Source organism: Lineus longissimus, chromosome 5 (genome assembly GCF_910592395.1).
Source record: "Lineus longissimus chromosome 5, tnLinLong1.2, whole genome shotgun sequence".
Taxonomy (NCBI): Eukaryota; Metazoa; Nemertea; class Pilidiophora; order Heteronemertea; family Lineidae; genus Lineus; species Lineus longissimus.
This window is the reverse complement of record NC_088312.1, coordinates 8432790-9506154: the sequence shown is the minus strand read 5'-3', so window position 1 is coordinate 9506154 and position 1073365 is coordinate 8432790. Positions and strand designations below refer to the sequence as shown.

The following is a 1073365-nucleotide window of genomic DNA, read 5'->3' as shown; positions in this document are numbered from 1 at the left end:
ATTTCTTTCATTCACGGGAAGAAGTGAGTGCCTTTCTTTGCTTCTGAGGAAGAATTGGCATGATTTCTTTCATTCACGGGAAGAAGCGAGTGCCTTTCTTTGCTTCTGAGGAAGAATTGGCATGATTTCTTTCATTCATGGGAAGAACCGAGTGCCTCTCTTTGCTTTCGAGGAAGAATTGGCATGATTTCTTTCCTTCATGGGAAGAACCGAGTGCCTCTCTTTGCTTTCGAGGAAGAATTGGCATGATTTCTTTCCTTCACGGGAAGAACCGAGTGCCTCTCTTTGCTTTCGAGGAAGAATTGGCATGATTTCTTTCCTTCACGGGAAGAACCGAGTGCCTCTCTTTGCTTTCGAGGAAGAATTGGCATGATTTCTTTCCTTCACGGGAAGAGCCGAGTGCCTCTCTTTGCTTTCGAGGAAGAATTGGCATGATTTCTTTCATTCACGGGAAGAAGCGAGTGCCTCTCTTTGCTTTCGAGGAAGAATTGGCATGATTTCTTTCCTTCATAGGAAGAACCGAGTGCCTCTCTTTGCTTTCGAGGAAGAATTGGCATGATTTCTTTCCTTCCCGGGAAGAAGCGAGTGCCTCTCTTTGCTTTCGAGGAAGAATTGGCATGATTTCTTTCCTTCACGGGAAGAACCGAGTGCCTCTCTTTGCTTTCGAGGAAGAATTGGCATGATTTCTTTCCTTCATGGGAAGAACCGAGTGCCTTTCTTTGCTTTTGAGGAAGAATTGGCATGATTACTTTCCTTCATGGGAAGAACCGAGTGCCTTTCTTTGCTTTTGAGGAAGAGTTGGCATGATTTCTTTCCTTCATGGGAAGAACCGAGTGCCTTTCTTTGCTTTTGAGGAAGAATTGGTATGATTTCTTTCCTTCATGGGAAGAACCGAGTGCCTTTCAATTGCCTATATTGAACTATTCTGGCTCACCAATTTCCATCTCCTTGTCTAGGCCTATCATGCTATGAGCGAGACAAAATCACACAGTACCCCAGGAGAGCCTTGATGATATTGAACCGAATTTCAGGCCAGGAACATTTGCGAAGATGCATTGCTAATTTGGACTGCCTTCATTCTTCAGACAATAGGTATTTTTCAGGAAATCTGGTTGGTTTAGCAATTCCATGATGGGCGTCAGCAGGGCAAGTTCCACTGAACGTCTGTGCTGCCAACTGTTGTATCAATTTTACACTGCAGGAGATCTGGGGAGGGAAGTTAATTGCTTGTTCTCCATTTTCCCTGGATGCAATCAATCTTTTAATGAAGGATGCTCTTTTCCACATTTTTATTTCTACTGTATCGACACGAGCATGCAACTAATATCCCGATCATTTATCAGCGATTTACAAAAACCGTTTGAATTCATATCGAGCCATTATGTGATATGGGAAGGCATATGTCTTGTATGTCTCCCTGTAGAGACCATGTCACAACCAATCTGATGGCATTAGCTGTCACAATGTCCCTGATCTGAATAGTAGTTATCAGCCGGCTTCAATCGATGAGAGTAGCTGCTAAAAATATTGTCCCAGATCTGAATAGTAGTTACCAGTCGGCTTCACTCGTCCTACACCCTGTCACAACTGAGCTGATGACAGTGTAGCGGTAAAAGGGCTTATAGTATTTGTCACCGTATAAACTTCGCAACTCTGAACTCGAACCCAAAGACTAAACCAACTAAGATATATATTTACATTATTTATTATCCACGTCCCTCTAACCTCATATCTACTGTTGTATAGTAATTGTAAAACCTTTCTTATGAGTAGCACTGTAATGTGTAATTCTTGGAATTAAGTGTGCGAGATTATTGGAATTGGGTATCAGATAAGATACCTGTGAAAATTCCCACGGTCTACTTTTAATCCTCCATTCTCCCCAGCGTGATCAATTACGTCAGCATTGATGCGGCTCCTCATTGGATGGAGACGCATCAACGTTGCCCCCTGATTGGTGCAGACAAAGCTGCGCGTGAATACAAAACAGCTGTCCGCACGCTCTCGAGAGAGAGAGAGAGAGAGAGAGAGAGAGAGAGAGAGAGAGAAGAGAGCGATAGAGAGTTATTCCAGTCTCCCGAGTATTTTATAATCACGTGCACGAATCGTCATCCCGACGAACTATTTTATCAATTATGACTTTGGTGTGTATAATTTTGTGAAGCAGTGTTAGAATAAAGGATCCGGACGTTAGAAGGCAAATTCAGGACTTATTACGTTTGTAACCTGTGCAAATACAACATGGCGACCTTCCCAGGATCTTCAATTCGTGACAGTGAGTCCGGATGCGTTTCAGTCTTGGAGCAGATTCTTTTAACCGAGGACTCCGTTTTTCACGCCACGTGCTAGTGCTACTGCAGTCCATTATGTACATTACGTGTACACCTACGTGATTTCTAACTCGCTCATTTCATCGGGAGGCAGAATAGTGACGTTCGTTTGTCAATATAATATTTATAAAATCGTGAATTTTTTTCTAAACTGTTCGTGACGTAAGTGCGAATTTCATTATATTTATATATCGTCACTTTTGTTATAAATCACTGTGATCGCCATGAATCACTGTGAGTGTGAGCGCAGCATTTTTTAATCGATTGACGGACACCGTCTTCGTCAGTACGCATAGTACACGTCTATCTCTGTGTGTACCGAACTATTCAACTTCTACATCATGACATGTGCTATAACGTTCACGGATGATGTGCCCAGCAGCCAGAATACTCTTCAATTCGCCCTGATGTCTACTCGAGATCCGATACCGTTCCAGGCTCCAGCTGATCCAGCGTTGCAGTTTTAAAAGAGACATTTTATCAACTTTTTGAAAGACATTTTATAAACTTTTGAGAGACATTTGTAAACTTTTTGATAGTCATTTATATTAACTGTTTTGAAAGACATTTTATAAACTAATTAGTAATAGGACAATATTTTTGTGCATCATTTCAATTTTGGCAGAGTATAGTACAATACTTTGCAATATCAGTCGATTCATAGCATTTAATGCATTTAATCTTAAATTTTCACTCGTTATTGCAAACTGACTGGAACCGGACCCCGAGGATTTTGACAACTGTATATCTATAATATGAACTTTGTTTAGCTTTGCCCTGTTACAGCAAGATAGACAACGGACCAACCCAACCTTTAATGTTGCATTTCCTTTTCAGAAGAAATTAACTTTTGCTTCCCAAATACCTGACTTTTTATTCCTTCATAACTAACTTTTACCCCTTTACAGTAATAATGGAAGGGCCAGCAGATCCAGCACCACCTGCTTTCAGGGGCACCGATTTTCTACCTCCTTTGTTTGATGGTGAAGTGATCGACCATGACATTTGTCATGCACATATCTTATCGTTTATGGACTACCTTCACTTCCACAATCTCCACGAGCCAGCAAATGCTGCAGAGATGATTCATATCATAACATTGTTCAAGGCTAGACTTCGTGGCAAAGCACGTCTGTGGGCAGAGGGAAAAGTTTTCCCCACTATCGCTAATCTCAGAGCACAGTTTATGCAGCGGTTCAGTCCAACCCATTCAAATTTTGCCAATGTCAAGCATTTTCATTCTCTTTCCCATACCCCAGGCGATTCAGCCGAAATGACTCTCAATAAGATACGCTTAGCAGCCCAGCGTATTCATTATAATGAGGTCCAGGTTCGGGACAAATTCTTACAGGTTTTGCCTACCAATTGTCAGGCAGCAGTCATCATGGCTGCCCCTGCAGATGCAGACGTGGCAGTTCTCGTTGAACGTGCTCAACAATATTTAGATTTTTCTGAGCCAGACAGGCCAACTACTGCTAATAAGCAGGTATCATTTATCACTGATCAGGTCCATGTGACCACTGCTAGTGCATCCACTAACAGTAGTGCTTGCGCAGTTGACAGGCTCACTGAGCAACTTGCTGCTCTTCGCACAGAAGTGCAAGATTTGTCTATAGAGGTCAGGACTCAACCTCAGGTTCATTTTAGTCAACCACAGTCCAACTCTGATACTGGTGCTCGTACATATAGCTCGAACTACCGTTCAAGTTCGCCATCTCCTGTGAGTCATCAGTCTAGACGTCCTAGTCGTAGTCCGGCTAGAGACCGTTATCGTTATAGTCATCGTGTATCCAGTAGATCCCCATGTAGGGACAGTCGTCGTTCTCAGGGTTCCTATGGTATTTCTCGTTCTGGTAACTCTCCCCGTCGTGCCACCTCCAACATTGTCTGTTATTTCTGCCACAAACCCAATCATGTGTGGAGAAACTGTTATACTTACCAGAACATGGTCAGTCGTGGGATGAACCCTACTTTCATGCCCGTAAGGCCTCCAGCGCCACCCTTTTCTCCGTCCCATTATCAGCCATCAGATAATGGTCAACAGTTTCGTCAGGACACTCGATGTCCTCAACCCTACCCGTTCCAATCCTATAAGCCAGATAACAGGTCTAGGTTTGATCAGTACTCTGGACCACAACAGCAAAATTTTTAGATAGGAGAAGCACTAACTGCCACTTAGATGCCTCTCCGACTCTATTTTCTGCTCAGCATTCTGGTGCTCAACATTCTAGTGATCATTTGTCTTCATCGTATAATCCACATTCTGAATATCTTGGTGAATCCTCTGCTGACATTCAGCTCACTTCTAGGAATTATGCCAAAGGTTATTTACCCACAGGCCAAGGTTTGGTCATTTTATTTGATTCAGGAGCCACTGAGACTCTGATTGGTTTGGAAACTGTAAGGGACTCCCCCTATTTGTCCAAATTGCCCAAGGTTGATATTAAACCAATCAAATTTCGTATTGGTAATGGAGAATTTTTGTTTGCAAAACAGGCCATTAAGCCTAAACTTACTATTCAAGGGAACCATTTCAATGTATACTGTGTCATAGCTGAAAATTTCATTGGTCCTGATATTCTTTTGGGTACATCTACCATGAAGGAACTCAAAGGTTCTTTGGATTTCATTACAAATTCGTTCAAGGTCAGGTCAAAGAAGGCTTGGTTACGTCCTACTGTCAATACTGTCATTAGACCAGGTCAGGTTAGGGTCATTCATGTTAAAGGCAAATTGCCCCATCACATGAAAAACTCGGCACTCATATTGAATTCATCGTCTCATTTGTCTAGGTTTTGTCCTTCAACCATGATGGTCAAATTAAAACACGGTTTAGCTCCTATTCGTATTTATAACCATTCTCGTAAACCCGTCAATATTCGGTCTGACAAGCCTATTGTCTTCACCAACTTGGATGATTTTATTCATGTCACTCAAAGTTTGTCTCCAAGCTGCCTCAAGCAAAATCAACCCTGTGCTCCGTCACAACCACCTGTTGATGATCAAGACTCGCATTTGTCAGCTAGGGACATTTTAAGGCGAGATGTTAAATTAGACCATAGTATTCTGTCTACGCCAGAACAGGCCAGTGTGTATGATATTTTGGAAAACCATGCTCCAGCATTTAGTCTTCGAGGTGAGGTTGGGACTTGTCCCAATTTTGAGGTGGACATCCATCTCAAGGATGAAACCCCTTTCTATATCCGACCATATCCGGTCGCTGAGGAAAACAAACCTCTCATTGATAAGGAACTTGATAAATTAGTCAAGTTGGGCATTTTGCATCAAGGACATACATCATATTCCAGTCCAATTTTGCTTGTCAAGAAGAAGGATTCTACTGAGAAGCGCGTTGTAACAGATTTTCGGTTTTTAAATAGTCGAGTTCATTGTGCAAATCAAGATTTCACTCCTTTGAAAACCATCTTAGCTAGAATCGGTCAGTCAAATTGTAAAGTCTTGAGTGTCATAGATTTGAAAAGTGCTTTTCATTGTCTACCTTTGTCTCGTAGGGCACAGGCCTACACCGGCATATCTGCCTACAACGGTGGTCGAACTTTTTACTATCGTAGACTTCCAATGGGTTTGTCCATTTCTCCGTCCATTTTCTCTCAGAAAATCAATGATATCCTTTCTAATATTCCCAACTCTAATCTCTTTTGCTGTGCAGTACATGATGACATTCTCATCTTCAGTAAAGATAAGAAAGAGCATACTGTACATCTGCAACAAATTTTCCAGGCTTTGATTGCCAATGGCTTGAAGATTTCTCCTAAGAAATGTCGCTTGTTTCAGACTAGAGTTGTTTACTTGGGTCATGTTCTGTCCATTTCTCCTGATGGTTTTGTTCAAATTTCGGCTATGAATGACAAGTGTTTGTCTATTAGGAATATGAAGACCCCTACATGTCAGAAAGCGGTCCGAAGGTTTGTCGGTGCTGTGTCATATTTGAGTCAATATTTACCTAGATTGCAGGAATTGCTTACACCTTTACATGAGCTCACACGCAAATCTAAGCATTTCCATTGGCAACCCCATCATGAGATAGCTTTTCATACTATCAAAGACTTGCTCATCAAGCCACCTGTTTTGAATGCACCCACTACTAGAGGTGAATTCAGATTGTATAGTGATACTTCACGTATTGCTACAGGTTCATATCTTGCTCAATACTCTGATGGGCAACAACGCATCATCGCATACTATTCCAAGCGCTTGCCAAAGGCGGCAAAGAACTATTCTGTTAGTGAGCTTGAATTACTTGGACTCCTCATCAATGTAACAGCTTTTCAGTATTTGTTACAAGACAGGACTTTCCAGGCTTTTGTTGATCATTCTTCTTTGGTTCAGATTGTAAAGTCAAAGAAGCAGCCACCGACCACTAGGTTGCAAAAGCTGCTTGAGCGACTGTCTCCCTATAGTTTTCAGTTGTCGTACATGCCAGGCAAAGAGCTTGTGTTAGCTGATTTCTTGTCACGTGCTCCTCTAGATGATGATACTGAGTTAGATAGGATTATGCCAATCGCATTCCAGGCACAATCACCTGTTATTTATGAATTAGAGTCTCTTTCAACCCCTGTTCAGGAGCATGCATTTTATACACTGCCACTTCCTGAAAAGATTGTTACCAGGTCATATGCAAAGAAAATGAACATTCCTGTGCCTCTTCTGCATAGGCCAAAACCAATTCCCAAACCACGAACACATGTTCCTTGTCAGCAGACAGTGTCTGTTGCACCTACACACACTCCTCTTGTTAATGGCATTCAAAACAATGTGCCACCAGTATCTATACTTCCAAAAGCTCCACGTGTGCCCATTGTTACATCAACAGTGGCACCACCAGTGTCAGTGATTCCATTTGTTCTCCAACAGAATGACAAATCTCAATCATCAACCAAGGTTGCTGATGAACCTAGGCTCATTGATTCCGCTCTTCCTCCATCTTCTGTCGTTGAAGAGTATTCAGATGATATTTTAGATCTCCTGGTTAGACCCACACCATTGGTTCCAAGGATTGATAGCATGCATACCAAGCATGTCCCTGATCAGGCATCTCTGAATAAGGTATTGAAGATCATCAGACGCAAGGTGATTCGGGATTACAATCTCCCTATTGAGGCACAACAGCTTAGTACCGCACAACAGACATCTCCGTATTTTAAACCCATCTATGATTACTTAGTCCATGATATCTTGCCAGCAGATAAGAAAGCTGCTAGGGTCGTTAGCATCAAATCTGAGCAGTATCTGACTTTCAATGGCATTCTGTTCAGGATTTTCTTTCCCACCAATTCTGAGAATTTCTGTTTTCAATTAGCAGTTCCGGAAAAGTATATAGATACCATCATAGGCCAACATCATGGCTCAGGTTTGCTTCTGGGACACGGAGGATGTACCAGAACTTATCTCACCATTAGGAAAAATTTCTATTTTCCATCTATGTTCCAACGCATTGTCTCGTATATTCAATCATGTGATAGGTGTCAACAACTTAAGGGAAAGTCTGATACTATGCGGACATTTCATGAACGCATTCCAGCCAGTTTTGAACCATTCCAGACCATTAGTATGGATTTCAAATCCATGCCCACATCTCCATCAGGTTACCGTCATATGCTAGTGGTGACATGTGCCATGACCAGGTTTGTTGTGGCCGTCCCGCTAAAGACAATTGACGCCCCCACTGTTTGTGAAGCCCTTCTCCAGAAGGTGATTACTCTGTTTGGCGTCCCATCTGTAATTGTGTCAGATGCAGCAGCATCTCTCACCGGTCATCTTGTTGAATTACTGTGTGCGACACTTGGCATTCAACAGAAGCTTGTCTCTGTAGAAAACCATGGTAGTCTTATGGCTGAACGGCAAATCAAATCCATTGCCGACCTCATCAAAGCAAATCTCCTTGAGTATGGTGTTTCTTGGACTCAATTCGTGTCCACAGCAGTGTACACATACAATTCATTTTCAAGTGCTCACTTGGGAGGTTACTCTCCTTTCTATTTGCTCTTCTTGCGTGAACCAGCTGATTTGTCCACTTTGAATTTCAAACCATGTCTAGGTCTCTCACGGTCACATGCTGAGTATGTCCAACATCTGCGACAGAAATTTCAGAATGTGTCCAAATGTATGCTGCAGCTCCAAGAGCACCAGCAACTGTCTCAAAATGCCAAGATTGCTAACAAACTTCAGAAATCTCCCATCTATGCTGAAGGTCAGTTGGTTTATCTACATAAACCCAACACTACAGGGATGACGGCCAACACAAGAAAGTTTAAGACTCTTTGGGTTGGCCCATTTGTTATACACCAGGTTTTGGATAGGACACACTATATTATAGCAGATTTGAAGGGAAGGAATGGCATCTCTCACCGGTCATCTTGTTGAATTACTGTGTGCGACACTTGGCATTCAACAGAAGCTTGTCTCTGTAGAAAACCATGGTAGTCTTATGGCTGAACGGCAAATCAAATCCATTGCCGACCTCATCAAAGCAAATCTCCTTGAGTATGGTGTTTCTTGGACTCAATTCGTGTCCACAGCAGTGTACACATACAATTCATTTTCAAGTGCTCACTTGGGAGGTTACTCTCCTTTCTATTTGCTCTTCTTGCGTGAACCAGCTGATTTGTCCACTTTGAATTTCAAACCATGTCTAGGTCTCTCACGGTCACATGCTGAGTATGTCCAACATCTGCGACAGAAATTTCAGAATGTGTCCAAATGTATGCTGCAGCTCCAAGAGCACCAGCAACTGTCTCAAAATGCCAAGATTGCTAACAAACTTCAGAAATCTCCCATCTATGCTGAAGGTCAGTTGGTTTATCTACATAAACCCAACACTACAGGGATGACGGCCAACACAAGAAAGTTTAAGACTCTTTGGGTTGGCCCATTTGTTATACACCAGGTTTTGGATAGGACACACTATATTATAGCAGATTTGAAGGGAAACATCATTCCTGATATCTTCAATTTTGCAAGGTTGAAACCAGCATTTTTGAGGGCCACAGGTCAGAAAAATGTAGCCCATCTCCAGCAGTTGCAAAACTTGCTTCATAAGGCAGACAAGGCACAGGATGAGAAAGCTGTGCATGCTGCTTATGCTTTGGATTTCACTGATGAGACAGGTTCCGCTCATGAATCCACCACCTATAGAGGCGACATCTATGCCTCACAGGCTGAACTTTGTGATTTCAATATTCATTTGTCTCATGCCGAGGGTAACCATGGCATGATTGCTCCCTCTGTGTTGTCCACTAAGCAACAGGATGATTTGTCTCGGCTCACTTGGCAATCTCCCTCAGAGTTTGATTACACCACTTTGAAACGGGCGCGTTTCAAAAATGGATGCCTAGAACTCTTGCTCTCTGTGCCTTTTGGGCAGAAACAGTTTAGCTATTGGTGGTCACCTCAATTTGAACCACATGTTGTCAGCATTGTCCAGTTTGTGTTAAGTGCCAAGGATATAAGATGTACAGGGTGTCCCAACCCGTTAAAAATGTTCAAAGATAAGACCATTCATGATAAGTCACATATTTTGGCGAAAAGCCAAGAGAAAAGTGATTAGACGACAATTTATTGAGAATATGGTTTGTTTTTAAAACATCTCAAGTGGTTTCTTGTTGTCGTTGTTATGGTAATACCGGTAATGTCATTTGGTGTTTACAACAAGACGTTGCTATATTGCTTATCAAAACAAATCTTTACGAGAATAATTATTTCACCCTCATTGCTATTTTTATAAAAGCTAGTGAGTTGTTAGTTGGATAATTGTAGAAACATCTATTAGCTATAGATGTGATATTTTTTTCTACTTGTCTTCAATGAAGCTTTGTGCAACAGTAATCTGTCTATTGAACAGTTTTCCAGTTTGAGTATTTTATTATCAATACTCTATTTTATTGGATGTTTGTACGGCTACATGTTAGCAAAGCCAACTCTCATCAGTCTTGGGACTGATTTATTTTCGTGATGGGTTTCTGTCTCCAAGCAGTGCTTGTGGCAATTGCTGTTTCGAGACAGCTCACACAATAGTGTATGATTTAAGCAATTTGGATACTTTTGTGACAACAACATTTTTTTTTTCGTTGAGGTTTTGTAAATACGCGTGTCATCCAGAAGTTCTTCGAGTTAAACTTTATTTTCCACAGTTTTCAGATGCCTCGTCGACCGGTCCAGTCAGTTTCGCAATATTCCCAGCAGAGGTTTTGAAACTTCATTGTATCATTGCATATTTTAACATGCTGTTTAGCATGAGATTAATGATTCAATGTATAATTATATTGTAACCTTATGCTCATACTTTGTCATGAATGAAGTGGTCATTCATTAGTAAGTGGAACAAAATACATATATTGTAACTAAGTTCGGCCGCTGGCTGAACACTGTTGGGAACCCCGAACCATATGATGTAATTTAAGTTCATTCGCTGCATGAACACCTCGTTTAAAGCCTTATTATCATTGATTGTACCCCATTCAACAATACTATGTGTTAAGCCAAAGTCATATTCCTCTAACTGTTTTTAAAAAAAAAAAATATTTTAACTTCGTAAAATATTTTACCAGTTCCGCGGGATGTTGTATAGTAATTGTAAAACCTTTCTTATGAGTAGCACTGTAATGTGTAATTCTTGGAATTAAGTGTGCGAGATTATTGGAATTGGGTATCAGATAAGATACCTGTGAAAATTCCCACGGTCTACTTTTAATCCTCCATTCTCCCCAGCGTGATCAATTACGTCAGCATTGATGCGGCTCCTCATTGGATGGAGACGCATCAACGTTGCCCCCTGATTGGTGCAGACAAAGCTGCGCGTGAATACAAAACAGCTGTCCGCACGCTCTCGAGAGAGAGAGAGAGAGAGAGAGAGAGAGAGAGAGAGAGAAGAGAGCGATAGAGAGTTATTCCAGTCTCCCGAGTATTTTATAATCACGTGCACGAATCGTCATCCCGACGAACTATTTTATCAATTATGACTTTGGTGTGTATAATTTTGTGAAGCAGTGTTAGAATAAAGGATCCGGACGTTAGAAGGCAAATTCAGGACTTATTACGTTTGTAACCTGTGCAAATACAACACTACAACCGACACTAAAATATTACAAAAATAAGGCGCACAATAAAATATCAACAAGAGATCATATAAAAGAATCTTACCATGCTGTAAGGTCAAGGGTGAAGTCAATTAAAAATGCTCTGGCGCTTTTCAAGAGAAATATCTTGTTCAGCTACAGAGGGTAAAGGGTTGGTTTTCTGGATCTGCCAGGACTTACTAAAAACATCTGAACATCATTATTTATACCTAATTACACACACCCCTAATGGGTAAATAGCCTAGCCCAAATATCAGTACACAGCAGCATCAATACAAGATTATCAGACAGGGCCAAGGGCAGGGGCCTAGTAACCAGCTGCTAATCATGAAGATCATATAAGGGGTCAAACAGCTTAAAAGATAAAGATTATGAAACAATGGAAAGGGGCAATTAAGAAGGAAGGTGTTGAAACTTATAACGGTTAACGATCCTGGGTGTCTGGGTTCACCAGGGCTAGAGAAAAACACAGAAATAATAATTACAGATATAGTAAGCAATTCCTAATATTGTCACAACAATAACTGTCACAATTCCAATTTCACCATGCTAATGTTGAATTCAGAATTCATTTTACCACGGTGAATCCAAGATCTCTTTCGTCAGGGAGCTAGGCCCTTGTGCCTGGGGTATAGAAGAGACAGCCAGGTTGTCTCTGTCTTCACAAGCATGGTGAGATGATAGTTCAGTCTAAGGCGTGCATGTCGTTCAGAGCACAGTGAGATGTTAGGTCAGTCCAAGGCACCAGGCCCAGATAACTTTTTAATTAAGCTTACAGTAACCAGCCTATTCTAAGTGGCTGTTACTTTGCAAAAGTCATTTCTTAAGAACACAGTCATCCCTAGCAGATATACAACATAGGGCCACAGTATATGAATCTGTAGGAAATTTGAGTTTGTGGTTATGGCCCATGTATCATGACCATTTTTTCTAGGTACACATTTTTGTCCCAGCTATGGTTTAAGCTGCGGTTGTGTCATTGATAATAAACTATGTCTTTAAGGATAGGTATAGTCGGTTGAGACGGTACACATACCGTTGCTGGGTGGTTGAAATATCGGGTGCCATCATGTCAATAGCTCTCGGACTGACCTGTCTAAAAGATGGATATTGTCCCCCCATTAGGCTGGTGCCCAGCAGAGCACTCAAACTTATCAGTCTCCAAGATGGATTGTTCCCCCAATACACCTTCGCCCAGAGCTGGCACTGATCTGTCTTCAAGTCAGGGTGTTCCCCCGATACACCACCGCCCAAAGCCAGCACTGAAGCTTGTCTTCAGATTGGATTGTTCCGCCAGTTCACCATCGCCTAGAGCAAGCACTGATCTGTCTCCAAGTAGGTTTTTCCCCAAATAAACCATCACCCGAGCTAGCAGTGATCTATCCTCTAGTTGGTTGCCCCATGGATAAGTTATGAACACAATGAGATTTCATGCTTGGTGAACGAATTTTTAGAAGTGCTGCTCATGATTTGCTTCTAGGGTTAACTCTTACAAAGGAAAGAACTTCAATATGAATGCTGACACTTGACTTTATTGATGTAAATATTCTCCAACTGTGTAAATTCCAGGATTAAAAAACTATGGGTGTGAATCATTCAGATACAACGGCCAATCATGCCTTGATCCTATCACAAGAAAACTCTAATGTTTATATCATAACTTATGTCTGCAGAATGTCCTCAGTTGACAGATGTGAGTCGCCACAGCTCAGGGTAATAAGTAGTTTGATATATTTTGAATAGTATAGAATAGCAGTCCAGTTGTTCTCACAGTCCAGAATGGAGTGGCCAAATGTTCAGATGTAAAGGTTGTTGTCAGCAGCAGCATCCACTTCAGTCAGTTTGGCAAGTTTCTCTGCAGCTCTAGGGTTTTTCTGAAAGGAAAAAAATCTACTTAGAGACACTGAAATTGTACTGTCCTTGTCAATGAGAATTCAAAGAACACAACATATTATCTTTTTCAAAAGTTTCATGAGATAACTTGCTTTGCCTCTTTCCTCTTCGAGATGAATCTAGGACAGGTGTTAGATTTCTGAATGGGCAGCACAATTGGACTATGATCTTACCAGAAGTATATCTCTGAAAGGTGATATCCTCAGTAATGGTTTGAAGCTGTTGATTGTGATGGAATCCAAATAGAGTACATCTGTGTATGTGTGGTACAACACTGCGGGCAGGCTGTGACTTTGACAATATGTTAAAACTGAAAGAGAAAACAGATTTGAGTTTGAATTGTGGACTTTTGAGGCAAGTAATTGGATGTAAGTACATGATGCAGTCAAGTGATGCAGTTAAGCACATGGAAACTGCTCCTTGGATAATCTGCCTAAAGTGTAAACTGATTTCAATTCATCTTTACCATAATCATATAATCTAGGTAATCGCTGCCACTTTTACAATACTGATGAGTGTGCCCAATTGTACTTGTTTTCAAATCAAGTCCAATAAACTGATTTTAGAGAGGAGACTGTCAGGTTACAACTCACTTTGTGCTGGTAGTCCAGTGACAGTATTGGGCTGCTGAAGATAGCGACACACAGCTTTCCCACTGAAGGTAGACGTCTTCAGTGCAGTCAACATAGGAAAGGGCAGATCTGATGAAGGAATGTCACTCTTATATTCTGATGCATGGCTCGAGGATATGACTGTCACATGGGTTGATTTGTCAAGACTTGAAAATAGCTAAAAAACGAAAAAACTGTTATAGTGTACAACATACAATGCATCAAAGACGGAGCCACTTCCGATTTGGCTCACTGGTTTGTTATCTAAAATGGCAAACCTACCTGTGTAGTCCAAGAAAATGCTTGCTCTGGAGTCACAATGGTGTTGCATAAGCAAAGAAGCACATCTGATTTGTTCTTTAATCTATGGATATTGCATGTCCGATCTCGCAGTGAACGTTGGCATAAAGTATTTGATTCCCTGTTGCTCATGCCACTACATATTGTACCAATCACATCAGTGTTATTTTCCACTAAGTAGGTATTGGCAAAAGCTGAAAAAAGAAAAGGTAGGACAAGTTCAAAGGGGTTGCTCTGCAAGAAAAGACATTGAAAGGAAACATTGATCAAGATTCTGTGACAAAGAACAATTAAAGTGTTGCTTAACAGAGGATCTGACCTGAGGGTCATTAGATATGCACATTGAGTTCCTCCTGTCAACAAAATATGATTTGATAGAGGAGTTCTTCCAAGTTTTGAATTAATCTCTGGATGGTATTAAACTGATCCCTTCTTAAGATTGCACAACAACCTTCTCACCTGTTGCAGCTTTTCCAACAGCTATTATAATCGACGAACATTGGAGGGTCTGTTTTTCTTCAAAGATTCTTCTGGTTTCAGGTGACCATCTTAGACAAACATATTGTTCTCTGAAGAAGTAAGCAATATCATGACAAAGAAATTATTTTGGCTATAAACAGGCTACCAGAAAAGATGAGATCATCGACAAGGATTTGTGGAGGAAGAGCCTATGTGATGATTATGATAATTATTTTATTAAGTTGACATAAAACTAACTTTACGATTGCATACTTTACTTGAATACCAACTGTTCTGGTGTTGAAACTGACCAACAGCTTTGAACAGGTGGGTCTGTCTGCAACCTGCGTGTTAGTGTTATGTAATGTAATGATTTGTGTACATTGTCCTACAGTTCATGTACATTATGTACACAAAATGTACAGGATGATGCAGCTAAAATAGCAGACGAGTGAAAGTTCATTACATTTTGACCACTGTTTTCTCATGATCAAAAAGGAGACAGGGTACAAGTTTTACTTAAACCAGTTTTTCATTATTTCGTTTTTATCTTTCGCACGCACTGATGAGGTAGCAGGGCTGCATCATCGTCATCTTCGTCTTCAACCGCTCGAGAAAACACTGGCAAAACTTCTCCAAAGAAAGTGGCCATTTTGGATTTTGGCAGGGACTTGAAATTCTAAAGAAAATAAAATTTGACAAGGAATTACTCAATACAGACAACTTAGATAAAAAAAATTATTATTGAAATGAAATATCAGTATTTCTTTACGATACCACTACTTAGATATTACTATAAAAGCATATAACAAATTCTTTTTATAGCTGTCGACTTTGCCTGTTCCTGTGGATTTATGCAAGGGCAAGGTCATTGCAAAATCAAAACACAAAATATTTTCATTGCGACATAAAAAGTTCGCTCAAATATAACCGATTTCAAGGCATCAATATGTTAAATACGATGTCAAGTTGGTTAGGAGGGGGTGGTACGAAAAATAAAGATAAAGAAGAACCCGAAATTGACAGTTCTGATCCAAAAACCAGTTCAGAAAGTGCAGGAAAAGCCAGCACAACTGAACCAAAAAAAGATGAAGCCACACCACCACCACCAGCAGCTGACCCTGGGAATCCGGATTTGGCAGAAGGCCAGGATGGTGCTGACCCATTCCTTGGTGCCTCAGCAGATCTCCAAGAAGTCTCCAAACAAGCTTTGAATACCGCTAAAACATGGGGAAGTGAGTGTTTATTTTTTTAATAATATTCATTTTGACAGATGCCACTAGCAGTGGCACTGGTGCGGCATTGCCACTGTGAGTGGTGTGACTGCTGCTGAGGTGCCACTGCCTTGAGCTTGTCTGGCAGTGTAATGTTCGTATCAATTCAGGTGTGCAACCTTGTATTTTGGGCCGTGGAAGACATTCTCATCACAATCTAAGTCATCTCATCTTGCCTCTCAATATCATTATTATGCTAAAACTAAAAGACAATAATAAGTATTTGCTATTTCATTACTTTCAGGTTATCTCTTCAGCGTTGGGAAGACCGCTACAATGTCTGTAGCTCAGACTGCAATGCACCTAAAAGACAAAGTTGAAGAGAGCACAGTGAGTGAATGAAAAACATCCAGTAATGAATGGAAATAATAACAATTGAATACAATCACAAACCAAATAAACCATAGCCTTTCTTTACCCTTACATGTATGTATAGAAAGTCTTTGTGGATTTAACGAATATCACATAATCCCTATGCCCCACATGGTGTAAGGTTTGTAAGCTGTGGCTACCTTTGTATTGATATATTGTGTATTATAGGCCCTGCTGGTTTAGGAGATTTATATTAGGCGTTGATATTATGGGTCATGTTTTGGACATTCCGATTGTTAAGTTCACCCACCAGGTATTGTTGGTCTGTCTTGATGTTTCAACACAGACTTCACAATTCTTATGCACGCTTGACACTATATTGATATCTTGCCCACATGCCTTGAGGCAATTTTAGGAAAATTTTCAATTCATTAATGCTGTAGAAAGCTGAAAATTAGGACTAGGAGTGCTTGGTAACAAAGTGGTCTAAAATTGTTGTATTGTTCTCCTTTAGCCTATTATCAATGAGTTCACAAAGGAACAGAAGAAGTTTGTAGATGAGAATCGTGAGAAGAAGCGTCAAGCTGAAGCGGCTGTCCCTCCATGGGTTGGTTATAATGAAGAAGAGCAGATGAGGGATCAGATAATGGCTCTGTCATTGGTAAGTTGACCCTTGACTGGCTGATGAAAGTCATTACAACATTACTGTATGCTCTTGTCAGCCTCTATAGTTGTAGGTGTGCATGTCTCAGAGTCTGAAAAAAAAAGTCTTTGTGATCAATTTCTAGGTCTCACTAGTTTCCTCTGGTGTTACATGGACAAGTTACACTGTATTTTTCATGGGTTACCACATTGTATAAGACTTGAACTGTTGTCATTTCAGGACAAGAGGAACTTTCTTCGTAATCCTCCCTCTGGTGTCCCATTCCACTTTGATTTTGATGCCTCTTTCCCAGTTGCTTTGGCCACATTACAGGAGGATCCAAATCTGCAGAAAATGCGATTTGAACTTGTGCCAAAGGCGTAAGTAATTCTGCTTCATACGCGTTTTATCCTTCTTAACTGAATTATGACCAGCTCCAAATTTCAGTTGGAAAGAATTACAAGCTAAGTTAATTAGACCTTGGTTTATGTTTCTGCAGGATATTGTTGTCAATTCAGAACTTCATGATTTTGCTTCTGCTTGTTGATCAATGACTTTTTCATGCTCTTTTCCAGTGTAAGTGAAGAGCACTTTTGGAGGAATTACTTCTACCGCGTATCGCTAATTAAGCAGTCAACCCAGTTGACATCGTTAGCCCAGTCAACAGGTCAGTATCACATGTGCATGCAGAATCCTTCACCTCTATCCTGGTTGGTTTATAGCAATACAGCAAGCAATCAGAGTTTGTCCTGCTCTGCTGGCTTGGCTGCATCAACCTCCTTGGAATTAGATACTGATGTTGATTATAGTTACAATATGGTAAGCCAAATATCCATCTTATTATGTTGATAAGAATTAAAAATTTCCTTACTTGTTGTCTCTGAACCCAGCTTTTGTTCATTTGATAAGATTCTTTCTTCACATGTTCATTTTCTCACCTTAAAGGAAACACTGGTGAAAATGCCTCCTCAAAATCGAGCTCACGACGATCATCTTTAGAAAATGGAAATAAAGGTTTGTTGATTTATCAGTAAGCCGATACAATAAGGGTAGTTATGATATGTTGTCAAAAGTGGGGAGATGATTTGCAACTTGATTTGCTTTGTAAATGACCACTAGATGGCCTCATTTCATGCATTTAGGGAACAGATTCTTCGAAAAGATATAAAAAGTAATGTGAAGTCAGCTTCTAAATAGGTATCAAAGTAAAATATATAAGCAAGCCTCGCCAGGTTGGTTGTTAGAATGTCATTTCAAAATGCTTTCTAAGAATTTGGCCCTGGGTGTCGGGGGGGGGGGGGGGGGGGGGGGTAAAGACTGTCAAAGACTGTCAACTGTAAAGACTGTCAAAATTTGGGAAAATATCACAATTTGTTATTTGGTGCATGTTTGAAAGTTGAATGATATTCAGAATGTCTTTTCCTCCTGTTTGATCTGCTGTACTATGTTCTTTTTCAATCCTTGTTCTGTCTGTTGTGTGATTGTTGTGATGTGAATTGTGACTGTTTTGTCATGTTCATGTTTGATCAAGGTATTTGCTGCATTTCAAATGGTCAGCCCATGCATTGGTCTGTTATGTAAAACTTTTAAAAGGGGAGTTTGTTAATGACTTGATACTCGGAATCAAAGGGCTGAGCATGAATCTCAAACAGTCTATTAAGTGTTTTAAGTTTGATGCTTGTTATTTAATGTGCTTGACCTCTGTAATCCCTTCTCTCAATCATTTGTCAGATGTTTGCTTATTAACGGACTATGTTCAGTGTTATTGACAGGCACTGCACTATTGCGATGTTGGGCAGTAAACTTCAACTGGTCACACCGACACAAATCAATACAACTACAAGAGGCTCTCATGATAATACATTGTAGATTGTCTAATTGAATAACACAACAGTCCTCACAACTGAAGCTGCATCTTACTTGTCTGTTGTTTTTGAGGAAGTCTTTTTCAGAATGTACATGTCAACATGTACTGTTTAGCCAACTACTGTCATCTGGAAAAAAAGGTTGCCAGTCATTCCTCCAGATAGCTTCTTTTCTTTATTGATCCTGTCACATCAACCCCTCCCCTTCCTACTTTGTTTCATTTTGATTTCATTCCAATTCACTTCGGCATTGAAAATGATATTATTCGAGCAGTTCATTTTTGACACTTGTTGGGTTAAACTTCCATTTAAATATCAGAATACGTTTTTAAAATATTCTGTCTTTCATGGTATTTCTCTCTATAACCCTTTCGAATCTTTTAACTTTCATAATATGCCATAACGCCCTCTATTTTCAGGTGATAATTCATCTAATTCCTCTTCCGATTATGACAAACTTTCCGATATTCAGGAGACTCTATCCGCAAAATGCAAAGGTGACCAGTTTTCTATCGCCAAGTAATCAAGTGCTTAGTTTAGGGTGTGATTGTACATTCTATCTCAGTTTTCTTTTGATTTTAAACTTTGCTAAGTCTTATCCACATACCAGGTATCAGGTGTAGTCTTTCTTGCTATGAATGTGAAGTCAATTCAAAAAATACTTAGAGCGAACAGATATCTGGTGCAATTTTCTTGTGTTGTTTTGTTTGAATGAAAAATTGTGTTGTTTGTTGGATTTGGCTTGGCAAAATTTATCTCCAAACTCTTTGATTCCATACAATACTATTTGCTTCAATACTATAACTCAATGCCATACCACCGGAGTCTTAATGACTGTTTCCATGAGCATTTTCTAACATGATGATAAGCAGCATCAAGGATTAGACTATGGTTTTATCCTGCATACACACTTACAGTTCACTCACAGCGTTGAATTGTATTTCTATCTCGTAAATTGAAAACATTTCTTCAGCAGCTTCATGCTGGGTTTATGGTTTAAGATGCTTCACTTCGTTTTGCGTAAATTTTATGTTGATTCTTGATCTATGGTGGTTATCTATTTTGTTTATGCTTCTTCAATCCTAGCATGCTCTTGGCAAAGTCTTAGTGTGCATGAGATTCTGGGTCCAGCACTTTGGGATCCTAAAAAAACAATATCGGTATACATGCGCTCTTAGTCTTACTACTTACCCGACACTTGATAGTTTTAAAGACCAATACATAAATACATACGATTCAATGTCATATCCAAATGTCCTCATGCTTAAAAAGACTGTATGCTAGGTAATGCATGTTGGTTCATTCATCTTAAGTAATAAATGTAGTTCAGGTACTGTCCTGTGTCACTTTTAGCCGTATTCATGAACTGACTGAGGAGGCATGTATTCATTTATACGGTCATGCTGCAAGCCTCACTTTAGCATCGCTCATATTCATAAACATATGTATATATATGATCTCTCTAGGAATTGTTTTCTTCTGAATATTAGTGTGCAAGTTTTCAGATTTTGCATGCGTCATTTCCTTGTTGTGTTTGTCTTGTATCTGTCCTGTTCCTTGATATTTGAGTGATAATGAAACACTAGGTGGTTCCCAGGAAATTTAGCCACCCTGGCCAAATCACTGTGGTAAAGAAACATGGCAGGCATCCTGGGTAACATGTATCAGGATGTTTTCCAGACCTATTTCGTCCGAAAAAAGTGTTCCTCCTTCCTGGATTTCTCGGTATCCAAGGTAAATCTTGGAAAGTAACCCCTGCCATCTTCTCCATTCACCCACTTGAACACAGAACACAAAACACATTGAAAGGGCTAGCTTCCCCCCATTTTACTTTTGATCTTGTCAGCATGCTTAAGGACATTCTTCATTCATGCATGACTCTAACTATCTAATCGCATGATTCTTTCGAAGTGGTTTGTACAGATATCATTTAGAGAGTCACTTCGGTTTGCAATTGCTCTTTCTGCCAGGCTAGGCTTACATCAGATCTGACCAGAAGTAGCAGCTTCCTTGAATTTCGATGAGCTGGCTCACTTCTGAACCAGTCACCTTTGTGTTGGGTAGTAACACTGTGGCAGATCACTGGCATCCTTTGACTTTGGCAGTGAAAGAAAAGGAAGTGTTGGGGTTGTTCAAGTTCATGGCTGTAGTCAATTCGAAGTTGACGATTCTAGATTTGGCCTTGACCTTTGCTATTCTTATTCAGGTCCAACTAATGGAAAAGATGACGTCGACCACCAGGAGGAAATATCGCCAGGAAGTCCACCCGACCATGAATTCGTTAGTGACGCATTCCAAGATTCAAATATCGATGAAGAAGATCTGAGGAAGGAGATGCAGCAGCTTGGTATGAACGACAAGGAAAATGATGATAATACAGGTACTGAAATTGAGTTAAAATCTTCAACCAAAAAAATGTGCCAGGGTCAGTTAGGTTATCAAGGAAACAGCTTTGGTCTTCGCTAATATCAACTCTTAGGATTATTTGGACAACCATTCAACCAGTCAACTTAGAACTGATTTAGTTTCTGGAGCAGTTCACGGATGGTAATTGTCAGTTTACTGTACTGGGCTCAATCATACATGTATGTTGCCTATGTACTGAAAGATTGATTTCTTTATTGGCTCACAATATTGAGAGGGATAACTGGGAAGAGCTCTGGCTCGGGTAAGCACAGTAGGCCAATTGCAGGTTGGTATGTTTCAAATAACCCCCCCCCCCTTAATTACAGACAAAAGCAAGGCTTCAGCGGCTAAAGATACACCTAAATGTATGTCAGTCTTTGTAGAATTCGATGACCAGTTGTACTAAAAAAACTAATAATATAGAAAGTTAGTGTTTGACTGTAGTACTGTAGTACATTAACACAGACAGGACTGAGGGGCATATTTCAAATTCAGTGCTAACTTTAGGTCTTGATATTCTCATTTGGAGCTGAATGTCAAAGTTACATCACCGGCTCTACTACAGTTTAATGTATCGACTGATTTGCATGCTACAACGGTGAGTATGAACCTTGAGATGAATTCTGAAATCTGAACCCTCAGTCCAAAACTTTCAACTTTCAACACTAACAATAATGAATACATATAGTCCCAGGCTTTTCTTCTTTACCTCTTTGGCACTAGCACTATCTAATCTACTTGAGTTGACATTTGAGACAAAGGACCTTGCTCTGTACACTGTAACAGTCACACCCCTCACTTATTTGAAATCCTATAGCTATGAACCTTCCTTTCTTAAACTCACTTGGAAATTATCTTGGAAATCACTATACCAATGTACAAGGACAAGAAAATGTCCTTATTGCTATGTTCAAGGATTAGAATCTGTAAATAGGCATCCTACTGATAGTGATATTGGTAGGTTATCTCAAGTATTAATATAGGCAAAAATATCTAAGTGAGCCTTGTATATTTTTGGTATAAGCTTGTAGTCGAATTTTTGTGATACTGTACGCTTGGTTAGAGTGCAATATTTTAGGCAACTGTCAGTTGTGGGGTGACACTCTCACTGAGTGTTAAATTATGCAGGGTCTGTATTTACCACCATCTCCCAGGAAATATCCCTAACTAGCAAGAGTACTTTAAAATCCCAGATTGGCAACTGCTACATTTGTTAGTTACCCATTCAGAGAAATTTGTAAAAAGGCATCTCTGTGAATATTATACAAAGAATTTGAGAAATGTTTGAACCAGTTATGAAACACTCAATTTAAATTGCAGTGTCCTTAGTTACAGGTCACAAACTTTTCTGATCCTAAGAACATTTTGTCTTGTTATATTTCAGATGATATACCAGAATGGGAAAAAGAATTGCAACAAGAATTACAAGAATACGAGGTGGTCGATGACGGATTGGGAGACGATGATATTGAAAACGAGATTCTGAAGCAGCTTGAGCAGGAGGCAGTCGAGCAATCCTAAGTCTGATAATGTCTGACATTACAATTGGAAACTGACACAAGGCATTGCTAATGGTGATATGTATTCAGATCTAATGCGACATAGGTTTTAAAACCAATTGTTAGCGATAGATACGGTTTTGCTGTATCTGTAAAAAGATATCGGACTAGAACTTGCTGATATTCCATGATTGTTGGGTCATCCATTCAGTATGGGGTAGTTAGGGGTGAGAGGTAAGTGTGGGAGAAGGCAAATGTACCAACGCATACATTTTAGCCAGTCTTGAGATGTCAAAGTGTTTCTGTACCAATTACTTGGTGGATGATCCTTCCTGATATCAGTTGATGTTCTTTGTTGACGAAGAGGTTGTTGCTAGTTCTGGTCACATACCAGCACCTTGCACTGCTAAAAAAGACTATAAACAAAATGTGATAGAATGTCACTTCTCCTGCATGGAGATCTGAGAATTATTACTGGGACGCCATTTTCTGGCGGTTGTGGTGGAGCATTCACAGTCTGAACATCTGAATCCTGATTTTCAGTCTAGTCTAGTTTATTGGTTTGGGATGAGGATTTCTTTCACTTAGCTGGCAACTAACTTGGTGTTGTTTGTGGAATAGCGATCTTAATTGGGGAAGATAGTAATGAATTTAAATCCCTTGGTGCCATGACTGTTCTATGACCAAAGTTCCTTATATGTGATACATGATGATAATTTCCACAGCTTATCTCTGGTGCAATGAATATAAATTGTATCTCTGGTGCAATGAATATAAATTGTATCAGAATATAAGTTGCATTGCAGATTAGAGTATGGTTTAGACTCATTGCATCTACTATACGGTTTATTAGCCTGTAGTAGAACAGTTTACCCGTGTGTTACAAAAAAGGTAGCCTGAAGTTGGACCTGGTGTATGTAAGTTAGGCAGTGATACTGGGGTATTTGAAGTGAAATTGTCTTGTTATCAGAAATATGTAAGGACATACTTTGGCATAATATGTTGTCTAAAGTACAAAAATATCCCAAAATGTATATGAGAATTGTTTTAAAACCTCTGACTTGTAATATGATATGGGTTATGGCAATAGTGATCTATCTGGATGTTCCGTACAATTTGTAAATAGTCATGTCTTCAAAGTATTTATCGTCTGATGGATTGCTGATATCCGGGGTCTCGTTTGATTATATCTGGTTACTTGTACTGTAAGCCAAATTATTTATTTCTATCCTTACCTCTCAAGGTCCTTCATAAAATCTATGATAGACAAGTTGTTTTATTTCTGACTGTGGGCAGAAATCTGTAACTGAACAACTGAAAGTCTAAATTTATCGTAGAAGGAGGTATAAAAACTAACATGTGTTTGTTGTAAAATTGAGAATCATGTAACCAGTGTACTTCTCAAATAAAGTGCCGACAGGTCCTTGAGTTGTGGTTTTCATATTAGTTTGAGTAGAAAAGATGTGTCTTGTAAAAATGTATATATTAATATGCGACAGTCATATCAATACCAATGGTACCTGGTATAAATTCTATAAGATAGGCTAACCAGAATAAAAGAAAAACTAGTTAAAAAATAGTTTCTATCATATATTTCTCTGTCAAAATATCTGATGGTGAAAAGGAATATTTTGTAGAATGTCACCTTGGTAACTCTTTTCATTTGGGATAGGACTTTCAGCACACTGTATGACGGCTATGTCAAAGGATAATCTTTCTCGACAGTAAGGGCAACTTCGATATAGTGTTCTTTCATAGAATGTAAATCAAGAATATCTAAAATCCTCTTGCTGCCAGGGAACCAATATGCACAGACTTTCCATTGTTTATTGTAGCAAGTCTTGTATATAATCTATACTTGACAGCATATTTGATGCATCAGCCTGGAGTTCAGGAACTTGGCACAATAAACGTGTTTGCCATGTGATAGACTTCACCTTCTGAACATACATGTAGGACCTCGGCAGTTAGAGGGGCGTTGGTGGTGCTAAATATTTTGTTAAATTCATGTTTCATAAATTTCTACATGGAGTAGCATGGAGTAGAGGCCATCATCTTATTTGCTCAAAATACCTGTCACCAAGGAGTTGAGGAAAAGCTGTTGCTAGACCTCTGGAACAATAAAATGGTGGCTCTTGAGGATGAGATGGCTTTATGTTCTGGCACTCTTTTGTTAGACTTGTTGGAAAGATTGATTATATAGGTGAGGGGCAATGGAAGAAGTGAATGGATGATTACTTATCAGTGATTTGAATATCCTTGAGCTCACCTTGTTGTCTGTTACTTATTCACTGTAAATATATACCCAAATATTGCATACCGATAATGTCCCATAATTTCTGAAGCCTCCCAACACAAAGAGTATAAATGATTGAGGCCTTTTGTATTAAAAAACTAACTTTCTCATTGTTCTATCAAGGGTCAACTCTCATGTTGAGATGACCAGAATGACACAGCTAATAATTGTGCTTGATACAGTAAGGTCACAGCACAGGTTCTGGGCTCTAATAATCCTTGTTGACTAAATGTACAGTGTGCCACTTTCTGTAACCAAAGTTGTACTAGTTGCTAATGTAAATAAAATATGTACAAATGATACTCTAAAAATATCTTATATTCTTATCTTCAAAGCCCTGTTGCATTGTCTCCTCCAAGATCAGATTGGGAAGCTAAGACAGGTCTGATTTAGCAGCTAGAGATATGTAAATCCTATATCCCGAAAGCATGACCAATGAAAGAAGAGCAACAGTGTTATATCGTGTCTAGTCGAAGCTATTCTGATCTACTTGGCTCTGGGTGTAACAGCGTTTGTTATCTCGCCAGGTCTGGTTGTGATAGTATCTGCAATCTCCTCGGGTCTGGTTGTGGCAATAATAAATAAAATACTATATTTTTTCCCGGAAATTATATTCTAGGACATGGGGGATTTCAAACTTCTATTCTACACTGGTGAAGAAGTAGAAAATGTCCTTTGGTAAAGTGTCCTGCCATATTGTATTCACAGACACAGTCTGATGGGTACGGTGTACCCCCATTTCGCCTACACCCATTTCGCCTACACCCATTTTGCCTATTACCCATTTCGCCTATTACCCATTTCGCCTACCCCCATTTCGCCTACCCCCATTTCGCCTATTCACCATTTCGCCTACACCCACTTCGCCTATTCACCATTACGCCTACTCACCAAATGGGGATGAACCGACGGATACATGGTTCTATAGGCCTAGAGGCCATTCTGTCAATAGTTCGGTGGGAACTATGGATGGTCCCAACATGGGGTGTTGGGGGGAGGGGGTTCCCCTCCATTGTACTCGGTAAAAGCGTTACGCTATCGTAGGGGGTTCGGGGGGTGCTCCCCAACCTAAAGGGGGGGTGCACTAAGTCCTTGACTTTTCATATTATTCATTTCCGCTCTTTCACATATGTCTTATCATGTTAGAAATATCAAGTTAAATATCAAGCACACACCCCTCTTTGGTGGACTTCGGAACTTTGAGGAATTGCGAATTTCCCGCAAAACACCGGATACGGAAACAGATGAAATCTCTCGCGCAAGCAGCATTTTCTATATTCAGCAGTATATTTGTTACTGCGCGAGACTGGCAAAATCCAACATGGCTGGCTTCAACACCTGAAAAAATAAAATTCCCAATTCTTCCTCATTGTATACCTAAAATTCAATAATGACGGACTACAAAGAGGAACAGGCAAACGAGCTAGAGGCTCTAGAATCCATATATCCAGATGAACTCCAGAGTAAGTCTTATCTTGTTCTGCAAACGCTCTTTTTCTACACCAAATTTTCAGTTTTGTAAGGAAATGTGGTTTGTTGAAATCTCGCTTGGTGGCGCTGATAAGTACAGTTTTCTGGTTTTCTGTTTCTTCACTTTTGAAGGGTAGTCTCGCCTAAATATGGACTTTAGGACTTCTTATAGGGTGTCTGGACGAAGACTGCTTTGGCTCTGACCATCCTGCATGCTGCTGGTCGCCAGTTGACATGTATAACTATATTTTGCTTAAGTTTAGTGCCGTTCTGCTTTGACAACGACATGAACTACTTCGAGGAGTGGCTGGTGTGGTGGGTCAGCTGAATTTAGGGGACAAGGTTTTGACATTCATTTATACATATGATCAGTTTCTAAAACCCTCCACAGGTTGCAAGTTTTAGCCATAGTTTATTGAGTATCACATAACATTACAATTAACATCATGTCAATTCAATGTTTCAGTCATTGAAATGGAGCCTTTTCCTAGCTTCCAAATGATTGTTACAACCCAGAGCATGGATAGTTCTGATGATACCTCTGCCACAATAATTATGCAATTCACGTACACTGAGAAGTATCCTGATGAAGTGCCAGTCATTGAAATCACTGGGTCGGATAACTTGGAGGAAGACCAGGTTGAAAGACTTACACAGATGATGAAAGAACTGGTAGGTGGAAATTCATGATTAAGGTTTCACGCTTGATATTGATCATAAGTGCGCCTGGCTCAATCTCCAAGCACCTATTTCTCAATAGTGAGTGTTGCAAGCAATTATAGCGATGCGATCACAAATCATAGTTATCACAATAGTTGGCCGGGTCTGCTGTGGTTTGTCGGTAATATAGGATAGCCAGCTTCTAAAACTTGATGTTTCCAACATGATGTATATCAACAGAAACTATTCATCGTATTTTGGGATTTGCCCATTTTCCTTTTGTACTTGTAGGCTGAGGAAAATTTAGGTATGGTGATGATATTCACTCTGGTCTCTGCAGCGATAGAAAAAATGGGTGAAATGCTTGATGAAGGTGTCAAGCGTGAGGCAGAAGAGGCTGAGAGAAGGCTTCAAGAAAAGGAAGAGGCAGAACGAGTAAGTTGTTCTCTCTGTAATATTAGCTCTGTTCGGGCTATTGAGTTGAATCTTGGTACACATATACCCTTGTGTGATGACACCTTGGCTACCAAGTTTTGGTCCAATCCGATTATCGGTTTGCCCACCAGGTGGCTCAAACCAAAAACACTAAAAGTGCTATATCTCCTGAACTAAGGGCTTGATCGTCGCCAAATTTTAATCATAGATGCATTTAACAATGATACATGACATAACACCCAGGTTTTTGACAGGGATTTAGAGTGCAACGGGGATCTGACTGCCATGATCTAGCTCTTTGATTATGCCTACCAGAAGTTATTAAAATGGTCTTTAGAGGTAGATTCTATCTCTAGATGTAACACTTGGTTTCTGGGAGAGTGACAGAGTGTAGCTGTCATGGTGATGTTTTGGATTAGTCCAACATAACTTATTGAGTTATTCAAATTTCCAGGTAAAATTTGAAGGCACTCGAGTCACGATAGAATCGTTTTTAGCCTGGAAAGCAAAATTTGATGCAGAAATGGCAGAGCTGAAGAAAAAGAAAGGGAAAACTGTTGATGTTTCCAATAAACTTACAGGTAAGATTGACAGTAACTTGGTAACTTAAGCTCGTGTTGTGCAAAAGCTGTCTTTTGAGTACCTGTCTGAAGGACAATGATGACATTCCATATTATCTTGACCAGAACTGTTCCATCGCATGTTAGGAAATAAAACCAATTGTTAATTGATGCTATGTGGAACCTAAATTAGTTGGCAAAATGTTAAGTTAGCTTATTACATCATATAATGTGTAGCAGTTGTCATATATCAAAGAAATCTGTTTTTAAAAACAATTTATTAACACTTGCCAGTGGTGCATGCTGGACTATCATTTCAGTGCTTGTTAAAAATGCTGTATAAATTCGTTATTTCAGGGAAGGAATTATTTATGAAAGATGCCACCCTTGATGACTCTGATGTCAAATTTTTACAAGAAGGTAAGATTTGTGACAATTCTTTAATGCATGCTGCCCAAGTCTCAATATCAACCTCGGATTCTAATCAGATGGCCAGATCTTTTGTTCCCCTCACAAGAAACTTATTTAAATGGACAGTGTCATCTCGATCCTACCTTTTGCCTCGATCACTTTCAAAAAACCTTTGACTAATCTTCAAGATTAGCTTGGCAATCAAAAGTGCGAGGGAAACAACTGTCTGTTAAGAATTAACTTCTGATTCATTTCATTTACTGTTTTCAGAGGGTGAATCAGTGGAAGTCGATGAGTCGTTGTTTCAGGATATGGAAGACCTTGATATTGACCTTGAGGATGAACTTAGCTGATTTAGGACTTTTTAGGATTTTTGAATCAATGGACTTTTGTTACCATTTCCTTTGTTTAAGGTAATTGGGGTCTTGGTCTTGTGCCTTTCACACATGTCGAGGCTGGATGGACTGGAATTTACTGCATACTAGTGTTCGGTTATTTTGGCATGTACACTCGCATTGTCTCGTTCATTGGGAAAGATTACTTTGATATCAGGTTTGCTCTGGAATGTGCTATAATGTTGTTTGCAAGCTGCTTCTCAGCTGCAGTGACCCATCTTGCATCAAATTACAATGTTTGATTCTCTACGTGGCAATTGCGTCACAGCCTGAGTTCAGAAATATTTTCTTGCTACACCCAAGGAATCATTTCGATATCGGAAGACATTGTTTGTACAAATATGATTAAATACATGTATATTGTAAAATTAAAATGATTTTGCTCAGTTTATCTCTTTAATTTTAAGGAAACATGGAAAGTTGGACTCGCATGGTTGTGACAAAATAAGTAGGAAAAAATTGCTTGCAGAAACTAGGATCAACTCAGAATTCATGTGACGAAAAAACTTTGGATGACGCAGCTGTGCTTGTCCCAATCAGTACGAAATCTCATTTGGAACTAGATAGATTGTATTCTGATGAGATTGTGTTTTGATAAGTTGTCACAACAATGACAGATGCAATGTTGTGTTGCTACTCTGGTTATCGTCACATAATCACAAATGTACTTGTCTCGTACTGGACAATATTCTTTCCTTACGACCCTGGAGGACAGATATTGACAGTAACGGTTGTCAGAGCCAAAACCAATTACTATCTGGGGACCACCAATATTGTGACATAAGGCCGTGTATCCAAAGACTGGTCACTTGTGGTGTGGGTCTTTTGCGCAACACACAGAATGAACCTTGGGCTTATTGGATGTTCACCTTGGTCGTACCAAGAAACTTGCTATGAAGATTGTGGTGACATCACCACAAGTTAACAAGCTTACAAGGGGCAGCCTAAGAGACTAGTGGTCATCTGAAATCCAGACTTGGTTGTCTTAGACAAGTTGGATTCATCCGGACATCAGGTATAGTCAGTCCATGGTCTCCTTCCACCTCGTACATGACTTGGAGGAATTGCCATCAGAGCCATGATGCCTCACTTTCAGGTAGCTCCTTGGGTAAATGAAATAACGGATGCAAAGTGCTTCTGGCTCATCATAAAAATTGGTCTGATCTTCGACAGAAAAAAATAACCCTTGACTGAAAACCACATCCTATATTTCACCAATTTAATATACATGTAATTTACATACAATACTGTACAAAACAGAGAAGCAGAAAGTCAGTAGTTCATGAAAGGACTGTAACTGAATGTACAGAAAAGTCTCCAACTACAAAATACCCCATTGCCATTACATCAAATAGGAGTCCAGTCTATACACCAGGTATCATGATTTACATATTAGTTTAATTAGGAACTGGGCCAACACTATCATATACTAATAAGCAACTAAACCACAATAGCTATTTTATATGTTTCTCCCTAATAATACTGAAATCAAACTACAATTCCCAAAATACATACCAGTCAGTTTTTAAGGCAATTCAATGAACACATTATTTCATATTTGGCATCTGTTCTCTAGTAGATCTTTATAATAACCATGGATATTTAGAGCACTTTTGAACTTCATGAACATTGTATTCACATCATAATTACTCAAATCAAAACATGTGTTTAAAGGCAAAATCAATTCAACATGCTGGAGGAATTCATGAATCTCCAATTAATTAAACTGGATTGGACCTCCTATTTTATGATTTGAAAATGTCATCCACCAAATTAAACTGGTACAAGATGAGCTAAGCACCAACTACCTCAGCACTGTAACCCAGAAAATTTTGGCAGGTGTTTTGCAGTCTTTGCATTTTACCTGATCAGCCATATTAACAAGGACAAAATGTTACTTCATCCATATAATTGCAGTACAGCTCCATTAGTTCTGTAAAATATACACATGCAAGATGTGAAGTTCTGGGGTAAAAGGTGGGGAGCTGCAAATCAAACGCAACTTTTTCTAGGTTACAGTATGACCAGAAAAGTAAAAATACTTAATTACTGGACAGACACAGATTCATGGAGAGTAAAGATAACGAACTGTTGTTAATTTCAATGAAAACTGATGACCAACTCAGGCTGAATTGTCCGGTCCACACACATGTATATGTCTTCACCTTGAAATGCTTCAAATGTCTTATCTTCATGAATCACAGATGGATACAGATATGTAGAAAGTTGTCTGGGTAACTCATATGCTCACTTAGCCAGTAAACAGGAGTATTTAGAGGCGGTTCAATCCCTTGAATCACAACATGGTATTTACAGTCTGTTGCATCTGAAAGTGGTAGAAGGAAAGAAGAGATAGATTAACATGCAAAATAATGGGTGGTAAATGTAACCAAAAATATATATTTTTGATGTAATCAAAGATGTAACCCAATAGGACATGTGTAGGAAATGAAATTTGAATCAATTTTGCACAGTAGTTTCTCTGACTGTTCTTGTAAATTACTTTCACAGAAGTGTAAGTTTCCTGCCCGGGTTTCATGGGACTGTGTGGTATTGTCAGGGCACTGAAAGTTAAATAACAACTGTGACTATCAATCACACAACCGCCCTGCAGTCACAGAATAGGTGAAAAACTGTTTACCTTTACTAAATAAATCTGGCATTGTTTCATTGAGTAGGTCCCCTAACGTGTGTCGCTGTCCATCATCTGTGATTGGTCGAAATAACTTTTGTATCACCGGTTTATCGGGCTGTGGGTGAAAGAGGAAAATCAGAAGATGTATGACACAGGAGGCCAACACTTTCGCACGCAACTTGTGCAGCTTGGGCAGGATATCCAAAGAGTTTCTCAGATGCAGTCATTTTTTAAAAAGATAACAACAAAGTTTCATGCCTTTAATCACCCTTAGTTTTAGGTTAATGCCATGTAATCGTTACTTACTCTAGAAATAGAGGAGGAAAATAAACAAATTTTCTTTTTCTTACAACTTGACAACACAGCCTATCTTACCAGATATATTCTAAATGGAATGTATCGGAAGCCTTCATCATTGGTCTTTTCCATGAGTTTACGATTTATGGCCCAGAACTGTTCAAATTTATCTGGAATAAGAACAAAAGTAAGCCTATTTGTATTGCAATTTTATCAACAACCAACAACCAAGAAGCAATCCTACACAATAATACAGGCCGTTGAAGCAAACATCTTCTGTTTTCTCTGAAGTAAAATTGCCTTGACTGATTGTAACTTACATTACCCATTACATTGGGATATTCTGCAAAGTCTTCTAGGAGCCGTTCTGTTTTGGACCAAGCCGGTACGGCTCCTAGAAGACTTTACAGTATGTCACAGTGACAGCTATACACTATTGCGCCAAAAGAAGCCTATATGCAAAATGATAGCTAAAATGATCACAAATTATCTTACCATTTTGTAATCCCATCCACAATTGCTTGTGATCCTTCTTCTGCATACCGTTGATGACCTGAGCTCTGTGCTTGAGGGAGTCAGCTTCTTTGACAGTTGACATGAAATGTGATTCTACAGCATCACGACAAGGGCAGTGGAGTAGCTCTTCTTCAGGGAAGTTCTAATTGATTAAGACAAGTAAATTTTATACTGAACAACTAAATAATTCATCACATCAAACAAGTTCGATTCTTACAGAGTTTGACAACAACCTCAAACAAATTCGAGGATATTGAGGTCAATTCCCAAATTTGCTACATTCTAATCACATTTCTCATATATAGTCCATCAAACTCAACTGAAGCTGAAAATTCCCATCAAAGAGCAAATCTGTGTATGTAGCTTAAAGAATAAATGAATGATGGGTTGGGTTGTGTTGGGTTGATTGTACTAACCTGAAAATGCACTGTAAGATTCCAGGGAAGGGATGTACCAAATCCATACAAGTCAATCAAGAGTCCAATAGGATAATGCCTATGTATAGCAGTAGAAGAAATAAGCCAGATATAAAAAGTCACTTAGATTGAAAGAATCATGTTGCAAGTGAAGTATATGTACTCCAACATGCTTAGGTTCCAAGTTAACATGTCTTAGTCTTTACAACAGACAAGATCTGGGGAAGAATCGCATTGATCCACAATCAGCACTTGGTACAATTTCTCCAATTTTGGTTTTTGTAGGTCAGGATAATCCAAATACCAACCAATACAAAAGTCTCATGTGATCAGCTGTGATTGCAACATCAAAGCTTGCTATTGGTGTAAAAAGACTGGAACATGAATGTGTCACAGGCATGGCTACCTACCATTTTAATGGTTGTCCTTCATACTCCAACCACATCTCTGACGGAAGATCTGGGTTGATGAAACGCTGAAAATGTCTTTGAACTTTATCAGAGACCAATGGAAAGTAGGTTTGTCTCGGGACCAGAAGCTGCAAGCAGAAAGGTATAAATGCATGCCATGTTGTATTCATCACTTAGAACTTGATATGTGGTCAATTCTGTTTAAACAAAGAGTATACGTACTGGTACTTTGCTTTGAAACATTCAAACAAGTGTCATGATTGAACATTTTCATATGAGCAATTGAATTACTATGATACAGGTCACTCCTCCATGTACATTCAGATACTGGTGCATACAGTACTGAATTATTCCATTGTATCGTACACATACTGAGACTTACACCATGGAGGTCATATACATTTTTTATTTCCATTGTAAATGTGCAACCAAAACTTCCATCATGAGGAATTTAATCAACATACAAAAAATGGGTCAGGTTGTTCCATGGTGTAGACCTCATCTGGTGATAAAGTGAAACAGATTGGTATCCTCCCATCCCATGTTTCACGCAGTATTTCTCGGTCGTCTGCCATGACTGTGACAGGGCTCACACTGTTGTGGCCTCTATTTTGTAGAATCTCTGTATACCAAATTTGCGCCAATTCAAGTCGCTAGCCCAGCCTGTGAAAATAAAAAAAGACTTAAAAGTGGCGAGACTGAGAGAAGGCCTTGGCCTGTGCTGGATAGGCCTGGGAAAGAGTCAGGAATGACATAAACAACAATAATGGCACAGCTTTTTGCACACTGTCACTGTAGAGAGAGAGAGGGTGGTTGTTGCGACTCATCAGTGGACTGTGCCTTTGTCTGTGCCTGTTTCTGTTGTATTGAATCAACATTGTATGTGTAATGTTATAGTAATACAGTAAGAGTAATGTAGGCTAGTTAGTATATGAAGATGCACTTCTCCTTAATGAGACCAATTCAAGCCTTAATTTTAACACTCCCAGGCACCTCATGCATTTTAAATGATCTCGATATCATTGATGACTATACAGAATTGAGTCTGATTTGAAAAAGCAGAATATAATCGATTTATTCTACAAAAAGAACACAAATTTTACATTTCTGGTAATGAAAATTTCCTGATTTAGTGTGCCGCTATCTACGAACGTACCAAATCGACTGCTTAGTTTTATTAACGAAATTTTCACCAAGGAATGGCAGATGCATTGTTGGTTCAGTGGTAGAATTCTCGCCTGCCACGCGGGAGGCCCGGGTTCGATTCCCGGACAATGCACATCCTTTTTTTTTTTTTAATTTCTTTTACTCATTTTACATCAGTGTGAGGCCCACTTTTTCTTCACCTAAACCTATTGTTTTCGTATCAAAGGCAAAAAGGGGCTTCTAAAATTTTGAAGTCATGACAAATTTTGGGACAAGGTAAAATGAGGACGAAGTTACACTCTCTCTTTAGTTTAGAGGAAGAAAGGGTTAAGAGGATGGAGGATTAGTCCTTCGTTGGGGCAGTCTTTCTTTAGTTAAGAGGAAGAAAGAGTTAAGAGGAAGGGGGAATAGCCTTTATTTGGTTTAGAAAAAAGGACGGTTGATTTTGTTTAGAGGAAGAAAAGACAGCTCCTCGTCCAGTCCATCTCAGCCTTCCAAGAGAACAACCTATGAAGAGGAAGGGGGAATAGCCTTTATTTGGTTCAGAAAAAAGGACGGTTGATTTTGATTAGAGGAAGAAAAGACAGCTCCTCGTCCAGTCCATCTCAGCCTTTGAAGAGAACAACCTATAATACTAATCTATTCGAGACAGCCTGAACAAAGAACGCCTCACCCATTACATCGCACCCTTTGAAGAGTGTGTGGCGTATATCGCTTAGCCAAATAAGTAGATACTGGGTTTAGTTAAGGAAAACCCAAGGAAACACTGGCGTCACAGAACAAGAAAATCTTGTCCCAGGTGTGCGAGGTCGCCGCGTTTGTGCCTAGGTGGCTACCTGTCCCGCTTGTCTAATACCGGACATTGTCAAGGCAACGTCATTTCAGCAATAACGTTCGCAATGTTTACGCCATGAGTACTTGACGACAATGTCACAATCTGCATCACCAAATTAAGGATATGGAGTGATATCTGTATAGTCTTCATACAGTACACTTTCACATTCCGGCACCCCCATCATAATGACACCCTGTAAACTCAGTCCTACGAGACAGACGATCGCGAGGTTGTGACATTACTACCATGTCGGATCTTCAGACAAATTCTCCACAATATCACTGTTGCAAAGTCTTTGATCTTATATTTGCCTATTTTTCATACGTGGTAGTCTACTGGTTGTGGTGTCTCTATGCATGGCTCTTGAACGGTCTGTTTTTGTATTGTCTGGCGGTGACATTGTCTTCGTGCGTGGTTGTGATAGACAGAATCTCCAAATCAGTCTCAAACGGTAGGGCCACATACAACTACTCTAATAGCATGCTTCACCATACGGCCGGGCTGGTTGGCTGCGGGAGATGAAAGGACTATGAGAATTTGCAATTGAATTATCCCGCCTTTTCATTGGGGCCTACATTTCAAATGGCCTTGTGGGATTGTCACATGTCCTACACGTCACATCCCAGGCGGCTCTGGCGGCCAGACGCAGGTCAAACTCGCAAAATGATTTCTGGTGCCCGATTTAATCTTTTTTTATCTCGGTAATCCTTTGCCAAAATCATCTCAATCTCGACGAATGGTAACTGTAGGATTCGGCAAACGTGTAGAGAGGAACAGTTTCCTGTAAGTAGCATTTTTTGGGTGTGATTTAGCACTTGTTGTGTTGAGATTTGGATGTGGTGGTGAGTGAGGCCGTGTGGAAGGAGCAATGCATTGCCGAAAACGCCAACTTCCCTCCCCACATATTTCAAATACTTCAGATTTTCAAAATTGGCATAAATTGTCATGCAGTTCCCTAATCCCATCCCCGCTCCAAGTCTAACAAAGATAATAGTATATTCGCAGAACTGCAAATTCGTGGTATCAAGTCATTTGCTAATTGAATTACTCGTAAATCATTTTTGTAATCAAATCATCACCAAAAGTATTATCATGAAGATTGGAAGACATGGACAGCTTCGAGTAAATTGCTTGGATAAGCATGTCGTAAACAAACGTTGCCTGTGAAAAGGTATTTTTTTGAATAAAATGGCCGAAATTTATTTTCGCAAACCATCTATTATCAGCATTTTCCTGATAAAGCCCTCTGTATGAACTATACATCGAAGACGAAAACGCATCCTTGCAAGGGCCAATAATTTTGAATCAACCTGGACGAAGTTTTGCTAGGCATCGTTACAACTGGCATTTTCTGCATTGCAAGACTCCAACCTTAGTAAACGTAAACGTATTGGTATATGTTCGCTAACCTCGTTACTGTTGAGGACCCGCCTCTCGATTGGCGAATGTCAATCAGTGCAGGTGGTCAATTTCTGTCTAGACATTGAATATTGATTTCATAAGAATTAAACCAGAATTACATAATCATAAATAATCGGCTGTAAACTCGGCTAGGAACTGTTGTAGGTTTCAGGCGGCCTGACATGTCTTATATATTTTTTGATTTGCCTGCCACACCCATACGGGCGGGCGGTTCCTGGTCAGTTTCATTGTAATGCTGAGTTGCTGCTTGCTGAGAGTTTCGAGTTGTTTTGAAGATACCATAACTTGCTAATTAGTATTGTGTAGTGCGCCTGCCTCTATTTTTTAACATCTGTGTTTTACGCTGCGTGAAATAACTAACAAGTTGACCAACAACACTGTCTACATGCATCCCCCATTGTAGCAGTGTCCTCTTGCTAGTTATGGCACATGTCTGGTCATTACAGCTTCACCATGAGTATTTGTCACACTGTTTCCATGTCTGGTTGTTGTCTGGCAGTGTCCTCATGATTCGTATTGGCAGTGTCTTCAAGACTGATTGTGACTTGTTTCAGTGTAACCATGATGGAAATGTATGACCAACTCGATTGATGGGCAATCCTGAACAGCAAAGAAATGAATAACTTGCTATTAGGTAAACTCATTATCTGATGTCCTTTTCTGTTTCTTTCATTTTAGATGCCCGTATTGTGTGTCCACAGAACAACCTAGGGAGTTGAAGCAAAACCTTCGACATCACGATTGCTCTTGGCCGAGGTCACAGTAATACCAAAGGTATTTGTTCATCGCAAAGAGTACGCCGCCAACATGATGATATGACGTCATCGCCACTATAGTGTCCAAAAATAAACTCCCGAGGTATCGGAGTGTTACGCCATGCAGAGAGCGACGATGTCGATTGGCTGTGCGAAGACGATCAAAAACGGTCCAAGATGGATTCAATTGGTTGTACATGGTGAGTAATTTTTGTGCCGACCTATAACCATCCCTTTTTCCATCTGAAATATTTTGGTACTTATCACTGCAAAATCAAAATCTAATGATATAAGATTAGACCAATTTATATAGACAAGTCAGGCCCTTCCAAATATACAAGTGTCAGCTCATTTCTTCAACCTCCCCGTGCAACTTTTATGGTATACATTCACGTCATTAATAAATTAAGGAAAGAAAGATAGACACTCGTCCCCGCTCTCTAAAAAAGCGTCCTATACTCATTTCATTGCATACCGCGCACGACGTCATAATTTTGACGAGTGACGCAATGGTGCTCGATCCAGTGGTGCCACCTATTATCGAATTAATCAACTAAAATTTTGAAATCCCCAGTTGACATGATATCAGAATAGGGGGAAGAAACTTTACCTTACACCCCCCTCTCCCCCTTTCGAGTTGTCAAGTAATATGGTTTACCGGAAAATGCATGTACTATTAAGTAATGCACCAAAATTCTGTGTGAAATTCTTAAATATTTCTTTTTGATATTTTCTTTTTGTTTTGAACCTTTTTTTCGAATAATAATTTTATGTTAATACTATGAGGGTCGCCCGCTGTTTCCACTCAAATCAATAAAACAAAATCGGATTGCATTTTATTTTTACATTTTTTGGTGATCAAATGTGGCACCATCGACTGTAACTTGAAATTCTAAAGCTATTAGTTACTTTTTTACTAATTGTTTTAGAAAGTTACAGCCAGTGATGCCTATATGGTCAACGGCCACATTTTGATCACCAAAAAATGAAAAAATAAAATGCACTCTGGTTTTGTTTTATTGATTTGAGTGGAATATGCTAGAAACCGCGTACGGGGTTCGAACTCGCGACTTATGGAGAAAAAAACCTCCAAAGTCGTCCGCCCTAACCACCAGGCCACTACGCGCTCTGTAAAAAGCCGGCGTGCGTTTGAATCTTGGACAATAGTATACGTCATCAACCCGATCGGACTTGCATAGGCCTATTGAAAGAAATGATCACGTGCGCTATTCATGTTGGCCGGAGACACAATAGTTCTCATTGTATATGAAAAGCCATTGAACTGCTTATTCCTTTGTCGAAAATAAAACTGAATCTTATAATATAATGTGGTCCGACAACAAAACGACAGGAAAATGTACCATGCCACGCCCGTAATATAGCTGCCGTTTTGGTCATGGAGGGGTTTATCCCTGTCGGTGTGAAAATCTGCCAGAAGGACACGTTTTGTTGTCTCCCCCCCCCCCCCCCACCCTCTCCCACACACACTTGAAGAGAGTCCTTAGTATTTAGTTTTGGAACTAATTCAGCTTTGTTCTTAAAATTTGAAGGCTATTTCATTTCATATTATTTTCATTTCAAATTATTTTAACTCACGTTGCGGGGTGCATGCCTATTCTAAAGTCTTAAAGCACTTGAAGACAAGCAAGGTCTGGTTGATTCCTGTCTTTAGATGTCATTAATCGACACTGTAATCATTGTTTGAAGTTGCGACGGTGATCAGTTCCCGGTTCATTTTAGGGGCGGGGGGTCTATTTATTCGCCACATTTTGCTAAATGCGGCATATCAAGCACGTTTATAATCTTACCCGTATAAAATGTGGCTGTGACAGTCACATCTAATAATAAATGTACGGCGGCAACCATTTGGGGGGGGGGGGGGGCTGTTCATTCGCCATATTGGTAACAGGCTTAGCCCAACGAAAACAAATGCAACTTTTATGGTATACTTGTCCGCGCTCTCTAAAAAAGCGTCCCATACTCATTCATAGGTCCTCCCGAGAAGCCATTTTCATGGCATACCGCGCACGACCAATCTTGACACTAGAGGCGCTGAAATTGAATTTTAATTTCGGCACTGTGCGAGTTTGCGCGCACGACGTCATAATTTTGGCGAATGACGCAATGGTGCCACCTATTATCGAAATAATCAACTAAAACTTTGAAATCACCCAGCTGACATGATATCAGAATAGGGGAAAGAAACTTTACCTTACACCCGCCTCTCCCCCTTTCAAGTTGTCAAGTAATATGGTTTACCGGAAAATGCATGTACTATTAAGTAATTTACAAAAATTCTGTATGAAATCTTTAAAATATTTCTTTTTGATATATTTTTCTTTTTGTTTTGAACGGTTTTTTTCGAATAATAATTTTATGTTAATACTATAAGGGTCGCCCGTTGTTTCGACTCAAATCAATAAAACAAAATCGGATTGCATTTTATTTTTTCATTTTTTGGTGATCAAAATGTGGCAGTTGACTATAGGCACCATCGACTGTAACTTGAAATTCTAAAGCAATTAGTTACTTTTTTACTAATTGTTTTAGAAAGTTACAGCCAGTGATGCCTATGGTCAACGGTCACATTTTGATCACCAAAAAATGAAAAAATAAAATGAGCTCCGGTTTTATTTTATTGATTTGGGTGGAATATGCTAGAAACCGCGTACGGGGTTCGAACTCGCGACTTATGGAGAAAAAAACCTCCAAAGTCGTCCGCCCTAACCACCAGGCCACTACGCGCTCTGTAAAAAGCAGGCGTGCGTTTGCGACTGAATCTTGGACAATAGTATACGTCATCATCACCCGATCAGACTTGCACAGGCCTATTGAAATAAATGATCACGTGCGCTATTCATGTTGGTTGGGAGACACAATAGTTCTCATTTTATATGAAAAGCTATTGAACTTGCTTGTTCCTTTGTCGAATATAAAACCAAATCTCATACTACAATGAAGTCCAAAACGACCGGAAAATGTACCATATATATAGCAGCCGTTTTGGTCATGGAAGGTGGGGAACTAATTCAGCTTTGTTCTGAAAATAATTTTAAATGAAATACAAATTCTAACGGTTTTGGCTTTACCCTTTTGATTGGGAACTAATTAGTGTCTTTAATGCTCATGTTGAGGGGTGCATGCCTATTCTAAAGTCTTAAAGCACTTGAAGATAGACAATGTCTGGTTGGTTCCTATCTTTAAACTGGGAACTAATGATGTCATCAATCGGTGCATACCTATTCTATATCGTACGCATTGCCTCCACCGGAAGCTGAGCAATGTCATTAAAATGAGGGTGAAGATGATTCGATATAAAGTCTTAAGTACTTGATGACAAGCAAGGTCAGAGTGGCCTTTGTCTTTAGATTAGGATCTCATCCTGCATTTCTCCAATAAATAAACACCTCAACAAGTCCCACTGTGAATAATTGCTATTGAACCACAACTGATCTACGTCACGTTTTTCATTCATGCGTAACAATATATAGGCCCTTGTCCTTTTCATCCACTATGCCCAATGATATTGTGCCATTTTCATTACATTATCGTGGTGTTTATTTTCAGTTCTCAGGCTATCATAAAATGCCTATTCTATTATTTCTTGCACGTGAAATAAGCAAGGCTGTCAGTTTTGCTATAGCTTGGGAATTTCAACATGTTCAGGGGTTCGATGTGACCTAAAGATTCTGTTGTACAGTCGAGACCAAGTTGTTTTATGAACCACGGTCCTTTTTCTCTCTAGCACGTCAATATACTCGCGAATATTTCTCTCTCCGATGGACTAACGATATTTCCCTCTTATTTCAGCGAGATGATTGATGAGTATTGGAAGACTGTGATCGAGTTCCGTTCGGAGATGTGAGATGGCAGAGACAAGGTTCCTCAAGCACCAGTTGTTTTCAATAAACGATGTACAGGAGTATAAGGATGCGCCTCGTTATAGACAAAGAACTGTTGGATTATGAACGCTGGTGTATTTGATTAGAAATGAACAATACCATGTAATCGTCGCTGATGTAAAGGATGCGCCTCGTTATAGACAAAGAACTGTTGAATTATGAACGCTGGTGTCTTTGATTAGAAATGAACAATACCACGTAATCGTCGCTGATGTTAAGGATGCGTCTCGTTATAGACAAAGAACTGTTGAATTATGAACGCTGGTGTCTTTGATTAGAAATGAACAATACCACGTAATCGTCGCTGATGTTAAGGATGCGTCTCGTTATAGACAAAGAACTGTTGGATTATGAACGCTGGTGTCTTTGATTAGAAATGAACAATACCACGTAATCGTCGGTGATGTTAAGGATGCGCCTCGTTATAGACAAAGAACTGTTGAATTATGAACGCTGGTGTCTTTGATTAGAAATGAACAATACCACGTAATCGTCGCTGATGTTAAGGATGCGTCTCGTTATAGACAAAGAACTGTTGAATTATGAACGCTGGTGTCTTTGATTAGAAATGAACAATACCACGTAATCGTCGCTGATGTTAAGGATGCGTCTCGTTATAGACAAAGAACTGTTGAATTATGAACGCTGGTGTCTTTGATTAGAAATGAACAATACCACGTAATCGTCGCTGGTGTTAATGATAAAGTACATTATTCTTATCGAATCTAGTGTATATTTCATGAGAAATGCACAGACTGTACCTTCATTGCTGCTGATGTTAATAATAATGATAAATTGGCTAGTGCCTAGTTTCGTATGCAATCAGGCCGATTGTTGCTGATGATGAATAGGCTAATAAATAAAGACATTGTTAGATGAAAGTCCATTGTTTGATTTGTTTCGTATGCAATCAGGTTGATCATTGCCTCCAAGTCCATTGTTTGATTTGTAATCAGGTCGTTGCTTGGAGTACAAGGAAATCATTTTATCAATACTTAGAATCACCAGACTTAGTGTGGTTACTTTAAGATCATTGTCTCGAATGTTAATTGGTTTCATCATTTATATTCAGTTGTAATTTGTTTTCTCAATTTTTCTGGAATGTAATGAAGGTCGATCAATAGATCTTTTATATCCAGTTGTGATGTTAATGATAATTAAACACATGACTTCATCAAAGTCAATTGTTCTTTTCATAAGCAATCATTGTATCTTTTATATCCAGTTGTGATGTTAATGATGATTAAACACATGACTTCATCAAAGTCAATTGTTCTTTTCATAAGCAATCATTGTCTCGAACCCTAATTGAATCTTTTATATCCAGTTGTGATGTTAATGATAATTAAACACATGACTTCATCAAAGTCAATTGTTCTCTTCATATGCTATCATTGTCTCGAATCCTAATTGGTTGTGATGTTAATGATAATTAAACACATGATTTCATCAAAGTCAATTGTTCTTTTCATATGCATTAGGTTGTCTAGAACTCGAGGTCATAAGATCAAGGACTTCGTCCAATTAGGTTATAAGATCGTTTATTATTATTGAGTGCATTGTTTCATATCAAGTGATTGTGCTAATAAATTCATCAATCGAAGTCCATTGTTGTTCTTTTTCATGTACGATTCGAGGATAGCGGCGAAAACGAATATTTTTTTGCGTGGATTGCGAGGTGTACGCCTTGCATGTTTACAATCGACGATGGCGTATGACAATCGAAATTTTTTTGTTGTGGGTTCCGTATAATATAAGTGTTTGGGATGTGCAAAAAAATTTTTTGCGTGGATTCGCTCCGTAACTTTTTGATGATAAAGAGAGTGTTAGGGGGGTAGTCATGCAATTTGTTTGATGGCATGACTTTAAACCCCCCCCCTAAGAGGGGTCAATGAAGACACAAAAGTGATGAGTAATTAGTTTATTCATGTTGCTCATTCAAATATATACAGAGGGAATAAGGTTTGTAAGAAAGCGGAGATGAAGAGTGAGAGACTTCAAGGCTGTGGTATCGAATGGATGGAGAGACGTGGACGTGGATGGAGAGACTGGACGATTTCGTGAGATGCTGAAAAGAAAGAAAAATGTTTTTAAGTGTTGACATGGAAGCAATCAGAGATTGACAAATCAGATGCATGGCTATAGAAAACAAGAATCTTTTCGACAGATCTTTTTTTATTTTCATCAAAGGGGTGATTTATTCAGTTAATAAACCACTACAGATATTGAAATATCAAGTGGAATGTCTTTCAAATAAATGACCAAATTGCAGATCAATATCGAAACCAATAACACGTTCACATACCGGCATAATGATTCCTATTTGGTCGTGGCGGCAAAGACTTCAGTCACAGCTGTGCTAGTTCACTCCATGTTTTCAACTGCTCCAACGATTTCATCTGGAAAATGAAGTTAGAAATCTAAAACTCATTGGAAAGGCGCAACTCATTTCATCCGTGCCGTGAATAATATGTATACTTCCATGCACACAGGAATAGGCTTCTCAGAAAAATTTCTAAAGTTCCCGACGTCAACTCGAGCAGTACTGAAATTTATCCATAAATGTCACCAATAGTGGTCAAAAGGTTTATTACAAGAAGCCAGATTGAGCACACGTGTACTTTTACTTCACACTCTATCGAAAAAGGGAATTTCATGTATTATCCTTCCAGAATAAAGGCATATTATCAACATTTCGGGAGAGAAGTCCACGTTTTCCAGCAAGGTATCCGACATTTTCTTTTCTGACAATTCAAACCGAGGCTAAGAACATAAGGGCCTCCATATTCAGCAAGCAAGGGCCTAGAAAAGTTGGAAGGAGGGAGATTCAAATATGTTAGGCCCTTTGACAAGTCTCAGAAGCGCGATCACCGCGGAAACACTAACGACCTTGCAAGTGAACATTTGATAACATTGACATATGCGGGCAACAATGGATTAATTCTCTTAATCCATTGTTTATAATCGTCATAGGCCTAGAATGGGCGTTACCGACAGTAGAGAGTTCTAAAGCGGCAGTGAACCACGTGTTTTAAGGCATAGTCAATTTCCTGTATGAATACAATACCCGCAATAATATTATCTTTTTTTATGATTTGAGGACACAAAAAGAGGGTAGTCTATAAAACTACAGTTTTTTCTCCCGTAGGAATACAGTGCACCATTCGTTTCGACGTGCATCAATTAGCAGATCAATGTGCATGGCTATAAAAAAAAATGAACCATTAACATGATTAAGGCACATGGCTATAGCAACTATGAACTCACTGACAGTTCAAGGATATATGACTATCGAAACCACAAACACTTTGACATACTATGCATAAAAACATAAAAATCCCTTTATAGTCGTGGTGGCACAAACTTCAGTCAGCTGGGCTGGTTCACTACATGTTTTCAATTGCTCCAACGATTTCACCTTTGGAAAATGAAGTTATAAATTTATATAACAGTGGATAGGGGCAACTCATTCCATCCGTGCGGGTTAATCGACATAAGGCAGGTTTCGAAAACATAGGAACACGAAGCACGAAAGACTGTGGTGCCACCAAGTCCTGTGCTAATTCAATTATGGGGTAATGGCCACAGCCGTAAATCGTTGTTTAGTCTTATGGAAGATATCGGGGAAATTAAAATATATATATATACACAAGTACGTCGATAAATTACATTTACAAACTTCGTACTTCGTCGTCTCGTAAGTCTTGCGAAACCTGCCTATTGTCCCCCCGAAAAAAGGTCGACACATCTTTTGGATGTGTAACCTTACAATGTCTACTTTTGCTATCTTAAACTTCACAGAACAAAACCCAATTACAGGAAAACCATTCGTAAATAACATGTATATATATATATATACAGTAGAACCTCTCTATTAAGGACACCCTCGGGACTGACTGTCCTTAATTTAGTGGTGTCCTGATAAGAGAGGTCAAATTGAATGAAAACAACCAATTTGGGACCAAACCTAGTGTCCTTAATAGAGAGGTGTCCGGTAAGGGAGGTTCTACTTTACATCCACATCGCCCTAAAAATACATACATATATGCCACAAAGAGTCGTCTAAAGGCCTATTACAAGCAGCCAGATTGAGCCCGCGTGTACTTTTACTTCACACTATATCGAATAAGTGAATTTCATGAATTATCTTACCAGAATAAAGGCATGTTATCAAAAATTCGGGACAGAAGTTCACGTTTTCCAATGGTATCCGACATTTTCTTTTTAGCTGACAACTCAAACTGAGGCTAAGAAATAAGGCCTCCATATTCAACAAGCAAGGGCCAAGAAAAGTTGGAAGGAGGGAGATTCAAATATATTCATCTTGACCCTAACTGTACATTGACATTGCTAAGATTTACAGACAACGCACGTCTAAAATGGGCGGAGATGTCCCTCATCCAGGACATCTCGCCGGACCCCCTCCCCTAAAGAGAACAACCTACTGTCTGTGAAACAGCCTGGATAGTGAGCTCCTCGTCCAGTACATGTCAGCCTTTGAAGAGAACAACCTACTGTTTTTGAGACACCCTGAAAAGGGAGCTCCTCGTCCGGTACATCTCACCCTTTGAAGAGAAAAACCAACTGTCTTTGAGACACCCTGAATAGAGAGCTCCTCATCCAGAACATTTCAGCATTTAGAGAAAACCTTCTGTCTTTGAGACAACCTGGATAATGAGCTTCTTGTCCAGTACATCACATCCTTTGAAGAGAACAACCTACTGTCTTTCAGACAACATGAATAGGGAGCTCCTCATCCAAAACATCTAACCCTTTGAAGAGAACAACCTACTGTCTTTGAGATATCCTGAATAGGGAGCTCCTCATCCAGTACATCTCACCCCTTGAAGAAAACAAATTACTGTCTTTGAGACAACCTGAATAGGGAGCTCCTCATCCAGGACATCTCAGCCTTTGAAAAGAACAACCTACTGTCTTTGAGACAACCTGAATAGGGAGCTCCTCATCCAGGACATCTCACCCTTTGAAGGGAACAACCTACTATCTTTGAGACAACCTGAATAGGGAGCTCCTCATCCAGTACATCTCACCCTTTGAAGAGAACAACCTACTGTCTTTGAGACAACCTGAATAGGGAGCTCCTCATCCAGGACATCTCAACCTTTGAAGAGAACAACCTACTGTCTTTGAGACAACCTGAATAGGGAGCTCCTCATCCAGGACATCTCACCCTTTGAAGAGAACAACCAATTATCTTTGAGACAACCTGAATAGGGAGCTCCTCATCCAGGACATCTCAGCCTTTGAAGAGAAGAACCTACTGTCTTTAAGACAACCTGAATAGGGAGCTCCTCACCCAGTACGTCTCACCTTTTGAAAAGAACAACCTACTGTCTTTGAGACAACCTGAATAGGGAGCTCCTCATCCAGTATGTCTCACCCTTTGAAGAGAAGAACCTACTGTCTTTGAGACAACCTGAACAGGGAGCTTCTCATCCAGTACATCTCATCCTTTGAAGAGAACATCCTACTGTCTTTGAGACAACCTGAACAGGGAGCTCCAAGTCCAGTACATCTCATTCTTTGAAGAGAACAACCTACTGTCTTTGAGACAACCTGAATAGGGAGCTTCTCATCCAGTACATCTCACCCTTTGAAGAGAACAACCTACTGTCTTTGAGACAACCTGAACAGGGAGCTCCAAGTCCAGTACATCTCATTCTTTGAAGAGAACAACCTACTGTCTTTGAGACAACCTGAATAGGGAGCTCCTCATCCAGTACGTCTCACCCTTTGAAGAGAACAACCTACTGTCTTTGAGACAACCTGAATAGGGAGCTCCTCATCCAGTACACCTCACCCTTTGAAGAGAACAACCTACTGTCCTGAGACACCCTGAATAGGGAGCTCCCCATCCAGGACATCTCACCCTTTGAAGAGAACAACCTACTGTCTTTTAGTCAACCTGAATAAGGTGCTCCACATCCAGAACATCTCAGCCTTTGAAGATAACAACCTACTGTCTTTTAGTCAACCTGAATAAGGTGGTCCACATCCAGAACATCTCACCCTTTGAAGATAACAACCTACTGTCTTTGAGACTACCTAAATAAGGTGCTCCACATCCAGAACATCTCACCCTTTGAAGATAACAACCTACTGTCTTTGAGACTACCTAAATAAGGTGCTCCACATCCAGAACATCTCACCCTTTGAAGATAACAACCTACTGTCTTTGAGACAACCTGAATAAGGTGATCCACATCCAGAACATCTCACCCTTTGAAGATAACAACCTACTGTCTTTGAGACTACCTAAATAAGGTGCTCCTCATCCAGGACACCTCAGCCTTTGAAGAGAACTACCTTCTGTTTTTGAGACATCCTGAATAGTGAGATCTTTACCCAGTACCTTTTGAAGTCAATGGTGAGGAGAAGAGCGTTTTGAGTAGGGCAACTTGGAGAGGCTATTTGTGTATTGTATAGTAAGTACATCGTGTTCTTGTTAGAGAACAATCCACATTCTCTTAGGACAGCGTGAAATAAAAGCTTCCATTTCAGTCAGAGCATCTTGCCCTGGTTGGAGAACAACCTGAAGTCACATAATGCGACTTTGAACACAACTATTCAAAGTCACCCTATGTGGCGGTACAGTCTATTGAGACACCTAGCTAGCTCTTCATCCATTGCATCTCAAGTGTTGGAAACACCTCTTCCTCCTGGTTAACAATTCCAGGCCGTTTGCCTCCTCCTGCTGGTTATCGACTCCTGAAGGCTGGTTTGGCTTGTTCAGCTGGTTATAACCACCAGACAAATGGTGTATAAATGTAGGTCAACATCTTTAAAGGCCTACGCCGTTTGTTAAAAATTTTGAATTTGTAATTGAATTTAGAAATGTCCAATTGCAGAAATACGTACAAAATATAAATTTCAACACTATCATAGTGTAGACAGATATACAAATACGAAAACAAATTTTTATTCACAATAACTGCACTACGGCATTGTGTATTGGTGGATTTCTGTTTAACAAGACCATAAGTACAAAGTAATTACGAACGGCGCACCCCTTTAAGTAAAAACATAACTAGAAATCAACATATAGAATAAAACCATGTTTTTTTGGTAAATTATTCAACAAATACAAGTTTTCCTTTGTGACATATAGAAATGTATCACAGTTAAAATTCTGCATACAATGAAGTGCCGATGCTAGTGATATCGCCTTTTAATCATGGAAAGATTTCATTGTTACATTTTTTACAATCAGTCACTCTCTCTATTCAGGCTCCAATATTTGTTTTGTATGATCTTGAAGGAAAAAACATCTTACCAATTAAATTACTGAGCCTGTCATGGAAGGTGAACACTTGCATTTTGAAAGTCTGTCAGATGTCTGCACAGTCTTCGTTCCAAACCTTTATTAATCTAACTCAAGGGTCAGCCTTTAGCATACAGTAGTTTTAGAGGCTCTTCTTCATAGCTTTGGTATGAGCAGTCCGAAAATTGAACTTCAGCATCGTTAACACCTTCAGCGCCAGTGTTTCACCCCCAAACACCCCCTTTTCAGACCCCAGAAGAAGAAAAGTAAAAGAGATGGCTGCATAAGGTCTTTTGCAGTAACTTCTCCAAGACAAGGTCTTCTTGAATCAATAGAGTTATGTTTGCTACACTCCTTTTCTATATCTTACATCTTACTTTATGGTTGAAATATGACCAAAAAGACACCCTTTTCCACCCCCCCCCCGCCCGACCCCCCTAAAAATTCACGGTGTCGGAACAGCTTTATTTTGTTATTCAGTGGTTTGGTCTTTTCAGTTCCTACCTTGACCTGAAGATGGCGATGGCGTAGTTCTTTCATGAAGTCCATGAGACTCCAATAACCAGCTCAAAGAGGGGGGATTTGGGCCACGGAGATCGACGTGGTTCGGTGCTGAAGGTGTTAAAGGTCTATTTATAAGGGGAATATTTCCACACTTTAACCCAACAGTAACCTCAATTCTAATATGACATGTGCCTTCTGTAGTTCAGTAGGTCATCAAAGACTGCCATTCCTGACTACTGAGGTTTTGACAGTCTTAAGTTTGACTGCTGAGAAAATTTCTCAGTTGATAGTTGATGCTCAAATCAGATTAAATCAGGATCACACCTGTTGCTTTCAAAGTTGTTTCGAATTTGGTGCCTTCTGTGTCCAGTGCATCTATTGCTAACCTTTGCACTTATCCCATGTCTGAAATCACCAACCAAGATCACACAATTAAAGACCATTTCATAAAACATTTTCATCTACATTTTATAGTACATCAACTACAAACTCTGATCAAGTAGACAGTATTGCTATGGCAGAGGTAGGTAAATGCCCAATGGATACTGCCCCTAATTAACTGATGAAGTTAGTGATTGTGAATGTCTCTACATGAATGTCCACCGAACATACTGAACAGAATATCCTAAATGTTCATTTCTTTATCGTCTATCCATGGCTATCGCAAGCAGTGAATGTCTGTCAATGAGTGTCCACAACACAAAATATCCTTTTTGATCACTTTACAATCATGTGTCCACTGCTGTAATCAATTCAAACCATTGTCTTAGAGCGTCACTGAGAATATGAGGCAGTGCATTGATGTCTCGGAGTACAATATAGAACGGAAATGGGAAGTGGTCCATGTAGGACTTGATCTCTGGAAGCTGGCCCGCACCCTTGAAGACCGGCACTCTTATGTCAAGGATGGAATCCTGAAATGGAAGAGGCAATCATAAGAATTTGGCAAACACATGACATTTTACCATTTTACTTGAACTGAATGATGTTAAAGAACAGTTTTCTTCTCTCAAGATATTACAAGAATCACTTGAAGACACTTTAGGATCAAACAACCAATACAATTTAGATGGGCCGCTTCCAAGAAATATTTTCTCCAACAGATAATAGTATTACACTCTCTTTTAACATACTGATGCAAACTCACCTTGTTTTCTGGATTATCAATAATGATGAAGACGGTGAAGATATTTGTGTGTCTCGCTTGTCTCACAGCATTCTTTACGACATCCATCCCCTCGAGAAACAGGCCGCGGCCATCTGATACAATCATTAGGAGCTGTGACACATCACCGGAGCGACCTCCACTCTGGCTTGACTGGGCATTCAGCATCACTTTGGTCACATCCTTCAAAAGCTGCAAAAGACGAGACATATTTGACAAGTTTGGACAGAACCGCCCAAAAGAATCTCCTTTAGCTGTTTAAGAAAATGGTCAAAACTGATTTCATGATGCATCACTATTATGCTCTGTGATATGCCTTACGATAAATCTAAAAACTTCTCTCTCATATTCAGATCATGGAGGTATTATTAATAATACCTCCATGTTCAGATTAATCAAGGAACACCCACCTGAGCAATCCTGGTCTTCTTTTGTTCGAAGGTGAACTTGGTGAGCAGCCTAGCACCTGACTGACTCGTGAACGGCTCATGGAATGGATGTAACAGCTCCATGGTCTCACCAAAACTACAGACGGAGAGTTCGCCAGCTTCTAGCAATGTCAGCGCATTGGCAACAACAGAGAGGGATTCAAAGGCAAGCTGAAAATGGAAAGATGAATCAGGAAAATGACCAAATATACATTGTTTATGAATGCTGTATAATTACCGATTTTCGTGTTTTTAGTATAATGATTGAGAATTTAAAGACAGATGAATTGAGATCAGGCCAGTGTACATTCGAAGACTGCATGAACACCTTAATACTTGGCAACCCGGTAATTGTCTAAAGAATATATAGATATCCCTTTGTGGTCATGTCAACAAGAACAGCCCAAGCTCACATTTTTCTATCTGTCAGTCCCTATTGGATCAGTGAAGGAATGTTCCTCACCTGTTTAGAGTGATTATCCAGCATACTTGATGAATCATCTACTGCTAACATGATCTGGTATTGCCGCTTGCTCGGCTTGGTCCGTCTCAACCAGATCTTGTCCTTCCTGAACTGGCTCGCTATGTAAGGGATCACTTTACGCATGTTTAGTCTCTTGCCGGTGCGATAATCACCTCTGAGATATGGAGAAAAGGGTGGTTCACTAGTCTGAAAAACATTGCCTAGATCCCGGACAATAATGAGCTAAAGGCTTTGAACAACTGGAACTGCAGAGCTTCAAGGTTCCGCATCATGTTCAACAATTGATGGAGCTAGAGTCACACCACATAATCATTGTGCACTAACAACATATCAAGAAAAAGAGATGTTGTTTGGAAAGACCTAGAATTGTCTTGTTCATACTGGTCTCGGAGCAACAGTATTCACTTTGATGACCTGAGATTAAACAGACTCACCTTAGTTTGGTTGCCTGGGTTGGTTCTAACACCAGCCGCAGTTGTTCACACAACTCTTGGGCAAGGCTACCAGTGAGACTCTCGTATCGATGCCAGGCTTCCTCAGCTAGCTTTTGCTGAAAGAAAGATGCATAAGTAACAGTATAGACGCTTCCAAATTTGACACTATTGATCTTTGCCAGTGGAACTCTCCCGTAAACACCTGGCCTCTTTGAGGAAAATGCCTTTCTTTCCAGAAGGTGTGTTGGTCACCAACTCTGTATCGGGATGCACTACTGAGGGGCAAGAATAGACTTTCTTGGGTGTATTTAACAGACAGCTGATCACACTGATAATGACTTAGGTCGCATTGATGCAGAAGAAAAGAAGGATTCAACAGACGCCGTCAGTCGCATAATCAAAACCGTACTGGTACATTCAAGAAGAGTAATCATGCCAAGAAGCTCTATTACTGACCTGCTCCAAGCTCTCAGATGCAGGGTGTGACCAAACAACCAGTTGCTGCTCCAGTTCTTCACGCAGCTTATCAACATCATCAACCTACAAGAAAAGAAGAAACTGTGAAACCAGGTAGAGTCACATTGGCATAAACTGTTGGGTTATCTAGCATGTAAAGAAAAGGTGTATGCCAGGAGCGAACCCTGATCCCTGCATCAGACTTGAAAATAATGATATGGTGATCTTGAGGCATAAGCAAACAAACCAGCATTTACTTAACTGTAAAACGATCAGTTACAGCATCTCAGACCAGTTTGCCCGTCTTAGGAGTGTCATCTTCCACTGTATAGAAACCTACCTGCTCATTGAACACGTCCATAGCCGTATGCATGCTGGACTCGTAACCCCTCTGCACGGCCATGGTTGGGACCTTCTCACCCTCGACAACGCATTCCATGTCTTTCTCCTCGTCTGCTTCAGCCTCTTCTCCTTGCATCAAGGAGGATTTGGATGGTTTCATGGTCGAAACTGGTTTCAGCTCTTGATCATTTTTCTGGGTCTCCTTATCCTTGAAAAGGAAAGATATTTTAAATCACGATGTAGGCTCATCTGAATAACATATTACAGCTGTCAAATTTAGTTGATTCGATGTCGCAGCATTCACTCAGAACTACATTTATGACCATACAGTGAATTAAGGTTAAATTTACCACCCAAGAATGAGATGGCTCCAAAGAATGAAACTGGCAAAGAAGTAGATTTTGGGGATTTTCATGTGGCACATAACATTACAAGTCTTTGCCCTGTAAATATCAAGCGATTGTGCCGAGGTCAATTCCTGGCTTTGAAACTGCACTTGCCTCGTCTTCATGCATGTGTACATCCTCCTCGTCATCTTTCATCTTGTCACCCTCCAAGTCAGCTCGTGGCTGCTCCTCCATCTGCTCGGCAGTGGCTGCATCCAAGGTCTGGGCATCGTGATGCTGGTCAGTCTGCTTGATGTGTTCATAGAGGTCACTAGTGTCATCGGCACTCTCCTGAAGAAAGTAGCAAAGGTAATGGTCAAAAAGTGATGGAATTTCGGCTGGAAAAGGTTTTTGAGGATCAAGGAGCAAAAGTGACCAATCTCCTCTGCTTTTTCTTAGTGTTCGGTGACAACATCAAATTGACAACAATGAAGTTAGGCACTTCAATCGTGTTATGACCTTCCCTAAAGTATCCAGGTTCATACCATCCGTGACCCAGCCTCTGAATCTCTACCCCTTCTTGCTCTCATGTCCTATAACCAGGTACAGTTTCTGTCACATTTCAACACTAAACAAATTGTAAATCGGACAGGCATGGATGGACATTTGAAAGTTGAGACAGCTTAATTTCAATGTTCAGGGGTATGTACCTTTTTCGTGTCCTGTGAATCCTGGGTGTCCACCGTTTGAAGTCTTTGTTTGATCTTCTCCTCTGCCGAGCCAAGACTACGGTCTGCCTCAGTCTTTCCTGGCTGTCTGCGAATGGGCTGAAATGATTTATAATTCATGTTTACAGCAGTGAAATGAAATGGCTTGTGTGTTCGTAAATGACATTCTCTGTTGAGAAGCCTAATTGTCATTTCAATAAAAAAAGACATCATGAAATTTGGTGACAATAGGATTATACAATCCTAGCCATCACGCGACACATTATCCCAGGCTGTCAAGGAGGTTATTATCCTCTGTCAATATATATATATATATCCATATACATCTATCGAGGTATTTGATCAGAAATCAGAAATCCTCATTGCTGGCTTGAGCCTACTGACCTTGTTTTGTCCTTGGGCAGGAGCATTAACTGCCATATGTGTTGTGGTCTGCCCTTCATGTCCACTCTGATCTTCTGTCTCTGCCGTCCCCACACCCTCCTGGTCCTCCGTCGAGTCACTCTTCCCAGCTTGGTCCTGGGCTGCTTCACTCTGTTGCGCGTTCTGGGTATCATGTTCTTTTTTCCCATAATTCTCTGCTGCCATGGGGACATCGTCTGCCTTTTCTTCTCCCTCGGGTGTTGTGGCCTCTTCCGTGGGTTGAGGTTCAAGGGCAGGGTCACCCCTTTGTTCACCACCTTCCTCCTTTTCTCTCTCAGGTATCTCCTGGGCATTATCCTCATCATCCTGAGTCCCTGGCTCTTCACGACCTTCAGCTTCATCATCTTGACCTTCCTCTTCTTGACCTTGAACCTCCTGACCTTTATCGTCATCATCTTCACCTTGACCTTCTTCTTCCTTGCCGTCAGTCTCCATGTCCTGCTCCCCAGGCTCCTTGTCCTCTGTCTCGCCATCATCACCAATATCCATTTTATCAATATCATGAGGATTTTCTAGAAAAAAAGCATTATAGATCGAAATATAGTTCAGACGCAGGGTTACAGCAAAATGTGATCAGGTGACAGAACTTGAGTGTTGAAATCCGAAACTCTTGTGACAATATTAGGAATTGCTTACTATATCTGTAATTATTATTTCTGTGTTTCTCTCTAGCCCTGGTGAACCCAGACACCCAGGATCGTTAACCATTATAAGTTTCAACACCTTCCTAACTCTCACTAACTTGAGTTACTGAGTCTGATATCCAAGTAATCTAGGAAAACTAGGATGTCAGGCATAATGTCTAACCTATAAAGAAGGTTTACTGGGGAATTCACAATACCTTTCTCCCCTTCTTCTTGCCCCTCCTGACCCTCCTCATCATCCAGCTCCATGTTGTCAGGCAGTTCCATATCAGGACCTTCTGGGGGCTTCTCTTCTTCTTTACCATAGTAGGGGTCAGCTTCATTCTCATCATATTCAGTCTGTTCAAAAGGTCACGATCATTAGATAGCAAAAGGGCAAAAGATGACAAATCAAACTAAGGGGTTCTAGTCTGTTGTTTAGGAGGTGCAACGATGGAACTTCACAACAAATGAGTAAGTAAAAATGTACATTCCTTGGAAGTCAGTGTTCTTACATTTCTGATAGAAAGACATCAGTCTAACACATTTCCAGCACCTCTGATTCAACCCTCATAGCTCATTTGTGCAGTGCTTTACCTCATCTATTTCATCCTTGTTATTGATCTTCTCTTCGTGTTTCTGTTCATCTTTCTGTCCTTCCTTCTGCTCCTCGTCCCCCTTGGTCTTATCCTTGTTATCCTCAGCAGCCACGAGCTCACTCTCACTCCTCTCACCGGCACCTGGACCATATTCCTCTTCTTTTTCCTAACAAGGTGAGAAAGATAAGATAATCATATTCTCCCCATCTCCTATAAAGCATCGAGAACTTCAACAAAACATCAGAAAGATAAGATTATCACATTCTCCTATGCGTCGAGAACTTCAACAAAACATCAGGGCCTCTGGCAACTAATCATCATACACAACTCAGTTAATCACTCAGAGCAAGCAAGAGGAACTAAGCAATGAGATTTTATCAGTAAAATTGCTTTCAAAGTTGCCAAACACATTCCTTGATATGAGGACTATTGAAGCATCATATGAAGATCAAAGAATAGGGAGGCCTGGATTACACCCTATAACCTATTTCATGAGAAAATGGCAGTCTGAAAGGGGTGCAAATTGGTTTATTTCTCTAGGGGTAGGAATGCCTACCTCTTTCTGTTCTGTCTGATCATCTTCATCATCGCTGCCCCAGATCCTCTCATCGAGCTTCTCCGCCTCTTTCTGATCCACATCGCCCATCTGTTTATCAATGTCATCCTCCTCATCTTCACTACCAGATTCACCAGAACCTTCTGGAAATATCAAATCACATTTCCAACCAAACTGTTTTACTTGAACATCAGTCAATGTAGCTGCATGTACATTGTTCCCTTTTACAGTCAGAGACAAGGCACTCTGTGATGGGTCTGTGTGACTGTCACTATGGTTGTTCTGATCCCTTCTAAGTTTGCCTTTTTCCATAGCTTGATTCGTCGTTTTGGTGGCTAAGGACGGTACCCAAAGCTTGATCTTAATATCCATTCTCTGCAGGTATCAACCGGCACAGTTCAAGCAAACAACCCACATTCAAATTCAGTATTAAAGCCAAATTCACCTTTACAGTAACTCTGAGACAGCCACACACTACATCAAACATAAAACAGATACAACACCCAGAAGTTATCAACCATGTCCCAAGTAACATAACTTGCCCCAAAACATGCACACACTCAATATCTACCCAAGACTGAAAATATTTCCCAGACTCACCCTGCTGGTCAACATCCTGCAGCTTGCCACCAAACTCCTCACTCATCTCAATGGCATTTTCCTCCGACTCTACGTCCGGCTGCTGGCTGGTGTCCTCCTCCTTCCTCTCCTCACCTTCCTTGTACGTATCCTCCAGTTGGTCCTCGTTCTCGATCTGGTCGCTGACATCTTTCTGTCCCTCACCCTCGCCAAGTCCACCGCCTTCTATATCCTCAAACTTGGTTGATCCCTCACCCCCGATTTCATCAGAGAATTCAGCAGGCAGGCAGAAACCCTGAAATGAAGGTGTCAGATATCGTTAGCTTTTTTTATTTTTTAGATAATAAATAAACTTTAAAGAAGTTATCCCTGCTTTCTATACATCTTGCTTCAAGTGTTCTGAGGTCGTGTAAGATGACTCGCAAAACAAAATGGTGGACGGACTCAGAATATGTGACAAAGCTATTTCACTTGCCACACCGTTTGGACTTTACGCTTCAACTAAAAGTCACAAGTGGCCCTGTCATATTTCCCGATGCTGCCTGCCCTTACGTCATGCAAGTTATACACAGAAATCTCTCTCGAGAATCAAGGGGTAGCTACTGAATGATCACTCTGCCTGGACCTGTACATAACAAGGTAAAGCACTTTTTAACTTTGACCCTCTAACCCTCTTTAAGAAGAGACCAAATCACTTCTAACATCAGCCACATCAAAACAGAGCACAAAGAGGAAGATGTAAATCCCTACCTTCTGGGCCAATTCTGAGAAGATTCCAAGCAGAACTGACAACATTTTACAGGTTGCTCTGTGGGTGGCCACTTGCTGTGTCAGGTAGAACTGGACAAGCTTGGTGTACTGGGACAGGAATGGTACAATGGTCATCAGTTTAGAGGAGTACGCAGAGGCTTGAAAGCTGTCTGTGTCCGATACTGCCATCACATGCTTCTTGAGTTTGGTGATGGAACGGGTGATCTGAAAGACAAAAGTAAGAGTAATTTTCATATAGTGCTGATTATAATCACAGATTGCGTCAACAAAATTACTCGTTAGCATAGAGCTTATAATCCCATGGTCATAGCCAATGCAGACAATCTGTTTAGCAGCATCGATAGGCGGAGTGGGTAATGCCTCCTATAACATGCTATTTAGCTGTTTAGAAAGAGCTATCATCTGAAAACTTATCACACCAACCTTCTTCATGTTTAGGACCTTCATGTCACTGGCTAAGACTGTTTGTGTTACTTCAACAAATTTTCCACCTCCAAGGTCAAATTCTGCATCCTCCTCCTTGTCTTTCTCCTCATCTTCCTTCTCCAAGACTTGTGCTTTGAAGAGGTTCTGAATGACTAGGAGGATGGCGGTCACAAGCTTCTCAACTTTGGCTTCAAATCGTGTTAGAGGTTCTTCAGTTGGTTCCGGGCTCTGAGAGGCTGTGTTGATGGATTCCAACCAGGAGGTGAAACTTTGGCACGCCTGAAAAATAATTATTGGATTTCAAGAGGTCTTTGCTGGTTAGGAGATGACACTGCCTGCAACGATTAAACCTTTGTTGTCACAGTTTCTTTTCCTTAGTTAGGAGTTAAATGGCTCACTTTCATTAAAACCCCAACTATTGACAAATTGAACATATTTCTACCTTAGCAATTGCGACATCAGTTTACCTGAACAAGAGAGAGCCCAATTGGCATTTTTTCTTCTGATAATCTGAAACTTTCCTGCTGTGTTTTTACTGCTATTGCAATATTTAACTTACTTGTGATATCTGTTCCCCGACGAACATGAGCGACTCTGTGAAGACACTGCTCTCCTCCCCACAAACGTTTACAATAGAGGAGATCTTGGCTGTCCAATTAGATATAGTCTGGTATGCTTTCTCTATGCTCTCAACCACTGACCATGAGACAAGGCCAGAGCTTGGCAGGCTGTCTAAGGTAGCCTTGGTCGCGTAGACCTCATTCAGTAGCCCCTGGAATTAAATAATGAAAAGAACTTCTCAATATTTCCACAAATGATGACTTCTACTGCTAAGATTGGGAGCAATTTTAACTGCATTTATGACCATTTGCTGTGCTTAGTCTCACTCTGTGACTCATAACTTTCTGATGGCATGAACAGCTGGCACACTAGCAAGAAGCAAATAAATCTTAACAGTAACATCAGCTAAAGTAATGGCCTTAGCCTCATCTAACGCTGAATAATTGTGTCAATGTCAGGTCTGACACAGCCACTACAGTGTGGCTCAAAAAAACTTGAAGGTTTCAATACTACATTAACTCACACTCATGGTCTGTTCCAGTTCAGTCCATGTTTCATCTCCCAGTGTCACCAGGGCCATCGGTGATAGTTTGACAAGAGGCGTTTCTGTGGGGAAGCTGGCATCAGGACTACAGCGTAGCAGGACATGGTACTGCTGGAAACACTCGATACACTGGACAAGAAGACCATGGAGTTCAGACTGTAAAAAGACAATTACCGGTATTGTATGACAGTCAATAAATCCACAACAGCCTTCAATATTGTCACCACAAGATGCCACTAGAGGTGTCTTTGTTCTTATTCGAAACTGGCACATGTTCCCATCTGTTGCGCAGATAAATATGATTGATGGGCCCGGGTGTGGCAAACTCTCACTTGGTGGGGCCGTTTGCCTGCTCTGGCAGAAAGCAGGCAAAATGAGCCGCGCTTACATGTATCATTCGCAGAATGAATCAATTTAGGATTGGATGTGTTGCTCAAGGACACAATGACAAAACAGCGGTGTACCTGCGGAGAGTTGATTCCACCACCTCCTGATTATGAGCTCGGCACTCTAACCGTAATGCAATTTCCCATCAAGTCAAGTTTATAGGTCCCCGACCATGAAGATAATGATACATTTACTAAGCCATAATAACAACAATATAATAACCCAATTTGCAATTCTGCCTTATTAAAACTAGGCCAATATTATCAATTAAAATAGTTCCGTGGTAAATGTAAGTCACATTTAGACCACACGCAACAGTTTTTTTGTTGTTAGTATTCTCACTGTGAACTCTTATAAAAGTTTCTTATCCCTTAGGGTGGACACTATTAGGTGGTGGCTCTTTCCCTTTAAGGACTTATCTTAATTAATTAGTCTGGTTGCAGTACACAGATCATCAATTCACCTGGACGTCCACAAATATCTCGACAAAAAAAAGACATCAGACTATTATATCTAGATAACTGGGACTCATAAACAACATGTCTATCCCATCAATGCTGACCATTCAAGATCTGTCAAGCATCTAAACACCGACCCATCCAGTGTTTTGATATGAAAGCATTAACAATATGAAAGTTTCTATCAAAATCCCACGGGTGGTTTAAAGCTACCATAGTGTTGCCGAGGCCTTTTGTTAATATATTTCATTCATATTTCAATGCTGTTGTGTGTTTATGTAGTGTGATGAGGTCATGTAGATATGTTGGAGATGTATGTCACATTGCACTCATTGATGTCACAGCAGTGAGTCGATAAATATCGTTGCATCGGGACTATCTTTCACAGAGGCTGAAACCGAGATAAGTCAGCAAGTTTGTTTATTGATTTTCCGTGCAGTTTAGTCACGGCTGGACCACGAGGAAGTATAACAGAATCCACAGTTTGCAACAACAAGTAGAGGATTACTCGAAAGATTTATAGGCTGAGCCGTTGGTGAATTACTTCTAATCGCATCAGTTATCAATTGTAGAGACCTCATACAGGAGCACTGTGATGAAATTCCAGTGATGTGCAGTACTTTTTGGCTTCATATCAAAGTGGAGGAGTGATTCTGGACTTAAAACAAGGATCTAGGAGTGATGCTGGCCTGAATCAATATTTAGAAGGTCAAAGGAGAGGGATTTTACTTCGTGCATTGTGAAGGAGTTGAGTTGACAGGACTTTGAAAGAGGGACATGCAGTTTTATGTTAATTCGTTAGGAGTAACAGGAAATCCTGATGAAATGGCATCGACTACAACCAGTAGCTACCATAGTTAATGTGTAGATAGCAATATGATACCTTTGCAAAAGCAATAAAGGAAAGTGAAACAGGAAACAGAATATCAACCCCGTCCCTGTTGACAAACAGCATCATTAGGGTATCATTTATCACCACAATCTAATCACAGGACCATATTGTGTCTGGGATCATGGAATGACCGTAACTGTCCCCTGGGTGGCTGCTGTTAATAGTTTTATGATATCTAATACAAAAGGGACTTCACTCAATTAAGGCTGACAAACAAATGCACCGCTGGGGTTATGAGTGTTGCTTTACACAGTATCGTTGGAGTCCTACATACTTCCAGGCAGTTTTTTCTCTAGCAGTTTCATAGCTAGTGCTGTAATTCAGGATTAGATCACTGACTCAGATTCATAGCTAGAGGCACTGGAGTCATATCTCACTAATCAGGATTAGAGATTTCATAGCTAAAGGCAGTGGAAAAGACTATAAGACTCATCAAGTCAAAACTCCAATTACTTTGATAACTTTATCAGGTGGAGATAGGTAAAGAAGGCTTCACCAAGGCAAACATCAAATTTCTGAGGAATATTCTGCTTGCATTTGAACCGTGTTTATGAAGTAACCTGTAGGCACTCTCATAAATCGTGGGATACCTAAACAACCTGATGATAACCCATTCTCCCAACCAGCCACATGGAACTACTTCACCTGAGCAAAGGTTAGTCGTGCCTAGCTTCATCGAGTAAGTTGTTCCACGCCGGTCACCAGTTTACAGTTCAAAACATTATTTCAAAGGCCAAAAGGAGGACAGCAAGGGAACATTTGAAACACAACTGGAGTCTATAGTCTCAATGTGGTTTGGGCTTCGAAAATTTAGGATTTAGGAACACCATTTGTGGATTAACACGTACAATTGCTTATATAATCCACTGGTGAGTAGCAAAGAGTAGAGTAAGTCAACCACTGGATTAATACTATTAAGTGGCTCAATTACGGGACAAGCGATTAGTCGATAAGTTGCCAACCGTTCAAGCACTTAGCTAATCAGTTTGAGTTCACCAAAAGACTTTGATCTCCTCTATAAGAGCTGAGGACTTTTGATAAACATAATTTTCACACCGCTACGAAAAATGGCATCTGCTGCTCTTGTGAGGTCCGACTCTGTCAAATTGTCACTGATATCCGCGTGCAAACTACCAAATCTCAGCGGAGAGGTGGATTACACTGACGGAGAGACATTACCTCGTGACGTTGCCGTGATGCATGATGATGCCATCGCAGTCATTGACCCCTGGTGCAGACGTATATCTGTCTTTGAGAAACTAAGCGAACCGATCAAACATTACAAACTGATGTATAACTTTGGTGGTCAGGGCCACGCCGAAAAATTTGAAGTTTCTTGTCCGATCGGAATTGAGGCTCAACAAAACGCCGTGTTAGTCGCTGATGCAGATATGGTCAGTCTGATTGTGTTTGGCCGAGCAGGATCGCCATTGGATCAGATCAGGTTCAACCAACCCCCACAATGCATTAGTAAACGAGGCGGAAAAATTTACGTTGGTTTCACCGATGTCATCAAGTGCTACAAAATGCACCAAGACGATGCCAAGATGTCAATGGAAGAGATAAATGGGACAAACTTCAACATCATCCCAACATACATTGATGCAAATGAAAATAGTGATGTTGCCATCACAGATGGAAATAGGATCTACCTTTTCTGTAATTTTGACTCTATGCCGTACATGACTCCGACGTTTTGCGAATGGAGCAATGTACAAGGGTTGTGTTTCGTCAGTAATGACAAGCTACTTGTAGCCAACCACGAAGAGAACACTGTCTCCCTTATTCATCTGACTGACACCGCACCGAGGGAGCTCGACATAAAACACAAGATTACGATACTCTCTGAAGATGACGGAATCATCAATCCACGTGCCGTTAATGTCGACAACAGCGGTGATGTCATCATCACCCAATGGGATGGAAGCATTAAACTTTTCGAGAAAGAAATCATTCCGTTGAACTAGTTGTCGATCGCAGAGTGCATGTTGCCATGGTTACTGGTTATTGATGACATCACTTCACATTAATGGCAATAATTTTCCGAGTATGTTGTGTTAGTGGCATTCTTGGAGAGGGACACTTGTGCTATTATGTAGTAGAGGAATGCTCGAGATCATATGGGTGATGTGTAAAGACATGTTAACCCCTCTAGGACGGACGGACACTTAGAGCAAAAGTAGAAAATTAGAAAATCTGCATTTGACTTCAAAACTCGTCTAACCCCCAATTCTGTTACACAGGTCTCTCTTTCTGATTATCCTCTTATTTCAGGCTAGAATCAATGTTATCAATCCAGTTACACTAATTTATCATGATTTGCCAGGTAGGCCTACACCAGTATATTAGCCTTACTAAAGCTGTGTTGTGTTAAAAGTTTTTTCTAGACATGCAACCAGCAATATATTAGCTGTCAAGGCAAATATGTTAATGCATAGAGTTTTTTCTCTCCAGGCAGCCAGCATGAAATTTGCTTTCAACGCAAGTGTAAATGCAAACAGATGATTTTACAAACACATATGAATTTAAAAATTGTTGTAGTATGGGCACTTAATGGCTGCTTTGAGCACATAATTGATACAGTCCAACAATACAACCACTGACCTAATTCATTCCGAGGCACTCTGATCTCTTTTCATTTCAACACAGACTGATTGTTGACGTCATAATAGCCCATCTTTCTTAATGATGGCAACAAGTGGCTGACTCTCTATGGCCAATGTGGCGAGAATCTCTTTTTATCATCATCGGACTACTCCAGTGTGGTGAAGAAATGAACACTCGCAGTACCAACAGCATTTTTGAAGAACTGATAGATCATGACCATAAAACACCTCTCAAACGAAACTGTTGTTGCAGCGATCTGCGATAATTATTGCACAGGCTACTCTTTAGAGCAGTTTAGCGACTCTAACCCATGTGGCACACCTTGTCATGGTGGTGATGTAGAATCTGGTGACGAATTGGATCCAAACACGGCACACCTGACTGCCAATATCAGCATGGTTGTCAAAAGCCAGGTCAGTGCAAAAGGTAAAAAGTCCAATAAAAGCAATTATCAGCTCAAACTTTACTCTAGATCAGACATACATGTATGGTGGACATATCTGTAATCAACTCTGAATATATACCACTCTCAAAGGGTTAACGTGTGATAATTGTGCCACTGTCACTAGTTAATAAACCCATTATTTTATATTAGCATTATATTTCCACCAACCAGCAGCTGAGCGGCATCAAGTGAGATTTGATATATCATCAATAACGATACATGTTTAGACCAAGATAATCTCTTTAACGCTAATCTGGACAAGAGATTATTACTCAATATGTTGTCAGCTGAAGTGCCATCACGTACAAGGTTTAGTGTTCAATTCCAGCACCAGATGGCAGACTGATTACTAACTGCTGTTCTCACTTTAATTAGATTTCATTAATCAAACTGTTGCTATGCAATTGATATCACACAGTAATTAATGACGTATGCATGTGGGCTATGACTTCATTTATATTGCAATTTTATGTAGATTATGTTTTGATTAAAACAACGTAATAAAAGGCCATATAAACTATCACCCTGATATTTTCAAATATCTTTTTCTAAAGAAATCACACTGGGTGCAACCTTCCTTGTTTGTCTTTAACTCAAGAATATAACAGGCAATGCAAGGCTGCACATCCATTAACTGTTGTTTTGGCCTTGTGCAGTTTTCCAGAGTTCCATGTTTACTTACAACCTTCTGAAGCACCACACACAAAATGAACCTTTGTTGGGTTATTTGTCGTTCCCATTGGTTGTTGTTGGGAACATGAAACAACGGGAAACAATGCCACCTGTCCACAAGAAACAGTCTATGTCTATCTATTGATACGCCACAATAAGATTAAACATTGTCCTGCTCACTTACCCTGATTTCAAGTGTTTGTGTCTGAGGGGGAAGTCCAGGCTTGGAGGTTTTCAATGACTGGAACTCGCTTGCGCATTGCCTAAAAGGAATGATGCATAGCCATGAGAATAACACGGATTTAAACGTATTGGTGGCGTTTAACACCTTCAGCGCCGAACCACGTAGATCTACGTGGCCCAAATCCCCCCCCTTTGAGCTGGTTATCAGATTCTCATGGACTTCATGAAAGAACTACGCCATCGCCATCTTCAGGGCAAAGCAGGAACTGAAAAGACCATGCCCTGAAGATGGCGATGAAAAAACTAAACCATCGCCATCTTCAGGGCAACGTAGGAACTGAAAAGACCGTGCCCTGAAGATGGCGATGAAAGAACTACGCCATCGCCATCTTCAGGGCACGGGAGGAACTGAAAAGCCCGTTTGGTCTATTCAGTTCCAATATTGTCCTGGAGATGGCGTTGGCGTAGTTCTGTCATGAAGTCTATTAGACTCCGATAACCAGCTCAAAGAGGGGGGATTTGGGCCACGTAGATCTACGTGGTTCGGCGCTGAAAGTGTTCACAAATGAATACATATTAAAGCTGCTCTAAGAACTGTATATATACCAATGGTGAAGAGATGTGACAAATGTTGTTTACCTCAGTTGCATAAACGGCTCCACTGCATCTGCTATATGTTTCCTCTGATTCCTGATGAGCAGCATCAGATGCTCCGTGAAGCCACGGCATCTCTCTATGGTTGGCAGGCCAAGCTCCTTTGATGGCGATTCCATAGCAGTCTTCATCAACGCCTTCCTGGCCACGGACTTGTACAGGTAGTGATCACACCCTGGCCACAGTTGCACCAAATCCTCATCACATCTGAAATGTCAAGATAAACATGTAACTACAATTTTTAAACAGTGCAGTTCAGCCTTGCTAGAACAATTTCCAAGGCATTCCTTGCTGAAGTTACTTAGGTCCTGGTAGTTGGTGACAATATCATCAAGGTCACCTCTTCCCGAAACTTCCATAGAATGGTCATGTCAATAAGTTTTGACAATTCCTCACTTCATGAGGGCAATTTCTGTTTCCCTCACTTGGCGACATGTCTTATATCGGTACCCAGACTTAAGACACAATAAAATCAGAAATCCTCACCCCTGGCTTTCCATGTTATTCAGTGTTGCCTGGAGATCAACAGGTGGCACAGTCATCTCCTGTACTTCATCAGCATCTTTGACAGCCATGAGGCCCTTCCTGTAGGACAGCCCCAGGTCGCTCAGTGCCTTGAACAAGTCTGCTAGGCCCTTCCTCTTCCTCTGGTGGATCAGCTTAGCCTCTGACTTCTGCTTGTCTTTGTCACTTATCTGGGAAATAGGAAAACAGCATCACAAAATTGAGAAACAAGTAATCCAGTTTTGCTTATATCAAAATTCACGAAAGTCTAAAAATGTTCAGTTTGGGTTACCTAGTCGACCTCTGTCGTCTGTTACCTAGAGTAGCCTCTCAGCTACTCAGCGTCAGGACCCCACGACACACAAAAATAAAGGGCTGGCAAGATCTGGTCAAGCTGCCTACCTGCGTCACATCAAGCGCCTGAAGCTCATGCACACTCTCTATCACATCTCCGACGAAGAAGTCGACCGACTCCACCAAATTTGTGTAGGGTACTTTCTTGATGATCTTCTTACTGAGGCGACACATCTTTTGGTAGAATGATGGAGTGGCCGAGCTACCTTCTGGCACGGAAACCTCATTCACGCCCATGGCATCCTGAAAGAAAGTGGTCTTATTCGATAAGTTGTAAATATAGTGAAATGGTTTCAGACTAGAGAGGCATAACTGTTTTCATACAGATTCAATGCAAGTTAAGGACACTTTATCATGCGTCACAGGCATCAGTTAAGGAACTTGTAGTTAAGTAGAACAGATATGGTTTTTCACCGACGCAGGTCCAAATAGAGAGAATTTCGGTTGCTAAAACGTCTGAAATATGCTATACCTTTGGTGTCAAATACAGCATGACCTTGACCCCTGTCTGCTGTGACTGTGAACTCTCATCATGTTTCTCCTCTTTATCAATGAAGAACCTATTTGCCGGTTGCATCAGGATCGCCTGATATTTCTTGATGTTCTTGTGAAGAGTTCGATGGGTCTTCTCTGTGGCTTGTTTCACTGCCCAGTAGTTCACGTCGTTCCATCTTGCTATCTTGACAAAGCCCTGAGAAAATGAGGAATTAAAGATACAGTGAGGAACAAGTAAAAGGGCATCTTTGCCAAGAGGCCACCTTCTCTATTCTAAAAGGTCGGTTTTTCCGTACTTTTCATTTACCAGGTAAAACAGAATACCTCCGGGTATTAAGCGTATCATTTATCAGTCTAAGGCTAAAAGGTAACAGACTTGTACCCTATAAAGGCTTGCTGTCTCAGCAAAGTTACGACTAAATGGTGTGCACAGGGCTCAATGAAGAGTTCAATGAAAGACAGGGAGTCTAGGCTCTTGCGTACCTTGAGGTCTTTCTCAATAGGTGTCCGCTGTCTGGCTGCATTCGCATCAAGATTGGCAGTGAACTGGCTGTAGAACTTGAAAATGTTCCAGAGAATCCGAATGGCCTTGTCTTGCACTGGAGTAGACGGCTCATGAAGTAATTGACAGTGGAATGCAAAGAGAAGATCCAGCCGCGTCTTGAACTCGCCCAGTGGTGCCATCTCTATGAACTTCTTCAAGGCCTCGATAAGTTTCTTCTCGCCGTTCTCGGACCACTCGTCTTTTTCTGCGACGTAGCCGGACAGGAGCTGATAAAGGTGGAACCACCACTTACTGGCTGCTTCCTTCATCCGCCATTCGACCATGTCAAGGCACCTGTTCCAGCACCTGAAGATACATTTTTGATTTACATTATCGTGAGATTCTCAGTGCAGAGCTCACCCTCTCATTCAATCATTGATACTTGTATTACTAGGGGCAACTACATTCTCTTCTTTCAAAATGTGTATTTGGAACTTACTTGAGCTCAAGTTTCCGCCAGTTGATGACAAGTTGTGTGACCTCTTCAAGGTTTGACATAAGGGAGACGTGGCGAGCAGCGATGGACTCCCAGTCCTGGGCTTTCTGCAGTAACACCTCCAGACCGGTGACAAACTTCATCAAGGGCTGTGTGACCGAGAATGACTTGATCCTCTGTATGATCAGGATGAGCTGAAGCAAGACAAACATATTTAGACTTCTTGAATAAAGAACCAGCCAGACTGGAAATGCCATCTTTATCACTGTACCATATCGGTTGAAGCAAGAACTCACCTGTTTCAGTGTTGGATGATCAGGCCATGATTCAAGTAACTCATTCAGTTTCGCCAACATCCTGTCGAGTACCATCAGACATGGCATGACCTCCGAGGTGTTAGCATCATGATAGATGTCATATGGTTTCTGTGAGGTTTTGGCAGAGAATCCTAGCTTCGTTCCTGCCTGTACTGCATCTTGCATCAGTTTATTGACCAACAGGTGGCTGCCGAGTAACTCTTTGTCAAGAGTCACATCTGAAAGGAATTGAAAAGTAAAATCAAGGCAGGTGTCTAGTCATTGAGGATCGGGGTACCTTTCACATGTTTGAGACATTTTCAACTATACAATTTATCCAAAACAGTGGTGCTGCGTCATTCATGACCTTTCCTAGTAAATGCCATGTCAGAAGTTCTGTACCATTCTGAACCATTTGAGACAATCTCTGCTTTCTGCACTTTGCAATAGATGATGCCATGATCACCTAGATTGCTTCCCAGCTTTATAAAGATGGTACAGAATGAATCAGCAATTAACTTACCAAGATATCTGACCATGCTCTGAACCAAAGTCTGTGCCACCTGATGTCCTAACGTCACCGGTTCTACCACATTCAACCCTTTCTGATCTATCTGCTGCACAGTTAACCAACTTCCCTTGACCAGGTGGGTGTAAATGAGATTGTGTACGTTGGCAACAGTTGCCATGTCCTGTGGAGTCATATGTGCCTCTGCAGATAACGTGGCATCTTCTTGAGTGTCGTCTGCTGCTGCCTGTGCTTGGTTCTCTAAGTTGTCTTCATTTACAATGTCAGCAAACTCCTGCAAATGAAACAAGGAACTTTGGCATAGACTCATCTCAAAACACCCAACTGATGATATTCGATCTAGAGCAGAAGATGACCACCAGACAACTGACAACAAATGTTTAATGACCAATTTCCCACAGACTACATTCCACTATCTAGGGTTGTGGAATAGACTTTATTCCTTTTGTGTCTTGATTTAAGTTTAGCTGATGATCGAAGCAGACGTGACCCTCACCTTGTCAAATGACGGGAAGTTGTCATGAATATCTTCAAGTTCCCTCTCCTCCTCATTTCTCTCATCCCCATGAGTGGTGGCCTTGTATTTGTACAGACTCGCTTTCTCTTCTTCCATCTGTTGCCGGGCAACCTCCTCTTCTTGCCAGGAGGTGAAGAAGAAGTCGAAGATCAAGTTCAAGGTCGATGAGATTGACGGGTCAAGGTCATTTGAGATGACGGCATGGTTCTTGGCATGCAGGAGAGCAGATTTCCAAACTCTGTAAAGGTAAGGCGAGAGAAAGAGTTACAGATCTGCTCGCAAAAACTTCCAATATCAACCAAGACTAACACCTTTTGTGAAAGAAAAATAGGTTGAAACAACTAACATGTACCCAGAGATGAGACTCAATATGTGAGGGAAGAGGGCCCGAACATGGTACGAAGAGACAGAAGAGGGCCTGAACATCAGCCAGTGCAAATAGTCTTCAGGTGTCAGAACACACACCCTGTTTTACATTCTTACTTTGCTATATCCTGTCCAGGCACCTTCGAGAAACGTTTGACAAGAGCTGATACTGGTTGCGATGTCAGTTGTTCTGTCGCCACAAGAAATGTTGCTGTATTCGAACTTAATGTAGGAAACTTGGTGAGGTTGGATATCATGTCTTCAAGAGGAACCTGAAAGAGAAGAAATCCAAAGAATCATTGAGCTGGCTGCTTTATGGCAGTTTTTATTGACTGTGTGTTGCTCCAGCTCAGTGTAAGAGATTAATCAGACATCATGTTACAGTTTCCACATTCAAAACTTCAGGAATAGTAACTAAGAGAAACCAGCTTAAGCAGGTAGGCCAAATCATAAAGGGAATCAGACACAAGCCTCACTGACACGCATAGATCCCTAAGAGGGAATGGAGTTACATACTTTTTGTAAAAAATGTTGTCTTTTGAAATACCTACATCGACAATCTGTGGCAGATCTGCGTACAACTGGCATTGCCTCCACTGCACCTCCACAGCATGACGGACCAACCTGACACCATAGCTGACTTGGGCTATCCCCGCGATGTATGGTACCAACAGGTCCCTATAGAGAGGGTAATCGATCTCCATCTTCTTGATGTACTGTTCAATGGATGCCTGCCATGAAGATTCTTGGATGAGAAGGTTCTGTACCCATGATGCATCTGTACTTGGATCCTTCAAGTCGGTCATTGCGGAGCTTAGCTTGTCAAGTGTGGCGATAACTGTCTCCATTGAGCAGACGGTTGTCAGGAACTGATGGGCATACTGCAGAATACCACCGAACTGAAAGGTAGATAAGAATGCCTTGAAAAGTCTTATTTTATCATATCCCTTGATATTACACCAGTTCAGAGTGCAAAGAACTAGTCAAATTATAAGACAAACCGATAAAATCATCATACAGATAAAATCTTGAGATGAACAAGTGGGATCATGAGACGAACAGGTCTCATGATCATGGATGAACATCGATGTTCATGGATGAACATCGATCATGAGTCATGAGAGAAAGTCACCGAAACTCAAAGATGAACTGGTTGAATCATAAGACGAACGTTGATAACCTGTCAAATCATTAGGGATATCCTTACCTGTGACGGTTCAGGCCTAAGAGCAAGCCTGTCAGCCAGCACTTCAGCCTTGTTCTTCAACAAGTCCCTTCTAGCGATGAGGTTGGCCAACCTGGGATGCTGGGCACTCAGTGCTTCATCTGTGAACTCTTTCCCTGTCCATAACATCCATGCCCAACGTCGCACTTCAAGCTCCTTCTCGATGTCACCGATCTGAGAGGACAGAAAACTAATTATGCATTGAATTGTTGGTGGAAGGGAGGTTCTTTGCAATTGACAGCAGCTAGAATATGTAAAACATTTTCATTACGCAGTTGACCTCATCTCGCTCTAGTTTGGCTGTCAGGTCAATGTCTTCTTGCAAAACGTTGTTCCATAGAGCAGTGGCAGCAGAAACAACTTTCCAGACATTTTAAATGACTCCTCAAGGACTAAAAGCAACCTTATTTCAGAAAACAAATTTCTAACCAAGGCAATTACCTCCTCCTTGATATATCTATATCTCACAGCAACCTTGTGCACAGGGTCCACTGGCCCTGTCGGCGATAACAAATGCGTCTGAACCAATCCAATCTTTGCCCACACTTCTCCAAGCTTCACCAAAACATTCTCATCACCAGCCTTCAAGGTTGTGACCATCTCGGAACATGATGTGAGGATCTGCATCACAACTTCTGGGAGGATGTTGGACTTCGAGAGTTCGACGAGTATTTCTGTCGCTGGAATGTTCTCCACTGGTAAAAGGGACCTTAGCGCTTGCAGGAGGTGGGAGAACACTTCTTGGATGAGCTTGATGTCCATACTTCTGCAACAAAGACAACTATCTCTCTTCAGCAATCTGACAAAGAGCAAAAGTTGTTCTACTAGACAGCTGTTCTTTATACCACTGCCTTGAAGACACATGGCATCTTTGAAAACGCAACATTTTTGATAACTTTTCCTAAATATGAATTGCTGGACCTACCTTGGACTTCGATCCTCTGAAGACAACATCTCTACATGAGTCCACAACATCTTAGCCATGTTTCCAAACTGTTTTACTTTCTCAGCAGCTAATCCCAGTGGCACGGACATTTGACAGATTGTTGACCCGTCATCTTTCCCAGTGAGCTTGGTGTCGGTGCTGGCATGAAGGCTCATGATGGCATAACTCAGCTGGCAGGTCTGAAGGGAACCAGGGCCCTGAAAAAAAGGCCAATGCTTTACCAGGGAGGCTTATTCATTGCAAAGAGTGGATACATAGGCCCTCAACTCCTCAACCAAACCACCATCACGATCAGCTGGTTGCTGGGTGCTGGTAATAAGAGAGTACTGTGTCTTCCATTTTTGGGACAAAAATCTGGTACGACTAATATGGAATGAAGAAGAAGGCATAGCCTGTAGATGAAGGATTTACCTGAACTATAGGCCTCTCCTCTCCCTGCATTTCTCCACCAGGGTCTTTCCACGTGACCCAGTCCAACAGCTGGCTGGTGTAAGTGCTGTGGAACATGTGTTGGATATGGTAGAGCAACAACCCTGAAAAGTGCTCCCAGTGTTGGCCATCCTGCAACAAAAGTCAAGAGATCGGTTGAATAAGGAAAACAGGAGAAATTTTTCAATTTTTAACAAGGCCTCACATCAAAGAGTGTGTATACGCTATTCCAAAGCAATGGTACTGATAAAATGTAATGTAGTTGCACTCTTAGGCACTTCGCAGCCACACTTGTTAAAAGTCTTGACAAGTAAAACTTCTCACCTCAGCATTCAGCAACGCTTGGTAGGGAACCAGACGCCTCACTGGGGTCACATCATGAACCAAGGAGTACATGAGGAACTTCTGGATGTAAGCCTCACTCTCTCCTTCCAACATCTTCACCATGACACACTTCTCCTGTAACAGGGACAGGTATGTGACCAGGGGGACCATTGATAGAACGCAACGGGGAACAGCCTTCACAGTATCGCCACCAGGTGTCGGCTTGTAGAACCCAGCTGCGGTGAGTTGGGAGGACATTCCCTGGAAATTCTCTTGTACAAATTCTGAAATGAAAGGAAGCAACGATAAACAGATATAAAATGTACTACAACTTTCAGTTCTTTCTGCCAACAATAGGAAACAGGCTTGCATCTTTGATCCTGAATGACACCTACAGAAGGATATCACAGAAGAGTTGATGGTTGGGTGCTCATTAGAGATAGGTTATCTTTGGGCTGAAACATTTGGTGGGAACATATATAGGAGAATTGGAGGAGAATATGGATTTTTCTTACCTTGGTCAGCTTTCTCCATCACACCAATAATGATATTGAGCATATCCTTCCTGATCTGTCGACCCTCTCCTCTCAGATACTCAACCAATGCAAACACATCCCTGGCCATCTCGACACTCAGGGCATCACTGAGCTCCTCCCCCTGGAGGACCAATTCCGCCATCTCTTGAGTTGTGAACCCACTTGGGTGGCCGAAGCTTGACCAGAGTTTGAGGTGCAGTTTGGATGCCCTGTCATCTGTGCCCAGGACCTCTTGAAGTCTTGTGATGATGCTCTGAAGGCCTGGTGAGGGACTGAAATGCAATTCATAGGGTCATACTGAGCATCATACTATTGAAGTAAAAGGACACATAGCCTTCGATTGATGTGGACTGGACATTATACTCAAATCACTTTTGACAGTTGATGAAAAAGACAACCAGTCATCAGTGACCTTTGATGAGGCAATCACTCTCTCGGTTTTACTTTCGGGATGGTAGGAGCCTAACCAACACCATATCCCAACTAGTCTCAGTTCAAGAAGTAAGGCAAGGTTGGACCATTCACTACCGATATATTAAAGGATTTCAAGATATTCTTCTCACCTGACATGCTGGAAGAAACTTGCAAATGTCTTATTTTGTAACCAGTTCCAGTGGAGAGCCAACTCTGCTAAGAGAGGCTGAGCTGCTCCTCTTCCCTTGACCTGAATGCTGCATACATCGATGAATTGTTGTTTCCATGATAGGGAGACCAGCAACTATGAAAAATAACACATACAAAGAGTTCATCAATTTCAGGAAACGCATTGGTTGGAAGGAAACCTTGTTGGCATAAAATGTTTTACCAAAGTTTTCTCAAAGAAAGCTTTTTCAATTCAGAAGAACTGTATGGTTCTAGTTATGACTTTTCAAACTAAGTTGACAATTTTGAAGCTTTCATGACCTTTTCAGACCACTTCATGACCATCATGGACCACTTCACGACAATTTCAGACTACTTCATGACCATTTGGGACCACTTCTTGATAATTACAGACCCAATATAGTTCCACACCCAACGAAAATATACTTTTTTGGGTCATATGCATGGCGGGAGAAGGCGTCTTCAAACTTTTATTGAATCCCTTAGGCTTTCCAATTGTTGGTAGGCCTACCTTTTGCAGTGCATCATTTGTGATGGTGACATTTTTGTTTGAGACTAGTTTGACTAATTCCTCTTCAAATGCTTGCAGGAAAGGATAGAGATGAACTAGGACTGGACTCGGAAGAGAACTAGCACTCAAAACTCCTGAAATCGAGAAAGAGATTCTAAATGAATGCCGACATGTTTTTAGTTACATTCATCTGTGACAGATGGCACGCTACCAAAACTAACAATAAAGCTGTTGGCAACAGAGAAAGATTTGTCTCCTGGGACTCGACGTGAGGAGGTTAAATGATTTGTTGAATGTTTCTTTCCTTAAGGATTGTTCAATCGAGTTACGATAGGGAACTCAGCAAGGTTTATTAGCCAACTTTTTGTCTCCACTTTGATCTAATAGCTTTTGTGTTTCCACTCCAACTATTGATTTTAAAGTTTCAGGTTTTTCATAAAGAAGGAAACATGGAAAGAAATAATTTTCATTAGCTGTGAGCTTTTAAGAGTAGATTTCAAATCAATATCTGTTCTAATATCCGAATTCACCAGCTATTAATTTCCTAAAGGGATTGAACTTTTCGATTGAGAAGTCTGGTGTTAGATCAAAGGAATATGACTTACCTTGTTGAACAGCAGCCGACAATTCAATGAAAGACATACTCTGGTGTTTCTTGACACTAACTGACTGCACACAGGCTTGCTGGATCTTTTTCAGTAGATGTGACCTGGAGGAAAGGACAAGAATTAAATTTATATGCCGCCAGGCCAGAGAAATGTGTAGCTCGAAATTAGGATGCCCTTCTAACTATCTCTTTAACAAGACACTGATCCTGTTTGGTGTTAAAGTTTGATAAGGAGAAGGCGCAATTTAAGAGACCAGTTGAAGAGCATGACTCTGTGAAACACAGCTTTAGTAACAAGGTATTCAAGAAAAATCAAACATACATATAACATGGCTTTTGAATGACGACATATACTTCACAGGTACTCACTGGTTCAGATAGGACTCCAGATCTTCGTAAATCTGAGGATGACTTTTCACCAGTTTCTCTCTCATCAAAGGATTCCATCGCACATCCAGCGGACTTTCAGCCGACGCAACATCCACATGAAGCTTCTCGATTAACGGGCCAGCAAAGACAACCTGCAGACCTGACTCGACTACATCGGTGATTTGCTTCACCAGACCCATGCTTTCCGGGGAGACGCGTCTCTTCAAGGTCGAGAGCAACCAATCAGAACGTAACTTCCAATCGCTAAAGGTGGCAAGTTCAGTGAATATCTCGGCAGCAAATTTGATGGACTTTTGGATTCCCTTGACTGACTCCATGTCCAGAGTACTGGTTACAGACTTTGAACCACTCATTGCAGAATATTTGAGTGGAAACTGTGTCCTGTAAAACAAAGAGCTGGACATTTTAGACTCGAAGGTAGTCAACAGGCAGGATATTTAAGGGGAAGTCTGATATTTTGGTACTCTTCCTGCATAAGTGAGCTTACATTTCAACTAACAGAAAATTACATTTTCTAAACCTAGGTATCATTATCCCCAGAGACAGCATGCAAAGAGCAGAAATCCCACCTTGCAAGCCAAGCATGAGGTAGCAAGTTCAAGCATAATAAGAGCCTTGTTGGTTAAGATTTCGAAGGCAAGGCTGAAACACTTACTTTGCTTGATTCATGAGTAGGTACTGGTTGATCTGGTGTAACAAGGGAACGCTCTGCTGGTGGATGGTTGCCAGGGCTGGGTCCACAGCAGAACTGCTCACTGATGGCATAACATCTGGCCAGACGCCTGGTACCATTAATGCCGACTTTTCAGTTTCTGAATCGGACATCAAGGCCTCCAGTTTGAGGATGTGACTTTCAATAATCTCGCGGACTTCCTATTGGTGGAAGAGAAGGATGAAGGAATCTGACAAAATATGTATTTGTGTTTGTCGCAGCAGTTCTAAGAATCGTGCTTTTTGCAGGGTTAGTGGTTCAATTGGGCACCAGTCAGGACCAAAGGTATCAATTCTGATCCTCAGAAACATCTCTCAAATTGCTTTGACCAAAGTAACAAGCAGCGAATGTAACTTCACAAGGCCACATCTCCACTTAGATGGTACACAAATAACTCTACTGTTGTGGCCTACCTGTCGTCTGCTGAACTCCTTCTGCCTTTTGATGTAAACATCATTGCAGGCATTCAACATCGCCGCCTGCAGATTATCTCCTCTCTCCAACTGCTGAACTGCAAGCCGAGCCGCGTGTAGCAGGTCAACTATGGTGTAGTGCTCAGTCATATAGCAGTAGGTCTGGAGTTCAGCTTGTATCTGCAGGAGAATATCGCATGGATGCTTGCCGACGAATCCTAGACTGTGTAGCATCCGCTGGACATCATGGGTGTCATATGCACATCCCTCACTCTGGAAGATACATAGTCATTAGCAAAAGGGGGCAGAACTTGTTTTGTGTCAAAGGATTTGGGCAGTCCCCTATCTACTTTGTGCATTCCTTACACATCATCAGCCTTGCTTAAATTCTCCCCATAAGGTCGAACCATACCATGAAAAGCCACGAGAATCAGTCTGATAAAAGACAATTGCCTCAAATTCGCTACAACCCCCAGAACAGTAGTTAAACATCAGAGGTATTTATCTATTCCAACATGATCTAAGATCAAATCAATTTCAGTCCTGACCTGAGCCCCGGGGTGAGTAATCTGCCTCTATACGGCTGCCCTATGACTTATTCATGTTCACCTCAGGCAAGTTTGGCGTAGTAATATCGTGGAATATATCAAATCGGTTTACAACTTTTGTATTTTGCATGCAATCTCATCAAGCTGATCAAGAATATGACTTTTGTATTTTGCATGCAATCTCATCAAGCTGATCAAGAATATGATTTCTGCATGCGGGTATTATTCTCGAACAAGGCTTCTCATGGCATTATTGTTTTATGACAGAGTACTGAGTCCAAATACAATATGCGATGCCACCTTATTAGGCAACAGATTCAGCAACAGGAGGAAAAATGTTCGAAACGGATCGACTTACTTCCCCCAATATGCAAATCTCAATTCCACGATTCCTCATCGCCCGTGATATTTCACCGTGTTTTGGATCCATAGCCAGGAACAATCTGAAAACAGATTATGGTATATGTTTCTATAGTGGCTATGACTGTCAATAGCTTAGAGATTAAAGCACATAATAGAATCTTTTGTTCCTAGGACATTTCAAACTTCTACACTTACTGCACTGAAAACATTGATTCTGATAATATTTGTTGGGGTAACGGACTTCAAAATAGACATTTTCTAATATTATGATCTGTTAAGATATTGAATAGGCCACAAAAGATACTATCCTATACTAAAATCAAGCTCAGACTCGTAAATAATGTGCACCAGTCTTGAAAATTTTTTCTGATAACTAGTTTACAGCCACGGCATGTTCAACAGTGTTCTTCAAAGAACAAAATTCGACAATAACGTTAGAGAATTATCAATACAGTAATGGCGAGATTCATTACTTTACTGCCAAGCACACTCATGTCGTTCAGCATGGCCGCACAAAAATAATCAAACTTTGCGACGGTGGCTGGGAACCAATCAATATCAAGGGAGGACCGAGCGGCACGCTGGGAGATGCCGCACAGTGTCCCAAGTCCTCAATCAATGTCAATCACGACATTCATCTAAATAGACCATTGGCTAGGCTACTGGTCGCCCATATGAATGCGACTGAAGCCGATATTCGAGAGACATTTGGGAAAACGGACTCAATCACCCTTTGTGGGTCGTTCTGTTGAGGAAACATGTTTTCTACTGATTAGAGATTGATGGAACTGGAGAAATCAAATAGTTGATGCCTGGTGTATCATGCTGTGGCACACGTGTCACTATTCTAAGTAAAACTGAGGATGTTTAGTGAATAGACCCATACTTTAAATTAATGTACTTAAAAGTGAACTGATCATATTTCAAATTTTTAAATTAGCACCAACTATGACCCAGTGACATTATTTCTCATGCTGTGGCGGGATTTAATACTATCACTGGCCACCACTTTCAAAGTCTTTATTAGCTTCAACTAGAAACCACATCAACTTGCAACCACCATTAAACTAATGCCAAGACTCCTAACAAAGAAAGACAGTAAACAACTGCGGCATTCATTAGATCGGCAAGGTCATGCACTTGCCCCAGAGGTCAGGTTTATGATGTGCGATGAGTGATATGAAAGAGGACTGGTACAACATGAAAACAATGTAAGTGATATACTGCTGGCAGAATTCAATAATGGATCATCAACAATGCCACCCCGAGAGAAAATGATCGATTAGTCGACGCATTTTGCTCCGAACATGAACACATAGCGGGTGGTTGGTGGCTTGCTCAGGAAGTCATATAGGTCGAGAAGTGGAATTGTGGCTTGGGATGACAAGATCTAGAAAAATCTTTGGCCAAATCGAGTTTAATGGCACAAAAACTACAAAGATTACAAGCAAAGAGGATATTGGGAGGGTGCTCCAGTACCTGAAGTCTGGGTGTGGCTTAACTGAAGGAATCTCCCCATCGATGACCCCTCTCTCATTGATAGTCAAGATGCCATTTGGTTCCAGGAGGGCATTCAATCGGTCGAGTACAGAGGGACTGGAAAAGACACATTTACAATTAGAAACTCTAAAGATGCTCCCTAAAAGCACATACATTTGTAATACCAAATGGTTGCATCTTATAACGCCTCATTATAATCTGCTTCTCTTCTCTTCTCTTCTTTATTCCTCTCTTCTCTTTACTTCTTTTCACAAGCAACATGAAGTAATCAAAACAATAATGTGCTAACCTGCAGAAGTTGACGTTATCGATGAGTAGCCAGTCACCATTCTTGAGGGCCTCGACAAGGACACTATCAACCCATTCAAACTGACCACCACCGCCACTTCTGTAACCTTTCCCATCGACTTTTTTCTTCAAAGCCAGAAGCTCTTTCTTCAGTGTGGAGGCTTCATCTACGCATAGAATAAGAGAGTTTAATGAGAATTATTTCAAAGCCTGAAATACCTCATTCATACCACTTTTGGTAAGAATAACAATTATCTTTAAAAGTCTCCTAAAAACTTTCACTGGACGCTCATCCAACATTAGTGTGAGCGGAAACTTCTGCTTTTATTTTTGGGACAAAATTCACATCAAGTTAATGAATGAATGAATGAAGACTACAGTAAATGCCTCTACTTAAAATTTCATGTACGGTACATTTACACTAGGGATTTCTGTAGAAAACTTAAGTAAAAGCATTTGCAAGTCTTATTCATATCACCCAATGAGTTAACATTGTCTTGTATTTTCCAATCTAATGGTAACATCTCCATACGTCCTGCTCATATGAACTACAGATTGGTTTGCTCTGCTCTTGAGCTAAAATCAATAGTAACGCATGTCTCAAGAACAATCAGTGCCATATGATTTTCCACACAAAACTAAGTGAAGTTACTAGTGCAGGTACAGTAATGACTCTGTGCGGGTTACAGATATCTTACAAATTCCTCAAGAGGTGATTTTGTATATCAATACCCAAATATGAGTACAAACCTTTCGTCTGAAGTGGTAAAATGAACTACTGTGTTGATGGGTTTAAGCTGGTTAAGGGGAGCCTGTACAATAGCCCTGTGTTTGGACATATGTGAGGAGGGCTGAACTGCCTGGCCATGTCAAACACTTACCGGAGACTAGGAGGCTGAACTTCTGACAAGCCTCTTCCACATGGTGCAGGAGTCTCTCACATCTGAACAGACGTTCTCTCATTCCCTCCAATTCTTCAACACTTGAACTACTTTTCACTGAAAGACGGAAAAGAGGCATTTCAATTTACCTGGCCAGATCACACTGAAGAGGACATTTCAGAACTCACAGCTTTGAAATGTATTCATTCATAATCAAACAAATTCTCTTTCCAAGGTTATTCTGATAAGAACAAGAGTCCAGCACTACCTTCTGTTGCGATTTTGATAAATTTTAGGTAAGGTTTTCCAGTAATAGATGTAATTACCTGTTTGTGATCCCTCCTTCATCTCTGACCAGGCTTTCATGATGGAGGCAGACGATGAGGGCTTCTGGTGCTGCAACAGCTGCCTGCAACAGGACATTGCCACCGCTTCAACTTTGGATGATACATCGGAAATGTGGCGACCAATATCAGCCTACAAGATGGGAAAGTGAAGAACACATCAATGCAAAATCAAACATTCCATGGCACATTACAACTTACAGGACAGAGGCATGGTGGTTTGGTTCAAGAGAGCTGGGCAAGTCTCATATTGTTACCACCTTGGAGACATTCTGTCAAAACAATTTGCCCAGTATGGCACTATGCTGGAAACTGCAGTGACATGTATAATCAGCTCAGAATGAAAGCAGAAGAAAAGAAAAATGCTTGTGCTGGAACTAAATGGAAGTAGCAAAGAAAGAGGAAACTCCTAGGTGATCATATTTTCTTCAATTTTGATTAATTGAATGGAACATAGCTCGACTTTATTGAAGTCAAGAGTGTATTGCCTGTGGCAATTAGTATATCACACCATGAATCACTCGCTGGCTAAGCTAATTGCCTGAAGGATATCGTTGCGAGCGGTGGGGCTCCGATACATTGATCTGGAGTTTTACTATGAACACCATTCATGCTCATACTTGCGAGACACAATCAGTTCCAGATTTTTTGTCGATTTGTCATTAAACTGGAATACATAAAGGGTTAAAGAGTAAAACAAATCACCTCAAATTCCATTTACAAACAAGTCTCTATACCCTATACATATCCTCACAAATCTGCATTTTCCACGGACTAAACAACAAGATTCTGACACTCGAAATCCCGCAACGATGAATAGTTTGATGGTGCTCCTCTGTCAACCAATAGAATGGTCTGACATGCTGGATTCAAATCAGTCCAGCGGGAATCTTATCGCCTTCATACACAGCGCCCATGTAGATAGGACCTCTGACATGAGTTACAAAGCTACAGCTTATTCCAATCTAACCGCGGTCAAAAGGCCTGTACATTCTATGTATGGTTCTGTGCATTATTGCACATTCTTTCCCAGTCAGCATAGGTTGAGAAGGATTCTATGATATGTGGCATGCTAGCATTGCCATACATCAGCTCAACTGATCTAACAGTGGGAAAAGCAAACAGTTTATTTTTATGGTCAGCGCAGAAGTGACAACCTCGATCCTTCCTACAGAACTTCTTAGAATTGCTCGAAAAAGTCACTCCGGAATATTGCACTTGTGTTCAGGCTGCACCTAACTGAAGGACGCGGTTTCAAGCTCCATGCAGTCAACTTGAATCATCAAGAATGCTTTTTCAAATGGCCGTTTTAAGATGTTTAGCCAGAAGTGACACTCAGTAAAGATCAATATGTATTCTTGATTTCATAATGTGCTAATTCCTCATTAGTTTGGCCCTCCAGGTTGCAGCTGTATTTATAAGTAGGAGTGTTTCCGTCACAACTTGTTAGTGACAATACTGTTTCCTGACCCTGATTGGGTGAACATGCCTGGAATCGGCGATCACGAGGTTCGTACGCCCGGGGATTGAGCTGAATGACTTATTCAATTCAGCTACTCAGACTGGTTCCAATACAATGGTAAGTAGTGAAAGACCAGTAGCCACTGGGAGGACTTCACTTGCTACTCGATCCTTCAAATGTAGAAACCCGAATTGCAGCATTCCAATTAGGTTTTATTTGATGGAGCTGACGTGGTACCTAGAGGTAGCAACTTGCCCTCCTGAGACTGCTGGCTTTAGCAAAAGCTGAGTTCCGCACTTTATGACTTTGGCAAATAGGCAACCTGAACAGATGTTCTACCAAACTTTTAAGAAATCGACCCTGTAGTTTTCCACAGTGGCCTGAAAGAGCGTGGACATTTACTTCTGAAAACCCCATAAGATGTTCATAACACAGGAACATGCCACCGTTTCGAGGTGCTTCCCCGCTACTGATGTCGAGGGAATCTAAAAAAGAACTTATGGGACAAAGATTACCACCACTTGATTAAAACATTTTCCCCATCATTAAAGGGTTAAATGCACTGGTGGGAAGACTATTAGCATGTAGATGTCTTACCAAACATCACTTTCAATATCACAAACATGCTAATCTGAAATTAATATCAAGATAATTAGCAGACATGTGCAAAATGTAACAGCCGTGACCATGTCATGCTGAATTAAATCCCTACATCTCCAAGGCAACTGTTACTACGGTGCCTAATTTCCATCAGGCAAGAAACGGCAAGCTTTGGGAGGACAAATCAATCAAATTTATGTGATCAGAATTTTTGATGTGATAGATGAACCGTGACTGGTACATGATCAATGACCAACTGGTAGCCCCGTTAGCCGTCTGATTTGCTAATGATTGCCCGGACCGATATCTGACATGTCTAAGAGCACCAGGCAATTCATCCCGGCTTAAGTGCAGAATGATACAAGACAGTGTATCAGTACAAAAATATCAAGGTTATCCCAGTAGAAAACGTTGACGAAAACTTTCTCAATAATATTAATTCATGAATACCGACTATTTTCTATTAACTTTCACTGCAGCCCTAAGCTGTCACTGGCAGAAGGAGTAAGTGCGATTGGCCGTGTGAATTGTTCGGACATGTAGGACATTATACTGTTGCAAGATTAGCAGCTGTTTCAAGTCTGACAATCGTGATTGGATGAATATAACGTTATCATTAAGATAGTCAACGTTTGACATGAGTATGAATGAATGATATCAGTGTATCTTTGAGGATAACAACAATAACCTACTTCAAAGATAATTTTTAATTGAAATTCAATCAAAGCAACAGGGGTGTGCATTGCCCTGCACTTATCTTTTCACTTGATTCATCAACCATACGCTACAATGAGTAGTCCTATCAATGAAAAACGTCATACCTCTCTCGAGGCAAACCTTCAGTCAATTGTCCCCCAGAATGCACATCAATCAGGTTGGCAACTTTGATCAATTCATAAAGGTTTTCAATAAAAAGACGTCGCTTTGATATCTCCACGATTACTCTAAATCAAAAATAAGTATTCCGATATCGATAAAAACAATCGGGGAAGGATCAATAGCCTTTGAGGAGCTGCTTAATTTCTTTGAGGAATGACGGTGGTGTTTTTACCGTTAAATGGCTCGGTTTATTCAATATACTGAACTGTTGTGGTTGGAAGGTGTGCTGGTTGATATACATGTGTCTTTTTAGTTCTAAAACATTCATAAAGCTTCAGTTAAGATGCTTGAAATGTTTACATTTTCAAGGAGTAACCAGCTTGCAAGGCACATATACTAATCAGTGATGATATATTGCAAAATTCATATTTAAAATAGACGCAGAGTGGCCACATATTTCAATTAGACACAAATAAGATGTTATTATTTGCAGTGCCTCGCGATATATTGAGAAGTTGCAATTTGTAACATGTATCCTGGTTCTATTTCTCCATTGAATGCATCAATACTTTCTTTATTGTCACACGGAAATTATTATTCCAAATAATCACACAGCACTGGTCGGAAACAAGACTCGGGTGGCAACATATTAATCAAAAGTGAGGTTGTTGATAGAGAACATAAGCAAAGTAATCAAGTTGGTAAAGGTTGTGAATATTTTATGCTCAGTTGACATGACCATGAGGCAGTTACTTCAAGAAGCGTGCCTTTAAGACGTATTGGGGTCAAATATGTCCCAGTCAACCGACCAAGAACAAATTGATATTCTGCATCGTACATTGGGTTATAAACCCCCCACATTTCAGAAGAAGGTTACATGCACCCCCACTTGTGATTGGAACATACAACTTCACATGCCTCTGTAAACTAGCACGTGTTTCATAAAGCAGAAATCCATACAAAGTGAGAATACAATGTAAACTAGTTGAGATGCAGTACAAGGTACCTAGTAATACATGATGAGGTCATTTTCCTGTCCCAATCTCATTCGCAGAAAGATCAACCTTCAGCAGAATGAGTTAACAATATAAATTTGCCGCCAACCTACAGCGTGTCATGACTGTCTCCTCCTCCTGACAAATGCCTCCTCTGGGAGCAATCGGCCCAAATCCCGCCAAATGTTACCACTAGCTCAGCAGTTGGTACAGACACAAGAATTACAGCCAAAAACAAAAAGACTATGGAGTTACTCAGACAAACAGTCGGAAAATTATCTTCTTTCGCAGAAAATCTTTTATTTATTCATGTCACTGTTTCCAACATTTCATTTCCTTTGTCAAATCACACAACCCTGAAGTAATGCACCTGTGTCATGAACACAGTGCTGAAATATTGAACTTTTGCGATGATTTACATGCTAAATCTCACCAGACACATCAACAATTATTAGTAGTATTTGTGATTTGGAAGTAAAATCATTCCAAAAGTATTCTGCCCAGTGGGGCACTCTGCGATTGAGCCATGCACAAGAACGTCTTGATTTCTCTCTCTATCAATAAGAGGTCACTTCGTGGTTGATTGCAACTTTCCTTTCCACAGAAAAGACTTTGATGTGATGTTCAAAAGCTACGGCAGACGTGCAGTAGGGAGTCTTGGTCTTTAATGCATCATCTTAACCTCACTCCCTTCATCATGCATGCAATATAGACTAACTGTTCAACGGTATTCCAGTCATGTCGGTTTATCAAGTCCAGAATTGGTTGCTAGCCCTGACACACGGTCTTCTCATTCAGTCCCTGGGCTCGGCCCCAGTATTTAACGGCAGTGGGTATTGGCAAACGTTCGCTGCGCTTGTCATCCCGAGATTACTTGCTGTCCTGATCAATGGCTCTCCCTCAGACTATCAGTATACTTGGCTTCTTTTCATCTTGACAGGATACCCACCAGTGCCTTCATCAGTTATCGACTGACAAGTTTTCTTCTTTCTCTAAGAGGAAATTGATCATTGTTTGCGGTCTCTGTGGATTAGAAAGTAAATGGCGCTTTTTCCTGTCTCGTAATGCGATTGCCTTTTCCTTGGTCAGACAGCAATAGGGTCTTTTGCATCTTTCTTGCTGCGTGGGAATGAACAAGTTGAAATGCATTAGTTCATCACTCTATGAATTAAAATTAAGAAAAACCCCAAAAATGTGTAGTACATATTCACTATGAAAGCGCACATTATTTTGACATGTGGAGCATGAATAAATTATTGATAGTTTGAAAGCTTTCACTGAAACTTGACCTAAAATATTGATTAAACACAAAGATTGTTTATCACCATGTAATGTATACACCTAATAGTGTGTTTGGAAATACAAACCACAAAATCGTTTTAGGGTAAAAAAGGTTTTTCCTGTTAAATAAAAGAGTAATTAGACGCAAGTTTATAATCAGGTTTCAAAGGTTTTTGTCACGATTACCGAATTAAGCATTCATGATTCAGAAAGAGACAGAGTGCCTCGGAGCGCACTATAAAAAATAAAGACCGCCATAATTGCCCAGCATTGCAAAGTCTGATGGGGAAGAGGACAGTCTGCACCAATCCACAGCAAAACTATTTGAAACACACACCGCTGACAACCCCTCAACCGATCAATGCATGAGAATGCAAACATTGGAGACCACCCCTTCCCAGCAGAAACATCAATACTTCTGACACGTTCCCCTGAGCATGGATAATTGAGGGCGAGAGTGTGTCGCTGGTTAACATCAGTCTCCTTCTCATTGAACACATATTGGATTATACATCAGAAATATCATGGAAATATAAGCCTACCAATATCTACGGTTAGTACATGTTGCAAAATATCTTTATATCGTTTCTTTTTAATGTGTTTTATGAAATGTTACAGTGACATTTCTCATTTAGTTTGCAATCGGCGAGCGACGCCAACATTGATTTCTGAGATACGACCAGGTATTGGAGCAGCGTGTGCAGCTGAGGCGAGACGCAATAGCACAGTCCTCTATAAGTTTGTTGCGATATCATTTTTGACCAGCTGAGAAACTGATAAGACTTCTTTTTATTCTCCTAAATCAAATATTCAACACTTTGGTTTAAATTTATAATGAGTTTTCAAAGATTGTCCAATGGTGAATACAAAATGTAGAACATTGGTTCTTTGGTGCCACATACCCGAGGACGAGGATGTGGGTTTATTTATTTTTACTTATTGTTGCATATTTCTTGTCTGTTTTCAATCTCGCTTATACTAACGAACTAAGCCTTTAGAAAAAACAAAAGGGTTTGGCGATCCCTTGGTCTTACATGCATGTTTGGCTTCTTTTCAAAGCAATCATCAGTAGGAACCTGTTTGTTTGCTGAATGGGAAACACTTAGTTCCCTGTTATAAATATTTGAGTAATCACAGCATAAATTCTATTTTCTTGAGCCACCAGTGGAAACGAACGGTGTACCCCTTGAAGTTCTTGTAAACAAACAGATAGTGGACTGAAAACCCCACACTGGATATATCTTCCAAGATCTGCGATTGTTTTGGAAAGATTGGCAACTGCTGGTAACATGCTTTCGTGATGTCCCAGTTGAAACAAGAAAAAGAACCTGCCTTTTCACATGCTTAGACGAAAAAGAAACCTCATATCTGAATAGCTGAACAGCTAAGGAGATTTGGTATCACAATTCAAGTAGTGAGCTGTTCATGCTCTTGAAGTTTACTATACTACACAGGGAAGCTTCACTTATACTTCATGTTGCAGACTCTAGTGATTGCATAGCATTTCAGCTTCTCTTAAGTTATTAATTTCATATTTCTATTCATGTTAAGCTTTTCAAGCCGGTGTACTTGCCGCCCTGAATCAACAAACAAAGCATCTGTACAAGCCGTCAATGAGGAATCCAGGTTTCATCCGCTTGTTACTGTTGGTTTTTATACTACATCTGACTCACAGGAAATATCATTTGATTGAAAGCTGTGGGTAAAATTGATTAATTTCATCAATCAATTATTGCAGTTGCCAACATTCTGAAGCTAATTTACAAGTTTATGTCAATATCCAACAGACGTTGTTGTCATTTGCCTTAATCAGTTCAGTATTGAAACAAAACAAAAACCTCATGTGCTTTTATTTTCATCAGATTTTTTCATACTCAGCTGTGTTTTGGCCACTTGCACTGTTTCACCTCTTTTTAATCTTCGACATTTCCAATAAATCCTTCAATCTGATAACCTCTAATCTTTTCTGTTCATAACATCTTTGTCTTTCTTCGGCCAAAAAGTGTAGGATGCCATCTTCAGTGCAGAGGGGCAGGAACTGATGAGAAATTTTCAAATCACAAAAATCCTCTATATGTAATTGGAGAAGAATCTTCAGGCAATACTTATTAAATCTGGTTCCAGGTGATGTTTTCTCCATATAAGTGTTAATTTCATTCATCTGAACATGAAAAATACACTTGATTCAGATACAGCCGTACAAGATTGACTTCAGAATCCCTTGAGAGAGTGCATTTAGTGCATAAATGCAAAAAGCTGAATTAATGATACCCAGTGCGGCAGTGCCGATCAAACAAATTGGCATGAGTGACTCCCAGGATCACTCTTGTGGCTTTATGTATATAGTGAAAGATGTACTTCATAGGAACCAATAAGGAGTGATTTGTGCAAATACAGTTACAACGACTAAGATGCTACACTTTGCTACTGCCATTGTTGCCCTCATGTCAACATGCGCAACATAAGTCAATGACGAAAATTTGACGTCTAAGACCGAGATGAGACGATGATACATTTCAAAGGATTTGTAACCACACGATCGTTGGCCCATCAACAAATGACAATAAATGGTCTGCAAATGCTTCACTCCCTCGACAGCTTGTTTCGGACCAATTTCTGTCATCCGCACCAATTACTGTCAATATCGCCAGACGTTCACCTTATGTGTGATCATTGCTTATCCATGCTTGGCCAGTCAAAGACACAACATGATCGTCTCATAGCACGCAACAGGCGTCTGGTACATTTTCTCATAGGTAGATGGTTGAAGGACTGTAAATATCTCATCATTTTATTCGACAAAGACATGTTTTTTCCCAATGCAACAGAATTAATTTGGGTGGAGACAATAAAACCAGTTTTTCAAGTATAAATTGGTACCTTATCTCGTTGGAAGATTGTCGATGGAGACACTTGCTGTAAATATCTCATCTAATCAATTCAATCCTAGTGACCAAGCGCAAAATATTTGCCCATCTGTCACAATATCACTATATTCTATTTGACAAAGACTTTTTTAACTTACGCCACAGAATCATTTTCGGTATAAAAAACAATTTTTTTTCCAATATAGAGCAGCAACTTCTGCATACAAGAAAACAAAACCATATCATTTTTCACTTACACAAGATCTGCATTATAAACATGAAGAATTTCACTGATTTCGAATAATATGAGAGAAAAACCTCTCCCCGAGAGAGCTTGCACTTCCCACTGTTAGAAAAGCAGATTACGCTGATGTGACAAGCAAAGATTTCCCACGAGATGCGCAAACTAGATCATAATACAAATCTGCACCCAGCAATAAAGACGGCAGTTTTTATTCTTCGATATTATAGTTATTCTGCTAGACCGGCGTATCATTTGTCTGGCTTCATCACTGCTGGAAGAGGGATAGACAGTATAAAAGCTGGGCTTATGAAGTCAATCCCAATTTGTTTACAGGGGCATTAAGTGTGTTGTTGTCATCATCGTAAGAGCAGTCCTAAAGGTTGCGGGAGACGAGCACAATCACAACGGCTGAGTTAAAATCCAGTTTATCTCCTGGAACCTCTTCTCTTGCTCTGGATGTTTATAGTCTGTGTGCTTCCAGTTCGTGACAGGACACTAGAAGTGCAAACTTTGAAGAAGACCTGATTCTAGGCCAACATTTACTAGATTTGGGGATAGGTGATTGGGTTGAGAGAATTTCAATATTTCTTTAGCAGAGAAGGATGATCTAATTCTTCAACCTATCCTTCACTCATGGTTCGAAAAGCGTACCATATCATGCTATGTTTCCACAACATGCTGTTTCCTGTTCAGAAATGCCCCTCTTGTTGATATCTTCGTAAAGGTACATTATCGGATGAGAGCGCTCCAATCGAGTGATCAACTCCTCCAATCTGTTTGTGGATAAAAGCTTTTAAAAGCTTGAAGATTCTGCTGAGGATCGCATAGCTTGTCATCAAACATTTCCTCTCGTATCTTCAAAGGAGATTCTGCCAGAAGATAAATCGTTAAGAAACAATTGCTAATTGAGAATAATGAGCGGAATGTTCAAGTGAGGGAAAAACTTCAGCTGAATTTACCACATGGCAACTTTTCCATCAATGATTTTCCATATTGTACAAGGTATTTTCTAAAGCATTGCAAACAGCTGAGAAAAATTTCATCATCGTTGTTCTTTTTTATATCAACTTCACTAGAGAATTCAAAGCACTCCCCCTCTCATGATCAAACAAGTTGACTCATCCCTCCCCCACAGATGCACTGATAAGCAGGGTTACAACACCAACCAATTGTCTTGGATGGCGGCCATGTTGTGTGCTTGAATACGTCTAAGGAGACGGTGTTGACTAAGATTCAATTGCAGGTTGGTACATGTCATCACCATCATCATCCATCATGATGTCATCTTGATCTCTCTAATGGATTTTACCAAATCCACTACACTGGCTACACCAATCGGATTTCTAAATGGACGCCACCAAACTGATCCCCTTTTCTAGCAAGGTTGAGCCCCTACATGGTTACTGATTCATCTAAAAGCTGAACGCTGAAAGTGTAAATTGTCATGGGACTTGATCACCAATAGACTGGAGGGCATGACCGGTCTCCGCGCATGCACATGATATTCAAAGATCTTGTCATCAGAAACCCCCCCCTTGCAAACCACCTCAATTCAATTATCACAAATTCAAAACCTTGTCACATCCACTTTTAAATCATCATCAAGCAGCGAAAGAGGATAATTTTATGAGATTCCCGAATAGCATTCGTTCATGCCAAGTAAACAGTCCTTGGCCGCTCTTGGACACTTCTGCATCCATTTAAAGCAGTGGTGTTATTCTAGCCACACTGGTTACCACAGCAATTTCATCTATTGGTGACCCGGAACAGCCATAGGTTTCATTCAGAAAGGTGTATATCAATATGTGGATTTTGGTGGCAATCCTAGTTGGAATCTGATTACGCCGCATTGATTTCTTTCTGCCAATACTGCACAGAGGGATGAGCTTTTTGAGGCAGACCTGCATTGATTTTCTGGAGATAATGTGTTAGTATAATGCACTGCATTGTTAGAAATTTGTAATTTTTACTGGCCAGGAGATGACTGCGGGATATTGGTGTTTGGGGCAATTCATCTACAATGGGTTGCCGTTAAGAAAGACCAGAAGTTGCCTGGGAGGAAATCAGTTCAGTTGCAATGCTTTTTCAAGCAAATTTCTTTGGATCAGATCCTATGCGTACAATGCGTTGTTCAAGATTCGATTTTCCATGCGCTGAGGGCAAGAGCTATGCCATGATGGCATTAGTGTTTGGTGCACACAGCTTGACATGATGCTTCACAGTTCAAGATGGGGACAAGCCAGAGTAATATCTGAAACGTGTTGAGTTTTATAATACTCAAAGAGCAATTTTCTTGAGATCAAATGTAAAAATCAAAATGGCATTGATCGTGAAATCATAGAAGGCGAACTGCCAAAATAGTGGCTATCGCCGAGTCAAGCAATGGAAACCACTCATTACGCCTCATCAGACAGTCATATCTCTCAATGCAATTCTTTCGCTGTCCACTAATTTGAGCAATGCCTTGGCCTTCAATCGACATTTCCTTTCCCTTGAGACCAACTTGATTACAGACAATGCTCTGATCAGTGGGGGCACGAACAACTTGCTCCTTGGTTTCCCTCTTGAAAATTTCTGTTATTAGTGATACACTGTCAGTGGTCGGTCCCCTGACTGCCTGCTCAGGGATAAATAACTACATCTGAACATCAATATCTTTAGTATCATGATGAAAAATGCTCGACATAATACGCATTCCATCTTGAGAGAATATAGGAATGTTTGGTGTGACTGCATGGTCACACAGAAGCTGATACTCTCCGAATTAAAACACCATTACAGAAAAGATGGTTATTACTCCTGGACAGTTAGTAGAAGTGACATAAGCTGACTCTGATTTCTCCAAATCTGTTGACCAAATCAGCCAAGAAATCAGAAGAAATCAACGAATGCATCAGAAACACCTCCCCAAAGCAGCCCTCTCGATCTCCATCAGATGATAAAAAGAGTCATTGCATCTAATGGCATTACCTAGTATGGTCCGTGTTATATTTGCCCAACATGGTTTACTCTCTTTGATTAAATTTCCATCTCAAAATCGATAAACTTCTGCCAATCAAATTACTGTGATGAAAATCTTTTTCTGTACTGTCGGGAAGGTTACTAGTTTGAAGAGATGTCCCAGATGATAAGTTGTAAATGGTCTCAATAAGGAATTGTCATTCAATTGATTGAAATGTCAGATATTTGTGAGTTAACCTTTAGCAACTAACTGCCTAATTACGTCCACTGTAACTTTCTGTTTATATGAACAGTACCATGCATTTTTAAAATAAATTTTTAACACAGCAACTATCAAGGTTTGAAAACTGATAAGTTTTTGGAGAGTTTAGTGATATCACTAAATAGCAGTACCAAAAACAAAAGATATCTCCCCCACACATCATAAAAGCACCAAAGTAGGATAGAATTTCCAAGGTGATGCAGTTTTATTTTACATACTTAATGATTTGAATGAAAAGGTGCCAGGATAAGTTTACATAAACAACTGCATGTATCAAATATTAAGTTGTTTTTTTTATCGAGAATGTTTTTAATCATGAATATTTCATAAAAATCTGTCAACAGTGAATGGTGTACCATTAGCCAAGGCATAAATAATGACCATTAGTGCAAAAGTGTGTTAGCTCTCAGACGTATTGTTTTCAAAAACTATCCACTCAAAGCATTTTGAATACAGACTTTTACAAGTGATGTCATGGCCAGAAGTAACTTCCCTCACCACCTCCTGTACCACAGCTTATAGTGAGTGAAAGTATTGTAATAACTCGCAACAAACACACAAGCACACATGCATTCAGCAACACCACTTTCTATATCACGCTGACTGCTAGATTAATAATCTCCTAGTAAATCTTACTGGATATGAAACTGAAAAGCCAGTCAAATCCGAAGCTGCCTTATTAAATTCTCGAATAAAATGTTCTACAACCTGTATTGACGATATATTAGCTACTTCAAAGAAGCGTTATAAATCTAATAACGTGTTTTATGATATCAAATAAGCTTTCATATCCAGCTGTTTTCACATCAACAACATGGGGTGTAGTAGTCTTGATATTGAACACAAAAAGTTCTCGAACACAGCCCTGTACATTTCCTTTATGTAGAAAACAATAATCAATCCTGTGATGAATGGGACACAGATTTTGTTTCTCTCCACTCCCGGGACTGATGTGCCAATAAAACTTTGTTTCTGTATGTGAATCGATACAAAGTTTTTCGTACAACAGCAAATAGATCCTGTTTTTGGACTTTCCAAAGTGTAAACTGACTTTGTAGACTAATCAGCAGGTTTCACACAGGCCAGCACGCCACCTGTGTTGGAACAATCATCAAGACCGCCCTGTGTCAAGGAAGGAGTACCACCTCCTTGGCTATGGTAGCCTATTGCCTAATGCATACCTATTGAGCTAAACCCAGGTCATATCCGAATAAAACTTGCCAATACTGGCTTCTGAGGTGGCCATTGAAAAACAATAACTGCTTGGGGCAGCATCGAAGATCAGAAGTATGTCTCCTTTTCAAGCAATCAATAGGGGCCCTTTGGTTCTAAAGAAACATGGTCCTCATAATTCACCACATCTTGCAAGGACGGCAATGTAACCGAAAAGATATTGGTTAAGCGCATGTACCCAATAGTATTATTGCAAGTAGAAGACATCTAGGAAGATGGAAGTAGTCATCATCCCATCATACCATCCCATGAAATTGCAAATTTGATTTGTGATTTTTTCAACAATCAAATTTGATGGAAAGATCATGTCTTCAATTCCAAGACTTCTGTCTGCAGCGAAAAGCGTAAAGTCCACACTGCATTATAAAAGGCCTGACTTCGAGTTGGTCCTTTCATCCCCTTCCTTTGAAAATGTCATAAGTTTCTATACCAAAATGATTTAAGCACCCACTGCTACTGTACATATACCCAATGTCACAGTAAAGATATTTTTTAAACATGCAACAATTTATATCTGAAGGACCTCTCCGAGTAACTCAGTTCAATGCAGCACACACACAAGTACGTTTTTACCAATATCGTTTATCATACCCGGTACATTCCTATCCCGTGTGTTAATTGCCATGGTACCTAGTAATCACGGAGCACACACCTCATCTCATAGAAACAGGAATCAATATTAAGTATGTGCCGAAATAGATGTCACATGCACAATACAAAACTTTCAATTCCATTTTTCCTTGAAGCCTTCACTCTAAACCAAACATCAACTGTCATATTTAAAGACTTCAATCCTAATTTTTTTCTAGTCTCCCACCAGCTGAAAAAGGAGCAAGTTTCATAACGTTTAGCTCCGTGAATATTTCACTGTATATTGAAATGGATCTTCCATCACAATGTCTTGAAATTGCTGAAGCGCTTTTAGTCACCATCACCACAATCTTGAAAATATTACCATCTGGCCAGAAAGGATGAGTGTCTTGTTGTCGATATTTAACGAAAACAATATTCTAGTACGCTTCTCCTCGATGTACTATACGGGAAATCCTATACTGCTCAGAGGCAACAGAAATCATTATCACGTAATCAATAGGGTAATTTTAGACGGTGGCCGCTGAATTGGGTACTAATCAGGCACCACACTGCATTGTCTTGTATCGACAGCCTTTATGGTTTTGATATTTCCCTTGTTGCTTCATCAGTTCTAATTGTGAGGTTCATATTGCTTTATGTTTCCAAGTCAGGATAAATGAAGCGTATAGGATTTATAATCAAAAACTGCTAAAATCAACAGTTGCAAAATGAGAATGATATTTTGTTGACACAGAAGAATCTGGCATTGAATCAGTTGCAAAATGAGAATGTGGATCAGATGAGTGCATGCACTGACCTTCTTTCTCTGAGCATTCTTCCACAATGCAACAGAGTAGACGTTCTATACCTACATCAACAACGTCCTACATCAGAGATTACGAGACCTAAGGGCCTCATTTTCCTGATGGCCAAATGAATTCTGTCACACTCTGCCAAGAGTAGCAAGACATAAACTGACAGAGAATTGTTTGCGCTATGTATTACTAGCCATCAATTCATAGAGTTACAATGTTGACAATGGACGATAATGAAATTATGGGCAGTTCATGGAAGGATGGGTGGATGAGAACCTTACAAAGCACAACTGCCTCTCAAGCAAGGATAGGAACATAGTGAGAATCACTTCCGCCCCGAATACAGCAAAATCCCCCTATGCGGCAGAAACTAGGACAATGTCCAGTCTGTTGAGACGATCCACCTCACCCGACAACAGACTTCTAAACTTTAAGTCGATGAAGACGGACCCTTGAGTCCTCTGGATGCTCTTGAACATGTTGCAGCCTTCACTGAAGATCACACCATGCTGGGACCTAGAATAGTACTACGGAAACTGGAGTAAATCTGCGAGGACCTTTGGCATTTTCTCGCCCGTGTATTTACCAGAGTGAATTTTATTGTCAGTTGATTGGTATTCCATGTGTATTGTCAGCTGGTTCAACGCCAGTCTCTCTCCCAGCGGATTGGCTTCAGGGAGGAGAGCATAGAACAAGCTGTATAAGATTCAGACATGATGTGTTGTCACATTAACCCGGGAAAGATTACTGCCATAGACTTGAGAAAGCATTTCATTGCCCATCCAATGCAGACTACATTTACCACATGAAAATTGAGAAATTCCCACACTAACATTAAGGCAGTCAATTTCTTTTACATATTTTATGAATCAGTGAATGCTCCACTCTAGTGCTGGTGACAATTCTCTGCAAACACTTCAAATATTATTCATAATTTCACAAACAAGCACAAGAATTGCATGGATCATATGTAGTTATATTCTTCAGTTCTTTTTCATGGTCACCAGTATTAGGATAACTTGAATTAGTGCACCCATACTAAATTTGTTTTATCAAAATCTGAAAACTGCTGGCAAATATGCTCATTTCGCATTTTGATGAAGCTATTTAATAACAAACATCATTAAGCAGATATTTGGAGATGCCTGGAGCTACCACACAGTCAATCAGAGAACTGAGAAATCACATTTTCAAATATTTCATTTTAGATTGAGTGATGTTTTTTCATTTACTTCACATCCATTAGTTGAAACTGTGGTTCATTTATGGCTGAAAATTGCAATTAACCATTTAGGTGGATCTGATCCAGTTTGAAGATTAGAAGACTATGAGACTATTTCCTCTGTGACATTTGGCAGTCAACTCAAATCTGAATGGGGTAGCCTAACTCTTTGAGTCCAGCAACCCAAACTGTTTTGAGAGCATCCATGGTTATTCAGATGGAACCAAACGTGGAACATATCAAGCAGAAGGCATTCGTAATCATTGAAATTGGCTTCACTTGGTATGACAGATCCATGTGCAGAACGAGAATCAATCCAGGATGACAACAAACCAAGCCTGTGTCAATGTTAACATTGAGTGTTCAAGGATTTGCTAATGGGAAAAGAAAGTGATTCGGCTCGCTACACTTAGCTACGAAAGTAAAGCTAGGACTTGTGCACCTTCTACATGTGTTCAAACGGAGACATGATCCAGAGACCAATAGTGCCAACAGGGGTGTCAAGAGCATTGATTTCGTGAGAGAAGATGGAGACCAATTAGAGCAAGGAGAAGACGTACAGAGTGCGTCTCAACAAAGAGCGGAAAAACTGAGAAAGGGGTCCGGGCAATAGCGATCCCTCTTCACTGTACGATCAATCTGATGATGTCTGCACTTCTCCATTGGCCTCTAGCAACAACATAGTCAACACAAGTCACTTTCTCTCTTCAGCGCGCGACAATCTCTTCCCTTCCCCTGAAATCTTCTGCAAATGCACCAAATACCTCTGCCTAAATTTCTGTTTGTTCTTCGGCCACTGTCTTTCATGTCAACCTCTTTAATATACATCTCTGCACCAATCTCTATTGCAGCAATGGTTGATCTCCTTCACCTTTGCCCCACTCTCTGTTGCTCCTTCGTCAATCTCTATTAAATTCACCAAGCACCTCTGCAACTCTCTCCGCATCTCACTTTCAATTATCTGGGAAGCAGCAGCTGGCAGAGTCAGTCTTGCAGATGATGCACTCAAATCGGGGACGATCGAGAGATGTGCAAACATTTCTCAATGTTGTTTGATTTTTTAGCAAAAACAGGATTCTGATATGGATTGATTTTCGTCGCAGATAGAAACCCGATCAGCGATGAAGTAGAGATGCGTACTTCTTCAGTTTAGATAATGATCCAGAAAATCTGTCGAGTGACGATTTCATTTTTTTCCAGTTCTCCATTTACTCGACAATATCAGACACTTTGGTTGTTGCACACTCATATTGCAAATATTTGCCAAGTGCTTCAAGTCAGTTGGAGATATGTGCTTTGTGGTGGCGCATTGGAGATTTAAACACCACCCAATTCGTCACAGACCAGATCATTACTTTGAGATGGAGACGGCCAATACATTGGCAATCAGTCGTGCCGACGACACACAGAAATTGGGCACCAATCAGCAATGCCATTACCTGACATTTTTCAGATACTGACAATACTTCCTTCAGCCTCACTTATGAAGTATTAATTGCCCTCATAAATGCCAGGCCTGGTGCCATCATGTACTGGAGGCACTTGGGCTATTGATTTAGGGAAAGTAACTTGACCCTAGATGTGAAGTCCTTCAGTACCACAAGAGGAAGCAACCTTCTAGAACCTTTTATATACATCATTTTGTGACGATCCTTGAAGCCAGAAAGGTTGCCCTCCAACCAATCTCACACCAGAACTGAACATCTCAAAGGAAGATTTATCCCCACAACCATCATAAAGGTACTGAATATCACAATACAGGAATAATGGCACCATAAATGCTGGGCACCATCTAACCGACCCCGCACAGAAACGGATCATCAACATAGGAATACCATCAATGCTAGGTACCCTCCAATCAACCCTACCCAGGAACTGAATGCCACAACTTGACAATGTGGCAACAACCAAGCAGTCGATCTTATGACCTTGGCCACCACGTCCATCTCAAACTCAATCCCAATCTCACAGATAGATCAACATCATTATATGTCATTGATTACTCCTCAGTGTGGAACACCGCACCATGGTTATCTTAAAAGTTCCCGTCCCCCTGGTGGTCTTAATAAATCTAGATCATGTCTACCCTCGGGGACTTGCTAACCACACCGGGCTCACCAAGTTAATTGGATCGGTAATAAGCAAGGAGAAGAGATGGTGCATGGGTAATGCGGCATGCTAAAGGCAAATTTTACGACCAGTTGCTTTTTCATTTCTGTTATCGCTTCTTGTCCGACCCGTTGCTATTCCATTTCTATTAGAGTTTCTCTTTGTGCTCATTTTCACTCGGCCAGAGGAAATTGAGCGGTTCGTGTTGCCTCCTGTGACACATATGATAACTTGAGATCTGTATCCATAGTCAGAGACGCAATATGGGTAACACAGCATACCTTTGGAAAGTGATTTGGATCAGACACATTTCTAAAAATTCCGCTTCTTTTGCAGCTGTCTTTGACATGAAAGACTACTGAAGACAAGATTGGACAGCAAGTTTATGTACTGTTTCATACATAACATTCATATTTCTACAAAAATTGATAATTTGAGATTTAAACCGCTTAAAATCATTCAGCCAAGCAGCTGGTATAATTTCACTACAGGAGATAATCTACTCAATCAAGATTCTGGAACTGTCATTAAAAAAACTTGGGCAATTAATAAATAAATTAGGATGCGGAACCTTCGTAAGTGCCTTCCGGTAAACCCGGAATTAAATTGAGCAAATTCTGACACATGCACCATTCCAAAGACAGTGCCTTGATGTCACGCAATGATAGAGAGCTGTGTCTTCGATTTCAATTAATCATGATCAATTCTCCATGCAATCCGAGTGATCTGAAATTTATGATCAAAATCCACTTTATTCTTGCTCGTTTCTTTGATGCCAGATGCGTAATGACTCTGGCTGATGCACTGGCTCTGCCTCTTCTCTAAAGTTGTGATCGAGTCTTGCCTCCACACCCTTAGGCAAGTGGTGCTACCGGCCCAGGTTAGTCTTTGGATGGAGGTCCAGGATGATTCCTGCTCTGAATATGACTCGGATATGAACATCATCAAAAACTGTAGACGGTTAATTAATTTAGTCTGTGGACTTCATCAAATATTAGCATTGCCAGCAAAACAAATATTGAATGAATAATGGATGGAGCAAACATGTCATATACATTATTCACATCAATATGTTGAATGTTCTTATCATTAGGAATGCCAACGGTGATCCCTGAAGTGTCCCGTGAAATTTATAAAATGCGTGCAGTGACACGTTCAAATCTATAATGCACACACAGTTGCACTGAAGTGCAATGGAACTGTACTATTTTTGCACTATACTGATCTTTCCAAAAATTTTTGTTTCTTTTTCGTGCATTGGTTTTTTCATAATATGAGTATACACACACCAATGCACTTTTGGTATAACATTTTCAGCGAATACATTAGGTCTGACTAATCCTTCACAAAACGAAAACGGATGCAGCCTGCTACATTGTACAAGTGGATAATTTCGAACAAGGGTACTATTGATGATGAGAGCTACATGAACACCACACATCGATTTCATTATCATAACCATATTGAAGCAAGTAAGGATCAGTTACGAGTTGAAAAGCATTTCCCCTCGCCAAGTCTACTTGAACATGGCCGCCACCCGAGGCTTCACTTGTAAACGACTACTCCAGTTCCTTGGCCATTAGCTGCTCAAACTCACATCAAAGACTCTTTGTTCTATTTCACCCAGAGTAAGGGAAATGAATGGTGGGTTACAGACTCGAGATTTAACACGCGTGTGCCGAATTCTGCTTTCAACTCAGCTTTCTAAGCCGCAGTACGGAGTTAATCAATTACAAAGAATATATTTGAAAATAAATTTTGTGGCTTTGATTTTTCCAACTAGAAGCTGGAAATCATGAGTTTTGTACCTCACTGTTAGTATTGATATTCTCACCACACACCGCTTGGGTGACGCTGTCATCTTGCCCAAAACCTCAGCTGCCACCTTGGTTTGGGGCGCATTTTAACTCTACCCTTGCGGTATTTGGTGAGGCGACCAATACCTCCAGTCTGGTATCGATTCCGTAAACACAAAAGCTTGGTTTCCTCTACAGCAGGAGCAACACTCCTAAGAATCTGTTATGACATCAGTAGTTCAAAACTTCACCAGAAACCGATCTCAACTCTACAAATTATTCAATATAAAACATTTCAGCATCAGTTAAGTATTGAATTCAGTTTAAATGGTGAGCAATATCTCGCATCAGAGTTCTCATCGTCACTTCTGAAGAAAAATCACTCCACAACTGACTAAATCAAGTCCAAACATTTGCTCTGGGTGCTTTAGATTGATCTTCTTTACAAACCCAATCCAATCCATCCTTTTCTGTTTCTCTAATATAGATTTATTTGTCTCAGTATTACAAGGTGAATGGACCTGTAACGAAAATCGTTTCTTTTTGGCCCAATCGCCTCAAATCTCCTCAGTTGAGTAGTTAGCATGGTCGATTCGTTTACTTTCTAAATTGGATTACAAGGGAGACCAGCTGCCTGTTTCGACAACATTCCCAGCTATTTTTTTGTAACTTTGTAAGGTCAGGGTTGAGGACTGAATTACTATAAACCCCATTAAAATGATGCTTATGGTCAGAATTAAGCAGAAAACTACACGGCACATGAAGATTCCAGGGTCACTTGGAAGTACTTTGTATATCAAGAAGGTTTCAACTTATGCATTAATCTACGAGATCTTGAGCATAATTCATACGTAAACCAAATTATTTCCAAGCTATTTTCGTTTCGCTATCTGATCTGATAATTTTTTCTTGGTTTTTAATCAACTCCATGCAAAACTATTGATTTGTGTGCAGATCATTTGGTAAAACATATCACATTTCTAAAGCAGGACGGGTAAGGTTACGTGAAAGAATCACGCAATTTTGCTTAAGAATATCTGCCGTGTCATGTCAGTTATCATGTAGCAGATCTTGTAGAGGAAAAAGTAAAAGTAAAAAGAAATGCTGTAATTCTGATTACACATCTCTTTCCCCAGAGCGAAAGCAGCCAGTTATTAGTTAGTTTTCTTGTTGTTCTAATAGAAAGTTTTCTAATGCAGAGGCGAGGCCAGCAGCCGTAGTATAAAAGAAGCGCTCTTGAGAAGGAGTGGGTGCCCAGATGGCTTTTAGGGTCAGTTTTTTTGGGGGGCATCCACTCCTCTGCACCTCCCTCTGGATATTTCACTGGTGCCTTTTGAGAGTAAAATGGCATTTGTATGGCAAATGTACACTCTCTTGCTCTTCAAGTTAAAACTGGCAACAAGCAAAACTGCACTCTAACTGGAGGCAATTTGTAGGCAAACTCTATATGCATCACATTGCAGCAATGGTGAACTGTGGCAGTAATGGGAGTCTAAAAGCTGCAAATTTTCCAAGCTGACAGAAAATGAAAATGCCGTGTGACATGCACAAGGCAAACTAAATGCAAGTGAGAATTGGCTTTCTCTAGAATGGTAATCACAAGGGCCATGTTAGCTCATCTAGGGGCAACTGGTTGACAATCTGGTTAGCATAGATCTAACCATCAAGTTAAATCCATTACACTAACATCTATAGTTGGTTTTGCTAATAACTTAATGCTGCCTGTGCATCCCATGATGACTGTCCCCGCCACAAATCTTGTTTGAGTAAATAGGATATTGGAGGGCCAATAATAGGACTGGGGAGATTGTCTCAGCGCGCAGGCAATTGTTGGAGGCTTGGGAATAAAGCCAACTACAGAACGCTTTGGGACGAGGGGAACAACATGACAAGACATTGCCCCAGAGTGCAGGAATTGTTGACAATTGCTGAAATCAGGCAAACAAAGTTGATGAGGAACACCAGAAACCAGTCTTAGCTTTGGTCGGCTCAAAGCACTGGTAAAGATATGAGGCTACATCCGACTAGACATAACAACAGCAACAGCCCTCACAGAGAGGAGAGACATTCAAAGCCTGAAATTGATGGTGGATGAAGTATCCTTCCATTTCCTATAGTCTCAAAGACATTATGGAATGAAGAAGAGAAAGAAGCATTCACAGTCGTGAAAAATTTCATCACAGCCATGGGCTAAACATGGATGTAACAAATGATAACCAGTTAGATGGGGTCTACAGTTTTCCCTACTGACCCCCCTGTGCTATATTGATCCAATCAATTTTCCTGGCCACTTCATCTCACAACCTGGATTAAGAGCTTGCAGCATTTTAAGCCAATAACTGGAGGTTATATGTCTTTGTGGGATTATGGGTCTAAGTTCTAAATCCCGAACGAACTTGTGTCAAAGATTGTAGGGCTTCGAATAGATTCAGTGCCTGGATTTACTGTAACCAGCAGTGTATGACCGGTCATACACTGCTGCTGTCACCAGTTAATTAGTTAATAATAATTAAAGAGGAGTTTTAAGAGATCTCAAATGTTTGCAGGTATCTGATATAAGGTTAGTACATTTCTTTTGCATTCAATCACCAAATAACGCCTAATTAACACTCGACCAAAAGCCAACAGCACCCCAAACATCTCTTTGATCTGATATTTTCTATCTATTTGAAGATAATCTGCATAAGGTATAATTTAACACTATTTGAAGATAATCTGCATAAGGTATAAGTTTAACACCTTGGAGAAAAGTTTCTGTGAAGCAACTTGAAGGCAATTCTGTTTGCTTTGGAAATTACTAACTAACAGGTGGGCATACACTTGGTATAGTAGTAGCCTAATCCAGTAGTTGCATTTATCTTTTATTGAGGTGGAACATCTTTCGGAATAACAAGAGCAGCACATGTGGCATTAAAAGCAGCCTGTTTACATTTGATATAACCTTTCTGACCTCATCTGAGACCATAAGGCAAATTGGAATTCCACGGCGTTCTGCAGGAATCGCTGCCAACTGAATCCTGATCAAGGCATCCCATTGTCAGTGCAAGAATCCATTTGCATGTCGTCAATTATCATCAATCAAAAAAACCCTGAGAATTAAGATACTCAATACCCCTGCATCATCAACCTGAGCACTGAGACATCCCATGGTGACACCATGTGATTCAATCAAGTTAAGTGTTTGCACACAAAGGTTTACTAGGTGTACCACATTCAGAAGTAGAGACAAACTAGGATACTTCTTTTTCCTATCACAAAACAACGTTCCCAAAAGACAGGCTTTTCACACTTCACCAGCTTTCGGCCTGCTCATTCTAAGAACAATAGTTTACAATATTCAAAAGGACAAGGTTCAAGGACACAAAATAGAAGAGGTCCTTGACCGCAAAGTTAGCCTACCAGGAATCCACCAGCAACTCACCAGCCGTGATAACCTTGCCAGCCCACATCCCAAACTCAAAGTGTCAACCACACTAAACGCATTACCCCTCATTTGAATTCAGGCTGCATCCACACTAATAGGAAAACATCCCATATTGTCAATCCTGGCGTTACAACTCATGACGATTTATTACCCAGCATTCAGTGGGTTGTACGCCAATCTGAGATTTGATAATTAGAAGTGGTAAGCGGTGTTGCCTCTAAAGTGAACACTAATCACGCTAATAGCAACATTTGAGTGATCTTCCTACGGAGCGATAAAATCATGATGAGAAATGTTGCTATGCGGTAGCAGACAATTATGCTCAGGTCTCTACGGGAACATGTCTTACCAAATTTAATTAAATTTTCCACATATTTTCTCAACTTGGCCTTGAATGCTTACAACATGTATACAAAAGGATATGCATTGAGTGGATTTTTGGATCTTAGTTCTTATGAACAGTTTTTTGTAAGCTCATAGATACCAAAAGATCGAACCAACATTGGCAAATCAACCAGCCAATTTGTCAATGGGCTATTATCAGACCACTCCAGCATCAATATTTTCCTTGATAAAATACCCAATGATTGGTGGATAAATTTAATCCTGACACCTTTTTTTTGGGACTCGAGCGGGTGTTTGAATAGGCAGTGCCAAAAATTGCAAGATGTAATGTCAATATGATACGCCTAGTCGATGGACACCCAGCCACACAATCAGAAATCAACCCAAATGCTACCATTAATTCCAAACCAGCCAATTTAAAATCTTCTTGCCTCTCAATCAGTCGAGGCTTTTTATGATAACATCGTCGACATACCACAATATTCTGAAAGGTTCTTTCTGCTTAAGCATCAGTTTAACTGGATCAATGCGAGTCATTGACAGGGTTTCCACATTCAAGATGCAACTCAAGATAATCGCGTAACATTTTCTTTAACTTGACGACTGATCTTTCTCGACAATTTGTCAAGCTGCTGCAAAATTGCTCCCCGATTTTGTAACAAATTGTCATTGGAGATCAGACTTATGCAGTGACATTGAAACTAGCTGTGTTATTTCATTTCCTCTCCAGAAGATTCATCAACAAAGTGTCTCAATATTTTCTTTAACTTGCAGCTTTCAAAATGCAACCAATTACCAATAAGTAAAATAAATATAACCAATGATCCACAAATTTGAGGGTTTACAGTATTGGGCCAGGTCGTTGATTATCTAAGAGCCTATCTCATCAATCTACTTGGTAGTCAATGTCTGATATGCGTCCATATAGAGCTAGGTATGGAGAGGAGATCAAAGCAATGATATCACGGGTAATGAACTATGAATCCTTAGAGATTATACAGAGAGGGTATTGACGCTGTCTTATTATGAGACACATACGTGACATTTTCGGATAACTTTGGCAAATCGTTTTCGCATCTTGTTTAAATTTACTGGCCAAGGACACTGCGAGGACGCTATACCCCAGCCCTAGGCTGTAATGGACTTGATTAATGTCCCCTGGAGGGGGAATGTGATCCATAGCCAATTACCACTATGAGGATGAAGAGAAGATTCTCCATAACCAGACCTGCAGTAGACAAGCACGCAGAACAGGACATTGTCATTTCAAAAGGAAAATAGAAATGCAATTTTATACAATGCCGTAGTGCAGTTATTATGATCTTTTGATTTAGGTCTTCAAACTCTTAATTCAAGAGTTATCAACAGGCATGTTTAAAGATTGAGCTAGGGCAACCCAGAACTGAGAACTTTTTTAAGCCTGGTAATTCAAGAAACCAGACATCCAACTAGAAACACATTGCTTGTGACCTTGGGCAAGTCTCCTCACTTTCAATCAACGAAACACAATTGCTTTGCCTTTATATAAGACAGTCACGATTTTGTCCTTGCCAATATCGCATTCTGTGAGATCCGCTAACAGAGAGGTGAAGTATACTCATACTGATCTAGGTGCTCTTGATTGGACATGGAGATATTGACATTCAGCGAGCTTGATGAGCTGGATCAGCAGAGGAGTTAGCTTCTGCATTGTTCGTGTATCAAACAATGACTAAATGATTCTGAATTTTGTCCATGATAGGGAGGTTCTACTGTATATGTAGATCACCGATTGATTTCACCATTTTACAATAACAAAAGACCAAAAAACATTGTAACAACTTTAATCAAAATCTCCAGTTACAAATAAATAAAACACAACAGTTCTAAAAGGCATTCCACCAATAATCATCGTGTTTCACATGTTATTGACAAATGTAAAAAATTGGCAAAGAAAACTCATTGGATATTCCAGCAATTTAAACCTGTTCAGGAATAAGCCGTCCATAACTTCCAAAATATTGCTTTATAGCCTCAAGCCAAACCATAATTTCAATAAAATGATCTATAAGATAAATAAGGAACAAGAATAGCGAATAAAACCGAACTTTCAACCAAAATCCACAGAAGTAAGAACATTAAACAATCAGACTTTTGCATTTCTTTCATATTTTATAAAATTCACTGATGGATGTGAGACCATTTCTATATAGTAAAGTGCAGCACACCCCTCCCTCTGAGGATAAAGAAATGGGCTTACTACATTTCTAATCTGATGAATCGCAACATCAATCAACACACTTTGACTGGTTGCAGAAGTACTTTGCCATCAATCACATCAATCCCATTCATCAGGTTTCTCGCTGATAAACACTGCCATCAACAACAAGAGCAACCTTAATGGTCCACAAAGCATGTCCAGTACTTTCTTCAAAGCTGACATAATTGCCTCCCATTCCAAACTAAGTTATCAAAGTCCCTTGCAAATGAGCAATTTAAATCGCATGCAACAATAATCACTCTTTTTTGGTGGTCATCGCAGGCACCTGCGACCTGTGAGTTAACATCAAACCCAGTGATTACCGGTTTGACCCGCAGATGAGAGATCCTCTTGTCACACATAGGATCAATTATAATCCCAGGTAGCTGCAATGAAAATTGCTTGTATGCGAGGCGCTTAAGGGAACTAGGGAAAAGTCGCCAAAATATACCGCCATGCTTCAATACAGCTCTCATCTTGACATGAGTCACAGCAGATAATTCCCTCATATATCAACCAATTTTATTCTTGTCCAGTCCAGCTTGACGTCCAGTGAAATTAATTCTCTGGCCAGTATGCGCGACTGAATGGTTGACCAAATCCAATCGGGCACATTCTCTTGGTTTTCTCTCTTTATTGACAATCGCAAATCCGATCGCATTCCCAGCTAAGAAGCTTGAAGTGAACCAATAATTGACCATCAACAAAAATCGTGATTTGACCTATAGGTCGAGATTCTTTTGACAGCTGATTATTACATGAGCAGTTGGTGCCTCCTACCATAAAAAACACCGATCACAATGCCCCACTAATAAACTGTCATCATTCTTGCGTTCAGAATATAGACGGAGTATCTCTGATGTTTCAGAATGCCACTTCATCTAAATCATAAGTAACATCGACATTCAACACTTCAACTCCATTGCATCATGACAGGCCAAGCACCAGTGCTAATAGGATCACTCTTTCATAAGTACATTTTCAACCAGTCAGCCAGCAATATCCCCATACCCCTCCTTTGATACTAAAGCTTCAACGGGTCAGCCCTGGAGACGCAACAAGCCATGATACGATTCCCTATCCTTGGTAACTCAGTCGATGAAATCTCATGATCTTGTTGTGGTAATTTAACAAGCCTTATGCATATTTCATGGAATGTATTGGGAGAGATACCTCAACTTCCCAGCGGTTGAGACAGGCTGACCACATATGACAGAATATGCAAGCCAGTTGTCAACGCTGTCAAAGATAATCAAGTTGAGCCAAGCTTCCATGGCTATATCACAGCCACTATGGATGTATGGGTTGATACAAAAGAGACAATGATATGCAGGCTGGCATTTTTCATTGTCTTTTCTTCACCCTGCATGGTTACAACGTTTTCATGCTTGTTCTTTGATGAGAAACCGCTGCAATATGACAGTTTCTGAGATCGAGGTTGATATGACTATACCACTGCCACGACGACAAATAGTTCAACAAAACCGAATAAAGATTTCCTGGAATAGAAATCTCTGATGCTGTTAGTGCCATGGCATGCAAACAGTATTGCCGGCCCCAACTACAGAGTAAATGGTAGTTAAATTTATGTTTCCATAAATCTCAGGCAAATCCTCTTCTTACCCAAGAGCATAACTTCATCAGGCCAACAAATGATATTGGCAATAAGAAGCTCCCACAAGCTACCATGTCATTAGTCTCAATATCTCTGGCCAGTAAGGAATCTCAGCGGTGTATATTTCATCCATTCAGCCAGACTCCTTGGCAATACTACACATGAGATACTGTCATACAATGAAACACCGGATCCAGACTACCTACTTGTTGCAAAATGGACTTGCAAAATGTCCCAGTGTCTCTCGGAACTATTCCTGTCCCTGTTCAAATATAGCAAAATTTCCACTTAAAAAAACGACTGCTTCAACACATTATGTACGGCCATCATATGCATGACCAGTATCTAATTGACTTGAAAGATGATAATCGTTACAAGACAGGTTTCTAAGCATTGACACCTATTCCTGTCCAACGACAAACAATAAGACCATTTATGAGACTTCAGCTTGTATTGGTGAGAGGACAATATGCTGGCTCGTCAAGCTGAGATCAGTCTTGTGCTGGGTTCAATTTATCACCAAGCTTGAAAGTATGTTGCCTACTATTGTCGAAAGGGACAATATGCAACATTCGTAAACTGATTCAGTCAAATACAGCATGATCACTGATCCAATGGTTCAGGTATTCTGCCTCAACCTTAATTTCACACACATGATCAAAGACGTTTTCTCTCTCTTCTTAGACTACTCTAAGATACTGGCTTGAAATTGTACCGATCTAATTACAGTCAGCTGCATCAAGGTACAATTCTAAACCGAAGAATGGCTACTACCACATAGCACTCTTAACTTTCATTGTGAGTGTCATTACTTCCTTCCATCCTAGTTGCAGCAGGTAGCAACAAAGAGCCATTGACACAGCCATTCATGCCCATCCTCCAGGATGGTTGTAGCCGGTAGCATCAAAGAGTCATCAACAGAGTAAGCCTGCATTAGTCTTCCTTTTAGAGAAGACAATCAGAAGAAGGCCAATCATTTCTTATCAAAGGGGAGCTAGCCATCTTTGAGCTCAATGCAATGATATAAAGATAATCGCCCGGCACTTGGCAATCCACAGAGAACTTGCTTGCTGAATGGAATTGTCGTGGTAGAGGGAGTTCTTCCAAGTGCATATGGGTGTTATCATTATTATTTATATTCTGCATTTGTAAGTTGAATGGCAATAATGCTATTATAAGATCCATCTGTATATCACGGACAGCCTGTTTCAGTCAAAACAATTGTGATTGAAGAAACCTATCCATTACAAGTATACTTTGAACTGAAAACGACCAGGTTTCAACCATTCATGTTGACCCTTTGGCTTAACACCTCCTCACCCTCTCGCCTCTTCATAAGGGGTCGCACGCAAAAATCATAAGAAGAAGATCTGAAATCACAAAATGAATGTGAAATTTTGCAAATTATTCATCATCAAAATCATGGTAAATGCTGCAGATGACATCAGCCATTATAGAATTGACAGTCTGGCTGAATGCATCTGTTTGGCAAATAGAACATGTCTAAACCTGATGTGTTTATTCTTCGATATCTAATAGCACCTGATAAACAGGTGTTGGCAGCTCAGATATACCAATTATCTTTTATTTGGTATTCCTTGCCGATGGTTGACGAATCTGATCTCCTGTATTGTATTCCTAACTTTATATTACTAAGTTCGTTTCTAACTGTTTCTCAGGAGATGCGTTGATGGCATGCAATTTATAAGATTTTTTGACGCCAATTATATGCGTTGCATTCATTGATTGAAGAAAGTAAAGCATCTTGAACTGCTTCCAGTAAGTTGTACGTAACAAATGTCATCAAACATCTACCAATGGCCCTGCACAATGCCGCTTCTTTGACATTGTAAGGACGTTCACATGCAAGTCTGACAACAAGTGAATATCGAATGCAAAAAGATGATACACATGTTGGTTCAACAATAGAGCAAAATTAAAGCTGGAAACTGTATTCTGCTAAAAGGTCTGTGTCAACTGCACCATCATTCCACAGCCACTAAAGCTCAGAAGACTCATCAATCTTCCGTTGCAGGCATTTAATTGCTTTTTGAATGTGCATCTGTAAATCACGCATGAAACCATGTTGATAGGATGTCAAGGTCAGTGAATATTAACTTGATTTCAGGGCGACGGCTTTCAACCAAGGTTAATTCAAGGTCGTCATGTTGATGTCAATTTGGGCATGGCATTCAAATATCAATCATTGTGTTAGACTGAGACTGTGGAGGGAATATAACAAGGCAATTATAACTTCCATGGAACTTCCAAGGAATGTGACACAGCTGAAGTGTCCCCATCGGTCGAGAAATATCGCTGTGACTCAAATCAAATTTCATCAAATTTAAAGGTCCCTGAGAAGGTCAATAGCAGCTAACTATGAGCCGTCCACTGCCCGGGCCCACTGTCAAGGAGAAGACGAGCTCAGTTGTGTCAGGGCTCGAGATTCATCAGTATTCCAGATTGAATATTGATTTCATTTGCCGAGTCATGAAATTCATACAGATAATGAACTTTGCGGCTGTATATGCCATTGATTTTTGGAGACCCCGACCAGAACATTGATCATATGGTGATATAGTGGAACCTCACTAAGGCGGTTAGCTACTCTCGAGAGGGAAATAGTAGTTGTAATTGGGGGTAGCTTGGCAAACTCAATTTCAGACAGGCCTTCACGCTGAGATATACATGAATTGGAGCCTTACCAAGCTAACTATATTGAATATCCTGTAATCACAGAAACAACCAACACAGAGCACTGCAGACTGTTGAATTTGCAACTTCAACAGATGGCAAATAACTTCACTTAGGAGCCAAGTGTTGTTCAGCTTGCAGTAAAGCCCCAGAGGAATAGAGAAATATGACCATATTGGGAAAAACATGTCAGCCTGGTCACATGGTGAACTTGCCTAAGGCCTTCTTCTCAAAGTATGTTCATCCCTGAAAACCAACAGGAATGACAATTTGGAAGAAACTCCAGGTTTATAGTAGTCCGACGTTTTATTACGCGTTGTATTACGCGGCGAATGGGTTGAACCGCCAACCTGACAGATGTTTAACTCTCAGGACGAAAGTGCATGATAGCCCTTGGCCTCAACGACACCCTCTAGATCCCACGATAGCCCTTGGTCTCAAGGGCAGCCACACAACCACACAAAGCGATAATATCTAAATGATAGAACCATTTATAACGACATTGAACCAGAGCAAACGATATGATCTTGAGACGTGAATGAAGCCACATCAACAACAGAAGTGATCATGACATATTTCATTTTTCTTATCTTTTATCTAGTATCAACATGTCATACATGCATTCTTGTAGAGTGCAAAAAAGAAGCACACCCTCGTGGCAGATGCAAATGTAATTAGAACTCTGAAGGGAAATGAGGCAAACTTATCCAAACCACAGCAAAAAACACTCCGCGTTGAGAAGAACCTCGAAACCAAAAATCAATTTCGGTAGCGAGGAAACTGTAAACGGTTTGTCTTTCAATACATAAGCGAAGAGAATACAAGATGCTGCCGTGATTTATTAGAACACGGCTCATTGTATCGGCGGTGCGGCATGGCCAGAATTCTGATACGTCTATTAACGGGAAAGCGATAGATGCCAGAAGAGTGGAGGCCAGATAAGGTATTGGCCACTTGTCCAGGATGTGCCACATGAACTTCCAGGGCAAATTCAGAGCTCAAAATTATATTTCTTAAGGGATAGTGTAATTCAGGAGTTGGAATTGCTGAGATGTGGGGAGATTCGGTTCAATTCTTGTGCTGACTGACACTGCTTGTAATTTTTAGGCAGGTCACCTTATTTTTTCGTAGCTCTATCTAGGATGCCTCAGAGAATGGCTAGAACCAAAACAGCCCATATCGCATAGCGTGTGAAAGGCTAATCTATACTATTCATCAGGACCACATTGGTCAATAATAATCCAAAGATCGATAGGAATCGTGCTAATGTCAGAAGGACATGCCGAAACATAAGTCAGCCAGCAGTGAGCCTGCTATTGCCTATTGTCACATCATTCCATTTTGAGCTTTATTTAACATGGGACAGGAATGTGGAGGTCTCAAGGATATTCAACATGATATAAGTTTTTAATATAAGAGAATATGGTGATGGATTCCAGCTCTTAGTCAGTTCACAAGCTCTGGGTTTATTAATGGTAACTCAAGGATCATTGCCATAACCAATAAGCTGGCCGAGCTATCGTCAAAATTGGGATATCTGTGTCAACCCTAACCAACAAAGGCTGTACTTTTGAGCCATCATGCAATCATGCCAGGCCAGTTTTGAAAAGCAGCAGGCTTAACTTCTTCCTCTTTTCATGCTTAGCAAATAAATAGGGGGGAGATATTTATGCAAAACAGAAAGCTTTATTTGTAGTCAGTCTATTGCTCAAGGGTGCCTCATTATTTTTTCCAATCTGTGACTTGCTTTGAGGGGAGGTCAGAAGTGACCAATCTCACTCATTACCTTAGCCCACAAGTGGCTGTTTATTCTCTACGGAAATCAATGATTTCTACAACGAAGTATCTTTGGTGATCAATCCATCACCACCGCAGCGCACTGCCAGTAGAATGTGCTCTCACGACTGGAAACATTGCACATTGTTGGAATCCCAATCAGCTTGGTGAGCGTATACCAGTTGAAGTGAAATCAATGGACGTTGCCAGCTTTGCGGAACAATGTCTAGATGTGAGAGGAAGGTTTTTGGGAACTCGACGATATTTTCAACGGATAAGTCAATCAAAACTTTGAGCCTCTTTAATGGACATGCCAATATGAAAGGTATGGCTTCTTCACTGGATGTACTATTCGAAGGTTGTGGACGCTATGTTGAATTCGTTCATTTATGACAGCTAATGTTACATATCCATAGAAAGTGAAAGTATTTTATAAACTAATATTATGAAAGCAAAAACTTAGCCCGCCAGGCCGTCACGCGTACAATTCGTAGTAGTGTGAAAACGAATTGGTGAACGTGACACCTCAGGCAGAAGGTAAGCTTGGCCAATCAAATGGAAGCTTGTAACGCCATTACTGAACATTGGTGAAGTCATGCAGAACCAATCCTTCAAGTCGTTACCACCATCGCGACGTTTCTCAGGCTTGTCAATCAAATGGTGATCTGCATAAGATATCTGAGCCGAGTCAATACACTGAGGGGTACATATGTGGCTAGTCAATGGTCGGGATGATGTCAAGGCAAAGAGAAAGCATTGGAAATGAATAAGGCAGAACATGAAAAAGAACACGAATATCTTTAGTGGCTGCAGCTACTGGTCAAACACATAATAAATCTTCAGCCCACATCGAGAAAAGGTTCGGTATTGTATTGGAAGGGTACTGCTGTTCTCTGTTGGTAAAATAAGTTTCTCATCACCAGGTACCAGAATACACCAACCAAGACAACTCATTACTTTCATCTGGTGGACACAGGTGACTGAATCTCACATGATTTGAGTGGAATTATTGACAGATGTAGGCCCGGGATGCTCAGGAAAGGATGGACGGGTCACAGGGCAGAAATCGATTCAAAACCAATTTAGCAGAACGAAATCCACACAGGGATATCCCAAGTGAAAGCAACAACCGATTAGATAGGAGCGTATGAATTCCTCTATTGATTTATGTTAAAACCTTCTTCACTGGAAAGTTAATCAAGCAAGGAAGATAGTGTCTCGCTCCTCTCAAGATCAATATCAATCAGTGGATACCTTAGTCACCCCTGCCAATGGACAAGATTCTTACTAGTGCCAAGCCTTCCACAGAACAACAGCAAACATTGCCACCTCAAAGTCAAAAACCTGCAAGGTGACGAGCAACGAAGTCAGTCATGATTTTTTTCTCCCCAACTCTGCCGATAAGAGAACTAATTTCCTCATGTTCACCGAACTGCATGAAGCAATTTGCCTGATCTGATGGTAGCATTATGCATTTTCTAGTCGAGGAGTTTCCAACATGCAGCAAGGTGTCATCAATGCCATTAGAGAGGCAGGCGGACTGGCACTTTTGTTTCCAGTGGCGTCAATGACGCTTGAAGGGTGGATGCCGATGGTGGCATCCTGTCACCAGGAATCAGGAGAGAGAAGTCTAACCTCTTACAACTGTTCCTTTTCAGCAGAAAAGAATCTGACTTGTGATACAAAACAGGCTTTCATTTGCATAAATTTGGTCACAGCAAAGCATGTTTGAGGGATTTTTAGGAGCAAAGCAAGCTTCAGAGGGGATCATTCACCTCAACAATCTGTTTATCTTTTAGGGGCCCGCCCCCGAATTTGGGCACAGGGGCATTCATTCAGGCCTGCACATGCAAAAGATCCTGAACCATTGCATAATGGGTCTGAGACAGCAGTGTGATCATTGATCCTATAATGAGATTGATCACAACGAGGGTTAGTTACTCTTCACATGTCTGCCAGCTCTGTTGATTATTGCACTTTTCACTCCACTTGAGTAAATGTCCAATACTTCGAACAACGTGAAATCCACCTCAAGACTCGATATACACAAGTCAAGATGTTGGTAAAGTTGTTGATTGTAACGACAAGTACTTCTAGTAGACAGTAAGTGGGCGATATCTTGGGAAGGTAAAGATACTTACAGACTGGTGGATAGAAAAATAAAGATAAAGTTTGATATATACATGACCGGTATCGTAAGAGGCAAGACGCCACTTTGACGTACTCCCTTATCATTATTTTCCTCATCAGATTACAATTCAATTTGATACGTTTCATCTCGTTTCAGAAAGACCACAATGAGATTGGAAGCAGACGAAACCACAAGGGATGACTGACCAGCAGTTCAAAAACATTATCAGATCACCACAACAGACGATTGTTAATCAAATATTCAAGGACCGGAGCAAAACGAGGATGTGAAGAGTCGTTTTTCTAGTTCAAACATCTGTGTCAGAATTAGCAACTAATTTGGATGTGCAGATTCTTTTTGGATTTCAACATCTGTGTCAAAGAGGAATATCCTAGCAAAGACATTGGATTATACATGATAAAGTAATGGAAATATAAATGATCTGAATATACGACAAAAGTGTGTTTTGATGACTGCTGCGTTTTTTCATGAGATTTAGAATTCTGAACCTATGGTTTCTTCAGATTGTTCAAGGGATAAACTCAAGTGATTACCAAACTGCAGTATTAGGGCCATGATGGTTTACTGGTAGGTCTTGATATCAATGGATACTTTTGATTTAGACATGTGATTATTAAAGTCTCCATATATTGCTTGGGTCTGCTTGAAATAAGAGTTTTGGTTGTGAGTATCTTTTTTAGCATGGACCATCAATACTTGGAATGGTGTAGCTCGCACTCCTGCGGTGATATTGGATTTGGTCTTTAACAAAGTAAAGTGTTCCAAATAGTACCACCACAGAGTAACTTTTTTATGTTGATAGTGAAATCCATTCGTTGCAAAGCCGCCTATCCAAGCAATATCACAAAGTGATCTAGCAACATATGTGATATCAATCAAATTTAAAATCAACATTAGATCATTGGTAGCAGACGCTCTCCATCATGCTCATCATAACAAATGAGACCATACCCAACATCAGTCATCCTCACTTCGTACCCAAGGATACAAAGGGGACAGAATCGGCCCTCCTGATCATCGTGGCGTCAGTGGGGATGATAGGGAACTTTGGCATCGTCATCACGATACTCGTTCTCCAGGATTTACGCAAGACGTCAAGCGCATTTCTCTTTCACCACAGCATCCTGGATTTTATCAAATCGGCGTATTGTTTACCATTTGCGTACAGCATCATGAACGAGCGGGAACCGGTTTTCTGCAACATTCTTGGTGGCTCATTCATTGTGTTTGTGACTACATCTGCTTTCAACCTTCTGGCAATGGTCATGAACGAGGCCTACCAGTTCGCAGACATGAATCTCGGCATAAAAGATTCGGCAAATTTCTGTTGTGTCCTATTTGGAATATGCATGATCTGGTTCACAAGCCTCATTCTGAATTTAGGCGTGGCATTTATTCCCGGAAATCCGGCTTATAAACGTGACGTCGGGCACTGCACGTTTCTCTATGGAATCACAGGGAATTATGTGCTACACGTTCTATGGATTAGTCTCGTTTCATTTGCCATGGTGCTAACTGTCATGTACCTCAGAAAGTTACACCGCGATATCAAAATGAACTCATACTACCGTCTCTCAACACTCATACGTGCAACCATTCATATCGATGCCAATAATTCACCAGAAATCACTCCAGACGACCAAGCCGAGAAAATCTTGATAAAAAAAATCGAAAGGTTTAGCTTACGAAAAGTGTACGTACTCATGACGATGACACTATGCTTTGTGTTATTCTGGTATCCGCTCTTCATGTTGACAGTAGTCGATCCGAACTTCACGGCAAATCCGTTTGGGTACCGTATATTAACGATGTTTGCATGTAGCAATGCTGCCATGTCACCGTTCATATTCATATGTCTGATCAAGAAAAACTGTTGCTGTAAACACGACTTTCCAGATTTAATTCCTGGGCCGGAGGCAGGCGCTGATAACTCTTCACAACTTTCCTTAGAGAGTATACGCCACACGCCCAATAGGCGCTTGATGGGCAATGAACGTTCTAGTTCAGGGATTTATAATGAATTTTTCTCAAGGGCAGATCGGCGGGCCGCATCCACCCAAGAAACAGAATGTATGACACAATCACACGCCAGCACTGAAATGATTGCCGAGTGCAGTACATCAAGTCTAGGCACGCGGCCAAAGCAAAAACGGACTAGAAAAACACCAAACAGTTTATGGATTCCTTCACCGACTTTATGAGGCAAGGAGTATAAATGGACTTAATTTAAAAGTTTACCAAAAGTTGGTGAAAATGACTTTCCACTTGAGGTAAGATAAGGTCAGAATTTTGGGAGTTTTCATGATCTGCGCCATGAGCCCTGTTGCTGTTTTTGACAGAGCAGTTCACCACCAAGCTGTTGTTGGCTGTCATCAGCATACGGTTTGGTTGACTGGTTGCTTAAGATTGCTAACAACTGCCAGAGTCAGATGATCCACAGAAAACAAGTCTAATCTTGTGTTAACTTCACCAACTTTTGGCAAGCTGAAAAATAGGAAATTTCACAAGGCCATTTTTTATCATAGATCAGGAGACATTGCACAATTTTGTAAAGACCCAACTGCATTTATCATTTAAAGTTTATTTCTATATCGATAGATTTTCACTTTCATAAGATGAACTAGGAACCTACTCCGCAATCAATACAAGGTTTGTGAACATAAGGTTGCACATTATGGGGTAAAATAATACTCTTGTCAAATATTATATTTTGCGGTAAATGTCATCATATGAAACTCCATAACAAAAGAGTTTGGTCTTCTTATCATCTTTTCATTTCTTCAAATATTTGTCTTATTTTGATATTTAGATGCTTAGAGAGTCACATGCTTGCGTTTTAAGATGTTTTTTAAGGGATTCAGAAGTGAATTTTTTTCGTTTTCGAAGAGGACCATGATGGAGAAAGAGAGGCGGGGACCCTTCTTTACCCTCTTTACCTTTCTTTACCTTTCAGCAATCAAAATTCTTGAAAACAAGATTAGTTCACCAATTCCATTATAAATTCTAGAATGGATGCCGTCATAGAATCTATGATAAGGGTTTTCTGTCATAGAATCATTGATGCCCATTGTAGATTCTATAATACTTAATCCAGTTCTCATAGATTCAATGGTAGAAACTTTTGCCTGTGCATCATATTGTCAATCTACGGATGGCCTTTTTTCTCATCCAGACCTTTTAACCCAATCAGTTTCGCGCTAAGTCCGAGCTAGGTCTATCACTGAAGTTTTTTGCTATGATAATGGCCAGTGACATTCTTCTGGTGGTGGAAACTGCAGTTATACCCTTCCAGTAACCTTCAAGCAGCAAGTGACCTCAAAAATACACCGGGGAGCAGTGATTTATTTTTGGCTCCTTAGTGTAATTTTGATGCAATTTTTATTCAGAAGTCGGTTACTGTAGAAACAAATGAAAGTAATACTAACTTTCCCCCTTTTTATTTTGCAACAGTAGCCTCCTACATGTACCTTGAAATCCGGAAACATCCACTCATAAATATACCACAGGTCTAGCCAGGTGATAAAATCGAAATATTAGCACCTGCAGATTGTAATCACAAGGGGAACACCTGCAAATTCAGCTGACTGCTGAATTTGCAAAGGTGAAATTATGTACTCCCAAACCGAGCTGTGTGTGTAAAGTATGATTCCTGCCAAACACTGTAGATATAACTCATATTTGTAGATATTTCGACTGTACATACATTATTTCATAGCTTTCGTTCCTTAATTGATGAGACCTAATGAGATGTAATGCAACAGTATAATGATAATGATATTGTTTAGTTTGATGCCCCCATCATGTTTGCGGATGGGGGAGGAGGATCAAGAGTTCAATATGGAAGCGGTACATTCTTTGAATGCCAATGGCAGTAACGGGACTGTATCTTGGTTTCTGAACGATCCCGTATTGAGCGGAGTGACTTCAAACTGGTCTACAAATTACAGAATATTGTTCTTTAGACCTCTCACTAGTTGCTCAAGGCAATTATTATTGGTGACATTAGATCGATAGCCCGAAGCACATGCCACGATAGGGGTACAATAACAAAGTTCTACCCGAAGGTAACCTTTGTGACCTCACAGCAAAAAACGTTCATGATATCATGTTGCGGAGGGACTTGGTAACGTCACAGTGAAATACGCAGAGCGGTTGACGCTGCCATGTGATATACCGGTAGAGAAAGACGTCATTCTGAATGAACGCCAGAGCCGATCACATATCTATTTGGCAATGTCACCAAAAGTACTGATGAACTAAAATCATATTGATTATTGGTATGAATGATTCTATTTGCGATGCAATCAGATGAAAAACTGAGATTAAGACATGTCTTTGTGATAAAAAAGTGAAAAGTTTGTGTGTAATAAAATAATGTACCGGTTCGTGTTTATATGGTAGCTCACAAATTGTAAAAATCAAAGAACCTTTATTTATCCTTTTGAATATTGTAATGCTGCAGTTGTTTATTGTGAGAGTGAAATAGCGGTGTGATTTGATCATATTGTTTTACTTTTCCAAGTAAATATAACAAGGGAGTTGAAATAGCCACAACTTATTTTAGTTGGTACAAAATACTTCCAGGTATTGTGTTTATTTTTTAATTCAGATGTTGCTGTGTGTTGTAACGCAAAGTTCTAGCAATAGGTTTGACAATATTTATTACAGAGCCCACAGAACCACTTGGATTTAAGGATGTTACTGTAACACTAGTCAGATCAGTGGATTTGAAGGATCTGTTGGATGTTTACAATTCAAGCCAATGTTTGATAAGACCAGAACATATTTGATACTGACACTATATACCAATCACTCTAGTTACAACTAGATTGAAATGGAATTCAAATAAGGTAAATTCCGGCAAAAGATTTCAATTCAAAAGACCATCTTGAACATCATAGTGCTGTCAATGGTTACTAGGGTTATTGTTACCTGTTACTATGGTGATTGAAGTTTATGTTACATAAATGTCTATAGTTATCAATTGAAGATGTTTATAATAAAACAATTTTGTTAATTTGAAGAAGTTGTATACCCATGTTTATTTACCTATTCGTGGAGGAAGCCATTTCACTAATGGAAGTTTATAGTACTTGAATCAAGTAGCCTAGTTATCAGACGTAAATATCCTCAACTTTCCCTTTGTGTCTGGTGGGCATGGCCGAGTAATATCGCCAGCCAGAACATAGCGTTATTTGACACATTTTTTTCCCCATTGCAATCAATAAAGATCTTAAACATTTATCGACTTGATGAAATCGTCCATAAATAATGCAAGGGGGTTGATGGAAAAAAACTTCAATGCCATCAGATGCACTTGATATTGAAAACTTAGCAAAACTTCATAAAAACGCCAGCCGTTGGCATGGCAACAGAGATGATGTTGAATGCTGAGATTACAGGTTAATAGGTAATAAAGATGGTATGGCAAATATCAAAGAAATTGCAAGTATTATTCTTTTCATGTTGAACAATTTGTACGATATAGGCATTGAATTTGATAGAGCTGTCATCCCCACAGGTCTTTCATTTGGCAAAATTGGCGGAATAGAGGACGAAAAAAACTCTTCTGAAGATAAATCACCAACATACAGACAACACTGCTCAGCAAGTTCACAAGAGGGAGCAGAATTACAAATAATCTAAATGACTAGCCAAATGGATTTCTGAGTAGCGATGGATGTCCAGCTGGGAAATTCCAGACCACTCCAAGCCAATACCCCAGACCACTCGCACTTGGAGGAGGCTTGGCCAACATTTCCAGCAATCTCGCACATACCATTGCAATATCTGGATTCTCTGAACATATGACCCCATGCATCATGAACATGCATATTTCATTCAGATCGCCCAAATAAATGAATAGACCATAATTATTGTGCGAAAAACCTCGAGCGTCTCTTCTAGCAACGTAAGAGGGGTATTAGGGAAAAAATAATTTGTTTGTGTCTGGTCGACAGACATTGGCTGAATAATTGCTGAGCTGGATGTGGTTTTTATTCAGACTTATTTGGGGCCACCAACAGAAAGACAGTGAGGTGGTCATTGGAATATCTACAGAAACATCTATCTCTTGTATCTGGGGGGGCTGCTCAGCGTGAAAGTTTTTCCAGAGCTGGTGAGCTCTCCAAGAGTAAAATCGTAAGTGGAACATCCTCTTGTCAGCAACTATCAAAAAGAAACCAGAGATTTCTGTTATCATCTTGTCTTTCATCAATCAAACTTTTTCAAATAATGGAAGGTTTCAATATCAAAATATAAAAGATGTTGTCCAAGGGATCCAATCAACGAGCGCACAGACCAGAAACGTACATCCATTCTGCTCAACCCTGGATGATCAAATCCTGAAATGAGTTATCTATGAATAACGTGCAAGGCTGACCATGGTGAGAGGGTACATGTTATATTTTTGCTTCCAAGCTGTATATCATACTGACAAAAAATAATCTGATTTGATCATCAGACTCATATATCAGACTGATAAGCTACATTGTGTGCCTCGTTCAACCCAAACAGGCCACTCTATCAAGGGTCACCTTGAGGTTGAAGTATTGTAAAATGTCCATGAAAGTTCAAGGTAGAAGAGGGAGAAGGAGTCAACAGAGGGACCGAAAGGTAAGAAACTTCAGTACTTATTCCTGCATATCTCTACAACTGCACCCCACAACACCTATAATCAACTACAAGGAATGTATGAGCTGATCGATGCAGCCCTGAGCAAAACCACAAGAACATTAGAGCCTAACAAATCACTGAGCAGTGCAGTCCATCGCTACTTTTTCATCCACAAATGAGCATTTTGACATGATCCAATAACGTATTTCCAAGCGTATACGAGATAATCTTATACATTCCTGACCAATGTCATCTAATCAAATCACGCTGAGAACCACCAAGAAAAATCCAATTTTCCAAGTTCATTTGGGAGATTCTTGGATAAACACGACCATAGCACAAATCAATAGGACCCTGCAACGATGGCCAGCAAAAATGACGACGAGTGCTACTGCGGCCACCCACAAAAATAATCACTGCTACGGCAATGGGGAAAAAAGTCACGGCAGGCTGCGGGCAGAAAGAGATGCTGGAAAAATCACTATGCGGTCACGTTGTGCAATAATCAATGAGGAAAGAAACTTGCAAATCGTTAAGGTGTAACCCTCCCAAGGCCACGGCCAGCTACAACAGCTCAATACTGACAGTCAGTGTAACTTACTCTTTCACAAATTACAGCTGCTGGAATTTAAGATTTTGGGCACCTTCTGGTCTAAAGGGTTAAATATGAGCCACAACCTTGTCAATCCGATAGCATTGTGTATCCCCCGCCTGAAATAATCCCCTCAATCCTGGCCTTCCTTGAGGAAACCCTGCCTCATTACCATCAATAATGAGCCGTCTTTGCCGCCAATGGTCATCTTCCAGATCATGATCTCGCTATCATGCCTGAAGCGATGAATGCCTTGCCCCACGGTCAACGACCTGTCTATTCAGGCTCTGTAAGGAACCGAGTTCTACACCAAGTATTTAGATCACCATAAATACTTCATTAGATCTGCATTACATACATGTTGGGAGAATGATGTTCCGCTGAGATATTCGCCCACCGGGATGCTTGGACAGAGGAGAGGTCAAGGGATCAGCTCAGTTTATCTTGCTTAGGAGACAGTTATTCAGACACGACAAGATAGGTTTTTGTCATATAACTCATCCTGAAGAAAGAAATTGCCAATGTTGCAAAACATGGGGACAACTACAAGGTGTCCCAAGAAATGTGAGTACAACTCATTCAACCCCTAGTGAACTGAAAGGGGAATTGACCTCGATTTGATCAAATTGAGGAAATCACTTTCAAAGGTTCCAGAGAGTTGAAGATGAGGCAAGATACTGAACCTCAATCGGCCTTTTCTAGTCCCTAGCTGATTCTTCAAACCCCCAAGCAACCTTGAGATTTCATCAATGTCCCTTGTTCAATAAACTCACACATTCTGGAGACAGGTTTCACCAATCGCTGAGCAAATGTTCACCAGACCAAACGACCTGCAGACAATGTAGTCAGTGGCTGTGTCACCTCAGCCATGTAAGTGACGTCTAGAACACTGTGGATCAGTTGTTCTGATCTGGTTAAATCTTGTTATGACGGTTTGAGGTGAAAGCTATTGACATGTTGGGGACATCGCGTGACAGTCAGTGTGTAACTAGCCAGGGGTAAGAACACCTTTGACACCATGGTCATTTGACAGGAGGGATCAGGTGAAAGTTGTCTAAGAGGCAGAATGCAAAAGGGGAGCATCATAACATAGTGTGTTCAGAAAACGATGTTGTAGCTACCAAGGAAAGAGCCCCTTTGACAACCATTCATTCGACAGACCGTTCCTTGCAATAAACAAGAATCGCAGTGAGATATCAACTTTGATAACATATTTGTAACAGTTTCAGAGCAAAGGCTATGATCAATGACCTCATCTCCTTCGTTGTATAGCCAGTTTTAGCAGCTTTTTCTATTGGTATCAGCTTTCAGCTGTCCTTTGCAATCCAGTTCTTTTTTCAATCAATATATTGCAACTTGACCCTCACTAACAAATCAATTGAATCTTATTTTCAATCGTACTTCAACTTGCTTGATCCCCACTAAACAAATCAATAACAATTTATCGATAAAATCACAAAACAGGGAATGGCACCGTGTAAGATGAGGCCATCCCCATTGATCGCAACATGTGAATGTAAACACAGCTACAGACAATCAGACTAGTTGGATCGTATCATTGAGGACACCCAAATCTCAAGCTGCAAACTTGAACACAAGCCTCTGACAATCTGAATGCAATCATTGGAAACGGCCTCATCCCAAGTGACGTAAATCTGATCACAAACCTTTCACAATTTGACAGTATCATGGATGGCACCCCGAATACAAGCAATGTGACAGTGAATTCAAACACAAACCCAAGATCATCCAAATACTATCATTGGGCAGCCGGCAATGTACTAATTAATCCTGATAAATTGGGGAGTAGATCACGGGTAAACGTGACATGATTAGGAAAAGGTTCGATACCACGCCTCAAGGAAGGGCTTTTAATGAAATTAGCTGAGGCAGTCTGGTCCCAGTTGTGTGAGCAGCTAACGAAGGTGACACACCAAAGGTGATACAAGATTCAGGGTGTTGGGCTATCGTGATGATTGATTCTAAATGTCAGCATCACTTTCCTAAGGCTTTGGGGGATAGCGAGTGGATAGTTTCCAAAAAGGACTTGGCAGTTTTCAATGAGTTTGGAAGATTTGGTATTGACCATTTTTATTCAAAGTGTATTACTGCATCTAAAGGACAGATAACAGTCACAACTGTGATCACACTGAGGCAGTCTCACGAAAAGGCGTAAGTAAAAACAAATAAACAATGGATCACTATGTGAGAAGTTCCCAATCTCCAAGAATTCTTTGATTAGCAATATGTATCGAGGATGACTGTTCGGCCAAAAAGGTTACCTAAACTCTAACAGTGATACACTGCTTGGCAAAAAATCATCTGCTTGAAGGCGCTGTGCTGCTAACCTTTTTTTTGCACAACATGTTTTAGGGATTACAGATGGTTGATATTACCCCAGGCAGTCGTGATTGTTCCTTATTAGGCACACCTGCCACTCGGAAAAAAGCAGGAGGAGGATCATCAGGCAGAAAAATTGATCATTTCCCTACTCAACAATTTTTTGTCCAGCCCTGTTTCGGTATGAGTTGCAGGCTACTCTGGCAGCAGTCATGATCCAACAGCATCTTAATGCCAACAGCAATGTAGCCAAAGAGACTTCTGATGGACAGAACTGGCGAAACAAATTTTAGTATAGAAACGCCACTCAATCTGCTTATGAGAAGGTATCTTGCTTTTCACATACATCGCTTCACTTCACAACTCAATATGAAGAACTCAATTGTGAATGCGATAAATGATAAATTTGCCAATAACCTAACCGTGATTGACGACACGTTGGTGGTAGATGTGTCCTGATATGAGGCTATTTATTTGTCTCGTCTGCCGAGCCAGCAATCTTTCATATTGACACCCATAAGGTAAAAAACACAAAAGCCAGACGAGCCTGTATTATACAAAAGAAACCTGTCATCATCGACACATTCACTGATTACCTTGTTGACATTCAAATCTGTGGGTGTTAGCGGAAGGAAAATGGCAGAAATGACTTGTCAATGAGACAAGAGTTAGTAACACTGGCACGCATCAGATGCAGACGAATTGGAGAAAACCGTAGGCCTTTTTTTTCTATTTGGGTGGATCTGCTTGGCAATTTAGGTTATCATGAAATGTAAAAGTAGAATGTGTTTACCTGTCATATTATAAATAACGAATTGCTTCAACATGTTCAAAAGTCAACGTGGATTAAGACATGTTCCACCAAGTCATTAGCCATGGAACTGACTGAACCCAGCCTTCGCAGACATCGCTGAGCCAGATTAACGGAACAGAAAACGTCAGTCACATCTGCCTGGAGGCTATTTGTAAATCAGTTCAAAAATGGCAAGACGGGAAGGAGAAAACATGGGTAGTTTGCAATATGAGAGCTTTGAATTCAAAGATGTTTCGTGTTTTCAAACAGAATTTTGCATTTAAAAACAGAACAATGAATTTTAACCCTTTACGTTATTATAGCAATGAATAAAACAAGACACGGTTAACATTTTGAGGCAATCTTTTCCATGGTATCAGTAGTTTTTTCATTATTCACATGACTATGGAATTAAGATCATCTGATACAACTTTTCTAGGCACATATTCAGGCAATGGTATAATTCCCATGTCGTATCGCATGCAGTTTATGAAGAACACACATTGAGAAGGAGAAATTGAGGAGCAAGAGGTACCAGGATTTCACACAGCGACGTGCCACGTCAACAATGCATTATGGATGAAACCGGGGCCCATAACATCCATCACTATGTCTGCGGGAGAGACCAGATCAATGCAATAATGACCAATGGAGGGCCTTGACCAGGAGTAGGTGCAAGAACAACAGCTAGCTGCCAAAGACACCACAGCACCTTCAAAGGTCTTCTGGTTGGGTACATCAGACCTGATTTGCCCAAAAATGTTGTGAGGAGTGACGCTCAGACCTATCAGACTTTTTGAGTATGTCATTTGAGTATCTTATGCGACTTGCAGCAAGGTTTAAAGAACGGTTAAAGGCATTATAGGTGTCAGCATGGTCTAGTCAAATCTGATAACATGTTTTGAATTGAGAGCTGAAGGCAAGTAGGACAGGAAAGCAACCTCAAACTGACAAACAATTATAACTGCCAGATCTCTCTGATAAGCAATTGATTACAGAGGTGATGAAATGCGCAAACCTAACATTTACAAACATTTTTAAACAAGAGCAAAACTGGTAGCACAATGAGTTCAGTAGTTTCTAATGAGCTCTTCTGTCCACCTAAGGTCACTCTGTTGGTAAACATTTCTCTTGGCTGTTACTTATTGCAAGTCCTGATTACTTTAACTTTGAGTCGTTCAGCCAATACCCTTACTAGATCTATGAGGTTTTGAATGACATGAACCCTACCTGTTCAAATCCACCCAGGAGTTCAGTCGTATCCATGGAGCTGTTCATGGCGATCGTGTGGAGTTTATGATTGGTCAACTGAGACAGGACCTGCACCAAAGAAGACTTTCCACTTGCTGAAGAGCCAACCTGAAGAAAAGAAACCGGACAGCAAACCATGGTTAGGGCCTATTGTAGGCCAAAAACAAACAAAAGTCCTCTTTTGAACAGGAGAATAAGATCTTTGGTAGTCTGAGATAAATTCTAAGGTATTAATCTCTTGACACCAAAAGTTCCCCCAACCATGAAGTCTGGGTCTGAACATGATTATGGTATCAGACTCAATCTCAATCCAAAAGTTGCAACCTTAAACCAGATCTAAGGTAACAACTCAAATGAGCGCTGTATAAACAGATCTCTGCTCCACTAAAGTGCCAGTCGAGAAGCCCACAATATTAAAAGCTAGCTGAACTGCTTTGGGCCTTGATTGACATGATAATGGCATTCTACTCACCAGTATTGCCATCCAGTTCATCTGAATACATTTCATAATGGCTTCAAGAGGCTCCAAGTCATGATGAAGCAACTGGAGAGAAGACTGATGATCAACGGTAGAAAATCCACTCTCATCCCTTTCGAGTATAGAGTGGCCAACTTGGATGAACGTGCTTGTAATTTCTGTGTAGCTTGTTGGCTTGTTGAGTGGGTGGCTCGGACCAAACACCTCTTGGTATAGCTTGGATACCTACAGAATAATGAACTCATGAGAATGGAGTGACTGACCGAGACAGAATCACTATTCATTTCCGAGTGAGAGGTTGTTTAGAATTGACAATGAAGCCATTAAGATGAACATTTTCAACCTCTAAAGATATTCATGGATACCACTCAGGCATAAACTGTGTAATAATGTCACTGTGAATGTTGGTGTAAATGTATTACATCAACTATTTCAAACCTTTTCCTTGTCAGCAGCTGTGCGCATCCTGTCAGTGTAGATGAGACCCACATATTCCCCTGGACTGAAGGAGTCGCTTGTTTGATTCTGCACAAGTAGATCACACCATCTGAAGATGTCGCGCAGGTTAAACTCCCATGGACTGCCACGTTGTCCCCACTGGCAGGTCACCATTGTCTCCTCATACATCTACAATGAAAATATGATGGTCAATGGTTTGAAGAGAACTACAATAAATCAAGGCAGTTAGATAGCTTTGCAGATTCAGAAAGCACCTGAAGAGATTAGGGCCAGCTCCATCCAACTACGAGTGAGGATTTGTGACGAAACCCCAAGTCACATTCTGCAAATCAGTTGCTGTATCAAAAGAAGAGGACTTTTGGCTGGAGCCAACTTAATACAGTCCCAGTTGATGCCCAGCTCAAAACTTTATAACTTTAAGTAAGTCTCACCTTCGTGTTGAAATCCACCATATTTGAAAGTATCGATGTTGGTATCAGGGAATATATGGAAGTGGTGATGAAGAGAAGGTCTTCAAGTGATAACGGCTCGACATAAACCTAGGGAATAATGAGAAGAATCTCAAGTAAGAAGTATCAATGATGAAAGTGATGAACAGTAAATCTCCATGTGACAACGGCTCGACACCAAAGATGATTAGGATGATGATCAATACTGTTGGATTTGAAATATTCATGTATATTTGGTAGGAAAAAGATCCATCAGAGACCAGGCTTGAGAAATGCTGGTGATTTCCCTCTTGTCACTATCTAATTACCTGAGTGAATCTGTTAAGGAAGGAGCGTGGCAGACCCTTCCTTCCCCCTCCCTGGTTGAGAGGATTCTGACAGGCAAATAACCTCGTCTTCTCATGGTCAACGTTGAACGTCCTGCCTAGCTCCGGTACATAGACCTCTCCTCGGTGATCGAGACAGGCATTCAATCCTTCCAGCACAGACTGGGAAGCAAGGTTCAACTGGAAGAAGAAAGCCACAAATGTACAAACGGTAATGAGATACTTTTTGAGAAAAAGACATTTCATAGTTTCATGCTTTCTGACGATAAGATCATTGAACAAAAGTGTTTTGAAAGACTTACCTCATCCAGTACAATCCAATGTCCTGCTTTCAGGGCCTTCAGTAACGGGCCATCTCTCCAAGCAAACTGTCCACCTTCACCCCCTTCGACAGGTAGATCAGCACCAAATAGATCTGAAACATCCTGAAATTTCACACAACATTAGTGAGCAATAAGTGAAACATTTCTGTTAAAACCCATTTAACACAGCAAAAATTCAGGACCGAAAACTTACAGTCTGATCTGAAAGGTTGATCCTGACCAGTTCATGTCCCGCAGCCTTGGCCAGAGCCGAGACAAGGCTAGTCTTCCCTACACCAGGAGAGCCTTCCAGAAGCAATGGCCGGTGCAGCTGTAGGCCTCGGAGCAGACGCTGCAAGTTCTTGGATGTTGTTGGTGCATTTGCAGCATAGTCCGAGGGGAGGGTGGTTCTATTTTGGCCTAAAATAAAGAGGTTTATTATCATTCAGGGTAGGGTAAGCAACTTCTTCTTATATTTAACTCTGGTTTCTATCAGTACCCTGTGATACTATCATTTGGGATAAAATCAATTGGTAAGCATTCTAGATGTAGGGACCCGATAACTTTCATAGGCCATGATTCACTTTACCTTTCTGGACATAGAAGGGCAGGATTCCAAAATGAGTTGAACTGTCAACAATTTCCCTATATGTTGAGTCGACATAGAGCGTGGCGACATCAAAGGTCGTGTGGGTCATCTGTTGGAGTTGGTTGATCAGGAACTGCATACAGGCCTTCCGTGTTTCCTCAGTCAAATGTGAGTTGCTGGCACTTGTCACACCTGAGGGAAAAGATAGGTGAAGCTAAATGGCTCAAGTTTTCAACAGCAAAAATTCAAGTTTTCTTTACCAATCTATGAAAGAGCAAAAAGTGGGTGTGGTATCTCTATTTCGATGTGCTTGGCATTCTATGGAGCCATTGGCATATTTCTAGAGGGCTCCAAGACAGATGCGACTTATGACATGTTGCTAAATATGGTTTAAAGTATACTTGCTGATGCTTATAATAATGAAGATATCATACCTGATCCCAGGCTATCGATGAAGACCAAGCATGCTCCATGAATGTAGGCGACGGCAGGCTCTAGTTTAGGACAGGAGGTATTTGTGTCCATCTCACTGTCATCTTTGATGGTCTTGGAGCATACGTTAATGAAATTGACCCAGGACAGCAAGTCCCGAATACTGACTGTGCATCTGAAAGAGAGCCAATTCAACAGTAATATGAGACACTGCAAATCGTAACAGTTCGGGATGGCCCTTTCCCAACAGCATCCCCCAAATGCTAGGGTAAAGAGAGGTGGTATGGAATCTGTAACAATGCTCTTCATAGGCTATTCATCACTTGGCTAATCTCACCTTTTCCCGATATCGTTATTTGAGAACCACTGAACGAAGTCCATAATGGCACGTCCAATTCCACTACTGCCATCTTCTTGGTTGACAAGGTGGATCCCCGATTTCAGGTTATGCTCAATGATCTCAACAAGGTCAGCGTAGTCCGTGCTCTGTGGGCACCAGATTTCAGTGAAGCGGTTCCTTAGGGCTGGTGACAGCTAAAATAAATCAAGATGGCTTTTCTTAGATCCTTCATTCCAAGAAGAAATATCTTAAATATCTCTATAAACATGTAGCTAATCTTGTAAGGCAAGACCCAAAGAACAGAATCTACCCATGTGATTTGTCAAGCGCAGGACCTTGAGGAGCATGGACCTTGTGGCCTTGTCCTCCAAAAGTCAAGTTCAAGGAATACTGTATGAGCAGCTCCGTAATACCCCAGTGTCTCTTCATAGACCAAATACTAATGAGTTATTGTTCACTGAGACCTTCCCAGGTTGGTACTCTTTGTGCCATATATTAAACCCGCCAAAACTCTTTGGCTTTTCTTACCTCTTTCTTGCCATAATCTCCGCCAGGATTCATCGTAGCCAGAATCTGGAACGTCTCGGCCGCAGTTATCTCCTCGACATTATTCTGCTTCCCATCGCCACCACCTTTCTCCGCTAGCAATAAACGTCGCTCGGGTTCAAGGACGCTGTTGAGACGCTCGAGGACGGAATCGTCAGCCAATGAGATCTCATCCATCAGGATCATGGCGCCCTCTTTCATGGCGGTTACCAGCGGTCCATCACACCACTCGAACAATCGCAGTTCATCATCCTTGGACTAAATAAAATGAAAAGACTTTTAACAACTCGCAGACAGACAGGCAGATTATTAAGTATATGACAGCCCCAGTTGCTGTTTATGCGAAACAAATAAAGTGGTGATCTTACCTCTCTATTCCTAACAGGTCGGAGTCCTCCCAGGAAATCTGCACTTTCTGTGTGAAGATGACAGTTGATGGAATAGAGGGTTAATCCAGCCCTGGTTGCCAGAAGTTGACACATCGTCGTTTTACCACATCTGAAAAACAAACAGAAACAGAAATTATGTACAATGTATTTGTACCCATGAACGCCATGAACTGACGAATTTCTGAAGAGAAAGAACTATTTTTGGCAATATCCTAATGGTCTTTGTTACAGCTAGTGCTATGTTTGATATAGGTTAATATATACACCACTTGATAACCTTAGGTACATAGAAATTTGCTGGTTTAGACAAATGACGTCTTGCCGTCACAGATAACTTACCCTGTCTCACCAATCAGGAGAACTGGTTCCCCATATTTGACTGCCTGGCCAACCAACACCGCTAATCTCTTCATATTCGACGTCCAGACAATGTGTCTGAAATCATCTTCTGCAACTCCCATGATACCTTGCATCATATCTCTCACATAGTCCCGAGACTTTTGCCCTGTGGAGAACAGATCGGCTGGGTTGACCTTCCTCTTCAGATGCTTTTGGAGGACTGTAACAATCACCTTTGCTTCCTCGGGCTTTCTTACTCTGCCGGCCAACAGCATGTAACCACTATCAGCGAGATACTGGTCCCAGTCATAGAACGAGGCAGTACTGGCAATGCTCGCCTTGGTGTACCTCTCAGCCCAGCGGAACAAATCACGTAAAGTGATGTATCCTTGTTTCCCAGCAAAGACACTGGACGTTCTTCGGATTGTCTGTAGTTCCAGCATGACTGCCACAAGTTTCTTACAATAAGACATAGGCATCTTACATCGCTGGTGCAGAATCAACTCCAACTCGCTACTGGGAAGTTCATCGTAATGCAGCTCAACGAAACGATTCCTGAACGCCCTTGACAGGACCTTACGACCCCCGTAAAGACCTGGTGGATTCTGGGTGGCAAACAGCATGAAGTGGTGATGTGCCTTGACAGTCTGCTGAGTCTCTGGTATGAAAAGCTCTCGGTTGTCATCCAACAGCTGAAGTATAAACCAGGGAAATTAAAAACTGGAGATTAGAGGGCATCGTTGGCTTTTGATCACCAACTAATCAACTCTGAGGAAATGAAAGTTTTCCTCAAAGTAATTATCTCATATCACCAAGAAACTGGTCAACTGATGCTACCTTGAAATGTATAGCTATCACAGCCTTGGTCTAATCACATGCTGGTGTCCTACAAGACCTCAAATTGAAACCTACCCTGTTGAGAGCCTCTAAAACATCGGTAGGAGCCAAGTTCAATTCATCCAGGATGATCCATTGCCCTTTCCTCATGGCATCTACTAGCACTCCTTCCTTGAACACCAGTTTACCATGTTCGTCAGCCGCGTAACATCCGATGTACTCCTGGAGGTCTGTGTGCTCATGGTTGTTAACCCGCACGCAGTGATTGCCCGAGGCGTCTGCTAACCACTTGATCAAGCTGGTCTTCCCGACTGATGTCTCGCCCTGGATCAGAACTGGATGTTTCCTGAAGGACAGAGAAATTCAAACGATAAATGATCATGACTAGAGCAACCAACAAGTGTCAACACAATATCGATTCCTTTATCACAGCACCTTGTCACAGAACTTCATTTTTAAGTTAGAACAACATTCATGAAGGGAGGGTCACTTCAGTATCAAAATCGATGGAGAGGAAATAAGTAAGTTGAAAGTACGAACGTCAAGCAGTTTTGTCTTCTGAAAAGTTTTGTCTTATTTTGGCAAATTTTTTCTGAACCTAACATACCCTGCTGTGACAACTCTTGCCAAATCCCTCAGATTAGCTCTAACAGATGGCGTCAAGACGTAACTCTCATTTACATGAGGTTCGACAGTTCCTTGGTGAATCCAATAGCCTTCAAACTTCAGGTAAGTGCCAATAGATGGCTCGGGCAGTGGATGCTTGAGGATGCTCTTGACGTTCTGCCTCCCGACGACATGCTGACAGACGAGCTGCTCAACGATGGGGTGTGACGACCGGTCGAGTTGGGTGAGGAAACTAAAGCAGAAGCCTTCGTACAGAGATCGTAGGACATTCCCATATGTGTTACTTGCAGCTTGGCGTAAGGCACGACACAAGGTACGTAAACTGTAGATAGAAATAAAAGAAAATGTAACAGAATTCAGCACGGCAAAAAGCATCATATCTGTCATTTAACAATCTGCGACATTACACATCCGTTCTTCTTCTTCATCTAATCTCTGACACCACATGAACCACTACTCTTGACACTTAGCCACTGGACTACCCCCCCCCCCAATCTATCCATCATTGAAGCTTACTAACTTCCACAATTTCAAGTCACATACCTATAGTGTGGTTTATGTCCCGTCCCATCTACTAGCTTCTTGACGGCTTCATTCCGGATAATCTGATAGAACTTGATAATCCCATCTATCTGTTTAGCAGTAAGGGATAATCCCTTCAAGTACTCAGCAACCAGAATCCTGAGGTCACTATCATCTTCGACTTCATCTACGTATAGCTCGGTGAATCGATTTCGGATGCCAGCGGGCAGGTCCTTCTTTCCGACATCTGTAGCTGGATTCATACAAGCGAACAGACGAAAGTCCTTGTGGCGAACCACAGGTTCAGTATCTCTGGAAAAATCACATCAAGATTTTAACATTCAGTACTGTTAGTTGCAGTGCCCGAAATAATCTTTCAAGCAATGAAGACAAATGGTTTATCAGCAACTGGTAGGCAAAGATTGAGGACTGGGGAGGAACTTCATATAAGCCAGAACTTTATCAAAGTGCACAGCTTTCAAACAGACCACTCACCCTCTTTCCATCAGAAGCAGTGACCCTGAAGAACTTTCTAATAGTCCACCAAGACACTCAAGAGTTTCGGCAGCAGACAGGTTGATCTCATCAAGGAGGACCCAGTCGCCCGACTTCATAGCCTTGACAAGTGTGCCCTGAATAAAAAAGGATAGGAGTAAGTATTATCTGAAAACACTTAATTGAGGATGTTGTATTCTAGAAAATCTGGCCAATATTTCCACTGATCTGAAAGTTTGACTGTTATACACATTGAACACTTGAAATAAACTCTATTGAAAGATCTAATCAAGGTAACATGTGTGTGCAAATTAACAGTGAGGAAAGCTGCTACCGGGAAGTTGCAAGAGAGCCATTAAAAGCCTACCTCAATGAAGGAGAATGCCAGGGCACTATCGGCATATTTCGCCTGCAACTTCAGCTGCTGCAAGCGTTTCTGTATTTTCACCCACAATTTCGACAAGCCTGGATCGTTTTCATACTTCTTGACAGCAAGTTGTGTCGGGTGTTCTAGGAGCTTGACCAGGTCACTCCATCTCCTCTTGGCAAAGCATTCCTGGAGATGCCCCAGGAACGTCATATTCTGCTTTCGGGAGAAGCACTGGCAGAAGAGAATCTCAAAGTCTTCCCTGACTGGCGAGATGACGTGTTTCAAGTCCATAGGTTTGAAGCTACAAGGTAATGAATTCAGGCAAATAGAGTCATATAAAACGGAAGCTCCACCCACATACAATGGGCAAGGCTGTCCCATGAAGTTATGATATTGTGGGAAAGAAAAGGGAGCATATGACAGTTGACCCTGATTTAAATTGTGATCTCAGCTGGGTGCAGCTAGCATATTAAGTTATCAACATATGTACTCCATCCAATATCAGTTTTTTTCAAGTACATTGGGGAAGGGATTGATATCTTCAATTTCCAGAAGCACAACCTAGCAATTTCTTGACAAACTCACCCTCCTAATAAATCCGTACTGTCACTCTGCTGGTTCATATTGATGACCTTAAGGGAATGGCCAAGCTGATGGGCAAGGTACTGCACTGTCGACGTCTTCCCAGTACCCGTCTCACCAACCAGCAACACTGGCTCGCTATGCCCAACACACACCGCTATCCTCTCCAACAGACACGATGCCTGACGGGTGAAGGCAAAGTTTACGGTAACAGACCGAGCGAGTGCAATGGCATCCAGGTCTTTCTGAGGTAGCATCTGCCTTCCTGTTGTAATCTTGGATGTCTCTAAGGAAACTGAGGGTTTGTGTTTTATACACTGGTATTCAGCCTTCGCCTTAGTTATATTGAGTCTGGCACCAATTGCCTCTGCGGCTCTCAGTCTCTTTTCCTGGTTCGGGAGACAAGCGCAGAAACAATCTAATGCTTCTTGGAACACAGCATTGCTGGTGGCCATCGAGCTGACATCAAACTCTACTGCTATTCTATAGCACCATTTGATGAGATCCCTGAAAATTTAGAATAAGGATTATACACCAAATATATTTCTCAGAAAGTCAAACATGAACTTACAATATGAAACTTGTTAACTTGTCCCATAGTTAACTTCTAATTGAGGTCTTGAAATAAAATCTTATTCGTTAAGAAAACATGGTTTTTATCGAGGTGATTTGAGACAAGTACACCACTATACACACTCCCTAAAAAGGAATGCTGGTAAGACGCGGCTGACACGATTTTTGTATCTTTGGCAACACATTGAGATGATTACAATCAGTTTTCAAACAGAACCTCACCTTGTTGAAATAAGTCTCCCATCATGTGACAAGAACTGACCAATCGTATCACCAACATCTGTTTCCATGGTGTCCCCAGAGAGCTCATGACGACCAGACGACACCATGAAATACACATCAAGCAAACGATCCACAACAGTGGAAAACTTCGGGAACTTTGAAACAATGACTTTCTCCAGTTCTTGCCTTGACAAGGGTTCAACCATGACTGTGGACCATAGCTTCTCCAGTAGGCCAGCATTGGAGCCGTGCTGCTTGTACCAACCACTGGAACTGCCCATTAACCTGCAACAGAATGATGAATTCCTTACACTACATCATCAGTATTGCATTCAGTGATATATCATGAGAAGCCCCTTGGAGCCAACAGTATATGTTCTTGTAAAATTAGTTCAGCCCAGTTCATTTCTGTGTGGCAGACTTGACTAATGATTCTGACATTTTTGGAGGAAACTAAAAATCTTACCTTTGGGTGACAAAAAGATGAAACCCTGGAGCAGCCTGAATTGTATCGCCATGTCCAGGAAGGGAAAGTGTCCTCGATTCTAATATGGGCAACAAGATTGAGACAACATCCATGGGGGCGTAGTCAATGTCCTCTAAGAGCAGCCACTGTCCATCAGTAATGGCACGGGTTAGAGTACCAGGCTGCCAGACGAACTCGCCAGGGACGTCAGTACATTTGTATGTACCAAGCAGAGTCTGAATAGAGACGAAGCACCAATTTGAAGAGCTTGCCATGAGTGGGCAAATGAATTGAAGCAGGAGTGGAAAACTCTAGGACACTTCCAGGCCAATATGGTCAATTTCTTCTTTAGCAATAACATATCACTTGTTGTACTGCTTTGACTGGGTATCCTAAACTTCCCAGTTGCAGTCCTGAGCTTGTTGGGCGTGATTTCTAAACCATTTCATCTAACATTCATGGTCTCCTGCAAATCTTACCCAAATCATTTTTTTTATTGTTATTATGGCAATCAAACCTACCTTACTATCTGTCTGATCACCAAGTTGCACCTTCATAATCTGTTGTGGTCGAGTGCGACCAGTCAACTTTGCCAGGTATTCAACCAAAGCGGTTTTTCCACTGCCAACAGGACCCTGGAGCAGGACTGGACTACCAGATGACACAGCTAAAGCTAAGCTTCTTAGGTTCCTCTGTGTTGAGGGAACCGGCACAATATCTGGAAACACCAGTGGCATCTGAAGCAGAGAAAAGGCCTTGAGGTTGAAACATCGAGTGATGAGATCAAGTTCTGAAATATGACCAATGCAAAGTGTAGAGCAAGTACCAGTCCTTCAGATAAACTTGAAAGTACTTAAGATAAACGAAGGACAATACTGATACAGCAAGTTTTGTGGATTAGAAAATTACTTATTTTTCACATTTTTCTTATAAAAGAAACAAGCAAGGATTTTACATAACTTACTGAGGTGTCATCATCTACACTGAGCTTAGGAAGCAGGATACCACAGACAGAGACCACATCATCACTGAGGTCCTCATCAACTACAGACTTCATGGTATGGGTGAGGCGCTGGCTGGGATCTTCCTCTGGTTGCTTTGGATTGCATAGTAGAAGAGCTTTCTTCTTGCTCTCACTGAGAGTATCATCATACCTAAAACAGACAGAATTGAATCCTTACTCTCGTCTCAGTTTACATGTACTCTCAACGTCATGTTTGCCTTTGTTGGAGTTTTCTGTCTGCCAAATTTAGCTGGCTTTATTGTCTTCCTTTGGCAGAGACCACCAAGACTGAGAGATTTCATTGATAGCAGCTGTGAATTAAGATGAGACTTTTAGGCGCTGAAGTTCTTGTTTACCTGATGAGCATCTGTCTGTATGTGTCTTCACCAAGATATCTGATGGCAACCAGTTGAATCTGCTTGGATGTCATACCAGTAAGGAGACCAATACACTGGACAGCGAACCTGAGAAGGAAGCCAATACAGATAAATCAATCACACCTTGATGAGCCAATACAAAAACATAAAATGAAGACAAGTTCCATGATATGGATTGACTGTAAGATCAGAGAAGTTTTCCCAAAACATATTGTCACATCTTACTTGATCATGACCTGTCAGTGGGGAGCACTCAATTAGCACTCCCCGATGGTATTATATTTCGTATTCGTCCTTTTTTGTCCATGGTTCTATGACTTCAGAAGGCCATTTAAAAAAAATGGTATCAATTGTGTATTGATGTTGATTAATTCATCATTTTGTTGATAAAACTTTTTGCCAATGGTATCTCAAAGTAGAGCCTAGAGGACACTCACCATCTGACATCTTTATCACTGTCATGTAGGAAATCGAGCAGGGGACTCCAATCCCACAAGTGTATGATGTCTTTTTGAAGATACTGAAGAATAATCCAAGCTGCTGTCACCAGATCCAAACGAGATGACTTGGTCGGTTTCGATTTCTTTTGCTTCTTAGGGAGAGGTTGCTCATCCTGCGGATGGAAGAAGGCTGGCTTGTCCGAGAAGAATCTACAGCAAAACCTGATAACATCTGGACAAGTTCCAATAGCCTTGCTTAGTGCAATGCTGAACTTCTGGTAGAGATTCCAGTTCAGTTGGCCATCCATCTGGGTCAACTTGCTTGCCCTTTCTATCACATCTAAAATTATTGGTCTAAATGTACGGCAGATGTCAATTGTACAGTTTGGCAGTGGAAAACATTTTGCTAGACTTTCTAAGAGCTGCTGACGGTCTCCCGCACTCCAGATCTGAAGAGAGAGGTTCACAATCAAGTCAAGCAAGTTGCCTTAAGGTTAAAGGTTTACAAAATAAATTAGTATAATCCAGAAAATGTGTTTGGTGTGACAATCATCACACAAGACCACCAAGGACAATGCATCAATCATCATAGAGTAATATCACACAGAGCAACTTGACAATCCCCCAAAAAGGCCATTAGCCTCAGTTTGAGTGACGAAATAAAGAGCACCAACATTTGTCATCAGAGCAAAAATGTGGCAGTGAATGCTTCAGTCAGGCCGATCACACATAACAAGTGAATCTAATGACATCCTAGAATGACAGGGCCTTTTAGGCTGTATCTATCATTTTGAGTCATGGGCATGAATCTATTGGCATTCATTGGACCGGGGGGGGGGGGGCTGGGCTGGGGCGACGTCTCCAGCTGTCATCTGAGACGGAGTGTCAAATGCCACGGCAAGTAAAAGGTCCCGCACAGGTGGACAGTAGCTTAGAAGCTATAGTGGACCCCAAACTTCCAGAAAAGTTCAAATAGGGGGTTAAGATTTAAAATCCCTGATCTGAAATGACGTAGTTTGATGGCATTCAGTAAATTGGCGCTTCTTTAGTCAACCGATGACCTTTTATTGGACAGTGAACGGGGATTGTCAAGTTGTTCCAAATAGGGTGATGACGCCGGATATGTATGATATGATGAATAGAACTAGACCTCCCCCCCCCCATATATCCACCTATCATGGCATGCGCCACTGCCGGTGCTTCACATAAAAGTCTCTAAAACAAAAACTACTGAACAGAATCGGTCGATCTTGGTATCATTCTTCTTCTAGAAAGATTCCCCATCCACTGAATCAATAGTTTTAACCCCCTGGTAGTGGAAGTATTGGGTTGTTTTTTCTGGACCACCCTGTATATGTGCATTTTCAATGCAAAATCATAACTACCTGTTTCGCAAGAATTCCTTGAAATTCGGCTACACATAGTCGATTTGTCTTGCACAACTCGTGAAGGGCATCAGCAACATTGAGTCTGAAGAATTCCATGCCCGATACTAATGTTGGTAGTTTGTAAGCAGTAAATTACAAACCATCAAAAATTGATAAATAAACCCACGTGCACTGTTGTTATCGTCGTTGCTCATTTCCGCTGTGGCCGAAAGGTGATTGAGACGGATTGAAGACCGATTTGTGGCATTGGAAAGTGTTAAAGAGAATGTAGTCACCGTGGGTTATCAGTCATACCCTAATATGTAAAGAGCAAGCTCTAGTGAACTCACACAACTGTTTGACATGGGGGAGCCCCCCCAAACCCCGTCCTTCTGAAATATTTAGTCAGTACATTGGGGGATGAGTCCCCCAAACCCCCTCCCCCGTTCTCTGCGACGTCGTAACTGTGGGTGCGGCGCGTCATGAATGCATGATCGGCCAACGCGCGGCCCATATGGAATGCGACAAACTGTAGCGCTTTCTCCGGATCGGTAATTAGTGCGGGCATCGATAGATAGCGCAAGCATCGACCGATGGGCTTGGATCCAGGGTTCACCTCAAGACAGTGAGCCCGGGAATCCGTTAGTCACTCACTGTGAGCACAAGATTGATGTGGTCGTCGTCTGCTATTTGTGCTAATACAGACGACTCACGAGCAGGAAGACGTTTTTTTATGCTTCGCGGTCGTGAGCTGAAAAGAGGAATAGACTATGAGAAAATTATGAAGTTTTGAATTTTTTGGGAATTTTTTCCCCCCAAAGTTGTGGGTGTGGCCACAGCATAGAGATTTGACCAGCCATAACTCTCAGCTAAACAGGCGGAGCAGCATAAGCTATCAATTCATCTGAGCGCACCCAACGTACGCGAAAACGGACCACGGGCTTTCAATCGCTCGAAAAAATTGCCATGTGTGAATACCACTGGCTATAAATTTCAACAATCATGTTACGTCACGTAGACTCCTTTAAAAATACCACAAAAGCCAAGTTTCCGCGAAGTTATGTCAATTGTTGTCCGACTCCTGTTCATCCGACCGTGACCTCAGTATATTGACCAATCAGCTTTATATCGTGAGCATTTTCGTGTATGGGTCAATGAATTTGATTGAAAATCACAATTTGAATAGATGAGTGGTTTGGTAACCTCTCTGACGTAACGTACTCAATACGGGGCGTTGAATTTGGCTGTGCTCCTGGTATGACAGACCGGTTTTGGGAACACAAGCGTTCAGTTGTGTCGACGCCAAGTCTAAGCATTGGTTCAACATTGGTGAGTTCATCCTGATTTCTCCATAACTTTTTCTCCCCAAATTTTGCGACTATTGTCTGATACAATGTACAATCTTATCTTATCTTTTCATTTTCATTTCTTGCAGACGCCAGACACGTTGTCCTGTCTAGTACACCCAATGCTGCCCAACCGATTTATCACAAGATACGACGTGAACACCACCATGGTGAGTTATTTTTCTCTATCGAAACTTCCTTGATCGCACATACATGTATTCTTTTGAAACTTCTCACCTCTGCAGCAGTGGCAGATCCAGAAATTTGGGAAAGGAGCGGGGGGGGGGGCGCGCTGCCCCACCAATGAGAACTCATGATAGAGCCGAAGGTGCAATCCTTAAAATGAGGGGAGGGTTCTTGAGGAGAGGTGCCCTAAAATATCAAAGAGGGATGACTCATGCGGGACCCCTAAATCCGCCACTGCTGTTCTAAATATTTCCACACTCGGCTCAGCTGACCTTTGAAAGGAGGACACTGTTAGACCATACGGCCTAACTACAGAATAGCCGGGACAGTAGTAGCTCTGTACATTATGTACACTCTGTCCCTCGTTTGGGTTTTTATGCATTTTTATGTGTGGTCACGAAGATGATAAATGTGAATAATGACACCAATGCATTGGCCCTGCGGTCACGTGTATGGCTGGCGGGAGTGGACAAATATCTGAATTAAGGGTCGGGATAAATCAGATTTATACCACGACTATATTCATAATAGTAGACAGCCAATCAGACCCCCGCATTTCATGAATTATGGTGACCATTAAATCTGAATTATACCACGACATAAATGAATCAACCCACGACTATAATCGTTTTAGACCCACGACTATATTCGTAATAGCAGACAGCCAATCAGAGAGCCGAATTTATGGACGGAAGTGCGATTTATGGACGCCGGAAGTGCGATATATGGACGCCATAAATAGCACTTCCGGCGTCCATATATCGCACTTCCGGCGTCCATAAATCGCACTTTCGTCCATAAATTCGGCTCTCTGATTGGCTGTCTGCTATTACGAATATAGTCGTGGGTCTAAAACGATTATAGTCGTGGGTTGATTCATTTATGTCGTGGTATAATTCAGATTTAATGGTCACCATAATTCATGAAATTCGGCTCTCTGATTGGCTGTCTGCTATTATGAATATAGTCGTGGTATAAATCTGATTTATCCCGACCCTTAATTCAGATATTTGTCCACTCCCGCCAGCCATACACGTGGTGGCTTTCAAAGATATCCTTGTGCCGCCGGTAGGAAGCTGCTGAAAGCCGCAGCAAACCAGCAGCAAACAAAACACTTAGGCTACTTAAAATCTCTTTCGGGAGGAGTAATAATCTCGTCACAAATGAGTTTTACCTATAGCTCCTATACAAGTATAAAGATGGTGTGCGAAGATAAATTTCGACCATTTTGTTTCCATTTTAATATCTAACTGTATGCGCCCGCCCGCGAATTTTTTCCTGAACCTTTCGGGCAGTACAGTGTACATTTGTACACAGGTTCTCAGCCAATCATATTCCGATACATCTGTGTCGTCATCGGGGCGTCATCATGAAACTTAGAAGTAAGCTTGTATTGTTTTGTGCTTGTTAATCAAATTTGAAGCATACAGTATCAAAATATACTGGAGGAAGACCATACACACGAGGCAGTATCGAAAGACAAGTCTCATTGCAGAGAAACACATTCCTACTGGAGGAAGACATTCACATGATACAAGTCTCATTCTATATTCATGCTCAATAAATGATACTAGCATTGTGCCCGTGGCGCAGGCAGGCTCAAATGGGCTTTACCTTGAATAGATTGAATTGCAATGAAAATCTAATGCAATAGAACTGCACACATGCGTTTGTTTACAATTTCTTTCCCCGCGAAATCTCGAAGATCAGGTGACCTGCAATCGTGGATTGAAAATAACATTAACCTTGGTTCAGCAGGTCAACAGGAACAGGCTGTTCCAATCATCCCCCTACAGCCAGCTGTTCAACAGGTAGTGTTTGTCACCCCATAGGGAGTGCAGGTAATTGATTAATCCCCTGCATAACTAAACAGCAATGGCATGGCTTCTGTGAGTGGTGAGGAGAATTGACAGTGTCCGATTAAAAATCCCTCATTACTGCTCCGCTGAAGTAAATTTCCGAAAATAAACATAACGTTGCATCAGGATAACATATCACCTGCAAACGTGCAAAATTTCGAGACGAAACACTACCCCCAAATGGCACTTTATCGAGCCGCCTTATAGTATTATGATATAGATCTGAAGGACTATCCCTTGGATCTTGGAGATGGGCTATTGTTATTGTCCTTTCTGTAGGTATGTTGCAGGCAGCAGAAATAACTAAAATATCTAAAATCCAAATAACAAGGGAAAAGAAACGAGTTATAAAAATAAAATATAAAGAGTAAAAAAGAAAAAGAAAAATGTTGTCCACAACCCGATTCGAACTCACGACCTTTGGATCGAACATCGTATTCTGCCATTTCTGACGAGCACTCTCACCAACTGCTCTAAAGTTTCTAAGACGTCTGACGTCATGTATTTGTCGAAATCTGATTGGCTGAAAGTCCCTGTACAAATGTACACTATAGTGCCCAAAAGGTTCAGGAAAAAAAATTCGCTACCCGCCCTTTTCAGATAGACAATTATCCCATCTATCACTTCGCTCTATCTACCGTAGCGGTCATGGCCAATTCTTTTTTCTTTCAGAAGCACCGATGTCCTTTGAACTTTCAAGAAATGGTTGGGTTTGGTCAAGGGACTGGTATTGGATCTGATATATTATCATTGTTGTCACACCTTTTCGCTAAATATGAGGTCTTGAAGATGCTTGGTATTGCTCCTTGTGAGGTGTTACCCAATGTTAATGACGCCTGTCTGTATAAGTGGTACATACTTGACACCTATGGCGAAGGATGAGCCAGTTATTTTCGAGTTTGTACTTTGGGTGCATCTCGTTCCTCGGGTTGCATTGCGCCCGCGACCCCATAGGAGTTCCTGGTCTTGTCTCTTCGCCCCCAACCCCGATAAACTCTGTGTACCGTGAACGAATGCTCATCAGGTCGACAGTTATTTGACGACGTAAATCCATCCATATTAACTGGCGCTGCGGCTGCGCTCAATAGACTCCGTTGGGGAGTCTGAGCCTGATAGGGTGTACCAGTCCAGCCGGTTATGTACGGTTGGTATGCTCTATGATATGGATCTCCAGCCACCTGTCAGCTAGGGGCAGACCCCAGTGTCTCAACCCTGGGTCTCAGAGGCGGTAACTTCTAGTCAGGCAGCGCGCTATGTCTGGTTAGGCGACATGGGTTACCAGGGCATCCACAGCCAAAATGGTTTGCACATGGAGGTCATCGCGACCGACTTGTGAGGGGGAAGAAGTGATGTCCATGGCGGTTTCAAATTGATCTGACGACCCCCGCGTCTTCTGGACAGGGAGGGGTTCATGTGGCCAAATCCTGTCAGCTAAATCCTATCGTTAGCATCGTTCGCGGTACATGGAAACCAAGGGCATGGAACCCTTTTTTGTCTTGGTTTAATTTCTCTGAGGATTTCAATGATGATATATATATTTAGATCCACAGGTATGGTACATGTGGCGACTCGCCACATGAACATTTTAAAAGTTTTTTTCGAGCATTGTTAAAAGTTATGAGAATAAATTTCTTCTTTGGACGTGTTTTTTTTACCAGAATGACAATCAAAAAGTTTGTCACTGGAGAATTTCCCCATCCCCCACCCCAGCCCCAGAATAATATACAGACTAAATAGTATCTTTGGACTGTACTGGTAATATAGGTCAGTCACGAAAAATAAAATATATATTGGACTGTACTGGTAATATAGGTCAGTCACGAAGAATAGAATATGTATTGGACTGTACTGGTAATATAGGTCAGTCACGAAAAATGAAATATATATTGGACTGTACTGGTAATATAGGTCGGTCACGAAGAATATAATTATATTGGACTGTACTGGTAATAGAGGTCAGTCAAAAAAAAGAAATATATATTGGACTGTACTGGTAATATAGGTCAGTCACGAAAATATCTGAAAGTCTGTGCCCCATTGTTGACGAATATAATATCGTGAGGACTTTATCAATAGTCACGGTCCCTGGCCCCTCCCACATAAAAATCATTAGCAAGGTCACTGCAGGCAATAGCTTCAGCATTGTTATTGTATAAACATGTCTTAAACATTATAAACGGCCCTATTTGTGGGGTTACATTAGGTTCTTGCTGGGGTAATGATGTCCATGTCCGATTCTGCGTTTGTGGACTTGTAAATCAGTCCAGCAGTGACATTGCGTTTTGTGGACATGTTAAAGTCTGTCCCGCAGTACCACAGTTTCACCCCAGCATTTACCAATAAGACCTGCACGTGACCTTAAAGTAAATAGCTATGCAAGTGTGGTCGAGACAAAACGCGATGTATGCATTGGAAGAAGGAAATCTGCGAAGAGCAGCTGGAACTGTCTGTCCAGCTCTCGTTTATGAAACAATGGGCGATTTGAAAGACGTCTCCTGAACAGATCGCCCATTGTTCACTGAAGCAGCATTCGAATTGTCTCCAATTTTTTCAGGTGGATTGCTCCATCTCGTGTGGTTTCGCTGTCCCGTCCCTAGAATCGAGCCAACGCGACCGAGGCCACTTCTGAGAGATAAATATTCAGGATGCCAGATTTGTGGAACACAATTGAGGTAAATGAGATAAAATTCGATAAGCTGGCAACAGTTGATGAAATGAGGCTTTAGGTCCGTCATCATGTAACTGATATTGGGACAAACCCGAGGCAGGTTGACCACCATTACCTGACAATTCAATTTAATTGATTCATCTTATTAGTGCCAATGAGGCTGTCACATACATAAACATGTGTACAGACATATTACTGATATGCTATAATAGAAGATTTTTAAAAAAACGTCATGAAAAATGATCAAATACCTTCATTTCTTAAATTGTATATTTCAATGTTTCTTATCTAAATCTTCCCTTTCTATTCCAGGCCAGTAGTCAAGAGCCATGATCAGGGAACAGCAGTTTCCAACGGAATTGACCCTTTTCTTGTTGTAATTCATGCTGTTGGCTCAGAATGGGTTGACACTCACCTGTTTTGGACCCTGAAAATTAAACATCGAACATTGTTACTCTTTGTTAAAAGTGAACGATGCAAAATATGTGCTTACTAGCATTGTACCCGTGGCGCAGGCAGGTTCAAATGGGCTATACCTTGAACAGATTGAATTGCAATGAAAATATAATGCAATATCAAAGGAGCAATATCGAAGAGACAAATTAAACCAACCATTTGTCCACAGACTCGGACCCTGTGGCGTGCTGTATGCGTGCATATAAAAGTAAATCAATTGGTCCGAATGAGATGATGAGGCAATGTGAATATACCTCGTTCCTTAGTCAGCAATATGCCCCTTTTTATACGGAGATGACGGAGAACCCAGATAGCCCTTCACATGTCGGCCTCCAAATGGCTCGGACCAATGGCACTATCACTACTAAAACTTTAAAATGCGTGCTCCTCCTACATGTAGCATGATCTCGGGCAAGGCACTTAGTCGACAGGCAAGCACCGTGAGCAGCTCCTTGATAAGGCCATGCCAAGTTCAGAGTGCCTCTTCAGATACATCAAGTTTTGAAAGCTGTGGTGAGCACATAAACATACCTTTGAAAATCCCTTCATAATCAAGGGCTAGCTCTGGCTAATACAGTACCAATATACGATAGACCATCAATTTGACCCCAGCTCCTTACTGCGGGAAAACCCAAGTCCAGCAACCAAAAGTATCAAAATACATTTTTGTTTACATTTGAACTGCACACATGCGTTTGTTTACAATTTCTTTCCCGCGAAATCTCGAAGATCAGGTGACCTACAATCGTGGATTGAAAATAACATTAACCTTGGTTCAGCAGGTCAACACGTGTACAGGCTGTTCCAATCATCCCCCTACAGCCAGCCGTTCAACAGGTAGTGTTAGTCACCCCACAGGGAGTGCAGGTGATTCATTAATCCCCTGCATAACTAAACAGCAATGGCTTGGCTTCCGTGAGTGATAAGGAGAATTGACCGTGTCCGATTAAAAATCTCTCATTACTGCTCCGCTGAAGTAAATTTCCGAAAATAAACATGACGTTGCATCAGGATAACATATCACCTGCAAACGCGCAAAATTTCGAGACGAAACACGACCCCCAAATGGCACTTTAGCGAGCCGCCTTATAGTATTATGATATAGATTCCTGAAATCAATAGCACTTCATGTATGTACTCGCTGATCCAGAATATTGCTATTTTATGTTCCGTTTTCAATGTGGCAATCCATTTACCGTATCTGAGCTATTTCACAGCACAAGAAGTGCAACATTACAACAATGGAGCTATTTCTTGATCACAGCAAAAATGTGTTCTACATTGTTTTACTCAAATGATGCATGGATGAGCCTTATTGACATATTGTTTTCAAGAGGAATTGGTTGTAGGTTTTCTTTCTTTTTTAACAGAAGGCCTATATTTTAGGTAGGATATTATTTACACTATAGGCCCATATCAGTTTTGAGATCAATTTCCTCTTGAAGACAATAAACGTCAATCGAGTCTCTGCACCATTTTGATTGGGCGGTTTTGGGCTAAAATACGGTACAAGAGAATGCTCCATTGGTGTTAACAGAATATGTCATTGTTTTGATCAGCATGGTAGTTCTTGCCACCTTGAAAGCGGTCACGGTAACTTACGACTTGTACATTGTTCAATTGTTATTATGCTATTGTCATTGTCATTTGCCTTTGCCCCCTCCCCCCCCCCCCAATCCTTATTGACACTCACAGTGCACCACCCTCCATCCCATGCCCCGCATGCGCACTGATCCAACTTCTGATACCTTGACACGCTTGCTCAAGCGGCGTCAGCAGTATCAACGTTGCGTTATTGTATTCAAAGTTTTGCATTATTCATATGTATGTACTTGCCAAATAAATGTTGTCATATCATAACCTTCGTCTCTTGTCCTTCGGTCATAAGTATGCGGATCACTCCCAACAAGTTCGATTGACACACTACACTATCTTCACGTGCAACAAAATTTTACGGTCAGCCTTTTCTGATTCCGCATGCCGGCCACTAATTCTAAGTTTTGTAGTATATATTATATTCTTGCCCAATAAAAGTTGCCATATCATCAGGCTTTGTCTCTTGTCCTTCGGTCTCTCAGCGTGGGGGACATTCTCGAAAAGTTCGATTTATGCACTTACCAAACGACACCAAATGCACCTTCCTCAACAAAATACCTCACGCCTGCGGACAGGGACGAAATAGCCCAGAGTCTGTACCGTAACTTAATTTGCATCCCGTTTCAATCCAGAATGACATATCATCAGCCTTTGTCTCTTGTCCTTCGGTCTTTCAGCGTGGGGGACACTCTCGAAAAGTGAGATTTATGCACTTACCAAATGCACCTTCTTCACCAAAAATACTTCACGCCTGTGGTCAGGGACGAAATACCCCAGAGTCTGTACCGTAACTTAATTTGCATCCTGTTTTAGCCCCGAATGAGATAGCCAACTTGTATGTAAGCAGTTGACGATCGAGAAGAAGAGACAGTTTTTCCAAGCCTTGCGGAGACCAACGTCTATGTATGACGATAGTTCTGAAGAGCTCTGTCTGGTTTCCTGTATCTGTATAGTCATCATGGTATCAATGCTTGAGCCGATTTACGAATATCGCGTAACTGAACTTAAGCAGGATTTCATGACACCACAGACCATCTTTCATACATCTTCGCTCGTGAGGGCTTGCGAAATCTGCCTAGATAAAAATATTTAACTGACAAAGTCCCATTTCTCCTCTACTCACGAAAAATAACTGGCGCTCAATGTGTGTATCTATGTGTCCCTGGAGTTCGAAGGATGTGACATTACAGAGCGTCCGATTTAGTCTCGTAAAGAGACGCGAATTATTCCAGGACATTCAAACTTGTGTTGTATCCTATCCTTACGATGTATGGTTATCCCTGCAGAGGTGCTAAAAGCCCTGTCTCTTTAGTATTGTATGAGGCATCCTGCAGACAGTCCGCTGTACGCTCCTGAGAGAGACACTGACACCCCATCTCTGCCCAGAGTAACCCGTGCTTAGAGTAACTCCTCAAACACTACTCGAGTACTTCTTGGGTGGTACCTGATACGAGACAACTAACTGAGCTATAACTAACCTGAAGTGCTATTTGATAAGGGCACATGAGCTGTGTCCCTTTAGTTCGAAGGATGTGACACCTCACAGTGTCCAATGCAGCTCCTTGAGAGAAAAAGACACTAATACATTCACAGGACTTTCAAACTGCTGGGAGCGTCCCTACAGCAGTATGGGCAGTGAAGCGGACAACCCTGTTCCTCCAGTGTTAGTCTTGGGGGTAACTGATTTGGCATTACCTCGTATGGGCATGGAGGTACCTCCATGGTATGGGCAACTCGTCTTGCGAGGGTGCAGATTGTGTGTCCCTTGTTTCCACACTTGACTGTCTCCAGAGTAACTAAAGAAGATGGTCAAAACCAACCAATGAGGGCACCCTAAAGGATTGTAAGAAAGCTTGTACCAGAAGCGAGGAATTGGAATATTTTGGATAGGGACAACCTCCACAGCCTTGTATATAGAAAACAATTCCAAGTCTCTGTCGGCCAACCAAAATTTAGGGAACTGCAGACAATGGCACAACCCTCACGAAAAAGATCTGATCGGGAGTTTACCATGCTCTCCATGCTGAATGCAGTGTGCCATCAGTTTACCACAGTGAATTGTGGATTTACCATGGTGAAATTGAGACACATTTTAACTGAAGTAAACAACTATTACCATGAGGTATCGAGGACAGTCGATCAGGCCACAAATCCAGATATACTGAGAGCATCACTGAAGTATATCCAGTTTAGACCAATCAAAGGACACAATGTCACAAGGGATTGCCAGCAAATCACAATCACAAAACAATCCAGGTGAAAATCATACAAGAAAAATATACTAATTCATACCAAATAAATACTTTATTTCATTTTACAACTACATGCAATTATTTGGAAATGAAGAGGTCCTTGGACATTCATATTGAGAAAATTCATACCACAACGTACGCTGACAGAACCTTCAGGCTTTAGGAAGATTTCAGGATTTTGGGTTTGTTAGTACTGCAGGCAATCAGCCCTATGAGAGCAACCCAAATGCAGTGTTGGTCTTAAACTTCTGACCGCTGATTCATTATGCTTTCACAATTATAGAACACTCCACCATTACTGATCCTCCAAGTCCAATAGTAAATGCTAATTGATTATCCATATCCTGAGAATTCAGCTCACTTTGGCTGCGTCAATATCCACCCCAAGTCAACCTGGCCACATGATCCGTCTTACGTTTTGTTGGTTTAATAAATCCTAGAAACTGAAGTTCAGATACAGCTCGGATAAATCGTGCTCTGAGATGAAGTTAAGGTTCAATAGAAATAAAGATAAAACTACAGCAGGACATTTTCAACATAATTGATTGAGTTGCAAGTGAAAACCTAACCTTCCCAACCAAGAAATACTGGTACACACGGTATTGGCTAATTTCTGAATCTACCACAAATACATAGGCAAATCTCTTTATTTTCATAACTATCATCTTATACTTAAAATTGAAAGGATACTGCAGTGTTTTATCTGGCTTCCGGGATGATGCTTTCTCCTCTGTTGCTGTGACAATCATTATAAATGCCTACAAGATAAAAACCATAATTTCTATAATTAGCATGTAAGGGATGTGGTGTTCCCCTACCTTTGGCCACTGTTGCCCAAGTTTGGCATGCAGAGTGCGTCCAGATTCCCGGACCAGCATTCATTTGTGCAGGACATCCAAGAGAGATGGGGTACTGTCTTTAGTGAATCAATAGTACAACATGCATTTTAAATGGAGATGATCATGTATGTGTCCAATCATTTTGATGTTCTCCCAATAATTCATCTATTTACCTGTAACCAATCATAGAGGTTGATAAGCCTGCCACACTCCAAGTGTAACTTGTAAACAATGCAGATGTCAGGGAGATCAGGTGTGACTGAGGACGTGTCTTGTTTGAGGACATCATTCTGGAAGAGCAACAATTTAGGCTTTAGAAAAAATTGATTTTGGCAACTCACGTGAGAGTTTTGCACACACAAAATCAAAGACAACGTTTCAGTTTAGCAGGATCCTTATGGAGTTTAGGTGAAATCTATTGAGCTGAAATATCATACGATTTATATAACAGAACACAGCCATGAACAAAATTAAAACATCATGATCTTCATTAACATAGTAGAGCAATTATATCAGAAACTGTAAAGTTCAGGCATGTTTGGTAAAACCAATTAACCAAGCTATCTCACAGAAACAGGAGTCTGAACCACCATAGATTTAGTTCTTCACCTGTAAGTAGAAGTATGGATTACTGAGAGCTGTATGGATGGCAGCCCTTGGGGATGCATTCATGTGTTTCTTCACTTCATTGGCCGCATCGTAATAAACAGCTTCATGGAGAGGGAACTGTTTGTAGCACCGGAGATACTGCCTGGAAGGAAAGAGAAAGACATGTCAAGAAATGATACCCGACAACATTTTGTCAGCAGAGTCAATGCATTAAAATATACCTCTGCACAATTTCCCTTTCCAATGATCAAATCCTTCTTCCATGGTTGTGACTGTCTCCAAACTAGATGTGCCACATGCAAAGATCTAATCTTCAATTAGACACCTGCAAGGTCCCAGTGCAAGAGACAGCCTTTCCATGTTGATCTTCTCAACTCAGATTATCTTGGTTTTTGAGAGCTATCCCTTCTTACCTAAATAATAACTCAAAGTAGTCAATCGCCTCATTCCTCACCGCCTCGTAGACAGTCAGTTTCTTCTTTTTCTGTTTGATCTCTTGGAGTTTCTGCAACAAAGGCAACTTTTACAGCCCACCTTCAATTGACATACTAAAGTATACCAGGCTTTTGGTCTCCTACTAGAAAAATTACCCTTGGCTAAGGTACTGTAAGGTATTTGTAGGGTATTAGAGGGTAAATGAGGGGGTAATTTGGCCCGGCCCAGGTAGCAGACTACAAACAGCCCTCCTAGTAGCTGTGCTCCTCCACACAGCATCTACTTATTTTGTATCTTGCTTAAAAAGTAGCCATTACGATCAGGCATATGAGTCTTAATGCAAACACTTGTCACATTGAACCAACCTGTTGGAGGTCTTTCATGCTCATCTTCTTCTTTGGCAATGCTGTAAGTGGCTCTGGCTCTGCATCATCCTCTTCCGGGTTAGCCATGTTGGCAAGCTCTAAGAGAAACAAGCTGAAGAATCACAACCACATAACAAGACTAACTTCATTTCAGTGCATGACGAGGTCATAACCTTGTCTAAAAGGGAATCAGGCTGAGGAGCAGTTCAAGCACCATGCGCTGGTTTGAAATATCAATCACTTTAGTTAGCCCTTTGGTTTTCACATCTGAAGTGTTAATAGCATCAACCCTGACCACAACTTGACATTTCTCTTGACAAAATCCAACTTCTAATTTTTGTTACCTTCAATGTTATCAAATTTTGAGGCCAATTCTAGCATCTTCTCCACAGCTTCCTGCAGTTCCTCCGGCAGGTCAACCACCTGTAGAAGCTTCTCAGTGCATTGCTGTACCAGGTCTAGCAGCTCATCCCTTGACATGGCTCTAAAACAAGACAGATACTGTCAATACATTCATGAGCTTTATGATGAGTGGTCTACCACTTCCCAATGACGGACCGATATTTCGGTCCAGAGCGCCAAGACACACGCTACAAAGGACTGAAATACCAGTTTAATGAAGTCATGATCAAAATATTATGACACAAGGCAAAAGATATGACAACAAGGATCATCTATCATGTAGTGAGGACATGAGAAAGATAACCAAAAGTCTGAAAATGTTCTACAGAGCAATCAAGGAGGTGGTGGTAGAACTTCCCCTATGTTGTTCCATGTCCAAAGGAGGTGATGTGACATTGTCTTGGATGTTCTGACAGTGTTTTAAATTGACTGTGTCACACCCCTTGGACTGAATCCACCCACTCAACAAGGAATCATTTCTTACCGGAGTAGACCCATTGCCTCTTTGTACTCCTCCCTGTCAACAATCTGGCTCTGGAGGCACATGTGATACAATTCACGGGTCTTAAAGAGAACAAGAATAAATTCAATATTAGTGTTGTTCAACACATGAATGACAGCATGGCAAATTATTTATGCAGATTGACTCCGGGGTACCCATGATACTAACTAATTGTCCTAGCTTCTTACCTTCCTCTAAGAGGGCTATCAGAACTAGGAAGAGTTGCTTTTTTCAGCAAAAAGATATTGACTGGTTTAAAAACCAGGGTGCATTATGACCTTGTCCTTTCTATTGAGAGTATTGGTACCAATAAACTAAAATTAGCACTAATCAATGCTTGCACTTGTGGTACACAATCAAATAGAGTAAAATAAACAGATGTGAGGTTGCAATGATGGATAGGTTGTGCTTTCCCATAAAGTGACTGACCTGCTTTCCTAGCGGATGCTTTGGAAGTCCAGCTGTGAGAATGTTGAGGCACTCCAACACTGGGAAGAAGTAGGAATGATAGGTTTCAAGGTTGTGCATGAATGTTGGTAAAAGCTTCTGCAAAAAAAGATGGACAGCATGGATGGTTTTGGTCACGACGAGGTCAATTTTTTAGAAAACAGAAATTTTGGAATTTTGGAAAGTGACAAGTGTTCTCCTTACCTTCAGATGGTTGTCATCTTCAAGCAGACGGATCTGCTCGGCAGGTGGCTGGCATTCAACATAACTGAAAAAATCCATAGCTGCAGATTAAGAGGTTGATAAATTACAAATTAGAGTACTTCTAGCCAAAACTTTGAAAAACTTGTTTGAAAAGCAAGTCGGCCGGCCATATAAACTTACCGCATGAACGATGGCGTCTGCCGTATTTTCTCCACTTTTTCTCCAGTAAGTTTCTTGGTGTGTTTGATGAGATCCTCAACAGAACAACACAGACTGCTCAGATGGCGTCCATGAAAGTGATCCATGATACAAAACTGAAAGTAAAATATGAAGATATGATGTGGAGTTTTAGTGTGAGCCTCAAAGGTGTAGCTCCACTGGTCCACCACTGTGACCCAAACTATGAATACTTAGAACTTACTTGGAGCGAGCCCACATAGTTCATGACAGAGAAATCATGGTAGAGGAAGATATCGAGGAGAAGTTGAAACACTTTGCTTCCTAACTTGAATGGGTATTTTGGGGTCATCACCACTTCCTTGACCACCTGAGTCAGATACTTTGTGGATGGTGGTCCGTGGAACTTTTCAAGACAGAGCAACGACGACACTTGATGTGGCAGAAGACGATGGACAGCAGTCACTGCTGTGGCGATACCAAATACCAACACTAGAGGAAGCTGGTCGAGGTAGTTGCTGGAAAACGATGATAATAATTCTAAAGGTAATTAAGATAACCTTTGTTTAGTACAACACTAAGAATTCAACATCAATATGAGAACCAGAGTTGGAGAACCTGCTGATCATTAACAAGGATATCTCCTAAACTATTGACAAAAGGAATTTCAGGTTTGGTTCAAAGAAGCTAACTTCTTACAGACAGACAGTGACAGGCATGCTTTTACTTTGGACTTTAAGTACATGTATTACCTGCATGTAGAAATGAAATCCTGCAGGACATGTGGGTTGAAGCTTTCCAGGTCTTCCAGAACTATAACAACAGGAGGATGATCTGGCATGCCTAAGACTTTGCCATCTGTTGATTTACGTTTCTTGGGAGAATGACTCCTCTTCCTCTGAAAAGAGAACTGCACTGAATCAACCAACCAAGTAAAAAACTTACAGTCATGGACTTTTTTGTAACTTACTTTTACCCATGACCTAAGAGCCGATCAACATCGGTGCTACCAATATGCCTCTGGCGACCACTCATCATGATAGAAGAACCAGTGTAACTAAGCTAAAGGAAATCAAATTATTAACTGCACTTAGCGTGGCTTCTTTCAAAAGTATACATGAAAAAAAGTTGAAATTATGAAAATAAAATTGCAATATAGGTGTGAGAGAATATTCACCTTATTCAAGTGGTTATACCAAGCACTCAGGACAGGCATTGTGCAGCTGATTTTTTTAACATTGACATTGCCACCATCTTCATTATCACTTCCAATATCAAGCTGAAATATAAACAGAGAAGTACAGTGGAGCCTCCTTTGTCGACACCTCTCTATTAGGGACAATCTCTTTATTAAGGACACTAGGTTTGGTCCCAAATTGGTTGTTTTCAATCAATTTGACCTCTCCAATCAGACACCTCCTTATCAAGGACAGCATTTGTCAGTCCCGAGGGTGTCCTTAATAGAGATGTTCTACTGTATAGAAAATCAGGCATCCTGAAGAAAAAAATGTGAACTCAATTTCCAGCCACATTTAGATGTACAATATTTTTCAAAGATTAAAGACCCAAGAGTACATCTTGATCCAAATTGATCCATTTATTCAACACCAAGTCTTGTTTTGTCTCTGCAGTCAATACCCCATCACGAAATCGAATTCAAAACTTACAAGGTCTGTCTTTCCCATGAGCTGTCCAGTAATCTTTGTCATGATCTGTTTGGTGTTGGCACAATCCTTTGACTTCAGAACAGCAAGATGTGGCGTGACTTGATCCATCAATAGGTCAAGCAGATTTGTGAACATGACACTGTGGTCTGGTGTGTTGACGCCAGTGATTAGGCCAGCTGTTGGTATCTCATTCATACGAGAACTGGAATGGTTGGCATCCCCTAAGCTGAAGTTTGCATGAGCTGTCTTGATGAACTGGAGGAGATCCTCAAAAATTTTTGAATTCATGCTTGATTGCAAAATCTAGAAGAACAAAACATGAAGTAACAGGATGACGGTGTAAGTGTTGTAGATCCTGGATGATGTAAATGGTTTGACAAGGCTGGATGTGAAGCCCTCACATTATTACTTAGCCTGCTTGGAACACAATATGTAAAAGTAGCCAACAGAGTCATAAATAGCAGGTTATCAATCATACCTGGATATCAGCATTGACCTGCTCCCAATGATCCTGATACAAGTCACAGCGCAAGGAGGCATGGCTGTCATCATCATCAGCAAAGTAATCAGCTGAAAGAGCAAAATTTAGAATTACATTTACATGGAAATAACTTGACATGTGAGTTAAGAAACTATGAAATATCACATCGCATATAATAGACAAAACGGTCTTCAATCAATAAAAAGATATCAAATTTTACCTGCATCAGCTTTCTTTTTCTTTCCCTTGAACACAAAACAACCCTGAAATGACATTTAGACATATGAATAGATTGATAACTGTTTGTCATAAATCCATATACCTGAACCTTTACGAAGTACATTGTTAGTCACTGGTATGATGTGGCGATAATCAAACATTACTACTGTTCGCGGTCTCCAATGAGACCAAAGGACTGCCATGTGACTCCTAGGCCAAGACAGCATAAAGTTTGCTTCCAATCAAGTGCATGATCCATATGTGACCCGTTCCAGCAAAACCAGTCGCATATTGCTCAGAGCTTGGCAGGTTGAGACGGACTGTTTGTTCATTTCACTATTGTCTGCCGTTTGTGAAATCTGACAACATCAATTTCATCTATTATCTTCTGGTGTCATCTAGGCTCATCTTATGTGCGACATGCGACTGGTTTTGCTGGAGCGGGTCACATATGATGTCATGACATTGATGAGTGTCTGTGCAAGTACAGGCCGTAAACAGACTCAGAAGTATAAAAATCCTCCCAAGACTGATAGGCCAATCATTTGGTCTTTGGCATTGCAAACACTGTTCAGTCCCATACTGAATTGTTCCCGCCTCCATTTACTTGTCCTTCCAAATCCAAAACTCAATGCAGTGTCTTTGATTACCTTGAAGCCTTGTCATATTATTGTCACTCCCATTCTGGCATTCACCACATAAGTGGCACATGTCATATACCACTACCAGTAACAACCTGAATGAATGGTCTTCTCTGGCGACCAAAGATAAAAGATGTCAAACAATGGCCCTCTCACAGGATTCTGAGGGGGGGGACTGCCTGGCCAGTGGATTAATTTACTACTAATGGGGGGGGGGGGGGGCGATCCATGACGTTAGATAGTCATAGTGGAGAACCCCACCATCACCAATGCCCACATTTCAACCTGTTCAAATATTGACATTTGTCATCATTTTTGCATATTTAATTACCCTGGACAATGATCCAGTCGTGGTCATTATTCTTCACTTGCTTTAGTAACAAAGTGTTGTGTTTTTTTACCAAAGAAATACGAAAATAGCAAAAATTAATTTCAGATTTCCCACACATGCCACACAGAAAGTCATGACAAGTAAAATACCGATGTACCCTTTGCGGGAAGGTGTAAACCGGTCATCCTAAATTGCGTCCAGTGGCGACCAGTGGCGTCCAACGCGAAATAATAGGGTGTTTATGGTTAAAAATGTTTTCAAGCTCCTAAAACACTTTCAATAAACAAGATTTGGAAGTTTGGTGGCGTTTGCAAACCTAGTATTTGAATAATCATCACCAGAAAACGATCTTAGTATGCCAACCTGATGCCAGATCCCGATTCCGCTTTTTCTATAAATATTCTAAAAATAGTTGGCCCTCTCTCAGACCAACTTTCGTTGATCCAAGATGGCGGTACCACTGAAGCCCTGTTGAAAGGTTACTGTAAATCAGGAGCTATACTAGTCAGTTTCACTGAGACAATTAGTCATACTGTAAAACAGATCAAAATAATTTTTTTCCTTTTTTTCTTTCGGTGACCCATTAAAAAGATTATAATGCATAATATACTGCAATTTCTTTTAAATATATTGAAAGACAAAGAAATGCCAGCCCACCAAACTTAGAAGTTAGAGCATATGCATTCGGAGAGCGCGATCGCTTCTGGGAACCTTTTGGTCGCTCGTGGGACCCACTTTGATGATCGCCGCCCAGACCCTCACGTGACCCGCGTGTTAATAGATGGCGACGGTGTTGTTCCAGGCGGCGGTCGACCTGCATATTTAATGCTTTCCCTGTGTATTTGAGTATAAACTTGTACGATAAATGATAAGCGTGCGTGATCCGTGGTTGATGGATACTAATATCATAATATGGGGGAAGGCGCCGTGGAGGTCTATAGCCAGGGTGGGGTGGGGGTTATAGTTAGGATGATGGTATCATGGCCGTTGACCGAAAAGCAGTGGGGGAGGACCAGGGAATATGGGGGCTATAGATATATTTGAGTATAGATTTATACGATAAATGATAAGCGTTTGTGATCCGTAATTGTGGATACTAATATCATATAATAAATATGTTTTTGTCCGCTCGGAACTGTTTAATCTACAGACATAGGCATCACACTGTAGGCCCTAATAAGATCAATACCCATGTCGTGATTTTACTATTTAGCAAATTTTATCCCGGCAAATTATATTTTAATGTGATTTATCCCGGCAAATTATATATTAATGTGATTTGACAGGTCATATTTAGGCCTAATACTAATAGTGATCAACCTTGTTACTATTGATGGCAAGTAAATACTTAGTTAGTTCATCACCTTTCGTACAGATGGCACTGCAGGTGAGGGGTTTGGTGTGTTTGGGAAAGGTCTCACCTTGAGCGGTTGAGGACAATGTCACAACCAGAGGATTTTTATCTATGGTATGGGTTTGCCAAGGCTTCTTTGAGGGTTTATAACGAATTATAGGCTTTACCCCCCGCATTGATGTATCTGTAGTCGTCACAATCAACTATCATGTCGGTACTTTACGCATATTACATGTCCGTGTATGTAAAGTTTCTTGTACTGTGCTATTAATTATGTAACTTTTCTTGTACAATAAATTTTTTTCACATTTGACAGTACCTAGAGTTTTTGCTTCGTCTTTGCTGTTCGGATGACGTATTTCACTGTACCGGTAATCACTGCTATCTTAGCGGATACACGCTGAGGGTTCCAATAAGAAAACCGTACGAGTGGCAGATCTTCTACGGCTCTGAAAGCAATCACTGTTATCCTTAAGGAGACACAATGAGGGTCCCCAGCAGCGATCAACTTGGTTATCGGAGTAGTCTTGATAGATAATTGGCAGTAATCACTGCTATCCTTAAGGAGACACACTGAGGGTCCCCAGCAGCGATCAACTTGGTTATCTGGATAGTCTTGATAGATAATTGGCAGTAATCACTGTTATCCTTCAGGAGACACAATGAGGGTCCCCAGCAGCGATCAACTTGGTTATCGGAGTAGTCTTGATAGATAATTGGCAGTAATCACTGCTATCCTTAAGGAGACACAATGAGGGTCCCCAGCAGCGATCAACTTGGTTATCTGGATAGTCTTGATAGATAATTGGCAGTAATCACTGTTATCCTTCAGGAGACACGAGGGTCCCCAGCAGCGATCAACTTGGTTATCTGGATAGTCTTGATAGATAATTGGCAGTAATCACTTTTATCCTTAGGGAGACACACTGAGAGGCCCCAGCAGCGATCAACTTGGTTTTCTGAGCAGTAGTGATTTATTCATGGCAATAAAACTGTTATGAGAGAGGAGACACACTGAGGGTCCCCAGCAGCGATCAAATTGGTTATCTGAATAGTCTTGATAGAGAATTGGTAATAATTGCTGTTGTCATAGAGGAGACGCACTGAGGGGCCCCAGCAGCGATCAACTTGGTTATCTGGATAGTCTTGATAGATAATTGGCAGTAATCACTGTTATCCTTAAGAAGACACACTGAGGGTCCCCAGCAGCGATCAACTTGGTTATCTGAATAGTCTTGATAGATAATTGGCAGTAATCACTGTTATCCTTAAGAAGACACACTGGCTGTGACTGTCTCATCTCTCTCACCATGTAGACAACTTGGCAGAGCAGCCAAGACTGATTTGGCCTGGCTGTGACTGTCTCATCTCTCTCACCATGTAGACAACTTGGCAGATCAGCCAGGACTGATTTGGCCTGGCTGTGACTTCCTCATCTCTCTCACCATTTGACAACTTAATAATAATATTGCCCTACTGCCTTTTTCATGAATTAATTTTGAGCATTATGTTTACAACGTAGTTGACAATAATTATAGTGAGAGAGATGAGACAGTCACAGCCAGGCCAAATCAGTCTTGGCTGCTCTGCCAAGTTGTCAACATGGTGAGAGAGATGAGGAAGTCACAGCCAGGCCGAATCAGTCCTGGCTGCTCCACCGTGTTGACAACATGATGAGAGTGATGAGACAGTCACAGCTAGGCCGCATCAGTCTTCGCCGCACTGCCTAGTTATTGATATGGCGAGAGAGATGAGACAGTCACAGCCAGGCCAAATCAGTCTTGGCTGCTCTGCCAAGTTGTCTACACGGTGAGAGAGATGAGAGAGTCACAGCCAGGCATTGCCCTCGCTGTCATAATTCGTCGTCCCCCCGACTTAATAAGTCGTCCCCCCCCGACTTAATAAGTCGTCCCCCCGAGATAATAAGTCGTCCCCCCGACTTACTAAGTCGTCCTCCCGACTTACTAAGTCGTCCCCCGAGATAATAAGTCGTCCCCCCCCCCGACATAATAAGTCGTCCCCCCGACTTAATAAGTCGGCCCGCCGAGAATTTTTTTTTTCGATGTCCTTTCCCAGCCACCGTAGATTTCAGAGAAAAATTCAATAATTTTAGTGCTTAAATGAAAAGTCCATAGGCCTACTACAAGAGGGCAAGCACGATAATACTAGTAACCTGATGTCAGCAGTACAGTGAAGATAGTAGTCTACATGTTAGTTCATAATAATAACAGCTCAAGATCACAAGAAACCACAGATCCCGGCGCCCCCCCGCCCACTGACGAAGACCCAGTTGCGCAACTCGATCCATCTCACCCGATCTCACCCTGGCCAAGTTGAGCGCGTAAATACCACGAAAGGGTTAAATTTATCTATTAATAGAATATTCAAATAAGATTGCCGTCATGTTGATGCACCGCCTGACCATGCTCCACACATAGATAACGCATGCGCAGTAGCAGCATCTTAAATGGAGAATTGGTCACGTGAGGGTCTGGGCGGCGATCATCAAAGCGGGTCCCACGAGCGACCAAAAGGTTCCCAGCAGCGAATGCGCTCTCCGAACCCTGATCAGTTAGAGGGCCGCTGTTCACACTTTCGTCCACAGTTTACACCTACCCGATTTACATACTCGATGTGCAGATCGCGTCGAGGGATGTCGTAGTTCCATCTAGTAAATAACAGGTGGCGCCACAATTAGTACATAACGCGGGAAATACGAATGTAGGTGTGGCGAATGGCAGTCCTCGAGGTTTTTAAAAAGGATGCCCTTCCATAGGTTCTGTCACTTTTAAAGAAGGGGGGGGGGGGGGGGTGTTGTTCCCAGCAGCCATGGGATTCTGTTCAGGATTCTTACTTGTGATAAGCCATTCAATAAGAACTCCAGTTAATGTGGTCATCTGAATGATTCATACTGGAGATAAACCATTAAATGTGATTCGGGGGGGGGGGGGGTCCTAGCAGCCGCTCTTGGGCTTCTGTTGGCAAGGATTCATACTTGTGTTCATCTGAGAGATATGGAATTATACAGGAACAGACGACGACGACGACGGATGACAGACACTGCATGCGCAGAATTCATACTGGAAATAAACCATTCAATGTGAACTCAAATGATTCCAACAATGAGCCAGCCACAATGAGCTAGCAAGTACCCTACATGCACTCATCATGCTACATGCTATTTGTTGCATTTGCATATCAGTCTACTCAATTACATTAAGGACATGTTCCTGTTCACAAAATTTTCATATCAAATTTCAAATTTTCAACAGACTGCGTAGGCCTTTGATTTGGTGTGATTAAGGCAACAATGTCAGCAGGCAATGCATTAGACAATACATGTACTGACCTGCTGTATAGAGCAATTATGACCAATATATAATTTCCCCATTCAGGTTGCCAGGTTGTTGGTGTAAGTGAACCACTACACCACCCAACCCGGAGGGTTAAGAAAAATAAATTCAAATCATTATCTTTTGAAAAAATCTTTTTTATTGTTGTACATCCCAAGAATTATCGTAATGGCAATTTGGAATGTCGTGCAGGAGGAAACCCGTCCCCGGGAGAAAACCTACGCGATCGGAGGGAGCTGCCGACTCCATCACACAGGTGACAGGCTTCAACGACTGCGTTTTTTAAATGACATCAGACGTGTACATTTAAGTACTGCGCCACTCCGAAAGCCCATAACAGGAGAAAACCAGAAGATAGTAATACTATCACACATGGTCTACTCCTTTACAAGATGTAATGTCCAAGAAAGACATTGCTAAATAGAGATCTTACACTAGTCGGACTCCACAACTTCAACTCTGCATGCTAATAATATGTTCATTTACTATTCATGCATGCATTAAACCTATTGTGTATGACTGCAGTTGAGCCATTTCAACTAACAATAGGTCAGGTCAAGGCTGTCATCACACCATGACCAAACAGCTTAAGGGCCCAATTTAAATAACAAAAGGACCACATTTCTCATGGCCACTCCACCTTGAGGCTGCCGCTTTGCATCACAAAAGGTTGAGAGGTGACATGTTATTTGCATGACAAAAGACGTAGCTTTCGACATGGCAAGACCAGACAGAAGTGGGTACATGTATGCCAGTTTTTTGGCAAGTTGGAGTCTAAGATCTCTTTATTTTACTAACAAGGTCTACATTTATTACATGCAGGACAAAATGAAACGTCTTACAAAGTTGACGTTTTAATTACACTTTTCTCAAACCATTCAGTACCATGTCTAATCCAATTCTTAGTGGGGCAAAAGACCATCTTCATAATCTGCAGTGCATGATAGATATGCCCTCGCAAGATCTCGAAGCAGTCGATTCTGTCGTCAGGAAATCTTTTGATATTCTCATAAATATCAATAAAATAATGAGAGTGTTTTCAACTATGTAAGTTGAATGTGTCTTTTCATCAATCAATCAATCAATCAATTAAAATATTTATATAGCGCCTGATTCGAGGAAACAATTTCCTCGACTCTCAGGCGCTGTTGAAAAAAGCATGCCTGAATAAGTGAGTTTTTAGAACGGCCTTGAAAGATACCACTGAATCCGCCTTGCGGATGGACGTAGGGAGTTGATTCCAGAGGTATGGAGCAGCCCTGGTTCCCAGGTATTTGGTAAAAGTGATTGAGGGAACGCAACTTCTTTAACTTCTTTGTGTAGTTGGTCAGTTGTCTCTGGTATTATATGATACCAAGCAACTGAGCCAGCCAACGTAAGGAGGTCTCGGCTTAACTGCTCAGACCAATGCCCGTGGATTCTGTGGTACTGGGGAGATCGAGAAACAGTAAAAAAGGCCTACGTTCCATCGCAGACACATATGTTCCTTTTTTGCCTGGGGTTTAAGCAAGAAAGAAATCATATGAACCCCATGTCTCAAGTGATGGAGATATAATAATGAAATATCTGATGAAGTTGGTGATTATTTCAGGAGAAAACCATTTCAAGCAGTAGGGTCCTGATGTGCCCTAGGCTATTAGCTTCTGCCTTCATAAGCTAAAAATCAATTTTGCTTGAGACTTATTTGTTTGGGTACTGACATGCCCTATTGGCTCTCCATAAACACCCACTCCACATTTCGCCTTCTTTCAAAAGATTTTGCCAGAAAATTGTTGATCTCTTGGATCATGGTGCCCCTGGTAACCAAAGAAACCCTCCTCTAAAATGTTCCTTCTTTATACGTGCATTATTTTAAACCATGACAACATATTGTCATTGCCCTAAGAAGGTCAATATATACCTTCTCCCATCAGAAAATTTTAGGATTTTTATCAATAAAATCACCTTTCAATCAGATATTTCAATAAAAGCAATAGGTCTACGGTGACAAAAATACATCGTTGGGATGTGCTGGTCAGCGACATCCATCTTCCTCCTGTCGGATGCTTCTCCATGCTGAAAAGAAACAAATTACATACAGTAAGGTTTATTGGTGCAAAATATCATCAGTGAAATATTCATTGTGCAGGAACTTGTTCGTCTTGACCCACAATGTTTTGAGATCGCTCTATCACTCACAAGCTCGATGGTGGTGATGCAAACACGTGAGAGTCAAGATGGAACATGTTAAGTTCCTGCAACAATGAGGTTAAGATTTGATCAGAAACAAGAAACAACAACTGAACAGCTCTATCAATGTCAATATCATAACTGTTAGAAATTACTTTTCTTGTGTTGACATTTAACCTTACAAGAATGCCAAAACAGAACTTATGCAGGGACTTGAGGATTGGGGCAGTTTATGCCATCTCAGCCGCCTGCGTGGTTTCATTAGTAAAGTTGTTGTTGCCATTAAATTAATTGATGTTGGTTGTAGTGTTGGGGAGGGGGGGGGTCCAATTGCGTCATTTTGCATCACCAGTGAGGTCACCAAGTGCCACAAGGACCCTACTTTAGAATACAGTGGAACCTCCCTTAGCATACACCTCTCTAAAAGGACCTTCTCTCTTTAAGGACACTAACTTTGATTGTCTCCTTTCAATTTGAACTCTCTAATCAGTACACCTCTCTTGTAAGCACAGCACTTATCGGTCTTGAGGATGTCCTTAATAGAGTAGTTTTTCTGTGATCACATCATCCCCCCCCCCCCCCCAAGTTGCTACCCAGTAACTTTTTCCTTTGCTGATCTCTTCTCTTCTTGGCCCAAGTCATTGAAATGGCCTGTCCTGGAAAGCTGATACTCCATGCAAATGCACCAGCATTGACCAACAGAGTTATTTTACAGCTGTTAACACTTTAGTGGAGCTCCCACATTAATCAACGTCAAACGCACTTAGGGCTTCGAGGAACAACGACGTGAATTAACGTCACATTTTTCAACTCGGGGTAATGGTTTTCCATTTGAATTTCATTCAATCGGGTGGGTGCTGTCAGAAAGACTTTTGAGGAATCTTCTGTAACCCAGGCAGCTGCAATCATATGTCAATAAAGTTGTTGTTGTTTTTTGTTACCATTCAAAGCTCAACCTCACTGATATCTCAAACCTAAAACAATCATGCTGTACAACTTTCAACTACAACTTTTTCACAGTACTGTCTGAAATTCCGAAGGGGGAAAAGTAGGTTATCTTTCTAGATATTGATTTGAAACCTGCACCCTACGGTGTTTTGAGCATTTCCAGACCTCTGGTATCAGGGAACCCATGAGGCTTGACACGTTAAAGGTTGTGTTAGGCCTCTGTATGTTTGGCCAGACTTCATGAAATCACATTACTGGCAATGGCCATGTTCAACTACTGCTCATTTAGCAGTTCGGGATTCTTTCTTAGTGTTACATAAAGCTCCAGTTGATAAAAATGCTTTGCTTTTGATATTCATGCAACCAGCATAACCAAGTTGTTTATGAGAGTGAGATATCAGTGGGTTAAGAAGTGATTTTCTGTGATGGCATATTCAGAATCAATTAGTTCAATAGAGCATTTAAAGAGGCAAACGTGAGAGGTCATCATCACCGTGGGTTTGATGAAAATGGCACTGTAATTGGTGTCGCTAAAACAACGTTGGAAAATTATTCCTCAACAGAGAGCTCACCATCTCTAGACAGCTCACCATCTCTTAATCAGGCCAATCAGGCTAACACCTTATCAAGGACATCTGAAAAACTGAAATTGATTTGTTTACATTACCGTGTGATGGCACCCTTCCGAAGGTATGAGATAGGCTGTCCTCATGGTGGCTGCAGGATATCATGTCAGGGCTCTATGTCCGTAGCTTTCCCTAAGTCCAGAAAGTCCCTTTGGAGTTGGATTGTCATTATAGTTTATTAGAATGACAGACATTTCGGTGTCCAATCCATCCCCACAGCAAACAAGTTCCCTTTCTGATCTTAGCGAAGGTTCTCCTTAAATTGTTCTGTCAAGGCATCGTTTGCTGAGCTCTGGTTCGTCACTCCTGCACATGGCTATCCCTCTGCACAACCATTCGATCTACTGAATCCACTCGACTCTCGGTCGTCTGCCCGTATCTGTGAGCGACTGGAAAACAAAATTTAAGGTTACTCTCAGTCTCAATTTGTCCTTACGGTCATCTCGATTCAGTATAACTAAAATGAGCGCGATCGGTCGTAACGAGCGCCATCGCCGACAGACTATCATCGCCAGCAGGCTACATTGCTCCACCATGATTAATGCACTTGTGCCATTAGGTCTTTCATTCAGTTTCATCAAATTCACCGAAGTAGTTTATGATAAAATCACAACCCTTAAATCCTACACCGTTAAAAAATTAGAAGTTTGTAATTGAATTTGAAATTTCCAATTGCACAAATATGTACTAAATATAGATTTCAGCACTGGCACTGCCGTTGCATAGAAATACAAATACCAGAATTAGCACCCAGTTTCAGCAAACACGTATGCATAATATCTGTTCTACAGCATTATGTATAACTGCAATTCTATTTTCCTGGACCACCAGTAATTATGAACAGCGTACCCCTTAAGTTCAAGCCCTCACTCGGCCCCTTATCTCATCGCGTCTTGATATCTTGTCTGTCCCAAAAGTATAACTTGCAAGTTTCGGGTTTCTAGTCTTGACATCAATAACGGTTGAAATTGTCACCCTACTTTTAACTCTTACCCCAGTCTATGCTGAGAGCTTTCAGTGGAACTGGAATTCAGATTAGCTGCTCAATCAGTACTACAACCTGAGCATTTCAACTGGTGAGGCTGGGAGCTCATGACCACTTGTCAGAGACCCAAACAACTGCACAACTGCGGCTCTTTTACTTTTATTTTTGACACAGTTTGTGTTTAGTAAGGAGCAATGCAGTGACAAAACCATGGATGGAAAATCTAATAGCCTGTCTATTTTCAGTCCAGCCACAGAACATATGGAACATTTATTGGCACACCCTTTAAATACACTTTAGGGATGAGTTCATTCGGTTTCACGAGTATGGCATATGCAGGTCCAAGGTTTCCCAATCAACGTGCGAAATCTCCCTGAAGTTGCTGAAGTCTTCAAGTAAAATATATGGGGGTATCGTCAACATAGCGCATCTCTGCCCGAATAATCGGGTCGATCAAAACAAGGCGGCTGAAGTGGGTTTTTCAAAAATCATCGCTAGTTTCTGGAAGGGGTTGGATGTTATTTAAGAAATGTGTTCTTGTCTTAATTTTCTAAAATCCTTAATACCGACAACCACAACACTTTACTACTTGACACTTGATCTGCAATTCAATATCAAACTGAGGTTGCTTGTACAGTTTGAGGATAAAATCCACCATTTTGCGACTCTACTTTACTCCGGAAATGAAACGAACTCAGCCCATGGCGTGTTCACCCATTTCATGATATACTGTCTTGTCATTGAGTGTTTATATTTACCATATATGTATTGGATTCCTTAGTCATCCAAAATCTTTTGAGAGTCACATCTACCATAGCACAATTTGTAGATCTTGGTTGAGTGGTTGGGTCTTCTCGACAGCCATCATCTCAATCTGCAGAGGGCTAGATAACAGGAAAAATACATTCAATGACCTATCTCAAAATGAATAGATTGAAACTAAAAGATTATTTGTTTTCATTTGAGTGAGATTGTTGTTTCTCGCTTTAGGAATTCGATTCCAAATGTGGCCACCAGGGGGCAAAGGTTAGAAAATGATCAATGAAGTCAAAAGCACCCATCATGTCCAAGTCCATTTTTTCCCATGTCGACAGGTGAGCACAATGGCCCTGGCCGTTTCATTTTATAAAGTGGGGCTGTTGGAAAGATGCTCACGGGCCATTTTCTGGATCAAGTGAAGTAAAGATGTCTTTGGTTGGCAGCATTTTCTTGTGGAAAAATGTTGATCGGCCACACTCTTTGCTCGATTCACTGCTTCAATCCTTGCCCAAGTTGCATTATTCCTCAGGCCAAATTGCCTTGGATTTTTATATCCATCCTTACGTCTGATATTACTAATAACCATATATAAAATGAAACTCATGATTTGTCCAACTAATCAAGATCATCGAGGTCATGTTGCCCATTTGGCTGTTAACTTGAGCAGTCTCGGTCAGGTGGTCTCACTCGGGGATAAAAGTTCATGACTTGGCCACCAGGGTGCGGGTTCGGAGACATGAAATATGATTTTTTTCCCTCCTGGTTGGACAGTTATGAAGTTTGTTTCATGAGTAGATATAATATCAACCAGGACTATGTGATGCTCACCCCGCAGATTGCAACATCGTCTTTTGTGTCCCTTGTCCTTGTGTCCCTTGTCCTTGAGGCCCTGGACCTTGGTAACCGGAAAAACGCCGACCGACCGACCGACCGACTGACCGACCGACCTTCCGACCTACCAACCCAAGGAGTTTCGTAGTTGAGTCACAGGTCTCATAAGTCAATGTGATATATCCAATCCACGATAGCAGGTCACGTGAAATGAAATTGTAAACAAGCGCACGTGCGCTGGTCAAATGACAACAAATGCATGTTGCGCGTTGCAGTTCATGCATTGATTGCATCGGTCGAGACACTCGAGCAGAAAAACTACAGCGCATAGATTAGGCCCAAATCATGTTTTTATATCCACCGACCATGTAGACAAAGCATATCTTTAGAGTATCGTTATCAGTTCCTTACCGCGTGAACTCGTTTTCCCGGTATAATTGACTGGAGATGCTGCTGTCAGGTCACGTCGGACTCCATCACGTCCATTGCGCTGGGCACTACACAGACACGTGCTATAGAGAAGCGAAAGGGATACTGCACTATGACGGTACGTTGGCAGGTCGGTCGGTTATGGCTGGCGGGAGTGGACAAATATCTGAATTAAGGGTCGGGATAAATCAGATTTATACCACGACTATATTCAGAATAGTAGACAGCCAATCAGACCCCCGCATTTCATGAATTATGGTGACCATTAAATCTGAATTATACCACGACATAAATGAATCAACCCACGACTATAATCGTTTTAGACCCACGACTATATTCGTAATAGCAGACAGCCAATCAGAACCCCGCATTTCATGAATTAGGGTGACCATTAAATCTAACATTCTAACATCCGGCGTCCATAAATAGCACTTCCGGCGTCCATATATCGCACTTCCGGCGTCCATATATCGCACTTCCGGCGTCCATAAATCGCACTTCCGTCAATAAATTCGGCTCTCTGATTGGCTGTCTGCTATTACGAATATAGTCGTGGGTCTAAAACGATTATAGTCGTGGGTTGATTCATTTATGTCGTGGTATAATTCAGATTTAATGGTCACCATAATTCATGAAATGCGGGGGTCTGATTGGCTGTCTACTATTCTGAATATAGTCGTGGTATAAATCTGATTTATCCCGACCCTTAATTCAGATATTTGTCCACTCCCGCCAGCCATAGTCGGTCGGCGTTTTTCCGGTTACCGGGCTATGAGGCGCGAATGGGATGCCGTAAGTGAGGTTGTCAGAGTCGGCGAGTAGGTCGGTCGGTTGGTCGGTCGGTCGGCGTTTTTCCGGTTACCCTGGACCTTGTGGCCCTTGTACAATGTTGGCTCGGGCTGCCTAAAAATAATCAAATTTTTGGTTAAGGGGTTTATCTTTTTGCTGAGCGTTTCTACAGCATGCTACTTTCACACTGGATCCAACTAAAAACTGTTTTCCAGAGAGCACTCTCCGGAATACGAATTGGCTACACCACACTTGGTCTAATCAGCATGCAATTTGATTTGAAAAGTGCAACTCTTGCTGCGTATTGTAGTAACGTGCCTTTCGCGTATGCATGTCTTGTCCCTGCCCTTTGTGGTAATTAGAAGATAATCAAGACAGGAAAAAGCTAGTGACCTGCAAGCCCCCTGCCAATGAATAGACTGTTTTAATACATATTAACGCCAACACTTCACGTTTCAATGAGAATCAGTTGATGCGAATTCAATAAAGCACATTCAATTGTATTCTGGAACCAAATTGGTTGAAGCGGTTTCAAATCTGTATGAACAGAATTGAGTGTGGCACCCCAATATGTATAAAAATTGAAATCGCACGTCAGATTGATACTTTTTAACATCATTTTAACATCTTTGTAATGTTTCTTTTAATCAAGACGTAACTGACGACTAAGTGATGCTTACCCTGTATGGCTCCAACATTGGCAGCAACATATTCTTCAGGTCCATCCAGTGTCTTCTCGGCTCTCGAGCTGGAGGCTGGCTCTCCTTCTTCATCGCCGTCTTGTCGATTTCAGCGGGTATATATATCAGCTTTGTGAGGCACAAGGAGGTTGAGAACACTGTTGTTATTCAAAGAACCCAATGTCTTCGTCATTAGCACTAAACTGGTTTAGCACAAGACCCACACGGACACGCCTGACATTTCGTCCGACGAAATTCCGCAGGTTAACAACAGGCCTCTAACCCCAGTCATTCCATCCCCCTCGAGATCAGGTAGGGGATCGCTGGCCAGCTATTGCTTACTATTGTTAACAGTCGTAAGACTTATCCCGCCAACACTCTAAAACAAGGGGACCAATTGAATGACTAGCGACACGCAACCGTTAATTGCCCCCATCAATCAACCACAATGACTCAAGGGGAACACGTACTTTGAACCTAAGTCCATGTCATCACCGTCGAAACTTAGATGAGGACCGCAGAACAAAGTGGCAAGCATGCCTGGGACCCAGCCACCGTGCTTTGGACGTGAGTTAGACTCAGTCGCCAGACACGATAACCGAATACACCAAGCGTATAGCTTGAATCGAACCCGATCTATCATCGTCATTGGTCACCTGGCCTGGCCTGGACAACTGAAAGCTGAATAGGTTAAATAGATGATAAGCAGGAACCAAAAGAATTACAACTATTATAGCTAGATAACTACGATAGCTAGATAACTACGATAACTACTCTAACAACTAGAATAACAACAAGATCTACAAAATGAGCAAGACAGTGATCAGACACACTTCCAACTCTCACAACGGTCACCATACTCCATAGTCCCCCCCCCACATGACCTCCCGCACCCTTTTCCTATCCCGTCTCAAACACACACACACACACACATCATATACTGTGGTTACGACTTTTGAACATCCACTGGCATGAATTGCTGATGGAGGCGTCACTGTCAATCTATATAACATGTTCAAAACTTCATGTAAATTGTAGCAGTGGCTTTATTTGTGCATTTTATAAAAATATAGTTTTGAATCCTTGTTCTCTCAGAAAAGTGCACATGAAAATGTCCTTGCCATTGGCATTGGGATAAAAGTTGTATTCGATTTGCGATATTTTTTAAATTTCAGTATACTATTAGTTCATATACTTCATTGACAAGGCTTGGTCTATGACAAGTGTTTGACTTGCTTATTGGTTTGTTATATCTTTCACTGGTCATACTTACAATATTCGGCTAAAATTTAGAATCCCCGATCGGAAATGACGTAGTTTGATCGCATTCAACTATAAATCCATTGAACAGTGGTGCTTGGTTAGTCAACCGATGACCTTTTTTTGGGGTGTGATCGGGGATTCTAAACTCGTTCCCAATATTCAACTGTCAGTGTATGGCTTCTATCAGTTTTCAACATGTGATATTGCTTTGAAACCAAAGCACTGAATGCAGGCAAATCTGCCATTAGCATTGCCAGTTAATGCTTTAGCTTGCTGGCAGATTGCTGTAACTTAGAGTGACACATTTGGGGATTGACTTTTCACTTGAGGCCTTCAATAGCTTTGTTTTACTATTTCACTGTTTGAATATTTTATTCTAATAACGGTTAAAGAAAATTGACAGTGGCAACCCAATCAACAATTTGGGCAAGTTGTTACTTGATGCATACCCTTCATCTGATCGTCTTGCGGTTCATCCAAAAATCTTCGGTTGCAATTGCGGACAAGGTTTGTGGCATCTGTAATGATAAATTGGAACAAATGCATAATGCACGATTACAGCAATTCTAGTGTTTTCAGTCATGAAATTACTGCCTAATTATGATTCCTTTTATTTCATACAAGTTTGCCATTCTTACGACTAGTTATAAGAAGGATTTATGCAATTTTGGGAATTAGGGAGTTGAGATTGGTGTTGGGGAAGGGTTAGGGTTTGGGTTAGTGCTAGGAGGAAGGGTTAGGGTCTAGGTTAGGTTTAGTGAATATGACTGTCGTAAGAATAGCCAGTAGATTGTATGTAAAATCCAATGGAACCATCATAACAACAGCTGTGGCCTTGTACTTATTTAAACAATGTGAGCTAGTTCATTTCTCAAAACTCGTGATCAACCCTTAACTAGCAACCAATGAGATGGCATCACCGCTTCAAATATGGCCTCCTGATTTAGTGACCCGATTGTACTCTCCAGTTCTTTTGCGCAAAAGCATGAATTGGAAAGTAAAAATCTAATACTATAATTATTATACATACCTACATACCCTTCACCTTGAAAACCATACCAGCGAGAATCTTTCGTTGCAATTGCGGACAAGGTATGCGTCATCTGTAATGATAAATTGGCACAAATTCATAGTTTCAAATTCCTTAAGTTGAGAGCATTTTTTCATTTTTGACTCAAGTGACCTATAGTAGAATAGCTGTCCTAAGGGGCACAAATTGACTAAAATTTTGTGAACTTCATTTATTTTTCATTTCAAGCATTTTTACATATTTCTTGGGTATAGTCTATTATGATCGGGGTTGTTGACTATGACCAACCTCTCAAGGTCACAGGCCGACAGGGTTAAAATTTTATTATTTCACCAATTGTTCGTATGTTTTGTCATTGTTGATTGAGATGGTTCTTAATCTAAGTCCCTCTATGTGTATGCCAAATTTCGGCAAGATCAAAATTCAAATATGGCAGTAATCACTTAAATTTCATATTTTGTATATACCAAAGGGTGTTTGTTCAATTCCACTTCCAGATACCGACAGCAAATTAATGCTGGGCTGCGTTCATGTTTTAGTGGTATGATGGGTCATAGGCCTAGTGCCATTGTGCTTTTGGCAACCCTTAAAATGGTTCTTGGAAGTAGATTCTTTCTCTGTATTGAAAAATACAAGGGGAAAATACAAAGACAAGTTGCCCTCTTCAAAAATCCATTGGGCCTACAAAAATAAAACATGAATAACGTCAAGATTCCTTTAGACAGAAGGTGATACCCACCTTGTAGAAGATTTGTGCTAAACACAAGTTATTTTGCTATTTCAGTCTTGAAATAAGTCAAAATTCGAGCAAATCCATGTGCACATTGCTGCAATGAATGTTCAGCCTGCACTACAGGCGAAGCATAGCAAGCATTGGAAGGCATAAAATGTGACAGGTAGTGGTTTTATGTAACACTCCCACACATTCTTTTGAGGGTGGCTATGTCTTTTGTCGCTCCTAACAATCAAACAAGGTTTGAGATGGCAAAGGCTAATCCAAGTTGGTAATGTGATTGGCCATAAGGAATAAATATTTGGCCGTGGGACTGATTTGGAAATAGTAAAGGGCTAGGTGTCGTGTTGTTGGTTGTATTGTTGAATATTTTTTCATATATAATTTTTTTTTGTTTAAACGGTTTCTTGCAATAAAAACCAAAAGGAAAAATGGTGCAAACCTGAATGATACTAGACATTCATTCACACTTTTCATTGAAAAATTTATTTTTTAAAAAGAACTCAGTGAAAAATTAGCAGTACTACTCAGTGCTCCATGAACACCCTTGTTGTGTTGTAAGTCATGATGTGGTTGGTTTGATTTGTTTGTTTAATACAAAAAGATACAGCTTTTATTCCATTAAAGATTCTCTTGGGGATTAATATCTTGGATCAAAAGATTTCATGAACAATTAAGAATAGCAAATCCAAACAAAAATAGAACACATGTTTACAGACTTTTCACTTGATTTTCTTGATTGGGGGTATGACCATGAGAAATTTATGAACATTCGGGGGGGGGGGGGGGGGCAATGCAAAATGATATCCGGTCAGGGATAAAATCAATGGTCTCTTAAAAACGAGACAGAAATGAGTGACAACATGTGATTTATTTCAGTCAAATCTCAAGTTAATGTGATCATCTCAGGGATGAATTAATATTGGAGATAAACCAGAGTTCACATTGAATAGTTTAACTCTAGCACGAATCCATCATTGCTCTGATCACTGAAATAATTTGCGATCACATTGAATGGTTTATTTCCAGCTTGAATCCATAGATCCATCCCTCAGATGACCACATAACTTGAGTTCCCATTGAATGACTTATCACCAGTATGAATCCACATCCCTCAGTTGACCACATTATCTTGAGTTCCCATTGAATGACTTATCACCAGTATGAATCCACATCCCTCAGACGACCACATTAACTTTAGTTCCTATTGAATGGTTCATCACCAGTATGAATCCACATCCCTCAGACAACCACATTAACTTGAGTTCCCATTGAATGACTTATCACCAGTATGAATCCACATCCCTCAGACGACCACATTAACTTTAGTTCCTATTGAATGGTTCATCACCAGTATGAATCCACATCCCTCAGATGACCACATTAATTTGAGTTCCCATTGAATGGTTCATAATCAGTATGAATCCACATCCCTCAGACGACCACATTAACTTTAGTTCCCATTGAATGGTTCATCACCAGTATGAATCCACATCCCTCAGATGACCACATTAATTTGAGTTCCTATTGAATGGTTCATCATCAGTATGAATCCACATCCCTCAGACGACCACATTAACTTTAGTTCCCATTGAATGGTTCATCACCAGTAAGAATCCACATCCCTCAGATGACCACATTAACTTGAGTTCTTCCCATTGCATTGAATTGTTTATCACCAGTATCAATCCTTATCTCACATGATGATCACATCAACTTGAGTTCACATTGAATGCGGGATTGAATGGTTTATCACAGAGATGGGCGGTCATCCTAAACAGTGTCCACCAGCGTCCCACTAGCGCCCACCAGCGTCCACCAGGTTTAAAGTCAGGTATAAAATCGTCAAAATAAAATTTAGTAGCCATAAACGAAATAAGCACAACGTAAAAAACACATTTTCTGAAAATTTCATGACGTTTGGGTGTAATTTGGTCTCCGAAGTTGATGTTAGGCTGGTTGTAGGGGGATTTCTGCTCAGGCATCATGCTGGAGCATTTTTTACATGCGAGATGGGTCATAGGAGATGTTGATCGATGCTAAAAGATGAATAGGAACTTAGCCAGGTGAACCATGGGGATGAAGAATATCCTGGGGACAAAGCTGACCCATGTTACAACAGGAGTAGCAGGTCACGACAGCTTTTAGACTTGTGACCCCAGCTTTTAGACTTGTGACCCGTGCTACGACAAGAACAAAAGTTTAAATCAATTAGGAGCTCATAAATCTCGTGGCCGAATCAGTCCTGGCTGCTCCATCGTGTTGACAACATAATGAGAGAGATGAGGCAGTCACAGCCAGGCCAAATCAGTCCTGGCTGCTCCACCGTGTTGACAATATGGTGAGAGAGATGAGACAGTCACAGCCATGCCACATCAGTCTTGTTGGCTGCTTTACCAAGTTGTCAACATGGTGAGAGAGATGAGACGTCGACGGTCACAGCCAATCCAAATCAGTCTTTGCAGCTCCACCGTGTTGGCAACTTGATGAGAGAGATGAGACAGTCACAGCCAGGCCGCATCAGTCTTGTTGGCTGCTCTGCCAAGTTGTCAACATGGTGAGAGAGATGAGACAGTACCGGCCAGGCTGAATCAGTCCTGGCAGCTTCATCACCTTGTTGACAGCATGATGAGAGATATGGGAGGGAAGACACACACACGCACTAAGAAGGTCTCAGTTGTCTCTTGAGACAACTGAGACATGTCTCATACAGACATAGGCCATGCCGACTTGGGAGCAGTGAATGTCAATCAAAAGTGTCCTCCTTTCACGTTTGATTGTGACATCGTCCCAGAGATCTATGGGGGGGGGGGGGGGGGGGTCAAAATTTAATGGCAATTCCCGTAATAGGGGGTACAAGCAATGGCCCCCTTAATTGCGGAGTGGCCGGGGGGGCTGGTGTACGGGTGACGTTTTCAAGAATGAGAATATCCCCCCCCTCTCCCCACCACCAACTACTCTCCATCATTGACATTTTGTGCTAGCCAACTGCTTCTTCGATCAACTGCCATGGCAGCATCCTAACTAGTATATACCCCCCACCACCACCACCACCACCACCACCACCACCCGAGTCTTCTCGCTCACATGCCCTACGATATAGTATACCGGTACTGCAAAATTGGCAGGAATCAGGAGCCGTCTCGACTTTTCGGCCACACCCACCCGGACAAGTATAGTGTGTCTTCACTTCGACAGATGGCGCTATTACGAATTTCAAAATGGTGGTTCGTCCCACACAGATTTGTTGCATATCCTCTGAAGCTGTATTAGCAAGCCGGATATCTTGTTTTATTCATCATAGTCTGGAATGTTGATGAGGATTATATTATAGTGGTACTTCCTGTAGTTTGTAAGTGTAATCAAAACCGTCCATTGCTTGATTCTAAGGGATATAAACAGTCACACAAAGTGTTCTGTAATTTTGTTTTTGGCTTGCTTCAGCCAGTTTCAGCTGTAATGTTAAATGTATAGTATACATACATGACATGTGTCATTTTTACTGTTCTCTATCATACATTATCATGTTCACTTCATCAACATCATTGTCACTTTCTCATCATGTTATCATGCTTGGTTGTCATTTATAGGCCCTTTGCGGCTTGCCAGATACACCGGTACCACTGCCACTGACCTATAGCATAGGGTCGGACCAACAAACCATCTTCACATACTGACATAGGCCTATAGCTATATCTTCACTTCATGGACACGGTAAAAAAGATGCCAGAGGCATTGATTGTCTGGCGTCATGTAGTGTAGGTCCTTGACTTGAAAAATGACCATCAAGATGAACTAGCTACAAACAGTTGAGTTGGCACCTACGGTTATGGTTTGTCCGTGTCTTACAACCACAATCTACATTGCGTGATACTTATGATTAAAGGCATTTGGTGATTTTGATTCAGGCCTGCTCAGTTGCAGTCCATTTCACTATTTCAGCTGTGGTGATTAAAATAGGGTGATGATCTCAAATTGGCGTCGTGGCTTTCCCCCTTCTTAACATGGCCTGCCAGTACAGTCACTTTTTTTGTTCCACTTTAGTTCAGACATGATGATTGAGAGATGGTACAAAAATGAAAAAAAACCCTGCCGAATATTGGTGAATGCTCTTCCATCCCTTAAATTGGCATCGAACCATCATGGAAGGAACCATTCAGAAAACAAAATGATTGAATACATGTAAATTTGCTATTCACTCTATATATGTAAACCAGCGAAAAACAAATGAATTATTTGGAAGTTTTGTTCGTTTCCTCGTCCACAGCAGGTAGCCATTCACTATAACTTACACACAACATACCAATACCTGGAAGTGAAATTGAATCAGGTATGTTTGGTCCAGATTTTCATTACATTTTACATGGAATGTCTGCTGAAGTAGTTCCATCTGTTGTATTGTACTGTAAACTAACATTATGCATGTGTGGATGCATAAAGTTCCAGCTGTTTAGTTTAATACCCAGACCCCACACAACTGAGGAGGCATGTTTTGGATAGATATGTGAACTTGACAAATTGTCTAAATTGAATAAAATTGCACCATTTGGTAGTACATTGGTTGCATTTCACAAAAGCTTTGACTAGATGATAAAAATGAGCTTGACAAATTGTCTAAATTGAATAAAATTGCACCATTTGGTAGTACATTGGTTGCATTTCACAAAAGCTTTGACTAGATGATAAAAATGAGCTTGACAAATTGTCTAAATTGAATAAAATTGCACCATTTGGTAGTACATTGGTTGCATTTCACAAATGCTTTGACTAGATGATAAAAATGAGCTTGACAAATTGTCTAAATTGAATAAAATTGCACCATTTGGTAGTACATTGGTTGCATTTCACAAAAGCTTTGACTAGATGATAAAAATGAGCTTGACAAATTGTCTAAATTGAATAAAATTGCACCATTTGGTAGTACATTGGTTGCATTTCACAAATGCTTTGACTAGATGATAAAAATGAGCTCTTGTGATAAGGAGTGCTGTCTCCAACAAACAATCTAATTACAATTCTTACTGCTTAATTGATTTTGGTTTGGATTCTTCCATCCAGATCACACACATTTTATTCTGAATTTCCCACACTGGTGTTCTCTAGTCTCCGCTACAGTACAGTGTATTGGTTTTAGTGTGTTATTATTGGGTATGAATCATCCCCTTGTGATGTGTGATTGTGATGGTATGCTGCCAGCAACATTCAGGCTTCTCCAACTGCCATCTCTAATCGGTTGGCCTCAACCAAGAATGATGATGTTCAGCGCTCTGATTAGAAACATTTTTTAAAATAACCAGAATCCAATGAAGTACTGTGCATTTTATACACAGATTGATTCAATTAAATTGATATGATAATGTGTTTGGTTGCTTGCAACAACACCTGTCCAATGCACTGAATGTACAAAATATGAGCACATTCACTGTTTGCAACATCACCATCACTCATGTCACTTTTCCTTCTGTATTTTTCAGGTCCTCTCAACTTAGTAGTTTAGAACAAGACCATGAAATTCTAAAAAGACAGCAACCATGGGAATAAAAGAAGGACAAAAAGACCCTGCTACGCATTGCTTCGACCAGTTCTGCCATGCGAGCACCTTGCGTGGCATCATCAATGCATTCCATCAACTCTGTGATGTTGTCGGGGTCGACCAGAAAGATTACACCAACTTTTATTGGAACATTCGCTCGAAGTTGACATCATGGAAAGCCAAGTCGTTGTGGAGCAAATTGGACAAACGAGCGATGCAGAAGGAGTATAAGAGGGGGACAGCATGCGCAGGGACAAGGGTAAGCCAAGGGTTGAGTCCTAGAGCTGAGGGGCAGCTGGGCTACTCCCAATGGAGTTATCTTGGCAGTGCTGAAAATGATGGGCGTGCAGTGCCCATGTAGTGGCTTTACAGCTCAATAGAATCTCCATGGGTGAGCTTTGATGGGTACGGAACAGCATCAACGTGGAGTGTGCACGATCAGGACGATAGTTCATTCATAGCTGTCTGTGCAAATTCTAGCTTTATATCAAGCACGACTACCAGTACTAAGCTACAAAGTTACAAAGCTTCAAACGATGAATCACAGGAGAGAAAAAACTTTGTTTTGACTGAAGTCGAAGTGGAGGTCGAACCTTCTGCCAAGACGCCATAATGGCCTTACACTTATTTGGCCTACTTGATGTGTGCTTCCTTTTGAAGTAGTGCTATGATTGTAGGCCCCTGGGCAGTGACCGAATGACATTCTAAAGCAGACAATGAGTAGTGCTCTGGAAAAAGCTGTACGGACTAAATGTGTCTTCTATGCTAAGAAGCTACAAAAATTACTGATTCAATGGCATAAAAGTAAAAGTGGTATTTTGCAGTAAGAATAGGATCCCAGAAAGGCCTTCTGGAAAGAACATGCCTCAGCTCTCATCAACTGTGTGGCCTGTCATTACAGACATGAGTGTCAACCAAGACAGTCATATTCTAAAACTAAACTAAACAGTCATATTCCTGTTATAAAAAAGGAACTCGAGAAGGGTGGGTGATATGCATCTTAGATATCAATGGGCTGGGTCCAAGTCTTTCAAGTGAGGCATGTAAAACTTTACTGATATTAAGTGTGTTTTACATGTAACGTGATACATTCCTGATGTGGTGGCTACTGTGACAAAGACAGTGAATTGGGTTGCATTTTATAACTGCAGTACATTTTGATACGATAAAGCTCTTGTCATATACTTCACTGAAGCCGGCTGTGCAATCTGTTGTACGAAATAATTCTCAGGTGCAGTTGAGTACTGTTCATATCAATCTATCATGAATTGTGCAGTGTGTACCTACCCAACCCTGAGAATGCTAGGAAAGGCATAAAAAATCCCAAAAAGACATTCTGAAATAAAGTCTGGTTTTGCCTTTTCAGGTACTGGTGATAGGCGGTGGACCATGTGGACTGCGGGCAGCAATAGAGGTCGCCCTGCTCGGAGGGAAATGTGTCTTGTTGGAGAAGCGTGACCGCCTGTCGCGTAACAATGTGCTCCATCTCTGGCCCTACCTCATTCATGATCTGAAGAGTTTGGGCGGCAAGAAGTTCTACGGAAAGTTCTGTGCTGGTGCCATTGATCATATTAGTAAGTAACTCTCTTTTTACCATCCAAAGGTAACCAGTGCGGGTGGGGGGGGGGGGGGGGGGAGATCCCACAGTAGACTATTTTCCTCCATCTTAATCATTCATAATCTGAGAAAGGCATTCACTAGAAATTCAGTATTATTGCACCTTGCATGCATTAGGATTGAAGTTCATTCTTAATAGCATACATATCTGATTAGTAGTTTGAGTATGTTTTGCCTACTCTGTAAAATCTGCCTTGGAACAAAAACTTCAGACTTGTTTTTGAACACATACATTTGACTGTAAAAACTTGCATGCATATCACTGCATGCAGTATTATTATTTCATTTGATACAATTTGTGATTACAATTTCTCTACCGTAATCCTTGTGTAAAAGTAATATGATATTACTAATACATGTAGAACTGGGTGCTAAACAATATTGGAATTTTTTAACAAAACGTCTGGTCCCCAACCCCTGATAGGATAGTCTACCCCTATGAAGTTATCATTTACAGTGTGATTATTCTAAAGTATTTTTAACACTGTAACCTGTGGTGTAGTGCCCCTACTCCAACGAGATTATAAACAGTTTGAATAGGTTCTTATGTTGAATTATGATAGACTATTGATGAAGTTTTCATATGTGACATATGGGTTATAGGGGATTTAATAAACATAAGGATGGGTAATCGCAATCTAACTCCTGGTGTGGTATGTGTACGTTATCAATTATCTCTCGTTTTCATCGATGTTGTGGTTGAGAGGCATGTGCCAGGAGTCGATAATGAAAGAATGTCTTTGCATGAAAGTACTAAAGCAGGACTATGTAGCTCTATAGAAATGTCCTTCTTAAAGTGAGTCGATTGGACTTGATTGATATTCAACGAGTCCACAAAGGTAATCATCACAGAGTGCTGATATCAGCCCTTGAACTGATAACCTGTGTGATCTGGGGATGCCGCTCAGGATAGGGCATTTCCAATATGTTTGGCAGTAGGCCCTGCCGTTATTCTTCAGACAGTGTTGTGATCGTAAGGTTGGGTAAGCCAATACAGATGTTATAGACTTAGGTTTATTGAAGAAAGACAAATTTACAAACTAACATTGACTTCTTTACTATGTTCAACAAAACAAATAGCAAGATAACAAACAAACGTTGCATGTTTTGGAATGGGGAAGTTTGGCAACCTCAAACAATCAATGACCGTTGAAACATTCCGTTGACAGATAGCAATTGACAGATAGTAACTGACAGATATCGTCAGATAATTGCAAACTTGTAGGCCTACTTCCTTGGCTCAATGGCACCCAGAAACCCCTGTTTTGCGATTGGTCCCTGACGGGCTTGAGTCTTCCATGCTAATCGAAATTTTCGATTTTTCAGGTATACGTCAATTACAGTGCATGCTGTTGAAGGTCGCCCTTCTGTACGGTGTGGAAATCCATATCAACACATCATTCGAGGGCCTAATTGAGCCAACTGAAGACACAAACAAAGAGAGTGAGTGACTCCACTTAAGAATGGTCATTCGCTGACATTGCTCGATAAGTCAGAATGTCTGGGACCTATTCTTGACTGTAACAGAGCCTTCTGGGATAATATTGATCTATGATACAGTCCACCATGACACCTCGTACTTTGAAACAGGCAAATAAAGTAAAAAGTTAGTGTTTGCACTTGGTTGGAAGGATGAAACAATTGGGGGTTGACTAATGTCTGTATCTTTCTGCATGCATCTTTTTATGCAGTGGTATATCTTTTGTTAGCTGTCAGATTTGCAATGTTATTATTTCATGTCCTAGATTTCTGATTAAAAATTTCTTATTATGGTTGTTTGTATCATTCAGTATGAATGTGCTTTAAAAAAACGGTGCTTCTATTTCATTTTGCCGCAACCATTAATTCACAATGTCACATTGTAACTATTAATGCCAAGGGTTGATTGCACTGGATGATTTTACAAGTGGCTTGGAGATCTTTGATTTTCCAAAGTTCAGGTCGTCAGTGTCAGCCAAATTGCAATAGCTGAGGTCGACAACTCCAGCCAATTTACAATACACATATAAATGTAGCGCTGCCAAATCGAAAATTAAAGTTCTGCATTTCGACTCACTGTTGGACAATTTGCAGGATGTCATGATCTGTGATGTAAATCATCCAAATTCTTTCCTACGTATACATGTCCAATAGCCAAATAACGCCTTCCAACAGAATACAATATGTAATGCGAATTGGCTTCCAAGTAATATACTGACACATCACTGGCTTGTTCAAGCCATTAGCATTTGCGATGTGTGTCTTCAACCTGACCTGGTAATTGGCCAATTGAGCAAAGCACAATGGTGAAAGTTAATGAAACACAAACTCGACAGATCATATTTTCCGACAATTTCGTAAACGAATCAAATTATTTCTGCCAATTTAGTACAGATGAATCTCTAGAAGTCAGAATTCTTTTGTCTCAAGTTGCGATGTACTTATAGTGTTAATTGTGTCAATGGTGTACTTGACCTCTTCATGATATAGCCTACTTACGTAATTATTTTGAAGTGTTCATGAGATTTAGCTCAAAAATCATCAGAGCTTTTGGAACTTTACATTTACTCTCTGTCATTTCCGTGTTCTTTGATTCTTAATTCTTTGACTTCAGTGGACAAAATAGCACAACATTGTAGGTATCACCACATAAAGTTATTTCCAATGAAATTGAGGCGATGCTCACACTCATGGCAAGAATAATATGTCCTGCGACATTTATACTGTCATTGATAAAATTGTCATCTTGTTTCAGAAGTTGGTTGGAGAGTTGCCACGAGTCCTAAAGATCACCCAGTATCCGAGTATGAATTTGATGTCCTCCTCGGCGCTGATGGGAAGAGGAACACATTGGATGGTACGTTGTAGTCTATCTTGGTCTCAGTGTATGAGGTTACAAAAAAAACATGTAATTCTTTTCGAAAGAAGGAGGAATACGTTGAGATTGACTGGTTGGAACTTTTTTGGTCTAATTTCCTCCACTTTTGACCTATTACCCAGTACAGTAATCAGTACAGGATGTGTGTGGATGAGAATTGATGACTGTAAAACAAACATCTGTAATTTCTGCAACAGCCCTGCAGCTGTCAACAATGTGTGGGCATATTCGTAAATATGTCAAAAAAGAAATAATCTGTGATATTTACCTAGCAACAGGAAAAAGAAGTGACCTTGGCTCTGGTTCTTGGACCCTTGGCCTCTTACGTTGATGAAATCAACTAAAAAATGTATCGTTGATAATCTCTGTATCAAAAGCCTAAGGGAGAACTGAGTTCAATATATCTTATGCTTGTTTAGGCGAAACTTCGTGTACCTAGAAGTTTTTAAACACAAACAAAAGAAGATATCATTCTCTTCTTGATTCATTCTGTGTATCAAATGTCATTTTAGGCTTCAAGCGGAAGGAATTCCGTGGAAAACTTGCCATTGGTATTACCGCGAACTTCATCAACTGGCACACACAGGAGGAGGCCAGGGTCGAGGAAATCAGCGGAGTGGCCTTCATCTTCAATCAGAAATTCTTCAAAGACCTGAAAGACGACACAGGCATTGATCTTGAGAATATTGTCTACTATAAAGATGAAACCCATTATTTTGTTATGACGGCCAAGAAACAGAGCTTGTTACATAAAGGAGTCTTGATAAAGGTAAAGCCACATATCTATTTTTCCATGTTGGGGGAGAGATTCAAGGCAGGCAAATGAAAAATGGACATTCTGGGGTGAGAAAAACCTAATGCATTTGGTGCAGATTCTCAGCGTTTGAGATCGAGTGCTTTAGTATAGCTGGAGATTCCCCCTCCCCACACACACACACATACACAGAAGATCTGATTTGTGTTATTTGAGAAAAAGTGAAAGCAAAACTCTTGGTGTTTGGGTCATAAAATCTGATCAAGTTTTTTATCTAGGCAAAGCATGATAACATTTATGGTGGGGTGTATAGTGACTACACGCCAAATGTAAATATTTTGGTGTCCTTGAATAAGTAGTTTATACAGTGACAGTTTATACAGTGACTGGTTGTGACATTACTGTCCTGAGTGTCAGCAATAAACTTAACCCCTTACTACTGAGGTTGTTTTGCAGAAAAATGTAAACTGAATTGGAAATAATAATATTTTCCGGGAAATCACCCCTATGCATTTACACAAATAGTTAAATAGGACTGTGATTGGCCTCACCAATTGTTGACTATTGAAAGAACCTCTTGAATAGTTTTGTCAGACATTTGTTAAACCTGGGCATCCTGTTATAATTCAGCATCCTGTTATAATTCAGTTAGTGTTTTGGGTGTCCCTGCCCAAGGTGTGTCCTGACTCTCTTTAGCCTTTTCACCCCTGTTGCCCTGTATAGACTCTTCTAGTCAATGCATTAGAAAGGCTCATTCCAAAAACTTAGGGTGTAAAGTATTGAACATGAATTTGTTTTGACATTATGGCTCTTCTGCAGGATTACCAAGATGTTGCCCGACTACTCTCACGTGAAAATGTCAATCAGGAGGCGCTACTTGGCTATGCCAAGGAGGCGGCCAACTTCTCCACCAATGGTCAGCTCCCTGTACTAGAATACGCCAAGAACCATTTTGGACAAGCAGACGTGGCTATGTTTGATTTCACATCGTTATTTCAAGCCGAGAACGCCTGTCGCATAATTCAACGGCGAGGGTATAAACTCCTTGTTGGTTTGGTCGGTGACAGCTTGCTTGAGGTAAGATTGAAAGTTGTTAAATGATGCAGGCACACGCTTTGATCGATCGATGCAAAAGCCCTGTTTCTGTTATAACTGCCTGTGCTACTTTGAACACGATAATCGAAAGTGTTCTGTTGGGTGAAATCTATGTACCCACTTAAAACACTCAAGTTGTCCTTCGAATAAGATTAGATACTAGATGCTCAAGGTGACTCTACCAGGCCCAAGATAACTTAACCAACTGTAAATATCATTCAGGTTATCAGGGTTGTGAGTGTCCATCGAAACGCTTAAGACTAATCAAAAGGCACTCTTTTATAGAATTTCTCTCCTTCTAATGCAAACGCTATTTTATTGCAGCCTTTCTGGCCTACTGGATCTGGCTGTGCCCGGGGCTTTCTAGGTTCTATGGATGCTGCGTGGATGATACGATCGTTCGCCTCAGGGGAAATGACACCGCTTGAAGTGATAGCAGAAAGAGAGAGTATATACCAGATGCTCTCTCAAACCACCCCAGAATCACTCAACAAAGATTTTAACCAGTACACTATTGATCCCCGCAAGAGGTACTCTTTCAGTTGTATTCAAATTTTTACCCACCTCAAAGTCGTTGGTTAGAAATTGGTTGTTCATCAGTGACTGACCTTGTTTTTGCTCTCTAAGCCATTTGAATGGAAGTTCAAACTGTGTTGCCTTGAAGATCCCGTAAGGTAGTTGCACTGGGCAGTGGCGTGACTAATTTACTCTCAACTTGAAATAAAGTTGTAACTTTAACGGACCTACCTGGCTTTTGATCCTGCCTTTAGTCTGAGCCTCTATGCTACTTGCCTCTTTAAAAACCCCTTTTTCTTTTCAGATATCCTAATCTTTCCTCTGGCTTCTTCAAGCCACACCAGTGTCAGTATTTATTTGACTGTGATGATGCTGCCTACATGCATGAGATTGTGTCGATTCCAACCAACCGGCGAAACAGTATTGGTAAGTTATCACATTTTCAGCTTTCCTGGCATTCTAGAGTTGTTTTCTTCAGCATTTGCTTGGATGGTGAGGTCCATCACTGCAATTTCTGTCTCGGAATAATCTCACCCCGGTGACTCCGTGAGATGTTTAACCCATGGCAAGGGGCACTCATATGCCAAGAACCTTAATTTGAAGTCTAATGCAAAGGATTTGTGTGACATTAAGCAACACTAGCTCCAATTTCTCAAATTTGTAACATTTGTCTTTACTATTTTCTCAACAGATTTCATGGGTGATTATGACCGGATGCTAAAGTGGTTCCAGAAACAGCTTGATGGTTACAAAGACTTGGTGAAGATCTGCGACCTGTCAGCATCTTGGAAGAGTGGATTTGCATTCTGTGCTCTCATACATCACTTCAGGCCAGAACTTCTGTAAGTTTGGGCTGGGACTGCGTCAGTTATGGGGCCAAATGTTGATGATGTAGCACATGAGCTGTTGGGGGTCGTCATATAGCAAGTTAGCCAATTAACATTGGAACTTTTGTCTCCAGTCACTGTGACCGTCAGCTTGTCCCATCACTTATTTGTCGTTTTTTTGCTTTTCCTAGGAATGTTGATGATCTTCCCAAGGACGATGACAAAGCTGTCTGTCAGAAGGCATTTGATATATTCGAGAGAGAGTTTGCCATCCCACCGATCATGACAGCCCACGACATGGCAGACAGCCTGAAAGCTGACAAGTTGGGTCTGTGGTCTTACCTCTCTCAAATATTTGATTGTTTCAAGACTGATAAGCTGAGTAAGTAAAGAGCCTTTTTTTCTTGATTTTTTGCTCTTCATAGTTAATGGCCTCAAAAACGGAATGGATTTGGACACCTTACTTACAACCAAAGGACTTACTTGTGGACCCAAACCTGGTCTGGTGGTAAACGAGATTTCTAACCAGACTGCATGAGGAGCTCTTTGATAGTGGTGGACTCTGTTGAGACCTATGCCAGAAACAGTCTTTGCAAACTGATTCCTCCGACTGGTTCAGTTTGATAGTGCGGTGTAAAAGCTTCCTATAACCCTTCCATCAATTGCAGGTGCCAAGAGTCCTGATACCCTGACGTCTGAAGAAGCTGCCTCAATACGCCGCGGCACACCGAGCCAGAGGTTACATTTACTGTCCAAACTCAATAAGATGCACAGAAAAAGCAAGGTAAACCTGCGTGTTTGAGATTTGGGGTATTACTCTGGTTGTAGTGATTCATGTATTATTTGTATGTGGCACTTTTAGCAAAATCTAATTTGAATAAACAAAGTGAAGGGATGGAGATTCTCATTTCAAGTTCATTCTGAGGCAAATTTCTAATCCAAATATGTCGTTTTCTGCACATTCCACAGTCAACCCTCTCTCCTTCCAAAGTCCTACTTCAGATGAAAATTCCAAGGTCGTGGTCAATCTGAAACCTTTATTCCAATCTTTAGGTCATCCTGCTTCCCTATTCTCCTTAGATACGCCAATCTGTACCTTTGCCTTTCAACCAATGGTTTGGTCATTGAGAGTGATGATGTTATTATCATTTTGTTAAGTGGAGGGCTGCTTGTCATGTAGTTCTTATGCTGGTACTGATCATCATTTCAAAAATCTATTGACTAGTTCGTGCTTTATTTGTGCTTAAAAATTCCACCTCACCCTGCGGTTAGTAACCGTTGTAGATACACCACTGCTAATGCACCTATTCCCGCTGTTTAGGAGAGGAAGGACAAGGAGAATGTCCATGCAGAGACATTCAGTCCCATCTTTGGTAGCAGAGCGTTGAGTAGGAAACGCTTCAGAGATCTCCCGAAGGTAAGTCGGTGGCTTGCTTGAAAACCTGGGTGACAGTATCCCATACCTGTAGTAATGAGCAGTCAATGCGTGGGAAGTACTGCCAGGGGTACCAGGTTACGCATTCCGGTAGACGTCTTCCCATCCTTACTATAACAGAAAAACCAGCACCTAGAATACAGAATTTCCATTACTTGATTTACAATTTGTTCAAGTATAACTCATAACAGCAGAAAGTTATCAAATCACGCATCACTATCACAGTAGTGGAATCTGTAATCTGAATAAATGTTCTGGGAAATTGAAACAGCTCATCCAATGTCAACCTTTCAGCAGCAGTAACATTCATGTTCTAGAGAAATCTGTATCAGTAAAAGGCCAAAGTCCACCGAAGAAGAAAGAAATCAAGAAGAAAAGATCAAGGTCATTATGTCAGCTGTGCAACAGTGCATTACTACTAGGTTTTCTCAAGTGTTAGCAACATGACCCTCGCCTTCATCAGAGCTTTGCCTTTAATAACTTTGCTTTGTTGTAGGAGGATGATGGACTGCATGACATTGATGAGACAATGGCAGATGCCAAGAGACAGCTGGAGGTCATCCCTGGTAATATGGCACCTGGAGTGAGAGGGCAGAATAAAGTGAGCGACCTGGCCGAACGGCTCTTCATCAACCCACCTGAATACAGAAAAGTAGAGCTTCCTGAATCAAAACAAGGTACAGCCAATGAGATGTAGCTTTCGTAACATTTACTGTAAACTGGGTAGTGTAGGCGAGTGTTTTATTTTCACAATTTGGGAGGCAGACGAGAACATTAAACCAGCTGACATGACAACTCTAATTCATTAACCATTCAATTTTGGTTGCAAACGCAGAATTAAGACTGCGTCAAATGACCAACCTTTGGCTAAGCTCGACTTTATCGTCTGTTAACTTTATTTTCAGGCAATTTCTTTGTAAACGACATGAGGGACAAGCTATTCTTGCCCCCAAAACAAGAAGATATTGAGCTGAATCCAGACGAAATCATCCAAATACAGTCGTACCGTAAAGGCTTGGCCCCGACTGCCAACATTAGTAACCTTGCCCAGCAACTGTTTGGTGCGGAAGACAAGGAGAAGGAGAGACCACCACTCAAACAACAACAAAAGAAGGCGATTCCAGTAAGTTACTGTGACTTGTGGGTATTTTTGGAGAAAATTTTAGACTGTGTCCACAATTTCAAGAATATACTTAATTGGGATGCAAACAGTAATGTCAAAATGTTGTGATCTAGAGCTTTCCAGCAAATGGTCATGTAAGATAGACATCGCTATTGGACTTGGGAGATCAAAACTGAAAAGTTCACTGGAAAGTCCTGAAATAGTTGTTTGAAGAAGACACTTGAACTTGACCACCACAATGATATTCAACAGAACATCCCTGATAAAAGTAATAATGCTACTTCTTCATTGTATTCTAGGGTGCGGGTGGCCTGGTCAGTACCCTGCTCAACTTCGACTCGAAAACTGTCAACAGTGATGTGTGTTACTTCTGCCAGAAGCGTGTTTACGTCATGGAGAAGATTAGTGCCGAGGGCTACTTCTTCCACCGCGGCTGTCTACGTTGTGATTACTGCAATACGGTTCTACGCCTCGGGAACTACGGGTTTAAAAGGAATGAAGATGATGAAGGTATGGATAGTCTTCTTCAATGAACATATTTGATGCTGAGAGAGTAAGAGGCCGTGTTTAAATGCACAGGGATGCAAGCATGATCTGTTGTCATAAGTGTTGGTTATGACCTGGTGCATAGACCACTGATACCTCTTGAGTTTGGAGTCAAATGCCATATCAAGTTGTGACTGATGTTTTTCAAATCAACTGCTTTTTTGTCTTCAGGGAAATTCTATTGTTTTCAACATCTTGGTCTCAAGAAGCCTTCACCGCGCAAGAGGATGACTGCTGAGGATAGACGAAAGAACCTGGAGGAGGTCAAGGCCAAGATCGCGACGATGGCACCAAAGCCTCCAGTCTGTCATGCGGCGTTCCCTCCATTCAGACCAGAAGGCAGGATCAGTGCACCAAAGGATACCATTGGTAAGAGCAGAAGTTTCATTTCGTTGGCTGTTTCCTTGCTGTGACTAATATCCTCAACTGGTTGAAATATTTGTGTATGCATTGTTGTCGTCGCTTGACACCACAGCCTCTGTTGTTTTGACCAAAATGACATCGCCCTTTAACTGGACAAGGCAGCAGTGACTTGATAAGGATTTACGCAACACCTTTCCAAATGCAGTTGAGGGTAGTTATCAAGTTAATTACATGTAACAAACCTGACCCTGACTGTGTTCCTATCTTTCAGATGGCTTTGTTTCACCATCGTTCATACCATGCACGCCTGAGAGAGTTGAGTTTGAGAACAGCCTTGATCAGGAGGACTTTGAAGAGATTGAAGTGGCAGACAGTCTGCGTGACACACTTTCGTCTCGAGGTCACAGCATCGGGGGCAGTGATGAGGAAAGCTCAGAGGGAGAGTAAGTAGCCTTTTCACTTCACAAGACAGAAACTAACAGAACATGTCAGTTGCCACTGTGTCTTATTCTGTTTATTTCCTGAATGTGAATTTGCAATGTATTTCTAACTTTCTAAAATATCTGCATTTCTATTCAACTGTGGAAGGAAATGCATAACTACAAACTGTACATCTGATGGTGACAAAACTACTACTTTTAAGGCTGTTGACCAAAGATATTTCCCCAAATTGTTCTTATTTTAAGGTTTTACTCCCAAAAATCATCCAATTTCACTTCTGACTTTCCGTACTAAACAAACTAACCTGTTGTCTTACAGGGCTAGCGATGTCTCTGACCTGTCAGAGAGTGAGATCATTGCTTTCATTGGGTAGGCTTAGCTGTTGTACTAGCTGTAATATCAGCCGTCATGCTTTGTAAATGCTATCCTGGTCTTATATTATTATGTTTTATGTTTAATTTTGTTGATTGATTTGTTTTATGGCTGTCAAGCTCACCAATAGGGTTCAGTTTGCTGCACATGTTGAAATCTGGCGTTTTCAAAAGCTGGCCTACAACATGGTCTGTCAATGCCTATGCTCTCCCTTTAAAGGATGGTTCTTATGCGTTCAGCTTGCACACCCTACGCGTACCTCCCGGATTTTCCCTTTTGCCTTGACAAATGGCTTGGGTCACCATTCTATTGATAGACATCAAGTACCTGTACCACTAGCAATAGTAAATGACACATTTGAGTGTATTATTAAGTTGTCTATGTAAATTTTAGATATTATATATCAACTCCTGTCTACCATTTTATTTGTTGTGTGTGGTGTTTTCTCTACTATCCCCAGTCTAAGGATACTACACAATTCTAAGGGATAGCTACATCTTCTGTTCATGGAATTTGCTGAAAATATGACTTGACGATGAAGCCAAGTCAGTTAGTGTCTCATGAATTCAGCACAGTAATCAGGTACCGAGCATTATTTAACTTGGTCAAATGGTCCTTAAAAAATCAACTGGTTCGGACCGGCCAGGTTGTAAGTAATGATAGAATGATTTGTGTGCTTGCTTCTTCTATTATCATAAGACATTGACAGTTCCAAACTGCTAATGTTATATTGAAAAGTAAAGGAGACTTGAAGATGTTTCATTGTTTTCATTTTGATCTTGCAGTAGCAGCGAGGAGGATGACGACATCAACATCTCTAGCCTCGATGAGGAGGAGTACCCTGAGACATGGGAGGAGGCATACAACAGTCTCAAGAAGAAAAAGCCAGTGGAGAGTGATGATGACGGAACTGAGAGTGAAGATATTGGTGAGTCGGTAGTCGTTATGTTAAGCAGAAGACATTGATATTTCTTCATTTAGTAAAAGTTTTAGAATTCAGTGAATGTCAAACCTGTGTCAGCCTGTAAATTAGTAATAGATGCTGTGTCTTTAAATCTAGTAATGCAGGGAAGTTTGTTTTCTTAGTTGTCAGCCCCCTCACCCTTGTCCCTAAGAGGCCTCGTTTCTGTAGAACTCTTTGGCTCTGTTGTACAAACGAGTGATTGTCAGGATGCTTATACATGTTGTAAGCCCTTAAAAAATCAACTTGTTCAAATCGGCAAGCTTACTTTATGAAGAGATTTTGCTGAATTTTTATCTGGATTTGCTCCGATTTTAGATTATGACTCTGAAGATTACGAGGACGAAGAAGAAGAAGAGGAAGAAGAAGAGGAAGAAGAAGAGGAAGAGGAAGATGATGAAGATGAAGACATTAAAGCAGACGACAAAACAAAGGCAGAAATATCTCAAAAGAGGCCAGAATCAAAAGAGACCTTAAAACCACCGGCACCACCACAGAAAGAGACCACCCCTACCTCCAAGGCTAAGTCGAACTTCTTTGGTCAGACGTCGGAACCCGTAAGGATTGATCCTTGGTCGTTCTTCCGCAGGACAGGGCTAGCGAAAGAGGAGCCCAAGCCAGAGGAACCAAAAGAGGAGCCAACGGAAAAGGTAACTTATAGTTCTGTTTGTCTGAGTACCTTATCCCTATCTTGGTGTTCATGGTGGTCTGTAACCTACTGAATTGTAGAAGTCTTCAGTAAAATAGTTATCAGCAGTCTAACTTGATGAGAAGGGACTGCTGTGGAGAATCACCCTCAATTACTCTAAGAAAATCTTCTTTTAATTAAGATTGGATGATTCAACTTTGCTGGAAATTATATTGAACTGCCATTTCGGTATTCCTTCCAGTTCTTTGAATTTTGTTCAAAGTTCATTGTCCACGGTTTAAAACTTATGTGGCCTTCTTTGTCTTTGCAGGTGGAGGAAACACCTGACAGTGCAGTTGAAATTGTTGATGTGGATCTCGGTGAAGCAGACAACAAAGATGAGACTGTGCTGCCACCTGGTGATGGGGAAAAGAAACAGACAGATGAGGAGGATGAAGAAAGTGAGGAGGAGGATGATTATAATGAGGATGATGAGAGTGAGGAAACCGATGAAGATGGTGTTGATTATGTTGACAGAGAGGGCATGGTCAGGGTTGCAAGTGGAGAGGAATCTTCTGGAAGAGAAGACCTTGACACTGACCTTGGAAGGTCAGATGTGCTGGAACAGGTAAAGCAGACGGTCTCCTCGGGGAAGGAGAGCTCTGAAGCTGATGAATCAACAGAAACTGAAAGGGAGATTTCTACGGAACGGGAGATTTCTACAGACAGGGAGATTTTGAAACGGCCGGTTTCTTTGGAGCGAGAGGATTCCATGGAGCAAGATGTGACTGAATGGATCAAATCAAAAACAAAGTCAAAAGAGAATTTGTTGGAATTGGAAGAGAAAGGTTCTGATACTCAAGCGGAACCAATGGAAACTGAAGCAGGCGATACAGGGTTTTGTGCTTGGAATGCAGAAGCAGACGATATTGGGTTTGTTGTTGTGGAAACACCAGCAGATGACACTGGTGTTTGTGGTTTGGAAACCGAAGCAGACAAAGTTGAACTGATGGGAAAGTTTGATGAACTGATTGAAGATTTCGATAAAAAGATTGTGGATGTTGCAGAGGTTCCGGCCGCAGAAACCTTAACAACCGACGATGAGGATGAGGAAACCGTAACTGTGCCCATGGAATGTGATGTAACGTCTGCCATTTTGAAGGAGACCCAGAAAATGAACTTGAACTCGGATAAAACGGACTTCAGTACAAGTGGTGCTATGAGTGATAATCAAAATAACTTGGGCAGCATTCCACCGCAGACTATCATCAATGTGGACGAAATGTTTGTCACGACTCGTGAAAGAAAGAAGCATAATAAGGCTAAGAGGAATTCTGATTCTAGTTTCACAGTTTCGACTCCAGGGTCGTCTGTTGTTGATCTGAAGGAAACGGGTGGAAGTCAAGAGTCGGGGATGGGGATGGGGGTCGATGATGATATTTCAATTTTGATTCAGAACCAGAGTAGCGTAGAATATGATGATTCTACGTTAGATTCGGGGGAGTTTGGCAATCGTCGAATTGATATCGCAGACATTGTAGAGGTTCTTGACAAAGAGGACCGTGAATATGAACTGAAAGCACAAGCTGTTGAATTAGAACCTAGTAAATTTGATTCAAATTTCGAGGCTTTAGATCACCAAGAGGTGAAGTCTCCCACAGCTGAAATTTCCAAACCTATTGTTGAACCTTCTCCGGGTGTTTACATTGTGGATATGAAACAGGATAGTGGAAAGAGCGAAAAGGAACTTGGTCCAGAAACACAAGGACACTCTGAACTTGATGACAAGTTACCTGAGAGAAATGGGAACTTGGGAGCTGACTTTGTTGACTCAGTGGCCAAGCCATCGCCGGCAGTTTATGTTGTCGATATGAAGAAATCCGCAAGTTGTAATGATATTAGAAAGACTCTAGTTTTTGATGAGGAATTGTCTAAGAGGGAATCTACGCAGAGCTACGCAACTCCCAAGAGTTCAAACACTACGAATGATAGTGTGTATGCCACTCCGCCAGAATCATCGGGCTCTCCGTCTTCAGAAAAGAAACGTCAAAGTGATATTGATAAGTATATGACGCCGTGTTTGGCAGCGTATCGTAAAGCCAGAAAAGATAGTGTAGAGACTTCGCCAAAACTTGGTCAGTCCAGAGACAACAAACCTGTTGTAATGAAAGATTACACACTCAGGGGGACTTTAGAGAGAAAGCGTGAATCCGAGGCAAGTAATGTGTCTGACGCTTTGAAAATACTCTTCGGGGGTGTAGGTGGTGGATCCAATGCTACTGCCAGACCAAAAACTAGAATTTCAGTGGATAAAAATCTCTTGGAAAAAGATGTTGAAACGGATAATAAGTACCCAGATAGTGGGCAGTTTGAAGTGGAAAAGGGCCGTTTGAAGATATCTGCTCATGCAGGAAATGTGAACCAGACGCCAAGAAATTTAGCCAAACCAGCAGATAACTTCTTCACTCCTATGACATCTGTCAAGCAGAAGCCAGAGGATAGTCAGACACCCGCCAAAAAGGTTCTGCCAAATCTTTCCAGTCCAACACGGGATGGTACCGTTCCTTCTGATGCAGGGGATGCACTCATGAAACCCCCGCTTCCACCTCTTTCTAAGAAGGATGGTGATTTCTCTGCTGATGAGCTGAGGAGGCAGAAGGAATTGGAACGGGAGAGAATACGAGAAAGGGCTAGGGAGAGAGCCCGAAAGAAATCTGACGCAGAGTTGGGCGTAAATAGTGAATTCACACCAAGGAAGTCTAATCGTAGTTCATCACAATCTCAGTCCGATTCTGAAAGTTCGCGGCCCTCATCTATCTCTCCAACGAAAGAAAAAATGTCTCTTGTTGAAAATGTTGAAGACAGATGGCCTGCACCCAGGGAAAGATCCACTTCAAAAGAAAGATCAACCTCGCTGGGGCTTGTAAGGTCACCCTCCGTAGAACGACCACAGTTGAGGTGGCCGGGAGCAGGGCCAGCCTCTCCCACCAAAGAAGACTCTGCTTTTGTGACAGATAAACCGTCCATTGGTGCAGAGGCAAAACAACCTGAGCCTTCTGAAGCGAAAGTCACAAAACGACCCATGTCTCTAGTTATGACACCAAACACTGCCAGAGATGAACAACATGAGCGAAGAACAAGGTCACCATTGGATATTGCATCACCGAGTGAAAAATTGCCGCCAACTGGGAATTTTGTTCGAGCTGACATGATGCGACGCTCGGTCAAATCTTCCGATGAGGAATTTTCATTGGATCTGCGGGCATCGAAATATAGTAGCACATCAGATGATAGTGCAAAGGACACTGGTAGTGATGGATTTTTGCGGAAAACACCACGGCGCTCGCCAGCCTTTAGGATCAAGACACAACAAAATAGGAATAGTTTTCTTGCCGAGTTTGATGATGATTCAGACTTAAACGCGATGTCGCCAGAAAAAGCAAAAACTGATGCTGTAAACTCCCCTGTGACATCAACACCGGATGTTCCTGCGAAAACTACCCCGCATAATACTTTGGAGCGTTTAAAATCTCAAGAAGGAGTATCCTCCCCCTCAGATGCAGACAGCAGGGTTGGTACTCCTTCTGCATCTACTTCGGACAGTAAAACCTTCAAAAAATTCAAAGACTTTGGGAAAAAAGATAAGAAAAAGACGCCGAAAGTGTCAGAAGATGAATTAGGTGCTGTTGGTGGTGTAGAACGAAAGAAAAGTAATGACTCTCTTGAAGAAAAGGCTGCCAAAAAAGAACGTAGAAAATCGTTACTTAATTTGTTCAAAACATCGCCAAAAAATCCCGACTCGAAGAGTCCTAAGAAAGAAAAGAAGAAGGAACATGGGAAAAGTCCCAATACGACTCCGAAAATACGTTTGAAGACACCACGGTCCAAGGAGAAGAAGGAGAAGCGTAAACAACTCATACGAGATGCGGAGAGTGATGGATGCCTCGTTGACCGGGCGAAGGAAATCATGCTTGGTGAAGAGTCGCTGAAGAATTTGACATCGATGACATCTGCTTCACGTAAGTAGTGATCTTTTGGATGAGTGGCGATTCTGCCTGTCGCAAGCACTGCTTTCCATTTAATGACACAACTGTGGCTCAGTCTTTATTTGAACACTTTGATGACATTGTAGCATGTAGATGTTTGGTGATATTTACACCTTGTGGTCTTGCTGCAAGGAGTGGAAAAGAATTTCAGAGAAAATGCATGCAATTGGTTCTGGTTAAAAACTTATGCTTTGTAACCGTCCATTTCCAGAGGAGACCTTGGGTTCAGAAGTTGAGATGGAAGGCAAGAAGATGAATACGGTAAGAATTGTCATGATCAACTATTTTTTGTCCGTCTTTTTATAAAAAAATGATGCTTTGATTTTGATTATTGTGGTGGGAGCTTTGGTGTGACAATTCCACTGCTATAAAGAGTTTCTTGAAGAATTATCATGCAAGGTTTTAAAATTAACTTCAATGCATTTTACGGGAACTAAAGGGTTTATAGGTCTGAAACCAGTTCACATTCCCTGTCCTGGTGTCTCAGTCAATGTTTGAAATATCCTTTTCCAGGCCAAGAAAGCCCAGTTGGCAGCGCGCCGCCAACAGAGGCAGAGGCAGTTGAAGAGATTACGCATGGCACAGGAGATTCAGCGACAATTGGAGGAGATTGAAGTCAAACAGAAGACGATGGAGGAACGAGGTGTCATCGTGGAACAAGCATTGCGTGGGGAGGGGCCAGGTGAGATGGGTTTACCTACAGTAATCCGGTCTACTAGGAGTGAACACAGAAGAGGAGTTGCATCTTTTTGCTACAGTAATCCGGTCTACTAGAAGTGAACACAGAAGATATAGAAGAGGTGTTGCATTTTTTTGCTTCAAAATACCTCCATGTGTAAACTGTGTGTGACATTTTGTTTTGAAAATGTTTCAGAATCTACAAAGCCAGAGAAGGATTTGATGCAGGAGTGGTTCAACTTGATCCATGAGAAGAATGCTCTTGTCAGATATGAATCAGAACTCATGATTACGTAAGTTTGATCACAAGGGTTCAACAACTGATATTTTAAGGGCATATCACCCCATTCAGATAATCCACAAAAGTGCATTTTCGTGGGCTGTGGAAAGTTCTTCGAACTATTTACTGTTCCTTCAACAGACAGCCTAGCGGTGAACATGATCATTGTTGTAATGGATATGATGGGGATTAGTGGTACTGAGGGGGAGCCTGCTTCGACACTCTGGAGTACCTGTTCGGTTCCCATTACTTTCCTGATAATGTCCGTTGATAACAGCAGGGTTTGGTCATAATAGCACTAAGTGATCTGCACAATATTCGTTTGAATCTTCCAGTGCCAGGGAATTAGAATTAGAGGATCGGCACGGGCGTTTGGAAGATAGTCTACGGGAGAGAATGAGCAACCCAGGTAAGGTATCCATCCCACTTTAAACGCTGTCCTCCTGCACAGGCCTTGCTGCCCGGCGTCATTGGTGTTGTTTATCACGCCACCTATATCTCACATTTGGTGTCGTAACCTTGAATCATTCACACGGTGATGAAAAATACTGCACGTTGCTGTTGTGCCACACTATCACCTTTCCGAAGAGTTCCTTGTCTGGATTCCCCATCTGGAACCTCAATTTCATACTACTTGGAGGACTTTCCCATGAATCTGTTCTTCCATGCTCTTTCCGTCTTGGCCGAAATGTATATTATGATGCACTCTCATGACATTGTGTACTGTAATATTCAAAACTAAAATTGCTATTTGAAAAATGTGTATATCATAATGTATTGCTGAAATTATCCCCTGCAATTCATCCTACATTTCCCGTGCGTTTTCTTGGTTGTGGATGCCAAATTGATCAAGTCTTCATGGTGTAGCTGCATTGTGAAAACCTTTCGTGGTAAGCTATCACTGGGCTGTGTTGAATACACCTTTAGATTCACATACTTGATTGGGGACAGCATAAGAAGGAACAGTGTTGGTCTTGACCTCACATCAGAACCAATGCATCATACCATTCCATCATGTTCAACACTGTGTAAATGTTGTTTCCAATCAAGTGCATGGACTTCCCAGTGATGCAGAAAGAACCATGTGCCAATGAGCAACACTGATGAAGACTGTGATATCCACCTGTAATTGTAACCCTGATATGACCTACTGTCTGCATGATGACGCTCCTTAACTTGCAGAGTTACATCGCGGCAGCGGTTATAACGACTGGACCCTTAGCGATGATAGCGATGATGATGATAGTGATTACGAGGTTCAGGTACTCCGACTGTTATGTGTATATTCAAGGAGCATGTCCATTTTATCTTCGGGCTTGACTGATCATGTATGGCTGGTGACCTCCGGTTGCTTGTTGGGGCAAAATTTGACAGAGTTTGGACAAAATCTATTAACATGATTAAGGCATGCTTCAAAACGGCACTTGACAAAAAAGAAGCTTAGTTCATGTACTTCACCTTCGGGCTGCATGTATTTGGTCATGTATCAGTCAAGAATGCCAGCACATTTTCATTCAAATTTTCTACGTAGGTGAACATTTTTCAAATATGTGGTGTACTGATCATTTGGAGGGATCTCGTCTGCCACATGTGGTCACAAAGGCTCCTTTTACACTAAACTATACATGTCAATCTACTGTTACCAGTTTTTTTCCTCAACGGAGCTCATAGGACTGTTATCTTTGACAAAATACCCTTAACTTTTAGACCTATTCACACGTGTTACTGACAGTTTATATTCTTTCACTCAAAAGCATGATCAGTTCTTATTCCAGGCATGATTACTACACACACATCTGATACCATTTTGAAAATTTCTCTAAAACCCTTCTATGCGTCCCTATGCGTCCCAACCAATGTGTAAAAGTTATATTTTAACTTTAGGCCACACCACCACTTTGTTTGTTTGTTTAACAGAGTTCTCTACCTTACAATCTGGATGCTGGCGGCGTAAAAAAAACATAGTAAATTCTTATGGTATGTTTTTTTGTCTGACTTCCCATCTCAAAGAACTTGAGTTTTCTGTCATTGTTCTTCAAAGCTTCAGGAAGGATCAGCATCTTGTTTTAAATTTGGGTTTATGTTGGTGAAAAAACTATCAACAAAGGAATGAAATGGTGTGGCCGCATCCAAACCTCAAGAGAACTGGTAACATTGAAATAAAAGCGTCAAGTTTAACATATTACCCAACGAGAATTGCAGTGTACTTGAAAGCATGGTTTTCATTTCTCCTCGATGCACCTATTCTTGTAGGGTTATTTGTTGAGAAAGTTCTGATTGGAGATAGCTAACCTGTGCTTCATATTTTTCTCCAACACTGCCCATCCTTAACTTGATTTATATGGTGTATCTCTACACAACTTAAACCAACATTGTTTGTGCATGCTTGCTTCAACATGTTGAACTAACAATAATTGTTCAGTGTCTCCCACTGGACTGAGGAAAATAATGATCATAGTATTTGACCCTGGGGGGGGGGGGGGGGGGGCTTTCAAAACAATGAACCTGAAACAATAATGTGGGTCCAACAGAGTAACACATTGCCATGACTAGCAACCCTTATCAGCAATTTCACATTCTCCCTAATGTAATTTCTAGGGGACATCATTTGGATCCGCAAAGTTCTATAATTAATTTGTCAATTCACCATCAGTCCTGCTGGAAACATGGTTGTGTGACAGAGTGTGTGTGCGGTTTCTTACACAAAATGATGGATGCTGTGCCACACTACACAGGGTGTGTTTGCATGTTTTGAGTTTTAAATTCTTAACCGAATTTATTTGCTGCAGTTTTTATCACCATACTAAGATCTGTTATCCGTCCCTTGCAAGTTTCAATTAAACGTCCTCTTCTTCCCCGATCTTTGAAACCCTTGCCTACATCTCCTTGCTTTAAGTCCCTTACTAATTTGCCATTTTCAGTCAGAAATATTTCCTGATATATTGTTGATAATGAGCATAGATTAAGAGATTATTCTACTCTTGTGGATATTATGTTCGTGGGACAATCATTAATAAAAAACAAGACCCTTGGTCCCATCTCCTATCAGAATAAAACCAATTGTTTCATCCATTGAGGACATGCGCCTTGTCGTTGTTCAATCTAATTGTCTCAACTCTGAAATTTGTCAGGCTGGTCACTGTTACACGTTACTGCCATCTTTGTCTGCTTTGTGTTGGGATAGGTTCAAGTCGGTGTTTGATATTTGCTTCCTTCCTTAATGCAACGGTGATGGCTTGAAATTCGTGATGTTTGTCAATCTTCTTTGGAACGAAGTGTAGTAAAGTTGACTGAAACCTTTTACCCTATGTCTTATCACTGCATTTTATGAATGTTTCAATGTCCTTTTTCGACAGGCCTTTGTTTCCCGCTTTACATGTTAACCTGCTGATACTTGCCCTAATAATCATGATTAAGATCTTTTGAATGATATAATGGATCTCAGAGTTAACTTCATGTTGATTCGATTCAGCAATCCTCTAATAATGTTGATGGTAATTTGATTCAATTTCAGGAACCCCAAGAAAAGGAGTCCCAAATGGTGATTTTCTCTTGTAAACTCATTAAAATGCATTAACAATTGCACTGTATTTTATGTGTGTCTCGCTCAAACTCAGGGTCTGTATAAGTGACTTTTTTGTGTGGATTCTACCTGTGATTTTTCATCAGAATGACTAAAATGAAGGGTCTGGTACAACTTTCAGAGTTCTGAAACTGTGCTGCCATCTATTTAAAGACGAGACAGCTCCTGACCAGTGTTACAGTATTGTACTGCCTTCCAACCATATGGAGCAGAAGCAGTTGCTAGTTCATAAACAAATAGCGTCCAATTAGATCCACACAGAATCAAGTTGTTTTACAGTCTTGTTTTAACCGATTTTGCTTGCTGAAGAGAAAGTGACAATCCCAGTCTCTTATCATCTAACTATTGATAAATTGGCAGATCGTCTCTTAGAAAGTTGTAAAAACCATCCAAGATGACTGGTTTGACCATGATTAGAGACTGAGATTTCCACTGTAGAGCCTTGGTAACAGTGGCATTGTTGTCCAAGTTTTCTATCTGAAACATGTACATTTATCCCCTGCAACAGTTGTCTCTCCTGGAAGCAAACAGAAAGTTACTTGCCTGACTTGCTCTTGTGTTTGTGACCTGCTACAAGTAACAAGCTGTGGTATAACCACCCCCACCTGACCCCGCCTACCCACCTCTCTGTGGTCCCTCATGAACTATAATACTTTGGTTTGTCCTGGAAGAAGACCTTGGGTTGAAAACCTGTCTCCAATGAAACCTACCTGATCTTGAAACAGGTGTATAGATTGCCAATTGTATTCTAATTATCGTTGATCAACATAGCATCCCTCAAAGTAACAAGTATTTAGTATGTGACTGATCACAGACTCCCATCCCATCCCAACCTCTGTCCATCTGACATTATCTGTAGTGTTTCAGCTAGAAATCTGAATAGGCAGGGCAGAGCCTTATTAAATTAGGCAGGGTGGAATGCCCTGCTTGAAATGGAAATGCATTGGCCACTTATGAAAAGGCAGGGCAAAAAGAGAAAATTGAAAAAAGGCAGGATGCTGTGCCCTGCTTGACTCTTAAGCTGAAACACTGTATCTTACTCCAGTGATACAGTTCATGTTTTATGTTGCATGAATTGCTGCCATTATACTGAAGGGTAATTGCCTTGAATCTAAGTCTTGCAAAAGATAACTAATACTAGTGCTCCATCCTGTCTCTTATACATTTGTGTCACCACTATCAGGCTTCGGATGAGCGACTTATCGATCACAAAAACTTGCGGGTCAAGATGCTAGTACTACCATTACAATGTAGGAATCATGAAACTTGTTGATCCCAATTTACTCGGATTATTTTACTTGTCGGTTCTGTCATTTGATTTTACCGATTGGTGAACACTAAAATGAAGCTTTTTTACCGCATTTACATGCACTATGGTGTGCTTTGGAAGCTAGCTTTAACAATCCGTCTTGCAAATGTTTTAGCAACGCACGCAAATCGCATGGTGATTATACACGTAGCATTAAAACAAGATTACGATTCAGTTTACAATATGTTGAAGACTTTTCACAAAAGAATGTCTTTTTACCATATACTGGTATTCAGCTTTGATTGTTATCATTCTGTTCTTTTCATTTGCAACCAGTTATGACAGCAGTCAGTTTGACTTGTCCTCAGCCCATCCAGATATGTCAATTTTGATGACAATTATCAAGTTTGGACTTGGTTTATCATGACATCTCTAACAGGGTATTGCCAAAACCAGGGTATGGAAACTAGGGTCATAGGGTGACTGTTCCTAGGGTATTGCATTGTTGTGACAAAGACGTGACATCAATATTGTCTGTTTTATCTCACTTTGGCTTTAACCTAGTGAAAATGAGCACTACCTATTGGGATGCTGATACACTATAGATGCAGCCGACTTGTGTTGTTTGATTGAGATGAATGAAATATTCATGCCAAAATATTTGTATGTATGAATATCTATATTTGAAACTAAGTCATCTGTGTTACTATTCCAGACGAGAAGAAAACGCCGGAGCAAGCTGATGAAGAAAAGAAGATCTTGGACGAGCTTCTTGAGGTAGTGAACCAGAGGAACTCACTGGTTGCGCTGCTAGAGGAAGACAGACTCAAGTAAGTTGTTTGAGACTCTGAACATGTCGGATGTTGCCTACAACTTGAAACTTGTCGAGTCATTTTCGTGTCTAAGTTAACCTAGGAGGGCAGGAGAACTCTTCATCAACCGATGATGACATTTTTCGCCAAAAACGAAACACCCTGGAGTGGGAGTGTGGGTCGGGTCGTGCGCAAACTCTGTAATGTAAACGATTCTATAGGGTTTGTCCTCAGCATTCTCCTAGATGCCACCCAGGTTTAAATCAGGAAAAGGAGTCTTATAGAGCAACAGTATGTCCAGTGTCTGTATATGAGAGCAAATGTGATCAGATGTAATGGAGGATTGGAATGTTGTTATTTTACAGGAGTTTCGATGTTTGGTCAACAATTTGAATTCTGATCAAGTGTTTCCCAACTCTTTAAGTAATGCTTATATTGCTCTTGTTTCAGACAACAAAAAGAAGACCAAGATTTACAATCTGTGATGACTGAGAAGGGCTTCCAGCTTTCTCCTACGAGTTATACAAGCAAAGGCATCCGTGCCCAGTTTGGATATTCGTGATGAACGAATACCTGGGATACAAAGTCCTGATATTTATCAGGTTGAACACCGAGACGTCACCAGTTAGCCAGTCCTTTCCATGTAGTGCTTTGACCACTCTTGTCTCTGTTATAGATGCATTGACAGATGTGACTATCACATGTACCGGTAGTAATAAAAGAAAAACGATTACACTCAACCCAGTACCTGTAGCTGACCATTGCCGCCTTATAGGCAATTCCAAATAGTTGTCTTTGGTTTACTTAGTTCTTCAGCCTAACTGTTTGTAAATGCCTTTCTAGCATTTGCTTTTATAGTCGAAATATCTGTGGCATGGCTTTGTAACATTGGCTTACTTTACTGTAAATTAAGTCTGCAATGTGTCAATAGACCGATGGTAAATTAAGAATACTTTGGTGAATTTTGGCAGTGTAGAAAATTTCAGCAGTCACTTTCTGTTTCAAGCTATCAATTGCTGAGGTAAATGATAAAAACTTGAGTCAAATTGAAAATTGTGTTCATTTCTGTGATGTGGTGAATTTTGGTAAGGATACGAGTGTTTAAAATGTAATATTTTTTGTTACCCATAAATGATATGTCAAGTTGTGAATGGGTGCATTGCTCCCTTCTGTGAACCGGTATATTCTGTGCAAAATCAACCATTGGTTTCTTGTTGAAGTCGCTTCATGGATACCAAAAGTATGTGACTAGAAATATCTTGTAGTCTTCAAAAACTTGTCGCCAATGTCATATGTTTTTCATTTCCTGATGTACATGTAACTATTATTCTCCACAAATGTTGATGTTGATGTTTGTTTTCACCTGTTAGAAAACATGAATGCTTACATTTCCTGTTTTGCGGTTGTTCAGGGCCATAATCAGTGTGGCCCTACCCCATTGAGGATGAGGAAGTTTAGTGTGGACATGTGCTGGCCAAACAGTTCATGACTTCTTCATTGATGGTAAGAGTTTCTCCAGAAATCTTTATACTTCACATTTATTGTTGGTGCTTTCACTATTATAGGTTAGTGAACATTCAAATTGTCATTGTTTTTAATGTTAACTAATTATATGTATATTGAGAGAAACGGACTGTAGAGTTTAATTTTGTAATGCCGTCTTGCTGTTTATACCTTTATAAGTTAGGCGTGCAGATTAATATTTATTCTGGGTGGTGTTCAAAATGATCCAAAATGAGTGCAACAACATCCAGTTATGCCATGTGCTGTGGGTGCTTTCCTAAAATATCAGCTCATCTAGTCATGAAATTATTGTTCATTGGATTATGTGCTCTTCTTAGCTTGTGAACAGAATGCAGAAATTTTAATCAAATTTAGAATTAAAATTGACATTACAATGTTACATGGACTAAACATGCACAAGTCTCAAAATCTTTCTAGCAAGTTACACCAAATGAAAAAATTGAATACAAATTGACAAGGTTTTTCTTATTTACTGTCATGGTACAGCTCACATGATGTAGTCCTTGGTCTTATACATGTATGAAAGTACCGTATCTAAATTGTTATGGCATATTGAGGTGTGATTGACTGACTTATCATACTAGGTTCTTATCTCAACACTCTACTCGGTCTTTTTGATGGCATTTATTTTTGTATGTTGCAGATCTTTTACTATCTTTGGGCTGATATTCACAAACTGGATCATACTGTTTTCCTCTCTACGTGGACTTGATGCTGAGTCTGTGTAAGGACAGAAGAAGTTTAGCTCGAATCCTGTCGGAACAAAGGGTGGACAGTCTAACAGGTTTTATGTTAAGAAATCCTTTTAAAGTGTCCTTGTCCTAACACATAACTGGTTGTACTGGAGCTTTATGAGAATCTCGATTAAAGATGCAATCAGTTCCAACAGTCTATCATTGAGATGGTTGCTAGGACATCATAAAGTCACTGTTCTTTAGAGGAAATAATATCTTACTGACATGTGAAATTGTTTTTGAGGACACCTAGTGTCTGTCTCTGCTCTTCCAAATGAGTTCATCATCAGAATAATTACCAGAAATAAATGTTCTTTAATTGGGATTCTTCTTTGCTTTGGTCACAGCCGCAACTCTAATTGATTCTTTTGATTGATGAGAATTATTTGTACTTGGAAACTTTGTCACTTACCCAGAGAGACATTTGTAACTTTGATTTGAATAGATGTAAATATAAAAGGTGTAATAAATGACTTGTTGAAAACCTATTTCTAGTCTTGTTCACTCCTTCAAAAGTTACCGGTTACATTATATTATATAGGACGGCTTCTGAGAAGAAGCAGCGTTATCCAGACCTTGTAGTGACAGTGAAGACACAGCTTTTACTGAGTGATCAATGGGGATGGGAGTTATGGCCCATTTCGCCTACTCCCATTTCGCCTACTGTTTCGCCTACAAAATGTGGTCATTTCGCCTACAACCCATTTCGGCTACTCCCCCTTCGCCTAATTCCCATTTCGCCTACAACCCATTTTACCTGCTGTAGTATGGTTTGCCCAGATAGTGGTACTATAAAACTTTGTGGATAATGGGTAAATATTTTAAGTGGGTGTCCGCTAAGAAAAGGTGGGGTCCGATAGAAGTAGTCTCAGATTATAGCAGTTAAGGTGAAGATAAATGAGATTTCTAAAGCATTATTCTTTGCATAATTGTGCTCTCTTTAGATAAACAATACAGCCATTTAACAAGTTACTTATTATTAATAAGTAACTTCTTATTACCTTTTACAATAGGGAGCACGCTTCTGAGCACCCCGTACACTCTGTGCTATCACCTTCATTGTCCCCATTCTTGATGCGGTAGAGACCTGGGCCCAGCATAAAGGTAGGGACACGTCGTCGTCGTCGTCGTCGTCGGCTCCAAATGGGTGTAGGCGAAATGGGTGTAGGCGAAATTAGAGTAGGCGAAATGGGATGACACCGGGATGGCTATCTACCTCCCGGGCTTTCCAATTCCCTAAATGCAATCGCTCTTCTAATGTCAATGAAGGATAATCTTTTCCACGTTTTTATTTCTGCTGTTTTCGACACGAGCTTGCAATTAATATCTCGATCATTTATCGGCGAGCGATTTACAAAAACTGTTTAAATTCACATCAAGCAATCTTTTGATTTGTGAAGGCATATGTCTCCATTAACCCACTTGCCCAGCCAGTCCCAAGGAGCGAAACGACTACGATTTGCAGCGAAACAACTGGGGGCGAATAGCACATGGAGCGAAACGACCGACTACCAATCGTATCTTGTTCGCGATTTTGTGCGGTTTTGTTGTTGAGTATTTCGCGTCTTTTCCATTATAAAACACAATTTAACACACCGGATTAGCGATGGAGACATTGCTGGAGCAACAGAGAAGATACCACGAGGAACGTGAGCGCCTCATGGATGCTCAATTCAAAGAAATGATGCACCCAACAAAAACGGTGAGAAGATGTTCTCAATGTTTCATTTGTCGGACGCGTACCATACAATACATTCGATATTGTTTACGATCTGTTTTCGGACAGATAGAGATATCCCTTCAATTCGCGCTCTCGCATTGCTACCAAGATATTATCAGAATCAGAGTGAGGTCAATTACCATTGTTTTAGCAGTACACAAATTACAAATTGAGGAATAAGCAACTTTTGCATTGCAGTACACTGAGTATTGTCCATACCATTGAGTCCGACCATGGACTACAGGCACAGGCCCCTCAAGCCTAGTTAGCGGGATTATTGCCCCCATCGGGCTAAACAATGGGATAAGCCAGGCCGATAATCCCACTAATGAGTCTTCAGGGGGCATGCGGTCTTTAAATTCCTTTCCTGTCCATCTAAGATTGAGTTCAAAAGAAGATGAAGATACCTTTCCTGTAGTGTGATGTCCATGGTTTAGCTTTATGTAATTTCAGATCAAACTGAAGCGAAGCATCATCATCTACTACTTTGAACAGTTACCGGTCAAAACATCCCTGAGTACAACCAAAACGCCCTGCGTCAGTTTAGTCCAGTGTAGAGGCAAAGGACATTGCACATGTTTTGATAGATCGAAACTAAAGAAAGCCTTACTAAACAATTGACACCTGATCATGTATTCTCATTCTGAATGCATTCCTTTCCAATATTTTTCAGCACAGGGAACAGATCAATTCTGAACACAGGCTCAGACAGTTGTTGGATGTAAGTATCCTTTCATTTGAAATATATATTATTATATTTCTTTTTAAAAAAATAAATAAAAAAATTATCTCTGATCTCTTAACATAACTCTTTTTGTCTCCTAAAGTTGTGAACATTTTGGATGTTGTTTTATGTGTCATCATTAGTTGACAATATAACAATCCTATTTCAGAGATACATGGAATGTTCAGCTGAACTCCGTGATTTGTACGAAGACAAAGATGGTCTTCGTAAGGAAGAAGTACAAGCTCTGTCCGGGCCAAATGAGTTTGCTGAGTTCTACTCCAGGCTTAAAACAATCAAAGACTTCCACAGGAAGCATCCCAATGAGGTATGGTTTCAGTATCTTAAGCTAATAACCACTTAATATTTAGACGATTCAAGTTCCCTGTTTTGTGACCTGCCTGACAAAAGAGGCAGTTTTCCAAACAGCAAATGCAAATACCGGTATTTAAATTCCTTTCCTGTCCATCTTAGATTGAGAACACAAAAGATGAAAATACCTTTCCTGTAGTGTGATGTCCATGGTTTAGCTTTATCTAATTTCAGATCAGTGTACCAATGTCAGCAGAGTTTGAAGAGTTGAACAGAATCCGAGAAAGTTCTGCAGATGAGACAACAAGTAAGCTGCTCTTTAGTTTTAGTTTTGGTCGTTGATCTTCTTTGATTCATTCCCCTTCTTGGTAAAGTGGTCTAGGAGAAATTTGGTCATGGTATTGAAGATGTGATCAACAGAAAATCTTTATTGAAGAGGAGAGTGATCCATTTATCTGAATCTTTGAAATTTTTTGTCTATGTAACAATCTTATGTGGTGTGTCTGTTTGCTTGCAGATATGGTTGACTTCACAGATGAAGAAGGCTATGGAAAGTACCTTGATTTACACGAGTGTTTCTCCAAGTATATCAATCTCAAGGGTATCGAGATGTGTGACTACATCACCTATCTCTCCGTGTTTGATCATTTATTTGACATTCCAAAAGATAAGAAGAATGCTGCCTACAGAGAGTAAGTAGAAAGTGTCCTTCACCCTTGTAGATGTGTCATTTAATCTCTGGGATTTTACCACAAACTGTCCATTTATTCAACGTTTCACCTTGAATATTTGATGGAGGAAAGGTTTATTGTGTAGACTCTTTAAAAGTTACATTTCTGGACATTTTGATCTGTCTCACCAGGCGTTTCCACTAGCAATATACATCTGATTGTATCAGGACTTGAAATAATTTGTGCATCTCCCATTTATACGCTATGCATGCAGTAACGTTAGAAGACTGTTTTGACCTTAAAGTTGTTAAAAATGCTGTTTATTGTTAATAATTCCATTGGTCTTTCAGCTATCTTCTGACACTCCTGGAATATCTGGACTCCTACTTGGGCAAAGTGAAGCCATTGCTTGATCTAAATGAGGTATGTTTTTTGAAAAATATTTTTCTCAACAACATTTTTAAAATCTTTTAAGAGTACCCAAAGTGCTTCTCAAAGTAGCATTTTGTAGCGTCAGTCATACAAACTAGTAATGATGCCAGCTTTGAAAGATACTAGATTTTGAGTTCATATGGATCAGGATGTCCTTCAACTATTTATCCTCCAAATCCGCTGAATTGTAACCAGTTCATTTGTATCTGTTGCAGGAAGTTGATGCAGTCAAGCTTGAGTTTGAAAAACAATGGACAGATGGAGCATTTCCTGGGTGGCCGGTAAGTTCATTGTGCTTGCTGTCATTCTTAATATGGGCTCAAGGTCTTCTTCCATTCCCACAGTTTCTTCCCAACATTTTGATCAGGTTGTTCTCCGCTGGGTTTCAAACTGAGTGCAGTCTTGGAGGATGCGCTATATGGCCTGCCATAATGAAACAAGAAGTGCTCTTACAAACATTAGTTTTCAGTGATACCTGTATGCTAAACCTTGGTCTATTACGTTTTCAGCGTGAGACGTCAGGTGCCCTGACTCACTCTGGAGCCCATCTTGATCTGTCTGCCTTCTCATCATGGGAAGAGTTGGCCTCCCTTGGTTTGGACAGATTGAAGTCTGCTCTCATGGCTTTGGGACTCAAATGTGGAGGGTAAGTAATAGTGCGACTTTAGAGGGACATTGTGTGATCTTGTATGGGTCGAAATATATGTGCCGAGCAGTTAGTAATTGAGATGCATGTATCAATCCATTGGGGGGGGGGGGGGGATAATGGAGGCAGAGTTTATGCTGTTCTGAAAAAAATGGGATGTTTGCTGTGCCAGGTGTGATATCTGCTCTCTGAAAAGAAAAGTTTGCAAGTCCCTGGATATATTCCTGGTATTGTGTAACATTTGTTTAAGTACTTCTTGTCAGTTTACCGGAACCAATTTCATGAGAAACTGTTTTGATTATAGAACCCTTGAAGAGCGTGCACAGCGTCTGTTCAGTACTAAGGGAAAGAGCTTAGAAGACTTGGATCCCACCTTGTTCGCCAAGTCCAAACCTGGTAAAGCTGGCAAGAGCCGCGATGTGGAGAGGCAGAGGGAACTGGCATTCCTTGAGGCGCAGGTCTACAGATTAACTGAGGTATGATCAGAATGATCGCATTATTGTTTGCCTGATTGTGTAACCTAATATGAATTGAAGCTTTCAAAACTCTCACTCTATCTCTCATGTACCATGATGTTTTGATGCATCATTGGGCCAAGGTATGGAATCTTATTCAAACTACAGTGGATTCTCCCTTAGTTGCCACCTCTGTAAATGCAGGTTACCCTTTCTATTAGGGACAGTGATTTTGGTTCCACCTATTGTAATTTTGTTTGTGCCAGCGACTTGTTGACATGTTTGCTTTGTGATGTGCCTCAGTGTTTTATTCTCTGTATGTTTCTCAGGTGCTGAGCGAACAGCGGGCAGCGACCCGAGATAATGTGCAGCGTAAACAGGCCAGGACAGGAGAAGAGAGAGAAGAATCTGACGAGGAGCATTATACTGACGACGATTCTGATGACGATGACAACGATATTCCTTACAATCCTAAGAATTTACCTCTTGGTTGGGATGGCAAGGTGAGATAAAAGAGAGATTGTGCATTTTCACACTGCCTCTATGAATTAAACTTGTAGGGGGAGTCGGGTGTCAAAGAGCAAGTAGCCCTCATCCTACAGGAACGGACTTAAAGTGACGTTATATTTTGTCGACATAATGTCATTTGAAAGCGTCTGTGTCACAACAACACATGAATGACGTAACTTGAATATATTATTTAGTTGTTCTTTTATTTGTATTTTCACTGCTTTACAATCTCTCATGTTGTCTTTCATTGCAGCCGATTCCTTACTGGCTTTACAAGTTACATGGTTTGAATATAAACTACAACTGTGAAATATGTGGAAACTATGTCTACAGAGGGCCTAAGGCATTCCAGCGGCATTTTGCAGTAAGTATCTCTTTAATATGATTGCTGGTCCTCTCCAAATTATCGTTCTGTGTGAGACCTTACATGTAATGATGAATTTTTATCGAAGTCTTTTGTCTTTTGCTATGTCTTTTCATCTATCTGCTCTGATTTCAATTGTGTTTGTCTTTTCAGGAATGGAGGCATGCTCACGGCATGCGATGTTTAGGCATTCCAAACACGGCCCATTTTGCTAACGTCACTCTCATTGAGGATGCTGTGGCATGTGAGTACTCTAGATCAGTTTGACATGATCTGTTTAAACTTTGAGGAAACCTTATAAGAAAGAAGTTGTATCAGATTGTTACAAATGATGGTTCTTTGTGGTTTATTGCAAAAGTCCATGTTGTTCGAGGTCAAGTCTCCTCAGAAAACTCCACCAGGCTATGTTCTTGGCTGCCGCCCTCAGGAGAGTTACTCTCAGTGGCAGGAGATACCACTCTAAATGTCCCCAGGACTACCACCAAAGCTTCTATTCTAATGAAGAACAATAGGCTTTCTCTAATGTTATCCCTATTGTTTGTTTCAGTGTGGCACAAGATTAAAAATTCAAAGGAATCGGAAAGATGGAGACCTGACACTGAGGTGAGAAATCATTACTTTTATCCAAAACACTAAAAGTCAAACTGGTTTTACCAAACTCAAGAATACATTTTGTAGACATTGTGCATTATTTTGAGAAGACTATATCTATCTCCGACTTCTCCCGTGGAATGGGATGGGGTGTGGTGTACGATGGTTGAGATGTTAAGCTGGTATTGTTAGCATCTTCTTCAGTAAGAATTGCACTCACAGTCTAATCGATATCTGTTTGATCAACTTATGTTCATTATTCTTTGAGAATTGTAGGTTTGGATCTGACCAATATTGCAGTTTTACTTAGTTCTATTTCAATTCCATTTGCATTTGTTTTACAGGAAGAGTTCGAAGACTCTCAAGGCAATGTTGTCAACAGAAAGACATTCGAGGATCTGAAGAGACAGGGACTTTTATAGACAATTGAAATTTTGCTGCATTCAGCTGGTGATTTCAGTCTCTTGTCTTGCATATCTTTGAATTCATGGCTATGTGAGAGATTAATTTGATATTCTGCCATTTGTCTTGATAAAGAACCATAGGGATGGATAGGTTTCTTGCACAGGCCCTGGGCTGATGACTGAAACTTGGGATTTTCGCGGCAGTTAACAGTGCTTGGTACCAATTTGTAACAAACATGTCATTATTTCTATGACCTCCAGGCCTTTAGTTTTGTTTCCAAATACTGATCATGCTGTGCATCAAGGTTACTTGTAAAACGTCACTTTGTAAATACATTGTATGATAATGTCTTACTGCCATAATAAAAAAGATAAAAGATCTTCATGTCTTGTTTAATCCTTTACCACCAGATGCCTGTACTTCATTGAAATAACAACGTGCAATATCCTTGGGCACCAAAGTGCTCTTCCCTCATGTAGAAATAATTCATGGAGGTAATGTCATGACATCCATAATGATGTCATGTCTGTCGCACAATGCTCTTGTTTGAGCTCTGGGTTCTAAACCTGTTCTGTAAGACATTATCATACAATGTATAGAAATTGAGTCCAGCCCCCTCCATCAGTAAAGGTTGACATTTGGACTAACGTTAGTGGGATGGGTGTATAATAGTCTTCATTATACATGTTGTGGTGCCATCCCAAGGCAACGAATGCTATCACCGGGACTAATATTGAGAACATTCATGATTGTGAACTGGTTGGAGTGTCATCATTCATTATTGCCTGTCTTGATATTACTTAGTGTTCTACCCAAGACTAATGTTGGAGAGATGCTGTGAAAACAGATATCACCTATCACCTCGGTCACCTTCACAGACACTGCAGGGACACAATACTCCCTGGATTCAAAACTCAATCAAGGTCGAATGCAAAATAAAGAAATCTAAGTAGTGTCCATGCAAATTAACTTTATTAGCCACTGGATGTTACAATGCATACAAATATGTATCACAGAAGCTTTTAACATTCAAGTCTACATCGATTTGCAGCATCAACATATCTTAACCAGAAGATTTACACATTAGTAGCAAAAACTAAACTTTTAATAAAACCTGATACAAAGTAAACAAATTCTAAACATAGCAGGGTACACAATTGATAAAACTAATATTCCCCACATTCAAACTTATGAAAGCAAACTGTGAAACCTTAGAATGAAGCTGGCTGGTTGTTATCTCTACAGTAAACTATTGTGATCCACTTTGCAAATCCACAAATAGCTTATTTCTTTTTGGATACTAGTCTACTGGTAACTGAATGCTCTTCGTGAAAACAGAATTAAGGAGCACAGCTTCTACATCATATTATATAGAGAACCACAGGGTGTCCCATAATACCAAAGAAGACAAAGTATACAATTACCCTAGGACCAGCAGGCCTATCACCCTTGGTTTTTGTCATGGCAAATACCTGGGTATTAAAATGAAATAGGCTACGGGAGTAATCATCTTCAAGCATTGACATCAGAAGGTATACGAGAGCAAAAATATCGTCTGACGTCAGTTCATAGAGCACTGGTGAAGGATAAGCACTTTTGTCATAGCAAGAAAATAACGGTGAGCAAAAGAAATTTTTCAACAATGATCTATTCTAATATACAAGTACAGCCAAAATTATCTGTTTTCAACCACAACAAAATATCAACTCTGTCTGACAAAGGTTAACGTTACTTGAGAAGCTACAATTTATTAATTTAAATCATGAATAGTTATTAGATGAAGTGTTAACTTGCATGATGATGTTATTAAACACTACAAAACATTAATTGTTTCTACCCAAAAGATTCCTCGAAGCAATCCACCCAATATAACCTACAATCCTAAAACGTGTCAAAGAAAATCTCAGCTGTCAATATCTCTTGTTAATGTACCTACAAGTTTTCCTGGCCTTCGAGAAAGGGATGCATAATAAGATCTCAAATGAAGAAAAATTCGATGTTTTAATATTCTAGAGCATAATAGTTCTACACCTTGATCATATTAAGATATTGACACCGACATGCGAGACCATAGTGGTGTAGATTTCTTGAAATTGCAGCTTTTGATCTATACTACTAGATTCTCAACATTAGTGCTGGGATGCACTCGCCAATAAATCGATAAAATGACAAGAGCGTCTATCAACATTTAGAGTGCAACTCATTGGGGAATAAAACGATGACTTCGTATAGTAATGACTCTGGGGACCTCTAATGGCTGTGAAAAGGATTAAGAGATTTGCATCTCCAGCCAATTGCCTAAGCTTGTACATCACTAGGTTACAACTATGTACAAGTAGAATGGTAGTGCACTGTTACAATACCTCATGTTGTGTTTTTCTAATGAAATGAATAAGCTTGTACATTGCAGCGTAAAAGGAGGGTGGATGTGCAGTACATGGCCATGAGACACAGACTTGAAAAATCTACTTTTTCTTCAGCCTTTGGAGGTTGTGTATCAAACCATGGCCTAAGGTTAAAAAACCCACATTTGTTAACAAAGCTATTGCAAATTTAGCTCACGATTCTGAATTTTTACCCAAGGCTTTATCATTTCAAGTCAAACTACAAACTCACTGCAAAATCTACTCAGCTGTACAGTATGCATACAAATATGAACACAAGTCTAAAAAACAACTATATACACTTATATACACATCTATAAATAGAAAATAAAGACGGTTTACCAGGAATAATGCTACAGTTGACTAAAGTTATAAAATCAGCACCAGTAAATAAGACTTTTATGCATCGTACAGAAAAAGAAGCCCATTAGTTCTAAATTTACTTTTCATAATTGCCTGGGAGGACAGAGGAAAGTCTGACCATAAAGACCGAAGACCATTAGCCAAACAGCAAAAAAACACACAAAAGGATTGACATGTACCAATCTTGTTTCACTTAAATGAAAACTTTGAAAAGTTAAAGATTCCTGGTATTGTTCACCCAGTTTTCCTCTGTCCTCCCGAATTGAGTATTTTTAAAATTGTGTATTATTCCGTATTATTATAATGACAGGTTTGTTTAAAGGTAAGAAAATAATAACATCTATGTGCATTTAAATATGCACTTCGAGCTGCTTTCTACATGGTAGGGGCTAATATTGTACCAAATACACTTTAGACAGCACAAATCACCAGAAGCTAAGGGTAAAGAAAATGACTGCATCATTATATTAATATAAACAGTGTATCATAATTCTATAGGGACAAAACAAAGCAACAAAACTGTTAGGCATTACTCGCACATAGGCTTAGCAGGCAACATGTTCATTGTACATATTCATGCATCTTATCTTTTCAAACTACAGAATAATCTGAAAAATGGACACACAGGCATTTTAAAGTACTGAATAATCAAAGCTTTCTAGTCTCTAGAGTAAACTACCAAACAACAAGCCTACTGAGCAAAATATGATACAATCAATATGCAAGCTTCAGGCTTCAGAAGAAAATATTTAGGAAGCTGGTTTTGTTTTTGAAGGAATATTGCATAACCAGGATTACTAAAGATGGAGTCTTGTTGTTGACCTTCCAAAAAGATACCTCATGCAGAATTGAGGCTTTCTATAAAAGCGCTATGCATAGTATAATGAGAAAACTGACCTGCCTAACCAAAGACTGTCAAGATATGTACCTACACTAATTTGTCAAGAATATTAGGAGAGAATAACTCCAACAGAAGAAGAGAATACATTTGGCAGTGTACTGTAACTTTGAATATCTTGTAGCCTACATGTGTGCACATTGGAGATTCATAGCAGGAAACAAGACATAACACAGAACTATTATTGACACTTTGGCTTGTTTTTTTCCCGACTCAGAAAAGGCCCCTTTGTTCAGTATTTAACCATAATCGGCACTTACATTCAAAGCTTGAGTATATAATCATTTTCTTAAAATTTAATCTTTATTTTGTTAAAACCAAATCAGTTAAATAATCCCCATTTCCAAATGATATGAAACCAAAACACATCTTTCTCCATTGAGGTGTGAGAATTTCGACTCTGAAACATACAGTCTGAATTTCTTTAAAACTAGAATGTCATAAAATCAGCAGCATCCTCCAGACTCAGGTTCTCCCTCCTCCAACTGAAACGACTCCCTAGGCCTCGAGTATCCATTCTTAATGCCATCCCATCCCTCTTGGATCTGGATTTCCCCTCGCTCCATCAGCCTGTAGACTTCCCGCGCAACTCCACTGAACGATTCCTCCACGTTTTGGCCAGTGATGGCCGACGTCTCTAAGTACTCGAGTCCATGCTTCCTAGCGAACTGTCGCCCCTCCTTTGGGGTAACAGCCCGCTGCTCCTCCATGTCACATTTGTGACCAACAATGAGATACACAGCCTTATGCGGCTCAATATAAAACTTGGCCTCGGCTATCCAATCTTCAAGATGCTCGAAGCTACTTCTTTTCGTGATGTCATAGACTATCAAGACTCCAACTGAATTCCTGTAATAACTCTTTGTTATAGATCTGGAAGTAGATAAAATAGGATGGAGTCAGTATTAACGAATAAGGAAGTGAAATACATTCAAGCAGATTACGTTATCTTCATTATACAACAGTGCCCCTAGCCCCCTATGGACGGCCCACGCGGCCTTGTAAGACATCGAACTTTTACATCCAGGAAGTAAGAGTCGAGCACGACAAGGTACAGACCTAAATCTTTCCTGTCCTGCCGTGTCCCAAAGTTGCAGCTTGACACGAACTCCATCCTGAATCTCAATCAGTCGAGCGAAGAAATCGACACCAACAGTGGGATCACAAACTTCAGCAAATTTGCCATCTGTGAAATATTTTAGCAGTGAAGATTTCCCAACAGTACTGTCTCCTATCAAAATCAGTCTAAACTGAAAATCAAATATAGGTTCCACCATGTTATCATGAACTAAGGGATTAACCCTAACAGATTATCACTTTTTCAGTGTTCTGTTCCTTGATCATGTGCACAAATCTTGATGTTTTGTTGTGCTCCTTATCTGTCAAATCTAATATCAATGAGGGAATTACCTATTAGGCGATGCTGCCACCTATGATCAAGATCAAAAACTAATTACGACTCAATTATTGCCGCTTGCGTATAAAATATGAATTTGTTATAGATTGAACTAAAAGGTTTTAGTTGTATTAAATATGCACATGAAACAATTAATAAATATGCGCATGAAATAATTAAATTGAGAATTTATTGCAAAGCCAAAGCAAAATGTGCACATGCGCAAACTGCCGGAAATTTGTAAATAAATTCGAATCCAAAATTTTTCATTTTTTTCCAAATTTGCTAATAATGAAGATATAAAACCTCGTAAGTTACTAAATAAGTAACTCGGACATGAATTATCATAAAAGGTTCTCGTGTATTCAGTTTCATAACAATCTTCCTTTAAATAAAGTCAGCTGACACAAAAGACTTTGTGTTTATTTTTTGTGCACAGTTGTGTATGGTTTCCCTGTACGTACATTTGGACGGACCTAATTTCGCCAGTGCCCTAAACCTCATTAATTGAAGACCCGCTTCTCCTTTATTGCCTGGTACTAGCGAGGTTGTCTACCATTCCACATGGTCAAGGTGATGTTACTTAGACATAAGTGTTGGACAATGCCTAGCTACATGCCCGCCCCCGGCCCGGTAACACTTAGCCTAGGCCTACACTACTAGGCCTACAGGTTTTCAATCAGAAAGAGAAACTAAACAGTGAGAAGGACCTCTGACTCCTTACCAGGCTTACTCAACATTCTACCAGCGAGGTTAACAGAGACTAACCATTGGCGTCAAGGAGGATACCGCGGTGACGTCACGGCTTTTCCAAGATGGCGCTGCATATTGTAAACAAACTCGATCCACGGCCAAGGGAAAATCAAGTCATCAAAAAAGTTAGATTTTTCGCATCAAATCAGAGTTATTAGTACTTTTCTGCTATGAAATAAGTCTTCAGACAACAAGCTATCATTTGAATAATGAAAAGTGCTGTTTTGATGGGGAAAAATAGGGTTTTTAAACCAAATAGCCGGGCACCGATCTTCCAAAATTAGCGATGGTTTCAAAACAGTCTCCCAGATATGGGGCAATCTCTTCATTATCATAATGGGATTTGGAGGCATGTTTACAGATTTTACAAGTTCGAGACCTGTAATACCTAAAACTCGCATAGATCCCCATAGATCCCCTCTATTTGTCGAGTTAGCGCCCCTGTAAGATCATGCATTTTCGGACACTAGAACGAAATCTTCCTGCGGATATCGCGGTTTCGGTGATGATTTAAGGAGAAATTGACTGTTCTTAGAGTTGTATGGGACAGAAATGAGTTCATACTTCATGAATACATGAATATATTATGATATGGGCGGGCTTCTAAGTCAAAACAATAACAAACTCAACTGCATCTCTACTGTATATTGCGTAGTGCATTGCCTAGTGTATTTCGTAGTGTATTTTAGCGGAGACATTATTTCCGCACTTTGGCCACGCCAAACGTCTTTTTTATTCGTGGAAGTTAATCTGCTCTGTAAATTTTATTTTACACAGGAAGAATCCATACTAGGTATTGCAATATTTCATGTCTATTGGTGTTTTTGTGTACAAAAGCGCACCAGACAGTGAGACGTGGAGATGTGTTCAGTACTGGTGCTGTCAGTAGACTGAATCTGATTGGCCACAGCGATCACTAATATGGGTCGGGATCACGTGATGTGACGTCACCGCGGTATCCTCCTTGCATTGGCGTGGTACTGCAGCTCGGGACAAAAAAAATATTACTGCTTGAAATTACTGACGGTTGCATTTGAATGACTTAAAATGAAATGTCATTTGTTTAAATTTCAGGTTACTTTCAACCTTGTTGCTCCCACTCTCTAAGCATGGACATTTTAACATACATTAGAAGTTCCTCACAAATGGTAGAGAGAGGGAAACTGAAAGATTTTCTGGATGTAAGTTGTTTGATAAAATTTGTTATCCAACCAGTCCATTTCATTTCCAGCCTTATGTCTCTTCCAGACTATAAAAACATATCTTGGGCTTTATTTCAACCCAAACCTATGAATCTAATAAAATGCTATGTTCTATCCTCGCATGTATTTATTAGGGGTTTGACTTTCCATGTCCACATCCTATTGCAGGGACTGGTCTCCTTGACATCAGATCCGCGGAATCTCCAGCCATTCTTAACCAAAGACATGGATGTGGCCCAGTGCCTCTCACTTCTTGTCGATATATTGAGTGAACCCAAACCAAACATAGATGTAGCTCATCGAGCCTTATGCCTGCTCGAAAACATAGGTAAGAATAAGATATCCTATACGCCCTTAATATCATAGCTGGGTTGAATGATGAGGTAGTGTGATGAACCTGACTGACCACAGTTGTTACTGACATGTTGCTGCTGCATCTTTCTTGTGGCCCACACATGTAGAAGGACTTAATGCAAGTCTTTTAGTAACAACTTTGTGAAAACTCAGCTTTTTGTCACATATTTTTGTTTTAAAACACTTGTTTCCAAATGCTGAACTTTTTATACTTGGTTTATTACCAATTTTATCTACATGTACTTGTAATTACTGATTTTCAGCTAAGGATGAAGCTATCTGCCAGATATTACATAATACATATGGTTTGTCCACAACGCTAACTGTGTTCCTTCTCAACTGTGGGGGAAATACAGATGAATTGACAGCCACCATAGCAAAGGTAAGTAAACTACTTTCTTAAGGACAAACGCCTCCTTGGTTGGAAGAAGGTTGTTCATAAAAGATTGTTTGGTCTGATAAATGATGTTGCAGCCTTCATCCTTTGACTTCTAAAGAAACCATATGATTGAAAGTAACTACTGTTATCTTTTTAGTGCCTTGAAGTCATGAGAAAAGTCACTTACAACACACGAGTTTCACAGCAGAACAGTCAGATACCTGATCTACTCAAGTTCCTTATGAAGAGAATGTAAGTTCTATAACCATAATGTTGTAATTGTTGTTATTGTGTATTTAATGGGGGAGCCAGAGTTCTCATGCTTGCTGTGCACTGGGCTTGTATTGATCAGTGCTGCACATTGTCTAACATTGTTACCTTCTCTTTTCCAGAATGGAGCCTGAGAATGATGTAACGCAACCAGCTTTAGGGTTGATGGCAAACCTTTGTCGACATAGTGTTTCTGTTCAAGCATATGTGAAAAGTGCTGTAAGTTGAAAATTAGTTATGAAGTTATCATGTTTGATGGCTAAATTTTCCTGGTAATTTAAAACCCTTCCACGCACATCCCGACCATGAATGATGCCAACAGGTCATTTGAGTCGGGTGCGGGAGGAATGTACATGTATTGCTCTTGGAGTCAGTACAGTTGTACAGTGAAAGTACTACACTTGCATTTCATTTTCATTTTGTTTTTTGTAGGAAAAAGCCAATGTTTTCCTAAAGTGTATAATAAAGAATCTTTCATGTGAGAAGAATTACATCAAAATGTGTTCGTTTCACATCTGGTGTAGTCTAAACGTTGATGAAGCAGGGGGAAAGGTGAGTGAATTCGGAGATTTATCCTTCTCATGCATGTGCTTTTCTTGTGAATGTTTGTTACATGCCACTACGGTCGTTTGGGCACCAAATATTTCCTTGCCAAGTTGCTCTGTGAGTGCTGTGTTTAACCGGGGAGAGGAGCCTATCGCAAACCCCAATGTTTCACACTTAAAATAGGGTATGTCGCTTTCCCTGAAATAGGCCCCTGGCAATCTCCGTTTTCATCGTTCAAAGGATGCAATCAATGCTAAGAGCCTCTCCTTAGGTTACAAGCAGAGGGTGGTGACCGATATTGAATATTTTTAGTTGAAACATTTAATGTCTTATGGTAATTTTTGTTTTTTTTCAGCTTTTCAATAATGACAAGAATACAAACCAGTCATTCCAGATGTTATTCCATGGCGTTATTGACTCCGGGAATGCCAGAGCATATGCTGTGGACCTCCTGACTGACTTGGTCAAGAAGACATTTATTCAAAAGGCATTAGCTAAGTGAGTACTTTTCTTCTCAAGCGCTTACATGTACCCTTGGCCTTGGTATGCAGAGTACCTACGTTTTGGTCGCACTTGTCCCAAAGTCACTCACAAAACATGTTTCTTGAAAATTAATGTAGCGTATCCACCTTGTTATTTCAGTTACAGCAATCTAGAGATGTCCCTTCGGAAATTATTTAAGTTACTTCCAAAAGTACAAAATGCTGATAAGGTAACCATGTTTCTTTTCTTCAGACACTTCAGGGTTTGGTACTTTAAGGCAGACTGTAAACAGAAGTTATTATTGCCGTAGTGCAGTTATTTATGCTCGCAAATTAGCTGAAACTTGACATTGTAGTATTTATATATTAGTCTATCTATGTATATCTATCTATATATCCAGCGTAGGAGCCACAGTTCATTACGTAGTGTCTCTCAAAATAGTCTATCTATGTACTGTTAATTCATATTCAATATGTATTTACATCATTGGTAGTTTTCAAATTCAAGTTACATTTTCAAAGTTTGAAGAAGTGAAATCTGTCCAGGCCAATAAGAAATTCTGAAACTCCCAAGTTTTGGACAGTGATGCATGTACATGTAACAGGTATTTGGAGAGATGTTTAAGTGTTCTTTAGGATTTTTGATATGGTAGGCCTACATGATGACTAAATGACATTCAAACAGACTCTTTCCTTGAAATTATCCAGTCCATTTCTAGGCCTAAAATACTTGGCCCACTGATCACATTTTATGTCCCTTCAAAATGCCCCCATGTTGTTGATGATCACACCTATGGCAACCTCTCACATCTAACTACCTAATATCATATTAATATGATTAATAGGCTTAATAAAGTAGTAATATAGTAATTATGTTGTGGTGTGCACTCACCCATGACATGTATTTTACACCTTCTTAGGAATGAGTTCCAACAGATTTGACATTAGCTTTGCAAATATTAAGGGGAATATTTTGACAGGAGTAATAACCAGGATATTTTCAATGCTGTGTTGAATTTTGTCTTCAGTTATGTCCGCTGTAACTAATATGAATCCTTCAGAGATAAGTTCTTCAAATAAACCTCAGGAGGTAGGCAAACCCAAAACGATAGGTATCAACAAAAACTGGATTAATGTCATTCATGTGTCTTGGCCTAATTAGGTTAATTAGAACTAATTGTGCTGCTTTTCAAACCCATTTTTTATCTGGTTTGCTATCTTCCCTTTGATAAAACTTGCAACCACAAATTAGTTAAGGCAGAAGCCTCATAGCCCAGTGGTTTGCAAACATTATTGTGATAGACAACAACTGAACCGTTTTATATTTCAGCTATTTGAGTTGCTCCTGTCTTTCTGTTCGACAAATAGCCTGAGATGCGTCGTGTGTCGTTCGTTATTCGATTCGCCGGCTCTTCAGGATTCCATCATGTATCAACAGATGATGGAAGAGAACAATCTGTCTGAACCATTCTTTGCCGTCGTACACTGGGCGAGACAATCAGTGGAGACGCACAACAAGGCTCCACTGCTGGCACTGGATCTGCTGAGAGAACTATATGAGGTACATGATTAGGGCCGGTTCTAGCAAAGATTTATGTTGAACGAAGATGAAATATTGGCATAGCCTAATGTGTGTGTGTGTGTGTGTGTGTGTGGAGGGGGAGACACTGATAGAATGTAGGTCCGTCTCGACATTAGAACTCTCTCTCTAAATGGTTAATGTGGAGACTGGCCATAAGGGGTTACCACACTGACTTTCTTCTTTGATAATTCCAGGTAGCGATTGATTCCGGTGAGACAACCAAACTGATGCCTCAGAGCGAACTGGTGCTACCCACAGTGACCGAGATCCTCATGTCACCCCTCAGTCTGACTGGGCCGGCCATGAAGCAGGAGTGTCAGAGAATAGTCAAGGCTGTTCAGCTTCTGAAAGATATCCTTTACAAGAAAAAACAGCGGAATGTACCTTTAGGCCATTAGGCTCTTTTAGAAGAACACTTCAAGTATGTTGCATGTCAAGGGAAATGGGCCTTTTCTTTTAGAGATATCATTTGTAACCATTACACAGAGTTTGTTTGTTTGTTTCAGAGTGATATATCATATTAGAAAATGAGCTGGTATTGTGCTGAAACTTGAGTGAGTAAGGTTAAACAGTTCATCAATAGTAAGTGATGATGTGCCGTGCACTTAAAATAACATTCTCTTTCCTTAACTCTCTTCACTGCTGTGTCTCGATGCCTCTTTACAAACCCAAGTGGCCGAATCTATAGACACAAAGACTTGTGTACAACTCATCAAATATCAAATCGACAATAACAGGATTGGAGACATTGTCACAAGGAAGACAACAGATGTGTATGATTGGTGGTAAGTGGAGTTTTTTCGGAGACGTGTGGAAGATCATGTTCACGCTTTTCAGGTGTAAATGTAAAATGAATGATCACACATGTACGTTTTTCTTGTGAAAATATAGTTAAACCTGTGTTGAACAGAGTTTAGATTATTGTTCTTTTCTCTCCAGTGATGCCGGTGTGGATGTTGTCCTCCATGTGGTAGACCTGGCGCTAAAACTCAAAGATCTTGTTCCAAATATGAAGACAAAGCTGCAAGATATACTGCTGGTATGTAGGCATTGCTGTCCTGTTCGACCCGAGATGTTAATTCATCAGTTGTTTCAAATATACCACATTTTGGCATGCCATTGTACGAAAGCATTTCAAATGTTCAGAAGGGATATAAAGGATATCAAGTCTTCCACCAATTCAACTTGATGTTCTTTTTTTCAGGGTGGCCAGATCTCACCGTTCCTGGCGTACGGGATGACATCCGAGAATAGAGAGCGAGTCCAGTTGGTGCTGCATTTGTTGGCTTCAAGCATTTACCATGCAGAGTTTCCAGCAACACTGTAAGAAATAATTATCCTCGACTTTTTACTCTGTCTTGAGCTAAACAAATTACATGTGGGTGGTTATTGATTATCACAATGTCTTGTCGTTCTTCTGCTACAGAGGTGCTGGAGTTGTTGTAGCTTCCATTGATCTTTGACTCTGTTGACGGACTGTCCACTGACGGGGGTTAGAATAATTAAAAATGATACCAAAAATTGCAGCGGTTAGTCAGCTTTCTCTCGAGCATCTACAGCAGTAAGGCATTCAATGTTCACAATAAATTTCTTCCTACTAACAGGTTAGGTGACAACATTTCAACATTCAATGGTAAATTACGGCAGAGAGAGGGCTTAGAAATGAATTTATCTATGTCACATCGAGGTTCATTACACCAAATGAATAGAGAGAATGTCCTCTGCCACACGACACCAAAGAAGAGCTGGAGTTTGCGGCAGGACCAGGATGTAGATGCTCTCATAGCAAAGATGAATTCAGGAATGGATGTAAGCTTGATTGAACCTTTTTCGGAATGATAATTGGTTTGGTTTTTCGTCAGATGTACAATTAAACGTCAAATACATTTGTTGGTTGATCAGAATTAAATCTTAATTGGAGCAACAGAATGGAATTGTATTGTATACAGCAGTTGAAAGGTGTCATATTACCTGTAGAAATGCTGCAAATGTACAACTACTGGTAATTCAACTCAAGTCATTACGGTACCTTGTTATTTGTTTTTCTTTGCAGATGAAAAGCAACACTTCATCAGATATGATTGACATTTACGCTCACAAAATAAGGGCCTTAGAAGTAAGTATATATAGTTTTCAAAACTTGAAGGGACCACGCCCTGGAACAAAAATGGAAAGAGCAAATTCTTTCTTCCAAACTTAATGATCCATCTCATTTGAGGATTCCAATCCAAACCTCTTCTTTCATATTTGCAGACCCAGGAACGACATCAGAAGGATCTTCTTGATGCGAAGACGATGGCTTTGGCGCAGGCCGATCGCCTCATTTCTAACTATCGATGTCAAAGTGCTAAACATGAGGCAGAGGTAAAGAGCAGTTACTTTGTGATGGCGTTTCGCATTCTTTGTTTGTGGGTTCTAAATTCATGACGCATAGAAAAACATCTTTATACTTTATCTTGAGTCCCATGTACATGTATGAGTCTATCAGTCATGTTTATTGCATTTCACGATTTTCAGGCACACCGGCTGAAATCTCTCATCTTACAATCGGACAAGAATAGTGAGGTTTGTCGTGAACAGATGAACGAAGTGCTGCTTCATCGCAACCAGTTGAGCGAGCGCCTCGAGAAAGAAATCATCGAGAATAAACGATTGCTGGCGATCGTTGAGGAACATGACCAGCTGCTGGGCCAGTTTTCAACTCAGCAGGCAGCCCATAATGAACTCTCCGCTGAGTATCAAACACTCTTATCTGCCCATGATGAGAAGTGTGCAAAGTAAGTAGTGATGAGTTTTGGCAGGTGCGTGTCTTGTGCCCGTCGTATGACATGTCCATATCGATTTAACATTGTGTACATGTATCTCAATATGTCTTAACGGATACATCATAAGAAACAATTTCGTAATTTGCTAAAACTCATTATTATATTATCATTTATGTCCAACACTGAGCTAGTCTTCCTCAGTACAGCCATCAATGTTTTCCGATTCCTATTTCAGATTAGAGAACACAGAAAAGCAACTGTCTAATTTAAAATCCCAGTACCAGTACATGCAGGAATTGAATGAACAACTGCAGAAAAGTGTCAAGGAGATTATGAAAAAAACCGATGAGTAAGTGCCTTCTGTGTTTTTTAGAAGACCCCTAGTTGCAGGGTTCGGTGACGAGTTGTGATGAAGTACCAAGTCCTTGTTTTGGTTTCATTTTTTGGAAACCAGTGTAGTTTACCTTGTCCTACCAGTATAATGGCCATGTTGACAGAAGCTGAAGTCTTAACCATCCACTTTAGACTTGAGGTAATTTTCCACGGCTGATCTTTTCTTTCAGGAAAAATGCTGAGTTACTGGATCTGGAGGAGAAACACCGCAAAGTCTTGAAAAGTCATGAACTTGAAGTGAATGAAAACACATCAACAATTGACAGTAAGTACACCAGAGTTGGTCACAAGTTTACCCAGATGTTTCTGTAATATTTCTGTTAGTATGAGTAAGATAAGGAGTTAAATCTTATTGTGTTTTGAATACCTTCATTTCCATGGTGCCTTGTTGATTCGGTTTCTTATTCCTCTCCAGAACTGACCAAAAGTAAGCAACTGCTTGAAGAGAAGCTCAAACAATCCAAACAGGAGGAAGCGGGTCTTCAAAGTGAGGTGAAGAAACTGGTCAAGAGTAAGGAGAAGTTAGAGAAGAGTAAGGAAAGCCTACAAGATAAGGTGGGTGCTGTGCATTACTGAAAACCCCTTTTAATGAAACTGATAGTTTTGCAATATATGTGGTGTGATCTCATTGGCGGTACACGTTTTTAAACATGTTGTGAAACTTATCAAAGCCTAGGAAAGCTGAACATAAAGAAGGCACTCTCAGCTTGTTCATGGACTTTACTATCGACCTCTTGTTTTCAGATTTACAAACTTGAAGAAAAATTGAAAATGTTGGAAGGAAGGTTCCAAGCAAAGGAAAAACAACTAAGAGATCAGCAAATCGAGATTGAAAAACACAGCAAGATTGCAGCAATGATACATAATCTTAGCAGTGGAAAAGTACCTCCCAATCTTGACATTACGTCTTGAGGAGCAATTTCACAATAATTTCTGATATACATGTAAAACAAAATGTAAAAGGAAACTGAGTCATGTCTGTCCAGTCTGTGACGGACAAAGGGATAGTGATAGAATCAGCTCTATCAATTGACAAACACCATGCACTACTTTATACATGTAGGATGCATGGCCTACAATCTGATATAGTATAGTGTGTAGAAAGCTGCATTTGTGGTCAAGGTAGTACAGTCTAATTAGTTTATTTGCCTCTGTAAAACAATTCTTATCTGATGCTGCACACTTTGAAATAAATGCAACATGAAATTTTGAATTAATTACGACAAACTACATTTTGAGATTGGTGTACTCCAATGCAGCATTTCACATTGGGTATCTCCATGTGTACTTTCAAGTTCAATAAAAGACTGGATCTTAAAATGTTGGCTATTTTGAATAAGAGAATAAGACTGTTGTCTTTGAAATGAAATAGGAAAGATCCTGAAATTATATGTAGGACCTTTGTACATTGCGAGTCATTTTGCTAACTGATGTAATTGTAAATTATTCTGCAGTTTATAATTGGCCTCTTTTACATAAACTTTTATAAAACATGTATTTTACTGTAAATAATACATTATTCAAGTAAAAAACATCACTGTTTTTGCCCCTTTTTAGCTCACCTCTTAGCAGAGGTGAGCTTATCCCATACCGTGGCGTCCGTCGTCCGTCGTCGTCGTCGTCGTCGTCGTCGTCGTCGTCGTCGTCGTCGTCGTCGTCGTCGTCGTCCGTCGTCCGTTAGCAGGGCACGTTTCGTAACTGTTAGAGCTATCGAGTTGAAACTTGGTACACATGTACCCTTATGTAATGACACCTGGGAGACCAAGTTTCGGTCCGATTCGTTTCATGGTTTGGCCACCAGGGGGCCAAACGTTAAAAGTGAAAATATGCAATATCTCCCTTAATAGTAGTCGGGAAATTTTGAAAAAAATATGGTAGGTACTTCTAGCAAAGGTGCATCATATTTCCTCCGGGTTTTTGATTTGACCTCCTTTTCAAGGTCACAGAGGTCAAATGGTGTAAATTAGCCGTTAGGATGTAACGATGGCACGTTTCTAAACTGCAATGACTATTGATACCAAATTTGGTACACATTTACCCCTTAGTCAGGTGATCTCAGGGACCAAAGTTTGGTCCAATATGATTCACCACTTGACCACCAGGGGGCAAAATCCAAAAACCTTAAAAATGTGATTATTCCTTAACTTCTTGCCCGATTGCCACCAATTTGATATCATGGGTACATCTAACCACCATACAGTATATGTCACACAGGTTTTTAATTTGACCTTCTTGTCAAGGTCACAGAGGTCAAATGGCGTAAATTCGCCGTCAGGCGTAACTATGGCATGTTTCTTAACTGCAATGACTATTGATCACAAATTAAGTACACATGTACCCCTTGGTCAGGTGATCTCAGGTACCGAAGTTTGGTGCGATCTGATTTGCCGTTTGGCCTCCAGGGAGGGGGCCAAATCCTAAATTCTTCAAAATGCCATTATTCCTAGTAATGACTTGCCCGATTGGCACCAATTTTATATCATAGGTACATCTAATTCTAACATCCATTCAATGTGTCACCCGGGTCTTCTTTGATTTGACCTACTTTTCAAGGTCACAGAGGTCGAATGTACTGTAAATTGGCCATTTTGGGGAAATTGTAATTGCTTGGACCTACATCAAACCTAACACTACATGACACAAGACCATGCTCTTTATCCATCTTTCCTCCACATGAGGTGAGCACAATGGCCCTGGCCATTTCATCTTTGGCTGATCTCATGAGTCTATGGTAAGTTCTGGTTCTATACATTTTGTACAGAGGTCGATAGTGGTATTCACTGTAACTACGATTGTCGCCCTGCAGGTTGACATTGTCATCCAGGTTTATGGAGATGACCATTTGTAGGCCAAGGGTCACCCGCACCCACCTATATCAATGACCAACTTCTTAACCAATGACCAAGCAAAAATAATTGGTTTATGCATATCTATAAACCAATAAGGATGCATTGTCTCCAACCTAAAACAAACAGTATCAATTCAAACCCTATGATTCTACTATGGGGGCGAAGTCGTGTTGGAATAACACCCAAGGTCCCCGATTGATTCCGGATGTTGGGTGAATTTCTTCAACATTGTTATTTCTCCAAACAAAACCAAATAAATTAGCTTCACTTTCTTGTCAATTCAGGTTCAAGTGCTCTCTGTGGTTGTGTTGACTCTCCCTGTTGGACATGCTATGGTAGAAATGAAGCTGTACAGATTTATAAAAAGGCATCTGGTTTTGTCCATTTGCTCCCAAAGAAATAAAGTACAACCAGTATTTTAGTATTGACATGTTTTATATATACTCGTTTTATGTAGGTTTTATATGTACACTTCATATCTTCATTACTCTATTCTCTCACTGAGTTGGGACGTTTTGCTGCTTGCCTCTCCCACAAAAACATACTGTTGACCAGCTCTGTAAAGAGAGCTTTGTTTTAGCAGTTAACAAACAAATGAGCGTTTATGTTTGGTTTCAGAACAGATTTGTAAAAGGGGATGACACGTTTAGAGACAAAACTGTGCAGAAACCAACGTGGTTGTGACAAAGCCAAGCTTGAAATACGACAAGTCTTGAAGACGGTGACGGGACTAAATTTTTAAAACCTCTCAGTGGTCGCGTTAGGTTTGTCCCGTCTTCGGAAAGCCGAACGGTCCCGTCCACGTTTCTATTAGTCCTTGAATTAAACTATGAGAAATCACTGAGCCCTTTGCGCTTGTTCACGGTGCCGGTGGAGAACCTTGTAATTTCCCATTGCTGGCATCATTGGTGGGACGAATGCTCTGTACAATTGTTGAAAGACGATCCAGCGTTGACAAACTCCCGCTCATGCTGCTGTCGTAGTAGGCTGCAAAAAACCAATTCATTGAGTAAAGAAATAGGAACATGATTGACTATACACCAGAAATGAGAATTTTTCGTCAGTTCGCTTTTATATAAATAATAAAATTATTTTGCTTTTAAAAACCAGTGCAATGATGATCAATTATTCCTCCGGCCTACAAAACGATACTGAAATTTAAACACACAAGCTGACTCCTACTAAGCGAACCACATCTAACTTCGGCATAAAAAAATTAGACCCAGGAGGAAATGTTATATTGTAACTCATTAGCGTTCGGCACGTGGCCCAGAACGTCTGCCGTTAATTCACTGAATGGGATGACGCCTTCCTTGCTTGTTTGCCGAACAACAGTTGTTCCAATGTGTCAATGAACTGAAAAGTGCCCATTAAACGCCGGAAGGTAGCCTGTGCGCTCATTTTGTCTGTAACTCATATCGGCTGTTCCAAACTCTTTGGCAACTTCTTCTTTCAATGAATATCATAGCATGAGTTAAATCGGTATAGATAAGGGCAGGCAATCACAAATATCGTGAATGAAGACAGTCTTTTTTACGGAAAACTCGCAATTCAAGCGCGAACCCTTGTTTGCGACACGCCTTTTGTCATCGATAGAATAATAGAAAGCTCACCATTTCTACCATATACCGTACCATCACTAGCGGGCGTGCTCTGTCGATCAAAAGCAATTTCTTGTGGTAACTGGAATAGGAATACAAAAATTTAAACGCACATGACAATTTCTTGTGGTAACTGGAATAGGAATACAAAAATTTAAACGCACATGACAAGAACGTGCGCGGATGATAGTGGCGACATTCGGTGAAAAGGGAGGGGACAAACGTAGCGGACAGATCAGATGGGACAGGGTGGGTTTTGGACTTGCTGACATTTTTGGATTTACTAAACTGAACATTTCATGACAGGCTTGGTGGTATGTCCAGATGAAGAGATCAGTTCTTGACAGAGAGGCCGGTCTTTTTTGTATAACTGCAAGACAATTTTATGGCAAGACAATATTCAGTAATTGTTTGCAATATGTATATCACTCACTATAAGATTGTCCGCTCTAACAAGCCAGTGGGATTATTACAGATCAGTTATTTGGGAACAGGTTGAATCTTCAAAGACAACACACTAAAAGACATGGGCGCCGATACCGCAGGATAAGGACACTTTCGTTGACTGACCATTAATTAAGTCGTGGAGGTGGTTTCACGCAGGACATGTACATTATGAAAAGTAAAACTCTAGAAAAAGCTTGACCCATCTTTACTTTATACTTACCGTATTAAATCGATTGCCGTATTCGGATTGTCCACTCCTCGCAGCATAATCACATTGTTCCGTAACGGGATGACTCGAGTTCAAGAGATCCTCCAAACTTTCAATATATCCAATAGCACATCGTAAAATCTCAATCTTCGAAAGCCGTTGATTTGGATTCGAACATGTCCTTCGCTTCAACGCTTCAAACGCCGCGTTCACCCTCTTCAGCCTGCGTCTCTCTCGCATTGTTGCAGCCTTTCTGCGGTCCTTTTTCGATGTCCTGCGTTTGCAGGCTTTGCACGCCCAGAGGAGACACCTGTGCGTGGACCCTGGGGCAAGGACATGGGGATGATCCTCAAATTCTCCCTCTGAGTCCCCGGTCAGCAAACTGCCGTCACCGTCACAACTACTTTCGGTCTCTTGGTCTTCCTGCATCTTAACCTTACGTACGCGATACAAGCATTGCTAACTCTGTTCACCTCAGTTCTTTATTGTACTTGTTTAGGAAATGGATAAGAACAGTTGGGACTGAGGAATTGTGATGGATGTATACCTTTTTCTGTTGCTTGTCTCACATCAAGTTAGACTTTAAATCCAGGTGCCTTTCGTGTACCAAAGTACAACAAAAACATCCAACAAGACCCGGACCAGAAATTGTCTTGTGTTTTATTCGTTTTACCTTTAAATTCACCATGATGCTAGCTGAATGATACATCGAATACACAGCTAAATCTGGCCAACTTATGCCGAAACTTCCCGAACGCATGCTTCGTTTCACCAAACTTTGGCGGACACGCGCATGTTATAATCAACATGCGCTGGCTGCTAAACTGGACAAACTTAGGTTGAAACAAGCAATAATAACATGAATTGTTGGTAAATGATTCGTTCTCATGCATCGCTCTGGACTTATCCTTGCTTATCCGAGAAAACACATTACTGCGCATTCCGCTAGAGAAAATAATCAATGTTCGAGTTCCGAAAATTGTCTCCTCATCAGGGGGCTGAATTGTTTGGATTCATCATTGATTTATAGCGTCGTTTAGGTGTTTAGGCCAATGAGGGGATGGCAAAACCCGAAGACATGGAGGAGCCAGGTGATATGAGTGGTCCCTCTCAGGTGTTCTGGTAATCAAAGTTAGCAATGTTCATCCCGCTAAATTGTAACATCTGTAAACATCATGTAAAACACTACAAATTATCACTTTTCACTTCGTCGCTCGTTAATTTCGAGTGCTTGTATTTGTGGACGCTTCAGAGAGAAAGCCAGTTGTCGAATTGAACCCAGGTGAGGAATAGATCAAGCTCATCCGCCTCTATACCGTCTGGAGAATTGACTGCGCCGCTTCCCAGCGAAATTTTGTAACTTAATTGGGAACTGTATCAGAATGTTAAATCAGCAACAAATGTTGAAGGATTGAGTTCTGGGCGTGTGCTTCTTCTTTTATCATAAAGTCGACTGCTTTTCTTCAAACGAGTATAAACTCTCAGTTCCATTTGAAGTCAACCAATCCCACCAATCTGGTTGTGACATTGTCCTCGATAAGAAATCCTAGCCAAAAATTTCGCGAAACTCAGTTGTTACGTGTTTGGTCATTCTGCTTATGGGGGTCATTTTCTTGAAGGAGCAGGAAGAAGGTGCAGTGCAGTACATTTTCACAGCTCAGAGAAATGTACCTTGTGCAATATATGCTTAGCGGGTTAAAGACCCTAGCTAAAATCGGTATGTTACTCTTACGACGTGACCGTGATCAAAAGGACGTCAATGTGTCGGTCCAGGTGCAGTTAATGAATGATTTCAGCAGCCGTGATGGGGAGGCTCTCCTTGGGGATATTCAACTCCTAGTTTTCCGTCACTTTTTCACCCAACTGATGACAGCTAACTTCATCTACCTGGGACGTCTATAATCACCAACATATTTTAGCCAAGAACACCAGGAGTAGGCCACACCGTTCGCGAGTCCTCCTCAGTCACCAGCATAAGAAATTACAGTCTGGCTTGAAAGAAACATTACTTGATAGTAAACTGATGTACTATATGTTGGCCAAAACCGAGGTGCCTCGCTGAGGTTTGGTGCGAAATGACAGAAAAAAACAAGACAGTGACCTGAAGGACAATGGGTGATATGAATAAAGACTAGCAAATGCTTTTATCTAAAACTTTATGTACATTTACACTAGGCCTTTCTGTACAGAATTGAAGTAAAAGCATTTGCTAGTCTTTATTCATATCGCCCAATAACGCTGGGGTGTTGGCAAGCATCCACAAACGAAACTATGGTTTACTTTCATTTCATCCTTGGTCGCTTTATTGATTGATTTGTTGTTTTTATTTACAGATATGATAGCATACTTGAATTATGTTTCTTAACAATAAATTAGGTCTAGTATTTGCAGTATACTCCATCAGTAACGACGTGTGTTCTTCAACGCCAAATAATCCTTGTTGTTCGTCCTCCCATGGCAGGCGCAAAGCAGTAGCCTGGTTCGCCGGCCTCGATTTTGGCAGCGCGAGAGTTAGATCCGGAGCCCAGACAAATATAAAGTGACACACTTTGATTGGTGAATTTTTGGAACGCGAAGGCCTGACGTGGGAGGATGTTAGTGTTGATGTGCTTTACTAATACGTGGCCATCGCTATCTTCGAAGTCCTTCGTTCTCAGTCTTTCGTTTTGAACACTACACTATATTCTCAGTTGTCAATTTCTCGTTCATCTGATTCTGGGGGGCTCAGCACTGAATAGATGACCTGTGTAGATTGTCCACCATCGATGTCAGGCAGTCGATACTTGATTTGTCCCCGTAACCGTTGGAGAGGTCTGAAATTATACGAAAGACACTGAGAAATGGAGAGAATGGAAAATGAGGAGGGACACTGCTTCACCATTGCTCGCGTTTGTATCTGTTGCCCGTCCCCCAGTTTTTATTATTTGGCCAGGCAACTCGGGCCCCATTGTAATTTGGTACCCAGAGCGAACCGCGCTATACGGCCACTGTATGCATTGGCCCCCGGCACCGGCCCAGTCGTGTCAAACCTGGTAGGAGGGAACCAATATTCCCCAATATAACACGTCGTGGAAGTGTAAAGTAAAAATTTATTAGTGGGTTAACTCTCTTAGTATATCCAACAATTTGGTGATGAGTTCGATGATACCTTTTTCCTCTTGGCGAAGATGTTCTGCTAATTACAGTGTCTTCAGCAGAGCAGGTAAACAAGAAGAGTACGTTTCATTGTTTGATTGCTTCGAGCAACTGGTCGTTTAGTGGGAGGTTGGTACTGGTGAATTTATTGCAAATTGCTGTATGGATGGGTTGTCCATGCAATACTCTATTTGTATATTTTACTTCGTTTAGAAAAAATACAACGCGAGTATTGAAAGGAAACGAGGCCAAAAAGGTGGCTTGCAAAGCATTTATTTCAGCTACTACTATCCTGTGACTTTGTCCTTAGTTCGATTTTGGATGAATTTCAAATTATAATCAACACCGGTATAAGGATCAGTTTATGGGTTACCACCAGCAGGGGTCATGTTGCGACCAGCAGGCCTCCCGGGTATCATGGAGTTAACAGAAAATGAATTTTCACAGCCATCGAGGAATATTTGCATGACAGGCGACGTTTATACCTAGCATTCGAAACTTGAAGTGATCTAATCTGCGAGGCAGGATACCATGATATGATGTTAGTTCAAATGAGGAATGATTTCCAAACATTCTTGATGAGGATTGCCTAAAAATTCGGTGGGTTTCAGCCGTTATTAGTCGGAGCGAATTCGCGGTGAATCATCCCGCCTTTGAGAGCCCCCACGTTTTGAAACATTACACCCCGTATACATGTATGTTTGATACATAGTTGGACTAAACGATAATTACCCGCTCCTGCTGCTTGAAACATATTGCTATTATTTTGAGGATATTTCCAAGAATCCATGGTCCAGTATGAAGGCGCATTAAAAACACCATTCTGAAACAAGAACGAAATGGCGGTATTTATATCAGAGCAACCGTGTCAAACGAATTACAGTATACACGAAAAAGAGACAGCTACAAAAGCATCCGTTATAAATAAAAGAAATTCTCAGAGAACACCGTCCTTCAAATTTGGTCATTTTTGCAGAGAACACTTTCTTATTTCACGTTTGTGCAGCTTCCTGCCCTGATAGCCTATACTATAGAAACGATCGCGATATTGCGTCAGAAATCTTGTAATGGTTGTGACAGTCATCCGCGCAGGGTGTGCAGTCCACCTGTGGACAAGAATCGGTTGCCTGGCCATTAGTCCGCCCGTGAGAAGCCAGTTCCGTTTTCGTCAAATGAGCCTGGATCCGCTCCCTTTGGCAGATGTACATGTAAGTTAATTTGTCATCACACGAGTTGTTATGTAGCTAAAATATGTGTCATTGTTTTAACGAGGGACAAAGGCACAAAATGACTTACCAAATATTTCCTCCTGCTGTCTTCAAGACATGGTCCCTGCGGTGTAGGATTACTTGACTCCAGTAAATCCTCCAGATTTTCGATATATTCTATAGCACTTCTGAGTATCTCCAGCTTGGGTAATCGCTGGTTCGGATTCGTACAAGTCCTTTTCTTCAGCGCTTCAAAAGCGTCATTAATTTTCTCCAAACGCCTGCGTTCGCGCATGGTCGCGGCCCGTCGTCTGTCAGTGGGCGATGCCTTCTTTTTGCAGGCCTTGCAGGCCCACATCAGGCAACTCCTGGTCGCCCCATTCGGCCCCGGAATAACCACATGTGTGTGCTCATCACTGTCCTTAGAAATACACTCATCACTTGTGACACTAGTGACACTACTTGGACGAGAAAGTTGGTTAACGCCACCGAGACAAGTTTCCGATTTTTTAAATTTTGGCGGCGAAGCGCCTCCTGATTGTGTACTGCAGTCTGGTGTTGAAAATCTGTAATTTGGCCGGTTTGGTGACAGATAGAACAGCGAATTTTGGTCCGTACCATTCTTAAGTCCTTGGTCCTCAACATTATTTCGGTGGCCATAGCTGTAAAGATTGTCTTGGCCAAGTCCAAACTGCGGCCGATAATGAGACACTTGGTGGTAGTTTGCGTTCGTTGCGTATGCGAACGCTGGGCTTGTGTGCCCGTTCATTTCTAAAGTTGGCAACATGGTGGGCATAAAAAATCCTAAGACAAAGCTTGCGAATCTGTCAAAATGATGATCTGTAATTTCGTTGCAGCACTAAGCCAGGTCCCTGCGACAGGTTCGGTGTTTGGATATTGCTGAATAATTTTCAACGTCAAATCGTTAAAAATTGATGAAACTGATGGTCCCTATCCTGAAGAATATTTGTTATAGGCCTATACGTCCAACAATGTGAAGAAATGTCACTTTGAAGCCCACACAAGCTACCAGTTTGATACTCCACAGTTTTTCGTATTCCCAACTTACCGCTGAAAACTCCCGGGCGAAATCAACATAACTTTCAGAGCGGCCAGCTGCCCACTGCTGTAAGATACTGAAGATAACATAAACATTCAGAAGTCGAAAGGTAAGTATCCAGTGAAATATCCTCTTGGTAATGAGCTATGATACTTGGCGGAATGGCCATAATTAGCTCCCTGTCAATCAGGCATGTCAGCGAGGCAATCATGTCTCATCACCCCGTTTCGTCACCTGATTACGAAGTGAGAGAGGCGACTCACTTTCCCAGGTTCATGCAAGAAGACGACTCAAAATAACGTAATACATACATGTACTGTCAGAAGATTGTTTTCGAAAGCACTCTCTTTGTTGTTGATCCTTTCCCCAACCTCTCATCTCTGGGTCTTTTTTGATTTTTCAACCGAGTGTGAATTTGGAACAGGTACTTTGCAGTGCGTCAAGTATTAAAGTGGTTCTCTTGGCCCAAGCAATCACATCAAGACGGGAAATTTTGTAACGACTTTCTACGGTAGGAGATGTCACTCCTGCGATCTAGATATCGCTGTAAGCCTAAAACATGATATGGTTCTATTGTATACCAAAATAATTTACCCCGTGGTTTTGTGCCGAACCCAATGACGAACGTGCGATATATATGACGAGGAATCAGTTAACAACACCAGTGTGTGAACTTTTTGCATAACGGTATCTCGTCACAAAGCTCGGCAGATTACAGCAGGGGATCCTTGCCAACCACACTGAGGGTTCAGGTCAACCCTGACGACTGATGCGAATGCTTTGGGACGTGCCAACAATTAGAAGTTGCAGTCGCAGGCCTAAAGCAACTTGAGGTGGGACGGATGGGTCCAAGTATACTTGCCTTGTTGTAACGGATGATGCAAACACCTGGTTACAACTTGTAAAGGTGCACATGGGCTACCAGAATTTATTGACCTCTGTACGCCCGACTGCAGCTCCCTCGACCGAACACTCGTTTCAATTAACTTTCATTGAAGCCATGATCCAGGCTACCTGGACATCCTAAGTTACATAAGTGCAGCATGTTACCTGCGGCGAAGGAAATGAGATCTTCTGACACTTTGAAAAACAACTTCTTGAAGCGGCTAATGAAAGAGCTTAATTTATCCGAAGGAAAACAATGGTTCATAAAGATGATAGGTCTTGTTTTTCTAGTAGCTGGGGTCACTGTTTTCCAGGTCTTGGGTCTTTGTTTTATAGACAACCCACTTCATTCATGTAAACTCAGTTCGTCTTGGTCTTTGATCCTGTCCTACACTAAATCGCGGAATCTGTCTTGTTCATTACTTTTGCCTTAATTGACAAAAGGCCAAAAATCTACGTTTTTGAAGTGAATCGTGAGAACCGCATATCGACCCCCCTCCCCCCACCATCACCACCACCCCCAAGTCTTCGTCATCGCAAGAAAACCCTAGTATTCACAGGTTTTTACATTATCAATTACCATATTTGTCGGTTTCCTGAGAAAAGGCGGTGGTTCCGACGCCAGCCCACAGACACAAAGGACTGTTAGTTTGAGGGGGCGTTGTCAGGGGCTGTAGGTGAAGATGATGACCCCCGGCGTTAAAGCCATGTCAGTGAAGAGCGGCTTCGGAAGTGACCGGAAGGAGCACCTCTGCCCTAAAATTGATTATTCTGACGTGTGTGACCTTGGAGGAAAAAGAATGAAAGGGAGACGACTGAAAATGCAATATATTCATATTATATTTCAAGAACGTGATATAATGTGTAAATTGTATAAAATACAGATTCATATCATGATAATATGTTTTACCTTATCGTGTAAATAAATATAAAGGTATTGTAGAAAAGCGGCCTATTTCGTCGTAACCGTCCTTCGCCCTCGTGTGCGAAGAACGGACAAATGTGGTCAAGTCCGATGCTAAATGCATGGACGTGTATACTCGAATACTGGTGCGACAGGAATGCTAGTCCCAATACAATTCAAAAGCTTACGCCTTGTTGCAATCACATGTTACCTTCAGAATCTACTAAGCCAATGTGCCGATAACTGTGACATTCATCCTAGGACTCACCATACCTTCACACCTGAGGACAACACACCTAGTCATTTCGCCCTTCCAACAATCTAGCGTCGTATCCAAAACGGACTTATCGAGAACGAAGTCCCTTGTCTGTAATGAGTGAACGGAAGAGGCTGGTGAAAGGTCTTCGGCGGACTGGATCGAAAATTGATAAACCGGGTGAATGCATGTACCTCACACATACGATGTAATGTCAATTTCTGGTTGTGTAATATACAACATCCTCAGTCAACGATGATTTCAGGTAAATTTTGCCTATCAGATCGTTGCATTTTTATGTAACACCAAGTGTGATGCTTATAGTCACAACCACAAGTGGGACTAAAAACCCACTGAGTTTGTCTTGAGACTGAATAGCCTGCTACATTCACATCATTTTCGAATGAGATTGTCCCTTGCGTTATTGGCGAGTGACGACATCGGGCTGGGCATGTTGGAAGGACGGATGTTATCCACGATGTAGGACAGTCGATCTATGCTGGAGGTGGCAGGGCCATTTTCTGAAGAGAGACAACAGACAAACGTAAGTGGCAAAATCATTTAAGATTGAGGTTACCAATCCCTCTCAGGAGCCAGGGCGATTTTCTGTAAATAACAAGACTTCTGCAGACGGCTTGAAAGCCAGTACGGAACCTAACTGATTTACAGTTGAGGGTCGTGGCGTTGCGTGTCCTTCGCGCTCCCGATTGTTTCTCCCAGAGTACTTTGCAAGATTGCCACAGCTCACAGGGTTACAAAGCCATGGCCGAATGTTAGGTTGAAATTAGCCTCTTGATTTACGTACTATTTTAGACCTGTATCTTTTAAAAACGACAAAACTTCGTGGACAACGTTATAGGTTGTGACACGGACGTCGCGTGCATATGATAGACGTTCGTGGTTGCGACAATGGTAAGAACAAATTCGATGTAAAAAGCGGGTGCCGTACGTACCTTGAAATCCAGTGTAATGGGCAACCCTTCCACCATTTTGTCCAAACTTATCAAAGTACCAGCTTGTTTCGTTCAGGTTCTGAAAAGATAAAGAGAGAAGGCTCAGGTTCCAGACCTACATACATGTCAGTACCAACAGGCCTTTACAAGTAGGCCCGAATAGATGGCACTAACGGTTAACATTAATTGCCTTATTCATGTACCTCCAAGTTTTGGATCAACTCAGCGTTGCAATGCATCGTCCCTGTCCGCGATCCAGTGCCATTCGACGCGACGCCTAAAACGACACAGTCACTTTTCATTCTACTGGTTTTGTCATGTTTGTTGACTCTAGTTTTCGACTATGATTGACGGATCAGACCCGAGTTAGCAGTAAAAGTGCAAAACATTTCGTCCGAGATGGTCCCTCGTGCGGCAAAAAAGCTGATGATAGATTGTCATTATTGAGATGCTTGTCAGCTTGTTCAGTTCACACGTGGGCCTCATAACACTCGAAGACAGAACCAGAATATGGTTTCGCTTAGGTCGACGCGTGTCAACTGTTATTTCGACAGTTTAAGTTCAAGGAAATTTGATTTCATGGTTCTCGTCCGTTGCTTTCAGGAAATGGGTCGGAATTTTCCTTTAACTTAATCATTCATCATCAGTAACCATGTTTTCCTGGTGAACAACATACTTGAAATTCAAATAAGTTTATAAACGTCTTACATATCATATCAGCGGAAGATACAATAAATAAAAAACAGGCGCAAGTGTAAAAAAGAAGCGTTGAAAAGGTAGTGAAGGGTGCGTGAGCATTGTCTGTACTGTTCTTTTGGTTAAGATGTTGATTTTCCGCACGAGTTTTTAGTTGCCCCTTGTGGTATAACATTTGGAAGTGTCGCTACCACAGCCAGGCCCAGCCGATATTGGTTAGGAAGACACGTCCGCCGTCTGGTTCACATTACATGTGTAAACTCTCGAAAGAGCATGACTTCATTACCTATAGGCTAATTTGACTCAAGTTCCCTTCAGATCGCGGTGTGACGCAGAGGCCGGGAGCTCCGGGGTCGCTCTGGCTTCAATTAAAGTAGTTACAGATATCATTACCGGTATTTTGAAGATAAATGTTTGGCTAAGCTATGGATATGGCTAGAAAAACATGAGGCATTTCGTGATGAAAGATTCGGGCGAGCCATCAGGGCTTGTGGTATTCGACTCGATGACTCGACGACGCGATGGCTCGATGACGCGATCGTTGCTATGGATTTTTGTTAAAATACGGAATCCCATGGTCCTGGTCTCCGGGCTACCGCTGCAACAGCAGAGGTTTTAGCTCGGCCTTCCCATACCCAGCTACGGTATGTAGAAGGATGTGCCCCCCCCCCCCCCAGCCATGGCCACTGAAGATTGGTCCCCGCGATTGATTTTGATATTTAAAGGACTCGCGGAAGTTTCATATATAGCCAAGCAGAATTAAAGTAAGGCTAGATTCTTTCCGGATATGGTATATTTATTCAACTAGCATATTCTGGAGCATGTTATATACACGTTTACACACACAACCAAAAGAACCGAACAAAAACAAAGAAGAAAGAAAAGGGCAATGACAGGTCACCTTACGATCCCATAGACGTGGGATACTCCTTTCCACAGTCTATTTCCTTTGACCAATCACGCGGTCCTCTATTCCTTTACAATGACATGTAAATTCTCCTGAACCAATCTTTCTCTCGCTCCTGGTCTACATAAGAGCATACTGGAATCTCCTGAATGATCTCACCAAATTCCATAAATTGGATCTAATCTAATGATGAGTTCTCTTTAAACAACGGTCTTGCCTCGCAAGAGATCAAGACGCAAGTGATGTTTGGCCCTTGTTCCCCAACTAAATATCTTAGGACCATGTGAGAATGACTCCACAATTTCCCAGAAACTGTAACTGGCAGAGACAGGAAAAGTTAACTTCCTGTGCCAGACTCTCCCTCTTGCTGATCATCTCATAGGCTTAAAACGCCCACGCACCACTCCAAACCTGTCACCAACTGGTACCAATCCGGAGTTTCTTAGAAGTTTTAGAATATATGATAGCTTCCTTATACCTTGTGTCCTGTTGGGATGGTTGTTAGTGAGAACAACATCCTGACACGTTATGGTAAAAAGTGAACTAACTAACCTAAGTATAATATATGACATTGAGTTAAATGAAGTCTCATTTAACTGGTATAAAACTAACTATATATAAGATGATATGATTTGAACATAAATGTCGGATGATAATGGACACTGTTAATTGTGCCCCGTCACACATAGCATGCAAAATGACCGGAGATTTAATTGACAAACAAGCTTCTAGTGGCCAATGTCAGATGTCATGTGGTAGTCTGTCAACAATCGGAATTTCGCATATGTGCAGTTTTTTAGACTCAGTCACTCAGTCCCTCTTCCGCCCCTTGACATCTGCCCCCCCCCCCCCCCCCCCCCCAATACATCAGCCCCTATACATGCTTTCCGAAATTGGTGGCTTGCATTGGAACTAACTTTTTCCCCCTTGTCCGTCATTAAAGGCATCCAAGTGTGTTGGTCAACCATGACTATCTCCTTTGTCCCTCCACCACAGGCCTAGTTTCCCCTTATGACATCACTATTTCGGACACTCAGCGCCCCATTTCTGGAAAGGTGTATAGGACATTTAATATTGCCGTGCTGAACGGATATCCAGAGCCAACCTTGTCTCCAGGAACTCGCGTGTCATTTTAACATTGGAATTTCTGCTCGTAAAGAACCTGGGTAGGAGGTTGATCTGAACCAGCTATATTTAGGTGTATTCAGCTGTATTGACGGTAAGCTTGCATAGCAACATGGCGCATGGTTTTATCAAAAATGCGAACTTGTAGGAAACGAAAAATGGTCGGATTAGATACGGTGAAAACAGCTGGAAAGGGGTTGGTAATGATCAGTTCTTTTTTATTTTCCTCCACTTATGATTCTATGTATAAATTACAGTCCAGGCAGTGATATTCTTTAAAAAGATTCCAACTTGATCGCGTCATCGAGTCATCGCGTCGTCGAGTCATCGAGTCGAATACCACAAGCCAGCCATCAGTGGTCCAGAGATTTTGTAATGTCAGTGGTCTGGATGGATGTCCATGATGTCTAGACTTTTTTCTCTAGGACTCTGTTTTTACGGCTGTGCTGTTGAATGTGGCATACTCCAAGTTGATAATTGTTTTAAAAGGAATATATTTACCCCCCGCCCACTTCCCTCCTACCGGACCACATGAACCCTGACCCGAGCGAAAAGGAGTTTCCTCCATAAAAAGTAAACAAGACCTGCGGCGTTGAAGTTCACATGCAGTTGCAAGCAAGTGCATGGGCTACTGCGGTCTCAATGTTCGTGTGGGAGATCTAGATTTGGCAGAGCAAGCATGTTGATAGCACAGCTCCGACTCTGACCAGAGGACCCTTGATCAAACAGAAAGGAAAACAACCAGATAACTCACCAGTCCCGCTTGATCGAAGTTGCAGAAGTTGTTCGCATCCGTAGCGATCTTGTTTCCCCGCAACATGTCTTCCAAACTCTCAATATAATCGATAGCGTTGCGTAATATCTCAACCTTGGGCAGACGCTGATTTGGGTTGGAACTTGTCCGCCGCTTCAACGCCTCGAACGCTGCGTTCACCTTGTGTAAGCGTCTCCTTTCCCGCATGGTCGCAGCCTTCCGTCTGTCAACGCTCACTGTCTTCTTCTTGCATGCTTTGCAGGCCCAGAGCAGACAACGGCGGTGCCCCGACCCTGGGGCATAGACGTGAGGTATACAGGACTCCTCCGCGTCAGAGTCTGACGCATCATCACTCTTGAAGCTCGGGCTCGGTCCAGTTGAACCACTATCTCCATCGTCCTGGTCCACGCAGGAATCGTACAACGGAACCTTTTTGCTTTTGTCGCAGCTTTGAGAACTGTCGTCCGAGTCACATTGGCTCCGCTGATGTAGCTGGCTTTTTCTGTTGTAAGAGCCACTCATGTCTGATAGAATCATGACGTCAGCTTTATCCCGAGGCGTTTTTGCACTGTTTCGGGACACGTTGCGACCAGAGGAATCCTTGTAATCGATGCCAACTTTGTCCGAATCTAAAATAGGCATTCTTCTGGGTATGAGGTAATTGATTCCTCGTGAAAAACTGTCACGTCCTGTGTCCATCCTAGAACCTCCTGCTGCGAATGGAGGGGCAGACATGGCAGAAACAGAAAGTGACGCAATGTTGTTGCGAAAATCAAAGTTCGGTTGAAGATCCACAAAGCGACAACTTTGCATTCCAGTGGCCATGGCGGTGCCAGCGTCTGTCTTACTCTGTTGCCTCACGACAATAAACACTCTCACAGCTAGCAAAGCTTTATGTCTTGTGTTACCACTGTGTACCAACACCGCATTGAGATTATCAAAACAAGATGTAACGACAAGAAAACGCTACTGATCGACACGCCTCCTGCCTGGCCATGTGGTTGTCGAAGGCGGTGCTTGTGGTTGCTGAAACTGACATCAGGTAAACCGTCAGTAACCATCAGCCGTCATGAGCCGGAGGGAGACCACAGTGTTGCCATCTCGGTGTATTTCATGCAACAATATTCTGCCCCACCTGTTTATTTCTTCAGATTTGGCTCCTTCAGAGCCAAAAAGTCTGCTTTAGAGAATGGTTCAATCCCATCCCGATTGCTGTCACGGCCGTCAACGGCATCCAATAGCAACGAGCGGATATAAAATTGTACTATCTGAATTTTCATTGGAATCGGCAGGTATCATTCCTATACATGCGATCCACAGGCCAGGACCTTGCGTCATGTAGAGACTCAAGAGAATTCCTTCCCAGTGGATTCTGGATATAAATCAGTCATTAGTGAGCCAGGTAGAAAAAGATCAATATGATCAGATATTAGCGCTATGAGCAGTATTTAAAGCTATTATATACTGTGTATGTTTGAGATTCCTGGCTAATTTTAGTGTCGCAGTATAAAGTCCACTTTAATTTTTCCCAGCCGCAGTGATGGGCCGGGCGCTGAGAATTTTGTGGAACAAATAATCGCTTCCATGTAAATCTACACTTATATATCGGTTTACCCCTAAACCTCGTCGATATAGATTGCAATGGCCATCAGTATAAAGACTTATTGGCGTCCTTCCCTCGAGTTCCAAAGATGCCGCGTAGCTTTAATTCGATCTCGCTATGGAATAGTATCGGACCTGTCACAATCACCACTAACGAGGAGCACTGAGACCGAGATCGCTGACAGCAGCACAACACGCGACAGACTTCCAGCGGACAGGTTCACGGCAGCTTTCGTTCATGCAGAGAGTAGTCAACAGTCGTCATTTTATCATTTTTTGCTTTGAAAGGTTGCTCATACTGAAGAGTCGTCTTGCATTCAATCAAATCTCGATTTTACCAGAATCTCGTGTTTGCCACAAAGTAGGAGAGGTTTACAAGCAACGATAGTACATAGCAATAATGGCAGGTATGTATTTTGTTTACATAATATGAATATTGAGTGAAGATTCTCCTTTCCGGGAGTTAGGGAGTTTTCGCAAATCACCGAAACGCCAACGCCAACACCTATCACATTGTTCGACATCGTGAACAGGAAGTTAAACAATTGGATAGGAGTACGCGTTGGCGTTTCGGGGATTTGCGGAAACACCCTATTTTCTTTCCACTTGCACGGCTTCCCTGTTTATAGTTACATGTCAGCATCTATACAATGTACATGTATTTCATTAGTCCTTTCGTCAGTCTGAGTTACCGTGCTTAGTTTATATCATACTTTATCATTTCCTTTGCTTCCATTTTTAGTCCTTCGCATTTAGTATCTTTGCTTGCTTTCCTTTCTTGTTATAAAAAAGTCGTTCGCCTTCATTTACTTACTAACGTTACAGGGTGTAGAAATAGTCTGATTTTGTATGAGATGGATGCAGATTTTGGTTGTATACAGGAAAACGCGGCTGCATCATAACTGCCGCTTATTCTGTTGTTACTGCAGAAATCCATTAAGCATTGACTTATCGGGTTAAGGTAATGTACATGTATAGCTGTTATCAACAGTCGCTGAAATGGTGACTGATATCATTCTTTGCTTCGTGCAGTGTCGATCCGGTAAGGATCGATGAAACTGCGAATGCTTTTTTTCTCTCTATTGATGAGATATTCGGATGCGATATCATGCGATATCATGACCTTTACCTTTCCACACCTTGATGATGTCCATGCGCTTCTCAAAGTCCTAGGGACTTTATGGCGTAATATTTGAATGCACCCATGCCGACTGAAAATGCAGCCGATCACTAATAAACTGCCTCAGATAAACTGTCAGTGTCAACCGTCAGGGAAAAAAACAGGAAAAGCTGAAGGGAAGATATTTATTCGAACATGCAATTATTCGAATTATTGTGACCATTAAATCAGCCAATCAAATTGTCGCATTTCCTGCATTAATGCTCACGACGGATAAATCAGATTTATACCATGCGATGAATAATCTTATGCATTCATATATTCAGCGAGAGGCAGACAAGCAAGCAGAGAGTCGTGAATTATGGACGGAAGTGTGGTATATTGGCGGAAGTAAGTGTGTAGAAGACAGTTCCAAGATTTGCTGTCAGATGGCGCTAAATTGCCGCGATAAGGAGCAGGGATGTTTGGAGCAAAAGCTTCATCTGACTCGGCTCTGAAATGCAATCATCACGGACCAAAGCAATGAAAGCATATGGTTTCATCGTCTGAGCTACAGGCTGATAACCAGCATTATTGGCCGTGATTAATCTTTTCAAGCCCAGTGCTGGTAATTACCAAGTCAGCAAAGTCATTAAGAAGCGGTCAAATGAAAGGAGGATCGGACAACTATCAACGCCCAAAACGAGGCTCAATTGATTTATGATGGTAACTTCGTGTGGATGACCATTCATCTTCAAATGTCCATCATGGCGACTTATATACATTTCTGACGACATAATTTAATGTATATACAGTATTCCCGAGGTACAGCAATACATGACGTATTCCTGTTATCAATAAAATTCTATTTTATCTCGGTGGTCAACCTTTACCCGCAGCATGCTTGGGACAATGCAATTACATTCATCATTTTGCTCGTTACAATTTGCAATACAAATGAAGTGTTGCCAAGCAACCTGTAATTTGCACTCAAAATCTGTCCTTGGTAGGAGGAATGAGATTGATGGATGAGAGTAGCAACGAACTTTTAGCGTGATTAGTATCATGCTCCTGCGAGTTAATCAATACCCCTCGACATCGATCGGACCAGAGTTGATATATAGACGATTATTCGATTTTTGCAAATAATGAAGTTGGCACACCCCGGCTAATTTCTAATTGGCTCTTATTAATGAGACGACACGGCCATTTGAATGTGATGACTCTAGACCAGTCAACACTGTTCCATGCTAAATTCACATTGCTCAAACATGAAATCCTGCTGTGCGGGTGAAGTCGCTCGGCACACTTTGATGAGGCGGGAGTCAAAGGAAAGGGAAAGACGGAAATTCAACCCATCTCATTTTAACACAAAGAAGATTTTTCAATTTTTGTATGTAAGGTACATGTAATTAAGAGTTAATTACGCTAAATAATAAGAGCGCAAAAATTCATTTTACATTCAGTAATCCCTTCATCGATATATCAAACTATGACTGATGTAATGCTCCATGTGAACGGCGCGTGCAAGAAGTAAAAGAAGTAATGGGCATGCGTACAGAAATCGAGGCAGCATCCTCATGATCACTTTGACTCGGATACTCCAGAATTAAAGATGTCTAAAGTTACTGCTTGCCCGAAAGACGAGCAGTTTGAGGGGAAGATGCTTTGTGGCAAGAGTACTTCTCCTCAGGAGGATAGGAAGCATTATGCCCGGGTCCATCAGACCCAAGTCGTAGTACCAAAAGCACGACCAGAAGATCAATCTATTTGGACGGGAGGAAGCCGTAAGTTACATGTACCTCTTCTTGACTACATGTACACGTATTCATCTTGACCCTCAATGTTTCGACATTGCTCAGCTGTCAGACGACAACAACGCGCGCGTAAATTCATGTACCATATTTGCATGTAGGATCTGCAAGAGTTGTTGTTGGAGATTTCTTCATGATATACATGTACATAATCTAATGTTCGGATTGCAAGTCTTAGTCCTTGCATCCATCCATATCGAACGCCACTAGCGTTTTGTAAATTGTATCCCTAGCCCGTCCGATCTTCGTCATGCAGGTTTGGAGCATCTTTAACATAAACGCCTTCTTTTTACGACATCCTGGATTCCTGTCTCGGCAAGCAATGATTTCGGACAAGACGGAGGATTATGAGTAGGATAGACATCCATGATTTCGGTAATTTATTTGAGGCCTATTTTCTTTGTCTTTCCAGAACTAGAGAATAAATCGAATGAACCAGGTGCAGACGATTTTTTGATCGCAGCCGACCTGACGCTCTACTCGAACCCCGTCAATCGATTTATGGCCTCAGCCAAGGCGCAGAAGGCAGAGCAGCAGGCCAAACAAAATGCAATCAGTGGAAACAGCGGCAAGAAAGAGGAAACCGAGGCGCCAAAACAACAGCATCATGGTGCAAAGCACACTCGGGCAGAGGCGGAATCTATTGCAGCGGACTTGACGTTGTATAGAGGACCGATGGCTGCGCTTGATGCCATGCACGAAAACCAGAGGGTCCGTAACATCCAGGACGGGAAAAGGGACGATCATCACCACTACAATAAAAAATAGTAAACAGAGTACATTCGACAATAGATTATACACATATAGCTAACTGCAAATCGTGCAGGGTGCATCACTAAAACTATAAACCACTTTATTCGGTCAAACCCTATTCTCTTGTGGTTGTGATTTTGTTCACTGTCTATAGGCTATACACCAAAGACATCATTTAGGCGTTTCAGATTTGAGAACGATAACTCGAGGATTCCGGTGTGGACCTGCTCAGGGCACAAGAACTTACCACTTTTCATATTCCCGTCGTTTTCATGATCGCATTTGTCGCTCAGGTGACGGCCGTAGAGCATTCGCGGGACTGTTATACTGAGTTTTTCTCAGCTCCGGCAGGCCAGGTCGGTGTGGGAATGCATTAAAAAAGTCAGATGTCACGAGTTAAGGAAATTTTTACCATCTTTCAGAGTGTTGAACAATTATTTTCTTGCCCAACGTTCAGAATATGACAAAGATACTCTTACATAGCAGTAGGCTCAGTGTCTGTTAGGGATATTGATACCCGTAATTTACTAAGAACTTCTCAATTCCAGTTTCTGCATCTTGGCAGACGATCGAGTATTGCATAAAACTTCATATTCATATTGATCCGTAACTCGGATGCGTTTCTTTGATTACTCGCTTGATATATCTGCAACATGAGTTATTCGTTACGTCACTAAAAGATGACAGATCGATACATGCAGAGATTCGCTTCAAACTCCTTGTCATTTTCTGTATAAATCCGTCCACTTACAAAGAAATTGTCAAGAACTGACGAATGGCTATGTCGTCTGTGCCGCGCCGATCCGGATAAATGCCAAAACGGCGGAAAACTCTCCCATTTAGATGGTTCGTGTTGTCCAACTGTAAAGACGTTTAAACAATTCAAACCACCCATGCATTTATTTCTTTATTCTACCCATATTCATATTCCGTTAATAGGCATTTTAATGTTTGTGTTTCGGCATGTCATACGTTCGGAACGGCGGACTCATTTGGCAAGACGTTTCGAAAGTCTTTGTATATAACCAGGTTTGTACCGAGATGGCACTGAGGTCTCATGGTCAAGCAAAAACCCCTTGATGGAACTAAGTTTACTAATTTTGTTTACCCCACACAGCTACTCTCCATAGCAATGTTTTCATATCTTGTTTATTCCATTGTAAACACCTTTTGTGCACTTTTTACCCCGTTTGAGCCTTTGAATGGCCACAACTAACATGATATTTGCCCTTCAATACGCGGGTTTTTAGAACTTGCGCACTTCACAAGACCCGTGAACAAACATGGCGCGTCAACAAAAATCAAGTTGAATTGGATTAAAGTCAAATAGTTACCAAAATTCATAACCAGTTACGCAAAGCTTTGTCCAGCCAAATTATCGTATCTGATAAAAAAGGGCCGCTTTTCGAGAAACACTGTTGTCCTCCATCATTCCTTTTTCCGGCGGCCTCCTCAGAAAGCAGCCTTTGCTGCGGACTCTACGCTTTATGTTGTTGATTAAAAATGTATATTATCAAAAACATTAACTGAATCACAACAGAGGTGATGGTTTGTCACCTGCACAATACTGCATCACAACAGAGGTGATGGTTTGTCACTTGCTGCGAGAGATTGATGTCCAATTCTATAGCAGGAATGCTTGTGTGCGGTGGCTTCGGGACGTGCAGACCTATACCAGCTACTCATTGCTAATTTATGGAAACCTTAGACCAGACCGGCTGGTCCTTGTCATTGTCAATGTCATTGTCATTGTCACTGCCATTATCATTATCATCATCATCTTGAAAACCCCGATTCCGTGTGATAATGACTTTTTCAAAATTGATTCGGTCTGACCAAATTAAAGCACCGGGGATTGGTTTCGTCAACAACAGGTCCACCTCCCAGAGACCATTTTTAGCAGATACAACCATAATTCCTGAGAAAACGAGAATGTTCGTCTCAACGAGCATTCTAGACCCGGAAGAGCGGTTATAGTTGGAGCAAGTGTGGGGGGGGGGGGGGGGGGGGAGTATCCGGTTGCTCTCTCTGTGACTCGCGTATACACGTAAGTCAAACACCTTGACACTCGTCTTTCTCTAACATTCCCCGCAACTTGTCATATCACACTAGGCATGCGCGTGGGTTCATTCATTGACCTGTCGTGCCGTACTATAAATTGACGGGGATTTCCAAGATTTTCTCATTGACTAATTTGACTCGCTGCTGCACAGGTGGACCTTTTATTGAATCATCGGCTAACTCGAGATGAAGAGTGAGATTTGTGAAAACGAAGCGGACAGTGCCACCGGTCTGAGTGAAGTAACGACTTCTGACATCCAGTCATGTGGAGATGCGAAGAATGAAAAGATTTTGATCAAGCTGGATGAGAGACATCTTTGGGAAAAGTTCAGGGATTTTACGAATGAGATGATTGTCACAAAAAGTGGAAGGTGAGATTTATGAAATAAGGAATTACCTATAGGCTTATTAGGAAGACTAAAACACACTGTCGTCCGATGTAGCAGTTTTAAATGTCCATCCAGGGAAAACTGTCCTTCCCTATTGTATGTTGACGATGGTTTTGCAGACGTACGATGTCCTTCACCTCTGAGATTGAAATGGCATTCGTTTCAACATTAAACTAGATATTTCTTTCCAAGAGATTCTTCGGATGCGTTTAGAGTAGCTCAGTATCATAATATACACAATGTAGTTGAAAAATGCACTGAGACTTGAATATTATTATACTGTTATCATAAACAAGGAGGCCTGCTTAAATAGTTGTTGCTATAATTTTACTATGATCATTCTATTGTGGACTATATACATGTTGCTAACTTTAAAAACACTGGGGCTAAATTTTAAAATGACTTGTGCTTATCATGAATATCAGATTTTCTATTCAGGAGAAACTCGCAGCAAATATTCACCTACACTCACACTATCAGGAAAAATCTCGTTTTAAAATCATTTTAAAAATAATTTGATATACTAGTGTAATCCCTATATGAAGCCTGTGGTGCACTCATGTCGCATAACTGCACTTGGCGAAGCGTGCGTGTTTAAATTCACACAAAAATCAAAATTGCCGTTAATGTCCGAATTATCACTATCATCTTTTCTTAAAATTGCTTTTTTTCAGTGGTTGGGCAAACTTAAAACGAGTATATACACATTATAACCAATGCTAAAAATGAAATTGCATAAAAAGTAGGAGGTCACTCAGTTATTTCTTACAAAGATTTAGCATGTCAATATTTGCCACATAGAAGTCTTAGGTTGATAAGTAGAATATTGCTGAGCAAAAACACATCTTAAAGAGAAAGTGAAATAATTGGGCCAGTAGCCCAAAATGACGATGAAGGGGAGAATCACTCATAGCAATCGGCAAAAATATTGAATTAGGACTTTGCGATGTTAAATTTAGAATGAATTGTCTCAATTTGTTCAGTTTGATTTCGATTTTCGATTTTGGAGTTTTAATGTTAAGTGCCAAGGTGTAAAACGCCGGAACACGGCATAAAACGCCGGAACTATATTGGAGGGGTCTTCCTTGTGAGGTCGTAGCTATAAAAAAAGAAATTCCTACAACTATAGAACATTTTCAAATGAATCCAGAAAATTCGGTAGCGACGAAAACAACGTGATAACAACGCGGGAGAGACACAAGTGCACAAATGCAAGTGTTACGAACGACCCCCAGGAAATTGATCTGAAAACTTCTACCTACGCTTTTTGTCAACGACCCCCTCCCCATTGGAAAAATCCAGGCTCTGTGTCAGTGACGAATGATTTGATGGCGACTGGGGTTACAGCGACTTCAGAAACTTCGTATGTGTACATTCTCCACGGCAGACATAATATTACGTGACCGCCACACCACACTACTATCACTGCACCGGAGTAGGCCTATGGGGTCGTATATACAGTTTTAATATGGATTTAAGTCTTCGAGTTTCTCTTCATCACTATATATCACTGTCGATTTAAACTGTTCCATAGTTTGTTTTCTACTGATCAAGTTCATAAATCTATTGCCTATACTGGAGACCAGCTCTGAAATGCCTAAAACAGCTCATCATCTTAGAAACATTGCCTCAAATTTTGATTCATAGTGTTCATCCCATTTCAGGCGAATGTTTCCAGTGCTAAAAGTTTCTGCCGCTAATCTCGACTCCAGTGCCATGTATTCAGTTCAACTCGACTTCCAACAGGTGTCTGGACATAGATGGAAGTACGTGAATGGAGACTGGATCCCTGGATCCAAGGCTGAGCAACCTGCCCCACAGACCACTTACCTTCACCCAGATTCTCCGAACTTTGGCTCACATTGGATGAAGGACGCCATTAACTTTTCAAAAGTCAAATTAACGAATAAACATAATGGAGATGGCCAGGTAGGATATTTTTAAATCGTTAAAGCCGCAGGAAAAATTCCCATTTTACGATTGTCTAAACATCTTCCATTTATTTAGATATATAACATGTACATGTACATGTATTAGTTAATCAATTCCGTGAAATGGATTTTTTGATTATCAATACCTGACTAGCGGGCCTTCGGACTAGCGGACCTTCGGACTAGCAGCCTGTAAATCCGCCACAAAATAGCCCACCCAAGTTTCTCAAAATTTTATAGATTCTTATCAATTCGTGTCTTACTTCGTCGAAACACAAGCCTCATTTCCCCTAATTGCTCGCCAACAATGAGATCAAACGCACCGCTTCAGCGAAAGTGGTCATCATCTCATGTTGTGACGTAACAAACCGTGTGACGCCCCCATACACGTTGTATTTCATGATCTGGTGGGTTTGTAGAATTTGACTATCAATGGTACTAATAAAGCTATCAGAGTGACATTGTTATAAAAAATGGTACCCATTGCGTTTTCACGACTTCGGTGTGAAGGTGACAACCGGCGTGTTTCACTGCTTATAATACCGGTAATATTTTCTTTATATGGTATCATGTATAATTCTTTTAAGTTCCAGAAGAAGAAATGCAAAGAAATATCAGAAAAATTATTCTGTCTTGATGACACTATCGAATCACGTTCTCCAGCACCCAAGAGGGGCGAAGTGAGGAATTTTAAGTTAAAACGGCTTACTGGCCCTTATTCTCATTTTAAGATGTTTGTTGCTCTTATACTCTCAGATAAGTGAGAATATTAGAGTGAGAATTTAGAGTTGTCAGCTCTATTGTTAGCCTCAAACTTTCATGAATTTCCCTAAAATTTCTTTTCAGGTGATGTTAAATTCCCTACACAAGTACGAGCCGCGAGTCAGAATATATAAAGTTGGACTCAATGGAGACCAGAAGTTGATATCCACCAAATGCTTTCCAGAGGCACAGTTCGTTGCAGTCACTGCCTATCAAAATGAGGAGGTGGGTTATAAAAGCAGGGGAGCAATATTTCTTAGTAGACCTAATAATTTTGACGGGCCGAAGTGTCAAATCCGGCGTCAGCAGCGCAGGCACTTCGCTGGTCGCAGCATGGCGTAGCACGTTCGTCGTTGCTCGGACACGACGCAAGACCCTTCCGATTAAAAAGACCATAACCTAGATGGAGAAGGGGTCATCGATGTATCAAATCCAGTAAAACCCTTATTGTCTGCTGCCAAGATATTTGAATGTAGCTTTCTGAAGCATGAATTATATTGTTCGCCACAAAAATGAAAGTTACTTTTTATTAAAAACACTACAACAAGCAAAGCATATACACCCACAGCTTTTTTCTATCACAATGCTAGTGCGAACTATAGAGTTGGTCAAGGCATTGCACTTTAAAACATGATGCATATCCTTTGGTGAACACGCAGCGGATTCTCAATTATCATTTTCACCAGACGTTGGGCAAGGGTGCGGAACAACATAGAAAATCCCTTTGATCTAACCGCCTGTTGTGCCAATATTACACATCAAATGTCTAATGAATACTCCGGCATTTATACAGCAATATTAGTCAGCCAAAGTGGCTAGGTTAAACCAACAAACCGGGAAAGGAAAACCCCAAACAATGGTGAATGTGGACAGGCAGAAAAAGAAGAATAAAATCACTGAAAAGGTTTATTGCCGGTACTCACGAATGTTGCGCATTCTGAGGTGTGTTTTCCTTTGTTTTAGATTACGGCCCTGAAGATCAAATACAATCCGTTTGCCAAGGCATTCCAAGATGCGAAGGAAAGGTAAGAAAAGTTTATTCACCAATGAGAGTCGTTTGTTTGGCTTTGGCGATCAAGCAGTATGATTTTGCATTGCTTGACTATGATATTAGTGGTGTTAACAATGACCTGTTTTCTTAGTTCATACTCCTTTGTGAAAGAGTTAGGAGGGACTGGGCAAGTTCTGTATATGATATTCGCCAGGCAGGGGATAGGAAAAGCATAGAACATCATTGCCCTTTCGTGAATAAGGGTCATGACAAAGTCTAACTAATGACTTGATAGGTTCTTATGTAACAGCTATACCAGGGACTTTGAAAAAAGTTTTCCAGTGACAATCTGAGACAGCATCATTCGGTCAAAGATGACCAGACGCGCACCACACTGAATGGGCGGCAGGGACGGCTCTCAAACGGTCATGTGTATTGACCTATAAAATGCACTTCCGTGCGCTTGAGCCTAGTCAGTTTGGCTGAATCGGAAGGGTATTTTTGTTTTTCTTTAAAATATGACGAAAGGCCTAAACCTATATATCGATAGGCCTTCAATAATGCAATATCCTTTGATCCCTCTCTAAATCAAATTGAGTTCATTTTACTTTCGGGCAGTCAAACATATATATATCGTGTTCCTCACTTGTTCGCTAAATTCTAAATCCTTTGATGTTATTGTTCAGCGAGAATAATGTGTGTTCTACCACCGATAGTTTGTATAAGCACATTGGTGGTTACAACAAGTTTATGTTGAACAAACGGGCCTAGGCCGAGCCGCCTGGCACCCAATGTGTTCAAGCAAAACAACATTTTGCCGCACTATCCTATTTAATTCGTTTTATTGCCTGACAATTGCTAATTGTTATAGCATTTGTCACACAAACTAAATTAAAATTCCGTGGAAACGTGGTTTCAAAGATGGATTATGCCAACGACTTGACCCACGCTTCGCAGTCGCATACGACACCCGCCCCCAAAATGGCCGAAATGAGATTGTTGTTATTGGCAGAATGTCACTATCAACACAGAAAACAAATGCATTCCAAAGACACCTTTGTACTTTTGTTTTCATTGTGCGAACGCAGCAAATTGATGCGTTGTTTCGGTGTCAAGCGGATTAGGTCGGCTACTTTAACTTGATTTTCTGCCTTTTGTTCGCATTTCAGACCTGATCAAAGAGACTATTTTGAGAGTGTTCAAGAGAATCAACAACAAAAGCACGTTTCACCTTGTAAGTAGACGTGATCGGCCATTCGATGGGCCACCCGGACTGTGCACTCAAAATTAAACAAACATTTATTTCCAACATGACCGCTTGTTAACGCCCATTCAAGTTCATGATAAATACTTTCAGCTGCAATCCTATTCAGACATTTCATGATACCTTTGGTCCAGTGGTTTACCCATTGCCCTGACGCATTAATGAAGCTTTGATAGGTTTGTCTGTCTCCATCAATGGCATTCCACCAGTCTGATACCAATTGGATACGCCATGAAGGAAAATCCCTTACAAAAGCGATCAGCAAATCGTGTTATGATCTTATAATCTTAGTTTCATTACCATTCCAGTACCTGGCCCCTGGTTCTTGCCATCACCCACCAGCGCCTCTCTAGTCCCACCACCAGCTCATCAGTTCAGAAATGGCTTTCCGTCCACTAACTGTGATAGACTCCCAGACCGGTTCGCTCTCCGAGGACACAGAGCTGCTCCCTATCCCCATGCTCTTCCAAGGCGGTCTCCTCCTCATGGTAAGATTGGTGACGTGAGTCGTGGCTTTCGCTATGTAGGTCTCTCAGAAAATTCTAAAAGAGGAGTCCGTCAAGGGGACGTATTGCGCCCAAATTTGTTCAGAATATAAATTACTTTGTTTTACGAGGCTGGGTCACGTTCTACTTTTTACCAAAGGAATGATATACATCACGACTTGTTGTTTGGTTTTACATCTGCACATATCGAAGACTGTTTTTAATTTAACTCTTCCAAGTCACCAGCGTCCAAGTATAGGCGCTTTTAGGTTTGCTTTAAGAAATTCACATCGTTCTATGACTTCCAAAATGGTTCTGTTCGATTGTTACGATGAATGATTTCTTCCAGGTAATCTTCCACGGGAAGTTGGCCCAAACATTCCCGTCCTTGACATCGCCGACAGCTGGCACGTATCGTCTCCAAGTCATCACGTCCTCACGACTGGCAGTAGCCCAGCCGTTATGCAGAATCAATATATGTGGTCCATGCCCAGTCTTTCCGACCAGAGTTGTGCAATGTCCCATCAGCTTTTCGTCCGTCCCGCCCTGACATCCGACTTGCCTTTCACAACGACGTCCGCCCCCATCGTGTCTGCTCATTCTATGGACCCTATTTATAATCAAGCCTTTGAAGGACATTCAGACATTTCCTACTCGTCAGTTATTGCTGCAGCCAGAGAGGGCACGAGTAAGTCGCCCTGGAACGTGATACCGACGACAGCTATCTGAAATGTTTAACGGTTTTACTTACCAGCTATGTGGCAATTCGGTTATGTACGAAAAGGCCGATCCGGTCTTGGATCTGGATACGAAGACGACCAAATCTGAGCTGGTCGTTTGTGACGGACTGGCGTCTCGTCTCAGCAAGGTTTCATGGTCTGTCCTCGCGGTACCTCCTTAACTCGGGTATGAATGTGCAACTCCGTGCATCGTTTGGGGAAGACTCGGATATACTGTTGGATGTGTCAACACTGAAATTAACAATCGGCAACATTGGCGCTTCAATGTCGTCTGGATCCAGGTGTCTCAGGCTATACGTCCCGCGTCCGCCTCTCGCCACCAGAGGCTGGGACGCATTTTGGTGGACGATTGAGGCAGACTTGCCGATTGTGACCATACATACGGGAAGCAAACTTGATTGTTTTGCTATTTGTGCAATAGGGAACATAATATATTTCAAACGGCCAGTTGGTGTTAGATACGTAGTTCTCTTGTCATCTTGTAATACATACATATGATTGTCGTGTACTGCAATGCCCGTGTAACTGCATCATGACTTAAATATCGCGTTGGCACAATGACTATTGAAAGGAACAGATTCTTGTTCATTGAAAGATTCTGGTTGGCTCTCGTGTGATCCGAAAAAACTGAGCAAGTGTTAGTTTGTTGCAGACCAATGTCTTCAGTTGAGATTGACCAAGTATAAATTCTTCCATGGCAGCATTTCCTAAAGGACGGAGTTTGTCTCACATTGAATAACTCCTCGTGAAACTATAGTCTGCTGCTGGATAGTACCCATTTCCCATCACCGATTTCAATTGTGTTGTCTTATTCTGTGTCAGACGGTATAGTTTGGTTGTACTCCCGTCCTTCGTTTCCTTACTGTTTGCACTACATCCGTGATTGACTTCATTTTTGATACAGATACTATGCAGGAGTCAAACAACGCGCACTAGCAATTACATAAACATGAACATTGTAAATGAAAACGGGATAAACGTCAATCTTTCTCAAAATTATTTTTTGTCAAAGTTTCGTCCACTTCTGCGTCACTAACATATCAGCGCAGACAGGAACATTATCCTAAACGATAGATGCATAAACACAATGGCGCCAAACGATCTTGACAATTTGTAACATTCCGTATATTTGCGTCTGTTTCCTGTGCTTTCATGGTGATTTCTCGATTATTTATTAATATGGTGTACTTTGTTATTGTTTGAGCGGCCTTTCTCCGGTGGCAACTTAGTCGCAATTGTGATGTTTTATGTCAATTAATTCTTGCATAATACGACGACAATCAACAAGGCACAAACAAGTTGCAATTAATGTAGGGAAGAAACAAATAATTTGTGTATACATTGGCACTAATGTATCAAATTTGTTTATAGTACCTTGTAAGTGCCCACCTGGTAGTTTGACATGAGAATAAATGAAACACATGGTTTAAGTACATAGTTCACTTTTTCATTCCCCGAGTCCATGCAGTTACAGCGGCGATTATTTGAACCCGGTGTTTTAACCAAATATCTTTTTCTCTTGGGTAAATTTGATTATTGTGCGCTGGTTTTAGAATTTGCTCGCTACGTGACTAATGAAAGGCGATAACACTCGTGGTGTGTGCGGTTTGGATGGATGAAAGTGCCGCGCTATTATGCGGTGACGGGACAACTTACGCCCGTCCAAAATCTGCAGGCAAGGTTCCTTTCGAACCACTGTCTTTACCACGCGATTGTTTGTTTTTATTTATGCGATAGCATTCGTAGAATTGTTTTCCAAGCACGGATTTGAGTGCATTATGATATTCATCATTCCTTGACAGGCATTGTGATGTCATGTCCAAATCTCGAGTATTTCCTCTCGGAGAGTCAATGGCACAATGTTATACCCCTTCCCACCGTCACGTTTCAGCTGCGTTCCTTACACATATGCCCGTCACTAGTTTTTAATGTTTTGATCTAAAGAAAATGTTTGGTTTTAAACATATGGTGATAATATCATGCTATGACAATGATATTCTCTGTTCAGTGTTTACTTTCGCATGTTTATCTTTCTTAATATTGTTCGAAGTAGATTATATTTTGCTTGTAAGATTCAGTATCTAGAATCCCCAACTTTTCTTCATCTCCTCCATAGTAACGTGGTGTTTGTCTTCGTCTCCTCCAGAGTATTGTAATCCAAACGTAATCTTGTCAATATTAGTGTCTCCGATGTAACGGACATCAATGGGAAGATGGGCTGGCTGCCATCTGAAAAGATGTGGCAACCTCGATTAGAATTTTGAAAGTATACAATGGTTCCTCGATAACATTTGGGTATTAGCATCAGAAAACTTAAGAAACTAAATTAATTACAGGTAAGTCTGACGTTTTTTTATGTTCACTGGTCTCTGTGAAAAGACGGCTAAAGCGACTATTTTCGATATAGGAATACGGATAAACATGCCGTTCTTGTTTTATGGTGTCCCCAATGAGGAAACAGAACGCTCGAAAACATTATATCCATATTGTCTCACCTAGTGTCACAACTTATCCTAAGTAAGTCTGTTGTGTTGGTGCTTGACATGTGGACCGTCCTCATTGTGAATATGAGCACATCACCGGCCATGAAGTCCGAGGTCTTCCACTGGCCACCAAACCTGGAACAGATCTCCTGAGGGTCTTCAGTGAACCAGCCTGTCCCTTTTAAAAACAAAAGAGACAAAGACACTTTCATCTTGAAGCACCGTCTTCTAATTACAACCTTACCTACTGTCTCGAAGACATTGAAAGTCTAGAATACGGAATAAGTGGACACACAAATTGGGACAACCCTTTGTGGTGGTCTTGTCTTTCGAAAACATAACAAATGCCTGGACCAGCAACCTTGTGACAGCACTACTCGGTCCTCAGTCTTGAGGCATCAGGAATGTGCCTTTGCTGTGTCCTCCTAGTACAGTGTATGCACTTTAAAGGCCCTTGGCTGGTTGCCGATATTTTCTATTATTTCAAGAAGTTCTATGTAAACTGTAAACTGGATAGCAGAACCGTTCACAGCCTACCAGATAAACCCTCCTTTTCTGCATCGAAGTTTCCGTATGTTTCTTGGAAATGCTTGAACCTGAAAACAAATTCACATTTTCAGCGGGACATCAATGAGATTATCAACGAGACATTTCTTTGTGCTGTACAATATAATATCTGGTACCCCTATATAAGGTGGTATCCAAGGTGTCTTCTGTATCCGTCATTCAATATAGGCACAACCAATAACGACGTTGCACTAAGGTGTCCCTATTTGATTCATCTAAACGTTGACATGAAAGCAGGTTGATGAGTGTGTACCTCCACCTTGATGCTAAGTGCTGTGCTATATGGATCTGAAATTGCGACTTCAGAAATGAGACGAAGTGCTCTCGAAAAACCACCTAACGAGTATCGACCTACTCTGGTAGTTTATGTGACCCTTCACATACGGCGAGTGTGCCCATATTTGTTGTCACATCGCCCATTGGTGTCCACATCGTGCAGAGTTGATCAGTCCCGCGGCACATGTATACGTTATCAACGTGTGCTCCAGTGAACGCTTCCCGGTAGATGGCTCTGGAATGTAACGGACTGGTTATATTTTTGTATGAGAGAATTGTCCCCATGCCAGGGACCCGTGGTCGCATCCTGTCCTGCATCCTGAGATAGTCCTACGTCGGAGTATATTGAAAACAACTGGTGCCAGGATGCCAGTCCAGAAGAAGCAAAATTTAAGCATGTCGTCAAGGACAATGTCACAACCTAAACTAAATCACCTTTTAGAAGAGTTCATGTAGCATAATTTTCACATCCTTGCCCAGGGACCCATTTGATCGAAAACACCTAACAAAAACTATTGGATTTGGGAGAACGTCATGTCAGCTCGAACACAAGGGTGGAGCTAATGCGCAATTGGAATGTTGTGCTGTGAGGGAGTAAACATGGCTGGTCAAGGCCGGAGGGGTAAGGTCTTGCCTAGCCTATCTTCTGTCAAGACTTTTCCCAACTCACCTCAGCCATTTGAAATCAAACGTCCTGACTGGTGTTCCGAACAGAGTCCCAAAAAACTGGAACGCTGTAAAATATGCATGAGAACAACTATAGAGATGTTACACCGGGACAGCTGTTCCAGTTTTAGGTTGACCTCTTGTACTACCGGTACCTTTTCTTAAGGGTGTACTTCATATCTTACTTTCATGAACTGCCTGTCTGAATACCCACATAACTTATTGATCATCTTCATGTCAAGACGAAGTAGTCCGACCGGTTCAGAGGGTGTTATCGATTGTGCTTGTCTGCACTCGGAGTTGTGACAACATTCTGATGCCCCGAATACGTGTATATCGCGCTGATGGCTAAAGCATTTTTCACCTGGTATATCATTGAACACTCACCTCTTTGGCCCTCAATGACTTTCAGGACGTTTTCATTGTGAGTTATTTCCTTTACCCCCTCGAAAGTAAAAAAAGAAAAATATTGCCCTGTCAGACACATGTTCTACAAAGTGATTGCTTCCTAGAGCATTCTAAAACGAAATTATACGCAGGATGACTCTTCCTATTTAAGTGGGTGGTGGTGTTGGTGTGTGTGTGTGTGTGGGAAGGGTGGTGTGGGGGAGGCGTCAATTAAAAAATTGAATGAATTTGATCAAATCAAAAGTAATTTTGGCAAACTTATCCAATAGGGTATGAGCAATTTAGTTTACCATTTGAAATGTAGAAGAAGCCACGACGACCTACCTCCAAGAAGGGTATGCACCCCTTGCCACACCTCTGGGCCAGAACCCCGTCCTCCCATGGTGTGCCATCCTCAAGACGGCCCGCACCCGTGTCTTTGATATGTTTGATCACAGCCAGTCGAGCGCGGAGGACCTCGTCTCGGTCATGGAGTCCCCGGATGAAGAGATACCTGGATGCAAAAAGTAGTCTTTGAGTATGACCAAACGACCATGACATTAAGATGCGTATTTTCCACGTCTCCGGTCCCTTCACCGCGTGATCATTAGAGCGATGGAGCGGACCAGAAAACGACAACGGGCCGGGGAAACAACCACTCTTACACAGAGTGCAAGGGGGGGGGGGCGATCAATGAAAGTTCTATATGTCCAAACGCCAAGAATATATTTACCCCCTTTCAGTGAGTTCTTTTAGCAATGCATCTCGGTTGCCAAGGAGATGAGAACTGTCCGGAAGCTGCTGGAGTTGTTCAGATGGGAACATCCACTCATGCTGACCAAGCTTTACGATCCTTGGGGTCGGAGTATCCGTCATGACTTCCGTGAAGTTGTAAGAGTGTGATATCCGAGTAGGGCTAAACTATTGTGAGACAGAGCCCAAAATAGGTGCTCTCGTTGTACATCACAGGTTAATTTATCTTGGACGATCTCCGAGCTGAACCCCCTAACCGAGTCGGAGTTCGGCGCGTCCTTATATGTCTAATTACTTGTCCGACAATAGCTCATTCAACCTTGCAGTGATATGAAATCATTATATATATCAATGTCCTAAATAGCTCTTCTGAAATATTGGATTGTATTACATGTCGAACTGTGTTTTGATTTTAAATGTCAATCGCGTGATAGGGTTAGATATATATCAGTATTTTGATCGATTAAACACCGAGTTTTGGGGCCGGTGTAATGTTTTTGAGTGTTTCTGTTTTTGAGTGTTTCCCGTCATTGTTTGGGAACGCTCAAAAATAGATTGACGAGTATTTCTGTGTATCCCCCCTATTGAAAAGTCATGGTCTCTCTAGCTGCCTATTGTTTGGAAACACTGAAACATGGGGAACAACCACAGATGTTACACGGGTGTAAATTTTTTTAGATGTGCCCTTATTGTCATAGGGACAAAGGATTCCATTATTATTCATTTTCAATAAGGTCCTAGTCTAGACAGATTTATACCTCCATCCGTCACCCTACAAAATGAAAGGACAGGAAATTCTGTCCGCAGGTTAAATTGTCCGGGGACAAGGAAGTCTGATTATGGACGCATTTAGTCGAATGTGGTCGAATATCTCGGGTCTCTAACAGACCTAAAGCCACAACGTTAAAGTAGGGTAGGACACTCTTTCCAGCGGACATTTAAAACAGTTACACCGGCGTAAATGGAATAACTGCAGCCTGAATATAGTGTTGGATTACAAAGTTTTAATTAAATGAAAAATCGCCGCCAAAACACATTTTTAGATCATTTGACCTTCAGGTTTTGGACTTCAGTATAGGCTACGTCGTCCTGAACTTCGTTACACCGTGAGTTGAGGCTACGAACGCCTCTGGAAGTTCAGAGTGCTTATAGATCAGAATGGGGCAAAATCAAGTGTGATTTATGGCGTCAAGACACCACTAATCAATACATACATGTATGTCATGTAAATGCGTGCATGCATAGGTTAAATAATTTAAAACATAGACTTCCAGTATACACTAGTACTTAAATTATTTGTCACACTTTATCGGATTTATCAGAACACCCCATTCCACTTAACGTTGACTGTATGGAAAGGCCTAAACGGGATATAATGTACAGTGTACTATTACAAAGCGCAAGATCGAATGAATATTAAACTTCTTTCCTTGGGTGACTGTGAAATGGAAGGGACAGAGGTCCACATCATCTGATACTGATGGAACAAAACAGGTAAGAGACAGAATTTCCGCTCCTTCGTAACAGTCAGGCAAAGCCCCGCGGGGACCGGTCGTATAGCCCGATCAAGTGATCGCCGATCAGCCTGTGCCAATCTCTTACTCCGTCATTTCAGGCGAATCTTGATCAACGAGTAGCTAAAAACGACATAAATTGAAATATTACTTTGATCAAGAAATCATATTCTTGATATTATGCACAATGAATACAGCAAGTCATATTTATCAAGTTCTATCAAAATTCATATTGTCTAAATTTACATAGTCCTAGCCACGCAAACAGGGTAGCTCCCGAATGTGCTTATGTCTTCCCAAACAACATACGGAAATACATACAATTACGTGCTTTTTAACGCAGGAGATGGGCTGTTCTACAAGCAAGACGACGACAGTCGCGCCATACCCTGGTGCCACAAAGACACACCTCTCCACCTCCCGCAATCGAAGACACCCAGGCGGTCGTCAGATAAGGGTGGTTCCAGCATCTCATAGTAGACCACTGGCCAAGAAGACATTGAATTCGGAACAAGGTCAGGAGGAACCAGTCCAGAAGCGGACACGGCGTGATTCTCGAGTTGTGACGGAAGATGACTTGGTCTGGTCTGGCAAGAAGGCGTTGATTCCTCGCCTATCCATCTTCAAGGCGATTGATCAGAGAGCCATTGCAGTAAGTCAAGATAATCGATGTTTGATTGTCTATTTATATCAAAAACACCTTCCCGACAGTAAAGAAATCAGTGCAGAATAGCCTACTTTAAAAAACATAAAAGCAATAATAACTTTCAAGGTCTCACTTGTGAGTTCCACTCTCCTTGTCACACGATAGCTATATATTGTTATCCGAAGCATAGCTTAATATTTTGTAATATGGAGTTGCCAAAAGCGTTTTGCGCTGGCGTCATTACCTTGAGATGTTCCTTGTTCTCCAGGCTCCAGACAAGCTACGCACCAAACCTGCGGAGTTGGTCGCCTATCTGACAGCCCCATGCAAGACAGAACTGGAGAAGTTTCGGGCTATCTTCCGATGGGTAGCCTCACACATGAGATACGACGTGGAGTCGCTCGAGACAGGTTTGTGTCCTCTAGCTAAATATTCCAGCATGACGTCAAGTTATCTTCAGAAAAAATATGTCATCAAGTTTCTAAGGCACCTCTGTCCTCCTATACGACAGGAGTTTGTTGGCGAGTGTCTTTATTATGCATATCATATTGCATCCTCGAATACAATAATTTCGTTTACTGTGGGGTAGGAGAGAGCCATATCGGCGAGTACGTGTAACTAGATCATCTGACCTACCTGGTTCCTGCCTATAGTCTTCCTTTAAACTATCTGAACAGGTATTCGAGCCAGCCAAAGAGCAGACGACTGCATGGCAAGCGGAAAGGCAGTGTGTGCTGGATTCTCTGGGGTGCTCGGAGAACTGTGCAGGCATATTAACGTCCAATTAGAAGATATCTCTGGCTGTTCCAAAGGTGGGGAATACCGCGCCGGCGAAACGAAAAGATACCAGATTTCGGGAGGCATGCCGACTAAGACGGATCACGTGTGGAACATCGTCCACATCAGCGGTGAAAGATTCTTATGTGACCCAACATGGGCGGCTGGGAGCTATCGTGAGTACCTGTGCAGAAGAAAATGTCCGCTTGGAAAAAGTGCCCGGCCCTATATTCTGACGTATTATGGTATACATGTATATGGTTCTGTACGTGCCATGCATGATCGTAAATATAGGTCAGACACTATTTCCTGGTCTAGTGGAGGGTGATGAAAATTATCAATTCGATCACGTCACCAATGAAGAAGATGAAGCGGCGCCACTGGATGGGCGGTTAAGCCCGTGGATTCAACCGGGCGCATTCACAGTCCCATTGATCCCAAAACCCTCACGCAATACTGTGCTGTGATTGGTTAAGTTCTCACGCTGCTGCGGTGAAACAGATTTAGTTTCTTCGGATTGGTCGAAAGGTTTTGAATTGCTGCTTGAGGAAAGTGGTGAATACTGATTGCATCGTTGATCTTTGCAATATTGCGCTGCAAATCGGGCACACTTTTCACTGCTGAACGATGGTATAACCTTAAATTTTCACTTCCTGAAACTCCACACAATTTTTTTCAGGTTGGGAAGGAGGCAAAAAAATGTGGAAGACCTTTTGGGAGGAGGGTTACTTCCTTGCTGACCCTGAGGGGGTATTTGAAGACCACTGGCCCATGGGAAACGGTGGTCACAACAAACAGGTGAGCGAGAATATAGGCGACAAAAGCGTACGCAGGGGAGGGCCAGAGAAGCTCCGATTTCCACAGAATGATATGCAATGACTGGGATGCTGAAACGCTTGTGATTTGTCAACATACACAGCATGTTTTGGTAGCAATGACCATAAGAAAAGGGTACCACACTCCATTTTCTTTCGTCAGTGGTGTCTCCTCTACAGGCTGTGATAAATGCTTGATGCCGTCTCACTGTTTTGACTGTGGTCTCCGGCCTCCGTGTGGAAGCAAGTGAAGACGTCTTCAGCAGATTGTGACTTTCCACAGATTGTGCCAAAAAGCAATTAATGTTACTAGTCTCAATATGGAGACAGAAAAACAGATCAGCATTAATTCTGCAACCCTCCGTTTTTCAGCTTTTGAAGTCCCCACGAAAGAACTTCAAAGATTGGTTGGGAAGACCACACATGAAAACATCATCTCATACTCTCGGAGTTGTCCTGCTCTCCCATAAAGAAGGGACGATTCTGACAGACAAAAACGAAATCGACATCGAGTTCACATCGAAATATCAGCTAAAGACTTCAACGAAATTAGAAACATTAAAGGGGAAAACTTGGACAGAATTCAGTGGATTTACATTGACCTATCGCGAAGGGGAGATGTATAAAATTCGCGTCAGGATACCAGAGAGAGGCAACACGTTTATTCTGAAAGTTCTTGGACGATTACTAGAAGCAGACGACAACCTCACTGAAAAAGGCTTTTTCATTGTTTCCTACAACATTGTCGGCTCATCACAAACCGTTGCCCGGCCGTTCCATTCTGATTTCTGTGAGCGTCTAGGGATCGAGGCGGATGCTCTAAAGCTAGGTTTCAAACTAGATGATAAGAGTCCGATGGTTCAGTCTAAAGCCGGCGAGGAGAAGATTTCTATCACTCTGCCAAGTTCTGACCCCATTTCACTGAAATGTCGTCTGCGTTGTTTGGACAATAATTTAGAGCTTGATGACCAATGTTATTCTGAAAAGAACGCGGACCGAATCGTCTGCCACATCAGAATGTATGACAAGGGCGAATATGCCCTTTTTGTTTTCGCTAATTTACAACAGACGGATAATACCAGGCTAGCGATGTTAGGAAACTTTTTCATCAACTGCATCTCGCCGTTGCCAAGTCGTCTCCCAGCTTTTCCGAAACATTACAGATATAATGGCCCCGAGCCTGCGTTCCATGAGCTTGGTATGGTTGATCTAAACGGGAATTCCTCGATCAAAAAAGCTAACAACGATGGAACATGTCACCTAACTTTTCAGATACCTTCTAACCTTCCTCTGTTTATGGTCCTCTATGATCACGCTGGGCACGACATCCGGGAGCGCCGCGTTTGTGGCGTCCTCGAAAAAGGCATCATGACGGCCATGTTAAAACTACCGCATCCAGGCAACTTCACCCTTGGAATATGCAAGAAACAAGAGGGGACCAGCGCAAATAACCTCGCATTTTATATGATAGAAAATCATGGGACATTTCATGGCGAATTGTTCCCAGTTGTACATGATTTGATCGGGCCCCTCCCAAGAGCTGCAGGACTCGGGCTGACAGCCGCGGACAAGGACATGAAATATTACATAAAAACATCGAAGTTACGGCACAGCTTAAAGTTCTTTGCCCCGGCGGAACTTAAATCATTTGCTATCTTGACATATCGAGATAGAGGGAGAGAGGATGTGCGGCCGGCAGTGGAAGGGGTGGCTGATGGTATCGTCGCCTTGACCTATGCTATTAACCTTCCCTTCAGGGGAATCTTTAGTTTCCAAATTTGGGAACGCAGCAGCCCGACAAAGAAATTGATAGGAATGCTGTTAGAATATCAATAATCTATGTATGACTGTCGCCAAGAATTCAATCACTCCCTGGAACAAAGGTTTATCGGCTCCTCTGCATTTGCTGTAACGGGACAGATGCTGTGGAATCAGCTGCCAGTTTAATACTGTGAGAACAAAATGACCATGGCAAGCTTTGGAATCTCACTGAAAAATAATTTTTATGAAATATATTTTGAGTCTTTTACCAAGGTACTTTTACATGTTATTCCGAAATCTTTAAATCATCTTGTGTATTAGACTTTATTGAATATACGCATGTTTACTTATTTGACAGCGCTTAGCAGTTTATTTCAACGTTAAGCACTACATTGTATAGAATAGTTTTAATAATGTTGATAATAACACTAATAATTTCATTATTAATTTGTCATCATATTGTTGCTGTCACGTGTAATACATACTAAATAGATATAAAATAATATTTCTCTACAAATCTAAGAATGTATAGGTTGTAGTGGTTATGGACAAAGTATTGACCTCAGAAGGATTCCAGAACATGCCTCGCACGCAGACCCGGGCCGACCCCATGGTTCAGCTGGAGACATTCTCCGCATTACTAGCTTGTAAATGTCACTTCAACCCCCATTCTGGACTGTAACCATGCAGGTGTAGCCGGCATATTCATGTCGATCGCCAAGTTTATGTTGATAAATCATATAGACATAAAAACATACATCAATGTTTGAATTGATTATCATGCAAGTTTTAGTTGAAATACATATCAAGTTTAATTAAATCTTGAGAAATCTGCCTGGTGAAACAAATGTTGATAATGTAGTCAAACCCTTCGAATCCATAAACTGGTCACTAATGTCAATATATAATCTGGTTTAAGAAATTGATACCGAACTGGAGGTATTGATTGTCAGTGTCAAAATGTCAGTGAAGAACAGATTATATATCTCAATATGAAGAGGATGAATGGATGTTAACCCTCCCAAGTAGAGCAATAGCCTGATCTACATCACAGAATTTGGTGAACCCGCCGCCTGGCTCTTATAAGCCAGTTGCTAGCCTGGTTGTCAAACACCTTTGAAATGGATGGGGCAAATTGCATGGAGTCTTCTGTGCTGTGTAAATTGTTTGGTGCACTTTTGATATCGTTCTATGACAGGAAATTGCAAATCATCTGGAGCATTGGCCTTTAACAAGTTCAATCCAACTGTCAATCAAAGTCATCATACAATGGATGAAGGGGTTAATGCAGCGGATACACAGCTGGACATCGCGTCAAAGAAGGAAAGTAAACTAAAGATGACACGCCCGTTATCTATCTTAGATATAAACCGCATTGTTTTCTCCCGCTCAGACACAAGGAGAACCGTCATCATGGAATTCCTCCAAAGCTTCCTCGGTCTTGTCCTTATCGCCGCAGTAGTTGGTAAGATAGTCCTCAGTGTCCATCTCCACGAGGACACCAGGTGCTTTTCAAAGGGAGTGTCTTTCAGTTAAGAGTCAAGAATATTCTCTGCCATTGCAACCAGACCATTGATTGCTTCAAGAAAGAGCTAACTCGGGTCAGATCGAAGTCAACATAGGAAAAGCGTGATAATTCAGTCAGATTTTGAATTGTTCCTTTTTTTGTGCAATTTGTTGATGGAAACTACTTATGTAGAATAGGAGGTGACTGGACAGCCGACAGCTGGGTAATATTGCCCTTGATTATGCCACTAAGAATTCGTTTACAGAAACTTCTACTGTGGTCTCTTAAGGGTCAGGAACTTTTATTTCTCTTTCGCCCTGCATGATGGGCCAGTGCAGAAGAAAACCAAGGCGACATGCCTAGGCAGGTGCGTGTCTGTTTTGGTGCCATTAGATGTGGGAATATCGAATACTGTCACGATGACATTTATTCACTTTTGCTCCACTCCAGCCGGATCAGACCCAGAAATCGTCACCAAGCGTGCCGTTGATGTTATTGACGAGACCAAAGAGACTACCAAACGTCATCCAGATGAGCTAAATCTTCTACTCAAGGATGAGACAGGCAGTGATGTCAGGCTTCGCTTGCGCAGAGGCATCTCTCCTACGCTGTCCGTTGAGAAGGAAGACGGGGTTGAACTGGTCCAACTTAGAGATGCTGTAAGTTATCGAGCAGCAGCGAGAATTAGTGTTTTCAAGTTTTCACATTTCGAAACACTGTCTAAAACCCTGCGGTGATAAAATATCGATTTGGTCTTCTTTTTTTCATTTGTTAGTCACCCGTGACTTGATGATACATCAGGAGTTCCGATATCTAGCTGGTCATAATGATTGAGAACGCAGAATGAGAAGATATAGCTGATCATTATGCACGCAAGTTCCTTCAGGTGAGCTTTAGAAGATTGGAGAGTATTAATTCAACTTCTTATTCTGCAGGACGAAGACGCTTTCTACGATGTCCTCAACGACCAGGGTGTTGTGATGGTCAGATCGGTGGAACAGGCACCAGGAGTCTTCAAGAGATCATTGGTAAGATGAGTCTAAGTTTCCACAGAGTTTGAAAGTACATCTCGTCCTTCTAAAGAAGAAGTTAAGCTATCGAAACCATTGGACTTAGAGATTGCGACATTTATACAGTTTTGGCCACCTACCCTTTTCGATCTCACTGTGGACTTAGATTAGCCTTTCATCCGTAGAATAGATCTGCATAGTTACAGTAGTGTTATTTCGCCTATTTTGCGTTTACCCTATCACTGAAGTCATCTTTTTAGAGTGGTTCCTTCCTCCACGACGACAAGGCTTACGTCGTTGAAGCTCCAGAGGCACATTACTCTGCAAAGCGGGACGTAGCGACTGACCAGTCCAAACATAACTTGATTAAACGATTTGACCTTTCTGCTGAGAAAGGTAAGAATTCCATTAGGAGCAGGAACACTCTTAGCTGATGATTGACAGACTTCCAGATGGCAATGGACTTTCTAACATTGTTGCATCCTGTCTCAGGTCTGAAGTCACTATCGTACTCCGTTGTATAGAATTATATTTAGGCTAAAACTCTCGCGACAATAAATTGTCATCTTCTGCATGCGTTTTCCTTCAATAACCTGACCTCAACTGTCCATTGTTTCTCAGCCTCACGGGCGAAGAGGGCTTTCGGGAGTCTTGGCGTTGAAGTACACATCATCATCGACTACACTGTATACAATGAGTAAGTTTACCACGGACTTGTATGGGCATATTCTAAACGTCCCTTTGGTACGGGTATATATCATAACACATTCTCTGTGTCGTATATGCGTTACCAATTAGATACGAAGTCCCGAGGGTGGCGATGCCAGAGTACAAAGAGGACCCACTGGCGACAGAAGTTGTTCGTCACTCTTTACATGGTCTATGGTCGCCATGATGGTGGTTCAAGGAACTAGATGTAGTGGATGTCGCTCTTAGCACTCCCCCACGGCCGGAACTAGGATTATTTGATGACCGTCGGTCCACCCCTGCTTCTATTGACGTCAATGGCATAAGATTGGCCATTTTGTTAATACATCGTATGACCTATTAAAAAACATCTAAAAATGTGAGAATGTTATGTGTTGAGCGCAGAACGCAAGAATGTTCTTGAAAACTTTGATAAGCCCCGGCGATGACTGAAGTAGATTTAAGACGGCATCTTTTGAATGACGCTGCTGAAATATATATCCTCGTTTCTAGATACTACACCAATGCAATGCGCAACAAAAACGAGGCGTTGAGGAACATCCAACGTTATTTCGCTCACGTAATGAGTGGCGTAAGTACCCACATTTAATATTTTTGATAGTTTACACCGTAATCACGGAGGTATGCATCCGAACGGTTTGGCTCGTTCATTTTTGGGTGTTAACTGTGCTATTGTCTAACACTTTCAGGTTGATATCCGTTACGCCAATCTACAGGAGTCCGACTTTTCGATCTACATCAGGGTAAAGGGTATCCACGTGATAGAGGTATGTACCTGTAAGCAGTACTTTGACAGCATCAATTACACATGCATCTCTGAAAAGACCAATGGACTGGCACCACTTACTACAAATAGCCAATCAGATCATTTGCCAGAGAGAACTGGATAATTACATGTATCTGGTTGGTTCCAACCGAACACGTTGCCGATTGTGATCCTGTGTGGACGTCGGTGATTGCGGTGGGTAGTAGCAATGGGTGGCCCAATTCAATCCCCAAGCTTCGCCATTGGTAAAGGTTGCGTAGTTATACTGGCATCGTATGCTATCCTCTCATTGGAAGATGGAACCCAATTTAGCGACGATTAACTTCCGATTGGGGATCCATGGTTTAATGTTAAACAAGCCGTTGGTGATATTAATTAACACGTTGTTGCAAAGTTTTGAGACTTCTGAAAACAATACTGTTTCAGTCTAGCGGTGAGTCGACGTTCTCTATGAGCAGCAGTCTGCGAAATCCAGGCGTCAACGACCAGAATCTGATCAATGCTGATTTATCCCTGAATGCATTGAGAGACTGGGACAAGGGAAACGGAAGGAACTTCATCGGCAAGAGTGACCATGTCATGGCATTCACAATGTAAGCATTTTTTTGTAAAATGCCGAGTTGGCCTATTTTATACATAGAGACCCAACACTTGGATTTGGTATTTTTCACCATCTCAAAATTTTAAGTAGTGCCTCAGTCCTTCATAATTACTGGTGGTCCAGGAAAGTAGAAATGCTGTACATGTACACAATGCCGTATAGGCCTTAAGGTTTTTTTTATTTCTCTGAAAAATCTGTAGACCGGGGATGCATTTGTGTTTGTTGAGCCCTCATTTTTATGAGTGCGACGGCCCCGGACACGCCCATGCTCAGAGGTAACTGATTTATGTTACACTGCTCAGGACTTCTTGCACACCAATGTTCACATGAATTTTATATATCAATATGTTTTCAGGAAGGATTTATACAGCGTGGAGGATAGACAAGTGAAAAGTGGTACTGTCGGTAAGCACGGTCCTGTTAAAACATAGTCAGTAAGACTTTTTCGACCTACACAAATGTGCAAAAACAACATGCAGGCGTTGAGCTTTTTGGGAACAACAGCTATTTTTCATTTTATGCAGGCCTACACGGATTATACTTCGTTTTTTTCGTCTTTCTATAAACTTCCAAAAGAAGCTTCTTTTAAGATGGAATAAGACGCAAATCCAATTAAAAGTATGATATTTTGCTATTGTAAAATATTCCGGTATTTACATGTTATATATACTGAAACTTTTTTTTTTACAGGAATTGCTTTCACAAAAGTCATGTGCTCTCGAGATTCTTACTCGGTGATCGAAGAGGCCGGAGTGTTCAGTTCAGAGGGAACAGCCGCTCATGAACTTGGACACAGGTATGCAGCGGTGGCTATCTATGACCACTCACCCGCAAATTCGATAGTCCGAAATAGCGCCACTCACCAATAAATGATCCTGTCCGGTTACCTTTTTGCCGCTTTTCTTCTCCTTTTTTTGGAAGGGGGTGTCGCCATCAAGAAATCAACAGTTTCTCCAAGATAATGCCTTTCATTTAATAAGTCAAAGTATCAGTAAGGGCCTCATCTTGAGGTTATAGACTGTTGCTAACTTCTCCTCTTCAGACATTCTCACTAACTAAATCGTCTGTATTTCTTTTACTTTAAATCATTTCAGTCTTGGTGCAGCCGACCACGACGGGAAAAAATCAGCATCTAGTTGCAGTCAAGATTCTAAGTACATCATGGCGCCCTCTAACGCCAACGTCGTCGACCAATACAACTACAGGAACCCCTACTTATTCTCCTCCTGTTCTATCAGACAGTTCAGGGACTACTTTAGTACCTTGGGAGCAAGGTAGGCCTTTATGCATGTTCGGGGTTTTTTATTTTTATTTTTATTTTTTGTACATGTATGTCATTCGCTGTGAATATAAGTATCGGTTTACCTTTAAAGATACGTGCTTTCCTTTGAGGCGATGCTATGAGTATCCAGTATAAAAGATAAAATGACTCGGAACTCTCTCAATATGGAAGGAAGATTTCAGAGTCATCGTTAGCAATATCATTAGCATATAATCATCATCATCATCACCATCACCATCATGAAGGAAAGAGCCTTACGAAGGATCTCAAACTTCCATTCTTTCGAGAGAGAAATTCGAAGATGGCGTTGGTGACGCTATCATCGCATTACTGTGTATAGTTGTTCGATCCCGTATCGTTCAGGAAGAGAAGCATTTGAAAAACCAAATAAATCTTACTTGAACAGATACGGACACACGTTCATCTTATGTTCAGACAGTATATCAGCCTGCATTTCATTTAACATACATGTGATTCCCTTTAATGTTTTATAAGTAATCATAAGATGATCCTTGTATTGCAGTAACTGTATGTCGAACAAGGCAAGCAATAGCATACCCGGCTGGGAGAGGCCTGTTGGGGAGATGCCAGGCCAGATCTTGGACGCAGTCGCGCAGTGTAAAGGAATGCAAGGGGATAACTCGTTCCCCTGTCCCTTCGTAAGTCAGATGTTGACATTACCAGTCGAAAATGTCCCCAAGAAAAAATGTCCTGCCCTATTGTATTCTGACAGATTATGTTGCATGTGAATAGTTCTATAGAGACTATGGCCGCTAAAATCCCGGAGGTCTTGACGTTCATGGTCCCTATAGCATGATCCGCCAGATTATGATACGGCTGGACAGTTTTTCCAGGGGGCCATTTTGGCCTGCTACACCGACATGGTCTAAAATACCGTTCTGCGTGATTTGCCAAATATTGGACCTGACATCACGCTGATCTCAAACATATCGTTTCCCCTTAAGGGCGTATGAACCTTTCCTTACAATACGGTTTTCGGTGTGATGCTCCATACTCATCGGTGATTCCTTGAAAGTCGGTTGGTTTGCTATCCGAATACAGCTGAATACTCTTAACACTTCGGTGTGACAAGAGGTCTATACTCAGGTAGAATTAAAAACTAAAACCGAAGTGCGTTGACACTCTTTTGTCTCAAATACATTTTTTACTTTTATTTTGATGAACTGATTACTGCGAAATACTTCATTACGCATTATTTTTGGGGCGTCGTTACAGAACCAAAAGGTGGCGGATGTATGCCGCGGCTTGAGCTGCACAACCAACAACGATGGTTCAAAATGCTCCACTACGTCTTTGGCGGCAAGAGGCACATCCTGTGGAGATAAAAAGGTAACTAGCGCTGCTTTCGCCCATTGAGGCTTCAAGTCCGCCCACCACGTGTCGGCTATGATTTGGACAGACCTGGCGCGAACTGACGGCCATTGCTCTTTTTTTTCAATAGTATAGTGTACACAAACGCGAATTACTTTTGCTGCCCAAGCCATTGCCCTCAACAGCGAGTCACAATCATACCCAACACTCCGATTTTCCGTTGCGTCAGACAGTCCGTTTGAGGCAACAAAAAATACTGTTAAAAATCGAAATGAATTTCTTAGGGTAACCTCTTTCCAATTTATTTCAGTGGTGCGATGAGGCAACCTGTGTTTCCAACCGATACGCACCGTCTTTAGATGGTAAGTTCGCCAACAACGCAGTACACTGTAGAAGACATTCATTTTGCGGCTATTATTCGTCACTGGGTTTTGAGGTATCTCTACAAGCTTTCGGACCGGTCTGGCATGCGTGGCTGTAAGGAAGGGGAAAGGAAGACGAAGTCCAAAAATGGCTGTTATTTACCACTCTCCTCAGCGCAGGCTAAATGTACCTGAAGTCATACGTTAATAGACCAAGTGAACGTTCTTGAGCTTTGTTCAACTTTGAAGACTGCGCTCACGGTGAAGCAGGTAGTATGGCGTCTAACACGTCTAGTATAATGTTCATACGACAGATGCCGCTTGAGAAGAGTGGCGAAAGCACATGAAGTAGATGGTGATTCCTTCTATTTGTCTCTGACTTCTTCATCCCGTTTCAGAGACCTGTCCTTATGGCGATTTCCCCGCCGGATTCGCCGGCCAACAGTGCGCTTCACTGATACAGGGGGAACCGTTCAGATGCTATGAGAGGGACATCAGAGAGAGATGCTGCGGCTCTTGCAAAAAGATCAAGCAGAACAAGCGAGGCTAGTAAAAAGATCTAAAGCAATACTAATTCGAAGATAATATGTTGTTACTTGGTGTTTATTTTTGAATATATACTTTCTACTTTTACAGCTTTATGATGAAGTTCCTTCTTTCGTCAAACACCAGCGTTCCCTGAATCGCCTGTTATACAAATAAAGCGAGGGAAAGAGTTACTAAGAAGTGTTTGCACATTTATTTGGTCTTAACTTAAAAAGAATGACGCAGATGCATTACCGTTGATTGATGTGCATGCATAACATGAACAGTATAGACCTATTATCAGAATCGATTATCTTCTTTCAGGTTGTGAATATGGTGACCACCAGAAGTTCTGTACTTCTCTCTCTGGTGGTCATTGTTCGGTTGCATGGAATAACTGGGTAAGACATTGCAATTTTACCTCAGCTTGAAGTTATCATTACGATCCCTCATCGTGATAATTCCTGTGTTTTTCCTTTCAACTTTTGTTTGATTAGGGTGCAAAGACAGAAACCTGATGACGATTTCGGAGGGAAATCTTGGAAATAGACCAGAGTTGAAACTGAGCTGATGTCGAACTAGTACATTATTTACAAATTTGGTGAATCGTAGTGTGATGCAGATCAGGTAGAAGAAAACCGGGAATCCCGAGGGAAAGCAGTCATAGAGAGTCGTCCTCCCACTCACATAGAGGGAGTGGACTGACTGGAGATCGAGATCATGCACGAAACCTGAGGTGACAGGCGCCGAAATTTTTTACAAATGCGCCACTTCGGCTTTTGTCTCTTTAATCTTGGCCGAAGCAGACACGGTGAAGCAGAACATTGTTGCTGAAACCCTCCATTCTTTCCACTCATCTTTTCCAGCACTGCGGCTGTAAAAAGTGTGCTGGTGCTGCAATATCCAACTGTAAAGACGACCCCTATATTACATTTGATGGCAAGAAATGTTCTGCTTTCGTTACCTCATCCAATTCTAAGTGCTACCAGGACCAGGTCTCTGACAAGTGCTGTGGCTCATGCAGCAAGGTCGTCAACAAAGCCGAACCAGGTAAGCCTACATTGAAATCTCACCATGAATGGCTGTACTCTTATGAGCCCTCTGGCGTCTTTGTTTTTGATTGGCCATCATGACGGTAGCTATTTAACTTCTGCCTGAGGAAGCATCTTGACCCTCAATGTATGACCTTGCTCAACTTTCAGACAACGCGTATGGGCGGAGGCTAAGGAGGCAATACTGCTGGAAGTTCAGTATGTCGAAAAGTGTTGAAAGGGACAAATATGTATATATCAGCTTCATGATGGAGCTTCACTACATTTAGATGACTCTCGCTTGTAATACAAATAACTGCTGATTTTGCCTTGCAGGATGCCTCTTCGGCGACAATGACGGCTATACTTTCACTCTCGGGAGTCGACAGTTCAGTTGTCCTGACATGAGGAGGGACCAGTCTTTGAAGAATGATGCATGTACGAACCACAACAGCGCGGCCCTACGGTGCTGTGAAACATGTCGAGGTTTCTAATCATGCTCAAGTTAGCATTCACGTTTTAAGATAACATTATGTTGAATAAAATGATGCATCGACGTCGGCGTATCAGAAAAAGATTCTGTTATATTCCTTTTGTTCAAGAATTTTGCTAATTCGCCCAAAATGATTTCGCCATGGTTTCGTCTCACATTACGATGACATCTACATACGATAACGACGTCATCTATGTGTACGATGACGTCGTAAACGCACCGTAATCTACGATATCGGTGCGAAAGGGTCTTGTGCCTTGGGTCTTGTGATGAGGGATTGATATCAGTGTGCATATATAGCGAGACTACTGGGCTGAGTAATCTCGATTTCAAGTGCATGCCCATGATATCCATCTTGACCCGCAATGTTTTGAGATCGCTAAATCACTCACCTGAGCGCACAATTAATTGAATGAATCGCGTTATCGGTATATCAACAAATGTCAGTTTTTCGCTTCGTGCAGCTATTAGATCAGTTATGATGACATCAGGTTCTGAATGAAAGTGTTGTTGCTATTCGATTTTAAAGGTGTCTCATGTTTATTTTAACACCTAGTTCTATATTACCCTTGTTACAGCACTTGTGATAGCACCATTTGATAGGTTTTGTCAAAAACAAAACAATGGTTTCCTGGTAAAACTAATTAGTGTGATGACACCCAACACAAGATGTTCCTTTTTCATGGATATGCTTCAAAATGCACTTGGAACCGCGCTACACGATATTTTCGACAAGGTATTGATAATGTCTCATTTAATGATTTCGCGATGCTTCTATAAATACGCCACCGGCTCTTCTCTTGGCATGCAGTCTTATCGATTTCTTTGCCAAACAAACCCGATGTATACCCTCCACATCAGTTTAACTATGAGTGTTTTCGATCAACCGTGATCAATGGTGTCAACCTCGAACTAGGATAACAATTTTGTATGATCGGTTAAGTAAATGCATTTTACTGAGCACCCTCAGACGAGGTCAAGATGTCTGGTCATGCGATGTCGTTGTCCTGACCCTGATAGTTTCCAAATTGATTATCCATCATTGAGATTCTGTCGTGGTCAAATCGTTTTGTGCAGAAATGTAAACAGAGGGAGGTCACCTTGCTTGGGGCAGGAGCGGAACCATAGGGGGGGGGGGGGGGGTGCGGGGGTGCAGGGGGTGCAGGGGGTGCGTAACCTCCCCTTCCCACGCGAATACCCCCTCCCACGACGTCCAAAACAACTCGAATTGTTAGTTCCAGCCTCAGCCGAAATCCACCCCATTTTTTTGATGCGGCCTCTGACAGTTTATGGAGTCATTGCGGACGTCTAGTGTTTTATAACAACAATGTTTACCTTCTTCCAAGGTTATTTCCTTAGCAGGGAGAAATTTACTGCGACTCGCGCGAGGCAAATAGCTGGCGTCCGTTTGGAAATTGTTTTATTTGCCAAATCAATAATAAAGCCACGAGATCAGTATAGAAGGGCGTGGTATAGACTTGACATACCACTTTAGGATGAAGTGCGACTGAATACTGTTTGCGGATTCCAGGTTCCAGGCAATCATATGGCAATAAAACTGCCTGACGGGCAGCGCAGCAACACGCTGTCTGTGAAGGAGCGGTACTACACCACAGCAGCAGCGCATAAGTATGACGTTTCCCCGTATTAATTTTACGTATGTCTTGTTGAAAAATATGTAAGCTGTGTGAGCATGCGATAATGAAAAATCATTATAGTTATAAGCCGAAAAAGGGAGTCCGTGTGATCAAACGGCATACACTGCATCGTATGTGACGCAAACGCATAAAAATACAACGACATCACGATTTGTGTGTGACGTCAGTTGCAGTTTTGAGCCCTGGTTTTTAGCTTATTGCTTCGTTCTTTATCGCCTTTACAAGTATAAAAATCAGTATGAAAATTCACCACATCCACTCAGTAATACTTTATCCTGTATCGTCAATATTTTATTATCAAAATTTATACCTCTCACGTAACTATCTACCGATTCGCGTCAATACGAATGAACCATAATCAAATAATGTCAATCCTATAATGAGTCTATTGTCTATGGGCCTATCTATGATAAAGAAAATACTGTGAATATCAATTGTGATTAGTGTCATCGCGTTCAATCCATATCGAATACATGTTTTTTCTACATGCACATGTACGATCTGACCACTCGTCAATAGTGGTGACATGGAAATCACAACACCTTATTAGTCCGTTACTATGGAAACCGAGACCGTCTATTTCTGCAGTCTCCATGTAAGGACGGGTGGGCTGCGCACGCTGTGAGAGAACGCCGCCGTGTTACTTTAGTGGTTGACGCTGCTGGAGGAAACTGTATCTGGCTTGATTTAGCCGTCCGTCACAGGTACGTTGTCTCTTTGTCTTTTGCATGATGTGATATTTCTTATATATTTCCATAATAAGAAGGGGGTCAAGACAAAACTGTCGCATTTTGGCTCACCGGAAAGGAAAGTAGTAGAAGGTGTATGACTTACATTTTACAGCCCACAAAATCAGACTTTGGTGAATGCTTAGTACATATGGCGGGAAAAGAACACTTTAAAGCTTCCGCAACAGAGTTTCTTCATCGCATAGTTCTAACTCGCGCTTGTGAAAGAGAATTATGTCTGCAGTAGTCGGTGTCCCGTGTTTTATGAAGGTTGGTCTCGGTTTCGAATAGAGAGAACATCTTTAACATCTGGAATGGTAAGCCGCGTTGATAAGTTTCTTGCATCGAGCATTTTGATGACGCGACTGCATCGGTGAATCTCAGTGTTGCATAAAAGACCCCAATCAGGGATTAATGTTCGTTTCTCCGGCCCTGCACTTTGTATAACTGTAGAACTTGAGACTTGGCCCGCCAACAGCGCTCGCAGTGCCGGAAAAATCTTGTTTTTGGACCAATAAACCTGATAAACAGGACGAAATCGACTGTGATGCGTGGCGTCATTCGTGACGTCAGACAGGTCACATACGGACAACATTTCCTTTCACACCGTCACAAGCCAGTTACAAGCCCTGCGTCAGGTCTCATTGTGGAGGGGTTTATTTATTCATTTGCGCCCCTCACCGTAGTTTCTAAAATCATTGATTTCTCGGTCCTTACAGTATGTCAGTGTTGATTCAGCAGTTGTTTTGGCAAAGACATGTTTTTTTGGAGTTTCTGAAACCTAGAGCGCTACTCAATAGGCGGCTAACAAGAAACTACGCATTTATACTGTTGTTGCCTACGTATGTGTACACTGAACTTGGAATGTGCGTCGGCCCCGTGTTGAAATGCCGTCCAGTGCCAGCTGGTGCGTTTTTCGCTGATTTGTGCAAAATTCAACATATCTCAAAAGTTCAATGGTTGACCCTCGATTTTTTTGATTTTCGTGTAGCGTAAGCAACTGTCTTTCATGGGAGAATGGTCTCTGTAAGAATTATTCAGGAAGAAATGTATAATATTTGGGGGTTTTCGTGATTGTCCGGCTCAATTGGCAATATTGCCATTTGGGATGGTGAACAGAGCTAGGAGCAAATGCGACGCTCATGATTTATTTAAGGAAATAAAATGCCCGATTTAACATCCTGCAGAATCAGGGGAATCGGGCGTTTCCAGTGATATACGACACAAATGGGTTGTCCTCATGCATTCACTTTGGAAACGCATTTTAAAATAGATGTTACGTCCTGTTAATGGGGCACGTCATCATCACGTACATTTGGGGAAAACTCCCTAACGAGACCTGACGTTGCAAGCAGCCGTCAGTAATGATCACGTGCGTATACTGTGTTCTCGTATATCCGGTTCATATCTAATGAGCTTTTAATAGAACTGCGCGACGTGTATTTGAACCGGATCGACTGGGACGTAGTATACGCGCTATTGTTCAGATTGGGGTCACAGCTCGTTTAGCCTCATCGTCTTAGACTCCTTGTGCAGTCAACTTCGTCATCATAGTCTTCTCATCAATAGAGCGACCGGACAAGGCCGGTCCTCTGCATTCGGAGTGTTTTTCGTCTTGGCTTAGCACACTTGTTATGTCAAATGTCAAAGGTGGCAATCAAGTGAATCAGTTTACGATGTGTTGTGCTGCGTCTGCATCTCATACCTGCAATTGTCATTGATCCAGAAAAAACAAATTGTTCACGTGGTTGCAGAAACTATTTGCGTTAGTGTTTACCTAAACCTGCGGAACATTATCTGACAAAATCTAGGACTATTTTAATACTTTTGATACAACCATTTCAAAATCGTCATATAATCTTACAGGGCGCCTTTTGTGGTATGTATCAATCTTCCCCGTCACCTCATCCACCACATAGATTGAACAATATTAATCAATATCGGAGAACATGTACCTGTGATGACAAGAAACGTGTTCCCTAATTGATCCAAACTAACTGGAACCTTTCTAATAATTTGTTCTGTAATGAGAGACCATAGAAACAGCTCATTATCATCTTCGTTTGCACGAGTATCTTTGTAACCCTTCCGAACTGCTAATCAATGGCATGTATCCAAGAACGCGGTGAGCGGACTTCCGCCGTCTTTATATATATGGAGCATGCGTCTGCATGGAATCCACCATGGCCGCAATTTCATGATGTCAGCCAATGCGTAATTTCTTTTTTTCTTTCCGTTGTTTGTCAGTCAATTATCCCCTAATGGCATTCACATACTCCTCCCCTAAAGATGTGAGGCTGTGGTTTCTAGTGAGAGAAGATTATGCCAAGTTGGTTTCAAAGGTCCAAGTGTTCTCTGGGATGCATTGCTACGCCATTAATGGATGCTTAAGGCTCGTGACTTTGTTAAGCCTGGACTGTCAGTTTCTATGTTTTCTCCATGATGCAAGGATCACAGTAACCCCAACCAACCATTATTGCAGATGGGTGTGACTTCCATGATCCACATTCTCCACCTAAATATCGTAAAATCGTTGATGAGTTTATTTGAAATTCTATGATCTATTTTCAGCATACCTGGTAATTCCGTCCACCTGATGATGACGACCGGTGATGACGTGCGATGTGCCCTCACTTGACCACAACATGAGTGATGCCAATCGAAGGCCAAGGCTATATCGAAAGGACAATTTCGCCAAGGGTTTAGACTTGCTCGATACCACGATGACAAAACCAACGAGACGACGACAAAGTGACGATGATGACGGTCAGGAGCGGCCATTATTCACAGATTTGCCGAAAACAAAACCTGAGTTAGAGATTGGTGCACTAAGCGAAGACGGCATGACGCCGCGCGACATCGTAACCCCGCCAATCTTGATTGAGGACACTTCTATCAAAGCAGGGCCAAGACGGGGATCGCTATCAGGATTTCTACACCGAAAAATGGCGGGATTACAACAGAAATTTTTCTCGGGCAATGAGCCATCACGATTGAATCCAAAATCTAAATATCTACTGGGGTCCTGTCCAAATCTTGTGATGGGGATCCAGACCCTTAAACCGAAAGCTCGAAACTGCAGGTCGTCTGATGGGCGTGTTATAAAGACTGCACCGTCACCGGAAGGATCTAATGAGAATATTGGATCTCAGGAGAAACTTGTAGGACTGACCTCTTTGACTGTACCCGATGTTTTTGTCACATCTAAAACACATTCAAGGAATATCACAAGTGAAGACATCCGTGTGCAGAGCTCTAGTTCACCAGATTTAGGAGGCAGAGACCCGAAACGACAAGCTGAACTCAAACAACAGCAGTTTCAAAAAAACAAATCGCAAAGTTTGTCTGTAGTCATTTTCGAATGTTTGGAATCGGACAGTAAAGGATATTTCAAAGACGCCAATATATCGGAAATTTTGGATTTTCTGTATATGGGGAATATAGAATCGGTTTACAATGAGCATTTACTGTGCAGGCTTGGTGTAGATCGTGTGGTTGACCTCAGCAACAAACGTCCGGATGAGGTTCCGTCCAAGAAGAAGTCCATCTGTCCGTGCACGTGTCCGTCCAAACATGTCCATTCAAGAGCAAAACTGTGTATAAGCGTGGAAGACATTGAAGAAGAGGGAATAGATATTTATTTTCGCGAAATAAACGTTTTTTTGGAGGGAGCCCGTAAAATGAACAAAAAAGTTCTCGTAGCTAGTTATTTGGGCAAATCGCGTTGTGCGGTTGTGACTATACAGTACCTGATGGCGTTCCATGGGATGCACCTTAGACGCGCATATAACTGGGTGAAAACCAGGAGGGATTGTATTCAGATAAATCCTGGATTTCAAACCATCCTTGAACAGTTGGAGGAGCAGTTTTACCCGGGAACGATGAAGTCCATGCAGTTTAAAGACCTTGTAGGCAATGAATTGGCAAGGAGAACCGCTTGGACGGAGACTTGATTTAATTGAGATTTCGCGTGATTCGCGTGCCTTTCCCGTAAAAATGTCAACTTTTGCCCGATGTTACATTTGATGACACCACTGCGGCCCACTGCATCAGCTAGGATTCTTGCTGAAGTCTCGTTAAAGGAACAACTTGGGGGTGGGATTTACCTATTAACCATGCGCCGCCACTTGTATTATCACACTATAGGCCTAATGATTTTTCGCCAGAGTTACGGGGCAGTTTTGGACATGGCTTGTGAATTTTGCAGTATGTTTGTTCTTTTTCTGGTTCATCATTAAACTAGTTTTTTCTGAACGTGTTTGATGCTTTTCGAATTTTGTTTCAGCTCTTGTTCTCTTTGGAGCAGTCACGGCCTAGTTGTAAAGCATTTTTTAATGAAAACGAACATATCATCTCATGCCCAGCTTGTCCCTTTAAAGGGAGTCTAAAACCATGAAAGTAGGGTGCATCCACCTGGACCTGCGACGACACTTAGCCGAAAAACCCACAGGAGAAGCATTATGCTCCAAATTATACCTTGGTTTCAACATTCCCACCTACAGTGATTCCCTATATTCTCCCTTTAAGGATGCCTGAGCCTCATTAGAGCGTACAAGTTGATTACACTAGCTGAGTGCCTCCCTTACCATTATTGTGCATTACAACACTTATCCGAGGAAGACATCTCCTATACACCAACCGTTTCCATGGTTATTGTAAATACTCTAATGGGCATCGGTTAATTGGACTTGCGCATGCAGAGATGGATTTTCTGATATTTGAATAGTGAGCCAGTGGTGGCCAGTGAGGTGGAAAGAGCGCCGCTCTCCTTTTTAGCTCATCTCTGGGGTGCTTATACGATACCGTGGCGTCTGTCGTCGTCCGTTAGCGGAGCACGTTTCGTCACCGCTAGGGCTAGATGGCTAAATCTTGGTGTGATATATCTATGTACTCTCTACAACATCCTTGATTTTCAGTCAAATCCATCGACCACTGATATCGATATTTCGCTTTAGCATCAATCAGATTATGTATTTATCATTTCGTTCCAAAATTTTCAGCATCTTAATGTCGCTCGTGTTTGCCCTGAAAATCTATCCAAAAATGACACAAAATGATATGTTGATATAATTGATATCTAGACATGTCAGAACCAATAAAACACTGCCAATGTAGTTGTTGATGTCGTACAGATGCTGCATGCAAAAATCAGCTCAAAATTCCAACCGCTTCATGGTTTTTCAAACATTTGGTAAATTTTTGCAAAAATCTGCCATGAAACTCAAAAAGAGGCCTTGGATCCAGGGCCTACATGACCCTCCATGATCATGAATGAATAGGAGTGAAAAGCCTGTAAGACCTGGGTACGAGGTATTTTCAAAGTGGTCTGCATCCGCAAACTGTGCGTGATATAACGCTGAAAATGCGGGATATTGATGATAGATATATAATCTGATAGATGTTAAAGCGAAATTTTTATATCAATGCTGGTCTGGCAGTAATTCTTCAAAATATCACGAAAACGATATTCCCTCTCAATCAACTCGACTCTGATGTTTTCACCCCAAATCTTGGTTCAGTACTCAGACTGACATTGTCTTCCATGTCATCAAGAAAATTTTCAAAAATTGTTCATATTTTGAGAACATGTCCAAGTTATCATTTCGTGATATTTCAGAATAAATGGTTAATTAGCCTTGATATCGATATTTCGCTTTAGCATCAATCAGTTTATGTATCAATCATTACGTTCCAAAATTTTCAGCATCTTAGCGTCGCTCGTGTTTGCCCTGAAAATCCATCCAAAAATGATATATTGTTATAATTGATATCTTGACATCACAGAACCAATAAAACACTGCCAATATATTTAATGGAATCAAAACTCGTGAAACTAGCCAGAAACTGTTCTGCCCATATCCACTGCAAATGACATGCATTACATTACCCGAGGTGAGTACATGGTCCCTGGACCATTTCATTTTTAAACCCAACCAAGTGAAATGATACCGCGTATATAAACAAATCCGGTGTAACAGTTTTATGACCCCTGCAAAAAGTGTCACGTTTAACATACGGTTCTACAGAGACCCAGGACCTTTAATAGAGATTGAAAACATTGCGACAGTACTCTGCCGTGTTAGTCTCTGCTTTTTAAGGTGGTGTTTTGTATGTGTCTCTGTCAATATAGGATACTTCTCATTCCCACACTCTGAGCTCTAGCTACATGTTTTGGGAAGGCATATGTCTTGTATGACTCCCTGTAGAGACCATGTCACAACCAATCTGACGACAGTAGCTGCTACAATGTCCAAGATCTGAAAAGTAGCTACCAGCCAACTTTACTCGTCCAGGACACTGTCACAACCAAGCTGATGACAGTAGCTGTTACAATTCTGAGTTTACGCCACAACCAGCTCAGAGACAGGTGATTCCTCCATCATTAGTTGCAAGTGCTGCCAACTAGAACTTGTCAATGGTATCTATCTATTGGTCTTCACACTCACTTGGTTGTCCTGCACATTTAACAAGGATATCAAAATATGAATAGAAGCAAACATCATGTAGGACTTCATTACAGATATATTTATTCAAAATTTCAGATACAGCTGATCTTTTTGTATGTGTCTCTGTCAATATAGGGTGCTATATGACTTGGGAAGGCATATGTCTTGTATGACTCCCTGTAGAGACCATGTCACAACCAAGCTGATGACAGTAGCTGTTACAATTCTGATTTTATGTCACAACCAGCTCAGAGACAGGTGATTGCTCCATCATTAGTTGCAAGTGCTGCCAACTAGAACTTGTCAATGGTACCAATCTTTTGGTCTTCACAATCACTTGGTTGTCCTGCACATTTATCAAGGATATCAAAATATGAATAGAAGCAAACATCATGTAGGACTTCATAGCCACACATCCTTTGGACATCACAAGCAAACTGCAATGATTGATAGATACCAGAATCACATGATAAACTGACAAGATCCATGATAAGACTCACCTCTCTCTTCAGAGAGATTCTACAGTACAAAATCAGTATATTTTAGATTTAGACATCACCATGTGCCAGAAAATGCCGTTTCAGATGGTGTTTATGCCCGAACGACTTTCCACAAACACTGCATTCAAACGGCCGCTCCTTTGTGTGTGTTCTCATATGAATCTTCAGAAGTGATGGAGCTGCGAAAATCTTTCCACAAATGTCGCATTTTATGATGTTATAGCCACACATCCTTTGAACAACAGTAGTGAACTGCAATGAGATACATCAGAATCATAAGATAAAACTGACAAGTAATTCCAGGGACAAACCGTGATCTATGAGGCTGAAACAAGAACGCAATTGTGTTCTTAAACTCAATCATGCAGTCACATATCAAAATGACTAACAGACACCACAAGTACATTGCACTTCACAGCCCCATAGGATGCACTCTAACACTTTTACAGACACCCACAATACAAGAACAAAAGGGCAAAATTGGTCTTCAGAACTCCTCAAGGTTGTTGTGTATGGCAACAGCAACCTTGTGTTACATGACTGTACCATATGTATTGACATGACTGTCCCAAATGTATTGACATGACTCTACCATATGCATTGACATGACTGTACCATATGCATTGACATGACTGTAACATATGCATTGACATGACTGTACCAAATGTATTGACATGACTGTACCAAATGTTTCTTTCTGCTTCAAAAGTTTTTCAAGTCTTTCTGTGAGTGGCCATATGGTTCTTGAGATGGTGTTTTAGTCGGAATACACATTGGCAGATACTGCACTGAAATGGTCGTTCGTCCGAGTGGATTCTCATGTGATACTTTTTTTTAGAAGGTGCACTGAATCTTTTTCCACAAATCTCGCAGAACAGAGCATCAATGTGTGTATTTCGCATCCTAATAAACTCAAGCAGCAACTGCAAAATAAGAAACACCCCATCAGTTTCTGTTAAGGCTTTGCATGAGTTGCCAGATGTGCTTTGAGATGGTGTTTGAGATGGAACGCGTTGTTGCAGATGACACATTTAAATGGCCGTTCACCGGTGTGGCTTCTCATATGGGCCTTCATCTTATATGGCGTATAATAATGTTTCCCACAGATCCGGCAGCGTAGCGCTTTATAACTAAAAGGTACTCCTTGCGTGTTTTCAAGCACCTTTGGTAATTTAGACAGGAACTGCAAAATAAGAAATGCCAGTATCAGTACTTTGTGAGTTAAAAATCATACTGCCGTGCTGGAGAATTACGACGTTCCAGAGAAACGTCAGGCAGGAGACTTTGGAAAAGTTGGTAGGAACTAACTTTTTTTCATTTCATAGGTTAATTATTGATGAAAGTTGTTGGTACATGTACATTCATGGCGCAGAGCATAGCAACAATGTGCACATTTAGCATGGTCATCATTTCAGTATAGTCATGCGCTCCCTAACTTTGCTCGAAAGAACTAACTTCATGAATGCACTTTTTGTCTCGCTGACAGATGAGTTGAGTATCTTGCACACTGTCACAATGTCACGAAATCCTGTTCTTTGAACATCACGACATCTTAACATAGATGTAGATCCAATATGGCATTCAGTAATGGGCAATGGGTGTCCACAGCAAGAACATTCTCACAAATGCCTGATTGTTCTTCCATTGATTCCAAGTCAGTTGGACAATTTCCATCACTGCTTCTGCCAGACATTCCTTGATGATCCATTCATGCTGTTAACTCCATTTCACTGCACAGCTTCCATACTGACGTCTTCTTTCCACTAAATTTACCTTACTTCTACCTCCATTTTGCAGGTTTGAACGATAGGGGCAATCGTTACAAACATTTTTGTGATACATTGGGTAAGAAATAGGATAAATATGATTCAGAACAGATACCCACCTTTCCATCTCCTCCCAATCCTCCAGGTGACACTGACATTCCTGCAGCCGGGATCGGCCCAGATATCGGCACAGGGGGGCCCTGATTACTGTCACTTGCCCCTGAACTAGGCGTGCCTGGCATCATACCTAGGTCACGCTGCGTGTCCATCATCATAGCACCAGCAGCAGGATCGATTCCACTTTTATTTTCCTCATCCTGTGAAACAGTCAAGGGAAAGAACGTATCACTTGCACTGCTCATAGGACTGTAATTAACATGAGTAAGAGAGTCGGACATTCCCATTGAATCTGGTGACACGTCGGAAGACTTTTGCATCGGTGAGGTCAAGGTCAACGACGGCGAGACTCGAGAAATCTTTCGTTTTTTTGGATGGTTCAAGGACGTTGCTGCAGGGGAAATGCGTTGACTAGGAAGATCTGAAAACCTATCAGATATGATGTAGTCTTGTTGTGAAAGTCTATGATGAGACAGATACTGGTCCTCAGCCATTGAAATGATATTCGAGAGTCTGGAGTCTTCTTGTTCTATGGAAAGATCTAAAGTCGGAGGGGAGTCAGGAATCTCTATTACTGCTTTGGAGGTGGCACCAGATGATTTCTGAAAGAATACAACACATATACCAGTAGTAGAATACAAATGTAGCAATTAGTTCGAATGATAGACTACATTCGTACCAAGACAAGAATATTAATTAGCAATGAAACCGATTCTTACAAGGAGTGCTTTACTCTTTCTCAGATCCATTTTTGTAAGTTCATGGTAGTTCCGTTCCAACTCGAGAGTTTGCCTTTCATTATCCAGCTGTTCTTTCAGCTCTGCATTCTCCTTCATCAACTGATTTTGTAACTTTTTCAATAAATTGTCTTTTATTGAAATCTGCTCTTGTTGTATTGTCAATTCTGATTTCAATCGTTCTAAATCAGCACGATAACGCACAACCTCCGTCTGCTTTCCTAAAAGTTCACTCCTCGACTTGTCTAACATTTCCATATTACAGTTCAAATCAGATCGCACACTTTGTAACATTTGTTCTTTTACAGTCAGCTCTGACTGTGTTCTATTCAGCAGTCTTTGACTGGTTTGAATCTCCTCCTGTAACTTGGTGATCTCCTCATTCCCAGCATCCACCACTGGTTTCATTTCGTCCAAATGCCATTTCCGCATATTGATTTCTTTTTCCGCCATTTCAACAGAATTTTCCTTCACCACAAGTTCTGCTTGGTACCTGGTGATAAAACTAAACAAGTCCGACCAAGCTTTGGTCAATACAGCTCCTTTGCTTTGTAGTTCTGTCTGCATATTTTGAAACGGATGTTCCGTTTGCATATTCATGATTGGTCGCTCTGCTTGCGCCTGTTGCATAATCAGTGATGGGCTGGGGCTTCCATCATCATCACTCAGTTGGGTCTCTGGCAACGACATTGCTCCGTCTTTAATTGTATTCCTAGCGGGCTCCTATTAACCACATGTGCTGTCACTGACTGCGAAGCGAGGGGTCCGAGGAGGTGATGAGGTGAAGCACTTCAAGTTCAAAACTCTGAAAAGACAAACATATATGATTTTGAGTCAAACTCAAGATTCTAGTGACCAGAAGAGCACTTGTGTTCTCTAGACTCTGCAAAAGTAATTGATCCCATTACTAAACCAGATTGCCGATTTCTAACAAAACATCCATTTTTTTGGGAAACCCTGTTTAACACATGGAGACCGCCTACTGTACCCATACAAATATCTCTACCAAAGATGTACGTTAAGAGCGTGAGAAAACTATTTTCGGACACGTTTCCTTTTAGTGCCTCTTAATGTTTGCTACGCCTTTCTTTTCCAAAATGGAAAGTTGTTTGTGTCGCCTAATACCAACTGAGTGTTTTGAAAAGAATCAATGTATTTGTATATCATACAAAGTGAAATAAAATGACAAAAATACAGAATGCCGAAATTATCTCCGCCCTGAGACAGTGGCGCCGCGGTTGGTGACACCATTAACTACGCAAATTTGAAAAATTACTGTTTCGCCCACTTTTCTCTGAATAAAACATATGATGCTGATCAAGTTACTCAATCCAACTGGCCGAAATTAATAGAATCGTATTCCTAACATACGTATCATTATTTTTGGTGGGTATTTGATGTCAGATTTTGCCTCTAGAATCGCGATCGAAGGGTTTGTAGTGGAGGATGAGTAACCACCACTGCATCCATGCATGTGTTTCCTTTGTCTGCATTTGTGCGTGTATCTGTTCATGTACATTGTAGTATACCCATCCAGTGCATTTGTTGTATGTGCAGATAGCTTCAGGGCTTTTATATGCTGCTTTGAAAAAACATTAATGGTGAATGTTCACGAGCGAACAGTAACTTCCACCGACTGGTGTGTAAGTGACTAAGTCAGTATGGACATTTATTAGAAATGCATGCCATCGTTGATGCCGTAAACATTTCCGCACACTCAGAAACACGTCAGAAGGCAAAAGCCAACTTCGGACAATAGCAAAGCAGTGAAAAAAAGAAATAGAAAGGGGTTTGTTAACAGTCACGAGCATTCATCATCATTTAAGTTACAAACTGTCTATTCTGTATTTACAGATACCTCCATATTCAATGAATTGATAGTATGAAGGACGGAGCCATGTCGCTGCAAGACAACCAACACACTGACGACGAGGGCAGCCCTAGCCCAGGGCAGGCCATGCAAGCTGAGCAACCATTCCAAGAGATGCAAACGGAACATCCATTTCAAAATATGCAGACAGAATTACAAAGCAAAGGAGCTGTGTTGACCAAAGCTTGGTCGGACTTGTTTAGTTTTATCACCAGGTACCAAGCAGAACTTGTGGTGAAGGAAAATTCTGTTGAAATCGCAGGAAAAGAAATCAATATGCGGAAACGTCAGTTGGACGAAATGAAACCAGTGGTGGATGCTGGGAATGAGGAGATCACCAAGTTACAGGAGGAGATTAAAGCCAATCAAAGACTGCTGAATAGAACACAATCAGAGCTGACTGTAAAAGAACAAATGTTACAAAGTGTGCGATCTGATTTGAACTGTAATATGGACATGTTAGACAAGTCGAGGAGTGAACTTTTAGGAAAGCAGACAGAGGTTGTGCGTTATCGTGCTGATTTAGAACGATTGAAATCAGAATTAACAATAAAACAAGAGCAGATTTCAATAAAAGACCATCTATTGAAAAAGTTACAAAATCAGTTGATGAAGGAGAATGCGGAATTGAAAGAACAGTTAGAGTTAAAAGAGAGGACACTGGAGATGGAAAGACGAGCTCATGAGTTCACTAAGAGAAGTCTTAGGCAAAGTAAATCAGTAAGTATTAGGAAGTTATATTCAGACCTGAGACCTACCTGTATCTTTGAATGTTTAGGACAGAGGATATTAGACTCCTATGTAGGTTTGACAAGGTGTGATTTGAAATTAGATATTCAAAATGTCTCCGTCTTTGAAGGAAACGAAATTTTGTATGTTGTTATGATTCAAGAAAAAGGAAAAAACCTTGTGTTCAATTTGTTCATTGCTAAGAAAATAGAATTTTTATAAATCCTTTTATCCATATTCTTCTTGCAGAAATCGTCCAATGTGGCTGCCCAACCTGTGATAGAGATTCCAGACTCCCCTCCAACTTTAGATCTCTCCGTGGAACAAGCAGACTTTGGTCTTTCCAACATCATTTCCATGGCCGAGTCTCAATCAAAATCAGCACAACCAATGGAACAGGATGTGGGTTCGTCACAATTCAGGCTGTCACATCCAAACCAGGACAATGCTATATCTCGCATCTCTGCCATGACCACCGATACTTTCTCCGATCTCTCTCACCGCATGTTGTCACAGGGTAATACTTCCATGTCAGCTACGCCAACAAAAGAACAATGGTCTTCGGTGTCGCCCTCTATAACGTCGCCCATGCAATCTCTCTCTCATGACAATTTTAATCCAGTGAGCAGCGCAAGTGATACATTCTTCCCATTAAGTGTCTCACAAGACGATGAGGACAATAAAAGCGGAATTGACACTTCTGCTGGTGCTATGATGATGGACTCGCAGCGTGACTCAGGTATGATGCCAGGCACGCCTAGTTCAGGGGCAAGTGACAGTAATCAGGGCCCCCCTGTGCCGATATCGGGGCCTATCCCGAGTACGGGAATGTCACCTGGAGGAGATGGAAAGGTAGGGATAAGTTGTGAATTATTCTCTAATTTAGTTAGGTATCTGCTACCTTGTATCGCACTGCAATTTGTCAGGATGCAAAACATTAAAAAAATACACCACAAAGTCATATTTAAATGCCTGTTTAAATCCTTTACCGAATACTAGTGATTCTTATAGCCTCATCCATTTTTTGGCAGCATTTCCCTCTGTGAAAAAATCTGGCTTGAATAATATTTACTTGGTACAGAACCAAACACAAAATACTTGTGTGCAGTATTCTTTTCATATGAAAATATCGAATGCTCGATAACGTTTTCTCTAGCAATTTCAGCCAACGGTCGACCAAGCTGAAGGCATCCCTAGCTAGTTGTGGTCTGATACAAGGTTGCTGATGCACAGGGTATGATATGGTTTGTCAACAGGTATTCAAGAAATCATCAGAGGTTGTGCAATTCGCTTCATCTTCAAAAGAAAATTCCAATGCTGGATTGTTTTTTGTTTGTTGGAAGCTGCGTCTGCCCTCAGCTTTTAAGTTATTGGGGCAGATTGAAATAAGCTGTTTTGCAAGAGGCACTGTTATGATAATTAGTGTATGCAAATACAAAGGTGTGGAAGGAAAAAAAGAGAGTTGACAAGATACATGTAATTGCAAGATTTCATGGATACCTGTTTTGTTGATTACATTTGTTCACACATTACCAATGTACTGATAACTGTATTTGAAATTAATCAATTGAATTCGTGTGAGGTATTGCCTTTGGGTGACTAGTTCAAGGAATAATATTTATTACTTATGATGTATGAGAGGGAACTTATCACTATCTACACATATAGTAATGAAAAAACTGAAGAAAGGGGCACGTTGATCATTTAGAAAGAGCTTCAATTTATGAAACTTTTCAAATGCTTCATAATGTCCATTTTGAAATGATTTCTATTTTGAATAATGTCTACTTTGAAATGAAGTATGTTTGTAATGTGTGACTTTTGAGTCTTCTCATTCTTTGCAGCTGGTTAGGCAAGTGTTGATAAAGGAGATGATCATTAGAATAGATTCTGATGAGTAAATGTTGGATTGTATCGCAGTCTACAGTCATCATTTTGCCACTTTTACAATAACAGGTGTAATGGTCAGTTTCCATTGCTGAGCCAGTAACTCAAATCAACATGAATCAAACACCTGTGAAAGCTGTGCTGGGCCGTTTCGCTGTAAATGTTAGTGAAAACTAAGCTTAACACAGTGCGTTTAAGAAAGTCTTCTGGGTCCAATTGCCCAAGTCCATGCAGGATCCTCTCCTCGGACGACATAGCTCATGACAATCTGTCTTTGAAAGGATACAATTCTGATTTTCCTCTCCTGTGTCAGCACTTTGCCTATAGTGTTGTGATGAATATCAGTACATACCAGCTCATACCCTTTTATCATTAGTTTTGTTGACTTCATTGATAGTTGACTTGAGTGACTGAAATGATGAATTTCTTCAAAATTGGTGAAAACAGCACAGCTCTACACTGGAAATGAGTGCATGGAAAAGCTGCAAATAGCTGAGTGACGAAATTGGTCTGAAAGTCAGGCAATTGTTGGGCTGTTCAACTTTGCCTGCTTCAGACGACCAAGTCGATTGATCTGTGTTTTTGTGTCAACACAAGTCAGCTTGATATGAAGTCTGTTTTCATTGCAAAGTGTATCTGATCTAGCAAGTAATGACCAGTTTGAGGCTGTTGACTACATGCAGTTCAAACCTGATGAGCCATTGGATTTGAATGAAAAGTTATTTCATTTTCAGTTTGAAATTCGATTGATCGATGATAAACCCTGTCACGTCCTTGGGGGTTTTTGCACATGCAATTGACTATGTGCAGAATGAAATGTTAGGTGTTTAAAACAGAAGTATTTCATTGGAAGTGTTGCTAGATCATTATACTTTACTTTAGTTTATAGTTCGTTTGAGCCTGGCAAGCAGATTTGAATATTGTGTGTACAACATACTACAATATGTAATTTTCATATTTGACATTATTTTATCGAGCTGAAGTTTTCATTCAGTTGGCTTGGGTGAGCAGATATTATGAACAAAACTTTTTAGAGTCTCACCTTACCTATTTCCTCTATGGCTGTCAATGACGTTGTACCTTTCATTACTAGTGCATCAAGGACCGTGGTGTGGACTAAGTGATGATCTCATGAACGAAGTCTGTTCATTCTGAAATGTCACACAAGTTGAGTCTGCTTGACAGTAACTTTGGTTGGAGTACTTCAGTTGTTAGGCCTAACAAAGTGTTGGATGTTAAAGAATGGTGCTGGTTTGAAAAGGACGTTGTTCCAGAGACGAACATTGACACTTTTTACTTACTTTTCGATGACCCATTCTGACTTGTCTGAGGAACAAAAAAATACACCCACTCCAATTCCTGTATTCAGGTGTTGCCTTCATTTCGGCAGTGATGAGGAGAATATCTGATTCAGGGTGTCCTTTAACGTAGGGCAAAAATGTTCTTTTCAAGCTTGCGGTTTCTTCATTCGTTCTGGACTTGTCGTTTTTCCCCTTTGTCTTGTTTGCTAGTTTACCCTGAAGCATAACCTGCTCCGTCCAAGAAAAACGTGACCTGTGTTGATTGGGGTACTGCCTCCAAGCCCAGCCTGTTCAGCACATGTGTGTTAATGGGTTACAATACAATACAGGCAAAGTATCGATAAGATGTACTCCTGTTGGCATTCCTCGATTAGGAACATTTTTTCTTCAGGTCTTACCAAATCCCATCATTCCAAATGCAATCTTTTTCAAGACAGTCTAAAATATGGAGCTAAAGACATGGCTGGGCAATACCATTGCCTTGAACATATTGAAAGTTTGGAGTGTACTGGCTGCAAGCTGCCTACATAAAAGGATTTAACTGGTTAAATCTTGCGAACACTAGCTTTGCACGCCCTGCCCTGTTGGTGCACAGGTGCAAAAATATCAACATTCAGTAAGTCTGTAACTTCTAAATAAATATCACAAACCAAATCAATCATTTAAAATGCCAACCCAACTGACAACACATGTCAAAGATTCTTCGATGAATGGAATTGGTATGGAGTTGTCAAAGATTCTTCGATGAATGGAATTGGTATGGAGTTTGGCTGGCGTTTTAATTGATTGATTGTGTGATCGATCTGTTGTGTTCAAAAACAATTGCACTTGGAATGAGAATTACCTTCAGTTTCAGGAGAAAATCATTTCTATATCTAGAATTTTCACAGGTAAGGAAACTGAAGTACTCACAACTTTTTTAAAAACTGACATTTGTTTTTGCGTTCTCGTTGAATTCTTTCATAACAACTCGTATCAGGAATAGAAATTCATTACATCCTGATGGTTTGCTGTGCTCGCAGTTGAACTGAAAATATATTGAAACAACCAGTCTCAGGAGTCATCTACTCAGGGCATATTTGCTGCATGTCAGCATGAAGTTACTCTAGCATTGTGGGAACAAAGGGAACTCTCTAACTGGTCCAAAACCTTTTCGAATTTCTATTCCTGAAATCATTTTAACATGTTTGAAGATCTCTGCCGGTTGACAGAGAAAAAAATCTGCCTAAAAGTTGTACCCATCTTACGTGACATTCTGTGTTGGGAGAAAAATGTTTCAAACTGATCGTAAACCAGCAACCATTCGACGACTTACAATAGATGTATTGATAGAAATGATGAATATCAGCAGAAAACCATGTCATTTTTCAAATGAAGAGCTTGACCTACATTGAAAGGCTCAGGACTCAGGCCATCTTTTTCCCGAATCTGAGAATATATTAGGTCAGGAACAAAGATCTACTTGGTGATAGACTTGGACTATCGGAGGATGTGGACCAGGCAAACTCATGATACTCAAGGGTTCATCATAATTGGACAGGAGAGTCTGGATGTGGAAGATATGTTTTACTATATATAGAGTGCTAGTACTTTCATCAGTATTTTTCTTTGTTTTTCAGGTCATGTTCATCTCATTATATCAGCAATAAAAATGATCTTTTCAAGGTCTTGACTTCTCCTTTTTCTCCATAATGAATTTTCAGATTTTCAGGTCTCTGTTTAGAATGTCAAGTTTGTCATCTTAGTCATTTGATAGTTCTACATTGTAAAATCAACTCTCAGTTGATAATGAACAATATGTGAGCATGTATTTCTTTAAAGCAGAGTAGCGGTGGACTAAAAATGTATCCTCTGTGCCAGTATCTTTTGCCATTGAATCCGGAAGGCCCTTCAAGATAAAGGAAAGAAGTTTCGTGTGGTATCTCGGGTTTTACAATTCATTCAGGCTTCGTCAGTTTTTCTGACTGTGGGTGAGGTATTGAGTTTTCCTCTGATCTGATTTCAGTTTGTGTTTCACCGATCAGGACTTGACGTTGTCGGAGGCGAAACTGGTCAAGGTGTCCTCTGCCCTTGGTGCAAGAAATGCTTCTTCGAACAGACATCTCTTGATATTCATACTCGTATCCATACTGAAGAGAAACTATTTAGCTGTAACAAGTGCACATTATCATTCACTCGGAAGAACAGCTTGACAAAACATGTCGCAAGGATCCATTCGGTTTCGAAAAGCCATGTTTGCAAATACTGCAAGAAAACATTCACTTATATGTCTGACATGAAGAATCACATGATCATGCACCCACAGTATCTGGCCGAGTTCAGTTTAAAGTAGCTGTGAGTTAGTGTTTGTTTGACGTCAATATGGATTCCGTCATCTGTCTCCAGACCAGGTTCACCGACTTGTGTAATAATCAGTTTTTATCATGAAATTCAGGTTCTCTGTGCGACTATGTTTCAGTGCTGTAGAAGAAGATGTTACATCTGATGTGTTTTTGTTTCGAAACTTTTCCAAATTGTGGTAAATGCCTGTTTGTTTGACCAAGGTTAACCTGGCTGATACAAGATCTGAATGCTGTCATAATGTTGACAATGTTACCACCACGTAATGTATACTCGGAAATAAATTGTTCTATTCTAACATTTCCTGTTCATGACAATGGCAAAGATGATGGACCCATCTTTCATGTCTGGACTTTTCATGTCTAGAACTTTCATGTCCAGAAGATGGTCCCATCTCTCATGTCTAGAAGAAAAGGGATCTATCTTGCAATGCATGTCTAGAAGACAAAGATCCTTCAATCTTCTGATCCCAAAGAATGGCAAGTTGGCACCTTGGTTCAGGAGGCCATCAATTATGCTCCTTCCTCTCCTGTTTTACAGGTCCTTCTCATCCCTGCCGCAGTACCCGAGCTGACACATCTGAAAAGCAGGGTGAAAATATGGTCGTGTTGGTGGTGTGGTAAACCGTTTCCGAGCAAGGCCAGTCTGACAGTGCACAACAGGAAACATACCGGAGAGAAACCATTCTTATGTCAGTTTTGCCAGAGAAGCTTCTCGCAGGAGGGAAATCTTAGGACTCATATCAAACTCAAACACAGTACATGCACCATGCAGACCTCGAGGCCTTTAAAATGACATTGGACATCAGTAAACTCTCATGATTATGCGAGACAGATTTTAGGCGCAAAAGATTGATGTCAGGTGTGAACGCAATGAAATCGCTGGAAAATATGCCTGGTGTTTCCAAATGATGTAATTGAGAGACCTGGATGAATATAAGTTCATCCCATGGCCATTGTACTTATATCAGAATCCACACCCAACCTGAACCCAGAGCATTGTTCCGCAGTCTGTGCAGCGAAGTGAAAAATCCCATAACCTAGCGATATTCTGATATGCTAGATATCGTGTAAACCTAGCTGTAGTGGTATATCAGACATCAGATCCAATATACTGAGAGCTACAGCTGCACTGGTGAGCTATAACCATGCGTTGCCATGGATACCATCTGGTGTGTACCCTATAATGGGCCATGATATTAATGATGTCAGATTTTTAGTATGCTGTCAAGGTAATATGATATTGAGTTGATATCCTTTGGTTGGGCTGACAGGATTATTCATGAGGAATTGCCAGTTTGGGTCAATACATTGTCAGGAGGAATGATTAACCCATTTTTCTATTCAGAGTATGTTTTAAATATAGCATTAGATGAGTATAGAAGTTCATGAATCTCAAATGGCAATCTGAAATTCCAACCTTCTTGTATTTGCAGCGCTATGTACCAGGCAAGACAATCGAATATGTTGGCTCCAGGCAGTTCAGCGACCAAGTCCTACTTAAAAATTTAAAACCCATCAGATCTAGGCCAAAGAGGACACAGCCATATCCGCTGGAAAATGTGGAAAGGACAAGAACTTCTAATAGAAATGCTCATCGTTGTGAAATTTGCCAGAAAACATTTTCTTTCAAAGGAGCCTTGTCAAGGCACATGCGCATCCATACTGGAGAACGGAAATTTAAATGTCCTGTTTGTAACAAAGCTTTTCATCAGAGCTACTCAGTAAAGATTCACTTAACGACACATCTAAAGAAAGTAAATTGAAAAGCAAAACACATGCTTTGTGTTGTATTTGGCAGACATTCGGTGTACCAAGCAAGGCGGTCCAATATTTTGTTTCGGCGTAGGATTTTATTCATTTCACATTCTCTCAGTCTTGATTTTTGTATTGATTTTTTTGTGTAGATGCACCAAGTGTAAACCAAACCCCTCCGAAATCATAAAAGAATATCCTTTGTCTGATGTAACAGACCTTTTTGTTAATACATGTATCTATAGTTTGTGTGTTGTCTTTTTTGGCTCAGAAATAGACTTGTTTGAAGTAAAATGGTTGTTGTTTCTTTACTTACAGCCCTATCGTGTTGGCAGCCTGTCACTGGGTAGGGAAGAACGTTCCAGCATTCAGTCTCCTGGAAGTCCCTATAGATGTCCCTACTGTGGCGTGTGCTACGCGACAAGTGGCAGTCTTGCGCGCCATGCCAAGCGACACACAGGAGAACGCCCCCACCACTGCCCTGTTTGTCAGAAGGGATTCATTGAGAAATGTGGCATGAAGAGACATATGATGAGTAAACATGAGGCATATTTCAGGAAGAATCTGCACTTCCTCTGATCAGCAGTTCGAAAAAAGAGTAGACAACGTTGCTTTTGTGTGCTACTGCAGACGGGACTTGACCAAAATTGTACCTGCAAAAGGTTAGGAAATCCGGATTTAGAGCCCTAAAATGTGTGTTTGTTGCACAAATCACTACTCAGTTTTGCCATGGACTTGTACATTAGGATGATCACTGGTCAGAGTCTTGAAACATCCGAACAGGAAAAGAATTTGCATTGATGAAACATTTTCATTTGCAGCCATCTGATATGAAGTGAGATGACAGATCTTAGTTAGACTTGGTGTCTTTGTCTTATCCAATATAAAGAAAAATTGAAGTTTAAACCAATAATTCTTTTGTTCTTCCAGCTCAGTTTCAAATACCCCAAGAAACCCAAAGCGCAAGTACAAGTAATTTCCCCGGGAGGTAACCCTAATAAATGTCGCATCTGCGGCATGCAAACGGCCGGAAATCTCTCCCGTCATATGAGACGTCATACAGGTGAACGTCCTTACAAATGTCCGTTCTGTCCACGGGCGTTCGTCCAGCAGTCCTGTCTGACTAGGCACATCAGGACACACACGGGAGAGAAGCCATATCGATGTCTTATTTGTGGGAAACAGTTTGCCCAGAGCGGCACGCTTGATTGTCATATGTTGACACACAACAAGCTCCTGACAAGATGATCACACTGACATTGGATACGTGTGATTCATTAAAACTAATATGGAAGTCTCATTTAAGGTTTGATTGTCATTTGTTGACGCATAACAAGCCCTGATGAGATGATCACACTGACATTGGATACTTGTGATTCTGTGAAACCGATCTTCATGGATATTGAGACACAATCTCAGCGATTATTGATATGTTTCTAGAGAATACCAGGAGTCACTTAAAACATTGCATTCTCCTCTCCAGTAGAGATAGACAAAGTCTACTTGTACTGAAGTGAATTATGTACGGAAGTGAATTATGTTCTGGTTCATATGTTCTATAAGATCTGTCAATAAATAGCATTTAAGTGTAGCTTTCGTTAATAGTTTCGTTAATTAGGGAAAGAGGATGGTATGAGTCTGCAGATTTACCTTCAGCTGTAGACCCTCCTCGAGCATGTCAAGACACAACAAATACTGGATCCTTTCTGGCAAACGTTTAAAATTTCTGAATTTCTTCCCATCATTCCCTCATAGAGGTTTCCCCGCTCTCAATGAGTTTAAAAACATCAAGTTTGTTTTTAAACAAATCCCTTGCTTCCTTGCTTACGCTTGATCGGTTGTCCTAAAACTCCCACCTTTCTTTATTTTACAGTCAATCAATCAGCGCGTAAAGGAAAGATGTAAAGGACTCCAGAAAACATCACCTGATTTCTACGAGCATACTTGTTATGTGTGTGGAAGCATTTCACCACATCGGTCAGCATTGGAGATTCACATGAGGATCCACACAGGAGAAAGACCATTTAAATGTCAATATTGTTCCAAAACCTTCTTGAACAAAAGTAACTTGAAAGTGCATGTGAGAGTCCACACAGGAGAGAAACCATATGTGTGTAGCATTTGCGGAAAGAGATTTGCCCATCAGAATTCCTGTAAGGCACACCAGATCACGCATATGGGCATATTGGTATAGACAGATGTGTGGAAAGAGATTTGCCCATCAGAATTCCTGTAAGGCACATCAGGATGGGCATGATAGAATGATGTGATGATGACATGAACAGAAATGACAGTTTTGACTTTAGTATCATTGACATCACTTTCTAAAAAACACAGCAATGGAACTTGACTGCTTTCATGTTTTGCGTTTCAATGGGCTGTTTGCTTGTGCAGCTACAAAATAAACCTTTTTTTGGCTTATTGGAGATTCCCATTGGTCATACCAGGGAATATGCTATGGAGACAATGGAACCAACGCTACAAATCCACAAGTTCAAAAGGGGTCAGCATCTGGATACGTAGGAGACATCCTGCAAGACAGCCACGCTTGTAGTGAATCCATCAGAAACAGGCCATTAAAAGAGGGTTTACATTATGCCGAATGTTCTGAGGTTTCTGTTCCAATCTTTGTTTCCTAATGTACGATCTTCCCATTTGGGATCCATTGTAAGGTTGATCTTTTCGAAGTCATGGCTATGTGCTCATTCCTCAATGTTCCATTTATTGTCTAGTTTATGTGAGGGATTGTCTCTGTAAAGTGCTCCCTGCATGGTTAAGTCTGGTACAGCTTTCTTGCGTCCAAAACGTTTGTCTACATGTTTCTATGTTGTATCACTGTTGTGAATGCTCTTACTAATTGCAAGGCATTCTAGTGTGGAGTGTACCACTTCTGTCCAATGGATTTCCTGAAACCTCCCCTAAGCCAGTATTTCTTACTTTTACAGTCAAGCTGCACGTATCATGACGTCAAAAAGGACGACAGTGCCAAGGTGAATCGGCAGAAATACACTTCGTCCAAGAGATGCGGCATTTGTGACGTAATCTGTACGCATCCGTCGGCGCTAGTAATCCACATGCGAACACACACGGGAGAAAGACCTTTCGCGTGCGACAAATGTGATAAAACCTTTCTGACCAAGAGCAACTTGAAGGTTCATTCGAGGGTCCATACGGGAGAGAAACCATATCATTGTGTTATATGTGGCAGATCCTTCACCCAGGCGAGCCACTTGAAGAGCCATAGAATCGTTCATGCCAATGGGAAGAGAAAGTGAAGGAATTCGAAATGATGGCGACTTTGTTACTTGGGACATACATAGTCTTAACAGTCCTTGTGATCACTCATAATTACCAAGCCAATAACGTCACTCAAAATTAAACCATGCCTGTGAAAGTTATACAGTTTCCTGCTTTTGCTGACTGACCTTCCATGTTTACGACTCTTTCAAATATTGTGTATCTTGAATAAATCAGGAGTGAAGGAGTGGGCATATGTTGCATGTTTTAGCTTTTGAACTCTTAATGATTTCATACCAAGGGAATGTGCTACTAAGCCCAGCTCATAGCTGGCTAGGACCCACAGAGATTTTTCAGTTTTATCTATAATTTGTTGTAGCCTTCGTTTACGAATTTGGCTTGAGACCTATCATTGACCTTGCTATCACTATTTGTGTTCCCCTACTATTGATATTGTCCATGCTGACTGTTGTGAGTAAAGGCTCTCTTGAGGTTTGGGCGTAAGATTATTCCAGGTGGATAACTCGATCCCTATTAGCAAAGGTCATACAAAACAGTGTCACAGAATTTAGCAAACTTTGTATTTGAAATTTCCAGTGCTGGTGCTCTCAAAATAGCTGTCATTACAGGTTGCAGGTCATCTTCGCCATTTTTCGTATCACGGTTTCTTGCAAATCTGATGTTGGTTGCTTTTGTCTTTGCAGTTCCCTCCGAGAATATTTGGCATTCAAAGCGGCATTGAAAAAGACCTGTCATTCAACGCTTGCAACTTCTGTGGGAAAGTCTTCAAGTGTCCTTCACTCGTGCGGGTCCACATGCGCTCACATACCGACGAACGCCCATTTCCTTGTTCGCTGTGCAAACTGGCCTTCCGCCGCAAGCATCATTTGAAGGAACACATGTTTAAACATTCAGGGGAGAAACCACATAAGTGTGGTATTTGTGGTCGCGGATTTGCAGTAAATCGAGATCTTCGAATTCATATAACTCGTCATTTCAACAGGGGGGACTGCCAGGATTATGGTAGCCTTTCCAAAGAGTAAAGCTGGTAGTGATCCTCTCTTCATAATCAGTTACCCTTGCTTCTCAGTCACTAGGACTTCACCAATCTGACCAGAAGCACAATAGTGAGAGGCCACACTTGTGTCGCCACTGAGGAAGAAGATTTGCTATGAAATGTGATTTGAAACGTCATATCACTTCTATGCACTTGACGTAGTCATGGAAAGATGGCCCGTGATATGAGACGCTTCTGTTGGTATACTTGCTCTCATGGTTGTGGCTCATTCAGACAAATCTGAATATATTTGCTGTGATTTGTGGCAGTGACAGTGCTCATCTCATTAAGACTCGAAACCGTAATTGAGTCTTACTTTGTTGGGGGATATTCCAATTCGGCTGACCACAGTATAGTTTTGTGTACATGTATGCTACACCTAAGAACTCGTTTTGTAATCCAAGAATATACAGTTGTAGCTTCTCAACTCATCCGGTGTGAAATTGATAGTCTGTGTTTCTATATTTTTGCAGTTGCAACCATTTGCGGGTAGAAAAATACTTCCCTCCAGAGTCAGGGTTGTGATCCTCAGTCGGATTTCTTCTCAATACCATTTCTCCTTGTTTTTGCAGACTCATCAGACTTGGAAGTGCAGCTTTTGTGGAAAATTATTTGCATTTCGCTCACGAATGCTGGAGCACAAGAAGTCACACTCAGAGAGACGCCCATTCAAATGTCAAATTTGCGATGCAGGTTTTCGTCTAAGCCATCACCTAAAAGATCATGAAGCGACTCATTTAGGAGAGAAATTGTTCGTCTGTAGGCTATGTGGGAAAGGATTCGCTGCCAAACGTTATTTACATCAGCATGAGTTACGCCGTGCTTGTAATGCCAAGTATTTGGCATGTGATGTTTGCAGTGAACTTTTCCAAAGCAAGAGTGAATTGGATGTACATTTTATTATGTCCCACTGTCAAAAGTGACGAGCGCCCTCCGATTACAAGGCAAGAGTGGGATAACGCTTTGATTCGACAAAAAATCCTACTGTTGTTTCCTTGTTTTTGCAGTCTGACAACACCGTAAAGGAGCAGCATCATTACTCAAGAATGAAGTTCTTTATCAAAAAGGCAATTCTTCAATGTGGAATATGCGGCAGGGTTTGCCGCAGGCCTGCAGTGCTAGAAGCCCACATGAGGTCACATACGGGTGAACGACCGTTTGAGTGCCTGCACCCTGGTTGTAAATGTGCATTTAGACTGAAACATCATCTTGTCGATCACACCAGGATTCACACCGGGGAAAAGCCATTTGAGTGCAAATTCTGTAGAAAAAAGTTTAGGAATAGCAGTAACCTGAAGGAGCATATTCTAAGGTGCCGCGCTAAATCTCTAAACTGATACAGTATAATGGTCGGGCAAAGGAACTAATGGAACTCAGATAGTTCCTTTTCAATTCTAATGACAACAGAATTTTACTGGGACGTTATTTCAGCACGAAATTTGCATTTTTCTCCTCTATTGCGCTCATAACTTGCTGCTGTTGAAAGGGGTTTTGCCCGACAACTTACGGAGTAGATGTAACAAAATTGAGTTTCATAAAAGTTCATATACCCCGTGATGACACCAACATAGTATGTGGAACCCAGGATGAAGCATAGCTGCAAGCAGGTGTGAATGGCCAAGTGACTTGACAAAAATGTGAGAGTGACATATGTTGACATAATCAAACTTTCAGAATTGATTTTTACTGCCACATTATCGAACTCTAAAAGTGCATATGTGCTGTGATGTCAGGCTGATTGTTGCTGACATGGTTGATAGATTGAACACATAACTTTCCTATGCTGGGCTGGGCTGCAACATTGATGACAAGCCTGTTTTTGTTTCTACCATCTCTTAATTGACTTCCAACATCAATTGACGTATTTCAACGTTTGGACAGGTTCATTTAAGTGATGGCATTTTCTGTCTTTATTTCAAAGAGAGCAACATTGTTGGTACTCTCTTCTTCAATACAAGCACTTGTTCTCCTTATGCTTACTGGGTTTTTTGGCCTCACATTGAACATGCTTCATATGGCAACTTATTGACTCGAGAACCTTTCTTGTTCTTGCAGGGTCGAGTGGGCAGGTCCATCTTCCCTCCAGCATGTCCAGGCAACCCTTCGCGATCACCACAACACATGTCTCACAGTCCAGACTCCGTGTCATTTCGCACAAGGGCGGACACCCGAGTTCGTCCATTTCTTTGTCCAACCTGCAGTCGGCAATTTGTTCGCAAGGAGCATTTGATTGTTCATCAGCGTATTCATACTGGAGAAAAACCATATGTTTGTCAGATTTGTGGGAAAGGTTTCAGTCAGAAAGGCAACTTTAGGAGTCACCAGCTGGTTGTCCACCGAGTGTATTCAAAGAAGTCTGCTCGAATCTATCTTCCTAATTCAACTATGTAATTCTGTTGACATTTGTGAAGGAATTTTTCTGTCGGGTTTTCAGTCTGTGTGTGTGTATGTCATACACACTGTATCATACTGTAACCAAAATAAATATCATTGGTCTGGAGGTGCGTTCACGTTACCAGGAACATGTCAAGTCAAGTATACTACAGTAAACCATCACTTTGCATGATTTAGGACTTTAAAATGGCAGCTTTTATCGGAATTAAATAGTGATGCGGCAAAAATGTGTAGCAAAATGCTCTGTAACTCCACTTCTTCAAAGCCTTTTACATTTTGTACATCAAATGTTTCTGTTCTGGTGACATCACATGGCATTTCAGACTTTTCAGGTAGAGCCAAGGAACTTTCACTTTCACAACATGCCAAATAAGATCAGAATACAATGCTTTATTTGAAACACATCTTATTTATCCTTGCAGGTTTCGCTTCCTCAACCTCTGCCAGATCACCTGCATGAGTCGACTTCCCCTTTGAAGTGTTCTGTATGTGGATTCCAATGCGCTTCCCGCCGTTCACTACGTGTCCATCTCCGTCTCCACACTGGCCAAAAACCATTCCCCTGTGAGATTTGTCAAAAGTCGTTCGGCAGGAAAGATCACCTGGCATTGCATATGCGTAGTCACACTGGGGAGAAACCATACCAATGTGAAATATGCGGACGGCGTTTCTCTCAGAAGAGTTCGGTGAAGTCGCACCAGATTGTTCATTATAAGGCGTCTTGTTGATTTGAGGAAACATTTTTATAAGAGAATGCAAATGTACTTTGTATTTATTGAAACCAGTGATTGTAAACTGCCTTATATGTCATTGGAAATAGTAGTGATACATTACATTTGTATATGTGGTCTTGTTGAACATTGGAGAGGAGAAGTGCATTGCAGTGTATTGGAAACAGGAGCATTTTGATGGCAGATATGGTTGTTTGAACCGGTCTTCTGGCCTCTCATCAGTTTGATGCCATCCCAGGAAAGAGGTATTCTGCTCCTGTTTTCTCCAGCAGGTCATATCCCTTTGAAGTACTCAGTGACACCAATAATCGAGTTAACAGGTTTAATATCTGACACACTATTCTTGTGTATTTTTAGGTTGCAGTGTCATCCGACACTTCTTCCTCACCATTGCCTTTAGAGTCTTGCACAAAGAGAGAAGGTTCAGTGGCTAAAAAGGATAAAAGAAACACATTGGTAGGGGCTGGCCTGAAGTGTTCAATCTGCAGCAAGACTTACGCCCATAGCAGAAGTCTTGACAATCATTTGATGACCCACAAGGGGCAGAACCCATTCTTGTGTTCTTATTGTAGGAAAGCCTTCCATCGACAGGATTTGTTAAAATTGCATCTCCGTGTTCACACTGGGGAAAGACCTTATACATGCGAGACCTGCGGTCGCGGATACACACAGAAATGTGGCTTGACAACTCACATGTGTGCATCGCCATCATGTGCTTCTTACTCACAAAGGCCTACAGGGTCGGCCACAAAGACACAACCTACGACAGCAGAAAAGGACAAAGAAAAAGCGTTGTTAGATTCTAGCCTGAAATGTTTGATCTGCAACAAGACGTACGCCCATAAGCGAAGCCTCCGCAATCACCTAATGACCCACAAAGGGGAGAATCCTTTCTTGTGTTCTTACTGCGGGAGAGCTTTCCATCGGCGGGATTTGTTAAGGTTGCATATTCGTCGCCACACTGGAGAAAAACCTTATACGTGTGAGGTCTGTGGCCACAAATTCTCGCAGAAGAGTGCTTTGACAACTCACATGGTGGTTCATTCACGCAAATAACAGTCTGGGCGAATCTTGGGTATTAACATTTACTCAGGGTTTCAAGAACTTTAGTAGGGTTGATTTGCTTTTGAGTTCATTTTGGTGGAAGAGGACTTCTGATTTTCTGTGGGGTCTCCATGTGCCTACTTGTGGTGGTTTCTTTGTTCTTTCTTTCATTCCAGATCTTTGACAGGGATGTTTGATTTTATTTGATAAACGTGTCATGATCTCATGCCTTGGCTTTGTCTTTGGGTTGCAGAGCTTGTCATGATAGGCAAAAGGCCTAAATAATCTCGAACATACACTTATTGTCGCATTTTAGCTAGTTGGCCAAAGATGAGGACCAAGATCTTGTGAGGTTTACCAGTGTCCATTAATTTTCAGCAGCCAGATCTCGCGTGAGATTTTAATGGCATCCAAGTTGTATTTTATGATTCCATCTATGGTCTTGTGTCTGTGTTACAGTAGTGATGTTGTGACTGTGGTCGTCTTGGGCCACTGAATACTCAACCTATCTGACTAGCTATTTCGTATTTTGCAGACACTCCACCGAACGCCTATTCATAGCCAGAAAAGACCGTCCCCATCCTGCACTACACCTCCCACACTTTCTCAAATGAGATCACCAGTGTATGGAAGCAAACCGCGTGCAATTAATGGACCAGTGATCTTTCAATGTGACCTGTGTCCTAAGACGTTTCATCGCAAGGATCACCTCACTCTCCACATGAGGAGTCACACGGGAGAGAAACCTTATAAATGTTCAATTTGTGGGAAAGGCTTCTCGGCTAGGAGTAACATGAACGCACATAAATTCATACACATGCGCCCTTATAGCCAGTGAAAATCAGGGGCAAACTACGGTTGTTTTCATTACGCTATAGGGTTCCAGCTTCCTGACCCACATCATTAGAGACCATGGGCAATAATGGTGCTCTGTCCAGACAAGGCCCCAAGAGGTCTTTCTGCATCAAAGTAAATTTGGGGCCCCTAATCATTTTGCTTGTCCGACTGATTTGCACACACTGTTAGTCCTACTGTTGACGTTTAATTATATGTTGCTTACTTAATGTTAGAGGCAATATTGGAATGGTCAACTGGGTTGCTCTTGGCTATCTTGTCATGTTAGTGTTGGTTATTGGCTTCACCTTTTAGACAAAGCCTGTCTATGGTAAAATGGCTTGGGGGATGGCATTTTCTGTCATATGTCTGAAGGGTCTGATATCGGCCTTCTTGTAGAAATGTTTGAATGTAATATTGTAATTGTATGTAAATGTCATTGCATCCAAAAGACATCTTCACTTGTGCTGTTGTGTTTTCTTGGGCCATGGCTGTGGGCTCTAGTCTCAGCAAATGATGTACATAAATGACAGTTGCTTCAGAATAATTTAGCCTTTGTAATTATGTACCAAATTGTTAAAATTTTAACCCATTTTGTTGAGGATATAATTGCAAACTCGGTCACTGATGGGAATGTACTTGATGTTCTAAGAATCAGATATTTCCCTTTACAATGTCCAATGAAGTTAGGTTTCTGCAGTTATGTATAGATAAAGACAAATAAAGAAGAAATTGTATCTAAATTCAGATTGTTCATGTTTCAGTTCTCCTCTGGATAAAACTATGAGATGATAAGTCCACTTGGAATAAATATCAACTTGCACTATAAAGATGAGAGGTACAATGGAACCTCCCATAGCAGACGCCTTTCTTAGCAAGACACCCGTTCTCTTAGGCACCTATTCCATAGAGCTATACCCTATACTATACTATACTATACGCGAACAATAGTTTCATGGTCATGCACCCTTTGTGAAGCCATTGTTCGCGTATAGTGTAGTATAGGGTATAGCTCTATGGAGAAGGTGCCTTAGGGACTTGGGTTTTGGTCCTGAATGGGTCATTTCTATACAACTGGACCTCTGTAATCAGGATAACCTCTATAATCAGGATACCTCCCTTTGAAAACAGCATTTGTCAATCCCAATGTTGTCCTTAATAGAGAGGTTCTACTTTGTTCTGAGTAAGCCTAGTCTCCAAGGACAACATTTGATCTGATTCAAGCATAGATGGGGAATACTTGGGGAACTTGATACCAGCCAGCCAGGTGCAAGTAAAGAGTACCAAAAACGATACGGCAGGAGGCGTGAATAATGACGTGAGACGTGTCGGCTTTGTTCAGTCACAAAGATTGTGACGTTAGACTCGTCAGTTCTGGCCATCAGCAAATATTGTCACATGACATACAACATTTGATAATCCCTACTTTTCCTCAGAAAAATTATTGCCAAGATCATGACATGAGCGACATAGGTGTCCCCAACTTGCCAGTGACTGTTGTGACATAAGATGCGTCCGATTCGACCCCTCCTGATGATTGTGACATCAATACCTTGGACCAATTGCCAAGAATTTAACCTTGGACATGTTGCCACTGACCAACTGCCAAGATGGTGACATGAAATACATTGGATCAAATGTTGTGACATGTCAACATTGAGCCATTTCAAATAAAGCGACATGGGCGCTATAAGAAATATAGCTCTGATTGAGCAGCTCAACTGAGGTCTACTGAACGGTTTTAAGATAGACCAGGTTTAAGAAGTTGGATGATAAACCTCAACCATTGTTGATGTCGGGCTGTAAACCCAAAACTTTTCAGATGAGAGCAAGGGACTTTGACCTGCACTACTACATGATGTAATGCATCAGTTCTGTCTCAATTTCAGATGATTTATAACCTACTATCTTCGACAATGATTCAATGGACATAATCACTAGTCCTCCCTTTTCTCTCCTTCCAGACTTGGTCAATTAGTCAAGCCAACCTTGGATCTTCCGGCAAGAGATTTGAATGTGACATCTGCGGAGCTTTATCTGCGACCAGGAGTAACTTTGCTATCCATATGCGAATCCATTCGGGAGAACGCCCCTTCAAATGTGATCAGTGTCCAAGACGTTTTGCTTCGAAAGGAAACCGGAAAATTCATGAAAGGGTCCATTCGGGAGAGAAGCCTTATTTGTGTAAAATCTGTGGCCGGAGTTTTGCACGGCCCTATACTCTGAAGGGGCACATGGTTGTGCATTTGAAACCAAAGTTTTGATTCATAACGGAACTCAGCTAAATTAGGGCGCTAGGTGTCATCTGTGAACTGCCAAAATACAGAAATGTCTAGTTTTACCGAATGGTCACCAATGGGATAACTTTTCAGCATATCTTTTTTGAAATGTCCTCATCGAATCTGGACGTGTAGACAATTGGGTTCCATTCAGAAACTCATGAGAAGTCCATAGTGATGAATCGATACATCAATATCTTTGATACGGACTGAGGGCGTTGGAAATATATTGGCATTGCATTGCTCGGGCAAATTTCACTTTAATCATTTCTCTTTATTCTTGCAAAGCATCACCAGAAACAGATATTTTAACGTGACCACCAGTTGCAGTGTTATCAAGATCTATATGAGGACTCGCAGAGAAAAAAGACCTTTTCATTTCTATGTGTAATTCTAATGTACCAAACAAATTCACAATCAGATCTGTACTTAATGGTTTCTCTTTATTCTTACAGTGCAGCAACAGGAACAGAAAAGTGACTCACGGGACCAACATTTTCAAGTGTGAAATCTGTGGTACCGTCTCACCCCACCGGGTGGCTTTTCAGATTCATGCAAGGACCCACACGGGAGAGAAACCACACCAATGTGGATTCTGCGATAAATCATTTAACTCAAAAGGAAATTTGAAATTGCACCTCCGTGTTCACACTGGAGAGAAACCATATGAGTGTGACAAATGTGGCAAGCGCTTTTCCCAAGGAGGCAATCTCAAGGCACATAAGTTTGTACATGTGCAGGAAAGGTATACTTATGAATAACATTGTTTCCAGAACGAGAACAAGATTCTTCTGTAGAATTGGGGACAAAGTCACAACGTGGTCCTGGATACAAGACATCCGAGTAACTAGGATGTCTGTAACACTGGACAGAACTGTAACATAAGTTTATAATATTTGATGGACTTTTGCCTTATAGTTTGCAAATTTTGCAGGATCAAATTTGGTGGCTGTGTGTTCAATAAAGATTGTTAGTGCTGTACTTTATGATATGGAAGAGAACAGTTGTGCCTTATTCTTCTTCTTCTTCTTCTGGGTTCGGAATGTTTGAGATAGTCAGCAGTCAGTGTGTTTTCGGTAACGGAGAGTTCTGGCATATCCCCTAGTTTTGTGGACAGGGTCTTTAGACCAGTTCCCGGTATTATGTTCTTTATTTAAAGGGAGCAGGTATGAAGCACATGAGCTGGTGTGTGGTCTCTAGCTCCTGATATACTTACGAGAATCTGCTCAATGTGAATGTGGAACTAGAGACCAGACGTAGCCTATTATGTGCATGTGTATCCTCTGGTGGCAGTGCCCTGTTCATAGCCAGTAGATTGTCACCTGTTGTTCAGAATGCCTGATTTCATCAAACGGAGCTGCACAAAAACTTCCTTAAAATGGTTTATTTTCATATTTACAGATTGTCTTTATACTTTTCAATACTTTCATCTTCAATGTGGCCATATACAATACTCAAACCAGCCAAAGTCTTATTCTTGCTTGTCCCTTTACAGGTTCATGTGTTCATGGTGAGGGAAAACATAGACAGGATTGAAGACAAGGCATTAGACACCGGCGTGTATGCATGCCCAATCTGCGGGAAGGCGTCGAAATACAGCGGCTTTCTTGCCGTGCACATGCGAACACACACAGGAGAAAGACCGTACAAGTGCAAAGTCTGTAACAAAGGCTTCTCGACGTCGACGCATTTGAAAACTCACATCAGGGTGCACACTGGCGAGAAACCATATGTGTGTAATGTTTGCGGCCGCTGCTTTGCTCAGTTGCCACACATGAAAGGTCACCGGTTGACCCACTTCAAGACGGATGGGACGGAAATGTTGGCCAGCCCGACCGCCACCTCAGCAAATCATGGCATCATGGCAAACCGTACTGCTGCCCCTGTTGATCGTAACAGCCACGGAATTCTTTCGGCGAGCCCAAATAACAACCAAGTTGATCGTGGTAGCCCTAGTGTATCGTGTGAGGAGAATAGTATCGATTTTGCAAACGTCTCCATCAAAGAAGAAAAGTAGCCTAAATGCAAGGTTCTGATGGCGATGGAGTCAGATTTCTGTCAAAGATAGTTTCAAATGCTATTTGTATATGTTGTCTCTATATTTGGTAATTGAATAACCTGATATGCTGCATCAGTACGGAATAGAAACTGAATGAAGATGACATTGATTGGCAATGCCAAGTCGAACACATTGACATAGTGAATGATACTGATATAATGGACAACGCATCTATGGATGGATACATTGTTAAATGTAATTGACATCAATGGCTGTACTCTACAATATCAAATCAATTTCAACACAATTTAAGATAGGTAATCAGTACTGCAACCTAGTTATGTAGACTGTACTTATGTCTGCCTTGTCTGATGGCTCGCTTTTTGGAATTTGCTGACATACTACAGCATCTGTATCAATCTTTTATATCTTTTGTATGATGCTCTAATCTTCTATGTCTTCTATATTAATCTTTTCTATCTCATGTGTCTTATGTAATCTCTATCTTGTGAAGTGTGGCTTGGTGAGTGGTTCCAAATCTGTCTTGACATTGCATCATGGTGGAAGCGGTGGTGGAAATATTAATCCTTTGGTGGAGGACACTTTGTCAATAATGCGCTCTCATTGAGTCTCATATTGCACCCAATCATATCAAATAGCGTAGATGACATTTTATACCACATAACATCACATTATATCGCTCGAGATTTCAAATATTTCTAATATATTTTCTTGTTTTTGCAGGCCAATGCAACTTGATTGAGAAAATAATTATGCTAAGGACTTGCATAATATTTACAGTGCGTTTTTGGGTAGCCTGCTTATCCAAAACTATAAAGGTCCATAAAGTAACTTTATTGATCTCTTTCATCTTTTTTCAGAATCTTCATTCAGTGACTCGATAAATGCATCAAGGATTTACTCAAATAAGAAATTCCAGTGTCGAATCTGCTGCAAAATCTCACAAAATAGGTCCAACTACGAATACCATAAGTACACCCATACAAGAGAAAGGCCATTTAAATGCCCGAAATGTGGCTACAGTTTCCCTTGCAAGAGCTCTTTGAAGCGACATTTCTTTGCGCATTATAAGAAGGGGGAGTTAAACCATGATGAAATAAAAGTTTTCATTGCCAGGACGGACTCTTGTTCTTCAGCATTCTTTCGTTGATGGAGTTTTAGGTTTGGTTGAAAGTCTCATTGCTTAGGTTGAGCCCTGTTATGGTCTTGTAGTGGGCAGTATTCACAAGGTCTTCTCTGTCTTCCCTGTTGGTTAGGATAACATCCATCTGGCTAATATAGGTAGCATCTCGCTCAGTGCGAATAAGTTGATACATGTACTTCGGCAGGGTATGGGATGGGGTTTGTTCTAAAATACAACATCTGCACGATAAACTGATTGCAACACCTTTCCTCTTATCTCTTAGGATGAAGGAGTAAAGATTTTTGACCGCATCAATGACAGTATTTTTTTTCTTTTTTTGCAGATTCCTCCTTCAATGACTACCAGTAGTCAGACTTCATCACAGAAACGCTGGACTTCGACCAGGATGAACTTCCAATGTCGGATCTGTGGCAAAGTCTCTTCATGCAAGGCAAATTACGAATATCACATGCGTATTCATACAGGAGAGAGACCATTTAAATGTCAGAAATGTGGCGATAGTTTCCCTTGCAAGAGTTCGATGAAGAGGCATTTGTTTACACATTACAGGAAGGGCGAATTGAACCAAGATGATACCAAACTTTTATAAGGATTACAAAAGATTTAATCAAGACCAAGGAGATAAATTGTTCACGGCATGAATGACGGTATCTTTGTCCTGTTTTGCAGATTCCTTGTTCAGTGAATGGGCGTACTTCCTCTCGAGGGAGTTTCACTGTTACAAGGAGGAATTTCACGTGTCACATCTGTGGAAAAATCTCTCAAGTCCAACTATGAATGCCCTTTGCGTATTCATACTAGGGAAAGACCTTTCAAGTGTCCAAAAAGTGGCAAGAGGTGTGCGAACAAGGGATATTTGAAATCTCATATGGCAATGCACTTAAGAGTAGGCCACTTTAATCGATAATGCTATCAAGGACTTGGTTTGAAATCTCATATGGTCATGCATTTAAGAGAAGAAGGACACTTTAACCAATACCTTTTTGAAGGACTCGGTTTGAAGATCATGAAAGTTAGAAAGTTTTTTTGAGATTCTGCTCATCATAAATGACAAACTCTATTTTTCTGAGCTACCTATCTGAATATTGATTTAGCAGGCAACAGCAAAGGACTGAAGGGAAGCATGATCTCCAGTGTCAGATTTGTAGCTAAGTGTCGAAGCACAGAGCAAATCATGAATTCCATATGCGTATTCACACAGGGGAAGTGCCTTTCAATTGTTGGATTTGTGGTCAGAGCAGTGCTAACAAGAGGAATTTTTTTAAATCTCGCATGATCAGGCATAGACGAGGAGACACTTCAACTAATGATATTTCAAATTACTTTTCAGCTATATTTTGCAGTAATTTCAAATGTCACAACTGTGGGAACATCTCACAGAACAAGTTCAACAATGAACACTTTGTTTTTGAAGGAGATCTTTAATTTGATGCTCACATAGTTGCTGGTAGTATAAATGACAATTCTTTTGTCTCTTTTGCAGATTTTTCGTTCGGATTATAGACAAGAACAGCAGCGGCAGGGGACTGTGATAAAGAACGATCTTCAGTGTCCGATCTGTGGCAAAGTATCGAAACACAAAGCCAACTTTGAATACCACATGCGTACTCATACAGGAGAAAGACCTATCAAGTGTAAAAAATGTGGCAAGGGTTTTAAAAACAAGGGAAATTTGAAGTCTCACATGGTGACACATTTTAGACAGGAAGGACATTTTAGCCGCTGAAGTTTTGATGAACTTGTTTAAAAAATGCAATGTGGTTTTTTGTAGCCGCATTTATACATTTTCATTGACCACATTATCTATGACAGACTTTAATTCTTTTGCAGAGCTTTCATTCAAATTATATACGAGAACAGCAGTGGCAGAGGACTGTGATAAAGGACGATCTCCAGTGTCCGATCTGTGGCAAAGTTTCGCAACACAAAGCTAACTATGAGTGCCATTTGCGTATTCATACAGGAGAAAGGCCATTCAAATGTCAAACTTGTAACAAGATTTTCTCTCACAAAGGCAATTTGAGAAATCATCAAATAACACATTATTACAGGCAGGGACAGTTGCTTGACTACCAATTATTTAAAATCCTTTAAAATAGCAATACTCTTGTTTTTTACAGGATTTGATGTATGGAATGACCTACCAATTACATCAGCCGAAAGCAGCTCCAGGAAGAAAAAATCTCCAATGCCACGTTTGTGAGAAAATTTCATCGTGCAAGGCAAATTATGAATGCCATATGCGCACTCACACAGGAGAAAAACCATTCCAATGTCCAACTTGTTTCAAGAGTTTTTCGAAGAAAGGGAATTTGCAAACACATCGGATTACACATTTTAGGGAGACAGTTTGACCAGTTAAAATGGAGGTGTTTTTGATAAGATGATAGATCTTAGGTCATTTAAGTGGTAGAATTTAAGGAGCTGTTCACGTTTGCTTAAATGGTTCTGTTCTTGTTTTTTGCAGGATTCATTACATGGAAGGACCTTCATGAGAACCACCCAAACAATTAATAATCTCCAGTGTCCGATTTGTTGGAAAATTTCATCATGCAAGGGAAATTATGATGCCCACATGTGCACTCATACAGGAGCAAAACCATTTAAATGTCTGACTTGTAACATGGGTTTTTCTACGAAAGGAAATTTGCGAAGGCATCAAATAACATATTGTAGTTTCACCAATCAAAGAATTGGGACGATTTTGAAAAAGGGATTGTTCTGAGGGTATTTTGGTCTTGGAATTAAGGATCTTCGTGTCTTTGCTTAAATGGTCCTACTCTTGTTTTTTGCAGGATTTCTTGTGTGGCATGTCCTTCCGAAGATCAACCCCAACGAAAAAAATTCTGCAGTGTCACATTTGTGGCAAAATCTCGAAGAACAGATCAAATCATGAATTTCATCTGCGCACACATAGTGGGGAAAAACCATTCAAATGTGTCGCATGCGGCAAGAATTTCTCCTGTAAAGCAACTTTGAAGTCTCATGTGATGATAACACATTGCAAAAGAATGCAAAACCAATGCTGGTCATTGGTGAAAAGATGATGGATATATTAAGACAGGGTTTCCCCGACTGGATACCAGTCGATGTTGTCGTACCATAAATGGCGGTACTCTTGTTTCTTGCAGAGTATTGACTCATATGGGAGGACCTGCCAAGTACCTGGGCGGAAATCAACATCTCTGCAGGGATCAACCCAATCAAGAAAAAATCTCCAATGTCATCACTGTGGAAAAATCTCAACCTGCAAATCAAACTACGAATTCCATTTGCGTAGTCATACTGGAGAAAAACCATTCCAATGTTCAGTTTGTGGCAGAAAGTTCTCTTCTAAACAAGCATTGAAGTTTCATATCAAGAAAATTCGTGAGTGTTGTCGGGTGGAACGTTTGACTGAATACCGATAGCTATCGCGATACTTCAAATGGCATATTCTTGTTTATTGCAGGGTCTTCATTCAATGCATGGAAAGAGTTACCAGTACGAAGTACTTCAGCAAAGATCCTCCCCACAGCACAGATCGAAGCAAATACTAAAAAATTTCCAGTGTCACGTTTGTGGTAAAATCTCGTCTTGCAAGGCAAACTATGAATTCCATTTACGTGTTCATACTGGAGAGAAACCATTCAAATGCTCAGTTTGTGGCAGAAAATTCTCTTCTAAACAGACTTTGAAGTTTCATATAATGCAAATTCATGGGACGGTTGAATGAATACTGGCAGACGTCATCAGACTATAAATTGCCATCCTCTTGTTTCTTGCAGGATCTTCATTCAGTCCGGAGAGCGTTCTACCAAGGTCCTCAGCAAAGAACGACCCCGAACCTGAAAAATCTCCAGTGTCCGATGTGTGGCAAAATCTCATCGTGCAAGGCAAATTTTGAGTATCATAAGCGAATTCATACAGGAGAAAAGCCATTCAAATGTCGTGTTTGTGGCAAGGCTTGTATCAACAAGGGAAATCTGAAAACTCATATGTTCATACATTTAACAAAAGAAGGACACTTTGACAAATGATGACTTGTAGAACTTAAGGTTCTGTTCGTATCAGCATGGAGAAAGTTTATTAAGATGGCTGCTTGGTTTCGAATGATGGAAATCATTATACAGTTGAACATGCCTCTATCAGGAGGGTGGACTCTTCCTCAAAACTAGTGATTTTGGCTGGACAGTTTCATCGTTTCTTTTCAAAGATAGTGTTTTTGGTTACTGAGTTCATTGTTTCTATTCGAAGATAGTGTTTTTGGTCACTCTGTTTCATTGTTTCTATTCGAAGATAGTGTTTTTTGGTCACTCTGTTTCATTGTTTCTATTCAAATTGATCTCCGTTATTCTAACACCTCTCCATTGATGTCAGAACGTGATCATCTCGGTGGCGTCCATTTTTAGGAGTTTTAGTTGTGTGATCTCATGTTGACCTTCAACCTTTCAGTCTGATTCACAGTTCAAGTTGAGCACAACACATTGTCTCATCATCGATCATGATATTGGGCCTAATATTACATGTGGATCTGCCTTTAGTATTGATTTCCACGAATCTAATCTTCAACCTTTATTTATTTTTGCAGTTTATCAACAAATGGAACAAGTTACGTCCAAAATATGAATCGATGAAGCAGCGATTCCAGTGCAAGATTTGTGGTTGCATTGCACAGAACAGATCCAACTTTGTGACGCATGCGAGATCTCACTCAGGAGAGCGACCCTTCAAGTGCACTGTCTGTAGCAAGACCTTTTCGACTAAAGGAAATATGAAGCAGCATTTTGTGACCCACATCGGGCGGGATAGCCAGTAGCTTTGATTTGTGTCATAACAAGATGGCTGTTAACATTATTTGGGGATTCTGTTCAGAATAGTTGAAAAGATGGAGCTTCATTCAAGTAGCAGGTCATGAGAAAAGTTCCATTAATCATTCCTTTATCAGTTTGGCATTCAGGTCAACTCGTTCTTTGAAGAGTCATAAAATAATTGGACGTTGTTTACGTGTAAGTGTCAAAGTGGATAAGTTGGTCAAAGCATTCTGAGGCCCAGACTCGGTGTTTCAACATTTCTCATCAGTACATGTGAGTGCTGCCTAGTTTGTTAATAGGTGGTTGTGACATTGTCTTGCGCCTTTGTTTTGGTTGTGGCTTCATCCACAGTCGACGTCAGATTGCATCTCATTTCTATGACAGGTTGTGACTGACTATGTACAGAAGTGGTTCTCTGCATCCATTGAAGCCTGCAATCTCCATAATTCAACACGGGTTTGAAACAAATGCACTGATCCATATTCTTACCATTTGTTTTTGCAGTTGTGTTATGAGAAGAGATTTGGCAGACACGAAAGGGATTTCTCCAGGTCAACCAGCGTACGCAAGTGTAGTATTTGTGGTGTTATATCCCAGAATCGTATCAATTACGAAACTCACATGAGAACTCACACAGGAGTTCGGCCATTCAAATGTTCCATTTGTCAGAAAGGCTTCACGTGTAAAGGAAACCTCAAACGACATGTTGTTGTACATTCAGGAGACAAGCGATTGGAATGTGCGGTGTGTGGGAAAAGGTTTAGCACAAAGGGTTACTTGACTGAGCATGAGTTCATCCATAGGGTTGATCAGCTTAAACACATGGATCCTAGTGAGATTATGAAGTAGCTTGGTGCACTTCTTGTTCAATTTTGCCATGCGTTTGGTGCATATTGTGGCTTGTTCTTGCCATTCTCTTGGTGTATACTAACAAGATTGCATGAAACTCGTATATGAGAGACACCTATACTGCATGGTTCCTTCCCTTGGATTTATATCCATAGCTTTGCTCATTTGAGATTACATTCTTATTGGTGTTATACTCTGCCAAAGTTGTGTCCCTTTTCTAGTTCCGTGTTTTGCAATGGACAGTCATTTTTCAGTGTTGATGATGTCTAAGCAGCCATAAGAAATTGAAAACCTTTCAGGCAATATTCTCCTCACAGCTTGCTTTTGATTTGCCATGCAGCAATTTCAGGAAATCACTTTTTTAATGGCACTGTCTTTCCTTGTTCTTGCAGTCTCCCCGCCTTTGTCCAGCACAACAAACAAGCTTCATTGGGCACGGAAAAGGACCAATCAAAAGCCCTTACCGGGGATTCCGTTGTGAGATTTGCGGTGTCGTTTCTCAACATCGTCTCAATCATGACGTCCACATGCGTATTCATACCGGTGAAAGACCATTTGAGTGCTCCATTTGTAAGAAGGCATTCACGAGCAAGGGCAACTTGAAGCGTCACCACATTACCCACATGCAGCCAATGGCCTTGCAGAATCAGAGGCCTCCTCATTAATATTCATGAGACAGAAACATTCAAATATTTTGAATCAACCAGTGAGGGATGTACATGTAGGATGTCTGGAGCCTCTCATCTAAATACCTTTTGTGACAGATGAAGCCTTCTACTTCAACTGGCTATAATTCAGGGAACCTCAATACCCACCCTAATACTTCAATTGGAGAAAAGAGGCCCTGTCACCAAAATTCTACACAATGATTGGATTAGCTTTATTCTTTTAGCTTGTATCGAAATCAATGGGCTAGCAATAGCCTTCTGATTCATAGAACCTTTCCCTCTCTTAGGTAAGAAGTCACATTCTTTTGAGTTCCACGGGACCTTTTGTCCAATTTGTTCATCTCAACATGGTTTTAAATCCTTTCTCCATCTTGTTGTTCTTACAGTTCAACGTGCTCCATCAACCAGGCTCTGCTTTATCGCCACCAGTGCAAGGCATCCGCCGTCTCTCTTCTGAAGGTCAAACGGAACGTCCGCTCCAGTGCCGCGTCTGTGGTGCCATCTCGCAGCATCGCATGAACTATGAGACGCACATGAGGACACACACGAAAGAAAAGCCGTTCAAATGTCCGCTCTGTGGCAAAGCTCTGGCGACCAAAGGCAGTTTAACATCACACCTGAGGATCCATTCAGGAGAGAAGCCTTATCAGTGTCAAATATGCGGTAAAAGGTTTGCTCAAAAGTGTCATGTGACAGGTCACCAGGTCACTCATATGCGCGAGGAGAAACTTTGAGTGAAATTTTCTATTCCTGCAGAGGTAATTTTCCTGTTGCAAGTAGGGCGATCAGGACTCTATCTGTGGCTGTGTGTTGTCCTTCTTCTTACATAAGATTTCCATGAAGATCTAGTATTAGTTTCCTGTTGATGTTCTTTCCGTATTGTATCCTTGTAACTGGATGTTGAGGATGATTGAGGTGGTATTTAGCCCATTCATTGGGAGTTTGACCTCCTTCCTGGGCTCCCACAGCTCTTTGTCAGATGGCTTGGCTTCCTCTTGTTTCTTGGTTAGCAATATTAGAAATCTTTCCTATTGGTTTGCTGTGACTGTACTTTCACTCAGAATCATAGCTGCTATTTTGGTCTTCATTTTCTTGATCAACGTCGTAAGAGTTTACCACAATCCCCGAGGCTCTCTGCTTGCTTGCCCAGAAAGGCTTTCCGCAAGGCCCTCTCAAAAGAGGATTTTCAAGGGTCATACAAAAGTTAGGAGGGTCTTTCATGTAGTTTTGAAAGATATGTCCAATTACCAAGGGCCCTTTCTTCCTTTTGAAGGGTAAGTTTGGGAAGTTATTGGAAGCCCTGCTCCTTTCGCCATATTTCAAGCAATTCTTCATCAGTCTCTTTACTATGGTTGGTTGTGCTTTCTGCATATTCTCTGGAGAAGCTACGCAAGCTGATGTTACTCCAGATGGAGGGGATAATCAATAGATCTTGTACCTTTTCTGTATGTATAGTTTTTTTTCAGAGAAGCTAAATGAGCTCGGCTGAAGTTATGAAACTTTGTGTGTTATTCAATCACTTCATTTTCAGGAGCATTGATATCATATTCATGCTAGAAAATTCATCGTGCTTCATTTTTCACAGGTTGTATTTGCATGTTCCGCCTCTTCCAGGTCAGATCCATGATTCTGAGCACAGTAGAAAGACACACAAACCTAAAATTGAAGCACGATTATTGTTCTTGCAGACTGCCTTTTTTGGCCCTGGCCATGTTTCAGTCCGGTGGGACATGACGGCTTCAAGGAGCTCTCTTAGATGTCAAATCTGTGGCAAGACATCGCAGAACAAGACAAACTATGAGGCGCACTTCAGGAGTCACATTGGTGAAAAACCATTTAGTTGTAAAAAATGTCATAAATCGTTTACGACGAAGGGTTCCTTGAAGTTGCATCTTTTCCTTCATACTGGGGAGAAACCATTTGTTTGTGGGACTTGTGGGAAGAAATTCCGCCGTAAGGACCACTTGAGTATTCATCAATTTGTGCATATGAAAGGTGCCGGTGGGAATTTTGTATAAATGTATAATTGTGGAAGTTGTTAACAATGTTGATGGGTAATACATGTACATACTTATGGAAGGAGAGGACCGTTTAATGAAAGAATACAGGCAGTAGCAAAGGGGTCAATTTTGGTCTCCATTCAGATGACTCACTCAATCTGGCTCCTGCCTGCAGTCTTCATTTATGTATTTATCAATTTGTATACATGAAAGATGGTGTTGGATGCTTCTAAGAATGCATGGAAAGGGCACATCCAAAATTATCAAGATTTTTAGAAGAGTATGTGGTACTTGCAGACCCCATCCATCCCCTAAAAATCTTTTTATTCAATAAACAATGAAAAGACTTCATAAGTTGCTGACGCTATGTTTTGTACTCTTTTGAAGATGTTGATAATGATGGATGACTCTAAATCACTGTTAAAGCATAGAGTAATAATCTCAATGGATGATATGACATGTGTCATTGTTTGTGATTGTACATAATGCAGCCTCCAGGCATTTTATTAGCTGTAGTCAATAACTGGCTGTACACTTTCTGGCCAAATCGCCACATTATAGTATTCTAAAGAAAATACTATCATCATGTCAGCCAAATCCAACCACCAGCTATTAAAATGAGTGGGTGCAACATACATAAAAACTGATAACATAAAACTTATCTGTAAAACTAATCATATATTCATGTACATGTAGGATAGCATACATATTCTCATCGCTGAGCAAGAAGATATCGAATGTTTTCATTTGTGATATAAGTTGGTCTATCTGCAGCACATTTCTGCATTTATTTTCGGATATAGTAACAGTAATTGTGTCTAAGATTTGGGTTGTGTAATTATGTTAATTATATGGCAATCGTATATCATAATGATACGCAGGATTATGAATTTCTTGCGTAGAATAAGCCCCCTGATTTGATCTGGCCACATTATAGAAGTTGGGCCATTTCAGTAATGTCTTTTTTGTAACGATAATTGTCAGTCTGTTCCCGTAGTAGTGAGTATAGAGTTGAATGAACAACTTTGGGTAATTCATCCCTCATGATTCATGTAAGGTAGACTGGTACAATTACATGTACAGTCTTGGCATGATTACAGCCCAATAAAGTGCACTTAACAGTTGACAGTACACATTAACACACACAGGGGCGGTAATTGTACTAAGACTATAATTGTACCGCTGAATACCTAATTAGGACATACAGTTCATGTTCAGTGTACCATCAAGTATGGATTAATCAAATCTATACTTGGTGTCATGTATCTGTGTATTCAATAGAATAGTTCTAAGAAATTAAAAAGTATTAAATCATAATAAAGAAATACCCTTTAACAGTTCTTATTCATGTTGATTTAATGAAGCACAACTGATGCTTTCACCGATAAGGCCTTGGGCCAAATCCTGAAAGCTATCAATCACAACAGCGTTTTTGGGGGCATAGTAACATAGTTCTTATCATGGCACAAAAATATTTTCACTTTCACTCTGCCCCCGAAATGTTGTCTTGAATTCAAATAATGACCGTGCCACTATGCAGTCAATAAGGCAGGAAATCTTGATTGTCTTTCCATACCGGGACAGAACAAGGCAGGTCCGTCTTCAGGTTGTCTCAAAGACAGAAGGATGTTCTCTTCAAAGGCTGAGATGTACTAGATGTGGAGCACCCTATTCAGATTGTTTCAAAGACAGTAGGTTATTCTCTTCAAAGGGTGAGATGTACTAGATGGAGAGCTCCCTATTCAGGTTGTCTCAAAGACAGTAGGTTGTTCTCTTCAAAGGCTGAGATGTACTAGATGGAGAGCGCCCTATTCAGGTTGCCTCAAAGACAGTAGGTTTTTCTCCTCAAATGCTGAAATGTCCCCAGATGAGGAGCTCCCTATTCAGGTTGTCTCAAAGACAGTAGGTTGTTCTTTTCAAAGGGCGAGATATCCTGGATGTGGAGCTCCCTATTCAGGTTGTCTCAAAGACAGTAGGTTTTTCTCCTCAAATGCTGAAATGTCCCCAGATGTGGAGCTCCCTATTCAGGTTGTTTCAAAGACAGTAGCTAGTTCTTTTCAAAGGGCGAGATATCCTGGATGTGGAGCTCCCTATTCAGGTTGTCTCAAAGACAGTAGGGTGTTCTCTTCAAAGGGTGAGATTTTCTGGATGAGGGACTCCCTATTCAGGTTGTCTTAAAGACAGTAGGTTAATCTCTTCAAAGGGTGAGATATCCTGGATGTGGAGCGCCCTATTCAGGTTGTCTCAAAGACAGTAGGTTGTTCTCTTCAAAGGCTAAGATGTACTAGATGGAGAGCGCCCTATTCAGGTTGTCTCAAAGACAGTAGGTTGTTCTCTTCAAAGGGTGAGATGTACTAGATGGAGAGCTCCCTATTCAGGTTGTCTCAAAGACAGTAAGTTGTTCTCTTCAAAGGCTGAAATGTCCTAGATGAGGAGCTCCCTATTAAGGTTGTTTCAAAGACAGTAGGTTGTTCTCTTCAAAGGGTGAGATGTTCTGGATGTGGAGCTCCCTATTCAGGTTGTCTCAAATACAGTATGTTGTTCTCTTCAAAGGCTGAAATGTCCTAGATGTGGAGCTCCCTATCAAGGTTGTCTCAAAGACAGTTGGTTGTTCTCTTCAAAGGGTGAGATGTACTAGATGTGGAGCTCCCTATCAAGGTTGTCTCAAAGACAGTAGGTTGTTCTCTTCAAAGGCTGAAATGTCCTAGATGAGGAGCTCCCTATTAAGGTTGTTTCAAAGACAGTAGGTTGTTCTCTTCAAAGGGTGAGATTTTCTGGATGTGGAGCTCCCTATTCAGGTTGTCTCAAATACAGTAGGTTGTTCTCTTCAAAGGCTGAAATGTCCTAGATGTGGAGCTCCCTACCAAGGTTGTCTCAAAGACAGTAGGTTGTTCTCTTCAAAGGGTGAAATGTACTGGATGAGGAGCTCCCTATTCAGGCTGTCTCAAAGACAGTAGGTTGTTCTCTTCAAAGGCTGAGATATCCTGGATGTGGAGCTCCCTATTCAGGTTGTCTCAAAGACAGTAGGTTGTTCTCTTCAAAGGGCGAGATGTCCTGGATGTGGAGCTCCCTATCCAGGTTGTTTCAAAGACAGTAGGTTGTTCTCTTCAAAGGCTGAAGTGTCCTAGATGTGGAGCTCCTTATCCAGGTTGTTTCAAAGACAGTAGGTTGTTCTCTTCAAAGGCTGAAATGTCCTGGATGTGGAGCTCCCTATTCAGGTTGTTTCAAAGACAGTAGGTTGATTTCTTCAAAGGGTGAGATGTACTGGACTTGGAGCTCCCTATTCAGGTTGTCTCCAAAACAGTAGGTGGTTCTCCTCAAAGGCTGAGATGTACTGGATGAGGAGCTCCCTATTCAGGTTGTCTCAAAGAAAGTAGGTTGTTCTCTTCAAAGGGTGAGATGTACTGGACTTGGAGCTCCCTATTCAGGTTGTCTCAAAGACAGTAGGTTGTTCTCTTCAAAGGATGAGATGTCCTGGATGTGGAGCTCCCTTCCTGCGGTATTGCCTCCTTTACCTCCGCCCATATTAGACACGCGTTGTCTGTAAAGCTTAGCAATGTCAATACATTTAGGGTCAAGAAGAACATATTTGAATCTCCCTCCTTCCGAAATTTTGATTACATGCCTTTATTCTGGTAGGATAATACATGAAATTCACTTTTTCGATAGTCTGTGAAGTAAAAGTACACGTGGGCTCAATCTGGCTGCTTGTAATAGGCATTAAGACGACTCTTGGTGATATTTATGTAGATGTATGTATATCAGGGCGGTGTGGATGTATGTATATAATGCAGGAAAACCATTAGTAAATAACATGTATATACGCCGTATATATACATATACATGTTATTTACTAATGGTTTTCCTAGTAAATTATGTTTGTTCTGTGAAGTTCAAGATAGCAGAAGTAGACATCGTAAGGTTACACATCCAAAAGATGTGTCGACCTTTTTTCGGGGGACAATAGGCAGGTTTCGCAAGACTTACGAGACGACGAAGTACGAAGTATGTAAATGTAATTTATTGACGTACATGTCGAAACTTCATTTTCCAGAGGAGAAATCGTTGGAGCAGTTGAAATCATGTAGTGAACCAGCCCAGCTGACTGAAGTTTGTGCCACCACGACTAAAAGGGATTTTTATGCATAGTATGTGTTATTGGTTTCGATAGTCATATGCACCTTGAACTGTCACTGGGTTCATGGTTACTATACCCATATGCCTTAATCATGTTAATGGTTTATTGTTTTCTATAGCCATGTACATTGATCTGCTAATTGATGTACGTCGAAACATATGGTGCACTGTATTCCAACGGGAGAAAAACACTGCAGTTTTATAGACTACCCTCTTTTTGTGTCCTCAAATCATAAAATAAGATGACATTATTGTGGGTATTGTATTCATACTGGAAATTGACCATACCTTGAAACACGTGGTTCATTGTCGTTTTAGAACTCTCTGCTGTCGGTAACGCCCATTCTAGGCCTATGGCCATTATAAACAATGGATTAAGAGAATTAATCCATTGTTGCCCGCATAATTATAATGTTTGTAAGGTCATTAGTTTTCCCGCGGTGATCGCGCATTTGAGACTTGTCAAAGGGCCTAACATATTTGAATCTCCCTCCTTCCAACTTTTCAGGCCCTTGCTTGCTGAATATGGGGGCCCTATGTTCTAGCCTCAGTTTGAGTTGTCAGAAAAAAAATGTCGGATACCATGCTGGAAAACGTGGACCTCTCTCCCGAAATGTTCATAACATGCCTTTATTCTGGTAGGATAATACATGAAATTCCCTTTTTCGATAGAGTGTGAAGTAAAGTACACGTGGGCTCAATCTGGCTTCTTGTGACCACTCTTGGTGACATATTTCAGTACTGCTCGAGTTGACTTCGGGAATTTAGAAATTTTTCTGAGAAGCCCATTCCGGTGTGCATGGAAGTATACATGTTATTCACGACAGGGATGAAATGAGTTGCGCCTTTCCAATGAGTTTTAAATTTCTAACTTCATTTTCCAGATGAAATCGTTGGAGCAGTTGAAATCGTTGGAGCAGTTGAAAACATGGAGTGAACTAGAACAGCTGTGACAGGAATCCTTGTGCCGGTATGTGAAAGTGTTATTGGTTTCGATAGCTGTCAGTGGTTCATGGCTTCTATAGCACATGTACATTGATCTGCAAATTGGTCATTTATTTGAAAGATATTCCGCTTGATATTTCAATGGTTCTTGGTCTGTCTCAATGTGGTATTGGTTTCTACAGCCATACACCTTGATCTGTAGTGGTTTAAATAGCCATTTTCTATGTATGTATCATTCTATTAACTGAATAAATCACCCCTTTGACGAAAATAAAGAACTTTATGAGTCTTTACAATAAGCATTCACCTCATTTTGAAGAAATTCTAATTGCTTAAGATTTCAACTTCCATGTCAACACTTTAAAACATTTTTATTTCTTTTCAGCATCTCACGAAATCGTCCAGTCTCTCCATCCATTCGATACCACAGCCTTGAAGTCTCTCACTCTCACTCTTCATCTCCGCTTTCTTACAAACCTTATTTCCTCTGTATATATTTGAATGATCAACATGAATAAACTAATTACTGATCACTTTGGTGTCTTCATTGAACCCTCTTAGGGGGGGTTTAAAGTCATGCCATCAAACAAATTGCATGACTACCCCCCTAACACTCTCTTTATCATCAAAAAGTTACGGAGCGAATCCACGCAAAAAATTTTTTTGCACATCCCAAACACTTTATTTATACGGAACCCACGCAAAATAAATTTGCCACTGCCTCGATTGTAAACATGCAAGCCGCCATCCTCGAATCAAAAGAACAGCAATGGACTTTGATTGATGAAATTATTAGATCAACCTAATTGGATGAAGTCCTTGATCTTATGCACTCAGAATTCTAGACAACCTAATGCATATGAAAAGAACAATTGACTTTGATCAAGTCATGTGTTTAATTAACATCACAACTGGATACAAAAGATTCTATGTTCAAGATCAATTAGGATTCGAGACAATGATTGCATATGAAAAGAACAATTGACTTTGATGAAGTCATGTGTTTAATTATCATGAACATCACAACTGGATATAGAAGATCCAATGATTGCATATGAAAAGAGCAATTGACTTTGATCAAGTCATGTATTTAATTATCATTAACATCACAACTGGATACAGAAGATCCAATGATTAATTAGGATTCGTGACAATGATTGCATATGAAAAGAACAATTCACTTTGATCAAGTCATGTGTTTTATCATCATGAACATCACAACTGGATACAAAAGATTCAATGATCAATTTAGATTCGAGACAATGATTGCATATGAACAGAACAATTGACTTTAAGCAAGTCATGTGTTTAATTAACATCACAACTGGATACAAAAGATTCTATGATGAAGATCAATTAGGATTCGAGACAATGATTACATATGAAAAGAACAATTGACTTTGATGAAGTCATGTGTTTAATTATCATTAACATCACAACTGGATATAGAAGATCCAATGATTGCATATGAAGAGAACAATTTGATTTGATTTATCATGTGTTTAATTATCATTAACATCACAACTGGATACAGAAGATCCAATGATTAATTAGGATTCGTGACAATGATTGCATATGAAAAGAACAATTCACTTTGATCAAGTCATGTGTTTTATCATCATGAACATCACAACTGGATACAAAAGATTCAATGATCAATTTAGATTCGAGACAATGATTGCATATGAACAGAACAATTGACTTTGATCAAGTCATGTGTTTAATTAACATCATTAACATCACAACTGGATACAAAAGATTCTATGATGAAGATCAATTAGGATTCGAGACAATGATTACATATCAAAAGAACAATTGACTTTGATGAAGTCATGTGTTTAATTATCATTAACATCACAACTGGATATAGAAGATCCAATGATTGCATATGAAGAGAACAATTTGATTTGATGAAGTCATGTGTTTAATTATCATTAACATCACAACTGGATATAGAAGATCCAATGATTGCATATGAAGAGAACAATTTGATTTGATTTATCATGTGTTTAATTATCATTAACATCACAACTGGATACAGAAGATCCAATGATTAATTAGGATTCGTGACAATGATTGCATATGAAAAGAACAATTGACTTTGATCAAGTCATGTGTTTAATTATCATCATTAACATCACAACTGGATACAAAAGATTCAATGATCAATAAGGATTCGAGACAATGATTGCATATGAAAAGAACAATTGACTTTGATCAAGTCATGTGTTCAAGTCATGTGTTTAATTATCATCATTAACATCACAACTGGATACAAAAGATTCAATGATCAATTTGGATTCGAGACAATGATTGCATATGAACAGAACAATTGACTTTAATCAAGTCATGTGTTTAATTAACATCATTAACATCACAACTGGATACAAAAGATTCTATGATGAAGATCAATTAGGATTCGAGACAATGATTACATATGAAAAGAACAATTGACTTTGATGAAGTCATGTGTTTAATTATCATTAACATCACAACTGGATATAGAAGATCCAATGATTGCATATGAAGAGAACAATTTGATTTGATGAAGTCATGTGTTTGATTATCATTAACATCACAACTGGATACAAAAGATTCAATGATCAATTTGGATTCGAGACAATGATTGCATATGAAAAGAACAATTGACTTTGATCAAGTCATGTGTTTAATTATCATCATTAACATCACAACTGGATAGAAAAGATTCAATGATTAATTAGGATTCGTGACAATGATTGCATATGAAAAGAACAATTCACTTTGATCAAGTCATGTGTTTCATTAACATCACAACTGGATACAAAAGATTCTATGATCAAGATCAATTAGGATTCGAGACAATGATTGCATATGAAAAGAACAATTCACTTTGATCAAGTCATGTGTTTACTTATCATTAACATCACAACTGGTTATAAAAGATCAAATGATCGACCTTCATTGCATTCGAGATCAAACGATTTCTTTGTTCTCTAAGCAATCACGATTCGAGACAATGAAAACATTCAACTGCATTCGAGAACAACTGATCATTCCCGATTGATGAAACCAATTAGCATTCGAGACAATGATCTTAGAGTTACCACACTAAGTCTGGTTACTCTATAGCAATGATCAACCTGATTGCATACGAAACAAATCAAACAATGGACTTTCATCTAACAATGTCTTTATTTATTAGCCTATTCATCATCAGCAACAATCGGTCTGATTGCATACGAAACTAAACAATGGACTAACCTATTTATCATTAACATCAGCTTTGAAGGTACAGTCTGTCCATTTCTCATCAAATATACACTAGATTCGATAAGAATAATGTACTTTATCATAAACATCAGCGAACAGTTCTTTGCTATTGTTCTTTTCAGTCTGTCCATTTCGATAAGAATAATGTACTTTATCATTAACATTTGCGAACAGTTCCTTGCTATTGTTCTTTTCTAATCAAATACACCAGCGTTCATAATTTAACAAGTTCTTTGTCTATAACGAGGCACATCCTTTTACTCCTGTACATCGTACATCCTTTTACTCCTGTACATCGTACATCCTTTTACTCCTGTACATCGTATATCCTTTTACTCCTGTACATCGTATATTGAATCGTATATTGAAAAGAACTCGTGCATGGGAATCCGTGTCTCTGCCATCTCACATCTCCGAACGGAAGTCAATCACAGTCTTCCAATACTCATCAATCATCTCGCTGAAATAAGAGGGAAATATCGTTAGTCCTCCGGAGAGAGAAATGTTCGCTATAGTATATTGACGTGCTAGAGAGAAAAAGGACCGTGGTTCAAACAACTTGGTCTCGACTGTACAACAGAATCTACAGGTCACATCGAACCCCTGAACATGTTGAAATTCCCAAGCTAAAGCAAAACTGACGGCCTTGCTTATTTCACGTGCAAGAAGTAATAGAATAGGCATGTTACAACAGCCTTAGAACTGAAAATAAACACCACGACAATGCAATGGAAATGGCACAATATCATTGGGCATAGTGGATGAAAAGGACAAGGGCCTATCAGTTGTTCATAACAACATTCGTCGCATGTTTCCGTATTTGAAATGGCTTTTTTTTCATTCAATTGAAGATCATTCATGCATAACATTAGGTATGCCCTGTCATTGTGCTTTATGATGGTATGATGATATCGTTGATACTTTTGAAATTATAACCAATTACTTAGATGGGGACTTGTTGAGGTGTTTATTTATTGGAGAAATGCAGGATGAGGTCCTAATCTAAAGACAAAGGCCACCCTGAACTTGCTTGTCATCAAGTGCTTAAGATTTGATATCGACCCACATTTTAATGACATTGCTCAGCTTCCGGCGGAGGCAATACCGCTGGAAGTTCATTAGTTCCCAGTTTAAAGACAGGAACAATCCAGTCCTTGTCTAAAGTGCTTTAAGACTTTAGAATATTCATGCACCCCTCATCATGAGTATTAAAGACATTCATTATTTTCCAATCTAAAGGCCAATGCCTAACCTTCAGAATTTGTATTTCATTTCAAATTATTTCAGAACAAAGCTGATCAGTCGATCCTAAACACCGAGTGTGTGTGTGGGGGGGGGGGGGGGGGGGGGCAACAAAACGCAGATTTTCACACTGACAGGGATAAACCCATTCCATGACCAAAACGGCAGCTGTATGGTACATTTTCCTGTCGTTTTGTTGTCAGACTACATTAGGCCTATATGAGATTTAGTTTCATTTTCGACAAAGGAACAACCAGTTCAATGGCTTTTCATTACAATGAGAACTATTGTGTCTCCCGGCCAACATGAATAGCGCACGTGATCATTTATTCAATAGGCCTGTGCAAGTCTGATCGGGGTGATGACGTATAACATTGTCCAAGAGTCAGTCGCAAACGCACGCCTACTTTTTCTAGAGCGCGTAGTGGCCTGGTGGTTAGGGCGGACGACTTTGGAGGTTTTTTTCTCCATAAGTCGCGAGTTCGAACCCCGTACGCGGTTTCTAGCATATTCCACTCAAATCAATAAAACAAAACCGGAGCGCATTTTATTTTTTCATTTTTTGGTGATCAAAATGTGGCCGTTGACCATAGGCACTACTGGCTGTAACTTGAAATTCTAAAACAATTAGTAAAAAAGTAACTAATTGCTTTAGAATTTCAAGTTACAGTCAGTGGTGCCTTAGTCAACTGCCACATTTTGATCACCAAAAATGAAAAAATAAAATGCAATCCGATTTTGTTTTATTGTTTGAGTGGAAACAGCGTGCGACCCTAAAAGTAATAGCATAAAATTATTTCATTATTTTAGATTATTGGACAAATAAGTATCAGGATCTACATGTATTTGAAAAAAACTAACTTCAAATTTTAGTTTATCAATTCGACAACAGGCGACACCACTGAATACCACGGCCCACGTGGCTCAATATTCAAAGTCTGAACTTTGACCCCACAACAGTGCGTAAGGATTATTTATGATTATGCAATTCTGGTGTAATTCTTATGAAATCAATATTCAATGTCTAGACAGAAATTGATCACCTGCACTGATTGACATTCGTCAACCTGAAACCTACAACAGTTCCTAGCCGAGTTTACAGTCAGTAAGGATTATTTATGATTATATAATTCTGGTGTTATTCTTATGAATAATCGATATTCGGCAATGTCTAGGCCTATATCAAGGGCCTATATAGAAATTGATCACCTGCACTGAGGATACTTATGGGTGGGGTCCTCAACAGTAGCGAGGTTGCGCGAACATACCAATACGTTTACCACTGAGGTTGAAGGTTGGCCTACCCTTTGGCAATGCAAAAAATGCTAGTTATAACGATATCTAGCAAAACTTCGTCCAAGTTGATCCTAAATTATTGGCTTTTTGTAAGGATGCGTTTTTCGACGAAAACACGGAATTAGCTAGACCTCTGTAATTTATAGGAAACTGCTCTACATGGTACTCGATTTGGACACTAAGTGGTACCTACATGCAGCAAACAAAAGACAGCCTATAATTAGGTTTGTTTGGGCCTGCAGTGGCTTTCTCCGCCTGGTGTAAAAGGGTCTCCGCACGGGTGTGTCACGCTGACGTAGATGGCAGCTAAACCTCAGTAATTTATACAGAGATTGTCGATAATAGAGTGGTTTGCGAAAATATATTTCAAAAAATAATTTAACAGGCAACGTATGTTTACGGCAAGCGATTTACTCGAAGCTGTCCATGTCTTCCAATCTTCATTATAAAGGCCTAATGATTTTGCTTATCTAAAAAATTACCTACGTACGTAGTTTTTAGAAGATTAGCAAATGACTTTCTACCGCAAATTTTTAGCTCTGCGAAACCTGCTATTATCTTTGTCAGACTTGGGGATGGGATTAGGGAACTGCCCACCGACAATATATGCCAATTTTGAAAATCTGAAGTATTTGAAATATGTGGGGAGAGGAGACGAAAAGTTGGCGTTTTCGGCAATACATTGCTCCTTCCACGCGGCCTCACTCAGCACCACGTAAAAATCTGAACACAACAGGGCTCTAAATCACACCAAAAAATGCTACTTACAGGAAACTGTTCCTCTCTACACGTTTGCTGACTCCTACAGTTACCATTCGTCGAGATTGAGATGATTTTGGCAAAGGATTATTGAGATAACATCGGATAAATTGGCATCAGAAATTTCTCTACCATTTTTGACCTGTTGGTCGCCGCATGACGGGGCCTAGGATGTGACGTGTAGGTCATGTGATAATCCCACAAAGCCAAGCATAATACACGTCTGAAGTTTTTGCATATAAATGGAACACGATTTTGATCCAATCGCGGCGACCTGGAACAAGATCGCCTCGGTCACCGCGTCCTCGAACAAGATTTTCTTTGGTTTTCCTCAACTTAGCGACCTGGAACAAGATCGCTAGGGTCGCCACGCCCTGGGACAAGTTCACTTTTCGTTGGGTTTTCGTCAGGAAACAAGGAACAAAGATCGCCACGCCCTGGGACAGACTTCCTCCCGTGCTTCCTTGGAACAACATCGAACTGGAACAAAAAAATCAGTCCTGTTCCGGTACGCGACCGCGGCGATTTTGTTCCAGGTCGCGAAGTTGAGGAAAACCAGAGAAAACATTGGCGTCACGGAACAAGAAAATCTTGTTCCGGGACGCGGCGACCGTATTGATCTTGTTCCAGGTCGCCGCGTTTGGAACCGAAAGGGTGCAAATAGGGCTTTTTTCGCAACCCCTATTAAGCAACCCCCTGGTCCTGTAAATTCACAATGACTCGGCTGATGGCAGAGACCCCCTCTATGATACTGTCACAGACGGGCTGCTCGTCTTTGGTGGGGGTGCACAACCCTGTCACCACCAGACTTGGCCGATTGCATATAAGAGACCGTCACAGCCAGATTGCACGTCTTGGGGGACTAATTCTGGGGACATCCTGTCACCACCAGACTTGGCCGATTGCATAGAAGAGACCGTCACAGCCAGATTGCACGTCTTGGGAGACTAATTCTGGAAACACCCAACAGGACCCTGTCACCACCAGTCTCCTTTGATCACAGAGACCACCTGTAAAAACTGTAAAAAGCAGACTGCTCGACTTAGGTGGCAAGGACACCCTACAAGACACTACTGTTCTAGCCAGGTCCATGGCACTCTAGCCACCAGAGTGTCTATCTCTGGGTGGGGAAGGGAGGATGGACACAGCTTAGAAGACATAGCCAGTTAGAATGGGCTGATAGCAAAGGCACCCTGCAAGCTAACAAAACAGTCCACCTCTGGTTGGCAGATAGCAAGACAATCTGTTCAATTGCTAGGACCACCAAAGACAGAGCGCTGATGCAATATGGAAGACAATAGTACATCCAGACAATCCCCCTTTGTGATGCAATCACAGACAGCATAAAATACCTATAACTGCCTCACAAGTCAAAGCAGGCAGAACATTGGAGAACAAAAAGAAATCTTCTTTTCTATTTTATGGATTTTATTGATTCTATTCAGGGATGCTATCAAAAATGAGAAAAATAAATGCAATGTAGGTACATGATTGTTCCTTAACGAAACTGATTTCAGTACACCAGTGCTTCTCACTGGTTCAGATGGCGCTATACAATACAATATCTTCCAAACATGCTGAATAAAGGCATTCCCCAGCACAAATTGAGCATCAATCACACATCAGTAGGTCTTTCTAAGCCGATTAAACCATAACGGATTCAGGGAAAGACATTTCTTGAGATAAAGCCACACACAGTCCGAATTGTGGTACAATCTTTTGACTGGAGGCCATCTACTGAGGATTCTATGCACCAGACAGGGCAAGGATAAATTGGAAAATATGTATACAACTGTCAGAGATACATGTAAAAGACCACATTTCCTCAATACAGTCCTCTAACGATAAAAATCAGCTACGCCATCCTTGTCAAAATGTCCTGAATATATGGATTGTCACTTGCAGCAACTTCTGCACGTAATTTTGTTATCTCAGTCATTATCTGATCCGGTGATAATTCATCCACAGGCAATGCCTTGATTTTCTTTAGAAAGTCGTTAATGACCTTTTCACCATCTTGCTTCGTCAGACGTCGCTTTTTGGCAGATGATGCACCATCTTCATCAGTGTCTTCAATCGTGTGCACAATCATTTGGTAGTCTTCAAGGTCATTAGCTTTCTCTTTGGCAAACTGAAAGAGCAATACGGCAAGTTAGCTTTGGGATGGAAGTATTTAGATCTTACAGACCAGTTTCCTCGCAGTACACATATTTCAAGGACAGTGAGGATGAGAATGCGGACATGACTGGCCTGTCAACCCTCAACAGAACTGCTTGCCTCAACAATTTTCAATGTGTCTGATCAACAGTAAGTGTACCATTTGAATATTTTGGAATATTAGCACATGATTATCAAGTATTTTGGAGACAATTTGATCTTAGTGTACAATCGCCAAAATTTTGTATGCAGTGACCCAAAACGCATACGTTATATACCGAAAAAGTACAAGTAACCAGCCCTGTCTTAGATTTAATGTCTAACAAGGAACAGACCTTCATTACAAAATGTAAAACTCACCTCAATTACAGGTTTAGGAAAATGTGCCAGTTCCGCTACGTGGATTCCAAAACTCTGATCACACACGCCCTCCTTCACCCGGTAGAGTAGCGTCAGTGTGTCACTGGTGGTGAGGGCGGTCACGTGAAGGTTGGTGACCTCGGGGACCACATCAGCCAAGGCCGTCAACTCGTGAAAGTGGGTGGCAAACATGCAGAATGCTTTGATCTTTGTAGCGATATACCTGGAGAAGAAAAGTCAAACATCAGACGAAGACTGCCACAATAAACAAGGCAAGTTATTGCTCTGAACTGATCAGAAAACTTCTTTAGCTTTCAAATCTACATCGAGTCATTTTCTTGTTTGGGTCTATCTTTTTAATGAAACACCACTTGGGTGATGACTTTTAGATAGTTTGTTTCGAGATATGACTTGAGTTCGAAAAGTAATTTTTTTTAATACTTGTAGCTTACTCAGATATTGCCCAAGCTAATCCAAAGCCATCATATGTTGACGTGCCACGTCCCAGTTCGTCAATAAGAATCAATGAGTCTTGAGAAGCACCCTGGAATTGGTAAACAGAAATATACATTAAAACAAATCTATTTGAAAGGTAAATGATTTTGACAGACAACGCCATCTTTTCTTACCAAAGAAGTCAAATTCAAAGGATATATTCTTTAACTGACAACGACTTCTGTTGACATTGTATGGGTGACATAAATTGCCTCAAACATAATGTCAAAAAACTAAGAATTGACCAAAACTACTGACATGACCATTCACTGGCAAGCTCTTGGTCAGCACTTCTGGTAGTGCCATCAGCGTTACACTTGTAATTTAGTTCTTAGCTCTAGTCCTTTAAGAGTTACTTACCCTAAGAATAGCATTAGTCTCCAACATCTCTGCCATAAACGTGGAGACGCCCTTCATCTGACTGTCTCCGGCACCAACACGGGCCAGGATGCTATCGACGAGTGACACCTCAGCCTCAGAGCATGGCACAAAACTACCCAGCTGTGCCATCAGGATGATGACACCTGCCTGGAATGGAAGGAAATGTTATGTTGACAAAAACATCACAATGAAAGGATCGTATGCAGGAAGGCATCAACCTCTCAAGGAGCACACCAGAAAATCTGGAAATGCTGTTGCCCTGGACCACAAGAATTTGCACAAGTCATTAAAAAAAATAGCTGCCCTTTGAAGAAAGAGTAGAGATTGCTGGGAAGTAAAAGTAACAGAGAACCAGTCATCTTGAAGCACTAACTCTCCAGGAAGCCTTGCAAAAAGTGTACGGATCTGACACCTACAGATCTATCTGATAATGTAACTTACAGATCTGTTTCCTACAGATCTGATAACTTCCTGATCCGATACTTACAGATCTTATATAAGTGGACTTTCCTCCCATATTTGGTCCAGTGATTATATGAAACATGGCTTTATCTTTTTCAAAACGGATGCCATTAGCAATGAACGCCACGTCATCCTGCATTTCTAAGCATGGGTGCCTCGCTTCCTTCAGATTCATCTTACCAGTGCCTGCAATCAAGTTTGACATTACCTCAGTAGTACATCAGAAATTTGCCTTAATCAGAATACAGCCACCTTCATTTGTATCAGAATCAAGAGAAGTGAGGTATAGTACACATTTCAGAATTCTGTTGAATCGTTATAGTTACTGTAAAATTCTGTCAACAATTCTCCAACATCAAACCTCACTAGGCTTTATATCTTAATCTGTATCATTAAGTATGAAATAAAGCTTTGAGATGCAGCTCTATCAACACAAATTACAACACAGAAATCTAAAACATCTTCCATTCCCGGATGATTTGTTCAATGAGATCTTACCTTTTGGGTATAACTTTGGCCTGACGTATGGAATAGGCGCTGAGGTAGCAACGTGAGCAAAACTGACCAGGACATCAAGCTTGGCAATGATGTCATTGATCACGGCCATGGGATCAATATATCCAGCTGCAATAAGAAGAAACAATTTAAGGTTCATGAAAAAGGATCAGCGATACCAGTAACCTGCAGCTTATCTCAGTACAACAAAAAGTTGTACATGTTCAGGATCAGAATTTTTATGACATCAGAAAATACAAGTAGAATTACTCTTTTGATATCGAATTCCATCTTTCAGGATCAGAATTCATGAGATTTTGGAAAAAACCAAGTAGACGTGCTTTCGTGATATCAAATTTCGTCTTTGTGGTTTACTGTTTCAAGAGTTTCAAAAATTAGAATATACTCACAGTCAAAACAAGAGCAAGATACATAGATCAGCAGTCAAATCTGCATTGTGATATTTCAGGCAAGTATTTCTGTCTCCCCATAACCGTAAGGTCAATTTAAGATGATCTCACCTGCAATGTTGACAATTTCATCAACCACAGACTTCTGCTGTTCCGTGTATTGTTCCTTGATATCTATATATTCCTCATTAAGATCACGTAGGCCATTACTACGGAAACGAACACCATTATTCCTCGTGTCAATAATCATGTACGATTTGTTGTTCCGTAAGGCCTTTTCGTCCTTTCGTGTCACTCGGAAGAAATAGCCCATCTGACTGTTGGACTCGAGTTTTAACACCTTTCCAGCTTCTACTCCAAGATCCTTAGCAGCCTGGAAATTGAGAACACATCATAAAGTAATAACTTACTGCGATTACATTATTTGCAAAATTCAGAAAGGTCACATGGGACGGCAGACACCAAACAAAACTTACCCGGTTCAGTTGTTTTTGCATATCGTTTTCTATCCGGTCTAATTTTCCCCTCAACTCTGCAAATAGAAAAGACTTGTTTTCTAAGGAATTCATTTTACAATATTTCGGGCAAGAGATTGGAAAAAACTTCAAAACCTTTTATGTCAACTGATTGGCAGGTACGCTTCTTGCCACTATATCAAGATGAGTTCAAGTAGATTCTTCATCTATTCCATCTTGCTGCTATCTTGCTTTTCCAAAGAGTCTGGTAGAAACCCGATGCCTGGTGTACACGAATGATGGACACATCCGGTTGGTTAGCCGCCACCTAGCTAAATTTAGGGTACAAAACTGCCTAATCACCAGGCACTGGGCATTAGAGATAGGAGTTTGGAAGTGAAGAGAGTCCTATGTCAAAGCTGGCTGGCCCTTTTGTTAACAAACTTTACTTTACATACCTTGAAGAACCTCATCAAAGTCGGACTTTATCATAAATTCATGGTTTTCAACCTGTGCCATGTCCAAGGTGGCCTCAATCATTTCTTGAAATTTACTAAAATCCATGAGAAGTTCCTTCAAGGGGTTGGTGAAGACGGACATGAGCAACGCTTGATGGGTTCCACCATTTCTCTCCAGGGCTTCTAGGAGCTGTGGCATCTTCTCTACGGCCTGGTAAATCCGATAACAATCCTGGAAGAGGATATAATAAGATTAGAACGATTTTACTCGAAACAAGGCAATTTATGGCTCTAATTGTTCAGGAAACTTATTTTAAGCTTTCACATCTATTAATTTCCTTGACTGGGTCGCAGAATCTGAACGAGGCACTTGCCTGCAGATTAGCCCTTTTCCTTTGGAATTTCTTGCTAAGGCGTTGGAAGTCTGGTATTCTTCTCAATAGGTCCTCTTGCAATGTCTGCCTGAGTTCACCATCTTCTATAAATGCTTCAACAATGTCCAATCTTTCCTCTGAAGTGAAAGACAAGATTTTTAAATACACAAAGAGGCCAAAAGGTCAAGGTTGAGACCGACTGGTTGTTCATTTCACTGTTATCTGTCTTTTGTGAAATCCGAGCGAATCAATTTCTTCTATTATTTCCTAGTGTCAGTTAGGCACATCCTATGAGCAACATGCACCAGGTTTTGCTGTGACGGGTCATATATGGTTGAGGTGAACTTTCAACTGAAAACGCTTAACACAGCACCAATCAAAATTACTTTTTTAACCATAGTAATTCTTGTTTTTGAGCCTTGTATCTTTTGTCCGTATCATAGTGAACGCCTGAAAGATATCTTACCAATCTGATTTTTATCGAGGAGAGGTTGCTTTACCCACTGTTCGATCAACCTTTGACCCTGGGCTGTCCGACACTTGTTCATCAATCCAAGAACACTCTGGTTCTTGTTGGGGCCCTCATTCGGGGCGGGCAGAAGATTCAGGGCACTGACTGCAGCAGCATCCAGCTTCACGTACAGGCTCAGATCAAATGTGCTCAAGGAGAACTGGCCAAAATTATCTTCATCACTGAGGAGCTGAAATGGGGAAAGTTACATTTTAAAGGCAATAGTTAACAAATGGTTCAGGAGGAGTTTATAACAGTATTGTTTTAATCAACGGGATTTATCATTCATTGAAGGCAGAAAAGATAACCCTCAACTATCCTTTACAGAAGAAACTTAAGAAAAAACATATTGGTCGAGGCCGAGAAGACTGGTCTATCCTAAGTATACCTACCTCAAGAAACTTGATGAGCGCAGCAACTGCTGCCAAAGCATGAACCTTGTCCATTTCAGCTGAAAGAGAAAGTGTATGATTCAACTTCTATCCACAGCTCCCCATGCTTTAACTAATCATATCCCCTCCGAGGTGGTACCCAACATTGAATGTGAGCTAAGCTGGTTGAATATGCCTAAATAGGGCAAACTAAAACGTGTTACCTGGACTGCAATTCGATTACAAAGAAATGTTTCACAGAAGACAAAAATTTTACATGTATACATGTACTTACGAAGTGCTGCACTGCTAGCTTGCTCCGGATTCTTGAACTTTAGCAAACGATCCAAATCCTGCACGTTGTCCTTTGTGGAGAATTCAGCTAAAATCGACAGGAATAAAAACTACAGTGGACCCTCTCTTTATAGCAGACACCCCTCTACTAAGGACCCTCTCCAATAAGGACACTACATATAAAGATTTGGGTTTATAGTCTGATATCAACTACGATATAGGTTATCATCTGACTTTACACACATGGACCCAAATTGGTCATTTCCCTTGAATTTGACCTCTGTAATCTGGACACCTCTCAATAAAGGACTGCATTTGTCAGTCCCAAGAGTTTCCTTAATAGAGAGGTTTTAATGCATACAAAAATTCGAAATCTGGAAGGACAAGGAATGCAGACAAGAAGGTGAAATCAATTCATAAAATCATGAAATAGGCAAAGGTTCAAATATCAATCATACATACATTTTTTCCTCTCTGAGAGCAGCATTCCGCTCCTCCCCAAAATCTCTTTTAGTTTGGCATACTCGGGACCAGTGTCGCCAGCAGGGATCAGGCATTCCTTTGGACCCATCTGAACTATCAGAGCCTGTAAGAACAAATGTCATCAAAACAATGAATTTCAGCTTTATACATGGAAGAAACAATAATGGAACAAGATTGTTATACAACTGGGTATGATACATTACAGAAAGAAGCAAGAAGGACAGCGGTATGATGAGTTGGAATAGAGCTATTTTACAACTTAATAATCATATATATATCTCCTTGCTTATATTTTGTCTACATAGCTTTCTATCTAGTTATAAGAGTGAAGATCTGCATTCTTTAGAAAAAGAATAAGTGAACAGATGGGTAAACATACCTCAAGATTAGAGAATTGGTCATTGTCAACAAATTCACAAACAGAAAATTTCCTCAGTGTGGCATCCACATAACCAGCACCAACCAGCTGAAGAAAATAAGGAATGAAAGAGTTGAGTATGATGAATTACATGTAAATAGGCTGTAATGGCAGAGAAAAATCTTGCAGTAAAACTAAAACAAGGTCCAGAAAAAACAGACATTTCTGTGATGTGATTTTCTCTCTAAACTCCTTACGTTTACCCAGGGTGAACTCCACATGTTTACCAAGGGTGATATTCCTATGTTTACCGAGGGTGAACTCCTTATTTTCACCCAGGTCAACTCCTTATGTTTACCTCAGGTCAACTCCCTATGTTTCCCCAGGTCAACTCCTTATGTTTACCAAGGTCAACTCCTTATGTTCAACCACGTCAACTCCTTATATTTACCTCAGGTCAACTCCTTATGTTCACCCAGGTCAACTCCTTATGTTTACATAGGTCAACTTCTTATGTTCACCCAGGTCAACTTCTTATATTTACCTCAGGTCAATTCCCTATGTTTACCCAGGTCAACTCCTTATGTTCACCCAGATCAACTCCTTATATTTACCTCAGGTCAACTCCTTATGTTCACCCAGGTCATCTCCTTATGTTCACCCAGGTCAACTCCTTATGTTCACCCAGGTCAACTCCTTATATTTACCTCAGGTCAACTCCCTATGTTTACCTAGGGAAATTCCCTATGTTTACCTAGGTTGAACTCCTTATGTTTACCCAGGGTAAACTCACTATGATCACTTACCCGTTGTCCATTTTCTGTTCCCAACTTGACAGCTAACACACCAACAGACACAGACAACTCAGAGTTGCTGAAGAGGACATCTTCAAACTGGGTCAGATTGCCAGGAGATCCCTGCAATGAAAGATATCAATATCTGAATACCTACTGTCAGCTTAAAAACCTAATTCTGAATTGAAGAAGCATGATACATGTGCATTTAAGGACAAGATAATTCTCCTTATTAAAAAAACCCCAACATAAATGTATATCATTAGCCTACATGTAAGCTCATTACAAAGCAGAATTGCAGCTATATGGAGATCACAACGCCAGAGGCATTGCCTAAAACATTACCTTGTATACTAACTCCCATTTACTTGTGTTTCTGCTGCATTTATAGACTTCAGCTCTGTACTGCTTCACCAGGAGAAGCTCTCGAAGCATCAACTCAAAGTTTGTCTTGTTCACACAAACATATTCACGCTTTTTCTTCCCTGAAAAGGAAATATAGAGTATTCTTAATAAAGAAAACTCAATTTGCGATACCATACTCCTTCATGACTAACTTTTTCACCATTATTTCATCACCATGAGCATAAATTTGGACCATGTGCAAAACAATAAGGTTCACACTACTGTGAACTACATGTGTAAGGAAGCAACTTCTGAAGGTTTGCAGGCAACACATTTTTTGCAGGATATTCTTAAGCGCTAAAAACTTACCAAAATATTTGACAACGCCCATGCTTTTGAAGATCTCTTTCCCTGCAAACACAGCATCTTGGCCATGCACCGTGTAATAGGCATCCTAAAGTTAAACAGCGGAGTCATACAAAGAGTCAATATCACTTGGGCAAAGAAGAATGAGGGGGATTGGATATTTTCCTTTCACGATGGTATGATTTTAGCTTAAAGACAGGGCTTGTGCAATAGTGAATTACCAAAATGTTACTCTGGAGAATTCAATTAAAATCTAAAGGTTGTAATTACTCTGTCAAAGAATCGTATAGATGTCGCAGGTTTCTGAAAAAGGGATAAAAATAGATTTACTACAATTACAAAAGTACATTGAATCTGCTGGCAGAAGGAGAAACAAATAGATGGAGAGTATTTACTTTTCTCCTATTTCAGTTGAGGATAAAAGGTTTGTCACTAAAAAAAAGATACAAAATAGGTTGTCTTAAAAACTTGTTAATCAATTTTGAAGTGTACATATTTCATAGATTAAAAGAAATGTTATGATATGATGATGCTTCAGTGGCAATGCATGCTGATGGATCCAGTTGGGAGTCAATATACTAAAACTGTAAGATTTTGCATCACATACCTCGGGTAAAGACTTGTAGAATAGGTCAAAACCAGACTCTTGCAAGTTATCTGAAATATTGAATAAAATAACGAAAACGTTGACTTAGGAGCGTAGCGGAGACCACAGAGGAAACCTACACTGTGCGAGGGTGGCCAAATCAATCACAACCTGACAACGCTAGGGCCAGTAGGGCTAGGCCTGCTCTTGTCATAGAAGTTCTAGGGCCTGTGGCATGATTGATTGATGCATGGAGGTATAAATAATTATTTATACCTCCATGATTGATGTCACCATAAATATTGATTTTAAAGTTTGTTATCGAGTCCCAGAGTCTGACGAATTGAAAGACTGACAGCATGGGTAATACAACCTAGTGAAGAAAGACTTTGAGACAACTTCACACATGCTCATTAAATACGCCCGAACAAAGGGCGATAGGCTGAACAAATTGAAAAACCCAGGCGACGTAGGAAGCCAAAACAAACTTGGTGTGTAGTATATGGGTCTATTCTCAATGACAGTCCAGCTAAAAGAGAGCCTGAGACATATCACAAGCATGATTTTAATAATGCACATCATTGCAACATCCCCCAACCTGTACAAGCAGCAAAATGCCTATGTGCATGCATTGCAAAGTGTACAGCATACATGTACTGATGATGTAGTCTATACAAAAGTACACGTCTTCATTTTGACAGGCGAAAATAAGCACTGCAAAAAGACATCTGCAGTAAGGACAGCCATTGCTATTTTGTTTGATATAGTCATATACACATATATTTTCATAACATCACCGGTTACACGTAATTAGAAAGCAGATTCTATGGGAAAGACAAGTTTTACCGAGATCAATCTCATTTTCTTTTGATGGGACTGCCATGTTGCTGAAATCGCGGGAAAATGACGTCATTGGGGAATCCCCAATGTCTGTTGTGGTCGTTATTGTTTTTCTGGCTCAGCCGTAATTCGAGAAGACCCTGGACTGCAATATTTTTATTATTATTAGATTAGATTAGACCTTGCACTGATACTGCACTCCTGTTTCATCACAATCAGTTGCAGAGTTGGACATCACAGGAGATGCAGTGGACCGGCTTCGCGCTGTCGCCCGGAGGACGATCAGGAAGACGAAATGAACAGCATAGGCTAGAGTCTTGGCCGGAGATGTCTTGTTTCCTCAGGACTGTGTCTCAATTGTTGACTTATGCAGAAGAACTGGGTGGGCTCGGAGAGAATTAATCAAGAAAGAGCGCCATTCGTAGCAAACACAGTCACATTTTTGAATGGACAAGGCTTAGGCCTGTCATGAAAGACATTGTCACAACCAACTATTCGTCCCGCTATTCATTGATGAATGACGGTGAAAGACGCTCTCAAAATTTTTTCGGAATATCCTGAATTCGGAAAGGTGAGAGAGAAAAATTAAAAGGGAAAGTGATGTGATTAAGGGTCTAAGTAATACACCGAATTTTTTAATTGCCGCCGAAAAAATGCTCCGTCTGTTCGCCCCAGCCGCCTGTTTGCCCCAGCCGCCTGATGATAATGACGTAATCACCAGATCGTCTGACCCACGTGCGGAATTTTCCACCCCGGCGGCATTTATGTTTCGAAACTTCTCCGTTTAATTCTCTCATTTCACCTCTATTTCATGCATGAAGACAACTTTGGGATGGTAAGTTCATAGATTAGGTATCTTAGCTCATCCATATTCCGATGTTTTTGCGTTTCTTGCGTTATCGGGGCAGTAATAAGGGAATTTTGTGCGGTTGGCAAAAATTTTCATGGCGGCGTTCCGGTCGCACTTAGGCAGCGATATTTTCATAAAAAACATACTTTTCTATGTTCTATGATACTCACCAATGTGCCGGAGCCAGGTATTGTTGTTCTGTTTGTAATTATGCATCTGGTAAACTGAATTACGTGGAGATTTTACCATTTTTGTTGGTGAAAATCATGTTGAAGCTATAACTGAATACAATGTTTCTGTGTCATTTTGCGCCCACTGCGAATCACGTGTTTGCTGTGTGCATGAACAACGTGCATTGACTGTTCGGCTGTGTGACATTTGATTTTCGCGGGAAGAGGCCTAGCAGGGGAGAATGGGGAAAAAGGAACAGATTCTAGCGGGTGGGGGACTGCAGATACAGAAAGCGTTTTTTTCTCTTCAGGTTTGAGATAAAAAGCTGTGTTCTAACCCAGTTTCCAGCATGTCTACGGGGTATAGCAAGGCCATGGAAATAGACAAACTGCAAAAATGAATTGGGGCCATTTTGAAAAGACCCTTTTCACAGGCAAGCTTGGTTTACCTTGGCATAAAGGTAAAAAATAACAAGCTTATTTTAGCATTTTACTTGGAAGTGGTCCATGTCTTCCAATTTTCATGATATTTTGAAAGCTTTTGGTGATGATTTGATTTAAAACATTTCATTTCATGTCATGGTAAACTTACGCTGCCTGTGAAAAGGGTTCTTTGGACCACAATTTTCTCAAAAAACTTTCCCACAATGGGGAGATTTTCCAAACATTTGCATACAACTTTTCTATGTCAGAGGGAAAGTGTCCTTGACATCTTCACTAGAACTCTGTGGCATCCATACAATTGTTGAGGGGCTCAAGGTTGGTTGTGATTTTGTGACATTCACAATTTTTGCCTGCATAACAGGGATATTGGTCAAAAAGTGGGTTGTCCAAGGGGGGGGGGTTACCTGTCAATGTGGCAACCACAAGGAGGTGTTCTGGTTTCTGATACCCACTGTGGACAGGTAAATGTCAAGACCACAAAGATACCTCAGTGTTCAAGATATGTCCCTTCAAGACAAGCGAATTTCACCACCACAAATATATCACGGTGTTCAGATGAGTCCCTTAAAGATAATTGATGCAATTAATTAGCTCCTAAATTGTTTTTGGCTAAGGAAACAGTACCTATGACGTCTTCATTTAATCAACCAATCATGGTAGACTTTAGTCTCGTGGACACGCCCCACCTCTTTTTCTAAATGTTTTTTTTCTTTACTTGAGAATAGCCTGTCAGGCTGAAAGGCGGTAGGAGTTTTCTCTTGTCATTGTAGGAGTTTTCTCTTGTCATTGTAAATACTTTTATTTGTTTGTATGCGATGCATCGTACATGCATGGAACCAGTGTAGGAAGAAAAGGATGTTCCAACCAGCATCTTTTCAACCTTTTCAAATATAACATTACAACCACCAAAAGATCTGGGTGTTCAGATTTCAGATGTCCCTTGAAGTCAGCAAATTCTTTAAAAAATTATTGCATGCTTCTTATATAGATGAGCTTTTGCTGTGAGCTACTTTGACGACTTATTCACCTCTTTGCCACTGGTGTCCCATACAAGTTTGCAAAACTTCAAATGCGGACAATTAGATTCCTTCAGCTATTGCATGCTGCAGAAATTTCTGGATGTTACCACTGCTTTGTGTCATTAACACTTCGATATTCATCTTTAAAAAACTAGAATTTATTGTTTTATTGCAGTCCAGCCAGAGATGTTTTTCACAAGAGTATAATGACAAGTACTGAGCTATGGATTCAATTTGCCTCACCACCATCCCCATTTTCAAGCAAGAACCAGCAAGATCTAGAGAATATCAAGGTAAGAATTTAGTTGATTCAAAATTGGATCCTTGCCTCCTTCCCATGGGTCCGCAAAGACAGACTTTGTACAGGGTAATGAAACATTTCCAAGTGGTACCTTGAGGACATCTACAGTTGTGTCTAAGACGACACTAGTTACATAACATGAAGATGTGTACCCATAGAGTTGAGGGATAGATATAGAGAAGCTTCTTGATGTTGTACTTTGAATTCAGCATTCGCTCTGGATGAGGTTTTATTCTCCTGAATATTCCATCTTCCTTAATTTTTTAGTGCCCCACCTATTGGGTTTATTGTCCTAGTGACTCCGTCTTTGGCCATCTGGCTTCTGGATGTGGTTGGTCAGATACATTTTAATATTTACCTTATAACTTTGAATTGTTTTATTGCAGACCGCATCATCAGAAATGTTTTTCCTTGTGTAGCAAAAAGTGCTGAGCTATGGATTCACTTCACCTCAATGCCATACCCAATTTCTAGGAAGGATCAATTCATATTGTGAACTTATAGAGGTAAAAATTTTAAAGTGTCCGTTACATTCCACAGTCACAAATTTCTGTGGTCTGTGAAAACGTACTCCCTTCTTTGAAGTTCATTCAATAATACGCCAAGGCTATGTGTTCCAGCCTCGTTCCCATCATCTGTCTGCTGATGCCTAACTAATCTCCCAAAGGACTATATAAATTTGAATTACATTTTTTTGAAAGGACAGATTCCAAGGTCATGCCTGACCAGACCATGAAATCTGTGTTTTGTCCAAAGAGACTGAACGAAGCAGGTGTCTTTCAGTTGCAAATGCAGAATGGGAAGAGACTGGGATATGGTACTTTACCAGAAAGAGAGGATCACATCTGTAGCCAAACTAAGATGGTCAGTTGGTGTGCGAGATTTTATTTGCACACTAATAGGACAGGTACACAGCCCTTTGCTGGGCTATTATCCTATGGGACCCACCCCTGTCGCAGAAAATTATATTATCCTATTCCTTGTTATCAACAAAATGGTTTGCTTCTGCAGGATCAATATTGGAGACAAACAGGCAACAGAGCTTAAGACAGCGACTGGCCAGGATGGTGCTGGCAAGCTGCGACAATGTGTACAACTGTTGGGGGAGAAACTGGAGCCAAGCATATCGGGTATGGTACTGCATAGGTTTTCATTGACAACTCAGTGAACTTTGTGAAATATATGTCATGAATGTCTTCACCCAAGTTTATGGAAAGACCATGCTCCTCATCCATTGTGGAATGTAAGGTCACAATGCATCCTCATTTCTTTTGGTCTTTTGTCGACTGCAAAAAATACCAATTTTTCTCCTTTCCCATGTGGTTCTTGGGACCCCTGTAGTAACTGCTTCAGGGGCAGTCCTGGGATGCTACTCCCTCGATTCAAAAGACTTTCTTCAATCCAGGTTCTCTAAGCATAACCATGTACCAGTAAGATGTTACGGGAGTCACAACCTTGAGGGGATTTAGGTCTTTACCTGTCCCAATCCTGGTAGGTAAGGTTCTAGTTGACCATAAACCATGCAAGAAGGTCACAAACTAGAGGGAATTCATGTCGTCACAGTCTGGGTCTGTTTGCTGTCGAAAATGACGAAAAATTGTTTCTGAACAAAAAACAATAGCTGACACTTAATCTCATTGTGTTCTCATAATGTCACGAAATTCAGCCAAGTTTTATATAAAGAAAACTGTACTCCTTTTCCAGGCCATGCTGTAGATCATGATCCGGTCCATGTATAGTTGACCAGAGGGACGCGTAATGACGTTACGGAGTGGGAGCCGCAAGATTGGGGCAAGAGATGGCGTGGTAACCAAGGACAGTGCCAAAGGGAGACGTGAGAATGACAGAGTGAGCACAGTAGGTACATCTACCACCATTCTGACAGCAGACTTATGCAAGGGTACGACTGTCTTGGGAGCATCGTTGGCAGACTTGATGCAAATGACCTGAGCCGAAGAACGAAGCTGGCAATGCTGGCTTGAGAGGTGTGCTGAAGAATCTCCCTGGGATCAAGCCTGGGCATTATTGCGTGGTAGCCAGCAGTGTTAATCAGATGATGACAATGTTACAATGTGTTTACAATTGGTCAACTTAAACTTTACCTCAGTATCTAAATAAGCCAATGAATGACAAGGATAAGGTGGAAGAAACTAGAGACTGAAGTTTTTACAAAATGCCTAGGTAGCTGGGCGTCTATCAACTATGCTACCTTGATTACCGTATTTTCCGGATTATCCCCCGCACTGCCCTATGACCCGCACCCCCTTTGACCATTACCTAAAGCCACGCAAGACCCGCACCTGATTATGACCCGCACTGCTCCAAGACCCGCATTCTCCAAAAATAGTAAGCCATTCATTGATGTTGACATCCTAGAACCGCCATGTTTTTTTTAATTGTTAACCAAAGTGGATCAATTCCAGCATGGCCGTAACTATTTTCCCTAGCGGAGACATCACAAACTATGCGATCATGGTGGAAATATTGGTTGAAAACAATGCGAAAACGTTGGACATAAATCCTTATCAAGTAACCAGTTTGGTCCCCTTTTTTTTCTTTGGGGTTGGGGCTTATCCCTCTCAGAATCCACGCAAGACCCGCACCTTTGTATTACCCGCACCCCCACTTTTTGGGCCTGTTTGAGGGCAAAAAGCCGCGGGTCATACGCCGGAAAATACGGTAGATATTGAGAAGATAAACGCTTCAGCATGATATCAAAGAATCTTGCGTTCAGTAATGGCCAACAAATTACTTGCATGACAATTCTAAAGGCTTCAAGATCTTTTTCAGCCTGTTTCAAGATCAGGGGTGTGGCTGTCACCGAGGTTGTCCAAGAGACACCCGGTGCTATATTACTGTTGAAAAAGGCAAAGCGGTTTGGTTTGGCATGGCTAAGTATTGTCTGACAAACTGTCAAAAAGGTGTCTTATTTCTTCCTTTTGTCTGAGAAACAGTAATGCCAGTCATTGTACATGTGACAGTGACAGCTTAATTGCCAACACAGGAAAAAAATTTGATGTCGGGCCGAGGACAACGCAAAATTGGCACCATATTGGATTTACAGACAGACTGTACAAACTTGGCAACAGCAAAATAAGCCAGTGACAGTGAGGACGAGTCTGTGACAGGATGCTTAGCCACATATCTTCAAGGTAGCTACCTCTGCTATAATGATAATGAAAGGATGAATGCCAGCAGGATGAACAGTGACAGAAACTTTCATGTGTAACAGCCTTGAAAATTTATGATCGTCCTAATGGTTTTCACCTCTGTTTCAGCATGGTTTTAAGATTGGAGGAGAGGGATATCACAGAGGTCTGGAAAAACTATTGCTAACTAGGATGCACCCGCATCTAGGACACCTGCTGTAAAGGAGGCCTGGGCAATTATCTAATAGTTATGTGGCTTTCCCTCAAACTGTATACTCTTTCATGTCGATTGTAAATTAGTGTTGCTTGGTAGTAGTGTTCAGGGTCTTTTTGTCGAACAGGCACATCTGCATACCAGTAGTTATGTGCAGACTTGGCTCTTTCTTTGGAGCAGTACAGTTGTAAGATAAATCCTGTTTGTAATTTTATAAATTAGTTGCTCATTAAGGGCTTACGAAGGTTTTGATGCCTTGCTGGCATATCTGCATACCAGTAAATATGTGCAGATTCATTTCTTGCTTTGAAGCAATATTGTTGCTACACTCCTAAAGCGGTGGCAATGTTCAGGTCTTTTCAGCCTTGCGGGCAAATCTGCATACCAGTAATTATGTGCAGACTTGGCTCTTCCTGAGATTGTAAGACTGGGACCATAGAATGTAACAAAAATAATCGATGCCTATTTACAAATGAAATGAAGAGTCTGCATTTTGGTGCAACTCCATATAACTGTCCGGTGATTTCGCTCTGAACTTGTGACACTCTGATCGGTCTGAAATAATCATTATCCCGCCCCTCTGGGAAAATTTTGCAGCCAGATTGCACCATTTCCTGTTACCGTCTGAGAGATGGCGATGTCAGGGGCGCATGACGGTGGTTAAACCTATTGCGAATGGGCAGCACAATTGGGTGTAGGATATTCGGAAACCATTGCACACTCCTGAATCTGCGGTGGGTTGGTACCCCACGCTACGTAAGGAGTAGGTTGACGGGTAAAACTTGGTCCACGTGAATGGGTCGTGCCTTAAAAATGATGAGAAGTTGCGAATTGACGCCCTGTGAAGTGTCCCTCGACCAGCTAGTGCTAATCCGGTCACTGTCTCCAGGTCACCACGCCTCGGTCAATGAGCGGGCGAAGCACCCAATGGCTCCGTCAGGAGTACATCGTCAACTTCAGCCCGTAGTCAAACCGGTACACGCACAAATATCTTAGTTGAGAGTGGGGGACATCAGTAAATGCTTCTCATCGGGGTAATACAGTACCACTGTATACAATGACCCCATTTTTTGTTGGATAATCATTTCCGCTGAGGAGTGGTCGATAATGAGAATTTCAGGCCAGTCTGATTATCACCAGTACAGAGGGCAATTATCTAATAGTTATGTGGCTTTCCCTCAAACTGTATACTCTTTCATGTCAATTGTAAATTAGTGTTGCTTGGTAGTAGTGTTCAGGGTCTTTTTGTCGAACAGGCACATCTGCATACCAGTAGTTATGTGCAGACTTTGCTCTTTCTTTGGAGCAGTACAGTTGTAAGATAAATCCTGTTTGTAATTTTATAAATTAGTTGCTCATTAAGGGCTTACGAAAGTTTTGATGCCTTGCTGGCATATCTGCATACCAGTAAATATGTGCAGATTCATTTCTTGCTTTGAAGCAATATTGTTGCTACACTCCTAAAGCGGTGGCAATGTTCAGGTCTTTTCAGCCTCGCGGGCAAATCTGCATAGCAGTAATTATGTGCAGACTTGGCTCTTCCTGACATTGTAGGACTGGGTCCATTGAATGTAACAAAAATAATCGATGCCTATTTACAAATGAAATGAAGAGTCTGCATTTTGGTGCAACTCCATATAACTGTCAGGTGATTTCGCTCTGAACTTGTGACACAACTCCATATAACTGTCAGGTGATTTCGCTCTGAACTTGTGACACTTTGATCGGTCTGAAATAATCATTATCTCGCCCCTCTGGGAAAAATTTGCAGCCAGATTGCACCATTTCTGGTTACCGTCTGAGAGATGGCGATGTCAAGGGCGCATGACGGTCAGGTGATTTCGCTCTGAACTTGTGACACTCTGATCGGTAGAAATCAATGATGGGCAGAAAGAACCACTCCCTGTGTTTGTCTTTGACTTAAGATCCTAATCACTCTAGGAATTTCTGTTATTCTTTTTACCACGAGCAGGCCCATTTAGGCCTACAACCTGTCATTGTTTTAAATTTCAATTAAGAATAAAATTGTAAATTACGCAAATGTCATTTTGTTTGCTTTGGTGTTGTATTGTTAGATTAGAGCTGCAGAAGAAACTAAGTAAATAAGCAGAAGAAACGTTTTGTAGGGACTGGTCTCTGCATCTGTGTCTGGGTGAACTAGTACTGCTCTAAAACATCATTTTTCAAATTCGATTAATGAGATGTCCTTGTATACCTGAAAATTATGCGTCTTTAAATTTCACCTAGGGTGGCATGATGGGGACATTGTCACAACCTATAATGGACACTAATGAATCTGATTCAGATTTGTCATGGGGTGTGACATGAAGATTTGCACCAAGTGTAAAACAGTGTGGTATATGCCATGGGGACAATGTCACAACCGGTGATTATGGCCTAGCTGTCTGACAATGTCCGAGGGTGAAATTTAATCTTGACCCCTCCCCCGGAATGCACATACTAAATAAGTAGCCCTCTGTTCACCATGCTGCAAACAGGTTGATAGGGACAATGTCACAACCAGTCCTGTGGGGGAGGGAAGTGAAGCCCTCAATCCCTAACACAGTAGAAGAGCTACTAAATCTATTTACTTGGAGTGCTTAATTCTGATTATAAGCTTCAGATGCCCCACTTACATTCCAGACGCAATTGGACAGGCCTTTTCTTATCGCCTGGTACATAGAGGAAGGACAATCAGGATGGCGAAAGGGACTGTATTGGAGTGCCTAGCCTTGTTTGGCTCTGGTGTGGTAATGGATTAACAAAAATAAAGGAGCACAGTAGAACTGCTCTATCAAGGACACTCTTGGGACTGACAAGTGCTGTCCTAGAGGTGTCCTGATAAGAGAGGTAAAATTTAATGGAAACTACAACTTTGGGACTAAAACTAGTGTTAAAACTAGTGTTAATAGATAGGTGTTTGCTGAGGTGCGTTCCACTGTCAAAAAGTCTTACTGCAATTGCTAGGTTTCAGTCTATCATCGCAACCGTCATCAAGTTTTAAAATCTTTGTCCAAGACGTGAAGAAAATGAATATAAATGGTAGATCTGTCGAGGTTATTTGCAAGACTAGTACATGCAAATACAGCTTAAGGGCCCCACCCTGTGCGTTATGTCATTGGCAATGCCAAAAAATCTATTCATGCAAAATGCCTAAAAACATGCTCAATTTAATAGGAAAGGGACTTAGGCGACAGTAATGCTATCTAGCGGTAGAAAGTGGAACTGAGAGTTTTTGACGAAGATTTCAGTTCTACTGTTTGCCGCGAGACAGCGCCACTGTCGCCCAAGCCAATTTCATACTGTGTTTCATTTGTCAGTTCGGGGCGGGAAATTCAAACCAGGGTCAAACGACATTTTTGCTCAGTACCGCCAACTGGTGATATAAATCGAAACTAATCTATTTTATATCACAACTTCTATATCATAGACCTCTTCAACTTTATTTCAAGCTTTCATCTGCTGGAATAAAGCGACAAAAAATTGTTTTGTAATTCCCCAGGAAGTGACCTATTTTATGTATTTCCAGAATAAGAAATTACACAGAGACTAAATCGTATCAGTACCGCCAACTGGCGATATAAATCGAAACTAATCTATTTTTATCACAACTTCTATATCATAGACCTCTTCAACTTTATTTCAAGCTTCCATCTGCTGGAATAAAGCAACAAAAAATTGTTTTGTAATTCCCCCAAAATTTTATGTACGTATTTTATTTATTTCCAGAATAAGAAATTACACAAAGACTAAATTGTATCAAATAAATTAAGGTATTATTCAAGAGCAAATAAAGCATCTATTGCAATACAACATACGTATGTACATTCATTCTGAAACAAAACAAATATCATCTTAATTACAACGGGAAAAATTTTCCTGAGCTTTAAATTACCTCAGCGAAAAACTGTTTTCTGCCTGGCGGAGACACACCACACCTGGTGGATGTCAACAGACCCGTTCGAGCCTTCATACTTGAGCAAGGTACACTTGCCCAGATACATGTATATTGACAATATATGACGAAACCATTTTCAACTAAAATGAAACACCAGTCGGTCCGAGGCCCACAGATAGAAAATCAATTTCGTAGAAGCATACAAGACAAATACATTTACGGTAAACATGTACATTTGTGATTTGTAAATGACAGATCATCACTTTATCGTCTCCACCTCATCCTGGAGTCATGAAAACATGCTAACCAATATTTTCAAGTTTTCAGCAGTAAAACTGGCCACCAGCCAATTGATTATTATGCAAGCCAGGTAACACATTGGATAAGGTCCAGCTCCCAACTAAATGCAGAGTGGAAACTGGACTACAAGACAGGGGAAGATACAGGATCCTGGATTGTGGGGAAACATGGAGTATGGACAAAACCAGCGGAGAACTCGACAAAATATATTTATTCAATTTGCACATAAACAGGAGTGGTTTTTTTATGTAACTTTGAAAGAGAGAAAGAGTAATTGGTGGTGGAGTTTCAGAGTTGCTGTGTGGACTGGAGTTCTGGGATGTATCAGAAAATGGATCCCAAACAGTAACAACTCTAACAATACTGCATTGGGAAGTACCTCAGAGTATTCATGTGAGAATAATGAACAACTCAGACTTACCCAGGGGTGATTATGTCGACATAGATACTTTTAACTTGTGAGTGGTGACTCCAACTACCCCACGTTACGGACCTTTTCACTGATGGCACATACACATATTTACACAGGTTTATTGCAAATTTATACTCTGATCACAACTTGAAGCTTCCAGATACTTGCTCTGCAGACGGGTCTCCAATATGGTAAGCACAATGCATATGATGTGTAGATACAGGGCAAACTCATTTGTTCAGGCGAGCCATGTCTACTGGTGTGTCTTTCCTTTTGAGTGTTTCCTTGGACTCAATCTCTTCACGCCAGGTTTCATCGACTGAAGGAAATATGTGACAAATGTTATCAGTTATTGGAAGTCTCCTTGTGCATAAGGGACTTCTCACAAAAGGTTTATAAAGTACATGTAATAGACGCAAATATTTTTTAAATTTTAAGTATCAAGTTCCAATATACATCCTCTCATCACTGCCAATTGAAGGCGATTCTTAACTTTTAAGGCAATTCTAGATTTTGAGTAGGTTTAACATCAGCAACATACTTTAGTTCTGCAAACTGAAACTCTTAATGAATTACTAAGAGTTATCAATAATCAGAAGGGAATCTTACCGTTTTCACTTTCACGACTTTAGCAGGGCTCTTGGGAACCTGAAATACAGTCAGTCGATTGGTTTGAATGAGGGCAGAAAGTCCGTCATGTTAACACAAAGGGCCAGAGGCCTGGAACGGTGCCGTTAGGGAGGTCACTTAAGAAAGGGCTTGACCAAACAAACCAGACACTCACCTTTTTCTCAAACAGATCGCGATCCTTCTTCTTCAAGTCGCTCAATGGGTCCTGGTTCATCACCAACAGCTTTCGTGGTGTTCCTTTCCTCGGAGTTTTTCTTGTAGTCTCTGGCATCTGTGGCTTCTCGGGTGTCTTGAATACCAGGCCAGACTGTTTATCATCAAAGGCAAATACGCCTCGACACGTTGTTGGCAGAGTTTGAGTGGAAGAAGGAAACACAGGCTGGGATGTCGCAGTCGACGAAAAGCCCAGATCAGGCAAGTAGTCCAGGGAGGAATCAAGATTGTCCTCTTTTTGAGGCGTTGTGTACACATTGACCAGAAGGCCAGGCGACCTAGAATTTGAAGCAGACAACGACTTCTGCGGAGTAATGCTCATGGCCATGGAAACTAGAGTTTCTGCTGCATTGATCTCCATGTCCTCGTCGGAATCTATCTCACTTTTGATTACCGTTTCTGGTGATCTATCCGGGCTGATATCAATTGGGAAATACTTCTCCGGTGTCATCTGCGGAGAATAAACCTTTGGCGTGCTTTCATCTGGTAGAACAGAAGTTGAGTCCTCAGGTGTTGCATGTACTTCATTCGTCACAATTTTAAGATGAGGTATCTTCACTTTCATAAGATCCTTTTTACTTTTTGACTTGGAAGATGTGACCAGTCGTGATATTTTATGAGCTTTCTTCTTTGGACTTTTCTTTGCTTGTCCCCTCTTTGGTGACGTCGAACTGGATGGCACAGTCACACTCGTCACTGTTCTCTTCCTTGGACTTTTTCTTGGCAGCGGCTTTCTTTGTGAATGAGAGGAAGAAGGAACATATTTTCCTCCTTTCTGTGAATTTTTAGCTGGCGATTCATCACCAAATATTTCCTCAAAGTCCATGCGTATTTGTGAACGTGGGCTAGGTTTAGTCATTCTGTCGCTAGAGTGCGTCACAGTCTCAAATGCATCAGATGATTTACTGGAATGTTCTACACATTTAGTATCACTTTTCGATGCGTGCGTCACACTACTTTTTGTTTTCGAGCTCTTGGGCAATTTATTGTCCAATATGGCATCAGATGTCTGGCCGTGAGATGTTTTCTGACTTGCGGAATTCCTTCCAGAATTTTCAGGTAGAGCAGACTTCTTTGATGAATTTGCACAAGAACGTACACTGTCAGGTTTGAAAGCAGAGTTCGATTGAGAGATCGACACATTCTTCACTGGCAATTTCGCAGTTGATTTTGAGCTTTTTGCCGACTTAGAACTACTAGTCTTGTGACGAAACTTTGAGACCAAATCAGCAGGAATACGATATACAGATCCTTGCACTTTCTCTCGCATTTGGTTTTCTGGACTAGTCACTATAACAGAGTTAAACACATCCTCCAAAGAACTAAGCTGCATCTTAGATTTTTTTGGACTATAAACAACTCGAAAGCATTCTGAATCGTTTGATCGGACAACTGAATCAAGTACCGCATCTAAATGAACTTTGGTGGCCTCGTTCCCTGCTACACGTCTACCTGTAGAATGATTGCAAGAAGCTTCAACACTTTCTGTATCAGTTGCATTAACATGTACTTTACGAACAGATTTCTTGGCTGAAGTCTGACATTTATCGCCCACTTTCTGCTCACTCTTTTTGACAAGAGTACGAGCACTGTCGGACTTAGAACTTCTCTTCCTCACACCTGGTGACTTTTTACCCACAATTTCCCCTTTTTCTCTCACCGACAGTTTCTTAAAAGAAACTTTTTCACTAGAATTACATGCAGACTGATTTTGTAGTTCTCCAATTGAAACTGCCTCAGTACAAGACGTCTGCTTTCGAGTTGATTCAAGGTCTACATTCGGAGGGGCACTTATCATGGAACTAAAAGAATTGTCACTCATGTTTCCGTTATCACAGGTATGACCATCCTCCTCTTCCTCACCAGGCAACCATCTCGCATCCTTTTCAACAGACATCCTGTTTTTCACATCTTTTTCGGCTGGGGTTTTCAAATCAAGGAGAAAATTACTTCTTCCATCACCACCTTGTTCGTTTTCACTTTCACTATCAATTTCAACATTAGCAGAGTCTTCTGCTTTACTTGTCTCCCCTTCATCATCCTGATCACTAGAACTGTCTGGCACAAACTTTCCCAAATCAAGACCTGCAGCCTTACAAAGAGCATCAAGTGTCTTTCGATCTAATTCAACAACACCTTTCTTCTTTGACTTTTTAGCCTTCATCCTTTTCAGTGATTTTGAGCCTAGTCCATGCTCTTTAGAGCTACTTCCACTGATCCTATCCTTTAATCTAGAACTACAAGAGGTAACCTTGTCCTTTGTTTTCAAACTACTAGCAGTAACCTCATCTTTGGATTTAAAAGTACCAGAGGCAATCTTATCCCATAATTTGGAAATACTAGCAGTGACCTTGTCCTTAGTTTTATAACTACTACTCCAGCCCGTATCCTCTGGTGTAGATTGACTACTAACAGCCTTATCATCACGAGAATGTTTGTCACTTTTCGTCACCGGACAAGATTGTATGAATGAGGAATCCTTCAAAACACTTCCCAATTTTTCAACTTCCAACGTCTGCGCAACCTCTGGGACATTCAAAGTCTTCTCTGCTTTGCTGGACCTGCGTCGAGGGATGGGTAAAGGGCCTAAATCATCAGAGTCCGAGTTATTTTCATCCGTAATACAACCATTCTTATCCTTGCCTAACCGCGGCACATGAATTTCAACTCGGGCATTTAATTTTGGGTCCCTGAACACTGTGGTGTTAGACACTCCATCACTTGTCCCTTTCTCCTGAATGACTTCATACAAATCTTGATCCACTGTTGTCCTTGGCTGAACAGTCTCCCTGCTGCTTTTAGATTTTGAAGCGGTTGTCGATTCCCTATCAAATTCATTAAAGTGTAATACTCGAACATGCGGTTTCGCTTTAGACTTCTCTTGCCTGGCTTGTTTTACTCCAGGCAAAGACTTTTTCTGGAGAGTAGCGGATACCTTTGGCAAATGTCTCTTTGGCTGACCAGGCCCCTCCTTAGCTTTTGAAGGCGGTAATTCAGTCAAATCACTAGATTTTAAGACATTGCCTTTCTCTAATGGAGAGGCAACTTTCCTGGGACTTTCTGGTGAAACCATCCTGGTTGCTGTCGTCTGAACACTCGACACAGTCTCTGGCCGACTCCTGTGTTTACTGCTGCTCCGTCGTTTCTGCGTACGTCTTCCTCGTTTTGCCGCCTTGCCTCTTTCTTTCTCATTATCAACCTCAGAATCATCATTCAACAAAGCGGAAAACATTTCAGTGTCTATAGTAGGTGTAGCATCGTTCGGTATACAGAGGACTACTTCATTCTGACTCCCTTGCATGTTAGAAATCACCGACTCTGGCGGCAATACAGGAGAAGTCAAGTCAGGTTTAGACTCCTTAGTCTTCCTCTTAGACTCCTTTTTAGACTTCCTTTCTTTAGAAACAATTTTCGACTTAGCACCAGTCAATTTCACACCCGAATCTGTTGAACTACTCAAAGGAGCCTTTGAAACCCTACTACTAGTTGAATGTTTTGAAGTATTCTCAAAGGCTTCCACAGACTTTTTAACAGGTGACTGTTCATCACCCTCCAAACCTAAGAAAATATCCTCAGAGGGCATATCCATAGAGACATCAGCGTCTGCTAGAGGTACATCCCTGGCTGGCGATTGTAGCTCCTTTTTCTTCCTCTGTTGATACTCCATGGCCGCAGCAACAAGGGGACTAAACGTGTTCCGCTGAGCGATCCCAGTTCGTTTACGTGGAGAGATCTCAGATATTTCTGGTGCTGTTTTTCTGGATTGACTATGAGAAGTACTTCGGCGGTCCCTTGCTGAGGCTTTGGTTGGCCTTGAGGTTTTGGGCTGTTTGCTTGTATCTATCTTTGGGGATGCTATTCTGACGAGGGCTTCGAGGCCTGAAAAGAAGCGAATAGTGGTAATCAAATATGGCAGTTACACGTACTGTCCGCAAGGGAATGGCTCGCGAGATGAAATAACTTGGCAATGAATAATAAAAGTAAAAGCCTACGTTCAAAATTTCCAAAGAGAGTTCTAAGTTAAGCACCTTTAGGAAACTAATAGGATCATTGATAGGCGCTGCAAACTTTTTACATATCTTTTTATCATGAATAATGATTCATTTGTTTTCCACTAAAAAGAATAACTTTTATCAACCGGAATGCACAAACTTTATAAAGCACCCACTAGGAGATATATTCCTAATCCACTCTTCTTGTTCATGCTCTGGTATGTACGGAGGTGTTTCTGCTATCACCAAGTCTGTTGGGCTCATCATTGACTGGTTTGGCTCATTGACAGCTGCCAGCCGGGCCACTCTGGGAACAGGCTGGCCAAGGGGTACTGGCTGGGTTGAACAGTGGGCAGGCAGAGTGGAGGAGACTTGCTGGACCACAACGGGAGCAGGCTGGGTCAGAGTTGGTTGTGCTGTCGGTTGTGGTAGATTAACAAGAAATTGAGGCATACTTGGATTAGGTTGTGAGAAGTTCGAAATCTGCGGTGCTGCAAAGAAATGACAAGTTAGATAACACAATGAATTGTACCTGGCTGGAAACAAAATTAAAGTGAACAACTAAAAACACCTCACATCTTATTACAGACAACTCTTCCCTGAATACTGACCTTGAACTACTTGATTCATAGCTGGCAAAGTCACATTTTGAACAGGGACAGCTGGTGGTGTGGTTTTCTTGGAGCTCTGCGATGGTGCTGAAATCAGACCAACGATTGAATCAATAGATATTACTGACAGACATCATTCGACCATTACAAGATTAACTTGGTTTGTCATGATACTCGGGGATTGACGACACAACAAGTCTCTCATTATGATACATGTAGATCAGAGACAAGGCAAAGTTGTTCACATACCCCGTAGTTTCATTTCATATTCAAGCTGAAAGTTATGAGCAGTGTATAAGGTCAAATGTAGCACAGCACAAGAGATGTATTTTTGATTTGTTGTAGGGCACTACTCCAGTTCATCTCCACCACTTTCTCAGCAGAGCTAGATTTCTTTTGTCTAAACTGAGCAACAGCATTCAGTCTGTCAAGACGACAACAAGAAGGCAGTCATAACTTACATTTCTTCTTCCTTTTTTTATACTTTCTCTTCCAGCGGACTGGTTCAGCAGTCGTAGCAGCAGGAGTCATGACAACAGGAGCAGCAGGCGTGAGGGACGATGTTGGGAGCACAGCATACTGTCCGTTCAGAAGCTGCACTAATATAACACTTGACTGGACTGGTTGAGCAGGCTGTATCGTGGGCAAGTTCATGGAACATATCGAGGAATTGATGGGCATGTTGACTGGAGCACTCTGCACAGAGAAGGATTTGCTGACGGCAGGTGCATTCACTGGCGCAATTTCCACAGAAGGAGTTCGGACACGAGAGCATGAAACTTGGTCATTTGGATAACTTTCCTGATTTCCTGTAGATTCATTTGGAAAAATACCACTCTCCGCAGCAGCAAGTTCGATTGGACTGGTACTGGTCTCCTTTGGAGGAATTTGACTTGGTTTTGTGGATTCAACTGCAACTACAGCAGCAGCAGATGAGGAAGGAAATTTAGGTTGTGATTGTGAGATGGATGAATGTCTTGGTTGTTTGTTTAGTTTGGTAGTTTTCGCAACGTTCCTTGTTCGCTCTGGCAGCCTCTGAAGAAATTCGTCAGCATCAATATCAGAATCAGGACCAAGAGACATTGTTGGAGAAGCGACCACATGATTGTCAATGATCGAACAAGACTCCAAGATAGGTCGGAGTTTGCCACGCATTGGACTGAGGTCCAGACTTGGATTAGACTCACAATTGAGTATAGAGGGAGTCCCTTCCTGTTGGCCTTTTGCAGCACCATGAGAGTGGCAGGCGTCAGGTTTGGTGGGAGTTTTCAGAAGAGCAGCCAACTGTCCAACCTGAGTCACAGAATGTTGACTTCGCGAAGGAGTTCCACGACTGGGATAGGTCACGGACTTAGTCGGCGTTTTTAAAAGTTCTGACAGCGGTCTAGTTATATCAGCCATTATCTTTGTTTGTTCTCCGAGGTCAATGTTGACGATATCATGCCACATGGACGAAACACCATCTTGGGTCTGATCTCCAACTGGTGCAGGTGAACAGAATTTATAGTTTTCGACTTTGGCTGGTGTTTTCACTGGTGATCCAGTCACAGATGGATGAGGAGACAGTGGAGAAATCGTCTTTTTACAAAGATCACCGACTGGATGGGCCTGCAAGAAGTCCAACAGCTCAACATTATCACAGTCATCCACTGGCACTGACTCCGTCCGGCGTTTCTTTGCCTCTCTCTCGCTTTTCCTAGATTTCTTTTTTCTCTTTCGTCTGTTCCCAATTTTGCTCAGCTCTACACAGCCTTCAGTTGACATTCCCTCTTGATGTGATCCACTGCCCTTCACCAGAGCCATATCTGGAGAAGTGTTTACAGAAGATCCACTCTCAGACACCAGTGCGACGCTTGGATCTATCAAAGCCTGACCTGCTGTCTCACTAGCTGCAACTTGTTCAGTGTTGGCCTTCACTGCCTCATTTGAAGTAGCATTGTCCTTCTGAGAAGAAAGGAGGTTTCCGATGAAAGACGCTCTCCCTGAGGTGTCTGCGTTGCCAAACATTGTATCAAAAGACTGTGAGTTGTCCTGAAGAAGCATTCGGGCCTCTGGGCTTGCGATATCTTTCACTTCAACAGGTATCACTTTCATTGGGAGAGAACTCCCTTGATCTGAAGACAGTTGCTGCTCTCCTGGGGTGCTCTGGTCAAAGGAGTCCAGTGGAGTGAGAAATATCGGTATGACATTTCCCTTCTGTGTTTTCACTTGGATGACACGAACTCCGGGGTCTTGCAAGTTGATGGAGCTCGGTATGGGCACTTGATACGAGGGAGCAGGCGGAGTCCCTATTTCACTCACTGAAGAGGTCCTAGAATGTGTCTTCTTCTTCTTTGAGCCACCCTGCTGGTACTGAGGTGACTGCACGAAAGCCGTGTTCGGCTCAGAAACTGGGGTGGAAAATATCTGTTCCTGAGCAGCAGAAAAACCCATCAATGCGCCAGCTGACAGTGGAATATCCTCGTTTTGAGAACTGGCAACCGGTGTCGTGGAACCAGTAGTTTGATCATTTGGAAGAGGAGGCATGGAAGCCAAGGTGCTGTGCACTTCAGCAAGGAGAGCTCTTTCATCATCGAGTTCTTGCTGTGTGAAAGCAGACGGTATCTCTTGGCAGGCAGATGTGGCAACATGGGCTGAAGCAATCTGACCCGACGACGTATTCAAAGACTGAGAAGTCGGACAAGACGCTGGCTGATTATGAGGCAACAATCCAAAGTTTGTGGTGATATTTATCTGTGTCGTTTCACCTGACACTGTTGTCCGTTCAACCCCTGGAATACTTTCTGCGTATGCTTGGAAGGCGCTTATCGTTTCACTGGAAAGTGACTCCATCATGACCGTGTGTTGTTGGTCAGACATTGGGGCATCACCATCAGAAGGCAAACCTGTCGAATTTGAGTGATTCAACTCAAATCCTGAGTTTTCAGACTCTCTTTTTCCACTGGATATCTGCATTCGCACCAGACCTCCCTTGCCTTTAGACTGAACTACTGAACTGTGTCTTGAAGGACTGGGAACATCTTGACCAGTTTCAATCACTTCACAAGTTTGTACTGACTCGGACAGAGTTTGAACATTCTCATAACCGATCACATTTTTCTGCGACTGATTATCATTTTCATTATTCTTTAATGGACTAGGGCAATCCTTCTCAACGTTTGGTATCTTGAAAACAACCGGGTGCTCCTTTGAAACGATCTGGGTAAAGTTCTGTGGAGATGAATTCGGACTTGGAGAATGAGACTTCACTGGTGTGCCACGGCTTCTGTAGAACAGTTTCTGCGGAGTGGCACACGTACTTTTTGCAGGAGAAGGCCAAAGGATGGCGTCCACTGCTTGTCTTTGTTCTTCCCTTACAACAGTGGCGACAGACATGCACGTTTCATCACTCTCATTACTAATGTCTTTTTCGTCATCTGAGGAATGTTTCGATACCTTCTGGGGAGTGGACAAGATTGAAGCAACAGCCAGGTTTTGATGCTGGCTATAGTCCTGATCAGTTGTCTGGACCGGAGTCATGCGCAATGCACTGTAAGGTGAATGAGTACTGCAACAGCTGCCAACACTTGGAGGACCCTTATTTGGAGTCAGGTGATTATCCAAGGTTTGCTCCTTCCTAGGGGTGATATGCACTTGCTTGTCTGGAGTTGTACTCTGCATTTTTAAGAGATGATTTGAGGCGGCAGCCAACTTATCAGGGGTCATTCGGCTAGTCATCACACGCTGCACAGCCTCGCTTAGATTCGGACTTGCTGTTGAAGCAACTAATTTTATCCCTGCAACTGCTTTATCAGGAGTCCTATTCACCATGAAAGGCACATTGGAAGTTACAGCTTTTTTATTTCTGATAGGAGTGGCTGGACTAGAAGTTGACAGTGGTTGAGACGGGGAAAATTCGGCAGTCATTGATAAAACTTCACCGGGATCCACAGAGGTTGGTTCCGTTGAACTGGAGGAATCTTTCAGTTGCTCTGGGTCAGATTCTGTTGTCACAGGACAGAGTGGAGAGCGACCTTCTTTCAGTGAAAGTCCTTCTTTTATCATTGGTGATGCGGGTGGGACCAGGCCTGGTGTTCGAGGTGAGACGGGGTGACACATGAACGGTGATGGTACAGAGGTGGAGAAGCATTTTGGTGGAAACTGTGATGCTGGCGATGGACTTGGACATGACTTAGCAGTACGTGGAGAGTCGATCTGTCTGGTATACAAAGATGGTGCAGGACTGAGTGCAGTCGGTTTGGAGGTAGACACTTCTACTTCTAGGGCCGGACTTGTTACAAAAGGACATCCATGAGCCATTGTGCGTGGTGATGTAGATTGGCTGCTGAACGATGAAAATGGTGCGGACGTTTCCCGAGGCGATTGTGATGGACTTGGCATGCCATGGGATGGTGTATGAGGCATCATCGGTGTCTGTGGGGAGAACGGCCCTGGTAAGAAAGGCGATGGTACACTACTGAGTGTAGTTAATGGCACGCGCCGAGGTTTTGTAGAATTGTGTCCAACTGTCTGTGGTTTCGTAAACGAAGTATCTTTGGTGGAGAGGCGGACTTCATCTGCATTTTTTGAATGTTCACTCTCGAAGGAAGCGGAGGCAAATTCAATGCATTCAACATTTGCTGGAGCTGGCCTCATTTCAAGTACCTCCATTTTCCACTGCATACCAGAATCCAGACTGAGGCCATCACCAGCCCCACGTTTCCTTGGGCTTATCTGGGGAACTTTGCTCAACGATCGAGTCTCCTGTGCAGTTTCTCCACAATGCACCTCATCCACATGATTATCCTCTTGATCTGAACAGGGTCTGAACTCCATAGATGTGTTTAACGGATTGGTTGCAGGACTAGAATTTGGCACAGTCGTATGAGGGGATGCCTCAGCACCATCGCTTTGCACCTTCTTAGGCACGGCTTGATTTTCACAGGGGGCTTCAACATCTATAGGCGCAGGACTGTTTGTGTGCGAAATATAAGGTGATTTGAGGTCCATAAGTTCTCTGCTAAAATGTCTGACACTTTCATCACTGCTATTAGCAACACCAGACTTATTCAGATCATGCGTTTCACTCGATTGAGTATTCCGATTTCGCTGAACAGGAGAGTTTTGAAATTTCCCCAGACTACCAGACACCATTTTCTCCTCAGATACTGATCCAATGTTGACCCTCTCTATAAAAGCATTATCAGGCTGATCCATTACAGCATAAGTAACAAATTGACTAACTTCTGATTGCACAACAATTTCAGACTGAGGGTTTGATAGGTTCAGAACATAAACAACTTCAGCATCGCATCCCTCTGTTGAAGTATCAAAATTTTTTAGATTCGTTCCCTGCTGATTGAGAGATGAACTTGCTGCAGTATCGTCTGCAAGAGACACCATGGCATCGAGTCGATCAAGTAACGTATTCTCACCACTCAAGTCTTTCCCTGAAGGAAAAATACAGCACCACTTTAAGTATGAACACTTACCAATGAGAATGGAACTTCTAGGCGTAAGGTACATTGGTACAATTATAGCTCAGGTAAATCATGCGACTACGGTGTAGAAAATAGCTGGGAGAACACATTGAAAAGCCAACTCAAAGTATCTCTATGGTAGCGACTATGTTACCACAGTTACCCAAAATAAAATAACTAGAAAAGTAACTTTGACCAACCTGCAAGCTCAGGTGAACGTGCCTTCAGATTTCCATTAACATCACAGTGGTTTTCAGGCGGTGCTTCAGTCATCTGCTGTTTACGTCGATTCTCAAGGAAAACATCTTTCTCTGAAAGTGTTCAGTAAAGGAGTTCAAACAATAGAAGGGACATTACTATGATTAATGCAACAACAGGTATGCCACAATTGTAATGTTTTCAAGAGAAGTGAATCACACTTTTTATAGCACAGTCTTTAAATAATGTCAAGTTAACCATTTTGTCATATGAGCATAGGGTCCCGATTTTAAGCTACGCCACAAGGGCCAATTTTTTTCGGACTTTTACGGGCATTCACTGCCAAGGTTTTATATCAGTTTTTCTTCTCCTAGCCTGGTTGCCTACCAGGGCAAAGCAGGCCAGTCTCCCCTCATCCCCCCGACAGGTGGCACTGGTTTACATCACCGATAAACTTACCAACATTGAACAAACTAAACAGAGCATCAAAAGCTGGGTCATCCTTGGTGAGTTCCACTATACCACCAATGGTCTGCTCATTTACGTGTTCATTTACAAAGCTCTCCTGAAAAAGAAAAAAAATCTATTGGAACTGCTCTCACAGTGAAATGGCCTGCATGGTATCTCTCTCCCTGAATTCACTCTTGTGAGCATTTTCATGTGCCACTACAGTTAAGTACCAATCGAGTTTACTGGACTCGTGACTCCAGATTTATTTGTGCAAAACTTGCCTTTGTTCCAAGGAAATTCTCCAAAGATTGCTGATGTTTAACTGTCTCTACTGCACACGGCTCTGGGGCCACTTGTGTTGTGCTCACTGGATGATGAGACGCAACCACCTGGTTGATATTGTCAGCAAGTTTCTCTTGGAGATGAGTATTTTCTAGCAAGTTTTTAACGATGCTCTGAAATAAGCAAGAAAATGAATGAACTGAAACTGGTGGAAATGGGAATAAATCTGCCGAGACAGGTTTTTAGTCAGTTTTAGCAGACAAACTCATGCTTAGGTAATACAATGTCTAACTCGGTTGTGAGTGACCAACCTCATATTCATAGTTCACTGCAACAAAAGTTGTCTAAGATGATATTGATTCCATCAACTTTTTACTACGGAAAGTTAAACTCTTTTGCTTTGAGTACATACCGACATATCTACAGACACTGGGTCATCAATGGGAAATGGAAACGAGTAGAGCGATTCATCATTCATAAATGAAGGTGCAGCAGCGGGCCGGGAAACGGGTGGCTTGTTGAATCGACGCTTTGGTGCATGGCTGGAAAGAAATATAAACTTTGAGATTCAGACTAAGTCGGGAGAGTTTCAGAAAATATGGTCAATCAACAGAGGCAACACAAAAGAACAGATGAAAGACTAATTCATTTTGAGGGGAGTTAGTCCATGCATTTCTTATTTCATCCATTACCGGGTCCTCCTTACTTCGTCGTTCAAATGCAACGCTTCAAAATGTTTAAAAAATATCCACCTTTTCCTCTTTGGTGATCTACCAACACTAATCACAGAAGCAGTATCGTTAAACTTGGAAGGAGTAGACATCATGGATTGCACATCAACATTTTTGAATGGAGTATGTAGACCTGGAGGCTCCTCGGAAACTTCTGGTATCTCTAGGGTGAGGGGTTCCATCATCTTGACCGGCGTCTGATGTCTCCTTGGAAGTTCAGCAGACGTGGAAGGCTTTGGTGAGGCAGTTTCTGTAAAAGATCAACAAGTCAAATTGTAAAGTACAAGGGGAAACCACAAGACATTTTGACAAGGACATGGTAATTTAAAAGGGTCCAGTAGCTCCACAAACTGCACACAGAGACAAACACATTCCCTGTCACTTTTGCCCTTTGATGCATATTCAAATTTGCAAACATTACAAATATTGGGTGATATGAATAAAGACTAGCAAATGCTTTTATCTAAAACTCCATGTACATTTACACTAGGCCTTTCTGTACAAAATTGAAGTAAAAGCATTTGCTAGTCTTTATTCATATCACCCATGGGCTCATTAACTTTTCTTACCTCGAGTATCACAGTTGTCATTTTCTTCTCCCATACTGCTACCAGTTTCCTGATTATTGCAACGACCCCCATCAACATCAACATCACCATCAAACTCTGGTGCATCATAACCAGTTTCCATCCCAAAGTTCTCATCCTCATCTGACGTAACTGCAGCTGCCTGGCAAGAATTGGCAATCTTTAACCGCACCCTAGGAATGGCCTGTTCATTTTTACTCGATGCCGAAGCCACAACAGTACTCTCCCACCTCTGCTTCAAACCATGCGCAAAATCACTTCTTGAACGTCTGCTCGACCTATCAGTTCTCCCCGACTGATTTTTTGTACACTGTTTACAACTATCATCCTCATTACTCTCAAACAGAATCTTTTTCACTAAATTCTTAGTTTTCGGACGAGTTCTACTTTCACAATTTGTATCATTAACAATTGTTTTCGAACTTCGTGATTCTCTAACAGATGATACTGTATTATTAGCAGAAGACAATCGTGAATCAGTCCCAGATTTTCCCGCCTGTGAAACAGCTTTCCAGGCATCTTCTAGTAGTGATGTTGTCTGCCTTGACGCCTTTTTTGACCTTGATCGTTTCGTTTTCTTTTCAAGATTGATTGTCTTTTTTGGAAAACATGGATTTGGAACTTCATTTTTTGCATATGGCCCTGGTGACGCATCGTTGACAATGAATGCTGATCCTGGAGCAACATTTTTTCCCCCTTCTGCCGGAGTGTCCAGGACCAATCGCCTGACCTGACCGTCCCCACTTACATAGTGCTGTGTCAGACTGGTCTTGGTTGAGACTGAAAAGTAAGAGAACACCAGTTCAAGGAACCATCCAAACCATCATTCTGAACATATGGTTAGATACAAACAAAAAGTTCAACATAAATAATGTGATACAAACCTGCTTTCTTGAGGTCAGCAAACTCATCCAGGTATTCTTCAAGTGTGCGTCCGTTCACCTTGGTAGTGTACTCTCTGCCACGTTCCAGTAACATGGCATACTCCTTCAGGTGAGGACACTCGCCAAGAAATGCTTTAAAAGCACTGTTGCAGCTCTCCGTCTTTAGGTAACCTACAAAGACGCACATCAGATGACAATTAATATAACTTGTGAAGGATGTAGTACAAATTCAAGACGTCACTGGCAACTAGGCGTCCTATTCCTAACCAGCCAAAGGTCAAAGGTTTACCGTAAGTCATCCTAATAGATTTATACTACTACTATAGTGGTCATCAACAAAATATAGACCGTCTTAACACATTTGGCTTGATTCAGGTCATTCTAACAGCAGGTACACAGTGAGAGTGGAGAATGAAGAATAGCCTAGGCCTTTTCGACAAACACGAATCAGAGCCCAAACAAAACAAATGTGGGGTGCAAATGTACACACTCTGATTCTGAACACCTAAACGTAACGTCGTAAGAAGGCCTACGCAGACTTCGGACAGTGCCATAAGCCACTGTGACCCTTCCAGGTGAAACGCTTGGTCAGGACCCTTGGCCTTGACCCTAGGCCTAACAAACTTCAACAATGTCAGAAAGCCAAAGTCAAGGTCAACTGCTGTGTCGATTGAAGATGACAACCAAGTAGGTGATAACATGACGTCGAGAATCTTTCATTCTTTTCCAACCATCCTACATGGCTCAGCAGCCTCTAAACCTATGTCCACTTGGCAAGTACAACTGCACTGCCCCCTGCGTACACATCATGGAAGTTTTGTGGACTATGCATTGCATACATGAACTTCTTTTCATGTTTGTTGTTTTTTTGCATTCTCAGTTTTGACAAAACAGAACAGCTTATTCGGCGTACCTAGCACAAGGCGGGCTACTTCTGAGGGTAGAAGTCTCTCCAGCATATCCATGTTCAATACTCATTTAACACAAAATGACATTATTCATTGATATAAGTACTTTATTTTCTTTTTCATTCAAGTTTTCGTGAAAGTTGAAAATCTGAAAATGGCGGAAATTTTTTGTTAACGTAAAGCGGGTTTTTACGACATTAAATTTATTTTTTCGCTGTTTTATAAACTTTTGTAGGCTTGAATTCAGTCTAGGCCTATATGAAACTGGTGTCAATATTGTCATGAAATTAGTAAATAATTCTATAATTGAAACCTTAAATTGATGTCGTAAAAAACAGTTCAAAAGTATTACTACGTGCAGAGCATGAGAGGCGGGGAATTCAAATTCCCTTTTTATGCAACTCGCGACTGATTCACCATGAAAGGTGGATGCTGGCTAGCCTTTGTGCCTAACATTTGAAAATAGAACCATTCGATCACTTTCTCACTTCTGCCTGGCGGGTCACTTTCAAAGAAGAAGGGGTATGCATTTCCCGAGGACCACCAATCAGACCCCCCCCCCCCCCACCCGCTTCTGCCTCGTATCCCTTATTTGGACAGTTCCTGGCGGATTTTACAGCATTTTGAAACAATACTTTAATTCTGTTTCACATCTGTCAGATGAAGTGGATGAATAACACAGTAATATCCAACCCATATGTCGGTCTCTCTCATGGACATTGCTGAAAGACATATGCACAACCAGATGTTTGCCACTTTTCGGAAAGACGTGAAAAACAACATGTGGGATTGTTCAGTCTTATGCTGTGTTCACTCTTCCCTGGAGGCATCATTTTTCTTAGAAATATCAGAAATTTTACGTTCAAGGTGTACTTAATTGTGCCAAAAAGATTAAACATTATTCATAGCACAACCAAGTAGTTCCAGCCAGTCTTCAAGGTCTTAGTCTTGTAGTGGAATCGTCACATCATGTTTTACTATTGGGGTCTCATTTAATATCAATAAAGAAAGCAGTATTCTTACCGAGCAATGAGTGGAGAGTTCCGTGATGTGATCGGCAGCGATGTCCAGCACCTCATCTTGATGGCAGTCAAAGTAAGGGGGGGGGGGGGGGCTTGGTAAATATAGAAAGATCTCTCTTGCAGACATTGTCCCAACAATGGGGTACTTCAGTGGGGGGGTAGCTCAACACTTACAATAGTTTTTTAGTGACCACACCCAGTTCAGTCTACAGTCTCTCTTTGCTCTGCATTTGCACTTCAAAGTAAAAGAAGACAATGAAATAGAAAGTTTGGCGTCTTTGAATTAAAAAGGTGTCTGCAGGAGTGGTCCTCATTAAATCATTGTATTCATTGGTTCGATGTCCAATTGTTGAGCAGTTTTTCTCCAAATGAATCGGCATCGGCCTTGTCTCAACAGAAGCAACGTGGAGAGCATTTTGTTTCCACAGCCTTATTTCATGCTGCATTACTGATGAACAAAACACTTTCTAAATTGCTAGTGAAGACTTGCCTCTAGCATCATTCCAATGAGACCAGTGTAGAACAACACACAGTCTTGTCTGGGAGGCGGGGAGTGAGGGGCAAGATGGTGATGTGAGTAATATTCCTTCCATGTGCTTGTAGAACATCATCAGTCCGTTTTGATGTGACCAACATTGTCCACCTCCTGGTTCTGTCTAGCCAGGATTGGGGGTTGGTAGGAAAGCCAGAACATAATTCAGTGACACGGATGGGACGGGGCAGTCAGCAAACCTCTCAAGAGAGAAAACAGACCAACATAAGATGAAATTTAAATTTGATTAAGTATATTTTAGCGCAAAATGATATATCTACAGCATTTTATTTTTTGCGAAATCAACACACTGTACTTTGAATACATTTAGAATTCTCGACAGCATACTTTCTCAAGTTGTTAGGAAGATTATTTCAAAAAACAACTTGGCATTATCAATAATCAATGACATACATATGTACATGTATTGTGGTATCTTGGTCAATCGGGTCAATTAGAATATAAAAAAATAACCCATAGACCGTAGGCCAAGATAACTACTCATTAACTTGATGAAGACTTTTCAAGCGATGCAATCAAACGACTACAGACAAAGACATTTTATAAGCTAGTACCAATTAAAAAATATCCAAGATTTGAGAGTCATATCAGTCCCATGCACAGTTATGCATCAACAATTTCAATATCTAATGAAGAAAAAAAGAACACCAGTGCCCGGTATGTTCTACAAACATTCTGTCATATTTTTAGCTTGTCTCTTGTGGAGAATGAAACCAGGGAAGTATTTGCCAGCAATGCTACCTACTTGCACCGTCCATTTTACCTCACACTGCCGAAAATAAATCCCTGGATTCGGCACCCACAAAGTTATCGCCATGTTTGAAAGTTAAACATGGTCAGGTAACAATTTGGAAAAGCATGATTATTGATGGCAATCCTGAAGATTGTTGAAATGAACGGGTACCGTACTGTGAATTGGTAATCTGTTGGTTTCTTTTTCAATTTGGTTTATTTTTGCAAATGGTGTAGGATTTGAAAAGTCATCAAGAGTTCATTTTGTTTCGTATGCTGCTGCATCATTCAAAATTGTGTCGATGCATATGAGGAATTCATAACTGAATTCCTTATGATCCACCGACATCAACACAGAAAGCCGTGTTTGTAAAGTGTGTGCCCAACAACCACATATAAACAACATAAGACGTGAAGAGGAAAATATGTCCGTATGGTTCACTTCTAAAGTTCATTCTGCAAGGAATTATTTACAAATTTTGATCAGAAATGCAACACGACAAGACCTTGTCTATTACACCGATTCTTTCCGATAACGTTATGAACCATACTGCATATTTTGTCATGATATACTTACGTCCTTCAATGGTATTTTTCATGATTAAAGTCAGGAACTTGATCCAAATATCGTTTGAATTATGTCAACTGATGTCACATTCCTCATTAAAGTATAACCATGATTTCATAATAAAGTTTTTCTTCAAACTAGAAGACCGTTCCACGTATCAACTCTTCGAAGTTTGTCTACCTGGCTTACAACCGTGATAATTCACACTGTATCTTGATATAACTCCAGCAATTTGTTTCCAGTGAAATCCTCCAAGAAATCTCTCCCAGGTGGCAAGGCCAGGTTAAATGCAAGCTGAACACCAAACACACAAACCAAAGCTGGAAAGCTGACTGGGCCACCAAACTACTTGACTGTTTCAAATCGTCTTGCCCTGAAGCAAGTCCTTCTTCCGTCTACCAAGCTTTAGATCGGGACTGGATGCCTTCGAACATCTGGCAAGGCTATCGTCAGGCTTGTCTTAAGCTGATTCCACCACCTGTCTCAACCTTTCAAAGGCGGCTATGAACTGTCAACTCAAGAAACTTGGCCTAGCATTTGGAGACCCTGCCCATCATTTTATTTACTTAGCTAATTTCTCGCCATTTTCAAAACAGTTCTCATGATACCATAGCTTTTATGGTTGGCTTCCCAGCAAATTATTTGGTTGGTAACATTGGCATAATTTGAACTCTATAATTTTTTCTCAATAGCCCCGATTTCTATACGCCAGTTAATGGCAATTCAGCTAAATTTTTCCTCTTTCCACTGTGTTCTGTCTCTCATCTAAAGGAATCTCCAATCTTCACTTTCACTTGACTATGGCATTAAGGTAATCATCAATGTTGATATTTCTAGCTCGGCATATCTTCAGGATCTCCCCGATCGTGACGTCGTTACCGTTTACTACTTCAAACAGGATATACTACAGAAAGGACAAGAACAGAAAGCGTAATGGTGGGCCGTTAATACACGACACGGTGATCGTAAAATATGGCGGTGAATCATTCAAACAATGGTGGACAGGTAAAATATTACTCTGGTGAATCGGATCGGCACTTTGATTTGCCCTCTTCCAAAACTGACCTGTTTGGTCTCTTCAGTCAATGTCTGTGGCCACACACTATCATTGATTTTGAGTCAGAGTTAAAGGGGGACTACAGACAGGTGCGAGGGGTCCATTTGGTTGTCTGGTGGTATCATAAAGGCACAACTAAATAACTGGGTTGGGATGGACTTTGTGTAAAAAGTATACATCGTACAAGTGTCACTATGAGATGGGCGAGACACCTATTAATGACTCTGTGTAACTTAATACAATCAGAATCTGCTGCTGCCTGTAGACTCCCTTTAAAGATGACACAACAACAATCACATCAACTGATATTGTGAGTAAGACACTGATATCAGGAACAGAGACAAGCAACACACAGGTCAGCTTTGATCCCAACGCATGCTTTCAGCAAGACTAGTAAAAACATTCTTAGAAAGGCAAGGAGAAATTATTTCAAGTCAAATCGGCCCCTCCACAGTATGCATCCTTTACAAATAGCCCACACCAACCCATTATGCACTGCAAAACAGTAAGAGTGTAGTGTATTAATGCATTACCCAAATAAGCTTTAAGCACTGCTCTTCTAAAGAAGACACCAATACATTCTTTCATCAAGTACCAACTATCAAGAAGGCTGTGGAATTAAAGATAGACCAAATGATTTCTGAACAGTACATGATAGTTAGCAAGAACTGGAAGAAGGCAGTGCGTGTAAGCAGTGAGGAAAAAATAGAGGATAAAGGATAAAGAACCATCTATCGAAAGGCGGAAAAGTGTCATTGACTGTCAATAACGGAAAAGCTGGAAAATGTCAACACCGCCCATAACATAAAATACTGCGTTATCATGATCAAACCAATAGAAGGGGGCTATACATTCGGCCTATTTTACCTGTAATAGGCCTACGTGTAACATACCTACCTCAACCGGCTTAAACATGTTGACACAGTACGATATGTAACACACACACCTGTTCCACGGGAAGCACATACACGAACAAGTCTTGTTGTCATGCACACAACTGGTTGACCATAAGGGTAGCCAAGGGGGTGGAGCGGGATAGGTGGGTGCAAACAACCATTCTTTTGAAAAACTCTTTAAAGTTAACTATGTTAACAGAGAAATGCCCAATAGCTGAAATTTGTTTTTAAAATAGACCATGACCTGTATTTCATGAAGAAAAAAAAAGTCTGGAAATTTTGGCCACGCCAATGTTGACAAAGAAAGAGAGGGTGGATAGGCAACTATGTATAGGGTGTGCCAACAAAAAGTAGCAGTGATAGAATATGTTGAATATGAAGCATGGGAAAAAAGTCATATTACGTCTTTCCACAGAGTGATGGCGTATGGCAGCAGACGGACGACCTTCCTGAAGAACTTCCTCAGCTGCAAGAAAAGGCAGACGATCTACATGTTTTGCACTATGATAAAAAAAACAAATCACAAATCATAAGAGTTTTACCTCCATCGTGATATGGCAAGTGCAGCAACATAGTGATCTTAACAAAATTTTCAAAGTTTGACCATTCTCCTCCATCAGTTTTAAAAGAAAATGTGAACTACTTCTGAAAGCAAAAATACTTCTTCCAAAACGTTCCTCACCTCTGCTTTCCTCTTAATGAGACTGACCGCACTGAAAGAAAGTTAGTGATACATAATGAAAATTCCTGACATCCATAATAAACCATCGACTAAAAGATTATGTGAAAACTAAATTATTAGTAAAATACCAAATGATGAATTCAATATTACATGTAAACACAGATCTTTTTCAACGAACTAAGAAAAGCTCTCGGACATGGACATTAAGACCACTAGTTCTCTATACTACCATTTGGCCAGTCCTAGATTGAGACACTTGTCGTATATCACAGCAGAGCAGGCTAGGAGTTTGGCTTGGGTGTGGTGCTCAGACCTCATCAGGTGCTGGAGAGAACTGGAAATGTAGTGATAAAGACTCAAACAGTGATTTACTCTAGATTTAATGATACATACAAGGAATTTGTCTGGCCTGTCCCCCCCCCCCCCCTCCCTTGTTCTGTCTCCACTCAAACACAACGAGTGCAGAGCCACAGCAAAAACTTACTGTTACTCACAAAAGATCATTACAGTCTCCCGAAAAAAGTTGATATCTCCCAATGACATAGGGTGAAAATGAAAAGAGCCTACTTTGGAGGGACTCCTGAGTACTGCACAAGTCACTGTCCACCCAAAATTTCAAATCAGATAAGCCGATTTTCTCACCGTGTGATTAATCCAACATTGGTGGGCATCATCTGTGTGAACTTCTCATACGCCTTGTATATTTGGTCCTCCGGCAATAACCTGATGTAGAGATCGACCACTTCGTTGTGGTAGGTGAAGTCAACCCACATCTGATCCGGTCGATGAGGTACAGGGAAACGGGACGGCATACTCGATAAACACCGGTAGACCAGGTCGGTGAAGTTCTTGAACTCCTTCTGCTTGGATAGAGCCGGCAAGGACTCCAGGCATGATAACCGGTATCTCAGATAGCTGGAAAGGATATAGTCAGAATTGGGAAAGCTCTGAGAGTTAACTTTTTTTTAGATAGTAGTACCAGTCATCATGGGACCTAAACTCTAAGCACTAACTTGGTATTGCTGCTCACCTCAAAAAGTTGCCACACGTGACTTCCTATCACACCATGATTCCAATTCGATTGCCCAACATACAAATTCTATCAACGCTGTCACTCATTTCGTAAAATAATTTGTCTGGCGTCCCGGTTACAAATTTCACACAGTGGGAACTTGGTGATAACTGGTAGTATGTTTACAACCACTGCTCCATATCCCCTGGAACTAACTCACCACAACCATACAGTCTGTATATCCTTGAGTTCAGTCAGTGTTGATATGGCAGTTTCGTACAAATCTATAGTCTGAGCTTCATCTCCTTGCAGAGCCACGAGGAAGCTGAAAGAGAGTGGTTTATAGCTCTCTTACCTGGAAAATCCAGCTACCCCGAGAGAATTAGCAGATACACTCAAAAAGGGTAAGAGCTCTTATAAGGACAAGAATTGAGCTTAACAATGGAATTGTCCCCCCTTGTAATTTGATAGTTTGTGTTTTTATGTATCACAGCAAACTCGATCACAAAGACAATTCTACTGGTCTTACCAAAACCAAAAACAACCCGATGATCTTTGTACTGGCAGTCTGTCTCTCCGTGCCATCCTTATTTGCTGTAAAGCGCTGATGTAGATGGTAGCCTGCACTGTACTTTTCCCTTGGTCTCTTTGGGTGGTTTGGTTAATCCTTCTGGCATTAATCTCCTGAAAATTCCATCAAATGGCCTGAGATTTTCCAAACTGTTCCTCTGGTTTCTTTTCGAGCCCATCATTGGACCTGTCTTCATCCATGTCTTTTCTTTCAATCTTTTACCTCTGAACATCGTGAAGGTCAAACCATAGGCTGGTGGTAGTGAAGACGTCTTGAGCAGAGAGTTAGAGACGCTTTGTTTTGGACTGGGGACACATCTTTGGCTGATTCATCATCCTAGTTGGATTAACTCTGTCAGGTTCTCAGGCTGCTGTAATTCTTAGGATGGTATCTGTTTTCTCTTCGTGCTGGTAATAGATTCATTTCCTGCGACTTCTTCTTTCTTCAAATAATGGCTCAGAGATTTTGGCTCGACTTTGGTGCTCATAACAGGGTGGTTGGATTTTGGAGTGACCAGCAGAAATGTATCTTCTATGAACCAGAGTACTGTGATACATAAACCAGCCATCAAACAGCATGAAATTTCAAATGGCAAACAATCTAACGAGGGCAGAACATTAACATCAGTCATATCAATTAAGTAAATCATTTGAAAGGAAAACACTGCTAAAATCAAATCAACACCTCATAAAAATCTCACTCAAAAGTAACAAGGACACTTTTGGTCATATCAAGATCTTTCCTGCAAAGAGAGAACAACATTCATACGCAATGTTATGAAAAAAACAACCATTGACTTAAACTTGCTTTGAACCTGAATATTTTCACTGATCTGGCCAAATGGTGTGATCAGGAAGTAACAAGATCCATGGTTACCTGAATAGGTTATGATGCAGAAAAGCTTTTTGATATTAACACTTTCATCTTTTGCAATCATATTATATTTTTATAACCAATCTGTTTTACTCGAAAGAATTGGCTATGCCTGGCATCTAGCAATGTCATCGATACCATTCCTTTCAAAGAAACGAATACACAGAACCATATTTCTGTCCTACCAGAAGTTGAGCCAGATATATACAGTTGATTCCTTGAGTGTGTAAGGATCCAGGTTGTCTACGAATTGAGGTAACACGTATGGTACAGGGAGGCCAAGACACTTGCTGGAATAGAAATGAAATAGCAGATTAGGTACAGGTATTAAAGACATGTGCAGTCAACAGTGGGGTATGCCTTCTTTGACTGAACGATTACACAGTGTTCCCTTAAGATGGAAATACATGTAGAAGAGTGCAGCACCCTGCCCATTTAAAAGTGCTCCCCATCTCTTTTCAGAACAGCAAATGCATTTTCTGTCATTAAAGGGTGCTAACAGTGCCTGTTTTCTGTGTTCAACCGGCCCCTTTCACTGCCAGTTTCCCAAACCCCTGCTGTATCAAATTTCTGGAGAAAACACTAAGAGCATATATTGCATGGTATCGGCAAAAACTAATTAATTAGTGGGCTTTTGGAATTGGGGAATACTAGTACATGTCTATGAAAACTCACTTGTACAGCATTATAGGGTCGTAAGTCACAGTGCCTGTCTTGTCAATCTGGAAGATACCGTTGATATATTCCACCAATAATACGACTACATGGTCACGGTAACCTTGCGAATAGCACAGCTGGGCAAAACTGAAGGTCAACTTGGCCGAGCATGGATTCTCCACCAGACCTTGGAAAACAACCTGAAAGAGCAGATGGTTCCGTGCATCAAAGCAGGCATTAGACAATGGCATTGAAATCAGTGACATGCAACCTAGCAAATAAGGGAACCAAGCAGAAAAAGAAGAACTGTGCCATTATGCCTTACCTCTTTAGCGCTATCAACACCATTTTCTGCATCTACAACAGTCGCAGCATAGGCAAACCACACCTCCTCATTCTTTGGGTCTAGCTGAATCAAATCCTCAAACCGCTGCTTGGCTTCAATCATCCTTCCCAGAGATGCCAAAAGATTAGCTAAGTTCCTTTCTAGAGGTAGAACACAATGGGTCAAGTTGCAGGCAGAATTGCTCGTACAAGTGGCCAGAGCTTCTGTGAACAGTCCAATCAAGTGTTCGGGTGAGGTGCGGAGCTTTGGAATTGAGAACCATGGGATGAGAAGTGGATCCTGAAAACAGAAGTTAGTATTGAAACTCTCCAGATGAAAAATCTGATAAGGTTCTTGTGGTGAGACAAAGTACAGGTATTGTGAGTGTATGTATGCCAATATGGTTATGCACCGATCGGGGTGAGGGCCTACTGACTGCGGCTTTACATCACAAGTCAGGAAACCTTTGCGTGTAGAATAAGATCAACCATCCTACCTTAGAAACAATTCTGCCAGGGTTACTGTTAACGGGATCAAACAGCTGCGGAGGCAGCTGATGGAATTCTACGAGGTGGATGTAAGCCAACCAGGCCAGGCTACGGTCCTTTGGTGCCAGGTACTCGATCAAACTACCCTTCAAAGCAGTCTGGAAAGGAAACAAGACCTCATATTCAAAGAGGTGTCCTCATTCATTGACATGTACAAAACTTCTTCTTCTGCGTTTGGAAATCTTGAGATGCACGCTAGACAGGCAATCCCATTTCCGGTGAGACAGACTAAACAAGATCTACAGCTTTGTGTAGAACAGGCGGTAACAAATCAATACGCAAACAGACAGAGTAGGAACCAAAAGTATGTAAAGCATGTAGGATCACATTAGGAAGAGTCTATCACAGTGAAGTCTATGCATTCAATTGATGCATCACTGATAAATACATTATTACTCCATCAAATGACGCTCACCAGAATCACTCCACAGCCATTCTTAGACAGTCACACCTGACACATGGGCATATGAGGGGCTTTACCTCATGCTGCCACCTTTACTCAAAGTAGAACAGACATAAGAAATGAAACAGTGAAGACATTTTTTCTATCAACAATACCTGTAATGTCTGTTGTCCTGTCTTCAACTTTCCTGACTGCGTCATGACGGCCACCTGGTACAGCAGTACCTCTAGTAGCTGGTGGGACCGCTCCTCATACCTGTCGTCTGGAAAGGCTAAGGAACTTGTCAAAAACTCAATCGTCTTCTGGCAAATATCACGTTTTTCTTCACAACTGTTGCTGGTGTTCAGAAACTGGAAGGTAAGAAGTTTATACAGAGATCAGAAGGAAGTTTCAAGTATGATTAAGTGCAGGTAAAGGACTGTTCAGGAATTGTAGAAAGCTTCCAGACTATCTGATGCTGACTGTTACAAATACACTGAATGTAAATGTCAACAAGAGTCAACAGTGCTGATTGAAAACTGATGGAAAACATTATTCCACACCAGTTTCATTGTACTAGTTTGTTGAAGTAAGGGGCCCAAGAAATATCCTCTCTCTTACCTCCCACCATATTTTGTACGAGGGAGCATAGCGTAGGGCATGTTCGCACAGGTCCTTGAGGTCAGTGAGGTCACCACGTCGACGATACATGGAGAGGTAATGCTGCCATAAGTCATGATTTGACTTGTTCTGTTCCAATGCTCGTGCGAGTACATTCAGCGCTTGATCAAGGCAGGTTGTGGGAGTGGAGGAACTGAAAAGTAAACGGAACAAATGCAAGATTTGCTAAAACCTTTAGGAAATATGGGGTTGAAAAATTAGATGAAAACTGCCGGCATATTTGTGCTGCTAAAAAAGACTTCTCTCATCTCTGCCTGTACTGTTTACCTGCCAAATAGCTTGTTAACCCAAATGCCACAGCCATATCATAAGGTCAAATGGATGAGTAAACGCCAAGAAAGATAGAATTAACAAGGGAACTTACTCATTTTCAGAGTATAACTTTTTATAAGCAAGCTTGAGCCAAAGGAATGAATTCTCCTTGTCTTTAAGTACTTCGGCCTCCAAGTCTTGTATTGCTTCTGTGCCGTACATGAAATACCGCACATCGTTCTCGCTGATTATGTTATCTAGGTCGGAGACGGAGAGCTGACTTTGGAGACCTTAGGGGAAGAGAAAGTGAGACTAATACATAACGAATTTGACAAGAGATTCTTGTGGAGTCTGTTAAGAGGCTGAGGACATCTTTCGTAACAATGACTTGAGTGCAGATTCAAACAAGCTGAGGAAGGTTGATAGCTACCTCACTCTTAATCAAAATACCTTACAACAATGATTAACAGTTTCAGTCCAGCAATTCATTCAACCTGGTGTTGGATTACGTCTTCAGCTAGGTTTTGTGACCCTATTTTCCTCAATCAACATTGCAATTTTCTGGCAACTGTGACGGCAAGTCCAGAGGATAAAGCCAACATTATGAAGATAATGACAATGGTAAATCTTTCTTAAAATGTCCTACCTCTTTTATCAATAGAGTCACTTGGCTTAGACCCTGCCTCCACTTTCTCATCATCTTCGGAGTCCACGTCTGCTTTCTCTGCTTGGGTCGGCCTCCAAACGCGTCCTGTGTAGGGAGTGCAGTGGGGATGCTTGTTCCCCAGTTGAGAATTCACACGGCTCGTAAGTAGCAGACACATGTCATCTTGGCTGATGGCTTTACCTTGGTTCTGTTTGATGAAGATGTCCACATAATCGCCTATGAAGAGAGGGATCAGCTACTGTATTTGCAGTGTTAACTTGAATTGCTGCGTAATTATCTTCACAGTTGAGCAAATCTTCTGACCCGGTTGGCAAACAGCTACTTGACTTTTGGCCAACCAGTAGGCAAAAGAGTAGAGTTAAAATACTTCCAGGGATGACTGAGACATGAAGGAGAGAGTACAGAATTGCCCCAAAAGGCCATTAGCAGAAATGTTCCCAAGCACTCCCTTTTCATTTTGCTGGTACGAGTGCCATCACAACTCAAGTTGTAATGCATCAGAAGATAAGCATGTACGTGTTTCACAAAGACATGTCATGGAGGAGAGTGAAACTTACGGATTTTCTTTGAGTATGCATCCCGGGGCGTACTCTCCGTCACACCAGCAAGTTTTGGGCAGTAGGAGACAATGTCCTGAAGTTTCTCCTCGAAGCTCATTTCGTAGTCCTTGGTGTGTTGCCTGCAGACAGAAAATATCAGCCAATAAATGTGCTCAAAAGACTCCACTCAATTATGCCCTGAAGCTGTACCAGCTGAAAACTCTCAAGAAGCATGCTTACTTTGCCAGAATTGGATAATACATAATCAGCAAAATACTGAAAAAATGTTCAAGCCATTTTAGGCCTTACAGTGCTATTATCTCAAGGACTAAAGACACACAACATGACAGGACTCAGAATTTGCTGCGACTGGCTTTCCTGTATCATTATGTGCTCCAGGTGACTTAAGATTGTACCACATAATGAGTAACACAACAGGCTACCTAGGAGGACTCACCATGGACATTTCGTATCATTACATATGCCATCCAGACTAAACCGACACATTTGTATTGTAGGGTTGAACTTATTTGCTATCACAGGCGAGGTCAAAGGAATGCACTCCTTGGTTCGGAAAAACTTATTCAGGCGATAACCACGGAAACACAACAAAGCGCTCTTGTAGGAAGAAATTTTGTTGGAAGGAAGCGACTTTGATGTATCTTTCGAGATGGTGTCAAACTTAATGTCCTCCATTCGACTGACTGGTGGCAGGAATTTAGGGATGGCTTCATATAGACCAGTGTGATGATAGGAAGGCTGGCTATTTTTGACCTGGAGAAGATGAGACAAAGAACTTAGATATAACCAACTGGTTCCACTGATTAGGCGCGACTGTTTTTATACCTTGGTTAGCGTGCTTTTCCATCAAAGGACAAGCTGAGAAGGGTGGAATAAAAATTAAAATATATTTTTGGCACTCACGGAAGATGTCTGTAGAGGCAGCTCAGAGGAAGCAATAAGACGACGACGAAGACTAGCTTTACACCAAATTGAGACTGCTGTATGTTGAACTACTTTCTACGCTGTCAAGGAAGACTAATACCATAAACGCCAGCAACTGGCAGCAGTAGTTTTAATGCCAAACCACGGTCCTCCCCAGTACACACCAGATCTGCTGGGTCATAATATCACAGACAATCACAATTTATCACTAACTTTTCCTTTTTCTTCTTCAAACTCACCATTAAACTTTCCAGCTGCAGCCTCTTTTGTTTATTTGGCAGTGTCACCTGGAACGTCTTAGCACCATTCGGGTCCGGAGTGGCTGTCCGACTCCGGCTTTGTTTCCCCTCACTCGATCCTGGCCTCCTTACAGCAGCAGGTCCTTCAACCCTTTGACCAACATCAGTCTTTTTTTCAGCTGAACTGGCAGATTGCACTTGTTTTGGATCAGGTTCTAAGTCAGGTTTAAAACTTTGATTCAAATTCAAAAGCGATTTCCGTCTCACTCTAAATTCGTCAATATTTACTGCGTCGACATTTTTCTTCTCCACAGTCTCGTCACTTTCCAAAAGAATTTTATCCTTATTTTTCAAAACATTGAACATGTCATCAACTTTTGGCGATGGCAATTCAGGCACCGGTGGCTTATTTTCTATCTCTTTAGCTTTGGCTTGTTTCTTATACTGGCTAATCATCTCTGCCAACTGGTCTTTCATTTCATTGAGTCGTTGCCTTTCCTTTGCCCGCGCAAGATCCACTTTCTTCTTCCTTTCAGTAGCAGCAGTACGAGCGACAGCACGAGTGTTTTCTGGCGCAGGACGAGCCTTTTTCACCACTGGCCCCCCAGGTTGGGACGTAAGAGGTTTCCTTTTTGAAGCTGAACTCGACTGGGAATCTTTTCCATACAAATCCACTCCCAATTCTGCAAATTCTACCTCTAGTTTGGTGATATTTTCTTTCCTCTCTTTTACGTTAGTGGCGAGAGTTGATGACTAAAAACAAAGGGTTTTAAAAAGCAGATTAGTTAAATCAATCAAATCTGACTTAACAACACAATCAGAACCAGTTATCAACAGTTTAAACCACTAAAAGCTTAGTACTCACCAACCCACATGCCCATTTTAGACTCACAGTATGAATGCCACAATTCAGTAATCATTGTGGCAGTAAGAAATAAACTGCAGAAAAGTTGCAAACTTCATTTGAGGCAAAGCACCAACAGGACTGCTATCATCAATAGGGTAGTAATGAATTTGGCCAACACGCCCTCAAAAAATAAGATATTTTCCCAAACATACCTCCATAGTTAGCTGAAATATTTCCTCCCGTCCCATGAAAACTAAACGCTCGGTTGCAATCAACTGCTCTCGTAATTTCTGAACCTTCTTTTCCGCCGCCATCAAGATGGTCTTCCGCTTTCCGATCTGACTGGCCAAGGCTCGGTGTCGAGTTTCTTTTAGCACCATCGTTGCCCTACAAAGTGTGACAGGTAAAGCAAACTATAATGAAATCCATGAAAAAAAAAGATCAAATTTTCAACCAACAATCATCAGCCCAACACTTCCTGCATGGTCTGGCCTTCTTTTTGCCAAGGCAGTTGTGCCCGAGTTGCCAAGAGAGGAAACTTCTACAGTGTATGTTCCATGGGGTCAAACCAGTGTGCAAGCACATACACATTTTTTCCATAAGTATGATAAGAAGTCTCATAGAGTCAGAACAATTTCTCGGTAAAAATGTGTCCAAAAATTATCAAAGCATGAACATTATCATACCTCTGGTTTTCTAGGTCTTTTTTATACTGTTTAAACTTTGCATCAAGTATTTCACGTGCATTGTACGCTGGAGCTGGAGCTTGGTTTATGATGTCTTCGCCCACATCCATTTCATCACATTCTGCACCAGATTTCGTTTGGTCCAACTCGGCGACTGACACAGAGTCATAGCTCACGATACAAGCAGCAGGTGACTGGTCACCATTCTGTTCATTGGGGTCGTTTTTCACCGTTATTCGTATCTGATCATTTCTATCGCCATTCGCATGAGTTGACAAATCCGCAGCAGACGATGGGGAATGTTTTCGTTCAACTGAACGATACACAATGGGAATTTTCCTTGATTCTGGAGTGGCCTTGGGTTTAACTTCACCTTTTGAAGTCTGAAATTAAAAATCAACCAAACTTCAGCAAAATCTGCAGAATATTTAGAAACTTCTCAGGTAACTAAAATAAAGTTTAAACTTATCAACTGATAAAAGTTTCTTCTCAAGTTGTCGAACAACAGTACCACCAGCAATTTTCTGACTTACAGAAAAACATTGCCGAAAGTCAAAATCCAAAGTGGACAGATATGGCAATCTCTATGTTCTCACATCAACATCAGAGTGCATGTAAAATGAGATCTGCTTGCTGGAAAATATTTTCAGCTTTGTTAACACTGCCGTACCTCTACAGACTGACGAACCTCCTTCAAGAACTGATCAAGGCCAAGGCTGAAGGTACTACTCGATGCCGGTTTAGGTTCGGGTTCCTCCTCACTCTCACTGCCGTCATCGCCAAGGTGGACCACCACACGATCATGCTGAAAACACAAAAGGTCAACATTTTGACACTACTCTCCTGGGGTTATCTAAAACCTGGGAGGTATCATTAAATTTTGCATACAAGTTCATTTTATGTGCAACAGAAGCAAAGATATTTTACTTGGCGACATCTAGGAGATTCCAGCCCCCTGCAGCATTAGGAACTGGTACATGTAAACCTTTTCAGTGCTTACTTTATGAAGAAAGTCATGTGCAATAGCGTGTATCACATGGCTGGACACGGAAGACATATAGGAGTGCTATTTCTTTTACAATGCATGCACATGTATGCAACGGTTGATTTCCCAGGTATACCGCAGTTTCAAGCAGTGTATTAATTTTTCATAAGATGACGGCAAAACTAAAGTAATCTTACCACAGGTAAATGTGTCCGATTTAATGGCTGGTTACGTCTGGTCTGCGACGTCAACACGACTTTCCTCGTTGAAAAGTTAGTCCTTGTAACAATAGGGGGTGACTGCGATGATTCACATCTTACTGTCTCCTCCTGCTCCTGAAGTTTCTTCCGTCGCCGACTTGCGACATTTTCTAATAATTTTGCTCGTAAGCAATCCAAGTCTTCTTCTTCTTCTTCAGTCATGTCATCATCATGGATCTCTCCTTCTTCTTCTTCATCCTCGTTGTTACTCTTCCCAAGGTGTCCTAAGGCACCCTTCCGCACCTCATCACCACTGTCCTCCTTCTGCGTGTCTTCTTCATTGTCAATCATATCCTCCACTCTGACAACCCCAGTGGACCCCTCAACTTCTGACTCTTCCTCAGTGTCCTCTTCAATTGTCATAACTTCCATTATATTGTTTGTGTTGGGATCCCCAATCTCTATCACAGATTTCAAGCTTGTGTCTGCTTCCTTACGATAATCAGTACAGGGTGATCCAGGGGAATATGGTTCATCATGTATTAGGGCTGGTTCAGGCTCCTCCTTCTCTCCCTTTTTGATAGGTGTAGGAATATAAATAGGTGGAGTGGGAGGAGTTGAAGAAATCTTCAGAGGTGGAGGTACATGTTTTGGAGGTGGCAAGGGTGGAGCTTCTAATGGTGGAGGCGGAGGTGGAGGGGATGGCATCTCTTCTTCTGGAGGCATTGGTGGCTGCTCTGGTACTGGCGATGGTGGGAGAGGAATAGTCTGAAATGAAAAACAACATGAGCAATAACTATCATCTTATGTGGGTGATATGAGTGACACAGAGCGCTCTGTATCCTCTTCTTTAGACCTCCCAAGATATCCTAGAACACCTTTCCTCACCAACAATATATAATTCCCTGTTATTCAGCATTTTGATACTAAAGAGTTCCATTCGAAATCTGATAATTGAGATTTTATCTTTTACCTGAGGAAGTGGTGATACAAAGGATAACCTCTCTGGTTCAGACAGTGGTGGCGGTGGAATAGGTGGTGGACACATCGTGTCCAGGTAGCCAGGTGGACAAAACGGCACGGGTTCCATGAAAGACAGACTAGCATCTGGCATCTCGGGGTAGTAGATGGAATCGGGCTGATTGTTGTTGATCTGGATGTCTGGAAAATGCAAGCTCCAAGTCATTAGTCTCTAGATAGGGGTTAATACTTTAAGGGTGAAAATAAGCTGCCTCAACTTTCCAAAAACAGCATTTGTTCTTAGCATGAGTGGGAGTGACTGGAGTTTCTAGTTGAAATTATACCTTCCTTGAAGATCTCTCAACTACCTAGTAAGATTAGCACAGTGATAGGCCCAGGGACTTCCGTCTAAAAATATCTAACATGAAATCTATTACACGGCAGTTCTACTGCAGCACCAAATCATCCCCGGTTGATGATGAAAATACACTCATAAGCATGTTCTTATCAAGTGTTTTGTTTGGGTGGGGTGGGGTTGACGGGGAACTGTACTAACCTGTAGAGCTCACATCACTATCAATCTCCATCTCCACCGGTTCATAATTATCCTGCAGCACGTCAGATTTCTTCTCCTTTCCTTTCCTCAACGCTGTTCCAGGAACGACATGTTTCCGAGCGAACAATAAAAATCTGCGATATTGCTCTGCAGGATCGTCCATAGTCAAAATCTTCTGACACTCACGACGCGTCCGTTCGATTTCAGACTCTTTTATTTTGCCTGCATTCTGACTCCAGGTGATGGTGTGACGAGATTTGCTCTTATTGCCCTTGGCCTTGGGGCTCCCCGATTTAGACTTCCCCCCCTCTGGTTTCTTGGGACACCGTTTCTTGGTGGCCGGTGTAGATTTCTCCGCGGTGTCATCTTCTAAACCTTTGACCGACGCCCTGGCAGCAGATGCCAGGGCGGCCCACCTCAGCTCTAAGATATTAAGGTCATCATCTTCATCATCCTCTCCATCTCCCTGCAAAACAGACCAAGAATGTCATGATTTTAAAACCTTTGACTTTCATATGTGAAGTTATTGGTTTTCATGATGTTAATCCTCAGCAATATCTATAGGCAAAAAACTAGTGACAAGGATGGTATTGCACAGCTTCTCAGATTTGCCTTTTGCTGAAGGTACTCTGATATGGAGATGATGCTGCGAAAATTGACGACGACCCTAAGTCATTTTTAGGGATAGATTGAAAGATCATCCATCGATTGTTTATAGCTCACCCTTGAAGCATTATCTGTCTTGTCTTTTCTATCATCATAAGGAGGGACAGCATCCAAAAGGACATCAGACACCTTGTCTTCTTCCTGTTGCAGGTTATCAAGTCGTCGTTTGATCAATCGATACTGTTTGAGAAGTGAGTCATAATCTGGTTTTTCTGGCGAGAGGGGTAGCACCGTCTCAGGCTTCGAGTCATGGTTAGAGATGGGTTTAGTAGTACCTGGAGGAGGTGGCTCATCTAAATCTGAATCTAGTTAAAGACCAATTGAGGAATATGGTGGGGGAAAAAATTTGAAAGCTGGACCCCATTATGCAGCAGGAGTGAGTTAATTAATTCACTAATTTTTTTATTTTTTCTATTTCAACTAATGAACTATTGAGTATTGGGTAGACTGATTCAGTTCAGTTTAGCATTGACAGTCAAATAATTATTATCAATTAGCTGATACTTGAATGAATTGTATGTATCATGTTAAATTCAATCGTTTCAAAACTTATCTGCAACAGAACCACAACTCAACAGTCCAAAGATGTTACCAACTTATAATCAATAATCAATGCCATGGTAGTAAGCCTACTACATGCTGGCATTTATGTAAGTTTAATTTGCTCAAAACATAAAGGATACAATCAGATTCATTTGTTCCATCAATATCTACATGTAACGACCGGCTTCCTCTGAATCTGGGAGGAACAAATCGTTCAGCATGTCCTCTTGGTGTCTTTGGATAATTCATTGGCGATTTTGATGCTGCGGCCAGTTTTTTTAAATGGGTTCCGATCGTAGTGTCGAGTTTGGGCTCATAGATACGAGTCAATGAAGATGCTGACAACGGATGGCTATGATGATGGCTTCGTGGACGATACAAACTGGCAGACGACCTGTCAGGATTTCTCGAGCGTTCACGATCCCTATCTAACGACGCCAATGACAATGAAACGTCAGAATGAGATTGTCTGTATTCAGATGGATATCGTGACTGGGCATGGTTGTGGCAACTGCTATATTTCTGACCAAAATCTCTTGTACTTTTATGGGGTTTTCTGGACGCTTTCACTCTTTTCATAGATCCTTGTTTCGGGGAATCCCCAGCCGAATTCTCTTGTTCCCGATCCCCATCAGAAAGTTCACCTTCTTCCTTCAAATCCGCACTTTTTTGGTCCACTTTCTTAACCATGGCTATTATCTAAGTGTTCTTGGGTACTTTATGGATAGAATCTCCACATAAATGCATGAATTGGCCAATGATAGGAATTACATGACGCCAAAACGTGCAAAATTCACAAAACAGACATGTCATAAATGTTCACGCAATTTTTGCTGTACACCCTTTATTACATGTATTACATGATGTATTATTGAAAATGGATCTAGACGCAAGGAAATTGGTAAATGAAAAGGGTAGGTGTAAACTTTGGACGTGGACGAAAGTGTGGACGAAAGTGTTCAGTGGTGCCGCCATCTTGGATCAACGAAAGTTGGTCTGAGAGAGGGCCAACTATTTTTGCCTACAACTGAATGATATTGTCATTGTCATTCAAATAAAAGTAGTTTTTGTGAAAGAATATTATTTGGACTAGTTAGAAATATCACAGTTTCAACAAATTCTTTGATAATTAGTCCACATTTGGACACTAGACCTCGCATTTCCCCGTCCACAAAGTCAAAGGCCACTTCGAAAACCTTCAAAAAAGGGGCAAAAAAGCCCGTCCACTCATTGATCAAAATCACCCATCAAAATATTTATTTTTCATTTTTTCTTTCGCTGACCCATTAAAAAGATTATAATGCATAATGTACTGCAATTTCTCTTAAATATATTGAAAGACAAAGAAATGCCAGCCCACCAAACTTAGAGGGCCACTGTCCACACTTTCGTCCACAGTTTACACCTACCCCCGAAGACTGCCGAGGGCAATTCCCGAAGAAATGACATCATCGATTCGGTCAGAGGATAAAATTAGAATATAAACAAAGCGCTGATTGGTCGAAGGAAAAAGCACGTGTGGAAAATAGCGTGCAAAAAAATTTCGCTTCCGGGGAACACCCGATCCTCCCTGGGCAGAACTCGTGCTAGACTTCTTGCGATCTTTTGAGCACCATTTCCAGTCAGGATGAGCCTTGAAGTGCGCCTCCTTGACCTGAAAGGCCAAGTCGTGATATTTCTGTTTCTCTCTCGGCCCTTGGAGTAATTATCTTACTCCAAGCTCGGCCCGAGTGTTGCAAAGTCCATTCACCGAGGATTTTGCTGACAGTGCGATTATCCTGATTGGAGTGGCGCTGATGGACTAACGCCCTGTGGCGCTTGCTGAATATCATGAAGGCGTTGATCGGACGTCGGATATGCTCTTTGTCCTTTATCTTCCTCGGGCTCTCACAAGCTAACGCGGTGCATACTACAGCGACCAGTGACTGGCGACTGGTGGACTTGCGCTCAGACAGTGGCGCCTCTATCGGGAAAACCATGAAAGTGGGTGTTCAAAAGTCATAACCCTAATTCGGGTTTTAAGTCGCAAAATGTTCAAAAGTGTGTGAATAAACATTGCCAATTCATTCCGGCTCATTGAATATGATGAAGATTCACTTATAATTACAAATATATAAGCAAAAATTTATTTGAACTTTTTTTATTGGAAATTAGTCGTAAAACCTGCCGAAGGTCAGTAATGGCGACGAGCCCTGAAGAGTGAAGTGAAAATGAAATTTTTTGAGTACGGCAAATTCAATGTCTTCCTATTTGATTCATTACATCTTTTGCGTCGTATCAGTCCTACTGGCAGAGAAGACACAAAAAGAATCATAATTTTTGGTTTTATTTCTACCAAGTGAGCGGGAAAAGACTCTGATAGTGTGTGTCTTTTCCATCAATGTCCATTCCATGCATTGCTGCATGCATCGCCATCATTGACATTGCATGTCATCGACATTATACACTAATACAGTAACAGTACAGTCATTCCAGCATGATGATCAATCATGATGTCGATGAATGGATGACCGTGGGATGACAGTGTACGTGTATGTGTGCACTGTCGACTGGTGACTTGCATGATATTTTAGAATAAAACTTGGATACGATGAAACAATGGCCAATACATTATTTTGTTGCGTTTCTCTTCAGGTTTAATGTTTGAAAACTTGTATGCGTTTTTGTTGTAATGAGGGTTTTAGAAACAACACCTCCAACATACAGCATGGTTAAGAAAAAGCACAGGCTGCGGAAGCAAGATGACTTCAATGCGGACAACTCCTCAGATGAGGTTACTATGGGAGGGACAGGTACTGCCGGTGAGTGTTCAGGACTCGGTATTCATCAAACTCTTTACATGACATTTGCTGAGTCAAGGCATAAATCATGGTGTGGGGATTCCCTCATTGATTGTAATCGCCACTTGACATTTTATGTGCATCTTCTGCAAGTTTTATCTGGCATGTCAGGTAGCTCTAATATATACCTCCTCCTTAAATGATGAACTACATGTAGGAGGATTACTGACCAAAGGATATGAAGAAGAAGATTAGAAGTTCTGTGTCTCTGGTAGTGCTATTCCTTTAGAAGGATTTTCTGGTCCTTGGGCTAATATCAATAATTTTTGGTGTGGCAAGCAAAATCTAAATTGTTACCTCATGTTGTTATCTGACTTTCAACACTAAAAAAGACTTGCCCTGGTGCTCCTTCCAAGCTTATGGAATCGTCAAAAGTGTGAAATATATCTACTGTCATCTATGATCTACACATGTTGTGCTTCTGTTCCAGTCAGGGGATGCAGCCACATTGTCAAGGCGGTTAATTTCCAGTCCATGAAGAAAACGATAAAGCAGAACTTGCATCCAGTAGGAGAATGTTCGTCATGTTCTCGAGTCACCAACAAGAGAAATGAGAAAGAGACAGAAAAGAATGCAGCAACGGGTGGCGATGAGGATATCTTGGAGAATATGGAGACAACAATATGGCTGTGTCTGCAGTGTGGAAATCAGGTACGTACAATTATTCTCATGAAAATCTGAATACTGTATTTTAAAATAATTTAGTCAGCTGAAACTGCTTAAATTCTATGTATGGAACAGGTAATTTCCTATAGGCGATATTTGCTAGGCCAACTCTCTGCTTTGGCTAGTGTGCATGATTGGCCCAGGTATTTATTGATGATTCTGCTTATGCCAATTTTTCACTCTTTGAGTGAGTACTTCAATAGTTTGTCTTAACTTGTTCTTCATACCTGCAGGGATGTGACAGAAACTCCAAGGAGAAGCATGCGCTGAAACATTTCCAGACTCCCCGATCATCCTCTCATTCAGTGGTCCTTAACCTGACATCTTGGGTCATATGGTGCTATGAATGCGATGATGAAGTTCAGTTGGAGAGTAATAAGAAGTTGAAAGAATGTGTCGACTTTGCGCGAAAACAGGTGGGGATGGGAAGGACAGACTCTCCAACTCCTCTAGGTAAGTTTTCTGGTTTGTATGCTTGGTTGAGTGTCGAGAAATATATTGTAGTGTTGGCTACTGGCGTGGGAGAGCTGATAATCTTGCAGACAGGGTACTATATGGCTAACAAGTAACATAATTAGATAAAGATCTTTCTGGAAAAAAATGGAGTATGCTCCCAAAAATCGTTTGTGCTTTGTCCATTTGGGGACACTGTTAGAACTTAAGAATTGTTAAGTTCAGTTCTGAGTTCTAGTGTCAACTCTATATTGTTCAATTGCTTATTTATTTGCTTTCTCTTTCTTGTAGGGAAATCTAACTGCTCACTTGCGAGGCAATCTTCGTTCACAGCAGCTGACCACAACACTACAGTGGCAGTCACCGACACCAAGCCTAAACTGCCCATACCAGTAACTGTGCAAAGCTTACCCAAAGTCCGAGGACTGAGTAACCTGGGCAATACATGTTTCTTCAACGCGGTGCTGCAGAATCTAAGTCAGACGCCGGAGCTTGATGTTCTGTTGGCTGAACATTGTAAAAAGGGCGTAGTGATTGAGTTACCGGGGCAGTCAGATGATAGTGACTCGGACACTGGGTCTTCATGTAGCAGTGGAGAGATAGAGGATGCAGCTAGTAATACTTTTGTCCAACGTTGGGTGAGTTCAACCTTCTTTTAAACCTTTGGTTTGTGGAACTGGCAGTCCTGATGATGGTTTTCTGACAAACCTGATTTTTTTACGGCAGATTGCCAGATAAACTCTGTGTGCAGTGTTACATGTCATTGATTCAGTATCTAAATAATTGAAATTGAACTTTGTTACATGCTTCAACCTTGCTGATGGAACTAATTCAAGGAAAGAAAAAAGTCCATTAGTGTGAATCTTCCAGAAAACCACAGTACCACTACCAGCCATGGTGACTGTTCATCACACAGAATACAGATTCTGTGTAGAGTGTTGTTTTAGAAGTGAATTCGTTATCAGAATATTAATATTCAAACTCTCAATTTCCATTTCAGGATCCTATAACAGTGACCTTGTATGAGGGTGGTAATCTCACCCAGTCCCTGCTAACCTTCCTCCGAGATATGCATTCCTCAGCCATGAATAACGTAATCAGTCCATCAGCACTTTTTGGACAAGTTTGTATGAAGTAAGAAAACTTAGTGAAAACTTTTGTCTATTTCATGCACCAAAGTCAAATGCAGAATGACTTGGTCTTCTAATGATCTCTCACTGACAAACAGCTATTTTCATTGGACTTATCCAAAGTTTGAACCTTGTCTAGCTTGCTGGGAGTCATACATGTACTTTTGAAAGAGGTCCAGACTCACTTGACCAACCAATGACTATGTCCTAATCATCAACAGGTTGTCGGCATCACCATATCCAGGCAGTGTGTGCCGAAATGGTTGATGTCGCAGCCTTCCTCCTCTCTCTATATATCTACTATCATAATTCTTTTTAGAACACCAAGATTCAAGAGTTTTCAGCAGCAAGACAGCCATGAACTACTGCGTCATCTGTTGGATGGAATGCGGACTGAAGAAATCAAGCGTGCACAGTCGGGTATCCTCAAGTCATTTGGCCTGCCGGAAAATGTAAATCCAAGGAAGGTGGATGATGAAACAAAGGCAAAAGTCAAAGGTAAAAATTTTAATTTGTGTTTTCATAAAGCGGAAAATTTCTAACGGAGCGCAGAAAGAAATGAATTGGTGAGTGTTCTCTTGAAATCGAACTAAGGCATTACTCAGCAAATGTGTTCGCTTGACAAGCTTGACACTGATTGAGGAGCTCATTGTCTGAGATCGATTGAAATGAAATGTTTCATGATCGACTAGGTTTAAAGATAAGCTTTACCGTAGTTGATATTGGACTATGAAGTCCTAAGCTTTTTAACTTATTTTGTTTTCATGCATTTTTTATGCAATGCATATTCTGTCTTGTCCATTTCAGCATATGGGTCTCTTGCCAAGCGACATACATTCATTGATAGTATATTTGGAGGATATTTGATCAGTACTGTTAGTTGCCAAGAATGTGACAAGGTAGGTGGAATGAAGCTTCTCGTTACTCTTCACTTGGCCAATTATCAACGAATCGCTTTCCATTTTGTGAGGACTATTTTACAGTCTAAGCTCGTTCTGCCTGTTTCAGCTGTCGCAGATCTTCGAACCATTTCTTGATCTCTCGCTTCCAATCAACGAGGAGAAACCCGGCCGCCCAAACCAGCATACGGTATCCAATACAAAGAAAGACAAACAGACTGAGAAGGAGCCACAACCTCCTGAGCCTCCCAAGAAAGGCAGCGATGGCTTTGCGTATGATTCTTCAAAGAAAAGCAAGCATCAGTCAAAGAAAGAAAAGAAGTTGTCTTCAAGACAGGTATGTAATCAACAGTCTTCTTTGACTCTGGAAAGACCAGCTTGATCTTTTGTGACTGGTGAAACATGTTTGAGAACAGATTCAGCAAGTCTATTTTGGCCCGTAATCTGGTATATCCATTTGATTGGGCTCAGAATTTGGTGACGGAAGAGTTTTTTCATTGCTCTTCATTCTTTCTCGTCATGTTTTAATTGTCATTTTCCAGAAGAAAGCAAAGAGAAGAAAACAGTTCAGTAAAGGTGGAAAACAAGAAAAAGGAGATGAAGAGTCCGACAGCCAAGGTCATGATGACGACAGTGCTCTGCCGTCAGGGGGAGCCACTGAAGCAGCAGATGGTGATGCCGTCTCTGAAAAAAGTGAAAACTGGGGAAGTAATGAGGATAATACGAGTAACTCTGATGCAGATGTGGAGGATAATTTGGAGAGTGATGCGTCCAGAAGGAAGAGTTTGGCTCAGGGGAATATGTATGCACCATTGATGACCAATGAGGAGGGACAGGTCGTCCAGGATGATGAGGAAGAGGGGGTATTGGAGAATGTTACTAAGGCACAGTATGACAATATTGGCAAGGGTGAAGGTTTGAAAGATGGGGAGAATGAGACGAGTAGTTCTGATTCGAGTAGCGAGGATGAGGTTGTAGAGTATATCAAGCTGGAAGATGAGCAAGATGGTGGGACTGATGATGCAGTCGAGCAGGTTGCTAAGGATTTAGAAAACTTGGCCCTGGCTGAACAAGCTAAGGCCGAGTCGAGTTGCCATGGGAGCAGTGGAACTGTTGACCAGGGTTGTGATGTTGACTTGCAAATTTCCAATGATGTTGACCTCAGTGACCAGAAACTGAATGTGACAGGTGCAAGCAAACAATGTTCTGTTGAGGCTGGGATGGACGATGGTTGCGGTAATGAGTGCAAATGTACTGACCGATCAGAATGTGATAAATCACTTGTTGATAGTGGCGACTGTTGTATTAACTCTCCTTTGAAAATAGAGCCAGATAACGATGCAATTGACACTAGCAAGGAATTTCTGAAAATGAATGGTGATAGTGCACATGGACCAATTCCTTCTGGAGATAGCGAGGATAAAAGTTCCAATGTTTCTGATAGTACTTTATGTAATCATGTGGATGATGTAGATAGTGAACTTTTAGGGGCGGTTGGGGGTAATTCTGATGACCCTTTATCCGTTAGTCAACTGACGACGCCTAAACATTTGTACGCATCACACAAAGTCAAGTCAAAGAAGGATCTGCAGAAGGAGAATGTCAGGAAAGCTATGAACTCGTTGTCAAATCGCTATCAGCCATTGGCTCATGAATGTTCTGTGTTGTCGTGTTTAAATCAGTTCACAGCGGCCGAGTTGCTGACGGGGAATAACAAGTTTGGCTGCGAGAGCTGTTCCAAGAAAAAGCATAAGGAGAAGGGCAATAAGGGCAAGATGGAGATGGTCTATACGAATGCCTGCAAGCAGCTATTGATCTTCCGACCTCCAGCGATCCTTACATTGCATTTAAAGAGGTTCCAACAGGTATTAATTCTTTTTTACTGAGCAGTCAGTGTTCTTGATGTCGTTAAAACTACATCATATCTGTAAATCAAATGTAATTCTCATTTAAAACAAAGCGACACATTTATTGATGTAGGAGTTTTATTTCTCAACTCTGATCTGGACAAGTACAGTTACCAAGAATATGCTTCTCTTGGTGTGGGTTTCAAAGCTGATAATTGATAGAATGATTCTCTTACATGTCCTTGTATCTTGTGCTTTCAGGTTGGGTATTCACTTCGCAAAGTTAACAGATTTGTTGATTTTCCACTCATCCTAGACTTAGCTCCATTCTGCTCTGTTTTAGCACAGGTAAGAGATAATTCCACTTGAATACTGTTGTCAATGACTGAGGCGCTGATCCTTTTCTTTTATGTTCTAGGGTTTTCATTGTTTTTCCTTGTTGTTTGGTTGACAATCAATAAGACCACTGACATTACCTGTGACATTAAACATAGGAAACATGAAAACTTGTTGTTTGTTTCAGCTTAACTGTATGCTTCATTCCTTGCAGGGCATCAAACCCAACGCGGGTGTCAAGTATTCCCTTTACGGAGTTGTTGAGCACTCCGGCCGCCTGACCGGTGGACACTACACAGCTTACGTTAAGGTTCGACCAGGCAATGGCAAGATGAGGCAGTTCATTCAGAAAAAATGCTTTAAGATGAAATGGGACGTTAATTTTGACGAACTGCCGGAAGACATGCAAGAAGAAGAGCCGACTGGAATTCTTCCACAGGGAAAATGGTACTATATCAGTGACACTCATGTGAAAGAATCCAGCGAGGCCCAGGTGTTGAAAAGTCAAGCCTATATACTGTTCTATGAACGTGTCGTTTAGTCGTGGATCTTCAGTTGGGTTTGTACTACATTCCTCTTCATGAAACTGTCAACCGGGATAGGCACCATCTAACGCGAATTGAAGCATTGAAAATACACGAAATGTTCATCTCTCTTGCTTTTGGCCATTTGATTTACCGCCAATTGAATTTCTGCCAATTCTCAAACTACATGTATTAGCAACGCAGACATTTCCCGGTCTACGGTACATCATGTGAAGTTGGCTTGCTCTGCTACAAAGTGGTACCAACAGGTGTTCTTACAGTGTCGGCTGATTTTTGATAATTCCTTGAGATGGCGCAGTAAGTCACATACCTTTTCAAGGCTCGTACTGAGTTTTTGACAACAATGGCAACGCCAACTTCAAAATATTACCGTTAAAACGCATGCTGCACAGCAGCAACAAGACGTATGATAACGTCGCATTATTTGTAGCTTACTTCGTCACACAGGACAGTTAGTGTCGTGTTAGCTTGATTGTTGCTTTTCATGGGTAAAAACCTACCACCGAAAAGGTGCATGGCTCCCTGTGCCGCCTAATGGATTTGATTTGCCACTTTGCCATCAGGCGTAGGACAACACATGTTCTTTTTTTGCCACTTTGTAAGAAAGTATTGATAATTCTTTGGCAAGTCTGATGCTGCCATCAACTACCCGTGTTGTATGTTGACACAACAGCATCATCAGCAGTATTATCCTCGGTTTATCTCAGAAGTACATGTAGTGTGTAACTAGAAATTATAGAGATCATGCAAGACTAAATGTAAATATTTATATTGTGGCCCTTATTTCACATTCCTCTGCAGCATTACCATGTCCATATAATTGGTAAGGTTATATCAGTATATTGGCAATGGGAATTTTCTTTGCGCTGAATTCAAATGCCTCAAATCATGTCTAAACTAGTTAAAGGTGTTCAAAAATTGAAAGACTCTTGATTATATGGATGCTCCCAAACTCGGGTCGTTTGGGCATTAAATTCAGTTCAAAGTACAATTATGATATATTATTAAATCAATTTGATTTCTCAACTTGTAATACCGCCCAGAATTTTCTTCAATATCTCTAAAGGGCAAATTTCATTAACCCTTTGGCTCCCGAGGCCTATGTAACGCGATGTACCGAGGTTTTTTACCAGTTTTATGCAAAATAACGTAAAAATACTTTTAAATATTGTACCTCCTTCATTATGCATCCCTGATTAATAAAACCATACATTTTTGTAAAGCTGATTACCTTGGCTATCAATTGGCATTAATTCTGGGTATCAGTTTGGTAAGAGGTTATCAATAATCAATAATAATCAATATTTTTTGATTGATTTTGCTCTAATTGATTGATTTTTCTGATTTGAACAAGTATATGGAACTGTAATTGATGCAGTTACAACTTGTAAATGATCTACGTAACTTGATTGATAACCTTTGGCTATTGTCTATTACTGATTGATCGAATAATACAACATAATATTAATTTATATGCTAATCAGTTCTTGTACTGTGACGCTGCACAAGCGCCGATCAAACTGCAGCGCCCTCTGCAAACTATGATGAAACTAAATCTAGTCTTCTGCAGATCACCAGGGACACGAATACACCATACAATAGCGTCTAACATGTACCGCGAGTTCTATACTAAAGCATTAGTATAGTGACGATATATCATTCCTACAAGGTATATGCGAGACAAAATATAGGGACGCTATATCGTCCCCTCTAGGGAGGCAAGGGGTTAATGTGTGATTTCATATGGTGAATTTTGTGTAAAGATAGAAATATGTATATTTATATGAGTGGTGTTCATGTAGATTCTGTTAATTCTCTCTCTTTTGGCTTTATCTTATTTAAGGTGACATCATTAATTCCGGAGGGGTCTTGGTCATATCTCTTTTCAATAATTCAAATAGAATTTTGTGTCAAAATGTTCCCCAAAAGAATGTATGGTCTGTCGATGTGTTTCATGTAAACGAAGTTTTCAGGGACTCTACCTTTACTGTGATGATACATAATGTACATGTACTCATGCAAATTCACAACTCAGGACTTAGTTTACCTAAGAAGTCTCATGGTCTTGTGTGACATTACTATGTATTTTCCCTTACTCCTTTCCTATTGCGTAGTTGCATAGTTGTAGTAATTCGAGAAATATTTGTTGTCTCTTTAGATTTAATTTGGCAACTCTGTGTCATTTTAGTCAACATGGCCAATAATGATGGGGCCCTTATGGTGTATCTTCTTCATCACAATTCATCAAATGGCAGGTGAAACAGTAATTTTTTATGATGCAAACATTCGGTTTGGCTGATTCAGTTTATTAGCGTACCTCATGTGATTTTCATTTCAAGTGATGTCAAAAAAGTTGAGATGGTCTGTTAACATGATTTCTGTTTCTATATAAACATTTTGTATGTTATTTTGGGGCATTGAGACGAGATGGCTGTCCAGAATTTATCGGATAGATTCGTGTTTCTATTGTCAATGAATAAGTTTATGATTTTGGCTACAATTGAAGTCATTTCGGAATAATGATGAATAAAATATTATCTATATGTAACAATAATTTTTCTGATTTGGTCTTTTGACACACCCGCATATCTTCTCAATGCTCTTGCAGGAAAAGAACAGAACTCTCGTCACTACATGGTACTGTCCCTGTCCCTGTCCCTGTTCAATATTGAAACCGAGTTCTTATGTGTACACTATCACAAGAGGATGAAGACCACACTACTTTAACAATAAAAATAATCTTTATTTGCATCGAAAAGATCGTGAACAGACATAACTGAATATTGTGCATGTGCAGTTAAAATTAGTAGCATTAAAGACATAGAATATTACAAAAAAATCTCCCTTCTTATCAGAAATGTACATCATAAAACTTTTTCGGACTACAACTCTTACATTTCTCTCTAAAAGAATGCTACCATTTATTAAAAAGTTCTTTATAAACTGATAGCGTTACTTTTATTAACGGATTCTGAAATGATCCTTCTGGGATATTTCTTGGAGGGTAAATATGATACTACCATACACTGTCTAGCACCATTTGAAAAATATTTGTCATGGCAGGCCAGGGATGCAAAATTATCAAAGTTAGACCTGGTAACCTTGTCCCTCCAGCTGGTTTTGTCCTAGGGACGAGATACTGGTGACAGGACAAGGAGGGGCGGGCTGATTTTTTAATGAAATATTCAAGGCCAGTTGATTTTGCAATCGCGACTTTCAGGTATTTTTAATTCAGTAATTTGACAACCCTGTAATTTCAATTAGATTTTCTTTTTCAATACTGTATATTTTCGGGATTATCTGTGATCACACGAAAATTTCCCACGAGCCTTGACATTAGAACTGTGCATCATCATGCGTCATACCTTAAGTCACATGTAGCCCACGAGTGTGTGTTAAGGATGGTCCCTTTTTGGCACAAATTTGTATCACTATGATTACTTTGCATCCCTGTTGCCACAACCTTTCTTCAAACAAGGAAAATACTGTAAAATTTGCCAGGAGCTGTCATGATTTTCTAAAGAAATTGTCACAGCTCTTGGCCAAGTTTGCAGTAGCACATTTCTTTGATTACGTACTACAAACAATCTGACATGAATTCTTGACACAAAACTGCGGTAATTAATAGCAGGACACAAAACAGGACAAAAGAACAGTTTCTCTCTAATAAAACTTTGAGGATATCATATCCACATATTTCTCTCATTCAAGACTGATGCAAAGGCACACAGCTCTGAAAGGATTTAAAAGCCCATTTACAGTTAATACAACGTTGCATGACACATGCTATGGTCAAATAAGGCACTACCTTTGATATATATAGCTGCTTTAAAGACACAAAATTGCAAAAGCAATCTATTGCAAAACACTGATACCATTACATGTATGTATTTCTTTTGACAGCAGTTCAAACCAGAAGCCAACCTGCACCATTAGAATTTGCAACAGTAAACTATTAACTACATGTAATATAAAATTTGCATGTTATGCTTATTTTGTGTTCAGCAGTCTACACCGACATAATCTGCATTCTGGTAAATCTCAAAGTGTGTATCACAGACATCTAAAGTTGTTCACTGAAAAATACTGTGTAGACGCTTTATCACTCATGTGCAGTGGACTTAAATACAGTGTATGAAATAGTGGTTAGTAGGCCTAGGTTAGTGCTACTTTGACTACAAATATACATGTCACATTTTGTTAATGACGAAGACTGATTTTTGAGACTACAACATCTGTGCAATGGCGTAGTGGCCATTTGAATCCAATAGAAGGCACAATCAGCCACATACCTTTTCAGGGGTTGATCGGAGGTATGTTGAGATAAAGAAATGACAGCAGTGTGAGCAATTGCGTTTCGCAAGATCTGCCCCATTATTGTGCTTGTTTTGTGACGTCATTTGCTTGCTCAGTTAGCTCACCCCGCATGACGTTGTGTGGCGTCATTCACATCATCATTTGTTTGGGTTGTCGCTGTGTACTTTACAAAAGCCCGGAAAGGTATGTGACTCACTGCGCCATCTACATCTAACAAAAGTCCACATCCTCGTAACCCTGTTCATATCTCTTATCGCATTAGGCGAAGTGACACACAACCGATTCTTAAGGAAAGGGGTTGGTCAAGACTAGGGAAAACCATTCTACTTCTTGCCTATGTCTTCATGCGGTGGAGGTAACAAAGGCGTAGCTGGCTGCCAATCTTCAAGTGATTGCACAACATCAACCTCGTCTCTGAATCGTCTCCGCCTTTCTTTATTTTGGAAACTCTCATGGTTCATTGGTGGCAGGTTCTGAAGTGGTATAAATGTATCCGGCTTTGTCGTTCCTGGTCCACTGTAAGGGTTAAAGAAAACTTAAGAATGAAAATGAAATATTGGAAGACCATACAATGCACTATTCATTATGGCATGGAGCGTGAAATGTAGTCACTCAACTTTCTCACATTTGGACATGTACTATAAAATCAGTCAGGAGCCATCTTGACTATCCAGACAGTAAGCTCTTCTATCACTTCATTATGACACTTGTGCTGCCACTGTATTTTATCATTAAAAAAATCATGAGGTCTGCCTTATTCTACACAACAAATTTCGTTCTGTTTGAGGATAAGCCACTTACCCAAAGTTAACCACAGGACGCGTCATGCCAACTTTGTGGAAGTCAATGGAGTATTCCACAGCTTGGTACGGCTTGTCCCCAGCAGACGCACAGGGGATAAAATTCCTCTTCTCAATCAAATGTTCCTTTTTGTTGTTGCCAAGAATCATATCATAAGTCACTTCATTTTCAGAATGTTCACTAGCTTTGTGCTTGCCGTCCCATCTCGTGAGTTTTCCATTGTGGTAACCATTTGTATAATAACTCCATTCTTTCTCCGACGGTCTTGTGATTCCTGGAAATACCAAATTGAAATCTCACTCAAAAAATGTCAATAATAAAGTGCTGGAAATTTTGCACAACTTTAGACTAGCAAATGGTAAGAGCCTGATTGTGACATTGTCTCGTGCCTGTCTTCACCAATAGAAAATTACCCGGTAGTCCTTCAGGGCCTGATTGAGACATTGTCTTTTGCCAGTCTAGACAATTCGAAAGGACCTCCTTACTTGATAAGCTTTTCCCCTATGTCTTGAACAACTTTTTAGTCCTCACCACCTGTCTGACTTTTATTTGACAATCAAAACAGTATCCCAGATCATAACTTACCTGGATAAGTCCTTAAAGCAAACCATGGCTTGGGGAATATCTCATTTTCAGGAAACCGTTTGTCTATTTTTGGTGCATCAATGTACCGAAGCTTCGACACCCAGTCTGGACCATTCCTGAAAAGAAGGAAACCGGACATCATCCAAACATTTCACAAACCAGTTGGTGTCTATTAGACATCTATGAGATGTCTGTCAGACAGTATCATCTAAACGATTTCTTCTTATCGCGTGAGAATGACAGGTGGCTGTTTTGGAAAAGTAGACCAGCCCCATCCATGTAAATCAACAGCCTCAAAATGGGCTAAAAACCTAAGGAAGTGTTTCTTAGCAAATTGTATTTGCAATTCAATGCCAATACCAGTGTGTTGTATTCCATTCAAGCAAAGGCAAGACTATTCACCAGGTCGGAAAACAATCTGTTGGAAAGATGTTTGTACTTACACAGTATATTTAGGATTGACACCCTGGGCATGGGGTTTCCACATTGTGTCATCATGACAGCAGTATCCATGGGGGATATACCTTCTCCCACGAGCTGAATAGGTCGGAGTAAACTCAGTGTTGTTAATTTTTGGGAAATGACGCTTCTCTCTCTCTGTAAGAAACGATTATATTGTTTGCTGTAGTCTTGATTGATGAAAATGCAGATTCCATCCTCTCATCATGGGTCCGGTAATTCAGCTCGTCGAAGATGGTACAAAAGGTCAAAATAGCAGGTCAGCTAGTCTAGATCTAGTGTACCCTGACATCTGACAATTTAACATCACATCATGTAGCCAAGACATTTGTCAGTACGTACATATGAAGTAGTACCAAGATATCATTTTAAATCGGGTAAAAGGCCCATAATTATCATAATAGGGCCAACCAGCTTAGCAGCTTACCTTCCCTTCCAACTTCTCCCACTTTTGTGGTTACATGCAACATTTTGTGCGGTCACTTATAGCACCTTTAATCAGAAAGTCATGACTGCTGCTACATTGTATGTCCTTTTTTGGTCAAAGTGTGATCACGTGTCATTTGTGTTGTTGTTGACAACAGGCACCAGTCGTTCTCGCGCGAGCTAATTTAAATTCAACTGGACGAATGCGTCGTCATAAGCATTCATCTGCTTGAGACTGTTCAGAGTTTTTCGTGGAGAATCACAGGCAATTGCATTTAATGAGTGGCTTCTGTTTATCTGCATATACTTCCTCTGGAATATGAGATTATATTCGACACCTTAATTTAAAGTTATTAATCATTGTATTCTGCTAGGGATATAATATCTGCAATTATATCAAGTTTTCTATGAAAAATATGTTATTTGAAATCTGCCAGTGTTAGCAGACGAAACCTGCCTATGATGGAACTCTTTAATTGGTGGAGATAAATCGCATCATGGCGGACGACAACGCGGAAGTTTTGGAAAACGAGGAACATGTTTTGAAAATAGAAGCCAAAGAGGCTGTAAAAGAGATCAGATATGCTGTCCAGTTTGTAGAATTGTCCAGCAAACTAACCCACACTCAACAAATGGTCTACTTTAACATGACCACCAAAGAAAACACGAAATATTGTGTTGAACTCTCTGCTTCAGGTTTCAGGGTCAGTTTCAAATTATTAAAATTCTCCATCTTCTTAGGCTTTTGATATCAGGCTAGTAGGCCCCTTAATATCCTCTCCATCTCGCCCTTTCACCAGCCAGGTGTCATTGCCAAGTCTGTATAGGCCTTGATTTCAAAAATTATGAGCGCACTCATTTTCTTCACACCTATGTCCATTGATTGGCTTTGGCTTTGCAGCCTTGGGACGGTTCTCGTTCTGGGAAAATAGAAGAAGATTTGAGAGTGTACTGATGTAACATCAAGTCGTTTTCATTTTTTTTCTTCAGATTGTCGGCAAATCATTTGATTCTATCGAAGATGATGACTCTAAATACTTCGAAACAATTTATGCTCTGTTGGACAACATCAGCCCAGGATATCGACATACCTTTGGTGATGCTCTCTTGGCAAAGCTGAATATGTTACAAGCTGAAGAAAATAGTGATGATAGCTAGCAGAACTTGTAACATGTAAGTTTTTTATTGTATGACATTGAAATTACACCCTTGAATTCATGAAAGGGTCATGAATATGTTCTACTCTGCTCTTTTTCAAGAAAAAAATGTATGAAAGTTGTCGGATAGGGTTTTGATGTGTATTCTAGGCCTATAGACCGTCACCATGAACAGAAACAGGGTGGTTGTGACTTTGTCTTCACAAATGAATGATACAAAATTTAGAGCAAGTAGTATGAAGCAGGACACATGACTAACAATTTATACCCTTCCCCAGATGTGCTCTTAGCTTTTTTCTTAAAATTCACTTTTCATTTCAGATTTTCTTTGGTGTTGGAAGTTGATACATCCTATGCAGCATTGATTACTACATTGTAGGAATACGGAGAAGAACCTCAGCTTCATTGGCATTTCACAGTGGGGAAGATTTATACTCAAATTGACCTATGGTTTTAGATCTGTGTAACCACTTCTCTTAACTCATGTTTCTGTACTCTGTGGTAAAGTTGACGTAAAACTTTTATGTTAAAAGGATCCGTACAGAACCCAGACCTACTTGTATAAAAGGTGCAGTGACTGTTACCATGGTTTCTATATATGGCAGCTAGAAATTGATTACTGCTAAATTATGTTGAATTTTGTACAAAACTGAAGTTTTTTTAGGTATGCTACAATTGTGCCTTTTGCCTAAAGAGCTTCAAACCGACAAAATCATATTATCATAAGGAAAGTTAGCTTATTATGGTGTATTGAGTTGAGAGTTGGTTTATATTTGATAATGTTAGAATATGAAACCCACCTAAATGATAGTATTATTAATCACAGATTTGTGTTGTGATCTTTCTGTTATATCATCATAACTCAAAAAGTAGTTACTCTCTCAGTGATTAGCCAATGTCACTCAATTTATGAATATTATTAAACTTGTACGTGTAGTAAGTTTTTCTATGAAAATGTACCTTGAAATTATGTGCACTGCCATATCAGTTACATGTATATCATGTGCCATCAAACATTTATTTTAACATACATAGGTGTATTTAGAATCCAAAAAGGATTATTAGCTTGGAAAAGATACAGAATGTGGATACACCCAAATTATATATCAAGCCTGGTTTTCCTAAAATAATATTTTCAGTAGTCTTCGTGAAAATCAAAGCTATTTTTTCTGTTTTATTTGTATCTGAAAGAACCATGCATATATCATGTATATCTGTTCATAACCAAAAAAGAAGTATTATTTATAGTGAAACCATAGATCCAAATTCAGAATCAAATAGTTGATTTGAAATATTTGAATTTCATTTGTATTAGAAATCATGTGGCATTTTTGTGTATATAAATGTACATGAAGGGAAACCAGTCTTTTGTTTTTGCTTGTGGGTTCCAACTAATGCTAGTTTTTCTGTTTGAGTTACTGTATTTCTATTTGGTTGTTTTACTTTTCAGCTGGTTTGGGTTAATAGGTCAATTATGTTGTTTTATTGGTATGTAGTGCTTCACTGCCCATTATACCTACTGCTTTTATGTATATTATGAAATAGGTTAGAATTACAGTCTATTGCTTCTATCAAAGATATATAAGCGAGCTGCTCGCCGTATAAATTTTTGCTTACATGTCACTATTTCCATGTTCTTATGTCATACTGTCTGATGCAGGGCTTCCACTTGACAATTGAATTTAAGGGTCCCACAAAATTGTTGATGGATCCCTCAGTGTAGATGTGAAATCAGTTAGCAATCACCTGCCTTGGTTGCTTCATGAATAGAAATGCTCATTTAAGTATCATTACTGTTTGCTGTTATACATACAAGAAGTTGAGATATCAAAAATTGTAATTTTATGTTACTTGGAAATAGTGCATATAACAATAATAAACGAAATCAAAGTCAATGGCTAGTTACATTTATTTGGCCTGATATCTGACAGTTTGATGCTAGTATTAGTCACTGGTATCTTACAATTTACACTGGATTCTCCCCCACCACTCCACCCAAATATTAAAGTAATTATATCTTTCCACACTTTCCATTACCATCATCACCACCACAACCCCACCCATTATTAGAGAAAGAAAAAAATACAGTAGAACCTCTCTATTAAATACACCCACGGGACTGACAAGTACTGTCCTTAGTAGAGAGGTGTCCTGATTAGAGAGGTCAAATTGAATGGAAACAACCAATTTCGAACCAAAACTAGTGTCCTTAATAGAGAGGTTGTCCTTAATAGAGAGGTGTCTGCTAACAGAGGTTCCACTGTATTTCCATTGTTAAGGAGTTTCTTCAAACTGTGATAATGAGTGACCTCAAACCGAATGTAAATGGTATGTTCCCCTGGCATACCCCTCCAACGAAAGGAATCCAACCCAAATGTTAAGATACAGGGAGGGTCATTTGAAGACTATACTTTTGGCCAGAATGCCTTTTTGAAATTTCTCTACCATCTCCCTCCTCGAAACGCCAAATAAGAGTACAATCAGATAGAATTGGATCATTAATCATGGCTGGCTGTCAAGATATGCACCTACCCTGTCCCAGGTCTGTAGGATATATATCTGTAAGTCAGTAGGCTACTTGCAAGATGCATTTGGTTTGGTGAGAGTCGTAATCTGGGAGGATAGACCAAATGAAAAATGGTCAGGAAGACGAAACTGTGATGGGCCGAATCTCCACTTTGTGTGAGGTCAAGGGAAGCGAACGAAGAAACGGACAGCTACATAAGTATGCTATATAGTATCAATTTTAATTCAGACATACATGTAAATGTAAAGCATACACATAATTACAGATTATTGGAAAAATAGAAAAATGCATGATAAAAATATTCTCAGCAGCGAATTGCACATGGTATCATATTCATTGGTTACGTTAAAATCTAGTGTTATTGCAAGCGAAAATCGCATCCAATCGTCCATGAAGCAGGTATGAAACGATAGGTATCGTTAGCGATGTGATATAATCACGGACCTGTCTTTAGGTCCGTACTTTCTTCACAAACCCCCTAGTCTTTCTGTCCGTTGTGCCATCAAATTAAGCGTACGACTTTATTGGAGCATGAAATATATCAACTTACATAAAACTACACGGTTATCAATTTGAATTTTCTAAAATCCAGTGACAGTATTGTCTCAATTGAGATAAAATCTGAACATATCATTATATGACCCCGACGGTAAAAGAAATATGTAATATCACACACAAAATGAGGAAGTCACACTATAAAGCCAGAACTAAAATCCTGAAACATCCAGTACAGAACAAGTCTGTGTTCGTTAAATCAGTGTCTTTCAAATAAATTTATTTGAAAGACTCTGGTCAAATATTGTCTCAGCTGTGATAAAATATGCACATATCATCCATTATCCTCAACGATAAGAAGGTACGGTATGATTTAGAAACTAGCAATCAAATTGGGGAAACAGAATGGACCTAAAACCTGATAAATCCCGCAGCCTAAAACACATCTATTCAGTGCAGGTATACATGAAAAGCCTATGGTTGCAAAATTTTGGTATTGGACGACATTATGTAAAAACAGCTTCATTACATTTTTGCTGTCTCAATATTGGAGTTATTGTTAACAGCAACGCTGTTGAATGTATCACCCAGGAACGCATGATTATCATATATTTGATTTTCACTTTCATTGCCACCGTAACGAGCAAGGGGAGAAAGCCCTACTTCTGTGCTGGGCACTGATAGCTGCGCCGAGAGAGGGGATCGCTTGGTTAGTGGACTGCGCTTGCTCAATGGACTTCCCTTCGGAGTCGATGACGTGTTGCCCAATTTGGCTCTCGCCACGTATGGACTCGACCTCGGCGTCGCAGCTTTGTAACGGTAATCAGGGTCCGTTTCCGTTGTGTGCGCACTGGCATTCTTCTTCTTTTTCCTCTTCCTATCATCCAAGAGGGCTGATACCGTGTAGAGTAGAGGATTCAACGAGGAGTTTAGGGGTAAGATGATGACAGCGAGGAGGGGTGCTACCCAGTCAGGAAAGAGGACACCAGCCAATGCCGCATATTTCACAGAGATGATTGGTATCCAACACAAAAAGTCACTCGCCAGGATAAAAATCATTTTTTTGGCGAGGGCGATTTCCCTGGACTTAACCGAGCTGGAAGACAGTTGGGAAAGAGCCGCTTTGCTTTTGAGGTAATGTCGGTAGATTGCGCAATAAGATACAAGTATGAAAATGAATGAGAGAAGATTCAAACTTAGAATAAAGGTAGAAAACTCCCAACCATTTTCCCTGCCGACAGTTGGGTTGTACGACAAGCAGACAGCATTTGAATCCAAGAACCCATCAAAATAGCTGCCGCCAAAAAGTGGTAAGACTGCAATAAAAGTAGAAACAAGCCAACCCATAGCAATGATCACTCCAGTTTTCTTCATATTCAACCTCTGTAGCTTGTACGTGAACAGAATGGTGATGACACGGTCTGTTGTAATGGCTACCAGCATGACGACAGACATCTCACTGGATAGAGTCGAAAGAACGGAAGCAGCCGTGCAGAATCCACTGCTTCTCCATTCGAAGTCAAAATACGCGTAACGATCGCGGTAAACAGTGTCGGCAATGGCGATGATTAAGAGGTAGATGCTCATCAAGAAGTCGGATAATCCGAGATTCAAGACTAGAATGTTCACTACGTTGCTTCGTTCCTTCACGAGACGCCAAACGATGACGAAAGCGTTCATTACGAAGGCGAGGATGCCAAGAACCCATACGGCGACAGTCAGCGGCGTCCATTTGAGGAGGTCTTTACAGGAGGAGAATTGATCTGGAGAGGGATAACATGTACTTTCGCCATTTGTATCTCTCCCCTCGAAATATGCACAACAGAATTGCAGCAAATCGGTATTCAGCAAACTCAGAGAAGATAAATTCGTAAATACACCTGGCGTCAGAAGAGAAATTTTGTTTTCTCTCAGATCTAGTGACTGCATTCTTCCAAGGTCATAGAAAGCATCCGATGCAACAACGACAATGGAGGAGTTTCTTAACGAAAGAGTGGTCAGATATTCTAGACCTGCAAACAATTTTCCTTTAAGTTCCTGAATGCTGCAGTTGTCGAGTTCTAAGGAGGGGAGGCTGACAAGTCCTTGGAATGCCCCTGGTCGTATGACCTGCAATGGGTTTCCATTCAGCAACAGCACAGATAATTTGGTAAGTGTGGAGAAAATACCAGCGTTGAGTGTCGTCAATAAGTTGCGGCTTAGGTCAAGTTTAAAGAGATTCCGAAGGTGTTTGAATGTTCCATTTTGGAGTTCCAAAATGGCGTTGTCGGACAGGTTAAGATGCGCCATTAGGAACAAACCATCCAAAGTTAAACTGGAAATGTTAGCACGGTTGAATGGGAAGATCAGAACTCGTGTAGACATAGAAATATCAGGGATAGACGTTAGGTTGGCGCCAGTACAATCTACCACAAATCCATCGCACTGGCATTTAGGATGACACTGTGGAATGTCACAGAATCGCTCGTCATCGCCGGATTGTTTACAGTCACGGACACCATCGCAGACACGCGACTGTTCAACACAAAATTGCTCACTCAAGCCACCACATTTCAGGGCACCAGGACACGTATGTGTCTGACAGTCTCTTTCATCTTGGCCGTCCGGGCAATCCGACATACCGTCGCACACCAGATGATGCGGGAGGCAGTACCCGGATGAGCATTTGAACATGCCAGGGCACTGGAACTCTTTGCAGTTACGGAGATGCGCCATGTCCCTACAGCCGGTCACATAACCGAAGTGATCACGATCGTACACACACGCGTCAGATCTAGGGAAGCAGTACGGATGGTCTGCTCGGCACCTCGAATGACCACTTGGACAAACGCTATGGGTGAAGCTGACCTCGTTAGAGTTTGTGCCAGTAATGGCTAACTCAACTTTGTAAACTTCGTCTTCCATTGCCAGGCCTTTACAGTCCACGAACATATCATCCAGGGTCCTGTTAGCAAGACATGTCCCAGCATAACATAAAACTCCTTTGCACTCAGCCTCGCAATCAACTTCGTCACTCCCATCAAAACAATCGTTTGTACGATCACAACGTTTCCCCAAAGGTATACACTGACCGCTGTTGCACATGAACTCAGTTGTGAAGTGACATTCCCGCCACAAGCACTCTTCGTCTACACGAGGACCACTGTGCCTTACGCCTTTCTTTAAAGAACAGTCATCGACATGGTCACATAATCGAGATATAGGAATATATTCTTCACCAGCCCCAGAGCCGACATATTCTACCGGGACATTGACATCAGGCATAGGACAAGCAAAGTACCATTTTGTGCCACTTCCCCAAACCAAACTTGACGTGTTAGCGACTGATGTCACATCGCACGCGGATTCGTCAGAACCGTCTGGGCAATCTCGAACACCATCACATCGTCTGTCTGTGACGAGACAAGCATCTCCGTCTGCGCATTGGTACTGATGTTTCCCACAACGACTTGAGAACGGCAATGGCGTCCTTGCACAAAGAACGTGGGTCATGTTATTCACAGGATTCGAATGAATGTCGTCTTGAATAGTCCATCTCTCCAGTTGTTCTGAATAGCCAAGGTAGTAAGCGGTAGCACCTTGGCGACGGAGCCAAACAGAACCGTATTGAGGTTGATGCATCCAAGCATCCATATAAATGTTATACCAGTAACTCATCGATCGATTTCCCATTGCAACTGATCCTGACAATTTGCTACACATGTCGTCTGCGTCGTCATAATCGAGGAGCATCTGATACTTCGACTCGGTGTTCAACATCATCAGACAAACACCGTCAGCGAAGTTCCAACCCTTTGGACAAACAAAGTTACCTGCCATGGCTAACGTCTCATTTTGAGGCAATCCAGCATCGAAGAAAGCTCCAGATGTCCCAGGACTATTCGCGGCCCTTTTCTTGCATATATGAGAAGCCGTATCCAGGGGCACCGCACAGGGTATCTTAAACCAGTTACTGTATTGGTACACATTGTGGAAATACATTGCTCCGCAGCCCGTCGCCCTATCCGATGGAGACGGCTGATCTCGTCCATTTATCAAGAATCTTGTTTCCATTCGAATTTGGTCACTGTTCTCCTGTCTGAACCATTCCGTATAGATGAAGGGTTCGTGATCAGCCCAAGTGTTCCCCAACTGAAATAGAAAGAGGATATTTGAAATACAGGTCACAACTCAATAACTAACATTTCCTTCCGAACCAAGTGAGAGACCCTCAATGTATTGACATTGCTCAGCTTCCAGACAACGCTCGTCAAGCGGAGGCTACGGAGGCAATGCAGGTGGAAGTTCAGTGTTGCTGAGACAGGCCACCAAAAACCTTTACCAGCTTCCAGCTTATGTGCTTCAGACCGGCCTGCATGCTCCTTACTGAGGAACACAAATAAATGGCCGAACGGCACCACCGAGACCACAAATATTAGGGGCTCTGTGGCAGAACTCTCTAGGACAGTCGACTTAGTTGCCGAACACGGACTGACTGTTCGAACGCTGGACGATGACGAAATCTTATACTTACAGCTTGGTGGTCAGTCAGTCCACTTAGATCCTGGGAATCCCCAACGATTCCAATAAAGATCCATTCCAACCCATCGTAGTTGATGATACCAGACCACCACTCTCCCCAGATCATTTCCCAGATAGCATTCATTTCTTCTGCGTTGACGATACTGGTAAGACGACCTCCATCTTCGGAACATTTTTTATTTGCCTCGTTCCATGTAGTAGATCCTTCGCCGAAGGAGAGATCGGGGTCGAAGGAGTAACAGTGGCACCTATATTGGATGTACTCTGTTGGGCAGGTGCACTTCGGGTCAGGCAGTGGTAGGAGATTGCGACGAGTCTTCACCAACTGGTAAGACACCGTTATCGCTGTTCTCTCGTTGCGCGTGATCAAAAACTGTGGTCCAATTGTCCGGATTACTCTCGGGGTGTCACCAGCCTCCATATCATCACCACTCTCACACCACTTTGCGTGAACTCGTTCATGTTGTCGCGCTGACATGTCACTGGTCGTACAGCCTGTAGCTGACACCAGCTCCGTTATCGTCGTACATCCCCCCGACGGCCCATTTTTGAGTCTCTCGACTGTGATTTCGTACTGCCAGATGTATTCTCCCGATGTGCATTCCCAACCGTTTTTATCTGCATCGTCTATCATTTGAATGGACACGGAACAAGTGGCGACGCTGTCTTTGTTTGACGTATCACCGCCCTTGGCAAATTTAGCTGCTGCAGGTGACGGCGCCGCATTGATCTTACCGCACGTTGCTTGCTTCCCATTTGCTTGATAATTACAGTTGTCTACATCCATACACTCATCCTTTCTCTCAATTTTGAGGAGGAAATGTACGAAATCAAAGTCGCAATCAGCCCACTTTCTTTCAATCGCGATTGTACCAGTGACGTCACGGTGATACCCTTTAGTCCTGTCAGAGAGAACGTGTTCCGCCGTTCCTTCAAGCAACAGAAGTGTGTAGTTGCAATTTATTGCTGCAGGATCTTGAGTTGTTACATCTAGCCTAACCTTTCCATTCCATATTGGTTTGATCTCAATTTTATCATTGATATTAACTGATGGATATCCAACAGATTGAAGACAGACGTGTCGTTCGCCGAAATGCGGATGGATCGATATTACGCCCGGTTTCCACAGGACGCCCTTGCAATCAGACGTCGACGCATTAAAACGGAACCTGTTGAAGTCTAGGTGTCCTGGTTGGACGTATTGAAAGAAAATAATTCTGAGCATGCTCCCAACTGATATGTATCCAGTGTTCCTCAGAAGCTGGAATCTGTCCTCATCAGACGACCCACAAAAAGGCCCGAGTGTTGTGCCATCATCAATAATGACAAAACCGGCTTTAGTGCAATCCCCACTGCCGGAGATTTGGAGAAGAAAATTATGGAAAAGGACCTTGATACTTAATGGCAGTTTCACACGGTAAGGTTGTGCTGCAACGAGCCGGATCTCCCTGTACACTGATTGAGGACTACAGTCAGGAATAAGTCGAGGTGTCACCGCCACTGATACTTCTGAGTCTACAGTAACATTCGAGTAACAACTCCTGTCCATATATTCGTTGAATTCTGCATTAGATACAACCATGTTGAGCACAATTTTTGAAATATCCACAAATGTTTCAAGTCTAATTAGGCAGTAAAATCCCTTCGCGACATAATTGCCTGTATGCAGCTTATCAGAACTCGATGATATTTTCGTCTGCGTGAATTCGTCCGTAGGACCGTCAAAAAAAGTCAATATCACGTCATCTAAAGTGCTATCGATTGCGGCGGCAAGTGACCAATCGATATCAAGACTTGAGGGAATAAGCCCACGGATTAGCCATTGGTAAATGCGCCTGGTTTCAGTTTCGAATACAAACTCATCGGGATAATCCTGCAACTGTAAGGTGATCACCTCAGAGTGTTGAAGGTCCTCTACCAGGAAAGGCATCAGCGTCTTTGGAGTAGCTGGCATAACTGTTGTGACCTTCAACTTGAATCCCCCAGCGGAGGGAATTCCGTCACTTCTAAACGTCAGTTCCGTTTCGTGGCCGGAATACACGACCAAACCCGTTTGCTTTCCACAGTAGACTCCAACTTGTCGCTTCCGAACGGAGGTGACGTCATAGAGACTTACAGCGTCTCTGGAACAGTCTGAAGAAGAGGAGTCAACCTCGAAGTATACGAACTCAATTTTCATGATTTGACCGCGAGTAACTTTCAGAGTGTAGTTGCAATGCTGTAACGTCGGGTAGACATTCTGCTCGAAGTTTGGTGAAATGATATTTGTGTAGTCAGTGAAAGTTTGAGTTTTTACGCACCCATCCGTACATGCATACGTTTTCTGATAGAACAATGAAAACATACGCCGTGGATACAACCCAGATACAAGATTTATCACCACTTGGATTGTTTTTGCTTCCACACAGTATCTCATGTTTTCCTCAACAGAAGATATGGATCCGCATAATGATGACATCAGAGCCACCGGCTGGTCGTCTGCTGTGACTGCGTTGATGGAAATTGATGTCTCAGTACAGTTGTCTGAAATATCGATGTCCATCCATGTTAATATGACTTCCACGTTTATTACGCTCGGGAAATGAATGTTCCATGTGATGTTTCCGGGGTTGCGGTTTTCCGGGGTGAGTCCACCCGGTCCACCCGGTCCACCCGGTCTCCCATTACGTTCTCCTAGTTTTCCTCTACCGAGCCCTCCCTGTTCTTCTTCACCGGTCCCCGCATCCGTCCCGTTGTCTACGTTCAAAGCGTCTACTAACGGACGTAAGAATCCTCGTTCCTTTCCTCTCACGTTAAAGTCTATATCCCATGAGCGAACGGATGTTATGATCATAATCATCACCAAGGATGCTAGTCCAAGAACTGCCTCACTCCTGCCTATCCACCTCATGGTTACGTACCTTCTTCCTCTTCTCAGTTACTGCAAAGAAACGAAGCCGTACGTTTAGATCAGAAAAAACGTATCAATGGCCTAAAGATGAAAGAAAGCACTGGACCTGCCCTTTTCGAATCAGTTCGCATCAACGACATCCTGAAGGATCAGGTGTTGATGTTCGCTTCTCCGGCCCTTCACACCCTGTTTGTGTCCCTTCGCATCATGGGACCTGCTCTGTCATCTTGACCCTCACGTCAAATTCAAAAACATATTAACTATTTAATAAAACCCCTTCTGGCATTTGACCAACGGCCTATCTGCCCTTATCGAAAACAACAATACAGGGGACATTATGAACGGATATCCAGGATTGACGATTAGGTCCACGCAACAAGCGCAACAGCTTTTAGTTAACAAAAACACAATTAACACATTAGCTGACATGAATAATAGACGGCCATGATAAAACCAAGCAATTGCGTATACGTCTGATTTACAAGCATATCTGGCGATACTTGTTTCCAAATGAATCAAACACTAGTAAAAGTTGAAGAATCTATATTTAAGTACAATAGCAAACGCTTTTTAGCACAAATATCTTCTTCTGCAATGAAACGAATTGTCAGGTTGTCTTGACTGAACATGCCGAATTCCCGGTGTAGAGTAGAAAATGTCCCCCTAGTAAAGTGTCTGGCCCTATTGGATATACCTAGTGACCATATCTAAACCAATATATCATTTACATGTACCTTTCACTTTTAACGGCTTTACTTCAAGTTTGTGGCATATGAACTATACGGTATGGACCACGTGACACGCACTATGGGTCAACCGGGGGTGTGTATTTCTGTTTCGCCTATTCCTGTTCCGCCTATTCCTGTTTCGCCTATTCCTGTTTCGCCTAATTCCTGTTTCGCCTAATTCCTGTTTCGCCTATTCCTTTTTCGCCTAATTCCTGTTTCGCCTATTCCTGTTTCGCCTAATTCCTGTTTAGCCTATTCCTGTTTCGCCTATTCAAATGTATTGCTAACCTCCCCACAGACGTAGGAATATGAACCGTCCCTTACTGACCGACCAAACCCGAGGAGAGCCACATATGTACGCATTGACGAACGCATGTTACGCCTCAAAGAACAATACGTCAATGGCGAGAGGGACATAATGAGTTACGTTGATGCCATCAGTTACCTTGTCTGACATAATATCATGATATGTATTTTCCACCTTGTTTGACTTTATATGTGCTGTACCTACATGTATATTATGACATGGGTTTTACAGCTGATTTTGATCAAATAATTATGAGAATGTACAATATTATGTATTTTTATCAAAAACTCATGAATTCAGTTTTCATAAAATAAACGACTGCTTCACTCTACTTAATCTATTAGTTTTTACTGTGTGTCAGTATGGTCCTATGGTCCTATGGTCAAATAAGTCCCGGACTGTCCCCGCTTTCAAGGTGACACTTTCAAAACGGTCATGGCATGGTTTGTTAACAAAGTTGATGGCATTTGATTGGTCAAATTGTCATCACATCGTTAACATCATCCAATTGTCCCCTCACATTTTCCCCATAAAATGGACATGCATCCCTAAGGTTCCCCGTGGGAGAGTCGATTTATTGTAGGGGTACTGGAAAGTAGGCGAAACAGGAATAGGCGAACCAGGAAATACGCCAAACAGGAAATAGGCCAAACAGGAAATAGGCGAAAAAGGAATAGGCGGAACAGGAATAGGCGGAACAGAAATAGGCGAATCAGGAATAGGCGAAACAGGAATTTTGTAGGCGAAACAGGAATAGGCGAAACAGGAATAGGCGAAACAGGCATAAACCCACCGGGGTCCACCACCAAGCAATATACATTCATTGCGCATTTGTTATAGCCCCCACTGGTCGACCTTCGAACGTGGTCTCAACAAGAGTTTAGAGATTGACTAAAGAAAAATGTGGCCTACCTTTAATATTTGTGCATTTGACTGAATGATTTCGCTTCTAAGCTCTTATTGTCGTAGCCAAATCAGCATTAATTCTTCGTTTTGCCACAGCACAACGCACGCTATCCGGCCTGGTGGGACGCCAATTTACGGTTGTTCATGTATATTGAACATGTGTAGGTAATGTGGTGGGCTTAGTAAATTTAGGTAATAAAAGAATCAAAATTCCCTGTACGCACCTTTGGACTAATGTATACATAAAGTACGTAATGAGACCATTCATCATGTCAATCCGAGGACGTTCTTTTTTAACTTAAATAAAACCTCCCTGGTCAACCAATGTCAATAGTCATTAATAGCCGAATCCCGGAGCGGTTTACTGAACTATAACACCGACACTAATTTTTCCGCAAAGCCGGCGAGAGACAATGATAATCATAATAACAATAATCTATTTTATATTGCGTACTTGAAAATTGATTGTCAAAGGCGCTGAACAAGAGATAGAAATAGACTTGCACAAGAATGAAAAATGCAGAAAGACCGTTATTTTTTTAAACCATAAATAATTGTTAAAAGACTCCGTAAAATCGTACCGAGATGGTCACCTTTCTACATGCCTATCGTCCCCTTCCCGGGCCGCCCCCACCCCCCTACATATACACTCCTGCCTCAATATACACTTTATTGATTGTGGCTGACGCAGGAGATTAGCCTCCTGATAAAATAAATACGTAACCTACTCCCGGGGACGCCTAGTAACACAGGCCCCGGACACGGGGACGTAACCAGGGTAACAGACCCGGTAACAGACCTAATCAGTTAAGATAATGCAAGCAAAAATACTATGTTTGAAATATTCGTGATGAATTCGACACACTGAAGTTAATAACGCGTGAGCGCTAAAATAACTGAAAAAGTAATTCCCGCCTAAGAAACCGGATACGGAAGTATTAAAATTCAGTCTCGAGCGCGAAAAAATAATCAATGGAAGATGCGCAAGACTGTAAAGACTATTGGCGCCACCAGACGACAAAAGAAAACACGAACCAAAATGGATTCCAAAGGCACAACATTTTTGTAGCTCAAGCAACATTTTTAGGATGGACAAACATCGCAGTATACTCTGGTGTAATGATCAGCTCTCAAGAGGTTTCATTAACACACAGTATCTGTACAAGCAGACGAAAAGTACGTGAGATCATGGCTCTCTTTGAGAAAACAAGCCTGGTTTCACCACACAGCACAGCTGTCAAAATTATAAATGCCAATCAATGACATGATATGATGAAATGGGTGCCTGCAGCCAGCCGCTGTATGTAAATGATGTACACCTGCTATAGACCTAGACGTAGGCCTGACCTGTATGTCGAGGCCTGTCATTGCCTGTGCAAATCCCATTGCTGTACACAAGATCGTATTCAATGCTATGCCCGTACTCCTGTCACGAGTGTCAGTTGAGTTGAGGCAAAGCAAAGCACAAAAATGGCAAGAAGAGCCAGGTGCAGGATCAGTATGATTGGACGATTGGAGAGAGGCTAGCCAGCTGTGTCGAGGGCTGGGAAGGGGAAAATCCTCTGTATAGGTGAAAGCAATGTCGGGGCAGTAGTTGCTTCAAAGTACTAAGTTTGAGATAATAATTATACTTTGATGTTTGCACCTGTGACCTGGTGACCTGCATGATCTTCTTTCCAGGAAATCTAGACTTTGTCCGACGCCTTGCAGTTGACAGGAAACTGGACGTCCACAATGGATGTGTAAGTAAATTGTTTGCCCTGCTCATCATCATAGCCAGGGTTCACATTCACATGGGACATACTTAGACATTCCAGAGCAGAGTTTCCACTCTTATTGTAATATCAATAAGGCAGATAAAGGGGACATGGTCCCATGGAAAATTGAATCAGATGAGGAAATTGGTATGGCAGTTATTTGTCCCAGTGCATTAGAAGAAAATATTTGTTAAGACCAAGGCAAAAAAACCACAATTTTCGTCAGAGAAAGCACATGAAAGGGGATATATCTATTATCACTTTAAAAGCTTCTAGAAAATGCCAGTGAGAACACTGACAGTTATGAAATAATGCGGGCCCCAACAATAGTGACCTCATCTCTTTTAACCATTGTGCATACATGTTTCAGGTCAACACCATATGCTGGAATGATGTTGGAAATTACATACTGTCGGGCTCAGATGATCAACATTTGATCATCACCAACCCATTCACGAAGAAGGTTGCTGCGTCCATCCATTCTGGTCACCGGGCAAACATTTTCAGTGCAAAGTTTCTCCCTAATACACGGGACAATCATGTAAGTGCAAGATGGGACATGGAACGACATCTCGAAGCTAATTGAGAGTTTGGGACACATGATAATGACATTTTTGAATTTGCCAAGATGATACTGATAGATGAAGGTTGATAAACCTTAAGGAAAAAGTATCTGTCCTTAAAAAGACATCCGCTGGAGACGTTCTCCTCTCCTGAAAATACTTGTGGCACAGACCATATTAGGCTCACCATATTAGATTTACATTAACTAAATAACTCTAAAGATATTTCTGACATTATTACAGATTATCTCTTGTTCGGGGGATGGAATCGTATGCTTCACCAATGTTGAAAGGGAAGACAGCTATGGGGATCATACGTTTGATTGTCACCTTGGAACTGCCTATGAAGTAAGTGTGTATGTCACTGAGTGTCCTTGTCCCAGGGGTCCATCTGATAGTGTTGCAGTGTCACATTCATCATAAACTGTGTTAACTGACTTGCTTGCATCATACTCTTTATAGATTATTCTTCAGTCAGGGACCATTGCCTCTGGCTTGCCCAAAGATGGCTACAGTTACACGGCAAAGTGCCATCTATCTGTTTCCAGTCTCTGGATGTATTAGTGGAGGTCAGATGGTAATTTGTTTCACCCTCTCACATGGTTAGGTCAAGGGGCAAAGAAGCATCTGTTCAAGGAATGATGATGACTTTGAAGAAGTTCAGGATATGCACTACATGTAGCTACAGGTCTCATATGGAAGGGGGGCGGGGGTGGAGGAGATAAACCAGGAAAGGTTTACCTTGATGTTATTGTTATCTGAATTATAGTTGACTTATATTGTTATGCAGGCTCCATACGTATCCTTTGTAGGTGATGACCGTTCCAAATGATTCGCATACTTTTCTGTCCTGTGGTGAGGATGGGACGGTACGCTGGTTTGATCTTCGCATCAAAGACAAGTGTGACAAGCCAGATTGCAGAGAGGTAGGTATAGTAAGGCAGGGACGAGTCCAGGTCATGTGATGTTATCATTTTTTTACGTGTATGTAAGGTGTAAAATGTAGGACCAAAGAAGACTGCTTTCTGGAGTGTAAAGTCTAGGCTTTTCTCTTTAGAATAGAAACCTGTGACCATAATCCAAGTCAAGGAAGCAATGAAATCATGATTGTGCTCAAAATGTCTGATGATTCCGTTCACATTAAACTTGCAGGATGTGATGATAAACTGCCGACGGGCCGTAACTGCGCTCGGTATCAATCCTCTGGCACCGTATCAGCTAGCCGTCGGCTGCAGTGACAGCTCAGTGAGGATGTTCGACAGGAGAATGCTCGGCACTAAGTCTACAGGTGAGTATGCAAGTACACCCAGGTGGTAGAGTGATCGTGATGGCCAAAGAGCTACCGCCCAGGTAATCGACGAAGTATTTGATGGTGTCTACAAATCCTTTTAAGAAGAAGAAATCAAGCGAATGTGAATGTGAAAGAAACCCAGATTGTTGAAGAGAGTCGCCCTCTCTATCTCGTCAGTATACCATGACCGACCGAGATGACTGTGTAGTCGTTGGTATCGGTTTCCGGAGTCGGATTCTCAGAACGATCACCAGAGGCAGAGGGAGACAAATCTGTATCAATTTTTCAGGGAATTACACTGGTCGTGGTATCACAGGCATGTACAGCAGATTCACAGCGCCTAACTTGGAAGGCAAATCGCACCGAATCACCTCCTTGGAATTCAGCCATGATGGTCATGAAGTCTTGGTTAGCTACTCATCCGAGTATATCTATCTTTTTAATATGAAGGTGAGAAAGTCTTCTGCATGTACTTACCGTCAGTGATATTCTTAGTGTATTTTAAGTGGAAACGGCGCCTTACCAATTTAATTTTACTTTTTTTACTTGCCAGTACTTACTTATCAGGTAAAAGTGTCTCACTTTGAGCTTCTTCACTGGCTATCATTGTGCCTCCTCTGTCATCATTCCAGGAAGATGCTAGGTTCCAGAAGTTCAGCACTAAGGAACCAGTGGCTCCTCCAAGTATGGAGCGCCTTGAGGTCAGGGAGAAGCCAACTCCAACCACCTCTATGGTAACATTTATAAACTTAATACAAAAAGATTTTTTGTAAATTCCAAATACATAAGTTCTACTTTCATTAATTTTAAGTGCCCGAATTGGGTTGGTTGCAATCTTGTGGTAATTTTATTCACATGGTTCCTGAAATCACGGAATGGATCACTTTCATCGTAGACTAAATATGTTGCCTAAAGTCTAAAGAGAACAATCACATTATTGTGCTTCTTTCTACTCCAAACAGAATTTCAGAGTGTTGATTTGAAAAAGTATACTGTTCATACAATTTTCCATCGAACATTCTCAGTCATATCAGTTTAAGTAATGACATAAGGAGAAAGGTCTCTCGTTGCAAAACTGGAGGAACTGATGAAAAGTAATCTAATTTATCTAAAATTGTGTTTTCAGTGTGAAGATGTGTTACAAGTTGAAGATGATGATCCTGATCTTGGTCCCACTGGAGCTGAGGGTGCTGGTGGGTCCGAGAGACAACCGCCGATCAAACGCCTGCGTCTTCGAGGTGATTGGTCGGACACTGGACCACAGGCAAGACCAGAAAGTGAGCGCCAGCAATGTATGTTCTGCTTCTCCCTGGAGGGCTAACATTGCGCAGCTGTTGGACTTTAATCATTTCTTTTATTGCTTTAGAATTCTTAATATCTAACGTGTTACTTGCTTCATTCACTATTGTATCCTGTTATATTGTTAAGTGCTTCATTTTGCCTGGCAGGTGGTAAAAGTGAAGAGGGTACTCTAGCAATTAAACATAAGGGTGAAGTTGTTCATAAGTCAAATCCAGCGTGCCTAATGGCTTTGAAAAGGTGGCTACCCATGTTCATACTCAACCCTCAGATTCTCTTTATTTGGTTGTAGAAAGCAAGTTTCAGGCCTTTTCTGATTTTATACATGGTAAGAACCTTTGGCAAGCTTGTGCAACAACTGTCCAGACTGGCTGCCGCAGGAAAAAAAGTTTGGTCTATAGAGCTTCTGCTCTTGACTTGTTTATGTTGAGAGTCAGGTCTTGACTTGTTACCCCTGGCTCACATAAAAGTTTATCTCTTCTTTTATACTTCTAGCCTCTGCCGATCGTCCTCATACAAGTTTAATGCAACGAATGTCTGACATGTTGACACGATGGTTCGATGACAACAACCGGCGTCAATCCGGACCACGAGACCCTGATGAATCTCCCGGTGCTGACAATCCGGCTGGTGGTGGCAATCAGCCTGCTGCAGGAGGGGCCGGATCAAATGAAGGTGAAGAAACAGATGTGGCACCACCAACTTCAAGTGATGGGACTGGTGATGATGCATGTGCCACCTCGTCACTTCCAAATTTAAGACTTCCCGTTTCGCAGGGTATCCCAGAATCTTCAAGTTCTTCTGACAGTCTTTCTTCTCCAAGCACAGTTGTTGCAATTACTCCTTGCATTGAAAAGCGATTGGTTACAGTTGATGAAGACATTGCCGAAGAACAGAGTCAACATGATAGCTCAACGTCAGATATCACGGAATCGACACCAATTAACACAGTGTCAGAAAACATTACAAGTGACTCAGGTTCCACTGAACTTAAGGAGGACTCGGTTACAGATAATGGAGCATCACCTTGTGATCAAACTGATACTTCACCCTCTCTTGGTCAGAAAAAACAACTAGCTTCGTCGTCGAGTTGTGAAGAATCAGCCAGTTCATCCACCTTGGAAGTTCTAGAAACAATTAACAATGAAGTCAGCTCAATTCGTGAGCGAATCCTCACTACTGATGTTGAACCTGTTATAAGTCTTGAGTATAGTAGTGAAGGTACCACTGCTAGTACAATCAAGGTTGGTTTCACCCCATCGGAAGGTGTCATTGACATCGACAATGAGCCTATGCAATCTACTAGTATTAACTCTCGAGTGCCTCCTACGGTTTCACATGGTGCTAAGACTGAGAAATCTCAATCTGTTGATGTTAAATCGGACATTATTTCAAGTCAATATGCTGCATGCTCTGTGGACATAGCATCAGCATCAAGCTCGTCCCAACTTGTTACTCAGTTGCCTGCCCACTCATTGGGCACTCAGGAAAGTCTTGCTGAGAGGTCAGAGTCTGTCAGACCTGAGCTCGGCCCTTGGGAAACCGTCTCTGCCTTTGAAATGAAATTGGGAACTGCTAGTCCACTGCCAGAGTCTGACGTTACCATGACCAGTGATGAAATTTGCAAGGAAAGTGACAAGATTATTTCAGATGACAAACCAATAATGAAAGAGATTAGAAAGAATTTGGACAGTTCTATAAAGGATGCAAATTCCTCTGGTCCAAATGAACATTGTGTGGTATCAATTGATGCCAAAACAACTGGTGAATGCTCAGCAAAGTCCCAAGGGTCAGAGTCAGAGACCAGAGATTTGTCTCCCATGGAGCAAGGAAGTGAATGTCTATCGGCCATGGAGACTGACAGCTCTTGTGAGCCTAGCGTTGGAGGTCATCCGCCTCTTTCACAAGAGGGGAAAGGGGACAAGGAAAAAAGGAAAGATCTTGTTGACAAAAACGATGGCTGTGATAAAGACAAGGAAGCTGATGCACTAGAGGGTGTGAAGTCTTCTGGCGTGGAAGGAGCACCCTCTGGTAGAATTGAGAGAGCAGAGGATGATGAACTTGATGAAACTGCAGGTGGGTGCTTATTGTTTAGTGCTTAGTGTTAGTGATTACCTTCAACGGGTAGCCTTGGATTCAAACCTCTCCATCATTTCAGTTATCTTGCAACAGCTCTCATAATGGAATCTTTCTTTCCCTGAATCGCATATCTTGTTTGGGATTCTGCCGGGATTCGTTTTGAGGATGCAACTTGCACACATACATGTATGTGTTTCTCAGCTAATTTGCATCACACATGTCAACTAGAATTCACATTTTAGGCCTAAATGTATTATTATCATCATTCTGGTAAACACATTTCTAGGTAAAAAATGCAAAAGAAAATCTTTTGCTCAATTCATTTATATATCCAAACCCTCGACACCTTTTAGGGTACGTAAAACATACCCATACCCTGAGTGAATGCCCTCTGAATGTTTGCAGGTCCGAGTGGATCCCAGGAACCTCGGCAGAGAAGGATAGGATACAGTGGCCCACCTACTGGAAACTTTCAACTCTACTCTTCAACAGCTCGTCGTGGTGATGACACGGATGATGAAAGTGAAGATGATGATGTTGGGAATCACAGAATTCGAAGGTAGTAACTTCTGAAGGGGGTGAATGTTTTACGCTCCTGGTTAAAACATTTACCACAAATGTAAAATAGTGAAACTTCTATTAGTTACCTCAAACGGGGTGGGAGGGTCAGAGGCAAGGCTAAGGTTTTCTTTTCTTCTGGACTTCAAGTACTTTAGGTAGACTCCCCTGGCCAGCCAAGAGTTGAGGAAAAGAGAGTACCTTGCTTTGAATGAAATTTAACGCGATCCAAATTTGAATGATAGACCAATTACACTTATGATTAATCTTGGCATGTCACCAAGACAGTTTTATCGAAACTGTTCTTGGTTTTGCAGGGTAACCAATTCACTTGCTTCGTTCTCGCACACTAGGGAAGGAGGTCGATGGGCTACCGCCAATGCCGTGGCTAAACGTCTGCAGCGAATGTATCGGAAGAGGCAGGAAGAGCGAGAGAAGGAGGAAGATGCAATGAGGAATGTGCATGAGCCTGCTGTCAAGATGGTCTACAAGGGACATCGCAATGCAAGGACTATGGTAAATATCAGGGATAAGACATTGCGGATTTTTGGAGAATTTATGTTTTTTCCCCTCTTTAAAAGGGCTGAATTTGACAGCAGAAATGGGAGAGGGACAGGATGCTTCTTTTCATCTTGAAGAAACACTAGAGAGGCTCAGATTTTGATCCAAGCAGGAGCTGATTCCTTTTCTTTGGTTGACATCTGCTAGTCACATTGTTTTCTGGTATTGTTTCCAGGCTTACCAGACATTGGAGACACACTGTTAGATTGCAATGTGAGAACCATTGTCAAAATACCACCTTGTCCTCTCATCAAAATCTTAACCTCGCAGCCGCCTACTGTATTGGTCTCTCTTCGTTGTTTCAGATTAAAGAAGCTAATTTCTGGGGTGACAAGTATGTGATGAGTGGGTCCGACTGCGGTCACATATTCATTTGGGATCGTTACACAGCTGAGTTAGTCATGTTGCTGGAGGCAGACAAACACGTCGTGAACTGTCTCCAACCACATCCGTATTACCCAAGTAGGTACAGCCTTCAGATATGATACCGAAATGAGTCTGTTTGATAGGAAAAGTCATTTAGTCATTTAAAAGCTGACCAGTCAGATATGCAGTGAAACCTCCCTTAGTGGACACCCTCTGTATTAAGGTCCCTGATCTCACTTAAGAATTCTTTGTTTACATTCAATTTGGCACCTGTAATTTTGAATCCTCACTTTTAACGACAGCAGTTGTCAGTCCCAAGGGTGTCCTTCATGTTCCCCTAGTTCTAAAAGTGGTGGTCCTATTCCATTGATAACTCTAGTCGACCAGTAGTCAGTGGTCATTCTCCACCAGATACCAGGGGATGCCCTTCTTGTGAAAGCTTTCAGAGAAGCAGTGGTAAGATACTTCTGACACCACTTGTCAGATTCTAAAGAAACGGTTTGCTCTTCCTGTTTCAGTTCTGGCATCGAGTGGCATAGATTATGACGTGAAGATCTGGAGCCCAAGTCAAAGAGACATTGGCTTTGATATGGAATCAGCTAAGGAGGTAAGCAAGAAAATTACTACATGTATTTCTTAGGAAATGAGTTTGGAATACAACTGCAATATAGTCCTTTTTTTTCTCATATTATTTCTAAGTGATCAATCTTTTTAATTTCAGGTGACGAAACGAAATGAAGTCATGCTAGAGGAGACGAGAGACACCATCACAGTCCCTGCCTCATTCATGCTCAGGATGTTGGCGTCCCTGAACAACATTAGAACAGGTGCGGGTCTCTCAGTTTACTATACGAAATGTTTCCCCAGTGCGTGTGTGAGGCCTTTAATCTCAACCACCACTTAGAAAATATTTTGATCAGCAGGAATATTGATGAGTTCGAATTATATCCAAAAAAAGTACAACTATTAGGTTACTGACCAAATTTCTCTTTTGCTTTAGGTCGACAAGAGGAGAGACAGAATGAAGAGAGTAGTTCAGGAGAGGACTGAGCTGTGATATGTTAGATCTGTAGACTTCGTTTAGAGATGCAATCATGTTTAAGCTGTGTACTTTAAGTTTGTTGACTGCTAAAGAGTAATAGGTTTATAACTTGTGATCTGTATAAACATCACAAGACTGGTGTTATTGTCCATATGACAATCCAGCAGGAGACCAGCTGTCTTACCTCCTTAGGAGGCCAGCCATCTAGCTACCGGTAGTTCAGATGACCCCCAAGGATGCCCACACTATCACCAGGATGTTTGACTCTCAAGTTTATACTGACGACACCTTTGGATGGGTACACTGTCCCCATCAATTGAAAGACTGCATCTTCATCATGGCTGCTCAGGGACGAGAGTTGTCTGGATTGATGACTTCCCCATTTGATAAACTGTCAATTTGAATTTTGAAACTAGTCATAACTGTGATGTGTTCTTGACAGTGTATCATTTTATCGATACATAACTGTTGTAAACTAATTTTATTTAATAAGAGGGATTTGCCCCTAGTTGGAATGTGTTGTGAACTATAAAAATATTTGATGCGCTAAGAGCTATGGTAAGAAAACCATGTTAATATGTACATAATTAATGAAAATCTCTGTGTATTTAAATTGTGTCTTCTGTCGCTGTGACGATAAATCTTACTGTTGTTGAGTTTGCAAGCTTTTCATGCATTGAGGTATCGTGCATATGAAGAGCACTATGCATACAGGTATGAAGAGGTATTGCTCTGACAGCCTTGTGCTGTAAACCTTAACATTTTCACTGGTTCGGTATTCAACACAGTGCACTTACCTTCTATCAAGTATGGATTGATCTACACTTGGTTATATCCATGCACATGTTTATCGTAATGAATATGCATGAGCTGGGGTAAGTAGTGTCAACAGGCAGGTGGGCCTACACACCCCAATGATTACTTGGAAATTTGTTGCCTACATCGAGTACTTTGTTCAGCTATCAACCCTAGAGATCTGATAATGCATAACCAAAAATAAACTGGGGGGTAGTATAGGTAATATATTAGGTCTGTTCCCTTTGGGATTACCATGAAATGACCGATTATAATTCGGAAGGTCTATGCCTCGATGTTCCTCCCCTCCGCTTGTTGCAAATTTGATATGTCATGGTGGAGATTCAAATTATCAATATGTGTTCCAGGCTACGATATATTTGCCGGAATCTTTTTTCGAGATATTTTAAAGGGGTTCAAAGCCTCTCCTTACACCAGCCCCTGAACGATTTTGTCAAATCTGCTGTGGCCCTTGAATCGCCACCAAGTATTTTACTGCAAGGACTATTTGTTTGCTACCTGTATTAAAATGCATGAACGGGGGATATGCATCTCAACATTTTACCTCTGAATGTCAAGTAATAAATAGGAATGTTCCAATATCTGACAAAACAAACTCGTTCTCATTTGTTCCTTCCTTCCGTTATAACATATCCTGAGGCCCTGACCTCTCTGGTTTTAGACGTTTTGGACATAGTGATGATCAAGTCATGCAGTAGACAGTGAAACTACCTGAAAATAGGGACAAGGTGAGAAAGATTTCTGCTTCCTTTCAATCCAATTGTGACTGTCTTGAGTTGGAAGAGATACGCACCTAAATCTCCTCCAAGATTGTGACAGTGTCCGAGTGAGATGCGTCCCATACTTCTGATCAATCAACAGACAGGGCCATGGGACAGAGTTGCTTGTGCTTCTGGAGACCTAAACACCTTTGCAGTTTCAATTCAAACCACTCAATTTTGCAATAACACGGGACACTTTATAGGTTGTGATGACTAAGTTATAGAGACATATGTCCTGAACGCTATTCGCATCCATTACAGTCTTGAGACACTTCAGTGACATTGTGACAATCAATAACTTACTGTTAGTCAGTCCCCATACTGAACTTCCAGCAGTATTGCCTCTATTGACGCACGTTGTCTGGAAACTGAGCAATGTCAATACATTGAGGGTCAAGATGGTCAATCCCAGGTTCAGTCCCAAGTTCGCTGACAAAATAACATGCTGTAAACTCTAAGCCAGGGGCCTTCAGAACAACCAAGGACAGGGCTATATGGACCTGATCACACTTAGAAATCATCCTGACCGTCTGGTTCTTTGGTAAAGACACTACTCTTTCGAAGAAGAAAAAAACAGGAATTTTTTTAACTGCTGTAAACTCAGCTAGGGCCGTCACGACCCCACGGACTGTTGTGCCCCGTCAGTTGCCAGTCAGCTGAACAGCACCTGGCCTTTTTACAGCAGGGGGAGTGAAAATATCTACATTATAGTTATGATGCTGTTCTAGAGACCAAACATGTCAATCTCATTTGCTAAACTATTCTGATCATTGGCTTCGATATCGGCTGAGCAGAAAGAGTGATACTTAGCAGTATTTCACTGCGCTTGATAAGTCCGGATTGATAAGTCTCATTGCCTGTGACAAAATATGTAAATGAGACCAAGGTGATGTACGGCCCACTGACGTGACTGACATTACACTACTGATGGTAGATGTGTGTAGGTAGTTAGTTCGCCTTACTTTCACTACCGTTTTCTCGGGACCTAAGGACTTACACTTCAATCGGATAGTGTAATTACATAGTGGAGTATATCTTATTGCTTATGGAGTTAAAGGTCTTACGTGTAACGCCGTGGTTTGCGCTACGTTTGGATATTAGTGAAGCCCAAAAAAAGTAGGTTAGGAGGTCGAACGATCCGCCGTGCCCTCGCCATGGCCGATCTCGGTCCGAACATGGATGTGGAGATAGACCCTAACTTTGAACCTATTGCTCGCGCCAGATCCAACACCTGGCCCCTCAGACCTAAGGAAATATCTGTGAAGACGGAACCTGTGTCTGTCACTGTTACTGACGAGAATGGTGAAGCTAATAAGGATTTGTTAGGGCTGAATAGCAAGAAGACATCTTCGCGTAGAAATGCTTGGGGAAATCTTTCCTATGCGGACTTAATCACGAAAGCGATCCAGAGTTCTCCAGAACAGCGCCTAACGCTCTCTCAGATATACGACTGGATGGTCCAGAATGTGCCCTACTTCAAGGACAAGGGGGACAGCAACAGTTCAGCAGGGTGGAAGGTATATTCTTTTTTATTTCTATTCATGGTATTGGTTTGGGCTAAAATTTAGGTTACGGGGTCGACGGAGCCCCAGAAACACAATAACGGGGTCATACAGCAACAGCCACAGGCGAGTGACCTAATTATTTCGTGATAAGTGAATACAATGTTTCTTCATGATAAATCTTGATGGTTATGGTACAGTAGTGTTCAAATGGTGAGGTGGTTGCGCTTGTGTATAATTTGATACATGGCCATAGCTGGCTTGATTCATTGGAAACTTTTACATGTAAACTTCATCTAAAATTAAATATTGACAACCTATAGTATAATTCCTCCAAGAGTATACTGATACTGTACCATGATAATATTGGCCTCTATAGACAATACCATCCCATCTTCCATTGCCTTCATAGCCTACTTAATAGCCAAATATTGTAAAATTGTATATGGTACGTACCCTGTTAGTGTTAATCAGGAAAAGTACGATATCACTTGCAGTCATCGTCCTACTCGATAATTTCCACGCACACTCAGAACACGTAATTCGGGCAATGTCATAAGCTACTAACCACCCTTTGTTTCCAGGTGAAACGCATGACTGGACAGCGGCCAAACTTTTAAAATAGTCCATCGCAACACAAAGTCTAGAACTTTAAATGCGCACCCCTAGTTACAACATAAATTCTAAAAAATGCTGCAGTAAACTCAAAAATACCACAGCGGGAAACATTTTTGTTTTATTTTTCAACACTTTTGCAAACTTACACTAGTTACAGCTTAGCATTTGCCTCAAGGAATAGGCTTTATGCCTCAAAATCCTTGTGTCTTGAAAAAAGAGTAAAGTGTGCTTATTTTGCATTTAGAATCACTGACAGGCTCTGAAATGCCCTACATGTATGTTCTTTTACATTCCAAAGCAACCCTTCCCAAATGTGACAGAAACCTTGGCTGATCAGTGTATCAGTCACCTCCAGGCCCCTCACCGCTTCTTGGAATCATCTGAATGAGTGTTCCAGGAAATCTCAGAATGAGTTGCTCTACTGACCCAGATGCCTGGGGGTTGTTAGTTCCCGTAAATCCTGGATCTAATTTGGATCCAATTTGCATACCAATTTGTGTAATGATGAAGTGATGAATAGCAGTTATTAGCGCTACATGCATGAGCAGTGCTTGTGGTCTTTTTGAGTTTTCATGGCACGTTTTAACTGTTTAGTCAATAAAATTTAGAAGCTTTTTCTGTTTTTTTTGTGGCGTGCACGGTAAACTGTTCATGCATGTTGCATGTTGATGCATGTGTAAAAGCGAATTCCTTTTCTCCTTGCAGAATTCAATCCGCCACAATTTGTCTCTCCACAATCGGTTCATGCGGATACAGAATGAGGGCACTGGTAAAAGTTCCTGGTGGGTCATCAACCCAGATGCCAAACCTGGCAAGTCACCTCGCCGGCGAGCAACGAGTATGGATACGAAAGCCTATGAAAAGAAACGAGGCCGCGTACGAAAGAAGATAGAAGCAATGCGAGCATCTGTTGAGGGAAACGCTAGCCCCACGTCAACAATCTCAGAGTCTGACATTCTTTCTGAAACTGGTGGACTCCATGCGTTCCAGCTCAGTCCAGACTTTAGGCCAAGGACAAGCTCTAATGCCAGTAGCTGTGGACGTTTGTCGCCCATACGATCAACGCTGGAACCTGATCTCCATGACAACCAAGTGCCATCTATGTCCCCAATTCCATGGGGCAGCAATGACTTAGGAAGTCAAGGTAACCTGAGTACATCATCGTATTCAAATGCACAAGACCAGTGCACTGATCAGTTGACATCAAGCCTTGCAGATATCATGAAATTAGCCGACAGTTCGATCACAGACTCTCCTCTGAACGATGGGATTGATTGTAATACAAACAGTCCCAGTCCTATACCTCAGAATCAAGGCCTGCTTTTCTCAAATTCGAACCTAGGAAATTACAATGGTTTCAGTACTGGTAGTTCTGGTAGTCTCGACATGCCGAGTTACAACTCCTCTTTTAATGTAAACTTGCCACCACCGCCACCATATCCTGAACAGTTCCGGTGCAGCTCTCAGCAAGACATGATGGGCATGAACAGCCCTGCGATGAGCCCTCAGCCGCTGTCTCCTGGCAATCAGTTCACAACACTTACATCTCTTGGCAGTCCGCAGGGGCAGATGTCTACCAGGCTGTCAACTAATCACATGAGTGGAGGCACTTTCACGAGCAATCTTAGTATGGAGGATTTGGACATGCTTAGTGAAGATAGCGACATGTATCAGGAGCCTTTGCTTGCCGATGTTGTCATCGGAGGTAACCAATATCGAAATCAGGGTGCCTTCAATTACTTGAACCAACAAATGTCTCCAAAGTCTCAGGCAAAGCTTTCGCCTCAACTGCGGCGGCCACAGCAGCAACAGCAGGGTATGGATCAGAATGGGCCGAATAACTTGTCACTGCTGTCTCAACCACCGAGCAATTCGATCCTGCGCGCAGCGTTGACGAAACAGCAAATGAACAGTGTGCCACAGCCAATGCAGGGGACGTTCCAACAGCAGCAGCAAGGCAACCCCTTCACTAATTCTAACGATTTCGACTTAAACACACTTTCGTTGGATTGTTTAGAGGGGCTTGATTGTGATGTGAGTGAGGTTATAAAACACGAGTTGAACGTTGATGGCAGTCTCGACTGCAACTTTGATTCTATATCCAACATGCCCGGTTCAAATAATGTGAATGCTGTTCATTAAAAAAGAACGATAATTACATGTAGATCAAGGTAAAATCTCTGTCATATCTTTGGAGCTATTCAGATCGAGTGTAAATATGGAGGTACCAAGTAGATTCGGATGTGTTTATCGGGGATCGTTGTCAACAAAAAAACGATGTTGTGTTGGAGGTTTGACGGTACTGTGATAAAGCGTTGTTCTACGTGTACACCCGTACAATAGTTGACAGTCACAGGAATAAGAATTAGATCCAACGAGGTTCATAATCATAAGAATTATACAATATGTATGTATGGCATCAGCTTGAGAAGCTTTCTTTGATGCTTCATATAGGCTATTTACTATAATGGGCATTGGATTACAATTTATTCCAATCTGGATTGGAATAATTCCAAGCTACACTCGCAGTGTACGGAATGATGTGGTGTAGTACATTTTCTTACTGGTTTATATTGCAGCTGATTCAGGATTGTACGTGTCGTCTCCAATGATATAATTTACACGTGCTTTTTGTGTGCTTTGTGGAAATTTATATCATTGATGTACATGTGTGTGTTTTCTTAAAGACCTCGCAGAAAACATTGAGTGACCATGCCTATAATTCAACTAAATCAGTAGGCCTATGACTTGGCATCTTGACCTTGAAGCCTTGGATCCACTCCGCGACCCGGACTCTGGGGAGGTAACAGACTGATTATCTCTGATGGTTCAGAATGATGACTTGGATGAAATGCAGATATGTTTGCATTGATCATATTGTGGGATTTATGCCAAGAGAACTTCAGTGAACTTGCAGCCTGTCACAGTCATGACAGTCCCATATGTTGTGTCAGCGTCTAATCCTCAAGAATGGAAATGCTTTTTGTTTACTGCAAATAATAGCAGCTGCAATGGGCTGCGATGGACAACAGGCCAATGCCACTGGAGTCTGTTATTTTGAGACAGTTTCAACATATTGTAAGCCATAATTTCACATTTTATAAATTCATTATATTGATATCCTTGTCACACAATGTTCATGAGGGGCATTCCAGTTTATGTTTCAACAAATATATGAAGAAAATGAAAAAAAACCTGAGACTGATAGTGGTGTTGCAGCACTACCCTGGGGAATTAATTGACCAAGAAAGATTGTCTCGCCTAATTTTTTTACGAAGTAATACTTACTCCGTATTTACGAGGCATTATCACTTTGATTTGGTTTTACAAAAAGATACTTGGACATGTTGGATATCATCATGGTACTATTAGGCAGCTAAAACATATTTAAGCCATACTTTCAGTGTGTACATTTTTCCTCTGATTATGGGTTATTATTTGGTAGCAAGTGTCATGCAGTTTGCATTGGCTGCAATATATCCCCAAGGGATTTCTTTACAGGTGGAATTTCCATCAAATGCTTCCAGGTTGAGTAAAAGCAGACCTGGGCCACCCTGAGTAGAGTTTGCATGTGTGATGATGTGCTGCTGTTAGGCATGGTATAATTGATATGTAACTCAGCAGTTCAGTCAGTTTCTGGCAGCAACCAGGCCTATACTGATGACAACTGATGTCAGGCTGAAAGTGAAGGGCAACCATAGGCCTATATGGTGAGACAGGATGCTAACAGCATGCACGAGAAGTCCCACCTTGGCGGAATAGGTGCCTCATGGGTGCCTACGGATTTTTTGTCCTTGGCCTCAGACACCATTAATTTGTCAGTCAGAAGATTGCAATTCTGGTATTGGCAAAAGCTGGCTGTTGATACTCTGGCTGGAAGAAAATATGTTGTATGTACATAGGTCTGAAATGGAGCCAACTCTCAGTCTCATCTTGACCACCAAGGTTTTTGCATCTCATCTCACCAAGATTTTTAAAGATATACCCTGGCTTCATTTTAAGTAAGGAAGTAAAGGCCATGAGGTTCAGGTGGTCAACTCTTGGTTGCTTCCACTTTGTACGACTGTGTCAGACTATGTTTTCATCATGCAGTGCATTTTGATCTTCTCCACCTCTCTTCAGTCTACCTGATCTGCTACACTGCATCTTCCAGGAGATGGGAATGGGATATAGCAGGGAGAGAGGTAAAAAAAGTGTAACAAGGCCAGGTGAAGAGAGCTGGAAGCAGGCACACTCTGTGGAGGTATTTCAGTTCCAATCCAGTCGCCAACTGTAGGCTACTCTACTTCAGGATAGGCTATACCAGCAGTCTACATAATTTATGTAATGAAGGATTCTGTACTGAGCCAATGCTGGAGGGCACTTGTGATGGGAATCATTTTAGGAAATACTTGAGAATTAATTTGCCACAGACTCTTGAGAATAGAATTCAAGATCAGTGTGGTTGTCCTAGACTGAACAAGCCGGGCTGAGGTTACTTCAGTGGATGTGGCTCAGACATTATTTTGTCTACAAGATCGATCATGTCAATTGACCTGCTATCACTTGTTCAGTATTGACTTAATTTGGTGATATAACGTCACTTTTATGATGGATTGCAGATTTTCTGTTAATCCAAGGGTGACCCGGAGTTCATGTTGACATATCAGCATGATAACAACCATTGGAAAAGAATGTTTGGGTATTGATTGTTGCTACAACATCGTTGAAATTCCTAGAAATGAATCTAACAGTGCTCTTATGGGGGCATTTCGCTTCAGCCAATAAGGGTATGTCTCGGGTGGGGTGGGGGGGGGGGGGGGGGGCATGGCATGGGTGGATAAATGCTGGGCCGGAAAAGCAAACATTAACTCTTAATTCTTCAGGATTGCCCGTGGCTCATGCTTGGATTGCCTAGACATGCCAACGTAACTAATGTGGCCATAAGTTTGGATGACTACATGCAGCTACCAAATTCAGAAGGGGATTTGGGCCTATCATCTTAGCCAAATTACTGAACCGCAGAGGCTTATTTCCTTGTGTGGTCTAGTATTAGTCCTCCATATAGCCTGCTAAAAATCTGGTGAGCTGTTGAACTACAGGTATAAACTACATGTACATTATGAATTATTATCAGCTCGCTAACTTTTGTGCTAAATCAATTGCTAACCACAACATTGAGGGTGCAGTTGACCTTCCTTGGGCAACTAAGTTCTTTGGGCAGTACTACCAGGCAAAAATTGATTTGATTACAGGGATATCAATTGGTAGAACGTTGAAGACATAGCTGGCTGGTCTTTCAAAACATGCTAAATTAAAACCAATAGTTGTCCCTACCATACTACAATGAAATGTATGATGTATATGTTGCTAGCTGTGAAAAACTGCCAAATTAGTAGTTTGCAGTTGTCCCTGAATAATACAGTTTGACAGTGTATAATCTATTCTAAAGTATACAGAGAAGTTGATGTATCTAGTTATTCTTGGAAATGCTGCCTTTATGTAACTTTGTGGGGTGTTCATGACAAGGGGAATAAGTTCATCTTTGAAAACTAGGATATCGAAATAATGAATTTACATGTTCATGTATCATGAATAGTCGGGAAGATGTATAGTTTATTGATATGATTGAGTTTTGTTATATGGTAAGAAATGCTTTAGATTTTTAATTGTCTTGGATAGAACGGATGCCTGTTTGATGGGTACTTTACATCATGACTGTATTCTGGTCAACCAATCAGCAGTATACTGTACTCTTCCGGTTTTGTCGAGGGTACGGAGAAGGTTCCAGCATTTGGGAGGTACATGTAATATCCAATCCACAGACTCTTGTGGCTGATTTCGGGGGCGGATCCGGGAGCTGGCAAAGGAGGGGGCATGCACTGCAGTTCTCATCAAAATTTCTGGTGCATTACAAAATTTCCTGATCAATTTCAAAGATATTTCATGAATTATATATTATATTATATATTAATTATTTCAAAGATATTTCATGAATTATATATTATATTATATATTAAATATATTTTATGAATTATTAGGGGCGTGTGTCTTGTGCCCCCCCCCCCTTGGATCCGCGCCTGAATGTGCGATTGTTGGAGCTATGGTAAATGTTCTGGTTGTTTCCAGAATAGCGAGTGTTAAAAGCGCTACACCAGTCTGTGCGGGGAACTTGTGCTAAGCATCTTTCTGTTGTGTTTTTCATATTAATGTTTGTATGTACATGGCTGGAAACTTGTAAATAGATGAAGCATTGTTTGTAAATGTACATAAAAGCCTAAAGATGTTACTGTTACATTGTAATTATCATGTGTATAAAATGGAATATTTAGTTTTGCAATTAGTAAATAATTGTTGTGAAAGATGTTTTTAGTGTTTAGAAGACTCGAGTATAGTGTTGGCAGAGATTTTATGGCAGCGTTTATTTGACCACGTGTTGAAACATTGATCAAAGTTGACTTCTCTGCTGTGAAAGTCTAGGTTAAAATAGTAATGTAGGGGTTGATTACATCAGTTGGTTTAATTCTTTTTTTTAAACCCTGTGAAAACATGCGATTTTGATTTTCTTTTCCAGAGTCCTTGCTCTTTTTTGGAAACAACTTTGATCAATGTAAGACTAATAGGTCATTGTCTTCAAAAGGCCAAATGAAATTCTTATTTTACATTTATTTTATGCTTTGGCCAATATTAACATTTTGTAAGAGGATGATTTTTGTTGAGATATGTTTTGATGTGCCTTGCACATGTTGCAGATATATTGCATAAGATTCATGGTAACTTGTTTGTACAACTAATTTTCTTCCCTAAAAATTCATACCACAAAACCTGTTCAAACCTGTTCATAAAAAGTCATACCACAAAAATAGTCTAATACAAAGGCTATGATGTCATGGCACTGTAACAGTGATACAGTAATAAAGTCTGATATATGTTAGGTAACTCCTGATAGTTATAATGATGTTCCACAGCTTTGGTTGCTTTGGTTACTAAAAGCTGTCATGCATTACCCAACTCAGACCTACTTCTCAGCAGGTGACAGACAATTGGATACAAAGTTTTTCTTAAAAGAAGACTTCCTCAATGACATATGAAATTTTCATTTATTAAAATGCCAGTTTACACTGTACCAGCTGATGTTCTTGAAAGTTTGTAGAATCATCTAACTTTGAATTCTTGCTACATGATGTAATGTGATAACTTTAGAATGTTCTTTACAGAGAGTCCTGTCATTCTTAATATATTAAGTTTTCATTGGATATATGATAAGATATTGTGCCTTTAAACTACTAATATGATTCTAAAGGACGCTGTATCAAGTGCTCGTGTCAGTCTGAAAATTTTGCATTTTTGCAGTATGCTGTAGTCAAGTTTTAAAAACAAGTGACTGAATTGCACTTTCCTAGGCACTCAGTATCACAAATTGTCAAATTGTTCAAGCAATGTATACCCAAGGCCCCTGCGTAAAAAAACTGGATGAAAATAGATTGTAATGACACATAAGAGTTAAATATCTGTCTACCATTCCGTCTAGAGTATTCCTACCATAATACATGTACCCCAATTTTCTGCTGGCAATGTTCCACAGATATCACCATCTCATCTCTGGCAAATGGCCACCTGTATATGTAGATCTATTGCAGAGTGTAGTCCAAATGGGCCTCTGATATAGTATTGTAGTAAATGGGCCTCCAGTGGATATATTGCATGGTCTCAATGGGACTTCTGACAGTAGATATAGGCTATAATATAATGTCCATTCTTCTCTAGAGATGTAAATTTAATAAACAGAATCAAGTTGGAAAACAGCCCAAGAATTGCTCAGGCAGCTTTCCCTGCATAAAAAAGTAGTCATGATCATCTTCTTCCACTCCTTTGAGCAAGTTAGTGTCCTCAGATTCACTTCAGTTTCTGTCATGTGGGCTCACTGTTTCTTCCATCACCGTGGTTTCCTTGGTAACAAAGTCTCCTCTCATCTAATAGCTACTAGGGTTGGATATAAGGAGTGGCATATATTGCCACAGGGTTGGTTGTAGATATCCCCGCAACATTTTCTTCAGTGCCTCATTTTCTTGACTTGGTTGCTCATTTTTCATTTACTAGTCAGTAAGGACTACTGTGTGACTGGTGTTATTCGTTGTCAGTTCTGGTCAAAGGCGTTGGCCTGAGCATAGGCCTATATAGAAGAAGTGCAAGTCTACCATCAGTGTCTGTCAACTGTGGAGGGTCGCGATTGCCCTGGCAAAGACACCAGATACGTCCGACCCTGACTTACTGTCCAATCTGACGGAATTAAAACTCTAGGGTTTTCAGGTTTAATGGCCAAGGATGTGGCTACTTGTTTGGAGTTAGTGATAAGCAGAAGGCCATCACGGCACGCTCGGTTAGATCATGAACCACCTGACACATCACATTTGACATAATTTAAACATCACGCAATTGCTTCTTCTTTTCATAATCCGGTGAAAAGATTTCATTCAGATTGGACAGCCAAAGCAGATGTTTCATCAAGAAGATGCTTGCTTTCTTCTGTCCCTTGATAGTGCCGAAGAACCTATCGGATAAAAGAGTCTGGGAAAAGAGCAGATGCTCTTTAGATGACTAGGGTCCAGCATGACACTGAGGATGTTGCCATGGTTCAGATAGCCTTAGTGGCTCACAAGCTTGGGAATTGCAGTTTGATTAACAGTATCTGAAACATTATGGACTGCCAATATAATTTTCATGTATGAAGTAATGCATGTCAGTCTGAAATTGGCCTTAATCTGCATTAAGGACTTCGACCTGACACCGGCTTGTTACAGCTACCCCATTCCCGTCAAGAATGTCGTGTTGGTTTCATCCACTGTCATTGAACAACCTTGATGGATCATAATAATGATGTGCAACAGGCAAGATATTTGCATATATATAGAATAGAACAAGCCCTAGCTATAAATTATATCATGTTCTCACTGTGATGTGGGTCTAACAGATGGTTCCATCAATCATTTGGCCTAAATGATATAAAATAGGGGAGCACGTCAAGCAGGCTTTTTTGAATAAGGTATATCATTTTGAGACTTGAAAAATAAAGCACCTGTCGAAAAGCAAGACCAAGGCTGGTTGTCCTTCATAACCTTAACAACTCAACGTAGCTCAAGTCTGTCCTTGAATATCTTTTTTTCTCAATGTAACCCGCCCACCTGGTCATGAAAAACTAACGCTACCCTCTTTTTTTATGAATATGTTTTACATAAAGCAAACAAGATATTTTGAGGACAGACTATATGCCAATGCTACCACTGTATTGCTTTTCACTTTAGCTTCCTGAAGTGTGCTATGGTACGGTACATATGATAATGAATGTGGTCTCTCGACACGTGGGGTCTATACATAGCATTAGCTGATAAGTATAGACTTTGTAAAGCATTTGTGTGTCACAAAATAGTTCATTGTAGCTATTCTTGCATATCAAAGCTGCTTGAGCTCGGGAGGTTAAGTCGCTTCACTGATCCATTGGAATAGTGCCAGATCATAAGTTTACCTCGGCCTTACACCCATGTGGTATAATGCTTATTTTATGATGAAAAGCTGTGTGTGTGGACATGCAGAGTATTGCATGAATAAAAGAACTACTAAATAGTATTGGTGGTAGTTCTATGTCAACCAACTTGAAAATGGCTTGAAACTTTTGCCCAACTTGACCCCAAGTGGACCAGTATAGATTGAGGGATGTATATTCTATGAAATTGGCCATTGGGCATTGATTTGGCTTTGGATCATCATTAATGAATTGCCTTTTATTGTTTGGATAGGACACAATCAATCCATCCGGGTCTGCTTTGGCAACAAAGTGCATGGTTACGGCTGCTGTGCTCCGGGGTAGTTGAACCTTAATCAGGTACCTCTAGGACCAATGTTTCATCGGTATAAGCTCATCAAAGTAGTCATTATTGGCAGCTTTAGGCACTTGCGATGACGAGTAGTTTTGGAGATCAGATTTTGTTTTACACTTGCCTGTAACCATATGGTTCAATTCCTAGTTCGGTTTTGGGGGACTAGAAACTGCTCTTTCAATTTATTGACTTCTCCCATGATCCCACCTTGCAGGTGACAGTGTCTTTGATTAACTCCTACATTTCCTGGATTTTCCCCGAATTTAGCCCCCTCTCAATAGTCATTGGTTCCGCTATCACATGCGTTACTAGCTCAGCTTGATCATGGGGGGACTACTTGTATTACTTTCATCGCCCTTGGTTGTTAAGTGACACAGAGAGTGCTGAAGTTTGTTGCATTCCAAAGATGAATTTATTAACATTTGTGTGCTCCTCCCCTCGACTGAAACTCAATAGGCCTCCGAAAGTGTGCGTCCCGGATGTGTTCTCTTGTAATGTTTTCTTTAAGTATGTTGGTTTACCTCTTCTTATATAAAAAGATGTATTTGAAGTTGGAAACTTTACCATGTGTAACAAGACGAGCAAAAAAACTGATTCCCATTTTGTTCAAAATCGGAGTGGGTAAAACGTTTATTTCTATCCCCAACAAAGAAGTTGTTGACGTTTAAATATTCCAGTTAATAAAAAAATTTAAAAATTGGGGGGATAGAGTTCTCACATTATAGTACGAGGAAGTTCGGTTAAGATCAAGGTCAGGAAGAGGTAAACATCACGTGGGCTACTGTTGACACCAGTGTGCGACAGAATATTCTGGGGAAGATTTCAGAAGAAAAAGTCGAACAAGTGATCTACAAGTTTGTGAGATGCGTCCCACCATCCAACCATACTTTGTCATCAAGTTGGAACAATAAATGAAATTATAAGTTTTGAATAGCACTGCAGTTCCAAAGGTTACTGCTCATATTTGATCGACTTAATTTGTTCAGTCATGTCTTTTGCTTTGTTTTGAAGAACGCCATACACAGTCCATTTCATTCCATAATTGGAGGCATGTATGGAGAAGATACTGCCATTACAATAGTAATGTGCATGGCATTCAGTGTGTAATCAGGTGCTCGGCTTGCATTCTTGTCTTCATTAAAGAACTGTTGATTCATGTTTTTGATTGTTGGGAGAGTATATTTTTGCTTAGGTTCTGATTTCATATTTACTTTTGGACCTCGTAATAAGATCTAAATCGATATTGAATGTGGGATTCCGCGGTGGGCTGGAGCCATAAATATGAACGTTTTGACATCTCGAATGTTCCAGCACGGTAATACCGGTTGTATTTCAGCTCGTCTTGTTTCTTGGAATTGTTTTTAGCAATGGGGATTGGCATCTAGTTGTACTGGAAGTATGCAGCACTTGTACATCTGTGAAGCAAGGCTGCACCTTGTTCAACATATGCAAGGGTTTACAGTATTGATTGGAACATGTGGTTCTTTCCAATTCATTCTCTTAACTGTCTGAGTAGCATTGATTGAGATTCAAAGGGCTCTCCACATTATCAATTTTATTTGGCAATTCAGCTGTGACTGTATTTTGATACAAATTCATACTTCTGGTCAGCTTTGTCCAGCCATTTTGCTGCGCAGATCTGTCCAGGTGCTCTAACAGAAAAGCCAATACCTACTCCATGAGTATGTCTGTGTGCTCACTTTATTGTCCTGGTTTTAGAACGGAAAAAAATGGTTATATCTTGCTGCTACGCCTGCAGAGAACCTTGATTCAAAGGCCCAGTACACATTCTTCCTTATGAGCTGTTGATGGATGGTGATATTTGATGGACTAGTCTGGGATAGCAGACTGTTTTTAAAACTTTTTTTAAATCTGTGAAGCTACAAATTGGCAATTGAATTATAGTGGCTGACTAAATTTGATTGATGGTGATATTTGATGGACTAGTCTGGTATAGCAGACTGTTGTAAAACTTTTTTTAAATCTGGGAAGCTACCAATTGGCAATTGAATTATAGTGGCTGACTAAATTCAGCGTTGGCTGCCAAAAGTGGTAGTTCTGGCACATTTTAGTTTGCACTTGACAGCGTATCAGCAAATGTTACAAAAATGAAATGCATCTGATCACTGGTACACAGAAATAACGTGTAGTTTATCTATTGTTTCTTTCGTGCTTGCCAACCTTCGGCATCTTGAATTATCAATGGCTCTGATCACATTCACCTTTTGATCTCGCTCCCTCACGGACCCAAAGACATAGTGAGTGGAGCCCTTGATTGGTCAAGATGCCTTCTGATGGTTTTCCAACACAGTGTCTCCTGTCTGACTTCGATCTCTTTTAAATTCATTGCCCCTTGTAAAAGCTGCACTCAATTTGTCATCAATAGTACATTTACTGCATATCTATAAAATTTTCGTCAGCTACAAGTTATCAACATGGTGTTATTTCCGGTAAAAATGTAAAATTGTCAATCCGAGCTTGTGCGTGCACCAAATGAAAGTGCCTTCCCAGAATGCCTTTGCCTGTACCTCATGATCTTTGAAAGTTCATGATGCAGGGCTTACAATAAGAGGAGATGATGATAATGAGCAATCTTGTTTCATGTTTTAGTCCTCAATTATTGCCTTCGTTGAGTGTTCTTACCTCTCTCTAAGACCTCCATTTATGGGCATTTCTTGCTGCATCCATGGGATGGATCCTGAAATCCGACATGGAGGGGCTGCCCTGACAAAGCGAGGGTGCCTTGAGGTTTTTTACGGTCAATGAAATCATATAATATATCATAAATGAGGACATTTGACTAAAATCCACTGCATGGAAAGGGTTCCAGTTGGTTTACATTTTACTCTGTCAGTACCTTTCATGGGACGGGACTTTCTCTATAAACATGGCTTCATACTCATATAACCTTTCATTAAAAAAATTGACGCTTTCACATGAAGAGTAGAGCCAAACAGCAGCACATTCGAAGTGCAGTGTTGGCGGATGGTATGTGGATCTGATAAGGACGAAAAAAGCTTTATGCAACTTGGGTGTCGATCGTCATTAGACATTCAGTCTAATTCGAGTTTCTATGGTAACTGCTGGTAATTACTTTGACAAAACAGTTTTCTTGTAATCCCTCCTTTCATCATCATCTAGGAGACTTTTCCCCATCTATCCTGTTTTGTTGATTACAGGAGATTTTTCCTGCCAATTTTATGGTCAGTTTCAAAATCTTGTCTCGCACGTCAGCACGCGCCCCGTGGATCTGTTCCACTTTGATGCCTGTGCCAACATGCTTTTTTGACTCGGCACAAGCTCTGTATTTACCCGCCTCATTCAGTCAAATAGGAACACCTCGATCATGCCATCATCAGAACTATTGCCCCGAACGGGACAAACTTTTCAGTTGCCGTCCATTTTTAAGTGCACACTCAAACTGAATAAACTCTGGTGATATTCAATACTTCTGAAGAACCCCTTGACATAGAATTCTTGAAATAAAATCCTGTTGTGTACTTGGATGGCCCCATGAACCATGATTGTCAGGGTAATGCTGTTGAATATCATCCTCCCGTTGCAGGGTTTTTGATCGGTCAAAAATAAACTCACTCTGATCTTTATTAGCACACTCTGTAAGTGTATTTTAGAAGCTATCCAAAGGCCTGCTCTGAAAGGATGTGGAAAGTTGGCAATTTTGTGTACTTTACTCTTCATTTGTGGTTCTTCTATCATATTGTTAAAAACCTGCTTGCTTGACACGGGCAAGTTACATGTACAGAGTTCTCAGGGCATATAAAGGAAATGGAAATTTCTCTGCTGTAGCACAAAATTTCTAATCATGGTCTTGTATAATCTTGTTGTGAAATCGAAACGTAATTTCATGTACCGGTAAATGTTGTGTCTTTGGCTTGGACATGATAAAAGTGATAAGAGTGTACAATGTATTGCTGTTGATATAAAATTTGTGATGGAGGGTGTCGATTTCGCTGTAATTCTGCTTCGTGTTTCATTCATTAAGTTTATACTGGCGTAATTGGGGATTTTCTAAACCTAGAAGATACAATTTTCTTAAAACCTCCTTAAGCAGGTATACCTGAAGTGTCCTTTGATTTTGCAATTATAGTGAATGCAGAAGTCATATGTGTGTATATTCTTTTGGCAATTTGCTGTATTTTGTTAATGATATCACACCCCTTTTGTCTGTATTTACTTAATGAGTGACCCCTTGCTGTAATATTGCTACTGTTTAAAAAAAATTTATTGAAGGACATGTAGAGAATTTTGAAGTAGTGTGCAGAAACCCGGGACGACGCTAACTCAGGTTGCATTTAGTATTTGATTGTAAATTCTTTGCCCAACAATATTCTTCTAGCTCGATCATGTTGATTGTAGTCAGCTTGGTCCAAATTACTGTCAGATGTTGAAATAAGTCATTTAGTATAGATCAGCTAAACTCATCCTTCTCTTGTACTTACTTGTAAATATACATCTTAAGCCAATGGGCATGATTAAAGATTTCAGCTGGTCAGCGATATTATTACAAAATGTAATTTTGCACCAACTCGAAACGCTCTGCCGACTAATCTCTCCGTTATAAACTTCTGCATGAAGAAGACAGTGTGACCTGTCAGAAAGTGGCTAGAATATTACGTAAGCTTTTCACTAACTAACAGATCACAAAAATGCATTTGTGATAGCAAGTTTTATCCATCAGCGATTCCCAGGACCTCCTCTTCAATGGTATCTTGGTTGTAAAATTCACTGAATTTTAAAATGTGTGTCACATTTTAATAGTTATCCCATATTTATTTTTTTTGCCAAGTGTTGTGGCAGTAAACATCCTGATCCCAATTTGCTGTGTTTCAGTCAGAGTAAAATATCACCATGGTCTCTTGACTTTTATATCTTTAACCATATCATGTCACAATTCAGAAGCAATTGTGATCTTACATGTAGGAGAATCTTTTACCTGGAGTTGCTGGAGAATTTTTGGCTCTTTAGGATCCTCCAGGTTGGTTTGCTGCCGGTAAGTTGGCTGTATCTGGGGGAGTAGTACTCCTAGTAGCTCATTCTTGCTTTGTAAATAAACCAAGGACTTGTTCGAATGTTTGGCGAGGTATGTTCTCTGACCTTCTTAGACACATTTTTATATCTGACTTTTGCTTCAATTGCTTTGGTGTAGGAGTTAGAAATATTGTTTTTCTATAAATTTTATTGAAATAAACTTTCCTGTATCCCAAAAAACATGTCATATGTTATCAGGCCATGTTTTGTTGCAGAAAAATTGCAGACATTTCTCGTACTGTACAGTGGTCAGTAGTCTGCAAATTTTCTGCAAGAAAAAGCACTTACTGAAGATAAATTTACCAAAATTGTAACTTTAAAGGGAGTCTGTTATTCGTTCCGTTTTAATTTTGTTGTGTGTATGTTTTAAAATCATAATGACTGGTGAATCTAACGCCTAATTTTCAGCCCTGATATTTGAAATAAAAATTGGCTGAGATATTGAAATAAAATTCTCGATCCGGGAAGAAACAGGTAAAATCATGTAAAAAAGGTTTTTAGTTTGCTTTTGTTCGTACAGGTAAAAACTGTGTACCACCAGCACTTGCCCTTTGTAATTTTCTAGGTCCTGGGATGTACTTATAGTATATTCTTTATGTAGTTTGGAGATTAGACTGGTATTAAAAGATTATATATATTATAAATATCAGACTTTATTGTTCCTTATTAATAATTACGGACATTGTCAGCAGATTACGTGGACGTGACCCTGTTGTCGACCTTGGACTGAAATGAGGTGAAAACTCCGTCCAGACCTTCGAAGCCTTCTAATCAAAGGAAGAGTTTTGGGAGTTATTGCCAGCACTAATGTACATATTGAAGATGGTCCTGGGATGCATCTGAAAATGTACAGAAATATTCTACATTTACAAACTTTGCACATTTGTAGATTCTCCTCCATGGGAGCTCAATGGGCAGGCTGCTAAATGAGATGGATACAATGTAGGCATCCAACCAGATGTAACACAGTCAATACTTCAGCAAGGAACTGAGAGTATTGAATCACTAAGCCACCAACCAGATGCAACACGGACTCTCCTTACTTCATCAATGGGCTGAGAGTTCTGAATTACCAGGCAACCAACCAGATGTGACACATCTCTCATCTATTATAGGCCTAATAATACTGGAAGGGGGATTAGTTAAGTTACACTTCGGGACATTGTAGGCCTATCGCCTTGAAATTTGGCATGGATGTTGTTGACATGTTATAGGCCTACTGATTTCTGACAAGGCCACTTTAATCTCAAAAAAATTCTGGGGGCCCTTACAAGGCAACCCCAACCAGCTTACTGGACTTTGCGCAATATTTCGCCAAAAAAGTATTCTACGCAACGGTCCCTAGGTGACTTTTCCTATTCATAATACACAGCCTGTCCATCCTAGATCGTGGTTACATGGGGAGTAATGGTTGTAAAATCAGGCCAAACGCAAAGACAGTTAACCCGGGTACCACTATGTTTACGATGCGAACAAGCCGTGTAAGTCATTATCAGCATTTTGTTCATTGAACATTTGCGGGTACAGCGTCACAGGGGGCAGCATTGAACGGTAAACAGGTTCACATCATATTCAGACAACGGCTTGTAACGGCCATACAGGAAATGATTCGTATCAAAAACCGACAATCAAAACTATTCGCTTGCTGAGAGTATACATTACGCGCATACATTACATTCACACATTTGAGCTTCCAAGCTTTGAGAAATAACATGTCATGTGCGAATTTGGCATGTAATTTTGGTGATTTACGTGAGTACATTTTCAACCCTGAAATGTGTGAAGTGAAGTTATGCTTTTATTTAGTAAAAATCGGTAGGTATGTCCAACAAGACATGTGTCTCAGCTGCCTTGGTGGATGTTGGTCATCACTCACTGGTGACTGACACCATGTATCGAACTTGACGTACCGGGGTAAAACATAATAGTCACTCCCCCATTTCGCTCGTTTCGTTTCGTTGCACAAAGTCCAGTAAGCCACCCCAGATCTGGCACAGTCTCTCATTAGTTAATCATAGATTAGTGATCAAAATGGATGGGGAAATGGAAACAGGTTTATCAACTCTGGCACATATACTGAGTCACAGGTTTCCAAGCGGGATACGCGCTGATGGTTTATCAAATGATACCTCCTGTCAATAAGCCCTTATATATCCCAGGTAAGCCCTTTTAAATTTCGCGCCATTCCACAGAGCGGGAACCAACATGGCCACGATGAAGCCGAAAGTGGTGACACATATCATTTATACAATGGCATTCTTGGTGATTTATGAACCGATTCTTGATATTTTGCAGTTTGTAAATGTAGCTTGAGATCTCAAGTGTCTGCAAGTTTTAATAAAAGGACCTCAGATCTTGCCCGTAATGGCCAAGTTCAGTGAAACTTCGCTCGTTGCTTCGCATATTATCAATATCATATCCGGTCCGATATCATATACACAATAGTGAAACGCCTACAAAGCTATAAAGTACTACTATAAGTTCTAATGTATAATGTATTGGCCAATCTTTTGAAACTGTGTATTTGTGTACAAGGCCTGTACCCCCCCCCCTCCATGTGCTTGTGGCTCATCAGCTTTAGATATTGAGGTGTGTCCTTGGGCAAGTCACATCTCACATGAGTCTTTGGCTGACTGATGGCCTTGTCCTGAGTTCTTGTGTGTGGTCTTGTATTTGTGTGTTACCTTGTGCAAGTTACTTGATTGTTGTGATGTCATTGATGCCACAATATATATGACACAAATATTTATTGAGGTTAGACCTTGTGCAGGACGCCTGTCCCTTTGATATGCGACCTTATAGCCAAGACACTTGTTTGGACTGTCGGAATTGCTTAATGTTTGTCGTTGGGAGTTTTTACAGGCATTTGTATCAGATGAAAGGGGCAGCCCAAGTAGGCACTAGGTTCGACAACAGACTGCTCAATAATAGACAATATTTACCCTTGAATACAATGTTGGTCCTTCTGACTTTATTGCAGGACATGTTTGCAGTGAGCATGTTCATACCATTATTGCCGCAGATGGCTCGACGGCAAGGGCTATCTCCAGCCCTCATAGGACTTTTTGGTGAGTATCAAAATGGATATGTTCTTAGACATACATTCGCAGGTCTACATATCCTTCGTTCAACAGCCTTACATGCCAATAAACTCTGATTTGAGATATGTGTATATATTCTCAGACATATCCTATCAGTTCAATAGTGTAACTTTGTCAAGTAAATGTAATGTGAGATGTCAGACATATCCTTACTGCAATAGTTTTACTTGCCAAGAAACTTGGATTTGATATATCCTAAGCTCAGACATATCCTTAGTTCAACAGTCTTTGTCTCCTTTTAGAGACTAGCAATTTGTGGCCAAGACTCCCTGATAGTGAGGGTGTCCAATAGAGAGGTATCAGCTGAGGGATGTTCCACTGTATATCAGAAAGAGTTGATGATGTTGACTCTCAGGTGGTTGTTTTGGTGGATGACATTGTCACACGTTGTTTATGATGAGATAAAAAAAGACTGTTGAGTATAACGACATATTGTGATGCTTTGTTTCCTTACTAGGCTCTGTGTATGGAGGTCTTCAATTGTTTTCTAGTCCAACAGTGGTAAGTAAGAGTTTCTTTAAGGCCTCTTAAATGTAAGTGTTGTCTCCCTCACCAGCATTCCCTCCCCTCCCGAAGCATTATCTATATATTATGTAGTGTAGGATGATATTAAACTATATCTGCCCCTACCTGCAAACTAAAGAAAAACATAAATTCAAATGTTTAAACGACATTGGCTGGCAGTGGAGCAATAGTCCATATAACAATGTATGAGTATGCTAATACAGTCGAATGCAGTCGAGACCTTTTCTGCCCCATTACGCCCATACCAACTGAGGGAAAAGAAAAGTCTCATTATTCTGAGAAAGCTGTATTAAATAGCAAGGTCGTAGATATAATCCGACACCATTGTTTTCCAACTGTTGCCTGTCTTATTGCCTCGATTCCCTTACAGATTAATTTGACGAAGCAGTCTGGTTAGCGCTTCAAATGAAAACATTGGATATTGTAGCAATTATGATATTGCCGTAGTATTTTAGGACTGGAAAGGTGACGTTTATTTTAAATTACACCGGAACTCCAAAACGTCGTTTGCAGTGTGACCAACTCGTTGAAAAAGTTGTGGAGGGTACGGACTGAGACATTGGGCGAATAGGCCAATATGGTGTGCATTTGAAATCAACATCATTGATCTCTCGTTCAATAAAAGTCCATGTGTCCGTGGAATGTGTCAAAATTCATCGATTTCTTGAGGGTGTATCCCTTGTTCTCATCATGTCATGAACATTTCTGAAGTAGAAAGTGTAATAGTCTTCACTACAGCTGGGCTTAGAGAGTGATGTTATAAGCTTGAATATACAAGACAACTTATTTATTGTGTAGGTTGATGAGCGATTTTGATTTTTTTGGACATAGAAAGTGTAATGGTCTTCAATACAGCTGGGCTTAAAGTGTGATGTTATAAGCTTGTATACGCAAGACAACTTATAATATTGTGTAGGTTGATGAGCAATTTGACAATTTTTTTACCGTGATATTGCAGATGTGCAGGTTTCCAAGAGATGGGTGATAAATGTGTGGCATGCTCAGATTTTCTCCCTTGTAGGTGTATGTCCAAAAAGAAAAGGAATTACTGTGTAGAATGGAATTTTTATCTCCTTTGTTTGAAGCACATGTAGAGCTCTTGATTTGTGAAGCGCACGCTGTCATAAAGTGACAGTTTCGTCAGTCCTGTTCATTGCAGGGTTGTCCTTGCACTATAAGCCCCACAGGGTGCAATAGGGTGAAATAAGTCAGTATCTCTCACTAGTTGTCTTGTCGCAAGTCGTCGTGTACATATAAGCCCCAGGGGTTGCACTCCAGTGAGATAATGATGCTTATTCTCCAGAACAACTTTGACAGAATGGAATTAAGTCAATCCGGTTAGTCTTTGCTTATAAATCGTGTTCTGATCTAGTCGCCTCCCTTTGTCAGGTTGGGCCCGACGGATCACATCGTAGGTCTAGGTCTGCAAATCAAACCCTGTCCATAGTGTAGCTCTCCTGGATAATTCAACCTCAGTGACAGGGGTGTTGCACTTTCATTTCTTCCTCGTGCTGATACCACCGTATTTTTGCATCAGTACCACCACACCGCATCGACTTTACATCGATTCCTGAAGGTAGTTGCAGGAGTTGTGTTAACAAGGTGTTTACGTCCATGACAAGGTGTTTACCGATTTTGGGTCTACCTTAATGCCAATATCACAGTGTAACGATGAAAGCTAATATCAAAGGCTTCTCTGACTTTCACTAAAAGTAGTCTACGGGTGCGTGTGGGCTCTGTACAGATCGTCAGGGCAAGACAATGGCCTGATTGTAGTGAAAAAGTAAAGTATGGTTGCATGTGGTCAATGCTTCCTTTCTGGCAAAGGTGGATTACCAGGTTGATGTTAACAAAATGGTAAGGTTGATTGCCAGGTTGATGTTAACGAAATGGTAAGGTTGATTGCCAGGGTGATGTTAACGAAATGGTAAGGTGGATTGCCAGGTTGATGTTAACGAAATGGTAAGGTTGATTGCCAGGTGGATGTTAACGAAATGGTAAGGTGGATTGCCAGGTTGATGTTAACGAAATGGTAAGGTGGATTCCCGGTTGATGTTAACGAAATGGTAAGGTTGATTGCCAGGTTGATGTTAATGAAATGGTAAGGTTGATTGCCAGGTTATTGTAAATGCAATGGTAAGGTGAATTGCTGATACAAATCGGATCTGACCTGAAACATTTGAAAATCTGTTTATCATCCAACTCTTTATTACCACAATCAAAAACTCTTTGATAATGTCAGATTCTCCTTGCTGACAAAGTTAATTTCCCCAGCGGGTATGACATCTCGCGCAAATCAGAACCGGACATTTCTCCCCCAGTCGGTGTAGTAATTTCCGCACGCGAAGTAATGAAAGGAAGTAGACTGTTACAGTAGCCCTTTAAGTGATTTGGTTTCATTAGGATTTCAAAGTTGCATATGTGATTATCCATTTTCCGGCAATTCATACCAAGTTGACATCATTGGACGTCAAGGAGATCAAGGCTACACTATTGACCTTAAAAAGAAATCTTACTTTTCCACACTTGACATAATCTTTCATTTGAAGATTTCTGCTTTGTGTGGCTTTTTACTGACTTGGGCTGTTAGAGTGGTGTGGTGGAGAAAGTCGATATGCTGAAGTGCCTGTCCTCTACATCTTGACCTAAAAGGTTTTAGTATAATAGCTGTTAGTGGTTTGGCCTTTATGACGTGGCAACTGCACATGGGGTGCTATGATGGTCATTGTGGGCTTGCTGCCCGGTCCAAGTGCTCCTCATGTAATAATGGCATACTGGGATATGAGGTGGTCATCTCTAGGGTCAAGCAACATCAAAGCCAGCAATTGCCAGTTTTACCTGCAGATGTGAGATTCTTTTGTTGCACACAGCAGCGATTATAATCACAGGTAGCTCAACGATTTAAACCGCTGTTTGTGTGTCACTTAAATGTATGTACTTCTGCATGAAGCGTTCTTACCCAGCGTAAGACGGAGATTGCCTTCCTATCTTCTTAGTCTTCAGTACCAGATCAGAGTAGCAGCTTTGTGGATGCTGCCTTTGGGGGCAGGTTAGTAGTATAAGAAAGTCAGTGATGGAGTGACTTACTAAGAAACATCACCATGGATACGTATATCATAGTGACATGTCACTAAGAGACTACAGCATAATTCTGAGATGAAGAAATAGTACATGCTACTCTAGTGAGGGGCTCTTAGTCCTATGCTGTACTGTTGACGCTCCTCACTCAGTCTCCAATGCTCCACCATTGACACTCGTGCTCACTCAGTCTCCAATGCTCTACCATTGACACTCGTGCTCACTCAGTCTCCAATGCTCTACCATTGACACTCGTGCTCACTCAGTCTCCAATGCTCTACCATTGACACTCGTGCTCACTCAGTCTCCAATGCTCTACCATTGACACTCGTGCTCACTCAGTCTCCAATGCTCTACTGTTGACACTCATGCTCACTCAGTCTCCAATGCTCTACCATTGACACTCGTGCTCACTCAGTCTCCAATGCTCTACTGTTGACACTCATGCTCACTCAGTCTCCAATGCTCTACCATTGACACTCGTGCTCACTCAGTCTCCAATGCTCTACCATTGACACTCGTGCTCACTCAGTCTCCAATGCTCTACCGTTGACACTCATGCTCACTCAGTCTCCAATGCTCTACCATTGACACTCGTGCTCACTCAGTCTCCAATGCTCTACCATTGACACTCATGCTCACTCAGTCTCCAATGCTCTACCATTGACACTCATGCTCACTCAGTCTCCAATGCTCTACCATTGACACTCGTGCTCACTCAGTCTCCAATGCTCTACCGTTGACACTCATGCTCACTCAGTCTCCAATGCTCTACCATTGACACTCGTGCTCACTCAGTCTCCAATGCTCTACCATTGACACTCATGCTCACTCAGTCTCCAATGCTCTACCATTGACACTCGTGCTCACTCAGTCTCCAATGCTCTACCATTGACACTCGTGCTCACTCAGTCTCCAATGCTCTACCATTGACACTCGTGCTCACTCAGTCTCCAATGCTCTACCATTGACACTCGTGCTCACTCAGTCTCCAATGCTCTACCATTGACACTCGTGCTCACTCAGTCTCCAATGCTCTACCATTGACACTCGTGCTCACTCAGTCTCCAATGCTCTACCATTGACACTCGTGCTCACTCAGTCTCCAATGCTCTACTGTTGACACTCGTGACTCGTCGTACGAATTACACTCGTTACTCAAGACATGTACACTGTTTGGTCAATCCACTGGAACTCACCTGACTTGAGGTCATTCCTAAATGCCTTCCAGTTGACAAGATGCCTTTATGTCTTTCACTCATTTTAGTCTTGCTATCTATGTTTTATATACTGCTCTAGGTGACTACATAGTCCAGTGACCATTTCCAGTACAAAGTCCTTTTACCATGTCATCCTGTATTTCCAATATGATGATGTGTGATGGGGGCATTTTGTTTGCATATGGTCCAACTGCATTTTGTTTGCACACTGACTGACTGCCTATTTGATCAAAGACAATTCACATCCATATGTCTCGGCAGGAAGGTTTCCCATTGCAACCAGAGATGCCAGTGTTGTCCACAAAGAACATTTGCCCTGGGTAAATACGTATGTCTCGGGGAATGTGATTATTGAACGATTCTGAATGAAACCCTCGCCACGGCCCAGATAAAGAGTTCCAGTGCCTGTCTGGTAGATAGTGATAAGCCATTGGTACATGTAGGTGGTCCATTCCACGGACATTTCACCCAGTAGTTTCCAATGGTATTCTAGTGGTAACCATAGTGGAGGGTTAGAGAGACCAATGGTAACCAACGGTGTTCCAGTGGTAACCAGTTGTGTTCCAGTGTTGAACTGTCGAGTTCCAATAGTTGTAATCAGCTAGGCTGTGGTGAGGTGATGCATTCTGTATAGAGCTGAATCAAATCACGGAACAAAGTTCTTTAGACTTTGACAATTCTGCATTTTCATTTTCTGTGAAAAAGATATGATTCTTAGGAGTGTGTATTTGATCCACTACCCGGTACTAACTATATTGTATTCATGAAAGGCCCTTTCACTTGCTTTTTATGCAATCTACATGTATCACGTTGATGCTTTTAACTACCCTCATCCGAAAATACCAACTTGAAACCTATCAGAAATATCATGAAACAGTGCAGCTTAGTGCAGATGAAAGGGAGTGGAGTCCTGCTCCATGCTTTGTTGTTAAGATAAAGGTGGTTATTATTAAATTGTGTCATGATGCTGGCTTTAACCCTGGAGCATGAATAACTGATTTCACTGGTTATACTTTGGTAAATTGTGCCTTCTGCCGCTAAGTAGCATTATATATCCATGATCAAATCTGCAGTTGTGCACGATGTGCACGATGTCTGATGTTTGTTCCCGGTCATACTTGAGACTGTTGTTTCAACTGAATCCTCACTTTTATGCAGTTGGGAGGATGTTTTGTTGAACATCAGTTAGAATACCCCTTTGAGAGCTCTGAATCAATGCCTGGTCAGGAGAATATTTGCATGAATGGCTTTATTGAGTATTGTACTATCCATGCGCGAGCCTAACCAGATATATAATCTTGAAATTTAGACTTTTGCCAACCTGACTCTACATCAAAGTCCTCAAAAAGACAAGTTGTCAATACCAGTACTGCCATATGTTGAATATCGCTGACATGACAGGAACACAGTGATGGTTTCTTTAATCATGTTACAATTTGTTGGCCTTCACTGCAAACTGTGTCAGCTTGTTTTTTTCGATAATGTTACTTCAATGATAATGATGATGGCTGCAATGTCATTGAAACATAACTACAATGGGAGGATGCTGATCAAAGCAGAAGAATAATTGTGAAAGCTTTTATATGGCTTGCTCTCCTCCTTTGAAATGGTTTTACTCTGTTTTAAATGTGATTGTCATCAGATGGAGTGGTTGTGATATTATAGGCACATTTAATCGGGCAGCAGACTTGTGATGAATCTCTACAGATGGCGCAGTACAGTGAGTGGAACCTCCCTTAGCGAACACCTCTCTATCAAAGACACTAGTTTTCATCCCATATTGGTTGTCTCTATTCAATTCACCTCTTTAATCCTAGCACCTCTCTATTAAGGACAGCACTTGTCAGTCCTAAGGGTGTCCTCAATATAAGAGAGGTCTTATTGTGAAACTGTCAATGGTGCTGTTTGCATTGTTATCCTGAAAGTTCAAATAAGCAACAAGCAATATCTATACCTTCCACATCTTGCCGCAATGGGTTCTTTTTGTCTCCAAGGAAATTCCAAAACTGCCAATGATGATTCTGTTACTCCCACTTTAGAGCACTAATAAGCTGATATATGAACATGCTCTGTGTATCTTTGCCCAAAGATAGACAAAAGGGGAAGTTGCTTTTATGCGTGTTTTCTCATATCCTTTTGTATAAATGCCACAGCCTTTTTGAAAAAGTCAAATAAGATATGCTTGGGTTGTTAGTTTTAGTTTTAGCAACTCAGTGAAGTGAGCTAGGTGATCATCTGATACTCCTCATGGATATGAAAGATGAAATTTTGATTAAAGTGACACTTTCGCTTGGAAACTACAATTAATTTGATGCATCATTGTAATTTTTATATATATATATCGCTCTGGATGAGCTAATCGTGATACATAATGCAATTTTTATTTCAAGCCTTGAACTTTACTACTGTTCAATATCATTCTTGAAACACTGGTTTATTTTGAGCTCAAAACTTCAATAATTCACATTAAAGAATCGGTTTTGTTGTTTTAGTTACCTTGGTTCTTCGTTTTTACTTAGGATGCTATCTTTTTCATGTCAGCTGATCTTGTTCAATAACTGTGTTATTCAAGTTGATATAAGTCAATATATTGACATTGAAATGATTTTTAGAGGTTATGTAATTTGAACTGAATTGATTGTTTTGTCAGGTTCCTGTGATGATCACCGCAAACCAGAGATTTTTGTCACATGCAGGCATTATCGCAGGTTGCAGCAACAAAAGTTGCTTGTGGCAGAAACGTTTAGCTAGGTTTTATATGATTAAGCCAATATTCTTTTGACCAGCCTCTAGTGATTAACCATTCAAATATTACAAGCCCATCTATCATGTTGAAAGTGCCATCCTATTCAAACCCTGTACATATTAGATTGGCACTGACATATCGTAACTTACTCAATCTTTCCTGAGCCCTACCAAGTAAATCGTCCCATTTAAAGGTGCCCACTGCGTGTTACCATGGCAATGAATGCATTCATCTCTTTAGGATCTGCCAGCTTCCTGATACAAAGAGTTTTTGTGATCATTTACAATCATTGCTTCCAAGTAATACCTTCTCGTCTTTCGAGTGTGGCCATAACGTTTCTTTTCGAGCAACACTCATATTCGGCTTTTTGTCCTGCTATAGGCGAAGTGGTCTTGTTCGGGATACCGATACGGACCGAAAGTGGGCAGGATTTTGGGATAGACAGCCTTATTTGAGTGAGTTTCAGAAAGATTCGTAAGGGCCGGGGCCAGAAAATTGTGTCGGGATTTGTTGATATTACCTCTGATAGGTCCCTCTTGATATTGGGACAACAAAGTACCCCTTTCCCCCACTCATTCATGATCACCGGCTCATCTTCGATATGAATTTCCTTTCAAAATAGACCTGTGCTGCCATCTGCTTTGTCTTTGCAATATTCAGGTGAATTGAGGCCATGGCTCTTTGGCCTCAGTGAACGAATTGCCTTGAGGCACGCAGTCAATGCGGCAGCCAATTCAATTATTGATATTTGAATTGAAAAATTTACATTACTTGGTGAAATATTGGCTTGCAATTTATATAATTTCATTTCATCAAATCATTGGCACCAGCGCTGGACTGCTGTTTTAAATGCATTGGGACACTTGGCCAGACATTGGACTCTTATTGTGCCTGCAGTGTCTTCAGCACGTCATAGAACCCACCTCTTTACTTTGGATATATCACCTTTGCTTTGTGATATGTCAGACCCAGAGCATTTATATTTGAAAGGAATTGAAAAAAATATTGATTGACATAATTCTGAGGTGATATATTTGAGTGTAGAGGGCATATTCAATGATACATGGCAAGGTGTTATACCCATTAGGAATGGTATACGGTAAAAAAGGTACAGGAAAAAAAAGTACAGGAAAAAAGGTACGGAAATAAAGGTACAGGAAATAAAAGTACAGGAAATAAAAGTACTGGAAATAAAGGTACCGGAAAAAAGGTACCGGAAAAAAAGGTACACAAAATGGCATAAATAGGTAAAAAAGGTACACAGGAACATGTATGACCGAAGTGAACTGGAACTTATAAAGTGCACCTACAATGGTCCTTTGAAAGTGAACTAGAACTTGGACAGTTTGCCTACAATATGTCCTTCGTTAGTGAAATAGAACTTGGACAATAGTCTAGAAGTGCACAATAGTCCTTTGGGAGGGGAATTCTACAAAAAGCTGCTTCTCATTGAGGAATATGGAACTATATCTTTTTTGCAGTGTTTCTATTTTACACTCATTCTTTAATTTTTCAACTTGTTCATTTCTGTTGGGGTGAAAGAAATTTGAACAGAAGTGTATCATTGTTCTTGGAATTGTCCCGGAAGTTGTAAAGTTCTGCTGTAAAAGAAGCAAATGTCACTACCGACGTCACAAAAGTTGACAGGATTCAACATATCGTCTCGTATTCCCTGGTGACGTGGTTGAGAACCAGCCGGTGATGGAAACTGATATTTCAATTTGGTAATCAAATCTGATTATGGGCATGCTGTATGGGTTCAGTGAAGTATGCATTTGGCAATAGGAGGCATTTTTAGTTTTGTTTAAATTTCCCTCTGATATGTTTTGTGGGTTCATTGGAATAAATAGATGCACGTGGATATCATGCTAATGCGGGTGTTTGTGTAGGCATAACATAAAACGACCACCAAATGAAACAGTTTGTTTGTTTTGGGAGACCGGGTTTACATGCCTGAATAGTGTTAATACTGGTAAATGATTCATTTCATGAAAGAATAAACATATTCTGTTAACTCATTTTGTACAAATAGTCATTTCAATTCATATTGTCTTTTAATACCTAATACACATGTACCTGTAATACCTAACTGTTTGATCATTTTTTGCCATGAGCAGTAGGATTATCATAAGGTTCGTGATTAAATTTGTCCTGTGATTCAATTTGTCTGCATAAAAGGCTTGAAATGAGTCCTTTTGTCCTGGTGACACCATCTGTAATGAGTATTACCATCAAAGTAAAGTTGGCTTTGTTATTTTCTTTTGTGGTTTTATATTAAGATTTATAATATTAGGTTGGTGATTCTAACACTGAAAACTGGAGCCATCGATTGAACTAAGGTACTGTAACCCCGGAAATAGTTGCATTCTTTCAATTTAGCATTTTGGCAACCCTGTACCAGTGTTAAGCATGTACACTGCTGGTAGCATAAACTGTCGCTCATATATTATGAGTGTTTAGCTGAAGCGGCAATAAAATCATGGGCAGACTATGGGCAAATAATGCTCTAAAGTGTTTTCGTGAATACAGATCGGATATTTTAAGTGAATTAGATGTTTTTCAGTTGTCCCCTGATTTCCCATAGCAACCAGAATCTAATAGAATCCTCACAAGACTAATTAGGCGTTATCAAAATCAGTGTTGTGATTTAGACCTGATATAATCAGATAAAATGTCAGGAAAGTTTATTACCAGGCACCAATTAAAGCCACGGGTAGACTAACAGATATTTGTCTGTGATAAGCCTTGTTTTACTTGCAAAAGCCATTGTATAGCCAGCCTATCCTGAAATTGGAACGAAAAATGGCATTACATGGAAAACAAGCCTAAAATGGCCAGGAAAAGTTGACAGTATTTCACTTGGCTCTTTCTTGGTCAGGCTTTGTCCAATGGTGGCAAAGTAAGTACAGTAGAACCTCTCTATTAAGGACACCCTCAGGACTGACAGGTGCTGTCCTTGATAGAGAGGTGCCCTGATCAGAGAGGTTAAATCGAATGGAAACAACCAATTTGGGACCAAAACTAGTGTTCTTGATAGGGAGGTGTCTGCTAAGGGAGGTTCCACTCTATCTCTGAATGCTTTGAAGTTTCAGATGAAATGTTACATTTGATTCAAATGTTGCTTTTCTGTGCAGAATCACCAAAAGTGAAATTTGTGGGGTAAAATGGAGTAGATACACCTCACATACCCCTCTAAGTTTGAGATTGTAGTGTGAGGTCTCACAGAGTCAAAACCACAGCAGTCAAGATTGTGAAGCTCATATTTTAATTTCCTCCAGTGATATGCGCATTAAATTTGGTTATTTTATCTCACTGAATTGATTCAGCACTGTTCTGTCCGCCCAGTGGGATTAAACCTTGTCATTTCGTATTCCATGCAAAGTAATTCAGCATTAGATTTGTCAGGATTAAGTCATTTGTGAAAGTGTTTCCTAATCATATCGTTTGTAATTTACTCGTTATTTCTGAACCTCCGTATCAAGGACAACTTGCCGGTGACTAATGTGAGCAGTGGGATGGGGGACCTTGGTGTCCATACAAATTATATTTTTATGGTAATTTCTACGTGAAATTGTACTTGTATTTTGTTTCACAAAGAGATGATTAAGAGATTGAGATGATGTAGTGAGTCTGCAGAAAGGTTTTAGAAGAGTGGAGTGAGGTGACCTTAGGATTGGGTTTGGAATGAGGATTCTGGGAATCACTCTGACCTTTCAGTTTCTTGTCTGATGGTGCAGAGACTCAGCTGTGATGTTGACACAGGGTCATATAACAGTCCCCATAGTTTTGCCTTGAGGGTGCATAACTGTGACAGTCTTCCAATGCAAGGTATGTCCGCTGGTTGTCAGTTGACGAGAGATAGCGTTCTTTAAAAACAATTGTCCTTGTATCCTATAAGTTTCAATTCATAACAGATCTAAATAACGGCTTAACTAAAACTCCTTTGCTTAATTCTTTCAAGGAAGGGCCACATTGTACAAATAGGACCCTGGTGACCTTTTTTCAAGGTTTTTCGATGATTTATGCGTTGCAATTATGAGACAGCGCTGGATTAGGGCGACACTTATTTTGTCAAAATGCTGATCATGGCTAAGGTTGATTGCTCTCAGAGGGGCTCTCTGATGTTGATTACATTGCACTGGATCACTGATGCTGCTTCGAGGGTATGCTCACTTGAATTACGATCTCAGATACAGTGATATGAACTGTGCGATGCCAGAATGATGATGATGTGAAAAGTTGCATCTTGAGGATTTGAGATTGGTTTAGAAATGTTTAAAGATGAATCATTTGTATTTGGACATTGGATGAGCTGAAATTTCAAAAAGGTTAGTTGCGGCGTCTTGACACGTTATTGTCAGGTTCCACTACATTGTAGAATGTGATGGCTTTTCTTAGACAGTCTGTGTAGCAAAGGCCGTTCTTGATCCCCCAAGACTTTAACGCTTCGACATTTTAATTAATACAATATGGAATATCATAGAGGCAAACCAGAGCCTGGATGCCATGGCCAATGATAATGATTTTTGGGCTGCAGATCTCTGCTTGGTTCCCTGATGACCTTTTGGCTACCCTATCACATTTCATTCTATTTGCTTTACCCACTGGGGTGCATTCAAGTGTGAGAGCAATGGCCTGATAAAACAAGCTGCAGACTGCATTTATTTACCATGTCCTTAACTGGGTACAACGTCCTGGACATTTGGTCTCTATGGTAACGAGGAACCATCCCATTAGCTCAGTTGAGGGCAGAAGTGGCGGTAGCGATTGGTCAGTAGCTGTTGGACACCAATCCAAACGAGGTAACTGTGACAATCTTGTTAACTTGGTGCACACCTGATGCCAGTATTCTCTTAAGCATCCTGCTGATTGTGGCTCAGTCCAAGGCCATGGGCAGCTTGAAAAGTGGCCAACATCTACTTGAACAGGATGACCTGTGGACCAAGTGACCAACTTCTTCTTGAGCAGATTATGTCTGGAATAGGTGGTCAGCTACTACTTGAGCAATTAGACCACTGGGACTTTTGGTGTCTGACTTCTATTAAGTTGACTGCCAGGAATAGGTGGATAGCTTCTACTTGAGCAGTTTGACCACTGGGACTATAAGTGGCTGACTTCTATTGAACAGCATGACTGCTGGGAATAGGTGGTCGACCTCTACTTGAGCAGTTTGACCTTTGGGACTAAAAGTGGCTGACTCCTGTTGAACAGGTTGACCTCTGGGAAAGTGGCCAGCTTCTATTTGAGTAGTTTGAACTCTGGAACAATATAAGTGGCTGACTTCTACTAGGCATGATGTTCTCTGAGACCTCGTGGCTGATTTCTTCTTGAGACAGTTGAGCACTTGGCGGTCTACTTTTTGGGGCATACCCTGGCTGAAATTTGTGGCTCATGATAGATTATTGGTTATACTGGGAAATTGCTGAAAATTTAAATCAATTATTGACATATTGAAACTACTCTTCTTGGCTGTTTTGGTAAAACTTAGAATAGTATATATTTAGAAATTCAATAAAATTTTACATGCAGAGTATGTTAATTGTGGTATAAAAGGGTTAAGGTCATTTACTTTAGTACATCCTACGCATGTTTAATTTAAGCAACACTTACTTCCATATGAATTGAACTTTTTAGGAAACTCGTCTTAACACCTCTAAGCTTCTATGCTTGCTATTAGTGAAAATTGTTAATGCAACAATTGGTTAACCTTTAGGCCATCCAACCAGCCTATTCAGAGTGTAACGGGTAGGCAGCCCCCTCAACAAAAGGATGCAGATATGACTCAGTTTGCTGAGAATACAACCCAACTTCTAAAGTACATAATCAAGTCGATTTTTTCCCCAAATCCTTTCAAAAGCTGACTATCATGCTGATACTCGGGAGAGTGGAGACTTCAGAATGTATGTCATAGCCCATATTCATATTCTTGGCATTTCTCATACGAATCAGAACTGGAGATCAAAGTTGGTTCGTTTTAAAGTTCTGATTGAGTGCGAGACATCAAGCTGGCTATTTCTAGAGCAGCCACAAAATGGACACTTGTAAAAAGTCGCCAGTAGGAACCATATTTGCAGCGTCAAAAGATATTCAAACAGATAACTGTCTTTAGAAATGGACATAACTGCAGGTGGACACCAAGAAAAGGTATCGGGCTATCTTTGTAAGTAATGGGAAAGGTTGTGGCCAACCGATTAGATTCTATCATAATAAAAACTTGAAGGAATGAGTTGAAGAGGGTGATATATCATCATACAGGTAATTCTGTATGCAATCAGCCCTACCATGCCAATAACTCCTCGAATCCATTTGCTAGAATGGACACATATTGGCTATGTGGTTGATATTGTACACATTATGATTGTTGCTATATCGTGGCAATATTCTTTCTGTCAATCTACAACCTCAAAAGGTCAGGTATCAGGTGCCATTTAGGAAGCAAAAATGTTAAAGTGATGTGATATTGCCAATAAAGGCAAGAACAATGGTTTGGTAATACTATACCCTTCGATTTGGAGCCTGTATAACTGTTTATCTTGAAGATCAACAGTTTGAAAGAACAGTAGAACCTCTCTATAAAGGACGCCCGAGCACTGTCCCTCATAGAGATGCGTTCTCATTATTGAGGTCAAGAGAATTGCAGAGACAACCAATGTGGAACCAAAACTGGTGTCTTTTAACAGAAGCCGCACTTACACCACCTGAAAATGTACCACCAATCTTGGTTCGGGAACCAATGCCGCACCATCGAAAATCCACCAAGCGCTTACACCAGCGCTGCAGCTAGTTATAAAATCCGGCTACAGATGGCGCGCAAACAATAAGCGGAACGCGGAAAGCCTTGGCAGAAAGCGCCATTTCGAAAGCGCCGCCTGGAGCCGAACCATCTAACTAGCTAATTGCCGATCCATTTGCGCTTACACCACGACAAAGCCGAACTTTTAACAAGCCGGGCGAATTTGGACCATCAAGCTTGGTGGGACAAATTCGCTCGGCAATTTGTATCGGCAATGGATTGCCGAACCAATTTGTCGCGGCAATGTGGTGGTGTAAGTGCAATTGGTCCACCAATATTTCGTGGTGTAAGCGCAGCTAGAGACTCAGAGGCTGTCCTCATTAAAGAGGTGTCCGCTAAGGGAGATTCCACTGTAATGTATGAGAGTGTTCATGAAATGTCATTGAATTCTTCTTCTTCTTCTGGGTTTTGGAAGTTTTGAGAAACACACTAGACAGTCAGTCAAAGTGAACTCCACCACAGAGATAAGATTAAGAGCTTTGTATGGTCAAGGTGTTGTCCTTTGGTCAGTGGTTACCTGACTGGACTACGAAGAACCGTGCAATGATTCACCAGTCTCAGTAGTTTGAGACCCCTTTGAAATTTGGCACACCCTAGATTTTTGTGACGACCGAAGGGTTTCATTCCTGGCAATGTGGGTATTGGAAGAAACAAACTGAGCAAAGACTCGCCATCTGGCTATTCTCAATACAGTGAACTGCATGGCTAACTGGTTTCCTTATCACTAATGTACTTCTTGTAGCCTGGAGTAATCTGGGTGAAGCTCGGGCTACACTAAAGATGAAAGCCACATACATGTAAGATCAGACAGCTAAATGGACACCATACAAGTCATAGAAATGGCGCAATACCTTGGGGATCCTCGAAGGCAGTCATAGAAATGCAGACAGTCAAGCCTCCCCTGACTCTCTTTTGAACAAGTGAAGCCGACATTCTCAGCCGCAGTTCTCATTCTTACAAATATATTTTTCCATACAGGACATGGTTCATGCAAAATTGATCATGCTTGTTGCAAATGGAAGGGGTTATAGGTGATTACATAAAATGCTGTCACCTCCTCTATCAATCTGAAGAATTGCAAAAGTGTTCAATGTGTGATGAGTGCATGAGCAAAATCGTGTAAGAAAAAAACTTCGGTTTGAATGGGGACCTTGGTTACTGACAAGTCTATTTGGATATGTAGTGATCGATTGAATCATGATAAAGTAAGGATACTCAATTTGAGGTAATTAGCTTCTTGATGACGATGAAAGCACACGATCGTGAGAGAATCGCAGTTACATAGCCTGGTTTGAATGATGTCCTTGCATGCCTTATTGGAAGGATGCCATTGGGAATTGTGGTATCTGTAATTAGCCAGATCTTCAGAATCCAATATCTGATCACAAGTAGGCATGAAGAGTTCATCGCCAGGTGAACAGGTTGTGGGCGGCTTCATTTCCAGACCACATATTATTTACCCAACGCTGATAAATCCAGTCCTTGGCTGTGCGTTATTGGTGCACCCAGGGGCCGTGCACCTGCCAGTGGCTATCAGGGATGGTGTTGGATCCTGGATGCTGCAAACAAATGATATTTATTGCTGCTACGAGCGATTAAAATTGCTGCTATGAGCAACATAAAGATGTCTTGTCTGCTGGAAAAACTGCCAATCGCTATGTTTGATATTGATTCTCAGGTTGCTATGACCTGCAATGATTACTGCAAATAAGCATTTATCATTGCATGCGATTTAAATTGCAGGTATCAGCAATTCAAATTACTCGTTTGCAGCGGGGCCCTTCACAGTGTTCAATGGAACATCATGGCTGCGACAATTACCTTTGCCATTGCTTCTCACGATCTTCTGCTGACAGCATGCGGCGTGTGCCGTTCCCTCCTCTTAGCTCTTATTGGAGCATGATTAAGTAAGATATTCATTGACAGGTCCTTGCGTGACCATTCGGTCGCTCAACTTGACCAAATGAGATATTCACGGCCACTCTTTTTGTGGCGTGACCAGGCAATCAGTCATCATCTTTAGTCGGTGACTCGGACAGATAGATCGTGAGATAAGAAAAAAAAACCAAAGAGAGAAACTCCAGATACATTTTCTTGCAATGAAATTAACACCCAGGCACAATTATTTATCCACCAGGCCAGTCTCCCTTACAGGGTTGCCATAAATGCAGTGATTTGCTCTAGGCTAAAATTTCGCAATTGGATGTTCTGCGGTGTTTGATTATTTGCCTTTTACATTTCTTTGGGCAAAGCGTGTTCTTTGAAAATTGGAGAGATTTCTGGTGTGACTGTCCCCCATTTGGTGTGATTCTCAACTCAGTCAACCTTAGAATGATGATATGTCACACAGTGGTGGAGCTTTTCTGTCGGCCATAGATAGAAGACCTGCTGGTTCCCTGTTTTTCGGTACTATGTGACACCATTATTAGAGCCAGTCCTATAAGATTCTGAAACAAATTGATGATGTCTATGGTCGATCCCTAATGTTCTTTTCATTGTATCTTCGATTTTTGCTGGAGGTGCAAGTGTGAAATCTAAGGAAAGATGGGGGTCTTATTATGTTTTCCTTGTTGCCTTGGAAATGGATCTGTTCACAAGTTTTCAGTTGGTGGAAGTACAATTTTTCCTTCAACTTGCTATGATATTCTGCCCTTTATTAATTCATCATAATAGTGGCTATCACCCACATTATGACTGACAATTGTTTAACAAGTAACTCGCAGGATTTTTGGTACCATATATGGTAATGGGAGATGCTCAAATTCATGGCTTCCCCTTCTCATATTATGATACATGTAGGAGAACAATTAGGCCAATATGCATTCCTTATTCTTTTTCTGACGAGGTTGCCATGACTACTAGAAGAAAATGTGAGTTGGTGATCTCTGGAATTATTTCACTCATGGCTCACCATGGCTTTGGCAAAGAGTCAATGTTACTACATCCCACAAGTAATCTATCTTATCAACCTAAAAACATAAGGAAATTTGAATCAGCAGTTGAATTGCCTATGCGGAAATGAAAGTTCTTGACATCTCAGTGAAATAGCACCCCTTGTGGATACCTAATGCCCACCAGTTGCTGCATCATACAAATACCACTTCGTTTTTCGCCCATCTTGGTTTATTTTTGGTAACACTCATCCCAGGAACAATTCCATGGATCGGATATGCAAGCTTTTTTCTGTCGCCAGGAACGATTTCCATTGATCATGGTTATACAAATTGGTGTGGTTTAGTTCAGCTTTGTTATTTTGCGGGTACATCTGACACAAGACAGATCCATGGCCATTATGGGAATTGATAATTCGTAAGATTAGCAGGCGATTTTTTAGCCCGAATAACGTCAATGGTTGAACCTACATGTACTTCATACTGGTAATGAAATGTCTTGAAGGACTTTCTGTCTTAAAGTTTCTTCTTAAACATAAGCTGATGAAAGAGGTATCTTGTCGGCTACATCTTGATTCGGTGCGTTTTAAGATTCATGGATAGCCACGGGCTTTATTTGGCAGTTTTGACCAACGTGGGTTTGTCTCACCAGTTCAGAAGCTGTCACTGCACTTCTTTGGCATCGGAGAGGCCAGCCCAGGGGAAGACGAGTCCATCACATTCTTACTTGATGAGGTTTTTCGCTTGTCTTGGCAGAGGTTCAAGAAACCAGTTATACATCTCATTTGATGGATGAAGGATGAAATGATGTGGATTTTGGTGCCTTGCAAGAAAGCACAAAAATGAACGGAAGTGACCTGTCCGATAGTTGAACCCACCAGCTGATTATGAGTCAGTTGCTCTACTAACCGCTATAGTGTATACCAGGTCTCCCTTAATCTCAACCAGGAAGTCACTTCAAATCCAAGGTAACCTGAATATCAGGTTGCATTGTATGGGCTAAATATGCCTCTATAGATTCATAGTTTGATCCATAGAAAAGTGATCTCGAGATCGATAAAGTCCGCAGGATACACACAGGCCTAATGGGAAATCGTTGAGTATGAATAGACTCTTGTAAAATATAGGCCATTGCTTATAAATTGTATAGACCTATTCATATTCAAAAGAATGACCAGAAAAAAATATATTGGCCGCGTGTCAATAAATATTCTATTTATATTTTTGATGTCTTTGGTATTTATAATGATGAGGTCAGTGCGAGAAGGTTATTTTCTTCCAAATCTGTCCTTATAGGCCAAAGAAATTGGATTTCATATTCTCATCAGCCACTATTCGGATGAGGGATTTCCTTGAACTTTCATTTCTCATCATCAGTAAAACCATGATTGCCTGGAGAAACTAGTGTCTGGTTGTGGTTGTAAGGCAATTTATTGTAATCTCTGCTTCTCTGGGTTGATCCTTGGCTCTTCGTCCTGACATTGTCCTCTTGGTCCATCCCCTATATACCCCAAACTAAGCCTGTTGAAGCTAAAGCTGTCACCTCAAGCTATAATCTCAAGGCCAGCTTTCTTGTCACACTCCAAGCAGCCTTGAACTTGTCTGTCTGTGAGGTGTCTTGTATGGTCATGGAGAGTGACCCTTGACTTGGTTACGTCTGATGTATATTAGCAAGAATTAACAAAGACTAGATTTGATGGTGATAAAATATTCCAGAAGAGGCGAATATTGCAATAAATCATTCAAAGATGATATAATGGGAAAAATGTTGATAAGAATGTTATTTTGAAAGATGATTGATTGAAAAACAAACCGCAAATCAAAGATATGTCGATCAAGTTTGATCAAGTTTATTTTAATCAAAGGGATTAAAAAATGCTATGTAGTGTTTAACCATACAAACATTGATTTACAATTCATAATTCTTTTGTCAGTAAAAACTAATGCAAACGTCTATTTGTATGTCGTACTTTCATCTCTCAAGAGCATTATATTTTGATTGCTCTCGTAATAAAAAAAGCATATTAAAATATGACTGTTGTCACAAGTGCTTATTTAGTATTACACAAAAGGTGTTTACGATTTTGGATGCAGACGGGCTACATTTGCCGTTGAGCAAAGCAGATCGGTAAACAACCATTCTCAGTAGCTCACTTCCATCCTCCATGTCATCCCTGGGGGTAACAACATTTTATTCATACTAGGGCTAATCTTATTTGACTGTAATGATATTCCCATAGGCTATAATCCTAAGTCAGTTTTGGAGGCACGCGTGTGACTTGGAGATCTTGGACTTGGCATTTTCCCTGATGTACCAAACCAGCACAATCACAACTACTGGCTTCATTCATTTACACATACAACAGCATCTGATCAAGTTTACCGTCTGTTAGACACGATTGTTTTGCAAACTGATCAGATATCAATTTTTCTTAACAACCAACATGTTTAAATAGTTGCTAGGCCAAAACAGATGGGGTTAACCACTATGTGTGGGCGTGCTAATGTCATCCCCTCCTCGCTCCGCAATCCAACTGATAAATTTCAACTGCTATGCGATGCAGTATTGATCTGAGCTGCAGTAGATTTCGATCATCATCCCCGATTATGTTGCCACCCCCCAAGCATTTTCTATTCAACACCTGTGGCATTGATGCATTCACGTCAGGTATTTATTAAACGATGGCTCCTTTTGATACCCATCACTTAGCATCCTTGAATACAGATGGCGCCACTCCGATACAAAATGAGAAAGTCGGTCAGTTGTTATGACCCAGTGACCGAGCTGAACCTCATTACTGTGGAAATCCTATAATAGTATGCGGGCATTTAACTTAGTTGCATTACTTCATTATTGTCGGCAGCACTGTCTGGTGGGCTGATTTTACACAGGCAACTGGAGTTATGCATAGACGGGAATAATTTTCCACCAATCACTCTGTTTGTCGTTTTGATCATCCTATTGTAAAATCGTTGTATTAATTACACCTAATTTGATCAATTTAGCTTCCTAATTGCATTTCAGGGCTGGGTTTACACATTTTATCATAGTAGCTCGAATAATAATTTCTATTCTGATACTTTCAGGGAAGCTGGAGTGACAGCTCTGGGAAATCCTACGTCCTGATGGTGACACTGGTGCTGACTGCAGCCGGGTATTACGTGCTAGCATGCTCAATGACAGTGGTCTTCATACTCATAGGACGTATACTGCCTGGTAAACATTGTTTTCTTTAGCTGTTATATTGGTTAAAAAAACAATCAAGACATCTCAGCTCAGTTTGTATCAGGCAGATGGCAGCACCTGATGGATGAAGAGATGGATGGTCACGATGTCAACTCAAATTTCGTGAATTTCACATTATATCATAATCTATTACAGGCCTGTTCAAGCACACGCAAAGTCTCCTCAAATCCTATGTGGCAGACGCCGTCCCAAAAGAAGACCATTTGAAAGTTTACGGACGTCTGCTGTCCTTGGGGAACGTGGGCTTTATCGTTGGCCCCCTTGTTGGTGGATTCATTGTGGACTCCTCACTTGGTTACCAGACGGCAGTCTTCCTTGGGGGTTGCATATTTATTCTTAATGCAGGTAAGAAAAAAGACTGCAATGGCCACGATTTCAGGCTACAGCTCAGGATGGGCAAGATCAAAGGTTAGAGACCGGTAGGTAGCACGTTCTGAGACGTAATCAAAGTTTCAAAGTTCAATGAGCCACATTGTAGGTCTTTAATATAATGTGGTCCAATTATGTGAATATAGTGATAAATTTGTACGCAAGCAATAGTTGCCTAAGCTGATGATGAACCTCATGAATATTTTCTTCACAAGACAACTTTTCTCTTCTTTTCCAGTCGTAGCCCGTATGTTCCTTCCCGAGCATATCGTTGTGGAACCAAATGACCCAAAGATACCAAATAAGAACAACGGGGCAAAAAAGACGTCTGCCTTCAAGAACCCATTGACCGTCCTTTCTTCGATCCGTCGCATGCCTTGGGGGAATCTCTGGGGGGTTTTCCTCATCAAACTACTTCTCAGCTCCTCTTGCCTGATGTTCCGAGAGAATGCCAGTTTGCTCTTTGACATAAAGTTCCACACCACTGCCAAAAGTGTTGGGTTCATCATTTCATTTGCCAACTTTATATCATCAGTGACTGGATTTTACGTGGACAAAGTTGCAGCCATTTATAAAGGGAATGATTCCAAGTTATTAATGCATTTAACTATTGTACACATCGTGTCTGTGATAGGCGCTACCCTTGTGCCAGAACTTTGGATGTACGTTGTATTTCTAGTTCCATATAAACTCTGCCAAGCCCTGGCACGGGTCTGTGTCATCAACTTAGTTGTGCATCATGGATCAGACCATGAGACCGGGGCGCTGATGGGCATGAGCCAGAGCCTCGTATCAATACCAAGAATCATCGTTCCGACGTTATGTGGCCTGCTCCAGGTAGTCGATATCACAATTCCTGGAATTGTCGCTGGTTTACTAGGTGTTTCTTGTATTTATATTTTATTTACAGACCCAATAGAAAGCCGTAAACTCACTTCGGATCTGTCTTCAGAGAAAAAGTCCAACTGACGGTTGGAAGTTTAATTCATTACATACTGCTGATTGTTTTATCTGAAGAATTAGTGTGGAGCTGGTGGTCCTTGGTCGCAACTGAGCTGGTGGTTCTTGGTTGTTTAATCAAGATCCCTACTGAGCTGGTGGTTCTTGGTTGTTTAATCAAGACCGCTACTGAGCTGGTGGTTCTTGGTTGTTTAATCAAGATCCCTACTGAGCTGGTGGTTCTTGGTTGTTTAATCAAGACCGCTACTGAGCTGGTGGTTCTTGGTTATTTAATCAAGATCCCTACTGAGCTGGTGGTTCTTGGTTGTTTAATCAAGATCCCTACTGAGCTGGTGGTTCTTGGTTGTTTAATCAAGATCCCTACTGAGCTGGTGGTTCTTGGTTGTTTAATCAAGATCCCTACTGAGCTGATGGTTCTTGGTTGTTTAATCAAGACTGCTACCGAGCTGGTGGTTCTTGGTTATTTAATCAAGATCCCTACTGAGCTGGTGGTTCTTGGTTGTTTAATCAAGACCGCTACTGAGCTGATGGTTCTTGGTTGTTTAATCAAGACCGCTACTGAGCTGATGGTTCTTGGTTGTTTAATCAAGACCGCTACTGAGCTGATGGTTCTTGGTTATTTAATCAAGATCCCTACTGAGCTGGTGGTTCTTGGTTGTTTAATCAAGATCCCTACTGAGCTGGTGGTTCTTGGTTATTTAATCAAGATCCCTACTGAGCTGGTGGTTCTTGGTTATTTAATCAAGACAGCTACCGAGCTGGTGGTTCTTGGTTATTTAATCAAGATCCCTACTGAGCTGGTGGTTCTTGGTTGTTTAATCAAGATCCCTACTGAGCTGATGGTTCTTGGTTGTTTAATCAAGACCGCTACTGAGCTGATGGTTCTTGGTTGTTTAATCAAGACCGCTACTGAGCTGGTGGTTCTTGGTTATTTAATCAAGATCCCTACTGAGCTGGTGGTTCTTGGTTATTTAATCAAGACAGCTACCGAGCTGGTGGTTCTTGATCGCTACCAATCTGGCAGTCTACATGTGCCGGTGTGCCAAGTGATCAAAACAGCTGCTCTTCGCTGTTGATTTTATTGCTTTTCCTCAGGGTTTTGCATATGTCATAATACCCTGAATCTCAGGATGACCAATGAGTGAAAGAAACCAAAACATTTCACTGTTAATAAGAAAAAGAAGTATCTTTTACTACCTTCATTATTTTTGATAAAAAGTTGTTTATAATCAGGCAATTATGATCAGGGTTTGAAGTGCATAGTGTGCATTGGGAAATGGGACCATTGCATAATATATTTTCACGAGGCATTCCATAACAATGCACTTTATAATACATGTAGTGGGTAGTTTAGAAAGACCCGGTAGTTTCTTGATCTGAAGTTTATAAGACAGGCAGTTAGTATGAAATGGGTTAAACTATTTCCATGTATGTGGCAGCCTTATTGTTTCGATTAAGTGTTATCAATCAGACGCAATAGGCTTTTAAAAAATTATTATATCAATATACAGCAACTTTCTATGTTTATTTTTTTTAATTTTTAATTTGTTTTAGGTTACTGCTGGTGTAAAACTGCCCCATTACTGGCCATATAGCGATGAAACTACACTTTGAATTAATTCCAATGTATTCGTCAACAGTGTTCTCATGGAGCAGTTCTTATTTGCATATATTTGGGCGATTTATGTAATTTATGCGTTCTCTGAGACTGAGGTGCAATATTCATATCTGGCGTTCTCTGAAACTGAGGTGCAATATTCGTATCTGGCATTCCATGTACAAATTAAAGGTTAGACATTGGAATTTAGTTCTGTCTTCCAATCACAGAGGGTGACTCCAACTAGCTGAGACCTCTGTTCTTGTCGACTGGAAAGTGTGATATATCATTTTCAAGGTAATTTTGTGCACGATCAGCCTATGCCAATGACTCAATATCTGTCTTTGACCCCAAGTGCCTACCTTTGCCAGAGAGGTCATATGTTCATTCCAGATTATGTTTGTCCCCTCTACCAGTATTATGATTGTTAAAGGTATGTGAATGGTCGATGTTGATGTAACTGGATTATCGCTGACAGAAAGTCTAGTCCAACTAGTCAAAATATTAATTCTTTTAACTGTCCATAACAGTGATGCATTTTTAGCTCACATGGGTGAGCTTATGTCGTCACGTCTTGTCCGTCGTCTGTCCGTACATCCTCCATCCGCCATCCGTACATCCGCCATTAGGGGCATGTTCGCTCACTATTGAGTCTAGAAAGTTGAAACTTTCATTTCATTTGAAATTTTATTGTAATTTGTGCATGAAGTAATAAATATTTATGAAGATGATATGAATTGATTTTTCTTATCTACATGTAATGTGTAAATGGTCAGAAAGAACATTACTCTGACTGTAGACAGGAGCTAGGGGGTCTAATTGGACATCTTCAGGTGACTAATATACATAGCAGGTGAACTGGGTTTCGTCTTTAATTCAGATTCAGATATATATATATGGATTGCCTTTTGCACATAGAATTGAAGTGCGATTTTGGTATTGACCAACAATAAACTGCTTGTCAGAGATGGCGTGTGGTCAAAGAGGAATTTTGCTTGCACTTTCTCCACAATCATTGCCAGAGACATACAGATTGTGACTTGGCACAATTATGACAGAGGCAGGGATTGTGCCTTCATTTGCTCAATCATGTCCAGAGACAGATTGTGTTGGCATTGACCCAATCATGACCAGACACAGATTTTGCCAATGGTACCATGACCAGACACAGATTGTAAGCTACATTACTGCAGTCATGAGCAGAGATGGATTTTACCTACATTGTCACAGTCATCTCCAGAGACATATTTTGCTTGCATTGACACAATCATGACCAGAGACAGATTGTGCTTGCATTGACCCAATTATGACCAGTGACAGATTGTGCCTTCATTGACACAATCATGACCAGAGACAGATTGTGCCTTCATTGACACAATCATGACCAGACACAGATTGTGCCTTCATTGACACAATCATGACCAGAGACAGATTGTGCCTTCATTGACACAATCATGACCAGAGACAGATTGTGCCTTCATTGACACAATTATGACCAGTGACAGATTGTGCCTTCATTGACACAATCATGACCAGAGACAGATTGTGCCTTCATTGACACAATCATGACCAGAGACAGATTGTGCTTGCATTGACCCAATTATGACCAGTGACAGATTGTGCCTTCATGGACACAATCATGACCAGAGACAGATTGTGCCTTCATTGACACAATCATGACCAGAGACAGATTGTGCCTTCATTGACACAATCATGACCAGAGACAGATTGTGCTTGCATTGACCCAATTATGACCAGTGACAGATTGTGCCTTCATTGACACAATCATGACCAGAGACAGATTGTGCCTTCATTGACACAATTATGACCAGAGAAAGATTGTGCCTTCATTGACACAATCATGTCCTGAAACAGATTGTGCCTTCATTGACACAATCATGTCCTGAAACAGATTGTGCCTTCATTGACACAATCATGACCAGAGACAGATTGTGCTTGCATTGACACAATCATGACCAGAGACAGATTGCGCCTTCATGGACACAATCATGACCAGAGACAGATTGTGCTTGCATTGACACAATCATGACCAGAGACAGATTGCGCCTTCATGGACACAATCATGACCAGAGACAGATTGTGCTTGCATTGACACAATCATGACCAGAGTCAGATTGCGCCTTCATTGACACAATCATGACCAGAGACAGATTGTGCTTGCATTGACCCAATTATGACCAGTGACAGATTGTGCCTTCATGGACACAATCATGACCAGAGACAGATTGTGCCTTCATTGACACAATCATGACCAGAGACAGATTGTGCCTTCATTTACCCAATCATGACCAGAGACAGATTGTGCCTTCATTGACACAATCATGACCAGAGACAGATTGTGCTTGCATTGACCCAATTATGACCAGTGACAGATTGTGCCTTCATGGACACAATCATGACCAGAGACAGATTGTGCCTTCATTGACACAATCATGACCAGAGACAGATTGTGCCTTCATTGACACAATCATGACCGGAGACAGATTGTGCTTGGATTGACCCAATTATGACCAGTGACAGATTGTGCCTTCATTGACACAATCTTGACCAGAGACAGATTGCGCCTTCATTGACACAATCATGACCAGAGACAGATTGTGCCTTCATTGACACAATCATGACCAGAGGCAGATTGTGCTTGCATTGACACAATCATGACCAGAGTCAGATTGCGCCATGACCAGAGACAGATTGTGCTTGCATTGACTCATTCATGACCCGAGACAGATTGTGCCTTCATTGACACAATCATGACCAGAGACAGATTGTGCCTTCATTGACACAATCATTACCAGACACAGATTGCGCCTTCACTGACACAATCATGACAAAAGACAGATTGCGCCTTCATTGACACAATCATGACCAGAGACAGATTGTGCCTTCATTGACACAATCATGACCAGAGACAGATTGTGCCTTCATTGACACAATCATGACCAGAGACAGATTGTGCCTTCATTGACACAATCATGTCCTGAAACAGATTGTGCCTTCATTGACACAATCATGACCAGAGACAGATTGCACCTTCACTGACACAATCATAACCAGACACAGATTGTGCCTTCATTGACACAATCATGACCAGAGACAGATTGTGCCTTCATTGACACAATCATGTCTTGAAACAGATTGTGCCTTCATTGACACAATCATTACCAGACACAGATTGCGCCTTCACTGACACAATCATGACAAAAGACAGATTGCGCCTTCATTGACACAATCATGACCAGAGACAGATTGTGCCTTCATTGACACAATCATGTCCTGAAACAGATTGTGCCTTCATTGACACAATCATGACCAGAGACAGATTGCACCTTCACTGACACAATCATAACCAGACACAGATTGTGCCTTCATTTATACAATCATGACCAGACACAGATTGTGCCTTCATGGACACAATCATGACCAGAGACAGATTGTGCCTTCATTTACCCAATCATGACCAGAGACAGATTGTGCCTTTATTTACCCAATCATGACCAGAGACAGATTGCGCCTTCATTGACACAATCATGACCAGAGACAGATTGTGCCTTCATTGACACAATCATGACAGAGAGAGAGAGAGAGATGTCTGCATTGCCACAATCATGACCAGAGACAGACTTCTGGCCTCAATCTTCAGACAGATTGTGCTTGCATTGCCAGAGACAGATATTAGTCTCCCTGAGCATTTCTGTCCGTCTTTCAAGACAGATTGTGCCACACCGGCCAGAACATGAGTATGTCCTAAAGATATGATATCATCCTAATGCTTAGGCGAACGACTAATCACGCTGGCATGACTGGCTGTGGAGATACCTCAGTTTAACGACTGGTTGCCGTGTGGCACTGCGATCGTTGCCTGAATTATCAGTAGATGTGACATCACACTATCTCACGATGACGTATGAATTGGCGCGCTGAGGTCCCCTTAGTACGAACACAATATGCTTGTAACAGTCATGACGAGCACGTGCTGAGCTTATTGGCTACTGGATAACAGCGCATAAACTTTCTATAGGATTTAGTTTTCTTTGGATAACCCCATCCATCATGGTCACCATGAGTTGGCAGGCTGCTCTCGTTTTGACTGTGGTAGTTTGTAGCAAGTTTCGCACGGTGCTTTTGAATCCTGATTGCGACAGGAAGCCCTGGCCTTCTGTGACCACTGCAAGAAGGCTCCCTGGAGATAATGGATTCGCTATCAAAATACTCGGCCGTCCAGCCCCGGAAAAATACATCCCAGGACAAGTTTATACAAGTAAGTTATCTTGTCAATCATAATTTCTCACCATCTGTTCCCATAGTTCTTACCATGTGACAAAGCAATCATTCATATGGTTATAGAGAGGACTTGGGACGTTCTGCCTTGGCCCTTCATGTATACAGTAGAACCTCTCTATTAAGGACACCCTCAGGATTGACAAGTGCTGTCCTTAATAGAGAGGTGTCCGGATTAGGGAGGTCAAATTGAATGGAAACAACCAATTTGGGACCAAAACTAGTGTCCTTAATAGAGAGGTTGTCCTCAATAGAGAGGTATCCGCTAAGGGAGGTTCCACTGTATGCATTTTCTTATTGCTTGCACATCCCCTTCTTTTTCGTAACCAAGGCCTTCAGGCTGGTATCTAACATGTTAGGCCTAGTTAGTATTAAAGGAGTATTTGTGTTTCTGCCACGGACATATGCTGCATATCTCAAACCCTCATGCTGTCATGCCCCTGTATAATATTCTCAAAGCAATAGCAAGTCTTAGATGCAGGCTTTGCTTAAAGGGGATAGGCCTTTCTTCAAGGAAGACCTACTGTTATCAGTTTCATAATGTATTGTGCTCTCTGCAGTATTAAAAGACAGGCCTTTTTCAATGCAACCAGCCACTAGTCGGGAATTGAATACCTTGATACCCTAAATGAACCAAAGACATCTGCACAAACTTGATATTGCAGGTGGATATTGGCCTATCCCCTTTTTAATAAGATGCTTCTTTGAAACTAACTTGACATACAAGATTGATCATTGTCTTCTGACAAATTAACCCCCCCCCCATCACACCTGAAGAGTTTTGTAAAGAAATATCTAGAAATACAGTAGCACCTCTCTAGTAAGGTCACCCTTGGGGCTGACAAGTGCTGTCCTTTGTAGAGAGGTGTCCAGATCACAGAGGTTTTGTTTGTAATGTGATTTATTCAAAAATAGAAGTATACAATGAAGAGTTACACTAGGGCTGAAGCAATGCATTAATAGCCCTAGGTCTAATGAATGTAATCAACCAATTTGGGTCCAAAACTAGTGTTCTTAAAAGAGATGGTGTCCTTAATAGAGAGTTGTCCAATAAGGGGGAGGTTCCACTGTGATGAACCTATATCATTGGGTTAAAACTATTTCACCAACATCTGATACTAAAGGTGCCTCATGACATGTCATATTTGTCAAGGCTTATGGTGTCAAGGAATTAGCCCATAATCTGTGGTTATCTTGGTATATCAGGACCAGCACTAGGATATGACATGGAATTTGCTTAATCCAGAGTTATGGGGCATGAGAAGAATATGGACACCTGGATTTGTGACAGTATAATCAGGATCAGGATACAAAGTGATTGTTCTGATTGACCCTTGATATCATAAGTGGTTGATTTTTGTTTCTCAAATATCCTGGCAAATATTATGAATAATTGTTCAGAACAAAATAACTGTTTGTGCCATAAACTCATAGAGGTGAAAAGTGCAAGTAAATAGCTTTCATGATATTTATATTTGTATTGTAGTGTCTTTTTAGTCTCAGTTGGGGCTTCCATTAAACATCAGAGAACCACTTTGGAACCCTGTGGTAATCTTGCCAATACTCCTTCTGAAACTTTCTGGTCTTATTTTGGGTTGAGACTGAAAATCAGAGAACCACTTTGGAACCCTGTGGCAAGCTTGCCAATACTTCTTCTGGAACTTTCTAGTCTCAATTGGGGCTTTGGGGCAATTGGGTCAATTGGGGCTGAGACATGATGTAATGCGACAAGGCATGGTATGGCATGGCAAGGCAAGGCACGGCATGGCATGACATGGCATGGCACGGCAAGGCATGGCATGACATGACATACCAGGTAGAGGAAAACCTGTTTGGGACTTGGACAGGAATGCAAAGGAAGCAAACTGGAGAGCCAGAAGATAACTCACAGATGTTTAAAATATTTGAATAATCCAATAACCTGTCAAAGAGACTGATGGCCCAAGAACATGTTGGTCTGTGAAGATCGAAATTGAAATAATATTGGAACCATGCCTCGAGCTGATCAATCAAGAAAACATCGGCCATTTTGATCGCTTACAATGAAATGCAATATCATCAATCTTTTTTATGTGCGGAACATGATTTGAGAATCACACCTGTAAGTGGTAAAAATCACTTGTGGAATACCCAAGTCATGTAACAGGTGGAGGCAAGATGAAAAGCTTCCTTAAATCATCAGATTTTGTGGGTACACATTTATTTCAACATGGACATTCAGATGAGCTTTTTTTCTTGGGAAAATACTTGTTTCTTAGCAGTTCCAGAAAATTGTATTTTCTTTCTCATGGGTTTTGTCTGATATTAGAGGAATTTCTCATGGTCTGACATAGGATGTTGTTAGAATTGATAAAAAGCTGTTCATAGCACCCGTATTCATGTTGCTTGAATAAATTATTCTGCTATTTGTAACATATTTCTTTACAAAAAATGCTAATTTTCTGGGCATCTTGGTTGGCCTAATGCAGGTGTTTATAGCATGTCTCTTGATGCCCTCCCAGGACATTGAAGGATTGACACCAATTGAAAATGAGCATATCCGCCAACTTTTAGCATCAGGAAAATGTCAGTTTGCAGTATTCTCATACAAGTGTGATAGTTTCGATTTAGTCTAAGATAGGAGAAACCCCTGTTGGCGACTTTGTGTAACTTAATCTGACCTACCTGGCTCCTGCCTTTAGAGCCCTTTAACTTATTTGCTCTAATGCAACATATTAAAATCCATTCTGAAGTCTTGCTCCACGACCTGACAATTGCTGGCCAGTTTCCCAATATTCTCTCTCTTGACATAGCAACATTTCATTACACTCTCCCTGTACTGGTCGTAAGCTAACCCATGTAGCTGCTGTAGGTCTTGGCTCCGTCAATTAAGCTATCAGAGCACTGAGGAAGACTCCTTGACTGGGTGAGAAGATCTTGAGCGAATGGTTTACTGCAGCAGAACCCACCATCAGACATGTTAGAGTAGAGATTAATAAGCGAAATACATGTGAGGCAGAATATGTTTGCATACTGTATTTTTGTGCAAAAAGTCCAAGGTGATGTTGCATCGTTTTCAAGGAGAATGCAGTAACAATATGTTACCAAAATCAAGAGAAATTTCTTTGGTAAATGTCTAGATGTTGCCTCAAGTTCAAGTTTGACACTCTTTGCTTGAATTGCTAAAAGAGATATTCTGGAGAATTCAGGGGCAGTATATACCTGGAGAAAATCAATCAATCAATCAATCAATATTAACGTATTTAAGGTGCCAGACTCCACAAAATGTGATCAACGACACCTTACATATTGTAGCGAGCAATGAGGTAGGATTTCAGATGCCCTACGAAGACAGGGGTGTTAATGATTTGTCTTAAATTGAGTGGTAATTTGTTACACAACCTGGGTGCAATACAAGAAAAAGCCTTGTCTCCATAAGTCACCAGCCTACCTCTTGGCTGCACCAAAAGCAAACCATCAGAAGATCGTAAAACAAAAAGGGGTAAGGTTGGTAAGGGTTTTTTCTGTTACACCCAGATTCGGCTGCCAACCTGGTTAAAACTGAGATGATGTCTAAATTTGTGAAAATGTGGTTACTGCACTTGGCCAAATGAATTGTGGTGTGGAGAACACTAGGTATAATGAAGATGATGATGATGATGATGATGCAACGAGATGGCAAAATTTAGTGGAAATCTCAAACTGTCCCCCTAAACGTTCCCTGAAGCAGAAACTTCTGCGCGCAGGTGAACTTTCCATTTCCGAGTTTCAATTTGCTTAACTCCAGCCAATCATCGAAACAAATGTTGCAGTGATCACCGTGAGCCCTTAAATCAGTGAATTTGATTCAAATTTGATTGAATCATTTAGAGGTATACCCAGTAGAGGAAATTAGTCTCTTCCTGAGACTGCAAAACCTGATATAACTGTGATACCGCAGACCGTACCCAATTTAATTTCTTATTGAACACTTTAAAAACTTTTTAGGGTAAATTCAGCTTTTCCTGGTTCTAATGCAACAGCGTTTGAGTATAGTTTAAGGTAATGGAACCTATGCTATGTGAACCTCCGAAACAGTATCTGAACAAGTCGTTTTATTTTTCTTTGAAACTCTGTCGGGGGAAATTAGCCTTTTCCTGGCTGTAATATGATGGACGGTTAAGTAAAAGGAACACTGTTGGGTTTGATACCTCAGAACTGTGAACAACTAATTAAAAGTTGTAGTTGGCGAACAGTTGGGGAAATTAGCCATTTAGCAAATTGGGCCATTGGAACATTCTTCCGGTCCGTATAGCAGGGTCTTCTTATGACGTGCTGGTATGCATGCTAGTTTAACAAGGAAGTGTATCCCCTTTTTCACCTCGCCGCCTACGGTATGTGGTGATTACCTTGTGGCCTACCTGACAACCAATTCCAAATCATAAACCGCAAAGAAGAAGTCGGACCAATCTAACACCAGAGCTGACAGTCGGCAGCTGGAAATTCCGCGTGTTGAGCCGTACGGTTTTGAATACTCCGCTTATTACGTGAGATGTCAATAGCTCTCATATTGCCGGAAAGCGTGATATTTACATTGCGTTCAGCATTGGCTTGTTGGCTTTTCATGTTGTCACATTCTGTGTGAGAATTTGGGTGCTTAGGCAATTACAAAATTTCTCGAATATCTAATAAATGTTCAATAGATTGAATTACTATTTCAACTTTTCTCACTATTTTGTGTTGACCGATTTTGCCGTAAGGACGAGTAATTCTCATGAAGTCTTTGTAACATCTGAAGTTATTGAGTATTGGGAAATAGTCGGAATTTGCACTTGCATAAAAATGTAAAGTTACAAAACTAGGAAATTTACTATGTACACTTTAGCCATAAAGTAACTGATTCAGTTCATATAGCCTTTCTCCCAGACTAAGCATTTTAAAACATAACCTTTTGTAGCAGCACATGTGAAGAATAAGTGAAATGATTTCACCATATAACTTTGAAACTCTCTCAGCGTCAAAATTGCTTGACTATTTCATATTTCCTGCAGACCAAGCATTCCATTCCTTTCTTGTCGATTTCCTGTGAAAGGCGCTTGGGGCCAAACTCTGTATAATGTCCATTTATTTGTCATTCATCTTAGCTGTGTCCCCTGCGGCACATAAAGGCTGTCGTCACGATTGACCAGAATCAATATGTCACGGAGAGACTGGAAATGGGAAAATGGGGAAGAAAGTCAGAAAATCATTGGGTAGGAGGGATGAATTTGGTCATTTGGACCGCCGAGTCCAGTGGTTGTGGTCTGGGTACTGGGGTGGTCGTGTTACTGGGGGCCTTGTAATGGTAATTAGAGAAGAAATCATTCAGGACCGGCGATTCTTGGTCATCATAGTGGGGTGGTCGCGTTACCGAGGTGGTCGCCGACCGGGGTTCCACTTTAGTGAATTTCTCCATCTGCTTCCACCTTGTTTTAGTAGGATGTTTTTAATGACAAAATCGAGTCTAAAGCACATTTTAAAAAATACTTGTGTTCTTTGAAGCAGAAACTGGTCGATCAATCCACAAAGCAAAGCGATTAACATGAGTGGCTCTGCTGATAGCTGCAGCAGTTACTCTGCCAGATTGCCTCGATAAAAATGTGTCCCTGGGGGAAGTGATTGTCGGCAGGATTGGCCCTAGCTGGGCCAGTCTGGCTATGGCTTCAGGGTGAATCATCGAAAGGTTATGGCTATTTTACAACCAGTTACTCATGCCACAATTTGGAGAGTTTTTAAGAAGCGCTGACTGGGCTCAAAGCTTTTTGAAGAGCAGAGATTTCCAGGGTCAGAGACGAGTCTTAGTTTCCAAACACTGCAAGCTGAGAATAGACAGGCCTTTCTTTCTTACCCTGGAAACATAGCCCTGCCACTTTCCTTCAATCTAAGGTATCTATTGATGACAAGCATTCGAAATTGACAGAGATTCCGAACACAGATGGTGAAGAAGAAGAAGAAATTGACATAGAATCTTTGAAATGGTAGAATGGTGGATCTAAATCTGACTCACAAGTTTGTGAGACAATTTTTCAAACTCTTAATTCAATTTCAAATGGAGACTGAAATCCTGCCTTACCACTTCTCGTCCCCGCATCTAAAACAAAGATTTTTTCACCTGATCCACCCTGGACCGCTTAAGACTGGTATTCGATCCAGCAACAAATTACCAATCTAGAGTTTCCCCTCATTTTCTGCGAGACTGAAAGACTCCAAGCGTATTGTGTTACGTTCGATCGTGTGATGCTGGATTCCCAGGAGGGCGAAATGATTCATGAAGATTTGAGGCGGTTTAACAGGGAAATCCTTAAGTAAACTGAAACATGGCGTAGGATTTCATTTTAATTTCAACACTAGTTTTTATAAGCGGAAGCTGATGAAAAATCTAAGGTGCAAGTTTCGATAATTGCAATGTTAAGACTGTTTGCAAGTCATGCATTTTTATGATTTGTTTGCAATTGAGTTAGAAATGCAGGATTTTCTGAGTGAATCCTATTGTATTACACAGGTTTTCCATTTGGGTATGGCCTTGGGTTGTAGGGATTCCAAATATAAGCTCATATAAAGCCGTTCAGTGACTAGTGTCTCGTGATTCTGGTTTCCTTCTACAAAGTATCACAAATCACCAAATATCATTTTTACGTGAAAGATTCCAAGTTGCATTCAACGCTCTCAATTCAATATTTAAAAATTCTCTCAGATGCAATGTTCATCCTGAAGTGGCACTAACGTGGCATTTCCTTTTGTTATCTACAAGCCGTTCTGGTAATTTCTCTTTCATAACGGAAGTTAGCTGAGTATGGGAAGTGCTTGATTCAAGGATGATACCGTTTGAAATTCGAATTGTGTCATTGATAGTTGATAAGCAGACATCCTGTCTCCTTTAGATGACTGATCACTGTGACTTATCTGGTTGAGCTTTAACTCTGGTCCTCAGTTTTAAATGTCAGCCGGCTCACCAGATGAAGTGTCACAGAGGCCCCTGGATACATCAGAGTCAAATCAAATTCCTGAAAACAATGGCCTATTGATAATGTTTTGAGGGATAATATTAGGTTGATTACTCAAAAGGAATATAAACACTGAGATATCATCTAGAGATCCACAGACTTTTGAAATTTTTTTTACTCTTTTCTCTCGAGATAACATATTTTTCTCTCCCTGAAACCAAAATAAGAGCCCTATCCTTGCCAAGTACCAAGACGCACTTGTTTATCATGCAACGTGCCGAAGCAACAGCCCAGTATGTCATTCTGTCCATATCATGCTCCTTCAGATTGGAAACAGTCATTAGGAAGAGCTGAACCAGCCATTGGAATATGATGGAGAATCCCTTTATCATCAAGACCCCTCCAGCTTGACAGAACATATCATTGAGTAGGCCGTAAACGACACAGACAGATACTCTCCTGGTGCTTGGTGATAGATGTTTGGAGCATTTTAATATCATCCTGACAGCACCGAGTTGGGTCTTCCACTCTCACTTCCTCTTACCTACTCTAAAAGAAATGTGCCCAGTGTTTCCTTAGAACTTATTTATTGTAGTCACAACAGTGCTAAAAGGACGTTTGTTGAAGAAAATTTTCCAGTTCTACAAAAAAGACACTGTTAAAGGTATTGGTTTCAGAACTTCAAAGAATGTTGTGTTGCATTCTTAGGTCATTGGAATCTGCTCTGATGGTCATTGACCCCTGCTCTTTGTGAGATTGTTGGACTTCTGTAACACGCCTTTTGTCATTCACAGCACTGTGAATTGCAGTCACTTGAGGCTATGACAAAACAGAATTATCCAGAAGGTCTCTTGAGAACCTGTCATGAAGAGTCTGAGGGGTTATGCTCTGCAATTTTTTGGCATTGTCACAAATTTTGCGATATATGAGTGTCATAGGTGCACAAATTCTGGTATCAGTATTTAACATAGGTATGAATCCTTGCATGAAAACGACACTACAAGATGGTACTTGTTTATTGACAAAGACTTCCAAGTAACATGAGAATAGTGCCTGGATGTTGGCGATAGTACAAAGTATTATTGTAGTTTACCTTCAGTGTTACATAGACAAGGACGGAAGGAAGCCCATATATATGATGACGTTCGTTAGAAACCTTTGTAATACGCCTGACCAGATTGCTAGAGTACCACCTCAGTTCGTTCTGTGAGATGTGATCCTAGCACCTTTGAGTCATGGCTTTGGCCACGTTACTTGCAGGAAATGCAAGCAGCTACTTATAGCTTGTATGCAAAGAAGATAAGCTAAGCTGTAGTTTCATTCCTGTTAACTGAATGGACAATTTAAAATGTCAATATCCACTGTTAGTATAAATGAAACCAGATATCTATATCATATTCTCCTTCTTGAGATTTAAAGTAGGTTTGTTGTCAATAATTTTTTCGAAGTGCTTCTTGTGTCCTTGAATCTTATATGGGTGTAGATTGCTTTTAATACTCGCATCTTGTCACAGGTCTGACAGTATTTCAAGCTTATTTTCCACTAAGCATTTCCGGTACATCTGTCATTTGTCAGTATAAGCTAGCCTCATTTGTCCGCAAACCTTTATACTTTCCGTTCGTCCTTGAGAAGAAAGGTATAATATAAGTATACACATGTATAATCAAGGTAAGATGGTACAATAACTATTATAGGCTGCTACAATTATAGCCCATACAGTTTAAAAACAGTTGGCAGTACCCCCTATGGCTATAAGTTTACCACCTAATCTCAAACATTCGAAATGATGTATGAATTTTGATGTAAGGGAACTTGGAGTGGATGTGAGTGCAGCTTCTGGTTCATGCCTATTATGGCCCCAGCAAAGTTGTAAATCATCAAGCTATAGAGGTGCTTCGGTACTTGAAGCAATTTTGAGAACAAACTCAACGTAACCTAAAATGAGTGTTTTTTTTCTAATTGCGGAAACTTCTCTTCCTGAGATATGGATAATTATCACTGCAAAAGGAAGGGGAGTTCAATTGTCAGTCAGATGCTTTAAAAACCTTTGGAACTTCAGACAAATGTGTGTCAACAACTGTCTTCCCTGTCTCCTTAGGAGAATTCCCAAACAGGATAAATCGATTGCCCAGCAGGCTGACCTAATCACCCCAAACCATCTGCCCCTCCCCTCCTCCTCAGTATATTCTCTACAGTCACAGTATTATCACCTTTGAACACCTGCCACCCTGGGATATTCTGATACAGTCAGGGCTGCAAGCTTGTTCAGTATAAGGGAAACGCTCTTTCAAATCAGGCACCAATTGCCAAACACACATTGTTGTTTCAACTTGAAAGCAAGTGTCTTTGGAGTCAGGTTTGAAGAATCATATAACAAAATCTATGAAACCAAAAGAAAACATTACCTGGTCACTCAAGGTTCTTTAGTTCATTTGATCCTTTGTTGGAGTCCTTTAAGATAAGTGGTAGTATCTCTCCATCTCTGAGGGACTCTTCTGACTCAAGTCTTAAGAACTGCCCAGTTTCAGAAAGCCGCCTCCAGGTGAATCATTGGGTCCCTTGTTGTCATCAGTGTGAATATTATCACCGCCTGCCACCTGTGGAGCCTGCCTGCGCTGACACATCACTGATGTGCCTTGTTTGAAGCAGGATTAACAGAAAAGCCAGAAACAGGACAATTTTTGCCAGTGTTTCTGTGATTGAGGCAGAATCTCACCCACGATAAGGCAGTTTTGTCCTGTTTTGGTTAGATAATGTTGAAGGAATGACAGGTAAAGGTACCTTGGGACATGACGTCACTGTGGCTGCCTTTGTGAGGTAAAGAACCTTGACAAAATCTCAACAGTTGTAATTTACTGATAAAGATTCTGTGTGAATAAACTATCGTGAGATAGGATGAGAATTCACTGTCTTTGTTGGTTGAAATTGGAAACCTGAGCATTTCTCCTTTTTCAGCCGATACCATTTAAATACAGTCATTCGAGAGCAGCTGAACAACTCTTTAAGGTGGTTACTGGGGTGAAGTGCCCAGACCACATTGACACTGATCATCAAATAGTTTCCAGGTCATGGATATCATTCCTGCACTGTCACCCATCTTGTTCGCATTGGGCAGTGTCTCTGATTGTTCTCCATAAATCCTTATTAATCATAGACGCACTTAAAAAGCCTGGAGATGCTTATTCTTGCCATCAACCAATTTAGCCGGACAGATATTGATACTTTCGTGCAAGCTTTTATTGTGTGTTGTATGATCTATACGAGCGATGATAGACACGGTACATTAATTTATCTATATACTGCCTTGGTAACAAACCAACTGTTAGTAGATAGTGGATGATATATCGTGTTGGCACTTTTATCACATATTTGGTTAACCCCCGCCCTCATGATGTTAAAACACACATAGGCATGATGTAAATAATCAAACACAATGTTGGAACAAACGTACCTTAGATCAAAGCAGCAATTGTATTGTTCAGTTTAAAAACTAACTATGCCAAGTCACCGATTATTTCTGTGGTTCATCATTAGTTTCCAAATTGCAGCAGTTTCAATACATTAGGCGTTTTTTCCTGTTTGATTGTACCTGTGAGATTCCGGCCATGACTTTCCATCAACTCAAACGGCAAACTGATGGTTTGGTGATGTCCATTACCACGGGAATACCATGGACAGATGGTGGTTTGGATCGGTGAGAGCGGGCGGCTAATGGTAAAAGCATCATAAACCATGAGAAAAGAAACCATTAGGAGGCAAACTTTAAATTCCTGATGTTGGGCTACGTGACTGCTTTAAAGATGGTGTCATTTTGACTGAAACTTACATTAAGTGTTGAATGACATGTATGTTGGCTTATCGGCTTGTGTTTTATTCAACTCCCATAGAGTCATTTGCCCTGCCGTGACCAGATTCCTAGATATAGCCCTGTTACATCTGTTAACAAAATGACAATTGGCTTTTTAGCTCACCTCTGGGGAGCTTATACAATACCGTGGCGTCTGTCGTCAGTCGGCGTCCGTCGTCGTCCGTTAGCGGAGCACGTTTTGTCACCGCTAGGGCTAGATGGCTAAAACTTGGTGTGATGTTAGCTTTGGGCAATATGCCCAGACGTATTTAGATATTTAGAAGACTAAATGGTTAATTAGCATTGATATCGATATTTCGGTTTAGTGTCAATCAGATCATGTATCTATCATTACGTTCAAAAATGTTCAGCATCTTAACGTCGCTCGTATTCGCAATGAAAATCCATCCAAAAATGACACAAAATGATATATTGTTATAATTGATATCTATTAATGTTAGAACCAAAAAAACACTGCCAATGTAGTTGTTGATGTCGTACATATGCTGCACGCAAAAATCAGCTCAAAATTCCAACCCCTTCATGGTTTTTCAAACTTTTGGTAAATTTTTGCAAAATTCTGTCATCAAAATCAAAAAGGGGCCTTGGATCCAGGGCCCATATGACCATCCATGAGTGTGAATGTATAGGACTGAAAAGCCTGTAAGACCTGGGTACAAGGTATTTTTAAAGTGGTCTGCATCGGCAAGCAGTGCGTAATATAATGCTGAAAATGCGGGATATTGATGATAGATACATAATCTGATAGATGTTAAAGAGAAATTTTTATATCAAGGCTGGTTTGGCAGTAATATTCTAAATATCACGAAAATGATATTCCCTCTCAATCAACTAGATGCTGATGTTTTCACCCCAAATCTTGGTTCAGTACTCAGACTGACATTATCTTCCATGTCATCAAGAAAATTTTCCCAAAATGATGATATTTTGAGAACATGACCAAGTTTTCATTTCTATGATATTTGGAAGAATAAATGGTTAATTAGCACTGATATCGATATTTTGCTTTAGCATCAATCAGATTATGCATCTAACATTACGTTCCAAAATTTTCAGCATTTTAACGTTGCTCGTGTTTGCCCTGAAAATCCATCCAAAAATGACACAAAATGATATATTGTTATAATTGATATCTAAACATGTCAGAACCAATAAAACACTGCCAATGTAGTTGTTTATGTCGTACAGGTGCTGCATGCAAAAATCAGCTCAAAATTCCAACCGCTTCATGGTTTTTCAAACTTTTGGTAAATTTTTGCAAAATTCTGTCCTCAAAATCAAAAAGAGGCCTTGGATCCAGGGCCCATATGACCATCAATGAACATGAATGTATAGGACTGAAAAGCCTGTAAGACCTGGGTACAAGGTATTTTTAAAGTGGTCTGCATCCGCAAACTGTGGGTGATATAAAGCTGAAAATGCGGGATATCGATGATAGATACATAATCTGATAGATGTTAAAGCGAAATTTTTATATCATTGCTAGTTTGGCAGTAATATTCTAAATATCACGAAAACGATTTTCCCTCTCAATCAACTAGACTTTGATGTTTTCACCCCAAATCTTGGTTCAGTACATAGACTCACATTGTCTTCCATGTCATCAAGAAAATTTTCACAAAATGATGATATTTTGAGAACATGACCAAGTTTTCATTTCGTGATATTTTGAAGAATAAATGGTTAATTAGCACTGATATCAATATTTTGCTTTAGCATCAATCAGATTATGCATCTATCATTACGTTCCAAAATTTTCAGCATTTTAACGTCGCTCGTTTTTGCCCTGAAAATCCATCCAAAAATTACACAAAATGATATATTGTTGTAATTGATATCTATACATGTCAGAACCAAAAAAACACTGGCAATGTAGTTGTTGATGTCGTACAGATGCTGCATGCAAAAATCAGCTCAAAATTCCAACCACTTCATGGTTTTTCAAACTTTTGGTAAATTTTTGCAAAATTCTGTCATCAAAATCAAAAAGAGGCCTTGGATCCAGGGCCCATATGACCATCCATGAGCATGAATGTATAGGACTGAAAAGCCTGTAAGACCTGGGTACAAGGCATTTTTAAAGTGGTCTGCATCCGCAAACTGTGCGTGATATAAAACTGAAAATGCGGGATATCGATAATAGATACATAATCTGATAGATGTTAAAGCGAAATTTTTATATTAATGCTAGTTTGGCAGTACTTCTTCAAAATATCACGAAAATGATATTCCCTCTAAATCAACTAGACTTTGATGTTTTCACCCCAAATCTTGGTTCAGTACTCAGACTGACATTGTCTTCCATGTCATCAAGAACATTTTCAAAAAATATGATGATATTTTGAGAACATCATCAAGTTGTCATTTCGTGATATTTAGAAGAATAAATGGTTAATTAGCATTGATATCGATATTTCGCTTAAGCATCAATCAGATTATTAGCTCACCTCTCGGGAGCTGATACGATACCATGGCATCCGTCGTCTGTTGGCGCCCCTCGTCGTCGTCGGTTAGCGGAGCATGTTTCATCACCGCCAGGGCTAGATGGCTAAAACTTGGTGTGATGGTAGCTTTGGGCAATATGCCCGGACTTATTTTTCTTTTTCTCGATATGACCTACTTTCTGGCCTCCAGGCGGCCATCTTGGAAATGGGTTTTTTGCGTTTTTGAAGCTAATGGTGGTACGTAGAGTGACGAAATTTTTATGGTGGGTGTGTCTTAAGGTTAAATGACATATCACCCGGGTTTTTTATTTGACCTACTTGAATCAAATTTTAATGGAATGAAAATTGGTGAAACTAGCCTGAAATTTTTGTGCCCATATCCACTGCAAATGACATGCATGCATTACATTACCCGAGGTGAGCACATTTCATTCAGCCAATAAATCACTGGATTGGTACTAAAACCAAAATCACTTGTGTGCTAGTATCAAAATATCCAGCTCATCAACCAGATCCGTTAGCTTGGCAACATGACCAAACTATGATATCAATAATTCAACGCCATAGTAGGTTAATGACGCTGTCGCATGGGCACACATCTACTTAGGTGATTAGAAAGGCAGGTTTCATCAGGGCGGCAGGGAACGCCAAAGTTCATGGCGATAGGAAATCGTGGATGTGTGTAAACAATGACGTGTAACAGGCCAAACATGTTCCACTGAGTTAGAGATCAAACGCACCGAGTCATTTCATATTACATTTACGTCTTTTTTGATAGTCATCTGCTTCAATTTTGTAGTCTCAGGGGATCGACTATCAAAGACTTGTTGCTGGTTGGAGCACGTTAACCCTAAATGCACCTACCTTTGTATTTCGGCATTATCTGACATGAAAGCTACACAAATGGTACCCGCCAGGCACTGAAGATGTCACTCTTTTTATTCTAGAGGAAGTTGAATAGCCTCCTGCCAGTTTTCCTTTCATCAAAGGGCGAGGTTAGGAAGTTTATGTCGTTAGATGCCAGTCGAGAAATAGAGCAAACTCAATTATTTCACTGAAGTATTATTATTTCATTGAAAAGTTGGATGGTGTATACAACAAGTATTCAGTGACACCATGCCACAAATTGCTTCATCCTCAAAGTATCAAATTGGCAACAAAAGATATATTTTACAGTGAATAAGCCAACCCACAGATATCTGTTTTTTCTGGCTATCTCGGTATCATTTCTACATCCTCGGACTAAAAAAACCTGACAGTGGTCCCTCGACAGTAACCTTATTACCAAAGTAAGGAAGAAAAAGAAACCCACTCGAAATAAATAAGTCATATCACTATCTATAATGAGGATTTTTTTGTACTTTTTCTTTGTGACCGACGAGCAAGAGTATCTTGCAAAGGTTGAGCAGAAGCTCTCTTAGGTTATTTGATGATATCTACGTCTCCTTACCACCCACTCCTGCATTACTTTGATTACCGGGTAGTGGATACTTTAAAGGCCTACAACATTTGTTAACAATTTGAAATTTGTATTAGAATTTGAATATTTCCAATTGTGTGAATACATATTGAATATAAATTTCAACATTGCCATTGTGTTGACAGATACTCTATGTACCAAGTTTCAGCCAAAGTGCATGCATGACACCTCTGCACTACAGCATTGAGTGTGATTCAATTTCTGTTTCCTGACCTGGTGTAAACCCTTTAAACTTATTCCCTTAGCAAGTTCACTTGGCCATGGAAGGTTGAGGTAAATCTCAGGTGGTGGGAGAACGCTGCGAACTGATTCATTTGCAAGAGTTAAGCAGAAGAGGTCAAATTGAATTGCAGATCTTGGTGACATTTGTTCTGAATGAGATTCTGGACGATGGTGTATTTCTTGTGTTGGTATGGGGTAAGAAATGATTTGATTGATGCAAAAAGATGGCTTGATATCAATAGAGCAAGATGGTGCAGCAGCTGTTTTTTTGTGAAGAGTTGATGGGATCTGCCAGTGAAAGAAGACAATGGCAAAGGTCTCTTGGACTTTTAATGGCTTAAACCATCATGTTGCTGTTAAGTATCAAGTAAGTTTATCAAGGAATGATAAAGGTTTGCTCAGGAAGTGATTTGATCATACTTTTATTGAGTTATAGGAACATGTGTTGAAGATTTTAGCGGTGAGTTCGAAAGTGTCAGTTTATATTGTTGCAAGATTGGAATGGATGAGGTGTTGGCATCTTCAAGTGATCCATTTTGAGTGGAATAGTTTAGGGGTGCAATGATGCTTGAGATAACTGGCTACGGCTTAACTCTGACACATTTTCATCCATCATCCTGGTGAACCGATATGTTACTGCATATAATTGACACATTGAATGGCCATCAGTCAAGTCACAAATGTGACAAGTCAAATACCAAACAAAAAAGGTTACAGCAGATTCTAGAGGATGTTGAATCATGTATGACAGCTATTTGCCTAGGGGCATTTGACATTTGGGTGAAGTTGCATCGAACCACTTGTCGATACTGCCTGTGGACTTGGCTGATAAATTGCTGTTTTGTAGATGAAATAGCTGGTCAATAAGGACTAGACTTGGGATCCAAATCACTTGGACCACCTATACATTTCACAGTAGATTAGACTGAATACTTTAGACTGACTTAACAGAGTGCCATTTCTATACTACTTGGCAGTTTCGAGTTCTCATTAGGGTGACATTATAATGAAAGACCACGAGGCATTTGCTCCGCGTCATTAGACAGAAACACACAGACTCATCAGTGAAAGTTCTCTTGGCACCAATCACCATAACTGCTTTCTGCCATTTGGCCATTTCAAGAAAAGTTGTATTGATAATGCCACAGTGACTTGGACCAAGCATATTGATAAAGTGAGACATTTGAATGTGATCAGTGCCCCGAGGTAAATTCAATATACTTGATGTCAGTTATAGAATGTTGTAGTGCTCTTCGCATGTTTGCTGGTCCATGTCACCATTTGGTTTCCAAATACGAAGCGATATATATCTTTCTTGCCCTTGGTCGATCTTTCACAGACATTTGATGTAATCAGCACCAAGAGTATATGTATTCATAGTCGGCACCATGCTAATATTGACCAGCTATGGCTGAAGTTGCTATCAGTCAATAATAACCACTTTAAAAATGTGAAAATTGATGCAAAAGAACTTCTATCTGTGAATTCTTTTCAGTTTTGGCACAATTTTGGATAGGCAAATAGGTTCTTCTCGTGTTACTCGAAAAAGTTTCAATGGGTCTTGTACAGGAATTTTGGCATCTTGACACAGAACAGGTAGTGAATATGTTGATCATCTTCAAGTTTAAGAGCCAGCAAATATTATTTTTGATGTCATATGGGTTCATTAGGTCTGGTGAATTTGGTGATGAAGCTCATTGACTCCATTCCCTACACTCAAGTTGGTTCTAAAATATTATGATATCATAAAAATATGGTGGCATTTTGATCTAAGTCCTGTTTAGTGGGATATTTTGGTACATTAATGGTGACTTGGTGCAATATGTATAGAGCACGGGCGGATCTAGGAATCCAAGAAAAAGGGGTGCAACTGTGAAGCAAGAGAGCTTTTTTTACATCATTTTCCAAAAGATAATTAAAGATGGAAAGAATTTTGCAAATAAAGTTAGGGCACACACCGCCTGTATCTATGTCTGTAGAAATGCAAGGGGAGGTAACCAACACCCCTTGTGCTTTCAGCATCTCAAACTCCTTTATTGTCATATGTCTGAAAGACTGAACCCACCCCTCATCTCCTGTCTCGTCCATTGATTTACCAAACAGAACATGTTGCTGGTGGTCGTGATTGCCCAAAGATCACCTAACGTAGAATGGTTATCGGTGATCAGTTTGAGATAACAAGCCCATAATGGGGCCCACCAACCTATCATTTTCTCTGCAGGCGACCTCTCCATTAGAATACCATATAAAGATGTCGATGGATGACAGAAGGACTCTCTTAAGAAAAGTCAACGATCTCATTATGATCATCCAGCTGGGGCATTATTGGGAAATGATCCTTGTTGCTTTGGGCATCAAAGAGTTCGTGATGTTTGACATGCTCGGGTCACACTCATTATAGGTTGTTGTGTATGTAAAGACGAAATATCAGTCAGGTTTATCATGTCTCGTGACGAAAGGAAATTAAAAAGGGAAACATGGTTTACAGATTTTACTTTGTTAATTTGGCTGAAAGTTGAGGGTCAAAATGTGGTTATCTTGGCCACTAGGGAAAGTTGTGGACCTGGTTCAGGGTCTGCGCCTGATGGGTTTGATCCTGATAGGTTCTAGAGCCAGCTTTGTTATGTGCGTGAGTGAGGGTCAATTGCACTAGTCAACTTGTTAAAGGGAAGCTACTGTCAGAAGCCAAGTGAGCCAGATTAAGTTTCACCAAGTGGCTTATAGGTGTCGCATCTATCTCACAGTAGACTGGCCGTATTTGCACTTATACTCAGTGCAACCAGGACCAGTTCCCTAACTGCCAATCCTGCCTGTAGTCCACCGAGTGGAAAGCCCTTTCACTCCTGAACACTGATGATTACATAGGTCCTGAGCCAGTTCTATGTACCATTCTCATAATTATTCCTATCATAGACTTGTCAGACATATGGACCCTTCAACCTCAGGGGAGCCCACAAACTCACATGAATATCAAATCAGTTCGCCTCCTCAACTTTTACCATCCCGGTCCAAGATTCTTCACCCTGGGTATCATCTGTCAATGAAATAACTTATTCCTCACAGATCGCTGGTTATCTTGCCAGAAGTGTGCCCTCGAGCAAAATAATGTCATTTATGATATGAAAAAGATCCGGTAAAAGGTATTTCACTTGAGTTGGTCAGAGGAAATAGACTGAGCCAGTTAGGTGGAATATATGTATTCTCTGGGGGTTACTGGAGCTGATACTGGTGAAGCGATATGGTGTGGTTATATTCTATCTATGATACATGTATAATTACAAAACCTACAGGCATTTGGCATTTTACAAAGATTCTTGTGGATTTATGTCTTGTGAACATCAGGTACAATGTATGTCAACTTGTTTTCCAACTCCTGATAAAATGTGTTTATCGATTCAAAGATTCATTTTATATTTGGCTTTAATTTAATGAAGCCCTGCCATACCAACTGTGAAATAAATTCCAGGTTCTTGTACTCAAATAGAAAGAACACTATATTTTTCTGTCTGATGATGCGAGAATCACGCAACATATCTTCAATTCATGAAATTCTGATCATCTCACGTGAACTTTTTCATAAGAACATGTTAGAAAAGAATAGTTATACAGTAATGAAGCAAAAAATGTGTGAAGGTTTTGTTATTTCGTGAAAAGAGTTCTATTGAACTGGCTTGCAATTTTGCCTAATATCATATCCATTCGAGTGAGAACTTGAATTCCTGCAAAAATGTTAGCCTTTGTTCAAAAAGGATTCCGTATTTTTCCATGCAGTGGAGCAGGGAAGTGCAAAATGGTAGAATTCCTCTTGCTCAGTGAGGCCATTTTAAAGTATTTGATTTCTGACATTTCAGGGAAGAAAGATGCTGGAACTAAGATGATTAGGGTGGGATCAATCAGGGAGATAATTGACAGGGATCAATCAAGGATATATGGACAGAAATCAATCAAGGAGATGATTGATTGGAAGCATGAAATCAATGGTCACATATGTGCATACCGAGCTTTGATGGTTGGTCGGGTACAGTGAAGAAGGTTGTTAGTTGAAGCGTCATTGGCGTCACAGTGGTAATCAGCTTACCACACAATTTTGATAAATTGGTAGTGTCGTTTTAAAACTCAACTACACATTACTGCAAGCTTCTTTTGGCGATAATGAAGCCTTTGGAATACATGTAGTTCAAAAGTTGTCTAAAGGATAGACTTATTCTTAGAACATCTTTTTGCAAGTTTTAGCAAATACTTTTTGCACTGCTTGAGGATATTTCACAAGTATACTTGCAGCTCCAATTATCTTCAAGCCACCTAGGGACACCATGGTCTCCCATAGCATTAACCTGCTGAATTCATAATTGCACGATAATGACTGTAATGAGAGGAGGGCAGGTGGTTTGAACCACCCACTGCACCAATTACTTCCCAGAGGTACATTTGCCTTGGTTGAGAAAAGGCAAAGAGTATATGCATATCTCGTTGTCAAAGATATATGTAAGGGCATTCTGTGTTGAGGCATTTTGAGATTGTAATATTGATAGTTTTGTTTTGGCACTAGCAGCACCCACTACCTCTTTATCTGCTTGGTGTAGATGTGACCAATCCAATTATGAAGTAGTCGATCACATGCCCATTGTACACCTATGATAACTATATTGTGTATCAGTTTGTAGTAATGATCATGATATGCTAGGGACATGATATTTTTAAACAGAATTACCAGCTCCTAAGACTGCTTTTCTGATAAAAAACTAAAACCTTTGCTCTGCAGTGTAAAGGCAGCTTATAACTGCGCTGATTTAAGTCAATGTTTACATGGACATTTCATTACTGATGATTTGGAGCTCAGATTGCTGTTTAAATTGAAGAAGAAGATGACTAAAGGATGCCAATGACAAGATAACACGCATCTCATACATGACGCCGTCATCTGAAAGGCCGATCATGAATTTTATCCCCTTTGTGGACATTAAATCACCCATAAATCGGAGGCTGTGTAAACGAAGATTGCTATTTGATATTCTGAAAGGACGAGGTCAGAGATAGTGGTCCTTTAAAGTGCTTCTTGATGGATTTGTGCAGCAGGTTGTTGCAACAAATCATTTGAGTATTGTAAAGGGTAGAACAAAAAAACTGTGTAGAAAGTTTTGATATAACAATTAGCCTGGGATGAATCATTGATTGCTGTGACCTTCGATCATTATCAAACCTAGCGATGGCTGTCAGTTTTTTCCTACAGACGAGTGATATTTTTATCACTCATCGTAGCAATAATAGTCACTGGTTGCAGCGATGAAATTTGCTCCTTTGCAGGGTGCTTTAGACAGTTTGACCCATCGGAGACCTTGTGAATTTCAGCAAACATGATACAGTTATAATGGTGCGTGAACAGAACGATTAGAGCAAGCGAGTATGCCAGTTAGAACACTCTGTTAGTCACCCGTCATTAAATCGAGAAATTATCCCGGCTTCTCATGACTAATCTCCCCTCCACAGTCCAAGAGCTGATGGATTATCGTCTGCCCCCAGGGTAGACCTTCATCACTCAGAACTGCTGACCAATCGTCCTGTCCTTTCAAACGACATCACCCTGCGACCATGAATCGCCCAGCATCGCCGAGAATCGCCTCAATCTGTAGGGAACTGACCCCGCCCCGAGCTAATTCCTATTAATCGTGACAGATTGAAAACAAATGGTTCTTGAAATTGGTTGGGAGGTATGTTGCAGATGTCAGTTATTGCGCCTCCATGATTTAATCTTGTTGCAGCCATATTACCCCTTCGCTCAAGGTTATAAGGCATACACCCATAAGACCAATCGCATTGATGACTATACCTTTATTACATCTAAATTTGATGGATTTGCAATGTCTCCGGGGTGGGGGGAAGAAGTCAGTTTGACCCTTGGATGCACTCTGATTTGGGTGGCCCTCTGCTCTTTGCCTCAAAGGATTTTGTTTGGGTATTTGTTGAAGGGGTCCCACAGAAGAATAACAGATTGAATTTGGTAATTCAGGCAATTTTCTTTCTAACAAATGTAAGGAGGTAGACAGACTCTTGCAGGAAATCAAACTTTCTTTAATAAAGGCTACATCCATAACATGACAGGACCTATAATGCTGTGAGTCACAGAAAGACACAATCGTTCATCTGGTTTGGACTTAAGATTCTGTGCTTGTCGTCTGCTATGAGCCATTAACGACAATACTATTGTTGTTCCTTGCTGTAAGTCTGCAGGGGGATCTCCACCCCTATCAATGCTTAATTAAATTAGTCAATTAACAGGGTAATAGTCAGAGATGCGCCTCAGCTCTTTGGCATCAGAAACACATGCACGCTGTCGGTGCATTGTGATAAATGAAAAATTGAACCCGAGAGAATCGCGCATCACAAATTGATTGCAATTGTCCTGCGCTGCATCAGTATCTAAGACGATTCCGTCATTTTTACGACGTATCTTGCTTTCACTACGTTTCTAATGACGGCACTGGTGTTCCCATAAGCCTTCGTTCTTTACGATCGTCACTTTATTGGAATTGGTTGTGTAGTCTAAGTATGCTGAATCATGGGATTTCCCTTTGGTGTTGCCAAGCAATTGACATTTCACTGTTTAACCCCTTGGGTACAATTTGAAATTGGGGATAAATCAATACGTCAATTGAGTTTGTTTTCCAATAAGCTTAAATCTTGCAATTCAAATGCATCTTTTCTCTTGAGGAAATAAAGTTATTCTGGACAGAATACTCGTTCAAATCATCCCAATGACATTAGGGATGTTAAGGAGCACCTACTTAAAAGTATATCACATGACCTTTAAATCTTATTTTAAGAAAGACATAAAGTTAATTCAAAGAGATTTAAAGACTCTCATTACTCTACTCTACTCTACTCTACTCTAATGAGGACTCTACCACATTCACCAGAGCATAACCACAACTTGTTTGAATGGCCATTAAACAGCAAACACCTGCTCCAAACCAACCAAATTTCGAATCGAAATCAAATGAAATGAAATCCAATTCTCTTTGGTTTCACTGTTAGTCTCATCATCGCTGTAACGTGACCTCAAAATCTCAAATCACCTTTTCACACTCTTGCTTGACACACGTTACACCTGCGCTGGGTAATAATCATCAACCTAATGGTTCTTTTATTGACCAAGCCCTGCCTTTAGATCTCATCTGAAAAGATGGCTTGCTGTGGAATAATGTGGTCCTGGGACCTCATTAAGGCTTCCGGTCCGCCGGTCACGTGACTGATAAATGCCAGGTTTCAGTGAATTTGTGTTCAAAAGAACCGCCTTACAGCAATTTTTGTTTTATTAAGTTGAGCCACAAGCTATACAATGAACACGAAAGTCGTCGTAGGCAGCTGATATCACGAAAGGCGAAGGCCAAATAAGGTTAAGACATGGTTCCCATCATGACTTGGGGACTGGATTCGGCTCTTCCATATCTGATGTCGAACATCACCAAATATGCCAGTGCCACATATCTGGAGACAAGCCTGTCCTATTTAGCAGACACCTGATATACCAGTAACATTCTACCACTTATTACCCCAGGACATTCGAGTTCACTACGCAATTTTCACCTGCGTTGGCAAGTAAATGCACTCTCGTTACTTCCTTTGTAGTTGCAGTAAATTGCCGTGTTCCTGCGTACGTCATTTAAGTATCACGCATTGCCATCAATTATGACAAGTCGACTTATCTGCAGAAAAAAATGGGCGAAGAATGCTCTGCCACAGGTGGGGGAGACATGAGAAATTGGGGGTAATTATGGGAACCCGGACAAGATCATGAATACTGCAACATGGGGAAAAAATTAAGGGTTTTTACAATTAATCCTGATGTACGCAGCAGTGCAAAAATATTTGCAATAAGTTGTTCACAAGTACTGTATTGGTATGAATATTGGCCTTGGTTGCAGTTTTTTAAAGATAATTGGTGTTTTTCGTGATGGACTACACGTTGTAGGTTGTTTCACCGCTGTAGCAGAGCCAAGGAGAAACACTTACAATGCATAGCCTGTCACACGAATCTACACTCAGGATAGGAGACGTACAGTTTTGCAAGATGTATAGTATTTGATGCTTGTATTTGCATTTGTACCGTCCGTGTCGAATTCAGATTTGTTCGGTATCTTCCAAAATGATGGTAATACCCCTCTTCTAACCCATAAATGCTTCCATCACATTAGAATATCAATTCTTTGAAAAATAACTGATCTGTGGAACAAGATCAGTCTGATCCGTGGAACAAGATCAGTCTGATCCGTGGAACAAGATCGAAAGAAGGTTCAGTGCCAGACTCAATTACATTATTTTCAATCTGTTTTTCCATTTTTCTCAGACAACTCAATTTCGTTTTATATTCCTCAGGTTTTTTAGTCCTCTAGTCCTCCAAGTGAAGTTCCATCTCAACAACCCCTGTCTGTTTCACCCTATCTTTGGTGTGAATGAGCTGATGTATCATCAGTGATGCTGAATGAATGGAGAGGTGTTGACACGAAGTAAACCCCTCGGCACTTTAATCTCACCAAACATTGAAATCTAAAAGCTCTTGGCCAGCATCACTGAAATTAAATTGCTTTCCTCAGAGGTTGGTAGTGGGATCGTCTCTCTTTATTTTCGTCAATCTCTTTCTCAATGGATTATTGATCATGTCGTTGGAGTAAAATGGGAACTGAGAGCCTCATTAAGGGTTGTTGTTTAAACATAAGTAGAAATAAGATAGCCCATGTTTGCAAGGATTCTCATATGTTATTTTTAGATACCAGTAGTAAGAAACAAGTTTTGTCAGTAAGAAATGATAAATTGATTGGGAAACAAGCATAAAGAGTCATGATGTCTACAAACTTGATTTCAGAGAGGATTTCTTTACTTTCTTGTTGACAGTTTTGAACTTGATGATGCAACAATTGCTTTGATGCCAACTTGGATGTGCAAGATTCGCTTTCAGTATAACAGAGTTCATTACATTGAACTTTACTTTCATTACACTAAGCACTCCCAGGAACACAACAACCGTGGTTATATTTGTCTGTATCGGAAAAGTTCTCAATTGATCAAACTAGCTTCAGGGTAACATGTACTTCTAGCGGAGCTGTTGTCTTGAAAAACATTGAATAGTGATCCAGAATGTCATGCGAAGCTACTTTTCTTCTCTTGGGTCCAATCCATCCAGGCATGATACATTGTAACTTTTTGCCAATGAGATGATGCAAAGGCTCTTTTCTCTCGTGACCATTCACTCAATTTTTTCGAGGAAAATCAGAGTAAAATCAGTTCCTAAGCTTCCTGACAGAGATTGATACATTTGGGCTGAGGTAATTATGCAACCAACAGGCTGGCTGGTCTCCATTTGGAGTTGGAAGTAATTTGCACACAGATAATTAACCTGCATTGGTGAATGAGTTAGATATCAACGGCATAATGGTTATAGCAGCGGGCAAATTACCAGGAGGATGTAGGTTCCACTTCTGGATGGATCACCGCTGTATCATCTCATGTCCTTGGGTAAGCCACCTAACCCTACATTGCTTCACTCAACCCAGGATTGTAAAATGGTATGAGGCTTCCCAGGGAGTTAACATGCAATAGACCAGCATCCTAGGGGGAGTGATGCTCCAAGTCACCGTAAGTGACAGAATTCTTGAGAAGCTCTGGTCTAATGAGTTGTGTGCAGCTCAGCCAATAGCCCAGCAGACTTTAAGTAACTTTAATTAACCCACTGATAGAGTTACCTACTGGTGATGGTCAAGTTGACGGCAAACCAGACTTGCTTGTGTGGACAAGTCTACCTGATTATAGACAATGTCAGAGCTGGTTGAAGAATAAGCTTCTTTTAAATTCCCTGAGAATGTCTGGGCTTTGTCTTTTATGGTTGTCTTTGGATGGTGCTGATTGGCTCCAAGCAATTCCAACACCTGTTAAACGATAGCAAATCAATTACCTGCTCCTAAGAGAAAGTAGGAGATGGTTTTGATCGATCCCGTCATAGATCTTTTACTGAGTTATTGAACACTGTCAGCTCCAGTCACTTTCCTTGCCTGCCATATGTTTGTGAATTCCTTCAGCTGCTGGAGGCACCAATTTCCCTGGTCCTATTAACTCTGGGAACATTTCTGTGGTACTGATATTGCTTTTAGCATTTTCTGTCATTGAAGAAGTCTTACTCTTTTGTACCAAAGCCATTTGTCAATTTGCTGCAAAAGGCTATGAGAGAGAAAAGCGTAAGTGTCTAGGAACTGAAAAAGCCTGCTTGAGAAACAACAGCTGTTTAAGTCATGTTGTTCTTTGGCCATTTTCATCAACTTGGGTATCTCTCATTGTTGGTCATTTCACTTGTAGCATCAGTTCTTGTGGAGGAGGAAGACCTCTTGTATCAAGGCCGTCCATTTGCTGTGAACACATGGTAGGAAAGTGACAAGAGCTTGAAATGGAAAAAAGCAATTTCTCGGCGGGCGTAATGCATGAAGCCTGAGAAGGATGCTATTGATCAAGGGAACCGGATCACTTGTACCACAGCTGTTTCAATGATGCTTGGTGATTGCTTTCTTCCCAATCTACAAGAAGGTCAAATTGGTTGGTTGGTATTGGTCTGTAGATCACTTCCTCGTCTCTTGCGTTGTGTGTTTCTTTTGTGTTAGGATGACAGCAATAAAAAGTCACTTCTAGAAAGGGCAAACAAACACTTGTCATTCCCCCTTCTACGCACTGAAAACAATATAACCCTCACCCAAATTCATGATGCAGAATGCTGCATATTATAGTTTGTATCACTAATATCTTGTAATATTGTTTAAAGATGACTTGAAGGAGCAGGGGTCAAGTTTAAGAAGTTGAAAAATATGTCTCAGCAGCCACAAAATCTGCTAAAAGTAGCCAGTCTTATGATAGCCATGAGTATTTTTGCACCTCGGCTTTACATCAATTCTCAGTACAGCCTTCCAAATCTCTGAGCCAGGAAAAGTAATGCTTGCTCTTCTCCTAATCCTCTCGTGTCGTTAATGACATCCGAGAAAATTCTTGCTGCTGCACATTGAAATTTGCTAGAAGCAAACATTTATCCCTATAAATCTTTGCTGAAAGTAACCTCTCTGAGCTAACTGCTGCCAAGAGTTTTTGCAACTCGAATTTGCAGTGATTCTGTTTACAGAAACCCACATCAAGGAATCTGTACCATGAAAAACAGCTTGCCACCTAATCCCTCATGTCCGCCTTGACGTCTCTTCCAGCCATCACTTGTGGCATGGACACATTCTCCACTTGCTGCAGACTCACTGTCGGCCTGTCAGCATGACTCATCAACATCTGAGAGTCCGGAAATGGAATTATCCAATTGATTGGCCCAAATTGATATTGATCATGCTTTTTCTTTTCTTAGTTGCTGCTCATGCGATGTTAAAGCTTTTCTTCATTCTTGTTCATGATGGCCAATGTGTTTGGGGTCCCTAACTGGCTTGGGATTCATTCCTTTACAATCCGTTTAATGATGTTCAGATTCTTTGTGGTTCGAGGTATTTTTTAGTGCCCTTGGGGCAATTGTTAAAAAAGGTTCTCAAAGTGGTACACTAGTTCAGATGCAGTGGCAGATTCATTGGAATGAATCGGCGAGCAACTGGGAATTTCCTCAGTTAAAAATAGAGAAAAGAAGTTTCTTTGATGTGACTTATCATGGTTTAGCAATTCCAGCTTTGTCTGATTATGATCCGAGAATGTCTTACCAGTGTTGAGTTGACGTCCGTCCTTTCTTTATGGACATAGTAAAGGTTTACAAAGGTGAAATTCAGGACCACAATTCAATCTTTCTACATTCACCATTTATCACAACAGTACATTTCTGGTAAAGACTTCATTTCAACATTGTGTGGCTTCAGTATACATTAGAACATCAGATATCGCTTACAGCCATGACTGTCTTGACATCATGTCTTCAACTACCTCATTCTCCGCAAAGGTGAGCTATGTCAGCATAATCATCTCCGTGTTTGCCTAATTACCTTCAATTAGGATATTTAGGGTAAGATGCTCCAACGAAAAACCATACAGCTGACGTGAAGATGACAAAGTTCAAGAAATAAAGGTGTGTTGTTGACGTGTTTGTTGACTGGGTCGTGGAGAGGTGAAGGATGAACACTGATTTTGCTGTCAGTTGGTGATAATGACATGGTTTTATGCACTGGAAAGCTTGAAGAGCTGAAGTTCCATCTCACACTCAATTGTTTACATGCTATCTATTACATATGCTTTTGAAATATCATATTTCTACATTGCATGGAGAGAAATTTCAATTACTAAAAGGATTAAAGATAGTTCACAAAAAGATGTATGTGAAGTTCCTTTGGCAGTTTCAACTTGAAGAGTTATCTTGCTATTGAGAGTCCTTTTCCATGCATAATCTGAATCTTTAATCTTGTACTCTATAAATGTTTTCAAAAATCATGTTTTTCTTTACCATGTGAGCAGGCTGTAGCTGCCTGACTAACTTTGAGAGATTACCTCAGCTCACCACCCCCTACCCAGTATCAGTGATAGTCTCATTTTCTGGCTCCATTCAAGATGTTCTTTTGAAACATATGTTGGAATCACTTCTTAACAGACATGGTTGATCAAGTTGTAGAAGATCACCTTGCTGATTCATTACAATAAATGCACTGAGATGTTTGGTGCACCTGATTCATGCACCCATCAAGTTGTTGAAGATTTTTTTACCCATTTAGTCTGAATCTCTTGGATGCTGTCGTACCCCTGCAGATCAAATCCTTTTGGTGATATCAGACTATGAAACCCAGGCTCCAAATTTAACAGCCACATCTTGAAGTCGGAAACAGCTAGCACTCTCAGTTTGAGTAAAGAATTCCGTACTCATTGAGTTGTGTTTCTGTGGTTGATGACTCTTAGTATCTCACTCTGGTTCAAGCTGCATGTCTACCAATGAGTTCAGAGAAATGGTCTTTTGTGTGCAAGTTCACGCTTATCTTCTCATGCTCAGTCAAACCTACTCAAATTTGATCCAAGAGTAATTTTAGCTGTCACAAAAAGTTGCAATTTCTGACAGCAAAGATTACAACAGTCAGACTTGTCAAATGTTGGAGTACAAAGCTAAATCTTGTTAAAAATGAGAATTACACTTGAGAATGTCATGATGAAAAGTGGCATGATTCATGATCCCTCCCCACTTGGTTCCATTTGCCCCGTACTCCTGCAGAGACCACAATAAGAACTTTTAACTTTTTTTCACTGGAGATATTTCAATTGTCTCAATGACTTTTTAGCTGTAAAAGCAAAAGCAAAAGGTTTGTTGAGATTTTTGTGGAGTCGTGATGCATCTTGATGGAGTGGTGGAGTCAGAAGATGTCATTCTTTCGCTGGTGTGTTCGTCGTAGATGACCCTTGATAAATTCTGCAATATAATGACAAAGTCATCACAGAGCTTTCTATAGAAATTCTCCTAGGTCCAGAGACTACGAGTCATTTTGATGACTGATAATTTTTCGTGCAACAATAGTTTTTTTTGTTCGTTTTCCAAACATTCCTCTAATTGAACTTCTCATTGATGAATCATCAATGGAGGCATCCCTTGCCACTTGCAGAGAAATGAGAATCGTGTTCCTTGGTGCTGTTGGGACTCACTCGGGCAGACATAATCAACTGACTTAAACTGTTTTTTCATAAGAGGAATCTTAGTATAAGGTTCTATCAATCAACAAAGTTCAAGGACAGGCAAGATATCTTCTTTCAGTTGGAAGGGATGCCATTGAAAACCAGATGCAGCTGGTGGAAAAGGTTTCATTCTTACTGCAAGCCACCACATTTTTTGTGGGTGTTTTATTTTTGCATGATTTGTGAATAACCTCGATTCAGGAAAATAAATATTGTGAGAAAATATCTTTTTGATAAAAGAAGAAATTTTGTAATCTGCCAAAATAAAGATCATGAGCATTTTGTGAATCAAAAAAATTGAATGAAAAATTGGGTGATTGACAGTGTATCCTTATGATGCAACAATATCTTCTTGTCTTCTCAACATTCCTGAAATCCAACATTTTATCGTGACTCACCAATTAAGATTCCTTTGCGAGTTTCAGGAGTTGCAGAACCATGAAATTCATGGTTCATTGGTTCGATTGAGTCGGTGACCAACGGACTGGAAACTTTGACTGACTTTGATTATTTTGTTCATCTGAGGGATCAATTCTAGAAGAAATCATTACTATTCAAGTACGGATCTTTAGCCGAGGAATTTCAAATGATTCTGTTGGCTCCATCAGAATGTTTATCCAGTCGGTTGGAAAGAATTGGCGAGCTTTGACTTAATGTTTCATTAGAGAAATCAATTTGGGAAGAATCGTCAGTGATTCGAGTTCGAGTTTCATGATAACTTGAACTGAAAAAGCAATGCTGCAGATAGAGTACTCTAAAGGATTTTTAGGTCGAGTTAGGACAAGATGCTTTTTCTAAAGAATCAACATGTAACTTAGGAAGAGTAGTGCATTGTCTCCAGCTAATACATATGACAATAACTGTTCTTGTTAGGATGGAATCACATTAGAGATCTTTGACGTAGGAATCCGGGTGATTCATATCGGATCGTGATTTGGACCAAATTCCAGCACTTTGTTAATTAGTTGTGTTGATTGATCACAATAATGAGATCATCCTCATTAAGGGACAACAAAGATCTGCTTTGCATTCTTTAATTAGGTAAAATGCCCTTATTTTTCTTGAAATTCAAACTTAGTCACACGCTGGTTTGCCTGAAGAATTTGAATTCAAATTGTGAAATATGATACTCTGATTGCAGTCTTCTTTAGGGGCAATGGTGAATCATGTTTCCTACAGGAGACTGCAAAAGATGCCAAAATTACAATTCTAACTTCAATCCAACATTTCGATGGCTTGGTAAGGAGTTAAATTGTCTCTATAAAAGGTTTTTGCATCTGAACAAAAAAGCTTCATTACTCCGCTACAGTAATCAAGAAATCTTTAAAATAGTGTCTATAGTTTCCGTCACTTAGTGCAGCTCTTTGCAGCGAATGATGAGTGAGCGGAACTTCAATTCGAGCTGGCAAGCAATTCTATCGGGTTCTTTGATAATGTTGAGGCAGGTTAGGTATCGTTTGCATACAAAAGCTAAGATGTGTGCGGCTAATGAAAAAACCCAAAATGCACAGGTAGCAGTTAGCGTGAATTATGATCGAAAAGCAATGCTATAAAGCTAGAGTCTGTTGGCAACAATCCGATACAATTTTGGCTTTGTCTTTTTCAACACACAGTATACTGTAACCAGGTATAATGTTTGTGATTGTTTTATTTTCACGGTTTTGGTTGCGAGCGCAACCATTAAACTTGCTAACATTTCAGCGGTAATGGGTTAACCATAAAATTCGCTTCTCGAAAATTCCCATTTTACAGTACCTGCTGTGGTTAACATGGTATAAACATGAGTACAAACTGAGTTGAGGAAGGTATATCGTTTACCACCAAACATCGGTCTCACAGGTTCATTTCACCTCATTGCTCAGAAGTCATCCCTATGTTACTTGAAGACTAATCCACCGATTGGTCTTATCAACTTGAGTTGCCCTTGACTCTACCCTAATTAACCCCATCAGAGATATCTGTCAGGAATTACCTGTGTGAACCCATAGTGTACACAGCTTCGGTATTGATTAGGTGAGCAAGTGGAGTTAATTACTTTACAACACCTATCATTTGCAGCTTTAACATCACTAGTTTGTAGCGTAGTTTTTTCTGGCTATCAATGCCATCTATATGTAAGAGAGTTTTTTCTGGCCCCAAATGCCATCTTTATGTAAGAGGGCTACAAAATATGGCTGGTGCTTGATGCTGATGAACCTGTTACTACAATTTTACGTTATTTCTACTATCATCAATTTAGGCCATTTTAATTCCAATATTGACTTAATGCATCACGAAACATTGCATACGTGTCATCTATATTTAAAGAAGGCCATTTAACTTCCTCCTTTCCCTCTGCTGATTAATTGATGATGTGATGTATTGTTTTGGAAAATGAGCACAATACTCTGATGTTCGATAGCACTTTACAAGGTTGAGAAAATGACTTGAGGTTTCAACTGAAATGGTTGGCAGCCTCTTTGTTGATAGCAATATTAGCACAGGTTTTTGTGAGCTTTACATCCGTTTTGTAGAAATAAGCTAGAACAAGTGACATTCAGGCAAGCTTCTCATCACTTCCTCTTTAGAAAGGTTGACAGTATCTTGTTGTCAAGAATCAAAGCCGGAGTTAACAAGGGTTCTTCGCTGCTGAAACCTGCGGACAAAATGTCTCTTGTCTGCGGATAAAACAAGTCATCGCAGCAAGATCACAGCAATTTAACAGCTTGTTTACAGGATGCTAAAAAGCCCTCTTACCCACAGAATGTTTCTAACTTGTTCATTAATCTTCTCATTTCAGTAACCTTAAATGGTACATATCCGAACCAAAGATTCGAAGCATTCTATCTCGTGGCAGTACCGAAGGATGCTGAAGATGAGACAAATACATTAGGGACATTTCAGGTAAGATACCGCTTTCTTTAAGAGTGCTCTCAGTATTTCAGAACCATTGCAGAAGCCTTTGTCCTGTCCAACCTCAAATTATATACTATAGTGGGTGGCCATACTTCCTACTCTAGGGGACTTAAAGAACCAGCACAAGTGGGTGGAGAATCTTTCTTGAAGAAAAGGGATAACACATAAATGGTCTTTTTAAAGGGACACGCTAGGAGTTAACAATTCTGTTAGCCTAATTCCATGTCTGTCAAACCTTCCAGCACGATACCAGCATCTTGATATAACATCACACCATCTCACTTAATCCCTGATTACTATACTCCAAGATCATCGAATTTCATAGTGACACTGAAAATAGTTGGAATGACACGTTCGACCTTGCCACTGGCGACTGACGGGAACAACAAATTAAGACCTGGATCACTTGATATCATCTTCGTGTTCAACCAGATGGTCACGATGACAAACAATAAGTGATCATGAAAACAAAGGAATGACAATAAAATCTGACATGTTTACTTGAATATTCAAATGGTTTTTGACAATGTTGTACTCAAGGTTGCCTTTTGTTTCCTAATCAAATGATATTTGACAATCTCATACAGTACAGCGAGTTTAAGTCTTAATGAATCGTGACATGTTGCGACTATAATCCCGGGATTTGGAATTTCAGAGTCTCAGGGGTCATTAAGGTAAAACAATAGGATTGACATTGAGCGTAATCTTGGTAAAAGGTTTGACAAGATAATTAACAAGCTTTCAGCATGAGGGTCATTTTGAGTTGCTACATGTAGTGTGGTATCAACTCAGGTTTCTAGAATTTCATTGCGGTAATGTAGTCTGTGATCGAGGTTCATTGTTGAGGTTGGTTGGTCAACAGGACTGTGATATTTTGGCCAAAAAACTCCTGTCCACCTGCGCGTACCATTGAACCTGTCAGTACAGCGTTGCGATATACAAAAAAAGGTCCTTCAAAGAGTTGGTTGCCCGTGACTGATTCACAGCAATTCAAATCTAGTCCCAAAACTACCTTGATATCCTCATGATAAGGTTAGCCCCCAGGGTAAGGTCATCATACTGAAAGAGATCCCGCCTCTCTCATTGACAAGCAAGTGACATTTAGGAACTGGTTGACAACCAGATATAATTGATTAAGCACTCTGGACCCAAAGGTAACTGATTTATTTGTCAAACAGTCTCAAGTCATTGTTATACCATGCATGTCCAACTGATGAGAGAAAGCACGGAAATCAAATCAATGTCACTTTCATCCTATTGTCTTAGGTTGCGGGATGGACTAATTTGTTTATCCCTTTTGCACAATTGGAAGTAATGGCAGATGTTATTATGATGATTGGCATCTGCAACCTTGAATGTCTTGTTTGTCGGTGGGAAGAGTGGACAAATGATGTCATGAGACTTTGTTGAAAACAGGCGATATGGACCTGCAGCTACAGCCTTGCCTCACCAACTTCACCTACCCAAGTACCAAGCAAACGACAGGTTGTAATCAAAATAAAATATAAAATTAACTTAAAATAGAAGACGAGGCATTAGATTCAACTGGTTGGCAAATATTTATTGTGATTTTGAAATGGACTTATTGTATGACAGGATCCACTGTGACGCTTGGGACAGTTTCTCATTTTCTTGCCGATGGGAATGCATTTGGCTCTTCCTGATTCGATAATTCAGTGAGTCAGTCCAGGTTTAGGGTCATCCATTCTTGTGGCGAGTTTATGACAAAATTTTTTGATGTACGAGTCCAATCATGCAATATGACTTGGTGACTAACCGAAGTTCTGAAAACAATGCTGGCCAATTATTTCTTGAGTAACAGGGTTTAGGTCAAGCTGTTCATTTCGTAGTCTTCACACTTTTGACAAATCTCTTCTGTTATTCAGAAACCTCGAGATATCATATGGTACTTTGTGGTCCACCCGTCCAAGATTATTTGAGATTCCCTCTAAGGACAATTGATCCACCTCATCCTCTTACAGGAGAACATGTTTGAAGCAAGTGATTGCTGTTATCGGGGATAAACTTGTCAATAGCATATGCTGCGATGGAGCTGTGATTAATCTGGCGAGAAGATTCCTCTCATTGGGTCAATAAAACGAGCAAGACACCTGCATTGATCACATGGCTGTTTCACCCAACGTGAATGCCCCGGCCTTTACATTTATGTACAAACATGTATGTGAATGTACAGAATGTACATGCGATACTGGCAATTAAAAAATGAAGCTTTTTTCACCCGACTTGAATGTTCTAACTCACACATTTTCTGTCCATATGTTCATTTTTCCTGAAATGTTTTCCTTGTTTTTCAACACTGCTGTCAATTTTGAGAACAGCAAAAAAAAAAGAAGTGTTACAGCACTGAACTCTATTTGTATCGGCATAAAACATTTATATTCAGAAAGATGATTGATTTTCACTGAACTACAAAAAGAAACATAAACCAATATTGTGTCTTCATTTTTAAAAGCACTTAAATCTAATCAATGCTGCCTTAAAAACCTTTAAAAGCAAATATTATTTGATTCCATTAAAAATCAGGTATTTCAGGCTATCAGGCAAATAGTTTTAATGGATTTTCGTGTAATAGCTGATAGTTTACTTTGCCAAATAGAATCTGTTGGCATGGCACTGATGTAAATGCCTGATAATGAGGAAAAAAACTCATACTAGTAGATTCTAAAGATTTCATGTGTTGCAAGTGGATCCTAATATTTAACACTTTACGATAAAAAGCTTGATTGTGGTGAAAAGGACAGTTATACATGACCGGAAATTACCAAGATTCTACCCGTCTTAATTCGTTCCATTTGATCTCTCTTTAGTACGAGAGGAGCCATTTCCTTGCCCATGGCAGGCCATGACTCAAACTGGGTTAGCAGACATAAAACTAAAAATCAACAAACTCATCAAATGATTGGATTTGTATTAGATTGTTTATGGTGACCTTAGGGCCTCAAAGTCATCATGGTTGCTTGTGTTCTTGTGTCTATTCTATCTTAAGTTGGTCTGGACTTGTGTGTATATGATGCACAGAGCAATACATCAATGCACAAGTTGACTCTTGCAATGTTCAGCTGAAAACATCCAAAATATCACTTCAGCTTGGGTTGACTGAGATTCTAATGCATCGCACTGTTGTTATTGCACATGTGGTTCGGGCATACTTGACTTGGACATTCAGTGATGAGTCCTTCATGTCTCACCCATCCACACATAACTTCAGGGGGTGATACTCACTGTCACCCTGTGTATACAACTGATTGATAAATCCGTATGTTCTGGGGCAAATTTGAAAATTATTTGATTTGTAAATCTAACAATGTCAAATGAGTCATAAGTTCATGGCATAAAGCAATTATTTTCGACTGGCCCCATTAGCCGCTAGCCACAATTAGGCTTCAATCATTTGATGATTAATTTCAAGTTTTCGCCCAAATGTTCATCCTTGTATTCGAAATTTGTCACTATATAGAGAGATCACGGACAGAGGAATTTGGATCAGTGGAAACATCAGGTTTGTCATGAACAAGAAGTCTGATAGCCCCCCCCCCCGATCTGATTAAAAATTGCCTTGGTACATTGAATGACTTAGATGGGGACTAGGCAGAATCTAGGGGGTTGAATTGGTGGTCTAGGTGACTAATATGCACAGTTTGGGAACTATAGGTCTGGTTTGACTCACAAATATTCCTCATTTGTACATATGTGAACAGTGCCGATAAACTGTTCAATTGTCGGGATTCCTATCAGCCACTTGGCTCAACCAAATCAGGCACACCTGGCTTCTGCCTATAGCCCCCTTTAATAGCCATTATTTGCTTTTGGTGTACATGGGTGATGCTCTTGCCTCATTTCTGCATTCTGTAGTCCAAAAATATTTAACTAATTCGAGTTCTGGTGTGCTTGTCAACCGGTCGTATGTCCCCTTTTCAGCTGCTCTGTTTTTTCGTCAGGCTGCCTCAGAAATCCCCATAAGCGAGTAACAATGGCGATATGATCAATGTTGCTTATTTCATAAAAGCAATCAAAATCTACCGCCCATATCAAAGCGAGAAGGAGAATGAACCAGTGCTTAATCAGCAGCAAGAATTAATGTAACGTGAACTCAATCTCCGACACAACTGATGGCACATAAAAGAGGAAATAGCAAATATAATCCTCAATCCAGTCTGGACTAAAAAAGCACAAACATTCCAAAATCCACCCGAGGGCAAAATTTGGATTTTTCATCACTTTTTGTTGGGTGTTACAACACTTATGTTCTTGTGTTATTTTAGTAAATGGACACCAGATTTGTCATCAGGCTGAAATCTGTTTTGGATGGCAATCTCTGATCTGTTTGAAGTTGGATAAATCATTTCTTTGAGGATAGCTTTAAAATATGCATTTCTAAGGGGATTTAGGTGTGATGGCAAATTTGTATGAAAGCAGCTTTAAAATACAATGAAACACATTTTAAGAGATGGATGACTATGACACTTTTGTCAGGAGATAAAAAATATGAATATAGAAATTTTTGGTGTGAGATATATTGTCACCATGTATTAGATGTCAGAATGAAGGTTAGTCAAAATGGACTTGCAGTTATAGACTTACAAAGGTATTTCCCCAAATTTCATTGTTCTGTTCGATCTCTAAACCCACGCCAGCCAAGCCGACCTTGAACTACAATCCTTGGTTTAATTGCCTAGAGGCATGGCCAAAAACTGACCTCATCTCATGTTCTGGTCAGATTTCAACAAAAAATTGAAACTTTGATATGATAATATGAATGGACATATGATTTTTTCTTGTAATCTCATATCTTTGATGTGGATATTGCATATGGATATTGTCAAGTCGGTACTGATATGTCCAGCTTGATGCCTCGGGCAGAAAACCTGAACCTTATTCCTTACCTTATTGAATGAATTATCACCAAGACCACTGTCCCTCAAGGCATTTTGTCCCTTATTTGCTAACCCGAGGCATCACTCGAACCCACATTTACACGTACCTCAAATAGATCTTATTTGAATACAATGTATAATTCTGTTTGATCTTAGCTGTCATACACCTACTTGGAGCGATTCCCAAATATCACATGACAGGCGTGCAGCAGGCGTGCCATGTCTTGGAAGTATGGTCTTTTCTGTTCCGTTGCATGATATCATGTTTGGTTTCAGGCCAGTGTGGGCGAGATGCTGTACCTTCGAGAAAATTTTGTCCGCTACACATCCTAGGGGGACCTAGCGCAAAATATTAGGGAGACATCCTGCATGCCTTATAAAAGAACAAAATATGATAAAATAGCTTGAAATTGTGTGTTCTTTTGCACCTGAGATGAGTAACTAGCAAGGAGAAGAATTAAAATCTTCTGCCTTTGCATAAAGTTCCAGGTCAACTCCAACATCAATGGTGGTAACCCAGACAGAATAAAGTCTAGGTATTTCAACTTCTGTCAGAAAGCAAAAGTGCAAAACCATTCATCAGAAAATGTGATGAGATCTTTCGGCAGATTATCTCCAAAAAATGTTTAAACTTTGCACCTTTATGTGCTCTAGCGTTCATATCTACAATATGCCAAAAAGATTATCACCATTTATGCCATTGGGGAATTGTTGCAAAGAAATGGGTTGTTTTTTAGCGATTGTTACATGAGAATGATAAGGTCAGATAATAGGCTATCTTGTCCATATCCAGAGGCTGCTGGACAGTGTAATATAACCTTACCCGGCATTGTTTAGCTAGCCAGCCCAAAGGAAATGGAACTTGAACTACTGGTATTACCAATTATTCTTTTTTAACACTATCGCCTCCAGGCATGAAAATGATACCATGGGGTATATCTTGAATAACAGGAGATATGACCAGATAATTCCTCTTTGGTTCGGCTTTCTAGAATAAAAGGGGAAAAAGGAGATTGCTTGCCCAAGACTGTTTGTGTCATTTGAACTCAACTGCCTCAATCGAAATGTCTAATACATTATTCAGTGGCTTAGGTCTCGGCCTGAATTGAGCCATGTAAAAACAGTCATCTGCCCTATCAGTATTCTGGTCATTTTGTATGATCAAATGGATGCTAGTTGCATTCCTGACAGGGTTACTGCTAGAGATATGTAATTCCTTTTAAGTTGCAAATGTGAGAATTTGAGAGGGTGAATTGGGAGTCAAACTCATGCACCAGCCAAAGACATTGGCAAGTTACGATTTCAACAATGCGTCTCTAATTTTAAGGATCGGTAACTATGAGAATTTAGAGGATCTGGGTGCCAAAACATCCTTGATGAGTCATAGGATTAGTGGGCGATCTTTTTCAAGCTCCTATTACCATTTTGAGGTGTCCATGTCTTGGCTAATATCTCATGCAGAAACTGATGAAAGCGCGATAATCACCCTGGTTCTCATCAATGGTTAATCTTCAATTGTCTTTGTCCAGAAAAATAGCCATCAGGCCAGGGCAAGTTTGTTAGTGATGTCGGTGTGTCAAGTGCTGATAGAAAACCCTTTGACTGGACACCAAAGATTGTGGATTACGTCCATTTGTCAGTCTGTTAGTTAGTATATCTGTTCTCCATCAATAAACCGTGAGACTGTCATGTTCATTTTGAAATATCTGTGTCAGTTTATCTCAACCAATCAAAGGTTCTTCAGACATGTAAGATAACCATTTTGGACCCTCCACAGCAAATCAGGCGCATGTTGCACAGAAGAAGAGCGTAAATGACACCAGAAGATATTGGAAGAAATAGGGTTACAGGAAAATTCGTCCCCGGATAATTCGTCCCCGGAAAATTCGTCCCCGCAAATTCGTCCCCGGATAATTCGTCCCCAAGGAAAATTCGTCCCCGGAAAATTCGTCCCCGAGGATAATTCGTCCCCGAGGATAATTCGTCCCCGGAAAATTTGTCCCCGAGGATAATTCGTCCCTGGAAAGTTCGTCCCCGAGGATAATTCGTCCCCAGAATATTTTACAAAGTTGAAAGTTTCTGACTTTACTTTCTAAGACTCTTAAGTCTTGTCGAATGGACTGTAGTAATAACTACTACTCTCGATTTTTCTCATTCAGTGTAACATCTCTCTTTACTAATTTCGATGACGAATTTCCCAGGGACGAATTATCCTGGGGGACATATTTTCCGGGGACGAAATTTTCCTCGGGGACGAATTTTCCAGGGACGAATTATCCTCGGGGACGAATTCTCCAGGGACGAATTATCCTCGGGGACGAATTATCCGGGGACGAATTTACCTCGGGGACGAATTTTCTGGGGACGAATTTTCCTAGGGGACGAATTTTCCGGGGACGAGTTTTCCGGGGACGAATTTTCCGGGGACGAATTTTCCTAGAGCCAAGAAATAGATGTATCCAGACTGCACAACAGTGCAATGAACAACCAGTTCATCTCAATCTGCCAAACTTAAGCAAGATGTGCCTGGTTTCCCTGCGATGGGTCGCATTTTTCACTCGACCAACATGATTCTCTAAGCAGAGCATGCAAAGGAAAGCTTTGACTGATCTCTCTGGAGTTTTCTTGATGCGTCGATCTGAACTTGAAGGTTGCATGCTTTTAAAACATAAATGCAACCATTGATTATATCAAGATGGGGTTATGGCTGTCCTTCTTAGTTTGAAAAGATGATGTTTTTGATGTCAATGGTTAAGTTGCCTTTTCCTTGAGGATATAACGCGCCCTGAAGAAATCGACAAACGCCTTCTCATCGTTGTTGGAGAAACAAACGGCTTGGATGTGATACCAGGCAGAAATAAGACCATTAGTGTAAAATGATCAATCGACATTCGGACATTGTACAGAAAAAGATCATCAAAGATCAGTCTCACTCTGTGCCAGATTAAGTGTGGACCATTGTTCTGCTGCAAGGAATTAGGAAGCATTAATCCAGTTCAAGTTTGATGTAGATTGATGTACATCTTCTTCACAACAGTTGATAATGTTCAGATCAAGTTTGGTGAAACCTTTTCGAAATACAAGTTCAAGTTCAGCTGAATGAGTCTTACTGTGCATTTTGTATGATGCAGTGTCCACTTTATGATTCTTTTTGGGTGAGAAAGATGATACTTTGATGTAATCCTTGGCCATGTTACAGTCGCAGTTAATCCCAGGTATGCTCTAATTGGTCTAATAATGGATTAATTAGACATCTAACGATGTCCGGCACAGCGGTGGGATTTCGTTGCCGCGTTCTGTCCTCGTGCGCTGATGACACGTAGGCCACGGGACGCCGATTAATGAACCGCAATCATTCTACTGGACATCGCTGAAGGTGGGTATTGTTTGGTCTTTGATGTTGACGTCCGGTAATGAACTGTAAGGTAGCGTATTGGCAATTGTATAATCATCCTGTCAGGAGGCACTTGGCACACTTTCATCCCGCCTATGAAGAAGAGTCAGTGTTTTTTTTCTACCTCATATCCTTGGGGTGTTATATTGATGTGTTCGATTAATGCTGAAGGAGTTATGATAATGAGGAATTCCGGTAGCACACAAAACAGTTTTACTGGGGCATGGACCTGACTTCTAATCTCTTGGACCCACTCAGTGACTCACATATTCATTCTGGAGGTTGAGGGGGCAGTGCTGCCTATTATGATCTGGTGAGCAACCGGGCCATAATATAACATTGTGTCTTACCACCAGATGGTTAAAACTCACCACCAGACCATTGCCTTCGGAATTGTAAAGGTGTTTCTATCAAGATATATTAGACCTTCTTTCCAGCAGACCATTCAGTTAAGGAAAACTTCAACCTCAACCAAATCTGATCTCGCCTCCTGGCTTAAAGAAAACTCGGTGAGTTGACCACTTCAGCCAACATCTCTCTAAGTCCAGGAAGAACATGCTTATTAGGTGATAATGATTTTGGAAAATGAGACTCAGTAGACTTGTAGAATACATGGCTATTTTACAATCATCTATTTGATCCTCTCACAAGAAACCACAAAGCGGTGAGCATCCTTAAGACCTGACAGCGTCAATGAAGTCTGCCATTCACTCAGCGTGAGAGGTCTGGCACTAAAACAGCCTGATAAGGTGACTGCCCTTTTACATCCATTCTCTCTGTGACTGGAACTATATCTCATTTATGGAGTGTGGCGTCAGGTGGTCTACGATTAATGCATCCATAAAATGTCCCTGGAGTCCCGTTTTGAATATGATGCTCTTTCCGATGTCTGACAGATAAAGCATGGGCAAGGTAGCCCTTAGTAGAAATTTTCTCCAAATGCCTTAACATGACAGTTATTTTCCTAATATTTCATAATTTTAGTGTTGCCTTATTGTCTCAGGGGTACTGTCTAAGAAGAGTACATTAGGCTAATAACGAGACTTTGTGGTGTGGAATTCCACTCAAGAATTTTCAGAGGAATATGCTTTTTGGTTTCATTGTTTGCCAAAACCAAAAGCTCACAAGGATGATTGGTTTTAACTCATTGATGCTGAGTGTGCCAAGGTGAGAGTGATTCTGGATCAGTGACATGCAAGGGGAGGAGCATGTGGTTGACAAGGATATCTCAAGACAGACGGACATGGCTGTCGTGATTGGTCTTTGGCTGCGGAAAATCTCGCGAGCTGCGGTCTCGTGAGTGTCCTGGCCAAAGATCAATCACTTGTGTGATCTGCTAACATGGAATTCTACTCGAGTGGTTTTGCTAATTTCAATGGTTTTGGCCCTCTTTGTCGGAGTTAGCCAGAGTCCTGAGTCCTAAATCCTCATCCATTTTAATTCCGCATTGACTGTAAGGAAGACCATTCATTGTATCCAAAATGTCAAATGGTTTTTTGGCCACTGCATGGTCTGGTCGTGGTTAACAAGAGTCTGGAGTCCCGAATCCCATCCATCTTTGTTCCTCTCAAAACAGCCACGATTGACAGTATAAAAGTCCATCAGAGATCCCTTCTTTACTCAGCCAGTTCCAATGAACGAATATCATTGTGGACACCACAACTCACGAAGTATGATCGATGAAGTTTTCATCAACCACAGAAACCAGACTAATAATTTATCACATTTTGATGAAAGACAATTCAATTCAATTTCATTAGTCAAATTGTCCAATCCTTTGACAGCAATTTATCGCATGGAAAGATTAAATTGAACAATTCATAAAGAAAGGAAGGATTAATCTTAAATGATTTAAAATTGCTTCTGACAGGACCTCTTTATAGCTATTAAAAATATGTCCAAAAATGTTGACAGCCTTATATTTATTTGGACAGCTAAAGCAGCTATTGACTATTTGTCCAACTAATAATTCAAAGCCAAATAAATTTCAGACAGAGTATTAAGTTGCTTTAATTTTCTGAGTGTCTAATTGGTACTACCGAAAAACCTCTCTAATCAAGACCACCCTCGGGACTGACAAATGCTGTCCTTAATAGAGAGGTGCCCTGAATGGGAAGGTGAGATTGAATGGTAACAACTGTTTAGGACCAAAAATAGTGTCCTTAATAGAGAGGGTCTCCTTGTTACAGAGGTGTCCTCCAAGGGAGGTTTCACTGTAATTAATAATGTGAGAAAGGCCTATTTGTCACACAGACTCCGATAATTGCAAATTGCAAAAATCAGGCAAATTCTCAATTTATCAAAAACTTCTCTTCATCAGTGTGTCTGATTTCTCCTCGAGCTAATTTCAAATGTTGATAAAGAGTGTCACATTTTCTTGACATGAAGTGATAACGTTTGATCAGACATTTGTTTTTCAGGTGCCTAGTACGAATCATCATCAATCTCTCTTGACACTCGTTGATGAAGTCAATCCCCGAAAGAAGATCAGATCAGATCAAACTATCTGATCTGTTTTCATTCATATCAAATCATTTTATCGATTTTCCATTAACTCCGTGTCGATTTGTTAGTGATTTGCTCAATTATGGGATAGAGTTGTATTACATTCGATCAACCACTGCTAGGACAATAGTGATTTGGTGATAAAGTCAGACGTGTCATCCAATCAAGGCATCATGTGGCATCAACTAAAATAAAACTTTTACGATTTATTAAAAAGATAGATGGACAATTAAGCTATTCGGTTAACTGATTTTGATGCCAAATCACATTTAAGTTTCAGTAGATTCTAAATTCTGTAATTTGAAATATCATTTACCCTTATAGGATGATAAGTAAAAACTTTATAGGCGTAACAGCAACAAACTTAAGATGAAAGGAATGTGTCATTAGTCATCGGATCTCTCGGCCTTTGATGTCAACATTTCTCTGAGAAAGACTATAATTTACTGATATTTGTTGTATCAGAATGATAAGCTGACTTTGCTAATGACTCAATGACAATTTGTCATTAGAACTGTTCTTGTCAGAAGTAACATTCATTTGTGCAAGCATTTGCATGTGCTATGAGCAGTGTTTGAAGTCTAATAGTGTGCGAATCTAAGAAATTGGCATTGAAAAAGGGTAACTTCTGACCGAGACTGTAGTTAAGACTTCCTCTTATTGACAAGAGATAAAGATTACTTTTATAACATTAGTTGATAGGAGTGAAATACCAATGGAAAAGGACTGAAGTTGATTGAATGGTCTTTTATCATGATAACATGCACAACTTCCAGCGGAATTCTCCCCCAAATCGATTTTCATCATACCACATGACAATGCCATCAATTTGTAAAATGATCTCAAATCTCCAACATTGGTATTTGGTTCCAAATTGGCTTCAACATTCTCGTCTCTATTGTGGACACGAGACCTAAGTAAAAACCACTGTTATCTGAATTTTCCACTTGGTTGAATCAAAAGCCGATTTATTTCCCTTCCCTTTGTAAACAAGGCTGATATTCTGCTTTGTGGATAAATGGCTTTTCTGTATCAAAAACAACAAGATTTTATAGAATTACATGCAACTTTGAACAGTTGTATGGGATGTTCAAAATTGGTGAAGATTTCAATACTGCCAGCTTGACACCCTGCCTATCAAGGATTTGTCATTTTCATTCAGTTTGACCTCTGTAATCAGGACACCTTTCTGTTAAGGACAGCATTTGTCAGTCCCAGGGGTTATTGGAGAGTTTCTGCTGTGCTGTAGCTTGCACTGTAACAATATGGTCTTAGCTATTGGTATCATCTTCCACCATTGACTCACAAGACTATCAGTTCCTTTTAAGACATTTTATCGTTTTGAAATATTCAAAGGTTGCCCAATCTTCAGTCATAAAAAAATAACAAAAAATCTCTCCTTTGTTGACTCACAGGCCTATCACTTCCCTTTCAAGGTCTTCCAATAGATTGACTGATAGTAGAGATAGAGTTCAGGAACTGTTCTTGAGGTAAATGATACTAGTTTATACATGTATCATCAGCTGAAACACATTGCCCTGTGATAGCTTTTCCTGCTTCTAAATAGATGAACAGTTTTGGTTGAGATTGATGAAAACAAGTCTGACAGATATAATACCAACACTGAGCTTGTAAGAGATTGGACCCATATCTTAGACAGAATCCAACAACATCGCTTGATTATGCCTTTGGGAAGGAGAACCCAACCAACGACTCCTCAATTGTGTTGAGGGTGAACGTGTTGACTTCTCAAGAGTTCTCGAGAGATACGTTATTTAAGGGTTTGAATGAAATGAAACGAGAGCCTTTGCTATCATTCAACACTGGGCCAATCAGTCATGCTAAGACTGCCGGGTGTACTGTGTCACAAGTCTCAGCGGACAGGAGTGATATTGTTACATTCAAAAGCTGTCTGGGAACTTATGTTAACACTTTTAGCCAATTGTAACAACTCAAGAACTGTGGCAGAAGTAATTGAGAACGAGATCAATTGTCACCGACTGGAAATGTCAAAATCTGATCCTGACATGTTTGTAGCTGATTTCTGCCTGATTGTTTCATGTGTTTGCTCACCTTGCCTGAGTCAGGTGTCACTGGCCTCAGGAGACGCTAACGGCCTGGTGTCATTAGGCATTGTCTTTGACAAGAGATTATCAAGGTCTTCTATCCTCATGCTAATCTTTCGCCAGGACTTATCGTGCCACGCTATGGTATTATATAATCTGTTGTGAGTTCCTGACAGTGGGTTTGTAGTCATATACGCGGCCCCCTGGGGTCGAGCCGATATTTGCACCTGCCATTGATGTCATGGTTCCTTTTGTCAGCGATTATCTGTATTAACTCTCTGGGGACTAGAGATTATCTTTCAGAAACGAATTTAGATTAAGGAGACGAAAGTTTGATAACCACGGGGAATTGTGCTGTCCTACTTGGTTATTGCAATCATTGAACCAGTGCTAAACCTTCTTCAGGTTTCTGTCATCTTTGGTGACTAAAGAGATTGTCCATGGCAAAGTACATCAGCCGTAATGAAATTTATCAAGGGTTTTTATCAAGAAACTGGTGTGACATCACAACTTCATTTTGTTTCTCAATTATTGTAGCCAATAAACCTAGACAATTTTCACATCATTTCAGCGAAATATATCTGGTCTTCCTGTTCCATCATCTCTGTTGAGGAACTGAGCAACATTGCCATCAAATTTGTGTTAGAACTTCCAATCAATCTATATGGTTACAAAAGTATCTCTCAGATCTCAAAGTGTTAATCCAAAGACGCCATGGCCAGCTACCTGGGGCGACTGCTATTGATACTTCAGCCGACATTGTCAATATTTTCTGTCCTCACTGACCAGCTCATCAGCTGTTGTCAGCGCCATCATTTGTAATCTGCCGCCGAACAAAGCGACCGTGAATCTCGATTGTTCTACTAATGGTCACAAGATCTAATGATTCATATCCACCGAAGTGAACGGGACCGCATTTAAAACCTACCAGAGATGCTTACAGAGCCAGCGGAGCTTGTGATGTCCACGCGATCATTTTATATTCCCCATTAGACAGTGAATTTTTAAGGTGATTTGCGTGCAGTGAAAAATGGACATGGGAATATAGTTGTGTTATCATTGTGTCATACCTTGGCGTGTTGCAAGAGATTTACTCATCTTTAGCACTTTTTTTGGCTTGGGCTGCTAAGTACCATTCCACGATAATCTCTCTTTTTGTAGCGGGTTTGGATTGGATCCAGGGACTACACGAACCTTGGCTTTTTCCATCTCGAGGTGTACTTCCAGAGAACCACAATGGTTTGATGTAAAAAAAAAAAAAAATGGTTTGATGCATTGTATCACAAAACCATTCGTATATAGGGCACATGTTGTGCTTAATAAATGACTTTGGACTCATTTAATAGGGTTTTGTTTCCCTCCATGCATTCAAGAAGTGAAGACGTATCACCGATTGAATAAAACATGCCAACACATCACCAGAATCGACCAGTAATCCGTATCTTCTGTTATCGGAAAATCCTACAATTGCATGACAATCCATCAGTGACATGGTTCATCAGTCAACAATGACCATTCACTATCACACAATGAGAAAAATGGCGAGAAAATTGCGTCATTGTCGTGAAATGAGATGACCTCATAGCGATTTGGCCGCGATAGAAACGGTTAGATGACTGACAAGATTAGAATGACACTTATAGCCAAAAGAGATGTTGCAAATGGTTCCTTTTAATGAGACCTCAGGGAGGATGATGTAATTGGAAGTTAAGCTTGCACCAATTACCCTCAGAATCATTCAAATGATCCTTGCCCTATTTTGTCTGAACGAAATTATCGTGGTGGTTAACATGGTTTTTGATGGTTTTTGATGGCAGTTAGCCGTCATGGTACAATTTATGAGGTGATCTCATCTATCAATTTGCTGATAATAACCGATACATTGTCTCTCACTCTTGATGGCTTATACTATCTGGTTACTCTTAAGTAAGTAAGTAGAACTACAAAATTGACCCCATGAATAAATTGGTAGTCCTTTATACGACAGTTATTTGATTTCTTCACAATGAGCTTGGAGATAAGAAGGTTATGAACCCATTGACTCTGCTCAATGTAACTAAGAAATGAGTTGATAAACATCCCAAAATGGTCAAAATTACACCGTGTACAACACAAAGGGTTAAATCACTGGACAGATTGATTGTTTCCATCAATAACAATAGAGGAAAAGTTTGCATTTTGCAGGCAGGTTCTTTCCTGATTGCTTGTTCTTTCGATATACAGGTCCCCTGTCAGTATTACTCATGCCATCTCATGGAATGCACAGATCAGAATTGTTGATCAATATGTTTCGGAATGATTATAATTAATAATTCATGTAAGGATTCGTTCGTTAACAATTCGCTCGTTAAGTGAATCATCGAGTGATTCAGCGTGTATCAGCTTTATTCTATTATTTACTGAAGTATGGCCTCTTCTGAAGGTGCGAGACCTTACAAGTGAATGGGAAGGGCTCTAAGTCTTGCATCAATGCAGTGACTTCAGTGGGGTTCCTGTGAATGCTCACTGCTTTGCCTTAGTTTCAAACTGAGACATTGGAGTGGCGTCTGATGGTCAACAGGCCTACCACTGTAGCTGCTTATATTGTTATGCTGTCAGACAATGATGTTTTATTGTGTACATGGGAGCATCCATATCAACTGTCTGATAACAGGTCTTTTGTACTAGGTTTGGTGAAATGTAAACTGGGTTTGGTTCAAATGGTGATATCTGCCATTTTCAAAAACACAAATTGTCACGCCTACTTATGACTTGGTTTATCAGTGTCTATACTTTAGTGTCACTGTATCTGTAACCTCAGCAGTGTTCCAATCCTTCCCTTTCTCTAGCTGCACCCTCATGAGTAAGGTGTGGCCAAGAGGTTTCAGCCAAGGATATCAAGGGAAAGGGACCAATGTGAATCATTCTCAGAAGGACACTTGATAGTCTTAAGGATGCAAGATTTGTCATCAGACAAAACGCATTTTGGGATGTTATATGGGTTTGCAGATGTGTTCAATCAGAAAGAGGCACCTATTCTGTCGACTCATTCTGCCCTCTCAAAGAGGTTTTGATGAATGTACTCCACTCTTGTTTGGAAAGACCTTATAGTGGTTGAAAGCTTGAGTCTGATGAAATGTACTGAAGCACATGTCACATAATACATTCCCAATAGGATGATTGCCAGTTCTTCCATGTCTTCCTTATTGATTGACACTTTAGGGGTTAATTGATCCTGTGATTTATATTAAGGCGAGTAACCCGAATCAGGCGACCAGTCACCTAATCGCCTAATCACATTGTCAGGGTATTAGATATCATAGAGCACAGGGTGAATACATTTAGCCCCGGGCAGTTATGAGGGATGGTGACCTTGTCGGCTTAGGGTGTGTAGCGTAGGGGTCTTTGTCAATGACGTGCCACTGACACGCCAATGACGTGATTTATGGGTGCTCAATTGCGACTTGGACTGTGACCACTACGTGTAAAAGATTAAACTTTTTCAGATGGAGGGGATAAACTTGTGTGTACTGGGTCATTCCCGACAATCCAGAAAGTCCTTCGTGTGACCTGCCACCTCTCATAACCATAGGAATCTCCGAGATTAATCTCAGAGGATTCCATTATGCTTCACAATGGAGATGGAAGTGTCATCTTGTGCAAGGGTTCAGTTTCCTTTTGTGCCACTGAATAGCGGCGTGAATCAACCAAATGACTCACATTCCTGCTCATGCGGTCCATGAAAGACGAGAGCATCAATTTAACTGTTACAATTAACTGTGTTTTGTTTCAAGGTTTAAGAGGATTTGCGATAACTGCACCCGTGTGACATGTGTCATGACATGCGTCAGGGTTCTATGATTGTAAATTTTAACTAGATTTTCAATAAGTGTTGGTGTCCCAAGATGCTATTTAAATAAGAAAAAGTCTGTTTCTTTTAAAAAATTCTTTATTGTTGAACATCCAAGGATGAAACATGGCAACCTTGAATGTCCTGTAGGAGGAAACCCGAGTACCGGGAGAAAACCTACGCAATCGGAGGGAGTCATCAACTCCATCACACAATCTAAGTGACAAGTGTGACAGGCGCTATTGTGTCTGAAGACTTCATACAATGTGTACATTACATCAGTGGTTCGTCAATGCAGTTGCTGCGCCTCTCCGAAAGCCCAAAAAGGAGGAGAACTACGAGACAGAAGCGCAATCCCTTTTAACATGTTCAACTCCTGTACATGATGTAACTAAGACACACTAACAAGTGTCCCAGATATATACAATGCTTAATTGAGATCTGACACTGAGAGCCCCACAACAAAAGTGAGCCAGCACTTAACCTTATAAATGTTCATTTCAAGTTTTATCCATGCATTATAGTCATTGTATTCAATCCTATTGTTTGAGCCTTCAGTTCAGCCATGTAAGCTTACAATAGGTTCAGTCAGTGCTATCAATTGGTTCAGGACCCAATTTAAATAACAAAAGAACCACATTTAACATGGCCACTGGACTGCATGAGCCACGCTGGTGATTTGCATGACAAAAGGAGCACCTCTGACATGCTATTTGCATGACAAAAGAGGTGACCTTGACATAGCAAAGACTAAAAGTTGGTTTGCCAAGTTTTCTGACAAGTTGGGAGTCTCGATCTCATTTAGACATTTTACAAAACATTAATTTTACATACATCATTTACAAATCAATGCATACAGGACAAAAGTTAAAGATGTCAGAAAGTTGACGTCTTTAAATATCAATTTGCTCGACTCAATCAGTACCATGTCCAATTCAGAAATTTTCTTTACAAGGATTTTTTCGTAACCTGCAGAACATGATAATGCTCTTGCAATGAAATCCCTTTCTGAATCCAAATAAGGAAAAGACTGAGCTTTATTCCTGTAAAACCACAAGTGCATGATCAGGAACTAGTCTTGTCTGTCAAATTCAGGCTCTGGTGACTTTCAATAAAACAGTGAGATGTTCAAGTTTACTGTTTTAATTGTGTGAAGATGTTTGGTATTTGATAACAATTTTTTGGTACCTTCGTAATCAGATACTGAGCAACTGACTACAGAAACTAGTGTGATAAAGGGTCCAGGGCATCAGAGCCCTGGGGAATTCAAATGTCAGTGGATTCTGTGGTACTGAAGAGATCGAGCGACATCATAAGGCCTACTGGTCCATCAGACACATGTGTTATTGTTGCTTCCTGGGGTCTGAGAAACAACAACACATCAACCCCATGTCAAAAATGATGGACATAACCAATGAAATATCTGATGAATTTGGTGATTTTTTAAGCAGAAAAATCAGTTTTGCTTTAAAACTTTCTTTCAATCGATTATGCTTGAAAACACCTTTCAATCAGATATTTCGATAAAACACCAATCAAGGAAGCCTATGATGACAAAAATCAAACTGTTATCAAACTGCCACTTGATGGCAACTTGGGATGTGCTGGTTAACGACATCCTTCTCCCTCCTGTGGGATGCTTCACCATGCTGAAAAGAACCAGATAACATTCATTTATGGTTGTTGGTGCACATGCATGCTCCAGTTAAGGCGATTTTTGCACGAGCAATACAATTTTTCCTTATTTTGGACAATTTAGTTATTGGAACTACTACAGCAGAGTGATAGGTGACTGGGCAGCCAACAGCTTGTTTATGATACTCTTAATAATGCCGTTGTTCCTTTAAGCTCATTTTACAATGTTTTTCATTATTCACAATATCTTAATCAGGTCGGACTACTCCTAAGCAAGGACATTTGAAAAATTGAAATTAATCTGTTCATATTACCATGTGGCGGTATCCTTCCGAAGGTAAGAGATGGGCTGTCTTCGTGATGGCTGGTGGATATCATGCTGGGCTCTATGTTCATAGCTTTCCTCAAGTTCAGAAAGTCTCTCTGCAGGATTGTCACTATAAAGTCTATTAGAATGACACACAGTTTATTGAGTGTCCACTCCATACACAGAGCAAAAACGTTCCTTCCGAATCTTAGCGAAGGTTCTGCTTGAATCGTCAAGGTATCATTTCCTGAAGTGCGGTTAGTTACTCCAGCATCATTGATATCCCTTAGTGCCACCATTTGATCCACTGAATCTACCCGACTCTTCATCATCTGCCTTCATCTGAGCATGACTAAAAAGAAAATATCAAGGCCAATCCATTGTTTTACCATGATTATAAGGACTACAGCCAGGGCCTTTCATGATGTTGAATCAACACCGCAACCGGAGCATTTTCGACTGGTAACCCATTATGCACCTATGTGGAGAAAGGCATGGAGGGCAAAGAGACCTGAGAGTCACTGGTCAATAGTGGGGTATGAAACGGGGGTTTTGTGATGGCTTGTCAGAGACCTGAGCCACACCACCTATGGCTCCTTAATTTTTGACATCACAGTTTGTGTCTAGGTGTCTGTAGCGTTGCAAAGACGATACCTAATGGAAAAGCTAGAAGCACTTCTATCTTCAGTGTCATCAGGCACAGTACATATGGAAAACCTATTCAACAGTACACCTTGTAAATACTTTTTGGTGTAAATACATCAGGGGGTGTTCACTCATGCACTGAAATGGTATCAAAACTGGTTTCACCCGTTACCGTGTATACGTTGAAATCCTTCGTCATCCAACGTCTGCCAGAAAGGTCTCCATGAAGGTTGATTAAATCGTCTATACGAATTGTAGATCGTGGTTCAACATATTTTGCAATGCATCTTTCTATCAAGACATACCAACCACGATGCTCACCCTGTAGTCTGCAGCATCATCTTTAGTCTCTTTGGGGTCACTTGTATCCCTTGTCCATTGTATCCCTTGTCCCTTACATCCCTGGTGTATCCCTTGTCCCTTGCATCCTTTGTCCATCCATCTTGCCTGGTGACCTGAAATTTAAACGAGTTGAAAAAGAATATTATTTTTTGTTGAGGGGCTTACCTAATCTTTCAATATGCCTTACTGCATCTTTTGACCAAATTACTAAAGGAGGGAATATGAAGATTAGATTGATAGTTTCTTTTGAAATTAATTTGACATATTTTGCAATGCATCTTTCTATCAAGACATACAGCCCACGATGATCACCCTGTAGTCTGCAGCATCATCTTTAGTCTCTTTGGGGTCCCTTGTGTCCCTTGTCCCTTGTATCCCTTGTCCCTTGCATCCCTGGTGTATCCCTTGTCCCTTGCATCCTTCGTCCATCCATCTTGCCTGGTGACCTGAAATTTAAAAGAGCTGAAAAAGAATATTTTTTTTTGTTGAGGTGCATATCTAATCTTTTAATATGTCTTACTGCATCTTTTGACCAAATTACTAAAGGAGGGAATGAAGATTAGATTGATAGCTTCTTTTGAAGTTAATTTGACATCTTTTACAATGCATCTTTCAAACAAGATATACAACCCATGATGATCACCCTGTAGTCTGCAGCATCATCTTTTTACTCTTTGGGGTCCCTTGTATCCCTTGTCCCTTGCATCCCTGGTGTATCCCTTGTCCCTTGAATCTTGCCTGGTGATCTGGAATTGAAACGAAGTGAAAAAAAAAAAAAAAATTTGTTGAGGGGCTTATCTAATCCTTCAATATGTCTTACTGCATCTTTTGACCAAATTACTAAAGGAGGGAATATGAAGATTAGATTAATAGCTTCTTTTGAAGTTAATTCGACTTTTTTTGCAATGCATCTTTCTATCAAGACATACCACCCACGATCATCACCCTGTAGTCTGCAGCATCATCTTTAGTCTCTTTGGGGTCCCTTGTGTCCCTTGTCCATTGCATCCCTTGTCCCTTGCATCCCTGGTGTATCCCTTGTCCCTTGCATCCTTTGTCCATCCATCTTGCCTGGTGACCTGAAATTTAAAAGAGCTGAAAAAGAATATTTTTTTTGTTGAGGTGCATATCTAATCTTTTAATATGTCTTACTGCATCTTTTGACCAAATTACTAAAGGAGGGAATGAAGATTAGATAGATAGCTTATTTTGAAGTTGTTTCAACATATCTTAAAGACTTTAATCAAGACATAGGTAAGAGGACTAAGTTATGCTTACCCCGTTTGGCTCCAACATTGGCTGCAACACTGTGTTCCTGGGGTCCAATGGCTCCTGAGGTCCTGGGGTCCAATGGCTCCTGAAGTCCTGGGTTACAATGGCTCCTGAAGTCCTGGGTTACAATGGCTCCTGAGGTCCTGGGGTACAATGGCTACTGAGGTCCTGGGGTCCAATGGCTCCTAAGATCCTGGGGTCCTTGGCTGACGAGCTGAAGGCCGGCTCTCCTTCTCCGTCTTGTCGATTTTAGGGGCAATGTCAGCTTTGTGAAGCACAAGGAGGTCAAGAACACTGTTGTTATCCAAAGAACCCAATGTCTTTGTCATTAGTACTAAACTGGTTTAGCACAAGTACCACACGGACACGCCTGACATTTCATCCGACGAAATTCCGCAGGCTAACAACAGGCCTTCGACCCCAGTCATTCCATCACCCTCGAGATCAGGTAGGGGGACGCCGGCCGGCTATTGCATACTATGTTAACATCGTACGACTTATCCCATCAACACTCTAAAACGGGTGATATTGTGAATGACCAGCGACACACTGAACCTTGTTCCCATCAATCAACCACGATGACTCAAGGGGAATCTATCATCGTCATTGGTCACCTGGCCTGGCCTGGACAACTGAAAGCTGAATAGGTTAAAATAGATGATAAGCAGGAAAATAGCAACTATAATAGCTAGCTAACTACGATAACTATACTCTAACAACTAGAATAACAAGAATATCTACCATACTAGCAAAACACTGACTAGTCACACTTCTCAATCAGCAGAGCCCCCTTTCACCCCCCCCCCCCCCCTGTGACCTCCCGCACCCATCTTGCACACAACCTCACACACACTCACACAAACTATAATACGGTACAGTGGTTCCGCTTTTTGAACATCCACTCACACGATTTGCCTTTAGGGGCATCACTGTCAATCTATGGTATTATATGACATGAAATATGACACGATATAGCCACAGCTTTATTGTCCATTTTATTGTTCTAGATGTTAGATTTTTTAGATTTTTATAATTCGATTTGCAAAATAATCGAGTTAAAAGTTAAAAGACCTTGCTATCTTCAAATTGAGGTATACAAACTGGGGATAAAAGTAAATCGTGTTTTTTTATTTGTATTACTTGTACCAAAATAAAACTTTTTTATGTGATTACTTTATTCTGATTACTCACTGATACGGCTTGGTACATAGCACAACAAGTGTTTGATATTAATTCTCATTGTCATAATTTTATTTGCCTTGGGACCCAGCTGAAGTCATTTTCTAAAGTTATTTTACCAAAAATAACAATGATTTGACAGTGGCACCGAAGCAATTCGTGTGAGTCGCACCCTGATGATATACCTACCCTTCATCTTGCAGATCAAATGAGAGGAGCCTCAGTTGCAATTGGGGACACCCCTGTGGCACCTATAATGATAAATTGGCACTTATACATAATTACAGAAATTCTGCTACTGGTGATGAAATTCATGTCGAAAAAGAGCATGAAGAGGGATATTTTCTCCCTATTCTGCTGTGTGAACAAGATATATTAGAAAATCATTCCGTTTCCTCAGGTTCACTGAACACGTACAATTCAGTGATGATGAATATGAATGCCGCAGCTTTACAGGTGACCTTAGGGTTTGTTAAACCTTTTAAAAGAGGTTTTTTCTAGAGCCTACAGGTGACCTTAGGTTGTTAAACGTTTTAAAAGAGGTTTTCTCTAGAGTACAGGTGACCTTAGGTTTGTTAAACCTTTTAAAAGAGGTTTTCTCTAGAGGTATGGACCATGGTTCAGATCAGAGAGCCAGAGGTGCAGGAGTTATTTTGCACATGTGCTCCCAGTTCTGCAGTATCTCTGCCATTTGACATTGGCCCTTGTACTAATCTGGTGAGTTGTTACCTTACTACATAGCCTTCATCTCGAAAAGCGAACAAGAACGTTCGGTTATTTTCCACTCGAGGTTTGTTGTATCTGTAATGATAAATTTGGCACAAATGTATAACAACCATTAGGTCAAGAAATTCGTGCCTAAAAATGATGGATAAAACAAATTTCTTAAGGATAGCATTTTGTCAGTCCCGAGGGTTTTCTTATTCTATTGTATATTCTATTGATTTTACTGATACTTAGTTTTCTTGTCACCAAAACAACACCAAAACAACACCAAAACAACACCAAACTATTTATAACTCAAGAGATAATGGACTCATCGATCCCATTGCACCAGCGCTAACATCGATACCATTAATCACAATCAGATAGAGCTAAATTAGCTTCCGATCATTCTACCCTGATATCTTGTTTCTTCCCAGGTGATTTTATCGTATTTTGATACCAATCGTGAGACAACCCTAGAATGTCTTTTGTTCACCTTCAACGAAAATTAATAACTGTTTTGTCGAGGAGTTTAACAAGTTTCAAGTAGGACTATAATAGCAAGTTATTTATCTTTATGAATTACTTACTTGCTTCTTTAGATTTGAACATTACCCAAGTCACAGAAGACCTTAAACTTTATAACCAGAATGCCATTACCGAAGTGTTTTTATTTTACTCTATTTTTTGTTGTCTTCTGATTAAACTTTTAACACTGTTAGAGACAGCTTAGGTGATAATTGAGACAAGCATAGCTTTGAAGTGTTGTCACTACACAAGATCAAACAGATTAATTGGAAATTAAATATGGTTTGCTGGCAATATCGGCTGTCATATATATGAACTTCGTTCAGTTAAACTTCTGGTTTCCATGACAACGGTTTTAATGAAGGGCCTTATCTGTGTATCTTTGTAATTTGGAAGTGTGCTCCCATGTAATTTGATTTTCTGAAAAGTCACATTGTGGAGTCTGGAGATTTTAACCCAATATACACGTAGGCTCATTTTCCTTTTTGTTTTCTTTTAATCTTGTCTTTATAGGTAGGCACTAGTTGTTCCGACATTTCCCCCAAGGTTTGGTGATTTATACACGAAGTCAATTAATCGTGGTTTGACCTCAGTCAAAGTCATGGCTGTGGAGAGGTCAGGAGGGTCGGGGTTTGACAAAGCCAACAAACCTGGGAGTCAAACTCAGCATTTCTTTGACACACCCTGTACAATCTGTTGCTATTTGCATACCTATGTTTGCATTTTCTTAAATGATATTGTTCATATTGCAAAGAATCGGGAAAAGAAACCTCCTCATGATCAGTTGATGATGAATCATGCAACTTGAACGATGCTCACGATAGTCCCATTTAACAAAAACAGACTAATTAAAGTGAAAGTAATTAATGATGCAGGAAATTAAGATGTGATGGAGAGGGCCACTAAAGCAATGATTGAAGACTTGATGGCTCTTCAAGGCGTTGTCATCAGATATGTTAGAAATGTTGTGAGTCTTTCAAATTGTATTGGCCAAGAATGTTTTCGCAATATTTGACATAATTTGTTGTACAAACTCTGTTATATTTTTTAACTCATCAACCTCAAGTTATTTTCATCTTGGGGAGCCAAATTATCTCTTTTTGCCTTTATTGGCCGTCAAAGTGCAAAATATGTTATGTTTTTCATCTCATGATATCTGACATCAGGACAGTAATGAAATTGCTTCGTGACATTGTCCTGTGTACATAAAGATATCATGATATACTTGCCCTGACATAGTCCATCAGCCATGTTGTCAGACATTTATCATACTAATATACCTTGGCTTCATTATGATACCATTACAACAGCAGACGCTCATTAATCTCATGGTTAACCAAGCGTTATATTAGAAAGTAGACAGCAACACTATTGCGTGTTTGTTTGGGAGGTTGCAAATTGATGTAGTATTTTGTGTGGAATAATCTGGGCCAAGCAAAATCATGGGATGTCCTCGTCGCTTCCCCAAATGATATCCTACAATCGACAAGGGACCAGACATTATACAACAGAATTACCCGCCATATCCATCACTACATGCTATCGAGTTGTACTGAAGCAAAGGAGTCATGCGAACTACACAGTATTGAGTGCTAAGACATCCGTGACGAGTATCTTTGGTCAGAAATGTTTCATCATCACTCTGTTTGTGCCATCTCACCAAGACAAGTAAAGTGAAATGTTCAAGGCCACACCCTTATTAATAATTTCACCACAATTACCGGTTCAGCGTCATCAATTAGTTTGGTGGCCAGCCAAGCGTTATATTAGAAAATCATGATGCAGAACATATCATAAAACATCTTCATTGATTGATGGAACATCCCGTTGTGGTTGTATAAAATGGACTCTTTTGATGGTTAATTACCTGCGGTTTATTAAAGACATGCTGTCGTGGGATGATCTGGAATGTCTTAAAGGGTAACTCGTGTCAAATTTCACCATATTAAGTTTTAGCTGTTTTTGACAAATGACTACGTCACTTTCTCATAAATCGGTAAGGTTTTCGAATCGAAATGCACATTTTCTAGAAATTGATGGTTTAATCCCACCCGGACGGCTCGCTTCGATGCCGTTTTCGTTGATGACGTCACAACATGAACATTTTCGCGGTCGTGGTGGTTTACATTCAGCGATTTTATAATAAATCTGATCAAAAATGGAAAATTTGAGCTTCACATTTGTGATCAACAATTAAAAACGGACGTATTTCCGCAAAGTTGTAAATCACATCATAGTATCACTTTAAAGATGCAGTCATGGCACAAGTCTTTATTATTTTCCAAGAACCTTTACCTTTCGTAAGTCAGTTTTGAGGCATAATGGAATATATAAGGGTCTTACCGTGTGTCAACTGTATACCGATCTCACTGAGAGACTGAATTTGTCTCTGGACTGTGGGGAATCTTCCCAAAAGACTCAATTTGTCTCTGGACCGTGCGTTAGCTGTATACCTGTATGACCAACATCAAATTTGTCTCTAGACACTGCTTCAACCATAGAGCGATTTCACCAAGACTTAATTTGATTCTGCATGGTATATCAGTACAAATGACTTTATTCAAAAATATGAAATACCAAATCAAAATATCAAAATATCACTTACATCGCAGCACATACAACTGCTCCTCATCGAACACCCAGCTCCTCCACCTCCAAAATCTTATCTGCTCTGCCCTGCTCTGCACTGCACTTGACACAAACACTCCGCCCTATTACCTAACACCCAGTTTTTTACAAATTCTTGTCCCCAGGTAAACACCCAATGTAATGTACAGTGCTTGTTATGGACTCAATGTCTCATATGGCCTGGATACTAGTATAGGCCTTGGTCAATTTCAAATAGGCCTTGTGTCCAGGTGGGAAGTGAAATTAAACCATGCTATGCAATCGACATGTTGTTACACTTCCACCTGAATACGAGGCTTTGTTCGTAAACAAGGGTATGATCTAAACTGGGGGATTCAAACAAAAAAAGGATTACTAGGCCTACTATACAAAGGATTAAAGCATTGTATTCATTTGAGAGATTATTTAAAGGGATGCACATGTTCGGTTTATTCAAAAGGACAGTCAGAGCCCATTTAAAGGGATCACACTTGAATGATTTATTTATAGTCATTGCCTTTTAAAGGGACCGCACAGAACAGGGCCGTTTTTAGCATGTGGGGGGCAGACATTTCAGAAAAACATGTTGTTATGCAGATTTGAGCCCTTTTGTTGTGAAAAGCGGTGACCTGCCCCCCCCCCCTGCTCATCGAGAGGCTACTGCCTTCCCCATGACTTGAAAGTTAAATACGACCCTGCATTGATGGAGAATGGGGGTAAATTGTTACACAGCCCCCTTGGGAGTTACCTTCTTGTGCGGCTGTTGCTTTTTGACAAGAACTACTGGTAATTACTAATACAATGAATACTGACACTCCTGGTCTGTCACATCAGCTTGCTCCAGATTTGTGATTTGAGCCAAAGCCCAACACTGTGGCTGAGCAGTCCAAGGATATTGATTGTAAACTGAAACTTCTTTGTACTTGTATATCCATTTGAAAACTGACTCTAACCTTGAACTTAGTTCATTTTACTCTGCTAGTGCATTTATTGATAGCTGTGAACAAGTTTTCATGGCAAATAATTCAACTGTTTGCAAAGTTGTAATCTTTCAAAAGAGTTACTTCGACAGCAATAATTTGTCGTTTCTGAGTCATTCAACAGGAAATGATACTTGACAGCAGCAGTATGTTTGCTACAGAAGGACATGAGGTGAGAATTGAAATTGTGTTGCTTTTACTATAAATTTGCGTATTGGACTTACCCTATTTGAACAAGAAGAAAAACCTTACTCATATTGTATTTGCACAAGAAGAGATGCCCAACAAGAAGCAATTAAGCTTTTGACCGATACGCACTCCGGCCAAACTGTCAGCCCTCCAGTCGGTCATGAACGTCTGACAAGCATACAGTCAAGGGTAATAGACGGCTGATATGATGCCAATACTTTCATGTCGTCCTGTCAGTCAGAGCCCCGATGGGCTCATCCACCAGTCTACAGATTCTAATGGGAGATGAGATTTACTCCTGATGTACACTGATCAAGGACACTGACTGCTTTGTTGCTCTCCATCTGGGCTGTAAGATTGAGACTAAACAGTTGAAAAACAATGGCCTTTTATGACTTAAAGGGTGTTGAAAATCTTGTTTTTTTTGGCAACTGTACAATCTTTTGTCATGAGGCAACGATTCAGGAGGCAATGGGAAGTGATGTTGATTTCTAAATCCTATCTCTTTGTTGCTGAGCAAAGCTTAGGCGCACACCTTTCCATTAACCCATATCATCATTAACATCCTCCTCCTCCTCCTCCTCCTCATCATCATCATCATCATCATCATAGATGGCGTCATGGTCCATACTTGGCCCTTACAGGAAAGGAGTTACTTGTGAATTGGTTTTGAGAACTTCTTTTAAACTGTCCGCCTGCATTAGGTTGTGTTCATTCGAATTTACCAATTCACATCAGTTAGATATCCCTGATCTAATCACTGCAACCAACAATGCAACCAATCTCACTTAACTTGATACCCTTAACTTAATTCATTGTGACTTTTAACGTGCTAAGCTTTAGCCATCCTTAATTGCCCAGAACAGAAATCGATTTGGCGGTTGGCAATTACCCACTCAGGCTGCAGTACAAATTGTCCAAAACAAACGAGTTTGGTGTCCATCGGAATGTGACTCTTTTCCAATCAGGGTTGGCTAACAAACCAGAAAATCCCATTACTTTATCACATCTATTGTCTTATGAATCATAAAATAATGTGCCAGACCGAAACAATAGTCTGAACCCCTGACCACTGATGGCAAGATTGACCAACCAGTTCTCATATCATATTCGATCTTTGACCACTATCGCTTTGCAAGCAGTGAATCATAAAAAGTGTCGGGGAAAGGATGTTGACCAAGCTAGAAAGTAGATGCTTTACTCTTGTGTGCTGCTGTTGACAACCCTATCACTTTACTTGGTCACTGGCCATAAAGAATATTGTCGTCCATCTTCTCATAGACGAGAAAAAAGCAACCAGGAAAACTGCAGCGATTGTTGACCATTCTCTCTGATCTCCACCTCGTTCCAACTGCACAGTCAGAGAGAATGATAGAGTGATCTTTGCAGTAGAAATGACCACAAGTAAATTTCGAGATAGTCTTTGTTCAGCAAGCGATTGCTCATCTCAGAGTGTTTGGGGTGAATGATATTGTGCAGAATGGAAGTAACATCATTAAGATGATTTGTGTACAAAGTGAGCAACTGCTGTCTCTTGCTGTAGAACTATTTGAAAGACCACATAATGGGTGATATGAATAAAGACTAGCAAATGCTTTTATCTAAAACTCCATGTACATTTACACTGGGCCTTTCTGTACAAAACTGAAGTAAAAGCAATTGCTAGACTTTATTCATATCACCCATTGTCGTCTGCTTATGTCTTAGCTTTACACTTATGGTCCAAAAATAAAACACAGAGCATGTACCTCATATTATTGAAAAAACAAATATGTACCATGAGCATCATCTATTTGATCAGATATTTGGTCATACGATAGTATGTCATAACCATCTGCCAATGAGAGTTTTTGCATGGTTGTGACCCAACTGTAGGTGAAGTTGGCTCAACTTCCAGGATTAAAGGCGTGGGTTCTTCAATGATTGTTGATCTGTATGATAAAGTGTATGCCTGCATTAGCCCACATTTGGTCCTGACAGTAGATAATTGCCCACCACGACCTGTTGCCTGACTACGAGAAAGACCATTTTTAAATGCGCTCACCCAGGAATGATCTAGCATCTTTGATTAGCTGATACGTGACTGCTCAGCTACTTGGATATAAGATCAACCCACTCAATCCTTGGATGGTAGCTAGGGTTATGTTGGAATGGGACTCTTCTTATAGGAAAGTCACAGAATAGTGTCGTTTTTAAGAAATTTTCAGTACATTTTCTCGGGCTGTGAATATGTAAAAGTTGGCTAAAATGCCAGTCGTGTAAAATCCCATTTAAAGTGTTGTTGAAAGATGGTATCTTTTGGTGGTACGATTTACAGCTGATTCTGTGTTTGCAGTTCATGCTAAATTGAATGAATATTCATTGCTCATTACCAAAATGTAGTTTAACATCAATTTAATCAAGCGAGAATAAGTGCATTTGAAAAATCGATGTTGTTCAATCTGGATTCTGTATCTGCCGTTCTTTGGTCCCATCTGTTAATTGGCGAAAGAAACGTCTATCTTTTTAAAGCCCTTGAATTTCAAATGTATTTTACTCATGTTGGACCGAATGTGTAACGAGTAAAATGCAAATGTGCTTCATCAAGTAAACCATTGCCTCTCGAACTACCATGCAATCTCGTTTAAACTTTGCTGTTATATTCCCTTAATTGAAATGAATTTGATGCCTTGTTGCTGAGTGGGCTACTTGCCGGGGGCGCGGCACGCTAACGACTCCATTGACTTCTTATGAAGCTGCTTATGTCTTCTTCTTCATCAAGCCTGCTTGTAACAGCCTCCTTCAGACTGCTGCCTCTGGGAAAGAGCGAAATTTCGATGTGCCGGATCGATCTAAAGAGTTCAAGTTCTGTCAGCGGAGGCTCTTATGGTGTTCAGTTTCGTTTATTTAGGGGAAGTGTTATATTACTATTTGATTGAACTGGTACATTTTCAGTGATAAAAATCAAATGGAAATGCACTTGGTACATATTTTATCGAATAACTGCTATTAGTGAAGAATGATAACGATGATAGAACCACTTGTTGGCAATATAAATATAGGCAATGTTGTAAACAGAACCGAGGTCCCCCCAAGGACCAGTGGCAAGGACATTATTACCAAGCTGTCGACTGTCCAGTCAAACTCCACTCTGCGAGTGTAGATCCCATCCTCCAACTCACATGAAATTCAAAAATTTAAAATCTGATTGAATTATCACGCTGTTCCATTTAAATCCCAATCTTTGTGTAGGTTATAGTGCATTGACAACTGATCTTTGCGTCATCGCATTTCTCCCCAACCGAACTTCAATTTACTAACTGTCCCATCCAGTAGCAGTGACATTGCTATGTCGCTACCGGTATATAAAGTCATAGCAACAATGCCTTACCACAGATTCATAAACCGGATACATACGACCATGAAACCATGTGAACTGTCATATAAATGTGTTTCCTGTGTAATGTTGTACATGGTCATCAATAATAACCAGTGGTGGTGTATCGCAGGATGATTATCGTTCCAGGTTGGTGTTCTGTTGCGACGAGGCAGTCAGCTGACCATAATAATCCAGTCAGTAGTTACTTATTTTCATGCATCTTGCGGTGTCATTTATGAGATGTGAGACATATATTTGTGTCTGATTCGGAGACAGGTTTCTTAAATGAGGGTAGATATGCCTCTTTGCACATTTTGAAATTGTGAGACCTGCAAATCTTACCCTTAATCATATCTCAAACCTTCTTTGACATTACTGGGGATAGAAAGACTCATATTGACTTACAAAGCTTTGGTACACTAGCTCATGTATAGGAAATGGTTTTTGTCTATCATGTCTATTTGAAGTGTCCATTTCACATGGGGTCCTCAGATGGGAACAACCTTATTTCTACTCACTGTCAATTCTGTTTCACAAAGCCTAGCTGATATTGTTTCTCGTAATCATCTTGGACCTCACCTCACCTCGCAACAATATCATATCGTACAAAAATCCGTGTGATTCCTTTATGGTAATCAGCAATTTCTTATCATCGAGTTTGTAACCTTCCATCTGACACAGAGCAAACATCAGACACCCTATGAATAAGAAATGAAAGCTAAATAGCCATTCCCGTCTTTCTCATTGTGGCTGGTGTTGTGTCTGGGTCTGGACCAGCCTTGCTGTCACACTTGGTATCAGACCCGAACAGTGTGTAATTGACAATAAATGGAACCTGTTGGGAATGGTTATAACAGCTTCATTACTGGCTTAATAGCTTTCTCCTTGTCTGCGATATATCAGGGGAGTGTTATGTCGAAAATCTGGCAAGCTAATCTCACCTTAACACTTTCAGGACAAAGTTACCAAAATCCAACTCAGAGAAACCTCTTAAATCATTTAAGCTCTGGCTTTCAGTGCATTGTTGTTGAGCCTATGAGATATGATTGAAGTGCTAGCCATTGCTGAGAGAAAACTAATGAAATCTCTACAAAAACATCCGGACGATATGATCTACTGATGAAATCCAAAATGTAAGACCTGTTTTATGAAGCCCACAATTCTTATGAATTGACCCTGCCCGTAAATCCTGAATCAACGTGGTGAATGAAAGTCATAAGTTCTCTTGGATTGACCATAACATCATCTACTGAATGAACTTTACCTCTCCTTGAAGAATGGCCCGAGGTCCTCCAGCATCCTACATCACGGTCCAACAGATAAACCAAGAGATAATCAGTAAATCGCCACTAAGAAACAGAGTCAATCACTCCAGTTACGCCAACCACTCAACTCACGGAATGTGATTACGCCGCCCTGGATATAGGGTCGAGTTAGGTGGAGGATAAATCGCATTCTAAGTCAATGGTCCCCTTAATTGGATTTCCAGCATCCGCCATCTATTATACATGCCAACTGGCCGGGTGGGATTTTACCATACTGGGGGTGGATGATTAGATTAAGGTGATGCCTGTTGTTGAAGCCACGGTGCGTGAGGATGATCTATTCCCCAACACTTTTTCTGTTGAGTTTGCTCTATTTCGTTAGTTTCAATCGTTTATTTCATTATTGTGAATTGTGAAGCGCTCAGCGTATTGAAAGCAACAGGCGGATGAGAAGAGGGGTGATTCAATTGTCGGGCGATGCTTCTCAGAACTGGCGGAGCCCAGAGATAGATTTGAACATTTTTTGTTGTTCTGAGAAGCGGTTATATTTCATTATGGAAAGTCTTGAAGCATTCTAAGATGCTAGGCAGAGAACAGTTACTGTTTGGTCTCCTAATCTTACCAATTGAGAGGGAACACAGATGTTGGGTTTCTTCAGATTTGCCGCAGCAGGGATGTGACAAAAAATGTGTTCCCAATTTCTGTGTGGAATATTTTACTTTTGAGTTAAGGCTGAACCTTGTTTATTTCAGTTTTATATGTGGAAATTGACACGTTAAATGTGAAAATCCGGCCTGTCAACAGTGTACTGCATATGTCCCTGCTCTGTATTCGTCCTGCAGCCTCACGTAATTCCTCATTCATCATATGACAACATTATCCGGTCTCTCGCCTACCCATCTCGAAACGATGAATCTCCTGGCCCAGTCAACAACACTCATCAAGAATTAATTGGGTGTCGCCATCGCAAACAGGTAGATACAGATTGGGAATTCGTTAGTGCACACCATCGACTTGGAGAGTTCTTTCTTCAAGAAAAATGCTTATATCTTTCTTAGGACAGCTCTATATACAAAGAAGCAATTGGGAAATCCATGAATATTTTGCAATTTCATATCACTGACCTGCCTTTCAGATATCATGGTAAAAATGGGCCTCGAAGGATAGGTTGCCACCTTCACTGTCTCAGACTCTGGAAAATGCTTTCAATGACCATGAAGCCTCATTTTCTTCAGGCAGTTCATGTTTAACCTCTAGAAACATTTAGGACTGAATAAATTTGTTCCATCTCTGAAGCCTTTTATCTAGAAGACATGGTAAATCTTTTTGGATACCCACAGAGTTAGTGGAATAAGCTTGTTTCTTGCCTTGTCCTCCTATCCTCTCCCTAAATCTAGTGATTGTCAGATCAACCAAAGGCTCAGACCCATTGATCCCTGAACAATGCAAGCTAAATCCCTACGTACTATATACTCCATACAATACCACAAGTTGTCCCCCCCCCTCCCCATCTCTGTCTTTCCCCTCATCAATTGATTATAAGGAAACCACCAAAAGTAAACACAAGGGATCAAAGCCATTCAGTTTCAGACAGTAACACAAATCCTTTAGAGAACATCATCAGTGTTGGTCTCTCTGACCAGCTTACTCCAGATGAAGCAGACTACTGTTGATCGACAAGCGGCTTTAGACGCAGAATCACTCACTTGCCTCTGGCAGTTCCCTCAATCAGATTAATTTGCGCGGAAATCAACGACAGTTTATATATAGTCTGATCAAAAGTGTCTTACAGACGGATCTCAGAGACAACCATGACTGCCTCAGGAGAATGTTGTTGATTGTTCATTTGCTTAGCTGCTGACAGAGTGAGAGAAATTGCCTTGCTTGTCGTAAGAGTCAGGCCACAGTGGCTTAAGTCGATTGAGAGAGGGACGTTGTCCTTCAAAGAGTGCAACTTTTTTATTGTGTCTGTAGCTTTTGTATCACTGATGTTCTGTTTTTTCTGTATTCAATACCAACCCCAAGCTACTGTGCAAAAGGATGCTCTTGTTTCTCCGATCAAAGTCCGCTACTTTAATTTCTCCGAAATAGACACAATGGCCAGGTGATATGTGGCGTCATCGTCCATCTGACAAATTTTTAGAAAATATCCAAATTGAATTATTGCAGCAAACGACTATGTACTCAGAATATTCAGAAACGGTCTACTTAAGTAAAACTAGAGAAGTTCAAGCATATTAAGGTTATTTTAGGTCTCGTTCTGGATTTTTTAATTGGTAATTTCCCGTTTTTCTTCTTTCTATGAATAGCAACAATGGATTTAAATGTTATCCACTTCTTATATGGAATGATAGATGAAAATAGCCCATAATCCAATGCTGATGTCACGAACTAGACCAGAATAGCTCAGATTACAGGATGTGCCCTTTGAAGTTTGTGCTAGGAATAGCAATTATGTACTAAATGATGCAGGCTTTAGTGGAAAGAGTATATTTTGGTACTTTTATTAGTGTCTAGCTAAAAATAATGCATTCTTGGCTATCAAAAAAGACTCAATTGGAGTTGATGCGGAATGGGATGTTTTCCTGTGTAGTTCAAATGATGAATTGGCCATGGTTTCTCTATTCAGTGCAATGTCAGAAAATGTTACTGGTGTCACAGATGCAATAGTTGGCACTCCGAGGTGAACCTAAAACTTTGAGGGTGGATCCGCCTCAACCCTGGATTAGATTTCACGTAATTGTTCCAAGCTCGCTTTTTCATGTGATCTCGATAAAAAATACGTGACAGCCTTGAAAACGAGATCATATTCTTTCATAAACTGACAATTAATTTGAGTAAAATTAGATTAAAATCGATAATTATGCCAATGAAGTGTCGTTAACCGTGATGGTAATATGAACGCGTCGTGTTTGTGACTCAGCGACTTGATGATACTTGATCAATATGACTGTAACTTCGGAAGTAAGCTGTTGCTATTAGAATGGAAGGAGTGTCTGATGAGATTAATTTTGCTGCTATTTTGTATCTTACAATGAATATCATGTTTCAATGACAAAGGGGTCTATATTTGTTGGATTAATCTTTATGATGACTGTTGCCTTGACATCAAAGTGCGACCGCCAAAGGTTGCAAAAATACTGGCTGTAATAGACAATAATCGTCATAGTTACAAATACTGCACAACAAATTTCCCGATATTGTTTACGAGTTCTGCTCCACTGCAATATTTTCAGACAGATTAATAATGAAATAGAAAACTTATCTCCAGCTCATCCTGACGACTCCATTAAGTTAGTGTGAAGATCTGAGTGACTCACAGTTATTTTAAAACAGAACTGTTGCATCCATCATCATTGCCAGTCTTCTCATGACTTCAGGGACTTTCATGTGTCAGTTCAAATGATATAACATCCCACCAACAAAAGGATTCACATTTGCTGCACTGATTATTTTGATAGCTGAATCGATGCTCGGAGCATAAATTGTTTTGATAGTCATAGAAATTGAGATAGGGTATTCTCTGTTCAGTTCATTCAATTTGGAAAGAAAATGGCTTCATTGAATTATCAGGATTTTGCGACATTGTTGTTATGACTTGCGGGAGTGGTTTAACAACTAAGAGGAGATATTGTGACAAATCATATCATTTGTTGCTGATGTTTCTGAGCAAAAATTAGGAAAAGTGTTTCAACTTGGAGATTTGTTTTGCATGCTGACTTAAAACCTATCATGCGCCATGCAGCCTAATTTGCATGCTGATTGTATGCTGACTTCACCTGCTGACTGAAAACCTATCATGCTCCATGCAGCCTAATTTGCATGCTGACTGAAAAGTTATCATTGCCGTGAATGACGTCATAGAAAGCTGTATGGAATGAAATAATGCCTTCGAATGTCCTGTCGTGTAATGGTTAACCTGCTTTCGCGAGTGGGTTTAGATGACATCCTATATACATTGAAAGTGTACTTGCTACTTATATGAAAATCCTTCCATCCACTCCCCACCTGCTCACAGTGAAAAAACACATCACCACCGGTACCTCATAAATAAATCGGGTGTCGGAGGATATTAGGGAGCAATCCTGCATCAGACACTGTATATCTTGCTAAAGGTCAACCATGTTGAGATGTCTCTTTCATATATGAGATATTTGCAATCTATCTTGGAATACTTCATGCTGGTAATCACTCGTATTTATTGGCCTCAGGTTCATGTTTCCCAGTGTGGGTTCTCTTAAATGCTTTAGTGTTGAAGAAGACCTCGGCCTCTTTTTATGTTGCCTCCAAAATTGCCCGAAGTCTTGGGGGTAAACCCATATATCCTGCTTACATCAAAAAATGGGAAATTCATAATTGATTATAGCAAGTAATAAAACCCCACGGTTTACTTGTTTGAACTTCAATTTTTCCTTCCGCTTCGTTAGGGTATCACAACTTCTGGGCGAAAGAACCTTTCTTCATTCATCAAAGCTTTGAGATATATTGTCAAGCCCGCACTGGGACCAGACTATCTTGAGAAAAAAATGTAATATAATCGAAAGGAGATGTTCTGCTCATGAATACGCAATGTGTTTTTCTGAGATTCATCCTGACATCTTCTTAGTTTCCTATGATATAGGATAATCCCTAAGGGCTTGCCTAGTTTCTCAAATGCCAACCTTGGTTCGTTCTTTCATCTCTCAGAGAAGGTTGTTTAGGGTTTGTGGCAAGGGAGAGAGATCAATGGTATAATTTACATGTCGCCTTCCCTTTCTTGGCATTTCTTCAAAAATTGGTTCTTCAGTTTACACATGATTTGGTGTGACATGTGGTGACCACTTTAATGTAACCTTGGTCCAAGAGGATATTGAAGGAATAGCAAATAATAGCCAATAATCAATCAATCAATTTTAGATGCAGTGACTTGAGACTTGTCTATATAGCAACATGAAGATTGTTGTTGGAAGGTGCTGGCCGAATGGTTAAATTGCAGTCAATCTCATAGCTCTGTTGCAGTTTAGTGACTCAAAATGCTCGTTTTCACAGTGCCTAAGAATTCTATACCTATTTGGTTGAGAGCCTTTCCTCCTGAGACCACGACCACCTTGACAAGTAAGACTGCCTCCTGGCTCTGCCCCAGATAGGCCAATCACGTACGCCTGTCAGATAAGAGGATATTGGACAAATCGTCCTCCTTAAGTCTCACCGAATGTGACCTGCCTTTACCGATCAACAGTCACCGGCTTCCTTACCATCCTTTCTTCGGTTGCCAATTATTCGTGTCCAACCAAGGTGTAGCACTGGCAGAATACTGATGGACTTGGTGCTTCTGTTATCGTTTTGCCAAACAGCATCTCAAGTAAGAGTGCTTTCTTCAAATGAGTCTTTTGCTTTGTTCTTGTTGAATGCGTTGCTTTGTAGTCAAGACGCATACAGAATCATGAAGACTTTTTGTCTGAATGGCAGTCTGCTCTAATCAATTTATAGTTTTTCCCCCTCGCTCTTGTTGCTTGGACAGAGTGCCCCAGATCCAATTGGCGGTCCATCAGCGTAGTCAAATAGACTAGAGGATTCCTAGTCGCCATAGCCAATTTCATTTCAGCATTGCCTCAGTCGCCAAAATCTGTCAAGTCGTTCTATTTGTTATGTTCACAAAAATCGAGATGAGCCTGTTGTATGTTTGCTCAATTTGGGTTTACTGGAATGATCTCAACATAAATTTCCCTTGCCCTTACCAAGCACCACAGCTCATCTCTTCATCTTGGGGTGAAATTCATTTGTCTACATATGGCTATTGTAACCGAGCCAGACGACAGGAGATTGAAAACTGGAACTGGTTTGTCGTTGCTCCGGCGTGACCATGCTATTTCCTGATCGACGATTAGAATGCTCTTGTGTGGTTCATGTCTTTAGGAAGAACGCAACCCGTGAAGGATCAATTGGCTAATTTCTTTAATTGGTCAGGCAAAAGCTGCGCCATTGTATTTGTCGCATTTCTTTCTGATTTCAAGTTGGTATTAGCTTGGATGACTGATGAACATCTGGTCTAATTTCGAGCGCACCGGTTCTTCCCTATAACTGTCATTGCGACATGCGATCATGTTTGCATGGACATAAATATCTCATTTGTGTCTCATTTTGATGTCATTGGAGATGCGAAAAGACATTGATGCTGTTTTGACCTGCGATTAATACGAAACACAACAATTTTTACCTGTAGATGAGCATTCTTTGTATCGCTTATCAATGTGATAATTGTTGCGGGTGGCATTGTGGGGTGCTTTACTCTCCAGTTGCTGTTGGCCATGTTTTCCCTCATAGAAATGATACTGGTATCCCTAGACCAAAAGGTCTGGGTGTCTGTCAGGATGCAGCTGAGTAGGCGCCCTCAATTTGACCCTCTCCATATCTCAACCAGTTGGGATGTGATGATGTCATCACTCTCTAAGCGTTACCAAGTTAATCCTGCCTGCCAAGTCCTCCGGGCTAGTCATGGTAACAGGTTGGACAAGGGTTGCGCTAGAAAGTGTTGAAATGATTTGCAATTACATAGAAGGCATCCATCACAATTCGACCCTGTGCATTTGTCCTTGCCTCCAGGGAATCAATGATGTCATCACTGTTAGAGAAGTGTTATCGAGTTAATCTGGTGATTCAATACTAAGTTGCGAGCTTTTCCAATACCGAGTTCAGTGCAAGCTTATGCAACTGGTGAAGGAAAGGGAGTATTTTCATTGATTGCTAATAATGGTGATGTCATAGTGTGGTTAAAGTGTCATCGTGTTGATTTGACCGACTCAAAAGATGATGTCATGTTACTGTAAAGCTGGAAATGGTGGCGCACAAGAAGAGAGAGTGCTGGCTGTAAAAGCACTTACATCCTCCTCGGATGATGTCATCACAAGTATGATATCAAGTGAATTGAACTAAGTATATGTTTACACTGTGTGATCAGTCCGTGAGTGTGGCTGGTTCTCACATAAGACCTCTAGTCGTTAGGTTTTGGAGAACCCTTTAGCCATGTAATTGTTACTGTCCATCGTCAGAACTGCTGATGTTTTAGCAAGCATGATATCCAATAACCCCAGCCTTCTTCCGGTTCCTTTTCCCATTTCCTCTACAACCACATTGGCAGAAGTGGCCATTAATGTACAATGCTGCCTGGCTTAACCCATTGAAGACTGCTGATAGTCTGAGGAGTAAAAAAAGGAATGAAGGTAAATGGAAGGAATTATAAACTTGCTCTCTAAACAGACATCAGCGTGACATCTGAAATTGGTCTCATCATTTGAAAATCCAAATGATTTTTTCAAATGTTTGCTGTTGTTTTTAGAACATATTTCTGGCCCTAAGAAATACCCTAGGTGAAGTCAAACTACAGAGCTCACAACCCAACGTGTAAGGTTTATGTGGAGGACATGCTGAGAGCAAGCATTGAAACGATTTTCGATAGAATCTGATCTCTTTGGTGAAATTGCTATTGATTCTTGGTTTCTTCGTCCAGAATGATTCTTCGACAAGAGTGTTATCACTAAGAATGATCTGGTATCTGAATCTCCTCGGGCAACCGCATTAAGGTCAGTTAAGTCATCTCGAACTGTTGGCTTAGTTTTACTTGTAAAAACGCGTGCTCTCCCGTTATCTGTGGTTTCACTTTTGTGGCCATTCACCTTTTTCTTGCCACTCGAAATGGGCATAAATCCTCTTCTAAGCTTAAGTGGTCACATTAATCAGTATTTCCCTCGCTAATAGCCACTATATCGCCACGTAGCATGGTTAAACCTTGGAGATTGCCTAAGTTTATATCAGGCATTTGGCAGATGGATCACCATTAGTGTCTGGAGCCTTCTCTTTTGGTGATAGCAGTTCTCATTGGACTGAGAATGGTCACCCTTTAAAGGTTGCAGTAATTGCTGTAGCTGTTTCTTCCTCCTTCGGTTTTAAACTGCAAGCTTGTTGATCTCTTGAGGAAATGGGCATCTTTAGTTTGGTATCAGGGGGGAGTTGAGTATTAAAAAATACCCCAAAAGGGCCTATTTGGCTTCCTGAGAGTATCAGTCCTGAGGTTAAATCAGGGGATGTTTGCTTCTCTGGCTCTGCACACAAACCTCTGTAACATTTCTCCTCATGGGATGGCTGACAGCACCTTTAAATCAACAGTCCGAGTTTGACTTACAACCTTGGTTCCATTACTTCTAATGATTTTATGAATGGAAATGGTACTCAGAAATCCTAGAACCAAGCAAAATACATTACATGGAAAAAAAAATTTTCTCGTGAAAAAAATGAGAAAAAAACCTTTCGTCAGAGTTTTCCAATATTGTTGAATTGAAAGAACTATGTCTGTGAGAATACCAGATGAAGAAGCCAGCTCCTGCATACGAATTCACCAGAACAGGCTTAACGGTTGTTGAAATTTGTTTTAAATGGGTCATAAAGTAGAGATTTAGTGATTACTCTCCTCGTCTTCGATATTGAAATGTTACCAGCGCTGTGTTGAGTGGACTGTAAATCAACCATGTCAGAATATTAGAGCTATAGTGACTAGTGAGATAGAAGTGAAATAGGGGGTAGATGGAATTGAAAAATTCATGATGACATATGCAATTCCACTGCAAAGAAAACGTTTTGAGTTACATTGCTATTTTACACAATGTCTCACTGTAATGCGTTATACTAGAAACCAAGGTGGAGAAATGTCTTAGTGTTTGTCTAACTTGTTTTTTTATATCAATGAAAATTGACAAATTAGCAAGACAACCAACAATCACTTTAGCTCTAACTTGTACGATGAGAAGATGATTGTCTTACAAACCAATGCGTCCAACAATATTTCCTTAAAATTCCTTTAGACATGTGTCCACTTAAATAATTGATGACAGAACATGTAAAAAAAAACAAATTGACACATGCCCAGTCGTTCTGATATGAAAATCCATATAGCCCAAACTCATAAACCCAATACCATCCCGATGGTACCAAACGCAGCCCGGCGTCTCCTTCCAAATAGCTACTGATAAATAAAACACATCAGTGAATATGACATGACGAATAACTTGATCCTCGCAGATGACACCAATTGAGTCGAGCAGCTTACTACAATTCAATAAGTATCTCCGCTATTTTGGCTTGTTAGATTTGCTGTTCAGAAAAATTCCTCAGATTGGAGATTTCTGTGGTATGACTTGTTAGAGTCGTACATTTGATCTGATGGTTTTATCTGGTTAAAATTGATTTCTGTGAAACATTAACTTTGTCTCAACTCAGCTGTAACAAAAGACTGCATAGATTATTTACGAAGAATTTGGTTCTGGTGAGCTCAGGATGTACTGCTTTAAGTTACTGTACAACAGGAGTGATGAGTCAGGAGTCTTGAATGAAATGGTTATACTGTCTTCATTTTGATCTGTTGGCAATGATTACTCTCTTGGAAAAAGGCAGATCTACACACGATTGTTGTTAAGTTATTGATCAAGGTGAGATGGAGCAGGGAGTATGGTTGCACATGTTGTCAGTGGTCATCTTTATGGCCTTGTCGCTTTGATCAATGAGTTTTTGATGGCCTGTGGTGGTACTTTTGATAATAGTGGAGATCAGCACTTGTCAGTATCGTGTCTCAGTGTTGATAAAGTCTCTTTCTTTTCTAAGCATGTATCTTTTTTTCTCCTTGCAGCACTTACGCAATCCATCATGTTAACAATGTATCTTCTTTTCTAATCATGTATCTGTCTTTGTCCTTGCGCACTTCAGCAATCCACCGTGTTAAACAAATATCTTTCTTTTCTAATCATGTATCTGTCTTTGTCCTTGTGCACTTCAGCAATCCACCGTGTTAAACAAGTATCTTTCTTTTCTAATCATGTATCTGTCTTTGTCCTTACAGCACTTCAGCAATCCACCCTTGACCAAATTCTCAGAAGAATGTCCACATATCATCACACACACATACAACCTCCTCAAGCCGGGGATATCTGTTATGTGGACGGCGCCACCTGCTGGCAGTGGATGTGTTGAGTTCAGGTAGGTTGTATACATGTAGTGCTAAAATTTTGCCCAAAACCTGAGGGTTTTGGTCTCCAGAGAGGTCTTGATCAGACAACCAAGGACCGCCAGCTTATCTGTAACTCCTTAAGCCTGCCACAGCCAATATAATGTCAATGCCAGTCCCAGCCAAGATGATCTATCAGCCTGTGTAAAGGATGATGTCAAACATCCTACCCAAATCCTGCAAACTGCCCAAATTTTGGTTAAAACTTGGCAAAGTGTATGGCACCAAGTCAGTTTGATGGTTGATCGGTCAAACTTCCTACGTCAGCCATGTCAAAGACCATTGCATTGGTCTATCTGTGTCAAACATCTCAAAGGCTGTGGGTCTTCCTACGTCAGCCATGTCAAAGACCATTGGTCTATCTGTGTCAAACATCTCAAAGGCTGTGGGTCTTCCTACGTCAGCCATGTCAAAGACCATTGGTCTATCGGTGTCAAACAAAAGAAATTTGGCTTTTTACCAGACGTAGATGCCCTCATCTAATGCCCTCCTTGAAAATGCTAATTCAATTCAACGCGACAATTATAATATAAGACAATTACAAAGGAAAGAAGAAAACAAGTGTTGCAGTGTTATATTTTCTTCAATGGGTACTGTATACAGTTAACAATGCAGCTGTGCTTAGTACTGGTGTTGTGTCCGGATGGAGAACCCCTCTGGAACCCTGTGAACAACGGGAAGACTCGCTAGCATGCTCTAGCTTGGAAAATCTCTCCATAACATGGATTGTTGGGACAAATGTGATTACGTTTCTGGATGTTATAGATGCATTCCTCCCAGTCACCCCACTCTCCGAAGGCTGGAAAGAAAAATACGAAGCTGATGACTGAATGAGTTCAAGCCAGAATATCTAGTTGTATGGTCGGTAAAAAGTTTATTTGATCCAGTTAATGATATTTCAACTTATGACAAATGGGTTTCTGGCTGGGTTTGTTGTTAGGATATGTTTTGGGAGGGCAAAATAGGTTTTTTTAATTCTTAATTATTTTAATTGTAGACTTTTTAATTTGTTTTCCTGTTGTCAAGTTGAATTATTTCTAGGTCTAAATGTACATAAATATAATGTATAATAAACAGCTTTATAGGTTTAAAATGACTTGCATCATTAATATATAAAAAATGCAGATACTGGTGTGGAACACGTTTTTGAGAAAAATTGAAGTTCTGCATTACTCCCGAATAACAATTTTCGAATTCCTATTCCTTGTACATTCGTGCATTAATTCGTTTGATAACAAATCTTTTTTTGTAAGTTGTTGTTGTAATTCGAGAGCATCGGAATTACTTACGATTTCCTGCCTCATCTGAATTGCATATCCCCATTCGTCTTCTGGAGATACAGTTCTGACCCTGGCTATCGCAGTCGATGCGATCACTATATTTCATGTTGTTATCACACGACCATGGACTCCATACACCATGAGCTGCAGAAAAACATGATCAAAATAAGGTCAATTTATGATACTCAACATATCTGTAATCTTGGAATGGAATACAGTATTAGACATACATGTTCTCCAGCTTGCAAATTGGTGATTTTGAGTTCAGGTGGACATGTCCCCGCAAGCCTTCAAATGGAATTAGAAGAATAACCCTTTGTCTGGTTGCGGGGTGTTGTCTTTAAAGCTAATGAAGTCCATGAAATACAAATAGTAAACTTAAACTTAAATGTAAGTGATGGATATTGGCATACAAATGGTGGACAACAAAGGCATTTTGAGTTTAAAGTACTCAGGTGCAGAAAATCCAGCCATTTAATTGCAGCAAGTATGAATATATCATTATCGAGTCTAACTCCATATCACTTACTTCATAATTGATTGATACATGTAACTTCCTCAAAAACTAAGTATAACTGAAACCAGGAACTAGCCGAAAGCTGCAGTATGTTCCAAATAAAAAAGTCAAATAAGGAAAAGTGGATAAAAAATAATGATGACGATGATGAATTTTCATTGAAACTTACGCAAGTCCTTCATCCAGTCTGGTTCTGGGAGGGTGTTTACGGCCACAATCATCAAGGCAGCAAGGATTAGGAGCTTCATCTTGGAGTGAACAGCAGTATCTTAGCAGGTAGCTGGCAAATAAAGTATGTGATGAGACAGCAGCGAGATGAGATATTTATACTGAAGCTATTTGCAAGAGCGATCAACCATGCAAATACTTTGGACATGTTACTTCATAACAGCTGATAAGTAGACATATATTGTCGCCAGTTTGAATTTCCGGTCACCCACCTTTGAATAATGTTTTAAATGAGCTGTCAACAAAAGAAATATGACAGTGATAACCTGAAGTTAAAATAAAAATAAAATAAATAGTGGCATGTTGGGTAGACGTGTTATCAATATTAATTTTTTCTTGTTTGAATAGGTTTTATATTGAAAATTCAATTATTGGCCAATCCTTGTCAGTGATGTTGTTACAGCCTGGCTACTTTCCCAGAACTCTTAAAAATAAAGTTTTTTAGTGGCTTTGGCAGCGTCAACACCGATATTCACTGCCCTGGAGGTTTTCAGAGATATATAAAACCCCTTGTAAAAAACCTCAAAGGGTTTTTCATTTTCCTGAAAAACCTTTAAGGAGTGTATATTTGTGTTGGCTGAAAAATCCGAAAAGGTTTTTCAAATGTTCAAAGACCATATTGTCACGAGTTTGATTTGGTCACAGCATACTTCTCATCCCATCCAACGGTGTTCAAAACTGAGAATGTTGCTGTTACCCTGAGTAAACATCTATGTTTGAATCTGTCTCATAAGTGACGCAGCCATGAAATTGAGGTTATTTGGACCGAAGTCAGTGTCATCCCCAAACAGATGGCTCTTTTCCTATTCTGATACTCGTTGCTCGTTCTACAATAATAAGTCAGTCCCACCACGAATACCAAAGGTGACCTTATTGTCATTTCCCACAAACCTGGTTGGCATAAGGTCAGAGTTGCAGTTGAGACTGTTGATGTTTTCATCGAGGCTGAAAGGACAGAACATCTGAAGACCATGAAATCTGTAACATCACTGGAGGTTCTTTGATATTCCTGTGTTGGAAAAACTTTCATTGTAAAAACTTTTGAACGAATGCTGTAAAAGGAGAAACCCTTTATTGTGGAATAATTTAAAGAATGCTGTAATCTTTGGCACTTCATGGTCCAATAAGAGCAGTAATGCGTTCACTTCCCCATCTTGACTCAGCTAGAGGTCGGCAGGGTTAAATTGATGCTAGGTTATCTATCATAAATCCCACGGATGGAGCTGTTTCATTGATGTCATTCATGCATTCATGAGTCTAGTTCGATAAGGTCGTCCTTAACAATGCTGTTCCATCCCGTAGAACCCCTATTGAGATATTAAAATGACCGGTCAATCCAAGATCGCCCGTAATGTGATCAACAACGCTGATATCACATGAGCAAAAAGTGAAAGCCATTTCCTGTTTTTCCTGAATGTAAATGACTGCACCATTCAAATTTGGTATGCCACGGAGTAGAGTAACGGGATCCAGGAAATGTTTATGGCACATTTATTTCTTGATGTCAAAAGCGCTGGCCTCACTTGATGATTCTGCCTAGATCGGTGCCGATTGATCGACAAGGAGTGTTTTTGATAAATTTCTGATAATGTCAAAAGCTTTTGGTCTTTCTACGTCAGTCATGTCAAAGACCTTTGCATTGGTCTATCTGTATCAAACATCTCAAAAGCTGTTGGTCTCCCTACTTCAGCCATGTCAAAGACCATTGGTCTATCTGTGTCAAACATCTCAAAGGCTGTTAGTCTTCCTACTTCAGCCATGTCAATTCGACCATTGGTCTATCTGTGTCAAACATCTCAAAGACTGTTGGTCTCCCTACGTCTGCCATGTCAAAGACCATTGGTCTATCTGTGTCAAACATTTCAAAGGCTGTTGGTCTTCCTACTTCAGCTATGTCAATTCGACCATTGGTCTATCTGTGTCAAACATCTCAAAGACTGTTGGTCTTCCTAGTCAGCCATGTCAAAGACCATTGCATTGGTCTATCTGTGTCAAGCATTTCAAAAGCTGTTGGTCTCCCAACTTCAGCCATGTCAAAGACCATTGGTCTATCTGTGTCAAACATTTCAAAGGCTGTTGGTCTTCCTACTTCAGCCATGTCAAAGACCATTGGTCTATCTGTGTCAAACATTTCAAAGGCTGTTGGTCTTCCTAGGCAGCCATGTCAATTCGACCATTGGTCTATCTTTGTCAAACATCTCAAAGGCTGTTGGTCTCCCTAGCATCCCTAGCTTCACGAGGACAATAACATCTGTTGAGAGGATGATAAGATGACAATTAAAGCCTAAAGCCGGGAAGAAGCGGCCATTTTGTCTTGTTTAGAAGAAGGTAAAGATACATCAGTTGATATTATAATAAGTCACAATTTGATATACCTTTGTATTTTGCAGCTCGGTGGGGGGGGGGCAATGGCAATGAAATTGTAAATAACATCATTTTCCAGAAATTTGATTTTATACTTAGCTATCGCACTGTGCCACTGCGCAGATAGCTCCTCTTTGAAGTCATATCACAACGTAAATAGATTAAGTTTCAAAGCCGTGTCATATGTTACTTATAAAGTCATATCAAAGAAAGCGTTTGCTTCTTTTGGCTAATGAGCAAATCAAAGTTGTGCAAATTAGATTATCTACAATCAGATCCTTTGTAAGCAGTAAAAAATCATCTTTTCAAAGGCTGCCTAAGGGGAATATCGATATTCTTTGTTACCCTTGCTTAGTTATGATTTCTTCAGAAAGGCACAAGAGCTCTGGAAAGGTCATTGTCTTTGATGGTGATATTGCTTAAAAATGCAATATTACAATCAAAAATATATCAGGCAAGTTCTGTTACCATTGATTATTATTCTTGTACTGGAGTTTTTGGGAGAAAAAGTTTACCCTTAAAAGAGATAATCCTCTGGAGTAAAATTTTCAATTCACGGATTACGTGTTTGTGGCTGGGATAGATTGGCACGGTTTTAATCATGCTCCAACTATATACGAGACCAATATCGGAATGGAATCCAATTTCTCATTCCACCTGCTGCTGCCTGATATAGATATAGGTGAACAAAGCAAGCACCCTGCTACCGCAAATTAGGCGTGTCACACCTGAGGCCTGCCTGACATGAGTCTTGAGGCTGCCGCTATAGTGCGTGTCTGCATGGGGTTTCATTTAAATTACACTTAAATACCAACATGTGCCCTCTCCTACGGAAGCCAAATTGGTTAATGTTGGCGTGTAATGAGGTAGTTAGTTGGGGAAATAATGTGATAAACCAATGTCTGTAATTTTCTATCTTATTTGCCAAAATGTCAACGTGTGTATTAACCCAGAGGTTTAATGGAAAGAAATTTGAGTAATGTGAAGAACATCTTTCGTGGTGCCTACCATTTTAAAAAGATTAATAAGGATAATGGCCTATCTGTTGCATCTTTTTCTTTCCGTTTGGTTGAGCAGTCACTTTTTTCCAGCCGTCAGTTTAATGCCTTCGTGACTTATTTGGCTTTCAGAGATTTATTTGCTAGAGACTGATATATTGCTTATATCTTGGGTCATCATCCTTGGTCAGAAACCATAGAGAGTGTGAAAATATTCTAATTAAATTTCAAGTTCTGAGCATGCAGGGACTGTATACACGTATCTCCGCTTAATGTTGCACGCTCTTCCAAGCACGATTTCAAAAAATCGGTCTCGGTGATAATTGCTCCATGTCAATATCCAAAGTGGTTATGACAGCTAAATCTCAGTCTAAAAAGTAGAGATTCGATATGTCAACTTCATATTAGCTCATGATGAATCCTAATGGAGGAGTTAGTCACACATGGAATGACCTCTTATCATGAGCAACGTCAATCTTGAGAGTAGACGTCCACCTCTCAGCACAGAAGGTTACTTGTGAACAGAGATATAGCTCTGCTTTGAGATTCTCTATATTGAGTTACATCAAAATTGAATCCTCTTTCATTAGGCATCACAAGAACTCTTGCCTCTTAGTTCGAAATGTTTGATTACATCTGAATCTAACTAAAGATAGAGGATTTGAAGATGACAGTTTCATAAGCTCATGATGAACACCGACGTCAAGTAGTTAGTAACGTGTTGAATAAGCTCTTAACATAGTGCAATAAGAGCTCTGAATTGAGCCACGTAGAATCCCAGCTGTCTGAAAAGATATGCTGCTTCTAAGAAAGCTGGGTGGATGGTCTTTGCTTTAAATTTGATATATGAGTTAACAGGGCTTTATGAAGGCTTGGATTGGGTTTGAACTAGCGCTTGATCATGCCCTCCATGGTCAGCAGGACCTTGCCAGAAAAGACTGTAGATTGGTGGTAGGATGTCTTGCTCCTTTTCTCAATCACCATAGTAATAGATGATCAGATTCAGTCACCTTGCAAAAGAAATGGGACTTGCCAAAAAACTCCCCCTGAGCGGTGCTGAGCCCCCTTAAGAGAACACTATGGACTGCATTTGAGTGCTAGAACTGATTACTCTAACTGCATTCTAGTGTTTGCATTTTGTAATGAAGCTCTTGAGAGAACTAGATGTGAGCCACTGCTCTTCTTGCTGCACCTTCTTTTAACTTACTGAAGCAGAAAAGCAATGCAACAGGAGAAAAAGAATGAGTGTTGGTGATTGAAGTTCAAGTTAAAGGAATTACAGCACTTTTTAGATCGTCAACAAGAAACATGATTAAAGATGTGACAAGTCGATAAAAAAGATGTGAAAAAGATGACTAGATGCTAAGAAGGGTTTCAAGAGGGATCTAAGGATCTGTGACAAGATTAGAAATTAGTTTCATTTTAATCTCCGATGTAACATGCTGTGATGATTCATGTCCTCTCAACACACACTTGGAGTTTGCATCTGTAAATAAAGTGAGGCAAAACAAGGTGTGTTTTTTGCTTTCACATGTCATCCAGGCATTCAATCTCATCACATCTTGGTTGATATCTTGGTGACTAACTTGATAAATGTTTGAAATTGACAACATTGACAATTAGACGCCACGAGCAATCTTTCTGATTGGTAACATGGAAAGTGATGTTGTGTCTTCAAACCAGCCTGGGGGTGTTCAGCCTTAGGAGGTGTTGGGACACTAATCATACATCTAATAGCATTGAGCCTAAAGGACCCAAAGTTGACTTGGATGATGGAGTAGTACATGTTGATGTTTAACCGGTTGATACGGGTTGTTACTCATCCGTTCCTTACCCGTTGAGTCGGTATGGAGGAGCCGGTGGTGATTGACTTACATGTTGATTCAGGTCCTCGATGTGTTTCATCAGGCTATGAAGTATGCAGTCATTTCGATGAATAGATTGATGAAGAAGAAGTATTGTGTGGGCGTTTATCTTGGCATCATGACAAACCAGACAACTCCGACATGACTTGTATGCACTATGAGGTGAATGATGGCCGAGTATGGTGTTTTTACCTATCTCAAGCTCGAAAGGTTTTAGCCATCCACATAGCTTCATCCAACAGGCATTGGGTTGAGAACATATGACATATTTTTACCTCCTGATGTCAGTTTGACCTTCAGATCCTGACACTGCAGGTTCAGTAGCCAAATCGCTCGCCGACACTGCCCCCAAAACTAATCATTGACTTGACAGACTGTTCTATATGAATCTTTCCAAGCTGCTAAGGACATGCATAAATCATTGGTTGCATGTACTCTGACATCTTTGGGCTGTGGCCTTTGGGTAATTCCAATGGTCATAGGTACACTTATCTAATTGCTTTAATGAGCTGCTTTGTGCATGGTCACAGTCAAAGCGGGTTGATGAAAAATGAGACAATTTCCACCCCTGAAGACCTCCTCCCTACCTGATGAGCTCTCTTCTGTGTGTAAGTAAGTTAATCGCCTATGGTCATCAGCAGAAGAATTAGGCTGTCTTTAGCTATTGGGGACATGATTGACAATTACATGAAGGTAAAGAGTAAAGAGTTTTGTGTGGTCAGTATTGGTATGAAACTGCCCAGTGGATTGTGAGTCTTTTCACATATTTCACATTCTGAGACTGTATGTGTCATCCTATATTCGGCATCTCAGAGGGGATCTCCTCATTAGACGGGTGTCTGCTACAGGAGATTCTACATTGTTTTCAAATCAAACTCTGTCTTGGTATTGGTGCTAAAGGTCGGCAGATATTCTGTGAGGAATGATCTGGATTACTGTTTTCCAAAACCAGAGTATTGATCTAATTCCGCCAATAATCTAATACTTCATCTTTAGGACAGCTCGTGCTCCGGGCCGCTAGTTACTTACGAGCCCACTGGGGGTTTAAATCAAGTTATGACTTCTACTTCTATGGTATTTCATATTTACGATGACAACTGTTAGATCTCCTCCAAAGAAAAAGGCGGTAGTGTAACAATGGCGCTTAGGTAATGGGTTTGTAGCGGTAAATGGTTCCAGCGGGAGAGGCAATTCATCAAGGTCAGATAACTGCTTCAGTTGTAAAATATTTAGTGCAGATGCATCAATTTCTTTTCATTCATCTGATAGAAGGTACCGGCAATGTTTTGGGACTGTTACCGGCATTGTTTTAGGAACTGTTACCGGCATTGTTTTAGGAACTGTTGCCGGCAATGTTTTAGGGACTGTTACCGGCAATGTTTTAGGAACTGTTACCGGCATTGTTTTAGTAACTGTTACCGGCAATGTTTTAGGGACTGTTACCGGCATTGTTTTAGGGACTGTTACCGGCAATGTTTTAGGGACTGTTACCGGCATTGTTTTAGGAACTGTTATCGGCATTGTTTTAGGAACTGTTACCGGCAATTTTGTAGGGACTGTTACCGGCAATGTTTTAGGAACTGTTACCGGCAATGTTTTAGGGACTGTTACCGGCAATGTTTTAGGAACTGTTATCGGCAATGTTTTAGGAACTGTTACCGGCAATATTTTAGGAACTCTGTTTCAATGCAAACAGATAGTTTATGTTCTCTATAGCCGTTCTTACAGCTAGAGGCTACAATCTTTATGTGGATATTTTAAGAATCTGCAGTTTCGTGCATTTGGTACCTTTCAAAACGTTCCATTTGTATAGACACTGGGTTTGCGACATCAAAGTGTTCCAGCCGGGCCTTGTTTCAATTTCGTAGGAAATATTCAACCGGTCTTATCTCAGTTGATATCAGTGATAACAGAGCATTCTTTTTTAAAGATGACAATCCATGTGTCAGAACTTGCTATGTTTGTCTTCCATGATAAGGATATGGATTATTTACTCTCTGATTATAAATTCATACTAACCTTATGAATAAACATGAGCATCTCCTTGGCGTATTGATGCTCCCAGTTGAAATCATGAATGAAAAGATCAGCGGCAGCAGCAGTCGAGTTTGTCTGTACATATCGTGTACATGAACGTGCATGATTTCAAGTTCAGCCCTGCTTGTGGCTTCAAAAAAATCTCACAATTATGCAAGTATCAATTCGTTTCTTGTACCCCCCTCCTCAAGGGTAGTTTAGCTATCACCACTAATCTTTGCCGATGCTTGAGTAGTATTTATTTTTCCTTTAGTGAAAATTTGGCGAAGCTGGAAAGAATAAGGATGCTAATGTGTCAATGTCTTGTCGAACATACAGCCTTACCCAGTAAAATTAGTCCGGTTACTTTATATGATGGTGATAACTGATATATTGTTGATGGTGATGTCTTGACGAAAGAAAAAGTAGCATTGGTGAAAAAAGGGTGACGCTTGAGCCTTAAGATGTCGTTATAGGGTGATAAGGTGTCGTACCCTGGAGGAGGGGGGGGGGGTACAAGACACGAATTGATACTTGCATTAATGAAGCTAAACCCTGCAGCAACGCACCAAGCATAAAAGCCCACTCACATAATATCGCAGTACCGGGGAGTCACTTTTTGCCCGGAGGTTGCCGTTAATGAGACGGCACCCCTCTGCCTGCTTCACACAATTACCACCCCTCTTCCAATTACTGCACAATTTGGCAAAGGTAAATAGCGTATCCTGGGAAATTTAACTCTTCTCTCTCTCTGCTTACAATGAATCATTGATCAGATGGTGACATCTCGTATGTCATTTGTGGTGTTGAACTTGATATTTGACTTAAGTTTTGCCTCCACTATTGTTAAATTGACAGTAATAGAAGTGTGCACGACAAAAAAGGGCAAGTCAAAGGCAAATCATGTTGTCAATGATGTGTGCAATAAAAAGTGTGCAGTTTCAAAGATTCACCATTTCGATGTCACATCGACGAATTTAAGACATTCCTTCTTAACAAAAAATATAACAAGCTTTTAGAGATCTACGCATATAACAAGGCTAGGATCTTTGTTGTAGGAAGTATGGGTTGACCTTTTCCTCTGTAATATATCAGTTTGCCTGCAAGCGTGGACCGGCAAGAGCTGATTAAAATGTGCACAGATGGCCTTTAAATGTCACCATGAAGGGTCCTGAGGGTTTGATGTCCTGTTGTGGAAGATGAAAGTATCGAGGAGGCGGCCAGGAAAAGTGAAAGAATAACGAAGAAAGAAGGATTCTCAAGTTTGCTGTACAGAGAGGAAACTTGTGTACTATGTCAGAAAGAAAAAGTATTCTAAGTTCACTGCGCAGAAGAAATTAGTGTCCTAAAGTCGGAAAGAACGATCAAGCATCCAATGCTCGCTGCGCAGAAGGAGCTATAGTGTACTCAGGACGTCAGAAAGAAGGAAGTGTCTCAAGTTTGGTGCACAGACCAACTAGTGTTCCAAGTCAGAAAGAAGGAAATTTTTTTGAAGACAGTGATACTCTAATGGGTCTTTACTTTGATGTTCATGCACTTTGATGAGACCAACTGGCATAGAATCATGGCGGCTGTGAGTTGTGTGGGGACCTGATTCGGGGTTTACACTCAATTTACCCCCGAGTACCATGGCCATGGTGAATTCAGCCTTACGCCCTCTGGTATTTCAAGTCTGAGCTAGTTGAAGCCAATTAATATCGTAATAGCTGTTATTAGCAGATGGCACGGATGTGGCTTTGTCCTGGCTTCTTGGGGTCCCCGATGCCCCCTGACCATCGTTGTGAAAATGGTGACGGATATCAAATCATGATCTTGGTGATTTGTACCTTGGTTCAGTTGAACTCTAACATTGGTGCATTGGTTGAGATTGCGATCAGGTATGGGACTCAGTTGTGATATTTCAGGTCATCAGAAAAATGCAAGACTATTTCACAGGCTACGGTTTCTCGAGTTCTGTCCTCTCGAACAAACACACAAAACTTACAATGCTGATTTTCGTTTGCTATTAACACAGTTTCCCTGTCTTTATTTCTTCACTATGCAAGGTGAGCTAGAAGTCACCTTTTAATGACAAGAGACAGAAATGTAATTACATTTGCTGTAGAATTGATTGGGGAAAAACTCAACGGCAAGATGTGTTCCTAATGAGGCGTGGTTTAACTAATGGATGCTATCCTAATGCTTCTGAAATGGGACATAGATCTTCATCCTAACAACTTTACACTGTCACCAATTTCTCTCATCAGCAACAGACAGCATTTATTACAACTGATGACCAGAACTAATGTTTGCAAAAAAAGTGTTGGACGTCTAATTCTTCTTAGCGTCGCTCGTGTTTGCCAAAATTGACCCAAAATGATATATTGTTATAATTGATATCTAGACATATCAATAAACCAATAAAACACTGCCAATGTAGTTGTTGATGTCGTACAGATGCTGCATGCAAAATTCAGCTCAAAATTCCAACCGCTTCATGGTTTTTCAAATATTTGGTAAATTTTTGCAAAAATCTGCCATCAAACTCAAAAAGAGGCCTTGGATCCAGGGCCTACATGACCCTCCATGATCATGAATGTATAGGACTGAAAAGTCTGTAAGACCTGGGTACAAGGTATTTTTAAAGTGGTCTGCATCCGCAAACTGTGCGTGATATAACGCTGAAAATGCGGGATATTGATGATAGATACATAATCTGATAGATGTTAAAGAGAAATTTTTATATCAATACTGGTTTGGCAGTAATTCTTCAAAATATCACGAAAACGATATTCCCTCTCAATCAACTAGACTTTGATATTTTCACCAGAAATCTTGGTTCAGGACTCAGACTGACATTGTCCTCCATGTCATCAAGAACATTTTCAAAAAAATATTGATACTTTGAGAACATGGTTAAGCTGTCATTTCGTGATATTTGGAGGGAAAAAAATGGTTAATTAGCACTTATATCAATATTTCGTTTTAGCATCAATCAGATTATGTATCTATCATTACGTTCAAAAATTTTCATCATCTTAGCGTCGCTCGTGTTTGCCCTGAAAATCCATCCTGAAAAGACCCAAAATGATATTTTGTTACAATTGATATCTGGACATATCAGAACCAATAAAACACTGCCAATGTAGTTGTTGATGTTGTACAGATGCTGCATGCAAAAATCAGCTCAAAATTCCAACCGCTTCATGGTTTTTCAAATATTTGGTAAATTTTTGCAAAAATCTGCCATCAAACTCAAAAAGAGGCCTTGGATCCAGGGCCTACATGACCCTCCATGATCATGAATGTATAGGACTGAAAAGTCTGTAAGACCTGGGTACAAGGTATTCTTAAAGTGGTCTGCATCCGCAAACTGTGCGTGATATAACGCTGAAAATGCGGGATATTGATGATAGATACATAATCTGATAGATGTTAAAGAGAAATTTTTATATCAATGCTGGTTTGGCAGTAATTCTTCAAAATATCACAAAAACGATATTCCCTCTCAATCAACTAGACTTTGATGTTTTCACCACAAACCTTGGTTCAGGACTCAGACTGACATTGTCCTCCATGTCATCCAGACAATTTTCAAAAAATGTTGATATTTTGAGAACATGATCAAGTTGTCATTTCGTGATATTTGGAGGAATAAATGGTTAATTAGCACTAATATCGATATTTCGCTTTAGCATCAATCAGATTATGTATCTATCATTACGTTCCAAAATTTTTATCATCTTAGCGTCGCTCATGTTTGCCCTGAAAATCCATCCTAAAATGACCCAAAATGATATAGTGTTATAATTGATATCTAGACATATCAGAACCAATAAAACACTGCCAATGTAGTTGTTGATGTCGTAAAGATGCTGCATGCAAAAATCAGCTCAAAATTCCAACCGCTTCATGGTTTTTCAAATATTTGGTAAATTTTTGCAAAAATCTGCCATCAAACTCAAAAAGAGGCCTTGGATCCAGGGCCTACATGACCCTCCATGATCATGAATGTATAGGACTGAAAAGTCTGTAAGACCTGGGTACAAGGTATTTTTAAAGTGGTCTGCACATGCAAACTGTGCGTGATATAACGCTGAAAATGCGGGATATTGATGATAGATACATAATCTGATAGATGTTAAAGAGAAACTTTTATATCAATGCTGGTTTGGCAGTAATTCTTCAAAATATCACGAAAACGATATTCCCTCCTAATCAACTAGACTTTGATGTTTTCACCACAAATCTTGGTTCAGGACTTAGACTGACATTGTCCTCCATGTCATCAAGAAAATTTTCAAAAAAATGTTGATATTTTGAGAACATGATCAAGTTGTCATATTGTGATATTTGGAGGAATAAATGGTTAATTAGCGTTGATATCAATATTTCGCTCTAGCATCAATCAGATTATGTATATGTAATTACATTCCAAAATTTTCAGCATCTTAATGTCGCTCGTGTTTGCCCTGAAAACCTGTCCAAAATGACCCCTGTTTGAATACCTCAGTTTTATGTTAAACTGAACAGGACGGATATTCATGTCATATGTGAACTGATATGTCCGTCCTCATCTTGAAATGAAGGAATGCTGTGAGGAAAACCTTTGGATGACTCGGGGCTGCTGATTGATCAAAAATACTAAGATTTTTCATTTCACACTGATATCTTTGGTCAGAGTCCATCAACAGCTGTAGAACAAGTCATCAGCGTTAACAGCTCTTTCAGCCTGACAATTCCCAGAAACGATTTCAATATCCGTATCAGTCAGCCTCCTATTTGGTAGCCCGCGGAATCCGTATTCTGCCCAATTCGGAAAAAATCATATAGCTATTAGATACAGCGGGTTATCTTAGAATTCCGCTGCGTGGAGTTCTCCATGCCTGGAGATATGTAATTTCCTGCTTTTCCTAACAAATAGCTCTGCGCCATTCAACTTGTGGAAGATTGGTCGGATACCCACTGGGGATTTTTTAGATTCTCCAGCTGAAAAAGGCAGTTGTAAATGGGCGATTTCTGTCTCTTTTGTCGTCATGGTTTGTCATGTCTTTGAGTTATTGTTTTTTGGGTTTTTTTCATTATTATGTACATGCACTGATTTATCTTGGTCTAGTTTTAAAACGCCCACTCAGGGGAAGGTCATACAAATTGTGTGAATGATAACCTTTGTCTTTGAGCAAATATAAGAGAGAAAAAGCTAAGATAATGAAAGAGCCCAATTTCGTTACCACATAATTGTAAATTACATTAACTTGGATTAAGGTTGAGTCAAGGAATGCAGGTTATCTTTTAGGAAGATGGTTGGTTTGGTTTGTGGTTCAACGGTTAATCCAATAATCGCCTTATTTGAGCAACTATCCAGAAAGAAGTCCCAAGATATTTGCTGTATCGGAGATAAAAAACCAAGATATCGGCCAAAAGTATTGGGGACAATATCTGTACTCCGTATTTGCCTTTAACCAACACATGTCATGGAGATATTCAATGAAAGTATATTGCCACTGTTCAAACATGTTTTGAGCCACTGGAGTCTGCCAAATAGGATTTCCGTATCTGGTTTGGTTTATCAAAATGACTGAGGTGCATCTTGTGGGGATTTCCTACTTGAAGTGCAAGTTCCGAGACTTATACCACTTGGCACCGATTTTCGTGCTCAAGAAGTGCTTGTTAGGAGATTTCACGTGAGGGTATATAACAAGGTCAAGGCAATAGTTCCGAAAAACGAGCAGAGAAGTTAGATATAACGCTTATTGGTAAGAAAGCTTGGTGGTTGGTTCTTGCCCTCAATGAAGGTTGCATTTGGATGCGGCATTTGAATGCAAAGGGGCTTGTCCAAGGTCACAGGCAAACAGTTAGTGTAGGAATTATACCTACCACTGGATGCCACTAAGTCCCATCTTACCCTAATATGTCAAATCCTCACCATTGGAGAAGGGACAGGTCAATCTCAGAGCCTTGTGTGTGAAGATGCTAAGTCAAAGCTATTGCCTAAAGCCCATTCTCTGATTATACACAAACTTTAATCCCCCTCTCTTCAAGCGGACAAAGAGCACTACACCTTTAACTCTCAAAGTCATTTTTCAACATTTCAACTTGCGCGCTGTTTATTCTGTTAATGAACTGAGATAGCATTAGCTCTTGCCATGTTTTATAACCATGGCGATTCATTTCACTTTAAGTCACTTTTATGTTGGTTTCATCCCGTGAGTGTTTGTAGCGGAGTCAAATTGCTTGTGAAACAAATGTCTAACTTGGTCTCGAGTCAACATTAGTGATAACGTAACAAAGGATTGAATTTTGAATCTCTGAGGTTTTAGAACATGGTAAAGAAAGCGATTGTGGGGATGTTTGTTGAGTAATCGGAGATGAACGGTGTTGCGGTTAATGGCTTCTGGAAATGGCATGAGTCAAGATAGAAATCAGTTGTGTGCTAACTTGGAGACAGTGGGTTTTCAACGGAATTTAAATGAAAATATTGCCAAAAATATCTTTTCGATATCCTGCATTGACTAATATCTAAGATAGACCTTACTTGCATCGGTTGATTGATAAAAAGGTGATGCAACCAATTGACGTACCATTTGTTGTGACAGAGATGTCAGAGTATTGACATTATTTTGATGCAGACCCTAGAGAAAATCGGCGCTGCCTATAGGGATGTTGATACCCTATTGACTGTCACCATCAGATCATTGTGACTGAGACGCGAAGTTAATTTTGTTTGAGTTTTTGACCCAATCCCTCGTGAAAATTAGCACGGCGTATTGGGATACCAATTCCCTGTATCCTAATTCGCGTAACACAATCAACACTGCTTTAGTTAAATGAACTGATTTCACCCAGTTTGGGATTTTGATATGTGAGCATAATAAATCAAGGGAATGCACTCTTACAGCACTCCAGGCAATGCATCGTAATATTTCATTCACTACGGGAACCATCTCTCATTGCAATCAGCATCAAGGGACATTTCCGTGAAACTTGTTAATTTTGAAATATCGCCACATCAAACACAACGATATTGAGTTGAATTATTCATGTTTTCCAGCTCTGTAGTTTTAAAAATTAGTGAGGTGTGGTTTACTACACTGGATTTGGAGTTACTCGGTCCCGTAGGTTAAATCCTTTTGATTTTCCGATAGAAATCTAGGTCGCTCTCCAGAACCTATACTTAAACGTGTTAAAGGGGGTAAAGTGAAGTTGTGTTTTAAAACAACACGTTGACTCCGACTAAAAGAACATGAAGTTCACCAAACTCTTTCCCACCTCACCTCTAATGGCTTTCACAATTTTGTCTTTGCAGGGCCTCAGTGTTTGAGTTTAATGACATATGGTACAAAGATGATGGAGCTCTCACCAAACTGTTCTGTGAGGACAGTAAGTATAGTTTAATTCACACAAAAAGTGCACTGAATCAAAGTCAAGTCAAGCACTTTCTGTCACAATTGCAAAAACGTTTGCTGCCAACAACCACGAAGGCACTAAAAAAAAAGAAGGAGCTGCTGGTTCCTGTGGTGATCCCTAAAAAAGTTACTGGGAAGGAAAAGATGTTTTGACTCAGCTTCTTGGCAGTGTCCATTTGGCTACCACTGGTTTGCAGGAAATGTTATTCAAGTCAACTCCTCAAGAACCGTTGTAGCATAATTTGATGTTGTCTCTTCTTCTCCGCCTCCTCACTGCACCCTGCACCTTTAAATGTTAGTCTAGACAGTTTAACCCCCACTTCACTTTGCTGCATCAAATCGCTGGTGTATCACACTTTTCAGGGCCAGCTAGACCTACCCGGTCTCTTCATCCTGATCAATCTACCTTTGCAGCGGGCACCGGTGAGACAAACCCGGCTGCCATGATCCCCGATTGCTGTGCCTGCGGCGTCGCTAAGTATCATATGGTGTTCCAGGGAAACTGGTCGAGGCACACACATCCAAAGGACTATCCAACCAGTAAGTGATCTTGGGCAAGGAACTTTACTTCAGATTCCTAGCTAATACAAAATTTTACTCAAAACTAAAAGGGGACAACTATTTTCTTCCAAAAGGACCAATTCATAGAAACAATTTTCTCCCCTGAAGCCAATACATTCTTCAGTTTAGTAGGAAGAGTTGGTTAAATTGGAATATTTCTGCCAAAGAATTAACGAGTCGAACTATGTGGTGCAGAAATAATTTGAGTGCCTTGCTCGAGAGTGTTATATGTCACTATTGAGCAGCACGCGAGCCTGATGTTGCCCCTTCGAGTGGGAACAGATGCTGAGAATGTACTGTAGTCAAGTCATCGAGGCAAAGTGTTATTTTGGTATTAACTGCTAGTTAAAGGACAAATAAGGTTGTTATCATGTTGGTTTGTCTCTCTTTAAATTTCACAGTGTTTTCTTAACATTTGATGTACCCAAATTACTCCTCAATCAAGTCTCTCTTAAACACATAGAACATTGAGAAGAAGTATCCTTGTAGTTTGTCGATGGAATTTTAACCCATTAAACATCCTTCGTGGGTTTAGATTAACAAGAAGCTTAAATCTCTTGCTAACGGTGAAGGTACTTGGTCCTTGAAAGTGACCGTGAAATTGAGAAATTGACATAGAAGCATCTCAGACTCCTGATATGCCAAATGAAAATCAATCATCTTTTCACCCTTTTGTTTCAGAAAAACAACTCCTCCATTGGTCGAACATCGTTGGTGCCTCCCATTCCAAGGACTATATGTTATGGCAGTATGGGAATGAGGCCTCTCAAGGGGTGAAAGACGTCTGCGAGTTTGGCTACCCAAGGAGTATGGAGAATGAAATTAAAGAACACGTGGGTTGATATTTTGAGACTACTTCAAAAATGAAATGGTTTCAAAACATAAGTGCCAGATCCAGTGTCGGCAATATTAGCCAACTGAAAGTGCTTTTCAATAGTCTTTAATTAGCCCGCGTCTACAAAAATTGGTACCAATTATCCACAAAATAATCCATGATGATACGTAAGAACAATGGCATGAAATCTGATAACATTGCCAGAAAAAATCCGAGAATCCATTTCGTGTCACGCATTTACGCCAGGGGTGGTTTCAGTAATTTGTTTTATAGATTGATGTCATGATTCCTGGATACTGCCCATGGCTAAGCCATTGATTATCCATTTAAGGGATATTTTCAGCGGGAGATATTGACATGATCTGACAATATCTCGTTTCAAGTTTCAATACCAATTAGGGCCATCGATAAAAAGATTTCAGTCTAACTACAGCGAGAAATCTAAGTCACTGTCAGTGTGTGATGTACAGCAGTGTCTGTTCTAGATGAAGCAGGATGATAGTTTTCATCACGAGAGCGACTTAGCCACATGTTACGGTGTCACAAAGAACAGTTGGGTGGAGTTTGATTTGCGTGTGGTTGCGAATGAAGTTTCAAAGTCGTTTGTTTTTCAATGTTTTTTAGGCTTATTTCGAAGTAAAACTTTCACCAGTTAGAAGGTTAACCAAATTTGCACCTTTGTTGGGATGCTATTGGTCTTGGGTCCTTGTCATCATCGTAAACTCTCTCTGCCACAAAGCTTTTAAATTGAAATCCCTGAATGACTTGTCCTGCTATCTGGAAATTTAATTTTGAACTACTGAATCAAAATCTCTAATGGTAATACCCTCTTTGATAAGTGATTTAAATCACTACAACCATTGAGCTACTGGACCCAAGTTGATTTCATACTGAAACAACAAGGATTGTATGGACTGCCAGCACAGGTTTACCTCCAGAAGTCCCTCATTGCTTTTGATCTCTTCCAGGGTGAACATGTGAGGACAGTCATAAAGACACCAGGCATCTGGAACAACCTAGCTGACTCTAGATGGGCGCGGTTCACCGTCAACCGGACGCACCATCTTATGTCCATGTTGACAATGTTGGGCCCAAGCCCTGACTGGTGTGTCGGTAAGGATTGAATTTTTGTTTCCTTTCTCTCGGAAAAAGTTTTTACATCTGATTGAGAAGCATATCTCTTGGAAGAATAACAGATTATGAGTGCTATGGTTTGCTCCAAGTTGTTGAGAAAGGTTGTGTATCATTTGGTTGGAGTGAAGTTCTGTATGGGTTAAAACAGTGGGACGGTAGAGGTTCATTTGAGGTAGGTTTGGTAAACTTTTATTAGAAACTGTAGGAATGACAGCAATATGCAACATTTCTTAAATTCGTGGAGCAAGCTATAGCAATGTGTCAGACTGTACCTGCTGAGACCTTTATCTTTGAATGCAAAGTTTTGATTTTAAAACCATAAAGGGGTACTTCTTGTTCTAAAAATCTCTCAAACTACAGTAGAACCTCTCTATTAAGGACACCCTCGGGACTGACAAGTGCTGTCCTTAATAGAGAGGTGTCCTGATTAGAGAGGTCAAATTGAATGGAAACAGCCAATTTGGGACCAAACCTAGTGTCCTTAATAGAGAGGTTGTCTGTAATAGAGAGGGGTCCGCTAAGGGAGGTTCCACTGTATTGCCATTTTGTTCTAGGTGTGAGTGCCCTGGACCTGTGCAAGGCTGACTGTAATTGGAAGGGAGACATTAGGATTGAGTTGTACCCCTGGGATGCTGGCACTGATAGTGGACTATCATACATGGTAAGATCATTTACTAGTAGTAGTGTGTTTAATAGCGGCCATAATGTCAACCATAATGCCAAGGCGTCTTTATTTTTCTCAATTATGGTCATGTTGTTATCTACAGTTCCAAGCATGGGAACATACTTGCCCAGTGACTGCAGATACCATTGTTGCATGCATGCTGCTACGTTGAGGCTCCATTCTTAGATATCTATTTTTATTTCAGTCTCAAAATGCCAAGACCGTCCCACAAGAAAAAATAAAGCGCATCCTAAAACAGAATATTGATAATGCAGGATCGCCATTCTATGGCCCAGATCCTATCAAACCCATGGCAACTCTCATCATCAAACGTCTGCATCCGAAAAATGACAATGAATGCATCCAGGATACAGCATTGGTGGATGACACTCGCCTTAATCCCGCTGGCAGTGACGAAACAGACATGACAAAGAAATCACAGTTGATGTCAGGTGAGAGGTCATGACCTTTAAGGTCAAATTACAACCTTTCTTAAGGTCATTTACTTAACTCCTCTGTTGCAGTCTCTGACCTTGCACGTTTGTGTTTTAGTTGGATAAAAGTTTGTGTATCCAAATTTGTTTTGAAATGTAAGCTAGCATATGTTGGTGATTTGTTTCTATCTATAAAAAGTGTTGTTTGACTTATACATTGTAGTAAATATTTGAAAAATGATTGTGGCATTCCAGTTTCCTGAATATATGTGATATCCAGTACCAGCCTCTACCTTTTCTTGTCAAAGTCATATGTTGTACAGTTTCATTTTATAAATATGTCAAAGAACTCATTAAGACATGCAATTTAAATGTCTAAGAAGGAATGAAGTATGCCAGAAAGGATTATGACTGAAGATTTTGAAAAGCAAATTTAGCTCTGAACTGGCTTTCAGGCAAAATATCTTCCTTTCTGCTTTCCATCTGCAACAGACAACTCCATAAAATACCCAGCGCCTATTAAAATCACTTATGAACCACATTTGCACCTACTCACAAGATCTTTTATCATCATCATACAGTTGTGTTCAAAAGTAACATTCACTTGAATGCACACAATGCATCATTGAAGATACTCATTATATTATGTTCAATATTAAACCCAATCACAATTTTTACCAAAATGTTAACAACTGTTGGAGTTTCATTGCTGTAATGCATCTAAATTGTGATCTTAGGTAGATTACAGAATGTAGCATCTCACTTGCAAAGCCATTACTTTTGGACAGAACTGTAATCCATCACATATTCACCAATTGCCTCTTACCAATACCTCTTTTGATTTCTCAACCATTTAAGTATTTCAGAGCTTGTTTTCGTGGATGCTGCGTACTTCATCTTCATCGCAATAGGTGTCGCTAGTGTGTAATGTCTCTTGCATGCCTCGAGCAGATTTGGAAGGTCTCAGTCTCCCTTATTGTTATTTCATCTATTGTCTCATGTTTTGTGCTATCAGTTGATCATTATGTCATCTTTTAGAAAGGCAGACAGTTAGTTTAAGGCCACTCCTCTATGGAACTCTTCAGATGATATTCAGTTTGCTACCGCGTCACATGTGGCAATGATGTAACATCATGCATCACAATTCATTACATCACAACGTCATGAAATTGGTATTTTGGTTCATCTTAGCTTATGTGAACACAAATTGGTTCAAAAACTCATTGGCCATCTTAGTGAAATGGTTAAGGTTGCATGATCTAAAAGCTAGACGACTTTGTTGATGGGGAGAGATGTGATATCTGTCGATCGTAACAACGATTTTATAATTATTTAGCAACATCATTGTGAGCTCAAATTGAGTTATTTATGACAAGAGCAGATTTTTGGAGGAGTAAAATAAGAAAGATTTGGAGTAGGGGCTTAGAATGCACAAGGGGAAGAATAAGGAAATTGGTAGCTTCTCTTGTTTTGTTGACAGTGATCTAAAACCATTCTGTTTGCTTTCAGGTAAGTGCGATACAACTGATTGGACAGATTGGGGCCCGTGCAGCGTCACGTGTGGCGTCGGCATGAAAGTGCGCTCTCGCTCCCTTGTCATGGAAGGCGTGCCACGGAGCATGTGCAGCACCATCGAACTCATGGAGAAAGAGAACTGCCTCGGCTTAGAGAACGAGTGCGATTATAGCGCTCTGTGCGCAGTCTCCGGTTGGTCCGAATGGTCGCCGTGCTCCGTGACATGCGGCAAAGGCATGAGGCAGCGGGAGCGGTATTTGATTCGTAAGGCAGAGATGGCGCAGTGTACCGACACACCTGTCTTTGAGAGGGAAATTTGCATGAATGCAATTTTAGATTGTTCCCAGGTGGATGCTGATAAGAACTTCACTGGTAAGGGAAACGGATCTCTGAGTTGCTGATGGTAAATTCCATGTGGTTCTTTCCAGTTTGAGTGAGACCAAACACCTATACTTCAAATGTTGTTACTCTGAAGTACACTTTTTGTACATGTATGCCTCTTTGAAGTTATACTGTTCCTCAATGGGTTTTGGTTGAGTCAAAAGTGCATTAGTTTCTTGTCACTTGACTCGCGGCTTAATTGCTGTCTTCATACTCATAACAACTGGTTATGGCTTTAGTTTTACAATGAATGATGATCCAAAATATGATCCTCCTGGACCTCCTTGTTTCACACTCCCTTTAAATGTTGCTGGGGAGATGCAAAAACCTTGGTGGTCAAGGAGAAATACGATATGATAATAGCGACTAATCCATTTAGAGTGTATGGATATCATCTTAGAGTATAGTTGATTTTTCCGTTGTGGGAACAAAATGTAACTTATATCATGTGGCTGTAACATTGAATAGTTAGATTATATACAGGTAAGTATGAATGCTTAACAACATTATTGCAATATTATCAAAAAATATTACAATCTGCTAAAAAGTGACCAGTCAGGTTGTTTCAGAAAAGTTTGTTAACTGAAACAGTCCTCGAATCTGAATCATTTTTGCATGGCTTGTGAAGGTAAATTTCTTCTCCACTTGTGAGAATACAACCAACAGTGTATTATTGCTTGACCTTGAAAATGACCGGAAGATTTTGTTCAAATATCATCAACTTGCATTTTGTTTCAGTTATCTGTTCGTCACCAAAAGTGGTTGGCACGTGCCGTGGAAGCTTCCTCAGGTGGTACTGGGACACAAACAGGGAAACATGTCTGCCATTCCATTATGGCGGTTGCCGAGGAAATGACAACAGATTTGTCACTCAGGAGAAATGTGACGTCATGTGCAGAAATGGTATGATTGAAAAGGATTCAGTGACTGAATTCTTCTTCTTAGTGATAGAAAAGTTTAGTTGTGTGTGGCTGTGGGAAGTAATTTGACTGTAGCCTGGCTCAATGTTACCTCGTACCCCACAGCCTGGTCTGGTGAACTAGATAGTGAACTCGTCTTTGGTTAAGATATGCATGTTCAGTTCGTGATAATATTCCAAACGCTCGGCCTGCATACAAATAATGCAAGGATAGATGAGTGACACACAGTTAAAGTGACCAGTTTTATAGCAGCTATTATGTCTCAGGCGGACTGTTCAATTTGGTTATCTCTGCTCTCTTACATTGTATCCTCTCCCCAAAAATATGCAGGAAATCCGCTATGACACTTAAGCCTACAGTAAAATCAGTGAGGTGCTGTCACGACTCTCTGATTGTGTTCTTTCAATCTCTCATCACAGCATTCAGAAACACCAACTATATCGATCCTGACGGCACCGTCAACAATGGAGGAGACCCGGTCGACTGCATGGTCACCCCCTGGACAGAGTGGACCGGGTGCTCGAAGACCTGTGGCAGGGGTTTCATCTCCCGCAGCAGGATGGTCAAGAGACCACCAGAGAATGGCGGGGAGGTGTGTCCCAAGAAGCTGGAGGCCAAGAAGAGATGCAGGGTGCAGAAATGTCGTAAGTTTTCAGTTTCTTTGTTTCTAAATAGCCTGGCCTTTGAAGGAGGGTGCCATGAAAGCCTGACTTATGAAGGAGGGTGCCATAAAAGACTGGCCTTACATGGAATGTGAACTAGAATAGCCGTAAGTTTCCTAATAGGTTAATGTTATCCTGTCCTTCTTTCTTCAGCTGTGGACTGTGAGCTTGGCTCCTGGGCTCCTTGGTCCGCCTGTACTCAAACATGTGGAGATGACAACATCCAGTCCAGACTTCGCCCAGTCAACAAGAAGCCCAAGCGAGGTGGTCGCCCATGCCCTCCAAGGTTAGAGAGACGATACTGTAACACGCCATTATGTCCAGGACAAACAGCAGTAAGTGACCCAAGACCTCAGGTTTAAACTCCTGCCGTTATATCATATCCTGGTTTACGACACCAGCCTCATGTCTCATTCTAGGACACTAGCATTTGTCAAATCCTAGTTGAGGACACCACTATTTGTCACATCCTTATTGAGGACTCTTATCATTAAGTCACATCCTTGTTTGAGATACCTCGATCATGTAACATCCTAGTTGAGGTCCCCTACTTGGGGACACTGCTAGTAGACAACGCCAACATTTGTCACAACCTAGTTTAGGAACATTGTGGTCGAGAACACTACATATAACCAGATATCCATTACTCCCCTTTTAAGTGTAATTTGCACTAAAGCCGTTTGCATGATGCTTGGAGTTCGAGCTGGCCAGCACCTCATGAGTTAGAAAGCTCTTTCACTGACCTACTTATTTTGCTTTTGATAATTTCACCCAAACTTCTCATTTCAGACAATGAGTCCAGAAGAACGAAACAGATATTTAGCCCAGGCACCACTGGCCGACAACATCAGATACCGATACTAACATGGGGGATTTGGTTGGGCTAGGATCCTAAGTGATTCTTTTTCCATTGGAAATTTGCCCTGCCCATATATTCAAGTTGGTCCTTTCCGGTGTGAAAGTTTTGAAAATTAGACCTGAAGGAACCAACTCATTACAGATGTAATGACCAATGAAGTGGTGCTATTAACTCTTTGTCTGCCAACATGGTTCTTGTTGCAAATAGGTTTGATTGTTTTTCAACTTTTTCATGGAAAAACTATCAGCAATGTTTTAGTCTGTTGGAAATTGTTTCTATACAGGCTAAAAAATGAGATATAACTTGTATCTGTGTTGAATACTGTGCAGTATTGTTCGTTAGAATTTCCCCCAAATCTGCATACAATTCTTGTACTACCATGACATCTGGTGTTTTATTGAAATATCATTTCGTTCTGGTTCGAATATGGCAATTTGCAGAGATTTCATAATGTTTTTGGTAGGCAAAGAGTTAAACATCTTATTATTACTCGAGATAACATAAACTATTGTAATTCCAAGTCAATACCAGATTAAAGAGAAATCTGGTTTTTCTCCCCAAAACGTATGCTTCAATCCTAGACTGCATGGGTTCTTTATGAGTGAAATCCATATCAATCCGTGTTGGAGTAACCCAGCCAAAATGAGCTCATCAATAGAGATTTCCATTGGAAATTTGAATCTTGGCCAGGCTCAAACCTGTAGAGTATGGAGTATTTTGAATTGAGACTTTTCATGATGGGACATGAAAGGGAGACTACATAATTAAACCGCTATTTTTCGATGAACAATTCTGATGATGAACAAGTGAGACATTTTGCATAATAATGATGATAAATCGTATGATTTTGATAGATATGTATATATTATATATTGTATGAATGCATTCCAGTCATCTTAACACTGGTATTGGCAGAAAGAAGAGAATTTGATCATAGGGCATACTTCTTAATATCTGTTCATTCGAAACCAAAAAAATATGAATATCATCATAAGAGGCACATATAGTACTTCTTTTGTGAAGTCAGTGGTGGATAGGGTGTGGTGAAAGAGGTATACACCCCTCCCCTTTCTGTCGACATCTACGATTTTTTAAGGGCGCCTGCCCTCAAGATGCAAAGAACTACTCCTAATTTCAGTCTTTGATGCCCGTAAGCACATCAATTGGCACTTAAATTACCAATTTTTCTTGGTGTGGTCCCCCAGGTTGTGATTGGGGAGACTTTATTTCTAAATTAGTAATGTTTAAACGATGTACATCTTCTAGTACATCATTTGGCACACCTAAAATCGTCTTGGGTCCATTGAGTGGCCCTTTCTCTGATTCTGTCCATGCCGGTAACATGTACAAAACAATGTAAAAAATTATTTTAAATGTTTGATTTTATATATGAATGCTCGTGAGACAATGTATGTAAATGAATATTTGCCAAAAAACGCATTGTCAAAAAGCCACAAAAAAATCTAGTCCTAATTGTAGATGTTGCCCAATGTTCACTGTGGTCACACACTTTAAAGGGAAGCTATGGGAATGATTCCCCATTCGACCAACAGTTATAACTTTAACATCTACGTAAACTGCGTATTCTTAAAAACAACTGTGGCTCTTGGTTTTATAAATAAACAAACATTAATGAGTGAAATGCATGATTTTAATTGGTACGTCATGGATGCAGCCATTGTGACAATCAGCTGTTCGAACAATGGCGAATGCTTGGAATGACAGATGACAGTTCTTCGATTTCTTCGTGTTCTTCGTCAAAGTCTGGCGATGAATCCTTCGATTACAACCGTGCATCAGCAGAAGAACGAGCAGGTCTAGTTCCCTATGCGTTTGAGCCAAGGTACCAGGGCAGAAAAAGGTCTGGAAACTTAGTGGAAACGAGTAGTACTCGCCTTGATGAAAAAACCCCACTGCATCCATGACGTCATTCGCCCGGGAGATTTGAACAAACATGGCTACCCCCGCAAACTGCTTATTAAATGCAATTTTCTGCACTATCTAGGAATATTCATCATATCCTTGGTGTAGAGTATTTGTTTGTCTTGTAACTTGGTATGTATTTGTTTAAAAAAATATTTGATTTTGCTGCATCAATTTATTCCCATAGCTTCCCTTTAAAAAAGTAGGTATTTGTAGTACAAATTTTCCAAGGGAGATCACATAAAAAGAAAATTGAAAGCTGAAATAATTTGAAAATGTCTAAAATACCATAATTGTTTTGTATTTCATTGAACATCTCACGTCTTGCTAGTGCACAAATCATATCTCTGCTTGTAAAACTCACTGAGCTGTTCATCATCATGCAATAGACTTTTAAAAATTTGATTCTGTTCTGATTTTTTACCTCAATTAATACATAAAATAGGTTTCTTTATAGACAAAGTTGACAAATATTATTGCTCTATCATTTGATCATATCCTGGAGCAATTTGCATAGTGCTGTTTGGCCAGATACCAAATGATTCCCAGACTCATAAGCTTTCTACCACAGCCTTATTATAACCCCAATACAGTGGAACATCTCTATAAGGACACCCTTGGAACTGATAAATGCTGTCCTTGATAGAGAGGTGTCTGCTTAGGGAGGTACACCAATACTGTAGAACCTCTCTATTAAGGACACCCTTGGGACTGGCCAATGCTGTCCTTAGTAAACTGCACTGTCACAACACTTTATATAAATATATATTTTGTAATAATAAGAGTGTAATAATTTTAATAATAGAATGTCCTTTTTGAAAAGTTGATCCAAAATTGAGGAGTGTTTTGTTGAATCTGTATTATTTTCGTGAATTTTGTACAAGATAGGGCAAAGCGCATTTCAAGCAGACGCACTGATTGGTTAAGTAGTGACTTTCCATCAAAGACCTTTAGAAGTATTGGACGAGTGATTTGAAAGATTTGGATTCGACGAGACTTCAGTGAAGGTGGTTGTGGCTAAGACATCAGAAAGACGTGGATGCGACCGGCCTGTCTTCAGTTAAGGTGATTGTGACAAGAATAGATGAGATATATTGCAAGAAATACATCAAGCAGCTAATGAGTTGTGACCTTTATGCGGAGAAAGGCTGCAGAGGTTTCAGTAGATATCTACATTTGTATTTATGCTGTCTGCAACCCTGTTTAGTTGTCATTGTGCAGACAATTATCTCTCTATCAACCTGTTGCTGGTTGTACCACAATGAAGAAATTTAGATGCCATTACAATAAATTTTATACTTTTCAAATTGCGTCTTGTTGGTAATTATGACCATGCCACCAGGTAATTGGTGTGGTCAGTATTGTTTTTAGCTCAGCAGAAGAAGTCAGCGGAACTAGTCAAAAAGCTATTCGAATGGTGTCCGTCCTTCCGTCCATCCACCCATCCTTCCATCCGCCGAGGGTAAAATTTGGCATTTTGTAACCGTAAGACCGAGGCACTTGTTTCCATGTTTTGCACATTGTACCCATGTATTTCAGCTGAGCGCCAGGACCTTTGGCCTCTTGTTACTATCCAGAGGTGGAGTAAATTGAAAACAACTGGTTCAAGGGTGAGTCTTATTGAGTATGCACGACTCTTCTACATAGTTGGGGAATCCCACTGTCATGTCTCTGTGCCGCTGAAATGGTGTCACGAAACAACGGCAAAAAGTACAAGATCATCGTTCTTTCAGGGCGCAATAAAGCTCTTCCTCCCTATCCATGTACAGCCGAAATAGACTCAATAATTAAAACAACAATTCATGAGAGGTCTCTCAGGTGACTAGAGTGTCTCTCGTACCTGGCTGGGGTCCTTGTCAATTTTTTGTTTTTGTTTCGTCTTCCATTTTGGTTTCGTTTTCCAAAATGTCTTGCCAACTTACTCTGATGAGAAGGTGTCGGTATTGATTATTATTTTGTCTTTGAACAGGACTTGTCAGTTGTCTTTTAATGAACATGCACCCAGGAGTGGCGGCCTGGTGGTGTTGTCATAAATTCACTTTAGTGAATTTGCCAATTCAAGTATATATTAATCTTCCTCTTCGTAGAGACCAATGGAGTCAATTTGGGGGAAATCCTGATTGTCTTTCCGTACGGGCGACAGGACCTCTTTTTGCATCTTCAGAAGATTGTGCCAGTGCCTAGGTTTGTACAACTTAGTTCTTAACCCTACGGCCAAAATAGTGACTTTGCCAATTCAAGTATATATTAATCTTCCTCTTCGGAGAGACCAATGGAGTCAATTTGGGGGGAAATCCTGATTGTCTTTCCGTACGGGCGACAGGACGTCCGGAGTGTACCTCTTTTTGCATCTTCAGAAGATTGTGCCAGTGCCTAGGTTTGTACAACTTAGTTCTTAATCCTACGGCCAAAATAGTGACTTTGCCAATTCAAGTGTATATTAATCTTCCTCTTCGGAGAGACCAATGGAGTCAATTTGGCGGGAAATCCTGATTGTCTTTCCCTACGGGCGACAGGACGTCCGGAGTGTACCTCTTTTTGCATCTTCAGAAGATTGTGCCAGTGCCCAGGTTTGTACAACTTAGTTCTTAACCCTACGGCCAAAATAACAAATGATCAGAGTGTTCTCATAGCAAATGCAAATCCCTGGTTGGAGTCCTGCTATTCCAAAATAACCCATTAGCCCTGAACCGTGATTGGCGAGGCCAACTGTAATCACTCGCAAGAAGGCTGACATCACAGGGGCCGTCGTCCTTGCCTGCATATCAACAGCAAAAAGCATTGTCCTCACGAACTCTCATACCATTTGACGATATCACAAAATCTAAACCTCGTACGCATCTGTTGATATTCGTACGGGAGAAAAACCATTTATCCTGTTGACAGCGCCACTAGTGTCGCGGCCGGGTGTTTTGTTTCGGAAACAGAAAGTGGCTAACCGCATGGGAAATGACATTTTGCTTTGATCAAATGGTTTGGTTATCGTGCGACACATACATAAATTTATCCGTACGGGAGAAAGACCATTATTGTGCCGCAACCAGTCGCTCTTGAGATCGCCATGCAGCGTCATGTTGCTGGGAACCAAAGGTACCATGGGAGAGAAAAAACATTTCAGATTACCCCGATGCTTTTTGTGCCATCGGGTATGATTGGAGAAAGACCATTTACCCGTGACCTCATGCATATCTTGTCTGATTCGAAAGTATCTGCTGCCAGTAACGCCCGATTCCATCTGGTCACTCGCTAATTTACCACGGCAGTCATTATTTCTGGCCCGAAAATTTTACTGCGGTCGGTGGGTTTTTGTGTACTGGTCGTTTCTCCAAATAAATTCTATTTGAATCTCCCGCATTCCTATAGGCCCTTGCTTGGCGAATTTTTAGGCCCTTGTTATTGGCCTCGGTTTGAGTCGAGAAAATGTCAGCCATTGACTAGCGACGAGCTGCTCTTCCGATATTTCAATATTATGCCTTTATTCCGGTAAGATATTATCTGAAAACCGTTTTTGTCGATAGAATGTGAAGTAATGTTCTCGCCGGCTTGATATGGCTATTTGTAATAGGCCTTTAGACATGTCAGACCGCTTTTGGTGATATCTATAATATATTTCATTGCGGCTGCGCCTGAGCGTGTAGTTGAAGTCTGGAATATCAATCAAGTTGCCCCTTTCCGCTTACTTATAAATTGTTTCTGTAAATTTCTAACTTTCTGATTTATTTTCATGGTAAAATGGAAAAGCAGTTGACAAGATATCCTGAACGATAGGCCACCACTCGGCACTAACGACCGGTGGGAGGGGAGGAGGATGCGACTGCCTTGTTATTGGAGGATGTTGACAACCATCTGTGCCGCTGTCTTACCTCAGTCTAGCATAGTCGTTTGACTTTGTCCCCAACGCTTGAGCCATTGATACTATAGAGGCAACGATTTGGTAAGTTGACAGGTTCACAGATCTTCCTAATTATGAGAAACAAAAGGATTGTTTTTGGTGCAAGGAATAAGCAAACCTGCTGATTTTTCTCTTCCAAAAACCTCATCAATGCTAGAATAAGGGTCATTGCTATTGCAAGCTAGCATTTTGAAGGAAAAAAATCACCTATAGTTTATGAGTAAACGATGATTTTATTTGCCGCTTTTTCAAGCTTTTCCAATGGCCAGGGCTAAATCATGAGGTTTTGAAAGGAATCAGATTTGATGTGGTGACTTAACAGCCAGCATGGCCAGAAACAGCGATGTAAGAGCTTGGTGAAATAACATGTTACATGACTTTTCCATTCATTGATGGTTTGCAAAGCTTTATGCCACTTGTATAGCTATAGAGGCCTACCAGCATTTTTGGTAGTGTACGGTGGGGACAAAACGGGCAGTTTTTCGATGGAAGAAATTGAAAAAAATTGTAAATAAAATCAACATTTACTCATAAAGAGTGGTTGCACGTGACGTCATCACCGGCCATAACAGCTGATGGTTCAGCCCGACAACATGGCCGACAACATGGCCGACAACATGGCCGACAACATGGCCGACAACGAAAACACTGTTATGTTTTTTTTTATCTCAAAATGCTAGCTTGCCCTGGCAATGACCCTTATTCACGCATTGATAAGGTTTTTGGCAGGGAAAAATCAACATGTTGGCTTATTCCTTACACCAAAAATTCCTTTGTTTCTCATAGTGGACTCTCTCGTACCTTCGACATTGTTTACTAACTTAGTCCTCTTCGTCCCTGGTGCTGGGGCAACATTGTTTACTGACCCCCAAATTGATATTTGATATAAGTTAGCAAACAACAGTTTTCATATTTCATGAATTGGGTATCTCTTCCCCTTACTCAGACTTGTTTAAACTTTTACAGATCTCTGAAATTTCTTTCCTTTTCTTTCATTTAAGCCTCTCAACAAATCGTCCAGTTTCCCCGTCCGACGCCAACGCTCAAGACCCGGTCCATCTTCAACTTCGTCGATTCCGTATTGAATGTTGCAAATGAATCCTATTTGTATCTGTACTGTAGGTTTTCCAATCACGAATAAACAATTATAATCGAGTTTGAAGTTTCGAGGGGTAATCACGATATGAAAACCCCCATTTCCTGTAGTCTCGAAACTCTGTTTCATGAAAAAGTTACGCATCTAAGCCACTTTTCTGTATATCATGAAAAAGTTACGCATCTAAGCCACTTTTCTGTATTTGAATGATCAACATGAATAAACTAATTACTGATCACTTTGGTGTCTTCATTGAACCCTCTTAGGGGGGGTTTAAAGTCATGACATCAAACAAATTGCATGACTACCCCCCTAACACTCTCTTTATCATCAAAAAGTTACGGAGCGAATCCACGCAAAAATTTTTTTTGCACATCCCAAACACTTATTTTTTGCGTATGATATACGGAACCCACGCAAAAAAAATTTCCGATTTGCCACTACCTCTCGATTGTAATACCACGACAAAAAATAATTCGCTTTGCCACTATATTATACACTTGTCGGAACCCACGCAAAAAAATTTATTTTTTGGTGGGTTCCGTATAATATAAATTCAGATTTGCCACTACATACACTGCCTCGATTATCATGCAAGCCAACAACACATGTACTTTGATTGATTAATGATTTTATTAGATCGACCTTCAATACAATGATTGCATATGCACTCAATTGAGACAATAGACAACCTAATGCATATGAAAAGAACAAATGTGTTTAATTATCATTAACATCACAACTGGATACGGGACAATGATATAAAAAGAACAATAGACTTGATGAAATCATGTGTTTAATTATCATAAACAACTGGATACAAAAGATTCTATGATCAATTAGGGTTCGAGACAATGATTGCATATGAACAATTGACTTTGATGAAGTCATGTGTTTAATTATCATTAACATCACAACTGGATACAAAAGATTCTATGATCAATATCGACTAGGATTCGAGACAATGATTGCATATGAAAAGAACAATTGATGAAGTCATGTGTTTAATTATCATTAACATCACAACTGGATACAAAAGATCCAATGATCAATTAGGATTCGAGACAATGATTGCATATGAAAAGAACAATTGAGGTCATGTGTTTGCATATGAAGAGAACAACTGACTTTGATGAAGTCATGTGTTTAATTATCATTAACATCACAACTGGATATAAAAGATCCATTGATCGACCTTCATTGCATTTCAGAACAATTAGGATTCGAGACAATGACTGCATATGCAAAGCACAATTGACTTTGATCAAGTCATATGTTTAATTATCATGAACATCACAACTGGATATAAAAGATTCTATGATGAAGATCAATTAGGATTCGAGACAATGATTACACATGAAAAGAACAATTGACTTTGATGAAGTCATGTGTTTAATTATCATTAACAAAAGATTCAATGATTGCATATGAAAAGAACAAATGACTTTGATGAAGTCATATCATTAACTGGATCCAATGATCGACCTTCCTTGCATTCGAGAACAATTCATCAAACGATTTCTTTGTTCTCATCCATCGACCTGATTGCATTCGAAAAAATCAAACAATGGACTTACAATATGTTCATTTATTAGCCTATTCATCATTAATTAACATCACCAACGATCAACTCGATTGCATACCAAAGAACAATGGACTAGCCTATCAACATCAGCAAGGTGCAGTCTGTACCAAGGGGTACATCACAAGCATTGTTCATTTCTAATCAAATACACCAGCGTTCATAATTCAACAAGTTCTTTGTCTCGAACGACACTCATATCAGGCTTCGTTTTCCTCCTATCATCGTATATTGAAAACAACTGCTACACGAGGACACCATGCATTGTTCACTTCTAATACACCAGCGTTCATAATCCACCAAGTTCTTTGTCTATAACCACACTCCTCAGGCTTCGTTTTCCTCCTATAATCGTATATTGAAAACAACTGCTACATGAGGAACCGTGTCTCTGCCATCTCACATCTCCGAACGGAACTCGATCACAGTCTTCCAATACACGTCAAGCATCTCGCTGAAATAAGAGGGAAATATCGTTAGTCCTCCGGAGAGAGAAATGTTCACGAGTATGTTGACTTGCTAGAGAGAAAAAGGACTGTGGTTCATAAAACAACTTGATCTCGACAGTAGAACAGAATAAGTTGAATGTACAGGCCACATCCAACCCCTGAACATGTTGAAATTCCCAAGCTAAAACTGACGGCCTCGCTTATTTCATGTGTAATAGAATAGGCATGTTACAATAGCCTTAGAACTGAACATAAACACCTCAACAAAAGTCAGTCCCTCCCAATAATTGGTCATAATTTCTTAAGTATCCACGACAATGCGATGAAAATGGCAGGACATCATCATTAGGCATAGTGGGTGAAAAGGACAAGGGCCTACCTATTGTTACGCATGAATGATCTCCAACAGAACTGATCCACCAAAGCTGAAATTGACTAGTAGTGTGCAACATGCCACGAATGTTGTTATATTTGAAATGGCACTTTTTCCATTCAATTGAAGATCATTCATGGAAAACAATAGGTATGCCCCTGTCCTTTTCACTCATTGCGCCTAATGATGCTATGGTGATGTCCTACAATTTTAATCGCATTCTCGTGGATACTTTGAAATTATCACCAGGATGAGCTACTAATCTAAAGACAAAGGCCACCCTGACCTTGCTTAAGACTTTCTCTTGACTCTCATTTTATTGACATTGCTCAGCTTCCAGACAACGCGAATGGGCGGAGGCAATACCGCCGGAAGTTCAGTATGATATGGAATAGGTAGGCCTATGCACCCATTGAACATGTTGATTAATGACATCATTAGTTCCCAGTGACCAGACCTTGCTTGTCTTCAAGTGCTTTAAGACTTTATGATAGGCATGCACCCCTCAACGTGAGGATTAAATACATTAATTAGTTCCCAAACCGTTAGAATTTGTAGCTGAATTCGTTCCAACACTAAATACCAGGCCTTGTCTTCGTGTGTGGGGGGGGGGGGGGGGACATCAACACGTGTCTTTCTGACAGATTTTCACACTGACAAGGATGGACCAAAACGGCGTTTATACGGGCCTCGCATGGTAGCCTACATTTCCTCTCGTTTTGTTGTCAGACCAAATTATATGAGATTTAGTTTTATTTTCGACAAAGGTGGCTTCAGCGAATACCACGGCCCACGTGGCTCAATTTAATATTCAGAGATCTGAACTTGGACCCCAAGGAGGATACCGCGGTGACGTCACGGCTTTTCCAAGATGGCGCTGCATATTGTAAACAAACTCGATCCACGGCCAAGGGAAAATCAAGTCATCAAAAAAGTTAGATTTTTCGCATCAAATCAGAGTTATTAGTACTTTTCTGCTATGAAATAAGTCTTCAGACAATAAGCTATCATTTGAATAATGAAAAGTGCTGTTTTGATGGGGAAAAATAGGTTTTTTTTAACCAAATAGCCGGGCACCGATCTTCCAAATTAGTGATGGTTTCAAAACAGTCTCCCAGATATGGGGCAATCTCTTCATTATCATAATGGGATTTGGAGGCATGTTTACAGATTTTACAAGTTCGAGACCTGTTATACCTAAAACTCGCATAGATCCCCATAGATCCCCTCTATTTGTCGAGTTAGCGCCCCTGTAAGATCATGCATTTTCGGACACTAGAACGAAATCTTCCTGCGGATATCGCGGTTTCGGTGATGATTTAAGGAGAAATTGACTGTTCTTAGAGTTGTATGGGACAGAAATGAGTTCATACTTCATGAATACATGAATATATTATGATATGGGCGGGCTTCTAAGTCAAAACAATAACAAACTCAACTGCATCTCTACTGTATATATTGCGTAGTGCATTGCCTAGTGTATTTCGTAGTGTATTTTAGCGGAGACATTATTTCCGCACTTTGGCCACGCCAAACGTCTTTTTTATTCGTGGAAGTTAATCTGCTCTGTAAATTTTATTTTACACAGGAAGAATCCATACTAGGTATTACAATATTTCATGTCTATTGGTGTTTTTGTGTACAGGAGCGCACCAGACAGTGAGAAGTGGAGATGTGTTCAGTGCTGGTGCTGTCAGTAGACTGAATCTGATTGGCCATAGCGATCACTAATATGGGTCGGGATCACGTGATGTGACGTCACCGCGGTATCCTCCTTGCTTGGACCCCATTATATGAGTTTTATTTTCGAAATAAGGAACAACCTACAACAAGTTCAATGGCTTTTCATATACAATGAGAACTATTGTGTTCCCCAGCCAACATGAATAGCGCACGTGATCATGTATTTCAGTAGGCCTATGCAAATCTGATCGGAGTGGTGACGTATACTATTGTCCAAGAGTCAGTCGCAAACGCACGCCTGCCTTTTCCAGAGCGCGTAGTGGCCTGGTGGTTAGGGCGGACGACTTTGGAGGTTTTTTTCTCCATAAGTCGCGAGTTCGAACCCCGTACGCGGTTTCTAGCATATTCCACTCAAATCAATAAAACAAAATCAGAGCGCATTTTATTTTTTCATTTTTTGGTGATCAAAATGTGGCCGTTGACCATAGGCACCACCGGCTGGAACTTGAAATCCTAAAGCAATTAGTTACTTTTTTAAAACAAAGTGAATGCCAATTTGGGGTAGAAGTCCTTTCTTTGTTTTAACAGAGAATTGACTACCACCCTTGAAATTGGCACTCACATTATTTTAAAGAAGTTCTTATTGCTTTAGGATTTCAATTTCTAGTCAAAATGGCAGTGCCCAAGGTCAACTTTTATTTTCAAACCACAATATGAACACCAAAAAATGAAAAAATAAAATGCAATCCGATTTTGTTTAATTGATTTGAGTGGAAACAGTGTGCGACCCTAAAAGTATTCACATAGGCTAACATTATTTCAGATTCTTCGTCAAATTTGGACAAATAAGTACTTGGAGCTATTCGAAAAAAAATATGTTCAAAACAATTTAACCTTATTTTCGTTTCTGTTATTTCGAACCAGTCTGGTGTATTATTAAATAGTGCATGCATGTTCCGGTAAAGCTTATTACTTGACAACTTGAAAGGGGGAGAGGCGGATGTAAGGTAAAGTTTCTTCCACCTATATCACAAGGAGGATACCGCGGTGACGTCACGGCTTTTCCACGATGGCGCTGCATATTGTAAACAAACTCGATCCACGGCCAAGGGAAAATCAAGTCATCAAAAAAGTTAGATTTTTCGCATCAAGTCAGAGTTATTAGTACTTTTCTGCTATGAAATAAGTCTTCAGACAATAAGCTATCATTTGAATAATGAAAAGTGCTGTTTTGATGGGGAAAAATAGGGTTTTTTAAACCAAATAGCCGGCACCGATCTTCCAAAATTAGCGATGGTTTCAAAACAGTCTCCCAGATATGGGGCAATCTCTTCATTATCATAATGGGATTTGGAGGCATGTTTACAGATTTTACAAGTTCGAGACCTGTAATACCTAAAACTGGCATAGATCCCCATAGATCCCCTCTATTTGACGAGTTAGCGCCCCTATAAGATCATGCATTTTCGGACACTAGAACGAAATCTTCCTGCGGATATCGCGGTTTCGGTGATGATTTAAGGAGAAATTGACTGTTCTTAGAGTTGTATGGGACAGAAATGAGTTCATACTTCATGAATACATGAATATATTATGATATGGGCGGGCTTCTAAGTCAAAACAATAACAAACTCAACTGCATCTCTACTGTATATTGCGTAGTGTATTGCCTAGTGTATTTCGTAGTGTATTTTAGCGGAGACATTATTTCCGCACTTTGGCCACGCCAAACGTCTTTTTTATTCGTGGAAGTTAATCTGCTCTGTAAATTTTATTTTACACAGGAAGAATCCATACTAGGTATTGCAATATTTCATGTCTATTGGTGTTTTTGTGTACAGGAGCGCACCAGACAGTGAGACGTGGAGATGTGTTCAGTGCTGGTGCTGTCAGTAGACTGAATCTGATTGGCCATAGCGATCACTAATATGGGTCGGGATCACGTGATGTGACGTCACCGCGGTATCCTCCTTGCCTATATCATATCAGCTGGGTGAATTCAAATTTTAGTTTATTAATTGGATAATAGGTGGCTTCACTGAATACCACGGCCCACGTGGCTCAATTTAATATTCAAAGATCTGAACTTGGACCCATTATACGAGATTTAGTTTTATTTTCGACAAAGGAACAAGCAGTTCAATAGCTTTTCATATACAATGAGAACGATTGTATCTCCCTGCCAACATGAATAGCGCACGTGATTATGTATTTCCATAGGCCTATGCAATTCTAATCGGTTGATGACGTATACTATTGTCCAAGATTCAGTCGCAAACGCACGCCCGATTTTTCCAGAGCGCGTAGTGGCCTGGTGGTTAGGGCGGACGACTTTGGAGGTTTTTTTCTCCATAAGTCGCGAGTTCGAACCCCGTACGCGGTTTCTAGCATATTCCACTCAAATCAATAAAACAAAATCAGAGCGCATTTTATTTTTTCATTTTTTGGTGATCAAAATGTTGCAGTTGACCATACTTTTCAAACCACATTTTTGATCACCAAAAATGAAAAAATAAAGTGCAATCCGATTTTGTTTAATTGACTTGAGTGGAAACAGCGTGCGACCCTAAAAGTATTAACATAGGCGAACATTATTTCAGATTTTACCTTCTTTTCGTTTCTGTTATTTCGAACCAGTCGGGACAAATATATACATGATTTTTTTAGACAAAAAATAAACATTCAAAAAAAGAAAGATTTTAAAGATTTCATACATAATTTGGATGCATAACGCTGGTGTATTATTAAATAGTGCATGCATGTTACGGTAAAGTTTTAGTTTATTAATTCGATAATAGGTGGCACCAGGTAGCTTATTTCAATATTCAAAGATCTGAACTTTGACCCCAACACGTGATAACCTTATGCCTGCTGAGCGCAAGTACTGCAAACGAGAAATAGAGGGCGCGATGTCTAAATTGATAATGATGATGAACAAAGAACCCAGAAGTGAACTAAAATAACGGGTCCGACGTTTTTTAATGGGATATTCTCGTGAATAAAGTCATTACATCCCCTGAACGTGCAAATATTTTGATGAAGACATTTCATTATTTTATTACCTGATTCATCATGATAAGACATGTCTTAAACAATATAACGTACGAATAAATCAAGCAATCGCATCAGTTTAAAAGTGAGCCAGTGGTTTGGCCAAATTCATTTGTACCAAAACATTTTAAATGATAAAAGGGACAACTCGTTTGATTACTTAAAAGTAAGTCGGTACAAAGATTTTACTCACAGAATGTATGTTATATCACATGGTATCCTGGATCGTCATCGCGACATCATAATCGCTCCCGGACAGCTACTGTGAACACGACAGTGGCGATGATGACACTTCTGCAATCTCGCCCAAGGGCCGTCGTGACGTTGAAGGTGTTGCATGCTTCAACAGCTATATAGCGTGCAGTGGTGAATCTTTGGTATAACTGTGATCTCGGCCAAGAGCCCGCCTTCGTGACATTGAAAGTGTGGTATGCATCGGGTTTGTTCTGTTGACAACGAGAAGACACGCCAGGCAGACATCTAAAATGAAAAACAGGACAGGACATTAATAGACAGCGAATTCACCAAAGACGCTATTCATTTTTCATCATTGAGGACTGTCCGTCAATCGAGTTGTTTTATGATGCTGAACAGTAAGCAAGTCATGGTATTTACAAAACAACACAAAACTTTCAACAACCAGACACCCAACATTGCAGTGAAATGCACCAGCAGCCGTCGCGACCATTGTTCCACGTGGTTGGATGGAGACGGTAAGCCGATGTGGTTGGGAAATCAAGTCTTAGGAGAGAGTGTCGCGGAGACAAAGGACTATATTGTGCACTTTGGAGGTCTCCATGAACCCCCCCCCCCCCCCGAAACAATCTGCCACAAGACAATAGAATTGAGAACAAAATATTGGGGGTATATTCAAAGATACCACACTGGACCCTAGTTTCTCTCACTCTCTCCGGCCAACGACACAAAAATTGCTACTTACAGCAAACTGTTTCTCTCCACAATGTTGATAACTCCTAAAGTTACCATTCGAAGAGATTGAACAGATTCTGGCAAAGGATTATCGAGATATCGTCGGATAAATTTGCACCAGAAATTACTCGGCCAGATTGACTCGTCGCAAGAGAGGGCCCAAGATGTGACGTGTAGGTCATGTGACAATACTCTAAAACCCCGAATACAAGGAATGAGGCTCCGCCCCCCATTCAATACTCTGAAACCTCAATATCAATTCTAAAGAAACGACACAATAGGGTATCTTTTTTTAGCAGAAATGGGTCTACTGTAACCAGTGATGTTGATTTCGTTTCACTTTCAATGTCAGCCAAGATCAGAGCAAGATTATCACACATGCGACTCTATTAACCCATCCCCATTCAAACCATTGTAATGATTGGGGCGGAGCCTCATTTCTTGTATTCTTGATTATGTAATTCGGCTGTAATTCATTATGAAATCAATCAATACAGCAATTTATAGGCCTAACCATCACGGCCGATGGACTTTCGACATTCAGTATAGGCCTAGACAGCGAGGTAACGCAAACATACGAATATGTTCACGTTTGGTCAAAGATTCAATGTATTATATATTTTGAAATTCACTCGACTGCCAAAGGGTAGGCCAAAAACTTTCAACATTAGCGGTCTTGGGTCTCCATGAGAACCATTGCTTAGCCCCCCCCCCCCCCCAAACAATCTGCCACAAGACAATAGACCACATGCGAAAATGAATTTCGGCCATTTTGGAAAGACCCTTTTTACTGGCAGCGTGACATAAAAATCATGTTTTAAATCAAATCATCACTAAAAGCATTCAAAATGTCATGAACATTGAAGCATGGACAACTTGCTTGTTTATTTTTACTTTTATGCCATGGTAAACAAACGTTGATATAAAAAACAACACTACAACTGTTACAGACAAAATCAATATATATATATATTACATATTTCTTATCCTTCATGCTGGCTAACTGTTTCTCTTTCTATTGATTTATGTAGGCCTATCTGAACTTTAGCCTTATCTTAGCAGTTCCCAGAGTGTCAAGCCGTAAAAGTTAATTAATACTGTCACAAAGTTCATGTTGAAGTCATTGAAGATTTTTGGGTCATCTGGAGTGAGTGAGATGTACACCGTCAAGGAAGCAAGATGATCATTTAAAGGCTACTTATATGTATTACTTTCAAGTTAAATTCCAGAGAAACTTAAGAGTCCCCAGCTTTGTAAGTTTGATTCCGGTTCCCGATTTATATCAATATATTTCTCATGTTAATATCTTTTAGGTAGTATCACTAGCATTAGGCTTATTTGAATGATTAATTTTACAGATTGAACCGCCGCCGCCACCGCCGCCATCACTATATAGATGAAGACATCATCATCATCGTTAGAATCTCCAAAGTCATGTTATGTAAAGTGAAAGATCAAAAGGGGCAAATAAAAGGCGTGTTTCTTTTTTACGGGACACAACTTCGTTCAAGTTATTCTTAAGGATATTTGGTACATCTCATTCGAAACTACATTTTCTGTTCAATAAAGGAATTCTGGATGGAATTACCTTTTTTGGTCTTTCGACTTTCGAAGGAACTCACTCCTTATCCAAGGATAGAGGCCGACCATATGGGTCACGTACCTCACGACGTAAGGTTCGATATGTTAGTGATTTGAAGCTGATCAAGCCCAAGGCTGTCCGACACAGATTGTGAAAATGGCGTTTTCCATGGTGCCCCAAAGGGATCTAAAGGTGTTAAAGAAGAAACGGTCGACCGCAAAGGGACTATTGACTAGAAAAGGCAACGAAATTCAGACATTATTGGACTGTGTTGATTCTTATGGACAGTTATCAAGGATAAATGATTTAGGCGAAGAACTAGGTAGGCTGTTCACAAACTTTCTTGCATGCCATAATGCATATCATAGTCTTCTTTACAGTCCAGAAGATATTGCTGAGTCGAGGTTGTATGTCGATAGGGTTGCGCGTTTCATGGGTCAACGCTTAGAAGATATATCTTCTTGGTCTGAGGCTTTAAAAGACAGGATCTCAGAAGGGGGGGTCAGTAGTGTCGGTTCAGGTGTAAGCTCATTTGATACTAGTGTCAGCCCAGATGATTCAATTTCAACCATGGTTTCTGAGCACAGGTCTGTCAAAAGTCGTAGCAGCACCCGTAGCGGCAGCCACAGGTCCAATGTTTCCATGGCCCAGATGCGGGCAGCAGCCAATTGTGCCGTTTATGAAGTAGAGGCGTCACTACTGGCTGAGAGACAAGCTCTTGCCAAGAAGGAGCTCGAGATGGTACAACAGCGGGAAGAGCTTGAGCTGAAGGCAAAATTGGCGCATGCTCGGGCCAAGGAAAGGGCATGTTCCATGGTTCACTCAAGTAGAACGTCACCTACTAATGAGAAGGTGGGCGTTTCCGGGAATGAGTCACAGGACAAGCCAAAGCGTGACCCCGGACAAGTAGGCCTAATTCCCGACCCTAGATTGAATCCCAGGCAACCTGCGTTTCATCCCGGCCAAGTTCATGGCAACATCTCCAATTACCAGTCGACCCCGACCCCGATGGCTCCAGAAAGTGTCACCACCAATTTCCTTAGACCTACTCCATTTCAAGGAAACAATGAAGTAAGTACATGTATCCAGGCAACGGAGGTACCAGTAAGTCACGTGAGTGCACTTCCGGATGCACTTATGGAGGTTTTGCATCAAGGGCAGCAGCAGCAAAGGTTGTTATTGAATACACTGCAGTTGCCTAAGGTTGACCTGATGACCTTCGATGGGGATCCTCTCAGGTATTGGTTGTTTATAAGAGCGTTTGAGAACTCTGTTGACCGTGACCTCATTGATGATAGTGTCAAGCTAAGTAGGCTTCTCCGTTACTGTACTGGAAAGGCAAGGCAGGTAATTGAGTGTTGTGCAGTTAAGGACCCTACAGAGGGTTACAAGCTTGCCAGGAAACTTTTAAAGGACCGGTTTGGCAGTGATTTTGTGGTGAGTCAGGCCTGGGTTAACCGGATTGTCAACAGAAAGCAAGCCAAGGGTCCAGAAGCGATAAGAGATCTAGCTGATGACCTGAAAAACTGTGTTGAAACTTTGACTGCAATGAAACAGCTGGATCGCTTAAACGATTCGTACTTGGTGCAGATCGTTGAGAGGTTGCCACAGTATCTTCAGAATAGATGGAAAAGAGTGGTCCAGAAGATACGGAAAACCAAGGATGATAGGCCTAGTCAAGGAAACCCAGGCATTAAGGACCTTCTGCAGCTTATTTCTGAAGCCGCAGAGGAAGAAAATGATCCTGTGTTTGGTAAGTGTGGTGCTAAGGAATCCAAGACAGAATCCAACCACAAGTCGAACAACAAGCAAAGACCTGGTCATGGGTCAGCGTTCAGTATCCAGACGGATACAGGTTACCAAGGTTCAAGTGGTGATAAGCCCAGGGTACCCAAATGCCTGGTATGCAAAGAGGCGCATCATGTGACGGCCTGTGAAATATTCAAGAAGATGACGCAAAATGAGAGATGGGTAACTGTGAGAGACAACAAGGTCTGCAAGAATTGTTTGAAAGGACCGCATTTTGCATCAAATTGTCGTAATCCTCCTGCATGTAAAGTTTCTGGCTGTGGGAAGAAACACAACACGCTCCTTCATTTGGATGGCGCTCCTGCACCCAAGTCTCGTGCAGACGGGCACGATGTTCAAGAGAAGAAGGCCGATGTCAAGCCGCAACCTGCAAGGTCCAATACCACAGTTTTGTCCACTGGGGCCGGTATCAACCGTATTGCCTCGCCAATCATTCCGGTAAAGGTCAAGGGTATCGGAGGAAATGAAGAAGTCATAACCTATGCGATGTTGGACAACTGTTCTACGGCAACACTATGCACGGAAAGTCTGGCGACCAAACTTGGACTAAAGGGAAAAACGGCAATTACAGAATTGACAACAATAGAGAGGAAAGACAGTCGATTTGAGACCACGATTTATGGATTGGAAGTGGCTGACCTCGATGGTAAGGAGGTTATTACTCTTCCTCATGTTTTCTCCAAGTCTAATCTCAACGTTAGGCCTAATGACATAAAACCGTCCGACTTAAATGACTGGCCTCATTTACAAGGACTTGATATTCTGACGGTAGACACTGACAAGGTAGACCTACTTATAGGACAGGACGTGCCGGAGGCTTTGGTCCCACTGGAGGTCAAGAGTCACGATGACGATCCCCGAAGAGTACCGTACGCTGTAAGGACAGCCCTGGGATGGACCCTAAATGGACCATTTGGAGAGAATGGAAGGACTGATGAGCGGCACAGCTGTCACTTTATCAACAATGACACAAGTCTACAGCAGCAGGTCGAGCGATTTTGGAAGCTCGACAATCTAGGTGATGGAACTGGTCTATCCATGGATGATAGAAAGGTGGTTGACCTTTGGGATAGGACAGCCGTGTTACAGGATGGACATTATACTTTGCCCATACCATTCAAACAAAGGCCTCCAAATTTACCGGACAATTACAGTATGGCGAAGAAAAGGTTGGAAAGCCTAGGAAGAAGGTTTCAGAAAGATGCTACCCTACATGAGAGGTACAACACTGAGTTCAAGACCCTGCTGGAAGAAGGTTATGCAGAATTGGTGCCTGATGAAGAAATAAGCAGAAAGGACGGAATGGTCTGGTACCTCCCTCACCATCCCGTACTGAACCCAAAGAAGCCAGAGAAAACCAGAATTGTGTTTGACTGTGCTGCGAAACACAGAGGAACCTCACTGAATGAAAATGTGCTCCAAGGTCCTGACTTGACCAATAAGTTGATTGGAGTACTGTTGCGGTTCCGCCAGGAGAAGGTAGGGTTCACGTCAGATGTGCGGGCAATGTTTAATCAGGTCAGGGTTGAAAAGGATCATAGGGATGTGCTCCGCTTCCTGTATTTCGACGAGGGTGATATAACGAAGGCTCCAAGGATTTATAGAATGCGAACACATATCTTTGGTGGGGTTTGGAGCCCCAGTGCTGCAAACTATGCATTGAAGAAGACTGCAGCTGACAATGCTTCAGACTTCCCTCCTGAGACAGCTGAAACCGTAAATAGGTCAATGTATGTAGATGATGTCCTTGGAAGTAAGGTAAATGACCCTGAGGCTATTGTACTGGCAACCAGTCTTCGAGAAATGCTCAAGAGAGGAGGAATGGATGTCATCAAATGGGCCAGTAACAGCCGGGTTCTCTTGAAAGCCATTCCAAATTCTGACTTGGCCATGGGGATGAAGGACCTAGATTTAGACAGCGATGGTCTACCCACTGAACGAGCTTTGGGAATGGTTTGGGATGTAGAACAGGATACCTTCAGACCGTGTATTACCACACAAGATCGCCCCATGACAAGACGAGGAGTGCTTAGCATCCTGAGTTCTGTTTATGACCCTCTAGGATTGGTTAGTCCATTCGTGTTGAAAGCGAGGACTATATTCCAGGATCTGTGCAGAGAAAAGTTAGGGTGGGATGATGGAATGTCCCAACATCAACAGCAGCAGTGGAACAGGTGGCTTGAAGATTTACCAAAGCTTGAAAATTTCTCTGTGCCACGATGTCTGCGTTCAGAAGATCTGGACACTGTAGTACATAACCAGCTGCACCATTTTTCAGATGCATCTGAAGGAGGGTTTGGCGCGACAAGCTACCTCAGACAAGAGGACATATATGGACGTGTCCATTGCGCACTAGTAATGACCAAGGCAAAGTTAACCCCATTAAAGACCACCACCATCCCAAGGCTGGAACTTACGGCTGCTGTCGAAGCAGTGAAACTAGACAAACTTCTGCGTAGCGAGCTCGAGATCCCTCTCTGCGAGTCTGTCTTTTGGACAGACAGCATGATTGTACTTTATTACATAAGGAATGAGACAAAGAGATACCAGACCTTCGTGGCAAACAGGGTGGCTAAAATCCACGAGAGCACAGTGCCTACTCAGTGGAGGCATGTACCCACAGATCAGAATCCGGCAGATGATGTATCACGGGGTATGACAGCCGATGAATTGATTGGAAGCGGAAATGATCGGTGGAGAAACGGACCAGAATTCTTGAAACAGCAGGAGACGCAATGGCCTAAAGAGCCCATTGTTATTGAGACTGAAGGAATGATTGAGGTCAAACCGGAGGTGAAGGTTTATGCAACGAACCCGACTCAGGATGGAGGACAACAGGCAATCAGCACGATGATAAATCACTATTCCTGTTGGTATAGGCTCAAGAAAGGGATTGCATGGATGCTGCGACTGAAGAAGGTGCTACACCAGAAGGTCAAGAATAAGGACATTCCCGGACAAGTTGCCATGACCCCTCCAAGACGTGGCCTCACTGTAGATGAACTTTTGGAAGCTGAGCAGGAGGTGCTGAAATTCGTGCAGAAGAAGGCATTTGGTGACATTCAGGCAAACTTCAAGACCTGCAAGCTAAAGAAGCTGAACCCAGTGCTGGACAGCGATGGGATCCTGCGTGTGGGTGGTCGATTGGAAAACTCCAACCTTCCTGATGAAACCAAGCACCAGATCATATTGCCGAAGAAACACCATGTGGTGGACTTGATAGTTCGTTACTATCATAATTTGACGGGCCACTCGGGATCGGAAAGGGTACTGACGGAAGTCCGTCAGAAATTTTGGATAATCAAGGGAAGGCTGGCCGTAAGAAGGAACAACACAAAATGTCTGCACTGTCGCAAAAGAAATGTGAAACCAATGATTCAACAAATGGCAGACTTGCCAAGTGACCGTGTTGCTTCCCCTAGAGCCGCCTTTTGTCATGTTGGATTGGACTACTTCGGCCCATTTGAAGTTAAACGAGGCCGCAGCATGGTGAAGCGGTATGGCTGCATATTTACCTGCCTCACGACCCGGGCCATACACATTGAGGTGGCAGAGAATCTTACAACTGATTCGTTCATCAATGCCCTGCAGAGATTCGTTAGTAGGCGAGGGATGCCGATCAGGATCCGATCCGATAATGGCACAAACTTTGTGGGTGCTCAGAAAGAGTTAAAGAAAGCAATACGGGAATGGAATCTCAGCCGTATTGAGGAGTACATGCGCCAACGAGAAATCACATGGGTTTTCAATCCCCCTGCAGCATCCCATATGGGGGGTGTATGGGAGAGGCAAATCAGGTCTGTAAGGAAAGTGCTAGATGGCATAATAAAGCAGCAGAACCTGACAGACGATACTCTTCACACAATGATGTGTCTGGTCGAAGCCATAATAAATGGAAGACCCCTGACGAAGCTGTCAGATGACCCAGATGACTTACAACCCATCACACCAAACCATTTGCTGCTCCTGCGCCCCGGAACCTGTCAACCTCCTGGACTGTTTGATGAGGCCGATCTGTACAGAAGGAAATGGAAGCAAGTACAGTATCTTGCTGATTTGTTTTGGCGTAGGTGGACCAAGGAGTATCTGACTGCACTGCAAGAGCGCCAGAAGTGGTGTCACGCAAGTCAAAACCTGAAGCCAGATGACCTGGTTCTGATTGTAGATGACAATGCTCACAGGAATTCCTGGTTGTTGGGACGAGTAATTGAGACGTATCCTGGTAAGGACAACCTGGTAAGGTCAGCCAAGATCAAAACACATCACAATGAGCTGACACGACCTGTCACGAAGCTATGTTTACTTGAGTCGTCTGTTGATATCTAATGAGTTTCATCTGACCAGCATGTTTCTTTTGGGGGGCAATGTTTATGACACACGATGCGCGTGACCTTGTCACATACAACCTTTGACTGCTCATCCATGATATGTATTACGGTATGCATGTAGGCCCATGTGCGGCTGGTTGTTTGTAGATTTAGGGATTTTGTCTCTTGTAGATTTGAATATTAGGTAAATGCTAGGCTAGGACGCATTTATGGGGCCGGAATGTTACAGACAAAATCAATATATATATATATTACATATTTCTTATCCTTCATGCTGGCTAACTGTTTCTCTTTCTATTGATTTATGTAGGCCTATCTGAACTTTAGCCTTATCTTAGCAGTTCCCAGAGTGTCAAGCCGTAAAAGTTAATTAATACTGTCACAAAGTTCATGTTGAAGTCATTGAAGATTTTTGGGTCATCTGGAGTGAGTGAGATGTACACCGTCAAGGAAGCAAGATGATCATTTAAAGGCTACTTATATGTATTACTTTCAAGTTAAATTCCAGAGAAACTTAAGAGTCCCCAGCTTTGTAAGTTTGATTCCGGTTCCCGATTTATATCAATATATTTCTCATGTTAATATCTTTTAGGTAGTATCACTAGCATTAGGCTTATTTGAATGATTAATTTTACAGATTGAACCGCCGCCGCCACCGCCGCCATCACTATATAGATGAAGACATCATCATCATCGTTAGAATCTCCAAAGTCATGTTATGTAAAGTGAAAGATCAAAAGGGGCAAATAAAAGGCGTGTTTCTTTTTTACGGGACACAACTTCGTTCAAGTTATTCTTAAGGATATTTGGTACATCTCATTCGAAACTACAACAACGTTGTATAAAATAGACGACGTTTCGGATATTTTGATTCCTTTTTCAAAGTCTGGTAAACAAACGTTGCCTGTGACAAGGGTCGTTTCAAAATAACCGAAATTTATTTTCGCAGGTTGTGTATAGAATTGGGTACTAACTAAATCTAGGGGGTATATTCAAAGATACTACACCACCCCATAGTTTCTCTCGCTCTCTGCGGCCAACGACAAACCGCCAGGAGAGTAAAAACGGGGTCCGGTAAAAACACCATGTTCTTCACGCACGAGGTATAAATCTGAGCACAAAATGATTCCAAATCACACAAAAATTGCTACTTACAGCAAACTGTTTCTCTCCACAATGTTGATGAATCCTTAAGTTACTATCCGCAGAGATTGAAAAGATTTTGGCAAAGGATTATCGAGATATCATCGGATAAATTTGCATCAGAAATTACTCGGCCAGATTGACCTGCTCGTCGCAGGAGAGGGCCTAGGATGTGACGTGTAGGTCATGTGACAATCCAACAAGGCTTAGCATAATAATACGTCTGAAGTTTTTTGCGGGATAATTTAAAAGGTCCTTTCATCTCCGCGCTTACTTCGCCAGCAACCCAGCGCGGCCGGAGATGGTGAAAGAAGTCGCAGCGAACTATACACATGCGTTTGACAAATAACGCATCATTCAATTGGATCGTGCGGCCTATGATTAGTTAAAATGTATACATCTGTCCTCTATTTTGAAAAAGTTGCATCATAGAACATTGAGACATTGTCAAAACCTATCTCTCCAGCACCACTCAGACATACCGTTGTTATCATGCTTTACACAGGACGTCCTAGAAAAGTATATAGTCACAACCTTTCTCTCTCACACTGTTGTAATCTTCTTTGGTACAGGATGTCTCAGAAAAGGATCTATAAGTCTTGTAAACCAAGGGCAAGACATGGGGTGATATGAATAAAGACTAGCAAATGCTTTTACTTCAATTTTGTACAGAAAGGCCTGGTGTAAATGTACATGGAGTTTAGATAAAAGCATTTGCTAGTCTTTGTTCATATCACCCATGGAGTCATCGTCGCAACCTATCTCTCCTGCACCAAAAGAACATGCTGTTGTTATCTTGAGGATATGAAGAGGACCACACCCCAGATTCGAAGACCGTGTCATGGTCTCTGCTGGAAGTTTGAAAAGGATCTATAAGTCTTGTAAACCAAGGGCAAGACATGGAGTCATCGTTGCAACCTATCTCTCCTGCACCAAAAGAACATGCTGTTGTTATCTTGAGGATATGAAGAGGACCACACCCCAGATTCGAAGACCGTGTCATGGTTTCTGCTGGAAGTTGTTTTCAAGTGCTCCCGAAGAAGACTTACATACAAAAGATAAAATAAAGACTGATATAAATTCTTTGACAAAATTTATTAGTCCAACACAGCTACAAGACGAGTACATGAGCACGCCTCTACGATTGTGTCTTAGACATCACAAGTCACATTCAGTACTGCTTGGATGAACAAAATAACCTAAAGTGATCTCATCATTAATACATTCAAAGTCTGGACGGCATCTTTTTGATTGCATGCATTTGTATGGTGGGTGCAATGAAATCTTCAAGGTGGTTGATGAATTTTGTGACCAAGACATCGGCTGCCCCTGTTTTGTTACAATTTCGAAACTGATCAACATTCCCGGTATGGGCAGTTGTAGAATCTGAGAGAAAATTTGAGATACAGCCTACTCGGTAGGAATTGAAGAAGATGTACTGGTCTGTACCCCTGTAACATCCATGTATCCGTACCGAATTTGTTAATGGCCAAAACGTCCCACACTCATCAATTGGGCATTGACCACAATACAGTGAAAAGGTTGATGGGGGGGGGGTTCAGGTGCGCCTTGCCCACCCTCTTCCCATTTTGTTTGGGGGAGGGCCCCCAGACCCGCCTCGTTTTTAAGATTTTCATCTCTTGGTTGGCTTACACTCCCCTTCTCCAAAGTTCGTGATCGACCACTGCGGTATATCTAGCTACAGAAAAGCTCAGAGCAAGATACATGTACGTTACAATTCAAGGACAATACCAGCACTGTTGCCTGTCCCAGTTAATGTGAATATCAAGGCTATAATAATTCAGCACTGAAATCAAAAATTACAATAATTTTGCTCACAGGCTACAGAATGTCCCAAAAGCAATGCTAGTTCCCAGTTATATCTCAACAGAACACTTTTGTAGAGGGAAAATGTTAGTAGTCAAAAGCCAAAGATCAAGCTGAAGATATGAAATAATCTTTTTGAATTATTGCTTCCGATTATTGGTGCGCTTTTAAGATAAAGTTGAAGATTTGTTTGTAAAAGGATTCCATACCGATTATACACGCATGATCACATGGGACACAAAAATATGTTTTCGCCATTTCTCAACATAAGTTAAGCCAAGTTTTAAGTTTATGTCAATATATATTTTCTTTGACATAGTATTCAGCCTCATGACACAACCAAATAGCATGATAACTGAAACAAAATTTCTGATTGAGGCAAAGGCCCAAGAATACTCTAGAGTCAAATACAAGAAGCCTGACCCCTCCGATTTTAGAACTACTTCTTGCTGCCCGACCAATACCAAGAATTGATAAAGACTTATCATTGTTTTATGAACGAAGACAGCCGAGACATTGCAGGGATTTAAAGGGAAACTATAGGCTGGAGTCATGTGAGTCGTATTAAGTTAGGAGAATCGCTGATTACTATCTCAAAGTACATCGGAGCTTTTGAGGCGTCTACGAGGCATACATTCATCACTAAATCAAACCAGACCCAGTTCCCCTTGTAAACCATCCATATTAGTCATCCAAAGACGACCAGTTCTTGCCTATAGTCCTCCTTTATTTAGCAGGTGTCTCAGTACAGGCAATATAACTCAAGACAAACATGACAAAGCAGAAACGCATCAGTCTAGAAAATATAATACTACGTGTTGGAAGAAACCAGAGTAAAAAAAATCAGGCAGGCGTGCAATTCACAATCCATATTCAAATTTCATATCTGGCAAACATGAAGGCCTGCACACAAGCAAACCACAAAGCCGAATTGTCTTCTCCATGTGCCTTACTGGCTAATTACGCAAAAATGTGACAAAAATCATTCCAAAGTCTGAACAATGATGATTACTTGTCAAACCAACAACTTAAATCTATCAGCTTTTGATTTCTATCCACAGTGTGTGCAGGTCTTCATGACCTGAAATCCAGAATAACAGACGCTCATTAAAACATAGTTATGCATCTGCAAGAACTGTTTATCCTTCAAGTGTGCTCGTGCTACATCCACAAACTCGTCTTAAGCACTGCGGCAGTTTTAGGAACCGAGCCATCATATTTACAAGCTGGCCTACAAAGCAAAGTTCATGACAACTCAAGTTTACCAGGTTCACATATACATTTGAGCAGTTTTCTTTACTAAATATACTGTTGAACCTGTCAAACTTATGACGAATATACTCTTATTTGTTGACAATGCAATCAGAGTCCCTCAGTTTGATTATACAGGTTCTGGCCAGCTATATGTCTTGTTGAAGTCTACTGTGTTTTATGATATAGCTTCTTCCCAGGACATTTGCCATCCTTTTGAAGACAAAAACAAAGACTTCAATGTATAGCAATGCCAAGTGATTGTACAAGTGGCCCAGAATGATGTACCTGTATAATCAGATGTCCAGCGGTGTCTCAAAGCATACTTTACAGTTTATAAAACAAATGCAGATATTGACAACACAGAGAGCATGATTCTATTCTAATCTTTACACATCAATGAACAATGAAAATAAACAACTCCCTGAAGTCTTCTGAAGAGTTTAGGAAGGCGGTCAGGTGACACGAGGTCTCAATTAAATATTCAGATAATTTCTACCAAATTTCAAAGAATTTGATACACTAAATCCCCACACGGATACATCACATGGGTGCAAAATCTGGCAGAACTCATTCAGTCGAATGAATTCTGTGATCTAGCCTATCTAATGTTTTCTGCAGTACTATGGCCTAATCTTTTGTGGATGGAACTACACCTTGTGACCCCCTGGTCGTTACTATTTACAAGTTAAACACATAAATACACAACTGCAGCTTATTCAGGGACACAGCCAGAACAACAAGCATGAAACAAACAGACAACAAACTGACTAGCTTTGCATTGTTGGTCTCCAGAAACAATATTAAACTGTAGCCATGTAAGTACACTGTCGAAGTTCATAAATCCTATATGAAGTTGGATCACAAGTCATGCTGGATATGTCCCAGAAATATAAGTACCAGTACTGATAAAATAGCGCCAAATAAATTATAACACTCTAACAGTTCTCATGATAAACTCTAACAACCTGGGTAAATCACGATGAAATCGTAAGAACAGGAACAGGCCTATTCAAGATATATAGTTTGCCTTACGTATTCCCAGGTTGATCATGCACACCACATCTGGCGTGGATATAGATACACCTGGGGAACTTGTATGGACGCAAATGTAACAATTCTGAATAGATATTTTAGAAGTACGCAAGTAAGTACAGGCCAAATGAAGGATATAGCAAGTTTGATATGTTATCATAAGTTTGTAGCCAGGAGTCGATAGTGTCAACTTCAGTCTTTATAGACCACTGAAAAAGACCATGTCTTCTTGAAATCAGAATCTTGACGTTGCAAGGACACTTAAAAATTGCAAGAGGAGAAGAAATATCGGTCTAGCTAGCTAACCAGGAGAACAGCCGCTTTGTTACCGAAAGTGGACAGACTGTCTGAGCTTGCATCTCAAATATTCTGAGAACGGAGAAGCAAAGCCAGAAGAACCACACAGAATTTACTGGTGGGAAGTTCGGTCCTTTTGATTACTTTCTCTAGAAAACAGCACTCCATGAAAAGAGTAAAAAACATAAATCAAGCGTAGAAGTCAAACTTTCTTTGATTTGTGTTGCCGGGTCATTAGCAAGTTAACAAGATTTTAGTAAGAACAACACGCGCATTTAAATATTAAGATGTGTTACAATTTCATTGCTGGCAGAGTATTTTTTCAAAACTAATCAAAATGTCAAGACTCTTGTTAAACATGTTAAAGTACATTGCCACATTTTTTGATTTAGCAGTCTTAAGTCCTGCTCTATATTCTAGTGCTGAAACCTGTTTTTAGATAGCAGCACTGTTTTTATCGTTACAGAAGAGCGTTCATTTCAACTTGAGATTTCTAGTCACTCCAATGAAGTAGAGGAATCATTCTCATAATGCTATAAGTCAAAATCAATCGGGAGCACATAACGCCAAAATAGTTGAAAATGTTTATGGCTTGTCAAGAGCAACTGACAACATTTCAATTGCTGATGGTACAATTTGTGTCATTCGTGATATAATCTTTGTGTAAATCGTACAATTCCTGCACAAAATGAACAGGAATTACTGGAAAACTTGAGTAAAAACAAACCAATTGTCATCTTGTGTTATTTTTACACTATACTAGCAAGCAGAGAATTCATTAAAATCATTTTGTACATTTTTTTATGGACAAATCTCGAGGTACTAAACATAGATAAAGACCTTTCATCGTTTAAAAAACCCTCTGTTCGATTTCTGACAAATCATCCAAAACCAAACAACTTATATTGCACATATCTATCATAATTACATTAAAAAGAACTTGACCTTGAACCTCAAGGTCATGAATGACATTGGTTCATCAGTGAAGGTCAACATGCACAAATGAGTGATCTCACAGTATTTTCAACAGATTAAACACCTCAGCAATGACTGCCTGCCATTTTCAATCCTTTAGTTTTGCAGCCATTTTCAGACAGAAATACTTTCATATACAGCTATTTTCAGACAGAAATACTTTCATATACTGTCAAATACATTGCCAGGCTCTAAAAATTATAAAAATACTGTGACATCTCCAAAATGTAAGATACATATACAGAATGTGCAGTTCTGGTGGCATAACAAACGCAAACAAGGTGCACAGAATATTACCTTGATATTTTCTGCAGCAGTTTCTCATATCATCTCACTTTCTTTGGAGAATTTGCTAAGGAAACCGCTGCTCAAACACCAAGCAGATTCCAAGCACACGCATAATAATTAAGTATATACAGCCAATCCTATTTACATCGAATAATTCTGTTATCCACAATATTTTGGAAGGTCTGAGTGCCAACACTCCAATCAACAACTTTACAATATCTCCTAAATTAACTCTGAAACACCCCCCACAGCATCAGGAGGGTTCTAAGAAAATCTTATCTGTTTTTGCATGCAAATGCAACCAACACAGACCCAGAGAAAACTTTATACGTAATTTTTTGCCAGAACATTTGCTGACTCTTGTTTTCTCTGGATTGGTCTGCGTCTCCAAGGTTTATTTTCAGAAAAGAAAACCGGCATGATATATTTGACTCACACCACCTGGGTCTGGCTAAAGTAAGCAATAGTCGGTACAATACTCGGTGGAATACATCTGAACTCAGGCACTTGACCAAGTACACAATCAAAGCCTTTTTTTCCAACATAAAACCACCTCATTAGTTGGAATAAAACTAACATCGCAGATGTGGATATGAGTAATCTTAATAAACTCTCAAAACAACTAAATGAATTGCATGGCAACTTTTAATGATACAATGCAATGTGAGGTAACCTTGTTCCTCCAGGCAAAATGTGTCTGAATCCTCATTGGTTCAATGGAATTGAAAACCCATGACATCAGTAACAAAATATGTCTCCCTTTAATGTGGAATTCACTGTCTCTACCACAACTACAAGTTCATAGATAGCCGACTAGATTATTCGCATGCCAGTTTGCTATCAAAACTGCTCAGCGCTATAGAAAAGGCTTGGAGGGCGCACAGAGGGTAGTTGTAATCCATTGTAAAGACGTCTTCTGCTACTCGCCCGAACTGCATCACGATGTAGTCCACTGAAAACAGACAAAAAGGAAAAATAAGCAACTGTTTTGCATTTCCGTAGTGATACACACAGTCACTGCCAGATAAAAAGTGAAAACTAATTTGTGACGTCAGGTTAGAACGATAAGATCGTCTGGATCAAGAAATAGATAGCCATCTGGGTTTTTTGCAGCAGTAGAAAGCTTTTGCTAGCAACTGGTTGAACCAATGACTGCGGTAAGCAAAAATTCATCTATTGTTTTGGCCTACACACATTGTACACAACAATGGAGTCCCTGTCCTGATAAACCAAGCTGACTATGTCCAAACATCCACAAAACTGAGCCCAACAACCATTTTTTCCAGGGAGCAGTCTTTCAAGAAAAACAACGGGCGTCAACTCAACTCATCATGCACTCAAGTTACTGAGCACACTATATGCTGTGGAGTTTAGTGTGATGACATTGCTGTATTCAGATTTGAGTACATTGCCTACTTGTGTCATGTTCCAGTCATATCACAAAGAAACTGATATAACTCGGGCCAAAATGTGTCACTTAGACCGGGTAATGTTTATGACTGATTTATCTTTGCGAACAGTTAACTTTGTGAAAATTAACTCTAATGCCTTAACAGCAGAAATAGCAAGAACAAGAATAACAATTTTCAAAAATGAAACGGTCGAACAACTAAAATGGTCACCTTTGTCTGTATCTAGAAAAGAAATGTACAAGATAAACCTTAGGGACGTGGTAAAATCCACACTAGTTACTTGCCCGCACCAAAGACAAATTCATTCCTCAAGAGACTACCACAAGTGGCATACAAAACAATGCATGGAGGCTAAAACCCTTCACCAGGTAAGATGCTCTTCCTGTACAATGCACTGTGCATTGCACTGACTTCTATGTGCAATGCACTGTGATGTATGCAAAGGATGTACAGTTATGTGTACTCTGGTAGCAGAAAAAATATGTTTTGCATACGTACCATCGTTGTCATGGACGATTTGGAAATTTTTCACGGAGGCCTGTGTGACACGACCGTGAAAATTAAGCACATATGACTGAGTATCATCGTTCCATACTGGCGTCTTGTTATGTAACTCTAGAATATTCTCCATATTTTTCCTTTTCCAGCGCTCGATAAGACCATCGTGATCCTGAAACAAGATAATCAGGTGAGTTTACATCCAGACCGTCAGTTGTTTGTAAAGCACAAAATATTGAAGATGATCATCAATACAGATACTGTAAGCCATCACGTTATACAAGCTTAGTATATTTCTTCAATTAACCTAGGGCTTTTGGCCTACTTCAATCTACTTCTAATATTCAAATTCACTCTGTAACTAATATGCCTTACATGTGCATTAATTTCAAATGAATCGATAATCCAGTAATATGCTTACCGATCGAGGTCTTATATCAACTCGCTCATGGTCAAGGTTCATCCCTGGAATGATAACCGTCATTTTTCTCGGGCCCTTGAAACCTAAAACGTTTGTTTCCTGCAATATCAAAAATGAAAGTTTTAACAAAGCCAAAGTCCACTAGACACTAGACAATTTGACAACACCTCCCCTAGGTTCACTGCAGGGACCTTACATGTTTACAGCCACAACTTTCAGCAATCAGAAAGTGTTTTCAGCTCAAATAAGATTGCCCTCAACCATGTTAACTTACATATATCACAGCGCAAACTTCTCGACGTGACGTATCGGTGTTTCCTTTCTTCGGGTTCTCCCCACTATCGAAGATGGTGAACTGCGTCCCTAACATATTGGAGCGCAGCTTCCCAACAAACGACTCTCCCCCTCGAGACAAATCGGTAGGATCGATTGAAACTAGATAGTTGGATGTGGTACTTTTCTTTCGTTTACGACCTGCGAGTAGGAACACCTGAAAATAAGAGCAAAGAGATGAGTTCGGGAACTTTTCAGAAAAGAATACTTCATCTCCAAACAACATGATGACACGAACATGACAAATTGGACTGAGAAATGATCATGTCAATTCTTAACTTTGCGGGATGATTTCGAAGATGATCACACAACAGCGTGGGGTCATTTGCTCGAGCTAACGAGTAATCAATGTTCACCTCGCACATGCAAATCTAAGACAAAAATCTCTGTAGCAAAACCATATGACACAATACAGTTTGCCAGAAGGGTGCATGTGAAGAGCAGGTGAACATAAGACAGACGGCTCTGAGAGATTGGGACAGGTCTGGACATGATGTGGCCCGATGAACCAAGCGAAAACTCAGCAACTGGTGACAAAATGAGGGCCCCATGTAACAGGGGTACTTCAACAAGGAGACACCTACTCTCTTTCCGTCGTCTCTTTCAAGATGAAGGTAATACGTCGGGAACATGCCGCGATCGACACCTTTTTTATCTCGTGTGATACGACACTTCATTGTGACTCCTTGTGGCGCTGGCTTCATGACAAACTCCTCTAAACTCTCTGTTGGATCGACCATACCCGATGCAGCCAGTGGAGTACCTCGGTTGATATCCTAAAATGATCATAAAGACAAGCGGATGAGTTAAAGAGAAATCATACATTTTTTTACCAACGGAAACTGGAACAGAGTTGAAATTCTATAAATGAAGACCTACGAAAGGATGAAGATGACTTGCATTATGTAATGGCCGAATGACGTAAGGAAAGCAACAGAGCCACAGCACTTGTGACATCTGTTGAAAAGGTGGAATCAAGCAGACGTGACGAGACTCGGTTTTATTTCCTATGTCAGTCGCCATACATCAAACAAGTCATCTATACAAGCCGAATTTCATCATGTTTGCGGAACTCGACCCTTTGAAGGAACAAAATGAACTTTTAAACAAAAACTTTTTGTCAATAAAACAATTTCGTGTCTCATTCAGTCATGTCAGTTCAGCAAACTTTGTTTAAACATTTCTTTCAACTATAAAAACAATCCTTTTACAAGCGATTATACGATGACTTCGGCGCCAACTGAATTGCCTTGATTTGATCTTTCAATCTCTCCAGACACTCTCATAACCACTTTATTCATGATGCGTTAGATTTCAAGCTCCACCGGACTTAAAGCTGTCAACGAAGCTAAAGTAAATTCAATTATTCATCCATCAGCTTACTGGAGGTTGTTAGAGCATCACTCGAGTTATTTATTCAGATTAGACCAATTCCTTGATGGAGTCAGCTAGCTTAAACCGGGTTGGTCACAGAGTGCCTATGCTTGAAGGTGCTGTACAAGCTCTCAAACAGGGCAGAGGTGGTACCAGTACAGGGTGTATCATAATAATACCAAGATCAGATATTATGTGTTCACTCGAAATGGGACTGGAAGGAATTACGAAAAATGGCTCGATAGCAGTACATGTATATACTAATTACAATACTGACGTAAGAATTATAGCGGTCATCAAATTTTTCAATGACACCATGGACATTGTGAAAATCACTCAATGCAACTCTGATAAACTAATCAGCAGTGCTGATCCTTTAGTTAATTCAGCAGTCGATACCATAAATGATATCAATGAGACTTCCATAGAGCTAAATTCAATTCTGTTTCAATTGCTCAAAGTGCTGCACATCATTACCCTGAATTCGGATTTGTGTGTACCAAGAGTACACTGGGGTGTATTTCTGCCCCTATATGAGAACAATCCAGTCACTTCAAGCAACAAGATCTCTGTGATATCAGTATCTATTGCACTCACTCTAAAACCAAGTCAAAACAAAACCAAGAAAGAATTCTGCATGCCCTTTACCAGATGAAAAAAGTAGACAGAAGACCATCGAAGTAGAAATGTGTATTGGATGGAGAAAACTGATTCAGTGCGAAAAAAGGGTGGGCTCAAATCCATGAGGACCTTATCTCTGTGACCTCACATGATACTCAGACAACGACCTTTTAAACTCTCTGAATGCCCAATTATGGAAAGGCGTGGAGTATCAACCACAGAAATATTGATGCAATCGGTTGATTTTTAATGAATGCCAATGAGGTAGCTGCATCTCCAAGCAACCGAACAGTTCAAATATCCCGTTTGACAGAAACAAAGGAAGTTAAGTGATATTGTTGATATTGGTTATTGGTTTGGTGTGAGACATGAAATTCAGCAAAGTTTCTTTAGAACATTTGATTAAATTGCCTTCACCCAAAGAAGATAGATCATAAATCATCACAAACCTCAAAGAAAATGAGATTAATCTTGCACAGGGTATCCGATTGACTGAACCCAATTGCATTTGACTGAGTCTTGCGTGTCGAGTATTAATTGTCAGTAGCATTTGAACTGATTTAAGTCAATGCAGATACCTTTAATTTACATGGGATGAGATTAGCCAACGGATTGTGGATACAAACTAATATAAGGAATGTCACAAAAAATTATGCAAAGATGAAGCACAGGCAAATAGTGCATTATCCATGCACAATTGCACCATCTCGTGGAATTCTACCGGACATGACGTGACTCTTTTATGTTTCCTGACACGGCGCGTCATTTTATGCATGCAACTCATCTAAATTGATATCCATGAATCCTCCAAGAAATAATCTCATCCCAAATTTATATGAAAATTGTGCAACTTGAACCAGGATCCCTGAAAAACTTAAAGTGCATGCAACGTAAAATGTTGATGTGTTAGTGCTATATATGTAATTGCGTTAAAAATGACTCAAAATAATTTCGATTGAAGATAAGGAGGATCAACACCACCAGTGAAACACAACATACCATATCCTCGTCATCTGGAGGATACATTTCCTGCGAGGGATGGGTGGGGTATGCTTGAGCTGATCGATTTGATCCCTGCAAATGGCGACGGCAATATTTAATGTTGGGTTTTGGAAGGCGAAGTGGTGTTGGGTCAATTTGAAATTGGATTACTGAACCAGGGTTAGGGCATGTTTAAACTTCTAGACGACTCCTCCAAAATTGTAAAGCACTATGGCATTACAACCGTGGGGGTGGAAGCTTGGAGGTCAACACAGCTGTGGAACAATCACGTTTGCAGCTATCCCTAAACTGGCCGATGTCATTTAGATGGGTTTCTGGTCTGTAACATCAGCACCAGAAGAAAACTGATACTTTAAATATAAAGAATGGTCTGAAGGAACGTGTTTTGCTGAAAATTAAAGGTACACCAAACTTGCTATTTCAAGACATCGCGAAATAAGATGGCAGCAACTATTTCTGGGTATACATTATAGGCAAAAAGGTGACAGACTCGGGTTCAGAGTAAATAAAGTTAATTCTACACAGCAAAGCAAATCCATGCAACTTAATACCAATCTATCAATAATTATCAAAGAAATGCAATCAAGAGATCAACAATATAAATCACATCATTAATTAAAACCTCTCAGATTTCTCTTCATCAAGTTCTTCACAATGCTGATCGATTGTTCACAGGAACACCTCGAATGCATGACAATATTGGTGTGAGCGACAATAGGATATAAGATATAAGATATAAGGCTTACACATTATTATTTGTAAGAGCATTCCCTTTAACATGTTTAATAAATGGACGCAAAACGTGCACTTATTTATGACAAATGTCTCTTCAAGTTGATATAAAACCAACACAAAGTTGAACAAAAAACAAAACATAACACAAACCGTAAATCACATCAGCAAGTTGCATTTCCATTTGATAAACCTACTAAATTGGCACATTTACATTAGAGTCCCGTATCTTTATTACATTCTGCCATCAAACTCAATTACTAAGTACTCCCAAGTGGATTTTGCCCATTTGATAGCCTGCTAAATGAGGCAGAAATGTGTCTACATCTAATTTAAAACATCAATATCTGTGGTGAAGCTACTCCATATTGTCTTGTTTGTGTTCAAGCCAATTGTACGGATGGAAAAACTTAAATAAAATTGTAATCTTTTAGATCATAGCCTGAGGAAGTTATCTAAATCATAGTTAATTAACTTATTAGTAAGAGAGAAAAAATGCACACCATGAATGCGTTAGTATTAGCTGTTACCCCTGGAGGTCGATCGACAGACATGTCATCCTCGTCCGTTGGCTCAGCTGCTAAATTCATCGGGACCTTTTTCTCTTTTTTCTTTTTACGTCCTTTATTTCTGTTGGATGGGGAGGTACGCTCAGGTTCAGTAGGTTCAGGATCGGGTAAAGTGTCTACTCCGAATGGCTTTGCAGCGTTGAAGATCTGCGGACAAACCGAAACGGACATACAGGATAACAACAAAACTCATCCAAGTGCTAATGCAAACGAAAGACGGGGAAATAGAATGGGAGTATCTAGTGTGGGTAGGAGATCATATACCATCAAAGAGACTTTCAATGTTCATGTAGACAAACTTTTAGATTTATGGAATATTCAGGTACCCACAGGTTTTTCATTTTTTGGCATATTTGGTCTACATCTGCCACTGTGACCCTGCAGCTGCTCTTTGGTTTTTGCTGATAGGCGACAGCCCCCTGTCAACAAACATAGTAACCCCAAAACACACATATCAACTACATTGCAGCTTCACACTTTTGGAAGGTGGAACTTCCTTGGATTTTCAGCAGGATGGTCACGAGGTTGCATCATGTCTAAAACAAAATGGCGACAACAGCACCCCTGTGGTAGAAGTTGAATTTTATAGTTGCAATTTTGTCTCTTTGATGTTATCCAGAGGCCATTCACTGCAGCCTGCAGTCTGACCAAGTACAGATGCAAGACTTTGTTGATGAATGTACATCGCTTGTCTGTATGCTGTAGGCAGAGTGGATGGCCGCTTATACACATGCCTACCATACATCAGAAACAAGATGAGCTGAAGCACAATTCAACATATACTTGCAAGACAACATGCACATTCCAACACACTTTTGATGGAAAACCACATTTGGAAAATATAGATGAAGCAAAGCTTAGAAAGTACCTCCAAGGTTAATTTTGGTAAAACTCAATGGAAAATAGTTTTAAAACGTTTAGTAGAACATTCTAGGCAGAAGATTTTGCCAACTTCAATAAACAAGGTCAAGGCATGTCGATTCACACTTGTCGACTTCAACTCATCATGTTTTTTTTAATCTAGAAAGCACCAAAAGAGTTCAAAAGAAGGCTTATATCTGTATAGGACATGAGGATCTGCTTGAAATCTTGGGGCTGCAGGGCCACTCTGAAGATCAGAAGTGACAAATGGACAGCAATGTCAACATATACGTACTTTCAGAGGTTTTTAACATGAGCTACTATCATGGTGGTTCTTGAACATGAGCAACTATCATCCCAAGACAAAAATCGTCGCAAATGAGAACCTTCAAATTCTATCATCTCAAGAAGGTAGCAACACATAATCTAAAGAGTCTAAAGTGTCTCCCTCCCCCACCCATCATACATGACTCAACAGCAATGGACTAAAGCACAACTGCAACGATTGAAAAATCCATTTCGTTTTAATTTGTCACGTTTACTCAGCACTTGTGTTTTTGTGAGGCAGCGCTGAGTTGCCACTCAAGGAATCACATCAAGTACCCAGGAAGCCTCACGATGCAAATTGATATTGACAAATCTTTTTTTGGATCAATGACATGGAAGATGTTACATTTTAAACTGACTTACATGTACAGCGATGCGCTTGAATTCTTCATGACTGTTTTTTATCTTCAAGCAATGGGCCAGAATACACCATGAATATTTTCCGCCAAGTTTCAATTTCATTTCTCCCACAGGGGCAAAGTAGACCATGGAGGCAAACAAGTCAATGATATCCAAAGAACAAAACTGTGCAGACGCATGAAAAGAATTGACTTTTTCATCCAAAATGACTTTAAAACTCAGACAGTCTGAGACTAGACAAGACTTTGTCTGAGTTTTGACTTAATTTTGGCAGTCATGATGTTACTTTAATATTGCTTAAACACCCTCGCGAAATTCAGTCTATAATAGGATACTTTGATTTTGAACTTTGAGAAGTATTTATCTTTCACTTAACTGAAGCAACTGATTGGGATATCACAGCATTCTATCGAATCTGGCAAAACACATTAGGATTCCCAGTGAAGCTTGAGAGACCTTTCTCATGCGACTGTATCATCAACTAGATGGGATAAATCACGAGAGGAGGCTGGGTGGAATGGCTAAGATACACCATGAATAATGCGATTAGCCCACTGGGAACTGTACTCATTAATGAAGTATAACATTGGTAGCAGGGAACTGCTATATTGGAGTCTGGAGAGCCAAATGATCGGCACAGATTTAAGTCAAGAAAAATCGGTACTTTCATGTCAAGTTTCTTTGCACTTTAATATTCAAAGAATCCCTAAAAAATTATTAATTTCTTTCTCTTTTCCAAGGGGAAATATCACTTTCGCTATCTAATGGAAGGTTCTTATTTGCAGTGGTTTTTATCATGGATGATGAAGCATTCACAAGGAAAAGAATTAGGATGTAAGCACTCGGTATAAAAGTAGGCCCAATAGCTCATGCAGTGTATAGGAGGTTTCCCCGTCAAGTCTTCAGATGCCACCAGGAAGTGAACTACCAGAATGGGGATCCGTCTTCATTATAAACTACAATGTTACAAGATAGATACAACAGTAGACTATGGCTATAGGATTTTAAATTACAAAACATACATTTGTACACACAGACGCGCATTCAAAAGAAAAGAAAGAGGACAGACAACAACATGACAATGTCCCACCACACGCTACATCAACAATCCAAATGATGATCGTCTGCTGAATCAGTCTTGACGTGTTGCTTTCTGGAATTTATGCTTTGTATCAAACACTTCCATGCATCAGTCAACTATGTCCCTCATTGTCTGCACCTTTTTTCAGCTGGTGGCATGAAGGCTGCTGCAAGGTGAGGTCTGGTCCAAAGCAAAATGCAAATGGGCCACACTGGAGGTGAAGAAGCTGGGTGCCGGGAAATGAGGAGAAAGCACCAAAAGGCATTTCCCTTCCCTCCGTATGACTCACATTTTGTCTTTGTGTTGCTGTATCATCCTGCTGCTGATTCATTATCGCCCTGCTATAAGCTGGTGGAGGAGCGTCAGTGGAGGATGGAGCTATGGGGGCAGGACTGATCACCCGGCTCTCAAAGTCGGGGCCTTCGTCTTCCTCATTCATCAGGTGGACAGTTGGAATCGATGAAGTCATCTTCATGTCTTTCTTACTAGTTGGCTCTAAAGGTTCTGAATGAAGAGAAGTTTTTTTATGATGAAACCAGAAAATCAGTTCAATATATGTATTAAAAGTGGTATTTTTTATTGTATCCGGACCTTCCAAAGTAACGCAATGCAACCTTAGGTCTTAATTCAGTATAAGAATTGGTGGGAGAGATGACCCACTTTAAACAGAACAACCATGAAAGTCAGGTGAGAAACCTGCCATACCAATGTCAATCGTTGTTCTTTATGGATACGTATGTTGTTCTTTATGGATACGTATGTTGTTCTTTATGGATACGTAAGTTGTTCTTTATGGATACGTATGTTGTTCTTTATGGATACGTATGTTGTTCTTTATGGATACGTATGTTGTTCTTTATGGACACGTATGTTGTTCTTTATGGACACGTATGTTGTTCTTTATGGACACGTATATCATTATAGTTACTGCACTGGGCAAGCCTGATGGATTCGACTGAACCAAAACATAAACTGATGGCCTGAGATGCAAGAATGTTAATGAAGAGTATCTTCATTAGAGTCTCATACTGTATTCACAGGCTTATTGACCCCTGAACTTGATGGCCCATCTTCTCAGCATCTCATCTTCTGGTACAATCAACAAGTTCACCCTGCATTACTCCACATCTTGCTAACTATGCAGTCATTAGTGAGTATTAATGAGGTGACTGGGAATCTGACAATATCAGTTAATTATCTCATGAATGGATGAGGAATCTACATGTATCCGGTTCTACCAGCAAAGCGTCATATTGTTATCACACTTGCATTAAGGAACACCGTGAAGTCTTACTGCAAGCAGTGATTCATTTTAAATGCCCTAAGTGAGTCAGGTCAAGTCAATTTGAAGCCCAAATCAAGTCAGAAAACCTCAGATTTTGAAGAAGCATCTTGCCCTATCTTCAATGATTCAGGTCGCGTCAATTTGTATGCCCCTGCGCTGTCACCAAAAGCATCCATAGAACTCCACTCTTAATGATAAACATTTGGAGGAGTGGCCCCACAATGTGAGGCTGATTTTTCTGGGCAATCAGTCTTGTTCATCTCAGCGTGCTGTGTAGGAATCGGCTCCATGCTGTTGACGTACCTGTAGATATTTCATCTATGTCATCATCACTTGAGTAATAGTCCCTACTCTCACCAGGTGGTTTCACGTCGAATACTTGCACTGTGGTTTTCGCACAAGTGCTATCAGGATTGTTGGTGTCATATGACTGTGGACCGTCATAAGCTGTAAAGAGAGACAAGAGTTAATAACAAATTGTCAATTTGACTTGCCAAATCAATGTTCCATGCAGGAATTTTATGCATGTACACTTGTTCATCCAATTGAATGGATTCCAGTTATTGGACATGGTAGACTTGCTGAGGGAATTCTCTTTACGAGAAATTTATGATGGATGAAAGGCACACCCTTCCGTTTTATTCAGACATAGCGTCTGTCGGTAGTAACCTGCCAATTCAAGCTGATGATAACAAGTGTGGTATTGAGGCCTTCCCAAATGTAAAGCCTGCCAAAAATATTTAGCAACGCTGCACGAAATTTCAGTCAATCAGGCTTGTGTTCAGTACTCGCTCAAGTATGATTGGAATTGCTGGCCAACTTGACAGCTAGAAGTCAAAATATATGTAAAAATAAACCTTATACAAGTGGGATGAATTCACATAAGAAGACTGGTATGATCTTTTAAACCTGCTGGCTTCACGAAAAGTAATCTCTTCATTTGACAGACTGGCTCATTTATTCAAGGATCATGTACCGTGTTTACTCTGCCAGACAAAAATGGCACTCAAGTTTTTTTCATCAACAACTTGTGATGACCAGCAAAATCAAACCTGCAACACAACACCTCGACCACAGAGAAGGACAGACAGAATGTGTTGGTTTCAATAAACACCTTGAACCTCTTACCCACATAGCTGTTGAGTTACCAGGACAACATTGCACCAGGACAAAATATCAACGCTTAGGTGTAATACCCCTTAACCTGTGTCACCACCAATCCTTTTGCCATTCCCACCATGCCCACCGTCTAGCACCTAAATGTGACAACGAACAACACATAAGGAACAATCAGAAGGTGAAATATGCACCGATTTGCTGCTGCAGTCCCACATTTTGGAGTTTGAACTACTCTCAGTCTCCCCCCTCACATGACAATCAATCTTCTGGTAATTGACTCATGTACAGTGGAACCTCCCTTAGCAGACACCTAAAGGCACGACACCCTCTATATCAAGGACATTGATTTTGGTCCACACAGGGTCATTTCTATTGATTCAATTCAACCTCTGTATGCAGGACACCTCTCTAGATAGGACAGCATTTGTCAATCCCATGGGTGTCCTTAAGACAGTTCCACTGTATTCTTAGCAAAAAGCACAAGCGATAAGGGTTATTCCTAACAAGCCACATGTCTACATTGATTGAAAACCATAATGAAACTGTCTAAAATGTTTGTCAATTTTCCTTAATGGTGGAGGACAACATCAGACTTAAAACTGGGGTCTAAAGGTCTGATACCACTAAAGCAGGAACTGCTCGACAAGGATGGAAGTATTAAAGTTATTGGCTCAGCAATTGTAACTCACCACAAAGCCGGTGATGGTTTCCTGCCAAAATAGAATCAGACCTTAAAAACAGTCGTTATCAACAAAAATGATCGCGAGCAGTTGGTACCATCTATGCATAATCACAACCAAGTAAGTACCATCTTCTCATTTGAGCTGAAGACTCCCCGGCCGGGCGAGTCATGATTCCTTGCCCCTCTCTGCTTCATTGCTTGGAGCACTTAGCCGTCCAAGATACACTAATCTAATTCTGCCGCCTCCAGACATGAGATATGAGCGACTTATTGCATCAGGGGTGCAGCAGATAGATTACTGGTTTCTTTACCAATGTGGTCTCCAGCTAACATTGGAAGATTTTCTCATACAATATCATCAACCTTTTTTACGACAGGGGAGACTCTTCACATCATGCAGTCTCTTATCTTGAGCTGAGAAGATAACTCCTTGTCTTTGCGACTGATACCAATGGTCTGCTTATTTGGAAACAGCTTTCCCACATCACCATAATAATTGACAGGAGATTCTCTTTGTAAACACGTCACTACTTTTGAGGCTCAAGACTCTGTTTTCTGAGGGTTGACCTCATCCACATTGCTGTTTTTACATGATATATTACAATGACTCACTTGACAAAGTCTCCACTAACTTGACAAAGTGTCATCTTGTCTCACTTGACAAAGTGACGTCTTCGATAAACATCCAACTCCTTTTTGAGGCCAAAGACTCAGTCAGTAGAGCGACAGTGGGTTAACCTTGCCTCCACTGTTGCTTATGAATAACTCGATCAAGTGTTTCCTTAGCATGGTATCCCTTTTTGAGGCCAAAGACATATTTGACAAACCTTTGTCTTTGCTTATGACCTGCTGACAACCCCTCAGATAACCCCTTGATGGAGTCTTATTACTGGAAACTGGATGCCCTTTCCACGAATAACAGGGAGCACTTAGGCATGAAATACAATCTAATTCTATACTGCCTCTGAACATGATGAGGAAAGTAATTGACTGTATGTGTCAAATGTTAGAACAGCCTGCCACGTGAGCCTACTAATAGAGAGCAAGACCCCACCACTGGCTGGAATCAGTCAGCAAGGACAGTTACTGCACTGCTTCACCAGTTTAAAGACTGTTACGAGAGGGGATGGTTTATAACTTCTCTTTGAAGAAAGGTCACACAACATCCGCCTTACCATAAAATCAAATCAGAAGAAGTTTTTACACCGTGACCAGATGACCAAATTTTGTCACAGGCACCAATATCAACCACTGCAATAAACTTTTGCGACAATTATTGCTGCGTGCTGCAATGCAGCAACTAAAGTCGCTGTTTGTGGGATTATTTCGTCCACTTTCTCGCATGAAAAAATCGATAAATCCTCGTCCATTAGTATTCCTTACTAAAAGCATTGATTTATCTGTATGAAAGCTGAACAAAGATTGTCATTCATGTCTTCAACATGGTTGATAAGGGATTGGTTATTCGCCTTTATAACACTAACATTCAAGCAGTAGGCCGTCTCTTGAAATGAGAATGTCAGGATGATAATATATAAGAGTGGAACTGTGTAGCGGTGCTGTACGATATGCATGATGAATGTGATGCTGCACTATGGAATATGGTTGCTTGGCGCAAGTCAAAGGCGGTTATGCTAATCTGATACAGTGGATAACAGTAAAGGAGCCGAGAGATGTGAATAGGTCTACTCATCTTGACGTTACCACAATGGACAGAGATAACCATCAAAGCTAGTTACAGCACATTTACTTAGGATGGTGTGGATGCTTTATGGTAAATGCTACATGTAGCTATGGAATATGGACATTAATGACAGTTCATGCTAATCTAGGCGACAAGATGAAGAGAGACAGCATTGATTTATATTTCAATCGACAGCCATTTCTTTTGATAAAGGATCTTAAACTGGCAATACTGCTGCCATAATTTTCTTCTGAATAACATATAGAACATTTTTATTGTGTAAGCTGACTTTCCACACTACTTTGTGCTATGGCAGGGTTATTTACAACACTACTTGGTACCACAGGAGGGTAATCACTGCACTATGGTACCACACATTGGTTCAATATTTGCTGTACTACCTGGTAAAATGGTAGAGTTATTTCCTGCACAACTTTGTACCACTGCATGGTCATTCAACATGCAACTTGGTACCATTATTTACCACACTACTTGGTACCATGGCAGAGTTATTTTACCAAACAACTGTGTACCACATTAGGGCGATTAACCAAGCTACTTGGTTATCATAAAACCACACTACTTGGTACCACAACATGGTTATTTTAATACCATGATACTACCTTGTGCTGTGTTATTTACATGAACCTAACTACTTGGTACCACAGCAGGGTTATTTACCGCACCACTTGGTATCAGTCCTACCTTCATTTGTGTAGTTACTAGCGATCATATCAACACTTTGCCGGCGGTGTGAAGAATGTTCACCAATAAACTTCATATCTCCTAGAATCAAGCATTCAAGTTAAGACACATACAGCTTTCTAGCTGAAATTTCTAAACACACCAATTTCCCTCCCTCAGTCTGATATACTAATTTTACCATATTTACCGTGGTGTTCCAAATAGAAAGGAGATGACGCTTAATTTCATTCTCGCTATCAATTTTGTTATTCCCTCCCAAAAAGGAGGTGCGTATAATCAAAACTACCTTCAATACAGAAAGTATTCAAATAGCTCTTAGCGACACATTTTATTCCGCAAATACATGAGATGAAAGATGGATATATTTCAAAATGTGATAGATGATTCTCATCTAAATTATTACCAGTCTTACAAGATTATATAGCATGGTAATGATTTCATTTATAATCAATAGTATTCTCTTTCTTTAAAAAGGTAAAATCATGATAGAATATCGAGCTTATACAATAGTACCGTAATTGCGATGAGGGAAGAAATAGAGGCAAATCACGGCCAAAATATGAAACAATAAGCTTTCATAATTTTTCCTTCAAAATCCCTAAAGCAATAAGCACAAAAAGAAACAGTGTCACTGCATGTGTTATGATATGCAAGTAACTACGGGCAGTGCTTGCTATTAGGAAAATCATCACTAAGATGTGATACAAGCACGATTTTCCATGAAAACCCCAAAAGCAAGAAGCGCTTCTCATACTATTTGCAATGTATATGTAAAGAAGAACATTCTGAATCGTGTTATTGTCATACAGCATGTACAATGAAATGAGCAATCCTATCCAGTTTAGATTATTTTCATAGTAAGCAAACTAATGGCAAAGATACACTTAACGCAATATTTCACTTGCTTTGATTCAGGGTGGGGTGTTTCCCGGTAGTACTATGAATCATGTGACCCGGAGAAATTGTCATGGCCAGAATTGAAATAACAGCAAAGATTGTTGTCAGTAACTGTTGTGAATATTGGCTGCTTTTGCAATTGACAAAAGAGAGTTATTAGCATAAAGCTGATAACATGCTTAAGCACAAAAGAGGCACACAGACATGATGGACTCCTGGTCCCTCCTTGGGTGGTGAATGTGAGAATTGAGAAGTTGGTGGGGGGGGGGGGGGGGGACCCATAGCCCTTCTCCCAAAAAAATAAGTGGTGAGACAACAGACAATCTCATATTCACTGAGATACACGCAAAATGTATCACTTTGTCAATTATTCAATGATAAGATGTACAGTATTCAATTCCAAAGGACACACTAGGGCTCAAACATGATTCTTACGCTGAACATTTTTAATTATCTAAATCATTGCAGCAGTAACATCATCAGAATATCGGACGAAAATGACCAAAGCTGGCAAAACACTGTTAGTACTAGCAAATATATACAACTACTAGCCAACTAAGCGATGGGAAAGCTGTGAATGCTTATTATTGGCACAATTAGTACAGAACACCATGCCCTAGGAAGCATAAACATGTATCATGAATTGGCGTAAAAATGTACACGTCGACGATTACCAATTAGTTAGCCATTTTAATGACATTCAGGAATTAGGGGGACACATTGGGTGTGCGTCGAGCTTGTGGGTTATGACAGACTGGCAAATTGACAAGATGCCTACCTTCCTCTTGTGCCAATATGAAACTGGCATCAAAACTTGACCGCCTGTGACCTGATGGGCAAATGTTACGAAAATTATTTCATGCTTTTGGAGAGAACGATCTAGTGTGTCTATCAAGTCTGGTTAAGCACAGAAACACAAGGTAACCTAGTCTTGCAGATCTATCAGGAAACAAAAGCATTCACTTACTATAAAAGATACTTCTCACAAAACCAAGAACTAAGTTCTCCATGACAGTTCTTGCAGGTAATGATAAGGGCATGAAGAGACATTTGTTAAGCTTTATCATATAGCCTTCCCTAAATGACATTGACCCCAAACAAAGTAGGCTGCACATTGACTTTCTTAGGACTATCTGACATGGCAGCTATCACCACAACATTCATTGACTCTTTGGATATGAACAAATGATGAGAACTCAACCCAAATCCTCATGTGTACTCTGACTGTGCATTTGAACATGTATGAGGAAACTAACAAGGAGAAAAACAAAAGGCTGACCCCATTAACAGTAGAACAGACACAATTTCCTGTAGTGTACACATGGAGTGAGTTTGAACAACAAAACAATTAAGCGCTTTTAGTTAATATCTAGTTCGCTCAAACCGAAATATTTCTGTCGACTTTCGCCAAGGCAGACATAGACTATATTTTAATTGAATTCCTATTCCTCAATCCACAAATGACACTGCCTAATTAAACCAACAAGTGTCCCTAATGAGTCCCATCGGCCAGGGATAAGTGGTGATTAGTTACCACGGTGATGAGGCACTGAGGGCAACTGATTTTGTGCAAGGGATGATTTAATAGCTCGAGGTGCATTATCGGGAAAATGACAACACACAAGTATAGGGAAGTAAATTTTCTACGATCAGGCAAGGATGTATCATGTGATGGTAATGACACTCAGACCTTTCGGCCAGTTTCAGGAACGAGATAGCTCGAATTTTGCCATGGATTAATGGACTGAAAGGGTAATTTGATTTCCAGGCAGATCGATATCAAACAGTGAACCCATTCAAGGTTCTTCATCACAGGTACAGACCTTCAATCAGCTCCTGGTACAGCTATCATCAGCAGTAACCACACCAGCTGGCAGCATGGCTACAGTCAACCAAGCCATAGAGGATGTGAGAACTTCGAGGCCCAGCTACAAGGACCAAAGACCAAAATCAGTACTAATACTAGTAATCAATCCAAGAAGAGATGCTCGAAATTTGTCTCCCCTAAAGGATTAAAACAAGTTTCACCAAGCAAGTCAACTCTGTTTTGAGAAGACTGCTCTCCCAAGTTTATCCGAAAGACAAAGTGACAGTCCCTGGAGACAAAAAGACTGCCCCGAAAGACAAAGTGACAGCCCCATTACAACGCTATCATCTCCTGGTTTTAAATGTCAAGTGGGTTCCAGAGACAAAGACAGAATTGATATCCCATTTCCAATATTGAAGACACACAGGGAACCTGCACGATTGCAACCAATTCGCTCTAACTTCCTTTGCATCTGCTTTATAGATTGGTTAGTTAACCCATTCTTAGCAGAGGGTTCGGCCACCAGCAGACTTTCACGAAAGTATTTCATCAAAGTGCTATAATGTTGTTCATTTTCAATGATCTCCTTTTACACTTATATCAATATGGTGCATTTAGATAGCAATTTACCCGACACAAGCTCGAAGCACCTGATGTCTGTCACTAGAATAGGCCTAAACAGAGGGACTTGAGCAAGCAGACTGGGAAACAAACCCACAACCATTGGATTCTGAGCCAGACACAGTTTTTAAACCAGTGCACTATCGCAGATCCTCATTTCAAGTTTTGACTATCGTTATGAGCTAAACCAACAATTAATTCCGGGGAACATCATCCAACTAACAGCCAGAGGCAGACACCCCCTTCTGACAGCAAGTTTATCAGTGGAAAACAACGATGCAACGAAACACAACAATGCGGTTCAACTATGGTTCAACTATGGTGGAACTAAGTGTATATTGGACTCTAAATTAGGTTTGACCTCTGTGAAATTGGTGGAAATGGGGAACCCCCACGGGGTAAATGTTCCGTAATTGATCCCGGTTCGATACTTAACGACCCAATCACGTTTTCTCGCGATGTTGATATCAACCATCCCCGTCATATATTGATGGTATCCATTAATGTCCTGGTGACGGAGATGATGAATATTGGCAATCTCTATCTACTTAATGAAAGGGATGTGGATTGGATTTGTAAAGGGTGCTGTGAATGGAATGAGGACAAACTGAAACCACTCAAAAATGCCATTTCACGAACACCTGCTATTAGGTACATACAGCACGGCCAGATATGGTTTTATCATTTTCTCCTAACTAGTGTTCATCTATCTCATAATGGTGATAAATTTAAAAACTGAAGTCGTTTTTCCTAACAGAGCCAAAGAAAACATTTGAAATAACACCCAGAAAACGTTCTTAGAATACTAGTAAAGATTTTTACCATAATAACCTTGCGCGTTTGTTTTATTTGTTATTGCTCCAGGCCCCATCAGCGGAGCTCGTATTTCCTCCTTAGCATGTCGATGCCCTGATCGGGGTCGCCCTGCGTCTTCATTAACTTTGACCATTCCCGGCACCATCCGCTTTTTCCTCTGTTTTTCTTCCAGAAGTCTTCGCTGAAATGGGCAATAAATAGACTGTTATATCGATAACACAACTCAGGGAAAAAGAAGCTAGACATGAAATTGCTGGCAACGGAAGGAAGTTTTTTGATTATCTTTAGCCTTTTTTAGGAGTAGGGGCCATTTGCTCAACCTCGTTAAAGACTAACATCAGGGATAGCTCAACCAAGCGTTATCTCCTACAGTATAAAATTCATTGTTGCTGCTATAAATGCTGACTGAGCAGCCAAGCCCAGAAAGATAGCAAGTGCTTCACAATGCATATCAGCGGAATTTGATCATGCATGAAAGACATTATTATCATGCACCTTACATGTACCACAGGCATCCAGAATGCGTCACGAATGGCCGTCTTGTCAACGAGATGATCAGTACACTGGCATACACAGGAGACTAAACACACCAAACAGAAATGGAAGCAGACACTTGAGCACACAAATGACGCTGATCTAAAAAATTGATGCTGGAAGTATCCAATTGCTGTAACGACTGATGCTAAATGGCGTCAAACACATGGGAGTTTGCGCAATTTCGTTGCTTCCAAATTACGCAAAAAACTATCATGTAAAGATATGTTGGGAACTATTTGGCGATGTCTAATTTATCATATGGGCAATATGGATAGCAAATTCAGCATGCCGGCATTGTTCACTAAAATTAATGATGACTGAGAACTTCCCGCCATGAATGGCAAGCAATTTTCTCCCATAATAGACCTGAGTGGCATTAAATGACTCTCAATAACCAACAAATTATTTACAGAACCAAAATAGCCATGACGACAGCCTCCAACATCCGCCTGGGCAGAAAGGAATATTCCCCACAGCTATAACTGGAATGTGGAACTGCTTTCTCCCGAAACATGCAAAAGGGTTAAAGATCAGATGGTAGGGCAAGCCAACTGAATCAAGGGATCACATAGAGAACTAAAAATGCTCCTCAGCATGACATGATCACAGAAAGGGAAGCTGTCTCTGGCCAAGAAGAGATGCAGTGAGAACTTTAAGTGCCCCTGAGCAAGAAACGAATATCAAACCTTGGTTCTCGGAACAACTTCAAACTGATCTAACACTAGCTTCTCGAACAGCCTCGAAATTTCACAAGGTACTATCACCTCCCACAGCCCTTTGACAGAACTGACACTCAATTTCGTGGCTTAACTTACCTGTTGCTCTAGTTTCTGTTGTCTAATGGCGCTGGGGGAAGAGGACCGATCCTCGTCGAGGACGCTGCAGGGAAAACATGATTATTGATTAAACTGCGGAGAATTGTTTTGGCATACAAGAATCGAAATTAACTAAACCTGGCCAGAATTAAAATGGTGAAGATGTATCGATCGTAAAAGCACTCAAGAGATGATCCGAGTTCAAGAGACCTTGGTCTCAGTGCTTATTGGATTGGGCTGCGTCCTAATAAGATTTGAAGGAAATGCATTAAAATCTTTCCGTTCTTTTTCCATGATTTCTTATTTTAGTTCCTACGAAGTAAATTTGTTTGTTCTCTGTAGAAGTGATTTCAATTTCAACTGTTGTGAAGTGAGCTGAACTTAGAGCTGTTTGATATCAAAAAGCATTGAATATCTTACAATCAATTCTGTCAAACAAATTTTCATTGCTTGGAGAGAAGGTATTCTTAGCTTTTTGTGACGATCTTGTCTCAATCACAGCACATTGAGAATAAATTCTGAAATGAGTTTTTTACAGGAATAACTCGAGGCAAAGTCTACTCACGTTCCTGGCGGTCCCCCCAGGAGATTATTGGACATGGCGGCCCTGCTGAAGAGACAAGAAAAATAAGCGATTAGGATACATATAATGATTTCTCTCGTGCTGGAGCATCCAGATGAAGTTCTTGGTAAGCCTAGGGATAAAGACAGGATTTTGAAGCAAAACAGATGGCATCAATGGTAAAGATGACAGTATAAATCACAACTGAAACTATAAGTAGAAACAGTAGTGAAGCAATGCAAAGTTTACCGCAGCTTATCCTCTGAAAAGATGTTGCAACAGTTGTGCCACCACCAACATCAGCAACAAAGACCTCTCATGCGGTTTGGTAATCCCCACATACAAGGTGTTACATGTAACTTGCTGAGGTTGCCACCGAAATGTCACCCACATTGGTGTCTGCCTTCAATCCCGACTCAATCAATCTCGTAATAGTGAATTGATTTTCTATTCCGGGCACTTCTGCTGTACGAGATGGCTAGATCATTGCTCACTGGCAGATTTACGAGGATCGGCGCATAATCCTGATCAGATTAGCGGCCATTTTAAAGGTCAGCTGACAACAGGTGGCGAAGATATTGAAACCAGGAGATAACAAGAAAATGATTAGGATCGCAGTGAATAGATAATCCCCTTCTATTGGTATTAGAGGAAACAACAGGTTTCTTTAGTTTGTGGAACAGGGATTATCAAAGACCGGATTTATGGATTCTATTTCTAAAGATATCAGCTATGGAAATCCAACAAAAATTCCACATTGTACGAAACTTTCCAGCAAGTTTCTAAAATAGACAAAAAGGAATCGCTTTTGAGAATAAATCTTTCAATTTAACATTAAATATGAGGAAGTGACTCACTATGTGCAAAAAAACATGAAAGCGTTAACATATCAACTCGCCTGTACCTTATTTCCCTATTGGCCTCCTCTCTCTCAACAGCTAGGCGCTGCAGAGCAGCCATGACCCACATACTGTCATATCCTTCTGCTCGATGGTTGAACATCGTGGCAGATATCTCGCCTAGGACAATATGTGACAGGGATCACGAGAAATCGCAACTAACGCTCTTTTCTCAAAAATTTGTCAAACAAGTAGGATTTAGAAATGGATCCTTATCTATCCATTGCTGACACTATCAGGAAAACTCGAAACACAATTGTTCCAGCAGAACCTTTTATCCATCAAGTTAAATGTAAAATCAACCAATGCACATTGGCAAGGCTAAAAAGGTTTCCTTGTCAACACCTTAAATCCAAAATTGACAATCCTTTGTTATATTGAAAATTCTGAGCACCACCTACAACATATCCTTCATTTCTGAAGAAGTACAAGTATCTTTGCACAGCTTAATCCTTGTAATTTAAATCCTGGTTCAGTAGCAGGTCTACACTTTCAGAAAAGCCAAAGTGATCACACAGACTCCAAATGGAAGTGTGAACAATCTTGTCTTTTTGTTTTTCACGGCTCAGAACTACGCCTGCATCAAGCTGTGCCCGTCATAAACACAAGATCTTCGCACCATCAAATGCCTCTATCACTTGCTACAAATATTAATGAACCTATAACGAATCTATAATTGCAACTCTTGAGAACTAAAAGATGGGCACATTTCTTAATATTAGTTTCTGAAGCTTCCTATCTTGGGGCTCAAGACGGACCCCCGAGTTATTGTGATAGCGAAGTCAATTAACTGAGTTCTTCCATATAAAAATATAATAGAATTTGTATTTGCCTGCAGCACAGAAAACTTGAATGTAATATCATAATGTTGTTTACACCAAGATGCACAACTTTCCAGAGCTGATGATGGTGCAGGGGCCTGGGAAACGGAAAAAAGCAGAATTGAAAGGACTGTGAAGATCAGGGCAAGATCAACAGCTTTGTAAAGCAACCAGTACCAGAAATATATCTACGGTAACTATTTTCCCACTTGGTTTTTATCAGCTTTCAAATATCCACAGCAAAGATCACATTTCAAATTTTCAAACTTCCATCAGTGAGTGAAGGCCCTGGAGCTGATGACCTTTACTTACATATCATGCAATGAATGTTGCTTGCAAACACTTCATAATTATCTGAGACTTAAACGTCGTGACAAAATACAAGTTTAGGTGAATATCATCTCTAAGCTATTTCAGCAAAACCATTATATTCTATTTTAGATTGGAGAGATTACCAAGTCACAGGTAAAGATATAAATTGGAAAACATCCTGCAGCGAATGTAACGAGTTGCCCAGCGGAGGCCTCACTCCTTTTCAAAATTTCATAACACTCATCACAGTGTGCTGATTCAGAAATCAATTCAACAATTATTATTGAGAAATTCACTCTTTCATCAAGCTCTGAAGTCTAGCATATGGCAAGCAATGTTTCAATCGACCATCTTCAAATGTTTACCTCTTCATTGCAGTGTTTTCAAAGGCCAGGCGTATTATTCTTTGTTGTAAGGGATTTGAAACGTATAATTAGGTCAAGGTTTCTTCTCTTCAACAGGGTGTTCATGACCAAAAGAAGAGCTCGCACACATCAAATCTACCAAAGGTAACCCGTCCCACCATGACCGTTACGATCCACCAACCAAACAACATCCTTGATCAAAAAGGGTCAAACTTATGACCTTTCGGGTAACTTCAACCAGACATGCATCAATACAAAAAAGACCCTTCTGCCAGCATAGATATTCACCTCATGCTGTGTCGCTGGCTGCCAACAAGTTCCTTCTTATCCTTTTGATACAAAAAGGTTCAGGGTAAAGCACTCCGTGTCTCCCTCTGAACATTTCAATACCAACATCTGCAGTAAATTATTGGAAAAAAACCAGTATGTAAAACCCCAATTTAGTTTAATGGGTTCATTGGGATTCCAGCATTAGCTGCTGCAAGGCCGATAAACCACTTAAAAATGTATTCATCCTTTGAGGCAACAGCCAATCAATACTTGTTGCAGCCACAGTTTGCCATGCATATATCTTTTCAGTTAAATAGTGCGAGAAATGCGAAATTCTGATTCACAAGGATTCTAGAAAATCTGATGAGGAGCTCTGGAGGACTTGTCAAGTTCACCAATTATTAATGTTCCAATTATACAGTAGCGTCAAAATCTAACAGCTTTCATAACAGGTTTTGACAGGAATGTAGGAGACTTCACTCAGAGTGCAAATTGATGAAGACTTGCAATTTAGACTCGGGCAGAAGCCAGAGGATCCCTGCCTGAAAGACCAGCTGAATAGAGAATGAGAACTCCACAAAGACAGCAATGAGTTGGTTTTTTTGTCAATGCAGAAGTGCTTATCAAGGGAACATAAAGAAGAATGGCAAAATGCTCGGCACCATTCTCTTTACCTTTTTTGCTGCTGATGCAAAAAAACTCGCATGGCCATTTCGTTCAAGCTCCATGCAGACACCCTGTGAAGAAATGTGACCAGAGATAAGGCAGAGAAATGACCAAACTCATCAAAACTTTTCTGCTGTTGGCCGGTTGTTTTTTCTGGTGACAGCTCATGAATGCCCGTAAGGGGGACCATTTGACCGCTCTGCAATATGTACCATGTCATTTGGTGTGGGTGAAACTTTTGAAACCGACCGTTTCTGGACACAAAGTTGCTTCTTGTCAAAGGAGATATCTTTGAAACAGGAATGTAACACTACCTATAATATTGCTCCCAAGGACAAGATAATTCTGTCTCGGCAGATGACCTGAATACATACGAGATAACCTATGGTATTACAAGCAAACTACAAAGGTCACTATAATTTGTGCGTTTTAGATTATCTCCGAGATTCATCATCCAACTTGTTCCGTATATGATCCCTCATGATGTATTAGCTTCGGCTGTCATTTGCAACAAGGAGACCACAAACAAGAAAATCATCTGGGGGCCAGCATGACCTTTTCAGAGAGCTAATATGTATTGGCTAATATTTACCATGACAGCAGGTGCCAACAGTAAGTAATAACTGACCAGGCACTGAGATCACGGCCAACAAATAAGGATATAAAATAGGAAAAGGATTGCAGGTAACATGGACATACAGTATACAGGTTTGAAATTATGATAAAAGTCCTGAGAACCGGCAGGTACTGATTGTAACCCATTAACAAGTAGATTCATACCTGATCCAATGACAAGGTTTAGGACAGATTCATTGACCACTGTTTTGACAGTGCCTGCATGAACTCTTTTTTGCTTTTTTGAGATGCAAATAACCCATGCTGATTGATGGAGAGAAGTTCAAAATGGCGGGCATGACCAATCACTCATATTGTGTGCCATCTTGTCTTTGAAAAGCAACCGAACAGACTGAAAACCGTTTCAGGCACCGCCACTTGCCACTGATAGCAGCTTGAAAAAAAACCGGGAATTGATTCCCAAACCATTAAACCATGCCCAAACTCAATTGCTCACGTTTCGGAAGCAAATCGCGCTCGACAAATATCAAACCACTCCACTGTTGGAGTAACTGAGCGCAACCCAAAAATCGATCTCCTTAATTGCTCTGTAAAAGTTGTGCACCAAATTTACATCTGTAGACTAGTCACCATTATACCACAAACAGGTGATTGGCTACCTGTGTAGACCCATTTGAAGGGGAATCCCGCCGTTTATAATGCAAATCCTATCTTGTAATGTCAAACAAATCAATGCCAAATTTTCTACATCCTGGTGATCAAATGAAAGAGGAAACCCATCTTTGACATATTGGGTGGCCCAAAAAAACGCATCAAACTTTAACTTTAACTTTACTTTAGTGAGGTTTTAACATTGTTGTTTATGTCAGACTTAAAATGGATCAAGTGCTGTTTCACCGTTATTAATCGTGTTACTAAATGGATCAAGTGCAGTGTAACACTGCATGAAATAAGCCCTCTTAATTGATAATGATATCATCATCTGACAACAATCAATGAGAATCATCGGAGGAAACAATGCAACCTATTTATAAACAGAAATATGAAGCGAATAATTGATCTTGGCTGTCGATCACCTCAAGTGACCAAGCTTATCAGATCAATAGCCAATCGGTTTATTTCATCATGCGCTACTCTCTGTAACCCTTTACCACGAAGACCCAGGATTTGGACCTTGGAAGAACTATTAGATCTAGTCGTGGTGGTGTAGGGGCTAAAGAACTGGGCTCATCAGATGACCCATGAGTAGGAAGAGATTCCCGAAGATCATGAAGCTGTAAAGTAGGACACTGGCAAACTTCTCTAGATCTACCACAGATCATACGAAGCCAAGTCTGCTAGCGCAAAAAATGAAATATCACCAATTGCTCTCTCGTCATTCCTTACCCAGGCCACTTTGCAATGCCATTCAGTATGAGCCCAGGGTGCAGAGCCTCTGAATAATCTGGGATGATCTATCGCTGTTGCGAATTGTTCCGCTCTATCAGGAGTCCAAATTGATTCTTGCTTTGCAAACCATGTAATTAACAACATGATGGAGTGGGGCTGTGGATAGGCTCCATGTTACAACGATGATTTCGATGCCTCATGAGAGTATTAACTAGAGGCAAATCCAATCTACTTTAGAGTCTGTATACAGATGACGTCTTTACAGAACAATATGATGTCTTTGACGACAACTTATAAGCGATATCAATAACATCTGTCACTGACCTATGTGGCACACTCAGTAGCGCTCTTATTTGAAACCAGCAATAAATGAAGCCAGCAATCAGAAGAAAACGTGTCCGACCGCAGAGCAGAGAAGTGGCATTATCGACATATTCAAGTTAAATCTTTTTAAAGTAATGCAGAATTGAAACCTCTAATAGTAATTGATTAAATTAACCTACGGCAAGTTTCCATCTAACACGACATTACAAAATTGATCAGTTCAATTCAGTTTTATTGGTATATAAATGGAATGCAATTACGCTGTTGCTTGCGAATCAAGATGGATGTTCGCGGTGGGTCGTGTTCGTATTGGCGATAAATGTCAAGCAATGCAAGCGGATGGGGAGAAATTGGGAAGGAAATAGAACATTAGAGCTTGATCTTGAACAGAACTATAACTTTTGAATTAAGTATTACCATTAATGTAAATAAATTGAAGCCTGCTGGTAAAGATGAAACATGGATATGATAAATGAGACTATTGTGGCTGCAGATACCTTCAACTTTTAATGGAAATGTCTCACTCTCAAAATTGCAATGCCAATTCAAAACAACATTGATGTGATGTGGTTTCAAATTGCTAAAAAACTGGCCACATCTGTCAAATTTAGATAGATTGATTATGAATTCACGAGACTTGTTCCCGAGTGATATACGAGATGGGCTTCTAACAATGACAATAACCGTCTCCTTCCTTTTACAAAACAACTCTATCAATCATGAGATGATCTTCAGTTTTTCCGCAGTTTTGTGTTTCCGTAAGATAGCGTGTTCTCTCCGTGCAATGGTTTTCTGTTGTTCAGCAAATGGTTGCTATGGTTTCATGGTCAACAACGAGAAATTGTCATGATACTGCCAATCAAAATAAATAGGTTTGCTTTGCACAGCAGGAGTACGCTATTCGAAGTTAATCGTGGGTCGTTTTGTAAATGACGACTAAAAAAGACTAATCTTTATCAATTCTTGGACATATGACGAGTCACGCTCCACGCGAAGCAACATGGGCTGAAGAGGGCAGTTTAATATGATTCTACATTTCATCTTTTTTACTCCCGACGATGGCAGGTGGGTCACCTCCCCATAGTACTGTAATATCACCCGCAAAAATTATGCGGCAATTTCCGATGTTATAGAGGCTCTGCGGTCAGTTTACCATTGCCAAGCTAATAACTTGAATCGAAATGGATCCACCGCCTGTGAATAAACTGTGCAGTTTTGTGTTTTCGTTGGTGGTTCCCGCTTTGGCATAAACCAAGTTCTACCGCATTCACCGTATCACTACAAGCATTATAGTCCAACAGATACATCTTCTCCTCTTCAGATTCTCCCAACAACAAAATCAGTAACTTTCTTTCTAATGCATGCAATGTATGGAAACAACATGACAGATTCTAGAAAGCTGTTAGTGTGAGTTTCCATGGAAACCAACATGGTTTATAATCTTAGAGTTTGGTTCACTTCAGGTAAGATGTCTTTAGAAAACCCTTGGTGGTCGATTCAGGGACGAGATATTCAATAGGTGTTACCATATTATGCAATGAAACATGCCGGCAGATTATGAGGGGTCGTTATGAGTGTCATCAGCAGTGTATGCCGACCGGTCAAACATTGCTGATGTCATGGTAACATCTATCAGTGAGTTTGTGTGGCTAGTTGAGTAATCGTCCTAGGTAATGATTATGAATTAATTAACTGGGCACCGCTTACATCAAACATCACTGCTAAGAAAGACCTGGAGGATTTTCATGAAAACGATCCCCTAAAAATCAGTCAACTGAAACACTAAAGTAAATCGCCATGCAAACGAGTGATTTTACTCACTCTGACCTACGCTGAGCCATGACAACAAGACAATTGTGGTTGGAATATGCTTTTAAAGTGCTCCATGTCTCCTATCCAAACCTGTTGTACAAGTAGACCGCAGGAAAACCTCAAAATACACCAGTATCATGTTGCTATGGAAACTAAGAAATAAATATCTTTGCTATTCAATTAGAAAGCAACACAGGGTATGCAGGTTTTTAACTGCTTTTTTAGAATCAAATGCTATACTTTTTTGCAGGGATGTGGGTGTATCCTACACAGGGAAGTGGCTAGGTGTCATGATGGATGAAATTCATTAGAGATTTTAATTTTTGAATTCTAACTTTCGGGTTGGGAGAGGATTATGGGGTGCAGCCTACATCTTAGGATATCTACATGTATAGATGACACTCAGGTATGCACGACCAATACTCACTGCTTTGTCATTGAATTTATTGAGCCGTTGATGAAGTTCCCAGCCCACATTAGACAAATGGGAATACAAATGTATTTGGTAATTTATTCCATATCTCTAAATCATGTCCAATTTTTTTCAGTTTCATATACCCAGATGATTCCACGCGTATTCACCAACGTATTGTTTTAAGACTTTGTGGACTAGACACCCACTGAGGTTTAGAATAGCATAATATTGACAAGTGGTCTACAAAGTTATGACAGACTATCACAAATATGCCCTATGCAGGTATGGCAGTGATAACAGAGACCAGAAATATTGATTACATACTTCATGCGCTGTACAAGTACATTACATGTACACGCCAATACCTGCCGTGGTATATTAACTCAATAGATTGCATTATTTGTGTACATAGGTGAAAAAAAGTACACTGGCGATTCGAACTGGGTCAAGTTTGACGTACTTTATCTTGCGACACACCCACAGGTCAGAAGGCATTCAAGTCAAAGACAAAGACTTACCCAATCTGACAGGCAATCAGATTAAAACATAGATATGACAATATCTTATGCTTTGATACCCCTCCCCACCCCACCCCACCACCACCATGCACCCTGCATGATAAGATGAACAAATAAACAAGGCAATGGCCAACTTGAACACTGCACCAATCTACATATCTACATACCACTTCAATATCTGTTGAGGTTTTGAACTGAAAACAACAGTACCAACATCATGTGTGGCTTCCTCATTGAATTCCTTCATGCATCAACCCCTCCCCATGTGCCCCTCTGCCCCCCCCCCCCCCCTCCCCACAGCCATTGCGACAACACAAACACAAATTGGATCAATGAGAGACGAGGAAAAAACTTACTTTAAACTGTTATAACTCCAAGATAATTCTGAACGCTGCTGTGAAGTTGACATCATAGTGAGTATCCAAAATTACACAGAAATGAACCTAGTTTCCTAATCTCACCACACCTGCCAGAACCCACTCTTAAAATCCATGAAGTCGAAACAATGACAGGCTAGCTCTGGGTGTCCACATAACACAGCCAAAGACACTGACAGCGTATAACTGAGACTCTGACACATTCACGTCGACATGATGTATGATTATCACATGACTAGTTCATGGCCTCCAGGATGATTATTCTGGACAGTGCATATGACATGTCTCTGCAAAAATCTGCAAGGAAGTAACTCACATTTATTATCACATTTCTAGAATTACGCAGGAAATCATTCTTTTTTTATCTGTCGCCTAGTAATGACATACTGGTAATTTTAAGACTGTAACAAAATGATTAGGTTACAACCAATAAATGGAGCTGGATCCACGGGAGGCTGTATTCAGAGGTAGGAGTTGTTTTGTATTGTTTATCAAACGAGCCATTAGGGTCCATAAATAATGACATCAACAACAATTCTGACCAAATAATAAACGAGTACAGAAAGTGATCAGAGAGGTACCAATATCGATTCATGAAGAATTCATATCGGCAAACATTCTCGTGCTGTTTACTTGTGTGGCTATAATAATAGCTTTTTGTCGATTGAATGTGTACATTTTTCTTTTTTATCATGGTCTATTTAACATGACATATCATTGGTCGTTTCTGATAGGTCTCTCATTGACAACTTATTACTAATGCAATACCTGAAACCAGGTATAGGTCATTTTCCAGTGACAAGGAACATATCCTAACTTCCTGGATGATTGAGACAGTCTGATTTAAAGTGATACTATGATGTGATTTACAACTTTGTGGAAATACGTCCGTTTTTAATTGTTGATCACAAATGTAAAGCTCAGATTTTCCATTTTTGATTAGATTTATTATAAAATCGCTGAATGTAAACCACCACGACCACGAAAATGTTCATGTTGTGACGTCGTCAACGAAAACGTCGTCGGCGTGGGCGGGATTAAACCATCAATTTCTAGAAAATGTGCATTTCGATTCGAAAATCTTACCGATTTATGAGAAAGTGACATAGTCATTTGTCAAAAACAGCTAAAACATTATATGGTGAAATTTGACACGAGTTACCCTTTAAAAGTTTGCAAGAATGATTGATACCATCCACATGGAGCCTTGTTGGATATACATGTACATGATATAGGCAAGACACAATACTATTTTTCAAAGGCCAGTTGCTGTGGTTGTAACCGGTCTCCCTCGTTCACATGGTAAAGCCTTACAGAAGAAACGAATGAATCTTTGAAACCAAACTTTAAACCTTGTTAACATGAACTAGTAACTTTAGAACTTGCAATAAACAACCACAAATGATATTTTGTTGTAATAATGATCACAGGTTGCACGGTCCTGAAATTATTATTCTTTGTTCTACATGCCCAGGGACAACCACCATAATTATTCGTAAGTTCCAGCAAAGAAGCCTAAAAACCTGTTGATGATGCCTGCTGGCATTGTTATCTGACATAAGAACTCCATTAAGGACACAATAATTTCCCTCAGGTGCATGCAGAGGAGGAGGGGGGCATGGCACCCTCAGAAGAAAACCCAAGTCGGTTTTTTTCTGGTGATGAATCTGCTTGGACATGTTTGGAAAAAATTTGCCCTCAAGGAGGGATGACCAGAGACAAATGCTGTACAAACATCTGTCTGGATAATGTACTTGTCACACTTTGTAGAGAGCTAGGTGAAATTGCTTGAAGAGGTTTCTGAATGTGACCATCATGTGCAAAGCGCAATTCTAAAATTTCCCAGGCATTGAAAACTGCTTGACATTGTTCATTAAAGTGCTCAGGCTTCCATCAATGATACTTTCATGGTGACTGTTGGTCAGGGTGCTTCTAAATTCTGTTCGAATCTTTCACACTGTAAATTTCAGACTGTTAAGCTACAAGGAGAAAAACAAGAAATAATGATAATGAAAATACACATCAGCGATTCAACAGTTCCTCTCGTTGTTTAATATGTATGTATTATTGACAATAACCCTGCAGTCAACACCATGCTAACACATCAGCGTTAATAACACTGTGTTAAACAGACCTTGGGGACACTGCTAATCATGGCTAATGGTGAACAAGCTATGATGACCAACATCCTGGGGCCAACAACTAGATTATAAAGTGACTGACTATCTGTGGGGGGGGGGGGGGGGTTTAGCCCAAGCCACAACATCTAAATTTGAGAAGGTAAATGTCAGAACGACCTGGAAAGGAAAAATAGAAAATTAAGGTAGAGCAGTGTGAGCAGCCCAACAGGCCAAAGCTTTATATTCCACATTCCAAAGCATCTTTACCATGATCACTGCCCCTGTCAGGACTGGTGACTATTTATACTCCTGGGTCAGGAGAAGCAATGGGGGGATTGGTGTCTTGCTCAAGGACACAGATATGAAATAGCGGTGGTTTGAGATTCAAACCCACAACCTCCTCATTATGAGCCCAGTGCTCAACCCACTACGCTGCCACTCTACAGAGCTAGCCAAAATATTTAACAACATTTCATCTCGATATTTGGATTGCTGACTGCTGACTGCTCACTCAACTATGAGCGCAACAATTCCCCTAAGCAAGGTCACTAGCATTTCTGCACACGTCCAACCAAAAGGACTCACAACTAATTTTTAAAACGGTATTCTCTTGTGGATTCGCTGTGGTCCACTGATGGGTTTTCTGCATCACGTCTTGTAACAAATCTCCCCAGAGTGGATCATGTAAAAGAAGGTACACTTACGATGGATATTCCAGATGGTGGAAGATGGTTGTCTGACACCCAGGAGCTGGAAGGTGGGCTCAATACCTGGAAAGAGACAAAGAGACACCCTCAGAATGAGGTTTTTTAAATTGTAATTGTATATGCAAATGAACAGTTTCAAGAACTCTCAAACTGCCCAATTAGGCGATATAGAAATACCACATTTGTCCTGGCGGTGCACAAGAGACCTATCTGCTCCCAAACTACTACTAGAGCTACCTGGTGTTGCTATTACAAACTTCATTGATTCATGTTGCGAGAACACTAGTATTATATAGTACTTATAATTCTAATCAATCACCATTGTCACTCATTGACATTCTCTCTCCAAAAGGCATTGACAGTATAGAGTCAGTGTTGCTGAGAAAGTGAAAGTTCCCCTTGTTCCTCTATCAGTATCTGCACTATACGTTCTCCTGTATCAAACAACTGCACAAGGTCAGCTTCAAGTTTTTGGAAATTCAGAAGATGATATCTATATGTAATTACTTGACACCTTGTAAAAGTCTTAAACTGACAGGGATGATGATATTTGGAGGAAGCACCCCTGACCAGTTGCACATCTTTTTAAGACAACCAGTAAAATGTTTTCAGACGAGGACGGAGAATGCCAGGCCTATGAGAAAATGCCTCCAAGTGATAACAAAGGTCAAGCCAGGGCACAGAAGTCGCTACAGAGAAAAAAAAACATTCCAGAGATTCTGTGAGCAGGAAAGTAAACACCAGGGGTTAAATATTCCATTGGAATTCTCGACCACAGGCAAGGACATAGTGCCTGATGCTGTCAAATCATAGGCCGAGTATACGCCATGAGTAAACAGTATAAAAACTGTAAATATTATAATAGAAAGGCCTTAAGAACATTTCCTTGCAATGATACCATCTATGTTTGGGGTCTCGAGCTTTAATGTTAGGTCAACTACACGCATAGAACTACTGCAAATGTATGCCAAGGTACAGCGAGTATAAAGTGCTAAACGATAGGCCTGGATGGTTTGTGAAAGAGCTGTGACAAAGAGAAAAGGCAAGCCTAGTATGGGGTGAACAGGTTTGATACGTGTCCAGGCCTACTTGAGTACCCGAGGTCAAAATATGGTGTAGTATACTCAAGGAGTAGAGTTCATCAGCAGACGAAATAGGGCGGATGCCACAGCAAAAGCCCCCAGATTGTCCAAGCTAAGCAAATGCCCATTTCCTTACAAGAAATGGCCATTTTGTTAGTTCATACTTACCTATGGAACACTTTTGCATGTTACTCCATTTGGGCTCATACACAAGAGTATCCCTTTAATTTTCTAAAGGGAGAACTGAGTTAACAGCTCGGCCGCCAGGCGGCGCCCTGACCGATCCCGCGAGATCGCGCCGATCTCATGCCGCCATATTTAGTCTTTACTCTTGAGCGTTAATAAAGAGTATGTCCCGTTTGTGGGGACGGCGGGAGGGCCGTGTTCCATAGGTAAGTATGAACTAACAAAATGGCCATTTCTTGTAAGGAAATGGGCATTTTGTGTCATTCAAACTTACCTATGGAACACTTTTGCATCGAATCCCAGCAACCTATTGGAGGTGGGAAACGAGGACTTACCTAAGGCTGAGCTGTTGTTCCATCCAGGAGGCACCACCGGCATATTAGCTAAGGAGGACCGCCAGGGGAAAGAAATGGGGAGAACCGGAGGACCGGTATTTTGATCTCGGTATTACAATCATATTATAGAGAGTAATAGACCCATTCTCCGGAAAGCGCTAGAATTGCGTAATAAAACCATCTTCTTTCCGGCAACAGAGCTTAGAGCAAGTAAGGCATGTTGAAGGGTGTAGAATGAATTATTGCTAAACAACAATAAGAAATTGCGTCCTTTCTAGTCTACTAGGGGTTGCCTGGATGTTGAAGATAGGGCATATCAAAAATGGCGCAAGATGCGCGTTTGACTCTTCAATCGGGCTTCCCCCCCCCTTTTTTGATCTAGCCAGGATCAAACAACATGCCCCGCAGACACAATCGGGCCGATTGTGTGCATGCCATCTACGAGGGAAGAAACGTCTCGTAGGTAGAAACGAGAGAATGTGGAGTGATTACTCCAACATGCAGCGGAAACGACTTCTTGAAGAGCAACTCCTCGGTAGTTAGCCCAGGAGGTGGCTAGTGCTCTAACTTCGTGCGCTGAGATGTTAGCTAGCGCACGAAGATCAGAGGAAGTCTTCAAGGTGTTGTAGGAAAGACGAATAGTCTCCACAATCCACCTTGAAATAGTGGCGGCCGCTATCTCTCGTTTATTTCCCTCCTTATAGGACAAAAACAAACGCTCTCTCCCCTGGCGGATACCGGGAGGTTTTGTCCTATTTATGTAGAACTTTAGGGCCCTGACGGGACATAAAGTTCTGTCAGGAAGATCATAAGAGATCGTTCCTGACAGAGAGGGAATAGTAACCGGGGGCCGAGAGGCGGCCGGTCCCTGGTTCTTCGCCAGAAATCCTGGTATAAAAGCCAGGATAACCTCCCCTCCCTCTCTAAAAGCCAGCTTCTTAAAAGAAAGTGCATGGAGCTCTGATCTCCGTTGGGCGGTAGCCAAGGCTACTAGAAAGACCGTTTTGAGTGTCAGATATTTCATGGATGAAATAGACATGGGTTCAAAAGGATGCCTCATGAGCACCTTAAGGACAACAGAAAGGTCCCATTTAGGGGTGTTGTGAACCGGTCTAGGACGCTCTAATAACATTCCTCTGAAAAGAGGGGTTATTTGGTCCTCCCAACGAAGATCCCAGGTGCTTAAAACACGGAGGGTAGAAGCGATGGCGGACTTGTACCCTTTTATAGCCGTGACAGATAGTTGTCTTTCCGTGAATAATTCAATAAGGAAATCAACTAATCTGTATATAGAGGGAGAGATCGGATTAACTCCGTTCTCCCTGCACCAGGAAGTGAAGGTAGACCACTTTCCTTGATACACATCAAGGGTAGACCCCCTTTGAGGTGCGGACATGCGCTTGACAGCGATGTCCGAAAAGCCTCTCTGGTGGAGATGCAACTGGATAAGTTCCAGGCGTGAAACTTGAAAAATCCAGGGTTCTGGTGGTAGCATCTCCCCAGGGGGTGCCACAGGAGGTGCTTCCAAGTAGGAAGACTCCTGGGGTGATCTATCAGGAGCTCCAGCAAGGCTGGGAACCAGGCCTGATTTGGCCAGCAAGGTGCGATGAGAGTTATTCTCACCGGATGGCTGGTCAAGATCTTGTTCAGGACTGGTTGAATGAGAGGGAGGGGTGGAAACGCATATGCGTTCAGCCCGACCCAAGAGGCTGTAAGGCTGTCGACTTCCAGGGCCTCTTCGTCCGGAAGTGGAGAGTAATAGATGGGAAGGCGATTGTTCAGCCTGGTGGCGAACAGATCTACCTTCGGAGATTGCCAAAGGCGACAAAGGTCGTCTACAATCTCCTGATGGAGTGTCCACTCTGTCTGAACTAGCTTGTTCTGACGGGACAGGGCGTCGGCAAGGATGTTGCGATTGCCCGGTATGTGTCTGGCACATATCGATACTCCAAGGTCGGCACAAAGATGGTAAAGCTCCCAAGTTAGCTGGCAAAGAATGCCGGACTTTGTGCCTCCCTGTCTCCTGACATATGCTACTACTGTAGAATTGTCGGAGAACAGGGTTACTCTCCGATTCTTCAGGCGAAGGGAAAGAGCCCTCACGGCAAGAAGGACAGCCTTCATTTCCAATATATTTATTGGAAGAATGGTCTCCTCCCTTGTCCATAGACCTCTTATGGACATGTCCCCGTTGTTCAGATGTGCTCCCCACCCTAGTAGGGAAGCATCTGTGAACAGGGACACTTCTGGGGGCGGTGGAGCAAGATCTACACCGCTTTGGAGACGAGTCTCCGACTCCCAGAAGTTCCAGACGTTCTTGAGTAGGTATTGAGGTATCAATACCAACTTGTCTAATGGGTCCCTGTGGGGTTTCCATAGAGACATTAGAAACATCTGGATGGGACGCATATATAGACGGCCAAGGGGGATTTGGTCTGCTGCCGAATTCAGAAGTCCCAAAAGGCTCAAGCATCGCCTTGCGGGAGCTTGAGTCCTTCCTCTGAATTCTGCGACGAGACGAAGAATTTTCTTTATCCTGTCTAGGGGGGGCAGCATTTTCCCTATGGCCGTAAGGAACCGAACTCCAACGTAAACGAAGTCTTGGGATGGTATGAATTCTGACTTTGTTTCGTTGATAATCCAACCTGCGGAAACTACTTTTTGCTTTAGAACCTGAAGTTGTTGCAGTAGTAGTTCCCGCGATTTGCAACGGAGTAGCCAATCGTCTAGGTAGTGATGGAGCTTGAACCCCATCACGTGAAAGGGAGCGACGAAGGCTGTGACTATCATCGTAAAAATTAGGGGTGCCGATGCCAGACCGAACGGCAGGGCCCTGAATTGATACGTCTTTCCTTCGTAATGGAATCGAAGGAAGTGTTGATAGTCTGGATGGATCGGTACATGTAAGTACGCATCCATTAAATCCATCGATACCGCCCAATCGTTGGGCTGTATCGCCGTTGCTATAGACCTGGTGGTTTCCATCTTGAAATGAGGAACATTCAAGAAGGTGTTTAACCTGGAAAGGTCTATGATCAGCCTCCATGTCCCTGCTTTCTTGGGAACCAAGAAAACGTGGCTGTAAAAGCCGGGGGAGCATGGATCTTGAAGGACCTGGATAGCTTGCTTCTCCAGTAATGTCGCGACCTCTGCTTGGAGGGCAGAGGCCTTGACTGGGTCCTTCGGTGGCTGAACTGGGGTTGGATATATGGTAGTCGGGGGGGTACGGTTGAAATCTAGTTTCACTCCGTACCTCAACATGTTTGGGACTGGGGACCCCTTTGGGCACCAATCGTCCCAAATGTCTGCAAATTTTTGCAGACGGCCCCCGACTACCGGAGTCGGCTCCTTTTTGCGTCCGGGAGGAGAAAGGAGGGGGGAGTCACCTCTTCCGGCCAGCACCCCTTGGGCGAAAGGAGTGCTTAGTCGGACCGGATCCACCCTGGTTAGAGGAAGTATTTTTCCTCTTTCCAGTCCGGCGACCCTCCGCTTCCCGTCGGAAGGATCCAGCAGGAGCAGGCTGACTAGGCGGGGTAGGCCTAGGCAGGACCTGCCTGGCGTACGGGATTGAACCCGATGCCTGCTGGGGCCTCTCTATCTTTCTAGCGTTAGGTAGAGAGGTCTTGGCCCTCTGTGTCGCAGTGGGGGCATATAATTTGTCCCAATCTTTCTGTGCTTGAGCCGCCTCTTGTACAGAATCTGCGAACAGGAAAGAACCGTCCATAGGAGCGGTTCTTAAGGCCCCTTCCAGCTGGAGGGATCTGATGACATTGAGAGAGCCCAGTGCGGCGTCTCTACGGAGTAGGACGCTATTTGCTGCGGTCTTGGCGGACAGCGCAATAGCGTGCCTAATCGAATGTGACAAGGATGTCACAAGCGATTTTGTGTCATCAGATAGTGACTCATTATCTTTTAGGGATCTGGCTAGGGCCAGGTTAGTGTGCTCTGCGTAGGAGAGCACCGCTAACGTGTTTTTGGCCAGACCCTCTTGTGCTCTAAGGTCTCGGTAAGCCGAGGAGGAAGTCACCCTAGGCACGAGTTGGTCCAGCTGTACATCGTCCTTTAATATGGAAGTCGATGCTGCAGCTGGACAGCCGGCCGAGCTGACTCGATAATAGTCAGCGCGGTACTGCCTAACGGGAGGAAGTTGTGCCGTGAACAACTTCCCCGGTTTACACCAAGCTTCCGGTCCGACTGCCGGAAGGACAGGGATGGAAGTACGTTGGTGGGCGCCTTGTGAGTCTCTGATTGTACGCTCCAAAAGTTCAGAGACTGCTAACACCGACGGGGAGGGAGGAAGGAATTCAAGTGCCCGAGTGGAGCCTTGAGAAACCTGTGGATTGGGATCCACTTCCTGTCCCCAGAGTGAAAAGGTCGGTGTTGACAAGGCTGGCAGTTCCGGCGGGGTAGGGCACAGATCCTGCGGGAGGTACGCTCTGATCAAGGATCTGAGTGTCCTCATATCCGACAGGATACTGGCCTCCTCTGGTGACAGCTCCTCCTGATTGGGGGAGCGGTAGCCTGGCTGAGAACTCTCGTTCTCAGAAAATTCCTCTAAAATAGAGGAGTCGGATGGTGGGTATCCGATGGGACCAGGCGCACCAGAGGAACCGGAACCCTGCTCCAGATGGCTAAGTCTATCAGAAAGACCTGCTACCATCTGGATGAGCTGGGACAGTTGCTGTCCCGACTCGGGTTCCGGACCCGACGTGCGGCTTCTCTCAACGACGGGCGGTTGAGGCGAGGGTGAGCGCATAAGCGAACCCTGGAAGCCGTATGTGCGGGCGAATGGGTCTTCCGGAAGCGGAAGTTGCCCATATTCTGAACTAGAGTTCAGATGTCCTCTCTGCGTAGCTCGTTCCATGGGAACGACGCCTCTGCTACGAGGAGGGGGTGGCACTTCCGGTTGGTTCCACCCAAGAGGTTGGCCAACGTAGGAAGGTGCCTGCATTTCCGGTAGGACGAAGTCCGAAACCGGAAATGCCCGTAACTCCTTCGCCGGTATGGAGCTACCGGAAGCCCTTTTAGAAGGAGGTACGGAGGGCGGAAACGCTGTTACCGAAGACGCATGGCGTTTCGGAGGTGGCGTTATAAGGTCCGGCTCTACTCTACTGTGTCCGTGAGGACTGGGGTTATTTCGCAGTAAAGACTGAGAAAAACCCCCAGTAGAGTCTTCGGTTACTGAAAAACGGGAACCCGCGTCAGTAACCGGAACTGCAATCGGCGGACCGGAAGCAGGGTGCTCCCGCGGGTACAAAGGGCTTGTACTCGGGGGAGCGGACGACAGGGGAACCGGAAGGTTCCCTGAGGTCCGGGGTATATTAAACCCTTGGAGACTTATTGGATGTAAGTCTCCCTTGGGACCACAGACATTAATAATGTCAGATCCCGCATCCTTCGCAGCCGCGGCCGGAACCGGAACTCGGCTGACGGAAGGGGTGGTGGCGGGAGGTTTGCTAGACCTCCGGGTTATATGCCCGGAAACGGAACCGGAAGAGGGTTTAGGCGTCTTCGCGGCCCGTTTCCCGCCACCAGACGCATTCCTTTGTGGTGAGACAAAGGATGCCGTCGGAGGGGTACGCCATATAAAAAATGGTACCAATGACAATAAAAACACTGGGAACCCCAAGTAGGCCAGAAAGGACGCAATAATTAATGGAAAGGAAAACATGCCTACTTGAATTAAACACTATTGCAATGGATCTGAGTCTTGTTTATTACAATAGAGCGGAGAATAGCCTACTTAACTCTACCCTACCAAGATCAAAATAATGGAGCCGGGTCGACTAAGCTAGCTAAGAAAATGTCTATAATTAAATAGACTGGACAATACTAATGCCAAGATTAGTTTGGCGGTCTACTCCGTAGGTGAATGAACCCAAAAATCGTCTAGACTTGGCTGGTTGAATTTGGTTTTAAATCGAATTCACGGCAGCTTTGAAAAAACGATGTGCTTCGTAGAAGCACAAGAGTAAAGACTGAATATGGCGGCATGAGATCGGCGCGATCTCGCGGGATCGGTCAGGGCGCCGCCTGGCGGCCGAGCTGTTAACTCAGTTCTCCCTTTAGAAAATTAAAGGGATACTCTTGTGTTTGAGCCCAAATGGAGTAACATGCAAAAGTGTTCCATAGGTAAGTTTGAATGACACAAAATGGTGGACAAATAACGGGCCATCCAATCATCAAAGTCTAAATCCGGAAAAATCTCCACCTGTCCTGTATCATGGTAAATAGAATAATTCCTTCATCCTCTTTTCAGTGACCCCTCCTCCCCTCCAAAAAGATAATGAGTTTGTACCAAACAGTTTGAGATAATTGATTGGGAGCAATTGTCTCAAACTGAGACAAAAAGCACATCCTGATTGTCTCGTTGTGTAATTGGCATGAAGCAATCAGTGAGAGGAGATCAGAGTCAGAAATGTGGAGATTAGATCCACCCCACGAAGGATGGGCACATGTACATGTAGAATGATTCTACCAACTTACATACACGGTTTTCCATCAGCTTCCACTAAATGGATCAAACATTTTATCAGTGAATTCAATGCTATGGCTACAAATTCAATACTGTTCAGCGGTTCTGCCAATGCTCATCAAATCGGCCCCAAAATTGAACCATTCAAGAACCATTAACACAACGCAGTCAGCATCCGTCATTGAAATTTACAAGACTTGCAATACATGGTTAGTGTAATTTCAACGATAAGCCTGGCAGTAATGAACCAAATCATTCTTTCAGCTTTACTGATTAAAGTTTGATAGATTTCTGCCATCCCTAGGCAACTGGTTCATTGGATGTGTTCACCCGTCTCAAGTGAGACCCAGAGGACCAACACGTCAACACGTTTAGGAAATGATTGCATTGTACAAGGCTAGGGCTGTACTGATACACTGTTCAGTCTGGATGAAGTTTAGGGCATACTGCCGGAATTTCAGTGGGTCAGATGAACAGTTGAGAAGGGCTTTGACACTAGTGGCATCCCCTTTTGCTAGCAGTATTAATGAGATCCCTTGTTTGATCTCCATTCTTAGCACTCTGCAGTGTACATGTAGGTCTCTTCCCAACTTACTTTAACCCCACACAGGCGTGGTCGAATGCTGCTCAGTTATCGCAGAGATCGAGCACCTCATTTTAGTCCTATTGAAATCTTTCACAATAGAACAGGGACAAAATGAAGGGACGGAAGACAACCTCTTCTGTTTTTGACATCAGACCAATTTGAACAAAACACTTTTTACTTACATGTTCTTTGACCTACATTATTAGGCTTAACTCTTCTTCGTCCGGACACACTGCCCTCAAATGAGAATGATATTTGAAAATTCAATTGCTTGTTAGAGGATTTTAAGTGCTCTTCAAGGGCCTACTTTTGTCAACTCTTAAGGCAATAAGGAAGTACGTGAAGTGTACAGCTCAATAGCCGCACTTACACCACCTGAAAATGGACCACCAATCTTGGTTCGGGAACCAATGCCGCACCATCGAAAATCCACCAAGCGCTTACACCAGCGCTGCAGCTAGTTATAAAATCCGGCTACAGATGGCGCGCAAACAATAAGCAGAACGCGGAAAGCCTTGGCAGAAAGCGCCATTTCGAAAGCGCCGCCTGGAGCCGAACCATCTAACTAGCTAATTGCCGAACCATTTGCGCGTACACCACGACAAAGCCGAGCTTTTAACAAGCCGGGCGAATTTGGACCATCAAGCTTGGTGGGACAAATTCGCTCGGCAATTTGTATCGGCAATGGATTGCCGAACCAATTTGTCGCGGCAATGTGGTGGTGTAAGTGCAATTGGTCCACCAATATTTCGTGGTGTAAGCGCAGCTAATGTATCACTGAAGAAACATGAAACATGATTCAGTGAAAATTTAATAATGAGATAGCACTGGCACCAACCTCCATCGAATTCCATTAAATTAATAGCACTGACGTTTAACTTTAATTTGAATGGTTGGCGACCACAGTGTGGGAGATACAGCCAGACATGAAATCAAATATTCATGGATTTTGCATCAGATTAACCAACGTGCACTCTATCAAATATATATGAAGTACATTCGGCTGAAGGGATGAGTCTCTGCTCTAATCAGGAATTCAATTTCGAATCATCTAACACCAATAGCGGGTGTACCTGGGAGTTGGGTACTGCTGGCAGAGAGGTATACCAAAGGACTGATTGTGGCTGCGGTTTGTCTCTGACTTCCGTAGCTACAAAACACAGTTACATACAAGGATGTCTGCCTCTGGAATGCATGGCATTTACAGACTCTCAATATTAATAGCTGTGGCAACTTTTTTGGTCTAGGCAAGTACTGGTGATCACTGTCAATAGTGTGCCATTACCCACAGCCATGGGTGGAAGTTGTTCAGATGGCCAACAGAACATATCCACAATAGAGTACCAAGTTCAGGTGAATCTGGCCTCTCACATTCAGCCAGGGCCAGTAATCGGTAATCCCAGACCATACAAGTCACCCAACCTGAGGTAACGGGACGACAAATATGGGCGCAGTCAAGCAAGGGATGAAGAGGATGATTGAATGATGCACAGCAAGGATGAACTAAAAATGGTGTTGATCACGTAATTCCTGTTTTTTTCAGGTTGAGATCACACAATGAGCATAAAAAGCATAAACAGACTGTCTTTTTAGAGATTGATGACAGCATAGGTTTGAAAATACTTTCAATGTGACAAATTTTGTTTGATAACAACGGACCCAAACTGAAAAAGAGTGCCTTTCAGAACAAACACCGTAGGGTACAATCTTGCGTGACACAACACATTGACTATGCTAAGAAATCTGTCTTTTAGCGAGCTGAATGCCAGTCGTGTTTGGTATGAGTGCCAAGGGAACTTTTCACAACCATCATGCATGTCATGCAGCCATAAAAGACTACCGCTATGGATTCTTTGAACCAAATACGACCCAGGTAGGTGAGCCATTTAGAAAGAGTTCAAAGAAACATACAAAGAAACATACATTCGAAGCAATCCACACGGCAATTTTTCCAACTGAAGCCAGGTGAAGGACAGCTGACTCTTTTAACAACTTAAGGTATGTTGCGTTGGAGAGATTGCCTGATTGGAAAATCAAGGAGTGTTGATTGATTAAGACATTTCTCTCAACACAAATGAAACAAAACACATTTCTTTTAGGTGTTAGCATTGAGACAAGCGCTTCGGAATACGTAGCTGTCCCTGATTGAAATCAACAAAGGACATGCTCAGCAAGCAAATTAAAACGGCACAAAAAATCCTGCTCTAGGTTTTGTGTTTCGGACAAAAAATGCAATCAATATTGCCTGGACTCGTACTTTCTCAACGCAGCACACTTCTACAGATTCAGTGTTCAGACGTGAACAAACCCAATCACAATTTTGTATGCCACATCATACAATGTCATAAATAATGGTCAGCCAATAATCTGCATGTTTTCTTTACACTCCATTCCAATCGCGGAGTAAGCTAATCAATCTTGGAGCTTGCCTTGGATACCTTGCACGTCGCAAGATCAGTCCGGGACATCACGTACATCACGTTGTAAAACGGGGAGCCATTGAGAAACACTTCTCCACTTCCAGTCAATGTCAAGGCAACATCATGCATCATTTTGCTAGGGATTTCTTCTGTCACACTAGCAGATCAATTGAATTAACGATCATTGCAACCTTGCCTGGTGTGCCTGCCACCAATCAGGTCAAATGAAGATTTACAGGATTTTTATGAACATACCGGTCAATAGTAACTGGCAATGATGAAGCTTACCCTTTGTTCAATTTTTTAAATGATGTGAACTGGAGACACTGCTGGGTTATTTTGAGCTTGAATAAATGTGATGCAATGACATTTTAGTAATGACCTTCAGGGACAAGACAAATTAGATCTTGAATTAGAATCAAAAGAGAATGAGATCAATTCTGCTCCAAAACTACACTGTAGAAGCCTTTGCCTGAGATGACCTGTAGCACTAACATTACCGCCACTGACCTATTAGTCCTCACAGCTGATTGTCTATTCACAGATTGTCTTTATTCACAGCGTATCTCTTCATCAGAAAAACAAGACATCATTTATTCATTCAGGATTTACCCGTTGCAGACCCAACATGTCAAGAAACAGAATTCTACATAACACTTGGCAGCCGAGTTGTTAGAGAACTGCCAGAATCGGACAAGTACAACTTACATGAGAAAAATCTCAGAAGATGGTACCTATTGTCCAATATCTTTCCAGCCACTAAATTACCAGTACTGTCAAAGTTAGCAAAGAATGGCACTGCAATAAGTTAATTGTCAATAACGAGGATAAGCTCTATTCCTTGAAGTACCTGAATCCAACATTGGCCAAATATTTATGTGGTGTATTATTGCCAACAGTACTAACTACAGCAAGCACAATCACACCAGTTGGAGGATGGGATCCACGGGGAACCTTACACATAGATATCATCAGGCGATACCTGTGATTGCATTGTGTACTCCATGGTGATCACACAAAAGTACACGTGTATGGAGTTTGTCAACTGGCCATTACCGCGGCGCCCACATAGAACCACCAGTCACCACTGTTGATGCAGCAATTCAAGGTAAATGATTGAACCATCCTTGATCCATAAAAGGATTGTGGGTAAAGCCATAGTGATGGACAAACAAATAGATACAGAACCTTGTTCAATCAATGAGGGAGATTCAGCAGCCTGTATAAAGTGGACTGATCAAATATGACTTTGCTTCATCATATTGGGAGTTTACATTCAAAAATTATAAATTACATGACAAATTTATTCGTCAGGTATGGTACAGACAGACAGGGCAAGTCCAGCACCAGCCATTGTTTTTGACACCAAATATGTCGTGCTAGCAATACTGGGTGTTACAACTATAAACATCAATATTTGCTCACTAATATTCTTTGCATTATTTATATCTGTACTTTAGCTATATGCAGGTCAGCAACATGTGGTGTTGTAGTATGATTTCTATGACTGAGCTTATTTTATGCTGCAGGGTATGTAGAAATTAAGCTATCATTTCTGGGTTATTTACTCAATCAGTCAAACTAAATAACCCGGACAAGGTGGTGGCAACTTCAAATCTAGGTCCTTTTCACTGCTTGTGCGTATTCGAAATCAGCATCTGAAAATGTGAGACTGATATTGAGCCAATTAAAACATGTAAAATGTGCCGGTCAAATTTTTACAACATGGAATACTGTAATAGGCAAACATCTTTCCATAACTAGGGGCAATGCTTACAGTATAGCTGCAGTGACTGGCCTAACACAATTATCATTATCATTTGATATCAATCACCCAGCAACAAGCATTCATAGTCAGCAGGAAATGGACAGCACATCAGCATCAGCAACCCCAATTTTTATGAAATATGCTGAGGGTTGGAATATCAATAAATTATTGATTTGAGTTTTCCTCATGATTGGAAATGCCAGCTCGACGACAGAATGACAGCCCATAACCATTACAGAAATAATTTATAGCGCAAAGCTGCAGATTCATGTGAATATGCTTATGCTTCAATGCAGCTTGGCCTAATTAGGAATGATCCCCATGGATTAGGTAAAGCCTTCGTTTTGATAGAGGGAGTCTAATCGAACTCAGTTGAAGGCATGCAGATATTGTAAATCGTGAATTCATGGCTGAATAGCAACCACTCAGTATAATGAAGAGGAAATGAAATCAGTGGATGGTTGGGCAACTCACCGAAGAGATGCAAAGTAAAAAGTCACCACTAAGACATTTTAAAGTCTAAAGTCTTTGAATTTAATTGGGCCAGTATTCCCAAAATTCCGAAAACTTTCCTACAAAACTCTACGATATCCTCTTATACTTAAAAATTTGGGTGTGAGTCTCCATTGACGAATTTCTAATGACATGAATGACATTAACAGTTTTCTTTGAAATACAAAAATACTACACATCGTCACCATGGACACAACTCATTCTCATAAGAATACCTGAGTCATCAAACTAATTTTTTTTTCTTCATTTGAAAAATAAACTTGAATTCACTTGGTTGCTATGGCAATGCCAAAGCAGCATCAGCTCAGTTTTTAGAATCCATTTGAAATTAGTTGAATTACTGATAATTGGATCGGTTCTTCAGACTTAAGCGCACTATCAGAGGTAAGGAAGTTGGATCGGGTCTTTATAAGCGCTGATATTTCATGGATTGGAAACTTGATGTATTGTAGGTGATATGGCTGGATGGAGCCTTTGCATTTTTTGATTCAGCAGAGGCACAAACATGAAGATGAACTATTGCTTATTATAAGTGTCTGTTAGTGAGTTAGTTTGATGCATGCAGTTTACCTTCATTTACAATGTTCAGTGGAATCTCCCTTAGCAGACACCTCTCTATTAAGGACAACCTCTCTATTAAGGACACTAGTTTTGGTCCCAAATTGGTTCTTTCTATTCAATTTGACATCTCTAATTGGGACACCTCCCTATTACGATCAGTACTTGTCCGTCCTAAGGGTGTCCTTAATAGAGGGGTTCTGCTGTAGTTTGTTTGTGTAGTCTTCGGAGAGAGCCTGACCGACTGAAAAACTGGTCATTCCAACAAAATTTAATAGGTTTTTTGGCCCCTGACCAGTAATGAGTCATGTGTTCCACCTGGAGTGGATGTCAAAGGGTGACAGTGGCTCATGACATTACCATTCTCCGAAGTTCAATTGCCAATGTCTCCTGTGTTCAGAGTGTGCGCATTACTAGTAGGCCATTTAATTCGAAGAAGATGAATCAGAGCCCCAACTATCTGCGACTGCGTCAGCGCGCGACAGACGAAGGCCTAATATAGTAATATACGACACTCAAGAAGTTGGCCCGGAATTCAGTTGTGGCGGTACGCTTTGAGCCTATAATCATGCTGTGAACAGCACAGCACTGCACGGTTACCGTGTATATGTAAAATTGTAGACTACACTGAACACTCCATGCACTCAACACTGCACTACACGTCATGGTGTAGTCTGTACTGTTGACAGTGTAGTTTGTACATGAATGAACGTGTTGACATCGAAAAGGTTTTCAAGAATTTCTAATCAAAATATCTTACCTAACTGGCGACAAAAAGGCCAGTTCCTAGGCACGGAACCAAAATGATTTACTTGGAGTTTATGTCGAGGTATGGTAGATTGTTTTTGAATACGAGTTTATGCAGGAAAAGAGAAATAATCACCACAAAACTCATTTATTTTGGGAATCACCTTTCCCGAATGAATGCACACTCCGCACTTACAGAAAACGCTGCATTCTCATTGGTCAATAATCAGTGAGATGTATTTCCGGGTTGGGTGTTTACGTCACGGGAAGCCGTCCCCATGGCAACTGCCTAACTAATAGTTCGTGATGGTCCGTGAACACAGCATTTTCTATCTTCCGGAGGGGGGGGGGGGGGGGGGGGGGGGGAGGGGAAGGGGGGGGAGGTGGCATTTCTGGTGATACTTTTACTTGATACAGGGCGGGCAAAATCTATGAGATTCTCCCCGCGCAATTGTCTTTGTGGTTTAGAGGAAGAAGGGACAGGCTTTCTTTAGATTAGAGGAGGCAAGGCCCCCCCAAGGATGGACTTGAGATATTAATGATCTCATTTGAGGATAGTTTCCGTGATTCTATTTTACCACGAGCACGCCTAAAAACTGCGCAGTTCTAGCGCTGCCGCGATTTCAAAAGTTGTACATCGTTATTTATAATTGTAAACTTAGAATAAAAACTAAAATTAAAAGTACTGACACTTTGTTTGTTTTATTGTATGGCATAACACTACAGGATCGGAGCTGCAGGAAATAAGATAATCAGGAGATAAAACCTGTATTCCAGTAGTACCGTCAAATAAGCTTAAGCGACGGTGGTGCTGTTCCGTGGCCAAAAGTGGAACTGAAATCCTCGGCCGAAACTTTCAGTTCTATTCTCTACCGTTAGACTGCACTAGTGTCGCCCCAATCTCCCGGTCTTCGATCCGTGTCGAATTTTACATGCACCCACTGAAATTCTCACAGAGTCAGTAGGTCAAGTGAGACTTGACACCGACAATCACCATTGACGACGCTTGGAGAATGCCGGGAGTCTACATCAAATTGACGGGCACAATCACAGGTTGTGACATTGTCCTAGCTATGCCACCGGAGTAATGTCAATACTAGAATAAAAGTACAAAAGTTAAGAAAACTGCCCCGAAGGCAATGAAAAAGAATGTGAGACAGCTTATTTACAATACGCCTTTATTTACAATTTAATACCGGCAGTCGAACGATGCGGCATTCACATAATATATAAAATGTCTTCTTGAAAATCATAGCACATCTAATATCTTACAGGCAGCATTTTGGAACGAATAAATTTATATTTTACCCGCGGACTTTACTTTAAGAGGCATTCATAAAATCCGCCAAGTATAGGTGTTTCATAGTTTGAGTTCGATATTTAAAGTTTTTCAATCACAACAACAAAAAGGTAGATGGCTCACGAAAGGATAATAATTGACGAAACTGTTGATAGCCTACATAGAATAAGGCGCACTTCATGAATGCAACACTATTAAGATTTTAAGTCTACAGGTAGCGTTCTTAGGAAGAATATGCCGCAGAAACGTTTCTTTTATGATAGTAGGTATAATATGGCACATGTTAATGGCTCATGAGAACCATGCAAGACTGCGGCCCGCCGCTATTGGTGTTCGAAGTCCCGACAATACCATTTCATCCTCCGGTCGAGGCTTTGACTTCCTATGCCCTTGGTACGCTTAGTCCAAATATGAAGATGCCGGTGGGGTATGAGATACCTCGACAGTCAATAATCAAACGCCACGAAAGGAAACAGAAAAGAGTACAACAGGACGACACCAAAACACAATCACCCCAAGCACGTCCCCGTCCTTATTGAATTTCCCTACACCCAATAGTGCACATTGTCAAATAAATTGATCATTTATATGTTAAAGTAATAATTAAGAATTGTGTACTATGTACTATATCAGCACTTTTTACCAAAAAATTAAAGATGGCAGTGTTTTATATTATGCAAGCCTGTGTCGGACAAGAGATTCTATGGAAAAATAGACAACACAGAACCGACACCATCTGATACAAGTCCATAACGCCACAGACGTTTCACAAAACTAACTTTGTGCGCGTTTATCTATATTTACAGTATATGAGTGGATGTAAGTAGAGTGACGTATACCAGTATAGATGCAATTGGGATGAAAACTTACAATATACAGATATATAAAAATGATTGGTAGTAAGTCGATTACCTCCAATGAGATTTTTACAATGATTATCGTAATTTAGTTTGTGGTCTACACTGGATGAGCCATGTTGTATAGCCTTGTGGGATAACACAGCATGCAGACCCTCCAAACGACCAGCGGCTTCATCTCCGCCACAGGACTGATACATGTAGGCCTAATAATAGTTTATGCAGACTGGACACAGAAGAAGTAGTAGCGTCTTGTCACCTCGGTACATGTCTGCTCATCAAGCTACAGCTAGTCATTTACAAATTAAAGCGCTTAACAGCTGTTCCTTTTGAAAATCAAATGATCCCAGGCATGTTATTTACATACATTGTTAGTATATGTTATTTGTCAATTTGAGCGATAGCAGAAGGCAAGTCTGAAAATCGACATCTTCTGATTCTTATATGAATGAATGTCTCAAGGGAATTCCTTTTGGTCCCTTAATTTTGGAAAAAGGACCCTCTCTTACTTTCCTTTGCCTTCTCAAACATGTCCCCTCGACCCCTTACAACTTTTGCCGCCCCCTCTCGCCAGCCAGTACACAGTAATTGCAACAGCATCAGGTAACATCAGATGGAATCCTAATTAAGGCGCATGTCGAGAATGATTCCTGCGTCCCATATATCCATCCTACCCTGTCATGGCCGTAGCCATAAATTCATTTCCTTGTTGTGAAAAAGAAATTCACTTTCCATCTCGATTTTATTATTTCTAGTACTGAATGATTTTTGGAACGTGTTTCAAGCATACAACTCCTTTCCTGGGACGGCGGTATGATGTGATCCATGTGCTCCATGGTACGCTCCTGATACCCCAGGCCCAGGGCCTGACAGCATGCCAGTCAGGGGCACATGTAGATTAAGTCCGTTATCCATCATATCTGCTTGCGGTGACCGCCGTTTTCGGGCTGGCTTCTTCGAGGACCCCATGCACTGCAGTGCGAACCGTAATTCGGTTCCCATCTCCGAACACAGCGATTCCTGAAACGAAAACGCACCGTTTGGATATTTAAATATCTCGGCTCAGTGATTGTGACATCCCTTTCGATGCATAACGCCAGCAGTGTATGACGGGTCATATGAGCCAGGCTCTTGGGTTTGCCTCTTGGGTTTGACAAAAAGCTACAGGTGGTAAGAAAGGGCAAGATGACAGAAAACTATATGTCAATTGCGAAAATGTTATCAATTTCAGAACTGCACATGGATTCCCACAGATGACAATTCGGTTGAATAAGATATCGTTTAAGGGATGAAAGTTTAAGCTGTTGTACATAGGAATTCCGAGGACCGTTTTAAAATAATGATACTGTTAAAAGTCAGCTTACTGTTGAGTCTAGTTTTGATGATCGCTGAATCTTTTTTTCAAGTGACCGAGTCTTGAAAAGCCAAAGCGAACAAGATATTCAGACAAGAGAACAAACACTTAGAATAGATGCACAACACTGGATATACTTATCACAGGTCACTGACAAACGTTAACACTGGGTTACTGATGAAACATCGCTTGCGCTACACCAGAAAACTCTCCAGTCAGTCTTCGATTGGAGGTACTGGTCTACAACTGTCCACAGTCTACTATGAAGAAAGAGTTGCCTCGTTGGACGTCTGATGAGTGGTGCTCTAGTGTCGGGGTCACTTTCAACAAAATCAATGACGCTAAAAAGCGCTGTCGAGAGGTTACCAAAGAATCAACTTGTTTTCTAAACCGTAGGCTATGTGACCAGATTCTCTAAGGAATCTCGGCGTTCGGCTCCCCCATTCTGGAGAGAATGACATCGCTTTGGCGACATCTTGCCCAATACTTAGTGAATGTCGCAGAAACAGGTCAAAGACTGGCAACCACCAGCAGTGAATCATGACCTTCATCTTTACACGGATGTATAGCATATATCTGTGGTGCTATACATCCGTGATCTCTACTTGCACGACAAGATGTGTGGAGGAGAACGACTACTTCAAATATGGCGGATTTATCACCAAAACGGGAATCTCTGTCTTCAGCGAATGCAAAGAAGAGGAAAAAACGACTGCTTTCTTAATAAGTTAACAAGTCAGAAGAAGAAGAAGAACATTTTGATGTTAGTTTGAACAACAAAGGTAAATATCAACAGGGTTCTTAAAGAAATTACCATGTTGTAAAGGAACGCTGAGGACATTTCAAATACAAACCTTGTAATACTTACCAAATATAGATATACTAAGGATAACATGGGTTCGACCATAATCACAAACACCTGAGGACGACTGTTGACTGGACTTGCCCTATTAGTCCCCTTCAACGACTGGCTAGCTATATTTTCTTAGAGTGAAGAAGTTCCCTCGATTTGGGTTGAAGAAATCCCATTGGTATTTCCACTGCGAATTCCTCAGACCCAAGAGATGGCATATATGCCTGGTTTACCGGGTATGAATGCACTGCCTGACGGGATGGCATGATTGTATGCTCGAGAAAGCGTTTACTCCGGACAACTACCAATAACAGTCGCCCTCCGGTGTTGAGGTTAGTTTGGACAATACCTACATGCCTCCTTACCTTGTCTTCATCAGCGTTCTTCCTCGCCTTCCAGATGAACTCGCCGATAGCAACAATGGTGGAGAGAGCGAGGCCCCCTAGCAACACAACAAATACACCACCAACATTCTCCACGCCAAGTTCGTTGGCGTCTTTGTTGTTGGGGTCGGTGTTATCACATTTTCCGCCCCCGCTTTTCTCCTTCCACCATTCATTGTACAGGAGTTGGAGTTTTTGTTCTTCTTGTAGCCGTAATATGGCGTCAGATAAGATATCTCGGTAGGGAGAACCTGTGGAGACACAATAAGAGAGTGCAACAAAACTTAAGAGTAGGGCGAGCCCCAACAAGGAAAGAGACAACAGGGTCCGTGCGAACGGGAAACTCCCACTCCAAGATCTACCTTATCAAACCACGGAATCAACAAACACCACCAAAGCACTTGGAAAAAATGGCAAAGACTCTCCGTTTAAAAAATCGTGTTCTTCCCTGGAGGGGAGATAAAGAAGAACAGGATATCATGTAAGTCTTTTTGATTCATTTTCAGGAAGAAGTTTTTCTGGTGGAGCAAGCCAGTAGGTTAGGAATTTACGTAAGCCTTAACCAACCTCTCGGTGTCCCTATACCATAGCCCTTGGAGTCCAACAAGCCTCCCACCATCATCAAGTCACACTGCCTCTGGGTAAAGTATTCGTTCATTGTTGACTCAAGCAGATAGGCATAGCCTCCTTGGTGCACTTTTTCTATGCCCTGGGTGGTGGAGTTCACGAAAACACTCTCTGGCTGGCTGCTCATGAAGTTCCACATCCTCTCGTAGGTGGCGATCTTTGAAGTCTGCAGCAGGTAAGAGAAGGAAGTGAGCGACAGAAACTAAGACAACATAAACGTCAGCCAATGGGCATTATCAGCAGTGTATATTCAGGACGCGGACCCGATCGTCCTCTGCGTGCTGACTGATTATGGATGACAACTTCAGATTTCAACTGCAGTTCCCCTCGATACGCTTGTATCCTTTTAAACGTTTACCATTGGAGAAACTGATGACAGATGACAGATGACAATGATAATGACGTCAATTCTACATGATCCCAACACTATTTGAAACATTACTTGGGTATGGTATTCTGTGTTTCAACTGGTTAAATGTTTACTGATAGTCGTTATAAATACGAGATTGTCTTTGCTGTTCAGAATTCTCTTTGGAAACATTCCGATTACAGATAACATCCTTAGCTTTCTGGTCACGATAAAATGGACGACAGATAACAGGATGACATGCCAAAGGTTGTACGTCATCCTGCAGCAACAGGTCATGCTAATGAATGAGTGACATGCTCACGGGACCTTGTACAAATAACGTCTTTGCAAAGGACCAAAACATCAGCCTCCATTTTGAACGCAAAATGCTCGAGTAGAATTGCGAGAAAGTGTCATGAACGGAACTAACAGGTCACTGCATTATGGCCATGCTTAATTCATTCGTGAGAGCTTACGTATCATCACAGTAATAGCAAAACCCAAAGGAAATCTTTATCAACTAAGACTAGCTTCAGAATGCTTACTGAAATGAGTGGGACTTTAGGTATCTAGCTTTCCATTACATATGATGTTGGGGCATAATTTCGTTTTGGAACACCACTGATACGACAGACCAAGCCAAACGGCTGAGCAAACGAGATATCGGACTCATTCATAAGCATTCTCTCAGCAAAGCATCCTATTAATCACCTAGTCGAACGCGAAGCCAAACAGTATCATAACCAAAGCTTCATTTTACTCTTCCTGTCGGAGTGATATCATCTCCTCAAGTTGCTGCACATCTCTTACAGTAATGTTTGTTTATCGTTCGTTGCTTACAAAGCGATTTCTTTTAACCTGGCGGAACTTATATGATATTCTTTAAAGCCAAAGACGCACATTCATAAAGAGTGAAACCAAGCTTTTTAACGCAGCACATAAAACGTCAAAATAGCAGCAACACAAAAAAGGCTGCCATGAAGTTGCGTTCTTCACATTTTTGTAGGCCATAACCTAAGACCGAAGTAAGTTTTAAGCGACCGTTTTGCAACTGGTAAGCTAATATGAAACTAAAGACGGTGGAAGGTACTGGGAAAGGTACGCTAGGGAATCTGCGAAATCATGGCAGACCCAACTGGAGGGAATGGTAACTACTTGAGTTCTATCAGAAGGTGTGTCCATTGGTCCCAGAAGGAATTTTCGACAAATAGTTGGTCAAAAAGGAATTGATGATGCAAGTAGCTATTGTAGAGGTTCTCCAAGAATTAAAGTGTCCACCCTCTAAGTGAACGATAGTGCTAAGGATGCAAATTATAGACAGCCTGATCGGTGTAGGAGAGATCTATTCCTGGTTATGGAAATGATGGAAGGGTGTCTTATACAGTACATTTCAATCTGATCACAGTGCCCAATCTAATGAATATCGGTTACGGCCACAATGGACTCACCCGAATCGTTTCTCAAACTCGTTTTAGAGGGGGGTGTAATGCACTCCTTTCACCACTCAATTTCACAGGACCGGAATACGGTCAAACGATTGGGCACCGTGTTGATTGGTTTCAAAGTGACTTGTCGTTGGGGAAGGTGTCACCAAGTTAGAATACCTTATATTACCACCGCTACTACTCCTGTATCAATTATCCGTGCTACCAAGGGAGCTGAAGAGGTTAGAGCAAATGCAGGCTGCCAGGCCAAGGTACCAATACCAAAAAATGTTACCTTGAAGAAAGTATATGTGGATCCATTGACTATAGTGCCATACTTAATCTCACTCTGTTTAGAGAGGTCTTTGGCACTGTTTATGGGAGCAATCATCCTCTCCACTGTTAGGAACGCAGCCAAGTTGGCCGTGTATGAGGAGACCATGATAAGGGTAAAGAACCACCAAAGACCCCCTATCATCCTGGTCGAGATGGCTTTGGGGGCTAGGTCTGAGCCTGAAAGTTTAAAGGATTGATAACGACAAGACAACGGTTGGGTGTTTTAGTGGCAAATGAGTTGGATCCAACGCACTGAACGTGTTTGGATGAGATCCGGACCAAAATTGCCACTGGTCACATTTCTGGAGAAAGGGCTTTTCTGTCATGTTGGAATCTGAAATAATGAGCGAATGAAGATGAAGATGAAGACTATTGGAGTGAGACTCTAAAGCTCGGTGACTGGTCTATACTGATACGACGTCTTCCTCATGTGGTGCCAGCGGTAGGCCAAAGCCGAAGCAGAATGTAATTCACAGCTTGTGCTCCTGTTGAGGAAGCTGTCAAATCAGCATAGTGATCCAACAAAAACAATAGTGAACTTCAGAGCCTCGACATACACGACATACCTTAAAGAAAGTATACGTAGAGCCATTAATAATAGTTCCATATTTGATATCAGTTTGTTTGGACAGATCTTCGGCACTCTGGATTGGAGAAATCATTCTCTCCACAGTTAGGAAGGCGGCTAAGTTGGCGGTGTAGGAAGAGATCATGATTAGGGTGAAGAACCACCATATCCCGCTGCAGATCCTGGTCGAGTAGGCCCGCGGCGCTACCTCGGATCCTAAAAGAAGGCAAGAACTTTATCTTTAGAAAAAGAAGATATTTATGAGTATAGGAACGCTTTCAGGTCCTCCGATTCCCCGCATTGGTTGATTAGAGTCAGTTGAAACCATAATCTACGAAGACCTTCCCCACGACAGGAAGAGGTGCCCGTCAATCGTCCAAGCAGATGAACTCCCTAATGGTACAATAGCCACTGTACAATGTATTTGTAATTCATCAGTGGTGATAACGACTCTTCCCAGTCACGGGGATGTTGAAATCCACATCCACATCCTCATCTACATTATTCAACGTAGACTCAATGTCTTCCTCACAAAAAGCCAATGCAGGAGTTTTGAATGTTTCATATTTGTAAGAGTCTGGTGATTCAACTGACAGAACACGCACTGTCAGTCGTTCCGTAGGTTCTGCTCCAGTAAAACAATGGCATCAGGATATGTTTATTTGGGTAATAGGGGCGTTAGATCAGCCTGGCACTCTCACGGTAAAGTGAAACCAACCGGACGGACTTACAATGCGTGCATGTCACGTGAATTACCACATCGATATCCGCTCTTTTTTTAAACACTTGTCATTCTTCCTTCTTTCGGCGTCCATTAACCTCTCAGTATCTAACAGGCTAGTTTCGTGAAAATGAAAAACCGATCGATGGGATACGTATTTCTACTACTTTCATAGCCTACGTTAATAGCCTAACACAGTAACTATCACCACGATGTACTCCACGACTGATACACCGTTTATATATACAAGACAACAAGGATTCATTAGGGATGAATCCTTGAATAAAGGGATATCACATGTACGTATTGTAAGATACACATTCACAGACAGATTCAACTAGAGCGGTTTCCCGCTTGTCTCAGCCGCGGTAAGATGCATTTGGTTCCAACGGGTGTTTGGTAATTCAAATCACCTGCTAGCGCAGTCCACTGGGAACGGAAATATCATCAAAAGACGCCTCTACCTGCAACACAGGATATTTCAATTACCAAATAACTGATGGAGCAATGTGTAGTTTTGCCGTGGCTGCGATCAAAGCGCTATAGGACGAGGCAACTTATCATAAACTCAAAGATAATTGTCACTCTTGGCTTTCAAAGGTCAGGATGTTAGTATCAAGCATTTTGTTTAATTTGGCGTGAATCTTACAATAACTGACCTCTCTACCCAGAGCTATTGTATAAAACCATCTAGAAGAATAAAACCCCAGGTCCTACATTGTACATGTAATTAACGGTATTTACAAACTCCATGGAGTGCCGAGGTTAAGAACTTGGTGTACCAAAATGCTGTTATGCAACCTTTTTTCCAAATCAATGATGATGACTGTCTTTGCATGGTGATTTTACCACCATTAAGTTGCCAACTTTCACCTCTAAGCATTCATTCTCATTTTAACTTAGCTGCATTATTCGCATTTTGGGATACCCCGTATGACCGGTAACATATACAAAATTTTAAGAACATGCTTTCATGCACATACTGGTGCAAGACATACATGACAATTGACATCGTAATGTTGAATAGTACAATAAGCTGAACCAGGTAAAAGAAGCCCAATTTTTGGTACCATTAAGAAGAATTTCGGAAAACAAAGTGCATGTAGTCAGGTTAGCTCCGGTAAATTCATCATCTCCAAGGTAATTATCCATGAGCTAATCAGCTGTATTGTGAGGAATCATTTCCGGACAAATTCTTCAGAAATCAATGAATGGTACTTCCTCACACACAGGGGGAAAGCCACTTTGATATCAGCAAGAGTAATATGACTTTGAGAATAAATAAAGACCAGTCTTTGAGTAATTCTTGCCAATATCAAAAGTTGAGGTCTAATCCGCGCAATCCGCTTCCCTGTGTGCGCGGTCGACGCAGATAATCTTTTACTTTTTATTTGAAAAATCAGCTTAGTTGACCAGGTTCAACTTTTTTCCATCAGATGGTAAGCTAAGCTTTAGGCAGATCTACAGATTCCCGCAAATCCGATATCCACAAAGACACGCTGGAATAAATTGGGTTACGCTGAAAAAAGTCTAAACAGAACGAGAATAAGGACAAGGTTGGGGGGTGTAACTTCTGCTGCGACGACCACAACGATCCAATCGGGTACATGTATGATCGGTACTGAAATGAATTTGACAACGGACGCTGGGGGACAGGGATGTGCAACATGCAGAAAAGAAGAGTGCGACTGAAATATAGAGTGACACATAACGGGTTGTTAGGTGTATATCTACCTATGGGCCCTTGAGTCATCAAAGAGAGAGAATGCGATAAACAAAAGATCCCGCGTGGATGCAAAGTGATACCTCATAATAGAATTGAAAATTAGTCATTATTAAATCAATTTGAAATCGTGGGCTTGCATAACGTTTGAGTAGCATTCTTTAAAACTGTCTCTTTTTCAGGTTACAAAATCTGACACAACATCGCATCTTCATTTTTTCCAATGGTTCACAAAATTGATGCGGGTACAACATGAATGCGCGTTCCATTCCAACAATCGGCGAGATTTTACGACACGCCGTAAAGCATCAGCCATGACAGAGCATGCGCAACCGCAGCCACCATTTTTTGCATCTCATGAAAATGCTCTCATTCTCATTCCATACATGAACAAAATCCAAACTGAAAACGGAGTATTTTTAGATAGTGTATAGCTGAAATATGCAGAAGATTATCATGGTGTCAAGACAAATACATTATACCTTCGCTGTGAAATTTCAATGATAAACAGAAGAAAGTCAAAAAGTTGCCAATTTATGCAATATTGAGGATAAGCAGTCGCCACTAGAATACAGATAGTGGTATTGCGACTTGACCTTTTTAAGAATCATTGGTTCCACGGTCCCCATTCAAACCGTAACGTTTTGTTTTTCTCCACTAGTGCGCGGCTTTGCTCATGCATAACTAATCGCCTCCACTACTTTTGCAGTTGTTCAGGGAAATACTAAGGGGTGATAGCTTATTTCATCTCCTGTCACCCCTTCCATTGAATACTTTATTAACTAAATGCTACCAGCGCGATAAGTTATGCATGAACGACATCCGGTATATACGGTTAAGATTTTTGGTTTTGGTTTTGGGACTGTGGGTTCTGTATCAACTGACATCGCAGTGTGAGATGGTGGTTAGTGACACTGAAAATTACTCTCCAGTTCAGAATGAAATTTCCAAAGGAAAATGGGTTATGTTCCATAGTCTCCAACGACAACCATGACATGTCACAAATAATGTGTCTCTTCTGGGACTGTTTGTAAACAGCCTCCAATTGAAACTCGAGAGTTTCAAGACGGTTGAAGATTCTGGTCCACAGATCATCCTGAATGAAAAAAGCTGTCTCAGGAATCCTTTGTCAGGTATCAATAAGAAAATATACGAAACATTTGGCCACTCTTCCTCGAGAATTTCTTCCAAACAAGAGAGTTGGATGATTGTAAAACTGATACTTACCCTGTTGCATAAGAGAGCCTATGGTGAACCACAAACTGTTCATGATGGTAAACTGATTCTCCACGATGTCCGAGTCGGGGTTGCACGGATGTGGATTGTACCATTCATAGGGACTAAACCGGGCCAAGACAAACAGCAAGAAGCTCACCACGAGGTAGGCGATTAGCATGTACAGCCAGACATCGAGGGAAAGCGGTGATAAGAAACTGAAAAGTTCCGGATTTTTCTTCTCTGGTCTTTTGAATAAGATGCTGATGCCAAGATTCATGAAGGGTTTCGTGAAGTCGATGACCTTTTCGCGGATGTAACTGATGGTTAAGGAAGCAACTGCGAGGTCTGCTTTCTGAAAACGTGATATTTGGATCATAAATTAACAAGATGAAACTCAACTTTAATTTGTAAAAAAACGGTGTAATGAGTACGGAATTACATGTATATGCATATGGTGAACATGGTGATTACAATAACAGTCATAGCCTATCATAAGTTCGTTTTCTCCATCTCATCAAATCACATTCCCGAACCTGCTATGTCCAACTACAAATGTAGGATGAGAACAAAAAATGAACGGCTTTATCAATGTTTTAGGAGGTGATAATCTAAAAAAGTAAAGGACCTTTGCAAAGAGATTAAAAAATGAAATGATACGTTGTCTTTTTTGGTACACTATCTTACCTTCTCTATCAGTTCCCCGACCATACCGTTCCACTTGGTCGTTCCGGGATTATTAGAATCAACGGGAGACCCGTAGTTCCCATCGTAAACAATATGAATCTCGTATTTAAAGTTGGGCACGATTTTGGCAATTTCTTTTAGCAGATCTATGCAGTAACCACTGAATCTGTCGTTCCCGTGAAGTTCGCGGCCAAAATCATCATGCGTGTTGAAGAAAACGAATGGGGAATCCTGTAGAATGTACAAATAGTACATTACTATGATAAAATTAATGATGAAATACAACTTTGTGAGGGTTCACGAGAACCTGACATAGGCCTATTCCCAGTCCCCAAAAACATAAATGTCACCAAATTATTCGTACTGAAACGAAATCATTACCAATGACCCAAATAATCCTATTATTCATGCAGTTGAAATTTCAGACTCATTATTTCACTGGACGGTTTTTGAGGTAATTAGTGTTCAAGTTCCCGATGATGTATTGGCCCATCCGATATAAATTGGAGATTTGAAGAGAAGGTAATGGGAAGTAGTATGCTAATTGTGTTCATCTGCTGAATTAACCAATGATCGAATTTCATGTGTCTTCACGTACTTAAGTTAGAAAGAAGAACGTGACACAATTTTTTAAACAAGTTTGATTTTAATGAGTCGAGCTTGTCAACTGCAGTGTCTTCTTTAGGACTCAAAAGATACGGTAATGTGCTTGGCTCATTAGAATCAAAGTTGTTCGAAATAAATGGTGTCACGTTCCTTTTTCCAACTAATCTTCATTCTGATGAACACGGCATCATCAATTGTTTCACGTACTTAAAATGTTTGATTATACTTGATCACGTGTAGATACATGTAGATCTCCTTTAAAAAGCAGCAAAAGGAAAGCACAAATCTCATAAACAAACATCTTTGCGGTTTTCCGCTTAATACATAAAATGAAACAGTTCATTTTTAATGGGGATCGTAACGAGTATTGATGTACAGTATTGCACTCAACGGCTTTAACTCTAGCTGTTTTCAGCACAGAAAGGAAAGCTTGTCATTTGGCGGATTTTGAGAAATTGCTGCCAGTTATTCATACTTTGTGGATCATGTACAAAAAAATTTGAGAACTTTATCAGACCTGGCTCTCTTCCTTCAACTAATTCAGATCTTACATTTTTCAGATTTTGGGAGGACGGCAATGGAAATGCTGATTGGAATGACCACATAGGAGGGCACAGGTTTGCGTCTGGTACACATCTTTGGCAAAGTGCTTCCGAAATTTAGATTTCCAAGACCGACAGCAGGCTGACCCCGTACCACCCAAGTTCCGAATTTTTTTGTTCACAACCACCATAAGCATCAAAAAGAAGCGAAGGGTAAGCAAGGGCACGATCAGTCACCACATTGAGCAGTACTTACCATAAAGAGGTGAAGGATCGCGCCCTTGCTTAGGATCGAATAAAGGGGAAGGGACCGCATACCTCATGGGTGGTAATCTGGAGGGTCTTATTGTTTTCTATGAGTCTTTCCTTGGTGTCTGAATACTTCTTGGTGATATTTAATCGTCGATTTGGTTCCCATTCACCTATCTGAAGAGAGAGGAAAGAAGGAGGCCTGCACCAATGGTTCACGGGAGGTGAGGTGGAAGCGGGGGAGCTAGGCATGCTATAAGGTACGCCGCCAGAATTGATCGAGGAACACGGCATCCTACGACCAATCGACCTAATCTTACCAAGTGGGTTACAACACGAAAGGTATGATTTGTATTAAGTGCCTGAGCAATTTCTCTTCTGGCCTCCTGCTCGTCCTGTTCTGGAAAAACTGTACCATTGTACCCGTCGAATGCAGTCCAATCACCAAGCTGTATTGAAGGCAATCAAAATTTATGTAAAAGGCATTCACACACTTCTGACAAATGCCAACTAATAAATACAGGAAACTCATCATCATGAATGTAGCTGGACCTTCTACTCTATAACTTCGGGTGTTCGTTTTTAGCAGTTTTTACATCTTTTCTAATCAAATGCCTTACCAATAGAGAAACGTCATCAGCACACAGACCCTTTGAAACCTCGTAGCGCGGCTACACAAACATGGACTCCTTTTCATGGCACTTCTGTACCAGAAATAAAAGTAATCTAATTTTGCCACTGCACTCATTTCAATTTTTTTCTAGTGGACAAAATCCTGTTTAGGGCTGTATCCCCTTTTACGTCCGCCACTAGGAGCCCGGGGGGGGGGGGGGCATATAGTGTTTTGTATTCGACTGCCTTACTTACTTGTTTTGTGCTCCCGTCGTTCTGTATCTCCACAAGCTGGAGAGAGAATGTTGTCCGCAGCCCCTTGCCGTCAAACTTGACATGACCGGTTAAGCCATCGAATTCAGTCTGAAACCAGATGAGACCTTGATGCATATACAATATGGAACAACGTGAATACAATATGGACGAGTATTGAATACAATATGGAACCACAGTGAATTCATGGACCAGTTCTGAATATAATATGGAACCAAGCGGACCAGTATTGAATCATACCAACATTGAATACTTTATGGAACCGCATCAAACCCAATATGGAACGGTATTTAAATGCAACACGGAACATGTTGAATGCAATACGGATCAGTTTTGATGATCATTTTGATCCTATGCTAAAGATTTCCATCACGGAGCATTCAACATGCACTAATCCCAGCGTACCATTTATCATTCATAAAGGATGATGACGCCGAGCAGATATTGACTAGATTCTGGGGTCCCAAGGTGGCACCACGCCGAGAACCATCATCTTCTGTAACGCCATGGATATTTATCACTGAGCAGATGACGGATACTGGAATGGTGCGACGTTTATTTGACACTGAAGGTGACAGTAGATTTGATGGAAACGAATTGCTTTAACCAATTAGCATCCTTGATGTTACGATGAGGTTTCAAAAGGCGAATATTTCCTTAGGCAAATTTGATTACCATGCAAATGTACAACGAGTAGTCTCTTAATTTCTCCAAATCAATGCCGTTCTTGAAAGCACGGCAGTCCTGCCATAATCATAACATATCGGAGTTTTTCCTATTCAGCACAGCAAACGCCGAACGTTGTAGCCTTGACCTTAAACCTGTTTTTGCCAAATATCTTGTTCATTACTGCTTATTGGTAGTCGTGAACTGACACCAATCAAATTTCAGAAATACGCGATTTTGCAAGTCGATATAGTTTCCACTGGGACTCAATTATGGCTCACTCCTGCCATGGGGTTAAACTCCAAAGTAACTCTTTCAATGAATGGTTCGTCAACATCCTTAATTATTTCTTCTTCACACCTTAAATATTTTATGGATGCTTCTCATGTTACTATAGCAACCGAATTTTAATACGGTAAGGACTATGGTGAATGTCTGGTTTAAAAAGATAAGTCTTCGTATTTAAGACTTTAAAGCCGCGGACCAAAATCCCCATAAGAAGAACGTGATCAGCGAAGTTAACCCGGTAGAATACACGCCAAGGTTACATCTTTACAGCAGAATTCGCCAGAAAAGTACATTTTGAAGAAAAAAATTATAGTGACAAGAGGCGAGCTCATACTTTAAAAAGGTCGACGAGTTGCTGGCATAGTAAGATTGACAAAAATCTTCTTTGGACATCCTTACACTACAAGGTTCTCCAGTACACCAACTGGAGGAGGTGGCTCCAATATCGTCAGTCAGCTTGTGTACTAAAGTCCCCAACTCACTGTAAGGACACTACTAGTATTTGCACTGATAGTTTGCCTTTGCTTTTAGTGACAAACGATTTTTTTCAGCTTAAGTCACTTAAGCTTTAGCACTATCTTAGTAGTATCTGCTTCTCTATGTCAAGTGGAGTTAACGCCAAGATAGGGAGATCGCTGAGCCATGCAACCCCAACCATTTACTTACCATTTTCATATAATTGAATAAGGAACTGCCCTGTTCCCAACTGTCCTTTAAGCTACATGATAGTGACCTTGGTTCGACAGTTACGGCATGAGTCAGGTTGTTAAGAGCCTTGGCAAAAAGATGGACGGCATCGTAGATCAGGGCAGTGTCCGTCTGAAGCAGAGCAAGCGGAGATAAGAATATGATGTATACATACATATAATGGAAATAACTCCAGCATGCAAAACTGACATGAGATTTCGAACAAGCCAACTCGAAATGCAATGAAGTGACTTTCTTAGACAACTTGCTAGTTATCGCCTTTTTGAAAATAACCTCAGACATGACTTACATGTAAAAAGACACCCATTAGCTAAGACAAATAGAAGTGAAATGATTGCGTTGTGGCCTAGTTATGTAACACGAGGATGAAGAAGTCCGACTCGTTCTGACATACAAGTGCAGGCAATAATAACCACAACTCCTCTAAAAATGCTATGGAGAATGGAAAAATGGAATTATCGTTGGATGAACACCCTGCAACGCCAATGTAACTTAAAGAACATTAATCTCTTGGACGGACGAAAGATATCTCTGATAACAATATGAAGAGTTTACATGGAACGAGAAGACCATTGAACATGCTAAAGATACGAAATGCAAGAAAGGAGAGGTCGACGGAGATTATTCATTGGTACTTTAATTGGAGGTAACATAACCAATTAACAGAACAAGCAGCATTCAATAATATTTAAAAAAATCTATCTTGATAAATCAAAATACAAAAGGTAGGAAACATCTTCGCAGAAGTAACCCGTTTGGGAACAAAAACTAAAACAATACAGTACATCAAATAAATCGCGGAATATTTCGCTACTAAGGCGGGCGTGTTATCATGCGTGGCATGTTCTTGAGTGCGCCGATTGTCCAAAACAAAATAGTCACAAACTAGGCATTAACTAGCTCTTGGTAGAAGATAACGCCAATTAAACATCATCGCAAAGTCAGTGACATATCTCGTTTTGAACAACTGGGTCTTGAAACTATAGGCGATACAAGTCACAGTAATATCTGCAACTGAATACACATACGCATAACAATAAAACAACATGAAACATATATTTATGAACAGACATACCGTGAAATTGAGTGGCATGATCATGGTTTTTACTTCCTGGATATTGATGTAGCGGGAGAAATGACGCAGAGTGAAGAAATATTTACAGTATGTATATGATGAAAAGTGATAAGTTAAGTAGAATCTGTGAAGCCCCACAAAGTTGCAATCCTATCTAAAATCAGGAAATTTACCCAAAGGTTCAGTATCGGCATTGCCAGCAATGCCATTAACTTGTTTAAGGACTTGATCCTTGGCCCGTTGGCGACAGGTTGTCTTGGAAGCAACAAAATGCTGATTTTGTCATAAAAATATGTGAACTGGAGAAACCACTGGCAAAATGCCTCACGCAACGTTAGTCGTTACCATCTAAAACAAATGCATGGCTAATGACCGATCTTCTTCAAGAGTCAAGTATTCTCACAAAGGAGTTAAATCCATCTGCCGAAGAATTATTTGCTCTAATTTCACTTAGAGTATTTACTACTTTAGATGATATATGTTGTGATGCTAATTGTTTTTTCACTGGCAACTTCAGGATGGTTTGACGTGAAGGACACAACATACTAGCACTTCTTCATTATCAACCTGCAGCTAAGTTGGATTTTAAATGTCGCAAATTCTTACCTCTATCCCCCTTTTGCCCTCTAGCGGTGAAGTACCCGAATTGTGTTCCTCAATGATCCAGTCACTGATGACGTCAACAACTAGTGGGTTATCTGGATTGACCAATCGGAAAGCTGTAATATTGGCCCCTTCGTGATGAAAATCTGACATGTCGATCAGACCAAGATCCTGAAAATTAATAAACGAAGAAATCTAGTTGTAATGGATTATCTCGGGGCCAAAACAGTTCAACGGCCATGAAACTATAAGGACTCGAAAATTCTGGCCAAAGTTACATAATATATGCCAGATGCTCAACCATACTGCAAGAGCAAATGCAGATGAAGAAGAAGATGGATCTAATATTTGCATGTGTTTCATGCAGCTATCAGATAGTCTTTGAACATCATCCACTTTCATACGATAACTTTCTTTCGATAATGCGGTACATGTTATTTTCAGTGTTTGCCAGCATCTTTATGCACCAAGAATGGCCGAATCAGTTTATGCAACAAGAATGTTTATGAGCCCATGTGAAGAACGAAACATGCATATAATTATACACACTCTGTACCCCAATATAATCGCAAGCTTGAAGACAGGATACTTTCACCACCAACGATCCAGAATTTAAATTCTGTCATCACCTGGCTGTACAGATGTTAATCATCCTCACGAGATATGAAACTACTTTTGGGAAAAGGTTCTTGCTAAAACTACTTAAGGTATCCACAGGTTAATGTAATTGCTCAACAAGGAATACCAAATATATCTTAATTGGTATCTCAGGATATAGGTTGTGTTTAAACTACTTGTTAGTGTGATATCTATAGCCGTTCTATGGTGTACCACATAGTCACATTAAGTCTATGGCATTCCGTTTTACGATCTTGGGCACGATCTTCACATTCAAGTCATCAAATTTAAGCTCACTGCTTAATAATCTTACACAATGGACTATTTCTTTGCCACAGTGATATCTTAACATAAGCACCGTCGACCGAGCTTCGCGACAGCATCTCAGGCATCTCAGCAACTCCACCTCAGCTACATTATGTATACCCAACACATTCGGAGATATTTCTTTAACACTCGCAGCACCAGGCTGGTGTGTCTGACGGCATCTTATCGAATCGTGTCGAAGTCAGAAGGGATTTATAGAATTACGCTTGACAAGCTTGTGGCATGTCGCAGAACTCGCATCCCCTAATCAGATTACCTCCCCCCTCACCATCGCTAATTGACAGTTCGGATCTGGCTCAATACAGAACCTGTTGATCATTGGGGATATCGGTGTTTGGCCAGGATGTCGCTTTCTTTCTTCTTCACAGGAAATGATTGATTTCTTTTGATATTCTCAGTCTCCATAATGATGTTCGTGGAGGTATATCAAATTAATATGGCATGCTGCCTTCCTTTGTAAGAATTGTATGGGATTAGATTACTGCCATACTGGCCAAGATCACTTGAACGACTTAAATAGGCAAGTTTCACAGCCTGCACGAAGAGCTACGAAGGACGATGTCATTTTCGAGTTTTTCTCTGATTGCTCGCGCAACTAAAGTATAGAGGATGGTTTACCTGAGTCGCCTAATTTATTAGCACATGGCTTGATGACACGACAGACATTCGGAGTTAGCACTTCGTCGTAAGTAGGGTATGCAAACCCTGCCTATCATTAAATTAGTTTCACTTTGAGAAAAGGCATATCTCAATAAGTGGAGATGTGGAAACCTTTAGCGTAGCTATTGCAATTAGAAAAGGTGAACGTGATCTGAGTTTCATGCATGATGAGGAAGTACTAGATTCGAATCTATCTCGATAGGCCTCACACTATCTGTAGTCATCCGGGATACATTCAGTCATTTAGACGCGTTTTTTTCCCTTCAGCAGCACCAATCGTCAAATAGTGCAGATTCAGATACATGCCTTTGGAATGATGACATTAAATATTAATAACAGCATAGCAATTTCTGTATCAGAGAGCATGATACTGAGTTGATTTCTTGTGAAGAAATTTATGGGTTTCTTATTTACGATAGGATTGACTGGCTTCACACTAATTGCATTACAAAACAATTTGTTTCCAACTGGATCAATACACGGTCATAGTGGCATTGTGGTCGGATCTGTGTTGAGCTTTTTTTCGATGCTTAAGCTCAATGATTGTTTTCAATTTTCTTATGGACACACATTCTGATAGATGAGGCGAGCCTTAAATAAATCTGACATCTTGCCGATATCGCAAAGGATCGTTAGAGAACAATCCCATTGCTGTCACGCCTGACATGAGATTTCTTAAATTGTTATGACCATAACTGCAGATTTCATCGAGCTACATTCATATTTTGTCGGCTGCTGAATTGGTACTTTCTGTACCCTTCGCAATAAAAGAATGAAATTCCCTATGATATAACAAACGAATTCACCCAAGGTTAAACGCAGGCAAAAGACGGAACGCTTTCATGCCAAAATATGTGCGTATAGAGTACATGTGTATATTGTTTTGCTATATTTTATTTAAGTTACATTTCAAACGTAACAGTTTACTACAGAAGGACAATCCGGTGATGTTTATTAGAAGTGTAATATCATTATTATAGGATTATGCTAGCATGCACTTGATCGTTCTTTTTGTCACAACTGACAATTGAAAGTGACGAGTTAAAACATGAATCCAATATAATCCCGGCCGAATAGACATCTTTAAAATATCACGAAATTGTTATCATACATCTTTCGAACGTGATGTATAAGAGACATCACCCATGATGTCTGAGAGACACCAACCAATTTTCCCTGTTTAGTATATACGAATTGTCAATTATAATTCTGTAAAAGCCATCAAAAGCACATTAGCAGGCGATAATGGCACAACACATCATGTGAAAAACGTCTGGATATTTTGTATTCTGAGCTGCTTTTCTTCATTGAAATCGGTGTACATGTACACGCTCGTTAGGGGCATATCGCTAGATCTGAGCCTGTTCCTTCTTATTGGTGTTCACCGAGATAAAGGAAGTGAACTCATGAACTGTCATTTCCCAATAATGGCGGTGGTATCGATTGCTTAGAGAGAATACAAAGGAATTCAGAAAGAAATTTCCATTTGGAGGTGTTCGTGGAATTTTATCTCTCGGCTTTTAGTTGTGAGGGATGTTTTAGGTGAAATCATCATATTTTGTAGAAGGAAAAATTTTGGTTCACCATTATTTCTGATTCGCACAATACGTTAATTTCCGGTGACTCAAGTTACTGTCCCGGATTGCTGCTTAGTTAATTGCTTCCATCAGGTTTTCATCGCCAGAAAAGTGAGACGCTGGAACAGTGTCTCTGGGTACATTTTGATTCATATGCGACCAATATGTTGATGGTGCATGTCTTGATTTATGTCTCAAAGAAATACTGCGCCATACCAAAAGACCATTCCTCCAAGGCAACCCTTGGAACGTATTGAAAAGATTAGCAGGGTTGAATCTTTCCCGACATGTTTCTTTCCTACCCTTTAGGCTAAGCATTGGCACTTGTAAACGTGGAGTACTTTGTCCTGCTTTAAAGAGAAATTCTTGACAATATATGTAAGATTATTGCCATTCCCTAGATTGCTATCTGTGAAGATCCCATGGTAAAACGCGACAACAATTTATGGTTTCCATTTCAAATTGCATTGCTGTCTGGCCAGTTACTGTCACTACCAATGCTAAATCACCTTATTATTGACCATGGATGTCTCAAGCAGTCCATGTATTGATTCGCAGTCGAGATGTTATTGATGACGCTCGGAATGAAATCATCGAAACGAAACGAATACGTCAAAACGAGAAAAAAAACCCAGGCAGGGTGGAGCTCTAAAATGAATTCGACTCGTCGAAAAAGCAAGTAAAGGAAATTGGGAAATATCGATGGTAGGCCTTTCAGAACAGCACTTTGGGTGCAGCATGGGGCTAATGTCAAATACAAACGATCGGATATCGAAGATTTTTGCTCATTCGGAAATCCGTTTTAATTCGAAGTATTTCATTTCATTCCGATATTTTATTTTGTTTTGTTCCAATCTGGGTTTCATCAGTGACCCAGCCAAAATGACCAGGATATCACAGATTTCTATTCAATACATTTCTCTGTTATTACTACACTCAGTAGAGAGTCTGGTCGAATCTGGCTTATTGTATGATAGGAGGACAAGATGTCTCAGGATTTCTATTACCCCCTGGGGAGTTGAATACATAGCAGGCACGCAGCCCATTGTGATTGGTCTTAGTATAATGAGAATTTATCTCGATGGCTGAGAGGCGATGAGATGCTATATGATTGCCCTATCAGTCAGATCTGACATGGTTGGGATTTGGGAATATTGACAACGTTGCTTTAGAAACAGCAATGCTAAAGACACAATGATACGTGCTTCCAGAAATTTACATATATTTTATATGAACTTAATTTAGGCTACAAAGAATAATGTAAGTGATCCTCTAGATGGAAAAGACTGCAGAGACTCAGATGGCCCGGCTCGGGCACGTACTCCGAATGAAGCAAGAGAGCATCCAGAGGATTGAAGTGAAGTCTCATGAATGCCAAATTGTTCAGCAAGTTTTTAAAACTTCTTGATTATTGTCCTTACTACAGAAAAAAAGGACACCAACGATCTATCCAAAGATGTTTATCTCAGCAGACATTAGTATATACCAGTATATAACGAGTCTGTAGACGCTGGTATAGATTTGCAAGGCTTTTCCTCTACCATCGTCTAGACTAAAGGAGTCCCCATTAGTTATGTATCATTGACATTGTTATCACAGTGTCTATCTTTGCCAATGAAATATTGTCCTCTGAATGCTCAAATTCTGCAGTAATTCGCTTGAAAGTGGGCATTAAATCATGAGGTGAGCTTTCTAGCTGTCAGTCTGTCAGAGAAAGTAAGATATTGCTGGTGATTCTCGCAGATGAAAGGATCTGTACTCAGCGTTTCTACATGTAAAAGGGATTCATGGCTAGTTACTTAAGCACACCAAATTTCCTGGATTTGTCTGTTTCTCTTTGTAATAATCGCTTAACAATGGCGCTACAGCATGAGTATCGTCATTATTCAATGGTTACATCAAATTCAATGTCGATGCCACCATCAACATCTTGCCTGAACCTGAATATCAACTTCAACATCGACGGCGTCATCACCAATATTAGCTGTGGCATTTACACCAATTATCAAGTCATTAAAGATCACGATCAATGTCCTTCTGAAAATCAACATCGACACCATTCTTAAAATCAACATAAAAAATTCTTAATGAATATGTTTTATAGTGTCGTTGTGTCATATTTATATTCATTGGGAAGACGAATTTTGGATCGTTTCGCGCAACTATTGTTTGAAAACGTTTCTGTACTTACTAATGTTGTGAATAAGTAATGGTAGTAATGCTTCATCATGCCCTGCGAATCAGCCTAAAATTGAAAATGAAATGATTATAAAGAAAAGAAAAGTTCCTTGGTTTCGATGGTGGGGCTGTTATTTTGAAAGAAACCTCATGTTGAGGCGTATCATACGTGATCTATAGCTCTGGCAAGAAATGTAGAATGATGCATGGATTTGTGTGAAGTCCCCTATAAGCTGCAATCCTCCCAGGAGCAATTGGTCAATTCTGACAAGCAATGTCATCAGATTGCTAGTATATAGTTTTACTGAGCTATCGCGGTACATAAATGGCTATGATAGTTTAATTTCAAATATATCATTCGAAAGAACCCTCCTTACCTCTCTAAGTATTTGTTTAACTAACTTAGTACTGCAGTCCACGATAATCCTCGTCTCTAGTCTATCTCTAATCTCCTTTAGCACCGGTCTAAAGTCACCGCTATCAGGGTCTAGCTTACGAACCGTTATTGCTAAACGCTTATTTGAACGATTATTTAGTAAGCCCTGTAGCCGTATTAAACCTGAAATCAAGGGAGCGTAGAACAGTCAAACTCTTACATCGTTGAACCTTTTTTTCATTATAGATAATGCTTTTCAGCCAGTTTCCCTCTAAACATCTGTGTTAATTAAGATGATGTAAATTTCTCCAATGCTTACAGAAATATTATATAAAGTAAGATGTACTTTTACTCACCATCATTATTTTCATATAAAATAGTAAAACTCGGCCAATCAAATGCCTTAACTAAATCCTTATAGGCACGACTTAATGCTGAATAATGTGGAAATAAATTAATAGAATAATAATCCTTATAACTGTGGAATCCCCACTTGGCTTCTATGTGTGGAATCTCCATAGAGTCACAGATTGATTGCACATGCGCAGCTGACAAACTAGACTGTGGTCCAAAGATGGTGGCTACCCCGTTTCTTAACATATTACAAACTGAAAAACAAGGAGGAAACGCTATTACTGGAGAGTTAGAGCAAAGCAAAATGACATGATACATAAAACAAAGTATTTCCCACCTGAATACCAGATGGTAAGGAACCAAGTTTCTGTTCCGGCGCCTGTGGCTGCTGCAGTATGCAAGCTTACTACTACATGTCTGGCATTCTTTAACAATAGTCATTTCCCTTGCTTGATGTTTTTTACGCCATCATAAGACGATAAGTGTCAGAAAGTCAATAGTGACTTGTCACTTCCACAGAAACAACAACGTGAGGTGCTTGTTTAACAACCGATACAGTGACAGTGTATGCCTCGCCATTAGCACGAGTATCAACTAAATCCTGCAGGTTTCCGCTTGGGACTGATTAACGTGATCTCCATGTATACAGTAAAGCAATCATCAGCAATTCTTTTCCTTGCAAACCCACCTGCTACGTCTGATACTGAGCAGGTGGTTTTTAAGTCTACAATGATCAACATGTGCATCATAAAGAATGAATTAACAAGGGTATCGGGGCTTGGCATACGTTGCAGTGGGTCTCAAGGCATAAGCAGTATAAGTGCCGAGTGAAGGGCCGTGAATCTCAGGACGGGTGCCTTCTGAAACCTAATCTGAACTGCAGAAGTGATGGACTCCCTCCCGAGGTTGATTGCTGTTTTAGAACAAACCAACGTCAAAATACCAACCAGAGCGGAAGAACGTTCCTTTCCTGTAATATCTACTGCAACCAAAAATCAATTTAACACACCGGTAACTTCTATCTGGATCCTACAATCCAATTGACAGTTTGACAGCACCGATGATGTAAATACAGGATGCCGCTTCAATTTGAACTCAATCGAAATTTTCATGGTGGTCCATACACGTTGTGGGGGTGAATTGAAGTTTCTCCTTTCGCAACTCCGACAGACGCTACTAAACGATAGCTCGTTTGTTGAACTGAGAACGCACAGAAGGAAATGTCCGGTCTTCAAGTTCATGTTGCAGATGATTTTAAAATACTTATTTTATTGAAAAAAAACTAACGTTATTTTGTGACACTCTGAAGAATGTCAACGACCATGTTGACCCTATAGCAAAACCAGACTTGTTTTTCCCTGCTTATATGTTTTTTAACGACCTCTTCGACATGAAGTCGTAGACGTTACCTATTTGAGCTTCGAGCATTTGGTGCAGTGTATACACACATCATTCTTGATGCCAGTCAATGGTTATCATTTGGGACATTTTGTGAGGACTTGCAGCTTCAAAGACATATATAGCTCTGGTATTGACACAAAGTCTCCCAATTCCTTTTAAACTCTCGTCATTGTGATCCCCTATGACGCCCTTATATCGTACCTTTTCTTGCAGCATGGAAGCTGTCCTGTGTTGGTACCTGAGCAAGTTCGGCCACCAGCATAGTCTTGGGCAAGATATCACGCCGAACATTTATACTGTCTGTTGCATATTTAAACGCCAGCTCCTGGCCAAGATTATCATAGTCAAATAAACCACCTGAAAGATTCAAATGAGAGGAGGAGAATAGACTTTAAGGAATACAGTGAGTGTTGATAACCTTGTGATATACACAACGCCTAAATTTGTCATGGTTACTTGGCATTTCCATTTTCTAAATCAATGACAACAAACTTTAACCAACCTTGCTTAAAGAAAATAACTTCAATCACAATTTTAACTTAACTGATATACGTGTATAGGAATAGTGGGCTTGGCGACCAGGAAGATGGAAAATGTTAGGATTTGTTGTTTTAGTTTGTGATGACTGAACACCCTTACCTATTCGTATCCTGGCTGGTTGTCCCTTCCCAGTATTTGTATTCCATATGTACAACAGTAACCCGATCCATACGTTCCTTAACAGAATCTCATAAACGGAAGACATTGTTTTTGTCTTGAGTGAGTGGAGCTCCTTCAGGATTTCTTCGTCATGTTAGCTTAATACCTACAACGATTAAAAGAGAGAATGAAAGGTTAGAAATCGCATGTTCAACATGTTACAGTCTCATCCAAGCCCCCGGCTTTACCAGTGAACTTGCCCTCATCTAAAGCGACAATCTCTTCTCTCTCTGTCACAGAGATGACAAGGCAGCTTTCATTTACCGATCACCACAATCGACCCCTTCACTTGAGCCAAGCCACACTTTATCGAATGTTAATCAACTCAGCCGGTCCAAGACTAATGCAGACGATTGAAAAACCAATATGTTTTCGGCACCTATTTGACTCAATGTTTTCCGAAATATTCCAAACTACTTCACTTCCACCAATGTTTCTATGGGTTACCATGGCAACTATATATGACCTGCACCTGGAGTGGATGGATTTTGATGAGGAAAGGCGAGAGGGCAATATTGCTTTGGATTTGGTGCGACTGAAGTCATTACAGAAGAGCCACAGTTGCATGGCAGGGCGAGTTGCTTATGGTTTCTTCTTAGTAAGTCAAGCTTCGCTTGATGAAGTCGAAGAGGCCAATCGGTAATCATAATGTACATGTCGAAATGGGTAGCAAAGCGCCTCGTTAGGTTGGGTCTGTCTAAATGTTGGTGAAGGTGCCACCCCTACCGCTCTGCAACCTTAGCAGTACGGCGCTGTATCTTGAAGATGACGCTCCCATAATTAATTAGAGGAATAAGCATACCAAAGACCTTGGGCAATGCCCCGAACAAAGCTACAGATCAATGATCAATGCCCAGCGAAGTGTATCATGTTGTGTGAAGAGGGATGGACATCCCCTTCAAGCGATATTCGTACATGTTGACTAACTAGTAAGTCAAGTTACCATTCACCTTTGGCGATGCTTCGTCCACGGCCAAACATCTGACGACATGGCCTTTTAATCATAACGTGATTGTGAAACGATGTAAACGAAACGTCTCCTCCCCAAGCCATTTAATGAACCTACATGTATATATGAGTGCAAAAGAACTGATAACCACGATAACAACGACTTTTCAACTATACCCAGTGATAATTTTGCGCATACCTATATTATATAGTGATGTAGTTCTGTGCTTTTAGTACCACAACTTCAAACTATCGTGTGCCCATTCTAATTTAGCGCCGAATCATTGAAGAACTGGCACTGATTCGGCAGGAGAGTGATCCAAGACACTAGCATCATTCCATCAAATCCGACGGGGTGGATGATTGAAATCACCACCATGACCGGAGTAATCTATCATACTCTTCCAAGATTGGTTCCCTGTTCGCACCATTATTGTTAGGCGCCCATTATCGCCATTGCGATGTTATCATCAGCCTTAGACCTATGTATGATCCATCATAAACATCTTTTATGCGACAAAATTGAAATTATACCTCAGTCTCTTCAGAGACGACGTTCTGTAAACCTTTCCTATTCTATACAAAGCAGTGGCTTAGAATGCTCTGGCAATGCGTAGCAATCATGACTATCGTGATGGAATATGTGTGTTAACGAGTAGGAAGTCAGTGGCCACCGGTGGATTTGATAAACAGCCGATTATGTTACAAACCTCATCATTAATATGCCGTTCATAAAAAATCATAATGAAATTAGTCGTAAAAATACGGTGGCTGGGAAAGGACATCACATGATTTTTTAAATTTTTTTTCAGGAAATATCTCGATTGATGGACTTATTATCTCGATCGCTCGAGATAAATAACTCGATCACCCGAGATAATATCCACCCCATTTTCCATCTTTGTAGCGACTGGTATTGCATGTACAGGAGAGACGCTATTGGCGATTTCGTGTAACTTAATCTTGCCTAATCTCGAGCGCTCGAGATAATAAGTCCATCGATCGAAATATTTCCTGAAGAAAAACTTTTCATGTCGAAAAAAAATCATGTGATGTCCTTTCCCCGTCACCGTATAAAAACAGATATTTACATGTATTTTTCTTGGTGTGATTATTAACGTAAATTTACTGTACATTTAATTACATTTACTTGTTTTTGTTGATTCGTTAGATCAATTTTGGTCATGTTCACGCGGCAGATTCTGGGAAAAAGACAGTAATTTACGCACGGGAAAACTCCGGCGGAGGTAACTGTTTCATATGCTGTACACGTGCACGGTGGCATTACGTTGAATCATTTGACAACATGACAGTGAATTTTCAACAAATTGATACCTTAAACCAAGAAGAAGATGGCGAATGCGAGACGCAACGTCAAATGGGCGACATGATGAGTCTTTGGTACGGGTCATGCACACTGATTGCTGTTAATGTCGATAGGATAGAATGCAAGGATATCTTGTAGCTGCAGGCAGCAGTGAGAAGCATATACTATTAACAGTATTATCATTATCAGAATAATCCATATTTGATACCATCCTACCGAGAGGTTTTCAGGTGGGTTGGCGGATGCCCCCTCCAAAGGTCACCAAAGCGTATTTTTCATGCAAATTTTGGCCGATGTGTAAACTGACAGAGGATATGGATAAAGTAATAAAGTATACTTGTTTGGTGCTATTTGGTCTGTGGTAAAAGTGTACGACCAACTTATAATAAGAGAACATGCGGATACTCCAAAGAAATTTAATTTAATCAACTATCAGCACATGGCTGAACACCAAACCTAAATCTTCTAACGAAAACGAAATGTCCATATCATGCTTCGCTTCGTGAGCAATTCCAACTTAAATGACTTGTAACGAGATTAAGAACGATTTTCTCCTTCACTGATCTACATCATTGCCATGGAGCCATCTATCACTATATGATGCTAATATGGTCAGGATATTGATACTGTCATCGGGCAATGCGAGTAGTTGCTGTCAATTATTGCCGCAGTCTGTGACAGACTAATGGATGACACCAATAACTTAAGATTAACTTGACAGGGGTTGTCTTTAATGGACCTAATGGTCACGTTAGTGAATGTTACTGATAACTGCGTTAGGGTAAATTAGGTAACACTGAAATGACTGGGAGGAGGTCGGTATCCGCATGAAATGGTACTAAGCCCGTCAGAATACCGTAGCGTTTTTTAACAGAAATCCCTTCAGTGTAAACTCATTGATGTTTACATGTACAGTATATGTATGTATCACGATTGCTCATAGTATCCTTTGAGATTCTGCTTTTCTCGACTTCGGCCAGGCTCCGGGCATCAGTTTGCTATTTAGCGTCGGTAAAACCAGATGATTGGAAAGTGATGGCTGGATGACTCACTCAAGATACCGTTGAAAGGAGCTAAATTTCTTAAAGATGCAGCGAACAACTAAATCAGTGTATCCTAACTTACTGTAAAGCAAGCTTATACAAATGGAAATGGCTGAAAGAGTTTGCCCTCAGCTGGGTGCACCAGCAGCCTACTATCTTTATAAAACGTCCTCCCTCGACATGTAGTCTACTGGTTCGCCATTTTATCATAAACTCCAGTTGGTGACCCTGCACAAGCAGTCAGCACATGGTCCGAGATGACTTGAAGTTTGAAGACGTTTCTGGACAGATCCAGTTGTGACCTGGACCATTTGACATCCGTTGTTCACGACACCGTCTGTGAGCAATATGTTACGGCTTATTGTCCATACTATCTCATTTTATATGCCAACCATTTATCAAATTAATGGCTTTAAATATATGGATTTAAACTTATGATAATGGGTGCAGTAGTAATATCATAATCATAAAAGCAATCATAATTGATTATGTGTTGATAGTGGTCATGGTTCACGCTATGGTTGTTCCCCGGCTTTTATGATAATTTCGGGGAAACTGCTCGTGTGGATCAGCAAGGGAATTAATGATCTCCTAGACGCTAATGCCATTTAATTGAAACACGCTTTTACGTTTGATTTGCCCAAAGTCTATCGAGGCAATTCCTGTTGATTTTCAAAAGAAGCCGGGAAGATGAGAATAAGTTGGCTGATTTCAAACATGCCAGTGTAAGCTTATATGGACCTAATCCTTATTATTTGTTATAGCCGCGTCTTCTACAAAAGGTTCGTATATCATGATTCTATCGTACATCTGGCTCCCAACAACGAATCACGATCTCTTCACTCTGTTCCAGCTGGTGCAGTTGACCAGAACAAAACACAAAGGTGTATCAATCAACGGGGAAAGAATCAATGACCAGCTATTGAAAGGGTGATGTTGTTCAAATGGCCTGCTTTATGTGACTTTAAACATCATATTACTCACTGTTTAATCAATCAGAGTCTTCAGAATCAAATCCGAGTTTAATTTGCGTTAAAGTATGAAGAAAATCTTCAACGGAATGATAACAAAGTTTATGATGTACATACATTGGATGTTAAGAATGGCGCTTGAATTGTGAATGACTTCTTTTACCCAGTTGCCTGAGCTTGGTGCTTAGTTCAACATGAGTGGGATGATATACACCATGAGACGGAAAGCATAGAGCATGTAGAGTCGGAGTCTCACTGAATTGCACTTGAGATGAGCATTACAGAACGATATGTATTTTCATATGATACATTCAGTCTGCTTTATAATCAAAATTAAAACAAGAAGCTGCAAGACGCGGGCAATCAATTAATGCAACCAAATTATCTTGTTTTCGAAAAAGGCTGTTCTAATTCTCTAAATTAGCTGAGTGCGTTAAGATTTATCCAAATCTCTTGCACGCAATGGGCCGTTCACACGGTGAGAGTATTAACAAGGTGACATCTTGCCACTGCTTCCAAATAACGATTCGAATCAAATTAAATGTGTTACAGAAGTACACAACTGTGTACTAGAGACAACGTCAATATTTTGATATGCATTTTTATATGCACATGTGGATGATCTACGAAGAAGTTGTACATGTATTTTTCGTCACTTTGCAGTAACATTCACTTGTGCACAACTAACCAGAATCATTCAATAAGAATTCTGTTAGAGTGACTCTTGCTGGTTCAACTAAAGAACCGTTTTGAAAATTATGGGTCAAGGTCGTTGAGTAACGTCATATTGATAGTAACGGTTTATTCTTCGGCTCAAATAAAAATTTTGAAAAAAATAAAGTTACGGAGATGTTGTTTGAAACTCAGTTGGTAACTGCTACTGGCAGGCCATTATTGCTCCTTGTGGGTGATGCCATAGGGCCAGGGAAGTACCACAATAACGCATGGTAGCTGAAATTGAAGGCAATACTCAGCAGGCAACAGATATTGGCCAGAGGTTTTTGTGTAGTAGTAGTATCATGATGAAATGAAAATGAAGTTGTAAGTGAAATCTTATACACATGTCATATACGTACTATCAAGCATAAATTAATCTATCCTTGATACTAGAATATTTATTCCTACATGCCGCGAACAATTACACCGCTTATGATAGTACTTCGGGAAGTATCATGAATATATATTAATGCAATTATCAAACCACTGTCAGAATGGTGGGATGTCGTGGTCTCAGTTGGTCACAAATCGAGCAAATTGGTAAATCACAATGTTTATTAGTAATGGCCACGCGAGTAGCAACATTCGTTGATAATGGCCGTCATTTGCCTCCACTCCAATCGCCAGCGGATAATAGATCCTTCCAATTATCGACATAGTTTGGCACGCCATCGGAGGCAAGTGTTTCGGACATTGAGAGGGACACAGCATCAACATAAGGTATGTATGGTGGCATCTTCAAACACCGAATAAGTCGAACGGTTTTTGGTGATACAAAACTCTGATAAAACCGAAATCATGCAAAGAACTGAAAAGTATACAGAAAGCGAGAAAAATAGTGCTCAACTCAATCTTGTCATTACTATCGCCATATTCGAATCATTAAGTATTCTAACTGGGACAAAAATCAATCGTGATTATCCAAACAGCTCCAGTGCAAATGGCAATGTTGCTGGCAAATTGTCACTGGCAATGAGATGTTATTATGAAACTCTTTGAAGTGCACCAAACGCGGCAGTGTGGAGCCAATGTAAACAACACGGATTTCAAGCATATCAACTGAGGATTAAATTATTTGTGGGCGCCTCAAGCACTGGCAGGACTGGATTTGTCGGGGAACAAGATCAGCAGACGTTTGTTCCAAAGAGGAGGGACGGTTAAGGGAACCTGCCTTGATGAGGACAATTAACAAAAGCTTTAGAACTTACCATCCTCTGAACGTTGCAGAAATGCCCAGCTAGTAAACAAGCAATATCCAATCAGTTTGCTACATGGCGGTGAAGAGAAACAGGTAAATCACGAAGGTATTCAACAGAAGGGAGATCGAACAAGTGCACTGACAGGAAATCACCTGAACTCGTACATTCCTTCAACCGACCTTAACAATCAGACGAACTAACCGCGTATCTAGGGAGAGTTGTCTCTTAATAATAAGCTATGCAGCGGGGTGTAAAAAACCGGTGACGAGGTTGATGACAGATGCAGACACTTCAATTTGAATGAATTTGCTGGTCACTGCTGCACTGCGCTGTACTGAGGTTAATCACAGTCTCTGCAAACCAGAATTCTTCAATGAAAAAAAGGAATGTTGCTTTCTAGTGTACACTCTTAGAAATAAAGGTTTGGAGCTTTTGAAAAAAGCGCCAACACAACTATGCACCCCTGAGAAGTTTGTCAGCGAAATGAAAAACTCGTGAAGGTTTTTCAGAATCTCAAAGACCATTAGATGAGCGATTGAAATGCCGTCGATTCTCACTACTCGAATTGCTCGAAGGAAACTGCAAGACATTTCCAGAGCCGTCCAACGTCTATCCCAAATGGTCGTGTCCAACCAGACTCTAACAAAGGTCTCACAAGACATGTACTACTTCAACCAAGACATAAAGCTCACATATTATAAATGCTTTTTTCTAATTGCTTCGCAATAGTCAACGTCTATGTTTGTACGCAATGTGTATTAATAATTCTCCCCCTGATACATCAAAAGCGATGTTAAGTAAACACGCTTTTTGATACTGAAAGCATCTCAAGTAATGTCGATAATTGTCTTGAAGAGACAGCACTATTTACTGTAAACTTTAACCCTCCACTACTCATGAGTGTTTTATTTTCGAGGATTTCACCAATAACCTCGAAAATATCCATCGCGAAAAAACTGTCCTTGATTGGAAAAACATACAGAAATCACGTTACCGCCAAATTGAAAATTGTGGACATTTCTTTTGAGGTTTTCGCAAATCGCAAAAATAAGGAGGTGCACAAATTTGGTGGTTTACAGTAGAGTTTATTTTGCTTCCTCTCGCTCCCAACTCGAGAAGTGTTTGGCTTCCCTTTGTACACAGCTATCTCAAGCTGACAGCAGTTTCAATGTCATAAAAGATAAACACTCAATACAGTCTCTATAGTTGCAGAGTGTCACTCGGTGGTGACGCAGATCTTGTTCACAGGGAAATACGATCCCAACGAACATTTGATATTTCTAAGCGTGTACGAAGAGCCTCACAATAAGAAGAATAATGTTGAGAAAGTGTGCATTTGCTATGACTTAATTTATCAACGACCACTGCAGCCTGCTGGCGATAGCTAGGAAAAAATAAGGAAAAGGCGTTATAAGATTTCTTCTTAGCATCAAATCGATTGACAACAGCATTTTTAAATTGAATAATCGAGTATTAAGACTCTTAGCTCGTCACCACAATATTGTGGCAACAAGAACTTAAGTCCTCTTGACGTTCGCTTGTCAATCCCCTTGGATTTAATTGTCTGCGTAATTGACGTTAGTTTCTGCATCGGGAAAGGTAAGATTTAGTTGAAATGGAAAAGCAGTTGAAGAAACCAAAAGACTTACGAACAGCTCGGCCAACATCCCACTGGATGAATTCCATTTATCTTGAAGAAAACATGCATATACTCGTGTTTATTAACCAACAAATCAAACAACAACATTATGATATTTACAGGAAAATAGGGCCGAAACAGAGCATTATTGGACCTGAAAATCAGCTGACCATATGTGCTGGCATGGCTGAGAATGTGGCCGAACTTCTGAACATTATCCACTTCAGTGAATGAAACTAAAGATATTTCAACATTAGTCTCAAGCAACATTAACATTCTACACTGAGCAGCACGAAGAAACGTGTGTCCGAACGGAGATAGCTCTACCTGCATGTAATGCCTTCAGACCCAGTGTCTCACTCACCCAGGGGTCAGTGTGATCTCCTGCTCCATACAGGTTAACATCTTCCTGCGCAGTCCTAATGACTATTGAATTATTCAAAACCTATTCCTATTGAACAGGTGCCCGCGATGAGATTCATCGAGTCGACCACAAAATAAAACAGAAGCTATTACGATGAGTAACGGCTCCCACTCGCAATACACGAAAATTAAGCTCGCACGTGAATTTGGAGAGCATGACCAGCAGCAAAATTACAGAATTTCAAGCAGTGGCAAACTACATTTGTAACGGCTTTGATGACCCTCATGGGAGGAATCCATCAGAACTTAAAGTGCAACCTCCCCACGAGGCAGGACATGCATGTGCATGCATCAGCAACAGACAGACCCGAACCCATATATTCCTGAGCCGTTACTAAGTACTCCGGAAGCATATCTGAGCAAGTCATCTCTCCTACCTCCGGAATATAATCATTACCTCATTAGGCGTGCGTGGTTCCTTCAGCTCTTTCGGCAATGGTAATGTTCCTCGATGCATTAGGAATAAATGAATACAACCTGGGTCAGAAGTAAATGAGTAAACGAGAGAAGAGAACAGCTTCTGCGAGGGGTATTTGGTAATTATGTACAACTGCGGTGTTTTCTTCCGCATTGAATAAAACGAACAATATTCAAATAATATTCCAGGAATCTGACTTTGAACGAATACAGCGGATGATACAAATTACAGGATGGTGATGTGACAACATATAAGATGGTATACAAGTTATACATGTACAAGATGAAGATGTTATTGATACTAGATAGACCAGATGGTACTCCTGGTAACGCAATTGATTCACCATTGATGATATCTAGATCGTCGATGGACCATGGATGGTACATGGATCATGCTTACTTAGTAGAGATATCTTAGAAGTAAACGGCCAATTAAAGCAAGAAAGCGAGAACGTACCCCATCGCGACGACCATCAACTTCAAAAGAACTGTACCAACTGCAAGCCAATTATAGTTCACGTCAACATCTCTAATCAGAATAACAAAGCATTTCCAAGCGTTGCTTCGGTGACTGAATACGGAGGTGGGGGGGGGGGGGGGGGGGAATAAATGTAAGATGATATTAATTGAGAATGTTGAAGAGCACGCCCAATAAACAACAGTTTTTGGCCGTACAAGAATATAGTAGGGTACGAACATCGAAGACACAAGCTACATTCTGAAATTCGGCGATGAGGTGATTGAATATTTCGTTAGTGCGAATGGTTTGTGGACAAACTCAGACCATGACTCAAAGCAATGAGATGAGACTTGCCTTCACAAACAAAGCCACCGCTTTACGCAAATTATATTTTACCTCAACGCTATCATAATTTCCTGCATGGCTTCAACTGATCCAAAAAGCATTGACCAATCATATCTTTATCTCGATCGATATGACTCTCACGATGTAGCATAATGTCTATTGCACTGGAATTCGATTAGCTGCGGCAGTGTCCATCCCAGCAACAAGCTTTGAAAGGAAAAGTAACGGATTCAGGGGTCGTTCTCGTGACTTCGCAATTCAGATTTAATTGTTCACCCGAAAACAATATCTGACTGCATGGTAGGACATGTATTTCTGTTAAAAAGTTGTCAATCAATACGTCGTTCGTAGCTCTTTGCAAGGGTTGCAAAACCTGCCTATTGGTGAAATATAAACATGACACCTTATAGTAAGTATTATAGTTAATATGATAGTAAATTGCTCTTGAAGGCATACTTTGTAAAAGAGAAATAATACACGTGTATTGTGTTGTTCACATTTTGTCAATTCCGTCGCATTTTTATGACATTTACGGCTACTTTAAAGGGTGATTAGATAGGAGCGAGGTGGACAAGATGAGTTATTTGTATACGTAAATGTGCTGATGGGTACCTCAGCTATATCACAGTGCACTCGAACGATGGTCGCCATCGCGGCAACTTGTCAGTTAAAGCTACGTAATTACCTTCAGGCGAACATTTACCATGGTCTGGTTGCAGCTCATGATCAGTTCTCGACTGGAGCGATGTCATAGACCGACACGCAAGGGAAATAAGAATAATCACAGACATGATCAGAGCATGGTGAAGCAGTCACTGCTATAATGAAATCCGTGTAACTCTCTGTTGAATTCACCCGGTGATCAGTGTCCCCAACAATACATTGAGAAAGTAAGCTGTATACATTCTCCAACTGTGAGAATCGAAGGGGAGAAACGATGAGAGAATACATACTAAAAAAATGCAGCCCGTCCATACAGGTTAAATGTGTCGGTACTACCAAAGAAAACTTGTCAACTCTGCCCCCCCCCCCCCACCCCATCCAAGATTCAACCAAGGCAAGAGCTATACATCTATCTGCAACCTGTCGAGTTTGTTGGTTTCGAGAAAAAAGACTGCGTTTGGGATCTGCAAAATCTTCATTGGGAGTCAAGACCATTACAAGTATGAGAAAAATAATTGCAACAATATGGTTTCTATAACATCACCACTGATAGTTCAGAAATAAAAGACCACAAAAGACCATAACTTATATGATAACAAAACAACAAGCCCGGGATTTACAGCCCAACCAACTTACCAGAAGTTGCTTGTTAAATGCCAAACAGCAATCCACTGACTGAATGCCACGATGCATCTGCTGCTCCGTATACTGACATACTACTTTACCACCCTGATGCACGCACACATAAAATCCGGAAAGTAAAGACAATTTGAAGCCACTCTCCCCCATCCAACATGCAAAGTTAATGCTACTATACTCCATTAGTGATGTTCGTGTGCCGCAGTACACAGAGTCGGGACGAGTCAATGGACAAATCGTGTAGCAAACCAGCTATCATGATGGCAGCGCATATAGCTTAAAATCCATTTAGTTGGTCACTAAGTGCAAAAGATGCCATTAAATTGAAAAAAATGCTAAAGAGTATCGTTGTACGGTGTTTGTAATTTGCTTTAATTATTTCTAATTAGAAATTGGCTTTCCAAATGGCAAATGTATCCGTCTGGTACATAGATGTCACTCTATCATCATTAAAACGTGATTCATATAATCTATCAATGCATGCATTCGTTACGGGCTGGTGGCGATTTTAATCAGCAAAGTGGGAATCAAAATCAATTTGAAAGTGAAGCGTCTAGTCTGCGTGGATGCATACAAATATGTACTATAATTGCTTCTTGGCAGAAATCTGCTGTGAAATAATGCAATTTTTAATGCTTATTGAACAGAAAAAAGACTTTTTTGGATTGGGTTGCCCAAAATGGTTCCTTAACCAATCTTTGCCGTCGTCTTAAACTGAAAAGCCAGATCATACTTGTCCTTCTTTGGAAAAAAAGCCTCAGAAGAAGAAGACGACGAGGAAGAAGAAGAAAAAGAAAAAGAGGAACGCCACCTGCGATCTCAAGCTAAAGGAAGCTCGAAAAGAACTTACTCGAACAGGAACTAGAAATAGTAAAGATCATATCAAAAAAGATAAAAGATAAAAGACAACTTTCTTACCTAATCGTGAGCAAATCTCCTCAGCTGATGATGTCGCTAATCTAAAGCCGGACTTCCATCAGCAGGCCACACTGTACATCTGAAAGGATAGACACGTGCTTTGAGCGTATGTCCTGGTTATTGATTGGGCGGACGCAGATGGAGGTGATGGCAAGACACACTGAATACAAGACTGATCATTATATGTAACATCCGGACTCAAACTTTTTGATGTACATTGTATTTCACACTAATATAGCAGCGAGTGCTTGCGACTCTTTTTATTGAGGAGGACAAGGTCCTGATGACTCATCCATCTTTTATTCGCATGTGTACTTGATTTCATGACAAAGTGCAGGAAAAAGAGTATATACCAAAATGCTGCTGATGAGAAAAAAACAAATTCTTGGAATTTCGGTGCTGGAGGCGTTTTGAAGGGTTCCGTTTTGCACATAAATTACTGCATGTACGTCATTAGCAAGAAATGCTATATAGCCAGGCCAGAAACCGATCAAAGTAACTGGGGATGCATGACAGCCAAGTAGTCTACGTCTTTCGTGCATGTAGTCGCTGACAGCGATTTGAAGTGGCCCGTCTCGCCAAAGAAGGCTGTTGATTTATTATCGTTGAATTTTATGTGGTAGCTCAACATTTCCTGTAGATGGCAGTACATATATAAATCTTTTCGCCTTATCTTTCAAAAAAAATAACTGTGATGAACCTTAGCTGAGCAGGCCATCAACAGACACCCAATGGCCCTTGCAGGATGTAAGAGATAGTCCCATCCTTCAACTAACATTGATATCAAAAGCTCTATTTTGTTATCAGAAACATACGGTAATATCCTTGCATTTACTGTCAATCAACCTAATGCCTTATATGAACATAGTCTTTCTAGTTAACTTATCAGTCAGTCGCAAGGTGAATTATGAGATTTGTAGCAATTATAGGGAAGATCATCCATGTAAACTACCGCACAGTCCATCCAATGTCGAATCAACGGCCGCTGATTCATTGGCAGTAACTTTGGGCGATTGATCGTGTTCGAGATCTCTAGATAACAATATCAATCTATATAGGATTGACTGATATTTATCACCAGGTTTATCGCAAATTGTTTGAACAGTCAGTGGTTTTATGGACCAATGTTGGGTTGTGGCCATCATATCAAAAACATGCGTATGATCTAACTGTAGAGTGCAATCGAGCATGGCATGTTTCCATCGAATTCAAATGCAATGCCGTTCCCTAAAAGGACATTAAAGTGGGCGAGACAGATGAAAGTCCATTGAGATGTGGTCAAAGTATGCTATGTCCTATCATCATCGTATAGCTGCCACTTCCTTGCTACTAAAAGTAAGTGGGTCGACCAAAGTACTCAAGAGATGTGCACAAGTGTATACCAATCATCAATCGCCCATTCCCAACTTTATCTCTTTGGTCACCCCAGAGCATAAGCTCAGATCAGGCAGTACATGTACTTATCATATATGATATCTACGCAAAAAGGCAACATTATTGCCAGAACAGACCAACCAATTACCATCTAAAGCCGTCATCCAGTATCAATTTCGTTGTCATTTGTCATCTGAAAAAGTCATTTCCTAGGATAACTAGTCTTATCAGAAAGCTTGTCCGGCTGTCATTAAAGGTATTCTCTGCTTGTCAATCACACATGCATGGGCCATACAATGATAGATTTTGTGATATCGGCAAAGAAGCGATATTGGGAGGACTACTAATCATATTGCCGAAAAGAAAACGATGGAGATATTGATACTGCTCTAACAAATGGAAATAGACAATGGTGAAACTGCGGTTTTGGACAGTGACTTTTCCAGGACAGTCTCCGATTCAATGTCGCTGTAACTACGAGTTTGGGGCCCGAGTTTGGCCGATTATCAAGTATCTGCGGACTGTTCTTTGGCGAATGCTTACGCAGAGACTAAGGTCGACCTTTCATATTCATGTCTTCAAATACATATTACTACATAGCCTTTGACATTTTGTTAATGCCTCACTGACTAGAGGAGATACGGATCGAGTGCCCATCATCAGACCAATTGTCTGGTGCATTAACTGATTGATCCACGCGGCCGCATGTTGGACGGTCATGACCATTTGAAACACATTTGTCCTTCTAAGCTCGGCAATGAACCAATGAATAGCTTCAACAACCGGCGGTGTTGGATACAACGTGACATTGTCCAGGACAGCCTGCCATGTGCCTCACGAATGTCGACCTTTCAAAAAGACCAATAAGGTTGTATGTGGTGTACCCATGTCCATAGATGCTGACACCATGATCAGCTTGACATTTTGTGTATTTATGTCCCAAAGCAATTCAAAGACCTTTCGCTACAGCCATTGCTTGGCTGGGTGAGAGTAGAGGAGATTCAGAGCATTAAGTGCGCATCATCAGACCAATCGTCTGGTGCATTAACTAATTGATCCACGAGGCCGCTGGCCGGATGGTCATGAATTATTAATGCTGTTGTTGACCATTTGAACCCCATTTGCCCTTAAAGCCAATATCAGTTGACACTCACTATTGTTCAAAACACTCAGACTCCGACAGTCAGAAATACAGCAACTGTTACCAATCGATCGTAGTTGCAGCCAATGTAGTATTTTTATTTTGAAGTGTTGCTTGAACATAACATGGTCCACATCTACACAGCTCTGCAGAAATATAAAGACCAGTTGTGACAAGACAAGTCATCCTTCACATTTTTGATAAGCCAGAAAATACATTTAGTCAATAGAAGAAATCGCACTGTCTAACCATTGCATTCTTTTGAAGCTACAAAATCAAATTTGCTCTCATCCCAGATCTGACTACTCAATCTACTACAGAAGAATTCGATTACCGAAAGATTCCAAACTGGAGTCGCCTCTGACGTTAAATCACTACGAGATTTTCCAATGACATGATACCGTTCATTATGTAGTCTGAACGTGGAACACATCTTGGGAAGTGAGGGTGTAAAGCGGCTTGCATTATTTACTCAGTATTGTGAAGGGAAGTGTCTCTCCGTTACACCCTGCTTTGCAAAATGATGTTCGTATGCTGCAGCATTATATCAGGTGCAAGCAGCTGTTGACGTTCGGAAATATAGAATATTCTTTTCGAAAAATTATTATTTCAAAAGTGAAAGAAACACGCCAAAGAAAGAGATATTTGGTATGAAGTAACAAGAACGAAGAAGAGTACGACTGTATTGGATCATCTGTGCAGTGTAGGGGCGGGCAGGGCAACAATCAGAGTGACCAATGGTTTCGAATAAAGGAATCGATAAGGATCTGGTGGTATTGGGCGAGGTTTTGGTGAAATTACAGCAGCTCCCCAGAGCGATGTTTGGTGAGACAAACCAGCACACTGGACGCATAGTGCATTATACAGTGTGAACTGTAGTGTAGAATTCTCTTCCTTCATCAGAATGCAGATCTCATATCAGCCAAACCCCCTGAACCAAGGACCGCCATTTCCGCGAGGACGTCTTACATCATGGTTTTGTGTCACACTTGTTTACTCGAAAAGCATTCCCAAACGCCCAAACCGCCCTTCGTTAACGCCAATGGTAAGCGAATTCCAATCATGTCCTCTCCTAATAGCATGACTTGTAAGCAATGCTAACACCTCATCAGCGTCGGAGCGATACGGTACGAATCTCTGGCCAATTATCCCCGAGATGGCCAGTAACAGCGGCATACAGCCAGTGAATGGACGGACAGTGATGGTAACGTGTATATGAGAATGTTTCGGGAGAGAAACGTGGCAACGTAACCGGTGAAAGACGAACAGTTTACTTGGCATTGTCGCCGTTTGCCACATGGGAATGTTATCTTGTTCACGCGAAAAAAACTTAAGATGAAGCTTTGGCCACTGATCCCCCGAGATGGCCAGTATCGACGGCATACAGCCAGGTGAATAGTCAGTGATGATAATTTGGACGAGTGTATTCGGAGAGAAAGGCGCGAACCGGCAATGGTCGCTGCTGGCAAACATACGTTTTAATCCTTGCTAGCGTACAGTGGCTGGGTACGTTGGCTGGGAAAGGACATCAAATGATTATTTTAGTTTTTAACATAAAACCTTTTTTCCTTACCTCTTCATCGATCGAGATATCTCAGGCGATCGAGATGATCATTTCAATCGCCCGAGATAACAAGATAATCATCTTGATCGCCCGAGATAATATCTCCAGCGATCTGGATATATAATAAGTCAATCAATCGAGATATTTCATGTTAAAAAATCATGTGATGTCCTTTCCCAACCATCGGACATTCGGAACCCTTGATCAAAATGTTCCGATGAGCTGATTCCAAACACTCATGGTGTTACAGCAACCTGTAGAGTACGCAGGTGTAAGAAGAAAAAGATGTTCCAGGCTGCGTCGCTATCATGCTATGCCGGAAATTAATGCAACTTTCCCCCAAGACGTGTTTTCTTATGGTCGTAAGAGGAAACTATTTTTGTCCGAGTTGTCACAATTTTTGTCGCTTGTAAAAGAATTTATTGAAACAATCAGCTAATCTCTAATATTTATGCAGTTGCGTTTTTTTGCACGACATAATGTTTTCCACAATGCAATGTTGGAATTGAGATGATTCCGGCCAAAGACAAAAAACTGCGTTATATGCATACAAAGTGTTTAGTCACAAATTTTGTTAGTCGAAATTTCCGTGGAATGTTCTCATCAGACTCGACCACTCGTGGGTGACAGCACTGTTTGCATGGCGATTTAGAGATTCCACGCGAACCATTATCAGCACTTTGCAGAGTGGCTGAGATGAAAATGCTTCTCGCAGCCGTGCTTGGTCAACTTGTTCAGATGATATTCCAATTGGATATGAATGTGACAGCCTACAAAACATACACGACTAATGGGATTTGTGGCCAGAATATTTATGCCGCGTTTCGTGTGGACGATAGAGGAGCACTGTGATATGCACTGTATTCGTGTACATGCAGATGCATAGGGAGACTGGAAAGACTGTACTGTTATCTACAGTGAATGTTTGTCAAAATAACTGCTGAATTCGCATCAACCCAAGGCAGACTGCCATTAACATGCGAAGCCCATTGAAACTTTATAACGAAATTTAGATTGAAAATTCTTTTCACTACATTTAGATGACGGTCAAGAACGCCTTTTGTCATCTGAACTGATTGGCCCAAAGAACATACTACGGGTGTACTATGACACGGCACTGGTCATCAACGGTCTTAGAAAAAAGGGGTTTGACCTTTTGGGATTCGAGATACAAGTTGGATGGGAACTTGCGTTTCAGAGAGAAAGGTCGTAGCGGGATATGGTTTTATCCGTGCATCATTATTTTGTAACATCATGGCAAGCAATAGGTGCATCGTGTCTCTCGGAACCCTTCACCAAATAGTGCCGATGGACATAACTATATAAGCAGACTCCGAATCTCTCTTGGTGTGAGAGAAAAACCTTTAAACGCATTCAAAAGCTTAAAAAACTTTCTGAGTGTTAATGGGGAACCAAATGGACCGAACATAAGCCTTTGGAATTTCTTCGCATCTATCGCTATTGCTGTAAATAGCCCTCTGGCAGAAAACATAGTCGATACTGTCTAGTTTTTCACATTGCGTTTGGTGTTAGTCTTAGAATACAAGAAACGTGACAGCAATGATCAGTTTTGAATCCAGCCATCTTGATTTCCCCAGAGCTACATTCAAGAAAATTGTAACTTAGCCCGAAGATGGCCGAGAGGTTATCGAGGATGAGTGCTGGCATGATCAAGAGAATATCAAAATATTCTGATGTACATAGACTGATTCTATCATGGGTATTTACTCTACATGATCTCGTGTTGGATATTGAGCTACAGCAGTCCAATATCTTTAAATTAGTGCTTCTGCTATAGTATCCCGCACGTAGCCTCGCCAAAGGGTAAATCTTGATGTCTGGGCCATACCGAAACTAAAAAGGATGATTAACTTGAGTCGCGTAAAGGAGTTAGTATCGGACTCGATGACACAACAGGTACATGAATTTACTTCGTCGTTCGTATAGATTGCGAAATCTGCCAATATATCAGCTTTTTTACCGAGATTGAGTCACCGTTACCGGTTTCTAGAGATGTCAAGAAGGCTGCACTGCGCCCGTCATGCCCGTAGTCGAGATATGGGATCGGGGAACTGTCTCCAGCATGCAATCTTCTCGTTACTGCGTTGGCTCCTGGGGGTTTAGGTGTCACAAATTTAATGTTGCTTAAAAATCAATAGAATTGGATTTCAAGGATGGTATATTTTATTGCAGGAGATTCTACTAGAATAGAAAGCTTGGACGTTGGTAGAATTGGTAAAGATGTAGCCTGGAAAAGGGAGGGAACAGCGATTTTACCTGTTCTAACGAAGGAACCATAATCGAACTGGAGGAGGTAACGCCAAGAACAACGCTCATAATGCTCATGGCATCATCATGATCATGGGCATTGTTAGAATGGCTACGGACAAAACAACCGGGCCAGGACTTTCAAAATAATAAAGTTGCAAAATGGAGAACTTGTCATGGGGAGTGGCTTGGGGGTAACGAGAGGTGGCCATATTTAGAAAATCGAAGTCGGATAACACAAAGGGTTAAGTGTGTCTGACTGTGGACTGGAGCAATTTCTTAAACTATTTTGTGTCTTGCTAATTCCCATCAGAATATCGGGATGTAGCTTGGGGCAAAATCATCCACGGGTCCTCCCGTTGCTATAGAAACGTATCATCAAATGAAGCACTGCTAGTTTCTTGCACAGAAAGTAGTGAATCGATTGATAAAGTAATGGTTTGAAAGACCCGCTGACAGCTGCCTTCTGCTAGCCAATTGATGAAGATCATTAGATTTTTAAAGGCCATGCCGATTTATCGGCGTTGTGCGTTAGTCCTGAACATTAGTCCCCTCCTTAAAAAATCAAGGATGGTTACATGCAGCCGCACAATCCCGATAGATCGGCATGAAAAGGCAGTTCATTTTGTTTAATACATTTCTCATCCTGAGGAAATTAGGGGATAATGTTCGTTTGTGCAGAAGGCCGGAGAAGCCGTGTGGGCATCAGTGTTTTGTATAGGTGTCAAATGAAACAGCCTTAAAGATCTAAGTTGATTTCTTTTGGAAAGTGAGACCTGTTGGAATTTCACCAGTCATACCAGTACCCTTCTGGCAAACGAGCCAGGCTTACGGCTCATCCGCTTATCAGCTGTTCTTTAGAATTTGTATTGAATTTATATCCGATTTTGCATCCCCGCAGCTTACTTTTATTTCAACAAAAAACAACATTCGACAAAAATGGGAAGCAGTCACCCATCCACTTCATGTGTACGCTGCAATAGTATAACGTAATTAAATTGCATAATCCCGGGAACATCGTGCTCATTATTTTGCAAATTAGTCACGTAACGAAGAGAATTAATTCGGAATCGTGTCTTAAAAATGCCTCCATTAGGAGATGGCGGATTAAAGAGATAATTGGATCACCAGATACAGATATGTCACATGAGGCTGAATCGAAGAAATCAATAGCGCAAATGTGCTGTGGCTTAGAGCGAAATCAATCAGACAGATGTTGCAATTCAGGCATAATAGTAATATTCATGCAAAAATCAGTCTGGGATTCAAGGGATTACGTGGAAAACGTGAAAATACTCTGATCTAAGACCGGTCATGAATATCAGATTAGAACAAGTTATTAAACACATGGTTGTTTAATGTCATTCTCTCATAAAAATAAGGGTTTTTGAGGTTTTGAGAAAAACTATGCCCCACCAGAGGTTTGTCAAGGAAATAAAAAAGCTCTTAGAGGGTTTTACAAGCTAAAAACGTCATAGGATTTTTTATTTCTCTGTCCCAGGCGGAATTTAAACTGTCCTTTCCGTTTTTTCTGCCAACACAAGTATATATGCACCATGGAGATGTTTTACAACGAAGTGAAAAATACTTAGGGGTATTTCATTTGACCGAAAAAAACATCTATTGGTGATTTTGCGAAAACCATTGAAGGTTTTCAAAAGTCTTTTATTTTGAATAGTGAAGGCAAATCATTCGGATGATGAGCCAACCTATCATCGTTTACAGCAAAATATAATTACCCCTCTCCCTCGAAGTTGATGTTCGTCACATTTTACACTCTTATACGAGATGTCACACTTTGATTAATTAACTTTCTAATCTGCAAGGCAATTTGCCGAAAGGTTCATAAACTCTTAAACTAATGGAAACATGGCTGCTCACAGAATGAAGAGCCAGGAAGGCTGTGTTGGTTGGATTTAGAGAACACGTTATCGTCCTGCATCACCCCGGCTTGAATAAAAAAAATCACGGGGAGGAAGTTTCTTGTGATCAAGATGAAACATGAAATGCTTACAACCGTACTTAACCATGTTCTTAGGCGTTGCGTAAACTACAAATATGCCTTATTACGGTTGTGATCCTGCCGACCAAAAGGAACCAACTGCTTTTTTTACCTTATTTTCAAAACAATTTCTGTCTCAAAAATTAGGCCTGTAATTTTATATACATACCAGTACAAAGGGACACAGGTGACATGGTCGGCCATACGAAATATGGTGCAACAGAAAAAACGCTTTAAACTAGATCGATATCGGACGCCTAAACTAAATGTATACCATAATCATTTATAACCACTTACCAATGAAAACCATTACAAATGTTAAAATCCTGGTGATATTATATTCCAAAGTGATGGATGTGAAGTAAATTCCATAGAAATAATGACACGAAACCCAAATGGATATTCCACGGTCGAATGCACCCTGTATGCACTCGCTCCTCTATCTGCCGTCGCCGTTATCACTAGCGACACGTAAGTCCTTCATCAGTGGTTGCTGAGGCAGTAAATGAATCACCAAGCATGCTAAGAGCTCGGCTAAAATCTTATCTGTGTGCACCAGGTGGAGTGACCTCGATCGGTGACGAAGTGGTTTATGTTTGAATTTCACAGTCCTTCATGAAGATAGTGACACCTCGTGATCCGAGGTTTATTGTTTGATGAGTACAGTACTTTCTAAAGATAGTGACACCTCATGGTCTGAGGTGCAGTGCTTTCTAAAGATAGTGACACCCCATGATCTGAGGTGCACAGTGCTTTCTAAAGATAGTGACACCCCATGGTCTGAGGTGCAGTGCTTTCTTAAGATAGTGACACCTCGTGGTTTGAGGTGCACAGTGCTTTCTAAAGATAGTGACACCCCATGGTCTGAGGTGCACAGTGCTTTCTAAAGATAGTGACACCTCGTGGTTTGAGGTGCATAGTGCTTTCTAAAGATAGTGACACCTTATGGTCCAAGGTGCACAGTGCTTTGTGAAGATATATAGTTACACCTCATGGTCCGTGGTTTATTGTTTGATGAGCACAGTGCCTTATGAAGATAGTGACACTTCCATGTTAATTGTTTTATGAACGAAGTGCTTTATAAGGGTAGTGACACTTCGTGCTGGGAACATTCAGGAAGCTTTGATATCGCGATCGCTATGTCCTTCTCCACAAAGTAATATCATCGTGCTCAAAATGATACAAGGATTGACCTGGTTCTTCTTCGTCCTCGAGTAAAATGCATGGTAGTTATTACACACCAAACGTGCTCCAAGAACAAGCGTCATGATAACTTTATAATACGTACAATTTTCTCTGGGAAGTTATGGTGCAGACTTACTTTAAAGCCCGTGATTCCTGCAGATATTTTGCTCGCGCCTCCAAGATAAAACGTTTTACCTGGCGCCCCCGGTCATGAGTTCAGCACTGACACTTTGGTCCGTCATTCGCCTAGAATCACTTCAAGTATATGGTTCAGAGTGAAATCGGATGGCCCTTCTTGGGATTGGGAGCTATTTTGACATTACAATACGGCATCGGTTTCTGAATAGATAGAACCTTAGAGAAGATTTCTCTAAGATGATACGGTTGTATGGTATAATGAGTGTTATCATATCGACACTGAAACGACGGCATGCCTTGCATCGTTCGCAATGGTCAGTGGAAAGTCTTACGGGACAGAAGAGTCCATTTACCATTTTCGTTGTTATGTAGGGTGGTCAATAACAAGTCTATTGTCCACAGTGAAATAAGAACCATCCTAACCCTTTGGTCTCTGTTGATTTAAATACTTGCAAAACAGGCCCGGAGTCGGGCAATGTTCTACTTTTCTGGAGAAAGGGTGTGATATCCACCTTGTTCCCGCAGTCGTCACGTAGCAAACCATTAGCAGTTGCCGCAGTTATATCGGACGTAATCATATCAAACAGCAGGGTTTTATTGAATTACTGATAGCGAATATATAATCGTTACATGTCGGTAGGGCAGCATTATCGTCGCGAAGGGCTGCGGCATCATATTAGGTGGATGAAATAAATTTCACATGAATCAGGGAAAGAGCGACCAAGCTGAATAATAAATCATTGGAGAAAATCCAATGCGGACAAACGTTTCAATAGTTTCCATGATGAACTTGTTGGATTTTAATACAGCACAAACTTCATCATACACTGAAGCTCTCTACCTAAACAATTTCCCAACTCGTTCATTCAGGGGGTAATACAATATCTCTTTTCTATCTGCTGAGCAAATGTATAGTATCAAACAGAAAAAGAACACCCCAGAGTTCAAAACACGCGCGCTTTCCTCGATCAGCGCATCACATTTGGTTTTATCAGCAGTAGTCAGTAAGCTGAAGCCTCAAAATTTTGGTCCGCTAAACATGTTTATTTATGCAGAACTGCTACTTAAAACATAGTTGTCAGGAGTCGGTGTATATGAATCCGCCTGTTGACACCCCGCTACAATAAACTACTCACATTTTATTCCCAGCCTCACCCGAAATCCGCTGTATTTGACGTTCTCCAATGCCAACTATCCACACCTATCCGATCCGACTGATTAGTAAATAGTTGTGGAAGCACTATCGTGACTATCGATGCAGTATTCGAAAACAATACAGAAATCAAGATGAACTGGTGGTTGGCTGACTAAACAAGGTTCAGAGTGGTGGGGCAGTAGGGCAACGATATAGCCTAATGGACGTCACACCACATCATTATGTCGATGGCACCTGATGTTCGGATCTGGGTCACACGCAATACAATTTTCGATAAAGTCATCCGAGTAGTCAATATGAGACCGGAATCTTAAAGTACATGTACATACTCAGTGTAGCGTTGGTGTGCAACGTCTCCTCAAATTGTCATGGGGAGCCATCGGCGTTGTGCGCATCCCTTCTTAGGATTGACGTACACCGCCGCTTGAACTTTCGTGCGAGACTGAATCAGAGATGGAATATAATCATAATTCACTTATGATTCAAAAACTACAACGATCACACCAGTTATAGGCCTATCGGTTGCAGCAAGAATTAAGACAAGCCTATACATGACTGTTTAGCCTATACGTTTTTCTTTTTATTCACAGGGAAACGGAGTCCAAATTGACTGCCACGATCGACAGGCGATGATGATTTCGAAATGATTGGCTATTCGAATGTGCTATTCTGATCACATCACCCGCGATATCCACCGTGGTAATGAGAATAGCTGTAGGTTGGCTGGTCCCGGATGACGACGTACTCCCTCCTCCGTCTCTTGCCTGCCCAGTAACAGCAGCTACAGCAGGCACACAGCAGCATCACTATGGCACAAAGGATGAACAGCATGGCTAAGATCAGGAGTGCTATTGCCCACGGTCTGAAAATACCAAACCAAAATTGTGATGAAAATAAAAAGATGTTTTCAAATGTATACTGTTATGAATAAAAAAAGGTGTGTTTCGAACACGGCACCAGGCCTGCCCCAAAAACACGAGCCCTATCAAAATGATAAAGCTTTGGCCAACTGAAATCTTCGCGCTAAAATTTCTCCACCATTCAATAACCAAAGGTATCTATTATAGAAATTGCCCTTAGATACCTTTCATAAAGACATTTATCAACAACGTTTAAAAGAACTTTCCTATCAGGTATTGGCAAGCTATTTTTTGGAACATAAGGGCGAGACGCTATTTCCAGGGTTGGGTGTGACTTGTGATCGTCGGTTAAAATGGATGCCGATCAACCGGATTCGTGCGTATATCCATATGAGACTTTAGGATTGGCGTTCACCGCCGGTAACTGAAAAATATATGCCAAAACTTACTGCATTTTGCCCAAGTCAACTGCTGGTGCTTCGGGTTTGCAACAGGCCAACTTTCGGCCATTCATACAACATTCCGTGTAGTCGTCTCCGTAGTACCGACTGGGACACGAAAGGCCTGAAGGGAGAGATGATGGGAGGTTAACTCAGCAGAAAAACACAAATTCCCCCAAAAATCTGAAAGAAAACAAATCTGTCTCGCGCTCTAACATGCCCAGGAGTCAATTTGGCTAAGAGATGCACACACTTACACTGCGCGGGAGATAACGTGTAATGCCGGTGATAAGGTTCACATGACTTTGACTTACCTGATCCACAGTATTGTTTTTCGTGGCTGTCATCATCATGTTCTTCGCTGCTATGTTTGTTTCCCCAGTCTATCCAAGACGATCCTCCATTCGATACTGAAAGAGAACAATAATAAAAAGGCTGTTGTCTTTATTTCACGAAACAATGGCACTCAAATTTAGATAAGTTCTCCGGCGGTGCAAAAGTCTATCCAAAGAAAGTGAGGATCGCGTTTGTCCCAACACCATCCTTTGACGGTAGTTTTCATACTTTCGTGAGGTTCCTGAATGCATTTGTTCCACAAGAAGTATAGTGCTCGTGGTTGCGAGGATGCAAGAAGCTACCATATAGACGTTTGCAAGTACATGTATAAGTGTAGCCTACACTTAAATCTTGGAGCTTGAACCATAAAATGTTTTTATCAAACATCAGCAAAAAAGCATTGAAAGTGGCTTTTGCCGAAAAACGTGTTTTTCCATATTGTTATTGCCCCGTAGCCTCCACCCTATTGCTGCGCTTTGTCTGGACGCTGGGCAATGTCAATACATTGAGGATCAAGACGTGCTTGGGAAAAAATTCGGTTTTTCTGCCCCCCCTCCCCACCCCCCAAAGACGAAAAGGTACGGCTCTTGTCATCTTACCTGAGAAGGTCGTTAAGAGAAATAATCCAATGAGTAACCGAACCGATGAGGAGAGAGACATTGTCCTTATATCACAGATGTGCTTCACTAGTCACGGGACGGAACCAGACAGGGCTGCCCCCAACACGAATGATAGTGTAGAGATATGTATATATATGTCGAGAAAATCGGGCAACTGCACTTGTCACCATTGATGTCCTGAACAACTTAATGTAGTTTTCTGTGACTGATACACCTTGATATGTCAGTCTGCAGCGCCATACGAATAAATATGGATGTCAAGCAGTTGGTTATTAGTCACCTTGAGTCACAATGTGCATGGACTATAGGGCTAAAACAATTGAAGTAAGCCTACGAGGTCAAGTGGTGAGTGATGGATATCATATCGGGGTCATCGTCATCGTCGAAATCTGCTGATCAATATGTAAACACTAACACTCGTCATGAGTTGAAAACTTGAGGCGTAGCGGTCACGAACTTCGCTTTCTAGCCAAGTGCTGAATCTGGGTGAAATGCATATCATCAAAAATGTTTAGGTGAGAAGGAACAGGACGATAATCCGACAGAGTTAAATATAATGTAGTGAAAGTAACATCGTTCACCGATATACACGTACCTTCCTGAAAGCGAGGAGTCTAAGACCATCACATATTATATAGAGACATATGGAGACTAAAGACGTGTACATCTGGGCTGAGTTGTTCAAAACCATGTTAGCTTTAACGGCGCCGTTAATTCTAAACGTGAACATTTTAATGGAGAAAAGAGATAACGTCCTTAAGGATACTTAACGTAACGGTTCGGGATAACGTGACTCTTGTGCTTTTGAACAACTGGGCCCAGGTGGACAAATATTACTGCCATTCCCCGTTACTCTGCGTAAGGCCCCTCATTCAGCCCGAATGGCATAGACATCTGTCAAAACACTGTTGATATTAAACATGCAATTGAATACTGCCGCTTCTTCAATGGCTCATTATGAAACTAGGTTAGGCAAAGAACCAGACCAATACCTCGATACCAACTGACACGTGTCAAAATGGAGGCACTTCTCGTGTTCGTAGAGTTCTCCTTGGCGATATTACTCTGCTTTGTAGCCATACACTGGTACTTTCGGAGGAAACCGACGCCAATATCGGTATGTAAGGAACCACAAGCTGCGTATGACTACATCATTGGTAAGCACTTTTTTGCAGGTCTGCTACTCAGCGACAATATGTCGCCGACAAGAGGAGCTAAGAATAGATGGCGCCGCCGAGACTATGCATTGGCAGCGGCCTTCATTTAAATAACGCTTCCAACTGGCGCGCAGACACAAATACAGGTTCAGAAGGTGCATCCTGAGATTCAGGTTGTTTTCACTCCTTCGACATTACGTTTGAAATATCGAGAGGCACAGGCGTCGGGCCTAATAAATGCCTGCCTTTGCAGTTACATTATGGCCTACTCATTTTGTCTCCTCAAAACAGAATATCCTCCTCCACCATTTCAGTCGGTTCAGGTTCGTCCGGCAGCGTGGTAGCCTGTCGTTTGGCAGAGGACCACTCAGTAACAGTCTTAGTGCTAGAAGCTGGTGACTTGGACACCAAATATGAGGATGTCATCGTGCCGAGGAATAGTCTAGCACTGTGGGACCATCCAGAAGCAGACTGGGGCTATCTCACAACACCCCAGAAATCGTCATGTCTTTTGTATAAACAAAATGTAAGTTTCGTTACTTACATGTAGCATGTATCAATTTAGATCACTATTTTACATGAATATTGCTACCCATCCCCATCCCCATCTTCCTGAGCGTTATGTCCTATTGCTGGAATTGACAACGATCCCACCTGTGAAGAATTAAGTACGGGGGCCCGCGTTCAAGTACATTTGTTAACATGAGTCCGGCTGGTAAATAAGAACATTGTCATGTACAATGTAGTCCGATAAGTACATGTATACATGCCATGCGATGAAAATTGGTCTGTAGCCTATATAGTGTTTTCAATCGGTTTACCTAGTAACATCCTGAAATTATCATCACTTTCTTCTTCACCGGTAGCAATTCCATTACGCACGGGGCAGGATGCTGGGTGGCTGTAGTTCCATGAATAGTCTGGCTTATGTCCGAGGAAATCGAGATGATTACGACAGCTGGGCAAGGAATGGCTGCGATGGATGGAGCTATGATGACGTCCTACCATACTTTAAAAAGTCAGAGACGACAACTGATGACGAGCTTCTTCAGTCTGGTAGGTCAAACGTGGATGACTTGAGAACGAACGCTTCTTTAGTCTGGTACATGTAGGTCATATAACAGGGATGACTTGAGAACGGAAACTTCTTCAGTCTGATTGGTCATATAACAGGAATGACATGAGAACGGAAGCTTTTTCAGTCTAGTAGGTCAAATTACAGGGTTGACTTGAGAATGGAAGCTTCTTCAGTCTAGTAGGACATATAACAGGGATGACTTGAGAAGGGAGGCTTTTTGGTAGGTCAAACATGGATGACTTGAGATCAAGGGAAGTGTTTTTATTCTAGTAGTTCAAAAATGGATGACTTAAGAATGGGAGCTTCTTCAGACTAATGGGTCACATAACAGAAATGGCATTGGTTGGACCGCTCCGTTGACTCATGAATTGATATGATTTCTATAATTGTTTCTGGTTGTCAATTATTAGACTGTTACCTTTTGTTGAACCAAGTATCTGATTCTTGATGATATGATATCGGCAAATATTGCTTACACCATTATAAAGTTATTTCGGTAAATTGTCTTTAACTTGCTTAAATGATGGAACTGTGTTCGAGGAAAGTAGTAATGATGGATAATTTGAATTTTTTGTAGGCTTCCATGGTGGCGACGGCCCACTTTATGTCAGCGCACGTGATGTTGATGACTGTGCGATATCACAAACGTTTGCCGCGGGAATGGAGGAGTTGGGGTATGGAACTAACTGTATTAACGGCGACAAGCAGTTAGGTAAGTCTGCATTGTCAGTTTATCAGGTATATATAGTTTCTTCTCAAAACCTGGAATGTGGTCTGGTCTGATCGGATTTGGTCGGATTTGGTTTGGTACAGTGTAAACAGCCTTATTGAAAAAATCACTTTTTTCTCTCTCTAGGGTACATGTTCATGCAAGAAAACATTAAGGACGGGGAGAGATGGAGCTGCGTGGACGCATACCTCAAGCCAGCAGTTCTAAAGGGGAATGTTGATGTCGTGACGAACGCCCGGGTTACTAAGGTCGGTGACAACTGTGTCCTGTCCAGTTCCTTTCGAAATACTAAGATCTAACTTTGCGTCACTATCATCCTGGCGTTGTCTCTTCCGGCTTAGTCCAATTGACTACAAGCTAAGATAACGCCAACGAAAGATTAACGTTTGTCAATGCAAAGGGTATTGAGATGGTTAAATTGCGGCTTTGAAGACTAGAGCCAACAGCGTTAACATTTTTCCTTTTCAGATTGAAATTGAAGATGGTAAAGCCACAGGAGTTAAGTATGTTGATGGGACGGACACATCATGCTTCGTTCGTGCGAAGAAGGAAGTGATACTGTCAGCAGGGGCGTTCGCGTCACCGCAGATTCTGATGTTGTCGGGAATTGGTCACAGGGAACATCTTGAAGAATTGGGGGTAATGTTTTGACGAATTTTACTTCATCTAGGCATATTGGAATCACGTTGCATTTGTTCAACCAACCATTTTTAATATAGTATAAGCTTATATATCGAAACCTGTCCTTAGACTGGGATGGGTCATTGTACTCTGAGTATGCGAGTTGTCTAATTCATCACACCATTCTTTTGGTTCGTAACTGGCTCAGTGTGTCAAAGTATAATGACACCGTTGCTTTTTTCGCCATGTATGCCAATCAAAATATCTGCTGAAGGTTTTGCCTATGGCTTTTACACTCTCCTTTGTGTTCAAATTCAACCCCAATACCCAGTTATTTTAAATAGACTTCTGAAGTCGATAGTGAGTGATTCATTGACTCCCCTATCATGATATGATTCAGATTCCTGTTGTGGCTGACCTGCCTGTTGGTGATAACCTTGTAGACCATGTCGGCATCTTCGGGCCAGATTTCCTCCTAGACAAGCCCATTACTTCTACAGTGGCCAAACCTAATTCCACAATGGAAAAGATGGCTTATAAACTATTCAGGCGAGGTAGGGGCTTTTTGCCGAAAGTATTCAGACAAATATTCCACACAAGTGTAGATTTTCTTGCAGTTGCCACGGTGATATGGGGAGCCTCACGAAATACTGATGGTTGTCACTGGTTCTTAACGAGACATTTCCCTCCACGTGAACATATGTGTGAATTCAATAATATCAGCACATTTTTGACAGATATTCTAAGGATTGCGTCTTCCGTTTCCCACTTGGCACCAAGCCTTAACTGGAATCTTTGCATGGGCTTTGTCGAAGAGAGATTAGGCAGTACCTTTACGGGAAGGGAGAATGGAAATCCCAATTTGCAGTGTCTGGTCCGTAACAAATTCATGGGAAACACCCTCAAAGGAACAATGCTTGGATATATTAGCTAGGTGTCTTTTCTTGTGTGTCTTACAGGGCGCTACGCCTCGACTGGAGTCCAAGGCATGGGATTCGTCAAAGGAGGAACGGGCAATATGTATAAGGGTCGAGAGACAGGGAATCCCGACTTGCAGTTTGTGTTGCTCGACTCCCTAATGGGAAACGACCCCGATTTTGGAGAGCTCATGGAGAAGAGCATGAACATTTCAAGCGGAGTAAGTGTCATTCCAACGAATTAAACTTCAGCGAACATGCTCTGCCTTTTTCCATTCTTGTTTCATCCTTTGATAATTGGCCAAGAAATCAGTCTCCCGATGTGTGAGAAGTCTGCATGAATCCCAGAGTCAAATTTTTACCGTGTAATGTTTATGCACCGTCTGTCATATTGATATTAGTTATGTAGAACAATCTATGATTAAAAATGAGAGACAAGTGATGTAATTGTCCTTTGGATCTAGTCAGGAATTATTGAATGGCGTAGGTGCACTACCGTCAATGCAAGCCAGATTAACTTGGACAAGATCACAAATGCGCATCTTTTCTTTTGCAGACGTTAACAGATTATTTTGCCGACAGGGCGGGTAGGCATGGCGTGTCTCTTCTCAGCTGCCTACTCAAGCCCAAAAGTAGAGGCACCGTTCGATTGCGGAGTTCAGACCCACTTGATTTACCACTTATTGATCCGAAGTGGTTGGAGGAGGACCGGGATGTGGATGTGCTGGTCAAAGGTAAGCTAAAAAAATATGTTGCCGCCCCATGCAAATCTTGCAAGGAAGTTGGTCGATGGTGTCTAATCAGGTTTGTCGAGTCCTGGTAGAAATGACCAAGTGGGTCAATCAAGCTCAACCTACCAAATTAGCTCAGTCATCTGGCCAAATTCTAAGTTCATAAACTGACAAATTTTGACTTCAAAGTTTGTCAACAGACCAAGGAGTTTGTTCACCAGCAGTTGACCAACCTTGAATTGGACAACTTACCATTTATTTACTAAGTTATGTGCTCAGTGGAGGCTTCAACCATTGTACCTTTTTTCAGGTCTGCAGGAGATAACCGAGCTGGCAGACACCGAGGCCCTGGCCGAATTTGGTTTGAGCATTCTTAAATCAAAACCTGCAGTGTGTTCGAACCTTGAGTGGGGCAGTACAGAATACTGGGAGAAATACATTCGTAACATCACCTTCCATCTCTGTCACGTGGTAGGAACTTGTAAGATGGGACCAGAAGATGATCCGACCACTGTTGTGGACTCGGAATTGAGGTGCGCTATGTGACAGTTAACTGTTGTATTTGCGCATTAAACTTAGTGCTGCGTTTCTTTCATTTTAACAGGCTTTTTCGTGGCGGTGGCAAGGCCGGTCCATTCATAAAATATTGGTGAAGTTGTATAAATTAAGGAAGGATCGAGATGAGCAAACTGTGATATCACTAGTCGTTGATTAAAGAGAGGTTCCTAGGCAAGTCAGACTCATTTCTCCGATGTGTCTTTTTCAGAGTCCACGGTATCGAAGGCCTTCGCGTGGTTGATGCCTCCATCATGCCTGACTCTCTTTGTGCGAACACTCATGCGACCTGTGTCATGATTGGAGAAAAAGCTGCAGATTTGATTAAAGGCGCATACTTCTCTTAAACAACTTCCATGAACATAGCGCTTCTGCCAAGTTTCTTCGTGTACTTTGCCATACGGTATTCGTTCTTTATAGAGCGAGCGTACATTCTTGGACTTCCTAACATTTCTGTATTGATAAAGCACACAGTCCGTTATCTCAGACTTTCGTTTATAATCTGGACGATCGCTTTATAATCAAAGAACAGTTTTGATATCTAAGAATCTCATCTATATAGTGTATACTCTACCAGAACGACAATGAATAAAGCACACAGCTATCTTTTTGTCCATCGTCTTTACGGATAAGTGATTGCATTGGGCCTCATTCAAGATCGTCCAAGACTGTCCTGAATGAATGCAGATATTCCTCGGACTTTCCTGGGCGGCCTTCGATGATATATCGTTGCTCATGCCGAGAACTATTTTTACCAGGCTCACAAGATCTCTGTACTATATATCCGTGATGGATAACCGACTAATTGTATTGACGGCGACTGTGCCGCGCTCATCCGGATACGCCGGGGGTGGGAGCACTCCCTTATGGCGCCCATACGGATATTCCATTTTCTGCCGAATGTAAAGATGTTTAGCACAGTCTAAACATCACCCATATCCATCCATATATTTCTTCGTATCATTTGATTTTATCCACTGCTGTGTCTTAAATCCTCTGAATCATATCGCAAAACGGCACAATCAAGAACAAAATAAGAGCGGGTAGAGATGGAGCTACGTGGACGGATACCTCAAGCCATCAGTCCTTAAAGGGAATGTTGATGCCGTGACGAACGCTCTAGTTACTAAGGTTGGTGAACACTCGATTCCATTCGAATTTCGAAATATAACTTATATTAGCGTCACTGTCATCCTGGCGTTGTCTTTTTCAGTTTAATCGAATAGACTACACGTCAAGAAAAAGTTGACGCCAATTTAGTGAAGATTTTTTTTTCTAAGTCGGCACTGCACACTAAGATAGGGATGCCTTGCCCGAGAGGGTATAAGAGACGTTTTCAAGACTGAATAAGGCGTGCTACCATCAAACATTCGATTTTCGTTTTCAGGCTAAAATGGAAGACATGAGTCAAAAGAATAGCCACAGGAGACAAGTACATGTATGTTGAAGGGGCGGACACATGCCTACCAGAATCTGTTCCCATTTTTCATTAGATTGAGCTGTCTCTTACAGAGTCCGCGGTATCCAATGCATCACCGTGATCAATGCCTCCAGAACATGTAAAGTATTTCTGTTGAGGTTCCTTTTCTTCTTCACAAAATTCATCATTTACTCTTTATTGTAAACTTTTTGAGACAAAACTGCTTTAAAACCAAAGAACACTTCGAAAGTTTAGCGGTCCGCATCATCACTCAGAACGATTGTGAATAAACAAACTTTGTCCATCGTCTTTACGGACCCGGTCGAGTGATGGCGTTGGGCCTTCTTCCCTAGATCGTCCAAGACTGTCCTGAATGAATATTGATATTCCTAGGACTTTCCTGGGCGGCCTTGGATGATAACCCTTCTTTTAACTTGAATGTTGATATTCCTATAGGACTTTCCTAAGCGGTCTTTCAAATTTTGCAGTTAATGTCAGGCTGTGCCGGAGTAGTTCGATCGGGAATATCGCACGACCCTCTCTTTTATATGATGGGTTTATAAACCTCTATATTTTCAATTTCGTGTGTCGGGTCGAGAATTCTTTTCACCAGCCTCACAAGATAGCCATCTCTGTCGATATAAGTCAAGGAAGTGTTCCAAAAACGCATTAATGACCCTGCAGCAACCTCTATGTCTTTAGATCTCATTCCACCTCTCGGGCAGTAGCCAACCCGAAGGTACATTATACGCATACCAATATTAAACAGCAGCAGATAACGCATATTCGTTTCATCGTAGATCAGGTCAGTAAGTCTATAGTTAATGCCAGCCCCGTAGAACACCTCATGACGCTTTCTGGCATAATTGTCGAATTTTCGATGAATCGAAACATCTATTATATATCTTTTTAACAACACTATGACCAGGTCTCCATCTGCTGTCCAATGGAGATGGATTCCTTTGGAGTCACCAGAGTTTGCTTGCTTAACGATAAGACCTTTAACGAGGTGCACGTTCTCGAGATTTTTCTCAGTTTTTATGACCACATCGTACAGTATTACCGCCATTGTGCCCGACCTTGAAGTGAATGGGCAGAAGATAGTAGCTTTTCTATCGTAAATTTTAATGCCGAAATTCCGTCTTCCTTTTGCTTCAGAACAAATGTCATCCTTTGGTATTAAAACCTCCCCCGTCTTGTTCCCCATAAGGGTCAGAATTTCAACTCTGTATTGCATACCTTTTTTGAGCAGTCCACCTTTATACTCTCCAATAGATTTATGATATGTTTGAAAGGTAGCTGACATTAAAAGGTTTAAAGAAGTTTTGTTTTTTGAAAGTTTATAATAATTCATAGTTGATTTTTGAAAGTACAATCTTCGCGCGACAGGATTATAGACCATGTCTGATGCCTTATGATGCTTTAATCGCAACAAGTCCCGGCAAGTAATTTTTGAACTAGGATAAAGGCGACCTAATAACTTGTACCCAGTATCTGCCGCTGCTACCTAAACAACATACAATGTACAGAATTGGTTATACACCGGGCCCTGTCTATATACGATAATGTTAGAATCAGCGGACTAAATTGGTACATGTACGAACAGAAAGAATCTGGGGGTATCACATCATGGTTTTGCGTAGAAAAACATCTTTTGGCGTGAAGAACACGAGAGACAGTATAGGATTATAACCCGAGCCTGAATTCTCTCACGGCCTTGTCGGAAAGGGCCGCACTCTACAGAAATCGATCTATACAGCCAAAGAGATTTCCCTGAAGATTTTGACATTTTTCCTTGGAAAAGCTGTCGCAGGCGCTGGAAAGAACTTTGAGCATACTCTACGACATTATCACATAAGGTGTTATAAAAAATATGCTACAAGAATTCAAGTCTTGCTGTGAATCTGAGGACAACACAGCTAAATAAACGAGGTCTGGCAGTCTTGCGATTGGCAGACGAAGAGCTGGTGGAACAAGTGCAAACGTGCGAAAGAAAACATCCTCTCACCTTACCTTGGCGATTCTGAAATATTTTCGTCCATTTTCCAGCAATCTCACACCTACTATACTTGAAGTAAGTGCTCAATTGACATGTCCTGGCTCCAATGAGAAGGCTGAACGACACACACCTTGTCTCTTCTGAGCAGAGGAAAGAACAGAGGAGCCGGGACTTGGTCGTCTGCGTCCCGATGTCCGGGAGGAAGAGTAGTCGTGCAACATGCTTTATCTCGAACGATGTGACAACAAGAGTTGTCTTCATTGCGTTCGGCAATTTGTCCATCATAGTTTAGTTGATGGACTTAAGGCGTCAAATCTGTAATCGACTATGTACCGTCCAACAGCAACTCGGTGCCATTCGACAAGAGACGGAAGCCAGCATAGATCTCTGTCGTAATTCCCCTATCAGCGACAGTAATTATTTTTGTTTTAAACCGCTGTCTACGCCTGTCGGAATGAGCTCGTCGGTTTCTGTTATACATTAAACTAAGTGAGATTAGTTAGATTAGTTGAATTTCCCCGCCCTCTAGTTAGTCCCTAATAATTCGGTGCTGTCAAAAAGATGGTAGGTTACCGTCACTTGATATCTATTAAATCTATTATTTCGATCGATTAGTACGGTTCTTTGTCATTTTTTCTGTCTATCACGTTTCATTTGCCTTCACGTCAAGCCAGTTTGTTTCAGAGACAATCTCGAAAGAGATCAATATTGGCCACAAGTGACACAATACGATATTACTGCCTCGGTCTCACCTGGATTGATTTCATCGATTTTTGATTGACTGGTTAATGTTTTCGACGGCTAAATGCTGATTGCAGGGTGTTTCAAAAAGGCCGTCCATAAGTCGAACTATGAGATTCATTACAGCTCTATTTGGGCTGTATCACAAAGACAGATTTCAGCCTGCTCGTTCAAAGATTAAGCGGGAACCATGTGTCAATATGTTTTGAAGTCAACTTCTTTCCTTAAAGCATTCGATGACAGCCTAAAACTTTCATGCACGAATTGGGCTGTGGCCTTCGTGTCCCCCCCCCCCCCAATTGGGCTGTGGCCTTCGGGTCCCCCCCCCCCGCTACCAACAGTTTCGTCTTGACATCGTTCACATATGATCAATAATGGTCAATTATGGCCAATCAGATATCAAAATTGGTACTATTAACCCACAAATGTGCTGATATCACAGATAACAAAACCAATGGAGAGACGACACTGATGGGTACCAGCCATTGAAAGACAGCATCCACCAACTTGACAGAAAAGGCCAAGTCTCCATCTATCGACTCCGTACAGGGCACTGCAAACTCCACCAGCACCTGAAGAGACTTGGGCTCCATCCAACTGTCTATCATGTTATGATTCAGATTCCTGTTGTGGCTGACCTGCCTGTTGGTGATAACCTTGTAGACCATGTTGACATCTTCGTGTCAGATTTCCTCCTAGACAAGCCCATTACTTCTACAGTGGCCAAACTTAATTCCACAATGGAAATGATGGCTTATAAACTTTTCAGGCGAGGTTGGGGCTTTTTGCCGAAAGTATTCAGACAAATATTCCACACAAGTGTAGATTTCCTTGCAGTTGCCACGGTGATATGGGGAGCCTCACGAAATACTGATGGTTGTCACTGGTTCTTAACGAGACATTTCCCTCTACGTGAACATATGTGTGAATTCAATAATATCAGCACATTTTTGACAGATATTCTAAGGATTGCGTCTTCTGTTTCCCACTTGGCACCAAGCCTTAACTGGAATCTTTGCATGGGCGTTGTCGAAGAGAGATTAGGCAGTACCTTTACGGGAAGGGAGAAGGGAAATCCCAATTTGCAGTGTCCGGTTCGTAATAAATTCATGGGAAACACCATCAAAGGAACAATGCTTGGATATATTAGCTAGGTGTCTTTTCTTGTGTGTCTTACAGGGTGCTACGCCTCGACTGGAATCCAGGGCATGGGATTCGACAAAGGAGGAACGGGCAATATGTTTTAGGGTCGAGAGACAGGGAATCCCGACTTGCAGTTTGTGTTGTTCGACTCCCTAATGGGAAACGACCCCAATTTTGGAGAGGTCATGGAGAAGAGCATGAACATTTCAAGCGGAGTAAGTGTCATTCCCACGAATTAAACTTTAACGAACGTGCTCCAACATTTTTCATCCTTGTTTCACCTTTTAATAATTGGCGAAGAAATCAGTATCTCGATGTGTGAGAAGTCTGCATGAATCCCAGAGTCAAATTTCTACCGTAAAATGTGTATGCATCGTCTATCATATTGATAGTTACGTAGAACAGTCTATGATTAAAAATGAGAGACAAGTGATGTAACTGTCCTTTGGATCTAGTCAGGAATTATTTAATGGCGTAGGTGCACTACCGTCAATGCAAGCCTAGCTGATTAACTTGGACAAAATCACAAATGCGCATCTTTTCTCTTGCAGACGTTGACAGATTATTTTGCCGACAGGGCGGGTAGGCATGGCGTGTCTCTTCTCAGCTGGCTACTCAAGCCCAAAAGTAGAGGCACCGTTCGATTGCGGAGTTCAGACCCACTTTATTTACCACTTATTGATCCAAAGTGGTTGGAGGAGGACCGGTGTGACAGCGGATATAGTCCCCCTGGAGTCATAGTCCGGTAGCATTGTATTTGACCAATTAAGCAGCATGATCTATTGTACCGCTAACCCTAACCAAAACATTTAGCAATGCGGGCTATTGTTACACGGACTATCAGCCCTAGGACTACTATCCCCGCCACACCGGGATGTGGAAGTGCTGGTCAAAGGTAAGCTTAAAAAAAAATGTTGCCGCCCCATGCAAATCTCGCAAGGAAGTTGGTCGATGGTGTCTAATCAGGTTTGTCGAGTCTTGGTAGAAATGACCAAGTGGGTCAATCAAGCTCAACCTACCAATTAGCTCAGTCATCTGGCCAAATTCTAAGTTCATAAACTGACAAATTTTGACTTCAAAGTTTGTCAACAGACCAAGTTGGTCACCAGCAGTTGACCAACCTTCAAGTGGACAACTTACCATTTATTTACTAAGTTATGTGCTCAGTGGAGGCTTCAACCATTGTACCTTTTTTTCAGGTCTGCAGAAGATAACCGGGTTGGCAGACACCGAGGCCCTGGCCGAATTTGGTTTGAGCATTCTTAAATCAAAACCTGCAGTGTGTTCGAACCTTGAGTGGGGCAGTACAGAATACTGGGAGAAATACATTCGTAACATCACCTTCCATCTCTGTCACGTGGTAGGAACTTGTAAGATGGGACCAGAAGATGATCCGACCACTGTTGTGGACTCGGAATTGAGGTGCGCCATGTAACAATTAACTGCTGTATTTGTGCATTAAACTTAGTGCTGCGTTTCTTTACTTTAAACAGGCTTTGTCGTGGCGGTGGCAAGGCCGGTCCATTCATGAAATATTGGTGAAGTCGTATAAATTAAGGAAGGATCGAGATGAGCAAACTGTGATATCACTGGTCGTTGATTACAGAGATGTTCCTAGGCAAGTCAGACTCCTAGACATTGTCTCATTTCACCGATGTGTCTTTTTCAGAGTCCACGGTATGGAAGCCCTTCGCGTGGCTGATGCCTCCATCATGCCTGACTCTGTTTGTGCGAACACTCATGCGACATGTGTCATGATTGGAGAAAAAGCTGCAGATTTGATTAAAGGCGCATCTTCTCTTAAACAACTTCCATGTACACATAGCGCTTCTGCCAAGTTTCTTCGTGTACTTTGACGTACGGTATTCGTTCTTTATAGAGCGAGCGTACATTCTTGGACTTCCTCACATTTCTTTATTGATAAAGCACACAGTCCGTTATCTCAGACTTTCGTTTATAATCTGGACGATCGCTTTATAATCAAAGAACAGTTTTGATATCTAAGAGTCTCATCTATATAGTGTATACTATACCAGAACGGCAATGAATAAAGCACACTGCTTTCTTTTTGTCCATCGTCTTTACGGATAAGTGATTGAATTGGGCCTCATTCAAGATCGTCCAAGACTGTCCTGAATGAATGCAGATATTCCTCGGACTTTCCTGGGCGGCCTTCGATGATATATAACTCTAATATAATTTCGTTGTTCATGTCGAGAACTATTTTTACCAGGCTCACAAGATCTCTGTACTATATATCCGTGATGGATAACCGACTAATTTTATTAACGGCGACTGTGCCGCGCTCATCCAGATACGCCGGGGGTGGGAACACTTCCTTATGGCGCCCATACGGATATTCCATTTTCTGCCGAATGTAAAGATGTTTAGCACATCACCCATATCCATCCATATATTTCTTCGTTTCATTTGATTTTATCCATTGCTGTGTCTTAAATCCTCTGAATCATATTGCAAAACGGTACAATCATCCAAGAACAAATTAAGAGCGGGTAGAGATGGAGCTGCGTGGACGGATACCTCAAGCCAGCAGTCCTAAAAGGGAATGTTGATGCCGTGAGGAACACTCTAGTCACTAAGGTTGGTGAACACTCGATTCCATTCGAATTTCGAAATATAACTTATATTAGCGTCACTGTCATCCTGGCGTTGTCTTTTTCAGTTTAGTCGAATAGACTACAAGTCTAGAAAAAGTTGACGCGAATTTAGTGAAGAATTTTCGAAGTCGGCACTGCACACTAAGATAGGGATGCCTTGCCCGAGAGGGTACAAGAGACGTTTTCAAGACTGAATTAGGCGAGCGGAGCTACCATCAAACATTTCGATTTTCGGGTTGAAATGGAAGACATAAGTAAAACGAATAGCCACAGGAGTCAAGTACATGTATGTTGAAGGGTGGTCACATTGCCTACCAGAATCTGTTCCCATTTTTCATTAGATTGAGCTGTCTTTTACAGAGTCCGCGGTATCCAATGCATCACCGTGATCAATGCCTCCAGAACATGTAAAGTATTTCTGTTGAGGTTCCTTTTCTTCTTCACAAAATTCATCATTTACTCTTTATTGTGAACTTTTTGAGACAAAACTGCTTTATTAACAAAGAACCCTTCGAAAGTTCAGCCGTCCGTATCATCACTCAGAACGATTGTGAATAAACAAACTTTGTCCATCGTCTCTACGGACCCGGTAGAGTGATGGATTTGGGCCTTCTACCCTAGATCGTCCAAGACTGTCCTGAATGAATATTGATATTCCTAGGACTTTCCTGGGCGGCCTTGGATGATAAACCTTCCTTCAACTTGAATGTTGATATTCCTATAGGACTTTCCTCAGCGGTCTTTGAAATTTTGAAATTAATGTCAGGCTGTGCCGGAGTAGTTCGACCGGGAATATCGCACGACCCTCTCTTTTATATGATGGGTTTATAAACCTCTATATTTTCAATTTCGTGTGTCGGGTCGAGAATTCTTTTCACCAGCCTCACAAGAAAGCCACCTCGGTCGATATAAGTAAAGGAAGAGTTCCCAAAACGCATTAATGACCCTGCGGCCACCTCTATGTCTTCAGATCTCATTCCACCTCTCGGGCAGTAGCCAACCCGAAGGTACATTATACGCATACCAATAATAAACAGCAGCAGATAACGTTTATTCGTTTCATCGTAGATCAGGTCAGTAAGTCTATAGTTAATGCCAGCCTCGTAGAACACCATACGACGCTTTCTGACATAATTGTCGAATTTTCGATGAATCGAAACATCAATTTTATATCTTTTTAACAACACTATGACCAGGTCTCCATCTGCTGTCCAATGGAGATGGATTCCTTTGGAGTCACCAGAGTTTGCTTGCTTAACGATAAGACCTTTAACGAGGTGCACGTTCTCGAGATTTTTCTCAGTTTTTATGACCACATCATACAGTATTACCGCCATTGTGCCCCACCTTGAAGTGAATGGGCAGAAGATAGTAGCTTTTCTATTGTAAATTTTAATGCCGAAATTCCGTCTTCCTTTTGCTTCAGAACAAATGTCATCCTTTGGTATTAAAACCTCCCCCGTCTTGTTCCCCATAAGGGTCAGAATTTCAACTCTGGATTGCCTACCTTTTTTGAGCAGTCCACCTTTATACTCTCCAATAGATCTATAATATGTTTGAAAGGTAGCTGACATTAAAAGGTTAAAAGAAGTTTTGTTTTTTGAAAGTTTATAATAATTCATAGTTGATTTTTGAAAGTACAATCTTCGCGCAACAGGATTATAGACCATGTCTGATGCCTTATGATGCTTTAATCGCAACAAGTCCTGGCAAGTGATTTTTGAACTGGGATAAAGGCGACCGAATAACTTGTACCCAGTATCTGCCGCTGCTACCTAAACAGCATACAATGTACAGAATTGGTAATACACCGGGCCCTGTCTATATACGATAATGTTAAAATCAGCGGACTAAATTGGTACATGTACGAACAGAAAGAATCTGGGGGCATCACATCATGGTTTTGCGTAGAAAAACATCTTTTGGCGTGAAGAACACAAGCGACAGTATAGGATTATAACCAGTGCCTGAATTCTCTCACGGCCTTGTCGGTAAGGGCCGCACTTTTCAGAAATCGATCTATACAGCCAAAGAGATTTCCTTGAAGATTTTGACATTTTTCTTGGAAAAGCTGTCGCAGGCGCTGGAAAGAACTTTGAGCATACTCTACGACATTATCACATAAGGTGTTGTAAAAAATATGCTACAAAATGTCAAGTCTTGCTGAATCTGAGCACAACTAAATGAACGAGGTCTGGTAGTCTTGCGATTGGCAGACGAAGAGCTGGTGGAACAAGTGCAAACGTGCGAAAGAAAACATCCTCTCACCTTACCTTGGCGATTCTGAAATATTTTCGTCCATTTTCCAGCAATCTCACACCTACTATACTTGAAGTAAGTGCTCAATTGACATGTCCTGGCTCCAATGAGAAGGCTGAACGACACACACCTTGTCTCTTCTGAGCAGAGGAAAGAACAGAGGAGCCGGGACTTGGTCGTCTGCGTCCCGATGTCCGGGAGGAAGAGCAGTCGTGCAACATGCTTTATCTCGAACGATGTGACAACAAGAGTTGTCTTCATGGCGTTCGGCAATTTGTCCATCATAGTTTAGTTGATGGACTTAAGCCGTCAAACCTGTAATCGACTATGTACCGGCCAACAGCAACTCGGTGCCATCCGACAACCGACAGAGACGGAAGCCAGGATATAAATCTGTCGTAATTCACTTATCAGCAACAGTAATTATTTTTGTTTTAAACTGTCTACGACTGTCAGAATGAGCTCGTCGGTTTCTGTTATACATTAGACTAAGTGAGATTAGTTAGATTAGTTGAATTTCCCTGTCCTCTAGTTAGTCCCTAATATCTCAGTGTTGTCAAAAAGATGGTAGGTTACCATCACTTGATATCTATTTAATCTATTGTTTCGATCGATTAGTACGGTTCTTCGTCATTTTTTCTGTCTTATATCACGTTTCATTTGCCTTCACGTCAAGCCAGTTTGTTTCAGAGACAATCTCGAAAGAGATCAATATTGGCCACAAGTGACACAATACGATATTACTGCCTCGGTTTCTACTTGATTGATTTCATCGATTTTTGATTGACTGGTTAATGTTTTCGACGGCTAAATGCTGATTGCAGGGTGTTTCAAAAAGGCCGTCCATAAGTCGAACTATGAGGTTCATTACAGCTCTATTTGGGCTGTATCACAAAGACAGATTTCAGCCTGCTCGTTCAAAGATTAAGCGGGAACCATGTGTCAATATGTTTTGAAATAAACTTCTTTCCTTAAAGCATTCGATGACAGCCTAAAACTCTCATGCACGAATTGGGCTGTGGCCTTCGGGTCCCCTCCCCCCCCCGCTACCAACGGTGTCGTCTTGACATCGTTCACATATGATCAATAATGGTCAATTATGGCCAATCAGATATCAAAATTGGTACTATTAACCCACAAATGTGCTGATATCACAGATAAGAAAACCAATGGAGAGACGACACTGATGGGTACCAGCCATGGAAAGACAGCATCCACCAACTTGACAGAAAAGGCCAAGTCTCCATCTACCGACTCCGTACAGGGCAATGCAAACTCCACCAGCACCTGAAGAGACTTGGGCTCCATCCAACTGTCTATCCTGATATGATTCAGATTCCTGTTGTGGCTGACCTGCCTGCTGGTGATAACCTTGTAGACCATGTCGGCATCTTCGGGACAGATTTCCTCCTAGACAAGCCCATTACTTCTACAGTGGCCAAACTTAATTCCACAATGGAAAAGATGGCTTATAAATTTTCCAGGCGAGGTAGGGGCTTTTTGCCGAAAGTATTCAGACAAATATTCCACACAAGTGTAGATTTCCTTGCAGTTGCCACGGTGATATGGGGAGCCTCACGAAATACTGATGGTTGTCACTGGTTCTTAACGAGACATTTCCCTCTACGTGAACATATGTGTAAATTCAATAATATCAGCACATTTTTGACAGATTCTAAGGATTGCGTCTTCTGTTTCCCACTTGGCACCAAGCCTTAACTGGAATCTTTGCATGGGCGTTGTCGAAGGGAGATTAGGCAGTACCTTTACGGGAAGGGAGAATGGAAATCCCAATTTGCAGTGTCTGGTCCGTAACAAATTCATGGGAAACACCCTCAAAGGAACAATGCTTGGATATATTAGCTAGGTGTCTTTTCTTGTGTGTCTTACAGGGCGCTACGCCTCGACTGGAGTCCAGGGCATGGGATTCATCAAAGGAGGAACGGGCAATATGTATAAGGGTCGAGAGACAGTGAATCCCGACTTGCAGTTTGTGTTGCTCGACTCCCTAATGGGAAACGACCACGATTTCGGAGAGGTCATGGAGAAGAGCATGAACATTTCAAGCGGAGTAAGTGTCATTCCAACGAAATAAACTTCAGCGAACATGCTCTGCCTTTTTCCATTCTTGTTTCATCCTTTGATAATTGGCCAATAAATCAGTCTCCCGATGTGTGAGAAGTCTGCATGAATCCCAGAGTCAAATTTTTACCGTGTAATGTTTATGCACCGTCTGTCATTATTGATATTAGTTATGTAGAACAATCTATGATTAAAAATGAGAGACAAGTGATGTAATTGTCCTTTGGATCTAGTCAGAAATTATTGAATGGCGTAGGTGCACTACCGTCAATGCAAGCCAGATTAACTTGGACAAAATCACAAATGCGCATGTTTTCTTTTGCAGACGTTAACAGATTATTTTGCCGACAGGGCGGGTAGGCATGGCGTGTCTCTTCTCAGCTGCCTACTCAAGCCCAAAAGTAGAGGCACCGTTCGTTTGCGGAGTTCAGACCCACTTATTGATCCGAAGTGGTTGGAGGAGGACCGGGATGTGGATGTGCTGGTCAAAGGTAAGCTAAAAAAATATGTTGCCGCCCCATGTAAATCTCGCAAGGAAGTTGGTTGATGGTGTCTAATCAGGTTTGTCGAGTCCTGGTAGAAATGACCAAGTGGGTCAATCAAGCTCAACCTACCAAATTAGCTCAGTCATCTGGCCAAATTCTAAGTTCATAAACTGACAAATTTTGACTTCAAAGTTTGTCAACAGACCAAGGAGTTTGTTCACCAGCAGTTGACCAACCTTGAATTGGACAACTTACCATTTATTTACTAAGTTATGTGCTCAGTGGAGACTTCAACAATTGTACCTTTTTTTCAGGCCTGCAGGAGATAACCGAGCTGGCAGAAACCGAGGCCCTGGCCGAATTTGGTTTGAGCATTCTTAAATCAAAACCTGCAGTGTGTTCGAACCTTGAGTGGGGCAGTACAGAATACTGGGAGAAATACATTCGTAACATCACCTTCCATCTCTGTCACGTGACAGGAACTTGTAAGATGGGACCAGAAGATGATCCGACCACTGTTGTGGACTCGGAATTGAGGTGCGCCATGTAACAGTTAACTGCTGTATTTGTGCATTAAACGTAGTGCTGCGTTTCTCTCATTTTAACAGGCTTTGTCGTGGCGGTGGCAAGGCCGGTCCATTCATAAAATATTGGTGAAGTTGTATAAATTAAGGAAGGATCGAGATGAGCAAAATGTGATATCACTGGCCGTTGATTAAAGAGAGGTTCCTAGGCAAGTCAGACTCCTAGACATTGTCTCATTTCACCGATGTGTCTTTTTCAGAGTCCACGGTATCGAAGGCCTTCGCGTGGCTGATGCCTCCATCATGCCTGACTCTGTTTGTGCGAACACTCATGCGACCTGTGTCATGATTGGAGAAAAAGCTGCAGATTTGATTAAAGGCGCATCCTTCTCTTAAACAACTTCCATGTACACATAGCGCTTCTGCAAAGTTTCTTCGTGTACTTTGCCGTACAGTATTCGTTCTTTATAGAGCGAGCGAGCGTACATTCTTAGACTTCCTAACATTCCTTATTGATAAAGCACACAGTCCGTTATCTCAGACTTTCGTTTATAATCTGGACGATCGCTTTATAATCAAAGAACAGTTTTGATATCTAAGAATCTCATCTATATAGTGTATACTATACCAGAACGACAATGAATAAAGCACACAGCTATCTTTTTGTCCATCGTCTTTACGGATAAGTGATTGCATAGGGCTTCATGCAAGATCGTCCAAGACTGTCCTGAATGAATGCTGATATTCCTCGGACTTTCCTGGGCGGCCTTCGATGATATATAACTCTAATATAATTTCGTTGTTCATGCCGAGAACTATTTTTACCAGGCTCGCAAGATCTCTGTACTATATATTCGTGATGGATAACCGACTAATTGTATTGACGGCGACTGTGCCGCGCTCATCCGGATACGCCGGGGGTGGGAACACTCCCTTATGGCGCCCATACGGATATTCCATTTTCTGCCGAATGTAAAGATGTTTAGCACAGTCTAAACATCACCCATATCCATCCATATATTTCTTCGTATCATTTATCCATTGCTGTGTCTTAAATCCTCTGAATCATATCGCAAAACGGTACAATCATCAAAGAACAAAGTAAGAGCGGGTAGAGATGGAGCTGCGTGGTCGGATACCTCAAGCCAGCAATCCTAAAAGGGAATGTTGATGCCGTGACGAACGCTCTAGTCACTAAGGTTGGTGAACACTCGATTCCATTCGAATTTCGAAATATAACTTATATTAGTGTCACTGTCATCCTGGCGTTGTCTTTTTCAGTTTAGTCGAATAGACTACACGTCAAGAAAAAGTTGACGCCAATTTAGTGAAGATTGTTTTTTCTAAGTCGGCACTGCACACTAAGATAGCGATGCCTTGCCCGAGAGGGTATAAGAGACGTTTTCAAGAATGAATAAGGCGTGCTACTATCAAACATTCGATTTTCGTTTTCAGGTTGAAATGGAAGACATGAGTCCAAAAAACGCCACAGGAGTCAAGTACATGTATGTTGAAGGGGCGGACACCGTCCGCTTCCACATTGCCTACCAGAATCTTTTCCCATTTTTCATTAGATTGAGCTGTCTTTTACAGAGTCCGCGGTATCCAATGCATCACCGTGATCAATGCCTCCAGAACGTGTAAAGTATTTCTGTTGAGGTTCCTTTTCTTCTTCACAAAATTCATCATTTACTCTTTATTGTAAACTTTTTGAGACAAAACTGCTTTAAAACCAAAGAACACTTCGAAAGTTTAGCCGTCCGTATCATCACTCAGAACGATTGTGAATAAACAAACTTTGTCCATCGTCTTTACGGACCCGGTCGAGTGATGGCGTTGAGCCTTCTTCCCTAGATCGTCCAAGAATGTCCTGAGTGAATATTGATATTCCTAGAACTTTCCTGGGCGGCCTTGGATGATAACCTTTCTTTCAACTTGAATGTTGATATTCCTATAGGACTTTTCCTAAGCGGTCTTTCAAATTTTGCAATTAATGTCAGGCTGTGCCGGAGTAGTTCGAACGGGAATATCGCACGACCCTCTCTTTGATGGGTTTATAAACCTCTATATTTTCAATTTCGTGTGACGCGTCGAGAACTCTTTTTACCAGCCTCACAAGATAGCCATCTCGGTCGATATAAGTCAAGGAAGTGTTCCAAAAACGCATTAATGACCCTGTGGCAACCTCTATGTCTTTAGATCTCATTCCACCTCTCGGGCAGTAGCCAACCCGAAGGTACATTATACGCATACCAATATTAAACAGCAGCAGATAACGTTTATTTGTTTCATCGTAGATCAGGTCAGTATGTCTATAGTTAATGCCAGCCTCGTAGAACACCTCATGACGCTTTCTGGCATAATTGTCGAATTTCCGATGAATCGAAACATCTATTATATATCTTTTTAACAACACTATGACCAGGTCTCCATCTGCTGTCCAATGGAGATGGATTCCTTTGGAGTCACCAGAGTTTGCTTGCTTAACGATAAGACCTTTAACGAGGTGCACGTTCTCGAGATTTTTCTCAGTTTTTATGACCACATCGTACAGTATTACCGCCATTGTGCCCCACCTTGAAGTGAATGGGCAGAAGATAGTAGCTTTTCTATTGTAAATTTTAATGCCGAAATTCCGTCTTCCTTTTGCTTCAGAACAAATGTCATCCTTTGGTATTAAAACCTCCCCCGTCTTGTTCCCCATAAGGGTCAGAATTTCAACTCTGTATTGCATACCTTTTTTGAGCAGTCCACCTTTATACTCTCCAATAGATTTATGATATGTTTGAAAGGTAGCTGACATTAAAAGGTTAAAAAAAGTTTTGTTTTTTGAAAGTTTATAATAATTCATAGTTGATTTTTGAAAGTACAATCTTCGCGCGACAGGATTATAGACCATGTCTGATGCCTTATGATGCTTTAATCGGAACAGGTCCCGGCAAGTGATTTTTGAACTGGGATAAAGGCGACCGAATAACTTGTACCCAGTATCTGCCGCTGCTACCTAAACAGCATACAATGTACAGAATTGGTAATATACCGGGCCCTGTCTATATACGATAATGTTAAAATCAGCGGACTAAATTGGTACATGTACGAACAGAAAGAATCTGGGGGCATCACATCATGGTCTTGCGTAGAAAAACATCTTTTGGCGTGAAGAACACGAGCGACAGTATAGGATTATAACCCGTGCCTGAATTCTCTCACGGCCTTGTCGGTAAGGGCCGCACTTTTCAGAAATCGATCTATACAGCCAAAGAGATTTCCCTGAAGATTTTGACATTTTTCTTGGAAAAGCTGTCGCAGGCGCTGGAAAGAACTTTGAGCATACTCTACGACATTATCACATAAGGTGTTGTAAAAAATATATAACAAAATGTCAAGTCTTGCTGAATCTGAGCACAACTAAATGAACGAGGTCTGGTAGTCTTGCGATTGGCAGACGAAGAGCTGGTGGAACAAGTGCAAACGTGCGAAAGAAAACATCCTCTCACCTTACCTTGGCGATTCTGAAATATTTTCGTCCATTTTCCAGCAATCTCACACCTACTATACTTGAAGTAAGTGCTCAATTGACATGTCCTGGCTCCAATGAGAAGGCTGAACGACACACACCTTGTCTCTTCTGAGCAGAGGAAAGAACAGAGGAGCCGGGACTTGGCCGTCTGCGTCCCGATGTCCGGGAGGAAGAGTAGTCGTGCAACATGCTTTATTTCGAACGATGTGACAACAAGAGTTGTCTTCATGGCGTTCGGCAATTTGTCCATCATAGTTTAGTTGATGGACTTAAGCCGTCAAACCTGTCATCGACTATGTACCGGCCAACAGCAACTCGGTGCCATCCAATAACTGACAGAGACGGAAGCCAGGATATATCTCTGTCGTAATTCACTTATCAGCAACAGTAATTATTTTTGTTTTAAACTGTCTACGACTGTCAGAATGAGCTCGTCGGTTTCTGTTATACATTAGACTAAGTGAGATTATTTAGATTAGTTGAATTTCCCCGCTCTCTAAAGTCCCTAATATTTCGGTTTTGTCAAAAAGATGGTAGGTTACCACCACTTGATATCTATTTAATCTATTGTTTCGATCGATTTGTACGGTTCTTCGTCTTTTTTCTGTCTATCACGTTTCATTTGCCTTCACGTCAAACCAGTTTGTTTCAGAGACAATCTCGAAAGAGATCAATATTGGCCACAAGTGACACAATACGATATTACTGCCTCGGTTTCTACTTGATTGATTTCATCGATTTTTGATTGACTAGTTAATCTTTTCGACGGCTAAACAAGCTCTACAAGATTTTATTGTAAATGAGAACTTGATTCTCGGTCTGACTCACGAATCTTGTGATGTCGAGTATACTTTTGAAAGCAAAGCTACTGGTGGTAGGTCATTACTTGACCATTTTATTGTTTCTGAAAGTGTGTTTAACAAAATAAGAAACTACAATGCGCTTCATAAAGTCTACAACATCTCAGATCATTCAAGTCTGCATATGGGACTTGAGATGAATATGCAGCATATGGTCCCCAATGACGATAACCTTGCCAATGAGCCCAACCACACCCAGGTATGGGAGAGAGCAACCCCTGAGGATTTATTTAATTATAGGCGTAGCCTCAGTCAGAAATTAGACCATATAGATATACCAATGGATGCTATTCAATGTCGAAACTTTTTTTGTACTGATCATTTGATGCAAGCAAAGCATTTGATTGTGTTCATTTTGTGAAGCTATTTCGAATTTTGATCAAAAAAGGGCTATGTCCATTAGCGGCTAGGCTATTAGCCAACATCTACCCACAACAACGTGTACAGGTTCAGTGGGGGAAGCATATGTCTGGTGAATTTACTGTATCCAATGGAGTTAAGCAGGGTGGGGTGCTCTCCCCCGTTCTTTTTGGAATTTATCTGGATGAGCTTATTACGAGTATAAAAACTGACGGTTTCGGCTGCCATGTTGGCAACATTTTTTGCGGTGTATTAGCACCATCGTTTTTCTTAGCACCATCGTTCTATGGGTTAAATAAGATGCTAAACACGGCTCGTCAATTTTCTATTGAATTCAGAATATCCTTCAACGCATCTAAAAGTAGATATTTAGTCTTCGGGTCACATGACCCGCCAGGGGAGATTGTATTTGAGGGTACAAGGGTTCAAATTTCTAATGAAGAAATTCATTTGGGCATTCTTCTTGGTCCTGATGTTCGTCGGAGTAGGGTTCAGGTTTTAGTTAATGATCTGTACAAACGGACCAACATGTTTATGGCTCAGTTTAGGTACGCCAACTTTGAAATCAGATATAAGTTATTCAAAAGTTTTTGTATGCTGCTGTATGGTTACCAGTTGCTAGATTGTTCAAAACCATACATGGAAGAATTGTATATTGCATGGCGTAAATGTATTCGTCAGATTTTGTGTTTGCCATATCGCACTCATAATGACCTGTTACCAGCCATTATAAAGGACTGTAGCGTTCAAACTCAATTGGAGAAAAGGTTCGTAAAATTCATCAAAGGACTGCGGAAATCAGGAAATACACTCGTAAAGGTTACAGTTGGATTATTATTTGCCGGGAGCGTCTCATCAGTGGGGAAAAGTCTAACTATGGTATTACAAAAGTACAACTGGAATAGGGATCAGCTGCCTGATGAATGTATAATGCTTAGGGACATCAATAGGGAATTTTGGGGATTGGGGCATAATAGGGTTGCCATCCAAGTTAGGGAATTGCTTGAAATGCGGGAGGCAGGGAATCATATTCTCACAAAAGAGGAAATAGACATGATAATTAACTTTTTGTGTACAGGTTGATTTGATGGAGTATTGTTTTTGGTGTTAGTTTTATTGTGATAGTTCAAGATACTAATGTAACTTATTCAGGATCATCTCCAAGAATGAGAGGTTTTCGGGTTCGACTCTCAGTCTTACCTTTTACTTTGTTTGCCTTATTGCAAACTTGTATTTGCACCCAACTCTGTATTGTCTTATTGCACCTTATTTTTTGTTATCTGTACAACGGAAAGTAGTACGAATAAACATATATATATATATATAAATGCTGATTGCAGGGTGTTTCAAAAAGGCCGTCCATAAGTCGAACTATGAGATTCATTACAGTTCTATTTGGGCTGTATCACAAAGACAGATTACAGCCTGCTTGTTCAAAGATTAAGCGGGAACCATGTGTCAATATGTTTTGAAGTCAACTTCTTTCCTTAAAGCATTCGATGACAGCCTAAAACTCTCATGCACGAATTGGGCAGTGGCCTTCGTGTCCCCCCCCCCCCCGCTACCAACAGTTTCGTCTTGACATCGTTCACATATGATCAATAATGGTCAATTATGGCCAATCAGATATCAAAATTGGTACTATTAACCCACAAATGTGCTGATATCACAGATAAGAAAACCAATGGAGAGACGACACTGATGGGTACCAGCCATGGAAAGACAGCATCCACCAACTTGACAGAAAAGGCCAAGTCTCCATCTATCGACTCCGTACAGGGCACTGCAAACTCCACCAGCACCTGAAGAGACTTGGGCTCCATCCAACTGTCTATCATGTTATGATTCAGATTCCTGTTGTGGCTGACCTGCCTGTTGGTGATAACCTTGTAGACCATGTTGGCATCTTCGGGTCAGATTTCCTCCTAGACAAGCCCATTACTTCTACAGTGGCCAAACTTAATTCCACAATGGAAATGATGGCTTATAAACTTTTCAGGCGAGGTAGGGGCTTTTTGCCGAAAGTATTCAGACAAATATTCCACACAAGTGTAGATTTCCTTGCAGTTGCCACGGTGATATGGGGAGCCTCACGAAATACTGATGGTTGTCACTGGTTCTTAATGAGACATTTCCCTCTACGTGAACATATGTGTGAATTCAATAATATCAGCACATTTTTGACAGATTCTAAGGATTGCGTCTTCTGTTTCCCACTTGGCACCAAGCCTTAACTGGACTGAATCTTTGCATGGGCGTTGTCGAAGGGAGATTAGGCAGTACCTTTACGGGAAGGGAGAAGGGAAATCCCAATTTGCAGTGTCTGGTCCGTAACAAATTCATGGGAAACACCCTCAAAGGAACAATGCTTGGATATATTAGCTAGGTGTCTTTTCTTGTGTGTCTTACAAGGCGCTACGCCTCGACTGGAATCCAGGGCATGGGATTCGTCAAAGGAGGAACGGGCAATATGTATAAGGGTCGAGAGACAGGGAATCCCGACTTGCAGTTTGTGTTGTTCGACTCCCTAATGGGAAACGACCCCAATTTTGGAGAGGTCATGTTGAAGAGCATGAACATTTCAAGCGGAGTAAGTGTCATTCCCACGAATTAAACTTTAACGAACGTGCTCCAACATTTTTCATCCTTGTTTTACCTTTTAATAATTGGCGAAGAAATCAGTATCTCGATGTGTGAGAAGTCTGCATGAATCCCAGAGTAAAATTTCTACCGTAAAATGTGTATGCATCGTCTATCATATTGATATTAGTTACGTAGAACAGTCTATGATTAAAAATGAGAGACAAGTGATGTAACTGTCCTTTAGATCTAGTCAGGAATTATTGAATGGCGTAGGTTCACTACCGTCAATGCAAGCCAGATTAACTTGGACAAAATCACAAATGCGCATCTTTTTTCTTGCAGACGTTAACAGATTATTTTGCCGACAGGGCGGGTAGGCATGGCGTGTCTCTTCTCAGCTGGCTACTCAAGCCCAAAAGAAGAGGCACCGTTCGGTTGCGGAGTTCAGACCCACTTGATTTACCACTTATTGATCCGAAGTGGTTGGAGGAGGACCGGGATGTGGAAGTGCTGGTCAAAGGTAAGCTAAAAAAAAATGTTGCCGCCCCATGCAAATCTCGCAAGGAAGTTGGTCGATGGTGTCTAATCAGGTTTGTCGAGTCCTGGTAGAAATGACCAAGTGGGTCAATCAAGCTCAACCTACCAAATTAGCTCAGTCATCTGGCCAAATTCTTAGTTCATCAAATGACAAATTTTGATTTCAAAGTTTGTCAACAGACCAAGGAGTTTGTTCACCAGCAGTTGACCAACCTTGAATTGGACAACTTACCATTTATTTACGAAGTTATGTGCTCCGTGGAGGCTTCAAGGATTGTACCTTTTTTTCAGGCCTGCAGGAGATAACCGAGCTGGCAGACACCGGGGCCCTGGCCGAATTTGGTTTGAGCATTCTTAAATCAAAACCTGCAGTGTGTTCGAACCTTGAGTGGGGCAGTACAGAATACTGGGAGAAATACATTCGTAACATCACCTTCCATCTCTGTCACGTGACAGGAACTTGTAAGATGGGACCAGAAGATGATCCGACCACTGTTATGGACTCGGAATTGAGGTGCGCCATGTAACAGTTAACTGCTGTATTTGTGCATTAAACTTATCGCTGCGTTACTCTCTTTCATTTAAAACGCTTTTTCGTGGCGGTGGCAAGGCCGGTCCATTCATAAAATATTGGTGAAGTTGTATAAATTAAGGAAGGATCGAGATGAGGAAAATGTGATATCACTGGCCGTTGATTAAAGAGAGGTTCCTAGGCATTGTCTTATTTCACCGATGTGTCTTTTTCAGAGTCCACGGTATCGAAGGCCTTCGCGTGGTTGATGCCTCCATCGTGCCTGACTCTGTTTGTGCGAACACTCATGCAACCTGCGTCATGATTGGAGAAAAAGCTGCAGATTTGATTAAAGGCGCACCCTTCTCTTAAACAACTTCCATGTACACATAGCGCTTCTGCCATACGGTATTCGTTCTTTATAGAGCGAGCGTACATTCTTGGACTTCCTAACATTTCTTTATTGATAAAGCACACAGTCCGTTATCTCAGACTTTCGTTTATAATCTGGACGATCCCTTTATAATCAAAGAATGCAGTTTTGATATTTAAGAGTCTCATCTATATAGTGTATACTATACCAGAACGACAATGAATAAAGCAACAGCTATCTTTTTGTCCATCGTCTTTACGGATAAGTGATTGCATTGGGCCTCATGCAAGATCGTCTAAGACTGTCCTGAATGAATGCTGATATTCCTCGGACTTTCCTGGGCGGCCTTCGATGATATATAACTCTAATATAATTTCGTTGTTCATGCCGAGAACTATTTTTACCAGGCTCACAAGATCTCTGTACTATATATCCGTGATGGATAACCGACTAATTGTATTGACGGCGACTGTGCCGCGCTCATCCGGATACGCCGGGGATGGGAACACTCCCTTATGGCGCCCATACGGATATTCCATTTTCTGCCGATGTTTAGAAGTTTAGCACAGTCTAATCATCACCCATATCCATCCATATGTTTCTCCGTATCATTTGATTTTATCCATTGCTGTGTCTTAAATCCTCTGAATCATATCGCAAAACGGCAGAATCATCAAAGAACAAAATAAGAGCGGGTAGAGATGGAGCTACGTGGACGGACACCTCAAGCCAGCAGTCCTAAAAGGGAATGTTGATGCCGTGACGAACGCTCTATAGTCACCAAGGTTGGTGAACACTCGATTCCATTCGAATTTCGAAATATAACTTATATTAGCGTCACTGTCATCCTGGCGTTGTCTTTTTCAGTTTAGTCGAATAGACTACACGTCAAGAAAAAGTTGACGCCAATTTAGTGAAGATTTTTCGAAGTCGGCACTACACACAAAGATAGGGATGCCTTGCCCGAGAGGGTACAAGAGACGTTTTCAAGACTGAATTAGGCGAGCTACCATCAAACATTTCGATTTTCGTTTTCAGGTTGAAATGGAAGACATGAGTCAAAAGAATAGCCACAGGAGTCAAGTACATATGTTGAAGGGGTGGACACATTGCCTACCAGAATCTTTTCCCATTTTTCATAAGATTGAGCTGTCTTTTACAGAGTCCGCGGTATCCAATGCATCACCGTGATCAATGCCTCCAGAACATGTAAAGTATTTCTGTTGAGGTTCCTTTTCTTCTTCACAAAATTCATCATTTACTCTTTATTGTGAACTTTTTGACACAAAACTGCTTTATTAAAAAAGAACTCTTCGAAAGTTTAGCCGTCCATATCATCACTCAGAACGATTGTGAATAAAAAAACTTTGTCCATCGTATCTACGGACCCGGTCGAGTGATGGCGTTGGGCCTTCTACCCTAGATCGTCCAAGACTGTCCTGAATGAATATTGATATTCCTATAGGTCTTTCCTGGGCGACCTTGGATAATAAACCTTCCTTCAACTTGAATGTTGATATTCCTATAGGACTTTCCTAAGCGGTCCTTCAAATTTTGCAATTAATGTCAGGCTGTGCCGGAGCAGTTCGACCGGGAATATCGCACGACCCTCTCTTTTATATGATGGGTTTATAAACCTCTATATTTTCTATTTCGGGTGACGGGTTGAGAACTCTTTTCACCAGCCTCACAAGATAGCCATCTCGGTCGATATAAGTCAAGGAAGTGTTCCAAAAACGCATTAATGACCCTGCGGCAACCTCTATGTGTTTAGATCTCATTCCACCTTTCCGGCAGTAGCCAACCCGAAGGTACATTATACGCATACCATTATTAAACAGTAGTAGATAACGTATATTCGTTTCATCGTAGATCAGGTCAGTAAGTCTATAGTTAATGCCAGCCTCGTAGAACACCTTACGACGCTTTCTGGCATAATTGTCGAATTTTCGATGAATCGAAACATTTATTATATATCTTTTTAACAACACTATGACCAGGTCTCCATCTGCTGTCCAATGGAGATGGATTCCTTTGGAGTCACCAGAGTTTGCTTGCTTAACGATAAGACCTTTAACGAGGTGCACGTTCTCGAGATTTTTCTCAGTTTTTATGACCACATCGTACAGTATTACCGCCATTGTGCCCGACCTTGAAGTGAATGGGCAGAAGATAGTAGCTTTTCTATTGTAAATTTTAATGCCGAAATTCTGTCTTCCTTTTGCTTCAGAACAAATGTCATCCTTTGGTATTAAAACCTCCCCCGTCTTGTTCCCCATAAGGGTCAGAATTTCAACTCTGGATTGCATACCTTTTTTGAGCAGTCCACCTTTATACTCTCCAATAGATTTATGATATGTTTGAAAGGTAGCTGACATTAAAAGGTTTAAAGAAGTTTTGTTTTTTGAAAGTTTATAATAATTCATGGTTGATTTTTGAAAGTACAATCTTCGCGCGACAGGATTATAGACCATGTCTGATGCCTTATGATGCTTTAATCGCAACAAGTCCCGGCAAGTAATTTTTGAACTAGGATAAAGGCGACCGAATAACTTGTACCCAGTATCTGCCGCTGCTACCTAAACAACATACAATGTACAGAATTGGTAATACACCGGGCCCTGTCTATATACGATAATGTTAGAATCAGCGGACTAAATTGGTACATGTACGAACAGAAAGAATCTGGGGGCATCACATCATGGTTTTGCGTAGAAAAACATCTTTTGGCGTGAAGAACACGAGAGACAGTATAGGATTATAAACCGAGCCTGAATTCTCTCACGGCCTTGTCGGTAAGGGCCGCACTCTACAGAAATCGATCTATACAGCCAAAGAGATTTCCCTGAAGATTTTGACACTTTTCCTTGGAAAAGCTGTCGCAGGCGCTGGAAAGAACTTTGAGCATACTCTACGACATTATCACATAAGGTGTTGTAAAAAATATGCTACAAGAATTCAAGTCTTGCTGTGAATCTGAGGACAACACAGCTAAATAAACGAGGTCTGGCGGTCTTGCGATTGACAGACGAAGAGCTGGTGGAACAAGTGCAAACGTGCGAAAGAAAACATCCTCTCACCTTACCTTGGCGATTCTGAAATATTTTCGTCCATTTTCCAGCAATCTCACACCTACTATACTTGAAGTAAGTGCTCAATTGACATGTCCTGGCTCCAATGAGAAGGCTGAACGACACACACCTTGTCTCTTCTGAGCAGAGGAAAGAACAGAGGAGCCGGGACTTGGCCGTCTGCGTCCCGATGTCCGGGAGGAAGAGTAGTCGTGCAACATGCTTTATCTCGAACGATGTGACAACAAGAGTTGTCTTCATGGCGTTCGGCAATTTGTCCATCATAGTTTAGTTGATGGACTTAAGGCGTCAAATCTGTAATCGACTATGTACCGTCCAACAGCAACTCGGTGCCATTCGACAACCGACAGAGACGAAAGCCAGCATAGATCTCTGTCGTAATTCCCCTATCAGCGACAGTAATTATTTTTGTTTTAAACTGTCTACGACTGTCGGAATGAGCTCGTCGGTTTCTGTTATACATTAAACTAAGTGAGATTAGTTAGACTAGTTGAATTTCCCCGCCCTCTAGTTAGTCCCTAATAATTCGGTGCTGTCAAAAAGATGGTAGGTTACCGTCACTTGATATCTATTAAATCTATTCTTTTGATCGATTAGTACGGTTCTTTGTCATTTTTTCTGTCTATCACGTTTCATTTGCCTTCACGTCAAGCCAGTTTGTTTCAGAGACAATCTCGAAAGAGATCAATATTGGCCACAAGTGACACAATACGATATTACTGCCTCGGTCTCACCTGGATTGATTTCATCGATTTTTGATTGACTGGTTAATGTTTTCGACGGCTAAATGCTGATTGCAGGGTGTTTCAAAAAGGCCGTCCATAAGTCGAACTATGAGATTCATTACAGCTCTATTTGGGCTGTATCATAGACAGATTTCAGCCTGCTTGTTCAAAGATTAAGCGGGAACCATGTGTCAATATATTTTGAATTCAACTTCTTTCCTTAAAGCATTCGATGACAGCCTAAAACTCTCATGCACGAATTGGGCAGTGGCCTACGTGTCCCCCCCCCCCCTCCCCGCTACCAACAGTTTCGTCTTGACATCGTTCACATATGATCAATAATGGTCAATTATGGCCAATCAGATATCAAAATTGGTACTATTAACCCACAAATGTGCTGATATCACAGATAAGAAAACCAATGGAGAGACGACACTGATGGGTACCAGCCATGGAAAGACAGCATCCACCAACTTGACAGAAAAGGCCAAGTCTCCATCTATCGACTCCGTACAGGGCAATGCAAACTCCACCAGCACCTGAAGAGACTTGGGCTCCATCCAACTGTCTATCATGTTATGATTCAGATTCCTGTTGTGGCTGACCTGCCTGTTGGTGATAACCTTGTAGACCATGTTGGCATCTTCGGGTCAGATTTCCTCCTAGACAAGCCCATTACTTCTACAGTGGCCAAACTTAATTCCACAATGGAAATGATGGCTTATAAACTTTTCAGGCGAGGGAGGGGCTTTTTGCCGAAAGTATTCAGACAAATATTCCACACAAGTGTAGATTTCCTTGCAGTTGCCACGGTGATATGGGGAGCCTCACGAAATACTGATTGTTGTCACTGGTTCTTAATGAGACATTTCCCTCTACGTGAACATATGTGTGAATTCAATAATATCAGCACATTTTTGACAGATATTCTAAGGATTGCGTCTTCCGTTTCCCACTTGGCACCAAGCCTTAACTGGAATTTTTGCATGGGCGTTGTCGAAGAGAGATTAGGCAGTACCTTTACGGGAAGGGAGAAGGGAAATCCCAATTTGCAGTGTCTAGTCCGTAACAAATTCATGGGAAACACCCTCAAAGGAACAATGCTTGGATATATTAGCTAGGTGTCTTTTCTTGTGTGTCTTACAGGGCGCTACGCCTCGACTGGAATCCAGGGCATGGGATTCGTCAAAGGAGGAACGGGCAATATGTATAAGGGTCGAGAGACAGGGAATCCCGACTTGCAGTTTGTGTTGTTCGACTCCCTAATGGGAAACGACCCCAATTTTGGAGAGGTCATGGAGAAGAGCATGAACATTTCAAGCGGAGTAAGTGTCATTCCCACGAATTAAACTTTAGCGAACATGCTCTGCCTTTTTCCATTCTTGTTTCATCCTTTGATAATTGGCGAAGAAATCAGTCTTTCGATATGTGAGAAGTCTGCATGAATCCCAGAGTCAAAATTCTAACGTAAAGTGTGTATGCATCGTCTATCATATTGATATTAGTTACGTAGAACAGTCAATGATTAAAAATGAGAGAGAAGTGATCGATCAAACTGTCCTTTGGATCTAGTCAGGAATTATTGAATGGCGTAGGCGCACTACCGTCAATGCAAGCCAGATTAACTTGGACAAAATCACAAATGCGCATCTTTTTTCTTGCAGACGTTAACAGATTATTTTGCCGACAGGGCGGGTAGGCATGGCGTGTCTCTTCTCAGCTCGCTACTCAAGCCCAAGAGTAGAGGCACCGTTCGAATGCGGAGTTCAGACCCACTTGATTTACCACTTATTGATCCGAAGTGCATGGTTGGAGGAGGACCGGGATGTGGAAGTGCTGGTCAAAGGTAAGCTAAAAAAAATGTTGCCGCCCCATGCAAATCTCGCAAGGAAGTTGGTCGATGGTGTCTAATCAGGTTTGTCGAGTCCTGGTAGAAATGACCAAGTGGGTCAATCAAGCTCAACCTACCAAATTAGCTCAGTCATCTGGCCAAATTCTTAGTTCATCAACTGACAAATTTTGACTTCAAAGTTTGTCAACAGACCAAGGAGTTTGTTCACCAGCAGTTGACCAACCTTGAATTGGACAACTTACCATTTATTTACTAAGTTATGTGCTTCGTGGAGGCTTCAAGGATTGTACCTTTTTTTTCAGGTCTGCAGGAAATAACCGAGCTGGCAGACACCGACGCCCTGGCCGAATTTGGTTTGAGCATTCTTAAATCAAAACCTGCAGTGTGTTCGAACCTTGAGTGGGGCAGTACAGAATACTGGGAGAAATACATTCGTAACATCACCTTCCATCTCTGTCACGTGACAGGAACTTGTAACATGGGACCAGAAGATGATCCGACCACTGTTGTGAACTCGGAATTGAGGTGCGCCATGTGACAGATAACTGCTGTATTTGTGCATTAAACTTATCGCGCTGCGTTACTCTCTTTCATTTTAAAACGCTTTTTCGTAGCGGTGGCAAGGCCGGTCCATTCATAAAATATTGGAGAAGTTGTATAAATTAAGGAAGGATCGAGATGAGGAAAATGTGATATCACTGGCCGTTGATTAAAGAGAGGTTCCTAGGCATTGTCTCATTTCACCGATGTGTCTTTTTCAGAGTCCACGGTATCGAAGGCCTTCGCGTGGTTGATGCCTCCATCATGCCTGACTCTGTTTGTGCGAACACTCATGCGACCTTTGTCATGATTGGAAAAAAAGCTGCAGATTTGATTAAAGGCGCATCCTTCTCTTGAATAACTTCCTTGTACACATAGCGCTTCTGCCAAGTTTCTTCGTGTACTTTGCCGTACAGTATTCGTTCTTTATAGAGCGAGCGTACATTCTTAGACTTCCTTACATTCCTTATTGATAAAGCACACAGTCCGTTATCTCAGACTTTCGTTTATAATCTGGACGATCGCTTTATAATCAAAGAACAGTTTTGATATCTAAGAATCCCATCTATATAGTGTATACTATACCAGAACGACAATGAATAAAGCACACAGCTATCTTTTTGTCCATCGTCTTTACGGATAAGTGATTGCATTGGGCCTCATGCAAGATCGTCTAAGACTGTCCTGAATGAATGCTGATATTCCTCGGACTTTCCTGGGCGGCCTTCGATGATATATAACTCTAATATAATTTCGTTGTTCATGCCGAGAACTATTTTTACCAGGCTCACAAGATCTCTGTACTATATATTCGTGATGGATAACCGACTAATTGTATTGACGGCGACTGTGCTGCGCTCATCCGGATACGCCGGGGATGGGAACACTCCCTTATGGCGCCCATACGGATATTCCATTTTCTGCCGAATGTAAAGATGTTTAGCACAGTCTAAACATCACCCGTATCCATCCATATATTTCTTCGTATCATTTATCCATTGCTGTGTCTTAAATCCTCTGAATCATATCGCAAAACGGCAAAATCATCATAAAACAAATTAAGAGCGGGTAGAGATGGAGCTGCGTGGTCGGATACATCAAGCCAGCAATCCTAAAAGGGAATGTTGATGGCGTGACGAACGCTCTAGTCACTAAGTTGAGACTAAGGTTGGTGAACACTCCATTCCATTCGAATTTCGAAATATAACTTATATTAGTGTCACTGTCATCCTGGCGTTGTCTTTTTCAGTTTAGTCGAATAGACTACACGTCAAGAAAAAGTTGACGCGAATTTAGTGAAGATTTTTCTAAGTCGGCACTGCACACAAAGATAGGGATGCCTTGCCCGAGAGGGTACAAGAGACGTTTTCAAGACTGAATTAGGCGAGTATGGCCTGTTATGTGTAGCACTATGCGATTCACTGATTCATTCAATATTTCAGTCAGAAATCGAATGAATAGTTTCTTTAGTGAAAAATAAATCAAATAAATTGTCAATCGAATCGAATGATAGGTTGTTTTCAAAAATGTATTGGAAAGAGTTTAAAATATCAAGACCGAGATCAAACAATCTCATTCGATTCTTACAAATCACCTATTCAATATTAATCGCATAATTCGTCATATAGATTAAAGTAGATTTCGATATAATCAAATAGTTCTTACAAAAAATTGAATGATAATTTGATTTTAAGAATTAATGTTCATTCGATTCCATATCAAATGAAAAGCAATATTCGATTTAAAAATCAAATGGTCTATTTGATTTAAATCGAATGACCTATTCGATTTAAATCGAATGAGTATTCGATTTCTAAATCAAATTGTCTCATTCGATTCTGCTCCTATTCCATTCGATTCTAATTGGTTGCTAGTTTGTCACGTGACTATGATTGACCAATCAAAATCGAATAGAAATCTACACAAAATCGAATGACCTATTCGGTTTTAAATCGAATGGTCTATTCGATTCTGCTCCTATTCCATTCGATTCTAATTGGTTGCTAGTTTGTCACGTGACTACGATTGACCAATCAAAATCGAATAGAAATCTACAAAAATCGAATGACATATTCAATTTTAAATCGAATGGTCTATTCGATTTTAAATCGAATGACCTATTCGATTTAAATCGAATGAGTATTCGATTTCAAAATCGTATATACTTCTTATTTGATTCTGAAATTGAATATACTTTGATTAAATTGAAAGATTTGGTGTAATTAAAATCGAAAATGCTTCGTTTTTTCACCAGTTAATGCGATATATTTGAATCTGATTTTGATCTATTTCTTTCACCTTTTGATTTTTTCTAAGTTATATTCGATTATGAATTTATAGTGTTTGATTTGATATACAACAAGAACAGCATTTTTTGTTGATAAATGTTTGAAAAAAATCGAATGAATATGCAAAAAAATCAAATGATTGAGGGAAGAATCGAACAAAGTTGATTAAAATCGAATAGATAGGCACAAAAATCGAATTTTAATTGCAATGTTGCTCAAATCGAATTTTGCTACAAAAAACATGCCATACGCGCTACCATCAAACATTCGATTTTCGTTTTCAGGTTGAAATGGAAGACATGAGTCAAAAGAATAGCCACAGGAGTCAAGTACATGTACATGTATGTTGAAGGGGTGGACACATTGCCTACCAGAATCTTTTCCTATTTTTAATTAGATTGAGCTGTCTTTTACAGAGTCCGCGGTATCCAATGCATCACCGTGATCAATGCCTCCAGAACATGTAAAGTATTTCTGTTGAGGTTCCTTTTCTTCTTCACAAAATTCATCATTAACTCTTTATTGTGAACTTTTTGACACAAAACTGCTTTAAAACCAAAGAACACTTCGAAAGTTTAGGCGTCCGTATCATCACTCAGAACGATTGTGAATAAACAAACTGTGTCCATCGTCTTTACGGACCCGGTCGAGTGATGGCGTTGGCCCTTCTACCCTAGATCATCCAAGACTGTCCTGAGTGAATATTGATATTCCTAGGACTTTCCTGGGCGGCCTTGGATGATAACCCTTCTTTCAACTTGAATGTTGATATTCCTGTAGGACTTTCCTAAGCGGTCTTTCAAATTTTGAATATCGCACGACCCTCTCTTTTATATGATGGGTTTATAAACCTCTATATTTTCTATTTCGTGTGTCGGGTCGAGAATTCTTTTAACCAGCCTCACAAGATAGCCATCTCGGTTGATGTAAGTAAAGGAAGAGTTCCCAAAACGCATTAATGACCCTGCGGCAACCTCTATGTGTTTAGATCTCATTCCACCTCTCTGGCAGTAGCCAACCCGAAGGTACATTATACGCATACCAATAATAAACAGCAGCAGATAACGTTTATTCGTTTCATCGTAGATCAGGTCAGTAAGTCTATAGTTAATGCCAGCCTCGTAGAACACCTTACGACGCTTTCTGGCATAATTGTCGAATTTTCGATGAATCGAAACATCGATTTTATATCTTTTTAACAACACTATGACCAGGTCTCCATCTGCTGTCCAATGGAGATGGATTCCTTTGGAGTCACCAGAGTTTGCTTGCTTAACGATAAGACCTTTAACGAGGTGCACGTTCTCGAGATTTTTCTCAGTTTTTATGACCACATCGTACAGTATTACTGCCATTGTGCCCGACCTTGAAGCGAATGGGCAGAAGATAGTAGCTTTTCTATTGTAAATTTTAATGCCGAAATTCCGTCTTCCTTTTGCTTCAGAACAAATGTCATCCTTTGGTATTAAAACCTCCCCCGTCTTGTTCCCCATAAGGGTCAGAATTTCAACTCTGTATTGCATACCTTTTTTGAGCAGTCCACCTTTATACTCTCCAATAGATCTATAATATGTTTGAAAGGTAGCTGACATTAAAAGGTTAAAAGAAGTTTTGTTTTTTGAAAGTTTATAATAATTCATAGTTGATTTTTGAAAGTACAATCTTCGCGCGACAGGATTATAGACCATGTCTGATGCCTTATGATGCTTTAATCGCAACAAGTCCTGGCAAGTGATTTTTGAACTGGGATAAAGGCGACCGAATAACTTGTACCCAGTATCTGCCGCTGCTACCTAAACAGCATACAATGTACAGAATTGGTAATACACCGGGCCCTGTCTATATACGATAATGTTAGAATCAGCGGACTAAATTAGTTCATGTACGAACAGAAAGAATCTGGGGGCATCACATCATGGTTTTGCCTAGAAAAACATCTTTTGGCGTGAAGAACACGAGCGACAGTATAGGATTATAACCAGTGCCTGAATTCTCTCACGGCCTTGTCGGTAAGGGCCGCACTCTACAGAAATCGATTTATACAGCCAAAGAGATTTCCCTGAAGATTTTGACATTTTTCCTTGGAAAAGCTGTCGCAGGCGCTGGAAAGAACTTTGAGCATACTCTACGACATTATCACATAAGGTGTTGTAAAAAATATGCTACAAGAATTCAAGTCTTGCTGTGAATCTGAGCACAACACAGCTAAATGAACGAGGTCTGGCAGTCTTGCGATTGGCAGACGAAGAGCTGGTGGAACAAGTGCAAACGTGCGAAAGAAAACATCCTCTCACCTTACCTTGGCGATTCTGAAATATTTTCGTCCATTTTCCAGCAATCTCACACCTACTATACTTGAAGTAAGTGCTCAATTGACATGTCCTGGCTCCAATGAGAAGGCTGAACGACACACACCTTGTCTCTTCTGAGCAGAGGAAAGAACAGAGGAGCCGGGACTTGGCCGTCTGCGTCCCGATGTCCGAGAGGAAGAGTAGTCGTGCAACATGCTTTATCTCGAACGATGTGACAACAAGAGTTGTCTTCATGGCGTTCGGCAATTTGTCCATCATAGTTTAGTTGATGGACCTAAACCGTCAAACCTGTCATCGACTATGTACCGGCCAACAGCAACTCGGTGCCATCCGACAACCGACAGAGACGGAAACCAGCATATATCTCTGTCGTAATTCACTTATCAGCAACAGTAATTATTTTTGTTTTAAACTGTCTACGACTGTCAGAATGAGCTCATCGGTTTCTGTTATACATTAGACAAGTGAGATTAGTTAGATTAGTTGAATTTCCCCGCCCTCTAAAGTCCCTAATATTTCGGTTTTGTCAAAAAGATGGTAGGTTACCACCACTAGATATCTATTTAATCTATTGTTTCGATCGATTAGTACGGTTCTTCCTCATTTTTTCTGTCTATCACGTTTCATTTGCTTCACGTCAAGCCAGTTTTTTTCACAGACAATCTCCTCGGTCTCTACTGGATTGATTTCATCGATTTTTGATTGACTGGTTAATGTTTTCGACGGCTAAATGCTGATTGCAGGGTGTTTCAAAAAGGCCGTCCATAAGTCGAACTATGAGATTCATTACAGTTCTATTTGGGCTGTATCACAAAGACAGATTACAGCCTGCTCGTTCAAAGATTAAGCGGGAACCATGTGTCAATATGTTTTGAATTCAACTTCTTTCCTTAAAGCATTCGATGACAGCCTAAAACTCTCATGCACGAATTGGGCAGTGGCCTTCGGGTCCCCCCCCCCCCGCTACCAACAGTTTCGTCTTGACATCGTTCACATATGATCAATAATGGTCAATTATGGCCAATCAGATATCAAAATTGGTACTATTAACCCACAAATGTGCTGATATCACAGATAAGAAAACCAATGGAGAGACGACACTGATGGGTACCAGCCATGGAAAGACAGCATCCACCAACTTGACAGAAAAGGCCAAGTCTCCATCTATCGACTCCGTACAGGGCACTGCAAACTCCACCAGCACCTGAAGAGACTTGGGCTCCATCCAACTGTCTATCCTGATATGATTCAGATTCCTGTTGTGGCTGACCTGCCTGTTGGTGATAACCTTGTAGACCATGTCGGCATCTTCGGGTCAGATTTCCTCCTAGACAAGCCCATTACTTCTACAGTGGCCAAACTTAATTCCACAATGGAAAAGATGGCTTATAAACTTTCCAGGCGAGGTAGGGGCTTTTTGCCGAAAGTATTCAGACAAATATTCCACACAAGTGTAGATTTCCTTGCAGTTGCCACGGTGATATGGGGAGCCTCACGAAATACTGATGGTTGTCACTGGTTCTTAACGAGACATTTCCCTCTACGTGAACATATGTGTGAATTCAATAATATCAGCACATTTTTGACAGATATTCTAAGGATTGCGTCTTCTGTTTCCCACTTGGCACCAAGCCTTAACTGGAATCTTTGCATGGGCGTTGTCGAAGGGAGATTAGGCAGTACCTTTACGGGAAGGGAGAATGGAAATCCCAATTTGCAGTGTCTGGTCCGTAACAAATTCATGGGGAACACCCTCAAAGGAACAATGCTTGGATATATTAGCTAGGTGTCTTTTCTTGTGTGTCTTACAGGGCGCTACGCCTCGACTGGAATCCAGGGCATGGGATTCGTCAAAGGAGGAACGGGCAATATGTATAAGGGTCGAGAGACAGGGAATCCCGACTTGCAGTTTGTGTTGTTCGACTCCCTAATGGGAAACGACCCCAATTTTGGAGAGGTCATGGAGGAGAGCATGAGCATTTCAAGCGGAGTAAGTGTCATTCCCACGAATTAAACTTTAACGAACGTGCTCCAACATTTTTCATCCTTGTTTCACCTTTTAATAATTGGCGAAGAAATCAGTCTCTCGATGTGTGAGAAGTCTGCATGAATCCCAGAGTCAAATTTCTACCGTAAAATGTTTATGCACTGTCTGTCATATTGATATTAGTTACATAGAACAATCTATGAATAAAAATGAGAGACAAGTGATGTAATTGTCCTTTTGATCTAGTCAGGAATTATTGAATGGCGTAGGTTCACTACCGTCAATGCAAGCCAGATTAACTTGGAGAAAATCACAAAATTAATGCGCATCTTTTCTCTTGCAGACGTTAACAGATTATTTTGCCGACAGGGCAGGTAGGCATGGTGTGTCTCTTCTCAGCTGGCTGCTCAAGCCCAAAAGAAGAGGCACCGTTCGATTGCGGAGTTCAGACCCACTTTATTTACCACTTATTGATCCGAAGTGGTTGGAGGAGGACCGGGATGTGGAAGTGCTGGTCAAAGGTAAGCTTAAAAAAAATGTTGCCGCCCCATGCAAATCTCGCAAGGAAGTTGGTCGATGGTGTCTAATCAGGTTTGTCGAGTCCTGGTAGAAATGACCAAGTAGGTCAATCAAGCTCAACCTACCAAATTAGCTCAGTCATCTGGCCAAATTCTTAGTTCATCAACTGACAAATTTTGACTTCAAAGTTTGTCAACAGACCAAGGAGTTTGTTCACCAGCAGTTGACCAACCTTCAATTGGACAACATACCATTTATTTACTAAGTTATGTGCTCCATGGAGGCTTCAAGGATTGTACCTTTTTTTCAGGTCTGCAGGAGATAACCAAGCTGGCAGACACCGCGGCCCTGGCAGAATTTGGTTTGAGCATTCTTAAATCAAAACCTGCAGTGTGTTCGAACCTTGAGTGGGGCAGTACAGAATACTGGGAGAAATAATGTACATTCGTAACATCACCTTCCATCTCTGTCACGTGGTAGGAACTTGTAAGATGGGACCAGAAGATGATCCGACCACTGTTGTGGACTCAGAATTGAGGTACGCTATGTGACAGTTAACTGCTGTATTTGTGCATTAAACTTAGTGCTGCGTTTCTTTCATTTTTTACAGGCTTTGTCGTGGCGGTGGCAAGGCCGGTCCATTTATGAAATATTGGTGAAGTTGTGTAAATTAAGGAAGGATCAAGATGAGCAAAATGTGATATCACTTGCCGTTGATTAAAGAGAGGCATTGTCTTATTTCACCGATGTGTCTTTTTCAGAGTCCACGGTATCGAAGGCCTTCGCGTGGTTGATGCCTCCATCATGCCTGACTCTGTTTGTGCGAACACTCATGCGACCTGTGTCATGATTGGAGAAAAAGCTGCAGATTTGATTAAAGGAGCATCCTTCTCTCAAACAACTTCCATGTACACATAGCGCTTCTGCCAAGTTTCTTCGCGTAATCTGCCATACGGTATTCGTTCTTTATAGAGCGAGCGTACATTCTTGGACTTCCTAACATTTCTGTATTGATAAAGCACACATATTTAAGAATCTCATCTATATACTGTATACTATACCAGAACGACATTGAATAAAGCACACAGCTATCTTTTTGTCCATCGTCTTTACGGATAAGTTCTTGCATTGGGCCTCATTCAAGATCGTCCAAGACTGTCCTGAATGAATGCTGATATTCCTCGGACTTTCCTGGGCGGCCTTCGATGATATATAACTCTAATATTTTTAATTTCGTTGCTCATGCCGAGAACTATTTTTACCAGGCTCACAAGATCTCTGTGCTATATATCCGTGATGGATAACCGACTAATTGTATTGACGGCGACTGTGCCGCGCTCATCCGGATGCGCCGGGGGTGGGAACACTCCCTTATGGCGCCCATACGGATATTCCATTTTCTGCCGAATGTAAAGATGTTTAGCACAGTCTAAACATCACCCATATCCATCCATATATTTCTTCGTTTCATTTGATTTGATCCATTGCTGTGTCTTAAATCCTCTGAATCATATTGCAAAACGGTACAATCATCAAAGAAAAAATTAAGAGCGGGTAGAGACGGAGCTGCGTGGACGGATACCTCAAGCCAGCAGTCCTAAAAGGGAATGTTGATGCCGTGACGAACACTCTAGTAACTAAGGTTGGTGAACACTCGATTCCATTCGAATTTCGAAATATAACTTATATTAGCGTTACTGTCATCCTGGCGTTGTCTTTTTCAGTTTAGTCGAATAGACTACACGTCAAGAAAAAGTTGACGCCAATTTAGTGAAGATTGTTTTTTCTAAGTCGGCACTGCACACTAAGATAGGAATACCTTGCCCGAGAGGGTATAAAAGACGTTTTCACGACTGAATAAGGCGTGCTACTATCAAACATTCGATTTTCGTTTTCAGGTTGAAATGGAAGACATGAGTCCAAAAAAAGCCACAGGAGTCAAGTACATTTATGTTGAAGGGGCGGACACCGTCCGCTTCCACATTGCCTACCACAATCTTTTCCCATTTTTCATTAGATTGAGCTGTCTTTTACAGAGTCCGCGGTATCCAATGCATCACCGTGATCAATGCCTCCAGAACATGTAAAGTATTTCTGTTGAGGTTCTTTTTCTTCTTCACAAAATTCATCATTTACTCTTCATTGTGAACTTTTTGAGACAAAACTGCTTTAAAACCAAAGAACACTTCGAAAGTCTAGCCGTCCGTATCATCACTCAGAACGATTGTGAATAAGCAAACTTTGTCCATCGTCTTTACGGACCCGGTCGAGTGATGGCGTTGAGCCTTCTTCCCTAGATCGTCCAAGACTGTCCTGAGTGAATATTGATATTCCTAGGACTTTCCTGGGCGGCCTTGGATGATAACCTTTCTTTCAACTTGAATGTTGATATTCCTAAAGGACTTTCCTAAGCGGTCTTTCAAATTTTGCAATTAATGTCAGGCTGTGCCGGAGTTGTTCGAACGGGAATATCGCACGACCCTCTCTTTTATATGATGGGTTTATAAACCTCTATATTTTCTATTTCGTGTGACGCGTCGAGAACTCTTTTTACCAGCCTCACAAGATAGCCATCTCGGTCGATATAAGTCAAGGAAGTGTTCCAAAAACGCATTAATGACCCTGCGGCAACCTCTATGTCTTTAGATCTCATTCCACCTCTCGGGCAGTAGCCAACCCGAAGGTACATTATACGCATACCAAATTTAAACAGCAGCAGATAACGTATATTCGTTTCATCGTAGATCAGGTCAGTAAGTCTATAGTTAATGCCAGCCTCGTAGAACACCTCATGACGCTTTCTGGCATAATTGTCGAATTTTCGATGAATCGAAATATCTATTATATATCTTTTTAACAACACTATGACCAGGTCTCCATCTGCTGTCCAATGGAGATGGATTCCTTTGGAGTCACCAGAGTTTGCTTGCTTAACGATAAGACCTTTAACGAGGTGCACGTTCTCGAGATTTTTCTCAGTTTTAATGACCACATCGTACAGTATTACCGCGATTGTGCCCGACCTTGAAGCGAATGGGCAGAAGATAGTAGCTTTTCTATTGTAAATTTTAATGCCGAAATTCTGTCTTCCTTTTGCTTCAGAACAAATGTCATCCTTTGGTATTAAAACCTCCCCCGTCTTGTTCCCCATAAGGGTCAGAATTTCAACTCTGTATTGCAAACCTTTTTTGAGCAGTCCACCTTTATACTCTCCAATAGATCTATAATATGTTTGAAAGGTAGCTGACATTAAAAGGTTAAAAGAAGTTTTGTTTTTTGAAAGTTTATAATAATTCATAGTTGTTTTTTGAAAGTACCATCTTCGAGCGACAGGATTATAGACCATGTCTGATGCCTTATGACGCTTCAGTCGCAACAAGTCCTGGCAAGTGATTTTTGAACTGGGATAAAGGCGACCGAATAACTTGTACCCAGTATCTGCCGCTGCTACCTAAACAGCATACAATGTACAGAATTGGTAATACACCGGGCCCTGTCTATATACGATAATGTTAGAGTCAGCGGACTAAATTAGTTCATGTACGAACAGAAAGAATCTGGGGGCATCACATCATGGTTTTGCCTAGAAAAACATCTTTTGGCGTGAAGAACACGAGCGACAGTATAGGATTATAACCCGTGCCTGAATTCTCTCACGGCCTTGTCGGTAAGGGCCGCACTCTACAGAAATCGATTTATACAGCCAAAGAAATTTCCCTGAAGATTTTGACATTTTTCTTGGAAAAGCTGTCGCAGGCGCTGGAAAGAACTTTGAGCATACTCTACGACATTATCACATAAGGTGTTGTAAAAAATATATAACAAAATGTCAAGTCTTGCTGAATCTGAGCACAACTAAATGAACGAGGTCTGGTAGTCTGGCGATTGGCAGACGAAGAGCTGGTGGAACAAGTGCAAACGTGCGAAAGAAAACATCCTCTCACCTTACCTTGGCGATTCTGAAATATTTTCGTCCATTTTCCAGCAATCTCACACCTACTATACTTGAAGTAAGTGCTCAATTGACATGTCCTGGCTCCAATGAGAAGGCTGAACGAAACACACCTTGTCTCTTCTGAGCAGAGGAAAGAACAGAGGAGCCGGGACTTGGCCGTCTGCGTCCCGATGTCCGGGAGGAAGAGTAGTCGTGCAACATGCTTTATTTCGAACGACGTGACAACAAGAGTTGTCTTCATTGCGTTCGGCAATTTGTCCATCATAGTTTAGTTGATGGACCTAAGCCGTCAAATCTGTAATCGACTATGTACAGTCCAACAGCAACTCGGTGCCATCCGACAACCGACAGAGACGGAAACCAGGATATATCTCTGTCGTAATTCACTTATCAGCAACAGTAATTATTTTTGTTTTAAACTGTCTACGACTGTCAGAATGAGCTCATCGGTTTCTGTTATACATTAGACGAAGTGAGATTAGTTAGATTAGTTGAATTTCTCCGCCCTCTATAGTCCCTAATATTTCGATGTTGTCAAAAAGATGGTAGGTTACCACCACTTGATATCTATTTAATCTATTGTTTTGATCGATTAGTACGGTTCTTCCTCATTTTTTCTGTTTATCACGTTTCATTTGGCTTCACGTCAAGCCAGTTTTTTTCACAGACAATCTCCTCGGTCTCTACTGGATTTGATTTCATCGATTTTTGATTGACTGGTTAATGTTTTCGACGGCTAAATGCTGATTGCAGGGTGTTTCAAAAAGGCCGTCCATAAGTCGAACTATGAGATTCATTACAGCTCTATTTGGGCTGTATCACAAAGACAGATTTCAGCCTGCTCGTTCAAAGATTAAGCGGGAACCATGTGTCAATATGTTTTGAAGTAAACTTCTTTCCTTAAAGCATTCGATGACAGCCTAAAACTCTCATGCACGAATTGGGCTGTGGCCTTCGGGTCCCCCCCCCCCCCCGCTACCAACAGTTTCGTCTTGACATCGTTCACATATGATCAATAATGGTCAATTATGGCCAATCAGATATCAAAATTGGTACAATGTACTATTAACCCACAAATGTGCTGATATCACAGATAAGAAAACCAATGGAGAGACGACACTGATGGGTACCAGCCATGGAAAGACAGCATCCACCAACTTGACAGAAAAGGCCAAGTCTCCATCTATCGACTCCGTACAGGGCACTGCAAACTCCACCAGCACCTGAAGAGACTTGGGCTCCATCCAACTGTCTATCCTGATATGATTCAGATTCCTGTTGTGGCTGACCTGCCTGTTGGTGATAACCTTGTAGACCATGTTGGCATTATCGGGCCAGATTTCCTCCTAGACAAGCCCATTACTTCTACAGTGGCCACACTTAATTCCACAATGGAAAAGATGGCTTATAAACTTTTCAGGCGAGGAAGGGGCTTTTTGCCGAAAGTATTCAGACAAATATTCCACACAAGTGTAGATTTCCTTGCAGTTGCCACGGTGATATGGGGAGCCTCACGAAATACTGATGGTTGTCACTGGTTCTTAACGAGACATTTTTCTCTACGTGAACATATGTGTAAATTCAATAATATCAGCACATTTTTGACAGATTCTAAGGATTGCGTCTTCTGTTTCCCACTTGGCACCAAGCCTTAACTGGAATCTTTGCATGGGCGTTGTCGAAGAGAGATTAGGCAGTACCTTTACGGGAAGGGAGAAGGGAAATCCCAATTTGCAGTGTCTGGTCCGTAATAAATTCATGGGAAACACCCTCAATGGAACAATGCTTGGATATATTAGCTAGGTGTCTTTTCTTGTGTGTCTTACAGGGCGCTACGCCTCGACTGGAATCCAGGGCATGGGATTCGTCAAAGGAGGAACGGGCAATATGTATAAGGGTCGAGAGACAGGGAATCCCGACTTGCAGTTTGTGTTGTTCGACTCCCTAATGGGAAACGACCCCAATTTTGGAGAGGTCATGTTGAAGAGCATGAACATTTCAAGCGGAGTAAGTGTCATTCCCACGAATTAAACTTTAACGAACGTGCTCCAACATTTTTCATCCTTGTTTTACCTTTTAATAATTGGCGAAGAAATCAGTCTCTCGATGTGTGAGAAGTCTGCATGAATCCCAGAGTCAAATTTCTACCGTAAAATGTTTATGCACTGTCTGTCATATTGATATTAGTTACGTAGAACAATCTATGATTAAAAATGAGAGACAAGTGATGTAATTGTCCTTTTGATCTGGTCAGGAATTATTGAATGGCGTAGGTTCACTACCGTCAATGCAAGCCAGATTAACTTGGACAAAATCACAAAAATGCGCATCTTTTCTCTTGCAGACGTTAACAGTATTTTGCCGACAGGGCGGGTAGGCATGGCGTGTCTCTTCTCAGCTGGCTACTCAAGCCCAAAAGTAGAGGCACCGTTCGATTGCGGAGTTCAGACCCACTTGATTTACCACTTATTGATCCGAAGTGATTGGAGGAGGACCGGGATGTGGAAGTGCTGATCAAAGGTAAGCTTAAAAAAAATGTTGCCGCCCAATGCAAATCTCGCAAGGAAGTTGGTCGATGGTGTCTAATCAGGTTTGTCGAGTCCTGGTAGAAATGACCAAGTAGGTCAATCAAGCTCAACCTACCAAATTAGCTCAGTCATCTGGCCAAATTCTTAGTTCATCAACTGACAAATTTTGACTTCAAAGTTTGTCAACAGACCAAGGAGTTTGTTCACCAGCAGTTGACCAACCTTCAATTGGACAACTTACCATTTATTTACTAAGTTATGTGCTCCGTGGAGGCTTCAAGGATTGTACCTTTTTTTCAGGTCTGCAGGAAATAACCGAGCTGGCAGACACCGAGGCCCTGGCTGAATTTGGTTTGAGCATTCTTAAATCAAAACCTGCAGTGTGTTCGAACCTTGAGTGGGGCAGTACAGAATACTGGGAGAAATACATTCGTAACATCACTTCCATCTCTGTCACGTTGTAGGAACTTGTAACAAGGGACCAGAAGATGATCCGACCACTGTTGTGGACTCGGAATTGAGGTACGCTATGTGACAGTTAACTGCTGTATTTGTGCATTAAACTTAATGCTGCGTTTCTTTCATTTTAACAGGCTTTGTCGTGGCGGTGGCAAGGCCGGTCCATTCATGAAATATTGGTGAAGTTGTGTAAATTAAGGAAGAATCAAGATAAGCAAAATGTGATATCACTTGCCGTTGATTAAAGAGACGTTCCTAGGCATTGTCTCATTTCACCGATGTGTCTTTTTCAGAGTCCACGGTATCGAAGGCCTCCGCGTGGTTGATGCCTCCATCATGCCTGACTCTGTTTGTGCGAACACTCATGCAACCTGTGTCATGATTGGAGAAAAAGCTGCAGATTTGATTAAAGGAGATCCTTCTCTCAAACAACTTCCATGTACACATAGCGCTTCTGCTAAGTTTCTTCGCGTAATTTGCCATACGGTATTCGTTCTTTATAGAGCGAGCGTCTAGTACATTCTTGGACTTCCTAACATTTCTGTATTGATAAAGCACACAGTCCGTTATCTCAGACTTTCGTTTATAATCTGGACGATCGCTTTATAATCAAAGAACAGTTTTGATATTTAAGAATCTCATCTATATAGTGTATACTATACCAGAACGACAATGAATAAAGCACACAGCTATCTTTTTGTCCATCGTCTTTACGGATAAGTTATTGCATTGGGCCTCATTCAAGATCGTCCAAGACTGTCCTGAATGAATGCTGATATTCCTCGGACTTTCCTGGGCGGACTTCGATGATATATAACTCTAATATTTTTTATTTCGTTGTTCATGCCGAGAACTATTTTTACCAGGCTCACAAGATCTCTGTGCTATATATCCGTGATGGATAACCGACTAATTGTATTGATGGCGACTGTGCCGCGCTCATCCGGATACGCCGGGGGTGGGAACACTCCCTTATGGCGCCCATACGGATATTCCATTTTCTGCCGAATGTAAAGATGTTTAGCACAGTCTAAACATCACCCATATCCATCCATATATTTCTTCGTATCATTTGATTTTATCCATTGCTGTGTCTTAAATCCTCTGAATCATATTGCAAAACGGTACCATCATCCAAGAACAAATTAAGAGCGGGTAGAGATGGAGCTGCATGGACGGATACCTCAAGCCAGCAGTCCTAAAAGGGAATGTTGATGCCGTGACGAACACTCTAGTCACTAAGGTTGGTGAACACTCGATTCCATTCGAATTTCGAAATATAACTTATATTAGCGTCACTGTCATCCTGGCGTTGTCTTTTTCAGTTTAGTCGAATAGACTACACGTCAAGAAAAAGTTGACGCCAATTTAGTGAAGATTGTTTTTTCTAAGTCGGCACTGCACACTAAGATAGGGATGCCTTGCCCGAGAGGGTATAAGAGACGTTTTCAAGAATGAATAAGGTGTGCTACTATCAAACATTCGATTTTCGTTTTCAGGTTGAAATGGAAGACATGAGTCCAAAAAAGCCACAGGAGTCAAGTACATGTATGTTGAAGGGGCGGACACCGTCTGCTTCCACATTGCCTACCAGAATCTTTTCCCATCTTCATTAGATTGAGTCCGCGGTATCCAATGCATCACCGTGATCAATGCCTCCAGAACATGTAAAGTTTTTCTGTTGAGGTTCCTTTTCTTCTTCACAAAATTCATCATTTACTCTTTATTGTGAACATTTTGAGACAAAACTGCTTTAAAACCAAAGAACACTTCGAAAGTTTAACCGTCCGTATCATCACTCAGAACGATTGTGAATAAAAAACTTTGTCCATCGTCTTTACGGACCCGGTCGAGTGATGGCGTTGAGCCTTCTTCCCTAGATCGTCCAAGACTGTCCTGAGTGAATATTGATATTCCTAGGACTTTCCTGGGCGGCCTTGGATGATAACCTTTCTTTCAACTTGAATGTTGATATTCCTATAGGACTTTCCTAAGCGGTCTTTCAAATTTTGCAATTAATGTCAGGCTGTGCCGGAGTAGTTCGAACGGGAATATCGCACGACCCTCTCTTTTATATGATGGGTTTATAAACCTCTATATTTTCAATTTCGTGTGACGCGTCGAGAACTCTTTTTACCAGCCTCACAAGATAGCCATCTCGGTCGATATAAGTCAAGGAAGTGTTCCAAAAACGCATTAATGACCCTGCGGCCACCTCTATGTCTTTAGATCTCATTCCACCTCTCTGGCAGTAGCCAACCCGAAGGTACATTATACGCATACCAATATTAAACAGCAGCAGATAACGTATATTCGTTTCATCGTAGATCAGGTCAGTAAGTCTATAGTTAATGCCAGCCTCGTAGAACACCTCATGACGCTTTCTGGCATAATTGTCGAATTTTCGATGAATCGAAACATCTATTATATATCTTTTTAACAACACTATGACCAGGTCTCCATCTGCTGTCCAATGGAGATGGATTCCTTTGGAGTCACCAGAGTTTGCTTGCTTAACGATAAGACCTTTAACGAGGTGCACGTTCTCGAGATTTTTCTCAGTTTTTATGACCACATCGTACAGTATTACCGCCATTGTGCCCCACCTTGAAGCGAATGGGCAGAAGATAGTAGCTTTTCTATTGTAAATTTTAATGCCGAAATTCCGTCTTCCTTTTGCTTCAGAACAAATGTCATCCTTTGGTATTAAAACCTCCCCCGTCTTGTTCCCCATAAGGGTCAGAATTTCAACTCTGGATTGCATACCTTTTTTGAGCAGTCCACCTTTATACTCTCCAATAGATTTATAATATGTTTGAAAGGTAGCTGACATTAAAAGGTTTAAAGAAGTTTTGTTTTTTGAAAGTTTATAATAATTCATAGTTGATTTTTGAAAGTACAATCTTCGAGCGACAGGATTATAGACCATGTCTGATGCCTTATGATGCTTCAATCGCAAGAAGTTCCGGCAAGTGATTTTTGAACTGGGATAAAGGCGACCGAATAACATGTACCCAGTATCTGCCGCTGCTACCTAAACAGCATACAATGTACAGAATTGGTAATACACCGGGCCCTGTCTATATACGATAATATTAGAATCAGCGGACTAAATTGGTACATGTACGAACAGAAAGAATCTGGGGCATCACATCATGGTTTTGCGTAGAAAAACATCTTTTGGCGTGAAGAACACGAGCGACAGTATAGGATTATAACCAGTGCCTGAATTCTCTCACGGCCTTGTCGGTAAGGGCCGCACTCTACAGAAATCGATCTATACAGCCAAAGAGATTTCCCTTAAGATTTTGACATTTTTCCTTGGAAAAGCTGTCGCAGGCGCTGGAAAGAACTTTGAGCATACTCTACGACATTATCACATAAGGTGTTGTAAAAAATATGCTACAAGAATTCAAGTCTTGCCGTGAATCTGAGGACAACACAGCTAAATAAACGAGGTCTGGCAGTCTTGCGATTGGCAGACGAAGAGCTGGTGGAACAAGTGCAAACGTGCGAAAGAAAACATCCTCTCACCTTACCTTGGCGATTCTGAAATATTTTCGTCCATTTTCCAGCAATCTCACACCTACTATACTTGAAGTAAGTGCTCAATTGACATGTCCTGGCTCCAATGAGAAGGCTGAACGACACACACCTTGTCTCTTCTGAGCAGAGGAAAGAACAGAGGAGCCGGGACTTGGCCGTCTGCGTCCCGATGTCCGGGAGGAAGAGCAGTCGTGCAACATGCTTTATCTCGAACGATGTGACAACAAGAGTTGTCTTCATGGCGTTCGGCAATTTGTCCATCATAGTTTAGTTGATGGACTTAAGGCGTCAAATCTGTAATCGACTATGTACCGTCCAACAGCAACTCGGTGCCATTCGACAACCGACAGAGACGGAAGCCAGGATATATCTCTGTCGTAATTCCCCTATCTGCGACAGTAATTATTTTTGTTTTAAACTGTCTACGACTGTCGGAATGAGCTCGTCGGTTTCTGTTATACATTAAACTAAGTGAGATTAGTTAGATTAGTTGAATTTCCCCACCCTCTAGTTAGTCCCTAATAATTCGGTGTTGACAAAAAGATGGTAGGTTACCACCACTTGATATCTATTTAATCTATTGTTTCGATCGATTAGTACGCTTCTTCCTCATTTTTTCTGTCTATCACGTTTCATTTGCCTTCACGTCAAGCCAGTTTGTTTCAGAGACAATCTCGAAAGAGATCAATATTGGCCACAAGTGACACAATACGATATTACTGCCTCGGTCTCACCTGGATTGATTTCATCGATTTTTGATTGACTGGTTTATGTTTTCGACGGCTAAATGCTGATTGCAGGGTGTTTCAAAAAGGCCGTCCATAAGTCGAACTATGAGATTCATTACAGCTCTATTTGGGCTGTATCACAAAGACAGATTTCAGCCTGCTCGTTCAAAGATTAAGCGGGAACCATGTGTCAATATGTTTTGAAATAAACTTCTTTCCTTAAAGCATTCGATGACAGCCTAAAACTCTCATGCACGAATTGGGCAGTGGCCTTCGTGTCCCCCCCCCCCCTCCCCGCTACCAACAGTTTCGTCTTGACATCGTTCACATATGATCAATAATGGTCAATTATGGCCAATCAGATATCAAAATTGGTACTATTAACCCACAAATGTGCTGATATCACAGATAAGAAAACCAATGGAGGACGACACTGATGGGTACCAGCCATTGAAAGACAGCATCCACCAACTTGACAGAAAAGGCCAAGTCTCCATCTATCGACTCCGTACAGGGCAATGCAAACTCCACCAGCACCTGAAGAGACTTGGGCTCCATCCAACTGTCTATCATGTTATGATTCAGATTCCTGTTGTGGCTGACCTGCCTGTTGGTGATAACCTTGTAGACCATGTTGGCATCTTCGGGTCAGATTTCCTCCTAGACAAGCCCATTACTTCTACAGTGGCCAAACTTAATTCCACAATGGAAATGATGGCTTATAAACTTTTCAGGCGAGGGAGGGGCTTTTTGCCGAAAGTATTCAGACAAATATTCCACACAAGTGTAGATTTCCTTGCAGTTGCCACGGTGATATGGGGAGCCTCACGAAATACTGATTGTTGTCACTGGTTCTTAACGAGACATTTCCCTCTACGTGAACATATGTGTGAATTCAATAATATCAGCACATTTTTGACAGATATTCTAAGGATGGCGTCTTCCGTTTCCCACTTGGCACCAAGCCTTAACTGGAATTTTTGCATGGGCGTTGTCAAAGAGAGATTAGGCAGTACCTTTGCGGGAAGGAAGAAGGGAAATCCCAATTTGCAGTGTCTGGTCCGTAACAAATTCATGGGAAACACCCTCAAAGGAACAATGCTTGGATATATTAGCTAGGTGTCTTTTCTTGTGTGTCTTACAGGGCGCTACGCCTCGACTGGAGTCCAGGGCATGGGATTCGTCAAAGGAGGAACGGGCAATATGTATAAGGGTCGAGAGACAGGGAATCCCGACTTGCAGTTTGTGTTGTTCGACTCCCTAATGGGAAACGACCCCAATTTTGGAGAGGTCATGGAGAAGAGCATGAACATTTCAAGCGGAGTAAGTGTCATTCCCACGAATTAAACTTTAGCGAACATGCTCTGCCTTTTTCCATTCTTGTTTCATCCTTTGATAATTGGCGAAGAAATCAGTCTTTCGATATGTGAGAAGTCTGCATGAATCCCAGAGTCAAAATTCTACCGTAAAATGTGTATGCATCGTCTATCATATTGATATTAGTTACGTAGAACAGTCAATGATTAAAAATGAGAGACAAGTGATCGATCTAACTGTCCTTTGGATCTAGTCAGGAATTATTGAATGGCGTAGGCGCACTACCGTCAATGCAAGCCAGATTAACTTGGACAAAATCACAAATGCGCATCTTTTTTCTTGCTGACGTTAACAGATTATTTTGCCGACAGGGCGGGTAGGCATGGCGTGTCTCTTCTCAGCTCGCTGCTCAAGCCCAAGAGTAGAGGCACCGTTCGATTGCGGAGTTCAGACCCACTTGATTTACCACTTATTGATCCGAAGTGCATGGTTGGAGGAGGACCGGGATGTGGAAGTGCTGGTCAAAGGTAAGCTAAAAAAAAAATGTTGCCGCCCCATGCAAATCTCGCAAGGAAGTTGGTCGATGGTGTCTAATCAGGTTTGTCGAGTCCTGGTAGAAATGACCAAGTGGGTCAATCAAGCTCAACCTACCAAATTAGCTCAGTCATCTGGCCAAATTCTTAGTTCATCAACTGACAAATTTTGACTTCAAAGTTTGTCAACAGACCAAGGAGTTTGTTCACCAGCAGTTGACCAACCTTGAATTGGACAACTTACCATTTATTTACTAAGTTATGTGCTCCGTGGAGGCTTCAAGGATTGTACCTTTTTTTTTCAGGTCTGCAGGAAATAACCGAGCTGGCAGACACCGACGCCCTGGCCGAATTTGGTTTGAGCATTCTTAAATCAAAACCTGCAGTGTGTTCGAACCTTGAGTGGGGCAGTACAGAATACTGGGAGAAATACATTCATAACATCACTTCCATCTCTGTCACGTTGTAGGAACTTGTAACATGGGACCAGAAGATGATCCGACCACTGTTGTGAACTCGGAATTAAGGTGCGCCATGTGACAGATAACTGCTGTATTTGTGCATTAAACTTATCGCGCTGCGTTACTCTCTTTCATTTTAAAACGCTTTTTCGTAGCGGTGGCAAGGCCGGTCCATTCATAAAATATTGGTGAAGTTGTATAAATTAAGGAAGGATCGAGATGAGGAAAATGTGATATCACTGGCCGTTGATTAAAGAGAGGTTCCTAGGCATTGTCTCATTTCACCGATGTGTCTTTTTCAGAGTCCACGGTATCGAAGGCCTTCGCGTGGTTGATGCCTCCATCATGCCTGACTCTGTTTGTGCGAACACTCATGCGACCTTTGTCATGATTGGAAAAAAAGCTGCAGATTTGATTGAAGGCGCATCCTTCTCTTAAATAACTTCCATGTACACATAGCGCTTCTGCCAAGTTTCTTCGTGTACTTTGCCGTACAGTATTCGTTCTTTATAGAGCGAGCGTACATTCTTAGACTTCCTTACATTCCTTATTGATAAAGCACACAGTCCGTTATCTCAGACTTTCGTTTATAATCTGGACGATCGCTTTATAATCAAAGAACAGTTTTGATATCTAAGAATCTCATCTATATAGTGTATACTTTACCAGAACGACAATGAATAAAGCACACAGCTATCTTTTTGTCCATCGTCTTTACGGATAAGTGATTGCATTGGGCCTCATGCAAGATCGTCCAAGACTGTCCTGAATGAATGCTGATATTCCTCGGACTTTCCTGGGCGGCCTTCGATGATATATAACTCTAATATAATTTCGTTGTTCATGCCGAGAACTATTTTTACCAGGCTCACAAGATCTCTGTACTATATATTCGTGATGGATAACCGACTAATTGTATTGACGGCGACTGTGCCGCGCTCATCCGCATATGCCGGGAGTGGGAACACTCCCTTATGGCGCCCATACGGATATTCCATTTTCTGCCGAATGTAAAGATGTTTAGCACAGTCTAAACATCACCCGTATCCATCCATATATTTCTTCGTATCATTTATCCATTGCTGTGTCTTAAATCCTCTGAATCATATCGCAAAACGGCAAAATCATCAAAGAACAAATTAAGAGCGGGTAGAGATGGAGCTGCGTGGTCGGATACCTCAAGCCAGCAATCCTAAAAGGGAATGTTGATGCCGTGACGAACGCTCTAGTCACTAAGTTGAGACTAAGGTTGGTGAACACTCCATTCCATTCGAATTTCGAAATATAACTTATATTAGTGTCACTGTCATCCTGGCGTTGTCTTTTTCAGTTTAGTCGAATAGACTACACGTCAAGAAAAAGTTGACGCCAATTTAGTGAAGATTTTTCTAAGTCGGCACTGCACACAAAGATAGGGATGCCTTGCCAGAGAGGGTACAAGAGACGTTTTCAAGACTGAATTAGGCGAGCTACCATCAACCATTTCGATTTTCGTTTTCAGGTTGAAATGGAAGACATGAGTCAAAAGAATAGCCACAGGAGTCAAGTACATGTATGTTGAAGGGGTGGACACATTGCCTGCCAGAATCTTTTCCTATTTTTAATTAGATTGAGCTGTCTTTTACAGAGTCCGCGGTATCCAATGCATCACCGTGATCAATGCCTCCAGAACATGTAAAGTATTTCTGTTGAGGTTCCTTTTCTTCTTCACAAAATTCATCAGTTACTCTTTCTTGTGAACTTTTTGACACAAAACTGCTTTAAAACCAAAGAACACTTCGAAAGTTTAGGCGTCCGTATCATCACTCAGAACGATTGTGAATAAACAAACTTTGTCCATCGTCTTTACGGACCCGGTCGAGTGATGGCGTTGGCCCTTCTACCCTAGATCATCCAAGACTGTCCTGAGTGAATATTGATATTCCTGGGACTTTCCTGGGCGGCCTTGGATGATAACCCTTCTTTCAACTTGAATGTTGATATTCCTGTAGGACTTTCCTAAGCGGTCTTTCAAATTTTGAATATCGCACGACCCTCTCTTTTATATGATGGGTTTATAAACCTCTATATTTTCTATTTCGTGTGTCGGGTCGAGAATTCTTTTAACCAGCCTCACAAGATAGCCATCTCGGTTGATATAAGTAAAGGAAGAGTTCCCAAAACGCATTAATGACCCTGCGGCCACCTCTATGTCTTTAGATCTCATTCCACCTCTCGGGCAGTAGCCAACCCGAAGGTACATTATACGCATACCAATATTAAACAGCAGCAGATAACGTATATTCGTTTCATCGTAGATCAGGTCAGTAAGTCTATAGTTAATGCCAGCCTCGTAGAACACCTCATGACGCTTTCTGGCATAATTGTCGAATTTTCGATGAATCGAAACATCGATTTTATATCTTTTTAACAACACTATGACCAGGTCTCCATCTGCTGTCCAATGGAGATGGATTCCTTTGGAGTCACCAGAGTTTGCTTGCTTAACGATAAGACCTTTAACGAGGTGCACGTTCTCGAGATTTTTCTCAGTTTTTATGACCACATCGTACAGTATTACCGCCATTGTGCCCGACCTTGAAGCGAATGGGCAGAAGATAGTAGCTTTTCTATTGTAAATTTTAATGCCGAAATTCCATCTTCCTTTTGCTTCAGAACAAATGTCATCCTTTGGTATTAAAACCTCCCCCGTCTTGTTCCCCATAAGGGTCAGAATTTCAACTCTGGATTGCATACCTTTTTTGAGCAGTCCACCTTTATACTCTCCAATAGATCTATAATATGTTTGAAAGGTAGCTGACATTAAAAGGTTAAAAGAAGTTTTGTTTTTTGAAAGTTTATAATAATTCATAGTTGATTTTTGAAAGTACAATCTTCGCGCGACAGGATTATAGACCATGTCTGATGCCTTATGATGCTTTAATCGCAACAAGTCCTGGCAAGTGATTTTTGAGCTGGGATAAAGGCGACCTAATAACTTGTACCCAGTATCTGCCGCTGCTACCTAAACAGCATACAATGTACAGAATTGGTAATACACCGGGCCCTGTCTATATACGATAATGTTAGAATCAGCGGACTAAATTAGTTCATGTACGAACAGAAAGAATCTGGGGGCATCACATCATGGTTTTGCCTAGAAAAACATCTTTTGGCGTGAAGAACACGAGCGACAGTATAGGATTATAACCAGTGCCTGAATTCTCTCACGGCCTTGTCGGTAAGGGCCGCACTCTACAGAAATCGATCTATACAGCCAAAGAGATTTCCCTGAAGATTTTGACATTTTTCCTTGGAAAAGCTGTCGCAGGCGCTGGAAAGAACTTTGAGCATACTCTACGACATTATCACATAAGGTGTTGTAAAAAATATGCTACAAGAATTCAAGTCTTGCTGTGAATCTGAGCACAACACAGCTAAATGAACGAGGTCTGGCAGTCTTGCGATTGGCAGACGAAGAGCTGGTGGAACAAGTGCAAACGTGCGAAAGAAAACATCCTCTCACATTACCTTGGCGATTCTGAAATATTTTCGTCCATTTTCCAGCAATCTCACACCTACTTAACTTGAAGTAAGTGCTCAATTGACATGTACTGGCTCCAATGAGAAGGCTGAACGACACACACCTTGTCTCTTCTGAGCAGAGGAAAGAACAGAGGAGCCGGGACTTGGCCGTCTGCGTCCCGATGTCCGGGAGGAAGAGTAGTCGTGCAACATGCTTTATCTCGAACGATGTCTTCATGGCGTTCGGCAATTTGTCCATCATAGTTTAGTTGATGGACCTAAGCCGTCAAATCTGTAATCGACTATGTACTGTCCAACAGCAACTCGGTGCCATCCGACAACCGACAGAGACGGAAACCAGGATATATCTCTGTCGTAATTCACTTATCAGCAACAGTAATTATTTTTGTTTTAAACTGTCTACGACTGTCAGAATGAGCTCATCGGTTTCTGTTATACATTAGACAAGTGAGATTAGTTAGATTAGTTGAATTTCCCCGCCCTCTATAGTCCCTAATATTTCGGTTTTGTCAAAAAGATGGTAGGTTACCACCACTTGATATCTATTTAATCTAATGTTTCGATCGATTAGTACGGTTCTTCGTCATTTTTTCTGTCTATCACGTTTCATTTGCCTTCACGTCAAGCCAGTTTTTTTCACAGACAATCTCTTCGGTCTCTACTGGATTGATTTCATCGATTTTTGATTGACTGGTTAATGTTTTCGACGGCTAAATGCTGATTGCAGGGTGTTTCAAAAAGGCCGTCCATAAGTCGAACTATGAGATTCATTACAGTTCTATTTGGGCTGTATCACAAAGACAGATTTCAGCCTGCTTGTTCAAAGATTAAGCGGGAACCATGTGTCAATATGTTTTGAAGTCAACTTCTTTCTTAAAACATTCGATGACAGCCTAAAACTCTCATGCACGAATTGGGCTGTGGCCTTCGGGTCCCCCCCCCCCCCCGCTACCAACAGTTTCGTCTTGACATCGTTCACATATGATCAATAATGGTCAATTATGGCCAATCAGATATCAAAATTGGTACCATTAACCCACAAATGTGCAGATATCACAGATAAGAAATATATCGCTCGAGGTGATATACATTCGCGATCTAGAAACATGGCGTTAGATATTTAACCTGTAGACGGTTCATTCTAAGTCGTTTTTGATTGAACAGGACTTGATATTGATTCAAGAATTTTAGCTTTCACGAGCGCGGGGCCTGTATAAGCCTATATTTTGAAGGTTGTTGTCAACAACCCAGTGCCCGCGGTATCAAAACAACCCAGCTGAGAAGGTATTGTGTGTTAGAGGTAGTCTTGAGAGGAGTGCATTTGGTTAAGGAAAATCTCGCAAGTTTATACTTGGGGTAAGTGTGGTCATACTTTATGATGCAGACTCCACGTGGGCCTCATGTTCAACACTATCGTTTTCTTCTCATAAACGACACTTCGACAGGGCCATCAACGGTTTTTATTTGAGAAGCAATTTGATTGAGATTTGCATCCATCAATGAGTACCCGGATTGTGTGGAGTGCATGGTTGTCAAACTACCGTCAGCCCTGGCCTCATGGGTTCCGAGCCTGGATTGCGTTTACTGTAATTCAGCAATAAGTTCATTCCTCATAAGAGTGTCCGTTGAACAGTTTTGATGTAGACGTATAGAGCGTCTGTGAAGTAGGAGAGACCCCTATCGATGACATCGTGTAACTTAATTTGACCTTACCCGTATCTTGCCTATAGTCCCCATTCAACCCTTGAGCTTTCAAGTTGAAAGACAAGGCGCATTGCAATGCTAGTGAGCAGTAGCCCAGAGCAGTAGCCCCGGTTACTAGTTTTATAGCCCTCTCTCCAGGATAACTGACGTAGTCTTACTCAACAGTTAGTTAACTGATTTTAGCCCTTAACCACAGGTTACTGACTTAATTAGCACTACTCCTCACCATCAACGCTAAAAAAATCTGTGAAATCTGCAACCTTGCAATGCATGACTTTGGATGAGAGAAACCCGCTTTGCTACAATGAAACAGAACGGCCACCAACAGAAAACAAGGGCACTAGAATTGCCACAGCGAATTTCAACTCTAATTTTTGCTATGTTTATTGTAACTAAAACTATGGATTTCGAGAAATGATACGATGTCGAATTATTTGTAACTAGTCGAGGTCTTTCAAAGAGAAGCCCCATTTGATGACGTCTGCTGCGTGTCTCGCTGTTGGTCTTTGCTCGGGGTCTATGTCTTTACACCAGCCAGCAAGGTTTTTTAACCAATCTTTAAATCCGTAAAGGTTAGCCATTAGCTTGAGGACCACGCCCAAGGAGTATATGTCAGACTTTAATGTAGCTTGGCCACCGCAAAAGGTCTCCGGAGCATGATGAGGGAAATGGTCCATGTGCCACTGGCGATCCGCCACCGAGACGTCGTGCTTGTACGGTTCGTCGTTCGTCGCAGTAGCCATACCAAAGTCGATGAATTTTGGCTTGTAATGGCCCTTTTCAAGGTTGAGGACCAAATTGTCTTCCTTCAGGTCATTGTGCATAATCTGTTGATCGTGAATCTTTGCGAGTCCGTCACAAATGTAGTAGCAGATTCGCTTCAGATCTTTTCGAGGAACCAATGTGTTTTTGAATAATTTCCTTTTAAATTTCTCATCGTAGCCCATCACGCCCCACAACGATGTACCACCTTTCTGCAGTAGGCGTTTGGTGCCGACGTGTTCTAAAACTAGTCCTACGGTGCGATGATATGGTGTATCCAGAATCGCAACCAAACCAATGAGCTTGGCGACGCATCCTGTCTCCTGAAGGCACTGTGTTATAGCAATCTCCTTCACAATCATCCTGAAGTCTTCTTCACTTTTTGACCCTGCTTCAATACAAAACAGCTTGATCACAACCAACTTGGTGTCGTCTAATTTCCCCAAGTAAACGTCTCCAAAGCTACCGGACGAAATCTTGATGGCGTAGTCTGTGCCCTCATGCATCACGAATTTGACTCTGGCTCCCGACAAAAACAGGTTTTCCAAAGGCACGTCAGGACATGGTTTGTAATTGATCCGCTGGAGCGAGCTTGTGAATTGCAGGTATGTTTTCGTGGGGTATGACATGATACTGGGCGGGTTACGGCGTAGTTTTGAAGGTGCTGGGTACCCGTATCTTTGCTTGATGTTCCGTATCACATGCTTGCTCTCATTAGGAGACATGTCGCGAATTCTGTTCTGCTGTGCGCACAACTTTCGTAACTCCTTATTTATATGAAATTCGACATCTATTTCCTCGTCCTCGGTCAGTTTTAGATCGGGTCTTACTCCTTTGCGCGCATCACTTCCTGTAGCTTCATCATTTACTTCGTCTGAAGGGTTCCTTGAAAATGCAATGTTCGCCATCTTGGTACACCTTCTTATTCCGACAAAATCCCTATTGTCGTATTCTCTGTTGTAAATCATGATCTGATTCCTATTCAAATCCGCCCGTGTTTCTGCGGAGTGAATCTTGCGTTCCTTATCACTCTCAAATGTCGTCTCTGCCACATTCACGCCGTTTTCATCACCGTCGTTTGCTGTGGAAGCAGTGTCCTGGCCATCATTGGCATTGCCCATATGTAGGACAGTAAGACGATAATGTGCATGTATTTCATCACGCGTCATTCTTGCTATCTGCGCCAAAATCATGCTGCGTTCGTCCCCGAGGACGTTTGCCTTGGTAGTTGTCGCCTTGCCCCCAATGTCAATGCCCGTCCTCGGTCCAGAATGTTGATCAAGTGGTTCCATACAAGTCTCTCCTGTGTCTTTCCTTATGAAACTGTCTTCCTTTTCACTGTCGTCTGTATCCTCGACATGAATGACAGGATCCACTTTTAGTCCAAAGAATCGATTAAAGAGTTCCTCACGAGTCTCAATTGCTAACTCTGCTAAACCGCTACTGTCTTCTTGTCTGCGGTCCCTTGCTTTGTTTGCTGTCTCCTCGTCAAGAATGACTATGTCCGCTCTGAGTCGAGAGAGGCTATCATCGTGTTTAGCAGCTCTTGTTATCGCTAGTTGGTCAAAGAGTTCCTCACAACTTACATTTTTCGTCTCTGCAGCAATGATGGCGTCTCGATTTCTACGATCGTTTGTCTCCTGGTCACGAATAGTAGCCCTCGTCATCACAAGCTGGTCAAAGAGTTCCTCGCTACTTACACTTCCCGTCTCTGCCACAGTGAAACTGTCTTTATTTCCAATACCGTTCGTCTCCTTGGCACCTAGAGCAGCCCTTGTTATAGCTAGTTCGTCAAAGAGTTCCTCAGAACTCGCACTTCCTGTCTCTGCCACAATCATGTTGTATTCAAAGCCCTCATTTGCCGTCTCAGCAACACTGATGTTGTCTTCAAAACTCTCAATTGCCGTCTCTGACACAATTATGTTGTATTCAAAGCCCTCACTTGCCGTCTCTGCCACACTGATATTGTCTTCAGAATTCTCATTTCCCGTCTCTGCCACAATGCCAATAGTGTTGCCTTCAGAATTCTCACTTTCCGTCTCTGACACAATTATGTTGTATTCAAAGCCCTCACTTACCGTCTCTACCACACTGACATTGTCTTCAGAATTCTCATTTCCCGTCTCTGCCACAATGCCAATGGTGTTGCCTTCATAATTCGCACTTGCCGTCTCTGACAAAATTATGTTGTATTCAAAGCCCTCACTTGCCGTCTCTGTCACACTAATGCTGTCTTCGGAATTCTCATTTGCCGTCTCTCTCACAAATATGCTGCCTTCCGAACTCACACTTTCCGTCTCTGTCGTAATTATGTCGTATTCAAAACCCTGACTTGCCGTCTCGGCGACACTGTTGCTGTCTTGAGAGGTGTCACTTGCCGCCTCTGCTATGATGATGCTGTCTTCTGAATACGCACTTTCCGTCTCTATCATAACCATGTTGTATTCAAAGTCCTCATTTGTCGTCTTTGACACAATGGTGTTGTCTTCGAAACTCTCACTTGCCGTCTCTGCCACAATCCCTTTGATTTCATCCCGACGATCCTTAATTATAGGCGTCTCTTGGCTAGCGGAACCATCCTCTACCCTTGTTTTAGCTGGGTGATCAAACAGTTCCTCACATCTCTCGCTTGCCGAGTCTGCCACAGTGAAAATGCCTTCATATCCACGTTCGTTTGTCTCCAGGCCACCAACATCCACTCTTGTCTCCTCAGAGTGATAAATCACCTCATCACAACACTCACCTCGTGTTTCTGCCACTATAATCTTGTTTTCATTACCATGGTTTCCCATTATGTCAGGCTCCTGGCCAACAATATTTTCCTCCACATTTGCTGCCGCGCATTTCTCCATGCCAGCCTTCGTCACGATTCCCAAGTCTACGCCTCCACGGTCGCTCAACCTGATAGCTAATGCTTCGCCGTTGATGTCTCCCGCCGCATTTGTTATCTCTGAGACCACGACGTTATTTTCTTCGTCTTCATATTCATCAAGCTCGGTAGCTTTCTCCTGGCCACCAATGTTATCTTCTACTCGTTCATCTTTCTCGGTTACTAATCTCTGGCCACCAATTTCTTCAGTATCCGTCTGAGTAGTTGTCACAATCTCACTGTCTTGGTGTCCACTGTCGTTCAATCTCAATGGCTCACCTCTAATATCATCTGCCGCATTTTTTACCTCACCAGCCACAGTCGCCACGTCTCCACGTTCATCTACCTTGAAACCTAATCCCTGGTCACCAGGGACTTCAATATCCGTCTGAGTAGCAGTCTCAATCTCACTGTCTTGGTCTCCGCCGTCGCTTAATTTCAATGCCTCACCGCTCATATCATCTGCCGAAATTCCTACCACACCAGTCGCAATCGTCTCATCTCCACATTCATCAACTAATCCCTGGACACCAGTGTCTTCAATATCCGTCTGAGTAGTAGTCACAATCTCACTGTCTTGGTCTCCGCCGTCGCTTAATCTCAATGCCTCGCCGCTAATATCATCTGCCGTAATTCCTACCACACCAGTCGCAATCGTTTCATCTCCATATTCATCAACTAATCCCTGGTCACCAGTGTCTTCAATATCCGTCAGAGTAGCCGTCTCAATCTCACTGTCTTGGTCTCCGCCGTCGCTTAATCTTAATGCCTCGCCGCTAATATCATCTGCCGAAATTCCTACCACACCAGACACAATCGTCTCATCTCCACATTCATCAACTAATCCTTGGTCACCAGTGTCTTCAATATCCGTCTGAGTAGCAGTCTCAATCTCACTGTCTTGGTCTCCGCCGCTAATATCATCTGCCGAAATTCCTACCACACCAGTCGCAATCGTTTCATCTCCACATTCATCAACTAATCCCTGGTCACCAGGGACTTCAATATCCGTCTGAGTAACAGTCTCAATCTCACTGTCTTGGTCTCCGCCATCGCTTAATCTCAATGCCTCGCCGCTAATATCATCTGCCGAAATTCCTACCACACCAGTCGCAATCGTTTCATCTCCACATTCATCAACTAATCCCTGGTCACCAGTGTCTTCAATATCCGTCTGAGTAGCAGTCTCAATCTCACTGTCTTGGTCTCCGCCATCGCTTAATCTCAATGCCTCGCCGCTAATATCATCTGCCGTAATTCCTACCACACCAGTCGCAATCGTTTCATCTCCACATTCATCAACTAATCCCTGGTCACCAGTGTCTTCAATATCCGTCTGAGTAGCCGTCTCAATCTCACTGTCTTGGTCTCCGCCGTCGCTTAATCTTAATGCCTCGCCGCTAATATCATCTGCCGAAATTCCTACCACACCAGTCGCAATCGTCTCATCTCCACATTCATCAACTAATCCCTGGTCACCAGTGTCTTCAATATCCGTCTGAGTAGCCGTCTCAATCTCACTGCCTTGGTCTCCGCCGTCGCTTAATCTTAATGCCTCGCCGCTAATATCATCTGCCGAAATTCCTACCACACCAGACACAATCGTCTCATCTCCATATTCATCAACTAATCCCTGGTCACCAGTGTCTTCAATATCCGTCTGAGTAGCCGTCTCAATCTCATTGTCTTGGTCTCCGCCGTCGCTTAATCTTAATGCCTTGCCGCTAATATCATCTGCCGAAATTCCTACCACACCAGACACAATCGTCTCATCTCCACATTCATCAACTAATCCTTGGTCACCAGTGTCTTCAATATCCGTCTGAGTAGCAGTCTCAATCTCACTGTCTTGGTCTCCGCCGTCGCTTAATCTTAATGCCTCGCCGCTAATATCATCTACCGAAATTCCTACCACGCCAGTCGCAATCGTCTCATCTCCACATTCATCAACTAATCCCTGGTCACCAGTGTCTTCAATATCCGTCTGAGTAGCAGTCTCAATCTCACTGTCTTGGTCTCCGCCGTCGCTTAATCTCAATGCCTCGCTACTAATATCATCTGCCGTAATTCCTACCACACCAGTCGCAATCGTTTCATCTCCACATTCATCAACTAATCCCTGGTCACCAGTGTCTTCAATATCCGTCTGAGTAGCCGTCTCAATCTCACTGTCTTGGTCTCCGCCGTCGCTTAATCTCAATGCCTCGCCGCTCATATCATCTACCGCGATTTCTACCTCGCCAGACACTATCGTCTCATCTCCACATTCATCAACTAATCCCTGGTCACCAGTGTCTTCAATATCCGTCTGAGTAGCAGTCTCAATCTCACTGTCTTGGTCTCCGCCGTCGCTTAATCTTAATGCCTCGCCGCTAATATCATCTGCCGTAATTCCTACCACACCAGTCGCAATCGTTTCATCTCCACATTCATCAACTAATCCCTGGTCACCAGTGTCTTCAATATCCGTCTGAGTAGCCGTCTCAATCTCACTGTCTTGGTCTCCCCCGTCGCTTAATCTCAATGCTTCGCCGCTAATATCATCTTCCGAAATTCCTACCTCACGAGTCACAATCACCTCCTCTTCAAGCTTATCTTCCTCTATTACCAAGTCCAGGTCACCAGTGTCTTCAATATCCGTCTGAGTAACAGTCACAATCTCACTGTCTTGGTCTTTGCAGTCGTCCAACCTCAATGCCTCGTCGCTTATACCATCTGCCGCATTTCTTACCTCAAGAGTCACAGTCGCCTCGTCTCCACGTTCATCTATCTTGATGCCTAATCCGTGTTCACCAATGTCTTCAATAGCTGTCTGAGTAACAGTCACAATCTTACTGTCTTGATCTCCGCAATCGTTCAACTTCAATGCCTCGCAGCTAATATCATCTGCCGCAATTCCTACCTCGCCAGTCACAATCGCCTCGTCTCGACGTACATCTTCCTCGATAACTAATTCCAGGTCACCGGTGTCTTCAATATCCGTCTGAGCAGCAGTTACGATCTCACCGTCTTGGTCTCCGCAGTCGTTCAACCTCTGTGCCTCGCCGCAAATGTCTCCTGCCACATTGCTTACCTCTGAGGTCACAATCACGTCCTTGTCTTCTCGCACGTCGACCGCAATCACCAATCCCTGGTCACCATTGTCTTCAATATCCGTCCGAGTAACAATCACAATCTCACTGTCGGTGTCTCCACAATCGTGAAGCATGATAGCAGACTCCTGGCCGCTACCGCACCCTACTGCATTTGTTTCCGCTGCAGGTACAATGTTGTCATCGTCTCCACTGTCATCCACCTCGATAACTAAGGCCTGGCTTTCCTCTGCCTGTGGTACAACGAGATTCTTAACCGCCTGTGTGCCGGTGAATTGCTGAAATTGCGAGTTTTCAAGAGTGTACAAAAATGTATTAGATGAATTTGCAAAAAACAAATCCCAAACGTTTGATAACTAAGCGAAGGGGAAGGCGAGTTCAGTGAACCGGAACCCTCTCGGAGGTCATTACAAACATCGTACGTTTGTATGGTCACATCAAGGGTTTATTCCCGTCGCGCTGTCACAATGCCGTTGTCTTCGCCTTTTCTCCATCAATGTTTGCGTCAGACTCACACTTACTTGCATCTTGATGTTGAGGTTTTTTCACTCCTTCATTATTACAAAAGTATTTGAAAAGTTTGAAATATCGAGTGGCGGAGTACATTGAAAATCACTGCTTCTACCAGAATGACTTACTTGAGACTCAGGCTGAGATGTGCTATTTTTCTTTCCTCTGCCGTGGTTGTCTCCTTCCCCATCACCGCTCTCCTTCTCATCCGCCCTGCCTTCTGCAAGGTCGTACCTTCTTGCAATACCTTCAGTTACAATCCCGATATCTCCGTGGATATCTCCCACTTCTAGTTTGGCAGCAACTCCACTGGCTGCTTTGCTTCTAACTTTCGCCACCTTCGTCTTTTTGCGAAAGAGTCGTCTCAATCTTCTCCTCTTAATTTTCGGGGGTTTCGGGATCCGAATACTTGCAAGCAATGTCGCCAATGCAAGAAATCCATCAGCCAAATTCGGTAAAAAACTAAAATTTCCCCTTGCCATCGTAAGATTTGAGTGAATACAAAGTATACAGAGCGCTATATAAAATATATGTTGTACACCGTTGAGAACGGAAAACAATCTGACGCGGTTGCTACGCTCGCCTTGTGATGACGTCATGACGAGGACACGACAAAGATTGTGTGACGTCACGATACGAAACTCGCAAGGGGCGCACAAAAGTCGATGGCGATGCTGTATGGTTCTTGTGGGGGTTTTTCTGGTTATACCCACATATTTGCTTTAGATCGCGGGCCGACCGAATTTGATAGACGGCGTCGCAACGCTGATCGAAGCAGCCTTACTTAATTCTGTCACACCACTTTTTCTTTTAGATACGGGTAAATTTACAATACAAGAGGGACACAATGACCTCAACTAAGACGTAAGTAACACATCCATGATCAGGCCACAATGTCCAGGGCCGTAGCTGGAGATATTAGGGGCATATGCCCTCCCCCCTCCCCAAAAAAAACCCGGTCACAATCATGCAGATTTTGGCTGATATTTAGACAGACGGAGGAGGTGTTCAGGGGATGTGACATCGAGACCAGCCTACTAACGTTGGTTACCCATTATACCATATTCCCTATTTCCCCCCGAGTCCAAACACTTTACCATATGTTACTTATTCCTGATTCTCAATGTAACGGGAGGTGTCCCTGATTCATCAGAATTGATGTTCTTTGATTTCCGTATTTCATGTCCAGCCGAGGCAGACTGGCCTCCATCACCGAGAACCCCCGGTTGGGCAGACGACGGTCCAGCTACCGGACAATATTGGAAGGCACCACCCTCCTGGCAGAGGAAGCCATCAATCTAACCGTCTACCTCAGCAGACGATCCGTGCCGTGTAGGCTCGTTTGGCTTTATCTTCTGCAGGTTAGTCAGTCAAGAAAATGCGTTTTAAAGATTTTCACTCCTACAACTGTTTATCAGCGACAATCACCCTCTTTCACTCTTCCAGCTGCTTATCAATAGCATTATCTTTCAAGTCATTGCTCCTCTATTCTTCAATTCTATTGTTTTCAGACGAAAACTGCCTTTAATCTGGTTGACACAGATGATGGTGTGGCAGAGGCCATGAACAGTGTTAGTGATGTCAATCCAAATGGCACAATCCCTTGTCTTGAAGACGGAGATGTGGTGGTCTTTGATTGGTAAGTATGAAGGTGAAAAACGATTTTGAAGGGATTGTCTTTAACTGATAGATGATGAAATTGAGATGCAAACCCAAATGGAACCATTTTTGTGTTAAAGATGTCGAGGTGTAGGTCTTTTATCGGCATGTATGAATACACCACAATGGGTACATCCACTTGAGATGGGATGTGATTGTCTTCGTGTTTATCTAAAAGCCAGGACAATGTCACAACTTCAGACAATATCATGTGGACAAGACCAACAAGCATTTGTGTTAAATCTAAACCTTTTTCCAATTCACTTCTAAGTGTATTATCAAAAGGTTTGAATTTAAGATATGGAACATTATTCAAAATGCTCAAAAGACAAACCGGATTTGAATTCCAGTCCAGCCATGATCTTCTACCTGGCTGAGAAGTACACAGGGCATGCCGAGATGGGTCCTACACGTAAGATAAGAGCCAAGGCAGAGGCCATCATGTGTTGGGCAAGTTCGACATTGCTAAGGTAAGATCCTTGATTATCCAATAGCTGAACCTTCGAATGAAACTTCATAAAACTGATTTCAGTGAAAATTGGGGACAATGTCACAACCTGATGAATCTTTTAGAGAATGGTCATTTTATTACCCAATATAACCGACAATAAAATTAGGTTTGAAAAGGCAAAATCCCTAATTATGGAACCTGAAATACCCTCTGGGTTTTTGTTTAAATAACTCACGAAAGATGAAGTCAACTTTACAAAAACATTGTAATCCATCAACCTCATCGATTTCAGAAATATTCACCACGACTTCATCAGTACAAAAGTTGGCAAACAAGAATTTGATGACCCAGAAGTCAACACTGAACTAGGAAAATTAGTCGAAGAGGATGTAGTACACCACCTTGAGACGTTAGAGAAAATATATTTGAAGACAAATCCTTATCTGCTGGGGGCAGATCGTAAGTAACTGGAACTCTTTTCCCCTGTGTGGGATCTCTTGCTAGCCCTGGCAAAGTCATTGTGAAAGGAATTCAAGTTTTATGCCTCATTCAATTACTCAGGCAATTAAAGTGTAGTGTCCTCCTAAAGTAACAAGCACAATCGTTATCGCTGGATTTAAAAAAATGATGGTCACATCATGACTGTGTTTTTAAACACAGTCATAACACCTCGACCGCCAGACCACAGTTTATCACAGAATTCACTACAACCTATCTTGTGAAACCCCCCTTTCAAAACTTTTTTTACAAACAACTGATAATGTCATTTTAATAAAATCATTCGATTTTATTTCAGCTCTTTTTGTGGACAGTTACATTGCCATGATCATTACACTGCTCGACTTAGCCAGTTTCAATATGAAACCATACCCAAAAGTAAAACAGTGGATCGACCGAGTAAAAAAACATAATGGTGATAACTGGGAAGATGTGTGTGAAGTACACAATCTACAAGTCATCCAGAGGGGAAGTAGGAGAGCTTCATTCATGTGATAGGGGGTGATCCACCAAACATGTCGGAAGTAAATGACAAATGACGTGGCATTTTGACAGTTAAGGAAAATCTCTTGGTGACTTCGAAGGGAAGTTGGTGGATCAACCACAAAACGTTTACAATCCAAATACGGTACACTTCCAAATTTTCAAGGCTTTTATTTTGGCGGATTACAAAATATCTTTAAGTTTTTCAAATCAAAAACAAATTTTCGCAATATTTCTTTAGCTAAACAAGGTTATTTCTGAAATCCTCAAAAATAAAAAGCTCGAGAAAATTTGTTGGTTTACTGTATTTTTTCACAATTTAATCAATAATCAATCACTCTTGACTCTCGTTATCTGATTGGAAAGGTCATCAAAGCCTGAATAATCTTTTCTAAAGCAGTCCTGGCATCTGATGGATGGAAAATTTGTAATGCATCGATAGCTTTTTCGCCATGGTCCTTACACAGGTTTTGAACTTTGTTTATCGTTGAGCTTGATCCAAAAATGGCACGGTAGAGCTGGAAGAGAAAGGATACAATTTTGTCTCACCATGAACAACCTATAGATATGAAGTAAATATCAATTTTGAATCATTATTTTGCTATTCTAATGTACTCAAGACTCTGGAACCCCCCCGAGGTCAAGTGATGACTCATCCAGGTTGAAGCATAGTGCATGGTTTAAACTCTACAGTCCAGAATGAGGATGTGAGTAGGCCAAGTCAAGAGATGAACATTTAACACAGACAGGCCTGCACAATTAAACCCATACAAGGCACAGCATTCCCAAATTTTAGGTAAAACTTACTCTTTTTTCATCCAATAGTTCATTTGGTTTTATATCTTTGTTGTTTTGTAAATACATGATGGTAGGGGCAGACGTTAGCGATAGTTCAACCTCACTGTCAGGGTTGAGGTATGGTTGTAGTTCTTCATGTAGCTGTATAAGAAAGTAGTATTCAAGATATTCAAATAAGAGAAATTGTTGTTTTTACTTTATTTTCCAAATCAACAATTTTAAACAAACAACGTCCATCATATATTCAAATACAGTGTATGTGCAAATATTCTATTTCTATTCACCTTTTGTGTGCAAGCCATATGTTTTCCAAACTCTGAGGCCTTTTCCTGCCTCTCCTCTGAATGGCCTGCCAGCTCCATGGCAGACCTACAACTCTTGGCGATCAGTGCTCCTCGTGATAAGTAACAGTGTTCTTCCCACTGGTCTATGGAGAATGGTGCAGGTAAAGGTAGGTTGGAGTCGTCTATATGGACGAACTCCGCTTCCATCATGTTCCCAATGGCACTGGAGATAATTTCAACTACCTTGAAATTATAGAACAAAGTAAGTCAAATGAAATCATACAACTGCCCCATCTCTGTACTCAGCAACTACATGTAGAATGTAATTAAAAGCTCAAATCAGTAACTCCAGGACTTCTCAACCTCAAGAACCTTGCTCCCAACATATCAAATGCATCTAGCAAAGTTTCTGCCATGTCTGTTGTAAATACAGTGAGAAATATTCTCGGAGTAATATCTATAAATCTATAGAACATTCTCATTCTCAATTTTCGATTCTGGAGAAAATATTATTAACTTACTTTTGTGTTTCTCAGCTGGGCCAGAGCTGTGCAAGCATTTGCCAGAAGGAAATCTCCACTGAGAATGGCGACCTTGTTGCCAAGCTCCATGTCCTTGAGAGGTCCATCAGTTGGCTGAACATCCTTCAAGTTCACTACACCAAGGTGGATCAAGTTGGCCGTGTGGATTAACTCGACGATTTCAGCAAGTTGTCTCTGGCTGAAAAAAATGTTTTAGGAACATGTTGATCATTCATTGATGGTAGGAAAACGGGCTGTTCTCATCAATAATAAAACTTCCCACAGGTTTCCTCTTCTTTTTCTTCTTCTTCTCACAACCAAGGAGAAGACAGCACTAATTTCTTTCACATATTTACCTGTTGTGTATTCCACTGATCAGTTCATCATTCATTGCTGGTTGGTCAGTTTTTGTGGTAGGCCCTGCTGCCTTGGAAATCAGGAGGACTATCAATCCTCTCGTTTGAACTGCATGCTTCCCTTCAAGAACCAAGCCTCTGGAACAGATGAAGGAAATACTACAAGCAAATGTTTGGGAAATACCTCACAGAGACATTCATGACATTAGGCCTACAAATGTTGTCCAAGTCTAATCCAATGAACATTGGGACATTAAGCCTGTTGTGCTCGACTAAAAAGACCTACTTGAGAAACCAAGAACCTAGTGTTATGAAATGACTGCAGGTTAACCTAATAGAACTCTAATCAGAAGGTAAAATAGTAGGCCTAAATTTAAATTTGACCTTTCGTTAATTGGGGACTATAGGCAGGAGCAGAGGGGCCAATTTGGCCCTGGGTCATGTCAGATTCAGCACTAAATACACCCGTGTCAGTACATTCCTTGTACAAATGTGAATCACTTCGACTTAATGTGAGATGCGAGAGACCCCTATAGGCGACTTTGTATAACTTTATCTTGCCTGCCTAGCTGCTGCCTATATTGTCCCTTTAAAATGTTTGTCTCAGCCAACCGTAATGATGGTCAGTATATGATGCAGCGACCTGGATCTGGATAGATAATAAATAGAGTAATCAGGCTGATGAGTTCGGTTGCGCTTTAGTGATATGCGGTGATTGGATTGTTTTTGTCTTGAGCAAAGCTTTGAACAAGTCGAGTAAGGCTTTGAACAAGTCTTTATGTTTGACGCATCCGTACGGTACTCATGTTTTTACCTTGCAGTTTTCAACAGTGGATGCTTCGTCCCAACTAATTTTCTCACATACATTGCTACATTGGACATTTCATCACTGAGGAGGCAGCGGAGACTCATGAATGATGTTGGGTATCCAACAAGTTTTTCTGCATCAGAGACGACCTTCGTAAATGTGATGTCGTTTGGCCGGCCTCCTAAAGTTCCACCAGCAAAGAAACTTAAAAGTGATGCGTGCCTGACAACATCATCTGATATGCCTTTATTCAAACTTGCCCTGATAGAAGTGTGTTTACTATCACAAATAACCCGCCTGGATGAGCTGGTCATGTTCATGAAACGGGCGACACATTTTGACATTGGAACTGGAACACAAAGTTTTGTTGTTCTAAACAATAACTGGGCCATTCTTTTGTATTTAACCGACCCAAAAGTTCGTTCATATATCAATCAACAATGTAGGCACATCAACTTTATTATATTTTATAGAGTATAGAGTTTATTAGCATTTTTGTGGTGTAATTTAGCCAAAATATTTCATGTTTGGTAAGCCGGTGTGTACTACGTCATCAATTTCGGGCTCTCAATAAAAATACATTCTTGTGCGAAACGAATCGTTTGTTATAAAAAGCAACTGATAATTATGGATAGATAAAGTCTAATTAACCTCACAAGTTTAGTGTTTCGAAATAAGATCATACGATAAGGAGTTTAAAGGGACCACAGAAACCGTGACATCACACCTTTTCCACGAAGAAGTCCTTTTTCCTGGAACTACAGAATTTACCAAGAAACATAAAATCTGCACTGAGTACCCATTTCCCCTGCCAGGAACCTGTTCAGTAAAGTCGTGCTATATGGAATAGACTTGTCCCTATTTTTAGACTCAATGTAGGTCTTTTATTGTACTTGAAAGTGTTAATTTTGAATGCATGTGGTGAGTAAAACTTTCAATTTCTCATTTTTATTTCATTCACCATGTAATGTTCACATGTAACATTTCTTCTTCCAATACTGGGTTTCAGTCTAAGCAGACCATTAGTCCCAGGCAATTTCACATTGCTTTCACAATTTTCACATACAGGGCCTAGCCTATCTGATATCTGATTTGCACAATTCACAGTTAATTTCATCATGAGACGGTCACATTTCGCACTCCTCGTCATCATCATAGACGAACAACCTCTTTTTGGAATTCGCCCAAGCATGCAGCAGAGACATGGGCATAAAGATACATGTATTAGTTTGGTAGACCATACATTGACATGGGATGGATAGGCTGACGTCAATGCCAGATTCTGTGTGATATGACTTGGAGAGCGCTGAACTTAACAAGTTGGTATTAGCATGAATGATCGTCTGCAACGATATGCAATCCTATCCTGACCTATGGACGTACATGTAGTCTCAATCTGTAAGACATTTGGGGTAGCAATGTCAGGAAAACAAGATCTTGATCATGATTACTCTAGAACCTCTCTATGAAGGACACCCTTTGGACTGACAACTACTGTCCTTAACAGAGAGAGGTGTCCTGATCGGAGAGGTCAAATTGAATGGAAACAACCAATTTGGGACCAAACCTGGTGTCCTTAATAGAGAGGTGTTGGCTATGGGAGGTTCCACTGTATTTCCATGTTATCACTGGTATGGTTTATATGATTTCAGATCCTTTTCTTCTACAGATGTTAATATGATATTGATGTTGCTATGGAGAAGGCAGTGGATTATTTTTGATATCTTATGTGTCAATTCTGCATGATTTAAACTGAATTGGTACCTCATAATCATTCTAATGTTTTCTTGGAATATACTATTACTAATGACAATGCTTGCAACTGAAACAGGCTACTTCAGTTGTTGGGTCATTCGTCAATTCAAATGATTGTAAGTTCAGTGGAGATGGACATACAATGAGGCCTATCCTTTATAGTGCACATGTATCCTGTTTCTCTCTTTTTAATTAAATGCTAAGAAAGTGGGATTGGCTGGGATTAGGCTAGTGCTGCTAGAGAATGTGAATGACTTGTGCTGCTGACTGACAGTGAATAAAGTGGAAAGAAAAAATATTGGTCAAGAATATCCTGCTTATTTTTTGTAAGTTTAGATAGCCCCATAGGTTCCACAGCCAGTTCAGTCTATTCAAAAGTGTTCCTGTAAAGTGCAAGATGTGATCAAGTTTTCTTACCGCTTCATTCATCATAACTCAAACTGACGAGATCTGACCTAGATATTAAACTGGATTTTACACCTTCTAAATATGGTCTTCCTTCTTTGTAAATATGTTTATGTCTGTCTACATGTAATTGTGACTTGCGCATAATGTTCTAAGAAATGATATCATAAATTTTATTTTAAGGCTGTGTCTTCAAAGCTTGCTAGCTTTGGATAGCCCTACATGCCTAATGTATTTGTTTATTCTTTTCGTCAGACAAGCAGTGGTTTTACTTCAGTTTTAATATTTTATATATCTTGTTGGGATTCATATTTAAACTTGTAAATCTAGAGAATATTACCGTCGAATTACCTGGATTTAATTGGCCTGGAAAATGCCAGTGAAAAGATTTCGTGGGGAAACTTATCTACGATCTCCAGGTGGTGAAATACATTTAAGCCTGACCATAAATGACGACTCAGTTTCAGAATCAGATGGTAAGAAACATGGATAAAAATAAGGCACATAGATTTTGGAAAAGCTTTTGCAATCTCAGTCCTTGGACAAAATAGGAGGCCTTCATCGATTATTTTGACTGATTATCATCTTTTTGACCTCATACATTCTGGACAGATGCTGGCTTCATTCATTGTTTGTCTCCTTTGCTTTGATATTTTGTCATGTTTGCCAATGTTATTTATTGCCAGATGATAATCATGATAATAGTGATCACTGATTTGGACATAATTTGATTCATCTTTTGATTTATGATGTTGTTTACCTATTTTGACTCAACTTGAACTCGCTCATGTATTTTGCTTTTTATGTTTTTCAGATGACAGTTTGCATGGAAGGGACATGAAACCAAGCGAGGATAATATTCGCCAGTTGATAGCTGAGGCCTACCAAAGTCTAGAAAATGGCAGTGTTCATACAGAGGTGAGAGTTCATCGGTCAGTTGTTAGAGGGTTAATGGTTCTGATGATTGTCACGAATGTTTGGGATCTCAGAATGTCATGCAACATGTGTATTTATACCAGGTAGCAAACAGAACCAATGAAGAGGGCTTAGACTTTTACATTTACTTAGAATAGATATCAGTTATGAATTCACAAATTTAAAAACAACTGAGCCACAAAGTGTGAGTGACTTTTTTTCAAATGACTCATGTAATATCGTTTCCTTAGTTGTTGACTCTGATTGTTTTATGTGACATTCCAACTAAAGGTTAGTCCTGCTACAACTGAAAAATTTGAATTACTGCATTTTTAAGTTGTCTGCTGTGACTAAATTTTCTTGAATATGTGGTCAATGACTTTAAGAGATAAGAATCGGGTCAAGTCCTGTGCTTATTGATCTGTTGGTCTATTGAGAAATGATCATGCTCATCATTTCCAAAAATGGATTTCGGGGAATCTTTTATTTGTACAGGTTGTGAAGTGACTTTGTTTGTTCACCAAGCATGACATGAGAGTAGTGCCATTTACAGTATACACATTCAGAAAAGTGAGAGAAGATCACATCTGGTTTAAATTTGAATCTTTATTCAGCTCTGAGGTGGTCTCTGTTGCCAAAACGATGCTTGGAATCAGAAAACTCTATTAATCCGGTTACTTTAATATTCTGTAAATGTAATTCAAGTCTTCAATCTGATATCTTGTACCACTTGGAAAAAAAAAACGGTGATGGTATTCCATTTGAAGTCTTATCAGTTTGGGGTTTATCTTAATTGGTTCTTCGAAATGATCAACAGGAGAAAAAAGCTGCTGAGGGAAGTTGATTAGATTTCCAAGCATACAGGATGATTTGTACATCATGTTTTGACTGAACACTCTGGAAATATGGGTATTTTGTTTACAGTGAACTTTCCTAAGTACACCAGTCTTTTTTGGACAAACTAGCTTGGTCAAATCCATTAAACATATGAAGATTCCAAGATTCATGTCAATGGAAATCCTATTCTACATGTAAAGCACGGTATGGGTGGAAAAGCATCTGAATCGTCACCTAACCCGAAGGCTGATTTCTAGGCTTGACATCGTGTTTTGTATTGTTTCAGGTTAAGATCAAGGAGGTGTGTTCCTTATATAGTTCCCTGACATCCTCGGAGAAGTTGCTCTTCCTCCACGTGCTGGGGACAGAGTTCAGTGCGGATCATAACAGCGTAGTGCCATTAGCTGCCCAGGTCGGAGCATTCCATGTAAGTTGAAAACAACAGCGCGGCCTTTGACGTACACTAGTCACAACAGTTTCAGGAGACATTGTCAGCATTATCAGTCAGTTTCTAAGGTGATAACTGCCATTCCAGGGCTGTATTTGGCTGGGGGCAGGGGTGAAATCTGCCATGGCATGGTGGCCTTGGTTAAATTCAAGCCCTGGATTCTCAGTGGACAGTAATACAATACATTGAATTGCAATTTTATCCTTTCCAACTTCAGGATATTCAGGATCGAGAAAGTGAAGCATTCCTCAGACTAGAAGAGAGATTGAAAGCAGCGTTAACACCAAAATATCACAAACTCTTCATGCAGATTGGTAGGAATGATGGTGGTGTCAAGTTTCTTGTCGATATGAGGGCTGACATATTAGTAGGTTGACAATTATAAGTCAGGTCTAGATGAATTTTATGACTCTGGCTTGTATGTAGATAGTACTGTTGAGCTACGTCCCACCCACTTTGACACGCAAGGCTCTAATATCACTCGACCTTGAACAAGCTCTAGAATAGGGATTGGACTTATTGTGGCAAGATGTGTTCCAACTCGATCCCACCCCGTTGAACACCCATTTCATGATTTGATATTTCCTATTGCAGGTGATCCTGTCCCAGATCAATGCCAGTCAAGAACATTACTACCTCAAGTCAATGTGTGGTGTACTAAAAGAAATGGTTGCCTTATTATTTGCACCGGACTACCTTCAGCTAACTCGAGTCCAATGGGAATCTCCGGGAGATGTCATCAAAAAGGTAATATCAGAATAAAGGAAGATATCTGCATTTATTGTACATATGTATTTCAGTTAGGCATCAGATGAATCTTGTTTAAACCAAAAATGCCATTAGTTGCTTTTGCTACTCTTAGTATGATGAAGAAAGCTTTCATACCACTGTGTGAAGCAAACAACCTCTCAAGCCTCAACAAAGTGTGACTATGGAATAAGTGATAGGGAACACTTTTAAAAACCTTAAGAAATGTCCCCTTTTTGGTGTGATTGTTCATGATTGCTTTTTTCTTCAGATATCTGAATATGAGGCCATAAATCCCATCCGCAGTGTGGATGATCTCAAGCGTAGATTCGGACCATACCGACGGTGCTATATCTTTACTCAAAGTCGTATGTCCAGTGAGCCAGTGATTGTGTTGCATACTGCTTTGACACAAGAAATATCAAGTAATATACAGGTGGGAGATTCTACTTGTTATGGGTGAAAGTTTTCCCTTGATAATGTAAGATAAGACATACATGTAGGTCTGATGACAACATCCGTTACCAAAGTTCCAGAAATGAAATTTTCACAAACAGCTAGGAATTGTTTCCGGAAATTTTCTAACATTTTTAGAATTGTTCTCCAAACATGTCTTGTTCTCGAAGGGAAAAGCCTGAATACACCACTCATGTGACATTTTTCTTGTTTCAGACGCTTATAAACAACGATGCTGGATTCTCAGAATTTGGAGCGCAGTCCAACGGCCATTTTGAGGACACCAGCAGAATTACTACGGCTGTTTTTTATTCCATTACATCAACTCAGAAAGGTAGGTCAGAGAATGACGCATCGTGATGCTCAGAAACGTGAGGAGAGGCATTTTAACAGTTTTTGAAATGAATAGTTGAACTATGGATCATGGATGGATGATTCTTTTGTCCAATATGCAGGGTTTAAAAAAGTTTTGTCATGGAAACCCCCCAAATTGAGATGGAATAGAAGTTGGGCATTTTTCAATTATGAGCTCTAAACTTCCTGATACTCCTTCCAGGCCTGCAAGGAATTGAATTTGGCAACTATCTCATCCCACGAGTCATCTCAGAACTGATGCAGGAGTTTCCACGGTTACGTCACATCGTCAGCTTGTCGCCATTACCGGGCTTCCGAGATTGGTTGGTTGCCGAGCTGGGGAAGCTGAAGCATTTGAACCGTAAGTTGCCTGTATAAATTTCTCATTACCAAAAGTCTAGCAACGTTTCATTGACTTATACTTGATGTTAAGAGCAGACTTATTTGTAAGCTTGCCTCTGAGCACATTACATGAGAACCCATTTAACCCCATCTATAGCAGCACAGGTGAATTACTGCCCATGGTCTACTGTAAGTAGTAGGCACAAACCTTCCCTTTTTCAGAAAGGAGTATACTCCAATACTGCTATACTTTGCTGATAATTTGAACTGTTACTATCATCTTCTTTGTAGAAATTGGGGAATCTGCCCATACTGTGTTATTCACTGCCGCCGAGTTGAAGAACCTGGCACCTTTCTATGGGAGTGCTAAGGACACGTGTCTTGATGGTCTGCACAAGGCTCTCAAGGATCACAGCTGGTTAAAGATGATGGACCTCGTACAGGTGCTGAAGGAGCCACTAATGAGGCTGTGTATACGATATTTGTATATTGAGAAGAGGAGAGGATATGCTTTGAATCCCGTCGGTAGGTAGTGCAACCCTGATAAAGCATGCTTAAAATCAGACTCCAGTGATCGATGTCACAAACTCTTTCTAATAACCTACTGATCTTTTCCAGCCAATTTCCATTTGAGGAACGGGGCGATGGTTTGGCAGCTGAATTGGATGGCCGACCCTAGTCAACGAGGGATGAATGCCGCATTCGGCATGATGGTTAACTACAGATACATTCCAGGAGAAACAGAGAAATATAGTCGGGAATACATAGAAAACAAACTGATTGAAATATCTGACAATGTCCTACCATATGTGAAAGCACTCCAGGAGATTTCTCGGAAAGACGCTCACAAGAAATCTTGACAAATGGAAGTGGATGATTAATTGCCGTCGGAACTGCGCACAGCACGTTTCAAAAAAGTTCTGTGAAGTGCCAATCTTGGGTTATCTTGGAAGTGACAATTCCTTCGAAAGCTTTTCCAAATCGCTGAGCTTTCCTTAAGTCATGAAATTCTCACAGATGATTATATATTACAGCCAAAAAATTCTTATCTCAACAAATGAGTGGTTTTGTAGTACCCCGGTACATTGTGAACATCCAAGCATTTCTCTGTTGCACAGCTGGCGGGCAGAAAAAAGTTGAGGTAACCGATGGTCACCGCCTGGAACTACACCAAACATTTTTGAAGTGATCCTGTTGGATAAGTTAGGTCGTCAGTTGACTTGACTATGGTAGTGAACACAGTAAACGATTTTAGTCTCTTTCACAGTATTCTTTTTAATAGCGGAAATCGCCTTAAATATATGCAAGTGCCATGATAGTTATATTTTGATATGGACGTATGAGTTGTCCATTGTGAGGCAGAGATCTGAGCTTCGAGTAAAACTTCTTCTGATTTATTTGTGAACATTAGGTGATTTAGACTTGTATGGGGCCATTCTTTTTAGGTTTGTGGTGTAACTTGGAGTTATTCTGGTAAAACCAGGTTGTTTTCTGTTCGATTTAGGCTGCTGAAGTTCTTTTCTTTTGAAGTTCTTTTCTTTGATAAGAATTGCATTAGGGCCGACCAGATGTCTTGAAATTTTATAGCTAACCTGCTATGAGTCTGTCATGTAGGACAAGAATCATTTTGATTGTTCATCTGATATTGTTCTCAAGGTAATATCCATCTAACCATTTTGTACTAAAGGCATGATTCATTATTCAATCTCAATCATTCATTCTGTTCGATGTCAAGATGCATTTATTTTTCTTCCTTTAACGTCGAATAAAGAGACATGTACCATTGTAATAATCTCATGCTATTATAAACTCGCTTGGCGATGCTCTTCCATTCACACCACCGTGCTCATTAATGCCATTGCTTTATGCAGTAGAACTAGTAGAATAAAACTTTTGCCCCAGTGCCATTTAGTAGTGATGCTCAGTTAGTGATGATAAATGGACAACTTCTGGGCTGAGCCTGTTTGACCCTCAGGGTCACTGTGCACTCGGTTGAGTGGTGTTAAAGGGGAACTAAAGCAGGAGCCAGAGGGCCTGATTAGTGGTCTCCAGGAGATTAAGATGCACAGAAAGGGAACTCGGTATTGTTTGACTTGGTGATGAAGAGATGCCTTGGTGCTGTCAACTCTTTCACCAGTCTCTTCCACCTTGAGGGTTGAGGTATCCTGGACTGTTGGTGCTGAAATACTGTAAGAGGAGACACCTGCTTGTAATACATTTGAGTTCTCATGCCATCAGCTGTGGGCTACCCCCTGACTGAGCATAATTGAGAGATTGGTGGAGCTGAAAGTGAATTGTATGTCCTGTTGACCATTCTGGCCTTGATTGACATGAAAATAGGCTTTTGTTGTCTCGTCATGTGATCATGTTGTAGAATCAGAGTTGTACATGTATAAAAAGTCACTTCATATCCGTATCAGGGCCTTTCATTTGGGAGTTGGCAGCATTATTTTGGGTTGCAGTGGACTTCACCTGCTCTGTGACTGTCAGTGTCATACCAATACTTAACAAAGTTGAAACTTTCAAAGTTTGTTGCCAACTTTCAATGAAAGGTGCCCCTGTAAATACAAATGTACGTATTTAAACTAAAGCTATTATCACCTTGATAATGTCCAGATATTTTTATGATAAACCTGTGTCATATTAGTTGTTAACTACCATAAAGTTTGTGTATGAATAATTATCAATAAAATGCGCTGAATATTATTACGGCATTGTCCATATTCATTGAAGATTACGATGTTACATTCGTCATGGTTTCAAGCATAGGATAAGAAAATATTGATTTTCTTATTGTGACATGCTATCACAGGATACTAGCGGCCAAAACGCCTATGAACATTCCCTTGTCATTCAGACTTCTTGGATATAAGCGTTGCTCCTCTTCCCTACTTTTTTGAGACATCCTGCATAGTAAAGGCAGTGCAAGAGAGATAGGTTGTTACAACGTCTCTATGTTCCTTTATAGATCCTTTCCTCAGAACCAGCTAGACATTTTTCCACTATTTGCTTCTGTGCTCCAAAGATGTGAAAAAGGAACGTACTTTTTAAGTACAATTGAGGCAACAATTCCACACAGAGGGGGTTAATTTTGAGAAGAAAAGGTACATCCTTTTCATAAGGCAGAAATTTTCATTCTCAACAACAACCAAAAGACAGCAGTTGACAACCAGATCCTTCCTCAGGAGGTCAAGGAAGCTATCCGAACCTTGAAAAAGGGAAATCTCCCTGACCGGACAACATCCCCGGTGAACTCCTGAAACACGGTGACCCTGCACTGGTGAAGGTCATGACCGCACTTTGCCAGAAGATTTGGGAACAAAAGGAAAGATCGAAGAAATGGACACAATCCCTCATCATCTCACTACCCAAGAAGGGTAACCTGCGCTTGTGCCAATACTACCGCACCATAAGTCTCATCAGCCACCCCAGCAAGGTCATGTTACGTATCATATCCTCAGCAGACTCAAACCCAAAAGTCGAGGAGATACCATCAGAGGAACAGGCCGGCTTCAAGAGTGGAAGAAGCACAACCAAACAAATCTTCAACATCAGATTGTTAGTTGAAAAATACCTGGACCACCAGAAGGAACTACATCACAACGTCATTGATTTCACTAAGAAGGGTTTTGACAGCGTGTGGCATGAGGGCCTTTGGAAGGTCATGAGGGATTACAACATCGATAAACCCCTGGTCAGAATAATCAAAGAACTGTACAACCAACTCGGCGACTTCTTCAGAACGGCAGTCCGAGTTGGTGATGTTGGTTCATTTTGAGCAAAAAAAAGTGAAAAATTTTTTTGTACTTAGAAATTTGTTCATCACTCAGGCAGTTGAAAATTTTTCAAAAATTTCAAAATCAAAAAAACTTTGGGACAGCAGTTTTTGGTGATGTTGTTTCATTTTGAGGAAAAAAAAAAGTGATGGCGATGGCGACGGCGACGACGACGACGATGACGACAGACGACGACGACGGTCTGTCTCCTTTCCCCTGCACTCGTCAACGTATTCCTGGAAAACATCATGCAAGACTCGCTGAAGTGCTGAATTGAGTGATGCAGCATCCTCCTTGTTCTTATGAAAAAGACCTCAGATTCACAACGGTAAAATCGGAGTTTACCAATTGCTCACTATTGTAAAAATATTTCACTGTCCCAATTCATCATGGTACATCCTGGCTTGTCTTCAAGAGGACAGTGGAAAAAAAGAGACTAAACCAAGGCAGAAGGGTCCTGATCTAGTCTCATGCACTGAATAAATCGATATGTGATTTATGAAAATTTATTTCGCAAACTTAAATACATAATGTACATAAATTTAATCGCTGTGTAAAAGTTATAACCTATACAAATTATGCACACTCAAAACAAATAAACTAATCTAAATAAACTGTGTATAAAACGTGAAAATGCAAAGCATCATCAGGCAAGGAAGGTTAGACACACATAATGTACAGATTGCCAGAAACTGATATCACCATTGGTAATAAACAAAAGGGGAAAGTTGCCTCAGGAAAGGGGATGGTTGGCCAGTATTAGAAAGTGAACTCTTCAAAATCTGTGCATGTGATACATAATGCAAAAAAATCTAAGTGCTAAACAGGCAGCCACACGCATTTCGACTAATTATAATGATTAACTGACAAGAATATATTATGAGCAACAATCTAGAAATAAATAAATGCACACATTATTTATAAGGTTAAATAGCTCTCCAGCAGACCCTTTTTGTGAATGGGTGGACAGATGACTCAAATTCAAACAAGTCCATCCAAAATGGCAAATTCGTTAGTGGACAGTTTAATTCAATTATTTATCTACTGGCAAATATCACTGTACCCATTCTATCAAAAAAAGGATCCCTGCACATCCATAGCATATGAAAATAGGAGGAATATCAGGCAAGATACTTGGGTGAAAAAATAAAAATGGAACTATCAGCCAAGCTTGATTGTAAAGTAAAACAGTCAAGTTTGAAGTTTTATAAGCTTGGAAAGAAGTAAGAGAGATAACATATTTTTATCACAGAATTTGCATGGAGGGATTCATCTGAGTTTTACAAAAAAAAACAAACTAAAAGAATATCACAACGGTGAACTTTGGCTTGGTTCAATGTTAGCAAGCCAGTTACTGTTTATATAAAAAACTTACAAAAAATCGAACAATGTCATATTTGTTGTGACAAAAGTTAACTTATTCTGTTCAATGGCAGAACTTAACAATTAACAGTCGAGTTTTTTTACTTGGTATCACAGAGGAGACCAACACCCCTCAAGACCCAGTGATCAGGGTCCTTGCTGGTCTTCAACATGAGAGGGAAGATATAGGTCAGATCAGTACGCTGTGGCTTCTTGTAGACTGGACACTCGTAGATAGTGTTGCTCTTGGCGCGCTCAGTGTTGATGGCGAAGACATGCACGACAGGGATCTGCGTGTACAGCACCTTTGGCGAGGGCTCGATCAGTCTGGTGTTACGCCGGTCCCATCCGGCTCCATCCAGGTACAGACCGTACACGTAGACGCCTTCAGATGGTCCAGCAGTGATGTCCTCCTTCATGGACCTAGTGACATCATTGGCGAGGATGACACCATCGAGAGCCCATCCCTTGTGAGCACGGGTGATCTCTTGTCGCATGGCCGTAAGGAAACCCTGCAGAGAAAGAAAATAACATCATTAGATGCTGGGGAAATAAAAGCAGGAAAACTTCAGGTGCAGATTCAAGGGTGGCACACCAGACGCACACACCCCTAATTCATGAAAAATCTTTGAAATTGACCATAAAAACAGACATCGTGTAGCTTACCTGAGGGTTGAAGAATCCTGTCATCCAGAAGCAATGTGGCCTGCCATCATGCAACCAACTGTGGAGTTGTGCGTTCCTGTCCAGCAGGTCTGTGAACCAGAAACCAAGGGTAGCAGACTGCCAGGAAATCTAAAATGAAGATCGTAACACGGTTATCGTCAAATCATTTTGACACAGACTTGAAATTTGCCACAGACTATCAGATTTTAAGTGCACCAATATCAACCAAAACCGGATTCGATTCAGTCAATGAATGGTTACCTTCTTCCATGCATTTGGAATCCTAGCATCGAACATGTTATCGAGCGCATCTCGGAGATTCTCACTCATGATGATGGTACCATCGATGGCAAGCTTGAGGTCTTTCAAAGTGCTCCTGACACTAGTGATGACACGCTGCATCCTGTCCACTTCTTGACGCAGGAAGATGATCAACGGCTGCAGATGACCCATTTTACGCAGCCTCTCTTTCACCTAAAACAACAAATGACGAGACTGTAATACAATAGAATTGAACAAACAGACACTGGCAGGATCGACAGGTTTTATCACAGAATATGTTTCATAATTTAATGGCATTTATTCTTTAGTGTCGCATTTTGGTTCATTTCCAACAGAGCTGATAAAACCAGCACTTCATTGTCAATATCAGTAGTACATCTTCAACGACACAGGCCTGTTGTCTAATAATTTGTAACACAGCAATTTTCAACAGAACGGAACTTACCTCATGAGGCAAATAATCTTCGGGTAACTTCTCCAACATGTCGTCAGCCAGTCTGTAGACGACTGTTTCACGTGTCTCACCACCACCGCCACCAGAGTCCTTGGGCTGGATGCTCACAATCGTATCCAACATGTGATTAGCAGTATTCGTAGAATATCTAGAAAATTAAGTAAAGAGTATTAAGTAAATTATGTAGAGATTCAAGATGTAAATAACACAAATATAAACGACAAATCAAAAGGTCACTCTATTTGTGACACGTGTGACTTACGTGATGTCAGCATTTGGATGAAGACCAAAGCACTCGGGTGTGTCACTCAATGGAAGCTGTTCAATGTTCTCTCTGTAATCATTCACTGTCTTACACCTTGGGATCTTGTAGCCTAAAAAAAAGAAAGAATAGCCTGTACATTGGGACCAACTGCAAGATTTAACACTGATCGAACAGAATGACACCAGTCACCTGTCAAGCCAAGCCAGTGAAACACACAACCACTTTGTGCCATGACTTTCCCAAGGAATTCTTGCCAGAATGCTTACCTGTGTAGAACTGGAAGGAGTCTGCAAACATTCCCTCACCAAACCAGACCTTGGCATACGTATTGAGCAAACGCTTGTCGTAGTCGTCTGTCACTCGTCCTCCATACTGCACCTCCCCGATCATGTAGCGTATAGTATTCCATGAGACACCCTGAAGGAGACAAATTCACAATAGTCAATCTCGAAAATTTGGTGTCACAAAGTTGTTGACCCAAAGTATTTTTGTATATGCAACAAAATGAACTCCCAAAAACTATGATTTCTCCACCTCAAAGAACAAAAAGATGGGTTGAAGCAGATTGCCAAACGATGCAAAGAGAGAAGCATGCAAGGACACCAATGATAACAAGAATCCATCCAGAATGCCCCCTCCCCCCTCTCCCCAGTGCTCCCTCCCTTGACTGAAGTATTTAAACTTACCTTCTTAGGATCCATGTCATCCAAATGATTCTGCACGAACTGGACTGTTGCTGTGAAATCAGACTGGTTGAACTCATACGGGATGTTCCAACCAATTGGGCCAAACTTCCTCCTCTCTTGGACTGTGGTGTGCAGGAAGGCAACACCATACAGCAGTGGCTTCCATTGGGGCATGTTGCTGATGTCGAGTTGGTCCTACGAGGAGAGACAACAATAATGTTATGATTGCTGGAGAAAAAGTGTTACAGTTCCATATATTTTGCTCCGCAGTCATGAAGACCAAAATGACATCTGGAATCGGACATTTGACAATTGAAGGTCTGCCTACCTGAGATATAAGAGCATACGTCCTCTTGAGACCAGCCTTGACACCCTGCGGAGGCTCGTTGGTGAATTTGATACATGACTGCAGCAAGTTGATGGGGAAGCTGGGATGCTCTTCTGTCGTCAGCCAACACCTAAAGGCATCGTGGACCTGTTCTGTTGTGATGATCTGAAGGAGAAACAATAGGGCATGAAATCATTGGAAAAAACTAAACTTTGAGTTCAAAGAAATTGCTCTCATGTTGACCTTCTCCATTGCAACACATTGGTAGACCCCAGTCTTTGAAAGCGCCATACCATTCTTCACATTTTCAAATAAGCCATCCTCACAGTACGAAACAGCACTGACTTTCAAGCCCACATGCTCGATGAGTATAGCAGGGACTCAAGGACATAACATGTAATTGGATTTGAGAAAGTTTGAAGATACGCACCGTTTCGAGCAACTCATCCATGAAGTTGAGCCCCAAGTGACAGTTCTGCAACAGAATCCACCTTCCTTCTTGCATGGACACCTGGAGCAGACGACGGGCGTGTACCTCTTGCCCTTGGCCCATTGAGATGGAACCAACCTCTGAAAAAACACAAACATTTCAAGTGGAATGAGGTGGAGAAAATAAGTCTTGCTTTACCTTCACAAAAACCCAATGTTTTGATGAATTACGGGAAGAATAAAACTTTTTTTTCAAAAATCCACTTTCTAACAAGTTTTTGAAGAAATCTGTTGACTTACTCAGTCCCTTCTGTTTTCCTAACCGCTCGATATTGTCTGTTGGATCAGAGCCCATGGAGAGGAAGCAGACCATTGGAGTACGTGTGTCACTCTCCTCCCACATGGCTTCCATGTTCAGGATCACACCCTCTGCATACTGCAATTAAAAATGAAATGGTCCATGGACCATGTGCTCACCTCGGGTAATGTAATGCATATCACGAAAAAAAAGGCTGGGCATATTGCCCAAAGCTACCATCACACCAAGTTTTAGCCATATAACCCTAGTAAAATTGCTCTGAAGTGGACACACATACTGTAAAATGGATCCTGTCCAACATAAAACTCAGCCAAGACCCAAATTTTGGCAATGCAGCCAGAATAATGATGATGATGTTAATTGTAAGAATTAGGAGACCTTAATCCCATCCTAAATTGCCCAGAAAATGGAAGTATATAGGAGCAGGCTTTTGGCCCTGTGGAAGGAAACATAACAATGATCATACTTACTCTGACTCCCATTGTTTCTGCCACATAGAGGCGAGACATGGGAAGAGTACGATCAGGACACCAACACCTGATCAGGAGAAGCTTTCTGAATGTATCCAAGGAGTTTGAATATCCATCTGGGATGGGGCACTCCTCTGGGGCATCTTCATCAAACCAACCCTTCCACGCCTGCAATCGAAGAATAAAACAAGACTGAATGACTTCTAGGATTATGCAGACATTTCATACTATGTTCTGTATGAAGACCTGTTTGGACATTTCAGATTTAATCATCACAGCAGTAGAAAGTATTTCGTCAATTTTCTCTTTTACCTATGAATGAGGGAGGGTGAATCACACTGATGGATTACCTTATCATTTCTGGCCACTTGTCCTGTAATCTGAGAAAACTGTGGTAGCTTGCCAAGTTCAACAAGATTCAACCACGTCATGTCCAGAATCCACTTCTTTGGTTTGGGCTCGACGGCATTCAGGTCAAGAGCAGCGCCACCTTTGATGAAGACCTGGAACTCATCGTGTCGGACACGTCCAGCCTGAAGCTCAATCTTCATGGTCAGAAGAATCATGAAGAGGAACTTGTCCACTTCGTACAATCCACGGGCGGTGTATTGGTATGCCAGGAACGTCAGATATTCGATGATGTTGTTGATACGCTTGGTGTTGATCGGCGACTTGGTCGACTTGGCCATGGAGAGGTCAAAGATACCAAGGAACTGTTTGAGGGCAGTTTGGTACATGATGTTCACCATGCTCATCTCGACAATCAAGAAGTAGATGATACTACCTCGGCTTGCAACTGGAAAAAAATCAAGAAGGTCATGAAACAGCTCGATGGTTTGTCTATTGATATGACTCGATGGTTTGTCTATTGATATGACTTGATGGTTTGTCTATTGATATGACTCGATGGTTTGTCTATTGATATGACTTGATGGTTTGTCTATTGATATGACTGGAAGGTTTGTCTATTGATATGACTTGATGGTTTGTCTATTGATATGACTCGATGGTTTGTCTATTGATATGACTCGATGGTTTGTCTATTGATATGACTCTATTGTGTAATGTTATGGTTTACGCTATCGTATTTTGCCCATGTTTAATTATTGCTGCATGATCTCTAGCTGGGTTTAGACAGGTAGACATTGAAAATGTCACACCAAAAGAAAGCTGACATAGACAGAGGCATCATCTGTATAGGTAAGAAGAGTGTGTCATTGTAAAAGCTCAACAACTGAAACAACAACGATGACATACCAGGCCTGAATTCCTCACGAGCCGAGTTGATCTTGATCTCAGTCTCTGCAGCAATAGTCAGTTTTTCCCGAACATCCTCAGCAGTCACCTTGGTGATTCTGAGCACCTCAATAAGTGACTCATCCTCTACCAATGACCCCTCCGTAGAGGTCAAACGATACAAGAGGTTGTCCTCTAACTCCTGCATTTTACGCTTATTGGCTGTCACTTCTTCCATCAGTTTCGTTCGTTCTGCTTCCAATTCCTAAAGGCAAAGTTACAACTTGTTGATACAATATCTGATTTGACAGTTTTGTAAAGTGTCCACCCCTCTGTTTGACTTCCATGATGAGTTCAAAATTCCCAACAGCATGACTAATCATGTGAGATTCATCTCATTTCATGACTATACAGAACCATGTGTACAAGTGATAATTATTGCGCTTTGATCCAGAAGCGACCCACTGTCAATTTCTATGTTTAGGACTTACCTGTTTCTCAGTCAAGATGACAATACCCAACAACTGGTCCTCTAGACCCTTCATCGTCACAGTGAAGTCAATGATGGACGTCCTGGCCGAGATCTCGGGGGTGTATGCTGGGTTGGCGAGTTTTGTAGTCACATACAACATGAAACCAGTCATCACATCAACCTCTTTGTCTCCAACCTTCACTTTGAATGTTGAACCAGATTTGATGAAATTCTTCTCCAAAACGTTGTCCAAGGCTGGGTCGAGCTCCTCTCCTACATCTTCAATCAGGAGTGGCCGACCAAGAGATAAACTGTCCTCAAGATGTGTCCTGAAGTATTTGTGGTTCAGTGATGTGACCTGAAATTGAAGCAGCATCATTATAAATAGCCCTATTGCAGGTAAAATATCTCACTGGGTATTTTACAGGTGCCCCTGGCCTTAACACGTCAACACAGTGGGCCTTTTTGCTTCTAAGGGTAAAGCATCATTGGATATGGCTAGACTACATGTACCAATCATTGTGAACACCATAAACGATATCTTCTGTCACTACCAGCGTCAAAATCTATCATACCTGTAACTCGTTCCTGGCCTCTCTACTCTTGATCCACGATTTCCCCTGATTCTGCGGATCAATCAGCAGTGGGTAGCGTGTTGCCTTTGTGACGATCAGACCGTTCTGGACGGACAGCTCATCATTGGGAAGGCCCTGCAGATTCCACTCACTGATCGTGGCATTGTCTACCAACATACTAACGATGTTCAGATCCTGGAAAGAATGTTTCATTCAGTATCTCAAAGTGACAAACTAGCATCAATTAGGAGTAGGACAGTGGAGGCCAAATTTATTTCAACTTTAAAGCCTCCATATTCTAATAACCATGTCCTTTCAAGATCAAACACAAATACTTACATCGGAGAAAGGAATCTTGTTTTGTATCATTTCCTTCTTCCAGTTCTTCAACATGAGGGACCTGAACTCTTGATTGAATGGACCCGAGTAGGACAAGAAGCCGGTAGCAAGCAACACATCACCGACCAAGCGCTGAATCTGCGATTCGAACGATCGACTAGCTTCTGTCCACCTGACCCTTTCTCCGGAAAGACCTTCGATCAGCGCTGTGGCATTGTTCATCTTACGTCTGCAGGCCTCAGCGTCTTCCAATAATGTCTGCTTCTCGGACATGGCAGCGTCGTATTGTGCCTGGACGACATCAAGCTCGGCCTGCTTCTCATCAAGCTGAGCCTGGGCTGTGTCGAGATCAGACTGGGCAGCAGCGAGACGAGCTCCCTGTACCACCAAGTTTGCCTGCAAAGGAATAGATTATTATGAGTCTTTGAAATTAAATTTGCAAAACCAAACAGTCACTATTCCAAAGAGTACAAAGATGATAATCATATTGATGAAATACAAAATTACAACATTCTTACCAAATATATACAGCCTGTTGTATTCTTTGGCCCAGTACTCTTGGGACCCACACAGCTCTTGACCTACTTGAATAGGAAATGAGCCCCCAACCTACCTTCAATGGTAAAACCTCCTTGTTGATGGTAAAGAAGAAGGCCATGGCCCTTGTCCAAGAGCACAGACCAGCAACGTCACCACAGACCCTCTTGGCAGTTTCCAAAGTGTAGTCCTCTGCAGTTATGTAGGGTGTCAACAATTCAACAGTTTCTGCATTAATGGAGTCCTAGATTGGATGGAAAGATTCAACATTAGAAATAAAAAATCAGACTGAAATATCGTGAGTTACACAGTACATATATTAGATGTTTGAGGAATGATTTGCATGGCAGGAAAAGATCACTTTAAATGCTACCCACCTTCGGGAAGCTCATTAGACCCGGCAAGAAGTTGCTGTTGTTCATCAACCTGAGGGCATCGCCCCAAGATGGCTTGACGCACGGGCGCTCAGGGTCCATTGTAACATGCTCCAACCGACGTTGGAAGAGCAGCAGCACACAGTCCATGATACGCATGATCAAATGTGGTGGCTTGGCAAGCTTACGCACTGGAAGAGAAAAACATCATCATTGAGGGTGGCTGTGGCATTGTCAAATCTGGGACTTCAAAAATAAGACAAATTTTGCTTTCATAGCAAAGAAAATACAATAGCATAGAAGAAAACAGGCTTACCAGTGGAGATATGCGCAGGCTTGATCGTCTGTAGGGCAGCCTCTGCCTCTTCCAGGGCAGGACGTGCAGCCTCTAACTTCTCTTCAGCAAAGGCTTTGTCAACCTAGATAAAAGTTTCAATAAATAGAGTAAAACCCATTCATTTAGCTTGTCCGCACAAATCCCCTATACGTGCATGCACTTAAGCCAAAATGGACCTCCCGCACAGTCTGCAAAAGTTAATAACATTAGAAAGCAATAAAACAGCCTGTCAGTTTCATACATAGTGACAAACTTAGTGACTCAGACCATTCTATCATAATGGGAAAGCTTGTTTGTTTGAAATAAAATACGGAACTTAAAAAATTTAGCTATCAAATCATGATCATTTGCGTCAAGTACCTACCGAGATGCTGTCAACAATCTCCTGAGCTTTGTCCTTGACCTTTTGCACTTGGGCTTTGACCTTCTCAGCAGCCTGTGCCTTGACCGTGACATCCTGTAACACGGAGTCTGCCTTCTTAGAGGCAACAGCAAGCTCTTTCTCCTTCACTGCTAGTTCCTTGGATAGCTCATTCACCGATTCACTGGCTTCAATCAGCTTCTGGAGACCTGTATTCATCCTGGTTGCAAGCAGGCCAATCTCTCCCTTCTTTGCGCTATAGATCGTCTTATAACCCGCCAAGAAGGATAGATACGACTTGGGGGTGACATGAGTCTGCCTCCTGAACCTCTGGAAATACTCGCTACAGAGCTCAGCGACCAAGTCCTGGAACTCTCCCATGGTATTCACCACAGCCTGTTTGACATTAGCTGTACAGGTGATGTCATAACTGGACAAAAAGTGGTTGGAGACAGCAATCAAAGCGTCCTTTGGCCATCGCTGGAACCAATCCATTGTACAGCCAGAGAACAGACCAGGGAACTTCAGGGACCTTGTCCTGAATTTCTCACCCACTGGTGAGAAACAGAGAACAACATGGAGGTTTGCTCGGACTCGACCGAGGTAGTAATCGTAGAGATTCTCATTGGTCGGTGGCCGCCTTGGGTGCTCTTTTTTCATGACGCCAATCAATTCCTGTAGGATTTCATCCATCTCGTCACGGGCAAACAGATTAGAAACCTGAAGGAATCAGAGGCAAGAAGATAAGACATCAGTGCGGACGGTAATGATTTCAATAATCCCTAACTGGGAGTGAAATAAAATTCAACAGTAATCTTCTTCTTTTACTTCCATCTTCTTAAAGCTCCAATAAAATTGAGATGAAAGCCTAACAGACATTAGTGAATGTTACCATTTGATGGTTCAAGATAACAGTGATCAAACGACGTACCTCACCAGTTGCAAGCACATTGTTCATGTACTCAAGGAAACCTTCATCCTTGATCTCATTATCGGTGAAGATGAACGTGATACCCTTGCCCTCGGCCCCAGAAGTGCGGTACAGCACCTTCAGGTCATCCATCAAGTTGGACACATTGTACGACCTCGAGAGTGTGATCTGGAAGCTCTTGTATCCAGCAATGAATGAAGCCAATCGTGTCAGTGACTGTTTCCCAGAGCCGCCCACACCGACGAGCAGGGCATTGCCCCCAGGAGTTCGGATTATACGGGAGATCTTCACGAGATGGGTCATGGCATCCTAGAAAAAGAACAAACTGAATAAGAAACAAATTCTGACCAAGGACCAAAATATTCAATAGCGTTACGATGCCGTGATACTGATGCTGATGCATCTTTACTCACCTTGAAAAATACTAAGTCCATAGCACCACCGCGCACTGTTTCATTGTACTGGCCTTGGAAGTTAGTCAATCTCTCACTCAGCTGCTCGAATGATTCAATCGGCTCGTAAATCTTTGGTGCGTCGAAGTCGGCATCCTCACCCTCATCACCTGCAAGGGAGAAACAGCAATATTCGTAATTTTTTTGAATATTCGAAGATTCTCCTGTATTTCAAATAGATGTCAGCAAGGCTTGGTTTAAAGAAAACACACAAGGAATGTAATAGTTTTTCGCTTATCACCTACAAGGCCAGCAAAATTGTCGAAACCTGAGACATTTTTAAGACTCGGAACCCTGTGTAGAAGTTGTGGACTTTGTTCATAATAGTCCCAGTTGAACTGAACAAACCTTGTATAAATGGAGACATATCGAAGTCAGCATGAAGTTTCAATATGTACCAGTAAAGGTCTTTGAATAGTCAGTCCAATTTCTACACTTCTAATAAGTGTCGTGGGCCATAAGATGTAAACTACAACATCAATCAACAAAAATACACATCACTGACAGACTAACATACATAACACTACGCATGCTGAATAAAAGACACCATTATAAACTTTCAAGAAAAAGACTTTCCCCATCTGGTAAATTGAGGATCATACAAACATGCTGAAGTGCTAACTAACATATCGACAACACATATGGCTTTCGATCTGTTCAACAGCAGCACCAGAGGTTTTTTGAAAAGTTTCATTCCTCACAACAACTAAACTGCACTAGAAATACTAAATCTATATCTAGAAATGAATGAGAAAACATGCAACATAGAGAAATAAGACCTTGAATCGGCCAAAGCAAGGGAGGACTTGCCCATTTTCGCGGCAATTTCAGCAACTTAATAAGGGAAAGAGGCTTAGGAATTAGAAACTACAAGCAGAAAAGCATAAGCATATTAGATAGGGTATCAGAAGCTCTACTGGAACATTTGAAATCTAGTCAGTTGTTATTGAAATATTTGGATTGAAGAAGCACAGGACACTGTGAGCCCATTTAAACTCGATCACAATCATGACCTGTGTCAGAATTTAGAATCTCCTGATTTTGCAAATAATGACGGCATACATTGGCTTTACAAGGTCTATGATATTCAAAGCAGAGGATCAACACTGGAAGGAAAGTCTAGCAAACAGTTATCCTACAAAGTTATTATTTAATTGTGATTGAACTATCCATATTCATAACTGTACCTGTTGGCTCCGGTGCATCTCGCAAGAAGTCGACAAAGTAGGGCTCGGCATGGGTCTCTTTCATGACGGTTTCACCACATTCTTCAAGGATAGTCTGGAATCAGGAGAGAACGTATTAACTAAACCCAATTCAGTCCAAGAAAGTTCTGCCATGGAGCCCAAGATCATGCAAACATCTTTTTAGATAATTCTTTTTCGTCCACAATTATAAAGAGAAATATTTACCTGTGTGATTGCCTTTTCAAACCAATCCTTGTCTGCATGTTCTGTGAATCTGTCAGCGATGACACGATAGCATTCGTGCTTCCAGAGTGCTGAGACAACTGTGGTACCTGTCACGACATCCGAGGCGATGTTCAACATGCCCTGAAATTGAGATGACACTGGAATTGATCTTTCCTTAAACATTTGTGTATATTAGAGCATAATATTTTCAGTTAATTTGTCTCTTCCTAGATAAGTGCCTTTTGCAGCAGAGTGGCCAACTTTGCAATGGTACGGTACACCCATATTGGTTTAAGTTGAGAGGTTAATGACGGAAATAAGTGGTGATCCTCTACCTCCCAAATCCTGGATAAATCTCTCAAGTTGAAGACGTAATGGAATTTGGCAGGTGTCGGCAGCATCTTCACTTTAACCTTCTGCCAGAGTTTCCTTGTTGCTGGGACAAGTAGGTCGATCAAATCGATGGTATCTTTTTGGAAACCTCGCTCCTAGAATAGAAAAGAGTATGAGTTATTGACGGTGATTTGCTGACTTCCTTAATTTTTGTTGAACCTGATTTTCTCCTTGTCAACGAATATCTATTCATAAAGATACTCCATGAGATAGCACTACTGAGAAAGTGTTTCAGAGGCAAGAGGCGAAATAATCTACAGGAATTTTAGTGCTGAATGCAAAAAAGAATACTTACTGCACAGAAGTGCCCGAGGCCGATTGTTCTGAAGACTTTATCAATAGAGGAGTTTGAAGGCAGCGTACAGTTGAAGACACAGAAGTGTCGCTTGAGACGCTGAGGAATGTCATTCCTGCCGCCACCCGGATGGATCATAGCTGCTGTTATCTGGATGTCGATGATGTTCGTGAATTCGCCGGGTTTCTCCAAATTGTAGAAGCCGCGCATCTCCATCATTTGACGTGTGATTTCGTTGGTGATCTGGTCACCCCATTCGTTGATCAGCGGCATGTTGATGTCATCAACGAATACCGTCATCCTCCTTCCAGCAGGTGGACCGTATGTTGTACCCATTCTCTTGTCGACGTATGATTCAATGGTTCTTTGGAACATGAGCGGCTGGGTAGCACTGGAGAAGTTGAAACTCTTGAACAAGTGGGACTCTGGGTCGTACTTGCTGCAGTAGCCTTTGACCATGACGGTCTTGGCAGTACCCTGTTCACCAATGAGGAGCACAGCTTTGCTCTGAGAAGCAATGCAGTTGATGAGGAAGTCTGTCCTGACATTGTCTACATTGGGGACCAGGATAGAACTGTATTCAGGCGTAGAGTCACTGGGGTAAAGATACTCAGGCACCTGAAAAATAAAGACAAAGACAAAGTTAGAGTGCTGAGCCTACATGGCTTGTTTTGACCTATAACAACTATCTCCAAGGTACATACAAGGTACATGGCCAACCAGACCTAGGAGCAGAGCAGTGGTTATTATATTGGAAGTTTCCAAAATGGGTTACTATTCATGGATCATGTATGCCTCCATACAGGAAAAAGGGGACTGCAGAATTTTAGAGTAGGCTCATTGGATCCCTGATAAATCCAGCATGCAAGGGATGAATACAGAATTGTGCTTTTCTTGTGATCTGTGATTCCACACTAAAACTCACACTTCTCAAATTTTGAGATAATCAAAGACAAACAACTAAGTGACAATTCAAAGGTGTAAAGAGTTCACTTTTTAAAGATGTTTCGATTCAGGGTTGTTTAAACATGCAAAATTGGAGAGAGTACAAAGCATGCGAGAGATTATCTAAGTCTAAGACTCACAGAGAGCTGAAAAAAATTATGTGGAAACATTAATCAAAACTCGAAAAACTATTCTTGTAACAGAGCAGTAAATCTAGCGCTCTCAGCTCTTCACTGTGTCTAAGCCTTCTTTCTATATAAAAGAAATTTCATCAAAAGTTGTTGGTCAATCAAGGAAAAAGTCTGACACTAACAGAAATCGAACCCCGTAGCACAGGTGACCTAAGACTCGGACTTGACCTCTGACTTACCCGTTCCCTCCAGTGCTCCCACTTTCCTTTGTCGTTGACGACGTATTCAAAGATGGTGTCATCGCCTTCAGTTGGAGGGAGGTCAAGGCTGAACTTTGTCATGAAGTCTTCAAGCTACAACAAGAGAAGAAGAAAGTAAAGTCGTCAAATATTGTACGATTTTACCTAAACAAAACGTCCACAGTGAAGATACAGTGATTTTGGTCCCAAATTGTTCGCTTCTATACAATTTGTCCTCAGTATTCAGGGCACTTTCGTAATAAGGACAGCCCTTGTCAGCCCCAAGGGTGTCCTTATAGAGAAGTTTTACTGTCGAGTGGCCTACCTTTTTCCTGTCCTCTAACTCAAGTAAAGAACCAAGAGACCACATCATCGCAAACACGGTCAGCTTGCCGACATGTTCCTTGCTCATATTCTTAGACTCGTCACCAGGTGGCAGGAGTCCATCCATAAGATCCATGGCCTGGCGGATGTAGTTACACTCCAGGATCTCCATTTTGGGGTTCAGGCTTTGTATGATGTAAGCATGGATGTCGCCAAAGTGTTCAAACAAATTGTAGATTGTGTCTTGGAGACTTGCATTTTGCTTCAGCAACCACCCTGGAAAAAACCCAATAAATGATCAGATCTTGGGCTCAAGAGAGAACGTGAGAGCTCAAAGCCAGAATGATTGTTTCTTGAAACATTATTTCCAAATTCTGGTTGTCACCAAATATAAGAGGCCCTAGAAGGGGATCCAAGTAGACCGCAAAAGGAGAAGACGGTTTGAATCAAGGAAGCTAGAGTTCAGGGTGACCAGGAAAGAGGGAAACTTGCCAACCAAAACGAACAGCTTTCACAGTCACAACAGAAAAGTTACAACTTTGGGTTTGGCTATCTTACCTTTAAGGATTGGCTTCCAGTCAAGAGCGGAGCTGCTGATGAACACCATACCGTTTCTAGACACAGTAGCCGGCGAGGCGTTGTCGATGTTGTGTACTTCAAATATGATCTTAGTAGCAGGTGCCATGGGGATACGATCACCATTGGCCAAGGTCAAAGTCTTGTTGTCGTCGAGGACAGAGTTCAAGTTCTCAATCCAGATGGCGTCAACAGGCCCATCAAGTAACAACCAGATGTGTTCACCCTTCTTTGCCTTGTGTGTGCGCCTCCAGAGTGTTGAGAAGATACCATCGGTCCAATCATTCGTTGCAACATCAAGCCGTCCGAACATCTGAGGTGCCGTGATGGCTTTTGGGTTCATTCTCATCTCTCTGTGGGGGGCGCCACAGTCCGACATGGCCTTCATGAGAACGTTGATACACTTGGTCTTGCCGGAGCCGCTGGGTCCTAGTGCCATCATACCGTGACGAACACGCTGGGTCTCGTAGAGCTGGATGAGTTTCAACACCCATGGAGCATGGTGAACCAAATCTCCTGAGTTAGCAACCTGAAGATATGATAAGATCAGTTCCAAACTATTCAAATCTGAAAGTTAACTCATCTGTTGCACAGGAGAGAAAGATATAAAGATAGGGCCCAACTATTGAAGATCAATCGCTGTTATTTTTATGCACTGCAGTGATTACTAGGGAAAAACCATCTCTCTTTTAACCTCTGACCTTGACAATATTCAAGCGATTTGACTTACCTGGTTTGCAATAGCGCCTTCGATGTCTGGATACCCAGCCTTGTCCAGCTGGATACCAGGGAACAAATCATCAATCAGGGATAAAAACAGAGGTTCATCTTCATCAACCTGGAAAGCAAGAGGAAATTGCAATCAGTATATTTAAAGCAAACTGGAAGAGTCGAGAGAATTATATTCTAAAATACCTTGGTACCGTAAAGTCAACTTTTAAATGGAAAATGCATAAGCCTCGTTCTGAGAGTGGAGTGTTTTGGACACGCAACCAAGATGCTCTACCAAAGTTCCCTCGGGTTGCACTAAAATGTGGAACCATGCACACAGCTCACTTCAGAAGTTTGAGGCTCTCAAAACACTGCTTCAAACACAAATCAGCCAAGGAAGCATCAACCACCCTAAGTTTTTTAATGAGCACTACACATATTTGCTGAGAAAAACGCTCCAAATAGCCCATTTGCGCGGATTTTAGCGTCACTTGAGCGAGCCGATCCGGACTTCCTATACGGGCTGCCGTAACATAATGTAAACAACGGCGCTACCGGCGCTCCGGGCAGGCGATGGATGGAATTTGCCAAATTCGCACATATTCAAGTTATTTCGTGGCCTATCTTTTTAAGTTTGAGGTATTTTAGAATAGAAATTGAACCCTCGGCTTCGGACCTTGGTTGAGTTACCAAGACACTCTCGGGTGGAGCTAAAATTTCGTCCAAACCCTCGCCTGTCGGCTCGGGTTTGGACTGTATTTTAGCTCCACCCTCGAGTGTCTTGGTAACTCAACCAAGGTCCTCCGCCTCGGGTTCAATTCCTTAAACAAAGAAAGAAAAGGAAAATTATAATAAAGAAAGAAAAAAATAATTGCTTACCAACTTGGACAAGTTCATGTCTCGGAGGACCCTCATCACTGTCACATTTTCACTGTCTTGTGGGTTGGCACGCTTGAATGCCCCAAGGGTACGTAGTACAGACAAGATGTTACGCAGACCAAAATCATAATGGACCTGCTTGGTCAACTGTTCCTCACAGAGTTTGTACAGCGTGTAGAACTTCTTCGAGAGTGGTACGTTATTTTGGAAACCACAAGCGGCAAGCTTGACACGAATGATGATCTGCCTGTCTGGCACCATCATAGCAACAGTACGGAAGTTGATTTTGAGATTCTCTGGCAACTCTTGACGACCGGCATAACCAGGGTTCTGTAATAAAGATGAGAAAGGATAATAGGGATTGAAATAGAGAGAAGGCTTCTTTGGCAACTTTCAAATGGCGTTGGGAAGCATGCTGGCTCAGTGAAAAACCGTCAACTCCAGGAAAGGTTGTGGCATCGGGACTCAGCCAGTTCCACTTGGACTTCAGCTGTTCATTTAGAAACTTCTCGAAACTGCAAGTATGTCCAGCTGCTCACCATGGTCAAGAAGAGGCCAAACTCTGGATCCATGTCGACGTTATCACCATCAGTGAAGATGAATGAGCTCTTCCTCTCCTTCTTACACACGAGAATGATAGCGATCTGCTGGGCGGCCACAGACAGCACAGGCAGCTCGATACGATTGAACTCATCAAAGCAACCCCATGAACCGGACTGGGCAAGACCTGAAGGGAGAAAGAGTCATTGCAATAATTTGAGAAAATTTCTGGAAGGAACTTTCATTTCCTGTTTCCGACTGGCACAAAAATTACAAGTGAAGACCGAAGTATATCGAATGAATTTCAGAACCTTACCTTTGTAGATACGACCAAGGCCTCTGTAATCCATCTGATCAGAGCAGTTGAAAACAACAACATATTTGCCAAGACAACGACCCATGTCTTTGGTTGTCTCTGTCTTCCCTGTACCAGCAGGCCCGGCTGGGGCACCGCCAAGGGACATACCAAGGGCTTGTGCAAGCGTGATGTAACACCTGATGATGAGAAGAAAGGTGGTATTAGGAACAGTATCAGCACAAAAAACTTAATAGAATGTAACAGAATGTCCACAACTGTTGTGCACCAGTCTGCTACGAGAGAATGAATTCTCCCCTAGATAGAACTATGAGCATGACCTACCTATCAGTAAGTGGTGTAATGACGAGACGTTCAGTACAACCCAGGAACTCATTCTGGTAGAGGAAGTCCACATCTGTGATGGAGATGACGCACGTGTCTGTATCCTCTTTGAAGTAGCATCGGGACTGTTTCAGCCACTCAAAGTCATTCACTGACTTGATGTGCATCCTCACCTACAAGAGCGTAAACATACCTTAACAAAAGCACAGTAAAAGAATTTTCACACACAGAAGTAGTTACATGCATAAACCAGATTCTTACTATCATAGTCAATGGTGAAACTAATATTAATAAACAAGCAGAATTACATACCAAATCATCAAAGATATCCCTCTGATGGACGTGGATAGTGACAAGAGTCTCGTACTTCGTCCTCTCAATCTTTGTCAGGTCAGTAGTCGTCGTGTCAATCAACTCGTTCAAGATGTCCAAGAACTTCTGATTCGTTGCTTGCATAGCCTTCTTGTCAACTCGAGCATTTGCTAGAGCCTCTTCCGAATCACGCGTCCACAACATCTGAATACCAAGTAACCCGACTTGTGCAGGGAACATGTTCTCAAACTCGATCAGTTTGAATGATGGGTCAGTGATGGCGATGGAAGCTGTTCTTATGACGCCATGGATTGACTTCCTGGAAATCCGCAACAGATCTCCGAGCCACACTTCAACATTGCCCTGCAAACAAAAAAGTAAACCATTGAAAATATTATGAGGCCAAAGTACAGTTTAAGACAGAGCAGGAGGAGGTGTAATGAAATAATATAAAAGCAGACGTCATATAACGTTCTTGTTATTGTTTTTGTCAACCTACCTGTGCCATGACGGATTCCTCCAGGGACACATTCTCTCCTTCCTGGGAATTCAAACTCAAGATCTTGTCATAAACCTTCTCGTCAAAAGTGACCGTCTTCGTGTTGTCAAACACACTCAATAAATGTGCCTGAAATATATGAACACAATTTATGAGTCACTCTACACTTTTACAAACCTCTCTATAAGAAACTGCACTTACATCTCAAGAATGCCAGGCTCTTTGGCCCAAGAACCTGCAGGGCCTGTGTGAGGCTCTCCGAATGTCTCAGTAGAGTAGAATGGTTGATTGCTATAGCAGGATTTGTTCTACTAAATATGACTAATGGTCAACCTCTATTTCTCACCTGGATGGTATGAGAGTCACTGGCCTGACCAAGAATCTCAAGCAGTGCTGGATCCGAAACAAAGAAAAATCTCGGGAAGACGAGACGTTTCTTCTCCAGGTATCCAGTCAACGACTTCTGACAGATTTCCAACTGTTCCAGCAAATGCGGCAGAAGCTGACTCAACGTGTCATCACCCATGCAGCACTGGACGACATTGGCATTCTCGTGAGCACGCTGCATGATCTTCATCCATGATTTGTCGATGTTACCAAATCTCTTGGCCTCTTGCGGTAGCTGTTTGGCGATGTCACCACCGACGAAGACAGCCTCAAGATAGATCCAGAGATTCTGCACGATTAGCCAGTTCTCAATGATCTCCGTTGTCCCTGTCAGCTTGTGCACCCATTCCTGGATCTTTGGCTTAAATGGGGCATTGTATCTGAAAAAGAAGAAACATTGTTTGTGTTTTCCTAACTATTGTATCTAAAGTTTTTCCTAATTATCCAGATAAAGCGTTTCACACTGGATGTAGCCTAGAATTTAGAGTAAGGTGGCATCACATGTGGGGCAGTGGAAGTAATCAGTGTTTGTAATCCAAGTAACCAAGGTTTTATCCCGGATTAGTGGTGACTCAACTTCCCTGTCAGTTGGGTTTTCTGTTTGTCCTCTGGCCTTTCCACTGTGCCTGCCAGAGGCTAGATTAGACCAGCAGCAATCTTTTCAGTAAGTCATCATGATGGAAATTTGCTCCCTACCTGTTGCTCATGAGAGAGCCAAGCACCATCAAGCTGTCCTCCATCAGCGCCACTGTCTCAGAGGTCGTGTCACCCTTCAGCAGCAGCTCACCACGGTTCTTGAAAGCTCCAAACTGGAAGTTCTGGGCGCTCCAGTCGTTGATCACCTGTTTCAGCTTAGCTTCGATGTCCTTCTCTTTCACAGCAGAGATACACACATCCTGAAGTTTGAAATCTATATTTGAAATTCTCCTGCAATACTAGACTGATGAAAGCCAGTTATGTTGAATGATGGTTATATCATAATTCATTTCGTAGAAGAATACGCAAGCTATACAAATGGATGCATTCTGTACACTGTAGTCCATAGTCTTTCTTTAACCAAATATAAACATTACCTCAATGTCTTCCTTGAATTTAAGAAGTGGTGCTTCCATCAAATTCCTCAAGAGGAAGTTATCGGAGTCGACATCAAAGGTGTGTCCGGTCATGACAGAGATTCGCTCCCAGTGACGCAACATCATGGCTTTGTTTGCCATCATCTCCAAAAGGGGGCAAGTCTCGTTGAAGTCGTCAATTGTCTTGCGAAGTTCTTCATAAGCCTGCCATTCTTTCAGTGCTTTTGGCAACTTGCGACATCTGAAATATTGCCAAACAGAGAGTCAACTACATGAAATTATACCCTTTTTTTCTTGGCCCCTATCATTGTGTTTGTCTGCCCGACTTGTATTAAAACCCACAGACTCCTCCATCCTAAATTTTAAGTTTTTGACAACACTTCTGTTTTCTTCAGGCCAAATACCGGTAGGTAGGACTTTGATTATTGGGTTGTACAGGATGATCATGTTGCTAGAGAACAAAACCTGGCTTTTCAAAACCACTGATGGCTAACTTATAACTGCCACACTAGAAAGAGCTTAACCCATGAGTTTGAAGCTTTGCCCTTTGGTCATAAGGCAGATGAATTCATCAACTGCTTGGGTTGAAAGCTGACTTACTTGTTTTGGAACTCTAGCAGTTGGTTGTTGATTGCCTCAATGTCAATCTCAGTCCAGGGAATATCGTAGTAACCATTCACAGTCTCAAGGACACTGTTATAAAGCTGGTACAGTTTCTGGAGCAAATTCAGCTCCTTCTTGATTCGCTGCAAGTCAGGGTATTGCGTGATTTCTAAACCAAACAATTCCTCGCCACCATTGTACGTTTGATATTTGCGCCAAAGCTCGTCAAATCGTGCTTGGTAGATGTTGAGTCTGTCAGACGCTTCTCTTGGTACAATGCCTTGTTCCATGGGGCCCCTGAAACAGAGAATTGTCTCATCAAGCCTATGCAAACAAGAAGAGGAATTTGAAGAAAGAATTTTACATATATAACTGTCGAAACCGTCAAATAGCAGCAAAGCCTATGTGTCTTACTATCTTATCATGGCTAAATCTTAACTGCAATACGGATTTTCTGGGAGGGACGACTAATCAAGTGGGGAAGAAAGACTAGGAAACATATAGAAATAAAAAATCAAAGAGTATTTGAAGACAAGTGAAATAGATTGTGATCTATTTGTTTATCGGTAGCTAGCACTTGTGAACTGTGGATTTTCCATGTTTATGTTTTGAAGTGTGAGGGCATTTAAATACTGTGCAAGTATCAAGAATGTATTTGGTAGTTTCATAACATTTTTACCTGATGTGCATGTCCCGACTGCAGATGATTTAGAATTCATAATCAAAATAAAGAACACATATTAAGGCTTGGACAATGTGTTTTTGCTGGGACTTATGGACTTGGTTTTAGCCATTTTCTGCTCTGCACGTTTTAATTCTCGACCGATCTGGCTGAAATCCTCAGATTATTATTTTCTCTCCATCTACTCACAGTGTGCCAAGTATGAAAGAGAATACCCTGAACTTATGGAACAGAAGCAGAACTCTGTCACATGTGAAAGTTTAACCAGACGAACGAAGAAGAAGAAGAAGAAGAAGAAGAAAAGGGATGTCCTCTTGATCATAATATATAAATGGAAATCTTACTTTACGTCATAATCACTGACGAATTCTGTGGAATCTTCAATGAAGGCTTCGACACCTTGAAGCAGATTGGCCTTGAATTCAGGTTGGATTATCAAGAGGTGGTTCTGGACTTGGTGAACCTGAAGTGGAGAGGGGTAAACATTTGATATAGCGAGATGTCCCTGTATCGAGATTGAGTCCAGAAAGCACTTACGAATGATTTTCAATGTACAATGTTCAGTGCACATTGAACCTATGCATTTGCGGCAATTTTGATAAACAAATAAACGATAGTTACCTGCGCCATCAGTTTCTTCCAACCATAAGACAATGAGTCGACCCTTTCAGCATTACCATCATTAAATGTGATGTTGTACCGGTTCAACAGTGCATACGTCTCCTCAATCGGTCCAATTGTCATATCGATACGGATCTCTGCCTCCCGTATCTCGCTGAGAGCAGCCATGTGTGAGCGGACATCGTCAAGATCTTTGACGGGGCGACACAGCCTCTTCATCAAATTTTCAGTGAAGTCAAGAATCTGATCCATCTCCTCCCCGCACTTTGCATTCAGAGCTTTAGAATAGGCATTCTTCCACGAACGCGTTTCTTGGATGAGTGCAAGTTTGAGCGTTTCGGTCAGGTACAGGACTGAGCCGACTCGATGGCTTGGTGCCATGTCTTCGATCTGCTGCTCCAGGTTCTGATAGTATCTTATCTGAGCTTCACACTCTGTCAGAATGGGGTTGGTAGCCATGAACTCCTTCACTTTCTCTTCTGGTTCCTGAAAAATGAGAAATCTGTCTTACAATTCAAACTTCATGTAAGTTAGTGTTCTACATGTACATATATTTCCTGCAAACAGACCTATCATACTGGCACCCTTCAGCAAGCGTAAACCTGTTGACACACAACAGATAAAAATCGTATTGGAAGAAAAAAAACCCGCACACCAAATAACATGCAATGCACCTATGACCTGAGTGCAAAATCTGATGCAAATCAGAATTGTTGAGTGAATTGGGTGACTCTAGTTTAACACTTTCAGCGCCCAGCCATATTTAGCGTACTTCCCCCAGGGGCCAAGGTTACGCCCCTTTTTACCCTTTTTCAAAATTATGAAAACAATAGAAGGAATAAAGATAATTACATGAAATTTTCTGTGTTGGTTCTTCTTTATTAGATCTCTTTACAATGCTTATTTGGAATGATGGTCAGCAAAGCACTTGATTTTGCACAATGGTACCCCACACATAGAACAGTAATATCTGGTGTCTTTCCGAATACCCGCTTCTTGGCATACTCTCGGCTACATCTGCCCCCGTCATCAATCTTCGACCCGCCATTGCGCCTATTCGAATGCAGACGATCTTGGCTATAAATAGCACATTGGCTGAACATCATACTATCACCTCAAGCGCTGTATAGTTAAATTATTTTCCCCTATACTGCGCTGCTAGACGCCTCGAAGACAAAGCGGGAAATTTAAAAATGCGACGTAATATTACGTCGGATGGCTCAACCGTGTGAACTTGCAAGACGTAAAATTACGTCGGATGGCGCTGAAAGTGTTAAACAGTAAAGTGGGAACAGAACAAATCTGTGCATGGCTGATTCTGTGCAGCAACCTTAACCCTTGGAAAACTCTAAACCCTATAAAATATCAACAACACAATGCCAGGATACCATTCCATTCAGGATTAGGAGAACTAATTGTCTGAAAATGCCAAGGTGGATTGATTCCGACACCATTATCAAACAAAAAGCAACTTGAGATGCAGATGAATTGTGCGCGACAAATCTGAAAGATCAGGTACAATCCAATTGCTAGAAAAAGACCATAAACAGTATGACCAGCATGCAACATACACAGGACAATGTCAGTGATGCATTAGAAGTCCTCAGCCTACCTTGCTGAAACTGCCGTCCTCCTGCGAACGTGAAGTGAACTGAGTGTTAGTAATGATATGGAAGGGTTAATATGGATAGAGGTTGGTGAAAATTGCTAAGATCAGCAGAGGCATTGTGTATTACGCCAGATCAAGCCAAGGTTGACAGAAGTGACCCAGGCCATCAGGCCTGCAATCTCGGTGAAATAGCTATTTGAACAATGAATCAGCACATCAAGGATATTTCCCCGAGTGACCTCTTTCCCTCCCTTCAAGTTAAGGTCGATAAGAATTACATCAACTTGGTATTCTGATCATGACTTCATGCTGAGGAGATCAGGGGTTCTTAGCACTCCCTCTCAGTCAGTAAATAGTCGAGCTCAGCATCACTTCACCCGAGACGATGAGCTACTTACATCCTTCCAGAGCTCCTGGTAACAGGTGAACTCATCCAAGATCTCGTTCACATCCACCTTGAACGTGTTGATGATGGAGCTGAGCTGAATGACGATCTTCACCACATCCTTGTGCTCACTAATGATCTTATGGAGCGGTTTGATAGCAGTCGTCGGCATCTGGACCTTGGCGTCTTCTGTTGTGTCTGCCGCCATTTGTTCCAACTCCTGCAAAAGATGGCATTCAAGATTAAATTATGACGCAGATATTGCCTCAAAGTCCACCAAGCTTAATAGTACAAATTCCCAACACTGAATAGTAATGTTTCTCATTTATTAGGCCATTGGTTCTGCCCTTACATTTGTGTAACCACCACTGGGGAGGATGCCCATGGGCCGAAACAACTTTTTGTCATGGGCTAAAACCACCGTGGAAAAATTCCAACCCCTAAAGCACAAGCTGGTTGATAAACATATGAGTATACACCACTCAACATGATACTAAAGGCAATCGGACAATCGTCAGTCTAGTAAATACTGTCCATAAAAGAATGAATTTGGTGAGAGCAATTTGCACACAGGAGATTAGATCTTAGATCAGGACAAAGTAGAAAGAGGCATAAGATATGACAGATAAAGGTCAGTTTCTTTTGCTTGATGAACAATTTTACTTTTTATTCAAAAATCAGAACGTAATGCGGTACCCAAAATCAATAGTTATTAAAATTGTTATTTCCTGGTTATGCACTCTATTTCATAGATAAGATCTTTTTCTTTTGGAAATTGTGTTCAAAATGTACAGACAAGAGCTAATATTAAGCAACTCTAAAACACATGTGTTCGATACAAACGTGATCAATCTGTCACCTAAATGTGTCTTCAGAGTGAAATAACTGAACTGAAGATATTTCCACCTAAGAAATAAAACTCATTAACTGCTCATCAGAGGGATAAACCTTCTTGAAGTTCTCCAGTTCTAAGACATACACAACCTTTGTTTTACAGACATAAAATTGAGATAAACTCTTAATTAAATATGACATTCATTTTCAGTTTGATTAGCATTGTGCAAACATTAAGCAAATCACATCGACAACAAACCTTTGGGTCACTCAATTCAAGGGTCAATCGCTGAAGTGTGAATGAGAGGAAATGGAAAGAATTTAGCAAGGCAAATTGGTCACAAAGAGTGACAGGAGATGACACTGTGAAACCAACAAACACCAAGCACACAAATTCAGGGTAGGCAGACTCCATGTAGAGAACACCTTGGATGAAACATGAAACACCTGGGGCACAATGTCATATTTCGGACTCTTGCGTGTTTTCGTAGGACTGGGAGGCCATCGTACTAGCAGGACAGTTCCCTGTTCATGAATATTAAAGTACAATGTAGTTAGGTGATAGTAGTTTTTACACTGAAGCTGTGCAATCACATGAACAAAACAGGACAGGATGTGCAATGCAATAAATGGAGGGATTATACTGGATGGGATGTTTTCATTTATGCACGTGCTGAGACAAGAGCATCGAAAGATGCAAAATAAACAAGTAAACCTGCCTTGTGGAGTGCCTACAAAAAGTGAAATAAACATAATCGTACAACGAGACGAGTCTGGAGAAGCTGAATATAACAACACAGGTGCAAAGGTGGAATGAAATGAGAACTAAGTAAATGAGATGAATTAAATGACATAAGTTCTAAGATCTTTTGGGAGATTGCCTGCCTCCCATCTTTGATAAAAAGGGGCTTAATTCACCACTAATTAAAACAGAAGGTATGACAGTTAGGAGGGGAATTTGTTGTAGAAATATATGCTATGGATTTCACGCAAACTATATTCCATTTATGTGAAAGACAGATTATAACACAGTGAAGAGCAGCTCAATATGTTTTTAGACTATATTACAGCTATGGACAGGGCAAAAACAGTATGGACAGTTGACAGGTCAGGAAGGTGTACCTCTAAGACCATTCCTTACATACCCTGAAATATGCCTGAAATTTCAGAAAACAACTTTGTGATTCTGTACACTAATAGACATACTGGTTACACCTCCAATACTACACTGTACCACCTGCAGTTTGGTGTTAAATAGATAACTTTACCCTTTTGCCCAATGACATTTTTGAAGGGGATGCAAAGATTTTTAGCTTTGAAATACAATGTACATATAATCGACCAACAAAAACAAATGAGGTTATATGTATGTTAAGTAGCATGCAAAATGAGACACTTAAAGTGCATGCAGTTAGCACCAGAGCATACAGTAAGAATATAAGCTGTTGCATTAAAAGGCAGCTCTGCATTACAAGCAAAATTCTGAACAACAGGCATTTGAGCAGAATATCAGACTGACATATTGTCATATTCTAACACATTATTTCTGAGATAGCTACCTTTTGTTGTTGTTTTTGATGTAAAATCAGTTGGTTCCACTGCGGGAATTCCTGGGTCATCTTCAAGATGACTTGGACCGCTTTGTTCAGGACTGTCTGGATGTCATCGAGACTCGGGCGAAGGAGGATGTTGGGGATCGCCAGGATGATGTCTCCCTTGAAGAGGGGCACCTTGTTGCTCTGATCGCGGGAATCTTTCGTGTATTTGTTTGTCATCTGGAGACGGCGCTTGATGGCATCAAAGGAGAGACGGGTACCTAAGGACAGAAAAAGCCACATGATAATGATGCTGATCACGATAAGAATTTAGACACTAGAAGGAAAACAAGCACTGCAATCCACATAGCAGGTCTTCCAGTAGAAGTCGCTGTAAAACCTACTCTGAGAACACAAAACCATGGAACCTTGGTCATTAGAGTGCAGCCGATTACTATTTTGCTGGAAGTCAAGACAAGGTCCCTTAAGGACCTCAGGTCTCTTCAACACAAAAGGCTTGTACTCACTTTTGACCAGTGCATCCGTGTTCTTCTGACAGAAATAGTTCAGCATGGCATAATAACTGCACGGCTGGCACTCCTGGCACCTCTGCTTCTTGTTCTTGGTGTCTGGCTGCACACAGGTGTAGCCCTCCTCCTCGCTCAGGTTGGTCATCTCATTCTCATGGAGGTGAGACTTCAGCAAGGCAACAAGCTCATCAACAGACTTTTCAACCAGCTGGCTTTGCCTGCAAGATGACGGGTTATAAGATTAAATTTGCTGGGAAAAAGAAAGCAAAATAATTAAAACATGCTAAGAAAGACCCCCCCCTTTACCCTACCGGAAGAACCATTTTACTGTCACTGATTGTAGATGATCAGACATTTTTGATCTTGTGGCTCCCTGCATAAAATCAGGCTAGGGAGGAAGAAGAATCCACCTACTTTGTGAGGTTTTCAGCCGCAAAGGTACAAGTTTCTTCTGTCATTGCCATGAAATGGTCAATGGTGACCGGCTCATCCTCTGGCAGGTCACAGAGGGCTGTCAGGGACATATCCTCAAGGACTTCCTCAATACGGCAATCCAGGATGTCCTGAACTTGCTTGGAAAGTCGCTCCAGGAAGCTCAGGGCCTTGCGGATGCCCTCGAGATCTGGAGAAAAGATGGAGGAGGCATTATAGCTTAATGAGGCACTGTTACTTCTTTCCAAAATAGTGACAACAGAAGTTAAGTTCCTTGTCCAATGACAAACAAACAATAGCACAAAGTTAGCCCAGAGTATAAAAGAGACAGCATAAGCCAACACCCCATTCATACTCACAGTTGTCAAGGTTAAGTGAAGCCCAGCTGAGTGACGTAAGGCCAGGCTTGAGAGCCTCGTCAACTCTCTCCGTGTACGGCCTCATCAGGGGCAGGATGATGGTGGGAATCTCCGACACAATCCTGTCGTATTCAATAAGTGTGTCCTTCAAGCTAGAAAAAGGAAAAAGAATGGTTCAATTAACATTCCAACAACTTAAGGTCTACTAAGGCTGAACATGGTTCAATCAAGCCAAACATATTCAAATATATGGAGGTAGAGAGACCAGCCAAACAGCCATTTTATATGTTGAACTCTGTAACACTTACGCCACATTCATCGCCTTGATGGAGTCCTCCTTTATTATCAGATGAGAGGCCGATTCAGGAATCTCTAAATTCATGCCATGGAGGCACTTGGCTTCCTGCAACAGCTCAAACACCAAGGGATCAAAGTTCACAAACAGTTTCTTGGTGTCTGTGTCTTTGATGAGGAGGGATGCGGAGAGGCCAGATTTGAGGTCGTCGACTGTCCTGAACCAATTTCTGTGGTACAACATCTGCAAAGAGAGACAATTGTGATAAGATGGACCAAACAATGTACAACAATGACTGAGAAAACTTGCATGGATGTCAGACTTGTGATCAGAAAAACATGTGCATGGACTGAATCTTGGAAAGAGAACTCACCTCAAATTCCATCAAGACAGCCGCCATCTTGTTGTAGTTGCGTACAATCTTCTTCCCCTCGGCTCCCTGAAGCAGCTCTGGCTTCTTCTTGAAGAACTTCATCGGCGTTTCAATCTTTCTGAACAGCTGCCTGGACCAGGCAATCTTGCCAGTGATCGGCGGAAGATTTCTCGGGATAGGTGGATCAGCCTTGTGCTTCTGGTACAACTTTCGAACCATTTCCAAATCTTTTCCATAATTCAACAAGATTTTGTTGAACTTCTCATTCATGTCTAATTTAGCACCGCCAATCCTCTCAAACTTTGCAAGCAGGGCCAATGCTTTCTCAGTCTACAAAAATCAAGATACCGGTAATTTATTGAACAAAAGATGCTTGAATTCAATAAGACTGCTGGTAAACCTTACACCAAATGATTTAATCCCATTAGTCCAGGAAAGATCAACCTCAAGGATACCTTTGTGGATGTCATCCTTGTCTGCAGTCTCTTTTACTCGGGGCATTTATTCGACAAGTGTTTCCCCACCAAGACTAAACATCAAGATATCAACTACTTGGACATGGCAAACAGTACATTGAACCGAGTCATGATGCGACTTCGGCAATCCTGTTCAATTGGATATTTCATCAATACTCACAGACAACGTCTTATCAAACCAGCCATCCATGAATATCTGGATCTGGGACTGCAAGAAATCAAACTGACGACAGAACTCCACGAAATCCTGATCAAACTGAAATAAGAAACATAATGAATTAGTATGCTAAGCTCGAGTCAAATTATTGATGTGTTGAAAAGGACACATGCTGTTTTGCTTCTTGTGACTCCTTGCCAGTCTCATAGAACAATGTGATATTCTGAAAGAGTGAAAAATCGTAATTTTTGGATGAAGTCAAAGTCTCTCCAATCCAGTCAGTGAGCACTCAGGAAAGAATTTAAGACAGAAAAGATATTGTAACAAGGTGACGCACAGGCACACACTGAACATCTAGGGTATCTGTCGGAAATGCCACCATCAGTCATTCAACAAAAATAAACAATATTCAATCAAATAGTGAACTTGAAGAGAAGATGTGACTCAAACATGATAAGGGGTTAAACATACTGTATTCTGTCCTGGTTCTAAAGGCTGAAATGATTACGGCGAATAAAAGCACTTACTAGAACAACATCTGAAAACATTTTACTGACTGAACTGTGCAAATTACTACCGTACTGGAGCAAGCCAAATGCTTTGTTCAAATAACTAAGTGTAACAGAATTTCGATTTTAAATCCGAACTTAAATAATTTTACATTCTCGGGATCAGATTTATTTGAAGCAATGCTTTAGTTGATGGACCAGAGTCATTAAGACAGCAAGCACAGGGGTATATTACTACATTTTGTCAGCAATTATGTATGTTGCTGGTCCTTCTGGGTAGTTTTTGTCACTAGGTTTCTAGTTCTGCCTGGCCGTCTTTCAGGTAGATAATGAAAAAACAACATTTTGTACCTACATAATGGCCATGGACAATGTGGCATAGTTCTGGTTGTGGTGGTGCTGCTTTAAACATAAAGCATACATACCTCAGTCTTCCTGTGATCCAAAATGTCATAATTCTTCTTCTTTGCGCTTTCACAGATTGTCTTGAACCTGACGACCATGGTGTCGATGCCTTCAATCTTGACATCAGGTAGGTTGGAATAGCTCTCCATGGTGTTGATCATGGTGATGATCTTCTCGAGACGTTTGCAGAAAGTGTCGAATTTACCAAAGATGTAGTTCTCGCTGAAAGGGGAAATGTAGGTTAAGTTATAACTGTAACACTTTAGAATCTTTTATAACTAAAATTTGCCTAAACAGAGAGTCTGTTGCTTTCTTCACATCAAAATTTGTCTTGTATATATTACTTTGAGCTCACCTTCTCTGTCTGGCAAAGCTCATGCTTAGCCAAGGCCTGAAAATCCATGGTAAAACTTCTCAATTGATCAACTTTTGTCATGACATGACATTATTGTTCACCATGTCAGAAGATCTTTCTGTGTTCAGCTTGCGAAGTTATAGAATTTACCTGAATTCAAACTGCCTCTCATTGGGCGTCTGCCTGAGTTTTTCCTTGGTTTTCTGGAAGTACTTCTGATACTCTGTGTTAAGATCCATGCTGTCCGTCAGTCTCTGGAGCAGTTCCCCCCTGAAATATCAATCAAACAATTGCATGGAGCGCTCCAAGTGGACACAAGCTGCCAAGTGATCATGATTCAGAGAAACATCTTTCCAAAAACTCAGGAATCATCAAAGAATATAGAACATGATCATTCACTGGAAAGCTTTCAAAGATCACTTTCCAATGGAATCATTTGTATCCTGAAGAAATTTACATTTGATGTTACAATATGACATGAAGGATATTGCGACATGTATCGTACTTTCCGTAATACTACTCACCTTGGATGCTCCCAGATCTTCGTGACGCCATTCTTGATGTAAGCCTTGCAGGTCGTGATCATTTGATTGGTGATCTTCACGAACAGCGATGTCATTCTCTCCGATGTGTTATAGTACTGAGAAATACTGTAGATCATCCTGATAGCACTCATTAACTTTGGAATGTGCTCAACCAAGGATGCCTGGAAATATTTTTAAAATTTACAACATCTGAAGAATGAAGTTGAAGTTCTTGCTAAGAACTTGCTGCCAGCACCATTCAAGTCATGGTTGATTTATTCTATGCAGAAAGGCAGCAGACTGGAATTCAAGTGATAAACTCACCAATATGTGAGGATATCACCCGATGAATTTTTGGTGGTGCGATCTGTCAGGTCAGGTAACTTACCGGGGTGCACTTTGTAAGTGGTCCAAAGAACTTGTCAAGTGTGTAAAGGTATTTCACATTGTCCTTGGCTTCATTTGCTGCGTCAGTAATACGCATATCGAGCTCCTTCCATTTCTTCAACATCTTGGATTTGGCGGCATGTAGGATACCAACTAAAGCTTTGCACCGGGGACTCTTGATCTGTTCTAACAAGCTGCAAGAAAAATCAGACAATTATTGAATGCTCGTCTTGGTCACGTTGCAGATATTGGTAACCTTTACTTAACTGCTTGCCATATTGCATTCTCATCATTAGGTCCATCTTTGGAGTCAAAGATGGAACAAGAAAGGCAATTCAAAGATTGCCAACCTGGTCAGACACAACCTGGGACTCCTATCATTCTCAATAGTGTCTTCTTTCATCACTACTTGCGCCAAGTCTCGGAACCTTGATACCTCTCCCCCCCCACCTGTACTGTTTAATGCCAGTATCGGCTTAACACTAGAAAAGTGAGGTAAGAGGGAATTAACTGATAATTTACTTGTTGAACTTTGAAGTTCGGCTCTTCCAGTAGTTGAGTTCAGCGGTGGGTCCAATGTCGTCTGCCTCCCGCCTCATCTGCTCACTCTCAGCCAACACCTGCTCAATCTGTTTGGCCCAGAGGCCGAGCAGCTCCTCCATCTTCTCAAGGGTGTCAGTGTTGCTTGCTAGAGATGAAAGAAGAAACTCAAGGTCGAGGTTTTTGTAAAAACTCAAACTTTCTAGGGATACATACAGTAGACCCAGGGAAATGTGCGACCATTTGATAAAAATTCTATCAACTGCGAGTTGGTCGACTCAAAGGACCATGGGGATAAACTGTGTGGCCTTCGGAGGCATTGGATTAATTTCAATGTTATTTATTGGCTCAGCAGTTGTAACTGGCCACAGTGACAAAGCCTGCTTTGAGCAGAGGGGACCAAAGTCTCAGCTAGTACCGATGCTCTTTTTGGGTCAAGCGAACCCATTCATTGAATTATCAATCTACTAAGTACCTGCACTTTGGTAGTCTGCTGGCGTTTTGAGGGGATCTAACATGTAGCCCAAATCGTTATCACCCAAGGTCACTTGACCTTCCATATTGTCCTTGGCGCCCATCAGACTTGCTACGAATTTCTCCAGCGTCTCCAAGAAATCTTGTACCTGGCTGTTGCTGCTATCTTTAAGAGGTCCCCAGTTCTGAAGGTAAAGTGTATCATTATTTGTTTTGTAGTCTCTTTCAATTTATGACCATATCACATTGCTAAACAATGGTCATCAGTCATCGCTCATGGTGCCATAATGGCCCATGTTAGGTCAAAGTACACCAAACACGTGCAGCATAGAGATAATGAAATATGGGATGAGATCAAGATTTCAGAAAGATTTCTTCTATCATCAGACATTCTTGAGCAACATATGTTCTTCCGATAAAATATACCCACCTCATTGCCTTGGAGTGCAGGCAGCATGATTTTCGAGATATATCTCTCGAATCCTTCCAGTAACTTCCCACCCTTGGCGTCCACAATGCCATAGTTCACTTCCTGAGCAATATTCTGCACCGTGATGGGCTTGTCGGTGATTTTCAGGAAATGGAAGCACAGGCCAGTCAGACCCTGAAAAATGTAGATCAAATGAATGAAGAGTCTAAGCTTGGCAGGCCAGGGGGAGACAACTTTAAGGAGGCAGCCCCACTACAGGGTGGCTACAAGAAGACGAAAGAAAGTATCGAAAATGTTGGTCTAAATCTATTAATTGACAAATCTATCTATTGGCCATACATCTTACTTACCTCACATTTGCCATTTGTGATGAAGAGTTTCTTCTGGGGGTTGGCATTGATGACGCTTGAGGTCTCTGTCCGTGAGAACATGGCTTCACGCTTGAAAGGAGACATAATCATGTCAATTTAAACGAACATGCTCTGCCACATGCTAGGATTTATGATAACTAGACCAGGTACACTGCAGCAGTTATAAAGAGCTTTTGGGATAGGGCAGTAACTATAACCTCATGCAAAGGAAAATAACAAAATCAATGTACTGTTATATCCATTGGGCCCAAAAGTATTCGCACCCTCAATCTTATGTATTTGCATACCTAGACAGTTGCCAAGTCAACATTTTAAAAGCTAGTTAATCTCGGTCTCAAACGCTATAAACCGAGACTCATAGGAAAGGAAATCATTGCAAACTAGAGATCAATATCACCAATTTTTTATATCAGCCTATTCTTTACTTTACTTACCACAATCTCCTGGTAATAGAATATTAATTTCCTGCTTCCTCCCGCTTTGAAAAACTCATCGATCAAATCAAACTTCTCATCGGTCAGGAGGAAATCCTCAACAGCACTCACGTCCAAACCAAGAGAATCGCCAAGCTGAATATAACGCAAATATTTCACATCAATTAAGGGAACTTATATATATATATATACATTTATAAATTCATGTAGGGAAACTTGAATTTTTAATGTTGATAACTGAAAGACCCCATGGCCAGTCTTTCTGTGGCTGTTCAGACTTCTTGACACAGAAAGACACTGATATCATAAACCCCTGGAGTGACATACTTTAGCTGCTGCGTTCCAACTACAATCAATGGTTCTTCATTCTATCAGTTTCAACTGCCAATAACTTTTTAGCTTCAAGCAGGATCACAAACTGGTTCCCTTCAATAAAGGATTGCAAGAAACTTACCTTTTGAAATAAGTATGTATGGCGTTGGTCCATCTGAAAACAACACAGTAGAAGTTAGCAAAAGTAAGTCTGATCTGGCCGAAAACAGCCACTTAATAATGACACCATGAAAAACTTTGAGCAAGAAAGCAGGTTTGTTTCACAAGTACCAGCAAAGGTTGAGAGGGTGTGTGAGTAAGTATTTAGTATCATGTTGAAGTCATCAGCTGGGTCATCTTAAGTTTGCCAGAATCTTGTATGAAGAACAGCAATAAAATGCCCAGTTGATCCTGACCAACTTAAATTGAACTCCAGTTTTCTGAGACTTAGATTCTGTGCATTTGTTCAAACTTGGTCAAGAAAGTGTAAATATGTGGCAGTAATTATTGAGGTGGCATTAGAATGGGCAATTAGATGTCAAGTTGTCATTTCCTTCTATACATAGTGATTAATGGTGCTTTCATTTTTAATGGGAAAACATTAATTACTGGAGAGTGGACATTATTGAGACATATCATGATCACCAATGGCTACTACTGTTAACTGGTCAAGTTTGCATTATAACAGAATCATTTATCATCATACTGAGAAAGAGAGCAATGGAAAATCACACAAAATTTGTTAACAGAGTTTATAAAAGGCACAACATCATTACTGACAACAAGATATAATTTCGATCATAAAGAAAGTTTCACAACACATATTAAAAAATATGATTTATTTTCATAATGACCTGTAGAAATAACCTATTGCCCTAGTATATATGTAGTGTAATTTTTTTCTAAATATCAAACATCTCTTGCATTGAGTTTTATTTAGTTTTGATGGCTTTCACCAGATGGCCTGAACTGATATCCTTTCAAAGTTTAGTCAAGTCATCATATTTTCTCAGACAGTATTTCAAAGGATAATTGCAAATCATCACACCAACAAAAGCCCAACATGTGTCTGATGAACTGATTAAAATGCTGAAAAGATAGCTAGAGGGGGCAAGAACCAATTAGAATGCTTTTCAATGGATGAACAAGAGTCCCCATAGTTATCGACCCGGGTTATCAGACTCTGGAAACTAACTTTAGGAAGAAGAAATTGTTTCACACAGTTTTGAGAGCAGTGGTGGTGGGGTGGCGTAATGGTTCAAGCTCCTGGCCTGGATCATGAGCCAAAGGAGCTGTCTCTAGACCTTTGAGATGAGGCCTACCTGTATGGGAAGGGTATTGTCACAGGGACTCCGAGAAAGCCCTCTACCTGAATTTCAATGTTTTGGGGACATCTTTAAAAATATTATTCCCTTTAAATTGGCACAAAATAATTGCGATATTGTTGATAAAATGGCGTAAGAAATGGCCCAAGGGCAGCTGCCACTTGTAATTACTAAAGATCAATAAAGTTAATAGAATTCGTCAATATGAATACATGACTAGGTAGGATAATATTGAGTCTGTTGGCTAATCTACATACCATTTGGTGCTAATTCATGTAACTTGATTGGTATGTGAATTGTAGTGATATTGATGTTGGTTTTCATTGTTGACAGTTGGGGACATGGTCAATAACTGACCGAGTTTTAGCACAAGAATACCTTGGCTGGATGTAACTTGTTTAGTTCTTGACATGTTTACACTAGCTGATGAAGCTCATGGCTTTAGCAATAGACGAGCTTGAGATGAATGTTAACATTACTGTTAAACCATGCTGACTCTGATGCATTTGCGTCACCAAATGACTAGGCAATCTCAAAACCTACAGGGTCAAGAATTGTTGTCAAATCGACCCAGTAGTTTTCACACAGTGGCCAAAAAGGACAGTGACATTTACTTCTGAAGTCGACTAGGTGAATATTTTGTTATTGTGATTGTGCAAGTAGCACTACTTTTTTCATCTTTGTCATGTTTATAGATAAGACGGCATACCATATCGTGGGTTGAATAGCGTATGGTAATCAATCAACACGGATTACACCTCATTATTAGAGCTTTTTTTCTATAGATTGCACATGATATAGGCCATATAGAAATGTAATACAGATTTTACCAATACGCATAGACGAATTAAACTGTACAAAACCTATAATCATAGCTTAACAACAAACACATGACAACACACTATAAACTAGTAACACTAACAGAAAGAAAATCCCAATGCAAACGAAAGCTGCAATTCAACAGATTAAAAATAAATAAATTTTTCTTAACCTTTTGAATGATATGTATATATGCGCATGGAGTAATGACTTTTAGGCCCTTTCAAACAAAAAGCTAAAGGGTTGACAGTTTTATACACTGAAGTAATAATTTTTGAAATCAAAAGTAAATTTTCTGTTCAAGACGATGCACCTTTCTTGTCAACTGTGAGGACATCGCCAGTTTGGTATCTCTCAAAGTAATCAAGAAGATTTCAACTAATTAACAACTTTTCACAACCAGCACTCTGAATAAACTAATTTTCAATTCGTTTTGTTTTAAAATTGAATACAGCGTCAGTGGTAGACTCCAATTGCACTCACAAATAGTTAGGTTAAGAAAAAAGACAACACCCAGGCTCAAAAATTCCTGGCACATCTTTTTGTTCATTCAAATGAGTATTATTGCTTTCGCAAAACTGCACTACATGATGATATAATGGTACCTTTTTACTTTTTAAAACTATCTGAGTTACATGTACCTGCTCACGAATTTTTGATCCCTGTAACACATAGCATTTTAGAAAATGATTTACCTGCTGTTAGTTTTAATGAAAATGTTTAAAATATGTTATTTATGAGGGGTGTTAGGGGTGTGTTCCTCATATGCCCCCCCCCCCCCCCTCTAAATCAACCACACTCTAGATTTATTATTGTTGTCAAGGAGAGGGGGCAATTTAGACCTTGTTCCCCAATTTTTCTAAAACTGGTCATACAACTGTTACTTATAAGTGGCCAAAATGGCCTCGCTAATTGCCGAAAAAATTTGACAGAAATTTGCCAAACAAATAACTAATGGTTTTACATGGCATGAGCGCCAAGCACCACAATAGCCAAGAATGTGCAAACGCTTGATTAGCCAATTAGAACTGTCCTCAAACAGCTATAATGTTGTCTAGAAACCCCATTCAATTGGAATGTGCTCCAACAACTTGATAACTAAAGACGATTAGCCCTGTAGAAGAAGCCATACTATTCTTGTAGATTTTCAATCTGACTGATCTGAACGCTAGGGTTGACTAATGCTTCAATCTATATGACAATTCACCGTTATCGACACAAGTTCAATTTGCACAGAAGTTACATTCTTGGTTTAGTCTCTGATTTTGTGCATTTAGATTAGAAAGCTTTATGGTAGGGGAACAGACATAGGAATATGCCTAGTGTAGTCCATACCTGAAGACGCCTCTCATCTCTGCTCGCCTTCATCTGTTTCTGCATCTCTTTCATGGCCTCCCCCGAAAGCACCACATTCTTCTTCGGGCCCATCTGAAGGAAGACACAGACAAAATCAGTCTAAAATACAAGTTTAAGACCTGGAATTCTGCAAAATAACGGCCACCAAAAACATGTATACAACGATTTTCAACTAATTCATAGAAATAGAATTGATGCAGTATGGCACATGTGAAAAACGTGACAAAGATGCCTTCAGTCACTGAATGAATGAGAGATGACATCAAGATGTAACTTGAAAAGGCAATCACTATTTTACATCTTAAACAAGCAAAAGCCTATAGTAAAGTAGTTCTATGTGTAAATTAGATTAGTGGAATCCATCCCATATGGTTGCCTTTCAACATAGATAAGTTATTTAAGTTTTTGATGTCTCCATTTACATTTGACTTCTGACAACAGCAACTGTTTGTTCTTGGATTGGAAGAGCAAAGATTAAATAATGATATATTGGGATACTGGAGATTATCAGACTGAAATAATGGGTCATCATCATGCAACAGTCACACCAGGTAGTTCTGCTATTATAAATTATTGCATGCTTTCTTAATATAAGGGTAAATTTTACCAGCCCTCTGTTCCAACCAAAATCAAACACCAGATCAATTCGTATTTTAAGAGAAGTCATGTTTATCAAGCACCCGGACCAACCTTTGACTCTCAGTAAAGTTAAACTCTCTGCCACCACCAAATATGTGCATGCTACTTACAGCAGGACTAAGCAAATAAGGTGAAACACTTCCAGACTGGAACAAATTGCAATAAAACATTTAACTTGGTAAGTTGAAAAAATACTCGTACATCAGCAGGTACTGAAGCCACCATTACCGATGCCTCTATACCTTACTTACGCCCACAGCATTGCTTCCGTGACTGCTTAAAGAATCCTGGTAAGAATCGCGACGAGGGCCGTGCCTCTGATGACGCCGATCCTTGATAAATTGTAAGAATTCAAAAAATCAGCCGTTCAAACTCAAAGACACTTGTTATCAACCTGGACTGACCCAGGCAATGTTTGGGAATCATTCATCCTTTACCAAATTGATGGAGGTGATACTACAGGGTAACAAAGTTTTGCCGTTGTACCTCAGTCCATACATCCGTACATCTGTCATCATTAAAAGAGCAAAAGCTGTTTATGATAATGAATGTAGTTTGAGTTGACTAATCTTCAATCAAGTTCCTCTATCTTCTACTAAGTCCCAGTTTGAGTAACTCTATGACTGTGCATTTTGTACAAGTGATTTCTAGTGTTACATCTCAGCAATCATACATTGAAGTAATATATTGTATAATTACAAGATATTTCATTGAAAGACTAATCACTAATATGATACTAATAAACCACTAGACCTAGAGTAGTTAGTAAGTACCTAGTTTGGGTGTGCAGTTATAAATGAACACCAATTATTTTTTTCATATGCCGATTATCATAGACTATAAATTAGAGACCAACTAAGTCTGTACAGGGAACTGAGTACGAATCCTTACCAGTACCACTGTTTGGCCATTGTTTCCCTAACAAATGTGAAGAAAAAAATTGCATGAAAGTGACCAAAACTAAAATTACCTCGTTCTTCATATTAAGGGAAAGTGTGGATCCTGACATAGTCATTATGAATGATGAACTTCAAAATTACCAATCTTCACACAAACAAACTTTTCTCTCGCTTCGAGTTGTATTAGTATTATCATCCAGAATATCCATCCAGAAAAGCGGTTTACTCTGTATCTGACATGATCTCATCATTGAATCTAGAGAACTGACACACATCACCACATTCAGCTCCGTTGGTATTCTAATAGTGAACCAAGTTGCCGGTGTATACCAAACTTAGCAAGTAGCCAAGGAGAGAAGACTTCTCACAAGTTGTAACACACCACACTCATTACGAAATATATTTATTGAAATAACATCACCAAGGCTTTGACTACCGTGGCTAATTTTATGACGAAATAGGAGTTGGGGGCAAGTTTTATGGCATAATGATCAATTTTAGGATCATTAAACTAGTTTCACCAAATTTATTTTTTCATCCATTATCTCATGGCATCTTAGTTCTTACTTTCATATAATTTTTTTCACTTTCGTTTTCTTCATTTCTTCCATTTATGTATGATACATGTTTCTCAACACGTAAATAATTCAATTCATGCAATTTTTTAACAATGCAATACATGACAATAGCCCCACAGGCTTTGTGTCCTAAGCCTTGATCTTTGAAACAACAGTAAAAACCAACATTTCATACCTTAAGAATGTGTCCCTTCAAAATAACCCAATCAAAGAAAATTCATGATTTGTTAGAGTAGACAAATATTGACTCAAATAAAAAAGTGCCTAAATTAACTAGATGGACAAACAATTGAAAGTGAGAGTATCAATGGTGGGAGTTTAGAAATGAACAAAAGTATGGACATGGTGAAACTGAAATTCTCGATATGCATTTGATTTTCCTTCTCTCCCTCACCTCGCTGTCTGAATCTTGGAGAAACACCAGGCTTTGAAGGAGCTCAGGATCAGAGTCGAGATACTGATCATCTGCGTCAAAGCTGCTGTACAAAAGCTCTCTTTGCAAACTGTCAGGGGTACTGGACTCCATTTTGAAGATGAATTCGCAATTTCAACTCCAAAGGTGCCAAAATATATATATCACCCATCCAGGGATTGAACTTCAAATTTAATTATTTCAGGATATCCAAAGAATTTACAAAAAGTCAACCAACCCAACCCTTCGGCTTCTGCCCAACTTATGTTTCACAACAGCAGCGATACCGTGCATGATACTGCTGTGTTCTCCCCATGCATTATTGCTGGACATGGCGTGAGGGCGCTCAAAACCCTTGAGACAAAATTCATCTACAATCTACAATGTAGTCACGAGACAAGATGTCACACACAAGGTTATGAAATATGTACCAGCATCTCAATGAGAATGTGATCGATTCAACTAACATCTAAGAAATCTTAAATTATTCATCATTACAGGAATGTTAATTAATCTGAAAGTAGCAAGCTTTGTGATCACATCAATTGGTTAAAGTAGTTGACCTTCGACCTGCATGAAACTTCAAAAGGTCATGCATGTACCCAATGGTTTGCCTTTAATTTGAAATTAAACTCATTGTAGTCTATGCACGCATCACAACATTCTTTTCAAGTCAATCAAGAGGGTTTATACTTTGAAGGGTCTGAATGACCCTACTTGAAGATGACCCTGAATGTTTGAAACCAGAAAAGTCTATTTTTAAAAGGTCGATTGCAATCTTTCATGAAAAATGGCCCGACTTTCCTGGCAATGCACTCTAACATCCTAGGGCATGTGGAGAGACAAGAGAAATCATTGACCCGTCATAATTATGAAAAGTAGTGCCAATAAATCAGAAATTACCATTGAATTAATGAACAAAGCAAACATGGAGATAACCATTGCCGCATTGGATATACCTGTAATTTATCAAGGCATAAAAGATAAATCATGCCTCCTCACAAAAGGTCACAACTAACCTAACAGGTCTCATAGAAATCAAAAGTGTCTGAATGGGTTCTGTACACAAAGACTGTTGACTTCTGTCATTGATCATTGGCACTGAAGACCAGATATCAAAAGCAGACAGAAGAGACCGGCTTTAGTTGAGCAGTTCAGTCACAGTAGCCTACTTTTGAGTAGACTGATGACATTTAAGCTAATTTGTATTGGCTTTTCCCGTTCTACTCTTCAAGTCAATTCTTTGAAAACAGAAAGTCAGATGGCCAAATACCTTACTTCTTTACTTAACTTACATACTGACACCGATTTCAAAACCTTTTTTTTATCAATAATTCTTGTCTGCGTTATGCATTCAAGATTGTAAAGATGACAAAAAAACCAGATATTCCTTTTAAGAAATCATAAGCATCAATTCTTGAGAAACCAGTACAGTTATAAAACTGCATAAGCCCATGCAGAATGGGCTTGAACATATTATTTTTAATATGGGCATGAAGGCGGATTAAACATTATTAGGCCTTTTCAAATCATGGAGAGTTTTTATACCAATTACATTCTGCATACTGTGGCAATGCGTTCTGGCTATCAAGTCTGGGAGGTTTTATAAAACCTCCTGAACAGGTATATAAGCTTAATCACCAAAACGTCTCGGTAAGCTACCCAAGGAGAGAATTACATTTTTGTTGTAAAGTATACCATATTATACTCGATCAAGGGGGTTGACTCAAAACAACTGCTGAAGTATGACAACCATGCATAGGCATTTTTAACAAACCGTTACAAACTTTGTTTCACCCCTGCTGAGGTTATGGGCCGAGTAAAGTATATGATCTGATGTTATATTCAACAGTATACTGGAAATTGCTATTGTAGTGTACTAGCTGTACGGATATGATATAGAAGTATTCAGAAATGTAAAACTCACCATTTTTGAAAGAAACTATTATCTCAAAGTTTATCCCTCGCAATTTAGTAACTTGATAAAAGTGAGGTTCTAATAAATTATTCATTGTTGCATTTATATTTTTAACCTCTAAGTATTATACAAGTCAATTCTGTGACAATGAGCAATTTGTTTGCAATTTCACCAAGAAGATGATAAGACTTTCGTTACTCAGGTTAAAAGCTAGCAGTATTTAAAGGCCAGCTTTGACAAGAAACCACAGTATATTGAAGCAAAAAAGTTTATTTTAATCTAAATTTCAACCACTCACTCAGTCACTGACTTGTCTTTAGGAAACTTGTCACACAATGAGAAGGAATAAATCATTGGTCAAAGTTCTCTTTCTTCAGTATTTTTTACCAAAATATTCTATCTCTTCTATCCCAAGTATGCTACTCAAACATTTTTTCTCAGGGAACATAAGTAGTTGGGATAGATCTTCTTTCATTGGTTGAACAGACCCTACCCAACTACTGTTACATCTACCGTACATGAATGATGTACCGACTACCGTGGCTTACTCACCTTTCCAGGGATGAGGGATGCCCTCCGCCTACCAACATCTTTGTCATCTTCTTTTTCAGCTTTTTTCCCTGAAAAAGCCCCAAATGGTTGATGAATTGAAATCAACACTTCATGATATGACGAGGCCATAGGAATAATAAGAGTGGAGTAGGGCCCAAATCTGAAGGGCCCAATCTGAATTGAAGTTTGCCATCCTTATCATCACACACATTCTTGAAGCAAGCATGAGCAGCATCCTAAACACACTATATAGGCCTAATCATAATCTGATCTGTGCGAGTGCGAGGACCAGGCAGTAGCCACTCATACTCAATCATAATCATATAAATCAGCGACTGCACTCACCTTTATTCATGGAGATCAGGGGAGGTGCAACCTCTTGATCTGGTTTAGGGCTATCACCCTTATTTGCCTCTTTTTCTGACACATCAGCCATCTTTTCTGTGGACTTTGGCCAGCACAATCAAATGTCACACTGATCACTGCTGCTGTGCCTGTGCCTGTCTGTAGATGTACTCAGCCTCAGTAGGCCTACTCAGCTGGCTCTGCCTCTGGTGGCTGGTCCAGCACCTTACTTTATGCAATCGCTGCTCAAATGGGAGAAAAACAGGCACTATCACTAGAAAAAATAGACATCGACAATTACTGATGGATGTAAGCTTTGGTCGTCCACGAAAACATGTAAAACACTGTAGTGTAACTGTAAGTGTCAAGTTACGCTTGTAATCTGACCGGAAGGCAAGAGGCGGCAGCACCAGAGTGATGTGCCTTGTGAAGATAGTTCGTTCACAGACAGGCCATTTTGAGACAAGTAACGCAAGAAATTACGACTTGATTTAACAAAAACGTATCTATATAACAATCTTTGAATGTTAGATGCTAAAACTTTTCGTGTATTTAGTGATTTTGTTAAGAAGTAGACCTTCAACCTGCGTATTAATACGCGCACCTGATTGTCATGGAGACATGTATACAACTTGCTAAGGCCATGGGAATGATTAATCCCGTTTACCGTCCACCTCCACAAAACGTCCAGCTCACGCACCCCCACCCCCACCCCCACCCCTCCCTAAGGGGAAGGGGGTGTGGGTCGGGATGTCTACTTTCAGACAGGCCAGGTGTCAACATTACAATACATTGTCTCTGTGGCAGCAAGGCTGTGAACTATCTTCTCAGTGGTCACGTCGAGGTGTCACAACCTCAGGTAGGCCAGGCCACAATGATATAACAAAATAATGTCGGGATGGTGGGAGATAGAGTTGCCAATAAGCACAAGAATCTTTCAAACACACAAGACTCAATCTGAAGATCGAAGGCATACATTATAATAACTGTCTTCTCTGTAGCAGGGTCGAGCTGTTGTGTAAGATCTACATTGCACGAGGATGAGACGGAGAATTCGATCGACCATGTTCTTATATTGAGTGTTGACTGGTTCAATATATCAGATCCTACTTGTTGACTTTGAGCTGGTGATCTGTGGGTTAGTCTCCGGTCATGTAATGATGAAGCAAAATACAATTTGTAGTGTCTCCTCCAGGGTTGTGACTGTCTTCGGAGAGTGTGTGACTAACATGCATAAGTTGGTGAATTTGACACATACACATCTCTCCGATTTTCATTATCAAGGTCTGGTTGTGGCAGCATCTGCAATCTCATCAGGTCTGGTTATATCAGCATCTCCTGTCTATCAGGTCTGGTTGTGACAGCATGTTATGGTATGGTTGTTGCAGTCTGTCTCTTCAGGTCTGGTGTTCTGATTTCATGCAATCCCTTTATGAAATTGCTCACCATGGTGAATGTAGAATTTACCATGCTCACCATGGTAAAATATTTCACTGTCCCAATTCTACGTACAATTCACCATGGTGAAGTGCTGTCAGTTTACCATGGTGAATTGTGGATTTACCATGATGAAATTGAGACACATTTTTCCTGAGGGTTCAGAGCAACTGTGATCTGCCAAAAATTACTGTTGTCATTAATGTCAACTCAACTAATTCTTCTTTTTTGCATTTTACGGCATAATCGTGATCATCAGAAACCAGGGTAACAGAATGACAGGGGAATTTGGCGGTAAACGGGTTAACACAAAGGCGTGCCTCACGTTGAATCTCCCGCCCAAAGTAAAATAATCACCGGTGGTAGATGCTGCCCTCTACCCTTAGAAAATGAAACCTCGTACGATTTAGCGCATGCGCAATGATAGCGAACATGGTGGATTGTTTTTGAGGGAAATAGGGCCTTTTATGTAAAATATTTTGGGCTCGTTTGCCAATAAAGAACCGTTCTTTCTCTTAAATTTGATGTTGAGTCTATTCATAAGTTGTTATTGCTTTGTTAGAACATATCTTTGAAGAAGTATCAAAAGCAGCACTGCTTGAAAATGGCGAGTGAAGCTGCCACTTCAACAGTCGTTCCGTTTCCTCGCGAGGTAAGAAGACACAATAGAGAGGTTGCGCAACTGCGTGTACGCACGGGGCATGTCAAGAGGGCTCTGCTTCCTTGGCTTTGTGGTGTGCATAAGACAGTTGTAATTAATATGTAATGTCAGCACATGTTCTTTCTTTAAATTGCTGCCCCGGATAATGAGGGGACACACAAGAATCTGGAAGACAGAATTCCCAGATATTGGTGGGTTACACCACCTACAATAATACATGTAGTTATCAGATTCTGTCATTCAGACTGAGAGTTTAATTATTAAGTTAATTATCCATATCAACTCCAGAAGCTTGTCACCATGCTTCCACTAGATTCCCAGAAGATAAATGTCCAGGAACAGGACCCACAGCATGGTTGATCCGCCCTTGCCTTGCAAACATCCAGTTTAAACCAATTCATAGAGTTCTTATAGGAACTTCCATGCTACATGTATTGTATACATGCAACATCGATAGAGGCTCGCCAGTTGCAACCAGTTAGTAATTCGATGCACAAGTTTTATGTTCCAGTTCTCTGTGCTCAATAATATACGGTATATTGTCATCCAGTAATTTGCTGAAACCTTGACAATCGCAACTTGCACTCATGGTTTTGAAGGAATGGGAATAGTTACAACTTGTTGGCATTATAAAATAGAAAGTTTATAACATCATAGTTTCGCCCCACAAGTAAAATGTCCTTACATTTTCTTGCAGGATCTTGGAGCATTTGTGCCAGACAAGGTCAGGAAGGCTGACAAGAGGATAGAAGATCATCCGTATGATACAGAGGCATGGAGCGTGCTTATCAGGGATGCACAGGTATGATTAAATGTCATGCATATATGGGAGAAAAAACATGTTTCTGACACAAATTCATTGGAATACATGTATAACTATGACTGTGCGATTCTGAATAGGTCGAATGGTTTATTTAACCGGAACCCTTTTGAGTAGGAAGTCTGTGATGTGGTTTCTTTGTTACCTAATATATGATTGATTAATTTATTTTTCATTCCAGTTTTGGCAGATTTCAATGAACCTGTTGTTTTAGTCAACTTATTGATAGTAGTCATATTGGTATATGGATACTGCATACATTTACATGATGACATAGTGCCTTGAACAAGCATACATGTAGCCATTGAGGATAGTTACATGCTGTGATATCAAATTGGTTATATTCTGGGAAATGAGTTTTATATAGTGATGTGTAGCTTCGTATTCTCAAACTTTCAATAACTTTTTCAGATGAAACAAGTTGCAGATGCAAGAGCCGTCTACGAACGTCTGGTGAACCAGTTCCCCAACTGCGGAAAGTACTGGAAGATTTACATAGAACAAGAGGTTTATATCTGTTTTTAAAACTTACAAGTTTGCCAGATTCACTGAGTTCCTGAGCAGCTCTAGCTGTGGTAAGATCCAACCAATTCGTATGGTGCCGTTCAGTCACTTATTACTTCATTGTGTGCTACCTTTTTGGTGTAGGTCCCCTAAAATTGATTGGTTCTGCGTGGTGTGGTTAATAAAGGAGTCAAAGACTTTCTCATTTGATTGAGGTTTTAAAAGAAATTTTTAGAAAAATTCACTGGAGTGAGATTTTGAACTTCCCTCTTTTGGACTGAGGAGCAATTTTGGAGTACAAAATGAAGTAATATGTGGAACTGAAAAGAAATGTTCAGATTTCTCAAAACTGTGTAATTGAAAGTCAGTATTTACAAATAGCTCAGTCCAAATGGGGTTGTCATGTGTAAATGTTTGATAGCAGTTTTTGGACAGTCATAATATGCTACCAGTTCCCAGTTCTTCACTGATCATAGTGGTAGGATTGTCTCAGCTTGTCCAGTTGATGCACTATTTCCCGAATAAAACATTTAAATGCCTGCCCCTTGTTTTTCAGTTATCAATCGAGTTCAAATTTCTTGTATGTCTGTGATGTGTGTGTGCTCAAGTACTGGGGCTTCTGCTTTCTCTTGGGTGTGTTGTGTGTGTTGATTAACCCCATGATGTATAATTAGCCCTAAGACAAGTGTCCTTTCTGTAGAAAATACACATTGGACAGTTCTGTGAAGTTTCTCTGCAGGCCAGTGGACTAGACAGGTGAACTTAGGACTCGGATCTTGTCCACCACCTGAGCAGGGATCAAAGTCAAAATATATCCAATATTGAGAATGTAATTTTCTTTGGGAGACTGTCCTTGACTGACATATGTGTCCGTATAAATGTCCTATCTACAGTGTGTCCCCCTAAAAAACGTTTTCTATGAAACCCAGGAAACATTTGGTGCCAGTTTGTTTTATTTTGACCTGTACTCAGTATTACTATCCTCAATCAGGCTAGTGAGGGACTATCAGTTTGACTGGGACGGGGTGCAGAAAAAATAGGGAAAAAAGGGAAAAAAAACATTCTTGGTCTGTACATTTTTGGTACATTTCTTGAGGGTGTGTAAAATGTAATCTGGCAGTGACCCTGATTGATGTGGTAATGTGTGACAGTTGTTAGTGTACCCACCATCAGTTATAAACAAATGTCGCAAGTCTAAGCCCATTACAAAACAACCCCCCTTCCCCTGATACACCTGATGCTGTTGTACATGTCGGGACTGAAATTTCCCTGCTACGATTACTGTAGCACTTGGCTGGAGATAAAAATGGCCATGTGAAGTGCGAAATTTCAGCCCTGCATGTAATGCTTGTGAGTGTGAGAATTGAATTGAAGCTCTTGTACTACGGTGTGATTAAAAACCATTGTCTTTCAGGTGCACTTAGACATGTAGATTTATTGTACATGTATTATCGATTTTAATATTTTCTACACAATTTTACACTTGTTTAATAATGCATTTATAACTACAATTTTCTACTTTTCTGTATGTTATTGTAGTTTGTTAACATTGTGTATACACTTTGCTGCCATTTGCCATGAGGTGCTACGTAAGATAAACAATATTTTTGAGCGACAAATTCACCTGAAGTACCATATAAAGTAATATTTTTGCTATAAATTCTGTTGATTCCAAATCCAACGAGTTAGTCTTGTTCTATTTCTTTTGTGTCTTGATGCCTTTGAACAATCTGTACGACTTCCTTGGGAGAGGTTAGTTGTGTTGCACAAAAGATGAGGAAATAGAACAACCACTCATTCATGTCATAAGCATCATCAAGGAAGCAATTCTGAGAACACAACTTTGGCTGTGTCTCAGACACTTGACCAATAAGCTTAAGAACTTCTGTTCTGGAGTGAAAAGTTGAAAATGAGATAAAGATGAATTGATTATTTCCAATCAGTTTCTACCCAGGTTGCAAGCCATTACCTCGTGTGCTTGTTTTCAATGGAAACTACACCACCATGGTCACACTCAGTTCCACTTTATCTCATCAAGTTCAATTCATAATGATAATAAACTTTAAAGTTAAATTTTTAACGTCGATTATTATTGCTAAAGCTAATCACTTTTCTGAGTCCATGAATACTTAATGAGTGTATCGTTCAAAAAGATTAGGTTTGAGAAGTTGATCAGTACCATGAGCTGTTCCCACATGTGTACCTGTACCATGTGTTTTACTTTCAATACATTCGTTGTATTTGAATCTTTTGTTGTTGCATTATTGACTCGTCTTGTCTCTTAATTAGTTCAGCAGAACATCCAGGGTGAATAATCAATTGATAATCGGACTTGAAGAGCTGTCTTTCCGTGTCACATATCCAACAACCCTTGTGTATTTGGATGTGGCTTACCCATGGTAACAATCCAATATGGAGGAGTAATCAAATCCTACTGATTGAGTGGAGCCAGTCCTTGCGACCTTGCTGTACGTGTCGGATTGGCTATCCTCATTGACCAGTGTAATTTTTATGCTACTCCCCTTCACATGATAATTGGTATGGAGGAAGCCTAGGATGTCCCCCTCACCTGAAAGTGAGATTATTGAGACCCTACATTCTTTCTGGTAGAATCGTTGGGGTTCATTATAAATCGCCATACAAGTGACAGATTCGTCATGGTTGTTGCCCATATTTCAGTCTTTCCATCCAGAGACGGCTAGGGAGACCCATTACTTTTCAATATGTAGGGCAGACAGAGAAAAAAAACGGCAGCATTACAAAACAATGAGGGCAAACAGTCGGATAAAGCGCTCCAAACATCACACTGGCGTTGAGCGGGATGTCATTTGAAGCAACGTTTTGCAGTATTGAGACTTTGGCAAGGCAGTTAATGCAAACACTGTCTTGGGCTAAATACTTTGAGACTTGACTTCAAGCAGTAGTAAAATCCTAACTGCTGAGGTCATCTTATCAGTAATCTGTGGAACCCTCAATGGCCCCTTTCTGTATAATAGGCATAGGGTCACATGGCACTGTGGACAGTCCTAGTCAATTACTGACTAACTCGTTTATAAAGCCGTTGGTGACATGACTTGGACCCGAGAGGTGCAGCAGAAAGTAGCGCCGATGGCCAGAAGTAGCGACAACTCGCCTTTAGGGGATTCTTGCCCACCAGAGCACGGATTGCAGTGTTGATTTACCATCATTTCTTGCCATCCAGTATTGCAGCGAAGATGTCTGCACGTCCAGTACATAGGGGTATTTTAAAAAGACTTGCACTTAAACCTGGTAACTAAATAATGGAGTTTGAAATTATGATGAATATCAGAATGAATGACACTTGCTTTGAGGATGCCATTATCAAACTAAGCAAATCGATAACACAAGCTGACCTATTGGCCATCATGGAACACTTGTTGATGAGGATGAGGTCATGTAACAGCACTGAAGCGTTAATTAATCCAACTGGTTACAAATGTCCTTGAAAAACACAGGTTTGTTTGAAATTCTATGAATTGAGTTTTACATTTTCATGTAGACTTCTATCACTTCACATGGCTTACAAGCTTGTAGGCCCAAAGTACTATTGGATCAATAAGAAGACCGGATCTATGATGAGGCACACACTACACTGATACAGCAATATTTGGCTTCACTAAAAAAATCACTTCATGCTAATGTTGAGAAAACTCTTTTGTTAACTCAAGTAGTCAGCATTGCCATAGTTTACTATATTGTATTTTTGTAATAAATCCTTATAAATGAGAGAAATTATGTTTTCGTGTGTATTTCTCTCGTTGTTCATCTTCTTCCTATCCTAATATTATCCTCAATGATGGAAAGGTACTGAAACAAGTATTTGAAGTCAGAGAAACTAAATCCTGTGGGAGTCCTCACCTGGTCACTTGTAACAATGACCGGCGGCACTGGTTTTCACTTGGGTGTGCATCAAAACGGGGACAAATGCCTTCCTGCTTTTGTGTTGCTGGACCATCTCCCCTGGAAAACTGATGAGTTTCTCTGGCTTCAAACTCGTTATGTCATACTGGGTAAACAGAAAAAGAGTCAACTTGAGAAAATATCACTGCCTTACCCTGAGAGGATGCGCATAGCTAGTTGTGGCCGGTTTTTTGGTCAGAAGCATATTGGTAGGGGCGATGTCTTTGCTCAAGGACACAAGAGAATATAGTAGCTCAGAGGAGTTTCATCTCACCACACACTGGTTTAGACTATGACCCCAGAATTGTTATTTTAACCATTTGCACAACTGGACTGACCAAGTTTCCTGGACCTCTTTTTCCTTTCCTGGACCTCCGTTTCCTTTCCTCTGTGCAGGCATTGTAGGGACTGTGGAGGGAACCTCATCACAGAAAAGGCATCGTCATTTTGGGTGTCAAGTTTACATTGTTGACCCACGTGGTGCACCTTGTGGGTGAAACGTGGAAAGATGGAAGCGTGGTACGTCAAACATCACGGTATCCACATGCACACATGACTGTTTATGTCCACTTCCCATCTGAAACAAATATTTCTAGTGTTATATCAATTAACCTGGTGGCATGACCATTAAGTGCTTCTTTTGGTGACTGGCAGTAAGGTATGATCATTTTTGGTGAATCCTTCTCGTATGTTTCTGCCCCATCAGTCTGCAATGTTTGTTCTACCCTTTTCCAGATGAAATCACGAAATTATGAAAGAGTTGAGAAGGTAAGTTGTTCATCATGTGAATGATTTGATCATTATTTCCCAAAGTTGCTTAGGCCTTTCAGTGATTACGGTATATGTGTGGTTACATGTACATGGTTCACTGCTCTGCAGCAGTTATCTGATTCATTTTAGTACCCTGGTAGCAACTTCATTGCCACCAGGTCATGCCCACCTGATGAGACAGTTTCAATATGGTTTAACATGCTATTGAGGTGCTGTGTGCAGTTCTACAGACTCCTTCAATTCAAAGTTGTAAAGCATAGATTGTCCAACATAGCGACCCTGACAGTGGGACCCAGACTTCAATGTTGCTGGCTTGCAAGCCTACGAACCTGTTCTGTTATTCTAGAAATGTATTCAGCTTCTCCCAGCTTGGATGGAGGAAATAAACAACTCCATGTGCTGTCCACAGGCTTTTGGTTGACGGTATCATTATTGCCAACTTGTTTCGCTTGCAGCTTTTCCAGCGTTGTCTCATGAAAGTTCTCAACATAGACCTGTGGAAGACATATCTCAACTACATCAGAGAAACAAAGGGCAAACTTCCAACATTCAGAGAAAAGATGGCACAGGCTTTTGACTTTGCTCTTGACAAAATGGGAATGGACATCATGTCATACCAGATCTGGTCGGATTATATTGCGTTCTTAAAATCTGTGTAAGTATAAAGTTATTAGACTGTGTCCTACAGTCTCGTGCAACTTGGGAGTGTACCTTAATCCAACAGTGGTATAATAAAGCAAGTACGCATTTCTCGGATCAGACTGTGGCTTTTGAAATTACAATGTCCAGTGTCTTGTATTGTAACTTCATGAGAATAATATGTCGTTACTTTTGTCTTGAGATGGCCGTTTTGTCATCTTTTGTCACTAAAAAAATCACTTTACACATTGCTCCTGTTCCAGAGAAGCTGTAGGGTCATATGCTGAGAATCAGCGAATAACAGCAGTGAGAAAAGTCTACCAGAGAGGTATAGTTAACCCCATGATGAATCTGGAAACTCTATGGAAGGATTACTGCAACTACGAAAATGTAAGTTGGACTAAATAATTTTGCATCTGGATTTTCCACTTTCGGTGTGATGGGATTGTGCCAGTTTTGGCTAGCTGCAACAGGCCTGGTTGATTATTGATTCTACCTAAAAGTTCACCTATCGAGGTGTTTGCCTAAACATTAGTTGGTTTATAAATGTCGTATGATAAAACCTTTACAATTTTGATTGCAGAGCATCAATCCATTGATAGCCAAAAAATGGACGGAAGATCGTTCACGCGACTACATGAATGCTAGAAGGGTGTCGAAAGAGTATGAAATCATAATCCGAGGGTTAAACCGGACGATGCCGTCAGTACCGCCCCAGAATAATCCAGAAGAAGCCAAGCAGGTTGATTTGTGGAAAAAGTACATTTCATGGGAGAAGTCGAATCCACTCAGGACAGAGGATCATGCTACTATCACAAAAAGAGGTATGGAACGTGTGCATCTAGTGTGGTTGTTTGTGGTCATCGGCAGGTGTGCAGGGCTGTTCCCCGCTCCAACTATACAGAGTATTGACAACATTTTCTCAATGACTGTGCATCTTGGGACGTCTGCATGCCCAGCAAGCTGAGAAAATTCACAAATTACACCGATAAAGATCAATCTTTAATCATAAACTGATTTAGAGAGCATTTTCCTGTTCATCGACTCACTCTCTCCTGTAACTGGACATCTTTGAAGTCATTAGTACGACAAAACGTCTTGTGAATAACATCAGCCTCAATTACTGCAATCTGTGCTGAATGCATCATCTGTCTCTTCCAGTCATGTTTGCGTATGAGCAGTGTTTGTTGTGTCTCGGACATCATCCCGACATTTGGTACGAAGCAGCTTCATACCTCGAGCAGTCAAGTAAATTACTCACAGAAAAGGGGGTAAGTAAATTGTCCCAGATTTCATAGATTCTGTCAGGCATCCCAAAAGGTTGGACCAAATAATTCTTCTCTAAGGGGCAAAAGGACTGTACCTGGCCTCTGAAAGTCTTCTTCTCACTCCTGAAGATGAAAGTTATGTCATATCACATTTGTCTCTTTGAAAGTAATGACCTATTTTACCTTTTAGGATCAGAATGCTGGTAAGCTTTTCGCAGAAGAAGCATCGTCCATGTATGAGAGGGCCATAACCACGTTACTCAAGGAGAACATGTTGCTATACTTTGCATACGCTGACTTTGAAGAGGTGGGTTCTGTTTCTGTACTGTAGATAGTTAAACAATTTTGCTATAAATTGATTGTTTTTACTTTGCGAGTCATTGTGAGAATTTGTTTTTTGTAACTTCTGTTGCGTTTTTGTTGATATAAATTATCACCCACAACTGTTCTTTCAGAGTCGAATGAAGTATGAAAAAGTTCACAGTATCTACAAAAAGCTGTTAGCCATTGAATTTGTGGATCCAACACTGGTAAGTACAGCTTTTACGCTGCTCACTGAATTCATCAGACAGGACAAATCATTTGAATTAGGGGAAACTTGGTTCATTTGGTATGAAGATAACTGTACTTCACTGTGGATACAGATTTTGATTTTATTGCGAGTAAACTAGCCTATTGATCAGTGATCGTAATCAAATCCCTGGTTCTCTATACATCCTATCTTCATTGTTATTTCTAGGTGTACGTTCAATACATGAAGTTTGCGAGACGAGCAGAGGGGATCAAGTCGGCCAGAATTGTGTTCAAGGTGGGCCGAGAGGATCCCAGGTCGAAGTTCCATGTTTATGTGGCAGCAGCTCTCATGGAATATTACTGTAGTAAAGTGAGTTGAACAGCGAGAAGATTACTATGTATTTCAGTTATGGCAAAACATCAGATATGTCACTTCACCTTGACCTTTGGAGCGTAATCTGTTATCTCTTCGAGAAGGCGAAATGCCATTGAGTTGAAATGAACATTACAGGTTTTCCTTACCTGATCAGCCGGTTCCCAGTTAGTGACAGAACCGAAGAAAAAGCTGGTACCTAGTTGAGCTTTGGCTTTTGGAGAAAAGAACTTTTTGTTAAGAATCTTGCATTGGTTGCTGAGAATGGTTCATTCTCTCATCCTTCCTTTGTTTATCATTGTTTCGATTTATTTCAGGATAAAAATGTAGCATTTAAGATCTTCGAGCTTGGTCTAAAGAAGTATGGTCACATTCCAGAATATATATTGGCATATATAGATTACATGTCACATTTAAACGGTAAGAGAAAATGACCAGAAGGTTGTTGTATTTGAACTTAAAGATTTCGTTAAAACGTCAGAATGTCTGCTGCTTGGCAAAGAAAGTTGAAGTGTATCCATCACTATCAGGGGTGTATTCATAGCGTGAGCAGAATTTGATTTGATTTGTTATTTGTATCATTCATGTATACCCTTACAATTTCAGAGGACAACAACACAAGGGTGTTGTTTGAGCGAGTTTTGTCATCAGGTCAACTGGAACCAGAACACTCGAGGGAAATCTGGAGTCAGTTCCTTGACTTTGAGTCCAACATTGGCGATCTGGCCAGTATATTAAAGGTGGAGAAGAGACGGGCACAAGTCATTGAAAAGGTGTGTCTTGGACTAGCATTCCTTTGATAATCAATTGCAGAATAACCACCTGAAGATGCAGGAATTTTGATATCATTACGATGCAAATGCATAAGGTGGTAACCGTTGCTTCTTCTTCTCTCCCTCTAATAGATTTCCATTTTTTTACATATGACCTATTCATTTCCTGTTTCAGTTACAAGAATTTGAAGGCAAAGAAACTGCGCTGCTGGTTGATCGGTATAGATACCTGGACTTGTACCCCTGCTCAACGAGCGAGTTGAAGGCTCTTGGATATAGGGTAAGCACATTCTTCATCCAAAATTACTGCCGATCAGATGAATGTTTGCATGAAAAGCGTGTCCTCTTCTTGCAGAAATGTTTGGCGCAATTTCGAACTTGGCAAACTTCCTATATTCTTGCAAACAAATGAGTGCCGTTTTTTTCATGGTTTAGCTAACGAGACCCATTTCATAGAATCAGACCTACCAGGCTTGTGCCTACAGTCTCCCTTTAAAAGGGTCGAGCTTTGGGATATGAATTTGGATCTTGACACAGATGTCTTTCATTATTTTGGCAGGAGTCGTCAAAGCAGGCAGCCATGCAGATTATGCTTCATCCTGAGTTGGCAGGAGTCAATGACATTGATGAAGTTGAAGCTAAGAAAAATCGTCCGTATTATCCTAAACCGGATACGTCCCAGATGCTGCCATTCAAACCAAAAGCCATTGTCCCAACGGGTGCCCATCCAGTTTCAGGCGGTGTATTCCCACCCCCACCGGCTGCATCAGAACTCATGACCGTCTTACCACCACCAACAAGTTTTAGGGTACGTGAATAACCATGTTCTTTTCACAAAGGGAGGTGCAGACATATAAGATTATCTCATTCCTTAATGACTACTTAAACTCACTCTCATTCCTAAAAGTGTTTCCATGCCTGTGTTAAATTACTTCAAACTTGAGCGATTGAGCTTTTTAGCATTGGGACACCTCAATCTTATAGGTATGACATTTGTATATTTCTCTTTATAATACAATGCCATCAAGACAATTGAATGGCAACTTGAAGAAAAAGAATTTGACTGACAAATGTGATATTAGCTGCAGTAAACTTGAAGATCGCATTGTTTACAATTATGTTACCTTTTCAGGGTCCATTTGTTCTCATTGACAAGTTCATCAAACACTTCCAAGATCTTAAACTGCCCGATGGTAAGTTTCTTTTCCCATTTCTTAGGACCATCTCCATCCTTATCCCAGCTGCTGTAATTGAGACGTAATGCAATTTTGTCTCTGAGTTTTTATGTCATTTTAATACATAAGTTTTCTTCTCCTTGCAGTTGTTCATCCTGTCGAGAATGGTGTGGATCCTGGGAAAATGGACGCCGGAACCCTGTATTCAATCGAAGCTTCGGTTTCATCGCGAAAGCGTAAAACGACGACAAATGCCGATGCAGAGGACAGCGAAGATGAAGAGGCTGTGGCACCACCTGTCAATGACATTTATCGAGCTCGGCAGCAGAAACGTGTGAAGTAGACAGTTATTGTTAAACTCTTCTCATGGTAACCTATAACAGCTTGTTGGATGTTTCACGTCTTTTATGACATTATATCCTTTGTCACACTATCAAAGGTCTGATTATTGATTGGATTTTAGAACTTACTTACATTTGGGCTGGTTTGATTGTGTTACCAAGGGACATTTTAGTTGTGCTACTATTTGGGCGAGGTTGGAATGACTGAAGTGAAGTTCATACTTTTTTTGGACAGAAGCGGATTGGCTCAGAAACCTAATCCGTTCACATCTTGTGTACTTTTCTTCAGAATAATTTGTGTATTTCAAACTGTTGTGAATTTCTTTCCTGCGTCTGAAGTCTTGAACATAACTTGATATGGTAGTGCCTACAGGGTTCAGAGAACTGTATAACGTGGCTCTTTGAGGTGGGCTGCAATTTTAATTGAAATGGTTGTAGGAGTGCTACATAAATCTTAATCACCAAATTGAACATCAAATGAATTTTAAAATGTTCACCTTGTCAAATTGAAATTTCAACTTACTTCAGTTTCGCCAATCAAAGACCTGGTTAATTATTTACAACGAAATCAAAGCAGAACCCAAGCTGGGAGGTCATGACCATGGGACAACTTGGTGTCACAAACCCATTGTCTATCAAACTGCATGCACATCATTTGAACATTCAGAACCAGTCTTAGATTCGTGAAACTAGAGTGTATATGAAATGTATATTTTGGCTTGAAACCGAAAGCAGATTTTTGAAAATCATTAAAATCCATTCAGTCATTTTGTCCGACAGTTCCTTTGCTGTCCAGTGGTAATTTTTATTAAATAAAAGTGAAATTATTTTCTGGAGAAAAAGAATTTGTCGTTTTCTCTTTTAAGAAAGTCTTCTTATATTTTCAACTGGTCCTTTAGGTATTTGTGTTGTTTTCTTGGTTCTCTCTTATGCTGATAGTCTGAACATATGAATCACATGTTTATAATATATCATAGTGGGTGTGGACGATCCACCCATCATTATAATAAGTAGATTAGGGTGCGTTCTGTTGACTCATAACTGTGCCAACATTAATTTCCTAGTGTATAAATAGATGGCAGTACTTGTCATGCATAAATCAATTCCAGACACCCAACCCAGACAAGAACGAATTAAAAACATGACTCATGGTCACAAGGTCACAGATGGTGTATTAATTCGTCACCAGATGGCTGCACTGGTCTGCAGAGAAGACACTGGCTAAATAGTTTAGCAAAGCAGAAATTTGAGTGAAAATTGGTTCTTGATCAAAGACATAAAAGTAGTGTATTATTATGACGTTTTGGTAACCTCAAAATAATTCAGAAAAGCCCCAAAATATATCTAAAAGGCTACATGGGGTTACCAAGTCATCATTTTCAGTACCATCAGTCATCTTGCTTCTATGTTTACGGCTGCACAAACATTCTCTCAGAAGAATATTATTTTCCCTAATATCTTCTAGGGTCACCTGTCTGCCAAGGGTTAACAAGTTTTGTTGTGCACCTTGACAACCAAGGAGTGGCCCAGATAGTGCTGCCATCTAGAGAAGTTTCAATTCAAGATGACTGGAATTCCAATGCATTCTGAGCTCAACACTACATCTTTCAGTTCTTATCACTGTGTATAAATTCACCAAGCTATGAGTCAACGACTTCTTGCAAGGACTTCTTGCTTATTGTCTGTACTAAGCCCGAAGTATTTTTCTGTTGGTTATTTCCTTTATTGTAAAGCAGGCCTACTTGTAAGGATACTATTACTACACAACATATTCACTAGCAAAAATGACTCATTTCCTCAAAAAAGTGAAGACTCATTTAGCTTATCTTACCCTGATGGCATCTCAGGCTTTCCCACCTAATTACTAGTTGGTTAAGAGTACTTTCTCAGCTTCCTTGTCAACATACAGATAGACGCTTTAGTTGCTTGTATTTTTGTCAGCCTTGGTTTCTGATAGCCTTTTATCTTTTTTGTTGACAAATCCTGCGTATTTTGCTAAGAACAATGTGTGATAAACACCAGCTTGGTTGAGTCATGTTGACCACAGGGATCAGGCCTAGGCTTGCACTATCCACACTTAATACTACAAACAGTGAAAGGTATTATAAACTGTTTAATTAGTTTGTTGGCCACAGCATTGGAGGATTTACACGCTTATACACCCAATGACCACCAAGGAGTAATTCTCTCCTAAGCCATTTGACCTGCAGTGATATTTATCCTCAAAATATGAACAAAAAAAGTTCATAAATATATGGTGCATATGCTCCCATTCAAGGGTGACCTTTTTCATATAAAGTCTGCCTTTTGCTGTACTCTGCATGTAACACAAGGATGTCATTTTGGCTCCATAAGTCTTTACTATTTACATATTCGTTATTGTTTTGAGAGATAAAATCAATCCGCACCTATTTTCAAGGCCACTTGGCAGTCTTCATTGGCTGTCTTCTTTTAGGGGGTTAAATTATTCTGTGAAAACGTGATCCTGTCCTGTTCAGATTTTGGCGGTATTTTATTTTATCTGACCCAGATTGTGGTTTGTGTTTGTCAAGTAAATAGGATCTCCTGACCCTCATTTTGTCTGACTATGTGTGAGTTTCATTTCAAGTTTACCCAGCTCCTCTGTGCGTCGCATATGCTTATACACACATTATTTGCACAGGATATTCTATCAGCTTTTCATGAATCAAATATAAAATGGTTGTCACACCAACCAGGCATTCCAAGTACCAAGGCCAAAGAAATTTGTCATGTTTTTCATGGTAAAAATTTCTTAGGTAAAGTTGGCATAGAAGTTCCCTTCCATCTTGAATTAGGGGATCTTTGGTCTCATCCCCTTCCTTATAGTGAGAATTGGAATGGTGCAGCACACTCTGGAATAATCCTACTCTAGCTGGAAAAAATGAAACAAACTTTTTATTTGTGTTGTTAGGAACCTGTGTTGTAGACCATTATCATGATTACTAATACATGTAGTAGGAAAATGTATGAAGGCATCTGATGAAACAGGTTCACATGCACAATGAATACATCTACTGGTTGCCAACCGAGTCCAAAAGCATAGGCAATGTAACATGATGTAAGGAGTGTATGTTTCCTAAAACAGACACACTTCAACTTATTTGAGATTCAGAATGATGTGTACCACTGAGTTGTTCGTTATATAAAAAGCATCCGCCTTCAAAACTGATTTCACTCTAGTTCTTAAATTATATTCCTAGGTGAATGAATTACCTCGTATGCTGTGTGTAGAAGTTGTCAAACTGTTTCAGGGTACCCTCCTGAGGTAATGGCAGAACGGCAATTTAAATCTGTTGACCCATTGTAAGAGCGGTACATACCGGTATTGATGGCATTTTATTTGGACTACTTGGTGTACATACATGATTAATCAGTCATTAAACTTTGTAAGTATTTTAAAATGGTGTCAATTGCTTTATTTTGTTTTCTTGTGCGTCTGCATTCCTGTTCTTTTGGTCATGCAATGGTTCACCATGCCAAGGACAAAATGTCAGTGCAAAGTCTTGTTAAATTGTTGATATGACTCTCTGGAAATGAAGGCTCTGGAGAAGCAGTTGCAGAATTGCACTGCCAGTAAAAAGGAAAAGGATGCATTTTATGAGTTGTTGAGGCAAAATGACTTCTGCACCAACTGTGGACCTAGGAGGTCTCCGCTACTTTATGGAAAATTATGTGAATCGCGTTCCAAAGAAAAAAATTATAAAGCAATGTTTTTGCCACATGCGGGCATGCATGCTAATGGTTGCAACATTACACTGTGTTGTATGGGATAAATGGACGTCTCTGCCAGTTCATTGTACAGACTGTCTGGTGATTCACCAGTGATCAATATAGTTGCACTCCCATGGAGAATAATGATATCAGATTTATTTTCACCACTGATGGCAGTAGCTATTCTGAGGACATCAGGGCTAGGCTGGTTAGTGTGCGGTGAAAGAGAGCTATAACAGGAACCACAGGACTGACATATGGGGTAGAAGCTTACTTTAACCAGGGAAGTTTTACAGTGTATTTGTGTGATGTTTAAACACAGTGTGTTAAAACTTTCCTGCTTAAATGACACCATTTGAAGTCATAAAATGTAACGCTGAATTCTTGTTGCCTGTTTTGCCATGTCAGATGTAACGTTACTATGGTTACTGACTTCTACAAAGGGCAACATGTCTTCCTATTACTTGATGAGACCTGAAAGGGTTATGTTTTATTTGCTAATAGTTATCGCAGGTATATTCCTGTTTACCACTTCATCTGTGCCACTTTGATAATAACACAGCTGAAGTGGTGTAAAGGCAGAACACACTCCCACATTTTAGTTCTGCTAAAACTGGAACAGCATTACCTCTGAACAGAAGTGGTGTAGATTATCTACACACAATACAGACATATTCTTGGTCTTGTCAAAATGAAACACTCTTTTTCTATATACATGTACTGTAAAGTGACATAATCAAAACATTACTGTGTTATGGTTACTGTTGCTCCATGGTATGTTATGTCCTTGCTGGCATTATCCCCAAGCCTAATGTAAGCTCTACCAAAATCTAGGCCTATTAACAACTGAAAGTAATATAAATCATCTCCTGATTTTTATGTGAACTTAGATAATAATAAAAAAATGATAAGCCTGTTATGTTCATAATTGCAGATTGATAATTTTGTATTTATGGCCTTACACTCTGGACGCAGTGGACTGGCCTCATCCTGTCGCCATGAAGGAATGCCAATCAGGATGACGAAATGGACAGTACAGGAGTCTAGTTGGCCGCCTCTCTAAATTAGACTCTGACAGATTGCTAAAGGTCTCACATCTGCAAGGGACACCACTCGTGGCCTGGGAATGTGTGACACTTTGGCCTGCATGCGTTACGGCTTGATCCTTGCTCCACACCCAGCTAGAGCAATGTACCTTTCCAGAAGAACGTTTGGTCACCACAGGGCAGAAGACCATTGCCCCATCCCGGCCTACTCGGGGACTAGATATTATGAGCAGTTTATCATGACTCAACGTTGTCAACCGTGAAACACCAAAATGGTTGATATATTCCCTATCAAACTGCCAACTCCTAGTCACCATCTTTCAACAGGAATATTCAGCTTCAGGTTGCATGATTACACAATCTTGCACATTTAATTTATGATTGACTAATTAGTGCTAATTAATTGATGACCTAGGCTGTAATGGTATTGATTATTGGATTCCTCATGTTGCATTATATCAACATGGAAATGGATGTTGAATCAGGGGCTGCAGTGTAACGTTTTTGGTTGTTCTCCATATTTCAGAGTTTCCATACATTAGACAATAGACAGCCGAGACCATGTCGTTGTAAGTGCCCAGACCCATGTGACAACTCCACCCACCAATCCCGACCACCGCGCAATTCTTTTTAATTAAAACGGACCTTTGAATCAGTGGCCGATGCATTTTCTGCCCGCCGATTTGAGAAGACAGTACGTTATGTTCTCGTATGAACAGTGTGTACAGAAGGTCACACTCCGATATAATTGAGGAAGTGAACTACTTACCAAAGTGTTTCAAATTGCAGTGACATAGTTTTGCCCATCATGACATTTTCCTAATGGACAATTAAATGGATATAACAAAATAACGCAGACACAATGGTACATGCTGGGACGCGGATATAGAAAGATCTCCGCTCGGGTGGATTTTTAGAGTAACCAGACTTTAGAGTAACCAGACTGCAGAGTAACCAGACTTTATTCTGGTTACTCTAAGGTTGGATCTATATATAGGATGACGAAATGGACTGCCACGAGAGTCCGACACATGGCTTCAGATGTTTCATGGACAACGTCACAATCTAGACACGTCACGCGACGAAAATGAAGACGGGGTTCTATGATTGTAGTTGGTTTCCTTCGCCATTGGTCTCAGGATGGTACTCGAGGCACCACTTTCCATATTGTACCACCACCTGTTGAAAATTGATATGGCAACGTGCGCAAGTGGCTGGTATGATTTAATGAGTATCAGGTGTTCGCAATTTATCCCGGTTTCAGGGGGAATGAATATATACTTTGGTCTGAATGGTAGGGCCTATACTTGAACGAAATTTATCAAGTGGCCTTCAGAGGGGGAGGAGGGGCGAGATAGCCCAACACTGCGTCCGGAGGGTACCACTTTTAGTGTGGCGTTCCATCGTTTTGACATATGATGCAATATTGCCATAGACTGCAAATATCATCAACGATACCCACATGACGAACCAAGCCATAAAAGAGACAAGGCGAATGTCAGTTGCCTAATCAAACCTAGTTTATTGTTGAAGAACATCAATCGGAAGTTCCATGAAAAAATATACCCGTACAAAGATATAACAGAATAGGGGAACAATTCTCCATCAAAACATCATACGGATAACTTCTATATTAAAGCGAAGACTTGTTTAGTATCACTAGATTGTATACGTCATTATGTGCCTGTACATGTACCGTCAGCTACAAGCCAACCATACTGCATAGGCAGATTATATTTCAGTTGTTACTATACATAAGCTTGGTGTGCCGAGACGCTGCAGTGACCAGATGATTAACAGCATCTCCATCGAAACGAGGCAAAAGAACACCGGAGTATTGGAGAGCACCATTATTAGGCAGACGTACATGTAACTTTAAATGCAACTAAAAGCACCAACCATAGTACCACAAGCTGTATACTGTTACCGGACAGCAGGTGACGAAGGCCCCAGACCAGACCACATTGTGAAAATATTGATCATTACTAAAAAGGACCAAATATTTGAGTATCACAGAATGTATTATGCAGGTTAACGATACGAAATGGGATTTTTCTTTAAATGAGAAAACATTTTCGGTAGAATAGGCATTTTTTGTAAGGATATTTCCTCTAAACCATCAATGGTTGATTTAAACAACATTTGCTAGTTTAGAGAAATTCACCCCATTTCGACACTTTGCACTTTTGAAAGACCATCATTGCATAATTTGATATACGGCAAGTCCATTGCAGTAATCATCATTCCGTTCTTGACTAGATACAATGTTCTATACAGATCTATTTTGTTCAAGTCTCATCATTAATGCCTTTAGAGTCCTACTGGTCGGCCTCTTCCTCCTCTTCGTCGAATTCACCCTCCTCCTCGGCGGTGGCGTCCTGGTACTGTTGGTATTCAGACACCAAGTCGTTCATGTTGGATTCGGCTTCAGTGAACTCCATCTCGTCCATGCCCTCACCAGTGTACCAATGCAAGAAAGCCTTACGACGGAACATAGCGGTGAACTGCTCAGAGATACGCTTGAACAGCTCCTGGATGGCGGTGCTGTTACCGATGAAGGTTCCAGACATCTTAAGACCACGTGGTGGGATGTCACAAACGGCAGTCTTGACGTTGTTGGGGATCCATTCGACGAAGTAGCTGCTGTTCTTGTTCTGGACGTTCAACATCTGTTCGTCAACCTCCTTCATGGACATGCGGCCACGGAACATTGTTGCAACCGTAAGGTAACGGCCGTGACGTGGGTCGCAGGCAGCCATCATGTTCTTGGCATCGAACATCTGCTGGGTGAGTTCCGGGACGGTGAGGGCACGGTACTGCTGGCTTCCTCGGGAGGTGAGTGGGGCAAATCCAGGAATGAAGAAGTGAAGACGTGGGAAAGGAACCATGTTGACGGCAAGCTTCCTCAGATCAGCGTTCAACTGACCGGGGAATCGGAGGCAGGTGGTGACTCCGGACATGGTGGCAGAGACGAGATGGTTGAGATCTCCGTATGTTGGGGTGGTCAGCTTCAGGGTACGGAAGCAGATGTCATAAAGAGCTTCGTTATCGATGCAGAAGGTTTCGTCTGTGTTCTCAACCAGCTGATGGACTGAGAGAGTGGCGTTGTAGGGTTCAACAACTGTGTCCGATACCTTTGGTGATGGTACAACGGAGAATGTGTTCATGATCCTGTCTGGGTATTCCTCACGAATTTTGCTGATAAGTAGTGTACCCATACCAGATCCGGTACCACCACCGAGGGAATGTGTTAGCTGGAATCCCTGAAGACAGTCACAACTTTCAGCTTCTTTTCGCACAACGTCAAGAACAGAGTCTACAAGTTCTGCACCTTCTGTATAATGTCCCTTAGCCCAGTTGTTTCCAGCACCACTCTGACCTGTTGGGTAGAGACAAAAGGACAATTAAAGTAAAGGTTGGTGTCACAGAGATGGACATTTTAGGCAAATGTTCCTTGATAAAAAAATGAATTGATTATATAGTATAGTTTGCAAGGAAATACGCGTGTAAGTGAGCATGCAAGAAACTTGGATGACACCAGGACTGGAGCTAGTACTCGCTATTCAGTATACCCATCAGCAATATATACCTCAAATAATTACAACATTCAGCATGTTAGCCTACCCAGTTTCATCAGTGTTTGAATGAATCGATGATGCCTTAAATGGAATTCCATCAGGAAACTTGAAACTTACCAAAAACGAAATTGTCTGGTCTGAAGATCTGTCCGAAAGGTCCAGACCTCACGGAGTCCATGGTTCCCGGCTCGAGGTCCACCAATACGGCACGTGGAACGTATTTGCCTCCTGAAAAAAAAAGAAAACGGTTTTAAACTTGAGAATATTATTATCTCTGCTTCTCGTCCTCGGGGTCTCATCATGTAGCACTCTCCTTGGTTGTCTCTCTCGGTCTATAGTATGGTAACGTTGTGATATAGGAGCAACGTTACACGTCTACGCATTGCACATCTTTGCGTCAGAAAGGGGAAGTGAGATGGGGAAGAAAGAAGATACGGACGGCTGGCGTCTGAATGTTTCCCGACTCATCATCTCCTGTACCTCGGGTCATGGCAAGGTACGCACAGCACCGCGTAGTAACGGTGTTTGTTTAGGCTTACCTGTGGCCTCATTGTAGTAGACGTTGATTCTCTCCAACTGAAGGTCTGAGTCTCCATGGTAGGAGCCTGTGGGGTCAATACCGTGTTCGTCTGAGATCACTTCCCAGAACTGAAACGAAAAATAGGCCAGTAGATTACCATAAGGTATGCTCAAGTGAACGAGGATGCAAGAGGTTACCAGCAACTGAACTGGTCAGATGTGACATCTCTCACAACTTGCGCTAGCGGCTTTGAGGAATGATACTGCTGACAATACTGTCTCAAACTAACTTCAAGTATTGCCTATTCTTAATACTCCTACGTCATGAAATATCGAGAGGCGGAGTACTATATTGAAAACAACTGGAGCCAAGATCTTCTGCGTCTGGCCAGAGCAATAGATAGATCTGTAAATACTAACATTAGGGTAAATTTGCAATGTAAATGTAAATTTGCAATATTATATGTGTTGAATTTACATGCCCTTTGCACAGTGTAGCTTTTTGGCGAGGTGATATGATCTGATAGTCTGATCAGCCCGCTTGTAAAACTATGGATAACTGTGACTCACAACATATCCGGGCTCGTAATTTGTTCGCGTTCGCCGGAAAATCGTTAATGCTTGGAGCCAACAGCCGTGGTGACTCATATTCAGACCCAGACATATCAATAAAGCACTCGAGTTCAACAGATGGAAACGATTAGGCTGTAGAATAGGCGTATTGTAGGCCTATACCAGGCATGAGCGACAGCAGTACAAAATTGTTTCGATGCTCCAAATGAAATTATTACGGACATACATGTTGTACCTATATATACAGACTGTCCCCCTCAACAGTCATAGTCACAGACACAGTATATATGGAGTGCAAACGGCCAAATTCTCTACGCCTATCTTTATTTTTGCGATTCATGGGATAATGGGCTGTAGTGACATTCCCGAGTTCCCCCAGCCACCCTTCCCTCACCCCAGCCCTCTGTCCTGCAATGCTCTCGCCGGTCATATTGTACCTCCTAGAAGCATGAACACGATGAAAGGACTTTGCGGTCTCGGGCATTGTTGGGGGTCTTGTGTGCCAAGATGCCCCCCGACATTGTCAAGCTCATGTCCACGACTAAACAATGGCTATTGTCCACTTGACGGTTTTTTTCTTTATGAGCCGCTTGAGACGTCACTGCATAGTCCCATGCCTGCGCAAACAGAGAACGACAAACGACAAGGTCGGGTCAGCCTAATTTCTCATTTCAAGGCCTCATCTAAACAAAAGCGAGGGAAAACATCTTTCTAACGGCTCGGCCTATATCAATGGCGGCAGCTAGGAGCCAGTTCTATCCGGTAATACCATAGAATTTAGAAATAGCTTCTCCGCTTAGTCATCACGTTGCAGCAACCCAACATCTACTCCCCCAAGCACCCAAACCCATTATTCAAGCAATTTCCCAATATTGGTTTATAACAGGCGGGTGAGTCAAGCGCCAGTGTTCGGGTAATACATACATCGGCTGCCACGCAACCTGAAATATTTCTCTGGTCTCGCCTTCGGATCGATATTTCGCTTTCAGCGTTCTATGTTCTTCAATCATGCAATGACATGTCTAGATACATCAACAAAGCAGCAAATAGAGAAGGGGGAATGTCGGCCTTACCTTAGCACCAATTTGGTTGCCACATTGACCGGCTTGAAGGTGGACAATTTCTCGCATATTTGAAGATGTTTGTTTGGAGAGAGAGCCGGATGGTTGTTCACGGTAGGTATCCTAAGCGCAAAGTGAGGAATGCAGGCTTGGTATGGCTTTTATAGGTCGTGGTAATTGCTCTAACACATGACCGGCTATTACGCATCGAAGATAGATGAATAGAGCATGATTATTTACATCACGATTATATATACCAGTAATAATGAAAATCATTCCTTCATCTTCAACAAAATTGACAACTCTGTCCGTCAAAATACTTCCAACCATTTGTATAATGTCCAGTGTATAGCTTGGCCTAGGCCCTTTATAACGAGACAATAATATAATGCTATATTGATAACAACGCAATTTAAAAGAGACCATGCAATAGCATCTCTCCAAATTTCTGATCGTGTGACACTTTCGTGTCAAAGGACTTCACTGTCCCCTAAAACTTTCTTTTAAATCTTGCATGTAGCCAAAAGCGTGTATTCTACTGCTTCTCTCACCAACACGTTGGAAGCATTCCTAACTTCCTTTATAGCGTTAAGTATTTTTTTGTTTAGCGCCTACCAGTATATATAAAGGATGGTACCATGACCGCACCCCCAACTACAATGTAATTCCTCAAGGTCACTGAATTGTCTTCGTTGTTCAGTGAACTATTATTTCTGCCACGTCATACATTGGACGTCATCCCCGATCCCCGTGTCCATGCTGGCTCTAATCGCCACACACCAAAACCATCTCCTCCTAAATCAGGTGGTGCATCCTGAACCGCATGTTCTTATACTCCCGTTAGCATTGAAGGGTAAATTTTGATCAGATACAAAAACCTTCTTGTCTTAGATTTTATCAACATTTGCTGATTTCAGATAAAGACAGGTATGGTAATCGTTTGCCTGAGTTCACGTATCTCATAATATTTGAAAAAATTCAGTTCTTTGTATCAAAAGCTCCGAAAGACTATAAGCTTATGCTATTATGAAATTTTGGCGCGTGAAACTCTGTTCCATTGTCCGTCCAAGTCGTGTGAGAATTCTTGTTGGCGCGCTTTCAAGAAACTATTGATATTCTTGCCATCTCGCAGTTTTTTAAGTATACATAACCTACAGGACCTCACAATCCGGAACAATATGGTCCACGGACCACATTTGATTTCTATGAAGGAATCTGTGGGCATTGGAATGCATGGATCAAAACCTGACATTACTGGTGACCTGGGCCATGAAAAGGGAAATAATAGGCCATTTTCACAACCTACTGTACAATGCAACCTGTTCGTGTCGACAATGGTGGTGGATACGACAATGGTGGTTGATACTTGAACTTCTGACCTTATGTGGGACGTTACTATGACAACGGTCTTTATGGCAAATTTTCCCGCATTTCGTGCCAAATCAAATTCTCATGTTATATCGCAAGTAACCTTGTGTATTGTTCGTGCCGTTATGTTCTTTTGGATGAGAGACATGAAAACAGGTTTGGGATGCAACACTTTCGTCAAGATAACTGTCACACATAACAGATGAAGAGAGATGTGTAACTTGTGTAACTGAGTGCAATTTTTATCTTGTCCGCCTGGTTGTGACTTTGGTCAGTATTCCAATAACGTCTCAATATATTGACATCCTGAGATTCAGGGTTTTCAGCGCGGGGGTGGGGGGTGACGGCCGGTATGGATACAATATGAACTGTTCGTTGGATGCAGTGCCAAATAAGTTGTTGGAGATGGGCAATGCAATGGCGACTCTCCAGAGACAACTGGCAAGGCACACTGATAAAACTATGGGGAGACAATCCAGGGGATGGACCAAATTGACCTGTCCATACCATTGGCCTGGGGGGCAGCGCCGAAACATCCTGGGAATCTGCAGCATCCAAGATGCAACAAGAACTTCCTTGTCCAGTCAGTTGGTGTCGTGCCAATGCACGTTGAAGTTCATCAGCCTTATTGATGAAAGCGCTATTGTGTAACTTCTTCCGGTTCATGCGAACAGGACAGAACTTCACACCCAATTCTTAAACCGAAAGAGGATGAAATCCTGAGATTCAAAGCTTCTCGCCTTCTTTCTCCTTTACCATTTGCACCAAGCAGTATTTGGTAGGCCAAAGCTGTCAATATTGCAAATGATCACACGAACTAAGACAACTTAGTTTCGTTAGTTTCCTCTCAAACCAAAATGCAATATTGTCTACAACTTTTGAAGGCTGACCACAGGGAAACGATAAACTCTCTTCGAATGTGCAGAGAGGTTGCTGTTTACCTTCGAGAAGAACAACAGACGATTTAATTTACCATTTACAATTGTCCCTTTTTATTGTATACAAAATGCAGACAAAGAGGGGTTTCAAACATGCACTTTCCCCCAATCAACCGAAGATGCACATAACGTCAACGTAAGTGTTCCCAAGCAAACCAGAAGAAGGTACATGAAGTCTCAGACTTTTTGGTCCATTCGTCATGTATGTTGGGGAGAAAAAGTTAGTTGAATCCCGGCTGGCCCGTGAGGTGGCCGAAGACAAACTAACTTTTCACCCCAACATAGTATAAGCCATTGTTCAAGTTTAAGAGCGTCCGATTTTAAATTTTACAAGTAAGAAAACATTTTGAGAGATAAGCAATGGGCTATCATCAATTGTTCATTAAGTTCTTGCAAAATTCAAACATTTTCTAAGGTCATTGTCATTGGATTTCGTCAGATTGGATGGTTTCGAACTTAAGAGTCCTACTGGTCAGCTTCTTCCTCCTCTTCGTCGAATTCACCCTCCTCCTCGGCGGTGGCGTCCTGGTACTGTTGGTATTCAGACACCAAGTCGTTCATGTTGGATTCGGCTTCAGTGAACTCCATCTCGTCCATGCCCTCGCCAGTGTACCAATGCAAGAAAGCCTTACGACGGAACATAGCGGTGAACTGCTCGGAGATACGCTTGAACAGCTCCTGGATGGCGGTACTGTTACCGATGAAGGTTCCGGACATCTTAAGACCACGTGGTGGGATGTCACAGACGGCAGTCTTGACGTTGTTGGGGATCCATTCGACGAAGTAGCTGCTGTTCTTGTTCTGGACGTTCAACATCTGTTCGTCAACCTCCTTCATGGACATGCGGCCACGGAACATGGCAGCAACGGTGAGGTAACGGCCGTGACGTGGGTCGCAAGCAGCCATCATGTTCTTGGCATCGAACATCTGTTGGGTGAGTTCCGGGACGGTGAGGGCACGGTACTGCTGGCTTCCTCGGGAGGTGAGTGGGGCGAATCCGGGCATGAAGAAGTGAAGACGTGGGAAAGGTACCATGTTGACGGCAAGCTTCCTCAAATCGGCGTTTAACTGACCAGGGAATCGGAGGCAGGTGGTGACTCCGGACATGGTGGCAGAGACGAGATGGTTAAGATCTCCGTATGTTGGGGTGGTGAGCTTAAGGGTACGGAAGCAGATATCGTAGAGAGCTTCGTTGTCGATGCAGTAGGTCTCGTCGGTGTTCTCAACAAGCTGATGGACGGAGAGGGTGGCGTTGTAGGGTTCAACAACAGTGTCTGATACTTTTGGTGATGGCACGACGGAGAATGTGTTCATGATCCTGTCTGGGTATTCCTCACGGATTTTGCTGATGAGAAGTGTGCCCATACCGGATCCGGTACCACCACCAAGGGAGTGTGTGAGCTGGAATCCCTGAAGGCAATCACAGCCTTCGGCCTCCTTTCGTACAACGTCAAGAACAGAGTCTACAAGCTCAGCACCTTCTGTGTAATGTCCCTTAGCCCAGTTGTTTCCAGCACCACTCTGACCTGTTAGGAGGGGAGAAAAAGAATATTTAGTTTTGGAATGCAAATATCACTCGGATATACATTATCAAAATGCAGCAAGGGGACTGAACAAAACAGATTCCCAACATTAGATGATTGTGGCGCTGTGCCCTATTTTGACAGGGGAGACATGTCATTAATTTTAGCCATGACGGCACCTTTTTGTCTAGCTTAACTCAACATGATTCAGCGTAAAAATGCAGATTCTAGTAGGATAGGATGTGACCTGGGTTGTGGACTCTCGGACTGAAGTCCATATTTCTGACATTAGGCGATTCAGTTATCATGTATGCAAGCTTACCGAAGACAAAGTTGTCTGGTCTGAAGATCTGCCCAAAAGGTCCGGACCTCACGGAGTCCATGGTTCCTGGCTCAAGATCCACCAATACGGCACGTGGAACGTATTTGCCTCCTGTGGCTTCATTGTAGTATACGTTGATTCTCTCCAACTGAAGATCGGAGTCTCCGTGGTATGTGCCGGTGGGGTCAATGCCGTGCTCGTCTGAGATGACTTCCCAGAACTGAAGGGATAAAATGATTAAAACGTATTTACATTGGCAATCAAGGAGTAAAGGAGTTAATTTGACCATGTTACCATGGTTACGCTGACAAAACAAGTTAACAAAACTGCCAACGTCAATGGTTGTGCATTTACGCTAGCACACGTAGTGAATTCTCAACCTCTCTAATAGTCAACGATTTTGGTCCAGTTCCAGATCGCTAAGGGCAACATTCCACTGGCTGAGTTGAATGGATCTTTTCATAATGTCAGTTCAGGCGTGACGTCTGCCCAAGCTGACAGACCTGTGCACCAAGGACAACACGATTTGGTCCATTCACTCCAACCAGTAATTCACTATGTAGGCTATTCTTTAGCACTGCTTTTCGACATATACAATAGAAATCAAAGTTTGACTGAGGATTTGTGATTGGGGACAATGACAACAAACTTATCGCCCGTATTGTGCAACTATTTGGCGCAAAAATGCCAACCGTTTTAGAGGTGGGAGAGTACAAAGACTGAACCCCGTAGGAATAGGAGTTAGATGATTCGGAGCCGAAAGCAAAAAGTTTGTTGACGCCCTTGACAACGAAATAATTTTGACAACAAAACCAACAGATTGGGGATTTGTGCTAAAAATATAGGGTTCTTGTACCCAATCTTGAAAGCACCTTTCGGAAGCCAATTAGGTTGGAATGTGTTAAGGTGAAACTAAACCGACTCTATTTTGCCAATCTTAGGACAACCAGAACCCTATCAAACGCCAAAAAGACGATTTTCGAAGGCCATGCAGGCCAGAGATGACAATGTCCTCCGGATAATGCTTTCCCATTTTGTTGGTTTTGGATGAGTTCTGGTGTTTCTTAGATTGGTAAAATGGTGTCACTTAAGTTTCACCTTAATTAATAGAACGAAAGTCCCATTTTATGATGAGACGAAAACGTCCCTGGCACTAACCGGTCAGTCAATCCCACTCGATCTTGCCCTTCATGAATCAAAATTCCCCCAAATTTTTACTAAATATCCATATGAGTTCCGAAATAATATAACGGGTGGAATATCAGAAATATTTCTTACCTTGGCACCGATCTGGTTGCCGCACTGACCAGCCTGAAGATGAACAATCTCTCGCATTTTGTTGGTTGGGTGTGGATTGGGACTGGGGTTAGTTCCTTGTCTTGTTTCTTAGCGTGAATGGTGCTCGATTTACCTGGTTACCCCACTTATAGGTTCGGGTCACGATAATCGCCTTTCGTGGTGACGAAATGGGAAAATTATGTAATAGCCATTCTTAGCTTGTTCCAACGGAAATGATTGTTTGGTTTATTTTGCCAACCGTCGCCATGGACCAAGTCCACGCGGTTAACAGTTTGGTTTCTTGGGGTTCAATTAAAAAATCGTCCATCATGAACTCCCTCCTGGATAATATTGGGCTTCAGGTGTGCATGGTGGGAAAATCTGTCAGTTGAGATAAAGTGTCCGAGACAACGGATCTATGTGAGGTATTGCCAGTAAAGATTTCGGGTCTCTATAGAACTACGCCTTAATTCGTCACCATAAAATGTGAGACTTCTCGCTCTCAAGGGGAACTTAAAAACTATTACACTAGATTGGGCTCCAGGGAATGAGCGGTTAACTTACGGATATATTAGGGATTCAGGGCTTTTTGGTATGTATATTAGGGTCAAAGAACTTTGGAAACAAACCACTATTTCGTTTGGTCTAAATTTCCGGGGGGCCTCCTCAGGCCTATGCACACATCCTTTCAAATCATTCGTCGTCGCCAAGGGCCTAAATCTCACACCAAGGGGTAACTCAAACTGATCGATTACGACTGGCAAAGCTTGTTTAGAAATCCTGATAAATCTTTATGCTGTATGGATTAATACTACACAGGCATAGTTACCATTGACTACAAATAAAACCACACGGAACCTCAGCATCATTGTCCGAGATGAGCACAGTGACCCTCGACGAAAATGATCAATATCTTGGTAAGGACTAAGTTGATTTTGACAGTATTCTTCCCTGACTATCTCTACTGCTACACCAATATCTTGGTAGAGACGAAGTTGATTGTGACAGTATGCTGGACTATCTCTACTACTACACCCGTATATTGGTAAGGACCACAATGATTGTGATAGTATGCTGGACTATCTCTACTGCTACACCAATATCTTGGTAGAGACGAAGTTGGTTTTGACAGTATGCTGGACTATCTCTACTGCTACACCAAGATCTTGGTAAAGACGTAGTTGATTGTGATAGTATGCTGGACTATCTCTACTACTACACCCGTATATTGGTAAGGACCAAAATGATTGTGACAGTATGCTGGACTATCTCTACTGCTACACCAATATCTTGGTAGAGACGAAGTTGGTTGTGACAGTATGCTGGACTATCTCTACTGCTACACCAATATCTTGGTAGAGACGAAGTTGACTTTGATAGTATGCTGGACTATCTCTACTGCTACACCCGTACATTGGTAAGGACCACAATGATTGTGACAGTATGCTGGACTATCTCTACTGCTACACCAATATCTTGGTAGAGACGAAGTTGGTTGTGACAGTATGCTGGACTATCTCTACTGCTACACCAATATCTTGGTAGAGACGAAGTTGACTTTGATAGTATGCTGGACTATCTCTACTGCTACACCCGTACATTGGTAAGGACCACAATGATTGTGACAGTATGCTGGACTATCTCTACTGCGACACCAATATCTTGGTAGAGACGAAGTTGGTTGTGACAGTATGCTGGACTATCTCTACTGCTACACCAATATCTTGGTAGAGACGAAGTTGATTATGACAATACGCTGGACTATATCTACAGCTACACCAATATCTTGGTAGAGACGAAGGTGGTTGTGACAATATGCTGGACTATCTCTACTGCTACACCAATATCTTGGTAGAGACGAAGTTGACTTTGATAGTATGCTGGACTATCTCTACTGCTACACCCGTACATTGGTAAGGACCACAATGATTGTGACAGTATGCTGGACTATCTCTACTGCTACACCAATATCTTGGTAGAGGCGAAGTTGGTTGTGACAGTATGCTGGACTATCTCTACTGCTACACCAATATCTTGGTAGAGACGAAGTTGATTATGACAATATGCTGGACTATATCTACAGCTACACCAATATCTTGGTAGAGACGAAGTTGGTTTTGACAGTATGCTGGACTATATCTACAGCTACACCCGTATATTGGTAAGGACGACAATGATTGTGAAAGTATACTGGACTATCTCTACTGCTACAACATTATCTTGGTAAAGACCACAATGATTGTGACAGTATGCTGGACTATTTCTACAGCTACACCAATATATTGGTAGAGACGAAGTTGGTTGTGACAGTATGCTGGACTATATCTACTGCTACACCAGTATATTGGTGAGGACCAAGTTGCTTCTGACAGAATGCTGGACTATATTAACTGCTACACCAGAATATTGGTAAGGACTATAGTGAATGTGACAATATGCTGACACTATGCTGGACTATATCTACTGCTACAACAAGATTTTGGTGAGGAACGTGTTGATTGTGAAAGTATGCTGGACTATATCTACTGCTCGACCAGTATCTCGGAAAGGACCAAATTGATTGTGATAGTATTCATTCCGGACTATCTCTACTGCTACACCGTCATTTTGGTAAGGACGAAGTTGATTGATACAGTATGCTAGACTATATCTACTGCTGCACAGGTATCTTGGCGAGGATCAGGCGCACGGTGATTGTGACAGTATACTAGACTATATCTACTGCTACACCGGTATCTTGGCGAGGACCATGGTGATTGTGATAGTATGCTAGATTATCTACTTCAACACCACAATCTTGGTAAGGAGCAAGTTGATTGTGACAGTATGCCGGACTATATTTATTGCTACACCAGTATCTCGCGAAGGGCAAATGTGATTGTGCGAGTACGATGGACCATATTCACTGCTACATCACCATCCTGATTGGCTAGGACCAAGGTGTGCCAGAATACTGGGCTATTCTTCCCGGACTCCTACACCAATAAATTTGAAAGGGCCAAGTTGATTATGTCAGTCTACTGAGCTATCTCCTGCTACATCGGCGTCTTGGAAAGGACCAAGTTAATTACGACGAGGGGCTGCTGGGCTTTATCTGGTTAGGGCCAATGTGACTGTGTCAGTAGGGGCTACTGCTACACCAGTGTCATAGCAAGGACCAAATGATATTTAGAGGCCATTAGTGCTGGACTATAATCTACTGCTACATCAGCACATTGGTCTGCTCATTCTTGTAAGAGCATTTCAGAGGGTGTGATATTACGGGGCGACATGGTCCGATCTCAAGATCTGTCCCGATTAGTAGGACACACACGCAATCAAGGCAAATGCTCGAAGCCACGGCGTTCAGCCATAAAGGCGCAACAAAGATAAGATATTTGTATAAAACTTTAATTTCACAATTGAAGATATAAAACTTAACAAATTGTCATGGTTTGGCTAGTGCAGGCATGTATTACAATACATGTTCGACCTTAACAAGGTAAAATAGATTTTCATGAGAAACCATGGTGTTTTTTTGGTTCATTTTAGGATATTTCTCATTCGGTGGATGTTAATGTTAATTTTCAGTTCTGTAGGTATTGTTTATGATCGATTGGTACAGATTCAAATTTAAGCGTCGGCTTCTTCCTCCTCCTCGTCGAATTCACCCTCCTCCTCGGCGGTGGCGTCCTGGTACTGTTGGTATTCAGACACCAAGTCGTTCATGTTGGATTCGGCTTCAGTGAACTCCATCTCGTCCATGCCCTCGCCAGTGTACCAATGCAAGAAAGCCTTACGACGGAACATAGCAGTGAACTGCTCGGAGATACGCTTGAACAGCTCCTGGATGGCGGTGCTGTTACCGATGAAGGTTCCGGACATCTTAAGACCACGTGGTGGGATGTCACAGACGGCGGTCTTGACGTTGTTGGGGATCCATTCGACGAAGTAGCTGCTGTTCTTGTTCTGGACGTTCAACATCTGTTCGTCAACCTCCTTCATGGACATGCGGCCACGGAACATGGCAGCAACGGTGAGGTAACGGCCGTGACGTGGGTCGCAAGCAGCCATCATGTTCTTGGCATCGAACATCTGTTGGGTGAGTTCAGGGACGGTGAGGGCTCGGTACTGCTGGCTTCCTCGGGAGGTGAGTGGGGCGAATCCGGGCATGAAGAAGTGAAGACGTGGGAAAGGTACCATGTTGACGGCAAGCTTCCTCAAATCGGCGTTCAACTGACCAGGGAATCGGAGGCAGGTGGTGACTCCGGACATGGTGGCAGAGACGAGATGGTTGAGATCTCCGTATGTTGGGGTGGTGAGCTTAAGGGTACGGAAGCAGATATCGTAGAGAGCTTCGTTGTCGATGCAGTAGGTCTCGTCGGTGTTCTCAACAAGCTGATGGACGGAGAGGGTGGCGTTGTAGGGTTCAACAACAGTGTCTGATACTTTTGGTGATGGCACGACGGAGAATGTGTTCATGATCCTGTCTGGGTATTCCTCACGGATTTTGCTGATGAGAAGTGTGCCCATACCGGATCCGGTACCACCACCAAGGGAGTGTGTGAGCTGGAATCCCTGAAGGCAATCACAGCCTTCGGCCTCCTTTCGTACAACGTCAAGAACAGAGTCTACAAGCTCAGCACCTTCTGTGTAATGTCCCTTAGCCCAGTTGTTTCCAGCACCACTCTGACCTGTTGGGAGGAGACAGAAAGAATATTAAGTATTGGAACTAAAATATCAGCACAAGTACCATAGCCATAAAGAAGTTTAAGTGTGTCTGGTGAGCATGGTAAAGAGCTATACAAATTACAATTTCAGATCGTTGGGAAGAACATTTTACAGTTTCAACTGTGGCCTCATCACCTCGACAATAATTGTGATTAACAAGGACAATAATTGTTAATATGCAGCTCCAGAGGGATGGGTTGTTGCCTCGTCTCTTGGCCATCACCTGCAGGCTATTTTAGCCATTTGAAAATTCAATTAGCCTACTCTGTGGATGCTTACCGAAGACGAAGTTGTCTGGTCTGAAGATCTGTCCAAAAGGTCCGGACCTCACGGAGTCCATGGTTCCTGGCTCAAGATCCACCAATACGGCACGTGGAACGTATTTGCCTCCTGTGGCTTCATTGTAGTATACGTTGATTCTCTCCAACTGAAGATCGGAGTCTCCGTGGTATGTGCCGGTGGGGTCAATGCCATGCTCGTCTGAGATGACTTCCCAGAACTGAAAGAATAAGAGCGCCAACGTTAATACGATATCATATTATCGATTATGAGATGATATGACCTCTAATCTAAGAATCTTATTACCGGTATTAAACCGTCGAATAATTATAAACACTGCCGGAATCCATGACCCCTTTTATCTGGAGGCAGCTCCTCGATCAAGCATTGTCATGGAAACGAAGAATTAATCGTCTAGTTCGTCACGCTGCTCCGAAATGTTTGAATTGCTCTTTTCATTTGGTGCTTCCAAGCGTGACATCTGCCCCATGTAGCTGCTGTATTCATTCATGCATTGGGGACCTGTGGCCCTTAACTGAAGTTCTTTTAAAAGATTGCAATGCGGGTGGCTGTGTGTTTTTAGGTATTTACCTGTGTTGCCTAAGATTATTGAATATTACATTATTGGGGACTTATATGAACAATGTCAAGGTTACTGACAATGTTATCTACCGCTCATTATGTAACCCCTATTCACTGGAAAATAGGCGCGAAAACCCCAACCGTTTTCAAGATGGAGACCACAAGATGAATGGGACCAAAGTTAAAAAAGGAAATAACCAATATACTAGTATGATCATTTTTTCCAAATTAATACTGCCGTGAAAGAATTATCGTCTTAGATCACTCAAAGTGGGTAATTAGTTTGAAGTGAACTATGTTGTTGGTCATTGTCCTTGGCAACCAGGAATGCTGTGACAAACAACGTAGACAACTTACTCCTCAGGACAACTTTAGTCAAGGGAGGAGATAATCTGAGGCGAAACTTTCGTAAAAAACATTCCATTAAGACTGTTTGGTTTATATTTGATCATTCAAGTTTCCAGTTATGACATAGCTGATGGAAACAAACAATGCCTACGATGCAGATATTCATATAAACCGAGCCTGTTTCTTTCGAATAAAACTTACCCAGTAAAACTAACCCAAAGAAATGAGAGGAAAACGTCGGTAACACTAATAATGAAATCGTGAAATAATGTTCTTACCTTGGCACCGATCTGGTTGCCGCACTGACCAGCCTGAAGGTGAACAATCTCTCGCATTTTGTTGGTTGGGTGTGGATTGGTATTGGAGTAGTTCCTTGACTTGCTTCTGAGCTGTGAATGAGAAGTTGCCCTAGATACGCCTTATATAGCCCCGGTCGTTTGAATTTGAATATTACGTAATAATAACAAGTCCCAACGAATAGTTGACGTAATATTCTATTGATTGCCGCGAAAGGTTATTATGGGGTTTATTTTGTCAACCGTCACCATGGATTAAAAGGCCAAAAAATACATCTTTGTTTCTTGGTCAAGCGCCTGGTGTAAGGTTGTTTAAAGCTGGACTATAGGCAGGAGCCATGGGCATCAAATTGGTGGTCTTCGAGTGACTAAGGTACACAGTCAGAGGACTGATTCACGTTGTTCGATTAAGAGACCATGAATTTTCAATGGGGGTGTCTCTTTAATATCAGTATGAAATTATCAGGTGAAAATACTGTAAACTCGGTCAGGAGAGGGACAGAATCATAAGAAGGTTCGTTATGGTCGTTACGGACTGATTTTAATCTATGTGGTGTATTGGAAATCGTATATTTAAGGTAAACAAGTATTTGGCCTCTGTCGATAAAACAAACCATTTACCAAACAATAGCGACGGACCCTTTTTCAAGGAATGGGGGGGGGGGGGGGGGGAGGGGGAAGCATTTTCTGCTTCCTGTTTCCATATCCAACATGGATTGCACCATGATGAGAGAAAGAAATTATCTTTTTCAAGGTGATTTCAAAATTCTTTACCTCTTTGGGTCTTGTTATCCTAACAACGTCGCATTAGCCAGGCCTATTCAAGGGCTTACACTATATAAATGGGGGAGGGGGGGGGGGCTGTCACCCAAACCCCTGGAACGATCTGCATAACTTCCAATGGATATTATATTATCCATGCATACTTACCCCCAATTACATTATGACAAACACAACAAATGAAATTAGCTTTTTCGTTTGCCCACTACAATACAGGGTGTCATGTAAAAAGGAAATCGAGTTTCACTGCTGACCCTTCCATGAGATCCGAGCTGCTTAAAGAGAAACTTTGAAGTATATAGCGCAAGCCAAAATGAAAAGACCTCCCAAGCAATGGCCAAGTACTGACTTGGTCATAACACCCCGGACGAAACTGTATTGGGCTCGTCCCTCCCCCTTAATGGGAAAGACAAAATATGTGAATTTGGAGCGAAGGAGAGATACCGCCGGTGTGAAAGGGATCAAATGCCATGCAGTTGGTGAACTTCAATCTCCAAAATATTTTACATTCATTGTGCGATTGCGGGCTGAAAAAAACAGAGGACAATACTGAAGAAGCATCAAAATGGTGGGACTAATTTTTCTTCCACTCCGGTGTAACGGTTTTGGTAGTCTCCCGTGATATTTCAGCGTTTCCATACGATAGGCAGCTAGATACTTTTTCAGCTGGGGGGGGGGGGGGGGGGGGGAGGGCAGAGAAGAACGCCCCAATATCTTTTTAGATTTCGCAAAACAATGAGGGGGAAACGATCAGGGCTAATTGTTTCCATTGCGAATTCTGGTTGTGACATTGTCGCCTTCTAGGTATGATCAACCGACATGCGACGCCATGGCACAACTTCTGGACCAGGGTTTCTCGGCAGAGTTCATGCTTTAGTATCGTCGTCTCCAACTTAGTCGCAGCCGAAGGCGTGGACAATTATGACTTGCTGACCAATGCTTTTTGTGGGCAAAGAATATGCAAAAAAATAGCTCATAACACCAGAATTTTCCACCAAAATTTCAAAATGTATTGACTGTGAAAAATACAAATTGCAGGTATCTAACTTCTATTATATTGATTAAAATATCAATATATAAAACAACTGTATAACACCAAAATGCTTTAACATTGCTTGGATTGAATGACGATAGCGTTGATGATAAAGGCAACATCATTTCCTTTTATAACGACACAGTTTATCAAATTGACAAAAGGGACCACCAAGAAAATATTTTCGTTTTAGAATCTTTATAAGGACATAAGTTTATTAGAGGATTGCTGAGTATTGTCAACGTGAATTCACAAGTTTTGGCTTTTTATTTGTTCACAAAGGATTTGGTCAAATTCAGCTAATTAGCCTCTGCTTCTTCTTCCTCCTCTTCGTCGAATTCACCCTCCTCCTCGGCGGTTGCGTCTTGGTACTGTTGGTATTCAGACACCAAGTCGTTCATGTTGGATTCGGCTTCAGTGAACTCCATCTCATCCATGCCCTCACCAGTGTACCAATGCAAGAAAGCCTTACGACGGAACATAGCGGTGAACTGCTCGGAGATACGCTTAAACAGCTCCTGGATGGCAGTGCTGTTACCGATGAAGGTTCCGGACATCTTAAGACCACGTGGTGGGATGTCACAGACGGCAGTCTTGACGTTGTTGGGGATCCATTCGACGAAGTAGCTGCTGTTCTTGTTCTGGACGTTCAACATCTGTTCGTCAACCTCCTTCATGGACATGCGGCCACGGAACATGGCAGCAACGGTGAGGTAACGGCCATGGCGTGGGTCGCAGGCAGCCATCATGTTCTTGGCATCGAACATCTGCTGGGTGAGCTCTGGGACGGTGAGGGCACGGTACTGCTGGCTTCCTCGGGAGGTGAGTGGGGCGAATCCGGGCATGAAGAAGTGAAGACGTGGGAAAGGTACCATGTTGACGGCAAGCTTCCTCAAATCGGCGTTCAACTGACCAGGGAATCGGAGGCAGGTGGTGACTCCGGACATGGTGGCAGAGACGAGATGGTTGAGATCTCCGTATGTTGGGGTGGTGAGCTTCAGGGTACGGAAGCAGATGTCATAAAGAGCTTCATTGTCAATACAGTACGTTTCATCAGTGTTTTCAACGAGCTGATGGACGGAGAGGGTGGCATTGTATGGCTCAACAACTGTGTCTGATACTTTTGGAGATGGCACGACGGAGAATGTGTTCATGATCCTGTCTGGGTATTCCTCACGGATTTTGCTGATCATGAGCGTGCCCATACCAGATCCAGTTCCACCACCGAGGGAATGTGTTAGCTGGAATCCCTGAAGACAGTCACAGCTTTCAGCTTCTTTTCGCACAACGTCAAGAACAGAGTCTACAAGTTCTGCACCTTCTGTATAATGTCCCTTAGCCCAGTTGTTTCCAGCACCACTCTGACCTGTTGGGAGGAACGAAAAATAAGTTACAAATTGTGATGCAAATTGCATGATCGGGATTCGGAATTTTTATCATGCTGAAGAAAGTACTTTCTTTTCTTAAAATACTTACCAAAGACGAAGTTGTCTGGTCTGAAGATCTGTCCGAAAGGTCCGGACCTCACGGAGTCCATGGTTCCTGGCTCAAGATCCACCAAAACGGCACGTGGAACGTACTTGCCTCCTGAAACGGATGAATTAGGATGTTACAATGATACTGAACATTGTGACATTGCCAATGGAGTGGTCTTGACACCGGGGGTCGTCCTGCCCACCCAAGTTGTTTTCATGTCTACGATAAGTCGGCGACGTCATTGGGTTGGATGTGACTAAACCGTTTTAGGTTATCCTCCTGTCGCTTTACGTGACGTAGAGATGCCTATCGTTAGAACTTCTTTGAAATTTCTCACGGCGTTAAGAACCTCTTTGGAATATCTCAGGATTGTCATTTGGCATGATTATATATTTTCTTACCGGTGGCTTCATTGTAGTATACGTTGATTCTCTCCAACTGAAGATCTGAGTCTCCGTGGTATGTGCCGGTGGGGTCAACACCATGTTCATCCGAGATGACTTCCCAGAACTGCAATGCAATGGAAAAGAGGGTTCAGCGGACTGAATGAAGGTTGGGAAATCAATGAAGTCCAGGGCAGGTTACTGTTACTGTTAGTATGAGGACGCATAGGACACCCGCACAATTTTAACCATAGCCGCAGGAGCAGCAGACGCTCGATTAATATTGCACCATGTAAGGTTCTACGTACGGGCCATAGACGGAGCAATTAAGAGGAGCATAGCATCATCGCAGCACATCACGCGATGGGAATATTGATTTAACATGCATTTTTATATCAAATAATGATATACAGGCAAGACGATCAGATAATTATATTTCAGAAATAGTTTTTTTCTCTTACCTTGGCACCAATCTGGTTGCCGCACTGTCCAGCCTGGAGGTGTACAATTTCACGCATTTTGATAATTTAGCAGGAGGACAGTTGGCTCGTTGAATATTCCCTTACTAATGGTTGTCAATGGTTTGTTATCGACCTTATAGTATCAATCTATCGCGATAGGAGTCATGACAATGACCTGACACGTGGCCCGACGATATATATTGGTGACGCATTTTTATCGAAGACAATGGGTGATGTCCCATTTTATACTGTTTAGGGTTCTTCTAAACAATTTTATAACGAAGTTCTAGCGTCACAATCGAGGTTGTTCCTTGATGAGAGTCCATGATGTGACAGTCAGCATATGCCCCCCCCCCCCCTCCTCATATCGCAGGGCCCTTGAAACGACACCAATCAAGAAATGGCTCGTCTCGCGACGACAGCGGTCGGAACCAGCGTTGACAAGACATAACGCCCCGGGACCTTCTGACCGCATGCAGTGATCCCAGGAATTGTACATATACAATGCAGTCTTCGAGGACAAAGCCAGAACCAGCTGAATGCAGGATAAGTTTACTTTAGCGTCATCAGTTTACGATGACATCGGCTAGCTGTGTTGCGTGCATTTGTCACAATGGTCTTCGAGGACAAAGTCACAACCAGCTGAATGCAAGGAGCGTCATCAGTTTCACAACGATGACATCGGCGTTGTCTGGCTGGGGAATTTGGCTCCGTCTTGGAAGGAGTGGGAACAGAAATATCTTTTTTAGCTTGGTCTTCAATTTCACGATTTATTTTGGAAAAGGGGTCTTCCGTCAAAAGGGGGGATGGACACTACATTCATATTCAGCAGCTTGTCCTCAATCAATTCAACATTACTTTGCTTCCATGGTCTTTAATAACGCCCATAACTACATTGTATCATAAACATAGCAAGAAGGATCTTTTACTAAAATATCTGCTTTATTTTTTCCCTTGAAAATGCTATCATGGTATACGGTACATGTATTTGTGATCAAGTCGAAATATCACATAGTTTCTGCCAGAAATAGAGACTGGCTAATCTAATTTCAAGGAACTAAACCTATGGGAATGATGCAAGGGAATCTGAAACCACAGATTGCTTACAACTTACTGAGTTACATGAGATTTTTCCAGTAAACTGGACCAACTGATATGTTTAGAAAAGATAAGGAATGGGGATATTTTTTTGACCAGTTAGATATGAACTTAAGCTGCTTCTTCTTCCTCCTCTTCATCAAATTCACCCTCCTCCTCAGCGGTGGCGTCCTGGTACTGTTGGTATTCAGACACCAAGTCGTTCATGTTGGATTCGGCTTCAGTAAACTCCATCTCGTCCATGCCCTCACCAGTGTACCAATGCAAGAAAGCCTTACGACGGAACATAGCGGTGAACTGCTCAGAGATACGCTTGAACAGCTCCTGGATGGCGGTACTGTTACCAATGAATGTGGCAGACATCTTCAGACCACGTGGTGGGATGTCACAGACAGCGGTCTTGACGTTGTTGGGGATCCATTCGACGAAGTAGCTGCTGTTCTTGTTCTGGACGTTCAACATCTGTTCGTCAACCTCCTTCATGGACATGCGGCCACGGAACATGGCAGCAACGGTGAGGTAACGGCCGTGACGTGGGTCGCAAGCAGCCATCATGTTCTTGGCATCGAACATCTGTTGGGTGAGTTCTGGGACAGTAAGAGCACGGTACTGCTGGCTTCCTCGGGAGGTGAGTGGGGCGAATCCGGGCATGAAGAAGTGGAGACGTGGGAAAGGTACCATGTTGACGGCAAGCTTCCTCAAATCGGCGTTCAACTGACCAGGGAATCGAAGACAGGTAGTGACTCCGGACATGGTGGCAGAGACGAGATGGTTAAGATCTCCGTATGTTGGGGTGGTGAGCTTCAGGGTACGGAAGCAGATGTCATAAAGAGCTTCATTGTCAATACAGTAGGTTTCATCAGTGTTTTCAACCAACTGATGTACTGAGAGGGTAGCATTGTATGGCTCAACAACAGTGTCCGATACCTTTGGTGATGGTACAACAGAGAATGTGTTCATGATCCTGTCTGGGTATTCCTCACGGATTTTGCTGATAAGTAGTGTGCCCATACCAGATCCGGTACCACCACCGAGGGAATGTGTAAGTTGGAATCCCTGAAGACAATCACAACTTTCAGCTTCTTTTCGCACAACGTCGAGAACAGAGTCTACAAGTTCAGCACCTTCTGTGTAATGTCCCTTAGCCCAGTTGTTCCCAGCACCACTCTGACCTGTTGGGAGGAGAAGAAAATGAAGTAGTAGTTGGGAGATACAGAAAGCAAGTATCTGATGGAGATCGAGATGGACACAAGGAGGACAAGACCATCATGAAAGAGCTGTACAACCTGTCAATCCAGCTGTACAACCTGTCAATCCTTGATACCTACCAAATACAAAGTTGTCTGGTCTGAAGATTTGTCCAAAAGGTCCGGACCTCACGGAGTCCATGGTTCCTGGCTCAAGATCCACCAATACGGCACGTGGAACGTATTTGCCTCCTGTGGCTTCATTGTAGTATACGTTGATTCTCTCCAACTGAAGATCGGAGTCTCCGTGGTATGTGCCGGTGGGGTCAATGCCGTGCTCGTCTGAGATGACTTCCCAGAACTGAAAGGATATATCAAAAGTTGCATTTCATTCAACAATAAGTGAATAACAATTAATCGGCCTATCTCCTATTATCTAGACCAGCCCTATGGTACCATATCCATAATATATTTCCCCGTGCACGAAAAAAACTTTGTGTGGAACGGTTCTTCAAAGTTTTTTTTTCGTTACATTCTTGACTTTTAATCATATGAATGAAGTAATGAACTTTTAAAGCATTTTAATGTCTTTAGAGACATACTGGGGCTAATGGAAGTGGACAAGAGGTGTCCCTGTCCTGTGTTATAAAAAAATTTCCAAAAAAAAATGTTTGGGGGATTCAAACTCCGGTAGGTAGCAGGTGTACGTGTACTGTAGGCTACGGGCCGATGAGGTCTGCTCGGAGTCTTGACAAAAGCCAAGCGCTTGAATTAATTGAATTGAATTGTTTGAATTCATGATTTGATAGGCCTAGTTTGATTTCGGCTATGATTGAATTCATGAACCTCAACCTGCATGCGAGAGGCCCCGGCCGGCCCCTGATCTGGCGTATTCCATCCTGACCCTGTCCTGTGCATGCATGTACATTACAGCACAACCACGGAAGGGTACAATGGCGGCACAGCCGCATCGGTGATGCTGGGGGGCGAGATTATTGAGAGTTTGCATCAAAATTACGGAAAAATCACTCAAGATCAATTCATTGAACTATTCTTACCTTAGCACCAATCTGATTACCGCACTGGCCTGCTTGAAGGTGCACAATTTCACGCATTTTGACTAGTTTTTGTGGTGAAAAATAGACAGTGATGAAGAAAGCCTTATTCGAATATCGTAACTGATGTTCAAATGCTGCGTGAGCTGGATTTTATATAAGGCGAACAATAACGTCGCTAACGTCTTTCACAATGATTGATGTCTGTTGAATAGCTCTGTTCTATATTTGGCAATTTATGGGCGTTTACCTACCAAATATGGGACAGCATCTTCTAACCTTGATCCCGAAATTGATATAGCTGATTCGTGTACATAGTTGGCGTGTAATTGAATAGGACAGTTTACTTGCAAGCGAGGTTTGATTTGATATTTGCGCGCGGGTTGAATACAAAATATGAATCGGAATTTGAGGCGTATAGCTCGAACAAAGAGCCCCGCCAAAAGAACTAATGATTAACACTACTAACATTATTCACCCCCTTGTTTCCAAATTTTAAATTAACACATGTCTATTACCTTGAAAAATAAAAGTACGAGTTAGCTTTTTGACAGAGAAAAGGATTTGTACTGTTAAAGGGACAATATAGGCAGCAGCTAGGCAAGCAAGATAAAGTTACACAAAGCCACCTATAGGGGTCTCTCACATCTCACAGTAAGTGGAAATGATTCACGCTTGTACCAGGAATATATTTAGTGCTGAATCTGGCATGACCAAGGGTCCTTATGATGTATACTGGTCACTTGAAGATGGCTAAATTAGCCCGCCTCCTCCTGATTATGGTCCCTCTTTAAAATACATGGATAATTAGTGGAATTTTATTAAATATTATTACCCATAAATGTAGGCCTATGCCTATTCCCAGCCAACATATCATATAGTTCTTCCATTCAGCTCAGCACAATCTCAGCTCATGATAAGCTGTTTTGGGGATTATGATTAGAGGAAAAAATATTTCACCAGTAAAGAATGTCCACAAAAAAGCTATGCCGAAAGCACTTAGCAGGAAATATGTGTAATCTTTATAAGAATAGACGGACTATAAGCTCATGCCCCATGCCAAGAAACTTGTTTGGAAAGTTGGAGTTTTTTTGTGTGTACCCAATGATCAAGATTTGGACAGAAAATCTAAGGCCAAGGCAAGAAATTGGTTTGGATCAGGACCAATCATGCAGGAAATAAAGCCTCTGACCTTGTCAAGCTTATCCATCTTTACGTGATTTAGGTGGAATATCAAATTAAAGGGCAGGACAACCTGAACCACAGAGTCTTACTTGTGGAAACCAAAGTGTCTCACCTGTGGGTCTGGCTCTCAGGATGCACTTTCTAATTGAACACAACCAGAAGATGAATTCAAGACAACACATGGTGTTGGTCTGCTCCTGGTCAAAGTCTTTGTTTTGAAAGAATCTGTCCTGGTCAAGTAGGTTTAAATTGAGGTGAATTATCAAATTAATGTGCCAGACAATCTGAAGCCATAGTGTCCTACTTGTGGGTCTTCAGGATGTGCTCGACAGTCAAGTGCAAACAGAATAGGTTCAAGACAATATAGGGTTGGTCTTGCAAAATGGACTCTTGAAGATGAAGCCCTCTGGTCTAGGAGGCTTCATATCAGATCAATGGGCCAGACAGCAAGGAATTGATCAACACTATTGCCTCAGTTCGTCACATGCTGGTTTATTCCAAAAACATGTTCAGACGACATGCCAACTTTTTATTCATGCCATTATGGTGATCAGACACAGAATAATCATGATAGAAAAACAAGTACCACAGCTTTAGTGGACTATGGATATAGTGTGCGTGTGTGGGGAGGGGGGGGGGGGGATTTTCCGTCTCGGAACAAGACCAGTAGCAGATTCCGCCTGTAATGTAATGAACTGTGAAGTGAAATTGCTGTTGATTTTCTTAAGACAGAGAAATAATTGAGTCCCAAACCTTGTCAATAAGACTCTGTACTCCCAAGATGGAGAGGATTTGGTGTTTGAATACAGAGTTAATATTAGCTGAATCACAGGCTGGTCAAATAAAGTTGTCAAACTACCAATAGGTTGTAGGCAAGGAAGGATTAACCCCAACAGATTTTTGTGCTTAGTCAGGGATCAGATAAACAACAGTGTACTCTGGTTGCCATGTTTGGAGACCAATATTGGTTTGTAAACAAAACAGTGTGTGGGTATGGAAAGTCCTTTCACCAAATTTGACTTGGGTATTGAGTTTCTGAGTTATTTTCTGAGCAGGGAACTTCAAACAATCAACCCTAGAATCAAAACAACTATGATATGATTTTCAAAGTTCAAGAGAATTCAGTGACTAAATCCTTGTCAGATATTTCATGCATATTTTCATCAAACATGTCCAGACATTTTGAAGAGCTCTCTACACATGCCCAGACAATCTTGGATCACATCATAAAAACTTTTTCTTTTGTAAACATAAGTGTTGTTTATCATGAATGATATCTCAGAAACTCCCAGCATAAACTTCCATCAAGAGTGTACCCCCTCTCAATAAAATCCCGAATTTAGGTTTATATTCTGATTTAATCATTAGTTTAGCTCTCTGTGTTCAGGACATTTCTATTAAAAAATTTCACAAAATGTAAGAGAAACAAGTGAGTCTGTATTAGAGAGGTTCACCATGTCTACTCAAATAGCTAGAGGATGGCCCCTCAAAATATACTTATTCACAAAATTCCCAAAATCAATAGTATGGTAGTGCACACTAGTGATAACCCAAATAGCAGAGATTAGCCTATCACACTTTGAATTTTAAACAGAGGTCTTCTTATACCAAGCACTCAATAAGACAGAGAAGGTCACAACACAGATATTCACCATGGCAATCTTGTGTTTGTATTGACACAACGAAAGCGAACATGACAAGTAAATCAATCTGTGAATTTGACGAAGTCCTCAAGCACATCTTACTTTAATGGTATCACCGAGTGGCCAAGTGATCTTATTTTTTCCTCAGTAAGTTTACCAGTAGTGAAATGTGTGCTTGTTTCTGATCACGAACAACCAATAGACCAAATAAATATCACTGCTTAAAGGTTCCGATCTTTGTCATATCGTTTACAGTCTACTAACTACTCAAGACTGAGGAAGACCCCGGGAAGGGAAACAAACAGCTTTCAGGGTACCAAGTACAGCCCCTTGGATTTAAGAAGACCAGCAAAGAGAAGATCTTTCAGAAGGCAAATTTCAATTTCAATTCGTGATTCAAAGTTGAGAAGTGTTTCTCCAGACTAGTGCACATTATTCTATGTACCCTTTACAAAAAATCAATACAAAGCTTAACCTCCAAGTAGATGTACACCTTCAACTATTCAGGGTTGTGTTTACACCTTGCTGGCATGGAAACCACAGGCCTTAGCGCTGACAACTCGCAATGCCACCTGTACTTTGAAGAACGAACAATAAGTACAGCAGGAGTTACAACCAGCCCGAGGTTGGCTGCTTTTTTCTTATTCCAGATTTTCATTAGTAAATTATTTATTCCTGGTGGCAAGTGCTAGGGCCAATTATTAATTTTCTAGCAAGGGTTTATAGGGTTAGCACAAGGCCCTGGTCAAATGCCCAACTTCCAATTGTTTTATCACTTCTTTGTAATATCTCATTTTGCTAATTATATTACCGCAAAATATATACGAACAGGATAAAAAATTAACCAAAGCTTTCCTAATTTTATGAATAACATGATTATCTTTATTCACTTACAGGTTTTCTACATGAGATGAAATATTAACCAAGCATTCTCTGGCCATAATTTTGAACTAATGGTACTACTCTAACTATAACATAGCTTGCTTTATATTTTACATGCCGTCATAAAAAACATCTTTTGGTGACTAATATACCTCTTGGACTTATATACAAAATACATTTACAAGCAATGTGAAGAAAGATGTCCACTGCTAACCAGATCAGGAGTTCAGGTTTTGCCCATGAAAGCCAGCTTTTCAACAGCAACAAATGTGCTTCACTCCAATGGCATACATTACACAAGCTCCGGAGATTGATAATCTTTGCTAAAATTATGATTGTCAAGTAGTGCTCTTTAATGCCAAGATGATTACAGTAAAAAGCAACATCAGAAGCAACCAAGTTCAAAACTGGCACGTCACACAACTGCAACAACATTTTAGAATGAGGCAACAAATGAATGACGACACCAGAAAGATTACAATTTTTTTGAAACTGTTATCTATGATTTTAAAGAGTAAGTAGATTAGAACTGCACTACTTTTCATAACTGTAGTCACAGTGAGCATTTATGATGACCCAGAAATTGCCGAGCAGATTTTAGGTAGCATATGGCTAATACAATGGGCCCATTAATGTTTGGCTGTTCCTGCCCAGCATCTGATACAACAACAGATCATGGACTTGCAAAAGCAAATCCCACAAGATATAAAATATTTGATCACAAAATGTACATAAAAATCATCCAATTAGTTTACACATTATTTTCTTTTACCCCAGACACATTTCTACTGACATGACTACAGGAGACACCTTTCAAAAGAGGATAATTTGTATTTGCATTCCATCCAAGTTTTCCATGAAGCACATACACACTAACAAGGAATCTCTTCACTTCTAAATAATATCAAAAAGATTGATGTACATACATCAAAATGTACAGATAGCCTTCTAGAAAATCATAAGTGTTTTACGGAGTATCGTATTGCTCATTAGTCAGTTCATTAGGGAGTAAACCCTACGTTAAATGCACCATGGCAACTTTCCTGTATTTCCTTCACCATACGCAACCTATTCAACATCTTGGCCATAGAGTCAGTTCCTAGTGACGCAGCTGAATACCACACAGGGCTGTCTGGTACGCATGATCGTTCAGGAACCAGGTAGAACACATCATTTCTGTTCCGTATACTCTCTGGACTGTAAAATAAAGGGGCACATCAGAATTTGCTATCATTTTCAACATCCTATATTCCATTACAGGAAAAATGGCACGACGCGTATCACAAGCCTAAAATGACAGTATTTTTGCTTCAAATGGCTTGTTCTCAGATATGCTTGGTCCGATTCTGGCAAAGTAAGTAATTTTAGATACTATGGATTGAAGTTTCAGATGAAATAAACAGTTTGTTCAAATATTTCATCAGTGCAAAATTACCAAAACTGGGCAGACGTGACGGATGGAACAGGGCAGACTTGGCAGTATATGGATTGACCAGAAGACACCATTGGTAACAGGACTTACTAAGTAATACATATATATAATTATAGTATAATTATAAAGGTTTTATAAGGCAAGTGGACACACTTTTGATATCAAACTTACCATTTAGACAAGTAAAACTCATAGAGTTTAACTGGACATCGTAGTGGATTGTCAGTGTTCTCTGCCTGTTCAAACACAGGGGAGTCATCCTTTTCTTTTTTCTTTGACTTATTTCCTGTAACAGCATGGTAGATTTTTTCAAAGACAACCCAAAGAACTTTTTAGAACGGATTGCACAGAGTGAGCTGAGGGCATCAAAGACATGGTAAGTCAATCATCTTAATCATGTAACTGCATCCTCATTATGCGTCTATATCTTGTTCAACTTTTAGAAGCAATGATGAACGTAACATCCTTTTGTTTGAATCTCAGAACACAGGCTATCAAGAACTCATTTAAAAGAACTATACCTTTAGCATTGGGCGCTGGGGCGTAGTACCTCAGGTAGACAGTGCGGCCCGCATTCTTGTTAGCAGCATTAGTGCCCCCAATATTTGCTGGAACTGGACTCGGACAGAGACTGTTACTGCCAGTTTTTTTCCAATGTTTCATGATATGCGAAAAAGACAACCGCAGATGTTCTTGTGGATTTTTTAGGGCAAAATCTCTGCAAATATAGAGATAACAGCATGTATCCAAATATGTCTTGCAACGCAAGCGATAATCATTATTAGTGATGAGCATGAGTCTCAGGCAGCATTTGGTGGCGCATGATGACGAGTTGGCACATTATCCTTCTGGCCACCTAGTTTTTTCTTACCTTGTGTTGAAGTAGATAAGTGTGTTGAGAAGTACATGCGGCGAATGTGCTCCCAATTGTTTACATTCCCACAAATGCTCCTCTTCTATCCTGCATATGAGGTGACCTGAAACAAATAAAGGAAAAAAAGCCATTAAACCCAACTCAAATTGGTGTGCACGTTATCTTTCACTGAAATGATACCCATTAGATATCTGTAGGAAACTGACGAGGGCAGTTTGTCTCTGCATGGTTATCTCTACATACATGTTCCGTGCTTTACTTCAGTATCTGCCTGTTGCAGAAACATACTCGTCAAACTACAGACATTGAGATGGTATTGGTATCTTTCTGCAGCAAATCTCTGACAGCTGCCATTAACTTCATTATATACAGAGTACGGAATAGAGTATTGAGATAAAAAACATGAGGAAGCTTTTTTTATTGAGAAGAGATTTTACCTGACGGTGCATATCTCGGTTCATATCTCATGGAGACTTCATTCAAACACTCTGTAAACTTCTCATAGTAAATGTCAGTAAAGATATTGTCCACTCTGCTATTCTCAAATAAGTACATCTGGATACCTGAAAGACAAGATGTGCATGTGAAATAACCAAAATCTAGTATGGCCAGGCAACCAACATATTTCGGTAAATATATTCTTAACTTACCCAGACAAAGGTAATATATGCTATCAGGCGCATACTCCTCTCCATTCGGCTTCCGCACCTCCTTCACAAACAAACATAATGTATAGTTCAATTCATCAGACGTACACTGCAATATGTCCGTTTTGAACAGTTTGATTCGATGGTTATGTTTCGACACCTTTTCTAACTGCGTATTTTTCTGCAACACCCAATGTTTCCAGGCATTCACGCCGTAAGTGTATTTAAGCACCAAGTTAGCATCTGGTTGAACCACAGCTTCTTGCACCTGAGGAGGTGGGTCGGGTTCTTCATCCACTCTCTGTCGTTTATTCTTTGCTCTCGAACCCCTCCCACCAGCAGCGCGCTTTCGCCCTTTTCCACCTCGTTTGGATTCTTGTACCATTGGTTCATTTTCTTGGTCATAAGGCATTCCAGAATCTGAAACGTACAGAAAAATCAGAAAATATATATCAACAAAGCCACAAAATCCCCAAGATTTTCTCAGTAAAGCGTGATAAGACCCTAAGGTTTTGTCTTACAACTAATGGCACTGGTTCTATATTTCTTTCGAAGTTGTGAAAACAAGATAAATACACATAAGTTTCATCTCACCAGCCTTTGCCGCAGCTGAGTCCAGAGAGGACTCCAAATCTACCGGTTCCGTCATCTCTGTGGCCAACCTCAGGGCCATTTGTAACATATCTTCTCCCATCAAATCCTGGGCAGGTGGGGCGGGTTGGATATTGGGAGCGACTTTTTCTGATTTTACTTCTGGTTCTGAAACAGAAAATTATCAAGTCAGTCAATCTGCCAGGTGTTATTTAGTTCAACTTCAAGCTCTGCAACCTAATCGGAGCGTGGATCAGGGAAAGAATCCAACTATAAAAAAGACAGGACCTGAACCTTCTTTACTTGGACTTGATAATGCAATGGATTTCTCTAATAAACAGAAAAGTCTTTGGATAGACATTTACCAAAAGCTATATGTGTCCAGTGTATCATTGTTCAGCCAATCTCAGCAGAATACGCGTGTTATCTTCCAGTACTTACTTTTAATTGGTTTTACTTCTACAGGGGGATTATAGGTAGATTTTTTAAGATCTTCTTCATCTGATTCTGGACCACTAGCTACAGCTGCAGCCATCATCAATAACTCGGCCTCAAATGGATCTGATGGCATCTTTTCTTGAATTTCCTGCAAAAAGACATATATGTCAATATCACTGGCATCTAACTTCAAACAGTATTGGGCGATTTGTAATGTAATGTGCGTCATTGGTCATCGAAATGAATATTTATCATCTAAGCATCAGAAAATACTCTATAATCTTACCTGCATATATTTGAATATACTCGCTGAGCTATTTTTGGTGGTTGGTATAAAAACTGGCACTGGAATAGGTACTGGCATTGGAACAAGAACTGGTGTTGGGCATGAGTACATGGCAGCTGGACAGGGTACATAGATCGGTACTGGTATTGGAATGATTAATGGTTTTCCTTGCATGTCTCCATCATCTGGAAAATCAAGAAGGGTCATTAGAACTCAGGGGTCAACAATGAAGAGAATGACAGACATATTAAGATCCCGTAAGCGATTTGGCATTTTGCTCTCCAGTTTTATAAAAGCCTCAAAAACTTGGTAAATGTCTTGATGAATTTTGGTCAGCATGAAATTTCCTTGGCAACGTAAACGCTGCCTTCTAAAACTAAACAATGTGATTCAATGTAGCAACTCACCCGTCTGGGTTTCCTTTGTCTGTGTATGTGGTCGACAAGTGGTGGCCTTAGTCTGTGTGAAAGGTTTACAAAGGAGGGACTTGTTCTTGACCGACTTGGGTGCAGGTGGCTGTATCATGACCTTCTGTAAGACAGTCTGTGTTCCGGCAGTACCAGTAGCCTAAGAGTTAGGAAATTAAGACATTTTTTAAACATTTCAACTTGATATTGAAGACTGTTTTCTGGTCACAAGAGTTAGTAAGATGAATATTTCGCTGAAAATGATGTACAGTGAATACCACAAAAATCGGGCCACTTGAAAACACACCAGTTATGAATTATACACATCAAGGAGCAAGAGTACATGCCGAGGAAAACCTACTCTATTAACCTGGTTTGTTACATTGGTCCTTGGTGCGTTGTTGACCAATCCTGGTTTCTGACCAGGAGGGGCAAGTGACATAACGTTTGAGATCACTGGTACGCTGCTGCCGGTTGTCTTGGCTTTCTGGGCAGCAAGAACTGAAAACAGAACAGACAGACATAGCCAATCAATCAAGATCAAAATCAGTGTCAAGAATTGACATTTTTACCTCAGCCAGTGAAAGACTATTTCTTGGATTGTTGGCGTGCAAGCCCCAGTGGCTCCTTCCTGGTAATGGGGTTTCTTGCAACTGCAGAAGTCATTAAAAATACAATGTCTTTTGTCGAAAGGTGACAATCTCAATATCTTCCACTGAGCCTTTTGTCGAAGATAACCTAGCGTAAAAATTAAGAAAGATATCACAAGGATATAATACATACTCTTCTGTTGCGTTGTTGGGGCTATGGTCCTTGTAGCCATCTGCTGTTGGGCCATTTGTGGTTTTCCTCTGGCTGGTGCGTTAGCTGGTTTACGGTTCTGGTTGAACTGGGCTTGGAATGCAACCACACACGTGTAGGAACAGAAATTACGAACAGAGGCATCGCTCATGGTCAGGTGGTACTGGGCTGGGACATGCTTATGGCATTGGTCACAAGAAACTCTTTGGTTTGATGTCGCTTGGATGTTGACGCGATATAAGGAAAGGCAGTTGAGAGAGCAGAATAACTGGAACTTGTTATTTGGATCCACCCGTTCTATCATGTCGAAGTTGGACTTCTTGGCTGCACACCAGGCACAGGCAACCATCTTCTTCTTGGCCACCTTGAATGTATTCACGCACAAGATGCTGCAGAACTTTTTCTGGTGTCCCTCATATTGTACGTGAAAACCTTCTGTGACGTGAGCACCACAAAGGTCACACTTATTCATGGAGAGTTTGTTCGTGTAACGGAATGCAGCAAAACATGGGTCTGAGCACAACTTGTTTGGCTTGCCTTCAAATGTCACTTCATGCTTGATTGTCGACATCTTTCCGCAGACTGCACACGTTGCCAGTCCACTTGCTGAGCGTGTACGAGGCCTGACACCCGGAATACCGTCATTTTCTTTCCCATCCTCTCCTTTATCCTCCTTGTCTTTATTAAACAACTTATCCTCATATTTCTGAAGACATGTTTGACTACAGAAATCTTTGAATCCAGTTCCTTTTCCAACTGGTGCAGCAAAACTGTCGGAATTTTTGGACAAGTCTGTCTGACAAAATGCACAGAGTTTCAAACGTTTCCTAAAGTCTTCCAAACAAGCTGGTTGGCAGAAATGTTTCACCTCTTTACCAAGACTCATACAAAACTTGGCCTTAGAGGCTTCAGCAACATCCTGTTCACAATATGCACATGTCTTGCTCAATTTTGCCTGGAACTTTCCTAAGCAGATTTCACTGCAATAGTTCATGCCCTGCCATGCCAGAAACTGCTTCGCTTTGTTGGCACTCGTTTGGTTGCAAACGACACATTCCTTCTCTATAGCAGTCATAACAGGTCCTGGTGAGTCTGTTACTGCTGGAGCTTGAGCTGCAGGTGCAAGGGATGGCTCCTTTGCTTTGAGGTACGTCGCTGGATTCGCACGGAACGTTTTGAAGCAGTTGTCATCACAGAGGTGCTTGATGTCACCATTGCGCACTATGTTATACTTGCATTTGTCGACCTGTCCAAGAAAATAGGATAATTTCATTAGGAAAAATCTGCAGTTTTCCATGCAGTTATGAACGGATGCCTCAACTTATAAAATGCTGCAAAGATTAATGAAAGTTAGTGAGAACAAAATGAACTGTGATCAAGGTGAATAAGCACTTGGGTCATTTGTAAAAAGATGTTCTCAAATGTTCTCCTCAATCAATTGTTAATTTATTTGGCAACAGCAACTAACATACGACTAATAAGACTAACATACCTTTTGACAAACAATACATTTCTGTACTGGTTTCCCCTGAGCTTTTCCACCAGCTGGTGATGATGACTTAGATGCCACTGCTTCTGCTGCTGCTGCTGGTGCAGTAGGTTTGGGTGGAGGAGTAGCAGTTGATGTCGTGGTTGGTTGTGCCGATGTTGGTGATGGGGCGGACCCTGTAGCTTTAGCCAAGGCTGCGGCCTTTTCTGAAGTTAAAAATGATTTCAACCATTATTTCAGTCTTTTTCAGGCAACAATGTGATAACTACTTGTGGTATAAGCAGTTGCTTTAAGCTGTGATTGTGACACGTACAGACAAGAATTAAGATGCTCATAGACATGGCATATATGTTGACTTTGCATATCAAGACTTTTGTATGTCTGATTACCTGAACTGAACTTGTCACTAACGCTCAACTTTTCCTTCTCATCTTCATCAAGCTTGTCCAGGCCAAACATACCCAAGAAGTCATCCATTACATCTCCAGCATAGTCCTGAAAACGAAAGCATTAATATTCCATAATCACACAGGTTACTATAAATGAAATGGCCAGGGCCATTGTGCTCACCTCATGTGGAGGAAAGATGGATAAAGAGCATGGTATTGTGTCATGTAGTGTTAGGTTTGATGTAGGTCCAAGCAATTACAATTTCCCCAAAATGGCCAATTTACAGTACATTCGACCTCTGTGACCTTGAAAAGTAGGTCAAATCAAAGAAGACCCGGGTGACACATTGAATGGTTGTTAGAATTAGATGTACCTATGATATAAAATTGGTGACAATCGGGGAAGTCATTACTAGGAATAATGGCATTTTGAAGAATTTAGGATTTGGCCCCCTCCCTGGAGGCCAAACGGCAAATCAGATCGCACCAAACTTCGGTACCTGAGATCACCTGACCAAGGGGTACATGTGTACTTAATTTGTGATCAATAGTCATTGCAGTTAAGAAACGTTAAGAAGTTAAGGAATAATCACATTTTTAAGGTTTTTGGATTTTGCCCCCTGGTGGTCAAGTGGTGAATCATATTGGACCAAACTTCGGTCCCTGAGATCACCTGACTAAGGGGTAAATGTGTACCGAATTTGGTATCAATAGTCATTGCAGTTTAGAAACGTGCCATCGTTACATCCTAACGGCCAATTTACACCATTTGACCTCTGTGACCTTGAAAAGGAGGTCAAATCAAAAACCCGGAGGATATATGATGCACCTTTGCTAGAAGTACCTACCATATTTTTTTCAAAATTTCCCGACTACTATTAAGGGAGATATTGCATATTTTCACTTTTAACGTTTGGCCCCCTGGTGGCCAAACCATGAAACGAATCGGACCGAAACTTGGTCTCCAAGGTGTCATTACATAAGGGTACATGTGTACCAAGTTTCAACTCAATAGCTCTAACAGTTACGAAACGTGCCCTGCTAACGGACGACGGACGACGACGACGACGACGACGACGACGACGACGACGACGACGGACGACGGATGCCACGGTATGGGATAAGCTCACCTCTGCTAAGAGGTGAGCTAAAAATATAAAAGTTTGGAGAATGACCAACAAATGCATTCCAAAGAAAACTTGATTTCCTCCAGCCTTTTTTACAACTTTCTAGGACTTCAAATTACTCAAAAACTGTCACTTCACCAGCTCTTTCCAGAGTACTGTGAAGTGTGTAAGTAATATTCAGCAGTGTCTTTACCTCTGAGTCCAAGGCAGATGTTTATGTTATTGTAGCTTATCAGTACATCAATGTACATCATGCTTTGCCACTTCTACAATACAGAAAGCCAAACCGATATAAAAAAAACATGCCTTCAAAACGTTCTGTTCCTCCTCCTTCTTCTCCTCTACTTCCTTTGGGGACTTGGATTCACCTTCAGCAGCAGAGCCAGCCTCTTCAGTCTCCATGGCTTCACCGGCACCTTTCTTTGGCTCTGCATCAGTATCTCCTGGACTTTTCTTCGACTCCTTTGATTCAACATCAGATTCATCTTTGGTGTCAGTATCTTTAGTTTCAGCTTCCTCCTTCATTTGTGTCTCCTTTATATCCACATCACCTGCTTCCCTGTCATCTGTATTCTTCGTTTCAATAACACCAACATCTTCCTTCTTCTCTTCCCTTTCCTCCACTTTTTCATCTGCTTCGACTTCTTCAGTTGCCACCTTAATCACAGCATCAGCGTTAGCCTCAGTCTTTTCTTCAGCATCAACATCCTCAGATTTGACCTTTTCATCATCCAGGGGAACACCCACATCTTTTTCAGATTGCTCCTTCTCTGTCTGGTGATCTGCTTCGTTCGTCATGTCTTCCTCCATTGCAACATCTGTGGTTTCTATGGTACTCCTAGTTTCATTCTCGATAGGAACTACAGCTACTTCTGATGCATCACTGTCCTTGACCTCGTCCACTTCCATAGCCACTGATGCTTCGCTAACCTCAGCACTTTCAGTATCGTCTTTCACAAGGTTGTCTTTTTCAGCGGTGCCACTTGGACAAGGCTCATCATCTCCAACAGGGACAACAGAATCTCCATCTCTAGCAACATCAGTTGCGCATTCAACAACAATTGCATCAGGGGCTTCTGATCCAACCTCGTCAGGGTCGTCAACCTCACCTGTATCCATAGCCTCATCTGCAATGCCACCACTGGATTCAGGAACAGACTGGTCTTGCTCTGCAGACTCTTCCTGAACCGTACTGGAGACCCCACCATCTTCAATTTCATCTTGAACTGGTGTACCTAACAAACGATCTGCTTCCTCTGCGTCATTTTCAGTCAATCCGATATCGCCATCAGTAACTGTTTCTACAATGTCATCATTTTCAGGTGAGGCAACCAGATCAACATTCCCACTACTGTCTACCACACCACCATCCTCCTCAAGTGGACTAGTACTACTTTCTACATTCGTGTTATCTGCAAGATTGTCTGAACTGTCAACAGCACCACTGTCAGCTTCCTTCATACCATTGTCCCCAGGGGCTTCCACAGAGGAATCCGGCATTAAATCTTGGTTTTCCCTGTTTTCAGCACCAGTGTCCAAGGCATTACTACTTGATGGTGCATTTTCATCTTGGACGTCTGAACTCTCTACATATGCATGTACCCCCGATGAACCAACATCACCTGTCTCTTCATCTTGGTTTGTTGAAATGGTTTCTTCCTGGTTTTTCTGAATAAGAAAGACACACTACAATGAATGAATGGAAATCATACAATGACCCAAAGAACATGTTGAGATAGTGGCAGCATGACAGTCACAGAACCCGTGACGTCCTGTCTGACAGATTGTGACATTGTCCTTTGTCACCTGGGCGATTCTTGCTGCTGGCATTCTTCAGTTTCACCTTTCTCAGTCTCACATCACAGAGCTGACAAAGAGTGAGCCTAATTCGGATTCTAATCTTCCCTTTTGCGTTTTTGTTTTGTTTTTACAGCTCCCTCCATATTCATTTCGAATTCTGAAGTCCAAGCAAAAAAGTGTTGACCAAAAAAGAAAGACAAGCCCATCTATTATAAAAATTCAGTTCCACCTTATTTTCACAAGATGGCGCGGCGAGCGCTCACACATTAACCCCTTCGACTTAGTGGAAAGGCTCATTTTTCTGCACAATTAAAACTTAATCAGCCTCTTGGCACAAATAAAAACTTCACAGCCCAATGAATATAACATAAACTTCGAGTTAAATTTGTACCAAAAGGCATAATCACAATAAACTGGCCATATATCGCACCAAACCTCGAACTCCGAAAAGTGTCAACATAAACAAAATCATGACGCACCGCTCACAACCATGCCGCGGTGGCGTAGTGCAAGTTCACCTCGCATCCCGACGGCACCAGACACAATTTTTTCACAACATGATTGTGCCCATACCCGACAACGAAAACTGGCATGATATGCCTCAATGGATAAGAAATGAGTCAAAGACTTACCAAAGAGTCACATTCCACCGTTCCGTCACCTGTCTCATCAGATTTAAGGGGTGCAATCGAGATGTCCGAATCCGTCACGTCATCCGCCATGATCCTGGCCGTTTTGAAAGTGCCTCCAAATGCACGGGATTTCGAGGTCACGGCGAAATAGCCGAGTCTTCAGTAATAACACTGAAAGATGTATGAGTGATGAGAGAACTAATTTTTGTAAAAATTTAGAAAAGTGCACAATGGGTTTTAGCGGGTCGTCCTTTCCCTCTTCCCGTCGCACGCAAAGGACGGCGGGATAGTAGCCTCGTTTTGAAAAGTGAGCCGCAAAATGAACCGTCCTTTAAATCTTATTTCAACGCCTTGTATCTTTTCGGTGCTACCTTTAAGTTTAAATATTCATTAGGGAAAGTTTCGGACAATCATAATCTCTCATTCCTGAGATTTTTATATAGAACTATTGCAGATTTGCAAAGTAAAAAGGATTTTTCTGTGAAGACGGTATTTCAAAGACCGCGTCCTGAAGAGATCACGTGACTCCATAACTCTATAATCAGTCGCCATTTTATTTTCCATCTGGTCATATTGGGTCTTTGTCTGTCGTATAAAATCTCAAATTTAGCAAAAATGACAGCAGGAGGAGACGAGAAAAGTGAACAAAATAAAGGTCAAACACAAGAGACCACACCTATTAAAACTGAAGGTAACGAGCGCCCTGAAAGAAAAGATGTAGGGTTAGATCGCGAAAGAGGGGACAGAAACCAACGGGGTGGTCCTCGTGGTCGGGGACGTTTTGACGGTGGCCGTGGAGGTCCCCGCGGCCGAGGACGAGCCCGTGGTGGCTACCATGAAGGACGTGGTGGGTTTCAACCAAAGCCACACCTCCACCACCACAATCACAGAGATCAACACCACCCAATGATGCAAATGGGTGATGATGAAATGATGCAGCGTGGTCGTCGTGGTGGTTTAGAACAACGAGACTCGCCAAATCCTGGCGAAGAGGACAAACCCAGGGAAGAAAAGAAATTCACGGGAAGATGTCGGCTCTTTGTCGGAAATATCCAAGATATGGAAGAAGAGGACTTCAAAAAGATGTTCGAAGCTTTTGGTGAAATCTCCGAAGTCTACCTAAACAAAGGAAGAGGATTTGGCTTCATCCGATTGGTGAGGAAAACTATTTCATTACCCGATATTCCGCCAATTTTCAACTCTTATGCAAGTCTGTCATGTCTGTATACCCTATAGACGAGAAGGCCAGCTCATTTTTTCTCTGCTATCAATTGGTACCAGGTTACGTTTTCTAATGTTTGATATGTCTTCTCTTGCAGGACACCAGACACAATGCAGAAGCAGCTAAAGATGCTCTTGACGGTACCACAAGAAAGGGACGTACCCTTCGAGTAAGATTTGCTACCCACGGAGCGGCTCTGAAAGTGCGTCATCTGGCTCCCAGCGTCTCAAATGAACTTCTTGAGGAAGCATTTTCAAAGTTTGGTCAAGTTGAACGAGCTATCGTCATTGTGGATGACCGTGGACGATCCACTGGTGAAGGAATTGTCGAGTTTGCAAGGAAACCTGGTGCACAAAAGGCACTTCAGGCAGTCACAGATGGATGCTTCTTGTTGACAAGGTTTGTGTGAGAGTTTTGAGTAAGATTGATCTTTTCTTGACCTGCAGATGACAAGACCTTTGATGGTATGAAGCTGTAAAAGAATTCTGATTCCTCAAACTCCAATCTGATCTGGGTCACTTTGCCCTCAATAAGACGAATCTTATTGTATCAGTATTGAGCATCAATATTTTGCAGAGAAAAAAAGTCTACTCTTAGCGGTACTGATGTACTATGTATTCAAATTTGAATGTTTTTTTGCAGCCATCCCAGACCATGCATTGTGGAACAGCTTGAACAGAAGGATGAGGATGATGGTTTGCCAGAGAAATACATTCAGAGAAATGCTCAATATTACAAGTAAGGAACTGCCTCGATCACTCTAGGATCCCAAATCTGCACTCGTGCTGTCGCTCGAACTAACCCTGAGGCTGGCACACCAGACTAGAATTATTCTTACAACTTAAGCTCTGTTGCATTTCTCTTGTTCCATTGCATGATAAGATTAAACAAGTTTCTAGTGGAGATTGGTCGGGTTAAATCGGGTGATCTGATAACCCATCAGAATATTTACTTGCTGCTGATGAATAAGACAATTTACTCTGGATACCCTAACACTGTATGGGGCAAATGGTCTGTTAAAAATGAATGTGTTAAAGAAGTTTCTCTGTGGCTTCTATTTTTGCATTCCTTACATCTTAGGGACCGTGAAACACCCTTCAGATTTGCCCAGCCTGGCTCGTTTGAATTCAAATTTGCTCAACGCTGGAAGCAGTTGTATGAGATGGAGGTGAAGGAGATGGTACGCCTAAAAAAGGAGATGGAAGATGCTGTCGAGAAGCTGGAGAGTGAAATGACAAATGCAATGCATGACCACCATGCCAACCAGTTGAGAGAGGGTAAGTGATTCAGGGTCGGTGACATGGCCTTGTTATCAAGTTAATGCCCTGAAAATGATGGCAGAAATAATCTGTGTTGATCTACTTGTACAGTTCTGACCAAGGACATTGTGGCTGTGATGATGGGAACTTGCCCTCTCTTATGATTCATGCTGAGAATCTGTTCCATGTGTACTCGGAACTGAGCCACTCTGAATGAGTTCGAACTGAGGGCCAGCAAATAGTATTCCATTTCTTTGGTTTCCAACCTCTATTGTTTTGTTTTATTCAGAACTACGTCGCATTGAAGAAATGAAGGAAATGGAAGAAAGGAAGAGACAAGAAATGACGCTCAGACGTCAACAAGAGCAACAGCGTATGCGTGAAGAGGATGAAATGCGCCGACAGGAAATGATGCGGGCACAACAGGAGGAAGAAGTGATGCATAGACAGAGAATGCAGGATGGTCGATTTGGTGGTGGAATGAACAGACGCGAGGAAATGATGATGATGAAAGGCAGGCAAGGCGTAAGTAGTCTATTACTGAACAGATTGCCGTGGAAAACCCAAACACATTGAGGTCATTGTTTCCACATAATGCATGTGGTGAATTTACCTGTCTACATTTTGGCGCCTTACTTTCTGAATGTCCCTCTGTATGAGCCCCTCTGTCCATGTTCTGACATCTCTTCACATAAAATGCATATTTCCTTTTCAATTGCACTCCTGTCTATATCCAATCCAGAGTGATGAAGCCCACAATTCCTTGACAAGCCTGAATAGATCATATGACATTGGCTCAGCACTGTAAAAAAAAGTCATAAATTGTTGTACTTGTCCTGTTCACATGAAGCTCTCCTGACACGCCTAAGTTCTCTTATCCAGCAGGAAGGAGGCATGAGAGGAGAGATGAATCGTGACATGGCAGCTCGGGATCTTGGAGGACGTGAAATGGGTAACAGAGGAGAAATGGGACAGCGCGAGATGGGTGGTCGCGGTGAAATGGGTCGCCGTGAGCTGTCCAGAGACAGAGATAACGGTCGTGAGGGTGGACGTGCGGGTGCTCCCCCAATGCAGCCACCTCCAGCTCCCCCAGCTGGCATGGGCCTTGAGGAAGCAAATAGACAGGTAATGATCACCAGTGATTCTTTCAACTGATTCTCATTTCCTCTACTGACGGCCGGGTTAAGAGTGCTAAATGATAGAGGCTATGCATGGCTGAAATGCTGAAACTTATGGAAAGTCTGACTGTTGTTGTGAACATGCTTCTCTCCCTGAGCACCTTTCTGAACTCATTCATACTCTGGCATTGGTATCTTTCCTATTTCTGTATTCAACCTGGTGGTGGTTAGTCAGGGACTTGCTGTTAATCGCATGACACTTCCAATTTCCTTTATGAGTGGAAAACAGTCTGTTGTCTTTTAACAATTACTTTTAATTACCAATGAGATATTTGGGACAAGACCCTTGAGGCGGGGGATTCCATGATTTTGCAAGTAGTTTTTCTTGACCGCATCTTAATTCCCTGTTTTCAGGAGCCGATGGGTGGTATCGCTGGCGCTGGCCGTGGAAACAATATCGGTGGAGCAAGCAACATAGCTGGGGGACCGCAATTGGTAATGTATAAACTACTCCAGTGTCTTAATTTCAGTATACGAATGCTACATTTACTAAGGTTTATATTTCCTTGGTTATGCTACATATATGTAATTGAAGATTTTCTTTACCCGATATATTTTCAGGTTTCTGTGACTGCTCTCCACTTGTAGACATAGTACATTTGTATGGCCACTTGTTCATACTGCACAATTCTAGATCTATATAAAAGTACTACAGATTCGAAAAACACTGAGCTCATTTCAATAGAGATATCACCATCAAACTGTTAACAGCTCCCAATAGGTGAAAGGTCTTATGAACTGCAAGGTGTAGCATACTCCTATTCATCAATACTAATATATGTCTCTGTGGATGAAAAATACATAGTACAGAACTTGTTTCACTATAGAATTCATATAGAAGTAAGCTTAATCCAACACTGTACAAATGGGGCATTCTCAGTAAATCTAGCCGGAGACCATGTATGTTGCTTTTAAATAGTACGTCTTGATACATGTAGAGATATCAGATGGCGATCGTACCAGTAGATACATATTGATGTCATGCAGTGATACAGATCTGGGTGTTGCCGAGGACGATATTCAGTTTCACTGATTCCATTTTGTTTATACTTCAGTCTTCTCAATAGATGTTGATATACATGTTTTGCCTTCCGTTGCTCCACTAGTATTCTGATGTGGTGATATGGAAGCAAGTCTCCCTTGGGTAAAGTTTTTTAGCATTACCAATATTTTTTTACTTCATACCAAGATTATGCTTCAAAATGTTGACCAATATATTTGATAGATATCGCATGGTTTTGGACTACGGTCGTCAATCAAACTTTTTAGTCCGTCATTCACAATATCATGATAAAATACTGATTACATCTTTCAAGATTACTAGTGCTTCAACTTACAGGTACACGGTACCAGATCATGGATTGTGCACACATGCTATTGAAGCTTATAAATAGACTAAATAGATGATCACTACGAGATCACATGCATTTGACGGCACCTACTTAGGAGAAGGGGAGGTCAAAATTATCCCTGTTTGATCATAGCCAATACATGGAATTAGAAGTCAGTTTATTGGCTGTTGGTGGGTCGTTTCTTGGAATTTCAGGCAGCAGTTTGACAAACATGAATTTCTCTGTGGTTATTGAGAACCAGGTGTGACTGTGCAATTCCATTCAAAAAGACACCGCTTCCAACAGAGCATCATTATTGAGCGCGTTATCTGTCTCGAGAGGAGGTTGAAATACTGAAGTCCATTGACCAGTCTTCTTTTGCAGTGTTTTTCGTCCTCTGTATTTCTTGGGAATTGTTTATAAGGTTCAGTTTTACACCGCTCCGATCATCATTGGTTTCACAGAGAAGAATTATATGTTCAGCATTGCTATTTCCATAGACCTAATCACTGTCAGTCTCCAGTTGGAGAGTTATGCCATCTTCACTGTTCATCTGTTGTTGACTCTTTTTGTGGACAGAATCCATCTCATTGTTCTTTGGTCAAATTCTGTTGGTCTTATGGTAGAATACTTGGAGGATGGAAGAAGTCTATCATAGTTCACATCACATCGGCAGTCATCTGATCATCGAAAGGACTTGTACTGCAGACTAGATTTGATACAACTTGTGATAGCGTGTTTTATTGTTCATTCATGCCGTTTGAAGTACATAGAAGGTTGTCCCTGATACTTGTTGTGGATAAGTTGTAACTGTTCAATTATTCATGCACCACATGTGTGTGGTATGAATCGACTTCGAAGGAGCTAAAGAGATGTGCTAGCAGTTAAATGTCGGGCTTCCATTTATTTGGCAATCAAAGGGATCGTACTGGCGTTGCTGTTTGCAAAAAAAATTCATATTTCCAAGTGAAGACAAGTAAAGCTTACACTTACAGAATAATCAAGAAAGTTTTTTACAGCATGTAACAATTATAGATGGACCATGTATTTCAGAACTTGTGTGCCTGTCAGGATGACCTATGATGACCACCAATCACCGTCTCAGATCTCTATATTCTTGATGCTCAAAACTACATTTCAGTCTACAATATAAAATAGGATTCTAAGTATGCTATAACCTTGCAGTTCAGAGTTGGATTTTCAACCAGTTCATACAACCTTTACCACCAGGGAGTACAGTTTGCTTTGTACTGTTACCATATATAGAAAAATGCAAGAATTCCTTGCTCATCATATCAATGAGACTTGTGCCGAAACTTGCCACGTAATGCAGATTATTTTACTTTAAAAATCTAGTGGGGGACATGTTCATTTTGGTTCGCTCGTTAGCTTTGTCAAGTGACAAGCATTTTCGAGCTGTTTATAAATGCTTTTTTAGCAAAAACCTGGGTCTGAATATTTCAACGTAGGGATGCATGAATTTGTAAGGTGAATTTGCGACCTTCTATTCTATTATTAACTCTCAGTGCGGAGACAGAAGCTACAGCTTCTTAGTATGTCTCGCCCTGTTGTTTGACTTGCATACACTACATGATTATTTCACAATTTCAATCCATCAGTAGACAATATATCTATGCATATCATTTTCACTTTCTTTTGAATGCTTTTTTTCAGCAATTTTGAATGAAATTATAGTCTGCATCAAGCCCTGTTCTATACCATATCATTTCGAGTTCAATTTTAAAATATGTCATACCAGTAACCTGTGCTGTGCTTCAAACCGTTGGTGAGCAAAGTGTCGCATACTCTTACCACAATAACGAGACACTTGCCTCATCGCCAATTATTTTAGAGAGAGTAAAATAAGGATAGAGAAAGTTATACATTTTTATTCCGATTGCTTCAGGTCTTATAATAGGGTCGAGGGATGCGGTTATGTGGGAACTTGCAAGTCTTTTTGGCAGTTCAGGGGCTTTCCTTGCTGATCCTCCTGATAGAGATTTACTATCCTAGTCGGTGAACTGATTGTCACTGAACTTGTATAAAATTCCAAGTTGGCTTGTCATTCAGTATTATCCCAGTCTTCCAAAGTAAAATTCGTAGTGCATGTTACTTGTTATTCTGGTGATGAGATACAGCAGGGATTTGACACAGACAGTATGTGATACTTTTTGGCTCACCAGTTTGGAGAGTCTACAATATATAATACTGCTGTCATCTGTGAGAAATTTCACATAACAATGGCTTGTATCTTTTGAAGCTACATGTATGAACATGACACTTGGTTCACATATATGGCTGGCGGGAGTGGACAAATATCTGAATTAAGGGTCGGGATAAATCAGATTTATACCACGACTATATTCATAATAGTAGACAGCCAATCAGAACCCCGCATTTCATGAATTATGGTGACCATTAAATCTGAATTATACCACGACATAAATGAATCAACCCACGACTATAATCGTTTTAGACCCACGACTATGTTCGTAATAGCAGACAGCCAATCAGAGAGCCGAATTTATGGACGGAAGTGCGATTTATGGACGCCGGAAGTGCGATATATGGACGCCGGAAGTGCGATATATGGACGCCGGAAGTGCTATTTATGGATTTAGTGCGTGGTATAATTCAGATTTAATGGTCACCCTAATTCATGAAATGCGGGGTTCTGATTGGCTGTCTGCTATTACGAATATAGTCGTGGGTCTAAAACGATTATAGTCGTGGGTTGATTCATTTATGTCGTGGTATAATTCAGATTTAATGGTCACCATAATTCATGAAATGCGGGGGTCTGATTGGCTGTCTACTATTATGAATAATGTCGTGGTATAAATCTGATTTATCCCGACCCTTAATTCAGATATTTGTCCACTCCCGCCAGCCATACACATAAACCCCTAGGTCAGATGATCTCTGATACGGAATTCAGTCCAGTCTGATACCCAACGTGGTCAACAGGAGCCAAAATTGAAAAGTGCGATATCTTGCCTGTGTTTTACTACTGATTCATTTTTGATAAAAAGATTTATTTTAAAACTGAAGGACTTTTGATTGATCTGAAAATGAGTGTGCATGTACCCCTCTGTCTGGTGTTATCAACCTAGGACTAGAAAATAAAAGTTGGGTCCAATGTGATTCACCACTAGCGTCATGAAGTCGCCTAAGAGTTGTTGATGATGCCAGTTTTGTTCAGTGATCTTTTCTTGAATGATGAAGCAGGTCATTTTGTGCGCGTGCACAGTCAAACCCTCTTGTGTGCTTCGACAGATGCACTTTGTCTTGATATCAGTAGTGATTTTCAGCAGTTGAACAGTCTGTCCTGATGATATCTTGCTGCACTTGTGGTTTGTTGTGTGACCATCGTTGTCCACAATCTTCCTGTGATCTAGTAAATCAGAGGGTTCAACATATTTCTATTGACTGTCGGCATCCAAGATTCATGTCTCGCAAGGGAGTCCAGAACTGATGAATAGCTGTGAAGACACAAGGGCCAGTAAACTGCCCTGAACAATAATGCAAGGTCCTTGTTTCATCCATGTATGGTGGTGGTGATTTTGTGGAAGGGTGAAGGGGTGGGCGAGTCAGTTGTTATTTCATGTATTTAGAATAAAAATTGGATTGATCGATTGATCACACTCTGGATGGATGTGTTGTGTCTACAAAATGGCAAGATTTGAACTTGTCAAGACTGTTGATGTGGTGGTGGTCGATTGTTAAGTGTATTCAATATTTATGAATTAGCAACAGACTCTCGGCTAGTCGACTTTGATAAGATTATAAGTGATGACTACCCACTGGGGCACCAGTCTTTGCTGCCCAGCATACTATTTTCCAAGTCTGATTTGGTCAATGATATTGTTGTTGATTGAAAGCGTCAATGACGTCACTGTTCAAGTGTATTTTTCGGGTGATGGGAGGGGGGTCTGTAATTTTATGTTTTAGGTTCTTCCAGATCTTTAAGTTCAAATGACAGGATTGACACATTCGCAATATAAAAAAAGATCCGTAAGAACCGTGATACTTGTGATTACTTCCAGTAATAACTTCTTCACACAAAGTAAATATGTTATCGGTTTGAAGCACAGACAGCAAGAGCCCATCTTTACTGGTAATGCAAAAGTTATAATTTCAGGAATTGGTCAACTTATTTCACTATCACGATGCAGACTTTAATTTCAGATATTTCTACACTCTACAAAGTTAAATGATACTCCAAACTAATAAAGCATCTTTGTTTCCCTTTTCCTATGTACCTTGGATGCTGACAAATCTGATGCCGACCCATTCAAACATGATGTGGATCAACCTGGCGATATTCTACATGAATTTGAAATCTTTCGGTATCTCTGCATTTGTAAACATACGTTACCTTGAACTTTGCAATATCTGTCGCTCGTTCACAGCGTCAGTCCCGGTTTGATCAGCCACCGACCACATTTGGCAACAACGGTGGTATGGGAGGAAACATGAATGCTGGTATGTTTGGTGGCAACAGAGACATGCAGATGAGAGACCGGCTTATGGAAAGGCGGCCAGCAAGAGAAGATTTCCACGAAATGAAGAAGCCACGCAGATACTGAGGCGATTACTTGTGCATCTGAGAGCTGATACTGATACAAAGACTATGAGGAGAATTTTGTCTCCGTCAATTAATACATTAAACCTACTGCCATTAACTTCATACTTAGTAATTATGTCGCAACCACGGAAGAAAACCAAAAAAATCACTGTATCGTAGTTGAACTCCCATTACTGTATCAGGAGGATAAGGACCATTGATGGAGTATAGTGACAATGTTGTTCCGATTATACACTTCAGAGAAGGGTTTTTACTTCACTTTTATTTTTAATCTTAGCGATATGGTAATCATGTTTCTTGATGTTGAATACATTATAAAAGTGTGACCGTGACTGGTTTGAAATCCAGGTGATGTCAGTCATGAACAGAAGTTCAAAGTCACACATAAAATAATTTTAGTTACATTGTGCCGAGTTATATTGTAAGATGATGTCAAATTAGAAAGGACTCACTGTAGTGAGGGTACCAATGCGGTAAGTCTACGCGGAAGTTGAAATGAAATGCGTGTAATTTTATGTTTTCATTATATGATCATCTAACATGTTCTGTGAAGTAGGTAAATATTTGTGTTGTATAATAAAAGCAAATTTTAGTCACCTCCAAAATGATACTTCGGAGCAATGTTTGTGGTTTTTGTGCACTTCATGGGACAAACATGGTGTTCAGAATGGATATCGCAGTTGTATGCATAGCTGAATGCTGAGGGAAAAAACACCTAAGCACTTATTTGAGGGGAAGGGGTGGGGCAAGTTTAAGTGACAGGACATCAATGAGTTTGGGTTTTGTGTACTTCACAGGAGAAAAACCGTGCTCAGATTCAGGATGGAGATTGCAGTTGTATAATGTTAGCAGATTTTAATGAGGGCTGAGAGAGAAAAACACTGGTGGGGGTGGGGGTGGGGGTGGCAAAAGTAAGTGACTGGACATCAAAGATTTTCAGGAATGTGAAGTAACGCTAACAGCTAACTTACCACAATGATAATATATTCCTGAGTGGAATGTTTCTGTGAAGACAGCAAAATCTTCTCGTCCGGCCTTCAGGATTCCAGTTTTGATTTTGAATTTTCGGAATATTTTAACTTCTGACCTAAAAAGGTCTTGCAATTTTTGTGATATGACTCTCACATTGAACCTTTTGCCTTAGAACCCTTCGATAAATAGTGTAGCCCTCTGAAGACTTGACCTTATATGTACCCTGGCACCTTATTCTACCTGTTCCGGTGTTTAAAGTTAGACCATTCTGCATAGAACACGTTGCTGCTCTTCATGGCCAATCTTTGTCACTTGTCAGTTGGCAGGGCAGTTAAAAGAAAGTATCAATCCTTGCGAAAGGAGTTGGATTTTGAACTCTGACATTGTGAACAGTAGAAATTAGAATAAAATATTTTTGCACCAGGATTAAAAAAAGAAATTTTTCTGCCAAATTTCACACTTTCAACGCACTCTATGAAATTGTGTGGAGTGCTCTGAAAGTCATAACTGTCATGCAACCAGCCAGCCTGATGTTAGATTAGATTTGGGGCATGGTTAATAGATGTAACTGATGGTTCTCTGTAAACATCTGAACACTAGATGTTTTGGACTTGTGCAGGACAACCAGTGGTGTTAGATTTGGAGCATCAAAGCTGCTTTGGGAAACCAGTCGCAGCTTGACCATATCACTCTTGCGTACAGGATCAGAATCACGAGTCACACTTGCGTACAGGTACGCAAGTGTGACTCAATTTAGTGCACTCATGTTCATAATCACATTCGAACTCTCATGATAACCAGTGTGACTGATCAAACTGCTATGATATGCACGTCTAGCAATGTTTTCATGATCGGCTAGCCACAGGTACTGTGCTAGGCACTGACGGTACTTTGTTTAAACTGACATTCGGGTTCACAATGCACAGTTCAGAATGCTGTAGGAGCTGAAATGAAGTGACTCAAGTTGGCATATTATTTCGATTCCAAGGTCAACAACTGTATCCTATGCAGTCGCATTACTCTAGTAAGACTCTTCGAACAAAGGCGGCCACTTTGGATCCTCACTCCACAATTGGTGGAGTAAATTACAGATGCGTGAGGATACCAAAATCACAGTGATCATATCAGCATGTTTTGCATTGCATACAAATGACTCCGTTTTGGGGTATAAATGGGTTGGGGAGGTGGGTCTATTCATTGGCTGTCTAGATTAGACCTTAATACTAATGAGGGGTGGACTTTTGGTTGTTTTGTTCTGGCGCTGGATAAAATAAAATAAGCTTGCCTCAGTTTGGGATTTGTGGGGCATCAGAAAAAAATGCTGCTGTTTCCTGCGACAAAGTTGTACATGTATCATGCGGATTGACTGAATATTGGAGTTTCCAAAGACAAAGAGCGGTCCTGCCCTTCATGATTTAAATGTCTCATGTGCATTCTCTGTCGGTAAGTATGAATGTTGGACTGAAAGCACTTTCTCTGTTCCCGTATAGAAAGGGCATTGAACTGTGCTGTCAGTTCATTTGGAATTCCGTAAAGTTCAAGAGCTTGGATGGTTTGTCCTTTATTTCGGGTTTTGCTTGAAATGAAGGAGTATGCCATCTTTGTTTAGTCTATGCTACAAGCTTTAAGTCCTCACCATTTATGACTGGACTTGATAAAAACAAACAAACAAAGATATATTTGAAAACTCAGTTTTTGCACTTGAACACTGAAAAACTTAGTTCCGAGTTCGAAGATAGGGTTGATAGAAGTACTGTACTAATAGTTTATCTCTTTCTGAAAAGTGATAGGCTCCCTAGATTTCTTATGGGGAAATTCGTAACGGATACATTGCATCAATGTTATTGATGTGCTGCGAAATCTGATGTGGATAATCAGTTTTTGCTTGCGATCAGATCATTGTAAAACCTTGATTTGTTTTCTTGGTCAAGGTATTTTGCACTTTTCTATCAAAGCTATATTATACTGAAGTGTACGACCCTGGTCACCCAACATTTATATTTAGTCCCAAAGTCTCCAAAGCAGTATCCCTTCCAAATAATGAAGAATCGACAGTTTGTGCATAGCAATAGCAAAAGTTACTTAAAATGGAATCACGGAAATGAAATGAGACGCAAGAGTGTACTTGATTGATAGAGGGGATTTGGATAGTTCTGAGGCTGGATAATATATTGTAAAATTTACTTCAGCAAACTTTTGCGTTTTATGATTAGTTGTCAAGTGCATAGAATACCTGCTCTCCACATTAACCGGGTAATTGGAGATGGAACTATTAAGATTATAAATGACCAGTTCATTTATGGTAAATATTTCCTGGCAGGGTAACCTCGTGTAGCGACATTATATGAAATCTTCTACTGTGCACTATGGGGTGACGATATTGAGGGAGGTGGGGATTGGGGTATTGACCAAGTGGTCTTGACCTCTGCCTGAACGGGATAAATTTGGGCTCGGAAGTCGAACATGCAACACTCTACATCCACACATTGGTCATCTCAAGTTACCAGAACACTTGAGAAAACTCTGTAACTCCTGTAATTTCAGTCTGTCACATTTTACTGCGTTTATTTGCTGTTGCTACTATTTCAGGCTATTATTACTTCCAGCGTAAACCTTTATAGCAAGAGTTCTCATAGCAAAATCATATGATAGGCCATACTACAAGTTCTTTAGGATCATACAACATAACGTAACACGATGCTACGTGTATCAAGTACTGACCGCAGGTATTGAGGTATGTATGACAAAAGTCATGATATTATTGATATGTATTTTGTCTTATCTTGATCATCCTCGTATGAATACCATTTGTGACAGATTTATAGGCACTTGAACATTTTAGAGAACTTCTTTTTTAGGTGACACATATAACAACCAAAGGAATAGTGTTCATTGAATCATTACTCTACTGCCAAAGGATATTTCAAGGATTGTATGACAAAGTTTCATGCTTACTTTACTTCTGATGATGTATTTGACTGATTCTTCATGTATGTAGGGATGGGGATGCTCAGTGGACTAGAACGATTTTATGTCGAAAATCATCTACCATTGTAGATGTTGTAGTATAACTAAGGACACATTACCAACTGCCAATCTTGTGACATGGTCATCACATCGCACAAGTTCTCCTCAGAATCATTTCTAGGTATAAATGTGTAAATATCATCTGGTGAACATATTTGCTCAGTTTTGTGGGGGTTACTATTACTGCGTACTACCAAAAACTCAGTACTTCAAATTAATGAGCTTTTGGTACTACGTAAAACATACCCAACTCCTGTTTTGCTCTAATTTCTGCCTTGTTCCCCAGTGTCTGTAGTTGAGAATCAAATATTTCAATCGTTCAAAAGATTCAAACAGTTGTTTGACTCCTCTAGTGGAATGAGGAAACGTTCACATTCATCAGAGCTTGCACAATATGGGACCCCATTGCATTGTAACTTGGAATAGCTTGATTGCCGTCATGTTGCAGTTCAGTTGACGAACTTGAAGATGATTTAGCTTTGTGGGAAATAGTTGCAATCTTTTGCATGTTTTTGTTTTCCATAGCTTCACTTTAATAGGAAGGCTTTTATCGAATGGTTTCACCTAAAACCCCAAAAAGATTTGGAGTGCAGTTGAACCTCCTTTAGCGGACACCTCTATCAAGGACACTTTCTCCAGTGACAACTGGTCCCAAATTTCCCTTGAAATTAACTTATGTAATCAGGACACCTCTCAATTGAGGACAGCATTTGTCAGTCCCAAGAGTGTCCTTGATAGAGAGGTTCTGCTGTAGTCAAAAAATTTGCTGTGAAAAACACTGAAGAAGGTGCCAAACTGGCATGATGGATGAAATTGTGGGTGTTGGACGAAGGTGTTCCATGTTGTGTACGATAGCACAAAGTGCAAGCCAAACTGGTTGAAACTTATGCCTTTGACTACTAGAGCTGCGGGAAATGCAATATAAAGTATGATAAATATACAGTAAACTTCGCACTGGATATTTTGCCATTCCTTCACTGATTTCGAACGTGCTTTCAATCACGAGAACTAGTAACATACAAGGATCTTTATGCAAAGGGTAGGGAATTACTGCTGTATTATAGGACTCTTCACATTACACAGGATCTTGTGCTAGGCTGATTATATTGACGCTCCTCAGTCAAAGTCATCATTCATACTCATTGTTGTAATTATGGAATGCAGGAGTGCAGTTTTACGTGTAAAATGCATTATGAAAAATAATATTTACTTCTATATCAAGTGCCATAGGTGCTGAAATGTATTTGAGAGTACTATTCTGCTCTGTCCTTATTCGACCATGATAGGTGCTGTCCTTTGTTCCGATGAGTGGGTTCATATCTGGGTGCAATTGTATCTTTGACAAATCAATGAATTTGACAGCTTTATTATAAGATAAAAATAACTTTTTATCATACCAACAAAGCATCATTTGTCCTTCTCTCTACCTGTTTCATGTTAAAGGGCATTTTCAAAAGTTTTATTATATGGCAAATATCTGTGAGAATCAAAATGGTGATGATGGATTTGTAAGATGTGGTTGGGTTTGACTTGCATTCATATTGACACTGCACCTCCTAGAATATTATGCAAGTCTTATCTGTATAGTGTGTGCTTTGAAAAGCTTGAAGTAGGTCTGAAAATATGCCCTTGACCCCCTTTTCAAGGTCACTCTGAAATGAAGACTTCTGTAAATTTGTTTGACCTGACCTCTGTTTTGGAAGTATAGCACATTTGCTCAGTTTACATTTGTGCTTGATAATTAACCCTCAAATAATCAATGACAGGCAGTTTTCTTTCCTGTGTAAAAAAAGTGACAGTTTCACTTTACTCCGCTTGTACTGGAGTAGAAATAAGGAAGTTTTCCGGCAATTCTAAAGTCTGTCAAGCATACAAGGACCACAACACTAAACAAAACTTTGTACTGTTTCAAAGTTTTGCGATTGACCAGATTTATTTGTTGGTGATCCAATATATATAGTTAATCTTCTTCCAGTTCAGCTGCATTACGACTTGTAATTGGCCTAGACTTCTTTTGTAGTCAGTGGGAGAACTTTTATGGACTCGCCAAAACAATATGCCCTTGAGTGCTTTCTTTTCATTTTATGAGCATTTGAATGGAATGACTTGCTTTACTCTTACTTCTGGCATGAGATTTTATACAGATGAAGCACTGTTGACAATAATTAGTGCTCAGTCACGATCAATTTTGATGGGTTAAGATTTACAATCTCTGATCGGAAAGGGATTGGAAATGATCGCTTTCAACTCTTAATCCATTGATCAATGGCTCTTGTTTCATCTGTCGATAAACTTCATTTGGGGGTTGTAAACTGGTTTCTTATGATGTGTTAACCAACCTTTGTTTTCAGCAGTTTGATTGTGTTCAAACCTCTTGTGCATTAAAAATTATTAGCTAATCTCAATGATGATGTTAAAAGTTTACTTTAAAAAATAACAGTTCTTGGATGAATGGACCACTTTCTGTAATAGTAATATATGTGACCTCCTTAGTTCCAAGTTCACCATTGTGCAAAAAATTGATTTAGATGCTAAGATCTGCTTTGTTGTCTTTCAAATTTGGACTCTTCTCTATCTATTGGTTGCTGGTAGTCTTTGTTGAGCTTCTTTCAGACTATCTCTAAAATGACCATTTTTGCAAAAATGTCTAATAGCAACTATTGTCTTTCTTTCAAAATAGGTAGTGCCGTTACCAGGCTGAAAATGTCCTTCAGGATGTCAAGGAGCCAAAAGTTGAAAAGTAAGTCACATACATTGTACTATGTTCTGACTCTTAAGTCTTACAGGAGCAGGACATTGTCAATATCTGTATGCTTTGAAAATCACAATGTAAATGGCATAAAAATGTCTGCTTCCATGAACACTTTTTATGAAAGAGTTAAAAAAATGCTGCAGCAAGTCTTAATGAAAAGTTACCTAAAACTTTCAAGGATAGGGTCTAGTAATGTTTCATTGCTCTTGGTGACATGACTGTTAAGTGATTCAATGATGAAACTTGGAATTACCGTTTGATTCTATGTGAAACTAATCGCGGCTTTTTGCTGAGAATCACTTGACAAAGTTCTGTAGGTCTTTGATTCATCAGTTCCTAAACTAAGGTGATGAGACATCCTCTTTTCAGCTGTTGAATGAAAAGTTCAACCAAGAACCACATGCCCGTTGGTAAGATGATCAGACGACGCAAGAAAAGTTATCTAGGTGCTCTTTGGTTGGATGATTGGACGACCCGGCAAAAGTTCTAAAAGTGAGATGGTTGCGAGTGTCTGGTTTCGGCCATTAAATCTGTCTGGATATGAATATTCTCAGTTAAGTAAGTCTTTGCCATCAGAAGAAGAGTAATAGGTTCCAGTTGCGAATATTGGTGTAATGAAGTGATGAAATCACCCCAGAAAAGCTATTCTTCAGCTTGCCGAGAACCAAGCAGGCCTTGCGGAGCTGAACTGCAATGGGATACAAATCTAGACTTCTTGCTGAGAACCACTTGTATCTCTTAACCAGTGGCGATACAGTGTGCCCTTACTTTCTGACACCTCTGTTTGCAGAACACCCTCTCTATTAGGACACTGGTTTGGTTCAATTTAGCCTCTGTATTTAGCAGGACACCTCTTGATCAAGGACAGCATTTGTTTGTCCCAAGTTAATAGAGAGGTTCTACTCTGATATTGATGATGACCCAATTAGTTAGATAATTTGTTCAATTGTTCATCTGATGCTTTCTTTTCCAGTGATGGTAAAGAGTGTCTTAAGAGTACCATGGCATGCAGTTCCTGCAGAAAAGATGGATGGTTGTAGGCTTCCATATTTTCAATTGAGAGGTGAGGCATATTGAAGATGTTTTTTCTCAGAAAGTAAAGAATAGAAAACCTTAGAATATGATTGCTGTCTTGTCTCGGGAGTTTCAGGGTTGTGTGACATAAAGAGAAGTGGTCGCGATCCATTTGTGGGCAGCAGGATTTAATTGAACCTCTTTTTGAACAAGCGTATCTCCCAGCTTCTTTGGAAAGGGATGAATGATGTGGTGAAGTCTGACTGGGCTGTCAGTTGATCAGCTTACTTTTGCTTCTCTTCCAACTCATTGTGACAATGGCAGTGTTTTTAAATACAAAAAGAAACCTTTTAGAGTCGCATTTCGAATGTCTTGAAAATTCTTTTGAATGAACGATCGGTTGCTGGTTCCCTGCTAATTACATGTTCTTTTTGATGATGTTTTTCAGTGGACAAATGCTGACAGCAGAAGATCTCCAGGAGTACCTTGGGTTCATCCAGTCTGCCTCTTGGAATAGAAATGGTACGGTTATGGCAGCAAAGTGATGTGGACCCTGATTGGAACTCAATTTCTCTCTTATACTGTATTGATCCATTTGAGGCTATGAACAATAAAATATTGTGACCATACTTAACTGTTTTGTTTCATTCTTTGTGCAGTGATAGACAACCTTTGGCATTCTTGCTGTTTTCAATTGCTGAGCATATATTTAATTATCAGGTGCTGCTCTTCCTCCTTTGAGCCCCTTGGAAAAGTTCCTGAAATGGTACACACTTATTCAGATACTGTTTCATTCATGAGTTTAACCAAAGGATATCACTGCATTCCCTCTTGCTGCCCCTTGTATCTGAGAGATCGGGTCTGCTCTATGATACCAGCCAATGACAAAGAGTGACTTGACTCCTGGTCAATATGTTCTGCAGAAAAGTACATCATCTGGGTGATGATCTACAGAAAAGATGCAGGAGTTGGAATAAGAACTTCTGAACTACATTTACTGGTACTCTCGCCATAAATGACCATCTTCTATTCGAGAATAAATGACTGATCCCCCCACTCTTGGCTGTTGGAATTTGGTGACAAATATCGCTCTTCACGTGTTTGACGCCACAGCGAACGGATGTGCACTGGTAAAATTTGTGCTCCATCCCAATTCCTTGAAGGAATGCACTACTTGAAGGTTGCTTCCCAGCTCGTCAATGCTGAAATGCCTTCGATGATTGAGCGAAGTGAAACCTGAACTTAACTTTAAACAAAACTCCTTATTCACTGAATGATTTATCCCCAATATGAATTACTCAGGATTGTCCACTACATCAGTGGAACTCTAGGTCTGAATTATGAAGAAAGTTGCAGGGATTTGAGACGGCAGACCCCAATACATATCCCTGACTGGTTGTTGCTTTGTCCTCGGAAGACTAATCTCCGGTAGCTGTAATTACAACCAAGGAGTTTTGTTTTAGTTAAAATAGAATCTGGTGTTGTTGAATGTTGCAGCTTCCAGATGGATGGCCTTCACTCTGTGATAAAATCCTTTCAACTGCAAATGATTCCACTTTTGAAACTTACAACGGATCCTGACGAATTTACAGTACTGCCGTACACGTGTCATAACTTTAGTTTCATGCTTTCCCGCAAGGAGAATGAGGAGGTCAACTGACATAGAGAATTCTTCACAATCTTGACACTAGGGGCGCTGATTTTGTACCTTACAACGCCTCTAGAAGGGACAACACCGGTGATTATTTGCAATGCATTTTCTATTAAACTTAAAAATCTGCCAAAAATAGGAAACCGTGTTTTTTTACAAACCGCCACAAGGGGTTAATATCCAAGGTCTGGGACATCCCTCACTGCAATGGCGTATAGGGTTCACCACGAAAATCTAGAGAAAATCCTATTTTTGTAAAACAGTTCTCAGATTCTCACTTTCCAAGCTGCTTGTCTCCAGAAATGAAGCCCTTACTGGTGCTGCCCTCCTGAAAATACCCGGGGGACCATAGAACTGAAATCAATATTTTATGAAAGATTGAATACTACTCTATAATTCAAATCAATATTTATCTTGATTACCTTGGTATTAACCCATGCCATCCCAGGGTCAACTTTTTGTTTTTATTCTTCAATCGCCCATACCGATGTAGGTGTCACTGGTGTTGTGCCAGAACTAGATCGTTGCCACCATCTTGAAAAGCAGTACGGCGGATGTAGATCAGGAAAGAATGCTGTGAGGCTATTGCAACACCACAAAGCCCGCGATGCCCTACGCTGCGTTTGTAGTTCTCCGTGCAGTCATCTTAAAATCCACTAGTAAGTGTCAGATTTTATTCATAAAGATCATATTTTGTTATTTATTAATAAAAGAAAACGTTTTATGAGAGAAAATGGCACTAAATCGGCATGAATAAGATTACAGATTTTCAGTTTTCATTAGGTGACCCAATGATGAGATGTTCAGCATGTGATTGATACATTGAATGGATTATCACTTGTATGAATACAAATCTATCAGATGACCACAATCGTTGTATGGTTTAGCCTACATGGACTTCACATTGAATCGTTTACGATCATTAGTATGAATCCATATTTCTCCGATCACAAATCACTTTCACATTGAATGGTTTTTCACCAGTATGACTATGAACTCATATTGCCAAATTCAGATGGCCACAATCATTTGAGTTCACATTGAATGGTTTATCTCGTCAAGATTCTACAGGTCCAGAGAAGCAATAACCAATCAAAACATTTTTGACTCTATGATTTGAGGGACTATCTTTCACTTTACACCACCCATGATCAAGCAACCATAATACATCTTGATCTTGAGACGGACCCCCATCCTAACAGACATCCGTTCATAGCATGCGCGTGCGCACCAATCCCTAGATCCTGCCATACAATTGGGGAACCAATGTATGATCAGCCAATAAGCGAGTGGCTATTTGAAAAATAAATTTGTTTTGTTGTCACAAAACACGAAACAAAATCTTTATTTCAAATCATCTAATATGTATATTTGTGCACAGAGTTAAGATATAGGTTTGCTATATACAGAACACAAATACATTCGCAAATAACATTGATTCAATTAGTTAGTTGACCAAAACTTCCGATTGAAACGACACCCGTATTTCGCCAGTTCCCTTACACCAAACGTATCCTTATCCTACAGCATTGCTCTGCAGTTGCTACCGTAGATCTGTCTTGTCGATGAAAAATGCTGACAGGTCCTTCATTTGGTATCAATAACATTGACAAAAATCAATACATTTTTCTAGCTGCAGTGAAGTGAACATAATATTAATAATAAATATACTATAGCTGATGTCGGAGACGTAGGCTAGGCTCAGCCTAGGGAGACGGATGTTACGTGACGACATCTGTACTGTTCGGAACAAGTTTACTATCCCTGATCATGCTGCTCATATCCTCATCAATTGTGATCATTGTTTTTTTGCAGGATTTGAGACTTGCAGTGTCGGTGTTTAAGTTGCCTCAAGATGTCAAAGAAGAAATATAACAGAAGGGACATGGATGATGACTTTGAGGCATTTCTCAAAGATGTAAGGACTAGCAAAAAGTATTCAAAACTTGTGAAAACAGGTTGGCCAAATGCCATGTTTCTGACCAGTGTGGCTGTGTTCTTGGTTTGATTGCTTTAAATTTCAATTTCCTAGTGAAGCCCTTGCTACTTTGGCTACCCTTGCAATTGGAAGAAGCAGACATTGTTGACATCGTTGAGTATTTTGGGTAGTATATACTGGCTGCCACTGCAGCTGCCGAATTGCTGAGAATTCCCTGAAATTATTTTGGTTCCAGTGGTGATAGACTAGTACTGTACTCAAAACTAGAAGAAAATCATCGGCTTATCATTATATTCTTGTATTTGTCTTGATTTCAGTCTGTTTCAACTGAAGATTCTGATTCATCAAGGGTGCAGAAGTTCCTGCAGAAGAAGAAACAAGAAAAAGAACAACCATGGTGGATGAAGGACGAAGGAAGAATTGCAGGTATGGAATGGAAGATCAATTTCTTTGCAAAAGTAATGAGGATATTTCATAACACCTGGTTAATGATTGACTTAGTTTTATCTGAGACAATCTTACCCATACCAGTAGGTCTTTTCCCGGTAGTATGGGTCATAAAACTATAGTCTGGTCCAAGATGTTCAGAAATCATGAAAAATCTCATTTTCACAATTGCTCTCGGATTTTCATCAAACCTACCTCAAATTGATTGTTACAGCACGTCCCTGCGTTTTAATCCATTGAAAGTTCATTCCAACCACAACCGCTCAAAGTCAAGTAGATACAGTGAACTGGTTGTTCTTTTCTTAGTCGTAGTCATATTTTGAATCACATGATTGATTTTTTCTCAGATGCTAATTTGAGTGGAACAGGGAAAAGTTACCTGAAGAAGAAACCACAGCCACAAGAGCGAAAAACTTTAGCCCAAAAAGAGGTGAGCAATATTTTACATTCAGAAATGGACAAAATGTTGAAGTGGTTTTCTGGCACTGAATGAATTTAGTTGTATAAATGAGCATTAAGGCCTCTATTCCGCCATTTAAGGTGTTTTCCCGGCATACGGTTGAGATGCGTTAGCATGAATAATCAATACGACTGCCGACTTGTTATATGGAATGATTTGGCTTTGGCTGTTAAAAAGGGATGGTCTTCTTTCATGCTGTTAAAGGGATGGTCTTATTTCATTCTTTTGATCAGCCACGTTGATAGGATCATATGCTCACTTTCAGCTTCCTAAAGAGTCAATGGAGGGCACCACCATGAGTAGGGACAGCTTGGATGGAACAGGAGGTAAATATGATGTGATCTTGGCTTGGCTTGAGGTCGAGTTCGTCGATGATTCTGAAATATCAGTGAAATGTCCCTCTGATGGTTTCTGCCTGAGAAGTTAGTCCATGATCTTTGTGCAGACTTTGTTGCATTGATCGTTTCGCAAACATAGAAAACTTTTGTGTAATATCAAAATAGTGTCTACTAGCAGTAGTTGGACACTAAGTGACTGTTTTATTGACTCCACTTCTTGTCACTTCAGGGTATGGACAAAAAAGTGGTAAAAACAGCAATTTGACGGCAATGAAAAAGTTTGATATACCAGAGCTCAGCCTTGGCACATCAACTTCATATACCGAGACCGGGATGCAAAAGGGGGCTGGATTTGATACCATGGATGAACTTGCAGATAAAGAAAGATTTTTTAGGGTAAGTGGATTTGATTCTCTGATGTCACATATTCTAATTTCTAGTCCATTGACGAGCTGGGATTTTGCAAGTACAGTGGAGCCTCCCTTAACAGACACCTTTCTAATAAGGACCGCCTCTCTATTAAGGACACTAGTTGTGGTCCCAAACTGGTTGTTTCCACTCAATTTGACCACTCCGATCAGGACTCCTCTTAAATATGGACAGTACTTGTCAGTCCTGCGGGTGTCCTTAGTCGAGAGGTTTTACTGTATGTTCATTTGTGCAACCGACCAGTTGTTTATTAGGGGGTTTACCTTCTGTGGGTATTTTCATTTGTATCTCGAACCAATTTATTTTAACATTCTTTCAATAATAACATTTTCAGTCAGAAGTATCAACAAATTACTGTGATAGTCACGGGCAAAATAGGCAGCTGTCTGTCTTGTGCCATGTGACCTGTCCACATAAAACTGAGCATCGAAGTAACAAAATCTACTCAAAGTGCTGAAAGATAGAGGTTTGTTATGGCCGAAAAAGAGAATTGCCCAGTACCTAAAATTGTGTATCTAATCAAATTTGGAAATGTTTGCAGGATTTGGAGCAAGATGCAGACTCCACTATAGATTATGGTCAAATGAATAAAGAATTGGACAAATCAGAGACAATCAAAACAGCTGGACTCCAAGTTGGTGAGTTGATGAGAGTTTTGCTGTGTTAAGCCAGGGATTTACTCTGTTTCTTTTTGAATGCAGGGAAACAAAATTTGATATGTAGCATCAGGTCCTGATTCAATGTTCAATGTTCACACATTTTGGTTGTGAAGCAATATTCGACAAAAACCTTATTGTTTTTGTTGTAGGTTTCAAAGACAGTGAGGAGTTGGAGGACTTCGAAGTAGAAGAAACAGATGAGGTAAGAAATTATTACCTTACAAGTTATGATTGAAACACATGTATTTCCTTTCAAGCTATGGTTGGTACACATGTATTACCTTACAAGTTTTGGTTGAAACGCATCTGATGTTTGGTTTCTTGATGCCTCAGTTTGGCCATTTCCTAGTAAGCCTTTGTCAAAGGTAATTTTGATGAATTTGGATTGCACTTTGTTTTAGTTTTCAACTAGTGATATAATTAGGTGACACCACTTGCTTCTCCAGCCGATGTTATTAAGATGAAGGATTCCAGTGGAAAATTGTTATATTTCTGTGCCTTCAGGATCCAAGGAAGCCAAGCATGTTGTCCAAAGTTGCCCTGCTCGATTCCATGGACACAACCCTTGGTACCACAAAGCTGATGAATAAAGACAGCCGAGACACCTTGGACGGGCAGGAGCCTGATGAGATTCAAGACCAGGAGAATCATCATAATAAGGATGTCACTCCGTATGGGACGGCTGCATTCAAATCTGGAACAGGTAGGAGAATGCTGTCCACATTGCTAGAGCCAAGTGCACTGTTCACACAAGAGCTTAAAAATGGGTTGTAACCCATTGTTGAGGCATCACTGATCAAACAGACAGTTCTGGATGAATTGAGAATCGATTCAATTAATTTTTGAAGCCAACCTGTGAAATTTCTCTTTCAGGTTTCATGAACACTGACACTAGTATGGAATATGAAGCGTTGCACCGAGCGTACGAGGAGGTTGGTCTCTCCACGCTTGATCAGACAGAAAAGGACCCATACATCAAGGATTCCCTGCAGGCTACGAACATTAGGTCAACCGCCAATATGTCTGGTCCTGGGGAGACCGAGGAGGGTGGCAGCTTTGGACTGAAGCAGGTCCTGCCACCAGATAGTGGTAAGAATTGTGAGGTCTCATTTCCTTTGACTTCATCAGACATGTAAACTGTTCTACTCCTTTAAATACACAATGATATGATGATCTTTGTATTCAACAGGGATGCCAATGCGCTAAAAGTCTTGATATCTTTTTCTCATAAAGATCTTGTCTTTGATCAGCACTCACTTGCACAAAAATGCCTCTAAAGTGCCTATTTTGGACCGATATTAAATTCAAAGATTCACAGAGAGTTGAGACAGATATCTTTCCATTTCAGCCTTCCAATTAAGCATTATAAAGTACATAAACATGTAAGAGGAAAAGATTTGAAATTCGCCTAAAATTGGAAATTGACATCCCTGATTACTCCAATGTTGACAAATAAGCCTTTCCTGTTCTTTCTCCTCTTAGATATCGCTCCCAAGAAGGGAAAGCAGAGGAACGTGGATGACATCCTGATAGAGATGGAGGAGATCAAGAGGAAGGCTAAAGCCGCTGACGATGACGGTGGCAGCGATGGTGAATCTCGAGGATTCAATCTCTCACCGGCACCGGGACTTAACCAGATGCGAACAGGGGAAGATGATGCCGTTCGGCAACATGGGTTTGATCTGTCCCCTGTAAGAAAGGCTCCACCTGATGATGTTGATTTTGGAGGTGACTTGAATCATTCTCTGGAAAAATCTGGGGTTAGTTCATTTTTTGTGTTTTGTCGGTTTTGTCGGTGTCTCCATGCCTACATGTCCAGTCTCTCCTGTATGTACTATTTTTCATAGTTCAGTGTGCCACCATAGATCCCGTTGATAAAACAGAGAACTACTGTCTTCAAATCAAATCTACATATGGTCAAGATTTGGCACATTTCTAACCCTGGCAACAGTTCTATGCTCAGGAACTTTGCAAGCTAAAACTGTTTTTCTATTAGAAAAGACTTGATGGTGCGGACATGTAAATGGTAGATGACTTCCTCCTTTTCTGCATTGTTTTGTCTATCAGTTGAAGATGCCCTTTGTTTCTCCAGGATGAAGACCATCTGAGAGAACGGCCAGTTCCAGCCTTGAGAAAGCACATTAACCATCATACCGACCATAAAGAAGGTATGGAGAGTACTGTGAATAAAATTGAGTAATAAACTAAAATGCCTTAAGGTACACTTCAGAAAGACTTTCCTTGATGAAGCACTCTCTTTTGACCGATGTTTTGGGTACACACCTATCATTATTGTGAATCCACCACTATATTACAAGGTGCAAAGCCTCATTTTATTTCCTGCTTCTGAATGCTGTTTACTGTTAGTCTTGAATCATGCCGAGCCAGACCAAAATTTTAAAACTGATATTTCGTTATTCAGATGAAACATGATTTTTTATTTTTAGTGTCTCCAAAGAAGAAGAAGAGCAAGACGAGATTTTCTGGTATCAAGAGCTCAGGATATGGTCCCGGTTCCAAGCCCGGTCAGAAACCACCCACGAAACAGAAGTGGTCACCTGCTGATGTAGCCAAACAGAAAATCAAAGGTAAACAAGAGATCTATTGATAATTGGAAGTCTTTTCTACATTGCCTGTAAGAGTGGAAAGTTGATATAAGATTGGTGTTTGAAAAGTAATTTCAGCTCATGTCAGCTCAATGGGTTAGACTCTGGGCATGACACCTCTTCCCCTCTCTCTAACTTTTTGGATTTCCCTGGGGCCATCTCCATCACTGCCCAGGATTAAAAGTATTGTAATTTGGCATCCTTAAAACAGCACATTTTACCCTCTATCAATGCCCCATTTCTATTAACTTCAGGTACAGAGGCCCCAACTAAGACCAGTCCCAAGAAGAAGACACCAATAAAGATGCAGGGTGGGCCTCGTGAGAGTCAACTTCTCGCCTCGGTTGAATCATTTGCCAACTATATCCAGTCTCACTTTACAAGTCCCGAGTCAATGCCAAAAAAGTCAACCAAAGGTCCAGCGGGTTCCTATGAGGTCAGTAGCATTGGTTTTGAATATGTTCATTAAAGTATTGTGTGACCGTAGTCATTAAATTGAACCTTGTACAATTTTCTGTTGTATGAGCATTGAGTAGTAAGTCAATCAGAGATCTTGCTTTCCTGTCAGTTGGGACTCGGGAAGTCTTTGTCATCATTAGATTTTAAAAAGCTGTCACTTTGGCCATCTTTAGGTGAAATTCTCCATGGATGAGCCGAGCATTTCATCCAGTATCCGTGGTGACAGATTGACAACAATCGACCGGGAGAAGGCTTTGGTGGACGAGGTGAAAGAGTGGCAAGAACAATGGAAGGAGGAGAGGAAGATGCACGCCAAGGTCAAGGCCGACTCATTCGGGATGGAGAGAGAGCATAAGCGGAAGGTTGAAGAAATAAGACTGGACTATGAACAACAATTATTCAAACTGAAGCAGGAGAACTTTGTGCTGGCTGCCAAGGTGAGGAATTTGTTGAAACGGATGTGGACTGCTTGACTCGTTTCTGCAGTTCTTTTTTCTTGCTTAAGGGGGACAAAACGGTGATGGGTCCAGTTACAGCATTATCCTCACCTGGTCACACTCAAGATTTTCTTTTTATGGGCAACCCTCTGATAATCGAGAGTGCATCTGTAAAAACCAAAATAGTGACTATTACTGTTAAACTCATTGAAAGGGAATACCTATTAACGTCATATTGTTGTTTCAAATTACAGGTGACTGATACCAGTGCCCAACAACAGCTGAAGAAACAGCTGATCGAGGGAACAGCGGAACTTGACAAGGTCACTCAGGAACAGATGGCGCTACTGGAGAAGGAGATCAGAGAACAGGAGGGGCTGATCGCCGGCTACCAGCAGGAGAATGAACGCTTGTTTACGGAGATGAAACGCATGCAGACGATGAGTAAGGTGACGGAGGATAGAATGTTTAAGGAAAATCAGAAATTAGCGGCAGAGATAATGAACCTAAGGTAATTTGCCAGGCAGAAGTTATTTGGATTGTTGAAATTGTCTGTTTGTGTATGTCCTGTGTTATCCTTGTTACTGCTGTCTGCTTTGTTTAATACCTTGATTGAGTAAGTGGATTCACTGACCTTCGAATGAAGAAAGTACCAAATACATGTATGTGCAGAGTGACTATATATTAAACTGTTGGAGCACCTTGCAAGGTCGGACTTTAAATCCCACAAACTCTTTAAAATGAGATACCAAGTAGTCGACCGTCATCGAGTTTGCATATCTGATGTGTAGGCCTATCTGTTTTCTTTTCAGAACTTTACTGGAAAGAAAAGAATTTGAATTGAAGAATAAAGGAATCATCACTGCTCCATCCGTCCAGCAAGAAATAGCTGCAGGAACTGGAACTGCCATTCTTGGTGCCGGCAAGATTGCTCAACAAGAGGCAGAGATCAGACAGATGAAGGTAAACGACACTTGAAAAGCCAAGCATTGTGTGGTTGTCCTGAGATAGACTGTTATGGGGTCCCAGACATACATGTACATGTGTTCACTAAATCAGATTTGCTGTGCCTCTGAACACAACCTGAATGAGAGTCTGTAGGTCTTGCTGAAAGCACTGAATTTTGAGGAAGAAACTTTGACAAAGACATCAAACAAGACTGCCCTGATTTTGAAGAAAATATCCTTTCCCTACCATTTCCAATGAGAAGATGTTGTGCTAGTTATTCTTAGTCACAGGCTTGTTCACTTGAAGTACAGCTCTCGCCTGAAGCTGGTCGATTGTTGAGGTATTCTGGTTGCAGACAAGTTTTTAATCTGGCAACTTTGCATTTCAGAGGAGAGAAGATGACTTGAAGCACAAGAATCGGATCCTAGAACAAGCCAAGAGGGAGCTTGAGATGCACATCGAGAAGCTGGTCAAGGAGAGGGAGACAGCAGAGGAGAAGGTCCAGATTACCAGGACCTATTCACACCAAGAAATACGGGTTGGTATTTGGTTGTTTCAGTATCCCTAATTAGGCCCCATCCTTAGCCAGGTGGCATCTTCCAGTGATTAAGGTGCCTACGCCTTGTCAAGAGAAAAGACCTTCCTTCTTGAAGACGGATACCCAGAGCAGTTAGCCCCAATTGGCAATCAATAATAAATTGATGCACATCAAATGCTCACGGCAGCTAATGCAGAACAAGCCTCCTCAAAAGTGTGATTAAATCTGAATTTATTATATCATTTTTGTCTTCAGGACGTTAAGATAGATTATGAAAAGGAGATTGAGAAATTGAACAAGAAGTTGAAATGGTATGCGGAGAACCAGGAACTGCTGGATCGAGATGCTCAGACCATACGCAAGAAGAACGAGGAAATTGAGAAGCTGAAGGAGAAGATTGAAGAATTGAAGTCCGAGGTAAGTAAGGCTGGCTTATGACCGTGTCATGCACATTCATGTGGTACTATTGGAGTTGATTCTCGCAACAACTGTCTGTCATTACTCCCCATTACTTCTGCCACTTCTGAAATGCAGACGGATGACTTTAAATCCCGAAACTTCGCTGAATCAGCTATCGTCTGCTTCATGTGTATGTGCAGTTTCACCAGGACTGAAAATTTTCCAGGTATTTTCCAGGTAGTAAGACATGTTGTTACATGTAGGTTCTTCAGATATCTTGGTGGAATTCATCCCATGCACTTCAATTTCTTTAAATTGTGATTTAGTTGATCAAAGATCCCCTTCCAAAATGATCAAAATATCAAACTTGTTTATTGTTTCCGTTTCCAGCCCGGACAAAAACGACTTGAGAGTCAGGTGAGAATGAAGGAGAGAGCCACAGAGGCCAGAAAGGTACAGGACTTACAACGCCAGGTCAAAGAACTTGAGAACATCTTAAAGAAGAGACATCCCAACTCCCTGCCGGCTCTCATGTGGGCTGCTTCTGCTGCGCCGGAGACTCAGACAAAGTCGCCAACTGTTGAGTATCTGGAGAATCGCGTGAAGAAGCTGGAAGATGAGCTTTCGGAGCAGAATGAGGATGGAAGTAAAGGGATACGAGTACTGGAACAGAAATATAATGCTATGAAGGTTAGGAGACCGGTGTTGATTGCTTGTACCCGCATTAGAATATGTCAATGTGTGAATTGGTCTCTTTGGAGATCAGGCACCTAGCGATTGAGTGGCCACTGGGCTGCCAGGTGCCCTGATCTATGAGGAGAAAGTTGTCCTTAGTTCCTTGCAATAATATGATTGATCAAGTTTTGATTTTCATACGTACTTGCTGCCAGCTAAGCAAGTTAGGTGAGATGCCAGGCTCGGGGCAGAGTTGGTGCCCTTCTGTCCAAAGAGTGGAACCAAAAATTTCTCAATTCAGTTGATCCCAAGTAAAAGTCCAATCTTGTATGAGCAAGATAGAACGGAAAAATCAATAGATGTGCGATCATCTGTGTCATCACATCCTCATCAAAGCTCCTACCTGATTCTGTGTTATTTCTCATTCAGTTCCAGTATGAAGAGAGGATCAATGAACTAGATGAGCAGCTGAAACAGTTTACTGCGCCCACTGAGCACTACCCCCATACCCACTCTGTAGCCCTACAGAAGGAATTGGAGACAGTGAGGGAGAGATGTCGAAGAAAGGTCGCAGAGAAGGAGATTGAAGTTGAGAGATTGAATAAAGAGTTGACAAGTTTGAAAAATAAGGCATCTGGTAAGTTAGTTTTCTACTGTATTTAGAGCATATGTGTTCCCCTGCTCCATTCAGTTTCACAATTACTATCCTAACTCCATTAGGGGAATGGGAAGTTGTTTACGTTAGCCCTTGATCATATGATTACTTCACAATGGCCATGAGCTTTTCAGTGTAATGAGGTGTGGGTCAAGATGTAAATAAAGCAGAGCAGAAGTACAAGGGGTTGGTCACTATGAAGTGATTTAGAGACAGAAACGGTATGTTTGTATGAATGATTGGCATAGAAGATAGATGAGGATTGGTGCCAATATCACAAATGCTGAAACAATGTTGTTTGTACATGTACATGTACTTGTATGTTTACTGTTTGTTCTTTACAGCTGCTGAGAAGAAAGAGATGCAAATGTTGAAGGAATCTGAGTGTTGTTTGTACATGTACTTGTATGTTGTTTGTACATGTACTTGTTGTTTGTACATGTACTTGTATGTTTACTGTTTGTTCTTTACAGCTGCTGAGAAGAAAGAGATGCAAATGTTGAAGGAATCTGAGTCTGAGCTGCAGCTGCGATTGAAGGCTCTCCAACTGGAATTCAGTAACAAACACAAAGAGATCTCACTTCACAAGACCACTATTGAGTCCCTGAAGAAAGAGAAGGATCAAATAGTTATAGATAGTGCATTACACCGGGAGAGACATCTCAAAGGTAGGGAGGCCCCTTGTGGCAAATGTCAATCATTGCCTTCTTGGTACCGGTATATCACTAAGTGCTTTGCACCCAACTGTCACGTTGGCCATAGAGAGACTCTGTGTCATCCAAAGGGCACAGCTCTTACTTGATCTGACACTGTAGAGGTAGGGTTTGAAACGATATGTCTGTGACCAGGTGTTATCGTTGAAGTGATTGGACCGCCCAAGTTCTGTTATGTATGACTCATGGAATATGCCTATTCATATTAGTTGACTTATGACAAGAATACATGTAACACTGAGGCAAGTTTTATCGAAGTTGGATGCTCACTTTTTTTCAGTTGAACAGCATTTTGCTTCTCTTGTGTTCTTGCATGAGCCAACTTCTTTTCTTGCATAAGTTGTTTCATGTGCCTATTACGGTAGTCAAAGGTCTGAACATGTGTACAAACTTCTCCCTTTTTGATTTAGGAACACAAGTGGTCGGAAAGAAGGGCAAGAAAAAGTCGCCAAAAGATGGCAGCATTGAACAGCTTCATGGCAAGCAATACCAACCTGATGCATTTAAGGGTCTACACATATCAGATGTTGTGAGGGAAAATGATGACCTCAAAGTCAAGGTAGAGTTAATTTGAATTGATTAGCTCCTTGAAAAAGACTAATAAATCGATTTACTCTCATTCGTGTCTTGTTGCTGGTTGTATGTGGGCTGGTGTTTCAAAGAAATGGTTTTACCGATTTGTCAGTTTTCATCCTGGGCATACATAATTCCAAGTATTCATAAAGACTAGTCTTTATAAATTCTTGATAATTCTTATAGGTCAAATTGCAGTAGTTCCATGATAAATGAGAGCTTGGGTTGTTGATGAACTTAGGGATCGGTTTCAAAATATCAGATGTTGACACCTAGCATTTCATGTGTTCATGTTTTCTGTGTCTCAGGTCGAACGTTTACAACTTGAAATTGATCAGCAGCGTGTGGATCTGCAAAAAGCCTTGGCCGAGAAGGAATCTAGTTTGAGACGGATACAAGAAAGTTTTGAGGACCAGGTATGTCTCCATTGGCATCAAGGTGATTGTTCAGTTAAAGCTAGATTGGTCAATCCACCCATACCTCCTCTTCTGTTGTTAATTCTCTAGCCCCACTTCGTATATAAACCCAGAGAGTCTTACATACGCCAAACATTGGATTCAATTCTTTGTCTGGTTTCAGTAGACTTAGTAGCCTGATGCAATGTGTCTTCAAAACTGCAATTTTTTATTCTCTAAATTATTCCTTTTCAGATCTCTGCATTGAAATCGGCCCACAAATCTGCGATGTCACAACTTGTCACAAGCCATGCCATGCAACATGGGGCATCCAAGATAGCAGAGTTACAGAGTAGGGTCGAAACGCTGGAGGTGATGGTCGTTCACCTCAAGGATCAGCTGTACAAGGCGCAGATGGAAGTGGAGCATGCATCTGTGTTGAAAATACGGGAAGCAACCTTAGAAACTCAAGTCAAACAGTTGTTGGAGGATCTTAGAGATGCCAAGAAGTCACAAACACCGGTATGTCTTTAAAACATTATGCAACAGAGAGTTGATTACTACTCATCTTGGGTTCCTTGCGATCCTGGCTATTATGGCCGTGATTAGTTAAGAAAAAAAAAGAAGACGACTCCACAATGTAATCCAAATCGTCTTCCAACGTTTCGGTTTAATGAACCTTCTTCTGGGAATGAACAGTTGATTGTTTGACTGGGTTTATATATGTCAATAACAATAGTGGCCATGTGCGCGATCGCGCCACGTGGCATTGTTTACAAAACATTCGCTGTGATTGGCTGGAGAGGTGGTCTTGACCTTTTTAAATTAATAATATTGGTTACAAAGGTTGATGATTGATAGATGGCGTGTGTGTGCGTCGTTTGGAAACATGGCGGATCAACTGAATGATTCGCGAGTACAACATTGAAAAATAATGCTTTCTCCATCAATAAGTATAGTGATGTACTCCACGTCATGTAGAAATAAAGTCTATGTACAAGTAGAGGCCTAACGACAGAATAGCCGGGACAGTAGTAGTTCTGTACATTATGTACACTCTGTCCCTCTGTACATTGTGTACACCATTCCTATCATTTAGCACAGAGTGTCCCGGCTATTCTGCAGTTGCTCCGTTGTTCTTGAGTTCCTTTAAACATGTCAATATTTACAAAGTCACTGCTTGAAAAACTTTTTAAATTTTTTATTACAGGAAATGCGACATTTTGAGGGTGTGCTGCACAAGATCTCACTCCTGGAATCGAAGCATGTCCATCGCGAGGGCGACTTACAGTCTATCATTAATCGAAACAAACAACTGGCTACGGCCGAAATGGAAAAAGAGGTGGCCAAATGGAAACAAGTTGTCGAGATGAAAAACCGTGAAATCGAAAAATTTCGCCTGGAATTGGACTCTATTTTGGAAGTTTTACGAGAGTTACAACGACAAGGGGTGATTTTGCCTTCATTCTCTGGGTTAGCAAGGACTTAAAGGCGGATTTGGTGTTGGAAGTATCTCTCTATCAGCGAGTGATTGATACAAATATTTGCAAGTGAAAACATGATCTGAAAAGATTTTGAAAACTATTCTGTAGCTGGCTACAATTGCTCACACCGAAGATTAGAGCTGTTTTCTACCTCAAGATATCCATATTGAGACAACATTAGTTGATTATCCTTAGATTTATTTTTCTATGATGAACTTAGCTCAATACTCGGTGTGCCTGCTCCGATTAGAAAAAAAATCATGCCAACGTGGTCTCTGTGGTGGTTGCATTTTAGTGCATGCCATGATTTACCGAGAAGAAGAGCTGGACTCTTTTATGATTACTGAGATCAACAGCTCACTAGAGGCAGTATTCATTTCCCCATAACTGCAGATCTGCTTGGAGTCCACCTAATCAGTCATTCTGTTAAATCTCACTCAGTTGGTCTCAGTGCACCAAGCCGTGCGTACGGAATCAAGCAACATCTGTTTCTATATGGAGCCTGGGGAGACCCAGGTTCATATATGTTATACTATCCTTATTGTATATGTATGGGGTGATAGGCCAGTAGAATACTGTCACTGAGAATCTGCTGGTAAGATTTATAATTATATACTCGCCTGGCTCATTAGATTCTTTTGTCATTGGAGCATGGGTCCATTGTATGTATATATTAGCTCAGTAGGATGACTATTAATAAAAGCAAATACTTGATAAAAGCTATTGAGAGTGGCGTCTGTGCGTGTGTCAACAGCACTGGACAAATACTGACTGTAGTGCCCGGTGGGGCTCAGTTTGGAGCATCTGGCCAATCATATCATATCTACTGTCATTTGTGTGGGAAGATGGCTTGTAGCTGTGCTGAACCTGTTTCAATAACTAGAGCAAGTCATTATTTCTATCAAATTCCCTTCGTCTGATACTGACATGAAAACCAATCAATCCCAGGTCCGAAACTGTGAAATTGGCTTTGGCGACAGTGGCGCTGTCTCGCGGCAAGAAATAGAACTGAAATCGTCTTCCGAAACTTTCAGTTCCACTTTCTACCGCTAGACGGCACAACTGTCGCCTAGGTCACTTTCAGATTGGAATTGAGCATGCCTTCAGACTTTTGAATAGATTTTTTGGTATTGGGTATTGCCAATGACATAAGACACATGGTGGGGCCCATCAGCTGGATTTGCATGTACTAGTCTTGCAAGTAACCTCGACAGATCTACCATTTTTATTCATTTTCTTCATGTCTTGGACAGAGATTTTAAAACTTTTGATTATGGAGTGGAACCTAGGCCTACCTCCAAGGCAAGACCACCAAGCAATTGCGGTAAGACTTCTTGACAGCACAACCTACCTCAGTGAACACCTCTCTATTAAGAACACTAGGTTTCGTCCCAAAGTTATAGTTTCCATTCAATTTGACTTATCTAATCAGGACACCTCTAGGACAGCACTTGTCTTGTCAGTCCCAAGAGTGTCCTTGATAGAGCGTTCTACTGTACTCCTCTATTGTTGTTCCCCAATCCACAGCAAACAGGGCTAGGGACTCCAATACAGTCTGTTTCGTCATCCTGATTGTCCTTCCTCTATGCAACAGGCATCAAGACGAGGTCTGTCCACTGCGTCCGGGGTGTAAATGGGGCATGGGCAGGAGGAGAGAGGCTTATTTGGCAATCTTCAAGTGACTGGTATACACAGTCGGGGCCCTTGGTCAAGTCAGACTTAGGCTAGCACTAAATATATCCCGGCGTGAATATATACAGGCGTGAATCATTTCAACCTGCTGTGAGATGTGAGAGACCCCTATTGGTGGTGTTGTGTAACTTTATCTTGCCTGCCTAGCTGCTGCCTATAATTTTCTTATTGTCTGCCTTTTGTGAAATATGAGCACATCAATTTCTTCCATTATCTCCTGGTGTCATTTAGGCTCATCTTCTGTGCGACATGCACCTGGTTTTGCTGTGATTGGTCACATATTGTCCCTGCTAATAATTAGAATTTAGCACTCCAAGCAACAGGATTTACTAGCTCTTCTGAGCTGTTCTACTGTATAAGAGGGTACCGATGGCTTCACTTCCCTCCTAAGGACGATATCACAACCTGCCCAACACCAGCTGGAGCATAGGCAAACCACAGATTGTGACATTGTCCTCATCAACCTGTTTGCAGCATGGTGGACAGAGGGCTACCTTTTTAGTATTTGCATTCCAGGGGCTGTCAAGATTTCATGTATCAATTTAAATTTCAACTTGGACAATGTCCGACAGCTAGGCCAAAATCACCAGTTGCGACATTGTCCCCGTGGCATACACCACACTATTTTATACTCTCTGTCCAAATCTTCATGTCACACCCCAAAACGAATCTACATCGGTTTCATTAGCGTCCACTACAGGTTGTGTCATGAAGTTGTCCCAGTCAAGGCAGATGCAGAGACCAGTCTTTCTGCTTATTTTGATACTTAGTTTCTTCTGCAGCTCTAATCTAACAATACAACGCCATAAACACTTAGGCAAACAAAATGACACTTGCATAGTTTACAATTTTATTATTAATTGAAAATTACAACAATGAGAGGTTGTAGGCCTAAATGGGCTTGCTCTTGATAAAAAGAATCACAGAACTACCCCAAGTGATTATGATCTCAAGTCAAAGACCAACATCAGGGAGCATGAAGACTCCACCCGACTGTTCTTTCAACCCAAAAGGTGCGAGGTAAAACGAGCAACAGTAATTTATAAATGACACGAGGAGTAAACAGTTTGAAGGAATGCCACATAACTATTAGGTATTTTCCCTCTGGACTGGTGACAATCAGACTGGTCTGAAATTCTTTAGGAGTGTAGCAACAATATTGCTTCAAAGCAAGAAATGAATCTGCACATATTTACTGGTATGCAGATATGTCAGCAAGGCATCAAAACCTTTGTAAGCCCTTGATAAGCAACTAATTTATAAAATTACAAACAGGATTTATCTTACAACTGTACTGCTCCAAAGAAAGAGCCAAGTCTGCACATAACTACTGGTATGCAGAAATGTCAGCGAGGCAGACAAGACCTGAACACTGCCACTGCTGCACAAGTGTAGCGCTGGTATTGCTTCAAAGCAAAAGTTAAGTATACATATAATCACTGGTGTGCAGATTTGCCCGCGAGGCAGAAAAGACCTGAAGACAGCCACTGCTTTAGGAGTGTAGCAACGATATTGCTTCAAAGCAAAAATGATGTTTGCACATAATTACTGATATGCAGATGTGCCTGTTCGACAAAAAGTCCCCTGAACACTACCAAGCAACACTAATTTACAATTGACATGAAAGAGTATACAATTTGAGGGAAAGCCACATAACTATTATATAATTGCCCTCTGGACTAGTGACAATCAGACTGGTCTGAAATTCTCATTATCGACCACTCCTCAGTGGAAATGAATCCAACAAAAAATGGGGTCATTGTATACAGTGGTACTGTATTACCCCGATGAGAAGCACTTTACTGATGTCCCCCACTCTCAACTAAGATATTTGTGCGTGTACCGGTTTGACTACGGGCTGAAGTTGACGATGTACTCCTGACGGAGCCATTGGGTGCTTCGCCCGCTCATTGACCGAGGCATGGTGACCTGGAGACAGTGACCGGATTAGCACTAGCTGGTCGAGGGACACTTCACAGGGCGTCAATTCGCAACTTCTCATCATTTTTAAGGCACGACCCATTCACGTGGACCAAGTTTTACCCGTCAACCTACTCCTTACGTAGCGTGGGGTACCAACCCACCGCAGATTCAGGAGTGTGCAATGGTTGCCGAATATCCTACACCCAATTGTGCTGCCCATTCGCAATAGGTTTAACCACCGTCATGCGCCCCTGACATCGCCATCTCTCAGACGGTAAACAGGCAATGGTGCAATCTGGCTGCAAAATTTTCCCAGAGGGGCGGGATAATGATTATTTCAGACCGATCAGAGTGTCACAAGTTCAGAACGAAATCACCCGACAGTTATATGGAGTTGCACCAAAATGCAGACTCTTCATTTCATTTGTAAAAAGGCATCGATTATTTTTGTTACATTCAATGGACCCAGTCCTTCAATCTCAGGAAGAACCAAGTCTGCACATAATTACTGGTATGCAGATTTGCCCGCGAGGCAGAAAAGACCTGAACATTGCCACCGCTTTAGGAGTGTAGCAACAATATTGCTTCAAAGCAAGAAATGAATCTGCACATATTTACTGGTATGCAGATATGCCAGCAAGGCATCAAAACCTTCGTAAGCCCTTGGTGAACAGGATTTATCTTACAACTGTACTGCTCCAAAGAAAGAGCCAAGTCTGCACATAACTACTGGTATGCAGATATGTCAGCGAGGCAGACAAGACCTGAACACTGCCACTGCTTCACAAGTGTAGCACTGGTATTGCTTCAAAGCAAAACTTAATTATACATATAATCACTGGTGTGCAGATTTGCCCGCGAGGCAGAAAAGACCTGAAGACAGCCACTGCTTTAGGAGTGTAGCAACGATATTGCTTCAAAGCAAAAATGATGTTTGCACATGATTACTGGTATGCAGATGTGCCTGTTCGACAAAAAGTCCCCTGAACACTACCAAGCAACACTAATTTACAATTGACATGAAAGAGTATACAGTTTGAGGGAAAGCCACATAACTATCAGATAATTGCCCTCTGGACTAGTGACAATCAGACTGGTCTGAAATTCTCATTATCGACCACTCCTCAGTGGAAATGAATCCAACAAAAAATGGGGTCATTGTATACAGTGGTACTGTATTACCCCGATGAGAAGCACTTTACTGATGTCCCCCACTCTCAACTAAGATATTTGTGCGTGTACCGGTTTGACTACGGGCTGAAGTTGACGATGTACTCCTGACGGAGCCATTGGGTGCTTCGCCCGCTCATTGACCGAGGCATGGTGACCTGGAGACAGTGACCGGATTAGCACTAGCTGGTCGAGGGACATTTCACAGGGCGTCAATTCGCAACTTCTCATCATTTTTAAGGCACGACCCATTCACGTGGACCAAGTTTTACCCGTCAACCTACTCCTTACGTAGCGTGGGGTACCAACCCACCGCAGATTCAGGAGTGTGCAATGGTTGCCGAATATCCTACACCCAATTGTGCTGCCCATTCGCAATAGGTTTAACCACCGTCATGCGCCCCTGACATCGCCATCTCTCAGACGGTAAACAGGCAATGGTGCAATCTGGCTGCAAAATTTTCCCAGAGGGGCGGGATTATGATTATTTCAGACCGATCAGAGTGTCACAAGTTCAGAACGAAATCACCCGACAGTTATATGGAGTTGCACCAAAATGCAGACTCTTTATTTCATTTGTAAATAGGCATCGATTATTTTTGTTACATTCAATGGACCCAGTCCTACAATCTCAGGAAGAGCCAAGTCTGCACATATTTACTGGTATGCAGATTTGCCCGCGAGGCAGAAAAGACCTGAGCATTGCCACCGCTTTAGGAGTGTAGCAACAATATTGCTTCAAAGCAAGAAATGAATCTGCACATATTTACTGGTATGCAGATATGCCAGCAAGGCATGATCAAAACCTTCGTAAGCCCTTGATGAGCAACTAATTTATAAAATCATAAACAGGATTTATCTTACAACTGTACTGCTCCAATGAGAGAGCCAAGTCGGACGGACGGACAAACCTGATAAAAACAATATATCCGAACTTTTCCGAAATTGCGGATATAATGAATTACAAATCTGTGTATGTATCCTTCAACAGTGAAAACTAACACTAAAACTAACTAACAAGTAATCTAAACCACTGTCTTTCTCTGCACCCAGGATAAATGGTTTCCAGGCTATCCAATAGGAGTACGCCATAATCCTGAGGAATTTAGGTATAATTTCTAAACCTTTAGGCCTACAATGTCATTCTTGGCTGAAAAAGTAAATCTTCAGGTATTTTCGGCACCACTCAGTTCTTCTTGATATTCTCCATGTTTACAATGTCCTGCATGGACTGAATCATCTGAGGATGTAACTGGTGAACCAAAGCTGTAATAATGATAAGGACTGAATGTGAGTAAAGGAAAAAGATGTTTGAGCACAGTTTTCTGTCCAGTGATTTCAACGATCTCCTCTTGCACTCATTTAACTGTGGTGTTTCCCACGACCACGTTTAACCCAGGCAGGCTGTAAAGCCAAGTGGTCTACACGCAATAGATGATTGAGCCTCTCTTGATCAGGGACAGGGACTTTGATCCAAATTGGCCGATCTTATCAAATACGCTCTTACTATTCATTCTTAAACTTTCAATTAAAGACAGCCACTTAAAGATGACAATAAAATGATTGTGGACATTACAATATATGACGGAATGATGTCATCAAATATTTATATCCTTGGCAAGGACTGGAAATGCTGTCACACCATCCTTGAATTCTACTGCTTCCCATTTATCCCAGCAAAGAAACTGTGGATACCCTTGATCATGCACATTACCATAGATGATAGACGTCTTTTCCATTCAGAATGGAGGGGCCCTATCGTGTTCAGCTGATCCAAAGGAAAAGGATAGTTCTTCGAAGACAAAGACATTTGAACTTGCAACTCTTAGTTGACGTGATCCGTGTCCATAACCCAGCTTGTTTACGAGAGATGTCACGGCGCTCTACCAGACTCAATCACCAGTGGTTTTCACGCTGAAAATCAGACAATAGTACTTTTGTTGAGGATTTCTTCTACAAAGACAGAGTTTTTAGAAATAGCACCATTAAAGGCCTCTGGCTTTACTAAGAGGAGGTTGTCAAATGCAAAAGGACATCGTACGGTGATTGCAGTTCTCTCTGGAACCTTATTCGCCAGGAACTTGCCAGCACTACAGACTAACAACTGTTCAGAATGTACAACAGGACAACACTTGACCTGAGTGCTATGACTAAAATCATATTATAAACTTTTTGACTTATTATTCTCGTCATTCTGGATATACTTGCTTTCTTTCTGATAGGCTACTGTTTAATCTATCATGCACACAGATTCACATTGCACACCAACCGCGTATTTCAAGATTGGTTGTCCTTGCAACAACATTGTAGATTCCTTCATAATTTTCTCCAGTCAGATTTTGCTGCGGTCAGCTGATCACAATGAAATCTTGTTAGCAGTGTGTTAAAAGTGCTCAACTCAATGTCTCATCTCCTGGTGTGTAGGAAGGTCAATGGAATAACCGCCTAAGTCAAACCTAGGACAGAGGCAGATTTACCTGATCTTCCGAGTTTCTGTTTGTTTTCCTGGATTTTATGGCTGGAGCTAGGGGGCTGCCTAGGGGCCCGAACGAGACTTGCTCTGAGAAAAATTTGGATGGATGAGGACATTGAGGCTAAAATAGAAGGGGTAAGGAGAAACCTGCCCGTTTTGTTCTCATTATTCTCCATTCCAGTCATGGAAGGGTTGACCTTGACCCGTCAGAGCAGCTACCCTTATCGTCCGTAGATGGCGCTATTTATATAACGATGCCAGTAGGAACAGTTATATCGTTGGTGTCAATACAGGGTAGTGTGAGGGGCATGTTTACCATTGGGTGAGGGGCCGATATACTGGGCACGATTCACGGAAAACGGTCTGAAAAATGCTTTACTTGTGAACACGGCTTCTGTCAGAATGGTGGCAGATGTATCTACTGTCCTCACTCGGTCGTTCATAAGTCTTCCTTTGGTGCTGTCCTTGGTGACCACACCGTCTCTCATCCCAATCTTGTGGCTTCTACTCTGTAACGTCATAACGCATCCCTCTGGGTCAACTATGATCATGGTCTACATCACGGCCTGGAAAAGGGGTACAATTCTCATTGTATAAAACTTTGCTGAATTTCGTGACATTTTGAGAACACAATATGGAGAGTTAGCTATTGTTTTTTTGTTCAGAAACAAATTTTTGTCATTTTCGACAGCAAACAGTCCCAATCCGGTGAAGACATAAATTCCCTCAAGTTTGTGACTCCTGGAACTTCTTGCATGGCTTATGCTCAGCTAGAACCTTACCTACCAGATATGCTTGGCTCCAATTTCTCCCCAAACAGTCGTTCACGTTGTCGCAGCTTGCCAGCACCATCCTGGACAGTCGCTGTCTCCAGCTCTGCTGCTTATTTGTCTTCAATGTTGATCCTGCAGAAGTAAACCATTTTGTTGATAACAAGGAATAGGACAATATAATTTTCTGCTACAGGAGTGGTCCTATAGGGTAATAGCCCAGCAAAGGGCTGCATCCCTGTCCTATCAGTATCAAAATAAAATCTCACATACCAACTGACCATCTTAGTTTGGCCCCAGATGTGGTCTTCTCTTGCTCGTATGAAGTCCAATTTTCCAGTCTTTTCCATTCTGCATTTGACTGCGACTGAAGTACACCTGCCCCGTCTCTTTTGGTGCACAACAGATCTCTAGTGTCATTATCCTTTGCCAGATTGGCAATTCATAGACAGATATATTCCGAAATTATGAGGTGTGATGATGGGAACGAGGCTGGTACTCACAGCCTTGCCTGATATTGAAAGAACAGGAGGTAGCTAGAAAGAAATTTAAGACTGTGGAATATTTCAATGAGGAAACGGACACTTAGATTTTTTACCTCTATAAGTTCACAATATGAATTCATCCTTCCTAGAAATTGGGGATGGCGCTGAGGTGAAATGAATCAATTGCTCAGCACTTTTCACTACACAAGGAGAAACATATCTGGTGACGCGGTCTGCAATAAAACAAATAAAATCAAAGTTTAGGTGATATTGAAAGGAATCTGACCAGTCACTGTCACCACCAGAAACCAGATGTCCAATGACAGAGTCTCTCCAAGCCAATAAACACAATTAGCGTGGCATAAAAAAGTCCGGGGAAAATGTGTGCATCCCGCCTTGATGGGAAGAGAAATACTCCCTGGAGAATAACCTTAGTATCAAAGCCCAGAGCAAACGCTGAAGACAAAAGAGAACATCCAGTAGCTTCTACATGTATCCCTCAACTCTATGGGATACTTCTTCTGTACCAAGTCCGTCTTTGACATTCCACCCGGGAAGGAGGAAAGAATTCAATTTCGAATAAATTCAAACATTTACCTTGATTTGATGTCCTAGATATTGCTTTGTCTTGCTTGCCCAAAAGGATGGCGGTTAGGTAAATTGAATCCATAGCTCAGTTCTTGCCATTATTCTTGTTTGAGAACAACATCTTTGGCCAGGCTGTCTGCAGCAAAACAATTTATTCAAGTTTTTAAAAGATGAATATCAAGGTGTTTCTGAGAAAGCAGTGGTAACATCCAGAAGTTTCTGCAGCATGCAATCTCTGAAGGAATCTACAGTGGAACCCCGGTCGGCGACCAAGAATTGCTGGACCTGAATGGTTTCCTCCCTTTTTACCATTAGGCCACCAGTAACATGACCACCCCAGTACCCAGACCATGACCACTGGATTGGGTGGTCCCAATGACCAAATTCACCCCTCTAACCTGACCAAAGGGCCTATGTAATCGGTCGCGACCGCGTCTCCAATTAACCCAGCAATGAACACCTCGGCGCAAAGCTCTCTCTTGATTATTTTAACACCACGGACAGTGGCTATCAAAATCATGAGAATCCATATCAAAACTTTTGTACAGGCAGTTACTATCAGTTGAAAACTAATATGAAAAGTCAAGGACTTAGTGCGCCCCCCATTAGGGGTGTTTTGGTAAAACAAGCCACTGTTGTATATAATTGTAAATCAACTGTTTTTACTAATGTTTTTATCTAATCAATTTATCACTGTTTTTTTCATCATTCAGCCCTGTCAGTGTTAGACATGCTGGGTACCAACAGCAAAAATTCACGTGATTTGCATTAAGTCAGGCAGCATTTACCACCGAACACATTGGAGCATTCTAACATGTGGAATGATGAGAACTGAAAAGACAAATGCTGCCACGATTTCTGTTAAGAAATTTATTGCGGCAAATTTGTCATGCTACAGATGAAAAAAAGTTTTAAGTCCAAATATTTTTTTCACTTGTTTTTTTCACAAAATGAAGAAACAACATCAGTCCCGAACTTTTTTTCGGATTTGAAAATTATTCAGAATTTTGGACTAATGAAAAATTCAACTCTGAACTATGAAATGATTTCGGAGTCCAAATATTTTGTTCACTTGTTTTTTTCTGCTCAAAATGAAGAAACCTCATCAGTCCCAAACTTTTTTCGGATTTCAAAATTTTTCAGAATTTTGAACTTATGAAGCATTGAACTCTCAAGGATGAAAAGATTTCTGAGTCCAAATATTTTTTTCACTTGTTTTTTTCTGCTCAAAACGAAGAAACATCATCAGCCCCCCCCCCCCCCCCAAAAAAAATGTTGGCTTTGAAAATGTTTCAGAATTTTGAACTTGTGAAAAATTCAACTCTGAAGGATGAAAATATTTCAGCGTCCAAATATTTTTTCACTTGTTTTTTTTCTGCTCAAAATGAAGAAACATCACCAGCCCCCAAAAAATTTTGTCCCTGGATTTTTAACTTCACTAACGCGACCATTCAACCTCAGTCCCATCAGTGGTCGTGTTACTGGGGTTCCACTGTAATTGTCCGCATTTATATGAGACACCAGTGGCAGAGTGGCCACTCAGAATGGCAGCTCAAGGTAAAATGTCATCAAGCTCATTTAGAAGAAAGCATGCAATGCATTTGTTTCAATTTAATAATTTGCCAAAATTTGCATGAAAAACCCATTGTTGGTGTCCAGACCGTTTAGGGGAGACAATTTGGCCCCTGCTGCCTCCCAAGATTCAAATCCAAGGCAAGGGTTTGTTTACAAACAGAGGTATACAATGCTGTACAAAAAATTCACCGGAGGAATTCAGTAATTTACTTAGTTTGAGTCAAATGAGTGGTGAAAACATGTTTTTAACCGTAATTATGCCTCAAAGTTTAAATTTATCTGTTTTAGACTCTGAATAAGGAGGAAAATGATCACAAAAAGTTGAGAACATTTGGTCACATGGGTCAACGTATTTGGGGCACAGGCTTTTAGGGTGAGGGAGAGTCAGTGGGGGGGAGGGGGAGGAGGGGGGGGGGGTAGAACAGATCAGGTAGAACCTTGGGGTTTATCCAAACTTGAAGAGAAAAAGTGCTTTCTGCAGCCCCCCCCCCCCCCCCCCGCTAGAATATGTCCTCCTCCCCACCACCCAATTCTCCCCTGCTAGACCCTGTTCCCGCGAAAATAAAATGTCAAATATCCACAGTCAATGCATGTTGTTCATGCATACAGCAAACACCTAGTTCGCAGTGCATGCAACATGTGCAAAAATGGCCGCCGAAACAAGTATTCAGTTATCGTACTGGACTGGTCTGTTTCAACATGATTTTCGCCATCAAAAATGGTAAATACTTCCACGTAATTCAGTTTATCAGATGCAGAATTACACAAACAACAAGAATACTTGACTCCGGCACTTCGATGAGTATCATGGAACACAGAATCGGATGTTATTTGTTGAAAAAATCAGTGCGCAGGTGTGGCCGGAACGCCGCCATCATAAAATTTTTGGCCAACCGCACAAAACTCCTTATCATTACCCCGAAAACGCAAGAAACGAAAAAAAATCGGAATATGAATGAGCTGCGATACCTAATCTATGAACTTACCATCTAAAGGTTGTATTTATTCGCGAAAAAGTGGTAAAAATTAAAGAATTCAACGGAGAAATTTTGGAACACGAAGCCGCCGCGCCGGAAAATTTTCCACGAGGTCAGACGATCGTGTGATTACGTCACATCGGGCAATCATGAGGAGCATTTTTTCGGCGGCAATTCTATTCAATTAAAATTTTTCATATTTCATTTCAATTCGCACAAAACTCCGTTCATTGCCCCGAAAACACAAGAAACGAAAAAAAATCGGAATATGAATGAGCTACGATACCTTATCTATGAACTTACCATCTAAAGGTTGTCTTTATTCGCGAAAACGTGGTAAAAATCAAAGAATTAAACGGAGAAAATTTGGAACACGAAAGCCGCCGCGCCGGAAATTTTCCACGAGGTCTGACGATCGTGTGATTACGTCATATCGGGCGAACATGCGGAGCTTTTTTTCGGCGGAAATTGAAAAAAATCCTGTGCATACATCAGGCATTAAATTTCTTTTCCTGGTAATTTTTTCTGGCATCTTTCCGAATTCAGCATAATATTCCGAAAAAATTTTGAGATCGTCTTTCAGCGTATTTCATCAATGAATAGCGGGACGAACAGTTGGTTGAGACAATGTCTTTCATGATAGGCCTAAGCTGAATGTGTTTGCTACAAATGACGCTAGTTCTTGGTTAATTCTCTCCGAGCCCGCCCAGTCAACATGAGAGACACAGTAATGAGGTTCTCATCATGAGGAAACAAGGCATCTCCGGCCTAGACTCGACTATATATGCCGTCCTTTTCGTCATCCAAATCGACCGTCTTTCCTACGGGCGAGAGGGCGTCCCCGGAATTAAAAATCCGCGAGCTTGGTTTTGATGCTAATTTCCTTGATCTCGTATAGCCATGGGTTTTCCATGGGAATTCCAAGCTTGGACTCCGAGGGATCAGTTCTTACGACATGCCGATTTATCGGCGGTGAATATCAGTCCTTAAGTCTCCTCCTTTCATGGATATACGCACAGACGGTGGGTCGGCATGTTCTTACCGATAAATACGACCAGCGCAACTGATACCGAAATGACGACCGACACAACTATAACTCGTAATACTATTATCAACCCGGCACAACTGTAATTACTGATGATGACGATGACTGCACCCATAATTGTCCTCATGGAATGTAACAAATACTCCTTAGTAGTCCTTGACCTGCTGGCGAAAGTAGAAAACTCCACCAACCATGCACCAACAAGAGAGAAACATCAGTAGGCCTAATGAACTTCACCTTGGCTGAAAGCCTTCGACCCATTCTTCGCCCCAGCAGGGAGTTGAAAGAATTCCCTGGTCCCAGGGCACAGACCTTTGAAGTCGTGGTGGCTCTTGATCGAGTTTACAGTTACCTGTACAGTCCTTTAAATTTTCGTCTCTTCTACTTTCAAGAAGCACCACAGCTACTCTCCGCGCATTGAATTTACTGTACATTTTGCGTGTGTTTACGTACATTTCGGGTCAATGCCTGCAGCCAAAATTGTCCACACAAGCATCAAAATGGCTGCCACCTTGTCATTTCGTTGGTTAGAAATCCTGGAAAAAGAGTTTGATAAGGCGTTCGTGGATTTAGATTTACTTTTGGGAGAGATAGATCCCGATCAGTGCGAGCTAACGTACGATGGGAGACAGAAAATGACGGCGCTGAGCGCCGCGTTTGCCCAACTTTGCCATAAAGCCCAGACCATTTTCCAGGGAAATGTAAAATTGGAGGTGAGCTTTTCTTCTGATGCACTCTGCCATGTCTCAGCTTGTCTGGTCAGCAGGTCATGTGTAGTGCAGTGATCATCTTCTCATTAATGTCTTGTTTTTTTCTCTGTCTGTATATTCTGAAGGTGTAGGTTGCCCAACTGTTGCATGGATGGCTATGGTAATAATGTGAAATGATTGGATTGAGGGAAGGATTGACAACGACAATGGCAATGGCAACACCATCATCTTCATCATTCATCCCACGGGCCGGGATTGGAGCACGCTACCGGCAGTGGCATCTTGGCTGGGCTGGCGCTACTGTCCTGCATGCAAGCAGTTCACTTTTTCATGGCAAGTGTGGACGTTGTCATGCTAGAAGTAGTGGAGAGGCTCGTGGAGAGTACCGTGTCAATTTCACTGTTAGTGTTGGTGTCATACTGATGCAGTGATGACTGCTGTTGCAAGTTGATCAAAAAGAAGGAGTAATATCATCATCAGCTTTGGCGACCGACTGCTCATGATTTGACTTGATGATGTTGATGTTTGTCGTGTGCATTGATGCCGATATGCTGAGCAGAGAAACACATTTGGGCATGTTCAAATGCTTGCAAATGCCATGAGGCATGATGTCCAGGTTTATAAAAGAGTTCATGTTTTCAGGTATAACATGTCACTTTTCACTTGTTATGGTTTCTTTTTCATATGATTCAAAACATATGACCTGGAAAGTAAAACACCTCGACTAGAAACAAAATTGTTGCACATTGACATAATTGCCTTTCGTTATTGCCGTTAAGGCTACCAGTATAGACTATGTACATGTACCATTATCTTTTACGCCTACGGTATGTTGATTGAGGGAGAGTCAAACTGAGAGTAAATTGCTTTATTAATTCTCCATACATGTGATACAATTGTATGCTGTGTACACACTATTTTGTGTGAAGAGTTTGAAGTGTGTTGTTTGGTCCACAGCTGGCATAGTTATTCCAGTGTGGTCATATGACAAAGACTTCAGCGATATAGAATAAAATGTAGTTTGGCCTTCACAAAGGGCTTCTATGAAGCCTGTTGTATTGGAAGGGCCTTTGAATCTGGAGTGTCTTGTCATGAGGATGCCAGCCAGGCCCAGGGAACAATGAGTAACCCAGGCAGAGGTAGTGGCTCAGACAAGAGCGAGATGGGAACCAAGGGACTTTGAAGTAAAGTTTCCTGGTATATGACGAGCAAAAAAATGCAAATCTTGCATTTTTAGTGGTCATTGCACAGCAGGAGACTGGTTGAGTAGTGTTCATGCATTTTGGTTGGTCATTGTACAGCGGAGGCCGGGTATTATCTTATCTTAACATTCAATGGAACCTATATGCACCTTAACAGACACCTCTCTTGTTTCTCATCGAGAGATCCATTTACTGCACTGCATATCCTTGCTGTATTTCATGTACTAATGTCATGCTTGATATCAAGTGTGGCCGTCAATATTTATTTCTCTCATGTTTAGAGTAAATTATAGTTATTCTCAAAGGTGCCACGGTAATCCACTTCAGTTATTGGGTTGGGCGCACATGGTGATGAGTTCAACTGTCGATTACAGCCTTCATGTAAATCACGACTGCTTGTTCTGTTGGTATCATGCTCAATGCATTGCCGATGAATGAAAGTTGCTAAAGTTGGTGCAAGCACCTTCGGCTTCAGACATACAAATGTAAGGAGAATGAATAATGCACAATTTTCTTTGATGTGCGAATGTACATGTATGATGCTAAATAGAATTATACGACATTGTTGTGTTTTTTCAAGCAGTGTGTTATGTCTCATCTTTGCTTTGTTGCACCGAAATACATCTATGTCTATCGTCTGACATTTCAGTGCCAAGTCAGCCTGTAACATACGTATTGGCCAATGGTTGCCATGGTTTTCACTGTATTTCTTAGCCATTTTGTTATGGATACTATCTTCTTTTCATGATGATTGAGTCAGCAGGAAAATAAGCCAATTTTTGTTCAGGTTTTGGCGGTTACCATTGCAATGCGTTCCAATGGATTTTATGGTTTATAGGTGAAATTAGCCAACAGTTATGGCATCAAGCATACCATGTCTTAGTACACAATTATTACATGCCAATGTTCCATCAAGTGTAATTGGCCGTTCTACGTGTAACTGTCGGTTTTTACTGTCCGGAGGCAGTCGACCAGCCTTGTCCTGCTTAACCACTAAAGCTAATGGTTTGACCCCTTTGACCACCCCAATTTTAACTTACACAAAAAGAACTCACAAAATATGTCTGTACAACAGTTTTTGTATTTTTTACAACCTTTTAAAACATGCTTTGTGAATACGAACTAATAAGCTACACATTCCAGTTGTCTATAACCCTGGGGCTTCCTCACTACTCTTTAACCATCCAAACTTTATGTAGGGCCCTAATGTCAATGACCATTATCTCTGAAATTGACTTTTCTTGTTTCCCAATCCCATTCTGTCCCTTAGTCATAATATTTTAGCTTCTGCGTGGGTCAAGGCCCATTAGGAAGGTTTCCCCCTGAGGGTTTAAGACCTGGAAGTTTTACTCAAGTCACAAATGAGACACCACTGGCTTTCACTCATGAGTCCTTGGCAAAATTGAAACATTGGCTGCTGTCGCATTGAGGTCCTGGGTTCAGTCCCTGCGTGGTCCCTGCACACTCAGACTCTTCGTCAGTGTAGCATTCCTTCGAGTTGCCTGGTTTCCTCTTACAGTACATATTGCCAAAACATTGTCTACAGGGCCAATAATGAGCCAAGTTAGCTTTTGTGCTCTACACTAGCTTCACCAATCTGTGACCGCTTTGATAATTACTACAAAATTGACCCGAGAGACCAAGCCCAAATTGATGTCATGACATGATGTCTATCTGACAACTTGGTGTCCGTCTTCAACCCATTGTCTAAATGTGATGAATGGCTTGGAAGGGCCATATGCATCATCATATCTCCAGTCCCATATTGGAGATTTGATAACAAGCTGTCATAGAGCGGTGAAGTCTTTCTCTGCGTCCAATACAGAAGCCTGGTCTGTAATATGAAACAAGTGTTTTGCCCGAAGCACCGGATATACACAACGGTGTCCTGATGCCTATCTTTATGGCTCGAGGTGAGATAGATGATCCTGACAGATTTCTGATAATGGTATGAAAATGGCAAGAATAATGCATGCTTGTATTCGGTCAAGATATAGTGCTTTGCACTGACCAGGCTCTGTACCAAAGCCCTTCTCCGCAACTGTCACTATTAATATTATAGGTTTCCGCAGAGGCACTTGGGTATCTGTGGATGCCATCATTTCCTTGCACACCAGAGCTCAACCTGTGAAGGGAAAAAGAGCTGACCAGGTTGATTCAGGCACAAAACTAGTACTCTACCTCGCTCCTTATCAATAACCATAAAAAGGATCCAACAATTATTGAAGCAATCATTGCTTATCCAAGGGAAATGATGAGGAAATGATAGCATTGATTCATTGATTTTCACTTTGGGAGATGACTTCTTGTGAATGCTGTGTCCTTTGATGACAATGATGATAATATTAGATACAGCTTTGGGTATTGGTTGTTCAGTTGATGGTCTGCATCGATCATATTTGTGGATTGGCTGTTCATTACAAACGAATGTATGACTGTACCAACCATGCTGTCAGCTCTTGATTCCTGTTTGTTTTGCTGCATAATGGTGTCTACAGTGCTATAACGAGTATGCTTGCTACTACTACTACTTAGACCCATGACCTAAGGTCGTAGGGGCCCCATGGCAGCTGGCAGCAGTGATGCATGCCCAAGTAGAATCTGTTTTCGGCCTTCTGGATAAGTTGAGGTGTTGTGAGGCCGATCCACTCTTTGATGTTTAGTGTAAATGTGTGATTGGAAAGTGGCTGTGAAATGAATGGTTGAATTGAAATTGACATGGGTGCATTGAGTATACAGTTCATGTCACGTAAAATCTGGTCCACGGGGCTTCTGAGTCCTGATTTGGAAATTACACCACAATTCTAACATAGAATTTCAATCTTGACTCCTTTCAGGCTCAGATAGTCGACATGCGACAGGACACTGTCGAGGTGCGGGCAACCAAAAGTATCCTTGAGAAGGAAGTCCACAACTTACTGCTGCAGTTACACCAAGCCCAGCTCCAGCTTCATCAGAAGTCAGGCCATGTCGACGTGGACTCTGAAACGATACAGAGGAGATTGGTAAGTGCATTGATTCATATTGAAAGTGCAGGGATATTGGGTGAAGCTACATGTACTTGATTTTGAACTGAATTTAGTCATGGATTCCTTGGTGGTCGATATCTCCTTGGATGCTGGCTGGTCTGAAGATTTTGTAGTAGAGTGGTAGTTAGATCTGATGAACTCCCCTTGCAGCCCATGAAAACATTCACAGAACGATATGCTGTACATTTTGCAGGAAGAAACATCATCTGCTTGTCCAAATTTGGTACGTGATTGCATGGATGGTCGATGTCTTCACGACACCACCAAATATCACTCTATGTTTTCTTCACTGGATCTTGTGATGTGTTTGTTTTTTTTAGTCAGGAGATAGAAAGGGGTCTTAGTTAGAGAGAAGAAAGATGTCATCATTTAATGATATTGCATTTTCTTTGTGCTTTGATGATTAATTGACTTGATTCATCAAATTGACTACACTTGTTCTAGGCCACAGTAGACTCGCCAGAGAAATATTTTTGCAAGAAATTTCATCGGGGTGAAAGGCATTTCTTGGGTTCCTTTCACCCCTCTACTCTATTTCATCAAAAGAGCCTGGCAAGTCTATTGTCGCCATAACTGGCGTATTCAATTTGATGATCCAGTGTATCTCCACTGCATTTAAGAAACAATCGCATGAATCTATGATTTCATTGCATCTACCTCAGCAATACAAAGAAAGGACATTTTCATGTTGTGTTATACTTTCAGGGAGAGGAAATAGAAAAAAGAAAAACTAATGCCATTTCTGAGGCCCGTATTGAAGCAGAATTGAAAGAGTTACGGAAGGAGAACCAGGAATTAAGACAGTATATACTAGCATTACAAGGAGAAGTGTATGGTGCAAGACTAGCTGCTAAATATCTCGATAAAGAATTAGCGGGAAGGTGAGTGATTCTAATTTTCCTATAAGTACTTAATGGTCATAAGGTGGTCATATTATGAGTAGGCATACTATTGTTGAGGCTATTTCTTCTCTCCTTTTTGGCATTAGCTCAGATACATAAATCCATTCGGTTTATGATGAAGTCAAGAGACTGTTGTTGCTTTCCTTGAGTCTGCAGTCTGTCATAATTCGGTCAAAATCTCTAGTCTGATATAATACGTCCAATCATTGGTAATGCTTTCCCGGTTCAAGTGATCCAATACCGATTAAATATGATGGATTTGGTAAGGTTTGACGATAAGCTGTATGAGCTACGGTCCAAATCATATTGAGTCTGTAACCCAATATTCTATTCTCGAGGTTCTTTCACAATCAGATTATTTCTTACTGCGATTGGATTTCCTGTCAGCTTGCTGCGAGAACACATTAGGTCTGAATGCATGGAGCTGTAGAATTAGGAACCAAGACAATTGAAAGCGAGATATTTGCTGAGATCTGGTTAGCTGTAGCTTATGTTGGCACCATTCCCGAGGTAGATGTTCAGTTTCAGGCTCTGTATTGCATATCTGATTGTCTCCGTTGGAAATGACGTTGGAAGCACCACGGCCATGGATCCATTGGCAGCAAAACAAGCTGTCAAATTTGGTGGAAAGGTCAACTGCTGCTTTCTTGAATATACTTTAAAAATTGTTGCAAGTTGCCTTGTGTCATGCAATTTCAAGTGAGTCTGATCCCCCGTTTGCCTTTGATTGACAAATAGATCTGATGACAGATCATTCAGAAACTATGTAGGGGTTGTCTAGGGAATTGTTCTTATCGGAGGTTTATCTCTCAGTGTGTTGTGGTTTGATTTATTGAAAATCTGTTATTCAAGAGGCAGACATGCACAGTTGTCAGCTGTCATGGTTAGATTGATTTACTGTGCTTTTGGGTTGTTGAACTACAAGTTGTCAGCTTAGCCTCACTTAGGTCAGTGAAACATTCTTGGTTCATGCTACGAGATTGGTTTGAACATGGTCTAAGATTGGCGTTGATAGTTACTGGTTGGAATAGAGAAGGCCTAAATCTGAGTTGTGTGACTTGATTTGAGAGTTACAAGCCTGGAGCACAATGTGAACAGGATCAGCCATTCCTTATTAGGTCACCAGTGCCAGCAGCTGTTTCAGTAAAGACAGATTCTTTTCTTGGGTGTTGTGTTAGGTCTGTCTGGCTGGACCATGATTCCTGGTCATTGACAATGGTGGACAATGTGGTTCTTGAGTCTCAACTCATGTGTCACATAAATTCAATGGGGCAGGGAACAGATGTGGATTTTATTTATAAAAAGCACTCACATAGTCAGGACAAATTAATCTGTCTACACCTGAAACACACGTTGCTCAACAGATTGCCCTTGATACTTTTCTTTAAAACTGATGGCAGCATAAAACTGTCTGATAAGACTGATACCCTGGAATCCAAGTTCTTCATACCTGAGCCATACTGCCTGAGATGGCTTGAAAACCTCAAGAGTCAAATACAACAATATGTCTTGACTCTGTATTCTTCTGTGGTGTCTGTAACCATGGATACGGAATACAGCAGGCAGAACAGATTAATGCCCACATAGGCTACAATTATAGCGTGATATACAGCAGGCAGTACAGATTAATACAGAGGCTATTGTTGTACCACCTTACCTTACTTGTTACCAACTCTCCTCTAAGTCTATGTTCCTTTTTGCGACTCTTTATCACAAATCAAAAATTTATTTTCTTCAGAATTCAACAGATCCAGCTTCTAGGCCGTGATATGAAAGGCGCCGAACATGATAAGCTATGGAACCAACTAGAAGCTGAGATTCATCTGCATCGGCACAAGACTGTGATCAGGGCGTGTCGGGGTAGGACACCAAATAGACGACGATTACCAATTCCTCCAGGACATGTAAGTGCAGCTTATTTAAAGTTCACTGTTCAAAATAGATGAACGCCAGAGATTTCACAATGGAGCCTCCCTTACCTCTAGCACCCACCTCGGTTAACATGAGGACATCCTCTATATTGAGGACACTGACTTGTTGTTCCTATTCACTTTAACCTCTCTATGTTGACATCTCTCTACTAAGAACAGCATTGTTGGTCCTTAGAGTGTCATCATTTTAGACAGGTTCTACTGTATTTCTGGTCTGACAATAGAAGTTACCTCTGATTGCTCCTTGCCTCCTAAGGTACACAACTGACCTGCAGTTCTTATCAACAGGACTAAAAGGCCTTGCTTCCATTAAATTCATCGAGTTTTTCCCCCTCTTCTTTGCAGGACTTTTCGACACTAAGGAGAAGACAAGGAGTTGGAGAAATCAGGCGTGTAAGACTTGTCAAAGATCCTGAGGAGGGCTTAGGAATGTCCATTACGGTAAGTCACCAAGGCCTGTCTTTACCCTTAAAGGCTCTGTTGGTTCACTCCAACTTGAAAAGGCCTGTAGTGCATTATTGCATTACTGACCTGATGACCATAATATAATGTACACCGCCACTAGTCACCAGTGCAAGTTAGGTGTGTAAACGATGTTCAAATTGTTCAAATGCACTACAAGTATCACAGTTCATTATTACTCCCTTAAAATGGGCCTACTGTGGAGAGAGTACAAAAACTAACAGGCCTACAACTCATGATCTCTTATTAAGGCATGGAGAAATTGGGGTTCCTTCCTAAACTGTGAGTAGGACCATGGACTTTCACAACCTAAAAAAGATATTGCTACTTCTGTTTTTTTCATGACATGTTATTGTTTTCAGGGTGGTAAGGAGCATGGTGTCCCTATCCTGATCTCAGAGATCCACCCAGACCAACCGGCTGAGCGGTGTCAAGGCCTCTACATCGGTGATGCTATATTATCTGTGAATGGCCTCGATCTCAGAAGTGCCAAACACGCCGAGGCAGTATCTATATTATCGCAACAGGTAGGTCCTACTTATATCAGTAGATTTTAAAATGTGGCCGTTTTGGGATAAGTGACATTCGGAAGTCGAAGCTAATTCCATTTTCAACAAAATCCCAACTGTAGAAGCGCAGCCCAAGTGATGTTATAGAATGTTGTTGCTAATCCAACCAGAAGCAGACCCATGAAGACATTGTGGTGGCTCATGTTGCTGTCTTGAAGTCAGAAAGGCCCACTTACATGTAGCATCAAGTTTTACTGCAAAGAACATAAGCAGAGCAAAGTCCAGAGCAGGGACAAATGCCTTGCGCAGGATGGTTCCTGAGGGGGAGAGCTGTGAATACACGCCTGAGGTCTAGCTAAAACTAGTACAAGAATAAGTGTCTTTGATTATTCCTAGTGTTTATCTTTTCTCCACTTCAGCAAGGAGAGATAGAAATGGAGGTCGTGTTTGTGGCTCCAGATGAGGATAGTGATGATGAAAATGCTGAATATGAAGATGACAATGGATTCCGGTAAGATGAGAAAATCACCAGTAACGTCCCATTTCACAACTACTGACATTTCTATGTTAACACACACAAAATACTGCAACATTAGTTCCTTGGTTAAGGTAGCTAACATACTTTTTGGAGAGGTCAGGAACACTATAATACAAAACCCAATCAAGTGGTCAACATGATACTGACCCCCTTGAGTATGATCTTCTTGTTAAGTTTACCTTCATGCTCAGCTTCGCTTCTGTTCTAATGCCATTTCAGCCTGTTTCTTTCAATAGATATGACCTCACTTGATTTCTTCTGCTAAATGGCTTTAAGTTTGTCTCCTAACACGAGGTGACATTTGTAACCCTTATTATGTTGATTCCGCTAAATGGTTTCAGTTCTGTCTCCTAACGTCAGGTGGCGCTTCTATCTCCCTTACAGGTATAGGATGTACGACGATGATTTAGTCAGTGAAAATAGTCAAAGTAGTCAAGGGCAGGGTGGAGGGCAATCGAATGGTGGCCTCTCGCCCGCCAAACACAACAGTTTAGGTAATGATATGATGGCAGCATCGGGGGAACATTCCAGAAATTCAAGTCGTAACACTGCTGCAAGGTGAGTTGGAGGCCATAACTTCGCCAAGGTTATGCCTAGAGTTGTGGCTGTCTGCGCTATGAAGAAAACAACCAAAGTCTATTGGGTACCTATCTACCATAAGCAAAAAGAATTAACTTTTGTCGTCCATTTCCCATCCAAGTTGAAACCAGTTCATAATTGTCTCTTCACGTAAAGTCTGGCTTTTTGACTGACTGCCTTTTGGCAAAGGAAAGTTAAAAAAGCTGTGTAAGAAATAAAAAATCCTTCTTGCAAATTCCTGTTACCAGTAATTATTGAAATATTTTGATGATGTTACTTCCAATCACCATGATCTCTGTATTTAACTAGTGGAGACATAGAGTCTAAATTCCTTAGGTTCTGAACATCATGGGTTGTAATTTTTTCAAATAATTTTTTACTTAAGTTTCACCACTATTTCAATATTTTTTCACCACAACACCACCGCTGTCCAACCCCAAAATTATCAGTTTGTATTTTAACCCGAAAATGGATTTTAAGTTCACCCTGTCTCACTGTCTTCTAAATTTATATTGCACACCAGTCCAAATCTGCTTGAGTTTGTGAGAGAAGCTAGTCTTTGAAGGTAAACGAAATTCAAAAATTGTGTGGCATTCGCTCCTAGGACCGGAACCATACAATGTTGTTTTGGCATGATTGTAACATCGCAGTGGCGTGATTTTCTTAACCCGCGTACAAATGATGAGTTCTAAACCCTGATTAATGATTTTATTAGTTTCTTGAGTTCACATTTCTGTATTTCTTACTGAAAATCTTGATGTGGAGTATTTTCTTTGAATTCTTCTTTCCAGCTGTTGTAGACGTGTCAATGCCTTAAGTTAGTTACTTCACGGAGCCCAAAAATCCAAACATGCAGTGTGGTTATTTCCATACAAAAATAAGCTATAATGTTACACCAATCATAGCGAATTTGAGTGTATTTTTAAAGCCACTCTCGGTAGAAACGGGCCATTCATACCCTTGGCACAATGAACCACAAACTGGCTCAGCCAGAGCTTTCCTTGCTTTGGTTGCATTAGGAGTATCAGCCCCCAGAACAAATCAGTCTTTCCACCTTTGCTGTACACCTCCCTTCCAATAAGTTAATGCTATTTCTACTCCTTCGTTAATTTTGACAGATCCTCCAAACGTTAAGGTACCATGTTTATATCATTACTCTGATTGGCATGCTATGATGATTAGGTGATTTCCTTATAAGTTTTAGTTGCTTTATATCACCTTGGGGGATAAGCTTTTATAAAGTTATGAAACATTTTGAACAGCTTGAAAATGGACTCAATTCCAGCTCGTTAGAGGGTAGCTCTTGATAAGAATTTTTGTGGCCCAGCAACGTTTTAGAATATTGGATGGAAAGTGTTATGTTAGCCAAGGAAAGTTGCATCAGCCACTTCTGTTATGGAGATGCCTTATAAGACTTCTTGACATAGCATCGTTTCAAAACATTTTAAAGGAAGAAGGACTTTATTATAGCTGCCCTCGATTAGATGAACTCATTTAGATCTTCTTAATTCATTGGGTCTGTGCGGAATGGAGACTACTTTTCAAAGCTGTGGCTCTGTCTACCCTCTCCTATGGGTCCTCGATGGGATGTTGCACTGCTTTCTGAAAGTTTAGCCTCCAGGGTGATATCTGTATTTCGAGGATTTTCTTAGTATATTACGTACTGTACCGACTAGGTTTGTTTATTTTGTGAGAGAAACTTAGATAACAGCGTGTACCTATAAAGTGAGAGTTAACTTTGACTTACTGGTAGTCATATTGTCTTGTTGTTCGATCTAGATTTACTAATGATGACACTACAAGTCTAAAATTTATCGTCGAAATGCTAAATTGAATGACATTTTCTGTTGATCAATCAGCTTATCGTCGAAATGCTAAATTGAATGACATTTTCTGTTGATCAACCAGCTTGACTGATTAAAACGTTCTACCTCTATTTCCAATAACGTGGAAAGAATTTTAGAATCTTTATTGAAAATTCCATGAAGCTCCATGAGAAGTTTTTCATGGTACCAGTACCAGTAATGTCTGAACTGCAAAGGTTTTAAACAATTGAATTGAATCCTTTGAGAATGATACTTGAGACTGGTGGTAGGGATTTGCATCTCATTCTGCTATTGTGAGTTGGTGAGGGCTCTCTCCTTGCTTGCATCGTAACTTAAACCTGTTTTCTTTTCAGTATTTGTGGGCAAAGTTTTCAAAGTTTGAATGTTGGGGAAGTTTCGTTGTGGGACATGCGGCCTACACCTTTGGTGATCAGGTGTTATAGTTTGCATTTTCACCCGTCAGTGTATCGGTCAATCAGGGTGGCAGAGATGACTTATGATGAGAGGAAAACTTCATGACCATTTTGGAACATACCGTACATGTAGGGACGAAGTTTGTCTCGTGAGGATATTGTCTTTAAAGGGGGACTCGGCCAGAGGTTGATATCTTTGAATATTAAAAACTTCTTGTAGTTGTACCCTTTGAAAAGTGGCATGTGTGTCGTGCCTGGTGCTAAAGGTCCATACAGGGAGTGTATAACTGTGATAATAATGCTAACTTTATTCTTAAACGTTGTGTCTCCTTTTATCTTCTAGTTTGGAGAATTCACCCCAGCCTCATGAAAAGCACACGCTATCAGCAATCGTATCGAGCAGTGCCAACTTCTCACCGACGAATAAGCCCGACAACACAGCATTGGATAAACCATTGGTTGTTCTAGCCGACCAGGAGGAGGTCTCCCCTGTACCGCTTGTAGATTCGCTCGCTGCACTCTCCGATGTCAATCAGACGTCTGGTGTTATAGATAATGCAGAAGGATCGCCCAGCCAGGAAAACACCACCAGTTGATTTTGATGATCATTTGAGAACATTGGTCTGATTGAAACAAGTTGAGGAATATGTCGAGTCTGTTGTATGCTTCTTGCATGTGATTTATCGAGAGCAAAATGATAGGTAGAATCAAGAATTAATAATGAAGTTTTTCTTAATTCTTGTTCTTGGTGGATTGCAACATTTAAGACTCTCAACAAGTGTTTTTCTCTAGTCCCTTAATACAAGGTGTAGTATTGGTGTTGACTATGTAATTCCTATTCTATTCTTCACTCCTCATGCCAAGTTGCAATGTTTGTCAGTCTGGGTTTCACGACATCTGTGAGTTGCTAGATTTGAATTGGATGAGGATTGGACAAGGAAGGCAGTAACATAATTCCTATTATAGAATGCTTAAGTCTATGTCTATTTTCATCTGTGAAATGGTATAATAAATTGATCTTGGAGACCTCGCAATAGTGTATTGAAATATGCTTGAAGAATCTCTCTCTGTATGTGGGTAGTTAGGAGTCGGTTTCAACTTATGATGACTGGAGTTTCCTATGCATCAATTAATAATCCAGTGTGTAAATTGATGGGTGCATTTCACTCAGTTATGATGAAATGTGCCAAATGCATGCGATGAAGTGAATGTCTGCTGGGTTTATGATAGTGACAAGTGTGCAAATATTTTTGCTGGGTTTTTGTGCAAATTCATTTGTATAATAGTTTAATAGGCAGAAATAGTGCAGTTTTATATTAAAAATATTGTTTTTGATGCAATAGCATGTGCATTCTAGCAGAAAGAACGTCATAATGGCAATGATGTCAAAACTCAGACAAAATTGATGTCATGTCTCTGTTGCACAATACACTACATTGTCTGAGATGGAGTTGTTTTGCATGACAAGGGATGCTACAGGTGACCTGAACTGCAATGTCATCTAGGGTCTGGGTCAAAATTTGAAAAAAAAGACATCCTTTTCTTTACAACACGTATCATGTGCTCACTTGCTATCTTCGATAAGTGACAGCGTTCAGAATGAGTTTAATACTTCTTTCCTTACTGAGTATGATGCATAATTGTATATATTTTTATAAAGGTTATGTAAATAGGTTTGATTTCCCCCAAGGCTGGTCTTGAAAACACTGGTACATTGTCACTCGTACATAGGTGATATAATGTATCGGTGCTTACCAGTTCATTTGAAAGGTAAAATGTACTTCTATGCCTGCTCTTTACCTAAAATAGGATAAGCTAAATCTTTAAATAGCCCAGTCAAGTAAATTTTATTAGTCACAACTTTTCATTGATGTACTTGCCTATTTTCTAATGTAATAAAACCTCACAGCAGTAACATGTAATATGACTCCTTAACTTATGTATACTTCCATCAGTTTGGTTTTTCTAGTCAGTAACTTGATAATGCTGTAGACCCCTTTATTTTGCTGCCCTACATACTTGCAAAAAAACCTATTTTCCGCATTTATTGTGGCAAATGGATGCATTTCCCAAAGATAGAACAATCAAATTGAATGAATTGCTGCCCTTTAATTTTGTGATAGTATACCCTATCGCAAAAATTTTACAAGTTTTAGGCTTGTGTGATAAAGGTGTTTACAGTAAATAGATTATTCATCAGAATCAGCTGCTCTTCAGCCATTCAATGGCTAGTATATATATATATTGCTTTAAGTTATTCTGTTATGCTTATAGTTTGTTCTGTTACTGACATTTTATAGTTTGTGTTTAGGCCAGATGTGTTTTTACATTACCTTTGTATTGTATGCTACATGTATGTCATCTATAAAAAGTTGGCGTCACGCAGGCTTGGATCAAGGTGAAGAATGCCAGTTGCTGGCCCTTATTTGAAAAAGGTCTTCGAAGTGAACCAAGAATTTTAGTAAATAGACTCGAGAAAACCACTTAGTCTTTTAGTGTGGCTACCTAGCCGACTTCAGGCCTTCACATCGTAAGTGTTTTAGCAGTGCTTTTTGATCTAATGTCGTTCGGGGCGTTACGTGGTGAAACTCATGTAAAGCACTTGAGAGAAAATGGCTTTGTTGTAAGGGCATAAAATGCTTTGTCTTGTGAGCATTGATATCGGTATGTCTCACTGTTGCTATATCAAACCATCCCTACTATGAGGGCTTATTGACCTCCAAGTCTTGTACATCGCCATGCCCCTGGAACATGGCCAAAGGAGCCAGAATACTATCAAGGCTAGTCTTCACTGTACATATTTCTAACATTATCACTAAATTTTATACGCTGCCACATTTTTATGCAGATAATGCAGATTTCTTCCCTAACTTCTTTGCTCAACGTAAAGTTGTATCCAGTATTTCCCATTATGCTAAGGTTGTGGTTATTCTTGTCTTCCAGTAGAACTAGAAGTTGGTCATTCTTTATAACTAGATTCGTTGCACATATCAGCTTATCTAAGATAATCAGCTTATCTAAGATAAGGCAACTACAGATTTTATTAGAAGGCATTTCAAGCAACATATAGTAGTAAAACTAAATTGATTTCACAGTACTGTTAACCCAGACAGGAGCCATTGCACCTCCTGCATTGTAATATAGAATGTACCATTACAGAGCTGTGTGCCTATACACCTTTCCAGAAATGGGGCGCTGAGTGTTCGAAATAGTGATGCCATAAGGGGAAACTAGGCCTTATGGTAGAGGGACAAAGGAGGTAGTCATGGTTGACCAACACGCATGAATGCCTTTAATGACGGACAAGGGGGAAAAAGTTAGTTCAAATGCAAGCCACCAATTTCGGGAAGCATGTATAAAGAAAGTTGTGATGGCTCCTGATGGATTTTACAGTAACTCGTGCAGTTTGCATAATGGTGTGGCAACATGGTTATCATTAATATAACAATTATTTATAAAGTTTATTCGTTTTCACTGTCATATAACTCTTGTCATTAAATTGTAATATTTTGCCAAGCTACAGCGTAGCATGTGAACAGATAAATGTAAAATGATGTACATTTGGAACAAAATAAATGTCTCTATTTCTGTGAAATCAGTGTTGAAAGCTATGATTATTTGCAGTTTGTCAAGGGGTACTGGTCATGACCCCTACCTCCTACTGGTGCTAGCATTTGGCAAAGCCTTGGTTGGATGGTGGTGTCAGGTCCAAGTGCACTGAGGACAGCCTATGCATCTTTTAATGTTTTGATCTCTGTGTCTTTTGTAGATTCACTCTATTCAGGTGACAAAAGAACCCACATGTCATTGTCATTCCTCTCTACTCCTGAACAACCTGACATGTATAGTGGCAACCTGCTATGTCCCCTTAGGACAACTAAACCCCCCCCCCCCCACCCTTAGGACACCTAAACTTCAACATCTGTGGGTTTCCACAAGATTAGTTTAAAACCCTTCTGCTAGGTGCCTCTGGCAGTATAATGCTAATATTCCGATATTGTGACTGGTTGAGACGTAGACACCATCCTCTGAACATCGGAACGAGTTGTGACTCAAGTAAGGACCAGCCCAGTTGGGAATAGACCATCTCTTAATGGAACATCCTTGACCATGCTTATATTCCAATATTATTGCATCTGGAGAAGCTGTAGACGCCACCCTACGAACATGAGAATAGGTTGTGACTGCAGGAAGGACCAGCTCTGTTGTGGCGAGGCCATCTCTTAATGGGAACATCCTTGCTCATGCTGATGTTCATATACCATATCTGGTTGAGACACAGTAGAAGCTGCCATGACAGGAGAATGGGTTGTCACCAAAGGAAGGACAAGCCATTTTGAGAATAGACCTCCTTTCAATGGGTACATTTGATGATTCTTCTGCAGCAGTTTCTCCCCAGTCACCATCCAAAACTAGTTGCATAATATCCACCAATGATGTAGAGGGATAGTTTTCTCCACTCATTTCATTTCAAGGATTACTGTCCTTGATGATCATTTCAATAAAAAACACAGATTCCCAGGGTACCTCATGAATATTAATTGTTGAAATTAAAAGGTCTTACTGTGATTGGACCATGTTCCATGATTCAGCGATTGAATTTTTATTTCATTCAGAAGTGTTCCTAACTGATAAGATTTTGCAATCTGAAAAAAAAATTATGAAGCAGTATTGTCTTGTTGTGACTAGAATGTGCCAAATTGTTGTTAACTTCTTGTGATCTCTTGAACGAAACAAACAAATATCTGTCTCTTAGATCAAGCTTGCATCTTCCTCAGATCTTCATGTTACATTTTCAATGCAAGAATTTATCATAATTAATAATAAATGGAGCTTCAATTCACTCTTTGGGACCACCTAAAGCAACCACTCTTTTCTTATCAAATGTTTCTTAACATACAGGAAAGCATTTCAAGACAAGTCTCCTCAGTTATTGGCATATTTGTGACATGAATATCGAGGGTAGGTTCTTGATGCAACTGAGAAATATGTGCATTATATAATTTATGTGCAGAAAACTGCAAAATCATGCTTTAGTTCAACCTGACAACACCAGGCCTCACTACGGTTTATCGCAGATTCCCGCCTTGGATTGGCTAATGAGAAAGTGATGCTCTAGTATAAGGTCGGTAAAGTGAGGGAGTTCTGAAACAAGCATGGCGCGATGATCATTAGCGAAAATGTTGGAAAGGGCGAAATATTACTTATTCTTTGTGATTTTACTCTATAAATTGGACTTCTCATTTCCCCAAGATGTTGACAAGATATGCCGAGAAAGATGCGGGAACATTTTGGTGAGTAAAAATAGTTTTTCTCGTCATAAAGTTATGCATGTCTTTACCCTGGTAATGTCCGGTCAGTAAGGACTATCTATATATCTCGCCTGCCGTATACCTGAGCGATTGTGAATACCACTATATATAGTGTATAGAACTTTTTATAAAATTGAATAACTTCTCAGCTAGAATTGAAAACTTTTCAGCGGGATATTCAGAGACGGGTTTTAACTTTCCGCCCCTGACCATACGATAAGAGAACGCCGCAAAAGCGCGCCTCATTCTAAAGACTTTGAACAATTTTCAGGGATGACCCATTGGATTGTTACTGTTAGCTCCCGACGGTCGCCCAGGCACCCAGGCATTATTATGGAAATTGATATGGTTGGCCTATCTTTGCGTATATATATATGATATATATTGTAAATAATTACTAAAAGGCCAAAAAGCGCTGGAACTTTACAGGCATGTTCTTTGTCCATTTTCAGACTGTGAACTAGAACCTCTCTATTAAGAACACCTTTGGGACTGATAAATGTTGTCTTAATAAAGAGGGTGTCCTGATTGGAGAGGTGTTTGCTAAAGGGAGGTTCCACTAGTTACTGAATGAGCTGTAACCTGCAAATTTCCTGTGAGCTTTTTTATGTGTAGCTGGTTTTTTAAAAATGGTGTCAAAAATAATCATTCAATGTTACTGAACTACTAGAACATAATAGATGAAATACAGTAGAACCTCTCTATTAAGGACACCCTCAGGACTGAAAATTACTATCCTTAATAGAGAGGTGTCCTGATTAGAGAGGTCAAATTAAATGGTAACAACCAATTTGGGACCAAAACTAGTGTCCTTAATAGAGAGGGTGTCCTTATTAGAGAGGTGTCTGTTAAGAGAGGTTCTGCTGTACTTATAAATCTTGTAAATTCATATAAAGAAAAATCCCCTGATATGGGAGGCATTTGTAAATTCTCAAAAAGTGGTGCTGAACATGATCAAGAATTTCAGGTTTAGCCAATAGTTTTCTATGTACAGTGGAACCTCCCTTAGCGGACACCTCTCTATTAAGGACACTACATTTGGTCCCAAATGTCATCTCCATTAAAATTGACATCTTTAATCAGGACACCTCTTTATCAAGGACAGCATTTGTCAGTCCTAAGGGTCTCCTTAATAGAGAGGTTCTATTGTTAAAATAATATCCATGGATCTGTATCTCTTCTTCATGAAGTCATTCCATATTATGTTTTATCACAAGGAAATGGTTTACTGGCGTTATGATTGTATACTAAAATGATTATAAAACTTCTACGATTTATTTGATTTTGGCTTGTCCATTCACAAAATAATTGGTTGAAAAGCCTGTTAAATTGGTTTGACTACTCAAAACCCAGAATGTGTGTTGGACCCGGATGTGTGTTTTAAAATGTGTCCTAAATATCGTGAATACATTGTCCTTGTATTGAGCCCCTATGATCTAACAAATTATATTTGATTTGACAACTATACAGATTTTGTCACAGCAATTTCAAAATAATAACCGCCAGCATGCGGGTGCCATGACAGTATGATTGCGGAAATATGGTAGCTTACCAATCCAGTGTGATGTATGTGCTAGCATTACCCAAGATTAAAACTTAGCAATTTTTCATTACAACACGTTGTAGCTGGAAACATTTTTCTTACCAATGGTAATGCTACCATTGCCCAATGTTGCAAGCTGGCTGTCATTCCTTGTTATCATCTTAATATTTCATTCTTATCAAGGGGTGCATAGAGAGAATTCTCTGCACCAGATGCCAACCTGGGCCCAATTTACCACACACCATCCCCCAAAAAATGTCATTTGGAAAATATCCTGTTATTTCATATCAGTAGCTATACGACATCATATAGGAGAAATATTTTCGACCGACACCAAAGCTACTGCCCTTTTCTCCATAACACTGTTATTGTATTCTTAGAATGTCCCTGTTTCTTTGCAAAAATGTGGGACAAACATTATAACAAGACCCTGTTTTTCGCACATTTCCTCCAAAAGTCATAATTACATATTTTTGGGACCGAGCCCCACAAAAGGTGACACTATTGTTGTATTATAGTTAAACTGATATCCCCTTTTAAGACTTTGATCAAATTGAATGTTAACTTTTCTACTTTGGGATACCCCCCCCCCCCTGAATTCTAAATTTCACTTCACAAATTTGAACCTTTCCTACTCACTGCCTTTTCGTGAGAATAACATGTTCATCATTCACCATATCATTGTGCGGACGCATCAATTTGTCCCTTATCTTTCATCTGACGGACAATTTAGATGAGAATCTTGACTCCTGGGTCCACGGTAATGAATCACAGGGAACGGCCAAGCGTGAACCTTTTGCAGCAAATCTGACCTGAGATATTTGTGATATTCTGTCTTAACACCTAGATTTTGACATTTTCACATTTTCTGGCTAAGCTAATTTAGAGAAATACTAAAAAAATTGATGTGAAAGATGAGTTTTCAAATTCTGTTCTTTAAAAGTCCATTCCTTTTGAACTTGACCAGAAAAGTGTTACTTTAACAGTGTGTACCCTAAACATATCCCATTATCAAATTAAGTTGGAACAGACACCACCCTGACCACAGAACAAACACTGGCTGTGAAAAAGACTTCATTGACAAATTGTGTTAGTTTTTATTCTATTGTGACAAGATGAGAGCATGATCTCTTGCGATTGTCATCTCCCTCGAGATTTCTATTGTTCCGAGGTGATCCTAATGTTAGCGGTGATCGGATCATTAGCTGCTAGCATTGTAGGATAGGTTCTGGTAATTGTGGACAGTTTATGGCTAGGTAGTCACGAATGTAGCAATGTGAAGGTGGTTTAGGACATTGAGGGACAAACTGCTACAAAACTTGTATTGTGTTAGTGCTGTTAATTTTTGTTGCAAGGAATGGAATTACTTGATATTTTGTTGACCATAATTTGTACTTTATATATATGATGGGTTTGAACTTCCAAGTGAAGTGATTTTTTAGTTGGATCATATAAATCCCAAATTTCATTATTTGATACCACAGGCTTAGTCAAGGGGGAGGGGGTACTGGGATAGACATCCCATTATAAACAGTCCCTATTAATTCATTTCGTGATTAGCAATTTCTTCGGATGCAATACACAGCACTTCTCAAATCCTGCTAAAATAAGGATGTCTGTCTCAAAAATCCCAATTGATTTTTGCCTGTACTCGCATCCCCCAAAATACCATTTCCCCCTCTTAGTCAGTGTTGTAGATCTAACCTGTCCCTGGGCATGTTCCTTCCGACAATAATTATATTCTAAGGCTTTGGCTCCATGGACAAGTGCAAGCGACATGCTCACCACCAGTCATCCAGTTGATGCTCATCCATGCAGATGCACCAACGTTTTTTCAGCTTCTTCTTTTTGCTCATCGTTTCTTTCACCTTCACTGCTAATGTCTGCACTTTGCGCTGCAGGTACTGTGAAGAAATCACCAGTCTCCCCTCATGAGTCTAGGGTGATTTATTTTCCCTCTAGGTGTAACCCATTAGCCTCTGGTTCAAGTCTCGAAAAAAAAGTTGATTGGAAATCATTCCTAAGTTTATTTTATCCCAAATGCTCCCCTTGATGGTGTCATGATTATGAATCAAATGCATAACAGATAATGTTCCCCACTTTGTAGAATGCCATGGCACCTGAAGTTTCCTCATTAGATGATACTTGTGACCACTACTGTACTGTTGTAGTTAACCCTATTTTAAGTTTGGATTTTTGGATGGTTTGGACTCTGAATTCATGCTCTGATAGCTATGATACAGTACCAAGTACACGTATTGTGTTTCTTAATTTCCATGATTTATTCGGTCTGTTATTTCTGCGCTCAGATCGATGTAGATAGTTCCGCCACAGACAGAGTTATCTTAACTCACAATTTATTATATACTGGCGCTGTCAAATAAATTCAGTTAGAAATTATTGCTATCTCATGACAAGAAAGCGCAATTAAAATTCATAGGATGGCGTCACGATACCGAGTGCTCTGATGAAGCAGCTGTTAACTGAGTGCGCAAAAGATGCTGAATATCTTGGTGATTAACTAGTGCTGCCCCAAAAAATTAGGACTTATAGAATTTTGGCGAATGCATTAAAGGTCAATTCGAATTTCCAAAAGTCAACTAAAACATAACCCAGCATTTTAACACGAGTTGGGAAAACTTCCACCTTTAAGGGGTTAAATTTGGTTAAGAACTTTTCAAAGTGCGCTAATGATGGGCTGTAGCCTAATGATGCAGGTCACCTGGTGGCGATGTTTCATGCTAAGTTAAGGCTAAACCCTGTACACGAATGCACAGCGTCATGTATAGATGTTCCACATAAAGTAGCAGACTTAGATTGATATTTTACAATACCTGAATGACTTGAAGATGGGCTACTGTTGGAAGGAAACTGGCCCACCATTTAAGTCATTCTGTGGGTATTTCTTCAAATCAAAGTGATCATGATATATCTCTATAAATGTGGAACGATCTTGTTCGATATCTCAATCATAGGCCCTACACTAATCAACAACAAGGAGTCAAAAGGATGACATTATTATAAGGAGACCAGGGAGTGGGTCCTTATCTCCTCTGAGTGTCTCTTTGATGGTCACATCACAAGGGGAATTGTCTCCAACATTTGAGTGGGTTTTGAGACAGTGTAAAAATCAATTAAAACCACTCAGAAATTTAAGGGACAAAATATTTCAGTCATATTTTTGCTTTAATTTGCAACATAATGTAATGTAATATAAGATTCTTTCATCATTTGTCAAGTCAAGTGTGGGTCTGCCAATCCCTAAGACAATGTCTGCTTGAAAAGATGGGTGTATCCTAGCACACATTGTGGCCAACTGCAGCAGACGATATTCCAATTTCCCACAAATGCTTGCACAAACTACTAATTAAACTTTACATGATAATGACAGTGTCTGCTTCTTGAGTGGTGAGAGGTTTAATAACACACTCCTTATTCAGGAAATCACCATCCATGAGTTGAGAGAACAAACACTTGTAATGTAAGTGATTGTTTGTACGAGAGGGAGAGGGTGGGGAATGAGATGATAGTGTGTTCATCAGTTTTGCAAGGCTGCTGAATATTACTAGGCGACTTATTGAGACACGGTTCAGCGCATAGTCATGATAGCTGGCATTGGTTAAAAATTTGGGGATGTGTAAAATAACAAAACTGGACCGCTTGTAAAACCTTTCTATCAAGTGAGGCAGTTTATTACCAATTGAATTTAATCTGAAAGTTGGTCAGAGTTTATCAGATATGTAAGAACTTTTTCTCAATAATTTGAGAGAGTTTTAGCTAATCCAAATTGCCATATTTTGAAGTAGGTTGAATAATGATAAGAAAATCCAGCTTCCTGCATGAAATCAACTGAAGTTGTTTATCACTTCTATATTCTGTTGTAACATTGTTGGATATTGCTGATGGGGCATATCCCATGGGCCACCAGTGACAGATCACAGCCCTTTGGATTATTCCTTATTAGGGCAACTGAGATGCTGTGTTCTGGGTGGTGTCCTTACCGTGTCAGCTATAAGGTTTTCATAAGCTCTATTTTATGGGACCCATGGGAATAGGGGGCACGGTGGGTATCTTTAGTCAAGAGCATAACTATGTCATTAACCCAAACTGCTGCTTGAGGGAAATGACTGAAAGTGAACTTCTTGAAGTTGAAGCAAAAAGGAATGTTCTTTCTACATTGATATCCCAAGTTAAAATAACTGTTATCAGTGTTTCAATTACTCTAACCTGATACTGCAAAATCACAGTCTTACTACATCCACTCATCATATCAAAAAAGATGTGTAGCATTGTCAATTCATTCATAACCCTGAAATATGATCTCACTTGGTTGGACCCTGAACAAAGGAGGCGGTGTGTAGAGGCACGTCATCTTTATGTGTTCATATACTCATGTGTACTTCACCTCTTCAATTCAAGCACCAGGATACACATTTGTTTGCCGCTGCTTCATTCATAATTTCGGAGGTGGGTAATTTTTTCTCAGGTGATTCAGGTTCGTTAGAGAAGATAGGTCATTATTGAATGAATCATGAAGATCATTTTACTAATTTCAATTACAGTGGAACCCCGGTAACACGACCACTCATGGGTCCAAGGTTGAAAGTTTTCATACGGATTCTCATGATAGCCACACAACATGGATGTTTTCTAATACATGATGGCAAAACATGATTCATAACAGGACCAAGAAAATATCGCTAATATTGCAACTAAAGCAAACTACTGATAATTCATTCCATATACCTGGCTGATTGCTTGATCCAGGGGATAAGGTACATCAATAGTGAAAAAACATGGGGAAATATGTGAGTTATGATTATCTTAGATAGTCATGATGGATCTATGTTGTATCTGAGCAAGTTATAGGCAAGGATTCAAAACATCATGTAACTGCATCTTATGATATTCCAGGGTCAGTAACTCTTACTTTGCATGTGTGTTCGAAACATGGAAATGGACTGATTTTGTCACAAGAGTAGGTTGTGAAAAAAAAAGTAATGATGTTGATTGTGAAAAACCAAAAAGGATAGTTCTCAGTAAAACTGCAAATAATAATTTTTGTGCTCACCAACTAATATTGGGAATCGCGCCAGTTGCTTGTTTTCAAATAACACTTTTGAATGTCCATATATTTTCATCATCATGTTGTAGTTTCCCACTATCAAATATATATTTCTCACGGTAGGATAGCGTGAATAGTGCAGTATTTTGGTGGGTCTTTCAATATCTGTTTGTCTGTTACACAATCAATATTGCCAGTGGACGATTTTTCTTTCATTGTGGGTTGTAAAAAGTTAGGAGTTAAACCATAGATGGAAATGAATGTATTGCAGAAGTGAATATTGAACTTAATTTCAGAGCATATACCAAACATATTCATTTTGTCTTTAAATGTTTTTATGGATGTTTCCATGTAATAATGGTTGCGGCAAGATTTAAATAGTATGTCGTTTTTTAGGAAAAATCAAAAAGTCTGCAAGAAAGTATTGTGTGATACGTAGTAAATGAAATGAATTTGCCTTTTTTTCCTAAGAAAATGAGAAATCTGCGGGAAAGATGAATAACTTCAATCTATTGTTTTACTTTTTTCCACGTATCTTCATCATTAAGCCATCTTCCCAGTAATTACCAGTTTTAATTAAGTTTCAAGTACGTGAAATATTTGAACAACACTGCTGGGTCATATCTATAGTATTGAATTCTCTGTAATATTGTGGTTGCTCGTACTGGAGGTTCGTTAAGAGAACTAATAAGGCTTGCTAATTATTGGCTCTTGTTCTGTGGGAAGATGGGAAGACTTCTTAGCGATGGTAGTAATTTGTAAACGAGGGGCTCTCTGATTGGTCAGGATGTGAGACAAGTGACAAATTAATGAGAAGAATGTAATATCTTTCCATTGCAATTCTCGATCACTTTTCATTGGACGAGAGCAGAATATGGCACTTGATGTCTCTATATAACTTGTCAAGTTTGATAGGACTTTTGTAAAATGATGTACAGTTGTATGTACTTTTAAGTGCATTGGTCATTCTGGCTTATACTTAGGATGAACTGAACCAAAAAAACATGTGTAAGAAGAGGTACAGATGAACAAGGAGTAGTTGAATTCAAAAATGGCCACTCCTTTAATAAGATGCTTATTCTACTCCCTCGAGTTAACTGCTAAGATGTCAGCAGTTAAAAATGAACAGACATATTTGTACTTAATGTAAAATATTGATGGTTTTGGTGAAGTAAAGTATCAGCCATTCTGATTCTTTGAGTTATCTCTCATAAGATCCATCACTTAAAAAGGTTACACAGGTAGATTTCAAACGACTATTTCGAATTCACGAAAGTTGGCTGAAGTTATTATACATTTATAAGTAATATCCTAGCCAGAACTTACACTTGGTACCCAAAAGCTTGTGTTGAACTTTAATTTCACAGGTGCTGAACTTGGCTTTTCAAGAAGTGAACTTATCTGTTGACTTTTGTGTTAGCTGGTTAAGTCAGTTATGAAACTGTTAACTTTCTTGTTGAGTTCACCTTTCAAGCAAGTTGTAAATGTTTCAGCTGCGTTTGATGAATTCTTTTTCATTTGAATTAAGATTTTTTGTCACTCTTGAGATATTCTGTTGAGAGTGCGCTGTTAGAGAGGCACAGGCACAATCAAATTTAAGAAAGAGGTTTAATGGGAACATCGCCTACCCATAACAATGCCCCTTTTAATATTTCCCGCGCTCCTTGGGATGGCAAAGCAGGCACTCATGGTGGCCCTTTGACATCCGTTGCATTGACACTCAGGCAAGGCACTCAACATCAAATTCTACAAGTTGTTTGGAGATGAGCCAGTTTTTAGTTCTGACAACAGTTTGTACAAAAAGCTCTGCTGAGACAAAAAATAACAATATGATAGACAGTTATGATGTTTAAAAAACTATATGTCTCGTCTGACAATTCAAATACAACAACAACGTACGAGATTTATCACTTTTTATCATACAAATAGTAAGTGAGCTTTTGTATTGATACACTTACATACATAACAGGTCAACAAGCAACAATATCCGCTTTTGAGAACAAAACCAACAGAACTTTACACGTATTTACCCCATTTTGGCATTGTACACGTCTGTGTATCGCCAAGATAATTACTCCGGTGCGTGGCCCCATGGCGTATAATTACTTGAATAAATAATTGCTTATTTCTAAACTGCTGGTTTGGCGGGAAAGTAATTGCTAACGTTCTGACCACTTTTGGAGAAGTCATGTGATGGCTGTTGATAAGAGATGAAAGCTGGGGTCCATTTTCATATAACTAACCAAGACATACCTCACTGCCAAAGTTGCCTTTTGAAGTGAATAAGGGCAGCCTTAACAACAAGCTAGATCAAGTGACAGAGCCTTTGAAAACAAGGGGTTAACCTTCAGTGTATTCTCAAAAGCCTCTGTGGAATTTTGTGTTTTGATTTTTTTTGAGAAGTTCCATAAACAACTTCTCTACTTTGATAACAGACTATAATGGCCACAAGAGGGTTAATTTGACAGCATTGTATGATGCAGTAGACTAAGCTCCAGTTTTCAATAATTCTCAAAAAAACTTTTAAAAAATGAACGCGAACTCTGCTGTAAACTACGTAAAAGTATAAGCTGTTACACTGCATGTGTGAACATACGGTGTGTACAGAATGATTTTTAATTTCATGTAATACTGCATCCTGGGAAGGATTATCGAAGTTGAACGTGGATTATCGTCAGATGATTAGAGTTGATCTTAACGCGCCATCTGAGGCCCATGAGTCGGGTGCGTAGTTCTGCATTGGCGCCACCAGGAAAAAGGAACCAGGGCAGACTGAAGGGATCCTGGGGAAAGACTGGACCTTGATAGGCCGGCACTAAACATGAGGTGGCACGAGTCCCGGGCAGAGTTGATATGGACCGGGTGCACAAGACAGGGCTGGCTGACGCAAACTCGTGGATTCCTCATGCTTATAGAGCTATGAGTTTTTGATGATGAGGACACCTTGCAAGTCTGCTTGTATGGATTTGGAATTGATTAAAAGATCCCAATAATTTGTTTTCTTCAAACAGAATTTATCAACGAACTGACTGATTTTATAAAATAGGTGAGAGAGAAGAGATCAAGAGCCGTTGCTTGATCACAATCATGATACATGGAATTCTGCCAGGAATTACGAAACGTTTACAGGCTGTCAATTTAAAACTGGCCTTGTTTATGAATCAAAATAAGACACCAAAATGCTTAGAAATACTCGTCCACACTCTCAAATTGAGCATCATGTTTTTGGCTAGAATTGTTTTCCAAGGTCAAGGTCATTATTACTTTCTTTGGTCAATAACTCTGCTAATATTTTCAAGACCAATGCTGTGATTCTCACTGAAGTAACATTTTGTATATTTTGACACAGATCAACGGGGAAGATCAACAAGAATGGTGTTTTCAATGTAGTACTAAGTTCATGAGATCATAAGAAGTATCAATATATATATTGAGTGGAATCAATAATAATATGGTCCAGATGAAGCCGAAGAAAGCTTCCAGTGCACGCTTGAGCCATCTTATCTCACATTCTTCCTCGGGCACTTAATATGTTTTCATAGGTAATAAATCCTGTTATAATATTTACTATCTCAAGGTGAAAAGTCAAAAAGTATGGCAGAAGTAGTGCAGAAATCTGGTATTTCCTCATCCAGATAAATTGCGATTTTCCGCAACATTTCATCATACTATTATCATTTTCTGTGGTTTGTGTATAAAGTAGCTATCACTGCTAAGCTTCTTTGGCCCAAAATCAACCAAACCAAATGGAAAATAATTCTGTTGCTTAAATTTTAATGTAATTGACAAAAATAGCAAAACTGTGACGTGTCAAGCCTTCTTGAATTAAACACTCTCTAAGCCCTATAAGACTTGCTAGGCAGTGATATCGATTCTGTAAATGGCATTTGATGTTTTTCATAAAAAATAAATTCTTCATGGTCATCACTTAAGGGTTAATGTGCCGTTGGCCGATTTTCAAATATAATTCAGGAAGTACTACGCTAATAATTGCCGGAGTCGACGATTAATTGCATTCCTAACGCTTTGTCCAGTGAGGCTTTGTCATGGATGTTTGGAGTTGTTTTGTCCACATCAGCCAGCAGATTTTGGCAAGAACAATCAAAATAGGTCCATCAGCTTGGTTTGATATTATCCAAAGGTTCTGTTATCACAAGAACATTTTGAAAGTCAGCGTTCTTAAAATTTTCGTTTTTGCTCTACGACATCTGGGTAATGTCAGTAACATCAACAATGAAGTCATTTCCTGATGAAGTCTTGTAGTGTACAGACAAAATTTATAGAACATTGATTTTCAAACTTTGCTTAAGAGAAACAGAACCTAAACTAAGAACAGTAACAATCTATGCACAGTGAATGACTCCTCACATTCAGAAGCAAACCATCCCGAGATGATGACTACATATCCCTGCTGCTTGGCAAATTGATATCCTGCCTTCCTATATTGAGGGGCTGTAAAAGGGTTAAAACCAAAAAAGAGTTGACTGCCTCGGGTGTGAGCGAATTAGCCGACTACTTATAGATTACACACTACGAGTCAGAAAAACATGCACACCGTTTATCGTCGGCAAGAAACGGCGAACGAATAACGAGGGACAAATTACAATCCGTCGTAATGGTGTCGGGAGGAAAATTTTATGCAAACACCGCTGATTAGAGCAAACGGCTAATAGGCCACATGAGACGTAATTACATCGTGTAGTTTCGATGATGATACCTGTGAAACGCTTCTTTGCAGTGTGTAAGACTTGATGGAAGTTTGCAAGAGATGTAGCGACGACATAGCTTAGATGTTGCTGAAGGGTCAATTTGTTGGCCTAAAATTTGCATTTAGGTGGTGCCTTGCTGATATATGTTGATGAATTGATCATCTCAAATACTTCTTTTCCTGTGCTGGCCTGGATATCTCCCTCTGCTCACAGTTCCTGGATTGCCTCCAGCCAAATACCGTTGCTGGTCAATGATCCTTGGTCTAATCCAATAATTTCTCACCTCTCAGTCATCAGCAACAGGTACCCCAGCTAACTGTTACTTTTGTAACTGCATCTCCTGGTGAACAGATGGAACCGTCCCTAAGATTCTTACAGAATTTGTGTCTGGTTGAAGATGAAGTACAGATTGTAGAGGCTCCTGCTAAGTTTGTTGTCTTCTGCAATCCAAGGAAGCATCTTTTCAGAAACCACCCAATGTTTGAAACCATATATATATGGAACAAAACTGGGCCACCCAATATTTGAAACAACATATATGGAACAGAACTGGATTTGAAACTACACTCCATCTGCCTTGTGTCGCATTCCTCACCCACCACCTCAACATAAATGCACGAAAATTGGTTGTCACAACTGTAACTTTGTGAATGATAAGGGGTACTTCCTCAATTCAGCTTGAAATAACCAGTTAATGGTAGTATAAATGGATATAATGATAGAGACAAATTGTCGTAGTAGCAGACCTTGAAAATGTCTAATATCGTTGGCATGAACATGGATTTTGAACTTATCAAGCATGGTCGGTCAGCATCATGGGTGTATTTGTCACTCGTTTGTTCTTGGAAAAGGCGCTACTTTGTTTGATTACTTGCGTGGCACTTACACAAGCACCATATGTTCTTTTTGGCACTGGCGCCTCATCTCACGCCATCGCCAAAGAGAGTGACCCTCAAAATATACTTCAGGATAAATGGCCAAATAAATAAACCAAAATTCCTGATCTTTGAAAAAGGATATCTGAGGATAAAGTACAAGGCATAGAGTAGTTTTCCACATTTCTCCCTGAAGATGTATCTGCCACAACTACTTGTGGTGGCATTTTTTCCTCATGTTTATAACAAGTGGTACCACAGCGTTTGTGGATTCCTTCCAATGACTAGCCAGATGGATTTCAGGCAACAAAAGTTGTCAGTTAATAGGAGATATGTCATGTTAACCTGAGTGTATTCTTTACGTGTTCTTTAGGAGAAAAGTGGCCAAAGAAGCTTCTCTGGACCTGGCGTAAATGAGCACTTACTGTGGCTTTGGCTTAGGCAAACAAATGGTTATTGTCAGTCCAATATTTCAGTGAGATTTCTTTTTACAAGCTTTTATAAGACTACCTGTCATCAAGGTGGGGATTGGACTTGCTTGGGTACGATGGAAAGTGGCTGGGTAGATGGCGACTTTAGTATGTTTCATTTTTGCAAAGGAGAGTGTTAATAGCCAGGAGTATGTTGTGCAAAGTACCTGCACAGTTGCTCTAACTTAGTAAGTGGAACTGTTTCCAATGATGATGAGACTTGTGCGATGGGTACTCATGAAGCTGGCTCGTCCCAAAGCAGCGTGGTTCCGTATGAGAACAGGATGCACCATTCCTTAGCTTCACTGATGACTTGCAGAGGAATTATTAGTTCGTCATAACACGTTCTTCGGCTCTCCTTTTAATATTCTTTTCTGTTTCGACTTTATTTTTAAGTTAAAATTCTCAATCAGTTATCACCTGAAGTACATACTGCATATCCATCTGACCTCAACACTACTTCCTGTGTTTACAGTTACGCATAAAAAACAAATTGGAATGTTTTTGCCCACGAAAAAACATTTTAACCCATCATCTTTTGTCAACACTTAAAGGGTGGCCGTCTCAGAGCTGAACTCTTGTGTCATTTGGAACATATAAGTAAAAGAACATAAAAGGCTGCTATCATCAGCAACCTGCCAGGGTCATACTGTTTATGATTGACCTCGTTCTGGGTTAAACCTATAAAATTTCTTCGATTAGATTGTTTTCATTTTTTCTTCAAATGCCTTCCAACTCTTGGAAGTTGGTGCATTGGCCTTAAAATGTCCAAGTTAAACCAAGCAGTGTTTATACCAGATTAATAAGGTCAAAATCTCAGGTTTATATCAAATGATAAGATTTTGTTTCGAATACAATTGCTGAATTTTTTTTTGATGTTGTCAAGCCACTTTGTATATTATTGTGGTACTTGATTTCTATATATTTGGGGCTAATTGTGATATGCTTCAGGGTTGAATTCTACTGATTGCAGCATGTATCATGCACCATGCCACCACTGCGACGATCAACACAAATTTATCAGAAAATATTTTTGGCCTGTGGGGGGTCTCCCACACTCAGCTGACAGCAGTTACAAATTCTGAATGTGGTTGCATTAAATCTTCAGGAAGAAACACAGTTCATGGTGCTGATCTGTATCAGGTGCTTCCTTAAGCTATGACTTCATAGAATCGAGTTATCGATGGACAAGTCACAGAACATTGGCAGTCGCGGCGCTAACTGGTTACCGATGCTTTGGAGTGTGAATAATTTATTTCATGAGAGCGTAAATCATCTCTTTTCGCCGGTGTGTAAAAAGTGTAAGAGATGACCATTCCATTTGGTAGATGGGAGTGCACGATCCGTGCAGAACTGCTGCAGAAAGTGTTCAAGAAAAAATGTACATTTCAGTTTGCTTGAGGGTTGGCCTTTTCTGTCAGCCATCTGCATAAAGAATACATTCCTAAGAAAGCCCTTGGGTTAGTTGTAAGAATCTTGCAAAAGATTTCATATGGATTCTCATGATAGCCACTGTCCGTGGTATTATAGTAATCAAGATAGCTTTCAATGGCCATTTTAATTACTTGCAAGTTTCAAGCAAGCCTCTGTCACACGGGAACCACAGTATCTTTGCAAGTGGAGATTGTGAAATTGCCCTAATTTCTATCAGCGAAACTTGCCAGCCAAGTTGCTGCTTTGAGCGATGCCTGGCAAACCAGTACATAAAGTCAGTGCAGATCAGACAACTACATGCATACCTCTTCCTCTGTGCTCAGTGTATTATCACTTAGAAAACACGTCCAAAATTAAGACTCCTACTCGAAGAAGGCTTAGTTTCAAGCAAAGAAAATCATCTCATTAGCAACTTTTACTAATACTTCCTTGAAAACGCCTCCACAAATTACTTGTGAAAATAAGTTGTTAAGAATCTAACTTTTGATACTGTTCCACCTGTTTCGTCTAAGTTCGATTTCCAAATTCGATTTCGTTCTCAGTTAACTCCTCAACAAATAGAAATTAGTCAATTATGAAGATGTGTGGTTATCAAATTTACAGATCATTGTGGCCACTCTGACTGTGTTGACTGTTTGAGATTGACACCTTCTTAGTTTCAAATTATAATTTCTCCTCAAATTCAATTTTATACCCCATGGATTGCCTGGAGTGAGATGCACAGAATCACAAAAGTTGTGTATCACCGCAGCGGGCAGAATAAAATGATTTCCGCTTTTTGTGACCTTTGCCATTTCAACTGATAAAGGTGCATGTATGCTGGGTCAGTCTTCAATATGGCAAACAGGAACTCACTACAAACCACTTGCTTTCGACTTTAACATATTCTCAGTAGATTCTATATATAACTTGTTCTCAAAAGTGAAGTCCACTTACGTTGGAATCAACATTACAAATTGCCAAACATCGCTTTCTCATGCTGTTTCATATACTTCATCACCTGTCTGACAATTTCACAACTTGAACTTTAATTCCCACTTGTTAGCAAACTTCTCGCAACTTGCTCTTTAGGATAGGTCTTGGCCTTTTCATTTCAAAAGTCAACTCATTCCTGAGTCCCGTATATTCCGTACTTACTGTTGTCCAAACCTGAGTTTTGAAATTAAAATTGAAAACTAAAATTGAAATCTTTTTCAACCAAGGCCTATCATTGGATCAGGTATCAATTGGATATGTCACTGCAGTTGTTTCAAAAGTATTGATGAACTATGCCGCAAACAAAATCCCTTTGTTTACGTAAGGAAAAAACGTAAATTGAAGTGCATAAAGAAACAATAATGGACTTTTTTTCCCAATGTGATATTTTATTTTGTTTCAATCAGAACTTCTTGGCTCCTGTGGAAGCCAGGTGGCTTACCTTACTCTTAAGTAATTGGGTCTTGTGGAGAAGATGGATTTCACCTTTTGCCACTTTTTCCTCATGTTTTTCTCAGGTGAAGAGGATGCTGAGTGGAGTTATCAGAGTAGCAAGGTAATCTCCAGGCTAATCTGAATGATGCGCAGTGCTAATGGCATATTATTGCACTGATGGTGCACTGCCTGGAGCCTGAGGTCCTGTACCTCAGGTAGAAAGCCATCGATCCTGAAGGAGGGCTTATCATGATTATGATAGGCACTTGACAAGGGAAAGAGTTACACTGAGGTATCTTGATTGTAAATTCACTCTTTTGTGGTTGCTGAGGCAGTATCTGTCAATGGAAGAACCTTTGAATTCAGATTTTGTTTGTGATTGAACCACTTTAGTATGATAGCTGTAAATGTAAATAACTTGTTTTATGTAGGTGAGAAATAATTTTTTGAAGGCATACACTTCTCGAAGTGTCAAACAGTAAAAACAGTTGATTGTTTGTTCACAAAAAGATTTGTCAGTATAGATAAGAATCCTGAGTGCTCGTATCATATGCCTTACTGCTACAAATATGACGAGAGATACCCCATCAGCTTCTGTACAAAAGCAGAGGATATCTAGAAAAAAAGAAAAACTGATATCTAGAGAAAAAAACCCTGATATTATGAATGTGCATAAACGGGCGAGGCAAAACCGAATATGAATCAGAAGGTGAGGTGTAACAGTGAATACCTTCATTGTAAATGCCACCCCAGGACACAGTCCACAGTCAAATGATATGGTATTTGCCTAACGGTAGGATACGTAATCCTTGATTGCTGCTGGTGCATTATATGATGTTTCTTGTTCAAAATGCTACATGCTGTCAGCTACTGCAATATTTATTTTGGAGAAGATTGCAAAGAATCTTGCCAGAAGAGAAGAGGGCAGAGCAGCATTTTTCGGATTGGTGGCAGTACTTCTTGGATTGATGTCATTTTGTGCTTCTATAGTGCGCTGCGGTGTTATAGTCTTGCACATTCCATCTAAACTTATCATTATTTAAAGAGCCATGTTTGCCTGGATCCAGTGGCATCCTTGATTGTGCTCACTCAAAATTAGGTGAACTTGCATAAATTGACTCTGAAGGAATGAATGTTCATATTCCTTAGAAGTTTTGGTGTCTTGGTTTTGGTCTGTCATCTCACCTCTAATGACCTCTGGCCATGCAAACATTCTAATCCATCACTCAAAAATATGTTTGCTGTAAAGGATGATGGAAAGAAACAAACTACATATTTTGTTGTCAGTTGCTGCTGGACCAGTGCCTTTCGATTTGAGAATGGCATTTCAGGATGCCCGCCCAAGGCATTCGGGATATGGATAAAATAACAACAGCCTGGACCATGTCGGTACTCCGTTACCCCTGGTAGTAAAGGTACCAGTCTATTCTGGTGAAGTTGTAACTACTTTTCCAGTTGTATGATGTGGGAAACAGCTTCTGTAGTACATTTCTAACCGGTTCCAGACATGCTTCTGTTGCTTTGGGAGAGCTCTGCCACAATTTTTATTGTTTACAAACACAATTTAAATTGTTACCATTGTGGCATTCGCCTTTCTTTCAATTCTTCAGGAATGTTGTTTGCGCACCTTGAATATTGCTAAAGTTAAGCCCGTTTTTACGCATCTTCTTCAGGAACGATAAACGTAACTACTAAAGTCAAAGTCACGAGTAAACAAATGTGACTTGGCAGAACGTTACAACCACGTTAGCAGTACTTGTCATACCAAGTAGCTCAGAAAAGTAAAGGTCCCATTACCCAATTTCAAGATAAAACCATGGCTCATTTCGTTTTTGTCACAGCTTCTCTGAACTTTAATTTGCTGCTCTAACTGAGAGTTCAACAACATGACTCTGACTATGACCTGATATTTACTCTCCTTTGAGGTTCAACTGTTTGGGAATAATCTCTCAGTGTTTTATTAGCATTGCTGTAAAAAACAATTTATATTGCTTTCCTTTCTGCAGTTAAAATAACTAGGAAAGTAGAGAGTTTTTGCAATGTCCCATGGTATGGGCTATCGCTGTTGTCACAGCATCAACCATAAAGTTCTTGTTGTAAATGCAGTTCTCCCCAGAGTAAGGGTGATACATTGTGTTGACTTTATCTCTGGTGGTTCTCAGCCTTCATTTCACCTCTTGGCTTCTTGTCAGGTTTGCTGTGGTAGGGCAGATAGTAGACGCATCCTCTTACCAATACTGCCACCGGGTACGGCCGTGCCTGTAAGAGCTATATTATTGTTATTACTACTACTACAGATTGCTGCAGTATCCTCTCAGCATCGTTTGGCATGTCTCTTAATACTCCATTTAGCCATATTTCTTATGCTTTTCTGGTCAGCTGTGGGAGCATTATGCTAGTCCGGCCTAAGAACACTAGGATGGCCAGATCTGACTATGGCTGAAATTACTGTCTTATCCTTGGCCAATGCCAACATTAAAAAAGAAGTTTTTTGGTCCATACCACACTAGCAACATTCCCTCTACAATTCCTGTTTGGCAATCGCATAGCCTCACCTTCAATTTGGCTGTGGCATGCCATGTATGGCCATGGGACTTCAGACATTGCTGACACCTCCATTTCTTTCTGATGTGTGCGCTGTGCATTGATTTGACCTGGTCATGTCTGAAGTCCATGACACATGCACATGTCTTTCATCTGGTGAGGACCTTCGCCTGCTCACCTGATTATAGTGTGAAGGAGGCTTGAGAACGGATGAAAGGTTTCATTGCTAACTTCATTACCGAGGTCTTCTTGGTCAAGATGCTGTGGCAGGCATTGAATTCCTTATTGATTGACATCGGTGCAGGTTAGAGATGCTGGCAGGTCAGAGTACAGTAGAACATCTCTATCAAGGACACCTTCAGGACTGGAAAGTGCTGTCCTTAGTAGAGAGGTCAAATTGAATGGAAACAACCAATTTGGGACGAAAACTAGAGTACTAATAGAGAGGTTATCCTTGACAGAGAGATATCCGGTGAGGGAGGCTCCACTGTATAAAGTTATCACTGGTCTGAAAAGGAGAACCACGCCAGTGCAAGATAGAAAAATTGGAGGAAAACATGCTGGAGAGTTACATTCAAAAAAAGCCTTCCAGGGTTGCATTCACTTAAATTTTCCTTGAGAATGTGGTGCGTTTACCTTTCAAACCATTGCAGGATACAGCCGGGATACATCGCTATTAATCTTCTAAAAGTCTCACCAAAACATATATCATGCTCGGACGCTGTTACAACAACATATACTTATGTTTGAACAAGTATCCAAGCATCTTTGTTTGTGACAGGAAAAATATTTTCAAAGTCTATACACCACTTTTATCTCAAACTGTCACTGGGCTTAGGTACCAACAACAGATAATTAGATAAAAGTAAGGTTTTGTTTGAAACCGTACTTAAGTAAACCTTGATTTTGTGATAAAGTTTTGTTGGCCAAAACTCTGTCAAATGTTGCTACATGTAGTCAGAGAGTTCATAAATCTCGTTGGATGAACTGCAGACATCGCTAAATTGAACAGGGTTAAAAGGCAAGAAATCACCTGACAATTGTTCTCAAACATGATGCTAAATCTTTCAGTTTTTGTAATAAAATCTCTCTTCGGCTAATTAGTGGGCTTTACTTGGCTTCAGAGTGTGAAGAGTTGGTTGGATAGAGTTGTAAAGGTGATAAGGCTACTTCACGCACCTGAGATATTTGGCCTGGAGAGGGAAGCTCTTGGCATAACTCACACAATAACTGTTCAGTTAGTGCTGAAAAGGGATTTTACAAAGAAATAAAGAGTGTCCAGAAGAGTAGGATGTGGGTTGCATTTTTGTGTTGGCTAAAAAATCTTTGCTGAAAACGTTTATTTCTGAGTATGATTGTTAAGTGTTTTGGGTGTTTGTGGGGGCGTGCAAGGAAAGGTCCATCCCAGCCTAATGGTAAAGTTAGTATTTATAGGAACCTGCTGTTGTTGAAGAAGCAGGAAGTCCGCCAGAGGAAAATGTACCAATTATGACAGGCAATCATCTGAGCCATTTTAAGGAAAGATTGATTAGTCAAGAGTTCTCTGAACCTATTATTTCTTATTACTCGGCCTCAGCACGATGGCTTCTTGTATACAAATTTCTCGATTGTTTCCACCCTTTCCAGAGAATACAGGAAGTCTCTACCACCTGTTCTTACTTCCATTATGATGTTTCTCTGAATTCTTGTGGCTATACGCAACTAGAGGTACGGATGACTTACACTCAGCTGATGTACCTTTGTCGGCTTCATCAGATGGCGTCATTATACACAACTAGAGGCATGTGAGGTTTACACTCAACTGATTTCCTATTGGTGTTTCTCTGAATCTTGTCCTTAATTGTGTGATTATATGTGGTTTTAATCGGAGAAAACATGCTTATCTAGATCAAAGCCATTAATTGAGAGAACAATACGCCAAACATACATGTTTGCCGTATCAACTGACGTTGATTGAAGAATTATAGCACACTAACAGTTATGAGAAAAAAACTTCTGTACATGTATCTACATTGAGATATGCTATGTTAACGCAATATCATATAGGTGTCCTGAATATAGAAAATTGGAAAACAAGCACAATTTCACTTGAAAAATGTTAGTTTCATGGCCAAACTGACAGATGTTGTGGATTGGTTCATCATATCAGGATAATTTGATGTTGTACGCAATATATCTGCTACTGGCATCAAGTAATTATGGCCCCAAATGTGTTTCTACATATGATATACGTGTGAACAATATAGCACAAGTATACCAAAAGAATCGTTTTTGAAAGGCAATTGGGGTGTCGTGCTGAATGCTATACAATTTCCTTGATCTCTGGCGATATCACTTTCATTTCAAGTCTTTCCTCAAAGCAAATTCTACCATATCTTATAGCCATGAAAGTCACCTTGCTCATGTTTGCATTGAAAGACAATAATCTGGATGAAATAATGTAGAGAATCTAAATTCCCATAAAAACAGAACTTGTCACTAGATGACCAGAAGCGTCTGATATTCTAGGAACCATTATCTCAAATGACCAGTCCAAAGAACCATACTGGATCAATCAAAGTGGGCAGCAGTTGTTCAATGTCATTAAACTAATTGTTGTAACCATTAAACCGATTGGAGGAAAAACTTGCGTTGATGACGATAGAAGTTTCTTCAGGGTTTGGAGGCTTAAAATGATTCACGTGCAGGTTGCCTGCATTGTTCTTTTCTGTCAGTTGCACGAAGCCTTTGACTCTTTGTTTTGAAAAGGACGGAGGTGGAAAGGGAAAATACAAGATATTGTTTTCCGTGTTGGAGTGGAATATTATCTGGTGCTTTCCAGCTGTAGCTTTAAGTTGGATTGAACTTAAGGTAAACATGGAAACAGTGTTGATCATCAGCAGGTTTGAATATCCAAAATAGAATATTTGAAGAAAACACAACCAAATTTGGTGTCTGATGTCAATGGAAAAATGGAAATTGTTGATTGCCTTTCCAGTTAATCATTGCATGGTGAGAAGGTTTATAAAAGGAAAGAAGATGCTTTAAAGCAATTCCATCTTTTCTTTCCTTTCTGAATAATCACTCACAAATGACGACACAATGTCATTCGACATGATGAAATCATGAAATGAATTTCAATCGTGATTAAAATTTGTTGTTGAGTGAAAATTCTCAGCAGGCGTTTTGATTTCTGACTCTTACAACATAAGAAAATGAAAAGTATCGATTATTTGCCTAAACTGACTCTGCCAATTGATGCGTTGTAGAAAAAGATAGTGCTAAGTTTGATGATATTTGCTCATTTTGTGCCATTGAGGAAAAATCAATTCGATTCAATTTGAGCTGGGGATAATCTTGTGACCTCTGTGGTATCATAACCACAAGAAGCTACTGAAAAAACAATGGGTATCTATTACAAACGCTTCATTATGGAATCTATTGCTGTTAACACTTGAGGCAGGGTGGCAGAATTCTAGGGATCTGTTACAGGGTTTCAATTATGGAAGCTATTACTATTAACAGTTTAGCAGGGTGGCTATATTTTGATAGACACACTCTTGGTTGGGTGCAATACTTTTAGCAAATTGATAGATTTGATAAGTCTCTTGACTACCACCATTCACTTGAAAAAGACCCTTTTCATTGCTGCCTGGTCTTTTACGCTGTTGATGAACTCCGGGCTGAGAGCATAACGCTGTCCAGGGGAAAACCGCAGTGGTTTTGCCACTTTCAAGGCTTTGTGGTCAGTTACCATTGTCACTTGAAAATAAATCCCATGTCTGTACAAGTAACTGAGCTTTTTAGTTGCAAACGTTTGTCTCTCTACTCTGTGAGTTCAAGCTCCAAGTCACTCGACTCACAAAGTGTTCACCAATACTCCTACACCTTCTGATTAAATAGTGATAATCAGACTTTCTTACAACCTCTTGTCTGATTGTCCATCTAATGTGTGCTCTGCTGTTGATGATTTATAGCGTAACGATTACCTTCGTGCCTTGTGAGTGCGATGGCGATTAGTCACCTTCCAGTCAGTATCGCACAACTACTGTCTCCTGCCTCTCCCATTGATTGTAAACTCCCACATACATATATTATGCCTCCATATTACGACACCTTTGGTATGGCTTTGCAGCTAGTGTTTTCAGTTTTGGCTGTGAAGCCCAAGCCTCTGTCTCAGAGTTGAGCTGACTAGAAAGTATATCACTCCTCTCACATTATACCCCTGATTTCCCCATGGATCACCTTCATGCCTTCAGTACATTGCCACCAACGAAAAAGAAGCTCATTTAAAGCTTCTTTGAAGCCCTTCCACATCTTATCACTCTGATCAGGTGAGAAAGGATGCTCACCATGACAAATTTGCAACATCCTTGACCACTCCTGTCATCTCTTTAGACTCAGTAAACTCATTGGGGAATTCAACATTGGTTCGTTTCAATCTTGGCGCATCCTTTATTGATGATTGTTTGACTAGACCCTTTTTAGTATTCGTGTTTTGTTGCTGCTGTGGAAGCTTAAACATGTTTTCTCTGCGAGGTGCTGTTGAGAAAAGCGATGCCATCTTGAGGGACATCGCTATCTGGGAAACTTGAGTGCATGGTTACGCTGAATCCTCCCCACCAATGTGACATCCGCTCTAAGGTGAGAAGTTGAATGCAAGTCGCCTGTGATTGGTTTTGAAATAAAAGTTGGCAATATTTTGTACTCCTGTAACTTCTGCCTTTGACGCTATCATTGAAGTGGTGATGAGATTCTCCCTACATTGTTGTTTCCCGCAGTTACAGCTTCCAGGACATTTTCAACTGAAAATCGTGTGGACGTTTGACCAGTTGGTTTTCCCGTTCTTTGTATAGGTGCTCAATAAACTTTGATGTCACATTGGCCATCACCACAAAGCGAGCGAGCATGTTTTATTTTTCAAGCATCTTGAGGGCAGGCTGCTAATTGCAGAGTTTTGCCTTTGTGTATGGTTCACTCTTGTATCTTTGCTGTTCAGCAGTTTGGTCACATATGAGAACCATAATGACTGTCTCCCATGCTATGTTGCCCGGATCGGATTCTTCCAGTTTGCTTCTTGTTGCTAATATAGGTTGTCTTTGTTGTTGTTTCTGCAAGTAGTTTGTGACTCCTAAGTTACAGGAGTCCATCTCAAGTTACCATCTATGCTAGCCTACTTGGATGGGGTGCTTTAAACCCGGCATGGCATCAGTTGTACAAGGAATCATGTTTTACATCTCATGCGAAGGACAAAAAATGAATTGAGAATATTTGACCTCTGATAGAAGAAGTTTTCTTGTTGGTGATGCCATTGCTTTGCTTAACATTTTATGATTCCACAAAAACAAATCTATTAGTAACAGCACTCCTTGCTAAGAGAAAGCAGTGTTACTGTGTAAAGGAAAGGAATATTTGCACTGGAGAATGGAATGTTTTCCCATTTCTTTGGTAGTATTGCAACCAGTATTTTTCTATGCTTCCATAGTACCTCGTGCAATATGATAGTTATGTATTCCAAGAATAAGCTATAAATACATAAGGTAGACGAGAATATACATATTGTTTGTTTGCTCATCAGCGGCCATTACCAGTTGCTGTTTGTTATTGTGAGAGTTGACGGGAATGGCGTCTGCAAGCACTTGCACCAGTTAAATTTGGCTCCAAATGACACTAAATAGTTCTGAGCTTGAAAACAGGGCCGTGGATGACAATCCTACTGTATAAAATATTGTTTATGCGTGTTATGAATATTGTATATGCTTATCCGATTTGAGTTCAAAATATACAAGATTCAGTTGTTGTTGTTGTTGTTGTTGTGAAACTTTGAAGCAACATGCAACATTAGAAATATGTCAAAAACCCATCTAAAGCAATTCAATTTTTTTCCACAAATTGTTTCCAGGAAAAACTTTTTCTGATTTGAGTGAATTAGTAATGCTGTACCGTTATAATTGGAAGATTTGATTATACATGTAGGCGCATTTGGAATTTGCAGGTTCTCACGTCCAAAGCTGCATAGTGTCATCGGTAGCTACTAAAATTAGCTTGATGCTGTCATCGATGATGTGGTAAGAAGCTTGTCCTGTCAGACCTGGCACCAACTTAACAAACATTTTAAGTTTTATTGGGGTTACTGCTGTTGTACCTGTGTACCAGTGAGAAGAATTTCCAAACAGCAATCTGAGATAAGGTGATACTAGCCACAGTAAGTTGGAGCTTGTCATGGGGGTAAGTTAACTGAAGCATCATGTGGCCTGATGACACAAGGAAAATAGATTTGATGGGTCCTCTCAAGCTTGAGAGACTATAGCCCCTTTTACACTACGCATTTTCAACCGCGCTCGGCCCGCGTCGAGCGCATCTCGGCAAAAAGACACGAAGTGTAAATGGGTTGAGAGGGTTCGGCACGGTGTTACTTTCATGTGGGTTGAACTCCCCCAAAGGATGGTGAGCTCGACCCGGGTCGGGCACGGCTGGGCATGAAAAACACAGTGTGTAAACACGCTACCATGCTCGACCTACTTCCATGGACCACCTTTTGCGAAGTGCGCATGCTCACTAATCTACCTTGAACTCTCGGCGTCATTCCCGCGAACTGCCATTGACTGCTGTCAGCGTTTTTCCATTCTTTATTGTGTTTTACCCTTTTGAAGCCGTTAAAATGGCAACTCGTGGTGCAGCGTGGTCGGCAGATGAGACCAAAACATTGATTGCCTTGTGGGGGGGGGGGGGGGAAGATGTTACCCAGGCACAACTAGGAGGAACACGCCACAACAACAAATTGTACAAGGAGATTGCGAAAGGACTGGAGGAAGCTGGTTTCCCTGACAGGGAGTGGAAGCAGTGTCAAGAAAAGATCAAGAAGCTGAAGAAGAAATATCGCGAAGTTTTAGACAATAACGTTCGCTCTGGAAAAGGTAGAAAGGAATGGGAATATTTTGACAAAATGCACGAGATTCTAGGTACAAGGCCCATGTCCAGGCTTTCAATTTTGCTACAATCGACAGAAAAGAAACCCAAGGCAAAAGGAAAAGCGAAGAAAGTGTCGGCAGCAGCCTCAGGCAGCGAATCTGCAGACAGCACTAGGCCTAGTAGTCGGGCTTCGACCTCCACAGCAACAGATGATGCAGATGCCAATAATGCCAATGAGAATTTCCTACCTCAAACAGAGGACGGAACGTCGATCCAGGTAAATTGGCGCGGTGACAGAGATGGATTCTTGTGCGTAGTGTAAATGGTACATCAGAGGCGGGCTCGACCCGGGTCGAGCACGGCACGGTTTAACCGGGTTAAAAAACTGTGTAGTGTAAAAGAGGCTTATGAATACCACATTGCAATTGTGCTTCAGTGTAAAAGGATTGCTGTAAAGTTGGTTATTGTAGGCCCTGGGATTTTCAGCAATCGCGGTATCGTATCTCTACAGCTCAAGGCCTTGTGGTAACCTCTCTAGTGTCTTACAACTCTAGTGTCTTCAACAGCTGGCACATGCCTTGTACAATACCTCACAAAGCAGTTGGTCCCTGAGCAAAGGTAAGGTAAGCACAAATGTAACAATACTTGATTAAGTGCTCTTTACCTTGATTTTGAACTGAAAAACAGGATCATTAGATACATGGCTGTGTGTAGCTAATTTGGTCTTCCATGGGTGAAACAGAAATTCAGCTTTGTTACATTTTGCTTAAGAAACCTTGTTATTTATTATAAAGTAGGTTCTTCTTCCACCATATCTACCAAAACATCTCATTTAATTTTGGAATTGTTCATATTTACAGTAAAAGAGTCACCCACAGAAGAGGCTGCGATGCATTGTCTACCAAAGAAAGAACATTACACTGCAAACACAACCATAAAATGCAAACTAAGCCTCAGCTTGGTGATAAACAAAGGTTTGGAAGTAAATCCGTTCCTTCCTGTGGCCATCCTTTAATGACCACCAACCACCTGACTTCAATGGGAATGTGCCTCGAGGGATGTAAAATGGATGGTCATGGTTAGAGTCCAGTCGAGTCTTGTTCTCAAAGGATTGAGTTTCCTTGCAATTTTGTGCTCATCTTTTATGAATATCGAGTGCAGCAAACGAAGTGCAGTGCAGTTTTTTCAGTGAAGGAATTGACTGAACGGAAGTAGGTGAAATGGCCATCAAGTGAAGGCAACATTTCTTATTCCTGGTCCAGATTTCCTGATATTATCATCAGGATTCATTACCATCAGAAGAATTTGGGACAGAATCTTGATTGGCTTCAAAGCATATTTGAAGAAGATTGTTCGCAGGATCACGAAACTATAAACAGTTGCTGGAAAAAATCCTTTTGATTTAGGCAGTAAGCAATGGCTCACACTGGCCATCATTTGTGGAAGAATTTGCTGTACTGCTACCAATCTTATCTGCAAATGAATTTGTTCGGCAGCAGAGATTGGACTAAATTGATTTGCACTATCAGTAGCACGATCAGGAAATGTGACTGATTCTGTCAATTGACAAATGGTTGCATTATTATGGACCCCCTGACTCTAACATGTCTAACTGGATTATTCTAACTGAATCAGCCATCTTGTGCAAAGTGTACAATAGATGATAATTGGCGGATGATGTTGTTATACTCATGTGTTGAATAGCAACTGATGTTCTCTAATTCTCCAGTTTCTTCTGGTCTTTTTATTTGGCATTTGCTGAATTTGATGAGACTTTTTTAATGTTGGCAGAATCTGATGTTTTTAGGTAGTTAGTTTGTTTATTTGCTGTGGTCTAAAAACCAGTGACGACGACAATTACACTGAGCAAAATAAGTCCACAGGCAGATTCTTTTGGTTATGATTTTTTGTTGGCAATCAGAAATCAACAAATATATATTCAAAAGGATGTACTTTTCAGGGAAAACTCGTTTTGTATAGTTTGATCTGTTCTGTAGTCCTTAACCAATGACAAAGCTACCATCGCTGCACAGAAAAAGGAGTTTGAAATCTGGTCAGTGCTTACTCTACAATAGTGTTTGATAAACAGGTCAAAGCTTCCTCTATGACAGATTGTGGACATTCTCCGGTCAGTTTGTCACACTCTTCTGCAGGTGACCTTCCCTATCCCGGTGCACAATTCAGCAGTGCTGGCGGCGCAGAAACACCTTAATCAGCCTAATTTTCACATTGAAGTATTGCCAACAAACAAAACAGCTGATGGCAAATAATGTCTACTCATGCATTATCGTTTAAAAAATAGCCACTCAAAACAGAGGTCAAAACTTTCATTACCTACCTCAAGCTGAGGGTAATTTACCTGCTAATTAGGCCTTTGTTTTCGAGGTTCCAGTAGTATTAGGAACAAAAATGGTGATATATCACCAGGTTGATTAAATCAAAATTGTGTGGCTTGCTGCTGAGTGAAGCCAACATATTATGAAATGTCTGCGGTCAAAGTAGCTGGGCTCCAAATGAAAGCTGAGTTGACCAACATACCATGCTGACAAAAGTGTGATGATGTTGTGCGGACTGAGTTCTATGGTTGTGCACGCATCTGCAGATGGCATATAATTGTATAAAGTATCCCCTTTGGCTGCTAGAGGTGTACTGGTATGAGAAATAAGCGCAAACTCTGATTATTGGTATCTATTAAGCTTTATATTAGTTCCCATTGAATCTGCGAGGCAAGCATCTGATGAAAACCGTTCGACCACCTTGGTGAGGACCATCCGATACTGCATCTTTTATACCTGTTGCACATTTTACCAATAATTCATTTGCCAGTTCCATTTCATTGGCAAGTGCTCCATTAAAAACCAAGCCCAGATTCTGTACAGATCCAGGCCAATCAGGCTAAATACCTAAGGACAGTGATTGGTTTTTCGTTCTTACCATGTGGTACAGACACAAGCCGTATCAAGGTGTAAAGGTCGAAGAGAAGAGAAGAGAAATTATAATGAGGAAATATGATGAGGGGGCAGTGGTCATTTTGTGAATGTGGGGTGGGTTGAAAGTCATTGTCAGGATTTGCGATAGACACTTTTATTTTCAGCAGGGTTTAGAAAGTCCAGCAGATTACGTCAGGATTCAGTCAAATCTGTGGCCTATTTCATAATGGGACAATGGAACAGGTAACTGTACCTCAACTGCAACAATGTTGACATTATTCTAGAAGTCTTTAAAGTTCAAGTCATGCCTTTTCTCCTCAGGCTTCAGCTGTGGTTTATTGATGACTTAGGTGAACTAAAGGTAAACTTGTTAAAGGTGGTGATGAAGGATACTGGAGTTCACCAGACAGTTGTTGTCATCACCTCTTTTAAATGTCAAAACTCCAATCACCAGTTACTTCATCAAATAGGCAATTTTCAATTACACGTTGTTTCAACTATTTAAATGGACTGAAATAATCAGTCAGGCAAGGATCTCCAAATGGTGGGCGGTCACCAAAACGAGCTATTTTGAAACAAGATCTAGCTTTTTGAAACTCGATCCCTGATCTAGCTCACAGTGGTATTGCCATGGCATAGTCAAATCAAGGAGTTTCGTGGGGGTTGTTCCCGGAATTGGCAACAACTTGCCGATTGGGTATCCATGCTCGACTGTTAGTAGAGAGTTAATGCCTTTGTATATGAAGCATGGGTCGAGGTCTCCACTTGACATAGATGGAAAGCCTGATGAGCGCTATCATCCGATCGTTGATCGAAAAACACCAATATCAATTGAACAATCGTTCAAATAAGTACACATACAAATTGATAGATATCAATTTTTGATATTTCAGTGTCAACCTGTCAGGTGCTTTTTAGACTATTTGCATACTACATAATTCAATGGGTTACAGTGAAGTCTATTGATGAAAGCTGATTCGTTGACTTAAACTCCTAAATCAAAAATGTTTCGTAAGAACAAATTGTTCTATGCAAATTGTTGTCATCATTCAATTCTGCAAAAATAATTTGTTTATTTCCGTTAAAAGTCATCATAAACAATGCAGTCTATCATAGCTAAAGCACTGCACAAGATTATCTGCATTTGTACCACTCTGTATGCACGGGACTGAAAGCGTTAAGCATGAAGTCTGCCAGGCGTGCGCTGCATTAAAAGATTGCCTCTCTCGAGCACCTAATGAGTGGCTCCCCAGCGGTACAAGTCCTGAGAAAACAAACTCGCAGCTACTGTTATGCTAAACAGTAGCTTGCGCTCTTCTTCAGGCCGAGGCTGTCGTGCATGGATTAATGCAGGTGCACCATGGAACTTGTGACACCTATCACGTTGTTTTCTTAGGAGGTAAAAAATCGCTACAAAAAACTCTTGTGTCAAATCGGTGACAATATATCACCTTGACAGAATTCTGGTGTTGTTCTCTCCACAGTTTTTTTGTTGTGGCTGGCGTGTGCCATCCTTTTGTGTGTGGATATCTTCTGCTGATGTTAGTTTGTCCATGGTGAATCAGTCAATGCCACATGATTTGGAAGGAGATCAACTCAGTTAAGGGTTGACCATAGGTACTACCATTTTTGCTAGAACTTGATATCCTAAATTAGAATTCCTTCAAAATGAGGTGGAAGAGATCCATAAATTGCTAAGAATATAAGAAATCACTGCCTCTAGTCGTGTCCTTGAATATTTCTTCTGCATTTTTTCATAACGTTTGACGCAGTTGAACATTTGGCATCAGCTGTCATAACCATCTTTTTCCATGACATTCTTTTACGGGAAGCAAACTGTATAATTAGGCAATGTGGTCCCTTAGGGCATCAGCGTTGGAAGTAAATGCCAAAAAATACCATGAGAATTCTTGGCAGCAGCTTGTGTACAGTTCCATGGCCACACACAAATGTTGAATTTCCCCTTCCTCGTGTTTTGCCAAAGGGATTATTTTCTGCATATGTCAAGTTGTCGGCCTTTGATTTAGTTGTCAGTAACGTCTTCAATCTGATCTATTTGTGCTACGTGTATGTTCCCTTGCATTCTCCAAACATGCAGTGTTCCTCATACAGCACTCTTTCTTTGGAGATTCTGTGATTGAGCATGCTAATCAGTGATATATGGGCTAAATTACTCCACAGTTCAATAGATTGTGTTTCTTGAGAACATTGGATGACCATGTATTAGACAAACAAGATTCATGACAGCCATTTACTGAAACAGACAAATTTGTTGTTAAATATTGCAGTCTCAAGAAACTGTCCGTTTTAGAGGGTGTAGGAGTTGTAAATGCAGCAGTATCCTAAAGGGCTACGCAGTTCATGAGTATTTTATTTACTGGTGACTCAGGAAAATAGAAGTACAAAATGCGTAGTGCAGTTATTATGCATGCAAATTTGCTGAAAGTTGGTATTAATAGTATTTGTATATATGTCTACACAACTAATATTCAGTGTGTGATTAACACATTTAGAAACTTTCAAATTTGAATTCGATTTTCAAAGTTTTGAACAAATGAAGTAGACTATTAAAGGACTTATTCCATCAGAGTACTTTTCACATTGGTGACTGCTACCCTTAGTGTAAGGGTAAACTCTTATTTGGAAGGTAATTGTTTGGTAAATACTGTACCCAAAGAGGAAAATTGCATAAATCCTCCTAGAATACCTGTAGATAAAAACCCATTCAGTCTGGAAATACGGCATTTGATGACTGAAAATTGTTCATTTGAACAATCTAAAGAAGACCCACCATACTGTTCTTAAGTCAAGTGGCTTAGACCACACCTGTTTTGTCTAAAACTATTATCAAATGGCAGGAACTTGAAGCTGCAATCATGCTCAGCGTCATTTCGTTCATAAAATCACACAACTTCGAACACTTTTGTTTCTCACAAAACCACTTTTGCTAAGAGTTGGACTAACTATAGATGTTATTGCGATCTTTTTTTCGGTGTATTTCGATGTTTACTCTCCCTTATGGGATTCAGGTCTGCTCTGCGTTGGTTTGCGGATTCCTGGGAAAATGTGGCTGACATCTTCAAACTGTGATTACACTACCTGCGCCTCATTAAATTGGCCAGGTAGACGATTATACAGTTGTAGCACGGCATTGGCAAAAAACCTGGCACATACGAAAGAGCGCTGTTAGAAGTGGCTCGTAAAACTTGGAAAGCTCCGGACTGACTACCCTAGAGATTTCACATGCTGATCTGACATTCACTGCATCTAACCAATCGGGGGCCATACACCGTGGCTAAATTAGAGGGATGGATGGTTGAGGTGTTTTGTAGTAAACTTGGTATGCGTGTTGTAACTCTTATCAGTGGCTTATTGCTGCATTAGGCGGAAAGAGCGTATAGGTCAACATCCCCGATTTACCCCATGAATCGAAGGTGGCAGAGGTTAGTGTATCATAAAGGCACCTTGAGTTTATCAGCTGATTTCAGTTTCAGTGATTTGAACATTAGCCTTCGCAGAAAATTTGCAGACCTAGATAAATGAATGGAATCTGAGTTACTTTATAGAAGTGGGTGGTGTACGAAAACAGCGTTTGTCTCGACAAAAAATAGGGAAGGACAGTCAAAGCCCTGCAGCCCCTCAGAATGACCATGATCTTGGGTATTAATCTTGACTGCTTGCTTCCCCATGCAGAAGTTCTTGCATCTTAAATTTGACCATCTCAAGAAGGTGTGAAAATGTCTGAAAAAAATTGGAACGGTTGCCAATATTGGTTATGACTCCTGTACCCTGCGGCTCCTCTCATTGACCTTGCCCAGAGCGATAGCCTTGACCATACCCACCCAGCATGTTATTTCAACTGGACATGCAGGGTTTTTTGTATGCAGCAGCGACGACAGAGAACCAATGGCACCGCACAAGCTGCGTCGATCTGTAATCACAGAAAATAATGCCCCGCTGTTCATAATTTGATAAATCCTTAACGACTAAATCACTGCTGCTTTGCAAATAGAATGCAGTTCAATTGGTCACAGAAAATTAAGCAATTACACTGCGTTGAGAACGTCTTGTCCGCATTAGTTGGTGTTAATGATGTTACTGCTGGTAGCGGCATCAAGAAATGGCCAGTTTGCGTCACCAGGGTGCATGAGATCGGAGAATCGGATGAACTGGTGATATTTGGTTTTAGGTAGAGTATCTATTTCATCTTTCTATATATACTTCTGTCCATTACTAATTACTCCTTGTAGCTTATCAACTTCATTAATTTTGACTCACAAGGCCGGTAACAAGTTCATAATGTTCCTTTAACAAACTCTTCGATTTCCTGTTGGGAATTCAAACTTGCTTCGGTATGATTTCAATTGCCAAGTTGTCTCTTGTCATCTAAACAACAACTTTGCTCAATCTTGACGAAGAAGCCACACAGTAGCTCCAAGTTCTATCCGCCCAGCCACCCCTTTCTCTGACTTCTCATCTATTTTGCACAGGAGCACATTCTCGTGTCAGGTCTGTTGGGAGTTTGCTATCAGAATTGAAGTTTTGATCCACGGCAATTTAACTGTTATGCGGTGATTGCTTTGCCGTTTTTTTAGATCGTTTGATGTTCGACCTTCTAATTAGCTTTGAGATGAGTTGATCCCGGTGCTTGGGTGATCTATGAGGGGCAGGGTGGCGCAGTAGAAGACGGGGAGAGGGTTGGTCTCAAGGTTGATTGGGCGTGGGGTTGATTCCTAGACAGGTAAGCTCACTCCTGCTGAAGTGATCTATTATGGGCAGGGTGGTGCACTGGAAGAGGTTGGTCTCAAGGTCAATTGGGCATAAAAGTTATCTCTTTTCGGATTGTAGTTAGAGCCTTAACCTAGTTCAGAAATTAAAAACAAATGAGTCAAAACTTTAAAATTGAAGTCAAATAATACTTTGACGCCTCATCTGTTACTTCATGATCTATTTCTTCACAGGATGAAACTGGCCATTACTGGACAATTCCTCAAAACCTGCTCCAACCATACACAGATGAAGGTGAATCTTCGATGACCTCCATCAATGTGCTCATTTAAAATTCCACATTTGTAACATATGGACCCTACCCCTTCATTCATGAAATCTCACATGATTTACTGTTTCAATATGCCGGAATATCCCGTCCTGGTGAATGGTATACAGATTCAGGGATTTGTCTCAGTCCGCTCACTTTGAGGCCATTAATTAAGTCATTCGTTTAGCAATCATCTGGGGAGAATCAGTCAATCATAACCTCTGATCGTGGATGGACATTCCAAATATGAAACACCCCCCTCCTTGCATATTACAAAATATCTGTAACTAAACTCTCTTTTTGCAGGCAGAACGGAGGCTGTCTTTTGTCTCTAATAATTATATAGATGGCATTCAAAATACTAAAGAACACCAACCTTGCATTTTTTTAATTTTAACAAACTGGCTGCTATGAGGTTTGTCTTTGGGAAGAACTACCATAACCCTTTAAAGTCTGCATTGCGCGTCTTGAATTCTGATTAACCCTTTGCTTGAAATCCGTTTCAGAATGACATAACGGGTCTTAACGATCTGAGGTGTAATGCCTCATGTCGGTTGAGTCAGGTATGTATGCTTTTTGTCGGCACTGTGTGTTGTCACGTTAAGTTTCACGCACTGCCGCACCACGCGCTGCAGCGCTGCTTTGCACTTTTTGCTCGCGCTAGTATATTGTTATAGCTGTCAGTATTTGCACTTGTTTATCACTTTTGTCTAGCACTATTGTTGTTCAGGCATTTGCGTTCTGCGTTTTTGCGTTTTCTACACTACACTCGCACTATCACTATTTTGCTGTAACAATTCTAGGTTGTTCACACTCGATGTAATTTGAAGAATTTTTGCGATATGTTTTGACGCACATGAAAACTTTTTCTTTTACTTGCGCACAAGGTAGAAGAAAATGACTCAGACAAAAAGAGACAAAATCATTTGAAAGCTTTGAGTGAAAATTCTTAGAATCTTTTAATACAGAAGTAAACTGAATTAGTATGATATTGTTATAGAACAATCAAATAAAAGGAAAAAGATCTCGAAACTGCAGATCTTTATTGTTACTAATGGTCAATTATTTCTTAAAACAGTCCAGTTTTATCAGTAGCGTACACATGTAATTCAGCAATCGCACGTGTGAACAACCTAGTCATGGTGTTGTATCTGTCATCGCGCCTACACAGTTCATGTTATTTGTGTAACCAGTGCACACTGCAATCGGCAGAGATCCAATCAACGCCTACCCGAAGATGCGCTAACAAAGACGACCCCTAATGAAATTGGCGACCACAAATCAATGATCGTACAAACTAATAACAAGAGCCAATCAAACGGCAGCGATGATTTCCGTAATCTCGGCTGAACTGTCAAAATGGATGCCTGGATGCGCGTATTGTGCATCGGCGAAACTGTGTGATTGTTGCCATCTTCTGTCATGTCTGCGATGTGTCATTCAAGTTCACCAGGTCAGAATGACTGTGTAAATGTATATTGCATTCAGCAGTTAGACTGAGATGGACATGTTTAAGATCTTATTGAGTTAAATTTGATAGAAAAGTGATGAATTCTGAACTTGTCGTGTGCATTGTCTTTCTTTTCCAGTCTGTGTTTTGTTGAGAAGATAGTCTGTGGCTCAATTACATACAAAAATCAAACTCATTAAAAATTTCACACAACATGTAAGCATATACTTCCACAAAATAATACAAAAAAACCCACAAAATGCCCACACCCAGAATCTCCCACACCTGCAGCTACGCGACTGGCATGGTCGTAGGCGTCAAGCGCTGTCGCTTATTAATGTCGTTTTGTCTTCTCTCCTAGCAGTTTTAGCAGAAAAAGATGTTGACTTCTATGAAAAGATAGTCGAGCTGAAAACTCTAGTTGGAAATGCAGTGCAAAGTTCCCCCGAAAATATGAAATTGGATGTCCCTGTCTAAAGTTAAATGAGAAGGATTAAAATGAGATAAGATATGGGTAAATATGTGGACCTTTCCATATAGCTTTGTGAATTGATGTTAATCAAAATATCAAAGATGGCCAATTGTGAGATCAGTTTCAACCAGAATATCACAGCGACTAAAAAATTGACTTTTAGATATCTATTGCTTATATTTTAACCCGCCCGCCGCCGCGCTAATGATTATTTGACATTCAGCAAGCGCAGACGTCTTCTTTCTTTCAGTGTCTTTAGAGATGTTAGTTTCCTGCTCGTTTCGGTGATGGCGTCCTGTTACTGTTTTATATGCAACCTCATTTCCAAGGGTCGTTGCGGCTACAAAAAACAAAAACACCTTTTCACAGTTGAAAATTGTAACTTAATCAATATCTTAAAAAGTGTTTATTGAGAGTTTGGGGTATAAAAACGTACTTGTCTGTGTGAGACAAGGGTAAATATACTACCTTTCAAATCTGACTCTTGAATATGAGGTTTGTTTCATAGTCTGTAGTTTTCTTTCTATTTTACACTATATTTTAATTCAATCTTAACCTATTCTCTTTTACTTGGTGTTTTGGTGGTTTCTAGATTTCAGATTTTTATGTTTTGGGGAATAAATTGAAGGATACCAGTATTTTGCTCAACACAGACAAAATACTGGTAGCCCTGATTTATTTGTCATTGAAAGGATGATAAAGGTAAGGCAACATCTTTATCCCAAGAGAGTGATACCAGCAGAAGATTCTACCGAAATAGGCAAGTAGAAATCTAACTCTTGTTCCTCTCCAAGTCTTCGATGTATGTTTCTTTGTCATCTGTTCCGGTATTGTTTTGCGGTAGCTAGGGGGAAGTGCCGGAGTAGTGTCACCTGCTTCATAGACAGAGCTGCCATCTGACAGGGACTCTATTGCTCTGTCCCACGAACGGCATATACCCCTTTAAAACTGGTTAAATGTTAGGAAGGGTGTTGTTGTAATGATATCATATTTGGTGCATATGTGTTGGAGACTACTAATGGGAATGGATTAAACTTCAAATGTCTTATTACTTTCTATATATCAATTGGTTAGACTATGTAGTAAAATTCACTCTGATCAAGTTATTATGATATCAAACCAACTATATGTCGCTTTCCAGTTTGTAGATTCACATCACCCGGTGTAATTTCATTCCTTGACCCCTGGCGTGTGTTTATGACAAACACCACGAAAGCACAGTAATCATCCTGTCATGATATTGCAGGAACATCCTTTTTATTGTTGGCCTAATTCATCTAATTGTAGTTTTGTCAGGTGGCCGTTTGCTGTGCATGTAGTACTACTGTTTGTATAGCTAAAACGCAAACAATAGAACATAATTGCAGGCAATGATCATTTGAATTTTATACATGACATCCTTGTCTGTGTGAGACAAATGAAATATAGGCACATCATTGACATAGGCCTACAGATTTCCAAGAACTTCATCCAGCCCTGGAAATAAAACAAAGCGTTTTTTGTTATTGGTTGTATAGTAGCAGTGTTTGAGGTTGTAGGCATAGGTAACCAAAAGAAAAAACGAAAAAATCCACCAACAACTTATTTTTGAAAAAAGTGTTCAAACAGGTCTAAACATCATGATCCTATGTCAAATACAAGATAGGTATGCGAAAACGTATGCTTGAACAAGTATATATGATACGAAAGTTGTTGGTGTAGTAGTGGTACACTTGGCAAAGGGCCTTGGTGCTTTTAACCCCCAAAGAGCCGATGGAGAGACATGTTCTGCAAGCTATGAGTTGAAATAGGCTTGAATAATTTCAAATCCAAAAATTCTCTGAATTCTTAAACTTTTGCCAAGTTAAATGGCAAAAGTGTCGAAGAAGACTCAATATATCAAGACCTATTGACATGACCTTGGCCTATTTGTTGGTACCTCCTGTTTAACACTTTATAACAGTTCCATTTGCTATACTGATGACTGATTTTATTCGGGGGTATATCATACTATTTCTAAAATTCCTCGTATCGCTCAGGCAGTCTCACAAGGGTTAATATTTGAAGCATTGCTGGTTATTCTGTATTGTCATGTACATTGAATATTCCATTGTTTTAGTGCAAATTGTGATCAAATTATTTGTAATAATCGCCACCCATTTCAGCCATTACTCTATTTGTGCGTACTCTATTACCATGTCGACAACATTTTGCCCGCAACGCCAAATTGTTCCTTATCCAGGCCTAGAATATAAGTGCCTCATTTACTCATAATCAACTGCCATACTGACATATTTGAAAGTGAACCCTTTAACGAGAAATGTCAATACTTCGTGACTCATTTGGAGAATGTGCTGTTTTATCAAAAACTGTTTATCATGGAGAAATGCCAGCATCAAACTGGTGTAGAATACTCATATCATGAACTTATTTGCATCAAACTGCTGTAGAATACTCAAATTATGAGAACTTAGTTGATGAAGCACCCCGCAGACAGTTGATTTCTCTCACTGACAGCATCCTGCAATAATTATCGCTGCTCTGAGCAATAAGATGCTTGCCCACTTGCCTGTGGGTATCTAGCCATGCTAGGTTAAACTGCACCTCCTTTCTCATTCCACAAAATGACGCTATGAAGAATGAGAGATTGTGACCCACGTGTCCTCAACGCGAAAACTTAACCAGAATCGATGTGTTATTATTGATGTGTTTCAATTACTATCGCCAATGCACTGTCACAAGTTTCGCCGTAACTATAACTGGTTTCTTAATACATCGCGCCCATGATCTGTACAGGAGTTACGGTTCTAGCTATGTTGAGGTGGATTTATCTGTCATTCATAAATCTCCTACAAATCGCTGCGGCAATATTCGATGTAAGATTTTGACGATTTCCAAGAACACCGTTTTACACAAATTTGTATTCTAATATTGATCAAAACAAAGTATAATTAGCTATTCCATCAATATTTTCATGAAACTATTTGACCACAAGTGGTATTCAAGAAACTATAATTGTGGAGAAAACCAATAATTTGCGAAACTTTACTGATGATCGTTCATCTGGAGAAGCTTGGACATCGTATCAGATAACAATACATTGGGTTTAAGTAGACTGGGAGTAGTCCGGGTACAAACTTCTTGATGTGGAGCCCACTCCAGGATGTCAGCTGAAATATTAATTGACTCAAAGTGGATGCTCAGAGGAGAGTTTTGAGATTTGGATCGTACAGAGTCCGGCCCATGATCGAGTTGACCTGATGTAGCCTTGTCACCCTTTCCCTGTTGCGAAGCAGGGCGGCTGGGTCTGACTGGTAGAGAGAAATTACTCGGGCCATTTGACCTGAGATTGGACTATGATCAGTACATCAAGGATCCTCACCTGGCCATCACTCAACCTTGATTTGGAGTAGTTGAGCCAAATATATTTCAGTTGTCTGAGTGAACATGCAAGCTCTTCAGGGAGAAGTGGTGCAGTTTTCGTGGAAGACGCACACAGTCAAGTGAACATTACATCCATGCTCAAGTTTGTTATTAGTATCAACCTTGCATCAGGCTTCGTTGAGTATATAACTTGCACACCCATTTGATATTGAAGTTGAAGTTTACATATACATTTACACACAACCTATAGAAATATATTAGAATTGTTGAGATGCGTCTCAAGGTTGAGTTGTTGATGATGACACTATCATCATAATGTTCAAATGCCATCATGTCAGTCAACGTAAATTGATTGTTTGGGCTGGTCTAGAATATATTTGCACCAAGAACACCTTGAGTACTAATTTGGTTCTAAGGGAGGGATGCTAGTGGATGCAGTTAAAACTTTGGGGGAAGGGAAGAGTTTGAAATGGCTGTTCAAATCAATTTCAAATTATAGTTCTGTCAGATTCCAATATGCCATTGCAGCCTCAATATATGAGAATTTCAAGATGCTGGCATCATTGTTGGCACTAAACTGTCAATCATAATGACACATATGACCTTGAATCGCATATATGCAGCCAAATTGCACAGTGCCATGACAGATCAAGTCCCGTGGATCAAGTGAAGATATCTGCACCGAGATGTCTCATCAGAAGATATTTTTGATGGTCAGATTGGCATGTTATGCATGCTACATGTAGGAAACAGCATACTGTACTCTTCATGTGAATAATGTTGTCATATCAAAACTATTAAATTCCAATGCACTTGAAATAAAATAACCAATTCAATCGATGTTACAGTGATCTAAACAAGTTGATGTATGGCATGTACAGTTGCATCTGTTATTTGATAAATGAAACAGTAATCGATGGATTTTGTCAGCAAATGTGTGATCACGTCCGATTAAAATGTACCAATGTCACTCTTAATTGGCAGAATGTTGCATCATTAGTGACTGAGGCGGTTTGTGTCATTTTGACATAAAATACAACCATTTGCTAATGATGATATCCAATAGGGATTTCGTCGATCAGTCCTGGTCGGAGGAGGAGGGGGGTCGAAGTTTAGCTAATGGAATCAGACTCCAAAGGTGCAGGTGATACCTGATGTTCACTTGACGCTCGCAAAAATTGCCTGTTTATACACTGTCACAGTATCTAAGAGTTTAAGCATATTTCATGCTATTTGGAATTGTCTACTTGGTATTCTCTGTAAGTTGTTGATGTTTCCTCCGTATTTGACCTCGCCATTTCTTCGATCTCTTGTAACATTAATGATTTTGATCAATCAGCGTACACTCCACTCGGAGAACGTGACACTCTGCCAGTCTACCGATCGAAAAAAACAATGTGATGAATGAAACTGCCTCAGCTGAGGCGTGTGATGCTGGTCAAAGATGAACCTCTCGTACCTTATGGTCATGCAGAAGTAAGGGGGGTTGAAGTGGGCTGCAGGAGAAATAGCACAATGTCACTGCGCATATGACAGCAATGTCTAATTTTAGACCTTGTCAGGGTCATGCAGAACTCTTAAATTAATGACACTTCAGCTTAACAAAATAAAAGTGACTGCTGGTGTAACTCACACTCATTCCTAAATGGGTCATAATGTGATGCACACTTTAAAAATGATTCACTATAGTTCTAGCTCCCCAGCGAACCCTGGACAGGTTAAACCTTAACCGCCATCAGGCGCCACTGGGCTTAGAATGCCATACGCAGCCTTCAGACTCTCACACCGCGTTCTGGTGATTTAAGAATCAAGAATACGGGACATTCTAATTGATGATTATCCCGGTGGTCGCAATTTAACGATGCTGATTTCTCGTAACAGGGAGTATAATAAAGACGCAATTATCCAACAATTGATCGTGCCCTGGGCGATCGCTTCTGAGAACATTCCACTTCACTTATGACAGGTCACTGAATGAACGCTTTCTAATTAAAATTTCTTCACCCCTCGGGGTAAAGTGCTAGTGGTTTATGGCAGCAAGATGTTTGCTATGCATGAAATTATCAGAACTCTAGGCAAAAAGTTGTAAGGACTCTAAGTATAACGTTGTAAGAACTGACACTCTCTTTAAAAAGCCATCGATGAGGTCTTTTCATGGTACCATGTTAGAAGATGCTAAACTTTTTATGGGGGTTATATGAAACTGGCCTGATTTTTCAATACGAAAGGAAATGGTGAGAAACAATAGAACATTCCTTTGCTCATAATCTTATATGATAGGAATCAGGGGGATGTGAATCACTTGCTGGAATGTCGTTAAGCAAGTTCATGATTAACCTCGTAATTAATTAATCAATATGCCAACCAAGTGGACATAATCAGGTGATTTATTGTGTTGTTCTGAGGAGGTCTTCAGATCGGCTGGAGAAGGAGACTTTGCAATAATATCGAACGAATCAAATTGTAATCAGATCAACGTAGTTTGTCAGAAAACGTTGTTTACTATTCAAAAGTGCGTTCAGTACCGCCATAGAAATCAGTTGATGATTTCATCGATATCTTTGTTAACATGTAATTTGTGCATCCTTAAGTGCTGCAAAAGTTGGCCGGGTTCCAATTTACAAACAAGTTGTCAGAAAAAGCGCTTGCATCTTGTTGTAGTAAAAATAACCTTGGTAACCAGTCACATGACTAGTTTCTTGAGATGTTGGCACAGAATCAAATGTGGAAGAAGTGCTGCTTAAGTTGGCAGCTTCCATGTACGTACTAAGTGGGGGAATTTATTGATGTTTTTATTGAATTTTGATATGGTGATAATATGTGATAGTTTCCAGGGATAGTATTAGTAGTATTCTTATAGTACTCAAGTGTGAGTTGCATTTTCTCTGCTCCAGGTGATGTCCTCACTGGGGTTAAGAGGAGAGGAGAATGGCTGCGTGTAGTGGGACTCCTGCACCAAGATGTCATGGGTTTGAATCCTTTCTGAGGTACTTAGTTGTTGCCAACTACTTCCATCAGTTATCGCAACCATATTCATATCCTTGCCTAAGATTTTTCATCATGAACATCATCAAAATAACCATCCAATAAAAAATCAATGAAGACGGGACTAATTACTCTGAAATCAATACATGTTAGGCTTCTTTATCTAAAGAGTTCATAAGATCATGCGTAGTTGCAACAAAATTAAAATGTGTGCATTGATCATGATTCAGGGATGATAAAGTAGAATTTGAAAGCTTCAGGTTTTACTGGCGCGATGTACAAATTCTGACAGTTTTTGCAGTTGGATTGAGACTTGTTTGAATACTATTTACTTAATATCAAATGCAGCAAGTTATATTTTAAGAGCCAATGTCTTGTGAGTAACATTAATTGCCACTTAAAAGTTTCCATTTCATCTGCAGTTGTCAGACCAGAAAGTGTGAAACTAATTTTCAGTTTTAATCTCGTGAATTTTTCAAGCTGAAACCCTTTAGTTATGAAGATTAGTCGAGCCCTTTTAAAGTTTTACAGCATTGAAATTATTCATAATTTGAGAATAGAATGTTTTGACAAGTACTTAAAATGACTATGAAACCAACCGAAGGGAAATTTGTGACCTTTCTGACCCCCCTTGGGAGCCTTTGCCCTTTGCTTCTTCCATGAACTGGTACCCAAGAGAGTCTCTGTCCATTAAGGAATTGAAATTAACCCAGAAATTATGCAAATGTTAGAGGGTGTTAGGGTTTTTATCTTCATCATTTGTTGGGGTTGAAATTGCCGGATTATACTCTACATCCCAATTCATCCCCTTCAGATGGACCATGCATGTTTTAAAAGGAATCTCCAAAAATGTCTTCGAGGCAAATTTTCCCGAGGAAGAGTTTACACTTCATTCTATTATAGAAGAGGCATCTTCAAGAGGTTTGGCAACAGTAAGTGCTAATTTGTATAACTTTTTTTATGGGACATTTGTAAATTATCAAACATATCTGGATCATATAGCTCTAAGCTCCCTAAATATGATATAATACCCCTCAGCATTGAGGGGCCAAGATGTCTGCAGACATTCTCATCTCTGCCAGAGACATCTGGATTTAGAATTTTAATCTCAAATTGGGTATTATGAGATCGATAGACTGAATTAATGTTACACCCGTGATCGGTAGAGTGGTGCGGAGATAATTCATTCAGAGAACACAGATAAGGCCAGTGAAATTAAAATTCTATTTCACATCAAAATCTGCAATTTCTGACATGCTTTCAAGTTTGTTGTTTTTAAAAGGGGATACAAAATGAAGGAATAGTTTTGTCTCTGTAAAAAGCCAAGATACGGTAAGCCCAGACAAATATGTGTGCCTTTTATCAAAGAACATCTTTACAAAGAAGCTGGGAGGCAAAGGACACATTTGAACGACCCCATTCAAATTGTGTGGTTCCTTGGGTTGCACTCTCTCCCATTGCCACTACCGTAGAAAAATGTGACAGTGGTTATTTATGAGTAAGTAGTGTGGCAACTGGCCTTGGAAAGGGCATGTCAAAAGTGATTTGCAGAGACCCTTGACACTCAGCGCATTGATAAAGAAAGTGGCAGTTGCTTATCAGGCAGTTGGGTCAGTGGTGGAATCAGAAGCAAAATGGCAATTTTTAACCAAAGGTGGATTTTTTACTCATAGAGTTGATTGGGACTTCACTTTAACTTTGGACCCAATTTCTTCTGGCGTGCTATTTAGAGATACTTTATAAACTTGTCAATCAGACATATTATGGTCCTCATGGTAAAAGGTCGAATTAATCAGTCTTTTCCTGAGATACTGCAATGGCCAGTATGTCATTAGTTGAAACAGGTCACTGCACTATGCAGTGGGACGAAACAGATAATGACTTGAAAGGTCATCTAGATTATGCAGAACATCATAAACATAACTGCAACCCTGGCAGTTAATCTGCAAAGTTAGCTTAGAGATAGCATTTCACCCAATATGAAAAACATTGAAAATAACAGTTTTTTGCAAGGCTTTTCTCTAATCATTCTCTGAGCTACCAATTGCTGCTTATACGATCCTAATACTCAAGTGCCAATGTTGTGTTCTCTTGAGGCTACCAATCGTTATTGAAAAAAAATCAAAATGAAATTCCATAATGCAAATGTTCTGAACTATGGCTACAAAACGTTGTGGGATTATCTCTTCCCATGCTGTCAGTCTCACTGTGTTGTAATTTTGATTGAGTTCGAAAGGATTTTTGTTCCAATTGTGATGAACAACTGCCTTGTCTTCTGAAATGTTGAGGTACACATTTTTGGTTTGTTTTATGAAAAAAAGTAATCAGTAGGCCAAATTGCAAACAAGAACTACTGTATGTCATGATATGTAACTCCTGCAACTTTATGCCAAACTACCCTCTCCTCTACTGCTGAATAACCCCGTGGCATTCAATCTCTAATTTGTAACGCAAAGATAAAAAGCAAATCACCGATTCACAAAAGTGACATTGAGTGTTAGCTCATCGCTCTTCAATTTTAGTTCAATTTGTTCACTTCGACTCGCAACACCTTAATTAGAGAGAAGGTGAGGAGGGAAGGTGTGATCGGCATTGGAATCAAGCTGGAACACTTGATTTAGGAAACAAGCAGGATGCTCTATCTCTTGCTCTGCTGGATTCCAGTTAGAGAAGACAAGGTGCTCTATCTCCTGCTCTACTGGATTCCAGTTAGAGAAGGCAAGGTGCTCTATCTCTTGCTCTGCTGGATTCCAGTTAGAGAAGGCAAGGTGCTCTATCTCTTGCTCTGCTGGATTCCAGTTAGAGAAGACAAGGTGCTCTATCTCCTGCTCTACTGGATTCCAGTTAGAGAAGGCAAGGTGCTCTATCTCTTGCTCTGCTGGATTCCAGTTAGAGAAGACAAGGTGCTCTATCTCCTGCTCTACTGGATTCCAGTTAGAGAAGGCAAGGTGCTCTATCTCTTGCTCTGCTGGATTCCAGTTAGAGAAGACAAGGTGCTCTATCTCCTGCTCTACTGGATTCCAGTTAGAGAAGGCAAGGTGCTCTATCTCTTGCTCTGCTGGATTCCAGTTAGAGAAGACAAGGTGCTCTATCTCCTGCTCTGCTGGATTCCAGTTAGAGAAGACAAGGTGCTCTATCTCCTGCTCTACTGGATTCCAGTTAGAGAAGGCAAGGTGCTCTATCTCTTGCTCTGCTGGATTCCAGTTAGAGAAGACAAGGTGCTCTATCTCCTGCTCTACTGGATTCCAGTTAGAGAAGACAAGGTGCTCTATCTCCTGCTCTGCTGGATTCCAGTTAGAGAAGACAAGGTGCTCTATCTCCTGCTCTACTGGATTCCAGTTAGAGAAGACAAGGTGCTCTATCTCCTGCTCTGCTGGATTCCAGTTAGAGAAGACAAGGTGCTCTATCTCCTGCTCTACTGGATTCCAGTTAGAGAAGACAAGGTGCTCTATCTCTTGCTCTGCTGGATTCCAGTTAGAGAAGACAAGGTGCTCTATCTCTTGCTCTGCTGGATTCCAGTTAGAGAAGACAAGGTGCTCTATCTCCTGCTCTGCTGGATTCCAGTTAGAGAAGACAAGGTGCTCTATCTCCTGCTCTACTGGATTCCAGTTAGAGAAGACAAGGTGCTCTATCTCTTGCTCTGCTGGATTCCAGTTAGAGTTTGGCTTTAAAAAGAAGGCTGGGTTTCTGCAGTGTAGTATCTTCTGTCAACAACAACAATGCCAATAATATTGCTGATGACTTGTCAGACAAATGAAGTTAGCAGTCAGTTTCTTGTAGAAATATTGTACATTCGTATTGGGATCATGAACTGCATCCTGCATCAAGGAGCTTAATTAGAAAAGCGCTGTCATCTTCCACTTGGCCAATCAAGTTCCATTGCTGCTAATAAGTCGTGTACATCAGGGGGTTTGCAGATGACGGCTTGGAAATTGCTCACCATCTCCTTAAAGATCAGTCTGAAGAAAATATGCATACTATAGTACAGTGCATTGTATAGCGTAAAACTTCTCAAAACAAATTAGGGGTATTACAAAACTTCTTTTAAATTATTCCAATCAGAACTATGTTTCTTCACATCTTGAAAATTAAACAAAGTCGGATTGCAACAAAATTTCATGTGATTGTATATCTATGTACTCTCTACAACATCCTTGATTTTCAGTCAAATCCATCGACCATTAATTGATATCAATACTTCACTTTAGCATCATGTATCTATCATTACCTTCCAAAATTTTCAGCATCTTAGCGTCGCTCGTGTTTGCCCTGAAAATCCATCCAAAAATGACACAAAATTATATATTGTAACAATTGATATCGAGACATATCAGAACCAATAAAACACTGCCAATGTAGTTGTTGATGTCGTATAGACGCTGCATGCAAAAATCAGCTCAAAATTCTAAACGCTTCATGGTTTTTCAAATATTGGCAAAATTCTCCCATTTAACTCAAAAACGGGCCTTGGATCCAGGGCCCATATGACTGACCACCCATGAGCATGAATGTATAGGACAGAAAAGCCTGTAAGACCTGGGTACAAGGTATTTTTAAAGTGGTCTGCATCCGCAAACTGTGCGTGATATAACACTGAAAATGCGGGATATTGATGATAGATATATAATCTGATAGATGTTAAAGTGAAATGTTTATATCAATGCTGGTTTGGCAGTAATTCTTCAAAATATCATGAAAACGATATTCCCTCTCAATCAACTAGACTTTGATGTTTTAACCCCAAATCTTGGTTCAGTACTCAGACTGACATTGTCTTCCATGTCATCAAGACAATTTTCAAAAAATGTTGATATTTTGAGATCCTTTGCGTTTTTTTACCTACTTTTCAAGGTCACAAGGTCAAGGTCATCCAGGGGCACTGCCGTTAGACAACAGTGGCACGTTTTGTAACCGCTGAAGCTATTGAACTCTAACTTGGTACACATGTACCCCTGGGTGATCGCTACTCAGAGGCCAAATTGCGGTCTCATTGGTGGTCATCTTGAAAATTAAACAACGCCCTATTACTCCGACACTTATGATCGGATTGTAACCAAACTTAATGTGATATTGTATCTGTGTACTCCTATCAATATCCCTAATTTTCAGTCAAATCCAATGACAAATATGGCCGCCAGGCCGCCATCTTGGAAATCCAAGGAAGTCCTATTACTCCTAAACTGTTGAACAGATATCAACCAATTTCCATGTGACAAGTACACTCTTCAATAACCCTGAAATTCAGTCAACTTTATAACCAAAATGCTATACTTAGATGGTACTGGTAATTTTCTTTCTAATATTATTAATGGAATCAAAGCTGGTGAAACTAGCCAGAAACTGTTCTCCCCGTATCCACTGCAAATGACATGCATTACATTACCAAAGGTGAGCATATGGTCCTTGGACCATTTCATTGAACTTATTCATGAAATCTGTGAAAATAAAATGTGTGATAATTTTGCGGTTTACAGCACTGGTATGCATGTAGCCAGCGTTCACCACCCGATTCGGTCGTTCTTCCATCAAGGTTTTGGATGTTTACCACACCGCTTCACGGAAGCCCTGAGCCATGCTCCATCTCAAATGAAAGATGCGATGCATTAGCATATTTTCACCTTGCATAATGTCAGATTGGTATGTCTTCAAGTAGCGCATGCAACTTTGGGCGCCGGTGAAAACTTGTGCAGGCATGGTAGGAATTTACACCAGATATTTTGAGGTCTCTATATAGGTTGTCTTTTATTCTGCAACATCACATAGATTGTGTCACCAAAAGGAACATCCATGTCTACAGCCCTTTCCAATTTTCTGCTTATCCTGCAAAGTTGGAATGAAATGGATTTGGTTGGGTGTTTTCATTGGTGGTGCTGAAGTCCTTTGCATTGTCAAACAATTCAGCTTATTCTTTTGGATAGAAAACATTCAGTTCTCTTATTTGCCATAAAAGAAAGGTTGTGCTGTTGACCTTGAGCTGATGACTGACAGTTGACCTTAGATTCATGGTGACCTTGGGATGGGCAGTGTCGGGATCGTCTTTTCTGCAGTCTCTAATTTCTCCATTAAAGAACTTCTATCAAGTACATTCCACTATTAGTAAGCCACTATTTTGTATCGTCATAGACATTTCAAGTGGCCTTGGAAGGGTCGTAATTATTCTCATTGAGGTTTCTGAGTTCATGAAAGGAAGGAAAGTGAGGATGGCCATGATCAAAGACCAAAGCTTAGTGGAGAAAATGGATATATAGATGGCTGAGGTTATGCAATTCCTTCACTCTTAGATATCAAACGTATAGGGGCTTTTGGCCAACAAAAAGCACATGAGAGGTTTTTTGGTGAAATGAAAAATATCTAAAGGGCTGCGAATATGGGTTGGCTAAAAAGTGTGCACTCTGACTTCAGCTGCTGTGTCCCTCAAGAATTAGCACTCTCATTTGATGCCTTTGTTTATATCATGTTCACTATGTCAACTTATATTACGAAGCAGAATTGCAACGTTTGTAAAACGTCACAAATATGTATCAACTTGGAATGTACAGGTATTTGATACCAAAGTAAAAAAACAACATGATGCAAAAAGTTAGAAGATATCAGCTTTGAATATAATTGTTGTTCTTCTAATATTCCTTTGTTCTTCGTTTAGTTTAGACTAAGTTGACACGAAATAAGTGTGTATATGAATACATGTTTCATGAACACGCAGGACTGTTTTCAGGCATTCGTGGTTGAAACAGGCTGTGGAAATGCACGGTTTTGGACAGCTGTTTCAGGTGAGCCTCTCTGCCTCAAGAAAATTGTTATTGTACATCTTTGCTGTCAGAAAGCTGGTCCTATTGTCTGTTTAGATCAGCTGTATGCTGGGGCTATTGATATATTGCCTTCAATGCTCCAAGGTCAGATTTCTCCTTACTTATGTTAAGATAACATCATTTTGCATCATTTAGATTTTTTGTGAAGTTGGCCATTTGTATTTCCAGCTTTCTATATTTGTTATACGCTTATTTCTAAAAATACAGAACATTTGTAATAGCAGATAGTTTGCGTCTAATACTCGCTAGAGTCAAGGGTAAAATAAGTCATATTAGCCTTACAGGAATGTATTACTATATACAATAGTCTTGGTTTAGGAAAAATCTTGTCAGGATATTTTGCTAATACACAAGTAGTGCATGTACAACACTGCCAAGACCTAGTACAAGTTAAGCAAAGAGGTTCCACTTTGTGAAGACCTTTGGTACAAGTTAAGACCAAAACGTTCCATAAATCATGAAAAGAATTAAGTTCCTGCTGCAGAACCCACTTGAGCTGTGGTTGCAATGTCCACAGATCATTAACAACCCTGTACATGTATGTATTTATCTTAACACTGATCTCCCTTTTTCTCCAAGTACGAGATATGAGTATGAGATGTTTCTCTCCACTACTAGCATTCCGAGGTGCCGCGTTACACCAAGAGTCATACTCAAGGTTTCACTCTTGTAAATATTGTCTTGTATTCCTATGATTGGACTTGCCTCGTTACTGCAATTCTAGGGCCATTGAGGCATATAGGTCTTAATTGCTTGCTACGTGGGTATATTAGGCTAAATGGCTGCATAAAATGCAGGTCCAGCCTGCTCTGATGAGTTAATAATTAATTAAAATCTCCTTGTACCATAATGCTGTCTAGCAATGAATTTTGCTTCAATGACCATGGAATCTGACCTTGACCTTGGCATCTGTTATGAAGCAGCTGACGAACCAACCTTGACCCCTGGCTGAGGATTTTGGAACATAGGAATCCTGTTCTGGTTATCAATGATCTATTCTCTTGTGGATTATCATATGGATACATGTATTTCTCTACAGAGGCATTGAAAATAATTGCAAATCAAGACTTTTCATTGGCGTTGTGCTCTGCCTCTGGCATGTAGTGCATGCAAGGATGCAGGAAAATTAATTGCTTATGAAATAACCTTGAACCTAAGTTGATCAAATCAAATTTTCAATTGGTTTTAAAAAACTGGGGGAGCTTTAATCTACTTATGCCGTTACTTTTTCATTCCCTTTGAATGAAGCATCTTCTGTGATCAGATTGCTGCAAGCCTTGCTCGATGCTGGTCATTAACTCACAATTTAATGCCCTTGTCTTTACAAATACCGATTCGAGCATTTGAAGTTGAGCAGTGAAACGTGATGATTGCTGGCCGACTTGAGGATTTGAGGGTTTCTTGTGCGTGCTCAAGAGCCCAGCATATTCTTGGCTTAAAAACTGCAATTTCTGGTGCAGTTATTATTGGTTTGGCTGTGATGTGGCAAAGCAGTTAGAAGGATAGAGGAAGTCATTGGTGGAGTAACAGAAAGGTCATTGGTAGAGCAGGGGCATGATAGAGTAACTGGAAGGTCAAGGTCATTGGTAGAGCCTATCCATGGTAGAGTAACTAGAAGGTCAAGGTCATTGGTAGAGCATATCTATGGTAGAGTAACTGGAAAGTCAAGGTCATTGGAAGAGCATATATGGTAGAGTACCTGGAAGGTCAAGGTCATTAAGAATGTAGCAAGAACAACCAATTCTTTCGAGCTGCTACTGGAGGTTATAATTCTGTGTGTTATTCACTCCATGCTTTAGTCATATTAAATTGTCACCAAACAGCTTATAACGTGATGCCGTTTTCTAATTATTCGATATAATTAACCCCCATTATCCAGGGTAGAGGTCGCCCTACTGCATACATGAGACAAATTGGCTTGTTTGCGGTTAGGCGCGTGCAGCTTATAGGCCCGCTGTATGATAGGAATATCAATTTATGGTTAACCTATTGAGGGCAGGTGACCGCAAGAAGCATTTATCTGTTTTTTTTAAATTTCTTGTTGCTGGGTTGATAAAATGTTGACGTAACAAGAGAACTATGGACGATTGCACGAGTTCTTTTGAAGCCATGCAAAATATATACATAAACTTGGAGTTATCTTGTTCTCTGAAGGTTGTGGCATGTGCACTTTATATATGAAGAAGTGATGGCAAGATTGACGGAGGGTGCTCCATGAAAAGTACTTGGTAACTGTTAGAAATGTCTAGTTGCTCTCAGAGATGGCTAGTGCCTCTTATAGTGGAAGATGCAATTGTAGATTAACTTGTGTCAGTAATGACTTTGAAGTCAAAGGTGAAAGCAATAAAAGAATCAATCTTATGTTGTACAGTACTTGTAGCTCTTGGATTCTTGACTTTTGCATTCTCAGAATCTTTACAGGTTATGTAAACTGTTACAAACCGCTGCACAGTCTAGTTTGCGCATGTATAAGTGGATTCGAAGTCATTAAAAGAGTATGCTCTCTTGCCATTGCTAGTCTCTGATTCTTGATTCCAGCCACTGTCCACAACCAGGGTCAAACAATTTACAGAAATAAAAAATCTCCGAAGTCTGACAAAGAAGTGATGAGTTGGGGATGATTCATTCCCAGCATGCACCATCGCCACGGTGATCTCTGATATCCCCGCCCAGCTGGTAGCGCCGGAGGTTCAATTTCTGTACCACAGTGCAAAATGCACTGCCGTTGCTGTGTAGCAAACGGAATGGAGAAACTTTTCCTGATTAGCAATTGAAACATTTTGCCGATAGGACGTACTAAATATTCTAAGTGTGTCTTTCTTCAAGATGGATACCATGCCCAGAGACAAGAGTCACTCACATGGTGCCGAGCAACAAAACGGTAACAAGAAGAAAAACACAGAAGAAAAAGAAGGCTGCAGCTGGCTACTGCATCCCCCCCAGCTATCATAAAAAAAATGCAGGTCGGGTAAAAGTGTCGAATGCAGTGGTAACCTCCCCTAAACCCCAAGAGCCTGTTACCAGCCCAATATGATGACCATGAATGCAGTTCAAGTTTAATTCAATGGTTTTATACTCCTGAGTTGCGAGCCTTCTTTCTCTTGCAACTTGTGGAAAGCACTAATTAACCGCTAAGAGAACAGTACTATAACATTATTTTCAGGAACCGACTGACCATGTATTTACGACCACCTCCCTGGCTCCGTACCAACTGCTCCAACAGCTTTATCAGCCCCCATAGCTTTGTTCTTCCATCGTCAGCTGTTCGCTTCTATTGCATCTTTATTTCCTGATGGTGCCATGTGCGTGGAACTTTGCCATTACTTTAAAGATGAGAAAATATGTTGCTATATAGCGATGCTATATATTTATCATCAGCAAATTTTTGCAAAAACGCCTTTCCTGATGAAAAATCAGATGGTATGGCTCGTTGCTGATCAGCTACATCGGCAGTTTTTTTTGCAGCAAAAGGGTCATCATTATCAAGGAAAAAATTGTTGCTGATTAAAATGTCATACAAGGATTTATGGGCAGCATTCAGTCTAATATCTGCCATCAGACTTTGATGGATGCAAATATGAAGGGAAAACAGCTTTGGTCATTTCCTGCAGAAGCGGTGTATCTTGCGGAGAGAAAAAAAGTCTTATTTCCTGTTTGTATTCTAAAGAGCAGAGGTTAGAACTGCAATTGACAACATTCATTAGGAAAAAGAAATGTGTTCACCTAGGTATTTACCTTCGGTTTTTGGTGAAGTGCGTAGTAGTGTGGAAGGAAAAAATGGCTAAATGTATTTCGAATTCTAACTACTAGGTGCCAGTTATATTGTCTAATCCCACCTAATCCAATGTTTTTCTCATCTCTTGAGTTTGTTGAATTAAAGCATGTGATTGGTTGAGAAAACACTGAATTAGTTTCCTGAATGAGATGGACTGTTTTGTATTCTAACTTTTTAGGAAGTTGAATTGAAAGACAGCTTGAGCGAATTGCAAAAGTAAGGAAAATTTTGAGCATATTTGAATATTCTTCAGTTGAACTAAAGTGCAAATCAAACTTAAATTTCCACTATTCATTTGAAAATTTCACAGTCTCTGATTCCAATTTGTTCTGAATACGCAATAATTTTTTTTCAGTTTCAATGAAAAATGGTGGAATAGATTGTCATTTTAAAGACAAATGTGCTGCACGACTCTCTGGTGAAGATAATTGCGCATTAGAAATTGATACGTTTCAATCAATCTCTGCTAAGATTGTGAAATGATTATGGTGATGTATGGGTTCGCGAAGTGACTTTCTCCACGTTTCAATTCAGTCACTTATGCCGTTTAACTGAGTGACATGTAATGGAATAAAGAATGGCTCTTCCTGCCGTTTCTTGTTCAATGTAAGATGGACTTGCCATAGGGAGAAGAAGCCGAGCTTGAAGATTTGACGATTTTGAAACCAAGATTTTTTCAATTGTTGTTTTAGCTTAATGCTGGATGTGAAGACACTATAGCTCTGCATATTTTATTACAGTTGATGAGAAACCATTCTTGAACATCCTCCCACACCTGGCCTTTGTGTCGCTCCTTAAATTGATACAATCTTTGTGCGAGGTGAGGCGAGTGTATTTTGGGAACAACCCAAATGCTTCCTGTTGAAGTACGTTCTGGAACCATTTCAACTTCTAGGGGCTTCATTTTCACCTTTCTTCATGAAATGTAATTTGTGGAATGTGGGTCATTGTGATATTAAAAATATTAAATAGCAAGCACGATAATCAAACTTCTAATGGTTTTCTTGGCAAAGAACACTTTTCTTTTGTCCTTCGCAAATTCCTTGCACAAATTATTTCTATTAACGCTGAAGTTGATGCAAATAAGGAAATGAATCTCCTGTTGACCTCGTGCTAAGTTGACGGAGAGTTTCGAATGTTAAATGTACAAGACTTCTACGAAATGAAAGCATGGGATGAAATTCAATATTTTGATCAAATTCTTTGTCATTTGTATGACAAGGTCAGCTATATTGATTTGACTGGATTCAAGCAATAGCTTGAGTTAATGAGCCAATCAGGCCCCCAGACAACCCCAGCTTGTTACTCACTGCAAATATTAACATGATGAGCTGTTATCAGTAAAACGAAACAGGCTTGTAATGGTCTATGAAATGAGACCAGCAAAATTTAAGTCTGTTATGCATTATTGTTGCCTGTATGATAGATGCAACCACTGGCTAAAAAAATTTAAAATGCCAAAACCTCATAGTCATATTTCATATCTCATTGCCATCTATCAGAACATCAAGATGATCAATAACATTGATGATAGATACAAATTGATATTTTCAAGAGTTTACCTAACCTTTGAAATGGTCAATGAAAAAGTAATTAGTCTGAAATTGAAAATTCCCCAATGATGTGTTAGTGATGTAAACAGCTGGGGATGGTCCATCCTACTATTATCTGCGGACAGGAATGATATATTTCAGAATAAACTCTCTGCAGTGTAGATCAGTGCTCTGTACAGAAATATGTGCTGAACATGAACATCACTCTGACGTTACTAAAAAACGTAACGGCGGTATTGTGCTTTCATATCTGTTTCGATTGCATGGGGTTTAGCGTGGAGTTTGGATCAGGTGCCTGGGGCAAGATGGGTGAAATGTAACAGTATCCACCCCATGCTAAGTATAGGAAGGAGCATCTTTGGATGGACTTTACAAAATGATAAAAAGTGCCTTCCTTGTTTGGCGATATATAGCCAAGTTTTAAGTCAAAGGTTCACCCTGAACTAGGCCCCTGGGAACTGTATAGAGTCAGTTGAAATGCTAATTACTGCTGTTTGCATGACATTACAATGTTGCTGTAAGAATCATATGGGTATGGTATGCTGGGAAATTGCTGGCAAGCAATTATGGCTGTTTAGCATTGAGCGCTTGTTGAGAAAGTTCATCATCATAATGAAAACTTTAGAGCTTAGTCTTTTAATTTGTTGCTTGAAGTACAAAGAGTATAAATTAAGTTGCCAGGGGTTGGATTTGATTTTTAACCTCTCCTGTCAGATATGCAAAGAAACACTTTAAAATGTATTCAATTGCTGACTCTGGGTTGGTGCCAAGTTGCACTGACCAAAACTGCAGCTTTCCAGAAACACCTTTGTACCAAAACAGTTTGTAACCTTTCTTGATTAAAGAAGCTCTCTAGAACAGGTTCAGATTCTTGATGGCAAGTGCAGTGACCATCTCGCACACACCTGATTAGAATGCTCGCTGACCGTCTTGTCCCCGATTCCCAATACCATTCAGTAGCCAGTGTCTTTCTCACCAGCTGCTCTTCGGCCATGTTACTTCACAGCTTCTTCAATCACTACATGTTACGGTCAGATGGTCACTCAGTAGTTTGTCGCTTTTTCCCCGACAAGATTTTTGCATGTTGCCAATGACAGTGTCGTCCATCTGCACTTTTACTCCAGCATTGCCCTTTCTTCTTGGAGAATTCATGTGGAAGCTGTTCATGCATTTGACATGACCTTTCATGTCAATAATGTGATCAAGGGCGAACTTTTCCGTTAATGTTACGGGTCTTACCCACTGCATCAAATTGGAAAGCCTGAGGATTTTCATTCTTTAGCAGTTCTGCTACCAAAGGTTCAGTTGGACATGAACTTTTTACTCTTATTTGTTGATGTTTCATCTTACTCGTATTGAAAGATTTCAAAGGAAACTCTAAGATAACGTGTGTTTTTAAACAATCAGAATTGTCTCAATTTCGTACAGACCAGTTCTCATCCCCTTGACTTTAGTAAATAGGTACTGAATTCAATCTTGCTGTTGGATGTTATCAGTTAAAAAGGAATAAGTTGTTTCTTTTCAATTTTGGTTGTTTGTGGAGAAATTCCGTCTCAGGCAATTATTCCAATATCGCGAACCCCTACTTATGTTATATGGTAGCATGGTTATCTCATGCAGCAATGCATACCTTGTACAATTGAGATGAAATGTACATCTCGAGTTATAGGTTCAGTTGATTTCCCATGACCCTCCAATTCAGCATCCCAACCCGCTCATCTTATACCGCTGAGAATATCTCAGCATCAGTACATCATTAATGCCTAATGAGCAGAATTCCCTTCAATCCTATGAAACTGAGCCCTTTGATTAAAATAAGGACATTTTTTCTGCAGCCTTCTAACCTCGGATGCTGGCAGTGTCAGCGACCTTTGAGGAACTTTATCAAAGCGGGGCTGTATGTTTTTCCTTGTGAGGACTTGCCTTAATTGCCTGAAGAAACATTAAGCAAGCCTCTGTGTTCCTGTAACATCATGTTTAACACAATTTGTGTAATCGATGTAGCGAAAAAGTAACCCATCTGTATCATGAAGTTATTTATAGTTCGAGGTTATTCTTGACGTAATAACATATTTTCCTGTGATTTCGTTCGAAAAATTGAAAATGTGGGACAAAAATGTATTGATTATAGTTGAATTTTATAATAATCCTAACTCAAAGTTTCGTAAAGCGAGATTTGTTATCTAGAATAGCAGAAACTTGCAGTTGTTTAATAGCAAGTTAAAAGTTGAGAAGGTTCTGGATGTAAGTAATGATTTCACACTCATACGAATTTAAAATGACATGTTTCATCACAAAACGAAAAACATATTCAAACTTGCCTGAATATCTCAAAATATTCGATGGTGCATATTGCATTTTGTGACGAAACTCTTCAAATATCTTGGCAGAATGAGGTTCATTTAATGATTCATCAAGAATTGGAATCAGTTGGTAGCCGGTAGTGGCTAGCAAATAAAGCAGCAGTAACTCTGTTTAGAGTTTGGTTGATATTGCTCAGGAAAACTTATGCTGTTGCTGTTGACTCTGGCATCAGCCTATCTGACGTCATCCTTTTGCAAAATCCCTCATTAACGAAACCTCATTGACCTTCATTGTACTATAGATAGTACCAGATTTTCTGAATTGTTTCGACTGGATCCCATCACTTCTGGCTTCATTAGAGCTTGAAAATGCCATTGAATAGGCAATTATATTGGTTACACTATCGAGGGTTCCGAAACATTCATTAATCGCAGGAAAATGTCCTACCTTTCTTCAGGTTGTGCTGTAGTTTGGCAGATACTCTGTTTTTTTATCTGCGATCAATTTCTTTTGTTTCAGCGAGCATTCCATTGAAAATATGAAAAACTCTTGTAAATTATATCATTGTGTGCATGGTGAACACTCTTTATTAGGTCAAAACTGCTATCCTCCCCTTTGTTTTGATTGAAATTATTTGTAATTGAAAATGATGATGTGGACAAGTAGCCAAGGACAAAAATTAGAAGTTCTTTAACAAGTGGTATAGTTACCCAAAAAAAAAGTCTAGTTTTTTTTCGTGAAGTGATTACCGAGTGGATAACTAATACCTATTAGCTGGAACAAAAATCTGCGTACTAGAAACTCGTACTTAAATACTGATAAGTTCCTGAAATGCGATATATCTTGCATGCACTTAACAATTTTTTATAGGAAACATGAATCAAACGTAATGAACTAGGTGTCAGGATATCTTGATACATCTGGGATCAGATTCTACGTTGAAGGTGGTGGAAAATTGATAAAGGAGCTTTAAATTTCCTGTTTCAAGAGGGCAACAGTACATCAACTACAATAGAGCAACTGTGCTTGTTGTGTCCTGACGGCTATAACCTTATTAATTGAGGATATTGGTTGAAGAAAGTTAAGGTCCGATTCCTCTAAAGTGAGAAGCTGCTAAGGTTTTGCCGGTTTTAGTGGCTTTGTGGTCAAGCTGAGCCAAAACCTTACAGTTACATTAAAATGAATCTGTCATCTGTAAAAGCCACATACTGAAATTTGGCATTTACTGTATCACTGCAGAAACGAGAGAGTTTACAGTGCGCATCCACTTCGATGAACTTGATGCAGTATGAGGTTTCTTCTGTTAAGAAAGTTACAAGTTTTTGTATGTCAGATGATTGTCGAAGCAATTTGGAAGGTAAAGGTATGCCTCCCTTTGTAATTAAGTTGTAGCCTGTGTGGGGATAAGGTTCAGAGGCTTCACCTGGCTACTGGCCATCTATCTTACTTGCCTCCCAATGGTTTATATTATTGTCTATGTTCATTTACCAGAAGACATTTTGTTGGTGGTACAATGTTGGTGAAACGTCTGTCAGATGAGTATAATGTTGCTGGAATATTTGTCTGACTGGACAGTAAGCCTTGGTCCATTGTATCTAGTGTCTATGTCGGACCAGCTAAAAGACTCTGCATGGGTGGACGGCAACCCGTCTTTAGGTACAGGCCAGGCAAGCAGGCCAATGCATTTTACTTTTAACTGATAGCCTGACACAACCAATAGTTTGGTTGGATAGAATTGTGTTCCTCAACCATATCTGTTTGTGGTCTCCCTACTGATACTAAGATTTTGGACATTGAATGCTTGAATTAGATGTTCTGACCACTAATGTCTAAAATGTTGTGGTGTGCTGAGTTCTGTTGAAAAGTCCCATTCCTAGGAAATGAAGCATTTCAATTTCGACATCAGATTTTCACATAAACTCGAAATTAGCATATTCAAACACTTTACAACATCTGCTGCTGATGTAGAGAAATTCAACCCAAGTTCAACACAAGTGCATGTGCCTCCAATGTACAGATTCATCACTACTTGTAGAGAAAATGTCGGCAACCCTAAGACGAAATTAACCTCAAGAAAAACTTAATGACTTCTTGACTCCTGCGCTGAAGTCTTGGACATTTTCCTCAATTTTCTCATTTGGTGTCTTGGATGCTTTGATTAAAGCACATCGCTAATTCACCTCATGACGACATTATTGGATGCGGAGGTAGAGGTGAATTATGTGTTGTTGTGATTCATTGGATTGGAGGAGATCAATCGTTTGTAAGAATTTTTGCGTTTGTCCAGGTAAACCTATCAACTCAGTTTGAGAGAACGGAAGGATGTAAACAGAGCATAAAAAAAGGGGAGCCACGGGGTGATCTATAATGGAAGTGATTTTAGCACGACCTGCGACAGAGCCATGACGAGTGACTGCACTCTAAACCAAATGCCAGTCGCATTCGAAACCACAATTGCCATGTTTGGTATGGTTCTGTCGTTGATCTGATCACAGCAACTAAAATCACTTGTTTGCACGATGCTTATACATGAAGTCATACTGGTCCGTCAAGATTTTCTGGAGCATGGGAATATTACCTCAGAAAATCAAGGTAACCCATCAGCCTGTACAATATGAACGTTTCTTGGATTCTCTCCTGGCTCTGTTATTCCTGGCCTTGCTCATTTCTCATCCTACGGTTTATGATTCCATATTCCGTTATGGCGGTGATAGAAACCAGACAACAGCATGCATTACCATCTTCTCATGGTCTTTGTTGCCGTACTAAGGCATCATTGTATACTTGGTTTTTCTCCAGGTGTCCTGGAGTGGTGGAATCTCTGATTTACGTGTTGTGTAGATCTGTGGAGACCACCTCTGATAAAGCATTTCCACAGATGGAAAAGTTTGAGTTGTTGATGTTTTCTTGTGGGAATTGGCCTATGAAGGCAATGCGGGATGAATTCATGCAGACCAAGTGTATGGCTCAAAATGCACTATTGCAAGCTAAGTTCTTTGTCAGAGGTGCACACTTCCTAAATCTGAACACATCGATACTTGCAGAGTTAAACATTTTATTTCTCCAGCCAGCAGTCACAGTGTATTAAAACTGGTGTCTGCTTATTCACAGTGCGCCAAGCAAGTTTTTTGGACAATTTTTACCTTTCAATTCCAAGTGCAGGGGTAGGAAAAGGTCACTGTAGGTGTGTTCCAAGTTCAAAATGAAGAACAATGATGTATTGCTGATGAAATTATCTCTGACAGATAATTTTTTGTTCATGATAATTCGGATGACTGCAGCAATGCTGAATGCATCTTACCATGCTTTTAAAAGCATCACCTGTCTACATCATAACATACCTGAAACAAATAAAGTCCTAAAGATAAACTGGCTTGATCATCTGTTGACAGACTCCTGTCTGTTCAGGGCACATTGTTAACAAAACAAACCATAAGTTAGAGTCTATACTCTGGTACGATCGCAACAAACTTTAGAAGCCTTTCGTTCCTTAAACACTACACCTCACTGACAATGCATAAAATGATATCAAGCAAACAAGAGTGGTACTTATGTAATGTGAGATGGAAGTGGCACCTATTGGAAACTTCATGTACCTGAATCCCAGGCTCCTGCAGTCTCCCTTTATTGCAAAAATAAGGATGAGGCACATCTTCCAAGAAGTGCAGCACATTATAACCAGGTGAAGCATGAAGATGCAACATATTTCAGCAAGAAACAGGCAGTGGCAACTGGAACTGTAATGAACAGACATCTGCAGACCTACCTCAGACCCAGAAGAACAATAGCTAGTTAGGTTGAAGGTAATGCTGATGGTAGCATGCAGGGGAACACCATGTTCCAGCCAGTAGGTGAAGGAGTGCTGGTCCATAACCTTTTGATGCTGATTTTACATCAGATGAAGTCAAGGGAAGAATTACTAAATATGAATTAACTTGTAAAACTTAAATTTAGGTATATCTATACTCAAATTTAGTCACATTTAAGCAGAAGAGACATAACTTAAATTTTTGCTTTAAGTGTGAATTGAAGTTCAACTTCTGGCCAATGAGGAGTCGTAAAGCTGATGTTATGTTGTAACATTGGTCTGTGACTTGGTATCACATTATTGAGAGCAAAACTGAATGAACAAAACTACGTCATTGTGAACATAGGGATCTCAAAAACAGCGTTGAAGAGGCTGGACAAGACATCTAGAACAATCGTGGTAAACTTCCCGCCTGCGTCGCCAAACAACATCCTTGACTCCATTTCATGTCCAAGTGGAGACTTTACTTTGATGGCTGCTGATTGGCCAAAGTGCTAATGTTGTGCTGTGAGAGAATGGCGATGATCGGTGATGTTAGCAAATCGTTGAGCAAACAGGATGTCAATTCCTCCTCCTTCATCGCAGTATGAAAATAACACTGTGACAGCTCGGCAAATAATTTGATAATATCGTCACAAGTCGTGTGAATATTACTGAATAAAATCAATGAGCAGCACTTAAGAGCTGTAGTAACTTTCTAGAAATTGCATTGTACTCCGATAAACGCTGCGATGGCGATTTATTACGTATCTGGAAACCAGGTTTAGTCATTCGGCCCGGGACCTGCCCATCCTTCAACATCATCAGTCCCAAAATATTTTTGGCTTTGAAAATTATTCAGAATTATGAACTTACAAAGTTCTGAAATCATCTTGAAGTTGATGGCAAGTCAGTGTATGAATAAGCATGTTTGCATATTTCTGCCGAGCTCGAGAGATTTGATGAACATGGCATCGCACGATTCTGAGAAATATGCACGTCTTGCAACTGTAATTAGTGAAATGATTAATTCTTTATTGCACACTCTTAACAATTTTTAAGCTGCAATGAAGCACCATAGTGTAAGCAAAATGATAAATAATGATCAAGTTTTCCAAGAAGCAAGTCTTCTTTACATACCATATATAAGGAAAGTGATTTGAACAACAACAAAAAGCTCTGTGGTTGAAGCTGATCATGAAGTGATTTCTTTCATACTAGTGCTCTCATAGCAACTTATGATCTCTCTTTAATGAACTCACCAGCAATTTCTCTTCAAGTCTATATCATTTTAACACCCTGGCATGAGGTAAATCCCTCTACCAACCAGTAGCTCACTAAAGTTATCACAAGGCATAACCTATACTATATCACGTTCACATTAACTAGACACTAAGTTTTCTGTACTTCTGGTATGGTTAAGTGCAAGGTTCTTCTTCTAGCCTGCTTGAAGAACATTATATCAAAGTTGATATCCTAACATAATAATTTATCTGATGGGTGTTGAATGTAAGCTTTCATCGCCACTGATAGCTGTGGTCAGACTGAAGCTTCAGGTAGCTGTTGGAAAGGAAAACATCCATCTGCTGATTGTTGATTTCCTTCGAAGGGCAATGGAGCCATTCTTTGAGAGGGTTTCACCCAAAATGATGGGTGGGTTTTACGTATTGCTGTAGTTTTGCATCAGATGACTTTAACCTCACTAGTTTTCTATCCATTTTTCATGTTGTACAAAATGATAGCACAACAAATCCTATGAAAAAACATTCCAATATTTTTTGTGCTGGGCAATTATGATGCCACTACTTAGGAAAAAAAATGCTTGTTCTGATCCTAAATCAATAAATATTCCCACGTTATCAAGTCCAAGAGCTAGGCCTGATTAGTGGCCTGGATTCTAAGGAATGGTGAAGGTATTCCTCTAGTTCTGCCACTGAATGTGAACAACAGATTATCGGGCAAAATTTGCAGAATCTGGTTATCGAAATAAATGTGGGTTATCAATGTAAGGCCGACTTTGCGCAGTATTCTGTCTGCTAAACTATCAGTAAGATGCAGGACTTCAACTATGTTGTTTACCTTTATCTGCTAAAGTGCCGAAAGGTTGTGAAGCTTTTGGTCGCGTGTCTTAACTTTGCTATTCCCTTTAGGCCTATCCAGTGGATGACAACGACTGAACATAGTTTGAACCAGTTTTATATACATTTGTATTCTCTCATGCCCAAAAGTCAGTTCATATATCCCCAGCAAATAGAGATGGAATTAGGGTCCATTTCTTCATCAAACCTCGATCTCATCTTTCATGGTTTCTTTGCTTTAAACCAATGATTTATTTTGGCAATTTCTTGCCATCGTTAATTGTGGAGCAAGACAATTTCCTTCTTTCCTCTTCAGGATCAACTAGATCAAAGCGATGATATAAATCGATGTAGTGGTTGCAGGGTCGCAAAAACTAAACAATAGACTCCCCGGCTTCCTTTGTGGCTCTTCGGAATTGAAGGGCATAAGGAGTGCATTTCAACCATCCAAATCTTTTGCCCATCAATTTCAACCAGCCACAAAGAGGACTTGTGATTCCATTGTCTATTTCAAGCGGTCTGTAACCAGGCTATTAATCTGAATCACCATAATGAAGATGAAAAATTCAACCGTTTTTATTTTGCTGAAGTATCGATGATATTCTTGCAAATGCTTCAGATACTTACCCTTCTCTCGTGTTCCTATCTTTGCAGTGTCAGAGTGGCTGTGCCATTTGGAAGGACGCAGTCAGAGCGTCATGTCAAGATATGTGTGTAAGTATTCTTGCCTCTTCCTTACTTCTTATGTGTTGCTGTTGGGTGTTTAGTGTGTTTTCTTACAGCTTAAACACCAATTCTGACATGACATGACATGGTTTGGGTGAAGATGTATCAACAATAGAAGTCATTGTCAGCAATGACAATGAGAACTCTGGAGTGGGACGTTAACGGTATTGCAAATGTGAAATAACCAGCCAAGAGGTGCTTTGCAGTTTGCCATGTATTCTGTCTACATTTGCTACCAGCAACCATGCTCACCTCAGAAGATTGTCAGTGTCAAAAACACATCCATCAACGCGGATCTACCCAGGAGAGATGAACCAATCAGCAAAACACTGCAAAACAGAAAAATATTTCTGCCGCATTGCGTGGGCAATGTACAAATGCCACCCTATCCTTGCACTGGCCAATCAGTATGCCATTCTGTCACCTGGAGGAATTACTGGATCAAAACGAGCGCAGCCAATCTCAGTAATTTCATGTGCCGTTCCAGCGTAACACCTCAGCAAAGGTACCCAAGGGTTGCAGATCTGACTGTCCCCTTTGGCTGAGGCAGGTGATGCCCTAATCAGTAAGGTCAAAGCTGTCATTGTTGGTGCAGGACATCTGTAGTTTTTACAGCCGAAAAATTGAGAACGTAGTTAGTGGATTACTCAGGACTTGGGCCATCTTGCAAGAATGTAAGGATGTTCAAGCCGACAGAGAGGCCTTTTGGCCACAAGCTGTGAGGTAACAAGCTGGCCAAGAAGAATCCGATGATGGAGAAGAAGAGCAATTTTTAATGATTTTTAATTTTGAGAGATTACATGATATCTTTCAGTTTTCAATCAAAAAACAGATTTTTGCCTTCGTGAAACCCACAAAAATAGAACGCTCAAGGAAACTTCTCAGTTTGCTGTATATTTGTGTATGAAATCAATTGGCAGTCGCCATCAGATTGTAATATATCCTAGATCATCTGCTGCCTTTACAGGATTACTGCTAAGCTGGCCTATCATAGCCTCAGCTCCATACTGTCCCCCCGGAGGCATGCTGAGAACACGATACACGATGACTACAGACTCTGCGGCCGATAAAATGGACTCAGGATGAGATGAATGTAGCGATAAGGCATCACTTGTCTTAACATTGGTTTGCAGAAATAGATGTCCATTACTTCTAATTCTCCAGGAAAAAAATATGTAGTGGCCATTTCTTGCGGTGCTTAGTCAATAACATCTATATCACACGAGGAGTTTGCCCTTGTTCGGCCCCGGCGAATCACACTCGGAGAAAAGGAAATGCCAAATTAGTTCCATAAATCATTATTGAATAAATATTTGTCAATCTCCCGAGTGTCTATTCAGGAAAAATAATTACAACTTGTGCGGGATGATCCATGCAGAGATGGCTGATGTGTAGGGCGAGGACCAATCAATGACTGTCAGACTGGTTCATTTTATCACCAGTAGGAGGTAGTTTGATTCTGTCGAGAACAAAGTACAGTCTAAATCGCAATTCTCATCCCTAAATTCGCGTCATTGATGCGCTACCCATCTCTTCAGCAATAATAATACGTGTGCAACCAATGGTAGGTTTTCTTTACAAATTTGTATGTGGTTAAAATTGTTTCGAAATAAAAAACTAGATCAAAATAATTTTGGTAAATAGTTGTGGTCAATTCAGATGGCCTCGTCTCTTCCGGATTTGTGTGTATTTTACATTGTTTGGTCTCAGTTAGTTCCTCATCATTATACGGCGATAAATTTGGATGTCCAGGTTACACTGGGGTTACAGTGTCTATGAATTTAGAAAGGAAATATTGGAATGCATTGCTATAACCTTCCTGTAAATCCCTCTCATCTATTCAGGGATTAGTTCGGGGTTAGTTCCAGGGAGGTTGTCCTATCGAAAGCTAAATTTTCCATTTCTGGCATGCTCATTTAAATGAGCCAAACAGAGGGCTGTATTTCGGCATTACTGGTCAAGTTCCGTTTAGGAATTGTCTGTTATCTGACGTCAAATTGTTCCAGATCATGCTTCTATATAGCGTCTGTAGTTGGGGTGGGGCATAACCATGTCATATAATCACCAGACACCAAGTGTATGTCACATCGCTTGGGCTTAATCCGTTGTACATCATGCATAAGCATGTACATAAACTAAGCACACAGTCTTTATTGCCATCTTGAGTTGAATCGGACTGTTGTATCAAGAAGATGCTCATTTAACGTTCTGTAGAAATGGCGGGCGGATCCCTCATGGGCAGTTTCGTCATTGCAGCACACGTATAAATGATAATTAGGGTGTTTTTATAGATGTGCTGTTGGGCACACTAGAGGATTAACTACCTCTGATTGCCAGGCAATCAGCAAATAACACCCAAGATCAACTCCATGTTTGCCATATCTTATGGAAAGCGAAAGTTTTATTTGTGCGGATGATCTGCGTGTGTGAATCTGAAGTAGCATTTTTGGTATGAAGGCCATAACGTCACGACAGCATTGTTGTTGCGTCTACATCTCGGTTAAAGAAGCAATCCATTATAACTCCACGATTTGTTGGCACAGTAAGCGATGGTAGTTCCATGCACCTTTTCCCAAGCAATTAGAGGAGCCCCTGGGTACAACATAACAACCAACCAAGAAAACCATTGCCTACCTGCCGAGACATTACTATTAACAACTTTACAAAGTACTACAAATTCTTGCTTGTTCTTTTCCACTTTATTATAAACAAGACTACCATTCCAGGGGTATGTTTGTGAGAATTCATCAAGGTTTCTAAGATTTTGTTTTGTAATTGGAGCAAGTTAAAAAGCAATTTCTTCAAGATAATGATGAAGAATGCAACTGGTTCATTGTATCTCAAGACAAAGGAATTGTAGATCTGTTGATTTTATTACATATGTATATAGTATCGTCCACGATGAAATGCCCAGTGAGATTTGGCTTACTCTTCACTTCCAAGATCAATGTATCAAATGTCTTCTGTTGTGAAACTGTTGAACGTATAGTCACCTAGTTTATCACTCTGCCATCAGACGGCGTCACTGTACCATTAAAGGGGTGAGAATCGTACTTGGCTGTATCACACCGTATATCACTTACTCTTGTGTCTAGCAATATCTTACACCTAATTACCACAGCAATTTGCCATTGACACTTGCCCAAAAATTGCCATGGGTTAACTAGTTATTAACTGACAACAATGCACGTACTTAATTAACCCATCATACATATTTATCGATTTTGTTATAATTAAGATGCACCAACCATAGTAACCTTCAGAATTTTTCATCTACATTGGAACAGTCACAATTTTCCTCCAATGTTTGATGAAGGAATGAGAGGCTTTGCTTCTGGGTGCATAGTTTTCAAGCATTTATCAAATTAATGTTTCTGATAAATTTTTCATGCAGAGTGTTTTTTGGATGGATTTCCATCCCCTTCCGGACTGTAAAAGGTCGCAATTAGGCTTTTATCTACATAGACTCAGGTCTTTCTACATGTAGCTTTGCATTTTATATCAAACTATAGCTCAAGCACTTTCTGAATTCTCATACATCTATGACATTTCCCCTTTTTACTCATTTCAGAACAATACTGCATTTGCTTACAACAAGGTAAGTGTCAAACTGGGATGTTTCTTTATTAAAAGGAAATGTCAGTCATGCAAAATGTTTGGGGGAAGTTTTTGTTGTGATTGTCAATATTTGTTTTACAAAAGGCTTGACAGTGTCTGCTGTGATAGCTTGAGTTAAGAGAAGGCTCGTAAAACACATTTTTCATAAATGTTTTGCTTGAGTCTAGCTGTGTCAAAAAAAGGCATTGATTTTGTTAATTGAATCAGGAAATAAAAGCATGAGAAGCCTAACCTAACCTGTTGATAAATTGATACGAGAAAAAAGATGAGTTATTTGGTGGCAGCTGAAATAGTAACAGAATGATCTCAGTGAGTTTTAGCAAGTTAAAACGTGATAATGGCATGACAAAGGATGTGCTGCATCATAACGGTAACACATCATAAACTATCTGATACTAATCTGTAAAATTGTGTTCTAAATAAAGAAGATGATTTGTCTAGTGTGAAATCTTCTATTTTGAAAATCGTGCATATATTGCTAAAATCAAATTATTCCTACCTCACCTCACCCCAAAACCTCGTAAAATCTGCGCAGCCAGCACAAATTGTTAATTTGTTTGTTCACGCTACATTCTCTCAGTCGTTTCTCCAAATTCATTCTGAGAATTTCTCTACCTGGTATTTGTCAGAATCGGTTATTTTGGCTTTCGAAGATTTTAAAAAAACCACAATTTTATTCCATCCTGAAGAATTCTCAGTGCGATTCATATCCAGTGGGTTGAAATCTTTTAAAATTTTGTACAGGATATGCAGTTTGGTTAACCTAAGTTACATTGAAATGCTTTTCTCAATCGAATCTGTTATTTTCGCTATAGGATATAATTTGAGAGAAAACATCAAGCTCATTCAAAAAAGCCCCAAGCTGGAAAATTGCACTTGTCAAGTTTGGCAGAAAATCTTGGGGAAAAACAAGAATCCAAATATTATTGTTGGAAATCGTGGTTACTCTAAGCAGGCATAACCAACCTCAAATACGTTATGTACTCCTTGGGACTAGGTTAGTTTAAAGACTGTTTCATCTTCAGGTCAAACCTTATGAATGGAAGGGATACTGTGATGTACAAATGATGGGTTTATACTGTTTCAGCCCACCTCATGGATGAGCCATGCATGCATCCACCCATCCAAACAATATTTTATAATTTTAAGAGAAAACAAATTAAATTTTAGCTGAGAGTGTCTGGAATGATAAAAAGATACATTTATATTATGCAATCTATTTTCACATCACATCTACCCATCCTGGAAGGGTTAAAATTGATAAGTTGAATAAGGAAATGAAAACCAATGTAATAACAGAGAAAACCTGTTCATATAGAATTGTGATTTTTCACACCATGGACCTTTTGATGAACACGATGAAGATGAAAAACAAAGACCATTATGGTCAAAACCAACACAATGAGTTGGTTAAATGTAGGTTGATTGACGTGGCGTGATTTCGTCAAAAGAAAAATCTCATTGTCAAATGCTAAAAATGCTATGTTTTCTGATAGAAAGTGTAAATCTGAACTAATGGGTATAGTAATTCTAACGAATTGCAATTATTTCTTCTGGGCTTTGTGTACACACGAAATGCCATCAAAGTTAACCCATTCAGGACTCTCATCAAATTCTGTTATAAAACTTATGTCATCAAAAACCACCAGACAGAAGTTAATTGCAGAAGATGAAACAATCGTTTGGTATCATTACAATTGCCTTTTACTAGGCCCTACATTTTAGTTTTAGAAAAAGTCATAGTTTTACTCGAATTTCATTTTGAAAAAAATCAGTTAGACATCTGTCTACTGGTACTCTACAATAATAGTCACATAAGTTCCCAGTGCCTTGAAAGATTACGATACATATTTGGCTAAGCTATATATTCGTGGCGGACAATCATTTTGGGACGGTCATTCTGGCCAGGTGCCTGAACCTTCCCTTCTTTACATTTCTGTTGTGCACGATGTTAGTGCCTTCTCCCTCTGCATCTTCAAGTTGCGCATAAACTGATTTATTAGTCAGTAATTGACCCCGGCCTGCGCCTTCGGGGACTAACACCGAAGCGAAGTGATCTATGTGTAGTACAACTAGAGACACCTTGGAGCAAACACAGAAACTGATTGTCCCTGCACAGAATCTGCATAAATTATGAACTGTTTCATTTCTTGAAGAATATTTGGAAAATGCAGGCGATTACTGTTCTGAAATGTACTTTGCAATGATGTACAGATTGTACTGAGTTAGTTATAGAATATCCTTTTTGTGGAAAGGGAATTGAAATTGTTTATTGCTTGATTGAGGTATCAGCATCCATGCTTGTTTTCATTATAAATTATCAAGAGGAGGGAGTGACCACTCGATGATGATTATGTCATAGAAATGAAAATGAGGGTTTGATTCATTTGGCATTGCCCCGTGGAGATTTGAAAAAACCTATTCGCTTATAGGCTACTGTTCTGTCCTCTGCATCTGAAGACATGGTTTGTTTCATCATGAAGTCATTCAAAAGGGAGTATAAACCTGACCTTGGTGTCCTTCAAGATTTGATTGTTACAACCTCCACTCCTATAAAATCATCTCATATTTTACTTTGTTGCCAAACAATTGTAATTTGAGACCTTTTCTAAGAGACCCCATGTTTGTACTGGGAAATTGTCTCTTTTGAAGTCAACTGGGTGTGTTAATTTAATTGCTGCTGTCTCATTGATGACTCATGACTTGGTCTTGTCTGTGACAGCCACTTTGACTGCTACTGCTACCTGATGACAAACCTTTGAACTGCTTAGAGGATGACGGGACAGATAGCGTTGTGGTGTCTTCACTCGTCAGAGATGATGTACAGGAGATTCTTCCGACTGCCCACCATCCTTGAACATGCAGCAGCTTTGCAGGCAGCCAGGCTGGTGACGAAATACAAATGTTCATATACTGTTGAAATCTAATTGTTTTATCAAATGTAAATACATTTTGACAAAATGTTATTGCAATTTCAGGATCAGTACTGTGTTACTGGATGCAATGCCGCCTTAGATATTTATGCTGGTAACATGGAAGGTAAGAATATAGAGATTTGTGAACTGTTACCCCCCTATTACTGTCTGATGACAAAAAATCGGTGCACATGGTTAGATTTTCTGTGTTATATGATAAATACTCATGTGAACCCATTGTGTCTTTACTAATTATTCTCAATTAAACATTTTGACAATGCCGTATTTTGTGATGGTATGGTTTGGGTTGTGTGATTTGGAGGCAGGTGGTATCAAGTCAGAATTCATAGTGTCACCAGTTTGATCAAGCTTTGGGAGTCGCAATTCAATGTCACAGACACTTTGTCAGGATTGGTCACTTGAAAATTCTTCAAGGATTATTCATTTCTATAGTGCCTATTTTTATCTCATTACTGGCTCTGATGGATGCTGGATATTTCATGTTATTGGAAGATTCCGTTGACAATCATTTTCCAAGACAGCGATGGATTTTGAATAGAAGTTTCATTTTCTTGGATACAGCAGTATTACTTTTCAGAGTCTTTCTTTCTGTAGTAGTCTTGAGTTTTGTTTCGATACATGTTTGAAGTCAATAATATTTCATTTGAGGATTCTAATTGGAGTACTTGATATGACTTGAATCTGTGACCACGAGGACTCGTTCATTGATCCGTAACAGGAATCAACAGGATTTCAAGAAAGAGCGCCACCTATGTGGATTAAGGAAAATGTTGTGCCGAAATGATATCTTTTTGGAATACTGCCGCTTTAAGGATGACAACAGAATGTATAATATTCATTGGATTATACTGTCATAGACGGAACCAAATTGTGCTGATAAATGTTCATTAAAGAAAATCACGAGGAGATAGTTTATTAGCCCTGGAGTAATTATTCTAATTAGGTGACGGTGGGCGCACGAGGCGGATATCATATCGTGTGTGGGTGATTATAAATCATCACGAACAAAAAGATGATCTTCATATTTTGGAGAATATTTTTCGTTCACCAGTCAAAACATCTCGGAAGACCATAAGGTCGAAAACTGCATTTATCTGTTGTGATATCATCAGAGGTGTTGAAATTCAGGGTTGTTTTATGATAAAGGATTACTCTACAAGTGGATGTAGCTTCTAACTTTTCAAACAAATAGATTGATTATCGAATTCTATTGGATGTACTTGATAATATCGTTGCTCGATGGACACTCTCTTGGAAGGATACCAGTTTGTTTGGACATCAATCCGGTCAAGTCATAATAACCACCTGCTTTCAAATTACAATTTAGAGCTCTAAGTTCAAAGCTCTAAGCTTCTAAAATGATCAAAATCACACTACTGATTGTAATAATGGCAACCTCTTCTCCTCCAGCTGCCCTAGGGAAGCTTCGGCCACCGGTTTTAGTGCCGTATTCTTTGACGAACTCATCCCTTCAACTTAGATGGGATGGTGAAAAAATCAAGAATATCACGTACGTTTTGCAATGGAAGTTTGCAAATATCAACCCGAGTGATTGGAGGGTGCAGTACAAGCAGTTTGTGCCACCAACATCAATGGTAACAGACCTTAAACCATTTACTACTTACAAGGTAAGCTGTTGAACAAAATGAAAATACAGCCATATGAAAATACAGTGAACATGATTGGTGTTCCCCTTTAAGAATCAAGGCCCTTTGGATGATGTTCATAAATTTCAACGAAACTATCACTCTGTGCAAACAAACAATATGCTTTTATCAGTAACATTGGTTTGAGGTGCCAGAAGAAGTCCCTGTCTCTATTAGTTAAGATGGTGATCAAGAATTAATTTTTGGTAAGATCAATGTTACATGAGATTCTTGTCCTGTTTCAGTTCCGTATTGTAGCTGTGATCACCACCAAACATCTGATCGAGTCCCCTCCAAGCAATCCTATACAGACTCTTCCTAGTGGACGTAAGTTATCAACCGAATCTGAAAACCAACTGTGGCCCAAGTCAGAGTCACTAGGCCAATGAACCCAATTGGCACCTAACTGTATTGGCACGTAGAACACTCATCTCGCCTTGGAGGAGGGAATAATCCCTGGAGAAAATCACCTCCAAGTGCAGAGCGAACGAAGAAGATTCATAACCAACTTTCGATCAGAAATGAAAGTTATCAGCTTCTTTCAACCTCTAGTCTCTAATCCTCCTTGGCAGTGTGTATGGTACCCTAAACCAAAACAAAGGAGACGGCAGTCAGGAAGCGGTCAACTTATATTGGACTATTTACCAATGTTTTCTTGATGTGACAAAGAGATTATTGAAATCGAAAGGGTAGGAAATCCACCATCGTCGTATGAGGTTGTATTTTCTATCATTATGTTGCTTTGCTAATGATGCATCTGATCGTGTTTCCAGCACCAACCAGTGCCCCGGTCCTGGTCGGCCTATCCAGCCCGTCAGCGACTGTTGTCCACATTTCATGGCAGCCTCCGATGTTCACCAATGGACCACTTACCGGATTCCGTCTCTGTCTACAACCACTGAACAACACTTCCCGCCGCGAAATCTTGAAGGAAGTCTCCAGTAAGCTGTCCTCGTATACGTTCAGTTCGCTGCAGCCGGACACCTACTATAAGGTGTCCCTGTCAGCTTGGAATACTGCGGGACTCGGACCGTCTGCGTGGGGAGAGATTGCGACACCCGCTGCGTTTGGGGGTAAGTTGTTATATCATTCACCTACAGTCCAAGTCACAATTGACATCCTTCCTTCGTCAATGACCATCAGTGATGCGCATATCTGACTATCGACCTACGCGCTGGGTAGCGTGTCATTGGTAGACAACTGACATGCCAGCGACACGAATTGAGCAGTGACGATTGTGATCTGGACTGTATCTTCGTCACTAAGCAATGCTTTTGTCTGCGGCTAAACAAACCAAGTTAGGTTCAAGTGAGTCATAAATGATGTACCCGGTATGTATGGTAGATTGTTTGGATATAAAAAAGAACATTGATGTAAAGAAACAGAGGAAATTGCGCTAGTTAGCCGACACCGTTGCTATTAATCATGTTAATGACAGGCGGTGTGCGGCAAAAAGTGACATTAGGTACTTAGCATCGGGCAGACTGTCAGTTATCAAAAAAGTTGTGATCATATTGCTACTCTTGTTGTTACATATCCCACCAGACGTGCCAAACACACACATGGTGACACCTATTAGCAGGTTATTAGCATGTCGGAGCATTCCCAGGGCTGCTGTTTAATAAACCTTGAGGGCTCACCTTCGGGAAAACCTTAAGTTTTACCAATTATTCCCGTCACGATAAATGTTATTTCCTCGTACAACAACGCCGAACATGATAGTTCATTGTATATACTCAAAGCTTAGTTCAGGGCAGGAAGAATTTTGTAATTGGTTCGTTAATAGCTTGCTGATTTGCAAACTTGGCATGAAGACACAGCTACTAGATGTACAATGCCCCATGACAACTTCTAGGCATCGATTTCACCCTAAGTTGCACTCTGATGAATATAAGCAAGTGTAAAATGTACTGGCTGTACAGCAACCTTGGGTGAAGCCGGGTTTCAGTTCCAATCCAACTTGCCCGGATACATGTGCATATCCATTAGAAGTTATCTTCTCACAACTCTTTCAAACCTTGTATGAAATAGAAATTTTTGTACGAACAGATGTAAAAAGGTTGCAAGTTTGATGTTCCTTGGCTCGATCCAACCTCCTGGCCACCTCAGAGAATGTTTTTGTAGTTGTTGACCTGAAAGATAATTTATTTTTGGAGCATTGTTGCTCGTCAATGCGCTGCTCATCTAAAGCAGTTGCAGGATCTTTGACCTGAGTTTTGCTGAACAGTGGTTATACCCTCTAGCTCATCTACCATATCCTAAGCCCTTCTTGGGAGAGGAGGGGGTGAGTCACCAGGTGACATACTGATAATGCACCTAACAGGGCTTTCTTTAACATTTTTGGCCTTGATCTTTGATAAATTGGCAATTTTCTATCATCATTCTTGAAGAAAAATGAGGACAGCTTAGATGATTGGTTGCTTCAAGCTCAAAACCATTCAAAGCCTTGCTATTTGAACTTTTCCTTCTCATCACAATTGAAATAAAAAACTTAATTCGATCGTGCAAAAACTGATAAATGTTCTTGGAAATGATTAACAAAGTGAGGTGAAGTTAAGTACAACCCTCACTTTGTACCTACCTTACTTTTCACTGCCAACTGTTCTGAGGATGATGGACCTAGGCAGGTGTCAGAGGAAGGCCATAGGCCTACAGAAATCAGCTAAGTACTTTCCTCTCAGTGGAGGCCGCATTCTGTTTAGACAGAAACAGAGTTTAAGTGCAATCCTAATTGCGCCCCCATAAACATAGCCTAGAAGATGCCAGAGGATCTTCAATCATGTCTGTTGAAAACCCGATCACTTCCTCCTGAACTTATTTTGTCTTTTCTATTATCTTTTCTTTGAAGAAACCGTTTCTCGAACATATCTATGTGTAATGATTTCTGATGAGGATCCATAGAAGTGTGGCTATTTAGGCTGATAGGGTGGCCTGACTCTATAGAGCTCAGTTTATGCCAAATGGATCAGGGTCCCCCCCCCGTGGCTGTTTTGGCTGATTGGATGACCTGACTCTACAGCTGTTTGGACTGACAGAATGGCCTGATTCAGCCGCTGTGCAACCTGTTGGTCTTGATGTTATCTGTTGGTCTCAGAAGCGAGGGAATTTTAAGTTTAACTGTGAATGACTTGCTATATCCCAATTCGATCCCTCTGAGAGTTGAAAATGCCAATGGCCAATGAGCAATTCTGGAAGGCATAACTCGTTTAATTCCTGTTGCTGCGTTTTTAAAGCAGCATGGTGGTTTGATGATTTGGACAAAGGTATTCCACCATCATCATCATCATCATCATTATCACTGCAGCTATATAACATCTGCTTTATGACCCCCTTTGTGATTTGCACTGTGAAGAATTCAACTTCAAAGTCAGAATCATTTAACATCATGAACATTATTTTGAAAATAAATATAGTTTGTCTTTTGGCACTGGCCCAGTACTTTGAAAGACTTTAGCTATAAGAGAGATATCCCAGCTTTAATGATTAAGAACAACTTCATGGATTTCTTGCTTTTCCATGATGCAAAAAAAAATCATGATCCGTTTTGTTATGGTGCAAACTGTTAGTGATACCTGGCCTTGGACAAAGATATTCTCATTCATTATCATGGGCCTTTTAATACCGAATATTTTCCTGAGAATGTGGGCAACTAGAAAAAAAACAAGCATTCAAAAAGTAGTACAAATGTAGGAAAAGATTTTGTAAGTGTTGGGGGCTTCTTGTATTTGCATGGCAGCTGAACCCAATAACCAGGAATTCCTTTAAATAATGCCTCTAGCGGCAAGCTTGAAATCTAACAAATCAGATAGCTCAGAATCTATGTGGAATAATATTATTTTACGCTATTTCGAATATTTTTTGGACGAATGTTACCTATGTGTGGGAAAACGGTGTATTTGTTTTTCTTGGCGTAGACAGGAATTGGCCAATCAGAGAGAAGTTCTTGTCGTGGTTTATAAAGAAATTCGGTCACTACGCAGTGATATGAGACTATTTTCATTGGAATCGTCCTGGGTAATTTGATACAAAATCATGGTTGTTATGTCCCAGTGTCTCACTGCCCATGGTTGATGTTACTTGGAACGCACACAGATGCAAATTCTTTCTGCTTTTGTAAAAGGGGTGTGACCTGACATTTGTGGCCAGGTGAAATATCTCTACCACCAGTTGTCTGAAAACTTGACTTGCACAATGATTAGTATGTGATTGTTTCTTGTTTGACAGTATCAAGCTTGGTTCAGTTGTTCAATTTCAAGTGTGCAGTATCTAAAGTGCAAAGGATAGGATGTCATTTTATTCAGGCCTCATCTAGTTAATGTATGTTCAGGAGAAAAAGCCCTGTGAGATATTTTCTGTATTTGTAAAATATGGAGTATCCATGCGTCACTCAGGATTAATGAAGCAAACCAAATGCTCTCAAAAAGGTTCTGCAAAAGTCAGCATCGATGACAGAATTCCATTTCGTCTGCATCTCCAAATGTCATCTCTGGTGGGGTGTGTCGTGTTGACCTATCTTTTGATTGCCTGCTGTGTTAACGTTGCAGGCCCGAGCGCAGTACCGTACATGATCTATGGAGCCGACAATATGATTCTCAAACAGGATATTACAGACTTTCTCAAAGATCGCCAGGCAGTCTACACCGGGGAACAATCCATCAGAGTACTAGGTAAGTCCAAGTTATTTTGGTTACAAAAAAATTAAGTGATTTTCTACCACTTCAGCTCTTTGACCAAGTCAAGTGATGCATTTTGTCAATTTTGATGTCACTGTGGACATCAAGACATGTCGTTTAGGACTGGTCATGTAGGGCTTTATACTGCTGGCATCAAGCAAATGAAGATACCAATTTTTGAGACTTTGCAAGAAAAAATAGGAACTTATGCACCCAAAGGATGCAAGAGATCTACCAAAAATAGCAGCACATGGGCACCTTTAACTGCCAGTAAAGAAGATATAATAGCACAACTGCCTGTCTAAATCTAAGTGAACTGCAATTGCATTGTTGATAGCTTATACATGAATGCCCGTCTTTGTCCAATGTCCCGTTCTCTTGCATGCGATTACATGTCTGTCTTCTCTACCAATGCTTGCACGTGCAGCGGACGTCATCTATCAGGATTCCTGGTTCTACCTGAAACTCCGAGGTAACGCTAAGATTCATCTTCACTCGATATTGTACTAAATATTTTAACATCACTTTGCACTTCTAGCTTATTTGCGTCAGTGTTGTCACCAAACACTTGCCCGTTATTGAAATGTTACAGTTATCCTTCTATTATAAAACAGTGTTTTCATTTTGTCTCCATTAAAACAATATTGGTGTTGGTGAATATGTGTACACTGTACATTGGTGTTGTCAGTGGTTGTCACATGAACGCTTAAAATATATAAGTGTTTCCTTATTATTGGTGTTGTCAAGAATGTCACATTTGGTGTGCTAAACACTTGATTGCTTTCAGTGTCCCCCTTGCACAATGTCACTTTGCACTGTGTTGTTTTTTGCTTCACCCATCACCTACACTTTCACAGCCCGACCTCACACGGACCCACTCTTCTCAGAGCCAAACTGAGCCAAAACCTCCAGTTCATGGACTTTTCGAACGATGTTTCCATATTGCAGACCATCTTTAGGAAGAAGCAATGAAGTTTCTATTTGACCTCTTTGTCTAACCTCTTTATCATTTCTTCCCTTGTTTATTTCTTATAAATACGCTTTAGATCCCGGTCCGATTCATGATATATTTTCCAGCCAATTCCATACCAGTTTGATTAAACATGTTAAACGATCTTGCTTATCAAGAAAGTCTACGGGATATCCTATAACTTTAATGGGAAATTCCTTTATTGCATTAATGGTCTTGCCTTTTCTAACTATTTTGATTATTTTGAAGAACAGTGATAGCAACTTGGTCCTATATTTGATGTCAAACTTTATTTAGTAAAACCTATATTTAGTAAAATGAGCGACTTCTCACAAAATGTTCCAACAAAGAGGAATAAGAAGACAAGAATTTTTCCTGCAACATCAGAGAACTTAATCTAGCACACTGCACATTAACTTATACTACAATGATAATGCCCTTTCCTCACTCCGTATTGCAAACTGCACAGCACTTTGCGCCTAACAGTGATAAAACATATTTTTTTCCAAATGAACATTATTTCTTGAAATTACATTTGATTCAAAGGCAATCAACTGCATGTAGTTTTCAAAAGTGCTTCTCGATCACAAAAGAGATATCCAGAGAATCCTTATATTGGTGGAGTTGCCATTTGTGGCGGGAAATGGTGCCCTCTCGCTGTTCCATAGAAGTTAGGGCATGGCAGGTTGACTCTGCCATCTGGCTGAATCTACCAAAGGAACTTTGCCATGTTTCCAAAGTACTGCAAAAACAGACAACTTCACTAAAAGCAACTGAAGTACTGCACTGCTGATTGAACAGAAAGAGTCCACTCAGCAACAACAGTTTTTATCTGCTCCTCTTCCTTTTTCCAGGCGTCACAGTTCACACAGCTCGTAAACTCGTCTTCTTCTCCGATGGCACTGGGAAGGTCCACCGGATCAAACTCAACAGGAATAACTCCCACGATGTCATCTACAAGAGTTTCTTGCACCCTAGCGCCCTCAGTGTTGATTGGCTGAATGATAAACTCTACATTGTCGAGGACAATAAGGTAATACTTATCAAAGGTTCTTATTTAATGAAAAAGTTATCAGTTGGTTTGAAAATTAGGTAGATTTAGGACCTTTAGACATTACAGACCTGGACCTTGACCTACTAGGGCAGGTTTGGGTGTAAAATGTCTAAATGCAGATGACGTTTTGAGAGGGAGCAAACGTCTTCATACGACTTCTTCTGGCTGTAAGCAAGGCGTCGCTTCGCACGCGTCGCTTGCACCATGGATACCAGAGCTTAACTGGAAGCATTTCAGACGATTTTCTCATAGTATCTTTACAAAAAATTGGTGTGTAGCAAAAAAGCACTATTCCACGAAGCTGGCGATTGTAGATTCTATGGTATCATAACAGTCCTGATGAGAACAAGTGGCAGGATCTCTTCTCAGACTGCTGTTTGAAACTTGTACCAACAAATGGAAGGAAATGCCAACTTGGCTGCAACAAGAAGTAGAGAAGAGGCGGTTGTGGGTTTTCTGTGGGTGTATTGTTCATGCAACATGTGGATAGAGTGGCCATTTCCCTGTCCTTGGTTCTCTATCATTGGAGAAGCTAAGGAATCTGGCAGAGGGTAAAATAAATACCAGTGTTTTCATAAATGGCTTGTCTATGATTCCAATGGAGATATTTGCTCAAGTTGCAAGAATTGCAAAGCTGGCTATTTTTTCTGTTTGTGGAAAGGGCTTGAAATGTATTATGGTAAATGCCAAAGATACAGCTTTACCTGCCACACATTCTGAACAGAACATGAACCTTACCAATGCATTTCACGGTCGAACCAATTGTATAGACACTGTTGAAGTCGACGTCAGATTTTGGGTGCCTTTCTTGTGTCATTGTAACCATGCAGAGTCAGTCATGGCTCTGATAGTCTAATCCTAGGTTCTTAGGTCTTCCTTTGCCTCAAAGAATGCTCCAGTGATGCAATGGACTGATGTAATGACCACTCTCTCTACAATATTACGATGGCTTGATACGTGTAGCAGGCCTAATATTGTTGTTGGCTGTAGCCTGTTGAAGGTTGTCTTCCAGCGACACTGTTTCCTACAGCTGCAGCAAATGAACTTAATTGTCTTGGCTAAGGCGACGGACCAAAAAGCAATTCTTGTTCCTTGGGATTGGCAGGAGACAACCATTTCTTGTTAATTTGTCAAACTTGATGATTTTTTGCATCACTTCAACTTTGCATTGTACATCACACTATACAAGCGCAGTTGTATTGGAGAAACAAGACTGAAAATGTTATCTTAGAGAATAAAACAACCCCATGGATAAACATTTGGAATGATTCCATGGATTCCTTCACCACTAAAGCCTGTTTATTTTGTAGTAGTGTGTATAACCTTTCCCAGGAAATGCTCCTCTCCAAAAACAACTCATGGGTTTGCTGTTATGTACTGGCAATTGTGATACATTCGTTATTTATCTTCACGTCATTTTAGTGTGAATTGCATCCAGAGAAACTGTCATTCACAAACCATGAGGTTTTGCCCTTGCCCTTGTTCTTTGCAAGATATGACAAAGATTTCAATGATGTTGTTCTACGAATCGCATCTTCTTTTCAGCTATAAATGACTTTGATTGTTTATAGAATGAAGTTGCTTTCATGCCATGCCATGTTTTGGGGTCATTCATGAAATCATTGATTTAGATTTGTAATGACATTGGTCATCATAAATAAAAGCATTCACTGTAGAAGAGCTTTTAAAGCACATTTTCTGTTGCGATTGCTAGCAGCACTAGTCATGAGTGAGACTAATACCATAACATTTTCAGGATTCTATGATTTTCAGATTGTATCCTTAGATGTGACAAATGGCTGAGATGGCTACTAAATCCTTTAAACAGACTTGAAAACTCAATTGTTACAGTATGGGTACACATGCCAAGTTTGTTGCAGTTTGCCATACTATGTCAAGATCAGAGCTAAAGAAATCAATCCCATACACAGAATTGAATGTCAGCTGATGATTAATATTCTTCTGGACAATATGAAATATTTCTTCATCACATTTATGTTGCAGCCGCAAAATTTCACCGGTGCTGACTGGCGAGCTGCCCCTTACTGGAGAAGTCATGTAGGCTTGAAGCTTATGAGTTTTGTTTCTGCATGCCCCTGTTGATTTCAAGCAGTTGTGTTCCGTTACGGTAGTCTTTGTTCATTACACCATTCTGTCATGTCTCAATAATAAGGGGACAAGGATGTAAAAGTGAACATATGCTTGGTTTTGAACTTTTCATTCCCGAATGTCAGATTTTCCATGGTTATTAAATTTGGTGTTTTTTTACGTCTGGAGCAAAAGGTTGAATTCTACCCGTTCACTTCTACACCTCTTGTCTCAGAGTTAACGTTCTGTAATTCAACTAATATAGTCCTCTTTTTTTCCCCTAAACATCTATTGGAAGTCCTACAGTATGATCACTCCTGTTCGATGCTTCTTGTGGTCATTGAGTGATAATAGATTTAAGGGCTGTATCCAAGGCTTTAAGGGACTCCTCTCCTGTTTTCAGAAAAGAATAGGGATGCTGCATGCAATTTTGTGCTGGAACAGCAAAGATTTAAAAATTCTTTATTCACACGATGCTTTTCCAATGTCATGGATACGGCGCTATGCCTTCACTTTCATGATACATTGCTGATTCTCAACAAATTGTACAAATGTGATCTTTTGAAAGTTATAACGGCTCTCAATAGATGTTTGACACTACCCTATTTCTTTCCCATCCTTATGCACTATGTCCTCCTTGACACCCACAAGAAAATTCTGATGATTCTTCATATAAAATATGCTAAAATACATGCAGTCAATACTCCTTCGAAATTTACTTGATTCAAGGTTGACGAATCCTTCAATAAAATCCATAAGAACTTTATTTGAAAAAATGTGATCTGGATTCCAGCTGAAGTTATTCAAAAAAGATGAGACACATTCACAAATTTTAGCATTTTATGATGTTAGTTATTGCTGTTGGTGAAGGGTTTTGATGTTGATTGTTGTAAAGTCTCAATCTGAAAATATATTATTTGATCAACTCAGTTCAAAAAGTGGGAAGCATATGATATTGTTCTTTATGAGTCACATTGAATTCAGATGTATTTCAAGTTTCCAAAAAAGGTTGATGCCAAATTGATTTCATTTACGTACTTGTAAATCTTAGGCAATATTTGTTGATGTCGAAGTGGTGAATTCTCATGCTCTAGACCATTGTCATATAAGTATGTGTCACTTAGGCAAAACAACGATAAAGCCAAATAGTTTAGTTAGCATTTCTCTTTACTCTTAGTGGTTCATGTAGCTGACTCTTACAATAGCTGAGGTTTGTCTAAATCCCCTCGAAGCCAAATGCAGTTGGGATAACAACAAACCTATGGAGATCTTTAAGAGTTTAGTGTATTCTGATTGTTCCTGCTGATTCATTGCACATTCCTCTAGCTGTTTCTTCTTGTAGAATGTTCCAAAATCTTCTTGGTAGTCTTGCTTGAGTAGATCCTGTAGTTCCTATGCTTACCATAGCAGTAGATATGTTTTACCATTGTTATTATCTGAGCAAGACTATCTGTAGGAAGTTGCTAAACATTCTCTCAAGTTTCAAGTTCATTGTACCCAATGTTAATATTTGAACCATAACTATTTACAAATCATAGAAAGGAATGGCTTGGTCACAAAGAAAATTTCCATAGCAACCAAGGGGTTGCTTAGCAACCAAAGGGTTGCTTAGTAACCAACAGGTTTCTTAGTAACCATAGGAATAGAAGTTATCACCAACAGCAACATGTGTAGCAACTCCTATGCAGATGCTCCATGGTTTCTTTCCTGTACAATCAGCAGTTTCCTGAAATGTCTGGTTCAATAATTAACACATTTATAAAGACCTGATGTGTAATGATGCTTTCAGTGACTCAAAGTTGAAATGTCCGGCTAAAAACTATTCATCATACACCTGAATAAAGGACTCTTTACTGTTTTATCAGGTCCTATTAGAGTCTGGTTCCAAAACTGCTGGAAACCTTCATGGTATCTTTGTGTTCCAAGCCGCACAGTTTCCCGCAGTTTCCACCAGTTTCCACCAGTTTCCACAGATTCTACTGTTTCTTGGAATCGAAGCATTATACACAACTGAAAGCATCATTGGATCATGAAGTGTCCGTCTCTGTGATTCAGACTCCTTCCCCACCCTCTCCTGAATTCCTCAAATGTTTTGAACTGTCACAGCTTTTTAGAGATTGCACTGTTAAAATAACAACTAACATTTCTGTATTTTTTCAGACCCATTTTGAAGATTTTTTATATCACTTTTGGCAATTTTTTGTAATAATTTTTGTACTTAAAAGTCTGGCTGCAGTGCACAAAGTGCATGTCAAATATTTTTTTGCTAAGTCAAGTGTGTGTACTTTTGTATCTTTCTTTAAAATCACCTCAAAATTAACTGCATTTCTCATTTTTTATGCTGAACACCACAGGATAGTTGCAGACTTACTGAACTGGATTGGCCATTTTCACAATTTTTTCTGAAACTGATTTCGGCAGGTCAATAACTCCTGTGACTTTTTGAGGTCAGCTGATTTCTTTTCCGTCTTTTTGCAGATTCTGCAGTGCACACTTGATGGTGTATCCTGTTTCCCAGTTCTCACCAATCTCTACCCGACACCAGATGATGTCAAGGCAGATCCTTACAATGGGTAATTAGACTACAAACAAAATTGAGTCAAGAGTTGAGCAACAACTAGGACAATATTAGCTCTGTAAACAAAATTAGGCAACTATCATCTTATTCGACACTATCACTTACTCCTTACATTGTTATCATTTGCCACCACTATCACATCTATGATTGCTCATTTTAGGTATCTGTACTGGACCCAGTTTGGTCAGGGCTTGTTCCGCATGGATCTCAATGATATTGGCAAGAAGGGGTCAAGGCCATCTCAATATCGCATCATCCGACAAGACATGCTGTACACATTGTTCATCGACCACCAAAATTACCGACTCTACTTCCCGAACTCTACTATGAACACAATCATGTCCTCGTCACTCGATGGGACAGACTTGACAGATATCCGACCGAATATGCAGCGTCCATATTTCCTCCTAGTAAAGAGTTTACTGTACTTTGACAAGCTTTTTTATTGGACGAATGGGGAGTATTTCAGCAAGGAGGAGTTCGATCCACGCAATGACGTCTACCATCATAATAAGATGTTCTTCTTGGAGAGGCACTTCCTTGGCTTAAATTTGTTCCATCCGTCTGCCCAGCCGAAACCGGTCCCGACCAACCCGCCCATGAAGGTGCAGGCCCTGTTTACAGACAAGTCGGCCCAGGTCAGCTGGAAGAAACCAGAATTGCTGAAAGAAAAAGGTCAGTCTATCTCTAAGTTAAAATCAGTTGGAAGTTTCACTTGTCTGATAATGTTTGTGAGAGAGTTGTCTAAAGTTTGAATATTCCTGAAGAATTCTGATGTGATGTACTTATTAGCTGTCCCTTAGTTTTAAGTTCGAGTTTATTTGCAGGACGTGGCGCTTGGCAGCAGTGGCTGTACCAAATTAGGATCCGTGATGAACGAAATGTTACCAGAATAGTTGACGCCATCAGCGACCTTGAACACAAGGTATACCATCTCCGACCAAACGTCACCTACACAATACAAGTGCGCGGTTACTCAAACGGTGAACACGGCCCCTGGTCAACAGAGTTTGTCGGGAGGACCTTGTTGACGGAGTCTGTGAAGCCGTACATTCTTGCTGCGAGTGAAAATAATTTGATCCAGACAGACGTGGATGGAGGGAATGAGATTCCAATTATTACTATCAAGAATGATAATCAGGCTAAAGTAACTGGTGAGTACTTCTAAAATAAGCAATTTATTCAAAGTATTGACTGGCTTCTAGTAAGATGAGAGCTTTCTTGTTCAGATATAGTAATCAATGAACTGAGATCTTATTTGACATTGAGGGATTAGAAGTACCGAGAATGTGCTTGATGTTCTGTAAGTATCTGTGTTTCAGTTTTGGAACTTTAAGCTTATTAACTGTGGACGGTCGGCTGGCGTCCATTCTCAGGAGGAAATAGTCCATGACATAGAGCAGCACTTAATTTGAATCAAAAAGTTTTTTGATTCCTTTACTGTAATAGCAGCTGAGTGATTTGTATAAGACTTGTGGTTCATTTTGATGTTGATCCATTTAATTCCCTTTATAGACATCCACGTGTACCGAGACACGTACATCTTCAGTATGGATAACGGCAAGGTATACAAGTTCTACAGCAACGAGACAGTACCGCAGGAAATCACCCACATCCACGATGCGACAGCTGTTGTACTGGATTGGCTTGCAGAGAAAATTTACTGGTCAAACGTCAAACAGAGCATGGTAAGATAATTTTGAATTCTGGAGCCAATGTCTTCAACGCGTCTTTTTCAGTTCTCAAGATTCACTCACTTCTTCATCACCTCTCTTTCAGGTGCTGTGGTTTTCTGTTAGTTATGCTTGCTCAGTTAAGTGTTTGTGGCTATCACTGTGGTCCCAGGTGGGTGGCATACCCCTAGCCTCAGTGACTCAGTCCTCAGCTTAAGGGATCGGATTTTATCTGTTAACAAACTTAATTTCTTAGTGCATCATTCAAGTATTTTGGGCTTTCATTCAAATCAATATCTAATCATTTCTCTCTTGAACAGATCTTCAGATCTGACTTACATGGCAATTCCATTGAGACTGTGTACCAGGCACCGGCACGTGACATGGTCATTGATTCCCTGTCAGGGTACCTCTACTGGACCACGACCCACAGCCTCGAGTGCGCCATCTTGAACGGAGCAAATCACTATGACTACCAAACCTTACCCTTCCTGTCAGAACAGTTTGTCCTTGGACTAGCGCTTGACCGACTCCATGGGAATATCTATTGGATTAAGAAGGGCTATGACGGAGGGATACTATTTACGGCACCGGTGGCGACTGATGACATGGGCACACATCAGCCAAGGATCAGGGAAATTGGACAGCTAGGACCTGTATCGAGGTGAGGGACTATTCCAGTTTTTTGCAAACTGTTTAATGTTGAGGAGCTGATCACCTGCCCAGATTTACTTATTACATTCAATAATCCTATTGTCAATTCATCTTTCCTTCTCTTATGTTCTCCAGGATGCCCCTTCTGCAGTACTTCAGCGATCGACTGTTCTTGATGACGGAGGGGGACCAGGCTGTTATAAGTGATGTCAATGGCACCAACCTGGCCAGAATGGACATCGCAAATCGCCATCCACTCAGGACACTGTCAGTTGTTCACCCGTCTCTTCAGCCATATCCAGTGGGTCTGGACCGTGATCTCATCAGGGTCATCCCCAATGACATCTTGGCTGACGCCATCAACGTTGTTGGTAACTGGTCAAATTTCAACATCACTTGGCCTGGTGAGACGAGGGTCAATCACGGCCGTGTTTACTACCAAGTGTTGCTCATATATCTGGGAAAGGAACAAGTAAACGTAAGTATTTGAGGAGTCAAAATGTACCCATATTAAGACAGGCTCTATTTCAAAGCATTTATGGTGATTACAGCTCATTGCCGAGAGGCTCTTATTCCCATAGCTACAGACATTATGTGAGTAAATTGCATCTCGTGATCCTTTCGCCGAGACCGGGCCCTCATTTCTTCCATTTTGCTTTTGTTGATTAAGATTGAAAGTAAAATGCATTTTCCACATCCTCCTGCAGGTCACTGACAACCCATTCTACAACCTAAGGGACCTTAAACCCTTTATACCAATCGAGGTACATCTCCGGGCGTTCACATGCTGGGGCTCATCCAAGACAGTCAGGACTCACATACGGTCTCCGATGTCTGGTAAGAAATTGTCTTACTCATATCCAAAGGAAAAGCATTAGAAGATGATGCACGCGAAATGTTTTCAGTATTTTTTGTTAATTTTTTGGTTTTCCCTATTTTTTATGCATTGTGCACTTATTGTAAATTTTTTAACGTCTTAATTTTTTTCTTCTAGAAAAAGGGCTTTTTCGCATTTTTAGACTATCAGAAGGGGATAATATGAGGTCATGGTTAATAAATATTTTAAAAACATGTTGCATGCAATTCAATAAAATGTGTGGCTCCTGTGAGCTCCTGAAATTGACAAGCATTCTCATTGAACTGAATCCTTTGGGAGTTTGTTGTTTGTTGAATAATCCATTACTTGAAATCTTTTGATCGTTTCTCACAGAATCTTCCAGTCATCCAACGTCTAACTAAAACAATGCATTTTTCAGTGGCTCAGAGGACAAACTATACAGGTAGCACAAACCGTCCAATAAAATTCCAGAAAAATCATTATTTTGTCTTCAGATAATTTCTTGAATTCCTATGTGAAATTAACAACGTGTTTCATTTCAATTTAGCAATAGCATTGACACTTTATTCATTGTCGACTTCCTAGGTTCAGGTTATAACTACTTTAATGGTGTTTAAATCTAGGTTTGTGGTTCCTGTAACTATTAAGGCTTTTGAGTCTTTTAATAAGTATCTGTTTAAGATATGGTCAGATGATAAGGATGTCTTCTAAGGATCTAATGGTCTAGTTTTAGGATGAGGGCATTGAAGACAAATCAGGGATGAATTATCTCAGCCAACATGGTTTGATGCTCCTATTAGTTGCTTCTAACTTCCATCCTAACAATAAGTCTTATGATTTCATCTGTCAATCTCCTTATGGATGATGACTTTGATAATTTTTCTTTTTCGTTTCCTTTTGAAGTTCCCTTTTTGTGTTTAAACATTGATAGTACACTTTTTGTTCAACCTCATTTTGAATGAAGCAAACAGACAATGTTATCGTCCACTCTTGTTCATGTTGTTAGTCAATAGAACCTTTCACTTAGTGTTGAGACCCCTAAATGGCTGTGAGGTGTACGTCTGAGATGTTAAGTGATGTTCTGATCTGTGATGTCGGTGTTCAGAATTTGTCACAGAGGGTGATGAAATGGTTATCAATTCTGGAGTTTTACTGGATCACTGCTTATTTCATGTCACAAGGTATGCCACAATTTCCCCTGAAGACCACAAGTCACCGTCACCTGTCCTGATTCAATTTATAGCCCTAGTTCCTGCCCTGCCCCTGAGAATGGGCCACGTTTCCCTGCACTACCATCTCATGCAATCGACCAAAGATCATACTGGTTGTCATCCGTCATTGATGAAATTGCTAACCATACCATAAAGTCTAGCTTCCCCAGGTCCAACCCAGATGGTATGCATGCCCCAATTAAGAAAGATTCCAAATACCCCATGACTGCTCCAATTTGCACTGTCCGTTGGCGATGCACTTGGTTTGTGGCACTTGGTTGATTCACTTTGTCAAATTAATTTCATCACCCTCTTCCACTGTTCTGTACATGAGTTTAGATATAACGTCGCTTTATGACGTTAGATATGGCTGCACAGAGCGATGCATTAAGATGTCAACAAGTTCATGTGTATGGAAGGTGATATGTGCATGCATCCAACGACTGCCCTCTACAAAAGACCCTCAATGCATAAGTTATGCTGGCAGTAATTTGTGCAACAACTTTTTGTATTCTGAGTATTCAGTATTCTAAGTTTCATAACACATATTCTTTAAATTGCGATTAGTATCATTTGTTTCCCCATAACCTTGTCTTAGTATATTAATCAAAGTTTTATATTTCATTAAACCCGCGACTTCTTCCAGTTTCCTCCACGTTATGTCATACTGCAGTACTATACTACTGTAGAATCAGTTATTTTGGCTGTTATTGTACCTGCCTGAAAATAAGTTATTTGAAAGGGTTGCTGTCACCTCAAATAGCCACATGAGACCTAAATTCGGCTGTCTAGTTTGTCCTTTCAGTTGAAGATCAGGGGGAAAGTAGACAGAGCAGAGTAACAAAAGACTTTCCTGCTATATGATAATGTACACTAATCATATCCATATCACTATTGGTCCTTCCTTTCTACTGAAGGCTAGGACAAGATGACATATGACAAAGTAAATCCAATGTAAACCAGCTTAGAAGGCAGGGTTTACATAGTATTCACAAGAAACAGCAATGACTTTCTGATGCAACATTTCCTCCTTTTTCCAGTTCCCAGTGTGCCATCACATCCTCGGGTTTACGTCACCCACAACCACCGCCTGATGAGCTCGGACATCAGCATCGACCTGGAGTTCCGTTGGAGCCGCCCCATGCACGTCAACGGCATTCTGATCGCTTACAACTTGTACTACCACAACAGCAAGGGCGAGAAAAAGAGTCGCATCCTCACGTCGCAGAATACAGACTTCTCATTGGATAACTGTGATGTTAATGTCAAGTACTACTTCACAGTTGAGGCGTGTACAAAGGTGGGCTGCGGAGACAGGACAGAGGTGGTGTCTGCGAATACCAGTGGTGAGTTCTTGACTTTTTCAACCGATTAAAATCTGTAGTTTTGGCTTTTGGCTTCTGACTGACTTTGCGGTATACTCTGGCTTGGATGTAACATGCATTGGACCATACATTGCATCGTTCTTTTCCAGTTGACAACCCAATCCCAAGGCTTCTTGTTGCACAGAACTTGACCTTGATGAAGTTAGACGTTGATGAGAAGGTCATGACACTCCTGATCAGAGGTCGTCCGCTGACCTTGGCCTACCTCGCCCTTGATAACATCCTATTCTGGATCGATGTGGAGGACAGGATGATGAGTTACAATGGGGTGCAGAGGAATGAGGTAAGATAGAATATCTGTCGTTGAAACTTTGATAAATTTCTTGTCATATTTAATTGCATTTTGGTCTATTGGTTTTTTTTCAGAACTACATTATAGCCTCTGTTGTAAGGACACCCTTGGGACTAACAACTGCTGTCCTTTATAGGGAGATGTCCTGATTTCATGGGTCAAATCATATAGAAATGACCAGACGGTGTCCAACTAACAGAGGTGTCAACTAAGGTCCCCAAAACTCTAATTTAATATAGTTATCATTAATTTTCTAGATGTTCAAGTTACAAGGAAACGGTAGAAGCCTTGCAATTGACTGGATAGCGAGGTCTTTGTATTGGCTAGAAGACCAAGAAAACAACACTGTCATAATGTCGTACAGCATCGAGAGGGGCGCGGGAAATGGCACACTCGTTTTGGAGAGCGAGGGCATCATCAGGACACTACATGTTGATCCTTATCACAGGTATGTGAAAATTAAACAAAAAGAGACAACTAGGGCGTGGGATTTAGGTGGCAAGGAGGATATTATACCTACTGGTCACCACGCTACATGTAGCATGTAGCTCTACTTGTCCTTGTAGGTAGGAACTATTAGAATAGGTGAGGTGTTTTGCTATTGTGTTCATGGTTATCTAAGTAGCCATATATAAAGCGGAAAAAACTTCTGAATTTGGTATTTCAGTGCTCTCTACTGGACCGAGACCACGATTGAGAATGAGACCCATCTCTATACCAGTCTCCTAAATGGATCCGACGTCCAGGCCGTCTTTCCATCAACACGGCGGGCTAAACGGGCTGTCGAGGAGGAATACCAAGCCGGCTGTAACTGCGGTGATATGAGCATGTCGCCAGCATTTGTCCTCGATCACATGAACGGCACTGATGTTGTCATATACGGTGTCAATCTGGACCAGAATACGATTTTCATGACCGATTCAGCAAGTTGTGTGTGCAAGCAGCTGTACAAAGGATGGGCTGGATACCAACACGGTAAGATAAAGTCATAGTTTTGCCATCTTGTCAGTATTAGACTCTTAAAGAATTGGTGGAAATGTACAAGTTATTCGACCAATCTTAATGATGTTGGTGTATCACCAGAAAGAGCTTTTAAAGCTCTTTCCAACGAATGGTACTGTCGGCAGGTATTGACAAGTGGCACCTTTGGGCAGATGAAATCTTCAGGGCTGTACGGAGCATAACAGTCTGGAATTTTTTTCTCGCTACTTGCAGGTCTTCCACCAGATTCCTTGACCGTCGATTCCAAGCGCCTTTACTGGGTAAACAAAGCCTCGGGACTCATCAACAGTATTGACAAGAAGACAGGGCTCAACTTTGTGTCGGAGAGGATCCAGGATATACAAGCTATCTTAGCGTTTGGTCCACACCTTCAGCGTCTTCCAGGTTAGTACAAGAAACAGCTAGGATCCTCTACTTGCAGTGGAGAAGCTTATTACCTACGCAAGTATGAGTGTTCTTTGATATAGTGGTCAATATGTGTCTCAGAAGAGTAACAAAACGGGAATATGTAATTAAAAGGGGGAATATCATCTTGATGATTCAAGCTAAAAAGAGTTCGAATTTCTATTGTGTAATTTCTCTGAATATACAATCAATTATGCTACAAGTATAGGACCTCTAGAAAGTGCTCATCAGAAGTTTACTCAGCCTGGTTTGCTACATTTGTTTCTCTTCCAGATATCAAGTGTCTCCTTCCCGGAAATCAGACAGATCTGCCGGTGTTCCTAGGCAGCACTAACACCACAGTGACCCTCGACCTCGAGCCGCCACGATGGGTCCCTCGATGTAACGGCATCAGTAAACCACCGCTACGCTACAGGGTACACTACCGCCGCCTAGAGGATAATGAGACAGTCAACAGATGTGCTGTGATCAGCGTAGGATGTAGTGTCCAAGAATCGTACGAACGGAGAGTTACCATCAATGGTCTTGAGCCTTACTCAAACTACGTTTTCCAAGTCTCCAATACGAATTTCTACAGCATGAGAGAGCCACCTGTATTTGGACCGCCGTATGAATGTCGCACCAAGGAAGGGAGTATGTATTATTACTGCTGTTTTGTTATGTCCTGAGCAAAAGGTTTATGAAATACGACCTTGCTTATCATTTTGTGCAAATGAGCATGAAGGCATTAAGCAGTGAGCTGCTATCAGTAGAATGCATTGCAGTAGCCAATAAACATTTTCTGTGGATCCAAAGATGTGGCCTTTTATCACCCAGCTCTTCTGAGGTGATACTCGCAGGTATGACTTTGCTTAATGAAACATTCTAAAAATGACGTCGTGTTTTTCAGTTCCCTCAAAACCACTTGATGTGAAAGCTGTCGCCCTACGGCCAGATCGCATCAAGATTAGTTGGGAAACACCCGAAAAGCTCCATGGTAATGAGTCGGACATATTCTATGTCATCCGCTGGTTGACGGAGAATAGTGATGGAACAACATCTCAGGGGGAGGAGGTCTATCAAACGCGCAGTTGGTCAAGCCATCCGATCTTATCCAAGCTCCACAAGAACCAAGCGGGGAATAAGTATTACAAGAAAAACCTAGAAGCTGGTCAGAACTACACATTTTGGGTTAGTTTGTTGTTTCTTCTTCTCACTTAAAGTTTTGTTGCATGGCTCTAAGGTTGGGTGACATTTGGGGATATTGCCCAAGGTCACAAGTGTTTGGTATGGTTCCGATTATGAACCTATTAACTGTAACACTACACCACACCACCACTCTGTAGATTGATTGGGTGTAGTATGATCAGTGACATTACCCTTTAAGTCAACTCCAAAGACAGTGTTTATAGGCAAACTTTATAAAATTTTGCATTCGATATGATTTCAGGTGATTGTGCGTAACAAGCAGATGGATGAGTCCTTGTACAGCATCAGCGACATGGCACAGAACCGGACCTTCACGTTCCCACAACCCGTCACACTGATCTCGTGCGGCCGCAGGAACCTCACTCTCAGCTGGGAGCCACCAGTTGACCATAGCATCATGAGACATTTCCTGGAGTATAAAGCAGTGGCGGAGGTAAGCAGATGGAACATGTTCCCTTCCCTTAGACCAAAAGTCACTTCATCTGGGCATTTCAAACCCCTATTTCCTCAGCAGATTGGGTATCTTTAAATTCCATCGACCTCACGTTTTGAGTTAGTGACTTCAAAGCCGATTTGGGCTTATCCTCAGACAGCATGTGACCACAGATGTTTAAATTCCTGATTTTCTCCTTCTTGCCTTAGGATGATGATTTTGGCATGTCCTTGTCCTGGGGTCGTCATACCCCCCAGCCAACACGCTACGATAAACCATACGTGATAACTCTGACAAACCTGCTACCAAATATGTACTATGCTACTAGGATAGTAGCTAGCTACAGGACTACCCCAAGGGATTACCTACTGTCCATGTTCCGATGGCCTTTAGACTACAGATACAAATTTAAAACATTGGGTAAGTATGTTATTTCGTCAACCAAATTTAACCCTGCAACAGATAATCAGTTGATACCAGTCTCGCTGTCAATATCTCTGACTTTGGTAGGCTTATGAGTAGGCCCTGGTACTCCATTTGGATGGTCTCCATCACAGGTTTATGTTAGTAACTGGAGTTAAGTGCTATGCCCAAGAACATGCATGATTATAACTCTTTTAATCTTTTTTGAAGCTGATGCTCCGGAAGCACCCATTGTGCCAAATGTGCGTCGTCTTGGCGATGGTCTCTATGAAGTATTATGGGATGTTACCATCAATAATGGAGCAGAAGTCGACAACTATCAGCTGGAGGCAAGGTAAGATTATATGCATAACTGGCATGTGCACTGCTATATATTTTCTGATCGGGTCACAATTTAAGAAACCATGGCAAACCTACAACCATATCACTGCAGTTGTGATTGTTTACTTTATCATGGCGTTAAAATATACAGTGGATCCTCTCTATTGGGATCCCCTTGGAACTGACAAATGCTGTCTGTAATAGGGAGGTGTTCTGATTATAGAAGTCAAGTGGGATGGAAATGACCCCTTTGGGGCCAAAATCAGTGTCCTTAAATTGTTGCTCCATTTGGCCATTTTCTACTTCAGGCCTGCTGAGACCAACTCAACCTGGGAAACTGTGTACAATGGCGTTGAGAGGAAATGGAAGATAGAGGAGCTGGAGATCGGCATGAACTACTCATTCAGGGTGGCTGCCCGCAATGAGCATGGATGGAGCTATTACTCCAAGGAGAGTGAGCCATTCTTCTTGGATAGAAGTAAGTGACTGCGCCAATCTTCAGTGCTAGTTGAGTGATATTTGTATTAGAGTGTTAGGGTCTTTCAAATTCACATGGAACCCTTTTCTACCCAGTCACTCCCCTGGGGTTGAATCACTAATAACACGTATGTATAAAGACAGTAATATAAGGGGAGGAGTTAAAGTGATGGCTTGTACTTTCAGCTGCCGGTCCAGACAACCTGACCCTGATCCTTGCTGGCTCCTTCACTGCTCTCCTCATCTTCATCATTACCACGGCTGCCATCTTGATTGCCGTGTTACGATCTCGTCGACAAGATAAGAAAATGCCGGTCAACTTCATCCTGAAGCCTCCAGCGCCCGATGTTGAGCTGGCCAATTTGAGGGAACTACCTACGATATCAGTTCAACAGGCGAATACACTTTATGCCATTAGGTGAGTTCACATATACTTAAGTTTTGAGACCATTGGGCAGGCAAATATGATTTTTTTCTATTTCCTATTAAAGCGCCAGATTAGCTTGGCGGTATGCTATTCCAAAACAGGAGTCCTGGATGGCTTTACTCGTATTCTAAATTCAATAAAGGGTTAATATTCATATTTTTTCATTTCCATTTCTTCCCCAGCATCATTCCATCCGAGGAGGAGATTGCCAAATTGCCGCATTTCCGACGAGACCAGCTGACCTTGACCCATTTTCTGGGCAGTGGTGCGTTTGGAGAAGTCTTTGAGGGCCTGGCAACTAATATCCTCGCGATAGATTCAGGTGAAACAAAAGTGGCTGTCAAGACACTAAGAAAAGGCGCGTCACCTCAAGAGAAGGAGGAATTCTTAAAGGAAGCTTTACTCATGAGTAACTTCAAACACAAGCATATCTTAAGTTTGCTTGGAGTGTGTTTGGATAACGATCCACAGTTTATCATCCTGGAGCTCATGGAGGGCGGGGACTTGTTGTCGTTTCTCCGAGCCTCAAGACCAACATTGGTAAGTACCAAAAACATGTTACTCAAGTACTGATATGGGGAAGAGTTTAAACTAGAGGCCTGTCGGCTGAGAGAGCTACGCTGTTAACTCAGAGTATGGGGAAGCCAAATATCACGGTGGAAACATGTCCGACTTTTGATTCGAAGGTGTGGGTTCGAGGCTCGGTGTTTAGCGCAATATTTGTACTTCTTGGTTTCAACTGAAAGGTTTAAGAATTAGGCTGGGGAATGAACGTGATGAATGTAAATCACTTTCAATGAGTAGAGTTGTAGAGTATGAAGTGCTATATATGAGAACTTACTTATTTATTTATTTTTTCTACTTTCAGACGACACCAGCACTGCTGAGCCTAACAAACCTGATAGGCATTGCTGGAGATGTAGCAGAAGGCTGTGAATACTTAGAAGACATGCACTTTGTGCACAGGTAATTGACAACATTCTTTCATGTTTCTAGTGTCTTTTTTAGTACTAAAACCATTCTCTTGTCACCATGCTTCAAACACTATTGGAAATTCAAAATGGTAAGATATTCATATTCACTGTGAGGTTTTGATATTCACAGGATTCATGCCCAAGAAACTATTGTTTGCTGGTTTATCTGTAGGTTTACATAGAGCTACATGGGTTACATAGAGCTAGGCAGCCTATATAGGATGGGTGCATGGACACACTGGTAAATCATGGCTTCACAAAGGGTTCATTACCATGAAACTATTGTTTACCGGTGTGTCGGTATATAGTGTAGCTCTATGTTAACCCATGAATTTAACCTTACATTCTTTGTCATTTCAGAGATTTAGCTGCTAGAAATTGTCTGGTGGCACACCAAAGTACGGGACAGGGTTTACTTGTAAAAATTGGAGACTTCGGTTTGGCGAGGGATATATATAAGAATGACTATTATAGAAAGGAAGGCGAGGGTCTACTACCGGTTAGGTGGATGTCACCAGAATCACTGATGGATGGTGTCTTCACCACACAGTCAGATATGTGGTAAGTTGGAAACGTTTTTGCCTTGAGCAAGTCACTTTACTATAGTGATATGAATCCTGCAGTTGGTACGTGCTTGCTATTGGATGCGACACTGCATGTTAACAAAATAACTGTTTTGAACTGAAAAGTGGGTGTACTATTCCCAAATTGTTCCTTTTACTGTTACATTTTAGTTCATTAGGACATTGACGGATGTGTTATTCTAATGTATTCTCAGACTGTATTGCTCTTCTCCTTCTCCATACATGATCCCCTCCTGTTGCTCGGTTGACATTAAGCTATAAGTTGCTGAAGCTAATGATTGACACTGTGTCCTTCACTTGTCCTAGTTGGCACCAACCTATGTTTGAAATAGACTTTTAAAGAGAAAAACTCATGACAGTGTCTCTTACTGATCTGCTTATATTTGCAGGGCTTTTGGTGTTCTTATCTGGGAAGTGATGACACTTGGGCAGCAGCCGTACCCGGCTAGGACCAACATCGAAGTGTTGCACTTTGTCAGGAGTGGTGGCCGATTGGACAAACCAGAAAACTGCCCCCTCGAGGTGTACAACTTGATGTTGAAATGTTGGAGCTATTCCCCCGATGACCGACCGACATTCAGCTATCTGCGTGAGCAGCTCCAGCAGATGAAAGAAAGGGCGACAGAGTTTGCCGAGAATGCACTAATCGGTAGGAACCAAGAAGGTAGGGGACAGTTTACACAGGACGTTGGGAACACTGCTTGAGCTTGGGACTAATAGTGACTGCCAAAATCAAAATCTATCAGTGGGTGCTGAATTCTGTCTCTGATGTATTTCTCCAGCATGTTGGCCAATTTGAATAAAACACATCAAATCATTTTAATAGAATGCATGTAGTGACTATTCATCACAAATGAAAATGGATGAGTTGTGTTGATTTGGTAGCCTCAACAAACATTTTAGCTGTAAATAGCTCATCTCTAAGTACACATAGCTAGTTATAGCTTCTCTGTCAATCTCAACATCTTAGCCTGTAGTGATAGCAGAGTCAAATTGAATGAAGCGTGTGGTGGGCGATTTGCATGTCCCGCATCAAAACTTTGCTCTCTTGCCTCTCTCTGAACTTCTCTCCCTGCAAAACACTCTTGAAAAAATGACTCTGACAGACTAGGTGGGCGCTCGGGTGTTCCAGGTGTTTTCAGTCCATTCAGCAGGAGAAAACCCAGAAAAGTGGCTGGAAACAAAAAATACACAATGCTGAAGAAGAAGATGACAAAAGAATTTTAAATCGCATACTGGAGAAATATATCTAGAAAATTTGGGGGTGCTATAGTTAAAAACAAACCAATGAAATCATATCAAGTATAGACATGTAGCTATCTTTGATTCGTCCTTTTTCTTCTTTTTCAAAATAACATTTTACTTCTCAAAATGACATCTTTTTAATCCAAACTGATACTTCTTTGATATACTAAGCTTACCTTTTATTCAGAAGGTATATGTAATTTCCTTTGTGATATTTTTGATATCTTTTTCTACTAGATTAATTACACTTGATACTAAAATGACACTTACTATATTTTCAAATCAGTTTATCTAAATTCACAATTTTTCAGTCACTTGTCCAGTGTAGAATAATAAGCACGTGAATAACCTCCTGTGTCCACTGTTCCCTATGTTCTACAGCACTGGTCAAGAGTAACTCCCTTTGCTGCATGCAACATTCTTGCAACACTATCATTCTCATTATGGAATTCTGGCAGTTGTTGCTTATCATAATCCAAGGATACCTGCCAGCATTTGAATTTCACAACCGAAGTTTGTCTGAAATGTGCCAAAGATTGTAGAATGATCGGTGTTGCATGAATTTTTCACGTGATAAGGGATTTTACTTCTGGCCAGAACTGTAGGTCTTATACTCTGTTCTTCAATAGGAAGTATGGTGCTTTTTTGCCCTGAATCTGGTATGGTAGGGAATGCTTTATAGCTTTGATCAGGTGATTGGAAATCCACTGGTGAGTATATTCCATGTTGTCTAAAAAAACAGTACTGGAAAATACATGTTCGCTGTTACAACAATGTACAAGCTGGTGCCTAAAGGTTTCTCTGTGGAGGATTCGGAGGGGGAGGCATTGAGGGGATTGTGCCCCCCCCCCCCCTTAAGGCTCTGGGGTGCTTGCCTTTCTCAGATCCCTGGATCCGCCCTTTGATATTTCTGAAAGAAAATATGTGAATTGAAATGCAGATACTGACCTTCTTCAAATTCTTTTCTATTCTTTTATAGTCAGTTTATCCTATTTAACTCTTAATACTAATCAGAGGTTGAGTTTTAGCATTTTACTACTTGTCCCTTCAAAATATTTTAAAATGTCAGAGTCTGAACGTGTTTTGTTATATTTGTAGGGGGTTTTGATAACTTGGCCTTTGATACCATTGAGGGTAAAATGGGGATGCGTTCCCGGCTGGACAAGGATAAGGACTACCTATCACCTAACACAAGCAGGAAGTTTGGAGGTAAGTGACATGCATCAGTGAAGGTGTGCAGGGCAGCGGCAGTGCAGTGAAAGAGCGTCTGCTCCATTATCGAGAGAACCTAGGTTCAACTCCCGGCTGAGTTGCCACTAGGTTCTCGTATTGGTCATCACAGGATCAAATAAAAGGCTTGGTTGTTCAAAACTAAGCTCGCTTTAACAGAATCCTTAGGCTAAACGTGACAGATTTTAATGGGATTAACTGGAAGATATTACGTCTTTTAAGGATACTTTACATAACCATAAGGGATAGCGTAAATTTCGTGCGTTTGAACAAGGCTCTGATGTCTCTCGTGTATCATTTTCAGTGAACGTATTTATCTGCAGGTATCTGCATGTTTATTCTGGCAGAATTTGATTGTGGCCCACACAAAGTATCCTGCAAAAATTCCAGTTGTTAGAGGATGCTAACATTTCATTCTTTGTTTTTCAGCAGTGCCTCCTGAAGGGATCAACCTAAGTCCAACCAAGAAGAGGTTGCGGAGCCTCCTTGGTTGTTATGACGACAGTGTGGTCCCAGAGAGCCCAACGGTAAGACCGATTCATCAATGACTGTTCTTTTGCATTCACCTCAGGTATGAGTGCATATCAATGCAGTTTCTACGGTGACAGTTATGGCCGAGGGATTCCGTCTTCTACTAGAATACTGTACGCAATTGACCTCTCAGTTATTTGAGCTTGTCTCATTAACTTTCAATTCCCATTCTTATTTCAGGCTCTTCATTATTTAAAAAACAGCATCAGCAGAAAACTTATTCATTTTGAAGTAAAACACAATATTTTCCATTCCAGGAACCATTTGCACCAGCTATTGACCGAGTAAAGAGGGCAGCATCGTTTGACAGCAAGGAATTCAGTGATATGTGTAGGTTGCAGCGGTTTGATGCCCTGGGATACCTTAATCCAAAAGATGTTGAGCATCCGAAATATCTCACGCTGATTCCTGATCCATCACCTACGGAAATGGACCCACCAATGCTGTTTGGAGAGAAAAAGCCTCGGCTTCACATTGCCTTGCCTGAAGAGGGAGGCAGCGATGGCTTGCAAGAGTTCACAAATTCAGAGTTTACAAATTCTGATAGCACTGATATCGTTGATAATGACAGAACTCCTATTACAAGTCGTAAACTGACAAGTTTCAAGCCTGTGCCACTACCGCGGCAATGTGCGAGAGAAAAAACGCAACCGCTAGTGAACGGTTTGTTGAGAAACAGTGACAGCAGCGATAGCGGACATAGTTTACAATATGCGCAGATCGATGGTGTCGTACAAAATCCGGCGTTAGATCGCGAGAGTTCGGTGGAACCAGAAAGCCCTGAGAAACTGAAAGGAAAGGGAATGAAACGTAATTATTCAAAGTTGCCCACCAGTGACATAGATTCAGAGAGTGACAGTGAATCAAGTTTTCAGTCGGGCACTGGGTCATCTGAGCGATCGCGGAACATTGATGGTCCTGCGTGGCCAACTCAGTCGCTTAATTACGCACAGTTGGCGCTGTCGACCGATGAGGAGAGTGACTCTGGTAAAAATCGGTGTAAAAATAATCGACGGGCCAACAAATCAGATCGCAGATCCTCCAATGGCAGCAGAAGGACGACAAACGGCAACGTACCAAAGCAGACGAATCATAAACTCCCAAATGCAGACGTACGCAGCAAAATAACCGGTGATACAGACTTGAGTAAAACTGGATTATTCTGGGCGAATAATAACTGCCGGTTGCCAGAAGGTGTGGGCAAATCAAAAAGCCCTCTGTTGGCTTCTTTATCCAAACGGAAGGGAGAATACATAAACATACCACACGACGAGGATGAACGGATAAACGGTGGATGTGGTGGACATACGATCTTGGACGTACCAACTGTAAGAATCTAAATGTGACCTTGACCCTGCACTATCCCGGGATGCACTCCCACTTGTCAATGCACACTCACTCCCTATAGCATAGTTTTGCACACCTCCAGAATTTCACATCGATGTTGTGTTTTCCTTTAGATGTTGTTCGATGGGGAGCATGAACTAAACGCGGAGACGTTATTTTATTTTTCCAGGATGACAGCACGGAGACAGAGTCGTCATCTGATGAACAAGAAGTGCTGTTGGAGGCAACGGAAGTCATGTGAACAAGATAATGACAATTCGAAATATGTGAGAAACACAGTCGATTAGTAACTGAAACAGCTATATTCGAGTACAGTTGACACAAATATTTGTTGTGGAAGGGTGTTCCCAACTGATCTGTCTAAAATGCAGATCTGCATGCATTTAAAGCATAGACATGAAGTTTTCAATGACACTTATGGTTCCAGCGGGTTTAGTGAGTCGATATGTAACTCCTTGGGACTAAGGAATGTCTTTCAGTGACCTCATTCTGTAGGTTGTAACTTTGGGAGAATAAGGAAATGATGCTTGTCATAACTTGAATGTGCCAAAGACGATGTGGTCATCTTGTGATTGTGATAATTCAAGCTGGAATCATTTGGATGTAACGTACAATTATTCAAGGAAATGCGAGCATATCAATTTGGCGGAGGTTGAAATCTTGAACAATGGTGTGCAATTATTTTAATCCTAACTGCTTAAAGAATTGATTGACATTTGCGTTAATTCAGTAAGTGTGCAAGCTGAAAATAACCGGACAATTCTGGAAAATTTTGCCCCGGATAAAACTTCTCTTTTCCCTGCAAAGACGTATTGTAGAACACAGTTCATGCTTAGCTGATGGTGTGTGCTAGTGCATCAACACAATGACAGATTGGTCCACTGATCTTGCGTCTCATTGTGGTCCTCTGTTGGGCGTGGCAAGGTGTTTGCGATAAGGGCATTGCCCTGGAGATGGCAGCACTAGAGTTTATTTCATCCGAGGCTATTTGAAACAGAAATTGAAGCTTATGTCTGGTAGCTTGGGGTGGAGTTAGCTTTAGCTGAAATTCCGTCTTCTAACTTCGCTGATCAAAATGGCATTGAAAAGCGTTAAATGACCAAATTTCAATAATTCATGGAAAGTCCAATTTTCAATGAGTGTATAAGCATAAGAAGAAAATTGTTTGTTTTATATATCATTGGTCACCATTAGCTGGTTCAGCTATATGTAGTTGCAGTCTTTTCTTGTATACTGTACTAATAATAATGTGAAATGGTGCGACATGGAAATGGGTTGCATTTATGTGAAAATGATATCAGAAGCCGTGTTTGAACTTTACTTTCAAACATGATCCATACGCTAATTCATGAAATAAGGTTCTGCACCCAAAACAAGATTAAAATGGCCAGAAAAAGCTGTCTGTATATCACTTCAAATGGATCATTCTTGTTCATTGCTTAGTGCAACCTTTTCATGGAATGGAGTAAAGTTATGAATGGCACTTGAGGAAAAGCAGCTCACAAAGCTACAAAATCAGACTGGACGTCTGAGTTTTGATGAATTTCAACATTTGCCAATCTGTTGACTTATGCACTGCGATCTGCCTGGGACATGGAATCGTGACTAATTCAGCGAGATAAGGTAAAGTGGTACAATTAGTCCAAGTACAATTACAGCTAGTAGTACAAATCCGTGCACCCTGAGTCTTTATGAAACTGTACCTAGGCTATGATTGTACCAGCTAACCTTACAGTTGTTTCCACCCATTTTCATGCTGAATCCATAAAATGTGCTCTTTTGAGCGAATGTAGTATTTCAGTCATTAAAACTCCATCAATTGTCTTTGTTCGGTATGGTGTATCTCAAAACATATTGTAAACATTCAACTTGTTGCAATCGGGTTGTGCTTCGTTAAACCTCTCGTTGTACTCCAAGTAGGCCTACTTGTATATGTTAAGGTCTTTTACACAATGTATATTACAGTCATATTACCACATACAAATACATGGGCGATGTAAAAATAATTGTTAAGTGTAAATTAAATTAAATCAGTGTCTCTGGTAAAGTCTTTTTAATAGTATGCTAGACAACATTTTTTTCCTTTGATGGATTATGTTTATGAAGATGTATTTTGATTTTTATGACAAATACACTGTTGATTTATTAACTCTTGTAGAGTCAAGTTGAGTAGATCTAGTCTTCAGTATGTTTTATTAATAATCTAAAGGATATTTGGTATGTGCATTTCAGTAGATTTAAAGTTTTGACTTATAACTTTTTATTACTCAATTGGTATTTTACTATCGTCTAAACTGAGATGACGGATATCCATTAAAAGGGAAAAATGGTTCTCTTAAAGGGGAAATGTTTTTTTCTCTTCTGGCTGGTATTAACTGAACGATGCTGTGTCAGAATTATAAATCTTTGAAAGCCTAAAACTTAAGAGGTTTGTTGATATCTGTGTTTTCTGAACATTCAAGGAACTTTGACCAAAGTCTGTGTTATAGTGTTTAAAACAATAAGGTGCTTAAATGTTTTGTTTGGAGATATTGTTCTAAAATAATAACAGGTATTTGTGTGAAGGAAGTAAAGAGAGTTCTGGATATGTTGCTGAAGGTGAATTTCTAAAATTAATGTTTTTCCTTGCGTTTTTTTCTTATGTCAGACCTTTGTTTTTGCATAGTTTCTACACAGCTGATTATTTCTCAATGCAAAAGTGCTCTAGCCTCACCCTACATGTAGGTGTATTTCAGGCTGATATTGCCATCAGTGTCAACCTTTCTGTGGTTTCAAGTGTTAGTGGTCTGTGTCCTTTTGATATAAAACCTTATAAAGTACAGTAGAACCTCTCTGTTATGGACATCCTTATGACTGAAAAACATTGTCCTCAATAGGAAGGTGTCCTGTGAGACCAATTTTTGAACGAAGTCACTGTCCCTGATAGACAGAGTTTGTCCATTAAGAGAGATTCCACTTTATTCTGTTTGACCCCCTTTGGATTGAATCAATTTAATGGAAGATTAAGAAATATATATGTTTTTATTCAGATTCAGAAAAACCAAATCCAACATATGACTAACTTTTTAAAACTCGGTGGCCGGCAATTTTTGGGAAACTCGGTGGCCGGCAATTTTTAGGAAATTCTGTCTAATAATTGTTTTGCAATTTTTATCAACAGATAGCAGTCCTAAGCGGGTCAATAGTAAACTCCACCAATAATGTAAGTTCCTTAAGTATACAAGTAGACGATTTCTAGGAGGTAGCTTTTCAAAAGGCAGCACATGGAATCTCAAAGGCGCTAAAATATGATTCTGAAAATCAAAGTTTTCCTTCAACAATGCACTGCTGATAACGATGTATAAAGTCAAGCCATCATGAACCTCAAACGAAACATGAAAATGTGACCTTTTAATTGCTTTTTGACAACTTTCATGTTTTGCAACAATCCCCAACAGGATAAGCGCTGCCACCAAAATGAGGCTCACTGCATTCATTATACACTGTAAACAGTTCTATGTTACCACAGTGTTTGAGAATCATAAATCCTTACTGAACTATTGAGGTTTTTCTGTCATTGATGGTTTGTTAGTCAAGAGTTTAAAGGAGAAAACATTACACCGGGTATTCGGATTTTCATCATTTACAAATACAGAAATTGACCTTTACAAGAGCTCATGTAACTTGCTATGCACATACAGAATATGGGGTTATATATTTACATATTTCAAAACATTTTGACATCAATTCTTAGTTATTTACTTGGTAAGAGGAATATATTGTTTTCTTGCTGGAACGTGTAGGCTTTTCAAAACTATTGGAGCTATTGTCGCGAACAAACTAAAAATAGGATAGATTGTTTTGTCAAGATGTTTCTCAATCAAGGAGGAGGGTTGCTGTTCAAATTTGCTTGGGGGAAATGCGTGGTCTGAGACCGCTCTGTCTGCTAAAGCTTTCACTATAGTCTTTTAGAAATGGACAATGATGATCTTTCTCATTGAAGTTGAATTGTTAAGTGCCAATATTGACAAGTCGGGAAGCAGATATTGCAGGAAATGTTATGAAATTATTTGTTTTCTTTGTTTTTATCTATTATGTGAGTATACTGCCATTTATGTAGAAGTAGCTGTAGTTGGTTGGTTGTTGGTCAGTCAGCTTGTAAGGCAATGATATTACCCAAACATGTCGAAGTTCCCTTGAGGAATGATATGTGTATACTTCAAGAGTGGAATTGGTAGCTTCCAAATAAATTGAGCGAGTCGAAAACGTTTGGTTCTCAATAGTCGAAAACTACTCAGAGTTGAGCAGATAACAGTGTCTCAGAACCTATTTCACTTGCATTTTACATTGAAGTATGAAGTTTTGGCAACATTTCTGGGGGCAACAGTCGATCCCAGCACTTGGTATAAACAATGAAATGTCACCCAACTTATAACTTGCTATTTAATTCTTAAATGTTTCTTGAGAAAGCTCCTTTAAATTACATGAAAGAGCTATTCACGGGAGACTCCTTTAATCAATTGGGACAAAGTTGGCTGACCAACGGTCAATGTTGTACATTACAAGATTGTAAAAATTCAAATCCCAAATATGGCAGACGAGAATAAATTAAAGGGGAACACACATGTTGCCATTGCTCAACTGTGTTATTTATACATAGATTCAGAATGCTGCATTTGTACATATGACCATGTTTCAGTCTGTCGCGCAAGGGCAAACAACACTTGGCGATCACAAGATCAGCTAAAATTTCCTTTCTTAAAAGGATGGAAAAGTTGAGAAATTTGTAGCCAGGTGATCGCATCTGCCAATTTGTTTGCCTGTGTGCGGTTGACTTTAGAGTGTTGTGCACTGCACTGTTGTTGATGTGTTCTCTGCACCTGTTCATGTGTATATTGACTGGGATACAACCCGATATTGCTGACGGAGGACCAACCAAATGACACCTTGGGGAAATTTTGAAGAATTGTGGCAATTTGATGGTGGTGTTTTTCCTCGAAGTCATACCATCTTTAGGAAATGTAATGAAAAGTCCCCATTAGGAGACAGACATTGATAGAAAAGTTTCAAATTGTCAATGACGATAAAGCTACTCTGTTTTTAATTGGTGAATGTGAAGTATTTGGGGTAATTTAGGATGCATTCAGTGGTGAATTATTTTGAAAATGTATAACATATTTTGCTAGACTATGAGGTATGGAAAATTGCACATTTGTGCAACTGTTCTTCAAAAGTTCTTTCATGTGTATGAGTTGGTTCTCTTTTAAATTGATTGTGCTACATGATGTGTCACAAAGCCTGATGATACTACATTTCAACAGTTTGCCTAACTATGTGACATTCTTACAATTGGTAATTGCCTTTCTATGCAAGGATCTCAAAAAGGTCATCGAGTCAATTGATTTTGATTCTTGGCTCTGAAAATGAGATGAGATAGTTCATCAGGCTTTGATCATCAGATGATTTAATTAAGGCTAATACTATACTTCTGCTGAATTGTCCATGTTGTGGCCAGTACTGTATTAAACTTGTACAGAAGTATACACTTAGCCTTATTCTTTTGACTTATCATTAGAAGGATGGGGTGAATTTTTTCTAGATAATGTAAAAGATGAATTAAGTACTTCGCAGTCCACTTTAGGCACAGATCCAAGGGTGGCAAAGCAGCCCCCCTTAATTTCAGAAAAATCTTTTAAATTGACCATGAAATTTTGGCATTGAATTGTCAGGGTTTGTGGTGATTATCTTTTACATATTTGCTAAAAATTTGCCCCATTATTTCTAAGAGTTGTATATTTTACCGGAAGTCAAGTATTGCATTTAACTACAAGTACACTTATAATGTGAAAGTATTCCATGCCTAAGAGAACTAAGTACTCTGTTCATTGCCTGTATTGAATGTACAGTAATCATGGTTCTATTAGCCATGGAAAACTAGATTCGTTTAAGCCATTTAATATATTGTGATTCCTTTTGTGTCATTATTTCATCATCAGCATCAGCATTATGGTCATAGTTATTTGTTTGCATAAAACATGTAAAACAAGCTACCTGCCACTTGGGGGTGACTTTGCCACTGTTTAAAATTCTGGCAAAGGACAGATATGGGCAGTTGCAACAAATAGCTTCTATTCTGTCTGTGAAATACTTCCGGCAATATCCCATCTTTCTCTTTTGGCAGTTATCAGATGGAAGCTTATATCCAAGAATAACCCTCATCAAAAGGTCAACAATGAATAAAGTATTGATAAGATTTTGCATGTTACCCTGGACTAAATGTTTTATTCCTCTATCTGTATTCTTCTGAAAAAATGTGAAATGTTGCACAACTATTGATGTCAAAGAAAAAACAATAACTTAAATCACATTTACATGAGGATTATTTCATACCAAGTATTAACAACTTTAAGTTTCTACTTAATAGACACCCATCCCCTCTCACTTCATTTTCAATTTTTTCTCACCGCATTCAATTTGAACCCAAACTAGGAATAGAATGAATATTGCAAGATGCAGGGTGCTGAACTGCAATGCCAATGTCTTAGCCCAGGTGTGATGAGCTTCGATGCCACTTTAGCCAAGGTGTGATGAGCTTTAATGCCACTTTAGCCCAGGTGTGCTGAGCTTTAATGCCACCTCAGCCCAGGTGTGCTGAGCTTTGATGGCACTTCAGCCAGGTCTACTGAGCTGTGACGCCAATTTAGATACGTAAGCTTCATAGAGTTTGTTCAAATTGGTATCATCTCTCAGCAGACCTGGGTTGAATTGGCATCAAAGCTCAAGACCTGGGATTAGTTGGCATCGCAGCTCATGTAGCAGACCTGGTTTAAATTGGTGTCTGATACCTGAAGACTTGGGCAGGCTTTGCAGTGTGGTCTTGGTTGAGATGGTATCCTGTTCAGCAGGCTTGGGTCAAATTGCTCTATTCATATCATCATACTCAATCACCCATTTTCATCCTGTTGGAGTTGTATCTATAAAGTATAGTGCACATGTAGCGTCTGTACATTGGGATGTGTAAGATGTATATGAGTACATTAAGGATTATACTCGGTGTCTGATGTATCTTGTATATGTGTTAACACTTAGATGTAATCTTCATGAAATATTTCAAAGTAACTCTGTCCAGAAATTCAATACTCGCCAAGTACTGCGCACAGGTGCGACTAAAATCAAAAGCGAGTGTGAAAGTGGCATTTGCAATTGGTCATAAGACTCAGTCTAAGCAGATGTTATATCGCTATCGATTGCTACCCGATCTACTGACTAGATGACAGACGAAAAAAACCTTAATTGGTTGCCATTTTGAGCCAATATATTCCAAACAAAAGCACGATGCTTGGTTAAAAGAAGTTGAAATGGCAGGCATTACCATTGTACTCAATTTTCTTGTCATCTGGTGAGTGGATCAGGTAACAATGTAAAGTGTCCTGCTAACGAACAATTTGAATGCGGCGCTTGAGACTGACTACAATGGGGTTATTTGACTTTTTGCACCGTACTTCGCTTCAAAGCAGTATGTTCATCTTGTTCCAGTGGTCAGACAGTTTTTCCCATGCTGTCTTTTAGAAGCCTTTATCCTTGAAAATCTTATGAAATTCGCTTTTTAAGGTGTTACATTATAAGAGAGAATTCCTTTCTATTAATTGCATTTAAAATTCAGATAAAAGTAATGTACTAATTATACCAAATTCCGTCAAATCTTTACAAAATCTTAACATACTTGATACTTGACCTAGACTTAAAAGAATTCTCATTGACTGAGTTATAACTTAAAATTAAACCTGAATTACTGCCCCTCTCATCTCTGTACTGTTCTTAACTAAGCCTTTCTTGTACATACTATTTTGTACAATATTTGAGTGTCATTTTTAAAGTTAATTTAACGTCACAGACTGTACATTTTATGCACTATAATATTAGAAATCCACTGTATAGTTTTGTATAATGGGTTAAGGCCCTCATGGTGGCTATGTATACAATAAAACACTATTGAAATATATCTTTAATTTCTACTTTATTTAGTTGACGAAATCAACAGTTGCCTGGAGCAGTTTGTGATGGACAGTGTCCAGACCAGGAGCTTCATTTGAGAAGGTAACAACCACATACCAAAATGCACCTGCCTTCTCCACCATATTGATAACAGAGTGAGAGAGAGAGACAGTCACAACCAGACCAAACTGCACCTGGCTGTCCCATCATGTTGATAACAGGGTGAGAGAGAGAGACTGTCACAACCACAGACCAAATCGCCCCTGGCTGTCCCACCATGTTGATAACAGGGTGAGAGAGAGACAGTCACAACCACAGACCAAATCGCCCCTGGCTGTCCCACCATGTTGATAACAGGGTGAGAGAGAGACAGTCACAACCACAGACCAAATCGCCCCTGGCTGTCCCACCATGTTGATAACAGGGTGAGAGAGAGAGACTGTCACAAGCACAGACCAAATCGCCCCTGGCTTTCCTACCATGTTGATAACAGGGTGAGAGAGAGAGTCAGTCACAACCACAGACCAAATCGCCCCTGGCTGTCCCACCATGTTGATAACAGGGTGAGAGAGAGAGAGACAGTCACAACCACAGACCAAATCGCCCCTGGCTGTCCCACCATGTTGATAACAGGGTGAGAGAGAGAGAGAGACAGTCACAACCACAGACCAAACTGCACCTGGCTGTCCCACCATGTTGATAACAGGGTGAGAGAGAGAGACTGTCACAACCACAGACCAAATCGCCCCTGGCTTTCCTACCATGTTGATAACAAGGTGAGAGAGAGAGACAGTCACAACCACAGACCAAATCGCACCTGGCTTTCCTACCATGTTGATAACAGGGTGAGAGAGAGAGACTGTCACAACCACAGACCAAATCGCACCTGGCTTTCCTACCATGTTGATAACAGGTTGAGAGAGAGAGACAGTCACAACCACAGACCAAATCGCCCCTGGCTGTCCCACCATGTTGATAACAGGGTGAGAGAGAGAGAGACAGTCACAACCACAGACCAAATCGCCCCTGGCTGTCCCACCATGTTGATAACAGGGTGAGAGAGAGAGACTGTCACAACCACAGACCAAATCGCCCCTGGCTGTCCCACCATGTTGATAACGGGGTGAGAGAGAGAGACAGTCACAACCACAGACCAAATCGCCCCTGGCTGTCCCACCATGTTGATAACAGGGTGAGAGAGAGACAGTCACAACCACAGACCAAATCGCCCCTGGCTTTCCTACCATGTTGATAACAGGGTGAGAGAGAGAGACAGTCACAACCACAGACCAAATCGCCCCTGGCTGTCCCACCATGTTGATAACAGGGTGAGAGAGAGACAGTCACAACCACAGACCAAATCGCCCCTGGCTTTCCTACCATGTTGATAACGGGGTGAGAGAGAGAGAGACAGTCACAACCACAGACCAAATCGCACCTGGCTTTCCTACCATGTTGATAACAGGGTGAGAGAGAGACAGTCACAACCACAGACCAAATCGCCCCTGGCTTTCCTACCATGTTGATAACGGGGTGAGAGAGAGAGAGACAGTCACAACCACAGACCAAATCGCCCCTGGCTGTCCCACCATGTTGATAACAGGGTGAGAGAGAGAGACAGTCACAACCAGACTAAACTACACCTGCCTGCTACACCATGTTGTCAACAGGGTGAGAGAGAGAGAGACAATCACAACCACAGACCTACGCGTCACATCTTAGGCCCTGTCTTGTGCCGAGGAACATGTCTTTCTCCAGTATGAATACAATCGTATTTATTTACCCGATGAAATTGCACAAAAAGCAACGGGTAATCTGAAATTTTTTTCTCCCGTACTGATACTTGTGCCCTTGGTTCCGAGCAACCCCATGACGCGGGCGCTCTCAGAGAAAGGGAATAAAGAAGGTACGGATTTATTCACGAGTATGAAATTTATTACCATGTGACGAAAATCCTCATGCGAACTCAAATAGCTCAACAATCATATACCACTGTGCAAGGGCAGATCCAGAAATGAAAATGGAGCACGAGGATTGAGTAAGCGTCTTGGGACATCAGGGTCGCGAACTGTCGGGTGGCACACGTCAGAAGAGACCCTCTATCCCTGCGGGTTTTGTCTTGCAGTGCAACCGTCCTTTTCTTTATCTGCTAAATGCCGATGTGAAAGCGCGGGCGGTTGTACCTGAATCAAAACTTAATGCCAGCGGGTTGTCATAAGGATCTTCCGACGGCACGCGCCCAACAGCATGGTGGGAAGGATGGCACAGCTAGAGGCGCATCGCCGTAAAATGCACCTGATGTTATATGCAGTTTAAATAAATTGCACAGTTGAAATAATTTTGATACTGAATTATGCCTGCCGTTCTGAGCTAGTGAGTGGATTCTAGCCTGTATTTTAATCAGTTGCAGGTTGCAACGTCATATATAAGGCGAGGTCCATTTCATTTGCCAGTATAAAGACTTTCCAAAACCAAAGCTGATTGCATGATTTTGTGTTCCCATATGGACGGATTAGGATTGGACTTCAAATAATTTTTCTAAAGTGTTTCAATAAAATGTGCTCTTGTGCGTCTACTTTGCTTTGTATCACGTGATCGGGAAAAAATGGCTCACTCATCCTAATCCATCTTGACCCGCAATGTTTTGAGATCGCTAAATCACTCACCCAAAATCTAGATAGTGGTGACGCAAACGCATTAGAGTCAGCATGATCCTATCATGTGCTGAACAAGATACAACAAGATAACTGAGGTAACAAACATTAAAAGTGACATTACATTAATCAGCAATATCTCTCGTTTCACGAGTGCGTTAATTCGATTGCACGAGTTTATTCAGTGGCATGAAACCACGTCATGAAGTGCAGTTGAATTAAAACGCACGACACAGGAAATGGTCCTGGCCTTGCTAATAATATTAGCAAGGCCAAGGCCAGGACCATTTACGTGTTGGGTATATTATATTACAGCCTCCACAGAGACTTGAGCTTCATCCTGAGGCACAAACAGTGATTTTCAATATACATTTACTCCGTCTCTCGATTTTTCAAATTTTGGCATACGAGGTAGGAGTATCAAAAACTTTTCTTGAGAAATATTAACTAATGCGTTCCATGTTGTCTTCCCTTAGATACGTTTGAATACAACATCATACAATGAGGTTAATTTAAAACGAGTTTACAAAATTTAGTACGTTCACATTTTACAGAGTGCGCTTTTAAAAATAAAGGTTTTCGAGCTTTTGAAAAAACCGTTAACAGCAAAATATGCATGTTTATGCACACTGTAAAGGTTTTCCAGCGAGGTGGAAATGTCCTTGCGACTCATTTCGCTGAAAAGCCTCAAGGGGTACATTTTGTTTTTGCCGAAAAACTCAAAAACATTTCTTTCTGAATAGGTGGATCAGCAAGTACAACTGCCTCGACATGGTGTCCCAGAAAAGGAAGATGGTCCCAGTTTGGATGAACGCCTGTCATTGACCTTAAAGGACATCTTGCAAGGCAGAGCAGAATATAAGAGTTTAGCGATCGCTAATAAATAGCCGACTCCCCTTTTTATAAAGCATCATGCATAAATGCAAGTATATTTTTGCAATTGTAGAGCCCCTTTGGTCGATTAGAGTACAAGTATATATATATATACTTCTTCAATATCGGAATCGTAGTATAAAGGTCCATATTTTTGGGTCGATTTGATGGAATTGACGTCAGTATACCGATCACATGACAAAACGTAGCCTCCTTATTAGTTGCCGCATCCGATATGAGGAGATGACGTATTGGCGTGACGACAAGGTGAAACGCGCGAAAATTATGAAAACATCTTTCATATAAGTATGTCGAAATCGTAGAATTTGGTTTGTTTAATGTATTAGCCTCAGTAAAGCAATGAATGCCGGGAGAATTATCGTGACGAAGGAACTACCGATTACCGTCCCTGAGCTGCCAGGGGTCGTTTCTGGCTCTGCACTAGGTGAATGCGTCGTACCGTTTAGATGTGGCGTAATTGTGCTAGCACAATCTCTGGTAGGAGTAAGGATAGCCAGCACTGGAATCGAAAACAGAAAAGTCTCATTAATGATGTCAAGAGGCGCCAGTTGGTAGGGGTTGACTAAGGGGGGGGGGGGGGCCAATCAAAAGTTCTTAAGGAAGGTGGGGGGGGGGGGGGTAATTTCACCTTATAATGATGACATGTACATGTTAATGAAACGGAAACACTGAGTCATTCGCACATTGGCGTGTGCTCTCACTCAGAATCGACACATCGACGGCAGGTGGAATCCCACCTTTCCGTCAAGACCCATATCCTCGGTCTCAATCCAATCACGACAAAAGGGCCGGTGGGACAGTGACACTCTATCCTAGGACATTTAAAACTCATACACCTGGTAGACGTTGGAATCTTCTTTTGATGTGCACATTCAGACATCAGTATTTATAGAAACAACTTACCTAGAGCAAAGAGCGCCGTGTACAAAACTGTCTTCATCTTCAATGCAAACGCCATCTAAAACGAGAAGAAAGGACCAGTATGAAAGTCAGAAACCAGGCTAAACCGTGTATACCGCACTTTGTAGTCTGCTCGTGTTAAAGGAGGCTTAGCGATATAAAAATTATTGGCATCTTCTCTTTATGCGAACAATAACTTCACAATATACATGTACTTGTGTCGCCAATCGACATTATAACGTACATGTAGGAGACTCGCTGGCTTTTTTGCTCTCTTTCGTTCGGCAGAATCACAGAATGACAGAATTTTAAAACAATGCCGCTCCGATACGCGTAAAGTACTTTTAAAACGACATTGTCGCTATAATACGCTACGCATACAATCAAGAATAAATAAAGACTCGTAATCGATTTGGCAGACTCCCGCCTCCGACAAATTCGAAAAAAGTCCATTGCTCAATGTCTGGCAATGAGTGATTATGTAGGCCTAATAGCCATAACGGGGATATATTCACGCTTCCACGTTTTATTATTGCATTTATTTGCTGTTAGCCCAGTTGCAAGGCTATTTAGGCCACCTTTCGAATTTTGTACCAAAAAAGTTTCGCTATAGAGTGCGCGAAACTTCTATACTCAATCTCTTGGTTGCACATACGCGTTTCACGTCAACAGGAATAGCATTGCTGGTTGCAGGCTCACTTGTAATAGAAAATTGATAATTTGTTTTCAGCTTTCGTCAGAATAACGTATTTTTATTATTGTTGCATTGGATTCTATTGTTCATAGGCCTATTTGTTGCTCCGGGCGTTTATCGATTACTAATATATTGAAGCAATTCCCCAATGCAAATGGTGTAGAAGTTATATGTTCTTTCGTTTCTTTGACTGAGTATCTGATCTGTGTATGATGTACACGCTTCCAATATTGGAAAAAGCAATACATGAGCATGACTTAGAATTACATGTGTGTGTATTCATCCTTTAGATTTTCAATTGTTGATCTCAGCAACTCCTGGAAATGGCACGACAATTTCGAGACGTAGCACTCCCTTGGCCTTATCCCCAATGAACATCCTTAATTCTCTGGACTTTCTTAAAACTCATTTCTGTCAAATCGATTGGCAAATAGGATATGGGATTGTTCCACTGGAGCGGTTTTGTTGAAAATCGCGGCGGTTTGTCGCCTGAGTTTGCAGCGGCAAACCACGCAGTTTCCCGCTGCAGTGGAGTCGGTCCTATGATAGGATGCAGACAAACAAATATGAGAAATCGACACCGACTTTTGTCTGTGTTTCATCTATTGAAACACATTGTTTCACTTTATCTATTGTATATTAATCTTATAATATATGTTGTATGGAAACAGTGAAATTGGGGAACACTGCAGATGTTACACCGGGAACTCAGACTGAGGACGGTGATAGATGTCCCCATTGCGCCACTCCGTCAAGAATTCTTGATTTCATGACAACCGCTAAACGATTCAAGATATATATAGGAAAAGCTGGTGCGCTTCGTTGGGGCTTGTGGATATGCCGTTTTAGGAGTTAAATAAAATGTTATCGATTATCAAAATGAAAATAACAAAATAATGTCGATATATAACTTTTGAAAATCCCTTACCTCTCTCTGTGGTGTTTTCTGTATCAGCAAGCCGCAACCTGGAACTTCCCTCACCAAATGGACCCGTAAAATACACCCAACAAATAAATATGGCGGAAGAAAACACTAGCGTTGTCATGGGATCAATGACGCGTTCGCCAATTATGTCAGCAGGATGACATGTGACAATAAGAGGATTGTAAGGTGTGAATTTTGATCGAAAATCGGAAATCAGCATTGATTTGGATCGGTGTAAATTTGTTGCGTACATGTACAACTTGAAAGAACACCTCGATTTGTCTAGACCCGAGTGGGTTGCCCATTTTTGCCGTAAATGAGAGTCGCTATAGTAACTCATGTCAGAGTCATTCAAATAAATTATTTGAAAGTCTCTGCTCATGTGCAGTGTGCGACAATCCTCAAGTCTTCCTTACACTATTTTCCCTTTTTGTAAAACCGCCTGCTTTAAATTTGTAAATGTGTCATTAATAAAAAATACTTCATTGTTTTCTACTAAAAAATTTCCCGCGGAAAAAAACGTCCTAAAGCTGCTGCTACTGCTTCTGCCCAACTGTAGGTGTCCTGACGCCCTGCAGGTCCCTCACGCATTTCAAAGTACACATTTTCCCTTCTGCCCAACTGTAGGTGTCCTGACGCCCTGCAGGTCCCTCACGCATTTCAAACCACACATTTTCACTCCCAGACCCAACCCTAGCAGGATTGACATAAACTTTGATCTATTGAAATTCAGCTAAAATTGGAGTGTCAGCATGATTGTATACAGTTTTAATAGGCCTCACATGCATAATGTGCTGCCGAGCTTTCCTTGGCTTCGTTGCGTGGTAACCGACTAAGGTAAATACTTGACAATAACCAGTGGCTATTGAATGCCGAGGTTGGTTGATCGGATAATGAGACGATGAAACGGAGAAAACTGAGAATATTCTGTGAATTGTACAAATTCTAATAAACAGCCATCCTGAGATTCAGGTGTTTGATACTCCACTGACGTCATATACAAAATTTGAAAGTTTGCAATATCGAGAGGCGGAGTATATCGAAAACAAATGGTAACAGGGTGATACTCAGTAGTTAACACGTTTCATGTAATCATAGATCCGTGGTATAGTTATCGATCCATTTCTTAGATGGCACAACGGTTGGTTGATGATACTAAAACGACGCTGACCCTGCTTTGCCCATGCCGCTTGAAAATAAGGGATGGTCGCCAACAATAGGGAGATTTCGCAATCCGTATACGAACGTATGAAGAACGAATGTCTGTGGCGTCACGCCTTGTGGTTATTCATTAACGCGACACCCGTAAATCATACTTTCTATTTTATATGTACATTATTTGCATAGAAGAATCGGGGGAATTTTCATCCTGGTTTTTGGGTGCGGTCAAAGGTAGACTGAGCAGAAAGGGCTACTGACTAATTGAATCTGATGTCTGAGGTAAACAAAACAGAAAGGGCTGTCTAATGCTTCCTGGTTTTGACTCTGCTGTTTTCATAAAGGTAAAACAAGCAGAGCAGGCTTCCCACTATTGTTTCATTGCTAAAGGTAGACCAAGCAGAACAGGTCTGCCCTCTGATGTTCCATGGCGTTGAATCTGCTGTTAAGGGTAGATCAAACAGAAAGGGCAACCTGATGTTCCATGGCGTTGAATCTGCTGTTAAGGGTAGATCAAACAGAAAGGGCAACCTGATGTTCCATGGCGTTGAATCTGCTGTTAAGGCTAGATCAAACAGAAAGGGCAACCTGATGTTCCATGGCGTTGAATCTGCTGTTAGGGTAGATCAAACAGAAAGGGCAACCTGATGTTCCATGGCGTTGAATCTGCTGTTAAGGCTAGATCAAACAGAAAGGGCAACCTGATGTTCCATGGCGTTGAATCTGCTGTTAAGGCTAGATCAAACAGAAAGGGCAGCCTGATGTTCCATGGCGTTGTATCTGCTGTTAAGGGTATCGATCAAATAGAAAGGGCAACCTGATGTTCCATGGCGTTGAATCTGCTGTTAAGGCTAGATCAAACAGAAAGGGCAGCCTGATGTTCCATGGCGTTGTATCTGCTGTTAAGGGTATCGATCAAATAGAAAGGGCAACCTGATGTTCCATGGCGTTGAATCTTCTGTTGAAGAGAGACTAAGCAGAGAGGGTTGCCCATTTCTCATGCAGCTTCGAATTTGCTGTTAAAGGTAGACAAAGCAAGAAGGACTAAGGTAGACCAAGCAGAGCAGGCTGCCCATTTGGCTTAAGAGTCTGCTGTTAAAGGAAGACCAAGTAGGAAAGGCAACCCACGAATGTCCTTGGCTGCGACAGACAATGTCGGCAAAACAGCCAGGAAAGTGCCGTCTACACGCTACGAGGTGTGCCGTGCCCAAAGATGCATTAGCTTCCCCGATGCAACCGGCCTCCCCTGCATGCACTGTCAAGGGGTGACAGAAATAGCAAATGGCGGAGAAATGGAATCAGTGACTTCAAACTGGCGACACCCTAGTCCTTTTACCATCATGTTACAGTAAATCACTTGTCCATGTCAATGGATAAGGCCACATTTGCATATTTTGTTAACTGGTCCTTTTAGTTTTCCACTGATACTCTTGCCCGCGATGAAAACTAATCAGACTTGACGTCATCCCGCCTACAATTCTACCAATCGCAGGTCCCAGACTCCCGTTGCCTGGGAAACGGATTTTAGTGCTGGCTGGGAATTATCCGCAACATAAATTGAAAATTATCTTGGAGCTTGCGCGAGAGTGAGGGTATTTGAGTTGGACTAGAAGCTTGTTGTGGATTTTAGAAAAACCAGTTTCCCGGTGGTAAGGTAGGCGACACTTTTTTATTTTTCACATTTTTCTTCTAGACCATTCCAAATCAAGTTTGCCTATTCCCGAATTTTCGTTTCTTATGATAACACTACAAGTAGTTCCTCATAATTTTTCACGAAGGAGGTGCAAAAACAATGGCGTCTAGATCTCGGCCCATCAAATTTTCTTCATCACAACCACGATGCTCCGCTGCTAATTTCTTATGTCAAAGTGACTGTAATTCGTGAGTTGTATATGAAATACTCCTTTCTATGTCGTATTTGATAGAATTAACCCATTACCGGCGGTCTTCAGACGACTAATATGCACAGATAGGGGACTGGTTCGTATTTATTTCGCGATAACGATTCCTTATACCGAATAGTTTCGATACAATGTACATACTTTGAGACAGAAGATACATGTACTGTATCTAGCCTATACCTGACTCTTGGCAGTATGCACTGAGATAGTGATAGTCTCCAGTTAATTTTTTATTCTTATTACGTATTCTGATGTTGACAGGAGTTATTTTCAATTATTCCTCCTCTTGATATTTCAATATATTTGTATACGAGGTAGGAAAAAAATCAAAAACCTGTATCTCAGGATAATAATGATGATATAAATCTTTATCAATTTTATTGACGAAGCTCCACTTGAGCGTTTTCTATCTTTGCTTTAAAATTACGTTCCAACTTGTGTACCATGCTCGGTACCAGAGATTCTTCTTGATAAAATAAATCACGTCTTGCCTCACATGGGGTATTTACCGAGCGACTTTTCTTAATGTTAAACAGTTTGATATCTGCCAAGAAGCGCTAGGTACTAAACTAACGAGACGGGAAAGTGGCATTTCAGTTTTTTTAAGATTAGGAGGTTATTCTAGTGCAAAGAGACTTATGGACCTGAATACATGTAAAGTAGATAGGTGTTATATCAGAAAGTGAAAAGTTTTCTTAACACAGGGAAAAAAATCTAATTCGAAAAGGAATGGCGATATTCGATTCTCTAATATCTCATTATGAAGGCTTCTTTTACGACGCATCCAATAGGCCTATACGCTCTTATCATAGTCTATGGCCCCTTTAAATGTAGCCGGAGAATCTTGATTAGATGCAAAAACCTTGGGTCAAGATGGCCGGATAATTGCATGTATAGAATACTGATAAGTGATCGTTTGCTTATAATAAGAAAACGGATATTAGACGACAAGGCATCATGTAAAAAAAGAGATTAATAATCTATTAGGATGCTGGATCATTTGCCACACGGGCTATGTGAATGCCAGACGCCTTCAAAAAATGTTTTACATAATTGCTCTTGAGCGTAGAGACAAAGGAAAGCAATTCATTAATTTTCACGATTATTGCCGAGTGAACATCAGTATTTTGTTCTTAGCATTTGCGCAAACGGGACTCGCGTTGAATATTTCATGCTATTCCTAGATTAATACCTTTTCACGCGTCAACTCATTGTCTAATTCAGCGTTCGTTGCTTCGAGTCCCGCCCTGCCATGCAAACAGAAAATACCGAAGTGACAGCCTGAGCTAAATTAAAAGTGGTATAAACATGGGAAAACGAATCGAATCGCATTTGCAAGTTTGCTGTCAGGGGATATTGGGAAATGGCTCAGTTTGTGTGGTTTGCGTGCAGAGGAAATAGATTGGATGTCAAATTCGAAGAAACAACAATTTTTCTGAAAATAACGTTTTAAAATATTAACGTTAATTACATGTAGAGTAATACGGATTGAGAGAAAGTTCTATTATTTTGAGTTACTGCAAGGAGCGTCTATCCCAACAACAACAACGACAATAGCAAATGCCGCGCCCCTGTGGAGGAAGCTGTGTTGTATATCATGATTCTGAACACGCAGATTGATGATGAAATATCTCTTCTTAATTCAATATGCTCTCCATCTGCCTCTATACTACTGCGGGAACTACACTGCCTCCCCGGCTGCCTCTGACAAGAATTTTATTCAGAGCAAATTACTGGTCGCAGCCAGCTGTCAAACCATCAGGTTTATATCGTCTCGGGGGTGAGCGATGTGGATGCGTGCAGACTCTCTCGGTCCAAAATAGAGTGGTTGCGAGATAAAACATTTAAAAATGCTATACACCATTCGCTGATACGTTTGGCATCGGCTCCAGATAACAGAAAAACCACTTGGTTACATTCAATTGGCATCAATGCTGGCTGTTTTCATCGCGAAATTCAGTTCAAGCTGGAAAAAGTCATGAATATAGCTTTTAAGCTGTTAAAACAGCGATGATATTCATAGGTTTCAGCACGATGGTTTATTGGAACCAAGGCGATGTTTGGGTAGAACATCCATCCATCCTGACACTAGTCTTCAACACAGTGTCTTCAAATGGTTGCTATGGAAACCTGGCTCATTTGGTGACTCGGTTGCATCTCCAGAGAGATTCACCTACTTTTCTGGTGGGATCACGTGGGCAGGATGTGATCTGTCTTGAGGCGAGCCGCGACAATGCAGTTATATGAGAGATTGGAGGCGATAAAGCAGAAGGTAGAATGCTGGACATCTTTGAACAGGTTAAACCAGAAGTCACCTCATTACTTAGCAAAACTGATATGGCGTGGCAAAGAGTATTTCAAAGAATCGACGGGGTAAGAGATTGTAATCAACGGGGTTCCAACCGTCTGCTTCATTCTCGAATGATTCTTCCTGTTGTTTGTTCTTTCCTGTATATACATGACGTCATGGGACGACATTGCTTCTTTCATACAAAACTCTAATTCAATGAACACCAAATGCAAGGTTGCCCGCCAGCGCAGCCGGAGCTTGTCCGTTGTCTGAATTGGCTGATTGCATAGGTCAAGAAAGAGAAACAGAGGTCAAGATTGCGCCCTTTTTTGCACAATAAAGCGCAAAATCTTCGTTCCCGGACACTTTATCCTACCGCACCGGATATCAAGATAGGCCAAAAATCGTATTTGTTGGAACTAAAGACGAAGAACAAAAATTTGAAAAATAGAATTCATGAATGGACACTTCACTCACTCCACAGGGATTTGAGGGGAAAAGGGCTATTTACAAGAAATTTAAAAATTCCACACCTCCTATCAGTGTGCGGTATGATAGGAGGTGTGGATTTTTTTAATTTCTTGTAATTAGCACTTTTTCCCTAAAATTCCTGTGACTGACTCGACTAGAAACCGGGATGGTCAAACTGAAGTACAGTCAGACTCACGGTCTGAGCTGTAAATCGAGAAGATCACCAACAACACAAACTCCTTGATCCATCGGAGATGCGTTGGATGGCTGCTTTATTGATTTTGTGTCAACTTTGTCTATTTCCAGATGAAGGGTCGTCTGATGTTATCCCTCTGCTTTCTGGCGATCTTTGGTAAGTTAAAAACGAGAGGCAAGAGAGTTGTCAGACACAAAAGGCCGGTGTAATGTCTTTGATGGTTTCCTTGTCTGAATGTTTCCCCCTTATTGTTTGGGATCGCTGTAAGATAGATTGTACTGAACCTTAAAGTGAATTGTGCCATGTACAATCTCGCCCTTGAGCTGGTACATACATTTCCGTGATATTATTATATTTCCACTTCATAAGCAACACTGATCGGAATTTCATTACTGAGTGCATTCAATCCATTAAGTCACGAGTCTTTACATGTAATTTTCTTTTCTTGCTAAGCAACTAAAAATTTGCTTTGTGGTGGATGGGGCATTCAGTTCAAGAGATGCTCCCAACTGCCCGAAATCTGTCTCGTGCTGTGGGTACCAACTTGGCGTCGTTACGGTCATATAAACCAAACTAACACTCTTCCCAAAGCTTGTTCGCAAGAGAGTGTCACATCGATTTCCTGTAAACCAAGCACCGTAGACAGGAAGAATATCTCGTCCACACTGTTTTTTCTAATCGATGAGGAGATTGTCTTGTCTTGTAAAAAATTATTTTAGGGCGGAGCGATCTGTGTTTTTTGTAATTTGTTGATGAAAGGTAGCCTATACTGCCTTTCTTTTTACTAAAAGCAATGTCATGCCAAAGCCATACCATTAGCAAGATTTATGCAGTCTCCCAACAATGGAATATCGTGAAGAAGAACGTCTCTGCTCTGCCAATCCTTTCAACGATTTTTGCAGAGGCGACTTCGGGAGTATTCTATGTAGATGAGAAACCCTGCACCTACTCATTGGCGACAGGGTGCATGCTAATGCGCGGTGGATAATAGGGGTGAAATTACACCAAGCACTTGAAGGGCTCTCTTCCATTGTCTTCTGGTCACCGAAACTTCCAGATTTTGATGTTAATTTGAAAGACTCTGATGCCAACAATGATGAAAAATGCAGTTTAAAGAGACAACTTGGTCATAGCACTGATTTAGAGGATAATGGCCTTTTGCTCGCCACCATGCGCCGCAACATGTAAGATCACGAAAATGCTGATCTCGAGTAATGACTTTCGCTAGTGTTACGAGGCAGTTTTTGACAACATGGCTTGTGAATTTTGGGAAGGCCTGCGCTTATATTTCACTCTAGTAAACTGTCCATTCAGTGCGATCTTGCAGTTTTTGCGCTTTTAAAACGATTCAAATTGGAGTTGTCACGGTCCTGCTGGAAGCAATTTCCGTGTGAAAAACCAAAATATCTCATGCCCAACTTATCCCTTTAAGGAATAAGATCAGAGATGCCAGATGAAAATGTAATTTTATAAATGATTCAGATATATCCTATTCAGGTATATCAATTGTTTACCTCAGATAAACACCATAATCGGCTTGTAAGGAAAGCTACCTTTTGCGGCGATTCTTTGTAATCATGGTTTCTCATCTCAATGGCTAATGACTGGAATACCTTGAATAATTGAGGCATGATTGGTCGTATGGAAACCACTCTCATGAGATTTAAGGGGGTTTTTTGTCTTCAGACTTTTCGGGTTAAACAACCCAATCTAAAGCATCCGATCAGCGAATATGCAGACTGGACTTGCATTTGACCAATCTTAGTAACCTGTGAAAAATTTCTCTACCGAAATTCTCTTATTGTCGATTTTGTTCTTTCAGCACTGACAAATGCAGCAGATGCAGCGACCGATCCCCCCACATCAGAACCAACATCAGCCGCACCAACTACTGGTGCAGGTCAGGTTGTCATAAGTGCCGTCGCCATCTTACTTCCGGTTGCCATGGCTTTATTCAAGGTCATTGAAGGTCAGTAAGCAAAACTATCTTGGACACCAGCAGCCGGTCATGGACGGATGTCGTCAAGATTGAAGTGCTCTCATACATGGTGAATACGATCAAAGGGATTGAAAAATTCCGTCAGTCCACGAGAAATGACCGAAAAGATGGAGTTCGGTGCTACTGAATTGTCGGACAGGAAGGACATTATAGATTCAGTCAAAATTTTAAAAAATCCAAGTTCACCAAATTAATGACTCACATAGTGTGATGAAAAAAAAAGAGAGGCATTAACGTACTAGACCTGAAGCAAAACAAGCAGCCAAGGATTTTAACAAACATTTTCCGTATCTTCGATCGTCTGCCCGGACTGGTACAGGCATGATGACGTCAGTTCAGGCGTCATGGGTGCTTTTGCCTTGGCCATTGGTTGATTATCGTGACCTTAAACTTCAATGAGGTTTACTGGTAGTCACCAAGCCCTGGGCGAATGGCATTTTGGTGCAAGCTGACTGAAACGAGTCTTCTTGCTGGTGTGTTTCATGTGTGAGCTCTCGTGAGTTTTCGAACTCTTCAGGCGTTTGATATCTCCTCTGTGTTCAACCCCCTGGAGGGGATGTTGGACACTAAGGTTGTGACGACGCTTTGATGTGTTTGTTAATTTGGGGCGCAATCTATATCATAATTGTGAGCATATCATATTTAGTTAATGACATTTTGTTAGCAACGTTATATCATATCACACCACACACAAACTTTCTAAGTTTTTATGTAGAAAACACCACTTTAAGTAGACCAGAAATTAAAAGATATGATTGTTTTACTGCACATGAATATGTTTTGTGATAATTTTTTATCTATCATTCTTTAGTTTTGGTAAATGACGACATGACAATCAGGAACTGAACGTGGACTTGCAAAGTATACACAAAATCTTCCAATCACAAAATGACAGCTTTGTGGTCAAGCCAACATAAACAAAATTAGCAATAGCCTCCGAGATTGGTGCCTGTAATCGGCAATAGCTTCCGACATCGGCGCTGGTGTAGAGTATAAATGCCACAGGCGCTTAAGTTGCTACAATTGAGCCCCCTCCGAACGCGGTGTGCCAGCCCAGATCATTATCACAACTGAATGATGGGGAATTGCCATACCGCTGGACAAGGAGTGTAATCATAAAGGAATAAACGCGTGTGATTTCGTAAATGTATACTCGTACTCATTTCACAGCTTGTCGCTGGCTTTGCCATCCCACCCTTAAATACATGATGCAATGCTTTTCAGAACAAACCTAGAATTAAATTAGTCCAAACTTGTCTAACATCAAAATCAATCAGTATCATCATCATGACGTCATAAAAAATAAAAAGATTTAAAAATGTTGTAATTTTAAGAGCTGGTGACCGTATGACTGTGGAGGGCAGGAACGCTTTGCCGTCCACACGAACTGTTGCCAGCAGATCTGTAAGTTTTCGAATTTAATATGAATAAAATCATTTTCCATCGTAAAAACGTGGTTTTTCAAATGATGTGTACCTGTGTCGTCATTTCCAATGACGAAACAGGTTATGCAGATTTCAACATTCCCGATTGGATAATTTATGATATGAAGTTTCTCCAAATTCTACTTTCGGAAATCTTTGATCTGGTTAGTGCTCGACCTTTCTTGTTCTTTATGCGACCACTGTATCCGTCCGAGAGACTTGCTGCATTTGAAAGACTGCCTGCCTCTCAACGCAGTGGTTCATTCGTCCATTCATCGATAATTGCCGCTTTGTGGCAAGTCTGCCATGATGGTATCCATACGATGCCGATTGGCACAGTATTGATCTTGGAAGTCGTCTGCTCGAGATCATTATCCAAATTAATGCTACAGAGCCTCAGATGAACTTTTGGCCCAAATTACAAATCACCATGACAAATATACCCTTGTTTATCCAGCCGCGGATTTAATTGATGTTGGACACAGATAACCCAATGACATTTAGGATTTCAGAAAAAAGCGCCTATATCGTCAATTCATCCATCAGACAATGAGATGCTATTAGAGCCTGCACTACTAAAGCAGTGTCGTCCTTCAAACGCATAGGATTCGTCGCGGAATGGGCGATGACTTTAAGTCTAAAGCCATCCATTTCATCTGACGTCCTACCAAGGGCTATTACTCTTTTCCGAGACGACGGATTTCCAGGATATCCCCAATAGAATGAAAAATATGGCTAAAAAACCAATGACATAAGCAAAGAATCTTTGCATGGCGTTTTCGTCAGGGGGCGCAACTTCCTTTTACACCTGTGTAAAAGTAGAAAATATCGCCCGGAAAAGAACCTGACCCAGACCCATTTTGGTTTACGTGTGGCAGAGGCCATGACGAAAAACGGCTCAGAAACTAAAGCGGAAAATAATTTCAATCCTTTGTTACCCGGTAATTCTGTCCTCGGACATTTCGGACTTGCACAGCGGCACTGGTAAGAACATATTTAGGTTGCAACATAATACATCTCAGACGGAATGTCTCAGGCCAGTTTTTTCACGAAATGAAATATCGAGAGGCGGAGTGTATTGAAAACCACAGGTTTATGTAAGGATGCAAGTGTTACCCATTCAATAGGAACTGCTGATTGGCTCAGACTCAATCCGGCCACGGAATCGATCACCGTAGAGAGGCCAACGACCGAGACGGACAGATGCGATCTGCCGGGGTAATCAGCCTGATAAATGACACATCCCGCAGCCCAGGCTCCGATTCTCCATCAGAAATGGCTTAACCAGGAGACAATGCGAGGGCAAGTTTCCGAAACAGAGTCTGTGTGGAATCATAATGACGGTATTACTGTCGATGAGGAACGTCAACATTTAACGCTGTAAAAGCAAGGCTGTTTTTATTCAAAATTATGGCGTTGAGTCTTGGTATCGATCGACATTACTCGAAGGAGATGCATCTAACGCCAAGTTACATGTAAATATTTAACGCCAACTAGCGTTCATTTTTCCAGAGCGTTACCGGGTTAGCAATCTCCAATTTCATGAAACCCAGACTGAGGTTTGCAGAATATTGGCGTTTTTTTTTAAAAGCGTGTATGGGCAGACTTCCTATGGCCGTCTCCTCGGCCTCCGGTCTTGATTGGTAAGCGGTTGTCAATTCAATCCGGCGAGGGAATTGACCAGACTGATGAGGCAAGCACCCTCGCTAACGAAATATACAAGCGGCACAGCCATGGCTTCGCCGCAAAGCGGCAACTCACTAGAAAAAACATCGCTGTGGTTATTCATATACGGGACTGTAAACTATTCTTACATGAGAAGATTCGGTCAGTCATACGCAGTTACGAATAATACGACTAATGTACCTTTTAATTGAAGAACGTGATAGCGTCGAAGTGCACCATTCAGACCAGTTGAGATCAAATTAAAGGCTGGCATAAAAATGAGCAGTCGCCAGACTCTTGACAGCGTGCTTTGCCGATAGTTGATTAAGATTAATTGATGGAAACAAGTGCAAACAAGTGAATAGGAAATACAGCAAACATTGTCTGCACGGTGGTTTGAGTAAGCGATGATAACAGACAAATATCGAGGTTGCTAGATTGGACGCGCCTCACAAACAACATACTGGCGATAGTGCATTTATATGAAGTAGAACCTCTCTATTAAAGACACTCTTGGGACTGACAAGTGCTGTCCTTAATAGAGATGTGTCCTGATTGGAGAAATCAAGTGGAATGGAAACAACCAATTTAGTAACAAAACTATAGCGTCTTTAAAAGAGAGGTGTTTATGGGAGGTTCAGACAATTACATCTTCAGTTTCCTGTGATATTCCTGTGGTTGTCAGTGGTGGGCTGTGGAGTATAGTGCTCGAACGCTTTATCCCAGGACGCTTAATAATCTTTGATGCGCACCGGTCAGCTATAGTTGATGTGGCATGATATGTGAAGTAAACCCAAGGACAGTTGCCCTTCCATCATTCCCGTGTAGCGAGCTATTTAATGACTGTTGATTATTACGGGAAGGAGATATAATATCATGCAATATGATAATTTAGGAACCTAGGAGTATCGGATTATTACAGTTTAATCAGAAGTCCAAGTGCGTAGCCGACAATTGATATTTTGCCCTTAATTAATCTCAGACGTAAACGATGGATGATTAATTAATTTAGTATTCTGTACTCGAATAGCATAATCGTTAATAATATCTCTATACTAGCGTAGCCAATAACCGGCAACCAGGAATAACATTTTAACTCGCTACAATCTCGAGATTTCGCTGCAACATCTAACTTTGTGTGAATGTTATTTATTCGCTTTTGTCTATGGCTTTGCCAATATAATCTGCTTCTAGAAATTGACTCGGCCTGCTACACTATTCTGCACTCGCTGGCTTTTCCAGTGAATGATGATTCTAGCTTTGACTTTCCTCGTAGACCACCACAGAGATTGCAGTTGGCAGTATCTGGTGAACGAGACTGATGAATCAGAATCAGAATCAGAATCAGAATTCGATTTCGTTTTTTTTTTCATTCTGAGTAGCAAGCTAATCGCTTCTCCTAGAGTTAATTACGATGAGATATAGTAAGCTGGTTGTAAATTGAACGCATTACAAACTTCCCATATTTATGGATTGCGGTGATTGTGGAGATTATCTAAAATGCCAGTCAGACAACGGGCCCGGGATCCTGGCTTAACCGGTGGTTTTCAATACTCCGCCTGTCAATAAAATAGCCGGATATCATGACGGCAATGGGCGCACAAGACTGACCGACACGTATCCAGCTAACCGTGGTTTCGCATTGCAGTGACCCGTCCGTAGTTACAGTGCTTAAGTTCACATGCCTGGCATGCTGGCAGAACATAACCAACTGGAATGAAATTCGGCAAACGGCCGTATCATCATATTGGCATGGTTGCCAGTGTAAAACAGAAGAGGTCAACTTGGTGACGACAAAAGCCGTTGGAGGAGTAATTTGATACTCTGTGACAACAAACCAAAGAAACTATTATTCTAAAGCATTTATGAAATGTAACGAGTGAAAATGATTAATTTTGGTGTCAAATATCAGCAAGAATTAATCAAGACTTAACATTTGTAACTGCAGTTCTTTCGGCTCGAATTTTTCAAAATTGCAAAATGGGTCTTCGTAATCGTTGTAGCTAGCTACAAAAAGACCACAGCCCGAGCTCCAAGCCTATGGATGTGACACTGACCTTCTCTCATCTGGCCTGACATGGCCCAATTAGGAGAACACTGATGTGTTCCAAACCCAATTGAGCGTTTTGATTAGAGCTGATTATTGCAATGTTCGTGGGAGAAATCGACCTCAAAATATAAATAGCAAATACATGTATTCCCAAATTGCTCGCAAATGCGCATGTGTGAATGTTTGATTATCATTGATATAATATGTAGGATGAAATGTAGGATGAAGGAGATAAAAAGAGGCAATTTATCTTAATTTGTGTCTGCCTACTGATCCACATTACATAATTGCTGCCATCAAATGAAGCAAACTCACAGAAACTACATGTATTGCCAAGATGCATGTATACTTCGTTGCGATTGGTGCAAAATGAAAGCTGTCGCGGTAATGGAGGATTGGGGGCTTCTGATTGGGCGATATCACCAAGAGGGTCTTGATTCGCTCATTTGGGAAATTCCTCATTGGTCAATTCGATTTACATGTAATCAAGCAGAGTGGAATTGGATAAGTTGGGGGCACGAGATAGTGGCTTGACAAAAGTACGTCGTTTATGTTTTATAGATAAACTCGCGATACTTGTCCAGCAGAGTGGGCAAAAACTATCTATCCCAATGGCGCGTGTCATTTCATTCATTGACGTGTTTGTTTTGTAAGAATGTTTGAAAACCGCAGTTGTTCAAATAATCGGATAGGGCGGGGTAGCCGATACGGACTCAAACGGGTGGATGGTCGGCAGGAAACAATGGAGAGGTTGCGATATGCAATGGCCAACGGATACGCGTATGCGGATAAATATAACGAGTTCCGGTAATTCGGAAGAAAACGAAAAAATAAAGTGCATACATAGCCATGTCCAGAAGGTTTAGTAACCTTGGGAAGTTTGTTCACCTCGATGATGAATACCCTAGTTTATTTTCTGCCATATTTACTCAATCATGGCAAACTTGGAGTTGCAATGGCAATTAGATGACAAAGCATCTCTACTGGACAAATTGGATATTAATCGCCCAATCACTCAGGAATAGAAATCTATAGAGAATTTACTGAGTTAATCACGACTGGTATTTTGGCATTTGTGGCTCCTAACGTCCATACGATGATGCAGTAACTTTGTTGTTTGTGTAATCTTGGAACAAGGACATTTCAGACAAAAATCAATGGTAACACTATTTGACCATCTATTAACAGATCAAGTCTACATTTTCCGAATTTGAGGGTTCTCTCATCTTACAGAAAAGCCTATACGAAGTGCATACTTGTGTGTGGCCGAAAAACAATTATACCTTGTTCGAAAGCTCAAAAGCATTATTCATAATTTTTAAGTGTGACCGTGATATGACAAGGCAGGGCTGACGAATGAAGCTAAATGCATCAGATAACCTTTCGCTGCAGCGCTGATTCAACACTGCACCCCTTTAGGATTCTCATTGTAAACAATACCTATTTACCATCTACCAGGCCTACCGTAATCAACATGTCAAAGTGTCATTATAAAGCGTACGAGGCCTTTTGGCAAATCAAACTGAATATAGAGAGCAAGGACACAGCAACAGACGTCAACAAAAGATCAAGATGGACAAGAGGATTCTCG

General features: G+C 40.9%; 56 protein-coding genes, 11 long non-coding RNA genes and 1 other non-coding gene across 158 annotated transcripts; 36 read left to right on the top strand and 32 right to left on the bottom strand.

Moving 5' to 3' along the window:
• Window positions 1–12937: 12937 nt before the first annotated feature.
• LOC135488259 (proteasome assembly chaperone 1-like) lies at window positions 12938–15362 on the bottom strand. The gene is made up of 6 exons (XM_064772794.1): window positions 15252–15362; window positions 14689–14798; window positions 14212–14423; window positions 13912–14107; window positions 13492–13628; window positions 12938–13299 (listed from the first exon to the last, which is right to left on the bottom strand). The coding sequence occupies exons 1-6, from the start codon at window positions 15338–15340 to the stop codon at window positions 13222–13224; spliced, it is 822 nt and encodes a 273-aa protein (XP_064628864.1). The 5' UTR covers window positions 15341–15362; the 3' UTR covers window positions 12938–13221.
• Window positions 15363–15544: 182 nt separating this feature from the next.
• Window positions 15545–25294, top strand: LOC135487678 (synapse-associated protein 1-like). 3 transcript variants are annotated; one of them, XM_064771715.1, is made up of 10 exons: window positions 15545–15923; window positions 16207–16292; window positions 16789–16935; window positions 17158–17297; window positions 17493–17584; window positions 17863–17931; window positions 19202–19279; window positions 20989–21162; window positions 21515–21553; window positions 22573–25294. In XM_064771715.1, exons 1-10 carry the CDS (start codon window positions 15638–15640, stop codon window positions 22707–22709), a joined length of 1248 nt encoding a protein of 415 aa, XP_064627785.1. In that variant the 5' UTR covers window positions 15545–15637; the 3' UTR covers window positions 22710–25294. The 3 variants fall into 3 exon arrangements, with proteins under 3 accessions (XP_064627785.1, XP_064627787.1, XP_064627786.1); XM_064771717.1 differs by lacking the exon at window positions 19202–19279; XM_064771716.1 differs by lacking the exon at window positions 21515–21553.
• Window positions 25295–26299: 1005 nt separating this feature from the next.
• Window positions 26300–29300, top strand: LOC135488186 (RWD domain-containing protein 1-like). Its single transcript, XM_064772677.1, has 6 exons — window positions 26300–26446; window positions 26920–27125; window positions 27405–27548; window positions 28003–28129; window positions 28466–28528; window positions 28790–29300. The coding sequence occupies exons 1-6, from the start codon at window positions 26374–26376 to the stop codon at window positions 28870–28872; spliced, it is 696 nt and encodes a 231-aa protein (XP_064628747.1). The 5' UTR covers window positions 26300–26373; the 3' UTR covers window positions 28873–29300.
• Window positions 29301–30105: 805 nt separating this feature from the next.
• Window positions 30106–34329, bottom strand: LOC135487709 (autophagy protein 5-like). Of its 2 annotated transcripts, XM_064771764.1 has the most exons (8): window positions 34292–34329; window positions 33653–33851; window positions 33189–33316; window positions 32779–32857; window positions 32342–32504; window positions 31925–32016; window positions 31556–31664; window positions 30106–31240 (listed from the first exon to the last, which is right to left on the bottom strand). In XM_064771764.1, exons 2-8 carry the CDS (start codon window positions 33761–33763, stop codon window positions 31113–31115), a joined length of 810 nt encoding a protein of 269 aa, XP_064627834.1. In that variant the 5' UTR covers window positions 33764–33851; window positions 34292–34329; the 3' UTR covers window positions 30106–31112. The 2 variants fall into 2 exon arrangements, with proteins under 2 accessions (XP_064627834.1, XP_064627836.1); XM_064771766.1 differs by lacking the exon at window positions 34292–34329 and having other exon boundaries at window positions 33653–34277.
• Window positions 34330–34396: 67 nt separating this feature from the next.
• Trnag-gcc (transfer RNA glycine (anticodon GCC)) lies at window positions 34397–34467 on the top strand. Its single transcript has one exon. It is a non-coding gene; the product is annotated as a tRNA-Gly (tRNA).
• Window positions 34468–35813: 1346 nt separating this feature from the next.
• Window positions 35814–42124, top strand: LOC135488436 (uncharacterized). The gene is made up of 3 exons (XR_010446977.1): window positions 35814–35952; window positions 37270–37546; window positions 41157–42124. It is a non-coding gene; the product is annotated as an uncharacterized LOC135488436 (long non-coding RNA).
• A 1053-nt stretch (window positions 42125–43177) lies between these two features.
• LOC135488754 (uncharacterized) lies at window positions 43178–45469 on the bottom strand. The gene is made up of 3 exons (XR_010447041.1): window positions 45401–45469; window positions 43554–43647; window positions 43178–43316 (listed from the first exon to the last, which is right to left on the bottom strand). It is a non-coding gene; the product is annotated as an uncharacterized LOC135488754 (long non-coding RNA).
• Window positions 45470–48311: 2842 nt separating this feature from the next.
• On the bottom strand, window positions 48312–134938 carry LOC135488465 (midasin-like). The gene is made up of 69 exons (XM_064773089.1): window positions 134821–134938; window positions 134378–134593; window positions 133857–134092; window positions 133391–133675; window positions 132011–132314; window positions 131644–131780; window positions 131170–131460; window positions 130607–130948; window positions 130075–130345; window positions 129163–129854; window positions 128803–128932; window positions 128417–128692; window positions 127886–128082; window positions 127551–127723; window positions 127117–127308; window positions 126742–126947; window positions 126528–126650; window positions 126208–126405; window positions 125882–125989; window positions 125430–125618; window positions 124986–125216; window positions 124493–124621; window positions 79421–79571; window positions 79095–79211; window positions 78215–78380; window positions 77905–78021; window positions 76421–76505; window positions 75515–75787; window positions 75045–75262; window positions 74369–74770; window positions 73998–74101; window positions 73393–73526; window positions 72842–72996; window positions 72258–72550; window positions 71743–72026; window positions 71401–71550; window positions 70969–71186; window positions 70485–70809; window positions 70026–70217; window positions 69370–69717; window positions 68936–69090; window positions 68432–68690; window positions 67930–68209; window positions 67407–67645; window positions 67114–67304; window positions 66614–66980; window positions 66108–66326; window positions 65684–65878; window positions 65264–65472; window positions 64763–64984; window positions 64125–64203; window positions 58459–58635; window positions 57934–58146; window positions 57372–57653; window positions 56928–57152; window positions 56199–56472; window positions 55599–55741; window positions 55041–55208; window positions 54662–54803; window positions 53782–54332; window positions 53380–53496; window positions 52844–53020; window positions 52342–52551; window positions 52002–52085; window positions 51546–51661; window positions 51091–51265; window positions 50610–50798; window positions 50182–50391; window positions 48312–49948 (listed from the first exon to the last, which is right to left on the bottom strand). Exons 1-69 carry the CDS (start codon window positions 134911–134913, stop codon window positions 49763–49765), a joined length of 14805 nt encoding a protein of 4934 aa, XP_064629159.1. The 5' UTR covers window positions 134914–134938; the 3' UTR covers window positions 48312–49762.
• Window positions 59654–63789, top strand: LOC135488464 (uncharacterized). Its single transcript, XM_064773088.1, has 2 exons — window positions 59654–60696; window positions 60843–63789. The coding sequence occupies exon 2, from the start codon at window positions 61284–61286 to the stop codon at window positions 62181–62183; it is 900 nt and encodes a 299-aa protein (XP_064629158.1). The 5' UTR covers window positions 59654–60696; window positions 60843–61283; the 3' UTR covers window positions 62184–63789.
• On the top strand, window positions 85052–117162 carry LOC135488462 (uncharacterized). Of its 4 annotated transcripts, none has more exons than XM_064773085.1 (2): window positions 85052–85148; window positions 113062–117162. In XM_064773085.1, exon 2 carries the CDS (start codon window positions 113846–113848, stop codon window positions 115121–115123), a length of 1278 nt encoding a protein of 425 aa, XP_064629155.1. In that variant the 5' UTR covers window positions 85052–85148; window positions 113062–113845; the 3' UTR covers window positions 115124–117162. The 4 variants fall into 4 exon arrangements, with proteins under 4 accessions (XP_064629155.1, XP_064629154.1, XP_064629157.1 ...); XM_064773084.1 differs by having other exon boundaries at window positions 113058–117162; XM_064773087.1 differs by lacking the exon at window positions 85052–85148 and adding an exon at window positions 101180–101237 and having other exon boundaries at window positions 113058–117162.
• A 3248-nt stretch (window positions 134939–138186) lies between the features above and the next one.
• LOC135488056 (uncharacterized) lies at window positions 138187–145171 on the top strand. Its single transcript, XR_010446915.1, has 4 exons — window positions 138187–138372; window positions 138479–138559; window positions 141107–143106; window positions 143415–145171. It is a non-coding gene; the product is annotated as an uncharacterized LOC135488056 (long non-coding RNA).
• Window positions 145172–147489: 2318 nt separating this feature from the next.
• On the bottom strand, window positions 147490–155082 carry LOC135488183 (origin recognition complex subunit 3-like). 4 transcript variants are annotated; one of them, XM_064772674.1, is made up of 18 exons: window positions 155064–155082; window positions 153755–153797; window positions 153532–153623; window positions 153054–153356; window positions 152564–152665; window positions 152139–152284; window positions 151631–151904; window positions 151390–151523; window positions 151210–151273; window positions 150988–151104; window positions 150541–150620; window positions 149999–150138; window positions 149655–149752; window positions 149268–149359; window positions 148855–148996; window positions 148419–148535; window positions 148097–148164; window positions 147490–147883 (listed from the first exon to the last, which is right to left on the bottom strand). In XM_064772674.1, exons 4-18 carry the CDS (start codon window positions 153339–153341, stop codon window positions 147778–147780), a joined length of 1968 nt encoding a protein of 655 aa, XP_064628744.1. In that variant the 5' UTR covers window positions 153342–153356; window positions 153532–153623; window positions 153755–153797; window positions 155064–155082; the 3' UTR covers window positions 147490–147777. The 4 variants fall into 4 exon arrangements, with proteins under 4 accessions (XP_064628744.1, XP_064628741.1, XP_064628742.1 ...); XM_064772671.1 differs by lacking the exon at window positions 155064–155082 and adding an exon at window positions 154726–154859; XM_064772672.1 differs by lacking the exon at window positions 155064–155082 and adding an exon at window positions 154726–154859 and having other exon boundaries at window positions 150988–151101.
• Window positions 155083–160496: 5414 nt separating this feature from the next.
• LOC135488416 (uncharacterized) lies at window positions 160497–167757 on the bottom strand. The gene is made up of 6 exons (XR_010446968.1): window positions 167649–167757; window positions 167049–167082; window positions 165748–165814; window positions 164919–165044; window positions 163217–163564; window positions 160497–161487 (listed from the first exon to the last, which is right to left on the bottom strand). It is a non-coding gene; the product is annotated as an uncharacterized LOC135488416 (long non-coding RNA).
• Window positions 167758–173900: 6143 nt separating this feature from the next.
• Window positions 173901–203136, top strand: LOC135488745 (F-actin-monooxygenase MICAL3-like). 6 transcript variants are annotated; one of them, XM_064773508.1, is made up of 30 exons: window positions 173901–174026; window positions 176149–176466; window positions 177574–177781; window positions 179151–179267; window positions 180559–180660; window positions 181194–181450; window positions 182255–182512; window positions 182855–183060; window positions 183351–183472; window positions 183738–183888; window positions 184065–184255; window positions 184542–184657; window positions 185195–185290; window positions 185805–185985; window positions 186214–186431; window positions 186731–186941; window positions 187149–187346; window positions 187612–187783; window positions 188100–188150; window positions 188939–189081; window positions 189433–189764; window positions 190074–193761; window positions 194000–194049; window positions 194302–194470; window positions 194663–194759; window positions 195082–195155; window positions 195929–196008; window positions 198261–198287; window positions 200294–200408; window positions 200841–200969. In XM_064773508.1, the coding sequence occupies exons 2-29, from the start codon at window positions 176206–176208 to the stop codon at window positions 200357–200359; spliced, it is 7842 nt and encodes a 2613-aa protein (XP_064629578.1). In that variant the 5' UTR covers window positions 173901–174026; window positions 176149–176205; the 3' UTR covers window positions 200360–200408; window positions 200841–200969. The 6 variants fall into 6 exon arrangements, with proteins under 6 accessions (XP_064629578.1, XP_064629575.1, XP_064629580.1 ...); XM_064773505.1 differs by lacking the exon at window positions 195929–196008 and having other exon boundaries at window positions 200841–203136; XM_064773510.1 differs by lacking the exon at window positions 198261–198287.
• A 1013-nt stretch (window positions 203137–204149) lies between these two features.
• On the top strand, window positions 204150–209949 carry LOC135487522 (splicing factor 3A subunit 3-like). Its single transcript, XM_064771276.1, has 14 exons — window positions 204150–204350; window positions 205042–205089; window positions 205262–205420; window positions 205639–205711; window positions 205922–206096; window positions 206426–206498; window positions 206723–206788; window positions 207017–207153; window positions 207458–207629; window positions 207938–208111; window positions 208372–208482; window positions 208636–208726; window positions 209030–209085; window positions 209418–209949. The coding sequence occupies exons 1-14, from the start codon at window positions 204255–204257 to the stop codon at window positions 209493–209495; spliced, it is 1509 nt and encodes a 502-aa protein (XP_064627346.1). The 5' UTR covers window positions 204150–204254; the 3' UTR covers window positions 209496–209949.
• Window positions 209950–210433: 484 nt separating this feature from the next.
• On the bottom strand, window positions 210434–214543 carry LOC135487523 (ras-related protein Rab-39B-like). The gene is made up of 2 exons (XM_064771277.1): window positions 214183–214543; window positions 210434–213996 (listed from the first exon to the last, which is right to left on the bottom strand). The coding sequence occupies exons 1-2, from the start codon at window positions 214398–214400 to the stop codon at window positions 213570–213572; spliced, it is 645 nt and encodes a 214-aa protein (XP_064627347.1). The 5' UTR covers window positions 214401–214543; the 3' UTR covers window positions 210434–213569.
• A 75-nt stretch (window positions 214544–214618) lies between these two features.
• LOC135487521 (protein CIP2A homolog L-like) lies at window positions 214619–224766 on the top strand. The gene is made up of 22 exons (XM_064771275.1): window positions 214619–214828; window positions 216347–216453; window positions 216643–216802; window positions 217092–217210; window positions 217365–217459; window positions 217600–217696; window positions 217910–218029; window positions 218379–218521; window positions 218666–218735; window positions 219836–220066; window positions 220282–220438; window positions 220728–220872; window positions 221027–221126; window positions 221292–221410; window positions 221692–221896; window positions 222141–222203; window positions 222341–222451; window positions 222605–222864; window positions 223088–223201; window positions 223416–223510; window positions 223661–223800; window positions 223990–224766. The coding sequence occupies exons 2-22, from the start codon at window positions 216382–216384 to the stop codon at window positions 224155–224157; spliced, it is 2784 nt and encodes a 927-aa protein (XP_064627345.1). The 5' UTR covers window positions 214619–214828; window positions 216347–216381; the 3' UTR covers window positions 224158–224766.
• Window positions 224767–226401: 1635 nt separating this feature from the next.
• On the bottom strand, window positions 226402–229070 carry LOC135488276 (transcription factor SUM-1-like). Its single transcript, XM_064772820.1, has 3 exons — window positions 228363–229070; window positions 227708–227777; window positions 226402–227081 (listed from the first exon to the last, which is right to left on the bottom strand). The coding sequence occupies exons 1-3, from the start codon at window positions 228777–228779 to the stop codon at window positions 226954–226956; spliced, it is 615 nt and encodes a 204-aa protein (XP_064628890.1). The 5' UTR covers window positions 228780–229070; the 3' UTR covers window positions 226402–226953.
• A 1524-nt stretch (window positions 229071–230594) lies between these two features.
• On the bottom strand, window positions 230595–233777 carry LOC135488342 (myogenic factor 5-like). Its single transcript, XM_064772919.1, has 4 exons — window positions 233763–233777; window positions 232782–233464; window positions 232218–232308; window positions 230595–231163 (listed from the first exon to the last, which is right to left on the bottom strand). The coding sequence occupies exons 2-4, from the start codon at window positions 233460–233462 to the stop codon at window positions 231075–231077; spliced, it is 861 nt and encodes a 286-aa protein (XP_064628989.1). The 5' UTR covers window positions 233463–233464; window positions 233763–233777; the 3' UTR covers window positions 230595–231074.
• A 1782-nt stretch (window positions 233778–235559) lies between these two features.
• On the bottom strand, window positions 235560–241205 carry LOC135488405 (myogenic factor 5-like). The gene is made up of 3 exons (XM_064773005.1): window positions 240234–241205; window positions 236752–236830; window positions 235560–236319 (listed from the first exon to the last, which is right to left on the bottom strand). Exons 1-3 carry the CDS (start codon window positions 241056–241058, stop codon window positions 236192–236194), a joined length of 1032 nt encoding a protein of 343 aa, XP_064629075.1. The 5' UTR covers window positions 241059–241205; the 3' UTR covers window positions 235560–236191.
• A 406-nt stretch (window positions 241206–241611) lies between these two features.
• LOC135488281 (uncharacterized) lies at window positions 241612–246391 on the top strand. Of its 2 annotated transcripts, none has more exons than XM_064772826.1 (2): window positions 241612–242242; window positions 245161–246391. In XM_064772826.1, exons 1-2 carry the CDS (start codon window positions 242236–242238, stop codon window positions 245514–245516), a joined length of 363 nt encoding a protein of 120 aa, XP_064628896.1. In that variant the 5' UTR covers window positions 241612–242235; the 3' UTR covers window positions 245517–246391. The 2 variants fall into 2 exon arrangements, with proteins under 2 accessions (XP_064628896.1, XP_064628895.1); XM_064772825.1 differs by lacking the exon at window positions 241612–242242 and adding an exon at window positions 244421–244721.
• A 1217-nt stretch (window positions 246392–247608) lies between these two features.
• LOC135488312 (T-box transcription factor T homolog 1-like) lies at window positions 247609–254607 on the top strand. Its single transcript, XM_064772870.1, has 7 exons — window positions 247609–247933; window positions 249616–249880; window positions 250729–250869; window positions 251608–251669; window positions 252805–252869; window positions 253208–253387; window positions 253734–254607. The coding sequence occupies exons 1-7, from the start codon at window positions 247749–247751 to the stop codon at window positions 254111–254113; spliced, it is 1278 nt and encodes a 425-aa protein (XP_064628940.1). The 5' UTR covers window positions 247609–247748; the 3' UTR covers window positions 254114–254607.
• A 17-nt stretch (window positions 254608–254624) lies between these two features.
• LOC135488314 (1-deoxypentalenic acid 11-beta-hydroxylase-like) lies at window positions 254625–259570 on the bottom strand. Its single transcript, XM_064772871.1, has 8 exons — window positions 259237–259570; window positions 258849–259017; window positions 258504–258561; window positions 258121–258184; window positions 257530–257685; window positions 257145–257203; window positions 256620–256785; window positions 254625–256353 (listed from the first exon to the last, which is right to left on the bottom strand). Exons 1-8 carry the CDS (start codon window positions 259377–259379, stop codon window positions 256206–256208), a joined length of 963 nt encoding a protein of 320 aa, XP_064628941.1. The 5' UTR covers window positions 259380–259570; the 3' UTR covers window positions 254625–256205.
• Window positions 259571–260615: 1045 nt separating this feature from the next.
• LOC135488181 (kyphoscoliosis peptidase-like) lies at window positions 260616–265513 on the top strand. Its single transcript, XM_064772667.1, has 6 exons — window positions 260616–260750; window positions 261114–261422; window positions 261685–261826; window positions 262094–262369; window positions 262873–262991; window positions 263381–265513. Exons 2-6 carry the CDS (start codon window positions 261117–261119, stop codon window positions 264842–264844), a joined length of 2307 nt encoding a protein of 768 aa, XP_064628737.1. The 5' UTR covers window positions 260616–260750; window positions 261114–261116; the 3' UTR covers window positions 264845–265513.
• Window positions 265514–266023: 510 nt separating this feature from the next.
• Window positions 266024–274470, top strand: LOC135487849 (A disintegrin and metalloproteinase with thrombospondin motifs like). The gene is made up of 18 exons (XM_064771974.1): window positions 266024–266234; window positions 266727–266935; window positions 267212–267304; window positions 267547–267682; window positions 267908–267983; window positions 268487–268565; window positions 268684–268761; window positions 269187–269353; window positions 269717–269766; window positions 270052–270157; window positions 270456–270635; window positions 271167–271302; window positions 271880–271993; window positions 272286–272337; window positions 272736–272882; window positions 273187–273263; window positions 273729–273912; window positions 274230–274470. Exons 1-18 carry the CDS (start codon window positions 266039–266041, stop codon window positions 274385–274387), a joined length of 2238 nt encoding a protein of 745 aa, XP_064628044.1. The 5' UTR covers window positions 266024–266038; the 3' UTR covers window positions 274388–274470.
• Window positions 274471–276662: 2192 nt separating this feature from the next.
• LOC135487895 (uncharacterized) lies at window positions 276663–281026 on the top strand. Of its 2 annotated transcripts, none has more exons than XM_064772086.1 (2): window positions 276663–276748; window positions 279344–281026. In XM_064772086.1, exon 2 carries the CDS (start codon window positions 279385–279387, stop codon window positions 280723–280725), a length of 1341 nt encoding a protein of 446 aa, XP_064628156.1. In that variant the 5' UTR covers window positions 276663–276748; window positions 279344–279384; the 3' UTR covers window positions 280726–281026. The 2 variants fall into 2 exon arrangements, with proteins under 2 accessions (XP_064628156.1, XP_064628157.1); XM_064772087.1 differs by lacking the exon at window positions 276663–276748 and adding an exon at window positions 278631–278651.
• A 2187-nt stretch (window positions 281027–283213) lies between these two features.
• LOC135488089 (homeotic protein spalt-major-like) lies at window positions 283214–287609 on the bottom strand. Of its 9 annotated transcripts, XM_064772522.1 has the most exons (6): window positions 287508–287601; window positions 286321–287143; window positions 285604–286203; window positions 284881–284901; window positions 284403–284641; window positions 283898–283970 (listed from the first exon to the last, which is right to left on the bottom strand). In XM_064772522.1, the coding sequence occupies exons 2-5, from the start codon at window positions 287026–287028 to the stop codon at window positions 284432–284434; spliced, it is 1539 nt and encodes a 512-aa protein (XP_064628592.1). In that variant the 5' UTR covers window positions 287029–287143; window positions 287508–287601; the 3' UTR covers window positions 283898–283970; window positions 284403–284431. The 9 variants fall into 9 exon arrangements, with proteins under 9 accessions (XP_064628595.1, XP_064628592.1, XP_064628596.1 ...); XM_064772526.1 differs by having other exon boundaries at window positions 283947–284641; window positions 285604–285801; window positions 287508–287609; XM_064772518.1 differs by having other exon boundaries at window positions 283947–284641.
• LOC135488086 (zinc finger and SCAN domain-containing protein 10-like) lies at window positions 287604–320591 on the top strand. 29 transcript variants are annotated; one of them, XR_010446917.1, is made up of 5 exons: window positions 287604–287724; window positions 288193–288928; window positions 289187–289789; window positions 296538–296881; window positions 297150–297229. XR_010446917.1 is itself a non-coding variant. In XM_064772499.1 (5 exons), the coding sequence occupies exons 2-5, from the start codon at window positions 288221–288223 to the stop codon at window positions 317264–317266; spliced, it is 1641 nt and encodes a 546-aa protein (XP_064628569.1). In that variant the 5' UTR covers window positions 287604–287724; window positions 288193–288220; the 3' UTR covers window positions 317267–317606. The 29 variants fall into 29 exon arrangements, 24 of the variants coding, with proteins under 24 accessions (XP_064628569.1, XP_064628573.1, XP_064628570.1 ...); XR_010446918.1 differs by lacking the exon at window positions 297150–297229 and adding an exon at window positions 295006–295813 and having other exon boundaries at window positions 296538–296571; XR_010446920.1 differs by lacking the exons at window positions 296538–296881; window positions 297150–297229 and adding exons at window positions 295006–295599; window positions 295901–296034.
• A 2282-nt stretch (window positions 320592–322873) lies between these two features.
• On the top strand, window positions 322874–324884 carry LOC135487392 (uncharacterized). Of its 2 annotated transcripts, XR_010446843.1 has the most exons (4): window positions 322874–323021; window positions 323324–323417; window positions 324291–324376; window positions 324737–324884. It is a non-coding gene; the product is annotated as an uncharacterized LOC135487392 (long non-coding RNA). The 2 variants fall into 2 exon arrangements; XR_010446844.1 differs by lacking the exons at window positions 322874–323021; window positions 323324–323417 and adding an exon at window positions 323957–324044.
• A 7431-nt stretch (window positions 324885–332315) lies between these two features.
• Window positions 332316–341974, bottom strand: LOC135488135 (DNA mismatch repair protein Msh2-like). Its single transcript, XM_064772602.1, has 21 exons — window positions 341902–341974; window positions 341077–341126; window positions 340740–340772; window positions 340473–340557; window positions 340104–340243; window positions 339771–339881; window positions 338986–339072; window positions 338586–338709; window positions 338125–338211; window positions 337851–337909; window positions 337414–337648; window positions 336948–337084; window positions 336574–336805; window positions 336137–336192; window positions 335772–336033; window positions 335254–335379; window positions 334781–334941; window positions 334273–334440; window positions 333870–333961; window positions 333418–333640; window positions 332316–333031 (listed from the first exon to the last, which is right to left on the bottom strand). The coding sequence occupies exons 1-21, from the start codon at window positions 341966–341968 to the stop codon at window positions 332756–332758; spliced, it is 2811 nt and encodes a 936-aa protein (XP_064628672.1). The 5' UTR covers window positions 341969–341974; the 3' UTR covers window positions 332316–332755.
• A 672-nt stretch (window positions 341975–342646) lies between these two features.
• On the top strand, window positions 342647–350031 carry LOC135488091 (uncharacterized). The gene is made up of 7 exons (XR_010446923.1): window positions 342647–342730; window positions 344554–344671; window positions 345066–345185; window positions 345691–345809; window positions 346085–346170; window positions 346384–346536; window positions 347958–350031. It is a non-coding gene; the product is annotated as an uncharacterized LOC135488091 (long non-coding RNA).
• Window positions 350032–351822: 1791 nt separating this feature from the next.
• On the bottom strand, window positions 351823–367654 carry LOC135487767 (mucin-2-like). Its single transcript, XM_064771841.1, has 14 exons — window positions 367603–367654; window positions 366690–366860; window positions 365788–366585; window positions 365240–365468; window positions 364900–365029; window positions 364487–364660; window positions 364215–364320; window positions 363758–363868; window positions 358560–363527; window positions 358099–358185; window positions 357664–357978; window positions 353437–357374; window positions 353262–353300; window positions 351823–352971 (listed from the first exon to the last, which is right to left on the bottom strand). The coding sequence occupies exons 1-14, from the start codon at window positions 367652–367654 to the stop codon at window positions 352906–352908; spliced, it is 11184 nt and encodes a 3727-aa protein (XP_064627911.1). The 3' UTR covers window positions 351823–352905.
• Window positions 367655–369387: 1733 nt separating this feature from the next.
• Window positions 369388–387091, bottom strand: LOC135488838 (zinc finger C3H1 domain-containing protein-like). Its single transcript, XM_064773748.1, has 25 exons — window positions 386382–387091; window positions 385756–385997; window positions 385033–385498; window positions 384490–384677; window positions 383514–384284; window positions 383002–383136; window positions 382332–382714; window positions 381858–382032; window positions 380799–381551; window positions 380072–380388; window positions 379633–379754; window positions 379055–379291; window positions 378521–378698; window positions 378097–378289; window positions 377652–377846; window positions 377042–377191; window positions 376546–376845; window positions 376239–376420; window positions 375749–375853; window positions 374340–374444; window positions 373750–374022; window positions 373337–373441; window positions 373108–373138; window positions 372829–372891; window positions 369388–371376 (listed from the first exon to the last, which is right to left on the bottom strand). The coding sequence occupies exons 1-25, from the start codon at window positions 386929–386931 to the stop codon at window positions 371263–371265; spliced, it is 6333 nt and encodes a 2110-aa protein (XP_064629818.1). The 5' UTR covers window positions 386932–387091; the 3' UTR covers window positions 369388–371262.
• Window positions 387092–388001: 910 nt separating this feature from the next.
• Window positions 388002–397619, top strand: LOC135487505 (ubiquitin carboxyl-terminal hydrolase 16-like). Of its 2 annotated transcripts, none has more exons than XM_064771243.1 (12): window positions 388002–388224; window positions 388876–389042; window positions 389512–389732; window positions 389981–390200; window positions 390492–390838; window positions 391201–391334; window positions 391650–391828; window positions 392138–392229; window positions 392339–392566; window positions 392772–394094; window positions 394338–394424; window positions 394627–397619. In XM_064771243.1, exons 2-12 carry the CDS (start codon window positions 388913–388915, stop codon window positions 394951–394953), a joined length of 3288 nt encoding a protein of 1095 aa, XP_064627313.1. In that variant the 5' UTR covers window positions 388002–388224; window positions 388876–388912; the 3' UTR covers window positions 394954–397619. The 2 variants fall into 2 exon arrangements, with proteins under 2 accessions (XP_064627313.1, XP_064627312.1); XM_064771242.1 differs by lacking the exon at window positions 388002–388224 and adding an exon at window positions 388421–388465.
• A 60-nt stretch (window positions 397620–397679) lies between these two features.
• Window positions 397680–401666, bottom strand: LOC135487506 (spermatogenesis-associated serine-rich protein 1-like). The gene is made up of 5 exons (XM_064771244.1): window positions 401547–401666; window positions 401104–401257; window positions 400661–400776; window positions 400076–400349; window positions 397680–399790 (listed from the first exon to the last, which is right to left on the bottom strand). The coding sequence occupies exons 1-5, from the start codon at window positions 401587–401589 to the stop codon at window positions 399598–399600; spliced, it is 780 nt and encodes a 259-aa protein (XP_064627314.1). The 5' UTR covers window positions 401590–401666; the 3' UTR covers window positions 397680–399597.
• Window positions 401667–402040: 374 nt separating this feature from the next.
• Window positions 402041–404587, top strand: LOC135488062 (GSK3-beta interaction protein-like). The gene is made up of 3 exons (XM_064772453.1): window positions 402041–402249; window positions 402536–402718; window positions 403024–404587. The coding sequence occupies exons 1-2, from the start codon at window positions 402043–402045 to the stop codon at window positions 402701–402703; spliced, it is 375 nt and encodes a 124-aa protein (XP_064628523.1). The 5' UTR covers window positions 402041–402042; the 3' UTR covers window positions 402704–402718; window positions 403024–404587.
• Window positions 404588–416118: 11531 nt separating this feature from the next.
• Window positions 416119–425989, top strand: LOC135488173 (DDB1- and CUL4-associated factor 6-like). 3 transcript variants are annotated; one of them, XM_064772654.1, is made up of 16 exons: window positions 416119–416252; window positions 416757–416818; window positions 417204–417374; window positions 417640–417744; window positions 418209–418322; window positions 418549–418684; window positions 418977–419137; window positions 419320–419421; window positions 419814–419964; window positions 420482–422062; window positions 422471–422624; window positions 422941–423139; window positions 423490–423646; window positions 424069–424157; window positions 424272–424377; window positions 424551–425989. In XM_064772654.1, the coding sequence occupies exons 1-16, from the start codon at window positions 416165–416167 to the stop codon at window positions 424598–424600; spliced, it is 3426 nt and encodes a 1141-aa protein (XP_064628724.1). In that variant the 5' UTR covers window positions 416119–416164; the 3' UTR covers window positions 424601–425989. The 3 variants fall into 3 exon arrangements, with proteins under 3 accessions (XP_064628724.1, XP_064628725.1, XP_064628722.1); XM_064772655.1 differs by having other exon boundaries at window positions 419814–419979; window positions 422977–423139; XM_064772652.1 differs by having other exon boundaries at window positions 419814–419979.
• A 1105-nt stretch (window positions 425990–427094) lies between these two features.
• LOC135488237 (forkhead box protein O-like) lies at window positions 427095–433061 on the top strand. Its single transcript, XM_064772758.1, has 2 exons — window positions 427095–427686; window positions 428995–433061. The coding sequence occupies exons 1-2, from the start codon at window positions 427324–427326 to the stop codon at window positions 430429–430431; spliced, it is 1800 nt and encodes a 599-aa protein (XP_064628828.1). The 5' UTR covers window positions 427095–427323; the 3' UTR covers window positions 430432–433061.
• A 12331-nt stretch (window positions 433062–445392) lies between these two features.
• On the top strand, window positions 445393–468437 carry LOC135488140 (major facilitator superfamily domain-containing protein 9-like). The gene is made up of 6 exons (XM_064772609.1): window positions 445393–445454; window positions 446173–446260; window positions 446751–446794; window positions 466634–466763; window positions 466929–467138; window positions 467401–468437. The coding sequence occupies exons 1-6, from the start codon at window positions 445398–445400 to the stop codon at window positions 468129–468131; spliced, it is 1260 nt and encodes a 419-aa protein (XP_064628679.1). The 5' UTR covers window positions 445393–445397; the 3' UTR covers window positions 468132–468437.
• Window positions 468438–473639: 5202 nt separating this feature from the next.
• On the top strand, window positions 473640–575106 carry LOC135487497 (spondin-1-like). Of its 3 annotated transcripts, none has more exons than XM_064771214.1 (14): window positions 473640–473998; window positions 505412–505515; window positions 547094–547230; window positions 563812–563885; window positions 564275–564451; window positions 565154–565305; window positions 566276–566420; window positions 566996–567102; window positions 567311–567557; window positions 569049–569426; window positions 570174–570338; window positions 570775–570999; window positions 571171–571352; window positions 571807–575106. In XM_064771214.1, exons 1-14 carry the CDS (start codon window positions 473791–473793, stop codon window positions 571879–571881), a joined length of 2376 nt encoding a protein of 791 aa, XP_064627284.1. In that variant the 5' UTR covers window positions 473640–473790; the 3' UTR covers window positions 571882–575106. The 3 variants fall into 3 exon arrangements, with proteins under 3 accessions (XP_064627284.1, XP_064627285.1, XP_064627286.1); XM_064771215.1 differs by having other exon boundaries at window positions 473641–473998; window positions 564326–564451; XM_064771216.1 differs by lacking the exon at window positions 569049–569426 and having other exon boundaries at window positions 473641–473998.
• Window positions 522375–531491, bottom strand: LOC135488300 (uncharacterized). The gene is made up of 10 exons (XM_064772849.1): window positions 531435–531491; window positions 528326–528397; window positions 527786–527847; window positions 526424–527056; window positions 526075–526240; window positions 525789–525891; window positions 525458–525607; window positions 525125–525258; window positions 524166–524510; window positions 522375–523865 (listed from the first exon to the last, which is right to left on the bottom strand). Exons 5-8 carry the CDS (start codon window positions 526205–526207, stop codon window positions 525198–525200), a joined length of 447 nt encoding a protein of 148 aa, XP_064628919.1. The 5' UTR covers window positions 526208–526240; window positions 526424–527056; window positions 527786–527847; window positions 528326–528397; window positions 531435–531491; the 3' UTR covers window positions 522375–523865; window positions 524166–524510; window positions 525125–525197.
• LOC135487498 (uncharacterized) lies at window positions 547823–549376 on the bottom strand. The gene is made up of 3 exons (XM_064771217.1): window positions 549225–549376; window positions 548548–548682; window positions 547823–548057 (listed from the first exon to the last, which is right to left on the bottom strand). Exons 1-3 carry the CDS (start codon window positions 549301–549303, stop codon window positions 547945–547947), a joined length of 327 nt encoding a protein of 108 aa, XP_064627287.1. The 5' UTR covers window positions 549304–549376; the 3' UTR covers window positions 547823–547944.
• Window positions 575107–577154: 2048 nt separating the features above from the next.
• Window positions 577155–579025, top strand: LOC135488741 (uncharacterized). Of its 2 annotated transcripts, none has more exons than XR_010447030.1 (3): window positions 577155–577282; window positions 577544–577733; window positions 578693–579025. It is a non-coding gene; the product is annotated as an uncharacterized LOC135488741 (long non-coding RNA). The 2 variants fall into 2 exon arrangements; XR_010447031.1 differs by having other exon boundaries at window positions 577541–577733.
• Window positions 579026–579671: 646 nt separating this feature from the next.
• LOC135488422 (uncharacterized) lies at window positions 579672–586936 on the bottom strand. Its single transcript, XR_010446969.1, has 3 exons — window positions 586866–586936; window positions 586119–586405; window positions 579672–580823 (listed from the first exon to the last, which is right to left on the bottom strand). It is a non-coding gene; the product is annotated as an uncharacterized LOC135488422 (long non-coding RNA).
• Window positions 586937–589034: 2098 nt separating this feature from the next.
• Window positions 589035–595394, top strand: LOC135488424 (uncharacterized). Its single transcript, XM_064773032.1, has 2 exons — window positions 589035–595106; window positions 595212–595394. Exon 1 carries the CDS (start codon window positions 589080–589082, stop codon window positions 594570–594572), a length of 5493 nt encoding a protein of 1830 aa, XP_064629102.1. The 5' UTR covers window positions 589035–589079; the 3' UTR covers window positions 594573–595106; window positions 595212–595394.
• A 1399-nt stretch (window positions 595395–596793) lies between these two features.
• Window positions 596794–648930, bottom strand: LOC135488777 (tubby protein homolog). Of its 7 annotated transcripts, XM_064773584.1 has the most exons (16): window positions 648766–648930; window positions 634080–634145; window positions 622515–622559; window positions 621950–622013; window positions 620604–620778; window positions 618132–618182; window positions 616457–616537; window positions 612570–612713; window positions 611271–611485; window positions 608287–608499; window positions 607049–607123; window positions 604639–604830; window positions 603996–604211; window positions 603722–603820; window positions 603301–603472; window positions 596794–602342 (listed from the first exon to the last, which is right to left on the bottom strand). In XM_064773584.1, the coding sequence occupies exons 3-16, from the start codon at window positions 622547–622549 to the stop codon at window positions 602209–602211; spliced, it is 1866 nt and encodes a 621-aa protein (XP_064629654.1). In that variant the 5' UTR covers window positions 622550–622559; window positions 634080–634145; window positions 648766–648930; the 3' UTR covers window positions 596794–602208. The 7 variants fall into 7 exon arrangements, with proteins under 7 accessions (XP_064629654.1, XP_064629653.1, XP_064629657.1 ...); XM_064773583.1 differs by lacking the exons at window positions 634080–634145; window positions 648766–648930 and adding an exon at window positions 631235–631430; XM_064773587.1 differs by lacking the exons at window positions 607049–607123; window positions 634080–634145; window positions 648766–648930 and adding an exon at window positions 631235–631430 and having other exon boundaries at window positions 608314–608499.
• A 1001-nt stretch (window positions 648931–649931) lies between these two features.
• LOC135487389 (glutamate receptor ionotropic, kainate 2-like) lies at window positions 649932–695632 on the bottom strand. Of its 11 annotated transcripts, none has more exons than XM_064770983.1 (19): window positions 695317–695632; window positions 686671–686749; window positions 674902–675067; window positions 674464–674619; window positions 672864–673115; window positions 672509–672690; window positions 672145–672198; window positions 666775–666942; window positions 666169–666204; window positions 665052–665204; window positions 663414–663521; window positions 662867–662995; window positions 661150–661380; window positions 660475–660817; window positions 659259–659330; window positions 656802–657019; window positions 654067–654292; window positions 653482–653750; window positions 649932–651929 (listed from the first exon to the last, which is right to left on the bottom strand). In XM_064770983.1, the coding sequence occupies exons 3-19, from the start codon at window positions 675005–675007 to the stop codon at window positions 651690–651692; spliced, it is 2943 nt and encodes a 980-aa protein (XP_064627053.1). In that variant the 5' UTR covers window positions 675008–675067; window positions 686671–686749; window positions 695317–695632; the 3' UTR covers window positions 649932–651689. The 11 variants fall into 11 exon arrangements, with proteins under 11 accessions (XP_064627053.1, XP_064627049.1, XP_064627054.1 ...); XM_064770979.1 differs by having other exon boundaries at window positions 653470–653750; window positions 695317–695631; XM_064770984.1 differs by lacking the exon at window positions 662867–662995 and adding an exon at window positions 662616–662723 and having other exon boundaries at window positions 653470–653750; window positions 695317–695630.
• Window positions 695633–696919: 1287 nt separating this feature from the next.
• LOC135488011 (uncharacterized) lies at window positions 696920–700055 on the bottom strand. Its single transcript, XM_064772369.1, has 4 exons — window positions 699734–700055; window positions 699113–699208; window positions 698808–698922; window positions 696920–698360 (listed from the first exon to the last, which is right to left on the bottom strand). The coding sequence occupies exons 1-4, from the start codon at window positions 699792–699794 to the stop codon at window positions 698177–698179; spliced, it is 456 nt and encodes a 151-aa protein (XP_064628439.1). The 5' UTR covers window positions 699795–700055; the 3' UTR covers window positions 696920–698176.
• Window positions 700056–700752: 697 nt separating this feature from the next.
• LOC135488474 (glucose dehydrogenase [FAD, quinone]-like) lies at window positions 700753–706157 on the top strand. Its single transcript, XM_064773101.1, has 11 exons — window positions 700753–700911; window positions 701226–701437; window positions 701778–701967; window positions 702567–702701; window positions 702846–702967; window positions 703188–703358; window positions 703741–703894; window positions 704300–704478; window positions 704814–704991; window positions 705299–705521; window positions 705755–706157. Exons 1-11 carry the CDS (start codon window positions 700773–700775, stop codon window positions 705888–705890), a joined length of 1839 nt encoding a protein of 612 aa, XP_064629171.1. The 5' UTR covers window positions 700753–700772; the 3' UTR covers window positions 705891–706157.
• Window positions 706158–758986: 52829 nt separating this feature from the next.
• LOC135488644 (glutathione S-transferase 1-like) lies at window positions 758987–769965 on the top strand. The gene is made up of 7 exons (XM_064773290.1): window positions 758987–759281; window positions 767677–767726; window positions 768052–768223; window positions 768374–768501; window positions 768872–768991; window positions 769265–769431; window positions 769769–769965. Exons 2-7 carry the CDS (start codon window positions 767710–767712, stop codon window positions 769963–769965), a joined length of 801 nt encoding a protein of 266 aa, XP_064629360.1. The 5' UTR covers window positions 758987–759281; window positions 767677–767709.
• A 338-nt stretch (window positions 769966–770303) lies between these two features.
• LOC135488643 (all trans-polyprenyl-diphosphate synthase PDSS2-like) lies at window positions 770304–773245 on the bottom strand. Its single transcript, XM_064773289.1, has 6 exons — window positions 772727–773245; window positions 771913–772050; window positions 771557–771755; window positions 771036–771278; window positions 770761–770892; window positions 770304–770471 (listed from the first exon to the last, which is right to left on the bottom strand). Exons 1-6 carry the CDS (start codon window positions 773110–773112, stop codon window positions 770304–770306), a joined length of 1266 nt encoding a protein of 421 aa, XP_064629359.1. The 5' UTR covers window positions 773113–773245.
• Window positions 773246–773377: 132 nt separating this feature from the next.
• Window positions 773378–781685, top strand: LOC135488246 (malonyl-CoA decarboxylase, mitochondrial-like). Of its 2 annotated transcripts, none has more exons than XM_064772774.1 (10): window positions 773378–773641; window positions 775695–775798; window positions 776919–777059; window positions 777298–777447; window positions 777675–777827; window positions 778099–778263; window positions 778500–778617; window positions 778840–778998; window positions 779271–779504; window positions 779598–781685. In XM_064772774.1, exons 2-10 carry the CDS (start codon window positions 775718–775720, stop codon window positions 779837–779839), a joined length of 1443 nt encoding a protein of 480 aa, XP_064628844.1. In that variant the 5' UTR covers window positions 773378–773641; window positions 775695–775717; the 3' UTR covers window positions 779840–781685. The 2 variants fall into 2 exon arrangements, with proteins under 2 accessions (XP_064628844.1, XP_064628843.1); XM_064772773.1 differs by lacking the exon at window positions 773378–773641 and adding an exon at window positions 774733–775356.
• Window positions 781686–782268: 583 nt separating this feature from the next.
• Window positions 782269–782757, top strand: LOC135487759 (uncharacterized). The gene has a single exon (XM_064771830.1). It carries the CDS (start codon window positions 782269–782271, stop codon window positions 782755–782757), a length of 489 nt encoding a protein of 162 aa, XP_064627900.1.
• A 515-nt stretch (window positions 782758–783272) lies between these two features.
• LOC135487455 (dynein axonemal heavy chain 5-like) lies at window positions 783273–825801 on the bottom strand. 3 transcript variants are annotated; one of them, XM_064771112.1, is made up of 64 exons: window positions 825462–825801; window positions 825117–825184; window positions 821649–821675; window positions 820098–820190; window positions 816761–816793; window positions 816307–816441; window positions 815852–815941; window positions 815502–815675; window positions 815073–815256; window positions 814580–814745; window positions 814059–814251; window positions 813671–813852; window positions 813297–813416; window positions 812812–813013; window positions 811881–811976; window positions 811245–811574; window positions 810885–811114; window positions 810577–810728; window positions 810200–810407; window positions 809783–810003; window positions 809280–809536; window positions 806900–807106; window positions 804893–805378; window positions 804616–804734; window positions 803587–803886; window positions 802987–803227; window positions 802610–802809; window positions 801873–802293; window positions 801527–801655; window positions 801028–801390; window positions 800716–800888; window positions 800392–800570; window positions 800075–800262; window positions 799536–799865; window positions 798676–798783; window positions 797928–798474; window positions 797371–797645; window positions 797046–797159; window positions 795731–796348; window positions 795378–795530; window positions 795043–795183; window positions 794818–794911; window positions 793592–793740; window positions 793179–793487; window positions 792251–792967; window positions 791866–791968; window positions 791553–791740; window positions 791252–791419; window positions 790639–791034; window positions 790300–790494; window positions 789744–790082; window positions 789274–789517; window positions 788367–788812; window positions 788017–788184; window positions 787528–787663; window positions 787229–787368; window positions 786799–786963; window positions 786471–786665; window positions 786051–786201; window positions 785782–785893; window positions 785511–785667; window positions 785045–785257; window positions 784784–784912; window positions 783273–784629 (listed from the first exon to the last, which is right to left on the bottom strand). In XM_064771112.1, the coding sequence occupies exons 1-64, from the start codon at window positions 825550–825552 to the stop codon at window positions 784219–784221; spliced, it is 13869 nt and encodes a 4622-aa protein (XP_064627182.1). In that variant the 5' UTR covers window positions 825553–825801; the 3' UTR covers window positions 783273–784218. The 3 variants fall into 3 exon arrangements, with proteins under 3 accessions (XP_064627182.1, XP_064627181.1, XP_064627183.1); XM_064771111.1 differs by lacking the exon at window positions 821649–821675 and adding an exon at window positions 821009–821089; XM_064771113.1 differs by lacking the exon at window positions 821649–821675.
• A 1528-nt stretch (window positions 825802–827329) lies between these two features.
• On the top strand, window positions 827330–842098 carry LOC135487512 (cleavage stimulation factor subunit 3-like). Its single transcript, XM_064771260.1, has 17 exons — window positions 827330–827550; window positions 828257–828361; window positions 828791–828886; window positions 833540–833572; window positions 834031–834230; window positions 834478–834604; window positions 834798–835038; window positions 835376–835485; window positions 835673–835789; window positions 835938–836012; window positions 836222–836365; window positions 836686–836788; window positions 836975–837141; window positions 837317–837421; window positions 837701–837949; window positions 838274–838334; window positions 838463–842098. The coding sequence occupies exons 1-17, from the start codon at window positions 827503–827505 to the stop codon at window positions 838657–838659; spliced, it is 2178 nt and encodes a 725-aa protein (XP_064627330.1). The 5' UTR covers window positions 827330–827502; the 3' UTR covers window positions 838660–842098.
• A 2835-nt stretch (window positions 842099–844933) lies between these two features.
• Window positions 844934–849324, bottom strand: LOC135487793 (tubulin beta-4B chain-like). Its single transcript, XM_064771875.1, has 4 exons — window positions 849179–849324; window positions 847553–847661; window positions 847131–847241; window positions 844934–846814 (listed from the first exon to the last, which is right to left on the bottom strand). The coding sequence occupies exons 1-4, from the start codon at window positions 849233–849235 to the stop codon at window positions 845754–845756; spliced, it is 1338 nt and encodes a 445-aa protein (XP_064627945.1). The 5' UTR covers window positions 849236–849324; the 3' UTR covers window positions 844934–845753.
• A 2542-nt stretch (window positions 849325–851866) lies between these two features.
• On the bottom strand, window positions 851867–854727 carry LOC135488299 (tubulin beta-4B chain-like). Its single transcript, XM_064772848.1, has 3 exons — window positions 854596–854727; window positions 853318–853537; window positions 851867–852998 (listed from the first exon to the last, which is right to left on the bottom strand). The coding sequence occupies exons 1-3, from the start codon at window positions 854650–854652 to the stop codon at window positions 851938–851940; spliced, it is 1338 nt and encodes a 445-aa protein (XP_064628918.1). The 5' UTR covers window positions 854653–854727; the 3' UTR covers window positions 851867–851937.
• A 3242-nt stretch (window positions 854728–857969) lies between these two features.
• LOC135488287 (tubulin beta-4B chain-like) lies at window positions 857970–860918 on the bottom strand. Its single transcript, XM_064772832.1, has 3 exons — window positions 860793–860918; window positions 859585–859804; window positions 857970–859268 (listed from the first exon to the last, which is right to left on the bottom strand). The coding sequence occupies exons 1-3, from the start codon at window positions 860847–860849 to the stop codon at window positions 858208–858210; spliced, it is 1338 nt and encodes a 445-aa protein (XP_064628902.1). The 5' UTR covers window positions 860850–860918; the 3' UTR covers window positions 857970–858207.
• Window positions 860919–862577: 1659 nt separating this feature from the next.
• Window positions 862578–865073, bottom strand: LOC135488012 (tubulin beta-4B chain-like). The gene is made up of 4 exons (XM_064772371.1): window positions 864944–865073; window positions 864501–864609; window positions 864100–864210; window positions 862578–863989 (listed from the first exon to the last, which is right to left on the bottom strand). Exons 1-4 carry the CDS (start codon window positions 864998–865000, stop codon window positions 862923–862925), a joined length of 1344 nt encoding a protein of 447 aa, XP_064628441.1. The 5' UTR covers window positions 865001–865073; the 3' UTR covers window positions 862578–862922.
• Window positions 865074–865866: 793 nt separating this feature from the next.
• LOC135488203 (tubulin beta-4B chain) lies at window positions 865867–868418 on the bottom strand. Its single transcript, XM_064772699.1, has 3 exons — window positions 868287–868418; window positions 867370–867589; window positions 865867–867213 (listed from the first exon to the last, which is right to left on the bottom strand). Exons 1-3 carry the CDS (start codon window positions 868341–868343, stop codon window positions 866153–866155), a joined length of 1338 nt encoding a protein of 445 aa, XP_064628769.1. The 5' UTR covers window positions 868344–868418; the 3' UTR covers window positions 865867–866152.
• A 3490-nt stretch (window positions 868419–871908) lies between these two features.
• Window positions 871909–883167, bottom strand: LOC135487742 (zinc finger MYM-type protein 3-like). Of its 2 annotated transcripts, none has more exons than XM_064771812.1 (16): window positions 882907–883167; window positions 880781–882142; window positions 879348–879453; window positions 878962–879164; window positions 877452–878715; window positions 877030–877169; window positions 876669–876828; window positions 876262–876446; window positions 875979–876123; window positions 875541–875705; window positions 874950–875366; window positions 874737–874862; window positions 874297–874402; window positions 873947–874143; window positions 873597–873711; window positions 871909–873190 (listed from the first exon to the last, which is right to left on the bottom strand). In XM_064771812.1, exons 1-16 carry the CDS (start codon window positions 882994–882996, stop codon window positions 872995–872997), a joined length of 4977 nt encoding a protein of 1658 aa, XP_064627882.1. In that variant the 5' UTR covers window positions 882997–883167; the 3' UTR covers window positions 871909–872994. The 2 variants fall into 2 exon arrangements, with proteins under 2 accessions (XP_064627882.1, XP_064627883.1); XM_064771813.1 differs by having other exon boundaries at window positions 877039–877169.
• Window positions 883168–883462: 295 nt separating this feature from the next.
• Window positions 883463–900878, top strand: LOC135488718 (non-POU domain-containing octamer-binding protein-like). 5 transcript variants are annotated; one of them, XM_064773441.1, is made up of 12 exons: window positions 883463–884061; window positions 884226–884527; window positions 884771–884866; window positions 885209–885405; window positions 885677–885912; window positions 886273–886512; window positions 886920–887000; window positions 892309–896190; window positions 899164–899223; window positions 899605–899793; window positions 900209–900298; window positions 900698–900878. In XM_064773441.1, exons 1-8 carry the CDS (start codon window positions 883522–883524, stop codon window positions 892483–892485), a joined length of 1869 nt encoding a protein of 622 aa, XP_064629511.1. In that variant the 5' UTR covers window positions 883463–883521; the 3' UTR covers window positions 892486–896190; window positions 899164–899223; window positions 899605–899793; window positions 900209–900298; window positions 900698–900878. The 5 variants fall into 5 exon arrangements, with proteins under 5 accessions (XP_064629511.1, XP_064629510.1, XP_064629509.1 ...); XM_064773440.1 differs by having other exon boundaries at window positions 886270–886512; window positions 899605–899727; XM_064773439.1 differs by having other exon boundaries at window positions 886270–886512; window positions 899605–899788.
• Window positions 900879–903171: 2293 nt separating this feature from the next.
• Window positions 903172–916768, top strand: LOC135488452 (centrosomal protein of 162 kDa-like). Of its 2 annotated transcripts, none has more exons than XM_064773069.1 (26): window positions 903172–903294; window positions 903716–903818; window positions 904157–904265; window positions 904634–904716; window positions 905012–905072; window positions 905314–905480; window positions 906055–906151; window positions 906322–906374; window positions 906677–906875; window positions 907046–907261; window positions 907655–907932; window positions 908265–908340; window positions 908620–908760; window positions 909033–909214; window positions 909411–909674; window positions 909929–910185; window positions 910487–910637; window positions 911011–911160; window positions 911416–911577; window positions 911950–912249; window positions 912664–912871; window positions 913363–913557; window positions 914013–914161; window positions 914484–914591; window positions 914826–915092; window positions 915781–916768. In XM_064773069.1, the coding sequence occupies exons 2-26, from the start codon at window positions 903756–903758 to the stop codon at window positions 916057–916059; spliced, it is 4215 nt and encodes a 1404-aa protein (XP_064629139.1). In that variant the 5' UTR covers window positions 903172–903294; window positions 903716–903755; the 3' UTR covers window positions 916060–916768. The 2 variants fall into 2 exon arrangements, with proteins under 2 accessions (XP_064629139.1, XP_064629140.1); XM_064773070.1 differs by having other exon boundaries at window positions 903192–903346.
• A 5118-nt stretch (window positions 916769–921886) lies between these two features.
• On the bottom strand, window positions 921887–924134 carry LOC135488829 (uncharacterized). The gene is made up of 4 exons (XR_010447050.1): window positions 924099–924134; window positions 923629–923878; window positions 922554–922753; window positions 921887–922105 (listed from the first exon to the last, which is right to left on the bottom strand). It is a non-coding gene; the product is annotated as an uncharacterized LOC135488829 (long non-coding RNA).
• A 5113-nt stretch (window positions 924135–929247) lies between these two features.
• LOC135487998 (Golgi-associated PDZ and coiled-coil motif-containing protein-like) lies at window positions 929248–944448 on the top strand. 3 transcript variants are annotated; one of them, XM_064772334.1, is made up of 10 exons: window positions 929248–929465; window positions 933502–933669; window positions 934399–934574; window positions 936334–936499; window positions 936872–936967; window positions 937351–937515; window positions 937917–938008; window positions 938420–938593; window positions 939733–939749; window positions 941197–941336. In XM_064772334.1, exons 1-9 carry the CDS (start codon window positions 929253–929255, stop codon window positions 939746–939748), a joined length of 1266 nt encoding a protein of 421 aa, XP_064628404.1. In that variant the 5' UTR covers window positions 929248–929252; the 3' UTR covers window position 939749; window positions 941197–941336. The 3 variants fall into 3 exon arrangements, with proteins under 3 accessions (XP_064628404.1, XP_064628403.1, XP_064628402.1); XM_064772333.1 differs by lacking the exon at window positions 939733–939749 and adding an exon at window positions 939138–939179 and having other exon boundaries at window positions 941197–941279; XM_064772332.1 differs by lacking the exon at window positions 939733–939749 and having other exon boundaries at window positions 941197–944448.
• Window positions 944449–945997: 1549 nt separating this feature from the next.
• On the top strand, window positions 945998–1052558 carry LOC135488764 (proto-oncogene tyrosine-protein kinase ROS-like). 5 transcript variants are annotated; one of them, XM_064773558.1, is made up of 38 exons: window positions 945998–946147; window positions 979581–979637; window positions 1008305–1008364; window positions 1011948–1011974; window positions 1014973–1015033; window positions 1016341–1016558; window positions 1016822–1016903; window positions 1017350–1017649; window positions 1021121–1021243; window positions 1021677–1021721; window positions 1023074–1023252; window positions 1027840–1027934; window positions 1028100–1028614; window positions 1028767–1029093; window positions 1029455–1029627; window positions 1029933–1030276; window positions 1030402–1030744; window positions 1030974–1031103; window positions 1033356–1033661; window positions 1033790–1033983; window positions 1034250–1034440; window positions 1034660–1034967; window positions 1035208–1035378; window positions 1035673–1036032; window positions 1036289–1036569; window positions 1036829–1037020; window positions 1037230–1037440; window positions 1037654–1037777; window positions 1038073–1038242; window positions 1038428–1038659; window positions 1038851–1039208; window positions 1039537–1039634; window positions 1040003–1040203; window positions 1040616–1040875; window positions 1042570–1042680; window positions 1043131–1043228; window positions 1043490–1044560; window positions 1044749–1052558. In XM_064773558.1, the coding sequence occupies exons 1-38, from the start codon at window positions 946034–946036 to the stop codon at window positions 1044818–1044820; spliced, it is 8202 nt and encodes a 2733-aa protein (XP_064629628.1). In that variant the 5' UTR covers window positions 945998–946033; the 3' UTR covers window positions 1044821–1052558. The 5 variants fall into 5 exon arrangements, with proteins under 5 accessions (XP_064629628.1, XP_064629627.1, XP_064629630.1 ...); XM_064773557.1 differs by having other exon boundaries at window positions 1040616–1040890; XM_064773560.1 differs by lacking the exon at window positions 979581–979637 and having other exon boundaries at window positions 1040616–1040890.
• A 1921-nt stretch (window positions 1052559–1054479) lies between these two features.
• On the bottom strand, window positions 1054480–1058728 carry LOC135488153 (uncharacterized). Its single transcript, XR_010446934.1, has 3 exons — window positions 1058624–1058728; window positions 1057005–1057059; window positions 1054480–1056600 (listed from the first exon to the last, which is right to left on the bottom strand). It is a non-coding gene; the product is annotated as an uncharacterized LOC135488153 (long non-coding RNA).
• A 2576-nt stretch (window positions 1058729–1061304) lies between these two features.
• Window positions 1061305–1068087, top strand: LOC135487752 (uncharacterized). Its single transcript, XR_010446885.1, has 3 exons — window positions 1061305–1061432; window positions 1064747–1064792; window positions 1066459–1068087. It is a non-coding gene; the product is annotated as an uncharacterized LOC135487752 (long non-coding RNA).
• The last annotated feature ends 5278 nt before the right edge of the window (window positions 1068088–1073365 follow it).

Excerpts from the sequence above, each read along its gene's own strand:
- LOC135487998 (XM_064772332.1), top strand. The coding sequence starts at position 929,253 with ATGGCTGCCACCTTGTCATTTCGTTGGTTAGAAATCCTGGAAAAAGAG. Across the intron at positions 936,968-937,350 it reads GCTTAGGAATGTCCATTACG|GGTGGTAAGGAGCATGGTGT; the intron begins GTAAGTCACCAA and ends TATTGTTTTCAG. Across the intron at positions 937,516-937,916 it reads TATCTATATTATCGCAACAG|CAAGGAGAGATAGAAATGGA; the intron begins GTAGGTCCTACT and ends TCTCCACTTCAG.
- LOC135488312 (XM_064772870.1), top strand. The coding sequence starts at position 247,749 with ATGAAGAGTGAGATTTGTGAAAACGAAGCGGACAGTGCCACCGGTCTG. Across the intron at positions 247,934-249,615 it reads ATTGTCACAAAAAGTGGAAG|GCGAATGTTTCCAGTGCTAA; the intron begins GTGAGATTTATG and ends ATCCCATTTCAG. Across the intron at positions 250,870-251,607 it reads CTGCCTATCAAAATGAGGAG|ATTACGGCCCTGAAGATCAA; the intron begins GTGGGTTATAAA and ends CCTTTGTTTTAG.
- LOC135487455 (XM_064771111.1), bottom strand. The coding sequence starts at position 825,552 with ATGGCTGATGTGTCAGAAAAAGAGGCAAATAAGGGTGATAGCCCTAAA. Across the intron at positions 814,252-814,579 it reads CGAACTTCAAAGTTCAACAA|CTTGTTAGAACAGATCAAGA; the intron begins GTAAATTATCAG and ends TTTTTCTTGCAG. Across the intron at positions 797,646-797,927 it reads CTGGAAGCCAATCCTTAAAG|GGTGGTTGCTGAAGCAAAAT; the intron begins GTAAGATAGCCA and ends GGTTTTTTCCAG.
- LOC135487506 (XM_064771244.1), bottom strand. The coding sequence starts at position 401,589 with ATGTTGCATGTAACCACAAAAGTGGGAGAAGTTGGAAGGGAAG. Across the intron at positions 400,350-400,660 it reads TGCTTTAAGGACTTATCCAG|GAATCACAAGACCGTCGGAG; the intron begins GTAAGTTATGAT and ends TGGTATTTCCAG. Across the intron at positions 399,791-400,075 it reads CGTCCTGTGGTTAACTTTGG|TGGACCAGGAACGACAAAGC; the intron begins GTAAGTGGCTTA and ends TAACCCTTACAG.
- LOC135487678 (XM_064771715.1), top strand. The coding sequence starts at position 15,638 with ATGTTAAATACGATGTCAAGTTGGTTAGGAGGGGGTGGTACGAAAAAT. Across the intron at positions 17,932-19,201 it reads TTTAGAAAATGGAAATAAAG|GTGATAATTCATCTAATTCC; the intron begins GTTTGTTGATTT and ends CTCTATTTTCAG. Across the intron at positions 21,554-22,572 it reads GGCTAAAGATACACCTAAAT|ATGATATACCAGAATGGGAA; the intron begins GTATGTCAGTCT and ends GTTATATTTCAG.
- LOC135487512 (XM_064771260.1), top strand. The coding sequence starts at position 827,503 with ATGGCGAGTGAAGCTGCCACTTCAACAGTCGTTCCGTTTCCTCGCGAG. Across the intron at positions 828,887-833,539 it reads AGATTTACATAGAACAAGAG|ATGAAATCACGAAATTATGA; the intron begins GTTTATATCTGT and ends ACCCTTTTCCAG. Across the intron at positions 837,142-837,316 it reads GGGCACAAGTCATTGAAAAG|TTACAAGAATTTGAAGGCAA; the intron begins GTGTGTCTTGGA and ends TTCCTGTTTCAG.
- LOC135488299 (XM_064772848.1), bottom strand. The coding sequence starts at position 854,652 with ATGCGAGAGATTGTTCATCTTCAGGCTGGTCAGTGCGGCAACCAGATC. Across the intron at positions 853,538-854,595 it reads GCAACCAGATCGGTGCCAAG|TTCTGGGAAGTCATCTCAGA; the intron begins GTAAGAAATATT and ends TTATCCCTTCAG. Across the intron at positions 852,999-853,317 it reads ACCAGACAACTTTGTCTTCG|GTCAGAGTGGTGCTGGAAAC; the intron begins GTAAGCTTGCAT and ends CCCTCCTAACAG.
- LOC135488718 (XM_064773440.1), top strand. The coding sequence starts at position 883,522 with ATGACAGCAGGAGGAGACGAGAAAAGTGAACAAAATAAAGGTCAAACA. Across the intron at positions 886,513-886,919 it reads TTGAGGAAGCAAATAGACAG|GAGCCGATGGGTGGTATCGC; the intron begins GTAATGATCACC and ends CCCTGTTTTCAG. Across the intron at positions 887,001-892,308 it reads TAGCTGGGGGACCGCAATTG|CGTCAGTCCCGGTTTGATCA; the intron begins GTAATGTATAAA and ends GCTCGTTCACAG.
- LOC135487389 (XM_064770979.1), bottom strand. The coding sequence starts at position 675,007 with ATGTCTTCCGTTTATGAGATTCTGTTAAGGAACGTATGGATCGGGTTA. Across the intron at positions 666,205-666,774 it reads AGGGCAAAAGGGGGATAGAG|GAAGTAAAAACCATGATCAT; the intron begins GTAAGAATTTGC and ends ATCAATATCCAG. Across the intron at positions 653,751-654,066 it reads TGGTATAGGGACACCGAGAG|GTTCTCCCTACCGAGATATC; the intron begins GTTGGTTAAGGC and ends GTGTCTCCACAG.
- LOC135488314 (XM_064772871.1), bottom strand. The coding sequence starts at position 259,379 with ATGACGGATACTCCGACCCCAAGGATCGTAAAGCTTGGTCAGCATGAG. Across the intron at positions 257,686-258,120 it reads TTTGATTTCAAATGGCTGAG|AGCCATCTACCGGGAAGCGT; the intron begins GTGAGTTGGGAA and ends GTTACATTCCAG. Across the intron at positions 256,354-256,619 it reads AGGATAAGTTGTGACACTAG|ATGGCAGCCAGCCCATCTTC; the intron begins GTGAGACAATAT and ends ACATCTTTTCAG.
- LOC135488012 (XM_064772371.1), bottom strand. The coding sequence starts at position 865,000 with ATGCGTGAAATTGTACACCTCCAGGCTGGACAGTGCGGCAACCAGATT. Across the intron at positions 864,211-864,500 it reads ATACTACAATGAAGCCACCG|GAGGCAAGTACGTTCCACGT; the intron begins GTAAGAAAATAT and ends CATCCGTTTCAG. Across the intron at positions 863,990-864,099 it reads ACCAGACAACTTCGTCTTTG|GTCAGAGTGGTGCTGGAAAC; the intron begins GTAAGTATTTTA and ends TCCTCCCAACAG.
- LOC135488276 (XM_064772820.1), bottom strand. The coding sequence starts at position 228,779 with ATGCAGGAAGACCAAGAGACCGAAAGTAGTTGTGACGGTGACGGCAGT. Across the intron at positions 227,778-228,362 it reads ACGGCAATCGATTTAATACG|TTACCACAAGAAATTGCTTT; the intron begins GTAAGTATAAAG and ends TTCCTATTCCAG. Across the intron at positions 227,082-227,707 it reads TACGGTATATGGTAGAAATG|CCTACTACGACAGCAGCATG; the intron begins GTGAGCTTTCTA and ends GGTTTTTTGCAG.
- LOC135487793 (XM_064771875.1), bottom strand. The coding sequence starts at position 849,235 with ATGCGAGAAATTGTCCACCTTCAAGCCGGTCAATGTGGCAACCAAATT. Across the intron at positions 847,242-847,552 it reads CTACTACAATGAGGCCACAG|GAGGCAAATACGTTCCACGT; the intron begins GTAAGCCTAAAC and ends TTTTTTTTTCAG. Across the intron at positions 846,815-847,130 it reads ACCAGACAATTTCGTTTTTG|GTCAGAGTGGTGCTGGAAAC; the intron begins GTAAGTTTCAAG and ends TCTACCCAACAG.
- LOC135487709 (XM_064771764.1), bottom strand. The coding sequence starts at position 33,763 with ATGGCAGACGACCGAGAAATACTGCGTGAAACATGGGATGGGAGGATA. Across the intron at positions 32,858-33,188 it reads GAAGGACAACCATTAAAATG|GCATTATCCTATTGGACTCT; the intron begins GTAGGTAGCCAT and ends TGCTATACATAG. Across the intron at positions 31,241-31,555 it reads GCCAGATTTATTTAGTAAAG|ATGCAACAGACTGTAAATAC; the intron begins GTAAACAGTTTT and ends TACCACTTTCAG.
- LOC135488089 (XM_064772522.1), bottom strand. The coding sequence starts at position 287,028 with ATGTCGTTGCCAGAGACCCAACTGAGTGATGATGATGGAAGCCCCAGC. Across the intron at positions 286,204-286,320 it reads GAAAGAGTAAAGCACTCCTT|AAATCATCTGGTGCCACCTC; the intron begins GTAAGAATCGGT and ends GTATTCTTTCAG. Across the intron at positions 284,642-284,880 it reads TCCTGTCTAAATTACCAAAG|TTGCTGCTTGAGTTTATTAG; the intron begins GTGCTTGAAAAC and ends CTTATTTTGCAG.
- LOC135487767 (XM_064771841.1), bottom strand. The coding sequence starts at position 367,654 with ATGGATATGCTGGAGAGACTTCTACCCTCAGAAGTAGCCCGCCTTGTG. Across the intron at positions 366,861-367,602 it reads AGTAGCCCGCCTTGTGCTAG|GTTACCTAAAGACGGAGAGC; the intron begins GTACGCCGAATA and ends GCGTCTTTGTAG. Across the intron at positions 366,586-366,689 it reads TGCTGACCTCAAGAAAGCAG|TCTCAACCAAGACCAGTCTG; the intron begins GTTTGTATCACA and ends CTTACTTTTCAG.
- LOC135488140 (XM_064772609.1), top strand. The coding sequence starts at position 445,398 with ATGGCCACGATGAAGCCGAAAGTGGTGACACATATCATTTATACAATG. Across the intron at positions 446,261-446,750 it reads AGCCCTCATAGGACTTTTTG|GCTCTGTGTATGGAGGTCTT; the intron begins GTGAGTATCAAA and ends TTTCCTTACTAG. Across the intron at positions 446,795-466,633 it reads TGTTTTCTAGTCCAACAGTG|GGAAGCTGGAGTGACAGCTC; the intron begins GTAAGTAAGAGT and ends TGATACTTTCAG.
- LOC135487505 (XM_064771243.1), top strand. The coding sequence starts at position 388,913 with ATGAGGGTTTTAGAAACAACACCTCCAACATACAGCATGGTTAAGAAA. Across the intron at positions 389,043-389,511 it reads GGGAGGGACAGGTACTGCCG|TCAGGGGATGCAGCCACATT; the intron begins GTGAGTGTTCAG and ends CTTCTGTTCCAG. Across the intron at positions 391,335-391,649 it reads TTTGGACAAGTTTGTATGAA|AACACCAAGATTCAAGAGTT; the intron begins GTAAGAAAACTT and ends AATTCTTTTTAG.
- LOC135487521 (XM_064771275.1), top strand. The coding sequence starts at position 216,382 with ATGGACATTTTAACATACATTAGAAGTTCCTCACAAATGGTAGAGAGA. Across the intron at positions 216,803-217,091 it reads ATGCCTGCTCGAAAACATAG|CTAAGGATGAAGCTATCTGC; the intron begins GTAAGAATAAGA and ends ACTGATTTTCAG. Across the intron at positions 220,873-221,026 it reads ACAGATGTGTATGATTGGTG|TGATGCCGGTGTGGATGTTG; the intron begins GTAAGTGGAGTT and ends TTTTCTCTCCAG.
- LOC135487849 (XM_064771974.1), top strand. The coding sequence starts at position 266,039 with ATGGATGAAGGGGTTAATGCAGCGGATACACAGCTGGACATCGCGTCA. Across the intron at positions 267,683-267,907 it reads TGACCTTTCTGCTGAGAAAG|CCTCACGGGCGAAGAGGGCT; the intron begins GTAAGAATTCCA and ends ATTGTTTCTCAG. Across the intron at positions 270,158-270,455 it reads GCTCATGAACTTGGACACAG|TCTTGGTGCAGCCGACCACG; the intron begins GTATGCAGCGGT and ends AAATCATTTCAG.
- LOC135488203 (XM_064772699.1), bottom strand. The coding sequence starts at position 868,343 with ATGCGTGAAATTGTGCACCTTCAAGCAGGCCAGTGCGGTAATCAGATT. Across the intron at positions 867,590-868,286 it reads GTAATCAGATTGGTGCTAAG|TTCTGGGAAGTCATCTCAGA; the intron begins GTAAGAATAGTT and ends ATATCCTTTCAG. Across the intron at positions 867,214-867,369 it reads ACCAGACAACTTTGTATTTG|GTCAGAGTGGTGCTGGGAAC; the intron begins GTAGGTATCAAG and ends TCCTCCCAACAG.
- LOC135488838 (XM_064773748.1), bottom strand. The coding sequence starts at position 386,931 with ATGGTTAAGAAAGTGGACCAAAAAAGTGCGGATTTGAAGGAAGAAGGT. Across the intron at positions 382,033-382,331 it reads AAAGACCTAGAAAACCAGAG|GGCAACGATGGTGCTAAAAG; the intron begins GTATGATAATGT and ends CACACTTTGTAG. Across the intron at positions 379,755-380,071 it reads AATGATACGAAATGTCCATG|GCAACACACCAAGGACTACG; the intron begins GTGAGTCCTCCT and ends TTCTGTCTGCAG.
- LOC135488342 (XM_064772919.1), bottom strand. The coding sequence starts at position 233,462 with ATGAACGGGCACACAAGCCCAGCGTTCGCATACGCAACGAACGCAAAC. Across the intron at positions 232,309-232,781 it reads ACAGCAGGAGGAAATATTTG|AATGGTGTTTTTAATGCGCC; the intron begins GTAAGTCATTTT and ends TTCTTGTTTCAG. Across the intron at positions 231,164-232,217 it reads GTTTCAAGCAGCAGGAGCGG|ACCTCTCCAACGGTTACGGG; the intron begins GTAATTATCGTT and ends GTATAATTTCAG.
- LOC135488062 (XM_064772453.1), top strand. The coding sequence starts at position 402,043 with ATGGCGGACGACAACGCGGAAGTTTTGGAAAACGAGGAACATGTTTTG. Across the intron at positions 402,250-402,535 it reads TCTCTGCTTCAGGTTTCAGG|ATTGTCGGCAAATCATTTGA; the intron begins GTCAGTTTCAAA and ends TTTTTTCTTCAG.
- LOC135488643 (XM_064773289.1), bottom strand. The coding sequence starts at position 773,112 with ATGGCCCAGTTATTGTTTAGAACAACAAAACTTTGTGTTCCAGTTCCA. Across the intron at positions 771,756-771,912 it reads ATCAGTGGAATACACAACAG|CCAGAGACAACTTGCTGAAA; the intron begins GTAAATATGTGA and ends CATTTTTTTCAG. Across the intron at positions 770,472-770,760 it reads AACTATTGGATGAAAAAAGA|CTCTACCGTGCCATTTTTGG; the intron begins GTAAGTTTTACC and ends TTTCTCTTCCAG.
- LOC135488186 (XM_064772677.1), top strand. The coding sequence starts at position 26,374 with ATGACGGACTACAAAGAGGAACAGGCAAACGAGCTAGAGGCTCTAGAA. Across the intron at positions 26,447-26,919 it reads ATATCCAGATGAACTCCAGA|TCATTGAAATGGAGCCTTTT; the intron begins GTAAGTCTTATC and ends TCAATGTTTCAG. Across the intron at positions 27,126-27,404 it reads CACAGATGATGAAAGAACTG|GCTGAGGAAAATTTAGGTAT; the intron begins GTAGGTGGAAAT and ends TTGTACTTGTAG.
- LOC135487498 (XM_064771217.1), bottom strand. The coding sequence starts at position 549,303 with ATGAAGCTCCTAATCCTTGCTGCCTTGATGATTGTGGCCGTAAACACC. Across the intron at positions 548,683-549,224 it reads AGACTGGATGAAGGACTTGC|CTCATGGTGTATGGAGTCCA; the intron begins GTAAGTTTCAAT and ends GTTTTTCTGCAG. Across the intron at positions 548,058-548,547 it reads TTCAGATGAGGCAGGAAATC|CCTTCGGAGAGTGGGGTGAC; the intron begins GTAAGTAATTCC and ends TTTTCTTTCCAG.
- LOC135487522 (XM_064771276.1), top strand. The coding sequence starts at position 204,255 with ATGGAGACATTGCTGGAGCAACAGAGAAGATACCACGAGGAACGTGAG. Across the intron at positions 205,421-205,638 it reads ACAGGAAGCATCCCAATGAG|ATCAGTGTACCAATGTCAGC; the intron begins GTATGGTTTCAG and ends ATCTAATTTCAG. Across the intron at positions 208,727-209,029 it reads CATTGAGGATGCTGTGGCAT|TGTGGCACAAGATTAAAAAT; the intron begins GTGAGTACTCTA and ends TGTTTGTTTCAG.
- LOC135488011 (XM_064772369.1), bottom strand. The coding sequence starts at position 699,794 with ATGTCTCTCTCCTCATCGGTTCGGTTACTCATTGGATTATTTCTCTTA. Across the intron at positions 698,923-699,112 it reads AAAACAATACTGTGGATCAG|GCCTTTCGTGTCCCAGTCGG; the intron begins GTAAGTCAAAGT and ends CTCTCCCTTCAG. Across the intron at positions 698,361-698,807 it reads GTTGACTTGGGCAAAATGCA|ACCGTGGGCAATAGCACTCC; the intron begins GTAAGTTTTGGC and ends TGGTATTTTCAG.
- LOC135488237 (XM_064772758.1), top strand. The coding sequence starts at position 427,324 with ATGGCCGATCTCGGTCCGAACATGGATGTGGAGATAGACCCTAACTTT. Across the intron at positions 427,687-428,994 it reads ACAGTTCAGCAGGGTGGAAG|AATTCAATCCGCCACAATTT; the intron begins GTATATTCTTTT and ends TTCTCCTTGCAG.
- LOC135488246 (XM_064772773.1), top strand. The coding sequence starts at position 775,254 with ATGCCAGTGAAAAGATTTCGTGGGGAAACTTATCTACGATCTCCAGGT. Across the intron at positions 775,799-776,918 it reads ATGGCAGTGTTCATACAGAG|GTTAAGATCAAGGAGGTGTG; the intron begins GTGAGAGTTCAT and ends GTATTGTTTCAG. Across the intron at positions 778,618-778,839 it reads CATTACATCAACTCAGAAAG|GCCTGCAAGGAATTGAATTT; the intron begins GTAGGTCAGAGA and ends TACTCCTTCCAG.
- LOC135487759 (XM_064771830.1), top strand. The coding sequence starts at position 782,269 with ATGACCGCACTTTGCCAGAAGATTTGGGAACAAAAGGAAAGATCGAAG.
- LOC135488764 (XM_064773557.1), top strand. The coding sequence starts at position 946,034 with ATGTTGGAAAGGGCGAAATATTACTTATTCTTTGTGATTTTACTCTAT. Across the intron at positions 1,029,628-1,029,932 it reads CAAACGTCAAACAGAGCATG|ATCTTCAGATCTGACTTACA; the intron begins GTAAGATAATTT and ends TCTCTTGAACAG. Across the intron at positions 1,030,277-1,030,401 it reads CAGCTAGGACCTGTATCGAG|GATGCCCCTTCTGCAGTACT; the intron begins GTGAGGGACTAT and ends TATGTTCTCCAG.
- LOC135488644 (XM_064773290.1), top strand. Across the intron at positions 768,502-768,871 it reads GATGTGGTGGTCTTTGATTG|TCCAGCCATGATCTTCTACC; the intron begins GTAAGTATGAAG and ends TTTGAATTCCAG. Across the intron at positions 769,432-769,768 it reads TTATCTGCTGGGGGCAGATC|CTCTTTTTGTGGACAGTTAC; the intron begins GTAAGTAACTGG and ends ATTTTATTTCAG.
- LOC135488777 (XM_064773583.1), bottom strand. The coding sequence starts at position 631,290 with ATGATGTCAACTTCACAGCAGCGTTCAGAATTATCTTGGAGTTATAAC. Across the intron at positions 604,831-607,048 it reads CTCCAGATGACGAGGATATG|GATATCAACCGAGGTACTCC; the intron begins GTATGTTGTGTT and ends TGATCATTTTAG. Across the intron at positions 602,343-603,300 it reads AATCGTCCATGACAACGATG|TGGACTACATCGTGATGCAG; the intron begins GTACGTATGCAA and ends GTCTGTTTTCAG.
- LOC135488183 (XM_064772671.1), bottom strand. The coding sequence starts at position 154,752 with ATGACCACGACTGGATCATTGTCCAGG. Across the intron at positions 152,666-153,053 it reads TCATGGGAAAGACAGACCTT|CTTGATATTGGAAGTGATAA; the intron begins GTAAGTTTTGAA and ends TTTATATTTCAG. Across the intron at positions 147,884-148,096 it reads AAGCCAGATAAAACACTGCA|AGCACGATTTATCCGAGCTG; the intron begins GTATCCTTTCAA and ends ACTTCATCTCAG.
- LOC135487523 (XM_064771277.1), bottom strand. The coding sequence starts at position 214,400 with ATGGTGGAACCTATATTTGATTTTCAGTTTAGACTGATTTTGATAGGA. Across the intron at positions 213,997-214,182 it reads GCAGGACAGGAAAGATTTAG|ATCTATAACAAAGAGTTATT; the intron begins GTCTGTACCTTG and ends ATCTACTTCCAG.
- LOC135488173 (XM_064772652.1), top strand. The coding sequence starts at position 416,165 with ATGGACAAACATCGCAGTATACTCTGGTGTAATGATCAGCTCTCAAGA. Across the intron at positions 416,253-416,756 it reads TCTGTACAAGCAGACGAAAA|GAAATCTAGACTTTGTCCGA; the intron begins GTACGTGAGATC and ends TCTTCTTTCCAG. Across the intron at positions 423,647-424,068 it reads ACCACATCCGTATTACCCAA|TTCTGGCATCGAGTGGCATA; the intron begins GTAGGTACAGCC and ends TTCCTGTTTCAG.
- LOC135488465 (XM_064773089.1), bottom strand. The coding sequence starts at position 134,913 with ATGAAGTCTGTAGTTGATGAGGACCTCAGTGATGATGTGGTCTCTGTC. Across the intron at positions 127,309-127,550 it reads CATCGATAGCCTGGGATCAG|GTGTGACAAGTGCCAGCAAC; the intron begins GTATGATATCTT and ends CTTTTCCCTCAG. Across the intron at positions 50,799-51,090 it reads TGGATAATCACTCTAAACAG|CTTGCCTTTGAATCCCTCTC; the intron begins GTGAGGAACATT and ends TTCCATTTTCAG.
- LOC135488181 (XM_064772667.1), top strand. The coding sequence starts at position 261,117 with ATGGGCTGTTCTACAAGCAAGACGACGACAGTCGCGCCATACCCTGGT. Across the intron at positions 261,827-262,093 it reads CGTGGAGTCGCTCGAGACAG|GTATTCGAGCCAGCCAAAGA; the intron begins GTTTGTGTCCTC and ends CTATCTGAACAG. Across the intron at positions 262,370-262,872 it reads ATGGGCGGCTGGGAGCTATC|GTTGGGAAGGAGGCAAAAAA; the intron begins GTGAGTACCTGT and ends AATTTTTTTCAG.
- LOC135488300 (XM_064772849.1), bottom strand. The coding sequence starts at position 526,207 with ATGGACAAAGGATGCAAGGGACAAGGGATACACCAGGGATGCAAGGGA. Across the intron at positions 525,892-526,074 it reads CAGGGTGATGATCGTGGGTG|ATCACCAGGCAAGATTCAAG; the intron begins GTATGTCTTGAT and ends TTTCAATTCCAG. Across the intron at positions 525,608-525,788 it reads ATGATGCTGCAGACTACAGG|CTCTTTTAAATTTCAGGTCA; the intron begins GTGATCATCATG and ends ATTCTTTTTCAG.
- LOC135488259 (XM_064772794.1), bottom strand. The coding sequence starts at position 15,340 with ATGGCCACTTTCTTTGGAGAAGTTTTGCCAGTGTTTTCTCGAGCGGTT. Across the intron at positions 14,799-15,251 it reads GCAGCCCTGCTACCTCATCA|AGAACAATATGTTTGTCTAA; the intron begins GTGCGTGCGAAA and ends TTACTTCTTCAG. Across the intron at positions 13,300-13,491 it reads CTTTCAGAGATATACTTCTG|AAAAACCCTAGAGCTGCAGA; the intron begins GTAAGATCATAG and ends TTTTCCTTTCAG.
- LOC135488405 (XM_064773005.1), bottom strand. The coding sequence starts at position 241,058 with ATGGCCACTGGAATGCAAAGTTGTCGCTTTGTGGATCTTCAACCGAAC. Across the intron at positions 236,831-240,233 it reads ACTTCGATCAAGCGGGACTG|AACCTGAACGAAACAAGCTG; the intron begins GTGAGTTATCTG and ends TTATCTTTTCAG. Across the intron at positions 236,320-236,751 it reads CCATTACACTGGATTTCAAG|AAAATGGCCCTGCCACCTCC; the intron begins GTACGTACGGCA and ends GTCTCTCTTCAG.
- LOC135487497 (XM_064771214.1), top strand. The coding sequence starts at position 473,791 with ATGGTCACCATGAGTTGGCAGGCTGCTCTCGTTTTGACTGTGGTAGTT. Across the intron at positions 505,516-547,093 it reads ATACATTAGGGACATTTCAG|CACTTCAGCAATCCACCCTT; the intron begins GTAAGATACCGC and ends TTGTCCTTACAG. Across the intron at positions 547,231-563,811 it reads AGTGGATGTGTTGAGTTCAG|GGCCTCAGTGTTTGAGTTTA; the intron begins GTAGGTTGTATA and ends TTGTCTTTGCAG.
- LOC135488745 (XM_064773505.1), top strand. The coding sequence starts at position 176,206 with ATGGGAATAAAAGAAGGACAAAAAGACCCTGCTACGCATTGCTTCGAC. Across the intron at positions 186,942-187,148 it reads AAGGAATGAAGATGATGAAG|GGAAATTCTATTGTTTTCAA; the intron begins GTATGGATAGTC and ends TTTTGTCTTCAG. Across the intron at positions 194,760-195,081 it reads GAATCAGAACTCATGATTAC|TGCCAGGGAATTAGAATTAG; the intron begins GTAAGTTTGATC and ends TGAATCTTCCAG.
- LOC135488474 (XM_064773101.1), top strand. The coding sequence starts at position 700,773 with ATGGAGGCACTTCTCGTGTTCGTAGAGTTCTCCTTGGCGATATTACTC. Across the intron at positions 701,438-701,777 it reads GTCTTTTGTATAAACAAAAT|CAATTCCATTACGCACGGGG; the intron begins GTAAGTTTCGTT and ends CTTCACCGGTAG. Across the intron at positions 704,479-704,813 it reads GCATGAACATTTCAAGCGGA|ACGTTAACAGATTATTTTGC; the intron begins GTAAGTGTCATT and ends TTTCTTTTGCAG.
- LOC135487895 (XM_064772086.1), top strand. The coding sequence starts at position 279,385 with ATGACGTGCGATGTGCCCTCACTTGACCACAACATGAGTGATGCCAAT.
- LOC135488424 (XM_064773032.1), top strand. The coding sequence starts at position 589,080 with ATGGCCCAGATGCGGGCAGCAGCCAATTGTGCCGTTTATGAAGTAGAG.
- LOC135487742 (XM_064771812.1), bottom strand. The coding sequence starts at position 882,996 with ATGGCGGATGACGTGACGGATTCGGACATCTCGATTGCACCCCTTAAA. Across the intron at positions 878,716-878,961 it reads AATGTATTGTTTGTCAAAAG|GTCGACAAATGCAAGTATAA; the intron begins GTATGTTAGTCT and ends TTTCTTGGACAG. Across the intron at positions 875,367-875,540 it reads CTCAGCTGCGGCAAAGGCTG|ATTCTGGAATGCCTTATGAC; the intron begins GTGAGATGAAAC and ends TGTACGTTTCAG.
- LOC135488086 (XM_064772491.1), top strand. The coding sequence starts at position 288,221 with ATGAAGGACGGAGCCATGTCGCTGCAAGACAACCAACACACTGACGAC. Across the intron at positions 288,929-289,186 it reads GTCTTAGGCAAAGTAAATCA|AAATCGTCCAATGTGGCTGC; the intron begins GTAAGTATTAGG and ends TTCTTCTTGCAG. Across the intron at positions 289,790-309,290 it reads CACCTGGAGGAGATGGAAAG|GTTCATGTGTTCATGGTGAG; the intron begins GTAGGGATAAGT and ends GTCCCTTTACAG.
- LOC135488135 (XM_064772602.1), bottom strand. The coding sequence starts at position 341,968 with ATGACGTCATTTTCCCGCGATTTCAGCAACATGGCAGTCCCATCAAAA. Across the intron at positions 339,073-339,770 it reads GAACAGAAAATGGACAACGG|CTGGTTGGTGCTGGTTATGT; the intron begins GTAAGTGATCAT and ends TATTTTCTTCAG. Across the intron at positions 334,441-334,780 it reads AGTCCACTTATATAAGATCT|GCAGGTGTCATCATCCTGAT; the intron begins GTAAGTATCGGA and ends CTTCCATTCCAG.
- LOC135488452 (XM_064773069.1), top strand. The coding sequence starts at position 903,756 with ATGTCAAAGAAGAAATATAACAGAAGGGACATGGATGATGACTTTGAG. Across the intron at positions 904,266-904,633 it reads GGACGAAGGAAGAATTGCAG|ATGCTAATTTGAGTGGAACA; the intron begins GTATGGAATGGA and ends ATTTTTTCTCAG. Across the intron at positions 913,558-914,012 it reads CCGGGAGAGACATCTCAAAG|GAACACAAGTGGTCGGAAAG; the intron begins GTAGGGAGGCCC and ends TTTTTGATTTAG.
- LOC135488464 (XM_064773088.1), top strand. The coding sequence starts at position 61,284 with ATGGCATCTGCTGCTCTTGTGAGGTCCGACTCTGTCAAATTGTCACTG.
- LOC135488462 (XM_064773085.1), top strand. The coding sequence starts at position 113,846 with ATGCTCATCATAACAAATGAGACCATACCCAACATCAGTCATCCTCAC.
- LOC135488281 (XM_064772825.1), top strand. The coding sequence starts at position 244,550 with ATGTCTAAAGTTACTGCTTGCCCGAAAGACGAGCAGTTTGAGGGGAAG. Across the intron at positions 244,722-245,160 it reads TATTTGGACGGGAGGAAGCC|AACTAGAGAATAAATCGAAT; the intron begins GTAAGTTACATG and ends TTGTCTTTCCAG.
- LOC135488287 (XM_064772832.1), bottom strand. The coding sequence starts at position 860,849 with ATGCGAGAGATTGTTCACCTTCAGGCTGGTCAGTGCGGCAACCAGATC. Across the intron at positions 859,805-860,792 it reads GCAACCAGATCGGTGCCAAG|TTCTGGGAAGTCATCTCAGA; the intron begins GTAAGAACATTA and ends TTATTCTTTCAG. Across the intron at positions 859,269-859,584 it reads ACCAGACAACTTCGTCTTCG|GTCAGAGTGGTGCTGGAAAC; the intron begins GTAAGCATCCAC and ends TCCTCCCAACAG.